This window comes from Sminthopsis crassicaudata, chromosome 6 (genome assembly GCF_048593235.1).
Source record: "Sminthopsis crassicaudata isolate SCR6 chromosome 6, ASM4859323v1, whole genome shotgun sequence".
Classification (NCBI taxonomy): domain Eukaryota; kingdom Metazoa; phylum Chordata; class Mammalia; order Dasyuromorphia; family Dasyuridae; genus Sminthopsis; species Sminthopsis crassicaudata.
The window spans coordinates 57099541-58252973 of NC_133622.1; the positions used below are offsets into that span (position 1 = coordinate 57099541).

The window sequence follows — 1153433 nt, forward strand, 5'->3', positions numbered from 1 at the left end:
CATGCTGATGTTACTCCCAGAGAATCTTTAGAAGTTCATTACTTCAACATGATCAATCAGCCAAGAAGCAACCTGATGGGAGAAAGAGATCACAATTGGGAAAAAATAGACTTGTATGCATCTGGGACTACTGAGATATCCCCTGGAGAGGTGAAATCTGTCCCTGTCTGGCCCATGTGGCCTTTGTCTCCACATACAGTAGGCTTGACTATTTCACCTCCTGAGAGTACTTACAAAACAGTTTTCATCCATACACTGATGTGGGAAATTGGGGAATGTGTAGATAATATCCCAGTCACTAATACAGGTAGACAATGTGTGACATCAGTTAGGAGAAGTAGTAGCATCAGGGTTACAGACACACTCCTACTAGATAATGTGGTGATATTTGCCCAGATTTTGACTCCCAGAAATAGAATCTAGGAATATTCTGGACTGCAGCTGTTATTGCTGACTGTAATAGTTAGTGATGTATAATAGTGTAATAGATAGTGATGCTCAATATCTATATAAATGGCATACCATTAGAAGTATTGGTAGACACAGGTGCATATCGTACAGTCATTAAAGGTATCAACTGGCCAAAGATTAAGGCAGACATCTATATGTTTGGCATAGGAGGATCAATAGCAGCTGAAGTTAGTGCTACCCCTTTGATATGGATTTCTGAAGGTGAAACAGGAGTTTTTACTCCTTTTATAGATGAAAAAATTTCCATCAATCTGTGGGGAAGAGACAGCTTAGAACAGTTAGGATTACAATTGAGTACTTTTGGCTTTTTAGGCAGGACTGCTTTTGAAGGCCTGCCTATACTCTCACCTGTTTCTATTCAATGGAAAACTAATACACCAGTGTGGGTAGAACAGTGACACTTAGCTAATGAAAAAAGTCAGGCCTTATTAGGTATAGTACAGGAGCAACTTGACCAAGGTCACTTACAACCTTCTCTAAGTCTTTGGAATTCCTCTGTATTTGTTGTAAGAAAGAAATCTGGAAAATGAAGGATGTTGACTGACTAAAGAAAAATAAATGAAAAGATGGAAACTATGGGCACTCTTCAGCCTGGTCTTCTATCTCCTACTCAGTTGTCTAGAGAATGGCCTCTTTGGATTACACACAATAAGGATTGTTTCTACTCTATGCCTGTCAATAAGGAGGATATGAAAAGATTTGCCTTTTTAGTGTCCAGAATTATAAAAGCAATGAATGGAAAGTTTTGCCACAGGGAATAAAAATAGCCCTAATATGTGTCAAATGTATATAGCTACTGCTCTTACTCTAGTAAGAAAAGAATTTCCAAAAGTTATATTATTACATTACATAGATGATATATTGGATTGTGCACCTGAGGAGCAAATGTTAGAAGCACGTTTAAAAAAGACCATAGAAACACTAAGGAACTACAAATTGCATATAGCTCAAGAAAAAAATTCAAAGACATGATCCTTTTCAATATTTAGGATATGAAGTATATCTTAAGGTACTTAAAGTACAAAAGCTTTCTTTAAGAACAGAGAAGCTGAACACCTTATATGACTTTCAGAAACTGATAGGAAATATCCAATAGATGAATTCAATGTTAGGCTTTACTACCTATCAATTGCAACCATTATGTGACATTTTAAGGTCAGACAGTGTTTTAAACTCACCACACTCGCTTACAAAAGAAGCTCAAGAGGCTTTGAGACAAGTTAAACTGGCTTTATCCAATGTGGTTGAAAGAGTCATTCAAAAACCCTTGGAAATAATAGTTTTTGCTACACAAGAGGCACCCACAGCAGTCCTTCATCAAGAAGACAGTGTGATAGAGTGGGTGAACCTCTCAGCACAACCAGAACAAAGATTTACTCTTTACTCAGTGCTTGTGGCTAGATTTTTATTAAAGGCCATTAAGTGAGCAGTATAATTATCTGGGATAAGACCTGACAAAATATACACCTTTTATACCAATGCATAAACCAATGTGTGCTATGAAACCCTCCCAGAGTGACAAATTTTACTGGCCACAGCTCCAAATTTTACACACAGGTCTCCATTAAAGATAACTATACTATTACATAATTTACGATGGATTCCTAAAGAAAAGGTTTCTAAATTTCCTCTTAAATGACCAACTATCTTTACAGATGCATCCAAATATAACATTTGTGCTGTATACTCTCATGACTTAACATAAAAAGAATAGCCAGAACTCCTTTTTAGTCCACTCAGCAGAATGAATTGTATGCAATCATGTTAGGTTCTTACTAAGTGCTAATGAGATAATGAGATATTAGGTTCTTACTAAGTGCTAAGTCAGTACTTAACAATTCTCTAGTTCTGGTCTTTACTAGGAGTTCAACCCCTTTGAATTCCTGGGGAGGAGCTTGCATGCTTAGGAGGAGCAAGTTCATTGGTTGAAGTCATTTTTCCCAGAAGCCCTTGCATTATCCCATGCCCATTCTCTGGGAGGATAAAAGAGGGAAGCACTTGAAAGATAGTCTTGTTTGGACCAGACTTGAGGTGGCTCTCTTGAGGAAGAAGTCTCTCTTCTAGACCAGAGAGCAATCAGCAGTTTCTGGAGACAACAGCACATTACACAATCATGCTAGCTCTTACTTATTATCCAGGAGATAATAATATTTGATTTATCCTATTCAGTAGGTGTGGTACAAAGAATTGATACAGCCCAAATAAAATTTGTAGCTTCTAATATATATATATATGTGTGTGTGTGTGTGTATCAGCTCTTTAAGGAACTTCACTACAAGCGAGACAGTATCCAAGATTTATATCTTGCATGTCCATTCTCATAGTGGACTTCCAAGTCCTATTTTTAATGGAAATTCAAAGGCAGATTGCCTTCTATCCATGTTAGCCAATACTCCTTTATTTCAGGCAGCCCAAGGATCTCATTCTAAATATCATCAGGCTGCTCAAGCTTTACTTTGCAATTTGGGCTAACAACAGAGGAAGCTAGGAGTATATTAAAAAGCCGGTACAGCTTACCTTCCTTTCCACACTCCTATGCTTCCTCCAATAAAAAACCCTCATGGTTTGAGACCCAATGAAATTTGGCAAATGAATGTGACCCATTATTAATCTTTTGATCATCTGTCTTTTATCCGTGCTGTAGTAGACACCTTTTTAGGATTCACTTTTGTAATACCAGCAGCAAAAGAGACAGCACATTCAGTCACTGAATTCCTTATATAAGATTTTGCAATTATGAGTGTGCCACAAGTAATAAAAACAGACAATGCACCTGCATACACTTCTAAATATTGCACACTTTTGTGCACAGTATCAGATTTTACATACCACTGGCCTACCTTTTAATCCTCAAGGTCAGGCAATAGTAGAGATGAAAAACATAGACATCAAGATGCTACTTTAAAATCAAAATAGAAGAGGAACCACAGGTAACCCTAGAGAACTTCTAAACTGAGCTCTTAACACTATTAATTTTCTGACTTTTGATAAAGAAGCACTGGCTCCAGCAGACAGGTTCTATAACCCACCAGAAGAGCAACGTCCATTGTGAGCAGCTCCACTATCTTTAGAAAGGTGATGTGAAGATATCCAGAAAGGACCAGATAGATTAATTGCTTGGGAAAGAGGGTTTGCTTATATCTCTACAGATGGAGAAGAAATCAGATGGATGCCAATGAGTTGTATTCACCTTGTCCATCTGAGAGAGACAGAAAAAGAGAAGACCCTCAAGACAAAGGAAAAGACCCAAGAATATCAGATGGTTCCATTGCTGACTGTTCCTACCACTAAAAAAGCATAGCTGTTAACCCAGTGTGTATGACAATTGACTCATTAACATCAAAAATTGTTGATGAGATTGTTGCAAGATTTCAAAATAGGCAGGAATCATTGGATTCCCTAACACATGAGGTAATGGACAATAGATTGGTTGTGGAATATCTCTAGGACTTATAGACATGTATAATTTCTCATGTTGATTCAGGTTGTTTATTACATCACTACTAACCTGTGTTATATTACTATATTGTATATAATACCTCCCAAGCTGATAGGTTTATATATACCTATTTCAAGTAAGACACTTTAGCCCAGAGGAAACCTGCTAACAATATCTGGTTTGGTGTTCTCACTTTCCTGAGAAGTCAGGGAAGGCGTGATCACCCCATTTTTTTTGGTGTCTTCACCTCCCTTCCTGAGAAGTCAGGGAGGGCAGGACCACCTGTGTTCTAAAACAAAAGAAAGAGGGTGATTGCTGGAACTCTATCTTCCCAGAAATCAGCAGGAGTCAGGATCACTAAACGTCTTTATTCTAGATCTTTACAATCGCCTCCAATGCCAGGTCACGAGTGCAAGTGAGCATGAGTTCCACCACCCAAGTTTCTCTTACTCCTCCCACACAAGTCACTTCCCCCTCTTTGTCCCACCAATCAAGTCAGCACAGAACAGCTGGGGAGGGTCAACCTTCAAACAAGTTAATAGGGAACTGTCCCATTGGCAATTAGTCTCACGTGCTTCATTATCCAAGTGCATTGCTCAGTTCTAGCCCTTTACACTCCAGCTTTCTTTTGTTTTAGACCACAGGTGGTCGCGCCATCCCTGACTTTTCAGGGAGATGAGAACCCCAAAAAGGAGGTGATCACGCCCCCCCCCCGACTTCTCAGGAGGGGAGATGAAAGCACTAAAAAGGAGATAATCATGCCCTCCCTGACATCTCAGGAAGGGAGATGAAAAGCACAAAAGAGAAGTGGGAATTTGCTAGCGGGTTTCTGGATTGAAGGGCCTTATTAGAGACAAGTATGCACAAACCCATCAGCATGGGAGTTATTACACAAGCACATAGCAATAACGCAGAGGCTATTAGTGGTGACTCTCCCCACAGTCAGTGCAGACTCGATGTGGTGTAACAAACAGGAATTGTACATGCAAGTAGTGATATAACAAACAATATAAATCAACATGGTATTGTAAGAGATTTCCAGAAGTCCTAGAAGGAGGGTATGTAAACATCAGTCACACACACACACCTTCTTCAGCAACCAAGAGATAGTCCAAAACCAATCTATTGTCCATTGCTTCACTGTTAGGGAATTCAATGATCCCCACAAGTTTTTGAAATCCCACATCAGTCTTTTTATATGTTAGGGAATCCAATGAGGCCCACAAGTTTTTGAAGTCCCACATCAGTATTTTTATATGTTAGGGAATACAATGATCCCAACACGTTTTGAAGTCCAGCAACAGTCTTATGATGCCTCAGAGAATCCAATGATTCCTGAGGACTTTCAGTCCTACAATAGTCTTGTGATGTCTCAGAGAATCCAATGATTCCTGAGGGCTTTCAAGTCCTACAATAGTCTTTTTTGATTTTGATATTTTTGATGTCCATGGGTCAAACGCCATAACTGCCAGGTTCTTTCAGTGGTGGGAACAGTCAGCAATGGAACCACCCGATGTTTCTTGGGCTTTCTCCTTCGTTTCAAGGGTCTGCTCTGTCTCTCTCCGATGGACAAGGCGAATACGGCTTGTTGGCACCCATCTGATTCCTTCTCCATCTGTAGAGATACAAGCAAACCCTCTCCCCCAAGCAGTTAACCTATCTGGTCCCTTCCATTCACCACTTTCTGGGTCTCTCCACATCACTTGGCGATTATCTAAAGACAGTGTTGCTGCTCGCACTGGACACTGCCCTTCCGGTGGGTTATAAAACCTTTCTGCTGGAGCCAGTGCATCTTTGTCAAAAATTAAAAAATTAATGGTATAGAGAACTAAATTTAGAAGGTCTCTAGGGTTACCCATGGCTCCCCCTTTCTTTTGTTTTTGGAGGAGTGTCTTAATATCTCTGTTTCTTCTCTCTACTATTTTTTTTTTTTAATTTTATTTTATAATTATAACATTTCTTGACAGTACATATGCATGGGTAATTTTTTACAACATTATCACTTGCACTTACTTCTATTCAGATTTTTTCCCTTCCTCCCCCAACCCCCTCCCCCAGATGGCAAGCAGTCCTATATATGTTAAATATATTACAGTATAATTTAGATACAATATATGTGTGTAGAACCGAATTTTTTGTTGCACAGGAAAAATTGGATTCAGAAGGTAAAAATAACAGTTTACATTCATTTCCCAGTCTTCCTTTTCTGGATGTAGCTGTTTCTGTCCATCATTAATCAATTGGAATTGGATTAGCTCTTCTCTATGTTGAAGAAATCCACTTCCATCAGCATACATCCTCGTACAGTATCATTGTTGAAGTGTATAATGATCTTCTGGTTCTGCTCGTTTCACTCAGCATCAGTTGATGTAAGTCTCTCCAAGCCTCTCTGTATTTCTCCTGTTGGTCATTTCTTATAGAACAATAATATTCCATAACATTCATATACCATAGTTTACCCAACCATTCTCCAATTGATGGACATCCATTCATCTTCCAGCTTCTAGCCACTATGAAAAGGGCTGCCACAAACATTTTGGCACATACAGGACCCTTTCCCTTCTCTAGTAGCTCCTTGGGGTATAAGCCCAGTAGTAGTATGGCTGGGTCAAAGGGTATGCACATTTTGATAACTTTTTGGGCATAATTCCAGATTGCTCTCCAGAATGGTTGGATTCTTTCACAACTCCACCAACAATGCATCAGTGTCCCAGTTTTCCCACAGCCCCTCCAACATTCATCGTTATTTGTTCCTGTCATCTTAGCCAATCTGACAGGTGTGTAATGATACCTCAGAGTTTTCTTAATTTGCATTTCTCTGATCAATAGTGATTTGGAACACTCTTTCATATGAGTGGAAATAGTTTTAATTTCATCATCTGAAAATTGTCTGTTCATATCCTTTGACCATTTATCAATTGGAGAATGGCTTGGTTTCTTATAAATTAAAGTCAATTCTCTGTATATTTTGGAGATGAGGCCTTTATCAGAAACTTTAACTGTAAAAATTTTTTCCCAATTTGTTACTTCCCTTCTAATCTTGTTTGCATTAGTTTTGTTTGTGCAGAAACTTTTTAATTTGGTGTAATCAAAATGTTCTATTTTGTGATCAATAATGGTCTCTAGTTCTCCCTTGGACACAAACTCCTTCCTCCTCCACAAGTCTGAGAGGTAAACTATCCCATGTTCCTCCAATTTATTTATGATTTCGTTCTTTATGCCTAAATCTTGGACCCATTTTGATCTAATCTTAGTATGTGGTGTTAAATGTGGGTCCATGCCTAGTTTCTGCCATACTAATTTCCAGTTTTCCCAGCAGTTTTTGTCAAATAATGAATTCTTATCCCAAAATTTGGGATCTTTGGGTTTGTCAAAGATTAGATTGCTATTTTTATTCACTATCTTGTCCTGTGAACCTAACCTATGCCACTGATCAACTAGTCTATTTCTTAGCCAATACCAAATGGTTTTGGTGACTGTTGCTTTATAATATAGCTTTAAATCAGGTACACTTAGACCACCTTCCTCTGACTTTTTTTTCATTAGTTCCCTTGCAATTCTCGACCTTTTATTCTTCCATATGAATTTTGTTGTTATTTTTTCTAGGTCATTAAAATAGTTTCTTGGGAGTCTGATTGGTATAGTACTAAATAAATAGATTAGTTTGGGGAGTATTGTCATCTTTATTATATTCGCTCGGCCTATCCAAGAAGATTGAATGTCTTTCCAATTATTTAAATCTGACTTTATTTTTGTGGCAAGTGTTTTGTAATTTTGCTCATATAATTCCTGACTCTCCTTTGGTAGATATATTCCCAAATATTTGATACTATCGACTGTTATTTTGAATGGAATTTCTCTTTGTATCTCTTGCTGTTGGATTGTGTTGGTAATGTATAAAAATCCTGAGGATTTATGTGGATTTATTTTGTATCCTGCGACTTTGCTAAAATTCTGAATTATTTCTAATAGCTTTTTAGCAGAGTCTTTGGGGTTCTCTAAGTATACCATCATGTCATCTGCGAAAAGTGACAATTTGATTTCTTCATTTCCTACTCTAATTCCTTGGATCTCTTTCTCGGCTCTTATTGCCAAGGCTAGAGTTTCTAGTACTATATTGAATAGTAATGGTGATAGTGGGCAACCTTGTTTCACTCTCTTCTCTCTACTATTGCCTGCCCTTGAGGATTAAAGGGTATGCCCGTGGTATGTAAAATCTTATACTGTGCACAGAAGTGTGTAAAATGTTTAGAAGTATATGCAGGTCCATTGTCTGTTTTTATTGCTTATGGCACACCCATAATTGCAAATGCTTGTATAAGGAATTCAGTTACTACTCGGGCTGTCTCTTTTGCTGCTGGCATTGCAAATGTGAATCCTGAAAAGGTGTCTACCACTCCATGGATAAAAGATAGACGACCAAAAGATTTATAATGGGTCACATCCATTTGCCAAATTTCATTAGGTCTCAAACCACGAGGGTTCTTCCCTGGAGGGAGTGTAGGAGCATGGAAAGGAAGGTAAGCTGTACAGGCTTTTACTATGCTCCTAGCTTCTTCTCTTGTTATTCCAAACTGTAAAGCTCAGGCAGCCTGATGATATTTAGAATGAGATTCTTGTGCTTCTTGAAATAAAGGAGTACTGGCCAGCATGGTTAGAAGGCTATTTGCCTTTGAATTACCATCAAAAATAGGACCTGGAAGTCCACTATGGGAGTGGACATAAATCTTACCTGGATGCTTTCTCACTTGCTCTTGAAGTTCTTTAAAGAGATGATATACATTGGAGGCTACAAATTTTATTTGGGCTGTATCAATTCTTTGTACCACACCTACTGAATAGGCCGAATCAGATATTATATTTATGTCTCCCGGATAATAAGCAAGAGCTAGAATGATTGCATACAATTCAGTCTGCTGAGTGGATTGAAAAGGAGTTCTGATTACTCTCTTTATAGTTAAGTCACAAGAATACACAGCGCAAATATTATGTTTGGATGCATCTGTAAGGATAGTTGGTCCTTTAAGAGGAACTTTAGAAACCTTTTCTTCAAGAATCCATTGCCAATTATGTAACAGTCTGGTTATCTTTAATGGAGACCCGTGTGCAAAATTTGGAGCCATCGTTAATAAAATTTGCCACTCTGGGATGGTTTCGCAGCACACATTAACTTGTGCATTAGTATAAAAGGTGTATATCTTGTCAGGTCTTGTCCCAGATAATTGTACTGCTCGTTTAATGGCCTTTAATAAAATTCTAGTCACAAGCACTGGGTAAGGAATAAGGCTTTGTTCTGGTTTTGCTGGGAGGTTCACCCACTCTATCACACTGTCTCCTTGATGAAGGACTGCTGTGGGTGCCTCTTGTGTAGCAAAAACTGATATTTCCAAGGGTTTTTGAGTGACTCTTTCAACCACATTGGATAAAGCCAGTTCAACTTGTCTCAAAGCCTCTTGAGCTTCTTTTGTAAGCTGGTGTGGTGAATTTAAAGCACTGTCTCCCCTTAAAATGTCATATAATGGTTGCAATTGACAGGTAGTCAAGCCTAGCACGAGATGCATCCATTGGATATCTCCTATCAATTTCTGGAAGTCATTTAAGGTGTTTAGCTTCTCTGTTCTTAAGGAGAGTTTTTGTACTGTAAGCACCTTAGGATATACTTCATATCCTAAATATTGAAAAGGAGCATGTCTTTGAATCTTTTCTGAAGCTATGTGCAATTTATAATTCCTTAGTGTTTCTATGGTTTTTCGTAGACATGCTTCTAACATTTGTTCCTCAGGTGCACATCCCAATATATCATCCATGTAATGTAATAACATTACTTTTGGAAATGCTTTTCTTACTGGACTAAGAGCAGCAGCAACATACATTTGACACATAGTAGGGCTGTTTTTCATTCTCTGTGGCAAAACTGTCCATTCATATCTTTTATAAGGCTCAGCTAAGTTAACGCTGGGCATTGAAAAGGCAAACCTTTTCATATCCTCCTTATCTAGAGGGATAGAATAGAAACAATCCTTAATGTCTATAACCCACAGAGGCCATTCTCTAGGCAACTGAGTAGGAGATGGAAGTCCAGGTTGAAGAGTTCCCATAGTTTCCATCTGTTCATTTACCTTTCTTAAATCAATTAACATCCTCCAGATTTATTTTTTACAAAAAATACTGGGGAATTCCAAGGACTTAGAGAAGGTTGTAAGTGTCCTTGGTCAAGTTGTTCCTGTACTATATCTAGTAAGGCCTGAATTTTATTGTTATCTAAGGGTCACTGTTCTATCCACAGTGGTGTATCAGTTTTCCACTGGATAGGAACAGGTGAAAGTAGTGGCAGGCCTTCAACAGCAGCCCTGCCTAAAAAACCGAAGTACTCATTTTTTTTTTTATATATATATATATATATATATATTTTATAATATTATCCCTTGTATTCATTTTTCCAAATTACCCCCCCTCCCTCTATTCCCTCCCCCCGACGACAGGCAATCCCATACATTTTACATGTGTTACAATATAGTCTAGGTACAATACATGTGTGTGAATATCATTTTCTTGTTGCACAATAAACATTAGAATCCGAAGGTACATGCAACCTGGGCAGACAGATATTAGTGCTAACAATTTACATTCACTTCCCAGTGTTTCTTCTCTGGGTGTAGCTACCTCTGTCCATCATTGATCAACTGGAAGTGAGTTGGATCTTCTTTATGTTGAAGATTTCCACTTCCATCAGAATACATCCTCATACAGTATTGTTGTTGAAGTGTACAGTGATCTTCTGGTTCTGCTCATTTCACTCAGCATCAGTTGATTTAAGTCTCTCCAGGCCTCTCTATATTCCTCCTGCTGGTCATTTCTTACAGAGCAATAATATTCCATAACCTTCATATACCACAATTTACCCAACCATTCTCCAACTGATGGACATCCATTCATCTTCCAGTTTCTAGCTACAACAAAAAGAGCTGCCACAAACATTTTGGCACATATATGTCTCTTTCCGCTCTTTAGTATTTCTTTGGGATATAATCACAGTAGTAGCGCTGCTGGGTCAAAGGGTATGCACAGTTTGATAACTTTTTGGGCATAATTCCAGATTGCTCTCCAGAATGGCTGGATTCTTTCACAACTCCACCAGCAATGTATTAGTGTCCCAGTTTTCCCACATCCCCTCCAACATTTGTCATTATTTGTTCCTGTCATCTTAGCCAATTTGACAGGTGTGTAGTGGTATCTCAGAGTGGTCTTAATTTGCATTTCTCTGATCAGTAGTGATTTGGAACACTCTTTCATGTGAGTGGATATAGTTTCAATTTCTTCCTCTGAGAATTGTCTGTTCATATCCTTTGACCATTTATCAATTGGAGAATGGTTTGGTTTCTTATAAATTATGGTCAGTTCTCTATATATTTTGGAAATGAGACCTTTGTCAGAACCTTTGTTTTTAAAAATATTTTCCCAATTTGTTACTTCCCTTCTAATCTTGTTTGCATTAGTATTATTTGTACAGAAACTTTTTAGTTTGATATAATCAAAATCTTCTATTTTGTGATCAATAATGATCTCTAGTTCTCCTCTGGTCATAAATTCCTTCCTCCTCCACAAGTCTGAGAGGTAGATTATCCTCTGTTCCTCTAATCTATTTATTATCTCCCTCTTTATGCCTAAATCATGGACCCATTTTGATCTTATCTTGGTATATGGTGTTAAGTGTGGATCCATATCTAATTTCTGCCATACTAATTTCCAGTTTTCCCAACAGTTTTTTCCGAATAATGAATTTTTATTCCTAATGTTGGAATCTTTGGGTTTGTCAAAGATTAGATTGCTATAGATGTACCCTTTTTTGTCCTTTGTATCTAATCTGTTCCACTGATCTACCGGTCTATTTCTTAGCCAATACCAAATGGTTTTGGTGACTGCTGCTATATAATATAGCTTTAGATCAGGTACACTTAGACCACCTTCCTCTGAGTTTTTTTTCATTAGTTCCCTTGCAATTCTTGACCTTTTATTCTTCCATATGAATTTTGTTGTTATTTTTTCTAGGTCATTAAAATAGTTTCTTGGGAGTCTGATTGGTATAGCACTAAATAAATAGATTAGTTTGGGGAGTATTGTCATCTTTATTATATTCGCTCGGCCTATCCAAGAGCACTGAATGTCTTTCCAATTATTTAAATCTGATTTTATTTTTGTGGCAAGTGTTTTGTAATTTTTCTCATATAATTCCTGACTTTTCTTTGGTAGATGGATTCCCAAATATTTTATACTCTCAACATTTGTTTGGAATGGAATTTCTCTTTGTATCTCTTGCTGTTGCATTTTGTTAGTGATATATAAAAATGCCGAGGATTTATGTGGATTTATTTTGTATGCTGCCACTTTGCTGAAATTTTGAATTATTTCTAGTAGCTTTTTAGCAGAGTCTTTGGGGTTCTCTAAGTATACCATCATGTCATCTGCAAAAAGTGATAGTTTGATTTCCTCATTTCCTACTATAATTCCTTGAATCTCTTTCTCGGCTCTTATTGCCCAGGCTAGCGTTTCTAGTACTATATTGAATAGTAATGGTGATAGTGGGCAACCTTGTTTCACTCCTGATCTTATTGGGAAAGGTTGCAGTTTATTTCTATTGCATATTATGCTTACTGACGGTCTTAAATATATACTCCTGATTATTCTAAGGAATAATCCATTTATTCCTATACTCTCAAGAGTTTTTAGTAGGAATGGCTGTTGGATTTTGTCAAATGCTTTTTCTGCATCTATTGAGATGATCATATGGTTCTTATTAATTTGATTATTAATATGGTCAATTATATTAATAGTTTTCCTAATATTAAACCAGCCCTGCATTCCTGGAATAAATCCTACTTGATCATAGTGTATTATCTTGGAGATGATTTTCTGAAGTCTTTTTGCTAATATCTTATTTAAGATTTTAGCATCAATATTCATTAAGGAGATTGGTCTATAATTTTCTTTCTCAGTTTTCGATCTACCTGGTTTAGGTATCAGTACCATGTCTGTGTCATAAAAGGAGTTTGGTAGGACTCCTTCATCCCCTATTTTTTTAAATAATTTATATAACATTGGGGCTAATTGTTCTTTAAATGTTTGGTAGAATTCACATGTGAATCCATCTGGCCCTGGGGATTTTTTCCTGGGGAGTTGATTAATAGCTTGTTCTATTTCTTTTTCTGAAATGGGACTATTTAAGCAATTTATCTCCTCCTCTGTTAATCTAGGGAGCCTATATGTTTGGAGAAAGTCATCCATTTCACTTAAGTTATCAAATTTATTGGCATAAAGTTGGGCAAAGTAACTCCTTATTATTTCTCTAATTTCCTCTTCATTGGTGGAAAGATCCCCCTTTTCATTTGTAAGACTATCAATTTGATTTTCCTCTTTCTTTTTTTTGATCAAATTTACCAAAGGTTTATCTATTTTATTGGCTTTTTCATAAAACCAACTCTTGGTCTTATTTATTAATTCAATAGTTTTTTTACTTTCAATTTTATTGATTTCTCCTTTTAATTTTTGTATTTCAAGTTTAATTTTTGGTTGGGGGTTTATAATTTGGTCTTTTTCTAGCCTTTTAAGTTGTAAGCCCAATTCGTTAATCTTCTCTTTCTCAATTTTCTTCAAATAAGCCTCTAAAGATATAAAATATCCCCTTATTACTGCTTTAGCTGCATCCCAAAGATTTTGATATGATGTCTCATCATTATCATTATCTTGGGTGAAATTGTTAATTGTTTCTATAATTTGCTCTTTCACCCAGTCATTCTTTAAGATGAGATTATTCAGTTTCCAATTACTTTTTGGTCTATTTACCCCTAACTTTTTACTGAATGTAGCTTTTATTGCATTGTGATCTGAGAAGAAGGCATTTATTATTTCTGCCTTCCTACATTTAATTTTGAGATCTTTATGTCCTAATATATGGTCAATTTTTGTATAGGATCCATGAACTGCTGAGAAGAAAGTATATTCCTTCCTATTGCCATTCAGTTTTCTGCAAAGGTCTATCATACCTAGTTTTTCTAATGTTCTATTTACTTTTTTAATTTCTTTCTTGTTTGTTTTGTGGTTTGATTTGTCTAAATCTGAGAGTGCAAGGTTGAGATCTCCCACTATTATAGTTTTACTGTCTATTTCTTCTTGCAGTTCTCTTAACTTTTCCTTTAGAAAGTTAGATGCTATACCACTTGGTGCATATATGTTTAGTATTGATATGGCTTCATTATTTATGCTACCTTTCAGCAGGATATAGTTTCCTTCCTTATCTTTTTTAACGAGATCTACTTCTGCTTTTGCTTGATCTGAGATAAGGATAGCTACCCCTGCTTTTTTGGCTTTACCTGAAGCATAATAGGCTCTGTTCCAACCTTTTACCTTTACTCTGTATGTATCTCCCTGCTTTAAGTGTGTTTCCTGTAGGCAACATATTGTAGGGTTCTGCTTTTTGATCCAATCTGCTATCCGTCTCCGTTTGATGGGATCGTTCATCCCATTTACATTTACAGTTAAAATTACTAATTCTGTGTTTCCTGCCATCGTATTATCCCCAGATTATACTTTTTTCCCTTGACCCCCCTGATCCCCCTCCCCGATATTTAATTTACAGACCCCCCCTTGTGACGCGCAACCCTCCCTCTTTTTTTTTTTTTTTAGGATCCCTCCCCCCTCCCTCCAAGTCCCTTCACTTATTCTCCTTTTCCTTTCCCCTTTTCCTCTCCCCCCTTTTAATGAGGTGAGAGAAAATTCTCTGAAAAACAAATATGTTAATTATTTACTCTTTGAGCCTCTTCTGATGAGAGTAAGATTCACACAATGATTCTCCCCCTCACTAAGTTCCCTCAGATATGGTGTATTTTCTATGTCTCTTCCTGGGATGTAGTTTCCCTCTTTTTATCACTCCTTCCCCTTTTTCTGAACCGACCTCCTTCCCTTTACTACACCCCCCTTTTTTTCTTTTATATCAGTAAAATCAAATTATCCTTGAGTATTTTTTATATACCCACAACAGAGTTACAGTTCTCAAGGGTTCTGTGTACCTTTTTCTGTTTCTCTTCAGTCTTGTGGATGTAGATCAAATTTTTTGTTTAAGTCTGGTTTTTTTCTTAGAAACATATAGAATTCCTCTGTTTCATTGAATGACCATCTTCTTCCATGGAAAAAGATGCTAAACTTAGCTGGGTAGTTCATTCTTGGTTGCAGTCCTTGATCTTTTGCCTTACGGAATATCAGGTTCCAGGCCCTTCTATCTTTTAATGTGGAGGCAGCCAGATCTTGGGTGACCCTTATTGTGGCACCTTGGTATTTAAATTGTTTTTTTCTAGCTGCTTGCAGGATTTTCTCCTTTGTGTGGTAATTCTGCAGCTTAGCCACAATATTCCGTGGTGTTCTTTTTTTAGGGTCTATTTCAGAAGGAGTTCGATGAATTCTTTCCACATCTACTTTCCCTTCTGTTTCTATTATCTCTGGACAGTTCTCTTTGATAATTTCCTGTAAAATAGAATCTAGGCTCTTTTTTTGGTCATAGTTTTCTGGAAGTCCAATAATCCACAGATTATCTCTCCTAGATCTATTTTCCAGGTCTATAGATTTTCCCAGTAAGTATTTGACGTTGTTCTCCAGCTTCTCATTTTTTTTGTTTTGTTTGACTGATTCTTGGGTTCTCTGTGAATCATTCATTTCTATTTGTTCCATCCTGACTTTTAAGGAGTTATTTTCTTCTTTCACAGTTTTTAGTTCTTTTTGTAAATGCCCAATTTCGTTTTTAAATGAATTATTTTGCTCTATTGAATTTTTTTCCATTTCCCTAATTTTTTTTTTTTGAGAATTATTTTCTTTTTCCAATTCAGAAATTCTATTTTCTTGAGACTTTTTTATCTTTTCCAATTCAGAAATCCTACTTTCCTGTGTTTTTTTAACCTTTTCTAATTCACTAATTTTGTTTCCCTGCATCTCCTGTGAATTCTTTATTTTTTCCAACTCCAATTTCAGGACGTTGTTATTCTCTATCATAACTTCCCTTTCCTTTCCCCATTTTTCTTCAATCTCCCTCAATTTTTTAAGAGCTTCTTCTAGGAGAGAGTTATGTGATGGGGGGCAGGAATCGTTCCCCTTTAGGTTGTTGTCTGCTGATTCTCTGCTGTCAACTTCCTCGGGGTTGGATACCCGCTCTTTCTCTGTATAGAAGGAATCTATGGTTTTTCTAGCTTTTTTGCTCATACTTAAAAAAATCTTTTGGGGTCTGTCCCTGGGGTAGGAAATTATTTACTTCTTTACCAGCTTCCTCCCAGACCGGTTGGATGCAGCGGCTCCTGAGCCTGAGCTAAGAGAGAGCTCTGGGAGAGAGTTCCCCACCCCCTCCCTGGAAGTGCCTCAGAGGTGATTAGCACTACTGTGCTTCGAGGGCGTAGAATAGTGAAGACAGCACGAAGCCCAGCCTATGTGTCCGGGTGGGGTGTGGATGTCTGCAGCAGGTGACGTGAGAAGCCCCTGTGCTCAAACTGGAAGTGTCTGCCAGAAACTGCGGTCCCTAGTTCAAAGGTTCTGCTTCTCTGGAACTTCCTGGAGCTGAGTTCCACTCCCTCCAGCTAAACTAGGCAGTGTGTGTTGCCTTGGGCCGTATCCACCCACTTGTCAGTCTCTTAACTATTCTCAGGAGGTAGCTGAGGCCACACCCCCTGGTGCCAAGAGTTCTGCTGAGTCACCCCCAGGATCGGGGAAAATCTAATTTGAGTTTTAAAATATTTTGGCTTTCTCTTCTGAACTGCTAAATAATTAGCAGAGAAGAGCTAACAGCCTGTGCCAGATTCCTTTACCTCAGTGGCTTCTCTGATCCCAGAGCCCTTCCCAGCGCAATGGGCGCAGTGTGCCCCTACCCCACCGTCTGTGCTGGTCTTTCTTATTCCTCCCCTGAGAACTGACCTTTCCTGTTGAAACTCCAGATTCTATTCAGCTGGTAAGTCGTGCTTCCAGTCCTTGTGGTATCTATCAGTCCTGAGCTAATTTTGAGACTTAATTTATCTAATTGGTTGTGAGGGAGTGAGGACGTTCACTGAGTTGTGTGTTTCTTCTCCGCCATCTTGGCTCCGCCCGAAGTACTCATTTTTAACACTAATTGTTGTAAAATGTCTCTTTCCCATAGATTGATGGGGATTTTTTCAACTATAAAAGGAGTAAAAACTCCTGTTTCACCTTCAAATACCCATCTTAAAGGGGTAGCACTAACTTCAGCTGCTATTGATCCTCCTACACCAGACATGTAGGTGTCTGCCTTTTTTTTTGGCCAGTGACTGGGCCAGTTGGCACCTCTAATGACTGTACGATCTGCACCTGTGTCCACCAGTCCTTCTAATGCTATGCCATTTATATAGATGGTGAGCATAGGTCGGTCAGCTGTCACAGCTGCTGTCCAGTATATTCCTGGGTTTTTCTGCTTGGAGTCAGAACATGGGTGACTGTCACCAGGTTGCTTATTAGGAGTCTGTATCATTAAACGCAATGCTACTACTTCCCTTGGTTGATAAGTCACACATTGTCTCCCTGTGTTAGTGACTGGGATATTATCTACACATTCCCCAGTTTCCCACATCAGTGTATGAATGAACACTGTCTTTTAAGTACTCTCAGGAGGTGAAATGGTCAAGCCTACTGTGCCTGGAGGCAAGGGATCCATAGGTTGGAGAGGAACAGATTTCACCTGTCCAGGAGGTATCTCAATTGTCCCAGCTGCATACAACTCTATCCTCCCTAATTGTAGTCCCTTTCTCCCATCATGTTGCTTCCTGGCTGACTGATTGTGTAATCCCTTTCTCCCCTCAGATGGCTTCCTGACTGATTGGTCATGTCTGGGTATTGGACTTGGAGGCACTCTCTGGGTGTGGCATCGGCTGCCATCATGCCCCAAGTGTTTTTTGCCTGGGGCTCTGGAGCTGGGTCCCTCATCCCGTTTCCCTGAATCAGTCTACACTCTGAGGCCCAATGGAGTCCTCTGTTGCATTTTGGACATGGGGTTTTGGGTCTTGTTCTCCCAGCCTGTCTTCTCACTCTGTCTCTGTGCCAACATTGAGCTTTCAAATGGCCTACTTTACCGCATTGAAAGCATTGACGAGTCTCTCGGGAAACCCCTTGCCAAAAGGGATCCTGTCTCCCCATGTTGGGATCTTGGGAAGTCTGCACTATAGCCTGGCTATAAAAGGTATTTGTGCCCATTGTGCACAGCGTCTTATGATCTCCTCTAAAGGAGCATCCTTACGTAGTCCTAGTATAATCCTTCTACAAACCTCATTGGCATTGTCTCTAGCAAGTTTCCTTATCAAAGTGTCAGTTACTTCATTTTCACCATTAGTCTGTGTGACAGCTGTCTGCAAACGTGCCACAAAATCAGCAAAAGGTTCATTTGGTCCCTGTACAATTTTTGTGTAGGTCTCACCCTTGTAGTTTTTACTGGGGAGAGAAGCCCATGCTTTGATAGCAGCAGCAGCAATTTGCTCAAATGCAGTTATGGAGTAATTAATCTGTACTGAAGCGTCTGCATAAGAACCTACACCTGTTAGTAGGTCATAGGTGATTGGAAGTATTAGCTGCACTTTGACTATTTTGTTGGACTTGAATCCTACAGAGCTCACTAAATTCAGAAAACCACAACAAATTTTGTCCAGGTTCTAAGAACACCTTTTCAATGACTTTCCAGTCACTAGGGGTTAAGGTTTCATAAGCCAAATTGTGTATTAACATCTTAACATAATTTGATGTAGCCCCAAAGACAGTGCAAGATTTTTTCAGGTTTTTAAGGACATCCATATTAAAAGGAGCATATCTTCTACTCTCTTGACCTGCAGAATTATACTGTTGAATCACGGGAAAAATTTGAAGTTTGAAATCATTATCTACTTCTTTTCCATTTTCAATTGCTTCAATAAGCCCTCTTTCTAATCTAGTTACAGGAGTGAGCAGTTGTTGGGGGGGAGGCGCTGATGATGTCACCGCCCCTCCCACTACTCCTCCTCCCTCCATCCCTGAAGGTGGAGTTGATGTGGGCTGATCAATAATCTGCTCTCTAGGTGGGGTTGAAATTTCTTCTGGACAATCAGAGTCAACACACTCAGATTCCTCATTCAAATCCCCTTGCCCTCTGGCAATGTCCTGAGTTTGCTTATCTTCTATCTTTTGTTCCTCACTCTTCCTTCTCTGTGCCTTTTTAGAACTCTTCCTTCTCCTAAACTCTGCTCAATAGCTTAAGTCTAATAGAATCAAGTTGTATAGATAAAATACCTCTGGGAAAATTGACAAAGCCCATTTTTTGAGTAGAATTCTTTCATTTCAAGTTCCACTAGCTTCCATTTATCTATATGTAGTTTTTCTTCATTTAAGAACCAAGGGGACGTGCGACTCAATGAGTGTAAGAGATTATTCATTTGTGGGATGGTAACAAGTAAACTTTTCTCATCAATTATCTTAATTATATCCTCTATAGCATTTCTAGATGAGGCAGGGGCTGGGGTTGGAGCAGGGTCAGCTGAGGCCCAGGATTTACCTAACATCTGCCCCATCTCAGTTACTAGAGATTGCTGATTTAGTCCTTAACAAGGTAAGTTCCTTATTTCTATTAGAATACTCACCTAATCTCCTGGTCACAGGAGGACTTCGGTGGAAGTAGGGTGCCAGCCACACGTTGCACGCCAAATGCTGGAACTCTATCTTCCCAGAAATCAGCAGGAGTCAGGATCACTAAACATCTTTATTCTAGATCTTTACTGTCGCCTCCAATGCCAGGTCACGAGTGCAAGTGAGAGTGAGTTCCACCACCCAAGTTTCTCTTACTCCTTCCACACAAGTCACTTCCCCCTCTTTGTCCCACCAATCAAGTCAGCACAGAACAGCTGGGGAGGGTCAACCTTCAAACAAGTTAATAGGGAACTGTCCAATTGGCAATTAGTCTCACGTGCTTCATTATCCAAGTGCATTGCTCAGTTCTAGCCTTTTACAGGTGATGTAAAGAGTCAGAATTCTGAAGAAGTATATTTGAGACATGGTGTTAACTCAGTGGAATTGATGAGACAATGGTTATCTACTTTACATATACTTAGTACTTAGCATAGTGATGTAATAGTTCTATAGTTGATGTAATTGTAACAGGATATTTAAACTGAAGACAGAGTCAGCCACAGACATTCTATCTTGTGGCTCTCATGACTCCTGCACTAGAAGGGAGACTGGCAGACCAGCAGACTAGCAGAAGAGACTGGGTTAGACTATGACAAATGCAGACTGTGAAGGAGACAATAAAGATTTTGGACTTTATTCCTGACTATTCTCGTGGTGATGATTCTGCTGCAACCCAGGCTGGTCCCAAGGCCTTCTAGAAAGCTAGCCTGGACATTACATTTATCCACTTTAACTAAATTAAATCCTTGCCTTCTGATGTCTGGTTAAAATGGTGAAATAAAAATTGATAGAAGATTCTCAATATAACTTTCAATGCTCTAAATAAGACTCCATATTAAATAATGACAAACAAATTCAATTAGAACTATCATTACTCAAAAAAATCAAACTGTCGACAAACATTTATTAAGCTCTGGCATTTGCCAGACTTTGGGCTAAGTTGCTGGGATACAGAATAGAGTAATCAAGAATCTTATATTCTAATGAGAGAGGCAATAAATAAAGAAACAAACAAATAAAAGAAAATTCAATAAATAAACATGTACAAACAGGGTTTATACAACAAATATAGGAGGAAGCCTTAGGAAAGAAAGTTATTGAAGACAGAATAACAGGTAAGATCTGTGTAAAATGTAAGATTTGAAATGACTTTTTTTTTTTTTTTTTTTTAAATTTTTTATTTTATTTTATAATTATAACATTTTTTGATAGTACATATGCATGGGTAATTTTTTACAACATTATCCCTTACACTTACTTCTATTCAGATTTTTTCCCTTCCTCCCCAACCCCCTCCCCCAGATGGCAAGCAGTCTTATATATGTTAAATATATTACAGTATAATTTAGATACAATATATGTGTGTAGAACCGAATTTTTTGTTGCACAGGAAGAATTGGATTCAGAAGGTAAAAATAACAGTTTACATTCATTTCCCAGTGTTCCTTTTCTGGATGTAGCTGGTTCTGTCCATCATTAATCAATTGGAATTGGATTAGCTCTTCTCTATGTTGAAGAAATCCACTTCCATCAGCATACATCCTCGTACAGTATCATTGTTGAAGTGTATAATGATCTTCTGGTTCTGCTCGTTTCACTCAGCATCAGTTGATGTAAGTCTCTCCAAGCCTCTCTGTATTTCTCCTGTTGGTCATTTCTTATAGAACAATAATATTCCATAACATTCATATACCATAGTTTACCCAACCATTCTCCAATTGATGGACATCCATTCATCTTCCAGCTTCTAGCCACTATGAAAAGGGCTGCCACAAACATTTTGGCACATACAGGACCCTTTCCCTTCTCTAGTAGTTCCTTGGGGTATAAGCCCAGTAGTAGTATGGCTGGGTCAAAGGGTATGCACATTTTGATAACTTTTTGGGCATAATTCCAGATTGCTCTCCAGAATGGTTGGATTCTTTCACAACTCCACCAACAATGCATCAGTGTCCCAGTTTTCCCACAGCCCCTCCAACATTCATCGTTATTTGTTCCTGTCATCTTAGCCAATCTGACAGGTGTGTAATGATACCTCAGAGTTGTCTTAATTTGCATTTCTCTGATCAATAGTGATTTGGAACACTCTTTCATATGAGTGGAAATAGTTTTAATTTCATCATCTGAAAATTGTCTGTTCATATCCTTTGACCATTTATCAATTGGAGAATGGCTTGATTTCTTATAAATTAAAGTCAATTCTCTGTATATTTTGGAGATGAGGCCTTTATCAGAACCTTTAACTGTAAAAATTTTTTCCCAATTTGTTACTTCCCTTCTAATCTTGTTTGCATTAGTTTTGTTTGTGCAGAAACTTTTTAATTTGGTGTAATCAAAATGTTCTATTTTGTGATCAATAATGGTCTCTAGTTCTCCCTTGGACACAAACTCCTTCCTCCTCCACAAGTCTGAGAGGTAAACCATCCCCTGTTCCTCCAATTTATTTATGATTTCGTTCTTTATGCCTAAATCTTGGACCCATTTTGATCTAATCTTAGTATGTGGTGTTAAATGTGGGTCCATGCCTAGTTTCTGCCATACTAATTTCCAGTTTTCCCAGCAGTTTTTGTCAAATAATGAATTCTTATCCCAAAATTTGGGATCTTTGGGTTTGTCAAAGATTAGATTGCTATTTTTATTCACTATCTTGTCCTGTGAACCTAACCTATGCCACTGATCAACTAGTCTATTTCTTAGCCAATACCAAATGGTTTTGGTGACTGTTGCTTTATAATATAGCTTTAAATCAGGTACACTTAGACCACCTTCCTCTGACTTTTTTTTCATTAGTTCCCTTGCAATTCTCGACCTTTTATTCTTCCATATGAATTTTGTTGTTATTTCTTCTAGGTCATTAAAATAGTTTCTTGGGAGTCTGATTGGTATAGCACTAAATAAATAGATTAGTTTGGGGAGTATTGTCATCTTTATTATATTCGCTCGGCCTATCCAAGAACATTGAATGTCTTTCCAATTATTTAAATCTGACTTTATTTTTGTGGCAAGTGTTTTATAATTTTGCTCATATAATTCCTGACTCTCCTTTGGTAGATATATTCCCAAATATTTGATACTATCGACTGTTATTTTGAATGGAATTTCTCTTTGTATCTCTTGCTGTTGGATTGTGTTATTAATGTATAAAAATGCTGAGGATTTATGTGGATTTATTTTGTATCCTGCGACTTTGCTAAAATTCTGAATTATTTCTAATAGCTTTTTAGCAGAGTCTTTGGGGTTCTCTAAGTATACCATCATGTCATCTGCGAAAAGTGACAATTTGATTTCTTCATTTCCTACTCTAATTCCTTGGATCTCTTTCTCGGCTCTTATTGCCAAGGCTAGAGTTTCTAGTACTATATTGAATAGTAATGGTGATAGTGGGCAACCTTGTTTCACTCCTGATCTTACAGGGAAAGGTTCTATTTTATCACCATTACATATGATGTTTACTGAAGGTTTTAAATATATGCTCCTTATTATTTTAAGGAATAGTCCATTTATTCCTATACTCTCAAGCGTTTTTAGTAGGAATGGATGTTGGATTTTATCAAATGCCTTTTCTGCATCTATTGAGATGATCATATGGTTTTTATTAATTTGATTATTAATATGGTCAATTATACTAATAGTTTTCCTAATATTAAACCAGCCCTGCATTCCTGGTATAAAGCCCACTTGGTCATAGTGTATTATCCTGGGGATGATTTTCTGAAGTCTATTTGCTAATATCTTATTTAAGATTTTAGCATCAATATTCATTAAGGAAATTGGTCTATAGTTTTCTTTCTCAGTTTTCGATCTACCTGGTTTAGGTATCAGTACCATGTCTGTGTCATAGAAGGAATTTGGTAGGACTCCTTCAATCCCTATTTTTTTCAAATAGTTTACATAGCATTGGAGTTAGTTGTTCTTTAAATGTTTGGTAGAATTCACCTGTAAATCCATCTGGTCCTGGGGATTTTTTCTTAGGAAGTTGGTTAATAGCTTGGTCTATTTCTTTTTCTGAGATGGGACTATTTAAACTACTTACTTCTTCCTCTGTTAATCTGGGCAAGCTATATTTTTGAAGGTATTCTTCCATTTCATTTAAGTTATCGAATTTATCGGCATTAAGTTGAGCAAAGTAGCTCCTAACTATTGTTCTAATTTCCTCTTCATTAGTGGTGAGTTCACCCTTTTCATTTTCAAGACTATCAATTTGCTTTTTCTCTTTCCTTTTTTTAATCAGGTTTACTAAGGGTTTGTCTATTTTGTTGGTTTTTTCATAAAACCAACTCTTAGTTTTATTAATTAATTCAATAGTTTTTTTACTTTCAATTTTATTAATCTCACCTTTTATTTTTTGAATTTCAAGTTTTGTGTTTGTCTGGGGGTTTTTAATTTGTTCCTTTTCTAGCAATTTTAGTTCTAAACCCAATTCGTTGGCCCTCTCTTTCTCTATTTTATGCAGGTAGGCCTGTAGAGATATAAAACTTCCCCTAATTACTGCTTTGGCTGTATCCCACACATTTTGGTATGATGTCTCATTATTGTCATTTTCTTGGGTGAAGTTATTAATTATGTCTATGATTTGCTGTTTTACCCAGTCATTCTTTAGTATAAGATTATTTAGTTTCCAATTATTTTTTGGTCTATTTTCCCCTGGCTTTTTATTAAATGTTATTTTGATTGCATTATGGTCTGAAAAGGATGCATTTACTATTTCTGCCTTACTGCATTTGATTTTGAGATTTTTATGCCCTAGTATATGATCAATTTTTGTATAGGTTCCATGAACTGCTGAGAAGAAAGTATATTCCTTTCTGTCTCCATTTAGCTTTCGCCAAAGATCTATCATATCAAACTTTTCTAGTATTCTATTTACCTCTTTGACTTCTTTCTTATTTATTTTGTGGTTTGATTTATCTAATTCTGATAGTGCAAGGTTGAGATCTCCCGCTATTATAGTTTTGCTATCTATTTCCTCTTGCAGCTCTCTTAATTTCTCTTTTAAGAATTTAGATGCTGCACCACTTGGTGCATACATGTTTAATATTGATACTGCTTCACTATTGATGCTTCCCTTTAGCAGGATATAATGCCCTTCCTTATCTCTTTTAATTAGATCAATTTTTGTTTTTGCTTGATCTGAGATGAGGATGGCTACTCCTGCTTTTTTGGTTTTGCCTGAAGCATAATAGATTCTGCTCCACCCTTTTACTTTTAGTTTGAATGTCTCATCCTGTTTCAGGTGTGTTTCCTGTAAACAACATATAGTAGGATTCTGACTTTTAATCCAGTCTGCTAACTGCTTCCTCTTTATGAGGCAGTTTGCCCCATTCACATTTATGGTTAGAAGGACTAATTCTATTTTGCTTGCCATCCTATTAACCCCTGCTTATGCTTTTCCCCTTTCCTTCCCTTTTACCCTCCTATCCAGTATTAAACTGGTAAACACCACTTGCTTTTCACAGCCCTCCCTTTTTAGGATCCCTCCCCCACCTTAAAGATCCTCCCCTTATTTTACCCCTTTTCCTCGAAATTACTGTATTCCCTTCCCCTTAGCTTACTCCTTCCCTTTCACTTTTCAATGAAGTGGAAGAAGTTTCACCATAAATCGAATATGTCTATTGATACACGCTATGTTCATCTCCCTCCTTTCTTTCTCTCAGATATAATAGGTTACCTTTGCCTCTTCATGAGATGTACACCACCACTTTATACTTTTTTATGATATAATCTCCTTTCCACCTCTAGTTTCTAAGACAAATTGTACATATGTTCTTTACATATTTTTTTGACAGAAGTATAGTTCTCAAGATTTCTTTTTACCTTTTTTAGAAGTCTCTTGAGTTCTGTATTTGAAGATCAAACCTCTTATGTAGGTCTGGTTTTTTCATCAAAAATAGATGGAATTCATTTATTTCGTTAAATGTCCATCTTCTTCCCTGGAAAACGATGCTCATTCTTGCTGGGTAAGTTATTCTTGGCTGCATACCAAGTTCCTTAGCCTTTCGGAATATCATGTTCCAGGCCCTGCGTTCTTTTAATGTGGACGCTGCTAGATCCTGTGTTATCCTTATTGTGGATCCTCCATATCTGAATTGTTTTTTTCTAGCAGCTTCCAATATCTTTTCCTTTGTCTGATGGTTCTTGAACTTGGCCACTATATTTCTTGGCGTTTTGATTTTAGGGTCCCTTTCAGTAGGTGATCGATGAATTTTCTCAATGTCTATTTTACCCTCTGTTTCCAAAACGTCTGGGCAGTTCTCTTTGATAATTTCCTCGAAAATGGTGTCCAAGCTCTTTTTTTCCTCCCATTTTTCAGGGAGTCCGATTATTCTCAAATTGTCTCTCCTGGATCTGTTTTCCAGGTCTGTTGTCTTTCTGGTAAGGTACTTGACAGTCTTTTCAATTGTTTCATTTCTCTGGTTTTGCTTGACTCCCTCTTGGTTTCTCCTTGAGTCATTCATTTCTACTTGTTCCAGTCTAATTTTCAATGATGTATTTTCTTCACTCACTTTTTTTATATCTCTTTGTAATTGTCCAATTGAGTTTTTATCTTCTATGGAATTTTTTTCCATTTTATCCATTTTATTTTTTAGAGAGCTGATTTCTTTTTCCAGTTCTCTAATCCTGTTTTCCTTGGAGTTGTTTACCTTTTCCAGCTCACTAATCTTGTTTCTCAATGATTTGATTTCTTTATCCATTTTGTCTTTGAATGCATGTGATGACTTCTCCAGGCTCTCTTGCCAAGCTTCCCTTTCCTTTTCCCATTTCTCTTCCAGCTCTCTTGTGAGAGCCTTTTTGATTTCCTCTATGAGGTTCTTTTGTATTGAGGAGCAGCTTATATCCCTCCCAGGGGATACATCTGGGGACATTCTGTTCCTAGTCTCCTCAGCATTTGAAGTCTGCTCCCTCTCCACACAGAAGCTGTCAATGGTTAGAGCCCTTTTGAATTTTTTGTTCATTTTGTCAGAGTAGGAATCAAAGAAAACAAACTGACAAGAGAAACAATTGGTCTGTTTTGCGGGGGATGGGGCTGGATGGTATTAATGGGCTTCCTCTACAGACTGGGGGTAGGGCAGCAGCGAGCCACTAACAGAACAGCAATGACTGTACTGAGTCTGTGCTCTGAGGCTCTGAGAACGCACCGAGTCAGTCCAGGTGGGGGTTGGGGGTGCCGGGCTCTGAGAGACGCTGGCTTTCTGGGGTTTTAATCTTCACCTCCGGTGTTTACACCCTCTCTCTGCTGCTCCTGGCTTGCTGGGGCAAAAGCCCTTTCACAGAAACGGCAGAGATCACACCCCTCCCCCTCCGGTCTGAGCTGTGTGAGCTGCCTGTCTTGCTCTGGCTGTCTGCCCTCAGTCTGCGCCCAGTCTGATTGACCCTCCCCCGAACAAACACAGACCTTTTCTGGCGACTCTCAAGGATGTCTTCTCTTGGTGATAATTTGTGGATTTCTTTCTGGGTCAAGCATTAAGTCAGAGGCTTGTCATGAAGTAAGTTCTGAGAGAAAACGAGGAGCTCAAGCAGCTGTCTGCCTCCACGCCGCCATCTTGGCCGGAAGTCTGAAATGACTCTTGAAGGAATGTTTGTATAGTAAAGAATTGGAGGAGGTGAAGTTCTGTGAATGGAGACAAGATGGCAGAGTAAAGTTAGGAAGTTGCTCAAGATCTCTCAGTTTCACTCAAAAAATCACATGAAATCAAACCTCTGAATGCAGTCTGATGGAAGGAAATCACTCTCCAGCTCAATATAGGCTGAAAAAACTTCAAGAAGGGTCAGTCTCACTGGAGTGAAAAGAGAGTTCAGCCCAGGAAAGCTGGTGAGAGGGTCTTAATCACAACAAATTACTAATTAAGACCCTCAGTCCTGGATCAGGAGAGGAGCAAATCAGTAGAACATTGTCCAGTCCTAGGTCAAAAGGAAAACTCTGGAAAACCAGGCTGTTACCTGACAGAATTGGCAAAGATATCCCCTATAAATACAATGGGTCTCTGTGCTTAAAGCTAAAAAGTTTAGGACAGAATTCCTGTTACCCCAGGAGCAGAGTTCCACCTTAAAAGTAAAACAAAAGAGGAACTACCAAAAGAAAATGGAAAAAAAAAAAAAAAGATCATGAAACTGAAAAGAACCTTGACCATAGAAAGCTGTAATGGTGACAGGGCATGCCAAAACACAAACTCAGCTGAGGACAGAATGAATGTCCACAGAAGAAATTCTCAAAGTGTGAAATAAATTTTTCTTAACCCCAAAAAGGCTTCTTGGAAATGCTCATAAAAGACTTCAAAAGACAAGAAATGTAGAAGAAAAAATTAGGAAAGAAATAAGAGGTATTCATGAGAGAGTCAACAGTTGGAAAATGAAGGAAAAAAAAAATTTGTTAAGAAAACAACTACTTAAACAGTATAATAAACCAAATGGAAAAAGAGACACAAAAGATTACAGAAGAAAATCACACATTAAAAACTAGAAAAGGGAAAATGGAAGATAATGACTTCATAAGAGAGAAAGAATCAGTCAAACAAACTAAAAAGAATGAAAAAATGAAAGGAAATGTTTAAAAAAAAAAGTCATTAGCAAAACAACCTGGAAAATACATCTAGAAGAGATAATTTAACAATTATTGGCCATGACCTGTTAGGTTCTTACTAAGTGCTAATGAGACAATGAGAGATATTAGGTTCTTACTAAGTGCTAAGTTGGTACTTAACAATTCTCTAGTTCCAGCCTTTACTGGGAGTTTTACTTGTGAACTCCTGGGGAGGAGCTTGCATGCTTAGGAGGAGCAAGTTCATTGGTTGAAGTCATTTTCCCCAGAAGCCCTTGCATTATCCCACGCCCATTCTCTGGGAGGATAAAAGAGGGCTGCACTTGAGAGATTGAGAGTCTCTTGTCTGGGCCAGACTTGAGGCAGCTCTCCAGAGGAAGAAGTAGTCTCTACTGTGTACCAGAATTGGCGGCAACTGTCTGGAGACAAGGTCTCTGTATAGGAAGAAGAATCTGTTGGAGAGACTTGAGTTGACACAGCAGATCTCCTCCCATAGAGCGATTGGCAGTCTCTGGAGACAACAGCACATTACAATAACCAAAAAAAAAAAAAAAAAAAAAAAGGAGCCTGGATAGCATTCTATAAGTCATTAAGGATAAGTAACCCAATATTTTAGAAACAGACAGGGAAATACTCATTGAAAGAATCCATGGATCTACTTTGGAAAAAAAAAATCCCACTAGGAAAACTCCAGGGAGCATTGTTGTGAAACTCCAAAACTACAATTTCAAAGAGAAAATATCACAAGCTGCTAGACAAAAACAATTCAATATTAAGAAAGCACCCTTATGGTTATCCAGGATCTGGCAGTTTCTAAAATAAAAAAGTGGATGGACTAAAATACCATGTTCTGGAAGGCAAAGAACCCTAGAGTTACAACCAAAAATTAACTAATAGCAAGACTCAACATCATTTTTCAGGGGAGGAGATGGAGCTTCAATGATGTAAGATATTGTCAATCATTTGTGTAAAGGGCTAGAACTGAGCAGATGCATTTAGATAACTTAGCACTGGAGGCTAATTACCAATTGGACAATTCTCTATTAACATATGCTTGAAGGATGATCCTGCTCAACTACTCTGTGCTGGCTGGATGTGTAGGTGTGGACAGAGAAGGGTGAAAGAGACCAGAGGGTGGAGTAGGTCAAGCAGACCTTTTGAAGTGGAGAGAAAGAAAGGAAGTGTGGAGATTCCTATATCTAATCTCCTGACAGCCATCCCAAAAGACCAAAAATAAAGACTTTTGCTAATCCTGACTCCGGCTGATTTTAAGATATTCAGGGTACTAACTAGATCATCACAATTTGTATTGAAAAAACAGAACTAAACAAAATGTAATCTCCAAACATAGAGAACCATAAAAAGTAAACAGGGGAAATAAATAGATATAGATACACACACACACACACACACACACACACACACACACACACACACACACACAAATCTCCAAGGGCAGATGGGTTTCACAAGTGAATTCTACCAAACATTAAAGATCAATGAATTTCAATACTATGTAAAGTATTTGGAAATTCCAATACTATGTAAAGTATCCCAATACTATGTAAAGAAGGAGTACTGCCAAACGCCTTCCATGACACAAATATGGTATTGGTATCTAAACCAGGAAAAGCTAAAAGAAAGATAATTACAGACTAATCTCTGGAATGAATATTGATGCAAAAATTTTGAATACAATATTAGCAAAGAGATTAGAGCAACTTATCATCAGGATAATACACTATGACCAAGTGAGATTTATACCTGGAATGCAGGGCTCATTCAATATATGGAAAACTATTATTGTAATTGACCAAATTAATAATGAAACCAACAGAAATCATTTGATAATCTCAATAGATGCATAAAAAGCTCTTCACAAAAAAATATTCTTATAATACCAGAGAGCATAAGGATAAAAGGATTTTCCTTAAAATAATAAGCAGTATCTATGTAAAATCTATAGCAAGCATTATTTATAATAGAGAGAAGCTAGAAGTATTCTTCATAAGATCAGGAATGAGACAAGATGCCCATTATAATCACTATCATTCAACATTACACTAGAGATGCTGGTGTTTAGAAATAAGAAAAGAAAACAAAATTAAAGAATTAGAATAGGCAATGAGGAAATAAAACTATCACTCTTTGCAGATAATATGATGATATCCTTAAGAAATCCAAGAGAATCATCCAAAAATCTACTGGGAACAATTCACAGCTTTAGCCAAGTTTCAGGATATGAAATAAACCCAGACATCATCAGCATTTCTATGACTGACAAAGCTCAGCAGCAAGAGATAAAAAGATAAATTCTACTTACAATTACTATAGACAAAATAAAATACTTGGGGGTCTGCTTGCCAAATAAATCCAAGAAGAACATGAACACAATTACAAAACACTTCTCACACAAATAAAATCAGATCTAAACAACTGAAAAAATAGCAATTGTTCATGGCTAGGCCAAGATAATGTAATAAAAATGACAATTCTGCCTAAATAGTCTATTGGCTTAGTGGAAAAGGGAGAAATTTATGACCAAAGAAGAGCTAGAGATCATTATGAAAGGCAAAATGAGCAACTTTGATCACATTAATCTAAAAACTTTTTACACAAACAAAACCAACAAAAACAAGATTAAAAGAAGTACAAAGCTGGGGGAAAAATCTTTATACCAAATATTTCTGATTAAGGTCTCATTTCTAAAATATATAAAGAACTGTGTCAAATTTATAAGAATACGAGTGAGTCATTCCCCAATTGATAAATGGTCAAATGATGTGAACAGACAATTATTAGATGATGCAATTAAAGCTACTTTACTTGTAGCTATATGAAAAAATACTCTAAATCTAAAAAATGCAGATTAAAACAACTCTGAGTTACTTCTTCACACCTCTCAGATTTTCTAAGATGACAGAAAAAATAATTATGAATGTTGGAGATGTGAGAAAACTGGGGCATTAATACATTGTTGGTGGCATTGTGAATTGATACAACCATTTTGGAGAGCAATCTTGAACTATGCCCAAAAGGTTATCAAATTGTGTGTGCCCTTTGACCCAGCAGTGCCATTCCTGGGTCTGTATCCCAAGAAAATGATAAAGGAGGAAAAGGGACCCACATATGCAAAAATGTTTGTAGCAGCTCTTTTTGTGTTAGCAAAGAATTGGAAAAGGAGTGGATGCCCATCAACTGGGGAAGGGCTGAAAAAGTTGTGGTACACGAAGGTAATGAAATATTATTGCTTTATTAAAAATAATGAACAAGCTGATTATAGAAAGGCCTGGAAAGAGTTTCATGAACTGATCCTAAAACAAGCAGAACCAGAATACATTGTATAAAATAACAGTGAGAATGGACAAGAATCAAGTATGAAAACCTTGGTTCTTTTCATTAGTTCAGTGATCCAAAGCAATCCCAATACATTTGGGACAGAACATGCCATCTGCATCCACACATCCACAAAGAGAACTAAGGAGATTGAATGTAAATCAACACATACTATGTTTATTTCTTTTTTTCTGTTTTTTTTTTTTTTTTTTTTTTTTTTTTTTTTTTTTTTTACATATATCTCCCATGATTTATCCCTTTTGCTCTTATTTTTCTCTTCCAACTGGATTCATAAAGCAATGCATATTAAAAATAAATAAACTTCCTACAATTAAAAAAACAAAAAAAACAAAGAGCTGCACATAAGGAAGAATGAGTTTTTCAGGGACAGAGCTAAAGATATTATGATGATGGGAGATAGAGTGTCATTTGTGGAATAACAAGTAGATTAGCTTGATTCAATTATACAGAATGTTAGACCAGAGGACTACAAAAATCTCTATATAAGGAGGTCCCTCTAAATATACAATGTATTAATTTTTTTAACATTATTTCCATCCAAGTTATAGTCCATTTTGAGGTTTTATTCCTCCAATTTTCAAAGGTATCTATAAAAGCAAAAAGTATTTTTCCTTGAAATAGGACCTCTAGTTATTCTTGCAGGTTTTCCAGACTTTCCTATTTGTGTTTGTGTTGTGTGTTTGTGGCTATTAATTTTCTTAATGTCTCATTTATTAATATTTTCTCATTTCTCCTCAATGGCTTAATTGCTACTCATATATTAAATACACTTTCTATGGAAGATGTTCCAATTTCAGTGTCCATAAATTTACTGTTGTTGTTGTTGTTAACATTTTGATGTAATGATTAATCTCTAGCTTTGCTCTCCCAATGTTAAGACCTACTACAGTTTTAGGTTTAAGAATATAGGGTTGGATTGAAGCGTTTGGGGTGGTTTTTCTCTATCATAAACTTAAATCCTAATTGTGCTTTTCCCCCCTCCTAATTCAAAATTAATTTCACCATTCAGCATCGATTAGCTTCTATAAAAGTATATTTATTTTGAAACTATAATAAAAACAAATATATAAACACTCTCCCTACCCTAACAGCTAATGGACACATTGTCCTTTCTACAAGTGGTATCAGATATCCTAAACTTTGTCCACATATTTGGCAGACCAGAGCCAATTGCAGAATGACTACATGTGGTCAGCATTCTCCAGACCTTCAATTACATAATTTCAATCTCCAAGTAGTAGGGTCCCTAGACTCTTTCATGCTGTGAATAGCATTAAGAGCATTCTGTAAATATCCCATAATATAAGTATACTGACAACTGTATTCTAATGTAATTTGTCTCCTTTGTAGTTCTACATATTTTATTTTACATATTAAGCATTATTCTGAAAAGTGGCACATAGATTTCCCTGAACTGTGAAATGCTTCCATGACATGAAGCATTTAAAACCCTCTTTTCTAGCTTAATGAATATATGTGACAGATTCCATTATGTTCTATTCTTTTTGTTTAAAGCCAATTTTTAATTAGATTTGCAAGACACCAGTCAAATACATTCCAACTACACTTTGTCAGGTGCTATCTATCCCTATCCAGGAAACTGCAATTCCTAATTTTTAATCCTCAATCTAAAAATACTAATCCCAGTCATAGACAATACATTTTTAGCATTTGTTGTATTTCCCCATCCCACTTCCCCCCCCCCCCCCCGCTTCTGTATTTATTTATTTATTTTTTTCATGGGCATTAATGAGGCTAGCCCAAGTTGTTTTCTTGTTGCCTTACTTCCTTATCCAATACTGTAATTATTAGCAAAGGATGTTTGTCTGAAAGAGACAGAGAGAAACATAGAAAGAGAGAGATAGAGACAGAGAGTTAAGGGAGAGAGAGAGAGAGAGAGAGAGAGAGAGAGAGAGAGAGAGACAAAGACACAGAGACACAGAGACAAAGAGAGAGACAGAGACAGAGACATTTTTCCAAATTATCCCCCCCTCCCTCCAATCCCTCTCCCCAATGACAGGCAATCCCATACATTTTACATGTGTTACAGTATACAATATATGTGTGTAAATACTATTTTCTTGTTGCACATTAAGTATTAGATTCTAAAGGTATAAGTAACCTGGGTAGATAGACAGTAGTGCTAACAATTTACATTCACTTCCCAGTGTTCCTTCTATGGGTATAGCTATTTCTGTCCATCATTGATCAACTGGAAGTGAGTTGGATCTTCTTTATGTTGAAGATATTCACTTCCATCAGAATATATCTTCATACAGTATTGTTGTTGAAGCGTACAGTGATCTTCTGGTTCTGCTCATTTCACTCAGCAACAGTTGATTTAAGTTTCTCCAAGCCTCTCTGTATTCCTCCTGCTGGTCATTTCTTACAGAGCAATAATATTCCATAACCTTCATATACCATAATTTACCCAACCATTCTCCAATTGATGGACATCCATTCATCTTCAAGTTTCTAGCCACTACGAAAAGAGTTGCCACAAACATTTTGGCACATACAGGTCCCTTTCCCCTCCTCAGTATTTCTTTGGGATATAAACCCAATAGCAGCAATGCTGGATCAAAGGATATGCACAGTTTGATAACTTTTTGGGCATAGTTCCAAATTGCTTTCCAGAATGGCTGGATTCTTTCACAACTCCATCAACAATGTATTAGTGTCCCAATTTTCCAACATCCTAAGCATCCATTTCTTGTGAGACATTGCTCTAGATATTTGACCCAGAGGATTAACATACCAGATATTTGATGAATTATTATTTTTTTATTATTTTATTTTCATCTAAGTCATATCCTTCCCTTTGAAAAACTGCATCAATCCTTAGTCTAATAACTTAACAAGTAAAGTATAATTTCTTAAGAGAGGATCCATTTAAAAATTAACAATAATTGAAATTATTTTTAAAATGTTGACAATAGTTTCTTGATATCTCTGGTTTTTGTTTTTCCTTCCTTAAGGACATTCCACAAATTACTTGTCTTGTGATGTTCTATAGGGAACAATGACAAGAAAGGTTTATTTTTATCATAAAAGTCAAGTGTTAAAAATATTTAATAGTGCCCCAAAGACTGTCCAATAGCTTCTTAGAAAATAATGAAGGATACTACATTTGCTTGATATTTTAGAGAAGATTAATCATGTAATCATTTAGAATATGACAAAGACACTAAGAAAAACCATTTTCATCCTTAAAAATAGTCAGTAGAATCTTTAATCACTGAAACTGTTTAGTGTTCCAGGACTGGTCAAACTATCATTACTGAAGTTCGATTCTCAACACTTTATAGACCATTATTTACTTATTGAATATTAAAGTACAGTTAATGCTTATATATTGCAAGGGTTAGAGGCATGGGACCCCCCATGATATAGAAAATGCAGGTAAATTTTTTTGATCATCCCTTTGTACCAGAGAAGAAATCTGATTTTTTTTTCTTTTTTCTTTTATGATCTGTTTACAGTACTTTGTTTTAAATTTAGGTTGACTATTTGGTCATGGGCTCTTTGTCATATGCTTGTCTTTGCATGTTGTCAAGCTGCTTCTATGAAACTAAGAAACATAATTATACTTCATTTTTTATGTTAACCTATTTATGGGGTAAATTGCAGTGTGGAAATCATAATTATAGATATTTCCAGCACCCTGAATGGGTTATATGTAGACTTTTAGCTATTATTAAGGAAAGTCTTTATCTGAACACTGATAGCCAGAGACAATATGGTATATATATATATATATATATATATATATATATGTATGTATAAAAGTAGGGTTGTAGGTTTCAATATATTTTTCATTTGTATATTGGTTCAAATGCAAGCACTTAGTAACCCTGATCCATCTCAACATTATTGTTAAAATGTAAATGAATGTGAGCTTCTGGGAGCCATAATATCAGGTTTTGCCAAAATTGCCCAAACTTCCCCATATTCACTTCCACACAATCATAAAATTGTGCCACAGAACACATCCTGGAACATCAGAACCATAAAAGAGATTAGGGGTAGAGGAAACAATTTTAGAACTCAAGAAACTTAGAAGATTATCAAGATGGGTCTTTTACTCAGGTAAAAGGGAAACTTGGTCTAGGATAGAAAATATCAAACCAAACAAAAAAGTTCACTTCAGCAAAATAGAAGTAAAGCCTGAGCATCAGCATGGAGAGCAAGCAAATGTCCTCCCCACACAAACAAACACAAGTGCTTCAGTATAGCCAAGGGAAAGGACACCCTCCAATCTTGAGAATTGCTACATGTTTCATCATGTCTTTAGGTAAAGAGGCAGCCTCCAGTAGTCAGACTACTATATGCTTCAGTGTAGCCCAGCGAAATGCAGAAATACTCCCACCTGCCTCAGAACATGCTAGACACCAAATCAGCAATAGATAAGCTGGAAGACTCCTATGTCATCCAACAGTATCCCCAGCACCACCACCTCAGAATAGCACCACACATAAAAATCCTCTGTAGGCCTCAAGGCAACATCAGTGCAGCACCAGATAAACAACTAGAGCTTGGAGCCATTGGCACAAGAGGTCTGAGATCATGCCCCCTCAATCCTGGGAGCTGAACTAAAACAAAGGAAGGAAGGAAAGAAGAAAGGAAATAAACAAATAAGGAAAGAGGGAAGGAGGAAAGGAAAGAAGGAATGAAAAAAGGAAGTAGTGAAGGAAAGAAGGAAGGAGGGAAGGAAAGAAGGAAAGAAAGGAGGGTATGGGAAGAAGGAAGGGAAGGAAAGAAGGAAGAAAAGAAGAAAGATAAAAAGGAGTGAAGAGAGGAATGGAAGAGGGAGGGAGGGAGTGAAGGAACAAAGTAGGAAAGAAAAAAAGAAGGACTGAATGAAAGAAAGAAGAAAAAAGAAAAAATGGAATACTTTTATACAATAAGAAATAATGAACAGACAGATTTCAGAAATTCTTGCAAAGGCATATATGAACTGATGCAAAGTTAAATGAGCAGAACAAGGAAAACATTGTGCACAGCTTTAGTAACATTGTGTGATGATCAATATGAATGACTCAGGTCTTTCAATAATACAAATCTTCAAGACAAATACAAAGGACTCATGAAGGAAAATGTTATTCACATTCAGATAATCGATAGAATAAATGTAGATCAAAGGAATTTTTCCATGTATAACCTAGATCAAATTTTCAAATACTTTTGGAAGAGAGAAGAGAGATAAAATGTATAACCCAAAATCTTGTAAAAAATAAACACCAAAAACAATTTTTACATCTAATTAGGAAAAAAGCAAATATTTAAAAAAATAAAATAAAATATAGATGAATGAGATTTCTTGAATATTATTGGATTATAATGAGAAGGTTCCTTAGAAGTCATCAAGTTCAACTGCCTTGATCTTATGGTAAGAATAGAGAGGGGAAATGACTTCTTTGGGACTTTCTAGATTTTAAGTAGGATAACCATGATTCAAACAAAGATCCTTTGAATTTAAATCCTTGAATCTATCTCCAAATTACCTTGCACCGTCTACCTAATATAAGTGTTCAATATAAGTGAAATTTATCATACATTAAATTTCAGTCCTTTAATAAAATCCTTTTCTATGAATCTTATATCTCAGAGTATTTTTTAAAGTAATTTATTTTGAATTCCATAAATTCCTATTCAAATATTTCAATGTAGCAGAGAAGGGGGGGGGTCATAATAATATTTCCATTTTAAAAGTATTTTAACTTTCAAAATTCTCCCACATGTATTATGTCATTCGAACCTTGCAAAAACAGTGAGATTTATTTTATTATCCATATCTTATAGACTAAGAAATGGAGGACAAGCAAACTTGAATGATTTCTTGCAGGCTACGCTGTTAACATTCATCTGTAGATGGTTCTCAAATTAGGACTTTTTCAAAACTAATGTCTACTCTGATAAACTGCCACACTGCTGCTCAGACCATCAGTCTATTAACTTTGGTAGGAACTTTCATACTGGAAAAGCTTTCAGATGACATTTTGTTTACAGAATGGGCTTACTTTGCAAAGAACATTCTGATGAAAGTACAGAGAAAAAATTTACTAGTTAAGTAGCTACCTGTTAAAGTTAATAAGTCAAGCAAACAAACCATTTATTAAATACTAAAAATGTAGTAGTCACTGTGCTAAGCTGATGGAAAGAAATCTCTCACTATGTCAGCCCATTAGAAAAAAAAGTCTTCTATATGGTTCTCAGTCGTGTTAGCTTCTTCTACTTTTGCACTAACATAATCATAACAGCAGCTAGAATTTATCTTAATTTGTAAAGTTTCTAACAATTGTTACTCCATATTATCCTCACAATACCTTGGGAGGGAGGTACAATTATCATTATAACCATTTTATATATTAGCAAACTGAGTTATGGAAATTCAGAAACTTCTTTGGTACCATAGAGCTCAGTGTATATTTAATAGTAAACTAAGGGAAGCCAAGTGATACAATGAATAGAGTGTTGCATCTGGAGTCAGATACACTCATCTTCCTAAATTCAAATCTGGCCTCAGATGTTTATTAGCTGATAGATCTTTGGCAAATCAATTAATCCTATTTGCCTTTTCCCACCTATGTAAAATGAGCTGGAGAAGGAAATAGTAAATGGCTCTAGTATCTTTGCCAAGAAAAGCCCAAATGCAGCCACAATGAGTTAGACAGAACTGAAAATTATTGAATCAGAAATGTAAGCCTATGTTTGAACTCATGAAGTGCTAGCCATAGTTACCTCAGGAGGCTAAGGTATAAACTATTAAAGAAATAACCAGTTAATTTAAATTTGTTTTTGGTGTGGTGACTGTCTAACTATCGTACTTCTCAGAATCCATTTAGGGGAAAAAAATCTACTGCATCTTGAAAATGTAACATATATTTTACTGTAAAGAGAGCTCTCATGGAAAATGTCAAAATTGTTTATATTATATCTGTACCTATACTATAAAGTTTACACAGATTTTTTCAAGTTATTTTGAAGTTTTTTCAATGTTAGCAGAATTATGAACTTCTTACATGTACATTCACACACACACAGAGCAACTATTTTTTTTTTTTAGGCTCAAGAAAATGAGCCTAATTGTTTCAGTTATGGATTATACTACTTCTTTTTCTTTCTCTTTTGAAATAGGGTTATAGAAATATATTGTGTAGAAAACAATCCTTTAGAGTAACAAAAGACACTCCAGGGATCAGAGATAGAATAATAAGAAGTTAAGATTTATGAATGTCTTTCCTTCAAAAATTTTGGAGGATCTATACTTTCAGTTGAAATGACAGAGGGAGTTGATTATTACTCTTTTTAAAGGAAAAAATCACAGGGCAAATATCAAATACCATGCATCTGAGAGTGTCACACCAAAAGCAAATAACAGAATAACAGAAATCACTGTAATTTAGAAATAAGAAAATGAAATTAATGATTTTTAGAATCTAAATCTAGTGATATCTTGCAATAAAAGAGTAGAATTATTGTTATTATTATTATTATTCAATACTAGTGACTGAAGTCACCATTCAGATTTCTGCACAGAAAATGCTTGCCAGATAATTTAACTTTAGCATTTCAAACGTAGTTAAGGGACTGAAAAAAATGGGGGGGTACTGTTTTGAGCTATACTCACATGCAAATGTTGCACATTTCCCATTTCATATTCTTTTGTTTCATTTATTGAAACTTTTAAAGGAAAAAAACTGACAGAGGTAACTTAAGTTATACATGTATGTGAATATGTGTATACATGTACATATGTACATACACATAAATATGTATTTATACACATAATTAATAATATTTGCATGCACATATATGCTAAATATAGAGAAACAAAGATATAAATATATGTCTTCAAATGTGAAAGATTACCATATTTTAAGAAAAACACCAACAGTCTAAAGAAGAAGAAAAAAAAGACCCATTTCTGAATTCCCACTGTACTCTCAAAATTTTTAATGTAACTTATTTAATTCCATAGAACTTCCATAGTATTATGGATAATTCTTTTTTTTTTTTTTGTATTCATTTTTCCAAATTACCCCCCCTCCCTCTATTCCCTCCCCCCGATGACAGGCAATCCCATACATTTTACATGTGTTACAATATAGTCTAGGTACAATACATGTGTGTGAATATCATTTTCTTGTTGCACAATAAACATTAGAATCCGAAGGTACATGCAACCTGGGCAGACAGATATTAGTGCTAACAATTTACATTCCCCTCCCAGTGTTTCTTCTCTGGGTGTAGCTACCTCTGTCCATCATTGATCAACTGGAAGTGAGTTGGATCTTCTTTATGTTGAAGATTTCCACTTCCATCAGAATACATCCTCATACAGTATTGTTGTTGAAGTGTACAGTGATCTTCTGGTTCTGCTCATTTCACTCAGCATCAGTTGATTTAAGTCTCTCCAGGCCTCTCTGTATTCCTCCTGCTGGTCATTTCTTACAGAGCAATAATATTCCATAACCTTCATATACCACAATTTACCCAACCATTCTCCAACTGATGGACGTCCATTCATCTTCCAGTTTCTAGCTACAACAAAAAGAGCTGCCACAAACATTTTGGCACATATATGTCTCTTTCCGCTCTTTAGTATTTCTTTGGGATATAATCCCAGTAGTAGCGCTGCTGGGTCAAAGGGTATGCACAGTTTGATAACTTTTTGGGCATAATTCCAGATTGCTCTCCAGAATGGCTGGATTCTTTCGCAACTCCACCAGCAATGTATTAGTGTCCCAATTTCCCCACATCCCCTCCAACATTTATCATTATTTGTTCCTGTCATCTTAGCCAATCTGACAGGTGTGTAGTGGTATCTCAGAGTAGTCTTAATTTGCATTTCTCTGATCAGTAGTGATTTGGAACACTCTTTCATGTGAGTGGATATAGTTTCAATTTCTTCCTCTGAGAATTGTCTGTTCATATCCTTTGACCATTTATCAATTGGAGAATGGTTTGGTTTCTTATAAATTAGGGTCAGTTCTCTATATATTTTGGAAATGAGACTTTTGTCAGAACCTTTGTTTTTAAAAATATTTTCCCAATTTGTTACTTCCCTTCTAATCTTGTTTGCATTAGTATTATTTGTACAGAAACTTTTTAGTTTGATGTAATCAAAATTTTCTATTTTGTGATCAATAATGATCTCTAGTTCTCCTCTGGTCATAAATTCCTTCCTCCTCCACAAGTCTGAGAGGTAGATTATCCTCTGTTCCTCTAATCTATTTATTATCTCCCTCTTTATGCCTAAATCATGGACCCATTTTGATCTTATCTTGGTATATGGTGTTGTGTGGATCCATATCTAATTTCTGCCATACTAATTTCCACTTTTCCCAACAGTTTTTTCCGAATAATGAATTTTTATCCCTAATGTTGGAATCTTTGGGTTTGTCAAAGATTAGATTGCTATAGATGTACCCTTTTTTGTCCTTTGTATCTAATCTGTTCCACTGATCTACCGGTCTATTTCTTAGCCAATACCAAATGGTTTTGGTGACTGCTGCTATATAATATACCTTTAGATCAGGTACACTTAGACCACCTTCCTCTGAGTTTTTTTTTCATTAGTTCCTTTGCAATTCTCGACCTTTTATTCTTCCATATGAATTTTGTTGTTATTTTTTCTAGGTCATTGAAATAGTTTCTTGGGAGTCTGATTGGTATAGCACTAAATAAATAGATTAGTTTGGGGAGTATTGTCATCTTTATTATATTTGCTCGGCCTATCCAAGAGCACTGAATGTCTTTCCAATTATTTAAATCTGATTTTATTTTTGTGGCAAGTGTTTTGTAATTTTTCTCATATAATTCCTGACTTTTCTTTGGTAGATGGATTCCCAAATATTTTATGCTCTCATCATTTGTTTGGAATGGGATTTCTCTTTGTATCTCTTGCTGTTGCATTTTGTTAGTGATATATAAAAATGCCGAGGATTTATGTGGATTTATTTTGTATCCTGCCACTTTGCTGAAATTTTGAATTATTTCTAGTAGCTTTTTAGCAGAGTCTTTGGGGTTCTCTAAGTATACCATCATGTCATCTGCAAAAAGTGATAATTTAATTTCCTCATTTCCTACTCTAATTCCTTGAATCTCTTTCTCGGCTCTTATTGCCGAGGCTAGCGTTTCTAGTATTATATTGAATAGTAATGGTGATAGTGGGCAATCTTGTTTCACTCCTGATCTTACTGGGAAAGGTTGCAGTTTATTTCTATTGCATATTATGCTTACTGAAGGTCTTAAATATATGCTCCTGATTATTCTAAGGAATAGTCCATTTATTCCTATACTCTCAAGAGTTTTTAGTAGGAATGGATGTTGGATTTTGTCAAATGCTTTTTCTGCATCTATTGAGATGATCATATGGTTCTTATTAATTTGATTATTAATATGGTCAGTTATATTAATAGTTTTCCTAATATTAAACCAGCCCTGCATTCCTGGAATAAATCCTACTTGATCATAGTGTATTATCTTGGAGATGATTTTCTGAAGTCTTTTTGCTAATATCTTATTTAAGATTTTAGCATCAATATTCATTAAGGAGATTGGTATATAATTTTCTTTCTCAGTTTTCGATCTACCTGGTTTAGGTATCAGTACCATGTCTGTGTCATAAAAGGAGTTTGGTAGGACTCCTTCATCCCCTATTTTTTCAAATAATTTATATAACATTGGGGCTAATTGTTCTTTAAATGTTTGGTAGAATTCACATGTGAATCCATCTGGCCCTGGGGATTTTTTCCTGGGGAGTTGATTAATAGCTTGTTCTATTTCTTTTTCTGAAATGGGACTATTTAAGCAATTTATCTCCTCCTCTGTTAATCTAGGGAGCCTATATTTTTGGAGGAAGTCATCCATTTCACTTAAGTTATCAAATTTATTGGCATAAAGTTGGGCAAAGTAACTCCTTATTATTTCTCTAATTTCCTCTTCATTGGTGGAAAGATCCCCCTTTTCATTTGTAAGACTATCAATTTGATTTTCCTCTTTCTTTTTTTTGATCAAATTTACCAAAGGTTTATCTATTTTATTGGCTTTTTCATAAAACCAACTCTTGGTCTTATTTATTAATTCAATAGTTTTTTTTACTTTCAATTTTATTGATTTCTCCTTTTAATTTTTGTATTTCGAGTTTAATTTTTGGTTGGGGGTTTATAATTTGGTCTTTTTCTAGCCTTTTAAGTTGTAAGCCCAATTCGTTAATCTTCTCTTTCTCAATTTTCTTCAAATAAGCCTCTAAAGATATAAAATTTCCCCTTATTATTGCTTTAGCTGCATCCCAAAGATTTTGATATGATGTCTCATCATTGTCATTATCTTGGGTGAAATTGTTAATTGTTTCTATAATTTGCTCTTTCACCCAGTCATTCTTTAAGATGAGATTATTCAGTTTCCAATTACTTTTTGGTCTATTTACCCCTAACTTTTTACTGAATGTAGCTTTTATTGCATTGTGATCTGAGAAGAAGGCATGTATTATTTCTGCCTTCCTGCATTTAATTTTGAGATCTTTATGTCCTAATATATGGTCAATTTTTGTATAGGATCCATGAACTGCTGAGAAGAAAGTATATTCCTTTCTATTGCCTTTCAGTTTTCTCCAAAGGTCTATCATACCTAGTTTTTCTAATATTCTATTTACTTTTTTAATTTCTTTCTTGTTTGTTTTGTGGTTTGATTTGTCTAAATCTGAGAGTGCAAGGTTGAGATCTCCCACTATTATAGTTTTACTGTCTATTTCTTCTTGCAGTTCTCTTAACTTTTCCTTTAGAAAGTTAGATGCTATACCACTTGGTGCATATATGTTTAGTATTGATATGGCTTCATTATTTATGCTACGTTTCAGCAGGATATAGTTTCCTTCCTTATCTTTTTTAACGAGATCTACTTCTGCTTTTGCTTGATCTGAGATAAGGATAGCTACCCCTGCTTTTTTGGCTTTACCTGAAGCATAATAGGCTCTGTTCCAACCTTTTACCTTTATTCTGTATGTATCTCCCTGCTTTAAGTGTGTTTCCTGTAGGCAACATATTGTAGGGTTCTGCTTTTTGATCCAATCTGCTATCCGTCTCCGTTTGATGGGATCGTTCATCCCATTTACATTTACAGTTAAAATTACTAATTCTGTATTTCCTGCCATCGTATTATCCCCAGATTATGCTTTTTTCCCTTGACCCCCCTGATCCCCCTCCCCGATATTTAATTTACAGACCCCACTTGTGACACGCAACCCTCCCTCTTTTTTTTTTTTTTAGGATCCCTCCCCCCTCCCTCCAAGTCCCTTCACTTATTCTCCTTTTCCTTTTCCCTTTTCCTCTCCCCCCTTTTAATGAGGTGAGAGAAAATTCTCTGAAAAACAAATATGTTAATTATTTACTCTTTGAGCCTCTCCTGATGAGAGTAAGATTCACACAATGATTCTCCCCCTCACTAAGTTCCCTCAGATATGGTGTATTTTCTATGCCTCTTCCTGGGATGTAGTTTCCCTCTTTTTATCACTCCTTCCCCTTTTTCTGAATCGACCTCCTTCCCTTTACTGCACCCCCCTTTTTTTCTTTTATATCAGTAAAATCAAATTATCCTTGAGTATTTTTTTATATACCCACAACAGAGTTACAGTTCTCAAGGGTTCTGTGTACCTTTTTCTGTTTCTCTTCAGTCTTGTGGATGTAGATCAAATTTTTTGTTTAAGTCTGGTTTTTTTTCTTAGAAACATATAGAATTCCTCTGTTTCATTGAATGACCATCTTCTTCCATGGAAAAAGATGCTAAACTTAGCTGGGTAGTTCATTCTTGGTTGCAGTCCTTGATCTTTTGCCTTACGGAATATCAGGTTCCAGGCCCTTCTATCTTTTAATGTGGAGGCAGCCAGATCTTGGGTGACCCTTATTGTGGCATCTTGGTATTTAAATTGTTTTTTTCTAGCTGCTTGCAGGATTCTCTCCTTTGTGTGGTAATTCTGCAGCTTAGCCACAATATTCCGTGGTGTTCTTTTTTTAGGGTCTATTTCAGAAGGAGTTCGATGAATTCTTTCCACATCTACTTTCCCTTCTGTTTCTATTATCTCTGGACAGTTCTCTTTGATAATTTCCTGTAAAATAGAATCTAGGCTCTTTTTTTTGGTCATAGTTTTCTGGAAGTCCAATAATCCGCAGATTATCTCTCCTAGATCTATTTTCCAGGTCTATAGATTTTCCCAGTAAGTATTTGACGTTGTTCTCCAGCTTCTCATTTTTTTTTTTTTTGTTTTGTTTTGTTTGACTGATTCTTGGGTTCTCTGTGAATCATTCATTTCTATTTGTTCCATCCTGACTTTTAAGGAGTTATTTTCTTCTTTCACAGTTTTTAGTTCTTTTTGTAAATGCCCAATTTCGTTTTTAAATGAATGATTTTGCTCTATTGAATTTTTTTCCATTTCCCTAATTTTTTTTTGAGAATTATTTTCTTTTTCCAATTCAGAAATTCTATTTTCTTGAGACTTTTTTATCTTTTCCAATTCAGAAATCCTACTTTCCTGTGTTTTTTTAACCTTTTCTAATTCATAAATTTTGTTTCCCTGCATCTCCTGTGAATTCTTTATTTTTTCCAACTCCAATTTCAGGACATTGTTATTCTCTATCATAGCTTCCCTTTCCTTTCCCCATTTTTCTTCAATCTCCCTCAATTTTTTAAGAGTTTCTTCTAGGAGAGAGTTATGTGATGGGGGGCAGGGATCGTTCCCCTTTGGGTTGTTATCTGCTGACTCTCTGCTATTAACTTCCTCGGGGTTGGATACCCGCTCTTTCTCTGTATAGAAGGAATCTATGGTTTTTCTAGCTTTTTTGCTCATACTTAAAAAATCTTTTGGGGTCTGTCCCTGGGGTAGGATATTATTTATTTACTTCTTTACCAGCTTCCTCCCAGACTGGATGGATGCAGCGGCTCCTGCACCTGAGCTAAGATAGAGCTCTGGGAGAGAGTTCCCCACCCCCTCCCTGGAAGTGCCTCAGAGGTGATTAGCACTGCTGTGCCCGAGGGCGTTGAATAGTAAAGACAGCACAAAGCCCAGCCTATGTGTCCAGGTGGGGAGTGGATGTCTGCAGCAGGTGACGTGAAAAGCCCCTGCGCTCAAACTGGAAGTGTCTGCCAGAAACTGCGGTCCCTAGTTCAAAGGTTCCACTTCTCTGGGACTTCCTGGAGCTGAGTTCCACTCCCTCCAGCTAAACTAGGCAGTGTGTGTTGCCTTGGGCCGTATCCACCCACTTGTCAATCTCTTAACTATTCTCAGGTGGTAGCTGAGGCCACACCCCCTGGTGCCAAGAGTTCTGCTGAGTCACCCCCAGGATCGGGGAAAATCTAATCTGTGTTTTAAAATATTTTGGCTTTCTCTTCTGAACTGCTAAATAATTAGCAGAGAAGAGCTAACAGCCTGTGCCAGATTCCTTTACCTCATTGGCTTCTCTGATCCCAGAGCCCTTCCCAGCGCAATGGGCGCAGTGTGCCCCTACCCCACCGTCTGTGCTGGTCTCTCTTATTCCTCCTCTGAGAACTGACCTTTCCTGTTGAAACTCCAGATTCTCTTCAGCTGGTAAGTCGTGCTTCCAGTCCTTGTGGTATCTATCAGTCCTGAGCTAATTTTGAGACTTAATTTATCTAATTGGTTGTGAGGGAGTGAGGACGTTCACTGAGTCGTGTGTTTCTTCTCCGCCATCTTGGCTTGTATTATGGATAATTCTTGAGATGGGTAAACAAATATACAGTGAAAATGGATTCTAAGATTAACTGAACTAAAATAAATTTCTACTTAACTATTACTTCTTATATTAAATTTTAATATATAATATATAATAAAACGGGTAAAAGACTTTTAATTTGACACCACAGACTTCTGAATACAACATTTCTTTTAAGAACTCAGGGAATCTTCCTTTTAATAAAGAAAAATGATTAAGCTAAACTATGCATAGGACATGTCTAATAGTCTGTGACTCATTAACATAAACATCCACCCTTCCAAGAAAAGGGAAAATCATTCATTACCTTATTCTCTTGTATGACAAAATATGGCCATTATAATAAATATATAGAATATGTATTGAATGTGTTTTTGTTAAGGTTTAAAATTTCACAAACATTTATTTAGTCTCTATTGTATGCAGAGCCGTTGAATACTGGATGTGTATATATTAGATTTTAAATAAAATGAGGACCACAAATTAAAACTATTTATCTGAGTTTATAAGATGCTTTTTAAAGTACAAAAGAGAATTAAATTCTCTTACTCATTAAATTCCTACCTTTGATATCATGTATCTCTCCAATTAAATGATTTGGTATCTACATTAGAAATGGAAAAATAAAGAGTATCCCAAAATCAAATGTGTTGTGTGAGTGTGTGTGTGTGTGTGTGTGTGTGTGTGTGTGTGTGTGTGTAAATTAGATTTATTGAAAAATATTATTAAAAGGAGTCAGAAATCTCAGGAAGTCTGGATATGAGAGAAGTTACAAGTTATCTTGGTAGAGGAAATAGACTAGCAACTCCTCTTTCCTCCCCCCTCCCCCCAATTCCTAGCTTTCCCTTTTTGAATAGGAAAGGTCTCATTTTAAATCTGGTCTAATCCTGACTACCTTTGGGAAGTTTATAACTAGTTGATGAAATGAAGGAAGAAGAAAAGGAATTTCAATTCAGGTCAGCTACTGAATGATTGACCTTGGGACTATTTTAATAAAGATAAATAGATGTAACTTCTATTCCAATGTATTCAGTGCTCATTGTTTTGATCCTTTATAGACCTCTAGCTTTTATGGTTCTGCATTGGCTACTTCAAAAATGAACCTTCATTTGAGATTCTGAGCAATGCAACTTACAGTACAAAAATTTGGTATAAGTATCCAAAATAAATGGCATCCTGTCTGTAACTCTATCATTCTCCATCATTCTCAAAGTCATCTTTCATTTTCTTTTTTTCCCCTTGAGGTAGAATTTCTTCATATTTTTCCAAAACTTATTCACATGAAATCTTTCCACCTAGAGTTCCTTCTTTACTCTTACTTGAAACTGGAAGAGTCATAATATATATATATATATATATATATATATATATATATATATATATATATATATATATATATATATATATTTTTTTTTTTTTTTAATGAGCAAATGCACATAATGGTGGTTTTTAAAAGTATAAGGTTGTTACTTCCCTGTAACATTTGGGCATTCAGGATGGGAACAGTCATTTAAGAAATAAAGGATTTCATCTCTTCTGTGACCTTTACGGTAAGAGCTGAAAGAACTTTAGGGGGCTTTCAAGAGATTATTACTTATTTTATTTTAGAAAAAAAATCAAAGTTAATTTTTAAAAATCATTTTTCTAAAGTAAAAATTCAAGTTGATTTTAGTGTGTATTTTAATTACAATTTCAAAATAAAAAAGTCATTTTTCATCAAAAGAGTAGAATTTTGTTTCAATGATATGCAGAATACATTTGAAACTTCAGATTATTTATTTAGTTCCCAGAATGATGCATTAAAAAGTACCCAGAAAAAAATCCCAGAATACACTGCATTAAGTCTTTTGTGGATCTATTATGGTTTTTAACATCAGGTTTACTCAACAACCTCACACATTGACTATTGTAAGAGCATTTTGAAAATTAAGCTTAAAAAAAATGAGCTAAAAATTAAGCTAAAATCATTGAGCTACACTAAGAAGCTCATTTTTTGGAAAATATATTATTATAATTCTAACTATTTATTTTAATGATGAGGAAGACTTTATTAACTGAATATTTGAGAAGCACATAGGAAAATTTCCCAAATAATATTAAAAAAATAACTAACAAGGAAAGAAAATCTACACAATTCAACAGGAATGAATCTTATCTACAGGACAAAATCCTAGGAATCATATAATGTATTATTAGGGAAAAATATTGGTAGTAACAGTAATGTGGAGCTAAAATCATTCCTAATCCATGTTCTCAATCCAAGTTAGAACACAGCTGCTTAAAGTGTACTTGATACTTGTTGTTCATAAATACAACTTTTATTGAAAGTTGGTAGGATGTCCATGCTCTCAGAATAAACACATCTTTAGACTGTTGCAGCCTTTGTCTTTCCAAAATTTAAAATATCTCCAAAATCAGTGTGAAACAATAGAACATTAAATAATATACTATCAAACATTGACATTCTAAATATAATTGGCTCTTTCCTTGCTTTGAAAGCAGAGGAGAATTGTGAAGCCAAAAGGGTTAAGTAAAGGCAGGGATTCACCTGAGATCTCACCCAAACTTTTTAAAAATCTTTAAATAATGAGTTTAAATGAAATCAAGAGCAGCAGAAATCTTCCTTCCCCCTCAAAAAAGTGAAAGTTTTTCAGCCCAACAATTTAGAAAATAAGCAGAAAACTTCTGTTGCATCAGAATAAGAAAGGAATGCAGTCCAGTACCAGCTGACCAAGACATAGCAAAGCAGCAACAGACATGAGGAGATTGAATCAATGACAGCAAGATTTATGGATGTCTAAGTTCAAAGACAGAAAGGTGATCAAACATCAAGTCAAATGAAGATTTAAAGGGTTTCCTCTTCTGGCACTGAGAGCTTATCTCTGTCATAGTTCCTATACACACATATGTGTTAAAGTCCTAGATCTTAGTCCCAATGTGAGGAGAACTAACAGTTTGTGACCATAGAGGTTCAGAGTTCAAGGATTAAAAAGAGTGCTTCTGGTCACTCACAAATGAGACAGTACAAGAGAACAATAAATATACCTCTCTATAAATCATATCACTTTCAAAGAACCAAAAATTTACAAGACCCAAGACATTGAAAGGAAAATGTATTGCTTACTATTGAATCATTTCTTTTTAAAAAAATAATATATTGACTTATTTCTCATGTTCCTCTTTGGATTTGATATTTTTTTCTTGTACTAAAGTTTAATAAAAATAATTTCTTAAAAATTAGCATTGGGCAATTAGAAGTGAATGATTTTAAGATCTATGAAGAATTAATCAAACAAAATGGGAAAAAATGGAAAAAAAGAAATTGGAAATATTAAGAAAAAAATACAGCATACCAGTACAATTCATTCAGGCATATCATTTAAGAATTATTGGGAAAAAAATTGGAAAAACATGATCATAAAAACAAGAGCTAAATATCATCTTTTAAGAAATTACCAAGCAAAACTGCTCTGATATTCTAGTAGTAAAGTATAAAATAAAAATTGAAAAAACCCATCCCTTACCTCCTGAAAGTGATTTTAAAATCGAAAACTCCCAAGAATATCACAGTCAAATTCAGACCTCCCAGATGCATGAGAAAATACTGCAAATAGCCCAAAAGAAACAATTCAAATATCATGGCTCTACAGTCAGAATAAGACAAGATTTAGCACTTTCTTTGTTAAAGGATTAAGAGGGCTTAGAATATATTTAGGAGAGTAAAAGATCTAGGATTACAAAACAAGAATCATTTACTCAGAAAAATTGAGTATAATAATTCAATGAGGAAAAAATGGCCATTCAAAGAATAGAGGATTTCAAATTATTTCTTATGAAAAGACCAGAACTGAATAGAAAACTTGACTTTCAAATCTAAATAAAATAAATAAAAGAAGCATAAAAAGTTAAAGAGAGAGTCAGCTAGGTGCCACAGTGGATAGAGCACCAGTACAAATTTGGTCTCAGACACTTAACATTTCCTAGCTGGGCAGAATCACTTAACCTTTGCCTCAGAGGGGGGAAAAAAAAAAAAAAAGGAAAAAAAAAAAAAAGAAAAAAAAGTTGAAGAGTAAGGAAGGAAAAGTCACAAGGGATTTCATAAAGTTAAACTTTTTACATATTTTTTACATATTTTATTTATTTTATTATGATACATTATTTATTATATTTTATACTCTTACAAGGGAAAATGATGTTTATGACTCCTAAAGACTTTCTGATTATTAGGGAAATTAAAAGGGCAGAAAGCAGAGGTGTGAAATGAATGTGATAGTATGATTATCTTAAAATAAATAATAATAAAGGATGAGAGAAAAGAATGCATTAGAAAAAAGAGAGAAAAAAGTATGTGACATAAAGGAAGCCTAAAAGATATTTTTTAGACAGAGGGGTAAATGAGGGCAAAGGAGAAGAGATAACAATGAATTTTACTTTCATCAGATTTGGCTCAAAGAAAGACAGATATAAACAATAAGTTGGGTATGAAAATGTATCTTTCTATACAAAACAAGTAGGAAAAGGATAGAGAAAGAACAGGAAAGAAAATAGAAGGGAAGCAGTTTGGGGAAAGCAAAAGTGAAAAATAAAATACTTTTGAGAACGTACTGTGTAAAAGGAAAGTACAATAAACAAGATGGAATAAGATTGAGGAAAATAATTTATAACTATTACTGTGAAAAAAAATCCAGTGAGTGTCTTTGAAAATTATTTAATTTCTCAAACATATGTAAAAAATAATTGACAAATTTATAGAAATAGGGATCATTCCTCAATCAATAAGTGGTCAAAAGGATATCAAAAGACAATTTTTGGACAGAGTAATCAAAACTATTTATAGTTACATGAAAATAATGCCCCAAAACATTATTGATGAGAAAAATAAAAGAACTCTGAGCTACTACCTCACACCTGTAACATTGGGATAGAAAAGCAAAACAACAAATTTTGATTGGTATGTGGTAAAATTAATACACTAATGTACTATTAGTGAAGCTGTTCACTGAGTGAACCAATCTGGAAAACAATTTGGAATTATACCCAAAGGGCCATAATGCAATGCATACCCTTTAACTAAACAATGCTACTAGTAGGTCTGTATTCCAAAAGAGATTTTAAAAAAAATTATGTTTACAATAATAATTTATTACAACTTTTTTTAGTGATGGCAGAAAATTGGAAATTAAGAGGATGGCCATGAATTGGGAAATGGCTGAATAAGTTCTTATATCTGATTGTGATGGAATGTTATTGTGCTTTAAGAAATAAAGATCAAAATGTTCTCAGGATAATTCAAAAGACTTCCATGAGCTGATGCAAAGTGAAATGAGCAGAACTAGAAGAACAGTGTTCACAGTAATAGCAATATTTTATGATTTATTATGAATAACTTAAGTATACTTAAAGATACAATGTTCCAAGAGAGTTCTGTAGGACTTAAAATGAAAGGAACTATCTGTTCATCTCCACAGAAAGAACTGGTAAGTGTGATTCTAAATCAATGATACGTTTTGTTTTGTTTTGATTTTCTTTTATCTTTTTTTTTTTAATTAGTGTTTGTTTGTTTGTTTTGATAGAATGGTTTACACAGAAATATATTCTGCATGGCTACACATGTATATCCTACGCCAAATAGCTTGTCTTCTCAATTGGTGGGAAGGGGGAAAGGAATGAATTTGAAAATTTTGAAAAAAGAATGTTAAGTTGTTTTTACATGTAATTATTTAATATAAGGGAGGGGAAGAAAATGGAAAGGTAGATAAGTATTCCTTCTTCAATCTTAACTTGTTTAATAACTATTCACAGGATTATTTTTTCTATTGTAAATTTTTAATATTCCCCTAACCAAACTTCCTTTGTTGTAAACCTGGCCTTGTCAAAAGATGATTTTCTTATTATCAAAGATTTCATCATGTTCATCATAGTTTTGTGACAAAATCTCTGCTTTTTCTCATTTCTTTACCTGAGGTATCCATTAAAGTATCCAGTCCATAAATAAGTTTGACTTGTGGTTTAAAATGTAATGCTTCTGCTAATCTGCTAAAAGGCTTTGCTACAATCTTAACAGAAGCATGAGATAATAGAGAAATGGGTCCTATGAACAGCAGTGTTTGGCACATAAAAGTAACTTAATAAATATTTATTGATTAATTTATCAATCTAAGATTCAAATAATCCAATGTTTTCTCTCTTTTTATCCTGAACAAGTCAATTGGGTTCTCTGCAACACAGTTAAGTGTGTTTAAGATCTGAATAATTAGCTTAATTTCTTTAATAATTATGTGTAAATATAATTAGTTACCTTTGTAATACTATGTATTTGATTTCATTTGTCTAAAATACTATTCTGAGGAGTGGGTGTGCTTCACTAATTTTCCAAAGGGTTTATGATATAGTAAAAGTTTAAGAACTCCTACTCTAAACTTTATAAATGTTGTATAATCTTCTAAGTGGAGTTTTCTCATTGCTTTTTACATATTTTTATATACAATCTATAAATCTTCTACCCAATTAATTAGAAATTTGTTTCATGTGTAGTTCTAAAATCAAAGATTTACTTTTTGTTCTTAGTGGAAAGACTTTATACTTGGATTTCAGAAGACATGGATTTGAATTTTGCTTCAGCCATTACACACATGACGCTCAAAAATTAATTATCTTAATTTCCCTAAGTTTCACATTCTACCAATGAAAACGAGGACCTTCTGAGGGCACATGATCATCTAAAGGAAGAGTATCTCTTTTCTTACTTTCATGGGTGGTCATGACTATGGGATTCATTAACTAATAGCTAGTGTGCTGGTGATGAGCTTCTCAGAACTTTAGTGAGCTGGTTTGCAAATAGAAATGATCCCTTATCAGGATATCTGAAATGTTTACAATTTGACATTATTTGCCACAGTTTGCACTTTACTGACAAAAGCTTAGTGAAGTCTAAGTCTCTTATATGACATTATGAAGTACCAAAAGTTATAGAAATTTTATCAGCACAAAGAACTGACTAGATTTAGTTAAAGGCAACTGCAGATCAAGTTCATTTGTATCTGTAATGGATTTGCTCCAGGGTAGAACATTTTTGCCAATTGTCTCAGAAAGAGAGGAATTAACATGAAAATGACAGCAAAGAAAGATGTGTAGACTTCATTCAGCCCTGAAATCAATCTTTCCATTGTTTTCTTCATTTATGTTTTATTTGAATCATTTAACCTAGCAAACTTTTCCTGTATTGAGGGAGGAGGATGGGGACAAGAGAGAATCTGAAATATTCATAACAGCTCAAAAATAGCAGTAAATAATAACAGTGTTGTGTTTCAAAGGACATGGAATTATTATTATTCCTAAACAATGCCTCACTGTAATACATTTTTCAGTCTTTCCAGGCATACTAATGTGAGTAATTTATTATTGTAGTATTGTGGGCTTTTAATGCTTGACTGCTGAAATGTGTAAATGATATTTCTGTTTACTCCAACAACCAGCTATAAACTACATTTATCTCAAGCCAAGCCTCTTTGTTTGGGGTGGGGAAGGGGGAGAAGAAGGGAAAAGATGACAAGGAAATATAACAGCCTAATAAATAAATGAGGTAACGTTAACAGATTTGAAGGTTCTATTCTGCTCTGTACAGAAGCTTTTATATGAATAATATATTATCTCTGAATATTTACACTTTTTTTAAAAGAGGGAACATATTAGCTACCAACCTCAACTTAATTAAATACAGTCCCTGCAGTTCTTCAATTTTTATTTTAAATTCCACTTGTTTTTATACTCCAAGGAAAATAAATGTGGAGGAAAAAGTCATTCTGTGGATTCTATTCTTTTTTTTTTTTTTAGGCCTAGGATTTAAGAGATTTGTCAACTGTGTCTATCATATTCTTGTTCTTCTTCAAATTTGTACACACACATTACACACAAACACACACACACACACACACACACACACACACTCATCTCTTCTCACATCCAGAAATAAAATTTATTTAGGGTAGAATGGCATTGTGATGGTATATACTTGGCAGTGGAGTAGAGTTAGTAGAGACTTCAATATATTAAAAAAGGTGAAATAAGTTTCTAGTGTAACAATGAGGAGGTCATTTTAGTTCCTCTTTAACCAGTCACTTTCTACTGTTTTGTCTTACATATATTTCAGATGATATGTATTACCATATTATATCAGGACTAGTCTTACCATGAATCTCTATTCATTATAGAGGGAAGGAGGGAAGAGTGAGTATTTTTTTGTATCATCAAGAGGATAAAGGGATAAAGATATACAGGATATCATATACCTCTTTATGTAATCTTCCTCACATTCTTAGATAGAAAATGAAGTACATTCAGATGCTTTAATTTCACAGAAGAACATTATTCTATAAGGAAGGATCTCAAGGGCCATTTTATGCAATCCATAAGTAAAGAATAATTTCTATTACAGTACCTCTCAGATTGCCATTCAGCCTTTGTTTGAATATCTCTGGTGAGGTGAGTACTTTCCCACAGCAGGAAGGTCATTCTACTTTACTGCAACACTAATTTTAAGGAAATTTTCTTTTTAATTATCCATGGCCCAGAACAGCTTGTTCTGAATTTTTTTTTAACCCTTGTTACTTTTCTTTTAGAATTCTGCTATGGTTTTTTACATGTTATGACATGAATTTCTTTCTGTCGGGCTTATTTGGATAGAATATCCTGTTTTGCATTCATATAAGGTTCTTCATAAAATTTGACATTTATGCTCATTAGAATTGTTTCTTTTTGTGTCTTCAAGATTTTAATATTGAGAAGTTCCATTGTACAAAATTTAGACTGTGATATATTTTCTCTGAATCCATTAAATATACTATTCCTCAAATCGAGGATCTATGTGAAACTATTTTCAGTGTTCTCTTTCTCCATCGTACTGAATGTTTATGTTTTCTTTCTATTTTACCAATAAGGTTCAGTGTTGGTGACAACCTGATACACAGAAGCAATTTCTATCGTTCACTTCTTAAAGTTATGAATGTTGAAATTATGAGAGTTCCAACACATGTTGGTCATTCGAAGTCTCCCATTACTATCATACTTTACATGCATGCCATGTTTGTGATGTTTTTCATATTTTTCCTCTTATTTCTCCATGATCTTTGTATAATACTGTACTGTTTTATTTCCTGCTTCTAATTCCTTGAATTATTACTCACTTGTATTCCATCATTCTTACCTACTCATACCTTGGGTCTTTTGATAACCTCACATCAGATTGACTCTTGATTTTATAAAACTAACCTCAATAGCTGCATGAAAAATTGTTCTAAATATCTACTGATTACAGAAATGAAAACTGAAACAACTCTGAAGATTGCCCTAATGCCCCTCAAATTAATTAACATGACAGAAAGAATGGCAAATGATAGAGATAATGTAAAAACATTGGGACACTAATGTGCTGTTGATTAATGGTGAGCTGGTGCAATTATTCTGGAGAACAATTTGGTAGCGGGTTCAAAGGAATAGAAAATGCTATATACCCTTTGACTCATCAATAACACTAGTATATCTATATCTCAGAGAACAACAAAAAAAAGAGAATAGATTTATTGTACAAAAATATTTTTACCAATTCTTTTTGTGGTGGCAAAGAATTGAAAATTAAGAATGTCTATCAATTGCAGAAATGGTAGCATAAATTTTGATCTGTACTACACCCCTAGCTGCTACTTTCTGTCTCTATTCTAACTTTTATCTAAGGTACTGAAAGCTTGGTTGAGCCTTGCCTTACTCTCTTCCTTTATAGGTTAACACTATTCTTATACCCATGCATTAGTTGCATTTCATATTTGGTTTTGGGGTTCACTAGAGCATATCTTAAATTTTATATACCACATTAGGAATGCAATTTCCATAGTATGCTTTTTTCTCCCTTATTCAAAGATCTTTCTTAAGTCATTCTTATTGCCAGCAAAGCCAAATCTTATTACAAACATAATTGCTTGACCTATCATCATCTCTAATTTTTATAGTCCTCTGATGGTTGGGCTACAGGGGTAGAGAATGCCAAAATCAGAACTTGCTGCACTTTAAAAAGAAATGTTTAAGTGAAGAACTACATTTCCATAGCAACACACTTTGAAAGACTCCAACTTTTACTACATTTATTTTATATTTCACTGCTTTTCATTCAGAAAATTTAAAAAGGTTTATTATTTTTAAGTACCTATAATGTGTCAAGAACTTTGATAGATTTTAGAATTACAAAACTAACCAAAACAATGAAACAAACTCACATGCAAATAAATAAGGATTTTGGGCAGTGAGGACAAGAGGCATCACTAGTAAGGGAAATTAAGAAAGACATATAACAAAGGGGGCATCTACGTCCAACTTTGAAAGAAGAAAGAGATTATTTGATCCCTCATCCTAGATAGAGTATAATACATTTATCCATCCATCCATGAATTAATGCACTCTTTATTAATTATCCAGTGAGTTATATACTTTATGAGATAAACTTACAGACTATAAAGTATGTTGTCATCACCAATAAAAAGTGAATTTTTGCCTTGGTATTTTTCAGAAAAAGCCAGAATTGAATGTCTTTGACCAAGAACTTCATTAATAGATAAAGTTTTTCCCTCAAGCTATTCCAGACGAAGAAAATGGTATTAGTGTAAAAGATTGGGTTTATGAAAGCTATTTGCTGCTTGGTATGTGTGCTGTAGCATTAAGGTCTAGAAAATAGCGATTACCCGGAAACTTCATTATGCTTTGAAGAACCTTTGTTGAACTCTATTCCTTTTTCATTAGAATCATACTGTTTTATGATCAAGAAAGATCAAGTTCTAACAGATTTAACTTTTATTGCTTAAACTATAACTCTTGCTTTAAAGATACTGTCTAATCCTGAAACCTAAATTAATGTGAAATACAGTAATTCAGTGAAATAAAGTAATGATGTCTTTCATTTGAATTTTATTTAGAAGTGTGAATTTTAAAATGTACAGAGTGCTACTGGTCAATACCATAAATATCAAAACATTCAAATAAAATTCTTATAGCTTTTATAAATAAGCTGCCCTTTAAATATTATCTGCTTGAATTACTATTCCACCCGACATCTAGGCCAATATTCATGCATTAGTGGTCTTTGAAAATAATACCAATTTTTCCATCTCCAAATACGCTTCTTCACATACTTCAGTTCTTTCTTTTTAATTTTAATTTTTGCTCCCAGGGGTATAAAAGGAAGAAGAATAAAGTTCTTCAAAAGTTAGTCCTCAACAAACTCATGCTATTCTTAAATTTTAAGGATGGGGTCAAATTCCCTGTTGTTATTACCTTTGTTCAAATTTTTATTCCTCTGGAAAGATTTACCTGTGCATGTGCCCTTTCTATTGTTATTATTTTGGATTATGGGAAGAGCAGGATAGCAATATTGTAAGTATGAAGATTTGTTTATCGTATTGAGTTGCAGAATTAAAAAAAAAAGATGATGGTCAGTTCTATTGTTTAGAAAACAGGAAAACATTTGGATATGAATAACTGTCAATTATAATTTTTATTTATTGTAAAGTGTACTAATAATAGTAATGGTGATGAAAATGATGATGATGATGAAAATGGTGATAACAATGATGAAGATATTTCTGCAAATCCATGAGTTAAGTGTAATTATTCCTATTTTATAGATGAGGAAGTTGAGAGAATTTAAGTGACATTTTAAAAGATATATAATTAATAAATAGTTGAGACAAGATTTGAAATTATCATCCAGATTTTCAATTCAATGCTTGATTCATTTGCTTCCTAGCTGGTACCTAAGAACAATACTAGCTCACATTTATAGAGACGTGTAATAAAATACAATATAAAGAATGGTAATTTTGTTGATAAAGGACAAGGGTTAAATTCTTCCTCTTTTTTGACACCGTAATTCAATTTTCTTCCTGGTCCTCAGTTTCCTACTATATAAATGAAGGGTTTAGACTAGAATGCTGAAGCTTCTTAGCTTCTAAATTTTATAAGCCTGATTTGTCCTCAAAGGTTTCCCCCATGAAAGTCAATGGGGAAAAAAAGGAGACTTTGATAAAGACTTCAATATGTTTCCCTGTGAAGGCAATATAGAGTAGTAGAGAATGAGCTTCTTCTAACAAATAGTTGATACATGACCTCATGCAAATCATTTACTTCTCTGGACAATACAGAGGGCATGTTGATTTGCATTGGTAGAAGGAATACCACTTATATTATTGTTATTCTTTTTGATTCTAAACAAGGGAACTGTCTATATTACTTATATCATAAGGTCTAGACCAATAATCGATCAAATTCTTTGTTTTATTTGAAAAAAATGAAAAAATAGCAATGTGTATATGCACATATCTTTGAGACATCTTCTGTGATTTTTTAATAAAGTGAAATTATATCATATTAATATTATTTTTAAAGTACTATTGCTTTTCAAAGAAATCTCCTTGAAGGAAGTAAACTTTGAGATCTTGACTATTAGGTCATTTTAAAGGAAGATCTTCAAAAATAGCACTTGTCCATTATCTTCTCACCTAGCTCAGTTATTTCTCAAATTTTAATAAATGTCATGCTGGTTTTTTCAATGATAAAAAAGCCAAAAAAAAAAGTTAACAATTATCTGAGTAGTCAAGCTGAATTTTCATTTTCAAATGAATGGTGAAAGAAAAGAACAATCCTAAGAGAATCAGTACCGTTTCCTATCATAAATATGACAAAAATGAACAATAATAATGATCTCCAAACAATCACAATCATTAACTACCATTTTCACAGAATAGCAAATAACAAAACAAAATTTTCTGTTTTTATATTGGTCATTAAATCTTAAAAGATTTTTGATGTATGGATGATATATATATATATATATATATATATATATATATATATATATATATTTTGTGAGACTGCAAAGTAATTTGTTCTAGAAAATAAAGATTTTCTTTTTTGTAACCAAACAAATAGTAAGAATCGATTTACGTATTCTCTGTATCTTCCAATATACAACTCTGTTTTTATTGGTCATTGCTCATGAAACAAACAGGAAGAACAATGGATTTTTATAGTTTCTATATCTTTCAACACACAATCCATTTTTCTTACTGCTTGTTGGTTACAAAGCAAACAGTGAGAACAATAGATATGGATATTCTCTATGTCTTCCAAAGAACAGCTAGGTGGCACAGTAGATAGAGTGCCAAGTCTGGAGTCAGGAAGAATTTTCTTTAATATATGTTTGGTTGTAGGCAAGTTATTTAATTTTGTGTCTCTTGGCTTCCTCATCTGTAAAATGGACTTGAGAAAGAAATAAGAAACCATTCTGTTTCTTTGTAAAGAAAACCCTAATGGCTTCACAAAGAACTGAATTTAATTGAAATGACTAAACAACCAAAAAACTTAATATGTGTCTAGATAACTTTGATACATTGTGGGCATGAGCTTACAGCAAATTTTAAACAATGAAAAATTCTAAATAATAGAAGTTAAAAAAAAAAAGTAAAGAAAGAATTGTGTGACAGAAAAAGAAGCTGAGCTGATCACATAGCAAAAGAGGAGGATGGTTGGCTAGACTTCTCCACTGGTACTCTAAAAATGTCCAGAGAAACCAGATAAAGATTCTAGCAAAATTGGTGAACTTTTTAGAGTATATGAAAGAAGAGTATATAGGATGGACCAAAATCAACAGGTTGTAAAGTGAACTATTGAAGAGCACTTCTTAAATGATTAGATAATTGAGCCAATAGAGTATTTTGACTCCAAAAAGCCATTTGTATCATTGTAGGAGACCCTTTAATTAATAAGATCATAATGAGTGAAAATGGAGATCCTGAAAATGAGGAAATAGTATTATGAGCCATGGTCAACTGAATGAGGTAAGAATAATCACAGAGATAGAGCCTGTGTTTTTATTAAAAGGGACAGATACCCATCAAGCAAACCCTTCTTATCTAGTAGCATCTTTCTTATGAATAGAAACAGAAAGGTGTCTGGAAAGCTTAGAGATAATTGCCTTATCCAAGGTCTCTCAACAATCATATGTCAAAAGATGAATTTTGATTTAATATCATCCTACATTTCAAAGCATCTTTCTATTTACTAGAACCTGCTACTTTTCATTAATTGATTTAGAAAAGAGAAAACATTTGAATGGATTTTGAAGTTTGATAGACACTTATTTTGGAGTCAGAAGATTAGTCTAAATTTTAGGTCACCTACTTGCCATCTGTGTAAATATTCACAAATCACTTCTCCTATCCTAACCCATTACTTCTTTCTAATCCAGTCTTTGTTAAGTTTTTAACTGTAAAATAAGATGGCTAATCACTTTAACCTATTAGTTCCTAACTGCAGCTCTAATTCTAGTAAGTAAATCTACTCTTTAATTTCTAAATGTTGTGGTTTTTATTTGAATTCTTTAAGAATCAGAAAGGCTGCAAACGTGTCAACTACAGAAAAACTTTACACCTCTATACCCTCTTTTCTCCCATACAAAAATTAGTAGCAAGTGAGCAATAAGAGAACCAGGACTAAATAATTACTACTCAAATGGATATGTCATATTTTTAATTTGAAATTTTCCTCCAATAATGAAAGTCATAATTAATTCATGTCCTCTGATCCTTCATAGTTCTTATTCTTGTGTTTCCAGAAAATTCACTATTGAAAATCAATCCAAAATGTACCCCAAGATATTCATTTTATAAAATTCATTTTATTTTAACATAAAAGGAAATGTAGCCTGTTCTTGATGTGGGAATCATGTTTGAATCATTTTTTTTAAACCACCAGCAGAGGTAAAGAAAAGATCAGAGAAAAGAATTAGTATGAATCTAAAAGAATCAAAATAAGAAACCACACACATACAAAACACTTAAGTATTGACCTATGTGAATAAATTTCTGATACTGAAAATGAGTAATGCAAATGAGAAATGGCATTGATACTGATTTTAATAATTTTGGGGTAAAAGTTTAATCAAGGTAAATAAATGGCCAAGTACCAAAAGGAATACAAGGATAGGGAAAAATAAATAAGACTGAACTAAATGTACTTAAGAACCAGACTAGAGGAAAAAAGATAGTTATATAGACATTGAGGGATAAATTCATAATACATATGAAGAATGGGATAATGTTAAATAATTTTGCATTTACTTATTACTGAAAGAAATGAACAAAAGAATGTACATGCTAAATTAGAGGCCTATTATACCATTTTTAGAAACTCTTTTAAAATTTAATTCATTTATTTCTTCCTGAGGCAATTGGGGTTAAGTGACTTGTCTAGGGTCATAGAACTAGTAATCATTAAATGTCTATGATCACATTTGAACTCAGTTCCTCCTGACTTCAGGGCTGGTGCTCTATCCACTGTGCCAACTAGCGGCCCTTTAAATTATTTTTTAAATACACATTCTTTATGGTTCATGTTGTGAAATTAAAAATCAGAACAAAAGGGAAAAAAAAAAAAAACATGAGAGAAAAAAACAAAACAAAACAAAATAAAAAAACAGAAACCAAAGAAGTGAGCATAGCATGTGCTGACATATTAAATTTTCATACTTCTCTTTCTTAATCGAGGTGATATTTTCTATCCAAAGTTTATTGGAATTGCTTTAGAACACTCAACCACTAAGAAGGACCAGTCATCATCATCACATTCTTGCTGTTACTGTGTACAATATATTCTTAGTTCTACTTGTTTCATTCAGCATCAGTTGATGTAAATCTTTCCAGGCCTTTCTAAAATCATCTTTGTTTATTATTTTTATATAACAATAATAATCTATACCTTCATATACCATAACTTATTCAGTCATTTGATGGGCTTCTACTCATTTTCCAGTTCTTTGCTACCAGAAAAAGAGCTGCTACTAACATTTTGGACATGTTGGGTTGTTTCTCTTCTTTATGATTTACTTAGGATACAGAATCTGTAGTGTCACTACTGGGTCAAAGGGCCTGCACAGTTTTATTGCTCCTAGGTCATAGTTCCAAATTGCTCTCCAGTATGGTTGGAGTAACTTTATTTTAAAGAATATTACCTATTAGGATTACTAGGTGAGAACTCAGGTTGTCTGGACAGTGACAAGGTGAGAATTCAGGTTGTCTGGACAATTAACAAGGTGAGAACTCAGGTTGACTTGATAGAAGGAGCAAGCTCATTGGCTGAAGTGGTTCTTCCCAGAAGCCCTTGCATTATCCCACGTCCATTCTCTGGGAGGATAAAAGAGACAACATTGGGCCTGGAGAGCAGATTGGACTGGAGAAGGACAAGAGTTAAAGAGGAGAAGTCTCTGCATTACATCTGGCTTGACGCAGCTCTCTGCAGGAAGGGAAGTCGGCTCTCTGCAGGAAGGGAAGTCACTTCTCTGGACAAGAGTTAACAGCAACTGCCTGGAGACAACGGTTCATTACAGGAAGAAGAATCTGTCTGAGAGATTTGAGTAGACACAGCAGATCTCTTCCCAGAGAGCGATCCGGCAGCTTCTGGAGACGACAGCTCGCTACAATTACCTACACACACAGTAAGAGCATCTTCAATGAAAGCACACAGAATAGAAGAGCACTGAAGTAATGTTCCACAGTCAAATTATTACCCTCACCCAAATGATTAAAATATAAAATGAAGATGTATCAAAAAAGAGATAATGTTATTTGACAATACTCTCAAAATATTATATTAAGTATCAAAAAAGAAATATATTCCATGAAAAACTTAGCCAATATGATAGAGAAGAACCAGGATAGAGGGCAAGTTCAATAGAGAACTTTTATTTAGAACAAGGTTGCCCATAACATCCTATCTGAGGGTGATATTGCAATAATTTCATCCAACCCTAGAAAAATTCAAGGTCTCATTGAAAAGAATAATAAATATTAAAATAATTTTCTTGACCCAGGTAATATTAAGTGGATACAGAAATTTTATAGCAAGATTATACCATTTTAAAGGACAGATACTATAGTACTTATTTGTCAGTATGTGGGTCTACAGGAAATAGTAAAAATATATGTAGAAGTCCTAAATTTAAGTGAAGGAATAGAGTAGACATAAATGCCTCAAAATTGTTCAATAAACTAAAGACTTTTCCAAGAAACAAAGAAATATATTTTTAATGCCAATATTCTATACACATTAATACAGATCACAATAAACAATATATAGTTTTTCAAGAAACACAATTATTATTATCTCCATTTTACAGATAAGGAAATTGAGGATTGGAATGATTAACTGAGCTTTAATGATGCTGATAAGTGTGAAACAGGTTTTAAAACTAGGTCTCCCTAACCCTAAATCCTATATTCTAAATTGTTATTATTTTTATTAAATGCCAATCTCTGACAAAAAAAAAATTCCCAATTTCTAATTTTAAGAACCTAAGTATGTCCCTATTGTGTTTTGTGTCTGAAAATTAAAGGAATAAGTATTTTTTTCTTTTAACTCAGATTTATGCAAATGGGATTTTTTTCCTCAGCCTTTCATTTATATAAAATTTACTTCTTTACTGATTTGACTGCTACCCACACATTTCCATAATTTGTGTAGTTCATCATTACAATCATAGAATGATATTTGTGAACATGACAATCCTTAAAATGTATTGATTCCTGTGGCATTTTATCTTGGGGCATGTTTTGTTGAATGCAAGTATGTAAAGAAAACAAAATATTCCAAAACCCTTGAACTGGCTGTTGTTTCCTAGTTATAAAAATAGTGAGAAGGAAAAAAATAAATAAATAAATAAATAGCTTCCTATTACCTAATTATATTGCAATTTACCTTAACCTACTCATATATTTACTAAATTCTGAACCTAATGAGAGAATAAATTATAATAGAAGCAATTAAATGCTATTCTGTATTATACAGCAGGATACACAATTCAAGCTCCAACAATACCAAACCACATAATATAATTACCAAAAAAAAAAAACAAAAAACAAAAAAAACAAACAAAAAAAACTCACTAAGATGAACAATGATTAGTTGCATATATTTTATCTCTTCATTTAGAAGAGAGCAATGTGAAGTTTTAGATTCATATTTTGAAGTATTGGAGTAATAATGTCTATCAATATGTAAGAGCTGAAAAGTTGCTGAATTAAGGGTGGAACATAAAAGTTATCGCTTATCTTATTTCTGTATCTGATCTTTATACAAGGTTTTCAGAGTACAAATGAGCTCTGAATTTGTATCAGTTGTAGAGAAATGAGGAAGATGAAAACTAAAGCTAGTAGAAAAATCCAAGATCCTTACAACTTTGTTACTAAATGAACTAATAAAGTCCATACTGAGTGGCAAACTTTGTTAAACAATCACTATGACTCAGATGTTGAATTAAAAAGCAAATCATCTTACTATCATATATGAACATTCATTCATTTGTTCATTCATTTCATTGCAAGGCAACACTAAATGTTTGAAACACCTAGTTTCTGCTGAAGACTGATAGGAGATGAAGCTATACCACAATTTTCATGAAGTTGGGGACTGTATTTTATCTTATTTTTGATATTCCCTTTGGTATCTGGCCATACATTTCAAAAACACATGTTTGATTAAAGACATTGAATTGATGAATGGATAAATAATTCAGTAAGAAACAAAGTTATGCTAAGACTAAGATCTCTGTCCTCATGAGATATCTTTCAAAATATATTAGTTTTTACTTAATTTTTTCTGTTTATTCTTTTTTCTTTCTTTAATAAGAGAGTCATAACATTAAAATTATGTGGTAAAGAGAAAATTATCATAGAAAAATCAGTAACCAATACACAAAAAAAACCTGAAAATGGAAGCAATGTGCAATATCTGGGGACTCCCATATATGCAAAGGATAGAGGAATTCTTTTATATGTATTCTTTCAGGCCAATGTTATTATTTGTAATTTTGTGAAATTTACCTGTTGGACTTTTCAATACAGTAGAGTTTTGAGTTATAAAAAAATAGTTATAATGCAGAATATTCCATACTGAATGACTTTGAGAGTTATAAACCACAACAATTATAGGAAGGACTAGGAATGAATTTATGTAAATAATAGCTTTTTCTCTAAGCCTTGAATATACCAAAAGATTGTAAGGGAGGGAAGCATGAAGAAAGAAATTTATAGACAGTAAACATTTTCTGTAAAAACATGGGGACAATCAATGGAATATCATATTGAAGGACTACAAGCTTGTAGTATGGAAAATCTAGAAGATCCAAGAATAAGAGATACAGAACAGAGTCCTAGGATACATTCATGCAAAAAAACAAAAACAAAAAAAACAAAAAAACCTGGCACATATATCTATCTAAAGAAAAACTCTGAAAGTAAACTTTGTGAATTACATTTTGTTAGCCTTCCTATCTTCACTTCACAAATAAGAAAACTGAGGTTATGTCATTACCACTAAATTGTAGGGATGTTACTTAGCGTTGTTTGAGTTTAATGTTTTTTTTTTTTGTTTGTTTTTTTTGTTTTTTTTTTTGTTTTTTTTTTTCCCATTCCTTCCTTCCTCCTGATTCTCTAATAAAACATCACACAAAATGTTTTGGATGAGGGAAATATTCTAGGTGTTTCTAAAATTTGATATAATATCTCAATATAATTAATAATTCAGATAAAGATGTAAGATAAGAACAACCATGCATACTGCTAAAAAAAAAAAAAATCAAGAGGGACTTGCAGCTGGGCATGAGGAGTGTTGAGAATTTCTTCCTTTGTATAAGCCATAATGCTTAGGGCACTAATCAATTAAAAATAGTATTACACAGATGTTATCCTCTCCCTCAGAGAAATTTTCAGGACTCATCTATATTTCATTTTCCTGTTCAGCATCAAATCAACTTATTCAGTTTTGTGCAAGTGAAACAGACCTCACTCAATTCAACATGGTTTGAAATTAGGGCTCCACTTATTTCTAGTCCTCACAGCATTATTTATTTTTAAATGGCAGAAAATCAACAGGCACATATGGCTATGTGGAACACTGCCTTCTTATACCAAATGTTACTGGGTTTTTTTATAACAGAACATTTCAGGGAAAAAACTATCTCCTACCAGTGTAATTTGGCACATAATGAAAGAACTTTTTCTGCTCAATGATTTCTTGGATGTTTTGTAAACAGTTCCTCTTTTTTTTTGGTTTGACTTATAACATGATATAAGCCATCTATTTGTAACACTCTTAGAGTAACTGTGGCATGGTGTATAGTTTACTATCACTCCATATAAATTAGAATCAGGCAGATTAAAAATAAAGCCCATTTCTGACAATTGCTGATTCTATCATTTCTGGGCTATTCTTCCTGTTCATTGTTTCCTGGCTTCCTTTGCTTTCTTCAGATCTTAGATAAAACCCCACCTTCTATAAGAAACCTCTTTTAATCTTCCCAAATTTCCCCCCTAAAATTACCCCACAAAAAATCTTATTTGTAAATAGTTGTTTTCATGCTATCTTCCACATCATTTTATCTCATTGAAAGCAGACCTTTTTTCCTTTGTATCCTTAGAACTTAGTGTAGTGCCCAGCAGAGAGTAGATATTTAATAATTGCTAGCTGACAGACTTAGCTTTTCTGAGCCAGGTTCCTCAACTGTAATATGTATACACTTTATTATACAGGATTATTAAGATCAAACAGATAATATATTCAAAGAGTTTTACAAAGCTTGAAAGACTATGTAAATGCCAACTATTAATTAATTAATTTGGGCTTTAATTAGAATTCTCCATAAATGGCAAGAAATTAAATTCAAGCAGTTGTCAATCATTCACTATGTTTAATGCACTGTTAGGAATTAGGGATTCAAAGACAAAAATACAAAGCTAGCCCTTTTCTATTCTATTCTATTTTAGGGACACAATATGGAAAAGAAAGAGTATATAAATGATTATAAAAGCATGGAAAGAGTACACACACATGCACACAAAGAAAACAAACAAGTAAACAAAAACAAAAATAACTATGTCTAACCTATTGTGAATGAATACTTTTGCAAGTAACTGTACTGGATCTCAAACAGAAGACTATGTTGAACCATCCTAGAAGATTTTCTGGCATGACAAACCTGCTACACACCTTTGACAAAGTCTTTGAGAATTAATGTGTGCCTTAGTGTAACCTTGAAGAAGAAATTTCTGAGTGATAAAGCTATTACTTTTTAAAATTGACTTACCATCTTAAAATGACTTCTTATGATATGAAGGACTTGTTTTATTTTGCTTGAGTATTCTCATAACCTGAAGAAACAGGAATTTTTTTTGAAGCTTTTTATTTTCAAAATATATGCAAGGATAATTTCTCAACATTGACCTTTGCAAAACCTTGTGTTCCAATCCCTCTTTTTGCCTCATCCCCTCCCCTAAATGTCAAGTAATCCAATATATGTTAGACATGGTAAAAATATATGTAAATCAAATAAAGGCACATATATTTATCCAATTATTTTCTGCACAAGAAAAATCTGATCAAAAAGGAAGAAAAATTAGAAAGAAAATAAAATTCAAGCAAACAATAACAAAAGAAGTGAAAATGTTTTGTTGTAATATATACTCAGTTCCCACAGTCCTCTCTCTGGTTTAGGTGGCTCTCTTCATAACATCATTGGGACTGACCTGAGTCATCTCATTGTTGAAAAGAGCCATGTCCATCAGAATTGATCATCATATAATCTTGTTGTTGCTGTGTACAAGGATCTCCTGGTTCTGCTTATTTAACTTAGCGTTTTCTCATGTAAATCTTCCCAGGTCTCTCTGAAATCATCCTCCTGATGGTTTTTTATAGAACAATAAAATTCCATAACATTCATAAACCATGACTTATTTCAGCCATTCTCCAACTGATGGGCACCCACTCAGTTTCTATTTTCTTGCCCCTACAAAAAGAGCTGCCACAAACATTTTTGTACATGTGAGTCCCTTTCTCTTCTTTAAGAACTCTTCGGTATATACATCCAGTAAAAAACACTGCTGGACAAAATGGTGTGCATAGTTTGATAGCCCTTTGGTCATAGTTTCAGATTGCTCTTCAGAATAGTTGGATCATTTCACAATTCCATCAACAATGCATTTGTGTTCTAGTTTTCCCACGTACCTCCCAAAACTTATCATTTATTTCCTGTCATTTTAGCCAATCTAAGAAGTATGTAGCGGAACTTCAGAGTTGTCTTAATTAGCATTTCTCTGATCAATAACAAATTAGAACAACTTTTCATATGGCTAGCATTAGTTTCAATTTCTTTATCTGAAATTTTTGTTCCGTATCACTTGACCATCTATCAATTGGAGAATGGCATGATTTCTTGTAAATTTAAGTAAATTCTTTGTGTATTTTAGAAATGAGGACTTCATCAGAACCCTTAAATGAAAAAAAAAAATGTTTTCCCAATTTATTGCTTCACTTCGAATCTTGTTTGTACTAGTTTTGTTTTGACAAAAACTTTTTTAACTTAATAAACTAAAATGATCTATTTGTTGTTCTACAATGAGCTCCAGTTCTTTGGTCACAAATTCCTACCTTCTCCACAGATCTGAGAGGTAAACTACCCTATATTTTCTAATTTGCTTAAAATATCACTCTTAAGTCATGAACCCATTTTGACCTTATATTGGTATATGGTGTTAGGTATGGGTCAATGCCCAGTTTCTGCCATACTAGTTTCCAATTTTCCCAGCTGTTTTTATCAAAAAGTGAGTTCTTATCCCAAAAGTTAGGGTCTTTGGATTTGCCAAACCCTAGATTACTATAGTTTGATTATTTTATCCTGTAACCCTAACATATCCCACTGATTAACTATTATAATTCTTAGCCAGTACCAAATGTTTTGATGACCGCTGCATTATAATATAGTTTTAGGTCTGGCACAGTGAGGCCATTAACAGCAGCATTTTTTTTTTTTTCATTAATTCTCTTGAAATTCTTGACCTTTTGTTCTTCCAGATGAACTTTGTTATTATTTTTTCTAGATCTATAAAATCATTTCTTGGGAGTTTTATTAGTATGGGACTAGTTTAGATAGATAGTAGTGTCATTTTTATTATATTCTGCCTATCTTTGATCACTTGAAATTTTCCCAACTTATTAGATCTGACTTTATTTATGTGGAAATTTTGTAATTGTGTTCATATAGTTCCTGACTTTCCCTGGTAGATAGATTCCCAAATATTTTATTTTATCGACAGTTATTTTAAATGGAATTTCTCTTTTTATCTCTTGCTGCTAGACTTTGTTGCAATGTATAAAAATGTTGATGACTTATGTGGATTTATTTTGTGTACTGCAACTTTGTTAAACTTGAGAATTGTTTCTAGTAGTTTTGTAGTCGATTCTCTAGGGTTTTCTAAGTATACCATCATGTCATCTGCAAAGAGTGATAATTTGGTTTCCTCATTACCTATTCTAATTAATTTAATCTCTTTTTCTTCTCTTATTGACAAAACTAACATTTCTAATACAATATTGAATAGTTATAGTGATAATGGACAAATATGTTTCATACCTGATTTTATTGAGAATGGTTTTAGTTTATGTCCTTTATATATAATATTTGCTGATGGTTTTAAATAGATGCTACTGATCATTTTAAGGAAAATTTCATTTATTCCTATACTCTCTAGCATTTTGATAGGAATGGGTGTTGAATTTTATCAAATGCTTATTCTGCATTTATTGAGATAATCATATGATTTTTGTTGGTTTGGTTATTGATATAGTTAATTATTCTAACATATATATTTTAATATTGAATCAGCCCTGTATCCCTGTTATTAATTCTTCTTATCTTCTATATCATCCCAGGAATGACTTGCTGTAATCTCTGTACTAATATTTTATTGAAGATTTTTGCATCAATATTCATTAGGGAAATTGATCTACAATTTTATTTCTCTGTTTTTCCCCTACCTGGTCTTGGTATTGGCACCTTTCCCTTTTTTTGTCAAATACTTTGTATAGTGTTAAAATTACTTGTTCCTTAAATTTTTGGTAGAATTCATATGTAAATCCATGTGGTCCGCAGATTTTTTTCTTAGGGAGCTGATTAATAGCTCATTTTTATTTTTTTCTAAAATGGGACTATTTAAATCATTTATTTCCTTTTCTGTCAAACTGGGCAATCTATATATTTCACTTAGATTATCAAATTTATTGTTATATAGTTGAGAAAAATAACTCCTAATTATTGCTCTAAATTCCTCTTCATTTAGTGGAAAATTCTCCCTTTTCATTTTTGAGACTAACAATTTGATTTTCTTTCTTTCCTTTTTCTAATCAAATTAACTAAAGGCTTATCTATTTTTTTTTTTTAATAACATTGACTCTTACTATTATTTATTAATTCAATGTTTTCTTATTTAAATTTTGTTATTCTCTCCTTTTATTTTCAGAATTTCAAATTTGGTATTTTATTGGAAGTTTTTTATTTATTCTTTTTCTAGCTTTTTTAGTTTTAAGCCCAATTTATTAATGTTCTTTTTCTCTATTTTCTGCAAGTAACCATGTAGAGATATAAAATTTTCCCTAATAATTGCTTTTTCTGTATTCCACAAATTTTGGTATAGTGTCTCATTATTTTCATCTTTTGGATGAAATGATTGATTGTGTCTATGATTTGTTGTTTCACCTATTCTTTCTTTAGGATAAGATTATTTAGTTTACAATTAATTTTGTTCTATTTTCTCCTGGTCTTTTATTGCATTTAATTTTTATTGAGTCATGAGCTAAAAAAAAAAAAATGCATTTACTTTTTCTGTCTTTTTGCATCTGATTTTAAGGTCTTTATGCCCTAACATATGTTCGATTTTTATATAGGTTCTAAGAACTGTCAAAAAGAAAGTGTACTCCTTTCTGTCTCCATTCAATTTTCTCCAAAGATCTATCTTGTCTAACTTTCCTAGTATTCTATTTACCTCTTTAACTTCTTTCTTATTTATTTTGTAGTTCAATTTATCTAGGTCTGAGAGAGCAATGTTGAGATCCCTCACTATTATAGTTTTGCTTTCTATTTCTTCTTGTAGCTCTCTTAACTTTTTCTCTAGGAATTTTGATACTATACCACTTGGTGCATATATATATATATATGTTCCTTTATTATATATGATACCCTTAAGCAAGATATAGTTTCCTTCCTTATCTCTCTCATTAGATTTTTAGATTTTTGCTTTTGCTTGAACTAAGAGCTGATTACTACCCCTGTTTTTTTTTTTTTTTTTTACTTCACCTGAAGCATACTAGATTCTGGATTCTGCTCCAGCTTTTACCTTTACTCTGTATGCATCACTCTGCTTTAAATATGTTTCTTCATATATCTATCTATCTATCTATCTATCTATATCTATATTTATCTATCTATCTATCTATCTATATATTAGTAGTAGGAATCTGGCTTTTAATCCAGTCTGCTATTTGCTTCCATTTTATGGGACAGTTCATCCCATTCACATTCACATTTAAAATTACTAATTTCATATTTCCTGCCATCTTATTTACACCAAGGAATGCTTTTCTTTTTCCTTTCCCCCTTTCTGTCTTCCCCAATATTTTGCTTCGGATTACCATCTCCCTCAAACAGCTCTTCCCCTTTATAGCCCCGTAACCATTCTTACATCTTTTCCCCACTACTTCTGTTTTCCCTTCTATTACCCTCCCCTTTTCTTCTCCCCTTTCCCCTCTCACTTCCCTATAAGATTAGATAAGTTTATCTGGGAAATCAGTTATATCTAATATTTTCTCTCTGAGCCAAATTTAATGAGAATACTAGCCACACAATGGTCATCCCCTCCCTTCTTTTCTTCCATTATAATAAGATTTTTTTGGCCTCTTTGTAAGATGTAATTTCCCTCAGTGTACCTTCATTTTCATCTTTTTCCAATATAATCCCTTTTCTACCTCTAGTTTCTTTTTTTAGATTATCACAATAAAATGAAATTATATCTGAACTCTCAATGTATACTCATATCAAAGATAAAGCTCTCAAGAGTTATTTTCTTTTTACCTTTTTATGCTTCTCTTGAGTTCTATATTTGGAGGTAATTTTTTTTTTTTTTTTTTTTTTTTGAGCTCTGGTCCTTTCATCAGTAATAAATGAAATTCATCTATTTCTTTAAATGTCCATCTTCTTCCCTGAAAAGAAAGGCTCAGTTTAATAGTGCAATTTATTCTTGGCTGCATTCCAAGTTCCTTTGCCTTTTGGAATATCAGATTCCACGCCCTTTGATCCTTTAAGGTGGAAGCTACTAGATCCTGGGTAATCCTTATTGTAGCTCTTCAGTATTTGAATTGTTTATTTCTGGCTACTTGAAATATTTTCCTTTGTTTAATAATTCTAAAATTTAGCTATGATATTCCTTGGAGTTTTCATCTTGGGTTCTCTTTCAGATGGTGATTCAGATTCAGATGAATTCTTTCAATGGCTATTTTACATTCTGGTTCTAGAATATGAGGAAAGTTTTCCTTGATGATTTCCTGAAAATAATATCTAGGTTCTTTTTTTCATCATGATTTTCAATAAGTTCAATAATCCTTAGATTTTGTCCCCTAGCTCTATTTTCCAGGTCAGTTGTTTTTCCAATGAGATATTTTACATTTTCTTCTTTTTTTTTTTTTCATTTTTTTTTGGTTTTGTTTGATTCTTGATGTCTCATTGAGTCATTCATTTCCACTTGTTCAGTTCTCTTCTTTAGTGAATTATTTTCTTCAGTTACCATTTTTAGCTCCTTTTTTATTTCACCAATTGAATTTTTAAATGAGTTGTTCTCTTCTATGGATTTTTCCCCCATTTCACTAATTCTGTTTTCAAGGAGTTGTTTTCTTTTTTTTCCATTTTATCAAATCTATTTTGTAAGGAGTTATATGCTTTTTCAATTTCCCTAAATCTATTTTGTAAGAATTTTTCTTCAGATAATTTCTGTGTTTACTTTTCCAAACCCTTTTGCAAAGTTTTCATTTTTTTTCTTTCCTTATTTTTGTTTTAAGTCACTTTTTAAGATCCTTTTTGAATTCTTCCAAAAGAGCCTTGTGAGATGGGGACTAACTTCATGGCCAGGTCCAGATATTCTGGAGTTTAGAAGCTCAATATTTACTTTCTGTATTTGTTTTATATGCCTTACAGCTACCAGGACAGAATAGCCAACACTGCTGTAGATTTCTCCCAGTAGATTTCCAGCTCATGAAGCCCACATTTCTCTGGGTCTCTGCACTATATGGGCTTAGGTTTCTGCAAGACTATCTGCACTTGTCCCACCTCCCTCCATGTGATTGAAACAGACTTTTTTGAAGATCTTCCAAATTATCTTCTATTGGAAATTTGTTACAGTTCAGATGTTCTATTATTCCAAAACCAATCCAGAGACTTAATTTGCTAATAATTTGAAGGATATGGGGAGAGCTCAGAAAAAAGATTTGTCTCCTCTCCATCACCTTGGCTTCACCTCCCAGAAATAGTAATTCTTTAAGTGCTGCAATAGAGCTAATGAAATTTCCTTTGATGGAAATATATATGACAACTTATTTGTATGTTATATCATCTCTTAAAACTAAATCCAAATAAATTTATACATTTCCTTTTTTAACTTTTTTGAAACTAGATAACTTAAGAATGCAGTCTAAATTCAGCAAACATTAGATGTCTAATAAAGACTAGATTCCTAAAACAAAACCAATATAATCCTTATTTTTAAATAACATTTTTAGGGGGCATAAATATATGCACAGATAACAATTCATTTTGTGTAATTGAATTGCATATATGTGTGTTTGTGTTTTTATGTGAATGAATAATTATGTGTATGTATTTATATGTGCAAATGCATATGTATTTATATGTATAAATATATGTATATGCATGTGCATAATAATTGTATGAATTGCCTTTTAAGTAATTCCATAAGATAGAAGCAAAGCATATATACTGGGGGGAGAACAGGAAGAAGTTTGTGTAAGAATTTGTTCCTTAGTTGAGCTTTGAGAATAGCTAGGATTTCTAATAATGAATGAATGGAAAAGCATTAGTAAGTACTTACTATGTGCAAGCACAGAGCTAAATAAAGATTGGGAATAAATAAGAAATGCAAGGACTTCACTCTCAAGGAGTTCACACTGATAGGGGAACTGATGTGTGTAGGTATTTTCTATTATAAAGCTCCATGGTCCTCAGGTTACAACTGAAAAGTAGATGCAATAACATCTTACTGTATCCCCCAAGATATATCAATATTTTTTTCTGATCTTAAAATATTTTATAGTGCTAAAGAAATTGGCAGTGAAAATCTTTTTATAGATAATCAGATGGAAATGGGAAGAGAAAATATTCTACAACAGGAAAACAGACTTGTGGATCTTTCTTTTTAGAACATAGTATAGCTGTTATTTATTCTGACTGCTTTATAATGAGTCCCAGCCAGAAACAATAAGGATCTTTACTCAAAGGAGAATAAATATTTGTTTATTTAGCTTATGTTATACTTCAAGATCTTCCTACTTCCCTGTGAATTAAAAGTTTCTTATTCAATCTACAGAAGATAAATGAAAAGTCTGATGATCAAGCTGACATCTGCAAATATGAACAACAACAATAAGCAAAAGAGAAGGAAGAAGAAGCAGAAGTAGGAGGAGGAGGAGAAAGAGGGGGATGAGGAGGAGGAGGAAGGGGAAGAAGAAAAAGAAGAAAGAGGAGGAGGAGGAAGAGTAGGAGGAGGAAGTGGGAGAGAAGAAGGAGGTTGAAGAGGTGAAGAAGAAGAAAGAGAAAGAGGAGGAAGAGGAGAAGAAAAAAAGAGAATAAAAGGAGAAATGAAAAGAAAACTCACCTAGAAAATACTATCTATTATCTAAGTTTCATATGGGCTTGAAAATTATTTTATTATAAATCATTGTATAACCTTCAAAACCACACAAAAAGTAACAAGAGCAAATTAGAAGTTAAGGTTTAGAATTCACCTTTTCATGATGAAATTATAATAGAAAGATACTAAAGGTTCACAGTTTGGGGCAACTCATGAATTTCCTTATACTCATGTACTTTAATTTTGAGATACTGGGATCAAATTGCAGCTGTTTTTAAAAATGTAAATAGCAGTTTCAAAAAACACACCCTATATTACATTACTAATCTTCATGCTCTATAACCAATGTGACCCCGATAAAACAGTAGGAGTATCAATATGGATATAACTTTTCTCTCTCCTGGGACATTACAATGCTGTCAAATTCAGACTTTGTATCCCAATCCCCACTGAGGTGATTAAGAGTTATTTATCTGAATATCTCATTTCTTTCCTAGCTTTCTTTAGTTTTCTAGGCATGGACTTGATTTTTATAGAATTATTCATATAATTATGGTCAATGATAGCATATTTTCCCCACAAATAAAGTTATCTTATTTTTTCTTTATCAACTAAATTTTTTTCCCATATACGGATACATATCTCTCTATCTTCTGCCTCTCTCTCTCTCTCTCTCTCTCTCTCTCTCTCTCTCTCTCTCTCTCTCTTTCTGTCTTCTCCCTCTCTCCCTGTCTCTGTCTCTGTCTCTGGGTCTCTCTCCATATTTACACATAAATACACACAGACACATACACACACACACACACGCATGTCAGAAATTTTTACTTCTACTTACAGGCTTGTGAAATTCGTTCCAGGCAAAGATTTATCAAGTAAACTGGGAATTTCTACATTCTCACTCACTCAAAAAGCAAAACATGTTTTAGCTATTAGCAATCTAGTGTGATTGGAGGGCTGATCTATTTCCAGTGACATTGTCCATGGGGAGAGCAATCATTCCATCTGCACCATCACCGAAGACTTTAAATCTTCACATTCAAAGTTCTAAAATAATGTTACAGCTGTCTTTACCTCATTACACAGTTACTGGGGGATTGTTTCATCTGGTGTACTTTACCACCGTGTGTACCTTTAACAAGCAATCTGGCATAAGCCTTCTGTTTATACCAGTGGAAAGCCCAGGATTGTTATATATCACTGGTACTGTTAATTACACTGCTGTGCTAGGCATCATTAAAACTTAGAATGCCAAAAGGAATATCAGGAGGATTGGTTTTTACTTAAGCTAAACAGCTTTAAAAATTAAGGCTGGAATAACCAAGATTACATGACACCTGGATGGTGAATTGTGGTACATTTTCCAACTTGAGTTTTAAGATGGGTCACTATATTTGTTGGTTATGTCCAGGTTCTTGGAACCCAAACTGTTCCTTATGGCATATCTGGTGGACCCTATCTTTTCTAATGCTAGCCTATAACATATGTTCAAAAAGGAGCTCTGTCTTTAGTTGAATACATTTTTAAAGAAGGTCGATAGCACTAATATAATTTTTAAATAGATGACTATTAGGAGATATTTACCCATACAACTTTAATTAAGTATACTCAATTAAAAAAAAAAAGGAAGAGAGTATAAATCTTACATATATATCAAAATGATACAAATGAAAAGAAATAAAATGTCATATTTGAACTGCAATGAACATTCTCATTATTCAGAATCAACAAATATTTAAGCTTTAAAAGTCCATGGAGATCATTTGGTCCAACCCTTTAATTTTACAAATGAGGAAATGAGTTCAGTGAGGCAATAGGAAATTCATTCCTACCTGAGGAAATCTTGGTGAAGAGCCCTGCAAAAGATTTTAAGACATTCCCATTTCCCATAATATCAGATAGTTCTGAGAGAGCTTTGTCTGAACAAACTTGTTTACTGTAAGCTTACAAAAGAAAATGTAGCTCTGTTCCTGCTTTTAGATATATAGCAAATGATATCCTTCCTCCTACACAAAGCTAAAAAATATTTCAACATTGGTGAATAGTTTTTCCACATTGGTGAAGTAAGATCATTATCTTAAAATGAAAACTGTATCTTTATAGACAGAACACTAACAAACTATACTTAGCTTTTCCCAAATTAAACTGTTATAATTTGTATATATTCAACATTTGTTTTAGAATTTTTTTTGTCATTTATTCCTCTGATTAAACACTAAAATAAACACTTAAAAAAAAAAAAAAAGTTGCTGAAAGTCTGACAATCTGACGGAAAAAAATAAGGAAAACTAAGGTAGCCTTATTGTTATTATGCCTATGGATCTTGTAGATATTCTTATTGTTCTTGTTATCATGAAGTGTATCAGGACCAATGATTTTATTAATATAAGGACCTCTCAGTAAGATAAATTCTTCCACTAAAACAGATTTTTTAGTCATTTCATGAGCAAGCACTAATTAGGATTTAGATACTGTTCTAAGTATTGGAGATCCAAAGTTTTGTTGTTGTTCAATTGTTTGAGATTTATCTGACTCATTGTAATCCCATTTGTGCTTTTCTTGGCAGACATATTGGAACAGCTTACCGTTTCCTTCACTAGTAAATTTTTTAGTTGAGGAAACTAAGGTAAACAGGGTTACAAGACTTGTCCAGTATCACACTCCCAACTACAGAGCATTCATAATGAATAATTATTTCCTTTAGTGACTTACCATTCTACTTAGAAAAATAACATTTTAAAGCCCATTTATATACAGCACATCCAGGGGTTCCCAAACTATAGCCCACGGGCCAGATGTGACCTGCTGAGGATGTTTTATGCAGTCAATGGATTGAGCAAATGGGCTGAGGGGCAGAGACAGAGTGTGAGTTTTTGTTTTTACTATAGTCTAGCCCTCCAACAATCTGAGGGACAGTGAAGTGGCCCCCTATTTAAAAAATTTGAGGACCACTGATCATAGACATTAATTGAAAAGTGATTTGGAATACAAAGATGTTAACATTTGAGTATTTTAGGAAAGCTTTTTTCAAGAAGGTGAATTCCTTTTTCCTTTTTAAATATATTTTCATTTATCTCATAAAATATTTTCAAATTACATATATAATTCTTTTACAATGATTTTTAAAAATGTGTTCTAAATTTGTCCCCCCCATCCTCATAACATTCTTGAGAAGACAAGCAATTTGATACTTATTTTTACATTTAAAATTTTTGAAACACATTTCCATGTTGCAAAAAAAAAAAAAAAAAAAAAAAAAAAAGTTATCAAGGAAAATAAAGAATGTTAAAAATATATATGATTCAATCTGCTTTCAGAATTCATCAGTTCTCTCTCTCATGGTGGGTAGTATTTTTTTTAGATTTTTATTTTCAAAATATGTGCATACATAGTTTTCAACATTCACCATTTCAAAAACTCATGTTCCAAAATTTTCCCTTCCTTATCCCCACCTCCTCCCCTAGAAAGTAAGCAATCCAATATATATATATATATATATATATATATATATATATATATTAAACATGTGCATTTCTTCTCTATATATTTCCATAATTATGCTGCACAAGAAAATTCAGATCAAAAAGGGAAAAAAAGAGAGACACTAAACAAAAAAAAAAGCAAACAACAAAAAGGTGAAAATACTGTTTGATCTATATTAAGCTTTCACTGTCCTCTTTCTGGATGCAGATGGCTCTTTATATCGTGAGTATATTGGAATTGGCCTGAATTACCTCATTGTTGAAAAGATTCACGTCCATTAGAACTGATCATCATATTTATATATATATAAACTTGTTTTATAATGTTGTTTATAATGTTCTCTTGGTTCTATTGATTTCAGTTAGCATCAGTTCCTTTAAGGCTCTCCAGGCCTTTATGAAATCATCCTGCTGATCATTTCTTACAGAACAATTATATTCCATAACATTCATATATCATAACTTGTTCAGCCGTTCTCCAACTGATGGGTATCCATTCAAATTCCAGTTCCTTGCTGCTACAAACATTTTTGAACATGTGGGTCCTTTCCCTTTTTAAAGATCTCTGTAGGATATAGACCCAGTAGAAACATTGCTGGGTCAAAGGGTATGCACAAGTTTTGTAGTGATTTTGGCATTGTTCCATATTGCTCTCAAGAATGATGGATCACTCCACAACTTCACCAACTATGCATTAGTGTCCCAATTTTCCCACATCCCCTTCAACATTGAATAGCAAAAGACCCAAGCCTTTTCATTGGTTGGACTAACAAGGAAGTAACCATTATTGACCAATGGTCATCAATGCTGCCTGCTTCCTATGGATCATGTCACTTCCTGTAACTTCCTGAAGCTTAGACCTAGGGTCTGACTTTTCTTGCCCTAGATCTCTTTGGGATTAGGGATCACATGACTTCCTGCAATTTGGGCCCAAGACTCAACCTTTCTGACCTGCAGACCTCTGGGATTATGTGATTTAGGCCTAAGGTCCATCTCATAGAGATTTTGAGAAAACTTCAACTGGTCTCATTCATGATGATGATGAAAGAATAAATAAACCTGAGTTCTAATCTGGGTCCCTGCACAACTAGGCTAAAAAATCTTAAATAACCTTTTATAGGCGATCAATTCAAGTAATCTCATTAAGTAGGAAACAAAATAAATGTAATTTTTTAATGTTCAAAGACTACATTAATTTTTAGGGAAGCAACATATTAGAAGGGAAAGAGCTAAATACTGAGGTAGAGGAATCCAGGATGTTATATTGCAACATCTCATTTTTCAAAAAATGTGTTATTATTTTCTAATAAATATTAATTCATTAAATTTACTTATTATTTTGAGCAACAAAGAAAGTTATACATAATTCTGATAAACTTTGAGACATGGGCTTTGAATATCTAAAATACAAATGAGTGAGTATGGTGAGTGGACAAGGATAAACAGAGAAGAGACAAAGAGATAGAGACAGTGACAAAAAGAAAGATAAAGGTAAAAGATAGATGGGAAAGGAAAACTTGCAAGGAGGGACATAGGTTTGGGGTCAGAGGAAGTGATATAAAAAGCTAGAATATATATCATAAAGCCTATTCACAAAAGTACATATGGGAGCATCTCAGACTCCTGCTTAGGTCCTAACCTCATTTTATAAATAATTCTTACTTTTGGATAATTACTTTCCCAGGACATGACAAATTGAAATTATTTTTTAAATATGCAAAAGAAAATGTTAGACTTGATATTCTGATAATTTATTAATTCCTCAGCAGACATTTCCATTTAAGTGTCCAGTTGAGATTCAAATGTGACACAATGAAATCTAAATGTGTCTTTTCTCCTAGTCATTAAAATTGAAAACTTTGTAATTTTCTTTTTGTGCCTTCTGTTTTTCCATACTTCCTGCATCAAGTCAATTTTTAAATCCTTTTGATTTTACTTCTGTCATATTTTCATTTGTCTCTTTTCCATTCTTGCTGTCATTACCTATGAGCAGGTTTTTTTTTTTTTTTTTTTTTTTTTTACTTCATTCCTAAATTGTTGGAAGATTTCTGAATACCATCCCCAATTTGATACTTGCTTTGCAAATGTCTCATTGATCATTGCAAAGTAAAGATATGATCCAAGAGGCCCTCAATACCTTGCAATCTGGCTTGATCTCAACTCTACTCAGATTAATCGGATTTTTGCCATGTAATTACTGCATCTGGCATATGAAGACCCAGTTAAAGGTGGATTTAGAGAATCCAAGTATTCTAATTTAAAGAATTATTATCTGATTTACTGATGAAAATTGTTACTGCCATTTTAGCATCTATATAACTGACCTTAGGGAATTGCACAACTCCATCTTTAGATAAAATTGGTGATGAACACTTTTATTAATTTTTGTGTGAAAAATCCCTGTTATTATTATTTTTTCAACCTTTCTTTCTTTTCCCCTTTTAGTTAGGATTAGGATAAGACTGTAAGTATCCAACTTTCACTCTGGCTACAAATGCCTTCTAAAGATACTCAAAATTCCAGAGCTTTGTAAAGTCAAAAGAAAATTAAAAAAAAAGAAGATAGAAGATACCTATCAATTGGAGAATGGCTTAACACAATATGAGGAATAATATTATTTGAAATGAGGAAAGATATAGATTGAGAGAATACTGGAAAAATCTGCAAGAACTTACACAGAAGAAATGAACAAAAATAGAATCACAATTCATAAAATTAAAAAAAAAAACATGAAGAAAAAACATTTTGAAACACTTAAGAACTCAGTTCTTAGATAGAACCCAAAAAATGAAAGTGAAAGAGAGGAAAGGAGGAAAAAAAAAGAAAAAGAAAAGACAGGGTAGGAGAGGACAGGAAAAAAATGATAAAGGAAAGGAATAAAAAAAGAAAAGAAATAAAAGACAATCAAGAATACAATGTCTGGTAAATGATCAGAGTGACAGAAATCCTTCTTCTATGTTTTAAAATAATTTTTCATTTGCAGTTTTTTTCATTCAACTTCTCTCCTTGGTACTGCTCCCAGAGAGAGGAGGAACTAAAAGCAATTGTACTGAATTATTACTCCTTGGCTTAAAACAAAATAGCTAGATATTGTGGTTGATATTAACTTCTTGGTTCTCTCCCCTGCCAGCTCTAAAATTCTTTGATGAAGATCATGATACTAGATAGGGCAACTTTGTCATGACATGTCTTGTCATGCTTTGCCATCTCATTCTACTGCTTCCTTGATAGAAGGGACTCCTTTCTTTGTTTCTTTAGCATTTATCATAGTTTTGGCACATTATAAGTTCATAATAAATATACATTGACTACATGACTGAATGTCATAATAGTCAAGGGGATTTATTTTTCCATTTCCAGGCTTTATATGTGCCATACAACAGCTGGAGTAGGATGCCAAGTTAGGTTGTAAACTGTACTTTATATTTTAGGGCTTTATGAAATGAGGTGTATGTGGATACAACCTCATTGTATGGCATCAAAGTCTCCTGTAATGGAATCCCAAAATATGTATCCCAATCTCCAGTATGTGCTCCTTGACATTCCAATGGGATTTTACAGAAGAGAAAAGAAATCTGTTCAGATCTAAGTTACATTGGATTGGTCTTTTCAATAACATGGGGTATATGTGTGTGTGTATGTGAGTATGTATGTGTATGCTGGGGACTGCAAAAATATTATTTTGTAATAGTTTTATTTCTTTTATTTTGAATTGTTATTGTTCTTGACTCATATCAGTTGTGATAATTTCTTTTCTTTTCTTTCTTTCTTTTTTTTTTTTTTTTTTTTTTTTTTTTCCTGAAGCAATTGGGGTTTAGTGACTTGCCCAGGCTCATGCAGCTAGGGACTGTTAAGTGTCTGAAATCAGATGTGAACTCAAGTCCTCCTGACTTCAGGGCTGGTGCTCTATCCACTGCCCTACCTAGTTGCCCATTTTGTGTCAATTTTGACAAATATATTTCTCCATGAACATATTTGGGATTTTCTTTGCAATGATTAGAGTGGTTTGCCATGTCTTTACACAATTGATTTTACAGATGGAGAACTGAAGCAAACAGGATTAAGTAATTTACCTGTGGCCACACAGCTTGCAAATGTCTGATTCTGGATTTGAACTCAAGTTCTCCAGAGCTACTCACTTGGCTTCGATTGATACTTTTTTTTTTTTTTTCCTTTTTTTTTTTTTTTCCTGACATGGTTTTAGAGGAATCTAGGCTTTGCTGGAAGTTTACATAGAATCATCTCTCTCGTTTTCCTGGATCTGGCCTCTGTTTCCTACTGTGTTAATCCTGCATGACTATTGTGGCATTTCAAAACAGTTTGAGAGACATAACTTCTAGGTACTTTAATGCAGCACTTTAATAAAAGGAACTGTGGCACTCTTAAATGCCAAAGGCCATCAAATTAATGGGTTTCAAACTTTTGTGCTTTTTCAGAAAAGGGGTGTTACCTAGGGTGGCAATCAAGTCTGATTCTTTTTAACAATTAGTGAGAGAATGAATATTACAGGGAGAAGCTAGCTAAGAGTAATATCACCTCAGGAAGTGAGTTACTTGTATACCCAGACCACCCTCAATTTTAGGCAATTTATTCAAAGAATTTATCCCCACCCAAATGTAAATAGAGCTTAGATGCTTCCCCACAAGGTGGAGTCTAAACAAGATTGTTAAGAATGCTAATCCAGTCTCATTATCAGTAATGTCCTTCTGACTACTTAACTTTTGAAATTAGGACCTTAAAAAAAGAGGGGAATTCTGACACTCCCCAAATCAGTGATTATTAATAATGATTTCTCTTATTACTGTTTATTCTGTGGCATCATACATTTAATGATGTGAATAATCATGAAGATTGGATGACTAAGCCTATATATTCCAGATCCTGGTGATAATATTTATATTTCTTCATTAGAAACAACTAAACTTAGTGCTTTAAGAAAAATCAAAAGTTTACCTTAATATTAGATACTTCTCTGTCTCTAGCAATGATGTCATCTAGGAAAGTTATTTAACATCTCTGGACCTCACATTTTTCATCAATATTATTGATATTATTGATTTAAAAATAAATGATACTCCTAATTAGCTCTAAATGAGTGATCACATGGTTGTGCCTGGCACCAAAGACTAATTGACACTTTTCATGAACTAACACTTATTTCTGCTCCTTCCATACCATCAGATTAGGAAAAACATCCAGTCTGTTTTTACTCAATCATTTTTCCTTGTGTCTAACTCTTCATAAGTCCATTTGTGGTTTGCTCAGCAAAGATACTGGAGTAGTTTGCCATTTCCTTTCCCAGTTCATTTTACAGATGAGGAAACTGAGGTACACAGGATTAAGTAACTTATCCTGGGTCACACAGATATTAAGTGTCTGAAGCTGAATTTACACTGAAGAAGAAGAGTCTTCATGACTTTAAGACTGTTAATGGGACTGATTGGATGAAGCATTTCTCTGTTCCCAGAACTTTGGACTTTGGGGGAAGTCATTTACTCTCTGGAGAAATGAACTTTGAACCAGAGATGCAAAAAGTTGCAGAAAGTGACATGACCTGTGGGAGGCAACCAGCATTAGTGATCATTGGTCAAGGATGTTCATTTATCCAATGGGAAGCTTCGTGTCTTTTGCTTTTAAACCCTGGACAAGCTGGAAGCAGGCCAGGTTCCAGGAGCACATGGCAGGAGCATGGGATAGCTCCCAGGTGTATGTCTGGGCCTCTCCCTGAAAGGATTAAATAAATGTTTTCTCTTTGCACCTGACGATGCCTCTAATTAGTTAATTGGATTGGGAAGGGTGTCTTGCGCCTGACCTGTCCCACACACAATCTACTATGTGGGACAAGGCCACTTGTTCAAATAAATTAAGGAGATTTCTCAAGGTAAAAGCAGAAAGTAATTTTATTACAATCTCATGAGAAAGGGCATTTCCTTCCTAACAAGTAGTTAAGCAAGGAGAGTCAAGGCTCCTTTAAAAGATAAGAATTATATAGGGGCCTGGGGTAACACTCCCTATAGGTGTGAATCTTTGCCCTGATTAGTCAGGACAAATGACCTCACATCCTAAGTTCCAAATGAAGACAAACTTATAACCCAACCATATCTTAAGGATTACTAAATTACCTTCTATGAGAGTTTCACTTCTAAAGTGGCCCCATCTTAGTCTCACAAAGAAAAGGGCCTTATGGTCCCACTCCTTGTAAATCATGTTTTCTCTGTAGAAAGAAACATGGCCCTGGGGCACAGCTGACCTTCACTCAATTCGTAGAACTCTCTCTCCATCTTGTGAAATAGCTTTCACAATTCACTTTATTCAGTACCATATTTTCTGTCAACTAGCTGCCTAGATTGGTGTTCAGTCTAATTTTTTTTTTTATTTTTTTAAATAATAGCTTTTTATTTCAAATTACATGCAAAGATAGTTTTCAACATTCATCCTTGCAAAAATAGCACCCAAAAGAACCAAAACAGAATTGGTCTAATGGTAAAAGAGACATAAAATTTCCTTGGAGAAAAGAAAAGTATTGTTTACAAAGCAGAACTGGAGTGGGGGCGGGGTAGAAGGAGGGGGAAGAAATATGGAAGCTCACTAGGGGGAAAATGTACTAAAGATTTGAATTGGGCAAACCGATTGCTGTATGAAATATCAAGAAATAATAAAATGAAGTCAAAAGAATTTATGAAAATAGGAGAAAGTATAAAACACCTTATTGAAAGTAGAACTTAGAAAATAGATTAAGGAAAAGTAATTTAGGAAATATTGGAGTACCAAGAGGCTATAATAATAATAATAATAATAATAATTAGTCTAGATTTGCTATTTCAAGAAATTAATAAGGAAAACAACCCTGTTATTTTACAGGAAAAAAAAATTGAAATAATTCACTGACATTCTCCTCAAAGTGTCACAAATTATTCATTTGGACCCCTATTCTATTCCAATTAGCATTAATTATTTTGATAGAATCATATAAAAATTCAATCATAACTCAATCATATAAAACTGAGTATAATACTTTAAGGGGAAATGGATTTTTAATTGAATAGAGGTCTTTATCATGTAATAGAAGTCTTTCAATTACTACTGATAAAAAGAACAGAGGTAAATAGAAATTTTGACATTCAAATACAAGATCAAGAGAAATATAAAAAAGTAAACATAAAGAAGAATCTTAAACTCAGAAACATTAAATTGTTTACATTTCTATGTGGCAAAGTGGTATCTGTAACTCCTAAGAACTTTATCAAAATTAAGGCAGTTAATAACACTGCACAGACATAGGGAATAAATGTGAGTTGATTATGTTGGGATGATCTAAAAAAAATAAAGGGGTGAGAAAGAGACGGTTAGAAAAATGGGGGGAACTATTTCATATGAAAGAGGCTTTGAAAGAAAAAAAAGTTTTACAGTGACTGGGAAATAGGGATTGATGGCAAAAAAAAATGTGTACATGTCTGTGAGTATGTATAGAAATATTGTATAGGGAAAAAGAGGGGAAAGAAATAAGAGATGAAGAGAGTGATAAGATTGGAGCATGAATTTAAAAAGACAGTGGTTAATAGCATAACATTTTCGAGACAAGGTAGGATGAATATTGAGAAGGAAGGAGTATGTTGATGACCATGCTCAAGTGTGGAACCCAGAAAGCTTGTAAAAAGGTTAAAATGAACTACACCATATGGACAGGCCAGTTCTTAGAAGTCCCCACAGTTATGAATCCCAGCCCCCACAAATGTGATTTACAGCACACTAGAGAAATTAAAGGAAAGTCTGTTATTACATTCTTTATCTTACTCTTTCAGTAGAGCTGACAGGCTCAAAGAAATACTGACATAACCGAGAGAGTCAGAGATATCAGTCTGAAGGTCATAAAACAAATTTGTTGATGCAGAAGTTTTTTGCCAAAGAATGTATGCTTTTCTTTAAAAAAAAAAAAAAAAATAACCTTCTTGTGCTTAGAAAATATAGATTCTATATAGGGATGAAATAAATAGGAGGTAAGAGGTAAGAGGTTAGAAGTCAAAAAATGCAAATGCATCTCAGTCTCCTTTTATCATTATTGTCCTCTCACATGACACAATCTATTCTATTGGTAAGAATTAGATCTCCAGTAGCCATTTGTAGGTGGTTCCTGTAACAGGAGTGAAATACATACTTAGTAAAATCATCACTGTGAATGTGAATGGGATAAGTTCACCCATGAAATAGAAACAGAAAACAAAATGTGTTAGAAAAATGGCGGCAACAATGTGTTGTTTGCAACGCACAGTTATAAATGAGAGGGCAGAATCTATTATGCTTCAATTGAAGTACAATGAAGTAATATTACAACCAAAAATATAGCCATTTGCTCCAATGCCTGTGTTATTTCTAAAAGTAAAAAAAAAGCATCAGACATTATGAATGTATTATTAATTAATTTTTCCACAGTTTAAATACATTCACCCAATTCTTAAACTAGTTTCTCTAATTTTGCTTATATCCCTAGTAGCATCTGAGTTTCTAGAGTTTATCCCCTCATGGAGCCTTATAGTTACTATCCTAATATTCTGCTAATTGCTCTTTCTTTTCTCTGCTCTCTTTTCTGTTCATTGAAATTTCCCTTCAAATGCTGTGTAATTATACTTGTTTGTGTTGCTTGTATTGGGGAGTCCCTTGTGGTACTTGCCTTTGGTATTATAATTGCTAATTATGGCTTTGCCATAATTGACCATAGATTCAGCCATCCTACAGAGTAATTTAGAAAGTATTTGAGAAGATCTTAAAGCTTTCTTTTCACTTTCCAGTTGGTGGTGTCAGATTCAAATAGAGGAATAGCAAAGTGGCTGAATAGAGCACTAGTCATGGTGTTTGGAAGACCTGAATTTAAATCCAGTCTCAGAAACTTGACACTTAACAAGCTGTGTGACCCTGAAAAAATCCCTTAACCCCAATTGCCTTGAGCAAAGACAAAAAAAAAAAAAAATCAAGTAGAATTTGATACCTGTGGGTTTCCTATTGACTTTAAAAACACAAAGCATTATATGTCATTTTGTGTTTTTTTTTTTAATTTTGTTAATTATTTCCCATTTATATTTTAATTCTCATTCAAGTCATTGAGAGTTTTGTTTGCTGCTTTCCAAACTTCTGGAAAAGAGATTATTTTCCATAATATTGCTGAGAAATGGCCATTCAGCCTCCTATAAAATTCTTTTAATGATAAAAAGGGCACTGCTTTGCAAGGCCTCTTTTAGTGGGATCTTAAAAGAAAGGTTTTCAATTATATTTTTGAATCTTTAGCTTCTAGCACTGTATCAGGCACATAAATTGGCACTTATCAACTGATTAATGAGAACATTCATTCTATTGTTGACAAGACTTAAACCTTATAAATATTGTATGAATATACTTTGAAATTTTTCTACTTATAATATTTACCCATTGATCCTAGCTTTGTTTTCTTCCTCTAAGGCAGTATAGAATGTCACATTGTAGATATAGCAAGACTTTATATAATACTTTAAGCTTTCCAGGATGCTTTACATATATTATCTCATTTGATTGCCACACTAGCCCTGAGAGGTAAGGTGTTATCATTATCTATGTTGTTCCATGCATCTATTTTCCAGATAAAAATATTACCAGTAGCCACAATCATTTCACATTTTACCTGGTTTCCAGATTTCCAACTCCCTTTTAATCTATTTTTTAAATGAAATTTCTTTTGAATGTTTCTATGGAAAACATTTTGAAATAGCATCTCATGAAGAAATACATAATAAATTGTGGATCTCAAAAGCTTACTTATAATTTCTTCTATTAAGATCATTAACAAGAGAGAGACAAGAAAAATATTTTGATTTTCTTTTCAGGTGAGAGGGAATGGGATAAAGTTCATCAGGTTTCTATTCTTCAATTAGCCCAGCTCTCATGATATGAATAAAGCAAAAGACATAATGAAAGAAGCTAAAATTGTTTCTTCATCCTAGTCTTGGATTATTTTTCATATGTGAGAATGTGGCCCTAGAGGTAATTGCCCAAATCTGGGAGGTAAACTAAGAAATAACTAAAGTGAGTTTCTGGCCTAAATCAGGTGAGAATTAAATTGAGGGAACTAGGGTCAGGAATAAAAATTAATAAGATCTTATCCTATTTGTAGGGAGCATGACTGAGGGAAAAACCTTTACAGCTTTTGGTTGGAAGAACCAACTTTGAGATGAGACCATTCTTGGTAGAAGATAGCATTTCTGATGATAGCACCCCAATAGATAGTGAAGAGAATAAAAGATAGCTTAAATACATCATCTACATTTATAACTTCAACTGGGCCTGTAGAGGCTTGAAGAATTAATTTGTAGAATTATAGCTCTGTCATACAGGGGGGAAATTTGTTAACTACACTGTCTCCAGAAAATCATGGACAAATTATCAAGTTTTGCAAAAGATAGCTATATAGTTAAAAATCTGCCACAGCAGCATATCAGTAAATTGACTTTGTAACACATCTATTAGTATTAAAAAGTTTGTTTCTTATGCATTATAATTATTAAAAAAAAAATCTATGTTAAGATCATAGCCTAGGAATACTTAAATAACGCATGAATATGACACCTGGGAAGGAGCAGCTTGGAATAAAGCTATATGGAGAGTGATAGACTTACTAGAAAGCTTCAGGGAGGAAGCTCAACAGGGAGCAGCTCTTCGATATCATTAAAAGACATCAGGAGCCTTGTAGTATTTAAATTAGAGATCCCTTCAACAAGTAGACTTCCTACACATCCCCATCTATGTTGATGAAGTTGCCTTGGTAACCTGTATATATTACCAAGCACTCAAAGTTCCTATTTATTTTACTCTTCCTATTGAGAGTATTTATCCCAGTGAGTATTTTGATGTCATTTTACTATGTTGTTTCACTGTGTCTCTGTTTCATACTATGTCTTGTGGATGACTCTTACATATGAACACAATTACCAGAGCTTACATTTCATGCTTTGGAGAAAACTGTCATTTAAAAAGCAGATAGTTTTGTGGAGTTTTAGTAAGTCAAGGAGTATGTGGACCCTACATAAACATTTAATAATATCATAAGGAAAAATATTTCAAAAGAATCCAAAGCACTGATATTTTTCATACAAAAATTATAGTGAAATATCTAATATTATTATTATTTTTTTATTATAGCTTTTTATTTACAAGATATATGCATGGGTAATTGTACAGCACTGACAATTGCCAAGCCTTTTGTTCCAATGTTTCCCTTCTTTCCCCCATCCCCCTCCCCTAGATGGCAGGTTGACTGATACATGTTACATATGTTAAAGTATAAATTAAATACAACATATGTATACATGTCCAAACAGTTATTTTGCTGTACAAAAAGAATCAGACTTTGAAATAATGTGCAATTAGCCTGTGAAGAAAATCAAAAATGCAGGAGGACAAAAATAGGGGTATTGGAAATTCTATGTAGTAGTTCATAGTCATCTCCCAGAGTTCTTTCGCTGGGTATAGCTGGTTCAGTTCCTTATTGCTCTATTGGGACTGATTTGGTTCATCTCATTGTTGAAGATGGCCACGTCCATCAGATTTGATCATCATATAGTATTGTTGTTGAAGTATATAATGATCTCCTGGTCCTGCTCATTTCACTCAGCATCAGTTCATGTAAGTCTCTCCAGGCCTTTCTGAAATCATCCTGTTGGTCACTTCTTACAGAATAATAATATGAAATATCAAATATTATTAATCAAGTAATGAAATATTTAAAAAATGTTCCCAAGTGCTAGCTTAAAAATCACTGAATTAGAGAAAGAAAGGATCTCAAGCACAAAGTGAAGAATGAGTGTTTTAAACCAGAAAAGTTTGAAGCCAGTTGAAATAAGATTATAGGAATCCTGCTTTGAAATTATATGCCATATATATATATGTGTATATATATATTTTTTAATAGCTTTTTATTGATAGAGCATATGCATGGGTAATTTTTTACAACATTGTCTCTTGCACTGACTTCTGTTCCAACTTTTCCCTTCCTTCTTCAACCCCCTTCTCTAGATGGTAGGCAGTCTCATACATGTTAAGCATGTTAAAGTATATCTTAGATACAATATATCTGTGTGGATCCATATTGTTCTCTTGTTGCACAAGCAAAATTGGATTCATAAAATAAAAATAACCCGAAGAAAAACAAAAATGCAAGTAGTCCACATTCATTTCCCAGTGTTCCTTCTTTGGGTGTAGCTGATTCTTTTCATCATTGATCAATTAGAACAGAATTGGATCTTCTCTCTGTGGAATATAACAATTTCCATCAGAATACATCCTCATACAGTACAGTTGTTGAAGTGTACAATGGTCTCCTGGTTCTGCTCATTTCATTTAGCATCAGTTTATGTAAGTCTCTCCAAGCCTCTCTATATTCATCCTGCTGGTCATTTCTTAGAGATCAATAATATTCCATAACATTCATATACCACAATTTACCCAACCATTCTCCAATTGATGGGCATCCATTCACTTTCCAGTTTATAGCCACTACAAAAAGGGCTGACACAAACATTATTGCACATACAGGTCCCTTTCCTTTATTTAATATCTCTTTGTGATATAAGCCCAGTAGTAACACTGCTAGATCAAAGAGTATGCACTTTTTTTAAAATTAATTTTATAATTATAATTTTTTGATAGTATATATGCATGAGTAATTTTTTTTAATAACATTATCCCTTATATTCATTTTTCCAGATTTCCCCCTCCCTCCCTCTACTCCCTTCCCTAGATGACAGGCAATCCCATATATTTTACATGTGTTACAGTATAACCTAGATACAATTTTCTTGTTGCATGTTAAGTATTAGATTCCGAAGGTATAAGTAACCTGGGTAGATAGACAGTAGTGCTAACATTTTACATTCAATTCCCAGTGTTCCTTCTCTGGGTGTACTTGTTTCTGTCCATCATTGATCAGGAGTATGCACATTTTGATTACTTTTTGAGAATAGTTCTAAATTGCTCTCCAGAATGGCTGGATCCAGTTCATATTTCCACCCACAATGCATCAATTCCAAGTTTTCCCCCATCCTCTCTAACATTCACCATTACCTTTTCCTGTCATCTTAGCCAATCTGATAAGTGTATAGTGGTATCTCATAGTTGTCTTAATTTGCAATTCTCTGATCAATAGTGACTTGGAACACGCTTTCATATGAATTGAAATAGTTACAATTTTATCATCTGAAAATTGTCTGTTCATATCCTTTGACCATTTATCATTTGGAGAAGGGCCTGATTTCTTATAAATTATAGTCAATTCTTTATATATTTTGGAAATTAGGCCTTTATCAGAACCTTTAATTGTAAAAATGTAATTGCTTCCTTTCTAATCTTGTTTGCATTAGTTTTGTTTGTACAAAAGCTTTTTAATTTGATATAATCAAAATTTTCTACTTTGTGATCAATAATGATCTCTAGTTCTTCTTTGGTCACAAATTCCTTCCTCCTCCACAAGTCTGAGAGGTAAACTATCCTATGTTTTTTTAATTTATTTATAATCTCATTCTTTATGAATCCATCATGAACCAATTTTGATCTTATCTTGGTATATGGTGTTAAGTATCCATGCCTAGTTTCTGTCATACAAATTTCCACTTTTCTCAGCACTTTTTGTCAAACAGTGAATTTTTATCCCAAAAGTTGGGATCTTTGGGTTTGTCAAGCACAAGATTGCTATAGTTATTGACTATTTTGACCTGTGAACCTAACCTATTCCACTAATCAACTTGTCTAATTCTTAGCCAATACCAAAAGTTTTTGGTGACTGCTGATTTATAATACAGTTTTAGATCAGGTACAATTAGGCTACCTTTGATTTATTTATTTTTTTCATTAGCTCCCTTGAAATTCTTCACCTTTTTTTTCTTCCATATTATTAAGAGACAGGCCAATTCTAATGCTGACACAGGTGTTACGGACTGGGAACGAGATAAATTAGAGGCAGACAGAAGAGGAGAGAAGTCAAACAACGCAACAACCTCTTAATCAAAGAAGTCAGAGAAGAGCAACTGCCTCTCAGTGTCCTTGTATCATCCTCTCACAAGAGGAGATTCGTTCTGTATTGGATCTCAAAGCAGCCACTGTTAGGTGACTCCCATGTATTTCAGAAGCTCTCCCATGTATCCCAACACATATGAATTTTGTTGTTATTTTTTCTCAATCAAGTTTCTTGGGAGTCTTATTGGTATAGCACTAAATAAATAGATTACTTTAGGTAGTATTATCATATTTATTATATTCTCTTAGCATATCCAAGAACACTTAATATTTTTTTCCAATTGTTTAAATCTGACTTTATTAGTGTGGAAAGTGTTTTGTAGTTTTGTTCATATAATTCCTGACTTTCCTTTGTCAGATAGATTCCCAAATATTTTATATTATTGACAATTATTTTGAATGGAATTTCACTTTGTATCTCTTGCTGTTGGATTTTGTTGGTGATGTATAGAAATGCTGAATATTTATGTGGATTTATTTAGTATCCTCCAACTTTGCTAAAGTTGTGAATTATTTCTACTAGCTTTTTAATAAAATCTCTGGGGTTCTCTAAGTATGCCATCATGGAATCTGCAAAGAGTGATAATTTGGTTTCATTACCTACTCTAATTCCTTTAATCTCTTTCTCGACTCATTGCTGAAGCTAGCATTTCTAATACAATATTGAATAGTAACGGTGATAATGGGCAAACTTGTTTCACTCCTGATCTTATTGGAAATGGTTCCAGTTTATTTCCATTATATATAATGCTAACTGATGGTTTTAAATAGATGCTCCTGATTATTTTAAGGAAAAGTCCATTTATTAATATACTCTCAAGTGTTTTTATTAGAAATGAATGTTGGATTTTATCAAATACTTTTTCTGCATCTATTCAGATGATCATATGATTTTTGTTAATTTGGTTATTGATTCAGTCAATTATGCTAATACTTTTCTTAATATTGAACCAGCCCTGCATTCCAGGTATAAATCCTACTTGATCATGGTGTATTATCCTGGGGATAATTTTATGTAATCTTTTTACTAATATTGTATTTGAAATTTTTGCATCACTTTTTCATTAGGGAGATTGGTCTGTAATTTTCTCTGTTTTCAACTTACCTGGTTTAAGTATTAGTACCATGACTGTGTCATAAAAAGAATTTGGTAGGACTCCTTCAATCCCTATTTTTTCAAATAGTTTACATAATATTGGAGCTAATTGTGATTTAAACATTTGGTAGAATTCATATGTAAAACCATCTGGTCTTGGGAAATTTTTCTTAGGGAGTTGATTACTAGCTTGTTCTAGTTCTTTTTCTAAAATGGGACTGTTTAACCAAAAAAAAAAAATGACCTAATTAAAAAAGATAAGGAATATCTTGCTCGGGCAGCATAGATAATGAATCAATATAAATATTAAACATATATGCACCAAATGGTGTAGTATCTAAATTTTTAAAAGAGAAATTAAGAGAGCTACAAGAAAATATAGGCAGCAAAACTATAATATTGGGAGATTTCAACCTTGTCCTCTCAGAATTAGATAAATCAAAACACAAAATAAATAACAAAGAAGTTAAAGAGGTAAATAGAACATTAGAAAAGTTAGGTATGATAGATCTTTGGAGAAAACTAAATGGAAACAGTAAGGAATACACTTTTTTTCTCAGCAGTTCATGGAACCTATACAAAAATTGACTATATATTATATATATTAAAACATAAAAACCTCAAATTCAAATGCAGAAAGGCAGAAATAGTAAATGCATCCTTTTTAGATCATGATGCAATGAAAATTACATTCAATAAAAAGCCAGGGGAAAATAGACCAAAAAATAATTGGAAGCTAAATAACCTCATCCTATCCACTCTATCTTTAAATGAGTGTGATGACTTATCCAGACTCTCTTGCCAAGCTTCCCTTTCCTTTTTCCCATTTTTCTTCTATCTTGTAAGAGCCTTTTTAGTTTCTTCTATGAGAGTCTTATGTGGTGGGGACCAGATCATATTCCCCTTTGGGTATTCATCTACAGACAATCTGTTTTTAGTTTCCTCAGGGTTTGAAGTCTGCTCTCTATCCATATAGAAGCTATCAATAGTTAGAGTCCACTTTAATTTTCTGCTCATTTTGACAAAAAAGAATAAAAGAAAACAAACAAACAAAAACAGCAAATGGAGTCTCTTTTTTTTTGGTAGTGTGGTATTACCAAGCTTCCTCTACAGACTACAGGAGGTAATAGTGAAGCATCAGTGGAACAGCAATGGCTGCACTGCCTGCACAGCAGCCACTCTCTGAAACTCTGAGAGTGTGCTGAGACAATCTGGGTGTTGGGTGGGTATGGCCAGGTCCTGAAAGACCCCAATCTTTCCAGATTGAAGTATTTACTCCTGCTTTTGTAGCTTCTCTGCTGATCTACTGGCTTGCTGCCAGGGCAAAGAAACTCACACTGGGATAAAGCTCTTCCCATAAGTTTTCTGAGAGCTGCAAATACACCCTTTCCCCTCCAGTCTGCTCAGTGTAAGCTGCCTGCCATTCTCTCTCTCTGTCTGCCTGCTTTCAGTCTGTGCTTGATCTAATCATTCCCCTCATCGAGCAAAAACAGACCTTTTCTGGCAAATTACAAGGATATCTTCTATTGGTAATGTATTCATGATTTTTTTCAGTCAAGCACTAATTCCAAGGCCATATCTGAAAAAAAAAAAAAAAAGTATTCTGAAGGCAAGAAAGAGCTTAGATAAATGTGTGTGTCCTCTCTGCCATCTTGGCCAGAAGTCCCCCAAAGCACTGATATTAAAATCAAGTGATTGATTTTTTTCAAATTTGTGTGAAGCTGAAACAAACAGTAATGTTGTTTCTAGGTATTTTACAATGCATAAAGAAAACAAATAAATAACCCTACTACCTGATAGTAGAGCTTATGAATTTCTGGAATTTCTATGTATCATTAAACAATGTTACAGAATGAAAAGAAGATACTTATTGTGAAGTTATCTACACATACAATCTACTATACTGAAAAACAAGTGCATGAAAATAAAAAAAAAAAATAACAATATATATAGGAAGGTATTTTGGAGAGCAATTTGGAACTATGCCCAAAAAGTTATCAAACTGTGCATACCCTTTGATCCAGCAGTGCTACTACTTGGCTTATGTCCCAAAGAAATACTAAAGAGGGGAAAGGGACCTGTGTGTACCAAAATGTTTGTGGCAGCTCTTTTTGTAGTGGCTAGAGACTGGAAGATGAATGGATGTCCATCAATTGGAGAATGGTTGTGTAAATTATGCTATATGAAGGCTATGGAATATTATTGCTCTGTAAGAAATGACCAGCAGGATGAGTTCAGAAAAGCTTAGAGAGACTTGCATGAATAATGGATAGAAACAACTACGCCCAGAGAAGGAACACTGGGAATTGAATGTAAAATATTAGCACTACTGTCTATCTGCCCAGGTTACTTATACCTTTGTAATCCAATACTTAACGTGCAACAAGAAAATTGGATTTACACACATATATTATATCTAGGTTATACTGTAACACATGTAAAATGTATGAGATTGCCTGTCATCTAAGGGAGGGAGTAGAGGGAGGGAGGGGGAAATCTTGAAAAATGAATATAAGGGAAAATGTTATAAAAAAAAAAATTACTCATGCATATATACAGTAAAAATGTATAATTATAAAATTAATACAATTAAAAAAACAATATAGGAAGGTGTTATAGAATAAGGGAAAGAAGGAGGGAAAGAAGAGAAGGCAAGAAGTAGAAAGAAAATTGAGCCAGGGGAAAGGAACGAGAGAAAAAAGAAAGATTTGAAGAAAGTAGGAAGGAAGGAAGGAATAAAGACAAATGGAACAGGGAAGGAAGTAGAAACCACATATTCACATAGACCATTGACATGCTTTATCTCTGAGAAATATCCTCCTGGATTTTGTATTTTGTGAAGGACTGTGTCCTTATCACTAATAAATGCAGACTGTATGTTTGTGTCATTATAGGAAACTGAATTGCTTTGATTTTTATTGTCTTAGGAAGATCAGAATCCTCAATTAATACTTCAATCAATAATCAATGGTGGGAGAAGAAACCAGACACTGGGGTCCTTTCTCGACCTAAACTGCCAAACATTTCAACTCTACTGCACAGTGTACAATTCTGTTGGCCTGAATGCATTGTTCAAATGCCATATGTACAATTGTCAAAATGACTATTTTATGGAAAACTTACACAGGGCAAGCATTCACAATGTGGTCAGAAAAAGCAATATAAAGATACTCTCAAGGTCTCTCTTAAGAACTTTAGAATTGTTTGTATGACATGGGAGACTGCACAGGACCACCTAGTGTGGCGTGCCCTCATCAGAGAAGGTGCTGTGCTCCACGAGCAAAGAAGAGTTGAATTAGCTCACAAACACAAGATGTACAAAGTTAGACAACCCCACCCCAAATGTTCATAGGAACTATGTGTCTGAACTGGGGCAGAGCATTCTGATATCATATTGGTCTAATCAGTCACAGTTGGACACACTATAAGTCAAATCTAACATAGTAATATCATTTTGGTTATTTTCAAGACTGGAAGACAACAACCAACTGACATTGTGAAGCCAGATGGACATGCCCATTCCATTTTTGGAACTTCAGTGTCTTCATCTAAACCATAGAAATAATAAAACTTCTATATATCTTACATTGTCCACGAGGCAATTCCTCACTTGAAAGGTGAGGTGTTAGACAATACTACTCTAATGAAAGAAAGTGAAGAAGAATTAAGAAGTCTCAATGAGAGTAAAAGAGCAAAGTATAAAAACTTACAAAACTTAACATTAAAAAGAAGGGAAAAAAATAAAAAAAAACAAACTAAAATCTTGGGAAGTGGTCCCAATCCCTCTTAACAAATAGCAGCAAAAGAAATAGAAGCAGTTAGGTTTTATATTGGTTTCAAAGATCACTTCAGACATGACTACAACCAACAAATTAAAAGATGTTTGCTCTTGGAAGGGAAAGCTGCGATAGATCTAGACAATATACTAAAAAGAAGAGATCACCTTGCTTAGTGGTCATAAAAAGTGATAAAGGTCTGTATAATCAAATCAAATACTTTTTTCTGTTTGTTTGTTTGTTTTTAATTAGTTCGGTTTTTCTAGGAATGTATGGCTATGAATGTCTGACTAAAAGTTTGACTATTAGCTGAGTGCCACAGCTGGAATTGTGGTGCTTGAAAAGATTAGTGATAGTCCCTTGGACAGCAAAAAAGATCAAATCAATAAATACTGAAAGGTATTTATTCAGATTATTCACTGAAAGTTCCCAAAGTTTCAGCTTAAATACTTAAGCCACAATAAGGAAGTGGATTGGAAAGACCCTCATTTTGGGAAAAATTGAAGACAAAAGAAAGAGAGGACAACAGAGGGTGGCAGAGAGATATAGTTTCATAGAAACAATGAATATGAACTTGAGCAAACTTAAAGGGATAATACAAGATAGAAGGAATAGCATGCTAGGGTTCATGGAATTACAGAGTCAGACATGACTCAAAAACAATAAAAAATGGCTGCTTCTTCTTCTTCTTATTTTCTGGGTTTGCTCGTTAAATTCCTTCATGTGAGATTGTAAAGGAAGAGAAGAGAAATAACAACTCTAAATTCATGATGTCCTTCCTTCTTTTGCTCAACTGTCATTTCTTCATTTTTTCTTGTGACATTCCCCATTCAACTTCCTGAATGCTCTCACATAAATTCTGGCTCCCCAAAACAAATGAAATAACAGTTATGAACATGAATCATACATTTACAACTGAGCTCCAAAATAAATCTAGACATCATTAAATGTATGATATGTACTTTGTTGCAAGTTTTCTTTTTAATATAATACTAAACTTTGGTCATCTTATATATATATATATATATATATCTGGTTGCTCATATGACATGGTTATCTATGACAGATTTTAAAATAGGGAATATTAGTGAAAATTTTGTCATGGGATTTTTATTCCATTCTAATACTATCATATTATTTGCCTCAAAACTTCCTGATTTTTGACTAAGAAGAGAAGAAAACAAGTCATAAGAATTGGAAAAGACTACAAAAATTAAAAAATATATAATGCCATTTTTATACACATAAGGACATTGAGGACTCAGGTATTGATTTTCAACTATATGAATGTAGCATTTGTTACATCAAAAGGGTCAAAACTTTCTTACTCCTGAATTATTAATATTGGGATTAATATTGGGAATAACAATTTCCATTGTAGAGAAAAATTTGTCTATGTATATTTTTAAGTGTCTATGCACAATGTGATTAAGAATAGGAGGCAATATAAAGTGAATAAATAGACATATAGCCAGATGATTGAAAAGAGGATTCTCCAGCTGTGCCTTGATAAGTATTTCATGTCCTGAAAATCAATTGAGAAAAAAATATATTGAAGTATTATTTTTTACTGTTTTATGAAAATCCCTCAGCATTCAGCAGATGAGAAAAATATAGTACTATATGGCTATGTTTGGCATCTCTCATGTACACTGTACAATAATCTCTTAGATCCTTGGGAATACATACATTTTACCCTAGTATTTCACATCTTTTTATGGAGATGAAATAGATTGAATCTTGACTGAATACAAGTTTTCTAAAAAACTTGAATGAAGATTAAATAAATGTAAAAACAAAACAAAAAAACCACAACAGAATATTCAGATATACTTGAATGTGAATAAATAACACACTGAATGCATTTTTAAATTGTTGAACACATCAATCAAATTCATATTTTAACCCTTTTTGACATTTAAAAAAGTCATTTTTGTAATATATAAAGTTATTTAAAATACATTCAAGTAATATATAAGTATATTATATATGTATATATATATGTATATATATATATATATATATGTGTGTGTGTGTGTGTGTGTGTGTGTGTGTGTATTTCTGTGAATAAACAAAAGAGCAAAAAAACTTTTGTTCCCAAGGTTAATGAGGTTATTGTAGCAATACTAAAATGGCTTAAGTAACAGCATTTTTTTTCCCTCTGTTATGGGATAATGTAGGTCCCGCATTAAAGTCCTTTTTCAATATCCAATCGTGCTTTGGCTGTCACAAGAGGTTTTTTGTTTTTTGTTTTTGTTTTTGTTTTGTTTTTTAAGGGCAGTATCCCTAGAAAATGAACTTAGTCTTAGGAAACTGGAAAAGCTTCCACTGTTGACTTTAACCTGGACTTTCATATCTTTCATCGGATAAGAAGTCTAATAATTTTGAAGAAAGAAATCATAACTCTCTGTGAAGGTGTGCGTTTTGATCTGTGTCAGGACATGAGTGTTTACCAAGTTGAAATCAGAAGTTCTTGAAGCACAGGGGCAAATGTATATTTACAGTTTTAATCATCATTTTCAGGATCATTATTGCATCATTCATGCAGAGTTTTAATAGTTGTAAAATGCTTCACATGTTATCTCACTGGATTGTAGCAGAGTATATATTGTGTGAATTCCATCACAATTACTCTACCACTTCCAGATAGATAATAAAATGAGGATTTGAAATTAAGAATACTTCGGTTGAATCATATCTCTTCTATTAATTATCTATATAATCATCGATATGTTTCTTCATTTTTCTTGGCCTTAGTTTTCTAATCGAAAAATAGTAAAGATTAGGGGAAAGGAATGCTGCACCTAGATGGCTCAGTAGATAAGCACTTGGCCTAGAATCAGAAAGATCTGACTTCATATTCAGCCCCAGACATTTACTAGCTATGGGACCCTGCACAAATTATTTATCTTCTGTGTGCCTTAGTTTACTAAAGAAGTAAATAAGAAACCACAAACCTAATATCTAAGACTATTTAATGAGTCAGCAAATTCCATTTTTTGTATCGTGGTCTGTTGATATACATATACACAAACAACACACATGTACACATGTGCATACAAATACATTTATATGTGTACTATGTGTGCATGTATAGAAATGTGTATACACTTTATATTGCATACAACTGTGCACTCGTAGTTTATACATATGTGTACATATAAATATACATATATCTTATATATTCATATATGCACATAAGGTATATATAGTGTGTGCATACATATATTATTTACATATATATATACATGTGTTTTTATTTATGAGAGAGAATTCTCTGCCCTCAAGTTTTCTTTTTATTTAATTACAAAAATGTGGGGATTACATAGGCAAAAAGCAAAACAAGCAAAACATTCACTGTTTTCCAGCTGTTTGGTTATGTATAAATATATTGTATTTAATTTATACTTTAACATATTTAACATGTATTGGTCAACCTGCCATTTGTTGGGGGTGGGAAGGAAAGGGAAAAAATTAGAACAAAAGGTTTGGCAATTGTCAATGCTGTAAAATTACCCATGCATATATCTGGTAAATAAAAACTATAAAAATTAAAAAAAAAAAAAACACACTGCTTTCTAGCAATTTTTGTTCTCTTGTAAATGAGGCAGAAAATATGTAACTAAGCAAATGGAAAGTGATTGATTAAAAAAAGAACATTAACTACTTATAGAATGGGAAAAACTTTTATGAAGGAAGTGAAATTTGAAAAGAAATTTAAATAAAAATAAGAATTCTGAGATGATATAGGATGTTCTTTACAAGCATAGATCATGACCTATGAAAATTAACAAAGACAGAACATTGATTCTAAAGAGTTCCCATTTTACAATGAAAGATTAGGGAGTTGACATTTTAGTAAGCTAAAATAGCTTGGAATAGGGTGTTAGGATTACTAAGTGAGAACTGAGGTTGTCTGGACAGTGACAAGGTGAGAATTCAGGTTTTCTGGACAATTACAAGGTGAGAACTCAGGTTGACTTGATAGAGGGGGCAAGCTCATTGGCTGGGGTGGTTCTTCCCAGAAGCCCTTGTATTATCCCACGCCCATTCTCTGGGAGAATAAAAGAGAGGACTCTCAGAGAAAGAAGAAGACTCTGCATTGCATCAGGCTTGACGGGGCTCTCTGCAGGAAGGGAAGTCACTTCTCTGGACAAGAGTTAACAGCAACTGCCTGGAGACAACGGTTCGTTACAGGAAGAAGAATCTGTCGGAGAGATTTGAGTAGAAGACACAGCAGATCTCTTCCCAGAGAGTGATCCGGCAGCTTCTAGAGACGACAGCTCGCTACAATTGGCGCCCAACGTGGGGCAAGGACTTTTGCTTATCCTGACAAGAAGAGCTAGACCAGACCTTCGCAATTTGGCGCCCGAACAGGGACCGACACGGTCTTGATTCCAGTGGAAAAGCTTCTGATCTAGATCTCAGTCTCTCTGACCCAGAACCGTGAGTAACGAGGAAACTTTGTTAAAGATTAAGTGAGCGTGCTAATAGATAAATAAGGAACTTAACTTGTTAAGGGTTAAACCAGCAATCTCTTATAGTGAAATGGGGCAAACACCTTCTGTTCAAGGAAAATGTTTAGAGAGCATCATCAAGGTTATGAAAAGCCAAGGCTTGATTATAATTTTAGAGGAGATTACTGAACTTTTAAGAACTGTGAAGGTCATATGTCCTTCTTTTTCTCTGGAAGAAGAATTGGATCCAGATGAGTGGAAATTAGTAGGAGAGCAATTAGGTGAACAGTACAATTACCTTTGTGACATTTTACCCTTTGGTTCCAGGCCAAACTCAGTTTCCAAAGATACAATTTATACCTACAATTTAATCCAAATGGCTTTAAAAAATGTTATTCTAAAGGAAGAGATGAAGGAGCAAAATGGGGAAGTGTCAACTAAACTAGGTGAAAAGGATGAATCAGATAACAATGAAGTTAAGTACAATTCTGAGCAACAGCAACAGGAGCACCTCCCATCTCCTCCCTCAATTAACCCTTCAGGGGTGGAGCAAGAAGGAGGAGAGGAAGAGGCAGAAACACAAACAGAATTGTCTGTGAAGCAGTCTAAGCCTATGACAAGATTAGAAAAAGCATTGGTTAAAGCTAAGAAAGAAGGACAGGATATAAGTGATTTTATACATGCATATCCTGTGATTGAAAATATTGATTCTGTAGGTCATAAAAGGAGAAGATATGCACCTTTAGATTTGAATAAAATTAAGGATTTGAAAAAAGGTTGTACCCTTTATGGGGCTACATCAGCTTATGTCAAAATGTTACTAGATGGTTTGTCTTATGAAGTCCTAACCCCGAATGATTGGAAATCCATAGCAAGGACATGTCTGGAACCTGGAGAAAATTTATTATGGCTTGCGGAATTTCATGAATTATGTAAAATTCAAGTCAGATGCAATTTGGAAATAGGAGTTAACACACAATTCACTTTTGAGCACTTAGCTGGTGAAGGTCAGTATGGAGAGAATTCGGAACAGATTCATTATACCATGACAATATATGAACAAATTGCTAAGGCTGCAATAAAAGCTTGGGGTGTCCTTCCTGGACAGAAAGATTGCGGAGAGGCTTTCACTAAAATACAGCAAGGTCCCAATGAACCTTTTGCAGATTTTGTGGGACGTTTGCAAACTGCTGTCAAAAGAACTATTGAAGAAAATTCAGCTACAGAAATAATGACCAGACATCTGGCTAAGGAAAATGCCAATGAGATTTGCAAAAGAATTATATGGGGATTAGACAAAGATGCTCCTTTAGAGGAGATCATAAGACGCTGTGCTACAGTGGGAACAAATGCTTTTTACACCCGGACAATGATGAATGTGGAAAGACAGAGTCCCTCCTGGCAAGGGACTTCTAGAGAAACTCGGCGATGTTTTCAATGTGGAAAAATTGGGCATCTAAGAGCTCAGTGTAGATATGGAGATACAGTGAGAAGACAGGGTGAGAGAAGACCTAAAACTCCATGTCCAAAATGTCACAAGGGCCTCCACTGGGCCTCCGAATGTAGATTGACCCAGGGAAATGACAGGTGGGGCCCAGCTTCAGCCCCCCAAGTGGGGCATGATGGCAGCCGAGGTTACATCCAGAGAATTTTAAGACACGATCAATCAGCCAAAAGGCAATCAGATGGAAGAAAGGGATTGAAATTAGGAAAAATAGAGTTGTGTGCAGTAGAGACTACCGAGATACTCCCTGGAGAAGTGAAATCTGTTCCTGTTGAGCCTATGGATCCTTTGCCTCCAGGCACAGTAGGCTTGACCATTTCACCTTCTGAGAGTGCCTACAAAACAGTGTCCATCCATACACTGATGTGGGAGACTGGAGAACGTGTATCTAATATCCCAGTCACTAACACAGGCAGACAACGTGTGATTTATCAACCAGGAGAAGTAGTAGCATCAGGCTTATTGTTATGGACCCCTAATAAGCAACCTAGTGATAGTCGCCTAGATTTTGACTCCAATGAACAAAATCCAGGAATATATTGGACAGCAGCTGTGACAGCTGACCGACCTATGCTTACTTATTTATATAAACGGAATACCATTTGAAGGATTGGTAGACACGGGTGCAGATCGTACAGTTATTAGAGGTGCCAATTGGCCCGGTCACTGGCCAAAGATTAAAGCAGACACCTATATGTCTGGGGTGGGAGGATCAATAGCAGCAGAGGTTAGTGCTAGGCCTTTGAGATGGGTATTTGAAGGAGAAACAGGAGCTTTTACTCCTTTTGTGGTTGAAAAAATCCCCATCAATCTGTGGGGAAGAGACATTTTACAGCAGATAGGATTACAAATAAGCACTTCGGCTTTTTAGGCAGGGCTGCTGTTGAAGGCCTACCTGCACTTTCACCAGTTCCTATTCAGTGGAAGACTGATTCACCAGTGTGGGTAGAACAGTGGCCCTTAAGAAGTGATAAAATTCAGGCCTTATTAGACATAGTGCAAGAACAACTTGACCAAGGACACTTGCGGCCTTCTCTAAGTCCTTGGAATTCCCCAGTATTTGTGGTGAAAAAGAAATCTGGAAAATGGAGGATGATAACTGATCTAAGAAGAGTAAATGAACAGATGGAAACTATGGGAACTCTTCAGCCTGGACTTCCATCTCCTACTCAGTTGCCAAGAGAATGGCCTCTATGGGTTATAGACATTAAGGATTGTTTCTATTCTATTCCTCTAGATAAGGAGGATATGAAAAGATTTGCTTTTTCAGTGCCTAGTGTTAATTTGGCTGAGCCTTATAAAAGATATGAATGGACAGTTTTGCCACAGGGAATGAAAAACAGCCCTACTATGTGCCAAATGTATGTTGCAGCTGCTCTTGCTCCAGTAAAAAAAGCCTTTCCAAAAGTAATATTGTTACATTATATGGATGATATTTTGGGATGTGCACCTGAGGAACAAATGTTAGAGGCATGTCTACAAAGGACCATGGAAACATTAAAGTACTACAAACTGCATATAGCTACAGAAAAAATTCAAAGACATGCTCCTTTTCAATATTTAGGATATGAAGTATATCCTAAGACACTCACAGTACAAAAGCTTTCTTTAAGAACAGAGAAGTTGAACACCTTAAATGACTTTCAAAAATTAATAGGAGATATCCAATGGATGCGTCCAGTGTTAGGCTTAACTACCAATCAACTACAACCTCTCTATGACATTTTAAGGGGAGACAGTGCTTTAAATTCACCACGCCAGCTTACAAAAGAAGCACAAAAGGCTTTGAGAGAAGTTGAACTGGCTTTATCCAATGTGGTTGAAAGAGTCACTCAAAAACCCTTGGAAATATCAGTTTTTGCTACAAAAGAGGCACCCACAGCAGTCCTTCATCAAGGAGACAGAGTGATTGAGTGGGTGAACCTCCCAGCACAACCAGAACAAAGCCTTACACCTTACCCAGTGCTTGTGGCTAGGATTTTATTAAAGGCTATTAAGAGAGTAACACAATTATCTGGGATAAGTCCTGAAAAAATATACACATTCTATACTAACGCACAGATTAATGTATGCTGTGAGAACATCCCAGAATGGCAAATTTTATTGGCTACCGCTCCAAATTTTGCACATGGATCTCCATTAAAGATTACCCGGCTACTACATAATTGGCGATGGATTTTTGAAGAAAAGGTTTCTAAGGTTCCTCTTAAAGGACCAACAATCTTTACAGATGCCTCCAAAGAAAATATTTGTGCCATATACTCTCATGATTTAACCATAAAGAGAGTAATCAGGACTCATTTTCAATCCACTCAACAGAATGAATTATTTGCTATCATGCTAGCTCTCACTTATTACCCAGGAGACGTAAATATAATTACTGATTCAGCCTATTCAGTAGGTGTGGTACAAAGAATTGCCACAGCCCAAATAAAATTTGCAGCCTCCAATATTTATCAGCTCTTTAAGGAACTTCAAGAGCAAGTGAGAAAACATCCAGGCAAGATTTATATCTTGCATGTCCACTCACATAGTGGACTTCCAGGTCCCATTTTTGATGGAAATTCAAAGGCAGATAGCCTTCTAACCATGTTAGCCAGTAGTCCTTTATTTCAGGAAGCACAAGAATCTCATTCTAAATATCATCAGGCTGCTCGAGCTTTACGTTTACAATTTGGAATCACAAGAGAGGAAGCTAGGAGCATAGTAAAAAGCTGTACAGCTTGTCTTCCTTTCCATGCTCCTACACTCCCTCCAGGGAAGAATCCTCGTGGTTTGAGACCCAATGAAATCTGGCAAATGGATGTGACCCATTATAAATCTTTTGGTCGTCTATCTTTTATTCATGTCGTGGTAGACACCTTTTCAGGATTCACATTTGCAATGCCAGCAGCAAAAGAGACAGCCCGAGTGGTCACTGAATTCCTTATACAAGCTTTTGCAATTATGGGTGTGCCACAAGCAATAAAAACAGACAATGGACCTGCATATACGTCCAAACATTTTACACACTTTTGTGCACAGTATAAGATTTTACATACCATGGGCATACCCTTTAATCCTCAAGGGCAGGCAATAGTAGAGAGAAGAAACAGAGATATTAAGACACTCCTCCAAAAACAAAAGAAAGGGGGAGCCACAGGTAGCCCTAGGGAACTTCTAAATTTAGTTCTCTATACCATTAATTTTCTAATTTTTGACAAAGATGCGCTGGCTCCAGCAGACAGGTTTTATAACCCACCAGAAGGGCAGTGTCCAGTGAGAGCATCTCCACTGTCCTTAGATAATCGCCAGGTGATGTGGAGAGATCCAGAAAGTGGTGAATGGAAGGGACCAGATAGGTTAACTGCCTGGGGGAGAGGGTTTGCTTGTATTTCTTCAGCAGGAGAAGGAATCAGATGGGTGCCAACGAGTCATATTCGCCTTGTCCATCAGAGAGAGACAGAAAAAGAGAAAGACCTCAATATAAAGGAGAAGATCTATAAAACATCTGACACTGAAAGAGCATGGATAATAAGAAGACTGTTAAAGAACTTTAAAAACCAGCAGGAATCATTGGACTTCCTCACACAAGATGAGAATAATGGACAATGGACTTATGGACATTTATAAATTTTCAATTTATGATTATGTTATATACTTCTAGCATGTGTTATGTTACTGTGTTACTATATGCTTATGTAATTTATGTAATTATCTGTAATACTTCCCATATTGATGGATTTATGTTTCAAGGTCATTTATGTAATTATCTGTAATACTTCCCATATTGATGGATTTATGTTTCAAGGTCATGACTGTCCTATGTTCTAAATCAAAAGAAAGGGGGAGATGTTAGGATTACTAAGTGAGAACTGAGGTTGTCTGGACAGTGACAAGGTGAGAATTCAGGTTTTCTGGACAATTACAAGGTGAGAACTCAGGTTGACTTGATAGAGGGGGCAAGCTCATTGGCTGGGGTGGTTCTTCCCAGAAGCCCTTGCATTATCCCACGCCCATTCTCTGGGAGAATAAAAGAGAGGACTCTCAGAGAAAGAAGAAGACTCTGCATTGCATCAGGCTTGACGGGGCTCTCTGCAGGAAGGGAAGTCACTTCTCTGGACAAGAGTTAACAGCAACTGCCTGGAGACAACGGTTCGTTACAGGAAGAAGAATCTGTCGGAGAGATTTGAGTAGAAGACACAGCAGATCTCTTCCCAGAGAGTGATCCGGCAGCTTCTAGAGACGACAGCTCGCTACAATTGGGAGCCACCAAAAAGACTAGAATCATGCATTCTTATTTAACAGAAACATACAAAGTATTGCTAGAGTATGATATTGAATCCTAAAATTATATATAGTTGTCCCAGGAAAAGAAGGATTTAAGTAACACAGGCTCTTGATACAATTTGTATAATTCATTTATAAAGTGAAATTTCATGTTTCTCAAATTGTATTGGTTAACTTTATAAAGTTATTTTAACTTAAGTTCAACTTTTGTAAAGCCAATATATATTTTGAACATCTACTTTTTGCAAGTTTTAAAAGCTTAAATTTGTTTCTTCCTTTCCCTTCTTACTATTATGAGAATGACCAATGACCAATTGGTCAATGAACAATTGACCAATCTTGCACAGAAACTGTAAGACTCAATAGACTTTACAGGAATAGTTTTAATACATTTTTGTTTGTGTTCCATTTTGTATTATATATGCTTAAGAGAAAAAAAAAATCAATAAACAATTATTAAGCCCTTATTCTGTTCCAGCTACCCTTCTAAATGTTGGGAATACGAAAAGAAGCTAAATAAAGCCCTAACCTTAAGAAACTCAGTCAAAAGAGGGAGAAAACAAACCAAAAAAATACAATCAGCAAGCTACATAGAACTTAAATAGGAAATAATTAGGAGAGGAAATGCACTAGAATTAAGAGGTGCTGAAAAAGACTTCCTAAAGGGAAGATAAGAATTTATCTGGGACTTGATGGAAGCCAGGAATTAGAAAGGTGGAGATGAGAAGGGAGATAATTCCTGACCCTGCTCAGACATCAGAGATGGATTGTTTCCCCAAGATTATTTATCTTTAGAAAATAAGGTTTGGAACTGAACTCTAACCTCTCTTCTGAACAGCTTATACATTATCTAAAAGAGAGAAATTTTGATTCATTAAATGAAGTAATTAAAAAAAAAATAAAAAAAAAAAACTTTCTTTTGTTTTCTTTTTTTCCCCCCCTGAGGCTGGGGTTAAGTGACTTGCCCAGGGTCACACATCTAGGAAGTGTTAAGTGTCTGAGATCAGATTTGAACTCGGGTCCTCCTGAATTCAGGGCTGGTGCTCTGTCTACTGTGCCACCTAGCTGCCCCCAACAACTTACTTTCTTAAGACAAAATATATATTATCCCACATTCTAACATATATCTCTTTACCCAAGATGTGATTCCTATGGTCCATTGGATATTTTGGAATATATAAACATTTGAAAAGATGAATCATTGCTTGTGAACAATTCACAAAATATCCTTTAAAATCTCTCCAAGGTCAACAAATAAATTTTCTTCAAAAATTTCCCTGCTATCTCTGTTCTTTGCAGAGAGAGAATTTTTAATATTTTGTACCCATCTTTGAATGTTGTGAATATGTTCCTAAAGAATTTTGTACTACTTTGAACAAGTGGATATTACTAAATCCATTGATTAAATGTATTAAATTGAGGAAATACTTATTAATATGATGGTCATATGCTAAGCAGTATGGTAAGTATTGAGGAGTAAAATACAAATCAGAGCACTTAAATGAAACTGAAATGAAATGAAAAATGAAAAATTAAAATTTTCTAGGGAAAATTTTTCCCTTGAAAAAATATTAAAAATTTTCTGAAGGTAAACATAGATAAGGAAATAAAAATATATGCAGAGTAGATATAAGGTAACTTATAAAGAACAATTATAACAATATATATTATAACAATATAGAAAGTCCTAGAGGTATATACTCTCTGTCTCGATTGTCATTGATTTTATTCCTCTCATCAGGAAAATTAAGCAATACTTACTTCCAGAATACACTGGTATTCCAGCATACACTATTCAGCCTCTGTTCATGAGTATTTCTTTGACACTGACCCTACTGTGTCACTTTACATTTATTTTGCATATATTGTGTGTTTTTGTTTTTTTTTTTTTTTTAGATTCATATTCAGTGTTGAAACTGAACAACTGAAATAATTAGGAAAGTTTATCCATAGCAGATGACAAACTGAAATTTAAGGGGAACTCTGGATTTCAAGGGATTACAAGTGAATATAAAGCAATATTGAAAGGGGATTCATATTAATGACAACAATAACAACAGTAATAATAATAATCCTTCCTATAGTTCTTGGAAGATCATTAATTCATTTTATCCTTACAAAAGCTGAGGAGATGAATGTTTTTATTAGTTTGTTTTACAGATAAACTGAAAGAGAGATTATGTGAGGTTATATTGCCAAGGGTTACACAATGATTTTCTGAGTCTAGATTTTTCTACTACAAGAATCATTGCTCATTTTAATGTGTCATATACTTGTTTTGGGTCTAGCCTGGACAAAGATTGGGGATGGAATATCATGTGTACATGTATCGAGGAGGTAATTTTGGCTAGCAGGTAAACTGCTTAAAAGCAATAGGAAATAATTCTAGACAAATTAGGAATAAATTTTGAAGGGTTCATGTGACAAGGAGTTGATATTTTATTCTAGACATAATAGGAGCCATTGGGCCTTCTTGAGCAGAATAGTAATAAAATCAACACAGTATTTAGCTGGAGGGGGGGGGATTAAGGCATTTGGAATCAGGTGACTTGCCAATGTCACATAGCTAGTATGTGTTAAATGTTTGTGAATGGAATTGAACTCAGGTCCAGTGCTCTATCCATTGTACCATGTAGCTGCCCAATATTCATTCACAGGTGCTAAGCATCTGAGATAATTTGATCAATTACACTGAAGAATAATAAAGGTTGCCAGGTAGACATAAATAAGATAACAATAACATTGAATTGTGTATATTCAATATAAAAGGTCAAAATTGAATGGGAAAAAAAAAAAAAAGCTCTTTCTCTTATCAACCTGGTTTAGTTGTATAGTCATAGTATAGAAGTTCTAGGATCAGAGGCTTTTAGTGTTGGTACGAACCCTAGAGATGAAGATATTTGTTCATTTATTTATTTTAGATGGTTGAGTTAATTAACACTCTGAGGGCTAAAAAAGCCTTACTTAAAGTATCACAAGTACTTAGTAGCAAAACTACTACTAAAGCATCCACCTTAATTGTTATTACAATTCTTTTCCCCCAGACTATGTTTTTGCTTCACACTGTTTTTCAGATTAATTAATTAAGCATATTTGGAAACACTTGTTGCCTGGATGTTGTTGAGAATACTTTAGAGACTTAAAGGAGTTAGTAGTGTTTCTTTTAAAAATGTTGCAATGTATTTCCAGGACAGTTTATGTGATCAGAGAACCTTGATCATTGTTCATGCTTATCTGGAAAAGAGATTATTAAAAAAGTCATCTATATTTTAATTTGATAAAATTCTAATTTCATTTCACTAAGAGAATTTATAGGAAACATTGAGCAAACTTTAATCTTGTAGATCTCTTAGGAAATCATATGCTTTAATACAAAAAGGCCATATTCACCGTCATTTTTCTTTCTATCTGTGGTGATGGTATCTTTGAATATAATTAGTCCCCTGGAACCCAATAGTTCTATAAGAAGCTTTAAAATGATGCCATTTTAATCACTGTTCAATAGCCACTACCCTAGGATTTGTTATTTTCTGGAATGACAAGGGATCATTTGCTAACAAAAATAGACATTAAAATGCCATTCATTATCAATCTAGCAAGAAAGAAAAAAAAAAAGTTAAGGATAACATCAAATTGCTTAGCCCTTCATATTAATCTTGAGGTTCAAAGTCAACAATGACTTTATCATTAAGAGCATTATTAACTGTCCACATAAACATGTCTGGGTTATATATAGAACAAATTAAGCTCCACATAATCCCAAGTTTCTAGATGTTTACAAACCAGAGAAATAAAATATCAGTGTGAGTAGACATACAAATGCTTGTTGGGAATGAAGAACAAATCACTTATATTAGAGATAATACTTACTGAATAAAACAATGATAAGGTTTTTTCTTTTGATTTACCACTGTGGAAAAGATACTTTAGAATCAGTAGATAACTAGTAGGCAAAGAGCTTTTTGATACAATTATTTGTTTTTCTTCTCCCTGAATCCCATTGGACATGGATTTCCCAAGTATTAAAGAATGATACAAAGAAGAGCCACAAAAAAATTTCTTCTTAAGTTGTAAAACTCTCTCTCCCCCCACTTCTCCCTCCTGCCTCTCCTTCTTTCTTTCTCATAGCTTTTTATTTTCAAAATGCATGCAAAGATAGTTTTCAAAATTCATTCTTGCAAAACCTTTTATTACAAAATTTTTTCCTTCCTTTCTCCCACCCTCTCCTCTAGATAGCATGTAATCCAATATATGTTAAACACATGCAATTCTTCTATACACATTTCCACATTTATCATGCTACACACACACACACACACACACACACACACACACATACACACACACAATCTGATCAAGAAGGAAAAAAAAAAGATTCAAACAACAAAACTAGGTGAAAATACTATGTTGTGATTCAAGCTCAGTCTCCATAGTCTTCTTTCTGGGTGCAGATGACTCTCTCCATCACATTTCTGCTGTAATTGTCCTGAAACACCCCACTGTTGAAAAGAGCCATATCCCTCAGACTTGATTATCATATAATCTTCTTGTTGCTGTGTACAAAGTTCTCTTGGGAAACCACTTTTGGAGGCAAGTCAACAGTGCAATAGATAGAGTGCTGGAGGTGGAATCAGGAGGACCTAATTCAAATCCAGGCTTCTACATTTATTAGCTAAATAGGCTGCTCAAGTCACTTATATCTGTTTTTCTCAGTTTTTTTATCTACTAAATTATAATAAAATAGCACCTACATAGACTGTTATTATGAAGATCAAATGAAGTAATGTCAAGTATTCTTCAAACCTTAAAATGTTGCATAGTTTTTAAGTAGAAGTAATCATTAGTAATATTTCCTGAGTTGCTGGATATAATATTCATTATAAATATTTTGTCATCCTGGACACCCTGCCACCAGCTTCCTATATGTGGCCTTTACTGGATGACAGCTCATTTGGAGGATAAAGATGACAAATTTCTGAGTGTGTGAGTGCGTGTGTGTGTGATGTGGGTGTATTTTAAAGTGGAAATACTATGAAATGGAAAGCTCACAAGTCTGTAAGTAAGACTTGGTTTGGAATCCTGATTGTGACATTTATTAACTGTTGAGGCTTTTAGCAAGATATTTCCTCTCTCTGGAATTGTAATTTCCTCATCTGCAAAAAATCAAGAGATGACCTAAACAATTAGGTGATTCTTGGCATTTATGATTCCATTCCATGAGTCTTAGGCCAGTAATTATAGCTCATGAACCTCAGCTGGAGGACTTACTTTTTCAGTTCCAATTTTCATGTAAAATACATAAATATATGCAATCTTTCTCTCTATATATGTATATTATCACCATCATCACCAACAACAATAAAAACAAGCATTTACATAGTTCTTTAAGGTCTACAAAGCACTTTACAGATATTACTTCATCTGGTCCCCACAACAATCTTTTGAGATAGTTGCTGATATTATCTTCATTCTACAGATGAAGAAACTGAGGCAGACAGAAATCAAGTGACTTAGTCAGTTAAATGTTTAGTAGGCATTAAGACCATGTTTTCCTTCAGGTCATTTTTTGACTCCAGTAGTGGCTTTATATACACTGGAATGTTTCACAGATAAGAATAATGAGATTGGACCCCTGATTTCATTTGTAAAGGAACTTTCCAAATAAAAAAAACTTCCCCTATCAAGACAAATTCTCAGCAGCTAAAGTCTTAAGCTGTGTAATAAGAAAATGAGGTACTATGCGATTTGTTCAGGGTTACATAGCCAGTAAATGTCAAAGTCTGGAATTAAAGCTAATTCTTTCTGACTCTAAGATTAGGTTTTAAACTACTATGAAACAATAATCTTCTACCTGTTACTTAGTCAGCCTCATTTCTCCCCACATCTACTGGTTTACATTAGGTACTTGACTATTCTTGTTTTACACCCCATTCAGTCATTCTCCAGGCTAACTTAACATCTACTTCAATCCAAAATCTTCCTTTCCAGAACAAAACATTCCTTAAAGATCTGGCATAATGTGAAACCATTTATAGAAGCTCTCCTTTAACTTTTTTGTTTATAAGGTATTATGTAGGCTATTATAAGAAGTAAGAAAAGGTCATTTGATCTGAATGACATTATTTAGATAAAATGACCTAAATAAAATAATTGGATTTACAGAAGGGAGAGATCTTATCAATGAAGTTCAGGTCATCCATTGCACAGATAAGAAAATAGAAATCTAGGAGGAAAAGTGACTTACCCAGGAAAACTTTCTCATGTTGACACTATCTACCTCAAGCAGAATTTGTCCACTTATCAGAATTCTAAACTCATACATGATTATTATGATCACTGGTCTTTAAATTCAAGAAATTTTCTGTACAGCTATAGAAGTGCTAAAGCATTTTTTCCCTTTGTGAATAAACATCGCTAAACACTTTAATGAAAACATTAAATTCCAATTTACCTTGTTTTCCTATGCTGTAGGGTCCTTTTAGCAGAAAAAAAAATACTTAGGATAAAGGCACTGATGGAAACATGGCTATTTTTCTTGTCTCTTACTATTATTTTTCTCTTCAAAGTCTTAATGTTTCCTACAAGATAACAACAAAAATCATTCTGCTTATGTTGAACAAAGGGCAATCTATCCTGATGACTAAAGCATTCATTTTTTCTTTCTTTCTCTCTTTTCTTGGTGTGTTTCTTAAATTATTTTTAGAAACTTTCTACAGTCTCACTTCTCTTCGTGAATATATTTGTCTACTTCAAGCTTGTTGATCTCTGAGATATAATCTAGTTTAACTAGCTTTGGACATCAAAATTCTATTAATTAAAGCCACATATATTGATTTCATATCATTTACCTATTAAAATAGTGTATTCATAAAAATGGAAGGTCTTTTTGAAACAGATTCCAATCCTTTATTTTATTCAACTAATAGATGGAACTAAATGTAATATTAATACAACAGACAATTGAAATCAGAAAGAACTAAGATGATGAAAGTCTCAACTTCATTAAAGTGTACCATTTGAAAGACAGTGAGCAAAAATTAATCCTTCAAAGTCAGATTTATTCTATTATGCTTTGTGAAAACTATCTTTACAAGTAGAACTTAATATGGGGGAAATTAATTAATTATCAGGATTATTTTCAATATTGCCATCCATATGCACTTGATCCAATGCTACTATATGGGACATAGAAGAGATAATAGATTTGCTTTTGCTTTGTGATGACTACATGTTTATGTCTCTGTGTTTATGTGTTTTATATCTGCAATCATTTTACCATTTATGCAAATATTATCACCTGTACTCCCTTTTAAGCAGCATTTGCTTAATAAAGGGGAATGCTAATGGTAGGGCAAGGGAAGAGAAGTCTGCCTACTGATCACAATCTAGAACTGAGGGTCAAAGTGATTGCCTCTCAAAGTAGCACTTAGTAGTTATGTCCTTACACAATTCTCTTAAAATCTTTGAATGTCTGGTTTGCTGCTATTGATGATTTTGGGGGTTTCATCATTTGTAATAAGTATTTTATTGTCTCAGTGATGATATATGTAAATTTCATGCCAATGAGCAGCTTGAGAAATAATTTCTAAATCCTAATATTTAGGTGCTATGTTAAGCAAATAATTTTCTACTCATAAGTATACCAAATAAAATTAAGAAAATATTTCATATCTAGATATTTTTCATGAACTGTAATGAATGAGTTTTACTGGTCCAACAGAGGACCTTTTCCAGAATTCCCAAATGAAATCAAATTTACAGAAGTTATTTCTGATCATTTACTTTTAACTATAGCTCATACATAAATTTGACTCCTTTCAAAGGATGGAAACTTTTTTATGTATCACTTCTTTTTTCTTTGATTATTTGAATTTTTCATTTGTCTTTGAGTGATTATTCATCTTTTTCTTGCAATCTATTTGTATGGAAATTTCCTCTACAGATACATATCTGCTAGTAGGCAAGGCATTTGTAAAATCTTATGGTCTTGCCTAGTTCAATGAAAATTGCCCAGTATGTTCCAGAGGCAGTTCTTCAGTCAGGTCCTTTACCTATGAAGAGAGTTCTATTTTCTTTCTATACCCACTCTTCAATGTTTGCATCATCAATTTAAAGAATAAAAAAGAATACCATTTAATTTTCCCCACACATTTTGTCAAAAAATTTTGCCTAACTGCTGAAGCATTTTAATTCTTTAATTATTTTATTAAAATTCTTACAGTTACATATAAAAATTTCAACTGTAAAAAAATTCAGCTTTAAATTCTCCCCTTCCTTGACTCTCCCCTCTCCTTAAGGATGCAAGTGATTAGATATTGATTGAACATGTGAACTAATGCAAAACACATTACCATGTTAGCCATGTTGCAAATAAATAAATAAATAAAGGTTTAAAAAATTTCTTCAGTTTGCCTTCAGAGTTCATCATTTCTCCCTCAAGAGGTACGTAGCATTTTTCCTCATAAATTCTTGGGAATTGTGTTGTATCACTGTCTTGAAAAGAATAGCTAAGTTTTTTCACTGTTAATTAGTTCTATAATGTTATTATTAATGTACACAATGTTTTGGTTTTGCCCACTTCACTTTGCAAGTTCATATAAGATTGACTATGTTTTTCTCAACCCATCCTGATAACCATTTCTTATAGAACATAGTATTCCCTCACAATCAAATATCACATTATTTAGCCATTCATCAATTGATGGGCATCCTCTCAATTTCCAAAAAGATATGTTATAAATATTTTTCCACAAATAGAAATTTTTCCCTTTTATACCTTTATTAAATTAACAATAGTACTGCTGATTCAAAGGGTATGCATAGTATTATTATCCTTTGAACATTGTTCCAAATCATTGTCCAGAATGGTTGGACAAGTTTACAACTATATCAATGGTATATTAGTATCTTGATTTGTCCACATCCTCCACAAGCAGCATTTGCCATTTTCTTTTTCTCATGTTAGCAAATCTCATAGGTGCTAAGGTGTATCTCACAATTGGTATAATTTGCATTTCTTAAATCAATAGAAATTTAAAGCATTTTTTTCTTTTGATTATTAATAGCTTTGATTTCTTGTTCAGAAAATCATCTATAATTCCTACTATTTTTAAAAGTTAATTCACTAAGGTTCTCTTTGTATATTATTATATCATTTACAAGGGGTGCTAAGTGTTTCCAGTTGCCTAGTTTTATAGCTATAATTTATTTCCCTTGTCTCATTGCTCTAGTTATTCTTATTAGGACTATATAGAATAACAATGATGATAATGATGGGCATCCTTGATTCACTCTTGAATTAGGAAGATTTCAAATATTTTTCCTCATTATGGATAATGTTTGATCCTGGTTTTAAATGAATACTACCTATTATTTTAAGAAGTGCTTAAAAAAAGTTCTAAACTTAGAACTTAAGTGCTTACTAACATATTTTTTGTATGTTTTGATAATTACCACCTTTAACTACCAGCTGCTCATCTCTGCTGGGGTCAACTGGTTTCTTACCTTCCCCAAGTCTTCGAATGTCTTTGCCTCCAATTATCTCAATTAGAGAGCTACCTCTTTAGAGGTTCCCCCACAGAACACCCAAGTTACTCAAGTATGTGGCAACAGATCTTTATTCTATATTTTACTCTTTCTTCCTCCTAGAGTTCCCTCCAGAGTACCCCTCCCTGTCTCCCCTCTCCCACCTCCTGCAACCCCCTTTTTATAGTCCCCAGATCACGTGACTGAGTGCACGAGTTTGAGCATGATCAGCAAGAACAAGGGGGCTTTTTCCTCATTAATGAGGTTTATTCAACACCTTCAATGCCCTATTTATCAGGCTTAGGCAGAATAAGTCTCCAAGTGCCTCTTATATCCTACCCTTGAGATCTGCCCTTGACTCTAATATACCACATTTTTTCTGTTTTTGTTTTTTCATATAGTCAATCACACTGATAGTTTTCCTAATATTGAACCAACCCTGAATTCTTGGTATAGAACCCACCTGGTCATAATTTATTTTCTTTAGTATATATTACTGTAATTTCTTTGCTAATATTTCATTTGAAAATCTTGTATCAATATTCACTAATGAAATTGGTCGATAGTTTTCTTTTCCCTTTTTTTACTCTTCTTAGTTTAGTTTTCAGCAACATATTTGGATTATAAAAAGCATTTGAAAAAATAACCTTTACCTATTTTTTTTTTATACTTTATATAGTATTTGAATTAATCACTGCTTAAATGTTGGAAAGAATTCAGTTGTAAATTGATTCAATCCTGGGAAAATTTTCTTATAGAGCTCATTGATGGCTTATTCAATGTCTTTTTAAAGGATTATTTAAGGATTATAATTCATCTTCTGTTAATTTGTGTCAATTATTATTTTTTTTGTAAATATCCATTAATTTCACTTAAATTGTCAGTTTTGCTAAATTATTAATGGGCCAAAAAACAAAACAAAACAAAAAAAACTCCTAATAACTGCTTTAATTTAACCTTCATTGGTAATGCATTCTTCATTTATTTTTTGATACTGGTAATTTGGTTTTCTTTTTACTTAAAAAAAAAATCACACACTAATTTTATTGGTTCTTTCATAAAACCAGTTATTAGTTTTATTTCTTAGTTTAATTTGTTTTTAATTTAAATCTTAATAATCTCTTCTTTGATTTTTTGGATGCTCATTTTGGTGTTTAATTGGGGATTTTAAATTTGTTATTTTTCTAAAGTTTTTTTTTTTGTTTGTTTTTGTTGTTGTTGCATGCCTAAAGCATTTATTTGTTATTTTTTGTTCTTTTTTATTGAAATAAATGTTGATAGGCATATATTTTCCCTAAGTATTACTTTGGCAACATCTCACAAAGTTTGGTATGATGTTTTTTATTTTCTTTAATGAAATGTTAATTATTTTTAGAATTTGTTCTTTAAGCTCATTGTTTCAAGTTGTATTATTACTTAGATTATTTAGTTTCCATTTCCATTTTAATCAATGTTTCCACAGCCCTTTATTGAATGAAATTTTGTCATCTTCCAACTAGTTGTCTGTTACCATTACCTTTTGCAGGTTAAGAGCTCTGGAAATTGCAGCTACCAATTCAGTGACTCACCAAGACCACTACTGCCTTGCCTGGGTGTCATGTATACTGTGCTTTGCTCCACTCTCACTCTATAGTGAACTTCACACTTCAATTAACCTTTTAAATGATTTTGTGATATAAATTTTTTTTCAGTCTATGATTTTGTTGATTTTGCTGCTCCAGAATTCACTGTGAGGTGTTATTTTTAATGATCTTTACATGGAATTTGGGAGAGTTCAAGGAAATGTCTCTCTTTATTAGTGAGCCATCTTGGTTTCCTTTCTTTATATATATATATATATATATATATATATATATATATATATATATATATATATATATATATATATATAAACACTTATGTTCTTCCTGGCATTGTGCTAAATTTTGGGGATACAAAGAGAAATTTAACACTTACAGGAACTGTCCCCATAAAGCATATATATTTCCTGGGGGAAAATGACATTCACTGAGATGGATAAATATGAAATAAATTCAGAGAAGCTTCAGATGTGTTTGTTATGGGAGTGGAGAGTGAATAACTTAGATCATTAAGAAAGATTTCTAAGAAGAGTGGATATTTGAAGTGAGACTTGAAATATATTGGACAATTCAAATATCACAAAAATTATTTCATCAAGAATCAGAGAAATCAAAATACTTGTGTAAGGTCATATAGCTAGTATGATCTAAGTAAGGGCACTTTAGACTACTTTTTAAGTAAAAAAACTCAGTTACTGCATCTTTATGCATAGTTATAGGCAATGTTTTCATTCTCATTAATGAAAATTATTTTCTTATATATTTGTGGGAAGAGAGGGCTTTTATTCTATGTGTGCATACAGATTTATAAAATCAGCATTACTACCAGTTCACCTTAGTTTTGTTTGCAGAAAAACAAACAGCAGGTGTATAGGTCTCATATTTAGGTAATCATTAAATCTGTTAAATCATCATAGGTACAATTATATGCAAGAACTACATTAATGTAAGATAATGGCTAACACCTTAATTGTACAAGTCAGCAAGTTCTAAAGAAAGTGAGCCCTGCAGCTTCTCCTCAACCTCCTCAGGTACACAGGAGGGTACATAATTTCTCTTTTAGTTTCAAAATAACAGTAAAATGTCCACTCTTCAAGAAAACAGAATTTAATTACCCAGATGGATGTTTCACTCTGAGAGAATGGAATCAACTTTCCTGTGCTTGCCAAGACTTCCACGATAAAATTAATTATTCAGTTTGGTCAGGAATTGCATGCCACTCAAAATCCTTTCTTTTAACCTGATAGCAAAGGCATTTATTCATTATTAGTGTCTGATTCCTGAAGGCAGAAATAAAAGTATGTGTTTTCTAGAGTCAAGTTAAAGTTTGATTTGGGTGTGGGAGATAAAGAAGATAAAGAAGGGAGGGAGAATATATGATGAAACATTATTCAAAGGAAAGATCAGAGTATCGTAGAAGTAGAGATAGAAGCAATTGGAGTTCATTCTAGTTCAATACTAGATTAGGAAAGTGAGGTTCCAAAGTGAGTGAATCTTTTGCTTAAGGTCAATTACAGGTAATAATAGCATTTAAATACAGGTCCTTTTACTTCAAATACAGTCTTAGGCTAGCAACAGTATAAAAGACTTTAAATGCCACACAGTGAAGTTTGCATTTTAAGGTAGAGGCAAAAGTATTATTACAGAATTCCTCATTACACTATCACTTAGACTGTTGTAGGATCATAGATCTAAAGTTGGAGGGAACCATTCCTTCAACTCATTGTATACACAAGGAAGCTGGGATTCCATGCAGTATAGTGACTTGTCCAAAGTCACTAGTAGTGGCAAATTTTTAATCAAAAATCAGTCTTCAAGGACTCTGTTAATACCTTACATCCTTGAAATGTTTAAATTAAATCAGGGCAATGGAATGGTACATGCAGTCCCCACTTATCTAATTTAAGAACAGGAATGTTTCCCATTGGGTCACAAGTTGAGGAAAAAGGTTTCTGTCACAGATTTTTACTGTTACCTTTCATTCAATTCTGTAGAATAAAACTGAAGGAGAAAACTATTTATCTCTAAATTAGTTTTCATTCCAAATTGATGTTTTCTGCTACAAATTTTAAATGTGCATCAGAATTTATAACTTCCAAGGACTGGAACTGAGCAGTGACATATGACTGATCACATGACTTGGTTTGGCCAGAAGTAGAATCAAAATTGCAAGAATTGCTACCTTGATGATCTTTTTTGTTACTCATTTCCCTTTGTTCTAGAGAAGAAATAAGACACTTTGAGTTACTTTAATTTCTATTCTTTTGCCTTTCCATTGAAAAAGAACAAGAACAGAACAGTTCTCTTTTTGACTTTAGAGGAAGCAAGCCTTTAAGTTCCCAGAGTGATAGCCAAATGAAGATACCTAGCAGACAATTGTTAATGTAGAACTCAAATTTAAGAGAGAAATTAGGACTGAAGTGAAAAACTATTAATATAATCTCTCATTTTTAATGGTTATGCAATTCAATCTTTCTGAGACCTAATATGTTCATATGTAAAATAGGAATACAAGTATTTACAGATTAATTTAAAGATCAAAGGAGAAAATTCACATAAATCATTGTAGACACAACTGTTATTGTCAATAGTTCTTTTTATTAATTCTGTGCATTTGATAAAGAATATTAAAAAAAAGAAAACAAAAATAATCTTTAAAGTTTAAAGAAACTAATTTAAAATGCTAGATTTACTAAAAGTCTTTAAAATTATTTCTTTTTTCATTTTAGCTTTGCTACTTACACTTTGCATTTAAAATATTCCTATCTGAAAACAATGTTATAAACATATATAGCATAGTTGTGGGAATTCCATAAGATAATTCAAAGATAATTCTTTCAAAGATAAGTAATTAAAATGGAAGCTTAGATTTCATGGACTTCTAATCTGGCCTGCAAAGTCTCTATAGATATTTCCATGTAAAACAAAAAAGATAAGTCCTTTATATCCTTATTTGGACCTCAGCCTTCAGCCACACAAACTTCTATATACATAGAAAATTTCCCAGCTAATGCCATACTCCATATTGTAAATTTTATTTAAATTAATTGGCAAAGAAGTGGAGTGTGTATATGTGTGTGGGTATATGTGTATTTCCCCTAGAAATATTTTAGAGGAGATTTCAGTCATACATTAAATGTAAAAGATCAGTTATGGACCTGGAACAGGTCCCAAAAGAGATATTAGGGGAAATAGAATTGCTTATGTAGGTAATATGCAAAATGGCTCTACTGAGGCAGTGAACATATTAACAGAATGCCAATTAATAGTGACATGAAGGACTGAAGTAGGTCCATCATAGATGAGAAAGGAAATAGCTTCAGAGAAGAAAAAAATTCTGCTTTGGTACAATGGAAAAGAATTAGAGCTTGAATGAAGAACCTAGAATATTGTACATAGCCACAGGGATGCAGTGGACTCTTATTATCTAGTTCTGATATTAACCTTAAAAAGAAGGAGCACCTTTATTTAGAGATGTTACTCAAAAAGGAATAGGTAACTTAGATATTGTTTCACAATATTAAATTTAGGGAAGAAAAATATATGGATGTCATTCAATGTTTCAATGGCTTAGAAATCACCATAGTAAATAAATCTTTTTCTTGATGAACTTAGTATTAATCATTTTTTGTATTTTTTTTAAATCTTAAATTTCAAAATTAATTTCAGGATAAAACATGTGATATTTGTAATTCTCATTCTGATTGCTAAACAAAGTAAAATCAATAGCATGGAGTCTACATATCCTAATAGCAAATAATAGATATATACTATATACCTGAAAATTTGGCTCTTTGCAACAAAGATAATTTAGCAAAATAAGGCATTTTTAATCGTGGAAAAGAAATGATTGCTAATGTGGCTTAAAATAAATCAAGGATATGATAATATTTGGTATAAATATACATATTACAAAGAATTTGAGAGAATCAGATTTGTGAATTTGATCAATTGAATAATAAAAATAATTTAAACTATGATGTGAGGAAGAAATTGTGACAACTCTAAATCAATTTAATTAAAACTGGATTCATTTTTTAAAATTCATAGTTGAAATTGGTTGAAAATTCATTTAGATACATATTGGCAGGATGATGTGGTAAAGTATAAGTCATGGTGCTATAATGCAACTACCTTCAAGTTTTTCAGTATCCAATTTTCAACATATTAACTAAAATGTATTTATTTGCATTTTATATGATTTGAAATTGATGAGCACAAAATATGATTTGAATAAATGAGCATAAAATGCAATTGGCTTATAATAGAAATAAACAATAAGAAAATTCCAGAAGCTAAATGGGAATGAAAAGGTTTTTTTTCTATCATTAAAGGTGGCTAATTCCACATCCATCTTTAGAGATGAGTAGGGAAATTTATTATCTAATTTTGCAACTAGAATAATATCATAATTAATTATTCCTGGCTTTCATTAAAGAGGAAAAAATATATCTTTAGTACTGGGATTCTTGGCATTAAGTTCCCCTTTAAAAGATTACCAACCCCTAACAATATAGATACACATAATATAGATATAGATATTAAAAGCAAGTTGATGAATTTCAGGTTAAGAACTGCTGCCTCATAAAAGAGTATTCTGTTTTTTCAATAGAGCATAAATATGTGGAAAAAATTCAAGATAAGATTTAAAAATGGACATCTAATGGATAAAAAGGGAAAACTGAAATATAACAGTGAATATCTTTGACTTTCTAGCTATTCAGGATAACTGAGAAAGGAATGAATTCACTCAGGCAAGATTTGAATGAGGAATAATAAATGTGTGATTTGGAATTATTTAAAGTATTAGTGTCCAACTGAAAGAGAAATAGGTCACTAATTTAAACATAAAGATCCCTATGTACTATATATTTATTGATGATTCTCAATTGAAATATTACATATGTTTTATTGTATTTTTAATTATTTTTCTAAATATTTCCCAATTATATTTTATCTGGTTTGGGCTGCACTTGGGAGTTATGTGGGCCATGTGTTTCAAAGCGTTGTCTAAGATACTGTGCTAAACACTGGACATGGAAAAACAAAATGAAATTCCCTACATTATAGTTACTTTTTACTTTGGAATGACAGGGATATGATATATAATCAGCAAAGCAAATATAAATATGATCATTTGAAGAAAAATAAACAAAATGGAATACTGGAGGAAGAGATCAGATAAGAAAAATCTTTGGAAAGAAGATAGCATGCCATACATATTTTTGAATGATTTTAGGATGCACAAGTGAGAATGTGAGTGTGAGACATGGAGTGCCAGAAACAGCAAGTAGGCTAGTTTACTTAAGACAAGATTTTGCAACAGGGAAGGCTTGCAAAAAAAAAAAAAAGAAACAGAAAATGTTAACTAGAGACAGATTATAAATGGCTAGAATGATGGTTAATTAATTAATGTTGTAAGCAAAAAGATATTTCAAATTGAAATTTCAAATTTCAAATTTGTTTGTAAATTTATTTAGCAGCCAATTAGTTGGCAGATATCTCTTCTGATTCTACTTTGAGTAATAGAAAAAAGTATTTATCCTTAAAATGAGTTTTTAAACATTTTCTTCTTTATTGATTAACTCATTTATTCTGTGTATTATTTGTTTGTGAAGTTATGATCTTGTTTTCTTTCTCATTGGATTGTAACCTTCTTGCGAACAAAGACTAACTTTTGTTTTTCTTTGTTTACTTTTGCTTTGTTAAGTTTACTGCTTAATATGATATCTGACACAAAAGAGGTGCTTAAGAAATATTATTGTCATTAAAATCCTGGAAGTTAGCCTTCAATTACAGATTTTTTTCATCAGTTCAATCATTCAGTCATAGACAACTATATGGATACAACAGTGGACTATACCATGCTAAGACCTTCTTTTTTCCATTATCTCTCAAAGTGTCTACAATTTTATGTTCATTGTTAGCATGGCACTAGCTATCCATCTCATCCTTTGTCATTCCCTGTTCATTTTGACTTCCATATTTCTCAACATCAGGATTTTTCCAATGGGTCCTGTCTTCTTATTGTGTGGCCAAAATATTTAAGCTTCAGATTTAGTATATGACCTGGCAATGAATGGGCTAAACTAAATTTTTTAAAGTATTGACTGATCTGACCTCAACTTTTTTTTTTTTGTTGTTGTTTATTAATGAGAGAGAAAAATGCTATGAAATGGTCTTGTGGGTAGATTAACTTGCATATGCAATTAAGTTGGATTTCTCCTATTACATGTTTACAGTCAATTCTTTTCACCTACCCACACCTATACATATCCTTCAGGGAAATAAAGAAACAAATAAACAAACACGATTTTTTTTAAAATCTGAATTATCTAATTCATAAACTGGATTTATTAAAAGCTCTGGATTTTTTCTGTGACTGAGTGAAAAAAAAATTCAAAGTCCATTCTGAGAACCAACAACTATATGATTTTGTCTAAAGTTAAAGCTTGAAATAAAGGACTTACATTTTAAAAAAAATATATATTCTTTTCTATTCTCTACTTCTGTTTTAAAGAGTGAATCTTTCCCTCAAAGGAGGTATCTGCTATCTTAGGTTTTGCCCTGAACACTCAATATGTCTACCTATCTCTGGCTCCTTTGCCCATATTTTTAAATTGGGTTTTCTATTAATAACTGCAGAAACATACCCATATTGGGAGACTATAGAAAGCAGACTTCCTAGGTAATTTACTGCGTTTTAGGGAGATAGGACATTACAGAAACCTATTTATGCCCAACTGCTATTTTCTCTTTTGCTGGTTAAAAAATAAATTGCATTATCAACTTGTATTATGTTATACACTTTCCATTCACATTTAATTTGAGGCCTCCTAAATCCTCACCTCACCTCCATCTACTCACTGGTAATTGAGAAGAACAGATGCTTAGTAATAGGGTACATTCTACTTATACCAGAAAAGGAACATATATTATCATTAAGTCAGACTCTAGGTTCTCTTGCCTCTTCCTTTTCAAAGTAGGTACAGCAAGGCCTTGCATTGTCACCTTCCTCTTGGAAGCAAAATTTCAATTTAAACGGTGAAATTAAGCTAGAACAGATTAAACTTTTTATGAGTGTCAAAGAAGCATTTGCTTTTATCTTCCTACACAAATTCTGAATGGCATAATTCTGCTTTTAAAGGACAAGGATGAACTAGCAAGGAAAAAATAAAAATTCAAAAAATGTATAAATCTGGACAGTGACTTAGTGAAGACTGATACTGCCTATCCAGAGTTTTCTACTTTAATGATATTTCTTCTTTAGTTTCTAATATCTTGGTTGTCCTCCTACTTATCTTTCTTCTTTTTTGTAATCCTATCTCCTGAGAATTTTTTTTTTTTCAAATGCTACCTGAATAATATATTGAATGATCTTTCCTCCTTTGGAGTTTGCATCTTGTTACATTTTGCTTATTATATTCTAATTTCAATTTCCATGCCTTTCTTCCCACCCCAAACAAAGCAAAAATAACAAAATGAAAGAAAAATAAATAACAAAACAAAAAAGAAAAAAAAAAACTATGCTCCAATCTACCACCTATTAGTTTTCTACTTCAAGATAGATCATATTTTTCATCATTAGTCCTTTGGAGTTATGGAGGATCATTGAATTGATTGAGTGCCTATTATTTCACAATTTATTAGTTTTATAATATTGCAATTATTGTGTAAATTATTCTCCTCGTTCTTATCACTTCACTTTCTTTAGTTTATGCAAGTTTTCCTACTTTTAACAGAAACCATCCTATTTACCAGTGTTATTTCAATGTAATTATATACGTCATAACTTATTCATTCATCCCCTAACTTATGGACACACTCTCAATTTCCAATTATTGTCACAAAAAAAAAAAAAAAAACAAAAAAACAAGTTGCTATAAATATTATGTACATATGAGGTTATTTCCTCTTATTTATTAACCATAGATCTCATAGTGATATTGCTGAAACAAAAGGTACAAATAAAAACTTTTTAAAGCATATGATCTAATTGTTTTATGAGATAGTCATACAATTTCACAGTTTTACCAACAATGCAATCTGTTTCCCCATAATATCTTCAGTACTTGTCATTATCCTTATTTTTTTAAATCATCTTTTCCTATTTAATATAGGATAATGTCTCAACTTTTAAAATCGTCATTTCTCCATATCATCATTTCTCTATTAATGATTGAGAGCATATGATACATTTTTAACTACCAAGTTATGATTATTTATTTAAAGACTACTTTGTTATTTTATTCCTATAGATCCTATATATGTATTGTCAATAGATGTAAAAGTATTTTATATTTTCTCTAGTTATTTTAAATGAAATTTTGTTAATAACATAAGCAAATGTTGTTGATTTATTTGGTTTTATTTCATTAAGTTTTCAATTGTTTCATTTGATCTTCAGTTGACTCTCTAGGGTTCTCTAAGTAAAAACATCATTCCCTTGGATGTGGACCCATTCTTATGTTCTCTACATCATTCTAATTTCAGTATATGTCTGAATTAAACAATCAGCAGGGGGCTATATCCCTTCAGCAATTGACATTGACATTGACATCTCTCTGTTGTCAATTTTGTTCATTAATTTATTAAACATTCATTTTTTCTTTCATTGATGTTGATAATCTTTCCAGTTACATTATTGAAGTCATTCTGTGTATTATTTTCTTTTTCTCCACTTTATTTTGCAACAATTAACAAGGTCTACACTTTCTCTGGATTCTTCTTATTTGTTATTTCTTATAGAAGTTATTGCATTATATATTACATTAAAAAAAATATGCCATAGTTGAGGGACATCTATTTTGTTTCATGGTTTTTGTTTTCCCCAACAGTAAAAAGTATAGTTCCAAATATTTTGATTATATAACAATTTTATTCTTATTTTGATGAGGGTACACCATTTGCTATGGAGTTGTTTGAGCCAGAGAATATCAGTGTTGATGTCATTTTCTTAATATAATTCCAAATTACTTCTCATAATGGTTGAATTAATTCATTGTTTTGGTGGACTTGTCTTTTTGGTATTATCTCCAAAACTGACTTTTTAAAATATTGCCACTTCTTTGCCAATTACTAAGGTAAAAACTTAAACTTTAGCATTTTTATTTATCTTTGTCTTTTTTATTTGTCATTTGTCATTAGTGATTCATACTTTTGTATTGACCCAAAACAAGATCTTTGCTAAAGAGAAATACAACTACCTGGGACAGATATTCAAGGAGAAATTTATAGTATAAATATTTTACTTTACATGCACATAGGAAATTCTTGTTAACCAAACAAAGCAACAAAATATGCACAACAAAATCTCATAAATCAAATGACTTGAAGCCACTCCTTATGCTGTTCAATGTACCAGAAAGGTTGCTTTGGAATAATCAGTGATGAAAACATGCAGATTCTCCAAGAGGAACAACCATAAAGGGGTATGTTGTTCAAAAGCAGTCAAGTTAGTGAAATAAATAAAGAAAACAAAAAACTTTGCAGGCATGGAATCATTGAATCTAAAATAACCCTAAATTTTTACATATAAACAGTTTCCTAATTATGTTAATTATGCTTCCATGATTTTAATATGTCATTGACAAGGGAACTATTGTAGTTCATCATTATTAATTTATCTCCTTATATAGTCTGTCCCCTCTACAGTGTATTATCCATATCTCTGTCAAATCAATATTCTTGTAATACAGATCAGATGAATCTATCCAGGTGAAGAAGCTTCAATGACTTTCTATTTTCACAAGTATAAAATAAATATTTTTTTTCTGACAGACTTTCTGACTTCAACTTATTTTTGTTTATGTCACCAAAATGATATAGTTTTTGCTTACCATGCACACAATTCATCTCTCCTTTCTATGTGGGATGTGGCATGAAGTATAGAATCTTTTTATTTCCTAAACCTTGTTACTTGCTATCCTTCATTGCCTATAAGACTCAGCTCAGGTATTCCATCATTCTTTTCTTGATTCTCCTAGTGGTTTGTATGAGTCCCCCTTCCCAGATTACTTTATATCTGCTTTGCATTTTCTCATAAGTATGTATCCCTTGTTCTTTTTTTTTTTTCCTTCTTTTTTTTTTTTTTTCCTCTTGCATATCATGCCTTAGATTCTCAATTGAGTGCCACACAGGCTCTCAATAAGTGTTCAATAGATAGATATTCATTAGGTGTTGTACTGAATGATAAAGGATTTAAAAACTACCAATACCTATTCAATTGGAAATTGAATAATCAGTAGGAATTTCATTCTCTCTACATATTTTCTTTAATAACTCTTTTTTTTTTGCCTCAGGAATTTTTCTCTTCTAGTGAAGCTAGATAAATATGGCTTCCTGATACTATATTTGTTCCTGTGTCTGCTCTATATGGGATAGAGTGTAGAGAGCATTGTTATATTGATTGATGGCATTCTTAATGAGATGATTAGAATTTGAACTCCTTCACCATCTTCTTCAGACTATTTCTGTTATGCTTCAATCTTCTGAAGATTAAAATGGTAACAAATTGAAAAAAAAAATGTTTCCCCCTCTATCTATATGATTTTGCAGTGCAATTTTTTTTTTTTTTTTTTTTTTTTTTGGCTGAGGCAATTGGGATTAAGTGATTTGCCCAGTGTCACACGGCTAGGAAGTGTTAAGTGTCTGAGACCAGATTTAAACTCAGGTCCTCCTGATTTCAGGGTTGGTGCTCTATCCACTGTACCACCTAGGTGTCTCTACCTGGTATTTCTTAAACCATAAATACTGTAAATGACATAAATTCTCCTTAATAGTTGACAAATTGTGTTAGCTAAAATCATTTGAATATGGTAGAGTATTTTGGCATAATCTTAGTAATTTTGCTATCTTTAGGAAGTCACAGTGATTTTCTAGGGTAGGGTTTTGCTTAGTATAATTTCACAGCAATAAAATATAATCATGCTTACTCATTATTTACCTGCTACTTATATGTAAAATTTTAGATGGGCTACTTCCTTACATAGGATTAAATTTAGAAACTAAGGTTGGTATTACCAGATGGCTATGATAATTAGTTGATGGTCTAAGTAGGTGATAAAAAATCTCTTTCTATCATAGATAAGTGAAAAATATCAGGGGTTATGTAAGGAGACATATAGTCAAATTTTAAAAACTATGCATTTTAAAAAAGATTAGAGCTTATCTTAAAAGAAGTTGAATAAGAATAGGAGTAAGGAATAAAGAAACAGAACTACTTACTTTGTGTGTGTATCTCTGATTTAAAATTACATCATCTAGTTCTGCCTACCATTTACTAGCAGTGTAATGCTAAATATTACTTTTGACATATATTTTTTAAAAGTTGTAATAGGTGATTTCCAATGTCTTTGTAAATTATACAAACTTTTTTGTTTTTGTTTTTGTTTTTATAAATTTTATCTTTGGCAAAAGCTTCAGGAATCATTTAATTTAATCTTTAAATTTTCCAAATAAAGAGGATGAAAGACTTGCCTAACTTCAAGGAATTTAAGATAATCAACTGATAACTAATTAATTTCATATTTACTTTTGCTGAGACTGAAACATTTTTAGTTTTTGTTTGTTTGTTTGTTTGTTTGTTTTATCAATGTGACTATTTGAAATGACTAACTTTCATGGCTTTGCTGCCCAGAAATATTATCTATAACAGTGCTAAGTTGTTTTTTTTTTTTTTTTTTTTTTTGAGAGGGGAAGAGGGAGAGAGTTATGGGTAAAGAGTCATCCTGTTTTAAGATATCCCTTTCTAAGGAGAAAACTGCTTTTACTCCTGTTCCCAATATTACATTATATTGTTTATATTCAATTAGGAGTTGGAACTATAAGGAGGCAATTTGAAGGACAGTAAGTAGAACAGAGGAACAGAGTAGTTTGAGTAGATATTTCATTTTCAATAGTGATGGAATGTAGAGTTATAAAACTATGTTGGAGATAGGTATTGGTGGTCCTTAAATGATGGGAGGGGTGGAATTTGATTTTACCCTTTAATCAAACAAGAAAAATCTTATGGCAATCCTGCACAGTGATCTCTTAAAACTATTAAGAAAAGGGAGGACTGAATGACAATAATAATAGCCTAAATTTAATGTTATTTAAATTTATTAAGAATTTAAGGAATCAACAAATATTAGAAATAAGAAGAAAATGTATGCAAAAGTGAAAGTGGATTTGCATATATAAATATGCCAAAATAATATAACCAAAAATAAAATAGCCAAAAAGCAAAAAGAAACAAACAAATCTATGAAAAAAAAAAGGAAAAAAAAGTCATGAAAATGGCATTTTTTTCTGAAAACAAAAAGAAGTCCATTAAATAAAGGTTATTATGTCTCATTTTGGTGTGGAAAAAGATCTTCTTCAAAGTTACAACATGGATTGAGAGATTTGGAAGAAGTCTTGAAATAGGAAAGCTTACTCTAGGGGCTAAATAATGGATGGTTTATTTTATTTAAAATAAATTTTAAATAAAATTAAAAATTTAAATAAAAATTTAAATAAAATAAATTTTATTTAAATAAAATTATTGAGTGTGATCACCAGAAAGTTAGTCATCACGTTATGACAATTTTAGATTACAGCAATTCATGAATTCATCCAATAAAAAATGGAAAAGCTTGGACCTACATCACTAAAAGAAAAGCTTATACCCATGAAATGAAGGTTTATCTGTAACTAATGTTGAAAATGAAAATTACCATATGATTTCAACATTTTGTTCAATGGATTACATTAAGAATGTCCTAAAGATATTGAATGATAGCTTTGAGGGGAAGATAAAGTATGGTGGTGAATAGAAAGCCAGGCTCAGAGTCAGGTTTCCACCATTGTTAGTAGGCTGTGTGACATTTCTTTTCTCAATGCCTCAGGGAACCCCTTAAGACAATAAATTTTAGAGCATGTGCAATGCCCATTGGTAAAGAGAGCTTTCACCTTGAGTTTACTATATGAAATAAATCAAAAAGGCTGCTCAAAAAAAACAAAACAAAACAAAACAAATATTTCATTTGGGTAAATATTTCAATGATAAAAGATTTAGCTTTTGATCTGACCAGTTTTTGATTATAGCTTTCAGATATTCACATTATTCTTAGGTTTTCTTTTCTTGATCTATTCTCCAGATCAATTGCTTTTCTTTTTTTCTTTTTTCTTTTTGTTTATTTTTTTGTATTAAAATTTTTTAGTTTTCAAAATATTTGCATGGATAATTTTTCAATATTAATCCCTGCAAAACCTTGTGTTCCAATTCCCTCCCTTTTCCCTATCCCCTAGATGGCAAGTAGTCCAATATTTGTTAAACATGGTAGCACTATATGTTAAAACTAACATATGCATACATATTTATACAATTATCTTGCTGCACAGGAAAAATCAAATCAAACCAGAAAAAACATTTAAAAATTAAATGCAAACAAACAACAACAGAAAAAAGTAAAAATACTTTGTTGTGTACTTAGTTCCCACAGTCCTCTGTAGATGGCACTCCTCATCACAAGACTATTGGAACTGTTCTGAATCATCTCATTGTTGAAGAGAGCCACCTTCATCATAATTGATCATCATATAATCTTGTTGCCATGTACAGTGACCTCCTATTTCTGCTCATTTCACTTAGCATCAGTTCATGTAAGTCTCCCCAGGGCTCAGTGAAATCATTCTGCTAATCATTTCTTACAGAATGATAATATTCCGTAATGTTCTTATACTATAACTCATTCAGCTACTCTCCAATTGATAGGCATCCACTTAGTTTCCAGTTTCTTGACATCACAAAAAAGGGCTGTCATAAACATTTTTGCACATGTGAGTCCCTTTCCTTCTTTAAGATCTCTTTGAAATATTAGCCTAGTAGAAACACTGCTGGATCAAATGGTATGCACAGTTTCATAACTCTTTGCACAAAGTTCCAAATTACTCTCTAGAATAGTTGGGTCCATTCATAGTTCTACCAACAATGTAATAGTGTCCCAGTTTTCCCACATCCCCTTCAACATGTGTCATTATCTTTTCCTATCATCTTAGCCAATCTGAGAGATATGTAGTAGTATCTCAGAGTTGTCTTCATTTGCATTTCTCTGATCAATGATGATTTAGATCACCTTTTCATATGGCTAGAAATGGTTTCAATTTTTTTTATCTGAAAATTTCCTGTTTATATCCTTTGACCATTTATCAATGAAAGAATGACTTGAATTCTTAAAAAAAATTTAGTCAATTCTTTATATATTTTAGAAATGAGGCCTTTCTCAGAACTCTTGAATGTAAAATGTTTTCCCAGTTTATTGCTTCCCTTCTAATCTTGTCTGTATTAGTTTTTTGTATAAAAACTTTTCAACTTAATATAATCAAAATTATCTTTTTTGTTATTATTTATGATCTTCACTTCTTTTGTCACAAATTCCTTCCTTCTCCATGGATCTTTGTTCTTCTAATTTATTTATAATATCATTCTTTATATCTAGACCATGAGCCCATTTTGACCTTATCTTGGTATATGGTGTTAGGTGTGGGTTAATACCTAATTTCCACAAACTAATTTCCAATTTTCCCTAAAGTTTTTGCCAAATAGTGCATTCTTATTCCAAAATCTGGAGTCTTTGGGTTTGTCAGACATTACAATAGTCATTGACTATTTTCTCCTGTGAACCTAACCTATTCCACTGATTGACTATATTATTTCTTAACCAGTACCAAATGATTTTGAAGACCACTAAGTCTAGTACAGCTAGGCAACCTATATTGGCATTTTTTCATTAATTCCCTAAAATTATTGACCTTTTGTTTTTGCAGATGAACTTTGTTATTATTTTTTCTAGATCTGTAAAATAATTTTCTGGAGTTTGATTTCTATAGCACTAAATAGGTAGATTTACTTGGGTAGTTTTGTAATTTTGATTATATTCACTCAGCCTATCCAAGAGCACTTAATATTTTCCAATTGTTTAGATCTGACTTTATTTGTGTGAAAAGTATATTTTTATATTTGTATTCACACATTTCCTGACTTTCCCTTGACAGATGTTTCCCCAAATAGTTTATATTATATAAAGTTATTTTAAAAGGAATTTCTCTATATCTCTTGCTGCTGGATATTGTTGGTGATATATAAAAAGTGCTGGTGATTTATGTGGGTTTATTTTATATCCTGCAACTTTGCTAAAGTTGTGAATTGTTCAAGTAGTTTTTTAGTTGGTTTTCTAAGATTATCTATGTATACCATCATATCCTCTGCAAATATCATTTGCTTTCTTCATTACCTTCTCTTATTACTTTAATGTCTTTCCTTCTATTATTGCCAAAGCTAACAGTTCTAATACAATGATAAACAGTAATGGTGATAGTGGGCAACCTTGTTTCAACCTAGATCAATTGCTTTTCTTATGAGATGTTTCATATTCTTTCTCTTCTTCGTTTTTTTTTTTTTTTTTCATTCTTTATATTTTGATTTATTATTTCCCAGTCTCATGACTTTGCTGGCTTTGCTTTGCCTATTTCTAATTACAATTGGGGTAGGATAAGTATTGTTTTTTGTTTTTTTGATCCTATATCTTTTTCTGAAGATGAACCATAGTCTTCTCAATGACCATAGTAACCATCTATAGTTGAATCATTTCCCCTTTGCCTGTTTGTTTTTAAACAATAGCTTTTTACTATAAATATTTCTAGTCTTGGGTTATTAGTGATGATGCCTTTGGCCACAGGTTCTTCTTACTGTCATTTTCTGAGCTGTGTTTTGGAACCAATCTTTGTACTCCTTTCCCCTCCAAGCCACAGGTAGGGCTGCCCAGCCCAATATGTTGAAATTGCTCTTTAACCCTGAGGATACTTTAGTTCTTCCCTCTCATTTAGAACTGAAACTAATAAATCACCTCTCCCTTAAATGTGGACTTAAAAAGCCTCCCATTTCCAATGTTCCTGTCTTCACTGGGCTTGTCTGTTCTGGTTTCTTCTCACTCAAAGTCTCTTTTTGGCAGCACAGGTGAGTTTGGTGTCTTCTGTCCACAAAGGTTCCCTTGGTTTTGCCCAGCTTGGACACTCAACTTCCCACATTACCCAGGAGATGAAAATTCATGTGATGAAGTATGAGCCTACCTCTATATCCAGTTACCTATAGGGCTTGCAGCTTGTTTCAGTGGAGATAGCCTGGAGGTGTTGACACTTTGTCCTGGACCTTTCTTCATATTTTCTCCAGTTGCCCTAGCACAACTGTTCTGCCCCAACTCTTGTTTATTTTTGCTGCTGTTCATTAATTTGTCTTGTTTCAGAGGGAGATCTGGAAAGCTGGGAATTTTGTAACATATTACACCATATCCCTAATTTCTATGACCAGATGATTTTTTAAAAATCTAGATTTCAATCACATATAAATTTAAAATAATTCTTTTTCCTAAATCATTATTCTTGTACAGTGATTTAAACATCACTTAATTTTAAATAATATCCATCTTATATCTGTCATTTCGAACAGTTAGCTTCTACAAAGCTCCATGTAGATTTCATCCCCTATAAGAAGCCTTTCCTAATCTACCCTAAATGTTAGAGCTGTATTTTGTCTTCAGATAATCCTATGCATGTATTTTATATCTTACTAGTAAAAATAAACTGCTCACTGATAGGAAACATTTTCTATTTTGTCATTGAATCTGCATTGTGATCTTTAAGATTTTATATATGTACTTGGAGCTTCATAAATGCTTGTAATATTAAACTGAATTAGCAAAACAAGGCCACAACACTGAATAATAATGATGATATCAAGCATTCAACAGGAATTTCACAGGCTTTCAAAACTTGAGCTCAATTAATATTTCTGCCACCATAAGAATAGTCTTCTGTGCATTCACAGAATTACAATGAGTGCCTAGGCACTTGCAGATGAAATAGCTCATGAGTTGAAATACAAAAATCAATGACATTATGTGCTTTTTATTCATGAAATGGAAGATAGCTCTTCCCTGTACTCTCTTTGTGCAGTGTAACTATAAACAAATTCTACCTTTCCAGAACTTTATAATCATCTCTTTCTACTACTGCACACAAAATGAAATAATATGTAAAATGGGTTCCCAAATGGGAGTTTCTGCACAGAAGTAGAGCTGTAGCACTGAGTAAATTATATTCTCCAACCAAGAATGAATTGAGACTTAATCAGATACAGAAGAATCCATAGGGAAGGCTGATTTCCTATAGATGGTGACATGTTCCAGATGTTCCTATTTATGAATTACATTTTTCTAACTACATCAATCCCCACAACACTTCAGAGTTTCCTAAATTTGAACCATATCCGCTCCATATAAGTGAGCCTTTAGATAGTTATCTAAAAAGGAAAAAAAAAGGAGATGAATAATAGTATCTATTTTATAGATTGTGATTGAATAGACAGACAAGAGAGTTCATGAAGCTTGTCTTTCAATATATATATATATATATATATATATATATATATACATACATATATATATATTCAACAGGTACTAAAAGTGAATAATTAACTAGGCTTACAATTCAATATGAGGAAGGAAACAGAATATATTGCCTCTGGAAAATGTAATAGTACTTTCTTTGTATTAGTCTCCCCCTCTTCCCCCTGCCCCTCCAATCACATGTCAAGGCAACTTAAACACTTATTTTACAAGATTTTGATTTCCAAATTTTTCTCCCTCAATTCCCAACTTCCTAAAATGATAAGCAATTTGATATAGATTATACATGCTCTGTAAAATATATTTATATATTATTCACGGTTGTGAGAGAAGAAACACTAAACAAAAAAAATGATAAAAGAATAAAGTAAGTACATAAGAATAACAAAAGCTTTGATCTGCAAAAAGAGTCCATCACATTGATAGGTATGAGTATCTCAGAATTGTTTTAATTTGTATTTCTCCAATAAAAAGTAATGTTGAACATATCTTCATAGGGCTATAGATAAGTTTTGATTTCTTGATCTGAAATCTTCCTTTTCATATCTTTTTTTAAAGCATTTATCAACTGGGGAATGGTTTGTATTCATATAAATTTGATTCAGTTCTCTTCATATTTGAGAAATTAGGCCTTTGTCCAAGACACTTTGATATAAAGATTATTTCCTAATTTTCCGTTTTCCTTATAATATTGATTTTGTTTGAATAAAATGCTTTTAAATTTAATGTAATAAAATGATTTTATATATATATATATATATATATATATATATACATACATAAGCACATATAATATCACTTCATTGTTATGGAACATTTTAGTAAGATGTATTTATTTTATCCTTATTTATTTTAATTTGGTCTATTTTTGTTTTTGCTTTGTCTAAGATAAAAATTGCTACCCCTACTTTCATTTAAATTAAACTGAAGCAAAATAGATTCTGCTCCAGCCCCTTAGTTTTACTCTATGTATGTCTCTCTTCTTCAAGTCTATTTGTTGCACATAACATGTTTTAGGATTCTGATTTTCTCGATATCAGTTTAAAAAATATATTTTATATTTTTCCCAATACATTTTTCACTGTAAGATAAGTTCTTTTGATAAGTTTGAAGGGAAAAAAAAAACAGCAAGAAAACTTGAAATATTTGAGAGGAAAAATCACCTACATACCTGAAATAGGTTAATTATCAGGAGTTCAGAACACATTTCCATAGTAACCTATGTTTGAACTTTTATATTCCATTTAAATCAGATTAATATAATTGAATAGCAAAAAAAGATCACTAGTCATTATTGTAAACATTTTAATGCAGTTTTATCAAGATGTATAAAACTGATAATTTCTATAATAGTGTAAAAATATTTGCTTTCCCATGAGAAAGCATAAATTATGAAATTATGAAATGATCCCACTGAAATAATTTCCTTTTAAAATATATATCTTTCCAAAATTATTTCTCATCAATAATTATTCTCATTCTATTGAAGAAATTATCTAGTGGTCTTTTCACAGCTCTCAGTGCCACTCAGCTCTTTTTCAATTCCTTCTCCTGAATTTAATGCTTATTAACAAATTTTATTTTGGAATCCTGAGAATGTTACACTCTATTTCTTGCCCTAAATGTGATCACATAGCCATTTAACCCTTTAATCCTTGCCAAAATAATGCCAAACTCATGGATTGTTGGTATATTTCTTTAAGCTCCATAAAAAATAAAAGGTGACTTAAAGGACCACCATTGTTATATATTTTGTTATACAACTTGCCTGGATATAATGCATGATGAGGATTAAGTATTAGCACTATGAACATTTTGTTGGAAACATATTAGGTCTCTAATTATTAGACACAATTTTTGTAACCTATATCTTATTTTAGAGAAAATAGAGAGTCAATCAAAGTCACTGAATATGCTTTAGGAATGCCTATTTGTTATATGTAAGAGGGAACAGAGAAGAGAGATGATGAATAAAGTAAGACCATAGAGGAGGAGGATTTCAATAATCCAGTGGGAAAATAATAAAAGCTTATACTGAAGTGAGAATGCCACTCCCTTAAATCCTCTCTATTAAGTGAAGGTTTCCAGGTAAAGATTGTATAAGCATGTATTAGCATGTTGTAGTGGGGATTCTTATACAGATATAGACTAGACTCAGGACCACCAAGTCCATTTTGATTCTAAGATTCAATTTTTCTTTGTTTCTGGATACACTGAGACTACTGTTCTTAAATCAATACTTATTTGTCTTATCGGATTAAAAAAAAAGGACTAGTGAGCATTTATTTGCCTTAATTTACTATAGAGAAATTTGATGCAGGTCATCAAGGTCCTCCAGATTCTAATTAGGATCATGTAATCTTATCCCAAACTCCATAACAACTCATCACCAAGATGCAAAGAGAACTTCTTTCTTCCAATTTCAGTCAATTCACTATGCAATTAACTCTCCCCATCTCCTATTAAAAACAAATAAAATACTTCAAAATAAAAACACAATTTTTCTTTCAATCATATTTAATGACAGAACCAATAACTTCTTTCAAGCTGGTACTTTGCCCTCTTGGAAACAGAAATTGTATATGACTGATTAAATATAAATATTCATTCAGAGAAAATTCTTTTGATAAGCTCCAGTTTAAACATATTTGTATGCCAAGTGAGTACAGTCAGGAAGACTCAGATTCAAATCATTTATCAGATATTCATCAGTTGTGTAACTCTGGAGAAGTCATTTGACTCTTCCAAATCTCATTTTTCCCTCATGTAAAATAAAGATAATGCCTATTATCTTTAATAGTACATTAGTACTATCAAAGTATATTAGTACATTAAGAATGCATTAGATCCCAATGTTTCTAGAAGACTCATGTGACAATGAATATAAAAGAATTTAAAAAAAATGTTATTCTTGCTAGAAACTGTTTTTTTCAATGTTCAATCATTTGCCACTCTACTTAAGGAGGATTACTGATTACTCATTGTGTAGTCATATTGTTCCTTCCCCCTGGTCTCCAAACCATGAAAATAGTTCTTGTCCTATTGAGGAAATATAAAAGTTATCCTATGATCAAACTTTGAACTAATGTCAAAGCTTAGAGATAAGGACCATGTTTTATTTTCCTCTATATCTTCCATGATGCACAAAGCATAGAGTCTTGTATATATATCCCATGCAATAATTCACTATGCGAATATAAAAATATATAAGAAAACATCCTAACTTCAAGGAGCATTCACACACACGCACACACACACACACACACACACACACAAACACACACACACACACACACACACACACACACACACCCCAAACAGGAATATGGGAGGAGATAGATATGAGAGAAAGATAGTAAGAAATTGATAGCTAGTAGAAAATATATTCCAACAAAAATGCTTTTCTTTGTATTCTTATGAATTTTATTATATGCATTTAATTATGTACATCATTCTCAGAAGAATTCCATAGACATTGTCAGTTTGCCAGAGGCATCCATGACTCTCTGATTTAGACTCTGATGCTTTATCCACGCTTCCCAAATAGGCTTCTAATCATTTACCTTATAATCTTTAAAACTGCTTTTCACATCTCTATTGTCTAAATGTTAGATTTTTGTACCATACTTGCTGGTTTCCTCTATCCATATAAATGACTTGGGAGTCTTTGACCTTTAGGCTACCAAATTTAGCTTTTTTGTTAATCATTACTCTTATCTTTCCAAGAAACTTGTAATTTTGTCCCCTTTGATTTCTGGCCTGTTGATATACAAGGTCAATTAAGACTTTTCCCATGAAAACATTAAAAATGTCAAGGCTTTAAATATATAAAGTCTGATGTTTTTAAGACCATATTTACTACAAAAAAAAATGAATCTAACTTCTAAGATGCATGTCTTTTCCTCTCGCAGCCACTCAGTTTTCTCATCTTTAAAATGGGAATTTGGGGATTAGATAATCTCTGGTTCTTTACAAGCTTCTGGTTTAGTCTTCTCACCATTCTTAGGTAAGAGGTAAAGAGTATCATCAATGATACTATAAAGTTATATAGCCATTATAGTCATTAGCTGCAGAGGTAGTTCCTTCATTCTATTTGTAGCAATACCTAACAACTTTCAAAACAAATGTTTTGACAATCCCTTTCACAAAACAATAAGATTTGCTAAAATTTACAGTACAATATTTACTCATATATTGCTTTTAAGTCTTATAATGTAATTTACACACATCATTGAGACTTCATCATCACTTTGAGAGGTTGGTACCATAGATTATTATTATGCCTATTTAGAGATAAGGAAACTATATTAGAAAAGTGAGATTTTCCCATATCCACACCACACACAGGCACAATTTGAATTCTAGTCTTTTTGACTACAGCTTCAACATTTTGGGGGCCATTCTATACCATCAATGAATTGGCAAATCAAACTTTGTTATAGGTTCTGGAGACAAAAGAACAAAAATGAAAGGGATCTTTGCCCCAAGCAGCTTATATTCACCAGAGAAAACACATAAACATATATGCAGAACAAATATATGGTGGCATTTTGGAGGAGAACTTGCAAAATATGGGGAAATAAGAATTTAAGGAAAGCCTCATGTAGAGGTTGGCACTTCAATGACGTTTTGAAGTTAAAAAAAGAGTTTCCCATATGAGAAGATGAGGAGGAAGTACATTCCAAGTACTGAAGTAAGCCACATTGCCTCTAAACCCAGTGCCTTTTGAATTTGAGGCTTTGTAGAGATACTCATCAAAGAACATGGCCTAACAAAACTAAATCAGAGCAGAGTTAGAAAAGCAAGCAGAATCTAATTTGGGAAGATAACAACCCTGTCCCTTTGGAAAGGATGTTAGGTCATTAATGGTGATTTCTTAGTAGAGTCAATTGACCTCAAAACTTCCTCTGAAAAACTGTCAGATTCAGCATGCTCAATTTTTAATGTTTTGGAGTAGGGGAAGAAGGAAAATTGTAATTTTCAGTACGTTGTCAAAAATGTCAGGATTTTAATATCAGCACTGAGTGTAATACCATTTTACTGTGTGCTGTCATACCCAAGGGTTTCAAAAGAGATAGTGTGTGAAGAGATGACATTTTGCTTCAGAGTGATAATTATCAGCTCTACCCCATCACAGACCGATCACCACAAAACAGCCATCGTGCCAATTATACTTGAAGCAAACTTTTATATAAAGTTATTCCTATTTGAGAGACAATGATCTCAATGGCAACGACAAAATAATAGCAGTAATAATACTATGCTCCATCTTTATTTTCTCTGGAAAAAAATCTAAGTAGTATTCTTTAAGATTTATGATACTCACATTTGTACAAAACCCTGAATGAAATACCAAACTCACAATGAAGCAAGGTTTACTCAATAGCATACACTAGAGTCGATCTAAATTTACTGAAGTAAGTTTTTTTTTTTCTCTTTTTAAAAGAATGTGCATGATCTCACAGCATATTCTTTGAAGTGGTGGCAAGAGCTCTAAATAAAGCAAATTAGGAATTTGACACATTTCAAGGAAGCCTAAAATATGTTAATCCCTATATTCTCCCTCATGGATACACTGTTTCTGACTAGAAAATACTATGGAAAGTATTCTGGAGATCTTACTTCAACATACATTATATGTGTGTATGTGGGGGGGGGGAGTAAATAAGGACTATGGCTATTGCTTCAAATAATTCTGCATGGGAATTATGTCTCTTCCAACAGAGGCAGTGTAGTACAATGAAAAAAAAAAAAAGAAAAAACTTTATTTGGAATCAGAAAATTGGATTCCAATCCCAATCAGTCATTTAGTACCTATGCACTTTCATACATATACACATATAAACCTACAATAGAAAAGAGAAAAGTTGTCCTATTCTCCTGGCTAGGTCTTATGCATTATTCTTAGAAAATATGATTTGAATCCTTAAAACCAAGGAATTCATTTTAAGATCCCATGAATCCTTCTGATTCCAGATATACTTTGAATCTTGGTTCAGAGAGAGACTTATAAACTTTTCTAGGTGGATTGCTTGGAATCTAGCCTGAAGATTCAAAAATTAGGTACTACTTTAAAAGTTCTCTGACATTCATAGGATATAACATATCTTAGCAGAGAGTGATGCAAAAGTCTGCTTTACTGTTCATCCATGGGGGAAACATTCCTAATATTTATTGGCTTATAGTTCCCATATGTTGTCTAAAGAGATCATTAAAAAAATTCATATGTTTCTCATTGGAGTAGCCAACCAACATGTGGAAATACATAAATCTTAGAATATCTACTCTGTTCAAAACTTATTGTGGCATATGGTTTATGTTTTAGACATTCAAGACATTTGATCTTCCATTCAGCGATGATTATGAGCAGAATCTATGATTTAAGCACACATTTACACATACATACACATATGTATATATGAGACAGTTGCCTACATATGTGTATCTATCTATTTATGTATATATGTATGTATGTATGTATGTATGTATGTATCTATCTATCTATCTATCTATCTATCTGGAGAGGCAAGTCTCTGTACCAATGCAGATTACAAACCCATTTTTTATTGAGACAATAAAGCCTAGGAAGTTGCCCGAGGAATGGAGAGGATTAATGAATTATACAGCAACAAACAGATGGTAAATGACACAAGTGGTCTCAGGTTTTCCTGATCCCAGACTTTGTTCACTATCTACTGTGTGATATCTTTATACAGGGTTTCCCAAAAATTCTTAGTATAGTTTTCAGTTTTAAATCAAGCATTATTGTTGTACTAAGATGTGGAGACACTGTATAGTTAGATAGATGGATAGATAGATAGATAGATAGATAGATAGATAGATAGATAGACAGAAAGACATATGAATGCCATCATCTCAATATACATTTTATACAGGTCATTTTATACAGGTCTGATCATTTAAATAAAACCATTAACATCAGAGACTTAATTCTGATGGTCACTTCATATAAGTTGGAAACTTGATATATTTCATGTCATGAATACCACTGATTATGGGAAAACATTATTGTACATATTTGAGATATGAAATCTAAATAATATGTAACTAAGAGTAGTGGTAGATTAAATCACTTATTTACCCCAACTTAGATTAAGTGACAAGATGCCATATATTCACTTAAGTGAAGTCACATAGGAATTCCATAGAGATGCATTAGGAAAAATTGATTATACTCTGTGGGCTTTATATAAAATAGCAATCTGGAATCTAGATATATGAATGAGTAGAAAATGAGGGGAAAGCCATTTCAGACAAATATTTGGGAATTCATTCACAGGTGAAATGGAAATTAGGGTCAGAACTTGGTTTTCTCCCTCTTTAATTGAAAAGATGAAGTGCTAATGGACTTTAAAGGATTTGGGACTTCCCAGAGATGTATTAATTCTGGGAGCATACCCAGATTTGCTGATTCATTGTCTACATTGAAAACTAAGGATAGGCAGTTTCAAAACTCCACAAGGGTTCAGTCCACTATGGCATGTCTAATGATATAGTCATTATACCCCCAAAGGAATGAAAGAGGTCTCTGGAAACCAGGATCTCTTGCTTGATTGTTATATGTGCTCTAAGTCTGAACCAACTTCCCCCTGGACTATGTAAGGTGACAATTGTTTTTACTCACATAGCAAATATTCCATTTTAAAAGCTAACTCTGACTAATGCCAATTGATGATCATGGTGGCAAGCATATGGCAAGAAGCCATGATCTGAAATATTCATTAGAAAATATACCTTCAATTAACCAGTGCTACTCTTACAACCTTGAGGAGAGATGTTAGATCAAAATTCTGTAGATGCAATCACCCAGGGTGCCTGGGTATTTGGAAATGCACCCACATCTTCATTAAAGGAGTCAACGATTTATTTTATCATCACAAGGTGCCTCCAATACTTTTCTTTTCATAGAAAAACTTATCTTTCTCAATTTTTCTCTTCACTATCCTATCTCCAAGTTGGGGGGGAGTAGAAAGAGAATCATTTCCAAGACCATTTCAAGGGATCATATTCTTAAAGCACAATCCTGTGTTTCTTTCCTTGTGCTGATATTTGAAATGTAATAATACCAATCATAATCCTTATATATCCCATCTGACATTTCTATAGTACATGAAGAATAAATAGGAACTCAAATTATACTTAAGTGTACTTCATTAAGGAATCAATCACATTAATCATAAAATAAATGACAGATTAAAATTTGATTTTGGTTAGCTATTTACTTTATTATTATTGACTCCATACCCTACAGATTTGCTTTGGACATATCAATAATTGAATGAAGCTATTAAGTACTTACTCTGTTTAAAACACTATGTTTGAAAGAGTAAATAATTGTCATATTTGTTTTTCAGAGAATTCTCTCTCACCTCATTAAAAGGGGGGAGAGGAAAAGGGAAAAGGAAAAGGAGAACAAGGGAAGGGACGTGGAGGGACGGGGGGAGGGATACTAAAAAAAAAGGGGAGGGCTGTGCGTCACAAGGGGGGTCTGTTCAGTCTTAAAACTCAGGGAAGTCTCTAGGACACACAGCGGGATCCTTCACTGGGCAACCCTCAAAGCGAAGTCGCAGTCATACTAATTGCCTCTAAGGCACTTCCTGGGAGGGGGAGGGGGACTCTCTCCCAGAGCTAACTCTTAGCTCAGGCACAGGAGCCGCTGCATCCACCCGGTCTGGGAGGAATCTGGTAAAGAAATAAATAATTAAACTTCTTACCCCAAGGGCAGACCACAAAAGATTTTTAACCATGAGTAAAAAGCTAAAGAGATCTATTGATACCTTCTATACAGAGAAAGAACAGGTATCCAACCCCGAGGAAGTTAACAGCAGAGAGTCAGCAGATAACAGTCTAAAGGGGAATGATACCTGCCCCCCATCACATAACTCTCTCCTAGAAAAGACTATTAAAAAATTAAGAGACTTTGAAGAAAAATGGGGAAAGGAAAGAGAAGCTATGATAGAGAAAAACAACGTTCTGAAATTTGAGTTGGAAAAAATAAAGAATTCACAGGAGATGCAGGGGGGGAAAATTTGTGAATTAGAAAAGGTTAAAAAAATCACAGGAAAGTAGGATTCCTGAATTGGAAAAGATAAAAAAGTCTCAAGAAAGTAGGATTTCTGAATTGGAAAAAGAAAATAATTCTCTAAAAATTAGGGAAATGGAAAAAAATTCAATAGAGCAAAATAATTCCTTTAAAAACTCAATTGGGCATATACAAAAAGAACTAAAAAAATGTGAATGAAGAAAATAACTCATTAAAAATCAGGATGGAACAAATAGAAATGATTCATTGAGAACCCAAGAATCAGTCAAACAAAACAAAAAAAATCCAAAAAAAATGAAAAGCTGGAGAATAACGTCAAATACTTACTGGGAAAATCTATAGACCTGGAAAATAGATCTAGGAGAGATAATCTGTGGACTTCCCGAAAACTATGACCAAAAAAAGAGCCTCGATTCGATTTTATAGGAAATCATCAAAGAGAACTGTCCAGAGATAATAGAAACAGAAGGGAAAATAGGCATGGAAAGAATTCATTGAACACCTTCTGAAAAAGACCCTAAAAAAAGAACTCCACAGAATATTGTGGCTAAGCTGCAGAATTACCACACAAAGGAAAAAAATATTGCAAGCAGCTAGAAAAAAGCAATTCAAATATCAAGGGGCCACAATAAGGGTCACTCAAGATCTGGCTACCTCCACATTAAAAGATCGAAGAGCCTGGAACCTGATATTCCGAAAGGCATGAGATCAAGGATTGCAACCAAGAATAAACCACCCAGCTAAGTTTAGCAGTTTTTTCCATGGAAGAAGATGGTCATTCAATGAAACAGAGGAATTCCATTTTGTTTCTAAAAAAAAAAAACAAAAAAAAAAACAGACTTAAACAAAAAATTTGATCTACATCCACAAGACTGAAGAGAAACAGAAATAAGTAAAAATAACTCTTGAGAACTGTATCTCTGTTGTGGATATATAGAAAGTCCACGAGGATAATTTGATTTTACTGACATAAAAAAGGGAGAATAGTAAAGGGAAGGGGGTAGTATCAGAAAAAGGGGAAGGAGTGATAAAAAGAGGGAAACTACATCCCAGGAAGAGGCATAGAAAATATACCATATCTGAGAGAATTTAGAGAGGGGGAGAAACATTTTGTGAATCTTACTCTCATCAGAATAGGCTCAAAGAGTAAATAATTGACATATTTGTTTTTCAGAGAATTCTCTCTCACCTCATTAAAAGGGGGGAGAGGAAAAGAGAAAAAGAAAAGGGGAATAAGGGAAGGGACTTGGAAGGAGGGAGGAAGGATACTAAGAGAGGGAGGACTGTGCATCACAAGTGGGGTCTATAAATTAAATATTGGGGAAAGGTTTCAGGGGGGTCAAGGGAAAAAGCATAATCTGGGGATAATATGATGGCAGGAAATACAGAATTAGTAATTTTAACTGTAAATGTGAATGGGATAACCTCTCCCATCAAACGGAGATGGATAGCAGACTGGATCAAAAGTCAGAACCCTACAATATGTTGTTTACAGGAAACACACTTAAAGCAGGGAGATACATATAGAGTAAAGGTAAAAGGTTGGAGCAGAATCTATTATGCTTCAGGTAAAGCCAAAAAAGCAGGGGTAGCTATCCTTATCTCAGATCAAGCAAAAGCAGAAGTTGATCTAATCAAAAGAGATAAGGAAGGAAACTATATCCTGCTGAAAGGTAGCATAAATAATGAAGCCATATCGATACTAAACATATATGCACCAAGTGGTATAGCATCTAACTTTCTAAAGGAAAAGTTAAGAGAGTTGCAAGAAGAAATAGACAGTAAAACTATAATAGTGGGAGATCTCAACCTTTCACTCTCAGATTTAGACAAATCAAACCACAAAACAAACAAGAAAGAAATTAAAAAAAGTAAATAGAACATTAGAAAAACTAGGTATGATAGACCTTTGGAGAAAAGTGAATGGCAATAGAAAGGAATATACTTTCTTCTCAGCAGTTCATGGATCCTATACAAAAATTGACCATATATTAGGACATAAAGATCTCAAAATTAAATGTAGGAAGGCAGAAATAATAAATGCCTTCTTCTCAGACCACAATGCAATAAAAGCTACATTCAGTAAAAAGTTAGGGGTAAATAGACCAAAAAGTAATTGGAAATTGAATAATCTCATCTTAAAGAATGACTAGGTGAAAGAGCAAATTATAGAAACAATTAATAATTTCACCCAAGATAATGACAATGATGAGACATCATACCAAAATCTGTGGGATGCAGCTAAAGCAGTAATAAGGGGAAATTTTATATCTTTAGAGGCTTATTTGAAGAAAATAGAGAAAGAGAAGATTAACGAATTGGGCTTGCAACTTAAAAGGCTAGAAAAAGACCAAATTAAAAACCCCAAACCAAAAATTAAACTTGAAATACAAAAATTAAAAGGAGAAAACAATAATATTGAAAGTAAAAAAACTATTGAATTAATAAATAAAACCAAGAGTTGGTTTTATGAAAAAGCCAATAAAATAGATAAACCTTTGGTAAATCTGATCGGAAAAAAGAAAGGGTAAAATCAAATTGTTAGTCTTACAAATGAAAAGGGGGATCTTTCCACCAATGAAGAGGAAATTAGAGAAATAATAAGGAGTTACTTTGCCCAACTTTATGCCAATAAATTTGATAACTTAAGTGAAACGGATGACTTCCTTCAAAAATATAGGCTTCCTAGATTAACAGAGGGAGGAAATAAATTGCTTAAATTGTTCCATTTCAGAAAAAGAACTAGAACAAGCTATTAATCAACTCCCCAGGAAAAAATCCCCTGGACCAGATGGATTATACATGTGAATTCTACCAAACATTTAAAGAACAATTAGCCTCAATGCTATATAAACTATTTGAAAAAATCAGGGGATGAAGGAGTCCTACGAAACTCCTTTTATGACACAGACATGGTACTGATACCTAAACCAGGGAGATCGAAAACTGAGAAAGAAAATTATAGGACCAATTTCCTTAATGAATATTGATGCCTAAAATCTTAAATAAGATATTAGCAAAAAGACTTCAGCAAATCATCTCCAGGATAATACACTATGATCAAGTAGGATTCATACCAGGAATGCAGGGCTGGTTTAATATTAGGAAAACTATTAGTATAATTGACCATATTAATAATTAAAATAATAAAAACCATATGATCATCTCAATAGATGCAGAAAAAGCATTTGACAAAATCCAACATCCATTCCTACTAAAAACTCTTGAGAGTATAGGAAGAAATGGATTATTCCTTAGAATAATCAGGAGCATATATTTAAGACCTTCAGTAAGCATCATATGCAATAGAAATAAACTGCAACCTTTCCCAGTAAGATCAGGAGTTGCCCACTATCACCATTACTATTCAATATAGTACTAGAAATGCTAGCCTCGACAATAAGAGCCGAGAAAGAGATTCAAGGAATTAGAGTAGGAAATGAGGAAATCAAACTATCACCCTTTGCAGATGACATGATGGTATACTTAGAGAACCCCATAGACTCTGCTAAAAAGCTATTAGAAATAATTCAGAATTTTAGCAAAGTGGCAGGATACAAAATAAATCCACATAAATCCTCAGCATTCTTATATATCACCAACAAAATGCAACAGCAAGAGATACAAAGAGAAATTCCATTCCAAACAAATGTTGAGAGTATAAAGTATTTGGGAATCCATCTACCAAAGAATAGTCAGGAATTATATGAGAAAAATTACAAAACACTTGCTATAAAAATAAAGTCGGAAAAAAAAAAAAACCACTATGTTTGGTTTTGGGTATGCAGAAAACAAAAATAAATAGCTCTTAATAATCTTATAGTCTATGTGGTGCATTGAGGGGAAAATGCTCACTTTTCGTTATGTCTGACTCTATAACTCCATTTGGGGTCTTCTTGGAAAACATACTGAACTGTTTTATAATTTTTTGTTACAGCTCATTTTGACAGATGAGAAACTGAGGCAGACTGGATTAAGTGAGTTCTTCAGATTAACTAATTAGTATTTAAGGCTGATTTCAACTCCTAAAGATGAGTCTTCTTGATCCTAAACCTAGTACTTTACACTCTCTGCCATTTAGCTGCCTGAATGAAAGAAAACAACAACAACAACAACAAAATGAATCCAATTAAATGAAAGCTAATTAACTGAAAAGCCATTCCAAAAGGTAGAGAATACTAACAAATTGGGGAGGGGCCAGTTATAACTTCTCAGAAGGTCATCTGCCTTAAACTTTGAAGTAAGTAAAGGTATTCAAGATTACAGTGAGAGAGATATAAGTTTTTGGCATGCAGGGTAAGCTTCCTGCAGATGGAAAAATAGCATTAAATTTGGGAAACAACTAGTGCAGTTTGACTGGAGTGCAGCATAAAGAGATTAGTGAAATTTTTTTTGTTGTTCTTTTTGTTTTTGTTTTTTTAATAAAATAAATCTAGGAAGGCAAATTTGAGCCAGATTAGATAAGACATAAAAAAAAAAAAAAAAAAAAAAAAAAAAAAAAAAAGCAAGGCTAAAAAGATTATAACTTATCATGGTCAATATTACTTGGCTATCCTGTTAGGTAGTACCATGGAAAGTACCAGGAAAACGTCAGGTCTATATGAGGTAGATCCAGAATCACAGGTTTTTTATTGTGACTTACCTCTCTTAAGAGATTGAAATAGATATTTTCAGAAGACAGAATGATTTAAAAAAAGATATGAATCATACAGCTAATTTCATCCAAAATGAAAAATGAGGATCACTGAAGAAGAGTCCATCTCTGGTGTTAATAGTTAAATTTCTTGTGTTGCATTTTCATGCCACTGCCAATACAACATCCAGGGGAATCCAACCATCATGAACTGTGGGCATTATTTCAGTCAACATTGCCTGTCTCTGGAGTGTGTACCCTTAAAGGAAACAGAATGTCCAGAGAGCTGAGAGAAATGGGAAATTTTCCTAAAGTGAATATTCTGCTAAGAGATGCTATTGAGAAATTATTTCCTGATTCCATCAAAGTGAGATTACAAGACATTCAGAAGAACAGTGATAAAATACATAGTCTCACAGACTTTTATATATACAATTTCCATTTCAGAGTGAACATATCCTCAAAGAGGAAGAGGACTATTTTTTTCCTATTGGAGTATTGACAGCTTTAACTGGTATTATAGGGGTTCCACTTACAAGTGGAACTTGCTCACTGGAGCAGCAAAGAATGAGAGCAGGACTTATTGCATTACAAATCTTGCAAAATGGGGGCTTAAAACCAAGATGGTGGAGAATAGATTTCCTGAGAAGGACACCAGATCAAGTCTTTGACTTGGTTTTGGAGTGACAGAATCACCAAATACTTGGAGTGAAACAAATTTCTAGCAGATGATATTTTGGAAGAAATTCAGAAAAGGTCTTTTGTTGTTGTTGTTGTTGTTTTTGTTTTTGTATTTTTTTTTGAAAAGGTCTGTTTTAATTGGGCAGGGGAACAGTCTGCTGAACCCAGACTATAGCATAAGGATCCTAGAACAAGGAGCTGGGGTGGGAAGCCAGAGCATTTGGCTTCTGTGAATCAGGGAATTTACTGTGCGGCTCTATCCTGGTTGAAAACTGGTGGTTTATCAGATTTTCTGAAAGACACCCAAAAACAAATACCAAAAAGCAAATTGTAAGTCTCTGAACCCTGAAAGAACTCAAGACCTGGCCACAATTGCTGAGCTGAGCACAAAAAGTTACTCAGCAGAATAGCCCCAGGGAAAATTAAAAAAGCTGTCACTCCTTTGCCTTAAGAGCAGACCTCAACCCTTAAAAAATGAGCAAAAAAGAAAAAAGAACTCTGACCATAGACAGGTTTTATGAAGAAAGAGAACAGATGTCAAATCCTGAAGTTCCTACAGGCAAATTAACTCCAGATGAAGGATGATATGATCTGGTCCCCATTTCACAAGGCTTTCTTAGACAATTTCAAAAAGATCTTAAAAGAGACTTAGATGAAAAATGGGAAAGGAAATTAAATCTTTGCAAGAGTATATGGAAAAGAAAAAACACAAATTAGCTCAAGAAAACTCCTTACACAATAAATTTAGTGAAATTGTAAAAGCATTTAACTCCTTACAAAGTAGATATGTTGAAATGGAAAAAGTGTATAACTCCTTAAAAAATAAATATGAAAAAATAAACAATTTATTGAAAAACAGAATTTATGAAATGGAAAAAAAATTGCAATGAACAAAGCAATTAAAACAAGTTGTATAGCAGCCAAATTCCTAAGGAGAAGTTCAGAGAGAAGCAAGAAGAAATAGACAGTAGAACTATATTAGTAGGAAATCCCAATCTTGCTCTCTTAGAACTAGATAAATAGAACGACAAAATAAATAAGAAAGAAGTTATGGAGGTAAACAGAATTTTAGAAAAAATTAGGTATGATAGATCATTGAAGAAAATTTAATTGAGACAGAAAGGAACTTGCTTTCTTTTCAGTGGCTCATAGAACCTATATAAAAATTGACCATGTTTTAGGGCATAAAAACCACAAAATCAAATGCAGAAAGGCAGAAAGTAAATGCTTTTTCTTTTCAGATCATGATGCAATAAAAATCACATGTAATAAAAGGCCAGGGGAAAATAGATTAAAATTAATTGGAAACTAAATAATTCAACTCTAAAAGTGAATGGATGAAACAATAAATCATATACACAATCAATATCTTCATCTATGAAAATGATAATCATGACACAACATGTGAAAATTTGTGGGATACTACCAAAGCAGTTTTTAGGGGAAATGTTATATTTCCAGATGCTTACTTGCGTAAAGTGTAGAAAGAGAAGATCAGTGAATTGAGCTGGTAACTAAAAATGCTACAAAAAGAACATATGAAAAATCCTTAACTATATACCAAATTTTAAATTCTGAAAATAAAAGGGAATATTAATAAAATTGAAAGTAAGAAAACCATTGAATTAATAAACAAAACTAAGACTTGGTTTTATTAAAAAAAAAAAAAAAAGATAAATCTGTAGTTGATTTCATTAGAAAAAGATGAGAATGAAATCAAATTGTTAGTGTAAAAATGAAAAGGATGAAATTTCCTCCAATGAAGAGGAAATTAGAGCAATAATAAACAACTATTTGGCCCAACTTTAAGACAATAAATCTGATAATCTAAGTAATATGAATGAAAATTTACAAAAATATAGATGACCCAGATTAATAGTGAAGGAACAATTTACTTGAATTTCTCCATTTTAGAAAAATAGGTTGAACAATCAATTAATAAATTTCCCAAGAAAACATCTCCTGGGATAGAAAAATTTAAACTTAAAGAACAATTAATTACAATACTTTGCCAACTGTTTGGAAAAAATGGGGAAAGAAGATTTCTTATACTATTTCTTTATTGACAAAGACATAGTGCTGATACTGAAATCAGGTAAGGTTAAAACAGGGAAAGAAAATTATAGACTGATTTCTCTAATGAATATTGAAGCAAAAATCTTAAATAAAATATTGGCAAAGGGATTATAGTAAGTTATCCCCAGGATAATACACCATGAGCAAATAGGATTTATACTAGGAATTCAGTGATAATTTAATATTAGGAAACCTATCAGCATAATTGACTGTATCAATAATCAAGCTAAAAGAAATCATATGATTGTCTCAATAGGTTCAGAGAAAGCATTGGAAAAAAAATGAATACCCATTCCTATTGAAACACTAGAATTCAGAGGAATAAATTGAGTTTTCATTGAAATGATGAGTAGCAACTATTTAAACCCATCAGCAAACATAATATGAAATGAAAATAAACTAGAACCATTTGCAGTAAGATCAGAGGTGAAACAAATTTGTTCCCTATCATATTGTTGTTCAATATTGTATTAGAAATGTTAGCTTTAGCAATAAAAGAAAAAAGAAATTAGAATAATGAGGAAACCACATTATCAGTCTTTACAGATGATATAATGGTATCCTTAGAGATTTACATAGAATCAACTAAACAACTATTAGAAAAAAAATCACAACTTTAGCAGGATACAAAAAAAAAATTTCATAAATCATTAGCATTTCTATATGTTACCAACAAAGTACAACAGCAAGAGATGCAAAGAAAAATTCTATTTAAAATTACTGTAGATAATATAAAATATTTGGGAGGCCATCTGCCAAGAAAAAATATGAAATCATATAAACACAATTACAAAACACTTTCTACACCAATAAAGTCAGGTATAATCAATTGAAAGAATATCAATTTTGTATGGGTAGGAAGAACTAATATAATAAAAATGACAGTTCTACCTAAATTAATCTTCTTATTCAATGAAATTTAAATTTAATCAAGAAATTATTTTATATAGGTAGAAAAAATAATATAAAACTTTATCTGGAAGAACAAAAGATGAAGAATTTCAAGGAAATTAAAGAAAAAATTCAAATGAAGGTGGCCTAGCTGACCAAGCTCTAGAACTGTATTATAAAGCAGCATTTTTTCCAATTATACTAATAGTTTTCCTAATATTAAACCAGCATTCCTGGTATAAATCCTACTTGATCATAGTGTATTATCCTGGAGATGATTTTCCGAAGTATTTTTGCTAATACCTTATTTAAGATTTTAGCATCAATATTCGTTAAGGAAATTGGTTTATAGTTTTCTGTCTCAGTTTTCGATCTACCTGGTTTAGGTATCAGTACCATGTCTGTGTCAGAAAGGAATTTGGTAGGACTCTTTTCATCCCCTAATTTTTCAAATAGTTTATATAACATTGGGGCTAATTGTTCTTTAAATGTTTGGTAGAATTCACATGTAAATCCATCTGGTCTTGGGGATATTTTTTTAGAGAGTTATTTTCTTTTTCTAATTCAGAAATCCTAGTTTCTTGAGACTTTTTTTTATCTTTTCCAATTCAGAAATCCTACTTTCTTGAGACTTTTTTATCTTTTCCAATTCAGAAATCCTACTTTCCTGTGATTTTTTAACCTTTTCTAATTCACAAATTTTGTTTCCCTGCAACTCCTGTGAATTCTTTATTTTTTCCAACTCCAATTTCAGAACGTTGTTATTCTCTATCATAGCTTCTTTTTCCTTTCCCCATTTTTCTTCAAACTCTCTTAATTTTTTAATAGTCTCTTCTAGGAGAGAGTTATGTGATGTGGGGCAAGTATCGTTCCCCTTTAGGTTGTTATCTGCTGACTCTCTGCTATTAACTTTCTCTGGGTTGAATACCCGCTCTTTCTCTATGTAGAAGGAATCAATGGCTCTCTTTAGCTTTTTACTCATGGTTAAAAAATCTTTTGGGGTCTGTCCTTGGGGTCGAAGTTTATTTATTTATTTCTTTACTAGCTTCCTCCCAGACTGGATGGATGCAGCGGCTCCTGCGCCTGAGCTAAGAGAGAGCTCTGGGAGAGAGTTCCCCTCCCCCTCCCTGGAAGTGCCTCAGAGGTGATTAGTAAGACTGCACTGTAAGTGTTGCCCAGTGAAGGACCCTGCTGTGTGTCCTAGAGACTTCCCTGAGGTTTAAGACTGAACACTAAAGTTGACAGAAAGCCCAATTAATGTGTCCTGTGGGGTGTGGATATCAGCAGCTGATATGAAAAGCCCCTGCACTCAAACTGGAAGTGTCTGCCTGGAAACCGCCGCGGTCCCTATTTCAAAGGTTCTGCTTCTCTGGGACTTCTGGGGCTGACTTCCACAGCCTCCAGCCAAGCCCCACACTATGTGAATTAAATGTTGTCTTGGGCTGTGTCCCTGCTGTTCAAGCTCTTAACTACCCCAAGGTGAAGCCGGACAGCAGAAAGCGGCTGCACAGCCGTGCCGAGTTCTGTTAGGTCACTTCCTGATTGGGGTGGTTCTAGTATCTGGCTTTATATTTTAAAGTGGTTTGATTTCTCTTCTGAACTGCTGTTTTATAAGCAGAGAAGAGCTAATAGCCTGTGCTAGATTCTTCTATCTCAGTGGCTTCTCTGATCCCAGAGTTCTCCCCAGCCCGATTGGCGCAGTGTGCTAGCACCTAACTGTCTGTGCTGGCCTTTTTTCTTCCTCCCTTGGGAACAGACCTTTTCTGTTGAAACTCCAGATTCTCTTCAGCTGGTAAGTTATGCTTCCAGTCCTTGTGGTTTCTATCAGTCCAGCGTTATTTTTGAGGCTGATTTAACTAATTGGTTGAGAGAAGAAGGGAGTCTACAAAATCATGTGTATCTTCTCCACCATATTGGCTCCTCCCCCCCTTTTTCTTTTTCTTAAAGAACTTTATCTAAAGTATGCCTTAATCTAGAGTACATGAATTTATTTGTTTATTTGAATTTGTTTGACAAAGGAAGAAGGAAAGAAAAGAAAAAAAGTAAAACAGAAAAGGAAAAAAAAGAAGGGAAGAAAGACAAATACATTAAGTATACAATGTGAAATGCACATGCTAAATTTCAGAGATACAAATAGAAAAGGTGACTAGTGTTCTCAAAGAATTCACCTTATGGTGGGAGAGACTGTACAGTGAAAGGTTTCACATGCAAATTTGATAATTATTTGATGGTCCTTAGGGCAAGGTGGCAACACAGATAGTAATGCTTATTTCTTAATTTTATTTCTACTGATACAATCAAATCTGTTTCTGATCTTGGAAGACTTTACTGTGTCAAGGTCTTTGTTGATAGCAATTTCTTTTCTGATTCTTCAATAGCTATGACTATAACATCTATTGAAGCATCTTTACAAGACTTCACAATAAATGCTGTGGACATTGGGCTGATAGCATTGTTATTAATGAATCTCAGAATCAGAGTCCTAGTCGATCTTTACCAGTATTCCAGAGGAAATGGTGGTCAAAGTAGTGGAGATCTTCTAAGTTCCCTAAGTACTGCCTCCTGTATTTTCCTCAGAGGATCTGGCTGCTTGAGTTAGGCTTGTTTTTCTTCCCCTTGAGTTGCAGTTGGTTAGCAGTTGTAGCAGTTGATAGGGCTGCCTGATCATTTTTCCATAGGAGTTGATTCCCCAATTATGGCTGTGTACTTTGGGTTAGAAGTAGAACCAGTGGTTTGAGGTTTTATATCATGAATATTCTTTTCAATAATGGCTGGAGAGTTGAGGTGAAAACAGGTCTCATTAATTGGGGAACACTGCTATTTCCTATGCTCTTGAGTTCAGACTCCTGGACAAAGGTGACTCAAATCATACCTCCTCCTCCAAAATGAGTTCAAGCATCACCCAAGTTAGTAATAATGGAATATCTGAATGAACCTCCTAGGGATTCCTAATGAAAATTATACATTGAAAAACCTAGATCTTCTGTCACTAGGGTGATAAAAGCTATTAAGACAGGGTAGTAAAAGCAGTGTCAAATGTTTTCAATATGTCCACTGTTTTTGCTTAACTACTTTTGTTTGCTATAAGGAAAATCCAGGTGTGGATGGACTGAAACTGAAATATCTAGAAAAGACTATGATATAGATAATAGGGGAATTAGTGCAACATATTTAAAATAAATCAAATGAAATTGGTTAAATTAGATGTGCTCTAATCTCTTCTTGAAGTCTAAATCCCAGTATTTTATCATTTTAATTCTTAATTCTTCCCCTTATGTGGAACATCATGTACTTTCATTTTCTATAGTCATTTGCATATGTGTTTAAAATATAGTAGGGGAGAAGATAATCTTCTGAAAAGAGGGAGCAGGGGTGCTATTTCCGATAACATTTTATTCCACCTCATCTCCCTCCTTTCTGTTTCCCAGCCTGGACCCCCAGTGCCTTACAAATAACAGTTATTCAATAAAAATCTTGCTGAATGGTTGGATGAATGCCTCACCTGTCTTGATGATAACACAGTTCCCTACAGAGTTGGGGAAAATGTGTCCAGGGTATTTTGTTTTGTTTTTGTCCCATTTTATAATAGAACACTATTGTCTCCTTTGATTTCTTCTTAATGCTTGGGAGAAATGCTATTACATATTGTTGAAACAGGAAAGTGTAATAACTCTTAATGCTAAATGCATTTCAAAACTTAGATGGGTGAGAACATATAATTTCTGCCCCTTTCATGTTTATTTATATATTGTGTGAATTGTATTATGTTGTGTATTTGATGTATTATGTTTTATGTATTCTTTCATAGAACTTTCCTTATATAAACTTTTTCTTTTCACTATGACACATTGTATACTTACTTAAAAATAAAGGTTAAAAAGCAGTTTGCTGGACTTTTCAGCTAAGAACAGGTTTTCTTAAAAGCAAGAGATATTTTTAAATAAATCAGAAAACTGGGAATTAAGACTACATAAAGGAGGAATAAATTATTTTTTAACCCAGGACATATAGAGAGTCAGGATTAAAGTGGCTAGCTAGTTATATTTGAGTGCCCAAGAAAAAGACTAGCTTTGAAAAATATATACATATTTTTTTCTGGATAAATAAAGACTTCTTCACACACAATTCTACTTTGTGATGAGAAAAAAAAAGACTTCATTTATACTTATATATTTTTTTATATTTCTGCCATCATCCATGTGATCACTCTAATAGTGAAGATCACAATCTATTCAAACTTTCTAATTTTGTACAATTGTTATCTATATGCTTCTATAAATATTTCATCTGTATCTATCCAGAGAAACAAAGACTTTTCTTTCAGTCTTCTTTTTAAGCCTCTTTTTTTTTCTTCTTTAATTTTTGAAACATATGTATTGATAATTTTTCAGCATTAACCCTTGCAAAGTCTTGTGTTTCAATTCCCCCCCACCTCTTCCCTTACATGGCAAATAATCCAATATATGCTAAACATTGTAACAATGTATATTAAATGCAATATGTGCATACATATTTATATAATTATTTTGATGTACAAGAAAAATTAAATTTCAAAAATGGTAAAATAAGTGAGAATGAAAATAAAATGAAAGCAAACAATAGCAAAATGAGTGAAAATACTATATTGTGATCCACATTAAGTCCTCACAGTGCTCTCTCTGAGAACAGATGGCTCTCTTCATCACAAGATCTTTGGAACTGGCCTGAATCATCTCATTGTTGGAAAGAGCCACATTCATCAGAATTGATCATCTCAAAATCTTGCTGGTGCTTTGTACAATGATCCCTTGGTTCTGCTGATTTCACTCAGCACTAGTTCTTGTTAGTCTCTCCAGGCCTTTCTGATATCATCATTCCAAGTCTTTTAATATTTCAAATAAATTAGTCTTCACGGTACTATCTGTGGTATTCAATAACTCAATGAACCCTTTCCAGGCACGTATAGTATTGAAGATATCTTCAGTGGTACTTCTCATATTTGTCAACAAGTTACTGCCTACTTTGAACCATTATATAACTACATTTTGGAGGCAGTTTTATTTCTTCTGGACATTTGTGCATTCCTATGGGATAGACTTCAGGAAAAGAGAGATCACAATACTGCTGAAAGCAATCTGATCTGAATCTTTCAATGAGCATGATTGTTTTGTGTGTGGTTTTACTGACTGATTTTCCATATGATTTTCATAATCATATTACAGGGAGGGTGAAAATAAAATTAAGAGATTTACAGTTGGAATAATTTTAGAGTGTAAAGTCTGGGTTAACTCCCCGGAGGCCTCAGAATCAGCCAGAATCAGGATAAGCAAAAATCCTTGATCTTTAGGAGAAATGAAGGAGATGGACAAAACTGCCACAAACTCTCCACCAACCACCCTTCTTGTTGTCCTCCTCCAAAGTGACTCTGGCTTGTCTTACTCCATCCCCTAAGTCCTCCTATGATTGTCTGTATACACCAAAATTTTGATCCAGCAGGGAATAGTGAGAAGGGCCATTTTTCCAAACATATGCTAATAAAGTATTGTCCAATAGGTAATTAGCCTTAAATGCTCTGTTGTCTGATTCTAGTGCATCTATTCAGAGTTTCAGCCCTTTACATTAGAGTCCATCAAGTTCACATCTATTTTTATTTTTCCAATAAGGAACCTAAAACATAGTTTGGTCAAGTGATTTGTTCAAAATCACAAAGCTAATAAATATCTGCAACAGGATTATACTCCAGGTTCACTTCTGTACTCATTATATCCACAAAATTCATTTCTCTATCCTTACATCTAGCCTGTGGGTTTAGGCCTCTTTATGGCTCTGCTCAGCATTTTGATAGTATATTTTGTCATTAAAATGGACAGAATACTCAAAATAATTATTGAGCTCATTTATGAAAGTGAGATGATACTAGCTGCAAAATATTCATACCTATTTCACATGACTCATGTTCATGTTTCTCCATAGTTGGCTCTTCTTCACTTTTCATGGCAAACAAATTGCTAATAGGGAACATGGACTACTGCTTGGTGAGGCTTCACTCTTAATACTTATGTATCTTCTATTTTTCCTTGTATTTCTCTAGTATCATTCTTTATTCTCTTTTTCTCCCCATAGTTCATGCAATGTCTTCCTTACCTTCTGGGTAAATTAATTATTCAGAAAGCATTTATTCAATAACATGTTACTGATTTTTTTTATGCTAAGTGTTGGGAACACACATATAATAGGAATATAGTCACATATATATGATTCTGCTTACCATCAAATATCTATCCTTTTAGAATATTAAAAAGATTCAAAACCACAAAAAGTTGCATTTTGTAAAATTCTTATGAGACTATCAATACTTTTCTTTTATCCCTCAGAGAACTCTAAAGGTAGAAATCATAACCTATTCAAATCCTTTGGAAAGTACCTGTGGGTACTATTTGGAATTATAAAAATATATCAATAACTTTCTATCTATTTATCTTTCTACATATATATATATGTTTATGCATACTTATATATACACATACAATCACATATTATAGGTAATTATTTACATTCATATACCTACACAAATGCATATGCATATTTAAAATTTATGGTTTGCCATAGTAAAAAGGTAGTTTAAATTCAATTTAGGAGTGGAACTTGACTATCCCTAAAATTATGTTACAGTAGAGCATAGTGTCTGGACATTTGGAATTCCTATTTGAGTGAAGCAGATGAACATCTTATCTACTGCTTATTAAAGTACTGGGCAATAGACTAAAGACATTGAAAGGTCAAATGATTTCTCCATGATCACAAAAACGATATATGTCAGAGGCAGTACATAAACTTCAGAACTTTCTGTCTCTAAGGCTAGTTCTCACAATAATAAGTCATATTTATACTTGGATTTATATTAATGATTTTCTGGATATAAAATGTCAGAACAATCCTATGGGCTAGTATATATAAATATTACTATTTTATGGATGAGAAAGTTAAGAGGGAGATTATGTAGATTACTCTGCTAGTAAGTTGTCTATCAAAAATTTAAACACAATAGGTTTTCTAATTCTAAAAGCAGTGATCTTCTCACTCTCTCAGACCATCAATACAGGGGAGGTTTGTGTTGCCTTGGTAAGAACCTCTTCTAGATAACAGAGGATTCAAAAAGAAGCCTTCCAAATTAAACTGTTGTTTATAGGAGGAGGTTCCCTTCAAAATATGAGACTTTCTATTGCCATTCATTTTGAAATCCTACCAGCCTCTTGGATTCTTCTATCTTCAGGACAACACAGGTGTCTGTGTGCCATTTAATAGCTTTCAGGTGAAATAATGGAGTCTGTGAGATGTTGAGTTGACATCTCTAATGCTGGGGAGAAAAAGCCAAAACAAGATAAATAAAAAATATGCTGATCTGATCCTTGGTAAATAGATGATTTTGCTTGTCTTTTTTTTTTTTTTTTTTTGTTGTTGTTGTTAGCAGATTTTCCCGCTGTCTTTCATTGGGAAGGCCATTGTATAGTTACTGCTTAAGAGAGATAGGCAAGTAATATTCATAATTTCTTGTTCCTGAAAATTTAGCTGTTTTTTCCTTTTAGTTTTCAAATTAAATGGTTTATTGTAGTGGAATGATTCATAGATATTATTAAAGATTTTATTTTCATTGTTAATCTTTTTTATGGAGTGGAAAAACTTTTTTGTCTATTGTATTTAATAAAGCTCAGCAATATTCAAAATTCACATTATTGTTGATTACAATTGACATGACCAATCATTCATTTTGCCTCTATTAGCACATGTGCAGGATTCCCATGTACCAGGTGGACATAATTAGGTTGGAATGTGATTTGGCTGACAGAGGATTTCATATTGGCTCTGTTATTTCTTTACTAATTCCTCACAAAAAATGGAGGATAATGCTGTCATACTGAAAAACCTTTTAAAAATAGCACAATAAAGGACTCATTAGACACATACAAATACATTCTGAAAAAAACTCAGCTGGTGCTTTCCATTAAGGAAAACAAAGTTCATTTTAGACAGATTGCTATTTCTAAACATGTAGAAAATATATCAAGATAGCAGAAAGTCATAGATATATAACTGAAATAGATCTTATCAGTTGTCTTATCTAACTATCATTTTACATTTGATGAAATGGGAGAATAATTGGCCTATCTACAATTTATAAACCAAGATACTTGCTTTGGAATATTTAGAAGTCATTTGATTTTCCCATATTTTCATATATGTAATAATTAAAACATTTAGGATTTGAGCTTAGATTTTTTGCATGTAAATCCATTTTTCTCTCCATTATATCACCCTTCTTAAAGAACATATGAAATGCTATTGATAAGAGAAATGCAAATTAAGACAACTCTGAAGAACTGCACACACTTCATATTGGCTAAGATGACAAGAAAAGATAATAAGAAATGTTGAACGGGATGTGGGAAAATTGTGACACTGATACATTGTTCACAACAATGGTTGTGAATTGATCCAACCATTCTGGACAGAAATTTGCAACTATGTCCAAAGGGCTATCAAACTGTGCATACCCTTTGACCCAGCAGAGTCTCTGCTGCATTTGTATCCCAAAGAGATCCTAAAAAAGGGAGGGGTGCAAAAATATGTGCGAAAATATATATAGCAATCTTTTTTGTGGTAGCAAGAAAATGGAAATTGAGTGAATGCCCATCAGTTAGGAAATGGCTGAATAAGTTATGGTATATAAATGGAATATTATTATTCTATAGGAAACATTCAGTGGGATGGTTTCAGAAAGGCTTGGAGAAACTTCTGTGAACTGATTCTAAATGAAGTGAGTAGAACCAAGAAAACATTATATATATATATATAGCAACAATAAGATCAAGTGATGATCGATTCTGATTCGACTGGCTCCTTTCAATTATGAGATGATTCAGATCAATTCCAATAGACTGGTGATAGAGCCTTGTGCATCTAGAAAGAGCACTGTGGGGCCTGAATGTGGGTCACAACATATCATTTTCACCTTTTTGCTTTTTGATTATTTATTTTGAATTTTTCTTTCTCATTTTTATATTTGATCTGATTTTTCTTGTGCAGCATGATAATTATGGATATATATATATATATATATATATATATATATATATATATATATATATATATATATATATATATATATATTTTTTTTTTTTTTTTTTTCCAGTCTAAGAAAATTTAAAGGGTGCAGAAGAGAAATGATTGAAATAAGATAGGAAGCTATTCTGGAGCATACAGAAAATGCACCAGTGGTGGGACTGAATAGTGGTGAATGAAACAGCAAAATCCTCAGGAGCTCTCAAGGCACAAGAGTAAGGATATCCCACAAAGAAAAGATATTACAAAATATCTTTTTTGTGTTGGATCTTTTGTGTTGGCACAGGATGTAGAGCCATGTGTTTTTTGATATTTTCAGTGCCTTTTCCACCTCTGGGTCATTCATTGTTCAAGGGCAAAAATGAACACATTTTCTAAGGAGGAAATAAGAGTCTTGATGGGTAAATATTTGACAACTACATTGTCTATGTCCATTTCTGGTGCATAGTTTAAAAGAGGAGAAAATATTAAACTTAAATTGGAGCAAGAGCCCTAAGGAGAAGTGTTGCTTCTAGTTACAAAGGATCAGCCACTTTGAGGAGCAGTCATCAATTTCTGTCCCAAAAAATTACCTTTGCAGGGTAAGAAGTAGAGTGGAAACCAAGCAGTAGATACATATTTCCCCAGAGAAAAAAACATCTTGAAAACACCGAACACTACCAAAAAGCAAGAAGGAAATCTAAAAACTGAAGTGGGGAAAAGTCAGAAGCATAAGATAATGTCCCATTACCCCAGCACACCAGGAATAGAGGGTATAAACATAAAGTTTTCAAGATGTGCAAATAAAAAGCAACATGACAATAAAAAGCTTCTCTGATGTCAGGGAAAATTAAAACACAAACTCAGAAGAAGACAATGAAGTTAAAATATCTACAATTCAAGCCACAAAGGAAAGACAAAAGTGAATTGAACAGAAGACCAAGAAGAATTCCTGGAAGAGATTCACATTTCATTTTTAAAATTTATAAAAATGGAGAAAGGGAAAAATGATAAAGAAATTAAAACAGAGGGAGAAATTATTTTAAAAGACAATTAACAAGTTAATGGAGTGCAAAAATAACAAAGGAACTAATATCTAAAAAAACAAAATTGAGCAAATTGAGGGGAAAATTTTAAAAATATATTCACTAATGAAAATTACTCCTTAAAAGGCAGAATAGGCAGAATTAGGGCAGAGCCAAGATGGCAGAGAGTGGATATAACTTTTTATGACTTTCTCTGACCCTCAAACCAACAGTAGATTAAGTCTCTAAATTGATTTTGAAGTGAAAGAACCCACATATATTTGGAGTAAGACACATTTCCAGAAGAAGATACCTTGGAAGAACTTCAGAACAGGTCTGTTTCAAATGGGGGACTACTGAACCCTGACTATAGTACAGGGAGACTGGAGCAAGGATCTGGAGTGGGGAACCAGAGTGTTGCTTGTCCTGCACCATGGAATTTTCTGTGAGCCTCTTAGGCAACTCTGTTCTGGTTGCAAGTGGGTGGTTTAGCAGATTGGCTACAAAAGGCAAATTGTGAACCACTTTGCCCCAGAGGAACAGGAGACCTGACCTAGATTACCCAGAACCAGAAGTCAATCAGCAGAACAGTCCTAGGGCAAATTAAAGCAATTGTCACCCCTTTGTATTAAAAGCAGACCTCAACCATTTAAAAAAAATATATCAAAAAACCAAAGAGAACTCTAATATATCTTCATAGACAGCTTTTATAGAGAAAGAGAAAAACAGCTCTCAAATCCTGAAGTTCCTAAAAGCAAATCAACTCCAAATGAAGCTCCAAAAGAAGATATGAACTGGATCCCATTTCACAAGGCTTTCTTGGAAGACATCAAAAAAAGATCTTAACAGAGAGAAGAAAAATGGCAAAAGGAAATGAGGTCTTTGCATGAGAATATGGAAACAAAAAAACAAAAATTATCTGAAGAAAACTCCTTAAAATATATTTGATAAAATGGGAAAGGCCTATAACTCTTTACAAAATATATTTATGAAAAAGATAGGCATTTGGTGAAAAACAGAATTTGTTAAATGGAAAAAAAATGCAATGAACAAAACAATTCATTTGGTCAAATGCAAAAGGAGCTAAAAAAGGTAACTGAAGAAAATGATACACTAAAAATTAGACCTGAGAAGTGAATGACTCAATGAGATTTCAAGAATCAGTCACCCAAAAACAAAAAAAAAAAAAAAAAAAAAAAAGAAAAGAAAAAATAGAAGAAAATTAAATACCTCTAGGAAAAACAACTGACCTGAAAAATAGATCTAGGAGAGACAATCTAAGGATTATTGCACTTCCTGAAAGCCATGATGAAAAAAAAAAAAAAGAATCTGGATATTATCATATAGGAAATCATAAAGGAAAACTAGCCTGATGCCCTAGAAACAGAAGGTAAAATATCCATTGAAAGAATCCATTATTCATCTCCTGAAAGAGACCCCAAAATTAAACTCCAAGGAATATCATGGTTAAATGACATTACTATCAGACCAAGGAAAAAAAATATTGCAATTAGCCTGAAAGAAACAATTTAAATCCTGAGGAGCCACAATCAGTATTACAAACATTCTAATGTCTTCCACTTTAAAGGATGAAAGGGCCTAGAATCTGATATTGTGAAAAGCAAAAGTACTTTCCAAATAGATCTAAGAATAAGCTATCCAGCTATAATTTGCATCATCTTTCCAGGAAGAAGATGGACATTCAATGACACTGGTGAATTTTATCTGTTTCTAAAGGAAAGACCAGAGCTAGACAAAAAAATCTCCAAACACAGAATTCAAGAGAAGCATAAATAGGTAAAAAGGAAAGAACTCTTGAGAACTATACTTCTGTTATGTGTATACTTAGAGAATGCGGGTATAATTTGGTTTTATTATAATTATATGAAAAAGAAACTAGAAGTGGAAAGGGGATTGTACTAGAAAAAAGAGGGAAAATGACAACAACAACAACAACAAAAACAACAACAAAACAAGGGAAATTGCATCTCACAAAGAGGCAAAGAAAAACTATTATAATTGAGGGAAAGAAGGGAGAAAGATGAACATTGTGGAAATCTTCTTCTCATCAGATTTGGCATTAGATTTCACGGAGAAAGTTGTTTCACCTTACATGAAAATGGCAGCAGAAAGGGGAAAAGGGCAAAAACAGAACTAGTCCAGGAAAGATGTAAGAAAGGGAGAGAAGTTCTAAAAGGGGGAGAGCTGTTTGAGGAAAGTGGTGATCAGAAGGAAAATCCTGGGGAGGAAGAAAAAAGGGAAAAGAAAGAGAAAAGCATGGCAGGGTAAATAAGATGGTAGGGAACTCACAATTAGTTATTTTAACTGTGAATGGGATAAACTCTCCCATAAAATGGTAGCAGATAACAGACTGGATTAAAAGCCAGAATCCTGCAATATGTTGTTTACAAGAAGGTAAAGGATTGGAGCAGAATTTATTATGCTTCAGATGAAGAAAAAAAAATAAAAAAAAATAGCAGGGGTAGCAATCCTGATCTCAGATCAAGTAAAAGCAAAGAGGGATCTAATTAAAAGATATAAGAAAGGAAACTATGTATTGCTAAAGTATGCATAGATAATTAAGAAATATCAATACTAAACATAGTTGCACCAAATGGAATCGCATTCAAATTCCTAGAGGAGAAATTAAGAGTTTCAAGACAAAATAATCAGCAAAAATACAGTAATAGGGGTTCTCAACCTTGCTCTCTTAGAAATAAATAAACCCAAGCAAAAATAAATAATAAAGAAGTTAAGGAGGTAAACAGAATATTAGAAAGTTAGGTATGATAGATCTCTGGAGAAAATTGAATAGAGATAGAAAGGAGTACACTTTTTTGTCTGTGTTTCATAAAATTTATTTAAAAATCAACCATATATTATGGCATAAAAACCTCAAATTGAAATGTAGAAAGGCAGAAATAGTGAATGCATTTTTTTCAGATCATGATGCAATAAAAATTACATACAATTAAGGGCCAGAAGAAAATAGACCAAAAATAATTGGAAATTAAATAATCTAATCCTAAAGAAAGAATGGATAAAACAAAAAATCATAGACACAATCAATAACTTCATCCAAAAGAATGACAATAATCAGACAACATATCAAAATTTGTGGGATGCAGCCAAAGCAATTATTAGGGGAAATTTTATATCTCTAGATGCTAACTTGCATAAAATAGAAAAAGAGAAGATCAATAAATTGGGCTTACAACTAAAAAAAGCTAGAAAAAAATTAAAAGCCCTCAATTAAATACAAAATTTGATATTCTGAAAATAAAAGGGAGAGTAATAAAATTGAACATAAGAAAACTATTGAATTAATAAATAAAACTAAGAGTTGTTTTTATGAAAAAAATGAACAAAATTGATAAAACTTTATTTAAATTGATTAGAGCAAGGAAAGAAAAAAATCAAATTGTTAGTCTCAAAAATGAAAAGGGAGAACTTTCCATCAATAAAGAGGAAATTAGGGCAATGGTTAGGAGTAATTTTGCCCAAATATATGCCAATATATTTGATAATCTAAGTGAAATGGAGGCATGTCTACAAAAATATAGATCACCTAGATTAACTAAGGAGGAAATAAATTATTTAAATAGTCCCATTTAAAAAAAAAAAATAGAAGGTATTAATCAACTCACTAAGAAAAAATCTCCAGGGCCTGATGGATTTACATGTGAATTCTGCCAAACATTTAAAGAACAATTGATTCCAATATTATGTAAACTATTTGAAAAATTAGCGAAAGGACTCCTACCAAATTCCTTTCATGACACAGATATGGTGTTTATAGTTCAACGAAGTAGGTTGAAAAAAGAGAAAGAAAATTATAGACCAATTTCCCTAATGAATATTGATGAAAAAGTCTTAACTAAAAGATTAAGTACTCTTGGATAGGCCAACCAAATATAATAAAAATGACAATACTATCTAATTTAATGTACTTGATCTGTCATACCTATCAAACTCCCAAGAAATTAGTTCATAGAAGTAGAAAAATAATAACAAAGTTCATCTACAAGAACAAAATGTCAAGAATTTCAAGGGAATTAATTTAAAAAATGCAAATGAAGGTGGCCTACTTATACCAGACTTAAAACTATATTATAAAGCAATGGTCATCAAAAACATTTGGTACTGGCTAAAAAAATAGTATAGTGGATCAATGAAATAGGTTAGAATCACAGGACAAAATTGTCAATAACTATAACAATCTAGAATTTGAGAAACCCAAAGACTCGAGCTTATGGTATAAGAACTCAGTATTTGACCAAAAAAAAACTTCTAGAAAAATTGGAAACTATTATGGCAGAAATTAAGCACTGACCCACACCTAACACCATATACAAAGATAAGGTCAAAATAGTTTCATTATTTAGACATAAAAATGATATTATAAGCAAATTAGAAGAACATAGGATAGTTTACTTATCATATCTGTGAAGACAAAAATTTGTGATCAAAGAAGAACTGGAATACATGATTGAACACCAAATAGATAAGTTTGATTATATTAAGCTAAAAAGTTTTTGTACAAACAAAACTAATGCAGACAAGATTAGAAAGGAAACATTAAATTGGGCAAATAGTTTTACATTTAAGGATACTGATAATGGACTCATTTCTAAAACCCATAGAGAATTGACTCAAATTGACAAGCTATTCTCTAATTTACAAATGGTCAAAGGATGGAAACAGACACATTTTATTTTTATTTATTTATTTTTGCTGAGACAATTGGGGATAAGTGACTTGTCCAGGCAGGAAGTGCAAGGTGTCTGAGGCCAGTTCCTCTTGACTTCAGTGCTGATGCTCTATCCACTATGCCACCTAGGTAACCCTATGAACAGACAATTTTCAGATGAAGAAATTAAAACCATTTTTAGTCATAAGTAAAAGTGCTCTTAATCACTATTAACCAGAGAAATGCAAATATTAAGACAACTCTGTGATACCATTGCATACCTCTTAGATTGGTTAAAATACAGGAAAAGATAATAACCAATATTGGAAGGGATGTGGAAAAACTGGAACATATACATTATTGGTGGAATTGTGAATGGATCCAGATATTCTGAAGAGCATTTTAGAACTATGCTCAAAATGTTATCAAATTGCGCAAACCCATTAATCCAGTATTGTTTCTACTGGGGCTATATCAGAAAGAAGTTTTTAAAGAGGGAAAGGGACCCACATATGCAAAAATATTTGTGGCAGCCCTTTTTGTAGTGGCAAGAAATTGGAAACTGAGTAGATATCCATCAGTTGGAGAATGGCTGAATAAATTATGATATATGAATGTTATGTAATATTATTGTTCTGTAAGAAATGATCGGCAAGATTATTTTAGAGAGGCCTGGAGAGATTTGCATGAACTGATGCTAAGTTATATGAGCAGAGCCAAATCATTGTAACAGCAACAACAATCATAGGGAAATTTCCAGTTATTGATACCAGACTCAAATTGGGGGAAGGGGGAAGCTTCCTAATCAGGACCATAAATTAGCTGAGGATTTAAATTCATATTTAATGATACCAAAAATAGGTTTCTGTGTACTACTTGATCTGGAACTTCATCAGTTCATGAGATGCAATCATCTACATGCTTGACATAGTTAGAAAGAATAAGTACAATGGAAAAGTACACTTGCCTGTCATCACTTTTATGTTAACATTCATTAAGATTATCTAATCTAAGTGATTCCATATTGGAATAGTGGTACTTATGACATTTTATATATATATATATATATATATATATATATATATATATATATATATACACACACACACACACACACACACACACACACATATATATATATATTTTTTTTTTAGAAATCAAAATTATCATACCACTATATCTTTTCCTTTTGTTCTTGGGATTCCTCACATAAACAAGTCCATTATATATGTAAACTTCTGTTTTTTCATCTTTTAAAAAATGCTATTGATTTTGAATAATTTATATCATTCTAAAAGATAGAAACTCACCAATATATCTGAGTTATCTATTAAGTTCAAATTTACCAATTTAATTTGCAGCTTCTATATATCATTTTCATTATTCATATTTGGTAAATTTATACAGTGTATCAATCTCAGATTTATATGGTAAATATGAGGGACTCAAAAGCCATGTTTGTCTCATGTAAAGTGTAATTAATTTGATGAATGCTAGTTTCTACTTTTAAATAAATGATTCATATTTAAAGCTACCTTTGATTCCTCCAGCACAATGATACCTAATGTAATTATGACACATTAATATTTTTGAATTCATTCATACCCATAATCTTGAGAAACATTGCATATATATGATCAATACCATTTATAGAATATAGGAAATCATTTATCAAAATTATATTTTAATAATAGTAAAATAACATGTCTAGTAAGAAAAGTTAATGAACAACTTTTTAAAAAGTGTATTTTTACATGTGGAGCTGTGACTATTACTATTAAACTAAGATTCTTTGCATATGATGCTTGAAGTTTACACTACGAAAACAAAGTATATACTTGGAATATTTAACAATGAATTTTGAAATGTAATTGATGGTGTCATAAATAAGTAACAAACATTACTATATCTTAGGTGTTCTGCTAAACAGTGAGGGCACGGTTGGGTAAATTATGATATATGAAGGTTATGGAATATTATTGCTCCGTAAGAAATGACCAGCAGGAGGAATACAGAGAGGCTTGGAGAGACTTAAATCAACTGATGCTGAGTGAAATGAGCAGAACCAGAAAATCACTGTACACTTCAACAACAATACTATATGAGGATGTATTCTGATGGAAGTTGAAATCTTCAACATAAAGAAGATCCAACTCACTTCCAGTTGATCAATGATGGACAGAAATAACTACACCCAGAGAAGGAACACTGGGAAGTGAATGTAAATTGTTAGCACTACTGTCTATCTACCCAGGTTACTTATACCTTTGGAAGCTAATAATTAATGTGCAACAAGAAAATAGTATTTACACACATATATTGTATCTAGATTATATTGTAACACATGTAAAATGTATGGGATTACCTGCCATCGGGGGGAGGGAGTGGAGGGAGGGAGGGGATAATTTGGAAAAATGAATTAAAAAAACAGTGAGGGCACAAATGTGAGCAAAAAGAAATATAATCTGTGACCTCAAGACATTTTTTTATTCTAATGAGGAAAGACCATACTTAGAATAAGGTGAGAAAACAGAATTCAAAATAACTAACACTAAAGAATCAAAAGCACAGATGGAAAGGAAATGAAAATATTCCTGAAGCAAGCATTAAACTTGAAGTCTAGACCAACTTGAATTCTAAGACACATTTTAAATAATTATAAAACCACAAGTGGAACATTCATTTAAGCTCCCAGATTATCTTTTATTTCACCTGTAAAAATTGAGGAGAAACATATTTTCACAAATTCCTTTACACAGCACTTCTGACAAAGTTCTTTGAAAATGTGTTTTTGTTATTATTGTTAATTTTTTATTATCATTAGTTATTATTCAGTAATAGAATACCACCAAAAAAAACATATACAAAGAAAGAAGACACATCTGATAAAATATCATATTAAAATTATTTTTATATTTTATTAAGGGGGATGCATTTTCTATTACTTCAAATTATCTTGTAGTTATATTATCTCATCACATGATTATTATTGGTCCTTCTATTATATTGCTATGTGGGATCTACTCAGCCAATGGATAACATCCATCAGATGTTAGTTCAATTTTTGTGAAAATTACTGTCATATCCAGAGGAATGAATAATTGGAAATATGTTGCCATGCCTAAATAAACATTTCACATGTTCTTATTTTTATAATAGGTTTTATATTTTTCAAACTTTAGGCTAAGATAGTTTTCAGCATTCACCTTGGCAAAACTTTGTGTTCCAAAGTTTTCTCCCTCTCTTCCCCTCTCCCTGTACAGCAAGTAATACAATGTATATTAAACATGGGTAATTCTTATATATATGTATACATACACACACACACACACACACACACACACACACAGCTTTCCAAGACCTTCTACTAAGATTGGATAAGATAACATATGTAAGTTCTTTGACAAGTTAATATTATAAAAATGCCAGCTACCAAGTTTTAGATGGGTTAATCTAAAACCCTCGAATTAAGAAGTCCAAATTACATTCTGAGATAGTTGGTATGATCACACTTAAAAAAAATGAAATTTACAGTATTTTCACTTACAAAATAAAATATCTGATGGCAATTTTGAAAATATAAGTTTATTGCACGGATAAAATGCATAACATATTGTGCTTCCTAAGGTTTAAAACACTTTTTAAGCATCATCATCATCATCATCATCATCATCATCATCATCATCATCATTGTTTTTTCATCTTTATTGTCATTTTCATTATAATATTTGTCCTACTTTATAGATGCTGATGTTTAAGCTTGAAACCATTCAATCAATCATTCAAATTGGAATTGTTTGGTTTCTCTTGTGTTTGGTATGCTAGGGATACAAAGACAAAAATGAAACAGTCCCTGCATGGAAGAAGTCTACTTATTATCAGAATCACTGTGAGTATATGATAGACTAACATCTTACTTATTTCTTACTTTTATGACAGATGGTACTCCATCACTAAATAGTGATCACAACACTTGTAAAATTGTGTTATTGTTATTAAATTTAAATACTAAAAACATTATTAAAAAAAATAAAACATCTCACCCACTAATGGCCCACATTGAAGACATGAATTTTTATCCATTTTAATAAAATGGACCATGTATAATAGAATCACATTCCACTGACACCTCCGTGCTGTAAACTCTTCCTTGTTGACATGATTGACTTGCTTCTGGCATAGCTTTTGAGAATAAATTATATTTTTGCATGTTAATAGAGTCACACATTTGTACTTTGGTGAAGAATTGATATATTTAAATGGAGAAATTTTTATAATCTTCATACAACCTGCTTTACAAAAAAAGAAGATATACATGATGTTTTAAGTGAGAATTAACTATTGAATCTTTGAAACAGGATTTGTATCCCAGTTCTAACACAAGCCACTTCTATGACTGTAACAGTTAACGAATTCCTTAGTCTCTCTCACTTGTGTTTCTTTATTTTTAAGAATGTTAAAATAAATGACCACCAATATCCTTTAAGCTCTATTATAAATGTTAATCAGTTTACAACCAAAAACAAGTCAGGAGAAGGAATTATAAATATTTTACTTTATTAAAAAAGAAATAAAAGTATAACAGAAAATCATAATCCATATTATTTAACATATTAAAGCAAATAACATTTTAACTTACTTGCTTATTAATTATTCATTGTTTTTACTTCATAAGCACTCCCCTGCCTCCAACACTGTTCCATAGAATACTCCCTTGCAACAACATATAGTTAAACAAATAAAATAAATATATTGACTATATCTGAAAATGTAAGATCATTTCATGTAGAATGCTGATAGAAGATGAATACTTCACTGTTAGTCCTATTGCTATTTGAATTATAATTCTAAACTATTCCAGTGTTGGATTTCTTAACGTTATTATTTTTCATTGAATATTTTGTTCTACTTGTTTTATTTTGTTCTCCATTTCCTTATATGTGTCTTGCAAAATTTCTCCGAATTCTTCAGTATCATTATTTCTTATAAAATTACTTTTATATTATATTCATATGCTATAATATGTTTGATTATTTCACAATAAATGTATTTTATTTCATTAAATTATTAATAAATCACAAATTATTATTGCTTTTTATGCAGTCATATCAACATGGATAAAGAAAAAGTTTGTGTGAAAGATTTTACAAAAAAAAAATATTTCAAAGGGCTGCATGGCAAACCATAAAGCTAACTTAATATAAGACTGTAAAATTAAGATAAGAGTGTCTAGAAAACAAAGACAGAAATAGTTCCACTCTGCTCTTCCCTGTTCAGAATACATATTGAAACATGTCCTCAATTCTAGTTGTCACATTTAGTAAAACCTTTGAGAAACTAGATTAATCTCAAAACTTTAATAAGTGACATTGATGAATGAAGAGGTAAATTTAGAATCGACATTAAGCATTTTTTATAATGAGAGAGGGAGAGAAAAAGTGATACAGACAGAGAGAGACAGAGAGAGATTAACGAAAGAGAAAGAGAGAGAGAGAGAGAGAGAGAGAGAGAGAGAGAGAGAGAGAGAGAGAGAGAGAGAGAGAGAGATACTCACAAATGTAGGACCAGAAAGGAAGGTGGGTCAATAACATAGGTACTGTAAAAAAAATCAAATTGGATACTACATATTATGCTAAACATTTCTTTGATTGAGATGTTATGGAAGGGAGATGAAGAATCAGATAATGTCACTCCTCACTTTTTCAAGAAAATCTATATTATCGTTAGAACAAAATAACTTTTTTTTCATTCAAACACTTTAATAAATTGCCTCCAGTTTACTTTCTGTAATTTTATGAACATTATCCAACTTCATGTAGTTGTCATTAAAGTTACACTGGAATAATTGCTGTTCCCACAAACTGACATTCTTCAATATCCAGGCTTACACAGGGTATTCCAAATTGCACTCCATCTCTTGAATTTAATATTTGGTTTTCTTTTTCTTTCTTAATTGAGTCACTATATATACATTCCTGAAGTGACATTCTTCTCTGCTCCTTTTAGCTATTAGTATTCAATTCTTCTCTGTTCTTCTCAATTGATTATATATGAAATCATTTAATTACATGTCATATTACCAAATAGAATATAAGCTCCCTGTGAGCTGGGAATGTTGGACACATTTTTCTTTGTATCCTTTGTGCAAAGTAGAGTGCCTTGATCATACCAATATAGGGACAGGGTTTGGACATTTAATTCTTTTTTGGTGTCAAATATACCTGGATGAAGAAACCCTATGCTGCTAACCAAAGTAGGGCAATGCCTTTTTTGAAACTATTTTAGAAAGCTGCCCAAAGAACTAATATATTAGGCAATTTTCCAGAGTCCCATAGCCATTATATACTGTAATTGGTCTTAAAAATAGGTTTTTTCTGACTCTTATAATGTCTATCTAATATAATTCTATGTTGCTTCTTGTATGTCATATATTCTTAATAAATGTTTCTTAGATTCAATTGGATTGCACCAGTAGATGAAACATCTATTTTGAAATCAGCTGTGTTATTCAAGAAAAGTCAGTACTGTGATATGTCACCAAAAAATGTAATTCTCTCTTGAACTGCATGAATAATATCTTTACTTATTAGTAATAAAAAGGTGATAGTTTCACTATACTCCATCCTGAATACCTCATACAGGGCTTTGTTTCCAATTCTGGATGCCATAATGTAAAGCCCTTGATAGATTACAGACTGTCCACAATAGAACTAATGGAAAGGAGAAGAGCCATGAGGCAATGTCATATGAAAACTGGTTGAATAAATTGGACAAGCTTAGCTCAAAGTCACACATTTGAAGGGGCTTCATGTGAAGAAGTAATTTTTTCCATTCAGACCCAGAAGCCAGAAATATGAGCACTGGGTAGAAGTTGCAAAAAGGGGAATTTAACCTTAATTTCAGGGAAAAAAAAGTTGTAGTAAGGAGAACTATCTTTATATAGAGTGTCTATTCCTTGTAATCAGAGATTTTCAAAAAGATACTGCACAACCACTCATTAAGTATGTGATACTGGATTAGGGAAGGTTTCTTTCGTACATGAATTGGTCTGTATAATCACTGCTGGGTTTCTTTCCATTTCTTATATTCTGTGATTCTATTTCCATTCAAGTTATCATTGAGCATAATTATAACATGGCAATGTAGAGCCTTGTAGATTATTTCCCCATTGACAGAGTGAATTATATTATTTTCTGTAAAATAAAATATACTTGTGGGGAAGTAGTTGACATCATTGTAAATGATTTACCAATAAGTAGTTTAATATTGTAACATTGTTTAGAAATCAATTTCTTACATCCTTTCTATCTCTAAGAATTGGGATTTTGCTATTTACAGATCTTTACCTTTATATTTCTTTGCAGAAATGTGTCAGGAGTACAAATGTCAACTCTAGACCAAATTGAAGGAGCTTGAGAAAGATTTCTTTTAAATAGAAAGAGTTGTTTTGTCTTCAGGTTTAAAGCACTACACACCACAATTTCTTTCTCTCTTTTGATTCTAAAGAACATACTAGCATTCATATCACTTGTCAATATTGTACAGAATTGACTTAGAATAATTTATTTACAAAAAAACACATAAAATTCAATTGCTATATATAATTGAATACAAACAATTTTTTAAAGTTAACCAAGAGTTTTAATAGATAATTCAATGAATTGGTAGTATCTTAATTTTTCTAGACAGTTTTTTCCTAATTTATATGTTATATAAATATCCTGTAATGAAGATAATTCTCATTAATCCATTGATTCCAAAAACATTGGCTGAGAAATTGGTATACTTATGATACTGTGGTAGTCACTGAAGATAAAATATTGAAGAAGAAAGGAAAGGAAAAGAAACAAAATGAAAGGAAATAAAAGGAAGAGAAAGGGAAAGGAGCTCATGTCTTCAAGGTTATTCCCTCTAAAAAAAAAGTATAAATTCATTCCAAGGAAATGGAGTGGCCATATAAACATATGGAAGTGGAATTACAGACTGCTAATGGAATATAGGATGGCATATAATGTCCCATTATAAAGAAAATTTACTTCATCTACAACATACTCTCTAACTGTGACTACACTATAGTGTCCTTTCTAAAGAAAAATCTGTTTGTACTTGATACTCTTTTCCTCCTATCTTTTCCCATAGATTGTAATCTTTAGTTTCCCCTCTCCCTCTGACAAATTCTATTTATCAACTAATTCTTTCTTCAATCACACCCAACTCTCCCCTTATCCTTAAAAGAAAGACCCCTTAACTAGATCCTTTTATGCTCTCAAGCTAATATCAAATCTCAAGCTCAAATAATTTTTTTCAAATTCAGCTTAAAAGTGATTTACATTTATTGCTTCTATTTCCTTTTCTTTTATTCACTTCTCATGCTTTATCTGCTGTCTGACTCCCTCACTCAGCTATTTTTTTTTTTGCTCTCCAAAATAGCTATAATATCTTAACTGTCAAATCTTTATATTTGTTATTATTATATATCTCTATCTTCTTCATTTCACATGGTTGAGTATCCTTTAGTTGTGAATTTTTTTTTACTCCTTTTTGTGACATTACACTATCTTGATTTGCCTTTAAATTATTTGACTATGTTTTTTCATCAATTTCTTTTGGTTGGTCTTCATACATAATGTACTCTGTAAAGTGCTCTCCTGGCAGTTACAATTATTAGTCTGTCCTAGACCCACCAGAGTACCTTTGACCACTGTCCTCTGCAGTGTGAACTCTACCTGGCTTGCCTCCTCTGAGGCCTTCAAAGGTCTCTGGCCACAATCTCTTGAATCTATAGCTTAATAACCGGTAGCGCACTCAAGAACAGCCACGTGCAATCTTAAAAGCCTTTATTATACCTACTCGCATAATGCCCTGACTGATGCCCTGACTTGTTGGTTCCTGAGTGAACACCTGGTCAGAAGACCCATGTGTTCACTACCAAAATCCTTACCTCTTTTGGCTACCCATCTTGGCTTGGCCACCCAGGCTAGGGAGCCAGGGTGAAGAGCGCCAGGTTAAAGAGGGTGACTGCTGCCTGCAGTGGGCTTACATAGGGCCTGTGAGGTCACACACACAGCCAATCAGCGAGAGAGTCACCCATTACGAAGCTATCTCAAAATGGACAGGATCCCACCCAAGGGCAGTCCTAACATGCACAGAAATTACTTCCAGGCCTCAATGATGCGCTATGGCGCAGCCCATTTAAAGGGCCCTTACAGCATTCTTTAACTGTGAATGCTCTCCAGTGTTCTATCTACATTCTATCTTAGTAATCTCATCAGTTTTTGTTGTTTTAACTATCTTCTATATATAGAATATTCCCAAATCTCTATATCTAACTTCATTATCCCTGTGTTCCAGGGATGTATGTGATAACTATCTTTAGGTCAGATTTCACCTAAAGTCTTCCTGACTTCTATGTGCTACCTAGTTAGAAAGAGAGAAGTTGCCCTTTATTTATATTATTATAATTATTATCACTGAAACTGAATGTTGTTTAAAGCCATACATTCAATTTCACTATGATGTGTTTTTGAAGAAGTAGTTAGAAAAATTCAAAAGTTATAGATACCTATTCAGGTGGGTTTTTTTGTTTTTTTGTTTTTTTTAAGTTTTGGGGTGTGTGTGTGTGTGTGTGTGTGTGTGTGTGTGTGTATGTGTGTGTGTGTTGTTATGTAAAGGAGGAATTAGATTAGTTTTTTCTTCTCCTAGAAGGTCTAAGAAGGAGCAAATAGAAAAAAAGAAATATCGGCTTCCCATTCAAAAACAAAGAAGCAAATTAATAAATGTCCTAATAATTAAGAGTCAACTAAGAAAAGAAATGGGCTGCTTTGGAAGGTAGCAGCTTTATTTCACGTGAAGGTTTGGAGAATCTATTGTAAATGCCTAGGTGGCTTAGTAAATAGATAACTGGGCCTGGAGTCAGGAAAATTTGAGTTCAAATGCAACCTTAGACACTACATACTTAGCATCCTGTATGATCATTAACCTCTTTATGCTTCAATTTCTTTAACTGTAGTTTATTTTTCAGGGTTTGTGTAGAGATCAATAAGATAATACTTATAAATTGCTTAGCTCAAATCTGTATAAGTTGTAAATCATTTTATGCTAATTTTTTACTGTTTATCCTAAAATATCTTATAATTTTGAAATTCTGTGATTTTATACATAGGAACCAGTATTAGACTTGGTGCATTAATACCAGGATTCAAGATTTTTATCTTCCTGTTGTTACTTATGACCTCAGGCAAATTATTTTCCTTTTCCTGGGCTTCAATTTCCACATCTAAAAAATGAGGGAGATGAGATTAATAGCCAAGATATAATCTAGCCTCAAATTTGTAATCCATCAAGATAAAAGAACTGTACCACTTGAATAATCCTTCAAATAATCTCCTTATTAAATTTCTGTTACAGAAAACAAATAAAACTTGGATATCTAACTATTAAAGAATTAATAAGATATATAGAGGGAACAAATGTATACAAAAATACAGTGAAATGAAATTTTGTCTTATGAATTATGACCAATCACAAGATAAGATAATCTAATATTCTTTTATTGCAATGTTTCCATGAATAAACATTTATGTGATAATAGAATTATAAGAGTTGTTTATTTTTTATCATCAAAGTAATGAAGTTTCTGAATTTTCCAATAGATTCAAAATTAATTTGAATTTTCCCTAATGCCAGGGTAAGACAGTAGGGCGTGCAAGAAAGAGGCAGCACAAACAAAAAACAAATCATTTTTTTAAAGGCATTGAGAATTACCTAGAAATTATTATAGAAGTCATCAATGAAAACTAGAAAAACTCAGAAAATATTCAAACCTGCTGTGGACTTCTTCCATTTAGTTCAGTTGAAATATGCTTTCATCATTTGAGATCATGAGTTACATCAGTAATAATTGTCAAGAAGATTATTTGCACTGACTTTATTTTAAGTACCAAATGCCTTTGGGAAAATGTTTTCGTTCCTTGTTTTGGTCCTAATTGGACAATTTTATGTGAGCTAATATTTGTGGTCTGATAAGGCTTTCAAGGGAGCCAATTATATGTTTCCCCCCATCAATATTGCAGTATTATAGGTTTTTCTGAGGCCTTTTGTACCTTATTTGTTGTAAATATTGAGTTAAGGCTTGCTCTTGGGGACACAGCATTTATAGTCTGGCTGCAACTATTACTGTTACTGCTACTGATACCTGGAGATTATTGTCAGGAGAAACACTGTTTTAAAGGAAATGGGGAGGAAAAAAAAAGGCTTTGACCAGTAATTATTGTACTTGGTTTCATAATGCATTAAAATGAGTTTAACCAGCACCTGGAAATTCCAGGTAGAAGAGGATTGCATTATACTTCAAAAGGAACCAGGAGAAAGAAGAAGGGGGGAAATGAAACATTTCAAATATCTGTTTATCACAAATGAAAACTTACATTAAATGAATGAATGTTTAACTAGAGATACCAGGATGACAAACAAATCCACTATCCTCAATCTATTCCAATTTTTCTAACAGTCAGTGTTTTTGAACACCTGAGGGGTATGAGAGCATCTTCTCTGTTAGCCAGGTAGTTATTCAAAGTAGGAGGTGAGCCTCAGAGCTGCTAAACAAGATAAGACTCAGAAGGCAATTCCTGTGTTCTTATCCCAAACTCAAAGGGGAATTGGCCTCTCATCAGTCCTTCTCAAAGCGGAAATAGCCCATCATACTTCATTCTCATAAATGTTAAATATGAATCTCAAAGTGAAGGAATGAAGAATTTTGTTCTGAACCAAAGGATAAAAATGAGGATGCAGAGCTATAAAACATTTTACTTTTAATTTTAAAGATTTTTAGATTTCAGAAAATTTATTTTACCATTTCAGTTCTTTATTTTTTTTTATATACTTTGATTTTGATTTTTTTTTCCCTCAGTGGATCCAAGTTTTGTGGAAGGAAAGAAATGACAAATGTATCTACTTTGATAGAAAAGAAGTGCTCAATCTTTAGAGGATATCTTTTGCAAAAGAATGTTAAAAAATATTTGTATATGTTCTCTATTTATGCCAATTGTCTAAAAGAATGGAACAGTAGTAATATAGATGGGAAGATCTTGATTTCAAGTCCTTCCTTTAACATAATAATGTGACTATTAAAAGGAAAAAACAAACAAACTGTGCACACCTTAGATTGATCTATTATATCATACATTAAGTTCTTACTGGAGACAGTTCTCACACCAGGAGTTCCCAACAAGAATAACAATCAGGGATCCTTTATCCCTCTTGTCCAGTAGATTTTAGTTCCTTCTCTAAATATTATTAATTTAGACATTGACAAGAGGAAAAAAACAAGTAAAGTCAAAGGTAAAAAAGTAACTCAAATAACTCTTGAAAACAAGTGGGGTTAAGAAGATTCTTGAGGTTTTTGTATGATAGCTTTATTTTTCTCTGAAGATTCTGGAAAAAAAATTGTGATTGTAGCAATAGTAAACATTCTTTTAAAATATGTTTTTGGAGGGCAGCTAGGGGGTGCAGTGGATAAAGCACCAGCCTTGAAGTCAGCAGGACCTGAGTTCAAATCTGACCCCAGACACTTAATACTCCCTAGCTGTGTGACCCTGGGCAAGTCACTTAACCCCAATTGCTTCTGCTGTGTGTGTGTGTGTGTGTGTGTGTGTGTGTGTGTGTGTGTGTGTGTGTGTGTATAAAATGTTTTTTGGGAGAGGGGAGGGAAGAGGACAGAAATATTATTTAAATACTTCCTAACTGTATTTCATCAATACCATTCCATTTCCTTCTCTAAAATAATGGAAAATAGTTTTTTTCTGCCATTTTCAATTTAGATTGTATTCCATTCCTGGAAGAAAAGCACTGGGCTGTGCCATCTCTGTAGGTGCAATACATTAGCCAGTTTCAAAAAGATTTTATGTGTCTGTCCAAGATCCATGCAAAAAAAAAAAACAAACAAATAAACAATGCAAAATATACAATAAACAGCAAAAAAAATTCTTATATGGATTGAGTCTTACTGGCTAGCTAGTAACCACCTCTATATTCACTGTTATGTTTTATGTTGTGTGGCCTACAACAAGAGTATATGACATCATTTTGTTGTTTGTTTGTTTTTTCTTGACCTTGTGTTTCTCATTTGTAGAGGGAACATCCAGGAAAAAAATTCTGTCTTCCAAAAAAAAGGTCCACAAGGAATTTTCATTCTTTTCCCACTTAATATTAGTTTATTTTTTCCAATTACATGCGAAGATAATTTTTACCATTTACTTTTATAAAATTTTGATTTCTATTTTTCTTTCTCACAAGCCCCCCAATAAGGCAAGCAATCTGACACATGCTAAACATGTGTAATCATATTACACATATTCTCACATTAGTGATGCAAAACAAAAGGGGAAAAACATGAGAAAGAAAAAAAACCATACATAAAAGTAGTATGCTTTCATCTGTATCCCAACCACATGATTTTTTTCCTCTGGATGTTGATAGCATTTTCTTTCACAAGTCAGTGGGAAATTTTTTAGATGATTGTATTGCTAAGAAACCCAAAGTCCTTCAAAGTCCTTCTGCACAATGTTACTGTTACTGTATACATTGTTCTCCTGGTTCTGTTCACTTCACTCAACATCAGTTCATGTAAGCTTTTCCATGTTATTTTTAGAAATCTGCCTGCTCATAATTTCTTATAAAGAAATAGTATCCCATTACATGTATATAATACAATTTGTTCAGCCCTGTTGATGGACATCTGCTCAGTTTCCAATTAATTGCCACCTCAAAGAAAAATGCTATAAACATTTTTGTACATGGTTTTGTACATTTTATGTCTCTTATTGATACAGACCATAGCTCTTTGGGTATAGTTGCCAATTGCTCTGCAGCAGTGTTTGTTAGATCAGTTCACAAATCCATCAGCAATGCATTAGTGTTCCAATTTCCCCTCATCCTCTCCAACATTAATCATTTTTCTTTTCTGTAACATTATCCAATCTGATAGTTGTGAGGTAGTACCTCAGAGTTATTTTATTGTATTTCTTTAACAAAAAACAATTTAGAGGTGTTTTTTTTTTTTGTTTTTGTTTTTTTTTTTTTTTAGTCAGTACTAACTAGTTTTGATGGTTGCCATTTTATGTTATAGTTTTAGATCTGGTACTTTTAGGCTGCCTTTCTCTGAATTTATTTCCATTAGTTCCCTAAATATTCTTGAGCTTATGTTCTTCCAGATAAGTTCTGTTATTATTTTCCTAATTCTATGAAATAGCTTTTGTTAGTAATAGAATTGAAAGAATAACTTAATTTAAGTAGAACTGTCATTTTTATTATATTAATGTGGTCTATCCATCAGCCACTAATATTTTTTCCAATTATTTACATATATATTTATTTGTGCGAAAAGTATTTTGTAATTGTGTCATATAGTTCTTGGGTATTTCTTGGCAAGTAGATGATCAAATATTTTAGATTTTGTTCAGTTATTTAAATTGATAGTGGGGATTGCTAATATTGTTTAGGTATGCTTTGTTTTATGTCCTGCAAATTTGCTTAAGATCTTAATTATTTCAAGTAGTATTTTACTTGATTCTCTACTATTCTCTAAATATACTTGCAAAGTGTAAGTGTTTTGCTTCTACATTGTCTATTCTAATACCTTCCATGTCTTTTTCTTCTATTATTGCAAAAGTCAATATTTCTAGCACTATATTGAATTATAATAGTAATAATGGGCATTCTTTCTTCACCTCTTATCTTATTGAAAAGGCTTCTAGGGGCAGCTAGATAGCACAGTAGATAGAGTACCAGCTCTGAAGTCAGGAGGAGTTGAGTTCAAATGTGGCTTCAGGCATTTAACACTTCCTGGCTATGTGACCTTGGGCTAGTCATTTAACTCCAATTTCCTCAGGGGAAAAAAAAAAAGTTTTGTGGTTTGTCATTATTTTTTATAATGCTTGCTGATGGTTTTAGATACTGTATATTATTTAAAGAAAAACTAATTATTCCTATAAATGTGTGTTTAACAGGAATGGGTGCTGTATTTTTTCAAAAGGCTTTCACTGCATCTATTAAGAGAATCATATGGTCAATTATACTTATAGTTCTCCTAATATTAAAGTAATTACTAATATAAATTCCTAATTATTTTACTAATACTAATTAATAATATAAATTCCTGCTACTCATAGTGTATTATCCTGATGATAAATTTCTGTAATATCTTTGCCAATATTTTATTTAAAAATTTTGCAGCAATATGCATTGGGAAATTTGTAATTTTCTTTCTCTGTTTTGGCTCTTTCTGGTTTAGGTATCAGCACCATGTTTATGACATAAAAATAATTTTATAGGACTCCTTTAACCTATTTGTTATTTAAATCAGTTATATACTACTGAAATTAATTGTTCTTTAAATGTTTGGCAGAATTCACTTGTAAATTTATCTGGTTCTAGAGAAAATTTATATAGCAAATATCCATCCATTTCACATAGATTGTCAGATTTACTGGCATAGAATTGGGCAAAGTAGATCACAATTATTGTTCAAGTTTTCTTCACATTTGATGGATTCACCCTTTTCATTTTTTATTGGTAATTTGAATTTTTTTTTGTTTCTTGTAAAATTAACCAAAATTTTTCTATTTTTTGGTTGTTTTTTTTTTTTTTATTTTCATTCATCAATTCTTAGTTTTACTTATTGGTTAAATAGTCTTATTTTCAACTTCATTGATCTGTCCTTTAATTTTCAGAATTTCTAATTTGGTATTTAGATTTTAACTTTTAATTAAATTTGTATCTGTTTTACTAGCTTTTTAAATTGCATATCAAATTCATTAACCTCCTCTTTTTCTATTTCATTCATGTAAGCATTTAGTGATATAAATCTTCTTTTAAGCACTGCTTTGGATACATCACATCAGTATTGAAATAGTGTCCCATTTCTGTCATTCTCTTTGATGAAATTATTGATTGCTTATATGATTTCTTATTTGGTCCACTCATTCTTTATAATTAGATTATTTTATTTTCTATCAATTTTTAGTTTGTCTTTTCATGTACCTTTATTACATATAATTTTTATTGCATCATGATCTGAAAAGGATGTGGTTACTATTTCTGCTTTTCTGCATTTAATTGTGAGGTTTCATGACCTAATATATGGTCAATTTTTGTGTAAGTGCCAAGTACCTACATTAAAGTTAAAAGTTAAAAAATACATATATATTTTTGCTCTCCATCCATTTTTTTTTTCTCCAGGAGTCCAGCACATATAATTTTTATGAAGTTCTATTTATCTTCTTAATTTCTTCTTTGCTTATTTTGTGGTTTAAATCTAAATTGTTTACATTTAATTTGATTTTAATTACCTTAGTGTTGTCATATTATTGCAATAAATATTAATATTTTACTCTTGCTTTTATTTCCCTTACTTTACAAGTATTCATTAATTTCTCTAAATTTTTCATATACATCAATTCTTATGATACAAAAATAATTTTGCATTAGTATAACAGACTGCTTTTTTATCCTTAAGTCAATGCAAAAAGACCCCCCTAATTTTGATTACCCCAAGGAGATTTTCTATCCATTTTCATCATTTCATCATCAGTCTTACAAATGTGAAACTTAGGTTTCCAAACTTGTATAGTACATTCCATTTTCTATTCATATAATTCCACAGGTAAGTGAATAGAAAATATTTTTATAAGAAAAATTAAAGGAATTTCTTTTGATGTTTTCAAACTTTTATTTTTGATTTTTTAATTTACCAGTATTTATTATTTCTTCCTCCCACTGCAAACCACAATTGAACATTAAAATACTAAAAAACACCCTCATGTTATAAATGCATAGTCCAATAAAATAAATTCTCACATTGACCATCTTTATATTTCAAGAGCCTACTTCCAGGAGCCAAGATGGCTGAGTAAGCAATGAATCACTATAACTCTGCTATGTTTACCTCCGGACAATTATAAAATAGCTTCCCAAGACAGGTACTGTAAGAGCAGAAACAGCAATGAGATGGGGTGAAAAAAATCTTGGAAGATCAGGAAATTTGGAAGATCAAAAGAAAAAGTCTGTATCACTTGAATAAAGAGAGCAGGGGTGCAGCCTAAGATAAGTTTTGCCAAGCAAGCCCCACTAAAGGAAACCAGCATCTGAGACCCTCCTTTGTCACACTGGGTCAGGATACCTGAAGTATCTTGGAAAAAAAAAACAGAGGAACTTGCATACTTCAGTTCCAGGCACCATCACAAGCTTTACCACAGCTCTGGGCACACAGGTATCATCAAGTACCCAGACTACCATTACTTCACTGTTGTCCCAGGTAAATAGATTCCAGAATCTAAGTGTTTCAGTGTAGCACCCTGGAAATACAGAAACACCCTGTCCACCTCAGCATCTATACCATATATAAATAACAGAACGACCATTGATACCCTAGTTCAGTACCATGTAAGCTGCCAGATCACTGCAGACTGCAGCACCAGGGAAATATCTAGGGCTTGTAGCCTCTGTGACAAGAAGCCTGAGACAGTGCTCCTTCTACCCTGAGAACAGAGCTGAAATTTGAAAAAAAAATTCAAAAAAGAGAGGAAGAAACAACAAGCACAACAAAATTTGACCATAGGATGTTGTGATGGTAACAGGGAAGACCAAGACTCAAATTCAGAAGAGGATGACATTGAACACCTATGGACAAACCCCTCCCCCCAAAAAAATGTGAAGCTATCTTAAGTCTAGAAAGAATTCATGGAAGTACCAAAAAAAGCATATGGGGAGGTTGAAGAAAAATTGGGGAAAAATGAGTGATTTGAAGATATTTATAAAAAAAACTACAGCATCTTGGAAAACTACTAAAAGTAAAATTGGTCAAGTGCAATAGGATATACAAAAGTTAAGTTGAAGAAAAAATCTTTTTAAAATATAATTGGTTAAAAATTTAAAAATTACAAAGGCTAACTGAGGAAAATAAAACCTTAAAATTTAGAATTGGGCAATTGGAGGTGAATGACTATAATGAGAAGCCAAGAATCAATCAATTAAGAGTATAGAATGGAAAAAAATGGAAGCTTGAACTAATGGAGAACTTTCCAGTTTTTTTGAGAATATCCTGGTCTTCATTTCTGATAGAAAAATAATATTTCATCATAATTGCATGTCATAATTTATTCAGCCTTGTCTCAATTGATAGATACGTCCTTCAATTTTTAATTATTTGCTCTGAGAAAAGAACTGCAATAAATATTTTTGTATATATACACCTTTTTCCTTTTTAGAATCTCTTTTGGTATTCATACCTAGGAGAGGAATAGTTATGTCAAAGGATAAAGCCCTTTGGAATTAGGATTTGGAACATTTTTATTTGTTATTTGAATTTGTTTCCATTGAAAATTGCTTTTCATATTTGTTCACCATTTGGCAATTGGGGAATGTCATGTGACTTATCTTAAGAAAACATAAACTAAATAATAATGTATGAGTTTTTTCTCTATAGAGGACTTAACCTTATTAATTTAAACAAAAATTTCCTCTGTGATTCTGAACTAATACTCTTTGCTCATTATACTGTCTATGTCTTTCTCTCCTGGAATGACCATGGACTTCATAGATTTCTGTCAGAACATCCTGAGAAGAACTGAATATCACTTTAATTAGTAAATAGTTCTAAAGAGCCTGGGTACGCTGACCCAAACAAGTATCTTTGGAGTTAGCCTTAAATTTAGTGAACAATTCTCAGAGGAAAGAAAACTGCTAATAGATTAGAGCTATTAGAATCATGTCTGGTGCATTAGAGCTAAAAAGATCGATTCCCTGATTGTTAGCTTGTGCTTAGTAGTTTGGTTATTATAATAAGTGAATCATATCAAGGTGTGTTAGAATGAACTGAAATTAGCCCCTGTTTTGTACATGTAGATTATAACTCCTCGACCATTTGGAGCCCTGATCTTTTTTACTTTAAATATATATATATATATATATATATATATATATATATATATATATATATATATATATATATATATATATATATATTTTTTTTTTTTTTTTATGAAAATGGTCTCTGTCTCTTGCTAAAGTGCTTATCTACCACTAGTGGTTCCATAAGACTCAAGCCACACTCCTTGCAAAATTGCAGAAGTAATTTATGATCAGGAAATAATGGCATAGGACCTTTGTAAATTAGAAATTGGTGCCTTAGATGCTGACTTGATGATAGGGTACCTTTCCAATGATAACCACTCCAACTGCTCCTTACCCTGGGTATCATGTGCTAGTTCAACATATTTTACCATAAGGTCTATTTTTATGACTTCTGGACTCATGTATTGTTGTTCTGATTCTTCAGCTTTAAAATCTTCATAAAAATAATATTTCTCCCTAACCAAGTTCACAGTTACTACAAGAAATAATTAGAGGCAATTATGTGAGATCCTGGCTTGCAAATCTCAACATGAGCATCCAGTTTGTCATTAGTCACTTACTGGCAAGAAAAACAGCTCTCAAGTGTGTTACTTTAAGTGATCTGCCTATAGATGCCTATTTGCTGGATCAAATATAATCTGGGATCACAATGCTATGTAATATGGCATATTTAAAAGGTTGGAAGGAGGCCAAGATGTAAAAAAAGGAAATTGTACGTTTTCTAGGATAGTCTTTTATGTTTCATGGCTAATTTTTTAAATTTATAAGATTGAAAGACCACCGGCATTTTTTAAAAGTATGAACCAGTTGACAAAATTGTACATCTCAATTAAACACACACATACACACACACACACACACACACACACACACACACACACACACACCCTAAAACTAAATATTAATTTTAATTCTGTAATGTACCGGAAAAGAATGTTTTTTTGTTTTTTTGTTTTGTTTTTTTTCACCAGACTGAAAGCCACTTTTCAGTACGTATCTCTTAAGCTTGAAACACATCTTCATCAAATGAGCCAAAAAAAAAAAAAAAAAAAAAAAAAAAAAAAAAAAAAACCATGGAAAACCCAGTGTGAATCTGAGCACTCACCCTTCTCTTCACAGCAATATCACCCATGGATTTGATTATATATATCATCATTAGCTAATCTGAATCCTTCAGACTCCCTCTTCAAAGTTATTGCTACCAGACATTTTTCTTTCATAACCTAATGGGAAAAAGAGAAAATCAGTAGTGTGGGAAAGAAGCCCAAAGTCTAAGAATACTTGAACATTCTAATTTTTATTCATTGGAGAAAATTTGTGCTTACTTATGTTATCCTAATTTGGTAATATAAAAGAATATCATCATAATTAAATAAAAAAAAAAACCAGCTTGATATTTTCTTTTTCATCAGTTGATGTTTGAGAAAGACAAGTGAAGACAGAAGTGGAGAGAAGGCTATAAATATAAATTATAATAAAATAGTGTCCAGTTTTACCTGCAGCACTTTTTTTTTCTGTTTGTTTTGTTTTTGTTTTTCTGAAAGTTTTTCTTTTGTTACTACTTATACGTGATCAATAGTTTACACTCACTTTAACATTTTTAATTAATCAAATATTACATATAGAAATATAAATATTTGAGTACATATACATACTTTTGTGTTTTGTGACTAATTCTTTTTCATTATAGCTTTTTATTTACAAGATATATACATGGGTAATTTTTCAGCCTTTTGTTCCAATTTTTCCCGTTCTTCTCCCCATCCCCTCCCCCAGATGGCAGGTAGACCAATACATGTTAAACATATTAAAATATAATATTAAATACAATATATGTATACATGACCATATAGTTATTTTTTATATATATATACGTCTGTACACACATGTTCATATATACATAAACATAGAAAACTAATACAAGGAAATTGCAGAGAAAAAAGAAGTATACTGTCACTTGCCAGGGCACAAGTGAGGAAAAGCTCCATGAATGAGTTGAGGCTTGAGCTGACCATTGGAAGAAGCTGGATTTCTGAAAGGCAGAAATGAGAAGTATATTCCAAGTGTAGTACATATAAGTTTACAGGAGAGAAGATAGAAAAGATTGGTGTGTTTGGATTGTAGAGTTCATAAAGAAAAGTATTGCATAAGATTGAAAAGACAGAATGAAGACAGAATATGAAGTTTTAAATGTCAAATGAATGAATAAATAGCAATTGCTCATTATCTGTCAAACACTAAGAGCTATAGACACAAACAGCAAAAGCAAGATGATTCTTGTTCTCAAAAGCTCAGACTCTTATTAGAGGAACAACACATAAAATAGAAAGTAATTGCAGGGTAATGGAAAAGTTTAGAAAGCCTAAAGTTTCAGCAGTAGTGTAGACAGAAATATCAAAGGGTGTTTTGGAGAGTAGAATGACAGAGGATAGTGCATAGGGGTCTGGAGGATATAACAGCAGGACAATAAATGTAAGACCTGGAGGATCTTTTTGATTCACTGGGAGGACAGATGATAATGCCTGGTTGAGGGAGGAGTGTGGTGTCTCCTCCATATCATCAAATTAGAGGTCACTTCCAGCTCATAAAATAAGGTTGTCTAACAGCATTTTCCTGCATTTTATTCCAGAAACAAACTGGAGCCATTGGATTTACTTAAAGAGGACAATGAAAAGATCAGACATTTGCTTGACAAACACCATTTTGAAAGTTTTGTAGCATATAGTTTAGAGAGGGGAGATACAAAAATCTTCATTGTGTAATTATATTTAGTACAAAAATATTGGCTTTGGGGATCACCTGCTAGTAGAATATAAATTTTCTGAAAGAGTTTTATTTTTCTCTTAACATTTTATGTTCATTGCACAAAGTAGGCACTTTATATATTTTTTTACTTTTATATATAGATATTATTTTTCTATTTATAGATATCTATAAAATAATTCTCCTTGTTAATAAAACATAATCTGATTGCAAAGGTTTGTCCTCTTTTGTGCCAAACAATGGTACTATGATTATGAAGAAACTTATTTTTTCCCACCCACCCCCTTCCCTAGTTCTTATTGTCTATGTTAAACATTAAATTCTTAAAGATCCTTATAGAGGGGGAATCCACTACTTTGTAACAGTTAATCGAGTTCTGATACTGGAATGAAAGAGATTTGATTTTGAATCCAGTCTTGGACATTTATTATCAACAAGTCATTAAATATTTGACTGTTTCAGTTTCCTCAACTGTAAAATTGGGATAAGAATAACATCTACCTGCCAGGATAGATTGTAAGGCTAAATTAAGATAATAATATGTAAAGTGATTCACATAAACTTTGAAGCATCTATTACCTTTTTGCATTATATCATAGTACAGTACATTATCCAGAAGTTACTGATTCTGCTTTTAGATAATTTAAATTATCAAAAAGTATATCTTCACATTAAACTATATCTTCCTTTTTAAATTTTATATATTATTTTAATTATTTATTCATATTTCATGTACAATAAATCTATAATCTCTTCCATGTGACCGCAAGGACTTCCAGTTCATGAAGAAAGTTATGTGTCTTTTCTTCAGTCTAAACATGTTCAGTTCTATCATCCGAGTGCCATGTGGAATAGACTTCCAACTCTCTGCCACGTTGGTTATCCTTCTCTTAATTTGCTAAATCCTCTCCATTCTTTTTTCCCCCTATGTTAGGACATGTCAATCAATGCTTTTAAAATAAAGAACTCCTAGATATGAAAATAATGAATTCTACATCATTGAATTGGATGTTGCATTGCATGAATAGTTTGATTTGTTAAGATTCACTGCCAACAACTCTATTCATTTCCAATTGGTTTTCTGTCAGACTCTGTAATCAAGACCTTTTTTTTATTCCTACTTTTAATCTGTGGATTCCTGAAGTTACAGTTTCTTACAATGTTATCTTCATTGGTTATTTTTATTGTAATTTAGGCTGTGCCATTTGTTGTTCTTAGTAAATCCTTTGGGGGGCATTGCTGGCTTGAATATATAACTCCAATGATACTATCAGAAAAAACAAACAAACAAAACAAAAAGCAAAAAACAAAAAACAAAAACAAAAACAAAAACAAAAAAACTTCCTTTTAACTGGCTTAAATAAAAGGACAGCCTGGAAGAATATAGTACCATGATCCCCTTTGTACTTTTTCTATATTTAGTATGAATGACTATTTAAGTATAGACAATCAAGTCTGTAAGTTAGGTGAAACTCAATTTAAAAAATGTTGATGATAAATAGTTAATGATGAGTTAATGATAAATAGTGAAATTATACTCATAAGTCATTTTTACTTTCATACCTTTTAATTGATATATTCTATTTCTTAAATTTCCAAGTTTCTCATGTCTATCTCCCTCTAGCCCCAAAGAGCCTTTTCACAATGCAAGTAATAGGTTTTAAAGAATAAAAAGAGAAAAACTTCAACAGAACAGACAAGAACATGTCCAAGGTATAAGACCTATTAACCTCTCACCTCCATGAAGGGATAGGATAAGACTATATGCACATATCTCTTTGAGTTCTCCTTGACTTTTACTTACTTTTGAATTGTGTATGTGTGTGTGAGAGAGATATGGTCCTTTCCATTTAAATATTTTGTAATTATTATTATTGTTATTGTTGTTTTCTTAATTATGCTTATTTCACTCTGAATTCCTAATCTTTTCATGCTTCTATGAAGTCATCAAAAACCTAATTTTTTCTTAAACAGGGTAATATCATATGTATTCATAAAAGTTTTTTTTTTTTTTTTTTTTATCTATTCCCAGCTATTGGATATCTAATTTGTTCCCAATTTCTAGCTACCACAAAAATGATGTAATAAATGTTTTTGCCCCTTATCAATTGTTTCCTTGGGACATATGATCAATAATGAAGTCTATTGTTTAAATGATAGAATATTTTGATAACGTTTACATAATTCTGTTTTCTAAGCCAGTTGTACCATTTCACAGTTTTTTCCAATAATTTATTAGTATTCCCATTTTTCTACAACTCTTCCAACATAGAATGTCAACTTTTTTTGTTTTAGTCATCTTGTCAATGTACATGCTATGAAATGAAAACCTCTATATTGTTTTGAATCGCATGTGTCTCCTATCATCAGTGATACATTAATGTGATTGTGAATACTTTGCAATTCTTTTGAGAATTTCTTTTATTCAACTGCTTTTACCATTTATTTACAATAGAACAGTTTAATCTCATAAATTTAAAATTTTGTTTATATAGCTTAAATATAAAATTGTATATTATAATAAATGTATATATATACATACATATATGTATATATATATATATATACATATATGTATATATATATATATATATATATATATATATATATATAAACCTTTTTCAGAGAAATGTGATACAAAAAATTTTCCATCTGTTTGACCGTTTTCCTTGTTATCTCAAATGCATTCATTCTGTCTGTCCTGAAACTTTTTAGTTTCAAATTCTCCCTTCTGTAATAAATAGAAGTATCATTTTCCTTCAGCTGTTTTGCTTTAATATTTTTTTTAAGATGACTGTTTTCTAGTGGTTCTCTTACCCTCAGCCCATTTCCTCTTCTCATTTAATATTCTCTCAATATTTTTCTCTTTCAATATTTTCTCCTCTCTCCCTCACCTAGTCTTGTTTCTATTTTTTAAAATTATATATCACTATGTGTAAGTCTCATGATCAAATGCATTTATTTTTCCCACAATATCCTCTGCTTTAGGCTGATTTTCCCATCCAAAAGTTGATTTTTCATAACTTTGCCTGCAGTGTATATTTCAGCTCCCTCAATTGTGCATTGGGCTCTATAGAATCATCAATCTTTGGAAGTATTGCAAGCATTGCATCATGTTGCCAACTCTGCTGCTAAATGGTCAATAAAAAGGAAGGAAGAAAAAGAGATATTGCCTCTCTTTATATAGAGATCTTCTCTGTAAAGTTCTCTTAAAACTAGATTCCCCCAAATTATCAATTATAGCTATTTAAAGTCCCCAGAGAATACTTTTTTTTCCTCAGAATATTCAGAGTGATGTTCATATTTTACAAAGTGATCATCAGATGTGGAAGTAGTATTGTATCTTGTTGACAACCTTATGATCTGTAACTAAATCCTGTGACTATATCAAACAAGTTCAGAGAAGGGAACAGGATTATATACCTATCTCTTTGAGCAATGTAAGTACAACTAAATTTCAAAGGGAATCACCATTAACTTGGGATTGAATAAAGATTTCATAGTGGGTTGCACCTCATCTGAGCTTTAAAGAGAATGAGTAATTTTTAAAAAGAAAATTTAGCAACAAATACAATTTCTGGTCATAATGAAAGTACAACATTGAAGTTGAAATTCAATGCTATGATTTAAGTGACTGGAAAAGAACCTTACTATTAAATATTTTCACTATATTCTTTAGCAACATTTTATACAATCTAATATTCAGAGGTGAAAAATGGAAAATCAGATCAAAAGACAGAGTTTTTCCATTATGGAGAATAAGAGTATAGTAAAAATATGTTAAAACTTCCTGCACCAATTCAAGATTTATGACTTTGTTTAGGTAACTTATTAACCAAACATGTCAAATGAACAGGAAGTATAACTCTGACTTATTAGGAAAATCAAGTTTATTGTCTATTTTAAAAATATTCAAATCTAAGAAGAGGAAAAATATTTAGGGATTAGTTTTTCTACGTCAAAAACAGCTAAGTGGGACAATGGATAGTGCACTGAGCTTGGAATCAGAAAGTCTCATTTTCTTTTAAAATTATTTTTGATACAATTTTATTTTTCCCTAGTTGTATGTCAAGAAAAAATTTAGTATTAATTTTACAAGATTTTGAGTTCTGAATTTTATTGCTCTCTTCCCCTCTTCCAATGATGGTAGGCAATTTAATATAGTTTCTACATAGGCTCTTATATAAAACATATTTTTATATTATTCACAGTTGTGAAAGAAAAAACTGATCAAAAGAAAAAATGAAGTGAAATAAAGTGAAGATTGAAATAAGTGAAATAAATTATGCTGCATTAAATTTGAATTGTATTATTATCTACATTCAAAGTGCATCAGTTCTTCATCTGGTTATGGATAGTGTTTTCCTTTTGCTAAAGTGGGGCTTGTTGCTGGTTCCCTGTGGAACTTCCTGTCTTGGACTATACCTTTACCCCCACCCTTACCTGAGTGAAAGGGACCCTTCCAGCAAGTCCTTCAAGTTTCCTGGTCTAAAAGGTTATTTTATGTTGTCTCCTTGCTTTTTCTGTCATTCCAGAACCTGTCTTGAGGTGTTATGGTTTCCTGGAGGTGAACATGGGCAGGTTACAGTGATTCATTGCTTAGTCATACAATTTGACTCCCAGAAGTATCAGGAAGATTAATTTTCATGATGTCAAATCTGGCCTCAAATACTTAGTTATGTGACCCTGGGGAAGTCACTTGCCTCTGTTTGGATCAGTTCTTCATGCGTAAAATGGGCTGCAGAAGGAAATTTCAAATCCCTTCACTAATTTTCCAAGAAATCCCAAATAGAGTCATGAATTTTGAGACATGACTGAAAATGACAGAACAAATAGCTTGTCACCCATCAGGTCAGAAATATAAAGACTAGTTGTTCAGACTGAATTAAGAATTTTGTAGAGCTAATATCTGTATGCAATAGTCTAAAGTGGAATGACTATGAATGCACCAGTAACAATTTATGAGTTAAAGTGTCAAAACTGAATGACAATAAAATATGGAAACAGGGCTTGTATTTGATAAGCAAGATAAAGATTCCACATAAATTCTTTAAAGAAAGGATTTTTTTTTTGTTTTGTTTTATACCTGTTTTTCTACCTCCCTCCCTGCCTGTCTCCCTTCCTCTTTCTCTTCCTCCCTTCCTTCCTTCCTCCCTTTCTCCTTCTTTCCCTCCCTCCCTCTCTGCCTTCCCTTTCCCCTTCTTCCTTCCTTCCTTCCAAAACATAGCTAAACTTACAAATTTTCATCATTAGAAAATTGGTCATTAGTTATGATAGTTTCCCACCCTTATCTGGTGAAGACAACTTTTGTAAATAACTACTAAAATATGGAAGGTCTACAACAGCAATTGCAACAACTGCAATAAAACAAATATTGTCATTTATATATTCCTTTTAGTTTTACTGAGTTCTTTTTATATAATAAGTAATTTTATCTTCACACAAGTTTGAGCCAGATACAATAAATTTTATTGTTTCCATTCCACAAATAGGGCACCTGAATTTTAGGGAAGAAAAAGGACTACTTCGTAGTTATGCATATAGTAAATATTTGGAACAATATGTGTACCCAAGTCTTCCAGACTCCAAGAAAAAAAAAAAAGGCCTATCTACTATGCCATGATGCTTAGCAGAAGTGATATGGATAGCTATCTTAACAAAATCATAAATTTGTTATAAATTTTTAAAATTATTGATCATGTCAATTAAAATGTATATAGAGTATTATTCTTCCAAAGTGCTGTATATACATTACTTCTTTTGAAATTCTATGATATTATGACTTAATGTTATTTATGCTAAAAATTTTACACACATACACACACATGCACTCGCACGCGCACACACACACACACACACACACACACACATATACTACATATACCCCATTTTAAAAATAATGAAATAAGAGAGACAATGTGCTTCATGGTCACAAAGTCAAAAAGAAGATAAGTGATATGATTATCAACCATTTCAATGACATTTGAATAAAAAAGGTATTTGTTGATGATATGTGTACATGTGATCCTTAGAAATAAAACCCAATTCGAATACTTGAAAGTCTTTTTTTTTTTAAATAATTGATTCTATATCTTAAGCACTGAGATAACCAACAAATTGATTCTTTACATGGCTATTCCAAAAGATGTTCACTTTTTCTGGACTCACATATTTTGCCTGCTGCCAAACTCTGTGAAAGCCCAACACTCCATTTCATTCCTGGCATCTTCCCTAATCTTTATTCATTCAAGAATTGATCCATGAAGTGTGGCTTGCTTTTGGTTCTGTTTAATCTCCTGAATTATATCCTTCATGCCTAGTCTCAATTAAGAATACTGAACATTGGCCAGAGCACAAATTTGATGTTATAATATTTTGAATCCAGAATATAAATGCCACTGACATTGGCTTTCTAAATTGTCTGGCCAGACAATTCCCTGACATATTCTCAGTATTATAATAAACAACAATTCAAAATATCATTTCTCCAACTCTACTTTCAGGTATATCTTTCTGGTTTTTAATTCATTTGAATTTTTCCATTTTAAATCTGTCATCTCTAGGGCCAAGAGTGCTTGTGATTTTCACATATTCTAGCATTTAAAAGAATAGAGTGAATTCTGCTGAGAATATCTGTTTTGGCAGAAGGTGTAAATTAAGGAGGCACAAGTAAGGTCAGCCTTTCTTGGTTCCCTTCATGTTCTATGGAAGATTAAACTGATTTAATTACCATCACCTCAAAATGTTGAAACTCATCAATTTCTATTATATCAGTTATAGACAGACAGTAGTCGTTTTTGGAGGAACAATAAGATTGTGTTGCACATGCAACTTTTGTAAGTTCTTAATTACATTTGTAATAATTTCAAGGCTATGGTAGTTGTTCATTTGGTTTTGTTTTAAATATTAAGAACATGCTTATAGTAGAGTCCATCTATTTGTAAATATATGCATGTATACACATGTATAAATGTATACACATGTACATATATACACATATATATATATATACATACCACATGTACATATATACACACATATATGTATATATACATACATATATATATATATATATATATATATATATATATATATATAGTTATTTATAACTATCTCCTTCACACTAGTGTAGAAGACAATGTTAGGCTTGTAGTTAAGGAAGCTAAGATTAAATTATGCTTCTGATATGAATTACCTCTACTTATACCTTGAGGCAAACAACTCAGCCCTTTCAGCTTCTATTCTTTTTTTTATCATATTTTATCAAATCATAACAATACATATGGAAAGAAAAAAATGACAAACTTATATATAGTGTTTAGTAAACAACAGGAGATTAGGGGAAAATTGAGAAATGTTACATATGAACCATCATGTTTCTGATAATCAGATTTTATTCTTTTCACTATATTTACATAATTCTCACAATGATGTTTTAATGCTTCAAGAAGCTAGGATACATTTGCTGTGTCTTCTTTTCTTACATGAGTTATTATTAGTTTATAAAATAAGAAAGAAGCCACATTAGCTGTTGATTTTTTTTTTTTTTTTGCAACTTGAACAAAGGTTTATTATCTGGTGTTTAACAAATTTGTACGATCACTCTAAAAGGATCAATTTTCTCTTCAGATTGTAGGCATGCAAAATCTCACAGTCAGAAATAACCTCATGAGTGACCTTATATAAAATGTGCTCAAGTAATAATCTTTTCCACAACATTCATAGGAAGTAATCATGCAGCCTTTGCTTGCTGTTCTCTAATGAAGGAAAACAGTATTTATGACTGCAAAAAGAATTAATGGATAGCTTTAATTTTTGTTGTTTTTTGGGAAGCAATTGTAATTAAGTTACTTTCCCAGGGTCACAGAAATAATAAATTTCTGAGATCAGATTAAACTCAGTTATTTTTGGTTTAAGGATTAGTGCTCTACCTGCTGTACCATCTAACTGCCCCTGATAGTTTTAATTATTAGGAACTTTTTCTTTATATCCATTTTGATCCGATTTGTATTAAATTTCTGTCCATTGGTTCTAATTTGCTCAATAAGAATCACAAACAATAAACAAAATTAATTATTTTCATATGATCACATTTTAAAATACTTGCACACTTAAAACATCAAATGCTTATCGTTCCCTCCCCCATATCAAAGTTGTTTTTTCTCTTGTAGTAAGCATCCTAATTCCTTCAATGAATGCTCAAAGGGAATTATTTCTTTCAAAATGCTAGATATTTTTCTCTTTATGAATTCTAGTTTATCAGCATCTTTCCTAAAATACGAAACTTAGAATTGAACATAAGACTCTATATTGAGCCATAACAAAATTATCTGTTAGTCTGATCATAGTACAAACTTTAATCATTTACTTATTTATTCAGGCACTAATCTATTTATTTGTTTATTTTTATTTTCAATGAGTTAATCCATTGGCCAAACCAACAACAGTTCTCAATCATGTTTAAATTTGAAAATGCATTATATTAGGATATTGGGTTTTTTTGCAATTGTCCTATTTCTTATGGATATAATTTTATTCATGCATTTAACAGAATTTTTTTTTTGTTTTTTTGAGCTTTTTTTTTTTTTTTTTTTTTTTTTTTTTTTTTTTTTTTTTTACTTGCTTTAACAAAGGCCCATCTTTTTAATACAAGCATTTCAATGTTGGTGTGTCATGAAACATTATACTCTCTGTAGAATTAAAGTTGAGGATCACTTAAAAGATGATGGAGAGACACATTGTAGGCATGAACATGCATATATTAAACACAAGTACTTACAAAGGATTGCACTATAAGGGATATGCACATGAACTGTTAGGAAAAAAAAGATGACTTTCGTCTATGTTGGTAGGGAGGGAATAACTAACATCTCACATTCTCTGCTCATATCCTCATTGTGTTAATGTGCCCCCTAAATTTTGATGGAATTTCGAAAATGAACTTATGGAAAGGGATGAACAAGAATCACACAGAAAATTTTGTTATTGTCAGGTAGCGATTTGTAGTAGTATAGGAAATATGCATATGGATAAACTTATAGATCCCATTTGTAAAGGGAATACTGTAGTACTGGAAAAAATTATTCAATCCTCTTTAGGATCTCTAGTGATAGTTAATTGCAGTATGGCCATGGAAAAAGAATTACTCCTGTTCTTTTTTAATCCACATTTTTCCTGTATTTGTGGTTGTATTGGCTGTGCCTTTTCTTTTTACCTAATAGTCATATAATCCTAAATCAAGTATGAAAGTTCTTTTTATTTAGATACTTTCTGTTACCAGTTATATTTAATTTCTGTACTAAGAAAGCAATATTCTCCATATAATGTGTATTCATTTCTCCAGGGCAGAGTCATATAGTTTGGTAAATAGCCATGGTCTCTTGAAAAAAGAGATATCTTAAGGTAATTAGAAATATAGTCCAATAGATCACCTGACCCATGCTAAACTATTATAAAAATATCAACAACCTCAATAAGTAATCATTACAATGAAAATTAATTATAAAATTATTATGAAATGCAAAATTAAGAGCAAGTAATTGGAATTAATAGGTTTAAGATAGTTGGGGGAAAAGGCAGAGAACATTTACATTCCAATAATTTCTTTACTTATGCAAGAAAAAGATAAACGAGGACTTCAAAATAAATTCAAAGAAAGCCTACAAACTCAATTCTCATCCATGATCATGTTTGTAGTATTTTTGTTGTTGTCCAGTCATTTTAATCATCCATGAAGTCATACAATCTGTTCTTATGTGCAAACCTTCACTCTGATTTTCTTGATTTGATCGTAATCTTCTCTCCACTAAGGCATATTGTTTATTATTGCTGTGGATGCAAGGTATAGTTCAAGGCATACTCATATAGTTATAACTGTTATTTAAATAGGAAGACATTTTGGCATTTTAAAAAATGAAGTTTACAAAATAATGAAAAGATTGTTCTGTTAATGAAATTTTTTCTTTAAAGTTTAGAAGTAGATTAATTTTAGGATTTGAATAAAGGACAACATTAACAAAATTGAGGAAAACTAAGTTATCCTAAAAGGTTTGCTTGTATAAGCAAGATGATCAAGATATCAGAGAGGGGAAAATTGGAAAATAGAATTCAGTATTTAATATATCAAGATAGAACTCAAGTGTAAAGATATCTTTGTATTCAGAGTGAAATTTCTTACCAATTTTGAAGCAGTTATTCAGAAACTATTACACAGGACTGTGTTATACTATTTGAGGACTTATATAATATCTTAAAAGTGAAAAGCATTTCTGCTTGCAAAGTCAGGCAAAAACCTTAAGAAACAAATCATATATGTCCTTTGATCTTTGTATAGCAAGAGCAAAGTCTCATTTACAAAGAAATGCATGACTGTCTATCTACCTATCATTTAATATTTATATGTGTACCTATCATATCTCCACTACTTAATAGCTATATCTAAAGTCAATGGCTTCATTTTGGAACAACTATGAAGAAATATCTGATTAGGGTGACAACTAAAGGAGGATAAAAATTCCTTCTCAATACTTTATATACAACATGGATATCAGGTATAGATTAGTGTTTTTGTTTTTGTTTTGTTTTGTTTTTTCCTCTTCAACCTGTATTGCAGAAAATGCATGAGATTCAAAAGACTGGCAAAGAAACATTAATCCATTAACTGATTCAGAAAATAAAATTGGCCAATTATATTCATTATCCCCCTAACAAAGTAATGGCAACTTAGTAGAACAATTGAAACAAAAAACTGTGACTCTTTTCTCTTGGACCTAGGGCTCTTGCAGGTTTAATACTATCCCTGGGTGATCATGTTCACCAATACGAAGCATGCTTTTAAAAGTATGATCTTGCACTGAGTAATCAATAGTCTTTGGAGAAATTCTTGACCTAACAAGATCCAGAGGGTACCATTGGTGCTAAAAATATATATATTTTTTAAATTAGTGACTTATGCTCAGTACAGGAAATAGAAAGCAAAATAAATAAATAAATAAATAAATAGATTAAATAAATAAATAAATAAAGACAACACATATTTGTGGTTCAACTAAGTTGTCATTTCTTTTGTCTTTGACATGTGAGGAAAATCCTTTTCTCTCCTTGTTAGGGTATGTAAGAAAAATAAATGTTTACATGCATCCCAAAAGAGGTTAGAACTGTTTATTTTAAATACTTGTGGCTAGTTCTTACTGGATGAATTTTTAGTCATTTTTAACATACCTCTCATGGGAAATATCAATAATGAGTCATGTTATCTTAAAAGGCATTTGTCCTTAACAAAACAAAAAGAGGGTCTACATGGAAGTTGTCTCCAGAAGGAAGGTACACCAGCACACAAAGTCAGGGTTTTTCTTGATCATACCCTATATGTACTTATGTAAAGGAATAAGTATGCATAAAATATCAAAGCAAAACCTGCAAAGTTTTTAATCTTTATTTTCTATCTCCTTCATTCTACAAGGACAGGGAAGAAGTATGATTTTGGAGAGCAAAGACTAGATTTCACTTAAAAAAACCCAAGTTTTCAAAATATACTTCAACCTACAAATATAATATTTAATCTTAATATATCATTAAAATTATCTGTCTCTTAAAAAGCCACTCTTCAATATATAGCTGCTTAATATGGCAAAAACAAATTACTACATCAACTATATCTGAAAATATATGGTTCTATCTGATTTTTAAGTGTATTCATTGTCTGTAAGGAGGTAAGAGGTATATTTTTCTTTTTCATTTTTTTAGACTTATGATTTATAATCATTACAGATCTAGAATGCTTAACTTGAGGTCATGACATTTTAAAAATATATATTTATAACAGTTTCAATATAGCTCACACACTTTATATACTTTTATTTTATGCATTAAATATTATTCTGAGAAAAAGTTCATAGTCATCATCAAAGCAAAGCATTTATGGCATTATATGTTTTAAGAAATGTTCTAGATGCTTGGATTCAAATGCATTTATATAAAAATATTCTGATTAAATACTCCTATCTATTGACAAGAGTGTTAGCAGTAGGAGAGAGAAGAGAGAAGTGAAAGTCTATCCATGAAAAGGGATCATTTCTTTTAATGTATGTTAATTTTGTATATTTTGAAGGACTAAAAAAACTTAAGTTTAATTATTTCCCTTGCTTTATATTAAATTTCTAAAAGTAATACTAATTCAATTCAAACTGCCTTCTAGGCAACCATATTATGTAGAGAAGAAATCATAGTTGAGAGAAGAAAAATAATCTTCTTCATTATGGGAAGCAAAAGCCTAATTTATAGTTCGTCCAGGTGCTTCTAAGAAAGGTTAGATGGCAAATTTTAAAATGAACAAGAAGACAAAGGAAACATGTATAAATTCCCTCCTCTTAGGTTCCTTCACTATGTCATGTTCAATATGTCAAAACAGGTAAAACTGATTGACACTTAAACAAGAAGCAACTGTATTATTTTTCTTGGCTCCTTATAAAATGGGAATCTTTGAACAACAACAAAAAAATTCCAAATGGGTATATTTCCCAATACAATTTTTAAAGAGAATTCCCAATTTGTCAATGTTAGATCACTACATAATGGGGCATTTCATATATATATATATATATATATATATATATATATATATATATATATATATATATATATATATATAATGAGTTTCTTTTAACACAATGAGACTTATGGAAAGAGAAAATGTTGGCTTGTGGAAAAGAGACAAATGAACATAATAAGGCTCCTGGTGGAGGGATTTATGATGTATATTTAGCATGTTAGACAACACAGTAAATCAGTGACAGCATCAATGTAAAAAATGCATTAGATGCCATTTGTTTTTCACCAGCCTCTCTTGGTCTTTTTCAAATGCCATTCCCAAGATTTATACATCCATTTCATTTCATATTATTAAAAAGTCTATTATAGATTATAAGGCATCTTTAAAACACAGCAAATGATGTCCTTGTTTTTAGGGTTGCTTATACATAGACTGTTTTCCACCATGATACATGAAAAATCACAGTCCTAATGAGTTTAATAAGACAAATATACTTAATGACAGATGCAAGTCATCCACAATCCCTTCAGGTGCTTGGAAAATCCACAAAGTACCATGTGGGATTTTTGCCTGTCTACATAATAAGTGTTCATGTTCCACTTAAAAATATTTCTTTTTCAAGTGATAGAGAAAAAAAAAAAAGAAAAGAAAGTATTTATCATTCTTCATACAGAGTTCAACAGTTTTCTCTCTGGGGTAAATAGCATTTTTCAGAACTGACTTGGGCAAATATCTTGATCCTAATAGCTGTAATTTACCATTAATCATTACATATTACTATTCCTGTGCATAATGTTCTCCTGGTTCTGCTCACTTCATTTTGTATCGTTCCTATATGTCTTGTGAGATTTTTCTGAAATCATCCTGCACATTGCTTTTTAATAGCATAATAGTATTCCATAATAATAATTTTTCAGATTTTGTTCATCTATTCTTCATTTGATGAGGCACCCCCCAAATTTTCAATTTTCAATTTTCAATTACCACCACAAAAAGGTCTGCTATGTAAATATTTTATACATAAAGGTCCTTCCTCCTTCCCTTTTTATCTCTTTGGGATACAAATCTAATAGTGATATTGGTAGATCAAAATGTACACACATTTTTATAGTTCTGTATATACATAGTTCCAAATTGTTCTTGGAAAAGTAGGACTAGTTCACACCTCCTCCAATAGTACATTATTATCCAAAATTTTCCACACCTTTTTATCTTTTTAATTTATTTCCACATTGGTCAATCTAATAGGTCTGAGGAGATATCTCAGAGTTGTTTAAATTGGGATTTATTTAATCATTTGCATTGTAGATATTTTTTTAACCTGTGATTATGGACAGTTTTGATTTCTTCTTTTGAAAACTATCTGTTCTTATACATCACTTGAGAACTGACTCAAAAAATTGACTGCATTTCAACATTTTTGCAAAATAAAGCTCTTGGGGAAAATTTACAGACAAAACAAGTTTAACTTACCTTATTTCCTATATTACCATTTTATCAAAATGTAGTTTTCCTGATTATTTCTTTTAATTAGATCTACCATTTCTTTTAATTTGTGTGTGATGCTAATTGCTATCTTTATTTTTTCCTTTATACTTCTTCTGAGGCATAACAGATTCTGCTTTGGCCCCTTATTTTAACTCTATGTGTATACCTTTCAGTTTCATATTTATGTTTTGTAAATAACATATTTTTTGTATTCTATTATACTAATTCTTTTCCTATTTGCTTCTGTTTTATGCACAAATTCATCTCATTCACATTAACAGTTTTGATTAATATATATTTCATATTATTCTATTTTCTTCTTTTATACTTATTCCTCTCTTTGTACCCTGTCCTATCTCAAATCTGTTATGTTTCTTACAAAGCTCTTCCTTAATCTGTTCTCTGTGTTTGTGGCTATAGAAAACAGATTGATCACTCTGTGTGTTTACACACAGATACAAACACACACAAAGTGGATTCTCTTTAAACCCTTTCTGATAAAAATGAGATTCAAATTTGCCTGCTACTCTTACCTTACTACATCATCTACTTTAAAAACTATTCTTTCCTTGTTTCTTTTATGGAAAATAATCTCCCTTCTCCCACTCTTCCTTCCTTTTTCTTATTCTCACAGTTTTCTCTCTTTCTCACCTCTTCATTTATATTTTGAGATCATCCAAATTTTCTATTCAGCTCTGATCTTTTCATCAGAGATACTTGAAAGTCCTTTATTTTATTGAATGATCACTTCTCTCCTGAAAGATCCTACCTCTCTCATTTGTATTCTGAATATCATATTCCAATATCAAAGGAAGTGCTAAATTTATGTAATCCTGACCATGGCTCCATGGTATTAGAAAGCTTTCTTTCTGACTGCTTGCAATCTTTTCTCCTTCACCTGAAAGTTTTGAAATTTGGCTATAATAGTCCTAGGAAATTTCATTCTGGGATCTATTTTAGTAAATAATTTAAGGATAGATAGATAGATAGATAGATAGATAGATAGATAGATAGATAGATATACTCTACAATCCTAAAATTTCAAGAAATTTTCCTTTATAATTTCTTGAAACAAGATGTTCAGATTCTTTAAAAAATCATGGCTCCAGATATATCCAAATTTTTTGCATTGTCTCTTCTCAATCAAGTTTCTAGATCTTTTGTTTTTCTGATGAAATATCTTACTTTTTTTCCATTTTATTTCATCATTTGGACTTTATTTTGTTGTTACTTAATGTCATTATTACCATTAAGTAATGTAGTCATTAGTTTACATTTATCTAATTCAAAAACCCCGGCCACCTCTCAGAACCCGGCCACCCCCAACCCCCACCTGGACTGACTCAGCGCGTTCTCAGAGCCTCAGAGTGCAGAGTCAGTACAGTCATTGCTGTTCTGTTAGTGGCTCTCTGCTCCCCTACCTCCAGTCTGTAGAGGAAGCCCATTAACACCATCTAGCCCCATCCCCCCAAAAACAGACCAATTGTTTCTCTAGACAATTTGTTTTCTTCCATTCGTGCTCTGACAAAATGAACAAAAAATTCAAAAAGGCTCTAACCATTGACAGCTTCTGTATGGATAGAGAGCAGACTTCAAATACTTAGGAGACTAAAAACAGATTGTCCCCAGAGGAATCCCCTAAGGGGGATATGATCTGCTCCTCAATACAAAAGAATCTCATAGAGGAAATCAAAAAGGCTCTGACAAGAGAGCTAGAAGAGAAATGGGAAAAGGAAAGGGAAGCTTGGAAAGAGAGTCTGGAGAAGTCATCCAGAGTGGAAAAAAAGATCAAATCATTGAGAAATAAAATTAGTGAATTGGAAAAGGTAAAAACAACTCTAAGGAAAACAGGATTAGTGAGCTGGAAAAAGAAAACAGAACTATAAAAAATAAAATGTATAAAATGGAAATAAATTCCATAGAAGAAAAAAAACTCACTTAAAAACACAATTGGACAATTACAAAAAGATATTTAAAAAGTGAGAGAAGAAAATACATCATTGAAAATTAGACTCAAACAAGTAGAAATGAATGACTCAAGGAGAAACCAAGAAGTAGTCAAGCAAAACCAGAGAAATGAAACAATTGAAAAGAATGTCAAGTACCTTATTAGAAAGACAACAGAACTGGAAAACAGATCCAGGAGAGACAATTTGAAAATAATCAGACTCCCTGAAAAATGAGAAGAACAAAAGACCTTGGACACTATTTTCGAGGAAATTATCAAAGAGAACTGTCCAGATGTTTTAAAAACAGAGGGTAAAATAGACATTGAAAACATTCATTGATCACCTACTGAAAGGGACCCTAAAATCAAAACGCCAAGAAATATAGTGGCCAAATCAAGAACTATCAGACAAAGGAAAAAATACTGGAAGCTTCAAGAAAAAAGCAATTCAGATATGGAGGAACCACAATAAGGATAACCCAGGATCTAGCAGCATCCACATTAAAAGAACAAAAGGCCTGGAACATGATATTCCGAAAGGCTAAGGAAATTGGTATGCAGCCAAGAAAAACTTACCCAGCAAAAATGAGCATCGTTTTCCAGGGAAGAAGATGGACATTTAACAAAATAAATGAATTCCATCTATTCTTGATGAAAAAACCAGACCTACATGAAATGTATGATCTTCAAATACAGAACTCAAGAGATTTCTAAAAAAGGTAAAAAGAAATCTTGAGAACTATACTTCTGCCATTAAAATATATAAAGTACATATGTATAATTTGTCCTTGAAACTAGAGATGGAAAGGAAATTATATCATAAAAAAGTTTAAAGTGGTGGTACTACATCTCATGAAGAGGCAAAGGTAACCTATTATATCTGAGAGAAAGAAATGAGGGACATGAACATAGTGTGTATCAATAGACATATTTGATTTATGGTGAAACTTCTTTCACTTCATTGAGAAGTGAGAGGGAAGGAGTAAGCTAAGGGGAAAGGAATACAGAAATTGTGACAAAAATGAGTAAAATAGGGGGAGGAACTTTAAGGTGGGGGAGGAATACTAAAAAGGGAGGGCTGTGAAAAGCAAGTGGTGTTCACAAGTTTAATACTGGGTAGAGGGGTAAGAGGGAAGGAAAGGGGAAAAGCATAATCAGGGGTTAACAGGAGGGCAAGCAATATAGAATTAGTCATTCTAACTATAAATGTGAATGGGGTAACTCCCTCATAAAGAGGAAGCAGTTAGCAGACTGGAATAAAAGTCAGCATCCTACTATATGTTGTTTACAGGAAACACACTTGAAACAGGGTGATACATTCAAACTAAAAGTAAAAGGGTGGAGCAGAATCTACTATGCTTCAGGCAAAGCCAAAAAAAGCAGGGGTAACCATCCTCATCTCAGATCAAGCAAAAACAAAAATTGATCTAATTAAAAGACATAAGGAAGGGAATTATATCCTGCTAAAGGGTAGCATCAATAATGAAGCTATATCAATATTAAACCTATACACAACAAGTGGTGCAGCATCTAAATACTTAAAGAGAAATTAAGAGAGCTGTAAGAAGAAATAGACAGCAAAACTATAATAGTGGGAGATCTCAAACTTGCCCTCTCAGAATTAGATAAATCAAACCACAAAATAAATAAGAAGGAAGTCAAAGAGGTAAATAGAATACTAGAAAAGTTTGATATGATAGATCTTTGGCGAAGGCTAAATGGAGACAGAAAGAGTATACTTTCTTCTCAGCAGTTCATGGAACCTATACAAAAATTGACCACATACTAGGGCATAAAATCCTCAAAATCAAGTGCAGTAAGGCAGAAATAGTAAATGCAATCTACCTCTCAGACTTGTGGAGGAGGAAGGAATTTATGACCAGAGGAGAACTAGAGATCATTATTGATCACAAAATAGAAGATTTTGATTACATCAAACTAAAAAGTTTCTGTACAAATAATACTAATGCAAACAAGATTAGAAGGGAAGTAACAAATTGGGAAAATATTTTTAAAAACAAAGGTTCTGACAAAGGTCTCATTTCCAAAATATATAGAGAACTGACCATAATTTATAAGAAACCAAACCATTCTCCAATTGATAAATGGTCAAAGGATATGAACAGACAATTCTCAGAGGAAGAAATTGAAACTATATCCACTCACATGAAAGAGTGTTCCAAATCACTACTGATCAGAGAAATGCAAATTAAGACCACTCTGAGATACCACTACACACCTGTCAGATTGGCTAAGATGACAGGAACAAATAATGACAAATGTTGGAGGGGATGTGGGGAAATTGGGACACTAAAACATTGCTGGTGGAGTTGTGAAAGAATCCAGCCATTCTGGAGAGCAATCTGGAATTATGCCCAAAAAGTTATCAAAATGTGCATACCCTTTGACCCAGCAGCGCTACTACTGGGATTATATCCCAAAGAAATACTAAAGAGCGGAAAGAGACATATATGTGCCAAAATGTTTGTGGCAGCTCTTTTTGTTGTAGCTAGAAACTGGAAGATGAATGGATGTCCATCAGTTGGAGAATGGTTGGGTAAATTGTGGTATATGAAAGTTATGGAATATTATTGCTCAGTAAGAAATGACCAGCAGGAGGAATACAGAGAGGGTTGGAGAGACTTAAATCAACTGATGCTGAGTGAAATGAGCAGAACCAGAAGATCACTTCAACAACGATACTGTATGAGGATGTATTCTGATGGAAGTGGAAATCTTCAACATAAAGAAGATCCAACTCACTTCCAGTTGATCAATGATGGACAGAGGTAGATACACCCAGAGAAGAAACACTGGGAGGGGAATGTAAATTGTTAGCACTAATATCTGTCTGCCCAGGTTGCATGTACCTTCGGATTCTAATGTTTATTGTGCAACAAGAAAATGATATTCACACACATGTATTGTACTTAGACTATATTGTAACACATGTAAAATGTATGGTATTGCCTGTCGTCGGGGGGAGGGAATAAGGGAGGGGGGGTAATTTGGAAAAATGAATACAAGGGATAATATTATAAAATATATATATATATAATAAAAAAAATTAAAAAAAAAAAAAAAAAAAAAAAAAAAGAAATAGTAAATGCACCCTTTTCAGACCACAATGCAATCAAAATTACATTTAATAAAAAGCCAGGGGAAAATAGACCAAAAAATAATTGGAAACTAAATAGTCTTATACTAAAGAATGATTGGGTAAAACAGCAAATCATAGACATAATTAATAACTTCACCCAAGAAAATGACAATAATGAGACATCATACCAAAATGTGTGGGATACAGCCAAAGCAGTAATAAGGGGAAGTTTTATATCTCTACAGGCCTAATTGCATAAAATAGAGAAAGAGAGGGCCAATGAATTGGGCTTACAACTAAAATTGCTAGAAGAGGAACAAATTAAACATCCACAGACAAACACAAAACTTGAAATTTAAAAAATAAAAGGTGGGGGGGCGGAGCCAAGATGGCGGAGAAGAAACACACGACTCAGTGAACGTCCTCACTCCCTCACAACCAATTAGATAAATTAAGTCTCAAAATTAGCTCAGGACTGATAGATACCACAAGGACTGGAAGCACGACTTACCAGCTGAAGAGAATCTGGAGTTTCAACAGGAAAGGTCAGTTCTCAGGGGAGGAATAAGAAAGACCAGCACAGACGGTGGGGTAGGGGCACACTGCGCCCACTGCGCTGGGAGGGGCTCTGGGATCAGAGAAGCCACTGAGGTAAAGGAATCTGGCACAGGCTGTTAGCTCTTCTCTGCTAATTATTTAGCAGTTCAGAAGAGAAAGCCAAAATATTTTAAAACTCAGATTAGATTCCCCCCCACCCCCCCACCCTGGGGGTGACTCATCAGAGAATCGGCACCAGGGGGTGTGGCCTCAGCTACCACCTGAGAATAGTTAAGAGACTGACAAGTGGGTGGATACGGCCCAAGGCAACACACACTGCCTAGCTTAGCTGGAGGGAGTGGAACTCAGCTCCAGGAAGTCCCAGAGAAGCGGAACCTTTGAACTAGGGACCGCAGTTTCTGGCAGACACTTCCAGTTTGAGCGCAGGGGCTTCTCACGTCACCTGCTGCAGACACCCACTCCCCACCCGGACACATAGACTGGGCTTCCTGCAGTCTTCACTATTCTACGCCCTCAAAGCACAGCAGTGCTAATCACCTCTGAGGCGCTTCCAGGGAGGGGGTGGGGAACTCTCTCCCAGAGCTCTCTCTTAGGGCGGGCGCAGGGGCCGCTGCATCCATCCGGTCTGGGAGGAAGCTGGTAAAGAAGTAAATAATTTCCTACCCCAGGGACAGACCCCAAAACATTTTTTAAGTATGAGCAAAAAAGCTAGAAAAACTATAGATTCCTTCTATACAGAGAAAGAGCGGGTATCCAACCCCGAGGAAGTTAACAGCAAAGATTCAGAAGATAACAACCTAAAGGGGAACGATTCCTGCCCCCCATCACATAACTCTCTCCTAGAAGAAGCTCTTAAGAAATTGAGGGAGATCGAAGAAAAATGGGGAAAGGAAAGAGAAGTTATGATAGAGAATAACAACGTCCTGAAATTGGAGTTGGAAAAAATAAAGAATTCACAGGAGATGCAGGGAAACAAAATTAGTGAATTAGAAAAGGTTAAAAAAACACAGGAAAGTAAGATTTCTGAATTGGAAAAGATAAAAAAGTCTCAAGAAAATAGAATTTCTGAATTGGAAAAAGAAAATAATTCTCAAAAAAAAAAAATTAGGGAAATGGAAAAAAATTCAATAGAGCAAAATAACTCATTTAAAAACGAAATTGGGCATTTACAAAAAGAACTAAAAACTGTGAAAGAAGAAAATAACTCCTTAAAAGTCAGGATGGAACAAATAGAAATGAATGACTCACAGAGAACCCAAGAATCAGTCAAACAAAACAAAAAAAATGAGAAGCTGGAGAACAACGTCAAATACTTACTGGGAAAATCTATAGACCTGGAAAATAGATCTAGGAGAGATAATCTGCGGATTATTGGACTTCCCGAAAACTATGACCAAAAAAAGAGCCTAGATTCTATTTTACAGGAAATTATCAAAGAGAACTGTCCAGAGATAATAGAAACAGAAGGGAAAGTAGATGTGGAAAGAATTCATCGAACTCCTTCTGAAATAGACCCTAAAAAAAGAACACCACGGAATATTGTGGCTAAGCTGCAGAATTACCACACAAAGGAGAAAATCCTGCAAGCAGCTAGAAAAAAACAATTTAAATACCAAGGTGCCACAATAAGGGTCACCCAAGATCTGGCTGCCTCCACATTAAAAGATAGAAGGGCCTGGAACCTGATATTCCGTAAGGCAAAAGATCAAGGACTGCAACCAAGAATGAACTACCCAGCTAAGTTTAGCATCTTTTTCCATGGAAGAAGATGGTCATTCAATGAAACAGAGGAATTCTATATGTTTCTAAGAAAAAAACCAGACTTAAACAAAAAATTTGATCTACATCCACAAGACTGAAGAGAAACAGAAAAAGGTACACAGAAACCTTGAGAACTGTAACTCTGTTGTGGGTATATAAAAAATACTCAAGGATAATTTGATTTTACTGATATAAAAGAAAAAAAGGGGGGTGTAGTAAACGGAAGGAGGTCGGTTCAGAAAAAGGGGAAGGAGTGATAAAAAGAGGGAAACTACATCCCAGGAAGAGACATAGAAAATACACCATATCTGAGGGAACTTAGTGAGGGGGAGAATCATTGTGTGAATCTTACTCTCATCAGAAGAGGCTCAAAGAGTAAATAATTAACATATTTGTTTTTCAGAGAATTTTCTCTCACCTCATTAAAAGGGGGGAGAGGAAAAGGGAAAAGGAAAAGGAGAATAAGTGAAGGGACTTGGAGGGAGGGGGGAGGGATCCAAAAAAAAAAGAGGGAGGGTTGTGCGGCACAAGGGGGGGTCTGTAAATTAAATATCGGGGAGGGGGATCAGGGGGGTCAAGGGAAAAAAAGCATAAGCTGGGGATAATACGATGGCAGGAAATACAGAATTAGTAATTTTAACTGTAAATGTAAATGGGATGAACGATCCCATCAAACGGAGACGGATAGTAGATTGGATCAAAAAGCAGAACCCTACAATATGTTGCCTACAGGAAACACACTTAAAGCAGGGAGATACATACAGAGTAAAGGTAAAAGGTTGGAACAGAGCCTATTATGCTTCAGGTAAAGCCAAAAAAGCAGGGGTAGCTATCCTTATCTCAGATCAAGCAAAAGCAGAAGTAGATCTCGTTAAAAAAGATAAGGAAGGAAACTATATCCTGCTGAAAGGTAGCATAAATAATGAAGCCATATCAATACTAAACATATATGCACCAAGTGGTATAGCATCTAACTTTCTAAAGGAAAAGTTAGGAGAACTGCAAGAAGAAATAGACAGTAAAACTATAATAGTGGGAGATCTCAACCTTGCACTCTCAGATTTAGACAAATCAAACCACAAAACAAACAAGAAAGAAATTAAAAAAGTAAATAGAACATTAGAAAAACTAGGTATGATAGACCTTTGGAGAAAACTGAATGGCAATAGGAAGGAATATACTTTCTTCTCAGCAGTTCATGGATCCTATACAAAAATTGACCATATACTAGGACATAAAGATCTCAAAATTAAATGTAGGAAGGCAGAAATAATAAATGCCTTCTTCTCAGATCACAATGCAATAAAAGCTACATTCAGTAAAAAGTTAGGGGTAAATAGACCAAAAAGTAATTGGAAACTGAATAATCTCATCTTAAAGAATGACTGGGTGAAAGAGCAAATTATAGAAACAATTAATAATTTCACCCAAGATAATGATAATGATGAGACATCATATCAAAATCTTTGGGATGCAGCTAAAGCAGTAATAAGGGGAAATTTTATATCTTTAGAGGCTTATTTGAAGAAAATTGAGAAAGAGAAGATTAACGAATTGGGCTTACAACTTAAAAGGCTAGAAAAAGACCAAATTGTAAACCCCCAACCAAAAATTAAACTCGAAATACAAAAATTAAAAGGAGAAATCAATAAAATTGAAAGTAAAAAAACTATTGAATTAATAAATAAAACCAAGAGTTGGTTTTATGAAAAAGCCAATAAAATAGATAAACCTTTGGTAAATTTGATCAAAAAAAAGAAAGACGAAAATCAAATTGATAGTCTTACAAATGAAAAGGGGGATCTTTCCACCAATGAAGAGGAAATTAGAGAAATAATAAGGAGTTACTTTGCCCAACTTTATGCCAATAAATTTGATAACTTAAGTGAAATGGATGACTTCCTCCAAAAATATAGGCTCCCTAGATTAACAGAGGAGGAGATAAATTGCTTAAATAGTCCCATTTCAGAAAAAGAAATAGAACAAGCTATTAATCAACTCCCCAGGAAAAAATCCCCAGGGCCAGATGGATTCACATGTGAATTCTACCAAACATTTAAAGAACAATTAGCCCCAATGTTATATAAATTATTTGAAAAAATAGGGGATGAAGGAGTCCTACCAAATTCCTTTTATGACACAGACATGGTACTGATACCTAAACCTGGTAGATCGAAAACTGAGAAAGAAAATTATAGACCAATCTCCTTAATGAATATTGATGCTAAAATCTTAAATAAGATATTAGCAAAAAGACTTCAGAAAATTATCTCCAAGATAATACACTATGATCAAGTAGGATTTATTCCAGGAATGCAGGGCTGGTTTAATATTAGGAAAACTATTAATATAATTGACCATATTAATAATCAAATTAATAAGAACCATATGATCATCTCAATAGATGCAGAAAAAGCATTTGACAAAATCCAACATCCATTCCTACTAAAAACTCTTGAGAGTATAGGAATAAATGGATTATTCCTTAGAATAATCAGGAGTATATATTTAAGACCGTCAGTAAGCATAATATGCAATAGAAATAAACTGCAACCTTTCCCAGTAAGATCAGGAGTGAAACAAGGTTGCCCACTATCACCATTACTATTCAATATAGTACTAGAAACGCTAGCCTCGGCAATAAGAGCCGAGAAAGAGATTCAAGGAATTAGAGTAGGAAATGAGGAAATTAAACTATCACTTTTTGCAGATGACATGATGGTATACTTAGAGAACCCCAAAGACTCTGCTAAAAAGCTACTAGAAATAATTCAAAATTTCAGCAAAGTGGCAGGATACAAAATAAATCCACATAAATCCTCGGCATTTTTATATATCACTAACAAAATGCAACAGCAAGAGATACAAAGAGAAATTCCATTCCAAACAAATGTTGAGAGTATAAAATATTTGGGAATCCATCTACCAAAGAAAAGTCAGGAATTATATGAGAAAAATTACAAAACACTTGCCACAAAAATAAAATCAGATTTAAATAATTGGAAAGACATTCAGTGCTCTTGGATAGGCCGAGCGAATATAATAAAGATGACAATACTCCCCAAACTAATCTATTTATTTAGTGCTATACCAATCAGACTCCCAAGAAACTATTTTAATGACCTAGAAAAAATAACAACAAAATTCATATGGAAGAATAAAAGGTCAAGAATTGCAAGGGAACTAATGAAAAAAAACTCAGAGGAAGGTGGTCTAAGTGTACCTGATCTAAAGCTATATTATATAGCAGCAGTCACCAAAACCATTTGGTATTGGATAAGAAATAGACCGGTAGATCAGTGGAACAGATTAGATACAAAGGACAAAAAAGGGTACATCTATAGCAATCTAATCTTTGACAAACCCAAAGATTCCAACATTAGGGATAAAAATTCATTATTCGGAAAAAACTGTTGGGAAAACTGGAAATTAGTATGGCAGAAATTAGATATGGATCCACACTTAACACCATATACCAAGATAAGATCAAAATGGGTCCATGATTTAGGCATAAAGAGGGAGATAATAAATAGATTAGAGGAACAGAGGATAATCTACCTCTCAGACTTGTGGAGGAGGAAGGAATTTATGACCAGAGGAGAACTAGAGATCATTATTGATCACAAAATAGAAGATTTTGATTACATCAAACTAAAAAGTTTCTGTACAAATAATACTAATGCAAACAAGATTAGAAGGGAAGTAACAAATTGGGAAAATATTTTTAAAAACAAAGGTTCTGACAAAGGTCTCATTTCCAAAATATATAGAGAACTGACCATAATTTATAAGAAACCGAACCATTCTCCAATTGATAAATGGTCAAAGGATATGAACAGACAATTCTCAGAGGAAGAAATTGAAACTATATCCACTCACATGAAAGAGTGTTCCAAATCACTACTGATCAGAGAAATGCAAATTAAGACCACTCTGAGATACCACTACACACCTGTCAGATTGGCTAAGATGACAGGAACAAATAATGACAAATGTTGGAGGGGATGTGGGGAAATTGGGACACTGATACATTGCTGGTGGAGTTGTGAAAGAATCCAGCCATTCTGGAGAGCAATCTGGAATTATGCCCAAAAAGTTATCAAACTGTGCATACCCTTTGACCCAACAGCGCTACTACTGGGATTATATCCCAAAGAAATACTAAAGAGCGGAAAGAGACATATATGTGCCAGGGTGATTGTGGCAGCTCTTTTTGTTGTAGCTAGAAACTGGAAGATGAATGGATGTCCATCAGTTGGAGAATGGTTGGGTAAATTGTGGTATATGAAGGTTATGGAATATTATTGCTCTGTAAGAAATGACCAGCAGGAGGAATACAGAGAGGCCTGGAGAGACTTAGGTCAACTGATGCTGAGTGAAATGAGCAGAACCAGAAGATCACTGTATACTTCAACAACAATACTGTATGAGGATGTATTCTGATGGAAGTGGAAATCTTCAACATAAAGAAGATCCAACTCACTTCCAGTTGATCAATGATGGACAGAAATAACTATACCCAGAGAAGGAACACTGGGAAGCGAATGTAAATTGTTAGCACTAATATCTGTCTGCCCAGGTTGCATGTACCTTCGGATTCTAATGTTTATTGTGCAACAAGAAAATGATATTCACACACATGTATTGTACCTAGACTATATTGTAACACATGTAAAATGTATGGTATTGCCTGTCGTCGGGGGGAGGGAATAGAGGGAGGGGGGGCAATTTGGAAAAATGAATACAAGGGATAATATTATAAAATATATATATAATAATAAAAAAAAATGTTATAATTATAAAATAAAATAAAAAATTCAAAAAACAAAAAAAAAAAAAAAGATTAATTTCAAAAAAAAAAAAAATAAAAAAAAAATAAAAGGTGAGATTAATAAAATTGAAAGTAAAAAAAACTATTGAATTAATTAATAAAACTAACAGTTGGTTCTATGAAAAAAACAATAAAATAGACAAACCTTTAGTAAACCTGATTTAAAAAAAGGAAAAAGAAAAAAGCAAATTGTTAGTGTTGGAAATGAAAAGGGAGAACTCACCACTAATGAAGAGGAAATTAGAACAATAGTTAGGAGCTACTTTGTTCAACTTTATGCCAATAAATTCGATAACTTAAATGAAATGGAAGAATACCTTCAAAAATAAGCTTGCCCAGATTAACAGAGGAAGAAGTAAGTAGTCTAAATAGTCCCATCTCAGAAAAAGAAATAGAACAAGCTATTAACCAACTCCCTAAGGAAAAATCCCCAGGACCAGATGGATTTACATGTGAATTCTACCAAACATTTAAAGAACAACTAACTCCACTGCTACATAAACTGTTTGAAAAGTTAGGTATTGAAGGAGTCCTACCAAATTCCTTTTATGACACAGACATGGTACTTATACCTAAACTAGGTAGATCGAAAACTGACAAAGAAAACTATAGACCAATTTCCTTAATGAATGTTGATGCTAAAATCTTAAATAAGGTATTAGCAAAAAGACTTCAGAAAATCATCCCCAGGATAATACACTATGACCAAGTGGGATTTATACCAGGAATGCAGGGCTGGTTTAATATTAGGAAAACTATTAGTATAATTGACTATATTAATAATCAAATTAATTAAAAAAACATATGATCACCTCAATAAATGCAGAAAAAGCATTTGATAAAATCCAACATCCATTCCTACTAAAAACCCTTGAGAGTATAGGAATAAATGGACTATTCCTTAAAATAATAACAAGTATATATTTAAAACCTTCAGTAAACATCATATGTAATGGCAATAAACTAGAACCTTTCCCTGTAAGATCAGGAGTGAAACAAGGTTGCCCACTATCACCATTACTATTCAATATAGTACTAGAAACGCTAGCCTTGGCAATATCACCCGAGAAAGAGATTCAAGGAATTAAAGTAGGAAATGAGGAAATAAAATTATCTCTCTTTGCAGATGACATGATGATATACTTACAGAACCCCAAAGACTCTGCTAAAAAGCTATTAGAAATAATTCAGAATTTTAGCAAAGTGGCAGGATACAAAATAAATCCACATAAATCCTCAGCATTTTTATACATTACCAACACAATCCAACAGCAAGAGATACAAAGAGAAATTCCATTCAAAATAATGGACGATAGTTTAAAATATTTGGGAATATATCTACCAAAGAAAGTCAGGAATTATATGAGCAAAATTATGAAACACTTACCACAAAAATAAAGTCAGATTCAAATAATTGGAAAGACATTCAGTGCTCTTGGATAGGCCGAGGGAATATAATGAAGATGCCAATACTCCCTAAACTAATCTATTTATTTAGTGCTATACCAATCAGACTCCCAAGAAACTATTTTAATGACCTAGAAAAAAGTAAAAACAGAATTCATATGGAGCAACAAAAGGTCTAGAATTTCAAGGGAAGTAATGAAAAAAAAAATTAATGAAGGTTGTCTAGCTGTACCTGATCTAGAACTGTATTATAAAGCAACAGTCACCAAAATCATTTGGTATTGGCTAAGAAATAGACTAGTTGATCAGTGGCACAGGTTTGGTTCACAGGGAAAGATAGTGAATAAAAATAGCAATCTAGTGTTTGACAAACCCAAAGATCCCAACTTTTGGGATAAGAATTCATTATTTGACAAAAATGGCTGGGAAAACTGGAAATTAGTATGGCAGAAACTAGGCATGGATCCACATTTAACACCACATACTAAGATAAGATCAAAATGGGTCCAAGATTTAGGCATAAAGAACGAAATCATAAATAAATTGGAGGTACATGGGATTGTGTACCTCTCGGACCTGTGGAGGAGGAAGGAGTTTGTGTCCAAGGGAGAACTAGAGACCATTATTGATCACAAAATAGAAAATTTTGATTACACCAAATTAAAAAGTTTCTGCACAAACAAAAGTAATGCAAGCAAGATTAGAAGGGAAGTAACAAATTGGGAAAACATTTTTACAGTTAAAGGTTCTGATAAAGGCCTTATCTCAAAAATATACAGAGAATTGACTAATTTATAAGAAATCAAGCCATTCTCCAATTGACAAATGGTCAAAGGATATGGACAAATTAAAACTATTCCACTCATATGAAAGAGTGTTCCAAATCACTATTGATCAGAGAAATGCAAATTAAGACAACTCTGAGATATCATTACACAACTGTCAGATTGGCTAAGATGACAGGAACAAATAATGATGAATGTTGGAGGGGATGTGGGAAAACTGGGACACTGATATATTGTTAGTGGAGTTGTGAAAGAATCCAACCATTCTGGAGAGCAATCTGGAATTATGCCTAAAAAGTTATCAAAATGTGCATACTCTTTGACCTAGCCGTACTACTACTGGGCTTATATCCCAAGGAAATACTAAAGAAGGGAAAGGGACCTGTATGTGCCAAAATATTTGTGGCACCCCTTTTCATAGTGGCTAAAAATTGGAAAATGAATGGATGGGCATCAATTGGAGAATGGTTGGGTAAATTATGGTATATGAATGTTATGGAATATTATTGTTCTGTAAGAAATGACCAACAGGAAGAATACAGGAACGCTTGGAGATACCTACATCAACTGATGCTGAGTGAAACGAGCAGAACTAGGAGATCATTATACACTTTAACAATGATACTATATGAGGATGTAATGTGATAGAAGTGGATATCTTCAACATATAGATGAGCTAATCCAATTCCAATTGATCAATGATGGACAGAATCAGCTACACCCAGAAAAGGAACTCTGGGAAATGAGTGTAAACTGTGAGCATTGTTTTTTTTCTTTTGTTTTGTTTTGTTTCTTTTCCCAGATTATTTTTACCTTCCAAATACAATCCTTCCTTTGCAATAACAACAAAATTCGGTTCTGCACATGTATATTTTACCTAGGATATACTACAAGATGTTTAATATATATGGGAATGCTTGCCATCTAGGGGAGGGTGTGGAGGGAAAGAAGGGAAAAACTTGGAACAGAAGGGAGTACAAGGGATAATGTTGTAAAAAAATTTACCTATGCATATGTACTGTCAAAGAAAATGTTATAATTATAAAAATTAGTAAACAAAAAAAAAAAAAAAAGGGAAAAAAATTAAGCTTTTCTCACATGAGGGTGGAAAGTCAATTACCTAATTTTCAGAACTTTCTTGGGGTGAGAGGAAAGAGGAGTTTGTTATTTTTGAGTTAGTTATTGGAGTTTGAAGGTTTTCAGGTTTTTTTTTAAGGTGGTGTAATTTGGAAGAAGATATGGTCACTACTTTCCTGATCTGTGTTGTTGTTTTTACCCCAAAAAATCATGCTTACTCCTGCAATCTCAAGCATTAGGGCTCCTCTTTACCTTGGGACTGTGACCAAATTGTCTTTTCTTCTATTTCCACAAATGCTGGCACTTCTCTCTGCCTTGAAACTGCAAAAAGCGTCATTGCTCCCTTTTTAGTGACCATAAATAGTCTTTTCTGCTGTGAAACAGTGACCCCAAACTGCAAATGGACAATATAGTTGCAAAAGTTTCCAGTTCTATACCTAGAGCCAGCAGAAAGTCCAAAATCTGTTTCTGGCCAGTTGTCTGACCCTTTATCATTTCTGGGCTAAGCTCTCTCCAGGCTCTTGTTGCCACTTTTGCAATCACTTCTCAGGCCAACTACTAATGCTACAATTTCTTCTGGGCCAGCCTATACCTGGTGTCACAGATCCCTCCTGCTAATCTGAAATGGTATTTTAAGTAGTTTGGAAAGTTTCCCTGGGTTTCTACTTTTACTCCATCATCTTATCATTGTTGTTGTTACTGGAGGCTGATATCCAGACTTATTACAAAGGACACTATCTCTGCCTCATTACCTAAGCCTTCACTGCCATGTTCTAAACATTGTACAGTCTTCAAATCACATTTCAATTATAGAAAATGAGAAGTATGATATCATATATAAAAAAGTATAGATTTGGCTGTTGGATTCACCAATCCCTTTACATATTTTTAAAACAAGGGGTTACTTAGTTACTTTTAAAATCTATTTTATTTGTATGCCAATTAAGAAATAGTATTTGAGTAGTAGACTTTCTGTTAAGAAATCTGTTTTCAAACTGTCACTCTTTGCATTAGCTTTTTGATCATAGGAAAGACATTTTATTGCTCTATTTATTAGAGTACCTCTATGTAATGGAGGAAAATAATGTTTGTAAAATCAATAGTATTGGTTTTGTATAAGATTCCAATAAAATATATTGTATATAAAGTTCTTTACAAACTTTAAAGAGTGATATAAATATTGTGTATAATACTACCCTATATTTTTTAGTCAAACAAAATATTTTTAGGATAAAGTACAATCATTTTACACAACAAAAATTATTGAACAATTTTACTTCATTCTCAATGTATTTTAAAAATTGTGAAAGTGAGTGTTTAAAAATGATTATTAAAAGTACATATTTTAAAATTGCATATGTACTCCATTGGTTCTCTCAGAAATATTTAGAATCTGGACTCCCAAAACAATATTGATTTATAGCATTGGTCTAAGTGCAAGGCCTCTGGGTGCATTTATAATAACACAGAAATTATATTTTAAAATGTCATGTTCTCCTCAATGAAGTTAGATCGATGGGCTTGCATTTTCCCTGAAGGCCACCAGACAGACAGGAACCTAGAAGTGAAAGACCTCTGGAAACAATATTCCATTGCCAGAGCCTGGTAGCTGAATTTTTTTTTAATAAATAAATATAGCCACATCCTGAGGGATCTTAATTACTATTTGCATATAGTAACCAAAGAATAAATAAAATCACCAAGTTAAATAAATGCTATGAAACAAAAAACAAACAGGTATAACCTAAGAAGCTGAAGAGAAAATAGGATTCATTTGACCAATAACTTTAGCAGGATGATCTTTTGGCAACATCATTTTAGTTTTAAAAAGTAGGACAAATCAGAGAAACTTAATAAAGAAACTTCACAGTGTAGATTAAAATAGTGACCTTCATATGGAAGGTCATAAATGCTGAGGCACAGTTATTAGGAAGTTTGATGAAAGCCAATCTAGACTTAAATGTGACCAAGATTGTTACATTAGGGAAGGAAACTGGATTTGGAGCAATTATTCAGATGCAGAAATTTATTAGAAAACCTATTTTGTCAGAATGACTTGCATATTTGAGGTCAGAACTACTTGAGTTTCCCATGTACTTTCCTTGTTTTTCAAAGTCAGTTTGTGTAATATATCAAATTTAAGAATCAAAAATTATATCTAGGCAAACAACTAAATTCATGGGAAGTGTCAATTTAGTAAAATAATAGTACTATCTAGATTTGCAATTACATGATATAATTCAAGTATACCTTAAGCTTCAAAATAGCTCCTCCCAATATACTGCCATAATATCATCTTCATACCTTACAGGACTTAATTCTTATTATGTTAATTGTATTTTTAGTCCAGAGGAAAGATAATATTGCCTCTTCATACAGCTATAAAAATTTATAAGTATTTCCTTGCAGATGACAATAGATGTTTAAAATTTCCTCCCACTCACACCTTTTCAAATTAATGAGGATTATTTCAGTTTTAAGGGAAAATATCACAATCTTGGTCTGAGTAGAATAATATAAAGATAGCTCAATGAAAAAAAAGTAAAGTGCTGGTCTCAGAATCAGGAAGAATAGTATAAATTGTGCTTCAGATAGTCTAATTGTATGACTATGGGGAAGTCCTTTAATTCTGTTGTTCTCAAAATTGTCAACTGTAATATGGGACATTATATAATAGCTAAGTATTAAGATGCTAATAATGAGGAAGAAAAAAGGGGCAAAAATAGAAAGAAAAGAAGAAGGAATTCAGGTAAACTTCACTACAGACAACTATAAATTTGGTAAAGAAGTAAATGCAAAAATTATTGTAATTCACCATCATGAAACAAGGATCCAGGTAGCAATCCAGAGGATTAGAGCATGAACTTAGTTGGGTACAATATTAGAATGTTATATTCATCCTACAGGACTTGTGGTTTGAAACAATAATGTCTAAAGATTGTTTTTCAAAGTCAGAGTATTATGCAACAGCAAGAATTAAGTTATGGAAACAAAGGAACTCAAGTTCAAACCCTTGCTCTCCTTCTTATAAAAGTATAGAGTCCTCTGCGAAAGTAACAAACTAGGCTAGACAGCTTTTACCTCTCCAAATTCCTTCCAGACAAAAAGACAGAACATTGCATCAGCAGGAATATGGAGCAGCAGAAATGAATATAAGTCAGACTAAGAAGCTTTTTTTTTTCCTAAGATAACCTAAGAAGAACCCAGGAAAGACATGAACTTCAAGGGCAGAGGTTACAGTTCAGTGAAGTGCAAGCACCTCCAAGCAAATTCTGCCAAGTTTGGGTAGGGTGGAACAAAATAGTTAAAGATAAATTTGGTATATAACAGACAGGAGAAACAAAAATATTAAGGACAAATTATAAGAGACTCTGTTCATTTATAATTCCTGATTTTATTTGGGCAGTTTGAAACAAAGGTTTGTACTGAGCTGAGTATGATAGAATGATTCTAAGGGGAAAAAAAAAAACAAAAAAAAACAAAAAAAAAACCAACTATGTAGAAAGAGATTTAAAAGGGAGCAATTATTTGATATAATGAGTCAAAAAGGAACACATGCATAATTCTCTCTTCATATATATATATGTATATGTATATATATGTATATGTATATATATATGTACATATTGTATATATACATGTATATACATATATATATATATATATATATATATATTTATATTTATATTTATATACACACATAAATACATAAGAAGTTAATGAGGGTAGAATGGATAGTGCTGAAACCTTGGTTTTGTTGGGAATGAGTTAGAGGAAACACCATAGAAATAGAATGGGTTAGGTTAGGCTAAGTGAGAGATTCATGGACTGGTGGATAAGTTAAGGAACAGAAGGGCAAGATAGTGGATAGTTATAAATTAGAGGAATGGGGAGAGATAGGCATAGAGTGATAAGGATAAAGAGGGAAAATATGAAGGAGGAAAATATACAACAAGTAAGAATAGCTTAGAATGTGAATGGGCTGAATTTACCCATAAAATGGAAACAGATTGAAATTTTCAACACAGCAATATGCTGCTTTCAGGAAATGCTATGAAAATAAGGGATATATACAAACATGAAATAAACATCATAGTAGAATTTGTTAGGTAAAAAAATAAGGGGCATTATTCATGATTTTGGAAAAACTTAAAACAGAAATGTAATCAAAAGAGAAAAATAAAGAAACTATGTGTCAGCTATAAAAATCAATATTGTTTTAGACTACTTAAAATAACTATAAAATATAAGGTTGAAATTTTGCTGTAACAAAGGAAATGATGCTGTAGCAAGTGAATTGAGATATGTATATAAAAACTAGAATTTATAAAGGAAGATGCTATTTACTTTAAGAAAAACAGAGCACAAATAAAATAAGCGTTATATGTCTTATATATGCCTATGTATGCATTTGCATATATGTGTATATAATATATATATATATATGCATATGTAAATCTCTTTATCTCTCTATATTTCTCAGTCTCTCTAATAGCATATCTCTATCTATATACAACCATGCTTAATTTTAGACTTGGGTGAAAGGGGAAAGTAAAGAAGAAAGTTCATAGCAGGAAACAAAAGAAAACCTATAAGAAAGTAAAGAAAAGATAACACAATATGCACTTGTTATATCAAATTTCTTGAAATTAAAATTTACTGCTTTATATTTTGAGTCCACTTGTATGTTCTATTGTGTACATGACATTTTTTTCTTATTATGTTTTTAAGTTTAAAACAAAAATTAAAAATATATAACCATACACACATCACTTATCCCATCTGAATCTTATTTTACTCCACTACAAAAAGTTTACCTGATAGTTTTATCTAGAATAGAGTTAGAATGATAGTTGGGAGATTTTTTTCCCATATATTTTTGGGGAAACATTCAGAGTAGAACTATAAAGAGGTTTCACTATAATATGATTCTAAGAGAAAATGTAACCAGCAGCACTTACTTTGAGGAATGAATATCCTTATGAAAATAATTGAGCATGCCAACCAGAATAATTGGCCTTATAGGACATAGATACTTAGAGTAAAAGTAGGAAAAGATAGCTGAATAAGTATTATTTGAATTATTTAATTCCATTTTGGTCACTGAATAAGGTTAAATGCAAAACAGGAAGAAAATATTTAATTCTTCATTGCTAAAATTAAATATATCTAAGGGATAGATGACAGATTGGCCAGAACTTCTAATACATTAAGATGAAATCAAGTTCTTCAAGGAATGGACAATGTTGACCACAAAAATTCCAAGTATATTGCTTTATATTCCTGTTTAATCATTTATAACCAAAACACTTAAAATTTCATAGTGTTCATGGGTGATGGAGTTCTTAGTCACAACCTAATCCAACCACAATTTTGCAAATGGTAATGAGTTGTGCCTAGTCACATAGATAACAAATAGTGGAATAAAAACTCTTAATCATTCTTCTGATTCCAAGCTTAAACTGTTTTTCCCACTATGAAAAAAAACAAAAAAACAAAACAAGGACCTATATGAAAAGTTTCAATTCTATATGACATGCCAATTTTTGTCATCAGCTTTATTTATGTTATATTTCCTCTCATCTGAACTTCATGGCAATCTTATGAGGTAGGCATGGCAAGAATGAATTTATTTATTTTATTAAATAAGACTCAGGACCCACAAAAATATTAAGATAATTAATGAAAAATGCAAAGGAAGGTAGCCTAACCCAACACATTAGTTCTATTACTGAAAACAGTAATAATCAGACCATATGTTACTAGCTAAGAAATAGAGTGATAGAGAATGGGATAGGTTAGATATACATTACACAATAACCAATGACATAGTAATCTATTGTTCAATAAACCCAGATAATATAGTTTCTGGGATAATAACTCATTATTTAACAAAAATTTCTAGGAATACTGGAAAATAATTTGCCAAAACTTGGTATAATCTGACATGCCATATCCCATACCAAAATAAGGTCAACAGGATTAGGAGAGCAATGGATAGTTTACTTAACAGATCTTTGTGTAAGGAAGGAATTTATGGCAGAAAAGAACCAGAGAACATTAAAACATGCAAAATAGATAGTCATGATCATATCAAATTAAAAAAAAAATCTTTTGCACCAACAAGTCATTTAAGATCATAAGGGAAGAAAAACCTATGGAGGCAAATCTGTAGCCAGTGTTTCTAATAAAAACCTCATTTTTAATATATCTAGACAATTTACTCAAATTTAAATAAATTCCCCTGTTAACAAATGGTCAAAGGATATGAAGAGACAAATTTCAGATGAAGAAATTAAAACTATCTGTAGTCAAATATAATGAGCAAAAAATGCTCTATATAATATTGATTAGAGAAATGCAAATTAAAACAATTTTGTGTTACTATTTCACTCCTCTCAGATTGGCTGAGATGTCAGAAAAATATGACAAATGTTGGAAGGCAATATTGGAATATTAATGCATTGTTGGTGGAGTTGTGAAATTTCCCAAACATTCTAGAGAACATTTTAGATCTATGCCCAAAGGTCTATAACATGTTGAATACCTTTTGATCAGCAGTTCCTATACTGGGTTTGTATTTCAAAGAAATGATGAAAGAGAGGAAAGGACCCACAAGTACAAATGTGTATATTTTGTTGTTTTGTGGTGACAAAGAAGTGGAAAATGAACAGATGTCCATGAGTTAGGACATGTTTCATCTTTCATATATGATATGAAAGTAATGGAATATTATATTATATAAAATTATGAATAGGCTGATTTTATCAAGGCATGGAAAGATTTACATGAATCGATGCTGAGCAAAGCACACAGAAACAGGAACATATTGTACACAGTAACAGCAAGATTGTGTAATGATCAATTATGAAAGGCTTTCTTCTTTCCAGTGGATCAGTGATCCAAAGTAATCCCAATAATCTTTGGATGTAACGTGTCATTCACATCTAGAGAGAGATGTAGATCAACACATAATATTTTCACCCTTTTTGTTTCCATTATTTTTCCCTTTTGTTCTCTCCCAACATAATACATATAGAAAATATACATGTATGCACATGTATAATAAAAATTGTTTTTACATGTAACTGGGGAAAATAAAAATAAAAATAAATAAAAACAAACAAACAAAAAAAAAAAATAGGAGACCAGAAATGTTTAGTGATTTGACAAGGGTTATACAGCTAGAGGTGTCAAAGGTGAGACTTGCACCCATATATTAAATTTCATTTCTATCATACTATTCAATCTGTCACAACATCTTCATGTTTCCAAAACCCAGCCACTTTTTCATGATGCTTGAATCATAATTCCCCCCTCTTTTGACCTCTGCATTTAATTATCTCTGTTTATGTTTTTTTAATAAATAACTGAAAAGTCTCAAAGGATATGAACAGACAATTTTCAGATGGTGAAATTGAAACTATGTTCACTCATATGAAAGAGTATTCCAAATCACTATTGATCAGAGAAATGCAAATTAAGACAACTCTGAGATACCACTTCACACCTGTCAGATTGGCTAAGATAACAGGAACAAATAAGATGAATGTTGGAGGGAACGTGGGAAAACTGGGACACTGATGCATTGTTGGTAGAGTTGTGAAAGAATCCAACCATTCTGGAGAGCAATCTGGAATTATGCCCAAAAAGTTATCAAAATGTACATACCCATTGACCCAGCCATACTACTATTGGGCTTATATCCCAAGGAAATACTAAAGAAGGGAAAGGGACCTGTATGTGCCAAAATGTTTGTGGCAGCCCTTTTTACCATGGCTAGAAACTGAAAAATGAATGGATGCTCATCAATTGGAGAATGGTTGGGTAAATTGTGGTATATGAATGTCATGGAATATTATTGTTCTTAAGAAATGACCAGTAGGATGAATACAGAGAGACTTACATGAACTAATACTGAGTGAAATGAGCAGAACCAGGACTTCATTATATACTTCAACAACAATACTATATGAGGATGTATTCTGATGGAAGTGAATATCTTCGACAAAGAGAAGATCTAATTCAGTTCCAATTTATCAATGATGGACAGAATCAGCTACATCCAAAGAAGGAACACTGGGAAGTGAGTGTAAACTATCTGCATTTTTCTTTTTCTACCCTGGTTATTTTTACCTTCTGAATCCAATTCTTCCTGTGCAACAAGAAATTCAGTTTTGCACACATATCTAGGATATACTATAACATATCTAACATGTATAAGACTACCTGCCATCTAGGGGAATGGGGTGGAGGGAAGGAAGGGCAAAATCGGAACAGAAGTGAGTGCAAGGGATAATGTTGTAAAAAATTACCCATGCATATGCACTGTCAAAAAAAGTTACAATTATAAAATACAAATATTAAAAAATAAAGATCTGAAAGGTCTTATTCATAAGATCATGAATTAAAGATAGAAGAATCACATCCAAGTTTTTCATTATACTAATGAGAAATCTGAGGCAGAAAAAAATTCAATGATTTCTCTAGGGTCATAACAAATAAATTTCTGAGGAAGAAACAAAGAAATGAAGTATTATACTCATCCACTAAGCTAATTAACCTTTTTTATTAACAAAAATTCAATGCAATTCAATCAAACCCAGATCCATCCATGTCCTAAATTAGTTTCATTGAATGCTGAGCTCTCAGATGCTTCAAAACATTTTTCCCCAAATCCTCATTTCCAAATATCTCAATCTGTTCTGGAAAGACACTTTCAAATGAATCAAAACTTTTCTTTTATAGCATTGTTTCAATGGATTTTCTCATTCTGCAGTATAAACAATCTAAAAAAAAATAAATCATTCTATTTTACCCCTTTCTTTGAGGATGAATAAGAGAAACCAAATATATTTCTGAAGTTATTTAGGGAAAATGTTACCAGAACATTTACATATTCTCTATAACCTTCTAAAAATGAACCATTACTTAAGAACCTCTTGTTATAGAGGAGACTCACTAGGTCTTAAGAAAGCCCACATTCATTTGGGATAGATCTGATGTTTAGAACTTTTTTTTTATACTGAGCCAGAATTTTCTTCTGACGATAAATCTATCATTCATTCCTGTACTGTTCTGACCCAGAAATGAAAAGGCTATTTCACATTCCTCCCTTTCCTTATCAAGCTCATCACTACTAAATTTCAAAATCAGAACTTATTTTTTTCCCCAAGTCAATGTGTCATGGGCTTTAGAGATACACTTTGTGAGAGGAGGAACAATCACTAGACTACATGCCATTTGATGTACTTATTTATTAGCCTCTAAAAATCAAATATTTTATTTTATAAATACATGAATGGTTTGAGATCTTTGAGGTTCTTTGATGTGAAAGGATTTGCACTTCAGTTATGTAAATATGAGCTCAAAGCTGACCTTTGCATATGATTTTTATCTGTCTCTTTCCAGAAGTTCATTATATTTTCCTTGGTTCCTCTTGATATCATTGAGATAACAATGTAATGCATGCGCTGGCCATTATTCATCTCATACTTATCAAAAGCTAAATTTTTTCCCCAATTCAACCTTATATTATTTAGACAATATAATTTAATATATTTCTCTATTTATTATATTTTGGAGACTTCTCACACTCACTGTAAGCTTCACCTTATCTTCAAATGATACTCATTTTGAAAATTGTAGCATTTAATGATTCATAATAATTAAACAATACTTTAAAAAGTTAATAATAAATACATGAACATTTGCTAAATAGAAATGTTTAGGGTCATTAAAAGAGATTTCAAATTACTTCAAAGTATCACAATCAAAATTTAAAAAAAAATCAGTTTCTTTTTCCCTATTTTATTTTTCTAGGAAAATCCCCACACCCTGACCACACTATGTAAGTAGGAGTTTGAGCATGTAGAGAGGAAATATATATTGAAACCAGTAAAGGACAAATATTTAAGCTTTTCATTTGTGGGGCAAATGCCATTACTAGTACTTTTTATAGGGTGAACATAAGGGCTAAACTAACTTCTGACTTCTCAGAAATCAAATGAAGACAACAAAGTAGCTCAATAGATAAATCATTGGACCTGGAATCAGGAAAGCATGATGGAATAAGTAACCTAACAAATTTATTAGCTGTGTACAACTGGACAAGATTTAAAACCTCTGTCTGCCTTCATTTCCTGCTAGGTAAAAAAAGTAGAATCTTGATAACAAATTATTGTGACAAAGGAGATAATACTTGTAAAACATTATGAAAATCTTAGACTCTATATAAATGCATAATATTATTATTGTCAGTGAATAGGTACTTCAATGAAATACTTGTACTGCATTCATCATCTAATAACTTCAGAGGCATGAAGGGATTTAAAGTGTTAAGTCCCAATAAAAGAATTAATTAACCTTGGATGAAAACAAACTAATTGCAAGTTGATCAAAATAAGGTGGCTTTGGAAAATGCATAAAGTTGCTTTTCCATTGCTTGTTTCAGCTAAGTTTGCTGCTAATTTCACTGAGGAAACAAGAAAAATGAAAAAGTAGCCATTCTGTGCTAGACATTATCAAACATGTGATTTTTTAACCTTTGAGGGGGAAAAAAAAAGAACACAGGGTGTAATAGCTCTTTAAAAAAAATTGGCATCTATAAATCTATAGTGGGAAATCAAATCAGATTTGGTATTTACAAAAAAGGAAAGCTGTCAGCTTATATGGTGACATTATAATATTTAACTGTTATTCTCTATAACATTCAAAACAAAATCTAACTACTAGGTGATATTTTGATTGCCCTTATTCATCTTTACTGAGTTATTCATAATAATGGAAACTGTATTTTTTTGTTGTTGTTGTTTCCTGGAGAGATAACAAAGAATTCAGGACTCATTAAAGTTTTCCCTGAAATGTGCATTATTTAACACTTATCTTTGTAGATTACTATCTGTCAACAAACTGTCCAATTACTCCCATTAGTGTGATGCTCCAGATTCCTCTATCCTGACTGCTGGGGTGACAGCAAAATGACTTTTTCTCTTGTTTCATAGGAAAAAAAAATATGTTTTTCTGATTATTGATTCTAGACTTTTGGCAAATGACTGGAAGAAGTTTATTTCTAGAATTTTCAATGAACTATTGTCAAAAATCAAACTTTCATTTCAATGATTTGAAAATGAAAAGAGGCAATATTTTGTATAATGTTTTTCATTGTTTTTAGAACAGTCATATCATTTCTACTAAAATCTATTCATCTGCTGATCTGGATTTTTTATCTATGTCTCTTTAGAAAAATATTGTTTTTCTGAGAGCCATTTTTGAAAACTGGTATTAATTTTTAAATTCACAATGAAGTTCTATATTGTTAAATAAGAAAATTAATTAAAAATAATTCAGATTCTAATTACAAAATAGAAAGCAGAAGAAAGAAAAGAGAAATAATTTAGGATGACCTATGAGATATTTGCCAAGGAAAACATGTTGTATATAATAATTTCATAATTAAATATATAACTTGAAAATTATATTATCATTGCCTTTTATAATCTCTTTTGAAAAACTCCTGTTTGTCACTGTTCACCTTACAAATTTAACATTCCTAAGATTTTATTAAGGCTCTGCATGTATTAATCACACCAGTAGAAATGATGAATAAAGTTATCCACTTCCTAGCTGTGTGAGCCTATGTAACTTAACCCAATTGCCTTAACAAAAAAAAAAATAAAATAAAATAAAAAAATCATATACTGAGTTTCAAAATTAAAAAAAAAAACTTTAATAATGATGCAGCATCAAATTTATTAGAGCCTATAAGCAAGATCATTAAGAAAAAATAATATTGTTTCTAATAAGATTAACTCTCTGGAACTTCTGCATTATTTCAGTAAAGTGCAGGAAAAAGTATTTTTTCTTAAGTATTTTTTTTATTTTACTTTATTTTGTAACCTTACAAATAAATACTAATTGGAAAGATTAGAATTATAAAGGTGAATATAAAGCAGTATATGACCTTTAGTCTCAAAAATTCTCAGTGGTTATTACTGACCATGTAACAGGTAAATTGTCAATACCAAATATCAGAGAACTGAAGAAAAACATTTAGTCATCCTAATTCAACATAGATTGATGACTAGGGATGTTTAATTTTCATGGACAAGTTCAGAAGCTTATACAAAAGCCCACTGAGATTTGTTTCAACCAGTCAGACCAGACTATCAAAAGAGCTGGATTTTTGTTTTGTTTTCATATTAACATACATGAATTCTAAAGAGATAAATGTCAGAATGCCTCATTCATAATTTGGAAAGGAAGCATTAAGTAGAATTATTGGACCATTACTCAGTAGCTGTCTGAATGCTACTTTAAGTTCCTAGTCTTGGGCGGAGCCAAGATGGCGGAGAAGATACACGCCACTGTGTAAGCTCCTTTCTTCCCTCACAACCAACTAGATTTAATCAGCCTCAGAAATAGCGTTGGACTGATAGAATCCACAAGGACTGGAAGCACTACTTACCAGCTGAAGAGAATCTGGAGTTTCAGCAGGAAAGGTCAGCTCCCAGGGGAGGAAGAAGAGAGGCCAGTGTAGACAGTGGGGTAGTGGCACATTGCTCCAGTCGCGCTGGGGAGGGCTCTGGGATCAGAGAATCCACTGAGATAAAAGAATCTGGCACAGGCTGTTAGCTCTTCTCTGCTTAAAACCAGATTGGATCTTCCCGGATCCCAGGGGTGACTCAGCAGATCTCAGCACTGGTGGGTGTGGCCGACATAGGCAACCCAGGCTTTTACCTTGTGGTAGTTAAGAGATTGAAGAGTGGGCGGGGCGGTAACTCATAGTGCCTGGCTGGGCTGGAGGCTGTGGAACGGAAGACCCAGAGAAGCGGAACCTCTGAACTAGGGACCACAGTTTCTGGCAGACACTTCCAGTTGGAGCGCAGGGGCTTTTCACATCACCTGCTGCAGACATCCATGCCCCACAAGGATGCATAGGCTAGGCTTTGAGTAACCTTTACTGTTCAGTATCAACCTCAGGGAAGCTGCTAAAACACAGCGCCCTCAGGGCACAGCAGTGCTGGTCAACTCTGAGGCACTTCCAGGGAGGGGGTGGGGAACTCTCTCCCAGAGCTCTCTCTTAGCTCAGGCGCAGGGGCCGCTGAATCCATCTGGTCTGGGAGGAAGCTGGTAAAGAAGTAAATAAATAATTTCCTACCCCAGGGACAGACCCTAAAAGATTTTTTAAGTATGAACAAAAAGCCAAGAAAAACCATAGATTCCTTCTACACAGAGAAAGACCAGGTATCCAATCCCAAGGAAGTTAACAGCAGAGAGTCAGCAGATAACAACCTAAAGGGGAACGATTCCTGCAAGCCATCACATAACTCTCTCCTTGAAGAGACTATTGAAAAAGTTAAGAGAGTTTGAAGAAAAATGGGGAAAGGAAAGGGAAGCTATGATAGAGAATAGCAACATCCTGAAATTGGAGTTGGAAAAAATAAAGAATTCACAGGAGATGCAGGGAAACAAAATTAGAGAATTAGAAAAGGTAAAAAAATCACAGGAAAATAGGATTTCTGAAATGGAGAAGATAAAAAAGTCTCAAGAAAATAGGATTTCTGAACTGGAGAAGATAAAAAATCCCAAGAAAATAGGATTTCTGAATTGGAAAAAGAAAATAATTCTCAAAAAAAATTAGGGAAATGGAAAACATTCAATAGAGCAAAATAACTCATTTAAAAATGAAATTGGGCATTTACAAAAAGAACTAAAAACTGTGAATGAAGAAAATAACTCCTTAAAAGTCAGGATGGAACAAATAGAAATGAATGATTCATTGAGAACCCAAGAATCAGTCAAACAAAACAAAAAAAAATGAGAAGTTGGAGAACAACATCAAATACTTACTGGGAAAATCTATAGACCTGGAAAATAGATCTAGGAGAGATAATCTGCGGATCATTGGACTTCCAGAAAACTATGAACAAAAAAGGAGCCTAAATTCTATTTTACAGGAAATTATCAAAAAGAACTGTCCAGAGATAATAGAAACAGAGGGGAAAGTAGATGTTGAAAGAATTCATCGAACTCCTTCTGAAATAGACCCTAAAAAAAGAACACCATGGAATATTGTGGCTAAGCTGCAGAATTACCACACAAAGGAGAAAATCCTGCAAGCAGCTAGAAAAAAAAACAATTTAAATACCAAGGTGCCACAATAAGGGTCACACAAGATCTGGCTGCCTCCACATTAAAAGATAGAAGGCCCTGGAACCTGATATTCCGAAAGGCAAAAGATCAAGGATTGCAACCAAGAATAAACTACCCAGCTAAGTTTAGCATCTTTTTCCATGGAAGAAGATGGTCATTCAATGAAATAGAGGAATTCCATATGTTTCTAAGAAAAAAACCAGACTTAAAAAAAAAAATTTGATCTACATCCACAAGACAGAAGAGAAACAGAAAAAAGGTACACAGAACCCTTGAGAACTATAACTGTGTTGTGGGTATATAGAAAGTACACATGGATAATTTGATTTTACTGATATAAAAGAAAAAAAAAAGGATGGGGTATAGTAAAGGGAAGGGGGTAGTATCAGAAAAAGGGGATTGAGTGATAAAAAGAGGGAAACTACATCCCAAGAAGAGGCATAGAAAATCTGAGGAAATTTAGAGTGGGGGAGAATCATTGTGTAAATCTTACTCTCATCAGAAGAGGCTCAAAGAGTAAATAATTGTCATATTTGTTTTTCAGAGAATTCTCTCTCACCTCATTAAAAGGTTGGAGAGGAAAAGGGAAAAGGAAAAGGAGAAAAAGGGAAAGGAAATATAGGGAAGGGGGAGGGATACTAAAAAAAAAAAAGGGAGGGCTGCACGTCACAAGGGGGTCTATAAATTGAATATTGGGGAAGGGGTTCAGGGGGGTCAAGGGAAAAGGCATAATCTGGGGATAATATGATGGCAGAAAATACAGAATTAGTAATTTTAACAGTAAATGTGAATGGGATGAAGGCTCCCATCAAACGCAGATGGATAGCAGACTGGATCAAAAATCAGAACCCTACAATATGTTGTTTACAGGAAACACACTTAAAGCAGGGAGATACATATAGAGTAAAGGTAAAAGGTTGGAGCAGAATCTATTATGCTTCAGGTAAAGCCAAAAAAGCAGGGGTAGCTATCCTTATCAAAGATCAAGCAAAAGCAGAAGTTGATCTAATTAAAAGAGATAAGGAAGGAAACTATATCCTGCTGAAAGGTAGCATAAATAATGAAGCCATATCGATACTAAACATATATGCACCAAGTGGTATAGCATCTAACTTTCTAAAGGAAAAATTAAGAGAGTTGCAAGAAGAAATAGACAGTAAAGCTATAATAGTGGGAGATCTCAACCTTGCACTCTCAGATTTAGACAAATCAAACCACAAAACAAACAAGAAAGAAATTAAAAAAGTAAATAGAACATTAGAAAAACTAGGTATGATAGACCTTTGGAGAAAACTGAATGGCAATAGAAAGGAATATACTTTCTTCTCAGCAATTCATGGATCCTATAAAAAAAAAAAAAAAAAAAAAAACTGACCATATATTAGGACATAAAGATCTGAAAATAAAATGTAGGAGGGCAGAAATAATAAATGCCTTCTTCTCAGACCACTTTGCAATAAAAGCTACATTCAGTAAAAAGTTAGGGGTAAATAGACCAAAAAGTAATTGGAAACTGAATAATCTCATCTTAAACAATGACTGGGTGAAATAGCAAATTATAGAAACAATTAATAATTTCACCCAAGATAATGATAACGATGAGACATCATACCAAAATCTGTGGGATGCAGCTAAAGCAGTAACAAGGGGAAATTTTATATCTTTAGAGGCTTATTTGAAGAAAATAGAGAAAGAGAAGATTAACGAATTGGGCTTACAACTTAAAAGGCTAGAAAAAGACCAAATTAAAAACCCCCAACCAAAAATTAAACTTGAAATACAAAAATTAAAAGGAGAAATCAATAATATTGAAAGTAAAAAAAAAACAACTATTGAATTAATAAATAAAACCTAGAGTTGGTTTTATGAAAAAGCCAATAAAATAAGAAAAACCTTTGGTAAATCTGATCAAAAAAAAAGAAAGAGGAAAATCAAATTGTTAGCCTTACAAAAGAAAAGGGGGATCTTTCCACCAATGAAGAGGAAATTAGAGAAATAATAAGGAGTTACTTTGCCCAACTTTATGCCAATAAATTTTATAACTTAAGTGAAATGGTTGACTTCCTCCAAAAATATAGGCTTCCCAGATTAACAGAGGAGGAAATAAATTGCTTAAATAGTCCCATTTCAGAAAAAGAAATAGAACAAGCTATTAATCAACTCCCCAGGAAAAAATCCCCTGGACCAGATGGATTTACATGTGAATTCTACCAAACATTTAAAGAACAAATAGCCCCAATGCTATATAAACTATTTGAAAAAATAAGGAATGAAGGAGTCCTACTAAACTCCTTTTATGACACAGACATGGTACTGATACCTAAACCAGGTCGATTGAAAAGTGACAAAGAAAATTATAGACCAATTTCCTTAATGAATATTGATGCTAAAATCTTAAATAAGATATTAGCAAAAAGACTTCAGAAAATCATCCCCAGGATAATACACTATGATCAAGTAGGATTCATACCAGGAATGCAGGGCTGGTTTAATATTAGGAAAACTATTAAGATAATTGACCATATTAATAATCAAATCAATAAGAACCATATGATCATCTCAATAGATGCAGAAAAAGCATTTGACAAAATCCAACATCCATTCCTACTAAAAACTCTTGAAAGTATAGGAATAAATGGACTATTCCTTAGAATAATCAGGAGCATATATTTAAGACCATCAGTAAGCATAATATGCAATAGAAATAAACTGCAACCTTTCCCAGTAAGATCAGGAGTGAAACAAGGTTGCCCACTATCACCATTACTATTCAATATAGTACTAGAAACGCTAGCCTCGGCAATAAGACCCGAGAAAGAGATTCAAGGAAGTAGAGTAGGAAATGAGGAAATCAAACTCTCACCCTTTGCAGATGACATAATGGTATACTTAGAGAACCCCAAAGACTCTGCTAAAAAGCTATTAGAAATAATTCAGAATTTTAGCAAAGTGGCAGGATACAAAATAAATCCACATAAATCCTCAGCATTCTTATATATCACCAACAAAATGCAACAGCAAGAGATACAAAGAGAAATTCCATTCCAAACAAATGTTGAGAGTATAAAGTATTTGGGAATCCATCTACCAAAGAATAGTCAAGAATTATATGAGAAAAATTACAAAACACTTGCCACAAAAATAAAGTCAGATTTAAATAATTGGAAAGACATTCAGTGCTCTTGGATAGGCCGAGCGAATATAATAAAGATGACAATACTCCCCAAACTAATCTATTTATTTAGTGCTATACCAATCACACTCCCAAGAAACCATTTTAATGACCTAGAAAAAATAACAACAAAATTCATATGGCAGAATAAAAGGTCAAGAATTGCAAGGGAAGTAATGAAAAAAAACTTAGAGGAAGGTGGTCTAAGTGTACCTGATCTAAAGCTATATTATATAGCAGCAGTCACCAAAACCATTTGGTACTGGCTAAGAAATAGAATGGTAGATCAGTGGAACAGATTAGATACAAAGGACAAAAAAGGGTACATCTATAGCAATCTAATCTTTGACAAACCCAAAGATACCAACATTAGGGACAAAAATTCATTATTCAGAAGAAACTGTTGGGAAAACTGGAAATTAGTATGGCAGAAATTAGATATGGATCCACACGTAACACCATATACCAAGATAAGATCAAAATGGATCCATGATTTAGGCATAAAGAATGAGATCATAAATATATTAGAGGTACAGAGAATAGTGTACCTCTCAGACCTGTGGAGGAGGAAGGAATTTATGACCAGAGGAGAATTAGAGATCATTATTGATCACAAAATAGAAGATTTTGATTACATCAAACTAAAAAGTTTCTGTACAAACAATACTAATGCAAACAAGATTAGAAGGGAAGTAACAAATTGGGAAAATATTTTTAAAAGGAAAGGTTCTGACAAAGGTCTCATTTCCAAAATATATAGAGAACTGACCCTGATTTATAGGAAACCAAACCATTCTCCAATTGATAAATGGTCAAGGGATATGAACAGACAATTCTCAGATGATGAAATTGAAACTATTTCCACTCATATGAAAGAGTGTTCCAAATCACTACTGATCAGAAAAATGCAAATTAAGACAACTCTGAGATTCCACTACACACCTGTCAGATTGGCTAAGATGACAAGAACAAATAATGATGAATGTTGGAGGGGATGTGGGAAAACTGGGACACTGATACATTGTTGGTGGAGTTGTGAAAGAATCCAGCCATTCTGGAGAGCAATTTGGAACTATGCCCAAAAAGTTGTCAAACTCTGCATACCCTTTGACCCAGCATTGCTGTTATTGGGATTATATCCCAAAGAAATACTAAAGAGTGGAAAGGGACCTATATGTGCCAAAATGTTTGTGGCAGCTCTTTTTGTTGTAGCTAGAAACTGGAAGTTGAATGGATGTCCATCAATTGGAGAATGGTTGGGTAAATTGTGGTATATGAAGGTTATGGAATATTATTGCTCTGTAAGAAATGACCAGCAGGAGGAATACAGAGAGGCTTGGAGAGACTTAAATCAACTGTTGCTGAGTGAAATGAGCAGAACCAGAATATCACTATACACTTCAACAACAATATTGTATGAGGATGTATTCTGATGGAAGTGGAAATCTTCAACATAGAGAAGATCCAACTCACTTCCAGTTGATCAATGATGGACAGAAATAACTATACTCAGAGAAGGAACACTGGGAAACGAATGTAAATTGTGAGCACTACTGTCTATCTACCCAGGTTACTTATACCTTCGGAAGCTAATAATTAATGTGCAACAAGAAAATAGTATTTACACACATATATTGTATCTAGATTATATTGTAACACATGTAAAATGTATGGGATTACCTGCCATCAGGGGGAGGGAGTGGAGGAAGGGAGGGGATAATTTGGAAAAATGAAAAAAAAAAAAAAAAAAGGTCCTAGTCTTTAAAAAGCAAGTGTAGTAGCTCTGGAATTAGTAAAGGTGGCAAACCTTACTTAAGAGAAATTCTTACAGTCAATAAAGTGGGAGATTTCTTTCTTTTCACTACATCAATAACAGCATCCAATACAGTGAAATCCAGCCAAGGTTGTCCTGGAGCCAACTTCAGTCTTCTTGGAAGAACTGGTTGTTGAATTTTCAGTGTGAGAATTTATACTTCAGAAATAGGCAAGCACTACATAGCAGGGCTTTATTGACTGCTTTCTTGATTGTCTAGACTTAATAAAATGATGGAAAAATATTAACAGTTGAATTTAAACATGAAAGACTGTCACACAAATATTTTTAGAGATAAATAATAAACATTTATAAGCATAAAATGAATCTGACTATATATTAAGTGAAATAAGATAAGTCTGAACATAACCTAATAGGTGAAATATGTGATTTAGTGAGGAAGAAGTAAATGGAATAATATTTGGATAAGACTTCACACTATCACTTCATCTAAAAACCATTAAAGGCAGGGAGTATATCATTTCTTTGAGACCAAAGCCTCATTGATAAAACTGTGAGCTAAGATAAAGATCCTTAGATCCTAGAAAATCTACATTTATATGTGCATTGTTTCCTATGTTAAAAATGTAAGCTTTTGATAGGTTTTTGAAAAGAGAGAGAAAAAGCTGAGACAGAGACAGAGAGAGAGAGACAAAGACCCAGAGGGAGACAGAGAGACAGAGGCAGAAAAAGAGACCGAAACAGAGACAGAGACTGACAGGGAAAAACAGAGACACAGTGAGACAGAGAAGAAGATGGAGATAGAGACAGAGAACCAGACAGAGACAATGATTCAGAGACAGAGGGATAGATGGAGATAGAGAAAAAGAAATAGACAGAGACAGAAAAACAGATAGAAAGAAACAGCAAGACAGAGCTAGGGACAGACACAGAGATAGAGAGAGAAAGGAGCCAAGATGGCAGAGACTCATGCGAACTCAAACCTTCCATTAAATGATACTACCAAGATAAAATAGAGTGGAAGACAAAAAAAAAAATTTCCAGCCCAAGACAAGAGCAAATCAGGGGGACATCTTCCAGCCCCAGCTCAGAAGAAAATCTGGGAAAATAGGCTTTCCTGGAAAGAGTAGACAAATGTACTCCCTGCAAACACAAGGGATTTCTATTTTGTAAGACAAGGCTCAGAGCTGTACAAAAACCATGGGAAAGTGCGTCCTTTACCCCAGTAGCAGAGCTAGAACATAAAAGCAAACAAAGAGGAAATACCAAAAGAAAAAGGGAAAAAAATGACTAAAAACCAGAAAAGAACTTTGGCTATAGAAAGTTACCCCCATGACAGGGAAGACCAATACACTAACTCAAATAAAAATTAAATGTCCACAGAGGAAATCTTAAAGAGTGATATAAATTGATCTCAAGTCAAAAAAGGCTTTTTGGAAGTGCTCATAAAAGACTTAAAAAGGCAAATAATAAAGGTAGAAATAAAAAAAAATGAGAAAAGAACAAGAGTTTGCAAGAGAGAGTCAACAATTTGGAGAAGGAAGGCAATTATTTAAAATATATATATAATTGGCCAACTGAAAAAATAAATCCACTGAAGAAAACAACACCTTGAAAAGTAGAATTCATCAAATGGAATAAGAGATACAAAAACTAATTAAAGAAAATCATACATTAAAGATTAATACTGAAGATATGGAAGATAATTCCTCAATGAGAGATCAAGAATCAGACAAACTCAAAAGGAAGGAAAAAATGGGGAAAAAATGTGAAATACTTCATTGGAAAAACAGCCAATCTGGAAAATAAATGCAGGAGAGACCATTTAAAAATTACTGGTTCACCTGAAGACCATGATTAAAAAAAAAAAAAAAGGCCTTGGAAAGCATTCTTCAAGAGATCATTAAGGAAAGCTGTCCTGATGTACTAGAACTAGAGGACAAAATGGTCATTGAAAGAATCTATAGATAACTTCTGGAAGTGACAAAATAAACCTAAGTGGCATTGTTGCAAAACTCCTGAACTATAATCTCAAAGAAAAAAATACTTGCAAGCTACCAGAAAAAAATCAAGTTTAAAAGATCAATAGTCAAGATTACCCAGGATCTAGCAGCTTCTATAATAAAGGATCAGAAGGCCTAGAATACCATAATTAAAATGCAAAGGACCTGGAGTATCAGCCAAGAAACAACTGGCCAGTTAGACTGAGCATCATCTTTTGAGGAAGATGATCTGTCTCCAATGAAGTAAGATACTTTGAATCATTTTTTTTATTGAAAAATATGATAAATTAGTGAGAATGGTATAGGAAAACTATGAAGATAATTCATACCTTAGTAAAAGAGGCACAACAAAAATTTCATAAAAATAGATTTGGCCAAATGGTAAAAACAGGTGTGAAAACTAACAAAAGAAAATAATGCTTTAAAAAGGAAGATCAGTCAAAATCTCATTTAAGAAAATTCCTAGGGCTGCTAGGTGGCACAGTGGATAGAGCACCAACCCTGAAACCAGGAGGACCTGAGTTAAAATCTGGCCTCAGATACTTAACACTTACTATCTGTTTGACCCTGGGCAAGTCACTTAACCCCAATTGCCTCACCCAAAATGCAATAAATAAATGAAGCCAAAGCAATAAGTAAATAAAAGCTGACAGATTAAAAAAAAAGTCAACTTTATATAAAAAAAAGAAAATTAAAAAAAAAAGCCCTACTTTTGGGAAGTGGAAACTAATGACTACATGAGATATCAAGAAGGAAAATAAAACAAGGTACAACATTAAAATGATTTTTTAAAATAGAGGAAAATAAGAAATGTCTCATCAGAAAAACTCCTTGAAAATTATTGTTTAAAGAAGCCTAGATTTCATGTAAATGGATTTTTTTCTGGTATCTCAGATGCAGAAAGTAAAATAAACAGAAAAAATCTACCCCTCACTTTTTGAAAGAGATCAATAAATAATAACTACCAGAAATATTATAGTGATATTTTCGATGTCCCACATCAAAGAAAAAATTATATAAGTAGCCACAAAGAAACAATTAAAAAACCATAGCACCATAGTCAGGATTACACAAGATTTAGCAGCTAACATATTAAACGAGTATAAGTCTTGGAACATGATGTTTCAGAAAGCAAAGGGCTAGGATTACTAGCAACAGTAACATACTCACAAAAAAGTGAGTATAATCATGTTGGGGAAATAATAGACATTTAAGAGTAGAGAGGATTTTCAGGCATTCCTGTTGAAAAGACTAGAGATGAATGGAAAATTTGATTTTAAAATACACCATTCAAGAAAACTATAAAAAGTGAATTGTGAAAGATAAATCAATAGAACCTCAATTGTTGTTACCAGGTTAAATTGTGTATATACTTACAAAAAAAAAAAAAAAAGAAGATACATCTAACACTTATGAATATTATCATTATAAGGGCAGGTAGAAAGAGTCAACATAGAAGACATGGCTGTGAGTTAAATATATTGAGATTTTCTTTTTAAAAAATAAAGAGGTAAAAGATGTATTGAGAGAATGGAAAATAAAGAAAAAATATAGAAAAAAAATCTCACACAAAAGAGGCACACATGGCAAGCAGGCAATGCTTAAATCTGACTCAGGCAAAATGATTCAAAAAGGAAAGAATATACATACATGGTCAATTGCATATAGAAAACTATCTTCACCATTGCAAATGGGATTAGGTGAGGGGAAGGAAGATGGATAAAGCAATGCTGTGATGAGAAGCAAAACATTAATTTTTAATACATATTTTTGAAATATATTCAAATTATCCATATAATTACTTTTAAAAAGTAGTGTTAATTTTTGTTATTTTCAAAAATTCATCTTTTCTTTTATTCTTCAACTTATGATCTATGGAATATCTGGATATGAATTTGCTTTTTATTTACAAAACATGTGAATGAGTAACATTTTCAACATTGACTCTTGCAAACTCTTCTGCTCCAAAATTTCCCCTCCTTTTCCCCACGCCCTCCTCTAGATGGCAGGTAGTCAAATACATGTTAAAGATGTTAAAATATGTTAAATTGAATATATCTATACATATTTATATAGGTATCTTGCTGGACAAGGAAAAAGTGGAACTAGAAAGAATAAAAAAAAATTAAGAAGGAAAGTAAAAATGCTAGCAAACAATAACAGAAAGAGTAAAAATGCTATGTTGTGGTCCACACTCAGTTCCTACAGTACTCTCTCTCTAGATGTGGATGGCTCTCTTTATTAGTGAACAATTAAAACTGGTTTGAACTATCTCATTGTTGATGAGAGGCATCAGAATTGTTCATCATAGAGTGTTGTTGCTGCCGTTTGTAATGATCTCCTGGTTCTGCTCGTTTCACTTATCACCAATTCATGCAAGTCTCTCCAGGCCTCTCTTAAATTACTCTGTTGGTCATTTCTTACCAAATACTAATATTCCATAATATTCATATAGCATAATTTATTAAGCCATTCTCCAATTGTTTGGCATCCAGTCAGTTTCCAGTTTCTTACCACTACAAAGAGGGTTGCCACAAACATTTTTGCACATGTGGGTCTCTTTCCTCCCTTAAGATTTCTTTGAGATAAAATCCCAGTAGAAACACTGTTAGATCAAAGGGTAATCACAGTTTGTTAACTTTTTAAGCATAGTTCCAAATTGCTCTTTAGAATGGTTGGATCTATTCACATTTTTACCAACAATGTATCAGTGTCCTGTTTTCCCACATCCCCTCCAATGTTCATCATTATTTTTTCCTGTCATCTTAGCCAATCTGAGATGTGTGTTGTGGTATCTCAGAGTTGTTGTAATTTGCATTTTTCTGATCAATCGTAATTTGGAACACCTTTTCATATGACTAGAAATAACTTCAACTTATTTGTCTGAGACTTGTCTGTTTGTATCCTTTGACCATTTATCAATTGGAGAATGATTTGATTTATTTTTTTTTATTTTAAATTTAATTATAGTTTTTATTTAACAGATACATGAATGGTAATTTTATTGCCAAACCTTTTGTTCCAATTTTTCCCCTTCTTCCCCTTCCCCCAGATAGCAGGTTGACCAAATACATGTTAAATATGTTAAAGTATAAATTAAATACAATATATGTATACTTGTCCAAACAGTTGTTTTGCTGTACAAAAAGAATAGGACTTTGAAATAGTGTACAATTTGCCTGTGAAGGAAATCCAAAATGCAGGCGGACAAAAAGAGTTTTTTCGCTGAGTGTAGCTGGTTCAGTTCATTACTGCTCTATTGGAACTGATTTGGTTCATCTCATTGTTGAAGATGGCCATGTCCATCAGATTTGATCTTCATATAATATTGTTGTTGAAGTATATAATGATCTCTTGGTCCTGCTCATTTCACTCAGCAGCAATTCATGTAAGTCTCTCCAGGCCTTTCTGAAATCATCCCGTTGGTCATTTCTTACAGAATTATCCTCAGATTATCTCTCCTAGATCTATTTTCCAGTTCTGTCGATTTTCCAAGTAGATATTTGACAATTTTCTGGCTTCCTAGCCTGGGTGGCCAAGCCAAGATGGATAGCCAAAAGAGGTAAGGCTTTTGGTAGTGAACATGTGGGTCTTCTGACCAGGTGTTCACTCGGGAACCAACAAGTCAGGGCATCATTCAGGGCATTATGTGAGTAGGTATAATAAAGGCTTTTAAGATTACACATGGCTGTTCTTGAGTGTGCTACCGGTTATTAAGCTACAGATTCAAGAGATTGTGGCCAGAGACGTTTGAAGGCCTCAGAGGAGGAGAGCCGGGTAGAGTTCACACTGCTAAGCACAGTGGTCAAAGGTACTCTGGTGGGTCTAGGACAGACTAATAATTGTAACTGCCAGGAGAGCACGTTACAATTTTCTCCAGTTTTTCATTTTTTTGGTTTGCTACTAATTATTTTAAGGAACATTCTGTTTATTCCTATACTTTCTAGTGTTTTTAATAGGAATTGGTGTTAGATTTTATCAAATGCTTTTTCTGCATCTATTGAGATAACCATATCTTTTTTTGTTAATTTGGTTATGAATATAGTCAACTATGCTATTAATTTTCCTAATTTTGAACCAGCCCTGCATTACTGGTACAAATCCTACTTGGTCATGGTGTAATATCTGGGGGAGAATTTTCTATAATCTCTTTACTAATATTATATTTAAATTTTTTGCACCAATATTCATTAGGGTAATTGGTCTATAATTTCTTTCTCAGCTTCCATCCTACTTGGTCTAGGTATCAGTGCAATGTCTGTTTCATAAAACAAATTTGGTAGGAGTCCTTCATTCCCTATTTTTAAATGGTTTATATATTATTAACATTAATTGTTTTTTAAATGTTTGGTAGAATTCACACCTATAAATCCATCTGGTCTTTGGCATTTCTTCTTAGGGAGTTGATTAATAGCTTGTTCTATTTCTTTTTCTAAAATGGGACTATTTAAGCAATTTACTTCCTCCTCTGTTAATTTAAGCAATCTATATTTTTGTAGATATCCCTCCAATTCACTTATGTGATCAAATTTATTGGTATAATGTTGGGAAAGTAACTACTATTATTGCTCCAATTTCCTTTTCATTGGTGGAAAGTTCTCCCTTTCCATTTTTAAGACTCACAATTTGGGGGACAGAGCCAAGATGTCAGAGAGGACATATGTGTCTTTGTGAGCTCTCCTTTACACTCAAATTATATTTTATGAAACTCAACCTCAGAATTAGTTTTTGACTGTCAAAATCTACGAATATTGGGAGTACAATACAGTACAACCAGATGATAATCTCAAAATTTATCAGAAAGGTTCAATTTTTTACTCCCCCACAGGGATGGAATGGGGTCAGGTAAGGCACAGACTCGGGCAGATAGGCAATAAAAGCATGGGAAACAGATCACACTGAACAGACCAGAATGGGGCAGGGTATGGTCTTCACAAGCTGAAAATTTTCAGGGAGAACTTTACCACAGTGTCAACTACTCTGCTACAGCAGCAAGCCAGTAGGTCAATAGAGAAGCTATAAATATAGGAGGTAAAAACTATAACCCCAAAATGTTAGAGTCTCTCTGAACATGGCCATACCCACTAAACACTGGGAGGGACTCAGTATGATCTCAGAATGCTTCACTGATCCAGTGTAGATGCTGATCCTAGAACATCCATTGTTTTCTCAATTCTGCTTCACTGCTACTTCCTGTTGTTTGTTGAGACAGCTTGATAACCCCATATTGCTCCAAAAGCAGACATCTTTTTTATTTTATTTGTTTATTTTTGGTTAAAATGAGAAAAAAGGCAAAGCGGGCTTTAACTATAGATAACTTCTATGCTGAAAGAGAGCAGAAATCAAGCTCTGAGGAGACTAAAAGCATATTATGTCCAGATGAAGCTCCAAATGGTGTTATAACCTAGTCCCCATCACACAAGGCTCTCCTAGGAGAAATTAAAAAGGTTCTTAAAAGAGAGCTAGAAGAAAAATGGGAAAGAAAAGTAAAGCTTTGCAGGAGGGTCTGGATAAATCATGTAATTCATTAAAAAATAGAGTGGAAAAAGAAATTAACTTCCTGAAAAACAAAATTAGTGAACTAGAAAAAAATAATTCATTAATAATAAAATTGGCAAAATGAAAGATTCCATGGGGGGGGGGGGACTCATTTAAAAATGCAATAGTTGGAGGGGATACAGGAAAAGCCAGAATCCTAAAATGTGCTATTTACAGGAAACACACTTGAAGCAGAGTGATACATACAGAATAAAGGTAAAAGGCTGGAGCAGAAACTACTATGCTTCAGATAAAGTAAAAAAAAATCAAGGGCAACCATCCAGATCTCAGATCAAGAAAAGCCAAAATTGAGCTAATTAAAAGAGATAAGGAAGAGCACTATATCTTACTAAAGGGTAGCATAGCTAATTAAGCATATCAATACTAGACATGTATGCACAAAGTGGTGTAGCATCTAAATTCCTAAAGATGTTAAAATAGCTGCAAGAAGAAATAGATAGCAAAACTATAACAGTGGGAAATCTCAACCTTGCACTCTCAGAATCAGATAAATTAAAGCACAACATCAAAAAGAAAAAAAAAAAGTTAAAGAGCTAAATAGAACACTAGAAAAGTTAGGTATGTTAGATCTTTGATTAAAGCTAAAAGGAAAAAGAAAGGAGTACACTTTGTTTTTGGCAATTCAGGGAACCTATACAAAAATTGACCATATGTTATCACATCAAGACCTCAAATTCAAATGTGGAATGGCAGAAATAGTGAATGCATCCTTTTCAGATTATGATGTAATAAAAAGCCAGAGGAGAATAGATCAAAAAGTAATTGGAACTAAATAATCTCATCCTAAAGAATCATTGGGTGAAACAGCAAATCATAGAAACAATTAATAATTTCACCCAAGAGAATGACAATAATGAGACAACATACCAAAATGTGTGGGATGCAGCGAAAGTGGTAATAATGGGAAATTTTATATTCTAGAAGCCTATTTGCATAAAATAAAGAGAAAATAAATGAATTAGGCTTGCAATTAAAAAAGGTAGAAAAAGAGGAAATTAAAAACTCCCAATCAAACACTAAACTTGAAATTCTAAAAAGAAAAGAAGAAATTAGTAAAATTTAAAGTAAAAAAAAAAATATTGATTTAACAAATAAAACTAAGGATTGCTTCTTAAAAAAAACACAACAAAATAGATAAACCCTTGGAAAATTTGATTATAAAAAGGAAAGAGGAAAATCAAATTGTTAGTCTTAAAAATGAAAAGGGAAAACTTTCCACTAATGAAGAGGAAATTAGAGCAATAATTAGGCATTATTTTGCTTAACTTTATGCCAACAAATTTGAAAACTTAAATGAAATGGATGAATACCTTCACAAATATAGGTTTCCCAGATTAACAGAGGAAGAAGTAAATAGGTAAGCAGTCCCATTAAAAAAAAAAAAAATAGAAGTAGCTATTAATCAACTCCCTAAGAAAACATCCCCAGGACCAAATGAATTTACATTTAAATTCTACTAATCATTTAAAAAAAAACAATTAACTTCAATGCTATATAAATTATTTGAAAAACAAATAGGGATTGCAGGAGTCCTACCAAATTCTTTTTAGGACACAGACATGGTACTGATACCTAAACCAGGTAGGATGAGAACAGAGAAAGAAAATTATAGACCAATCTCCCTATTGAATACTATGCAAAAATCTTAAATAAAATACTAGCAAAACTATTACATAAAATTATCTGCGGGATAATATATCATGACCAAGTAGGATTTATGCTAGGAATTAATGGCTGGTCCAATATTAGGGAAACCATTAACATAATTGACTATACCAATAACCAAATTAACATTAAAAAAACAAAGGATTATCTCAAGATGCAAAAAAAAAATTGATAAAATCAAATACCCATTCCTATTAAAAACACTAGAGTGTAGAGGAATAAAATTATTTTTCCTTAAAATACTCAGTAACATCTACTTAAAACCATCAAAAAGTACCCATATCTAATGGTAATAAACTGGAACTATTCCCAGTAAAATCAGGAATGAAACAAGGTTGCCCACTATAACCATTACTAATCAATATTGTATTAGAAATGACAGCTTCAGCAATAAGAAATGAAAACGATTTTTTAAAATGGAGTAAGTAATGAGGAAATCAAATTATCACTCTTTGAAGATGATATGATGATATACTTAGAAAACCCCAGAGATTCTACTAAAAAGCTCTTAGAGTATGATACAAAATAAATTCACATAAATCCTCAGCATTTTTATACATCACCAACAAAATCCAACAGTAAGAGATACAAAGAGAAATTCCATTTAAAATAACTGTCAATACAATACTCCCCAAACTAATCTATTTATTTAGTGCTATACCAATCAGACTCCCAAGAAACTATTTTAATGACCTAGAAAAAATAACAACAAAATTCATATGGAAGAATAAAAGGTCAAGAATTGCAAGGGAACTAATGAAAAAAAACTCAGAGGAAGGTGGTCTAAGTGTACCTGATCTAAAGCTATATTATATAGCAGCAGTCACCAAAACCATTTGGTATTGGCTAAGAAATAGACCGGTAGATCAGTGGAACAGATTAGATACAAAGGACAAAAAAGGGTACATCTATAGCAATCTAATCTTTGACAAACCCAAAGATTCCAACATTAGGGATAAAAATTCATTATTCGGAAAAAACTGTTGGGAAAACTGGAAATTAGTATGGCAGAAATTAGATATGGATCTACACTTAACACCATATACCAAGATAAGATCAAAATGGGTCCATGATTTAGGCATAAAGAGGGAGATAATAAATAGATTAGAGGAACAGAGGATAATCTACCTCTCAGACTTGTGGAGGAGGAAGGAATTTATGACCAGAGGAGAACTAGAGATCATTATTGATCACAAAATAGAAGATTTTGATTACATCAAACTAAAAAGTTTCTGTACAAATAATACTAATGCAAACAAGATTAGAAGGGAAGTAACAAATTGGGAAAATATTTTTAAAAACAAAGGTTCTGACAAAGGTCTCATTTCCAAAATATATAGAGAACTGACCCTAATTTATAAGAAACCAAACCATTCTCCAGTTGATAAATGGTCAAAGATATTAACAGACAATTCTCAGATGAAGAAATTGAAACTATATCCACTCACATGAAAGAGTGTTCCAAATCACTACTGATCAGAGAAATGCAAATTAAGACCACTCTGAGATACCACTACACACCTGTCAGATTGGCTAAGATGACAGGAACAAATAATGACAAATGTTGGAGGGGATGTGGGGAAATTGGGACACTAATACATTGCTGGTGGAGTTGTGAAAGAATCCAGCCATTCTGGAGAGCAATCTGGAATTATGCCCAAAAAGTTATCAAACTGTGCATACCCTTTGACCCAGCAGCGCTACTACTGGGATTATATCCCAAAGAAATACTAAAGAGCGGAAAGAGACATATATGTGCCAAAATGTTTGTGGCAGCTCTTTTTGTTGTAGCTAGAAACTGGAAGATGAATGGATGTCCATCAGTTGGAGAATGGTTGGGTAAATTGTGGTATATGAAGGTTATGGAATATTATTGCTCAGTAAGAAATGACCAGCAGGAGGAATACAGAGAGGGTTGGAGAGACTTAAATCAACTGATGCTGAGTGAAATGAGCAGAACCAGAAGATCACTGTATACTTCAACAACGATACTGTATGAGGATGTATTCTGATGGAAGTGGAAATCTTCAACATAAAGAAGATCCAACTCACTTCCAGTTGATCAATGATGGACAGAGGTAGATACACCCAGAGAAGAAACACTGGGAGGGGAATGTAAATTGTTAGCACTAATATCTGTCTGCCCAGGTTACATGTACCTTCGGATTCTAATGTTTATTGTGCAACAAGAAAATGATATTCACACACATGTATTGTACTTAGACTATATTGTAACACATGTAAAATGTATGGTATTGCCTGTCGTCGGGGGGAGGGAATAAGGGAGGGGGGGTAATTTGGAAAAATGAATACAAGGGATAATATTATAAAATATATATATATATAATAAAAAAAATTAAAAAAAATAAAATAAAATAACTGTCAATAGTATAAAATATTTGGGTATCTATCTGTCAAGGGAAAATGAGGAACTCTATAAGCAAAACTACAAAACACTTTCTACACAAATAAAATCAGGAATAAATAATTGGAAAAATGTTAAGTGCTCTTGGACAGTTTTAATGAATATAATAAAAATAATACTGCCTAAACTAATCTATTTATTTGGTACTATACCAGTAAGAATTCCAATAATGACCTAGAAAAAATAACAATAAAATTCATATGGAAGAGCAAAAGGTCAAGAATTTCAAGGGAACCATTGAAAAATAATCAAATGAAGGTGGCCTAGATGTACCAGATGTACATTACAAAGCAGCAGTCACCAAAACCATTTAGTATTGTCTAAGAAATAGACTAGTTGTTCAGTGGATAAGTTAGCTTCACAGGACAAAATAGTGAATAACTAGAATAATCTAGTGTTTGACAAACCCAAACACCCAAGCTTTTGGGATAACAATTCAGCATTTGACAAAAATTGCTGGAAAAATTGGAAATTAGTATGGCAGAAATTAGGCCTTACATTTAACACTGCATACCAAGAATGATTTAGGCATAAAAATGAGGTTATAAATAAATTAGAAGAAAATAGGATAGTTTACCTCTCAGACTTGTGGGAAAAGAAGGGATTAAAAAAAAAAAAAAAAAAAAAAAACTAGAGGCCATTATTGATCACAAAATAGAAAATTTGATTATATCAAGTTCAAGCCATTCTCCACTTGATAAATGGCCAAAGGATATTAAGAGACAATTTTCAGATGATGAAGTTGAAATTATTTCTACTCATATGAATAGGTGTTCCAAATCATTATTGATCAGATGAATGTAAATTAAGACAACTCTGAGATACCACTACACACCTGTCAGACTGGCTAAAATGACAGGAAAAGATAAACACAAATGTTGGAGGGGATATGGGAAAACTGGGACACTGATACCTTGTTGGTCGAATTGTGAATGAATCCAACTCTGCAATTTTGAATTATGCTCAAAAAGTTATTAAACTGTGCTTAGTCCTTTTATCCAGCAGTGTTACTACTGGGCTTTTATTCCAAAGAGATCTTTTTTTTTTTTTTTTTTTTTTTTTTTTTTTAATAGTTTTTATTTACCAGATATTTGCATGGGTAATTTTACAACATTGACAATTGCCAAACCATTTGTTCCAATTTTTCCCCTTCTCCTTCCCCCCCCCCAGATGTCAGGTCAAGCAATATATGTTAAATATGTTAGAGTATAAATTAAATACAATATATGTATACATGACAAACAGTTGTTTTGCTGAACAAAAATAATTGGACTTTGAAATAGTGTACATTTAGCCTGTGAAGGAAATCCAAAATGCAGGCAGACAAAATTAGAGGGATTGGGAATTTTATGTAGTGGTTCATGGTCATCTCCCAGAGTTTTTTCGCTGAGTGTAGCTGGTTCAGTTCATTACTGCTCTATTGGAACTGATTTGGTTCATCTCATTGTTGTAGAGGACCACATCAATCAGAATTGATCATCATACAGTATTGTTGTTAAAGTTTATAATGATCTCCTGGTCCTGCTCATTTCACTCAGCATCAGTTCATGTAAGTCTCTCCAGTCCTTTCTGAAATCATCCTGTTTGTCATTTCTTACAGAACGATAATATTCCATAATATCCAAAGATATCTTAAAGAAATGAAAGGGACTTGTATGTGCAAGAATGTTTGTGGCAGCCCTCTTTCTAGTGGCCAGAAACTGGAAACTGAGTGGATGTCCAACAACTGGAAATTGGAGAATGGCTGAATGAATTATGGTATATGAATGTTATGGACTATTATTTTCATCAGGATGAATCCAGAGAACCTAAGAGAGACAGACATGAACTGATGATTAGTGAAATGAGCAGAACCAAGAGATCATTATACACTTCAACAACAATACTATATGAGGATCAGTTCTGATGTAATTGGCTCTCTTTGGCAATGAGAAAATCCAAATCAGTTCCAACTGATCAGTGATGAACAGAATCAGTAATGCCCAGTGAAAGAACACTGGGAAATGAATATGGACCACAATATAGCATTTGCACTCTTTCTGTTGTTGTTTGGTTGCATTTTTTTTTCTTCCCAGGTTATTTTTACCTTTTTCCTAAATCCGATTTTTCTTGTATAACAATGTACTTTTACAAAGGGGTAAAACTCCCTTTAAAGCCTGGAACTAGAGAATTGTTAAGTATTGACTAAGCACTTAGTAAGAACCTAATATCTCATTATCTCTTTAGCATTTAGTAAGAACCTAACATCTCCCCCTTTCTTTTGATTTAGAATATAGGGTGGTCATGACCTTGAAACATAAATCCATCAATATGGGAGGCATTACACATAGTTACATAGATTACATAAACACATAGTAACATAATAACATAGTAACATAGTAACATAATACATACTAGAAGTATGTAACAAATAACATGATCAAATAATCATAAATTGAGAATTTATAAATGTCCATAAGTCCATTATCCATTAGTCTCATCTTGTATTAGGAAATCCAACGATTCCTGCTGCTTTTAAAGTTCTTTAACAGTTTTCTTATTAGCCATGCTCTTTCAGTGTCAGATGTTTCTTAGATTTTCTCCTTTGTTTTGAGGTCTTTCTTTTTTTCTGTCTCTCTCTGATGGACAAGGGGAATATTACTCATTGGCACCCATCCGATTCCTCCTCCATATGAAGAAATACAAGCAAACCCTCTCCCCCAGGCAATTAACCTATCTAATTTCCTTATATTTACCACTTTCTAAATCTCTTCTCATCATCTGGCAATTACATTGGAGTTATTTGCACTGGACACACAGCCCTGTTGGTTTAAAAGGCCTGTATTATCCCCAAATTTAATCCATTTTTGAAATCTGATTGCCTTTTGGCTGACTTATCAGGTAATCCTTTTCTGCCACGTGATTGCTTTTCTGCTGGTTGATCAAATCAGAGTCCTGACCTTGTAAAGGCTCTTTGGGTATAATGCCAGCTGCCATCATGCCAAGTCTTTTTTACCTGGGGCCCAGGACCTAGGCCCCTCCTCCCATTTCCCTGAATTAATCTACACTCTGATGCTCAATGGAGTTCTCATTGGCATTTTCCTTAGTCAGATGTCTGGTCGTTATTTCTGTAGCTGCATTTTCTCCAATAGTTCTTTTGATATGTAAAGTCCTGTTGTCTGCAGAGACTGCCCATCGCTCTCTGGGAGAAGATCTGCTGTCTCAACTCAATCTCTCTGCCGCCAACTCTGACCTAGAGTAGAGACTTTTTCCTCCAGAGAGCCACCCCAATTCTGGCACAGACCAGACTTTCTCCTTGCTCAGTGGTGTCTTCTTTTATCCTCCCAGAGAATGGGCATGGGATAGCTTGTGGGAAGATTACTTCTACCAATGAACTTGCTCCTTTTAAACATTAAGCTCCTCTCCAGAAATTCAAAGGGGTAAAACTCCCTTTAAAGGCCAGAACTAGAGAATTGTTAAGTACCGACTTAGCACTTAGTAAGAACCTAATATCTCATTATCTCTTTAGCACTTAGTAAGAACCTAACACTTTTATATATATATATATATATATATATATATATATATATATATATACATATATTGTATTTAACATATACTTTGTTAAAGTTATGTTTAAAATATGTGACTGCCTATTATCTAGGGGAGCAGGTGGCAGGAAGAAAGTGAAAAATTGTAAGAAAAGTGTTTGCAAGGGTCAGGGTTGAAAAATTATCCATGCATATGTTTTGTCAATAAAAAGTTATTATAATAATAAAAAAGAAAAGAAAAAAAGATGAACAATTTGATTTTCTAATTTCCCTTTTCCTAAGCAAATTTGCTAAAGTTTTATATGTTTTGTTGGTTTTTTCATAATGCCAATTCTTAATTTTATTTATTAACCCAATAGTTTTTTCCTTCAATTTTACTAATCTCTCCTTTTATTTTTAGAATTTCAAGTTTAATATTTGATTGTGTATTTTTAATAAGCTATTTGTCTAGCTTTTTTTTTTTAAGCTGCAAGCCCAATTCATTGATCTTCTTTTTCTCTATTTTATGCAAGTACGCATCTAGAGACATAAATTTTTCCCTTATTACCTCTTTGGCTGCATTGTATAAATTTTGGTATGTTGTTTCATTATTGTCATTCTCTTGGATGAAATTGTTAATTGTGTCTATGATTTGCTGATTCACCCATTCATTCTTTATGATGAGATTGTTTAATTTTCAATTACTTTTTCATCCATTTTCCCCTATTTTTCATTGAATTTTATTTGTATTGAATTGTGATGTGAAAAAATACATTTACTATTTCTGCCTTTCTGCATTTGATTTTGAAGTCTTTATGACCTAATATATGGTCAATTTTTGTATAGGTTCCATGAACTGTGGAGACGAAAATGTAATGCTTTCTGTCTCCATTCAATTTTCTCCTATAGTATTGTATTTACCTCTTTAACATCTTTCATATGTATTTTGTGATTTGCTTTATCTAGTTCTGAGAGAGCAAGGTTGAGATCTCATTTTTGCTTTTGCTTGATCTGAGAGCAGGGTGTCCCTTGCTTTTCTATTTTACTTCACCTGAAACATAATTGATTCTGTTCTAGCTTTTTATCATCAGTCTATATGTAGCACTCTGCTTTAAATATGTTTCTTGTAAACAACATATTGAAGGATTCTTGCTTTCAATCCAGTCTGCTATCTGCTTATGCTTTATGTGAGAGTTCATGCCATTTCACATTTACAGTTAAAACTACTAATTCTGTATTTCCTGGTATCTTATTAATATTAAATTATACTTTTCCCTGTCTTTTTACCCTTTCCCTCCTCCTCAGTATTTAAATTATGAGCACCACTTGTCTCAATCAGTCCTCCCCCATTAGAATGCCTCCCCATTTCTTTTATCTTTCCCCTACTATTTCTGTTTTCCTTTTTATTTAGCCTTCCCCTTTCCTTTTTGATTTCCCACTCCTTTTCAATAAGGCGAGAGAAGTTTCTCTGTAAACCAAATATGTCTAGTGTTTTCTCTTTGAGCCAAATCTGATGAGAGTAAGATTCATACAATATTCATTCCCCTCCCTTCTTTCTTTCAAATGTAATAGGTTTCATTTGCCTCTTTGTGAGATGCAATTTCCTTCATTTTATCTCCACTTTTCCCTTTTTCTGGATTTTCTTATTTCCATCTCTAGTTACTTTTTTAATATTATTACAGTGAAATCAAATTATGCATGCCCTCTCTATGTATACCCATAACAGAAATACAGTTCTCAAGAGTTCTTTTAATATTTTTATGCTTCTCTTGAGTCCTATATTTGAATGTCAAACTTTTTGTTTAGCTCTGGTCTTTTCATCAGAAATACATGGAATTCACCTCTTTCATTGAATGCCTGTCTTCTTCCCTGGAAGCAAATGGTCAGTATAGCAGGGTAGCTTATTCTTGGCTACATTCCAAGTTATTTTGCCTTTTAGAATATCATATTTCAGGCCTTTTGATTCTTTAAAGTGGAAGCCAAAGAATCCTGGATAATCCTTACTGTGGCTCTTCAGTATTTGAATTGTTTCTTTCTGGCTGCTTGTAATATTTTTTCCTTTGTCAGAGAGTGCTGAAATTAAGCCATGATATTCCTTGGAGCTTTTTTTAGGGAGTCTCTTTCAGGAGGTGTTTGGGGAATTCTTTCAATGGCTATTTCACCTTCTGTTTCTGTGACATCCAGGCAATTCTTTTTGATTATTTCCTAGAAAAATAGTGTCTATTTTCAACATGGATTTCAGAGAGTCCAATAATCTTTAGATTGTCTCTCTTAGATCTCTTTTTTAAGTCACTTGTTTTTGCAAGTAGATATGTTACATTTTTATTTATTTATTTTAGTTTTCCTTGGCTGATTCTTGATTTCTCATCAAATCCATCATTTCTATTTGTTCAGTTCTCATTTTTGGTGAACTATTTCTTCATTTGCTTTTTTTACTTCTTTTTGTATTTGTCCATGAGTTTTTAAATGAGTTGTTTTGTTCTATGGAATATTTTCCCATTTCACAAATTCTGGGTTTTTTGGTAATTATTTACCTTTTCCATTTCACAAATTCCCTTTTTCTGGGAGTTGTTTTCTTTTTCCATTTTGTCAAATCTAACTTTTAATAAGTTAGATGCCTTTTCAAAACCTACTTGTGGTATTTTCCTTTCCTTTTTCCATTTTTCTTCTAGCTCTCTTTTAAGATCCTTTTTAATTTCTTCTAGTAGAGCCTTGTGTGATAGGGATCAGGTTCTATCACCCTTTGGATCTTTATTTGAAGACAATCTGAATTTAGAATCCTCGGGGTATGAAATCTGTTCTTCTTTTTCACCATAAAAACTGTCTATGATTAGAGTTATCTTTGCTTTTTTTTTTACTCATTTTTTTTTTAGGTTGGGATCTGCTTTTAGGACAAGGGAGGCTTTCCAAGCTTCCCCTACAAGCACTAGTGGATGTGCTGAAAACATATGAGCCACTCTTGTTGCTGGGTGGACGTGGTAGGTCTGCTGAGATTCTGGTGTGTCGGGTTTACTATTTACCTTTTTTATTTGTGTTAGATGTTTTGTAATTTCTCTGTTAATCTACTGGCTTGCAACTAGGGCAGAGTGGCCAACACTGGTATAGATTCCTCCCCATAGATTCTCTGCAGCAGGAAGTTTGCACCACCATGTGGAGACCACACTCCAATCCATTGCAAAGTGTGCACTGGCCTCTGTGCTCTGCCTCCTAGCCTGACACCTGGCCTCCTTCCATGCCCAAGCAAAACAGCCCTTTTTTGGCAGTCTTCGAAATTATCTTCTGCTTATGATTTCTGCAATCCCTATATTCATGAATTCTTGTCTATATTCAAAATCTCTGGATCATTTTCTTAAACTATTTCCTGCATTATTGTGTTCAAATTTTGTTTTTTCATATTCTTAGGGGACCTTGATGTTTAAATTTGCTCTGCTCATCCTGCCTTCAATGAATTACTTTGGCTAAAAAAGAGCATGAGTTTTCTTTTAACATTATTGTCTTTTGTTTGTGTTTTTGTTTTTCTACTAATTGTGTTTCAAGGCACTTTTTCTTCTTTAGAGAAACTTTCTACAATATATTCACATTCAATATATTACTCAAAAACTAAAATTTTAAGTTATAGCCTACTTTATTTGGAATTTTTCATTAATGGATTTTATTCTGGATTTTACTATTTTATTCTGGATTTACTATATATATTTTGGAAATTATTAGATTTCATATGTCTCTAATCAATTGATTTTTCTTTGTTTTGGAATATTTGTTGTGAAAGTTTTAACTTCTTTTTGAACCTTTACCATTAATCCTTTTTGATGTTAGGATCCTATTGGTGAATTTTTTACTTGTACTTTGAGATTCTATTGAAAGTTCTTTTTTATTTTAATATTTGATATTTATGCTTCTTGTTGTTGTTCTTGTTCTACTTCTTCTGATTCTTTTTTTCCTTATTTTTATTCCCCTTCTCTCCTTTCTCCTTATCCTTCTTTATACTTATAAGCAATTCACTTTCTGACTGCTTCCTTTTACTGGCACTGACAACATTGATTTTTTGTTGGTAATGTATCATGGAACCTTTAGTACTTGATCAGATGATTGCAATATCCTTGTGTGAACTCCTCTTTTCATTCTTATAGACTTCTTCTTGCTTGGTTAATCTATTATATGTTGTTTTTGGTAGGAAGAGTAGAGAGTAGAGAGATTCTAGGGGACATTCTTGGTAGCCTTCTGCTTTCCTGACATAAGAATTAAACCTAAACTTACTTCTTTTATGCCTTTTTACATATTCATGGATAATTTTTCAACATTGACCGTTGCAAAACTTTCTATTCCAACTTTTCCCCTCCTTCGCCCCATTTCTCCCCTAGATGGCAAGTAGTCCAATACATGTTAAATATGTTAAAATATATGTTAAATCCAATATATGTATACATACTTATTCCTCTGTCTTGCTACAAAGAAAAATTGCCTCTAGAAAGAAAGAAAAAAATGAGAAGGAAAACAAAAATGTAAGCACACAATAACAGAAAGTGGGGAAATGCTATGTTGTGGTGCACATTCATTTCCTATAGTTCTTCTCTCGATGATTTTCTTCATTACTGAACAATTGGAACTGGTTTGAATTATGTCATTGTTGAAGACAACCACATCCATCAGAGATGATCACCATATAATCTTGTTGCCATGTACAATGATCTCTAGGTTCTGCTAATTTCATTTAGCAACAGTTCGTGTAAGTCTCTCCACGCCTCCCTGAAATCATCCTGCAGGTCATTTTTTACAAAACAATAATATTCCATAATAATATTCATATACCATAACTTATTAAGCCATTCACCAATTGATGGGCATCCATTCAATTTCCAGTTTCTAGTCACTTCAAAAAGGGCTGCCAAAATGTTTTGGCACATGTGGATCCCTTTCCCTTCTTTAAGATCTCTTTAAGCCCAGTAGAAACAATGGTGGATCAAAGGGTATGCACAGTTCAATAACTTTTTGAATATCATTCCAAACTCCTCTCCAGAATTCATTCAAAATTCCACCAAAAATGTATTAGTGTCCTTGTTTTCTCACATCTTCTCCAATAATCATCATTATCTTTTCCTGTCATCTTAGCCAATCTGACAGGTATGTAGTGGTATCTCAGAGTTGTCTTAATTTGCATTTCTCTGATAGATTTAGAGCACCTTTTAATATGACTAGAAATAGTTTAAATTTCTTCATCTGAAAATTGTTTGTTCATATCATTTGACCATTTCTGAATTGGAGAATGGCTTGATTTCTTATAAATTTGAGTCAATTCTCTATATTTTGGAAATGAGGCCTTTATCATAACCTTTGACTATAAAAATGTTTTCCCAGTTTATTCCTTCCTTTCTGATAACTATATTAGTTTTGTTTGTATAATTTTTTAAATTAATATAATCAAAATCATCTATCTTGTAATCAATAATGTTCTCTAGTTTTTCTTTGGTCACAAAGTCCTTCTTCCTCCACAGGTCTGAGAGCTAAATTATCCTATGTTCTTCTAATTTATTTATTCTTTATATCTAGATCATGAACCCATTTTGACCTTATTTGATATATGGTGTTAAGTGTGGGTCAATGCCTATTTTCTGCCATACTAATTTTCAATTTACCAAGCAGTATTTTTTGTCAAATAGTGAATTCTTATCCCCCAAAGCTTGGGTTTTAGGGTTTGTCAAACATTAGATTGCTATAGTTATTGACTATTTTGTCCTGTGAACCTAACCTATTCCAAAGATCAACTAGTCTATTTCTTAAGCAATACCAAATGGTTTTGATAACCACTGCTTTATAATGTACTTTTAGATCTGGTACAAATAGGCCACCTCCATTTGATTTTTTTTTCTTTAGTTCTCTTGAAATTCTTGACCTTTTTGTTTAGATCTGACATTATTTGTGTGGAAAGGGTTTTGTAGTTTTATTCATATAGTTCCTGACTTTCCCTTGGCAGACAGATTCCCAAATATTTTATACTATCAACAGTTATTTTAAATAGAATTTCTCTTTGTAACTCTTGCTGTTGGATTTTGTTAGTGATGTATAAAAATGCTGGTGCTTTATGTGAAACTATTTTGTATCTTGCAACTTTGCTAAAGTTGTGGATCATTTCTAATAGTTTTTTAGTAGATTCTTTTGTGTTCTTTAAGTATACCATCACTTCATATGCAAAGAGTAATAATTTGGTTTCATCATTACCTTCTCTAATTCCTTTAATCTCTTTTTCTTCTCTTATTGCCAAAGCTAGAATTCCTAATACAATATTGAATTGTAATGGTGATAGTGGACAACCTTATTTCATTCCTGATTTTATCCTTATTACATGTGATAGTTACAGATGTAAACCTAAATTTTCTAAAGTACATTTTCAGTCTATACATGATTGATTCTCACATTACTAGGAAGCATTAGTGTCATCATCTTGTTTTGGGGTGGGAGAAATGAAGGGGTTATGATTTGATGACAGAATATCGACAACAGTGGTTTCTCTTAAAGAAGGTTAAGTTGAACCATACCTGTTAACTTGTTATTTCTGCTATCAGCATAGTAGCCAATGAGAGAGATGTGTTGAGAAAATCATTTAAGGATTAGACATCTCTAATTATATTTATGAACTTTTTTGTTGGCCTCTTTCTTCTTTGATTTGTATGTTTAATTTAATTGCTTTGTTTTTGAATATGTTGCTTAATTCCACATGTCTCATTCTAAAGTATTGAAGGGTTTTTCTGGAGAAAATGAGTAATCCACTTATTTGAAGAACTGGGACATCAATTCGATAGCTCAAAAGTCCATCTTCTGACTTCAAATCCAGTGCACTTCCCATGTACCACTTGCTTCTCCACAATTTCGTTTCAATCACTGTTCATCTGGACAGATTTTATATATTGAATGCAGAGAACTGAACTGTCAAGTTCTGATGGGTCTCAGTCTAGTTGTTTTAGGCTCAATTTCACTACCTTAAAGGATGTGATTCTATAGAATCAGTCTCTCTTTCTTTGACTTGACATAGTTCTCCTGATCAAATAGCATACTACGAAGCCTATGTGAGATTTACTACTGCAAAGAGTGCTGATATCCTGAATGTCAATACTGAAATAACTATTGCAAAGTGAAAGGAAACTGCAGAAAATAGTTTTAGCTCAGTGAACTCAAGTTATTCATCCCTTGAAAGATTTATAAATTTAGGTCCACAAGGTCAAAAACTTGAATGGAACAATGATTTGCCTGTTTCTACAATGTCTTTGATGAATGCAATCCCACAGAACTGAACTTATATACCCTTTAAAATCAGGGAGAGGTATGTTCCACGTGTAATAAATTCAAAGCATTGGATGTCTGACTGGCAAGCAAAAGACCACCTCATCTACTCCATAGTCTAATGGGTAACAAATGACATTTGAAACTGAAAAGTGATAAGAATTAAATATCAGTGGAAGCAATGGAGTCTCCTCGGTCTAAATGGAAAGAGAATGATGAATATGTGTAGATCCAGAATGAACTATGATTCAAGTTATGGTTAAAATCATTCTTCAGATTCTACTGAATGAATATAGAGAAGTCAGGTGCATTGTCATTCTCAAAGAAAGCAAGTCACATTATTCATGGATCCTAAAAGACATGAAAGATAGAAGAAACACTTGTGTATCATGTGGATAATCAGAAATACACTAAATCTTAAGGCTTTCAAATAGTTTCTTCAACATGATAACACAGAAGTTATTTATGAAAGTTTATATCATAATATGTGCACAAAATGTCTCATTTTAGTTAAAGGATAACTTTTCTGCTCTAGCTTCCCTTGAGAAAATTTTTAGAACTTATAATATATAATTATAATATTTTTAATTTTTGATTACATATTTATAAGGCTTTAAGAATTCAATTAAAATATTTATCTTGACAAAATATTTATTTTCTTGTGTGAATTTGGACAAGTAACTTAGGAGCTTTGGACTTTAGTTTCCTCATCTTTAAAATGAAGGGGTTTGATAAAATGGCCCTTAAGTCCCCTACCAGCCCTAGATCTATCACACATACACACACACACACACACAAACAAACACACACACACACTTTCCAGAAATATTCTATTTTTCCCTTGTATAGATGTCAAAACTGAGGCAGAGAGAATTTATGATTTTTCCAAAATCATAACAGCTTTTAAGTTTCTGAGGCATGATTGAACTTCAGATTAAGTCAACTTTAATCAGCATACCATTTAGCTGTTTTAGTGGTGACACAGCTGTGTTAAAGCAGCATGTCAAAGAGGAAAGTTTCAACTAACTTGATTTCTTCACAACCTAAACCTAGTATAATGTCTTTTCTTAGGGTCTGAGAACCTATTTTTATCTTTCTTCCTTCCTCTCTCCCTCCCTCTTTGCCTTTTTTTCCTTCTTTTCTTCTCCTCTTCTTCTTGTCTTCTTCTTTACCTTTCCCTCTCCTTTCCCTCCCTCCCTCTCTCCTTTCTTCCCTCCATCTGTCCCTCCCTCCTTCTGTCCCTCCCTCTTCCTTTCCACCCCCTCTCTCTTTTCCTCCCTCTCTTTCTCTGCCTTTTTTTTCTCTGTTTTCTTTATATATATATATATATATATATATATATATATATATATATATATATATATATATATATATATATATATATATATATTTGTGTCTGACTGTCTCTCATTTCGCTACGTTTCCTTTATAAGTCCATAAGTCCATATTTAAAAGAATTATTCTAAGAAGAGTTTCATGAACTTCACCAAATTTAAGAGGAAAAAATAGAAATGTTAAATCAAAAGAAGTGATAAAAACATTAAATAATTTACAAAATTTGGCAAGATTAAGACTAGGAAAGGACAGGGAAGTTATATTGAAGAATGGGCTTCTCCTAGTGATCAATTTTGATTGAATGACTCAGATATCCTAGAGATTAGGTCCATTTTTCTTCTTTCCTTATTGAATTTCTCTGCCATAACAAAATAGCATATGGGATCACATCAGTGTTACCACTCTTCACTTAATTTTGAATTAATGAGCCAGCATTTCGAGTTCTTCATGTCTGGTTGTGGTCTTGCCTGACAGTTGCCATTTGTGGCAGCTGATGTCTGATGTTTTATGTGCCAGCTGCCACAAGCTCCTTAGCAGCTCGCTGTCATTACATTTATCTTTCTTACCAGATGGCAGTAAAAGATCAACTGTCCTTGTAAGAGATCTAAAAAAAAAATAAATATGCTTAATACTAACTTAAATATGCTGGAGTTAGCAAGAAAACTTGAGAGTCAGAGATAAGATACTTTAGAAGTTCAAATGGGAGTGCCCTTCTAAAAGCAAAACAAAACAAAAACCTGAAGGTTTCCTTTTTAGCCAGAATTTTTTTTTTTATTCCTCATTTCTTGAGGAGCAGTCATACAATGATTTGCCTTTCCACGCTTTCTTTTCACTTCTTCTTCTTTTTTTTTTTTTTTTTGGTTCTTTCTTACTGATCTTCTTGTTCTTTCCTGAATTCAGCATTCCATCTCTTGCTCCTTCCATGCCTTTTATATTGTCTTCTGTCTGAAATACACTTCTTTTCAGTCTTTTAGAGTCTTAAACTTCTTATATAAGTTATATAGTATGTATGTTATTGCACATATATATTATCTGTATGTATACCTACATATTGTGAATGTTATTTCAGCTTTATGAAAGAAATGCAGAAAATGTTTAATTTTCATGTGTGAATTCTTAGTACCTAGTACAGGACTGTGAACATATAGTCGGTGATTTACAAATATTTGATAAAAGAATTAAATTAATTTTCAAAATGAATAGCCATAGCATATTGACAGTAGAATAGGTTTCTTGATGAATCTTCTCTCTAAGAGCAACTCAATTTATTCTCTTCAGAAAGTTCAGCTCTAATATAATATTTTAACATGAGAAGAAAAGTCACCTTAAAGAATATTTGGAACTTAAAGTAGCATTATTTTACTGGCAAGGTACAAAATAATAAGTTTCCTTCAACTACAGAAGTATGCCTTGAATATCTTTATAGGAAGATTAGCAGTAAATACATTACAAACTCTGCACTGATGAAATTAAATAATTCTTCATAGTTCTTATATTTTCATTTCCACATTTGTTTAAGTTTATTTATATATGTTGTATATATATATATGTATATATATACATACATACATACATATATTTATACATGTATACATATATGTCTATGAATAAATGACATGTTGCATTAAATATAGATATCTTTAGAAAAAAATTAAATGAAAATTTAATGCATGAAAATTCTAGTCTCATTCCTCTTATTCAGAAATTATAGCACAGTAAATGTAACATTGAATTTAAGGACTAGTTACTATATAAGCTACATGGGAACTGCATCTATGTATATTCTACCTAATTGTCCAAAGATATTGGTCCTTTTCCTGTCCCCATCATTTGTTAAAACTATGACTTAAGTCAGTCACTAATTTTTGGGCCTTAGTTTATTTTTTTCTTTTTTAAAATATGGTATCATTTGAAGATTTCTGCGTTTCCATTAAAAAGGAAATCTCAAAGCTAAAATAAATTAACATATGGCATTTCAGATACTAAAAGCATACCCTTATCTTTTATGAATATTATAGAGCTTCAAAACAAATTTGTTGATCATATTTCTCATTCTCATTCTCTAAATTTAGATGAATCCTTGATCTATAAATTCTGAATAAATATATACAACTTGATGAATATTTTATTGATCCATTTATTATGGAAAAATATTGGAATAGCCAATCATTCAAGTATTTATATTGGTTACTATTTGTAAAACTCGGGATATAAATACAACAAAAGAAAAGAAACTAAAGTGGCGAGTAAAGCAAAGATAGTGGAATAACACAGGATTTGCCTGAGCACTTTCAAATTCTCCACCAAACCATGTTAAAATAAAACCTCAAATTAATTCTGGAGCAGCAGACCCAACAGTAGGATGAAGTGAAATAATTTAGAAGAAAGATCTATTTCGCTAGGGTGAGAGCAGAGTGTAGCAAACTCACAACAAAATTTGGGAGTGACTAAATCAATAGTAGCAGTGGCTTCCAGAGCTCCCAGAGACAGTATTTGGAGAGGAGGTCAGAAAACTAGTCAAAACAGATTATAGGAGACTCTGCTGGAATTCAATATAACACTGTCAGTCCCAGGGTAAAGAGAAATATTAGCAAAATAGAGTGTGTGGCCTAAAGGGAGCTGGGGAGTCCTGTACACAAATCCAGAATGGGAAAGAGTGCTTGTAGTTCTAGGCCAAAATCCAATTGACCACAACCCTCTTTAGGTCATACCACCTTTAAAGAACTACAAGTTGCCAGCTCACCAGAAGTAGTTCTCAATAGAAGAGGGAAAAGAAAAGAAGCTTTGCACAGTGCATTTCCCAACCTAGGAACGTTACCCAATGTTAAAATAAAGTGAAAAGTAAAGAAAAAAAGTGGGAAAAATAAGCAAACATAAAAAAAACAAACCTGCCCATCAAAATGTACTATGGTGACAGGGAAGGGAAAAGCACAAATTCAAAAGAAAATGAGATCAAAGATGCTACATGCAAAGCCTCAAAGAAAAAATGTGAATTAATTTTAGGCCCTGAAATATATAAAACTAATTTCAAAAATCAAATAATAAATCCCGGTGAAAAAGTGGGCTAACATGAAAATTACAATAACCAATCAATATATTGGTAAGGGAATTACCAAAAAAAAAAAAAAAAAAAAAAAAAAAAAAGAAAAAAAATTGAATAAAAAAAAAAAACAGAATTAGCTTAATGATAAAAGATGCAAAAGTTCACTGAGAAGAATTATGTAAATTCAACGAAGGACATAATCCCTTAATAATAAAAATTTGACAAATGAAATTTAATAATTCCATGAAATATAAAGAAAAATAAAAGAAAAATTTAAAAATATATGTAAAACAATTTAAATATTACATTGGGAAATAGATCAAGGAGAGATAATTTAAGAATTACTGGATTACTTCTTTTTTATTTTTTAATTATAAAATTTTTTGACAGTATATATGCGTGAGTAATTTTTTTTTAATAACATTATCCCTTGTAATCATTTTTCCAAATTATCCCCTCCCTCCCTCCACTCCCTCCCCTAGATGACAGGCAATCCCATACATTTTACATGTGTTACAATATAACCTAGATACAATATATGTGTGTAAATCCAATTTTCTTGTTGCACATTAAGTATTAGATTCAGAAGGTATAAGTAACCTGGGTAGATAGACAGTAGTGCTAACAATTTACATTCACTTCCCAGTGTTCCTTCTCTGGGTGTAGTTTTTTCTGTCCATCACTGATCAACTGGAAGTGAGTTGGATCTTCTTTATGTTGAAGATATCCACTTCCATCAGAATACATCTTCATAGAACATTGAGGTGTACAGTGATCTTCTGGTTCTATTCATTTCACTCAGCATCGGTTGATGTCTCTCCAAGCCTCTCTATATTCCTCCTGGTGGTCATTTCTTACAGAGCAATAATATTACTGGATTACTTCTAATGCAAAATCAGAGAGAGAGACAGACATCATATTTCAAGATGTTATCAGAGAATGCTGCTTTGATCTAAAATCTAGAAAGTAAAATAGAAATTGAAAAAAAAATCTATTGATGATCTCCTGAAAGAGATTCTAAAAAGAAAATTCCCATGAATATTATAATCACATTTCAGAGCTCTTAAGTAAAACAGAAAATATTGTAAGTGATGGGAAGGAAACCATGCAAATTTCATGGAACCATAGCCATTTAGATTTAGCAGCTTCTCTGTTAAAAGGTAAGAGTGCTTGGAATATGTTTTTTCAGAGGACAAAGGTTCTAGGCTTACAACCAAAAATGACCTACCCCCCAAAATTGAGTGATCATTCAGAGGCAAAGAGTGATATTGAATGAAATAGAGGACTTTTAAGCATTCTTGATGAAAAGATCAGAGTTCCAAAAAATATTTGATAAACAACAAAGACTAAAGGGAAGCATAAAAAAGTTAAATAGTAAAGTGAAATCATAAGGAACTTAATAAGACTAAACTGTTAACGTGGGGTGATGATGTTTGAAACTCTTAAGAACTTATTACTTTGTTAGTATACTTAGAAGTGTACATAGAGAACATGGGTGTAAGTTGTCTATGACAGGAAAATTTCAAAAAACATATTGTCTGACGAAAAAATACATTAAGAGATGAGAAAAGGAGAGGCAGAATGAGGTAAATTATCTAACATGAAAGTGGTGCAAAAGAGTTTTACAATGGAATAAGATGTGCAGGGATGAGGAACATTATTCTCATTGGAATTGACTCAAAAAAGAAATAACATGCACACTGAATTAGTTGCAGTAATATTCCTTATCCTATAATGAAGAAAGAAAGGAAAGATATAAGAAAAATGGTTTATGGAACAAAAAGCATATTGGATAGGTGGTGGTCAGAAGCAAAATACATTTGAACCAGGGAAAATGAAAGGAGAGAGAGAAAGAGAGAGAGAGAGAGAGAAAGGGGAGGATAAGGGGGAAGAGAAGAAGGAGGGAAAGAGAAAGAGCATGGTAGAAGATAAGGAATTAGCAACTATGAATAGGAATAGAATTAATTCACTTATAAAATAGAAGATAACAGAGTATATTTAAAACCAGAATTCTAGTTTAAATTGTCAACAAGAAGCCAAAAATGAAGCAGAGAGACATATAGGGAGGAGAGGTAAAAGCCTGAAATGAATCAATATGCTGCAACTGAATGAAAAAGTAGTTACAAGGGGATGACAATCATGATCTCCAATAAAGCAAAAACATAATTAGATTTATTTAAAACATAAGTGGAGGGACTATTTTATGAAAATCAACAATAAAATAATATCAATACTAACATATGTGTACCAAATATTACAGATTGAAATTCTTAAAAGAAAAGTTAAATGAGTTTCAGAAGAGACAGAAAAAAAAAAAACATTTTAGCCATGGACTTCAAATTATCCCATTCAGAAACAGTTAAATCAAACCAAAAAGGAGCTAAAGAATTTAATATAATTTTGAAAACGTTAGAAATGATAGACCTCTGCGGAAAATTCAATGGGACTAAATAGAAATATATTTCCCCTACTTTGCATCCATAGAACTGACACAAAAATTAACCATGTATTAGGGTATAAAAACTCATAACCAAATGTGGAAAACCAAAATAAAATAAACAAATGTAAACTTCTCAGATCATAATACACTGGGATTGCAATCAATAAAAGGCTATGAATTAACAGCCCCAATTAAATTACAAATTAGACATTCTGAAAATCAAAAGAAAGTTTAATAAAACTGAAAGTAAAAATTTTTATTGGGAGCAGCTAAGTGGCACAGTGGATAAAGCACCAGCCCTGAAGTCAGTAGAAAACAGAGTTTAAATCTGATCTCAGACACTTAACACTTCCTAGGTATGTTACTCTGAGCAAGTCACTTAACCCCAATTGCCTCAGCAAACATATATATATATATATATATATATATATATATATATAAACTAATGAACTTTTTCTAAGAGTTGATTTTATGACAAAAACTAAATAGATCATATTTGGTTAATTTGATTAGAAAAAGAAAAGAAAACAATTGTCATTATTGAAAATTAAAAGGGTGAACTTGCCACCAATGAAGAGAAAATTAAAGTAATAATTAAGAGCTATTTTGTCCAATTTTATGCCAGTAAATCAGATAATCTAAGTGAAATAAGAGGAATAATTATCAGGAAAAGTATAGAGTGCCCAGATTAGCAGATGAAGAAAAAAAATACATTGTTAATGAATTCCCTAAGAAAAATTCTCCAGGGTCAAATGGATTTACAAGTAAATCCAACCTAACATTCAAAGGACAATGAATTCCAATACTATATAAAAATATTTGGGAAAAGGGTGAAAGTCCTACCAAATTATTTTTATGACACTGATATGGTGCTGATACCTAAATGAAGAAAAGTCAAAACAAAGAAAGCATATTATAAACAACTTTCCCTAATGAATATTGATGGAAAATCTTAAAAAATATATTACCAAAAATTACAGCAACTTATCACCCAAATAATAAACTATAACCAAAGGGGATTTATACCAGGTATTCAGGGCTGGTACAATATCAAGAAAATCATCAGCATAATTTACCATATCAATAAAAAAAACTAAGAAAAATCATATCATAATCATAACAGATGTAAAAAAAGCATTTGACAAAAAACAACACCCATTCCTATTTAAAACACTAGAAAGTAGAGGAATAAATGGCATTTTCTTTAAAATGATAAGTAGTATTGATCTAAATCCACCAGAAGCATTATTTGTAATGGGGAGAAACTAGAAGTATTCCCAATAATATAAATGCTGGAATAATGTTTCCCTTTATCACCATTATTATTCAATATTTTATTAGAAATGTTAGCTTTATTTTATGAAATCCAACATCCATTCCTATTAAAAGTACTTGAGAATATAGGAATAAATGGACTTTTCCTTAAAATAATCAGTCAGCATCTATTGAAAATCATGAGTGAGCATAATATGTAATGGGGATAAACTGGAATCATTCCCAATAAGATCAGGAGTGAAACAAAGTTGCCCTCTATTACCATTACTATTTAATACTGCATTAGAAATGTCAGCTTCAGCAATAACAGTTGAAAAAGAGATTAAAAGAATTAGAGTAGGTAATGAGGAAACCAAATATTTGATAATAATATGATGGTATACTTAGAGAACCCCATAAATTCTACTTAAAAGCTATTAGAAATAATGCACACCTTTAACAAAGTTGCAGGACACAAAATAAACCTACATACATCATCAGCATTCATATATATATATATATATCACTAACAAAATCCAACAGTTAGAGTTACAAAGAGAAATTCCACTTAAAGTAACTGCAAATAGTGTAAAATATTTGGGTCTCTATCTGCCAAGGGAAAGTCAGGAACTATATGAGCAAAACTACAAAACATTTTCCATACAAATAAAGTCAGATCTAAGTAATTGGAAAAATATTAAGTGTTTATGGATAGGTCAAGCAAATATAGTAGAAAAAAATAACAACAAAATTCATCTGAAAGAACAAAAGGTCAAGACTTTCAAGAGAACTAATGAAAAAAAAAATCAAATGAAGGTGGCCTAGCTGTATCAGATCTAAAACTATATTATAAAGCAGCAGTTACCCAAAACCCTTGGTATTGGCTAAGAAATAGACTAGTTGATCAGTGGAATAGATTAGGTTCAAGGACAAAATAGTAAATAACTTTAATAATCTAGTGTTTGACAAACCCAAAGACCCCAGCTTTGGGGAAAAAGATTCACTGTTTGATAAAAACTGTTGGGAAAATTGGAAATTAGTATGGCAGAAACTACGCATTGATCCACACTTAACACCGTATACCAAAATAAGGGCAAAATGGGTTCATGATCTAGGCAAAACGAATGAGATTATAAATAAATTAGAAGAACATAGGATAATTTCCACTCAGACCTGTGGAGGAAGAAGGACTTTGTGACCAAAAAGGATCATTATTGATCACAGAAACTTTTGATTATATGAAATTGAAAAGCTTTTGTATAAACAAAACCAATGCAAACAAGATTAGAAGGAAAACAATAAATTGGAAAAAAAATTTACAGTCAAAGATTCTGAGAAAGGCCTCATTTCCAAAATATATAGAGAATTGACTCAAATTTATAAGAAATCAAGCCATTCTCAAATTGTTAAGTAGTCAAAGGATATGAACAAACAATTTTCAGATGAAGAAATTAAAACTATTTCAAGCCATATGAAAAGATGCTCTAAGTCATTATTAATCAGAGAAATGCAAATTAAGACAACTCTGAGATGCCACTACACACCTCTCAGATTGGCTAGGATGGCAGGATGCTAAACATTGGAGGGAATGTAAGAAAACTGGGACACGGATACATTGTTGAGGGAATTGTGAACACATCCAGCCATTCTGGAAACTGATTTGGAACTATGCTCAAAAAGTTATCAAATTGTACATATCCTTTGATGCAGCAGTGTTACTACTGGGCTTATATCCTAAAGAAATATTAAAGAAAGGAAAGGGACCTGTATGTGCAAGAATGTTTGTGGCAGCCCTCTTTGTGGTGGCCAGAAACTGGAAACTGAGTAAATGCACCTCACTTTGGAGAATGGCTGAATAAATAGTGGTATATTAATGTTATGGAATATTATTGCTCTGTAAGAAAGAACTAGCAGGATGATTTCAGAAAGGCCTTCAGAGACTTACATGAACTGATGTTGAGTGAAATGAGCAGGACCAGGAGATTATTATATACTTTAACAACACAATATTATATGATGATCAATTCTGATGGATATGGCTCTCTTCAACAATGAGATGAACCAAATCGGTTCCATTTGTTCAATAATGAATACAACCATCTATACCCAGCGAAAAAACTCTGGGAAATGAGTGTGAATCACTATATATCATTACCAATCTCTCTGTTTTTTTCTACTTGCATTTTTTTATTTCCTTCACAGTTTAATTTTACATTATTTCAAAATGAGATTCTTCTTGTGCAGCAAAATAACTCTATGGATATATTGTATTTATGTACATATATATATACACATATATAAATACATATATTGTATTTAACATATGCTTTAACATATCTAATATGTCTTGGTCTATCTGCCATCTGAGGGAGGGGATGGGGGGAAAGGAGGGAAAAATTGGAACAGAAGGTTTTGCAAATGTCACTGCTGAAATATTACCCATGCATATATCTTGTAAATAAAAAGCTACAATAAAAAAAATCTGTAAAATAAAAGGTTTGAATTAAAAAAAAAAGAAATGTTAGCTTTAGCAATAGGGGGAAAATAATTGAAGGAATTAAAGTAGGTAATGAAAAAACAAAATTATTACTCTTTGCAGATGATATGATGGTATACTTAGAGAACCTGAGAGAATTAACTAAAAACTATTAAAAACAATTAACAACTTTAGCAACGCATCAGGATATAAAACATATCCACATAAATCATGGGAATTTTTATATATTACACACAAAATCCAGCAGTAATACATAGAAAGAGCATTGGCATTTAAAATAGCTATAGACTTCCAGGGATGAAGCCAAGATGGTAGAGTGAAGCCAGGGAGTTGCTTGAACTCTCCCAGTTTCCCTTGAAATGGAACCAGATGGAACCAAGCTTCTGAACAGAGTCTGATGGAATGAAACAACTCTCCAGCTCAAGATAGACTGAAAAACCTTCAAGAAAGGGCAGGGTCACTAGGAGTGAAAAGCGTATTCAGGTGAACCTTCAGATAGATTGTGAAAAAGCTAGTGAGAGGGTTTTAATCACAGCAAACCAGCAACTAACATCCTCAGCTATGGCTCAGTAAAGTAACACATCAGTGGGGCAGCTTCAAGTCCCACTTCAGAAGGGAAACTCCTGAAAAGAGTAGGCAAAACTACTCACTATAAACACAAGAGGCCACAGTGCTCAAAGCGAAGGTTCAGAGCTGTACAGGAGATTTAGGACAGCACTCCCTCCCTTACCCCAGGTATAGAGATCCACCTTAATAGTAAAAAGGGGAAAATGTCAAAAGAAAAGAAAATGAGCATGAACAGAAATGCACTTTGATCACAAAAAGTTACTATAGTGACAAGACAGACCAAAGAGCAAAGTCAGATGAGGACAGAATGTCCACAGAGGAAATCTCAAAGAGAAATATACTTTTGTCTGTAATACAAAGAGCCTTCTTGGAAATGCTCATAAAAGACTTTAAGACACAAACAAAAGAAGAAGAAAAAATGAGAAAGGAAATGAGAAGTATGTATGGCATAATGAAAATTTTGGAAAAGGAAAGAAAAAATTTGTATGAAGAAAACAATCTCAAGAAAAAAAAATCCTGCAAGCTGCCAACCCTCCCCCCAACAACAACAACAACAAACATTATTCAAATACCCAGGATCTGGCAGCTTCTATAAAAAAAAAAAAAGATTGGAGGGCCTGTAATGTCATATTTGGTAAGACAAAGTACCTGGGATTACAATAAAGAATTAACTTCCTAGGGAGATTCAGCATCATCTTTCAGGGGAGGAGATGCAGCTTCGATGAAGTAAGAGAATTTCAATAATGTCTATTGAAAAATAAAACACATTTAAACAGAGAATTTAATCTACAATCATTGTACTTAAAAGCAGCATAGAAAGGTAAACAGGGAAAATATATATTATTTAAAGGTTAAATTGTTCATGTACCTAGATGGGAAAATTATATCTATAACTCTTGAAGACCGAATCTGTCAGTGGAACAGACAAAGGGGTATATCACATGGAGTGAGGGTATGGTTGTGAATAGACTCTGATGTCATGACATCAAAGAAAAAGACATTAACAGGGGGGTGTCTGTACTGTAAAAAAAGAGAGAAGGGGAGGTATAATTGAAAAATTATTTCCTATGAAGAAACACAACAGACTTAGTACTATCCAGGGAAACAAAAGAAGGGGATGAGCATTATATGAAACTTTATCTTAACAGTTTTGGCTCTAAGAGATAATAATTTTATCATTCATCTAGGTATAGAAATTTATCTTATTCAATCAAAAAGTAGGATGAAAAAAGAAAGTAAAGGTATGGGCAGGAGAGAAGGGAGGGCAGAAACAATAGGGCAGAAGACAAGAGAAGGGAAGAAGGGAGGATAGAAGATAAAGTAGTGGATGAAGTAGGTTACAAACATTACTAAGAGATAACATAATAAAAATGATAAATCTGCCTAAATTGGTCAACTTGTTTAGTGCTCTACCAATCAAATCACCAAAGCATTGTTTTCCAGAACTAGAAAACATAATAACAAATTTAATCTGGAAGAATAAAAGGGAAAGAATATCAAGGGAATTGGTGAAAAAAATAGAAAGGATGGTGGCTTAGCAGTAACAAACCTAAAGCTATATTATAAAGCAGCACTCATTAAACAGCAGAAAATAATTTGGAAGATCATCAGAAAAAGTTTTTTTTTTTTTTAAACCATTGTAAAGGGAGGCAGGTCAAGGGTCAAGGGCCAAGGGTCAAGCACAGTCAGTACAAAGACTCAGGGCAGTGTGGCATCGTGGGTGCCTGGGAATCCACGTGGAGGAAGCACAGCAGTGTTGGCTATTCTGTCCTTGTTGCAAGCCAGTAGATCAGAAGATTAGCTGTAAGACATCTAGCACAAATACAAAAGACAAGTAGTGAGCCCTTAAACCCCAGAAAACTGCACGACTGGCCACACCCACCCAGCATGTTATTCAGCACTGACCCAACACAGCCATTGTAACTTGTAGAGGAAGCCTGGACAATCTTCCCTTTGTTTTAAAAGCAAACCTCAACCTTTAAAAAATGAGCAAAAACAGCAAAAATAACTCCAACAATAAATAGTTTTTATGGAGAAACAAGAAGAAATTTCAAACCCCAAGGACACTAAAAGTAGATCATCTTCAGATGAAACCCCAAAGGGTGATATGACTTGGTTTCCATCTCTCAAGACTATCTTGGAAGAATTCAAAAAGTATCTTTAAAGAATTAGAAGTAAAAGAGGGAAAGGAAATGAGAACTTTGCAAAAGTGTTTGGAAAAGGAAACAGAAATTATATGAAGAAAACTTCTTACAAAATAGATTTAGTGAAATGGAAAAAAAAAAAAAATATATATATATATATATATATATATATATATATATAAAACTCCTTACAAAATAAATTTGACAAAATGGAAAAAGAAAACACCTCTTTGAAAAACAGAATTTGTGAAATGGAAAAAAGTTCAATTGGTGAAATACAAATTGAGCTAAAAAGGGTAACTTAAGAAAATAAATCAATAAGCATTAGAACTGAACAAATGGAAATGAATGACTCAATGAGACATCAAGAATCAGTCAAAATTTTAAAAAACGAAAAAAAAAATTGAAGAAAAAGTAAAATACATCATTGGGAGGTTAAAAAAAAAAAAAAAAAAAAAAAAAAAAAACTGACGTGGAAAATAGATCTAGGAGAGACAATCTAAGGATTATTGCACTTCCTGAAAACCAATGTGAAAAAAAAGAGCCTAGACATTATCTTTCAGAAAATCTTCAAGTAAAATTTCTCTGATGTATTAGAATCAGAAAGTAAAATAATCACTGAAAGAATTCACTGATAACTTCCTGAAAGAGACCCCAAAATGAAAACTCCAAGGAATATCTTTAAAAAAAATTTGTCTATTTTCTTTCACAATGTCAATATTGTAATTAAAAAATTCTTCAGACTATTCGTTATATCAAATTCTCTACAAGATATACACCATAAAAAGATAAAGGAAGGAGAAAAGGAGTATATCATTTTTGTTGTTATCTGCTGTTTTGATTTGTTGTTGTTGGAATGCGTGAAAGTTTTGTTTTTTTTTTTTTTTCAGGCCTTAAATTTCATCAGTATAGATCAGAAAGTTGTAGATTTCTGAGGCTGGATTTTAATTCAGATTTTCTTGACTCCATGTCTGGTACACTCTGTCTACTGTGCCTTTTATCAAGGTCTCTCTCTTTTTCTCTTTCTCCTTTTTCTCCTTTTCTCCCTCTTCATTCCTTCTCTTCTTCTCTCCTTCTCTCCCTTCCTTTCCCCTTTCTCTCTCTCTCTCTCTCTCTCTCTCTCTATCTCTCTCTCTCTCTCTCTCTCTCTCTCTCTCTCTTTCTCCTCTCTTTCTTTCTCTCTCTCTCTTTCTCCTCTCTTTCTTTTTCTCTCTCTCCTCTTTCTTTCTCTCTCTCTCACTCTCTCTTCTCTCTCTCTGTTTTTCTCTTCTCTCTCTTTTTCTCTTCTCTCTTCTCTCTCTCTTTCTTTTTTCTCTCTCTTCTCTTTCTCTCTCACTCTCTGTCATGCACATACATACAGACACACACACACAACAGAAAATACACATACATAGAGTTTTCTGGAGTAGTATTTTAGAAAAAAATACCACATTCCATGTTCCCTTTCAAAATCGTCAGAAGCACTATTGACTGCATTACATAATAATAGAAAAATAAAATGAAGACTTATTTTATGGCACATAAATAGTTAAATTTAGTGCCATTTGAATATATTATTGATGATCTAAAATACACAATAATGTTTTCTATATTAAAATGAATTGGCAAGACTACATATTTTCTAATTTCCTTCTAGTTATTTATGTTTGAAAAAGTTCCAATAATACTAAAATACAGCATTATTCAAAACCTATTCACTTTACCAGAATGATGTCCATCATTCTTTTTGGAGAATAAACTGCATACTTTCAAGATGACATCTGTATCATAACATACTGCCTTTTTGACTGCATAACTAATTAAAGTCTAGGCATCATTTCAAAATTCATCATCAATCTAAATTTCAAACACACACACACACGTATATATATATATAATCACATTCATTTCTATATTCTGGTTAAATTGGGGTACACTATTTATTTAGATTAATTCTTAAAGTTATTTTTTTTTGGTTTCCTAAATGTATGAAATGAATAGTGGTAAGGATTTTTTTTCTTCCAAATGTTTTAACAATCTTTATTTTTCAACAGATAAAAAAAAAATGTAAAGTCCATTTTAATAAGAAGCCAGAAATTAATAATTCACATAATTTTAAATATTGCAAAATATATTGCATATCTTATATAACTGGATTCAACCCACAAAGTAATTCCTTGATATAGATGCTAGTATTGCTTTGATTATATATATGATTAATTTAAGACTCAGAAAATTTACATGAAAATAAATCACACATGCAGTTACACAATCATCAAATGTTTTTTGTTGCATATACGACATAGAATAGTTAGGTCATTTCTAACCTACCTGTAGTTAAGTTCAATGACAGGATCAAAATCATATTTTCTTTGTGTTTGATATTTCCTTGAAGTTTGGTTGGAATTCCTCTTTATTAGGCCTCGTCAGTTGCTTTCATGAACATGGTGGTAACAATAATGATGATGATGATAATGATGATGATGGTAATGGTGATCATGGTGATGATGGCACACTCTAATGCTTATAAAATATTTTTCAAATATCATATCATTACTTTCTTAAAACAGCCATAGAATTTAGATGCCATTATTATTTATGCTCTACAGTTAAAATAGACAAAATGTCCAACTATGTGGTATAGACCTAATTATTAAATGTCTGATAATGCATTAAAATTCTGGTTTTCCTGACCCTACATCCAGCTCTCAGCAGAATTCTTCACCTTCCTTCCTATTCTAAGAACAAAACATCCACACTGGGGTATTTCTATGACTATAATGATACATATTGGGGAAAAATTAAAATGTGTTTACATCTGTCCATTTATATTCTAGTTAGATGATAATGCAGCTAAGAAGAATTCATAATAACTCAAATTCCAATAGTCCCTGATAAAACTGACAAGGTGTTTTCTTACAGCAAATCTTCAAAAACGTAGGGGTAACATGATAGTGCTCTTTTTAGCAGGAAGAAAAATGAAGTCCAAGATCAAATAGCTTGTATGAGTATATGAGACTTGATGGTCTTCTAGACTTAGTGCAATATACTATCTCTAGTTTCCTTCAAAATCAAAATAAAAATTAGCATTTTGAATTGAATTTTCCATATAATAATCTAAAGCAATACTTAGATGATTTATTAATAAATAATAGCTAACATTTGCATAGTACTGTGAATTTTTCAAATCACTTTAGATATATTACTTGACTGATTCTCACAACAATTCTGTCAGGGAAGTGTTATTATCACCATTTATTAAAAAAAAAAAAAAAAAAAAAAAAAAAGGAAGCTAAAGCTAACAGAGTTGCCCAGCATCACACAGTTAGTAAATATTTGCAAATGGATTTGAACTCAGGTTTTTCAAGTCTAGCAATCTATCACTGTACAATTCTTAGACTTTAAAGGAAACATCTGGAGTTGCTGAAGTAAATTTTTTTAGATTCTAATTCATAGCTGAACTCTGAAAGAAGATTCAGAAAAATGTTCTACTTCCAAGCATTGAAAACATTTTCTTTAGAAGAAAAAAAGGAAAGAGAGGTTAGTAAACACTTATTATGTGCCAACAATTATACTAATCACTTTGCAAACATATTGTTATTTGATCCCTACTATAACTCTGGGAGTTAGAAAGTATAGTTAAACTAATACAATTAAGGAAACTAAGAAAAACAGAGCTTGGGTTACTTGTTCAGGGTCAAACATCTTGGTGATTCCCTTTGATTTTTTTTTGCCCCTTAACTTTCACAATGGGTCAGTATAAGTCTACAGCCCTGTGGCATATTGAAATTTAATATTGTTTAGAAACAATCCATCTAAGGGTATAATTTAAAAGATATAGCTGTGGTTACTACTTATTGCAAAGATGTTTAAAAAATGAAAAGATTATTTCTTTTTTACTGTCATTAGTATTCTTCTGGGAAAAAATAATTCAGTGGGTGTTGAAACCACTGAGAATTTTTGAGTCCTCAGAGAAACAGCAATCACTCAAATATTCCCTTTTAAAACCTTTGCTATACATCTGGTATAAAGGTAAAAATTGGTAGGAAAGGGAAGGCCAATATTTTGAAAAGCCATCAAACAGTGGTCAGAGAGGACTTTTTGATCTGCACAGGAGGCTGGTCCTCTCTGCTGCTGAAAATGATTCAGTGAATGAACCTGAAAAAGAACTGAGTGGGTGTTTTAAAGTGTCACTCAAGAGAAAACAGGAAGAATGCTCCAGAACTAACTGTCAGTGGGTAGAAGTGACAGATGAGGAGATGAAAATGCAATAGAAGAGTGTGTCATATCCATCAACTTAATTATTCCTAATGTATCATAAAAGCATCGAGCAGAGCAAACATTTTGGGAGGACAAGCATGTGAATAGAAAAGTGGCTCACTTCCTTTTTAAAAAATGCTCCAGAGAGGCTACAGATATTCTCTTAATGCTGAGCACTACTCATTCAAATTATGATCTATTTTGAACGAAAGGCTGAATATGGAGTCTGAAAAGACTTGATTTCCAAACCTTTTTGTGACATTTACTAGCTGGATGAAATTGGCAGGACATAGATATAGATTTGGAAAAGATCTCAGAAATCATCTTAAATAACTCCTTCAATTTATTGAAGGAAACTAAGTCTCAGAGAGAGGTTAAGTAGCTTACCCAAGCAAAAAGTGGCAAAGCTGTGACTACATCGAGTTCTCTTATTCCAAGATGATGAAAGTATTACAATTGACTGCAGAGTCAAAATCGAGTGTGCAAAAAAAAAAAAAAAAAAAAAAAAAGTCCCCAAGGGAAAGATTCATTTCTCTTTAATGATGGTGATTTGAGTCAAAGAGAATATTGTAAGCCTCTAGATTAGGAGAGAAGGAGGTAGTATCTGAACTTACTCTCCCTACCTGGGTAAACAAACAAACAAAAAAAAAATAGCACATAGCAAGGGTATTTTCCCATTTCTGTTCTGTTTAAAAGTTTTCCCTTTTCTTAGGTAAATGAATGTTGTGGTTTAAAGGGAATATGCTATTATTTAAGGAGCTTTGCAATATCAAAAATATAATCAGAGGTACAGAAACTGGAGTCTATACCAACTAGCCAGTTCAGTGAGAAATGGAGCCATAAAGAACAGTCTACTTGATCTAGTCTAAGGAGGAAAAACAAACTAACTAAAAAACAAACAAACAAAAAGCACAAAGATCAATCATCTTCATTCAGCAGTTATACCATAATTGGTGATGAATATGGTGGAAATGAATATTTTATAATAAGTATGAACTCAACCAGCATATGGACTAAGATGTAAAAGAAAAATGTACTCTGTTTGGGGGCAATGCATTTATACTTCAGTTAAAAGTATATAAAAGTAAATGATTTTATTTTTCTCTAGGTATATGTAAATACAACTTTCAACAATGTATTTTTTTTTAATTTTGAGCTTCAAATTCTCTCCGTTCTTATTTCCCTACCACTAGTCTTTGAGAAAGCAAGGAATTCCATATAAGTTATACATATTCAGTCATGCAAATGTTTCCAAATTGGTCATACTGTGAAAGAAAACAGTCAAAAATGAAGGAATAAGTACAAATAAAGGTTTTTAAAAATATGTTTTGATTTATTTTAAGACACCATCAGTTATTTTTTCTGGAGATTTTTAAAATTATGATTCTGTCACAATTGTCTTGGATCATTTTATTGCTAAGATATGTTTAGATAGATAGATAGATAGATAGATAGATAGATAGATAGATAGATAGATATAGATATGTTCACTTTATATCAGTTCATATAAGTCTTTCCAATTTTTCTGAGAGCATACTCCTCATCGTTTCTTATAATACAAAAATATTCTATCACATACCACAACTTGTTTAGCCATTTCTTAATTGAAATGCAATACCTGAATTAGCAATACTTTTGTACCAGAAAAGAGCTGATATAAGAATTTTTGTACATATAGATCTTTTTTTTTCCTCTCTTGGGGTGATCAGTTCACAACTCCACTAACAGGGGAATAATGTTTCATTCTCTTTCTCCCTATGTCCCCTCTAACTTTTGTCTTTTCCCTTTTCTGTCCTATTAGCCAATTTAATAATTATGAGGTATTACCTGAGAATTGTTTTAATTTTCATTTCTCCAGTAATGGTGATTTAGAGTATTTTTTCATATGGGTATAGATAGCTTTGATAGCTTCATCTGAAAATTGTTCACATTTGCTTTTATCATTTAGCAATTGGTGAATGACAGATTTATTTTTTATAAATTTGATTCAGTTCTTAATTTATTTGTGAAATGAGTCCTTTCTTAGAGAAACTTGATTCAAACTTTTTTCCCATACTAGCTAACTGTATTTCTATTTATTCTATTCTATCTTTCCTTTCATCCCATCCCTTCTTGAAAAGTGTTTTGTGTAACTACCCCCTCCCAATCTGCCCTCTCTTATCTCATTAGTCCCTTCCCTTCTCTCCTTTCTCTCCTCTTTTCTGGTAGGATAACCTAGATCTCTATATTCAGCTGAGTATGTATATTATTCCCTTTTTGAATGAATTGTGATAAAAGCAAAGTTCGAGGCAGATAAAAATTTATTAGATGCCTGATCTTTACATTTATTTACATTAAATAGTTACATTTCTTTGTTTTGATGTTGTTTTCTTAAGTCTGTGTTTTAATTTTTTTTTCTGCCACTCTAATAGCTTTTTTTTTTAATAATCAAGTTCTTTCTGCTATTGTTTGCTCATATTCTAGCCTATATCTTCACTTTTTTATTTTATATGAAAGTTGCACTTTGAAGATCTGGTGTTGCTTTTTTCTTGCTTTTTTTTTTTAATTCATTTTTCCAAATTATCCCCTCACTCCCTCCACTCTCTCCCCCCGATGGCAGGTAATCCCATACATTTTACATGTGTTACAATATAACCTAGATACAATATATGTGTGTAAATACCATTTTCTTGTTGCACATTAATTATTAGCTTCCAAATGTATAAGTAACCTGGGTAGATAGACAGTAGTACTAACAATTTACATTCACTTCCCAGTGTTCCTTCTCTGGGTGTAGTTATTTCTGTCCACCATTGATCAACTGGAAGTGAGTTGGATCTTCTTTATGTTGAAGATCTCCACCTCCATCAGAATACATCCTCATACAGTATTGTTGTTGAAGTGTACATCGATCCTCTGGTTCTGCTCATTTCACTCATCTTGCTTTTTTTTCAAACTAATGTGGTAAATCTGTAAGTTTTCAATTCTAAGGTGTTATAATCTAAGAATTGTGGTTTTTGGTTTGTGAGCAATCATAAGCACCTTTCCTGCCCTGGAACTCTGACCAGAATCCCTGCTTCCCTGGGGTGATGAGCTCTAGTGTGTGACTATTTCTCTTCATCCTACACCTGAGATCTGGTCCTGTTCTCCCTTACATTCTTTGCACTGATAAATACATCAGTTGTCATTGCAGATTCAGTTACTCTCATCTCCAACCAGGTCTTCATATTATCATAACAGGACATGTGAAACTTATTTTATATTGAACTTGGTTGGCATTGCTATAACATTAATATGCTACCTACTCCCTGCCTCAAAGTATAAACAATGGGTTTGATTTTTAGGGAATTTCATCATCATCATCACTGCTATTATAAACACCTCTATCCCAATAAATTGAATACTTTGTAATATTAAAATCATCTCAAATGTAGGTTTACCATCTATTTACCTGCAATTAAAACACCTCTGAAAAAATCACACTATTTCATTATCATCTTATTCTAATAATGTTTTTGATTGAATCACTTAGAGAAAAAAGTTTCATAGATGTTTATTTCCTGCTAATTTAAAAAAAACCAAAAACAAACAAAAAAAAAAACAAAGAGCATATTATATGGATTATTATACCAATGGAGAAAATAACTGTTTTTATATTTGAATAGAATTATCAACATTTTAGCTCATTTTCTGTAAGCATGTTAAAATATTATCATTACAATGGCCCTGATAGATAGGAAACTGAAGCCTACACCTAAAAAAGTTTAATCTTGTAGTTTTGAAAGTTTTTCTTATTAATCCCATGTTCTTTTGATTTTATGTTCATGTGATATGTAAACATCTAAATTAAAAACTTGTTCTAAAGATTTTAATAATCACTGTATGTCCCAGTAATTGTGTGCATTTGGCCCATAATAATTGTCAAATTGCAATATAATCTAATAAACATGTTCTTTTTATAGCTTGTTATTGACAAAACATGTGAATGGATAATTTTTCAACATTGACCCTTGCAAAAACTTCTGTTCCTACTTTCCACTTCCTTCCCTCCACCCCTTCTACTAGGGAATAGGTACTCCCATCCACATTAAATATGTTAAAATATGTGTTACACACAAAAATGTAAACATATTTATAAAGTTATCTTGCTGCAAAAGAAAAATCAAATTTAGAAAAAAAAAAGGTAAAAATAACCTGGGAAGAAAAACAAAAATGCAAGCAAACAACAACAGAAAGAGTGCAAATGCTATGTTGTGGTCCACACTCATTTCCCAGTGATCTTTTGCCGGGTATAGCTGGTTATGCTCATCACAGATCAAATGGAACTGGTTTGGATTCTCTCATTGCTGAAGAGAGCCATGTCCATCAGAATAGATCATCATATAGCATTGTTGTTGAAGTGTATAATGATCTTCTGGTCCTGCTCATTTCACTTAGCATCAGTTGATGTAAGTCTCTCCAAGCCTCTCTGAATTCATCCTGCTGGTCATTTCTTGCAGAAAAATAATATTCCATAACATTCATATACCACAATTTGCCCAGCCATTATCTAATTGATAGGCATCCATTCAATTTCCAGTTTCTAGCCACTACAAAAAGAGCTGCCACAAACGTTTTTGCACATGTGGGTCCCTTTCCCTCCTTTAAGATTTCTTTGGGATATAAGACTAATAGTAACACTGCTGGCTCAAAGGTAATGCACAGTTTGATAACTTTTTGAGTATACTTCCAAATTGCTCTCCAAAATAGTTGGATCTGTTCACAATTTCTCTATCAGTGTCCTAATTTTCCCAAATCATCTCCAACCTTCCTCATTATGTTTTCTTGTTATTTTAGCCAATCAGGTGTGTAGTGATATTTCAGAGTTACCTTAATTTTCATTTCTCTGATCAATCATGATTTGGAGCACCTTTTCATATGACTAGAAATAGTTTCAATTTCAATGAAAATTGTCTGTTCATGTCTTTTGGCCATTTGTAAATAGGAGAATGGCTTGATTTCTTTATAAATTAGAGACAGTTCTCTATATATTTTCGAAATGAGGCCTTTATCATAACCTTTAACTGTTTTCTCAGTTTATGGCTTTCCTTCTAATGTTGTCTTCATTAATTTTGTTTGTACAAAAGCTTTTTTAAGTTAATATAATCAAAATTTTCTATTTTGTGATCAATAATGATCTCTAGTTCATTGATGACAAATTCCTTCCTCCTCCACAGGTCTGAGAGGCAAACTATCATATGCTCTTCTAATTTATTTATAATCTCATTCTTTATGCCTAAATCATGAACCCATGTTGATCTTATCTTGGTGTACAGTGCTAAGTGTGAGTCCATGCCTAATTTCTGCCATACTAATTTCCAATTTTCCCAGAAGTTTTTGTCAAATGGTGAATTCCTTTCTCAAAAGATGGGGTATTTGAGTTTGTCAAACACTAGATTGCTTTAGTTATTGGCTATTTTATCCTATGAACCTAAGCTACCATTGCTCAACTAGTCTATTTCCTAGCCAACCAAATGGTTTTGGTAAACGCTGCTTTATAATATAATTTTAGATCTAGTATGGCTAGGCCACCTTCATTTGATTTTCTTTTTAATTAGTTCCCTTGAAAGTCTTGGCAATTTATTCTGCCAGATCAATTTTGTTGTTATTTTTTTTCTAGGTCATAAAACTGTTTTTTGGAGGTCTGATTGGTATAGCTCTAAATAAATAGATTAGCTTAGGGTAGTATTGTTGTCTTTATTATATTCACTCAACCTATCTAAGAGGACTTAATATTTTCAATTGTTTTAGATCTGACTTTATTTGTGTGGAAAGTGTTTTGTAGTTTTACTCATATAATTCCTGATTTTCCCTTGGTAGATAGATTCCCAAATATTTTATACAGTATAGACAGTTATTTTAAATGGAATTTCTCCTTGTATCTCTTGGTGTTGTGTTTTGTTAGTGACATTTAAAATGTTGATGATTTATGTGGATTTATTTATAAAAGTTAAAGTTGCAGGATACAAAGTAAATTAAATAAATATAGTATTTCTAATGGCTTTTTAGTAGAGTCTCAGACATTTTCTAAGTATGCCATAATATCATCTGCAAAAAGTGATAATTTGGTTTCTTCATTACCTACTTTAATTCCTTTAATTTTTTTTTCATCTGTTATTGCTGAATCTAGCATTTTTTTAATGTTAGAAATGTTTATTGGGAGTAGCTAGATGATACAGTGGGTCTAGAATCAGAAAGTCTCCTCATCCCAAATTCACCCAATCTCAGACACTTAGTGGTCTGACCTGGGTAAGTCACTTTACATCTGCAAAATGAGTTGGAGAAGGAAATGGCAAACCACTCCAGCATCTTTGCCAAGAATACTCCAAGAAGGGTCACAAACAGTTGGATACAACTGTAAAAAAAAAACCTACTAAATCACAAAATTCTCTGGAGCAGCTAGCTGGCTAGAGCACTGATCTTTAGTGAAAAAGACCTGAATCAAATTCTCAGATACTTACTAGCTGTGTGATCTTGGGCAAGTCAAAAAAGAGTAAAATGTTTATCAAGATGAATTATTTGAGTAGGATCAAATAGGATTTAAATATTTTTGAGAGTCTTGAATTCAGGTCTTTTTTTAAATTAATTTTATAATTATAACATTTTTTGACAGTACATATGCATAGGTAATTTTTACAACATTATCCCTTGCACTCCCTTCTGTTCTGAATTTTCCCCTCCTTCCCTTCACCCCCTCCCCTAGATGGCAGGAATTTCCATACATATTAAATATGTTATAATATATCTTAGATACAATATATGTGTACAGAATCTAATTTTTTGTTGTTGTTGTTGTTGCAAAGGAAGAATTGGATTCAGAAGGTAAAAATAACCTGGAAAGAAAAACAAAAATGCAGTTTACACTCATTTCCCAGTGTTCCTTCTCTGGGTGTAGCTGTTTCTGACCATCATTGATCAATTGGATCTAAGTTAGAACTTCTCTTTGTTGAAGATATCCATTTTCATCAGAATACATCCTCATACAGTATTGTTGTTGAAGTGCATAATGATCGTCTGGTTCTGCTCATTTCACTCATCATCAGTTCATGTAAGTCTCTCCAAGTCTCTATGTATTCATCCTGCTGGTAATTTCATACAGAACAATAATATTCCATATAACATTCATATACAATAGTTTACCCAACCATTCTCCAATTGATGGGCATCCATTCATTTTCCAGTTTCTAGCCACTACAAAAAGGATTGCCACAAACATTTTGGCACATCTGCATTTCTAAAACAATATTTAATAATAATGGTGATAGTGGGCAAAGCTGTTCCATTCCTGTTTTCACGCCTAGGTTCCAATTTATCACCATTACATATGATGCTTACTGATGGTTTTAAATAGATGCTACTGACTATTTTAAGGAAAAATCGATTCATTCATGTACTCTCTAGTGTTTTTAATAGGAATGGGTGTTGGATTTTATCAAATGCTTTTTTTCTGAATCTATTCAGATGATCTTTTTTTTTGTTAATTTGTATTGATATAGTTAATTATGTTAATAGTTTTCCTAATATTATACCAGTCCTGCATTCCTTGTAGAAATATTACTAGGTCATGATGATTATCCTGCCTCATTTCCAAAATATATAGATAATTGACTCAAATTTATAAGAAATCAAGCCATTCTCCACTTGATAAATAACGAAAGGATAAGAGACAATTTTCAGACAAAGAAATTTAAACTATTTCTAGTCATATGAAAAGGTGCTCTAAAGCACTATTGATCAGAGAAATACAAATTAAGACAACTCTGAGATACCACTACACACCTCTCAGATTGGCTAAGATGGCAGGAAAAGATAATGACGAATATTGGAGGTAATGTAGGAAAACTGGGATACATATTTTGTTGGTGGAATTGTGAACAAATCCAACCTTTCTGGAGATCAATTTGGAACTATGCTCAAATTGATCAAACTGTGCATACCTTTTGATCCAGAAGTGTTACTACTGGGCTTATATCCCAAAGATATCTTAAAGGAGGGAAAAGGACCCATATGTGCAAAAATATTTGTGACAGTCTTTTTATAGTGACAAGATACTGAAAACTTAGTGGATATCCATCAATTGGAGAATGGCTGTGGAATCCAAAATGCTATGGAATACTATTGTTCTGTAAAAAATGATAAGCAGGATGATTTCAGAGAGACTTGGAGAGACCTACATGAACTGATGCTAAGTGAAATGAGTAGAACCAGGGGATCATTATACATGGCAAAAAGAAGACTATAAGATGATCAATTCTGATGGGCATGACTCTCTTCAACATTGGTATGATTCAAACCAGTTCCAATTGTCCATTAATGAAGAGAGCTTTCTACACCCAGAGAGAGCATATAGGAATTGAGTATGGACCCCAATATAGCATTTTCATTCTTTTGTTATTGTTTGCTTGAATTTTTGTTTTCTTTCTTAGGTTTTTTTCTTTCTATTTTCTATTTTTCTTGTGCATCAAGATAACCATACTATATATATATATATGTGTGTGTGTGTGTGTATGTGTGTGTGTGTATGTATGTATATATATATATATATATATATGTATATATATATACATATATATATACATATATACATATATATATATATATTTATATGTGTGTATATACACACACATATATGGGATTTGACATATACTTTAATATAATTAACATGTATTGGATTATTTGCCATATAGTGGAAGGGGTGGGGGAAGGAGGGGAAAAGTTGGAAGAGAATGTTTTTCAAGTATCAATGTTGCAAAAATTACCCATGCATATGTTTTTTCAAATAAAAAGATATAATAATCATAAAAATAAGGCTGCTGGAATTAAATATTTATACAAAATAACAAAGATAGTAAGCATAAAAAGCTGTACAGAGCTGATGATCTTTCTATCAAATTGTATAATGAATAACTTTTCTAGGTGGTCTATAGTTAACAATAATCTGAGGCAAATTTTGAACACATCTTATTTACACAGGTTTCAGCATTCGATTCTCTACAGTCCTGTTTCTTAAATTGTGTTTTTGACCCTATATGGGGTCTTTTAACTGAATATGTGGGGGTCATGGAATTCTAATTTATTACCAGTAAATATCTGATTTATATACTTTATATATTGAGTCATGTAAAAGTTTCTCAACTGCAAAATGATAAAAAAATAGTATTCTACTTTTCATATCTCTATCACAGAGAAATCTTTTTTCTTCTTTACTCATGAATCTACATTGAAGATTAAAAATTAATTTTTTTTATGTAGAAAAAGTAAATTCATCCTCTTGACTACAAGTGCTAATATAGAGACTATGTTTTTTCTTTCATATATAATTTTTAGTGAATAAAAACCCCTAAGAATTAGTAAAAATATTTTTTAATATTGATTCTATATAAAGTATATCTATAGAAGAGAGAGAACAAAGTTGTGACTTTAAAAACAGTAAAAAATAAATGTAAAATAAAAATAAATTCACCTATAAAAAACAACAATTTGCAATGTAGGATTACTAGGTAAGAGGATCACCATAGATATACATCAGCCCATACAATACATGTCTGAATAGTGGCAAAATAGAAGAAAGTATATGAAGGACTAAATATCTTAAAAATTTTTACTCTTTTAGTGAATTATAAATAGAAATGTTGTGCTTAGGGCAAATACCTTCAAAAGGCATGGTGAATACTTTCCCAAAAGCTGTTGTGGATGTGATATGGAATAAAGAGCACAGTTCTTCTAGTGAGCAGTCATGAGTGGATTGATGGATTCATATTTTAAATAATTTCTACAAACTGGTGCTAAACTGTTCCTATAGTCTTGTAAATAACATCAAAATTTTAAATTTTGGAACCTTGGTGCAATACATCAGTTGCCTTATGCTACATGAAGTTCTATGCATTCATTAAAGGCAGGGAAGTTTATGTGAGATAATTTTAAAATTATTGCTTACTTTATCACAGGGTTACTCTATTTTGGTTTTGGGTAAAGAATCCTCCTATGGATTCTTTGGTAGTTGTGTTCTCTTATGACCAAAGTGTACCATATATTTGCATTATTGTTATTGTTTTCTGACCATGATCACTCCTTTAATCTGGATAAATACCTAGTTTTAAAATCTATTTATGCTTTTTCTGGAAATTATTGATCTGTTCTTTAGTCCTGTCATAGCTAATTGGGCAAGGAATTAGAGAATATCCTAATAAAACAAAAATTATGATTGCCCAATAAAAATATTTTACCACATTATGATGAATTAGAAGCTTCCTTCTAAGATGGGAGCCCTGGGTCCCTAATAAATAATATTCGTAGAATTAGTTGAGGGCAAAAAAAATATTCTTTTTTAAGTTTAAATAAATCGATGCTTGCTCAATTACTTTTACTGTTTGCTATTCTTCATGTTTCATAAACCAAATAGCTTTAGTTTAAAGCATTGAAAATATTTGTATTTATGTTCTAGTTTCCTGTTAGAGTATTTTTTAAAAGGGCAATTTTCTCAAAAGTGATTATCAGTCCTAAATCAAATACTCAACTAAATACATCTTTTGAAACGTAGGATTAACTGAAAAAAAAATATAGCCATGTCTAAGATAATAATCCATCAAAAACTTCCTTTTAGTGACTGCAGTAAATACCAGGGTTTGGAGAGGAGCAACTATTCAGATACATAAGTGAATGCACATATGCATGTGTGCACATGAGTGAATGTAAGTGTATGTGTGTTTATTTGTATATATACAACATAATCTACTTTATTATAATTATTTATTGATAGAGATAATAATGAAAATAAATGAATAAATAAAATTTGTCATTGCTTCTATCCATAAAACATTTCTATCACATATTTTCTTCTATTCATACAGCTAACATTCTACTTAGTTCCTAGATTCTTATCTTCTTTATTGAAATAGCTTCCTATTTTGTCTCACTGCCCTGAGTGTCCTCCATGTATATGCCAATATGTCCTCGACACAGCTACCAAAATGACTAATAATTTCTGCAAACTGGTGCTAAACTGTTCTTTAGTCTTGTAAATACCATCAAAATTTTAAGTATCACATCATCTTGCCACTTAATAAACTTTAAAAAAAATAATTTATGGAATAAAGCGAGCATTTTCATAATATGGCACAAACTTTTTAGCTTCTTTTTATTTAGGGATTTCATTATTAGCTTGCTCAAATTATTTTTTCCTAAAATGGGACTATTTAAGATTTTTTCCACTTATGTTAATCTGAGCAAGTTATGTTTTTTAAAATATTCATCCATTTTGGTTAGCTTATTGAATTTGCTATCATATATGGGCTCACACTTATCACCATATACCAAGATAAGATCAAAATTGGTCCATGATTTAGTCATAAAGAATGAGACCATAAATAGATTAGAGGAACAGAGGATAGTCTACCTCTTAGACCTGTGGAGGAAGAAGGAATTTATGACTAGAGAAGAACTAGAGATCATTATTGATCACAAAATAAAAGATTTTGATTACATCAAACTAAAAAGTTTCTGTACAGACAATACTAATTCAAACAAGATTAGAAGGGAAGTGGGGAGCGGAGCCAAGATGGCGGAGAAGAAACACACGACACTGTAAAGGTCCTCACTCCCTCACAACAAATTAGATAAATCAGCCTCAGAATAAGCCCAGGACTGATAGATATCACAAGGACTGGAAGCACGACTTACCAGCTGAAGAGAATCTGGAGTTTCAACAGAAAAGGTCAGTCCCCTGGGGAGGAAGAAGAGAGGCCAGCACAGATGGCTGGGTGCTAGCATACTCTGCCGATCGTGCTGGGAAGGGCTCTGGGATCAGAGAAGCCACTGAGATAAAGGAATCTGGCACAGACTATTAGCTCTTCTCTGCTAATTATTTAACAGTTCAGAGGAGAAAGCTAAAATACTTTAAAGACTCAGATTTTCCCCGGATCCTGGAGGTGACTCAGCAGATCTCGGCACCAGGGGGTGTGGCCTCAGCTACCACCTGAGAATAGTTAAGAGATTGACAAGTGGGTGGATAAGGCCCAAGGCAACACACACTGCCTAGTTTAGCTAGAGGGAGTGGAACTCAGCTCCAGGAAGTCCCAGAGAAGCGGAACCTTTGAACTAGGGACCGCGGTTTCTGGCAGACACTTCCAGTTTCAGCACAGGGGCTTTTCACATCAGCTGCTGCAGACATCCATGCCCCACCGGGACGCATAGGCTGGGCTTTGTGCTGCCTTTACTGTTGAGTGCCCTCGGGGCACAGCAGTGCTAATCACCTCTGAGGCACTTCCAGGGAGGGGGTGGGGAACTCTCTCCCAGAGCTCTATCTTAGCTCAGGCGCAGGAGCCTCTGCATCCATCCAGTCTGGGAGGAAGCTGGTAAAGAAGTAAATAAATAATTTCCTACCCCAGGGACAGACCCCAAAAGATTTTTTAAATAAGAACAAAAAAACCAGAAAAACTATAGATTCCTTCTACATAGAGAAAGAGCGGGTATCCAACCCCGAGGAAGTTAACAGCAGAGAGACAGCAGATAACAACCTAAAGGGGAATGATTCCTGCCCCCCATCACATAACTCTCTCCTAGAAGAGACTCTTAAAAAAATTAAGGGAGTTTGAAGAAAAATGGGGAAAGGAAAGGGAAGGTATGATAGAGAATAACAACGTCCTGAAATTGGAGTTGGAAAAAATAAAGAATTCACAGGAGATACAGGGAAACAAAATTTATGAATTAGAAAAGGTTAAAAAAACACAGGAAAGTAGGATTTCTGAATTGGAAAAGATAAAAAAGTCTCAAGAAAATAGAATTTCTGAATTGGAAAAAGAAAATAATTCTCAAAAAAAAATAGGGAAATGGAAAAAATTCAATAGAGCAAAATAATTCATTTAAAAATGAAATTGGACATTTACAAAAAGAACTAAAAACTGTGAAAGAAGAAAATAACTCCTTAAAAGTCAGGATGGAACAAATAGAAATGAATGACTCACAGAGAACCCAAGAATCAGTCAAACAAAACAAAAAAAAAAAAAAAATGAGAAGCTGGAGAACAACATCAAATACTTACTGGGAAAATCTATAGACCTGGAAAATAGATCTAGGAGAGATAATCTGAGGATCATTGGACTTCCAGAAAACTATGACCAAAAAAAGAGCCTAGATTCTATTTTACAGGAAATTATCAAAGAGAACTGTCCAGAGATAATAGAAACAGAGTGAAAAGTAGATGTTGAAAGAATTCATCGAACTCCTTCTGAAATAGACCCTAAAAAAAGAACACCACGGAATATTGTGGCTAAGCTGCAGAATTACCACACAAAGGAGAAAATCCTGCAAGCAGCTAGAAAAAAACAATTTAAATACCAAGGTGCCACAATAAGGGTCACACAAGATCTGGCTGCCTCCACATTAAAAGATAGAAGGGCCTGGAACCTGATATTCTGAAAGGCAAAAGATCAAGGACTGCAACCAAGAATGAACTACCCAGCTAAGTTTAGCATCTTTTTCCATGGAAGAAGATGGTCATTCAATGAAACAGAGGAATTCTATATGTTTCTAAGAAAAAAACCAGACTTAAACAAAAAATTTGATCTACATCCACAAGACTGAAGAGAAACAGAAAAAGGTACACAGATCCCTTGAGAACTGTAACTCTGTTGTGGGTATATAAAAAGTACTCAAGGATAATTTGATTTTACTGATATAAAAGAAAAAAAAGGGGGGGTGTAGTAAAGGGAAGGAGGTCGGTTCAGAAAAAGGGGAAGGAATGATAAAAAGAGGGAAACTACATCCCAGGAAGAGGCATAGAAAATACACCATATCTGAGGGGACTTAGTGAGGGGGAGAATCATTGTGTGAATCTTACTCTCATCAGGAGAGGCTCAAAGAGTAAATAATTAACATATTTGTTTTTCAGAGAATTTTCTCTCACCTCATTAAAAGAGGGGAGAGGAAAAGGGAAAAGGAAAAGGAGAATAATTGAAGGGACTTGGAGGGAGGGGGGAGGGATATTAAAAAAAAAAAGGGAGGGTTGTGCGTCACAAGGGGGGTCTGTAAATTAAATATCGGGGAGGGGGATCAGGGGGGTCAAGGTAAAAAGCATAATCTGGGGATAATATGATGGCAGGAAATACAGAATTAGTAATTTTAACTGTAAATGTAAATGGGATGAACGATCCCATCAAACGGAGACGGATAGCAGATTGGATCAAAAAGCAGAACCCTGCAATATGTTGTCTACAGGAAACACACTTAAAGCAGGGAGATACATACAGAGTAAAGGTAAAAGGTTGGAACAGAGCCTATTATGCTTCAGGTAAGCCAAAAAAGCAGGGGTAGCTATCCTTATCTCAGATCAAGCAAAAGCAGAAGTAGATCTCGTTAAAAAAGATAAGGAAGGAAACTATATCCTGCTGAAAGGTAGTATAAATAATGAAGCCATATCAATACTAAACATATTTGCAACAAGTGGTATAGCATCTAACTTTCTAAAAGAAAAGTTAAGAGAATTGCAAGAAGAAATAGACAGTAAAACTATAATAGTGGGAGATCTCAACCTTGCACTCTCAGATTTAGACAAATCAAACCACAAAACAAACAAGAAAGAAATTAAAAAAGTAAATAGAACATTAGAAAAACTAGGTATGATAGACCTTTGAATGGCAATAGAAAGGAATATACTTTCTTCTCAGCAGTTCATGGATCCTATACAAAAATTGACCATATATTAGGACATAAAGATCTCAAAATTAAATGTAGGAAGGCAGAAATAATAAATGCCTTCTTCTCAGATCACAATGCAATAAAAGCTACATTCAGTAAAAAGTTAGAGATAAATAGACCAAAAAGTAATTGGAAACTGAATAATCTCATCTTAAAGAATGACTGGGTGAAAGAGCAAATTATAGAAACAATTAACAATCTCACCCAAGATAATGACAATGATGAGACATCATACCAAAATCTTTGGGATGCAGCTAAAGCAGTAATAAGGGGAAATTTTATATCTTTAGAGGCTTATTTGAAGAAAATAGAGAAAGAGAAGATTAACGAATTGGGCTTACAACTTAAAAGGCTAGAAAAAGACCAAATTATAAACCCCAACCAAAAATTAAACTTGAAATACAAAAATTAAAAGGAGAAATCAATAATATTTAAAGTAAAAAAACTTGAATTAATAAATAAAACCAAGAGTTGGTTTTATGAAAAAGCCAATAAAATAGATAAACCTTTGGTAAATCTGATCAGAAAAAAGAAAGAGGAAAATCAAATTGTTAGTCTTACAAATGAAAAGGGGGATCTTTCCACCAATGAAGAGGAAATTAGATAAATAATAAGGAGTTACTTTGCCCAACTTTATGCCAATAAATTTGATAACTTAAGTGAAATGGATGACTTCCTCCAAAAATATAGGCTCCCTAGATTAACAAAGGAGGACATAAATTGCTTAAATAATCCCATTTCAGAAAAAGAAATAGAACAAGCTATTAATCAACTCCCCAGGAAAAAAATCCCCAGGGCCAGATGGATTCATATGTGAATTCTACCAAACATTTAAACAACAATTAGCCCCAATGCTATATAAACTATTGAAAAAATAGGGGATGAAGGAGTCCTACCAAACTCCTTTTATGACACAGACATGGTACTGATACCTAAACCAGGTAGATCGAAAACTGAGAAAGAAAATTATAGACCAATCTCCTTAATGAATATTGATGCTAAAATCTTAAATAAGATATTAGCAAAAAGACTTCAGAAAATCATCTCCAGGATAATACACTATGATCAAGTAGGATTCATACCAGGAATGCATGGCTGGTTTAATATTAGGAAAACTATTAAGATAATTGACCATATTAATAATCAAATTAATAAGAACCATATGATCATCTCAATAGATGCAGAAAAAGCATTTGACAAAATCCAACATCCATTCCTACTAAAAACTCTTGAAAGTATAGGAATAAATGGACTATTCCTTAGAATAATCAGGAGCATGTATTTAAGACCTTCAGTAAGCATAATATGCAATAGAAATAAACTGCAACCTTTCCCAGTAAGATCAGGAGTGAAACAAGGTTGCCCACTATCACCATTACTATTCAATATAGTACTAGAAATGCTAGCCTCGGCAATAAGAGCCGAGAAAGAGATTCAAGGAATTAGAGTAGGAAATGAGGAAATCAAACTATCACCCTTTGCAGTTGACATGATGGTATACTTAGAGAACCCCAAAGACTCTGCTAAAAAGCTACTAGAAATAATTAAAAATTTCAGCAAAGTGGCAGGATACAAAATAAATCCACATAAATCCTCTGCATTTTTATATATCACTAACAAAATGCAACATCAAAAGATACAAAGAGAAATTCCATTCCAAACAAATGTTGAGATTATAAAGTATTTGGGAATCTATCTACCAAAGAAAAGTCAGGAATTATATGAGAAAAATTACAAAACACTTGCCACAAAAATAAAATCAGATTTAAATAATTGGAAAGACATTCAGTGCTCTTGGATAGGCCGAGCGAATATAATAAAGATGACAATACTCCCCAAACTAATCTATTTATTTAGTGCTATACCAATCAGACTCCCAAGAAACTATTTCAATGACCTAGAAAAAATAACAACAAAATTCATATGGAAGAATAAAAGGTCGAGAATTGCAAGGGAACTAATGAAAAAAAAAACTCAGAGGAAGGTGGTCTAAGGGTACCTGATCTAAAGCTATACTATATAGCAGCAGTCACCAAAACCATTTGTTATTGGCTAAGAAATAGACCGGTAGATCAGTGGAACAGATTAGATACAAAGGACAAAAAAGGGTACATATATAGCAACTTAATCTTTGACAAACCCGAAGATACCAACATTAGGGGAAAAAATTCATTATTCGGAAAAAAACTGTTGGGAAAACTGGAAATTAGTATGGCAGAAATTAGATATGGATCCACACTTAACACCATATACCAAGATAAGATCAAAATGGGTCCATGATTTAGGCATAATGAGGGAGATAATAAATAGATTAGAGGAACAGAGGATAATCTACCTCTCAGACTTGTGGAGGAGGAAGGAATTTATGACCAGAGGAGAACTAGAGATCATTATTGATCACAAAATAGAAGATTTTGATTACATCAAACTAAAAAGTTTCTGTACAAATAATACTAATGCAAACAAGATTAGAAGGGAAGTAACAAATTGGGAAAATATTTTAAAAAAAGGTTCTGACAAAGGTCTCATTTCCAAAATATATAGAGAACTGACCCTAATTTATAAGAATTCAAACCATTCTCCAATTGATAAATGGTCAAAGGATATGAGCAGACAATTCTCAGATGATGAAATTGAAACTATATCCACTCAGGATATCTTCAACATAAAGAAGATCCAACTCAATTCTAGTTGATCAATGATGGACAGAAACAACTACACCCAGTGAAGGAACACTGGGAAGTGAAGGTAAATTATTTGCACTACTGTCTATCTACCCAGGTAACTTATACCTTCGGAATCTAATACTTAACGTGCAACAAGAAAAGTGGATTTACACACATACATTGTATCTAGGTTATACTGTAACACATGTAAAATGTATGGGATTGCCTGTCATCCAGGGCAGGGAGTAGAGGGAGGGAGGGGATAATTTGGAAAAATGATTATAAGGGATAATGTTATAAAAAAAAATTACTCATGCATAGATACTGTCAAAAATTTTTATAATAAAGTGACCTGGTTTTCAAAAAAAAAAAAAAAAGAAAGAAAAGAAACTATATCCACTCATATGAAAGAGTGTTCCAAATCACTACTGATCAGAGAAATGCAAATTAAGACAACTCTGAGATATCACTACACACCTGTCATATTGGCTAAGATGACAGGAACAAATAATGATGAATGTTGGAGGGGATGTGGGAAAACTGGGACACTGATACATTGTTAGTTGAGTTGTGCAAGAATCCGGCCTTTTTGGAGAGCAATCTGGAACTTGCCCAAAAAGTTATCAAACTGTGCATACCATTTGATCTAGCTATGTACTACTGGGCTTGGTATCCCAAAGAAATACTAAAGAGGGGAAAGGGACTTGTGTGTCCCAAAATGTTTGTAGCAGCTCTTTTCATAGTGGCTAGAAACTGGAAGATGAATGGATGTCCATCAATTGGAGAATGGTTAGCTAAATTATGGTATATGAAGGCTATGGAATATTATTGTTCTGTAAGAAATAACCAGCAGGATGAATTCAGAAAGGCTTGGAGAGATATGCATAAACTGATGCTGAGTGAAAGGAGCAGAACCAGAAGATCACTATACACTTCAACAACAATGCTGTATGAAGATATATTCTGATGGAAGTGGATATTTTCAACATAAAGAAGATCCAACTCACTTCCAGCTGATCTATGTAGAAACAACTACACCCAGAGAAGGAACACTGGGAATTGAATGTAAAATATTAGCACTACTGTCTATCTACCTCAGAATCCAATGCTTAACGTGCAACAAGAAAATTAGATTTACACACATATATTATATCTATGTTATACTGTAACACATGTAAAATGTATGAGATTACCTGTCATCAAGAGGAGGGAATAGAGGGAGGGAGGGGAAAATCTGGAAAAATGAATAAAAGGGATAATGATATAAAAAATTACTCATGCATATATATAGTCAAAAATGTATAATTATAAAATTAACAAAATAAAAAATAATTTGCTATCATACATATATATATGTATGTATATATATATATATGTATGTATACATATACATATACATATATATATATATATATATATATATATATATATATATATATATATATATATATATTGCTCTGGTTTCCTCTTCTTTGGTGGTAAGTTCACCTTTTTCATTTTTGATGCTAATGATTTGTTTTTTGTTTTTTTTTTTTCCCTTCCTTTTTCTAATTAAATTAACCAAATGTTTACTTTTTTTTTCATAAAACCAACTCTTAATTTTATTTATTAGGTCAAAAGCTTTTTGTTTCAATTTCATTAATGTCTCTTTTAACTTTCAGAATTTTTCACTTGCTATTTAATGAGGGGGTTAATTTTTCCTGCTAACTGCTTTAGTTGCATGCCCAATTGATTGTTCTTCTCTTCTGTATTTTATTCATGTAACTATTTATAAGTATAAAATTTCCTTTAAAAGCTGATTGGCTGCATCCCATAGATTTTGGTATTTTATATGTTTTATTTTAATTTTCTTGGATGAAATTATGAATTATTACTGTGATATCTTATTTGACCCACTCATTTTTAGAATTAGATTATTTAATTTCCAATTGGTTTTTAGTCTATTTTTCTCTGGTCCTTTACTGGATATAATTTTTATTGCATTGTAGTTTGAAAAGGAAGCAGTTACTATGTCTTACTTTTATGCTGCTATATATTACTTTTTTTGAATATGTTCAATAAAATCTTCCATATAAAATACTTAGAGCATAATACTGCAATAGGATAGTTAGATAAAAAGAATGAATAATAGTATAGCTTATAATATGTATTGACATATTTACTTTTAAAAATAAATCATTTAATGATAAGAATAATGGTGACTATTTCTCAAAAAATATCAATAATCGATGCATTGTTGTAAACTAATTTTTTGAATTCAATTGGATAAAATCTTTCAGAATTTATTTAATCTTTGCTTTTTTAAAATTTTCTATTGTCTTTTTAAATTTTTATTAATTTTATAATTATAACATTTTTTGACAATACATATGCATAGGTAATATTTTACAACATTACCACTTGTACTCCCTTCTGTTCCTAATTTTCCCCTCCTTCCCTCCACCCCCTCCCAGATGGCAGGCTTTCCCATACATATTAAATATGTTATATTATATCTTAGATACAATATACATGTGCAGAACTGAATTTTGTTGTTGTTGTTGTTGTTGTTGTTGTTGTTGTTGCAAAAGAAGAATTGGATTTGGAAGGTAAAAATAACCTGGGGAGAAAAACAAAAAATACTAAAAGATTACACTCATTTCCCAGTGTTCCTTATATGAGTATAGCGGATTCTGTCCATCACTGATCAATTAGAAGTGAATTAACTCTTCTCTATGTTGAAGATATCCACTTCCATCAGAATACATCCTCATATAGTATTATTGTTGAAGTGCATAATGATCTCCTAGTTGTGCTCATTTCACTCAACATAAGTTCATGTAAGTCTCTCCAAGCCTCTCTGTATTCATCCTGCTGATTATTTCTTAGAGAACAATAATATTCCATAACATTCATATACCATAATTTACCCAGCCATTCTCCAAATGATGGGCATCCATTCATTTTCCAGTTTCTAGCCACTACAAAAAAGTCTGCCATAAACATTTTGGCACATACAGGTCCCTTTCCCTTCTTTAGTATTTCCTTGGGATATAAGCCCTGTAGTAGCACTGCTGGATCAAAGGGTATGCATAGTTTGATAACTTTTTGGGCATAATTCCATGATGGTTGGATTCTTTCACAATTCCATCAACAATGCATCAGTGTCCCAGTTTTCCCACATCCCCTCCAACATTCACCATTATTTGTTTTTGTCATTTTAGCCAATCTGACAGGTTTATAACGGTATCTCAGAGTTGTCTTAATTTGCATTTCTCTGATCAATAGTGATTTGGAACACTCTTTCATATGAGTGGAAATAGTTTCAATTTCATCATATGAAAATTGTTTGTTCATATCCTTTGACCATTTATCAATTGGAGAATGGCTTGATTTCTTATAAATTAGAGTCAATTTGAGCTGTATATTTTGACGATGAGGCCTTTATCAGAACCTTTAACTGTAAAAATGCTTTGCTAATTTGTTACATCACTTCTAATCTTGTTTGCATTAGTTTTGTTTGTACAAAAGCTTTTTAATTTGATGTAATCAAAATTTTCTATTTTGTGATCAATAATAATCTCCAGTTCTCCTTTGGTCACAAATTCCTTCCGCATCCACAAGTCTGAGAAGTAAACTATCCTATGTTACTCAAATTTATTTTTGATCTCATTCTTTATGCCTAAATCATGGACCCATTTTGATCTTATCTTGGTATGTGCTATTAAGTGTGGGTCCATGCCTAGTTTCTCCCATACTAATTTCCAGTTTTCCCAGCAGTTTTGGTCAAATAATGAATTCTTATACCAAAACTTGGGCTCTTTGGGTTTGTCAATCACTAGATTGCTATTTTTATTTGCTATTTTGTCCTGTTAACCTAAACTATTCCACTGATCAACTCTTTTATTCCTCACATTTTTCAGGGAGTCCAATTATTCTCAAATTGTCTCTCCTGAATTTGTTTTCCAGGTCTGTTGTCTTCCCAATAAAGTAGATGACATTCTTTTCAATTGTTTTGTTTTTCTGCTTTTGCTTGACTACTTGCTTTCTCCTTGAGTTATTCAATTTTACTTGTTCAATTCTGATTTTCAATGATTAATTTTCTTTACTTACTTTTTTTAAAATATCTTTTTGTAATTGTCCTATTGAGTTTTTAAGTGAGTTTTTTTTTCTTCTATGGAATTTTTTTTTTTCCATTTCATCAATTTTATTTTTTAGTTAGCTGTTTTCCTTTTCCAACTCACTAATTTTATTTCTTAATGATTTGATCTCTTTATCCACTCTGGGATGACTTCTCCAGACTCTTGCCAAGCTTCCCTTTGCTTTTCCCATTTCTCTTCTAGCTCTCTTGTGAGAGCCTTTTTGATTTCCTCTATGAGAGTTTTTGTGTATTGAGGAGCAGATCATATCACCCTCAAGGGATTTCTCTGGAGACAATCTGCTTTTAGTCTCCTCAGGGTTTGAAGTGTGCTCTCTATCCCTACAGAAGCTGTCAATGGTTAAAGTCCTTTTAATTTTTTTGTTCATTTTGTCAGAGTCTGGCAAGCAGCCAGACCTTTCCTGGCCAATTTCAAGGATGTTTTCTGTTGGTAATTATTTGTGAGTTTTTTTTAATATAGCTTTAGATCAGGTACACTTAGACCACCTTCATCTGACTTTTTTTCATTAGTTCCCTTGCAATTCTCAACCTTTTATATGCCTTTTCTGTTTCTCTTCAGTCTTGTGGATGTAGATCAAATTTTTTGTTTAAGTTTGGTTTTTTCCTTGGAAACATATGAAATTCCTCTATTTCATCGAATGACCATCTTCTTCCATGGAAAAAGATGCTAAACTTAGCTGGGTAGTTCATTCTTGGTTTCAGTCCTTGATCTTTTGCCTTTCAGAATATCAGGTTCCAGGCCCTTCTATCTTTTAATGTGGAGGCAGCCAGATCTTGTGTGACCCTTATTGTGGCACCTTGGTATTTAAATTGTTTTTTACTAGCTGCTTGCAGGATTTTTTCCTTTGTGTGGTAATTTTGCAGCTTAGCTAAAATATTCCGTGTTGTTCTTTTTTTAGGGTCTATTTCAGAAGGAGTTCGATGAATTCTTTCCACATCTACTTTCCCTTCTGTTTCTATTATCTCTGGACAGTTCTCTTTGATAATTTCCTGTAAAATAGACTCTAGGCTCTTTTTTTGGTCATCATTTTCGGGAAGTCCAATGATCCGCAGATTAACTCATCTAGATCTATTTTCCAGGTCTATAGATTTTCCCAGTAAGTATTTATCGTTATTTTCCAGCTTTTCTTTTTTTTTTTTTTTTTTTTTTTTTTTGTTGTGTTTGACTGATTCTTGGGTTCTCAATGAATCATTCATTTCTATTTGTCCCATCCTGAATTTTAAGGAGTTATTTTCTTCATTTATAGTTTTTAGTTCTTTTTGTAAATGCCCAATTTCATTTTTAAATGAGTTATTTTGCTCTATTGAACTTTTTTTCCATTTCCCTAATTTTTTTTTTGAGAATTATATTCTTTTTCCAATTCAGAAATCCTATTTTCTTGAGACTTTTTTATCTTCTCCAGTTCAGAAATCCTATTTTCTTGAGACATTTTTATCTTCTCCAATTCAGAAATCCTACTTTTCTGTGATTTTTTTACCTTTTCTAATTCACTAATTTTGTTTCCCTGCATCTCCTGTGAATTCTTTATTTTTTCCAACTCCAATTTCAGAACATTGTTATTCTATATCATAACTTCTCTTTCCTTTCCCCATTTTTATTTAAACTCTCTTAAAATTTTAATAGTCTCTTCAAGGAGAGAGTTATGTGATGGGGGGCAGGAATCGTTCCCCTTTATGTTGTTATCTGCTGACTCTCTTCTGTTAACTTCCTCGGGGTTGGATACCCGCTCTTTCTCTTTGTAGAAGGAATCTATAGTTTTTCTTGGCTTTTTACTCATACTTAAAAAATCTTTTGGGGTCTGTCCCTGGGGTAAGAAATTATTTATTTATTTCTTTACTAGCTTCCTCCCAGACTGGGTGGATGCAGCAGCTCCTGCTCCTGAGCTAAGAGAGAGCTCTGGGAGAGAGTTCCCCACCCCTCCCTGGAGGTGCCTCACAGGTGATACGCAGGATTGTGCTGTGAGGGCGCTGTGTCCTAGCGGCTTCCCTGAGGTTTGAGACTGAACAGTAGAGGCGACACAAAGCCAGGCCTATGCGTCCCGGTGGGGCGGGGATGTCAGCAGCAGGTGACATGAAAAGCTCCTGCACTCAAACTGGAAGTGTCTGCCAGAAACCGCAGTCCCTAGTTCAAAGTTTCCTTCTCTGGGAAATCCCGGGGCTGAGTTCCACAGCCTTCAGCCAAGCCAGGCACTATGAGTTACCGCCCCGCCCACTTTTCAATTTAACTACCCACAGGTGAAAGCCTGGATTGCCTATGTTGGCCACACCCACAGTGCCAATATCTGCTGAGTCATCCCCAGGATCTGGGAAGATGCAATCTGGTTTTAAATTTTAAAATGGCTTTGATTTCTCTTCTGAACTGCTGTATTATAAGCAAAGAAGTGCTAACAGCCTGTGCCAGATTCCTCTATCTCAGTGGCTTCTCTGATCCCAGAGCCCTCCCCAGCATGATCGGCGCAGTGTGCTAGCACCCAACCTTCTGTGCTGGCCTCTCTTCTTCCTCCCCTGGGGACTGACCTTTTCTGTTGAAACTCCAGATTCTCTTCAGCTGGTAAGTCGTGCTTCCAGTCCTTGTGGATTGTATCAGTCCAGCGCTATTTCTGAGGCTGATTTTATCTAGTTGGTTGTGAGGGAAGAAAGGAGCTTAAAGAATCGCGTGTATCTTCTCTGCCATCTTGGCTCCGCCCCCCGTGAGGCCAGATTTTATCTCAGGAAAAAGTCTTCCTGATTCCAAATATGGCACTCTAGCCATTGTGCAGCCTAGATTCCTCTGCTTTATATTATATCATTCCTAGTTATTGATTCTTCATATTTTTTCCATCTAGACAGCAATGTATTGTTTTTAAAATGGTTCTGAATTTGTTTAAAGAGTCCATGGGTCCAATCACTACTACTGATGGCTATTATTGGGCAATTATCTTAACCTTGCTGTTCTGAGTTTCCACATTTGTTAAATTCAGAATGCCAGAAAAGATGTTTTTTGAAGTCTATGATCCTATGACCAATTCATAGTGAATCATTTACATCAACTTAGTGGTAGTGAATATTGGAAATATTCCAATTGCTTTTATTAAAAATTCAATCAAAGCTAAATACTTATTTTCTATCAAACTTACACATCACATTTAAATGTAACAAAACATACATTTAAAGAGGAAAAAATCCCAAATAGTAAACTATTTTTTTGAAAAGTAAGTTTTGTAATTATATATTAAGTTATTCAGAGATTGAAATAAATGTTATATTTTGTAAGGGGGAAATCGTATAAAGTAGTTAGGTAATGCTGCTATTATTGAAGAAAATTCAATTAAAAAATCTTTGGGCTTATCAGTTTTTTTTTGTATTTATTAGTATAAAAATATATTTAAATATTTGTAGATATTCATTCCTTTCCTATATATCCTCAGTTTTGTTGGCTATCCATATGCCATAGATCCTGTTATTTATTTATTTATTTTGCATTCTTTTTATTTTTCCTTTCTTTCTTTTTGGAAGAAAATTTGATTTTCCTGTTTTCTTTTTGATCCAATATGACAATGATTTATTATTTTATTGGATTTTTAAAAAGCCTTTACCTCAAAATGTGTTCTTATTTCTCAAGTCTTAACCACAGACTAAATTTATAAAGGCAATTTTCTCTTTCATTGTTTCTGTGAAAACTAGATTAACTGGAGATTTCTACAATGATTTTGTATTTCTCTTATTTATTTTTAAGTAATCACATAATTTGTTCTTTTAAACATGCTTAGCCCTAGCAATAAAAAAAAAAAAACAACAACAACAACAATAACAACAACAACAACAACAACAACAACAACAACAACAACAAAAAAAACAAAAAAAAAAAAACGAATGTGATCCTTTGGAACATGGAGAATGATTCATAGTAAAAGAGAAAACTCAGAATCTGGCATTAAATGGCTTTAGAAAAAAATCTGATTTCTGTATTTCACTACTATGTGGATTTGGGCAGAACATTTGAGATCTACAATGTTCCCTTTGAGATGCATGCAGTGATAAGAGTTTTACAAATTTTAATATTTTAAAAATGTTTTTAAAGTTTCAAAACTTTTAAAATTTTAAAAATAATTCAAAATTTTCTCATTCTAATACCAAGTCTGAAAGTTCATCACACTGGTTTTGAATATTATTTTTATTTTATTGACAAGGAAAGTTAAGTTGAAAGCAGTTGAGCAACTATGATCAAACAGTTTAGAATTTTTTTTTTTTTTAAAGCAAAATGCAAACCGAATCCTTTTTAAATCAAAGCCAGATAATTCAATCCATTGCACTATAATTAGACTTTCCTCATGTCTATGGCTTAGTATAAGGTGCTTGGGGAAAAAAATTACAATGATGTGAACACATTATTGAGTGTTTTGATAATTTATTGATTTGATTGACCAAACTTTAGCAAGGGTAAGGATTGTAGAGTGGAAAATATTGGCTTTGAATTATTCTAGATATGTGAGCTTATATATTTATTCTCTACTTTCCTTAGAAATTAAAACTATTTATCTCATCTCTAATACTTATTAGATGCTTTAATGAACTTATATAAAATTATTTATTCCACATAAAATAATTTATTTTAATTTAACATAAGGTTTGATATAGAAGTAAATTTTTCTTCATACTCAACATCTCTGGTAAAATTTTATAAGAAAGTAGAGAAATGTGATGAAGTAAATAAAAAGTTCCAAATTATCTAGTTTCTTCCTTCCCTCTCCCAAACCCTAAGAAAGCAAGCAATGTGACATCAATTACACATGTGAACTCATGTGATACATATAAACAGTTTAACCTTATTAAATGCATTATAAATTCTCTTTCCTGTTTACCATTTTATGTTTCTATTGAGTCTTGTATTTGAAAGTCAAATTTTCTATTAAGTTTTGTTCTTTTCATCAGGAATTCTTGAAATATGTCTACTTTATTGTATGCCTGTTTTTCTTTCTTCATATGTTTGTTGTGTTTTTGATTTTTTCTTCTAAAAGATTATACTAGTTTAACTTACAAGTATTTTTTTGCTTATTATCTTAGCTCCTTATTCTTCAGAATATCATATTCCAAGCCCATCCTCATTCTTTAATGGAGAAGCTGCTAAATCTTGTATTATACTGACTATGGCTACACAGTATTACTATTGATTCTTGGAGCTTGCAATATTTTTTCTTTGACTAAGGTTCGCTGGTGACACATTTCATTTTGAATTTTTTTTTTTTAGGAAATAATCAAAAAATTCAATTTCTACTTTACACTGTGTTTTTTGAATATAAGAGCAGTTTTCCTTGATACATTTTTGAAAGATGATGTTTAGAAGTCTTATTATAAAATCATAGTTTTCATGTAGTTCTACAATTCTTAAATTATCTCTCCTAGATCTAATTTACAGGTCAGCTGTTTTTCAAATAAGGTATTTCTATTTTTATTTTATTCTTTCTTGATGTAGACACGAAATAACTTCCACTTTCCCAATTATAATTTTTAAGGAACTGTTTTCTTTATTAAACTTTTAGACCTCTCTTTCAATTATATCTTTCAAGACCATCATTCCTTCAGTCACTTTTTTTTTTTAATGTTTTTTCTTTATTTTGACCAATACTGCTTTTTCAGGAGTTCTTATCTTCAATGAATATGTGCAAGTCTTTTCTGAAATAAATTTAGTCAATTTTATTTTTAAGGCATTTTCTCATTTAATTTGTTTTTGTTTTGCTTTGTTTTATGTTTTTGTGAGCTTTTTGTTTTGTTGTGGTTTTGTTTTGCTTTTGCTTTTTTTTTTTTTTTTTTTTTTTTTTTTTTTTTTTTTTTTTTTTTGATGCAACTCTTTTCAGAACAATTTATGGGATTTTTAAAGTTTTGAGTTCTTCCACTTGCTATGCTCTAGTCTGTGCTCTAGTCTGTGAGGGACCAAAAGTCCTGGAATTGTGACTTGTGTTTCTGTAGCCTTGTGGGTACAAAGTCTTGTATGCTAGTATTCTTTCCCACCCTGGAACTAAAACTAAGACTTGGGAATCAGATTCATGTATGGGCAATGTGATGTAGTCCTGAACCTAGTGCAAGCAAAAGGATCTCTTTAATATCCTTTGGACCAAATGTCCATTTCCCTTACAGTCTGTGGGCTGAGAGCCATAAGACTTGCTGATGATGATTCAATTGTTTCCAAGGCCTATGAAAGTATTCTGGATGGAGAAAAGAGACATGCTTTGCTGGCACAGCCTAGGATATAACAAGCTCCACTTACTTGATGTAATAGAGCTTTCCTGTCAACCTTGTAAATTGTTTTGGCTATAAAATTGTTGTACCCTATACTTTTATGAGTTTTTCCACTTTGGAACTTGTTTTGTGGCATTATATACAGTTATTTGGAAGGGATTTTAGAAAAGTTCAGGTTTTCTTTTCCAGACTTTTCTTTGCCAGATATATTGGCTCTAATACTTTGTTATTTGTCTTTTTAATAGATTGATAAGCTAATAGATAGATAGATACTTATCTATCAATCTTTGATTTAGCTATATAAATTTATTGTATGTCTGTGGTTTAAGAAACACTCTTAAAATTATGGAGTAGAAAATATTAGCCACAAAAGTGTGGATGATGTAGTATTTTCTTCATTTCGTTCCCTGGAATAATCATGAAAGCATCTGGTGAAATGGGAATGGAATGTATACTGTATATAGTCTATGTTTTACAAAGAAATGAAAGAAATATAAGAAGTCTAGGTAGTTGACAATTTTGTATCCAGTTCTATCACTCTAGATAAAAGTTGTCATATGTGACATATTTGGGCAGTCATTTAGTTAGTAGCCCCCAATGGATTGAGTTCCAGGGCTTAAGTCAGGAAGATTCACTTTCCTGAGTTCAGATATAGCCATAGACACTCATTAGCTATATGATCCTGAGCAAATAACTTAATTCAGGTTTTTTTTCAAGTGTAAATTAGGCTAGAAGAGGAAATGGCAAAGTGATCCAATATATTTGCCAATAAAACCACAAGTGAGTCATAAAATGTTGAAAATCACTAAAAATGACTGATCAACAATGCCTTTTTTATATCTATGAAAAGTCTTAGTCTTAGTCTTAAGTCTTAGATCACCTAAATTCAGAAATTGTCAGATACTTGACTCTTTATATTCTGCTTTGAGTGGAAGATGGGGAATCTGTTGACATCTCTAGTCTGGCAGTGCTATGCATTAGGAGTGAATATTTGTGAAGAAAACACTTTTAAGAAATGGTTAAACATCTTCAGACTGTTCCACTTAACACATGTCTCTTTATTTAAAGGCCCCCTTTAAGCCACACTTTTTAGGGAATAAAGTCCTTAGATTTAATAGAATTTCATATCTGAATGGAACCAAATAACTAATATTGGCCATTGAACTTTCAAGTTTTGAGATTCATCAGGATTGGACAAGAGAGAAGAACCCTTTGTAAACTTCTCTATAATTTACAAATTTATATCTGTTTCTTCACACATTTTTGGTAAATTCTGTTCTAACAAATTACCTATTAATTATTTCTTGCACAAAGTAATAATGATACTTTAGCCAAGTACCAAGAACACAATTTTTTTTGATTCTATAAATAAAAAAAAATCTTGGAGTTTTTGCAGTGCTTAACATTAAGATTTTCAAGGGATCTTTCAGTGAAATCTCTCATTCTATTAAGTAAATACTGAGACCAAAATATCTGATTCATTTACCAGTATTTATATAAGATTTAAGATTTTTTCAAAAGGCTGATCTATTATCTAATTTAAATCACAACGATTCTATGAGGCAAGTGCTCATTTTTCTAATTAGGAAATTTGATTGAAATTGAGAGTGATTAAATAACTTGTATAGGATCACAAAATTAATATTTGAAGAAAATTTGAAGCCGGGTCAACATGATTTTAATATCAATGATCTTATTAGTACACTCCTTTTCTAAGATAATAAAATAACAAATGTAATTAAAGTTAATTTCCTCTAATTCATATACGTTCTAATGATCTTCATTAAGAGAAGACGTTTCTACATTTTTTTATATCAAGGCAAAAGGGATCTGAATCACAATATTTAGATCAGTATCTTATTTCTTTGATATGAAAAACTTTTTGATAAATTTTGCAGGAGGAAATCAAATCATCTTCATCATTGATTATTTATTATTATTATTATTATTATTATTATTATTATTATTATTATTATTATTATTATTATTACTAAGTAATATAATGACCCTTAACTTTACAAATTTCATGATAAGTTAGATAACATTTTTATGTTCCCTATTTTTACAATAACCCATTTGATATACTAGTCAGACTTTTCCACTGAGATGCATCACATGTCATATTAAGGAGATATATATTTGAGTATTCATATGATTTGAAAGAAATCAGTGTGGGACTATATTTTTAACAATCAAATGCAATAGCATGTACTTTTCCATTTGTTCTCTCACAAGAGAATCCCCACTAAGCTCGTTCTGCCATCTCTGCAGATTGTTCAATTATTATTATACGTGTCTCTTTACATCTTTTTGCACTTTGCTAAAATGAGGCTTTCTCCCCCATGAGGCTATGTACTGTTTAATCATCTAGGAACTAAGTGTGAATCTTTCCATTTTAGAGCTTCCCTTTTCATCCCATCCCCCATCTATTGTATGAGGGTGCTGAAGACCTCTGCCTTGTTAAGCAGAATAATTTTTTTCTCATTTAGATTCCCACTTCCAGCTCTAATAACAGGGACCAAATGCAAAGATGATTTTTGATGCATCTCATTTTCTTAGCCAGGTAAAAATGCCAATTGGTTGGTAATTTACAGGTTAATGTCAGGGACATTTTTAAACTTTCAAAATAAGTATGGAGAAGGGAGTTAGTTTGGTTTATTCAAATGGGCATATTGAGGTTAAATTTCCAATGTTCCTTTTCAAAGGGGGCATTAAATACACAATTTAATTTTGATGGGATAGTCTTAGTTTTGCCAATTTAAGAGATAAGAATGTGTACTGGCATGGCTCATTTTTCTCATTTTTTATGTATGAGGCATAAAACAACTATATCAAATAAAAAGTAGAAAACTAGTGTAATATTTATCTATTTGTAGCAAATAAAAAGTTATACTTAAAGTACTACTCAATTGTGTCTTTTTTGTTCAACTATATAATTTCTAAACCTAGCTGTTAGGGAGTATTAATAAAATATTCCCCAACTCAATTGTTTTCCAAGTAGATTTCTTTGTTTTCAGAAGAGCCTAACATTTTGTTCAATTGGGTCACAAAGAGAAAGGAGAGACCAAACAATAAGAATACAACAACAACAACCATAACAAAATGTGTGTGTGTGTGTGTGTGTGTGTGTGTGTGTGTGTATGACCTGATACATAGCACAGTGCATGACATATAGTAGGCACCAAATAAATTTTTATTCAAATGAATTTAATATGTGACTGGAGAAGAAGAAAAAATAATTTTCATGAGTTGATGAGAACTTGAATTGAAATGACAAATGTAAATAACCTAGAAACAGGAACTTGGAATAGAACAAGAAAATGAGGCAATCTAAGTTTGTTTCAATTCTACTTCCTACTACTAGAGATATATGTATATACAGTATTAAAGCAATTTCTACATGGTCATTTGAACAGGGACAACCTAAAAGTAGGATTTTGAGAGTTAGTAATAAAAATAATCTTAGATATTACATAAAGGTGAAGAAATTGAGGTCTTTTACTGATTCAAAAACTTTTAGTAGCTATCTATTACTTCTGGGACAAATTTAAATATCTTCAACCTGCATATAAAGTCTCACATAATATGCATTTCATCTATCTTAATTTATGACATTTGTCTTCAATTATTCAGTGTTAACATTTTTTCCAATGTTGCTTTTAAGGTTATATTTGTAGCCTTTGCTTTTGCCCATGTGATCTTTCAAGTAGAGAATACAAAACCTTATCAAGTAAAAGGCCATTTTCTACAAGAAACCATTTCTGATTTCTACTCCCCACATAAACTATCTTCTGCAATCTCAGCACCAAACTTCCAGGGATTTATTGCATAAATCTTTGGGAAATAGGGGAGGAAAAAAGCAGCACCAAATCGTACAATTCCATTAATTTTAACTATCTATTAAGAGAAAGAACAAGAAAATGTTGGTTTTAGATATAGGCAAATCAGAGAATGAATATTTGAAGAGAGCAGAAACAAAGGGGATGTTCACAACAAAGGGGTGTCAACAGCAAAGAGAGTGGGAGGGATTATCAAGTGTTAATGGATTTTTACCACTTAGCTGAGATCATATTTTTTACTTCTGCTTCTTCCCTATTCCTTGAAGATGGATATTTCAGAAACACAGACACACACACACACACACACACACACACACACACACACACACACCACTTTTTATTTTTAATAGTATTCTATTTTTCCCAATTACATCGTGACAAATTTTAGCATTCATTTTTACAAGATTTTAAGTTCAATTTTTTTTTCTTTCTTAATCTTTCACCCCTATTCTGAAGATAAGTAGTTTCAAAAAAGTTACATGTGCCATCATAATTCTATATTGATCACTGCTGTGGGGAAAAAAAAAACAAACAAACAAAGGGGGAAAAACATGAAAAAATAATACAGTGAAAAAAATGTCTTTCTATCTACATTCAGAGTGCACCAGTCTTTTATCTGGATGTTGATAATATTTTACTTCATTATTTTTTGTACTTTTCTTAGATCATAGTGTTGATGAGAAGAACTTAGTAATTCAGATTTGATCGTCCCACAATATTGCTTATACCACATAGAATATTTTTCTGATTCTACTTATATCACTTTGCATCAGCTCATACAAGATTTTTCCATGTTTTTTCCTGAAATCTTTATGTTCATCATTTCTTATTGTACAATAACATTCTATTCTGTTCATATAACACAACTTGTTCAGTCATTTTCCAATTGATGAGAATCTTCTTACTTTTCAGTATTTTCCCAACATGAAAAGGACTACTATAAATATTTCTGTACATGTAGGTCTTTTCCCCCTTTTTATGATTTCTTTGGGATACAGACTTAATAGTGGTTTTGCTGGATCAAAGGGTATACACATTTATCACAATTTGGGCATAATTACAAAGAGAACTCTAGAAAGGTTGGATCAGTTCATAACTCTATCAACATTACATTAGGTGTTCCAATTTTCCTATATCCTCTCTAAAATTTATCATTTTCCTTTTTTGCCTGGCTCCTATATAATTCTCTTGATAGTCTTGATTTTTTGTTCTTTCAAAACAGTTTTGTCATCATTTTTCTAGCTCTGTCAGATAACTTGGGCTAATTTTGAAAAATATGTCCCTGAGTAAACAAACCAGTTCAGATAGAATTGTCATATTTATTACATTGGCTAAACCTACCAATAAGCACTTTCTATATTTCCAATTCTTTTGATCTGACTTAGTATGAACAATGCTTAATGATTTTTCAAATACGCCATATCCATCAGAATTGATCACTACATAATCTTGCTATTGCTATATACAATGACCTCTTGGGTCTACTCACTTCATTCAGTATCAGTTTATATAAGTCTCTTCAGGCATTTCAGAAACCATCCTACTAATCGTTTCTTATAGAACAATAATATACCATAACATTCATATACTATAATTTATTCAGCCATTCCTCAACTGTTGGACATGCACTCAGATTACAGTTCCTTGGCCTACAAAAAGGGCAGCTACAAACATTTTTTGCATATGTGAGTCCTTTCCCCATTGTAATGATATTTATGGAATCCAGGCTCAGGAAAGACACTGTTGAATCAAAGAGAATGGGCAAATTGATAGCACTTTGGTCATAGTTCCAAGAATAGCTCCAGAGTGGTTGAATTAGTTCACAACTCCACTAACAATTTATTAATGTCCCAGTTTTCTCCCAACCCCACCAAAATTTAAAATTATCTCTTCCTGTTGTCTTAGTCAAGCTGAGTGAGAGGTATGTAGTATTGCCTCAGAGTTGTCTGAATTTGCTTTTCTCTATCTATAGTAATTTAAAATATTTTTATATGACTAGAAATGGTTTTAATTTCTTCATTTGAAAATTGTCTATTCATATCATTTGACCATTTATCAACTGGAGAATTGCTTGCATTCTTATAAATTTTAGTCACTTTTCTATATATTTTAGAAATGAGGCCTTTATCAGAACCCTTGAAAGTAAAAAATATTTTTCCAGCTTTCTGCTTCCCTTCTAATCTTGTCTACATTGGCTTTGTTCATACAAAAAATTATCAAGTTAATACAATCAAAATTAACCTTTGTGCATTTTGTAATATACTCAAGTTCTTTATTGGCCATGATTTTTTTTTCCTTCTCCACAGATGTAGGAGGTAGACTATTCTTTGTTCTTCTAATTTGTTTTTGTATAACTATTTATGTGTAAATCATAAACCCATTTCAACCTTTTCTTGATAGAGGGTGTTTGGTGTTGGTCAATGCCTAGTTTCTGCCATACTTATTTCCAATTTTCCCAAAAATTTTTTTTTTTAAATACTGAGTTCTTATCCCAGAAGCAGGGTTCTCTGGGTTTATTAAACACTGACTATAGTTATTGAATATTGTGTCTTGTGAACCTAACTTATTCTACTGATTGACTACTTTATTTCTTAGTACCAAATGATTTTGATGAGCACTGCTTTATAATATAGTTTTAAGTCTGGTATAAGTAGACCATCTTCATTTGCATTTTTCATAAATTTCCTTGAAATTCTTGAACTTCTGTTCTTTCAGGTGAACTTTGTTATTATCTTTTCTAGCTCTGTGAAGTAATTTCTTGGGAGTCTGATTGGTATGACACTAAATAACTAGATTAATTTTGGTATTATTATCATTTTTATTATGTTAGCTCTTCCTACCCTTGTGCATTTGATGTTCTTCCAACTACTTAGATCTGACTTTATTTGTATGGAAACTGTTTTGCAATTGTTTTCATATAGTTCCTAAATTTGCTGTATTAGTCTCCCAAGTAATTTATATCATCTAAAATTATTTTAAAGATAATTTCTTTTTGTATCTCTTTGTACAGGAATTTGTTACTAACTTAGAAATTATGATGATTTGTGGGGATTTATTTCGTATCCTGCAACTTTGATAAAGTTATAAATTGTTTCTGGTAGTTTTTAGTTGATTCTCTATGGTTCTTTAAAAATACCATCATATCATCTGCAAAAAGGGGTAATTTGTTTTCTTCACTATCTACTCTAATTCCTTTATTTTCTTTTTCTTCTCTTCTTGTGAAACCTAACATTTATAATACAATATTGAATAGTAATCATGATAGTGGACAACCTTGTTTAACCCCTAAACTTACTAGAAATGGTTGTAGTTTATCCCCATTATATATTATGCTTATTGATCATTTTAAATAAATGCTACTGATCATTTAAGGAAATGTCCATTTATTACTATGCTCTCTAATGGTTTTTAAATAGAAATGGGTGTTTGGATCTTTTCAAATGCTTTTTCTGTATCTATTGATATGATCATATGATTTCTGTTTTGTTATTGATTTGTTCAATTATGCTAATAGTTTTCTTAATAGTTAACCAGCCTTGCATTCCTGTTATAAATCCTTCATTGTCATGGTACATTCTCTTGTGGATAACTTGCTATAATCTCTTTGCTAATATTTTATTTAAGATTGTAGCATCTATATTCCTTAGTGAAATTGTTCTATAATTTTCTTTCACTGTGTTGACCCTGCCTGGTTTAGTTATCAGCACCATATCTTTATTATAAAAAATTGGTAGGTTTCCTTCTTTCTATATTTTTCCAAATCATTTGCATATTATTGGAATTAATTGTTCTAAATATTTTGTAAATATTAGTTCATTTTAGTTAGTTTATCAGATTTATTGCCATGAATTGGGCAAAATAGCCCCAATTATTACTTCAATTTCCTCTTCATTAGTGGAAAGTTAACTTTTTTCATTTTTGATACTAGCAATTTGATTTTTCTTTTCTGTTTCTAATCAAATTAACTAAAATTTTAACTTTTTGCATATTTTTAAATAAAAATAATCATTGATTTTGTTTATTAGTTCAGTAGTATTCTTTCAATTTTATTAATATTCCCTTTTATTTTCTTAATTTCAAATTTGTTATTTAACTGGGTTTTCATTATGTTCTTTATCTAGCTTTTTTATTTCCATGCCCAATTCAGCAATCATTTCTTTCTCTATTTTATCCAAGTAAGCATCTAGAGACATAAAATTTCCCCTAAGAACTGCTTCAGCTGCATCCCATAAATTTTGTTATTTTGTGTCATCATTGTCATTCTCTTGGATGAAATTATCAATTGTGTCTATGATTTGTTGTTCCACCTCCTCAATCTTTGGGATTGGATTTCATTTCCAATTAATTTTGTGACTATTTTTCCCTGGATTTTTGTTACATGTAATTTTATTGCACCTGAATTCCTGAAAAGCTTCTGGCTTCCTTGGATGCTTCCTGTATTTGCCTGAGCTCTCCTCTACCTGAATGAGACAGAGGGTTTTGTTTTGTTTTTTGTTGTTGTTGTTGTTGTTGTTGTTGTTGTTGTTGTTGTTTGTTTGTTTTTGTTTTTGGTTGGTCTTTACAGTTTCTTAGGAACAAAGATTGTGTTTCATCTCATCTTTTTTGTTGGTTCTGTTTTTCTAGGATTTTTTTCAGAACACTTTTATATGATTGTTTAAAGATGACTTTGGAAAAGTTGTAGTATTTTTGGTATTTTACTTCCTGAAAAGGAAGAATTTTGTACTTCTGCTTTTATGCATTGGATTTTGAGGTTTTTGTGCCCAATATATGGTTCATTTTGTGTAGGGTCCATGTACCACTGAGGAAAAAAGTATTTTCCTTTCTGTTTCTATTTTCTCCAAAGGTCTACCTTATTTAGATTTTCTAAAATTCTATTTATCTGCTTAACTTCCTCTCATTCATTTTGTGGTTCAATTTATCTAGTTCTGATAGAACAAAGGTTGAGATGCCCAACCTGTATAGTTTTGATGTCTAATTCTTTTCATTTTTTGTTGATCTGAGATCAGGATCTCTACTTTTGTTTTTGTTTTATTTTTGCTTCAACTGAAACATAATAAATTCTGCTCCAGTCTTTTATCTTTATTCTGTATGTATCATTTTGTTTCAAATCTGTTACTTTTAAATAGCATATTGTAGAATTCTGGTTTTTAATCTAATCTGCTATCAGTGACTCTTTTATGGGAGAGTTCATTCCATAAATATCCACAATCAAAATTACTCTGCATTTCCCACTATCTTATTTTTCTGAAGTTATATTTTTCCCTTTCCTACTTTCCCTCCTCACTAGTGATATGCTTGTCCACTCTCCATCTACCCTTCCCTTTTATAGCTTCTACCCCTTTTTTATCCTTTTCTCCTTATCTTCTGTTCTCCCTTTAATTAGTCTGCCACTTTCCTTTCCTCTTTCCCCTCCTACTTCTCTAAAGGGTGAGACAAGTTTCTCTTGACACAATATCTGATATTCTCTCTTTGACACAATTCTGATGACGTAAGGGTCACAAAGTCCTTACCACCTTCCCTACCTTCCCTCAATTTTTTTTTTTTTTTTTTTGCTTCTCATTGCAATGTAATTTACTCCATTTTTCCCTCTTCTTACCCTTCCTCCAGTGCGAAGGTCCATGTTAGCAGCTCTGAAGGGCTCAGAATAAATCCTTGTCAGGATAAGCAAAAGTCCTTGCCCCATGTTGTGGACGCCAAAATGTAATGTTCTGTTGTCTCCAGAAACTGCTGATTGCTCTCTGGAAGGAGATCTGCTGTCTCAACTCAATCTCCTGGCCAGACTCTTCTTCCTGTAGAGAACCGTCCCAACTCTGACCTAGAGTAGACTCTTCCCAACTCAATGTTGCCCTCCTTTTATCCTCCCAGCGAATGGGCATGTGAGAACTCAACCTGGCTTGGGGAAATACTTCAACCAATGAACTTCCTCTTCTTAAAAGTGCAAACTTCTTTTAAACTACACCTCAGAATTTCAAAAGTGTAAATTCCCTCTAAAGGCCTGAACCAAAGGTGTGAACTCCAAGCCAGAGAATTGTCCAGACAACCTGAATTTTCACCTAACATCAGAGAACTCTCCAGACAGCCTGAGTTCTCACCTAACATCAGAGAACTCTTCAGACAATCTGAGTTCTCACCTTGTAATCCTAACACTCCAGTACAATCCCTTTTTCAGTCCAAGTTTCATTTTTATATCATCACAGTAAAGTTGCATTATACCTACATCCTCTAATATACAACTAAAATAGATACAGTTCTCAAGAGTTAAACACATCTTCTCATATAGAGATGTAAACATTTTTATATTTTGAAAAAGTGCTGCTAAAATAAAAATAAATAAGAAATTTAAAAAAAAGCTTTCCTTAAAAAAAAATGCTGCTGCACTGATGTTGTCCTGAGGTCCACAGGGCCCTACATATGTGCTGCTCTACTAAAAACTCGGGATGGGCAACAGCTGGTACTGCTGAAGGTCAGAACATTTAACGACCTTACCTGGCACTGAGCTTGAGCCCTAGTGGTGGTGTCCAATGTTTCTGAGACTGGTGGGTTTTTTTCTCATTTCCCAGGTGCCTACCAGCTGTCAGGTGTCAATTTCCTTGGGCATCCTAAGGGTAGTGTTTAACTGTTTGACTACACTGAAGCATGTGGGGGTCTCAGTACTGTAAATTGCATCTGGGTGGGAGACTACACTAATGCCTATGGAGAGCAGGGATTTGCTGCTCCCCTGGCTGTCCTGGCATGTGGAGCCTCTCCCTGCTCCACAGCACTGGGGCTCATGATCAATAATTGGTTTGCTTTTGGCTTCCTTGGATGCTTCCTGTATTTGCCTGAGCTCTCCTCTACCTGAATGAGACAGAGGGTTTTGTTTTGTTTTTTGTTGTTCTTGTTGTTGTTGTTATTGTTTGTTTGTTTTTGTTTTTGGTTGGTCTTTACAGTTTCTTAGGAACAAAGATTGTGTTTCATCTCATCTTTTTTGTTGGTTCTGTTTTTCTAGGATTTTTTTCAGAACACTTTTATATGATTGTTTAAAGATGACTTTGGAAAAGTTGTGGTCTTTTTGGTATTTTACTTCTTTCTCCACAATCTTGGCTTTTAGAAGTCAGCTACTTTCTGTATCTTTTATAAATATCTTTCAGTTCAATGATTTCTTTAATTTTTATTTATTATTTATTTAGATAAATAATTGTCAAATATTTGACTTAATAGTAGTGTAAATGTAATACTTATGGGCCGAAGCAAAAACTGCTCAGAATACTTTTTTCTTTTATCTTTTTTACTAATTTACTAATTTGTTTATGTATCTTTTTTTTTTTTTTTTTTTTTTTTTTTTTTTTGCTGAGGCAATTGGGGTTAAGTGAAAGCTAAAAGTTAAGAAGTTTTGAGTGTCTGAGACTACATTTGAACTCAGGTCTTCTTGACTTCGGGGCTGACACTCTATCCACTGGGCATTTAGCTGCCCCTTTTTTACTCATTTCTAAGAACAGTTGAGATAAGGTTCCATTCCTGCCTGGAGATTTTCAAGAATCACCTAGAGATTTTCCTTATTACTCATTAGACTTTCTTTCCATTTCTTTTCTGGTTGGAAGGGTTGTGAGTTGTTGATTATTCAAATATTCTTCCTTTTACTCCTTACCATTACTTATTGAAATTAATAATTCTCATCTAAATTTCTTATGTATGATTCCTGACAGAATCAACAAATATATTTTTGGATTTTTTTTTATCTTTGATGGAAACAATGCATCTATTTAGATTAAACTTTAATTATAAGGAACATTTCCTTTAAACCTGATTGTATGAAAGAAACTCAGCAGTACCTGTGATTTGTTACCAATTTTAATCACAGATATTTTGCTATGACATTATAGTTGTTTCAGATACCTAAAATATTATTTATGCTCCTCAATTCTATAAAATAGTTATTAGACTTATTGCTAAATTACAGGTAGCCCCAGTTTTCTTATCTACATTTACCGATAGGATCAAATTTCTAGGCTTCTCCAGACTGCCAAAGTTGTAAATAATGCAGAGAACCCTGGCACAGGGGATGAGGACCTGCACTGCACTTAGAAAGAACCAGATTCAAATTTCATCTCTTATAAATACTGGCTATATAATTCAGCCAAGTCTCTAAGTTCTAGGTAACTAAGATCATAAAATTCAAAATAAATACCAACTTCCTGTGAAAGTTAATGGTGGAACTCTTATGAGAAGTTTCCTTCAAACAATAAACTCATAGAGTTAATATCTATCTTTATGTTTTACAATTCTGTCAAAAATTTAGTGATGAAAGAGAACTCAGATGTCATTTATTCAAACACAACCATTTTATAGTTGAGGAACCTGTGGCACAGAGAAATTATGGCTCAAACAAAGTTCTGTTTTCTATTTGCGAGATTGCATGATTTTTGAGGCATTTAAAAATTTTTGTCTCTATTTCCAGTCTGACAAACAGTAGGCACTTAAGTGTGTCTCTCTTGATTGTTTAAATGCTTCAGATTTCCCCCCTTTTTTGAGTGGAGATACAGAAAAGAAAGAAAATTTGACTCATATTATCAACTAAATAATGGAAATAAGAAGACTTAGAAAAAAAGAACATTTTTTCTATGTGATGACCTTTGCATAAAGCATTCATAATTTTTGATTCAAAGAATAAAAACCCTTGTGGAGCATGGCTCCTAATTAAAAGGCAGATCACATAGTGATCCATTTTCAGTTTTATTCATGCATGTATATAATGTGACTGCCATTATCTCCAAATATGAACAATATTAAGAGTTAAATTTTCATGGTGAGGTATGGGATGCCAAAATCAAGTCTGAAAAAGAAGAATAAGTGTGGCTCTTCAAAGAAAAACAAAACAAATAAAACTAGCTAAACTCTTTGAACTCATCTTATTTTGGGGATTTTAAAAATGTATAATATATTAAATTTCATAGTAATATATTAGAATGAAGATTTGGAAAACAATATGATAAATGTGCTTCTCATTTATCCTAAATATCCATCAGATTGTAAGGTGAATATTATAAAATGCCTTCTAGGAACTGGATTATAAAATGCATAGTGAATTATTTTAAAGGTTTATTATTAAATTATAATTATTATAACAACAAAAGGTTATTGTTATAAAGATTTTTGTGAAAATTATTTTAACAGCTTTTAATCCAAAATGACTATTCTGTAAAACTGAATTTCCCATGATAATAGGAGAAAAATAATCCAGTCCATATTTAAGGTTAGAAATTAATTCCAAATCTTCATAATTTTTTCAGGTGAACCTTCTTTTTATTCTCTAATTTGATCATTCCCATAGTGAACAATGAAACAGAACAAGAAATATTTGATTCTACATGCTATGATAACTTCGTTGAAGATTCCCAAGGTAAAAGTTGGTAATTCTGGGGAGTTTCATTATTATGGTATTGACAGTCTAGGGAACTACATTGTTTTCATTCTGAATGGAAAACAGTTTAGTTCTCATCAGGGATATGTTCTTTACATCTCTAGTGGATGCCACAAGGCTAAATTGAAGCTTATCTTTTAGTTGTTATAGTTTTGTTATGTAAGCTAATTTTTTAGATCAATAAGATAACAGAAATTCAGTGAAAATAATAATATCAGATCGTTAATCAAATGAAATGTATGAAGTCTGGCTTTAGTTGTTTTCATCCGTGTCATGTTGGGCAAGTCATTCAAACTCTGGTACTTAACTTCCTCAATTATGAATTGAGAGGCTAGAATTAATAGTCTTTAAGCTCAATTCAGCCCCAAATTCTTTGACCACTCTATGATATCTTTTGAAGAATTCCAAAAAGTGGTGCTTATTGGTATCAAGATGTTCTAGATGGGTACATTTTCAAATGACATTGGATTAATTCCATCAAGCCATGGAACAATACCAAACATTCTAATTACATCTGAATCAATGAGATTATCACTCATGTTCAAAAAAAAAAAAAAAAGTGGAAGAAAAAGACAAGTAGAATTGAAAGTATGCAAATTTAGTTCATGAAGTTTTAATTTTGCCTACATACACAAAATGAATACTAAACTTGGGTTCAAAACTGAGTGGGGAAATTTTAGGCAGTACTACATTCAGAATTTGTTTAGTTCTTTTAATATTTACCAATTTTTAATGTTATGAAGTATATTCTATTTGTTTCTTTATTTTGTTTGCCTCTTCTCTCTCTCATGTATATATGTATAAGACCTAATGAATATTTTTATTGGACATGTATGTCTGGAATAAAATAATAAAATGTAAACTTTTTGAATGGCAAGAAGTAAACACAATTAATGTACTAAATTGGCAACACAAAGATGCTGAAAATTTCAAGGGAGCCCTGTTAGATAATTGGTTACATCCTCACAAGACATAGAGACAATGCATAAGGTGTGAAAATATTAGAGGTCTTACAATGTGTTAAGGGAGGGAACATAACCACATAAAAGAAAGCTCAAATTCACCAAAGAATCAAATTATGCTTTCATAATGGAAATGAACTATGTGGATTAAAGTATCTCAGAAATTCTAATGTGAGTGTCCTCTTTATGTCATTATTCTCTACTCAATTCATTTTCCTTCCTTTTTTGATACCATCACTCTCCAGTCAGGTTATGGGATAATTAGTAGTAACCAAGTGTAAATATTTATAGGTCAAAGATGGAAAATAAAATAAAGAAATATATATGTCTTTAAATCTATCATGTTGTAGAGTTCCATAAAGAGGCAACCTTGGCAATAAGTAGAACTGAAAGCAGATGGTTCATATAGTTAGTTACATTTCATCCTATGCTTACTCTTAAAGATTTCTTAACTATCAAATTAGTCCACAGCTGAGAAGGAACTGTGTGGTCTTAGCCAAGTCATTTAAATTATGTGAACCACAGCTTCCTGTTTTGTAAAATGAGGAGTTTTTGGTAGATAATCTCAAATAGTGAAATTAACTTTTGTGAAACTGGAAAACTAGGTATATTCAGTTAATCATACATAATAAACATATGTGTTTTTATATAAGTATAAATTTCAAATGACAAAAATGTTCATTTGAAGATGTTGATAAAACAGATTTTTTTTCAAGTAAGATAAAGGATTATAGTTAGATGACACAGTGGATAGAGCTCAAGCCCTGAGGTCAGGAGAATCTTGAGTTCAAATCTGACTTTGGGAACTTAACATTTACAAGTTTTGTGACCCTGTCTTAACTTCTATTCTCTTGCCAAAAAAAAAGTAAGAGAGAGAAAATGCTAAATACCAAAAAAGAAATGTGAAAACACTCCTAACTTTATTACCTAAAAATATGAATGTCATTTCAATTCTTTTCATCTGTTCTGATTTTTATATTTGTTCATTTTTAAAAATTGTGTTAGAAAATCTCAAAAGTTTTTTTCTGGCTCTATTCTCTCAAAATAGCCATGAATCTAGTCAGCTCAGTTCTGTCTTTTCTTACTTCTGGCTCTTTATTTTTTTTACATTAATAATATCTGCTGAACTTGCAGTTAATTAAATAAAATATGTAAAACTTGAGCACCAAAATTTTAAGTTAAGTGCAAAAACATTTTTTTCCTACACAGTGGCACTAGTTATCATTAATTATCAAGAATCCTTGATTGTCTGTACCCATTAAAATATTCCATATCACTACTAATTAGATAAATGGAAATTAAAGCAACTCTTAATTTTTTTTATGTCATACCCATCAGATTGACAAAGAAAACCAAAGGGGAAAATGAAAATTGTTAGAATAAGTATAGAAACAGGCACAGTAATAATATACTTCTGGTGGCATTGAGAGTAGATTTAGCCATTCTGGAAATCAATTTAAATTTCTAAATAAGCAAACAAAAATGTTACCAAATGAGACTGATGTAGTGGATAAAGTACTGGGGTGAAGATCCAGAAAAAAAAATTGAATTTCAATCTTCTCTTAAATACTTTCTTGCTAGTATGATTTTGAATAAATTACTTAAATTCTATTTGTCATAGGGTTGTTATGATAATCAAATGAGATCATATTTGTAAAGTTCTTAGGACAGTGCGTGTTACAGAAAGGATGCTATATAAATGATAATGCTGCTGTTGATGTAATTATTAAGTAGTATATGCTCTTAACCTAACTATACCACCACTACGTCTATATGTAAAAAATATAGAAATTATTCTACATGGACAAAACTATTTCTGTCAGTTATTTTTGTGATGTCAAGAAACTGGAAAACATCAGTCACAGTTTCTAATAGTAATGTGATTCACTATATGCCTATCTACCCACTCATCTTTCTACCCTTTTGAATATTCTTTTAGCTCTTTCCTTAGACAAAATTAGATAGTTAAAAAATAAATTTCAAAAGCTTTCTTGTTTAGGAGCTTATTTCCCATTTCTACATAGCTCTTCCTCCTGCTCTTTCTTTCCTATCAGCAGTTTGAAAAATATAGTAATTGATGAACTGGATGAGCCCGGAAGCACAAATTAATTCATGTAATTATTGCTTGTAACACTGATGAGTGATGGATGCGTATGACTTATTGGCTCTTATCCTTCCCCTATGCAAGTTAAGAGAAATACAAACTGGGCCTGCAAAACTGAGATTTTAGATCCTCAATATCAGTTTTATGAGTTTCCTTGTTGCTTCTCTTACAGCACATAGCATATATAGGCATTTAATAAATGCTTATTGAATTATATAAGCTTTTTGAGAGCAACATAGACACAAGGAAAATCCTACTAATTCTTATCACAACATCCTGAATAAAAGGAGAGTAGGATGTTATCCATAGCAGGGAATCTTGAGATTTGGAACCAGATCTGTCATTTAGTCCAGTTTTTATTTTGACCACCTTAAAGTTGTTTCTGTTAATTTTCACAATACCTTGAAATTTTAATCCTGTACCAAGAGAGATGTGTTATCTAGATTCAGAAAACTTCTTCATGAGTTAATAAAAGAAGACGCTGTTTATTGCAGAATGACAGATTCCTACAACAGAAAGAGATTCAGAGGCCATCTCGACTGAACCATAGGTAAGCAATAATTATTTATTCCTCCCCACAAACGACATGTGATCATAAAACTTTTGGGTAATGATCTCAAATATTGGGGAGCATGCTACATACTGAGAAAGGGAATTACACTTTAAAAAATTCTTGTTAAAAAGTGATCCATTCTATTGATTCTAATGTCTACCTTGTATTTGATAGTGTATTTCCCTGTCTCACCAAGGAGAAGCTCATTTAATATATTCTTTTCCTAGAATGAAATTTATTTATTTATTTATTTTTTTAATTCCCAATCACTTCAGCATCTTGGTTACCTTTCACTTCTTGCCCTGTAGTTTTTTTTTTCTTTTTTTTTTTCATGGCATTTTTAAAGGCAAGATGAAAAATTAATGCATAACTTCAGATATTGTCCTACCATAGCAGAGCTCAGGGAAATCATCTCCATTTTCTAGATGATAATACTCTATATTTGTTTTCTCTATACCTCCTTTGTACCTGACAAATAAATGTTATTGGATATTGAGTGATTTTATTATAAGTAACTGACATTATACACATTGGCTTGAAAACAACAGTGTAATAAAACAATAATAATAAATATACAAAGAATATCTAAGCTCAATAAAAGACACTTTTATTCTCAAGAAAACTATCACATAAACTACTAAATCAAGTATAAATGGCCTGGGGTAGTACAATGAACACAATGAGAACAACCTCAAAGCTCTAGGATAGGATGACTTTTCAACTTTATATTTCGTTGCTTTATTCTTTTGGAAAGTGGTTAGCCCATATCCCTTTCTCGGAGATGGCATTTCTTTATGTAGCAAACTTTCATGGCCAGATCACAATGCTTTCCTTTTTATTTAAAATAAAATGATAAAATAGAAATAGTTTTCTGTTTATGTCTTTTTTTTTTTTCTATTCTTTTATTTTTTTTTCCAACTATTTTCCTGAATGGTAAACATAAGGCAAACATAATGAGATACTGAAATGCTAAATACAGATTTTCTGTCTTATGCATTTTAATACTAAAACAGAATTTGCTTAACTTTAGGGGATGCCCTTACAGTTATTTTATCTAAGTTAAGAACCTAAAACCTTCCCTGCTAGATGATTCCCACTTACTATTTCCACCTTCAAGGGAAGAATAAAAAATAATAGCTTCAGGGAAGTCAAGAATAACCTTGTGGCCTAAAAGAGTTAATGAGTGCCTAAATCTTCAACTTCCTTTCAGACAGTGACTGATGAGGTCATAGAAAGAAAGCTTCCCAATGTTTTTGTCTATGCATGAAATGCTAGAAAATCACATGAAGCATAAATTTAATGTCCTGTGAAAATAAGCTATGAAAGCCAATCCAAGGCATAAATAATATCTATAATTTGAGTAAACTGATCATTTCAATAATAATGCAGCATGAACAGATCTGAAAAGAAACAGCTTCAATTTTGAATTTGATCACTGGGTGCCTATTTAATTTTTTGGAGAGAGGAGTAGTTGGTTTCAAAAGCTGTCAAAAAGCAAGCAGAGTAGGTACCCATTTTACATATTCTGTTATGAAAAGAAATTATGTTAATTTCATGTAGGACTCCCAATCTCATTTAGAAATTGAATCAATGGTGTGAACAAGTCAGTGGTAATTTCTTATGTCCTTATGTCCTTTTCACCCAATTTATATATATTTTTCCTTTTAATGAATCTGAGCATTTCTACACATCAGACTCCATCCTAGGTCTGGAATAATATTTGAATATTTTCCAATATTTGCTTGGGGTTTCATAGAAATCAAAAGTCCTCATCAAACCCCATACCCCCAATCTGAAATTCTTGTGCTGTCTCTCACATAGCAATGAATATTAAAATTATTTTCTGCCCTTGTTCCTAGCATTTCCAAGAAATAAATAAATAAACATTATAGACCATGAATAGGACACAACAAAATTGGGAGGGAGGGTTATTTAGAGGGAAATAACTTTCCTATCATGATGAAAATGAAACACTTCTACAAAAAGAAATCATAATTGCTTTGGTGAAGTCCAGAAGCCTAGCAAATCATTTCTTAGACCCTGAATAAATTAAACCACTCATGTTCTCTCTATTCTAATTCCTGTGGGTAACTTGACTTTAGCTCCTGTCTATTTAATTCAGATCAGTTATGTTAATGTTATGTTATTTCCATTATGGCATTCAAAGTTTCCAGAAAGAAAAGTAGCACATAGTTAACCTTTAGTAGAGATGCATCCCAATAACTTCTCTTTCCTTTCAAAGATTCTTCTGATCCTCTATCAAGAACAGAAGGAACTGAGTTTTCTAATACTAAAATGAGAATACACAAGATTATGTAACACTTGATTCATTAAATTTCTTCCAAAACTGAGCTTATACTTTGGGGAATTACGAACTTCTCTAACAAGTGGTTTGGACTGTGTTCTAGTTAGTTCTGTACCTCCAATTCTGATCTATGAACTATATTTCTTTCTTCTGTTTAGTCAACAATCATTTATTAAGTAACTCTTATGTATTAGATTCCCAAATCTATGAAGAAAACTAAAACTAAAAAAGAAATTATCTCTGTCCTGAGAGAGCTTGTATTCTTCTAGAAGAAACAACATATGCACAATTCACTCAAATGTTGAAATGAGTTGTGTATTCACCTGTTTGAATATTAATAGAAAATACCTAGAAATTCTTAACTATCTTTTGTGGCTCTTCTACATCATATTTCATAAATTTATCATTGGAGGTCAATCTAACCTGATCGAGGCCTTCTTTTCTGTTCTTTGAGATTGTAAGGATACCAACAAAGTATTCAGGTGTCCTTTTGTAAGTACTATAAATACTTCATGATATTTATTTTCACAATATAATCCAATAAAAATATATATGAAGAGAAAACAAAATAGATTTTGTGGGAAAAAAAGTAGTTTCTGAATTGAGCACTATTTAGATCCAAAAAACCTAAATTTAAATCTTTACTCTAATTTAACAATCTGTATCATTTTGAAAATTACTTCCCCTCTTAGTTGTTTTCATCTGTAAAATGAAGGGTGTGGTAGGTGATTGGTTTAAATGACCTGTAGAATATACCTCAACTTTAAATCTTATTATATTGTGAACTCTGATTTCATTAATTTCCTTAATGTGGCTCTACTCTTAGTAAAAACATCTCTATGACTAGTTAAATAAGATGAATGTCTGATAATCAAGTAGTCATGATATTATATCACCTTTCCCATGTGGCCATGCCTGCTTTTTAAGTAATTTTCAAAGCTATTGACTTTTTTTTTTTTTTAATGATTCTCTTGCATCACTTACATTTGTTGTTCTGTTCTTTCTTCTACCTCTCATATAATTTTAAGCTCCTTTTTGAACTCTTCCATGACTTTTTTTTTTTCTGTGCTTTAGAACATTTCCCATTAATCTGTGGGATTTTGGTCATATATGTTTTGACGTTGTCCTCTTCTGAGCTTGTCTTTTTCTTCCCTGTCACTATAACTTCTTCACATTCTTTTGTGTTTGTTTGATCATCTAATTCTCTCTCTCTGTCTCTGTTTCTCTCTCTGTCTCTGATTCTCTCTCTCTCTCTGTCTCTCTGTCTCTGTCTCTCTGTCTCTCTGTCTCTGTCTCTGTTTCTTTCTCTCTCTACTTCTATGTGTTTCTTTTCTCTCTGTCTCTGTTTCTGTCTCTCTCTTTCTGTCTTTGTCTCTCTCTGTCTCTCTGCCTGTCTGTCTGTCTGTCTCACTTTCTCTCTCATCCTTTCCCCCTCATTCTTTTAAATATGTGCTTTGTTCCTCTGGTGGAAGGAGTACAGTCTTAGGCTTCTTGGGCCAGTGGTTACATGTTCTGGGTGGTTAACTACTGCTATACTACTATTGCCTTCAGGCCTTCAGAAAACGCTGGATCTGCTGCTGGCTGAGGGGGTAGAGTGAGGAGTATATGATATTTCTAGAGACTACTAGGGACTATCAGTCTATCTGGCACTGAGCTTGGCTTCCAGGTAGGCTGTTTCTGTGTTTCCCTCCACTGTGTTACTCTGAAGCATTAGCTGCTCCATCTCTGGAGATTCCTAATTGCTCAGGTCTCTACTGAGGAGGTCCAGTGGCTGGAGAATGCCTAAATGCCTGGAGGAGAACATGGTGATTCCTGAAGCTGGAATTATCAAGCTCCAAGGTTTTTTCAAGGAAGTGTGTGGGGTGGGTGGGTGTGTGTATGAGAGAGAGAGAGAGAGAGAGAGAGAGAGAGAGAGAGAGAGAGAAACAGGGGCAGTCCTGGTGTCAGGGGTGGTCCAATATCCAGAGGCTCAGGATCTCCTGCTGACTTACAGAGCTGCAACTTGCCTGCCAGCTAGCTGGGGAGCTTCTCATTTTGGACTGAGCCAACCCTTTACACCCCCTACTTACTGGAGTAAGAGCGACCCTCCTGCTGATCCTTCAACTTTTCAGGTCCAAAAGATCTTTTCAACTTATCTCCTTGCTGATTCTCCCACTCCAGGAACTTTCCTGGCAAGCTATTTTATGTTTGCTTGCAGATGCATAGGGAAAGATTATGACCAATCTATTGCTTTCTCCAGCATTTTGGCTCCTGGAAATTCAACTATATTGATAAAAGACAATAGAGGAATTGCAAATAAGTATCAATTGGCTAGGCTAATAATTCAAATAAAATTATGAGACTCTTTCTTAATTGACTTTGAAAAAGTACTCAAACTTTCCCCAACGCATCATAAATTGAGCAGTATATATATATATATATATATACACCTCTTATTAACTGGAATTAGCATGTCAGATGACATGTGGCAAATGTATTTTCCCCTTAGAAAGAGGACATAGATTCTATAGACAAATTGATTATGGAAATTTAGAAAAAAACAACAAAAAAAAAAACAAAACAAAACCAAAAAAACTTGATCAGAAACATTTCTTGTAGAAGTATGAACAAATCACAGTAAGAAATTTGTGAAGGCTGGACTATGCCAAGAATTTTCTAAAGCTTCAGAATACATAGGCAGATTCCCCTCAGTAACCAAAAAAAATCCTATTATTCTTCAGCTCAGCTTGATGACCTTCAGATGTCCTCATCTTGGGTACAGCTAGCAATATTGTAGGCAAATAAAAAGAAGATGGAGACAGGAAAGGAAAATGAATAAGTAAGAAGAAATCCTAAGAAAAATGTTCTTTTCTGGAGGGCTTGAGTTATAAGATTAGATTATAGCTCACAGAATCAAGGGCATATAGGAATGGCACATGATGATTATGATTTATGGGAACATTATGGAGGGAGAGAATCAATATATATTCTAAAAGTTCTGTTTTGCTCAGTTTAATCTGAACTCTTCCCCCCTTCCTCCCTATCTGTTTTCACAATGGCATACACATAAAGGAAATATTGCTGATTTTTTCTCAAATGTTGAACTAGTTTAAATAAACATTATTGCATTATTCTTCACCAAACATTTTCAATAACCGGAGAAATCTCAACTTTATTGTCTTTAAATTGCATAAGTAATGAAGACAGCATTCAAGTTAAAATACGTGGTCTACTGGTTTAGTACTAAGTCTGTGAAAATAAAATAACCTATGTGATTTTAAACAACCTATTTGATGAACATATTCTGCAATTTGCTTATCTTTAGAACAAAGGAGTTGTATTTGATCTTTGTGAGGACCTTTTTAGACATAATATATCAAGATTCTGTTTTATCTTTTGCTGTCTTGATCTCCCAGAATCTGAATTCAAATGAACACTAGAGTGCAGCTTTTCTCACTCCTAGCCAAATCCTCTTCATTAAAGACATCTTACCCCTTCTTATTTCTTTGTATTGTTCAAGTCTATTGTACTTTTTTGTTATTTTCCCAGATCTTAAGTTTTTTTTTTTTAAAAAGAGAACTATAATTAAAAAAAATAATGTGACACCATTCAGTAAGCAAAGAGAGGACACTTTTTAAATTGTGTGTGTGTGTGTGTGTGTGTGTGTGTGTGTGTTTTCTTTGCTGCTTATACAAGTACACACTGGTAAAATTCTGAAAAAGAACTCAATACTTTTCCAGGTATTGTAATCATAATTCTAAAGCCAGCACTTTAGATTTGGTGTTGGGGGGGAGTGCTGTTCTCACAAATCACTGAACATTTAACAAAGGATGAGATTTACTGTCTGTGATGTGGCAATGGCATGCAATAATGACACAGTGATACTTAGCTTTTCTGATCCTGTCCTTACCCACACCTTTATCTTTAAATTCATCTCTTTGATTTGTCATCAATATATAGTGACCCAATATGTTTCAATTTCAGGCACCCCCCACATGTCTAAGATGTACTAACTGCTGAAACGTTATGATTTCAGAAGCTGTAGCTACATAAGAAAAGCAAAAGCTAATTAATCAAGATTTTTTTGGTCTTATCTCATCAAGTTACTTTCTTTCAAGTAGGTATTAGAATTAGATTCAGAGAAGAACATCTTCTTATGGTATATATAAGGTTAGTTATAACAATAACAAATTTTAGCATTTGAGGGAAGTGCATAAATCAAATACTTAAAACATGTATGAAACATGAATTCCTCTGAATACCACTCTAAACATTTATTAATATTTTCCAAATTACATGTAAAAACTTATATTATATTTATTTTTTGAAAACTTTTAGTTCCAAATTCTCACCTTCCCTTCCCATCCTCCCCCTTCACTGAGAAGGTAAGCAATTAGATATAGGTTATATATGTGCAGTCATATAAAACTATGTGCACTACAAAACTTACTACTCTGTGACAAGTCACTTAACCCTATTTTTCCTATAAAATGAGTTGAAAAAGGAAAGAGCAAACTACACTTGTGTTTTTGCTAAGAAAAGCCCAAATGGGTTAACAAAGTTTAGACGTAACTGAAATATGAAACACAAGAAGAAGGAAAACACAAACAAAAAAAATAGGAAAAATAAACTTTAAAAAGCATGTTTCAATCTGCATTCAAACTCCATGGAATGAGGGTAGATATCACTTTTCAATATAAGCCCTTCAGAATGGTCTTAGATCAATTTATTGCTTATATTAGTTGTCATTTTCAGTTGATCTTCTTAAAACATTGCTATTACTATGTATTGTACATAGTAATAGCAATGTTTTAAGAAGATTCTGCTCACTTCACTTTCTATCAACTATTAATTTTTAATTAATTAAGAAGGTTCTGCTCACTTCACTTTCTATCAACTCATATATGTTTTCCAAATTTTTCTAAAACTAAACCCCACCATTTCTTATAGTGCAACAGTATTATATCAGAATCATATACCCTGACTTGATAAGTCGTTCTTCAACCAATGGACATCTCCTCAATTTCCAGTTCTTTGTTATTCCAAAAAAGTTTATTTATATATATTTGCACTTGTGCATTTTTTCATTTATTAAAAAATTCTATACATAATTATAGTAGTATTACTATGTCAAAAGGGATAGACAGTTTTAAAGTCCTTTGGGCAAGTTTAAATTAATTAGGAAGAATGTTTAGATCAGTTTACAACTCCACCAACAGTATCCCAATTTTCTCCCAACTCCAATATTTGTAATTTTTCCTGACATCTTACCCAATGTGATACATGTGAGATAATAATTCAGAATTGTTTCAATGTTCATTTCTTTAATGATTAGTGATTTAGAGGCTGTTCTTTTCTCTATAGAATTATATATAGCTCTATATGAAAGCAGCCCAATCATTTGATCATTAATCAATTATGGAATGTCTTGTATTTTGATAAAGTTGACCCATTTCTCTACATATCTCAGAGAAACAGTGTAAAAATGTTTTTTTTTCCCAATTAGGTGTCTTTATGCAAAATCTTTTTTAATTTATTGTAATCAATATTATAATTTTTATTCCATATAAATGCAATCTTCTTTAGTAATAAATTCTATCCTTGTTCATAGATCTAAGAAGTAAATTATTCTGTGCTCCCTTTAATTTCTTTAAATTATGTAATCCACTCAGTTATCTGCTTCTATTTACTGGCTAGTTCATATCATTCAGTTATATTACCAATTGTTTATTATTCTCTATTATTTCTATTCTCCTTTCCCCCTGTTTATTCCTCCCTTTCTCTTTCTCTCCCTCTGTCTCTCTGTCTCTCTGTCTCTGTCTCTCTCTCTCTCTCTCTCTCTCTCTCTCTCTCTCTCTCTCTCTCTCTCTCTCTTGTCTCTGTGTTTCTGTCTCTGTCTCTCTCTCTGTGTCTCTCTCTCTTTCTGTCTCTGTCTCCCTCTGTCTCTGTTTCTGTCTCTGTCTCTCTCTCTCTTTGTCACTCTCTTTCTCTTTCTGTCTGTCTCTCTCTTTCCCTCTCTCACTCTTTCTCTCTCTCTGTCTCCCTCTGTCTCTGTTTTTGCTTCTGTCTCTCGCTATCTCTCTCTATATTTCTCTCTCCTGTCCCTAATAAAAAAGTATTTTGTTTTTTTTACCACTACATCCCCTAACTCTTCTCCTTTCTACTGCCTCTTCACTTCTTTTGTTTCTCACCTGACCTAATTCCTTGTAACATAATAGATTTCTGTGTTATGTAACTGAGTATATGTTATTCTCTTTTTGAACCAATTCAAATGAGAGTAAAGTTCAAGTCTTGGCCTCATAGTTTCCCTCCATTGTAAATGTTTTCTCTGGTATTCTTAATTAGAGTTCCAAAGAAACAAATTTTTCATTGAATGTTTTCAGCAATGGGGAACTCATTATTTTCAATCCAGCTAGTTTCATTTTGAGATAATTGACATTGATAGGAAGATATTTATTTTGAGCAGAAATCAGGAACCCCCATAGTTGTCATCTTTTGATTCCAGTTCTCTTTTCCAGGGACAAACAGAACAAATTTGATCTCCTTTTCATTTGGCAGGTTTCCTTCTCTTCTAAGTAAGGGTAAATAAGATCCTTATAGATACAATAAGATTGGCTGGAGAAAGCACTAGTAAGTGTGGTCAGAAAGATGTGCATTTAAATTCAATATTTCAGAATTAATTGCTGTATGAATATGACCATATTTTCAGTTTCCATTTAGTCATTCTGAAATGGGCAAAATCAATCAACTAATATTTATTATATTGCACTATGCCAAACATTGTGTTTACAAGGACAAAAATGAAATATTTCTGTTCTCAAATATCTCCAGTATACAATATCAATAGTATATAATAACATATATTACAGATCAGAAAAATTTCATATGTTTTAAGTGAGATATGTTATTGTTTTTGCGTATTAATACATGATAAAGGACCTCAGAAGTAAATCCTAATCATCTTACAAATGAGGAGAGGATCACAGAAGACACTACTGAGGCTGCACTGTAGGGGTTAAATTTTAAACCAAGGATTTCTCACTAATTATCCTTTGCTATTTTAGTAATACAATAGTTCCTATCATCTTGATAACTCTCATCTGAAGGTATCCTAGCTTGTCAATGTCCTTCCTAATATGTGATATCTATGACAACATGTAATGATATATATTTAGATAGTTACTCTAAAACACTTCCCTCTTTTGAAATACCTTACTTTTATTGTCATAGCCTAAGGTTTTCATAAGTTTTCTTGGTTACTGTGGCATGCTACTAACATATTTAGACTGCAATTCACTCATGTTTTGTAAAGGCTTGAAGAACTTCATTTATTTTACATCATATTTCTAGCAAGAAATTAAAAAAATCTTCACATGTAGGATGTCTTTAATCAATGCTTGTTTCATATAGATGAATTGAATTTTTATTGTTGTCTTTAGTATCTTACCACGAGATGTAGCTTATACTAAGAAACTATTGTTCGTGTCCTTTTCTACTCATCTCATCACTCATTATTAAACTGTTTTAGCTAACTTCTGCCTTTTGAGTTTTTTTTTAGTTTTGGGTTTTAAATTTAATATTCTTATTTTATTCTCTATTCTTATCAGTTTCTTTAGATATGTACATTTGTTTTTGTTTTTTCTTAGAATTATATGCATTTTGTGGTTTTGTAAACTTCTCTTTTACCTTGAATTATCTTCCTTTTAGTATCTAAAGTCAAAGAATCAGATGTAATTTTTTTTTATTTCGATATTCATACTCCCAAATTCTAGGATTTTTTTTTTTCTGAGGCAATTGGGATCAAGAGATTTTCCCAGGGTTATGTGGCTAAGAAGTGATAAGTGTCTGTGGGAAGATTTGAACTCATGTCCTCCTAACTTTAGGGCAATTCTAGGATACTTATGAGACTTCACCTTCAAATACACTAAGATGAAATGTTTATTAGCTTCCAAGATACCAAATATTTTTATGTCACCAAGTAATTCCTTCTTCTTGCTCAGAATCAGGTCAAAAATAACTATCCAATCAATCTTCTTCTGTTCAATTTTTATTTTGCTGGGTAGTACACAATTGTTACAAGAAAGTGTGGCTATTTAAAAATAAGATGGCATAAAGTTTTATAGGTTAGTGTTTAATCAGTTTAACTCTGTGCTCTTCTATTCCAGAATTGTTTGTCTGGATTGCTAATAATTACTTGTAAACCCCAACACTGTATTACACATGTACAATTTGCCTCCTTTAATCCTAATCCAGGACAACTGACATAGAAAAAATCATACATATGAATTGTGCTATAGATGTATATTACCTAACCGCATTCAGGTTTCACTTCTGGAGATTCCATTATTTCTTTGAAATATATTCTCATGCATGTGTTCCAAAACAATCATTCCATATTTTCTTGATTCCTCTCAAGGGTGTTACTTGCCCACACACTAAACTGAGGACATCCTTTGTCTTTTACTGAAAAAAAAAAATGAAAAGAAAAAGAAATCCCTTCACCTAGAAATTCTCTTATTTTCTTATCATATCATGTAACTTCAGCATTTTCCCCAACTCTCTCTTATTTATTCCTGTCTCCCCAAAAAGACATCACACAGCCGCAGAAATCTATATTCAATAATGAGCCCATCTCTTCCTCTCTTATCCAATCTTTCTCCATCTTACCTACTTCTTCTAAGCTGCGTCTTTGTTGAAAAACAGCAAGCAAACAAAAACAACAACTAAATCAACAATTTTTTGTTGTCATCGTACATCTTTTTTCCTCTTAAATTCCTTGAGAAAACTGTCATTTTCTCTAATTAAAAACAATGTATTTAACTTTCTCTCTTTGCACTCTTTTTTTTAAGCTGTCTGTTTACTGTTATCCAAACTTCATCATTCAGTTAAAACTTCCTTTTCTGAAGTTATCAAAGAAATCTTATTTGTTAAATCTAAAAGTTATAATTTTAAAAATCTTATTCATGCTTGATTACCACTGGTAATCAGATCTTCCTCCTTATACTCTTTGTCTCTTCCGTTTCTAAAAGCTCTATTCCTGAATCTTCATCAATGGTGTACCTGTTAATTAGAAATCTCCCACATTTCCCCCTGAACTTTCTTCTCTTTTCCTTCTAAATTGTTCTTATCATCATCAGTTATCAATTATCTTCACTAAGTAGGATGTGACCAGATAGTTAGACTTAATTTGATTTCTGCTTGCAGTCAACCCACATATTTAATCAGGTGTAAAAGCTTGTTAATCTTATTTCCACCACATATTTGTTAAACATTATTTTCCTTCCACTCACAGCTATTTTCTTTGTTCATCATTTCTTGCATGAAATAATGCAATAGCTTCTCAATCAGCTCATCATCTCTTACAGTAAATAATGCAATAACCTCCAAATTGGCTTCTTTAATTCAAGTTTCTCCCTAATTCAATCCATTTTTTCCCTTACCTATGAAAATATCATTCTGATTGTACCATTCCTCTTTAAAAAAAATGCCCCCTAATTACTTCTAGGATCTAACAGAAAATCTTCTGTAAATTTTTAGAGTTCTTTGACATCTTACTCCTTTCCTAATCATTTGCAATTGTCTTATATTCTACTCCCACCAACACACTGGCCTCCTTACTTTTCCTCTAATGAAATATATTCTTATGCTCTTACTGACTCTCTGCTGTTCTACTAATTATCAACAATCTATAAAATGTTCTCCTTGCTCACCTCTTTTAAATTTTAAATTTAAATCTTTGTTTTCCTAATTTTATGAGGCTCTCCTCAAACCATATGTATTGTAGGAGGTCTCTTGGATCACACAGGGGCTAGTATCTTCTTCTGAGTTCTCAGTAAGTTCTCTGAGCTTAACATCTGTCTACTCTGTATATGTCTTCAATTTACTTATTTATTTCATCTCTTCCAGTAGAATAGGAGTTTCTTTAAAATATGGACTATTTTTATTTTATCTTCCTTTTTATCCTTAACATATAAAAGTTACTAAAAATGTAAACACTTAAAATAAATGTTTGTTGATTGATTAATAAATACACACTCAAAATCAGAACATCAAGATACATTTTTGAACAGTATAACTTAAGAATTGAAAAATGCGTGCCAATTATCAGTTTTGTCAAAAGAGAGTGCATTGCCAAAACAACTGTATGCATATACTTGCAAATACCTACATATACACAAAAGTACTTAAAATGTTCTTAATATAATTACAACTTCTAAAAAACAAAATTTCTTACTTTTTATATTTTTAAATAATGTTCTTTCTCAACTATTAAGAAGAATGAAGTCAGCAAACGAAAAGTTCCCCAGATATCCTGCCTTAAAAAGATATTTTCAGTAGATTTGAGGATACTTGAACTCTGACATCAAAACCTTGTCTTGTGTCTATGCTAGTATTGTTTTTTAGATGCATCCCATCATCCATATCTTAATTCTTACTGAAAATTTTGTTGTATTCTCCCATCGCACTCCTGTTTTTCTCCACTTTTATATTTCCCAAAATGCTCTCCACATATCTCATTTAATTTACAGATTTCCACGGAGGTGTATATATTCCTGATATGGAAACCACTGTGATTTCAATTTACTTAATCTTTGTTTTTATTATGGTATGCCATTTCATTGAAATATTCTAGAAATGAGTTACAACTCAACAAAGTTCAATAACACTTGAAAGTAGGAATTAACTTCTTTCATCTAAATGTCTTCTTTACTTTAATCACCTATGGATTTTTGAATATAACCTAAAACAGTTTCACTAAAAATTGCTTGATCACTTAAGTATATGTTACACACAGTAATTGTACTCCATACAATATTTACAATATATGGAAAGGAGTTCTGGTAAACCATAGGATTATTTGTATGTCATGGGAGAGACGACATATCTTCTTTTGTGTAATGTGACACATTTCCTTGGAAATCTCCAGGGTTTCTTTCTTAATGGTATTTTTGCCACAACTCTTTTTCTCTTTTTGTTCTCCCAATTAACTTCAATGTATTAAACTCAAAACAGAATTGCCACATATTGAATTGTCCATTAAAATAAGAATTTGAGAGACCACAAAATTGTATTGTCACTCTTCTAATAGTCAGTCTGTCCAAGGCCAGGCTCTCAAGTTTACTGGCAGAATACAATTAGCATCATTTTCTCTGCCGGAAATTGAAGATTGAATGCTATATTTTAGTTGTCATTTTTACTCCACTTCTATGAGGCATGTTAGTCTTAAAATAACCATTTTCCTCCTTTTGATCCTCCCACTAATACCAAAAGTTAACTATTTAACTGTTGTGTAATATGTATGCTTTTCAAACTCAAACCCCATAAATACTAAATATCAAATAATAATTGACAATATAGGGAGTCTATTACCCATTATTTACTGACTACTGCCTATAATTTAACAACTAGCATTAATTTCATTCACAGTTCAGAACAACAAAAACCACCATGTTCATAATATGTCCTATAATATGGCTCTTAAATACCTTGTGTTTTCTATAAAATACAGATCAACATCTAAAGAAAACATTATAATCATCTCCAAGATAATACACTATGATCAAGTAGGATTTATTCCAGGAATGCAGGGCTGGTTTAATATTAGGAAAACTATTAATATAATTGACCATATTAATAATCAAATTAATAAGAACCATATGATCATCTCAATAGATGCAGAAAAAGCATTTGACAAAATCCAACATCCATTCCTACTAAAAACTCTTGAGAGTATAGGAATAAATGGATTATTCCTTAGAATAATCAGGAGTATATATTTAAGACCGTCAGTAAGCATAATATGCAATAGAAATAAACTGCAACCTTTCCCTGTAAGATCAGGAGTGAAACAAGGTTGCCCACTATCACCATTACTATTCAATATAGTACTAGAAATGCTAGCCTCGGCAATAAGAGCCGAGAAAGAGATTCAAGGAATTAGAGTAGGAAATGAGGAAATCAAACTATCACTTTTTGCAGATGACATGATGGTATACTTAGAGAACCCCAAAGACTCTGCTAAAAAGCTACTAGAAATAATTCAAAATTTCAGCAAAGTGGCAGGATACAAAATAAATCCACATAAATCCTCGGCATTTTTATATATCACTAACAAAATGCAACAGCAAGAGATACAAAGAGAAATTCCATTCCAAACAAATGTTGAGAGTATAAAATATTTGGGAATCCATCTACCAAAGAAAAGTCAGGAATTATATGAGAAAAATTACAAAACACTTGCCACAAAAATAAAGTCAGATTTAAATAATTGGAAAGACATTCAGTGCTCTTGGATAGGCCGAGCGAATATAATAAAGATGACAATACTCCCCAAACTAATCTATTTATTTAGTGCTATACCAATCAGACTCCCAAGAAACTATTTTAATGACCTAGAAAAAATAACAACAAAATTCATATGGAAGAATAAAAGGTCAAGAATTGCAAGGGAACTAATGAAAAAAAACTCAGAGGAAGGTGGTCTAAGTGTACCTGATCTAAAGCTATATTATATAGCAGCAGTCACCAAAACCATTTGGTATTGGCTACGAAATAGACCGGTAGATCAGTGGAACAGATTAGATACAAAGGACAAAAAAGGATACATCTATAGCAATCTAATCTTTGACAAACCCAAAGATTCCAACATTAGGGATAAAAATTCATTATTCGGAAAAAACTGTTGGGAAAACTGGAAATTAGTATGGCAGAAATTAGATATGGATCCACACTTAACACCATATACCAAGATAAGATCAAAATGGGTCCATGATTTAGGCATAAAGAGGGAGATAATAAATAGATTAGAGGAACAGAGGATAATCTACCTCTCAGACTTGTGGAGGAGGAAGGAATTTATGACCAGAGGAGAACTAGAGATCATTATTGATCACAAAATAGAAGATTTTGATTACATCAAACTAAAAAGTTTCTGTACAAATAATACTAATGCAAACAAGATTAGAAGGGAAGTAACAAATTGGGAAAATATTTTTAAAAACAAAGGTTCTGAACAAAGGTCTCATTTCCAAAATATATAGAGAACTGACCCAAATTTATAAGAAACCGAACCATTCTCCAATTGATAAATGGTCAAAGGATATGAACAGACAATTCTCAGAGGAAGAAATTGAAACTATATCCACTCACATGAAAGAGTGTTCCAAATCACTACTGATCAGAGAAATGCAAATTAAGACCACTCTGAGATACCACTACACACCTGTCAGATTGGCTAAGATGACAGGAACAAATAATGACAAATGTTGGAGGGGATGTGGGAAAACTGGGACACTAATACATTGCTGGTGGAGTTGTGAAAGAATCCAGCCATTCTGGAGAGCAATCTGGAATTATGCCCAAAAAGTTATCAAACTGTGCATACCCTTTGACCCAGCAGCGCTACTACTGGGATTATATCCCAAAGAAATACTAAAGAGCGGAAAGAGACATATATGTGCCAAAATGTTTGTGGCAGCTCTTTTTGTTGTAGCTAGAAACTGGAGGATGAATGGATGTCCATCAGTTGGAGAATGGTTGGGTAAATTGTGGTATATGAAGGTTATGGAATATTATTGCTCGGTAAGAAATGACCAGCAGGAGGAATATAGAGAGGCCTGGAGAGACTTGGATCGGCTGATGCTGAGTGAAATGAGCAGAACCAGAGGATCACTGTACACTTCAACAACAATGCTGTATGGGGATGTATTCTGATGGAGGTGGAAATCTTCAACATAAAGAAGATCCAACTCACTTCCAGTTGATCAATGATGGACAGAGGTAGCTGCACCCAGAGAAGAAACACTGGGAGGGGAATGAAAATTGTTAGCACTAATATCTGTCTGCCCAGGTTGCATGTACCTTCGGATTCTAATGTTTATTGTGCAACAAGAAAGTGATATTCGCACACATGTATTGTACCTAGACTATATTGTAACACATGTAAAATGTATGGTATTGCCTGTCGTCGGGGGGAGGGAATGGAGGGAGGGGGGGTAAATTGGAAAAATGAATACAAGGGATAATATTATAAAATATATATATATATATATATATATAAAAAAAAAAGAAAACATTATAAAAAGAAAAAAAAAAAGTTGTTTGAGGTGAATCAAAAAACCTCTTACAGACAAAAATACAACTTCATCCGTGGTCTACAGCATACAAATATTAATAATAATCCTTATATATTGCACAGGCTTTTTTCACTTTCTTTCCTTCTTTCCATTTCCCCTCATTTCTTTATACAATCATTCACTAATGAATGGAATGAAATATAATCACATGAAACACTGAAAAAGTGAAATTGATGAAGGAAATCATTTATAATTATTTTACAGGCCAAGCTATGGCTATATTAATTTTCATTGGGTTTTATTTACAAACTTTGATATGAAACTTGAATGCTTTCTTTATAAATTATAGCCTCTCATGTTCTTTATATAAAGTCAAACACAACTATGATCATTATATTTGGACTTTCATGGATTTTTTTTAAAGTGCCAAGATACAAGAGTGGTATGCCATTTTCTTCTAAAGTAGATGAGATAAACAGAAATTAATTGATATTACTAGAGACATATAGCTACTAAATGTTTGTGGCTGAATTTGAATTTAGACCTTCTTGACACCATTCCTAGCAGTAGAGACACCCAGCTATCTATAATTTGCATGAGTCCAACATAGTTGAAAGGAAGATATTGGAAGAATATAATTAAGCTTTCTGAATTGCACCTTGACAACAAGAAGTTTTATTAGATCTAACATATTTATTACAGTAGAATGTAGAAAAAATTAAAATAGAGAATTACTCATTTGTGGGCTCTAAGAACAAAATTTAATGCATAATTTCTACTCAAATAATTGAATCATTGAATTTTCAAGCTAGAAGGGCCATTAGAAATTGTATAGTCCAATCCTATTATTAGCAGATGATAAACCTAAGACCCAATCAGTTTAATGACCTACTTTAAATTTTAACCTACCTAATGTCAGGACAATGTCTCAACTCACTTGATTTCCAGCATAATGATTATATCAGGATTTTGTTCTTGGCATTATCTACATAATCTTAGAGTTGAATTCTACACATTATTATTAACTGAGTCTAATGTAGCTAAATGGGAAATTTTACCAAGTAAACCTTAAGTCAAAAAGCAATGAAATTGGAAGTTGCAATTGATCATAGAGATTATTAAGTTCAGCATATCCACTCCAAAAATGAGTAAATTAAAGTTCAGGGGATAAATTGATGGGCAATATCTGTTCAATATTTAAAACAAATAATAAATGCATATAAATATTGATGATGTCAAAATAATAATTCTGCATTCAAGTTTTATGTGCCTCTATCACATATATGACTCAGAGATTAAATTGGAAAATTGTTGTGACATTCCTTTTCCATTGTTTCTGAAGGTAGTGTTTTCCCTTTTCTTTTTTCTATAAGATTGTTAGCTGCAAAAGACCAATAGTACATGGAGAAGGCATAGGTTCTGATGTTAGGATATGAATATGTCATAATACAATTGGATGGGAAACAAAGGATAAGTTGGCAAATGGATTCAATATTTATTATAAAATAATGAAATTAATTTTCTTTTCTTTTTTTGGTTTTTATTTTTTATTAATTTTATACTAATAACTTTTTTTGACAGTATGTATGCATGGGTATTTTTTTTTAATAACATTATCCCTTGCACTTACTTCCGTTCCGAATTTTCCCCTCCTTCCCTCTACCCCCTCCCCTATGGCAGGCAGTCCCATACATATTAAATATGTTATAGTATATCCAAGTTACAATATATGTGTGCAGAAATGAATGAAATGAATTTTCTTTATAAAAAAAACTGTCAATTAAAAAAAAACTGTTAAAATTCAAGTTTCTTCCCAGGATGGCAACATGAAAAGTCCTAAAGGAGCTAAGTTTTTCAGAGATCCTCCAGAAAAGTTGTATAAATGCACCAGAAAAGAGAATGCTAATTAAAAAACAACAACAACAACAACAACAAAGAGAAAGGCTGTTTCATTTCTTCCTAGACTGTAAAACTGTATTTTCATAAGCCTGAAGTTACTCTAAGTACGAAAGGTAGAGGCCACAGGAATCTAACAGCCTCTGCTAGAACCATGGCAGGAAACAGGGACAGCTCAGTGATAAAATATATGACCCCAAATCCCACTTTGAATACATAGAAGAATTCAAGAGCACCACAATAACTGAGCAGAAGAAGTATAAGGAGCAATGTTGAAAGCGGATTGAGTCCAATCAACAGTATCCATTTAAGGCTATAGAACAATAAAGAACCAACTACTCATTAGGGTCTTTGCAAAAGGGAAAATAAAAAGAGGAGGGCCAAAACTAAGTTGAACTATTAAAAGACTGACAAATAAGTCAGGGATTCTTATAAATGATTTGTCCTGGTTTTAGCTACTTCATTCAGTATGGTAGATAGACAGTAGGCAAATCAATGGACAGAAAGATAAGATAAAGAGAGAAAGAGAGAGAGAGAGAGAGAGAGAGAGAGAGAGAGAGAGAGAGAGAGAGAGAGAGAGAGAGAGAGAAAGAAAGAAAGAAAGAAAGAAAGAAAGAAAGAAAGAAAGAAAGAAAGAAAGAAAGAAAGAAAGAAAGGAAGGAAGGAAGGAAGGAAGGAAGGAAGGAAGGAAGGAAGGAAGGAAGGAAGGAAGGAAGGAAGGAAGGAAGGAAGGAAGGAAGGAAGGAAGGAAGGAAGGAAGGAAGGAAGGAAGGAAGGAAGGAAGGAAGAGAAAGAATGAAAGGGAAGGTTGGAGGGAGAGAGGGAGGAAGGATGGGAGGAAGGAAGGGGCAAAGAAAGAAAAAAAAAGTAAGCAAGAAAACAAGAAAGAAAAAATAAGGAAAGAAGAAAAAAAGATTGATAGATATACATTTGTAGATAAATGGATATCTGATTTCTTCCTAATTTTTCAGATCTGTAATAAGTACTAGGATGTACTTAAACTAGGAGTTTATATTTGGTAGAGAAGTAAAGGCATCCAAATTAAATGTGGACAGAGTTAACCAGGAGTTATCCCTGCTCTCCAGAAGAATGGAATCTAATAGAGCCTATCCAAGCACAAAATTCCAATTGAGAAACTAAGTAGTAGGAAAACATAGAAAAATGATACTTTCTTTAATAAAGAAATTATATGGATTTAAGGAAGTCCAAAGATAAACTAAGAGGGAAAGAGTCACTCCATAAGTATTTGAAGTAGAATCTCAGAGAAAAAAAAAAAAAATGATTTAGCCAAAAGCAAAATAAGAATGGCTAGAATACATGAAGCAAGATATGTAGGCATGTTTACTGTGTATATGTACATGTATAGATATGTACATGCATATATAAATATAACACATATATTATTAATATATAAGAAATTTTAATATGTGGATGCATATATGTTTATGCGTGCATATGTATATATACATATAGGTATGTATACAATCATACATATATATTTATTATATATATATATATATATAAATATATACATACACACAAAAATATATACATATGCACAAAATAAAGCAACTTTTCATTGAAAAAAAATGAAGAAATTGCTCAATATAAAGGGTAAACAAACCTATCCAAATAAATGGAAGCATATAAAATAAAATGGAACAATAAAATTCAAATGTTTGATAAAGCAACAAGATAAATTATAATAAAGTAAAATGTTTAAAAATGCAAAAACAAGAATTTAGTATTAAAAAAACAACTGACTAGAAAACAATTCATCTAGAACTCGTTTAAAAAGGTACTCTAATTCCATAAATTTAAAATGAAAATTAATAAAACCTTTTACAACCAAGAACCACAAAAGAGAAAGTCACTGAGGGGCAAAAAATTTCAAATTGAAAACCCATAAGAATAGCACAGCCAAAACCCAGAGCTATTAATTTTTTTTTCCTTTTATTAATTTTATAATTATAACATTTTTTGACAGTACATATGCATAGGTAATTTTTTATAACATTATCCCTTGTACTCCCTTCTGTTCTGAATTTTCCCCTTCTTCCCTCCTCCCCCTCCTCTAGATGGCAGGCATTCCCATACATATTAAATATGTTATAGTATATCCTAACTACAATATATACGTGCAGAACCGAATTTTATTGTTGTTGTTGCAAAGGAAGAATTGGATTCGGAAGGTAAAAATAATCTGGGGAGAAAAACAAAAAATGCTAACAGTTTACACTCATTTCCCAGTGTTCCTTTTTTTGGGTATACCAGAGCTAATAAGTTAAAGAAAATATATAGTAAACAACAAGAATTAAAATAAAAACAAACAGTCAAGATACTATTACACTGCAATGTTATAGAAGAAACATATTGCAAACATGTGAGTACCTTCTTACCCAATAATAACATGTCAAGGCTGAGATAATTCTAGTTTCTAATCTCTGGGTTGGGATGGGGAATGAGACATGAAGAGAACAGAGGACGTTCAAGGATTCTAATGAAATGTCCAGTCTCAGGTGCAAATCTTTGAAATACAAACACTGGAAACAAGAGAAACATATACTAATAAATAAATCTGAGCCATGGGAAGAGTTCAATAATGATAATTTGACTATGTTTTGATAAAGAAAGGCTGTTAAAATAATATAGAAGTATGGAGAAATGCTTCAGGTGGAAAATAACAAAAAATATCATAAAAGAGAGATCAGAATGAGAGGGGGAATGTATAAGAACCAATGAACAGTATTTGGAATATGTGAAGAAAGGAGAGGTAGAAGAATCATCTCTGACTACTTCAATTATTACTGGCACAGATCACATTCCTTTTTTTCCCACAACCTTCTTCATTTTAAACTGGCAGGTAGGGAATCAAAGAAGGACATAAAAGTATAAAAATATGTTTTTGTGGGAAATCATGATTGTTGATCCAACTATGAATATTAATTTGTTCAATTTATCATCAAATGGAGGAAGACAACTGAATGAACTAGACAGCAGAATCCTACAATATTTTGTTTATAATAAACATACTTGGAATGTAGATGTTAATTCCAAAGTAAAATAAGAAGCTGGAATTTATTATATTTCAAGTATTTTTTAAAGTATGAACAATAATGGTATGGTCTAGGGAAAATACACAAGATGAAAATCAGCAGCAAAATGATATTATGCTTAATAATACCATGGGTAATGAGTACAAAAAAGAAAAGGAGAAAAAACTAATTGAATTACAGAAGGAAGCAGATACTAAAATTATAAGATTTGGTGTTCTCAGAGTACCCTTAAGATTTAAAACAAAGAATAAAAATTTTAAATAATTCACTCAGAAAAAAAGTGTAAAAAACTTCCACCGGAAAGGAGAGAAAGGAGAAAAAATTAAATTCTCAGGACCAAGTTCATTTGCAAGCAAATTAGACCAAGAATTTAAAGAACAATCAATTCTAATTTTTAAAATTGTCTTCAAAGACACAGAGATAATACTTCATTCCTGCATTCTAATATCCAACAAGCATATTTTTCATGGCTCAATGTAACTTAGAGAATGAAAACAACAGGTCAATGTTTCTTTTTTTTTATTTTTGAAGTTATTTTTTTTTTCAAAACACATGCATAGTGAGTTTTCAACTCTCACCCTTGCAAAAGTCTGTGTTCCATATTTTTTCTATCTCGTTTCTCCCCACCCTCTCCCTTAGATGGCTACTATTCCAATATATGTTACACAACTGCAATTCTTCTATACATATTTCCACAATTATCATGCTTCAAAAGAAAAATTGAATCAAAATAGAAGAATGTGAAAGGAAACAAAATGCAAGCAAACAACAATAAAAAAGTGAAAATACTATTTTGAGGTCCACAGTCAGACCCCACAGTCCTCTCTCTGGGTGCAGATGGCTCTCTCAATCACAAAAACATTAGAACTGACCTGAATCATCTCATTGTTGAAAAGGGCCACATCAGTCAGAACTGATCATCTTATAATCTTGCTGTTGTTGAGTATAATGTTACCCTATTTCTACTCACTTCACTTAGCATCAGTTCATGTAAGTGTCTTCAGACCTTTCTGAAATCATCCTGCTGGTCATTAATCATAGAATAATAATATTCCATAGCATTCATATACCATAACTTATTCAGCCATTGCCCAACTTTTGGGCATTTGCTCAGTTTCTAGTTCCTTTCCGCTATGAAAAGGACTACTACAAATATTTTTGCACTTATGAGTTTTTTTCAATAGAATATTTCTAATGAATATCATAGCTAAAAGATATTATAGAACAATCAAAAATGCAAATAATTATGAAATTGGTTTTATATTAAGATTGCAAGGGACTTGTTCACTATTAGGAAAGCTATAAAATTAGCAGATAACATTAATAATAAAAAAAGAAAATCACATGATTAAATCAGTAGATACAAAAAATGTTCAAACAATTTTAACACCTTTTGTACTTATGATGGTTTCCTTATAAAACTCTAGAGATTCAAATAAAATTTATATAGAGCTGACTTTACTATCAGGATCATCCAAGTTCATCTCTGACTTATAATTCATATTGGCTGTGTGACTGGAAAGATCACTTAAAATTTTATTTCCTCAGGCATATCCCTATGACAGTAAGTTACAGAGGAATTATCAATCCACCTTGGTTTTAAGAGATTTCCTACCTGAAGTACTCCCTCTATGAAGAAATCATGAATCTAATCCCTACCTCTATATAAGACCAAGAACTATTCCCTAATACATAATTAAGAACAGATAATCATCAAAGGAAGAAAAACAACTATCAACAGCCATATGAAAAATAAGCAAATCACTAGTAAAAAGAGAAATGAAAATCAAAACATCTTTGAACTTTCTCTACACTCATTATTTTGGCAAAGATGAAAAAATTAATAATTATAGGAAGGGTTGTAGCATAATATGGAATGCCAATGCAATGTTCTAGTTGTGAAATGATCCAACAATTCTGGCAACCAATCTGGACATAACTAAAAAGGCAAGTCAAACTGATATCAGTCATGCTCATATATACTTAGAGTTGAAAGACAGATAGATAACATTCCTAAGTTATCCCAATCTTCTTTTTCAAGAAGAAAAGAGCATACCCTATCCCTTTAGCTTGCAATTTCCAGGTCCGCATGGGCAGACTGTGGAAGTTTTTTCTTTTTTTATTTCAGAATATTTATTGTGCTTTGAAGAATGGTTTACACTAGGATCCTGTGGTTCTACCATAACTTCACTATCTTGAGGCTTACAGAGTAATTCAGTGTCAGTGTGGTGGATTGTAGAGAGATGATGAATAGAGGTCAAGAATTGGGGCATCCTAGTGATGCTGTTTGAGATCCTGTAGTCAAGGAGCCCTGAGCAACTCAAATACAGTAATTACAATGTGATGGCTAGGTAGAAAATATTAGCTAATGGAAAGAGGGAAAATACTGTAACAAGACATGGAAAGACTACATGAGCATTTTTTGCTTCAAATTTTGCCTGTTCTTAAACAAGTAGGTATTTTTATCATTATCTTCCCTGGTATATGCCATATATTTAAAAAGATGCAGGATCAGATAACAGCTTTGGAATCTGGAAGGCCTAATTTCATGTCATATTACAAACTCTAATTTTGAGACAACATTAATAATGTAACTACTTAGTGCATCACAATTCCAGGGAGAAAGAAAAAGAGGGGAAAAACAAGAAGGAAAGAGAGATGACAGAGATAAAGACAAAGTGACAGGAAGACAAAGTGAAAAAGAGACAGTGACATTAATACAGTTTTGAATAATGTCCTAAGATTACCTGTGGTTTGTATGTATTTTAAAATATTTTATGGATATATTGATATTTAGAACAAAAGAAGTTAAAAATAACCTTTATGTTTTAATAAAAGTGAAGACATTCTGTGAACCACTTGCCCTTCCTCTCCAAACTCACATGGCATGGTAAAAATAGAGTTCACTACCTTGGTCCTCATCCTATCTTTTTGTATACATCATCTTTCAAAAGATTTCATTATAGATCAGCTTACCAGAAACATTTCCATCATCCTTTTAGGAGCTCTTCAAAGATCAGTGTGGAGTTCACTTTTCACTCATCACATTAATGACCTGCCTAGCAATTGAACAAAATCTAATGTATTTATGCATGCAAATCATACAGCTCTCCTATTTACAGCAAATGATATTTTCTACATTCCTAATACCCTTTTCTCTGAACTGCTGTATGTGATTAGCTTGCTAATAATCACATTTCTTCAATTTGTGGATGTAGGGAGAGGGACTATCATGCTTTTTAAATTTCCCATTTCAGTCATCTTACTATTATCATACCATATCATATCTCATGATATAATGAGAAGCCTCAAGGCAAAATGAATATTCAACAGTAAATTATCAAGCTCAAGGCTGCACTTACAGTAAAAAATAAATAAAAAAATCTGAATTCAAGTCTTTCCTCTGATACATAGTATCACAATTCTACGTTTTAGAACAATTACCCATTTGTAATATGGTCTCTTTCATTATGATATCAGTTTGGTGAGCACAGGAACCTTTCTTTTCAGATATTTGGTACTTAACAAATGCTAGCTGACATACTGGAACATTTTTGGGGTTGAGAGTATCTCTACATTCATAAAATCAGAGGCATACTCATTTCTTTTTTCTCTTTCTCTTTTTTCTCTTCCTTTCTCCCTTCCTTTCTTCTTTTCTTTTCTTTCTTCTTTTTTCCTAGTTCACCTTGGAGAAAAAATAAAAACAAAACAAAATAAAAACATTTTTGGTACATCACTATTCTACTATTACTTATGCTTATATTTACACAGTTTGTTAGGCAGGTGGTTATGATTGTGGAGCTTTTAAACTAAAATGTATTGAAAATTTAAGATATAGGAATATTTTTCTGTAGACTTAATGGACATATACTAGACCTGAAATCAGAAAGTATGAAGTTCAAATTTAGCTTCAAGCATTTGCTAGTTTTATAATACTGTAAAAGTCATTTAACCTCCAACTGGCTCACTTTCCTCATTTATAAAATGGAGATAATAATAGCAACTACCTCTCAGAATTTTTGTGAGTATAAACTGAATTAATATTTATAAATGTATTTGCATACATTAAAGTGCTATATAATTGCTTACTCTTAGGATTATTACAGAAATTAAAAAAAAAACAGTGCAAAGAGAACTAAGGTCATAATATGCATGTTTTCATTTTCCAGAAGTTTTTTTTTTCCTTGGCAAATGACTATATTCTGAAAGTTTCCTATGTCACTTAGCTTGGAAATTGCGAGCATTTGGTTGTTATTAATTGTTGTTCTTAAATTTCTGTTAATTATAATGCTTAGTCTGTTACAATGCTTTGTATTGGTGCTGCTATTTCTACAATTATTACCACCACCACTACTAAGTAGTTTGATTTGAAAGCAACTTGCAGTTTCAAGTCATATATTCCTACAAATATTCTCTAGAAAACAAATTTATTTTAAGAGACATACTTTTTAAATTAAATTAGCCTTAAGTAAGCATCAGTATGTCATCTTAAAATCTGTAGTGAATATTATACGGAAATTACTGAAAATGTCTTGGAATAGTTAATCTTTTGCATCACAGAATGCTTTGAATGTATGATGAAACCTAAGGATCCCTCCTTAGAATAATGTTTTAAAATATATTACATAAAATGTGTGTAATAAAGGCTCAAGCGAGTATGGATAATATGAATTTATGATATTACTACTCATAGCATACACATTATGGGTTATAAACATACAAGTAGTTGTCATATAAGGTGAACATATTATAACTCCCAAAATGTCAGAGCAATGTAGGATAAAAAAAATCAAAGTTTACAGAGGATACAAGACATGGTTGCATAATTTTTTTTCTAGATTCATTCATCAGCCTGTAAGTAGTAATGGGATGGAAGATGGAGAGTAATAGAAGGTTAACCTTTCGTAAGAGCTGAGCAGGGACAGGAAAAGGCATGAAAAATTTAAGAACAGAGGACAAACAGCATTGAAACAGTTACCACAGTGGAAAGTAGAATTAGAGCAAGGTTAAGAGTCTGAGAAAAGAAAGGGCTTAGAGGGATTCATGTAGTGCAAATAATTGATTTATAAGGAGTGCAGGATAGAGAAAGATGGTATGATAAGAGCTTTTTGAGACAAAGATGGATGTCAGAATTTCTAATTAAGGAAATAGAGTACTTGTAGGTAATAGTCATACAACTAGGAGTTAAATCCAGCTCTTTGAAATCTACTTCTAATACTGTTTACAGCAAACTATAATGTTTTTCCACATTCTTTATTAAACTGATACTTTTGGTGTAATGGCATACATAGAATTGGGATTTTATGTATTATTTTAATTCAAATGCAACTAGTTGCCTCCCAGAAGGAGCTGGGCAGACAGTTTGAAATTGCTTTCTCAGCTTTCATCCACCTATACAATCCAATTCCCTTCATGTCTAAGCACTTACTCCATGTTCAGCACTGGGGAGACAAAGTTGTGACACATGATTTACATCCATAGAAGTGACAATATAATTGGAGTGAGGAGTATAGGATATATTCAAACAAGTCTAGTTGCGATATAAGGGAACTTGTTAGAATTTTCAAGAAATCTGGGGGGAATCTCATGAAAAATCAGAGATTTGAGAAGTCATTTTGAATAGAAAAAAAGGTTGTGGGTAGGGAGGTGAGTGAAGGCTACATGAATGATGTAGAAGAAATGACTCAGAAATGTAGCAGTTGGAGAAAAAAAGGGCATATTAAGAACATTACTTTGAAGTACTGTGATAACTGTTATGTGATTGTAAAATTACAAATCTTTAAAAGTAGATTATATGGTAACCTATAACAGTTTACTGATGACTATCCTTGAGGTACATAAAGTTCACTCTTCTGAAATGTTGCCTAAGTGAATTCAAACAAAATTGTTATTACACTGCAAAACTAAAATGAGAAGATGTTTAGTCCCCCTGCCTGCAAAAAAGTCACATTCATCCCGAATTTCAAACCAAATTTTCCATTTTGAATAACAAACACAAACAAAACCTTAGATCTGAATTTTAAACTAAAACCTTTAATTTAGAAACAGAAAAGCAGATCTTACTTATTTTTAAGTATCATCCATAATGGATAGAATGACTAAATTGGAGTCTAGAAGTGCTGGCTTCAAGTACTGATTCTCACACCTACAACCTGTGCCATGTGGTTAAGTTCTTTATTATTTCTAAGCCTCAAGGAACTGGAAACTTAGTAAATGTCCATCAGTTGAATAATGGCTGAATAAGTTATGGTATATGAATTCTAAGGAATATTATTATTCTATAAGAAAAAATCAGCAGGATGATTTCACAGAAGCTTGGAGAAATTTACATGAATTGATGCTAAATGCAGGGACCAGAATAAGGAGATCATTAAATATGTATATATATATATATATATATATATATATATATATATATATATATATATATATATATATATATATATATATATATATATGTATATATCAACAGCAAGATTATGTGATGATCAAGCCTGATGGATGTGGATCTTTTCAACAATGAGGTGATTCAGACCAGTTGCAATGGACATATGGAGAGACATATCACAGCATAGTTGCATCACAACATAGTCTCTTTTTTGTTGTTTGCTTGCATTTTGTTTTCTGTCTCATTTTTTCCCTTTTTGATCTGATTTTTCTTGTGTAGCATGATAATTGTGGAAATATGAATAGCATGCTTAATATATACTGAATAATTTTCCATCTAGGGGAGGGACTGTAGAGAAGGAAGGTAGAAAAAAAATTGGAACATAAGGTTTTGCAGGGATGAATGTTGAAAACTATCTCTGCATATATTTTGAAAATAAAAAAAACTTTAATAAAAAAAATTAGGCCTCAAGAATTCTGTCTACTAATTTGTAAGTTTGTTGAAATCTATGACAGTGGAAGTTCCCAAGTGGATGACATCATTCAACTTTTATGTATTTTATGTATTTGTGGATAGTGGTTATTTTTATTTTTATTTCTCAATCCTTAGCATATCTAATGAATTTAATAAATGCTTTTGAAAGACTGAGTGACCCACTCCATTATCCATAACTACCTTCAAAGCTCATCTTAAATGGATTCTTACATGAAGTTTTTACTGAATCCCATAGCTCTATGTTTACCCCTGTGGTGATCATTCAAGACCACAGTCCTCAGGCTGCCTAAGGAGATAAAACTTCAATGTTAATAAATATTAAAATTGACATAGAATAATAGCTGTACTTTATTTTGGTTAAGATGGAGAAGACCCAGTTTCTAACAACTTCCTCAAATAAAGTTAAAAGTAAAAGAAAATAGGTAACTATGAGGAACAAACAAGGACCAGAGAGACAGTTTCTCTAGGTTTAAAATATATTCCATACAGGGGGCAGCTAGGTGGCACAGTGGATAGAGCACCAGCCTTGAATTCAGGAGGACCCAAGTTCAAATGTGGTCTCATACACTTAACACTTCCTAGCTATGTGACCCTAGGCAACTCACTTAACCCCAGCCTCAAGGAATAATAATAATAATAATAATAATAATAATAATAATAATAATAATATATATATATATATATATACATATATATTCCATAAAGAATGAGTCATTTGGCCATTTGTCATCTGGAAGAAATAGAGTTTTCATATTCTACTGTTAGGATTACTAGGTGAGAACTCAGGCTGTCTGGACAATGACAAGGTGAGAATTCAGGTTGTCTGGACAATTACAAGTGAGAACTCAGGTTGACTTGATAAGAGGAGCAAGCTCATTGGTTGGAGTACTTCTTCCCAGAAGCCCTTGCATTATCCCACACCCATTCTCTGGGAGGATAAAAGAGGCAACATTGGGCCTGGTCAAGCAATCTGGACTGGGGAAGGACAAGAGCTGGAGGAGATTCAGAGCCAGGATTCAGGAAGAAGAAGAGGCTGGCTGGAGGCTCCAGAAGCCTCCCAAGAAACCTGCTCATAGAGGAAAAGATTATACAGAAAAGAAATCTCCTCCCAGAAAATGATTACAACTGAGAGATGATCAGAACTTTACATTCTACCAATTATATAATAAATGCAATTGGAATTTTCAAAGAAAAACTATTAATGCTATCAATCAGAAATATTTGTCAATAATGAAAACAAATAGCAAAATATAATGCTTGTTAAAAAAAGATATAATCATGGGCCCAGATTATCTCATCGTGTTTGAAAATTAGAGAAATCAATGTAATTAGTTTGGAATAATGGGCATCAGAATGACCATTAACAAATAACTAAAATGCTTTCTTCTGTTTAAAAGGTATGATAAATATTTCCTAAACAAGTCCTTAAAGAAGTAGACAAAATTACCCAGACTTAAACCTTGAAGAGAAAAAAATAAATTAGTATATGTCTTCTCTGTACAAGATACTTGTCTATGAATACAAAGATGAAATGGTATATTCTTCTTGAGGAGCTTGAAATCTAATAAGGGATAGAATTATGAAACAATTTAAAAAGCATATTTTAAGATATGTCCAAAAACATACAGGTGATTCAAAAAGGGAGTGATGATTACCAGATGAGTGGTTTACTGAAATTTTTATGACAAGGGAGTATATAGCTAGGAAAAAATAGAGATTATTTATATTATAAAGTATTCCATCCCCGCCTCCAATCAAAGATTATTTCAGTGCTGCGTCATATATGAGACTTTTATGAAAAAGCAGCTTTTGAATTTGGTTTTTCCTGGCTGTATTTTAGATACACTATCCAGTACCAGAATGTTGTTAAAGTCAAATAGAAACTGTAACAACTAATTACATTAGAGTCCTTGACAGCTGAATATTGACTTAGTTTTAAAATGTTGTCTATGTTTTACAATATTCTGTTTATTTTGTTAAATATTACCCAATTACATTTTCAGCTGGTTCAGGTTCAAACAGGAGTATTCACATAGGGACATTTTTGATGCCTCTGTTCTATAACTACTACCTCTGGAAGTCCCCATTCAATAATTTATGATAAACACTCAAATCAATCTTGGTCACAACTCTGTGGCTGACTAAAATTAGGATTCCATTTAAGACCTTTAATCCGGTTTCCTTAGTGTGGAAAATATAGTTGAATTGTCTCAATACTCATTAAGGTCTCTTCCAGTTCTTATGTTCTGATTTTGTTAAATAAAATATTCAACAATTACATTAAAATAATTCATAATAACCATAGAATGAGTACCAAAATGAGATTTTTGAAGTGAGGTTTAGTTCCAGAAATAATCAACTCAGCAAAACACTTCTCTTTCATTTTTCCTCTCCCTTTTCCTCTCTCCTTTCTTCCTTTCTGCCCTCTCTCTCTCTGCCCCTGCTCCCCCCATTCTTCTTTTTTTTTTCCATTCTCTTTCCACTTTTAAAGAAATCTTACTGAAAGTAGTTTTGGGAGAGATAAGGAAAATATTCTTGTTTCCCCTTATTATGTGAAAGAAGGCTGCCTAAAAGCAACTTATAAGTTCAATTCACCAAGGAGAGAGGAAATGTAGTCTCCAATTAAATTCTTGCTTCACAATTCTGACTGCTGGAAGTATCAGATAAAGAGCAATGTATTAAGGACCTTAACATTGCATTTAAAAAAAAAAAAGGATATTGGGCTAATGAGAATGGAAAAGGACAAGGAGTGACTTTCTCCATTTGCAGTTATAAACTGGTAAAAGAGTTTATCAGATCTCTTGTTTTCCCTAGCTTAATATCTATCATATGAGCTGCTGATTTTGCTCAGCAGATATCCAAATCATTCCTTTGTCATTACCAGAACAAATTTTTGTACTTGCACAACATAACATTACACAATCCATGCTAAAGAAAATGGAAAAATGAGGAATAGGAGAAAGGTTAAAGTTGTTGTTATATAAATATCATAAAGATTCCTTATCATTTAGTAAGATAACTGAAAGTGGAAGACACATGGGATAACTCTCATATGTGTAATATTGGGGGACTAAAAAGCACAAAGATTTAGGGGAATTAATTTTGCATAACCAATTTTTATTAAAAATGGATAAATCACTTCTGAGTCTATCAAATTTACTGTTACTATTTTCTTTTCTTTTTTTCAGAATGCCTCTATACTGACTTTCTAGATACAATCCTGGTATAAGCTGAACATTCTGGTTTTGGTCATAAGAGGCCTTTCTCAGAAGGAACATTTAAAAGGATTTAATTAAGTCTATGGCCATGAATTGATAAAAATACAATTATTAAGTATTTATTATATGCAAAGTACTGTACTAAGCATTGTGTATACAAATAGATAAATGATAGTTTAAGAGATCCCACGCTAAAAGAAGAGACAATATATATGGAAAGTTTTAGCTTCAAATCAAATGGAGAAGTATAGTATTCCTTAATGTTTAATTGTGATGCTGATTGTAATGCCTTATAAATACGACAATGATCATTCATTTCTCTTCTAAAACAGTAAAATTATTTTAAATAATAAAGAATGAAGACTGTCTTGGAAATTGTGAGATTAGAAGGTCCTCAATTAATTGTGCAGTTAATCTTTCAAAATAACTATTATTTCGAGAAAAGTGAAATTTGCTAATAATTAGGCTAAAAAATCAAAGGGCTCAATAGAAATACTACAGACAAATAAAACCAAAGACATTGACATGGAGGATGGATTGAAAAAAGTGAGTCACTAAGAATTACATAAGATCATGTTACTATTTCAGAACTTGACTGTTTCCCAGCACACTGGTAAAACTACATGTTGTCAGATTATGAGAAGGCATAACCAAGAATCAGAATAGTGAAATGCAGAGAGGTTTGGATCTAAACCACTACAGGAATAATAGTTATTGGTTAAGTAAATAAATGTATTGGAACATTTGAGAATTTATGTAGGAGGAAAAATGAATTGAGGTACTCATATGTTTTGCGTTGTACCTTAAAATCTTTGCTTAAAGGATTTTATCTATTTTATTGTCTTCTAGCAAAGAAGGGGTAATAGAGTATTACAAGCAAAAAGTGCAAACAAAAGCAAAATAAGTCATGAGCTAAGTATTATACACTATTGTTGCGTGAACCACATATTGAAGGAAGGACACCCTCCCTTCTTCAAGAAGTCTCTCTGAACTGAATCTATTTATGTAGCAATACTGGGTTCCATGGAGGCAGGGAGTTTAGGTATCTAATTAGAATGAAGCTTACTTTCTTTTACCATATTCTTAAGTTAATTCACTCTATCATCCTGAAACCCAGAGGGAAAATTACCTAAGGCTTAAGTTATTGATTCGTATCTAGAGGCTCTCAATATGGATGTTAGAAAGGTTTTCTATTGTGTGTATATATATATATATATATATATATATATATATATATATATATGTATATATATATATATATATGTATATGTTAGAAATAGGACAGTTATTTTATTTATATACACAGAAGTCCTAAAACAGAAAATAAATGAAAAAAAAAAAAAAAAAAAAAAAAAAAACTTGTGCATAGTAATGTGATAGAAAACATTAAATTATAATTATAATTTTAATATCTTGAAAGCCCATAACTTAATCATATTAGAATATAAAATAGTTTGTGGGATTGGTAATGAGAGATTTTAAATTTCATTTTATTTCTCCATTATGTAAACAAGTCCGGGTGTATGTGCTGTACTGGTGAAAGTTAGGTCAATGCTCTTCTTAGGGATTATATTATTTAGAAGTTTTCATTGACATTAGACAACCATGATTAATGGACCCCAAAATTCTATAACTCACAAGTCATTTCCAGTCATAGTCATTTCTTCCTTGGATTCAAAATTCACCTATACAGGAAACACAAAGAGGAAACCTTCAGGTACAAGCTCTTTGAGAAGTGTGAGAAATGCTATAGGGTAGGGAAAGTATGGGTAGCTAGGTGACACAGTGGATATAAAGTGCCAGACTTAAAGTTAGGAAAGCATATTTCTGAGTTTAAATCTGGCCTTTAACACTTACTATCTATTTGATTTGGGGCCACTTACTTAACCCTTATATCAGTTACTCATCTATAAAATGAGCTGGAAAGGAAATACTTCAGTAACTTTGCTAAGAAAGCCCCATATGTGGTCACAAAGTATGAGGCAAAACTGAACAACAAAAAAGTCCTTTTTATGGAGTCTATAGGTAGTATATATTACTAGCCACATGAGGGAGGTAAAAGGGAAAGTGAGACAGAAATTTACTTTTAACTCACAAATTTCTTCACATCCCTGACATTATCATGGGGTAGGGACAAGAGAAAGGATCATTGAGGTTCTCACAGGATGTCATAATATTAAGTTTGTCCACGTATGAATTACTTAAAGGACAAAAGAAGCTAGGAAGTTTATTATCTTCAAAGCACCCAAATGTTAAGTCAGAAGTTTGATTAGATAGAAGTAATCAGAGAATATTTGCACATGCTTCAATAAAACACAGCACACTGTTGCTCTAGTTAAATAGTTTCTGGCCTGTGAAAATCACCTTGGAAGTAGTTGACCCATTTTTTTTCCATATTCCCAGACCAGCCTTCTGAGGAAGATTCAAGTACAAATTCAACAATCAAATGGCAAATTATAATGTTTATCAGAAGTTAATGCTTATTTATTTCTTGAAAAGGGTGAGCCTAATCTAATCTAAGTAAAAGGAAAAAAGGAAGTTGAAAAAAATTTAAAAAGGTTAAAAATGTATAAAGGAAAAAAAAAAAAGCAAGGCTTTCATTCTCAGAAGTACAATCAAGTTGCAAATATGCATACTTATTTATTGTCACTTCCATAGAATTGACAATATAATAAGGGTGGGGAGTAGAGAATGTATTCAAACAAGTCTAAATGTGACATAAGGGAACTTGTTATAATTTCCAAGAAATATGGGGGAAATGTCATGAAAAATCATATATCTCTTCATTTTGAATAGGAAAAAGATTTGGGGTAAGGAGGTGAGTGAATACTACATGGATCATGTAGAAGAAATGATTCAGAAATGCAGCAGTTGGATAGAAAAAAATTCTGGTCTATACATAATTTATACTGCATATTAAGTACCTTTCTAACCTTCCCTTAGGAGACAAATAATTTATTTTTCTTTATATAAAATTTATATATAATTTATATATAATTCTTTTATTCCAGATAGATTAATCATATTCTGCATGTCTTCCTTTTATTATTTTAATTTTGTAGAGATATTAATAGACTACTATAATCATATTTTGAATTTTTCCTAGATTAGCAATCCATGTCATTTTGCAGGAGCAATCATGTCAATAATGTATACTTTGTTATATCAGGAGATCCATACTTTTATAGGTATGGGTACTTGCTCTGGGACCAAAAATGTCAACTCAACAAATTCTAGCCAATGAAAATCTTCTGTATTTTTTGTTTGCAGAAGTTATTTTAAAAAATTTCCTGCACAGAAACTTTGGGGCAGTGCAGTAATAGAGCACAAGTCTAACAGGAAAACACCAATTCAAAAAATATATATTAATGTATTCCCAATCCCTTTATTTTTGTCCACCTGCATTTTTTATTTCCTTTACAGGTTAATTGTACAGTATTTTAAAGTCTGATTCTTCTTGTGTGACAAAAATAACTGTATAGATAGGTATACATATATTGTATTTAACATATATTTTAACATATTTAACATGTATTGGTCTACCTGCCATCTGAGGCAGGAGGTGGGGGGAAGGAGGGAAAAACTGGAACAAAAGGTTTTGCAATTGTCAATGCTGAAAAATTACCCATGCATATATCTTGTAAATAAAAACTTTAATTTAAAAAAAATAATAATTAAGGAAAGAAAAATAATCAGATAATCCAAAATATACGTAGAATATTACATTTATCCCCAAAAAGTGATTCTCATTTTGGGGGATTGTAATTTAAATAGTTTTGGGAGACATAATTGACTAATGGTCCCATCTTTTAACTAGTCTCCATAGTAAAGTGTACTTCCCTAACATATTGTGTATGGAACAAAGAGGTTCAGGTACCAGAGTGCCACATTATGTCTTTAAGATGTTTGTAAAACTACAGTAAATTAACATGGAGTAATGCTTCTAGAACATAAGAAAAAAATGCATATCATGAAAGAAGTCAGTGGATAATGAATTCTGCTATTCAGTTGATACATTTTTAAAACCAAGCTTTTTATTTTCAAAACATATGCACAGATAATTTGACAACATTGACTCTTGCATAGCCTTGTGTTTCAGATATTCTCCTCCTTCTCTCCACCTCTCCCCCAGAATGCAAGCAATTCAATATATGTTAAAAAAAAGTTAAAATATATGTTAAATCCAAAATGTATAAACATATTTATACAATGTATATGTATAAAATAATTATATAATTTTCTTGCTACACAAGAAATATCAGATTAAAAAGGAAAGAAAAAGAATAAGAAAATAAAATGCATTACCTACTCTAATTCCTTTAATCTCTTTTTCATCTATTATTGCCAAAGCTAGCATTTGTAACACAATATTGAATAGTAATGGTTATAATGGTCAACATTGTTTTACTTCTGATTTTATTGGGAATGGTTCTAGTTTTTCCTCATTACATATGATTCTTGCTGATGATTTAAAATAAATGCTAGTGATCATTTTAAGGAAAAGTCCATTTATTTTTACACTCTCTTAAGTTTTTAATAGGAATGGGTGCTGAATTTTATCAAAAGATTTTTTTTTTACATTTATTGAGATAATCATGATATTTGTTAGTTGGTTATTGCTATAGTTGACTATGCTAAGAGTTTTCCTAATATTGAACCAGCCTTGCATTCCTAATATAAATTCTATTTGGTCATAATGTATTATCCTGGGGATAACTTTCTGTAATCTCATTGGTAATATTTTATTTAAGATTTTTGCCTCAATATTCATTAGGGGAATTGTTCTTTCAGTTGAATTCACATGTAAATCCATCTGGCCCTGGAAATTTTTTCTTAAGGAGTTGATTAATAGCTTGTTCTGTTTCTTTTTCTAAATTGGAACTATTTAAATAATTAATTTACTCTTCTGTTAACCTTGCAATTTATATTTTTTGTAGATATTCCTCCATTTCATTTACATTGTCAAATTTATTGGCTTATAGTTGGGCAAAATAAATTAATTATCACTCTAATTTCCTCTTCCTTGGTGGAAAGTTCTTCATTTTTACTTTTGAGATTAATAATTTAATTTCTTTCCATTTTCTAATCAAATTAACTAAAGGTTTGTTTATTTTGTTGTTTTTTTCATAAAACCAACTCCTAGTTTTCTTTATTAATTTGATAGTTTTCTTACTTTCAATTTTATTAATCTCCTTTTTATTTTAAGAATTTCAAAATTTGAATTTAATCAAGGGTTTTAAATTTGTTCTGTTTCTAGCATTTTTAGTTGTAAGCCCAATTTATTGATCTCCTCTTTCCTATTTTATGTAAATAATCATCTAGAGATATAAAATTTCCTCTTATAATCTCATTGGCTGCATCCCACAAATTTTGGTATATTGTACATTATTGCCATTCTCTTGGATGGAATTATTGATCATCTCCATGATTTACTATTTCATCCATTCATTCTTTAGTATTAGATTATTTAATTTTCAATTAACTTTTGGTCTGTTTTCTCCTGGACTTATATTCCATGTTATTTTTTATTTAATCATGATCTGAAAAAAATACATTTACTATTTCTACCTTTTTGCATTTGATGCTGAGGTTTTTATGTCCTAACACATGCTCAATTTTTGTATAAGTTCCATGACCCACTGAGAAAAAAGTAAAACTCCTTTGTCTCCATTCAATTTTTTCCAAAGATCTATCATACCTAACTTTTTTAATATTTTGTTTACCTTAACTTCTTTCTTATTTATTTTATGGTATTACTTATATAATTCTGAGAGAGTAAGGTTGAGATCCTCCACTAATATAGTTTTGCTATTTCTTCTTGCATCTCTCTTAACTTCTTCTCTAGGAATTTGCATTCTATACTACTTGGTGTATTTGTTTAGTATTGATATTACTTCATTATCTATGGTTCCTTTAAGATATACTTTCCCTCACTACTCCTTTTAATTAGATCTATTTTTTGCTTTTACTTTATCTGAGATCAAGGATTTTGCTTTTGATGATCACCTCGCTCCAACAGTCCTCCCCTTTAACACCCCTCCTGATTTTTTACACCTTTCCCTTCTCCCCTCTTTTCCCTTCCATTTCCCTATAAGGGGAGACAAGTTTCTCTGTGAAACCAAATATATCTGATATACTCTCATAGAGACAAATCAGATGAAAGTAAGATTCACACAATGTTCATCACTGATCCTTCTTTCCTTCAATTATATTTTTTTTCCTCTTCATGAGATGCAATTTCCCTTAATTTACTTCCCTTTTCCTTTTTTACCAATATGATCCTCTTTCCACCTCTAGTTTCTTTCACATTTTATCATAATAAAAACAAATTATACCCTCATTCTCTAAGCATACCCATAACAGAAATATAGTTCTCAAGAGTTCTTTCCTTTTTTTTTTAACCTTTTTATGCTTCTCTTGAGTTCTGTTTGGAGATTAAAATTTTTGTTCAGTTCTGGTCTTTTCATTAGAAGTAGGTGACATTCACCTATATCATTGAATATCCATCTTCTTCCCTGAAAGATAATGCTCATATTAGCTGTGTATCTTATTCTTGGTTGTAATCCAAGTTCCTTTGCCTTTCAGAAAATCAGATTCCAGGCCCTTTAAGATGGAAACTGCTAGGTCCTTGGTAATCCTAACTATGGCTCTTCAATATTTAAATTGTTTATTTCTGGATGCTTGTAAAATATTTTCCTTGATGTGAAAGTCCTGAAATTTAACCACTATATTCCTTGGGGATTTAATTTTGGGGGTCTCTTTCAGGATGTGTTGGGTGTATTATTTCAATGGCTATTTTACTTTGGATTCTAAAAAATCAGGGTAGTTTTCTTTTATGATTTCCTGTAAGATAATGTCTAGGTTCTTTTTTTTTTTTTTTTTTTTCATCATGGCTTTCAAGAAGTCCAATAATATTTAGATTTTTTCTCCTAGACCTATATTTCAGGTCATTTGTTTTTCCTAGGATATATTTCATATTTTCTTCTATTTTAATTTTTTTTGACTGATTCTTGAAGTCTTATTGAGTCATTCACTTCCATTTGTTCAATTCTAAATTTTAGTGTATTACTTTCTTCAGTTACCTTTTTTTAGCTCCTTTTGTCATTAGCCAATTGAAAATTTTATTCATTTCATAAATTATGTTTTTCAAATGAATTGTATGTCTTTTTCATATCTATTTTTTTAGGGCATTATATGCTTTTTCCATTCCTTCTTGCAATGAACTCAATTCATTTCCCCATTTTTCTTCTCTGTTTTTAGTTCCTTTACGCAATCTACCAAAAAAAGCCTAGTGAAATGAGGACCAACTCATGTCTCCCTTTGGGGCTTCATTTAGAGTTGATTTGTCTTTAGGAACTTCAGGATTTGAGGGCTGTTCTTTGATCTCTCCATAAAAGCTGCCTATGATGAGACTTTTTTGTTTTCTTATTCATTCTTTTTTTTTTTTTTTTTTTTTCTTTAAAGCTTTAGGTCTATTCAATGCAAAGGAGCAACATCTGCTTTAATTAGCCCTGGGGCAGTTCTGTTGATTGACTTCCAGTGCTGGTAATGGAGGCTAGGTAAAGCATTCTTCCATGGCTCAGTGATTGACAATTTGCTTTTTATAGTAAATATGCTGGATCACAGGCTTGCAACCATGACAGAGTAGCCTACGAGGCTCACAGAAGATTCCCAGGTACATGGAAGCTGCAAAACTCTGACTCATCACCCCAGCTCCTTGCTTGGCTCCCTGTGGTGGTCTGGGCTTGGCAGACTGTCCTGCCTGATTGAAAGAGACTTGTTCTGATGTTCTTCCAAGGTATCTTCTTCTGGGAATATGTTGTACTCCAAATATTTGTGGATTCTTTGACTCCAAAACTAGTTTAGAAGCTTCATTTTCTGTTAGTTTGAGTGAAGGTCAGAAGTGGTCACAGAGAATCATGTCTCCTCCCCACCATCTTGGCTGCTCTTCCCCTGATAGATTTTCTGAGATATAGGTATGGTATAATCATATTTTCTGTTAGATCACTGTATTTCTGTACAAAGCTAACCTATGATTAAAATATTATTCCAATTTTAAATATTTGCTCTTCAAATAATAAGGAAATTATTTCTTATTACAAAAAAGTATTAAAATACAACTAATCACAAAAGATAAGAAAAAAAATGGCCCAATGTTGATGACATTTCTATTTTGATTTTCTACTAATAGTTTATCCTTAAATGGAAGCTTTTAGCTGAGCATTTCATATTTCATTGTAAATCAATAAATGTCTATCAGGAATATTGGCAAGACCTGAGAAAATTATGAATATTAATCATAACAGTTAAAAATAGTCAAATGGGGTATAATTTCCATTCATCAAAGAGTACATTAAGTTAGAAGAGAAAGATACTGGTTGGTATTCTTACCTTCTATTTCCATTATTTCATTATTAAGCAATATTTTTCTTTTTCAATATTACAAACACAAGAAAAGTTCTGAGGAGAACCACAGAAAACAGAGTGGTTATGCATTTAAATTCTAGATTTGTGATCTCTCTCGTGGGGAATTTTTACTTTATATTAATAAAGAATTTTAAAATACTTTATGCTTTTGTTTAAAAATGTTGGTGAATCATCAAAGATTGTGTTCTGCTGTGAAAGAAGTATTTTTTAAATGTCTTCTCTGGAGACTTCTGAGGTAGAGTCTAGATTGGGAAGCCAAAGAAATACAACTGATCTCTCACAATAGTTTCTTTCAAATACCTTTAATATAATGACTTATATTTATTTTTTATTTTTTTTTCTGGAGTGAGTGTTTGAAACAACAAAAAGAGAAACTTAGAACTTTGAAATTTTCGAGATGTTGGAAGAAGAGGTCTATGATACTGGCTGAGTCAAAGTCCATGAGGCAGCAACACCAATTGAAGACTTTAAAGGTGACAGCAGCAGCAGCAGCTATGAGGACTCTCAAGTCATAGATATTAAGGGATTGTACAATTGGTCAGAAAGAGATTATAGGAACTCTTGTGCTAGAATTGGGTACAGGACCTGGATCTTTTTGGCAACTCTATTATTAATAGTGATTTCTGGGGACTTCCAGCCAAGATGGCGGCGTGGAGGCAGACAGCTGCATGAGCTCCATGTTTTCTCTCAGGACTTACTTCAGGACCAGCCTCGGAATTAATGCTTGACCGGAAAACCCACAAATAATGACCAAGAGAAAACATTCTTGAAATTTGCCAGAGAAGGTCTGTGTTTGCTTGGGGGAGGGTTGAACAGACTGGGCACAGACTGAGGGTAGGCAAGCCAGAGCTAGACAGACAACTCACACAGCTCAGACCAGAGGGGGGAGGAGTACTATCTCTGCCATTTCTGCTAAAAGACTTTTACCCCACTGTGGATATTTCATCTTGGCAGCAAGCCAGGAGCAGCAGATAGGGTGTAAACACTGGAGGTAAAGATTAAAACCCCTGAAAGCTAGCATCTCTAGGAACCCGGCCACCCCCAACCCCAACCTAGAGTGACTCCAAGTTCTCAGAGCCTCAGAGCACAGACGCAGCCCAGCCATCACCGTTCTGTTAGTGGCTCTCTGCTGCCCTACCCCCAGTCTGTAGAGGAAGCCCATTAACACCATCCAGCCCCCCCCCAAAAAAAAAAAAAAAAACAGACCAGTTGTTTCTCTTGTCAATTTGCTTTCTGCCATTCGGCTCTTGACAAAATGAACAAAAAATTCAAAAGGGCTCTAACTATTGACAGCTGCTGTATGGAGAGAGAGCAGACTTCAAATACTGAGGAGACTAAAAACAGACTGTCCCCAGAGGAATCCCCTAAGGGGGATATGATCTGCTCCTCAATACGAAAGAATCTCATAGAGGAAATCAAAAAGGCTCTCACAAGAGAGCTAGAAGAGAAATGGGAAAAGGAAAGGGAAGCTTGGAAAGAGAGCCTGGAGAAGTCATCCAGAGTGGATAAAGAGATCAAATCATTAAGAAATAAAATTAGTGAATTAGAAAAGGCAAACAACTCCAAGGAAAACAGGATTAGTGAGCTGGAAAAGGTAAACAACTCCAAGGAAAACAAGATTAGTGAGCTGGATAAAGAAATCAGCTTTCTAAAAAATAAAATGGGTAAAATGGAAAAAAAAATTACATAGAAGATAAAAACACAATTGGACAATTACTAAAAGATATAAAAAAGTGAGTGAAGAAAATACATCATTGAAAATTAGACTCAAACAAGTAGAAATGAATGACTCAAGGAGAAAACAAGAGGTAGTCAAGTAAAACCAGAGAAATGAAACAATTGAAAAGAATGTCAAGTACCTTATTAGAAAGACAACAGACCTGGAAAACAGATCCAGGAGAGACAATTTGAGAATAATCAGACTCCCTGAAAAATGTGAGGAAAAAAAAGAGCGTGGACACTATTTTCGAGGAAATTATCAAAGAGAACTGCCCAGATGTTTTAGAAACAGAGGGTAAAATAGACATTGAAAAAATTCATCAATCACCTACTGAAAGGGACCCTAAAATCAAAATGCCAAGAAATATAGTGGCCAAGTTCAAGAACCATCAGACAAAAGAAAAAATATTGGAAGCTGCTAGAAAAATGCAATTCAGATATGGAGGAACCACAATAAGGATAATCCAGGATCTAACAGCATCCACATTAAAAGAACAAAGGGCCTGGAACATGATATTCCGAAAGGCTAAGGAACTTGGTATGCAGCCATGAATAACTTACCCAGCAAAAATGAAAATCTATTTCCAGGGAAGAAGATGGACATTTAATGAAATAAATGAATTCCATCTATTCTTGATGAAAAAACCAGACCTACATAAAATGTTTGATATTCAAATACAGAACTCAAGAGATTTCTAAAAAGGTAAAAAGAAATCTTGAGAACTATACTTCTTCCATAAAAATATGTAAAGAACGTATGTATAATTTGTCCTAGAAACTAGAGATGGAAAGAAAATTATATCATGAAAAAGTGTAAAGTGGTGATACTACATCTCATGAAGAGGCAAAGGTAACCTATTATATCTGAGAGAAAGAAAGGAGGGAGAAGAACATAGTGTGTATCAATAGACATATTCAATTTATAGCGAAACTTCTTCCACTTCATTGAAAAGTGAGAGGGAAGGAGTAAGCTAAGGGGAAGGGAATAAAGAAATTGTGAGGAAAAGGGGTAAAATAAGGGGAGGAATTTTAAGGTGGGATAGGGATACTAAAAAGGGAGGACTGTGAAATCAATTGGTGTTCACAAGTTTAATACTGGGTAGGGGGGTAAGAGGGAAGGCAAGGGGAAAAGCATAAGCAGGGGTTAATAGGATGGCAAGCAATATAGAATAAGTCATTCTAACTATAAATGTGAATGGGGCAAACTGCCTAATAAAGAGGAAGCAGTTAGCAGACTGGATTAAAAGTCAGAATCCTACTGTATGTTGTTTACAGGAAACACACATGAAACAGGGTGATACATTGAAACTAAAAGTAAAAGGGTGGAGCAGAATCTACTATGCTTCAGGCAAAGTAAAAAAAAAAAGCAGGGGTAGCCATCCTCATCTCAGATCAAGCCAAAACAAAACTTGATCTAATTAAAAGAGATAAGTAAGGGCATTATATCCTGCTAAAGGGTAGCATCAATAATGAAGCAGTATAAATATTAAACACATATGCACCAAGTGGTGCAGCATCTACATTCTTAAAAGAGAAATTAAAAGAGCTGCAAGAAGAAATAGACAGCAAAACTATAATAGTGGGAAATCTCAACATTGCACTCTCAGAATTAGATAAATCAAACCATAAAATAAATAAGAAAGAAGTCAAAGAGGTAAATAGAGTGCTAGAGAAGTTTGATATGATAGATCTTTGGCAAAAGCTAAATGGAGACAGAAAGGAGTATACTTTCTTCTCAGCAGTTCATGGAACCTATACAAAAATTGATCATATACTATGACATAACCTCAAAATCAAAAGCAGTAAGGCAGAAATAGTAAATGAATCCTATTCAGACCATAATGCAATCAAAATTACATTTAATAAAAAAACAGGGGAAAATAGACCAAAAAAATAATTGGAAACTAAATAATATTATATTAAAGAAGGATTAGGTAAAACAGCAAATCATAGACATAATTAATAACTTCACCCAAGAAAATGACAATAATGAGACATCATACCAAAATGTGTGGGATACAGCCAAAGCAGTAATAAGGGGAAGTTTTATGTCTCTACAGGCCTACTTGCATAAAATAGAGAAAGAGAGGGCCAACGAATTGGGCTTACAATTAAAATTACTAGAAAAGGAACAAATTAAGAACCCCCAGACAAACACAAAATTTGAAATTCAAAAAAAAAAAAGGTGAGATTAATAAAAATGAATTTAAAAAAAAAAACTATTGAATTAATTAATAAAACTAAGAATTGGTTTCATGAAAATACCAACAAAATAGACAAACCCTTAGTAAACCTGATTTAAAAAAGGAAAGAGAAAAAGCAAATTGTTAGTCTTGAAACTCAAAAGGGAGAACGCACCACTAATGAAGAGGAAATTAGAACAATAGTTAGGAGCTATTTTGCTCAACTTTATGCCAATAAATTTGATAACTTAAATGAAATGGAAGTATACTTTCAAAAATATTGCTTGCCCAGATTAACAGAGGAAGAAGTAAGCAGTCTAAATCGTCCCATCTCAGAAAAAGAAATAGAACAAGCTATTAACCAACTTCCTAAGAAAAAATCCCCAGGACCAGATGGATTTACATGTGGATTCTACCAAACATTTTAAGAACAATTAGCCCCAATGCTTTATAAACTCTTTGAAAAAATAGGGATTGAAGGAGTCCTACCAAATTCCTTTTATGACACAGACATGGTACTGATACCTAAACCAGGTAGATCGAAAACTGAGAAAGAAAAGTATAGAACAATTTTCTTCATGAACATTGATGCTAAAAACTTAAATAAGATATTAGCAAAAAGACTTCAGAAAATCATCCCCAGGATAATACACTATGACCAAGTGGGATTTATACCATGAATGTAGGGCTGGTTTAATATTAGGAAAACTATTAGTATAATTGACCATATTAAAAAACATATAAACATCTCAATAGATGCAGAAAAAGTATTTGATAAAATCCAAAATCCATTCCTACTAAAAACTCTTGAGAATATAGGAATAAATGGACTATTCCTTAAAATAATAACAAGCATATATTTAAAACTTTCAGTAAACATCATATGTAATGGCAATAAACTAGAACATTTCCCTGTAAGATCAGGAGTAAAACAAGGTTGCCCACTATCACCATTATTATCCAATATAGTACTAGAAAATCTAGCCTTGGCAATAAGAGCAGAGAAAGAGATTCACTTGCCACAAAAATAAAGTCAGATTTAAATAATTGGAAAAACATTCAGTGCTCTTGGATAGGCTGAGCAAATATAATTAAGATGACAATACTCCATATACCAATCAGACTCCCAAGAAACTATTTTAATGACCTAGAAAAAATAACAACAGAATTCATATGGAACAACAAAAGGTCCAGAATTTCAAGGGAAGTAATGAAAAAAAAAAAGTAAGTGAAGGTGGTTTAGCTGTACCTGAACTGTATTATAAAGCAACAGTTACCAAAACCATTTGGTATTGGCTAAGAAATAGACCAGTTGATCAGTGGCATAGGTTACGTTCACAGGGCAAGATACTGAATAAAAATAGTAATCAAGTGTTTGACAAACCCAAAGATCCCAACTTTTGGGATAAGAATTCATTATTTGACAAAAACTGCTGGGAAAACTGGAAATTAGTATGGCAGAAACTAGGCATGGACCCACATTTAACACCACATACTAAGATAAGATCAAAATGGGTCCAAGATTTAGGCATAAAGAATGAAATCATAAATAAATTGGAGGAACATGGAATGGTTTACCTCTCAGACTTGTGGAGGAGGAAGGAGTTTGTGTCCAAGGTTGAACTAGAGACCATTATTGACCAAAAAATAGAAAATTTTGATTACACCAAATTAAAAAGTTTCTGCACAAACAAAACTAATGCAAACAAGATCAGAAGGGAAGAAACAAATTGGGAAAACATTTTTAGACTTAAATGTTCTGATAAAGGCCTCATCTCCAAAATATACAGAGAATTGACTTTAATTTATAAGAAATCAAGCCATTCTACAATTGATAAATGGTCAAAGGATATGAATAGACACTTTTCAGATGATGAAACTAAAACTATTTCCACTCATATGAAAGAGTGTTCCAAATCACTATTGATCAGAGAAATGCAAATTAAGACAACTCTGAGATATCATTACACACCTGTCAGATTGGCTATGATGACAGGAACAAATAACGATGAATGTTGGAGGGGCTGTGGGAAAACTGGGACACTGATGCATTGTTGGTGGAGTTGTGAAAGAATCCAACCATTCTGGAGAGCAATCTGGAATTATGCCCCAAAAGTTATCAAAATGTGCATACCCTTTGATCCAGCCATACTACTACTGGGGCTATAACCCAAGGAACTACTAAAGAAGGGAAAGGGACCTGTATGTGCCAAAATATTTCTGGCAGCCCTTTTTATAGTGGCTAGAAACTGGAAAATGAATGGATGTCCATCAATTGGAGAATTGTTGGGTAAATTATGGTATATGAATGTTATGGAATATTATTTTTCTGTAAGAAATGACCAACTGGAGGAATACAGAGAGGCTTTGAGAGACTTGCATGAACTGATGCTGAGTGAAATGAGCAGAACTAGGGGATCATTACACACTTCAACAATGATACTGTATGAGGATGTATTCTGATGGAAGTGGATATCTTCAACATAGAGAAGAGTTAATCCAATTCCAACTGATCAATGATGGACAGAATCAGCTACACCCAGAAAAGGATCACTGGGAAATGAGTGTAAACTGTGAGCATTTTTTTTGTTTGTTTGTTTGTTTGTTTTGTTTTGTTTCTCTTCCCAGATTATTTTTACCTTGCAAATACAATTCTTCCTTTGCAACAACAACAACAACAACAAAATTCTGTTCTGAACATATATATTGTACCAAGCATATACTATAAGATTTTTAATATGTATGGGAATTCCTGTCATCTAGGGGTGGAGGTGGAGGGAAGGAAGGGAAAAACTTGGAACAGAAGGGAGTACATAGGGTAAAGTTGTAAAAAAAAAAAATTTACCTATGCATATGTAGTGTCAAAGAAAATGTTATAATTATAAAAATTTATAAAAAAGAAAAAAAAAGACATGGAAAGACTCAAATGAAATGATACCAAGAGTAAGCACAATCAGAACAATATATTGTTGTAATATTGTAAAAATGAACATTTTTGAGGACCTTTATGAAATGATGAAAATGAAATGAATAGATTAGGAGACTAATTTATACTCTAACAACATCATAAAAACAATTCTGAAAATTGTAAGAACTATAATTAATACAATGACTATTCATGAATCGAGAACAAAGGTGCCAAACATTGCAGTGATTGGTAGCATGCTGCTCACTTCACTCCATAGTGTACCAGAATCGGATTAAAATGTAATTTCTATATGATTTTTATATGTTGATATACAAATAAAAAAGAAATATATAAAAAAAAATTAATACTGACTTCTGAGTCTCAATTCCTGGCATAGCAGAGCATTTACAGGCAGTCAAAAAAAAAAAAATGGAATCTCTCTCTGAAGAGGAATAGTGCTGGTAGCTACAAGAAAAACAACTTTCTGGATAAGGACCAGAGGCCAGACTAGGAGAACATTGACCACATTTTTCATCAATCCACACCATCTTTGAAAGATTTGAGAAATTTTAAAGCCCCAGAACTAATTCTGAAAATAGCAATATTAAAAAAGTCTGAGACTTGAGACAGTCCTTTCTCAGTCTTTTCGTGAAAAGAGCTAACTTACTCTGTAAAATATTTCTTCTGGAAAACTGAAGGGGCAAATGGCAGAATAAATGCAGGAACTTGTCCAACATAAAACCAAATCACTCCAAATCCCTTTAAGTATTGCCTCTAAACCAAATCTAGAGCATCAGAATGCTAAAAAAAATGCTAGTAGAACATTTTCAAGCCCCCCAAAAGTTGGAGAATGAGCAGGAAATATCTGAGACATCAGGATGGAAGTTCAGTGAGTACTCCCCAATTTAGCCCGTTCCAGAAAACCTCTGGACCTAGACCTGCCCCAACCTTTGAATCAGTGGCAGTACTGCTGGCTTCCAGACCTCTCAGCCCAGAGACACCTAAAAGGAGCTGGATGGTCAGCAGAAAAGGGCTGTGAAACTAGAGTGAAAGTCCAGCCCCAAAACCCAGGACAGGCTGAGCCAGCACAACTTCATCCCAGTCCCAGCCACAATCCCAGCCTTGGAGGAGTATTTGGTCCCAGCAAAATCTCTGAATCAGTGGCAGTACTGGTGGCTTCCAGACCACTCAGTGCAGAGACATCAGAGAATTTAGAAAGTCAGCAGAACTCTTGATTTAGCATGCTAGATCTTGCAACTACAGTGGGATGAGGACATACCTAACACTTTCAGGGCATAAAAGAATGCTTGTGGTTTGACTCCTGATTCTCTGAAAACATTTGCACAAAATTTCTGAATCTTGGAACAATCCACCTTCAATCCTAAAAACTGAGCCCCGAGGTTTAAAATTAGTTGCTTCAGAAGTTGTTGCTTTCTTCTTCAGCACATGTTCCTTCTGTAGCCTCTGATACTGGGTAGGATTTAATACAACAGAATGTCCTGAAAGATACTTTTCTACCACTGCTAAATATGAAAAGATTTACACTTAGGTTTTTCTTACCTTGTGCTTCACTCACTCTCTACTTCACCTTTTTATTTATCCTGGGAAGATTATTATCAATAATCAGAATTATACAAAAAAAAGGTAAAACCAGTTCAGATTTACTCATAAAAGGGGTCAAAACAAAACCAAACAAAAACCCTGAAAATTCACAAACCAAACCAAACCAAACTAAACCAAAACAAAACAAAACAAAACAAAACAAAACAAAACAAACAAACAAACAAAAAAAAAACTTTGAAAACCTGAAGAAATCACTTTCTTATGTTAGATATATAACCTTCCAGAAAGGGAAACTTTAAATCAAGGCATCTGACTGGGTCAATGAAAAGCATTTCTCTTTTGTAAAGCTATATTAAGGATATTACATGGTCATTATTAAAATGTCAAGGTATGGCTAAAGGACAATTGAATTAAATTTCTACTGTTTCAATTGCCCAAATATCAGGGGAAAGAAATAAGGGAAGGTTAAACTTTATGTGGCTAAGTTTCCTAGATTTAATACAAGAAAGAGAACGCACAATTTTACAGTTTTTATGTTATCTAATTGTCTAAAGGCTTTAAAAAGATGAATATGATAACTTTATTTCCATTCTAAACATATAGTACATAAAGTTAAATTATTTGTAACAATGAAAAAGTATTTACTCATAACCACAAGGATAATCTAAATAATAAATGTAAATTGAATGAATCATGTCATGAAGACAAGTTTTTGTGATTATATGAGTGTTTACACAAATGTCAAAAGACAAGTTTAAAAACAGGACAAAACAAAAGCCAAAAAAATACAAAAAGAACAAAACATACACAGTTATTATCAGCTAAAATGTGACAATTAATTAATAAAATCAATAAATATAAATTATTTAAGTTTAATAATAATTTATAATAATAATTTTAATGATAGTATAAATAATGAATTTATTAATGTATTAATTTTTTGTGTTCTGTTTTAATTAAAATGGGCTCCTTACTGTTCTCCATACGTACATTCTATTTCTCCTTGCTTTGCTTTTGCATGATTTGCTCTCTATTATTTATATATATTATCTGTCATTTAAAATGTATCTTGCCTGCCCCTCCCCATATTAAGCTTTTTCATTATGACTCTACTTTTCCATGCTCTTGCTCACCTCAAATTTTCTTGTAATTTTTTAAAAATGTAAATGGTAAATCCTTCAGATATAAAAGAAACTCAGGATGAAAGATTGCTTAACCTTTTGTCTAACTCTAAATGCTTCACATAATGTCTGGAACGTAGTGGGTGCTTAATAAATGCTTACTGATTTCTAACTTAAATGAAATAGTTTACCACCCTGTGCCTGAGTTTCTTCATATATAAAGCAGCAATAAAAATTAATTTACTCCCTACCTCGGAGAGTTGTCATGAGAGCTTTCCAAATCATTAAGCACTACATAAATGTGGGGGATTATTATGAGTCAGAGATATTCATGCTCTACCTCCCTCACAAAAGCTCTGTCACCCTACTGAAAGAATTATTTCTAAATTTCTAAGAATCACAAACAACCAATGGGCAGATGCACAGACACTGACACAAAAAATTAATCTTGTTAAAGTCCCCTTAAGTAACAGCTAATCAGGAGTATTTTTTTTTTTTTTCTGGCTGGAACTAAGTCTGCTTCACATAGAATTATTTTCACTCTGTCTGAAAAGGTCAATTTTTCTTTGCTGGAACCAATCAGTGTGCTATATCTCTCCCCTGCCTTTGCTAAACTGTCCCCTATAGCTCTCAAAATGACCTTACATTTGAAATCATGAAAACAATGTCTGTGTCTATTTTTATGCCTTTAGCATGTAATTGATTGTATCAGTTATAAAACAGAGTGTTTCTACTTGACAAATTATAATTTTATATCAATTGTAACATTTGAAAATATAACACTTTTTTTTCCACAACAAATTATAGAAAGCATAGAATTTGTTACAATTATTTTCTATCCTATTATCTATGGAAGAACTAATGAGTCACTCTTATTCTTGTAGCATGATTGCTTACTGCTATTATTAATTTGGATAAATCATGCAATATCCCTTGGTCTCTGTTTCTTCATTTATAAACTGAAGGAGTTCAACTAAAGTGTCTCAAATGTTCCTTCTATTTCTAGACTTAATATTCTCTGTGAAAATCTTTATTTATTATCAGTTCTATATGAATACATTACTCGTAAAATGATATCATTATATTATTATCCCCAATCTAGAAACAGTTTTTCAGTTTTTTAATCCAATTTATTATTATCTTTGTTATTGTTACTATCTCCATCATTGTTTCCCTTAAATCTATATATTTATATATTTGTACATAAATACTTATATCTCATATACATAAATACTTACATGAAGTGTGTAGCCAACATCACCTGTAGAAGAAGCTAGGGACAATATCCCCTTTGTCCTAAGAGCAAACCTCAACTTTGAAAAAATGAGCAAAATGAATTCTGACCATAGATAGCTTTTATGGAGATAGAGAAGAACAGACCACAAATATGAGGATACTAAAGGTAAAATATCTTCAGATTGAAGCCTCAAAGGGTAACGTTCTCCATCTCACCAAGCTCTCTTTGAAGAATTCAAAAAAAATTTAAAAGAAAAATGGGGAAAGGAAATAAGAGCTGTAGAAAAGGAAACTGAAATTACTGAAGAAAATCACTATTAAAAATAGTTTTCTCAAAATGGAAAAAGAAAACACTTCCTGAAATGGAAAAAATGAACAAAACAACTCATTTAAAAGTTAAATTGGCTAAATGCAATAAAAGATTAAAAAGTTAACTGAAGAAAATAATCCATTCAAATTAGAATTCAAAAAAAGAGAAGAAAATGGCTCAATGAAACATCAAGAATCAAACAAAATTAAAAATGACAACAAAATAGAAGGAAATGTAAAATACCTCATTGGAAAAACAATTGATTTGGAGTAGAGGATATACCATCTAAGAATTATTGGAATACCTGAAAATCATGATGAAAAAAGAGGCCAGACAATGTATTTCAAGAAATCACTAAGGATATAATCAATAATTTCATCCAAGAGAATGACAACAATGAGACAATGAAATAAAAATCCCCAATTAAAAAGTAAATTTCAAAATTGGAAAATAAAAGGGGAGGGGGTGGAGCCAAGATGGTGGAGAAGATACACCCGATCCTGTAAGCTCCTTTCTTCCCTCACTACCAATTAGATAAATTAGCCTCAAAAATAGCACTGGACTGATAGAAAGCACAAGGACTGGAAGCACGACTTACCAGCTGAAGAGAATCTGGAGTTTCAACAGAAAAGGTCAGTTCCCAGGGGAGGTAGAAGAAAGACCAGCACAGACAGTTGGGTGGTGGCACACTGCGCCAATCGCGCTGGGGAGGGCTCTGGGATCAGAGAAGCCACTGAGACAGAGGAAACTGGCACAGGCTGTTTGCTCTTCCCTGCTTATAAAACAGCAGTTTAGAAGAGAAATTAAGCCACTTTAAAATATAAGGTAGATACTAGAACCTCCCCAACCCGGAAGTGACTCAGCAGATCTTGGCACTGTGGGTGTGGCCAACTTAGGTTGTCCAGCTTTCACCTGGGGGTAGTTAAGAGATTGAAAAGCAGGCGGTAACTCATAGTGCCTTGCTCGTCTGGAGGCTGTGGAACTCAGCCCCGGAAGTCCAAGAGAAGCGGAACTTTTTAACTAAGGACCATGGTTTCAGGGCAGTCACTTCCAGTTTCAGCTCAGGGGCTTTTCACATCACCTGCTGCTGACATCCACGCCCCACCAGGACGCATAGGCTTGGCTTTGTGTCGCCTTTACTGCTCAGTCTTAAACCTCCGGAAAGGCCTCACAACACAGTCCTGCTAATCACCTCTGAGGCACTTCCAGGGAGGGGGTGGGGAACTCTCTCCCAGAGCTCTCTCTTAGCTCAGACGCAAGAGCCACTGCATCCCTCCAGTCTGGGAAGAAGCTGGTAAAGAAATAAATAAATAATTTCCTACCCCAGGGACAGACCCCAAAAGATTTTTTAAAATATCAGTAAAAAGCAAAGAAAAACTATCCAGTCTTTCTACACAGAGAAAGAGATGGTATCCAACCCCGAGGAAATTAACAGCAGAGAGTCAGCAGATAACAGCCTAAAGGGGAACGATTCCTGTCCCCCATCACATAACTCTCTCCTAGAAGAGACTATTAAAAAGTTAAAAGATTTTGAAGAAAAATGGGGAAAGGAAAGAGAAGCTATGATAGAGAATAACAACATTCTGAAATTGGAGTTGGAAGAAAAAAAGAATTAACAGGAGATGCAGGGAAACAAAATTAGTGAATTAGAAAAGGTTAAAAAATCACAGGAAAGTAGGATTTCTGAATTGGAAAAGATAAAAAAGTCTCAAAAAAATAGGATTTCTGAATTGGAAAAAGAAAATAATTCTCAAAAAAAATTAGGGAAATGGAAAAAAAAATTCAATAGAGCAAAATAATTCATTTAAAAACGAAATTGGGCAATTACAAAAAGGACTAGAAACTTTGAATGAAGAAAATAACTCCTTAAAATTCAGGATAGAACAAATAGAAATGAATGATTCATTGAGAACCCAAGAATCAGTCAAACAAAACAAAACAAACAAAAAAAAAATGAAAAGCTAGAGAATAACATCAAATACTTACTGGGAAAATCTATAGACCTGGAAAATAGATCTAGGAGAGATAATCTGCGGATCATTGGACTTCCCGAAAACTATGACCAAAAAAAGAGCCTAGATTCTATTTTACAGGAAATTATCAAAGAGAATTGTCCAGAGATAATAGAAACAGAAGGGAAAGTAGATGTTGAAAGAATTCATCGAACTCCTTCTTAAATAGACTCTAAAAAAAGAACACCAAGGAAAATTGGGGCTAAGCTGAAGAATTACCACACAAAGGAGAAAATCTTGCAAGCAGCTAGAAAAAAACAATTTAAATACCAAGGTTCCACAATAAGGGTCACACAAGATCTGGCTGCCTCCACATTAAAAGATAGAAGGGCCTGGAACCTGATATTCTGTAAGGCAAAAGATCAAGGATTGCAACCAAGAATAAACTACCCTGCTAAGTTTAGCATCTTTTTCCATGGAAGAAGATGGTCATTCAATGAAATAGAGGAATTCCATATGTTTCTAAGAAAAAAACCAGACAAACAAAAAATTTGATCTACATCCACAAGACTGAAGAGAAACAGAAAAAGGTACACAGAAACCTTGAGAACTATATCTCTGTTGTGGGTATATAGAAAGTACGCATGGATAATTTTATTTTACTGATATAAAAGAAAAAAAGGGGTGGTGTAGTAAAGGGAAGGGGGGTAGTATCAGAAAAAGGGGAAGAAGTGATAAAAAGAGGGAAACTACATCCCAGGAAGAGGCATAGAAAATACACCATATCTGAGGGAATTTAGAGAGGGGGAGAATCATTGTGTGAATCTTACTCTCATCAGGAGAGGCTCAAAGAGTAAATAATTAACATATTTGTTTTTCAGTATGTGTGTGGTAGTAGCAGTAGAGACTGAGCAATGATACTTATTATAAATTAATGTAGATGAGTTTCTGAGGCAAGATTTTCTAATTGGTAGGCTTTGTTACCTTCTAGGAATTCTGAAGTGATTTCTATCTGGTCTCTTCAAGTTAAAAATAATATCATGCTTTTTAAATTTATAAATCTACATGATTATAAGAGGACCTAGTCACTACCTTTAGGGATGGTGAAGAATTACAACCTGAAGTTCCAATATTCTGGGTCAGAGCAATGAACTAGATTAACAAAAGTTTACATAAATTGTAAATGGGTTCTTTATGGTTAGACTCCTACAAATTTCCCAATATATAAGACAAAGTGCAAGTTTGAAAAATATATTCCTTATAATGAAGAAAAAAACTAGCTCCATATAAATGATGTCTCCATTTATTGAGAATGAATTGGCCTATTTTATTAATAAATATGGCCTGTGGAGATAAATTCCAATAACAATGTGTAATATCTAGACTTTATAATTGGGTGTATGATATCAATTTTAAAAATAAAAAATAATTAATATTTTCCATATGACTATACTTTAAAACTTAGAGGTTCTTGTTGAGTTCTAAATATAGAATTCATAGATCATAAATTACTTTACATTTTTCTTGAACCTAAGGTCATAAAAGTATTTTGAAGACATTAATTAATTTTCTATAACTTTCTGAAAACAAAAAAAAGAGCATGTATGCATGTAAATTTCATGAAACAATTTTAACAAAGGTGAAACTAAGACCCAGATAAGAAAAATTACTTTGCTTTAGGCACACAAAAAACCAAGATAGGATTTGCTTTCTAACTAGTCTTTTTTTCATGTGCTTTAATTTTCATGTAAGTGTTCAAAGGAAAACAAATATTTGGATCTAATAGATACACTTTCCTTTTGTCTAAACATACTTTTTAAATAAAGTAAATAAATGTTCCATTTTACACAATTATACAGATGTTCCTTCTGAAATTACAGAGCTTCATAGCCAATTTATTTTAGGGGAAAAAATGGACCACTGTTATTCATATTTGTTTTGGGTATATTATCAGCAGTGTAGAATAAATCTTGTTTACCATATGTGCATTTTAAGACATTCAGAAAACATAGCTAGCATTTGGAAGTTCCAGATTATGTTTTGTATATTGAAAGTAACAATGAACAGATCCTCTTCTTACTCTTATTCTCCCAATAAGAAATTTCATACTTTCATACCTTAACTTCTATCATCATAGACTTGCAGTTTGCAAAGTATGACCTTAGAGGTCACCTAGTCTAAATTCATATTTTAGATAAGAACAGAAATTCTTAGAGACATTAAATGACTAGACCAAAATCACACAGAAAATATTTAACCATTAATGCTACTTTTAAGCATTCTGTATAAACATGGCATTTTTTATGATATTCTCATTAACTAAATTTCAACTCATAATTTAAATTTTATGACAATAGGAATGTGTGTGTATGTGCATATGTATATGTATGTGTGTTTCATCTTTGATTGTTCAGCAAATTTTGTTTACACATTATTATCATTAACCTACTGCATTGTATTTTGTTCATATATTGCTTTGTACTGGCAATTCCATGAAATTTCCAGTGAGTGAATTAACTTCCTCACACTTATTGTGTATGTGAAGATAAAATGTTATTTTTGCCACACTTAATTTCAGTTTTAGTGTCTTGTTACTATATATTTCTTCCCTTTTCCAAAGGTTTTATATTATGAGTGCTAGTACCTTTTAAATACAATGCACCATAGCCAAACAGAATGCTTTAGGAAATATTATCTAATAAACATTCAAAAAATAACTTTTAGAATTGTCCATGGTAACAAAACATGAAACTGGCTATGATGATATACATTTGTTGATGTGTTTCAATTTCTAAGAATGAGAATTGGATTAGTTTGGCTTAACTGAAGGAAACCATAAAACAGCTTCTTTATGGAACAATGGATATTTTTTCTTTCTTTCTTTCTTTCTTTCTTTCTTTCTTTCTTCTTTCTTTCTTTCTTTCTTTCTTTCTTTCTTTCTTTCTTTCTCTTTCTTTCTTTCTTTCTTTCTTTCTTTCTTTCTTTCTATCTTTCTTTCTTTCTTTCTTCTTTCCTTCCTTCCTTCTTTCTTTCTTTCTTTTCTTCTTTCTTTCTTTCTTTCTTTCTTTCTTTCTTTCTTTCTTTCTTCTTTCTTTCTTCTTTCTTTCTTTCTTCCTTCTTCCTTCCTTCCTTCCTTCCTTCCTTCCTTCCTTCCTTCCTTCCTTCCTTCCTTCCTTCCTTCCTTCCTTCCTTCCTTTCTTTCTTTCTTTCTTTCTTTCTTTCTTTCTTTCTTTCTTTCTTTCTTTCTTTCTTTCTTTCTTTCTTTCTTTCTTCTTTTAACTGACTTACATCCTAGTTATTTTTCATAGTCTTTTTTTAATTATACTTTTTTTTTAGAAGATATATGCATTGGTAATTTTTCTGCATTGAAAATTACAAAACCTTTTGTTCCAATTTTCCCCTCCTTCTCGCCATTTCCTCCCCCAGATGACAGGTAGACCAATATATGATAAATATATTAAAGTATATGTTAAATACAATATATGTATAAATGTACATACAGTTATTTTGCTACACAAGAAGAATCGGACTTTGAAATAGTGTGCAATTAATCTGTGAAGGAAATAAAAAATGTAGGTAGACAAAAATAGAGGGAATTCTATGAAGTAGTTAATACTCACTTCCCAGAGTTTTTTTCATTGGGTGTATCTGGTTCAATTCATTACTGCTCTTTTGTAACTGATTTGATTCATCTCATTGTTGAATAGGGCCACATCCATCAGAATTGATTATCATATAGTCTTGTTGTTGAAGTATAAAATGATCTCTTCATCATGCTCATTTCACTCAGTATCAGTTCATGTAAGTCTCTCCAGGCCCTTTCTGAAATCTTCCCCTTGGTCATTACTAACAGAACAATAATATTCCATAATATTCATATACCACAGATTATTCAACCATTCTTCAAATGATGGACATCCACTCAATTTCCAATTTCTGGCCACTACAAAGAGGGCTGCCACAAACATTCTTGCACACACAGGTCCCTGTCCCTTTTTTAAAGATCTCTTTGGGATATAAGCCCAGCAGTAACACTGCTGCATCAAAGGAAATGCACAGACTGATAACTTTTTGAGCATAGTTCCAAATCACTCTCCAGAATGGATGGATGTATTCACAATTCCACAAACAATGTATCAATGTCCCAATTTTCCCACATCCCCCCACCATTCCGCATTATTTTTCCCTATCATTGAACCTAGCCAATCTGACGTTTGTAGTGGTATCTCAGAATTGTCTTAATTTGCATTTCTCTAATTAATAATTTCTTGGAGCATCTTTTCATTTGGCTAGAAATAGTTTCAATTTCTTTATCCGATAATTGTCTGTTCATATCCTTTGAGCATTTATCAATTGGAGAATGGCTTGATTTCTTATAAATTAGAGTCAATTCTTTTGTATTTTGGAAATGAAGCCTTTATCATGACCCTTGACTGTAAAAATGTTTTTCCAGTTTATTGCTTCCCTTCTAATTTTGTCTGCATTAGTTTTGTTTGTATAAAAATTTTCTATTTTGTGGCCAATAATGATCTTTAGTTCTTCTTTGGTCTTAAATTCTTTTTTTCTTCCACAGGTCTAAGAGGTATACTATCCTATGTTCTTCTAATTTATTTATAATCTCATTTTTTATGCCTAGGTCATGAACCCATTTTGACCTCATCTTGGTGTACAGTGTTAAGTGTGGATCAATGCCTAGGTTCTGCCATACTAATTTCCAATTTTCCCAGCAGTTTTTGTCAACCAGTGAGTTCTTATCCCAAAAGCTGGGGTCTTTGGGTTTGTCAAACACTAGATTATTAAAGTTATGGACTATTTCATCCTTTGAATATAACCTATTCCACTGATAAACTAGTCAATTTCTTGGCCAATACCAAATGGTTTTGGTAACTGCTGCTTTATAATATACTTTTAGATCTGTACAGCTAGGTCACCTTTATTTAATTTTTTTTTCATTAGTTCCCTTGAAATTCTTGACTTTTTGTTTTTCCATATGAACTTTGTTGTTATTTTTTCTAGGTCGTTCAAATAGTTATTTGGGAGTCTGATTTATATAGCACTAAATAAATAGATTAGTTTAGGTAGTATTGTCATCTTTATTATAATTGCTCACTCTATCCAAGAGAATTTAATATTTTTCCAAGTGGTTAGATTTGACTTTATTTGTGTGGAAAATGTTGTGTAGGTTTGCTCACATAGTTCCTGATGTTCTCTTAATTGATAGATTCCTAAATATTTTAAACTATCAGTAGTTACTTTAAATAGAATTTCTCTTTGTAACTCTAACTGTTGGATATTGTTAGTGATATATAAGAATGCTGATGACTTATGTGGGTTTATTTTGTATCCTGCAGCTTTGGTAAAAGTATGGATTATTTTTTTAGTAGAAACTCTGTTGTTCTCTAACTATATCATCATATTATCAGTAAAGAGTGATAATTTGGTTTCCTCATTACCTACTCTCATTCCTTCAATCTCTTTGTCAACTCTTATTGCTTCAGCTAGCATTTTTAATATAATATTGAATAATAATTGTAGCGTGCTGTCGTCTCCAGAAGCTGCTGGATCGCTCTCTGGGAAGAGATCTGCTGTGTCTACTCAAATCTTTCAGACAGATTCTTCTTCTTGTAGTGAACCGTTGTCTCCAGGCAATTGCTGTTAACTCTTGTCCAGAGAAGTGACTTCCCTTCCTGCAGAGAGCCGACTTCCCTTCCTGCAGAGAGCTGCATCAAGCTAGACGTAGTGCAGAGTATTCTTCTTGAATCCTGGCTCTGAATCTCCTCCAGCTCTTATCCTTCTCCAGGCCAATCTGCTCTCTGGGCCCAATGTTGTCTCTTTTATCCTCCCAGAGAATGGGCGTGGGATAATGCAAGGGCTTCTGGGAAGAACCACTTCAGCCAATGAGCTTGATCCTTCTATCAAGTCATCCTGAGTTCTCACCTTGTAATTGTCCAGACAACCTGAATTCTCACCTTGTCACTGTCCAGACAACCTGAGTTCTCACCTAGTAATCCTAACAAATAATAGTAGTAGTGGGTAACTTGTTTCACTCCTAATTTTATTGGGAATGATTCTACTTTATCCCCATTACATATGATACTTACTGATGGTTTTAGTTTCCAATTAATTTTTGATCTATTTACCCCTATCTTTTTGTTGAATATAATTTTTATTGCATCATGAACTGAAAAAAATGCATTTACTATTTCTGCTTTTCTGCATTTAATTTTGAGGTATTTATGTCCTAACATATGGTCAATTTTTGTAGAGGTTTCATGAACTTCTGAGAACAAAGCGTTCTCCTTTCTATCCCTATTCAGTTTTCTCCAAAGATCTATCATATATAACTTTTCTAATATCTATTGACCTCTTTAACTTCTTTCTTATTTGTTTTGTGGTTTGATTGATCTAATTCTGAGAGTGCAAGTTAAAATCTCCCACTATTATAGTTTTGCTCTCTATTTTTTCTTGTAACTCTCTTAACTTCACCGTTAGGAAATTAGATGCTATACCACTTGGAACATACAGGTTTAGTATTGATATTGCTTCATTGTCTACGCTACCCTTTAGCAAGATATAGTTTCATTCCTTATCTCTTTTAATTAGATCAATTTTTACTTTTGCTTGATCTGAGATAAGGATGGCTACCCCTACTTTTTTTTTTTTTTTTTTTTTTTTTAATTTCACCTGAAGCATAATAGATTCTGCTCCAGCCTTTTACCTTTACTCTGTATGTATCTCCCTGCTTTAAATGTGTTTCTTGTAAACAACATATGGTAGAGTTCTGGCTTGTGATACAGTCTGCTATCTGCCTCAACTTTATGGGAGAGTTCATCCCATTTTCATTTATGGTTAAAACTACTAATTCTGTATTTCCTGCCAAATTATTATCCCTAGATTATGCTTTTCTTTTTCTTATCTCCTCTTACCTCCTTCCCCAGTATTAAACTTATGGGTAACACTTGTTTCATTCAGCTTTCCCTCTTTAGAATCCCTCCCACACCCTTTAAATCCATTCCCCTTTATTTTACCTTTCCCTTATTATTCTTTTCCTTTTCCCTTTTCCTCTCCCATTTTTAATGAGGTGAGAGAACTTTCTCTGTAACCCAAATATGTCAATTATTTTTTCTTTGATCCAACTCTGATGAGAGTAAGATTCACACAATGTTCCTCCCCTTCTCTAAATTCCCTCAGATATGATAGGTTTCCTTTGCCACCTTGTGGGATGTAGTTTCCTTCTTTGTATCTCCCCTTTTCCCTTTTTCTGATACTATACCCTTTCCATTTCTACTTTCCTTTTTTATGTTATATCAGTAAAATCAAGTTATATAGGCACTCTTTATGTATATCCATAACAGAAATACAGTTCTCAAGAGTTCTTTTTACCTTTTTCTGCTTCTCTTGTGTCCTGTAGTTGGAGGCCAATTTTTTTGTTCAGCTCTGTTTTTTTTTTTGTTTTTTTTTTTTTTTTTTTCATAAGAAATAAATGGAATTCACCTGTTTCTTTAAATGTCCATCTTCTACCTTGGAAGAAAATGCTCAATTTAGCTGATTAGTTTATTCTTGGATACATTCCAAATTCTTTTGCCTTTCAGAATATTAGATTCCAGGCCATTCAATCTTTTAATGTGGAACAGCTAGATCTTGAGTGATCCTTATTGTGGCTCCTTGGTATTTGATTTTTTTTTTCTGGCTGCTTGTAATATGTTTTCCTTAGTCTCATAGTTCTGAAATTTAGCCACAATATTCCTTGGAGTTTTTATTTTAGGGTCTTTTTCAGAAAGTGTTTGATGAATTATTTCAATGCCAATTGTACCTTATGATTCTATTACACCTGGGCAGTTCTCTTTGATGATATCCTATAAAATATTATCTAGGCTCTTTTTGCATCATAATTTTCAGGAAGTCCAATAATTCTAAGATTGTCTCTCTTAGATCTATTTTCTAGGTTTGTTGTTTTTCCAAGTAGATTTTTGACATTTTTTCTATTTTTATTTTTTTTTTTTTGATTCTTGATGTCTCAATGAATCGTTCATTTGTTTGTTTATTTCTTATTTTTAATGATTTATTTTTTTCATTAGCTTTTTTTTTGGTTCCTTTTTTTATATGTCCAATTGAGTTTTTAAATGAGGTGGTTTTTTTTTTCCATTTCACTATTTTTTTTAACTGAATTGTTGGAGTTATTTTCTTTTTGTAATTCACAAATTCTACTTTCTTGGGAGTTCTTTATCTTTTCCAATTTACATTTCAGGTTTTTTTTTTTCTCTGTCTCTATCAAATTTTTCTTTAAGTGAATTATAAGCCTTTTCTGTACTCTCTTGCACAGCTCTTTTCTTTCCCCATTTTTCTTCTAGCTCTCTTTTAATTTTTTTTTTATATATAATTTCTTCTAGGAGAGTCTTGTGTGATGGGAGTTAGGTTGCATCCTGTTTTGTGGTTTTGTCTGGAGACTGTCTGCTATTAGTCTCCTTAGATTTGAAAACCTGCTCTCTTTCTCTATAGAAGCTATAGAAGGTCCTTTTGGTTTTTCTACTTATTTTTTAAAGCCCTTAGGATCTGCTGTCAGGGCAAGGAGGTACCAGCTTCTTCTGCAGAGCAAGGATAGATATATGGACAGTAACTATCCTGCAAATGGGTTGCAAAGAGCAGCTGAGCTACAAAAGTGCTCTGGGAAAAGCCCTGTAACAGAAGTGTCTCTGCCCTGGGTAGCACAGGCCCAGCTGGGGAATTGCCATGCTTAGAGCCTTGCTATGAGTATGGGGCTAGAGGCTGAGCAGTGAAAAATGTTACCCAGCCATGAGAATTAGCAGTTGCCCTGGGAAATCCCCTCACCCCACCCCCCACCCCCACCCCACACTGGAAGTGTGGGGAGTGCATTCACTCCCACCCACCATGCAGATTTGTGACTGCCCCTGGCAAAGTCTTGTGCTACAGCATATGGTTGCACAGATATGCTGTAGTCTGTGCTTAGTCACTCACTTCAAGTTTTTGGTGGGTATGGCCAGATTCTGTTAGGTTCTGGCATTTTTTAAAGTACCCTCTACCTTTGGCTTTAACTTCTCTGCTGGTCTACTGCTTTACAACCAAAGAAGAGCAGCCAACCTGTGGTAAAGTCCTCCTTGTAAATGTTCCAGCCACAGACACCACCCCTGCCCTGGTCTGCTCAGTATGCTAGCCTCTGCTTCTATCTCCATGCTTGTGCTGGCCTACTCCTGCTCCTATTCGGGACAAACCTTTGCTGGCAATCTTCCAGATTATATTCAGCTGGTAAGTTGTTGTACTTCCAATCTTCTTGAATTTTACCATTCAAGCACTATTTTTGTGGCAGAATTTGGTAATTAGTGCTGAAGGTATGCAAGGAACTTAGAACATCATATATGTCTTCTCCACCATCTTGGCTCTGCCCCCCGTTTTTTTTTTTTTTTTTTTTTAATTCACTGTAAGTAGCATTTCTGAACAATGAAGTAAAAGTTTAAAGAAATATTTTTCATTGAAAAAAATCAGTTTTATTAAAAATATAAGTCCTCATTTATTGAGAAATACTCATGTTCTTGGATAGAGGAAATAATTGTTTGCATTTCTCCTCCCTGATCTCTATCTATACTGGCCTGAATAACAACAAGAAAAAATACAATAATTTACCTCCAAAGATGATACTTAACATACATGTTTCAAGCATTGAACTAAATCTCTCTTTTTTAATAGGTGAAATGGAATATATATTACAAAACTTAAATTTGTTTTTTTCTAGAAATCTAGAAATTTGTTCAGAACCTGGCCTATATAGAAACTATATAGAACTTCTGCAGCAAGACTATAGAATTTTGAAACCAGAATTTCCTAACTCCAAAGTTTAATGATTCTAAACAATGCTTCAAATTCCCTAAAAAGTAAATAAAGGAATGGATATGCTTGCAAATTACCTTTCAAACACTGTTAAAACAATGTCTTAAAATGACATCTGGAGTGGCAGCACCAAAAAAATTTGGGATAAAATAATTGTGGAGTTTGGCAAAACTTAGATCACCAAGAAATGTTTTTCTCTCTGCAAGGATAATTGGATACTGTCTTTAATTGGATACTGTCACACTGTGTCTAGGTAAACCAGCAGAAAACTTAGCAGTCAATTGAATCATCAACTGAAACTTCTAGAGCTCTCAGACTAGAGGAAGTAAGAGGATTGGAAAAGTTTTCTGAAGAATATTTTATTGGCATTGGTAGCAGGAATCTGTTGCAGTGGCCATAGATTGTACCAGATCTCAGTTCTAGAACTAGTAAGACTATTAGCAAGAGCAGGAACCTTGGTCACAGTTCCAGAGCAGAAAAGAATACTTCTAGTCACTCACCAAGCAGAGCACAGGAAAGAAGTGACCACAGCTCTCTATAGATCATAACACTCTGAGAGAAACAAAAACATATAGACACATAATTAATTCTGAGCATTGCCTACGTGCACACACACATACACACACACATAAGCTGAAGTTGAGGACAGTGTCTTATCCATTCTGGGTCCAAAGCCCAATTTTTTTATAAAGTTGAGTCAAGGATGGATTGAAAAAATGAACAAAGAGCAAGAAAAATAATCTGACCATAGAAAGTTACTGTGGTGACAGGAAATATTCAGCTTCTTATCAAATTACAAAATTGTTATTTTATAAAGTAGAAAACAATAACACAATTAATTTGAAAGAATAAAAGGTATAAAATATTAACAGAATTTATATATTTTTTAAATCACTGAAGGAAGATGGCCTAATCATGAAAAAAAATATATATATATATATATTTCTTTACATTATGTTCTTCCTCCAGGACTAACAATTTTTACATTTATTCATGTTATCATACTCTTGCAATCAATGTATGTCCTACTACAATGCCATTATACTGTATTACATTAGTGTTCCTAGAAGAGACATATATAGAGTGAAAGGTAATATATTAAGAAAAATATAGGCATTACCAGGCATAAAGAATATCAGTTAATGCATTAAAGTCAGCCTTATCTTATTGGATGAGTTAAGTTCAAGATTTTTATAGATGAGTTCAATAAAGTAATACATTTTCTTATCACACAATCGATATATTAGAAGACAAAAATGAAATTTAATATATTCTCTCTATTTAATCAGACAATTATTATTTGGTTGAAGGATATTCCAAACTATGAGTTACTTTCTTAAAAAAAACTGTATAAGTTAATTATCATTTTGTAAGAATAGATTTATTTCATTTAATCAGATAATACAAGTCCTGATAATTCCTCTATCCCACATAATCTTGCAGTTAATATTGGAAGTATATATTAATTTTGCTTTCCTCAATGCAGTTTATTGCCAAATTACATCAGATTTCAATATTCAAGAAGAACTCTTTGTTTAATTATTCCATATTAAATCCAAATTCAAATATTTTGAATAAGCAAAAAAACAAATTTTTGTTACAAGTCTGAACGATGTTACACATTTCCATTTGACCTACATATATAAACTTGAGATCTCTTGGCATTTCTGCCTATCTCATTAATGCATACTTATGATTCATGGGACTTTCCTTCTGATCTGCAGTGGACTTAACTTCAATGTGCTGTCTGTCCCAAATAGAGGGCAAATTCATTCAGGATAAATACTTGCTCACTCTTTCCCCTTGTACTAAAGTGTTTGCCACATAAAAAGTGCTTAATAAATACATTTTTCAATAATTTATTCACTCCTGAAGGACAGCATAAGTAAAATCAATATGTATCATTTTAATATCCAATTATATGAATATACTCTTCATCTTGTTTTCTATTGTCAAGCTTAATTTCCATTCCCTTTGCCAGGACACTGTTGAGGACTTCATAATTTTAGGACTGGATTATTTCAATAACCTCATCACTTCAGCTTTTAAACTCCAATTCCACCTCCCCCACCTACACTCTTTAATTTATTTTTTATATTGCTGCCAGCATAATCTTCCTAAAATAAAATTTAAATCATTTCACTCCCTAATTCAAACTTTCTTGATTTTTTATTGCCAAAGAAGTAAGGAATATATTAAGCTTGTTATTCAATGTTCCATATATTCTGTTTCCAAACTACTTTTCCAACATAATATGCCATTCTCTTCCTTACATACTCTATCCATTAATAACATTAATAGACTTGCTGTTTACCTTCCCTGCACTTATGTTCTAGCATTTTATATTCCTGCAATTTGATCTCTTATTTTCAACTCTATAAGATATTTTATCTTTTCTGAAATCAGTCTAAGTCATTTCTTTTCCATGAAACTTTCTCTGATCAATTCAATCAGGCATGGCCATTAATGCATTATAAATAGCGTATCACTTTGAATCTTCCAAATACTTACATTGTTCATGTCCTATCTTATCTTGTAATGATTGGAGATTATGAATTTTTTCTACCTATGATAAATGCAAGGTTCTTAGGCCATAAGATTCATTATTTTATGAAATATTTGGTTATATTGCATTGAATTGATCATGATGAACATTTTAAGTGATTCTGTAGGAAGATATAATATATGTATTAACATTTGTTGCAGAGAAAGAGGAAAAAATGAATACAATTAAAAGCACCGGGGGGGGGGGACTCTACAATTTACACCAATACTTTAATATTCAATGATCTCAATGAAAAAGTGTGTTTAAGGAAGATGGTGAAAAACACATTGGAAAATACTGTTCAGAAACACATTGGATAATAGTGTTCAGAAATAAAAAATATTAAGAAAGCCAGATTAATTGCTTGTAAAACTATATAGAAGTCCCAATTGATTTCAGATACATACTTTTTTTTAAAAGAAATTATAAATAAGCACTGAATACCAGTACAATTAAATTAGTTATAGTTTAACAGAGACAAAACTTCTAGATAGCAACATATTCATTCTTGCTAAATCAGTTGTTTGTATACAGTTAAACACAAGAATTGTGAGAACAAAAATAAAAATCAATATTATGTAGAAGAAAGACTAAAACATCTAAGAAAATATGGTATGCAAATGATGCAGCTCCTATATCTATCATCTGCTAAATCAAGCTATTAAAGTTAAAAAGGAGAAATGACTAAGAAAAAATCATATTGGACTATATTATCATGAATTATTAAGGATTTTTAAGTGATGGTAATCAGCTTTTCAAGGAGGAAACCAAAAGATCCTACAGAATACTTTATTTAGTAAGTTACCTTTTTTCATACACATATATGCACACACACAAATAAATAAATAAATAAATAAATATCTACATAATGGTTGTGTTTATGGGTATACACATATATACTTAGCCAAGAAAACACCAAATTAGAATATAAATTTTGTTTTTTAAAATTACCAAAAATTTGTTTTATTTTGTTGTATAATAAAAAAAGTATATGCAAAGTAATGTCTCACACAACTATCTTCTGAATGCAATCAACCTCTCCTTGTAGATATACTTTCTAAACAAGAATTTTAAGGTTTTACTTTTATTAATATAAATGTTATCATATAGTCTACAGTGAACTTCATGGATTCTTAACATATATAAAGTGGACATAAGCCAGATAAGTCAATTAATTTTCATATTTTAAATTTGAAAATACTCTCAATGAGTGATATGCCTCCTTGATAGCAGTTCTAATTTACTAACTAAATCACTATTTCAGGCTTTTCTAAAGATTGATGTAGCTATTTAAAGTTTCCTGATAATTCAAAGACTAGACCCATCCGATTCATTCAGAACAATATTTCTGCTAAAATAAATACAGTATAAATATATCAGACAAAAAGTATGAATGCCTCTCGAAATCAACATTCACAATGAAATATTTCCTACTAGCCATTCATTAATGAGAAAGAAAAAAAATGTACCTTCTTACCTTTAATCTGTTTTACTTGATAGGATATCTCTGATCCTTTTACCTGAATTTGCTCTTTATTGAAAGCTTCTTGTCTTGGTGGTAGTGTAGGGCACCAGTAAAAACACACACACACACACACACACACACACACACACATACAAACACACACACATGAAATAGAATATCAAATCAGATTAACTGGTTAGATGAAAAAATATAATTTTCATTAAAAGTACAACCAAAAAACTCATATCAACTTTAATAAATCTCATGAATCTTACAACCTGGGAACCAGCTTCAAATAGGAGTTTCTCCATGAAAGCAGAAAATTGTATGAAAAAAATGTTTCTGCTCCAAAGCATGAGTTTCACATATGATGGATTGCTTTACATTCACATAACACAAATTTTTAATACTCTTGCTGTTTGAATACATATGAAACACAGCAACCATCAAATTGAAAAAGGATCTGTAAAAGTGAAATGCATTTATAGATTAATATGAATGTCTCAAATATAATTTTAAAATAGGGCTAATAACTTGAAATAGTGAATGTTATTAAATAATATATATTAACGATTTACAATATGTTAAACAAATATGTAGCATATTATTTTTAAATAATTTGGGTAATGATAGAAATAAAGGAAGGATTTATTAAGCACCTATTATGTGTCAGGCATTGTTATTAGCTCTTCACAAATACGAATGCATTTTTTCCTTATAACAACTTGAGAGGTACATATAAAAATCATCATCATCATCATTTTTATTATTGTTGTTTCATTTCATGATTGTTGAGATTACATTACTTATTCAAGGTCATACAGTTTTGTAAATGTCTGAATTCACACACAGGTCTTGCTGATTAAAATCCCATTGTTTTAACCACCATTCTAACAAGTAGGGAGACCTATGTCTTTAGCATAATTATTGTTCAAGTGCTTACATGAGGTAATCATTACAGAAATTTTCATTTTATAACATCAGTCTACAATTACAAAAAATCAATATCCCAGGTAATATATACTAATGACAAAATTCTTTCAAAAATGAAGTCAAATTTGAATTGATATGAATTTATTTATTCATTATTATAAAATGTATTTATATGAATTCATAAATATGTACATTGCTTATCTCTGGTTCACATGAAAGTATAGAAATTTTGGTTTCTCATGCCAAAGTACAATCAAACCAATTAGCATCAGGTGCCCTGCTTTGAAGAAGAATTAGCCAGTGATTGTTGATAGTAGCTGAACAAAAGGGAGAAATAGAATAGCAGAGAAAAGGAAAGGAGTTAATTTCAAATACAGATCGGATGAGTAGGGCAAAAAGGTTTTTCACTGGTTTATAGGAGGTGATCTGATTGAAAGGAATTAAAACTATTCACATGAATTGATTGGAAAAGAAAAATAATTGCCAATTGAAAAACACTGGGATAAAAAGACTAGTAAGTCCTTTTCCTTTGCTTCTACCTACAGCTTGAAAACTGGAAACAACTCAGAAGTGTTTTGCCTTGCTACTTACTTCTGTGGTTTGAAAATGAGAAACCCTTCAGAGACCCAAGAAAATGGCCTGAACATCTTGGTGGATTTTAGACTTTAGGGAAGTAAGTGTTGGGTTAAGTGAAAAATATTTCTTCAGATAGGAACCAAGGGAATAGAACTATATAGCTCTGAACATTCTAGGTTTTGGATCTCTTTCCCAATAAAAAACAAACAAATACCAATAACAACAATTAGCCTAAATTTTATTTCTAGAATAATCCAGAAAAAAGCCAACTTTACTCAGAAGAAAAGTGAAGTCCATAAATGCAGTGATCTCACACAACAGGGACCTCACCTAGAACATTATAAAGTTCTTCTAGTTTGTTTATAGTATCATTCTTTATGTCTAGATCACAACCTTATCTTGGTATATGGTGTTAGGTGTGGGTTTTTATGCCTAATTTCTGCTACACTATTTTCCAATTTTCTCAGAAGTTTTTTGTCAAACAGTGAATTCTTATTCCAAAAGGTGGGATGACAAAATATACCATCCAGACTAGCTCTCCAGAGGACCACAGGACCAGCCCAAATCCTCAGTCTTAGTGGAGGAATGAAGGAGGTAGGAGAGTCTCAAGGATGATCAAAGATGGAGTCCATTTTTTTCAAGTCCTCTCAGCCCTTAAATACCTTACTTAGGATTACATCACAAAATCATACTGAGCATGTGCCAACTGTAGAACCATTACAGCACCAGAGCCTACTGCATGTATCAATGATAAGCACCCTGCTATTGATATGTAAATTCTTCTTACTGTAAGCATCCCTTGCTTCAGGTAGAACACAAGTGTTCATGCCCTATCTGACTTATCAGGAAGGGTGAGAGCACCAAAGGCAAATGGCCACACCCTCCCTGAATTCTCAGAAAGGCCCAGAACCCTTAGAGGAGATAGGGAACCAAACCAGACATTGTCAGGGTTGAAGGGTCTCATACCTTATCCACAGTTCCCCTACTATTGGTGGCCCTATACAACTGACAATTTCATTTTCCTCTTTCCTTTTTTCTAATCAAATTAACTAAAGGTTTATATATATTTTGTTGATTTTTTCATAAAACCAACTCTTAATTTTATTTATTAATTAAATAGTTTTGTTTTTTTATTTATTTTTTAAATTTCATTGATCCCTCCTTTTATTTTTAGAATTTCAAGTTTCGTATTTGATTGAGGTGTTTTTAATTTGTTGGGTTTTTTTTTTGTTTTTTCAGTTGCAAGCCCAATTTATTTATCTTCTCTTTCTCTATTTTATGCAAGTAAGCATCTAGAGATATAAAATTTCCCTTTATTACCACTTTGGTTGCATCCCAAAATTTTTGGTATGTTGTCTCATTATTGTCATTCTCTTGGATGAAATTATTGATTGTGTCTATGATTTGGTATTTCACTCATTCAATTTTTAGGATGAGATATTTAGTTTCCAATTTCTTTTTGGTCTATTTTCTCTTGGTCCTTTATTGAATGTAATTTTTTATTGCATCATGATCTGAAAAAAATGCATTTACTATTTCTGCCTTTCTGCATTTGATTTTGAGGTCTTTATGTCCTAAATATATGGTCAATTTCTGTATAGATTATATGAACTGCTGAGGAGAAAGTGAACTCATTTCTGTCTCCATTCAATTTTCTTCGAAGATCTATCATATCTAGTTTTTCCAGTATTCTATTTACCTCTTTAACTTCTTTGTTATTTAGTTTTGTGGTTTGATTTATCTAGTTCTGAGAGAGCAAGATTGAGATCTCCCACTATTATAGTTTTGCTGTCTATTTCTTCTTCCTGCCCTCTTAATTTCTCCTTGAGAAATTTAGATGCTACATCACTTGGTGCATATATGTTTAATATTGGAATTGCTTCATTACCTATGCTACATTTTAGCAAGATATAGTTTCCTTCCTTATCTCTTTTAATTAGATCATTTTTTTGCTTTTGCTGGATCTGAGATAAGGATAGCTACCCCTGCTTTTCTTACTTCACCTGAAGTATAATAGATTCTGCTCCAGGCTTTTACCTTTACTCTGTATGTATCCCTATGCTTTACATGTGTTTCTTGTAAACAACAAATTGTAGGATTCTGGCAGTGTGCTATTTACTTACATTTTATGGGACAGTTCACCCCATAAACATTTACAGTTAAAACTACTAATTCTGTATTTCTTGCCATCTTATTAATCTTAAATTATAGTTTTCTCTTTACTTTTGCCCTTTCCCTCCTCCCCAGTATTTTAGTTATGAGCATTACTTGCCTAAAGCAGTCCTTCCCCTTTAGAAAACCTCCCCCTTTCTTTTGCCTTCTATTAAGCCTACCCATTCCCTTTTCTCCTTTCCCCTCCCACTTTTGTATAAAATGAGAATATTTCTTGGTCAAACCAAATATAACTAGTATTCTTTCCTTGGGCCAAATTTGCTAAGACTAAGATTCAAACAATATTTGTCATCCTCCCTTCTTTTCCTCAGTTATCATGTTTTCTTTGCCTCTTTCTGAAATATAATTTCCCTCATTTTACTTCCCTTTTCCCCTTTTTCTGTTACAATCCCCTTTCCAATTTTAGTTTCTTTTTTATAAAAGTAAAATCAGATTATACATGTACTTTCAATGTATACCCATAACTGAAATATAGTTCTCAAGAGTTTTTGTTTTTTCTTTTTACCTTTTTATGCTTCTCTTGTGTTCTATATTTGTAGGTCTTTTTTTTTTTTTTTTTTTTTTTTTTTTTGGTTTAACTCTAGTCTATTCATCAAAAATAAATGGAATTCACCAGTTTCATTGACTGTCTATGTTTTTCCCTGAAAGAAAGCACTCAGTTTAGTAAGGTAATTTATTTTTGGATGCATTCGAAGTTCTTTCACCTTTTGGAATATCAGATCCCAGGCCCTTTGATCCTTTAAAGTGGAAGCTGTTAGGTCCTGAGTATTCTTATTGGGGCTCCTTGGTATTTCATTTTTTTCCTTTTACCTGCTTGTAATATTTTTTCCTTAGACACAATTCTACTCAAGGTTTTAATTTTGGGATCTCTTTCAGAAGTCATTCAGTGAATTCTTTCAATGGTCATTTTACCTTATGTTCCTATAATTTCCGGGCAATATTCTTTGATAATTTCCTGAAAGATAGTATCTAGGCTCTTTTTTTCATCATGTATTTCAGGGAGTCCAATAATCCTTAGACTGTCTCTCTTAGATTTATTGTCCAGGTCAGTTCTTTTCCCAATTAGGTAGTTTACAATTTTTTCTATTTTTTCATTTTTGTTGGTTTTTCTTGACTGATTCTTGTTGTCTCATTGAGTCATTCATTTACATTTTTTAATTCTGAATTTTAGTGAGTTATTTTCTTCATTTACTTTTTTTTACTTCTTTTTGTATTTGTCCAATTGAATTTTTAAATGAGTTGTTTTGTTCTATGGAATTTTTTTTTCCATTTTACAAATTCCAGTTTTAAGGAGTTGTTTTCTTTTTCCATTTGACAAATGCTGTTTTTTAAGGATTTATTTTCTTTTTCTTTTTTTTTCCTATTGAATTTTATGTTCTTTATTTTTTTATTTTTATTTTTTTAATTTTATAATTATAATTTTTCGACAGTATAAATGCATGAGTAATTTTTTTTATAACATTATCCCTTGAATTCATTTTTCCAAATTTTCCCTTCTCTCCCTCCCTCCCTCTACTCCCTCCCCTAGATGGCGGGCAATCCCATACATTTTACATGTATTACAGTATAACCTAGATACAATATATGTGTGTAAATCCAATTTTCTTGTTGCACATTAATTATTAGATTCCGAAGGTATAAGTAGCCTGGGTAGATAGACAGTAGTGCTAACAATTTACATTCACTTCCCATTGTTGGATCTTCTTTATGTTGAAGATAACCATTTCCATCAGAATACATCTTCATACAGCATTGTTGTTGAAGTGTACAGTGATCTTCTGGTTCTATTCATTTCACTCAGCATCAGTTCATGTAAGTCTCTGCAAACCTTTCTGAATTCATCCTGCTAGTCATTTCTTACAGAGCAATAATATTCTATAACCTTCATATACCATAATTTACCCAACCATTCTCCAATTGATGGACATCCATTCAGCTTCCAGTTTCTAGCCACTTTGAAAATGGCTGCCACAAACATTTTAGCATATACAGCTCCATTTCCCCTCTTTAGTATTTCTTTGGGATATAAACCCATTAGCAGCAATGCTGGATCAAAGGGTATGCACAGCTTGATAATTTTGGGGGCATAGTTCCAAATTGCTCTCCAGAATGGTTCTTCTCTTTTGCCATAAAAGCTGTCAATTATTAGCGTCCTCTTTAGATTTTTAATCATTTTATTTTTTTAAAGTTAAGGTCTGCCTTTAGGGAAGGGGAGGTTTTCTAAGTGATGACAACTACGTTGGGTCAATTCTGATTCACTCTTGGTGCTTGCTGAGCATGGCCAGGTGCCCTGAGATTCTGATGTTTTGGAGTTCACTATTGATCTTTGTGTTTTTGTTGGATATTTTATAAATTCTCTGCTGATCTACTGGCTTGCAACCCGGGCAGAGTGACCAACACTGCTGTAGATTCCTGTGGATTCCTCCCTGTGGATTCTCTACCAGGCAGAGTAAGCAATGCTCAGTACAGTCAGTAATGCCCTGTGGCTCTCTGCTGATTGTGCTGCTGTTTGCGGTCAGCTGTTTGTGTTAGGCTGCCTCCCTCTCATTTCCAATTGAAAAACACCTCTTTTGCTTTTTTTCCTTCCTGTTGATTCTCCAACATGGAGTCTATCCCACCTTCAGAGACTGTACCACCCCGGGACTCTGTGCTGCATGGGCTGGAGTTTGTACTCAGCTGCTTGCACTGGCTACCTCCCTACAATTTCCAATTGAAACAGATATGTTTTGACAATATTCGAAATTATATTCTGCTGATAATTTGTTGTGCTCCCAATATTTGTGGATTCTGCCCATCCAGAGCTAATTCAGAGGTTGGATTTTGTAATTATTGTGAGAGTTATAGACAAGATCAGAGAGAAACGTATGCACTCTCTGCCATCTTGGCTCTGCTCCTGGGAGTCTGTAACTATTGATTCTTGAAGACTTGAGTTTGAATCCAATATATTCCGTGTTAATTTAGACAAGTCATTTAACTTCTGTCAGTCTACAATTCTTCATTAAACATCTGAAATCATAATACAACCTATATCTCAGGCTTGTCATGAGAATCAAAGGAAATTATGTACATGCTTTGTAAATGGAGAACATGAAGGGTTTATTTGATTTTATCAGTATTAAAAAAGTATTAGTAGCATTTTTGGACAAGAGGGGTGGAGCCAAGATGGCGGAGAAGATACACGCCACTGTGTAAGCTCCTTTCTTCCCTCACAACCAACTAGATTTAATCAGCCTCAGAAATAGCTTTGAACTGATAGAATCCACAAGGACTGGAAGCACGACTTACCAGCTGAAGAGAATCTGGAGTTTCAGCAGGAAAGGTCAGCTCCCAGGGGAGGAAGAAGACAGGCCATGCAGAAAGTGGGGTAGTGGCACACTGCGCCAGTCGCGCTGGGGAGGGCTCGGGGATCATAGAATCCACCGAGACAAAAGAATCTGGCACAGGTTGTTAGCTCTTCTCTGCTTATAAAACAGCAGTTCAGAAGAGAAATCTAAGCAACTATAAAATTTAAAACTAGATTGGATCTTCCCGGATCCCAGGGGTGACTCAGCAGATCTCAGCACTGGGGGAGTGGCCAACATAGGCAATCCATGCTTTTGCCTTGGGGTATTTAAGAGATTGAAGAGTGGGCGGGGCGGTAACTCATAGTGCCTGGCTCAGCTGGCTGGAGGCTGTGGAACAGAAGTCCCAGAGAAGCGGAACCTTTGAACTAGGGACCGCGGTTTCTGGAAGACACTTCCAGTTTGAGCTCAGGGGCTTTTCACTTCACCTGCTGCTGACATCCACGCCCCACCAGAACACATAGTCTAGGCTTTGAGTCGCCTTTACTGTTCAGTCTCAACCTCAGGGAAGCCGCTAAAACACAGCGCCCTCAAAGCACAGCAGTGCTGATCACCTCTGAGGCACTTCCAGGGAGGGGGTGGGGAACTCTCTCCCAGAGCTCTCTCTTAGCCCAGGCGCAGGGGCCGCTGCATCCATTCAGTCTGGGAGGAAGCTGGTAAAGAAATAAATAATTTCCTACCCCAGGGACAGACCCCAAAAGATTTTTTAAGTATGAGCAACAAGCCCAAAAAAACCATAGATTCCTTCTACACAGAGAAAGAGCGGTTATCCAACCCCAAGGAAGTTAACAGCAAATAGTCAGCAGATAACAACCTAAAGGGGAACGAATCCTACCCCCCATCACATAACTCTCTCCTTGAAGAGACTATTAAAAAGTTAAGAAAGTTTGAAGAAAAATGGGGAAAGGAAAGAGAAGCTATGATAGAGAATAACAATGTTACGAAATTGGAGTTGGAAAAAATAAAGAATTCACAGGAGATGCAGGGAAACAAAATTAGTGAATTAGAAAAGGTAAAAAAATCACAGGAAAATAGGATTTCTGAATTGGAGAAGATAAAAAAGTCTCAAGAAAATAGGATTTCTGAATTGGAGAAGATAAAAAAGTCCCAAGAAAATAGGATTTCTGAATTGGAAAAAGAAAATAATTCTCAAAAAAAAATAGGGAAATGGAAAAAAATTCAATAGAGAAATATGATTCATTTAAAAATGAAATTGGGCATTTACAAAAAGAACTAAAAACTGTGAAAGAAGAATAACTCCTTAAAAGTCAGGATGGAACAAATAGAAATGAATGATTCATTGAGAACCCAAGAATCAGTCAAACAAAACAAAAAAATGAGAAGTAGGAGAACAACGTCAAATACTTACTGGGAAAATCTATAGACCTGGAAAATAGATCTAGGAGAGATAATCTGCGGATCATTGGACTTCCCGAAAACTATGACCAAAAAAAGAGCCTAGATTCTATTTTACAGGAAATTATCAAAGAGAACACTCCAGAGATAGAAACAGAGGGGAGAGTAGATGTTGAAAGAATTCATCGAACTCCTTCTGAAATACACCCTAAAAAAAGAACACCATGGAATATTGTGGCTAAGCTGCAGTATTACTACACAAAGGAGAAAATCTTGCAAGCAGCTAGAAAAAAACAATTTAAATACCAAGGGGCCACAATAAGGGTCACACAGGATCTGGTTGCCTCCACATTAAAAGATAGAAGGGCCTGGAACCTGATATTCCATAAGGCAAAAGATTTCACCCAAGATAATGACAATGATGAGACATCATACCAAAATCTGTGGGATGCAGGTAAAGCAGTAATAAGGGGAAATTTTATATCTTTAGAGGCTTATTTGAAGAAAATAGAGAAAGAGAAGATTAATGAATTGGGCTTGCAACTTAAAAGGCTAGAAAAAGACCAAATTAAAAACCCAAAACCAAAAATTAAACTTGAAATACAAAAATTAAAAGGAGAAATCATTAATATTGAAAGTAAAAAAAAAAAAAAAAAAAAAAAAAAAAAAAAACTATTTAATTAATAAATAAAACCAAGAGTTTGTTTTATGAAAAAGCCAATAAAATAGATAAACCTTTGGTAAATTTGATCAGAAAAAAGAAAGAGGAAAATCAAATTGTTAGTCTTACAAATGAAAAGGGGGATCTTTCCACCAATGAAGAGGAAATTAGAGAAATAATAAGGAGTTATTTTGCCCAACTTTATGCCAATAAATTTGATAACTTAAGTGAAATGGATGACTTCCTCCAAACATATAGCAAAAAGACTTCAGAAAATCATCCCCAGGATAATACACTCTGATCAAGTAGGATTCATACCAGGAATGCAGGGCTGGTTTAATATTAGGAAAACTATTAGTATAATTGACCATATTAATAATCAAATTAATAAAAACCATATGATCATCTCAATAGATGCAGAAAAAGCATTTGACAAAATCGAACATCCATTCCTACTAAAAACTCTTGAGAGTATAGGAATAAATGGATTATTCCTTAGAATAATGAGTAAGACCTTCAGTAAGCATAATATGCAATAGAAATAAACTGCAACCTTTCCCAGTAAAATCAGGAGTGAAACAAGGTTGCCCACTATCACCATTACTATTCAATATAGTACTAGAGATGCTAACCTCGGCAATAAGAGCCTAGAAAGAGATTCAAGGAATTAGAGTAGGAAATGAGGAAATCAAACTATCACTCTTTGCAGATGACATGATGGTATACTTAGAGAACCCCAAAGACTCTGCTAAAAAGCTATTAGAAATAATTCAGAATTTTAGCAAAGTGGCAGGATACAAAATAAAACCACATAAATCCTCAGCATTTTTATATATCACTAACAAAATGCAACAGCAAGAGATACAAAGAGAAATTCCATTCCAAACAAATGTTGAGAGTATAAAGTATTTGGGAATCCATCTACCAAAGAATAGTCAGGAATTATATGAGAAAAATTACAAAACACTTGCCACAAAAATAAAGTCAGATTTAAATAATTGGAAAGACATTCAGTGCTCTTGGATAGGCCAAGCGAATATAATAAAGATGACAAAACTCCCCAAACTAATCTATTTATTTAGTGCTATACCAACCAGACTCCCAAGAAACTATTTTAATGACCTGGAAAAAATGACAACAAAATTCATATGGAAGAATAAAAGGTCGAGAATTGCAAGGGAACTAATGAAAAAAAAAAAAAAGTCATAGGAAGGTGGTCTAAGTGTACCTGATCTAAAGCTGTATTATATAGCAGCAGTCACCAAAACCATTTGGTACTGGCTAAGAAATAGACCGGTAGATCAGTGGAACAGATTAGATACAAAGGACAAAAAAGAGTACATCTATAGCAATCTAATCTTTGACAAACCCAAAGATACCAACACTAGGGACAAAAATTCATTATTCGGAAGAAACTGTTGGGAAAACTGCAAATTAGTATGGCAGAAATTAGATATGGACCCACACTTAACACCATATACCAAGATAGGATCAAAATGGGTCCATGATTTAGGCATAAAGAATGAGATCATAAATAGATTAGAGAAACAGAAAATATTGATCACAAAATAGAAGATTTTGATTACATCAAACTAAAAATCACTACTGATCAGAGAAATGCAAATTAAGACAACTCTGAGATACCACTGATACATTGTTGGTGGAGTTGTGAAAGAATCCAGCCATTCGAGAGCAATTTGGAACTATGCCCAAAAAGTTGTCAATCTGTGCATACCCTTTGACCCAGCATTGCTCTTACTGGGATTATATCCCAAAGAAATACTAAAGAGTGGAAAGGGACCTGTATGTGCCAAAATGTTTGTGGCAGCTCTTTTTGTTGTAGCTAGAAACTGGAAGTTGAATGGATGTCCATCAGTTGGAGAATGGTTGGGTAAATTGTGGTATATGAAGGTTATGGAATATTATTGCTCTGTAAGAAATGACCAGCAGGAGGAATACAGAGAGGCTTGGAGAGACTTAAATCAACTGTTGCTGAGTGAAATGAGCAGAACCAGAATATCACTATACACTTCAATAACAATACTGTATGAGGATGTATTCTGATGGAAGTGGAAATCTTCAACATAAAGAAGATCCAACTCACTTCCAGTTGATCAATGATGGACAGAAATAACTATACCCAGAGAAGCAACACTGGGAAGCGAATGTAAATTGTTAGCACTACTGTCTATCTACCCAGGTTACTTATACCTTCGGAAGCTAATAATTAATGTGCAACAAGAAAATGGTATTTACACACATATATTGTATCTAGGTTATATTGTAACACATGTAAAATGTATGGGATTACCTGCCATGGGGGGGAGGGATTGGAGGGAGGGAGGGGATAATTTGGAAAAATGAATAAAATAAAAAAAAGTATTAGTAGCAAAGAAAAAAAGTTGAATCTGGATTCTTTGATGCCAAATTCATTGAACTTTGTATTATGTCAAATTTTATGCTTAAAGCTAAGAGAAAAAGTGTAAGGTGCATAACTTCCAGTAACCCATAAAGGTTATATTATAATAAATATTTTTGAAATTTTGAAATCTGTGATTTTATGATATTAGATAATATTTCTATATTTGATAATGGACTTTTCTAGTTGAGAACTTTATTTTTATTTCCACAAGATTTTTATATTTTTGTATTAAAAGGAAAACTGAGTTTCAGGATTACAATTAGTTTTCCTGACAGTTTTATCTTGGCTTTATATCAATCAGAATTGGAATATATTATCATATTGTTTCATTGTTTAGTCACCTTATAGTTTAAAAGAAAGAAATTATTCTGACAGATTTACTAGCTGTTCTGGCTCTTATCTTGATGAGTTATCATGTAAAGTGTGAAATATTTGTTCTTGCATGAAATATGAAATGCTGAAATATTATATTTCCTGAGATTTTACATCAGATTGGTATGTTTCTCATCAGATAGGTTAGTGAAACTTTTCAGTCATTAAATCTAAGTCACTAAGTATAAGCAACATGGCCCAGTGATAAGAGGGGTGCATCTGGAAACAGGAACAATCTTAAATTCCAAGTAAATTCTTACTTCCCTCTGTAACTATGAGCAACTTATTTAAACTCTTTGAGCCTTCATTTCCTCTTCTATGAAATGGACATAATAAAACCAGGAGAATCAACCTCACAAGGCTTTTGCAAGCGTTATGTCATAGCTACAAAAATATGGATAGATGGATGGATACATAGAGAGGTAAATAGATAAATATAGATAGACAGAACAATATCCATCTAACTATACTTTATGTGTATACTTATATTCAATATAAAATGTTATAATGCTTTGTAAAGTTTAAAGTATATTAATTACTGTTATGTTGACTAGGGAAGAGTTTAATTGAAACTAGCCTATTATTATTTTATTAAAGTGAAATAATGTTGTATAAATGTTTTGCATATAATATATTTTTTTATGTTTAGAGTAGTTCAGTATTTAAACATGACCTAGTGCCCAACTCATTCTGACTTTTTGATTTATGATGCATTCTAAGATATACTATTTTCAAATTATCCACACAGCTTATCGGAGAGAGATTGCATCTTGGAACCAGAAAGATATGTGTTCAAGTATTGGTCCTGATATATTAATACTCCAAACATGGATAGTACATTTAAGCTTTCATTCAATCAGTCAATTAATAATGAGTTATTAAGCACTTACCAAGCATTGAGGAAACAAGCAAAAAGAATGAAATACTCACTGAAGTAAGGACCTTACAAACTAATTTTGGTGCCCTCAAAGAATGCTCTGAAATTTCTTTATTAAAAGTACTGATATATATTAATTATATTGTCAGAGTGAGTTTACATATCTAGTAACTCTACCTATGAAATCAGAGATCCAACACTGATAATTCCCAACAGATTTGGAAAGGACAGAAGAAGAGAGAAGAGAAAAGATGAAAGGAGAAAGAAGGAGACGAGCTATTCCATATATCAAAACATAGATCTCTCATAAATTGAACACTAATATCTTAGAATACAAATCAGGAAAAATAAATGGTTGGAAGAATAAGAACAAACTTGGAAAACAAAAAAGAAAAGCAAAGAAAAATCAGTTTTTACTGTTTGTTGAATCTAAGAATTCTTCAGAGAAAGAGATATATAATTCTTTTATGTACCTCTTCCTTTGGAAGATGGATAATAAGCTTCTTCTTCCTTCTCCTCCTCTGCTTCCTCCTTCTTTTTTTCCTTCTTTTTCACCTCCTCTTTTTTCCTTCTCCTCCTCTTTCTTTTCCTCCTTGTCTTTCTTGTTTTTTTTCCTCTTTCTCTTCTTCTTCCTTCTCTTCCCCCTCTTTTTTCTTCTCCTCCTTTAATTCTTACTTTACTTTCTCAAGACGATAATAACACATGAAAGCTCATTGTGAAAATTTATTGTCAGTATGGTCTTCACAGACAGTAAGAAATGTGTGGGTAACAGTACACATCAAGTGTTATCTATGTTACTGGAGATCCTATAAGATTTTACAGGAAGAAAGTTTATGTATATCAATGGGTTCATTGCCATATATAATAATAGTTGATATATGCATAGTGTTTTAATATAATACCTTATTTCCTTTGAACAATTCTGTGAAGTTGATGCTACAGATATTATCATTATCCACATTTTATAAGTAACATGTTGGGGCTCAGAAAATTTATTTTCTCTAGAAATTAGCAAAGAGTTTTGTTGATTGTGCTCAAAGAAGAGATGGCTAAAACTTTAATAAGTCAGATTAAACTTAAAAAGTGTTTTGTCCATACAATTTTTTTCATTAGACATCCAGGTTTTAAGCATTTAACAGTACACATCTGGTTTCAATGCCATCTCTGTTATTTAATCACTATATGTTTGATTTTGGACAAGTCACTTACACTTTAAATGTCTTTTGTAAGCTATAAAATGAGGAGCTTGTTATAAAAGATCTCAGAACATTCTTTCCAGCACTAAATCATATGACATGGGGATCCAAGAAGGTTAAGTTATTTATAACAATTCATAGAAATAAAATATTCATCACTAACAACTCTGTTCCAAGGATTAGGATGTCTTTGGAACTATATTAACAGTTGAAAAAAGAAGCTATTTTTCTTTTAAATGTTCATTATTTTATGTATGTATTTGTATATTCATTTATTCTTTCATTCGCATACCATAAATGTGTGTAATTATATATATATAGTACATATATATAATATATACACAAACATTCATTTATATGTTTATTAATTATACATTCATCTATTTAGGTTTGTGTCTGTTTTGTCCAGAATTAGAATTGCATTATTGCAATCCTTATTCCTAATTCAATTATAATCCATCTCCTGTGTCCCTTTCTTGTCTCAGGATGTTATCTAGATCTGCATGCTTTTAATTTTTTCTTCATCTCTTCATCTAGTATCCCTCAAAACTCAGCTCAAATTTCACCTTTGATAGAAGGCTTTTCAGGATCACTCCAAATAATAAACCCTTTAAATTTGCCATAATCTTCCACTTAAACTGTATTGATTGGTGTGTGCATCCTTTATGTTCATATTGTCTTCCCACTAGAAGGGAAGTTCCCAAAGACCAGACACTGATTTTTTTTTCCCTTTTAATTTGCATTGTCAATCTTAATTTGCCCTGCTTAATGAATGATTGTTGATTGTTGGAAGATTCCTTTATATGTAGAGTGCTGAAATTAATTTGCAATTTACAATATTAAAAAATTGCCTGAGAGTTCTGATGGTCTTATGATGAAAAGAGGCAGAGAGAAGACTGTTGGAATTGAGTTTGGAACACAACATAGCATTTTCATTTTTTGTTGTGGTTGTTTGCTTGGCATTCTGTTTTCTTTCTCATTTTTTTTTCTTTTTTGATCTGATTTGTCATGTGCAGAATGATATTTGTAAGGTGGATATTGAAAAGTATCCATGCACATATTTTAAAAGTAAAAAAAAACAACCTTGTATTAAAAAAAATTGTGTGAGAAACTAATAGGTATCTATTAGTATACCTGTTATAATTATATATACCTTGTATATTATATACTACCTAGTATAATTATATATATATATATATACTAGTATTATAGTCATATGGCAGTTATATACCTGAGTACATAAATACATGCATACATATATACATACGTGAGGAAGGTATTGAATGCAAATCTTCCATCCTCTAAGAATGGCCCCTTGTCAACTGGACTAACTTACAATTACAGTATTTAGTGTTATAGAATATCAAAAAATAAGTTTAGAGCAAAATTGCATAATCTTGATCAAAAACAATTTCTTTATAATTAAGGAGTAACTGGATAAATAATTAGAAATAGTGATATCATAAGCAAATTAGGGGATCATAGAATTGCATATTAAACCTATGGATTAAGAAAGAATTTTTAACCAAAATAAGATAGAGAGGTTTATATGAATTATCTATATAGATAATTTTGATTACATGAAGTTAAAAAAATTGCATAAACAAAAGCAATGTAGCCAAAGTTTGAAGGAGAACAGTTGACTAAGAAAAAAGTATAAAGGTTTGATTTCTAAACTACATAGAAAAGTGTGTTAGGTTCTTACTAAGTACTAATGAGATAATGAGATATTGGGTTTTTACTAAGTGCTAAGTCGGTACTTAACAATTTTCTAATTCCAGCCTTTCCTGGTAGTTTGACTTGTGAATTCCTGGGGAACAGCTTGCGTGCTTGGGAGGAGCAAGCTCATTGGTTTAAGTGGTTCTTCCCAGAAGCCCTTGCATTATTCCACACCCATTCTCTGGGAGGATAAAGAGGGCAGCTCTGGAAGAAAAAGTTAGTCTCTGCTCTATATCAGGCTTGACTCAGCTCTCTGCAGGAAGGGAAGTCACTTCTCTGGACAAGAGTAAACAGCAACTGTCTGGAGACAACGGTTCTCTACAGGAAGAAGAATGTGTCCGAGAGATTTGAGTTGACACAGCAGATCTCCTCCCAGAGAGCGATCGGGAGCTTCTGGAGACAACAGCACGTTACAAAAGTGGACAAAAATTGTAAAAAATATAGAACCATTTTCTAAGATACAGTCAGAGGATTTGGAAAAGAAATTTTTAGAAGGATAAATCAAAGCTATCTGTAGTGTCATTTTTTTTCTGAATGATTGTTAATTAGAGGCATGCATATGACTTTATATTCATCAGATTGACTAAAATAACAAAAAGTGAAAATGCTAAATTCTAGAGAGGATGTTAAAAAATATGTGACTCCAAATTGATTGTGGAGTTGTCAATTTTGATTGTGGAGTATATTAATTCTAGAAAATATTTTCAACTATTCCCAAAGATTGACTCAGCAATACCACCAATAAGCTTGTATCCCAAGGAAATCAAAAAAGGAAAAGGGTCTAGTTTTACAAAAAAATATCTGTAACAGCTGTTTTTGTGGTGAGAAATACCTAAAATTTAAGGAGATGTCTATCAATTGTAGAATAATTGAACAAGTTATGCTATGTGACTGTGATGGAATATTATTGTGCTAAATATAATGACAAGCAGGGAAATTTGAGAAAAGTCTGGAAAGAATAATATGAATCATGAACATAAGTGAATTGTGCATAACTAAGATCATTTTGTACAATAAAAGCAATACTAAAATGATTCTTATCTATGAAAGACAATTATCATAATTAAGATGATACAAAATAGTTCCAAAGAATTCATGATGAAAAATACTATCCATCTCCAGTGAGGGAATTGATTAATTCATAGTATATACTGAAACATAATTTTAGTCAAGTTTATGTTCTTTCCTTTATGTGTGTGTATGTGTGTTTTGCAACATGATTAATGTACAAAGATGTTTTCCAAAATTTCACATATATAATTGATAGCTTGACTTCAAAAATATGTGGTGGAAAAAAAGAGGAGAGGGAGATTGTTTGAAACAAACTTGAAAGAAAAAAAGTAAATGTTATAAAATTTTAGAAGTGATTCGAAAATATTTTTAAAAATATTTTTAATTACAAAAGAAAAAACTGAGAAATAAACCCTCATTTTTTATATTAATACTATAGATATACCATTATTTCCTGTTCTAATTGATGACATTTTTAGAATGAGATATAAAGATAGACACTTTCTTTTTTATAATTTTTATTCTATTAGAAGAAAAATTAATAGATATCCTCTCATTTTGTTTATTTTGGAGTTTTTGAATATAAAAGACAATTAAATTATGAGGAAGAAGAAAACAGAGAAAGATGGAGATATGAAGTACACATTAGAAAGACTAAAAATCAGATCTTATTTAGTATTTTTCACAAATTAATAAAAAAGTCAATGTGTTTTTGAACATCCAGTTGCTGTTAACAAAATACAATTATGACATAATTATATACATTGTTGTGTGTTACTTTCATTCTGATTATAAATGTCACATCATTCAAAAAAGGAAAAGGGTCTAGTTTTACAAAAATATCTGTAACAGCTGTTTTTGTGATGAGAAATACCTAAAATTTATTTTATAAAACTTATTTTTGTGTTATTAAACTTCTCTTTAGAGTAGCATTCATTTTAACATGTCCATGATGCAATTATACTGGATTACATTATTCTAATCTAGGTAATAGTAGGTAAAATTGAATGGAGAAACATGTGAAGGATGTTATTTAGGATAAATATCTTCATTTTACCAGTGATCTTTAGGAAAATATTAATATGGATTTAATTAGTTATGTTGAGGAGCAATTATTTTCCAGATGTGGCTTGCATTAGTTAGATTGAAATACATCCTATCTCTGAAACAGTGTGATTGCATAATAATGTAAAAATTTCTGAAATATACTAAAATATTCATAATAGGAAAGCCGGGATTCTTCACATTTATTGTGTCGTGGACCCCTTTTATATCTTATAAAATCTATCAGTCTCTTCTCAGAACAATGTATTTTGATTATGCAAAATAAAATATATGGAAATAAGATCATTGATATCAAAATCTAGTTATCAAAAATGTTGGAACAAAAGGCTTATGGGCTGAATGTTAGAAATTTAGATTAGATATATTCTCCCATAAACAATTGTATTACAGTTTAATATTTTTGTCGAGTGAGCTGTGATCCAGTTTTAATTTTTTAATTGTTGGGGGCAGCTATGTGCTGCAGTGGATAGAGCAACAGCCTTGAATTCAGGAGGACCCGAGTTCAAATCTGCTCTCAGACACTTAACACTTCCTAGTTGTGTGACGCTGGGCAAGTCACTTAACCCCAGCCTCAGGGGAAAAAAAAAAAAAGAAAAGAAAAGAAAAAAAATTCTTAATTGAATTACTTAATTGGACACAGAAAATTTGTATTCAAATTTACTTGTTGGCTATTATATTCCCAAATTCTTTATAAAAATCACAAAATTATAGTTTAAGAGCAAAGTAAATTTTTATGTATTAATTGTTTATTCTGGCAAGTCCTCTTTATAGCTATCTCTATATCTACAGAACTTCCCTTACTCTTACTCCAGCATTCTCAATCATTCTTCTAATAACCTGAACTTGCTTTTTAAAACACACATGACTTCTTGATACCATGGAACAACCACACTCAATGATGAACTCCCAATGAATATTACAATCTAATTGAACTCATTTTTCAATGATTAGCATATAGCCACTGCATCCTGGTGGTTCCAAACTACTCTTTACACCATTGTAATCCCCCCTTTTTGCTCCTTAATTTTCATTCTCCTCTAACCAAATTCTTAATCAGAATAAACCAAAATATTATTTTGTTTTATAGACTGCATGATCTATAGGCCATAAAGTATATTTTATCCAAATATTCTTCTACCTTCTTGTTTCATGTTCTTGCATTCTCTGAAACCTGTATTTTCACAAGTTCCCTGCTTTGTTAACATTGTTTGGACTTTTACTCTTACTGCTGATTTACATTCAATTGACACTAGTCTTTAAAAAGTTACTGATGATCTCTAAATTGAAAAATCTAACAATCTTCTTTTTATAAGTACTCTTTTTCATAACCTCTTTGGAGCTCTTAAAATTATTGATTATTTTCCTGTCCTTGATCTGTTTTCTTTCTACATTTCTGTGAAATTGCTCTCTCTTGGTTCTCTTCCTCCTCCAAATACATATTTTGTCTCTAAACAAGAACTGTAGTTATGATTGTCTGTAAACAACAGCCTTAACATTCATGAAAATTTGTATGGCCTATATGAATTATGCTAGAAATTAACTTTAAATTTTAACAGTATAACCTGTTTGCTATGTCCTCCTAGATAAGAACAAAGTAGGAGACATTATTTAACAAAATACAAAGACAATAGACAGTAAATGACTTATAACATATTTGTGTGTGATTAATACAATGAAAAAAATAAGTCTAGGAATCATAAGATCTAGACTTTATTGTATTCTTGATTACTTCCTTTTAAAGTGAACTTAGAGGCAAATCACATATTTTCTCTGGAACATATTTCAGGGGTCTCAGGTTAGGAGTGGACTATAAAAATCATTAGTTTTACCCTTCTCTTCATTCACAGATTGAGGTACCTCATATTACTACCTTTTGAATAATCCTTATTTAATCCTTTGCTACTTTATTATTCAATAACCAAATCCATGCAAATATCACCAGAAGAATATTGAGATTAAAAAAATGGCTATCTGTTTCAAGGAGAAAATTGAGGAAAAGGAGGATTGCACAATTCACAGGTATTAGATTTTCAAAGAAATATCATCTTAATGTACTTATACTAACAAGATAATAAATAAAAATAGGTATAATTTTAAAAAATAACAAAATTCACCTTACAAATAGAGGCCATGTTATCTTAAATTATCGCTTTATAATGTGTTTATTTAAAAAAAAAAAAGAGAAATTGATTTGTCAGTAATTTCTGTAAAAGCTATCTGTGGACTTTAGTTGACCACAGATTTAGATGAGCCAATGTTGGGATGTGCCTTCTAAAAGGCAAGCTTAGGCTGCATTTTTATATCTGGAATTATCTTTGAGATGTGGTTTTTGGAAATGGTTTTGTACTGATAAAAATAATAACAATAAAAAATGCACCTAGGGAATTTTTTAAAGATTATTAAGAAACAGTATTAAGATGTTAAAAAATTGTTCTTATTCTATTAATGAGTAGGATAGTCACATACTAGACATATTTAATTCAAAACTTCCTTTTGTATTAGCTGAAACTATGCCCACAGAGGAAAAACAAGTTTCCAATAAAGCAGAAAGTGATGGACAAATTATTTCAAAATCTTATTATTTTTGTTTATAAGTTTTATTGTTAGGCTTTGTTTTTATATGGCAGACTTTTGCAGATTAGTTTCAACAATACTGTATGAAAATATATTTTGATGGAAGTGGATATCTTCAACATAAAGCAGATCCAACTCACTTCCAGTTGATCAAGGATGGACAGAAACAGCTATACCCAGAGAAGGAACACTGGGAATTGAATGTAAACTGTTTGTAAACTGTCTTTCTACCCAGGTTACTTATACCTTTGGAATCCAATTCATAACGTGCAACAAGAAAATTGGATTTACACACGTATGTTGTATCTATGTTATAGTGTAAATCATTTAATATATAGGGGATTGCCTGTCATCTAGGGAAGGGAGTAGAGGGAGGGAGGGAGGGGAAAATTTGGAAAAATGAATACAAGGGATAATGTTGTAAAAAAAAAAAAAGGGTTATGCATATGTGCCGTAAATATATATATATATATAATTATAAATTTAATTTAAAAAAGAGATCTAGAGGAAAAATTAGGGATAGAATTTAGAAAGCCAAAAAAGAAAAAAAAAAACTAATGAGGAGAAGAATGTCTGAAAAAGCAAATGTAGGAACAAAAGTTCATTGAGGAAAATAGTTTGTTAAAAAATAGAATTTAGCAAATGGAAGCTAATGACTTTATGAGAATCAAGATACAATAAAGCAAAACAAAAACAAATTAAATATCTCACTAGAAAAAACAGACCTGGAAAATACATCCAGGAGAGACAATGTGAAAATTATTGGTTTACTTGAAAACATGATCAAGAAAAAAGACTGGACATCATCTTTCAAAAAATTATCAAAGAAAACTGTCTTGATATTCTAAAACCAGAGTAAAATAGATATTCTATTTTTCCATTTTTTTGTATTTTTTAAAAAATTCTTGATGTCTTGTTGAGTCATTTGCTTCCATTTATTCAATTCTAATTTTTAGTGAATTATTTTCTTCAGGTAGCCTTTTTATTTTCTTTTACATTTGGTTCATTGAACTTTTAAATGAGATTTTTTTTGTTCATTGAATTTCTTTGCTATTTCACAAATTCTGTTTTTCTAGGAGGTGTTTTCTCTTGCATTTTGTCAAATCTATTTTGTGAGGAGTTATATACTTTGTCCATTTTGCTAAATCTCTTTTAAGGAGTTTTCTTCAAATAATTTCTTTGTTTCCTTTTCCTGCAAAGTTCTCATTTCTTTTCCCATTTTCCCTTTTTAATTCATCCAAGAGAGCCTTGTCAAATGAAATCAACTCCTATTACCATTTTGGCCTTCAGTATAGAGAGATTTTGCCTTTATTGTTCACAGTGTTTGAGGCCTGTTCTTCTCTGTCTCCATAAAAGCTATTTGTGGTCAGAAATATTTTTGGTTTTTTTTTGCCCAGCTTAAAGGTTGAGATCTGCCTCTTTGGGTAAATGAGAGATTGTCCCATCCTTTCTTTACAGGAAACAGTGGCTTCACACTGCTTTAGGGCCAGTGCTTCTCACTTCCTTCCTGAGTTAGGTGGTTATGGCCAAGTCTTGGGCTATTCTGGGGTTCAAGAGGTCAGTAATAACCTTTTGTAGTTGAGATGGATATGTCAAAGCTAGTCTGCTGATCCACTGACTTCTGAAGTGTGACAGGGTAGCCAATTCTGCTATATTTTGATCAGGATCATCTTCCTGGTAGATTATTCAGGTGAATCAAGGATACTTTATCCTAGGTTCCTGAGTTAAATCTGTTCTCAGCTCATCCTGTTGCTCATACTTGATTGCATAAGATCTTTCCTGAAGATTTTCCAAAATATCTTCTGCTGGAATTTTGTTACACTGCAAATATATGTGGATTCTGTCACTACAAAATCCCAGAGGCTTGATCTGGTGTTGCCCTGAGGAAAGCCAGAAAGACCTCTGAGAAAGACTTGTCTACTCCCCACCATCTTAGCTCCATTCCACTAATTTTTTTGTAAACAAGCTTTTTTTGGATTGTGAACAGGTTCAAGCATTCTGAAGAGGGAAAAAATGGAACTGCAGCTAAAGAACAATAAAAGTATCAATATCCCTTGACACTGAAATAACCCAAAAAGTTAAAAAAAAAAGTACTTGTATACTTTTATTTTGTTTTTTCCAATCAAATGGGTGATATTTAGACAAATTGCAATGTATGATTGTGATATAATAGTATAGTGATATACTAAATCACAAGGAGGTAATTTCGAGAAAAGAAAAGAAGAAGACATCATGATCTATATAAACTGATGCTGAGGGAAGCATCAAAATATCATGATGCACACAACCAACAATGCTTTAATGATGAACAACTGTGAAAGAAAGCCTTGGTTACTCTGATCAATACAATGATACAAGACAATTCGAAAATTAAATGCAGGAAGGCAGAAACAATAAATGCCTTCTTTTCAGACCACAATGCAATAAAAAAACTACATTCAATAAGAAGTTAGGGGTAAGTAGACCAAAAAGTGATTGGAAACTAAATAATCTCATCTTAAAGAATGAAACAGCAAATTATAGAAACAATTAATAATTTCACCCAATATAATGACAATGATGAGACATCATACCAAAATCTGTGGGATGCAGCTAAAGCAATAATAAGGGGAAATTTTATATCTTTAGAGACTTATTTGAACAAAATAGAGAAAGAGAATATTAATGAATTGGGCCTGCAACTTAAAAAGCTAGAAAAAGACCAAATTAAAAACCCCCAACCAAAAATCAAACTTGAAATACAAAAATTAAAAGGAGAAATCAATAATATTGAAAGTAAAAAAAAAACTATTGAAGTAATAAACAAAACCAAGAGTTGGTTTTATGAAAAAGCCAATAAAATAGATAAACCTTTGGTAAATCTGCTCAGAAAAAGGAAAGAGGAAAATCAAATTGATAGTCTTACAAATGAAAAGGGGGCTCTTTCCACCAATGAAGAGGAAATTGGAGAAATAATAAGGAGTTACTCTGCCCAACTTTATGCCAATAAATTTGATAACTTAAGTGAAATTGGATGACTTCCTCCAAAAATATAGGCTCCCTAGATTAACAGAGGAGGAAATAAATTGCTTAAATAGTCCCATTTCAGAAAAAGAAATAGAATAAGCTATTAATCAACTCCCCAGGAAAAAATCCCCTGGACCAGATGGATTTACATGTGAATTCTACCAAACATTTAAAGAACAATTAGCCCCAATGTTATATAAACTATTTGAAAAAATAGGGGATGAAGGAGTACTACCAAACTCCTTTTATGACACAGACATGATACTGATACCTAAAGCAGGTGGATCAAAAACTGAGAAAGAAAACTATAGACCAATTTCCTTAATGAATATTGGTGCTGAAATCTTAAATAAGATATTAGCAAAAAAGATTTCAGAAAATCATACCCAGGATAATACACTATGATCAAGTAGGATTTATACCAGGAATGCAGGGCTGGCTTAATATTAGGAAAACTATTAGTATAATTGACCATGTTAATAATCAAATTAATAAAAAACTATATGATCATCTCAATAGATGCAGAAAAAGCATTTGATAAAATCTAACATCCATTCCTACTAAAAGCACTTGAGAGTATAGGAATAAATGGACTATTCCTTAGAATAGTCAGGAGCATATATTTACAACCGTCAGTAAACTTAATATGCAATGGAAAAAAATTCTTTAGTTTAGGAACCTTTCTTCCTACTTCCTATTAGGAACCTTTCCTAGTAAGATCAGGAGTGAAACAAGGTTGCCCACTATCACCATTACTATTCAATATACTACTAGAAAGCTAGCTTCAGTAATAAGAACCAAGAAAGAGATTCAAGGAATTAGAGTAGGAAATGAGGAAATCAAACTATCACTCTTTGCAGATGACATGATGGTATACTTAGATAACCCCAAAGACTCTGCTAAAAAGCTATTAGAAATAATTCAGAATTTTAGCAAATCTGCAGGATACAAAATAAATCCTCAGCATTTTTATACATTACCAACACAATGCAACAGCAAGAGATACAAAGAGAAATTCCATTCCAAACAAATGTTGAAAGTATAAAATATTTGGGAATCCATCTACTAAAGAAAAGTCAGGAATTATATGAGCAAAATTACAAAAAAATTTGCCAGAAAAATAAAGTCAGATTTAAATAATTGGAAAGACATTCAGTGCTCTTGGATAGGCCGAGCGAATATAATAAAGATGGCAATACTCCCCAAACTAATCTATTTATTTAATGCTATACCAATCAGACTCCCAAGGAACTATTTTAATGACCTAGAAAAAATAACAACAAAATTCATATGGAAGAATAAAAGGTTGAGAATTGCAAGGGAACTAATGAAAAAAAAAGTCAGATGAAAGTAGTCTAGTTGTACCTGATCTAAAGATATATTATATAGCAGCAGTCACCAAAACTATTTGGCATTGGCTAAGAAATAGACCAGTTGATCAGTGGAACAGATTAGGTATAAAGGACAAAAAAGTGTACATCTATAGCAATCTAGTCTATGACAAACCCAAAGATTCCAACATGAAGGATAAGAATTCAGTATTTGAAAAAAAAAAAAAACTATTGGGAAAACTGGAAATTAGTATGGCAGAAATTAGATATGTATTCACACTTAACACCATACACCAAGATAAGATCAAAATGGGTCCATGATTTAGGCATAAAGAATGAGATCATGAATAGATTAGAGGAACAGAGAATAGTCTACCTCTCAGACCTGTGGAGGAGGAAGGAATTTATGACCAGAGGAGAACTAGAAATCATTATTGATCACAAAATAAAATATTTAGATTACATCAAACTAAAAAGTTTCTGTACAAACAATACTAATGCAAACAAGATTAGAAGGGAAGTAACAAATTGGGAACATATTTTTACAGTTAAAGGTTCGGATAAAGGTCTCCTTTCCAAAATATATAGAGAACTGACCCTAATTTATTTGAAATCAAACCATTCTCCAACTGATAAATGGTCAAAGGTTATTAACAGACAATTCTCAGATGATGAAATTGAAACTATTTCCACTCATATGAAAGAGTGTTCCAAATCACTACTGATCAGAGAAATGCAAATTAAGACAACTCTGAGATACCACTACTCACCTGTCAGATTGGCTAAGATGACAGGAACAAATGATGATGAATGTTGGAGGGGATGTGGGAAAACTGGGACACTAATACATTGTTGGTGGAGTTGTTTAAGAATCCAACCATTTTGGAGAGCAATTTGGAACTATTCCCCAAAAGTTATCAAACTGTGCATACCCTTTGATCCAGCATTGCTGCTATTGGGTTTATATCCCAAAGAAATACTAAAGAGGGGAAAGGGACCTGTATGTGCCAAAATGTTTGTGGCAGCTCTTTTCATAGTGGCTAGAAACTGAAAGCTGAATGGAGAAATTGGAGAATGGTTGGGTAAATTATGGTATATGAAGGTTATGGAATATTATTGCTCTGTAAGAAATGACCAGCAGGATGAGTACAGAGAGCTTTGCAAAGACTTACTTCAACTGATGCTGGGTGAAATGAATAGAACCAGAAGATCGCTGTACACTTCAATGCTGTATGAAGATGTATTCTGATGGAAATGGATATCTTCAACATGAAGAAGATCCAACTCATTTCCAGTTGATCAATGATGGACAGAAACAACTACACCCAGAGAAGGAACACTGGGAAGGGAATGTAAATTGTTAGCACTACTGTCTATCTATCCAGGCTACTTATACCTTCAGAATCTAATACTTAACGTGCAACAAGAAAATGGTATTTACACACATATATTCTATCTAGGTTATATTGTAACACATGTAAAATGTATGGGATTGCCTGTCATCTAGAGGAGGGAGTAAAAGGAGGGAGGGGATAATTTGGAAAAATGATTACAAGGGATAATGTTATTTTAAAAATTACTCATGCATATATACTGTCAAAAAATTATAATTATAAAATTAGAAAAGGTTATTTCCTCTTATTTTAATATGGCCAATTTATGTTTTTGGAGATATTCATCCATTTCAGTTAGATTGTCAAATTTATGCCATACAGTTAGACAAAATAGCTTCTAATTGCTTTAATTTCTTTTTCATTGGTGATAAATTCACCCCTTACATTTTTGATGCTAGTGATGTTCTTTTTCCCTTTACTAATAAAATTAACCAAAGGTTATCTATGCTTTTTTTTTTCATAAAACCTATTTTATTAATGTGTTCAATAGTTTTCTTAGTTTTAATTTTATCAATCTCTCCTATGAGTTACAGAATTTCTAATTTGATATTTAATTGAGGTTTTTAAGTTTGTTGTTTTTCTAGATTTTTTTAGTTACCTTGCAACTAAAACAATTGCACAATGTTTGAACAAGTTCACAATTCCACCCAACAGCTTATTAATGCACCTATTTTTCCTCATGCAATAATTTCTATTTCTTATTTATAGCTGTAAGGTGAAAATGACTTCAAATTAATTTTAATTTGTATTTTTCTAATTAATAGTGATTTGGAATATCTTTCATGACTATTGATAACTTTGTTTCTTCTTCTGGAAATTGTTCATTTCTTTTGTCTAATTATGAATTGAGGATTTTTTTAAAAATTAAACTTATTTATATATTTGAGAAATGAAATCTTTATTAGAAGATCTAGTAACTTTTTATCAGTATTACTTCATTCTCCAAAGTATCTTTTAGCAAAATGTAGTTTTCTTATTTCTTTTAATTGGGCCTATTTTTGCTTGTGTTTCTCTAATACCATGATTGCTGCTGCATTTTTTTTTTTTTTTTTTTTTTTTTTTTGCTGCAGCAATTGGGGTTAAGTCACTTGCCCAGGGTCATACAACTAGGAAGTGTTAAGTGTCTGAGGCCAAATTTTAACTCAGGTCCTTCTGACTTCAGGGCTTGTACTTTATTCACTGCACTACTTAGCTGCCCCTGATGCTGCATTTTTTAAAAATCAAATTGAAGCATAATTGATTTTCCTCCAATCCATTATTTTAAGTCTTGAGTACATCTTTCTGTTTTGAGATCTATTTTGTAGATATCATATTTTTGAGTTCTGGTATCTAATTGGTTTTATTTGCTTCTCTTTTATGGGTGAACTTATCCCTTTTCATTTTTATCCTGTTCCTCCACAAAAAAATCTATTTGCATTCAACCATTGTTTTCCTTATTTTGCTCTCCTTTTAATTCCATATATTCTATCTTATGACCCTGCCATGCCCCTACTGAATTAGACAGATTTCTATATTCACTTATATTCTTCCATTTTTGAATTTATATGAGAGTGAAATTCAGTATTGTCTGCCATCCTCTATTTTTCCCTTTACTATAAAAGTTGCCTAAATGCTTGTCTTATATTAGAAAATGTTCACCATTCTATTTCTCTCTTTAATCTTTTCCTAGTGCATTCCTTTTTCTTACCCCTTATTTTTTTTTTTTACTTTATTCCAACACTATCTACTTATAGCCATCACTGCTTTCTGTGTAAACTACTTTTAAGTGCACTAAAATGATAAAGCTTTTAGGAATTATACATAGGTATTAAAATCCCTTAATCTTTTTGAATCCTAATTATTTCTCTGTCATATATATATTTCTGTACTTCTGTCTAGTCAGGTTTGAATATTGAGTTTTTTATCTAGTTCTGATCTTATTATGAGGAATTATTGAATTCTATTTTGTTATTTTTTCACTCAAGGATTATACTCACCTTTGATAAGCAGATTATTCTTCATTTTAGTTCTAGTGCTAATATTTTTTTAATGTTGAAGCTGCTAAGTCTTGTGTAATTCTGATTGTGCTTTTATGATATTTAAATTTCTTTTCCTTCCCTTTTATAGATGCTTGCAATATTTTATCCTGGACCCTGGAACTGTGGAATTTGGTTATACTATTTCTGAGGGTTTTTATTTTGTGATTTCTTTCAGCAGGTAATTTATAGATTTTTTTCAATTTCTATTTTCCACTCTGATTTTATGAAATCAGTCCGTTTTCCTTGATTATTTCTTAAAATGTGCTATCTACACTTTTTAAACATTTTTTTCAAATGGTTAAACAACTTTAAAATTACTTTCTCAGTGTATTTTCTAAGTCAGTGATTTTTTATGAAATATTTCATACTCATTTTTTTTCATTCTTTAGTTTTGTTTGTTTCTCATGGAATCATAAGCTTCTCTTTCAGCTTTTCTAATTCACAAAGGATTGTTTCCTTCAGTGAACTTTATACCTATTTTTTCCCCATTTAGTCAATTCTGATTTCTCAGAAGTCCTTTGCTTCAGTAAATTGTTGTATTTCTTTTACAACTAAGTCAATTGTGGTTTTAAGGGATTATTTTCTTTATTTTGTTTTATGCTTATTTTATCAAGATGTTAACTCACTTTTCATAATTATCTTCCATTGCTTTTATTTCTTTGCCCATTTTTCCCCCCTCTATCACTTATCTCTTTCACTCTTATAGAAATTCTTGTTGGACTAATGTCCAAAGAGCATTTATATTTGAAGCTGCATTTGTAGCTGTTTTTGCATTGTTCTCTTCTGAGTTTATAACTGGATCTTCCATTTACCAGAGTGCCATTTTATGGTTAAGTTCCTTTGTTAGTATTTTCTCATTTTTCTAGGTAAGGTTTTTTTTTTGTTTGTTTGTTTTGTTTTGTTTTGTTTTGTTTTTGTTTGCTTCTTCTTTGACTTTGAATTTCATGTTCAACTTGAATTCTGATGACCTGGGAGTGGCACTACACTCTCCCAAATTTCAGGGTATTTTTGTTTGTTTGTTTGTTTGTTTGTTTGTTTTTGTTTTGTTTTGTTTTTGTTTTTTGTTTTTGTTTTTTCCTGCTATTGTTTTCTGAGACAATTCTGGGAGTGTACAACTTTTTATACTTTGGGGGTTATAATATTTGGAAATAGGTGTTGTCACTGTTACACTATCATTATTCTGGTCTTTACCCAAGAAGAGCCTCTGCTTTCCAGTAGGCATGAACACTAATGCTCCTTTGATGTTCTGTGGTCATAAGTTCTATTGTTCTTTTTTGCCTTGGGATCTCTAAATAGAACCTTGTTCTCCTTAAAACAAACCACAAGTGCTTTTCTTGATTCTATATCTGCAACCCAGAACTGATTAAGGACAAGAGTTTCTCATCAATGTCATCTGCTAGAAAAATGTCATCACATGTATACATATATTGTATTTAATTTATACTTTAATATATTTAACATATATTGGTCAACCTGCCATCTGGGTGGGGGGGGTAGGAGGGGAAAAATTAGAACAAAAGGTTTGGCAATTGTCAATGTTGTAAAATTACCTATGCATATATCTGGTAAATAAAAACTATTAAAATAAAAAAAAGAAAAACAAAAACAAAAATGTCATCAAATGTTAACAAAGTGTCCCCTGTAATCTTTTCTGAACAATTTTTAATGGTTATTTTGTATCTCTCTATTGAAAGCTCCTCAAACTGTTGCTACTATCATTGTTGATGAAGCTTTCTTTAAGGCTTACTGCTGGTGCTATGTACTTTGCTCTCTGGGATAGATTTCTAGTATTACAGATTTTTCTTGCCAACCTTACAAGTTGTCTTACCCAGAAAAATAGCTCTCACTCTAATATTTTATTGATTTATCCACTATGAAATTTGATTTCCAGAGTTACTTTAATTTTTTTTTTTTTTTTAATAAGGGGAATGTTAAGAGAATTCAAATGGGTTGCTTCCTGTTGTCCACCATCTTTGCTCTACTTCCAATATTAGCATTGAGGATATAGTCTGGTGTTTCCAACCATACTTCCTATTTCATCCTTCCTCCCAGATTTCTGTTACTATCTAGATTAAAGCTCACATGAATATATTCATATATAATTCTATTTTTATGGATTATGAAATTTTAACTAAAGAGCACTGTTAAATTTACAAATGAGAAAATCAAGCTTTTTTCAAAGATCACATAAATTTCTTAAAACTAAAACCTAGATATACTGACTCTCAATTTTATACATTTATTATTATGATGTTTCTTCCTTATTGTCTATAATTCTTAGATAAGCTATATCCCATTTACTGTTATTCTTATCAGAAGAGGATTTCCACATTAAGATCAACATATGTAACATATTCAAAATATTTCAATGATACATTTGTATCTATTTTTTACCATCTTTCAGATTCTGGAATATATTTGTTTTGTAGTTATTCTATAAGGACATATGAAAAAAGCATCAAGTGCTTTGGATAGATACTATATTGAAAGTTTAGGGGAAGACAGCAAGTTTCATACCCTTCCTGTGAGATGACATTTTACTAGATTTACTGTGGCCTATGTGCTCTGATTCAGAGATAACTGCTTACATGGTATTTATGAAAAACCATGAAAGCTATGATTCAGTGACAGTGAGATATAAAATCAAGAAAATCAAGTTTTGAAAGAATAGTGATTTTTGGAGTATATTTCCATTATATATTCAAGAGATATTGAATTTATTAGAAAATACAGATTTCTTTCCTTCCTAAAACAAATTCCAAAGAATTACAGAACATTTTGGCCTCAGAGAAATACATATAGAGAAGTGTTGATAAAATTAACTTTTTCATCAAAACCTTATTTGTTCATACAAATAAAAAATTCCAAGATATAGTTTTAGCAAGATGATCTAGAAATTAAGATATATAAAAAGCATAGAATCATTTTTTCATAGGAAAATGAACTTTTTACAGTAATGATTTTTGAATAAAATTTTATTTAGAAATATAAAATAGCATTTTATAATTTTATTGATGAACTATGTGAAAATTATGATTGAGGGATAATCAAGAAATACACTTTATATAGAATATAATGAAAAGAATATTAAACTTTGAGGATCTGGGTTTCAATAATGACTTTAACACTTACTATCTGAGTAATCTTCACATTTTGGGTCTCAGTTTCCCTATTGGAAAAATAAATATATTAGACTAGATCATTTCAAATATTACTTCTATTTCTAAAATTATAATTCGAAGTCTCAAAAATATTAGACCTTCTAATTTGTGGCTTCATACCTGTATTTTTACTCTCCTAAGAGGATTAATTATCATGTGCTTAAATCAGATATTTTGAAAAAGATGAAGTCTGTGTGAATGTAATAGAACTATATACCATGGTTGTCCTCCTTCCACCCTCCCCATCCAAAATATTGGTTATTTTTTTTTCTCCACAAAGCAATAAACCTATCCATGAGGGAGCCAAAGGTCTAAGGCTCAAGTTACATTTCTCTTAATTCAGTTTCCTGATAGTCTCAGGATGTAATTACATGACTACTTGGTTACAAAGGACATAAGAAACCTCACCGAATTGGAATAACAACCCTTCAAATGTGGTACATCTACCAAGACCATAAAATTCATCAATCCATCCACCACTATCATCCTCATTCTCATATACAAGCAAGAAGGATTATTCCTACCCAGGTTAGGTGCTATAGTACTTTTGTTGAGTATCTGTTCAATGTTATGGTTAAGTTAACAATTTTTATTCTTAATATCTATGGAATTGTATATTAGTTTTTAATTATACTTTAATGTTGAATCTAAATTAATAGGATAAAAGCCTGGATCATATATAAATTATATAAATTATATAAATGCATTCTGTTACATTATTTTTTTTTAAATAAGTTAGACTATTGTTACTCTGTCTCTCAGTCAACCAATTCTCCAGGTCATCAAAACTGATGTCTCTAACCATTAACTGACCTCTTTTTTAGTGAAAAATAGTACTGAGTGAAATGCTTCTTAGCCTGCAAATAGGTTCCTTAGGAGACAAGTAAGATAATATAGCACTCCCATCTCTTTAAGAGCTTGCCGTTTTGCTGTGATTCAGAAACCTTAAGTCAAACTCATTCTGAATCTTACTGATTGGACAAAGATAGGTCCCAGCCAAATCTTGATTATTATTTGGGTTTGATGGCTCAGAGTCAACTTATTCTGAGATTTTGTTTTGTTTTCCTGATGTTATTTTTACATGATCATGTGAAGCTTTTTTATTTATCCTTTTTTTCTGTTTATCCTTCTTTTTGTGCATATCTCTAAAAATTATGAATTATATTGTGAATTCACTGAATATCTATGTAGGTCTATTATTTAGTATCTTTTCCAAGTTACATATAAAACAATTTTCCCTAGTTACATGTAAAATAAGTTTTTAACATTTGTTTTTAAAATTTTGTACTCCAGGATCTCTTCTTTCTTCTTTACCCAATACCTCTCATTGAAAACACAAGAAATTCAGTATAGGTTATACAAATGTAGTCATGCAAAACATTTCCTTAATAATCTTCTTATGAAAGAAAACAGACTTTACCTCCTCCCCCAAAAAAACCCTCAGGAAAAAGAAAGTTAAAATATTCATTCAGACATCACCAGTTCTTTTTCTGAATAAGTATGATATTTTTTTTTTAATCAAAACTCCTTCAGATTTGTCTTTGATCATTTTATTGCTGAGAATAGTTATGTCATTCATAGTTAATCATTTTATAATATTGCTGTTACTTTGAATCAGCTCATGGAAGTCTTTTCAGATTTTTTTTTCTTTCTGAGACCATCCTGCTCATCATTTCTCATAGTACACTAGTATTCCAATTTACTCAGCCATTCCCCAATTAATGGGCAAATCCTAAATTTCTAACTCTTTGTTCCCAGAAAGGTGCTGCTATAAATATTTTTCATGCATGTAAGTCCTTTCTCTTTTTAAGAAATCACTTTTGAGATACAGACCTAGTAGTGGTACTTCTAGGTTGAAGAATATGCATGGTTTTAGAGTCTTTTGGACTTAGGTCCAAATTTCTCTATATAATGGTTGAATCAGTTTACAATTCATTACAGCACCACATTAATGTCTCATTTTATTTACCCTAACCCCAAGATTTGGCATTTCTTCTTTTCTGCTATTTGACAATCTAATAAGTATAAACTAGAACTTCACAATAGCCTTAATATGCATTTTTTCCAAACACTTATCAGAGCATTAGAAGATTTTTTTTTCCATATGGTTATTAATAGCTTTTATTACTTCATCTGAAAAAATTATATTTTTTGATTATCAATAGCTCTTATTTTTATAAATTTGACTTATTTCTGTATGGCTTGAGAAATGAGGACTTTATCAGAGAAACTTGCTTTAATTTTTTTCCACAATTAATTTTGCTAACTGCATTTCCCCTCCTCTATTAATTTTGTTCTCTCTCTGCTTTCACCCTGTCCCTTCTCAAAAGTGTTTTGCTTCTGATTCTCATCTTCCCCAATCTGCCATCCTATTAACTCTCTGCTCTTATTTCATTCCCCTTCTTCTACTCTGTAATATAAGATAAATTTATATGCCCAATGGAATATCTATTTTATTCCCTCTTTGAGTGAATTCTGATTCTGATGACAGTAAGTTTCACTCATTCTCCCTTAATTACAACATCTTTTCCTCCACTATAAAAACTTTTTTTAAAAAAATATTTATTTATTATTTAATTCCTGCTTATATATATATATATATATGTATATATATATATATATATATGTATATTAATTTTAATACATATTTCTTTATGAAACCTGTTGAGAGAGAAAATCAGAACAAAATAGAAAAAGACAGGAAAGGAAAAAAAATAGAACAAAGAAATGAACATACCATGTGTTGATGTACATTCAATCTCATTGTTGCTAAATTAACCCTTTTCATTTTTAATGAAGGTAATTTGTTTTTTTTTTATTTGTTTGTTTGTTTGTTTTTGTGTTTTGTTTTTTTTTTCAAACGTGATATGATCTAAGGAGAGTCATGTTTACTACTCTTCTGGCCTGTGCTCTAGTCTCCAAGTGATCAGAAGAACTCTTTTCTGTCTTGGAACTTTGAGGAGGACCTACTCCACTCTGACTTCTGGCTGTGGTGTGCTAGTGACCTTCTTCCTCAACCATGGACAGCCACCCAAGACTGAGACCCAGATCAGAGATTGGCAAAAGAAAGCAACAGAGTTCTGCTTCAGTGCTACCAGAGAGACCCACATAATCTTCTAACCAGTTGTTCAATTCCTTGACCTTCTGTGGATTCAGAGCTCAGGAAGCTACTGTTGAATCAGTGGCATGAATCCCAAGGCCTACTCCTGGATTGTTGGGGCTGGGGCACTAGCACAGCCTAAACTGGACTGCATTTCACTTTGACTACTAAGTGTAACAAACTTTTCCTACTGACCTTCAAAGTTGCCCTTTGATGGAAAATTATTTCAGTCCTTATTTCATTATAGTGTGTTTACAATCATTACTGAAAGGTATGTGGTATGTGGAGGGGTTTGGGGAAGAATTAAGCATTTACTCTACCAAAAAAAAAAAAACAAACAAAAAAAACAAACCTTTCATTTTTAGAACTTTTTAGAACAATCCAATTACATCCAATCTACTGTTTTAGCATTGCAATTATTTCTTCATTTTTTGAACACTCATATATGCTTCATTTTGCCAATATAAAATTGCTTAATATGTTTCACTACAGGAAGAAGAATCTGTCGGAGAGATTTGAGTAGACACAGCAGATCTCTTCCCAGAGAGTGATCCGGCAGCTTCTGGAGACGACAGCTCGCTACAGTATACCTAGTCTAAAAAAATGTATGGATCTCAAAAGAGGTACTGTGTCATGCTTTGGTCTTGTTATTTCAAGTAATTATCTTAGGGTTTTAAATCTCCCAGTATGTAGGCATGGACCCACACTTAACACCACATACTAAGATAAGATCAAAATGGGTCCATGATTTAGGCATAAAGAACGAGATCATGAATAAATTAGAGGAACATAGGATAGTTTACCTCTCAGACTTGTGGAGCAGGAAATAATTTGTGACCAAAGGAGAACCAGAGATCATTATTGATCACAAAATAGAAAAAATTGATTACATCAAATTAAAAAGCTTTTGTATAAACAAAACTAATGCAAACAAGATTAGAAGGGAAGTAACAAATTGGGAAAACATTTTTACAGTTAAAGGTTCTGATAAAGGCCTCATTTCCAAAATATACAGAGAATTGACACTAATTTATAAAAAATCAAGCCAATCTCCAATTGATAAATGGTCAAAGGATATGAACAGACAATTTTCAGATGATGAAATTGAAACTATTTCCACTCATATGAAAGAATGTTCCAAATCACTATTGATCAGAGAAATGCAAATTAAGACAACTCTGAGATACCACTACACACCTGTCAGATTGGCTAAGATGACAGGAACAAATAATGATGAATGTTGGAGGGGATGTGGGGAAACTGGGACACTGATACATTGTTGGTGGAGTTGTGAAAGAATCCAGCCATTCTGGAGAGCAATTTGGAACTATGCCCAAAAAGTTGTCAAACTGTGCATACCCTTTGACCCAGCATTGCTGTTATTGGGATTATATCCCAAAGAAATACTAAAGAGTGGAAAGGGACCTGTATGTGCCAAAATGTTTATGGCAGCTCTTTTCATAGTGGCTAGAAACTGGAAAATGAACAGATGCCCATCAATTGGAGAATGGTTGGGTAAATTATGGTATAGGAATGTTATGGAATATTATTGTTCTGTAAGAAATGACCAACAGGAGGAATACAGAGAGGCTTGGAGAGATTTACATCAACTGATGCTGAGTGAAATGAGCAGAACTAGGAGATCATTATACACTTCAACAATGATACCGTAATGAGGATGTATTCTGATGGAAGTAGATGTCTTCAACATAGAGAAAAGCTAATCCAATTCCAATTGATCAATGATGGACAGAATCAGCTACACCCAGAAAAGACACACTGGGCAATGAGTGTAAACTGTTAGCATTTTTTATTTTTCTCCCCAGGTTATTTTTACCTACCGAATCCAATTCTTCCTTTGCAACAACAACAACAACAACAACAACAACAACAACAACAACAACAACAACAACAAATTCGGTTCTTAGGATATACTATAACATATTTAATGTGTATGGGAATGCCTGCCATCTAGGGGAGGGGGTAGAGGGAAGGAGGGGAAAAATTCCGAACAGAAGGGAGTACAAGGGATAATGTTGTAAAAAAAAATTACCTATGCATATGTACTGTCAAAAATATTATAATATAAAATTAATATAAAAAAAGAGAGAACCAAAAAAAAAAAATCTCCCAGTATGGGCTCTCACTTATGTTTTTTCTCAATCATATGAGCATCAAGTTGCCTAAATTCAGAGAAGCTTATCACTATGTTAGCCATAAGGTAATAATTTTACCCAAAGCAATTCTCAAAAAATATATTTTTAAAGTTAAAGTGAACTTGTAATCTATATCAACAGAAGTGATATTGTTCAAAAACAAATAACTAAAAAAAAAAAAAACACCTAAAAAGAAACAATAACCTTTGCATCCCTAAAACATTTACATGCAAGTCATTTAAATGAACACAATAATTAAAAAGGTTGTTACTTTATTGTATCAACATAAAATCTATTATCACTAAAACTCATAAAATTAGATTTAATTGGTAGTGAATGGAATCTAAGGAATGATAGCATGCTAGTTCCAAATGTAGCATACAAGAATTATGGAATAAAAAAAAAAAAACATAACTCATTTAAAGAGCAGACTTCAAACAATCAAATCATTTTTAAATGTCAGACGACCTTCAGTCAAAGCTGGTAAATTAATCAATATTTTTGAAATGTTTAATTCAATTTAAAAAACCCATGATGCATTTAAATGGATAAAATATTTACATTTCATAAGTATAAAAATTTAAAGGCAAATTCTGATGTCTGAAATTACACTTTCCCAACACAGAAAGAACATTTATATATAATTTCTTGCCTACTTTTCTATCTTTTTTTTTCACCTTTCTTTTCCTCTAGATCTTTATTTTTCTCATATCTCCAACTCTCTTATAATATGGAATTTAAAAATATATTTATATATTGAACATTCTAAAATAGTATAAATATTCTTAACTCTCACTGTATCTACTAAGAAAGACAGAGAACAAAAAAAAGAAGTTATAATAGTTCATATATTTGTGATACTTTAATTTTTATCAGGAAATCCTAGTCCTGAAGCTCATTGTTATAAGTTTCCACATCTCAGGATTGCTAGTTTTTGTGTACAACTACCTGCTATAAGAAGTATTTCCTGATAATTCCAACTATGCTAATGACTACATAATCATCATCACACACATACACACACACACACACACACACACACACACACACATATATATATATGTAAAGTTCAAGCTTTTCTAGCTCTAAGTCTACCTCTCTATTTGCTATAGCATACTTCATCAGAGAGAAAATAATAGTATCTCCATTTCCATAAAGTATGAGTCATTCAAAAATAAATTACTTGCCCATTTCAGAGCAAGCATGATGCGGAATATTCATTTGAATGACTTCTCAACTTACTAGTAGTATGATTTTATTCTTGACAAGTCTAATAGTATCAACCATTGAGATATTTTTGTTTGTCAATAGAAAAAAATTCTAGGGAAACTGCTTGGTGGCAAAAAATATGTGTTTCCAATAAGGTAAGAACAATTCACATAGAATGTAAGTAATTGCTTAAATTTGAACAGTCACACCCACTAAAACACATTAATGAGACTTGAGACAAGGTGAGAAAAATACAGCTTTTAAAGCAAGATGGGAAAAGCCTCTGATGTGATTGGTCTTATCTCTAAATCAGTGATGTGGGGAATCAAAAATGCTTAGTGAAAGGGAACAATGACCTAGACTGAGTTTTTCTAACCCTCAGGCCTTATATTACAATTCTCATAGTTTTGGTTGAATGAGTTTTGTTTTGAAAGTTAAGCATCAGTTCAGGAATCAAATGACAGTTAGAAATGCACAGGGATGATACTTTTTTTTTTTTTTTCCCATGTTATTCTGAGAAGCACAAACTGACCTGAAGTATTGGTAAAGTGAAACAAAAGTTACATTTAAGAATACTTTACCTTCAAGTACAAGTTAAGAATCACTATAAGCTGTACTTGAAATATCTGTGTATGGATGATTGCTACTCTATGATTTCTATTTATTGCATGCACTTTATCTTAGGTATTCTTGATTAATGAAAAACCCAGATTGGTTACAACTTTTAAGATATACTTAGATACATACACCTCTGTATATACATACATATATAAATTGTGCTAAACCAGAAATATGTGTGTTGAATCCTTGCCCATTAATATTTAATAGATTTGATATCCATGGCAAGTAAAGCCACTTCAAAAATTATTGTTGAGCTCCTATTATTGAATAAGCCAAAAGCTTTGTTAGGTATTAATTATTAAAAACAAAAAATAGGCCTCGTTCAATTTCTGCAGAGATATTTTATATCTACAACATAGTTCAATTAGCCTTAAATTATCGAACAAGCTGTAGGAGAAGGAAAAGTTTTTTTTTTTTTTTTTTTTTTTTTTTTTTTTTTATTCATTTTTCCAAATTATCCCCTCCCTCCCTCCACTCCCTCCCCCCGATGGCAGGTAATCCCATATATTTTACATGTGTTACAATATAACCTAGATACAATATATGTGTGTAAATACCATTTTCTTGTTGCACATTAATCATTAGCTTCAGTAGTAGGATATGCACAGTTTGACATCTTTTTGGGCATAGTTCCAAATTGCTCTCCAGAATGGCTGGATTAATTCACAACTCCACCAACAACTGCATCCCAGTTTTCCCACATCCCCACCAACATTCATCATTATTGGTTCCTGTCATTTTAGCCAATCTGACAGGTGTGTAGTGATATCTCAGAGTTGTCTTAATTTACATTTCTCTGATCAGTAGTGATTTGGAACACTCTTTCATATGAGTGGAAATAGTTTCAATTTCATGATCTGAGAATTGTCTGTTCATATTCCTTGACCATTTATCAATTGGAGAATGGTTTGGTTTCCTATAAATCAGGGTCAGTTCTCTATATATTTTGGAAATGAGACCTTTGTCAGAACCTTTCCTTTTAAAAATATTTCATTGAATGACCATCTTCTTCCATGGAAAAAGATGCTAAACTTAGCTGGGTAGTTTATTCTTGGTTGCAATCCTTGATCTTTTTCCTTATGGAATATCAGGTTCCAGGCCCTTCTATCTTTTAATGTGGAGGCAGCCAGATCTTGTGTGACCCTTATTGTGGCACCTTGGTATTTAAATTGTTTTTTTCCTAGTTGCTTGTAGGATTTTCTCCTTTGTGTGGTAATTCTGCAGCTTAACCACAATATTCCGTGGTGTTCTTTTTTTAGGGTCTATTTCAGAAGGAGTTCGATGAATTCTTTCAACATCTACTTTCCCCTCTGTTTCTATTATCTCTGGACAGTTCTCTTTGATAATTTCCTGTAAAATAGAATCTAGGCTCATTTTGGTCATAGTTTTAGGGAAGTCCAATGATCCGCAGATTATCTCTCCTAAATCTATTTTCCAGGTCTATAGATTTTCCCAGTAAGTATTTGACGTTGTACTCCAGCTTCTCATTTTTTTTGTTTTGTTTGACTGATTCTTGTGTTCTCAATGAATCATTCATTTCTATTTGTTCCATCCTGACTTTTAAGGAGTTATTTTCTTCCTTCACAGTTTTTAGTCCTTTTTATAAATGCCCAATTTCATTTTTAAATGAGTTATTTTGCTCTATTGAATTTTTTTCCATTTCCCTGATTTTTTTTTTTTGAGAATTATTTTCTTTTTCCAATTCAGAAATCCTATTTTCTTGGGACTTTTTTATCTTCTCCAATTCAGAAATCCTATTTTCTTGGGACTTTTTTATCTTCTCCAATTCAGAAATCCTACTTTCCTGTGATTTTTTTTACCTTTTCTAATTCACTAATTTTGTTTCCCTGCATCTCCTGTGAATTCTTTATTTTTTCCAACTCCAATTTCATAGCTTCTCTTTCCTTTCCCCATTTTTCTTCAAACTCTCTTAACTTTTTAATAGTCTCTTCAAGGAGAGAGTTATGTTATGGGGGGCAGGAATCGTTCCCCTTTAGGTTGTTATCTGCTGACTCTCTGCTGTTAACTCCCTCGGGGTTGGATAACCGCTCTTTCTCTGTGTAGAAGGAATCTATGGTTTTTTTGGGCTTCTTGCTCATACTTACAAAAACTTTTGGGGTCTGTCCCTGGGGTAGGAAATTATTTATTTATTTCTTTAACAGCTTCCTCCCAGACTGGATGGATGCAGAGGCCCCTGCACCTGAGCTAAGAGAGAGCTCTGGGAGAGAGTTCCCCACCCCCTCAGTGGAAGTGCCTCAGAGGTGACCAGCACTGCTGTGCCCTGAGGGCGCTGTGTTTTAGCGGCTTCCCTGAGGTTGAGACTGAACAGTAAAGGCGGCTCAAAGCCTAGCCTATGTGTCCCGGTGGGGCGTGGATGTCTGCAGCAGGTGACATGAAAAGCCCCTGCGCTCAAACTGGGAAGTGTCTGCCAGAAACCGCGGTCCCTAGTTCAAAGGTTCCGCTTCTCTGGGACATCCTTTCCACAGCCTCCAGCCAGCCATGAGTTACCCCCCCACATACACACTCCTCAATCTCTTAACGACCCCGAGGAGAAAACCTGGATTGCCTATGTCGGCCACTCCCCTGGTGCTGAGATCTGCTGAGTCACCCCTGGGATCCGGGAAGATCCAATCTAGTTTTAAATTTTATAGTTGCTTAGATTTCTCTCCTGAACTGCTGTTTTATAAGCAGAGAAGAGCTAACAGCCTGTGCCAGATTCTTTTGTCTCGGTGGATTCTCTGATCCCAGAGCCCTCCCCAGTGCGACCGGCGCAGTGTGCCACTACCCCACCGTCTGAGCTGGCCTCTCTTTTCCTCCCCTGGGAGCTGATCTTTCCTGCTGAAACTCCAGATTCTCTTCAGCTGGTAAGTTGTGCTTCCAGTCCTTGTGGATTCTATCAGTCCAATACTATTTCTGAGGCTGATTAAATCTAGTAGGTTGTGAGGGAAGAAAGGAGCTTACACAGTGGCGTGTATCTTCTCCGCCATCTTGGCTCCACCTCAGAAGGAAAAGTTTTAAAAATGAACAGAGGAGGAAGTGTGAGGAAAAAAGGAAAGATCAAGAACTTGCCCAAGAGCAGGAGGATTTAAATGAGGAATTAGGGTGTGATGACTCTGATTCTCTTGAAGAAGCTTCAACCCTGCCTAAAGAGCAGATTATTGACAGGCCCACATCAACTCCACCTTCAGGGGTAGAGCAAGAAGGAGGAGGGGAAGAAGAAGAAACACAAACAGAGTCGCCTGTCAAGCAGCCTATGACAAGATTAGAAAAAGCATTAGTTAAAGCTAAGAGAGATGGACAGGATATAAGTGATTTTATACATGCATATCCTGTGATTGAAGAGATTGATTCTGTAGGTAAAAAAAGGAGAAGATATGCACCTTTAGATTTGAATAAAATTAAAGATTTGATAAAAGGTTGTACCCTTTATGGGGCTACATCAGCCCTTTGGAGAAGTATAACTAAAGAAGAATTAGAGAAGATTATGAAAGGTAAAATACACAACTTGGATAATATTAAATTAAAAGTTTTTCTTTTTTTTTATTATTATTATTTTTTTATTCATTTTTCCAAATTATCCCCTCCTTCCCTCCACTCCCTCCCCCCGATAAGGTAATCCCCTACATTTTACATGTATTACAATATAACCTAGATACAATATATGTGTATAAATACCATTTTCTTGTTGCACATTAATTATTAGCTTCCAAAGGTATAAGTAACCTGGGTAGATATACAGCAGTGCTAACAATTTACATTCACTTCCCAGTGTTCCTTCTCTGGGTATAGTTATTTCTGTCCATCATTGATCAACTGGAAGTGAGTTGGATCTTCTTTATGTTGAAGATTTCCACTTCCATCAGAATACATCCTCATACAGTATTGATGTTGAAGTGTATAGTGATCTTCTGGTTCTGCTCATTTCACTCAGCAACAGTTGATGTAAGTCTCTCCAAGCCTCTCTGTATTCTCCTGCTGGTCATTTCTTACAGAGCAATAATATTCCATAACCTTCATATACCATAATTTACCCAACCATTCTCCAATTGATGGACATCCATTCAACTTCTAGTTTCTAGCTACAACAAAAAGAGCTGCCATAAACATTTTGGCACATACAGGTCCCTTTCCACTCTTTAGTATTTCTTTGGGATATAATCCCAATAACAGCAATGCTGGGTCAAAGGGTATACACAGTTTGACAACTTTTTGGGCATAGTTCCAAATTGCTCTCCAGAATGGCTGGATTCTTTCACAACTCCACCAACAATGTATCAGTGTCCCAGTTTCCCCACATCCCCTCCAACATTCATCATTATTTGTTCCTGTCATCTTAGCCAATCTGACAGGTGTGTAGTGGTATCTCAGAGTTGTCTTAATTTGCATTTCTCTGATCAGTAGTGATTTGGAACACTCTTTCATATGAGTGGAAATAGTTTCAATTTCATGATCTGAGAAATGTCTGTTCATATCCCTTGACCATTTATCAATTGGAGAATGGTTTGGTTTCCTATAAATCAGGGTCAGTTCTCTATATATTTTGGAAATGAGACCTTTGTCAGAACCTTTCCTTTTAAAAATATTTTCCCAATTTGTTACTTCCCTTCTAATCTTGTTTGCATTAGTATTCTTTGTACAGAAACTTTTTAGTTTGATGTAATCAAAATCTTCTATTTTGTGATCAATAATGATCTCTAGTTCTCCTCTGGTCATAAATTCCTTCCTCCTCCACAGTTCTGAGAGGAAGACTATTCCCTGTTCCTCTAATCTATTTATGATCTCATTCTTTATGGCTAAATCATGGACCCATTTTGATCTTATCTTGGTATATGATGTTAAGTGTGGTCCATATCTAATTTCTGCCATACTAATTTCCAGTTTTCCCAACAGTTTCTTTGGAATAATGAATTTTTGTCCCTAATGTTGGTATCTTTGGGTTTATCAAAGATTAGATTGCTATAGATGTACCCTTTTTTGTCCTTTGTATCTAATCTGTTCCACTGATCTACCGTTCTATTTCTTAGCCAGTACCAAATGGTTTTGGTGACTGCTGCTGTATAATATAGCTTTAGATCAGGTACACTTAGACTACCTTCCTCTGACTTTTTTTTCATTAGTTCCCTTGCAATTCTCAACCTTTTATTCTTACATATGAATTTTGTTGTTATTTTTTCTAGGTCATTAAAATAGTTTCTTGGGAGTCTGATTGGTATAGGACTAAATAAATAGAATAGTTTGGGGAGTATTGTCATCTTTATTATATTCGCTCGGCCTATCCAAGAGCATTGAATGTCTTTCCAATTATTTAAATCTGACTTTGTTTTTGTGGCAAGTGTTTTGTAATTTTTGTCTTATAATTCCTGACTATTCTTTGGTAGATGGATTCCCAAATACTTTATACTCTCAACATTTGTTTGGAATGGAATTTCTCTTTGTATCTCTTGCTGTTGCATTTTGTTGGTGATATATAAGAATGCTGAGGATTTATGTGGATTTATTTTGTATCCTGCCACTTTGCTAAAATTCTGAATTATTTCTAATAGCTTTTTAGCAGAGTCTTTGGGATTCTCTAAGTATCCCATCATGTCATCTGCAAAGAGTGATAGTTTGATTTCCTCATTTCCTACTCTAATTCCTTGAAACGCTTTCTCAGCTCTTATTGCCAAGGCTAGCATTTCCAGTACCATATTGAACAGTAATGGTGATAGTGGGCAACCTTGTTTCACTCCTGATGTTACTGGGAAAAGTTGCAGTTTATTTCTATTGCATATTATGCTTACTGATGGTCGTAAATATAGGCTCCTGATAATTCTAAGGAATAGTCCATTTATTCCTATATTCTCAAGAGTTTTTAGTAGGAATGGATGTTGAATTTTGTCAAATGCTTTTTCTGCATCTATTGAGATGATCATATGGTTTTTATTAATTTGATTATTAATATGGTCAATTGTACTAATAGTTTTCCTAATATTAAACCAGCCCTGCATTCCTGGTATGAATCCTACTTGATCATAGTGTATTATCCTGGGGATGATTTTCCAAAGTCTTTTTGATAATATCTTATTTAAGATTTTAGCATCAATATTCATTAAGGAAATTGGTCCATAATTTTCTTTCTCAGTTTTCGATCGACCTGGTTTAAGTATCAGTACCATGTCTGTGTCATAAAAGGAGTTTGGTAGGACTCCTTCATTCCCTATTTTTTCAAATTGATAACATTTGATTTAATTGTTCTTTAAATGTTTGGTAGAATTCACATGTAAATCCATCTGGTCCAGGGGATTTTTTCCTGGGGAGTTGATTAATAGCTTGTTCTATTTCTTTTTCTGAAATGGGACTATTTAAGCAATTTATTTCCTCCTGTGTTAATCTAGGAAGCCTATATTTTTTCGAGGAAGTCATTCGTTTCACTTAAGTTATCAAATTTATTGGCATAAAGTTGGGCAAAGTAACTCCTTATTATTTCTCCAATTTCCTCTTCATTGGTGGAAAGATCCCCCTTTTCATTTGTAAGACTAAAAATTTGATTTTCTTCTTTCTTTTTTTTGATCAGATTTACCAAAGGTTCATCTATTTTATTGGCTTTTTCATAAAACCAACTCTTGGTTTTATTTATTAATTCAATAGTTTTTTTTACTTTCAATATTATTGATTTCTCCTTTAAATTTTTGTATTTCAAGTTTTATTTTTGGTTGGGGGTTTTTAATTTCATCTTCTACTAGCTTTTTAAGTTGCAGGCCCAATTCATTAATATTCTCTTTCTCTATTTTGTTCAAATAAGTCTCTAAAGATATAAAATTTCCCCTTATTTCTGCTTTAGCTACATCCCACAGATTTTGGTATGATGTCTCATCATTGTCTTTATCTTGGGTGAAATTATTAATTGTTTCTATAATTTGCTCTTTCACCCAGTCATTCTTTAAGATGAGATTATTCAGTTTCCAATTACTTTTTGGTCTATTTATCCCTAACTTTTTACTGAATGTAACTTTTATTACATTGTGGTCTGAGAATTAGGCATTTATTATTTCTGCCTTCCTACATTTAATTTTGAGATCTTTATGTCCTAATATATGGTCAATTTTTGTATAGGATCCATGAACTGCTGAGAAGAAAGTATATTCCTTTCTATTGCCATTCAGTTTTCTCCAAAGGTCTATCATACCTAGTTTTTCTAATGTTCTATTTACTTTTTAAATTTCTTTCTTGTTTATTTTGTGGTTTGATTTGTCTAAATCTGAGAGTGCAAGGTTGAGATCTCCCACTATTATAGTTTTACTGTCTATTTCTTCTTGCAACTCTCTTAACTTTTCCTTTAGAAAGTTAGATGCTATAGCACTTGGTGCATATATGTTTAGTATGGCTTCATTATTTATGCTACCTTTCAGCAGGATATAGTTTCCTTCCTTATCTCTTTTCATTAGATCAACTTCTGCTTTTGCTTGATCTGAGATAAGGATAGCTACCCCTGTTTTTTTGGCTTCACCTAAAGCATAATAGATTCTGCTCCAACCTTTTACCTTTACTCTATATGTATCTCCCTGCTTTAAGTGTGTTTCCTGTCAACAACATATTTTAGGGTTCTGTTTTTTGATCCAGTTTGCTATCCATCTCCATTTGTTGGGAGCATTCATCCCATTCACATTTACAGGTAAAATTACTAATTCTGTATTTCCTGCCATCATATTATCCCCAGTTTATGTTTTTTCCCTTGACCCCCCTGAACCCCTTCCCCAATATTCAATTTATAGACCCCCCTTGTGATGCGCAGCCCTCCATTTTTTTTAGTATCCCTCCCCCCTCCCTCCACGTCCCTTCCCTTATTCTCCTTTTCCTTTTCCCTTTTCCTCTCCCCCCTTTTAATGAGGTGAGAGAGAATTCTCTGAAAAACAAATATGACAATTATTTACTCTTTGAACCTCTTCTGATGAGAGTACAATGATTCTCCCCCCTCTCTAAATTCCCTCAGATATGGTGTATTTTCTATGCCTCTTCCTGGGATGTAGTTTCCCTCTTTTTATCACTCCCTTCCCCTTTTTCTGATACTACCCCCTTCCCTTTACTACAACCCCTCCTTTTTTTTTTTTTTTTTTTTATATCAGTAGAGTCATATTATCCATGCGTACTTTCTACATACCCACAACAGAGATATAGTTCTCAAGGGTTCTGTGTACCTTTTTCTGTTTCTCTTCAGTCTTGTGGATGTAGATCAAATTTTTTCTTTAAGTCTGGTTTTTTTCTTAGAAACATATGAAATTCCTCTATTTCATTGAATGACCATCTTCTTCCATGGAAAAAGATGCTAAACTTAGCTGGGTAGTTTATTCTTGGTTGCAATCCTTGATCTTTTGCCTTATGGAATATCAGGTTCCAGGCCCTTCTATCTTTTAATGTGGAGACAGCCAGATCTTGTGTGACCCTTATTGTGGCACCTTGGTATTTAAATTGTTTTTTTTCTAGTTGCTTGCAGGATTTTCTCCTTTATGTGGAAATTCTGCAGCTTAACCACAATATTCCGTGGTGTTCTTTTTTTAGGGTCTATTTCAGAAGGAGTTCGATGAATTCTTTCAACATCTACTTTCCCCTCTGTTTTTATTATCTCTGGACAGTTCTCTTTGATAATTTCCTGTAAAATAGAATCTAGGCTCTTTTTTTGGTCATAGTTTTCTGGAAGTCCAATGATCCGCAGATTATCTCTACTAGATCTATTTTCCAGGTCTATAGATTTTCCCAGTAAGTTTTTGACGTTGTTCTCCAGCTTCTCATTTTTTTTTTTTTTATTTTGTTTGACTGATTCTTGTGTTCTCAATGAATCATTCATTTCTATTTGTTCCATCCTGACTTTTAAGGAGTTATTTTCTTCATTCACAGTTTTTAGTTCTCTTTGTAAATGCCCAATTTCATTTTTAAATGAGTTATTTTGCTCTATGGAATTTTTTTCCATTTCCCTAATTTTTTTTTTTTGAGAATTATTTTCTTTTTCCAATTCAGAATTCCTATTTTCTTGGGACTTTTTTATCTTCTCCAATTCAGAAATCCTACTTTCCTGTGATTTTTTTACCTTTTCTAATTCACTAATTTTGTTTCCCTGCATCTCCTGTGAATTCTTTATTTTTTCCAACTCCAATTTCATAGCTTCTCTTTCCTTTCCCCATTTTTCTTCAAACTCTCTTAACTTTTTAATAGTCTCTTCAAGGAGAGAGTTATGTTATGGGGGGCAGGAATCGTTCCCCTTTAGGTTGTTATCTGCTGACTCTCTGCTGTTAACTCCCTCGGGGTTGGATAACCGCTCTTTCTCTGTGTAGAAGGAATCTATGGTTTTTTTGGGCTTCTTGCTCATACTTACAAAAACTTTTGGGGTCTGTCCCTGGGGTAGGAAATTATTTATTTATTTCTTTAACAGCTTCCTCCCAGACTGGATGGATGCAGAGGCCCCTGCACCTGAGCTAAGAGAGAGCTCTGGGAGAGAGTTCCCCACCCCCTCAGTGGAAGTGCCTCAGAGGTGACCAGCACTGCTGTGCCCTGAGGGTGCTGTGTTTTAGCGGCTTCCCTGAGGTTGAGACTGAACAGTAAAGGCGGCTCAAAGCCTAGCCTATGTGTCCCGGTGGGGCGTGGATGTCTGCAGCAGGTGACATGAAAAGCCCCTGCGCTCAAACTGGGAAGTGTCTGCCAGAAACCGCGGTCCCTAGTTCAAAGGTTCTGCTTCTCTGGGACATCCTTTCCACAGCCTCCAGCCAGCCATGAGTTACCCCCCCACATACACACTCCTCAATCTCTTAACGACCCCGAGGAGAAAACCTGGATTGCCTATGTCGTCCACTCCCCTGGTGCTGAGATCTGCTGAGTCACCCCTGGGATCCGGGAAGATCCAATCTAGTTTTAAATTTTATAGTTGCTTAAATTTCTCTCCTGAACTGCTGTTTTATAAGCAGAGAAGAGCTAACAGCCTGTGCCAGATTCTTTTGTCTCGGTGGATTCTCTGATCCCAGAGCCCTCCCCAGTGCGACCGGCGCAGTGTGCCACTACCCCACCGTCTGAGTCGGCCTCTCTTCTTCCTCCCCTGGGAGCTGTCCTTTCCTGCCGAAACTCCAGATTCTCTTCAGCTGGTAAGTTGTGCTTCCAGTCCTTGTGGATTCTATCAGTCCAACGCTATTTCTGAGGCTGATTAAATCTAGTTGGTTTTGAGGGAAGAAAGGAGCTTACACAGTGGCGTGTACCTTCTCCGCCATCTTGGCTCTGCCCTAAATTAAAAGTTTTTTCTACAAATAAAACCAATAGAAATAAGATTAAAAGGGAAATACAAAGTGGGAAAACATCTTAATAGCCAATATTTCTCATAAAGGTCAAATTTCTAAAATATATAAACAACTATGTCAAATTTACAAAAATACAAGTCATTCCCCAATTTGTAAATAATCAAAAGATATGAAAAGACAATTTTCAGATACCAAAATTGTGGTCATATATAGTTATATGAAAAATGTTCTAAATCACTATTGATTACAGAAATGAAAGTTCAAACAACTCTGAGGGACCACATCAAAACTCAGATTGGCCAAGATGACAGGAAAAGAAAAAGATAAATATTGGAATGTATGTGGGAATAGTGAGACACTAATGAATTGTTGATTGAATTATGATTCAACCATTCTGAATACAATCTGGAACTATGCCCAAAGGACTCTAAAACTCTACATACCTGGACCCTGGGCAAATTACTTAACCCCAATTGCCTAATACCCTCACCCCCCAAAAAAAATTACTGTATTTGTCTTGCAGGTAAACTTCCAGATATTTATACTACTTTCAGTTATTTCGAAGGGAATTTTTCTTTCTATCTTTCACTGCTGGACATTGCTAATAATATATAGAAATTCTGAAGAGTTATATAGATTTGTTTTATATCCTGTAGATTTGCTAAAGTTGTTGGTTTTTATCAAGTAGTTTTTATCTGATTCTCTAAGATACCCTAGGTTTACCCTCATATTAGCTACAAAGAATGATAATTTTGTTTCCAAATTGCCTATTTTAATTCCTTGCATTTCTTTTTCTTCTATTATGGCAAAAGCTGTCATTTATAGTTCTATGTTAAATAATAATGTGATCTTATTGGGATTATTTATACCTTATCCCCATTATATATAATGCTTAGTAATGATTTAGATGGATTCTGCTTATCACTTTAAGGAAAACTCCATTTATTCCTATGTTCTTTAATATTGGGTGTCTGATTTTTTCAAAAGCTTTTCTTCTTGTTTTTGAGATGATTATATGATTTCTGTGAGTTTTATTATTTATGTGGTCTATCATGTTGATTTCTTTCCCTAATAATCATTTTCTGATATGAATCCCACATGAGCTATTTTTTTGTCCTGGTGATAAATTGGTGTAATCTCTTTGTTCATGTTTGCATGAATATTTGTTGAGACCAGGATATACTAGAATCAGCCTGAGTCAGGGTAAGCGAAGGTTCTTTTGAAGTCATGGTCAGGGGATTAGATCTAGCAATCTCCACACCTCCTTCCTCTCACTCCACTGCCAAAAGACCCTCCTCCTCCTACTCCACCCACTGAAATCAAGTCCCCTTCTTTCTGCACACCCACAGATCTAGCCAGCAAAGAGTTGAGGAGGGTCATCTTCCAAACAAGTTAATAGAGAATTGTTCAATTGGTAATTAGCCTCCATTATCCAAGTGCATCTGCTCAGTTCTAGCCCTTTACAAATATCCATTAGGGAAGTTGATATATAACTCTTTCCCTTGTTTTCTGAGTCTAATTCGTGTGTAGCAGTTTTTCTCTTTTTTGGCTCTTCCTGATTTAGTAATTAGCACTATAGTTTTATCATAAAAGAAGTGTATTAGGTATCTTCACCTAATTTTATAAAAAAAATATTAGATAGTATTGGAATTAATGGTTCTTTAAATGTTTGGTAGAATTTATTTATAAATTCATTTGACTCTAAAGATTTTTGTTTAGAGAGTTATTTGATGGCTTATTTAAATTCCTTTCTAAAAATGAGGTTTTACTTTACTTTTTTATTTTGATCTTTATCCCCCCTTTCATCTCTGCTACCCACCACACCTAATTAGGCTATTGTTAAGCAAACATATATACTTATTCCTGCTGATCCTTTGCTTTAATTCTCTTCCTAACTTGCCTTGCCTTTACTTAAACTCCCCCAACTTATCCCTCCATTATCTTCTTCTCTCACCCCTTTCTTCCCCATTTGCTCATTCCTACCCCCTAATTTCTTTATAGCTTTTGGAGGGTGATAGGTCCTTTATAGTATATATGTAGTGTTGCCTGCCTATTTAATCCATTCCTAATATGAGTAAATTTTCAGAACTATAAGCCCTCCTCCTCCTCTAATACCTCAGTGTCTATTCTAATTCTGAACCTCATTTATATGACAGAATTACTATTTTTACCTTAACTCTGTGCTAAACTTAGTTTTGACCTGCTGTTTTGTTAATGTCAATTATAAGCATATGCAATAAATTTCCCATGTAAAAACAATAATTTATCCATGTTGTGTTACTTGAAATTGCTCTTTGATATTGGCTCTTATATGGTAAATGTTCTATTACATTCAACTTTGTTTCATAGAAAATCCTGAAAATGTGCAAGTTAATTTTTTCTTGCTCAATATTATAGGTGATTTTTGCTGAGTATGCTATTTTTGATGACAGGCCTAGATTTTTTTTTTTTTTTTTTTTTTTTTTAACATATATTATGTAGATATAATTCCAGTGTGGTCTTTTACTGTAGCTGTTGATAAGTCTTGTGCAATCTAATTGTAGCTCCAACTTATTTGAAGTTTTTTCTTATGTCTTTCAAAATTTTCTCTTTGATCTGGGGATTTCAGAATTTGGCAATAATATTCCTGTGTGTTTTTTCACAAAGGATCTTTCTGAGGAAGTGAATGAGTTTATTTTGTTTGTTTCTTTTGTTTTTCTATTTTTCTATATTCCCTTCCAGGACAATTTTCTTGAATAATTTCTTGCATTATTGTGTCAAGGTCCTCTTTTTGGTCAAAATTTTCAAGCAATCCAATTATTCTTATATTTTCTGTTTTGGATCTGTTCTCCAGATCTGTCATTTTTCTTATGTTTCACATTCTTTTTTTTTTTTTTTTTTTTTCATTCTTTATAATTTATTTTTGTTATTTTTTGGTCTTTCACAGTTTCACTGGCTTCCCTTTGCCAAATTTTAAGTTGTAAAGAGTTATTTCATTCTTTGAGACTCTATCTCCTTTATTGGATAACTTTTTAATCATATTTTTGTTTTTATTGGATACTTTTTATTTTTTTATTTTTAGTTTTTCTTGTTTTTCTTCAATATCTTTCATCTGACTTCTAAATTCTTTTTTGAGGCCTTTGATAAATTCTATCTGGGCAGGGAGCCATTTCCCATTACTCTTTGGGGTGGAAGGGTTTTTTTTTTTTTATATCATGGTCCTCTTATGAAGATGGACCCTGATCTTCCCTGTATCCATAGTATGTTTTTATAATAGAGTTCTTTTCTCTTTGCAAGTTATTATCATTTTTTTTTAATTTAAGAAGTATTAATGTAAACACATCTAATCCTGGGGTGGGAGGATGATTTCTGTAGCTTTACTTTAACTCTAACCTATGACCAGGAATTCTAAACAAAGAGCTCCACTCTCTAGTAAGTGCCCCCAGCCAACAGTGCCCCTGTTCCCTGCCTCAACACTTATGGCAAAATGAAGTCACTTGAGTATTTTATTTCTTTTCCCCAAGACCTCAGCAACACAAACAAAAGAAAACCTGTCATTTTATTATTATTTAAATGCATACTCTTAAAAATAAAAAAGTATATTTTATATCAAAATGAATATGTTCAGATTAAATGTAAATATAATTTAAAAAAAATAAAATAAATAAAAATATAAATAATAAATAAAAAATAAAATAAAAATAATTTTAAAAAAATAAATAAAAAATAAAATTAAATGTAAATGTAATACATTCAGCTATAGTTTATCTCTAAAATAGGACTCAGAAGTCTATAATGGGGATATATGAGCACTTAGAAAACAGCCGAAATCATTGATACTCATTGAAGAAGTAAACTAGGCATTGATTTGTGGAAGAGAGACCAAAAACAAAGATTTTTTCCTCCAAAAGATATTTTTCCCTTAAGGATAAAAGTAGTTAAAGAAAAAAAAAGGTTTCCATTTTGAAGATATATTAAGGAAGGACAGCTCTATTTGATTTAAAGTGAAATTTGGAGATAGAATTTTTTCACAGGCTGACCATGTGTTCCTTGGAAAATTTCCCAAAAAATCTTATCAGAATTTCAAATATCCACCAAAAGTATCAGAAAGTAAATCACTGGTAAAATAAATAAAGCACAATAACAACTTTGAGGGTTTGATAATGACAACCTTGTATATACAAAGTATATGGAAATATAGATTGATAGATGAGAGAGAGACAGACAGAGACAAAGAGCCAGAGAGACAGAATATGACAGAGACAGAAACAGAGAAATTCAAAGAGAGACACAGATACAGACAGAGAAAGAGAGAGACAGACAGAGACACAGAGACAGAGACACACACAGGATAGAATACAGAGATAGAATAAATAGTTGAACAACTTAGAAAAGTCTTTAGCCTTCTCAAATAAGTGTGCTCAAGGCCCTTTGCTCCACTGTTATTCTGACATTTTCAAAAGAGAATAAGGTAAGGGGACATAATTATTTTCAGTGACTCCTATTCTACCAAATTTGTAGACAGTCCTGGAAGAATCATCAATGCAATATTAGAAGACATAGAAAAGATTGCATTTGCATTGTTAGGAAAATGCATATATTATTTCATTGCTTTATTTTTATTCTTCATTGCAATACTGATAGGCATTAGTTGGCCTGCTTAATTAGTTACCACTTGGAAAAAAATACAACAGCACTCTAGAGGGAGATAATGGAGGACAGGTAAATTTTGAGCAAGAAAAGAATTGCACAGCTAATTGAGTGTTTTGCATGTTTAGGAAGAGGTTTATAATGAATAAATATTGGGGATGATAGGTATCAAGAAATGGACATAGACACCAGTGAAACATTCCATCCATTTCACAACTTTGTCTTTAAGAGGCAAATTCATATATGTGTGTGTGTGTGTGTGTATATATATATATATATATATATATATATATATATATATATATATATATATATATATATATATATATATGTATTTACATTTGTACACCTCTTAAAAGGTATTCTTTGTCAAAAATTTTAGATAATTTCAAGCACAGACAAGGCTTTTGACATTAAAATGCCCTTTCTACATGAAATGATCCTTTAAATCAATGAGAGATACATTAATATGAAGCTTTTCACCATTACAATGCTGATTTTCATTTGTCCTTTGATCAATGGTGATACCTCATTATTTCAAGACTTCAATTTTTCTCAAAGTCTAGTTTGAATTTTTAAGGAGCAACTCACACCTGTTACCATTTTAAGATAAACTTTGCCTTTTGTTAAAAACAATTCCAGCCTCCAAAACAGCTCATCAGTTGTATATCCATTTCTGACAGTCCTGGAATGGTAAAGAGGAATGTTATTTTCCATTTTTCTATAATGCTTCAAGTCATGAGGGTGTTTTTTTTTTCATTTTAACATGAAAACTTCCAGCAGAAAGCTATGCATAATGTATTATGCAAAAGCTGAAGAAATCTTCAGTGATTTCCAGCAACAAAGGTCACCTATTCTTCTGAGATCCTAGTGACCTTTAAGTTAATTTCCTATTTTATGGATTTTTATAAATTATTTAGTAGACTGGATCATGTGTATGTACAGCAGACTACAGAAATCTGAGTTTATATTAAATTAACTTTTATGAATCATTAGATAGGCATCAACTTATGCAATCATTTTGTTTGCAGTGTATATTTGTGTTGTAAGTAGTAGAGGGAGGAAAGTTCTTTTATACTATATGAATAACAAACTTCCAACAGATGTCCTATAAAATAAATAATTTAAAAGCATATAAAATGTGTTCTGTGAAATTTGAAGTTTCTGCCAAGAAAAGAAGAGAATAATTGCTCAATGATAAGGCTAAATTCAAATTAAATCAAATCATGTCAACAATTAAGGGTGTGAGAGGCCATGGGGATTTACTTTTGTTATTACTTCTACTATGAATATCCCTTTACTCAAGTCAATCAACCAGAATTCATTATTCAACTAAATATGGTAGATTGTATTATACAAGAAAAAATATTAGTGCAAGTCAAAAGATAATGTTACCAAATAGCCCAACTAACTGACAGTTCAAGAAAAATTTAATACCTATCATAAAAAACTTATAGTCACACATTACATGGTTTAATAATTCCTCTCTCGTCTTTTGGGTGGGTTGGATTTTCCTGTCTTCATTATAAACATGTGATGAAAGCATATTGATTTAAGAAGAGTATTTCTTGGCTCTGTGTGCATGTGTGTGTGTGTGTGTGTGTGTGTGTGTGTGTGTTCAATGTTAAAGAGCAAGAAATTATTTTAAGAGAAACCCAGTTCAATTTGATCATTTTATAAGGGAGGGAAATCCTCTAGAGAGGTGATGCTGCTTGTTCAAGATCACTCAGCAAAAGTTGAAATATGAACCTAGATCTAGTAGTCTTTCCAAATAATGTATTTGTTTATTCTACCAAGAAAGATCACAAATACACAAAATCACTGTTCCTATCTAGAACTATGCACAATTTATGTTACTTGTGGAATAAATCAAAAAATGAATGAATATATGAAGGAAAAAAATAACTTTTATTTAACAAAAGCAGACAGTTCAGTCCCAACTAGCTACTTCTGAAGAATTTGTTTCCTAATATTAAAAGAGAAGACAAGAGATGAATGATATTGTATTATCCATATAGAATAGTCTTTAAAAGGCAAAATATATTTGACAAAAAATGTCAAATATGTTAATTTAAGATATAATCAAAATATTTTTCAACATGGTAGTTCAATGTTTCAACATGATATGAATCATTGTCCCTATTATCTCAAAGACTACATGCCAAAAAAATAATTTTCAACAACCAACTATGTAGGGGAGGAATATAATCCATTTTAAGTGAAATCTCAAGATTAATATGTCTTTCATAACTTTTTAGCTATGAGACAACTGACAAAAACAAAAAAAACAAGCCTTAAATTTATCATTTTATTTTTAATTTCTAAGATGTAAATTTCATCCTAAAAGCCCATTGGTTCTTCTGAGCTTTTTCCATTACAACATGGAGACAAATTATATTGTAGGTTAGGGATACATGCTATCTTAAACCATGGAAGTAGAAGATAAGAAGGCATGCCATTTGGCCAATTTGACTAAAGTGGAAATAGCTTTAAGGTGAGTAAAATTAAATGAATAAAAAAAAATAATAAGTTGGAATCTTATGGTGGATGCCTTTAAGAATCATTAAGTCAAGGATTTTGTATTATGCCCTTGACATAATAAGGAACAATTGGATAAATGATCAAAAATATGAAAAAAAATAATTTTCCAGCAAAGAAATTAAAGTCCTTCTTAGTCATTGAAAAATGTTCTGAATCACTATTGATTAGAGAAATGTAAATTAAGACAACTATTATGTATAATTTTATACCTCTCAGATTGGCTAAGATGACAGGAAAGGATAATGATAAATGTTAGAGCTACTGTGGGAAAACTGGGACACTAATGCATTGTTGGTGATGTGAAATGATTCAGTCATTCTGAAATGGAACTATGCCCGGAGAGCTATAAAATTGTGCATAACTCTGATACAGGATTATCATTATTGGGTCTGCCATCCAAAGATATCGTAAAAGATGGGAAAGGATCAATATGTACAAAAACTATTTTTGTAGTTACAAGGAACTAGAAATTTAGTGGATGCCCATCAGTTGGGGAATAAATGAATAAGTTACAGTACATGAATGTAATGGAATATTATTGTTTGATAAGAAATGATGAGCAGCCCGATTTCAGAAAAGGCTGGAAAGACTTACACAAACTGATGCTAAGTGAAGTGAATAGAACCAAGAGAACACTATACAGCAACAAGATCATGTAATGATCAATTCTGATGGATTTCACATTTTACAACAATGAGATGATTCAAGGTAATTCCAATAGATTTGTGATTAAAAGTGTCAACTACCTCCAGAGAGAAAATTATGAAAACTGAATATGGATCATGTCATAATATTTTCACCTTTTTGTTGTTGTTTGTTGGCTTGTTTTTTATTTTTATTTTATTCTGATTTTTCTTGCACAGCTTGCTGAATATGGAAATATGTGTAAAAGAAGAGAACTTTCAGAAGACTACTTCAATTATGACATAGGAGGGGAAAAAAAAAAGATTCTCTCAGGCAGAAATTCTTAATCTAATGAATGTCCACAGAAACATTAAGATGCCACTAACTTGGATGAGGAAAAGAAATACATCTCAATTTTTCACTGACCAGTGGTCTTATTTTAATTGAATGTACTTTTTTTTTATTCATTTGAAAACAGAATTCTCATAAAGGATTCATAGGCTTCATGAAACTGCAAAACAATAATATAAAAAATAAAAGCAAATATTACTGTTCAAAGTACTTTTGAAAAGTAAGGAGGGATACTTAGTCAAGTCCTTTCATATATGAGACAAGTTTAATAAAATCAAAATCGACAAATTATTGGCTTTTAATAAATCCTATTTATTATAAATACTGTAGTTTCTAATGATGTTATCTCTTGGTAAAGAAGATACCATATCCCTCTTATTTCATAAGAAAATCAGAATAAAAATTAATTACATATATTTTATTTCTAATTTTCAGGCATATTTCTTATTTGTATGGGTATTTTGAATGTGAAGTATCACTTTTAAAACATGGTCACAAAATTACCATAATAAAGTTTGTAACTTTATGTTACAAAAAGAAAATATTAGAAAAAGAAGAGGAATGTTGTGTATGTGTATAAAATTTGGAGTCAAAAGTTATACCATGCGGAAGAGAGTACATATCTTTAATAAAGTATGAAAATAAATTCACATTATGGTTTATGTATATATTTGTACACATGTATGTATATATATATATATATATATATATATATATATATATATATATATATATATACATACACACACACACACATATATATATATATATAATGTGTATTTAAGTGCACTATAATATATATATATATATTATATATATATAGTAAAGTATACTGATGCTTATATGTATTCCATTGTGTGTACAAATATGCATAAGTGTGTATATGTGTGTGTGTGTGTAAAGAGAAACTATCAAAAAACACATGGAATATATCATAGAGAAATGGGGAAAATATGGGTATGGGCATTTTAACTTTTATTAAAATACTTATCCTTGCATTTCTTAATATGGGAAGTTGGAATCATTTTTATGTCTAAAGCAGGTAATATTGATTAGGGATTTTTACTTACCTCACTTTCCAAAAATTCTCAAATTCCAATCTATCTTAATGCTTAATGAACTATACTTTTACTTGGAATGTGTCCTATCAATTTAAATTTTATATATCTAAAGAAATATCAATACCCCCATCAATTACATTGATCTGATCTCCACTCAATCCTATTTCCAAATTCCTCTATAAGACATTTAAACCAAGAGCTAAAACTTTTCTCACATAATCAATTATATCTTACAATGAATTCTGTATTTAAGGATAGGTTAGCCACATGTCCAAGACAGAACTGTGTGTATTCTGAGTCACATAATAATTATCAGAAGTAGACTTATGTGTCAAATCTCTCTCTAATGTCTTTTGCTCCAAGTTCCAATCTGTCTGTTATTTTCCCACTGAAAAAAAGGAATGATAGTTTGATTATTTTCCGGATCATGGTCTTCTTACCTTGACTTGTAGATATTTTTATTGGAGTATTGTGTTTTCCTTTTCCCCAAATATCAGACACATGCTTATAGACACATGGACAAATATACACACACACATACAACCACATATACATATGTACACACAAACATATATATATATATATACGTATATATAAACAATAATTTATATATACAGACATAGACACATACACGTATGTGTATTGCATAAATCAATAATTTGACGCAAAAAATATTCCTTTTATTACCTCAAATTCCATAGTCTCCTGTCACTATTTACCAAATTAATTTTTACTTATTCATTAAAATCTAGGTCAAAAACCCAAAGATCCCAACTTTTGGGATAAGAATTCATTGTTTGGCAAAAACTGCTGGGAAAACTGGAAATTAGGTATGGACCCACACCTAACACCACATACCAAGATAAGATCAAAATAGGTCCATGATTTAGGCATAAAGAATGAGATCATAAACAAATTAGAGGAACATAGGATAGTATACCTCTCAGACTTGTGGAGGAGGAAGGAATTTGTGACCAAAGGAGAACTAGAGATCATTATTGATCAAAAAATAGAAAATTTTGATTACATCAAATTAAAAAGCTTTTGTACAAACTAAACTAATGCAAACAAGATTAGACGGGAAGTAACAAACTGGGAAAACATTTTTATAGTTAAAGGTTCTGATAAAGGCCTCATCTCCAAAATATATAAAGAACTGACCCTAATTTATAAGAAATCAAGCCATTCTCCAATTGATAAATGGTCAAAGGATATGAACAGACAATTTCCAGATGATAAAATTGAAACTATTTCCACTCATATGAGTGTTCCAAATCACTGTTGATCAGAGAAATGCAAATTAAGACAACTCTGAGATACCACTACACACCTGTCCGATTGGCTAAGATGACAGGAACAAATAATGATGAATATTGGAGGGGATGTGGGAAAACTGGGACACTAATATATTGTTGGTGGAGTTGTGAAAGAATCCAACCATTCTGGAGAGCAATCTGGAATTATGCCCTAAAAGTTATCAAACCCTTTGATCCAGCAGTGCTATTACTGGGATCATATCGCAAAGAAATATTAAAGAAGGGAAAGGGACCTGTATGTGCCAAAATGTTTGTGGCAGCCCTTTTTGTAGTGGCTAGAAACTGGAAAATGAATGGATGCCCATCAATTGGAGAATGGTTGGGTAAATTATGGTATATGAATATTATGGAACATTATTGCTCTGTAAGAAATGACCAGCAGCATGAATACAGAGAGGCTTGGAGAGACTTACATGAACTGATGTTGAGTGAAATGAGCAGAACCAGGAGATCATTATACACTTCAATAACAACAATGTATGAAGATGTATTCTGATTGAAGTGGATATCTTTTGGAAAGAGAAAATCTAATTCAGTTCTAATTGATCAGTGATGGACAGAATCAGCTACATCCAGAGAAGGAACACTGGGAATTGAATGTAAACTGTTTGCACTGTTGTTTTTCTCCCCAGGTTATTTTTACCTTCTGAATCCAATTCTTCCTGTGCAACAACAACAACAAAAAATTTGGTTCTGCACAAATATATTGTATCTAGGATATACTATAACATATTTAACATGTATGAGAATGCCTGCCATCTAGGGAAGGGGGTGTAGAGAAAGAGGTGAAAGTTTGGAACAGAAGGGAGTGCAATGGATAATATTGTAAAAAATTACCCATGCATATGTACTCTCAAAAAATTATAATTATAAAATTAATAAAAAAAAGTTAAAAAAATAAAATAAAATCTAGGTCAAATGTCACATTTTCCAATAAGTCATTCCTAATCCCCTCATTTTAATTTTCTTTTAGATTTTACATAGAATTTTCTTTGTAGCCATGAATTGATTCACTGAAAGTTAAATATAATTCTTTGCATTGATGATGTTGTAAAATAGTACAATAAAATGACCATATTAAAAGAGTCTCTATTGAATCAAGCCAACTTATAAAAAAAGTACTAAGTGAAATGCTTTAGAATTCTGTATTTGATTATGGTGCACAATATTTTGGCCAGTTGTAAGTCAGTTGTAAGTATAGCTGGCATAGTGCCTACATTTTCTGATAATAAAAAGGTAAGAAGAACAACTAATACAATAGGATAGCTGGGCCACAATTGGATAGATGGACATAGAAAATAAATATACGATAATAATATAACATATAATATAAATTATGTTACTGATATTTGCTTATGTTTGTGTATTTATACACAATGTATTTATTTATATGGGTATGAGGGGTGTCTCTGTGTTTGTATGCACAACTTGGGATATTAGAAAATTTGGCTAAATCTAAGAAAATAAATTGAAATTGTGATAGATGTCTCACATTAGGGTAGCAAAAATGGATGGAGAATGTGCTAGTTAAGGGAGGCATAAATAGATATCAAATTTTCTTTTAAACAATCTGGAGATTTGAGGGTTAATGCACTAAAATTTTAATAGAAGTCAACAATGTAATATGACAACCAAATTAATAATAATAGTAATAATAACAATAATTGTAATGTCCAGGCTACTCTTAGAGCAAAGTCCTTGATTTTAAGGTGGAGAAGTGAAGGAGGCAGGAGAGTTGCCAAGTGGCTGGTCCAAGACAGTGTCTGGAGTCTGGAGTCTGGAGTCTGGAATCTGGAGCCTGAAGTCTTCTCTGGTTGGGAGATGCTTCTAAGAGCTGCAGCTTAGAGAAAACCTTCTATCTCTCGGACTCCCTTAAATACCTCAGCAGGATTATATCACCACACCACACTGGGCATGCACAGCTATGGAAAATCACATCACATTACCTAGTATAAGCCAACTAGATTTACCACATCATTATACTGCATCAATGTTCAGGCCAGACACAAATAATAATTGAGTGTTTATTTTTGGACCATAGTTAGACTGACATAATTTCTAAGAAAAAGAAGATAATATCATTTTACATTGTACAGTCCAGATAAAATCTGAAGTAATATAAACTACTTCAGAAACCATGTTTTAGAAAGGACATTGATAAGTTTGAAAGTATTCAGAAGGAAAGCAAGAATAATGTGATATGAAGGCAATTTTAAAATACATAGAGTTTTAATCCTCAGAAAAGTTTCTAGTAACATGATGACTTCTTTAAAAAGTGATTGAAGGTCAATTTTATGGGTTAAATATTAGTCCCTGTTCTCTTTGTCCTTAAAGAAAAACAAACACAGAAACTGTAGTGTCCCGACTAGCTCTCTGGAGGATCTCTGGACCAGCGTTGGTCTTAGTGAAGGAGTGAAGGAATCAGGAGAGCCCCTAGGATGATCAAAGATGAAGTATAACATTTCCAGTCCTCTAAGCCTTTACATCTCTCAGTATGGTTACATCATTACAGTACACTAAGTATGTGAGAACTAGAGAACCATTATCTCATCAGTCATGCTGAGTATGTGCTAAGTATAAGTACCCTGTTATTGATATGTAAATGCATCTCTTTATTGTAAATATCCCTTGCTTCCAGTAGAACACAGGTGGACATAACCACCTGGCTTCTCAGGAAGGGATGTGGGTACCAAAGAGAAATGGGGAGCCAAACCAGATATTTTCAGAAGGTTTCCTCTGGGCTAAAGGGTTTTTATACCTTACCCAGAGTCCCTCCACTATCTGTGGCTCTCTACAAGAAACACTGGACAAAAATTGTAAATATGCAATTGTAAGCTTGATATAAGGGAGAAAGGGACCTTATGAAAAATTAGAATTGAACAAAAACAGAATAAACTCCCCTAAGAGGTAGTAGACTTCTCCATATTGGAGGATTTAATATACTAGCATATATGCATTGGAGGGTTTTTTGTTTGATTTTTGGTGTGTTTGTGTGTGTTTGTATGGATTATTTTGTTTTGTTTGCATTAGAAGAATTGTGATGGTGCTTTGTTTTTTTGACAGGAGTGTGAAACTTTTCATGACCTTATTTTGAGTTTTCTTAGCAAAGATACTGGAATCATTTGCAAATTCCTTCTACTGATGAGGACAATGAGGTAAAGAGAGGGTTAAGTAACTTGCCCAGTGTCACACAACCACTAAGTGACTGAAGATGGATTTGAACTCAATTTTTTTCTGTCCAATTAAAAAACATTAATAATAGCTTTTTATTTTAAAAAATATGCAAAATTAGTTTTCAATATTTACCCTTGTAAAGCCTCACATTCCAAATCTTTCTCTCTCCTTTCCCCTCACCCAATTTCCCTAGACAGCAAGTAATCCAATATAGATTAAACATGCGCAATTAAAAAAAAAAAAACATATTTCCTCATTTATCATGTTGTTACAAGTAAGCAAATAGCAACATCAAAAAAAGTGAAAATACTATAATGTGATCCTCCCTCTGGGTGCAGATGGCTCTCTTCATCACAAGTTTTTTAGAACTGCTCCAAATCACGTCATTGTTGAAAAGAGCCACATGTATCACAGTTGAACATCACATAATCTTGTTGCTGTATTATACAATGTTCTCTTGGTTCCACTCGATTTATTTAGGGTCAATTCATGTAAATCTCTCCAGGCTTGTCTGAAATCATCTTGCTGATTGTTTTTTTTTATAAAACAATAATATTCCATAACATGCATATACCATAACATATTCAGCCTTTTTCTAACTGATGAGCATCTACTCAGTTTCCATTTCCTTGTCACTACAAAAAAAAAAATTGCTACAAATATTTTTTTTTGCACATATGGGTCATTTCCTACTTTTGATGAGTTCTTTAGGATACAGACCAAGTAGAGATATTGTTACATAGTTCCAAAACTGCTCTCCAAAATGGTTGGATAATTTCACAACTTCACCCACAATGTATCAGTGTCCCAGTTTTTCCACACCCCCTCCAACATTCATCATTATCTTTTCCTGTCATCTTAGCCAATCTTAGAGATATGGACTGGTACATCAGAGTTGTTTTAATGTGCATTTCTTTAATCAATAGTATTTTACAGCATTTTTCATATGACTAGTAATGACTTTAATTTGTTCATCCAAAATTATCTGTCCATGTCCTTTGACCATTTATCAACTGGAAAATGAATTTGAGGAATTCTGATTTGGACTACATTCTACTAAAATCTCTCCCCAATTTACTTTCTATAATTGTGAGACATGCTTCCATAAGATCTTATAAGGCTCAAGTTATGGAATAAATAGTAGCAAAGATTTCTTTCCCCATATACACTGAAATCTTCTTTCTGAGTAAAGATCAAAGGAACCTATTTTTATTCAATGTATTTAAAATTAATATGCCTTTCTGCCTTTAGCATATGTTCCTTTTAGATCTCACATTTTAATTTCATCATCATCCTTCCTGATAAATCTCTAAATATAATGAGCCCTGTTTTTTTTAAATTTAATTGTTCCTTTTTTATATAAAAATAAAATCAATTGGCTTGATTATACTAGATTAGAATCCATATAATAAAGTGGCAATGAAAACTATTTGGTATATGGTAAAAAATAGAATGATGGATCAGTGAAATACATTAAGTATACAAGACTCAATAGTAAAGAATTATAGCAATCTACTGTTTCATAAAGCAAATACAATAGCTACTGTGATAGGAACTCATTACTTGATTAAAAAAAAAAAACTTGTGAAAACTGAAAAATATTATTATGGAAATTACAAATAAATTAACATTTTGTATTCTATACCAAGAGAAGATGGAAATAGGTGTGTGATTTAGACATAAATAATGATAAAATATATAAATTACTTGAACAAGAAATAATTTACCTTTCCAATGTATGGAGAAGGAAATAATTTACTACCAAATAATAGATACAAAACATTTAGAAATGTGAAATGGACATTATAATTACATTGAATTAAATAGGTTTTACACAAACAAAACTAATGCAACCAAGATAAGAAAGAAAAGGTGGAAAATACTTTTTAAAGTCAATGTTTCTGATAAAGTCCTCATTTCTCAAAAACATTTCTCAAAAAAAATCAAATTTATTACAATACATTTCATTCCCCAATGGATAAATGATCAAAGGATACAAATAGGCCATTTTAAAATGAAGAAATTAAAGCTATATAGTCATGAAAAAATGTTCTAAACCTCTATTGATTAGAAAAATGAAAATTAAAACAACTCATGAGGTATTACTTCACACCTATCAGATAGATGAATATGATTGACAGAAAAAAAATGAAATGATAAATGCTGGAAAAATGGTGGGAAAATTGGAAAACTAATGCACTCTTGGTGAAGTGAGGAATTGATCCAATCCTTCTGGAGAATAATTTGAAACTATATTCTACATATGCTTTGATCCACTTGTAGATCTGTATTCCAAAGAGATCATGAAAAGGGGTCAGCACCCACTTGTACACAAATATTAATGGCATCATTTTTTATGGTTGGAAGGAATTGGAAATTGTGACGATTCCCTTTAACTGGGAAACAGCTGAGCAAGTTGTGGTATATGAATGTAATTGAATACTATTGTGATTTAAATATGAAGAGCAGGAAAATTTCAGAAAAGAACTAAAAAGACTTTCCCAAATGAAGTTTGTAGAAAAAGAAAAATATTGTACATAATAACAGCAATATGTGGTGATCAATTATGATAGACTTAGGTCTTATCAGCAATACAATGATCCGAGACAATTCCAAAAGATTCATGATGGAAAATAAAATGGAACACTACAATTTTGAATGAATTTGCAGTTTCAGAGCATATACTTATTACCTGTGTAACAACTTGCATAAATCAATCAACATTTTAAATATGGCTAGAGTGGGAATTATTTATCTTTTACTTTTTCAATTGGGGGGAGTGAAAGTGGGAGAAAGAGAAAAGAAATGTTTGTGAAATGAAAAAAAAAAGAAAAGAAAAGGACCGTTCCTTTCTTACATTTTAATTTCATGATGAGGTCACCAGTTGATATTAGTAGACAAGTCACATATGTTCATGAATTTCCTAACCAATTGATGAATTTATTTTAAATGTTTTTTTTTATTTATTGTTTTATTTGATGGACAAAACTACATCCTAAGGAACTTTTACAAAACAATATTCTGACCCTAATTTATAAGAAACCGAAGCATTCTCCAATTGATAAATGGTCAAAGGATATGAACAGACAATTCTCAGATGAAGAAATTGAAACTATATCCACTCACATGAAAGAGTGTTCCAAATCACTACTGATTAGAGAAATGCAAATTAAGACAACTCTGAGATACCACTACACACCTGACAGATTGGCTAAGATGACAGGAACAAATAATGATGAATGTTGGAGGGGATGTGGGAAAACTGGGACACTGATACATTGCTGGTGGAGTTGTGAAAGAATCCAGCCATTCTGGAGAGCAATTTGGAACTATGCCCAAAAAGTTATCAAACTGTGCATACCCTTTGACCCAGCATTGCTACTACTGGGCTTATATCCCAAAGAAATACTAAAGAGCGGAAAGAGACATATATGTGCCAAAATGTTTGTGGCAGCTCTTTTTGTTGTAGCTAGAAACTGGAAGATGAATGGATGTCCATCATTTGGAGAATGGTTGGGTAAATTATGGTATATGAAGGTTATGGAATATTATTGCTCTGTAAGAAATGACCAGCAGGAGGAATACAGAGAGGCTTGTAGAGACTTACATCAACTGTTGCTGAGTGAAATGAGCAGAACCAGAAGATCACTGTACACTTCAACAACAATACTGTATGAGGATGTATTCTGATGGAAGTGGAAATCTTCAACATAAAGAAGAGCTAACTCACTTCCAGTTGATCAATGATGGACAGAGGTAGCTACACCCAGAGAAGAAACACTGGGAAATGAATGTAAATTGTTAGCACTAATATCTGTCCTGCCCAGGTTACATGTACCTTCAGAATCTAATGCTTATTGTACAACAAGAAAATGGTATTTACACACATGTATTGTATCTAGGTTATATTGTAACACAAGTAAAATGTATGGGATTGCCTGTCATCGGGGGGAGGGAGTAGAGGGAGGGGGGAGATAATTTGGAAAAATGAATACAAGGGATAATATTATAAAATATATATATATATATTATATATATATATATGTATATATATATATATATATATATATATATATATATATATATATATATATATATATATATATATATATATATATATATATATATATATATATATATATATATAATTTCCTTTTTCTTCCCTTATTATATCCCAATATGCCTCTGGAATTTCTGTTCTATCCTCATTCTTTTGTTAACATTTTTCACATCTACTCATCTCACAAATCAAACAAAATATATTTTTGAAATATACATTAAACATATTTTAAGACTTTCTTAGAAGAATCTAAATCATTCAACATCCTAACCAATACCAAACAATCATTTTTATTTTGTTTTGTTTTGTTTCGTATTGTTTTTTTTTTTTTTTAATTTTTGTTTTTGCCTTCCAAACAATGAATCAGGAAGGAAAATAGACAAAACCCTCTCTTATACCCATTCCTCTTTCCCCTATCATTTAAGGAATAGAGGTCATTCTACCTATTTTTATCCTTCAGTCAAATGCCTTTTATTGAGCCTATCCTCTTTTCCCTTTAAATATTTAAGTACTTGAGTCACATTTTTCTCCTCCAAAACCCCTTCATTAGAACTTGAAAAATTCAGATCCCTGACGAAAATCCTAGTCTGATCATCTAGCCTCTAAATTCCTGTAATCTCCACCATCAGTACACCATAATTACATACTGGAAAATTCATATCTGAATTTGACCATTATTGTTCTGCTTCCTTTCTCTGATAACAAGGATAAACTTATATCCTATAGTTTTTACTTTGGTCTCCTCTCTCTTCCTTTATCTTGACTATGGTATCCATCTCATTTTCCCAGCTAGTCATTTCTACTCTGGCTTCACTATTATCCCATTGTAGTCTGGACATAAAATGCAATGTGGTACAGTCAGGAATTGGACATAGAGTGAGGAAAATCTCTATTTCAATTATTTTTCATTGCTGTATTTCATATTTGTATCTGGTTAGGTCACTGCAGACTTTAAATTAATAAAATATAATATAAAAGAATTAGGTTAGATGATCTTTTTGTAACTTTAAGCTTTCATTTTATAATCCTTTGATAACTTTCAACATATCATTTAATCTTTCCAATCTTCAATATCCTGAATTGTAAAATTGGATAATAATATATAATATATGTATACATCTATACACATATGTCCATATATATATACTAGATATTTGACATATATATATATATATATACATACATGTATATGTGTATATACACACACACACATGAAGTTGTGTGTGTGTATGTATGTGTTGTGTTCTTTCTATCTTCCCAAAGTTCCTGTGAGGGGCAAATCAAGTAAGGTTTTTAGAACATTTGCAGACTATTGTTTATCATACTGTTCCCCACCCTCCTTAATATTTGACAAATTCTTGTTGTAGACTCCATCTCTACTGATGATAAATGGCTATTACTTATTAATTCATACCACTGAATTTTGTAAAGTTTAGTAAATTAAAGAACTGGGACAGCTAGTTAGTGGGTGGATAGAGTTCTGGGCCTGGAATAAGGAAGACTCATCTTCCTGAGTTGAAATCTGGCCTCAAATACTTATTAAATATGACCCTGAACAAGCACCTTAATTCTGTTTGCTTCATTTCCCTATGTGTTAAATGAGTTGGAGAAAGAAAGAAAATATCACTCAAATGTCTTTTGTTATTGTTATTGTTTTATTGTTGTTTTCCTAAACCAAAAGAGAATTACAAAAACTCAAAATAACAACAACAACAAAAAAAAAAAAAACAAAAACAAGAAATATGAAAGCTTTATTCTTTTGAGATGATTGAGATGATAAGGTCCATTCAATTCAATCAATCTTTTTAAATAGCATCTAATAAGTGCTAGGTTTGGAAGATGCAAAGACAACAAAAGCAAAACTAAATATCTCCTTTAATTTAATTAGAGTTAAGTGGTATATTCACAGGTAGAAAAGCAGTTAAAAGAATACCAACAACTGAGAAAATTATTAAAGACTTATCAGAGGATATGAAACAAACTGAAGGATTTTTCCATGATTATATAGTCAATGACTGTAAATGGTAGAATTTAAGTATAGTTGTTGCTGACACTAATCTTAGCTCTCCAAATATAACTCTTCTAACTTTTCCTTCATATTTTGTATAAATAATGTTATCACTTCATTCCTTACATATACAGGATGATTAATAAATACGTATTGAATGTAATTCAAATGTTTTTTCTATACTTATTTTTAAAAACTAGGTTAACTATGTCATATTGCAAACAAAAAAATACAAATATGAACAGAAGCTAAACAAAGCTTTGTGCTTTATTGTTGACTGTTCATTTAAGTTGTGATGAAATTCAATAGGGAAGAATTTGGGTAAAGCCATCTCATTTAATAATGAAAATACTGCATTAGTCAGAAATTGGTATATAAAAAAAGAACTTAAACTACAGGTAGATGAATCTTTAAAAATTTAAGAAGGGATCAATGAAAATGTACCTTCATTAATAAAATATGCAAAAAGTGGTAAATTATGCATCTTGATTTTAACTTATGCAAATTGATCTTCAAGAGGAATAGTCAATTTAAATAGAAAAATATGTACATAAATGAATGGAGTCATAGCAAACTAAGCAAAATCATGACTGCATTATGTACTTGTCGCTAAAGTAAATGAAATATTAATTAGCAAATGGTCCAGCTGTTTCAGTAAAGGGCTAGTAATAAAGTTAGATGGGAAGTACACCTGTTCTCATACTCCTGCCTCATGAGAGTTTCTGTACTATACAGTTACTATTATCACTTAATTACAAGATTAAATGGCCAGTCATACACAGAACTTTGCTGAATGATGCTCAGTTGCAATTTAATGGACATTTGCACTGTCTTGGAATCGTGTAGGGCATGATTATATCCAAAGATATATAAACTCATATATGAAAAAATCTGATTGATGAGGTATCTGGAAAAATTGATTGGTATTTGCATTGGTCCTTGGGTTTTATCTGATTCTAGTCAGTTCTCTGCTTAACTGACATGAAATACTTATAGATCACTTAAGAGTTAACAAAGCAAAATTAACTGAGGCATAACTGGAGAATAATATTTGACAAAGATGTGCATTGAGAATATTGCTTGACAATCCGCTGAACAAAGATTTGCCTAGGTTACCCATTGTATTCCTTGAGCCATGCATCACAGAGAGAGTAAAGCTTCTCTTGCCTGTTTTGTACCCAGTCAACTAACAAGATTTGTTCTAATAATTTTTTTATTATTAAAGCCTTTTTTACTTTCAAAACATATGCATAGATGATTTTCAGTATTCACTTTTACAAAACCTAGTGTTGCAATTTGTTTTCCTTTACTTCCCCCTACCCCTTCCCCTTGATGACAAGTAATCCAATATATTTTAAACATATGCAATTCTTCTACATGTTTCCCACAATTATGCTGCACAAGAAAAATCAGATCAAAAAAGGAAAAAATGAGAAAGAAAACACAATGCAAGAAAGCAACAACAAGAAAGAGTGAAAATACTATGCTATGATCCATACTCAGTCCCCACAGTCTCTCTGGTTACAGAAGTCTCTGTCCATCATAAGAACTGGCCTGAATCATCTCATTGTTGAAAAAAACCATGTCCATCAGAATTGATTTTGCTTTTGCAATGGACAATAATATCTTGGTTCTACTCACTTCACTTAGTATCAATTAATGCATTTTTTTCCAGGCCTTTCTGAAATTATCCTTATACAAAAAAAAAAAAAAACCCATAACATTCATATTCCATAACTTATTGCATCCTCCAACTGATGGGCATTCACTCAGTTTCATTTCTTGCCATGTAGTGGCAAAAGGCTGCTACAAACATTTTAGCAAAATTTTTTAAAAACAATCTTTAGTTCCCTCATACAATCAATTTTTGTACCTTATATGTGAAAAGAAAATCTATCTTGATTAGAGTGGGAATAAGGCATCGTGCAAACCAGATGACATACGGAAATGAGCATCAAAATCTCCATCACCTCAATATGCACATTTATTTCCCTGAGAGAATGAATACAACAAATATAAGACATTTCCAAAATAGTGAAGGAAAGGATGAGACATGTATGCTACATTGCTGAATTGGAAAGGCCAGAAGTAGGGGAACTGAAGTAATGATTTCTAGTTGGAAACATCACAAGCTTTTTGGATCATGGAAAAACCTAGAGGAAGGTCAGAGATAGAAAGGTTTCATTCTGCAGTTCTATTTCTAATATAACTAACAATGTTTTGCTATAAAAGAAATAAAATTTAAAAAGGACATCGGGTTATGGAAGAACATTTCCAGAAAAATAACAGGAAACAAGAGAAGTATTTCCAGAAAGTACTAGGATCAAACCAAATGGTTTACTGATGAGTAGCATCTATTTGTTTGTTTTTCTTACTCTTTCAAACCATGCTTAAGACTTTTATGCACCAAAAGTTTCTTAATGGAAAGTATAACAATGAAGCAGGAAGACTTTTACTGACTTTCTACCCCGATTACTATCTTTGCAGTGTTACAATAGACTGAGAAATAGATAACACAACACTGTATTTATTGATTTTTTAAATTAAAAAGAAGCAGATATTTGACTAGAAAGAATAGAATGTAGCCCTGAAGGCTTTCAAGATATTTTCAATAAACATAATAGAGTGGTATAAAACTCTAAAAGATACATCTATAGCAAAAAGCTGTGTTCAGTAATTTCAGTGAGATCTGATATCAAGCCAATCCTAAAAACTAGAAGACATGGGCTAATGTCAAGGAAAATTATCTGGGTTAAGTTGAGCCACTACTCAGTAACATCCAAAAATTTTCTTTTACTTTATGTTTATAGCTAAATATTAACTATGCATTTAATTTCTTAACCTTTCTTTCTTTCCAGTCTTTTAATACATTACTATACTTCATGCATTACAGGATGAAGCCATTTCACTGTATTTGTTATTCTGAATACATGTCACTTCATTGATTATCCTTGTCCTTTTTGCTTCCATGCTTATAATATCTTCCATTGTGATCTCTAATTTTTATTATCTATAGCTCAAGTCTCAGATTAATCATTTAATTCTTTAGTCAACTTCCACCTTTTTCAGAAAGCCTTACTCAGTACCACTGACTACTAATGTATTTTCTTAAAGTCTTTATCAATTTTCTGCATTTCCTTGAATATGTCAATTCTAGCTTATCTTCATTTAATCTGAATGACTTCTAGAATACTAGGGAAATCCCTCTGTTATACAGTGACAAAAAAATGCGACAACTCTCCAAATAAGACAAAATGCTTTTAAAAATGCATGCTGTACACACTTAACTTGTGATGCAGCCTGTAGAAAATTAGTGATGTAGCCAGCAGAAACAGTTATTCAAGAGAAATTTTGTAGGTGTCATGTCTTTTTTAAGAAGAGCAAAACATAGCACTGGAAAACTTTTCATTTTTATGACCCCACAATGCTCAATGGTACAAAAGCCCATTGTTCACTATAACAATGACATCTTCTTGTAGAGGTTATATAGAAAAGACTGAGGAAAATACCATACATTCATGAGAATAGACATTTAAATTATTCCAAAAGGTGTTATTCCCAATGATCACTTACACAGAGACAGAGTAATGGAAAGCATTTTTGAGGTTATGTGATCAGAAAAAGAGATGAACTGGCTGTGTATCATGAATGAGAGACAAAAAAAAAAAAAAAAACAAAAAACAAAAAACAAAAAAAAAAGTATATCAATACTACCAAGTACTTAGGAGAACTGCAGGTATACCTCTAGAATGTTCTTTTACAAAGAAGTCTTATGAAAACACACACCTACTCACATACACACAAACACAAAGAGAAAAGCAGAGGGAACCAAACTATCTAGTTAGCTATCATTATACTACAGAAGGCACTTGAGAAAGGGTATCAAATTCTGATGTGTAATGTTGGCAGGTTCCATCCCAAGTATGAAATTGATGTGATTTTTTTTTCTTTCAAAAGACTTTTTAATCAATACAGATAATTCCTGGTATGACAACTCATTATATAAATTCATATTGACTTGCATTTAACCTACTCTTAGAAATGTGTCTTTATCTCTAAAAGATTAAATTTTAAAATTTTATATTGGATAGCATCTAACTATTTATAATTACGGAGAGTTTTATGATTAGCTATATGCATTATGGTATTTCCATGTGTTTCTTAAAACAGTCTGATGAAGTATGTGCTGTTATTATTCCCATTTTACAGATGAGAAAACTGATAAAAGGACATTTAAGTGACAGTGACTAAGCTATTAAGTGACACAGCTACTAAGTGTCTAAGACAGGATTCCTACTTTGCTTTTCCTGATTCCAAACAACAATATATATACTATGTCATATAGCTACCTTGTAGGTAAAAATTAAAGCCAAATATTTCTTATTGCAAGACAAACTCTCTATCTTCTCTTCCATATTCCTGACTATAGGGAAGTTAGATACAGTTCTCCCACTTAAATCTTGAAGCAATCTATCCATAAATTTGGTCAATGAGAAATTACTATTAGCTACTAAAATTTTTGAAACAAAGAGACCAAATTAACTTTAATTATGTGATGTTCAAAGTGATTATTTTAAAGCTAACTCATCTTCTCATATTATATAACTGGTTTTCTAAATATCACAAGTTTACATGGTTGAACTGTTCTTTTTTAGTTTGACTTTTTGGTGCATATGAAATGTTTTAGATCAGAAAAAAATTATATGTTTCACATCACTAGGAGACAGACTTCATGACATTTGCAAAGTCCTTCTTTAGGTATCAGAACTTGAGAAATATTGTGTCATTTTTAAATGTTCCAAATCTCAAACATGAAAAAAAATTATTTTCCACTTCTACTTTATCAATTTGTGATATCTTTGATGGAAGCCAAATATAGTAATATCTAGGGGTAGAAATTGTAGACAACTGAATGCTAATAGAGTATAGAGAGCATATTTTAACGATCAGAATTCACTATCATTATTTGGGCTGTGCATTTAGAACATGCTGTCATTTTCCACTTGAAAATCAGTTTTACCTATACAGACATAAGAAAGTTAAGCTTACTTAATTAAGGCTAAGTTCAAAATGAGAGCATGGCATTTCTTATAAAGGTCCACATAAAATATCCCCAATTGTTACTTATGAAAAATATTCTTTTCTTCTGCTCATTATTCCATAAAGTAAGGAGTGGAGGAGCACCTTTATGAGTTGACTTGGTTGGTGGCTTTCTACTTTGTATAATTTGAGGAATACTACATAGATTTTTTTTTACATCATCATCACCATTATCTGCAGTGTTCTATGTACATGTCAAGAATACTGCTCCTATAAATTAATTTCTGTTATTATTTTTTATATGCTAAATAATGTTGCAGTTTGGATCCCTTTGAGTTTGTATTGATGATGTATACCTGGGTTTTGTACCACTGTGTGCTATAGTATTTTTCAGGATGTGGTTAGCTCTGTATATCTTTGAAGAAATAAAGTACTGTGATTTAAAATCTTGATTATCCCTTACTTTTTTTTTTTTTTTTTTTTTTTTTTTTTTTTTTTTTTTTTTTTAGTGATTCTAACACAACTACTTCAGGCCTCGAATTATTTTCTGTCTTCAGGAATCCCCTATTAAAATGCAAATACTCCTGTGGGGATATGAATTTTAAAATCCCTTAGCTGAGACAAATAACACCAGCTAGAAGGAGGTAGAAAGTCCAGAAACATGATAAGCATATTGGGACTTCAGTATCTGAAAAGGATAGACAAGTGTTTCCCTAGCCAAAATTTCTACCAGTTTCTCTGATTTTGGATAAAGTTATTTCTGTATCTATACTTGGAAGAAATGGTATAACAAATTGATCCTAGAAAATACCCCCAAAATCAGAAAATATCTTCTTTTAGCAAGTAACTTTTATACTGTCTGTTCTAAAATGATTGATTATGCAGTATATATGTGTGTGTATATATATATATACACATATATATATGTGTGTGTGTGTGTGTGTGTATATATGAACATGTATGTGATATTATAAGGATTATAGCTGCTCCTATCTGCATCTGATTATATTATCTGCATCTGCTCCTTCTGTCTTTCAACTAAGCCAGACCTCCTAGCAATGACACCAGTTAATTCAGTTTCACCATTTTTTCTTTGTTTGGATCACTACCCGAACTGTCCATAGGACTTTTCCATTTGACACTCAACAATGATTTTAATTACTTCTTGTTCAGTTGATGCTTGTCTGGTCTCTATTGGGTTTTTCAGCAGGTGGTGGTTATAAGCTACATAAATGCTTCTGTTTCTCATTGTCTTTGATTAAGTCTCTAGACCATTACTTTTCTAAGCTAGATAAAGATGCAAATTAAATGAAAGTAAATTATCACAAATATACAATATTTAGGATATGAATAATAAGACCAAACTAAAATACACTTTGCAAATGTGACTGGCAAAAATGCTAGAAAGAAATAGTTATTTAATAAGGTTTGATATGTTGGATAAAGCTATTTCTTGTCAGGATTATCAGCATTCATTTAAGTTGAAAAAAATTCCAGCATGACAAAACTCTCAGATAGTATATTATTTTTTGCTTTCTGTTAAGTAGGTTGTACAAGAATATGAGAATTAAAAGTAAAGGAATGCATTAAAAATCAATATCTCTGATAAAAAGTAGGATTTTTCTTCCAAATCATTTGATTCAAAAGGGAAAGCTTCCAGCTATAGATTCAGGTCTAATTCATAAACAGATTGTTTCTTCTTCTTTCTCTATGAGTCAAATCAAGCATCTGAACAGTTTTTGTTTTCCTCTAGCTCTTCTTATCCTTATATCGACCTTGCACATGGATCATAGAACTCTAGATTTAGAGTGTGATCTAGCCAAACACCCTCATTTGACAATTGTGGGAACTGACGTCCAAAAAGAGTAAGTGGTTTTCCTGTTCTATCTGAATTTCAGCTTGCAAGACTACATAAATGACAGAACCATAATTTGAACACAGGGTCTTTAGCTCTTAAATCTTTGTCATCTTTCAAGCCTGCTTGACATATTCAGAAGCTCATGATTGCTTCTAAAGAAAGCACAACTTACTCAGTACAACATTTTTATCAATCAATTTGTTTCTATTCTCGGACTAGCGGTGGAGACCTAGGCAAGTCACTTAACCCTGTTTGCTTTAGCTTTTTTTCATATATAAAATGGACTGGAAAAGAAAATGGCAAACCATTTCTGTTCCCCCTTCCCCAAGAAAACCCCAAATTAGTTCGTGAAGAATCAGATACAACATAACTGAAAATGACAAAACAACAAAACTAGGGACCAATCTGAGTTAGTAAGCAAAGTTTAAGCAATAGCTGAAGCCAAGAAATAAAATTAGGCACCAAAAGGAACTGAAGTTAAGTAGCAAAGTCTTCTTCCGATGTGGGGAAAAAAAGGAAACCCTAATGAACAGCCTTTCATCTCTCATACATTTGCTTCAATTGAGTAAAATAATAGGGTCATGGGACTTGAGGGTAGTGCATTACTACATCTGGGCGAGCTTTTTCTCTTCAGTTGTCAACTCACACTAGTAATTACTTTCGGTATCCAAAAGAACAGAAGATCTGCCATGAAATTTTGCTTCAGCTCTTATCCTCATTTGCTGTTTGGGCCTAATTCCTCATCTATCTAATTTTGATCTTTCCTGCATGCCTTTTCTTCTTCCCATGCCTCTTAATCATAACTTTTGACTCTGAACTGAGTCCCTAAGTGGCCCCCTGTCATCTAGAGTATTTTGATCTAGGAAGTGGCAGGAAGTCCAGAGCCAGTGTGACAATTGGGAAGTACAAAAGTGGAGCCAAGGAATAAACAGCTCCACTGACTGTTACTGCCTTTCCTAATGTGATCCACAATATGTCTCAAGCTTGTAAATCTAAATTTTGTTATCCTCACCTTGAATCTTAGAAAATGATAAAATGTGTTCACAATTTGAGACCAAATGCAGATGTTATGTGATGGCAAGAATGGCCTATATAAACTTTACAGTGAGATTTTATATAGCTCTAAACATCTCTGTGTATTTATTTATCTTAGAGGAGGCAGCCCAAGAAAATTTGGATACCTCTAAATATTGCTAGCTATTTATTTATCTATCTAAGAAGAGGCAGCCTAAGGGAAAAAAAAAAAAAGACAAAAAAACAAAAAAACACTTCAATCAGTGGATGTGCATTCAAATCTTGGGTCTGCTATTTTAATAAATCACTTAACCTATCTGGACATTGAATTCTTCATTTATAAAATGAAGAGGTTGTTTTTAAATGACCTCAAAAATCCCCAAGAGCTCTAAATCTATTTCCAAATATGCATTTCCATAATAATCAGTAAGCCATTTCATTTTTTCTTTAATCAAAAAGTCTGTGTAGTTTAATAGGTATTTTGATAACATCTAATTGTTAACATAAAAATTTATTTTTAAAATTTTTGTTATTTGGTTTCTTTGCTGAAGGGTTTAAGGATTTTAGGATCTGTGAAGTCATTTACAAAGGAAGAGAACACAGAGGGTGCAAACATTCTCTTCAAGCATCCAGAATAGTCTATGAAAGGGTAGTTTAAGTGATATGTTCATGGTGGCACAAGTATCACATTGTTAAAAAAAAATAAGTCAATTCCCTGTTTTTCAATTCAATATGCTATTATTTTTGCAATATACAAGAGGAAGTCAATTTATTATTTTCTAGTTCTTAACTTGGGAAAAATTTAAGATTTAGGAATACTTGGTGCAAAGAGCAAGAACTAAGAAATATGAAAATGTCATTTAAAAAAAACTAAAGAGAGAAATTAAATATGATCTAATAAGTGGAATTTTTGGAAAACCATAATTTACATACATTATCTTAATTGATTCTCACAAGAGTGCAAAGTTGTAGATAAAATTTTACAAGACAAAAATGAAAATCCCTTGCCCATGAGGAGCTTACATCCAACAACAGACAAATATATTTAGAGTTATTTGAAGAGGTATCAAATTTTTAAAAGGTACAGTATGTGCTAAAGAAAGTTCTACTTTCTGTCAAGGTTATCACCTGTGATTCCAAAACTTGTTATTGTTACTATTCTTAATATTGATTTGCTCTTCTTTTTATATTTTATAATTCTATATCAATGTCATATCTTTGTAATCCTAAGTATGTTATCGTATATTTTTAAAAGTTTCATTTTGAGAAGGGAGCAGGACACAAAACATGTTAGAAAGTCCTGATCTGCACATTTCTTCTTCATAATTCAAGCTTTAGATATCATACCATAATATCTTGAAATATTACAATTTTTCATGATCCTAAAACTTGCAAATACCTGTTAAATGTTTCTGGAGGAATAGCCAGTATGTCTAATATTGGTAGCTACTCTTACTCTTTTTTTTTTCAAATCTTATTTCTCCTTAATGACAGAAAAATAGTTGAAAGCAGTGTGACCCAGTAAGAGAAAAATGCTTTGGATTAGAGACACCAGGATTAAAATTACAAGATTAACAATACACTGTGCAACCTTGTACAACAAAGCCACAATTAAGGGTTTAAATATCACGTTCTGGACAAAGCAAGAAGAGAACTACTGGATCTTTGAGGTCCCTTCCAGACACAGAATAATGATCTATGTTTCTAAGATCCTATAAACACTCTTTGTTACTTTTTTATACATAATGATGGTGGAATTATCTATATATCTATCTAGTGTGCTGTGCAGGCATAGATAGATCAATCCATTGTTGGTCTCCTTGACTTCATTAGCATTGTCATTTCATACTTGCCATTTGTGCCCCCCTTGTATATATATGAGGACCTGTCTCTCCTCAAGTTATATCTTAAGGTATTAGCAGAGATTTTTTAATATAAGTAAATACTTGTTTAAACCTACTTTTTCACTTGCTTGAAAATTATCTTCTGAGAAGAATAATAGACCTCACAAAAATTCACTGTTTTTGGAAGAAGTTCAAGGTGAGATTCCTTCTTCTATTTTTAATTCTTCAGGGGAGAGGGAAAAGAAACCAAAAGAGAGGAAAGAGAAAAAAGAAGGAAAGGAGACAGATTAATAGAGGAGATATAAAGACAGGCAGACATCTAGGGGTGGGGTGGGAGAAAGGAGGGGGAAATTTGGAGCACAAGGTTATGCATGGGTCAATGTTGAAAAATTATCCATGCATATGTTTTGAAAATAAAAATCATTCAAAAAGAATAAAGATAAGCAGAGAGAGACACACACTGAGAGAAAGTGTGAAAAAGGAGGAAGATAGAGTTTTACAAGTTAGATGAGTATTCTAATTTGAATTGCATTCAAATAAATCTAATGACAAGACAGCAAATTTATCAGACTTTATAATCATAGAATGTGTTAGATTTGGAAATGGATCCTGGAGCCAAAACAAATTGTTTCCCTTATCTCTTCCTTTATAGATGTAGATATGTTAATGTCACTGAGAGGGGTGTGGTTTGGAAATACAGAGATATAGAAAAGAACTGAGTCCTTAGTTCTTTGTTGCTAAATAAAAATAACGTTATTTTAAAACTTTAATGATTTTTAAGGAGAGGTGATGAAATTACATTATTCTCACTTTTTCATATAGTAAACATATAAGATTTCATGTTTTAAATTTGAGAAAAAAATACAAAACCACCTTTTTTAACTTTTTCCCCTTTTTAATTCACAAATAAATGTAAGGAAAAAAATGCTTATTAATTCAAAAAAGAAGACAGTTTAAGCAAATGTTAGAAGACTTTTTTTTTTTTTGGTGTAGTTGGTAAGAATTCTTTACTTTATATTATATTATATTGTATTATTACAATATTAAGTACAATTATTATGAACTATTGAAAATTAATAGCTAAATAAAATTAGATCAGAATTATGTACTTATACATGGATGTAAAGAAACATACTCTTTATTGGAGTTTGGAAGAACAGTAATATTAAATCAAAATTAACTGGTTCTGATCATAAAAAAAAAAATATATCAGTAGTGGGAGTGGAAAACTTTAATCACTTTTTTATAAGTTAAAAGTAGTTCAGTATTTATAATACATATTGAAATTATTGGTTCTGGGTGATAATAGATTATAAAAATATATACATCATCTGAGTATGTGGGATAGGACTGCTTTTTTCCCTCATTTTTCTTCTCAAAATGTTCTGTCTGCAGATAATTGCACATAAGCTTCTCTGCTTACCAAAAAGGGTGATTATCTACTTGTGAGTTCAGAATAGGCACTCATGTCTATTTATGCCCAGAAATAGATAATATTCTATGCAAAATGGTGAAATTGAAAATTGTTAAAAAAAATGATGCCTTATTACAAGAGGTAGTTGAACACTGATTGTACCAGAATCAGTGCAAGAAAAATGGGGGAGGGGGGAGAGAGGAAATCCATGCAGCAAAAGAAAAAAAAAAAAAAAACTTCTAAATTTTAAAGAAGAGATATTTTGTCGTTGTTGAATCCTTGTTGTGACCTATCACAAGTCCCCTTCTTTGAATGGGATTTTAGATTAAATCCACAGGGATCTTTAGATCTGCTTATAGCCAGTATCAGAATGAGCTGCCTTCCCTCTAGCAAAATTCATAGATTTTTGGCATCCTGACCTTTTTCATTCACCTTATTTTCACCCTACTCTCTCAACACTACATTCTCAACTACTTAGTATTCTCCCTTCACTCTGTCTCTGTCTCTGTCTCTCTGTCTCTGTCTCTGTCTCTGTCTCTCTGCCTCTGCCTCTCTCTTTCTATCTCTCTTTGTTTCTGTTTCTCTTTCTGTCTCTGTCTCTCCTATCTCTCTCTTTCTCTGTCTCTGTCTCTGTCTCTCTCTCTCCTCTCCTCCCGTCTTCTGCCACCTTTACCCCCCCCAACTCCTTTCTCCCTCCAATTTCTCACAATAGAATTTCCTGCCAACAAGTGCATTTCATACTGATAGAGATTACTGATTCCATATAAAGTGTTTCTCCATTTAGGACTAGATGGCTTTTGGCAGATAGAGAACACCCTAAACCCTGAATAATAAATTTAATATATGAAGATTACACTTAAGAATCACTAAAGATTGGGGATGGGTTGTGAGTGTAATTCCAAATAAGCTGAAAATCATACAACATAGTGATCTATATCACTAGATTATAGGGCTAATCATGGAGTTAAGAAGATCTAAGTTCAAATTTGTACTTATATAACACTTAAGAGCTATCTGGCCCTGCCCCCCAAAATTAATCTCTGTATACCTCACTTTTGTTTAATGTAAAAAAAAAACTGAGGATATTAATATTACCAACTCCCAGGGAAATGAACAGTGGTGATAATACTTAGGAAATATTTTACACTATAAAGTTCTATATTCATACTATTATCAGTATTATTTATAAGAATTATTCTGTAATTTTATGTTCTTCGCTGAAATCCCAATGTACCAATGTTTGGTACAGAAATGGTGAGGGGTCACCATTTAATAAAAAAAATAAAATTAAAAAAAAAAAAAAAAAAAAGCTGGAGAGATCTGAGAAACAATACATTCTCCGGAAAAGGGCTTCCTACCTTTAGAGCAGACAATCAAAGGGAGGAAGCACCTTCTGGGGCAGGGTTAACATTTTTAATCCCTAATGCAAATACCCCCTCCCACCACTGACCCTCATCCTCATTGGCTGAGGAGCTTACATTCTAAATGCGAGAACTACCCAAGAAATTGAACTTGACCAATAAGATCATAGTTGCCCATATTTGACTGAAATAGGGAGAAAATGATGTCATGGGAGGAGAGCAGGAAGGGGACTTAAATATGCCCTTGACTCACTCTTCAAAGTGCTTTAGGCCTACTCAAACTCTGAAGTAGATAAAGCCTTACTTGATTTTCACAACTATCTTGAGAGATCTCACCTCATCTCATTCACCAATGAAATTTCATATCATTTAGAAATAAAACTAACATGTACGTAAAAAGATACTAGATATCTCTTGAATGATTATATAAAGATCCTAAGAAAAGGATGTATATACATACATACATATGTGAATATGTACATATATGCAAAATTATGGTTTATTTTTTAATTTTACAATTATAATTATTCAGTGCTAAATCTCAATAAGTAAATTCATATTTCTATGAAAATTATTGTATATATACAATCACTTTAATGACTAACACACAATTCATAGGATTCTTCTTCTAAAATAAAAAAATAAATCAAAAAACATTTAATAATAATTAGTAAATTTCCCCCAACAAGATTGACACAAGGAAAGTGCTTTTTAAAAAGTGAAAGAACATTTTAATAGGAGCCACAGAGAGGCAATATAACTTAGTGGAAAGAGTGCTAGCCTCAGAACTAGGAACACATAGTTTCTAGACTACTTCTTTAATTTAATGTTTATAATTTATCTGAGCATACAAGTAAGCCTTCAATTGTAATTGAAATTGAAGTGTTATGTTCAGACTGGGCCCCATCCCCCAGTTCATGAGACCCTAGACTTTCTGAGAAGTAGGTGTCTAACAAAGTCACAACATTGCAAAACATGCAGACACTCTCATCCAGACACTTCCCCATTGTAAATGAGAATCTGTGTAAAACTGTAAGGCTGTACCTAGATGTGGCAAAAGGGCTTAAAAGTGTACCTCACTAAAGGTTCGGGCTGATCTCTAATAGCCTGTCTAGTGGGGGTCAGTTGCCGGCCGGCTAATAAATGATGCTTTAAATTGAATTATTTGGTCAGAGCTGTCTATCTCATGTCTGTCCATTTCACAATGAAATAAAGAAATTCCTAAGACCCTAAGTTTTATGGAAGGTGAAAACTTGCATTGATAGAGAGATTTTCATCATCCAAGGAATTCCTTATTCCAATGAAATGATAGTTCCTATCATCATTCCTATGAAACTATGATTTATAAAGTACAACAGAGTCTAAATAAATAATTTTTAGATGAAGCTTTAGGGCATATGACTAGACATATATGATAGAAAAAGGTATTATGTACAGGGGGGATGATTAAATGCTCTTATATTTTCCCTTGGCATCCATTCAATGTCTCCCTGAGTATGAAACCTAAAAGTGAACTTTTCAAATCTTGCTTCATACTTATTATATATTTGACTTTGGGAAAATCAATTAAACTCAATGTGCTTCAGGTTATTCAGGAGATAATAAAGCATATATCTTAATGATTTGTTTTGATCAAATAAATACTATAGAAATTTACAATCTATGTAGGAATGGTAGATTTGTGATTATAATTGTTATTGTTATTATTTTTCCTGGAAATACCCCATCAAGCTTTTTGATCAGTTTAGTACATATACTGAGCTTTGCTAAACATGAAAGAGAGCATAAGGTCAGTGGAGATGGAGCCAGTCCTCCTAGAAATGAAGCAATGCTTATTTCAGTCTATATCTGTTGGGCTCATCCTATACATAGAATGAGTGACGACAATATACCCAAACATCTGCTATATGGAGCACAAGAGTATGGAAATTAAAATTGGGGAGCACAGAAGAAACACTTTAAAAATTCACCAAACTGATGGGATATAAACAGAGATGAAGGGCAAACCACAGCAGCTGACAGACCAGCTGGGATTTCAACAATAGGAAATGGAGATTTTTTTTTTAAAGCAAAAATGTTGAACAACTCTAGATTGAACAGGCAGATTTGTAAATGGCACCGGAAATTTCAGGTGCCAGTTACAGATACTTAGTCAAGGTAAATTTCCCCTGATTGTCATCACTCAAATTCAAGTCCTCATTACTACTCATTTAAGCAGTTTTACTAATCTCTTAACTAGTCTTTCTACTTCTAGTCTTGATGTCCCAGCAAGATTTTTTCCCCTAATCTATAGCTAGGATTAGATTTCTTGACATCTAGAAAGAAAGCAAGGAAGGAAAGAAGGAAGGAGAAAGGAAGGAATTGGGTAGCTGAGGTTTAGCCAAAGGACAATGTAAGGCATACTATAGCTATGAGCCTACTAAAATTCATTAATATATACAATTATTCAGAATTTACATAATGGATACCAATAAATATATTACTAGGGATATTAAAGATATGTGGAAAGCTTAAGAGAGATTACATTTTCTTTATATCAATACATAAGCAATTTTTGACTTGAGAGGCATGAATGGTATACTTTCTGAATCATTGAGGGAGTACCTATATTGATGAGATAATGTATGCATGGGAGTATTGGATCATTTGTGAGGATGAATTAAAAAATTGTTAAAAATAGCATATATTAGCATAGGTCATTACAGCCTTGGCAATGTAAAATTACTACAATTGAATAATGAGCCTTGATTACAACTAATTATAATTGTGAAACCACAACAAAGAAAGAAGTCATATTCATGTTGACCCAAGGGATTGACCCAAAAAGAAAACTATAAATAAGATCATGTTGGTGAATGCAATTAGGGAAATTGAATTTGTCTATTAATTCTCTACTTTTAACCACATTGTGAATAAGAGCTCAAACATATCAAGCATCATTTATAAAGAAATGAACTGTGTATAAAACAGTTTTCCTTCAAATTAAAGAAGTGAAACTGTCAATTAAACTTCCAAGGTAATCAAACTGCATTTTTAGATTATAGCAGTATGTGTATGATACATTAACAATGATCACCATCCTACCACTTATTTCAAGTTTGATTTAGTGTAACATTACCTATCTTGCCCTCAGTTTACTCAACTCTTAAAACAAAAGGGTGAAAAAGATACTATCTAAAAACTTGTTTTGAAATACTTTTGTTAGACACAAAAATGAAATACTTTGATCCAATAATTGCTTTGATTAAATTTTGGTTTTGAAGCTTTATTAGCTTGAATCTTAATTATTTCAGATTAGAACTAACAAATTATGTTTTTCTTATTTTGAATTTATGCAAAATACATGGAAAATAAAATAAAACTGAAGAATTTTGAAATTAAGTTGGGTTCAACATTAAATTTATGAAAAAAATCATAACCCACTATATACGTGTATGTCTTTGGAAATTGTATATTATTTTTAGTTCCATTTGCCATTCTACATAATCTATTTTTGTATTTTGTTTTTAGTTTATTGAATATTATGCCCATTAAACTGAATGAAACAATCACTAATATCCTACCTTGCTAGTATCCTATTGTAATATGCCCTCTTGGCAGTTACAATTACTAGTCTGCCCTAGGCCTAACAGAGTACCTTTGACCACTGACCTTTGCAGTGTCAACTCTACCCGGCTCGCCTCCTCTGAGGCCTTCAAAGGTCTCTGGCCACGATGTCTTGAATCTATAATTTAATAACCAGTAGCTTACTCAAGAACAGCCATGTGTAATCTTAAAAGCCTTTATTATACCTACTTACATAAGCCCTGACTTGATGCCCTGACTTGTCAGTTCCCTAGTGAACACCTGGTCTGAAGACCCATGTGTTCACTACCAAACTCCTTACCTCTCTGGGCTATCCATCAGCTTGGCTCAGCTACCCCAGGTTAGGGAGCCAGGTTAAATAGAGCGACTGTTGTCTGCAGTGGGCTTATAAAGGGCCTGTGAGGTCACACATACAGCCAATCAGTGAGAGAGTCATCACCTATTATGAAGCTATCTCAATATGGACAAGATCCCACCCACAGGGCAGTCCTAATACCCACAGAGATTACTTCTGGACTACTCAAATCTTCTGTTGCACTGTGACACCACCCATTAAAGGGCCCTTACATCCTATAATGTTGTAGAATTATGATTAATTAAAGAACTGTAACCTATGATTAACCAATATTGAGAACACCCACCCATACACACACACACACACACACACACACACACACACACACACACAATTTCAGTAGAATAACATAACCAAAAATGACAATTTAGGAATGATTTCCTTAGACTAGAAAACTCAATGCAGCAAGAAACCCATTTTTGATATATCAAATAAATACTTACCTTATTCACTGAAATCATTGATATTCTTAGGTCTTTTAATTAAAAATAAGAATGTAGCAATTTTTAATCCTTTGAAACTTTAATTAGATACTTAATTTAGCAATGTCTAGAAATCTACAAATTGTTGAAAATTTTTCACAATAAAAATTTAATGCACCCTACTATAATCTAAAGTAAGGATATTCTGATCAGTTTCTCTGTTGATTATACCCTATCTACTTTAATACACTGAATCAAATCTAATATATCTTTTTATAAATAGAAATTCCAGTAAAAGAAATTAATTCCAAAGAAAAGAAGATCCTCAATATAACATGGGAGGTTTTTGTCATTGTTGTCAGATTATATATATATATATATATATATATATATATATATATATATATATATATATATATATATATATATATATATATATAAACTTTAGAAAGACTAATTTTGAAATACTGTAGAAAATTACAACAGTTATTAAAATTTACTTTTCAAGCTAGTATCAAGTCATCAAAAATTTGGAGACCTCCTGACCTTTCCCCAAAGTGTGAATTAGCAGCCTATTGGCAATATTCAGATGGCAAGAGATGTGTAAGTTCCTTTTGATGAAGATAATGTCAGAAAGTGCTTCCCTACTGAGAATCATCTTCACTTGTGAAATAGTGTTTTGGAACAGGTCTTTTTATAAAAGGCATGACAAAGCTAGGGAATGTGAAAAAAAATAGATAACTGGTGGGGGCACATCTCTCCATTTTTACTTTGTTTTATTGGGTTGTTTAGTTTTCAGTATCTGCATTAAAAAAAAAATAGTCTATTTCATAAGTGAGTCACATATGAGTCTCCGATAGCAAGGGTGCTCTCATATTTAATCTTCTGCTTATTTCCTTAATTTTCTTGTCCCAAACAATACCTGACTTCATTAAATCTCAGAGATCAGGGAATGAGAAAATTTAGACAAAACAGTATATTTTTGTTTTGAGGATATTAAAATATAAAATGCTGATCATGTCATTTTATAAATTAATAATCCAATCCTATAGGACCATGAAGCTAATTAAAGAAACACAAATACACACACATAATCAGGCCAGCTGTTAAAAAAATATTAAATTATTGCAAGATACTGCTAGAAAGATAAAGTATTATATTTCTCAAGGCACATAATTTTAAATAGATGAGGAGTAGTTCTTAATAAACTTTTTTTTTTTAATTTCTCTATTTTGGTGGTTATTCTGTAGCATTCCTAAGTTACACAGTTGTTTTGTGCTTTATTTAAATATCTATATCTACATATCTTTATCTGTCTATATGTATGTATCTATCTATCAATTCTAATGCTTTGGTGTTTTAATTGTAGAGGGGAAAAGTGGGTTCAAGCCCCAGTTCTAGTATCTAAAACAGGTGATCTTAGGTAAATAACAGATCAAGAGCTGGAAGGTATTTTATAACTAACTAGTCTGACATTCTCAGGAATTTGTTTCCATGCAAGGTTATTGTCCTTTGCTAAGGAAGGATTTGAACTCAGGTAATTTGTTGCAGTATAACATGATATGCCTGTCTCTGAGCTTCATTTTTGTTAAACATAAAATGAGATCACATTTAATTTTCTTGTCCTCTAGACATCATCAATTTATTATTTTTAAACTACTTTGATGCCAAACTCTCCCCACTTTCTAATTTGCCCCTTTCTTTTTATATGGTACCAATTGTTGAAGTCACTCACCCTCAGTCTCATTATGATCTTCACATCCTCATTCTCTCTCTATATTTCATATTTTTAAGTCCGATCATTTCTCTTTCCAAAACATGTTCCTTTGTCTCTTTTGACATTTTAATTGCTTTGTATAATCCTTCATCACTTTGCATTTAGACTTTAAAGTCTTCTACTTGGTCTCCCTGCTTCATCTCTTTGAACTCTAATCCATCATTCATTTAATTGTCAAATGGATCTTTCTAAAATTCAGTTTTTTATTTATAATCCCCCAAACCTTTTAATAAACACCAGTGGCTATCTATAATCCACAAGAAACTAGCATAAAATGTCGGTTTGTGTTCCAAAGATTTTAAGAACTGGTCTTCTCTATCACCACCTTTCTAATCTTAAAACTAATTTCATGGATGTTGTGATTCAGTGCCATTGGTCTTCTTATTGTTTTACAAAACAAAACTATTTCTTTTCACTATGATTTTCCATTGGCTCTTCTCATAGCTTGGAATTATTTCTCCTGTTCTCCTAGTTTTGTCTTGTTTCCTTCACATTCTATATAAAGTCTCATCTTTGCAAGAAAGTTTTCTTAATCATCAAACCTCACATATTCCCCAAGGGATTAACCACAATTTATCAATTTATCTCATATAGATAATAAACATATATATATATATATATATATATATATATATATATATATATATATATATATATATATATAATTCATCATTTATATACATATGTGTATATGTGTAGTTTGTATGCAATTATTTTCATATTGTCTCCCCATTTAACAGAGTTCCTTGAAAGTGAAAAATTCCCCCCCTTAGCAATTAGCTAGTAATGCCTGACATATAGCAGACACTAAATAAATGCTAGTTGACTGATTAACCTCTAAAATCCTCTTGACCTCTAAATCATGGAAACTTTAGATTTTTCTGACTTTCAAACTCTAATATTTTATTCATTACTGGATGGAATTTTGTGAAGAAAAAATATTTTAGGTAAGGGATATATATTGAAAGAAAACATGGCAGCATTAGGGATATATATTGAAAGAAAACATGGCAGCATTAGGCAATTCAATCAGGGCTGTTTACAATGTTTAAAAATAAATATTTTTCTTGGTTTTTGTAAAATAAAAAAAAAAATAACATGGACAAAGATGAAGTAAAGTGGAGGCAGATAGGTAGTACAATGGATAGAGCACCAGGTGTGGAATCAGGAAGAGATGAGTTCAAATTAGTCCATAGACACTACTTTAATATCATGGGGAAATCACTTTATTTGTTCCCCTAAATTTCTTCATCTATAAAATAGAGAAAATAATAATACCTATCTCATAGAGTCCTCTGATCAAAGTGAAGATCAAAATGACAAAACAATTGTAAAACATTTAGCATTAGTATTATTAAAATTAGTATTAATATTTTATTTCACTTCTTATTTTTTATTTATTTCTATTTAAAGAAAGCATATGTAATAATAGAAGAAATTATATTCATGGGTGTCCAACTTTTCTTTACTTCCAGGTTATTCTTTGGTTTTCAGCTGAGAGGGAGAGAGAGAAAAAAAGAGAGAAATGAAGAGACCTACATGAATATATCTTCAGACACATATACATGCACATATATTTTTTCCATATGTAAACTTGCTCCTAAAACAATATTAATAAGGCTGACATATAATGTAGATTTCTCTATTGATTGAAACTTTTGATTTTTAAAGTCTTTTTTTGAGTTCTATGAATTCTCTCTAGGAAGAGAACATTTGCACATTATTGTTTGGGATAGAAAAAAGCTTTTTTATTTCAGTGTCTTCCTCTGAAATTGAATCCTGGTCTTCTCTGTTATGGTAACTATATTTCTATGACTGGAGTCTTTCTTCTTTGCTATTTCATTTTTTTTAAATGAGAACTGTTAGTATAAGCACTTCTAATCCTGAGATGGAGGGCCTAGTACTTTTCTTCAGCTCTCCCCTCTGATCTGGAGTTTCAAACAAAGAGCTCCCTCTTCCTACAAGTGCCCACAGGCAGCAGTGGCTCACTGCTTCTGCACTCCCAGAATGCTGGTTCCTTCTGATTCAGGACTGTATCTCTGCAGTTTACTTAGGTTTGGTATTCTCTATTAGCAGGGATTTCCTCAATCTTCTGGGAATCTGATCTTGACTCTTTATGCTGTCCAGGAGGTGAAAATTCTTGTGGTTGTAGCTGAAGCTCCAGAGGAACCCAGTTAGTCCCAGTGTCCTCTACTTGCTCTTTCTGTCTAGTTAGCCTGGAGGTTTTTGCACATCACATTGGCTAATTCACAACCTAAAGTCTTTCTTTGGATCTTCTTGTTTGTACCTGGAACACTGCAGTTCTGCCCCAAGACTTCTTTTTGTTTCCCCATCCTGCGTTCTCCCTGAAGATCTAATTCCTTCTGTTTATGGAAGAAATCTGGAGAGGTTTGAATTTATTGACCTATTCCACCATCTTCCCAGAATCCTCTCTTTTTATTTATTAATATGCAAGGTATGTAATCAGGTCAATCAAACATTATAGCTACATGGAGCCATTAGAAGTTATCTCAAGTTCCTTATTTATATTTAAAAGAAAGAGCTGAGGCTCATACATATGTTTTGGCCATGATCACATAATAAATAGAGTCACAGACAGAATATGAACCTAAGTGTTCTGATTCAGACTCCAAACTCAGTGTTCTATTATAGTATATAAAAATGCAAACATATTTATTAACATATATGTGCATAAATACATTTATATATGTATGTATAATTCATACATGTACATAAACACCAGGTATTAAACATACATGCACATTAAATTCACATGTGTACATGCTATTGCAGATCTACATAGGTGTATTGTTTGCCATTTCCTTCTCTAGCTCATTTTACGGGTGAGTAACTTGAGACAAAAAATATCAAATTAAATTCCCTAGCGCTAGTAATTTCTGTGGTCAGATTTGAACTTAAGAAAATGAGTCTTCTTAACTCCAGACCAAGCACTCTATCTACAATGCCACCAAGCTGCATCTAGCATGTATATGTAAATGTGTATTTGTGTGTGTATGGTGGTTTGAGGAATAGAATCACAAAATAAATCTAGTTCTAAGTACTAAAGAAAGTAGTTGAGGTTATCAAATAGAAATACAATTTTTGTTTGTTTTAAATGTTTTGCTTTCATTAGGATTTCTCTTCTTTTGTACCCTGGAGGAAAATTGGAATTTCATTTTTCTAAATCTCTTCCTAAAACCACATGCTTATTAAAGATTGAAGACAGTTTTTTTCACATCATGAAAATGATATGTACATAAGGGGAGGACAATCTTAGTATTGCCATGCACAGTGTTTTTGTTATTCTGCTCAATTTTGTTCATGAATACCTAGACCACATGGGTCAAAAGCTATAAATTCTCACATCATATCTACTTTTTTTTTTTTTTTTTTTGCTGAGGCAGATCAGACAGGCTCAGAAATGTTGAGAACCCATTTGAATTCAGGTCTCCTGACATCAGGGTCTGAGCTCTATCTACTGTGTCACCTAGCTGTCCCAATCATATATACTTTTTTATAATATAGTAGAATAGACCAGAAAAGTGCTATTTTGATTAGGAAAAAATATGCTTTGTTCCTTTCCTAATAGCAGTTTGGTGGCCATCCTGCAATTTAGATACTCTTTCTAAAGGATTCTCATGAGAATTTTCCATAAATTCTTTTTCACGATTTTCATAATTCCAGAGTCAAATTAACTTGAAAACTAGTTAATTTCTTTTGAGAAGGAATGGCAGTTGAAGGAAAAAAAATCCATATAAATTTTAAAAAGGCCACTGAACAAGTCTGAAAGATATAAACTTTTAGCTTATAATGGATTTCAACTTAAAATTGATTTTCTAGCAATATATTAAATCAAGAAATATGCAATGTTTAATTTGTTGTTGTTTTTTTTTTCTTCTCCTTATAATATTTTGGGAAGACAGATTCTCCAAAAATTTTCAGTCCTTCAACTCACTTGATTTAATAGTAGTTGGCATGTAGATTTGGGTTTCTGGAATTCTGTTGAGTGAATGACACTGTTGGGTAGGGGAACCCATGAAAAAAGGTACAGAAAAAAGAGGATTAAAAGAAGAGTGCATGGGAAAGGATACATTTGATTTCCATGTCCAGTTACTAACTGTAAGGGTTAAAAAGCCTCTGGAAGCAAGGAAGGCAGTTCTAGGCATGTGGGAGGACCTGAGGGATGAGAGGTTCTGAGGCACAGGTGAGTCCTATGTGGAGGTGGGGCACAGCCCCATGAGGTGGTGTCTGACTCCAGGTACCACCCCTCCCTCCTTAGTGCTCTCAAAGCCTAGCATGCCTCCCTCCTTCTTCTCAGGCCAATCCCATTATGCCAGGTTCCTAGAGGACTTCCCCCTTCCCCCATATCATCAGTGGGGTATAAATATGTGCTATCTCAGAATAAATTTCTCTTTTGCTTCACCCGTACCTAATGGTAGTCTGTCTCTATGGGATCCGGGTTGGTGCCCGAAGACGGGTAAGTGTGGCCTAGCCATGCCGTTGACGGACGGGCATTAAGAGTAGCTCTAAGGGGAGCTACCAGGTTAAAGTAGTCCATAGGGGTGTAACAACTAACTCTCTGAGGCAGGATTCCAAATCAAAAATTTCCTGACTCCATGTCTTTATTTATTTATTTATTTATTTTGTTTTTTCATATATATTTATATTTGTAAATTTTATTTTATATTTACATATAAATGTAAATTATATATAATAAAATAAATATTTGTATTTATTTTATTATAGATTTTATACATTTATAAATATTTTTACATTTATTTTATTGCCTTTGATTACAAAATGCTTAATAAAAGTTTTGTGTCATAATATTGTATGCTTCTTTCATATCTCATGACAGACAAAATTATTAGTAAAAATTACCTGGTTATACCTTAATAACATTAATCCCTGCAACTTTGAAATTGATGTTTTAATTTATATTAGCACAACAAGGTCATAATATTCTAATTCTATATAATGAAAGATTTTTAAAAATAGACCAGAAGTAGAAGAAATCAAAGTCATATACAAGGAAGACTTTTTTTTTTTCCTTTTCATCAACATGCCTTCTAGTGAAGAAACTTTGAGCAGTAAAGATACTAAAGAACCTGGAGTTAGGAAAAACTTGATTTAAATCTAGTCCCACTAACAGCATTACTCTGGGAAAGTTATTAAAACTGTCAAACAGTAATTTTCTTTTTTTATTTTCTTTTTACTTTATATATGTACATTCAATTTTTTACATATTTCCATATGGGTCATATTGGAGGAGAAAAGCCAGAACAAAAAAACAGAAAAAAGAAAAAAAGTAAAAATAGTATGGTTCAATCTGCATTATATTTATTTAGCTCTGTCTCTGGACATGGATAGCATTTTCCATCCCAAGTGTTCTGGAATTATTTTGGATGACAAAATTGTTGAGAAGAACTAATTCTATCATACTTGATCATTAGTTAATCTTCTTGTTACTGTACACAATACATCATTTCATATTTTTCTGAAATCAGTCTGCTCACTATTTTTAGAACAATATTATTCCCCCATCTTCATGTATCATAATTTATAAGATTCCATTTCTTCATTTCTGAAATGAGAGTATTGTGCTTGATGATATATAAGATTTCTTCCAGTCGCACATCTGTGATGATTACTGGGTTTTCCTGAAAATGTTTTCAGTGAGTCTATAGGTAAATCTACATTCAATGTTTTTAATCTAAATAAAACAGACAACAAAAGCAATCATTTTGCCACATATACAATAGTAGATGAGGGCCACATCATAGAGTGATTCCAATTTGAATTACTTTGAATATAAATAGGGGAAGAATGAGAAATTAAAACAGTAACAATAACAAAAGAAATAGGAACAATAGTCATCAACTTTGTGATAATATACCTTGCTATTCATGAACCAAAGCTTTTAACTTCAAATCACAAGAAGTCTAATATTTTTCTACTCACATTCTTTTAGTGATCTATCATGGTTAAGAGCTACAGCATATCATAATCATAGAAAAGTTAAGTGGTAGAATTCCCCAAAAGCAATAAAGATGGATTTGGTTGGCTGCATAGGACAACAATTTTAAAATATCATCAAAAATAGAGAAATTTGAATAGGAAGTGGCTCAATAATATAATAAGAACTAGGGGAGACTTTTGGATAAGCCACAGGCTTCATCAATGGCTAACCAATATTAAGAGATATAGAGGAAATCTCCTGGGATATCAGGTAGACTGTATGTCAGTTGTGTCACTTTAAAGTTAGATAATTTTATTTTACATTTTGATGTAGAAGAAATGACCAAAAAAGAGAAAAATGTTGTATTTTTATATATCCACACAAGTGCACTTTTCATCATGTTACTCCTAGAAGTCAAATCCAATTCCATGAAAACACCAACTTGATCAAAGTGACTGAAATGAATTATAAGAAAACAGAATTTGTTTCCAATTTTCCACTGTCATTGAGAAAGATATGTTCTTAATAAAAATAGTAATGTATCATTGTATATTTAGCTATTTTTAGAAAACTTGTCTGTAAATTGTAGTTCAAAGTTCTTAGACATATAGAAATGAGAAAGTGTAGAGAAATTTACACTGAATGAAATCTACTCGAAAATGCCTAGCTGAAAAGGAACTTCAACCACAAATAATCCATATTTCATATCAACCATGAAGTTGACTTTTTATTTGACCTCAATATATATTTTTTTTCAGAGAACTCTGAACATTTTGAAGACATCATCTAATTTGTCCTCCCAATTTTAGTGGAATAGGGAGCAGGTGGTAGTATTTTGATTTCACAGATGAGAAAGTGGCAAGGAGAGACTGAGTTTGACTTTTATGTGTAAACAGCAACATGCACTGAAATACTACCAATTTGTTCATTTTGGTGTCCTTCAGGATTAATATTAAGAATTCATAGAAACCACTGATATGGACAATATGAATTAATCAGTTGTGTTTTGTCCTATTCATAGAACAATGTGACTGAAGACTATTTAAGTCAATGACAACAGAGGAAAAGGCCCAATTGTTTCTCACTTTTGCTATTTCAATGAATCACATCCTTTGAAGCACTTTTTTTCTTCTGTATATAGTATTCTGTATACAGTAAAAGATTGCTAAAAGAAAAAAAAACTGATTTTAATTTTGTGTTAAGAAAAATAGATTCTTTCATGATCACTTTTGCCAGCTGAATATTTTTGTAAATGTCATCTCCTACATCTCCTAAATTCTCAATTGGAAAGCTATCTCTTTCGTCACTTGTACTACTGTTGCTTAGTTTTGTTTTGTTTTTTTATACTAGGTAATACTATTTAGACAAATTTCTAAAGTGTAGTCTTTCAAATAAGAACACAGGATTGAGAATTGGAAAGAGATTTGGTTATTTTCTAGTTCAACCAACTAGCTTTACAAATCAGAAAAAAAATTAGACTCCAATTTTTATCTCATTCAAAAGTATTAGAGTCAATATTTGAACCGAGACATTTAATTCCAAATAATTATTTTATGACAACCTGCTTCTATACATTTAATTTGAATGGTGGAACTATAAAAACAATAAGCAGAAATGGTTACTTTAGTTAATTACATAATTTTAAGAGATTAAATATATAGCAAAAGTATTCCTATAAATAATTCCCACACATAACTTCATGTATCATTAACATAAGTACAACATCTGTCCATATACATAATAACTCTTCCAAATGTAACCAGTTATAGTCATCCTTTCCCTATTATAAAGTCATGAAAGTAGGTTGAACCAATAATTAAGAATCCAACATAGCATATGGTCAAATCATCAATTAGTTCTCATTCTGCCTTCCAGAATAAGCTTAATTTCTACATTGTGCTTATGACAAATTTTACTTTTTTTAATGTTTACTCATTTTCATTCACGTCCAACTTTTCATGATCACGTTTGGGATTTTTGTCTCAAAAACTCTGGAATAGTCTGCCATTTTCTTCTCCAGCTCATTTTACAAAGAAGGAAACTGAAGCAAACAAAGTGACTTGCACAGGATCAAAACAGCTAGTAAATATCTGAGGAAGAATTTGAAGTAAAATATTTTTAATCCAGACTTGGCTCTCTAGTCCTTGTGCTGCTCTAACACATTTTAAACTTCTCATATAATACCATGGTCAAATTATATCATCACCTGCCATATCTATTATGCCCCTCTCCATTTTATTTTGCCCTAACCCCAATTTCAGTTCTTTAGAAAATATTGCAAAATCAAAAAAAAAAAAAAAAAAAAAAAAAAAAAAAGAAAGAAAGAAAAGAAAAGAAAAGGAGGAAAGAAAGTTAGATTCCTACAAAAGTGGTAGGGGAAAAGGCTTAATCTGAGCAGACCTAAAATTAAGTTTTTGAAGACTATGTTTTAAAGGGAACCACTAATAACCATGCTCTCTTCTCAGCTAACTGTCATGATTAAAGTTCATCCTTTCCTTATATGTAATTATAAAGCACCTGCAGATTGGGAGGTACACAGATTGTTCTGGCTCTGTGCTCCAGTCTGGGAAATTAAGGATGTCATCTAAAAATGCTGAAATCAGTACTAGTCAATGAAACAGCTTGGAAACAACTGCCAAATATTATTTTTGAATAAATGATTTATTTTTTACTGATTTCAGATTCATATTTTATTTTGCCCCCTATCATCCAGAGAAGGAATTATGCTTTCCTTATCTGTTACTAATGATTTTTGACATACATTTAATATACTTAACTGTGAAAAGTTGGACAATGTGTTCTAGATCAATCTCACCCCTTGTAAAGAAAGCATTAATGCTTACTTTGCATAAATTCCCTATGATTTAGGAGAAATAAAATCTCAATGCACCTAGTCCGTGGCCTTCTTTCTGTATTATTAATTCATTTGCTTCATTTGAAATAAATTTTAAAATTTTGTAACTGTGTGCCTTCAGTGATTCACAGTTTTCTTCTTCAGTCAGAAGTGGTAATTCATTTTCCCCTTTAGAGCAGTTTCATGAGTCAGCACTGGACAAGACATCTTAATTCTAAAAGAGTTATTAGTATTAAACAAATATCCATAAATAATGAATTTAAATACTTTGATTAATTAATGTTGCATGCTATTTGTTGGATATTTCTGTTTCCATGCTTCCCTTCTGTCAAAGATCCTGTATGATATTTCTTTTATTAGTTTTCAATAGTATTTTATTTTTCCAAATATACTTGAAGAAAGTGCTCAACATTTCATTTTTGCAAGACTTTGTGTTCCAAAATTTTCTCCTTCCCTCCCTTCCCTCTCCCTCTGCCAGACAGCTAGCAATCTGACATAGGTTGAATAATTGTACTTCTTTTAAATACATCTCCATATTTGCCATGTTGTGCAAGAAAAACATGACTGAAAGGGAAAAAAGCAAAAACAAACAAACAGCAGCAAAAAGTAAAAATACTCTTCTTTAATCAATATTCAGTCTCAATAATTCTCTTGTTGGATGTAGTTGGCATTTTTCATCCCAAGTTTATTACTACTGCCTTGAATTGCCACCTTTTTGAGAAGGGGCAAGTTTGTTACATTTGATCATAATCTCGTTATTATGGTGAATGTTGCCTTGGTTCTGCTCACTTTTCTAAACTTTAATTTATGTAAGTCTTTTCGGACTTTTCTGAAATGAATTTTATCATCATTTCTTATAGAATAATAATATTCCATTGTATTATATATCATAACTTATTTAGACATTGCCCACCTGATGATCATCCATTCAATTCAGTCCCTTGCCACTACCAAAAAAGAGCTGCCACAAACATTTTTGTACATATGGGTTATTTCCCTTCTTTTATGATATCCTTAGGATACAGACTCAACAGTGACACTGCTGTATGATGCAATGTTTGATTTTTGGGCATAGTTCCAAACTACTCTCCAGAATAGTTATCTGTAAAAGATATAATTAAGACAGGCTATGGCAGTCATATTACCCACTGAATATGGAATTATCTCCAAAACATCAGCAAAGATAAACTAGAAATTTAATAAATTAAATCCATTATCAATGCAGAAGATAATTTAAATACCTGAAAAACTATATCAATGGTAGTTATTACCAGATACTAAAGTTAGTTATTTATGTAAGTATATGTATTGTTGAGGAAGTTAAGATTATAGTTTTGTAGAGTTATTGTCATTGTATTGAATGTTACAGAGAACTCAATGATGATAAGATTTAATTGACTTAAATGTAAAAGATTAATTAAATTAAATTAATAAGATTTAAATTGTTGCATTATTAAAAATTCATTGATAACTTTTAAGACATTGAGGGAAAAATGTTAAACCAGTTTATAAGGTTCTAAAGAAGTGGATAATGATAATTTTTATTTATTTAATATTTAATTTATTTTTAAATTATATTTGTTGAGTTCAAGTATCCCTCCCTTCTTTTTCAATCCCAGACCCCGTTGAGGAGTCACACGTGAAATTATGCAATACATTTCAATAAAAGTCAACTTCGGAAAGAAAACATGGATCTATACCCACCCCCCAAAAAAAAAAAAAAACTTCAAGAAAAAATAAAGTTTTAAAAATAATTTTTCAATCTATATTCATATGCAATCAAGTTTTTCTTTGGGTATGGATTATCATTTTTCATCAAAAACCCTTCAGATTAATGTTGGATCATTGTATTATTGAGAATAGCAAAGTCTTTTAAAGAGGGTTATCTCTATTATTTGGAAACAAAATTTCACTTTCTTGAGTCCATGAATGACATCCCAGGTTTTACTAAAAGCATCTTATTCATCATTTCACAAACAATGATAATAATCCATCATAATCACATTCTACAATTTATTATTGAATTTAAATCGTCCATGAATTCAAGCAAAGAGAAATATGATAGAGGACAATTTATTTTGAAGACAGAGTCGAAATCATCAATGCAATGCAACAATTAAAGCCAAAAGAGGAGAGGATTTTGTTGTTTATTTGTTTGGGGTGGGAGTGATAAGGAATAGAGGATTGTAGAATAACTTAGAAAAACAAATATTAAAGATTCATATTATGTTATTTGAATCATATGCAATAAATAGATATTTAGATGAATAAATAAATAAGCAAATAAATAGGCAAACACATAAATTAAAGAATGAATGAAAAGTCTTGCAAAATTCTTCTATTGTGACATTGGTATTTATGAGGTGTTGAAGCACTTCAGGAGAGCAAGAAAGATTAGGAAAATGTACAATGAAGAAAAGTCAGCAAATCAACTTAAAAAAATTAAAAAAAAAAAAAATATATATATATATATTGCCAAATGGACAGGTTGGTCTATATGAGTCAACACTGTCTCTAGAGAAAAATCACCACTATTTAAAAATCTTGAAGGGAATACTATCACAGTGATTACACAAGGTCCCAATTATCCTAATGAATAAAGTGAAAAAAATTTGCAATTCACTGATTAAAAAAAAAAAAAAAGTCAAGAAATGCTGAAGAGGAGACTGTTGGTAACTGCCTTAATGTGGATATTGAATTTACTAAGGATATTGATTGTACTTACCCACTTGTGGAAAAATTATCATTTGTACTTTTGAAGAGAATATTTACATTGATAAGATTATAGAACCAATTGATCACTTGACAGAAGGGAATGAAAAGCAAAACTGTAAAGTACTTTGTCCAGTGACTTGAATGTGGCATACATCAGACATTATCATCCTACATTCATACAGTTCTATGATTGATAACCAAAATTGAACTATCTCAACTGACTTTTGTTATGGGCACAATTATTACTACAACAACAGAAACTCACAGAAGTAGAGTGATTTGCCCAAGCTCATCAAAGTAGTAAATAGGAGATGGAGTTTCTCCCTGAGTGTTATTAGTATAGATCATATTCCTCTTCACATTTTACCATGTGATCTGAAAATTTTCTATTAATATTCTTTGACTATTTATCAATTGGAGAATGACTTGTATTCTTATAAATTTGACAAAGTTCTTTATATATTTTAGAAATGAGACATTTATCAGAAACACTGGCCATAAAGATTTTCTCTAGCTTTGTACTTCCATTTTAATTTTGTTTCTGTTGGATTTGTTTGTGCAAAAACTTTTATTTAATTTAATGTAATCAAAATTGACCATTTTGCTTTTCATAATGATGGGATAGATCTAAATTAGGGGCAGTTTCGGGTACAGGAAGTCAAATGGAGCTTCCCTCCAACCCTTTTCGGTTCTTCCCTCCAACCCTTTTGGGTTCAGCACAAGGATACAGAATTAAATGAGGTCTAGTGGCGGCACAGAGTCTTCTGTAAAGGAATTTACAGACCCTAAAACCTAGACTGATAAAAGAGGTTTATTTTAGGGTTTGGAAGTAAGGTTAAAGTCTAGTTACTAAAAGGTTTTAGGTAAAGAGAAGAGGGCACCAGAGTGTTCCAGTGGGCAGAGAATTGGCATGTTTCCAACCTCTGCAAAGAGAGCTTAGCTCTTTTGTAAGGAGAGGGCCTATAGGTGGAGTCCCAAATTGGTTCCTCACTGGGTTTCAGGGAGGGCTAGAATTTGCTAGGTGGGGGTTGGGAAACCTGAGCAAATAATTAGAATGGGGGCTGGGACAGCCCAAGTTGTTCCAGATCCGGTGGGGGTTGTGAGAGCCCAAATGTCTCCTATTGGAATTCAAAAGGGTGTTTTGACCAGAATTTGTGAATCAAAAAATTTAGCTTCTTCAGCTATGAAGGATTGGGAATCAGAAAGGAATAAATCAATCTGAAAGGACTAGTCTTAAAGGGACTGCAACCCTCATCAATAATGTTCTCTAGTTCTTCTTTGGTCATAAATTCCTCACTTCTCTAAAAATCTGACAAGTAAACTATCCTTTGCTTTCCTAATTTGTTCATATTATCACCTTTTATGCCTGACCCATGTGCCCATTGTGATCTTTTTTGTTGTTGTTGTTCTGTGGTCTGAGATGTAGGTTTATACCAAGTTTCTGAGGTCTAAAAAATTATTCAGCAAAAAATCATTAAGGACCTATAATGTGCAAAGTACTATGTTAAGCAATGGGGATACCAAAACAAAAAAAATAAATACAGTTGCTGCCCTCAAGGAACTTACATTCTGCTAAAAGATACAACCTAAAAATAAAGAAAGGAATAAAAAAGAATTGAAAAGGAAAAGACTACTAACAAGAGGGATTGAAAATGGTTTCCCATAGGAAGTAGCATTTGAGCTTAGCTTTGAAGGAACCTAAAGATGCGAAGAGAAGAAAGAGAGAGAGTAAATTCTTGACATGGGGAAGTAATATGCAAAGTTCTGCGAATGATGAATAGTTTTTCTTAAACATGGAATGTATGAAGGATAGCATTATGGAAAAAAAAATTCAGAAAGGTAGGTAAACCAATTGAATGCAGTTTTAGGTGGTGAAGTAAGGAGAGCACTAGGCCTGGAGTCCTAAAGTCAAATCTGACCTCAGACACTTACTAGCTGTGTGACCCCAGGCAAGTTATTTAACCCTGTTGGAAACTAATAGAACTAGAAAGCTTTGGAGTAAGATGGGTTTAGAAAGAAAGATAATGAATTCCACTGTAAGAATGTTTGTTTTGAGATGTCTCTTCCAGATTCTCCAGCAGATTCTATGAAATAGTGAATTCTTATCACAGAAGTTGGAGTTAGGGCTTAATCAAGTAATACATTGCTATAGTTATTGATTATAATGTAGTAGTCATTTTTAATTATATTAGCTCATCCTCTCAATGAGTAATTGACATTTTTTCAGTTGTTTAAATCTGATTTGTGTGTGTGTGTGTGTGTGTGAGAATGTTTTTGTGATATGTCTTCATATATTTCCTGGGTTTCTCTTGGCATGTAGATATCCAAATATTTTATTTTTTTCTACTGTTATTTTAAATGGAATTTTTCTTTCTATCTCTTGCTACTGGACTTTCCCAATGATATGCATAAAATATGTGGGTCTATTTTATATCCTGCAACTTTGCTAAAACTGCTAATTGTTTCAAGTAGATTTTTGGATGAATTTCTATGATTCTATAAATATATCATCTGCACAGACTGATAGTTTAATCTTCTCCTTGCCAATTGTAATTCCTTTAATTATTTTTTTTATTTTCTTATTGCTAAAGCCAACATTTCTAAAACAATGTTGAATAATAGTGGTGATCTGATAGTTTTAAATAAGAAAATAATTCCTTGGAAATTAGATTTGGGCAAGGGGAAGCCAGTAGAAGCTATTAAATCCAAAAATAACAAAACAAAATATAGAATTGAAAAATAGAAGGAAATGGGAAATAACTCAAAAGAAAAACAGCAAATCAAGAAGAAAAAAAAAAGTATAAGAATAACTGGACTATTTGAAAGCAATTCCCCAAAAAAGAACCTTGACACTATAATGCAAGAAATCATCCAATTAAATTGCCCTAGGATGATACAACTTTGGAAAAATATACCATCTCAAAGAGCTCTTTTGTGGAAAATACATAAAAATAGTATTGTCAAATTTCAGAACTTATAGAAGAAAGAGAAAATTTTGCAAGTAACAAGAAGAAAAAAACAAATCAAATATTTTGGAGCTACAATTAGAATAGCACAAGACTTAAGTTACCACAATAAAAGAATGAAAGTCATGAAATCATATATATTGGCAATTAAAAGACCAGGTATAAATTACCATATGCAGCAAAATTATCCATAATATTGAATGAGAAAAAAATAGATATTTGAACAAACCTGAACTTAATAGAAAATTTAACATGTAAGAGCTAATATCAAAATAAATTTCAAGAAACTTACTGAGGACAAATTGTGCTTTATACATGAAACTATTTACCATATGTTGACAATTGACAGCAACAACTGAGTAGCTCAAAAAAAAAAAAAAAGATTGGGGAAAAGTGGAATATGATTTGACTCTAAAAAGCAAAATTGTTAAGGAAAAGATAAAAATGGTAAATATAAATGAGCTGTGGTGAAAGAATATACACAGAGGCATTAGAGGGGGGATGAGGGTTCTGAAAACCTCCTCAACTCAGGAATGAGTTAAATAGAAATATTACATATATACCATGAATCATTTTTTCTTTTCTGTTTTTTGTTTGCATTTTGTTAATAAATTTAAAAATATAGTTAGCTACATACATACATGCATATATACACACATATATACACATAGTGTTTACTGATATACATATATGTATGTCTATATGTAAATTCATGTATACATATGCAATATATGTATGTGTGTATATACACATATACATGTATCTATCTATATCTATATATATCTATATATATCTATATATATCTATATATATCTATATATATATATATATACCTATCTATCTAGTTATCTAATCTATCTAGTGTTTTGAATACCAACATTTTTGTTATTACATATTGATGTTAATGGATTACAAATTGGTAAAATAGATTTCTAGGTAGAGCTTGCTATTCATGAGCTATTTATGGATGGTTGATTAACATTTCTGACTGTGATTTGAAAATGTAATTGGAGTCTTGTTTTTATTTGGTACGTTATTTCCAGTGGTGTGGCTTCTTTCTCCATGTAGAGAAATTGAGGAGTTACATTTTCTCTGTCTATTCACTGAACCACAAAACATCTCTTTAACATGTATTGCTTTTTTTCCAGAATAGGAAATCAAGTGAGGAATTTTGTTTTTCAGCAATTGATTGCAATATAGTAAACATTAGGGTGAATAAAACATTTTATTTTAGATTTAAAAAGAAGAAAGTACAATTATAGGAATAAATCATATTAAATAGATTTTCATGCTTAAAAAAAAACTTGCTTCATATTATCGTTATGGTAAAAGCAGTACATTATTCAAATGAGGCAACTGATATATAAATATAGGAAGATTAAAATATATGCCCAAGGTCAGAGTGTTAGAGCCAAGAATTTGAATCTAATTATTTTGTGACACCTGAATCCTATATTCCTTTAATAATTCAAGGCTTCCCAGGAATACGGGGGCATTTGTTGCCAGAACAAATATAATCCCAGATATATTTGAACATTGCTCATTAATAACTACAGCAACATATTCTAGGTACCATTAAATATTGGTACATATTTTGGTATGATGACCACAAACAAGTATTAAAACTTATACTTTTTAGTAAATATAAATGTTCTATGTAGAATGGTACAATTTCTGCGATTATGAAAAAGAGATATGAATAAAATATCCCTTGACAAAAATACTACAGAAAATTATGTTAGTGGATGTCATTATTATAATTTGTTCTTTGTTGTCAGAGGAGCATGATATCAGGGAGATGATACCATAACATGAAAGTGAATTTGATTTAAGTGAGGGCGGGCTGTGCAAGGTGATGTGAGTCACTTTTCAATCCAGAGCCATCTGGTCCCAGAGACAAGATATATATCAGGATGACTGAAGATAATCCTGGCTAAAATGAGAAACCTTACTTTTTTTAAGCTAATGTTTTCAACAAATGTAATTGAAGTCCAAAGCAGGAGATCAATTTTCCAAATTATGTGAGATCTTGTGAAGGTAGAAAACTTCCAAATACATGGTAACTTTTCCATGATTGCCAATTTTCTATCTCTCTTCTATATTCCTAATACCTTTGTCTTTATGTTCTATAAGATGTCAACTTCACAACTTGAAGACTTCTTTTTAAAAACATTTATTTATTTTTAATAGCATTGCTTTATAAATCATGATCGTTGAGAAAAATCAGAACAAAAGGGTAAAACCATGGGAGAAGAAAAAAACAAAACAAAAAAGAAGTGAACATGTCATGTGTTGTTTTACATTCAACTATGAATGAACTATGGTGACATAGTTCTTTTTCTGGTTGCTGAAGACATTTTCTGTTCAAAGTCTATTGAGATTGCTTTGGATCACTGAACCACTGAGGAAAAAAAAAAACAAGTCTAACATAATTTTTTATCACTCATTATTGTTATTGTGTCCAATGTATTCCTGGCTCTGCTTCTTTTGCTCAGTATCAGTTCATGTAAATCTTTCCAGACCTTTCTAACATTTTTTATAGAACAAAAATATTCCATTATCTTCATATATCACAATTCAATTAGCTATTCCCCAACTGATGAACATTTATTCATTTTCCTATCTTTGCTACTTCAAAAAGAGCTGCTACAAACATTTCTTGCACATGTAGGTCTTTTTTCTCTTTGTGGATTTCCTTGGGATACATATCCATGAATGGTGCTTCTGTGTTAAAAGGTATGTACAGTTTGATAGTCCCATCGAAGTTTTCCAGTTTGCTCTCCGGAATAGTTGGATCAATTCACAACTCCACCAACAATGTATTAGAGTCCTAGTTATCCCACATCAGCTCCAAGATTTATCACTATCTTTTCCTGTCATTTTAGCCAATCTGAGATGTATGAGTTGATAACTTACAGTCGTTTCAATTTGCATTTTTCTAATCCATAATGATTTAAAGCATTTTCATGCAACTATAGATGGTTTTAATTTCATCTTCTAAAAATTGTCTGCTCATATCCATTGACCATTTATTAATTGAAGAATGGTTTCTATTCTTACAAATTTGGCACAGTTGATACATTAATAAAAAATATTGACTGTAAAGATTTTTTCCTAGCTTCGAACTTCTTTTTTAAACTTGTTTGTGTTGGTTTCGTTTCTGTAAAAACTTTTTTTAACTTGATGTAATTATAGTTGTCTATCTTGATTTTCATAATTTTCTCTCATTCTTCTTTGGTCATATATTCCTCTATTCTCCAAAGATATGATAGATAAATTATCCCTCACTCTCCTAATTTGTTTATGGTATCATCCTTTATGGCCAAATCATGTACTCATTTTAATCTTATTTTGGTATGAATTGTGCAATGTAAGTCTATGCTGAGTTTCTGACATATAATTTTCCAGTTCCCCCAGCAATTTCTATGAAATAGTGAGTTCTTACCACAGAAATTGTAGTTTGGGGGGTTATAAAATACTAGATTACTATTATAGTTATTGATTATTAAATATTCTTAAATTATTAAGTAATCATATATATATAAGTATTCATATATATATATATATATATATATATATATATATATTTCCACATTTAAATTTTTCCAAAATTTAAAATTTTCCTTATCATACTGAACTTTTGTAAAATTCTACTTACCCTCTTAACTTCTTTCTTGTTTATTTTGTGGTTTGATTTATTTAGTTCTGATAGCATGGGGTTGAGTTTTTCCCTGGTATACTTGTGCTATCTATTTCTTCTTGCAGCTCTTTTAATTTCTCCTCAAGAAATTTGGATGCCATAGCACTTAGTAATATATATTTAGTATCAATTTTACTTCATTATCTATGGAGCGTCTTTCAATAAATTGTCAAGGAAAACTGCCCTGGGGTCCAGTCAACAGGGGATTAAAATAGTCACTGAAAGAATCCACCAATCACTTTCTTAAAGATATTCCCAAAACTCTAATGAATACTAGAGCCAAATTCAAAAATTACTAGGACAAGGAGAAAATATTACAAGGAGCAGAAAAGAAACAATTAAAATATCAAGGAACCACAATTTGGATCATCCAAAATTTAACAGAGCCCACATTAAAGGATTTAAGGACCTGGAAAATGATATTCTAGAAGACAAATAATTTGAATTACAACCAAGAATCAACTACCCAGCAAATTGAACATAATCTTTCAGGGGAAAATATGAATATTCGATAAAATAGTGGACCTTCTATTATTTAACTTGAAAAGACTAGAGCCAAATATAAAATTAAACTCTCAAATACAAGGATAAAGAAAAAGCATTAAAAAGTAAAATAAAAGAAAAATAGTCAAAGTTTAAACTGTTTATATAATTACATGAGAATATGATACTTGTAACTCTTGATCTTTATTAGAGCAGTTAAAATAATGCCCATTATCTCCACTACTATTCAATATAATACTAGAAATGTTATCTTTAGCAATAAAAGAAGGAAAAATAATGAAGGAATTAGAATAGGGAAAGAGGAAATACATGGATGGAATACTTACATAACTTGAAAGCATCAACTAAAACAACTTGAAATAATAACTTTAGCAAAATTTCAGAATATAAAATAAAACCACCCAAATCATTAGCATTTCTACATTACTTCCAAAACTCAGAAGTGAGATAGAAAGAGAAATATTTAAAATGAGTCTATCTGCCAAGAGAAATCCAGGGATGATTATATTTACAATTACAAAACACTTTTCATAAGCAAAAATGTCAGAACTAAGCAACTGGAAAAATAGGAATTACTCATGACTAGGCCAAATTAATATAATAAAAATGACAATTCTTCCAATATTAATTTAATTATTTACTGCAACAATTCTCAGAGTACTAAAATATTTCATGGAGCTAGAAAAATAATAAAATTCATCTGAAAGGACAAATGGTTAAAATTATAAAAGGAAATCATGAGAAAAATGCAAAGAAGTGTAGCTTAGCCATAGTACATCTAAAACTATATTATAAAGCAGCCATAATCAAAACATTTTGGCTAAGAAATAAAGTGGTGGATGAGTGGAATTGTTCAGTACACAAGAAATAATGGCAAATGACTCTAGTAATCTAGTTGAAAAACCCAAAGAATTCATTCTGGTGACAAAAACTGCTGAAAAAATTAGTTTGGCAGAAATTAGGTAAAGACCAGAATTTCATACCATATATAGATTTTTATCAATTGATGAATGGATGACCAAATTGTGATATATAAATGTAATGGGGCACTATAGTTCTGTAATAAAGTATGAGCATGCAGATTTCAGGAAAAAAAAAAAAAACAAAACAAAAAACAAAACAAACAAAAAACAAAAACAAAACAAAACAAAACAAACAAACAAAAAAAAACCTGCAAATACTTACATGAACTGATGCTGAGTGAGCAAGACTAGAACTCTGTACAAAGCAACAGCAACACTGAACAATGATCAGCTTTGATAGACTTATATTTTCTCAGCAATACAATGAAAGAATGCAATTCTTTAAAATTCATGATGTATGATTCTATCCACTTCCAGAAAAAGAGCTATGTAGATTGAATGCAGATTGAAGCATACTATTTCCCTTTTTGTTTTTCTTTTTTTTTTTCTCATGCTTTTTCCCTTTAATTATAATCCTTGTATCACAACATGATTAATGAAGAAATATGTTTTAATACGGTTATACATGTATAATATATAGAAGTTGCTTGCCATAGCAGGGAGGAGAAAGGAAGAAGAGGGGAAATGGAAGTCAAAAATTTATAAAAGTAAATGTTTAAAACTATCTGTACTTGTGATTGTGAAAAAAATGCTATTTTAAGGAGAAAATTAAAACAAATAAAATGACCAAGTTGAACTTAATTTTTCTTTAAGGTATTTTTCAGCTCTAAAACCTCTGATTTCAGTTTTATGTAAGTGTGTTATTTTTAGCAAGGATTTAAAATGCAGTTTCTTCTCATTAGTCGTTTACATCTATGGGACAAGATGCTTTAAATGCCAAGAGATAAGTCTTATAATCAATCAAATTTCATTTCCTTCAAATGCCAACAAAAAGAAATAATTAAGTAATATACATAAAGGATAAGTGCTCACTGTTGCATATTGCTTTAAGACCCACAAATAATTTTATTTGCATGATCTCATTTTACCTCCAACTACTGTGTGAGGTAAATGCTTTTATCAGTACCATTTTTCAGTTAATAAGAGTTAGGTTTAGAAAAATTAAAAGACTTGAGCTAGTTCATCTATTAAGTCCCTAAGTTAGAAGAAATATAGATCTTGTTGTCACTTAGACCAGCATATTATACACAATTCTCTCTCTCTCTGTCTCTGTCACTCTGTATGAGATAGCACTGGTGGTAAATTTGCTATTCTAAATAATGTATATGATTTTTACTCAGTTATTACTTCTTCATAGATGTGCTTATGACCTATCAGATTAACTCATGTATTTACATAATTGCCTGGAAAGAGAGTACATGCTGTAAAATTTTTTTCTGACATACAGATAGACATGTAAATCATGTTTTACTTCTGCATAAGGAGCAAATTAAGATATTTCCCTATTGTCTGATATGTTTTTATTATTATTTCCTGTCTCTACCTTCCACTACCAGTTGTGTATTCTATTGCTCATTGGCTTATAAGTTCCTTGTGATCAAAGACAGAGCTTAGCACATAATACATTTACATGTAAAATGAGTAAGATTAATATTTTCTTTCATTCATTTATTCATTTATATATATACTGGATATATGTATATAATATATGCCTGAGTATGTATTAGCAAATGACAAATTGTTTCTTCTCCTATTTTCTCATGCAATTTAGAACAGATTCTCTCCTGGGGCTATTTTCTAAAACTTAATTTTCCTTTGTAAAACTTGGCTGAGAAATAAAGGACAAAATATATTGTTAAAGAGGAAGCATGTTATCAACCATATGACACCTCAGAGCTTATGAACCAAAAGATTAAAATTGCCAAACTATAAAAATACTGAACTCCATATGAATTTAGAACCCTTGACATCCATGGAAGCTGCAGGTGCTAATTGGGGGCAATATATAAGCCTAATTAAAAAGGTAGAGACCTAGATTTTGCTATTCTAGAAATAAAATGAGCTTATCATAGTTGAATGTTATAGGAAGGATTTCAGAAACTTAATTCCTTAATATGTATTACAGGTACTACAATTTTCAAAGACTGTCTACTAAATCTTGCATGGATTGGAAACCAGTGTTTTTAAGTGTTAAGGTCAGTATTTTATACGTGTGATCTGAGAGTCAATCAACATTGAATGAATATCATATCTAGTGTAGAACTGAGCTGAGACATTGAAACATTAAATTAGAAAATATTAGATGTAGTGGTAAAATGTACCTTAGAAGATAGGTGGTTGATTTATGTTATTTTACAGATGAGGAAATTGAGGTCAATAGATGATAGGTAATTTGTTCAAGGCCACACAGGTAGTAAACACCATAATTTTAAAATCCACATTTTGACTTCAAATCCAATATACTTTCCACTGTGTCATTATGGATTAGGACATGGCAGAGGACATTTAATAAATGACTAATTATAAAATCCTGATTTGACATGAGCACAAAATTTCTATCCTTTTTCTTATGGTTAAGGGAACTGCTAAAGTGAAACCTCTTACAAGCTTATGTGCAGGGAAGATATAGTTATATGGATAGTTTAAAAAGGTATTTCAATATCATTTGTTATTGAGATATCCATGTATTGATCAATCTATTTGAGAGAGGATATGTAGGAAAGTTTCCTCCATTATGGTTAGTGTTCTGAAGGAACAAATAAGATAATCAGTATATTAGAAGGGTCTAAGTAATTCCAATTTCATTCATTCAAATATATACTTTATAAATATCCCATATTACAAAAAGATAGAAAGTTAGCCAAAATTAAGATAAAATATAATAAGCTACTAATAAATTATGATAATATTTTCAATAATAACAATAATGATAATAATTATGACAAATTGGGTTTACAAAATGGTTTTCTATATGATATCATATTTCATCCTGAGAATACCTGCCAGGCTAAGTGAAACAGAATTTACTCGCTCTTTAGATACTATAGGTTTCAGCTGTCTGAATTGTACCTGGTATCTGTCAAAATAAATCACTGACACCTAAAAATACCAATCTAAATGATGGGAAAAGGATTAAAGCAGGGGTCTCAAAACAATGGAATGTAGGTAGGGAGAAGATATATAATTTGAAACTGAATTTAAGTCCCAATTTGGATTCTTATTAGCTCAGTCATCCTTGATCTCTCAGCCTCAATTTTGTCATCTGTTAAATAGTTAACCCACAGCACTTGTCAAAATTATCATTGTTTTTATTATTGCTATTATTATCATAATCTTATAATTATTATTAACAATAATGCTATTATATGTAGTTTATATTGAATATATAATCATAATCATAATCATAACCATTATAATTTTGATTGTTCCATATCTGGGAGTTCTTAGTTCTATCCTCCTTTAATATTTCAATGGTGATGGATATATTCTTTGTTCTATAAACTGGAACTAGAAATAATTCAATAAACTTCTCTTATATGTTTATTTTGTGTTTAGTGTTGAGAATAAACAGACATAAGTTGGGGGAAAACTTTTCTGGGGAAATTATTTTCTATTGAGAATTAATATTTATAAGCAAAAATGCATACAAGATAATTAAGAAGTGAAGAAATAGTGGGAGAATTAATATCTAAAGGGTATCAAGAAAAGCTATCACAAAGACCAAAACACAGAGGTGAGAAGATAATACATGGAAAGACATACAGGCATGAGACAAATCAATGAGTTAGGGGAGTGTCAAAAAGACCAATTCAGTTGCATCTTAAAATTTGTATAGAAATTAATGAGAAATATTTGGAATTGTAGCAAGTATCTAAATGGTAAATGACTTTCAATATTAATCTCAGCAATTTGGATTTAAATGCAATGTCAGCTTGTAAAGGTCCTGTTGTAACACAGTGTGATTTAGCACTTTTATGGAGGATACACTGATTGAAGAAGAAAGAAAGAAGAAAAGGGGAAACCAATAAGGAGCCTGTTGTAAAAGTCTAAGGAAAAGAGTATTAGTGTCTAGTGTAGGATGGTGAGCTTCTGAGTAAAGAGAAAAAAACATTCGAATTGTGAATTACTGCTGGTATACTATTATTGAAACTGATTATTTAATTAATAACATTTAGATATTGAAATGGTAATGGAATGGAAAAATGTAAATCAGTCTACAATTCCAAATCTAGATACATAATAACATTGTACTCAAAAGAAATAGAAATTGGAATAGTGGGATGACCTTGGAAGGAAGTATAGGATACTATTTTGTGTATGATGATTTTGAGATGTCTATTGTGATATCAATGTTGATAAGTCTATCAGACAAGAATTTGTGATGCAGAATTGGAATTAAGGAGAGCAATGAGATTTGGATATTTAGATTTTTATTTAAATTACAGATTTAGAATCCTGCATGTAATTATGTTCCCCCTGTCTGGTAAAATCATGAAAAAAGTGGGAAAGTGAGCAGGGAATGTCAATAACTGGTTTTGAGAAGCATTCAGATGAAAGAAATACTATGTGTTTGATCCAGGAAAAAATATATATAGAAAATAAGAATTAGGAGAAAGCACTGTAATGTTAAAATAAGATGGACGACAGGACATCTAGAAGAGAGTAGTCTGCAGGGGGCAGAGCCAAGATACTGGGGAAGACACACATTTCTTTGTGACCTTCTCCTACAACCCTCAGGCTAATTAGCAAATCCAGCCTCTGAATTAGCTCTGGACCAGAAGAATACAGGAATAGAGAGAGTGCAACATATTGCTGGATGAAGATAATTTCAAGAATCACCAGAAAAGGCCGGTTTCAATCAGAAACAGAGGGAGGAGGGCCAAGCACAGTCAGGCTGAGCACAGGCAACAATGCAGACAGCACAGATCTGGGGCTGTGCAGGCTCTGAGGAGAGATGCAGACTAAGGGCCAGAGAATCTACAGGGAGAATTCTACCATAATATTGATTACTCTCCCCTGGCTCAAGCCAGTAGATCAGCAGAGAAGTTAGAAAAAATCTAACACAAACACAAAAGGTGAACCCAAAGTGCCAGAAACTTACAGAACCTGGCACACCCACCCAACACCCAGCAATAAGAATTACTTTAAATAAAAGGCCAGGGGAAAATAGAACAAAAAGTAATTGGAAACTAAATAATCTCATCCTAAAGAATGAAGGGTGAAACAGTACATCATAGACACAAACAATAATTCCATCCAAGAGAAAGACTATAATGAGACAACATACCAAAATTTGTGGGATGCAGCCAAAGTAGTAATAAGGGGAAATTTTATATCTCTAGAGACTTACTTGCATAAAATAAAGAAAGTGAAGATCAGTGAATTGGGCTTGAAACTAAAAAAGCTAAGAAAAGAAGAAATAAAAACCCCCCAATCAAATACCAAACTTGAAATTCTAAAAATAAAAGAAGAGATGAATAAAATTGAAAATTAAAAAAATAAACATATTGATTTGATAAATAAAAGTAAGAGCTGGTTTTATAAGAAAAAATCAGCAAACAGATAAACCTTTAGTTCATTTGATTAGAAATAGGAAAGAGGAAAATCAAATCATTAGTCTCAAAAATGAAAAGGGAGAACATTCTACCAATGAAGAGGAAATTAGAGCAATTATCAGAAGTTACTTTGTCCAACTTAATGCCAATAAATGTGATAACCTAAGTGAAATGAAGGAATACGTACAAAAATATAGATTGCACAGATTAACAGAAGAGAAAATAAATTACTTAAATAGTCTCATTTTGGAAAAAAAAAATAGAACAAGCTATCAATCAATACCCTAAGAAAAAATCTCAGGACAGATGGATTTACATGTGAATTCTACCAAACATTTAAAGAACAATTAACTTAGATACTACATAAAGTATTTGGGAAAAAAAGGAAATGAAGGACTCCTACCATAACACAATCATGGTACTAATACCTAAACTAGGTAGGACAAAAACAGAGAAAGAAAATTATAGACCAAACTCCATAATGAACATTGATGCAAAAATCTTAAATAAAAAATTAGCAAAGAGATTACAAAAAATCATCTGCAGGATAATACACCATGACAAAGTAAGATTTATACCAGAAATGCAGGCTGGTTCAGTATTAGGAAAACTAATAGCAAAAATAGACTTCATCAACAACCAAATTAAAAAAAATATATATATATATATGATTATGTCAGTAGTTGCAGAAAAGGCATTTGATAAAATCTCTCACCCATTTCTTTTAAAAACACTAGAAAGTATAGAAATAAATGGACTTTTCCTTAAAACAGTCAATAGCATTTATTTAAAACCAGCAGCAAGCATCATATGTAATGAGGATAAACTAGAACTATTCCCAATAAGATCAGGGATGAAACAGTGTTGCTACTATCATCATTACTATTCAATATTGTATTAGAAGTGCTAGCTTTGGCAATAAAAGATGAAAAAAAAGATTAAAGAAATTAGAGTAGATAATGAGGAAAACAAATTATCACTCTTTGCAAATGATATAATGGTATACTTAGAGAAACCTACAGAATCAAGTGAAAAAATATTAAAAATAATCCATAACTTTCGCAAAGTTGCAGAATACAAAATATATTCACATAAGTCATCACTAACAAAATCCAACAGCAAGGGACAGAAAGAGAAATTAAATTTAAATTAACTTTCGATAGGATCAAATTTTGGGAATCTATCTGCCAAAGGAAATTCAGGAACTATATGAGCAAAACTAGAAAACACTGCACACAAAATAAAGTAATATCTAGTCAAGTGGAAAAATATCAAGTGCTCTTGAATGGATTGAACAAATATGATAAAAATGACAATACTACCTAAACTAACTTACTTATTTAGTGCTTTACAAATCAAACTCCCAAGAAACTATTTTACTGACACAGAAATAATAACAACAAAATTAATCTGGAAGAAAAAAAAAAGGTCAAGGGAATTAATGAATAAAAAATCAAATGAAGGTCACCTAGCTGTACCAGATATAAAACTATATTATAAAGCAGCATTCATCAAAATCATTTGGTACTGGCTAAGAAATAGAGCAGTTGATCAGTGGAATAGGTTAAGGTCACAGAACAAAATAGTGAATAACTAAAGAAATCTAGTGTTTGCCAAACCTAAATTGACCATCTTTTGAGATAAGTATTCACTATTTGACAAATACTTCAGGGAAAATTGGAAACCAGTATGAGAGAAACTAGGCATTGACCCACACATAATATTGTATACTAAGACAAGGTTAAAATGGGTTCATAATTTAAACGTAAGGAATGATATAGTTTCCCTCTCAGACCTGTGGAGGAGGAAGGAATTTTGGAAGGCATTATGGATCACAAAATATGCTATTTGGAATAGATTAAGTTAATTTTTTTTTTTTTTTTTGTAAAAACAAAACGAATGCAGACAAGATAAGAAGAGAAGCAATAAACTGGGAAAATATTTTTACATTCAAAGGTTCTGATAAAGGTCTCATTTTTAAAAGATACACAGAATTGACTCAACTTTATAAGAATTCGGGCCATTCTCCAATTACGAAATGGTCAAAGGATAGGAACAGATATTTTTCAGATGAAGAAATTGAAACTATTTGTAATCATATGAAAAGGTACTCCACATCATTATTAATCAGAGAAATGCAAATTAAGACAACTCTGAGATACCACTACACATTTCTCAGATTGGCTAAGATGACAGGAAAAGATAATGATGAATGTTGGAACAGATATGGGAAAACTAGGACACTGATACATTGTTGGTGGAACTGTGAATGTATCCAACCATTCTGGAGAACAATTTGGAACTATGCTGAAAAAGTTATCAAACTGTCCATACCCTTTGATCCAACAGTGTTTCTAATGGGCTTATATCCCAAAGAGATCTTAAAGAAGGGAAAGAGACCTGTATGTGCCAAAATGTTTGTGGCAGCCCTTTTTTTATAGACCAATTTCCTTAATGAATATTGATGCTAAAATCTTAAATAAGATATTAGCAAAAAGACTTCAGAAAATCATCCCCAGGATAATACACTCTGATCAAGTAGGATTCATACCAGGAATGCAGGGCTGGTTTAATATTAGGAAAACTATTAGTATAATTGACCATATTAATAATCAAATTAATAAAAACCATATGATCATCTCAATAGATGCAGAAAAAGCATTTGACAAAATCCAACATCCATTCCTACTAAAAACTCTTGAGAGTATAGGAATAAATGGATTATTCTTTAGAATAATCAGGAGCATATATTTAAGACCGTCAGTAAGCATAATATGCAATAGGAATAAACTGCAACCTTTCCCAGTAAGATCAGGAGTGAAACAAGGTTGCCCACTATCACCATTACTATTCAATATAGTACTACAAACGCTAGCCTCGGCAATAATAGCCGAGAAAGAGATTCAAGGAATTAGAATAGGAAATAAGGAAATCAAACTATCACTCTTTGCAGATGACATGATGGTATACTTAGAGAACCCCAAAGACTCTGCTAAAAAGCTATTAGAAATAATTCAGAATTTTAGCAAAGTGGCAGAATACAAAATAAATCCACATAAATCCTCAGCATTTTTATATATCACCAACAAAATGCAACAGCAAGAGATACAAAATGAAATTCCATTCCAAACAAATGTTGAGAGTAAAAAGTATTTGGGAATCCATCTACCAAAGAATAGTCAGGAATTATATGAGAAAAATTACAAAACACTTGCCACAAAAATAAAGTCAGATTTAAATAATTGGAAAGACATTCAGTGCTCTTGGATAGGCCGAGCGAATATAATAAAGATGACAATACTCCCCAAACTAATCTATTTATTTAGTGCTATACCAATCAGACTCCCAAGAAACTATTTTAATGACCTAGAAAAAATAACAACAAAATTCATATGGAAGAATAAAAGGTCAAGAATTGCAAGGGAACTAATGAAAAAAAACTCAGAGGAAGGTGGTCTAAGTGTACCTGATCTAAAGCTATATTATATAGCAGCAGTCACCAAAACCATTTGGTATTGGCTAAGAAATAGACCGGTAGATCAGTGGAACAGATTAGATACAAAGGACAAAAAAGGGTACATCTATAGCAATCTAATCTTTGACAAACCCAAAGATACCAACATTAGGGACAAAAATTCATTATTTGGAAGAAACTGTTGGGAAAACTGGAAATTAGTGTAGCAGAAATTAGATATGGATCCACACTTAACACCATATAACAAGATAAGATCAAAATGGGTCCATGATTTAGGCATAAAGAGGGAGATAATAAATAGATTAGAGGAACAGAGGATAGTCTACCTCTCAGACCTGTGGAGGAGGAAGGAATTTATGACCAGAGGAGAATTAGAGATCATTATTGATCACAAAATAGAAGATTTTGATTACATCAAACTAAAAAGTTTCTGTACAAATAATACTAATGCAAACAAGATTAGAAGGAAAGTAATAAATTGGGAAAATATTTTTAAAAGTAAAGGTTCTGACAAAGGTCTCATTTCCAAAATATATAGAGAACTGACCCTGATTTATAGGAAACCAAACCATTCTCCAATTGATAAATGGTCAAAGGATATGAACAGACAATTCTCAGATGATGAAATTGAAACTATTTCCACTCATATGAAAGAATGTTCCAAATCACTACTGATCAGAGAAATGCAAATTAAGACAACTCTGAGATACCACTACACACCTGTCAGATTGGCTAAGATGACAGGAACAAATAATGATGAATGTTGGAGGGGATGTGGGAAAACTGGGACACTGGTACATTGTTGGAGGAGTTGTGAAAGAATCCAGCCATTCTGGAGAGCAATTTGGAACTATGCCCAAAAAGTTGTCAAACTGTGCATACCCTTTGACCCAGCATTGCTGTTATTGGGATTATATCCCAAGGAAATACTAAAGAGTATAAAGGGACCTGTATGTGCCAAAATGTGTGGGGCAGCTCTTTTTGTAGTACCTAGAAACTGGAAGATGAATGGATGTCCATCAGTTGGAGAATGGTTGGGTAAATTATGGTATATGAAGGTTATGGAATATTATTGCTCTGTAAGAAATTACCAGCAGGAGGAATATAGAGAGGCTTGGAGAGACTTACATCAAGTGATGCTGAGTGAAATGAATAGAACCAGAAGATCGCTATACACTTCAATGTTATATGAAGATGTATTCTGATGGAAGTGGATATCTTCAACATAAAGAAGATCCAACTCACTTCCAGTTGATCAAATACTGTGAAAAAATTATAAAAAATAAAAATCTTCGAAGAGAAAAAAAAAAAAAAAAAAAAACTTCTATTCCAATTCCTACCCTTTTCCACAGCCCCTCCCCTGCAAGTAGGTTATTTTTCACTTTCAATGTTTCTTCTGCTTGCTCTTATCACTCAGGACTTTGCCAAATCATCACATTTGCACTGGGAATACTATTCATAGTTAATTCATTCACATTATTATATAATTAAAAGTTTTTTTTAATATCTTATTCAAAAAAAGAGTCTGCAGTGACAGTACAAAGAACTAGAATAAAATAAAGACTGAGAAAAAAGGCAGGGATATTTAACAATCAAAAAAGTCCAGGCAACCTTGAAGAAGGAAGGGTTGAGAAGTAAGTATATAGCAAGCAAGTAAAGGCAATGAATGTTAGTCAAATCTCCTTACAAGTTAGTATTGATGGTGTTATCAGTTAAGTCATCCTGGATAATTTGAAACTATTAGTATGGATTTTGACAGGGTATAATGGTGGCACAGAAATTACCCTTAAAAAGTAGAATCAGTTTTAGGTTTTAGTCAGATTTTAAAAAATCAAGTTCATATGAAAAGTTTATTAGAAAGTGTTAATATCCAGAAAATATTTTCATTCTTTTAATGAGAAATGGCATCAAACAATGTTAGACTTTTGGAGAAAATAGGGCAAAGACAGCAATACTTTTTGGCACAAATATAAACTGTAGTTGATCCCTGTTAAAAGGAACTTGCCCCGAACACTAAAAATTAATTTCCTCATAATGATGGGGTTCTGTGTGATTTTATGAACAGAACAAGCCAAACTATTCTACATATGCAAGGAGTGTGATATGCCACCGCATTAATTTGTTTGCTATTTATATTCATGTGTGATAAAGAATATGACAATGTGGTCTACTTTATCTGGAGGCATCATTTATTAGAAATGGATCTAAGGCTTTCAGGAAATAATGAAGAGCAAAATGAGCTGAACTAAGAGAAAATAACATCAATAATGTTCTTTTTTTTTTTTATTTTTTTTTATTTTATATATATATATATATATATTTTATAATATTATCCCTTGTATTCATTTTTCCAATTTACCCCCCCTCCCTCTATTCCCTCCCCCCGACGACAGGCAATACCATACATTTTACATGTGTTACAATATAGTCTAGGTACAATACATGTGTGCGAATATCACTTTCTTGTTGCACAATAAACATTAGAATCCGAAGGTACATGCAACCTGGGCAGACAGATATTAGTGCTAACAATTTTCATTCCCCTCCCAGTGTTTCTTCTCTGGGTGCAGCTACCTCTGTCCATCATTGATCAACTGGAAGTGAGTTGGATCTTCCCTATGTTGAAGATTTCCACTTCCATCAGAATACATCCTCATACAGCATTGTTGTTGAAGTGTACAGTGATCTTCTGGTTCTGCTCATTTCACTCAGCATCAGTTGATTTAAGTCTCTCCAGGCCTCTCTATATTCCTCCTGCTGGTCATTTCTTACCGAGCAATAATATTCCATAACCTTCATATACCACAATTTACCCAACCATTCTCCAACTGATGGACATCCATTCATCTTCCAGTTTCTAGCTACAACAAAAAGAGCTGCCACAAACATTTTGGCACATATATGTCTCTTTCCGCTCTTTAGTATTTCTTTGGGATATAATCCCAGTAGTAGCGCTGCTGGGTCAAAGGGTATGCACATTTTGATAACTTTTTGGGCATACTTCCAGATTGCTCTCCAGAATGGCTGGATTCTTTCACAACTCCACCAGCAATGTATTAGTGTCCCAGTTTTCCCACATCCCCTCCAACATTTGTCATTATTTGTTCCTGTCATCTTAGCCAATCTGACAGGTGTGTAGTGGTATCTCAGAGTGGTCTTAATTTGCATTTCTCTGATCAGTAGTGATTTGGAACACTCTTTCATGTGAGTGGATATAGTTTCAATTTCTTCCTCTGAGAATTGTCTGTTCATATCCTTTGACCATTTATCAATTGGAGAATGGTTCGGTTTCTTATAAATTTGGGTCAGTTCTCTATATATTTTGGAAATGAGACCTTTGTCAGAACCTTTGTTTTTAAAAATATTTTCCCAATTTGTTACTTCCCTTCTAATCTTGTTTGCATTAGTATTATTTGTACAGAAACTTTTTAGTTTGATGTAATCAAAATCTTCTATTTTGTGATCAATAATGATCTCTAGTTCTCCTCTGGTCATAAATTCCTTCCTCCTCCACAAGTCTGAGAGGTAGATTATCCTCTGTTCCTCTAATCTATTTATTATCTCCCTCTTTATGCCTAAATCATGGACCCATTTTGATCTTATCTTGGTATATGGTGTTAAGTGTGGATCCATATCTAATTTCTGCCATACTAATTTCCAGTTTTCCCAACAGTTTTTTCCGAATAATGAATTTTTATCCCTAATGTTGGAATCTTTGGGTTTGTCAAAGATTAGATTGCTATAGATGTATCCTTTTTTGTCCTTTGTATCTAATCTGTTCCACTGATCTACCGGTCTATTTCGTAGCCAATACCAAATGGTTTTGGTGACTGCTGCTATATAATATAGCTTTAGATCAGGTACACTTAGACCACCTTCCTCTGAGTTTTTTTTCATTAGTTCCCTTGCAATTCTTGACCTTTTATTCTTCCATATGAATTTTGTTGTTATTTTTTCTAGGTCATTAAAATAGTTTCTTGGGAGTCTGATTGGTATAGCACTAAATAAATAGATTAGTTTGGGGAGTATTGTCATCTTTATTATATTCGCTCGGCCTATCCAAGAGCACTGAATGTCTTTCCAATTATTTAAATCTGACTTTATTTTTGTGGCAAGTGTTTTGTAATTTTTCTCATATAATTCCTGACTTTTCTTTGGTAGATGGATTCCCAAATATTTTATACTCTCAACATTTGTTTGGAATGGAATTTCTCTTTGTATCTCTTGCTGTTGCATTTTGTTAGTGATATATAAAAATGCCGAGGATTTATGTGGATTTATTTTGTATCCTGCCACTTTGCTGAAATTTTGAATTATTTCTAGTAGCTTTTTAGCAGAGTCTTTGGGGTTCTCTAAGTATACCATCATGTCATCTGCAAAAAGTGATAGTTTGATTTCCTCATTTCCTACTCTAATTCCTTGAATCTCTTTCTCGGCTCTTATTGCCGAGGCTAGCGTTTCTAGTACTATATTGAATAGTAATGGTGATAGTGGGCAACCTTGTTTCACTCCTGATCTTACTGGGAAAGGTTGCAGTTTATTTCTATTGCATATTATGCTTACTGACGGTCTTAAATATATACTCCTGATTATTCTAAGGAATAATCCATTTATTCCTATACTCTCAAGAGTTTTTAGTAGGAATGGATGTTGGATTTTGTCAAATGCTTTTTCTGCATCTATTGAGATGATCATATGGTTCTTATTAATTTGATTATTAATATGGTCAATTATATTAATAGTTTTCCTAATATTAAACCAGCCCTGCATTCCTGGAATAAATCCTACTTGATCATAGTGTATTATCTTGGAGATGATTTTCTGAAGTCTTTTTGCTAATATCTTATTTAAGATTTTAGCATCAATATTCATTAAGGAGATTGGTCTATAATTTTCTTTCTCAGTTTTCGATCTACCAGGTTTAGGTATCAGTACCATGTCTGTGTCATAAAAGGAGTTTGGTAGGACTCCTTCATCCCCTATTTTTTCAAATAATTTATATAACATTGGGGCTAATTGTTCTTTAAATGTTTGGTAGAATTCACATTTGAATCCATCTGGCCCTGGGGATTTTTTCCTGGGGAGTTGATTAATAGCTTGTTCTATTTCTTTTTCTGAAATGGGACTATTTAAGCAATTTATCTCCTCCTCTGTTAATCTAGGGAGCCTATATTTTTGGAGAAAGTCATCCATTTCACTTAAGTTATCAAATTTATTGGCATAAAGTTGGGCAAAGTAACTCCTTATTATTTCTCTAATTTCCTCTTCATTGGTGGAAAGATCCCCCTTTTCATTTGTAAGACTATCAATTTGATTTTCCTCTTTCTTTTTTTTGATCAAATTTACCAAAGGTTTATCTATTTTATTGGCTTTTTCATAAAACCAACTCTTGGTTTTATTTATTAATTCAATAGTTTTTTTACTTTCAATTTTATTGATTTCTCCTTTTAATTTTTGTATTTCGAGTTTAATTTTTGGTTGGGGGTTTATAATTTGGTCTTTTTCTAGCCTTTTAAGTTGTAAGCCCAATTCGTTAATCTTCTCTTTCTCAATTTTCTTCAAATAAGCCTCTAAAGATATAAAATTTCCCCTTATTACTGCTTTAGCTGCATCCCAAAGATTTTGGTATGATGTCTCATCATTATCATTATCTTGGGTGAAATTGTTAATTGTTTCTATAATTTGCTCTTTCACCCAGTCATTCTTTAAGATGAGATTATTCAGTTTCCAATTACTTTTTGGTCTATTTACCCCTAACTTTTTACTGAATGTAGCTTTTATTGCATTGTGATCTGAGAAGAAGGCATTTATTATTTCTGCCTTCCTACATTTAATTTTGAGATCTTTATGTCCTAATATATGGTCAATTTTTGTATAGGATCCATGAACTGCTGAGAAGAAAGTATATTCCTTCCTATTGCCATTCAGTTTTCTCCAAAGGTCTATCATACCTAGTTTTTCTAATGTTCTATTTACTTTTTTAATTTCTTTCTTGTTTGTTTTGTGGTTTGATTTGTCTAAATCTGAGAGTGCAAGGTTGAGATCTCCCACTATTATAGTTTTACTGTCTATTTCTTCTTGCAGTTCTCTTAACTTTTCCTTTAGAAAGTTAGATGCTATACCACTTGGTGCATATATGTTTAGTATTGATATGGCTTCATTATTTATTGTACCTTTCAGCAGGATATAGTTTCCTTCCTTATCTTTTTTAACGAGATCTACTTCTGCTTTTGCTTGATCTGAGATAAGGATAGCTACCCCTGCTTTTTTGGCTTTACCTGAAGCATAATAAGCTCTGTTCCAACCTTTTACCTTTACTCTGTATGTATCTCCCTGCTTTAAGTGTGTTTCCTGTAGACAACATATTGTAGGGTTCTGCTTTTTGATCCAATCTGCTATCCGTCTCCGTTTGATGGGATCGTTCATCCCATTTACATTTACAGTTAAAATTACTAATTCTGTATTTCCTGCCATCGTATTATCCCCAGATTATACTTTTTTCCCTTGACCCCCCTGATCCCCCTCCCCGATATTTAATTTACAGACCCCCCTTGTGACGCGCAACCCTCCCTCTTTTTTTTTTTTTTTTTTAGGATCCCTCCCCCCTCCCTCCAAGTCCCTTCACTTATTCTCCTTTTCCTTTCCCCTTTTCCTCTCCCCCCTTTTAATGAGGTGAGAGAAAATTCTCTGAAAAACAAATATGTTAATTATTTACTCTTTGAGCCTCTTCTGATGAGAGTAAGATTCACACAATGATTCTCCCCCTCACTAAGTTCCCTCAGATATGGTGTATTTTCTATGTCTCTTCCTGGGATGTAGTTTCCCTCTTTTTATCACTCCTTCCCCTTTTTCTGAACCGACCTCCTTCCCTTTACCACACCCCCCTTTTTTTCTTTTATATCAGTAAAATCAAATTATCCTTGAGTATTTTTTATATACCCACAACAAAGTTACAGTTCTCAAGGGTTCTGTGTACCTTTTTCTGTTTCTCTTCAGTCTTGTGGATGTAGATCAAATTTTTTGTTTAAGTCTGGTTTTTTTCTTAGAAACATATAGAATTCCTCTGTTTCATTGAATGACCATCTTCTTCCATGGAAAAAGATGCTAAACTTAGCTGGGTAGTTCATTCTTGGTTGCAGTCCTTGATCTTTTGCCTTTCGGAATATCAGGTTCCAGGCCCTTCTATCTTTTAATGTGGAGGCAGCCAGATCTTGGGTGACCCTTATTGTGGCACCTTGGTATTTAAATTGTTTTTTTCTAGCAGCTTGCAGGATTTTCTCCTTTGTGTGGTAATTCTGCAGCTTAGCCACAATATTCCGTGGTGTTCTTTTTTTAGGGTCTATTTCAGAAGGAGTTCGATGAATTCTTTCCACATCTACTTTCCCTTCTGTTTCTATTATCTCTGGACAGTTCTCTTTGATAATTTCCTGTAAAATAGAATCTAGGCTCTTTTTTTGGTCATAGTTTTCTGGAAGTCCAATAATCCGCAGATTATCTCTCCTAGATCTATTTTCCAGGTCTATAGATTTTCCCAGTAAGTATTTGACGTTGTTCTCCAGCTTCTCATTTTTTTTTGTTTTGTTTGACTGATTCTTGGGTTCTCTGTGAATCATTCATTTCTATTTGTTCCATCCTGACTTTTAAGGAGTTATTTTCTTCTTTCACAGTTTTTAGTTCTTTTTGTAAATGCCCAATTTCGTTTTTAAATGAATTATTTTGCTCTATTGAGTTTTTTTCCATTTCTCTAATTTTTTTTTTTGAGAATTATTTTCTTTTTCCAATTCAGAAATTCTATTTTCTTGAGACTTTTTTATCTTTTCGAATTCAGATATCCTACTTTCCTGTGTTTTTTTTAACCTTTTCTAATTCACTAATTTTGTTTCCCTGCATCTCCTGTGAATTCTTTATTTTTTCCAACTCCAATTTCAGGACATTGTTATTCTCTATTATAACTTCCCTTTCCTTGCCCCATTTTTCTTCGATCTCCCTCAATTTCTTAAGAGCTTCTTCTAGGAGAGAGTTATGTGATGGGGGGCAGGAATCGTTCCCCTTTAGGTTGTTATCTGATTCTCTGCTGTCAACTTCCTCGGGGTTGGACACCCGCTCTTTCTCTGTATAGAAGGAATCTATGGTTTTTCTAGCTTTTTTGCTCATACTTAAAAAAAATCTTTTGGGGTCTGTCTCTGGGGTAGGAAATTATTTACTTCTTTACCAGCTTCCTCCCAGACGGGATGGATGCAGCGGCTCCTGAGCCTGAGCTAAGAGAGAGCTCTGGGAGAGAGTTCCCCACCCTCTCCCTGGGAGTGCCTCAGAGGTGATTAGCACTGCTGTGCTTCAAGGGCGTAGAATAGTGAAGACTGCAGGAAGCCCAGGCTATGTGTTCGGGTGGGGAGTGGGTGTCTGCAGCAGGTGACGTAAGAAGCCCCTGCGCTCAAACTGGAAGTGTCTGCCAGAAACCGCGGTCCCTAGTTCAAAGGTTCCGCTTTTCTGGGACTTCCTGGAGCTGAGTTCCACTCCCTCCAGCTAAGTTAGGCAGTGTGTGTTGCCTTGGGCCGTATCCACCCACTTGTCAGTCTCTTAACTATTCTCAGGAGGTAGCTGAGGCCACACCCCCTGGTGCCTGAGTCACCCCGAGGGTCCGGGGAAAATCTAATCTGAGTTTTAAAATATTTTGGCTTTCTCTTCTGAACTGCTAAATAATTAGCAGAGAAGAGCTAACAGCCTGTGCCAGATTCCTTTACCTCAGTGGCTTCTCTGATCCCAGAGCCCCTCCCAGCGCAATGGGCGCAGTGTGCCCCTACCCCACCGTCTGTGCTGGTCTTTCTTATTCCTCCCCTGAGAACTGACCTTTCCTGTTGAAACTCCAGATTCTCTTCAGCTGGTAAGTCGTGCTTCCAGTCCTTGTGGTATCTATCAGTCCTGAGCTAATTTTGAGACTTAATTTATCTAATTGGTTGTGAGGGAGTGAGGACGTTCACTGAGTCGTGTGTTTCCTCTCTGCCATCTTCAATAATGTTCTAATAACAATTTTGAGTGACTTAGTTGTTATGCCACAGTTCTCTTTTATTGTCCTGACTCAATTTCCCTAATTATCCTGATCCAATTCTGAGTCAGTTTCTCTGCTTCAGTTTATAATAATCAGCTCAAACTTAGTCCTGCAACACCTCCCCTCCCTCTTTATCAGAATATTTGATAAGGATAAAAGATCTTATGTTTTAGAATATCAGAATGCCTCTCCCCATCCCAAGCTACCAGAATGACAGATACTGCCTTATAAAGATGCCTCTCCTCATCTCTGGGGTTCCTCCCTGCATTAGGTCATCCCATCCCCCATACCCTGTCAGAACCTGATTGTTAATCCCACTCTCAGCAAGCTGACTCCACACCTGCCTCAATCTACCTCTTGAGTCTGAGGCATGTGTATATAGGTCATTGAGAACTCACTTTGCTGGATTCTTGGAGATGATAGTCTCATTCAGTCCTGGAACCAAACCATGAATGCATTTGGTCCCAGTAAATTTCTCCCTTTTAAATAAATTATTAAATACTCTCTAATCTCTATCTTGCCTTAGTTTCTCTAGCATTAGTCATTTTGACTAATATAAATATTAAAGAATATATACATACCAAAGGATATGTGAATGAAGACACTATCTGCATTCACTGAAATAACTAATACATAGATTAATAGAGCAGTATCATACATATCTGTGTCTAACCATATCCATCTCTAACGGGAGGGGATGGGAGAGAAGAAAAAAGAAAAAAAGAAAGTTGCATGATAATTATAATACATTTAAATGGAATTGCAACTTTTATAAAATAGAAATGGTTTCATGTAAAATGAACATCTCCCTCCATATTTTGCTATATTATTATAAAGCTTGGTTTATTTCTTATATTGAGAAAAAAAATGAAAAAAAAATACTATCTCAGAAAAAAAAAATACTTCAAACTCCAATTGAATCTGTGAGCTACATGTATTTCCACCTAAAATGCCAAAAAAATAAACATGTGAAAGAAACAGTTTTTCTGACTTATTTTCCTGACTTTCCCTTTATAGCTTTTGCTTTATTGTTCAGGCTGATTGTCCTCAGCTTAGCTTCTGTTGATTTGTGGCCTACACTTTTAGTCTTGGTTTCTCCAATTTAGTAGGTGGCTGAGATCACATGAATCATTATAATCTGATCATATACTGACCAGATGTGTTTCAAAGTGAAACTGTGATAGGGCTATATGGAAAGAAGCTAAATGCCTGTGTAACTTTGTGACTGTGCTGTAGTAAAGTAACCTCTATATTTATTTCATGTTCAGTGAGTTATTACTTTTTCTCAACATCAAATCAGGACTAAGAGAATAAAAAATAATACCCACAACACAATTCATCTTTCTCATATTGTATGTACATTTAGGACAGGTGGAAGGATTTAATGTAGAATGGGAATAAATGAGAGAGTCAATTATGTTGGGATAATGTAAAAAAAAAAAAAAAAAACAGATTAATGAAAAACAAAGATACCCTGAGAGAAAGAAAGAAACAGGAAGAATGGTGAAAAGTATCTCATATGTTCCAGAACCATCAGACAAAGGAAAAAATACTTCAAGCTGCTAGAAAAAAATTAATTCAAATATGGATGAGCCACAATAAGGATTACCCAGGATCTAGCAGCATCCACATTAAAGGATCCAAGCCTGGAATCCTGGAATATATACATACATATGAGATACTTGTACTCTTGTACTTAAATATATATATATATATATATATATATATATATATATATATATATATATATATATATATACATATGAGATACTTTACTTGTACTCTTGTACTTAAAATATATATTATTTTTTTTTAAGTACAAGAAAGAGCTTTTACACTGGTGGTAAAAATGGTGTGAAGCAGGAGGGACATAACAACAACATTATTCCCATTTGTATTGGTCATCTATATACCTAATTGGAGATATAAATTTATCAGACCCAATAGGGACTAAGTAGCAAAAGGCAACTTAGAAAAAAAAAAAAAAAAGTAATAAGAAAAATAATAAAAGGGGAAGGAATACAAATGATGGTAGTGATCAGAAGAAAAACTAGGATGATTCAAAAAAAGATAAAAAGATAAAAAATGAAGGGGAAGGAAATACACATTTAGCAATTATAATTATATCAGTAAATGTAAATAGAATGCACTCATCCCTAAAACAAAAGTGGATAGCAGAATAACTTTAAAACCAAAATACAATAATATTTTGCATGCAAGAAATATTTGAAACAGAGATCCAGAATTAACATAAGGGAATGGAACAGAATATAGTATGTTTAGCTGAAGTAAAAAGACAGAGGTTGCAATCATGATCTCACGCAAAGTAAAAAAAAAAATAGACCTGAATAAAAGGCAAAATCTTGGAAATCAGATTTTATTGAATGGTACTATAGACAATGAAATAATACCAATACTAATCAAATAGGCAATGTATAACATCCAAAATTTAAAAAGAAAAGTTAAATGAAATAAAGAAGGACATTTAATAACTATACCAGGGAGGACCTAAACTTTCTCATCTTGGGACTAGATTAAATTAAAATAAATTATAAAAAAGTCAAGAAGCAGAATTGTAGAAAAGATAGGTAATATAACTCTGAAGAAAATTTTTTTCAATTAGAATTCTTTTCAGCTAGACTTCCCGCCATGATGATGGAGAGGAGGCACAAGTCTGCTTAATCTCCTTGATTCTCTCAGAATTTATCTCATGACAAGCCTCGGAATAAGTGCTTGACTGGAAAAAAACAAAAACAAACAAAAACAAACAAACAAACAAACAAACAAAAAACAACCCACAAATAATTTTCAACAGAAGACATCCTTGAAATTTGCCAGAAAAATGTCTGTTTTAGCTCGGGGGAGGGGACAAACAGATCATGCTCAGGGTGTTTCTGTATGGATAAAGAGCAGACTTTAAACCCTGAGGAGACCAAAAACAGACTGTCTCCAGATGAATTCCCAAAGGGAGATATGATCTGCTCCTCAATATATAAAACTCTTATAAAAGAAATCAAAAAGATTTTCACAAGAGAGCTGGAAGATAAATAGGAAAAGGAAAGGGGAGCTTGGCAAGATAGTTTGGATAAGTCATCCCATGCATTTAAAGACAGAGTAGATGAAGAAATCAAATCCTTGAAAAACAGAATTAGTGAGTTGGAAAAAGAAAATAGCTCTTTAAAATATAAAATTGGAGAAATGGAAAAAAATTTCATAGAACAAAACAACTCACTTAAAAACTCAATTGGACAATTAGAAAAAGATATTTAAAAAGTGAGTGAAGAAAATATTTCATTGAAAATCAGAATCAAACAAATAGAATTGAATGATTCAAGGAGACACTAAGAAGTAGTCAAGCAAAACCAAAAAAAAATAATGAAACAATGGTAAAAAAAATGTCAAGTACCTTCATGGGAAAACAACAGACCTGGAAAATAGATCCAGAGAATCACTGGACTCCCTAAAAAATATGATGAAAAAAAGAGCTTGGACACTATTTTCCAGGAAATTATCAAAGAGAACTACCCAGATGTTTTAAAAACAGAGGGTAAAATGACATTGAAAGAATTCATCAATCACCTACTGAAAGGGACCCTAAAATCAAAACTCCAAGAAATATAGTGGCCAAGTTCCAGAACCATCAGACAAAGGAAAAAATACTGCAAGCTGCTAGAAAAAAATTAATTCAAATGTGGATGAGCCACAATAAGGATTACCCAGGATCTAGCAGCATCCACATTAAAGGATCCAAGCCTGGAATATGATATTCTGAAAGGCTAAGGAACTTGCTATGCAGCCAAAAATAATTTACCCAACAAAAATGAGCATCTTTTTTTTTAATTTAGAATTTTTTCCCACAGTATATATGCATGAGTAATTTTTTAAAAATAATATTATCCCTTGTATTCATTTTTTCAAATTATCACCCCTTCCCTCCACTCCCTCCCCCCGATGACAGGCTATCCCATACATTTTACATGTGTTACAATAAAACCTAGATACAATATATGTGTAAATACCATTTTCTTGTTGCACATTAAGTATTAGATTCTGAAGGTATAAGTAACCTGGGTAGATAGACAGTAGTGCTAACAATTTACATTCACTTCCCAGTGTTCTTTCTCTGGGTGTAGTTATTTCTGTCCATCATTGATCAACTGGAAGTGAGTTGGATCTTCTTTATGTTGAAGATATCCACTTCCATCAGAATATATCTTCATACAGCATTGAAGTGTACAGCAATCTTCTGGTTCTATTCATTTCACTCAGCATCAGTTGATGTAAGTCTCTCCAAGCCTCTCTGTATTCCTCCTGCTGGTCATTTCTTACAGAGCAATAGTATTCCATAACCTTCATATACCATAATTTACCCAACCATTCTCCAATTGATGGGCATCCATTCATCTTCCAGTTTCTAGCTACTACAAAAAGAGCTGCCACAAACATTTTGGCACATACAGGTCCCTTTCCACTCTTTAGTATTTCTTTGGGATATAAGCCCAATAGCAGCAATGCTGGGTCAAATGGTAGGCACAGTTTGATAACTTTTTGGGCAAAGTTCCAAATTGCTCTCCAGAATGGCTGGATTCTTTCACAACTCCACCAACAATGTATCAGTGTCCCAGTTTTCTCAAATTCCCTCCAATATTCATCATTATTTGTTCCTGTCATCTTAGCCAATCTGACAGGTGTGTAGTGGTATCTCAGAGTTGTCTTAATTTGCATTTCTCTGATCAGTAGTGATTTGGAACACTCTTTCATATGAGTGGATATAGTTTCAATTTCATCATCTGAGAATTGTCTGTTCATATCCTTTGACCATTTATCAATTGGAGAATGGTTTGATTTCTTATAAATTAGGGAAATGAGACCTTTGTCAGAACCTTTAACTTTAAAAATATTTTCCCAATTTGTTACTTCCCTTATAATCTTGTTTGCATTAGTATTTTTTGTACAGAAACTTTTTAGTTTGATGTAATCAAAATCTTCTATTTTGTGATCAATAATGATCTCTATTTCTCCTCTGGTCATAAATTCCTTCCTCCTCCACATGTCTGAGAGGTAGACTATTTTCTGTTTCTCTAATCTATTTAATATCAATGAGCATCTTTTTCGAGGGAAGAAGATGGACATTCAACAAAATAAGTAAATTTCATTTATTCTATTCTATTCTTGATGAAAAAACAAAAACAAAAAAACAAAAACAAAAACAAACAAAAAAAACAGATCTAAACTAAAAGTTTGATCTCCTAATATAGAACTCAACAGATTCCGAAAAAGATAAAAAGAAATCTTGAGAACTATATTTCTGCCATAAAGATTTATAAAGAACACATATATAATTTGTTCTAGAAACTAGAGGTAGAAAGGAAATTGTACCAGAAAAAAAGGGTAAAGTGGTGGTTCACATCTCACAAAGAGGTAAAGGTAACCTATTATATCTGAAAAAAAGAATGGAGGGGGATAAAGTTAGTGTGTATCATATTTTCATTAGAATTGGCTTAAAGAGAAAAATATAGACATATTCGATTTATAGTGAAACTCCTTCCACTTCATTCAAAAGTGGGAGGGGAAAAGTGAAAAGGGAAGGAGTAAGATAAGTGGAAGGGAATACAGAAATTGTGAGGAAAAGGTGGGGGAGGGATACTAATAAGGGAGGGCTGTGAGAAGTAAGTGATGCTCACAAATTTAATACTGGGGAGGGCGTTAAGGGAGAAGGAAGGGAGAAAAGCATAAACAGGGGTTAACAAGATGGCAAGTAATACAGGATTAGTAATTTTACCCATAAATGTAAATGGGGTAAATTCTTCCATAAAGAGGAAGCAGTTAGAAGACTAGATTAAAAGCTAGAATCCTACAATATGTTGTTTACAGGAAATACATCTGAAACAGGATGATACATTCAGAATAAAGGTAAAAGGTTGGAGCAGAATGCTTCAGGTGAAGCCAAAAAAGCAGGGGTATTCATCCTCATTTCAGATCAAGCAAAAGCAAAAATTGATCTAATTAAAAGAGATAAGGAAGGGCACTATATCTTGCTAAAGAGTAGCATAGATAATGAAGCAGTATTAATATTAAAAAAAATGCACCAAGTGATATAGCATCTAAATTCTTAAAAGAGAAATTAAGAGAGCTGCAAGAAATAGACAGCAAAATTATAATAGTGGGATATATCAACCTTCCACTCTTAGAATTAGATAAATCAAACCCCAAAATAAATAAGAAGGAAGTCAAAGAGGTTAATAGAATACCAGAAAAGTTAGATATGATAGATCTTTGGAGAAAACTAAAAGGAGACAGAAAGGAGTACACTTTCTTCTCAGCAGTTCATAGAACCTATACAAAAATTGACCATATTTTAGGACATAAAAATCTCAAACTCAAATGCAGTAAGGCAGAAATAGTAAATGCATCCTTTTCAGACCACGATGCAATGAAAATTACATTTTTAAAAAAACCAGAAGTAAATAGACCAAAAAATAATTGGAATTTAAATAATCTCATACCAAAGAATGATTGGGTGAAACTACCAATCATAGAAATAATTAATAACTTCACCCAAGAAAATAACAATAATGAGATATCATACCAAAATGTGTGGGATGCAGTCAAATCAGTCATAAGGGGAAATTTTATATTTCTAGAGGGTTACTTGTATAAAATAGAGAAAGAGAAGGGTTTACTACTAAAAATGCTAGAAAAGGAGCAAATTTAAAATCCCTAGACAAACATGAAACTTGAAATTCTAAAAATAAAAGGAGAGATTAATAAAATTGAAAGTAAATAAAGCAAACTATTGAATTAATTAATAAAACTAAGTTGGTTCTATGAAAAACCAACAAAATAGACAAACTCTTAGTAAATCTGATTAAAAAAAAGGAAAGAAAATTGTTAGTCTTAAAAATGAAAAGGGAGAATTTGCCACTAATGAAGAGGAAATTAGAGCAATAATTAGGAATTACTTTGCCCAACTTTATGCCAATAAATTAAATAACTTAAAGGAAATGGAAGAATACCTTCAAAAATATAGCTTACCCAGATTAACAGAGGAAGACATAAATTGGTTAAACAGTAGCATCTTAGAAAAAGAAATAGAACAAGCTATTAACCAACTCCCTAAGAAAAAATCCCAGTACCAGATGGATTTACATGTGAATTCTACCAAACATTTAAAGAACAATTAACTCCAATGTTATATAAACTATTTGAAAAAATAGGGATTGAAGGAGTCCTACCAAATTCCTTTTATGACACAGACATGGTACTGATACACCTATCCCACTGGAAAAGTAGTACTATTTTCTCTCTCTTGTAGTTATTTTGCATTGCTTGTTCTATTCTATATATAGAAGAATATTTCTTAAGTGTAGAGATGACTATATTCTTGTTTACCCATTTCCAATACCTAGCACAGCTCTTGGGACATGGTTAGTGCTTCAGTGGAATGCATGCTGAATTTAATTGGCCACTCAAATTTGCCCTTCATTATATTCAGCATTAAGTATTATTTCATATGTCTTATCCTTCTCCCCCATAACTCCTCCTCATACTTGAAAGTAAATCCCCTGAGGGGAGAAATACAGCTTATCATTCTTTTGTTTTCTTTGCAAGCTTTAACATAACACTGGGTACATAGCAAAGACCCAAAAGACCAGCAAATAAATAGACTGGATTGATTAAAACTTTCTGCCTTTTGTGAATTTACAGTGTGGTAATTTGGAGGAACAGTCCATTTTTCCTTACTTTCTGAAAGAAAATATCTTATAAGAATGCATAAGTAGTTGATAAGGCTGCCTCATCAGAACCTATTAATAGTCAGTATTCAACACAAATTGTATTTATATTTAATATTGATAAATATTTCAGGCCTGGAGAGTAGTGAAGCCATTTAAACAACCCCACAGTTTTTATTGCTTTTACAATGCAATATATTTTATGATTACCAACAGCAAAGCTTTCTCTACAGAACAACATATCATCTACCCAGTATTAAATTAATTTATATTCTACATTATCACACAGCATCTTTATTTTAATATGCAATAGAAAGTGCATTGCTTTTGGGTGTAACTTTTAGGAGCAATGAAACTTAATTCTAATAATAAAAATCCAATAAAAAAGTCAGCTTTCATCTCCTGAGGCTTTTAAAATGCAGTAGCTAAAAATAGGTGGTGGTGAGATAACTGATATGCAATGCTGTTAACAAACAGGATTGATTCGGAGCACTTATCATAGGGAAATGTTCATTTAACATTACTCTTATTCTCTTTGTCTGACCATTGGCCACTTTCCAAAGATATATCTCTCTCCTTCAGCCTCCAAATATAATAGTCTTTTCCTTTCCTTTTTTTGCAGCAAATACATTATTTCTATGTGACCTTGAGCTATGAAGAATTATGGCTATATTGGGAAAAGAAAGTGGCAGATGTTCTTATGAATGTTTCTCTTCTCTTCTCTTTTCTTTTCTCTTCTCTTTTTCTCTTCTATCTCTCTCCATCTTTTCCTTTTTTTTTTTTTTTTTTTTTTAATTTTTTGTATCCATAGCTCCTGTCACAATGATTGGGCACTTAATATGTGCTTATTGATTAACTAAAAGTATTTTGCCACACCTTTTCCCCTCGATTACTGTGGGTTTATAATACACATTTGAATACATTGAAATAATGATTTATACCTTTCCATCATTATTTATGCATTTAATAAATTGTATATGCTATAGAGGTAGATGGGATAAAATCTTTTGAGAAAAGAGTTTATTTCCTTTTATTATGCACTATGGGGAGTATGCAGAGTTAATTGATGAATAATGTGAGAGATTTTATATTTCTATTAATTTATGTAGAAATATCAGAGCATACTCCTTGATTACCTTAGATCCCAGGATGAGAAGTAACAAAGCAATGAAAGAATTATCATACTCAAGAGTCATAATATGAAGTACCTGCTGTCCATATTGACTATCCCTTGGTGTTAACATCTGCAAGTCTTTTACAAATCTTTCTCTATCTCTTCTCTATTAATCACATTAGCATCTCTCCCAACAAACAAATACCTTGCTTACTTATGATATATTTATTCTCTTCAGATCCCACTTTTATCATCTCATCAAAAACCTTAAATTGCATGCATCACATAAAATATTCCAATTGTTTGAGGAAACTAGCTCAAATTAATTTGGAAAAAATGATTAGTTAATCTAAATATTTAGGACTATATTTTGGTAACCTACTGAAAGTCCCAATCACATCCAGCTTAATTTCAATTGTCTACTTAGAAAAAAAATATGAAGCAGAATGTAAAACGTTCATAGATAGCTCAAGACCTTTGTTCATGTGGGAATAGTATTCATTGTGGTTATTGTATTGTATCCACATTTCTGTGAAATAAAAAAAAAGTTTATTTTGTAGTAATCAATAACCAGAAGCTATGGTAAAATGAGGATTTATTTAGTTTATTATTTCATGATGATCTTCAAACTAGTTTTGCTTCCTTTTTTTCCTGTATTTTCCTTTAAATTTCTCATTTCAAATTACAGACAGTGAAAGAAAGACAAAAGGAGAATGTAAAGTATTGATCAAGTTATAAAAGGGAAAGAGAAAATGTTATATGTTCAGTGTAAGAATAGTTTCTTTTTTTTTTTTTTTTTTTTTTTTACCTCACAATTCTCTTGACATGACTTTTGTCCTATAAAGTTGCTTTGAAGTAAAAGTTAAAGTGTTAAGCTGAAACTTGCAGTTTTGGATTTTTAATTTTTTAATAGATGATGACATGGAGCCCATTTGATTCATGAATTTCAATTGTTTAACATTGAAATCCATGAGTTACTTATAATTGAGGTTGATCAATATCATTGAAAGTACCACAAATAATGTCATTCAGCTGGGAATAGGATTTTAAAATTTGATTGTTTCAGTCATTCCCTGAATTGTTGGATGTCTGAAATTAAACTTACAAAGCCAAGGAAATATAGATTTATCTTATTTGCATAAAAAGCAATTGCTATTATATAAAAGTAATGTCAGATTTTGAATTGGAAATTCTAGACTCTTATTTATCCTCTCACACATAGCCACATAATTGATGCTCAACAATTTATATCGCTTCTTTGAGTTCTTGACTAACTTCTCAGAATATTTTTGATATATCATAGGTATGCTTTTATCTCACTCATAAAAAGCACTACTACACACCAACTTTTGTTCAACCAAAGTAATTATCCTTGAAGAGTAAACCCATCTGGAACATAGGATAGTACATCTTGTCTCTGACTAAATTTATTTAAAAATCAGGTTATTAAAATTATATATATATATACATTTGCTTGATTGATCAGATAAATTAGTTTCATTGGGAGGGGAAGTTTAGCATATACTTATAATCAGCACTGGTCTTACCCTGGTAACTTAATGATCATGTGACACAAATGTATTCATAAGACAAAATAAGAAGGAAAGAGAAGATCAAAATAAATGTTCCTTATATTTTTGAGTAGTAGAGAAACATAATAGAGAAACATTGAGTAGTAGAGACAACATAAATGAAAAATATGTTGACGAGAAGAATCTTCCAAACACAAGAACCTAATGAACTTTGGAATTTTCATAAACATTTAGCATTAGTTGGCCCTTATACTCAAGATTTCTATTTGGGATCTCTCTATAGCAATTAAAATAACACTATAATCTATATCCTTAAAAATATATTAAATTGGTCTATGCCTGGATTAATCCTTAGATTACTTGATGGTACAATGGTGGATGAACTTAGATTTAAAATCATAAATAGTTGAGTTTAAATTCAAGCTTGACATATATAAGCTTTGTGTCCCTGGAAAAGTCATGTAACGTCCATCTGCTTCAGTATTATCATATGTAAAATGAGTGGAATAAAACATCCACCTCTCAGTGTTTTCTTTTTATTGTTGAGAATCATGTGAGATAGTATTTGTATACTTTGCAAATCTTAAATTTCTATATAAAACACTAAGTATTATTATTATCATTGCTATTATTATTGTACTATTTTATTCTATTCCTACTATCCCTACAAGTATTATGACTATGTCTATAAAGACATAGTCTTGCAAAACCTTCATTCCAAATTTTCCCTTCCTTTCCCTTACCCCCTTCCCTAGATGGCAGACAGTCCAATACATAAAATGTGTTAAAATATATGTATACATATTTATTTAGTTATGCAATCAATGCAATCAAACAACAATAGAAAAGGTGAGAATGCTATGTTGTGATCCTCATTTCATTCCCATGGTCCTTTCTCTGGGTGTAGATAGCTCTCTTCATTACTGAATAAATGGAACTTGTTTAAATCATCTAATTGTTGAAGAGAGCCACTTCCATCAGATATACTCTTGTTGATGCTGCTATGTATAATGATCTCCTGGTTCTGCTCATTTCACTTAGCATCCATTTATGCATTCTCTCCAAGCTTCTCTGAAATTATCCTGCTGGTCATTTTGTACAGAACAATAATATTCTATAACATTAACATACCATGATTTTTTTTTAGCCATTCTCCAATTGATGGGCATACAGTTTCTAGTTTCTAGCCACTACAAAAGGGACTGCCTAAGGATATATACTTTTATCAATATGAACATTTCCTCTATTGACACATATTTTTGTATGGTATTCAAGAGTTGTGAGGGATTCAAGAGTTGCTTCTCAATTGTTTGGTGAAGAATCTGTTTCCAAATTTCAATATGTTAATATTAAAATATTTGTTGCTAGGTCCATAGCAAAAACCTGGCCTGCTTGGTTGGATCCAACAAAACTAATGATTTGCAGGCATAGACTTCAAGTTCCCAGACCATTAGCACAACATGATAAGGAGTATTATGACAATACACTATCAAAATATGTTAGTTCCTGTTGCTTTTGCTTAGTAGTTAGAAATGAGAGGACATAGCTCATTATTCCATTTCTGATGTATTCTGTGTGATAATGGTCAAGTCAAAAGAGAGAAAGAATAGACATGCATAATATAGTGTATACTCTGTCCTAAGAATTATTTTTGTTGTTGTATTTCTTTGATTTATTTATTTTTGGGTCAAACATTGTGCCATTTAACCCTCACAGCAACTCTGTGAGGAAATTATACTTGAAAATATTGAAGCAAATAAGTTTAAGTGACTTAGCCAAGTTTGTACTGCTGGTAAGTATTTGAGGCCAGATCTGAACTCTGATCATCCTGACACCAAGTCTAATATTCTGTCCATGGAAATCCCAGCATCCTCTCTTATAAAACTGAGTCTCAGTTTCCTTATTTATAAGAAAATGGAAATTAGACTAGATGGTCTCTGTAGTTCTTTACAACTCCATATTTATGATATTATCATGCATTTTCTTTTCTTCTTTACCCTCTCAAACAGTTCATATCACTGGTATGTAAGCATTTTGAATTTTTGAAGAATAGCTATCTATTCTAATTCTTCTATTTTCACGATAACATTGATTGTTTTGTTCTTTTCAACCTTTGATTGGTTGCCAATCAAATAATTTAAATTCTATTAGAATCTTTCCTTTATCCTCTCTTTATCTTCTTCATTTTATTCCTTATTCATTTACTCAGCAAGTATTTTGACCAAGTAAGAGTATAAAAGGAGGTGACTCATAAAAAGTCATCAGTTATTTTTCCACATAGAGTACAAATACAGTTTCCTTTCTCATTTCTTGAATATTAAAATTTCTTTGAATAGGAATGTTTGTAAAACTTGTCATCTTCTATCCATTTTTACTCTACGCATTTCCTCAAGCAATTCTTCCATAACTTGTTTAAGATGCATTAAAGAATAGAACTTAAATTGCTGTTTCTTGACCATTTTACTTTACTTATTCTTGAGCTTAGTTCTAATTATATTCATTGAAGATTTGATTTAAATGGTGCATCAAATAATATTTGTTTCAACTATACCTTCCTAAAAAAAAAAAGCAAAAAAGAGAAAAAAAGATGAGAGTGAATGCCACTTAAAGATCTTGCTCTTGACTCTTGTTTTCATAAATAGAACCTGACAAATTCTATCAATTATTACTTGGGCATCTACTTATGACTTTGTTATGAATTTTGACAGATCATATGAACAAATGTCTCCTTAGTTATTCCCAGGAGGAATGGAAATATATAATATATATATATTTTTTTTCCAAAAGCAATTTTCAAAACAAGAAAGACAGTTATAGAGATATGCCAATGTATATGATTTTTTCAAATTGTTTTTGTTAGAAAGCTTTTAAGTAGTGAATGTAATATTTAAAGGAGGCTTCAACTGTGATATTGTAGATGAGAAGTCTCAGTTTCACTTTTAATAAACAGTTCAAGTTAAATATGGAAGGTATATGGGAGAAATGTCCTCACTAATAATTTAACTAGTAGAAAAATTACTCAAGGTTGATTTATTTCATGTAACATGTAACATTTGCCAAAGATGATAGTTAATGGTAATTTTAGTTTTGATTTTAGTAAGATAGCTAAGGATTACCAAATGGATGTTATCAACTAATATAAGATAGAGGAATAATTCACTTTCTTTTTTTGTCAATGAATTAATTATACTCTTCCCCACTTTTAGCTCTCTAAGTATAAGCCACACACACTCAGTTTCACATGTCTTGCTGCATTGTAATAGTCCCTTGAATTTATGGTAATTCTCCACTTGAGTCAAATAATTTTGGATTTACATAAGGGGAAAGAAAAATATACATTGTGAAGGTACAGTTGCTTTTAGAATGTTGTCTTGAGTGACATTTCTTTTGGTGGGGTTTAATGTAATATAAGAAGGGAAGGAGGGGAAGCAAGAGAGGGAAGAAAGGAGGATGAAAAATAAAGGGAAGGAAAGAGAGAGGTGGATTTGAGATAAATAAAATGATTGGAAAATGTTTTACTTATCAAAGGAAAAAGGTTCTTTATATGTTAAGATCCAAGAAAGAAAATATGCATGTGCTCTGTAAATTCATAGTGGTTAATTTAAAACAAAGTTTTACAAACAATAAACCCTTAATAATTATTCAGTTTCTGTAACAATAAGAAGCATCTTTGAGTTACATTTAATAATCTGAGTTCCAGAGTTAATAATTATATGGTCAAAAATGAGTCCTCTTACCTTTTTTTGACCCTCAGTTTTCTCATTCATAAAAGGAAATAATTAGACCAGATTATTGGTTTTTAAATCTATTAGTAATGGTTCATTTTTGGGGAGGTTGATATTGTATCACCAAGTTGTTAAAAGGGATCAATGAATATATACTCATAACAAAAGCTTTGCTTGGAATTTTATTGATCTTCAATTTACATATAATACTTTGCACTAAATGCATGCATATGCTGTAATGAAATATAGCCCTTTTTAAAAAAATACTACAATTAAAATGGTTTTGGTTATTGTATATTTTCTAAAATCAATGAATATTAATGCACCCACCAGCATGTGGATATCTATATTTTCAAAACATTACAAAGCAGTCTGCATAGAATCATAGTAAATTTGAATTAAAATAGACCTTGGGGACATTCTAATTACCTGTACCTGAACAAGAAACTTTTCCACAAAATGTCTAACAAGAGTCATTCTACTTTTGCTCGAAATTCTCTACTGAGAAATACCTCACTATGACCTAAGCTGTCTAAAATTTGGGAACTATTTTACTGGATGTTCTCATTTGGTATTTTGAATCTTTAAATTATATTATCCAATTAGCTTATATGATGCCTTGATCTATAGTGTATTGTGATGACCGTGTTAGCACCCTGGATACTTTAGAATCAGCTGGAGTCAGGATAAACAAAAGTCCTTAGTCTTTAGCAGTAGAAGTGAAGGAAATGGACTTGCAGGATCTCCACAACCTCTCCTCTTTGACTCCTGCCCAGAAGTGATTCTGGTTAGTCTTACTCCACCCCCTAGTCCTTCCTACAATTTTCTGTGTACACAAAATGATTGGGTCAGCACAGAATAGTGGGAAAGAATAGTGAGAAAGGCCATTTTCCAAACATATTCTAATAGAGTATTGTTCAATCAGTAATTAGCATTAAGTGCTCTGTTGTCCCACCTCAGTGCATTGACTCAAGAGTTTCAGTATATATATATATACACCTCCCTTCATAAAGCAACAACCACTTACATATACACACGGTCTATACTTATCTTTCTGCTACAAGATAAAGATAAAGGGGGATGAAAGTTCTACACCGCAATTTGTTAGAGAGAACATTTTGCCAAAATGAAAAACAAACAAAAATGATGCTGGAAAATCAGGTGAGAAAAAGATGGGGGAATGATATAGTAAAGGATATCAAAGTCAGTATTTCAAAATGCTGGCAAATAGAAGATCATAACACAAAAGAGTCTGAGAAGGAAAAAGAATAAGAAACTTAGATTGGAACTATATATAATGTATTCATCTCAGACATGAGGTGAAAAAGAAGATTTTAAAAAGCAAGTTACATTTAGCATCATAGATACACGGATGTAAATAGGCTGGCTTTACATGGTTTACCAGGTGCCAGGTGGGCTCTCTCTCTCTCTCTCTCTCTCTCTCTCTCTCTCTCTCTCTCTCTCTCTCTCTCTCTCTCATTCTGTATGTGCATATATATATATATATATATATATATATATATATATATATATATAAATTAGTTAATGAATACTCAGACCAAAAACAAACAAACCAAAAAACTAATAATGTCTTCTAATACAGGGGAGATAAGTAATATGTTCTAAATAAACATGACAATGGCTTCTAAAAACTTTGATGTGCAGAATAGAACCCTTAATAGAAATATCAGGAAAGAGCTGAGAACATTCAGTTTATGTGTATACATGCATATACATTTACAAATTATTTAAGATAAGAATGTTTAAAAATTGCTTTTGGTATTACACAAATTCATTGACATGAGACTCATATACTAATACAAGTTTGTATCTTTTTCATAAAAGCAATTTTGGTGGTGGTTAAGTACTGTCTGTCTAATAGTACTCATAGTACTATTTTTTATCTATCTATCTAAATATATAATGCATATATGTGTTTGAATTTATGCAATATGTATGCATGTGCATTACACGTATACAGTAATTTGTGCCTACACAATTCGTTCTTGCATATACATATATGGGTACATGCATTGATATATGTATATATTTGTTCATATGTATGTATGTATGTGTATGTGCACTAACTTTAAAAACCTTATTTCTTGATGCATGATAAAGTACACTGCACTTAAAGTCAAAGAATTCTAGGTGAGGAAGAGAGTGTCGAATAGTCAAGACCCAGATGAACTCTCCCAACAGTCCACTCTTAATGATTTTAACTTTTAACTTAATGCTAAAAATTCAGTTTTGGGGTGGCAGAATCAACAAAATGACAGCAGGAGACTTTTATCCAGCACACCATAAAATAAAAAGTCTGCAATCTAAATCTGTGACATCAACATGGGTACAATCCTAGATCTCAGGATCAAGAGTAATGATGGCATTTGGAAACAAGCACACCCACATAAGCAGAAGCAGATTTGGGAACTCAGCCCAGAGGCAGTAAGTGGGCTTGAGGACTGGTCAGAAAGAGAATATACAGGGTTCTGTGATGGCACAGTGTGCAGCTGATATTGAGCAACAACCCTATTGGCCATAAGCAATTCTGGATTCTTCTAAGCCAGAGGGGAGTGCTTGTGATCTATCACTGGGGAAAAGGGCCCATAATTATATTTTCAGGACCAAAAAAAGTGACACCACATGTGGTTTCAGGAAAGCATTGTACCTGATCAACTATGCATGCCCAAAAAGAGTGCAATGGCACTGGCAATGGCAAAAAACATAGGGGAATAGATTAGTATTCTAGGGTCAAGAGGATCACTAGAACTTGCAGCAACAGAGGAACAGAAGTTGTTCCTGTTTCCAGACTAGGAGATCAATAACCATAGCTCTCCCAGGAACTCTAAAATATGGAAGCATCACAAACTTTCAGACGCTCAGAATTTGCTCTTAAAACAAGAGGATGAAAAAGCCTAAAGCTTGGTACAATGCTTATTCACTTCCAGATGTACAGAGCACACTTTTAACATAATGTTAAAAGTTAAGCTAGACTAGACTGAGGTAGTGAGGAACAATTTTTAAAGGAAGAGGGAAGACTTGATCATTAAGTAATATGGTGATAGAGAAAAGTAAGACGAATTTACAAGACAACAGTGTGTAGTGACAAGTAAAGCCTTAAAGAAAAAAATGTTAAATAGATACAAAGCAGAAAACAAATTATTGGATAACTTACAATGAAGAAAAGTGGTTGAGAAAAAATTGGCTAGGTAAAGAGTAATGCAAGAAAATTATTAAAAACATTATATGTTTATATATATATATATAATTATTAAAAATAATAATTAACAACTCAGCAAGAAGGACATGAAGAATGTTGAAGGAAATAGATTTAAAAAATAAAATGATCCTAATAATAAAAGTGGGAGGAAATTCATTGAAGAAAAGAACTGTTTAAAAAGCAGAATTGACCAAATTTAAAAAGATGCATAAAACTCAGTTAAGTAAGTAATTAATTAAAAATAAGAATCAATTTAACTGCAATTTAATTACTTTATGAGACTCTAAGAAAACATAAAATGAATTCAAAAGAATAAAAAACATTTATTCAAAACCCCCTGAAATATATCTTTGGGAAAAAAACAAAAAAACTGTATCTCAAAAATAAATTTATGGAATATAATTTAATACTTATAAAACTATGTGAAAAGCAAGATTTTTAAAAGTACATAGAAATTATATGTAAATAATTTGTTTTTTAATAAAAGAGGCAAGCTACACAGGAAACCAGGATATTCCCCACTGGAGAATCTACTGGGAGATTTTTATGCTACTCTATCCTGGTTACAAGCCTATGGATCAGCAGATTGCCTGTGAGACATCCAAAAAACACACCAGTACAAAAGGCAAATAATGAGTTTCTAAACCCCAGAAAATGCAACACCTGGTAACATCTAATGGCTTGTGAACTCAGGTTTTTATTCTACAAGATTACATCCTGCACTACTCCTGCACCATTCCTGTACTACTCCTGCACACTCCCACACTCCCATTGAACTCGTATTGAACTTCTACTGAACTCCACATACTTGCTGGTCCCCATGACTTATACTGGGTCTATGAAGTCACACACACAGCCAATAAGAGAAGATGTCTCCCTTTGATGATGTGTCCTGTATGAGACCATAGCTCCCGCTCATGAGGCAGTCCCTACTAGCTGCAGAGATCACATCTGTGTGCCTCAGACGTCAAAGCCTCTTTATTTTTTCATTATATTATGTTCAGTCTTAAACCCCCTTAGCACAGACTCAGCCATACTAATCACCCCTGAGGCACTTCCAGGGAGGGGGAGGGAACTCTCTCCCAGAGCTCTCTCTTAGCTCAGGCACAGGAGCCGCTGCATCCATCCAGTCTGGGAGGAAGCTGGTAAAGAAATAAATAAATAATTTCTTACCTTAAGGAGAGACCGCAAAAGATTTTTTTTTAAATATGAGTAAAAACTAAAAAAGAAATATTGATTCCTTCTACACAAAGAAAGAGTGGGTATCCAACCCCAAGGAAGTTAATAGCAGACAGTCAGCAGAAAATAGCTTAAAGGGGAATGATACCTGCCCCCCATCACATAACTCTCTCCTAGAATATTAAAAAAATTTAAGAGAGTTTGAAGAAAAATGGGGAAAGGAAAGAGAAGCTATGATAGAGAATAACAACGTTCTGAAATTTGAGTTGGTAAAAATAAAGAATTCACAGGAGATTCAGGGAAACAAAATCTGTGAATTAGAAAAGGTTAAAAAATCACAGGAAAGTAGGATTTCTGAATTGGAAAAGATAAAAAAGTCGCAAGAAAGTATAATTTCTGAATTGGAAAAGATAAAAAAGTCGCAAGAAAATAGGATTTCTGAATTGGAAATAGAAAATAATTCTTTAAAAAAATTAGGGAAATGGAAAAATATTCAATAGAGCAAAATAATTCATTTAAAAACTCAATTAGGCATATATAAAAAGAACTAAAAACTGTGGATGAAGAAAATAACTCCTTAAAATTCAGGATAGAACAAATAGAAATGAATGATTCATTGAGAACCCAAGAAGCAGTCAAACAAAACATAACCAAAAAAAAAAAGAAAAGCTGGAGAATAACATCAAATACTTACTGGGAAAATCTATAGACCTGGAAAATAGATATAGGAGAGATAATCTACGGATCACTGGACTTCCTGAAAACTATGACCAAGAAAAGAGCCTAGATTCTATTTTACAGGAAATTATCAAAGAGAACTGTCCAGAGATAATAGAAACAGAGGGGAATGTAGATGTTGAAAGAATTCATCGAACTCCTTCTGAAATAGACCCTAAAAAAAGAACACCACGGAATATTGTGGCTAAGCTGCAGAATTACCACACAAAAGAGAAAATCCTGCAAGCAGCTAGAAAAAAACAATTTAAATACCAAGGTGCCACAATAAGGGTCACCCAAGATCTGGCTGCCTCCACATTAAAAGATAGAAGGGCCTGGAACCTGATATTCCGTAAGGCAAAAGATCAAGGACTGCAACCAAGAGTGAACTACCCAGCTAAGTTTAGCATCTTTTTCCATGGAAGAAGATGGTCATTCAATGAAACAGAGGAATTCTATATGTTTCTAAGAAAAAAACCAGACTTAAACAAAAAATTTGATCTACATCCACAAGACTGAAGAGAAACAGAAAAAGGTACACAGAACCATTGAGAACTATATCTCTATTGTGGGTATATAAAAAGTATGCATGGATAATTTGATTTTACTGATATAAAAGAAAAAAAAGGAGGGAGTGTAGTAAAGGGAAGGGGGTAGTATTAGAAAAAGGGGAGGGAGTGATAAAAAGAGGGAAACTACATCCCAGGAAGAGGCATAGAAAATACACCATATCTGAGGGAATTTAGAGAGGGGGAGAATCATTGTGTAAATCTTACTCTCATCAGAAGAGGCTCAAAGAGTAAATAATTGTTATATTTGTTTTTCAGAGAATTATTTATCACCTCATTAAAAGGAGGGAGAGGAAAAGGGAAAAGGAAAAGGGGAATAAGGGAAGGGACGTGGAGGGAGGGGGGAGGGATACTAAAAAAATAAAGGGGAGGGCTGCGGGTCACAAGGGGGTTCTATAAATTAAATATTGGGGAAAGGGTTCAGGGGGGTCAAGGGAAAAAGCATAATCTGGGGATAATATAATGGAAGGAAATACAGAATTAGTAATTTTAACTGTAAATGTGAATGGGATGAACGCTCCCATCAAAAGGAGACAGATAGCAGACTGGATCAAAAATCAGAATCCTACAATATGTTGTTGACAGGAAACACACTTAAAGCAGGGAGATACATACAGAGTAAAGGTACAAGGTTGGAGCAGAATCTATTATGCTTCAGGTAAAGCCAAAAAAGCAGGGGTAGCTATCTTTATCTCAGATCAAGCAAAAGCAGAAGTTGATCTAGTTAAAAGAGATAAGGAAGGAAACTATATCCTGCTGAAAGGTAGCATAAATAATGAAGCCATATCGATACTAAACATATATGCAACAAGTGGTATAGCATCTAACTTTCTAAAGGAAAAGTTAAGAGAGTTGCAAGAAGAAATAGACACAAAAACTATAATAGTGGGAGATCTCAACCTTGCACTCTCAGATTTAGACAAATCAAACCACAAAACAAATAAGAAAGAAATTAAAAAAGTAAATAGAACATTAGAAAAACTAGGTATGTTAGACCTTTGGAGAAAACTGAATGGCAATAGAAAGGAATATACTTTCTTCTCAGCAATTCATGGATCCTATACAAAAATTAACCATATATTAGGACATAAAGATCTCAAAATTAAATGTAGGAAGGCAGAAATAATAAATGCCTTTTCTTCTCAGACCAAAATGCAATAAAAGGTACATTCAGTAAAAAGTTAGGGGTAAATAGACCAAAAAGTAATTGGAAACTGAATAATCTCATCTTAAAAAATTACTAGGTGAAACAGCAAATTATAGAAACAATTAATAATTTCACCCAAGATAATGACAATGATGAGACATCATACCAAAATCTGTGCAATGCAGCTAAAGCAGTAATAAGGGGAAATTTTATATTTTTAGAGGCTTATTTGAAGAAAATAGAAAAAGAGAAGATTAATGAATTGGGCTTGCAAATTAAAAGGCTAGAAAAAGACCAAATTAAAACCCCCAGCCAAAAATTAAACTTGAAATACATAAATTAAAAGGAGAAATCAATGATATTGAAAGTTAAAAAAAAAACTATTGAATTAATAAATAAAACCAAGAGTTGGTTTTATGAAAAAGCCAATAAAATAGATAAAACTTTGGTAAATCTGATCAGAAAAAGGAAAGAAGAAAATCAAATTGTTAGTCTTACAAATCAAAAGGGGGATCTTTCCACCAATGAATAGGAAATTAGAGAAATAATAAGGAGTTACTTTGCCCAATTTTATGCCAATAAATTTGATAACTTTAGTGAAATGGATGACTTCCTCCAAACATATAGGCTTCCTAGATTAACAGAGGAGGAGACAAATTGCTTAAATAGTCCCATTTCAGGAAAAGAAATAGAATAAGCTATTAATCAACGCCCCAAGAAAAAATCCCCAGGAACAGATGGATTCACATGTGAATTCTACCAAACATTTAAAGAACAATTAGCCCCAATGCCATATAAATTATTTGAAAAAATAGGGGATGAAGGAGTCCTACCAAACTCCTTTTATGACACAGACATGGTAGTGATACCTAAAGCAGGTAGATCGAAAACTGAGAAAGAAAATTATAGACCAATTTCCCTAATGAATATTGATGCTAAAATTTTAAATAAGATATTATCAAAAAGACTTTGGAAAATCATCCCTAAGATAATACACTATGATCAAGTAGGATTTATACCAGGTATGAAGGGCTGGTTTAATATTAGGAAAACTATTAGTATAATTGACCATATCAATAATCAAGTTAATAAAAACCATATGATCATCTCAATAGATGCAGAAAAAGCATTTGCAAAATCCAACATCCATTCCTACTAAAAAAGCTTGAGAGTATAGGAATAAATGGACTATTCCTTAGAATAATCAGAAACATATATTTACGACCATCAGTAAGCATAATATGCAATAGGAATAAACTGCAACCTTTCCCAGTAAGATCAGGAGTGAAACAAGGTTGCCCACTATCACCATTACTATTCAATATAGTACTAGAAATGCTAGCCTCGGCAATAAGAGCTGAGAAAGTGATTCAAGGAATTAGAGTAGGAAATGAGGAAATCAAACTATCACTCTTTGAAGATGACTTGGTGGTATACTTAGAGAACCCCAAAGGCTCTGCTAAAAAGCTATTAGAAATAATTCAGAATTTTAGCAAAGTCACAGGATACAAAATAAATCCACATAAATCCTCAACATTTTTATATATCACCAACAAAATGTAATAGCAAGAGTTATAAAGAGAAATTCCATTCCAAACAAATGTTGAGAGTATAAAGTATTTGGGAATCCATCTACCAAAGAACAGTCAGGAATTATATGAGAAAAATTACAAAACACTTGCCACAAAAATAAAGTCAGATTTAAATAATTGGAAAGATATTCAGTGCTCTTGGATAGGCCTAGAGAATATAATAAAGGTGACAATACTCCCCAAACTAATCTATTTATTTAGTGCTATACCAATCAGACTCCCAAGAAACTATTTCAATGGCCTAGAAAAAAATAACAACAAAATTCATATGGAAGAATAAAAGGTCGAGAATTGCAAGGGAACTAATGAAAAAAAAGTCAGAGGGAGGTGGTCTAAGTGTACCTGATCTAAATCTATATTATATAGCAATAGTCACCAAAACCATTTGGTATGGGCTAAGAAATAGACCATTTGATCAGTGAAACAGATTAGATACAAAGAACCAAAAAGGGTATATCTATAGCAATCTAGTCTTTGACAAACTCAAAGATACCAACATTAGGGATAAAAATTCATTATTTGGAAAAAACTGTTGGGAAACCTGGAAATTAGTATGGCAGAAATTAGATATGGATCCACACTTAACACCATATACCAAGATAAGATCAAAATGGGTCCATGATTTAGGCATAAAGAATGAGATCATAAATATATTAGAGGAACAGAGCATAGTCTAACTCTCAGGCCTGTGGAGGAGGATGGAATTTATGACCAGAGGAGAACTAGAGATCATTATAGATCACAAAATAGAAGATTTTGATTACATCAAACTATAAAGTTTTTGTACAAACAATTCTAATGCAAACAAGATTAAAAGGGAAGCATCAAATTGGGAAAATATTTTTAAAGTTAAAGGTTCTGATAAAGGTCTCATTTCCAAAATATATAGAGATTTGATCCTAATTTATAAGAAATCAAACCATTCTCCAATTGATTAATGGTCAAAGGATATGAACAGACAATTCTCAGATGATGAAATTGAAATTATATCCGCTCATATGAAAGAGTGTTCCAAATCACTACTGATCAGAGAAGTGCAAATTAAGACAACTCTGGGATACCACTACACACCTGTCAGCTTGGCTAAGATGACAGGAACAAATAATGATGAATGTTGGAGGGTATGTGGGAAAACTGGGACACTAATTCATTGTTGGTGGAGTTGTGAAAGAATCCAACCATTCTGGAGAGCAATTTGTAACTATGCCCAAAAACTTATCAAACTGTGCATACCCTTTGATCCAACATTGCTGCTTTTGGGCTTATATCCCAAAGAAATACTGAGGAGGGGAAAGGGACTTGTAATTGCCAAAATGTTTGTGGCAGCTCTTTTCATAGTGGCTAGAAACTGGCAGTTGAATGGATGTCCATCAATTGGAGAATGGTTGGGTAAATTATGGTGTATGAAGGTTATGGAATATTATTGCTCTGTAAGAAATGACCAGCAGGAGGAATACAGAGAGGCTTGGAGAGACTTACATCAACTGATGCTGAGTGAATGAATAGAACCAGAAGATCGCTATACACTTCAATGTTGTATGAAGATGTATTCTGATGGAAGTGGATATCTTCAACATAAAGAAGATCCAACTCACTTCCAGTTGATCAAACACTGTGAAATAATTTTTTATCTTTTCCAATTCAGAAATTATACTTTCTTGCGACTTTTTTATCTTTTCCAATTCAGAAATCCTACTTTCCTGTGATTTTTTAGCCTTTTCTAATTCACAGATTTTGTTTCCCTGAATCTCCTGTGAATCTTTATTTTTACCAACTCAAATTTCAGAACGTTGTTATTCTCTATCATAGCTTCTCTTTCCTTTCCCCATTTTTCTTTAAACTCTCTTAATTTTTTAATATTCTAGGAGAGAGTTATGTGATGGGGGGCAGGTATCATTCCCCTTTAAGCTATTTTCTGCTGACTGTCTGCTATTAACTTCCTTGGGGTTGGATACCCACTCTTTCTTTGTGTAGAAGGAATCAATTTTTCTTTTTTTGCTTTTTACTCATATTTTAAAAAAATCTTTTGCGGTCTCTCCTTAAGGTAAGAAATTATTTATTTATTTCTTTACTAGCTTCCTCCCAGACTGGATGGATGCAGCAGCTCCTGTGCCTGACCTAAGAGAGAGCTCTGGGAGAGAGTTCCCTCCCCCTTCCTGGAAGTGCCTCAGGGGTGATTAGTATGGCTGAGGCTGTGCTAAGAGGGTTGTCCAGTGAAGGACCCCCTCTGTGTGTCCTAGAGACTTCCCTGAGGTTTAAGACTGAACAGTAAGGCGACACAAAGCCCAGCCAATGCGGCCCATGGGGCGTGGATGTCAGCAGCTGATGTGAAAAGCCTCTGCGTTCAAACTGGAAGTTTCTGCCCAGAAACCACAGTCCCTATTTCAAAGCTTCTGCTTCTCTGGGACTTGGGTGGCTGAGTTCCACAGCCTCCAGCGAAGCCAGGCACTATGAGAATTAGATGTTGCCTTGGGCCGTGTCTCTGCTTTTCAAGCTCTTAACTAGTCCCAGGTGAAGCCCCTGACAGCCAAAGTTGGCCACACCTGAAGTGCCAAGATTTGTTAGGTCAGTTCCGGATTGGGGTGGTTCTAGTATCTTGCTTTATATTTTAAAGTGGCTTGATTTCTCTTCTGAACTGTTGTTTTATAAGCAGAGAAGAGCTATCAGTCTGTGCCAGATCCTTCTATCTCAGTGGCTTCTCTGATCCCAGAGTTCTCCCCAGTGTGATCAGTGCAGTATGCTAGCACCCAACTGTCTGTGCTGGCCTCTTTTTTTTTTTCCTCCCCTGGGAACTGACCTTTTCTGTTGAAACTCCATATTCTCTTCAGCTATTAAGTAGTGCTTCCAGTCCTTGAGGTTTCTATCAGTCCAGCATTATTTTTGAGGCTGATTTAACTAATTGGTATTGAGTGAAGATAGGAGCTCACAAAATCGCGTGTATCTTCTCCGCCATCTTGGCTCTGCCCCTTTCTAGATTTATTTTGAGGTCAGTTATTTATCCAGTGAGGTATTTTTACATTTTCTTTAATTTTTTTTTCATTTTTTGATTCTGTTTCATTGATTCTTGAAATCATTCACTTCCACTTATTCAATTCTAATTTTTAGCAATATTTGGGCATGCTACTAAAAAAGTTAGAAAAAGAAAATATTTAAAAACCTCCAATTAAATAACAAATTGGAAAATTGGAAAATAGAAGGGGAGATTAATAAGATTGAAATTAAGCAAACTATTAAATTAGTAAACAGAACTAAGAGGGGGTTTTAGAAAAACACCAATAAAATTTATAAACTTTTATTTAATTTGATTAGAAAAATTAAAGAAGAAAATCAAATTGTTTTTATCAAAAATAAAAAGGGAGAACTTTCCATCAATGAGAAGGAAATTAGAATAGTAATTAGGAATTATTTTGCTGAACTGTATGTCAATAAATTTGATAATCTAAGTGAAGTGGATGAATATTTATGAAGATATAGAATGCTCAGATTAACAGAGAAGGAAACAAATTATGTAAATACTCCCTTTTTAGAAAAAGAAATTGAACATGCTATTAGTCAATTCTCTAAGAAAAAATCTCTAGGGCCAAATGGTTTTATATGTAAATTCTACTAAACCTTTAAAGAATGATTGACTCCAATTCTATGCAAAATATTTGAATAAGGAAAGGAGTCCTACCAAGTTCCTTTTATACCATAGATATGGTGCTGATACTAAAACTAGGTAGAGTCAAAACAGAGAAAGAAAATTAAGACCAATTTCCCTAATGAATATTGATGCAAAAATCTTAAATAAAATATTAGCAATGAGACTACAACAAGTCATCCCTAGGATAATTTCAAATTATTATACACTATGACCAAATTGGATTTATACCAGGAATGAAAGGCTGCTTTAATATTAGGAAAATTATTAGCATAATTGTCTGTATCAATAATAAAACTAACAAAAATTATGTGATTATCTCAATAATGCAGGAAAATCAATTAACAAAGTCCAACATCCATTCCTATTAAAAACACTAAAGAGTATGTGGATAAATGGAGCTTTCCTTAAAATTATCAGTAGCATCTATTTAAAACCACAAGAAAACATCATATGTAATGGGGACAAACTGGAACCATTCTCAGTAAGATCAAGGGTGAAACAAGGTTGTCCACTATCACCATAGCTATTCAATATTGTATTAGAAATGCTACTTTGTCAAGAAGAGAATCAAATAAATAAATAAATAAATAAATAAATGAGAGTATGTAATGAGGAAACCAAATTATCACTCTTTGCAGATGATATGATGGTATACTTAGGAAATCATAGAGAACCAACTAAAAACTACTTGAATAATTCACAACGTAAGCAAAGTTGCAGGATACATAAATCTAAATAAATCACCAGCATTTTTATGTTACCAACAACATCCAGTAGTAGAAGCTACAAAGAAATATTCCACTTAAATTAATTAAAAATGATATAAAATATTTGAGAATCTAACTAACAAGGTAAAATCATGAACTATATGAACAGAATAAAAAAAAAAAAAAAACACTTTCCACACAATTGGAAAAATAGCAGATGCTCATAGATAGGCTAAGTGAATATTATAAAAATAACAATATTACCAAAATTAATATACTTATTCAGTTCCATATCAATCAAATTCCCAAGAAATTAGTTTACAAATCTACAAAAAATAATAACAAAATTCATCTGAAAGAAAAAAAAAATCAAGAATTTTAAAGGAATTAATGAAAAAAATGCAAATGAAGGTGGCCTATCTATGCCAGTCCTAAAAGTATATTATAAAATACTAGTTATCAAAATCATGTGGTACTGGCTAAGAAGCAGAGTAGTTTATCAATGAAATAGATTAGGTTCATGGGACAAAATTGTCAATGGCTATAGTGCTCCAGTAACTGACAAACTTAAGAACCCCAGTTTTTGGGATAAGGACTCACTTTTTGACAAAACTACTGAAAAAATTGGAAAGTAATATGGCAGAAACCAGGCATTATTCACACCTAACACCCTATACCAAGATAAGGTTGAAATGAGCTCATAATTTATATTTAAAAAATGATATTAGCACAGAAGAACAAAGGGCAGGTTCCTTCTCAGATCTATGGAGAAGGAAGGATTTTGTGGCCAAAGAAGAACTGGAGTACATTACTGAACACAAAATGAATAATTTTGATTACATTAAGTTAAAAATTCAGACAATATTAGAAGGGAAGCAATAAACTGGGAAAATATTTTGTATTCAAGGGTTATGATAACAGTCTCATTTCTAAAATATATAATTGACTCAAATTGTCAAGAATTAAACCAATAGGGTTGAGTCAAGATGTAAGAGTGGATATATGTGTTTTTCTGAGCTCATCCTACAACTCTCACATTAAACAGCAGTGCTAGCTTCTGAATTAGTTTTGGATTGACAGAATCCATGAATATTGGAAGTGTAACAAATTACCAGCAGAAGATAATTTCAAAGATCTCCAGAAAATATCTGTTTTAATCAGGAACAGAGGAAGGTGAGCCAAGCAGAAGCAGGCCAAGCACAGGTGCTGAGTGCAGGCAGCATGAAGTCCCCAAGCATTGTGGGTTCCATTAGCCAGAGAATTTACTTGGAGGAATCTTCATCAATCTTGGATACTCTATCCATGTTGCAAGCCAGTAGATCAGCAGACTAGTTATAAGAAACCCAACACAAATACAAAAGGCAATAGTGAACTCCCAGGATAATACAACATGACCAAGTAGGAGTTATATCAGGAATGCAGGGCTGGTTCAATATTAGGAAAACTATTAGTATAGATATTAGGAAAACTATTAGTATACAGATTATATCAACAACAATACTCATAAAATCCATATGATTGCCTCAATAGATGCAGAAAAAATATTTTACTAAAATACAACACCCATTCCTATTAAAAACACTAGAAAATATAGGAATAAATGGACTTTTCCTTAAAATGATCAGTAGCATTTATTTAAAACCATCACCAAGCTTCAAATGCTATGGGGACAAACTATAACCATTCCCAATAAGATCAGGGTGAAACCAGGTTGCCCACTATTACTATTACTGTTCAATATTGTATTAAGAATATTAGCTTTGGCAACAGGAGAAGAGAACTATATTAAAGGAATTAGAGTAGTTAATGAGGAAACCAAATTATCATTCTTTGCAGATTATATGATGGTATACGTAGGGAACCCTACAGAATCAACTAAAAACACTTATAGAAACAATCCACAACTTTAGCAAATTTTCAGGATGCAAAATAAATCCACATAAATCATTAGCATTTTTACATGTCACCAACAAAGTACAGTAGCAAGGGAAACAAAGAGAAATTGCATTTAAAATAACTATTGATAATATAAAATATTTGGGAGTCTACTTGTCAAAGGCAAAGTCAGGAAATATACAAACACACTACAAAATACGTTCAATATAAAGTCAGATCTAAAGAATTGGAAAAATATCAAATGCGATTAGATAGACCCAGTTAATATAATAAAAATGATAATACTACTAATTAATCTATTTTAATGCCATATCAATCAAACTCCAGAGAAATTATTTTACAGATCTAGAAAAAAAAAAAAAAAGAAATAAATTCATCTAGAAGAAAAAAGGTCAAGAATTTCAAGGGAATTAATGAAAAAAAAAATGAAAATGAAGATCCTTTAGCTGAACCAGATTTAAAACTATATTATAAAACAGCAGTCCTCAAAACCATTTGGTAGTGGTTAAGAAATTTAGTAGTCAATTTATAGAATAGGTTAGGTTCACAGGACTAAGCACTCAATAGCTATGGTAATTTAGTGTTTGATAAACACAAAGACCCTAGCTTTTGGGATAAGAACTCACTATTTGACAAAAACTCCTGTGAAAATTGGAAACTAGGATGGCAGAAATTAGGCATTGACCCATACCTAACACCCTATACCAAGATAAGGTCAAAATGGGTTCGTGATCTAGACATAATGATATTATAAACAAATTAAAAGAACATATGAGAGTTTTCCTCTTAGATCTGTGGCAGAGAAAGGAATTTGTAACCAAAGAAGACCTGGAGATCATTATTGATAACAAAATCCTTAATTTTTATTTCTGAAATTTAAGTCATGTAGTGTTTAAATTTATATTTAATGCAGATCACCTTGATTCTGACACAGAGTAAACACATAAAAGGTGCACAAAGAATATGATTTGGTTTACCAAGTAGCAATTAGTGATGTTTTGAGTTTACATTCCATTTGGAAAAAAAAGGACCTGTAGAAAGATAACATCATCCAATAATTCATGTGCTAGTCTTGTACTTTTCAAAGAAAGTTAAATGGAAAGAATTTCTACTATGAACAGCTCCAGGCAGTGGAAAGGAAAAGGAGATCATTAAAATCAAGAATTCCTATCCATTAAAATGTATGCTTTTTTTTAAAGTAGTAAAAAAGTTCATTGAGTTTAGAGTCAGAGAACTTGAATTCAAATCTTTGCTGCTTTCTACCAAGGTGACATTACATGAGTCACTTTTCTTCTCTGTATCTTACCCAGTCCTTTCATATCTAAATTCTATGTTTTTGGCAATACTATATATTATATGGAATGAAAATCTTCCTTTTTGATATACAATGCAACATTTTCGCCTATCAATTTCTGAGTGTTTTAAAAGATTTATTTTAGTGGGTTTTTTTGTTTGTTTGTTTGTTTGTTTGTTTTTACTTTCTTTCATTAATCCATTCACTTAGTAAGCATTTATCATATATTTATTAGGCTTTAGGTGCTGCTTTGGGTTCTACCAAATAAAATATTCTACAACAATAAATAGTTTAAATGCTTTGATTCTATAATCAACAAATATTAAGTACAATTGAATTTTTTTTTGTTAAATTCTTTTTCTACATCTATTGAAATTATGATATTATTTCTTTTGGTTTTGTAATTAATGTGGTCGATTATGGCAATAATTTTCCTGATACTGAACTAGCACAAGATTTCTGGTGTGAATCCTACTTTGTCATAGTGAATTGTCCTGCTAATAAATTCCTGTAATCTCTTTGCTAATATTTTATTTAAATTTTTGGTATCTATGCATTAAGCAGATTGTAATTTTCTTTCTCAGTTTTGGCTCTTCTTGGTTTACATATGAGTACCATATTTGTGTCATAGAAGAAATGTGACAGGACTCCTTCTTTGCCTATTTTTCCAAATAATTTACATAATCTTGGAATTAATTGTTCTTTAACTGTTTGGTAGATTTCAGTTGTGAATCCAACAGTATTAAGGTCTGGAGAAGAATCTACCATAATATAATGAAAAAATAAAGAGGCTTTGACGTCTGAGGCACACAGATGTGATCTCTGCAGCTAGTAGGGACTGCCTCATGAGCGGGAGCTATGGTCTCATACAGGACACATCATCAAAGGGAGACATCTTCTCTTATTGGCTGTGTGTGTGACTTCATAGACCCAGTATAAGTCATGGGGACCAGCAAGTATGTGGAGTTCAGTAGAAGTTCAATACGAGTTCAATGGGAGTGTGGGAGTGTGCAGGAGTAGTACAGGAATGGTGCAGGAGTAGTGCAGGATGTAATCTTGTAGAATAAAAACCTGAGTTCACAAGCCATTGTGTCTGGGCACTCTGTTGGACAAGGGAATCACTGCATGGAGAGGCAGGGGCCAGAGATCTCTGAAGATCGAGGATGAGGTAAGCAGTAAGAACCACTGTTTGAAGAGACAGTGGCCAGGGACTTTTGAAGGTCTGGGATTGGGCAAGACTGACAATCAATAACCTCTGAGGGGGAGATTTATTCTCTTAGGGGGTTCATTAATGCTTTGTTCTATTTCTTTTTTTCTAAATTAAGAAAATAAAATAATTTGTTTCCTCTTTTGTTAATCTAGGCAATTTCATTCTTTGCAAATATTCATTCATTTCACTTAAATTATCAGGTTTGCTTCCATACAGTTGGAGAAAATGGCTCTTAATTGTTTATTTTCCTTTTTCATTGGTTGGAGATTCACCCTTTTCATTTTTGATGCTGATAATTTGATTATTTTAATTATTTTTTTCTATCCAAATTAAGCAAATGTTTACCTATTTTGTGGGTTTTTTCATAAAACCAACTTTTAGTTTTATTATTTAGTTCAATAGTTTTCTTAGTGTCAATTTTAGTGTCAATTTTATTAATGCCTCCTTTGAGTTTCAGTATTTTTAATTTAATATTTACTTTGGGAAGGTTTGCCAATTTGTTTTCTTTTGTTTTTTCCTATTGAGTTTCATTCCTGATTCATTGACCTTCTCTTTCTCTATTTTATTCATGTAATTATTTAAAGATATAAAATATTCCCTGAGAACTGCTTTGAGGGGCAGCTAGGTGGTGCAGTGGGTAGAGCACCAGCCCTAACTTCAGGAGGATCTGAGTTCAAATTTGATCTCAGATACTTAACACTTCCTAGCAGTGTGACCCTGGGCAAGTCACTTAACCCCAGTCTCAGAAAAAAAAAAAAAAAAAAAAAACAAATAAATAAATAAATAAAATAAAATAAAATAAAATAAAATAAAATAAAATTGTAAAGTTTAAATCTACCTATGCATATGTACTGTCAAAGAAAATGTTATAATTATAAAATTAATTTAAAAAATTGAGAACTGCTTTGGCTGCATCTCATATATTTTGGTATGTTGCTCATTATTGTCATTTTCTTGGATGAAATTATGAATTATTTCTGTGATTAGTTGTTTGGCCCATTCATTCTCTAGAATTAGATAATTTAATTTTCATTTGGGTTTTAGTTTATCTTTTTCTGGTCCTTTATTTAATATAATTTTTATTGTATCATTTTCTGAAAAGGAAGTATTTACTATGTTTTATTTTCTGCATTTAATTGTGAGGTTTTTATGCTCTAATGGTCACTTTTATGTAGGTATCATATATTTCCAAGAAAAAAAGATACATTCCTTTGTGTCCCTATTCAATTTTCTAGAGAGTTTTTTTTTTTTTTTTAATAAGTAGGCTTTTTAGGATTCTATTAATCTCCATAGCTTCATTCTTATTTATTTTTTATTAGATTTGTCTGATTCTGAAATAGAAATGTTGGGTAACCCACTAAAATAGCTCTGCAATCTATTTCTTCCTGTAACTTGTTTAGTATCTTCTCTAGGAATTTGTTTGCTCTCTCATTTGATACATATATAGTTAATATTATTATAACATGATTGTTTTTGGTACCATTTAACTATATGCACTTTCCTTACTTATCTCTTTAATTAGATCTATTTTTACTTTTACTTTATCTGAGATCAGAGTTGCTACCTCTGTATATATATATATATATATTTAACTTCAGCTGAAAAATTTAATTCTGCTCCAGCTTTTTATCTTTATGGTGTATGTCTCTCTCTTTGTCAAATGTGTTTCTTGTAAAAAAATCCTATTTAGGATTCTGTTTTATTAAACCATTCTGCTATTTGTTTCAGTTCTATGGGAGAATTCATCCTATTCACATGACCAAATCTGTATTTCCCTCCATCCAGTTTTCCCCTGCATATACTTCTCTTTTCTCTTTTTTTCCTTATCTTTAATAGTTGTTTTTTAAAACTCACCCCACCTACTACCTTATTTTTTATCACTCTTCACCCCTTCTCGTACCTCTTTTTAAATGTTTCTGCCCTCCATTCTATTCAGACTCCTTTTTCTTTCCTCCTCCTCCTACTTCTTTATAGAAGAAGTAAATATTCAACTGAATGATGAAGTTATTCCCTCTCTGAATCAAAACTGATGAGATCAAGCTTCAGACAGGAAGTTTCTTTCTTTCGTTCCCTTATTTGCAATAGGTTTTTGTGTTTCTTCTTGTGATCTGATTTGTCCAATTATACCTCCAATTTCCTATTCTCCCAGTACAGTTTCCAGTTTCTGGCCACTAGAAAGAGGGCTGCCACAAACATTCTTGCACATACAGGTCCCTTTTCCTTCTTTAAGATCTCTTTGGGCCAATTCATATTACTAATTGAAATTTCTTCTGTTGACATTTTGTCCTTGCCTGATTTGGTGTTTTGGTTTTCCTATTACCATAGTAGTTTTCTATAGTCAAGGTTCTTTTCTTTTTCTTCCTCATTTTCTTTTGTTATGCCCTCTTTTTTTTACTTGGATAAAGGATGCATTGTCCCAAGCGTCCTATGCAGATGTGCCTTTGAGCACATGAGCCCCTTGTGTGGTACCTTTGATTACTCATTCCAGAAAACAGACTGATTTCTCAGAATTTGTCTTCTAAGCTGTGCCTGGGGGCTGCTACCTGGGCCATTTTGCTACCTAGGCATGACCCAGGGTCTCTGTTCCTAATCTGCTATGATTTAGACCTTCTCATTGGCATTCCCAAACTTTGTCTAAGCTGGGCTGAACACCTTATTCACCCAAATGAGACTGACCTTTCTTGAAGTTTCCTCCTATCTATCTTGAGCTGGAGAGTGGTTTCAATCCACCAGACTCTGTTGTGAGGCTTTATTTCATATGGTTTTCAAGAGAAACTGGAAGAACTCAAGAAACTTTCTGATTTCACTCTGCCATCTTGGCTCCATCTCCTGCAGTTGAGGTCTATTATATTAAGTGCCAGATCTTTATCACACTACAAAAGTTTGCTGCTGGCAACAATAGGAATAAATTATATAAAACAATATAAAGCAAAAAGGGTAGAGTTACAAGTGGGATATGTAGTGGAGAATCCTAAAATATAGTGCTATTCTAATGCAAAGACTTATAAATAATAAAAAGCGTACAGATAAGATTTTAATTGAGTATAACTTGAATGAATCATTTACAATTCATATAGACTTTTCATGTATATTTCAAGAAAGAGAGTTTAGAGAATAGCAAGGAGATAGAAGTTCTAATGATATTATGTTTCCTTGTTGGATTAGTTGCTTCCTTTGAATTTCTATGCCATAGTTCTTATTGCTACTACTACCTGTACTACTTTCACTGTCTCCAAACTGATCTTTCTATGCTACCCCCAGTATCTTATATATATTTATACAACTGGAAGATTAATCTTCTTAACAACTGGTGAATTAGGCTTCAATCATCACGTTTTTATATCCTGTTTTTATATAATGTGCAAAAATCTATGTGATATCTTTTTGCAAGTTTCAGTACTGGGGTGAGGAAAAGTGTCCAAAATTGTTGTTCAACTACATGCCTTACAATAAGTCATTATGTTCAGAAGCTTGAGCATTTTTTTTGTTTAGTTTTTGTTTTTTAAGTTATTTTAAATTTTATTTATGAGAACTTTTGGCAAAATTAGCCAAAACAAGAACTTCAGTATGACCTCTGAGAATAATTCTTTCCTCTGGTAGATTTTTCATCAAGGTAAATTTCTTACTATAGGAGAAGTCCTCTAAGAAGAAATTAATTAAGGTAAACATCTTGTTAGAGATTCCTTTGAGGAAATTATGGTAGTAATTGCATGGTCGTAAGCACTGATAGGAAACCACCTGGAGGACAAATGGTTTGGTACCAGAGAAAGATATGATATATTAAACTATGTGAAAACTATTTTTTAAAACAACTAATTTAAAACTGCAGAAGATTTAAGTAATAAGCAATTTTGCCCTTAATTTGGCACTTTTGATTATTAGATATTAAATAAATTAATATTGGGCTAAAATATAAAAGCCCAAATGTGTCCCAAATTTGATCTGAAGGGAGTTTCAATTATGGATAATTAATATTTTGAAATGAGATTTAGTCATTTTTTATGTGCCTGTCTTATCAAATTGTTTAAAATATTGTCTTGCAATATTTCTATTTTGGTTTGTAGATTCTGCAAAACTGGAAGCTTTATAAATTGAAAATATTGTCAACCACTAGTTTGCTGTTAATAATTCCAGTTAAAAAAAGAGTACTGGGGAAGATCAATGAAGTTTCATATTTAAAATAGTTTTCCCTGCTTTCTGTAACCTGATGCTAAACTGTGTCACATGAAGGTACTTTCTTTCAAATCAGTTCTGGAAAGAATGAGGTTGAAAAGATAAAATCAGATAACCAAAGAAAGGAAATTTTTTCCCCTAGATTTATAAATTTGTTACTTTACAAACAAATTAGAGACCAAATTTGTAATTGCTATACATTTTCCTATAAATTTCCAAATTATGCAACCTGCTAAAAAATAGCTAATTGTGTTTTAGTGACTTGAACTTCTCTTTCCTTTTTAGAAGGAATGATTTGCAGATATGAACAAGATCTAGAAAGAATTGATTCTTTTGATATAAGTTAAGACACTTAGTTGTTGTTATGTTGTTGTTTGCCCTTTGTTCTCAAAGAGAAGGATGGCATCATGTAGGTGATGCCTTGACATACAAGTGAAATGAATTGATTTTCTCCTCTGGCGCCATCTGTATAAAGTGCCCAGACATAGATAAGTATAAATGGAGATAGCAGAATGCTGAAACAAATTAGTGAATCTTGGAAAATCATTCTGTAGAATTTGTTTTAAGGAAATATAAGAATAATACTCTGTGGAAGTTACAGGCAAAACAGTAAACAGATCTTTGGTTACTCTGCTTCTGGATGTTGAAAGATCTACTGTTTTCCTAAAAGCTGAAGGAAGATGATTAAACTGATTAGAGAAAGAGAAATGAAGTTAGTTTGAAAGTAGTTCCAAATTAAAAATAATAATAATAATAACCAACAATATGGGTTTAAAACTTAAATTTTAAATTTGCTCATACTTAAGAATGCCTCATTCAGAAACTTGTATCATTTCTGTAATTCATAATACTTTTTTTTTATTCATAATACTTCTTAAGAATTCTGCAATTACAATGGGACGATTTAGGACAATTCTAACAGACTTGTGATGGTGAGCCTAACCTGCATCCAGAAAGAGTATTATGGGGATTGAATATGCATCACAATATAGTATTTCCACCTTTTGTTGTTGTTTGTGTACTTGTTCTTTTTCTTTTTTTTTTCTTTTTTGATCTGATTTTTCTTATACAGCATGACAAATGTGAAAATATGTTTAGAAAACTTGTATATGTTTAAACTATATTGAATTACTTGCTGTCTGGAAGGGGAAAGTGGAGAAGGAGGGAGAAAATTTTGGAAAACAATTATTTTTCAGGGATGAATATTGAAAACTATCTTTGCTTATATTTTTAAAAAATAAAAACTATGATTTATATAAAAGAATTCTGTTATAAAAAGGTGAGTTATAATGGCACAGGAGATAAGAGAGTATTTCTTCTTTTTTCTTTTTTGAGCTGGGTATTAAATTAGAAGGCTTCAAAAATGTCTTCCCCACAAATTCTATCATTTTTTGAGTCTATATTTAAATATACACAATATTCCAAGATTATGTAGAGAACAAGTATCACATATAGCTTTTGAACTCAAACTCTTTAATAATCTATTTTGTGATAAGTTAATGACTACATTCCTCAAATACATATTTTATAATCACACTTTTAAACTAATTTGCATTGATGTGATGCTATCAAATACTGTATCTCTCTCTGCATCCAACACACTGTTTTACATCTAGTAGTTGTTTAATAAAAATTTAAATGGAATTAAATTGAGTCAAATTGAAATAAACATCCCACTCCCCCATTCTTTCTTTTCTATCTTTTTTTTTTCTGAGACAATTGGGGTTAAGGGACTTGTCCAGGTTCACAAGATTAAGAACTGTTAAGTGTCTGAGACCAGATTTGAACTCAGGTCCTCCTGACTTCAAGGCTGGTGTTCTATCCACTGTGCCACTTAACTACCTCCCATTCTTTCAGTAAAAGTCCCATGACCCTAAGTGCCTTGTTCTCATCTATCAAGAAGAAAATCTATATGATAAATTAATTCACACAAAAAATGTAAGTACTAATTTAATGTATTGTTAGGGTTATACTCGCCTAATTAATGCCAATCTGTCCTTATTCCTAAGTCTATCAGAGAGAAATTGGTTAAATATAATATCAAACTTACCTCTGCTTTGAGGTCCTCAGAATCCTCCTGCTGCTATCTCATAGGAAGCAGTTTGTACATATGACAGAGCACCCAAGAGTTTAGATGAACAAGCTTAGACTTTATTCATGTTAATCACATCTACTCTATGACCTCCTGCACCTACCTTGGTAGGGCACTCCCAGTCCAAGCTCCAGGTGGTAAGAGTGAGAGAGAGAGAACTCTTCTTATCCAGAGCTTAAATAGGATCAATGAAATCGCAGACAGGAGCCAATCAAAGATGAAGATTACTTCCCCAATCTGACCCAGACTTCAGAGAGAGATCTGGGTTCCTGTCATGGGTGGAGGTCCCACCCACAAAGGAATCCTTAAGTACTCAACTCTTAAGCACATCTGGGGATCCTAAAGACCATTGGTCCACTTACATCTCAATTGTGCTTGCCTAACCTTTCTAGGACCCTTACAATGTATTAAGCCTCTCCAAGCATTTCAATTTTTAAAATATTATTCCTGTAGGCAACTAACAACATCTTGTGTCCAGAAAATATATCAATGATTGCCTTATTTTGGATGCTGAGGCATTTTTTTAAAGCAGCTGGTCAAAACATTATACTGCCTTCTATCTGTTGTCCTGTAAACATGTTTGATAACTTTTGGGAGTTGGATAGAAATGGAATCACTTTATCAAATGTCTCTTTTCTGTTTCCCTTCTTTTTTCTTACATCTGCCACTATTCCAGATTTTTTTAAAAGGCATTTTTTCTTAGAACTCATATCATGCCAAGATGTATCTGATTCTCTCTTATTTTTCCTTTTTTGCATGTTTTGTATCAATTCTTCTGTTGTCTGAGAAATTGTGGAGGAAGTATATAAATATGGATATTTTTCCATACATAAAGAAAAGCATCATAAAATTTGAAAGTTGGAATAGACTTCAATAGCTATTTCAACCTGTGATACCCCCCTCATTCATACCTGTCAAGTGGCCATTAATGACTGCATTCCTCAAATTCTATAATTATATGAAAGAATAGGTGATATTCCAAACTCAAAATATCTTAACTCCTAAAAGAAAAGAAAGACTTACCTCTCCCTAAACTTTTTTCTCTTTCTTTTAAAAAGTTAATGCATCATATAAGATATATACATACATATATGTATATAAAAGTTAAATGCAGCTCATGATGCAATGTATAAAAAATTGAGCTGAAGTCAAGAAGACTTGAATTCAAATCCAATTTTAGGCACACTCTAGAGTGCTGTGTGGTCCTAGGCAATTGATTTAACTTCTGTCTCCTTCAGTTTCCTTTCCCATAAAATTGGGATAATAAAAGTGCTTGCATCTTAGGGTTGCTGTGAGGATAAAAAAATATATTTGTAAAGCATTTAAAACAGTTTCTGGCACATAGTAACGGTTTACTAATTGTATGATCCCATCCTTTCCCCTTCCCATTGGAAAAATAAAAGGAAACATGAATTTTATTAACCAATCTCTAAGGTCATGCTTAGGCAGTCTAATTATACAGCATTATTATTTTTTTAATTTCATTCATTTCTTTATTTTTCTGGATTTTTTCTTTCTCTTTTTTCTTTCTATTTCTTGTCTTCTTTTATAGAATTTTAACAATGATAGGCATAATCTAAGGTCATGCTTAGGCAGTCTAATTATACAGCATTATTATTTTTTTAATTTCATTCATTTCTTTATTTTTCTGGATTTTTTCTTTCTCTTTTTTCTTTCTATTTCTTGTCTTCTTTTATAGAATTTTAACAATGATAGGCATAAGGAAAAAGAAAGGGTCACAGAATGGAGGCATTTGATACCTGATTCCACAATTATCCCAAATCCCCAAAGTATCAGATGATTTCAAAGATGTTTAGAAATTTGAGGATGCTTATTTATTTAAATTGCTTGTAATAGGGTCAATTATTTAAGATATTCAAACAAATCTTATAAGCATTAAAAAGATGCCTGTGTATGCAATATAATTTCAAAGGTACTGCGAAAATGTTCCCTGTTCATAAAAACAAAAATAAAATCATTTTTTACTGTTTTACTGATTTGCTCTTTTGGATAGAGTAATTTTGTTCTGTATGTAAAAGGAAATGTTCCCTAGAATTAACAACATATTAAGCTTTGCTTGTCATTTACATTTTAGTATGAATAAAGGCATCACTTTATTGACTGAAGCCAGACTTTGGCAATGTGTCAGGAAAGAAGAATATTAGTTCCTTAAGCGGAATGGGAAAGGCATCATGACTTTTCTTTCACCATATAAATGGAAAGCTGGTGATTCTAGAAGATAGATTTCATCTATTTTGAAGGCTTCAAAGGAGTAAATTCCAATACCATTATTCACAGATTCCATAATAATTGTTTAAAGAACCTCAGACTTATAATCTTGAGAAAGCAATGTTATTCTTCAGAATGTTTTTCATATCTTTAATAGGTTCTTTGTAAAATTTTCTAAAATTTTAATTGCCTAATAAGCTTTTATTTTCTACCACTTCAGAAATGGACATTTGCAAAGGTCTGGTCTAGCTCCTCTTGTCAGGATAAGCAAAAGTCCTTGCCCCACGTGTGGACGCCAATTGTAACGAGCTGTCGTCTCTAGAAGCTGCTGGATCGCTCTCTGGGAAGAGATCTGCTGTGTCTTCTACTCAAATCTCTCCGACAGATTCTTCTTCCTGTAACGAACCATTGTCTCCAGGCAGTTGCTGTTAACTCTTGTCCAGAGAAGTGACTTCCCTTCCTGCAGGGAGCCCCGTTAAGCCTGATGCAATGCAGAGTCTTCTTCTTGAATCCTGGCTCTGAATCTCCTCCAGCTCTTATCCTTCTCCAGGCCGATCTGCTCTCTGGGCCCAATGCTGTCTCTTTTATCCTCCCAGAGAATGGGCGTGGGATAATGCAAGGGCTTCTGGGAAGAACCACTTCAGCCAATGAGCTTGCTCCTTCTATCAAGTCAACCTGAGTTCTCACCTTGTCACTGTCACAGACAACCTGAGTTCTCACCTAGTAATCCTAACAGACATTGGTTCATTTTAGTACCAAACCTGAGTTTTCTTGAAAGAAAAAAAAAAAAAAATCTGAGAAGATAATAGAGAGAAGGTGAAGTATAAAGGTGAAAATACCAAGGTGAATATGAAAATGGTGACCAAAAATTAGTTTGATTCAAAATGTTCTTGGAAATTTTTGTTAAATCAAATTTTTACTCCTTAAAAAGCCTTTCTTAAAGGAAATATGATGTTGAGAGAAAGATTTTTCAAAAAATTTTATGAAAAACTACTTAAAATAATTTTATGTGTAAATAGGAGTGCTGAATTTAGAGGAAGAGGATATATATATAATAGAATTTCAGCCCTGCAACTTCCACTAAATTTTAATACTGCTTATACTTCATGGGCTAAGTTTTGTACCAGTAGGATGAGCCTAAATTTATGAATATACAGTTCTATGATTTATAGTCCCATTTTCTCCTTTAACAATTATTAAGAACAACACCAATACAACAACCCCCATCATTTTTCTAGCCCTTTAAATATTTGCAAAGTATTCTTTAAATTGTTTTTATTTTATTTTTATATCAAGCCTGGGTTATAAGAGCTATTATTATGCCCATTTTACAAATAAAGGAATAAAGAGACAAAAATTTCATTCTAGCATCCAGCATCATACAGCTAGTGAGTGAATTTGAACTTAGAACCTTCAGAAAACTGAATTTGAACTTAGAACGTTTTGCTGAACATTCCATTTACTGCACCTTCTTGCGATTTTTAAAAGTATTTTGTTTCAATTGGATCTCATCATAACCTCTATTCTTAATTAGCATTGATATTAATTTCATTTGGTTTAATTTTACAAATATTTAACAGATGAAGGCACCATAGGGTAAGTAAAAGAGGGGACAGTCTAATTCTCAAAGATTACATAATTCCATTGGTAGATGTGAATCACCAAAAAGGACAGTGACTTCTTCCAAATTTAGAAGTCATCTATGAAGTATAGGCCTTTATATTCACCTAGTTCTACATTACAGTTATTAGAAAGCAACCTTTCCTTATTTACTGTTCAGTAATCTTAGGCAAATAAGGCCGATCTATAAAACGAGCAGTCAAATATAACTACAAAAGGAACATAAAAAGACAGGCATTACATCATAAAACAGATAAAACCCCTAATTAACATTTTTATAATACTCTTAACAAAATAAACAGACCACTCTCAATTTTAACATCTGGTTCCCAACAGTTCTTGTTGGGGTAATAGTGCTTTTCTTTTCTTTTTTTTTTTTTTTTTTTTTTTTTTTTCCTTACTTAACAAATGCTGACCATTTTTCATCAACTATTCTTCAAGGAACAGCTGTTACTTTAGAACACGGTGTATTCATGTCAGAAGTGTGACTGATGCACACTTCTGTTTAGTTCTCCGTGAAAAAGCTTTGTATTGGTTGCAGTTCATAAAGACAAATGTTCTTAGATGTTTTGAAAAGATTCCATAATGCTACATATAAGGGACCTTCTTCTTAGTGTTTTCATATTGTTCTCAGGAAAAGAAAAAAAAAACAATACCATAGCAAAGAGATTTTAATTTCATAATTTCACTTGACCACTGTCTTTCCTTTAATATGATTGTTCATTACATCATAACAGCACAGAATACATGGATATAATTGTTAATTATTAAGGGAAGCAAAGCAATTATTTCTAATGGATACAAACATACTTTCACCAGACAGTTGAGGTAAATGCCTATTTCAAAAGAAAGAATTGTGTTTTTCATTGATGTTCTGCAAGAGTGTATTTTGTAATTTTGATGAATGCATGAATCTTTAGGGAAGAGACTTTTATGCCAATAGGTTGTGAAACTTCTCTGCTTTCTCTACCTGAATGATTCTTTTTCTGTGTTTTTCCTTTAAACTTCTTTCTCCCACCCAAACCCTACCAAATAATAACCTTTTAATGTATTGAAGATTTTCTTATTATTTTGTCATTTTAATATGTAAGGAATACTTATGTAGCACTCTAGCTATCCATCTGCTGCCTCTTATCTCATTATAGGTTAATCCCTCATCCATTTGTAGTAGCATAACACTGAATCAAGAAATTTCAAGAGCAGTGAGAGACTTTAGTGGCTGACCAATCCAATCTGTTCATTCAAAGAGCCTCTCCATAAAATCCCTCAAAACTTATCACCAACCTAGATAAATAATATGTGATAACAAAGTATTTTTTTTGGTAGAAATAGGGTATGGTAGAATGGTATGGTAGAACAATTAATTCAATCTCTACAACTTTTAACCAAAAAATCCTGCCAGAGCACTATATAGAAAGCCCATGACAGAGTTCTAGAGTCTTAGAAATAGCCCTATCTCAAGACAACTAGATTTGCTTGTAGTCTAACATCATAATGGGGAGAAATGTTTGTGGGAAAATAAATTGTGATTCTTCCAAACAGCAACACCAAGCACTAAATAGTATTCTTCCTATCTCTCTCCCTCCCTCTGTCTTTCCCTCTTTCCCTCCTTTTCTCCTTCCTTCCTCCCTTCCTTCATTTTTGTCTTTTCTCTCCTTTTCTTCCTTCATTTCTCTTTTTCTTTGTTTTCATTTATTTTTATTGTTATACTATCTATTTACATATCTTATCTATAAAGAAATTATATCACCATACCAGTAGTTATATGTATATGCACATAATTCAATGCACACATACACAAATATATATAAACATATATCCATATATTCATACATATTCAATTTATCTATGTTTGGTTACATATTTATTTTTATGAGGAAATGTATATGATGTGTTCCAGTTTAGATTATAAAATTTTTAAAATAATAAATTATGTATGTATATGTGATTCACCATTGTGATTCAAACATATAAGATTCACCTTTTTCTCTCACCAGAAGGAGAGAAAGCAAGAAAAAGATAAAAAAGAAAAATGGGGAAGATTTTTTTCTTGAAAACATATTAAAACTATAAAAAATGTTTTCTTTAAAAACTATTTTTCTTCATGTTGTACTGTATTTCTGATAGTATTTTAACAATTGAGTCATATTACATGTTTAACATAATGTTAAAAATATTTACCTTTATGAATTTATCTGTATCCTTTATTTTATTTGTAGTTAATCTTATAGCTTGATAATTTTAAATTTTCTTATATTTGAAAATTGAATTTTCCTTATTTATCTACATATCTACTAAATTCTACAACTTTTAGCTTTTTGTTGTTTTGGGGATTTGTAACTTCTTTAAATGGGATTTCATATGAAAAAGTAATACAGAAATATAAATATGTATAAGCATGAATATAATGTATTACATATGCATTATTAATATGACAAAGAGGAAGGTCAACATTTGCTTTTTATATAGGTGAAAATAAGATTTTTGCTTCCTCAATTCTTAATCTAAAATAAATAAAAATAATTATATCTATCTAATATTTACTTTAATATGATAAAAGTATTTTGTAATCACTAAAACATCTTACTAGTAATCAATTATCATATGCTTCACCTAAAGGTACCAAATTAAGACTTTTCTAATTTCGTAATTCACATTATTTATTAAGGCACCTAAATCTCTGATTATGTAATTCAGAAAATTAATTTAGCCATTATCTATTTCCATTTTAAAATTTACTACCAAACCATTAATTCTTGGTGGAGAGAAGGAATGAAAATAACCCAGTGGCCATTTTGTATGAAATTTGGTGAATTGCCTAAACTTAATATGCAAATCATTTAATTTCTGTTTACATTGTTATTTTTCCAAATGACTTTATGTGTCTTCTGATGTTAGTGTTCAGAGTACTCTTATTTTGTTTTTTAAATATTTTGGTAACATGAAATTTTGAGCCATTGTTTTGTTTCTTTCTGGTGAATCTGTGAATGAGAAAAATATAACTTTACTTAAAATAGGCATATTATAATCATATTGTTCTGTATACTTTTTTTTACTGCTGATATCCATTCATGTAAATATACATCCAAATATAATTTCTAGTTTAAGTTAAATGCTTTTGTATAAAAGGAAGGTTAGTTTTATTTTTTAATTATTAAATGGATGTAATCTCCTTCAAAATTATTTATATTTTATCTTGCTTGCTGAATAAAACCTTTAAAATTAAATAAATTTTTTGTTTCTGTTTAAATGTTTTAATTCTGTTTGTACTCTATTTTGCATTGAACATGAAGAAAAAAAAAAGTCGTATAAAACATATCCAGAGTTTGTCAAACAATTAAAAAGTTTACTCTCTAAAAGAGAGAAAGGAAATATTGATTTTGGTGATAGGAATTTCATGTGGATATGTGTGATTAAGTTTTGCTTTTGATGTCTTATTTACCATTTAATGAGCAGCAATGACACTGAAAAAAATTAATATTAGGAATCTAATTGCCAGTCTTCAAAAATAAAGGGATAAAAACTTTTGCCTGTCCTTATTTGAAGATTTGTCCTATTTTTGCAAGTTGGAAAGCAAATTGAGTTATTTTGAGGTGGCTTATTTGTTTAAGAGAATAGAATGAATAAGAACAATTTTGCAAAATCATGTACTCCAGTCAAAACAAAATATATCTGTGAATTGAAAAATTATATCATTTGAAAAAAAAAAGTTTTGTTAACTTAAAAAATTGGATTTTTTGGCAGATGTCATATATTACTTCTTTGCGAAATAATTTTCAAATAGTTTTTTTTGGATAAGTTTTTCAGCCTTTATCTAGGTTGATCTTCAAATCACAGATTTGAAATTGCTGTTCTTGGACTGAATTTTTCCAACTTGGTGGAATTTTTCCAACTTGGCCTCTGCTGGTATAGCCCAAGAAGTAACACAGACTCACTTCCATGTAAGAGGGAAAAATAGAACATTTAAAAGAAGAGACAAATAACATTAATGTTTTTGTAAACTTTCATAATTATACAACCATTTAATCATCTAAAAAGAGAGGAATTTTTTTCTTTCATTGAATAAAAATTTATTGAATGTCTGTCATGTACAAGACATTGCCAAATACCATAGAAATAAAAAAAAAAATAAAAATAAAAAAGTAAGACATCCAGTGCCCTAAGGGGGATTAAAATTTCAGGTGATAGGATACATGAGATTACCTAAAGAGATCTAAAAACTCATCTACTACACCTACTGGTTTTGCAGATAAGGAAATAGAAGCATTGAGGATGAGACCAGGACAGCAGTATGAAAAATTGAAGCCCAAATTTATTGTTATATCTCAATAATATGCTAAAGAGGGTAAAATATATTTGTGTTAGATTGAAATAAGTGGTAGAAAGTAAATATATCATACTAGTTGGCTATGGTCTATTATCCTGGAGATAATATGGTATAATTTCTTTGCTAATGTTTTATGTAAGATTCTTCCATCAATATTCATTACAGAAATTGGTCTATAATTTTCTTTTCTATTTTGATCCTGCTGGATTTAAGTAACAGCACAATATCTGTGTCATAAAATAAATTGGGTAGGATTGATTCCTTCTTTCCCTATTTTTCCACATAATTTGCATAGTACAGGGATTAACTGTTTTTAAATGTTTGTCTGAATTTACATGTGAATCCATCTGGCTCTGGAGATTTTTTCTTAGAGAGCTGACTAATAGCTTGTTCAATTTCTTTTCTAAAATGGGACTTTTTAAGAATTTATTTTCTTTTATCTTAATCTGGGCAATCTATTATTTTTGTGACTATTCATCTACTTCACTTAGATTGCCATATTTATTGGCATACACTTGGGCAAAATAGTTCTTAATTATTGCTCTACTTTCCTCATCTTTGGTGCTTTGATTCTTTAAAGTGGAAGCTGCTAGGTCCTGGATAATTTTGATTGTGTCTCCTCAATATTTGATTGTTTTTTTCTGGCTACTTGCAATATTTTCTCTTTGGTCTGACAATTCTGAAATATAGCCACGATATTCCTTGAAGTTTTAATTCTGGAGTCTTTTTCAGAAAGTGATAAGTTAAGTCTTTCAGAGGCTATTTTATCCTCTGGTTCTAGAACATCAGATAAGTTTTCCTTTATGATTCCCTAAAAGATGATGTCTAGCCTCTTTTGTTCATTATGGTTTTTAGGAAGTCCAGTAATTCTTAGACTGTCTCACCCAAATCTACTTTCCAGGTCAGTTGTTTTTCCAATGAGATGTTATATTTTCTTAATTTTTTTTTGTTTTGTTTGAGTGATTTTTGATGTCTCATTGAATTATTAACTTCTGTTTGTTCAATTTTAATTTTTAGTGAATTATTTTCTTCAGTTAATTTTTAAGCTCCTTTTATATTTAGCTAATTAAATTTTTAAATGACATGTTTTATTCATTGGATTTTTTTGTCCATTTCAAAAATTCTGTTTTTCAAGTTCTCACCTAGTAATCCCAACAGTTTTCTTTTTCCATATTGTAAAATATATTTTGGAAGAAGTTATATCCTTTTTCCATTTCACTAAATCTATTGTGGAAGGAGTTTTCTTCAGGTAATTTCTGTGTCCTTTTTCTAACTCTTCTGCAATGTTTTCATTTCCTTTCTTGATGTTTCTTCTAACTTTCTTTTAAGATTCTTTCTGAATTCTTACAAGAGAGTCTTGTGAGATAGGGATGAACTCATATTCTTCTTTGAGGCTTCATCTGGAGATGGTTTGCCTTTAGTGTCCTCTGGTTTTGAGCTCTGTTCTTCCCTTTTCCCATAAAAACTATCTATGTTCAGAGTTCTTTTTGCTTTTTTGCTAATTTTTTAAAGGTTGAAGTCTGCTCTAGATTGTCCCAAGACTCCCTTACAGGAATCGGTAGTTGTCCTGGGTCAGTGATACTAACTTCCTTCCTGTGCTGGGTGATTCTGAAGTTCAAAGGTTCATTATATACTTTTTGTAGTTATGTTGGATGTCTCACAGCTAATCTGCTGGTCCACTGATTTCTGAATGACTGGAGTAGCCAATGTTGCTGGATTTTGGCTAAAAGCTTTCCAGTAGATTCTCTGGTGTGCAGATGATTTGGTGTTGACCTAAGGGACACCAGGAAGAGCCCAAATAAAGACCTGTCTATTCTCCCCCATCTTGGCTCTTTCACTGAAACCAAGTATGCCATAAAAGATTACTTTTATACTGAAAATAATATTAAAAATTTCAACAAGAAAATATATTATAGGTTTGGTAAATATCAATATTTTAATTCATGCAAATTAAGCTATTTTTTTTTCTTTAAAAGATATCAGAACCATCCTCAGAATATGGTTTCCTCATGGAATTAAATACTCAGAGTGTTGACATTCCTTGAATAGATTAGGTAGATAATGCACACACACAAAAAAAGAAAGACAATAATAATCTAATGTTTATATAAAAATGCAAGCTTTTGGCCTAAGTATTCATTGTTTGATAAAAATTCCTGGGGAAATTAGAGAAAAAGTTTGTCAGACTCTAAATAGAAATCAACATTTCACATAAGGGACCCAAGATAAAGTAAAAATCAGTACATGGGTTAGATGTAAAGGATGATATAATAAGCAAACAAAGGGTTACATGGAAATTTTTTTATCTGTCAGACCTATGGATAAGCAAAGAATTTATTACCAAACTAGAAATAAAAACATTAGAGAATGTAAACCATTTATAATTTCAGAAACAAAATCAATGCAACCTAGCTTAGAAGGGAAGTAGGGGGAATGTTGGGGGGCAACTAAAGCAAATTTCTTGATAAAAACCTCAATACTTAAATATATAGAGAAGTTATTTACATTTGTAACATTTGGAGTTATTTTCATTTGAGAAATGGTCAAAAGATATAATAAGCAGTTTTCTTAAGAAGAAATCAAAGTTACCTATATTCTTATAAAAATGTTCTAAATAACTATAGGATAGAAAAATCCAAATTAAAAGAACTGAAGTACTATCTCACACTTATAAAATTGTTTAATTTTACAGAAAAGGAAACTCACAAATGTTGGAGGAGATGTGGAAAACTGGAAATTAATGTACTATTGGTGAAGATATTAATTGATCCAAATATTTTGTAAAGTAATTTGGAACTATGTCCTAAGACATATAATAGTATATATATTTTACTCACTCATAAACACTACTAGTTCAATCTCAAAGGGCTTTTGTAAAAAACAAAAGGTCCTATATAAATATTAGTAGCAGGTCTTTTTATGGTGGCAAATAATTAGCAATTGAGGTAATGCTCATCAATGGGAAAATGACCAATAAGTTGTGGTACATAGTTTTGATAAAATACTGTTTTGCCATAAGAAATAATGAGCAGGATGTTTTCAACAACAATCACAACAACCTGGAAAGACATACCAACTCATACAAAGTGAAATGAGCAGAACTAAGAGAATATAGTAAGTAACACAATAATTTATGATGATCCACTGAAAATGACATTTTAAACAATAATGATCCAAGTCCCAAAAATACTTTATGAAAAATTATATCTACTCCCAAAGAAAGAACTGATGGAGTTAGAATATAGATTGTTACAACACCTTTTTTTGTTCCTTTATTTTTTTGTTGTTTTTATTTATTTTCATTTTTGGTAATGGTTTCTTGTGAAATATAGCTAAAATGTAAATGTATTTTGCATGATGTCACATGGTAATCCATGTCAAATTGCTTATTTTCTCAAGGATGAAGGATCTTTGTAGGAAAAAGGGAAATAAATTTCAATTCAAAATTCAAAAATATATTTTAAAGATAATTATGAAAATAAGACATAATAAAATAAAAATAATCATGTTACTAAAACTACAATCTCCTAAAAATATCAACTTATAACATCTTTCTAAAAATATTCAGTTTTAATGTCACCAGTGAGTTTTTTTTAATGTTTTGTAATCATAATGTTTAATTTGTGCTGCTCTTAGAACTTTAATTATGAATCTAAATTGTACTAATATCCATTAGATACTTCTTAATTGAAGACACATCATATGTCTGATGTGGCAGTACTAATTGGTATAATTACATTCTAATATGCATCAGTTGCCTATTAAAAAGAGAAAAGTGAATAAAAAGCAAGACAGAAAGAAGTCAGTGCTAAAATTGTACAGCTGGAAAATTATTTTGTAGTATGAATTAGTTACACAAAGATAGTCCACAGATTTTATTTTTGATATTAACTGGCCTTGAAAAACTTAAAATGTGAAATAATAAAAAGGAAGTCCAAAATATTTCTCCCTCAAGGCAGTATAAATATTAATTTTTATGAGTGACTTTTTTAAGCATTTCATTCCTATGGTTAGTAATAGTTTTCTTCATCATAATTAATGCTGCAATTTGTTTTGTATCTCCATAATTCACTTATATGTTATGTTATGTATTGTACTTATCTAGATTTGTGTTTTCCCTACTACTAAATAGTAAATTACATGTCATTAGAGGTATTGCAGAAGATGAACTTTTTTGACTTTCTTCCTAGTCTAACAGAGAGGATTGCACAAGTATATTTTGGTTCTGTTATAAAGGTTTAAAAATGGTGGGGGAAGAGAAATTACAAATTTTGAGTCCTGAATTTAATCAAGGCTTTAAACCAGTTTAGGAAATAAAAATAAAGATTGACAGAGAAGAAACCACTGTATGTATACCAAGCAATCAAGCAATATACCATAGAAAGTAGTAGGTTTGATAGAAGAAAAAAAAAAAAAAAAAAAAAAAAAAAAAAAAAGAATTATCAGTTGAACATTGCTAGGTGTTAAAGAAAAGATTCAGCCAAAAAAAAAAAAATCCTTGAATGCAGCAAAATTTTGCTTATTTATTACTTTCCCCCTCTTCCACTAAAACATGAACTTTGAAGACTTCCTTTTAATCTGTCCATATCTGTCAGATATTTCTTGATTAAAATGTATGAATGCTTTTATAGTCCTTTAGGCATAATTCCAAATTGCTCTCCAGAATCACTGCAAGGATATTCAGCATCACCAACAATGTATCATTGTCTCAGTTTTCCCCACCCTCTCCAACATTTCTCATTTTCCTATTCTATTTGATTAGCCAATTTTATAGGTATTGGGTTGTAGCTCAGATTTTATTAGCACTTCTCTAATCAATAGAAACCTAGAAAATGTTTATATGATTATAGATAGCTTGACTTATTTTGTCATAAAATTGCCTGTTCAGATCCATTGACAATTTATAAATTGAGGAATGTATTTTACTTTTACAAATTTGACTCATTCATATATTTGAGAAGTAAGATCTTTATCAGAGAAATTTGCTGTAAATTTTTGTTTCACAATTATAATTGTTTTGTGTTTCTCTCAATCTTGCCCCCATTCTCTCTATGTGTGTATGTAACCATGCTCAAAAGTGTCTTACTTCTTTTGCCTACCCAAAATAAACCCTTTTTCTTTTATCCCCTTTCTCTTCTATTTGGTAACAGATTTCCATACTCAAATAAGTCCTAATGTATCTTTCAGTCTAGGATTCATACCCTTCCTTGTTCATTCTTTCTCTTTCCATTTATTAGAAAAAGGCAGAGCTGTTTCTGAAATCCTAAATTTAAATAATCTTTTTAAATTTTCCCTTCCTTTTTAAAATTTTTACTTTCCTTGCTTTTCTTTGCTTTTTTAGCCTCCTTTCATCCCCTTATTTTCTTTCATTCTACTTCCTTTCCATTATTCCCTACAATTTCCATCATTCCTAAAGAATAACCTTTTTTTTTTTTTTTCTGAAAATGTGGTATTGCATAGAAACAGTCTCATATTATAGGAGTTATTGAGTCTGGTCAGATATATAAAGCTATATCTTTCTGTCCTTGTTATGATAATTCACTACTCCTGAGGTCAAAGTATTCTACGTCTTTTTTCCCTCATTCTTACTTCTTGAGTAATATCCATAGCCATTAAAGTTTGGTTACTTTGGGGATTATGAGCTCCTCCTCAATTAAATGGAAACATAGTTAAAGATTATATGACTTTTTAAAAGAGAAAGTGTTTTTTTAACCTACATGTTGGACCTTACCCCCAATATAATTCCTACAAACAGTTTAAGCCACTTATGTCTGATCAAAGATGTCAATATACATTTCAGTCCAATACATAAAGAAGTTATTTTGTTAAAACATTTTATTTCTCTATTATAATTTAGATTACATATCCATCCCCTCTCCTAATTTTTTTAAACCTACTTTTCTCATACTCTTTTTCACTTTTGTTGAGACTAAATAAATTATTATTCCCTCAAAAGTTACCAAAGGACTCAAATTTTTTGTTTTCTACAAACACTTGTCTCCTCTATTTTTATCTGTAGATTTTTCCATTGTGTTTATTGGAACAACAGAGAAATATTTTAACTTAAGGTATGAACAATAGTCTTCAGAATAGCATTTTTTCCTTCTCATTTAGGTTTTTAAATGCTCTAAAATATATTTTTTTGTTTTTTCCTGATAATTTCTCTTTACTCTTTCTTTTACCATTCAATTGTGTTCTTTTTTACAATAAACATTAAACATGAAATAATTATACTTAATTATTTTTATCACATATTTATTTGTTTGTTTGTTTATTTTGTTTTAGTATTTAAACTTCAATTCTCTCTTTTTTTTCCCTGCTCATGTAATTTTTCTCCCTACAAATAAATAATAGAGGTAGGATTTGAAACCAAATTAATTTATATGAATCCAGTATCCTTTCCACTGCAACATACTGCTCCCCTCAATTCCATTAAATTAAAATGTATTTCTCAGGGGCGGATCCAAGATGGCAGAGAAGATACACTCTACTGTGTAAGCTCCTTTCTTCCCTCACAACCAACTACATTTAATCAGCCTCAGAAATAGCGCTGGACTGATAGAATCCACAAGGACTGGAAGCAGGACTTACCAGCTGAAGAGAATCTGGAGTTTCAACAGGAAAGGTCAGCTCCCAGGGGAGGAAGAAGAGAGGCCAGCACAGACGGTGGGGTAGTGGCACACTGCGCCGGTCACGCTGGGGAGGGCTCTGGGATGAGAGAAGCCACTGAGATAAAAGAATCTGTCACAGGCTGTTAGCTCTTCTCTGCTTATAATACAGCAGTTCAGAAGAGAAATCTAAGCAACTTTAAAATTTAAAACCAGATTGGATCTTCCCGGATCCTGGGGGTGACTCAGCAGATCTCAGCACTGGGGGTGTGGCTGACATAGGAAATCCAGGCTTTCACCTGGGGGTAGTTAAGAGATTGAAAAGTGGGCGAGGCGGTAACTCATAGTGCCTGGCTCAGCTGGAGGCTGTGGAAGGGAAGTCCCAGAGAAGTGGAACCTTTGAACTAAGGACAGCGGTTTCTGGCAGACACTTCCAGTTGGAGCGCAGGGGCTTTTCACTTCACCTGCTGCAGACATCCACGCCCCACCGGGACACATAGGTTAGGCTTTGAGTCGCCTTTACTGTTCAGTCTCAAACCTCAGGGAAGCCACTAAAATAGAGCGCCCTCAAAGCACAGTAGTGCTGATCACCTCTGAGGCACTTCCAGGGAGGGGGTGGGGAACTCTCTCCCAGAGCTCTCTCTTAGCTAAGGTGAAGGGGCCGCTGCATTCATCCAGTCTGGAAGGAAGCTGATAAAGAAATAAATAAATAATTTCCTACCCCAGGGAAAGACCCCAAAAGATTTTTTAAGTATGAGCAAAAAGCCAAAAACAAAACTATAGATTCCTTCTACACAGAGAAAGAGCGGGTATCCAAACCCAAGGAAGTTAACAGCAGAGAGTCAGCAGATAGCAACCTAAAGGGGAACGATTCCTGCCCCCCATCACATAACTCTCTCCTTGAAGAGACTATTAAAAAGTTAAGACAGTTTAAAGAAAAATGGGGAAAGAAAAGAGAAGCAATGATAGAGAATAACAACGTTCTGAAATTGGAGTTGGAAAAAATAAAGAATTCACAGGAGATGCAGGGAAACAAAATTAGTGAATTAGAAAAGGTAAAAAAATCACAGGAAAGTAGGATTTCTGAACTGGAGAAGATAAAAAAGTCTCAAGAAAATAGGATTTCTGAATTGGAGAAGATAAAAAAGTCCCAAGAAAATAGAATTTCTGAATTGGAAAAAGAAAATAATTCTCAAAAAAAAAAAAAAAAAAAATTAGGGAAATGGAAAAAAATTCAATAGAGCAAAATAACATTTAAAAACGAAATTGGGCATTTACAAAAAGAACTAAAAACTGTGAATGAAGAAAATAACTCCTTAAAATTCAGGATGGAACAAATAGAAATGAATGATTCATTGAGAACCAAAGAATCAGTCAAACAAAACAAACAAACAAACAAAAAAAAAAAAAAAAAAAAAAAAAAAAAGAAAGAAAAGCTGGAGAATAACGTCAAATATTTACTGGGAAAATCTATAGACCTGGAAAATAGATCTAGGAGGGATAATCTGCGGATCATTGGACTTCCTGAAAACTATGACCAAAAAAAGAGCCTAGATTCTATTTTACAGGAAATTATCAAAGAGAACTGGCCAGAGATAATAGAAACAGAGGGGAAAGTAGATGTTGAAAGAATTCATCGAACTCCTTCTGAAATAGACCCTAAAAAAAGAACAACACGGAATATTTTGGCTAAGCTGCAGAATTACCACACAAAGGAGAAAATCCTGCAAGCAGCTAGAAAAAAACAATTTAAATACCAAGGGGCCACAATAAGGGTCACACAAGATCTGGCTGCCTCCACATTAAAAGATAGAAGGGCCTGGAACCTGATATTCTGAAAGGCAAAAGATCAAGGATTGCATCCAAGAATAAACTACCCAGCTAAGTTTAGCATCTTTTCCCATGGAAGAAAATGGTCATTTAATGAAATAGAGGAATTCCATATGTTTCTAAGAAAAAAACCAGACTTAAACAAAAAATTTGATCTACATCCACAAGACTGAAGAGAAACAGAAAAAGGTACACAGAACTCTTGAGAACTCTGTTGTGGGTATATAGAAAGTATGCATAAATAATTTGATTTTACTGATATAAAAGAAAAAAAAAGGAGGGGGTGTAGTAAAGGGAAGGGGGTAGTATCAGAAAAAAGGGGAGGTAGTGATAAAAAAAGGGAAACTACATCCCAGGAAGAGGCATAGAAAATACACCATATCTGAGGGAATTTAGAGAGGGGGAGAATCATTGTGTAAATCTTACTCTCATCAGAAGAGGCTCAAAGAGTAAATAATTGTCATATTTGTTTTTCAGAGAATTCTCTCTCACCTCATTAAAATGGGGAAAGGAAAAGGGAAAAGGAACAGGAGAATAAGGGAAGGGAAGTGGAGGGAGGGGGAAGGGATACTAAAAAAAAAAAAAGGGAGGGCTGCGCGTCACAAGGGGGGTCTATAAATTAAATATTGGGGAAGGGGTTCAGGGGGGTCAAGGGAAAAAGCATAATCTGGGGATAATATGATGGCAGGAAATACAGAATTAGTAATTATAACTGTAAATGTGAATGTGATGAACGCTCCCATCAAACGGAGACGGATAGCAGACTGGATCATAAATCAGAACCCTACAATGTGTTGTTGACAGGAAACACACTTAAAGCAGGGAGATACATACAGAGTAAAGGCAAAAGCTTGGAGCAGAATCTATTATGCGTCAGGTAAAGCCAAAAAAGCAGGGGTAGCTATCCTTATCTCAGATCAAGCAAAAGCAGAAGTTGATCTAGTTAAAAGAGATAAGGAAGGAAACTATATCCTGCTGAAAGGTAGCATAAATAATGAAGCCATATCAATACTAAACACATATGCACCAAGTGGTATAGCATCTAACTTTCTAAAGGAAAAGTTAAGGAAGTTGCAAGAAGAAATAGACAGTAAAACTATAATAGTGGGAGATCTCAACCTTGCACTCTCAGATTTAGACAAATCAAACCACAAAACAAACAAGAAAGAAATTAAAAAAGTAAATATAACATTAGAAAAACTAGGTATGATAGACCGTTGGAGAAAACTGAATGTCAATAGAAAGGAATATACTTTCTTCTCAGCAGTTCATGGATCCTATACAAAAATTGACCATATATTAGGACATAAAGATCTCAAAAAAAATATTTTTTAATGTTTCTTTCTTTCTTTATTTATTTATTTGTTTTTGATGTTATATATTTATTTATAATATTATCCCTTGTATTCATTTTTCCAAATTATCCCCCCCTCCCTCTATTCCCTTCCCCCGATGACAGGCAATCCCATACATTTTCCATGTTTTACAATATAACCTAGATACAATACATGTGCGTGAATATCATTTTCTTGTTGAACAATAAGCATTGGATTCCGAAGGTACATGTAACCTAGGCAGACAGATATTAGTGCTAACAATTTACATTCACTTCCCAGTGTTTCTTCTCTGGGTGTAGCTACCTCTGTCCATCATTGATCAACTGGAAGTGAGTTGGCTTTTCTTTATGTTGAAGATTTCCACATCCATCAGAATACATCCTCATACAGTATTGTTGTTGAAGTGTATAGTGATCCTCTGGTTCTGCTCATTTCACTCAGCATCAGTTGATGTAAGTCTCTCCAGGCCTCTCTGTATTACTTCTGCTGGTCATTTCTTACAGAGCAATAATATTCCATATCCTTCATATACCATAATTTATCCAACCATTCTCCAACTGATGGAAATCCATTCATCTTCCAGTTTCTAGCCACAACAAAAAGAGCTGCCACAAACATTTTGGCACATATAAGTCTCTTCCCGCTCTTTAGTATTTCTTTGGGATATAAGCCCAGTAGTAGCACTGCTGGGTCAAAGGGTATGCACAGTTTGATAGCTTTTTGGGCATAGTTCTAAATTGCTCTCCAGAATGGCTGGATTCTTTCACAACTCCACCAACAATGTATCAGTGTCCCAGTTTTCCCACATCCCCTCCAACATTCATCATTATTTGTTCCTGTCATTTTAGCCAATCTGGCAGGTGTGTAGTGGTATCTCAGAATTGTCTTAATTTGCAATTCTCTGATCAGTAGTGATTTGGAACACTCTTTCATGTGAGTGGATATAGTTTCAATTTCTTCATCTGAGAATTGTCTGTTAATATCTTTGACCATTTATCAACTGGAGAATGGTTTGGTTTCTTATAAATTAGGGTCAGTTCTCTATATATTTTGGAAATGAGACCTTTGTCAGAACCTTTGTTTTTAAAAATATTTTCCCAATTTGTTACTGCCCTTCTAATCTTGTTTGCATTAGTATTATTTGTACAGAAACTTTTTAGTTTGATGTAATCAAAATCTTCTATTTTGTGATCAATAATGATCTCTAGTTCTCCTCTGGTCATAAATTCCTTCCTCCTCCACAAGTCTGAGAGGTAGACTATCCTCTGTTCCTCTAATCTATTTATTATCTCCCTCTTTATGCCTAAATCATGGACCCATTTTGATCTTATCTTGGTATATGATGTTAAGTGTGGATCCATATCTAATTTCTGCCATACTAATTTCCAGTTTTCCCAACAGTTTTTCCAAATAATGAATTTTTGTCCCTAATGTTGGTATGTTTGAGTTTGTCAAATATTAGATTGCTATAGATGTACCCTTTTTTGTCCTTTGTATCTAATCTGTTCCACTGATCTACCTGTCTATTTCTTAGCCAATACCAAATGGTTTTGGTGACTGCTGCTATATAATATAGCTTTAGATCAGGTACACTTAGACCACCTTCCTCTGAGTTTTTTTTTTCATTAGTTCCCTTGCAATTCTCGACCTTTTATTCTTCCATATGAATTTTGTTGTTATTTTTTCTAGGTCATTGAAATAGTTTCTTGGGAGTCTGATTGGTATAGCACTAAATAAATAGATTAGTTTGGGGAGTATTGTCATCTTTATTATATTCGCTCGGCCTATCCAAGAGCACTGAATGTCTTTCCAATTATTTAAATCTGATTTTATATTTGTGGCAAGTGTTTTGTAATTTTTCTCATATAATTCCTGACTTTTCTTTGGTAGATAGATTCCCAAATACTTTATACTCTCAACATTTGTTTGGAATGGAATTTCATTTTGTATCTCTTGCTGTTGCATTTTGTTGGTGATATATAAGAATGCTGAGGATTTATGTGGATTTATTTTGTATCCTGCCACATTGCTAAAATTCTGAATTATTTCTAGTAGCTTTTTAGCAGAGTCTTTGGGGTTCTCTAAGTATACCATCATGTCGTCTGCAAAAAGTGATAGTTTGATTTCCTTATTTCCTACTCTAATTCCTTGAATCTCTTTCTAGGCTCTTATTGCCGAGGCTAGCGTTTCTAGTACTATATTGAATAGTAATGGTGATAGTGGGCAAACTTGTTTCACTCCTGATCTTACTGGGAAAGGTTGTAGTTTAATTCTATTGCATATTATGCTTACTGACGGTCTTAAATATATGCTCTTGATTATTCTAAGGAATAATCCATTTATTCCTATACTCTCAAGAGTTTTTAGTAGGAATGGATGTTGGATTTTGTCAAATGCTTTTTCTGCATCTATTGAGATGGTCATATGGTTCTTATTAATTTGATTATTAATATGGTCAATTATATTAATAGTTTTCCTAATATTAAACCAGCCCTGCATTCCTGGAATAAATCCAACTTGATCAGAGTGTATTATCCTGGAGATGATTTTCTGAAATCTTTTTGCTAATAAGATCTCAAAATTAAATGTAGGAAGGCAGAAATAATAGATGCCTTCTTCTCAGACCACAATGCTTAAAAGCTACATTCAGTAAAAAGTTAGGGATAAATAGACCAAAAAGTAATTGGAAACTGAATAATCTCATCTTAAAGAATGACTGGGTGAAAGAGCAAATTATAGAAACAATTAATAATTTCGCCCAAGATAATGACAATGATGAGACATCATACCAAAATCTGTGGGATGCTTCTAAAGCAGTAATAAGGGGAAATTTTATATCTTTAGAGGCTCATTTGAAGAAAATAGAGAAAGAAAAGATTAACGAATTGGTATTGCAACTTAAAAGGCTAGAAAAAGACCAAATTAAAAACCCCCAACCAAAAATTAAACTTGAAATACAAAAATTAAAAGGAGAAATCAATAACATTGAAAGTAAAAAAAACTATTGAATTAATAAATAAAACCAAGAGTTGGTTTTATGAAAAAGCCAATAAAATAGATAAACCTTTGGTAAATCTGATCAGAAAAAAGAAAGAGGAAAATCAAATTGTTAGTCTTAGAAATCAAAAGGGGGATCTTTCCACCAATGAAGAGGAAATTAGAGAAATAATGAGTTACTTTGCCCAACTTTATGCCAATAAATTTGATAACTTAAGTGAAATGGATGACTTCCTCCAAAAATATAGGCTTCCTAGATTAACAGAGGAGGAAATAAATTGCTTAAATAGTCCCATTTAAGAAAAAGAAATAGAACAAGCTATTAATCAACTCCCCAGGAAAAAATCCCCAGAACCAGATGGATTTACATGTGAATTCTACCAAACATTTAAAGAACAATTAGTCCCAATGCTATATAAACTATTTGAAAAAATAGGGAATGAAGGAGTCCTACCAAACTCCTTTTATGACACAGACATGGTACTGATACCTAAACCAGGTCGATTGAAAAGTGACAAAGAAAATTATAGACCAATTTCCTTAATGAATATTGATGCTAAAATCTTAAATATTAGCAAAAAGACTTCAAAAATCATCCCCAGGATAATACACTCTGATCAAGTAGGATTCATACCAGGAATGCAGGGCTGGTTTAATATTAGGAAAACTATTAATATAATTGACCATATTAATAATCAAATTAATAAAAACCATATGATTATCTCAATAGATGCAGAAAAAGCATTTGACAAAATCCAAAATCCATTCCTACTAAAAACTCTTGAGAGTATAGGAATAAATGGATTATTCCTTAGAATAATCAAGAGCATATATTTAAGACCGTCAGTAAGCATAATATGCAATAGAAATAAACTGCAACCTTTCCCAGTAAGATCAGGAGTGAAACAAGGTTGCCCACTATCACCATTACTATTCAATATAGTACTAGAAACGCTAGCCTCGGCAATAAGAGCCTAGAAAGAGATTCAAGGAATTAGAGTAGGAAATAAGGAAATCAAACTATCACTTTTTGCAGACGACATGATGGTATACTTAGAGAACCCCAAAGACTCTGCTAAAAAGCTACTAGAAATAATTCAGAATTTTAGCAATGTGGCAGGATACAAAATAAATCCACATAAATCCTCAGCATTCTTATATATCACCAACAAAATGCAACAGCAAGAGATACAAAGAGAAATTCCATTCCAAACAAATGTTGAGATTACAAAGTATTTGGGAATCCATCTACCTAAGAATAGTCAGGAATTATATGAGAAAAATTACAAAACACTTGCCACAAAAATAAAGTCAGATTTAAATAATTGGAAAGACATTCAGGCTCTTGGATAGGCCTAGTGAATATAATAAAGGTGACAATACTCCCCAAACTAATCTATTTATTTAGTGCTATACCAATCAGACTCCCAAGAAACTATTTCAATGACCTAGAAAAAATAACAACAAAATTCATATGGAAGAATAAAAGGTCGAGAATTGCAAGGGAACTAATGAAAAAAAAAAAGTCAGAGGAAGGTGGTCTTAGTGTACCTGATCTAAAGCTATATTATATAGCAGCAGTCACCAAAACCATTTGGTACTGGCTAAGAAATAGAACGGTAGATCAGTGGAACAGATTAGATACAAAGGACAAAAAAGGGTACATCTATAGCAATCTAATATTTGACAAACTCAGAGATACCAACATTAGGGACAAAAATTCATTATTTGGAAAAAACTGTTGGGAAAACTGGAAATTAGTATGGCAGACATTAGATATGGATCCACACTTAACACCATAGACCAAGATAAGATGAAAATGGGTCCATGACTTAGGCATAAAGAATGAGATCATAAATATATTAGAGGAACAGAGCATAGTCTACCTCTCAGACCTGTGGAGGAGGAAGGAATTTATGACCAGAGGAGAACTAGAGATCATTATTGATCACAAAATAGAAGATTTTGATTACATCAAACTAAAAAGTTTCTGTACAAACAATACTAATGCAAACAAGATTAGAAGGGAAGTAACAAATTGGGAAAATATTTTTAAAAACAAAGGTTCTGACAAAGGTCTCATTTCCAAAATATATAGAGAACTGACCCTAATTTATAGGAAACCAAACCATTCTCCTATTGATAAATGGTCAAGGGATATGAACAGATAATTCTCAGATGATGAAATTGAAACTATTTCCACTCATATGAAAGAGTGTTCAAATGTAAATTAAGACAACTCTGAGATACCACTACACACCTGTCTGATTGGCTAAGATGACAGGAACAAATAATGATGAATGTTGTAGGGGATGTGGGAAAACTGGAACACTGATACATTGTTGGTGGAGTTGTGAAAGAATCCAGCCATTCTGGAGAGCAATTTGGAACTATGCCCCAAAAGTTATCAAACTGTGCATACTTTTTGACCCAGCATTGCTGTTATTGGCATTATATCCCAAAGAAATACTAAAGAGTGGAAAGGGACCTGTATGTGCCAAAATGTTTGTGGCAGCTCTTTTTGTTGTAGCTAGAAACTGGAAGTTGAATGGATCCATCAATTGGAGAATTGTTGGGTAAATTGTGGTATATGAAGGTTATGGAATATTATTGCTCTGTAAGACATGACCAGCAGGAGGAATACAGAAAGGCTTGGAGAGACTTAAATCAACTGTTGCTGAGTGAAATGAGCAGAACCAGAAGATCACTATACACTTCAACAACAATACTGTATGAGGATGTATTCTGATGGAAGTGGAAATCTTCAGCATAAAGAAGATCCAACTCACTTCCAGTTGATCAATGATGGACAGAAATAACAACACCCAGAGAAGGAACACTGGGAAGTGAATGTAAATTGTTAGCACTACTGTCTATCTACCCAGGTTACTTATACCTTCGGAACATAATAATTAATGTGCAACAAGAAAATGGTATTTACACACATATATTGTATCTAGGTTATATTGTAACACATGTAAAATGTATGGGATTACCTGCCATCGGGGGGAGGGAGTGGAGGGAGGGAGGGGATTATTTGGAAAAATGAATAAAAATAATGCATTTCTCTTCATTATGATTATAATTAGTATGCTTATCATTCTCAATCTCATCATCAGCCTCTGATAGGTACTAGGTAATAAAACAAAACAATAAGGCGGGAAAAGCATCTCAAATTAAAAATACTTTCATTATTTGAGATTAGACTAGGAAACAGAATGTTTACCCATAAGTATATATGAGAAAATTTTTGGAAGGCATGAGAAAAAAGTAACAAATAGATGGATCATTAGTGAATATGGCTCCTCATCTGTGCTCTTGAGCACTTGGATTCTAAGGTGCCTAAGATAACAAGAGAGTAATAATATTGCAAGAACGTGGTCTCCTTACCAGTATGAAATCTTGAAATAGAATGCTGAGTTCAAGGGAGAAACCAGGAGGTCAGTTTGGTTGAAACATGTATTGTGAATTAAAGGAATAATGTGAATAAGTATTGAAAGAAAGTATGGAGGAGAGAAAAGTGAATTTGAGAAATTTATATGTTATAATAAGGGCTAAATTGTGTTTTACATTAGCTATGTTGTGTTGTAAGTAGCTCATTAAATGAGCTATTTTCTCTAGCTAGTTTAAACATTCTATTCAAGTTCTCTTTCAAAATATTTAATAATAGTAAATTAGTATACTTAAACACTTTTCAAAAAGTACTATATAATTAAGTTGAATCAATGTGAGTAGGTTAACTGAAATACACATTCATAAATTTGTGTGATAAAATGGATTTTATTAATTCTTTTGATGAAATAATGAACATAGTTGTTAATACCTGTGGATTACTCTCATCATGCTTCTTTCATTTCCTCTTACAAAACTCCAATTTTAGTATTTGAACACAAACCCTAAATAGATTTATGAAGATTCTCTATGAAAATTTAAATTTTTTAAAGTATACACTATAATGGAAAAAAAAAATTGAGCACTGATATTCAAATCCTTGACTTGAGATTTATTGCACATGTGGTATTGGCCAAATCAATTTACTCCTTAAGAAGCAGTTTCCATATTTCTGGAATTAGGATATAGCACTAGAAATTATTTTAAAGTTTCTTCTAACTCTAGCATATCATAATTGTCATCTCAACTCCCATAAGATCTGTCTTCATTTTAATATTGAAATTATTATCATTGATATAATTATTCAAAAATTTAAGTTGATACCTATTATTTCAAAGAACTTTTTTAATCTAAAAATATGGGGGAAAAGTCTCTATTGATTTCTTTCTAATTCAAGTTGGGTAAGTCATGAATCAATGTTATTTAAGTTTCCATTTCCCCCAACTTTATCATTGTCAGCAAATACCTTGTTTAAGCATATTCTCAAGGAATACACAGCTGTGGAAACAAAAGATATTTAAGCTTTGTCTGATTGTCTTACTTGTAAACTTTTTTTTAGGGCCTTGAATATACTAATTAACTTTTCAACAAAGTTCAGTTTAGTGATGGAACCCTTAAAATAGTATTCAAATCTTGGTCTCAAAACATACTCTTTGGTTTAGGTGAAGTGCTTTCAAGGTCAATATTGCACACAATATTACAGTTCCACAATAAAAGATGTAAACTTTTGGTAATAAAATATAATACAAAGTACTTAAGGTAAAAATGTGCCCTTTCTCAGTTAACATGCTGTTCATGTTTGGGTATTAAAGTACATAGATCAAGGCATATAAAGATATAAGTTTTGTCACAGAAAGGTTTGAATTACTTAAATCCCTTAGAAAGGGAAAATCAGAAGAAGTAGTTATGTGTGATAGGAACTTATTGAGAATAATTCATTTAAAACATAATGAATTTTTTTCATTTGTTTAGTTTTGCTTTATTGTATCTTGATTTTTCATAAATTTATCAGCATTCATTTGCTCAATTCTATTTTAAAGAAATGATTTTCTTTAGTAATTTTTTATACTTTCTTTACTAAATGACCAATTTTGCTTTTTAAGGCATTCTTCTCATTAGCTTTTTGTATTTCTTTTTGCACCTTCTCAATTCTTTCCCTAATTTTCCCACTATCTCTCTTACTTGATATTTAAAGTCCCATTTGAGCTCTTCCATAGCCTGATCTCAAATCTTATTTTTCTTGGAGCCTTTGAATATAGGAAATTTAACTTTGTTATCATCTTCTGTGTGAGTCTACATCCTCATTTTTTTATTGAAAACAAAGTCACTTTATTATAAAATTTTTGACAGTATATATGCATGAGTAATTATTTTTATAACATTATCCCTTGTAATCATTTTTCCAAATCATCCCCTCCCTCCCTCTACTCTCTCCCCCTGATGACAGGCAATCCCATACATTATACATGTGTTACAATATAACCTATATATAATATATGTGTGTAAATACCATTTTCTTGTTGCACATTAAGTATTAGATTCCGAAGGTATAAGTAACCTGGGTAGATAGATAGTAGTGCTAACAATTTACATTCACTTCCCAGAGTTCCTTCTCTGGGTGTAGTTGTTTCTGTCCATCATTGATCAACTGGAAGTGAGTTGAATCTTCTTTATGTTGAAGATATCCACTTCCATCAGAATACCTCTTCATATAGCATTGAAGTGTACAGCGATCTTCTGGTTCTATTCATTTCACTCAGCATCAGTTGATGTAAGTCTCTCCAAGCATTTTATCTCAGGACTTACTTCATGACAAGCCTCAGAATTAATGTTTGACTGGAAAAGAAACCCACAAATAATCACCAAAAGGAAAACATCCTTGAAATTCTCCAGAGAAGCTCTGTGTTTGCTTGGGAGAAGGGACAAACAGACTGGGTGCAGATTGAGGGCAGGCAGTGAGAGTGAGGCAGGCAGTTCACACAGCTAAGACCAGAGGGGGGAGGGGTGTTATCTCTTCCATTTCTGTGAAAAGACTTTTACCCCCTTGTGGATGTTACATCTTGGCAGCAAACCAGAAGCAGAAGAGAGGGTGTAAAGACTGGATGTGAAGAATAAAACCCCCCAAAGCTAGTGTCTCTTGGGACCTGGGCACACCCACCCCCACCTGGAGTGACTCAGCAAGTTCTTAGAGCCTCATAGCTCAGACACAGCACAGCCATCGCTGTCCTGTGAGTGCCTCGCTGCTGGGCTCCCGCAATCTGTAGAGGAGCCCGATAACACCATCCAGCCCCACCCCACCCCCAAACAGACCAATTATTTCTCTTGTCAATTTGTTTTCTTCGATTCCCGCTCTGACAAAATGAACAAAATATTTAAAAGGGCTCTAACCATTGACAGTTTCTGTATAGATAGAGAGAACACTCAAACCCTGAGGAGTCTAAAAGCAGACTGTCTCCAGAGGAATCGCCTAAGGGGGATATGATCTGCTCCTCAATACACAAAACTCTCATAGAAGAAATCAAAAAGGTTCTCACAAGAGAGAAGAGAAATGGGAAAAGGAAAGGGAAGCTTGGCAAGAGAGTCTGGAGAAGTCATCCAGAGTGGATAAAGAAATCAAATCATTGAGAAATAAAATTAGTGACCTAGAAAAAAGAAAACAGGTCTCTAAAAAGTAAAATTGATGAAATGGAAAAAAATTACATAGAAGATAAAAACTCAATTGGACAATTACAAAAAGATATAAAAAAGTGAGGGAAGAAACTACATCATTGAAAATTAGACTCAAACAAGTAGAAATGAATGACTGAAGCTGAAACCAAGAAGTAGTCAAGGTAGATAAAGGAGAAAATCAGAAACCAGAAAAACAAAACAATTGAAAAGAATGTCAAGTACCTTATTGAAAAGACAACAGACCTGGAAAACAGATCTAGGAGAGATAATTTGAGAATAATTGGACTCCCTGAAAAATATGAGGAAAAAAAAGAGCCTGGACACTATTTTCCAGGAAATTATCAAAGAAAACTGCCCAGATGGTTTGGAAACAGAGGGTAAAAATAGACATTGAAAAAATTCATTGATCACCTACTAAAATCAAAATGCCAAGAAATATAGTGGCCAAGTTCAAGAACAATCAGACAAAGGAAAAAATAATGGATGGCAAGCAATATAGAATTAGTCATTTTAACCATAAATGTGAATGGGGTAAACTCCCTCATAAAGAGGAAGCAGTTAGCAGACTGGATTAAAAGCCAGAATCCTACTATATGTTGTTTACAGGAAACACACCTGAAACTGGGTGATACATTCAGAATAAAAGTAAAAGGGTGGAGCAGAATTTACTATGCTTTAAGTGAAGCCAAAAAAGCAGGGGTAGCCATCCTCATCTCTGATCAAGTAAAAACAAAAATTGATCTAATTAAAAGAGATAAGGAAGGGCATTATATCCTGCTAAAGGGTAACTGAATAAGAAAGTAAGATTTCATATTAAGTTTATAAGTCCACTCAAATCAAAAACAGGCCTGAGCTTCTAAATTATAGGAACTTGACCATTCCATGAACTCTCTATGTCCTTGGCAATAGATACCAACAATTAGCCATTCTTGGAATGCTTATGCTTAGGGCTGGGTGGCTTCCTCCCTGTGCATATGCAATTGATAAGGAAACCTGTCAAGCTTCAAGGGTTTAGAATGAGTCAACATGAATATATAGATAAATTTTGGCCTGGAGCCTTCTTTGTCTGAAAACATATAAAGGACCTGCATTAAAAACCATAGTTGAGCTTCACCTGTGGAAAGGAAGGTCTCTTCACCTGGAAAAATCTTTACACAATCTAAGCTGATTAAGGCAGAAACGGGCTCCCAGCCATTTGAGTTTTTGAGGTTCCCTTGAATTGGTGATGTGTTCTCTTCCTCTATCTGCTATAATTGTCATATTGTTAATTGTATTTATTTCTATTTGTTTTTTATGCAAATCTAAACAATCTATACCTTGTACTACTTGATTAAAACCTTAATTTCCTTTTCAATTGTGTCTGAGAGAGTTATTTATAGGAGTGAATCCGAACATATAACTTTTCTTAATACAATAACATTGATAATGAAGCAGTATCAATATTAAACATATTCACACCAAGTGGTGCAGCATCTAAATTCTTAAAAGAGAAATTAAGAGAGCTGCAAAAAGAAATAGACAGCAAAACTATAATAGTGGGCGATCTCAAACTTGCACTCTCAGAATTAAATAAATCAAACCACAAAATAATTAAGAAAGAAGTCAGAGAGGTAAATAGAATACTAGAAATGTTTGATATGATAGATCTTTGGTGAAAGCTAAATGGAGACAGAAAAGAGTATACTTTCTTCTCAGCAGTTCAAGGAACCTATACAAAATTGATCATATACTAGGACATAAAAGCTTCAAAATCAAATGCAGTAAGGCAGAAATAGTAAATGCATCCTTTTCAGATCATAATGTAATCAAAATTACATTTAATAAAAAGCCAGGGGAAAATAGAACAAAAATTTATTGGAAACTAACTAATCATAGATTAAAGAATGATTGGGTAAAACAGCAAATCATAGACATAATTAATAACTTCACCTAAGAAAAACAATAATGAAACATCATACCAAAATGTGTGGGATACAACCAAAGAAGTAATAAGGGGAAGTTTTATGTCTCTAGAGGCCTACTTGCATAAAATAGAGAAAGAGAAGTTCAACAAATTGGGCTTACAACTAAAAATGCTAGAAAAGGAACAGATTAAAAACCCTCAGACAAACATGAAACTTGAAATTCTAAAAATAAAAGGTGAGATTAATAAAATTGAAAGTAAAAAAACTATTGAATTAATTAATAAAACTAAGAGTTGGTTCCATGAAAAAAACAACAAAATAGACAAACACTTAGTAAACCTGATTAAAAAAAGGAAAGAGAAAAAGCAAATTGTTAGTCTTGAAAATGAAAAGGGAGAACTCACCACTAATGAAGAGGAAATTAGAACAATAGTTAGGAGCTACTTTGCTCAACTTTATGCCAATCAATTTGATAACTTAAATGAAATGGAAGAATACCTTCAAAAATATAGGTTTCCCAGATTAACAGAGGAAGAAGTAAATAGTGGAAATAGTCCCATTTCAGAAAAAGAAATAGAACAAGCTATTAACCAACTTCCTAAGAAAAAGTTCCCAGAACCAGATGGATTTACATGTGAATTCTACCAAACATTTAAAGAAAAACTAAGTCCAAGGCTATCTAAACTATTTGAAAAAATAGGGATTGAAGGACTAGTACTAAATTCCTTTTATGACACAGACATGGATCTGATACCTAAACCAGGTAGGCTAAAAACAGAGAAAGAAAATGATAGACCAATCTCCCTAATAAATATTGATGCTAAAATCTTAAATAAAATATTAGCAAAAAGATTGCAGAAAATCATCCCCAGGATAATATACTATGACCAAGTGGGATTTATACCAGGAATGTAGGGCTGGTTTAATATTAGGAAAACTATTTGCATAATCCAGTATATCAAAAACCAAATTAACAAAAAACATATGATCATCTCAATAGATGCAGAAAAAGGATTTGACAAAACCCAACATCCATTCCTACTAAAAACTCTTGAGAGTATAGGAATAAATGGACTATTCCTTAAAATAATAACGAGCATATATTTAAAACTGTCAGTAAACATCATATGAAATGGTGACAAACTGGATCCTTTCCCAGTAAAATCAGGAGTGAAACAAGGTTGCCCACTATCACCATTTCTATTCAATATTGTACTTCAAATGCTAGCTTTGGCAATAAGAGCTGAGAAAGAGATTCAAGGAATTAGAGTAGGAAATGAGGAAATCAAACTATCACTGTTTGCAGATGACATGATGGCATACTTAGAGAACCCCAAAAGTTCTGCTAAAAAGCTATTAGAAATAATTCAGAACTTTAGCAAATTTGCAGGATACAAAATAAAGCCACACAGATCCTCAGCATTTTAATACATTACCAACACAATCCAACAGCAAGAGATACAAAGAGAAATTCCATTAAAAATAACAGATGATAGTATAAAATATTTGGGAATATATCCACCAAATGAAAGTCAGGAATTATATGAGCAAAATTTCAAAACACTTGCCACAAAAATAAAGTCAGATTTAAATAATTGGAAAGAAATTAAGTGCTCTTGGATAGGCCGAGCAAATATAATCAAGATGACAATATTCCCTAAACTAATCTATTTATTTAGTGGTATACCAATCAGACTCCCAAGAAACTATTTTAATGACCTAGAAAAAAATAACAACAAAATGCATATGGAAGAACAAAAGGTTGAGAATTTCAAGAGGAGTAATGAAAAATAAAATCAAATGAAGGTGGCCTAGCTTTACCTGATCTAGAACTATATTATAAAGCAGCAGTCAACAAAACCATTTGGTATTGGCTAAGAAATAGAGTAGTTGATCAGTGGAATGGGTTAGATTCACAGGGCAATAAAATAGCAATTTAGTGTTTGACAAACCCAAAGATCCCAACTTCTGGGATAAGAATTCATTATTTGACAAAAACTGCTAGGAAAACTGGAAATTAATATGGCAGAAACTAGGCATGGACCCACATTTAACACCACATACTAAGATAAGATCAAAATGGTTCCATGATTTAGGCATAAAGAAAGAGATCATAAATAAATTAGAGGACCATAGGATAGTTTACCTCTTATACTTGTGGAGGAGGAAGGAATTCGTGACCAAAGGAGAACTAGAGATCATTATTAATCACAAAATAGAAAATTTTGATTACACCAAATTAAAAAGCTTTTGCACAAACAAAACTAATGCAAACAAGATTAGAAGGGAAGTTACAAATTGGGAAAACATTTTTTTTATAGTTAAAGGCCTCATCTTCAAAATATACAGAGGATTGATTATAATTTATAAGAAATCAAGCCATTCTTCAATTGATAAATGGTCAAAGGATATGAACAGACAATTTTCAGAGCATGAAATTGAAATTATTTCAACTCATATGAAAATGTTCCAACTCAGTACTGATCATAGAATTGCAAATTAAGACAACTCTGAGATACCAGTACACACCTGCCAGATTGGCAAAGATGACACAGGAAAAAATAGTAATGATAATGGGGATGTGGGAAAACTGGGACATTGATTTGTTGCTAGTGGAGTTGTGAACAAATCTAACCATTCTGGCAAGCAATCTGGAATTATGTCCAAAAAATTATCAAACTGTTTATACCCTTTGATCCAGCAGTACAACTGTGCTTAGATCCCAAAAAATACTAAAGAAAGGAAATGGAGCTGTTTGTGCAAAAATGTTTGTGGCAGCCCTTTTTGTAGTGACTAGTAATTGGAAAGTGAATAAGTGCCCATCAATTGCAGAATGGTGTAAATTGTGGTATATGAATGTTATGGAATATTATTGCTCTGTAAGAAAAGACCAGCAGGATGAATACAGAGAGGCTTGGAGAGACTTACATCAACTTATGCTGAGTGAAAGGAGCAGAACTAGGAGATCATTTTACACTTCAACAATGATACTGTATGAGGATGTATTCTGATGGAAGTGGATATCTTCAACATAGAGAAGAGCTAATCCAATTCCAATTGATCAATGATCGACAGAATCAGCTACACCCAGAAAAGGAACACTGGGAAATGAGTGTAAACTGTTAGCATTTTTTTATTTTCTCCCCAAATTATTTTTACCTTCCAAATCCACTTCTTCCTTTGCAACAACAATAACAACAACAAAATTCGGTTCTGCACATGTATATTTTATCTAGGATATACTATAACACATTTAATATGTATGGGAATACCTGCCAGGGGAGGTGTGGAGGGAAGGAGGGGAAAAATTCAGAACAGAAGGGAGTACAAGGGATAATGTTGTAAAAAATTACCTAGGCATATGTAATGTCAAGAAAATGTTATAATTATAAAATTAATTTAAAAATTAAAAAAAATTATATATATACATATATATATATGTATATATATATATATATATATAATAATAAGTTGGCATGATCATTCATTTCAGTCATGCCCAATTTTTAATGACTCCCAAAAATAAAAATAAACAAAACAATAAATAAAATCCCAAATTGTAGCATTTCCAAACTTCTGAGATGGTAATGCTCATAATGAAAAATTTTAAATTAGCTTTTGCAAGCCAGTAGAAGTTGGCTAATGACAGCCTAAAACTTACATACACTGTTCTTTATACAGTTCCATACTTCTTCGTGGGATCTTTATAAATGATAGGACAAAGTTAAATGATATATTCTTAAGTCCTACAGAAGACCAGGGCCTATCTTATTCAAGGATCACAGAACCTTAGTAAAATTTTGAAAATCCTTTGTCAAGGGTTATTATATAGTATGCAATTTTCCATTTAGTTTTAATTTGTTTAAATCTACTTTTTTGTTATAGTGGAAAGAGAATTCATTTATAATATTTTTTATTTTATTTAGAATTTTTTCCCACAGTATATATGCATGAGTAATTTTTAAAATAATATTATCCCTTGTATTAATTTTTCCAAATTACGCCCCCTCCACTCTCTCCCCCTGATAACAGGCAATCCCACATTTGATATGTGTTACAATATAACAGAGATACAACATATGTGTATAAATACCATTTTCTTGTTGCACATTATATATCAGATTCTGAAGGTATAAGTAACCCGGGTAAATAGACAGTAGTGCTAACAATTTACATTCACTTCCCAGTGTTCCTTCTCTGGGTGTAGTTTTTTTTTTTTTTTTTTTTTTTTAGAATTTTTTTCACAGTATATATGGATGAGTAATTTTTTTTATAATATTATCCCTTGTATTCATTTTTCCAAATTATCCCCCCCCTTCCTTCACTCCCTCCTCCCAATGACAGGCAATCCCATACATTTTACATATGTTACAATAAAACCTAGATGCAATATATGTGTGTAAATACCATTTTATTTTGCACATTAAGTATTAGATTCCGAAGGTATACGTAACCTGGGTAGATAGACAGAAGTGCTGACAATTTACATTCACTTCCCAGTGTTTCTTCTCTGGGTATAGTTATTTCTGTCCATCATTAATCAACTGGAAGTGAGTTGGATCTTCTTTATGTTGAAGTTATCCACTTCCATCAGAATACATCTTCATACAGCATTGAAGTGTACAGCGATCTTCTGGTTCTATTCATTTCACTCAGCATCAGTTGATGTAAGTCTCTCCAAGCCTCTCTGTATTCCTCCTGCTGGTCATTTCTTACAGAGCAATAATATTCCATAACCTTCATATACCACAATTTACCCAACAATTCTCCAATTGATGGACATTCATTCATCTTCCAAGTTCTAGCTACTACAAAAAGAGCTGTCAAAAACATTTTGGCATATACGGGTCCCTTTCCGCTCTTTAGTATTTCTTTGAGATATAATCCCAAAAACAGCAATGCTGGATCAAAGGGTATGCACACTTTGAAAACTTTTTGGGCATAGTTACAAATTGCTCTCCAGAATGGCTGGATTCTTTCACAACTCCACCAACAATGTAGCCGTGTACCAGTTTTCCCACATCCCCTCCAACATTCATCATTGTTTGTTCCTGTCATCTTAGCCAATCAGAGTTGTCTTAATTTGCATTTCTCTGATCAGTAGTGATTTGGAACACTCTTTCATATGAGTGGAAATAGTTTCAATTTCATCATCTGAGAATTGTCTGTTCATATCCTTTGACCATTTATCAATTGGAGAATGGTTTGATTTCTTATAAATTAGGGTCAGTTCTCTATATATTTTGGAAATGAGACCTTTGTCAGAACCTTTAACTTTAAAAATATTTTCCCAATTTGTTACTTCCCTTCTAATCTTGTTTGCATTAGTTTTATTTGTTCAGAAACTTTTTAGTTTGATGTAATCAAAATCATCTATTTTGTGATCAATAATGATCTCTAGTTCTCCTCTGGTCATAAATTCCTTCCTCCTCCACAGGTCTGAGAGGTAGATGATTTTCTGTTTCTCTAATCTATTTATTATCTCATTCTTTATGCCTAAATCATGGACCCATTTTGATCTTATTTTGGTATATGGTGTTAAGTGTGGATCCATATCTAATTTCTGCCATACTAATTTCCAGTTTTCCCAACAGTTTTTTTTTCTGAATAATGAATTTTTGTCCCTAATGTTGGTATCTTCGGGTTTGTCAAAGATTAGATTGCTATAGATGTACCCTTTTTTGTCCTTTGTATCTAATCTGTTCCATTGATCTACCGTTCTATTTCTTACCAGTACCAAATGGTTTTGGTGACTGCTGCTATATAATATAGCTTTAGATCAGGTACACTTAGACCACCTTCCTCTGACTTTTTTTTCATTAGTTCCCTTGCAATTCTCGACCTTTTATTCTTCCATATGAATTTTGTTGTTATTTTTTCTAGGTCATTATAATAGTTTCTTGGGAGACTAATTGGTATAGCACTAAATAAATAGATTAGTTTGGGGAGTATTGTCACCTTTATTATATTCACTAGGCCTATCCAAGAGCCTGAATGTCTTTCCAATTATTTAAATCTGACTTTATTTTTGTGGCAAGTGTTTTGTAATTTTTCTCACATAATTCCTGACTATTCTTTGGTAGATGGATTCCCAAATACTTTATACTCTCAACATTTGTTTGGAATGGAATTTCATTTTGTATCTCTTGCTGTTGCATTTTGTTGGTGATATATAAAAATGCTGAGGATTTATGTGGATTTATTTTGTATTCTGCCACTTTGCTAAAATTCTGAATTATTTCTAATAGCTTTTTAGCAGAGTCTTTGGGGTTCTCTAATTATACCATCATGTCATCTGTAAAGAGTGATCGTTTGATTTCCTCATTTCCTACTCTAATTCCTTGAATATATTTCTCTGCTCTTATTACCGAGGCTAGCGTTTCTAGTACTATATTGAATAGTAATGGTGATAGTGGGCAACCTTGTTTCACTCCTGATCTTACTGGGAAAGGTTGCAGTTTATTTCTATTGCATATTATATTTACTGACGGTCGTAAATATATGCTCCTGTTTAATCAAAGGAATAGTCCTTTTATTCCTATACTCTCAAGAGTTTTTAGTAGGAATGGATGTTGGGTTTTGTCAAATGCTTTTTCTGCATCTATTGAGATGATCATATGTTTTTTATTAATTTGATTATTAATATGGTCAATTATACTAATAGTTTTCCTAATATTAAACCAGCCCTGCATTCCTGGTATAAATCCTACTTGATCAGAGTGTATTACCCTGGGGATGATTTTCTGAAGTCTTTTTGCTAATATCTTATTTAAGATTTTAGCATCAATATTCATTAAGGAAATTAGTCTATAATTTTCTTTCTCAGTTTTCAATTGACCTGGTTTAAGTATTAGTACCATGACTGTGTCATAAAAGGAGTTTGGTAGGACTCCTTCATCCCCTATTTTTTCAATAGTTTATATAGTATTGGGACTAATTGTTCTTTAAATGTTTGGTAGAATTCACATGTAAATCCATCTCCTCCTGGGGATTTTTTCCTGGGGAGTTGATTAATAGCTTGTTCTATTTCTTTTTCTGAAATGGGACTATTTAAGCAATTTATCTCCTCCTCTGTTAATCTAGGGAGCCTATATTTTTGGAGAAAGTCATCCATTTCACTTAAGTTATCAAATTTATTGGCATAAAGTTGGGCAAAGTAACTCCTTATTATTTCTCTAATTTCCTCTTCATTGGTGGAAAGATCCCCCTTTTGATTTGTAAGACTAACAATTTGATTTTCCTCTTTCTTTTTTCTGATCAGATTTACCAAAGGTTTATCTATTTTATTGGCTTTTTCATAAAACCAACTCTTGGTTTTATTTATTAATTCAATAGTTGTTTGTTTGTTTTTTTTTTTTTTTACTTTCAATATTATTGATTTCTTCTTTTAATTTTTGTATTTCAAGTTTAATTTTTGGTTGGGGGTTCAGTTTTCTTCAAAGGTCTATCATACGTAGTTTTTCTAATGTCCTATTTACTTTTTGAATTTCTTTCTTGTTTGTTTTGTGGTTTGATTTGTCTAAATCTGAGAGTGCAAGGTTGAGATCTCCCACTATTATAGTTTTACTGTCTATTTCTTCTTGCAACTCTCTTAACTTTTCCTTTAGAAAGTTAGATGCTATACCACTTGGTGCATATATATTTAGTATCGATATGGCTTCATTATTTATGCTACCTTTCAGCAAGATATAGTTTCCTTCCTTATCTCTTTTAATTAGATCAACTTCTGCTTTTGCTTGATCTGAGATAAGGATAGCTACCCCTGCTTTTTTGGCTTTGCCTGAAGCATAATAGATTCTGCTCCAAGCTTTTACCTTTACTCTATATGTATCTCCCTGCTTTAAGTGTGTTTCCTGTAAACAACATATTGTAGGGTTCTGATTTTTGATCCAGTCTGCTATCCGTCTCCATTTGATGGGAGCGTTCATCACATTCACATTTATAGTTAAAATTACTAATTCTGTATTTCCTGCCATCATATTATCCCCAGATTATGCTTTTTCCCTTGAACCCCCTGAACCCTTCCCCAATATTTAATTTATAGACCCCCTTTTGACGCGCAGCCCTCCCTTTTTTTTTAGTATCCCTCCCCCCTCCCTCCACGTCCCTTCCCTTATTCCCCTTTTCCTTTTCCCTTTTCCTCTCCCCCCTTTTAATGAGGTGAGAGAGAATTCTCTGAAAAACAAATATGACAATTATTTACTCTTTGAGCCTCTTCTGATGAGAGTAAGATTTACACAATGATTCTCCCCCTCTCTAAATTCCCTCAGATATGGTGTATTTTCTATGCTTCTTCCTGGGATGTAGTTTCCCTCTTTTTATCACTCCCTCCCCTTTTTCTAATACTACCCCCTTCCCTTTACTACACCCCCTCCTTTTTTTTTCTTTTATATCAGTAAAATCAAATTATCCATGCTTACTTTCTATATTCCCACAACAGAGTTCTCAAGGGTTCTGTGTACCTTTTTCTGTTTCTCCTCAGTCTTGTGGAGATCAAATTTTTTGTTTAAGTCTGTTTTTTTTCTTAGAAACATGTGGAATTCCTCTATTTCATTGAATGACCATCTTCTTCCATGGAAAAAGATGCTAAACTTAGCTGGGTAGTTTATTCTTGGTTGCAATCCTTGATCTTTTGCCTTTCAGAATATCAGGTTCCAGGCCCTTCTATCTTTTAATGTGGAGGCAGCCAGATCTTGGGTGACCCTTATTGTGGCACCTTGGTCTTTAAATTGTTTTTTTCTAGCTGCTTGCAGGATTTTCTCCTTTGTGTGGTAATTCTGCAGCTTAGCCAAAATATTCCATGGTGTTCTTTTTTTAGGGTCTATTTCAGAAGGAGTTTGATGAATTCTTTCAACATCTACTATCCCCTCTGTTTCTATTATCTCTGGACAGTCTCTTTGATAATTTCCTGTAAAATAGAATCTAGGCTCTTTTTTTGGTCATAGTTTTCAGGAAGTCCAATGATCCGCAGATTATCTCTCCTAGATCTATTTTGCAGGTCTATAGATTTTCCCAGTAAGTATTTGATGTTATTCTCCAGCTTTTAATTTTTTTTGTTTTGTTTGACTGATTCTTGGGTTCTCTGTGAATCATTCATTTCTATTTGTTCCATCCTGACTTTTAAGGAGTTATTTTCTTCATTCACAGTTTTTAGTTCTTTTTGTAAATGCCCAATTTCATTTTTAAATGAGTTATTTTGCTCTATTGAATTTTTTTCCATTTCCCTAATTTTTTTTTTTTTTTTTTTTTTTGAGAATTATTTTCTTTTTCCAATTCAGAAATTCTATTTTCTTGGGACTTTTTTATCTTCTCCAATTCAGAAATCCTACTTTCCTGTGATTTTTTTACCTTTTCTAATTCACTAATTTTGTTTCCCTGCATCTCCTGTGAATTCTTTATTTTTTCCAACTCCAATTTCAGAACGTTGTTATTCTCTATCATTGCTTCTCTTTTCTCTCCCCATTTTTCTTTAAACTCTCTTAACTTTTTAATAGTCTCTTCAAGGAGAGAGTTATGTGATGGGGGGCAGGAATCGTTCCCCTTTAGGTTGCTATCTGCTGACTCTCTGCTGTTAACTTCCTTGGGTTTGGATACCCGCTCTTTCTCTGTGTAGAAGGAATCTATAGGTTTTTTGGGCTTCTTGGTCATACTTAAAAAGTCTTTTGGGGTCTTTCCCTGGGGTAGGAAATTATTTATTTATTTATTCATCAGCTTCCTCCCAGACTGGATGGATGCAGCAGCCCCTGTGCCTGAGCTAAGAGAGAGCTCTGGGAGAGAGTTCCCCACCCCCTCCCTGGAAGTGCCTCAGAGGTGACTAGCACTGCTGTGCTTTGAGGGCACTGTGTTTTAGTGGCTTCCCTGAGGTTGGAGACTGAACAGTAAAGGCGACCCAAAGCCTAACCTATGTGTCCTGGTGGGGCGTGGATGTCAGTAGCAGGTGATGTGAAAAGCCCCTCCGCTCAAACTGGAAGTGTCTGCCAGAAACCGCAGTCCCTATTTCAAAGTTTCTGCTTCTCTGGGACTTCCCTTCCACAGCTTCCAGCTGAGCCAGGCACTATGAGTTACAGCTCCACCCACTCTTCAATCTCTGAAGTACCTGGAGGTAAAAGCCTTGATTGCCTATGTCAGCCATACCCACTGTGCCGAGATCTGCTGAGTCACCCCCGGGATCCGGGAAGATCCAATCTGGTTTTAAATTTTAAAGTTGCTTAGATTTCTCTTCTGAACTGCTGTATTATAAGCAGAGAAGAACTAACAGCCTGTGACAGATTATTTTATCTCAGAGGATTCTCTGATCCCAGAGCCCTCCCCAGTGCGACCGGCGCTGTGTACCACCACCCCACCATCTGGCTGGCCTCTCTTCTTCCTCCCCTGGGAGCTGACCTTTCCTGGTGAAACTCCAGATTCTCTTCAGCTGGTAAGTCGTGCTTCCAGTCCTTGTGGATTCTATCAGTCCAGCGCTATTTCTGAGGCTGTTTAAATCTAGTTGGTTGTGAGGGAAGAAAGGAGCTTACACAGTAGAGTGTATCTTCTCAGCCATCTATCACAATTTAATCTAATCAAATCTAACAAAAATAATTAAAGCATTTACTTTATGTAAGGGATTAGTAACAGAAAAACATAAAGAAATATATATTCATTTTTCAAGAAACATCATTTCTACTGATGAGAGACAATGCATACATATAATGGATACAGATATATTACCTTATCTATTACACACAAATCTTATCCATCTTAAATTTTTGTCTATAGTAATAGGAAATAATTTGAATTATTCATTTTCTTGCATTTCTTCATATGTGAAGTTGTGTTTAGCTTTTTGTGGCCTTATGGGTCATAGTAATCAGAAGTTTTTTATCCTCAATTATCTCTCAAAGTCTATGGAAGACCATGTTTGTTGCTTTCATGAAGCTATTTATCTATCTCATTCTCTGCTATCTCCTTATTTTATTTCAAACTTTTCTACCAATCGTGTATTTTTCATTAAGTTTTGTCTTCTCATTCACCTTCAATATTTGACCTTCTATTGTATAATCTGAATTAGTTTCTTTACATGTTTTGATTTGATCTTTTTAATGAAAGGATTCTCAAAAATTCTCTCTCTTTTTAGCACCACAATTCAAAATTTGTGATAACTGTCAGAGCCATTTGCTAAATTACTATAGCAATATATTGCTACAATATACAATATAATATTTCCTTTCAAAGCACAGGCATTTTTTTTCATGGTGCAGTCACTGTGTGTAGTGAGTTTTGACTAAAAGAATATAAAATCTGACAATGATTCCATTTCTTATCTATTTATGAGAGAATAATGGGATCAAATGATATTATCTTTGTTTGTTGTTGTTGTTGCTATTGTTGTCTTAAAGTTAAGCTTCCTGGGGGCAGCTAGGTGGCAAGTGGATAGAGTATCAGCCCTGAAAGTCAGGAGAACCTGAATTCAAATCTGTTCTTAGACATTTAACACTTCCTACTGTGTGACCCAGGGCAAGTCACTTAACCCAACTTGCCTCAACAAACAAAATTAAATAAAAGTAAGCTTCATGCCAAATCTTCATCTTTATTTTATCCTCATCAGGAATATTTTAAATTCTTCATTCTTTGCCATCAGAATGTTATGATTTGAATATCTGAGTGTTAATGTTTCTTCTTGCAGCTTTAGTTCTAGCTTTTGATTGATCCAGTCTGGCATTTCACATGCTTCACTCTGCATATTAATTAGAAATTAAATGACAACATATAGCCTTGAAATATTCCTTTTCTTTTCTTAAACCAATTAGTTATTTCATATTTGATTCTAACTTGCTTCTTTATCCAAAAAATGAGTAAGATGACCTAGTAACCATGTATCTCTGAAGGCCTGACATATTTTCTTGCATTCTATATCTAAAGTCAAAATCTTTAACATAGAAATAGATTTATTTTCTGAAACTTCATTATTTCCCATAAATCAGAGAATATTGGCAATTTTTTAAGCTCTTCTACCTTCTCAAAACCAGTCTGCCTTTCTGGTGACTTTTGGTTCATATATCACTAAAGTTTAACTTGCAGAATCTTGAGAATAACTTCGCTGGCATATAAAATGTTCAGTTATTTTAACATTCTTTGGCATTGAATTTCCTTAGGACTTGCACTTAAACTGAAAATGTCTAATTCAATTCAATATGTATTGTTGAGTTTTCAAAAATTTCTGTTTATTGAGTGCAACTTTAACAGCATCATCTTTTAGGATTTTAAAAACGTAAGATGAGAAATTCCACTTGCCTTATTTTAAGGCTACCTTGACCTTATTCTCCAGGACTATTATTAATTACCAGATTGGGAGGAGAGAATGAGTATTATACTTCTATATCACTATGCATTGATTAAATAGTAGCTATTAAATTATGCATTTTTTTTGCCTTTTTCTAAGGCTGGGGTTAAGTGACTTGCCCAGGGTCACACAGCTAGGAAGTGTTAAGTATCTGAGACCAGATTTGAACTCGGGTCCTCCTGAATTTAGGGCTGGTGCTCTATTCACTGCACCATCTAGTGGCCCCTTAAATTATACATTTTAAAGGATACCAAACAGGTTTATTTTTGATGATGCTTAAAATAATTGTCTTACTATTCTTCACAATTGCACTAGAAATATAAAACAAATGAGAACTAATAGAATTGATAAAAGATCACCATCTAAAACTGATTGTACAGAGTTAAATATTTACTAGACATATAAAACAGAAGGCTATCTTAGTGATATTAAAAACACATAAAAAGGATAAAATCTTGCTATTAAGAAGTTTACATCTTACCTCAAATAATAATCTTACCCCCAAATAAAGCAGGAATGAAATTTTTGAAGAGTGATTAATAACCTCAAATATGCTATATACCACTATATTCTTTTAATTTGGAACAAAAGGATTTAACTTGAATTAAGACTCCTTATTCATTACCTTTTTTGTAAAAGAGAGACAAGTCACTTAATTCATTTATAGTCAAAAAGTATTCTTGTGAATATCTTGTTTGGCCATTATGAAAATAATAGTACAGCATAGAAACTGTTTATCAATTACTTTTTTACATATTTTAATTTTTATGCTATTCATTTTTACATTGTAATACAATATACCCATATTACTCCCATATTACAATTTATGCCAAAGTAAAACAATTGATAAAACTAATATTAGTAACATAGAAGCATCACTAGAAAATGTATTCACCATTTTCCATCAGTAGCATTCCCCTCGAACACTTTTATTTTTAAAATAAATAAAGAAAATATTCTTCTTATACACACCATATTGTAAATGAGAGAGTGAAAAAAAAGAGAAAATAATTTCAAGTAACAAGTATGTATAGTCAATTAAACAAACTCCATATATATATATATATATATATATATATATATATATATATATATATATATGTTAAGTTAATTATTCAGTATCACACAATAAGTGTCTAAGGGCATATTTCAGGACTGTCACTCTATCTATTGCATTACCTATCTGCACATATATGTGTATATGTTGTGCATGTGTAAACACAAATACAGTTGTATTTTAGAAGTTTTTAAAATTGTTTTCCTAGTTTTAATTATTTTTTCCTTAACAGTTTAAAAAAGTTCTGAAAATTTTTCATTTTCAAATACTGTTTTATAACATGACTCTTACATTTTTACATTCCACTTTTTATGTGTACATGATTTCCCATGTTTTTTTTTAAATTATCCATTTACTTAATTTTTACATGTCAACAGTAATCCATTATATTTATATATTACACATGTTCTTTTCTTCATTGTTTGGCATCTCTTTAAACTCTGATTTTTAACACAGAGACATATATAAATGTATACACATAAATATACACTCATACATATGTATAATCACCCATAATGAATTGGCAGAAATAAATAAAAATGAGGTAAAGCACTTTTTCCTCTAAGATAACTTAGTAGGAATTGACTAAAGACTAGATTTTCTGGGGCAGAAATCTGGCCTGATTTAAATGCAAACAATTGCTGAATCAACAAACAACTTCCCAGGGGGTGGGGAAGCACCCTTGGCAACTTAAACTATTATTTATGAACAGTTTTGGGGAAGTTCATAGAACCACTTTCTACTGTCTCAGTCTTGATAACAAGACAGTCTTGGATGTGTTTAAAAGTAAGAAAGATCAGCACAAATGTGGTTAGTGTAGTAGCAGAAGGGTAGGCTTTCTATTAGCTATGGATATTTGCAGAAATGCAGATAACTCAGTAGAAAAACTGAGTCTTGATTTCAGTTTCATGATAGAAGGAAGAACTGAAGTTTGCAGGCTCATGAAGAACAAGACAAGAGGGTTTGTGGAAAAGCATGGCTTGGGGGCTCTATCCATGATTTAGGAGTATATAGAAGTGCCTTTAATTAGGCCTCTGACAATAGTTTTGAAAACAAGAATTGTAAGAATTATAGGAAAGTAAGAATGAACTGAGGCCTGGGTCTCCATACCTCATATCTAGGGACTGGAATCTGATTACAAAAATAAGATTAACCTAAAGACCCTAGCTTTTGTGATAAGAACATACCATTTGATTGAAAAACAAAAAAAAAAAACAAAAAAAAAAAACAACAACAACAACAACAACTGCTGGGAAAATTGGAAACTAGTATGGCAGAAATAGGGCATTGACCCATGTTCAACACCATATATCAAGATAAGATCAAAATGGACTCATGATTTGAGACATAAAGTTTGATATTATAAGCAAATTAATAGAACAAGGAATACTTTAACTATTAGAGCTGTGGAGAAGGAAAGAATTTGTGGCCAAAGAAGAACTGGATCACATTATTGAACACAAAATACATAATTTTGATTATGTTAACTTATTATTTTTTTAACAAACAAATCTAATGCAGACAAAATTAGAAGGGAAACAACAAAATGAAAAACATTACATTCAATGGTTCTAATAAAGGCCTTATTTCTAAAATATATAGAGAATTGACTCAAATTTATAACAATTCAAGCCAATCTCCAACTGATAAATGGTCAAAGGATATGAACAGAAAATTTTCAGATGAAGAAATTGAAACCATATGAAAAAGAGTTTGAAATCACATTTGATCAGAGAAATGCAAATTAACACAATTCTGACTTACTACTATACACTTCTCAGATTGGCCAAAATGACAGCAAAAGATAATGATGAATGTTGAAGAGAATGTGGGAAAACTGGGACAATGATATATTGTTGGTGGAATTGTTAATGAATCTAACCATTGTGGAGAGCAATTTGGAACTATGCTCAAAAAGTTATCAATCTGTGCATACCCTTTGACCCATCAGTGTTTCTGCTGGGCTTGTATCCTAGAGAGATGTTAAAGAAGGGAAAAGCAGCCACATGTGTAAAAAATGTTTGTGGCAGCCCTTTTTGTAGTGACAAGAAACTGGAAACTGAGTGGATGCTCATCAGTTGGAGAATGGCTGAATAAGTTATGGCATATGAATGTTGTGGAATATTATTGTTCTACAAAAAAAAATCAATAAAATGATTTTAGAGAGGCTTAGAGAGACTTCCATGAACTGATGCTAATTGAAATGAGCAGAACCAGGAGATCATTCTACACAGCAACATCAATATTACACAATGATCAATTCTGATGGACATGACTCTTTGTAACAATAAGATGATTGATACCAGTTCCAATAATCTTATGATGAAGAAAGCCATCTACACCCAGAGAAAGGACTGCAAGAACTGAATATGGATCACAACATAACATTCTAACTCGTTTTTGTTGTTGTTCACTTGAATTTTGTTTTCTTACTCATTTACTTTCCTTTTTGATCTGATTTTTCTTGTACAGCAAGAGAATTGTACAAACATGTTTACACATATTTGATTTCACATATATTTTAACATATATTGGATTGCTTTCCCTCTGGGAGCAGGGAAAGAGGAAAAAATCTGAAACTCAAGGCTATGCAAGGATCAAAGTTGAAACATTATCTGTGCATTACAAGTATGTTGGAATTGATCTGAATGGCCTCATTGTTGAAAAAAGCCCATCCATGAGATTCGTTCATCTAAGTAATACTGTTCTTTAGCAAACTTTTGTTATCTCCTTTTCCATTTGGTCAGTTCTACTTTTGGGGGGATCTTTTATTCAGTAATTATTGTGTTTTTTTTGTATCTGCTTTTGTTTCTTTGGATGTCTGTATATTATTTACCTTTTGTCCCAATAAGTTGTTTTTTTTTTTTTTTTTTTTAAGGTGTTCTTCAGGTTTTTTTGTGCCTTTAGCAAACTCTTAACTTTTCTTAATTGATAATTTTTGCTTCCTTTTCATGTGTCCTCCCAATATTTTTTCTAATACTCTTGCCTGATTTTAACAATCCTTTCTGAGCTCTTTTATAGTCTGAGATCAATGCATATGTTATCATTGCTTTCATTATCTCTTCTTCTCAGTTTGTGTTTCAATCTTCCTATACCAATAGAAACTTTCTATAGTCAGAATCTTTTTTTCCTCTGCTGCTGCTTGCTTATTTTTGTAGCATATTTTTAGACTTTTCACTTTATGATAAAGTTGTGTTTTGAGGGAGGGAACTATCCCAGGTTTTTGTGATTTTGCTTAACTCTTTTTACACAATTTCTAATAATTAAGTACATATGAAGAGGATAACAACAACAATAACAACAACAACAAAACTTTGAGGAAGAACAGAAAAACTGGATAATATGATATGTATTATTTAATACATAGTGTTTTTTTTTTTAATAGTAAATGGACTGAAACAGAAAGTAATGCTTTTATATTGAATCCTTTATGTTCTGTTGTATACTTGGAAAGAGAAAACATTTTTTCTCATGGTGTATTTAAGTTTAAATTTAAGGAAAAAATTTGATGACCTGCTGTAAATTTTTGTATATAAAAGCAATATCTCTTTATTTCTTTGATCTCTTTTTTATATACATTTAGAAGTGATATAGTTGGGTAAAATAGCATGCACTATTTATTTTAGTTTATGTTTTTTGTGTGTGGGGTTGTGTGTATTTATAAATAGTTTTCCAAAATGGTTTACCCATTTACATAATCATTATTCTATTATAAGTATATTTTATTTCCCCAGAGTTTTTCCAATATTTATCTTTTTTCTTGTATTTTCCTCTGTTTACTATTCTGAAAGTTATACTGTGGGATCTCATAATTGCTTTACTTTGCATTAGGAATCTACAGCAGTGTTGGCCACTCTGCCCTGGTTTTAAGCCATTAGATCAGCAGAGAAGTTGTAAAACATTCAACACAAACACAGAAGGTAAACAGTGAAAACCAAAATGCCAGAATCTAAGAGGTCCTGGCCACGCCTACCCAGCACTGGCAGTGAGTCAGCACTGACTCAGTACAAGCCTCTACTGCTTGTATGGGAAGGTGCTGCCAATTGTAAACAAAGATTGGAAAACCTCCCCTGACCTAAAAACAGACCTTACCTTTTTAAAAAATGAGTAAATATGACACATTTAACATGTATGGGACTGCCTGCCATCTAGGGCAGGGGGTGGAGGGAAGGAAGGGAAAATTTGGAATAGAAGTGAGTGCAAGGGATAATGTTGTAAAAAAATTACCCATGCATATGTACTGTCAAAAAAAAGTTATAATTATAAAATTAATTAAAAAATAAAATAAAATTAATTAAAGTTATAATTATAAAGTTAAAATTATAAAATTAATTTAAAAAAAATAAAAATAAAAAATGAAGAAAAAAACTAAAAGAGAACTCTGACCATAGATAATTTTTATGGTGAAAGACAAGGACAGATTTCAAACAACAAGGATACTGAAATCAGATCTTTGCCAGATGAAGTTCCAGAGGGTGATATAAATTGGTCCACACACAAGGCTCTCCTAGAAGAAATTAAAAAGGATCTTAAATGGCAGCAGGAAGAAAAATAGGGAAAGGAAATGAAAATTTTAAAGGAAAATTTAAAAAAGGCAACACAAAATAGACTTAATGAAATGAAAAAAAAAAAATATATATATATATATATATATCATTAAAATATAGATTTGACAAATTGGAAAGAGAAAACCACACCCAGAAAAACAGGATTGTTAAACAGAAAAAGAAAATAACTCCTTAAAAAAAACAAAATTTGTGAACTGGAAAAAGAAAACAACTCCCTGAAAAACAGAATTTGTGAACTGGAAAAAAAAAATACATAGAACAAAATATTTAAAAACTCAATTGGACAAATGCAAAAAGAAGTAAAAAAAAAAAAAACTAATTCACTAAAAATCAGAACTAAACAAATAGAAATGGATGACTCAAAGATACATTAAGAATAAGTCAAGCAAAACCAAAAAAATAAATAAATAAAAAATGGAAAAATAGAAAAAAAATTTACCTGATTGGGAAAACAACTGACCTAGAATATAAATCTAGGAGAGACAATCTAAGGAAAGACTATCAGAAAACCATGATGAAAAAAAGAGCCTAGGCATTATTTTTTTCAGAAAATCATCAAAGAGAACTGCCCAGATGTCATAGAATCAGGAGATAAAATAGTAATAGAAAGAATTCATGAATGGCTAAATTTCAGAACTATCTGATTAAGGAAAAAATATGACAAGAAGCCAGAAAAAAAAATTCAAATACCAAGTACTACAATAAGGATTATCAAGGATCTAGCAGGTTCCACCTTAAAGGATCAAAGGTCCTGGAATCTGATATTACAGAAGGATAAGGAACTTGGAATGCAGCCAAGAATAAATTACCCTGCTAAATTGAGCATTTTTTATCAGAGAAGAAGATGGACATTCAATGAAACTGATGAATTCCATTTATTTCTGATGAAAAGACCAGAGCTGAACAGAAAATTTGATCACCAAATATAGAACTCAAGAAAAGCAAAAAAGGTAAAAAGAAAAGAACTCTTGAAAACTGTATTTTATGAGTATACATAGAGAGTGCATGTATAATTTTATCAAACTATTAAAATATAAAAAAGAAACTAGATTTGCAAAGAAGATTGTACAAAAAAAAAGGGGGAAATGGAGGTAAAATGAGGGAAATTATATCTCAGGAAGAGGGAAAAAAAAACAAAAATAAATACTATGATGATTGAGGGGAAAAAAAGAGAGGGGTGAAAATTATTTGAATCTTATTCTCATCAGATTTGGCTCAAAGAGAAAATATAGACATATTTGGATCCACTAAAAAATTTCTTTCACTTTATAGAAAAGTGAGAAGGGAAAGAGGAAAAGGGAAGAAGTAGGTGAAATAGAAGGAAAAAATAGAAATACTAAGGGAAAGGTACAAGAAAGTGGGAGGGACTCTTAAGGGGGGAAGGATGCTTGAGGCAAGTAGTGTTCATCAATAAAATACTAGGGAGGATGGGAATGGGAAAAGGAAAGAGAAAAGTATAATCTGGGGATAATAAGACGGCAGGAAATATAGAATTAATAGTTTTAACTGTAAATGTGAATGGGTGAACTCTCTCATAAAATGTAAATGGATAGCAGCCTGGATTAAAAGCCAGAATCCTACAATATGTTGTTTACAAGAAACACATTTAGAGCAGAGTAATACAAACAGAGTAAAGAGCCTAGACACTATTTTTTTGGAAATCATCAAAGAGAACTGCCTGGATATCAGAAAAATAGAAGATAAAATGACCATTGAAAGAATTCACCAAACACCTCCTGAAAAAGACCTCAAAATTAAAACCCCAAAGAATATCATGGCTAAATTGGAGAACTATCAGACCAAGGGAAAAATATCACAAGTATCCAGAAAGAAACAATTCAAATACCGAGGAGCCCCAATAAGGATTACTCAGGACCTAGCAGCTTCCATGTTAAAGGATCAAAGGTCCTGAAATCTGATATTCTGTAAAGCAAAAGATCTTGGAATGCATCCAAGAATAAATTACCGTGCTAAACTGAGCATTTTCTTTCAGGATGAAGATGGATATTCAATGAAACTGGTGAGTTTTTGATGAAAAGACCGGAGCAAAACAACAACAAAATAAATAAAAACAAAAACAAAAACAACAAAAATTGACCTCCAAATATAGAACTCAAGAGAAGCATAAAAAGGTAAAAAGAATGGGTATACACTGAGAATACATGTACAATGTGATTTTACTGTTATAAAAACCTACAGTTGGAAAGTGGATTGTAACAGGGAAAAAAAGGGGAAAAGTGAAGGCAAAATGAGGGAAATTACATCTCAGGAAGAGGCAAAGAAAGCATATTATAATTGAGGGAAAGAAGGGAGGGTGATGAATATTGTGTGAATGTGATCAGTATTGTGTGCATCTTACTCTCATAAGATTTTGGCCCAAAGAAAGAATATTAGATAGATTTGGTTTCACTGAGAAACATCTCTCATCTTATAGAAAAGTAGGAGGGGAAAAGGGAAGAGGGAAGAGGTAGGCTAAATAGAGAAAAGAGAAATAGTAAGGGAAAAGTATAAGAAAGAGGGAAGGTTTCTAAAGGGGGAGGACTGCTTGAGGTAAGTGGTGCTCATAAGTAAAATATTGGGGAAGAGGGAAAGGGGAAAAGGAAAGAGAGAAGTATACTTTGGAGTTAAAAAGATGGCAGGAAATACAGAGTGAGTACTTTAAACTGTAATTGTGAATGGGGTGAACACTCCCATAAAACATAAGCAAATAGCAGACTGGATTAAAATCCAGAATCCTATAATATGTTGTTTACAAGAAACACATTTAAAACATATTAATACACACAGAGTAAAGGTAAAAGGCTGGAGTATAAGCTATTATGCTTCTGGTGAATTAAAAAAAAAAAGTGGGTAGCATTACTCATCTCAAATCAAGCAGGAGCAACAATTGATCTGATTAAGAGATAAGGAAGGAAATTACATCTTAAAGGGTAGCATAGACAATGAAGCAATATCAATATTAAACATATGTGCGCCAAGTGGTGCAGCATCTAATTTCCTAAAGAAGTTAAGAGAGTTGCAAAAGAAATAGACAGCAAATCTATAATAGTGGGAGAGCTCAACCTTGCTCTCTCAGAACTAGATGAATCAAACCATAAAATAAGTAAGAAAGAAATAAAAGAGGTAAATAAAATAATAGGAAAAACTAGCTGTGATAGATCTTTGGAGACAATTGAATGTAGACACAAAGGAGTACACTTTCTTCTCGGCAGTTCATGGATTCTATTCAAAAATTGACCATAAGTTAGGATTTAAAGACCTTAGGATCAAATGCAGGAAGGCAGAAGTAGTAAGTTAATTTTTTTTTTCCAATCATGATGCAATAAAAATTACACTCAATAAAGGGCCAGGGAAAAACAGACCAAAAGGAAATTGGAACCAAAAAATCTCATCCTAAAGAACGAGTGGGTGAAACAGCAAATCGTAGACACAATCAGGAATGTCATCCAAGATAATGACAATAATAAAACAACATACCAAACTTTGTGAGACGCAGCCAAAGCAGTAATAAGGGGAAATAGTATATCTTTAGAGGCTTACTTGCATAAAATAAAGAGAAGATTGATAAATTTGGCTTACAACTAAAAAAGATAGAAAAAGAACAAATCAAAAACCCCCAATCAAATACCAAACTTGAAATTCTAAAAATAAAAGGAGAGATCAATAAAATTGAAGCTAAAAAAAATAAACAAAAAAAACCAAAAAACTATTGAATTAATAAATACAACTGAGCTGATTTTATGGAAAAAAAAAACAAAATAGATAAACCATTAGTTAATTTGATAAGAAAAAGGAAAGAGGAAAATCAAATTGTTATTCTCAAAAATGAAAAGGGAGAACTATCCACCAGTGAAAAGGCAACTAGAGCAATTATCAGGAGTTACTTTGTCCAAGTTTATGCCAATAAATTTGACAACCTACGTGAAATGGAGGAATACCTACTAAAATATAGAATGTCCAGATTAACAGAATAGAAAATAAATTAAATAGTCCCATTTTAGAAAAATAAATAGAGCAAGCTAGTAATCAACTCCCTAAGAAAAATCCCCAGGACCAGATGGATTTACATGTGAATTCTACCAAACATTTAAAGAACAATTAACTACAACAGTATATAAACTATATGAAAAAAATAGGGAATGAAGGATTCCTACCAAACTCCTTTTATGACACAGACATGGTACTAATACCTACACCAGGTAAGATGAAAACAGAAAAAAGAAAATTATACACCAATCTCTCTCATGAATACTGATGCAAAAATCTTAAACAAAATATGAGCAAAGAGATCACAGATAATTATCACCAGGATAATACATCAAGACCAAGTAGGATTTATACAAGGAATGCAGGGCTGGTCCAATATTAGAGAAACTATTAACATAATTGACTATAGCAATAATCAAATTAACAAAAAACATATGATTTTCTCAGTAGATGCAGAAAAAAAAACATTTGATAATATCCAACACCCATTCCTATTAAAAACATTAGAGAGCATAGGAATAAATGGACTTTTTCTTAAAATAGTCAGTAGGATCTTTTTAAAAACCATCAGCAAGCACCATATATAATGGGGATAAACTAGAAGTCTTCCCAATAAGATCAGGGGTGAAACTAGGCAACCCACTATCACCATTTCTATTCAATATTGTATTAGAAATGCTAACCTTGGCAATAAGAGAAAAAAAAAGGGATTAAAGGAATTAGAGTAGGTAATGAGGAAATCAAATTATCACTCTTTGCAATTGATATGATTTTATATTTAGAGAAGTTCAGAGATTCTACTAAAAGCTATTAGAAATAATCCAAAACTTCAGCAAAGTTGCAGGATACAAAATAAATCTACATAAATCATAATAATTCTTATACTTCACTAACAAAATCCAACAGCAAGATATACAAAGAGAAATTCCATTTAAAATATCTGTTGATATAAAATATTTGGGAATTTATCTGCCAAGGGAAAGTCAGTAACTATTTAAGCAAATCTACAAAAAACTTTCCACACATAGTCAAATCTAAACAATTGAAAAAAATATCAAGTGCTCTTGGATAGGTCAAGCAAATATAATAAAGATTACAATACTACCTAAACTAATCTATTTATTTAGTGCTATACCAATCAAACTCCCAAGAAATTATTTTACTGAACTAGAAAAAAATTAACAACAAAATTCATCTGGAAGAACAAAAGGTCAAGAATTTCAAAGGAATTAATGAAGAGAAAAACAAATAAAGGTAGCCTAGCTGTACCTGATCTAACATTACATTATAAAGCAGCAGTCATCAAAACCATTTGGTACTGGTTAAGAAATAGACTAGTTGATCAGTGGAAGAGATTAAGCTCACAGAACAAAATAACCAATGACTATATATATCTAATATTTGACAAATTGCCTGACTTTTTGGAATAAGAATTCACTATTTGACAAAAACTGCTGTGAAATTTGGAAACTAGTATGGCATAAAGAATGATACTATAATTAGAAGAACATAGGATAGTTTGCCTCTCAGATTTGTGGAGGAGGAAGGAATTTGTGACCAAAGAAGAACTAGTGATCATTATTGATCATAAAAGAGATAATTTTGATTATGCTAAATTTAAAAATGTTTGTATAAACAAAACTAATGCAGACAAGATAAGAATGGAAGCAATAAACTGGGAAAATATTTTTTACATTCAAAGGTTCTGATAAAGATCTCATTTCCAAAATATATAGAGAATTGACTGAAATTTATAATAATTCATGTTATTCTCCAATTGATATATGGTCAAAGAATATGAATAGACAATTTTAGATGAAGAAATTGAAACTATTTCTAGCCATATGAAAAGATCCTCCAAGTTATTATTAATCAAAGAAATGCAAATCAAGACAGCTCTAAAGTACCACTACACAACTGTCAGATTAGCTAAGATGACAAGAAAAGATAATGACCAAAGTTGGAGGGGATGTGGGGAAACTGGGAAACTGATATATTGTTGATAGAACTGTGAATGAATCCAACCATTCTGGAGAGCAGTTTGGAACTCTGTTCAAAAAGTTATCAAACTGTTCATATCCTTTAATCCAGCAATGTTTCTATTGGAATTATATCCCAAAGAGATCTTAAAAGATAGAAAGTGACCATGTGTGCAAAAATGTTTGTGGCAGCTCTTTCCATAGGGCAAGAAACTGGAAACTGAATGGATGCCCATCAAATAGGGAATGGCTAAATAAATTATGGTATAAGAATGCTATGCAATACTATTGTTCTGTAAGAAATGACCAGCAGGTGGACTTCAGAGGGTCTTGGAGAGACCTACATGAACTGATGCTAAGTAAAATGAGCAGAACTGGGAGATCATTATCTATAGCAATAACAAGATTAATTATATTATGATCAATTCTGATAGATGTGACTCTCTTTAACATTGAGATGATTCAGATAAATTCTACTTGTGCAGTGATAAGAGAACCATCTACACCCGAGAGAAAGAGAACCATGGTAACATAAGGGTAGAACACAGCATAGCATTCTAACTCTGTTATTGCTTGCATTTTGTTTATTTTTTTCTCTTTTTCTTCTTTTTCTTCCTTCTTGAGCTGATTTTTCTTGCCCAACCAGATGGTTGTGTTGATATGTATACACATTGGATCTGACATGTGTTTTGGCATGTTTGAAATGTATTGGACTGGTTGATGGGTGGGGGAGGGGATGGGGGGGCAAGAAGGGAAAAACTTGTGGCTGTGTTTATGCAGGGGTCAATGCTAGAAATATTATCCATGCATATGCTTTGTGAATAAAAAGCTTTAATAATAAAAAAAAAAGAAAAGAAAAGAAAAGAAAAGAAAAAAAAGTTTAGGAAATATCTAGTTTTTGATCATGTGGGTTGAAATATACATCTAGTATTCTTCATATACCATATAAACTGGAATTATGTATATAAAAGAAAAAGCGCCTATATCCTCAGCTCCTTTTAATGTAGCTATATAGAACAGATAAGTGTCATTCCTTCCTAATAATATCCATCTAAAACCTATGTCATAAATGTCATATATGTGGCATTGGATTTGGAAATCCCAAATCAAGGAGTTCTTTAAAATAATTCTACCATTTTGAATGTTCAGGACTCCCTGGATTTCATCTTTATAATTAGCCATTAAGAATCACAGTAATTCTTATGTTGCCTTTGTGGTATTTAATATAATACTTCCAATGTACAATACATAGCTTATATATATATATATATATATATATATATATATATATATATATACACACACACACACACATATATATATATATATATATATATATATATATATATATATATATATATATATATATATATATATATCAATGAAAATTGTGTATTTAAGAAATAAAAATGATAACCAAAATTTGTAGTACTCTAATTTGCAAAAGTAATTATATTTGTATATTTGTTATCTCATTTGATTCTTTTAATTACCCTAGATAAGTGAGTACTTAATTTCCATTTCGTGAATATAGAATATGAAGTTGTTGGATGTTAAATACAATAAAAAGAATGTCACAGTTCCTATTTTTTTGAGTCAGGATTTGAATATGGATCTTCCCATATTTAGTTTTCTATCTACTATATTACACTTTTAAGGAAATTGATATTAGTTAGAATGCTGAGTTGGAATAATACTATGTCCTGGATATCTGCCCTGACATTTCTCAAAAATAAGTGTCAAGACCATCTGGATATTTATTTCCAAGGTAGACAACATTTTGCTGCATGCTGACAGCCTATTATAATGATTTCATTTGTCCTTTGCCAAGTGAATGACATCTATGACTTAGGTTTTTGATTTATATTGTTAGAAAGGAATGGCAGTTATCCATTCTACCAAGCTTTAGTAAAATGAGCTGAGGGGATAGAGGCTTATTCTTTTGCACACATAATATATTTAATATATGTGTGAATTTGAAAGATCAATATATTATCATTACATGAACTATTATAAAGCAATGATGTTTCCTCCTAGAAGCTGTATGAAAATTTGAAAGTCATCATTAAAATTTTGAATAAGGGATTCATGGCAATATTCAGTTAGTCATTTCATTTATTTATTTTATTAAGAAAACAACTTTTATTATCAAAACATATGCATAGTCTTTAACATTCACTTTTGCAAAATCATGTATTCCAAATATTTCTCCCTTCTATTCCCTCTACCCCTACCCTATATGGCAAGTAATCTAATATATGTTAAACATGTATAATTCTTCTATACATATTTCCACAATTATGCTGTACAAGAAAAATCAAATCAAAAAGAAAAATAAATTGAGGAAGAAAACAAAATTCAAGTAGACAGGAACCAAAAAAACGTGAAAATTCTATGTTGTGATCTATACTTTCCTCACAGTCCTCTCTCTGGTTGCAGATGCCACTTTTCCTCACAAGATTATTGAAAAGGGCCTGAGTTACCTAACTGTTGAAAAGAGTGACATCATCAGAATTGATCATCATATAATGATGTTGTTGCTGCATATAATATATTTTTGCTAAATTCATTTCACTGAGTATCAGTTTATGAAATTCTTTCCAGATCTCTCTGAAAAAAAAATTGTTGATTGTTTTTATTAGAACAATAATATCCCATGACATTCACATACCATAACTTATTCAGCCATTCTCCAAATGATGGGCATACACTCAGGTTCCAGTTCTTTTTCTACAGAAAGGACTGCTACAAATATTTTTGCACATGTGGGTCCTTTTCCCTTTTTTTTTAATAATCCCTTTGGTTTACAGGCTCAATAAACACACAGCCAGTTCAAATTATATGCAAAGTTTGATAGCCCTTTGGGCATGGTTCTATATTGCTCTTCAGAATGATTGGATCAGTTCACAACTCCACCAATAATGTATTAGTGTTCCACACTTCCTGCAATATCCATTATTATCTTTTCCTGTCATCTTAGCCAGTCTGAGAGATGCATAATGGTACCTCAGAGTTGTTTTAATTTGCATTTCTCTGATCAATCATCATTTAGAGCATTTATATATGACTAGAAATGTTTTTGATTTCTTCATCTGAGAACTGTCCATTCATATCCTTTGATCATTTATCAATTGGAGAATGGCTATAATTCTAATACATTTGAGTAAATTATCTTTATATTTTAGAAATGAGGGCTTTTTCAGAACAGTTGCATGTAAAATTTTTCCCAGTTTATTGCTTTCAATCTAATCTTGTCTGCATTAGTTTTGTTTGTAAAAAAACAAACAAAAAAACAAAAACAAAAACAAAAAAAACTTTTTGATTAATATCATCAAAAGTATAAAATTTGAAGGCCACAAATCCTTCCTTCTCCACAGATCTAAGAGATAGACTACCCTGTTTTTCTAATTTGCTTTTAGTTTCATTCTTTTTGTCTAAATCATTAACCCATTTTGAGCTTTTCTTAGTATAGGGTATTAAGTGTGGTTCAATGCCTATGGAACCTCAATCTCCATAATAATTTCTAATTTTTCCAGCAATTTGATCAAATAGTAAGTTCTTATCCCAGAAGCTGACTGTAATGACCACATTTAATATCCTGGATACCTTAGAGTCAGCCAGAGTCAGGATAAGCAAAAGTCTTTATTCTTAGTCTTTTTGGAGTTGCCTTCAGGGGAATAGATACAGGAATCTCTGGACACCTCCTTTCTCTCTCTCCACTGCCAAAGAATGATCCTCCTTGTCCTATTCCACCCTCTGATCTCTCCCCCACTTCTCTGTCTACACCCACAGATAGAGCCAGCACAGAATAATTGGGCAGAGTCATCCTCCAAGCATGTGTTAATAGAGTATTGTCCAATTGGTAATTAGCTTTAGGTGCTCCATTATCTAAGTGCATCTGCTCTGTTCCAGCCCTTTACAATTGACAATTGTTTCTTGTGAACCTAGCCTATTCCATTGATTGACTATTGTATTTCTTAGCCAGTACCAAATGGTTTTGATGAAGACTGTCTTATAATATAGTTTTAGGTTTGGTATAGCTAGGTCACCTTCATTGCCTTTTTTTCATTAATTATCTTGAAATTTTTGACCTCTTGTTCTTCCAGATGAACTTTTTTGTTATTTTTTTTCTAGTCTGTAAAATAATTTCTTGTGAGCTTGATTAGTATGGCACTGAATTAGTAGACTGATATAGATAGAATTGTCATTTTTATTATATTAGTTTGGTCTATCCATGAGCACTTGATATTCTTCCATTTGGTTAGATCTTTCTTTATTTGTGTACTTGTGTTTATATAGTTCCTGATTTTGCCTTGGCATGTAGATTCCCAAAATCTTATTTTATTTACTGTAATTATAAATGGGATTTTTATTTATTTCTCTTCTTGCTGGACTTATTGGTAAAATATAGAAATGCTGATTATTTATGTGGATTTATTTTGTATCCTGTAACTTTGCTAAAGTTGTGAATTGTCACTAGCAGTTTTAAAAAATTGGTTCTATAGGATTCTTTAAGCATAGCATCATATCACCTACAAAAAAGTGATAATTGTTTCCTCATTACTATGATGTTCTTTTTCTCTAAATTATAATCATTCTTTTGGGGGCAGGTCTCTTGGGGAGCTTCTGGAGGCAGCCTTAGTTTCAGTTCAGTTCAATAATCCCAAAATGCAGCCAGGAGTTAAAGTCCTTTATTGTCTCTTTCCAAATCTCATCTCCAGATCCTTTATTTTCTCCTTCAAGTCTTGTCTCCTTCACTTGGGGCTCGGCTAGCTTTCTGGAGGCCTTCCTCTCTCTTTGGTTCCAGAGAATTCTTGTCTGAATGTCTCCAGCCTCTTACCTTTCCAATGTCTCCAGCCAGCACAGAAGTTGAAGTGGGAATGAATCAGACTCTGCCTCCAAGAGTGTGGGATTGTGGGTTTCTGCCTTGTGAATTTCCTGGAAGTCAATCCTAGTTCTGAAATCTCCCAAAGTCCCCTTTGGCCCTGAATCTCCCGAAGTCCTCTCCTCCGAAGCCCCCTGAAGTTCTCCCAGGAAATTCTCTCCTTAACTGAATCCTGGACTTTTATATCCTCCCAGAGAATGGGCTTGTGGGTACTTTCTGGGCTTATGGGAGCTCCTTAAAAATATGCTCTCTTAAAGGTGTGAATCTCATGGAATTCTAGTAAATACATTACTGAACTAGAGAACTGTTAAATACCATACTAAATTAGATAATTATATCCATTCCAGTGACTTAGCACCTTGCAAGAATCCTAACACTTTACCTACTCGAATTCCTTTAATTTCTTTTGCTTCTCTTATTGCTGCAGGTAAAATTTCTCATACAACACTGAATAGTAATGGTGATAGTGGGCAATCTTGTTTCACCCTTAAACTTACTGGGAATATGTTTAGTTCATCCCTATTTTGTAAGATGCTTGCTAGTGGTTTTAAAAATAGAGCTAATGATCATTTAAAGAAAACTCCATTTATTCCTATATTCTGTAATGTATTTAATAGGAATGGGTATCTTTTCCCCACTCCCAATTTACCATTTTAAATCAATTGTTTAGATAATATCATGTAAGAAATGCCATGTTTCCTAAATCTGTGAATGACACCACATTAGGATAACAAACACTAAAGCAGTCATTGAAAATGTGTAAACTCACATGCACAAGGAAAGTGGGAAAGCAATAAACTTTTATCAAGTTATACCATTTCAGATTAGTTGAGAGAAAAAAATATTCTGCCTAGGAAATATTTTGTAAATATATATATATATATATACACACACTTATATGTATATCTATATCTATATCTATATCTATCTATCTATCTCTCTCTCTATATATATATCTTTTCTTTTTCTTTCTCAGGGTGTGTCTATAACTTATTATCCATGAGATGTTGGTCAAATAACTTTTTTTTTTTTTTCTCTTTGTCTCACTTTCCTAAGCTTTTATTCTTCCAGTAATGGAATTTCTTAATCTCCTTAATTTTATTCCTGTGTCCATCTTCCATATAATTAAACTAATTGGTTAACATTAAGATACTTAAGAGTTTTGAGGTTCAATGATTCCATCTGAAGAGTAACTTTATGCAAAATACCTTGTATTCTTTGCTTGATTAAAATATGCAGATTTTTAAAAATCTTAAAAACATCAGATTTGAAGAAGTAGGGACAAATATTCTAATCAATTATAATACATGGATGTGGAATGTCACATATGCTGTCAGACATGATTGATATTTATCAATCTATATTATCCATGTTGGTGGCAATCTGATGTGAAGTTATAGACTGATAAGAGCTATGGGTTCTTCTGGAAGCAAATCCAATTGTACCTTGAAGGGAAAAAGTAATTGATATTCTTTATGAGATTCCAAAACACAAAATATGCTTTTAAAAGTATTTTTTTTCTTCTTGATCAGACAAGAAAGTAATTGTTTCCAAATTCACATAGTGGCCATCTTATCAAAATATCTATTTCAAACATTATGGTTGAAAATAATATCTAATTATGATTTCCATAATGATTCTGGTTGGGGGAAAGTGCTTCTTGTAGGAAAAAAAAAATGAGATCTTCAATGCAATAGTTTCTAAATAAAACATGGTTTCTGACAATAACTTTCTTTGCATAATTATTCAATATTTTCCTCCTAAAAGAAGAATGATTAAATGAATTAAACAACAGTTTAAACTCTTAGATCCAGCAGAAGTGTACATGACCTCTATGCATATTTTGGTATTTTCAGGGTCAATCATTACATACATTTCTTTTTCTTTTTTTTTTTTCCTTTTGTAGATAACTCACACACTACTTAACCTCTAAATTCAGGCTTGCTGATAACAAAGAGTTCATAAAAAAAATAGCATGCAACAAGGAGAACTGGAATAATTCATAGTATATCACTCATGGCATGGAATTACTATCTTAAAAGATGTGCCAAAGAAATGTGGTTCCAAAAATGAGTTGATGCAGCAACAAAAAGTATGTGAAGGAAAACTGACACACAATCACTATGTTCTATTGGTATATTTGTGATGTCAGAACTTAAGGAATACCCTCATAAAATCAAATGTAACTACTGTGTTAAATTTGTGATACAACATGAACTAATTTACAAGAGTTGTGAAGTCATGAATGGGTTTATGTTTTCATTATTCAACCAACAGTGATAATTTCAGAGATTTATTTGAAATTTACAGAGCAAAAAAAATAAGAAATGAAAGAAAATTAAAGGCCTGTAGGGGTAAAAATCACAATAGGTATAAATTTGTTTTTGTTTTTCAAATAAATGAACATAAACAAACAAAACAAATAAACAAAATCACAAAGGTAGGAAGTGGAAGACTTGGATTTAAACCTATGTCATCTATTTCACAAATCAAATTGTTTCTTTTCCTTACATTACTCAAACTCATATATTCAATAAGATTCATCAATGTAGATACTATTTTAATGACATAATTTAAAACCTATTCTTATCCCCTCATCCTTGATGATTCTTCTTCATAAAATGGGAAATATTAGTCATAAGCAATCTAAGATGTGTTATGTCTTGCACAATTTTTCCTGAAATTTCATCCTATCCAGCACACATGATTTGAAATGGAATGGAAGAAAAAAAAAAAAAAAGATTTAATGCAGTGGTCCTCAAAGTTTTTAAATAGGGGGTCAGTTCACTGTCCCTCAGACTCTTGAAGCGCCTCACACTCTGTCTCCGCTGCCTCAGCTCAGTGCCAGAAGTGTGTGTTCCTAACGCAAGTTTAGGCCAAATGCTACTTCCAGTCTGATTTTGCCATAACTGGGAGGGTCACATAAACGTCCTCAGCAGGCCGCATCTGGTCGGCAGGCCGTAGTTTGATTTAATGGTTAATTTATAAACTAATCAGAGTTTACTAATCACTGTTGTCTAAGAAAAATGTATACATATATATGTTAATATATTACAACTACTACTATTAATTATTATTATTATTATTAATTATTATTCTGGGTTTCTGAATAAATCTGCATTCAAAAATAATTAAATTGGTTAGGCAAAAAGAAACAAAAGTGATTTACTGACTTGGAAAAACATAAGCATGACATTATATTATGACCAAATTAAAATAATTAAATAACATTTTAGTTAACACATTTTTGCATATGTAGGTATTCTAAATATTTGTCATGAACATTTAATTTAAAAAATTGTTCATTTTTTAATTTCATCAAATCATCTTTGCTTTGAATTGCTATAGCTATTTTTAGATTTATTTTATTTATATTGAGCATTTCTCAGTTTCTCAGAACAGATATATTTTTCAATAACTTTTCATATTTGCATCTGCAGTATTTGAATATTTCCTTCGAATTGGGGAATTGAAAGTTTAGTTCATTATCTTTTCAATGGAGTGCTATATTAACTTTTTTCTATAATAACAACATAAACTGATTTGTTAGTTTTTTGACCTTGAGCCTAAAAATCATTCATTAAACTTTTTACAGACATGCATGTATATATAATTTCATGTCTACATTGTTTTAAATATATTTAACCAGCTATTCCTAAAGTAGAATGTTTCCTTTTCTGACCTTATCCATAGGGAAAGGAAATGCAAATCTCTGAGACAGCAAAGGAAAAAAAAAAACTGTCAGAAAAAAATGAAAATATTTTCTGATAATTCCAAGTCCTAGAGCTTAGACAAGAATGGATGTGTCACTTCAGTCACTTGTGTTAATAGGAAATATTTACATTTGAGCTTTGTGTTTGAAAGGATGACAAAGTCAATCTCTTTCTAACACTGGGAGAAAGTCCACATTTTTATGTATGTTTCTCTATTTGATTTAATTTTTGTTCACACAGAGCCAGATTGAAAAATTATCATTTTGTATCAATGAAATTGTCATTTGACCAAAACATATTGCTGAGTGACTTTTATTGCTTCGGTATTATGTTAGATGCAAGAAAAAATAAAAATAGCAATAATATTAATAATAATAATTTTCTCAAAGAAGATACAAATAAGATAGAGTATAAAATTGTGGAAAGAGTTCTACATTTGTAGTCAAAGGATACATGTTTCTTTCAGTTTTGACAGTAAATTAGTGTTAGAGCTTGATCAAGTTACTTCACCTTTCAGCCTCCATTTTTTCATCTGTAAAATAAAGAATTTGTAATAGATCTTACAGTGTTTTGTTTGGTTTGGTTGGGTTTAGTTAGTTTTTTTTTTTTTTTTTCCAGGATTCCTACCCTATGTAAAAGTTTAAAAAAAAAATCAATGTAAATATTAAGGAAAATTCAAAGGTCATAGGACTAGAGATTTAAAGCAGGAGAGGACAAGTCATCCAGTGAAACACCCTTTTTAAAGAGCAGAAAACAGATATCAGTTAAGTTTAGTAAACAGTCATGAAAGTAATGTCCAAAGCATAATTTGAAACCAGGTATTTAAAATTCAAAATCAAAGTACTGTCCTACACCAATTGTTTCATTTTACAGATGAGCAAACTGAGATCAAAAGAAAGTGACTTTGGTAAGAGGTGTAACTGAAATTTGAACGTAGAGCTTCCATCTCTAAATATATTATTTCTACTGTTATTAAAGGTCTAGGATAATTTGCATCATTTTCATACTTCTCTTGGGTCAATTTTTGACTGATATAAATATAATATAATATAAAATATAAAAATAATATAATATAAAACACTTCTAATCATTCTATCACAATGGCAATATGTCCTCTAATAGCAAGCATCCTGGTCAGATTAATATCTCAAAAATATTTGAAGATAGATATTGTCATTTAATATAGTAACATCCTTAACAATTTATATTTATTAAATATTTTTGAAATTAAGAACAAAATTCTAAAGTAAATTTATTCTATGTAAGAGAGTTATGATGCTTAGAATTAGGGAGGTACTATTCTAAGAACTGATCTGATCTTACATAACCATATCTGCCACATCTAAACATACTGTTTCTGTCATTGAACCCTCAAGTTTCTAGACCACAAATAAAAACAAATAACCAGAATATCCCAAAGCCTTGAGATTATATTTTGATGTGAGATTCAGTACAACATATATGTATGTGTATGCACACATATATGTGTGTGCTATATGAATATATATATATATATATATATATATATATATATATATATATATATATATATATATATATATATATATATTCATATGTGTTTTGTGCTAATTGTTCTGTGATATTTTTATCCAGTTTTTATTAATTTGTTCATGTGAAATAATTGAATTGTGAAGATGCTAATTTATCCAGTGTTGCCTTTTCATTTTACATTTAAAAAGGAATTTGAGATTCAGGGGAATTGAGCAGCTTACATAGTTAGATAGCAGGTGAGGTATAGAGTCATAATTAGGAAATTGATCTGAAAACCTTAAAATGGTTGTATTTTTTCAGTTTATAGGTAGAGTTGGAGTAGATCAGAGAAGGCCAGAAGAGTTCAGAGTTTAGAAATTAGATAATAGAGAATTGTTTGAAGATTTTGATGAACAGATGAATGAGAATGAGAATATTATGATTTTTGTTCTAAATTAGATTGCTAGTAAGTGACATAGCATCTAGTAGAACGCAGATCTTCTACATTCTAGGCCAATTCTCTTTTTATTAGGATAGAAGAATCCAAAGGAGTTTTATTAAGCATTCTTTAAGATTTCATTAAAGTTTAGAGGATTCTTTATTTTGGTTTGTATCTTAAATGTGTGTGTATGTGTGTGTGTGTGCATGTGTGTGTGCATATGTGTATATGTATGTATACCTGTGTGTGAATGTGTATGTATGGGAAAAAAGAGAGAGAGAGACAGAGACACAGAGAGAGAGACATGGAGAGATTTTCCTATAATATTTGGGAAGAAAAGTTTAGAGAGGTTTATATGTATTGGATATAAGAACAAATTCAATATGTTTTCCATATAGGCTCTACCTACATGAGATAATATCATAAAATTTCCAAATATTACACTATTTTCACCGAGATAACTGAGAGATTGGGGAAAGAAGAAGAAGAAGCAGGAGGATGAGAAGAAGAAGAAGAAGAAGAAGAAGAAGAAGAAGAAGAAGAAGAAGAAGAAGAAGAAGAAGAAGAAGAAGAAGAAGAAGAAGAAGAAGAAGAAGAAGAAGAAGAAGAAGAAGAAGAAGAAGAAGAAGAAGAAGAAGAAGAAGAAGAAGGAGTAGTAGTAGGAGGAGGAGGAGGAGGAGGAGGAGGAGGAAAAGGAAAAGCAGGAAAAGGAGGAGGAAGAGGAGGAAGAGGAGAAGCAAGAAGAAAAAGGAGAGGAGAAGAAGGAAGTATAGAAGAAAAATAAGATTTTTGGGGGGAGGGATGTTAACCAACTAGAAAAGTAGATACAGAGTCTTAAAGAAGAAAGTAATTCTTTAAAAAATTAGAATTGGGGCAAGAGAATTCCACTGAGGAGATAAGAAATAAAAAAAATAACAAAACATAAAGAATGAAAAAATAGAGGAGAATCTAAACATCTTATTAAAAAAAATAACAGATCTAGAGAACAGATCAAGAAGAGAAAATATTAGAATAATTGGATTCTTTGACTGTTGTGACCAAAAAAAAAAAAAAAAAAGACACAACAAAACAAAACATTGATAGTATAAAGCAAAAAATAGTCAAATTAAAGTGCCCTGGAGTGATATAACACAAGGTAAAAGTAGAAACAACCCCAATCACTACCTCAAATTGAAGTTCATAGAAAATACACTGAATTATTATTGCTAAATTTCAAAACCCCCAGATCAAAGAGAAAATTCTCCAACAAACAAAAATAAAGAAAAAATTCAAATATGCTGAAGTTACAATTAGAATTGTATAGGATTTAAAAGCAGCTATAATAAAAGACTACAAGACCTGAAATAATATATATTAGCAATAAAAATAGTTAGATCTATGGCCAAAAATGTTTTGGGCAAAAAAGTATCCATAATATTGAATGGGAAAAAAAAGACATTCAAGGAACTTGCAGATTTTCAGAATTTTTTCTCAAGCAAAATCTAAACTTAATAGAATATCTAGAATGTGAGAGCCAACATAAAAGATTAATTTTAAGGAATTTAACAAGGACAAATTGTTTATGTTTTTTTTTATATGGAGATATATACTGTACATTTAAAATTGACATGAGTAATTGGATTGGTCAAAAGAAACATTGAGGTAGAGTTGAATATGATCTGACAAGACAAAGTAAAACTTCCCAGGAAAAAGTACAAATAGTAATTATGCCTTAAGAATGAAAAACAGGAAAAACTGATACAGATTAATTAGAGGGGGAAGGAGGGATGGTAATTCTGAAAACCTACTCACATCATCAACAGGTCAAATAGGGAATAATACATGACTATATATCTATCTATCTCTATCAGTCTATCAATCTAGCTATCTATATATCATGAATAATATAGCATCTTCCACAAGCTATAAAGAAATGAGAGAGGGAATAGAATAAGGTAGGTATAGAAGGATGGTTAAATTTATGGCAGTGGATTAATGGGAAAGGGATAAAGGAGGGACAAAAAAGAGGAAGAAGATAAAGGAGGAATCCATGGGTGAGGGAAAGTTAAGTAATAGCAAGGCAAATTAAGGAATAGAATTAAAGTAGAAAACTTAGCAAGAACAGGAGAAAAACAAACCCTATAACAAGGATTAGCAGTAGAATTCAGTAGAAAAAAAAAAAAAAAGCAGGGCTAGTAATCATTGATCTAGACAAAGTAAAACTTAAGGATCCAATCAAGAGAAATCTACATTGCATGTCAGCCATATTAATATTATTTAAGATTCATATTTACATATGTGAATATATGTGTGTATGTCTGCATGTAGATATATGTAGAGTATATATTGTGATCTATTGTGTTGATGACTGTGAAAAAATATATATGCTTATGTAAATGTACTTATTTTAATTGTAGTCTGCTTGGGAGAGGTGAAGGTGATGAAAGGGGAGATGAAGACTAAAGTAAACAATGCACATCAGAAAACAAAAAAATAACTTGAAAAAGAAAAGACAGATAGTCATTAAATTTAATTCCTACTTTTATTATATATGCTTTATTGAAAATGGAAATTTATTGTTACATATTTTTAATTCTCCCTGATGTTCTGCTGGGCACATGACAATGCATTTTTTTTTCTTTTTTGTCTTTTTTTTTTCCTATTTTTATTTAATTTTTTAAAGATTCCTGTTCTCCTTTTCCAGTTGGTTGACTTTTCTATATTTACTTTTCCAATAGATTTATTTTATATGGTTGGGTTCTTTCTCTTTTGCATATTCTTTCTTCTTTATTATTATCATTATTATTTATGAATAATTATTAGTATAATCATCACTTTTCCTGGTTTTTTCACAGGAAAAGCCAGATTATGCTTCTGGCCTCAAGTTCTCTTTCTATTCTCCCCTCTGGTCTGCAACTAAACTCAGATCTTCACCCTACTGTAATATAAATATATTATGCAATAAGCACCATCCCTCCCACATACTACTGTCGTCACCTGGCTTGTGCTATTCCCTTTTTGCTCCTGTTTGAATCAAGGCATCCCAGCAGAATTTCCTTCAATGATTCCTTGGGATGTCAAGGAGGTGCAAATTCACATGCCTAGAAGTGAGGCTATCTCCCAATCCAGCTAGCCTTAATGTTGACTTTTAACAGAGGAGTATTTTTCCTCTTCACAAAGACCAAACCAACAATTTAGTATTTTTTGTTAGATCTCCAGTTGTCTGAGGAGGACTGGTATTCTGCCCAGCTAGTGATTTAAGAGTGATGTCTTACAGTTCATGCTTATGTGAGTTAAGGATATAGGGCCTGGAGGACAACACCTCCTCACCCTCCTCAGATCATGTGCCCCTTAGAAATTCACTCAAGAATTTAGATTTTTCTTCAATATTTTCAGTTTGTGTTGCAAGAAATGCAGGAATAAAACAAAAATATCCAGCAACTCAGAAATCCACAGGAGTTATTATAGCTAACTCATCAGTGAAGCCTTGAAGAGTATGAGTTTGGTGATTCTAATCCAGGAGGATTGTTTAATTAAATATGAAAAGTTTAATGTTTATTAAGGAACTAAGCTCAGTTGTGAGAAAAACTCTTTGATGCCCATTGGAATGTCACTGGAATTATGAAGGATTATATTCCTTCATATTGGAAATAATATTGGTATTTTTATTTTTTCTATATATTTCAAGTACATGTTTCATAAAATAAATCCAGTATTAAGAGGTTAAGTGACACTGGGGTGCTAGTCAAAGATCCCTTAAAATGGAGGGGATTGGATTAATAGGGGATATAGTCAATGCTAAAAGAGGGAACCCCCTCAGGCTAGTAGAGATAAAAAGCCTTGTGGGAGAGAAATATAAGTGACCTAGTGGACAGTCAGTGGGGTCAGAGTGTACTGATGTTATAGTAAGAAGATGGAGAAGGTAGAAAGGGAATTATCCTAAAGAAATTTAGAATCATACATTCATACATGCATACATAGATGTATATGTTTGTGTGTATATGTATATATACATACATACATACACACATCAAGACCCAACAGCCTAGATTTATTCTAAAGTCCCGCCAGGGATGGGATGGGGGAAGGTCTTTAAGGTAAGCTTGGATTTGATCATCATTCCTGAAACCCCTGTTAGTTTTGTGTTAGGCTAAAATTATCATGTAATTTCGAGTTGGAAGAAACCTTAAAGGTGATCTAGTCCAAGGCACTAATAAGGCATAATAAGAAGAGTCAGAAGAGGGAGTGATCAGGTCTTTTAATTCCAAATCCCATGCTTTTGCTCTCTCTCAATATTGCTACTTTGATCCCCAAACTGCCTCTAGGTATATTAGAGATGCTCTATTCTAATGAGGAACTGAGATAGAATTTTATCTCCTGGGGCTGTTGCATGTAGAATAGAACCTCTTTTAGTCTTTTAAGTCCTGGATCCTAGGAAGGTACTCACTATGGGGGAAATAAAACATGCTGAGGAAAGGGGATACTTAAATGAAAAAAAAAAAAAAAAAAAAGCAGAATGAGTGAATGTTATCTTCCTGGAAATTCTTTATCTAGTGATGGAAATTCTTCTTTTCATATTACCTCCTACAGCAAACCCTGAAAATGGATGGCTAAGAAATACATAACAGGGGACTTGAAACCATGAATGCAGATGACTGAAAAAGTGTTTGTAGATAGCAAATGCTCTAAATAAAAAGAAGGGAAAAAAGAAACTCTAGTGATTATTTCAATTCAAAAGAATCCTTCCTTCTCTGTTGGCTAGATTGCCTCTTGTATGTGAACAAAATGTTGGCAGAAGCATAACTAGTGAAAGAGAATTGGCCTTGGAATGAGTTCTTTAGAAGATCAACTGGGAGAGTTAGGAGATCAAGCCTTTATGACTTGTCTGTACTCCTTCTTAGATGTGTGGCTTTGGACAATTTACTTCATGAATCAATGAGAATTTTTCTTTCATGCTGCATTCTCTCTTTCCAGCTTTCTACTTTCTGAAAAAAGTGATCAAACTGAAGATTACTATTTTTTTTCTAGAAAGGGGTCATCACTACACATTTGTATAATTTTCTGCTCCTTATATTTTTGACTAGAAGTGTTTTGATGTTTAAATGACATAATATAATGGAAAGCATTTTGCAAATCTTTAAGTGCCATATAAATGACAACCATCATCATCATCATCATCATCATCATCATCATCATCATCATCATGTAATCTACAGTAATCAGCTTCCAATCTGGTGATAATTTTTTTCACTGAACCCTCTAATATACTTCTGCTTACAGTATTTTTGCCATCTTGTCTTGCTCATCAACATACCTCTTGTTGGGGAGAAAGAGAGTTTATAGAGCAATACAAGGGAGTACTATTTAGCAATCCAGATCTCTGAAAAAAAAATACGCACACGTGTACACACATGTGCACATGAACAATAAAACTTTCTTTTTTGCCACTAACATTTCAGGTTTGTGAATTCTTTCACGTTGGACCTATGCCTATGACCAAAAAGGGGATTCCCACAACTCTCTGCACTGCCACTAACTGCATCATATATTCTTTAATCCAGCAGTGTTTCTACTGGATTATATCCCAAAGAGATCTTAAAAGAGGGAAAGGGACCCATGTGTACAAAAGTGTTTGTGGCAGCCCTTTTTGTAGTGGCAAGAAACTGGAAACTGAGTGGCTGCCCATCAGTTGGAGAATGATTGAATAAGTTATGATATGTGAATGCTATGGAATATTATTGTTCTATAAAAAATGATCACCAGGATGATTTTAGAGAGGCCTGGAAAGACTTACATGAACTGATGCTAAATAAAATAAGCAAAACCAGGAGATCTTTGTACGTGGAAACAGCAAAATTATATGATGATCAATTCTGATGGACATGAATCTTTCCAACAATGAGATAATTGAAGCCAGTTCCAGTGATCTTGTGATGAAGAGAGCCATCTCCACCCAGAGAGAGGACTGTGGGAACTGAGTGTGGATCACAACATAACATTCTCACTCTTTTTTTGTTATTTGCTTGCATTTTGTTTTCTTTTTCATTTTTTCCCTTTTTGGTCTGATTTTTCTTGTGCAGCAAGATAACTATATAAATATGTATACATAAAAAAAAAAAGAAAAAAATTTAGAATTGAGAGATTTTTGTATTTGGTCATTAAGATGAGGATTATAGGTAACATTTATAAGGACTTTTAATATTTGCAAATTGATTTACAAAAACCCCATTTATCCTTGAAATAAGCAGGGGAAATAATTGCTATTACTCTCACTATTTTTACTTTTTTTTTAAACATTTTTAGATATTATAAAGAAACTGAGACAGAGAGAAGTTAAGCAAATTGCTCAGAGAAATACAGCTACTAATATTTTTGAGACCAGACTTGAACTCTGAATCTTTTCTGACTTCAGGTCATAACTGATTATTTACTGTTTTACCTAATCCTCTCTAACACAAAGGGAAATCCAGTAAATACATAAGTCTTAAGGTCATGTTCATGAAAACAATAAATTAACTTACAAAGCACTGGAAGTAGAACATTTCCTATAATGCTTTTATTTTAGCAAGGGTGATACTGAAGACAAGAAATATTAAGCAAATTTTGTTTATAGTCAAAGAGGTAATAAATGAGAAAGCACCAATTTGAATTCAGTTTCTCTGACTTCAGATATAGTCTTAACTACAACTGTCTCACAATGCTAATGTTCTTTTTTTATTCACTTCATCCCTTTAATCTTATCATCTCAACATTTTCAGATCAAGGATTGGAAAACACTATAAAGAAGGGAAAGTACTTTAAAAAATGTAAAGGAAGTTAAGAATTTTTAAAAATGGGGTGATGAGGATTATGTCCCAGGCAGTTGATCAGAATGAACTGGTTGTCAAAATTAGGGAATCCTCTTAAGAGGATTTAGAGATCCTCTCCCTTTTTATGAAGTAAATATAAGGTAATATTCTAAAATGTTGATAAAGTTGAGTTGCAGAGAGAATGCTCAGGATAGTTAAACATATAATATGACTGTGTCAATCATCTATCAAAAAGAGTGGTTTTCATATTAAAACTTTTCATGGAATTGCAAATGTGGTTATGTAAGTTATTTTCATATAACTTATCATTTAAAAATATATAGAGATTTACTAAAAATGTATAAGAATACAAGCCATTTCCCAATTGATAAATGGTCAAAAGATATGAACAATTTTCAGATGAAGAAACTAAAGCCATTTCTATTCATGAAAAAAAATGCTCTAAATAACTGTTGATTAGAGACACACAAACTAAGACAACTCTCATACATACCTCTCAGATTGGCCAAGATGACAGGAAAAAATAATGATAATTATTGGAGGAGAAGTGGGAAAACTGGTACACCAACACATGGGTGGTGGAGTAGTGAATTGATCCAAACATACTGGAGAGCATCTGGGAGATATACCCAAAGGGCAATCAAATTGTACATACCCTTGGATTCAGCAGTGACTCTACTAGGTTTCTGGCCCAAAGAGATCATAAAAAAGCACATGTGCAAAAATGTTTGCAGCAGTCCTTTTTGTAGTGGCAGGCAACTGGAAACAGGTTGAATGTTCATCATTTGGGGAATAGGTGAATAAGTTATGTATATGAATATTATGGAATATTATTGATCTGTAAGAAATGATCAGCAGGATGATTTCACAAAGGCCATAAGAAAATTATGTGAGCTGAAGCTAAATGAATCAGTAGAACCAAGAGAACATTGCAACATCAACAACACATTTATGTGATGATAAACTCTGATAGACTTGGCTCTTTTCAACAATAACATGGTTCAAGCCAATTCCAATAGACTTGTGATAACAGAGTCCTCTGCACAATGGGGACTGAATGTGCATCACAACATCATGTGTGGGTTTTTTCCCATTTTTTGTTGTTTACTTGCTTCCCCCCGCCCACATTTCTCCCCTTTTTTATCTTGTTTTTTTTTTTTTTTTTGTGTGTGTGTGTGCAGCATGATAAATGTGGAAATATGTACAAAATAAATTTACCTTTAATATATATTGGATTACTTGCCCTCTAGAAGAGGGGTTGGGGGTGACAGAGGGGGAAAAATTGGAACACAAGATTTTTCAAGGGTGAATGCTGAAAATTATCTCTGCATGTACTCTTAAAATAAAAAGCTATAATTAAAAATAAAAATAATTAAACATGAAAAAAGAAAATACAAAGATCCTTTAAGAGAAGCTCAGATCATGTAATCCTAGAATTTATTTAGGCTTTTCTTGTTCTTCTGCCACATTCTTTTGTAATATTTCTGTAATATTCTAATGCCTTAAAAAAATCTTCTTCAAGGATAGGACTCAATCTGTACTTTGTGTGTACATAGCTGTTACTACTGATGAGTTTGCATTTGCAAGTATGGTACATTATCTAAGAATAACTGAGATTTTTCACCTTACATCACCATATGTGCTAGAAGTAAGATATTGAGTATCTAGGAGACTACTTCTTAGCATCTATTTATATAGTAAACTGCTCAAAACTGTCACCATGAATGGACCCCAGTCCTTTCTTATTCAATAAGCAGTAAAACATCATGTTGGATTTGGAGTCAGAGGATTTCAGCTTCAATCTAAATTCTACCACTTAATGCTGGTATAATTTGGGACAATTTGGTCTTTCAGGTCCTAATTTTCCTAAATATAAGATGTGAAAATTGAACTTTATGATATCAAAGAATTCTATCAGTACAGCTATGATCTTATATTGTTAAGTTCTGATAAATTCTGGTATATTGTATTTATGATTAAAATATATGCTATAATTAATGAATTTAAAGATAAAAAATAGTGAAATAGCTAAAAATGGAAAGATAGAATCATTTTTAAAAATCTAATAGCTTAGAATAATAGAATTTCTTCAGTATTTTAATTTGATAGGAACAAACTAGGTTTTAAAATTATTTGAATCAGCATATTATTTAGAGAAACATTGCTTATTATCATTTCATGCAAAAAAAAGTCGAAATATAATGAGTGTTATAGTTCTTATAGCTTATACAAGCTTTTGCAATTATGGGTGTGCCACAAGCAATAAAAACAGACAATGGACCATTACGTCCAAACATTTTACACACTTTTGTGCACAGTATAAGATTTTACATACCACGGGCATACCCTTTACTCCTCAAAGGCAGGCAATAGTAGAGAGAAGAAACAGAGGTATTAAGACACTCCTCCAAAAACAAAAGAAAGGGGGAGCCACAGGTAGCCCTAGGGAACTTCTAAATTTAGTTCTCTATACCATTAATTTTCTAATTTTTGACAAAGATGCACTGGCTCCGGCAGACAGGTTTTATAACCCACCAGAAGGGCAGTGTCCAGTGCGAGCATCTCCACTGTCCTTAGATAATCGCCAGGTGATGTGGAGAGATCCAGAAAGTGGTGAATGGAAGGGACCAGATAGGTTAACTGCCTGGGGGAGAGGGTTTGCTTGTATTTCTTCAGCAGGAAAAGGAATCAGATGGGTGCCAACGAGTCATATTCGCCTTGTCCATCAGAGAGAGACAGAAAAAGAGAAAGACCTCAAAATAAAGGAGAAAATCTAAGAAACATCTGACACTAAAAGAGCATGGATAATAAGAAGACTGTTAAAGAACTTTAAAAACCAGCAGGAATCATTGGACTTCCTCAAACAAGATGAGACTAATGGACAATGGACTTATGGACATTTATAAATTTTCAATTTATGATTATTTGATTATGTTATTTGTCATATACTTCTAGCATGTATTATGTTACTATGTTACTATGTGCTTATGTAATTTATGTAATTATGTGTAATACTTCTCATATTGATGGATTTATGTTTCAAGATCATGACTGTCCTATGTTCTAAATCAAAAGAAAGGGGGAGATGTTAGGATTACTAGGTGAGAACTCAGGTTGTCTGGATAGTGACAAGGTGAGAATTCAGGTTGGACAATTACAAGGTGAGAACTCAGGTTGACTTGATAGAAGGAGCAAGCTCATTGGCTGAAGTGGTTCTTCCCAGAAGCCCTTGCATTATCCCATGCCCATTCTCTGGGAGGATAAAAGAGACAGCATTGGGCCCAGAGAGCAGATTGGCCTGGAGAAGGATAAGAGCTGGAGGAGATTCAAGAAGAAGACTCTGCATTGCATCAGGCTTGACGGGGCTCTCTGCAGGAAGGGAAGTCACTTTTCTGGACAAGAGTTAACAGCAACTGCCTGGAGACAACGGTTCGTTACAGGAAGAAGAATCTGTCGGAGAGATTTGAGTAGAAGACACAGCAGATCTCTTCCCAGAGAGTGATCTGGCAGCTTCTAGAGACGACAGCTCGCTACAAGTGTCAACTCAGTTTAAGTCAGGAATTCTGTGGCTGCGCAAAGAAGTTTCTTTGATAACAAAATCATAATAATAAATGACTGACATTTTAGGGCACTTCAAGGTTTGCAAAGTGCTTTTCATATATTTTCTCATTTGATTTTCTTGTCAATCCTGTGAAGTAGGTAATAATGATATTATTACTTACACATTTTAGAACAAAGAAATTGAGATGGTGAAAAATTAAATGTTTTGCCCAAGGTCACATAAACAGTAAAGTGAGAACTATGGAATTTGAACTCAAATCTTTCTGGGTCCAGGATCAGAATAACTTACCTACTTCAAAAAATATTATTTCAAATGAATGGTTGATATTTAGTTTGGAAAAGATAAATCCTGAGAGTGGAAATAACTGAAACTTTACAATTTGGGAGAGGGATTATTGCTTTGGAGAGCAAAACTTAATGCCAAATGGTGTAAGTGACAAGAAGGTATATTTCAGCTAAATATAAGAAGTCATTTTTAAAAATTAATTGTTCAGGAACAAAATGATTTTTTTTCCCCTCAAAGATAGAGAGCTTTTGCTCCTGGAAGGATTCAAATTGTAGTTATTTGACTGTAAGTTTTGTTCAGTGATTTCTGCATTAGCTAACAAATTGGATTAGTTTGTCCCTAAGTTCTATGTTTATTTTTTATTTTGCAATTCTAAGTTCACTCCCCAGGCTTTAGATTATGGTTAGTATCACTTAAAAAGTGATCATGATTCAGTACTTCTTGAATTTATTTTGGTGTTGATATTACTATTTAATTTAGCAAAGATCAAGGTGAAAATGCTGAAATTCTAAAGAAGCTGTTTATGATATCTGCTCATAGTCTTCATAGGTTTATAACTAATAGAGTTCAGAAGGCCCTTCTTCTTTATAGCTTAGAATATTGCTTCTTGAGTTATCTGATGGTGCCTAAAAACATCTATGTTTCACTTCTTATCACTTTTGTCCATTTATTTGATAGTTTCCACCAATAATCCCAACCACATTTGAGCAAATGTACACCATAAAACTTATTCTATCCTCTGTGAATTGCTCTGGTTTTTTTGGCAGAGTCTAGGAAAGTATTGGTTTTCTCCACAGAAAACTGTCAATAATATTTATGATCTAAAATAATTTATCAGTAGAAAATGTTTTGGTCAGTGCTTTCCCAGTATATAGTTTGGTTTGAAGCTGCAGATGATGTGGATGCTAAATTTTCTGTTGCCAATGAGGAATAATGCTGCACATACAAATTGAAAACACTTACAAGTATCTACAATGTCCCAGGGATTGTGACTTGTTAAGGATATGAAGAAAAAAAAATAAAAACCACTTCCTAAAAGTACCTTATATTCATTTTACAAAATAAACAATAGGCTTTTGGGATTCTCTCTGGGTATCAGAAGTCAAGAATTTCATTTTACTTTGGAATGAAAGGAATTCAATACAAAGCAATATTTGGTAAGTATCTATTTTGTGAAAGAAATTGGGCCAGTTGCTAGAAATACAAAACCAAAGGGAAAAAACAACAACAATCACTGCTCTCATCACACTTGAATTATATTTGGGGGATTAGGAAAGAACCAATGGTACACAGAGATTAGTAAGTGAAAAATGAATAACTTTTAAGTATAAAGAATGAATATATATCTAGGTAATCAAAGAAAGACTTAAGAAAAGAAAAGAAAAATGTATGCTGAGTTGAACTCCTAAGAAAGCTAAGCAGTTTAAGAAATAAAAGTGAAGAAATATGCTATCTTGAGATAGATGGTAATGCAGTGGCTAAAGTGCCAAACTTGGAATCAGGAAAAATATGAGTTCAAATATACCTCAGGCTTTTGTTAACTATTGATCTTGATCAAACCATGTGACTTGAGTTTGTTTCAATTTTCTCCTAAGTGAAATGGAAATAAAAACACTTATCTTGCAGTTATTGTGAGGATTTAAATAAAATAATTGTAAAAAAAAATTTCAGTCCATTACATAGAAAAGCTAGATAGTTGTTATTTCCCTTTCTCTTCCCATTCCAGGATTAGGAAGTACAAAGACACAGAGATAAGAAATAGAAATTCATCCTTTTGAGAATAGACATCAGACTATGTGTGAAAAGGGAAAGATACTGAAAAATACTACTAGGGTGATGGATTGAAGCAAAATTATGAAGGGTTTTTATTCTAAGCTTTTTTTTGCTTAGAAATTTTGCTTTTCATTCACAAATTACAATAACCCATTGAAATTTTTGAGCAGACTTTGGTTTAAGAGGATCGCTTTTGTCCATCTTTTAGAAGATGGTTTGGAGATAGAATATCTTGGAAGCTAAGTTTTGAAAATGTCCAAAAAAGAGGTGACATGTAAACTAAGGGTGTTTCTCTGTGTGGAAAAAAAATGAAATAGTTATATGATAGGTTAGAAAATAGAATTTGGAAAACTTGGCAAGTGATTGGATCTAAGAAATAAGGAAAGTCAAAGATTTGAAGATGATTCAAGCATATTAAATTACATTATGAGAAGGATGGTGTTCAAAAGTAGGGAATTTTAGAGATGGGTGTGTTTTGGAGGAAAAAAAAAGAGAAGAGTAAAACAACAAAACAAAAAAATCAAAAGTATGGTTCTATTGATGTCTCTCCCACATCTTCAATCAATCTACATTAATTCAGCATCCACTATATGTTGGATAATGTGCTAAGTACCAAGATGCAAAAACAAATGTGAAATGATCCCTGACCTCAAGACTTTATGTTCTTCAAGAAGTATTTCCTCAGATTTCTATTGAGCCGTTTTATCTGTTAACTATGAGTTAACTATAAGTCTAACTATAAGTGAGACATTCCTAGATTTCGTGCTTGTCAAATAACATTTTATTGAATTTGGGGTTTTATAGGATAACCTGGAATATGCAAATTTTAGGGGGTAATATAGAAGGTAAGAATAGCCTAATTATAAATGTAAAGAATGGGAAATAAATGAGTCATGCCATCAGCCTTCTGCTCTAATTTTAAGGTGACAACATTTATATTTTTTTTATCTATTGTAAATACATATGAAGAATATTGTAAAATACTATGGAGAAAATGCAGTTTATTTTTCTAATGTCATTTTGGAGAAACAACACTGAAGAAGAGTCTTAGGCAAAAGGCTCTTTATTTAATCATGTCATCATTCATCTATGCTCATACTAGGAAAAAAAAAACAAAAATGCATATGATTTTTACTCACTGCACAAAGCTGGAGATAAAAAGAAGATTTTTCAGTAATAGCATTTCATTTTGAGTTTCAGCAATCCATTTGGCTTTGGTATAACAAGAAGGCTATTAGCTTTATACTGCACTGCTGAATTTTGATGGTTTCTGACAGCCATCACTGAGAAACTCAAAGAGATGTGGCTTACCCGTTGAACAACATAAGATTTTATTGAATTTACCAGCAACACAAAAGCTGTTTCGTCTCCTAGCTTTTTGATGCATTCCTTTTTTTTTTTTTTTTTTCCTAATCCCCACTAACTGTCTGCTTAAAAAGATAGAAGCCTATTCTATTTAGGGTTAGTCAAAGTCAAGTCCCTTGGTTTCCATAAGGAAGAGGACTTTCTAATTATGCCTTTAAATAGCTTGTATTTCTAAAAATCATAAAAGCAAAAGTAAAAGCCTGAAATTGCAGAACATAAACACTATTGAAAAATATGTGATGATAGGCCTAAAGGTTTTCATTTTAACATATTCTGACTCTTTTTTAGAATTATTTGGATTTTGCTTATCACAAGAGTGTGTGTTTGTAGAGGCATTTCTTAATGTAGGTCTAAGGTGAGAGATCTTGCATTCATCAATCTAAAGCTGGAAGAGACCTGTAAGATCTTTCCAAACTTTTCACTTTATCAATATAACCAGAAAAGTTAAGGGATTTACTTTTGTTCACCCAGTCATAAATACTAGAGTTGGTATTTGAACCTTTACCTTGATGGTGTTTCTGAACTAAATAATAACATAAAGGTATCCGTATATTTTGCTTAATAAAGGCTTATTGATAGATTGAATCTTGAAAAATATAGAATGTGTATTGTTTGGTTTTAGGGATTTAGAAAGGAAAACAGCTGTATACTTGAGCTATTTTGTCTGATTTTTGTCTTTGAGCTCTAGTGGAACTAAACAGCTTACCCACTGTTCTGTAATGTTCTGGTTAGCTTTCTGGAGGTCTTGGGATCAGCTTTGGTCTCAGCAGAATAATAACCAAGTGAATAGTCAGGAATAAAGTCCAAAGTCTTTATTATCTTCTTCACAATCTGTATCCTTTGCCTCAGGCTGGGCTAGCTTTCTGGGGAACCTTCAGATGGGCTTTGGTCTTCTTAGTGAAGGAATGCAGGAGACAGGAGAGCCACAGGATGGTGGGATATGGAATTGTCTCCTTCAGTCTCCCAATCTGAACCAGGCTCTCCCAAAGTTCAGGAGGCAAGAGCCACCAAGAAGCAGATCAAAAATGGAATGTCTGTGGCTGACTTTGTAGCCTACTACAATTATATCAGTTGTAGAACTATTACATCATCATGCTAAGTACTAAGCATATGTAAACTAGATAACCATTGTCTCATCAATTCCACTAAGTTAACATCTTGTTGTAGGATTAAATCAATCATACTGTGCCTTAAGTATACCTTTTCAGTGTTCTTTAGAATGGGTTATGGTTACATAACAAGATCTTTGGGATGGAATGTATATCTTAAAGAAGCCAAATATATATTTGATTCCTTAACATTATGAGAGATTTTAAATCTAATCTTTCTTTTAGTCATCTAAAATTCTCTCTTCTCCACATCTATTTTGGAAGGAGATTTATCTGTGAGCTGCTGTTATAAAACATTTCTATGAGTGGGATTCCTTATTCTTGAGGGGAGAGGAAATACCAATGGAAACAAGGTAAAGGAGGAAGTGGTATGATCTTAAATTGTCCTATATCAATAATAATAATTTTACTAAGTGATATAAAGTAAAGAAATACTGTGCACTTCTCAACCATGTGTAGAGCTTGAATATTTTTAAAAAGTGACTGAAAGGTTTGGAATGTATTTGAAAAGTTTTAGGAACTTTTGCAACACAATAGCCAAGCAGTTCTACTTATTTTAATCCACTCTCCTCATTCAGTCTTTTATCTATTTGTCTTTTAGGTACCCTATTCCTATTCAAAAACAATTTATGTACAACCACTTACTTATTTTTTTATTTCACAAATATTTTTGGAAGGTCTATCCTGAACCTATTTCAGGAACACAAAAGGAAAATAGACCTTCCAAAATTGTATTTTCCCAACATATGGAAAAACTCTATGCTTTTGTTTCCTCTTCAGGAACCTGTACAACATTAACAAAAATCTCTAATCTCACCTGAAACTACCTTTCACACAAACACACAACACAAACACACACACACACACACACACACACACACACACAGAGACACACACACACACATCAAATCTCTTCCCATCTCAAGAATTTGAAAGTTGAGGTCTCAATATTTCTCTCATTCCTTAATTCATCTTTCTATTTGCAAATTTAATTCTAATATGAGTTTTAGGAAGGAATTTTGACTCATAAGAAGATATTCTTATAGGTTCTTCAAAAAAAAATTGGGGATTTGAAAAAAAACAAAACAAACAAACAAACAACAACAACAAAAAAAAAAACGTGTTTATCCAGTTCTTCTTTCTAATACACTTTGTAGAAGTCCCTCTTTATATCGTCCTTCTTAACTATTCACAAAAGAAATTGGGAACAAGAAATGAACAACCTAGGTATCTCTAGTTATTATTACAGTTTTTTTCAAAGAACTAAAATATTGATAATGGAGTGTCTTTATCAGGACATTTCAATAGAAATTATAAACCTAGATCTTATGAGTTGGAATTAAATTTATAGAAAGCAGTTTTTTTTCTTTTGTATACAATCTCCTTTGCTAACCTAAACTGCTGTGAATGACATATATTGTCCAATAATGTTGACACATATGTAAGGATGAGCTACAGAATCTAAACCTATTAAGTATATATGATAAAAAATATATGTCGTGCAGAATTGTATGTGATGAAAAATATATAAGCAAGTATTATTTTTAAGGAGCATTGAGCATTCCCTTTTCCTCAAAATGTGATTCATTCAGGTTCTAGAAGAGTAAAGAACTAGAATTAAAATAAAACAAAATATTTGTTCTATGAAAACAAAAGATGAATCAAAATGTGGTTTTATTTTATTTTATTATTTCAACACACACAGTGAATTCAAAAGTAAAAGGAGGTGACATTTCTTAAGGACTAACATTTTTAATATTTTATATGCATTCAGTAAGATAAAATAGACTGTGAAAAATTGTCTAATTTAATGATGAATGTAGGAATTATCACATCACAAGTTTTATTAAGTGAGAGATGGCAGAAAAATATAAGAAGAAGAGAAATACAGTTTAAAGTGCTTATATTCCTGATTGGTTGATCTTTCTTTCTTGAAGAAGACCAAAATGATATCACTACCTTGGAGTCAAGGAATAGCATGTCCAACTGTAGTTAATCAGACAAATAAGATTTCAAAAGATTCTCCTACAATTCAAGGAAAAATAGTAGATATGAACTTTTGGGATGTGGCTTTCTATGAATTTGTATGTTTCATTTCTTTCTTTTTTTTTTTTTGATATTATATCTATTTTGTTTAATTTTACATTTCATTTTGAGAAACAAAGCTATGATTTCATTGCTAGAGGAAGCTTCTTGTAAGAAAACTCCTATCTGTGTAGATTATGTATCAGTACCTGCTCTGCAATTTATTATCTATCTATCTATCTATCTATCTATCTATCTATCTATCTATATAAAACTTTTATATTGATCGAACATATGCCTGGGTAATTTTTTACAACATTATTGCTTGCACTCACTTCTGTTCCTCCTTTTCCCTTCCCTCCCTCCACCCCCTCCCCTAGATGGCAAGGAGTCTTACAAATGTTAATTATGGTTTAGTATATCCTAGATACAATATATGTGTGCAGAACCAAACAGTTCTCTTGTTGCACAGGGAAAATTGGATTTAAAAGGTAAAAATAACCTGGGAAGAAAAACAAAAATACAAACAGTTTACACTCATTTCCCAGTGTTCCATTTCTGAGTGTGGCTGATTCTGTCCATCACTGATCAATTGGAACTGATTGTAGAATTGGAATCTTTGTCGAAGATATCCACCTCCATCAGAATACATCCTCATATTCAAGGAATTGGAGTAGGAAATGAGGAAATCAAATTATCACTCTTTGCAGATGACATGATGGTATACTTAGAGAACCCCAAAGACTCTGCTAAGAAGCTATTAGAAATAATTCAGAATTTTAGCAAAGTTGCAGGATACAGGATAAATCCACATAAATCCTCGGCATTTTTATGTATCACCAACAAAATGCAGCAGCAAGAGATGCAAAGAGAAATTCCAATCCAAACAAATGTTGAGAGTATAAAATATTTGGGAATCCATCTACCAAAGAATAGTCAGGAATTATATGAGCAAAATTACAAAACACTTGCAACAAAAATAAAATCAGATTTAAATAATTGGAAAGATATTCAGTGCTCTTGGATAGGCTGAGTGAATATAATTAAGATGACAATACTCCACAGGCTAATCTATTTATTTAGTGCTATTCCAATCAGACTCCTAAGAAACTATTTTAATGACCTAGAAAAAATAACAACAAAATTCATATAGTAGAATAAAAGGTCGAGAATCGCAAGGGAACTAATGAAAAAAAGTCAGAAGAAGGTGGTCTAGGTGTACCTGATCTAAAGCTATATTATATAGCAGCAGTCACCAAAACCATTTGGCATTGGGTAAGAAATAGACCAGTAGATCAGTGGAACAGATTAGGTACAAAGGACAAAAAAGGGTACATCTATAGCAATCTAGTCTTTGACAAACCCAAAGATACCAACATTAGGGTTAAAAATTCATTATTTGAAAAAAGCTGCTGGGAAAACTGGAAATCAGTATGGCATAAATTAGATATGGATCCACACTTAACACCATATACCAAGATAAGACCAAAATGGGTCCATGATTTAGGCATAAAGAATGAGATCATAAATAGATTAGAAGAACAGAGAATAGTCTACCTCTGAGACCTGTGGAGGAGGAGGGAATTTATGACCAGAGGAGAACTAGAAATCATTATTGATCACAAAATAGAAGATTTTGATTACATCAAACTAAAATGTTTCTGTACAAACAATTCTAATGCAAACAAGTTTAGAAGGGAAGTAACAAATTGGGAAAATATTTTTACAGTTAAAGGTTCTAATAAAGGTCTTATTTCCAAAATATATAGAGAACTGACGCTAATTTATAAGAAATCAAATCATTCTCCAATTGAGAAATGGTCAAAGGATATGAACAGACAATTCTCAGATGATGAAATTGAAATTATATCCAAATCACTACTGATCAGAGAAATGCAAATTAAGACAACTCTGAGATACCACTACACACTTGTCAGATTGGCTAAGATGACAGGAGCATATAATGATGAATGTTGGAGGGGATGTGGGAAAACTGGGACACTGATACATTGTTGGTGGAGTTGTGAAAGAAACGGCCATTCTGGAGAGCAATTTGATACTATGCCCAAAAAGTTATCAAACTGTGCATACCCTTTGATCCAGCATTGCTGCTATTGGACTTATATACCAAAGAAATACTGAGGAGGGGAAAGGGACCTGTATGTGCCAAAATGTTTGCGGCAGCTCTTTTCCTAGTGGCTAGAAACTGGAAGATGAATGGATGTCCATCGATTGGAGAATGGTTGGGTAAATTATAGTATATGAAGGTTATGGAATAGTATTGCTCTGTAAGAAATGACCAACAGGAGGAATACAGAGAGTCTTGGAGAGACTTACATCAACTGATGCTGAGTGAAATCAATAGAACCAGAAGATCGCTGTACACTTCAATGTTGTATGAAGATGTATTCTGATGGAAGTGGATATCTTCAACATAAAGAAGATCCAACTCACTTCCAGTTGATCAATGATAGACAGAAATAACTACACCCAGAGAAGGAACACTGGGAAGTGAATGTAAATTGTTAGCACTACTGTCTATCTACCCAAGTTACTTACACCTTCAGAATCTAATACTTAACATGCAACAAGAAAATAGGATTTACATACATATATTGTAACTAGGTTATATTGTAACACATATAAAATGTATGGGATTGCCTGTCATCTAGGGGAGGGAGTACAGGGAGGGAGGGGATAATTTGGAAAAATAAATACAAGGGATAATGTTATTTTAAAAAAATATTCATGCATATATACTGTCAAAAAATTTATAATTATTAAATATATATATATATGTATCCTCATACAGTATTGTTTTTGAAGTGTATAATGCTCTCCTGGTTCTGCTCATTTCACTCAGCATCAGTTCATGTAAGGCTCTTCAAGCCTTTCTGTATTCATCCTGTTGGTCATTTCTTACAGAGCAACATACCACAATTTACCCAACCATTCTTCAATTGATGGGCACTGATTCACTTTCCAGTTACTAGCCACTACAAAAAGCTGCCACAAACATTTTTGCACATAGAGGTCCCTTTCCTTTCTTTAGTATTTTTTTGGGATCTAAGCCTAGTAGTAGTAGTGCTGAATCAAAGGGTATATGCAGTTTGATAACTTTTTGGACATAATTCCAGATTGCTCTCCAGAATGGTTAAATTCGTTCACAACTCCACTAGCAATAAATCAATGTCCCAGTTTTCCTGCATCCTCATTATCATTATTTTTTTCCTGTCATCTTTGTAAATCTGACAGGTGTGTAGTGGTATCTCAGAGTTGTCTTAATTTGCATTTCTATGATCAGTACTGATTTTGAACAATTTCATATGAGTGGAAATAATTTCAATTTCATCCTCTGAAAATTGTCTGTTCATATCCTTTGACCATTTGTCAATTGAAGAATGGCTTGATTTCTTATAAATTAGAGTCAGTTCTCTATATATTTTGGAAAAGAGGCCTTTATCAGAATCTTTAATTGTAAAAATATTTTCCCAGTTTGTTACTTCCCTTATAATTTTGTTTGCATTAGTTTTGTTTGTACACAGGCTATTCAATTTGATGTAATCAAAATCTTCTATTTTGTGATCAATAATGATCTCTAGCTCTCCTTTGGTCACAAATTCTTTCCTCATCCACAAGTCTGAGAGGTAAACTATCCTATGTTCCTGTAATTTATTTATGATCTTGTTCTTTATACCTATATCATAGACCCATTTTGATCTTATTGTGGTATATGGTGTTGTGTGGATCCATGCCTAATTTCTGCCATACTAATTTCCAGTTTTCCCATCAGTTTTTGTCAAATAGTGAATTCTTATCACAAAAGTTAGGATCTTTGGGTTTGTCAAATACTAGATTGTTATAATTATTGACTATTATGTCTTGTGAACCTAACCTATTTCTCAGATTTTCTCCCCTGGGTCTATTTTCCAGGTCTGTGGTCTTCCCAAGAAGGTATCTGACATTTTTTTCAATTGTTTCATTTTTTGGTTTGGTTTTGCTTGACTGATTCTTGGTGTCTCCTCCAGTCATTCAATTCTATTTGTTTGATTCTGATTTTCAATTATGTATTTTCTTCACTCACTTTTTTTACTTCTTTTTCTAATTGTCCAACTGAGTTTTTAAGTGAATTGTTTTGTTCTATGGATTTTTTTTCCATTTTATCAATTTTATTTTTTAGAGAAATATTTTCTTTTTTCCAATTCACTAATTCTTTTTTTTAAGAATTTGATTTCTTTATCTACTCCATATTTAAATGAGTGAGATGACTTATCCAAACTCTCTTGCCAAGTTTCTCTTTCCTTTACCTATTTTTCTTCTAGTTCTCTTGTGAGAGTCTTTTTGATTTCTTTTATGAGAGTCTTGTGCACTGAGGACCAGATCATATCCCCCTTTGGGTATTCTTCTGGAGGCAGTCTGTTTTTAATCTTCTCAGGATTTAAAGTTTCCTCTCTATTCATATAGAAGCTGTCAATAGTTAGATTGTGCTTTAATTTTTTTGCCATTTCATCAAAGAAGAATCAAAGATAACAAATTAACAAGAAAAACAAATGGTCTGCTTTTTTTGGGGGGCTGGATGGTATTACCAAGCTTCCTCTACAGACTTTAGGGGGTAGCAGTGAGGCACTAGCAGAACAGTAATGGCTGTGCTGAGTCTGTGCTCTGAGACTCTGAGAGTATGCTGAGTCACTGTGGGTGGGTGTGGCCAGGTCCCAAGGTACTCTTGCTTTTTGGGGTTATAGTCTTCACTTTTAGCTTCTCTGCTTGTCTACTGGCTTGCTGCCAACACTATGTTAAAGCTCTCTCCATAGAAAGGGCTGAGATCACACTCCACCCCCCTCCCATCTGCTCAGCTGTGAGCTACCTGCCATACTCTGCTGTGCTTCAGTTGCTCTTGCTGCCTGCCTTCAGTTTCTGCCTGTTCTAAAACTGTCCCCACTCTCCAGCAAAAACACAGCTTTTTCTGACGACTTTTGAGGATATCTTCTCTTGGTAATTGTGTTGTTTTTTTTGTTTTTTTGTTTTTTTTTTCAGTCAAGCACTAATTCCAAAGCTTGTCATGAGATAAATTATTCTGAGAGAAAACGAGGAGCTTAAGCAGATGTGTGCATCCTCTCCACCATCTTGGCCAGTAAGTCTATGTGTCATTTCTTTGAATTTACTACAATTTTGCTTCACTCATAGAATTCTGTTCCTTTTTTGAAGTGGGCAGGGTATGTCATGCTGGTTAGTCCTTTATGATATCTCATATGCCAAACAATCAATTCCATAATTCTTCAGAGAGAGTTTTGGAATATCCTTGTGTAGCTTCTTCTGACAGCCATGTGAGCACTTGCCTTATGTGAGTTCTGTATAAAGAGCTTATATTCTAATTAGAGGATGAAAGTCATCTAGGTATTTAGTAGCCAAAGAAAGTTGATTTAATATGGGAAATCCAATGGTTACTAAATGTTGTCCTTGGGGAGTTCATATTTTATTTTCAAAAGCAAGAGATACTGTTAATTGATAACAATTTCATATTCTGGATGGTGAAAAGATAGGATTTAAAAAAATGAATCGTATATGAAATATGTTCTAGAGCAGTACATAAATCTAATTTAGTATATAAGTGAAAATAATCCTGCAGATGTGTTTGAATTTTATTCAAATCTTGATTCTTCTATTTACTGTATTAGAGTGAATATTAATTAGAACAAAGTACCATAAATAATCTATTATACACTTCAGATATTTTATATGTTTAAAACACTTTTATTATGTGGTATTCTTACTTTTTCAAAATCATAAGTTTTACATGATTTGGCATCAACTCAAAGATTTTGATAAATATGTTTTAATCCTTTATTATGACACTAAACTCTTATCACTTCTGATATTAAGTATACTTTTGAAGAACAGTTCAAATTTCCAAGTATAGCCTGGACTAAATATCATAGAATTTCAATGGAGCACAAATCAAGTGAAGCTCATTTTATCTCCATCTTTTTTAATCAATTTCTTAACCTGTTTTGACATGGGACATTGTGGAAGTTTGTGTTAAAATTTTCTACCTTAAGAACTTATGTAAATGTAAATTTATTTTGCTTTATAATTCATAGGAGCTGTATGTATGTGGAAACACTACTGGTTATTAGGAGAGGGCAGTTAAAGTATTCACATGTAGTTTCTTCCTGTTTATAATCTGATCACATAGAAACTTTACTGGTCTATTTGAGTGCCCATTATGATTCAGGTACTGGTATTGTATAATGATAAAAAGTCTCCCATTCAATTTTAAAACTGGACAGAATAACGACTCAATAAGTAATGGCATCAAACAGAATATGCATGCAAGAGCTATGAATGGTCTATCTTTTAGTTTATACTTGCTTTAGATGAGGAAAGCAGGTTGTACCTTTTTAATGTGTGTTCTTCATTAATAAAGAAAAAAAATGAAATATATTATTTTTACAGATTTTTCTTGATTTAAGTCTAATGATCAAGGAAAGGCAAATAGAAAAATAATTTTTCAGAATATATGCCTTTTCAAACATGGAAATCAAGATTCCCTTGATCCAGAACAGGTGATTTTAAAGTATAAGCCAATAATCCAGCCAATAACTGGAATTTGTAGCTTCAAATTTTGATTGTCAACTTTAATTTAATTAGCTGTTTGTAATAATTAAATCATATTGGTACATGTAAAATGAGGGAAGCAAATGAGATATTCTCTCTGATCTCTTTCAGATCTAAATTGATTAATTATTATCTATAGATGTATTTGTAAATGAATTTTCCCATTACTATATATGAAGAAATAAAATAGTAGAACCAGAATTTCCCTGGCTATTTATATCAAATAATGATGTAGGGCTACTGCAAAAACGAAGGAGGTTATAACCCCCCCCACATGTATAAATGTATACACATACACATATGTATGTATACTTACACATATATGCATGTGTATTTTTTTTCTCACTTCATTGTTGCCAATTCAGGAAGTAATTTGCATATGAGTCTTGTAGCCATCTTCTCCATGGTAGTGTGATATTAGGAACCTCTGAGTCATCTGTAGCATTCCAAAATGATCTTTTATTAGAATTATTCTTTTAAGTTACCTTCAGAAATATAAGGAAAATAATTCTTATTGGTTAAAAATCAGAAATCTTCCAGTCCAAGCATTTCATTTTACAAAAAAACTATAGATATAGATATAGATATAGATATAGATATAGATATATCCCAAGATCACACTAGTAATTTTTGCTTCTTGGAATGTAAAATATATACTTTTATATGTAAAAAGTATACTTTTTAATTAAACACTTTATAGTAGGGTGATATCTATTACTCTATATATGATTGCTACTAGGCCACATTTATAGTTTCCCTTCTGTATTATAATTTCATTCCAAAATTTTGCCCTGAGTGGTTTCAACTTCAAAGAATAAAATTTCCTTCCCAAATTAATCTTATCACCTTTAATCTCATCACCAAGCTAACTAGCTCAACTTTTGATAAACTCTTCCTTCCAGTGCCTCATCTCTCCTCAGATAAGAAAACTAGAAACTAGAAAACCATAATCTTTCCAAAGACTCTTTTATACTGGGTAGAAACTGGACTTTTCAGTGCACTACACTTTGCATCTTCTCTGCCTGGACAAAGTATCCCCATGCTGGGGATCTGCTAGTCCCACATAATATTTCATTTTCCCACTCCCTTTGAGGGTTTCCTCCTAGAATATAAGGTCTTCAAGGGGAAAAATGTTTCTTTTTTTTTTTTTTTTTTTTTTTAATCATTTTATACTTTTGGGTATTTCCCAATTGGATGTAAATATTTTTAACATTCATTTTTAAATTTTTGAGTTTCAAATTGTCTATACATCGACATACATATAACTATATCTATCTACCTATATCTTTATCTAGCTATCTATCTATAAATAAATGCTTAAATCTGCATTCAGATTTCATCAGTTCTTGCTTTGGTGACTGATATCATTTTGTAATCATGAGTCATTTGTAATTCTCTTGAATCATTGTCTTGATCACAGTAGCAAAGTCTTTCATAGTAGATGATGGTAACAATATTGCTGTTCCTGTGTAGTCTTCTGATTATGTTTATTTCACAATTTACCTTTTCATATGAATCTTCCAAGGTTATTCTAAAACCATTCTGCTCATCATTGCTTTTACCACACTCTATTACTAATGTAATTCTTACCTCTACCAAAACCATCTTGATAATGTAGACAAAAATATGTAAATCCACCCAAGTCACTATGTTCCAGTTAAGAAATACTCCTTGAGGGTAAGGAGAATGCTTACCCAGTTTTTTTTTTTTTTTTTTTTTTTTTTTTTTTTTTTCTCTTTAGCAGTATCCTTCATAAGGCCCAGACTTTGAATGAAAAAATAGAAAGGTAAAAGAATCAGGAATCCCCTGATATTATTTGGTCATTAACACAAGAGAAAAATAACCACATCTCTCACTGGGTAAAACTATATTGTTTTATAACTCTTTGGGCATAGTTCCAAACAATTTTACAGAATTGTTGTGCCAATTCATAACTCCACAAACCTTGAATTAGTGTGCACATTATTTTCTTCACATTTCTCCAAATCTTTTTCAACACTTATCATTTCCTATTTTTGTCAAATTAGCAAATCTGATACATGGTATCACAGAGTAGTTTTAATTTCTATTTCACTACTAAAGAGTGATTTATAGAATTTAAAATTAAACTAAATTTCTTTGTTAGGTTATACATGTACATTCATTTTTTTAAAAACATATTTCTGTATGAGTCATGTTATAGAAGAAAAATCAAAGCAAAGGAGAAAAAACATGAGAAAGAAAAGAAAAGAAAGATTAAAAATAGGATGTTTTGATTTGCATTCAGTCTCTATGTACTCTTTCTGGAAACATATGGCATTTTTTATTCAAAATTTTTTGGAATTATCTTAAATCACTGAATTGCTAAGAGTTAAATCAATCATAGTCAATGATCATACAGTCTTGCTGTTGCTGTGTACAATGTTTTTCTAGTTCTCTCATTTCACTCAGAAGTAGCTATTGTAAGTTTTTTTCAGACTTTTCTAATATTAGCTTCTTCATCACTTTTTTATAGAGCAGTAGTATCCCATTATATTTATATACCATAACTCATTTGGTCATCCCCCAATTGATGTGTATCCCCTCAATTTCCAATTCTTTGCTCCTACAAAAATAATTGCTATAAACAGTTTTGTACATATGGATCTATTTCCCTCTTTTGTTACCCCTTTGGGAAATAAACCCAGTAATGGCACTGCTAGATCAAAGGGTATGCAAGAGTTTCATAGCCCTTTGGGCATAGTTATAAATTCTAGAGAAATTTTTTATAATAAATTTTGAGATTTGCTTTTATTTCTTCTATAAAACTGCTTGTTCATGCCCTTTGACCATTTATGAGTTGGAGATTTTTTTATATATAATTTTTTCTCAGTTCCTTATATAAGTGAAAAAAGTAAAGCTTTTATCAGAGAAAATTGAGGTAAATCTTCCATTTTCTGTTTTCTTCTTAATTTTGGCTGCATTAATTTTTATTTTATAAAACCTTTAAAATTTTTTTTCATAAAATCAAAATTAACACTTTTATTTTTCATGGTCCTCTCTTTTTCTTTCTTCTTAATTCCTTTATTATTAATAGATCTGAAAGGTATATTTTTATTTGTTCCCCTAATTTACTTAAAATATCACTCTGAATTTATTTTGTCTGATCATTGTATATGGTGTGAAGTGTTGTATTATCCCTAGTTTTTGTGAAAATTATCTTAAGTTTTTCTAGCACTTTTCCCACTGTCAGTTTAACAGGCAAATTATTATGAAACACAACTCTAAATTGCTTTAATTTTGTCTTCATTTTTGTCAGTCACTTTTTAAAAATTTTGACAGCAAATTTGCTATACTTTGCTATCCCACCAATTAATCAATGGTTTAACTATTGTATTTTTTCCTCATAAAACTAAGTAGTACTTTTATTTATTACTTCAATGTTTCAGAGTTGTTTTTTTTTTTTTTTTTAATTTCAATTTAGTAATCTCTTCTTTGATGTTTAGGCTTTCCATTTCAGTGCTTAATTGGAGATTTGTAATTTCTTCTTTTTCTAATTTTTTAGTTGCATTCCAATTCAATGATTTTTATTTTCTTTTTCATTGAAGTATGTGTTTAGAGATATCAATCACTTTGTTTCAATGTTGTCATTGTCCTTACTGAAAATATTGTTTTATGATTCATTTATTTGATGCAGTTAGTGGCAGTGCAGAGAGTTGTAGTTATTCCCTCTGGTCAACACAGGTTTAATGTGAAAAGAATTCATGCTTCCAAAAAGTCTGACTGGCAAAAGGGAAGTTTATTGTATTGGCACTTAGAAACCAGCTTTTCTAGGAAGACTGACTTCTTGGTGACAAGGTCCGGGCAGAGAAATAACAAGAGATTATCATTGAGAAGTCTCTTCACAGCATGTAGGAGTCCTAGTAGACAGCTGTGCCAAGAGGAGAGATCCTTTGGCAAAGCATACTACTTCATATTTCTGCAAATATATGAGTTTGAATTGTCTTTTATAAGAAATCTGAGACTGAGGCTTTCTATTGAATGAGATTCCTTCAATGTTCTTACTGCCCCCAGGCCTAGATTTTCAGCTGAATGAGACCACTTAAGTTCCAGATAAGTAGGGAGTGGTCATGGACTAATCTTAATGAAACCACTGAACTGCCTTAAAGATGGTCTCTGTCAGAGAAGAATTTCAGAATTCACCCCAAATGTCAAAGAGGAGAGTTTCAGGGTTCATCCCCATCATATTGACTCACTCATTCTTTTGCATTACATTATTTAGTTTCAATGCTTTCATAACCAATAATTGAAAGTGTTATTATATTATGGTCTAATGAGTTTATGTTTAATATTGCTCCTTTTTTTGTACTTGGTTGAAAGTTTTTTTATTCTTGAAAAGGTGGTCAAGTTTTGTGAAGGTTGAATGAACAACTAAAAATGATGTTGTATCCCTTCTATTCCCATTCAATTTTCTCTAGAGTTCTACCATATCTAAGTTTTCTAAAGTTGTATCTCCTTCATATATTTAATATATATTTTGTGCTTTGATTTAGATTTGTGTTCCGTTCTCAAAGTGTCCTCTGACTTTTTTTTTTTTTTTACTATTTCTTCCAATTTATTATTTAAGTATTTGCTTAAGCATTAATGATATGCCATTTTGGTGCTATTATATTTACAACTGAAATCACTCCAATAAAGATGTAGTTTCCTGGCTTATTTCATTTAATTTGGTGAATTTTTACTTTTACTTTGTCTGAGATCAAGATAGATATAGCTATTTTTTTATATAAGCAAAAGCATAACAGATTTTCTAAAATCCCTTATTTTAATTTTTTTTTTTCAACTATGTTTCCTATAAACAACATAGTGTTTGCATTCTGGTTACTAATTCATTATCTATTTGTATCTGTTTATGCATGAGATCATTTCATCACATTAGCTATTTTGATTATTAACTGCATTTCCTTTCTTCCTGTTTTCTTTTGTTTGTTTTCAATTTCTCTCTTTTTATCTTGACCCTTCTCTAAAGTGTGAAAGACTTTTTATTGCCAAATGACTATACATAGGTATGGCTTTCCAGCTTTGATAAGATTTAAATTTTAAGATAAGATAAGATTTTTACATAAGTTTGTGGCTCAAGCCTTGCTCACCCAGCCCCATTGTTCTTAGTTTACCCTTCAATTTCAAAGTTCTTCCTTATATGCCTCTTTTATATGAGATAATTTTCTTTACTCTCTCTTTCCTACACCCCTTCTCACAGCAAATCTATTTTTTCTCATCCATTCATTTATTTTTGTATCATCTCAACATAATTGACTCCCTGTCAGCATGAAATTTATTTACATTTCCTAATAATGATAAAATTCTTAGAAGTTAAATGTATAAACTTCAAACAGTTTAAATGAATTAAGTCTTTTATGGGCACTCTCTTATGTATGTCTATTTACACTTCTCTTGAAACTTGTTAGGCTTTTATTTGCAAGTCATTTAAAAAAAATAGCTTTGATCTTTTCATCAGTCATTTCCACTATTTTATTAAATGCTTTGTTAAATTCCTGAAGTATTATTCTGTCTTACTAAGTTGGTTATTTTTGGTTGTAACTTTAGCTCCTTTGCCTTATATGAATTGAAGGCCCTCCATTCCTTTAATGTTAATCTTGTGTGATTTTGATTATGACTCAACGATATTTGAATTGTTTCTTCCTGGCCTCTTGCAATATTTACTTTTTAACTTGAGAACTTTAGAATCCATCTTCAATCAATGTGGGAGTTTTCATTTTGGGATCATTTTCAAAAAGTGATAGCTAGGTTCTTTCAATTTGTATTTTTCCTCTCTTATTTTAATACAGGATGAGTATTTTCCTTGATAATTTCTCAAAATATTATTTTAAACTTTTTTTATCATAGCTTATTGCATATTCATATATTGCAATAATTGCAATAAACACATATATTTTCTTTCCTCTTTTTATTTTCAAAATCAAATACTTGTCTTTCAAAGGAAAGAGAAGCATTTTGGGAAAAATGAGCAAAAAGCCTAGTGAAGGACAGTCTATGAGGATCAGCTGAAGGACTTTTTTCTGAAGAAGAAATGCCTTGATGAGGGCAAGGATCTTTCTTTATAAGAATTTGTTAAGCTGTCTTATGGAGACGAGACAGACTTTTTCATAGCCTCATTGGGCAGCAAGTAAGAAAGAGACACTGTAAAAGGAAAATGTACACATAAATCTGTTCAAAAGTAGGACAGACTACCTTGGGGAGACTAGGTTTCTTTTCTTTGGAGATTTTAAAGAAAAATCCAGATGTATTACTGCTTGCTTGGACTGTTGTAGTAACCTTTGTTTGCTCTCTCAGCTCCAAGTCTCTCCTCATTCCAGTCTCTTCTTCACTAAGCTGTCACATTGATTTTCTTAAATCACTTTTGTCCACATCACACACACATACACACACACACACACACACACACACACACACACACACACACACCCCTCTCATTTTGTCAACTCTAGAATCTCCAGGATCAAACATAAAATGATCTGCTTACATTCATAAGCTGACCCTTTCTTTATTTCCAGTCTTCTCTTCTCTTTCTTTCACTTACATATTTGATAACTGGCCTACTAGCCCATCCAGGAACTACCCACTTGATATCCTGACTCTTGTAAGTATTACTGGATGAATTCCATTCCTGGAATCTTTTTCCTCCTGAGGGCTTTCCTGGCCTTTCTTCAAACTTTACCTAAAGTTTCACCTTTTCCCTTTGTTTTAACTTCAAAAGATTAAGATCTTCTACTGTATCCAGGCTTACATCCAGGCATTTTGATCTATATTTTGCCCCAAACCCTGATGTCTCAGGGAGAGAGTAAGTCTAGTGACCTTGCATAGCCATTCCTGATTTAAACCCAATTCACTTCCATGTAATGAACACACCTCCCTAATCTCCTGGTCCTCTTTGAGAACAAAGGACAAATAACAACAAAATGGTCACTTCCCCCACATATCACAGATCTTTCTTTCTTTCTTTTTTTTTTTTTTTATTATAGCTTTTATTTATATGATATCTGTATAGGTAATTTTTTTTTTTATTTATTACCTATGCATAGGTAATTTTTCAGCATTTACAATTGCAAAACCTTTTGTTCCAACTTTTCCCCTTCTTTCCCCCACCCCTTGCCCCACATGGCAAGTTGACCAATACATGTTAAAAATGTTAAAGTATAAGTTAAATATAATATATGTATACATATCCAAACAGTTATTTTGCTGTACAAAAAGAATCGGATTTTGAAATAGTGTACAATTAGCCTGTGAAAGAAAAATATCCATCTTCTTCCATGGAAGAAAATGCTTGCCCTAGTGGGTCATTTAATCTTGGCTGCATTTCAAGTTCTTTTGCCTTTCAGAATATCAGATTCCAGGCCCTTTGATCCTTTAATGTAAAGTCAGCCAGATCTTGAGTGGCCCTCATTGTGGCACCTCAGTATTTGAATTGCTTTTTTCTGGCTGCTTATAATATTTTTTCCTTAGTCTGATATTTCTGAAATTTGGCCACAATATTCCTTGAAGTTTTTATTTTAGGATCTCTTTCAGCAGGTATTCGATGAATTCTTTCAACGCCTATTTTATATTTTGACTATTACATCTGGGCAGTTCTCTTTGATGATTTCTTGTAAAATAGTATCTAGACTCTTTTTTTCATCATAATTTTTGGGAAGTCCTATAATCTTCAAATTATTTCTCCTAGATCTACTTTCCAGGCATATTGTTTTTTCAAGTATATATTTTTTTTCTAATTTTTCATTTTTTTTTGGTTTTGCTTGACTGATTCTTGATATATCAATGAATCATTCATTTCTACTTGTTCAATTCTGATTTTTAATGAGCTATTTTCTTCAATAGTTTTTTTTTTTTTTTTTTACTTCTTTTTGTATATGTCCATTTGAGTTTTTAAATGAGTTATTTTGCTCTATGGAATTTTTTTTTCCATTTCACTATTTTTTTTTTTTTTTGAGAGTTATTTTCTTTTTCCAGTTCACAAATCCTACTTTCCTGAGAGCTCTTTATCTTTTCAATTCACAAATTCTGTTTCCCTGCACTTCCTGGGAGTTTTTTACCTTTTCCAATTCACATTTCAAGAAATTGTTACTCTCTTGCATAGCTTCTCCTTCCTTTCCCCAGTTTTCTTCTAGCTCTCTTTTAAAGTTTTTAATAGTCTCTTCTAGGAGAGCCTTTTGTGTTGGGGACCGATAATTGTCTTGAGACTGTCTTCTATTAGTCTCCTCAGGGTTGAAAACCTGCTGTCTTTCTGTACAGAAGCTATCTATCATCCTTTTGATATTTTTACTCATTTTTTAAAAGCCTTCAGGGCCAGGAGGTTACCAGCTTCCTCTGCAAATCAGGGATAGGTGTCCACCAGCTAAAAGTGGTGAGATATGGGAGTGCTCTGTGAAAGAGTTCCCCACTTGAACTGACTCAAGCCTGCAAGGTCAAGCTGAGGAAATGCCCATGTGAGGAAATGCTGGGTGGATTAGTGACAGCCCTGAGGCTAGAGGCTGAATAATGAAAGTGTCACTACCCCAAGTCAAAGCTTGCTGTGGGGCTGTGGGTATTGGCAGTTGCCCAGCGAATTCCTCACAGGCACTGGAAGTGGCTCTGCCTAGGGAATAACAATCCTGTGTGAAAGTTCTATTGCCCCAGGCCAAGCCCCTCACTGTAGAGATTAGAGGCTGCCCCAGGTTGTACCCCTCTGCCTTGCAGATTAGTGACTGTCTGCTAGAGCCCTGTGCTACTTTTGGGTGAGTGTGGCAGTCGTCTCTATAACTTTTTTAGATACAGAGGTCACCCCCGCCCCTGGTTGGCTCTGGACACTAGTTTTTCCTATTTCCCTGCTAGCGCTGATCTACTCCAGCTCCTCAGGATAAACTTGTTCTGGCAGTCTTCCAGATTATCTCAGGCTGGTAAAGTGCTATTTTTGAGGCTGAATTTAATAATTGGTAGTGAGGGCATGAGAGGAGATTAGAAAGTCACGTGTGCCTTCTTTACCATCTTGGCTCCATCTTACAGATCTTTCTTTTGGACTCCTAAGAAGTGTTAGCCTGGAAGAAATATTTCTCCCCATTTTTTTTTTGTTTGTTTTTTCTTTTGATCTGCTAGTAAATAATTGATTTGAAGTATTGTTTTAAAATTATGTGTAGAGGAATCTTTATTTATTTATTTATTTTATTGATCTCCTAAGATTTAACACAGTGCCTGAAATATTTTGGGTGCTTAATAAATGATTTTTGGATTATGTTGGATTTTCTCACCTCTATATCACAGGATTGTTGTCAGGTTAAGTGCTATGGAGATTATCAGAATTTAAACATTTTGATAATCAACACAATGCTAAAAATGATGATAGTACTAATATTTAAATTCTGTGCTTCAGACACTTACTAAATATTTTCTGAAGCCACATTGATATGGGATAGTCTTCTCATTGTTTGTGATCAATTTGCTCCACTTGAGCAACAGGATCTAATTACAAAACTATAAAATGGAATATCTCAATCTCTTTTCAAATTGCTTCCAGTCTCTTCAGTTTCTTGAACATTACTGTTGCTTTTTTCACTGCAATTAATTTCTTTGTTATTATTTTTATGTGTCTTTGTTGTGGAATAAGCAATATAGCACAAGAGTCAAGCCTTAGATAAAAAGCTTGAATTCTCCTTTCCCTCATTAAAGAAATGCCTCTCAGATATTAGGCTTGTTCCTCAAATCCGTATTCTATAGACTAATGAATTTAAGCCGATATACTTTAAAACTACTGTCATATCTCTGTGTGTATGTATCTCTTTTCTCTCTCTCTCTCTCTCTCTCTCTCTCTCTCTCTCTCTCTCTCTCTCTCTCTCTCTCTCTCTCTCCCCTCTCATTTTTTATGTCTCTCTTTGATTGTCTTTCTCAATCACTATCTGCCTCTGTGTCTCTGTCTCTCTCTTCATTGAATATTGATGGCTCAGGAGCAGATGTTAGAATATCCTTTCTATATTCCTTCGAGCCATACAATGATATTCCTATGTTCCCAAAAGGTATAATTAAATACAATGGCTACACATGAGGTGAAAATTCATCTCAGAAAATCCAATAATCCATGTTTCTTTGGGTATGGGAATTAGTTTTTAGTATAAGTCCTTCAGAGTTGTCTTGGATCATTGTGTTGCTGAGAATAGCCAAGTCATTCACAACTAATCTAATATTGCTGCTACTTTATTCGTATTACATTTCATGCTTTATCAGCTCACAAAAAAAAATCTATCCAGGTTTTTTTGAGAGCATCTTACTTCCAAGATCTGCTCCTTGTTTGCTGGGGCCATGGTTGACTTGACTTGACTTGTCCTATGCTATACTGTGCCCCACTCTCACCCAGGTTTAGAGAACCTTTGTTTCCTGCTGACTTTTTTTGAACAATGTTAGATGAGAGGTCTTAAAAACCATCATTGCTGCTACTGATTCAGTTGTCATGTTTCCTGCTCTTGGTTTACTAGAGATGGGGCTACAGTGGTATGATCTGTGCCACCAGATTGCACTGTAATCTCATTCTGGTGCAACAATCCTTTCTGCTAAACTTTTTTGTTGCTTTTGCTACTCTATAATTATTTAGAGTCATTATTTATACTTATTGAAGATTTGGGAAAGTTCAAGCAAATCCCTGCCTTTACTCTACCATCTTGACTCTATTTCATGAATATTATTATTAATAGAAGATTTGGGGAAAAAAAACTATAATCATGAAATGAAATGTTGCATGATGATAACAGTAACTCAAACAGTGTGATAGAAATGTGGAGTGAATATATTAGAAAAAGCAATGCAATCTCAGTCTAGGAAGACTTGCAGCTAAATTCTGAAAGTTTTTGTGATGAAAAAGGAGTTTGCATTGTATCCTATTGGGATCTAGTGAACTTTTTTGATCAGAAGAGTTATGTGTCTTTGCATTAGATATTTTTTAATGTGGCATTTGATGTGATGAATGGATAGGAAAAATAAAAGAATGAATGCAGCAAAGATAATTAAGAAGACTTTGAAGTAGTCTAGATGAGAAATGATCACTGATCATATTAGTTTGTAGGCAGTATAAATAAAGAGACATATGAAAGCATATTGTGGAAGTAGAAGGATAACTTAGTAACCACAACTTAGTACAAAAATAGGCTTAGAGAGAAGACCTGGATTCAAATTCTACCTATGATGCATATTAGATGTGTGACTACAGTTAAATCATGCAAATTTCTAGTGTTATAAGAAATTTCAGAGAAAAATATTGAATCAATATGGAAAGAGGAAGGTTTGTTTTGTTTTTGTTTAATCTGGGAGCTGCCAATAACAAATGAAAAAAGTCCAGTGCCTATACCTGTCATAAAATTGACAAATCATGGCAACATTATCTGTGGAGCAAAAGGGAAAGAAAATAAAATTTGACTCTTGTTATTGAGAAAAATAAAATTTTGATTCATAAGATCATCTATGGTCAAATAGCAAAATAAAAATTAACTTTTTTTGTTGTTAATATAAAAGAATCTAGAATTCAACTAGTTCCAACTAAGGCATTTCTTGGATTTTAACAGTCTTTGAATTTTGGATATATTCATTTTTTAGTGAAATGATTGTAAAGTAACTTTTTTTTTTTCATTTCCTACAGTTCCACTATGAAGAGATTTAAGTTCATACTCAGTTTCTTCATCTGTAAAATGAGGTAAATATATGAGATAACCTTGAAAACTCCCTGGGAAAATTGAAGTAGCATAATATCCTTGGGAGATTGAAGGAAATTAAATAATGACATGAGTTTGAGGTGAAAGATGACTTTTTTTTTTTTTTTTTTGTAAAATGTTTAGCTATACTATTAGAAAGATCTATTAGGTAATTGACAATGCCACAAATTCAAAATAACCCTTCATCTTTCTAGCTGCATGAACAATGGTGTCTGATAACAAATTTTGCTTCATTTACTAATAAGATATAGAGCAACACAGGCATGTGCTTATAATCATTCTTACTAGGAAAGTCCAAGTTCACTTGAGCTCAGGAATTATGGATTGCAGTGAACTAAAATAATGAGGTGTCTTTGTGAATTAGTTGAACCCCCATGCTGAGCCCCATGTGGGTAGGAAACTAAACTCAATAAGTAGGAATTTACTAGCTCAGAAGGGAAATGGAAAAAAAATCAAAACTCAATATAATCAGTTGTAGATATGGGCCCATCAATGGCTCATGTACTCCTGGCCTAAGCAAAATAGGGAGATCTAGTTTCAAGATGTGTTTTTAATGGAGTAAATGAATTTTTTTCTCTAAATATCTCTTTACAATTATCACATGCAAATGAGTATACTCAAAACTGGTGAACTGATGTCAAACATTGAGACAGGATCATAATGTAGATACCAATAAAATGTCAGAAAAAAGGTATTTGAGCAGGATTTTGTCACAGATAGTTTAATAATTCAAAATGACTTTTTCACCTTAAAAATAACTACATGTGTGTTCCTCTTTAAATGATTGAATTATTCTTGATTGATCTTCTTTCAAATAGACAAATTCAATTCTTTGAGGATTACTTTGAAAAGGCAGTCATTATTAAGAATGGATCATTTAATTAAGCTACAGTTGTTTCTTCTAGTAAAATTAATCAGGATAGGTATATTGCTTTTATGAGGTGTAATTAGTAGGCAAATAGGTGACTACTCTGCAGAGCTGCTGTAATTCAAGTGTGCACCGCCTTATAGAATTTAGGGACAGGGTCTGTTTATTATTAATTATACCTCATGTCATCTGCCTCATTTAGTCTATAGCTAATGTGGCACATAATTAATTTATGTAGGCTGATAATTGTTTCCATTTAATCATTGGACACAAGAGAGATCAAAAGGGCTTAATGTGGAACTCAGGGAAACTCACTGGGGTAGAGGGAAGGATACAAACAAGTCAATTCATTAAAGAGTTGTATTTGGCCTGTGAATTGAGAGAGCTGCTTATTATTTTTATTATTTTCTTTGTTGAGTGAGATTTTTTTAATTAAGAAAGGAATCATGTCATTGTCTTTCCCCTTTTAATGGCTTGATTGCAGCTTTAAATCTTTCCTTCTTCATCTTTCTACTTTTGTTATTTGGGTTTGTTATCCAATAAAAAGTGCAACTAGAATGTGTTAAGTCAAACTTAGAGATTTCTTGTAGAACAAAAATCTAATGTTTTGGGCCTCAGGTAATTTTTAAGTATACTGGAAAAAAATTTTAAATTTTAGGAAAGCAACAAAACTTGGTTTTATATATGTATATATATATATTTTTTTTTTTCATTTGTCTTTGTTGTGACTAATTAAATTCATATAACAGCAAGTTTGACTTGCAGTTAATAGGAATCCTGGCCACATACTTACTATTTACTTTATATAATATTTATTCTCTCATATACACAGATATCTTTTCATAACTTGTTTTCCAGGATGGGACTTTTCTTCCTTCATAATTCCACTTCATAGAATGAGGCTTAATTCAAATAGCACTATGTTTATAAAAAACTGTCTTGATATATCCACGTGTTCAATCGCTGATGCTTGATATTTACAGTACTTCAATTATATAAGTTTTATAATTACTTATCTGAATTCAATTTTTTAAACTATAATAGCATATAAAATCTATGTTAGACAGGGAACCATTGTTTTTTGTTTTAGTTTGTTTAACATTTTTAAAATACTTAGAACTAGTAATCTGTTCTTAAAATGTTTATTGAATGAATGTAAAATTAATTAAATGTAAAATGAAAGACAATATTATGGAGTTTAATTTCATTTCAGTTTATTTCATCCTTCCCTGTAGAGGCTCTGAACTCTGGAGAAGTATACTTGAAACAAGGTTTATTTGGAATTTATGAGATAATAGTTCTCTAGTTCACATATATCTAGTTTTATATAATGATATAATCACTTTAGTTTGATATAATGACATAATCACTCTAGTTTGATATAATAATATAATCACTCTAGATTGGCTTATACTCAATAATAATGTAATTGTAATAGGATATTTAAGAGCTTAGAGAACTGGGAACAAAGTCAGTCTCAGAATGCTAGACTGCTAGAGGAGACTGAGTCATAATATGACAGACACAGACTTTGAAGAAGACAATAAAAACTTTAGACTTTATTCTTGTGCATCCTCATGATAACTATCCTGCTGAGACCAAGGACCTTGCAGAGAACCTCCAAAAAGCTAGCCCAAACATTATACTTCCCCATTGATGAACAAGTCTCTGTTTCGTTTGCCATTATTCATTGCCATGGACAATTTTGCTAAAAATATGAGGCATATATGAGAACTTTCAATTCTCTTGGTCCTCTCTGATTTACATATCCAAATTGGTATACCTAGGGAAAAGCATGTGAAAATTTTTGATTAATTGTAGAGAGTATTTCTTTATTCAACAGTTTTCTGTATAAGTTAATTCATAGTTTGAGTTCCCCTTTTGATGTTTAGTATGATCACTAACACATCAATCTTAATAAAAGCTTCTTAATTAGTTTATTTTTAATTAAGTGATTGATTCCAATCTACTGGTGGCTAGATTCACAAAGCGTCAATAAAAACAAAAATAGTTTATAATGTTTTTTATTGTTGTTAGTCTAGCAGTAAGCTACATACTAGGAATTAAAAAAAAAAAATTGAACAAAAACCCCAATGATGAAATATCTCTGTCTTTAATGACCTATATTCTTTTGAGGAAATAATATGGGAAACACATTCACACACATAGCATAAATATAAAGTGATTTGGGTACAGAAGCCCTAAACAGCTCAGGGACTCAAGAATGTTTCACTGAGTAGGTAGCATTTGAGCTAAGTTCTGAAAGAAGCTTTGGATGCTAAGAGGCAGAGGTGTTGAGGGAATCTATCCCATGAATAGGGAATGGTTTTTTCAAAGTATGAAATAAGGAGATGGAACATCGTGTAAAAAATAGTGAAAAAGACAGTTTGGTTTTAATGTAAAGTGTGAGAGAAGGAGAAATATGCAATGATTCTGGAAAAATAATCTGGATCCAGAGAGCAAATGGCTTTACATTTCAAACAGGATAATTTTTACATCACTAAAACTTATTGAGCAAAATAGAGTTGTAGTTAGACTTGTGCTTTAGGAATATTATATAATTTGGGAAGCATGAATTGGAGAAAGGTGAGAAAAGGAGGTTGTATCTAATCAGCAAGCTTTCAGGAGTTTGGGATTTTCCAGGCACTACAAATAAGTACTAGTGATTAAAAAACACATTCAAAATGCCCCCAGGGAGCTTGAATACTATGAAATGCAAAAGATGAAAACATATAAGTACATTTAAAAAAAGAGAGAGATGCAAAGTAAATTCATACAGGAAGGCATTAACAGATGAAGGGTCTCAGGAGAATTTGAACCAATAAATAATATGAGGCAATTACTATGAACATAATATCATTTAATAATAGGGCATGCTATCTATTGTTAAAGGAAAAGTCAGTGAGCCTCCATTTTGCTAAATAAGACCTGGGAGAGTTGGTTGAGAAGTGTGTACTTCTAATTGTCCTGACAATATTTTATTCAGTATCTCTCCTAGCACCTCAATTGGTAGGCATTTTAATTAAGAGGTAGGCCAAGAGTTTCTAGCAACTATGCATCTTTTGGAAGGAAAAAGGCAACAGGCTAGTTTTTCTCACTCCTGAGAAATGTGATGTCATAGATTTTTGATTTTCATATTAATTGAAATGAGCTGTATAAAAATGATACACATTTTTAAGATTTACTTGTGCTCCTACTTTTCCCTGGAGATCCTGACCTGAACCATGGAGCTACAGTGATACACTATAGCATAATGACATGCTAACAATTCCTAGGCTTGTAACTGCTCAGTGAACAAAAACAGGTGCTGTACTCCTGTTCCTGCCATGTTAATTCTGGTTCTATATCCTGCCAAACAATCATAAGGTTCAAAAAATTCTCATCACTCTATCTTTCCCAGGAAACTCAAGAACATGTGTATTATCCCCAAAATATCTGTATGTGTGGGTAGACCATGGAAATTTTATTCAAGATTTAATAATGACTGTACTGAGTACCACCTTTTTCTTGAAGAGAACTTTGGTTTGCAAATCTGAAAAATTAATTAATCACTATTTATTTCCTTTACCTGCTTTTAGCCTGTTTTGTTTGGCTCCAGCTACTCACAGGTTAAAAAACAGCCCAGTATGGACTACACTTAAATTTATTTTGTTAGTGAACTGCCAGCAATCTCTATTAAAATTTCAATGACTTTTCCTCCTTTTTGTAGACCAAGTCATCCCAAATTTTAATAAAGGGAGAAAGAAGAAAACTCATACTCTCTGGAAAAGAGTCTAATTCAAACTTGATTTTACCTACCCAATAAAAACAAAATAAAACAAACCAAACAAACAAACCAAGAACCCATTTAATTGGCTCTTTCCTATTTAATTGGAAAATTGGGGGGGCTAGAATTTGTTGGAAATCACATTACTCGGTCATGACCATTTGTGAGTTCCTGAACATTTCAGGAATGGGATTTTGATGGATGGAGCCAAGATGGCAGAGAGGACAACACTTTCTTTCTGACTTCCTATAACACTCAGACTAATTAGCAAATTCAACCTCTGAATTAGCTCTGGACCAACAGAATGCACAAATATTGGGAGTGCAATAAATTGCCAGCACAAAATAATTTCAAAGACAGCCAGAAAAGATCTGTTTCAATTAGAAATGAGAGGGAGGCAGCCAAGTACAAGCAGTCTGAGCACAAATGCCAATGCAGACTCCTCAGGGCAATGCAGATACCACATGGCAGAGAACCTATGGGGAGGAATCTACAGCAATCTACAGCAGTGTTAGCTACTCTGCCCTGGTTGCAAGACAGTAGATCAGCAGAGAAGTTATAAAACATCCAACACAAACACAAAAGATAAATAGTGAACCCCAAAATGCCAGAATCTCATGGGACTTGACCATGCCCATTGAGCATGTGAGGAGTGAATCCAGCACTGATCCAGCACAGCCATGGCTGCTTAAAGAGGAAGCCTCTGCTCATAGAGGAAGCTTGGAAAACCTCACCTGCCCGAAAAGCAGACCTTAACTTTTTTAAAAAAGATAAGTAAAAAAGTAAAGAGAACTGTGACCATAGACAGCTTTTATGGTGAAATAGAAGAACAGATTTCAAACCTTGAGGAGACCAAAAGCAGATCATCACCAAATGAAGCCCCCAAAGGTGATATAACCTAGTCCCCATCACACAAGGCTCTTCTAGAAAAAATTAAAAAGTATCTTAAAAGAGAATTAGAAGGAAAATCAGGAAAGGAAATAACTTTGCAAGAAGGTTTGGTAATAACATATAACTAATTAAAATATAGATTTGATAAAATGGAAAAAGAATACAACTCCCAAGAAAAAATAGAATTTGTGAAATGGCAAAAGAAAATAACTCCTTAAAAATCAGAATTTGGGAAATGGAAGAATTTCCATAGAACAAAACAACTCATTTAAAATTTCAGTTGGATAAATGCAAAAAGAAGTAAAAAAAATAAATGAATAAACCTTGCTCTCTCAGAACTAAATAAATCAAACCACAAAATAAATAAGGAAAAAAAAGTTAAAGAGATAAATAAATTCTTAGAAAAGCTAGATATGTTAGATCTTTGGAGAAAATTGAATAGAGATAGAAACAAATACACTTTCTTCTTGGGGGTTCATTGAAACTGCAAAAAAAAACATATATTAGGACAAAAAGACCTCAAAATCAAATGCAGAAAGGGATAATAGTAAATGCCTTTTTTACAGATAATGATGCAATAAAAATTATATCAAATAAAAGACCAGAGGAAAATAGACCAAACAGCAACTGGAAACTAAATAAGCTCATCCTAAAGAATGAATGGGCAAAACAGCAAATCATAGAAACAATTATTTCATCTAAGAGAATGACAATAATGACAAAACTTACCAAAATTTCTGGTATGCAGTCAAAGAGGTAATAAGGAGAAATGTTATATCTATAGATGCTTTCTTGCATAAAATAATAAAAGAGAAGATTAATGAATTGGGCTTGCAACTAAAAAATCTATAAAAAGAACAAACTAAAAATCCCCAGTCAAATACCAAACATGAAATTCTAAAAATAAAAGGAGAGATTAATAAAATTGAAAGTAAAAAAAAAAATAAAACTATTGAATTAATAAATAGAATTAAGAGTTAGTTTTATGAAAAAAAACAAAAATAAATAACAAATCTTTTGATTACAAAAAAAAAGAAAGTGGAAAACCAAATTGTTAGTCTCAAAACTAAAGAGAAAATTACAGCAATAATTAGGAGTTACTTTTCCCAACTTTATGCCAATAAATTTGCAACCTAAGTGAAATGGAGTAATGACTAAAAATATAGATTATCCAGATTAACATAAGAGGAAATAAATTACTTAAATAGTCCCATTTTAGAAAAAAAAAATTAGAACAAGCTATTAATGAACTCTCTAAGAAAAAATCTCCAGGACAAGATGGATTTACATGTGAATTCTAACAAACATTTAAAGAACAAGTAACTCCAATACTTTGTAAGCTATTTGAAAAAATAAGGAATGAAGAAATCCTACCAAATTCCTTTATGACACAGGCATGGTATTGATACCTAAACCAGGTTGAAAACAGAGTCAGAAAATTATAGACTAATCTCCCTAATGAATATTGATGCAAAAATCTTAAATAAAATATTAGCAAAGACATTACAGAAAATCATTCCCAGGATAATACACCATAAGCAAGTATGATTTATATCACGCATGCAGGGCTGGTTCAATATTTGGAAAACTATTAGCATAATTGACTATATCAATAACAAAATTAGCAAAAATCATATGATTATCTAAATAGATGCAGAAAAAGCATTTGAAAAAAGCCAACACCCCTTCTGTTAAAAACACTAGAAACTATAGGAAGAAATGGACTTTTCCTTAAAATAGTAGCATCTATTTAAAATCATTAGCAAGATTCATATATAATGGGGATAAACTGGAACCATTCCAAGTGAGATCAGGGGTGAAATAAGGTTGCCCTCTATCACCATTACTATTCAATATTCTATTTGAAATGCAGTTTTGGCAATAAGAGGGGAAAAAAAAAGATGAAATAAATTAGCATAGGTAATGAGAAAAGTAAATTATCACTGTTTGCAAATGATGTGATAGTATACTTTAAAAAACCTAGAACATCACCTAAAAACTATTAGCAGTAATCCACAACTTTAGCAAAGTTGCAGGATAAAAAAGAAATCCTCATAAATTATCAGCATTCTTATACATCACTAACCAAACCCAACATCAAGAGATACAAAGAGAAATTCTATTTAAAATAACTGTTGATAGAATAAAATATTTGGGAATCTGCCAATGGAGGGTCAGGAACTATATGAGCAAAACTACAAAACACTTGTCACACAAATAAAGACAGATCAAAACAAATGATAAAATATCAAATGCTCTTAGATTAGTTGAGCAAATGTAATAAAAATGACAATACTACCTAAAGACACTTACTCATTTAATGCTATACCAATCAAAGTCCCAAGTTAACTATGTTACTGACCTAGAAATTATAACACCAAAATTCATCTGGAAGAACAAAAAGTCGAGAATTTCAAGGGAATTAATGAAGAAAAAAAAGCAAATGAAGGTGGCCTAGTTGTACCATTTCTAAAAATATATTATAAAGCAGTGTTCATCAAAACCATTTGGAAAGTTGCTCATAGGAATTCAATAGGTTCATAGGACAAAATAGTCAATAACTATAGCAATCTAGTATTTGACAAACCCAAAGATCCCAGCTTTAGAGATAAGAATTCACTATTTGATAAACAATTGCTGGGAAAATTGGAAACTAGTATGGTAGAAACTAGGTATTGACCCACATTTAACACTGTTTATTCCAAGATAAGTTCAAAATGAGTTCATGATCTTGACATAGAGAATGATAATATACACATTTTAGAGAAACATAGGATAGTTTACCTCTCATATCTGTGGAGGAGCAAGGAATTTGTGACCAAAGAAGAATGAGAGATCATTATTGATGACAAAATAGATAATTTTGGCTATATTAAATTAAAAAGTTTTTGTACAAACAAAACTAATGTAGACAAAATTAGAAGGGAAGCAATAAACTGGGAAATATTTTTACATACAAAGATTCTGATAAAGACCTAATTTCAAAAATATATAGGGAATTGACTCAAAGTTATAATTGTTCAAGCCATTCTCCTATTGATAAATTGTCAAAGTATTTGAATAAACAGTTTTCATATGAAGAAATAGAAATTATTTGTAATCACATGAAAAGGTGCTCCAAATTACTATTGATCAGAGAAAATCTGAGATCCCACTACACACATACCCAATTGGCTAAGATGACATGAAACAATAATGACCAGTATTGGAGGGGATGCGGGAAAAATGTGACACTGATACATTGTTGGTGATACATTCTGAAGAGGAATTTGGAATTATGCTCAAAAAGTTGTCAAACTGTACATATCCTTTGATCCAGCAGTGTTTCGACTAACATTATATCCCAAAGAGATCTTAAAGGAAGGATGTAGAAAGTCACAGACATTGGGGAAACTCTGAATGAGGTATAAGTAGCCCAGAGAAAACCTGCTAACAATGTATGGTTTGGCTCTCCCTCTGAGCTAAGGGCTCTTGCCCTTCTTGAGAAGTCAGGGGGCTTTGACAACCTGTGTAGTGATTGAAGCAGAGTGATAAAAGGTGACAAACCACATACAATAGCAAGTTGTTTGTGATCCCACCTGCCCAGTATATACTGGGTGCATGCCTAGTGGTTTTTACTTAAGGTATCAGGGGTAAAAAGGTGAAAGTCCTTGAAATAAATGGACTCCATTTTTCCACCATCCTCAGGAGTCTCTCCTCATCACTTCTCCACTAGAAAGGTATATTTTAATCACCACAGCATGGGGGCTCCAGAAAGCATGGTACATTTTGTCACCTCAACTTGGGGGCTCTAGAAAGTAGGATATTCTAATCTCCTCAGTATAGGGGCTTAGAAAGCAACAGTACATTTTGTCACCCCAACTTGGGGGCTTTAGAAAGCAGGACTCAATATTTTAATCACGTAAATGTGGGGGCTCTAGAAAGCAGTGGTGCATTTTGTCACCCCAAATTGGGAGCTCTAGAAAGCAGGACACAACAGAGGGAAAGGGGCCCACATGTATAAAAAATGTTTGTGGCAGCCCTCTTTGTAGTGGCAAGAAACTGGAAACTGAGTGAATGCCCATCAATTGGAGAATAGCTTAATAAATTATGATATATGAATGCTGTGTAATACTATTGTTCTATATGAAACAACCAGAAGGATGATTTCAGAGAGGCGTGGAGAGACCTACATGACCTGATGCTAAGTGAAATGAGTAGAACCAGGAGATCATTACTCACAGCAACAAGAAGACTATATAATGATCAATTCTGATGGACATGACTCTCTTCATCAATGAGATGATTCAAACCAATTAAAAAAAAATGCTCATTGATGAAGTGACTCATCTACACCCAGAGAGAGAACCATGGGAACTGAGTATGGATCACAACATAGTATTCTCACTCTTTTTGTTGTTGTTTGCTTACATTGTGTTTTCTAGTTTTTTTTTTTTTCTTCTTATTGATCTTATTTTTCTTGTGCAGCAAAACAATTGCATAACTATGTATACATATATTAGATTTAGCATATATTTTAACATATATAACATGAATTGGATTACCTGCCATGTAGGGGAGGGACTGTGGGATAATTGCAACAGAAGGCTTAGCAAGGGTCAATGTTGAGAAATTACCGATACATATGTTTTATAAATAAAAATAAAAAAAATAAAAATTGTTTTACTTGTAAGTAAACAAAATAAAAATATAGTTCTTTCTTTTATTTTAAAACTTAATATATTAGAGTGGAAAACGCATGTTTATGTCAATAGAATTAAGTAACACAGTTATTGAAAAAGTTAATCCAAACTTCAGCCAAGATCTGACAACCAATAACTGAGCTGCCTCTAGATCTCAATCCTGATGTAATCTTATGAATATGATTTATGTAAACCCATAATATAATAGCTTGTATGCCATTTAAAGATTATCTATAGGTATTTAGACAGAAATAAAAAGAAACTTAGAAGTGCTTTAAATAAATTATTTTATAAATGGGGAAACTGAAACCCCAAGTCATGAGGTGACTTTCCCAGGGTTACATATATAGTAAAATGTAAAGTTAGGAATCAGTTCAAGATTCCATCTCTGACATAACAGTTCTCTGAGTCTGAATCCTACATGATCCACTATATCATGTTTCTACTCTGAACATTCTCATTCTAAACAAAATTTAAAATGGCAAAGTGACATGTAAAATTCCACATATCTTTATCTGTCATCCAATAATAAAATGATATAACATTATATCTATACTTTAATGAATCTGTGGTGTTAATTATTATGAATATACTCAACATGAGTGCAGATGCTAACTTAAATTTGTCTTCTCATCTCCTGCAAATTTTGGTCATGATTCCAGAAATTACATGTGCTGCACATGGTGGCTATTTAATGTAATTTGAATTGACTCCACAAGGAAACTCATTACTCAGTGCAGTGATAGCTTTCTATATCTCTTAATTCTTCATGTATAATTCTATAAATTAGTGATGCTGTCACTTTTCACATTCTCTATCTAGCTTTTCTCATCATGGAAAACTCTCCTATTCAATTTTTTGAAAGTATTTATGTAAAATTTTTATACTTCTTTAAGTAAATTTTAAACAAATTAACTTGTATAATTTTGATCCTAGTTGCATTAAATTTTCTATACTGAGAACACATTATTTTTAATAACTTAAGGGAAACCAATGAGATTCACGGGATTTTATAATTTTTAGCAAAACCTTAAATATTGCAAGAAAACAATAGAAGCCTTTTCTAACACATATCTTTCCCCTGAATGAGCAAGTAGATAAATATATAATTAATTACATTTATGCTATAAGTAAAGAAGGGAGTTATCATATAGATGTGTGTATTCACATGTAAAGGGCTAGAATTGAGCATATGCACTTAACCAAGATAACGTATCACTTAAGGCTAATTACCAATTGGACAATTCTCTATTAATATATGCTTGGAGGAAGACCCTATTCAACTCTGTGCTGGTTGGATTTATGGGTGTGGACAAAAAAGGGGAAGAGAGATCAGAGGGTGGAGTTGGACAAGCAGGATCATTCTTTGTCAGTGGAAAAGAGACAAAGGAGGTCTGGAGATTCCTATTTCGAATCCCTTGACAGCAACCCCAAAAGACCAAAAATAAAGACTTTTGCTTATCCCGACTCCGTCTGATTCTAAGATATCCAGGGAACTAATGCAGGCACAACATACACACACACAGCTTATAGAAGTTAATGTGTGACTTCATTTTTGACATTGCTTTAAAAATGGATGTGTATCTACAAAATTGTAAATAATCATACTTCTGACCTCACCAATACCATCAGGGGCATTATCTAATAATAACCTTGTGGCTTTTCTATTCCTTCTTCTTTATGTACTTTGTCCTTATTCTAGAAGCTGCCTAAATATAACTTCCTCTTATTTCACACCTGCACATACTCTTGATGAGAAAATTTACCAAATGGCACACTTCAGAGAGATTTTCAAGAAGAAACTAAAGAGTCATTTGTAACTAATTTTTTTAGACTAACTTCACAAAGAGGGAGTCACACTTTCTAAAATCAATGAATAAAGGTGAATCCTGTAGGACTGGCAATAATGATATAAATGTGAAAGGTCATTAAGTTTTGTGAACATCTAAACAACTTATTGTGCAGTAAAACAGAATTGTTTTCTTTCATATTTAGTAGCAGAAAAGGTGAAACAAGATTTTTTTTAAATTAAGACTAACATTTCTCAATAATAGACAGATAAATCCAATGTATGAAATAATATAGATTTGTTTTGTTCTGAAGTTAAGATTACCTTATGACATCTGAAAAAATATTACTTTCAAAGATTTTAATGACTTAGGGCTGTTCACATGACTTTCTTCCCATTCTTTGTTGTCTGATAAGAAAAGAGTTAGTTTTGGCCTTAAAATGAATAAATAAATACACTATGAAGTCAAAGTACATAATATGCATAGTCATGGCTTCTGTTCTGGTTGGTACTCACCTAGATCTTTATTCTGACATAATACTATATTACTATGTACTTTTAATAAGGGATTAATGACAATACCTTTATATATATATATATATATATATATATATATATATATATATATATATATATATATATATATATATATATATACATAGATGTGTATATGTACACTGGTTTATCTTACAATAAATTAAAGATGATATGTCATAATTATGGGTTTTAAATATGTTACTTTTAAAAAATCTCTTTAATCTACAAAAATGTTTCTCCTTTCTATGCTCTATCCTCCTTTAAAATTAAATAATAATAATAAAAATGCATAGTCAAAATAAATCCTCATTTGTCATAATCAAGAAAACAGCTCCCTCATTCTGATTTGACAACATGGAGTAGCTATCTAGAAAATTTATATGGACACATTATGTGGTGCAAAACTGAACAATTTTGGTGGCCCTCATTTTCACTTCACCTGGATTCTAAATAAATAAGAGATTCTTGTTAATTATTTAAAATTAATTTTATAATTATAACTTTTTTTGACAGTACATATGCATAGGTAATTTTTTTACAACATTATCTCTTGTACTCCCTTCTGTTCCAAAATGTTCCCCTCCTTCCCTCCACCCCCTCCCCTAGATGGCAGGCATTCCCATACATATTAAATATCTTATAGTATATCCTAGGTACCATATACATGTGCAGACCTGAATTTTGTTGTTATTGTTGCAATGGAAGAATTGGATTCGGAAGGTAAAAATAATCTGGGAAGAAAATCAAAAAAATGCTCACAGTTTACACTCATTTCCCAGTGTTCCTTTTCTGGGTGTAGCTGATTCTGTACATCATTGATCAATTGGAATTGGATTAGCTCTTCTCTATGTTGAGGATATCCACTTTCATCAGAATACATCCTCATACAGTATCATTGTTGAAGTGTATAATGATCTCTTAGTTCTGCTTGTTTCACTCAGCAGATTCTTTAATTTTAATTGAAAAACGTTTTATTTTAAAATTTAATTCTTACAATTTAAATTTACATTTTAACAATATTAATTTCTGCTTTTTACCTACCTTCGGCTCCTCCCCTTCCATTAAGAAATCAAGGAATATTATTCCCTTTATATAAGTGAAGTCATAAAAAGCATATTTTCATTGTATCCCTGTTCAAAAAATATTAAGAAAAAAATAAAGAAAAAGTGAAGCTTCACTTTGCCCTAAATGTTCCACTATTCTCATTCTGAAACTGAACAGCATTATTAAACCCAAATTCTTTGAAATTATGGTGGATAATTAAATTGGTGAAAATAATTAATTAAGGTTTCCATAATGATATAGTAATACCATATTACTATTATTGTGTATAATACTTCCTGTTCTGCTCATTTCACTTTGCATAAATTCATATAAATATTCTAAGTTTTCTCTCCTTTAAACTGCCCCTTTTGTCATTTCTTCTTCTACTCTATTGTGTTACATTAGAAACTATACATCATAACTTTTTTCATCAATTTGTCAATTTATGGGTGTCCCCTCAGCTTCCAATTCTATGCCATCATAAAAAGAACTGCTATTATAAATATTTTGTACAAATATGTCCTTTTCATTTTCTGTGATCTCTTTGGTATACAAACAATGTAACAGAACTGGAAGTATGTATAGTGCCAAATAGTTTCCCAAAATTGTTAATTCAGTTCAGAGTTCCACCAGTAGTAAAATTATATATACACACACACACACACACACACACATATATATATATATATACATATATATATATATATATATGTATATGTATGTATATATATACACACACACATATATATATATGTATATGTATGTATATATATACACACACACACACACACACACACACACATACATATATATATATATTTAACATTCTCCCCAGCATTGTTCATTGTTGTCTTCCACTATGTTTGCCAATCTTATAGATGCCAGTTAATTTAACTCCCATTTCCCCAGTTATTGTTGATTTAGAACATTTTCATGTTTAATGAGAATTTTAAGTTTTTCTTTTGAAAACTATTCATACTCTTTCATCATTTATCAAATAGGGAAGGAATTCTGTTTTAATACATTTTACTATGCTTCTTATGTACTTAAAATGAATATTTTATAGGGAAACTATAATCATTTCCCCAATTTCAAAAATTTCTTCTAATTTTGGTAGCATTATTTTTGTTTGTGGAAATTTAAAAAAAATATATAATGTAATTGGGATTATTGATTTTATTGCCTGTGATATTTTCTTTCTTGAGTTTGATCATAAACTCTTCCCTTATCCATATATGTAATCTTGGCATATGTTGGTCTCTGTCTAATTTCTTTCATAGTGTTTTCCAGCATTCCAACAGTGTTTTTGATCAAAAACATTTCTAATAATATTAGTTATAGTAATTTTGTAGAATACAGTTTAAGAACTGAGAATTTTGGGTCATTTTTGTCAATTTTTCATAACACTTACTGTTGATATTCTTGATCCTTTTGCCCCACTTGATTATTTTGTTAGTATTTTTTCTATCCTCCATAAGATATTTTTGATAGTTTAATTGAAACAGCACAGAATAAATGAATTAATTTATTTGAGTATTGTAATTCATATGATAGCAACTCAGCAAACCTATGAGTCATTAATCAAAATTGTTTTGATGCTTTTATTTGTATGATGTTTGGAGTTACTTTAAATTTAATTTATCATTCTATTCCTTTATATTGTTACTTTGTTGTTATCAGACAAAAATGTTGATGTTTATGTGGATTTATTTTAGAACTTTCAACTTTATTAATGTTATTTTGACATTAATATTTAGTTTTTTCCCTTAGCATCTATAAGTATACCATCATAGTGTAAGGGTTATATTTTTGTTTCCTTGTTGATTTTTCTTAATTTTTTTTTAAATTTTCCTATTACTATGGCTATCATTCTAGTTCAATAATGAATAATAATAGTAGAAATATACATCATTGCTGTACTTCTGATCTTATTGGGAATATATCTAGTTAATTCTCATTACAGATTATTCTTGCTCTCAGTTTTAGAATGAAACCGCAATCTTTAAAAAAATCTCCATATATGTTCAAAAGATTTGAATGGATAATTTTCAGATGATGAAATTAAAGTTATCCAAACTCATATGAAAAATACTGAAAAGATTTATAAGAATTGACACTGAGTGAAACAAGCTGACCCAGGAATACATTCCCCACAATATCAGCAAAAATGTGTGATGATCAAACATGAAAGATGTGATTCTTTTCAGTCATTAAATAATCCAAAGCAATCCTCAATAAACCTTGTACAGAAAATGCCATCTTCATCCAGTAAAACAGCCATGGAGATTGAATGTAAATCAACATATGCTATGTTTACTTCTTTTTGCTGTTTTCTTTTTCTCTCCCATGGTTTTTTCCCTTTTGTTCTGATTTTTCTCTCCCAACATGATTCATAAGGCAATGCATCTCAAAAGCAAATAAATTAAAAAAAAAAAAAAACAAGAAAAAACATTTTTTAAAAAAGCTTCATTTATTTCTGTGTTTTCTAATATCACATTATGCCAAAAATCTTTTCTGTTTTTATTAATATTATATGATATTTTAAATAAGATCAATTATCCTTATATTTTTCTTAACACTGAACTAGCTCTTCATTTTTGTGTAAAACCAACCTGCTAATAATAATGAAAGATCTTTTTGATATATTGCCGATAATCTCCTTGTTAGTAATTTGTTTAAAATTTTTGCATCAATATCCAATTATCAAAAGGCTTTACAGTTTTCTTTCTTCATTTTTGCTCTTTCTGGCTTAGATATTAAAAACATGTTGGTGACATAGAAGGAATATAAAAGGACTCATTTTCAGTTGTTTTATATAATATGATAATTAATTATTTTATAAATTTAATAGAATTTTATTGTAAATCTAATTTGTCCCTGTAAATTTTTAGGGATCTTACTTATAGTTTGTTCAATTTCTTTTTATGATAGGTGTATATAAGTATTCTATTTCTTCTTGTATAATTCCAGCCATGGAATTGTGTAATCTAACCATGTTAAAACCTCTTGTTTGTGTTTCTCCTTTGTCCTAGATTTGAAAAAAAAAACAAAACTTAGCCCAAACTTTTGTGGGTTATACCAATTTAGAGTTCAATTTGATGCTTTCTTTAGAGGTTTTTTGAGGGTAATGTTGGGGAAATTAAACTAGAATGCTTCCTTAATTACAACATCATTTCTCTTCCCCATTTCTGCTTTGCTTTAAGAAAAAAAAATCAGGTTGAAAAAATAATGGCATTTTTATGTTATAAAGCCCTGCATATGAATTCTATTTCTGACAGTATTTATACAACAATGGACAAATAGGTTAAATTTCTGAACTTCATTTGACTTATCTGTGTAATTTTTGGAAATATATCAGTAATACATAGCTCAGAGGATTCTTTAGAGGATAAACTGACATCATGTGGAATGCAAGATTTCTGAGGACAAAGAGAATTTCATTTGTATCTTTATATCACACAATGCCATCAAAATTTTTACAAATAGTTAACATTTAATAAATATCTGTTACATTGACTTTAGTACATATGAAGGAGCTTACAAAAGTTAAAGTCAAATTTAGGGCAAATGTCCTTACAGGTTTATCAAATCTCATTTTTTTGCCAAATAGCTTTCCATATGCCACAGCTTTCTGGTTACATAATGAGTTCTATCCCAGTTTTTTTTTTTTTTGTTTTTTTTTTGTTTGTTTGTTTGTTTGTTTTTGTTTTTGTTTTTGTTTTTTCTCTTTTTCTCCTGGGCTTATCAAAAATTACACTGCTTGTTTATATGATCTCTTTCACTGAACTATTTTTATATTTTTTATCCATTTCCAAATTGTTTCTATGTTTATTTTTTATATTGTAATTTAAGGTTCTATAATTCTAATCCTACTTCCTTAGTATGATATTGCTTATTTAAAAAAATCATTTTAACATTTGTAACCTTTTCCTTTTACAATGAATTTTTTTTCTTATTTTATAAATTGTTTCCTAAACAATTTAGTTAAAATGTCAATTTAGTGCATCTAAGTAGTGTTGTCAAAATTTATTGATAAAGGAAACAATCATGTCCTTTAAATTGTCTCATGTTTTTTGGTTCTTCACTTTTTCTAGAAAAATTGTTTTGTAATTATATTTTTATTAGTCCTATGGGTGTTTTATTTTTTGTGTCATTATCAAAATAGTGAAATATATTTATTAGTTCTCTTGAGAAAAACTCCCTTTACTGTTGCTCTTTGTGAAATCATGATGGCAATCTCTGTATTTCCTTTTAGGTACAGCATATTACAACTCATTGTAATTCCTCACTTGAACTTTATTTGTGACTTTGCATTTTCAATTTGTTTTATGTATGAAATAAATTGCTAGGTTCTGTTTTCTAATCCATTTGTTCTTTATCTTCCATTTTATGTGTGATTGGTTTTTTATCTTTTTAAAATTCTAGATTTGAAACATCACCTGATCCTCAAAACCTGTTATAGGAGAAAAAGAATTTGCAAGAGAATGATCTATATTAGTTTTCAGATATTGTTTTGACCTGTAGATAATACAAGTATTAGTATATTATCTCACATTTGGTCAATTGTATAGTTCCATGATTGTAGCTTGGTACACTCTTGAATTTTTAACTACATAGATATTTACATAGTTCCCTAGGTTGAAAAAACTAGTAGTGGTCACCATATAGGGATTTCTTCTAATTGGGCTCTATGACATTATCCTTTTCACATATTCTTTTTCACAATTTTCTTTTCTGTAGCTTCTCATTTTTGCTGGGAATAAAATTTATTTTTGCTTCCACTATGTAATTTTCACTATCCTATCATGACTGAAGACCAGGATATTTAAAGTCTTTACTTATTTAATTCAGCCCTAGATCCTTAGATGTGACTTTAATTCATTCATTCATTCATTTATTCATTCATTTTGAATCAGCCATAGATTTTTGGGAATGATTTTTCCTTGATAATTGCCAGTCCATAAAAACAAGTCCCTTTTCCTATTTAGTAGAGATCCAAATCTTCAGAGTCAATTTATATGGATTTCATCTTATTTATCTATTTTTTACTCTGTCTAGATAGGTGAGATTCAGGATTGTCCTAATGACTCATTATCTCTTTTTAAAATGGCCTTCACCCCAGACCCAAGATGCCATTTCATGAAATATTGATTATTCTCTATTTTCCCTCTTCATTCACCTTTCTCTAATTTACAATATTTATTCTGATCCTCCTCTGTCTTTATCCCAGTTACCTAAAATCATGGACTAGTCTTCTGCAGAAATTATTTTAACATTGAATTATCACTCTGTTTTTTAAAAATATCTCCTAGTTGTCTAACTTAAGTTTTATTTTTATGCTCAGTTTGTATGTCAAGTATCTCATTTATTCTTCAACTCTGATACTTCTCTGTCTTTTTGACTGTCTCTCTGTTAGGGTAGAGGGCAAATCTCAAGAGCAGAGTTTGAGGCACTTGGAGGCTTATTTGCCTGAGCCCAACAGGACATTGAAGGCATTGAGTAAGCCTCATCCAATGAGGTGGAAGCCCTCCTCACTCTTGATGGATCATGCATCTGGCTCTGATACTCTCTGACACATGACCTGGGGACTATATAAAAAAAGAGGTTGCAGAAAGGGGAGGGAGGATTAGAGCATTAGGATTGAGGGAACTCTATGTAATGAAGTAATAGAATAAAGATTTGTTGCTGTATATTCCTGTATATCAGGTGTTCTGTGGGGGACCTCTTGATGTCCTTCTTCAATTCAGATAATCGAAGCAGTGATGTCTGAAGACCTGGTGAAGTTAAGTGCCAGTTGACCCTGTTGAGGTTAGCAACGGGAGCTAATATCTCTCTGTGTCTTTCCATCTGTCTCTGTGTTTTTCTCTTTCGATAATGAAGGTTCTTAACTTTAAAGTTTATAAATGTATATACATATTTATACATATGTACACATAAAATACATACACAGATATAATTGCATTTCAATATGGTTTTATACATCTGAAATATTATTATGAGAATGGGCCCATAGGGTTCTCCAGACAATTAAAAATGTCTATGACACAAAAGGGTTAAGAATCTTTGTGGTAGAGGGATGTAACCCTGTTGAAACTTTTAGTGTGTCTTGAAATGACATTCTCCCCTTTACAATATTTTTTAATTTTATTGGCAAAATTTTATTTTATTTTATAAAATATTTTCTTTCATTTTATATCTTTATATCTTATATATTTTATATTTTATATCTTTATATTTTTTATATCTTTAAGTAATATTCATACATGAAATGTCTCCTCCTATTTGGTTTAATCCTTTAATGTATCATCTAAACTTGACAATTATATTTGAATTAACATTTAAGTTTTTCACTGATGGAATCTATGGAATCTTTTGATGTGTACCTTTCCATCTGACACCAGTGCATTCAAGAACTTTCTTTTCTGGTTTTCCAAAATGTGGTATAAAGGCTGTTCATTTCATGATCTTCTGTGTATAACTTTAGTATTGTCTTGGAAAGCTATGGTTTCAAGGAAAAGATTACTTGCTTTTGATGATAGAGATCCCAGAGTTTGTTGTCTTTGAATATTGATCTATCTAATGTCCTGTCATTCTATTTTCAGTGTCCTGTGTTTTATGGATTTTTTTTCCTTTTATAAGAAAGTAATTATTTCATTTTTCTTTTTTTGAATTTTTTTATCTTCTATATTATACTCTATACATTTTGTGTGATTATATATATATTTTTAACTTTTAGGGAACAAATAAGAACATGCATTTTTGTGATATCTTTTAGACATTTCCCCTTTCATCTTTTGATCCAAATTATTTTGTTGATTGTTCTGTTACTCCCTTAAAAATCAAAATAAATACTTTTCTTGATTCTTTATAGCTTTTCAACATGTTTTTCTTTTACTCATTTTGAAAACATGTTCCTTTCCTTTCTTTTTTGTTATTTTTTCCATATTTCTTGCTATTTTAACGGATGAAATGGAACTTTATTTAAGCAACCTTTCCTATAAGAAATCTATAAATGAGTAAGAAGTAAATGAGAAAAGAAAAAAGTGGAAAGAGAAATGACCAAAGCAGCAAGATTCTAAATTAAACAAAGAGTGATGAGATCAATCATGCAAAGAAAGGGGTGATCTTTCTCAAGGAAAAATTGTGGGGCAACTAAGTACCACAGTGGATATTGTGCCAGCCCTGAAGTCAGGAGGAATTGAGTTCAAATGTGATCCCAGACACTTAACACTATCTATATGTGTCACACTTAACCCCAATTGCCTCAAAAAAAGAAAGAAAAATTAGTCAGTTCATATTCAAGTTTGACACAAAGAATTTAAGGAAGAGAGTAATAAAATCATTGAGTTCTAATATAAATAATATAATTTGTTGACATATGTTTTAGTATTTCTATTTATACTAAAAGCTACATTGAAGTTAGAATTTTATACTGTACTACCTTTTGTCTAGGTTCAGTATTATACTGCATTTCCCATAATGAATATAAAATAAATGACAATTTTTTTTCTTTAGTGCATATCAAGAACATAAATATTTTTATTACCTTTTTAAATAATAAAAATCACATAAAACATTTTCTTCTACTTTGAGTTCTCTTTGTGATGATATTAATTCATGTAATGTTGTGGGAACCTTTCCCAGTAAGATGAGGAGTGAAACAAGGTTGCCCACTATCACCATTACAATTCAATATTGTACTAGAAAGGCTAGCCTCGGCAATAAGAGCCGAGAAAGAGATTCAAGAAATTAGAGAAGGTAATGAGGAAATCAAATTATCACTCTTTGCAGATGACATGATGGTATACTTAGAGAACCCCAAAGACTCTGCTAAAAAGCTATTAGAAACAATTCAGAACTTTAGCAAAGTTGCAGGATACAAAATAAATCCACATAAATCCTCAGCATTTTATACATTACCAACACAATCCAACAGCAAGAGATACAAAGAGGAATTCCATTCAAAATAACTGTTGATAGTATAAAATATTTGGGAATATATCTACCAAAGGAGAGTCAGGAATTATATGAACAAAATTACAAAACACTTGCCACAAAAATAAAGTCAGATTTAAATAATTGAAAGACATTAAGTGCTCTTGGATAGGCCGAGCGAATATAATAAAGATGACAATACTCCCCAAGCTAATCTATTTATTTAGTGCTATACCAATCAGACTCCCAAGAGACTATTTTAATGACCTAGAAAAAATAACAACAAAATTCTTATGGAAGAACAAAAGGTCGAGAATTTCAAGGGAAGTAATGAAAAAAAAAAAAATCAAATAAAGGTGGCCTAGCTGTACCTGATCTGGAACTATATTATAAAGCAGCAATCACCAAAACCATTTGGTATTGGCTAAGAAATAGACTAGTTGATCAGTGGAATAGGTTAGGTTCACAGGACAAGATAGTGAATAAAAATAGCAATCTAGTGTTTGATAAACCCAAAGATACCAACTTTTGGGATAAGAATTCATTATTTGACAAAAACTGTTGGGAAAACTGGAAATTAGTATGGCAGAAACTAGGCATGGACCCATACTTAACACCACATACTAAGATAAGATCAAAATAGGATAGTTTAACTCTCAGGCTCGTGGAGGAGGAAGGAATTTATGACCAAAAGAGAACTAGAGAACATTATTGATCACAAAATAGAAAATTTTGATTAAATCAAATTAAGAAGCTTTTGTACAAACAAAACTGATGCAAACAAGATTAGAAGGGAAATAAGTTGGGAAAACATTTTTACAGTTAAAGGTTCTGATAAAGGCCTCATCTCCAAAATATACAGAGAATTGACTTTAATTTATAAGAAATCAAGCCATTCTCCAATTGATAAATGGTCAAAGGATATGAACAATTTTCAGATGATAAAATTGAAACTATTTCCACTCATATGAAAGAGTGTTCCAAATCACTATTGATCAGAGAAATGCAAATTAAGACAACTCTGAGATACCACTACACACCTGTCAGATTGGCTAAGATGACAGGAACAAATAACGATGAATGTTGGAGAGGATGTGGGAAAACTGAGACACTGATGCATTGTTGGTGGAGTTGTGAAAGAATCCAACCATTCTGGAGAGCAATCTGGAATTATGCCCAAAAAGTTATCAAACTCTGCATACCCTTTGATCCAGCAGTGCTATGACTGAGCTTATATCCCAAGGAACTACTAAAGAAGGGAAAGGGACCTGTATGTTCCAAAATGTTTGTGGTTGCCCTTTTTGTAGTGGCTAGAAACTGGAAAATAAATGGAAGCCCATCAATTGGAGAATGGTTGGGTAAATTATACTATATGAATGTTATGGAATATTATTGTTCTGTAAGAAATGACCAAAATAATGAATACAGAAAGGCTTGGAGAGACTTACATCAACTGATGCTGATTTAAATGAGCAGAACTAGGAGATCATTATACACTTCAACAGCAATACTATATGAGGATATATTCTGATGGAAGTGGATATCTTCAACATAGAGAAGAGCTAATCCAATTCCACTTGATCAGTGATGGACAGAATCAGCTACACCCAGAGAAGGAACACTGGGAAATGAATGTAAACTGTTAGCATTTTTTTTTCTCCCCAGGTTATTTTTACCTTCCGAATCCAATTCTTCCTTTGCAACAACAACAACAAAATTCGGTTCTGCACATATATATTGTACCTAAGATATACTATAAGATATTCAATATGTATGGGAATGCCTGCCATCTAGGGAAGGGGGTGGAGGGATGGAAGGGAAAAATTCAGAATAGAAGGAGTACAAGGGATAATGTTGTAAAAAAATTACCTATACATATGTACTGTCAAAAATGTTATAATTATAAAATTAATAAAAATAAAATAAAATAAAATAAAGTTTGATTGAAAAAAATAAAATAAAATGTTTTTTAAAAACATTATTTTCTCTTGAACTTCCAGTTTCACAAATCTCTGTACTTTACAATTAAAGAAATGAAAAATATTTTCTTGTCTTATTTTTATTTTATCTACTGATTATAAAATGATTATCTTTGGTGTCACAATCAAGTTCTAATTACTGAACAGATAATCATTCAATAAAGTTTAGTCATTTTATCTATCAATCATAAATTTTGAACTTCAAATTTGCAAATATGATATAATAGAAAGAAAACTTTATTCAGATTCAAAGGACCTGGATTCAAGTCATGGCTTGAGATCTTATTTGTTATATAAACTTGGGTATGACCCTTAGCTTCTCTTGGCTTCATTCTTCTCCTCTTTCCAATTAGAGAGTTGAATTAGATTAAGTCAAAGATGCAGTTCAACTTTAAATCAATGATCTTAATGAATGAACTAGGTAACCTTGTAGATTGAAAGTAATTTCCGTTTAAAATCAATACGCAGTAGGAAGGCCCCTTGATGGATAGAAATCTGGCTTCTTCACAGGAAGAAGCAGTTTCTTAGAGAGTACAGGAAGGTGACTCAGCAAACAACAATTATTTATTCATTATAGTAAAAGTATTTACAGTAGTTGTATTTGATTTATATAAATCTCGAAACACATACTTCTTTATGAGATTCTATGGTTGTAAATTCCATATTCTGCTCGTCATGTTTTCATTTTTAATTTACTACATTCCCCCAAAGGCTTTACTTTAACTAGTTTGCTTGTTGTAAATTCAGCAGTGATAGTCTTTAAATAAACAGAAGCACAGAGCATAATTTTCTACTAACACTGTTTATAAAATGGATCTGAATAAGGCCCCAAAGCTATTCTGATGATGAATTAATTATATGACTAGAAAAAAAACTATGTTGACATGAAGCAAGCTCTGGTGTGTAACCTTATATAATAGTGCCCACTTAATAAATCTGTGTAGATGTTTTTGGATAGCAATAGAAGTGGGAATTTTTTATGCTAGGTATATTTCAAATCAATGTAATATTGCAGATAAAACAGTAATTTCTTATTTTACTTGTTTATTTCTTCATTTAAATTATTGAGATCTATCTTTATTATGCAAACATGAGGCATTTTATTGCAAAATGAAAGCAGTGATTTGAGTAAAGTGAACATGTCTCTCTATGCTACTTGAATATTAAAATATTATGATGCTGAGTTCCTTTTCTTTAAAATTTAAAATTCTTGAAACATAACTAGATTTTTCCCTTCACTGAGTAATAAAGATCTCTTTCTTTTAAATCTCAAATGAAATTGAATTTCTATTTCACAATATCTGAAATGCTTCTAAACATTTCATTAGTAATTTATTACTTAACTTCTATTATGATGAGTCATATCTCAAAAAGTGTTACTCTTGATCACATGATAATAAAATTACATCTGAAAGGCTTCTTAGAGCATCAAATCCTGACTCCTTATTTCAGCTTTGAAGAAAGTGAGCCTCAGAGAGGGCAAACCCATAGACACACAGCTGGTATCTAGGCATAATTTTTACCTGAGTCTTCATGAAAACAAACCCAGTGCCCTATTCAATACATTATTCTGTCTCTAAATATATGATGCACTGGTATGGAAGATAATCAACAAAGACATTGATCTTCAAAGAAGGTATTGTGCTCTTGAAAAGCAATAATGGCAGCAGCAGGAAAAAAAAAAAAAGATGTGTGGACACATTTGGATGACTGTATGCATACTTATAGACAAGCAATACATATAATATTTCTATATACATGCACATACATTTCAATGTAAATATGTGTGCTTCACATATGCAAGTGTGTATACATATTTTTTGTCTACTCAAAATACATTAGTTATAATATTAGAATAAATAAAATTCATTTTTTTTAAATTCCCATGTCAATTGACATAGCTGGTGACAACTCTTAGTAAATTTTAGCATTCATAGTTGTCTGATGCCCATGGAACTTAAGTATCTATGTGTATAATATGTGTCAGAGATGTGACTTCATTCCAGGACTTTCTGACTCCAGGACTTACTATACCAGCTGTTTTTGTCACTGGTTGAGTTATTGCTGTTGTTCTGAAACCTTTTGTCAGACTACTGAAGTGTCTGGGTAACTTCAAAGGAAATGCTAATTTTCATTTGGAGGTTAGTGAAAATGAAAATACATTTTTATTTTTCATTCATGTTCTTGTAAGTTTGCAACATATTAGTATTCAGATTTTAATAGCTGATGATATTAAACTCTGATGATCACTCAAAATGATCACTTTGGATATTACAGTTATATTTTATCTGACCATATTTAACATGCATGAGTTGATATGGATATGAAATACTCTTTTTTAGCTAAAGAGGGAAGCTGCTTAAGATAATATAAAATAGAAGACGGCGGAGAAGAAACACACAACTCTGTGAACGTCCTTACTCCCTTACAACCAATTAGATAAATCAGCCTCAGAAATAGCGCTGGACTGATAGATACCACAAGGATTGGAAGCACGACTTACCAGCTGAAGAGAATCTGGAGTTTCAACAGAAAAGGTCAGTTCCCAGGGGAGGAAGAAGAGAGGCCAGCACAGACGGCAGGGTGCTAGCATAATGCGCCAATTGAGCTGGGAAGGGCTCTGGGATCAGAGAAGCCACTGAGATAAAGGAATTTGGCACAGACTGTTAGCTCTTCTCTGCTTATAATACAGCAGTTCAAAGGAGAAATCTAAACAACTTTAAAAATTCAAAGATAGATTAGATTTTCCCAGATCCTGGGGGTGACTCAGCAGATCTCTGCACCAAGGGGTGTGGCCCCTAGCTCGCACCTGAGACTAGTTAAGAGATTGAGAAGTGGGCGGATACGGCCCAAGGCAACACACACTGACTAGCTCAGCTGGAGGGTGTGGAACTCAGCTCCTGAAGGCCCAGAGAAGCAGAACCTTTGAACTAGGGACTGTGGTTTCTGGCAGACACTTCCAGTTAGAGCACAGGGGCTTTTCATGTCACCTGCTGCAGATATCCACACCCCACCGGGACGCATAGGCTGGGCTTTGTGCCCTCTTTACTGTTCAATCTCAAACCTCAGGGAAGCCACTAGAACACAGCACCCTCAAGGCACAGCAGTGCTAGTCACCTCTGAGGCACTTCCAGGGAGGGGGTGGGGAACTCTCTCCCAGAGCTCTCTCTTAGTTCAGGTGCAGGAGCCGATGCCTCCATCCGGTCTGGGAGGAAGCTGGTAAAGAAGTAAATAAATAAATTCCTACCCCAGGGACAGACCCCAAAAGATTTTTTAAGTATGAACAAAACAGCAAGAAAAACTATAGATTCCTTCTACAAAGAGAAAGAGCAGGTATCCAACCCCGAGGAAGTTAACAGCACAGAGTCAGCAGACAACAACCTAAAGGGGAATGATTCCTGCCCCCCATCACATAACTCTCTCCTAGAAGAGACTATTAAAAAGTTAAGAAAGTTTGAAGAAAAATGGGGAAAGGAAAGGGAAGCAATGATAGAGAATAACAAGGTCCTGAAATTGGAGTTGGAAAAAATAAAGAATTCACAGGAGATGCAGGGAAACAAAATTTGTGAATTATAAAAGGTTAAAAAAGCACAGGAAAGTTGGATTTCTGAATTGGAAAAGATAAAAAAGTCTCAAGAAAATAGAATTTCTGAATTGGAAAAAGAAAATAATTCTCAAAAAAAAATTAGGGAAATGGAAAAAAATTCAATAGAGCAAAATAATTCATTTAAAAACAAAATTGGGCATTTACAAAAAGAACTAAAAACTGTGAATGAAGAAAATAACTCGTTAAAAGTCAGGATGGAACGAATAGAAATGAATGATTCACAGAGAACGCAAGAATCAGTCAAACAAAACAAAAAAAAAAAAAAATGAGAAGCTGGAGAACAACGTCAAATACTTACTGGGAAAATATATAGACCTGGAAAATAGATCTAGGAGAGATAAACTGTGGATCATTGGACTTCCCGAAAATTATGACCAAAAAAAGAGCCTAGATTCTATTTTACAGGAAATTATCAAAGAGAACTGTCCAGAGATAATAGAAACAGAAGGGAAAGTAGATGTGGAAAGAATTCATTGAACTCCTTCTGAAATAGACCCTAAAAAAGAACACCACGGAATATTGTGGCTAAGCTGCAGAATTACCACACAAAGGAGAAAATCTTGCAAGCAGCTAGAAAAAAACAATTTAAATACCAAGGTGCCACAATAAGGGTCACTCAAGATCTGGCTGCCTCCACATTAAATTATAGAAGGGCCTGGAACCTGATATTGTGAAAGGCAAAAGATCAAGGACTGCAACCAAGAATGAACTACCCAGCTAAGTTTAGCATCTTTTTCCCTGGAAGAAGATGGTCATTCAATGAAATAGAGGAATTCTATATGTTTCTAAGAAAAAAACCAGACTTAAACAAAAAATTTGATCTACATCCACAAGACTGAAGAGAAACAGAAAAAGGTACACAGAACCCTTGAGAACTGTAACTCTGTGGTGGGTATATAAAAAGTACTCATGGATAATTTGATTTTGCTAATATAAAAGAAAAAAAAAAAGGAGGGGGTGTAGTAAAGGGAAGGAGGTCATTTCAGAAAAAGGGGAAGAATGATAAAAAGAGGGAAACTACATCCCAGGAAGAGGCATAGAAAATACACCATATCTGAGGGAATTTAGTGAGGGGGAGAATCATTGTGTGAATCTTAATCTCATCAGAAGAGGCTCAAAGAGTAAATAATTGACATATTTGTTTTTCAGAGAATTTTCTCTCACCTCATTAAAAGGGGGGAGAGGAAAAGGGAAAAGGAAAAGGAGAATAAGGGAAGGGACTTGGAGGGAGGGGGGAGGGATACTAAAAAAAGGGAGGGCTGTGCATCACAAGGGGGGTCTGTAAATTAAATATCGGGGATGGGGATGAGGGGGGTCAAGGGAAAAAGCATAATCTGTGGATAATATGATGGCAGGAAATACAGAATTAGTAATTTTAACTGTAAATGTGAATGGGATGAACGCTCCCATCAAACGGAGACAGCAGATTGGATCAAAAATCAGAACCCTACAATATGTTGTCTGCAGGAAACACACTTAAAGCAGGGAGATACATACAGAGTAAAGGTAAAAGGTTGGAGCAGAATCTATTATGCTTCAGGTAAAGCCAAAAAAGCAGGGGTAGCTATCCTTATCTCAGATCAAGCAAAAGCAGAAGTTGATCTAGTTAAAAAAGATAAGGAAGGAAACTATATCCTGCTGAAAGGTAGCATAAATAATGAAGCCATATCAATACTAAACATATATGCACCAAGTGGTATAGCATCTAACTTTCTAAAGGAAAAGTTAAGAGAATTGCAAGAAGAAATATACAGTAAAACTATAATAGTGGGAGATCTCAACCTTGCACTCTCAGATTTAGACAAATCAAACCACAAAACAAATAAGAAAGAAATTTAAAAAGTAAATAGAACATTAGAAAAACTAGGTATGATAGACCTTTGGAGAAAACTGAATGGCAATAGAAAGGAATATACTTTCTTCTCAGCAGTTCATGGATCCTATACAAAAATAGACCATATGGACATAAAGATCTCAAAATTAAATGTAGGAAGGCAGAAGTAATAAATGCCTTCTTCTCTGATCACAATGCAATAAAAGCTACATTCAGTAAAAAGTTAGGGGTCAATAGACCAAAAAGTAATTGGAAAATGAACAATCTCATCTTAAAGAATGACTGGGTGAAACAGCAAATTATAGAAACAATTAATAATTTCACCCAAGATAATGACAATGATGAGACATCATACCAAAATCTGTGGGATGCAGCTAAAGCAGTAATAAGGGGAAATTTTATATCTTTAGAGGCTTATTTGAAGAAAATAGCGAAAGAGAAGATTAACGAATTGGGCTTACAACTTAAAAGGCTAGAAAAAGACCAAATTATAAACCCCCAACCAAAAATTAAACTTGAAATACAAAAATTAAAAGGAGAAATCAATAATATTGAAAGTAAAAAAAACTATTGAATTAATATTTAAAACCAAGAGTTGGTTTTATGAAAAAACCAATAAAATAGATAAACCTTTGGTAAATTTGATCAGAAAAAAGAAAGAGGAAAATCAAATTGTTAGTCTTACAAATAAAAAGGGGGATCTTTCCACCAATGAAGAGGAAATTAGAGAAATAATAAGGAGTTACTTTGCCCAACTTTATGCCAATAAATTTGATAACTTAAGTGAAATGGATGACTTCCTCCAAAAATATAGGCTCCCTAGATTAACAGAGGAGGAGATAAATTGCTTAAATAGTCCCATTTCAGAAAAAGAAATAGAACAAGCTATTAATCAACTCCCCAGGAAAAAATCCCCAGGACCAGATGGATTCACATATGAATTCTACCAAACATTTAAAGAACAATTAGCCCCAATGTTATATAGATTATTTGAAAAAAGAGGGGATGAAGGAGTCCTACCAAACTCCTTTTATGACACAGACATGGTACTGATACCTAAACCAGGTAGATCAAAAACTGAGAAAGAAAATTATAGACCAATTTCCTTAACGAATATTGATGCTAAAATCTTAAATAAGATATTAGCAAAAAGACTTCAGAAAATCATCTCCAGGATAACACACTATGATCAAGTAGGATTTATTCCAGGAATGCAGGGCTGGTTTAATATTAGGAAAACTATTAATGTAATTGACCATATTAATAATCAAATTAATAAGGACCATATGATCATCTTAATAGATGCAGAAAAAGCATTTGACAAAATCCAACATCCATTCCTACTAAAAACTCTTGAGAATAAAGGAATAAATGGACTATTCCTTAGAATAATCAGGAGCATATATTTAGGACCGTCAATAAGCATAATATGCAATAGAAATAAACTGCAACCTTTCCCAGTAAGATCAGGCATGAAACAAGGTTTCCCACTATCACCATTACTATTCAATATAGTACTAGAAACGCTAGCCTTGGCAATAAGAGCCGAGAAAGAGATTCAAGGAATTAGAGTAGGAAATGAGGAAATCAAACTATCACTCTTTGCAGATGACATGATGGTATACTTAGAGAACCCCAAAGACTCTGCTAAAAAGCTAGTAGAAATAATTCAAAATTTCAGCAAAGTGGCAGGATACAAAATAAATCCACATAAATCCTCAGCATTTTTATATATCACTAACAAAATGCAACAGCACGAGATACAAAGAGAAAATGCATTCCAAACAAATGTTGAGAGTATAAAGTATTTGGGAATCCATCTACCAAAAAATAGTCAGGAATTATATGAGAAAAAATTACAAAACACTTGCCACAAAAATAAAGTCAGATTTAAATAATTGGAAAGACATTCAGTGCTCTTGGATAGGCCGAGCGAATATAATAAAGATGACAATACTCCCCAAACTAATCTATTTATTTAGTGCTATACCAATCAGACTCCCAAGAAACTATTTAAATGACCTAGAAAAAAATAACAAAATTCATATGGCAGAATAAAAGGTCGAGAATTGCAAGGGAACTAATGGAAAAAAACTCAGAGGAAGGTGGTGTAAGTGTACCTGATCTAAAGCTATATTATATAGCAGCAGTCACCAAAACCATTTGGTATTGGCTAAGAAATAGACAGGTAGATCAGTGGAACAGATTAGATACAAAGGACAAAAAAGGGTACATCTATATCAGTCTAATCTTTGACAAACCCAAAGATACCAACATTAGGCATAAAAATTCATTATTTGGAAAAAACTGTTGGGAAAACTGGAAATTAATATGGCAGAAATTAGACATGGATCCACACTTAACACCATATACCAAGATAAGATCAAAATGGGTCCATGATTTAGGCATAAAAAGGGAGATAATAAATAAATGAGAGGAACAGAGGATAATCTACCTCTCAGACTTGTGGAGGAGGAAGGAATTTATGACCAGAGGAGAACTAGAGATCATTATTGATCGCAAAATAGTAGATTTTGATTACATCAAACTAAAAAGTTTCTGTACAAACAATACTAATGCAAACAAGATTAGAAGGGAAGTAACAAATTGGGAAAATATTTTTAAAAACAAAGGTTCTGACAAAGGTCTCATTTCCAAAATATATAGAGAACTGACCCTAATTTATAAGAAACTGAACCATTCTCCAATTGCTAAATGGTCAAAGGATATGAACAGACAATTCTCAGATGAAGAAATTGAAACTATATCCACTCACATGAAAGAGTGTTCCAAATCACTATTGATCAGAGAAATGCAAATTAAGACAACTCTGGGATACCACTGCACACCTGTCAGATTGGCTAAGATGACAGGAACAAATGATGATGAATGTTGGAGGGGATGTGGGAAAACTGGTTCACTAATACATTGCTGGTGGAGTTGTGAAAGAATCCAGCCATTCTGGAGAGCAATTTGGAACTATGCCCCAAAAGTTATCAAACTCTGCATACTTTTTGACCCAGCAGCGCTACTACTGTGCTTATATCCCAAAGAAATACTAAAGAGCGGAAAGAGACCTATATGTGCCAAAATGTTTGTGGCAGTTCTTTTTGTTGTAGCTAGAAACTGGAAGATGAATGGATGTCCATCAGTTGGAGAATGGTTGGGTAAATTGTAGCTATATGAAGGTTATGGAATATTATTGCTCTGTAAGAAATGACCAGCAGGAGGAATACAGAGAGGCCTGTGGAGACTTACATCAACTGATACTGAGTGAAATGAGCAGAACCAGAAGATCACTGTACACTTCAACAACAATACTGTATGAGGATATATTCTGATGGAAGTGGAAATCTTCAACACAAAGAAGAGCCAACTCACTTCCAGTTGATCAATGATGGACAGAGGTAGCTACACCCAGAGAAGAAACACTGGGAAGTGAATGTAAATTGTTAGCACTAATATCTGTCTGCCCAGGTTACATGTACCTTCGGAATCTAATGCTTATTGTGCAACAAGGAAATGGTATTTACACACATGTATTTTATCTAGGTTATATTGTAACACATGTAAAATGTATGGGATTGCCTGTCATCGGGGGGAGGGAGTAGAGGGAAGGGGGCATAATTTGAAAAAATGAATACAAGGGATAATATTATTAAAAAATATATATAATAAAAAATTTTAAAAAAAGATAATATAAAATATATCACAGTGATTTTTATCTAAGTTTTGAAGATTCGTATGTTAAACTGTACCTTTCAGGACATCAACATTCAGATATTCTTTTTTTTTAATGTCAAGAAATAGAACAAACTAAAAATTCTGGAAAATACTACAATTTTTAGAAATGACTTTTTCATATTAGACTATTATTCTGAGCTTGGGAAAAAAAGCAAAATGTAAAATATACAACATGAAATTTTATGAAGTATTTACTAAAATATAATAACATCAAGGAGCCTCAGCATTATATATAAACACATGTAGAAAGAATTAATGCCAAATATTATTTTTTTAATTTGAAAATTATTAAACTCACTATTAAAAGTCATAGTAAAAATCTAGATCATTAGCTGTCTTTAATTCTCTATCAACCTTAGCAAAGCAGGGTTATACTATTAATCTTTGGATACTTCAGATTCTACCTCCAGATAAAATAACATTTAGCACCTATTACATATTTTCCTAAATACTCAGCTAATTTCTCATCTTTTGTTTTATTTTTTTTTAATTTCATCTCAACATTCATCAAAATAATGATAAAATACCAATTTCATTTTAAAGCTTTATGTTATCATTTGGTACAGTGACTCCTTCTGTGGAAAATCTTTCAATGATGAACAAATTAACAACTTTAAAAATTTTCCTGAGACATATAAGTTAAGTAACTCAATCATGGCTTAAAAGTCATAAATTTACCACAAAATAATTTTTTCTCTATTTCCATTAAAACAATTTCCTGCCTATAAACTTTGATATTAGTGGGGATTGAAATAGAAAAACAAAATAAAAGAAAACCATGATGATAGACTATTAGGAAAAAATATAACCTAACTCTCCACTTGCATGTAGAATGCAGAGTACTTCAGTTTTCAAGGAATAAAAGATAAGACAGCAGGATCTAGAGCAAAAAAATTAGTACAAAGTACTAGAATACGTGCCAAATACTAGCTCTGTTACTAGGTATGGAAATCTGTGTCATAAAGTCCTGATAGATTAATGAGAGGACATTCACTGAGAGGTGGCAAGAAGAATCAGTTAAAGATTAGGAGAGCAGTTTTGCTTATTGGGTGTATACTCAGTGAGGAAGCAAACAATAGTTGTATGATTGATTCAAGAATAGAAGTTCCCAGTCCAGAATGACACCTGTAGTTCAAAATCAAGGGAAAAAATAAAAGAATAAAAAGGAATGTACAAGTCAGTCATAAATTTGATAAGACTTTTAGGGGATTAACAGTGGCTAAATCCAACTGCACTACTGACATTTCCCAATAGAGATAAACTATTAGTTCCAAACCTGGAGAAGGAACTTGAAAAGCTTAATAGAAATGGTCAATTAGTCATCTTTCCCTGATCACATTATTATTATAATATTGAGAACTTGGAGTCCTCTAACATGAGCTAGGATAAGAATCCAAAAATTGCAAAATATATCACAGATTTTTCCCCAGATGTATATAGAACCTAGCCCTAACATAAAGTTCAAAATGAATAACATGGATGAAAGAATGTGAAAAACAAATACAAAAATATTTCACCAACCCACTCCACCCCATTCCCCAAAAAATCATAGTAATGCAAAGGCAGAAAATATAAAACTTGAAAAAAATCATTCAAAAAAATCTATACTTACGGGCATTTTGGTGGCACAGTGGATGAAGCACCAGTCCTGAATTAGGAAGACCTGAGTTCAAATTTGACCTCAGACACTTAATACTTCCTAGGTATGTGAGCTTAAGCAAGTCACTTGATCCCAATTGCCTCAGCAAATAAATAAATAAATAAAATAAGTAAAGCTTCCCTAGAAATAGGAACTTTGAACACAAATTCAACCAAAATTCTTGTAACTATTACAGAAAGAATTTAGTAAATTTAAAGAAATTTAAAAAATCAAACAAGAGTTATAGAGTAAAAATGGGAAATGATATGAAAGCTATGAAAGAATATATGAAATTTAAATTAAATTAATTAGAATGAGAGACAAAAACTTAGTGAAGAAAATAAATCCCTGTATATTAGAATTAACCAAATAATAGCTAATGACTCCATGAGAGAGATGATATTAAAACAAATTTAGAAGACAAAGAAAGCAGAATATATAGCAAAATTGATTTATCTGGAAAAAGAATGAAGAAAAAATAATTTAAGATTCATCAAACATCCTGAAATATATAAAGAAAAAAATAGACATCATATTTCAAGGAATCTCAATAAATTTTACAGATCTCTTAGTATCAGAGAGCAAAATGGAAATGGAAAGATCTCCCACTCACTTCCTGGGGAAAATAATCATAATTTCCAGCAATATTGTCTAAATCCATAGCTACTAAAAGATGAAATACTTAAGAAAAAATTTAAGGACTAAGGAGCCACTTCTTAAAAAAAGCAAAGTTAGAATATGACTTTTAAAAGTCATAATATGATTGATGAATGACAAGAAAAATATATGCCTTCATTCATTAATCCATTGTGTTGACTTCTGCATAAATGCTTCTAAATGTAGATTATAAATTCTTCAATTACTAGCTTTTCTATTTGTATCTCTTGGGCTTAGAGTAGTATTAAGTGTTTAATAAATATTTGCAGATTCATTGGTACTTTGTTATTGAGTGATCTTTACAAATTATTTGGTTGATCTTAGTTGAGAGAGACATAATTGCATTATATTGCCCCAAGCACAAGCTTTACAAAATGCAAGTGGGAGTAAGTACAAAGATGAATCTCAAATAAATTTTTTAAGATAAATTCAATTAGAATAATCCAGACAAAGGTCCACAGATAAAGGACAGTTTGGTAGTTGGTGGAAGATGGATGAACTGCTGAGCAGTTGAATGACTATATGCTCTTAGTGTCTTCTGCAGTTTTGTCTTCTACAATTCAATAACCTAGGCAAAAATAGCAGTTTGCTGTGCTGTTATTGACTCCATGAGTAAAAAAGAGTGAAAAATATACACCACCAATTTCATTGAAAGCAAAGTTTCCTTTCAAATTTACCTGTAATACTTGTGCCTGACTATCTTGAAATAATAGGGTTTGTTGGTAATTACAAGGCATAACAAAAACAATGATATGAATAAAACTTTTTATCTTCCCAATGCATTTTTCATTGAACAGCATTCCAATTGTTCTTGACTTCACACTTAGTGCAGCAAGGAATATCTTTCCCCTGTGAGTTTTGCAGTTGCTGTTGATCAAGTGTTAATCATGTGAAAGTATAAAACCTAGAGAATTATTTTTTTAAGAAAACATGGAAGAAAAATAATTCATAAGGAGGAGACTAAGTGGAATGAATTGGGATAAACTATCCAGATAAGTAAGCATTTTTTTTGATGCCCACAAGATATATGGTTTGGGGAGGTCATATCAAATTTCAGACCCTGAGTTCCATCAAAAATTAAAGAAATTTTGATCAAATATCTGCAATTCACATGGTGTGTTTGTTTTAAAAATAAACAGATATAAAGTAGAATCTCTCTTCTATATAATTAAAATCTACTTGATTTTCTCTCATCTTTACAAATGGAGAGAAGTGCTATTTCAAATACCTAACTCATAAAGCAATTATTGAAAGTAAAATTCATTTTAAGTTAACTTATTATATGAAATGGTTTTTCTTTATTTCTTTATTATTTATTTATTTACTTATTTACTTATTTATTTATTTATTTGTTTGTTTATTTATTTATTTATTTACTTGTTTATTTGTTTGTTTGTTTATTTATTTTGTGCAGGATCTCTTGCAAATAAGAAAACTGACAAGGTGAGAAGGAAGTCATGAGGTAGAAAGGAATTCTGAATTGTCCAATTTGCTATAGTGAAAACACATTTGGACTTAGTGAATAGAGGTTGAAATTTTCAGTTTATTACTTTCTGCCTAAGTGATATTAGACAAGTCTCATAACTTTTCTCTCTTGATTTACAAATCTATAAAACAAGTGACAATTGCTGAACTAAATTACTTCTGGAATTCCACACAAACCCTTAATTTATGTATAATGTTTTCTGTTTTTGAAAATCTCACACAACACTTGACAAATACGGCACTTTGTTTTCTTCTTCACTCCATATTTACAATTTCTTGAAGAAGAATGACAGAAAAAGTAAAAAAAAAATATTTTAAATAAAAATAAAATAAGTAATTACTATAAGTAAAGTAGCAAGTAAGATTCTTCTTGATCTTGAGTTGGGGTTAGCATTATCTAACAGAATCATGTCTTTCTATAAAGAATGAATATGTAAATTAAAGAAATTGCCAAGAGTATAAATTGATACACTTTTCCCCCTTCTGATTCTGCCTAACTCTCTGACAACAAAGATATCTGAGTTGTGGGCCACCAACAAGTTTGCCTTTATCTATATCTATATCTATATCTATATATCTATTTCTATATCTATATAGACATATATATATATATATGTATATATATATAACTATTTTCTATATTTTTTAAAAATTTTTCTTTAACAGATATTTTAATTCCTCTACTTTTACTCTTTAGTTTTTTTTTTTTCTTTTAGATTTGTAAGGGCAGGCTTAAATAATTTAATCAATGATATCCCATTATAAATAAGTGTAAGATGTGTGGGGGAAGTTTTTGAAAGTAATTTGGTGAAGTAAAATAACTCCAGAGAGGAAGACCATTCCAATTGGTTGAAGAATTTTATGATATCATCTCTATCTTGCATAAAAGAAAAAAATATTTGTGAAATTTGAGAATTCAAAAGTTGTAGTATGAATTCTAACCAAGCCTTCTGACAATTGCTTTATCCATAAAGATTTCATTTTCTGCTATGGGTTGCCTCCCTTTGGCCATTTTAGAAACTTGTGAGTTTCAAAATTCCTATCTTCCCATTGGTGTTCTTTGACAAGATTCCTCAGAGTAGCTAACATTAATGTCTTCAGTTAGTATAAAGGAAATATTGGCATTATTGTGAATGTATATCACTATATAGGTTTATGCAAACTCAAATCCATGGAGCTATATAATTATTCCCTTCAATGGTATTCCCTAGAAATTATTCATGTTTTATGACAGGGAAAAACACATTCTAGAGCTTATTTGGGAAACAGAAGCCTATAAAAACCTCAACAATGACTTTTTTGAAGTGAATTTCTTTGCTCAATAAAACATAAAGCAAAATATGGCTACACTACCTTATGCTAATTTTGACAAAGATATAATACTTCTTAATGAAATCAGTAAAAACTGTTCATGTCTTAGGGGAGATTGCTAGTATAACTTTGGTGGGAATGTATAGAACATGTTGTTTCATCTGGTGACCATTTTCTTTTGATATTTGAAAGAATCAAGCAGGATAGTTAAGCATGTTTCAATTATAGTCTTTTCGCAGATGCCAATATAAAAAATTTGCTACTTTCTCTGTTTCATAAAAAGTGAGTTTACTTGAAGTCTCAATGCTATATGATGAGCCAATGAACACAAAAATATCCTCTAATTATTAGTTACTCAGTAAAGATGTATGATGACTTTTAACAAGATTTGTCTACTTAAAATATTTTAATGCTGACTTTATTTTTATTAAATTGAAAGTGGTTTTGCCTTTATGTTTTATTCATAAGCTTCTCCTTTACTTTTTTTGGTTTAAATAAAGAACTATGATTATCTGTAAAAACTGATTGCTCAAAGTAATTAATCATTTTCCTTATGAAATTTCCTGGGCAAATTAAGGATCTCATAATTAAAGGGTTTTCTCTGGTGTAAATGGAACATGCTGAGAAACTAGCTAGAGAAATAACTGCATTTCAAGTACCTGTGAAATATTTTCCTATATTTTGGTGGTGTTTTTTAATTATTTTTTAATTTTCCAAGATACTTAAATAGCCCTCATATCCTGTCGCAAGCAAGTTTAGACTAGAGAAACTATTGCCATATCACCAGTAAAAACTAAAAGGAAGCTCAGTCAAAACAAAAGTATAATAATTATTGAAAAATGAACATCAATAAATCTCCAATTATATTTTAGGTTGGCCCAAGAAATTCTCTCCCTCTGTCTTTCCAAAGCCTATTTGTAATGGGAGCTTTGTTCCTTAATTTCAAGTTTTCACTGATTTTAAAAGCCTGTTTTTCTGCCCTGAACATCACAATAATGTTTGACTAGATCCCACATTGCATGTTGTGATAACATTTGGAACTTTGGAAATCCTATCAACTACATTTGTGCTCATCTCCACCCCAGAAAAACATTGTAAGATTATTTTATTAAGATTCTTTTGCAATAGAGATTATGAGTCAAAATTCCAGCTGCTAAAAATACCTTAGGATTGTGTCAAAACCTAAAATGAGCAGAAGAGAATTTTTGCAGCAGTGGATACTATGATCTAAAAATATTTAGAAATTTTCTCCATCGATATAGAGCTTGCCTCTCTTGTTACTTTTGTCCATATAATCCCATAAATTTGCTAGGGTGATGCCTGCCAATATACACCAGGCCTTCCTTGATTTCTCATGACATGAGTATGCTGGGTGCAAACTCTGGCTATATAGCTGTGATAACTGGGGTTTACCTCCTGACTAACCTATTTCTCTTTTAACATATAACTAATTTATCAATTCAAGACAAGTTAACAATCATTAATTATGAACCCATTATATGATAGATACAGATGGGATACAAATACAAATACAAATACAAAGATATCATGATCTAATGTTTTGTTTTGTTTTCGTTTTATTTTTTTTTTTAGAATTTCTCAGGTTTACTTTTGATTTCTTGCTTTATGAGCCAAAATAATAGTTATTGCTTATTTTAAAATATTGTATAACAACTAAATGCAATAAGTGAATTTAATGTATTAGAGGATTTCTGGAGAATCTGTCCTCAAAAGTCTAATTATGTACTATACAACTTATAAAAAATATATAAAGTTATTTTTGGCAACAAATATAGGCAACATATAAACAAAAATGCACACAAATTTCTATACTTATACATATTTAAAATTATATATCTATATCTACATTTTTGTGAATATATACATTTTATATATATATATATATATATATATATATATATATATATATATATATATATATATATATATATATACATATATAATGTAGACATTTTTGTCTGTATGCATATGTTTTAGTTGTTTTTCTGTCATCTCCATCACTTCCTCAACCATTTGGGGAATTTCTAGTCAATGCTAATTAAGTAGTTTCCATTTCTTTCACAAGATCACTTTACAAATGAGGAAACTAAAACAAATAGGAAGAAGCAACTAGCTCAGGGTCACACAATTAGTATGTGTTTAAGACCAGTTTTTATGTCCGGCAATCTTGGATGAAAGGTATTAGCATTAGAAGGAAAAATGATAGATTTTTTGCATAAAAGTGGATTTTAGTAGAAATGTGAAACAAATTAGTTAATTCAGGAAAGGATGGGGAAATGGAACCTTCCAATTATAGGGCTAGCCAGTAAAAATGCACTGAGACATATATAGACTTTTTTTGTGTAAAAAACAGCAAGTATATAGAGGGACCTTGATTATGTCTTTTACTTCTATTCTTCGAAATTCCCCATTGGTTGGATTTTGCAAACAACTTTATCATAATTAGAATTTGCTTCTTGATTTTAATTGGTGTAATATGTATATTGATTCTTTGAAGAATCCTTTCTGTAACCTCCTCCTTTCTGAAAGCAATTGAGATGTTTCATGGACAAACCATTTAGCTTTTTTTTCCCCTCAAGGTTGAATGCTGGGAATTAAATAACCATATTCTACTAAAACAATTAGATAAAATGATTTTTATGTAGGAGTTATATAATAACCCTAAGGTACACATGTTTCTCTTCTCTACTAGAAATATCTTGATTCAATCATAGTAGCACCAAGACCTTAGACATCAAAAATTGTAATATTCATACAGATGTTTATGTCTCTTGGCCCTAAATTATATTGAGTCCATCTTGAGCTCTTCCTTGGCTTTTATATATTTGTGGGAAAAAGCAGGATATAGGAAATGTTGAATATAAAGAAAAAAAGAAGAAATGAACAAAAATAAAAGGAAAAAGATAAAGAAAAAATCAATATATTACAGTGGTTTTTTTCCTGATCTAGAAATTGGGGAGAAAGGAGAGTGTTTGGAATGTTTTCCGTCCTTGAAGAATTGAATCAATAGCTTGAATCCTGAGATGACTGCTGGGGCTCATTGAGAGACATTTTTCTTTCCCTTATCTGTCACACTTCACCTCTTCTTTCAGGTTATTTCTTCTTTTGCCTATTGTCTCTGTTTTGAAGATTGTTTCTAATTCACTTGTTTAATATCAGGGCAGTCCTGGAGATGTTAAATCTTTACTTTTTTCTCTATTTTTTCTCACTTTTTTTCTTCTCTTTTTGAGAGGTGAAAGTGAATGAAGTTTCTTTTATGATTCAGGGTCTCAAGAGTTCCATTTTACTGTCAGGGCTTTAAGATAATGTTATTCTCTTTGAACCATAAATTCCAGAATATAAATTAGTTCTCAGAAACTTACTCTACATGTCTTGCTCTTGTTTTATAACAATTCATGTTGGCTTTAAAAAGATTAGCTATTCATGGGAAACCTGGGTTCACTTTAGACTTTTTGTAATTTGTCAGGGGCAGCAGGATGATGCAGTGGATAGAGAGCTGGATCTAAAGTCAGAAAGACTCATCTTCCTGAATTCAAATTTGGTTTGAGATACTAACTAGCTATATAACCCTGGGCAAATCAATTCACTCTTTTTGCCTCAGTTCCCTCATCTATAAAATAAACTTGATAAGGAAATGGCAAATGTACTCCATCAAGTTCAGGAATCTCACATTTCTGAGGAGAAAACCAAGGCACAAAGAGTTTAATCCAGAGTGAACTAGTAAGTGTACAAAGCAGGACTTGACACCAGTTCTTCTTGACTCCAAGTTTATAATAAACTATGCTGGGAAAAAAGTAGTCACTTCTTTAAAAACAAGACAAAATAAAACAAACAAACAAAAAAAAAACATTGTTGTTTGTCCTCCATTTTCAAAGAAGACAAATGACATCACAATGTTGCGGTCAGGTTATGTTGTGTTTCATTTGAACTAATCAGATCAATAAAAGTTTGAAAGGAACTATCATAGATCAGGAACCAGTATGCATTAGAACATTTAGAGAAAAATGACTTCTGGATTTGCACAGCTTGCATTTCTTCTGTAATTCTACTTTAATCATGATGTATTAGCACAACATCCTAGATGGATCTGTGCCAGTTTGTCATGAAAAATTCTTCAGAGATAATTTGAGAGTGTTTTTATTCCACTTCTCCTGGTCACCATGTGAGTGATTTCATTGCATGAGTTCTCTATCAAATAGTCTTTGACATTAAGTAAGCATTTGACATTTGAACTATGTGGCCCATTCATCAGAGTTGTGTTCTTTGCAATAAAGTTTGAATGCTTGGCAGTTGAGCTCTAAAGAGCACCTCAGTGTCCAGCACCTTTTCTTTCCAGGTAATTTTCAGGATCTTCCTAAAATAATTCCAATCCAGGCATTTCAGTTTGCTCCTGAGAGACTGTCCAAGTTTCAAAGGTATACAATCAGTGTGTCTGGCTCTGCAGACCTTCACTTTAGCAAATAGCCTGATAAATTTTCTCTTCTACAGTTTCTTTTGGAGCATCCCAAAAATTGTAAATAGAAGCATCAACCTCATAATCTATGTTTATAGCCCTAGAGAGTATTAGTATATATATATATATATATATGTGTGTGTGTGTGTGTGTGTGTGTGTGTGTGTGTATGTGTGTGTGTATCGATAAATACACATAATTATGTGCATAGATATAAATATAAATAAACCTTTGTGTAGAAGGAAATGACCTTATACACAGCATTCAAAAATTCTTCATTTACTGTGACCAATCATTTGATGTGTGTTTGCTGCTAATGAAGGCCAACTATATTCTTATTATTGATTGGCAGGCCAAAATTACCATAGGAGGAAGATAATTGACATATATTCTGTCACATCTTGTTTCCAGGAGCTTCATAGTCATCTCTGAAGAACAAGTCATATAGCAACTTCCCTTACACTTTGATCTTGGCTTGTAGACTTTAAAGGTTAAATAGTTGCCCATCAGTGCAGCAATTAATCTTGAAATAATTTTGATTCCCAATTAATATGTCCAACATCATGTCCAACATGATGCTATAGAAAGCATCATGCTAAAGAGAATGAGAGCAAATGCAAAAGCCTGCTTTACTGAATTGATGCATGAGGTGTTCAGAGAGGATCAGTACCTCTAGTGAGAGGGCTTGTTGAACTTCTTCAGGTCTAATCACATGTCTTACCTGTGTTTAGAACAGATATAGCATGCACAGTGATCACACTCAGGTAAAACTTTGAAGATGGATCAAGCCAGTTTGAGGATCGTTATCAAGCCTACTGGTGAATAAGGAATGCTGACACAAGTACATAAAGACTTCTCCATGTGGAATTACCAAAGGAAAACAAAAATATTTATTAAGTGTACCAAATGCCAAGCATTATGCAAATAAAAAGGAGTCCCTGACTTCAAAGAGTTTCCATCTAACAATGGAAGACAATAGATAAAAGGAAGGGGAAAAGAAATAGGGTAAGGCTTCTGTAAAAAGAAGATTTAGGAGAAGTTTAATGCTTTATTCTGCAACCCTGGTATTGGGTATTAAATTTGAATCAATCTTTATGATGATGATATTTCTGATGATGATATTTCAGATGATCGGGTCATTTTGGGGAAATATGATATTTGTGGAGTCAAAAATTAAGTAAAGCACGTCATGGGGGAAATCTCTTTCTTGAAAGATAGCTTATCACAATTTAGAAAGATCTATTAGGATCTATTTTCTATTGGCATAATCCTTGAGAATATAGGTTCTCCTTTATAAAATAATGAAATATAGCTGTTGAATTCATATATAAGTTTGGATTCATATATTTTATTTCCACCTATTTATTCATGATTTGATTTTATTGTAAATATAACTTTAAGTAGCAAGAAATATAGATGTAGATGATTTAAATATAGATATTGAGGCACATCTATGCGTAAATATTTATCTCTTTCTCTCTTATCTCTGTCACTGTTGCTGTGTCTCTCTCTGTCTATGTGTGTATATATGGTGTAAATAAATATTTAAACTAATATAAAGACTAATATATTTCTAATTTTCTACTACTTCAGTAATTAAAAGCATTGAACAAATTTCTGCTATATGAAAGCTATTGAATGAAATGTTATGTAACACAAAGGAATAAAATATGACAATCCTTGCTCTTAAGGCATATGAATCTAAAAAATTAGTTTTTTATATTCAATGTCTAGAGTATAGTCATTTAATAAATATATATAGAAATAACAGAAATATAAATGTATAATCCCAAAGAATGTCCTTAAACTTCAATGCCTGACCACTTATACATTTAAAAAAATCTAAACTTAATTATTCATTACTTATATTATGACTATGCATTTATGGAAAATCCCAATTGATATATCTAGAAGGTCTTTCATAAAATAATTCTGACAAATTAATATTCCATCTGGATTTTAAAAGTATAAAAGGAGATCTTGGTGATGAAAAAAAAAAAAGTTACTGAGTCTACTAAGTAAGAGGGACTGAGCTTAGTACTGACTGACAGAGATGTAATTTGATAATTTTTGTCCTTAAGGCCAATGAATCTTTTTCATTCTTTTTTTACCTAATGCACACAGAATAGTTACTGAGGATTTTTAAAAGTATTTAAAGATATATGGGAAATGTAAATTTTACAAGATCCAAATAATAGCCTTCAAAGTCTATGCCTGAGAAATCTCAAATTTAAAAAGTTTCTAACTTTCATTATTTATTCCTTATATTATAGTCATGTATTTGTAGAAAATTCTAAGAACTAAAGGTTTTTCTACAAAAGGGGGGATTTTGGCAAATTTATGTTCCAGCTGTGTATTGAAAGAAGAAAAAAGAAACTTGGTTAAAGAAAATCAAAATGTAATGATTGAAATGAACATTTGGCAAATAAAGAAAGTGTTATCTTTATATCATTCCAAATAGGCAATGCATGTTAGGATAACCTTTCTACCTTGCATGCATTTGAGACTAAAAAAAAGAGAAAAAATAAAATTCTCCTTTAATTCTACTCCTTAGTGGAACTAGAATGGTCATCATGCTATAAATGTGTTAGGGCACATTATTAATTAGTAGCTTTAGAGTTTATAAATTTATAGAAAAGTTCTAGACATGTATGTATGACAAAGTACATAATTGACTACACATGTTAATTATGTTCCAGCCTTGTTTGACATGTATATGAATTTATTGATATGCTTATGAGCACCATCTTGGTAGCAATTAGATGTTGGTTGTGATGAAAATAAATTTTAGGAGTACTAAAATTTATGATGAATGAGCTTGTTTATAGACATGTAAAAATGAGGGACTTTATACATTTATGTTCTAGAAGCTGTGTAAAAAAGTAATATAATGGTCAGAAGTAGAATATATTTTAAAGACTAATTTTGCAAATTCATATTCCCACAGAATATAATATGTAAATTATTTAATTTAGTAGGAACACATCAAAATAAACATAGCATATTTGTGGCCTACAAGGACTACTAATGACTATAACAGTGATTCTGATATAGAACAACAGAGGGAACAATCAGCATATTCCTCTAGTTGATATGTGGTTTACTTTCTGATGTGATCATTAGAAAAACCTGATAGACAAATAGTTTCAAGATCACTTCTAGTTTGTTTATTATATATAACTGGTGCCTTCAAGTACAATGAAAGCATATACAAGTGAAACTCTGCTTGGGCTCTACTTGGACTTATATTACCTTTATTCCTTCCTAGTGTGTTTATTCCTGGAGTTTTTATTTCTTGTTCCACTTCCTTGGATGATCAAAATAATTTTGCCAGTCAAAGTCAAAGTTTGTCATATCTTGAAGAAGGCAAGGACAGAGAGGAAGTTTGGATACATTCAGTTGCTTTCCTATTGCCTCAGGAATTAGGAAGCGGAAATCTCAGGGACAGAGACCCATAAGATTACATGGTCATCCAGATTATGTATATTATTCATCATAATAAAAACTCTTTTAGGTTAAGAAATGTGAAATTATATAGGATTTATATTATGAATACACGATTGGTTCAATATTAGAAAAGTTAATAGAATAATTGACTCTATCAAAAACCAAACTAATAGAAATCATATGATTTTCTGAAAAGGTTCTGAAAAAAGCATTTGTCAAAATCCAATACCCATTCCTAATAAAAATATTAGAGAGTATGTGAATAAATGAAGTTTTCCTTAAAATGATCAGAAGCATCTATTCAAAACCATCAGCAAGCATCATATGTAATGGGAATAAACTGGAACCATTCCCAAAAAGATCAGGGATGAAATAAAGTTACCTATTATCACCAATACTATTCAATATTGTATTATAAATGTTAACTTTAGCAATAACAGAAGAAAAATAAATTAAAGAAATTAGAATAGGTAATGAGGCAACCAAATTATCACTCATTGCAACTGATATGAGAGTATACTTAGAGAATTTTAGAGAATCAACTAAAAAACTACTGAAACAATTCACAACTTTAGCAAAGTTTCAGGATATAAAATGAATTCACATAAATGCATTTATATATGTTACCAATTCAGTACAGCAACAAAAGATACAAAGAGAAATTCCATTTAAAATAACTGTAGATAATATAAGATATCTGGGAGTCTATCTGCTTAGGCAAAGCTATGAATACAATTGCAAAACACTTTGCACTCAAATAAAATCAGATATAATCAATGAGAAGAATATCAAATGTTCATGGGTAGGCTGATCTAAAATAATAAAAATGATAATTCTACCTAAATTAATCTACTTTTTCAGTGGCATATCAATCAAAATTTACAATGGTAGAAAAATATAATAATAAAGTTAATTTGGAAGAACAAAAGATGAAGAATTTCAAGAGAATTAATGACAAAAAAAAAACATATAAAACTATATCATAAAGCAGCAGTCACCAAAAACATTTGTACTGTCTAGGAAATAGAATAGTTGATCAGTGAAATAGGTGAGGTATCAAGACACAATAGTCAATGACTAAAGTAATCTAATGTTTGAGAAACTCTAGCTTCTAGGAAAATAATTCAGTATTTGACAAAAATTAGGGGAAAATTGGAAATCAGAAAGACAGAAACTAGGCACTTACCCACACCTGACAACCTATACTAAGATAAGGTCAAATTGATTCATGATTTAAATTATTGAATCTTAAATTTTCCCTCCAACTTTAATGTTTGGATATGATTCTGGTGGTATGTGGTTGAGGGAGCTGAAGTCATAATATGGCTACCCCAAGGTAAGTAAGAGACCTTGTGATTTAAAAAAAAAAAAAAAAACTAAAAACCTCCACCTTGACCTTTTCCAATGGGATTCCAAGGCAGAATCCAAGAACTCTAAGTTACTTAAAAGGTTAATTTTTCCTTATAACAATCATAGGTTGAGGATATCCAGTTTGTCACCAGGATCTTTTGTTTTAGAAATGACTAAGAAATATAATAAGCCAGGTATGTATGTCCTTTATTGCTTTAGATAAGAACATGGCATGAATTGTAAGCTGAGGTAACTACATTCTGGAAAGCAGAGATTTGTGTAGAATTACTGGCAAGAGAGTAAGCAGGGTTTTTGTTGTTGTTGTTTTTGTTTTTCAGTTTGAGGGTTAGTCTTGGTGAGAATTCACCTTCTTTGAAGAAAGATTTCCTGCAACCTCAAGAAGTTTCAAATACTTTATGGACTCCTAGTACAAAATATCCTGCAACATTTTTATTACTGGAAGTGGTTCCCATGATTAAAAATGTGTGTGGGCATGTATAGCAGCAGCAGCAGCAGCAGGAGTACCATCAGCAGCAATAGAACTTAGAGTAGTTATTTGCAAAAGGTTAAGCAATACGATTGTCTAATACATTCCTGAAATAAATCTAATAATCAAAGAGCTGGAAAAACAGAAGACACTGAAAAACAAATGGTCTAAACATAATACTCCTATTTGTGGTGGAAAATAGAAGAAAAAATTCTTACATATAGTCAATGGTATTTGTTGTTTGTATATGATTTAACCACTTTATTTTGTCTTCATGTCTTCATATTTTCTGACAGTAAAATATACCTTTTGTGATGGAACATCTCAAAGAGGAGCATCTTTAAAAATTGGGTAATATGTTATTCTTCAGGAATTGTAGGAACGTTTTTACTTTTGTAATATTGAATCTGTGATAAGCATTATCTGTGTTTTGTGATTTATTCACTTCAAATACATTTTATTCTTGTCTGATTATTTTAAAAAAGTGAATAATTTATAGTCAAATCATGGGGAGGTGTCATAATTTGAGACACTTAATATTTCCTAGTTGTGTGATCCTGGGCAAGTCACTTAACCCCAATGAGAAAAAGAAGAGGAAGAAATAGAAGAAGCAGAAGCAGAAGAAGAAGCAGAAGAAGAAGAAGAAGAAGAAGAAGAAGAAGAAGAAGAAGAAGAAGAAGAAGAAGAAGAAGAAGAAGAAGAAGAAGAAGAAGAAGAAGAAGAAGAAGAAGAAGAAGAAGAAGAAGAAGAAGAAGAAGAAGAAGAGGAGGAGGAGGAGGAGGAGTAGGAGGAGGAGGAAGAGGAGGAAGAGGAGGAAGAGGAGGAGGAGATTCCTTGCTATCTATGATGTTGGACACATTGTATGTATAATTAGTATTTTTAATTTCTCTGAGCATTTGTTATGCTAAAATTCCAGTTGAAACTTTTTATCTCCGCATTAGTGATAGTAGGAGAAAATTTAACTCACTCCCTCTCCCCCATTTTGAAGTCTTTGTCTAACAATATTAAGATTCAGAAGAGTTCATTTTACTAGTCAGATACTGACAAAATATTTTTTGTTTCTTCTTTCATTCAATTAATGGAAGTGTCTATATACAATATGAGGATTAGGCAAATAAAGGAGAAGTGGTACATAAACAAATAAATAATAACTGAAATTCACTGAAATTTCAGGTTAGTTACAAATCCTTAATCATATAGCCTTCTTATAGCTCTGCTATTAATCAGAATAGTTTCATAAAGTGTGAACTGTTTTTTTTTTTTTTTTTTTTTTTTTTTTGGTTTGTTTGTTTGTTTTTTTTTACCACATGAATTATTTACTGAAAGGTCAATCTGGTTAGATCTATTGAGTTTTACTAAATTATACTAAGTCTCATCACTAGCAGGTTTTAGCAATGTTACATAGAGAAACTCCACAAGGAACCTGGAAATGTTCAAGGAAATGTCTCCACAAATCTATCCTGATCCATCTGCTGATGTTAGAGAATCACATAAGATATGATTACCAGATCACTGAAGATCAAGAACACTGTCAGAAGACTTGAGACCCTTAAAACTACGATTATATTTAATTTTATTATTCACTCTTTTAAAACTTTTGATAATGTTAACTTTCATGGGTTATGGACCGATTTTATATTTTATAAACTGCAAATCATTTATTTTTAAACTGATATAAATGTGGGAATTATTTTTTAAAAATGAGATTACTGGTATTCTCCAAGCTGGGAATTGTAGGTAGCAATGTAACCAAATTGACTTCATTTCGTAGAGCCCTCTATCTTTTTCTGGGTTCACTCACCTTCAGGTCCTGACCCCACTTCTCTTTATGGCCCCAGGAGTGTTTTTACTAATTTTTGCTAGATTTTACTAATCAGTATCATAACTTCTCCTCTGAGCTGTAAAATTGTATATCTTTTTGGTACCTTTAAGACACATTGGTTGCATCTTGAAAATCCTTCATTTCTTTTTCCCTGTGTATAAAAGCTCATTTCCTTAACCTTCTATTCATAGTCTCATGCAGACTACCTGTGTATGAGTACAGTGTGCTTGATTACTATTTGTTGAGCCACATAATTAAGCTTTTCTAATTTCCTTCCAACTTTGGTGCACGGATATTGCCCTAGAGTATTTCCAGCATTACATTATGAATATTTATTATTTATTGAATCTCCATACTATCCTGATCTGACTCTGTTACTGTCTAAGGACAATGGTGAAGAGTATGTTATGTTTAGGATGTAATGGATAAAATACTATGAAAAGCTATAACCAGTGGAGGTAGTAGAATATAATAGAAATACATAAATTCAGAGTCAGAAAACATCCATTTATATCTTGTTGCATACTATCTTATATAAATATGATTTTAGGGTCATCACATAAAGTAGTTGGAAGTTAACATATTCATTTGTAAAATCAGAGCATTGAAGTAGATAATTACTGAAGCCCCTTTCAGTTGTAGATGCATAATTTTAAAAACATGGTGAGGTGTTCACCATGAAAGTGAAGGATAATTTGTGGACTAGCCATGTGATCCACATGTATCCTTATAATGTCAACAGAGAAAAAATAAGGCTCCCAGCATTCTGGGTCAATCTTTGTTAGTGAGTCAGTAGGGGATATGAGCAAGGATGTAGGCAGTCATAAATGGGTTTCAATCTGTATCCTTGAATCTGTAACATGTTTATCAATTATATCATCAATAATTTGGAGGAATATAGAGTATGATATTTGGCATATGACATAATCTATAACCCTCCCTTAGAATAATCTGTTTTAAGCACCTCACCTGATACTGCATTTATTTAATAAGCATTATTAAGCATCTAGTTTATACAAAATAGTGAGGTAAAGGCACATTTATTCTAAAGAAGTTCACTTTGTATTTTGATAATTTCAACACGTACATTTAGGTTTGAATCAAGAATATATCCAATATAGGTTATTGTAGCAACAGGGCATTAGAGAGGCACTAGTAAATGGAATAATGATTGTCTACATATAGCATAATAGATTCCACTTGAACTGATATTGAATGGCATTTAAGCATAACATAAGGAAAAGAAGAGGAAGAAATCAATTCAGAAAATAGGAAAAAAGAATGTATTTGACAGACTTGAGACAACTCTTAGCAAAGGCATGGACTTAGGTCTCAGAAAGGGGAAAAAAAAACACACAAACCATTTTGTACAGATTATATTTTAGATTACACAAACAAGAAGAAATAGATAAAATGAAGACTGAGTAGAGAATTAAGACTTAAAAAGTCAAACAGAGAATGACGTTGTTATAGAGTCTAATGGCAATAACTCCAGCTCATTTAGCATATTATATAAAAATGCAAAAGTGGAGTTTTTGGTCATTGTTTTTGTTGTTGCTGCCAATGATGACATGATGTGATTTTGATGATGTTATCTTGAAAGAATTTGCCATTGTTTGAGGAAAATCAGATTTCAAAAGCCAATGAATTTTGAAATTATTTTGCTCCTCAGATAGAGTATCTCTTCATTAACTTTATGAAATGATTAAGAAAACAAAATATAAATCCTTACTTTTCTGTTCTCATGTCAAAGAAGCATACATTTCCGACTTGACCTTGAAGAATTTTAAAAAGAACAAAGAAAAAGAAAACTTGAAAGACACAGACTAAATAACAGTTCTACAAGCTCACTAGAAGTAATCTTCATGCCAACCTGGCAGACACAATCCATGAGAAACTTAATCAAAATGAGATTAAAAGTCTATAGCAATTTCCTTGAGAGGACAGTCAGATATCTCCCATTACAGTCACCAACCAATGCGCTCTTCGGGTATATTGCAGAAATAAATTGGTTTCTAGATGAGCTGATTCAAGAGAAAAGGGGGAAAATATTTCCTTAACATTGTACCCTAAAATTTACCAAGTAAAAATGTTTTAAAGTCTGTCTCCTGATAGCATCCCTTTTCTTACTTCACTTCCTTTCACCAAATTACCAATTTATATGTTCTCCAAAGAAAACTTGTTTTTCCCCCCTTATTATTCTATTGCATGCATGTTTCACAGGTAATTAGGAGTATACTAAATCACTTATCAAAAGTATTGATAATTTAATAGTCATTTTGAGCACAACTTTCTTTTGGAATGCGGAGATAAAAAGTTTCAACTGGAATTTTAGCATAACAAATGCTCAGAGAAATTAAAAATACTAATTATACATACAATGTGTCCAACATCATAGATAGCAAGGAATCTAAACAAACATCAAAGAGTTGGCTCTCAAAAAGCTCATATTCTCCTGGAAAGGCACAACATGTGTATAGAAATAAAAATAAAATATACAGTTAGTTATTCAATAAATATTTATTAAACATCTATTATTTTTCAGACCAGTGTGCTAAGGACTCAAGGTACAAAGGCCAAAAACATCCACCCACATGCTCCAATAGCTCACAAACTACTAGTGTCTCAAATTATGACACCTCCCCATGATTTGACTATAAATTATTCACATTTGTTTATCCTTTCTGAATCTTTGTTCCATAATTTTATCAAAGGGGGTGCATCCAACTTATTAGAGCTTTCTTTATCCTGACATCATGAGAGTATCAACTGACCATACTCTTAGCTCATTTTTTCCTCCCTATTTATAATTCTTTAGATTATTCATTTAGTATTTTTGGAGATCTTCAATGGTTATATTTTGTACTTTGCATGTATATTATGTGACTATCACCAACTGGGTGATTTTCATTTTTTTTTAAAAATATATACTTTAATAAACATTGGTTTATGAATCATATTGGAAGAGAATAAAAAAGAACAAAAGGGCAAAACCATGAGAGAGAAAAAAATAGCAAAAATAAATAAACATGGCATGTGTTGATTTACACTCAATATTCATAGTTCTTTTTCTAGAAGCAAATGGCATTTTCTATCCAAAAGCCATTGGGATTGCTATTGGGATTAGAGAGGGAAAGAAAAGAGGGGTCCCCGTTTGTCAGCGCATAGATAGTAAGAAACCCCATTTCTCAGTGCAAAGATTCCATGATGCACAATGTCCCCTGTAAATGAATTTACAGGCCCAAAAACCTAGATTGATAAATAAAAGGTTTATTGTAGAAATTTGGAAGTAAAGCTCGGTTAGACGCCAGGGCCAGAGGTGGCCGCTGGGTGGGCAGGAACCCTTACATGGTTGGCAAGATACCATGTGTTGGCTGGGAGGGCTCCGGCTCACCTTTTTTATACTCAAAAGATGATGGGTGGTACCCAAGTTCTTGGCAAGCTTTTCAGTTAGCTCAGAGAGGGCTGGGGGAAGCTGAGCTGATAGTGGGGCTGGGCCTGGATATTCAAAAGGGTTCTTTTGACCAGGATTTGTGCATCAAGGTCAACCATGGGCAGTCAGAGAGGAATCTTAAAGGGACCTCAACTCCCATCAGGATCACTGAATTACTATGGAAAAAACAAGTCTTTCATAGTTGATCATTTAATACTCTTGCTGTGACTGTGTACAATGTATCCTGGTTCTGCTTGTTTCACTCAGCATCAATTTGTGTAAATCTTTCCAGGTCTTTCTAAAATCAGCTTATTCATCATTTTTATGGAATAATAATATTCCATTACCTTCATATATCAAAACTAATTCAGCCATTTCCCAATTGATGGGCATCCATTTATTTTTCCTTTTCTTTGTTACCACAAAAGTAGCTGCTACAAACATTTTTTTTCATATTTGTGTCCTTTTCCCTCCTTTATGATTTCCTTAGGATACAGACTTTGTAATGGCACAATGGGGTCAAAGGGTTTGCACAGTTTTATAGCTCCTTAAGCATAGTTCCAAATTATTTTCCAGAATGGTTGAATCATTTCACAACTCATTTCCAGGGGAACTAAAATGATGGAGTGAAGCCAGGAAGCTGCTCGAGCTCTCCCAGTTTCCTTTGAAAACCATATGAAATCAAGCCTTAGAATAGAATCTGAAAGATGAAACCATTCTCCAGCTCAACCTAGATTAGGAAAAAAAAATTGAAAAAAGGTCAGTTTCACTGGGGTAAAAGGGCTATTCAGCCATTCTCAGACAGATTCTGGGAAAGTCAGTGAGGGAATTATCACCAAGGCAAATCAGCAACTGAAATCCTCAGTCCTGGCTTATTAGTGAAATAAACCAGTAGAGTAGTCCTCAGTCCCAGCTTAGAATGCAAATTCTGAGAAACCAGGGTGTTTCCTGAAAAAAGCAAGTGAAGCTATCCCCTGCAAATATAAGAAGCCACTGTGCTCAAGTGATTCTCATTTTTTAATGCTCCAGAGATATTTCCATTCCATGTTATGCTAACATATATCAATATCAATAAAATGTGAGGATAAAAATATGTGGGCATATTTTTTGGTGAACATTTTTGGAGTCAGTAAAAGAACTTTGCCATTTTCCCCAAAGAAATCTAGTTCCATGTTCTCTCTATTTTTAAATGCAAAATAAACCAAAATAATTTTAAGGAAGAGAGAGAAAAGTGACATGGTGGATCCAAAGGGAGGATTATGGAAAAGAATTCTTTTTAAAAATAAAGCTAAAATAACATAAAGAAAGTTATGTATTACACATATAGACCACTTGTGTAAAGGCACAGTGAGAGAAGATGGGGGGACTGTAGAGACAGTGCTGACAAGAAAATTTGATGTGAATGGAAAGTAAAAGTTAGGAAGTAATATTTGGTGAAATATTTGGCTATTTAGTGAAACTTAAAAGTCAGGGCAAAACTTTGATGCTTATTTTTAAAATCTAGGCAAGCTTTGAAGAATATTTATATTTTTGAATTTCAGACTTTCAGCAAAGACTTACACATTTAAATAATAATATCTGTTATTTTTCTTTCAATAACTGCATATTTTAATGTGTGTAAATTATGTAATTTTAGTGTAACATCATCACTTTAATCTTGAAGCACGAATACTAAATGTTTAGTATAGCTATCTCTTTATCTCTGTTAGTAAGAACCTTATATTTTTAATCAGACAACTTGGATTCAAATTCTGTCTTTTCTATTTACTATCCAAAAAACCATGAACAATTTCTTTTCAACTCTTCTGGCCTTTATTTCATTTTCAAAATGAAGATTTAATATCAAATAGCTTGGAGATGCAAGACCTTGATCCAAGACTATCATAGGAACATCCAGAGCAGATGTTCCAGCTAGTCTTCAAACATTATCCATAAGATCCTGTGGTTTTTGAATGCTATTATATCCAACACAACAAACAGAAATTATGTAATCATAATAATGATTTGTTATTAGTAATCTAAAGGAACTGGTACTAATATGTGTAATAGTGAAAAATAGACAGGAAATATTAAAATATATGTGAACTATTCACTGGAATCTAAAACAATAATGTGTAGTTAGGTAAATAGAAAAACAATATTGTGTCTAAAATAGCCACTTTGATTTAATATCTCAATTAGTTGAAAATTAGTAAAATGAATAATTTTTATTTCATAGTCCCTTTATCTTTATAGTTGCAAGGAAAAAGCTTTATAGTTAAATTTCAGAAAAGTTTTTATTTATTTTAAGTTTGAAGACCTGGGTTTAAATTTTAATTCTACTATTTACTAATTAAGTGACCTTAGGGAACTTGTTTCACTTCAGTGAATCTCAGTTCCCTCATTTGTAAAATGTTTGTGTTTGATTAAATAATCTCTAAGATGATTTATGCCCTTAGATCCTATGATGTAATAACTGAAAACATCCCATGTCATAAATACTTGCAAGTCCTTGAATTTATCTATTTAGTTGTTGTGAAAATATAGTTGCTGAACTCTCTTTAATTAAAACAGCTATGCCACACTAGTCTGAAATTCTACTCTCTAACAATATTATGATATTCTTCCTTAATATCAATTACACAAAATGTTATTGATGTCTTCATTATAATCTTAAATCCCTTTATTCCTCCCTATTTATTCAATTCAATTTTCCAGCTCATAGCCCATTCTGATTTTCTTCTACCTTTCTATGAAAGGTCTGTTTCAGTCACATTAATGATATATTCAGGACTCTCTTAAAATTTCATTCCTTCATGAATGCATATTCACTTTTTTGCTTCACTAATCATAAATTTCAAGCAGAGCTTTAAGTTGAAATGCTATATGGATATAGATAGATATATACATTGATAGATAGATATAGATGTCTATAACTATAAAGGAACACACAAATATGTTAATATTGCTGTTTGTCATTTGTCTTCCAATGGGTAAACATAAAATTTAAAAGAAAGAAACACCTTCACATAAAATATAGATATTTAATAGACAGAATGGTAAAACAGAATTGTTTATAGGGTTTTAAACTTGAAATGGAATTGAAATTAATAAATTAAATTTATTATTTCCTTTTCTTTACCATTGAATTACTCTGGACTTTTAATTTCCAATATAAAACAAGGTTTATCAATGTTCACAAGAAATTATCAATTCTATGTGCTTCTGTTTTGTTTTATCAAGAATTATTCTATTAAGTTATTGAGAATTGTCATCAATATTGTGATTCTTAAAAACTATATTAAAAAAAATAACTGCTTTGGTTTAATTTGGTTATAAAAATATTATGTGAAACAACCCAATAAACTTCTGTGGAGTGGAGTCAAAAGATTATATGTATATGTAAATATTTTAGATAGATAGCTGGATGGATGAGTGGATAGATAAATGGATGAATAAATAGGTAGATAGATTATAGATAAGAGTTATCTATAACTATATAATATACAAACAGAGGTGGTTGTTGTTGTTGTTGTTCTTGTTGTTGTTCTTGTTGTTGTTGTTTGTGCTTCCTTCTTGAAGAATGACCATTCAGGATGGTGATTCCATGACATACAACTAAATTACATTTATGTGAGGAAGAGCTGTGCCATGTCATCAGACTCACTTTCTCTTCCAAAGTCTACTGGGTCCAGTTCAATGGACAGAAAAAGATAATGATGAATGAAGATAGTCCTAAATACTATGGGAAACATTGGCCTTTTAAATCTAAGATCTTTAAGAGATTTCAGTTTGACAGAGTCAACTGTTTATATAATGATCAAGACTAGGTAAGAAAGAAAGTCACAAAATGGCTTTTTTTTGCCTACCCATAAATGAATAAATAAACAAATAGGAATCAATCTGGGAGGTAAGACTTAAAGTTTCTGACCAAAACAACAATTTATATTTACATTCACTTTGAGGCAATCAAGGCAAAAACAAAAACCAAATGATTTTGGAATGGGACTTTTTGTTAGTTAATCAATGACAGCCAGAGCTATTTAGGTTTAAAGAGTTGTCATTAAGAAAGAAAGAAATCTTGTGAACCTGGTCCTCTTTAGGGAAGTTCTTTCTCACAGAAGTTGCTGTGTCCTTCATTCTTGAAGATTTATAAAGACATGACCAAGGTATCAGGGAGGGGATACCATAATATGCAAGGGAACTGAATTTAAGTGAGAGCTGTGCAAGGTCAGCAGATTCAGTTTCTTCTCCAGGACCACCTGGGTCTAGTGGTCAGATAAAAATTAGGATGATTAGCGATGGCAGTGGATTCAACCATAGACAGCGGATTTAATGGGAGATCATAGCTTTTATATGCAAAAATCTCAGTTTGACTGAGGCAATGGTCCATTCAGTAATTAAGACTAGGTAAGAAAGAAACAAGGCAAAGAAGGATCTTTTTTACACAGCCATTAACAAACAAATTAATAAATAAAACATGAAATCAGTCTGGTAGCAGAAGACCTTCAGGATTTCTGACCGAAACAACTTCATATGTACATGTGTGTGTTTGTTTATAAATATATGTATATTTGTATGTATGTATATATGTACATGTGTTTATATATGTAGATAGCTATAGTGTATATACACAGATGCATGTGTGTATGTATGTACGTGTGATTATTTCCTTTTCATTGCATAGATACAACAAAACAAAGTTTTGAAAACATTGGTTGTCCTTTTTCACATTTCTTTCTTTAAAATAGGGATAATTCTATTTTTAAAATTAAAAAGATGACAGTGAAATTGTGTTCCTTCAAAAACTATATGCTAATTATAAACCTATATTATAGCAATTTAAGATATCTAATATTCACTTGATCTATTCATTCATTAAATAAATGCTTATTAAGTTTCATTCATTTGATAGAAGATTAGCTACTCTAGGACATGGATTATTGATTTTTTTTCTATCCTTAAGGGATAGTTAGCAAGTTTCAAATAATAGGTGATTAATAATTGTTTGTTGTATTTAAGCAGATTGAATTATTATGTTCTAGGCATTATGGGGAAAGAAAAAATGAGTTAACTCTCCCTCTTATTCTCAGCATTTAGATAGTTTATAGATATGAATATATCGCATATATGCATACATGAACAATGCATATATTATATATATAGATGTAAACAATAAGTTAAATAGTGCTGTAATCATAGTGCTTTGTTGTTTATGTTCAAATCTATGTACTTACTATGAATAAAAATAAATTGTTATTCTTATTTTCTGTGATAATTTTTGCTGTCATTAAGAATCAGGAAGGAAAGATTTTCCCTCTCTTTAGTTGCTCAGCATTGTGCAATTATACATACCTTATTGCTTGAATCTACAAAGACTAATCACACCCTTAATGGTTTATAGCACCTTTAAGATATGGTTAGGTGGATGCTTTTAGGTAAAAAAAGAGAATGAGTTTCCAATAGCCAGTTCAAAATTACATGAAAGATAGACATTGAATGCCTGAGGAGATCTTCAAATGAAGTTATATTAGAATTGTGTCCAATATATTTTATTACAAGGTGAAGATGCTCACAGCAAAGATAATGGAACTTGTTTGTGAATGTTTTTGTTTTCTTGTTTTTGGTTTGGTTTGGTTTACAATTTGTTATGTTCAAATAGAATATACTTAATGTCTCTCCTTGTAAAGATCATTTATAATTTTTTTTTTTTTTTGCCAAAGGACATCAATTTTCTGTAATAACAGCACATCTGCCTTGAATATAGAATCAAATAGGGATCTGAATAAAACTCTAATAGTTGAACATGAGTTTATTTGGATAACCTGATTTTTTTTTAATAAATTAAACTGCAACTTGGCAAATATTTTTATAACATCTATGCAAAAAAATGGTTTGTTCTATACATTAATTACATAGTTAAGAGTTCTGTTAGAAATGTTTAGAGTTCTTAAGAGAAGGGAATGTTTCCAAGCACCCCAAGAAACAATACAGAGACATTATTGGTATGCTAATTAAATAGAATAGTGGTATTAGTATAGTGTGTTTAACTTTCAACTTACTTTCATATTTCCTACATCACTATGCTTACTGAGTCATAAAGCAGATCATGGGGAATTTATGCAAGGTAAATTTTGATAGAACTAATTAACTACTAAAACAGTCGATTTGGAATCTACAATCCACATTTAATAAATTTCAGGAAGTCTGAGAACTTGAAATTTTTAGTATATCAATGTCATGTTTATGTATAATCGTTTCCTTGGTAATTCAATGTAATTTTATTAAATCTTAAAAAACAACTATTCTGAGAAAATATCCTCAGGGATTCATGACATAGAAACGTTGATATCTCCATCTTTAATGTAGTAAATCTTCATTTTAATTTAAAGTAATAAATGTATTTCTACTGGAACAGGATTATAATCCAATATAAACAAATCTATTATAATCATAATAGAATTTCTAATATTTGATTGTTTAATTTCAAATGACATCCTTTTATTTGCATTTATTCCAAAAGTGCTATCCCTGACAAAATCATTTAGTAACATCTTACAAGGTAGAAAAATTCCTATTTTTCCCTGTAATATTTTAAATAAAGATAGTTTTCTCAAAGCTCCAAATCCAATATCCCTCTTCATTTCTATCTTCCATTGTAAGAAAATGTTCTTTCACAGAGTATACATAGTTACTTATCATTTCCTACACGATTTTCCCTTGTGCTAGCAATAAAACTCTGATAAGATTAAGGGCCTGACAATCTTATTTTTATTTGTTTATTTGCTAATTTTAATAATAGTTAGAAGTTAATAACAAATGGGTTTTCTTGTTATTTGCATTTACCTAATGCCATTGAGAAGCCTTGGCATTAAAACTACAATCAGAAATGTATACACAAATACATTGTGTTTCTTTACATTCATTTATTTCTTTAATCCTATATTTATAATACATTCCTTTCCAATATGTCAGTCTGAACTTTGGGGAAAAAACAAACAAACAAACAAACAAAAAAAAAAAACTTCCATGTATTTTTACACAAACTTTACTTCTCAGAGTATCTCCCCTTAATACAAGATATCTTACAGCTCTTAGTCCCTAAAAGACGAATAAGATTCAGAATTACCAACTAAATTCAGTCTTAACATATTATATTTCTTTTCCTTCCTCTGCAATGAAAAATAGATGTTCCATTTTAAATCTATTTTCATTTATAGTATTTAAAACTTTGTGTCTATTGTTTTCATTCTTCCTGATATCGCATCAATTTATATATGTATTCTGCCACATTTTTATCATTTCTCACAAGATAATCCTACCATTTTTCCTTGAAGAATTTAATTCTTCTAAAAAAGTTATGATTTATTTAGCCTCAGAGAATGCCACTGTAATTTCCAAATGTTAGAAAGATTATACTGGGTTAACTATTTATCTAAAATAAATAGATGAACAAATCATAATTCATTTAAAAACTGTTATACGAGGCTTAGTATAGTTTTATATTTTAAGACCTTAAAACAATTTTAAGGTACAAAAGCTTTTGGGGCAATCTACAAATAACCATTACAATCAAACAAAAGAAACAAAAAAGAAAAAAGAACTTGTCATAATAATTATAAGAATAACAAAATACTTGGGAGTTCATTTTTAAGTTCTATCCAGGGATTGTACAAATATGATCATTTAAAAAAACCCTAATAAGTAATAGGTATAGACCTGCATACTTCGACAGAAAATTTCTATTGGGAAAATAAAATAAATATAAAATATATTACCAGAATTAATTTGCTTATTTAGTGCTATACCAGACATGTAAGACAATTTTGCACATCCATAAAAATTTCAGCAAAGTTCATATGGAGAAAAAAAAAGTTCAATAATTATAAGGGTAATAATAACCTAGTAGAAGCAGCAGCTAAAGCAGCAATAAAAATTGTAGTAATTGTAGAAGCAGTAGCACAAATAGTTCTAGTTGTAGTAGTAGTAATAGCTACCATTTATATCCCAAGATTAAACATAAAGTATTATTAACAAGTAAAAACAAATATGGTAGAGCATACAATTAATGTTTAATTAAATACTTAATAATACTTATCTGTGGGTGTAGATTTTGGAACACTGTTGAAGGGCAAAAGAAATGAAGTTGTCATCAAAGATATCATACCTAGCAAAGTAAAGCATAATCTTGAATGAAAAAAAAAGGATATTTAATAATTTGTCATCTTTTGTTGCCTAAATCTCTGAATTTTATAGAACATTTGACATATAAGATCCAAGAGAAAAATCAGGTAAACATCAATGATTAATATAGACTCAAAAATAATGACAAATTTCTTACTTTTTATACATAGAAACATAAAGCATATATCAAAATTGGCATTACTAATTGGATGGTTCAAAAGAAAGATTAGGTAGATATGATTCTTAAAAAATTGTAGGGAAAGGTAAAAAGAACAATCTTATACAAATGAAGTTCAAGTGGAATTGATATAAAGGAGAAAGGCTGGTAGATAGGGAATCCTCCTTTCCTTAGAAATAGATTAAAGAGGGAACAATATATAGATGCATTCATATATAGGTATGCATGTAGGTGTAAAAGTGTTCTAAATTCAGAAAGAAACAAGAGAGTAAGGGGAGAGAAAAAAAGAACAATAAAAGGAAAAGGGGAATGTGATGGGGGAGAAAAAAAGGGAATGATTCTGGGAGGGTTGGGGTTAGGTTAAATAAGAGAAGGGCAAGGTAGTGGGTAGAAGTAGAGGTCTCGGGAGGGATAGGGATAAGGTGAGAGATAGAAGTAAAGCAGAGAACTACTTAAGGATAAGAATAAGGTGAGAATGACAGTAAGGAAAATAAGCAAGAAGTAATTATAGTTTAGAAAATGAATTGGCTGAATTCATCTGTAAAGTAGAAACAGCACATTAAATATTTGAACACAACAATATGTTGATTTCTGGCAAGGTTATTAAAATGAAGAAGTATACAAACCTAAAATAGAGATCAGGAATAGATTTTATTATATAAATTATTACATTATTACAGGGTTAGCAATCATGATCTTAGACCAATAAATGCTAAAATAGATTTAATCAAAAGAGAAAAATAGGGAATTGCATTAAATGTCAGTGATATTAATATTATAAACTATTTAAAATAAGACAATATAAGTTGGAATACTGCTGTCATATATGAAATAATGACATGGTAGATTTAGGGGAAAAAAACATGGAGAGATTTGGAGTAATGAATTAAGATATTTAGGAGAAACAGAGTAGATGGAAATAAACATAATACAGCATTATATATATATATATATATATATATATATATGTATATATATATATATATATATATATATATATACATATGAATATGACTTTATATACGTATATGGCATTCATATGTTATATATGTGTATGTGTATATGAGTATATGTTTATAAATAATTATGTACATGTCGGTAATGTTTATGTGCATACATACACATATACTTATGTGTGTATACATGTACAAATATATGTGTGCTTAATTATAACCATCAGTGGGATATCAGGGGGAAAGGGAAAAAAAAAAATAAAGTAAAAACCGAAAGCAGAGAACAAAAGTAAACCTACATGGAAACAAAGAAAATATGGACAGCTTAGAATACGTATAATATTTATTATATAGGCTTTCTTGAAATGGAAATGCTTTGTATTTTGAGTAATCTTTCATGTTCTGCTATGCACATGGCACATTTTTTCTTGTTTTTTATTTAAGTTTAAAATAAATGAAATATATAGTTTTCAAGATTAAAAAGTCATATCATATATAAATTAGAAAAGCAAGGAAGAAATTGTCTTTCATATTTATGGATATGGGAGAGTTTATGACAGAAAATTTATAGAAAAGACAACAGAAATTAAAATGGAACATTTTGATTATGCAAAATTTTATAAAGATATCGTGCAAATAAATGTAATGTACTACAATTACAAGGCAGATGAAATTATGGGGGGAAATTTTTGCAAAGGTATCTATGATATACATTTTCTCTTTTATGATTAGGTAAAAAATTAATTCCAAAATATAGGACTAAAATTCCATAGATAATTAATTATTGCATACAATCAGTTTTCAAAATAAGAAACTTAATCTATCAAAACATATATAAAAAGTTAAAAATCAATAATAAATAAAGATATATAAATTAAAACAACATTAAGTTTCTATAATATATCAATCATATTGAAAAGTAAATAATATAAAAAAAAGACAATAGCAGATGTAAAAATATGTGCTAATAATGGTACACTGTTGATGAAGCTATTGATTGAACCCTTCTGAAATAGCAACATGAAATTTAGTCCACAAATGTTAGCAAGATGTCCCTATGGTTTATTACAGTTATACCAGTATTAGGCCTGTATACTAAAGAAATCAAAGAAAGAGAACATATATATCATGTATATGTGTATATGTGTGCATATATGGTATGCATGTGTGTGTATGTTTGCATGCATATATTTGGGTATATACATACACATCCACAAATACATAAGAGTTCATTGGCAACAAAGAATTAGAAATTAAATAAATCTTTACTATAGTGGAATAGATAAGCAAATTGTGGTATAACAATGTAACAGAATATCTTAGGGACATATGAAATGATTAAGTGGGTGATTTCATATAAAAATAGGAAAGACTTTAATAAACTTGTGAAAAGTTAGATGAATGAAAATTTAAAAAAATATTTATATCATAATATTATAGAGAAAAAAACAGTGACTTTTAAAGATTTTGGAAATGGTTAATGCAATGATAACACATTCTAAAAATGAAGATGTAACATACCATTCTATTTCTTCCAAAGAGCAAGCTGAAAGAATTATTCATTTTCAGATATGACTGATGTTTGAATTTGTTTTGGCTTACTAGGTCAATGTTTATTGAGGATTTTTAAAAATTGTCTAATTAGGGAAAATAGAAAGAGCAGATTACAATTCTATTTTTAAAATGAAAATATGCAAATCACAAGTCATAAAAATAAACAACAAGAAGGAGATAGATGGTGTGGTGGATAGAGCATTGGTCCTGAAGTAAACTGAATCTGAGTTCAAATCTGGACTCAGACTTTTAACATTTACTAACTCCTGGACCCTGGGCAAGTCATTTGGCCCAATTTGCTTTGGAAAATAGATGATAGATAGATAGATAAATTAAATAAATGACCAAGAGAATAGTTGGATGACAGGGAAGAAATGTTGCTTATATATCCCAATTCCACTCAAAGGGAAAATAAGTTGTGTTTTTTATTTGTTAGTTAGTTAGTTAGTTAGTTAGTTAGTTAGTTAGTTTGTTTGTTTGTTTTTTTGGGGGGGATTCTTTGTTTCCATTTTTTTAAAAGTTTTCCTCTAGCAGATGGAGAGGTTAAGTGAATACTAGCATGAATGTCATCGTCATCATCATCATCATCATCATCATCATTTTCATGGCTTCTACTTGAGTAACACTGGTTGAGTACTTATCTTCTCCCCAGTAGCATTTGGGGCCAGCTATAAAAAAAGAAGTTGAACTATATCAATTCTTTTATCTATTATTTTTACCTAGTCTTCTAATTCTAACATTTTAGTAACCTGGGTCTCTTTTGTTCTATGCTAGTATTATAAGTAGATTTGAAATGATGCGATATAATATTATTTATATGCCATAATTATGATATATGGTATACAACACATATAACATGCACATGCATACAATGTATATGTATGTATAAATTTGGGAATGTGCATATAAAACAAACATAATGAACACACCAGAACATATGTATTGGGATCTATACAAACATATTTTACATTTAATGTATACATACATAATGTATACCTTACTTATAAATATATATATATATATATGTGTGTGTGTGTGTGTATACATATATATGTATGTATATATATATATATATATATAGACATATATATATATGTCTATATATATATATAGAGAGAGAGAGACATATATATATGTCTATATATATATATATATATAGACATATATATATGTCTATATACGTGTGTGTATTCATATTTAATTGCAGCCTACACACATAAGCATATAAATATATAAAGTATTGCATACTTGTGTGTATGCATATTTGCATAAGTATGCATATATGTGTTTATGCATACATATGAAGAATGCAAGGTTTAATGAGGTTAGATTAATTGTCTAAATCGTCCAACTTGCTTGTGTCTGGGATAAGGTCCAAATTCAGGTTATCTGTTTTTTGCCCCAAACTGAACATCTATAGGTAGACATATACATATATAGGTATATTTATATAATACTATGAATATAAGGAATAAAGTCATTATATAGAAATTTATTTGAACATTCACAGAGTTTGCTACCTTAGTTTTGATCACTCAGTGAATGGTAATCATGGCAATCATGTCATAAAATGACTTTCATATAGTACCATAATTCATGGTATTCACTGACAACTACCATAAAAAAGCTAGTATTTACAAGGATATTAATACATATAGGAAAATGTGGTAATAATATATTTTTCTTAAATCTACCTACTGGCTTCATTAAAAAAAATTACCCCATCAAATAGTGTCTTGGAAATGTCGCAAATTATTTTGAGCTTTTATTTCATTTTATTTTCTAATTTCTCTCCATCTCTTTATTCTTTAACAAAAGCCAAGTTTAGGATTTTTTATATGAAATAATGGGAATCTGGACATATCAATTCCAGGTGCAAGGAAACATAACAACATTTGGTTTGTTTTTGATGTCAGCTAAAGACACATTTAATTGAACATAACATCCAAAGACGATGGCCAAAAGCATTTTCTGTTGTTCTCTCTCCCCTCCCTTTTCCTGAAGGCTGCAACATAGAAGATGTCTGTTGTTATTAACATCTAGCTCTTATCCTTATATCTGTAGACCTGCTATGTCAAAGGGAAGATAAGTGGTAACTGAAAGAAAGAAAAGTCAGTTTGTTTCCCTTCTTAATAATAATATTCCATGAATGAAGTTTATATTTTTGTTAAAATGTTTTTCTGAATGTATATTTGTAAGAATTTCCATTTAGAACATTTGCTTATAGATTACTTTCTAAATGATTTAGTTTTAAGTAAAATCATTTTAAACAATTCTAACTGATGACATTAATTGAGAATATCAGAAACATTTCAAAGCATCTATCATTGAATTGTAAAAGATATTTTGTCCAGAGGTGATGTGGGCATATGATTACCTCTAGGCTCTCCCATCTGTCTTTCCAGTCCATATATGATTCTATGATTGCATTTCTCAAAGGAATATTTCTACCTTATCTTCAATAATTATATTATGAGCTTTAAAGATGTGTTTTCTATTGAGAATTTAGAGTCTGGAAGGAAATTCATCCAATATATCCACAACAAGACTTCACATAAAGCATTCATGGATTTTTGTTGACAAAAACAAAAGATTTTATATGACTTTACTGAAGATTAAACTAATATGGGAAGAAAAAGGAGATTTTTACCATTGTACTCTTTCAGTTTTGATGATTTTTACTGATGTTTTTTTCTCTTTCTGTGTATCTCTGTCTCTGTGTTTGTCTCCATCTCTGTGTCTTTATCTCTCTGTGTCTCTGTTTCTATGTCTCTCTTCTGATTTAGAGCTGAAAAGATCATCTGCTTTTACAGGTGAGACTGTTTTTCACAATATAGTTTTCCCTTTCTTTCCTGACTTGCCCACCTGTTATTGTTACCCTTAACATTTTGTATTTATAGTACCTATTTTCCATATGAGAGAAAGTCCACATGATAAAAATCACATTGTGAATGCCTTATCATGGCAAGTAAATGGCTTTGGTTTCTCACAAGTTATAACAACAAAGTACCAACTCTCCCTGGTTCTATCATGTTTGCAATGTTTTGGGCATGGACTAGAAAGAGATCAATACTATTTCTCAAGATGTAGACTAACTAATTACAGAGAAGCACATCATCAGAAAGCTGGTACTTGAGAAACCTTTCTGGACCTGGTAACCCATGAAACAAAGGAAAATATTATTAAATAACCTTTAGCCTTTTGTTGTTTTTGTTCTTCACATGTAGTGACCTTCATAGAATGGCATGGCAGGAGACAGAATGAACTATTACCAACAATCTTTAATTTGACCATGATACTCTAAATATGACATTTTCCTCAGTGATCAATAAGGAAATATATTTTGATGGGATGGAAATATATTAATCTTAACATTATTAATGAAAATACATGATAGAAGTTGAAGCCATTGAACCATGCACATCATGTGGAAAGGAAAAGAATGTTGATGAGTGGGTTTTAGAATGGCATCAAAATATTTCTGAAATATTATATCCTAGTACATTTGTTATTATCATATTAATGAAAAGTAGTTACAAAAATGCCACCATGAAAATAATTGCAATTTAAGAACAAATACCAGTCGTTCAGCATGAATTAGTCACATAATTACATAAACAGCTTAATAAGACATCCTAAATCAAATTAATAACCACAGGGATAATTGTGACTTTATATATGGGGAGAAATGTTTGCAAGTGTATTATTCTAGAAAGAAAACAAGATAGCCCCCAAACTTGTAGATTATACTGAAGCTTCATATCTTTTTATCATAAACATTTTCTAAAAAAGAAAATTCACAAGTGCTGGGAAAATAATCAACAAATAACATCAGAAAAAAATAAAAGTAGTTACAATTAAAAGTTGGAAAGGGCTTTTATGGGCATGAAAATTATGCCTGAATGAGTATTGTACAAAGTTTAAAATATTAGCCTGTCAGATATAAGATAGGAATTTATAATAAACAAGAAAATGGGTATAAGAAAAATATATTATATATACATATATATATATATACATATATATGATTAAAGAGATTTAATAGTGAATTATTGTAACATATATTGGAAATTTCAAAATAAAACTTAATAATGGAAATGACATAAACCCAACAATAATAATGTAATCAATAAGCCAAATTACTATAAAATAATTACTAAGCAAAAGAAAGAAAATAATCCAGTAAGTACTTCATCAGCAAATTATGACTTGCTTTTCAGAGAGATGGCTGCCAAAGACAATACTAGGTTAGAATATAAAGTTGTCTATAAAATCTTATGAAGAAAGATGATAGATGATTTATAAGCAGTATCATCTCATAAAGCAGAAAGAAGCAGTGAAGTATAAAACTAATCTAAAGAAAGCTTGGCCAGGTATCCAACTAAGCAGTTATCCAGAGGGCATTCAAGGATGAAACCAAAAAGTGGACCACAACCATAAAAAAGGTTAGAATGCCTTGCAAATAAATAAATAAAATTATAAATGTTGTTTGTTTATGTATTTTTATTACTGATATGCTTACTATAACCATTAAACTAAGATCATAATACCATAATCCCTGAGTTTCTTAAAAGTAGAAATGGAATCCAAGAAAATAAAGATAAGAAACAGATGGTTTCAATTAAGTAAATATTGAGGAGATCTGTGCTGAAGATGATACAACTGAAAAAACAGTAGTGGTGGGATTTGAAAGTTTACTACGAATACTTTGACTCTACAAAGTAGAGAAACAGACCAAAGGTGTGTGTGTGTGTGTGTGTGTGTGTGTGTGTGTGTGTGTGTGTGTGTGTGATGAGAAAAACTGATGAGAAAATATTAGGAACTATGATTTTGTCTATTAACTCTACCCAAAATCTTTTTAAGAGTCATCTATACATGAACTGAGAAAATTCCTTTATGAGGCTTATATGAAAAAGAATCAGAATTTTGCAAATGAAATTTATTGTTAATATTAAATAAATTAAAATACACATATGATAACATATGATAATGTTATTTTTATTATGAACTTGATAGAGCAAAATAGAGTTTTAAGTAGACATTTTAAAATGAATTAATAAAAATGAAGAAAGCCTCAAATTCATTCAATACAAAAGAAAAATTAAATGGGAGCAATTTTTTTTTTAATTTATGAGGAGAGAAATTATTTGAACATAAATGAAAAGCATGTGAAGAGCAAGGGAAATGTTTTGTGATCGTTGAAAAAAAATAATTTACAGCTTATGGTGTATAATAATTGTCCCTAAAAAAGAAATGTCTGTACCAGAAGCAAAAGGATCTTGAGGAAAAGTGGTATAAACTTACCAACCCTCTGATCCTAGGAAAGAATTCTACCCAAGAGTAACTAAGCAAGAGTTTTGGATTTTGCATCTAGTCACATATTCTCTAGGTTTGAAACCACATTAAAAATTATATTATATCTCTAGGAAAGAAAGATGTTTCTGTAATAACTGTACTTCATACAACTACTTAATAAATATTAAATATAAAGCGAATCAGATCTTTCTTATTCCATGGGGAACACATTGGACAGAGACTCATAATAATAGGTCAACATTTTGCTGGTTGATCCAACATCTTTTGGTTGTTAGAATTTGGGATATAGCTTTTATGAATGTTATCCATATAGCAACATCATTTAGAATTCCTCAGAAAATTTGACAAAAGAAATTAGACTGCTCAATGTTTTTTTTTTTTTTTTTTTTTATAATAAAGATATAACAATGAATAAGGAAAAGAGATGTTTGTGTTCTAAAAATATCTTTTGTGATAGAGATTACCATAGAGTCCAAGTTGATAAGAGTCTTGTACGTAACTCCTTTCTCTATCTCTTACCCATCATATTTAATCTGTTGCCACATTCTGCCATTTATACCTTATCATTCTTGTATAGAAATTCTTCACTTTTGTCTTCTCCTTTAGCACTTCCATTATCCTGATGCAACTCTCCATTACCTCACTGTTAGTCTATTATAATAATTTTGTGGTTGTTTTTCTTTCCTCTAGCATTTCCTTATTCCAGTTCACTCTTCATTCAATTGTCAAATTGTTCTTTCTAAATTACTAAAATTAGAGATTTCTAAATACTAAAATCTTTCTAAATTATGTTCTTTCTAAATTCTAAATTTCTGATCATGTCACCTTCCTCTGGCTTTTCTTATGGAATAGATTCTAGGCAGTCTCTATCACTTCTACTGATCAAAGGTAAAATCCTTTATTTGGCTTTTTGAATCCTCCATAATGTAACCTCTTCCTACATTACCAATATATTTGTCTTACCCTAATGAAGCCTTCTGTGATTCAGTAACACCAATACTCATGCAATTTCTCCTGCTAAACATTGTATCTTAATGATCCATTCCTTTTTTTACTTGTTATACATAATACCTGGAATTCCTTTTCTCCTTTTTTCACTTACTAGTCTTGCTTCCTTCAAGGCTCATATGGTTTCTCCTTCTGAGATCATTTCTAATCTCTCTTAAGGCAAACACCTTCTCTATGTTGATTATTTCAAATTCTCTGTCTGTCTCTGTTGCTTTCTCTATCTCTCTTCCTCTCTGTCTCTCTGCCTCTGTGTCTGTCTGTCTCTGTCTTTGTCTGTCTGTCTGTCTCTGTCTCTCTGTCTCTCTTTTTCTCTCCTTCAACACAGTACTTTTACATGGTTACTTTCATGTAATTTTCATTAAACCATTATTTTTTTTTTTTTGAGACTGAGGTTAAGTGACTTGCCCAGGGTCACACAGCTAGGAAGTGTTAAGTGTCTGAGACCAGATTTGAACTCGGGTCCTCCTGAATTCAGGGCTGGTGCTCTATCCACTGTGCCACCTAGCTGCCCTAAACCATTATTTCTTTCAGATTATCTTTTATCTTTGCTTATATCTTTGGTTGTTAATTCATTAAGCCCTACTATGCATCATGCTGGCATATAGAGACAACTTAATAAATATTTGTTGACTTATTGGAGAAATGTTTCAAATAATCTTGTTTGTTGTTAAAATTGTGGTAAGAATATCAATTTCCAAAATATTGTATAGCTTCCTGGTAGAGATCTATGATTATTCATAAGACTTTGAGCTATTCATCCACACATCTGAAAAAAAAAAGGACCAAAATATATCTATTTCAGAGATTTCAACAAGCAACTGAATAATACTATAAATCAGTGAGGTTTTTTGGGGAAAAAAAAGGCAATGATTTGGGTCCAGAATCATAAATGAGGAGAGAAAGCTGGATTGATTTCCAATATTTTCAAAGTATGTTTACTGATCTCAAGCTTTCTTTAACTGCCAAAGTATATGTTTTTAATATACACATTTAGTAGTATTGCTATATGAAAGTGAGTCCTAGAATATGACAACTTTCAAACACCTAAATTATTAAATATCATATAGAAGGAAAAGAAAAACAAACCACATTGCTTATGAGAAGGCTGCAATATATAACAATAAGGAACATATATATGTGTTATATATACATATTATGCAAAAATGGTATAATTGAGGAATTGTGTAAAAAAATATAAGAGGAGTAGGCAAAGAAATGACAGAGCTAGCTGGCTATAATATCACAATGGCACCCTAAAAATGTAATGAGAAAGTAGTGATAAGTTCTTCCATGTCGTGTGACTCTTTTGTAGCAAACTTTTCAGAAGATATAGAATTACAGAATACAAACAAGTATGGATGTATTGCAAACTATATTGTTAAGAGGAACTGCTAAATAAGTATAATCATAAATTCATTTTAAAATGGGAGAGAGGCAACTCTGGGTTAGTAAATAGTATTCTGTATTTGGAACTGAGTGTGAATATTTCTTCAGATACTTATTATCAAGTATGATATTTTGTTCCTGAGCCTACAATTTAATTTTTCTCAATCTTAATTACCATATGTGTAAAATGGGCATAATAATACCACCTTGTTATTATTAGATAAAATCATTTAGTATTATACTTAAATGTTTTTACATAGTATAAAGCAATTTATAATACTGTTATATTACTTTATTCATTTTTTCCCTGTTTTTTTTTTAACCACATTACAAACAATACAAATCTCCTGATGATAGGCCTACTTTTTTATTTCTTTTATCCCTAGCATCTAGAAAAGTGTCTTAGATATAGTAGAGACTTCATAAATGCTCTTCTTCTGTTGTTGAAATCTCAAATTTGACAATGGGATTTACTGTTATCCATGGGAATCCTTTAGTCATACTGGTGACCCACAAAATGTTTTCCTAAATCCTGAGGGAAAATGTGCTTCAACTGCCCACTCAGCCTGAGTAGGTAATGACCTACAACTATGTCATTTTACCTTTTTGAAGAGAATAATTCCATAAAACTACAATTAAAAATGAAGAATCCTACAAACAAAAACAAAAACAAATTTAAAAAACTGTAAGAGTGAATACAATGACCAAAATAGCCCATTTCATTACTAAGAAATAGATTTGGTTGAACCTGAATCATAACCATATTGGAAGTTCTGCTTGGAACAATTAGAGTAAGTGATTTTCTTGGTCCCAAATCAAAATAGCCACATAATGTAGCCACATAAGGCTTTTATAGCTAATTCAGATGCACCCTAATGAGACCCAGGACACTCTGACCTTTGATAACAAGCAAAGGAACACAAAAGTCCTCTTTATTTAGTTCTTTAGCTGAAATAGCACACAAAATTCCTAGATATGCTATATAATGACCCTCCTATACAAAAATACTGCTCTAATGGAAACTGTTCATGCTTTTTGTGCTCTTTATTCAATAACTGAGTTGAAATGCTTTAATTTATTGATGCGGTTACCCTTTGTAAAAAAAAAAGCATCAAGAAAAAACAATAAAAAACCCTTTAACCCAATTTTTATTACTACTACTCACTACTCATGCTTTATATACATGCTTGCATATTGTCTCTTCAATTAGTTTAGAGTCATCTTGAGGACTGAGATACTATTTTGACTTTTTGTATCCCCAGCACTTAGCTCAGTTCTTAGAACATAGTAGGTCTTTAATAAATGATCATTGATTTGATTGGTAGTTCATTTTTTGATACCATTTAGTTTTAAATTATTCATGTAGTATTTTGAATTTATAAGATAGCACAGAAATATGACAGAGAAAATAAAGTATAGTGACATATTTAGACAAACAAGTACTTAACCAACTGAATTAAATATTTGACAGGTTCTGTGAAGGATCTCTGATATCAGCCCAGCCAAACTGCATATAAATTTAAGAGGATAGTCTCAATGAAATTAAATTATTTGACCAGAATCACTGATGTATGACTAGAACCTCTGTTTTCCTGATGCTCAAGCAAATGTTATATTCTTTATCTAATATTCACAGAATGCTCCAGACCAAATGTTATAATTAAACTAGTTATAATTAAAGGTGCTTGTGTGAGAGGCAGCTCAGACTGGAAAGATAACTGATTATTAAATTTACAAAGGCAACATCTATAGCTCAGCAATTTGCTAATTTCTAAAAAAAAGAGCTTGGCTTATTCATTTATCTACAGTCTACCCTTAAAGAGATATAGAAAATATTCATAAAATTTCACTTAGATACATGTCAGGTGCACATTTCTTCCCTGCCATTTGCAGGCTTTGCAACTCACCTCCACTGAAAGCAAAAGCAGGAGAGTTTGTGAATGTCATTCTGGGGGGGGGGGGAGAAGATACAAATGTTTTATATTTTTTTATTTAGATGAGTACATTGAATAATGATCTTGAACTTTCAACACTTTTTTGATACATGAAGATTGATCCTTGACAAATAGTCCTGTTTGGTTGATTCCCACTGTGACAATCAGTTTATAATCTAACAACTTTCCTGGACCTCATCACCTATAAAGCCATGACACTGACAAAACTCTAGAGACACAAACTTAATGGATTTCTCTTTCATTTATCTGATTTATCACTGAGAGTTTCTCAGTCTTCCTTATGGATCACTTAATATGAAAATATTTTCAAAAGATATTAGATAAATGAAAAACTAGATTTGTCAAGGTGAGATGTTTAGCACCTTAAAAATTACCAGGGACATATTTGGAAATCATTTCTGAAGATTCAGCAAATTCAACAGTCACATTTTTCTCATAGCAAAATTAATAATCTAATAACTAAAAAAAAAAACCTCCATAAAAGTACTAATCAGAGTGCCAGGATCTAATCAAACTGATTAATCAAAAAGGAAATGGGATCAGTAAATTTTAATCTATTTAAGATTTTCCATAAATAATAAAATTAAAGCACTGCAAAATATTAGCATCAAAAAGTTACGTATAGGCCATTTCATCAAACCTGAACCGGAAAATGAATCCTATCTTTTGTTAGAAATAATTCACTTGGTCTCCTACTCTATTCAAATCAGTATTAATTTTATATTCTACATAAATAATATAGGGATAGGTAGGCTCTTATAATGGGTCTCAAACTTAATGTACTATTCACTACTTGTTTATCAAGCTATGAAGCTCACTTGTGCAACCACAAGATTATTGCCAACAAAATAAGCATCATGTTTTGCTCAAATTCCATGTCCAAACTCAATATGGATGGGATGCTTTGTTGCTTTTCAAAGTCCCCCAATATATTTTTATACCTCTGGATTTCTCTTGTCTAACATAATCAAAAAAAAAAATCATAATCATTTAGTAAATGGAGATGCTACCTGCTATACCCAAACTGTGTCCTGACCCCACAGAGACTTATGGTCTTCTTTTTAGCCCTCAAGAAAGGCCTATCAACAATTGAGATTTTGTATTTCACTTTCTCTGTTGCATATTTGAATATCAAATTCTATAAAAATAAGATACTGGAAGAATATAGCATAAAAGCTGAGGTCCCCATCATTAGTGAATTGCTAAAAATTCATTTTTTATGGATTTTAATAAAATGCCATTTGCTCAGAGATCTCCCTCAGTTTCTTTTATTGTTGATTGGTTAATATTATTCCCACACTTTACCATACCAAAATGTTGTCATCTATTCTTGGATGAAGATTTTAAATGAGAAGGAATTTACTAATAAAACATACTGTTACATTTTGCCTAAATCTCAGTTTGTTATTTTAAATTATGTATTTCCATTTAAATGAATCCTCTAGTGTATGATTTTGAAGTTTTTTAAACTCACAAGTATGCTACTCTGAATGCTCACTAGGATATCAACTAATTTTTCTCCAAAATTCAGTTTAGGTTAATTCAGAAACATATATTATAATCCAGAAATGATTTGAATAAAATAAGATTATCTCCTCCTGATGGTGTCCTAGCCACCCCAGACCTAAAACAGTATTATAGAGTGGCAGTCTGTAAAACCATTTGGTACTGGCTAAAAAACTAGTTACAGGCCAACATCACATACCCTATACAAAGACAACATCAAAATGAATACATGATTTGCACATAAAGTGTGATAATATAAGCAAAGTGAGAACAATGAATAGTTTACTTGTATGTTCTTCAGAAAAGGTAGGAATGTATGACAAAACAAGAAATAAAAAAATATGAAATACAAATTAGATAATGTTGAATATATTAAATTTTAAAAGTTTTTGTAGATGGTAGAGAGGAGATGGCTCTTTCTCTGAGCTGTCACTGATGTCCCTTAGATAAACACCAAATTAAGCCTCTGAACTGGTTTGGAGTGACAGAACCCACAGATATCTGGGTCAGGAAAAGATATTTCATAAGAATTCAGAAAAGGTCTCTTTCAATGGAGCAGAGGAGAGGCAGCTGAGTGAAGATGCAGCTCAGAGACCCCTCTCACTGGGAAATCTATGAGGAGGAATCAATAGCAGTGCTGTTTATTCTGTCCTGGTTGCAAGCCAGTGGATCAGCATATTAGCTGTGAGATATCCAATACAAATATAAGAGACAAATAGCCTCTGAAGCCAAGAATAATGTGGCCCACAAAGCATCAGAGGCCAGTAGCACCAACCCAATGCAGTCACTGTCACCTGTAGAAGAAGCCTGGACAATCTCCCCTTTGCCCTAAAAGCAGACCTAATCCTTTTAAATAAATGAGAAAAAAACTAACCATAGATAGTTTTTATGGACAAAGAGACTAATAGACGTCAAACCCTGAGGTCACCAGAAGCAAATCACCTCCAGCTAAAGCCCCAAAAGGTGATATGAGTTTGTTTCCATCTCACAAGGCTTTCTTGAAGCAATTCAAAAAGGAACTTAAAAGAGAGTTAGAAGAAAAATGGAAAAAGGAAATGAGAAAAATGAAAAAGGAAACAAATAAATTATTTGAAGAGAACTCCTTAAATATATATATTAAGTGAAATGGAAAAAGCATACAACTACTTACAAAATAGGTACAAATACTTACAAAATAGGTTGGACGAGATGGAAAAAGAAAGCAACACTTTGAAAAAAAAAGAATTTGTGAAATGGAAAAAAGAAATCCATTGGTTAAAATAATTAATTTGAAAATCCAATTGGCCAAATACAAAGGAGCTATAAAAAAGGTAACTGAAGAAAACAAGTAAAAAATAGAACTGAACAAATGGAAATAAATGACTCAATGACACATCAGTAATCTGTCAAACAAAATCAAAAAGTGAAAAATTACACAAAATGTAAAATACCACATTAGAAAAACAACTGATCTGGAAAATATATATAGGAGAGACAATTTAAGGAATGTTGCATTTCCTGACTACTGTGATGAAAAAAAAAAAAAAAAGAGTCTAGAAATCATCTTTCAGGAAATCAAGGAAAATTGCCCTGATGTCAAAGAACCAGAGGATAACATAGCAATTGAAAGAATTCACTGATCAATTCCTGAAAGAAATCTCAAAATGAAAACTCCAAGGAATATTATGTATAAACTTTAGAATTATCAAATCAAGGGGGAAATATCACAAGCAGCTTGAAAGAAACAAATGAATGTTGAGGAGCCACAATTTGAATTACCCAGGATCTAGCAGTTTCCACTTTCCATTTAAATGATTAAAAGGCCTGAAATCTGATATTTGGAAAGGCAAAGCAAGTTGGATTGCAGCCAAGAATCAACTATCCAGCAAAATTGAGCATTATTTTTCAAGGAAGAAGATGAACAATCAATGATATGGTGAATTTCTTATAAAAAGAACAGAGCTGAATAGAAAATTTCATCTCCAAACACAGAGCTTGAGAAGCATAAGGAAGGAACTCTTGAATAATATATTTCTGTTAGAGGGTGCAGGTAAAATTTGGTCTTATTGTAATAATATTAAAAAGATAATAGAGGTAGAAAGAGGATTATACTGTAGGAAAAGGAAAATGGTGGTAAAATGAGTGAAATGACATCTCAAAAAGAGGAGAAGAAGACCAACAATAACTGAGGGAAAGAAGAGAGGGAGATGAACATTGTGTGAAGCTTATCTCAACAGAGTTTGACTCAAAGAGAGATTATCAGACATATTTGGCTTCACAGAGAAACTTGTATCTTGCTATACAGAAGTGGAAGGAGAAAGGGGAAAGCAAAGGGGGAGGCTAATAAAAGGGAAAGCAGAAGTATTAAGGGAAAGGTATAAGAAAAGGGGAGAAACTATAAAGGGGGAGTGATGTTTGAGGGAGGTAGTGATCAGAAGTAAAATACTGGGGAGGAGGGAAAGGACAAAATGAAAGAGAAAAGTATAATTTGTGGTTAATAAGAAGGCAGGAAATATAGAATTAGTCATTTTAGCTGTGAATGGGAATGGAATGAATTCTGCCATAAAACAAACAGAATTCTATAATTTGTTGTTTACAAGAAACACATTGAAAGCAGAATGATTCATACATAGTAAACATAAAAGACTAAAGCAAAATCTATTACGCTTCAGGTGAAGTAAAAAAAAAAAACAAAAACAAAAAAAACAAAAAAAATGGGGTAGCCGTCCTGATCTAGATCAAGCAAAAGCAAAAATTGATCTAATTAAAAGCAATAACCTGCTAAAGGGTACCATAGATTATAAAATATTATTAATACTGAACATATATAGATCAAATCATGTAGCATCAAAATTTCTAAAGTAAAAGTTAAGAGAGCTACAAGAAGAAATAGACAGCAAAACTTTACTAGTAGGGAATCTTAACCTTGCTCTCTCAGAACTAGATGGATGAATCAAACCACAAAATAAATAAGAAAGAAGTTAAGGGAGTAAATACAATTTTAGAAAAAGTTAGGTATGATATAACTTTGGAGAAAATTGAATGGAGACAGAAGTATACTTCTTTCTTGGCAGTTCGTGGAAAATAATATTTTCACTCTTTTTGTTGTTGTTTCCTTTCATTTTGTTTTATTTCTCTTTTTTTTCCTTTTTTGATCTGATTTTTCTTGCGCAGCATCTTTGTTGAAATATGTATAGAAGAACTGGACATGTTTAACATGTATTGGATCACTTGATGTGTGGAAAAGGGGCTGTGGGGAAGAAAAGAAAAAGAAAATTAGAACACAAGTTTTTGTGAGGGTGAATGTTATAAATTATCCATGTGCATATTTTTAAAACAAGAAGGTATAATAAAAATAAAAATAAAAAGTTTTGCACAATCAAACCAAATACAACCAAAATTAGAAAGGAAGGAGAAAGCTGGAAAATGATCTTTATAACCTGTTTTTCTGAAAAAGACTCATTTTAAGAAATAGAGTCTGAGTGAAATTTATACTGAGAAAAGTCCTTCTCCAATTTATAAATGGTTAAAACATAAGAACAGATGGTTTTCAGATGAAGAAATTAAAGCCATCTAAAGTCATATGACAAAGTGCTCCATATTACCAATTTTTTTCCAAACATGGATTACATCATTCAGCATAAATACTTTGTAACTTCAATGGGAAAAAAATCATATAATTGCATACTTTTTAGAGTGTAGAATTTTTTTCTTACTACATTTATTTATTTTAATACTCATTACTTTATGAATCATATTAGGATACCAAAATCAGAGCAAAAGGGAAAAAATATGGAAGAGATTAAAAATAGAAAAAAGAAGTGAACATAGCATGTATTGTTTTATATTCAATCTCCTTTTTTTTCTGGATTCAGATGTCATTTTTTGATCCAGTTTATTACAATTGCTTTGCATCACAGAACCACTAAGAAGACCTTACTCTTTCATAATTGCTCACTGCATATTTTTGCTATTATTGTGCACAATGTATTCCTGGTTCTGCTTGTTTCACTCCGAATCAATTCATGTAAATTTTTACAGGCCTTTCTACAATCAGCTTGTTCATCATTTTTATAAAACAATAATTTTCAATTTTCTTCATATGCAACAATTTATTTATAAATTCTCCAATTGGTGTGCATCTACTTATTTTCCAATTCTTTGCTACAAGAAAAAGAGCTACAAAACTGTGAGACCTTTTTCCACCTTTATGGTATCATTGTGATACAGATGTTGAGGTACAATAATAACATTGCTGTGTCAAAAGGTATTCACAATTTGATAGCCCTTTGGGTATAATTTCAAATTGCTATCCAGAATGGTTGAATCATTTTACAACTCCACCAACAATGCATTTAGTGTCCCAGTTTTTCCACATCCCCTACAACATTTTTTGTTAGTTTGTTCGTTTGTTTGTTTTTAAGCTGGGTTTAAGTGACTTGCCCAGGGTTGTTAGGATTACCAGGTGAGAACTCAAGTTGTCTAGACAGTGACAAGGTGAGAACTCAGGTTGTCTGGACAGTGACAAGGTGAGAACTCAGGTTGACTTGACAGTTCTCTGGCTCAGACCTTTGGTTTGGGCCTTTAAAGTGAGTTTACACCTTAGGAATTCTAAGAAGAGCAAGTTCATTGGTGGAAGTATTTTCCCACGCCCCATTGAGTTCTCACCTGCCTATTCTCTGGAAGGATAAAAGAAGGGCAGCATTGGGTCTGAGAGAATCGACTCTGGGATAGAGTTTTGACGCCAGGCAGGCTGAAAGGAGACCAGTCTGATTTGAGAAAGGGCAAGAGCTAGAGGAGATTCAAAGCTCCCAAGAAACCTGTGCACAGAGGAAAAGATTTTACAGATCTCCTCCCAGAGAAGGATTATAATTGAGCAGACGACTGGATCCTCACAATTCAAGAACATTACACAGGGTCACACAGCTAGGAGGTGTTAAGTGTCTGAGACCATATTTGAACTCGGGTTCTCCTGAATTTAAGGCTGTTGCTCTATCCACTGAGCCACCTAGCTGCCCCTCCCCTACAACATGTAACATTATTTTTTCCTGTCATTTTAGCCAATCTGAGAGGTGTGAAGTGGTCATTTTGAGTTATTTTAATTTGCATTTATATAATCAATAGTGATGTCTAGCATATTTTCATATGAGTGTAGATGGCTTTAATTTTGTCATGTGAAAATTGTTCATATCTTTTAACCATTTAATACTTCGGGAATGACTGTCAGCTTTAGGTTTTTAGTATTCTATTAATCTTCTTAGTTTCTTTTTTGTTTATTATGTGGTTAGATTTATCTGAGTTTGAGAGGGAAAAGTTAAGGTTCCCCACTATAGCTTTGCTGTTTGTTTTTTCCTATATTGACTTAAAGTCTTGTTTAGGAATTTGGCTGCTTTACCAGTGTATACCCATTAAGTATAACTACTACTTCATTGTTTATGGTAACCTTTATCAAGATGTTCTTTCCTTCCTTATTTCTTTTAATAAGATCTGTTTTTATTTTTGCTTTATCTGAAATCAGAATTGCTACCCCTACTTTTTTACTTCAACTGAAGCATAATAAAGTTTGTTTTGGCCTTTTACTTTTACTCTATATGTGTCTCACTGTGTCAAATGTTTTTCTTATAAACAACATATTGTATGATTCTGTTTTTTAATCCACTCAGCTGTTTGCTTTCATTTTATGGGAGAGTTCATCCCATTCACATTCACAGTTATAATTAACATATCTATTTACCAGAACTGTGGAAATGTATACTTGAAACAAGGATACTTACAGCAGTGTTACTCAGTGTGGAATTGATGAGATAATGGTTCTCTAATTTATATATATTTAGTACTTAGTATGGTGATGTAATGTTTCTCTAATTCACACATAGTATGCTGTAATGATGTAATCTATGACCATCTTCCTGGTGGCTCTCCTGCCCACTTCACTCCTCTACAAAGAACTAGGATGGTTCTAAGATCTTCCAGATAGCTCTCAGGACATTACATTTTGGTGCCCAATTTGGGGCACTGAGAAAAGCACACAACATAAGGACCTACACTCAGCAGTTTAACTGACGCAATGTAAGTTCGGTGGAGACATCCCTATGACCCAGAAATAGGGTGAGTAAACTAGTCAATTTCATTTTTCAGCTAAAATGGGGCAAATACTAAGAAAAGAGCTTTCCCCCAAAAAAGGAAGTGTATAGAAAGAATAGTTAGGTTAATAAAGAAGCAAGGTCCATTGTTAACTTGGGAACATATCATTGGACTCAGAAATATTAGAGTGCACATCTCCTTGGTTCTCTAAGGAAGAAAAAAAATAGATCCAGATAAGTGGAAAGTAGTAGGAGAGCAACTATTTGAATGTTACAAATATAATGATCCTGATTCAATTCCTGAGGAAACATTCTATATATACAACATAATATAATTGGGTTTAAAGAATCCCACAAGTTTTAAAATAAGGAAAATTTTTAATGTGGACAACGAGACAAGGAAGTGTGAGGAGAAAGATCAGGAGGGGATGGTACTGACAAAGCAGCTGAAAAGCATGAAGAATTGGACAAGAATGAAGTTAAGTACAATGCTGATGATCTTAAGGAGTGTGGTGCTTCTCAGCAGGCACCTTTAGAGCATTTCCCATTTCCTGACCCTCCCCCCTCCATTTTGTCTTCATTAGTGGAGGGAGGAGAAGGAGTGGGAGGCTCAGTGACATCATCAGCACCATCCATGCAGCAGCTTTCTCCACCCCCTGTGACAATATTAGAAAAGGCACTAGTTAAAGCTAAAGAGGAAGGACAAGATACATCTGTTTTGAGAATAAAAGCATACATTTTGCTTGAAGAGTTTGACTCTCGAGGTCAAGAAATAAGAAGATACATTCCTTTTAAGCAGGAAATTATCAAAGATCTGAAAAGGAATTGTTCTCTTTATGAGTCTATATTGTCTTATGTTAAGATGATATTACAGAATTTGACTTATGAAATTTTAACCCCTAGTGATTGGAAACCTATATAAATAACATGTTTAAAACATGGACAGAACTTGTTGTGGCTTTCTGAGTATAGTGGACTCTGTAGAATACAAGCCCAATGTAATAGGCAACCTGGAGTTAATATATCAGTTACCTGTGAAAAACTAGCAGGTTTGGGTCTTTATGCAGACATTTTAGCACAGATTAATTACCCTATAGCAGCATATGAGCAAATTTCTTCTGCTGCTATCAAAGCATGGGGTACCCTCCCAGGAAGAGAAGATAGAGGAGAAGCCTTCATGGAAATAGCACAAGGTCCAAATGAACCCTTTACTGAATTTATAGGAGGTTTGCAGATAGCTGTCATATGAACTACTAGTGAAAATGCAGCAACAGACATTATGATGAGACAACTTGATAGAGAAAATGCTAATGAGATTTGTAAAAGAACACAAGGATGCTCCTTTAGAGGAGATCATAAAATGCTGTGCCACAGTGGGCACAAATACCTTTTATACTTGGGCTATGATGGGCATGGGAAGACAAGGTCCCTTTTGGCAAGGGACTTCAAGAGAGACTTTATCAATGCTTTCACTATGAAAAAGGAGGTCATCTGAAAGATCAATTTTGACATGGAAGACAGGATGGGAGAACAAGGTCCAAAATCCTATGTCCAAAATGTCACAGAGGTTTCCATTGGGCATCAGAATATAGATTGACTCAGGGAAACAGGGCCAGCTGTATGGCCTCAGGCCAAAAAAAAAACATTTGGGGCATTATGGCAGCCAATGTTACACCCAGAGAGTCTATGAAAGTTCAGTACTCCCACATGATCAATCAGCCAAGAAGCAACCTGATGGGAGAAAGAGATTACAATTAGGGAGAATAGAGTTGCATGCAGCAGTGACTACTGAAATATCCTCTGGAGAAGTTAAATCTGTCCCTGTCTGGCCTATGGATCCTTCACCTCCAGGCACAGTAGATTTGACCATTTTACCTCCTGAGAATATGTAGCTAATATCACAGTCACTAATACAGGTAGACAATATGTGACTTATTACCTAGGAGAAGTAGTAGCATCAGGTTTACTGATACATAATCCTAATGGGTAATTTGCTGATATTTATCCATATTTATCCATATTTTAACTCTGAACAACAGAATCCAATAATATTCTGGACTGCAGCCATTATAGCTGACCATCCTATGCTCACTATCTATGTAAATGGCATACCATTTGGTAGATACGGGTGCAGATTGTACAGACATTAAAGGTGCCAATTTACCCAGTCATTGGGCAAAGATTAAGGCAGACATCTATATGTTTGGCATAGGAGGAGCAATAGCAGCTGAAATTAGTGCTACCCCCTTGAGATGGATATTTGAAGGTAAAATAGGAGTTTTTACTCCTTTTTAGTAGAAAAAATCCCCATTAATTTATGGGGAAGAGACATCTTTACAATTGTTAGGATTACAAATGTATACTTCAGCTTTTTAGGCATAGCTGCTGTTGAAGTCCTGCCTGTACTCTTACCAGTTCCCATTCAATGGAAAACTGACACACCAGTGTGGATAGAACAGTGGCCGTAAGGTAGCGATAAAATTCAGGCCTAAATAAATATAGTACAGGAGCAACTTAACCAAGGATACTTACAACCTTCTCTAAGTCTTTGGAATTCCCTTGTATTTATTGTAAAAAAAGAAATTTGGAAAATGGAGGATGTTGACTGATTTGAGAAAAGTAAATGAAGACATGAAAACTATGAGAACTTTTTAGCCTGAACTTCTATATACTTATCAATTGCTTAGAGAATGGTCTCTTTGGGTTATAGATGTTAAGTATTGTTTCTATTCTATCCCTCTAGTTAAAAAGGATATGAAAAGTTTTGACTTTCCAGGCTTAGCTTTAATTTAGCTGATCCTTATTGGAACCATTGGAAATATCATTTTTTTTGCTACAAAAGAGGCACCCATAGTAGTCCTTCATCAAGGACACAGTATGATAGAGTGGGTGAACCACCTAGCACAACCAGAATAAAGCCTTACTCCTTACCCAGTGATTGTGGCTAGAATTTTATTAAAGTCCATTAAGTGAGCAGTACAATTATCTGGGATAAGACCTGACAAGATATACAACTTTTATACTAATGCACAAATTAATATGTTCTGTGAAACCATCCCAGAGTGAAAACTTTTGTAGGCCATAGCTCCAAATTTTATACATGGGTATCCATTAAATATAACCCAGCTATTACATAATTGGTGATGGATTTTTGAAGAAAATGTTTCTAAGGTTCCTCTTAAAGGGAACTATCTTTACAGATGCAGATAAACATAACATTTGTGTTGTATACTCTCATGACTTAACTATAAAGAGAGTAGTCAGAACTCCTTTTCAGTCCACTCAGCAGAATGTATTGTATACAATCATTCTAGCTCTTATTATTATCCAGGAGATGTAACATAATATCTGATTTGGCTTATTCAGTAGGTGTTGTACAAAGGATTCCACAGCCCAAATAAAATTTGTAGTTTCTAATATATATCAGCTCTTTAAGGAACTTCAAGAGCAAGTGAGAAAGCATCCAGGTAAGATTTATATCTTGCATATCCATTCTCATAGTGGACTTCCAGGTCCTATTTTTTATGGAAATTCAAAAGCAGATCACCTTCTAACCATGTTAGCCAATACTCCTTTATTTCAGGCAGCCCAAGAATCTCATTCTCTCAACTTTTATGTTTGCAATTTGGGATAACAAAAGAGAAAGCTAGAAGCACAGTAAAAGGCTATACAGATTGTCTTTCTTTCCATGCTCCTACACTCCCTCCAGGGAAAAAACCCTCGTGGTTTAAGACCCAAGGAAACTTGGCAAATGGATGTGACCCATTGTAAATCTTTTGGCCATCTGTCTCTTTATCCATGTTGTAGTAGACACCTTTTAAGGACTAACCTTTGCAATACTAGCAGCAAAAAAAGACTGAATTCCTTATATGAGCATTTGCTATTATTGGTGTGCCAGAAGTAATAAAAACAAATAATGAACCTGCATATACTTCTAAACATCAGATTATATCTAATTATATATCTATATTATATTCTAAACATATATCTATATGTTATATATTATATATCTAATTATATATCTAAACATATATCTATATTATATATCTAATTATATATCTATATTATATAACATATATATATATATAACATATATCTATATTATATATCTAATTATATATCTATATTATATTCTAAACATCAGATTATATATATATCAGATATATACAATATATATATATATATATTGTATCAGATTATACACACCACTGGCATACCTTTTAATTCTCAAGGTCATACAATAGTGGAGAAGGGAAATAGAGACATCAAGACACTCCTCCAAAATCAAAAGGGAGAGCTACAGATTACCCTAGAGAACTTCTAAATTTAGCTCTTTACATAATTACCTTCTTGATTTTTGATAAAGATGCACTGACTTTGGCAGACAAGTTTTATAAATCCCTAGAAGGGCAGTGTGTAGTGTGAGCAGCCTCACTATCTTTAGATAATCACCAAGTGATGTGGAGAGATTCAGAAAGTGGTGAATGGAAGGGACCAGATAGGTTAACAAGATCCAAGAAACATCTGGTGGTTCCATCTCTGACAATGTATGCCATTGAAAAAGTCTGTCACTTAACCATATGTGTATGGCAATTGACTCATGAACATAAAAAAATGTTAATAAGACTATTGCAGGACTTCAAAATCTTCAGGAATCATTGGATTCCCTAATACATGAGACTATTGTAGGGTTCAAAAGTTGCAGGAATTATTGGATTCCCTGACATGAATTAATAAACCATAAATTGATTTTGGACTATCTCTTGGCTGCTGAAGGAGGTGCATGTCTGATTGTTATGTATATACCCTTCTTTTGGACTTATGGACATATATATTCACACTATTGTTGTATCACTATGATGATTCATGTTGTTTGTTGTACCACTCCTAGCCCAAGTTATATTATTATGTGCTTGTGTAATGCCTCTCATGGTGATGGATTTATGTATACCTGCTTCAATTTCAGCTAGAGAAAACCTGCTAACAATATCTGGTTTGACTCCCCATTTCCCTTTGGTATTCTTACCTCCCTTCCTGAAAAATCAGGGAGGGCATGATCACTTCCTCTTTGGTGTTTTCACCTCTCTTCCTGAGAAGTCATGGAGGGCATGATAACCTGTGTTCTAAAACAAAATGGGAGATGTACAAGGCCTGAACTCTGAAAAGGTATACTTGAATCAAGGACAGCAGGGTGTTTATAATGAAGTACCTACTTAGTGTGAGATAATGTTTCTCCAAACATATACTGAATGTGATATGGTGATTTAATGGTTGCACATGCTCAGTGTTGTAGTGATGTAATGGAACTGAAGTATTTAAGGGCTGGGAGAACTGGGAATGACCCTCTCAGCCTTAGTCATAGAAGAGTCTCAGACATAGACACAGACACAGAGAAGATTTGGGACTCCATCTTTGACCAGTCTCGTGGTGGCTCTCTTGTCTTCATCCTTCTCCTTCAAAAGATCAAAGCTTTGACTGAGACCCTCCAAACAGCTAACACAGATATGACTCCCTTTTCACTCCATTGGGACTGATCTTTGAAGTTTGTTTTTTTTTTTCTCCATTGTATCTTGAGCTGGAGAGTGCTTTCATTCCATCAAATTCTGTTCAGAGGCTTAGTTACATGATTTTAAGGGAATTTTAAGGGAAATTGCAAGAGCTTGAGCAGCTTCCTGGCTTTATTTCTCTATCTTGGTTCTATCTCTGAAAACTCTAAATTACTACTGAGTAAAGAAATGCAAATTAAAACACTCTGAAATAGCACTTCTCTCCTATCAAACTAAGATACCAAAATGACAGGAAAAGATAATGATACAAATTGGAGGACATGTCATAAAACTGAGACAATAATACCTTTTTGATGGAGTTGTGAACTAATCCAGCCATTTTGAACAGCAAGGGCTGTGTCCAAAGGGCTATAAAACTATGTATAGCATTTGATCCAGCAGTGCCACTATTGGGTCCATATTGTGACAATATCATAAAGAAGGGGAAAGAATAAACATATGCAAATATATCTGTAACAAGTCTCTTTGTGATGTCAAATATTGGAAATTGAGTGGGTATCCATCATCAGTTAGGAAATGGCTGAAAAATTATGGAATATAAAGTAATGGAATATCATTGTTGTATAAAAATGATAAACAAGCTAATTTCAGAAAAGCCTTGAAATACTTACAAGAACTGGTAGTGAGTTAAGTGAGCAGAACCAGGAAAAAAAGTGTACAGAGCTAAAAAAAAAAATTGTGGCATTCTATCAATTATGATAGAATTAGTTATTACTTATTTGTGATCCAAGCCTATCACAATAAACTTTGAAAGGAAAATGCCATCTGCATCCAGAGAGAAGACTATGCATCTGCATTCAAAATGAAGCATGCTCTTTTCACCTTTAGGTTTGTTTTGTTTTATATTACTCATCTTTCTCCCTTTCTATTTTAATTTTTATTCCCAACATGTTTCATATGAAAATATGTTTTAAAAATTTATCTCTAGCATTTACACTTATTCTGTTATTGTTTGCTTGCATTTTTCTTTTTCTTCCAGGTAATTTTCATCTTTTTTTTCTAAATCTAACTTTTCTTGTGTAGCAAGACAACTGTATAAAAATGTATACATATATTTTATTTAACATACACTTTAACATATTTAACATGTATGGGACTACTTGCCATCTAGGTGATGGGGTGGAGAGAAAGAGGGGAAAAGTTGGAATAGAAGTTTTTACAAAGGTCGATGTTGGAAAATTACCTATGCATATGTTTTGTCAATTAAAAAAAACTATAATAAAATAAATCAATATAAAAATTATCTTTTCCTTTGGGTCTTTCAATGCAGCTTAAGACACTATTATGAGAATTTACAAGCATGGGTTCCATAAGATTCCAGGGAAATTTTTACTCCCCACAAGTTTACAAGATTAAAGTCTAGAAGTGAGTAGCCAGACTAAAAGGAGAAGATTATCATTAGTGCAGTAAGATAGACTACTTAAGGTTTGTGTATCTTGATCTTCTTTTAGATTGTGACTTGGGCTTTTGAAACTTTTTTGGTATACTATAATTACAAGGAGAGTCATGGGCATTACTTAGGATGATGGAAATGGATGGTGTGGAAGACTTGGGATCCTATGGGGATTGCTTTTCTCTGAAGTCAGTTTTATCAGAATTCCTTGTGCTGGCAGAAACTTTCAAATAGTGAAGGCTTCTTTCAAGAAGAAATCAGTGAGCCTTATCTTGTTGCCAGGAGAATAAAATTCAGCCTCAGAGTCTCTATTTATGCAACCTTATTTCTCTGTTTCATTGGTCTCAAAACTTAGTTTTCTATGAAGCAGATATCTCTTTCAAAATCCATAATTCACAGGTCTAGCTCCACTGTAATAGTATTAACATTAGAGGTTGCCATATCATACTGTTTCCATTTTGGGGGAAACATCTACTTCAGAAAAAAAAAATAATCTCTAAGAACAATGCTATATAACATGTTAAGTATTTAATAATGATTCAAACACAATAAGTATGCCCTGTATTCATTTATCAAAAATGTTGAGGATAGTTTACTGAAAAACTCTACTAATGATATTAGAGAAGAACAAAGAACAAGCACACATACATACATTTTTATATAAATCATATTACACATTCACATAATATAGTGTATACACATACACATGTATAATATAGTAATTACATATATATAAAATATCCAAGATATTGTACAAATATTATACACACATATCTGTACAAGTATGTAAATATATTTACATGTAATAATAATTTAAAGAAAAGAGGAATGCATGACATATTTATCAAATTAAAAATAGCATATAGATTATCATTAAATATCATTATCATTAAACATATAGTTAAATAACCAAGGCACTGGATGATAAAACTGATATGGAAAAAGATACAAATGCCTATGCATGTATACACATATTAACATATATATATATATATATATATGTGTGTGTGTGTGTGTGTGTGTGTGTGTGTGTATGTGTATGCAATATAGGTTTTTACATACATTTATGTGTGTATATATATATATATATATGCATATATATATATGTTTCTTATTATATAATTATATGTCTCTATATAGAAGTCTATGGATATATATATATATATATATATATATATATATATATATATATATATATATATATATATATATATATATATATATATATATATATATATATATATATATATATATATATATATATATATATATATATATATATATATATATATATATATATATATATTATCTTCATCATTGTTATCTTCATCATCACCACAATCCACAAAGTAGATACTATATAGATAATAATAATAATATAACATATTTACAGATTATGTAATGGATGTTAAATTTTGACCTTATATCTATATAATTAAAAACTGCTGAGAACAAAAATTTAATCTAGTTGTTGTCTGATTTTAAGTTTAAATGTATCTTTTATATTATCACACAATACCTCAGAGATTTATATCAAAAGCAGCCATTAGTTTTTTTATTTTTTTTCTTACCTAGGTTTGATTTCAGTTCTTATTAGGCATGCCAAAAAGAAGAATACAGTGAGCTGTATAAATTTTCACATCTTTGTAATGTACTTTATTATGATTCTATCCTTTCTGAACAGGGTCATACACTCTCTTGCTTCCTTTCGTTAAAATATTTAACTGTAAGTGGTAAGTTGCTGTCACTGTGATGAGGCCAACAGATGGCGACTTCTGGTCAAGTCTGGTCAGGGGTTAAACCAGGCTTTGAAGGCTTTGAGGGTGGTGGAAATTGTTTTACTCTTTCATTTGTGTCCCCAAAAGATAACAGTGCAGCTGATTAATGTGCTGGTTATCCTCAGATAAATCTATATAAGTGGACAAAAGAACTTATGAAGGATGCATTCCTAGAACTTAAGTCCTATTAGTTCAATTTGTTATATAGGAATTCTAGTGGTTTTTTTTTGTTTTGTTTTGTTTTGTTTTAGAATGAGTTCTATATTTTTTCTTGATTTCAGGGGTTTTTATATTTCAACATTTTCCTCACCTTTTGTAAGTCTTTGAAATTTGATAGTCTTTACCATAAATTATGACCAATGATCTTTTCTGCTCATCTGACCAGTATCACTTAATCTAAAAGCACATTTCTAACATTTATCCATTTTGTTTTCTTTTAAAGTCCTAGTCACTTTTTCTAGACCATAAGATTATAAAATAATATAATTATTATTATAGCTTTTTATTTACAAGATATATGCATGGTTGATTTTTCAGCATTGACACTTGCAAAACCTTCTGTTCCAACTTTTCCCCTCCTTCCCCCACCCCCTCCCCTAGGTGGCAGATAGATCAATACACGTTAAATATGTTAAAGCATATGTTAAATACTATATATGTGTGTATGTATATATATATGTATGTATGTATGTATATATACATATATATATACATACACACATACATACATACAGTTATTTTGCTGCACAAGAAAAATCGGACTTAGAAATAAGTTAAAAATAACCTGAGGGAAAAAAAATGCAAGTAGACAAAATCAGAAGGAGTGGAAATGCCATGTTGTGATTCACACTCGTTTCCCAGAGTTTTTCCCCTGGATGTAGCTGATCCTCTTCATTATTAAACAAATGGTAGTGATTTGGTTCATCTAATTGTTGAGGAGAGCCAAGTCCATCAGAATTGATCATCATATAGTATTGTTGTTGAAGTATATAATGATCTCCTGGTCCTGCTCATTTCATTCAGCATCAATTCATGTGAGTCTCTCCAAGCCTTTCTGAAAATCATCCTGCTGGTCATTTCTTATACAACAATAATATTCCATAATATTCATATACCACAACTTATTCAGCCCTTCTCCAATTGATGGGTATATAAGATTATATTCTTAAAGGTTTTTGTACAGGAGAAAGAAATATATATAAAGACAGAAATAATATGCTAGATCGAATATTTCTAAATTATCTCTTTGTTCTTTCCCTTCCTTCCTTCCTTCCTTCCTTCCTTCCTTCCTTCCTTCCTTCCTTCCTTCCTTCCTTCCTTCCTTCCTTCCTTCCTTCCTTCCTTCCTTCCTTCCACTCTGCATAGCTCTATTTCTATCTTCCTGACTCTTCATCCCCCTCTACCACCAATTCTAATTTGTCACAAGATTTCTCTACGCCTAAATTTTTCCCGATGCCATTCTGCTTTTTCTTACCTACCAACTCAAAACATAGTCTTTCTAATTAGGTAATTTCTATATTGTATATTCTAAATCAAATTTATCCATTCTACAACTGCAAATCATTTTTGCTAAAGGCCAGATTTTTTTTCTTTTCTTTATTTTTTTTTTTTGAGGCTGGGGTTAAGTGACTTGCCCAGGGTCACACAGCTAGGAAGTGTTAAGTGTCTGAGACCAGATTTGAACTCGGGTCCTCCTGAATTCAGGACTGGTGCTCTATCCACCACGCCACCTAGCTGTCCCAAGGCCAGACTTCATATATGAATAGATGTCTGGCTTCAGCAATTCCATTTACATCCTTATAATCTCTTAAACTAACTTTACATGCTTTCTTCCTCTCTTTAAAGGAGAAAAACACAAAAAGAGATTATCAGTAATTTCAGGGTTTTTATTATTTCTTCAACATTATACACCACCACTGAGATACACACAACAACTTTCCTACAGATTACTAACCCACCTCGGCAATTTCAGTTTATCAGGTAATGAATGATTTCTAGAAAGTAAGTGAAACAAGACATTTAATCATCTGGGGGAGAGCCAATAATAATGATCTACTAAATGACAAGAATCCTATGCTGCAATTTTGTAAGGTGTAACCATGTAAAGTTTATAACAATATTTCATAATTGAAGTTCATTTAGTGAACTAAATTTTGTAGCTTGTATGGAACCTATAATAATACATACCCTTCCCAATAATATGTAGAGAGAATTCATAGGAAAAGTAAAATAGTTTTCTTCCATAGGGGGAAACTTTGGAAGTCTGTACTTGATACAAACACATATATGTACATACATTTTTGTATAACATACACATATACAATCTTTAATATTCTCAGTTAGATTAGTAATATTTCTGGTGAAGGGTTATATGAAGTTACTACCATGCTGTTATACTGCTAAATTTTACTTCTCAGTATTTTTTGTCATATTTCTTTATCTCCTATAAGGAATTAATTTACATTTCCTCTCTTCTTACTCTTCTTATATGGCTTGTATATAGATAGATAGATAGATAGATAGATAGATAGATAGATAGATATAGATAGATAGATATAGATATAGATATATAGATAGATAGATATAGATACAGATATATATTAATGCAAGAAAGCAATGTTTTAGTAAAGTATAAAGTTTTGCTACTATTTATAGAAACTCTCTGATAATAGAAAGTAGCTTTTAAAAAATAGTATTCTAAAGTAGATGTAAGGGGGCAGCTAGGTGGCGCAGTGGATAGAGCACCAGCCTTGAATTCAGAAGGAACGGATTTCAAATCTGGTCTCAGACACTTAACACTTCCTAGCAGTGTGACCCTGGGCAAGTCACTTAACCCCAGTGTCAGGGGGAAAAAAACCCACAATAAAGTAGATGTAAGTCCAAGAAACATCCAGGAATCCAAGAAAAGGAAACAGCAAAAAAAAGTGAAGGGAAGGCAAGGGAAGGAAGAGAAGGGAATTAGAGAAGGAAAAGGAAAGAAGAAAATTAAGTCAAAGAATTATTTTAATATGGTTGAAGCACATTCATATGAAAAAGAATTTGCATTTGCTTATCTTTAATCTAAAAAGGTCCAATTTGGAGATTTACTAGGAAAGGATGTTAAACTTTATGTAAAAATTATTAACATTCTAAAAAATTTCAAAGTGAAATTAAATTACTGCCAAGTCATTACATCTTTTTTGAAGTGGATAGATGGGTAATTGTGTATATAAAATGCTAGACCCAAAATCTAGAAGAAATGAGTTCAAAATCAGATTCAGAGATTTTCAAGCTTTATGACTTCAGGCATCAATTTTTAAAATATGAATAATGATAACACATACCTCCCAGTTTTGTTGTGAGATTAAAATGAAGCATCACATTTATAAAATGCATTGCAATTCTGAAATAATACTTTCTACACTATGATTATCAGCTAATATGTATGTACAGGCTTTCTATCTAGTAGAATGTAAAGAGAAGAGGCATTAGAATGATTGTGGGTGTATCTAAATGTTTGTGGTATATGCATATTTTCCTTTTTCTTTCTCATTACTTAATATAATATCTTAATACATAAGGGGATTCATTTGTGTACAAGTGAGTTAAAATTCTCTTTGTAATGTACTAGAAAACTAGTTGCCTCTGACTTTTATTTTTTGCTGTGGCAATTGGGGTTAAGTAACTTGCCCAGGATCATACAACTAGGAAGTTTTAAGTGTCCCAGACCAGATTTGAACGCAGGTCCTCTTGATTTCAGGAATGGTGCTCTATCCACTTGACCACCTAGCTGCACCTCCCCTGACTGCTCTTGATTTGGCTTCTGTGATCCTTTGTAAATATCCTGCTTCATGCTTCTTTCCGACTTGGTGCTTGCTTAAAGCACAGGGGTGTAAGATAGATATTGACAAAATATAGTAGGATACAAGAACATTTTGAAAGTCTCAGGATAAATGCTCAGACATTTTTTTCTGATCAACTTAGTTCAACTTAGTCATTTTTCCCTTTGGAAAATTTTGTGTAGATAGAAGATTGTAATAAAGGAAGTTGAATAATGATCATTCAAGAAGAAATTAGTTCAAATAAATGTTCTGTCATAAGGAAACAAAAATTGGTTGAGCAATCTTTTTTACTAGAAAATTAAAAAAAATAATAATAATTGGAGAATCCTTAGGGAGAGAGATGACTAACATAGCTTGAACAGAGCTTGACCAAGAGGAATGACATTTGAGGAATCATGTTGCCTTATGAGAAAATGGAATGTTGATATGATAATATGACTTTGTACAAAGTTGGAAGATAGGTATTGATGAAAATGTTTAGATTGTTCAAGAAACCATTATCAAACTAACTCATGGTTTTCCACTAATTTATTCTATTAGATATCATCTAAAGTATCACTGAATTTCTTGTTGCCCTACTCTCAGGCCTTCTATTGCTTCAGATCTTTTCTCTCTATGACTGAATTTACAGCGCCTCCTCTCACAAATCTTTATGAATAGAATGACAGGTCTCTTTATGATGGACCATACATCTACACTTGGGTAGGGGGTAGGGCCATTTTTAATTCTGGTCAGATTACTCTGATGGAAAAATATTCTTGTTGAGCTCTGTTCTAAGTAATTAATTTGTTTCTGCTTTTTAAATCTGAGATGTTTATCTTGACTTTTCCAGTTCAAGGCCATAGCTCATGTTTTACTTCTACTTTTGAGTTTCCCTTTTTGGAATGCTTAATTTCTTGTTGGTACATTTCTTATAATGCAGAGAAAAAATTGCTTTCATCCTCATCCTCAGTAGACACAGTCATGGTAGCACTTGTGATGTCTACTAATTAATGTTAATTAATTAGCTAATTAATTAATGTTAGAATGAGTCTTTTTGTTAAAACTTTATTATATTTGAAAAGTGTACTAAAATAGTGTATAGTAAACCAATCTTACAGACAAGAAGATAGACTTAAGCTCCACATAAGGTACATACAAGTTGTGTGATCACAGGTAAGTAACAACATTTCAGTAATGTATACAATTCAAATGACTCTGTTGTGGAGAAGTTGCCAACCTACAGTAGTAAAGGGAACTTTCTTATTTGGGAGTTCCCTATATCACTAATATCAGAGGTTTACTTTTAATCATTATATCATCCAGCTACCAGTTAAAAATGATGTAATACAGGGCATATCACTCATTGTTTTCTCCTTCCTCTTTTTGTCTATCTTCAGGGGTAAGACATCCTTATCAGATGTGGTGAACAGTAATTCCTCAGAATGAGCTACTTTAATTGTCATAACATTTTCATTTCAGCACTTCCATCTGTTTCATCATCTAGTTTCACAAGTAAAAATCTGGTTGTTATTGAAAATTGCATTATTTAAAATACATTGTAAGAATTTTGCTTGCTCATTTACCTTAGCGTATGGGGCTAACTTTTACTTGTTTCAAATCAGAGGACAGCAATATCCAAATTAAACATTTTTATCTTGCAAAAAATATACAAATATTCCAAAGACGTTAAAAAGAAATTCTTCATTATTTCAACTATCATCCTATTTCTTTCCAGTCAGAATTAAGATTCAAACCTTCTTGACAGTCTGAAATTATAGAGGAGTTTGTAGTCCTTAAACATATGTCTAATACCCAACATACCTTTCAAAAATCAATTAACTGAGGCAATTTTGAATATTTCTGTTACAGGGGAAAAAAAACTAATGGTCATCAGTGGCACTAATTTAAAACCAAGCCTTACTTTTATGTGGATTAATTATAAGGTGAATGTGAACTCATGAAAAAAATAAGAACCATATATTGAAGAAGAAAGTATCTTTAATTGAGATAATAACTAACAAAGCTGCCACCAGGGGGGATGTCCCATGAGTGCAGAATGCAATGGATTTCCCAATGCTATGATTCATATAAAAGTTTCTTATGTCTTTAAAAGGAGAGGAAGTATATATGCGATATCAAAACCTAGTCATGAGATGCCGTCTGCCCTCAGAAATCTGAGCAAGGAAAACAGATAAATTCTGGTAGTATTGTCCCTGAATTGTCCATGAATATAATGGCAAACCACTGTACTATGAGTAATTATGTGTGTTATGAATACAGAGAAGCATAAACAGATCTACATGAACTGATGCAGACTAAAGTAAGCAAAACCAAGAAAATTACATACACAATAACTGCTATTATATAAATTAAAAGAATGACTCACCAAAAATGTAAATAAACAAATATAACAAAATTATAAAGATAATGTGAAACTTGAATGAAAAAATGTAAGAATAAACCCCAAGCATAATTTCATGGAGGTGGGCGATTCATAGGCAAAATACATTGCATATTTCATTGTTTCAATTTGCAGGATTGATTTATTTAATCTCTAAAAAATATTATCTGTCACATTGGATGTCTTTCAGAAAGTGAAGTGGATAGATACACATGGGACACTTTAGTGATATAAGAAACAGAAAATATCAATAACAATTTATTTTTTTTTAAATAAAGGCATGGTTCAGTTGTAATGTGTGCTCACATTAAAGAGACATGCTAAAGTATCAAACATGACATTCTCCAAATGATTGCCTACAAGATTAATGGAAGGATGTAATAATATTTCATAGATTAGAAATGAGAAGCATTAAAAACGAAGTCTTGTTATAATCCAACAAAGTTTATTATCTTCCCCAGTTTCTTTGTGAAGACATTCTAACACTGACTTTTTTAATGAATTTTGCTCCCTCCCAATGGATTAAAAAGAAAAAAAAAATAAAACAGTCATTAAATAGACTGTTAAAACCCTATAATAGAATTAAGCCCTTACCTAGGAGTGGTACTATCAAGTCTTTAAGGTTAAATTAATGTCATCTGGAAATACAGATTATGTCAAAAGATGTGAAATGCGCTCTCTATTTACTGCAAAGGAAAACAGGTAAGAGTTGGGTGATAACTGTTTTTGAATTGTGACTCTGCTACTTACTACAGTATTGTGACCTTAGGAAAATCATTTAAATTCTGTTTTGTGGTTTTCTTTAAATAAACAATCTAAAATAAATATTGTCTGAAGTTCCTTCTAGTTATAAAGTTATTACTAACAGGAAAAAAGGTTATTTCTAAAAATGGAAAGAATCTTTATTTTGCTCAATTCCATTTCCTCTATCATTTTGATTTTTAAAGGAAATAAATACAGATAAGAAAAAAAGCAGAGGTAGGAAAAAGGTGTCAGAGGATTTCATAGCAGATGAAAAGAGAATTATAACATCAGGAAAAAATTATTTTAAAAGAGTGGAGATGCACATGAGTAGTGAAGATTCAGATTTTAACCTGAATGACGATATTTCTCTTCTGCACTCTTTGCCTCATTCCAGTACAATTTCCAGATAGTTGTTCTGTTTCTTACATCATCACTTCTTTCTCCTTCCCTTATTCAAACTGGTTCAATTCAGAACATATAATGAGAACTTTTATAGTAATTAAAGCTATTTTCCTATTCAGGTGGATTTTGAAGAGTTCAATATCAAAGCTAATGACTTGCTAATGGTTCTAATGGTTCTTTCAACAGTGTGAATAACTGCCTGTGATCCTTTGTTTAAATATATCAAATGAAGTCTCTTTAATCTATTAAACACATTGTTTCTTTATATTTTTCTTTTAATTATGTTTTTGCATATGGAGTGCTTGCAGAGTACTCAGTAAAAGAGATTTTTAAGGGAGAGTTCATAAGTAGGCTAAAAGATGAATACGAGGAGCACTTTTCCCCTTCACTGTCATTCGGCTAAAGTTTGACTCAAGAATTTTATTGAAGAAATATGAGAAGTCCTAAAATACCTCTAATAGGCAGCACAAAATAGCTTCCCATATGGCTAGAAAGAAGAATTTTATTAAAAAAAAAAAAAAAGGAATCTGTGCATACTGCAAAGTGCTAGTTAAAAGGAAATAGATCAGAAAGCAAGGAGGAAAGAGAGGGGAAAGAAAAGAAAAAGGAAGAAAAAATAATAACAAAATTGCCATATCCTTTCACAGTATGCCCTTTTAAAAAAAGTCTCATTTTCCCTATTGTTATTTACTCTGTTGTTGCCTTATCCAATATATGTCATGAAACCTTGTCATGAAAAGGATAGGGGTGGGGAGAGAAAAGAACTAAAATTACTTGGCAGAGGTCAGAAAGCTAATGAATATCAAAGTGAAGCTAAATAACTTTTCTATATTTTGTCTCAAAGTCCATTACATCTACTCCTATATGATACTGGAAACACTTTTTCTTGTTGAATAAATTAAGGAATTAAGTGTATCATGTGTTACATGTTCTTTCTGGGTTCTAGAGAGAGGATTTTAAAAAATCCAGATCATTCTCTGCTCTCGTAGAAATTGAAAGTGTATAGTACTAGAAGATCATAAAGCTAGAATGGACTTTAGAGACTATCTAGTAAAATCCTGCTATTTTTGAATTTGGAAATATTTATTTATTTATTTAACATTTCTTTTCCCCATTTACATGTAAAACAATTTTGATTCTGGTTTTTAAAACTTTGAGTTCTAGATTTCCTGAATTCCTATTTCCCCATCTTACCCCAAAATAAAGATATATATTCTGTCTGGCTTTTAGAATTGGTAGAAATTATTGATAGAGACTGAATTTATAGAAAATGCTGAGATCATCTAAATAGCAAATACATAAAAAGAAGGCTATAGATAGAATGTTAAATAGACCCATATCTAAGAGAAGAGATATAGATATTGATTCTTAGCAGCATTAATCAGATTTCTCAGAAGAGAATCATCATGGAATTGTGTGGCCAAAATCTTAAGGAGAAGAGCATATTAAGAAAAGATCCTGAAGATAACAAAATGTAGACAGGAATTTGCTTGATTTCTTTCTGTCTTCCCTCAGAAACACCACCAGAAGAAGCCTCTGAATGGATTTTGGAAAGATAGAATCTACTGATATTTGGAGTGTAACAAATTTATAGCAGAAGATGTCTTGGAAAGACTTCAGGAAATGTCTCTCTCAATTGAGCAAGGGAGAGATATGGCTCAGTGCAGGCACAATGCAGTGAAGTCCAGAAGAGAGAGGCCTCTGTGCACTAAGGGAATCTAGGAGGCCCTTAGCCAAAATACAGCAATGGTTGCTACCCCAGCATAATAGGTAGGACTTGGTCAGGTGCAGGGGTTAAACTGTAGCACCAATAACTCCAGCTCAATGTGAAGCCTCTGTTACCTGTATAAAGAAAGCTTGGGACAATTTTTTCTGTGCCCTAGGAGCAGAGCTCAACCTTTAAAAACAAGCAAATAAACAAAAAATATCTGATCATATATAATTATATGGAGACATGGAAGAATAGACCTCAAAATATTAGGACAATAGAGACAAAACATTTCTAGATGAAGCCTCAAAGAGTGTTATCAATTAGTCTCTAACATAAAAGACTCCCTTGGAAGAATTCAAAAAGTATCTTAAAATGAACTTGAAAGAAAAATGAGGAAAGGAAATGAGAGCTTTGCAGGAGAGTTTGGAAATAGAAACCGTTTTCTTTAAAAAAAATATATTTGGTGAAATGGGAAAAGGTGCTGAAGAAATCAACTTCTTAAAAAGAAATATGGCAAGATGAAAAAAGAAAACAATTGCTTGAAAAATAGAATTGGTTAAATAGAAAAAAAAAAAAAAAACTCCTTTAAACTCCTTAAAAATAGAATTGGTTAAATGGGAAAAAAGCCAATGAACAAAACAATTCATTTAAAACTTCAATTGCCCAAATGTAAAAGGAGGTAAAGAATGTTAACTGAAGAACATAGATCACTAAAAATTAAAATTGGACAAAAGGAAGTGAATAACTTAATAAGACATCAAAAATCAGTCAAGCAAAACAAAAAAAATTAAAATAGAAGAAAATGTAAATTTTCTCATTAAAGAAACAAATAAACAAACTTAACCTAGAAAAAATTATAAGAAGAATTGTTGGACTAGCATATTGAAAGGATATTGATAAAAGAACCTGGACAACAACTTTCAAAAATCATGAAAGAAAAATGTCCTGATATTCTAGAACCAGAAAATAAAATAGGTTTTGAATTTATTAATCACCCCCCAAAAAAACACTCCAAAAATGAAATATCCAAGAAATATTGTAGCTAAAATCAAGAATTATCAGATGGAGAAGATATTTCAAGCAACTAGAGAGAAACGATTCAAATATCAAGGAGCTAGAATCAAGATTGCCCAGGACTGAAGATGGAGGAGAATGTACACACTCTTTAAGCTCCTCTCATGCTCTCACTACCAATCTTTGAATTTAGCCTCAAAAATAGTGGTTGACTGACAGTTGAAATTCATGAAGATTAAAGGTTCAACACCTTACCAGCTGAAGATAATCTGGAAGACAGACAGAGCAGGATTGTCCTGAGGTAAGAACACACCAGCAGCAGGTAGGGTGATAGGAAAATCTGACATCCTGAGTGGACCAAGGACAGGGATAGCCTCTGTGGCTAGAAGAACAGTGGAAATGACTAGAGTACAGGGTACTCTAAAAACACCAGAACTGTACCTCCTCCAAACCAAAAGTGACTCAGTATAGACCAGCACAACCATGCAGCTGCACGCTGAAGCATAGTCAGGGCAGCTGCAAATCTACATGGCAGGAGGTTGCAGCCCAGGGAAGCCTCTAATCTGCACAGTGGAGGTCTCAGGCTGGGGCAACAGAACCTCCATAAGGTTCTGCTTCTGGGGCAGAGACACTTCCCATCCTTGCAGGTCTATTCATCTGGTCAGCTGCTAATACCCACAGCCCCACAGCCTGCTTTGGATTGGGGTAGTGATACTTTCACTGCTCAGACTCTTGCCTCAGGGCAGTCATTAATCTGCACAGCAGGTTCTTAGCAGGGCATCCCCTGCAGCTGGGCTGTGCAGACCTGAGTCACTTCCTTTGGGGAACTATTTCCCAGAGCACTCCCATATCTGGCCACTCTTTGTAGCCAGTTGACAGGCCATCCATACATCTATCCCTGTTCTGCAGAAAAAGCTGGTTACCTCCTGGCCCTGAAGGCAGACCCTACAGGCTTTAAAAAATGTGTAAAAAAATTAAAAGAATGATTGATAGCTTCTATACAGAAAGATAGCAGGTTTTCAACCCCGAGAAGACTAATAGCAGACAGTCTCCCGACAATTGTTAGTTCCCAACACAAAACGCTCTCCTAGAAGAGACTATTAAAAATCTTAAAAGAGAGCTAGAAGAAAAATGGGGAAAGGAAAGAGAAGCTATGCAAGAGAATAACAATTTCCTGAAAGGTGAATGGAACAGGTAAAAAACACGCAGGAAGTGCAGGGAAAACAGAATTTGTGAAATGGAAATGGTAAAGAACTCTCAGGAAAGTAGGATTTGTGAACTAGAAAAAGAAAATAACTCACAAAAAAAAAAAAAAAAAAAAAGTTAATGAAATGGAAAAAAAATTCCATAGAGCAAAACAACTCATTTAAAAACTCAATTGAACATATATGAAAAGAAGTAAAAAAAAAAAAAAAAGCTAGTGAAAAAAATAACTCATTAAAAATCAGAACTGAACAAATATAAATGAATGATTCCCTGAGACATCAATCAAGCAAAACAAAACAAAAAAAAAAAAAAAAAAAAAAAAAAAAAAAAGAAAAAAAATAGAAAGAAATATTACATATCTACTTGGAAAAACAACATACATGAAAAATAGATCTAGGAGAGATAATGTAAGGATTATTGGACTTCCAGAAAATTATGATTCAAAAAAGATTATAGATACTAATCTACAGGAAATCATCAAAGATAACTGCCCAGAGGTAACAGAACCAGAAGGGAAAATAGGCATTGAAAGAATTCATTGAACGCCTTCTGAAAAAGACCCTTAAAAACAAACAAACAAACAAACAAACAAACAAAAACTCCATGGAATATTGTGGCCAAATTTCATAACTATCAGACTAAGGAAAAAGTATTACAAGCAGCCAGGGAAAAAAATTCAAACATTGAGGTACCATAATAAGGGTCACTCAAGATCTGACTGCATCCACATTAAAGGATCAGAGGGCCTGGAATCTGATATTATAATAGGCAAAAGAAGTTGGAATGCAACCAAGAATAAACTACCCAGCTAAGCTGAGCATTTTCTGCCATGGAAGAAGATGGACATTTAATGAAACAGGTGAATTTCATTTCTTTCTAAGGAAAGAAAATAGATCTAATCAAAAAGTTTGATCTCCAACCAAAAGAAGCAGAAATGGTAAAAGGAACTCTTGTGAACTGTCTTTCCATGGATATACATAAAATAAACATGTATAATTTGATTTTACTGATATAACAAAAAAAAGGGGAAATAGAAATGGAAAGGGGATAGTATCAGAAAAAGGAAAAAGGGGAGATTAAAAAGAGGGAAACTACATCCCACTAAAGGCAAAGAAAACCTATCATATCTGAGGGAATTTAGAGAGGGAGAGGAACATTGTGTGAATCTTACTCTCACTAGAGTTGAATCAAAGAGAAAATAATTGACATATTGGTTTTACAGAGAATTCAATCTAACCTCATTAAAAAGTGGGAAAGAAAAAGGGAAAAGGAAAAGAGTAAAAAGGGAAGGGTGCAAAAAAGGGTAAGGAATATAAAGGGAGGAGGAAGGGAGAGCTGCGTGATTCAGGTAAGGCCCATAAATTTAATACTGGGGAAGAGGTTCAGGGGGAGCAAGGGGAAAAAAAAAGCATAATCTAGGGATATTATGATGGCAGGAAATACAGAATTAGTCATTTTAACTGCAAATGTGAATGGGATGAACTCTCCCATAAAGCATTATGCTTCAGGTGAAGTCAAAAAAAGAAGGGGTAGACATCCTTATCTCAGATCAAGCAAAAGCAAAAATTGATCTAATTAAAAGAGATAAGGAAGGAAACCATATCCTATTAAAAGGTAGCGTAGACAAGGAAGCAATATCAATACTAAACATATATGTACTAAGTAGTATAGCATCTAACTTCCTAAAGGAGAAATTAAGAGAATTGCAAGAAGAAAATAGACAGCAAAACTATAATAGTGGGAGATGTAACCTTGCACTCTCAGAATTAGATAAATCAAACCACAAAACAAATGAGAGAGAAATTAAAGAGGTAAATAGAATATTAGAAAAATTAGGTATGATAGATCTTTGAAGAAAACTGAATGGTGACAGAAAGAAATATACTTTTTTCTCAGCAGTTCATGGAACCTTTATAAAAATTGACTGTATATTAGGACATAAAGATCTCAAAATTAAATGTAGGAAGTAGAAGTAGTAAATGCTCTCTTTTCAGAACACGATGCAATAAAAACTACATTCAACAAAAAGTTAGGGGTAAATAGACCAAAAAGTAATTGGAAACTAAATAATCTCATCTTTAAAAATGACTGGGTTAAACAGCAAATTATAGACACAATTAATAATTTCACTCAAGATAATGACAGAGATGAGGAGACTATATCTTTAGAGGCTTACTTGAATAAAATATGAGAAATAAAAGATCAATGAATTGGCCTTGCATCTTAAAAAGCTAGAAAAAGATAAAGTTAAACCCCCCCAATCAAATACTAAACTTGAAATTCTAAAACTAAAAGGAGAAAGTAATAATATTGAAAGTTAAAAAAAAAAAAAACTATTGAATTAATAAATAAAACTAAGAGTTGGTTCCATGAAAAACAAACAAACAAACAAACAAACAAAACAAAATAGATAAGCCTTTGGTAAATCTGATCAGAAAAAGGAAAGAGGAAAATCAAATTGTTAGTCTTAAAAATGAAATGGGGAACTTTCCACCAATGAAGAGGAAATTAGTGCAATAATGAGGAGTTTCTTTGCCCAACTTTATGCCAAAAAATTTGATAGGCTAAGTGAAATGGATGACTACTTCCAAAAATAAAGGCTTCCCAGATTAACAGAGGAGGAAGTAAATTGCTTAAATAGTTCCATTTTGTTAGGATTACAAGGTGAGAACTCAGGTTGTCTGGACAGTTCTCTGATGTTAGGATTACAAGGTGAGAACTCAGGTTGTCTAGACAGTTCTCTGGCTCAGAATTTACACCTTTGGTTTGGGCCTTTAAAGGGAGTTTACACCTTTGGAATTCTGAGGGAGCAAGTTCATTGGTTGAAGTGTTTCTCATAAGCCCTGTTGAATTCTCATTACAAGTCCTGCTAGGATAAAAGAGGAGGGCAGGAGGGCAAGGGGTTAGTCAAATCTGGGACAGAGTTGGGACAGAAGGCTGGAAGGAGAGAGTCTTGCTGTGAGATCCCCAAGGATAACTTAGAGATGACTGGATCTTTACAATTCTGGACCTTTACACCATTTCAGAAAAAGAAATAGAACAAGCTATTAATCAACTCCCTAAGAAAAAAGCCCCAAGGCCATATGGAATTACATGTGAATTCTATCAAATATTTAAAGAACAATTAGCCCCAGTGTTATATAAACTATTTGAAAAAATAAGGAATGAGGGAGTCCTATCAAATTCCTTTTAGGACACAAACATGGTACTGATTCCTAAACCAGGTAGGCTGAAAACTGAGAAAGAAAACTATAAACCAATTTCCTTAATGAATATTGATGCTAAAATCTTAAATAAGATATTAGCAAAAGGACTTCAGAAAATCATCCCCAGAACAATACACCATGATCAAGTGGGATTTATACCAGGAATGCAGGACTGCTTCAATATTAGGAAAACTATTAGTATAATTGATCGTATTAATAACCAAATAAACAAGAACCATATGATTATCTCAATAGATGCAGAAAAAGCATTTGATAAAATCCAAAATCCATTCCTACTAAAAACATTGGAGAGTATAGGAATAAATGGACTATTCCTTAAAATAGTCAGGAGCATATATTTAAAATCGTCAGTAAGTATCATATGTAATGGGGATAAACTGGAACCTTTTCCAGTAAGATCAGGAGTAAAACAAGGTTGCCCACTATCACCATTATTATTCAATACTGCATTATAAATGCTAGCCTTGGCAATAAGAATAGAGAAAGAGATTAAAGGAATTAGATAATGAGGAAACCAAGCTATCACTCTTTGCGGATGATATGATGGTATACTTAGAGAAGCCCAGAGATTCTAATAAAAAGCTATTAGAAATAATCCACAACTTTAGCAAAGTTGCAGGATACAAAATAAATCCACATAAATCCTCAGCATTTTTATACATCACCAACAAAATCCAATAACAAGAGATACCAAGGGGGCGGAGCCAAGATGGCGGAGAAGAAACACACTACTCAGTGAACGTCCTCACTCCCTCACAACCAATTAGATAAATTAAGTCTCAAAATTAGCTCAGGACTGATAGATACCACAAGGACTGGAAGCACGACTTACCAGCTGAAGAGAATCTGGAGTTTCAACAGGAAAGGTTAGTTCTCAGGGGAGGAATAAGAAAGACCAGCACAGACGGTGGGGTAGGGGCACACTGCGCCCATTGCGCTGGGAGGGGCTCTGGGATCAGAGAAGCCACTGAGGTAAAGGAATCTGGCACAGGCTGTTAGCTCTTCTCTGCTAATTATTTAGCAGTTCAGAAGAGAAAGCCAAAATATTTTAAAACTCAGATTAGATTTCCCCTCCCCCCCCCCCACCCTGGGGGTGACTAGGCAGACTCGGCACCAGGGGGTGTGGCCTCAGCTACCTCCTGAGAATAGTTAAGAGACTGACAAGTGGGTGGATACGGCCCAAGGCAACACACACGGCCTAGCTTAGCTGGAGGGAGTGGAACTCAGCTCCAGGAAGTCCCAGAGAAGCGGAACCTTTGAACTAGGGACCGCGGTTTCTGGCAGACACTTCCAGTTTGAGCGCAGGGGCTTCTCACGTCACCTGCTGCAGACACCCACTCCCCACCCGGACATATAGACTGAGCTTCTTGCTGTCTTCACTATTCTACGCCCTCAAAGCACAGCAGTGCTAATCACCTCTGAGGCGCTTCCAGGGAGGGGGTGGGGAACTCTCTCCCAGAGCTTTCTCTTAGCGCGGGCGCAGGGGCCGCTGCATCCATCCGGTCTGGGAGGAAGCTGGTAAAGAAGTAAATAATTTCCTACCCCAGGGACAGACCCCAAAACATTTTTTAAGTATGAGCAAAAAAGCTAGAAAAACTATAGATTCCTTCTATACAGAGAAAGAGCGGGTACCCAACCCCGAGGAAGTTAACAGCAAAGATTCAGAAGATAACAACCTAAAGGGGAACGATTCCTGCCCCCCATCACATAACTCTCTCCTAGAAGAAGCTCTTAAGAAATTGAGGGAGATCGAAGAAAAATGGGGCAAGGAAAGGGAAGTTATGATAGAGAATAACAACGTCCTGAAATTGGAGTTGGAAAAAATAAAGAATCCACAGGAGATGCAGGGAAACAAAATTAGTGAATTAGAAAAGGTTAAAAAAACACAGGAAAGTAGGATTTCTGAATTGGAAAAGATAAAAAAGTCTCAAGAAAATAGAATTTCTGAATTGGAAAAAGAAAATAATTCTCAAAAAAAAATAATTAGGGAAATGGAAAAAAATTCAATAGAGCAAAATAATTCATTTAAAAACGAAATTGGGCATTTACAAAAAGAACTAAAAACTGTGAAAGAAGAAAATAACTCCTTAAAAGTCAGGATGGAACAAATAGAAATGAATGATTCACAGAGAACCCAAGAATCAGTCAAACAAAACAAAAAAAATGAGAAGCTGGAGAACAACGTCAAATACTTACTGGGAAAATCTATAGACCTGGAAAATAGATCTAGGAGAGATAATCTGCGGATTATTGGACTTCCAGAAAACTATGACCAAAAAAAGAGCCTAGATTCTATTTTACAGGAAATTATCAAAGAGAACTGTCCAGAGATAATAGAAACAGAAGGGAAAGTAGATGTGGAAAGAATTCATCGAACTCCTTCTGAAATAGACCCTAAAAAAAGAACACCACGGAATATTGTGGCTAAGCTGCAGAATTACCACACAAAGGAGAAAATCCTGCAAGCAGCTAGAAAAAAACAATTTAAATACCAAGGTGCCACAATAAGGGTCACCCAAGATCTGGCTGCCTCCACATTAAAAGATAGAAGGGCCTGGAACCTGATATTCCGTAAGGCAAAAGATCAAGGACTGCAACCAAGAATGAACTACCCAGCTAAGTTTAGCATCTTTTTCCACGGAAGAAGATGGTCATTCAATGAAACAGAGGAATTCTATATGTTTCTAAGAAAAAAACCAGACTTAAACAAAAAATTTGATCTACATCCACAAGACTGAAGAGAAACAGAAAAAGGTACACAGAACCCTTGAGAACTGTAACTCTGTTGTGGGTATATAAAAAATACTCAAGGATAATTTGATTTTACTGATATAAAAGAAAAAAAGGGGGGTGTAGTAAAGGGAAGGAGGTCGGTTCAGAAAAAGGGGAAGGAGTGATAAAAAGAGGGAAACTACATCCCAGGAAGAGACATAGAAAATACACCATATCTGAGGGAACTTAGTGAGGGGGAGAATCATTGTGTGAATCTTACTCTCATCAGAAGAGGCTCAAAGAGTAAATAATTAACATATTTGTTTTTCAGAGAATTTTCTCTCACCTCATTAAAAGGGGGGAGAGGAAAAGGGAAAAGGAAAAGGGGAATAAGTGAAGGGACTTGGAGGGAGGGGGGAGGGATCCTAAAAAAAAAAAAAAAAAAAAAAGAGGGAGGGTTGCGCGTCACAAGGGGGGTCTGTAAATTAAATATCGGGGAGGGGGATCAGGGGGGTCAAGGGAAAAAAGCATAAGCTGGGGATAATACGATGGCAGGAAATACAGAATTAGTAATTTTTTTTTTTTTTTTTTTTTTGAAAGACCAAGAACAAATTTTATTAAACACTTCATGTGTAGTAAACTGTGAATACAAGAGCGAGAGATATTAAGAAAGAGATAACAGTGATGGGAAAGTGGGTATGCTAGAATCCATAAACCAGCTGTATCACTTTAGCAAATCAGACTTTGTCTGTTTCTCAGTTTTCTCCTCTGTAAAATAGGAGACTTGGAAAGATTTTTTCCTGCTGGAGTTAAATCCTGATTCAGGAACAAATCAGAGCCCTGTAGAAGTCCTTTCTTTCTCTTTCTGCAAACCTCTTATGCTACGTTTCATGTTTTTTTCTGCTAATGCTGCAGTGATGGCTCTGCTTTTACATGAACCTCACTATAGTTCTGTTGTTTCTTACCTCAGCAACTAAATCATGCTGGGCTTCAATTTATCCACTTGTAATTTGAGACACTGGACTAGTTCAGGAGTTCTTAATCTGGGACAGGTGAAGTGCAAAAATCATAATAATAATCGCCTTCCTTTGTAATTTTATGCATTTTATCTGAGCTTTAAAAATCATTCTTAGAGCACAGAATGTCAGAACCAGAAGTAAGCTTAGAATAAAGGCTGTAGAACATTGTAACTGAAACTGACCTTTAAAAACCTTGAGTCTCTAGACCCCTTTGGCAGCAATCTAGGGAAGACTATGGTCCCCTGCTCAGAATGTTTTTTTTTTTTTTTTTTTTTTTTTTTTTTTTTTTTTGTATATGTTTTTTTTTTTTTTTTAATTTTTTTTTATTATATATATATATATATATATATTTTATAATATTATCCCTTGTATTCATTTTTCCAAATTACCCCCCCTCCCTTATTCCCTCCCCCCGACGACAGGCAATACCATACATTTTACATGTGTTACAATATAGTCTAAGTACAATACATGTGTGTGAATATCATTTTCTTGTTGCACAATAAACATTAGAATCCGAAGGTACATGCAACCTGGGCAGACAGATATTAGTGCTAACAATTTACATTCCCCTCCCAGTGTTTCTTCTCTGGGTGTAGCTACCTCTGTCCATCATTGATCAACTGGAAGTGAGTTGGATCTTCTTTATGTTGAAGATTTCCACTTCCATCAGAATACATCCCCATACAGTATTGTTGTTGAAGTGTACAGTGATCTTCTGGTTCTGCTCATTTCACTCAGCATCAGTTGATTTAAGTCTCTCCAACCCTCTCTGTATTCCTCCTGCTGGTCATTTCTTACTGAGCAATAATATTCCATAACTTTCATATACCACAATTTACCCAACCATTCTCCAACTGATGGACATCCATTCATCTTCCAGTTTCTAGCTACAACAAAAAGAGCTGCCACAAACATTTTGGCACATATATGTCTCTTTCCGCTCTTTAGTATTTCTTTGGGATATAATCCCAGTAGTAGCGCTGCTGGGTCAAAGGGTATGCACAGTTTGATAACTTTTTGGGCATAATTCCAGATTGCTCTCCAGAATGGCTGGATTCTTTCACAACTCCACCAGCAATGTATTAGTGTCCCAATTTCCCCACATCCCCTCCAACATTTGTCATTATTTGTTCCTGTCATCTTAGCCAATCTGACAGGTGTGTAGTGGTATCTCAGAGTGGTCTTAATTTGCATTTCTCTGATCAGTAGTGATTTGGAACACTCTTTCATGTGAGTGGATATAGTTTCAATTTCTTCCTCTGAGAATTGTCTGTTCATATCCTTTGACCATTTATCAATTGGAGAATGGTTTGGTTTCTTATAAATTATGGTCAGTTCTCTATATATTTTGGAAATGAGACCTTTGTCAGAACCTTTGTTTTTAAAAATATTTTCCCAATTTGTTACTTCCCTTCTAATCTTGTTTGCATTAGTATTATTTGTACAGAAACTTTTTAGTTTGATGTAATCAAAATCTTCTATTTTGTGATCAATAATGATCTCTAGTTCTCCTCTGGTCATAAATTCCTTCCTCCTCCACAAGTCTGAGAGGTAGATTATCCTCTGTTCCTCTAATCTATTTATTATCTCCCTCTTTATGCCTAAATCATGGACCCATTTTGATCTTATCTTGGTATATGGTGTTAAGTGTGGATCCATATCTAATTTCTGCCATACTAATTTCCAGTTTTCCCAACAGTTTTTTCCGAATAATGAATTTTTATCCCTAATGTTGGAATCTTTGGGTTTGTCAAAGATTAGATTGCTATAGATGTACCCTTTTTTGTCCTTTGTATCTAATCTGTTCCACTGATCTACCGGTCTATTTCTTAGCCAATACCAAATGGTTTTGGTGACTGCTGCTATATAATATAGCTTTAGATCAGGTACACTTAGACCACCTTCCTCTGAGTTTTTTTTCATTAGTTCCCTTGCAATTCTTGACCTTTTATTCTTCCATATGAATTTTGTTGTTATTTTTTCTAGGTCATTAAAATAGTTTCTTGGGAGTCTGATTGGTATAGCACTAAATAAATAGATTAGTTTGGGGAGTATTGTCATCTTTATTATATTCGCTCGGCCTATCCAAGAGCACTGAATGTCTTTCCAATTATTTAAATCTGATTTTATTTTTGTGGCAAGTGTTTTGTAATTTTTCTCATATAATTCCTGACTTTTCTTTGGTAGATGGATTCCCAAATATTTTATACTCTCAACATTTGTTTGGAATGGAATTTCTCTTTGTATCTCTTGCTGTTGCATTTTGTTAGTGATATATAAAAATGCCGAGGATTTATGTGGATTTATTTTGTATCCTGCCACTTTGCTGAAATTTTGAATTATTTCTAGTAGCTTTTTAGCAGAGTCTTTGGGGTTCTCTAAGTATACCATCATGTCATCTGCAAAAAGTGATAGTTTAATTTCCTCATTTCCTACTCTAATTCCTTGAATCTCTTTCTCGGCTCTTATTGCCGAGGCTAGCGTTTCTAGTACTATATTGAATAGTAATGGTGATAGTGGGCAACCTTGTTTCACTCCTGATCTTACTGGGAAAGGTTGCAGTTTATTTCTATTGCATATTATGCTTACTGACGGTCTTAAATATATACTCCTGATTATTCTAAGGAATAATCCATTTATTCCTATACTCTCAAGAGTTTTTAGTAGGAATGGATGTTGGATTTTGTCAAATGCTTTTTCTGCATCTATTGAGATGATCATATGGTTCTTATTAATTTGATTATTAATATGGTCAATTATATTAATAGTTTTCCTAATATTAAACCAGCCCTGCATTCCTGGAATAAATCCTACTTGATCATAGTGTATTATCTTGGAGATGATTTTCTGAAGTCTTTTTGCTAATATCTTATTTAAGATTTTAGCATCAATATTCATTAAGGAGATTGGTCTATAATTTTCTTTCTCAGTTTTCGATCTACCAGGTTTAGGTATCAGTACCATGTCTGTGTCATAAAAGGAATTTGGTAGGACTCCTTCATCCCCTATTTTTTCAAATAATTTATATAACATTGGGGCTAATTGTTCTTTAAATGTTTGGTAGAATTCACATGTGAATCCATCTGGCCCTGGGGATTTTTTCCTGGGGAGTTGATTAATAGCTTGTTCTATTTCTTTTTCTGAAATGGGACTATTTAAGCAATTTATCTCCTCCTCTGTTAATCTAGGGAGTCTATATTTTTGGAGGAAGTCATCCATTTCACTTAAGTTATCAAATTTATTGGCATAAAGTTGGGCAAAGTAACTCCTTATTATTTCTCTAATTTCCTCTTCATTGGTGGAAAGATCCCCCTTTTCATTTGTAAGACTATCAATTTGATTTTCCTCTTTCTTTTTTTTGATCAAATTTACCAAAGGTTTATCTATTTTATTGGCTTTTTCATAAAACCAACTCTTGGTTTTATTTATTAATTCAATAGTTTTTTTACTTTCAATTTTATTGATTTCTCCTTTTAATTTTTGTATTTCGAGTTTAATTTTTGGTTGGGGGTTTATAATTTGGTCTTTTTCTAGCCTTTTAAGTTGTAAGCCCAATTCGTTAATCTTCTCTTTCTCAATTTTCTTCAAATAAGCCTCTAAAGATATAAAATTTCCCCTTATTACCGCTTTAGCTGCATCCCAAAGATTTTGATATGATGTCTCATCATTATCATTATCTTGGGTGAAATTGTTAATTGTTTCTATAATTTGCTCTTTCACCCAGTCATTCTTTAAGATGAGATTATTCAGTTTCCAATTACTTTTTGGTCTATTTACCCCTAACTTTTTACTGAATGTAGCTTTTATTGCATTGTGATCTGAGAAGAAGGCATTTATTATTTCTGCCTTCCTACATTTAATTTTGAGATCTTTATGTCCTAGTATATGGTCAATTTTTGTATAGGATCCATGAACTGCTGAGAAGAAAGTATATTCCTTCCTATTGCCATTCAGTTTTCTCCAAAGGTCTATCATACCTAGTTTTTCTAATGTTCTATTTACTTTTTTAATTTCTTTCTTGTTTGTTTTGTGGTTTGATTTGTCTAAATCTGAGAGTGCAAGGTTGAGATCTCCCACTATTATAGTTTTACTGTCTATTTCTTCTTGCAGTTCTCTTAACTTTTCCTTTAGAAAGTTAGATGCTATACCACTTGGTGCATATATGTTTAGTATTGATATGGCTTCATTATTTATGCTACCTTTCAGCAGGATATAGTTTCCTTCCTTATCTTTTTTAACGAGATCTACTTCTGCTTTTGCTTGATCTGAGATAAGGATAGCTACCCCTGCTTTTTTGGCTTTACCTGAAGCATAATAGGCTCTGTTCCAACCTTTTACCTTTACTCTGTATGTATCTCCCTGCTTTAAGTGTGTTTCCTGTAGGCAACATATTGTAGGGTTCTGCTTTTTGATCCAATCTACTATCCGTCTCCGTTTGATGGGATCGTTCATCCCATTTACATTTACAGTTAAAATTACTAATTCTGTATTTCCTGCCATCGTATTATCCCCAGATTATGCTTTTTTCCCTTGACCCCCCTGATCCCCCTCCCCGATATTTAATTTACAGACCCCCCTTGTGACGCGCAACCCTCCCTCTTTTTTTTTTTTTTTTTTTTTTTTTTTTTTTTTAGGATCCCTCCCCCCTCCCTCCAAGTCCCTTCACTTATTCCCCTTTTCCTTTTCCCTTTTCCTCTCCCCCCTTTTAATGAGGTGAGAGAAAATTCTCTGAAAAACAAATATGTTAATTATTTACTCTTTGAGCCTCTTCTGATGAGAGTAAGATTCACACAATGATTCTCCCCCTCACTAAGTTCCCTCAGATATGGTGTATTTTCTATGTCTCTTCCTGGGATGTAGTTTCCCTCTTTTTATCACTCCTTCCCCTTTTTCTGAACCGACCTCCTTCCCTTTACTACACCCCCTTTTTTTCTTTTATATCAGTAAAATCAAGTTATCCTTGAGTATTTTTTATATACCCACAACAGAGTTACAGTTCTCAAGGGTTCTGTGTACCTTTTTCTGTTTCTCTTCAGTCTTGTGGATGTAGATCAAATTTTTTGTTTAAGTCTGGTTTTTTTCTTAGAAACATATAGAATTCCTCTGTTTCATTGAATGACCATCTTCTTCCGTGGAAAAAGATGCTAAACTTAGCTGGGTAGTTCATTCTTGGTTGCAGTCCTTGATCTTTTGCCTTACGGAATATCAGGTTCCAGGCCCTTCTATCTTTTAATGTGGAGGCAGCCAGATCTTGGGTGACCCTTATTGTGGCACCTTGGTATTTAAATTGTTTTTTTCTAGCTGCTTGCAGGATTTTCTCCTTTGTGTGGTAATTCTGCAGCTTAGCCACAATATTCCGTGGTGTTCTTTTTTTAGGGTCTATTTCAGAAGGAGTTCGATGAATTCTTTCCACATCTACTTTCCCTTCTGTTTCTATTATCTCTGGACAGTTCTCTTTGATAATTTCCTGTAAAATAGAATCTAGGCTCTTTTTTTGGTCATAGTTTTCTGGAAGTCCAATAATCCGCAGATTATCTCTCCTAGATCTATTTTCCAGGTCTATAGATTTTCCCAGTAAGTATTTGACGTTGTTCTCCAGCTTCTCATTTTTTTTGTTTTGTTTGACTGATTCTTGGGTTCTCTGTGAATCATTCATTTCTATTTGTTCCATCCTGACTTTTAAGGAGTTATTTTCTTCTTTCACAGTTTTTAGTTCTTTTTGTAAATGCCCAATTTCGTTTTTAAATGAATTATTTTGCTCTATTGAATTTTTTTCCATTTCCCTAATTTTTTTTTTTGAGAATTATTTTCTTTTTCCAATTCAGAAATTCTATTTTCTTGAGACTTTTTTATCTTTTCCAATTCAGAAATCCTACTTTCCTGTGTTTTTTTAACCTTTTCTAATTCACTAATTTTGTTTCCCTGCATCTCCTGTGAATTCTTTATTTTTTCCAACTCCAATTTCAGGACATTGTTGTTCTCTATCATAACTTCCCTTTCCTTGCCCCATTTTTCTTCGATCTCCCTCAATTTCTTAAGAGCTTCTTCTAGGAGAGAGTTATGTGATGGGGGGCAGGAATCGTTCCCCTTTAGGTTGTTATCTTCTGAATCTTTGCTGTTAACTTCCTTGGGGTTGGGTACCCGCTCTTTCTCTGTATAGAAGGAATCTATAGTTTTTCTAGCTTTTTTGCTCATACTTAAAAAATGTTTTGGGGTCTGTCCCTGGGGTAGGAAATTATTTACTTCTTTACCAGCTTCCTCCCAGACCGGATGGATGCAGCGGCCCCTGCGCCCCGCGCTAAGAGAGAGCTCTGGGAGAGAGTTCCCCACCCCCTCCCTGGAAGCGCCTCAGAGGTGATTAGCACTGCTGTGCTTTGAGGGCGTAGAATAGTGAAGACAGCAAGAAGCTCAGCCTATGTGTCCGGGTGGGGAGTGGATGTCTGCAGCAGGTGACGTGAGAAGCCCCTGCACTCAAACTGGAAGTGTCTGCCAGAAACTGCGGTCCCTAATTCAAAGGTTCCGCTTCTCTGGGACTTCCTGGAGCTGAGTTCCACTCCCTCCAGCTAAGCTAGGCCGTGTGTGTTGCCTTGGGCCGTATCCACCCACTTGTCAGTCTCTTAACTATTCTCAGGAGGTAGCTGAGGCCACACCCCCTGGTGCCGAATCTGCCGAGTTACCCCCAAGGTGGGGGGGGGGGGGGAAATCTAATCTGAGTTTTAAAATATTTTGGCTTTCTCTTCTGAACTGCTAAATAATTAGCAGAGAAGAGCTAACAGCCTGTGCCAGATTCCTTTACCTCAGTGGCTTCTCTGATCCCAGAGCCCCTCCCAGCGCAATGGGCGCAGTGTGCCCCTACCCCACCGTCTGTGCTGGTCTTTCTTATTCCTCCCCTGAGAACTGACCTTTCCTGTTGAAACTCCAGATTCTCTTCAGCTGGTAAGTCGTGCTTCCAGTCCTTGTGGTATCTATCAGTCCTGAGCTAATTTTGAGACTTAATTTATCTAATTGGTTGTGAGGGAGTGAGGACGTTCACTGAGTAGTGTGTTTCTTCTCCGCCATCTTGGCTCCGCCCCGCCCAGAATTAGTAATTTTAACTGTAAATGTAAATGGGATGAACGATCCCATCAAACGGAAACGGATAGTAGATTGGATCAAAAAGCAGAACCCTACAATATGTTGCCTACAGGAAACACACTTAAAGCAGGGAGATACATACAGAGTAAAGGTAAAAGGTTGGAACAGAGCCTATTATGCTTCAGGTAAAGCCAAAAAAGCAGGGGTAGCTATCCTTATCTCAGATCAAGCAAAAGCAGAAGTAGATCTCGTTAAAAAAGATAAGGAAGGAAACTATATCCTGCTGAAAGGTAGCATAAATAATGAAGCCATATCAATACTAAACATATATGCACCAAGTGGCATAGCATCTAACTTTCTAAAGGAAAAGTTAAGAGAACTGCAAGAAGAAATAGACAGTAAAACTATAATAGTGGGAGAGCTCAACCTTGCACTCTCAGATTTAGACAAATCAAACCACAAAACAAACAAGAAAGAAATTAAAAAAGTAAATAGAACATTAGAAAAACTAGGTATGATAGACCTTTGGAGAAAACTGAATGGCAATAGGAAGGAATATACTTTCTTCTCAGCAGTTCATGGATCCTATACAAAAATTGACCATATACTAGGACATAAAGATCTCAAAATTAAATGTAGGAAGGCAGAAATAATAAATGCCTTCTTCTCAGATCACAATGCAATAAAAGCTACATTCAGTAAAAAGTTAGGGGTAAATAGACCAAAAAGTAATTGGAAAATGAACAATCTCATCTTAAAGAATGACTGGGTGAAAGAGCAAATTATAGAAACAATTAACAATTTCACCCAAGATAATGATAATGATGAGACATCATATCAAAATCTTTGGGATGCAGCTAAAGCGGTATTAAGGGGAAATTTTATATCTTTAGAGGCTTATTTGAAGAAAATTGAGAAAGAGAAGATTAACGAATTGGGCTTACAACTTAAAAGGCTAGAAAAAGACCAAATTATAAACCCCCAACCAAAAATTAAACTCGAAATACAAAAATTAAAAGGAGAAATCAATAAAATTGAAAGTAAAAAAAACTATTGAATTAATAAATAAAACCAAGAGTTGGTTTTATGAAAAAGCCAATAAAATAGATAAACCTTTGGTAAATTTGATCAAAAAAAAGAAAGAGGAAAATCAAATTGATAGTCTTACAAATGAAAAGGGGGATCTTTCCACCAATGAAGAGGAAATTAGAGAAATAATAAGGAGTTACTTTGCCCAACTTTATGCCAATAAATTTGATAACTTAAGTGAAATGGATGACTTCCTCCAAAAATATAGGCTCCCTAGATTAACAGAGGAGGAGATAAATTGCTTAAATAGTCCCATTTCAGAAAAAGAAATAGAACAAGCTATTAATCAACTCCCCAGGAAAAAATCCCCAGGGCCAGATGGATTCACATGTGAATTCTACCAAACATTTAAAGAACAATTAGCCCCAATGTTATATAAATTATTTGAAAAAATAGGGGATGAAGGAGTCCTACCAAATTCCTTTTATGACACAGACATGGTACTGATACCTAAACCTGGTAGATCGAAAACTGAGAAAGAAAATTATAGACCAATCTCCTTAATGAATATTGATGCTAAAATCTTAAATAAGATATTAGCAAAAAGACTTCAGAAAATCATCTCCAAGATAATACACTATGATCAAGTAGGATTTATTCCAGGAATGCAGGGCTGGTTTAATATTAGGAAAACTATTAATATAATTGACCATATTAATAATCAAATTAATAAGAACCATATGATCATCTCAATAGATGCAGAAAAAGCATTTGACAAAATCCAACATCCATTCCTACTAAAAACTCTTGAGAGTATAGGAATAAATGGATTATTCCTTAGAATAATCAGGAGTATATATTTAAGACCATCAGTAAGCATAATATGCAATAGAAATAAACTGCAACCTTTCCCAGTAAGATCAGGAGTGAAACAAGTTTGCCCACTATCACCATTACTATTCAATATAGTACTAGAAACGCTAGCCTCGGCAATAAGAGCCGAGAAAGAGATTCAAGGAATTAGAGTAGGAAATGAGGAAATTAAACTATCACTTTTTGCAGATGACATGATGGTATACTTAGAGAACCCCAAAGACTCTGCTAAAAAGCTACTAGAAATAATTCAAAATTTCAGCAAAGTGGCAGGATACAAAATAAATCCACATAAATCCTCGGCATTTTTATATATCACTAACAAAATGCAACAGCAAGAGATACAAAGAGAAATTCCATTCCAAACAAATGTTGAGAGTATAAAGTATTTGGGAATCCATCTACCAAAGAAAAGTCAGGAATTATATGAGAAAAATTACAAAACACTTGCCACAAAAATAAAGTCAGATTTAAATAATTGGAAAGACATTCAGTGCTCTTGGATAGGCCGAGCGAATATAATAAAGATGACAATACTCCCCAAACTAATCTATTTATTTAGTGCTATACCAATCAGACTCCCAAGAAACTATTTTAATGACCTAGAAAAAATAACAACAAAATTCATATGGAGGAATAAAAGGTCAAGAATTGCAAGGGAACTAATGAAAAAAAACTCAGAGGAAGGTGGTCTAAGTGTACCTGATCTAAAGCTATATTATATAGCAGCAGTCACCAAAACCATTTGGTATTGGCTAAGAAATAGACCGGTAGATCAGTGGAACAGATTAGATACAAAGGACAAAAAAGGGTACATCTATAGCAATCTAATCTTTGACAAACCCAAAGATTCCAACATTAGGGATAAAAATTCATTATTCGGAAAAAACTGTTGGGAAAACTGGAAATTAGTATGGCAGAAATTAGATATGGATCCACACTTAACACCATATACCAAGATAAGATCAAAATGTGTCCATGATTTAGGCATAAAGAGGGAGATAATAAATAGATTAGAGGAACAGAGGATAATCTACCTCTCAGACTTGTGGAGGAGGAAGGAATTTATGACCAGAGGAGAACTAGAGATCATTATTGATCACAAAATAGAAGATTTTGATTACATCAAACTAAAAAGTTTCTGTACAAATAATACTAATGCAAACAAGATTAGAAGGGAAGTAACAAATTGGGAAAATATTTTTAAAAACAAAGGTTCTGACAAAGGTCTCATTTCCAAAATATATAGAGAACTGACCATAATTTATAAGAAACCAAACCATTCTCCAATTGATAAATGGTCAAAGGATATGAACAGACAATTCTCAGAGGAAGAAATTGAAACTATATCCACTCACATGAAAGAGTGTTCCAAATCACTACTGATCAGAGAAATGCAAATTAAGACCACTCTGAGATACCACTACACACCTGTCAGATTGGCTAAGATGACAGGAACAAATAATGACAAATGTTGGAGGGGATGTGGGGAAATTGGGACACTAATACATTGCTGGTGGAGTTGTGAAAGAATCCAGCCATTCTGGAGAGCAATCTGGAATTATGCCCAAAAAGTTATCAAACTGTGCATACCCTTTGACCCAGCAGCGCTACTACTGGGATTATATCCCAAAGAAATACTAAAGAGCGGAAAGAGACATATATGTGCCAAAATGTTTGTGGCAGCTCTTTTTGTTGTAGCTAGAAACTGGAAGATGAATGGATGTCCATCAGTTGGAGAATGGTTGGGTAAATTGTGGTATATGAAAGTTATGGAATATTATTGCTCAGTAAGAAATGACCAGCAGGAGGAATACAGAGAGGGTTGGAGAGACTTAAATCAACTGATGCTGAGTGAAATGAGCAGAACCAGAAGATCACTGTATACTTCAACAACGATACTGTATGAGGATGTATTCTGATGGAAGTGGAAATCTTCAACATAAAGAAGATCCAACTCACTTCCAGTTGATCAATGATGGACAGAGGTAGCTACACCCAGAGAAGAAACACTGGGAGGGGAATGTAAATTGTTAGCACTAATATCTGTCTGCCCAGGTTGCATGTACCTTCGGATTCTAATGTTTATTGTGCAACAAGAAAATGATATTCACACACATGTATTGTACTTAGACTATATTGTAACACATGTAAAATGTATGGTATTGCCTGTCGTCGGGGGGAGGGAATAAGGGAGGGGGGGTAATTTGGAAAAATGAATACAAGGGATAATATTATAAAATATATATATATATATAATAAAAAAAAAATTAAAAAAAAAAAACAAAAAAAAAAACAAGAGATACCAAGAGAGTATAAAGTATTTGGGAATCTATCTACCAAAGGAAAGTCAGGAATTATATGAGCAAAATTACAAAACATTTGCCACAAAAATAAAGTCAGATTTAAATAATTGGAAAGATATTAAGTGCTCTCAGATAGGCTGAGCAAATATAATAAAGATGACAATGCTCTCTAAACTTATCTATTTATTTAGTGCTGAGACTATTTTAATGACCTAGAAAAAATAACAACAAAATTCATATGGAAGAATAAAAAGTCAAGAATTTCAAGGGAATTAATGAAAAAAAAAAAAAAAAAGTCAAATGAAGTTGGCCTAGCTGTACTTGATCTAAAACTATATTATAAAGCAGCAGTCACCAAAAACATTTGGTATTGGCTAAGGAATAGACTCATTGATCAGTGGAATAGGTTAGGCTCACAGGACAAAATAATGAACAACTGTAGCAATCTAGTATTTGACAAACCCAAAGATCCCAACTTTTGGGATAAGAATTCTTTATTTGACAAAAGCTGCTGAGAAAATTGGAAATTAGTATGGCAGAAATTAGGCATGACCCACACTTAACATCACATACCAATATAAGATCAAAATGGGTCCTCAATTTAGGCATAAAGAAAAAGATCATAAATAAATTATAGGAACATAGGATACTTTACCTCTCAGACTTTTGGAGGAGGAAGGAATTTCTGAGCAAAGAAGAACTTGAGATCATTATTGATCACAAAGTAGAAAATTTTGATTACATCAAATTAAAAACCTTTTGTACAAACAAAACTAATACAAACAAGATTAAAAGGGAAGCAATTACATTTTTTACAGTTAAAGGTTATGATAAAGGCCTCATTTCCAATATATATATATAGAACTGTCTCTAATTTATAAGAAATCAAGTCATTCTCCAATTGATAAATGGTCAAAGGATATGAACAGACAATTTTCAGACGATGAAATTGAAACTATTTCCACTCATATGAAAAAGTGTTCCAAAGCATATTGATCAGAGCAATGAAAATTAAGATAACTCTGAGATATTACTACACACCTGTCAGATTAGCTAAGATGACAGAAAAAATAATAATGAATGTTGGAGGGGATGTGGGAAAACTAGGACGCTGATACATTCCAACCATTCTGGAGAGCAATTTGGAACTATGCCCAAAAAGTTATCAAACTGTGCATACCCTTTGATCCAGCAGTGATACTACTGGGTTTAAATTCCAAAAAAATACTAAAGAAGGGAAAAGAACCTGTATGTGCCAAAATGTTTGTGGCAGCTCTTTTTGTAGTGGCTAGAAACTGGAAAATGAATGGATGCCCATCAATTGCAGAATGGTTGGGTAAATTATGGTATATGAATATTATAGGTATATGAATATCATTGTTTTTTAAGAAATGGCCAACCAGGAAGAATACGGAGAGGATTGGAGAGACTTACATGAACTGATGCTGACTGAAATGAGCAAACCAGGAAATCATTATGTACTTCAACAACAATACTGTATGAGGATGTAATATGATGCAAGTGGATATCTTTAACAAAGAGAAGATCTAATTCAGATGCAGTTGATGGACAGAAGAATCAGCTACACGCAGAGAAGGAACACTGGGAAATGAGTGTAAACTGTTTGCATTTTTGTTTTTCTTCTCTGGCTATTTTTACCTTCTGAATCTAATTCGTCCTGTGTAACAACAAACTCGGTTCTGCACACATATATTGTATCTAGGATATACTAGAACACATTTAACATGTATGGGACTGCCTGCCACCTAGGGGAGAAGATGGAGGGAAGAAGAGAAAATTCAGAATAGAAGTGAGTGCAAGGAATAATGTTGTAAAAAATTACCCATTCATATGTACTATCAAAAAAAAAAAGTTATAATTTTAAAATTAATTTTTAAAGTGTAAAAAAAAGTTTAAAAATTTATTTACTGCATGTCTCTTATGGTTATAATTAGATTTTACTTTGATGATATAAAAAAGTAACTAGATGTTAAAAGGGAGTTTTACTGGATAAAGAAGAAAATGGAGGTAAAAGGGAATACATTTCATTTCATGAAGAGGCAAAACATGCATTTTTCTTTTACAATTGAGGTAAAGAAGGGAAGATGAGCATTGTGTGACTCTTACTCTCATCAGATTTGGCTCAATGAGAGAATAACACCTATATTTACCTTTATAAAGAAACTTGTCTCAACTTATAGGGAAGTAGGAGAGAATAGGGGAAAGGAAAACAGGAGGCTAATGGAATGGAAAACAGAAGTAGAAGGGAAGAAGGATAAGAGAAATGGAGGGGCTGTAAAGTGGGAGAACTATTTGAGGGAGATCATGGTCAGAAGCAAAATCTTGGGGAAAAGGAAAAGGAAGAAAGGAAAAAGAAAAATATAACTTTTTTTATATATACTTATATAGTGGGAAATAGAGTTAGTAATTTTAGCTGTGAATATGAATGGAATGAACTCTCCCCCAAAATGTAATTCAATGACAGACAGGATTAACGGCCAGAATCCTACAATATGTTGCTTACAATAAACACTTTTAAAGCAGAACAATACATAGAAAATAATGGTAAAAGGCAGGAACAGAGTCTATTATGCTTCAAAATACCATATGAAACCATTTATTTCTTAGGCCTTTCTGAAGCCACACTGATTCTTGAATAGATGTCCATAAACTACATAAAGGATAAGCTTATTAAGAATTCTAGCAAGAGTCTTGAAAATAATGACTAAGAAAAAGACTCCCTTCCATGATTGTCACAGGACAGGTGTACTTCTCTTTTCTTTATAGAGATGGCCAAAGCAGGTATCTTTGACCTCTTTGAAGATAAACTCCTTTTGCCATATAACCTGGGAAATTTCAGTTAGATTTTGAATGAGCAGTGGAAATTCTGCTTCTAAATATCAGTGGGAATAGAATCAGCACATCTCAGTTTGTCAGATGAGAATAGTCTACAGACATTCAAAATATTTTCTTCAGTTGAAAGGTGGATAAGGGGGTTGAAACTCCAACATGAGACATATTGTCAAAGGCTTCAGGACTGATTAATGAAGGGCTGTTGAGCAGTATGAAAGTGCTCAGCCCACCTCTCCAGGATCACATCCTTAATAATAAGCAGTGTATTTCTATCAGTACTGGATAGTAGAGAAGCTTCAAAGATCTTTATCCCATGAATACCATTCACAGCATTATAAAATGTTTTGGATTATTACTATTGTCATAAAACTGAATACCTTTGCCTTCTTATTGAACCAATAATTTCATTTCTCTAAGCTTCACTTGCACTTTACTTTTCAGGGAATTATATATTTTCTTCTTAGAGATGGAGTAATTAGTCTGCTGGAATATCCTGCAGAGTTCTAATTTTTCATTTAGCAGTTTCTGGATTTCTGCATTTTCATTAAATCAATCTTGATTTGCAATGTTCTGATCCAGATGAGTGCATGAAGTACTGTATAACAACTCTTTGAAAAGGGCCCTCTATTTCTGCTCCATGGTTGCCCAATATGTTGGTTCAGCTTTCCCTCTGAGTTGGAAATGAACTGTTAATAAAAGTATTCTGATATCTTGATAACTCATCTGGTAGTTGTCTTTCCTTGGGTCAACTGCTTTTTATTAAATGGAAATGCTTGGTTTGGAAAGAATAAATCTATGATAAGCTCAGTACTCTCTGATACACATAAACTTTTTAACTCTCACATCCACTCGCTTTTTCTTTTTCTTTTTGTTTTTTTGTTTTTTGTTTTTCCTGAGGCAATTGGGGTTAAATGACTTGTCCAGGGTCACACAACTAGGTAGTGTTAAGTGTCTGAGACCATATTTGATCTCAGGTCCTCCTGACTTCAGGGCTGGTGCTCTACCCACTGCACCATCTAGTTGCCCCTCTCTTTTTCTTACAATGACATATTCTATTAAATCTTAGTGTTGCTTGCAATAGTGCACACACACACACACACACACACACACACATATATGTATATATATATGTTAGTATCAATAATGTGAATCAGAAAACAACCTTTTTTTACATCCATTCGTTAGAAACAAATCAATAAATAATTGTAATGGGTTTTCCTTACATAATTTCAGAATGCTGGATTTGAAAGGAAACACAGAGATCACTTAACCCAACCTCTTCTCTATGGTATACATCTTCACTATAATATTATTAAGAAACTATCACCAAAATTCTGCTAAAACACTTATGTTCAACACATCACTATTGAAGCATCCACCCCACTACCATTTACCTTAATTTTTTTTTAATCATTTTAATCTTGAGGTGAAACTAGTAGTTTCTAAGTGTTAACCCTAATTTTTAATTGAAGAGTCTTCAATTACTTTTCTTAAACCCACAAACTTAAAACCGCAAAAGGCTTGCATTTTGACATAACATTGATTTGAAATTTCCTTCTCCAGTTCATTTTATAGCTATTAAATATCTGAAGTTGAATTTGAAATTGAGTATTCCTGATTCCAGGCCCAGCCCTCTTTCCATTATACCACTTATTTGTAAAGAGTATGCACATTTTACAAAAATAGGTGTATGAGCTAACATTAGAAGTATGTATATATGCATGTATAAATATCTATATCTATCATCTTTTGATCAATCTATGTATGTATACATGTATGTATATCTATCATCTATCTGTCTATCTATATGTCTGGAATGTATTCCACAGTTGTTTTCAGTATGTTAACTACTTAATAAATTAATTGACAGCATGGATATAGAGATCACATGCTTATCAAATCATTCAAGTATCTTTGACAAGAAAGCCCCAAGTTAAGTCTCAGTGTCTCTAAAAAAAAAAAAAAAAATGCAACTATTCCAATTCATTTCCATTCCTCCTGTTCCTCAAAGTTTTTGATAAAATCGAAATTTATATATTAAATTAATTATATAATTCCTTTGTGTGCAGAGTACTTTCTCAAATTGGTCTTTGTGTACCCTCTTCACTTTTCACATGGTTTTAAAACTTACTCAATAAAGAACTCTCTATGCATCTACTTCATTAGCTTTTGATCATAAGAAAAATAATTTTAATGTGTGATCAGAATTTCACTTTCACTTTTAAAGTCACATATCTTTCCTAAAATATTTTCTTCTTTAAATAAAGATAATGAAATTGTATCTAATATTTCTCTGAATTATTGTTTTTAATCTACTTTACTAAAATATTATTGGCCAATTGCAAAATTTAAGATAACAACTCCTTTTCCTTTTTGTGAACGCTCCTTCCCCTCAAAGAAAATTGTAAACAAGACACATTTTAAATACTTTACTTTTGGCAAATTAGGATAAGTTTTAAAAAAGGCAATCGATAATGAACCTTATGATCACAATGACTGAAAAATATAAATAGTTATTATTTTTAAAGTATCATTTTGTTAGTTTCAATATATTATAGTTTCATTGCCAAAATTCTAATTTTGTCATGAATATTAGGGAATCATTGAGTTTGAATTCAAGATAGAAGTGAATTAAACTTTGTATTTGCTTCATAGAAGAGTGAAAAACTTGAGGTAGTGGTGACATTTTTTTTTTTTTAAACAAAGTAGTTCTATTATAAACTATCTTTATTCACAGCAATTTTTAGCTACAAAAAGATTTTAAGAAACATTCAATGTCTCCTTTTTCTACCTTTGGCATACTGACCTTTCAATTAATGGATTCCTTTCTATATCATATTAACATTTGATTCTTCCTTGTCATATTAAAACACCTTATCATTTAAGGAGGTCAATGTATTTGAATTCATCTTGGTCAGATGATGTACATAGGCATTCAGGCAAATATACCTCCTCTTCCATTTCTGGGCCTGAAACATCTTTTGTCTAGAAATGTATTATTATCCAAAAGAGCTATTTGGCAATTTATAGTTCGCTTTTTATCTATTCCATTGTTCTCTGGTATTCTTAGAACAGTAAAGGGAACCTTTTAAGGATAATAACATGTCAATTACCTTTAATTATTCTTTAGTTCTTCCCTTTAAAAATCTCTTATTTTAACTACAGTTTCTGTCTAAATGGAACTTTTACTATTTGAAATCCTTAATGGAAACATACTTTCCTACTTCTTTGAATGTTTGTTTTTATTAAGTGCATTCTGTGTACCTGACATATTTTCCAAAGTGCACTGCTTTTACCAGAACATCTTAGTAAACTAGGAAAAAATATATATGTATACACACACAAATAAAGTTGGATATTTGGAAATGTTTCTTCTGTATACTCTTTTGATTTCTATTGCTAACAAGATAGTGCTTTCAATCCATCTCTATTTTACTAAATAAATTTTAAGAAAACATGCATTTAAGAATTGAATATAAAACATACCCACACATATTATTGCGTATCTCAAAAGTCCTTTAGTCCAAGGGCACCAATTTTAAATAGAAATGAGGCTATATAAAAACAATATATGTCTTGCAGGAATCTTTATATTGTTTTTGGAAAACCACGTGTTAATATTTCCTCATTTTATTCATTTTATTATATTTGTATTTATTTTGTTAAATATGTCTCAATTAAAATTTAATCTGATTTGCTTAGCTCTCTAGACAGTTAAAATCTTTAAGTTATGCATTTTAAACATCTGCTCTACTGTCTATAAGGATACAGAAAAAGGAATCAGACAGAATCAGGAATATAGTGATAATGCATGTCAAAATGCGGGATTTCAATCCAAGTCTTTCTGATAGCTCTGTGTTGTCTTATTGAAACATAACTAACTTTTTGTTGTTGTTTTTTGGATTGCAAAGTGCTTTTTCAACTTTTTGCTTTTTTGTTTGTTTGTTTGTTTGTTTTACCTGAACCTCATAATAAGTCTATAAATAGCTCCAGGGATCATTAAGATGAGGAAATTGGAGCAGAAAGGGTTTTTGTGATATCTATTATCATATGGCTCATAAATATTTGAAACAACACTTGAATTCATGTCTTTCTAGTTCTATATTAAGCCCTTATCCAAAATGCTAAGTTTTTTACATATCTTTAAGTGCTAGAAAAATGCTAATTCATACACCTGTTTTTTATTTTTGTCATTATTTGAGACAATGTTGATGACCTCTCACAGAAACTTGAGAACATTTGTATGAAATACAAAAGGAAGAAAGCAGATACAAGGGGACAAAAGCTTTCTTAATGGAATGAAAACAATATTAAAATCAGCTGAATTTAAATTAATTGCAAATATCATTATTATTCCCAAGACCTGATGATTGAAGACACTAGTGCATAGCAGTAATGTGAAGTCAGGGATCTTGGTTTAACTACTAGCCTTGTCATTCTTTGCTCATCTATTTGTAGCAAATTTATTGAATATATTTTTGGCCTTAGTTTTTTTGTTTCCTTGTCTTAAAATAAGAGGTTTGGACTACATGATAGTATATATAAGGTCTACTACTTCCTCTTCAATCTTGGTTGGAGTATCTATCACTCCAATAATTCTGCCACTCTATATCCTACTGGTTAATTTAGAATTGGATTTTTCAGCAACATTTCAACAATATCTACAATGCCCTTTATATATGGAGTTTCATTTTCTTTATTCTTCTTTTTCTTTCTTTTTTGTTCTCTTCAATTCCAGTTTTTTTTTTTTTTTTAATCCTCAGTCTTTCCACAGGAGTATGATAAGAAAAATCCTGTACTGTTTCCTTATTAGAAATTGATCTTAAAAGCATTTTAGGAATTATTGAAATTATGTCTAAACCGTTGTTTTCAGATACAACATGCAGATGATTAATGGTTGAGCACCATTAATAAAAGCAGCATTTGTAAAAATCATTCATATTGTGTGCTAAAAGTAATATATCATATGCCAAATAATAATAATAATAATAATAATAATAATGATAATATTTAAATTTAAGTGAAATGAAAGATTATTTACAAAAATATAAATTGCCTAGATTGTCAAAGAGGAAAAAGAATATCAAAATATATATACTTAGAAAAAATAAATTAAATATTCCATAAATGAATCATCTTAAGAAAAAATGTAAGAACCAAATGAATTAATAAGTAAATTCTATCAAAGATTTAAAGATCAAATAATTCCAATATTAAATAAATAAATTGGAATATTATGGAAAGAAGGATGTTACTTTTTAAGCAACAAATATCCACTGATTCCTAAGCCAGGAAAAATAAAAACAGAGAAAGTAATTTATAGAATAATTTCATTAATGAATATGGATACAAAAAGATTAATAAAATTCTAGATACAATATTCTAACAATATATTATAAAGATTATACATAATGCCCAAGTGAGATATTACCAGAAATTCATGGAGGGTTTAATCTAAGGAAAGCTATTAAGATAATTAGTTATACCAATAATAAAAAAAATAAAAATATGAGTACATGAATAAATATAGATTAAAAACTTTTGATAAAGTACAACACTCATTTCTTCTAAAAAAAAAAAAAACAGCTTGAAAAGAAGGTAAAAAGAATATTGCCTTAAAAAACTTTTTAAAAACAATAAGCATCATTTGTAATGAGGATAAGTTAGAGGCCTTCCCCATAAGATCAGGCATGAAACAAAGATTTCTATTGCATCAAATATTATTGATTATTGTATTGGAAATCCTAGCACTAGCAAGAGAAGAAAAGCAAATATAAAGTACAGACTAGAAAATGAGTAATAAAATTGTCTCTTTTGCATGAAATATGATGATATGCCTAAAAAATCCCAGACAAAGCTAAAGTTATTTGAAACAATAATTTTAGCAAGTAACAGAATATAAAACAAATCCAAATAAATAGTTACTTTCCTCATACATCACAAAAAGAGATAGAGATACCTTGCTTAATATTAGAAAGCAAAGAATATCTGGAAATAAATCTTCCAAATCAAACCCAGAAACTAGTTTAAAAAAAGCTATTAAATTATTTTAAAAATAAACCTGTTTTATACAAATAAAATCAGATTCAAATAACTGAAGAAATATTAATTGCCCATGGGCATGCAGGTCCAATATAATAAAATAGCAATTTCACCTATACTAATTTATGTATTCAACACCGTCCAGTCAAATTACCAAAATCCATTTTAATGAATTAGAAAAAAATTAGCAAAATTCATTTAGAAGAACAAAAAGTGGAGTATCAAGAGAACTAATGAAATATATGTTTTAAAAATAATTTTATGTATACCACATCTTAAACTACATATTAAGATAATAGTTATCATAGTGATCTGGTACTGGCAAATAATTTAAAAATTAGATCAATGAATCAGAGACTACATATTGTTTATACCAGCAAAATAAAAAATATTTTAATCTATTCGACAAGTATAAAGACTTAAGATTTGGAGATAATTACTATTAAAGAAAAAACCCACATAAACTGTAAGACAAAAGAAACTGCAAGCCCCCAAAGGGGAATCTGAAAACACCAGAGTAATATTACAGTTTAGTATCCAGTATAAATGCTTTTTATTGCCTGAGAATAATCTTCCTAGGTGAAATAATGTTTTGTTTTGTTTTGTTTTGTTTTGTTATTCCTGACATATTCAAAATCCAGTTGGAAAGAGTGACATATTTACACTTTTTTTTTTTTTTTTTTTTTTTTTTTTTTTAAATAAAGAAAGGAGAAAAGGCAGGAGTTTGGGCAAATGCTTGGGGGGAAATCCCCCCAAAAAGCAAGGTGAAATGAGGAATTCTGTGTCTTAGAGTCCAGGTCTTTTCATTCACAAATCAATCTGATAATGCAATAAGATAAGGGCATGTATAACAGGGTATGTCATACCCATAACCAATAACTAAATGAAGTCTAAATATAAGGATGCCTCTTGAAGATCTATAAACCATCGAATATCTCTGATATAAGTTTAATTTTTTTAGAGTTTCTGTTTTTCTCTACATCTAACTAGATATACTCATAGTCACCTCCCAAAAATTGCTGAGTCCTCATACAGTTTTACTGGTTACCTGGATAATTTTTTGAGTGGGCAGGGATCAAGCAAATCAAGGTGTGTATGTTTATATTATTCTCTCCTATTGACTAACAATAGTGCCAGAACCACTGAAGGCCAATAAGACTTTAACATCTTTTTTTTCAGAGATTAGTATCCTAAAGAGGCAAGGGACACAGTGGTTGTAATGCTACAGGACAAGCATAAGCAATGGGGAGTTGTACAATAGTCATCAAAAACAAAATCAATAAACAATAAAATGAAACAAAAAACCAAAACAGTACAATAATGATCAAATAACACTGTAAACTAAGTTTAGTCAATGAGCACATTTAACTTTAAGTTCCTGATTGTCTAATCTTTGGAAATGTCTTTTCTTGGGGCAGTTTGAAAAATATTATTAACTCAGGATCACCTCTTTTCAGGTTTTGAGTAACTTAAAGAGATCCTTAGGCATCCCTGCTAAAATCCTTTACATACAGATCTCAGTGCAGATTAATAGTAATAATAAAATTAGTGTTTTCAATAATCATGTTGTGCAAACAATCTCAAGCCTTATAATTCTGATCTTATTAATAAGAGAACTCTAAAAGAAATATCAAATTAAGGGCCATTGTTCACCTGAAGCTTTAGAGAATGTAAATTACAAAGACCTCATGTTATTTTCATCTTTATATTTGTGTTTGCTTATTTATCCATACCTAATATAAGCATTGTTAACAATAAACTAAATTACATTGATACATGTAAAACTTTATATTTCAAAATACCATGGGAAGTAGTACTCTTAAACCATTCTGAATTACATATATATTAATTTGATCTTGTTTTCTCAAAACTTTTATTCAAGTGTTTACTTTATAATTTTTATGTTAACTGTCAATTATTGTAGAACTCCAAATCTAAATACTATTTAATTTAAATTCCAATTTAATTCAATTAATCAATACCCTCTTCAGAAGCAGAGAAAGATAAGGATTAAATTGTCACATAAAAACATAAGTTATAGAACACTTTTCATGAGATGATCTATTATATGCAAATTAATTTACATAAAAGTTATCAAATCAACTCTAAATATAGTAAAGAACTTAGGATAATATGTAAATAATCAATTTCAAATTAATAAATAAAACATGTTTGTATCACAGGACATTTTCCATAAATAGGTATTATTTCCACATTACATAATAAACACTAATAAAATTGAGCTATTCATTGTTGTAACACAAAATATTCCATAAGTTATTCTCCTCTAAGAAAATTAGTTACATTAAAATTCTTTTCTTAAAAAAATGAAACTGATTTTTTTTTTCTGAATTAGTTTTAATAAGTAATTAAATAACACCTTGGTCCCACAAACTATTTCATCAATACACAATTATTCTTACATTATTTTAAAAATATTTAAGGCTATGGATAGATAAATATATAGCTGTGCAACTAATAACAGATAACAAATCTACATGCTCATCAGTTATAGTTATTTACAACATACAAAGGACTAAAATTCTAGGTTACATAGCTCAGATCTTATACCTGCAGCTTCCTATTATTCAGATGTAGTTCACCATTCACCTAAAGGTTTACAATCTAATAATCTATTCATATTGATCACATGTCATGATTAGAGAAATCTGCTATATTAGAAGAGGGATAACTCATCTAATCATATTGCCGTATTGGTCATGCTTCTCAGTAAAAATCAAATCTAGAAAAGTCCCCCGCCCCCCAAAAAGCAAAGAAATAGCAACAAAAAAGTGAAAATGCTGTGCTTTCATCTTCTCTCTCTCTCTGAATGTGGATGCACTTGTCATCACAAGTCTGTTGGAATTTTCTTGAATCACCTCATTTTTTTCAACAAAGAGCTCGGTTACTATTATTCACTGATATATCTGACTATCAAAATTTTATTCTTTAAAACATGAACAAAAGAAGTTCTTGACTTTAACTTCACAAATTATTAGATTTATATCTGTTTCACAAACTTCTGCTTTTGTCTATTTCCACATCATTCAGAAAAAATCACCTATTTCAGGGCTTAAATCTTATACATAACTATGTAAATATTAGCAGGCAAATGACAAGCCTGAGTAGTAATTTATCTAATTGTTTTGAACATGGACTGAATATACATTTAGACTGGAAACCCTAAGATCTTAGATACTTGTAGTTTAATTCTATCTTCTAGTAATCACTAGTTCTGATTATAGAAATTTAATATAAAAAGAAAACATAAGGGAATGATTATGACTGCAACAAAGTGGTCCTTCTGGCCTAGTTCTAATTATATAAAATGAGAGCACATGCATGCCTGGATAAAGCATCCTTAGTTCTGTTTGATTTCAGGAAAGAATCACAGTTGATCCATCAAACAACTATATATGAATTCAAAACACAAAATAATTTTACTTACAGTTCAAAGAACTTTAAAGTTAAATGGAGAGTTATATTGATCAAAGTTGAGAGTTAATTATGATATTTATCCTTTCATAGAGTTTTTAAAAAATAATTAACAAAACCCAAATATACATTAGGGATTTTACTTTAGTGTCTTTACTTGGTTTTCTATTCTTCTCAAGTTTAAACTCATCCTGATATAAAGAACAATAATTAGAAACCATTTCTCTATTATATACAAACTTATAAATTCTCATTGTCATTTTCATTTTTTAGAAACTTCATAACCCAAACAAGTTCTTTTGCCAGTATTGATGATCTTGGCCAAACAGATTTTTTCCAATAAATCCAGTATAGCAAAAATGAGAATTGATAGACTGAGCCAGGTGGACTTGCCTTGTGTATCCCAACCATCCTTAAGATGCGCTGGACTGTAATGTTTGACAATCTATCTTATAGAATGGAATAAGTTGACACTACTGTACTCCCTCTTGCACTAAGGTGGGCTGTTCTTAGTGAACAGAAGCAGTCTGGATAAAGGTTCCATCACATTATTCTCTTCTTTGAAAATAAGAGCAAGTGGTCAGCAGGACTCATAAGGTAATGTAACAGTTTTCAGACACTTAGAAAAGGTGCTTGGTGACAATTTGCCATTCTCAGTAATTCCTTTTACTCCTATTTCCTTAAAGAGCTACATCAATTCTTTGTCTTCAGTTTTATTTATCTATTTATGAGGCTTTCTCGATAAGGTATATATTAAATTAAATATAAATATTTTGCTTCTTAGCTCCATTCTCCCCAGAATTCCAAGCTTGAAATCACAAAGATCCACATAAGGTTTCCCAAATTTTTACCTGAATGACATTAAAACTCTTCCTCACTTTAGTACAAACTTGAATTCCACAATCTCAGAAGGAATCCATAGCTTATCAGTTTACTCATAGGTCTTTTTGATTATCACTTATGCTTCAAAATCAAGTGGCACATTTTCATTATTATACTTAACAATAAGATAAAAACATAGAGTATCATATAACCATCCCTTTTAGGCAAAACCAAAAGATTTACAAAACTTCTAAACATGATGAAAATTTCTTTTAATTTTATATACATCTCAAAGCGATATAATTTGAAAATCTGTTTTTTCTTATATCTATCATATTTTCCCCTTAAGTGTTTATTATTTGGCTTTATAAGTCTTTCAGCCCAATTACCCAGATTCACAAATTTCCTTTATTTGTTCAACCATATTTCAGACTGTATTCATTATATTGAATATTTCTTTATAAGATGAGTACATATTGTTGTTAAACAAATACAATGACTTATTAAAATTTTATTTTTCCAATATGTAATATAAACTCATGACTATTGTTGCCTAATTTACTTATATACATTTACCCCTCCCCTCACAATTTGTCATAATTCAGGTTTCAGAGTGAAATTTCTTGAATACAGTTCATATCATGATATTTTTGGTACTCAATAAATTTTAAATAATTTCCATTGACTGAGTATCTCACAAATAAACTTCTCTCTTTGATTTTTCAAATTCATCACAATTTTGTTACTACCTTTCCAATTTACATTGTTTCCCTTCAAACACATTATAAGCTAATCAAACTTGAGTTGATATTTCTCTTACTGTGCTCAATTCTCTGTTTTTTTTTTGGTCTTTGTACAATGCATTTCTCTTTATATTGTCTTTTTAGAATCCCTAGTTTTCTCCCAAGCACAGTTCCCCGGGCTACATCCTTCAACTACTTTTCCTGATTCCCCTCAGCTACTTGTCACTTCATGCAAAATTGCCCAGTATTTTCTTTTCATATAGGGTACTTTAAAAGTGTTAGTGCAGTTGAAACTTTTCAAATTAATGCCATTAAAACTTAAAATTTTATTGCCTCTTAGGGTATCCTGTAACTTTGTAGACATGCAGGAGAATGTAGTGCTTAGAAATTGTCCCCAAAGCCAGGAAAACTACTGTTCAAGTCCCTCAAATGACCCATAATGTCACATGCTAGCTGTAGGATTCTGGGAAAATCATTTAACTCCCAGCGATCTCAATATAAATATGAATTTGAGACAAGAATTTCTTTCTTTTTTTTTTTTTTCCCTTTATTTTAAAAATATTTATTTATTTATTTTTGCTGAGGCAGTTTGGGTTAAGTGACTTGCCCTGGGTTGTACAGTTAGGAACATTAAATGTCTGAGGCCACATTTGAAATCAGGTCCTCCCAACTTCAGGGCCGGTTTTATGCACTGCATCAACTAGCTGCCCCTAGGAAGGGATTTCTTTATCTGTAAATGGCATTTATATGATGCAAGTCACTTTAAATATTTTAGCTCATTTGACTCTGCACTTATATGCATGCATTTATGTGACTGGCTATCAATATATGTATATTTATGGACATTATACATATAGTAAGAATAAATGTATGTATGCTTTTATATATATATATATATATATATATATATATGTATCCATATGTACACATATTTGTGTACATGTATATACATATATATATGTATATACATATATACATATATATATATATATATATATATTGCTTTTCATCAAAGAATTCATTGACTTAATAACTATCCTTCAATAGTACAAATACTAAATACTAAAAAGTAAACCTAGGGAGTATAGGGTCTGTTTCACTTTATTTATTTATTTATTTATTTGTTTATATCACCTCTAGTTAGCACAGGTTCACACACATAGCATATATGTAATAAATAGTTATTTATTAAATAGTGGATGAAATAGTGATGACTTGAAGACCTCTTTAGAGTTTCTATCTTTTCAAATTACTCTCTGAATACAGAACAATCTTTGTTTCAAACTAGAGCTATCCTACTAATTGCATACGACCACACGTCATTTAACAGCACAATATCATAATAATCAAAATGTTAATTTGCTGAAAGGCCAAAGCATATTTTGCAATAGGATTTGAAGATGAGAGGTAGCATAAAAGCCATATCATCAGCAATATTTATATCTGGAAAATGAAGTTATATAATCATCTACAGAGGAGGACGGATAACATATGAACAACGCTGGTTCTGTATTGGCATTCATAAATCATCAAATGAACTACAGGACAGCCTGAAGCATGTTGGGCAGTTTCATTAAGAATAAATTATAGTAAGTTAATTCACAAAATTCAGGTGACTACTATTACTCTTAGTAGTAATACCCTTCCTCCTCTTATCTTATCAATATTTTTATTATTAGTGGTAAACACTTTAATATTTAAACTTCTCCAATTAATTATAAAATGTATGTTTGTATATTATGTATACACATATATTTCCAAATACAAACGTATATAAACATTCTTTCTACATATATATCCAAATACGTCTTTTTGAGTATGTGTATGTATGCATGCCAGATAGGTCATAGAATTTTATGGATGCTACAATTTTGTCACCTATAAAATAAAGATGATAATAGCACCTAACCCCTAAGGTTGATTTAAGACTGCAATAAGATAATATTTTTAAAGTGCCTTATAAAATTTAAAATATCATATAAATGCTATCTATAAAAGTAATACTTTTGGTATATATTTCCACATGTGTGTGTATGTTTGTGTGTGTATTTATACATATAAATATGCATATATACATGGATGAGAATATATGCACATTTATATTAGGCATAAATGAAGGCTCACATAAGCTAATATATCTAAAGAACTTTGTAAAACTTAACATATTATATTATGCTAGCAATTGTAAATGGAGAAAAGGGGACTAGCAGATCTCCTGGGTCACATGTTACTGATCAAATCTTTTCCAGAATTTCTTGTTGTTGTTGTTGTTGTTGTTGTTGGGGAAAGAGGGAGATGAAAAGGGAAGTTAGAGGAAAATCAATAAGCAAATATCCATTTAAAATCTTATCAAACATTGTAATTTTTTTTAAACCATGCCTAAACAAGGCCTGGTTTCTCTATAGAAAGAAAGGGTAGATGTTAAAAAGAGAATGTTTAAAAAAATAATATCCTCAATTTTGTAATTTACACACCAATGTTCAGAAACTCATCAGGGCCTGCCTTCAATCCAGGCAGTTTTATTTGATGAAATAAAGACTATCAGCTTGTGTCTCCCAGAGCATAAGATTGATCATCCTAAACCATTAATCAAATACAGTGGATAGGAAAATTAGAAATAATAATATGAGGTGTTCTGATATCATAGGCTGAATGCAAAAACAACTTGATCTCTCAGGAAATTAAAATAATTTAACAAAAGGCCACAGTTAACAGACTGCATGATGAAATTAAGAAGGAAAATCTTGACTATTAATCATGCAAAATTACAATTAAATTATATTTGTTATTTTCATGGTGGTGAGTTTCTAAATTAAAATATTAACCCTTTATCAGTTCTCCTGTACTAAGAATTCTTGATCAATGATGGCAATTTTCTTTTTGAGTCTGTAGACTCAAAAATTGAATATATACATACATAAAATTGGCATTATGTGCCAGCATTGTTCTGGTTAGAAAAATATAATTTCCCCTCCAAAAATATATTATCTCATTTGGACAAAAGCACAAATAGTAACATATTGCAATAATCTAAATAGAAAACAACTCAGAAAATCTGTGGGATACTTTTCAGCATGTCATATATTGCTACTTAATAAGTATTTTTTCAGGATGGAAATGATTTTTCTTTTTTACATTCAATCATCAATAAAACTCTGTATGTGTGTATGCGTATGAGAGAGACAGAGAGAGAGAGAAAGAGAGAGAGAGAGAGAGAGAGAGAGAGAGAGAGAGAGAGAGAAAGAAGAAGAAGAAGAAGAAGAAGAAGAAGAAGAAGAAGAAGAAGAAGAAGAAGAAGAAGAAGAAGAAGAAGAAGAAGGAAAAGAGGAAGAAGAAGAAGAAGAAGAAGAAGAAAAAGAGGAAGAAGAAGAAGAAGAAGAAGAAGAAGAAGAAGAAGAAGAAGAAGAAGAAGAAGAAAAGAGAAGACAGAGAGAAACAGAGAGACAGAGAGACAGAGAGACAGACAGAGAGACAGAGAGAGACCTTGATTCAAATCCTATATCTGAAATTTGCTACATGTATTTCCTTAGGCAAGTCACCAATTTGGCCTTGAGTTTTCTCATTATATGAAATGAGAGTATGGGTTAGATGAAGCCTGTGATTTCTTAACTCTAATTATGCAATTTGCTTAATTTGTGAATCAATGCAGTGTTTTTGACACAAAAGCTTTTTAATTAGTTTATATTCATTTCTCAAGTCTCTCAACCTCTCTTTGAAGATTGATTTTACTTTAGTGTACTTGAAACATGCTGTGTTCCAGTCAAATTGACATACATTTTTCCTCATATGTGAAATTTCATCCTCATCTTCAGCCTTTCTTCTAAAGTCAGGCAGAGTCTGTCTTTTTCATACCTGCATGTTTTTATGCAAAGGGTTCAAAGATTATCCCAAATGCTGCCCCTTAAATGATGACTCACTTGATTTCTCATCATTGTTAAATGGTATTCCTTTTTTTAATAAAAAAAATGTATTACTTATATTAACATTGTTTCATATATCTCCACCCTCCCCCAAACTCCACAAGAGAATAGCAATTCCTGAGGGAGAGAGATTTATTTGGGGTTTTGTATTTCTAGCAATTAACAAAATACCTACATCCCTAACACTTAGGGAATACTTGATGAATTGGAATTAAATATTTTTCTATTGTTTTATTTTTATGCAACTCATAGACAAAGCATGCTAATCTAGGTCACTGAGACTTACTGTAGACTAGCTGTTGATAGTCATTGTCTCTCAGGGAGGCTCAATGAGATTACAAGTGAAATGTCTTGACTTACATAAATGAATTGGATACAAGAGGGGCAAAGATGTGCAGATATATCAGCCTAACTCTCTCCTCCAAAGTCACCAAAGTCCAGTGACAATTCAAAGGTAGGGGTGACTGGTGATGGCCAAGAATGTAGTAGGTGACCTTATCTTTTCTAAGTTCAAGTCTTCCCCAAGTTTCTATTTGTCTGAATTTATTACAATTCAATGACTAAGTTGAAACAAAAGAGTTGAAACAATTCATCTTCACCAAGACATCAATTTGGGTCAGAATAAAAAACAATTTCTATTTTCAATCATTCTCAGCCATCAGAACCTGAACAATGAGCGACAGAGCTTCAACTGCAGCTATTATTGGCCATTCAAAGAAAGCCAGAGTGATTTAGGTTTTTGAAGTAGAGCTACCCCACTATTTAAACAAAATATATATATTTTTAAATCTGTCTTTTCAAAGCTATATTTTAAGAAATCAAAAATGAGAATCACACAGGAAAAATGGAAATGACTCCACTTTAAAAAAATAAAATAGTGAGGAGCAGCTAAGTGGTGCAGTGGATAGAGCACCAGCTCTGAAGTCAGGAAGACCTGAGTCCAAATCTGACCTCAGACACTTAACACTTCCTGGCTGTGTGATCCTGAGCAAGTCACTTGAACCCCTATTGCTTAAGCAAATAAAAAAATGAAATGAATAAAATAGTTAATTAAAGAAAAAAAAAAAAAACACAAATGAATAAAGAAAGAAAGGAAGGGAGGAAGAAAAGAAAGAAGGAAAGAAGATGGGTATCCAGAAGGCAATGATTATTATTCTCAATTAACATAGTAATAAAAGTGACAACCATACATTCTCATTATAACCCAGTTCATTCCTGCTCACAAATATAAAGGAAGTAAAAGTAAATTTAGATCACATATTTGTAGGGAGGTACAAATTTAAAAAATATGTGTGGCAAAGTTAAATTCACAGTAGCAGCTCTGAAGATCATTCATTCTTTGTATAGACTTCATGAAACTTTAATGTTCATCTTTTTTATTTTTTTCTTGAAAAGAACCAGTGATATAATGGGGATGATGTAAAATAACCAATAAAAGAAGGAATGTAGAAATGTTTTAACTTTGTGCTCTTCTCACACCTTCTTATTTCCTGAAATTTTATTAAAGATATGTATAATTGCTCTATGGAAATGTAGCCTACAATTGTATTTAATCTGCTTTTGTTTCTGAAGAAAACTGGAAGGTAAAAAGCAAGCAGTTGCCATCCCTATTGCAATTTTCTTACTCATTGACCATCCTGATCTGAAACTTATTTTTCTTATTAGTACTATTAGTGTATGCAAGTTTTTTTTCTTTATTCCTGCTGAAATCTTTTATAATATCAGGGGAAATATATTTAATGGAATAATAGGAAAAACCTACTTTGCAGACCAAATCACATACTTACCATTTTTTTCCACATTGTCAGAGAACCAGAGGGATGCCAAGGATTTATTCCAGGCAATGATATATGTAAATTACCCTAAACTAATGAAAATGCATCTTTTTTAAAAAATATCTTTAGAAAATATCACACAGTTTTTACAGAATTATACTAATGTTTCAACTATCTTTACAGGCAGAAAATTATACTATCTATCTAAATCTAATTGTTTACACAGTGTTTTCATTAAAAAAAAAACTTAATATTATATAAGCTTTAATAGAAATAAAGGACCATTTTACCATCTGTATTTTCATAAAATGAAAGATTATTTTAAAGTGTTTATTCTTTTCTTCTATGAATTCCTACAAAAATAAACACCTGAATATCAGAAAACATGAATAGAGTTAAATGGACATAATTTTGCCTAAGCTAAATCTAAACAAACATCTTCTCTCCCACAGATCTGAAAAGTGGATGGCCACTTTTTTTTCTGGAAGACTTTAAGGAGGGCAGGGAACAATAGAATTCATTCTTTCTTGAGGGAAAATCCTTTACTTTGGAATAGGTTCCACTCTTATGAAGTGTTTCTTCAAGTCAAACATAGTTATGCCTTTTTTTTTTTTAACATTGACCCATGAAAAAACATCCTTCTTTTCCTTGACATATCTTCACATATATAAACATGGCTATAATTTTCCTTCCTTTCCCTCTAACCTCGCACAGGATGAATATTTAAAATTCTTCTTGTTCTTTTTCTTCTTGTTCTTGTTCTCCTCCTTCTTGTTCTCATTCTCCTTGTTCTTGTTCTTGTTCTTCTTGTTCTTGTTCTTGTTCTTGTTCTTGTTCTTCTTCTTCTTCTTGTTCTTCTTCTTCTTCTTGTTCTTCTTCTTCTTCTAGATTTTATTTACAAAATATATGCATGGGTAATTTTTCAACATTTACCCTTGCAAAATTTTCTATTCCAAATTTTTCCTCCTTCCCCTCCCCTTCCCTAGATGGCACGTAGCCCCATACATGTTAAATATGTTAAAGTATATGTTAAATCCATTATATGTATACATATTTATACCACTATCTTACAGCACAAGAGAAATTGGATTTAAAAAGAAAAAAAATCTAAGAAGGAAAACAAAAATGTGAGCAAACAATAACAGAAACAGTTAAAATGTAGATGACTCTCTTCATTACTGAACAATTGGAAATGTTTTGAATCATCTCAATTTTGAGGAGTGCCACATCTATCAGAATTTATCTTTATATAGTCTGGCTGTTGCCGTGTATAATGATCTCTTGGTTCTGTTCATTTGACTTAGCATCAATTCCTGTAAGACTCTCCAGGCCTCTCTGAAATCTCCTGTTGGTCATTTCTTATGAAACAATATTACATAACAATCATATACCATAATTTATTCAGCCATTCTCCAATTGAAGAACATCACTTCAGTCTCCAGTTTCTAGCCACTATAAAAAAAATTCTCATGTAAATTTGTCTGGTCCTGGGGATTTTTTTCTCATATAGTTGATTAATAGCTTATTCTATTTCTTTTTTCTAAAATGAGACTATTTAAGCAATTTACTTCCTCCTCTGTTAATCTGGACAGCTATGTTTTTGTAGGTATTTCTCCATTTCATTTAGATTATCAAATATGTTGGCATACAATTGGGTAAAGTAACTCCCAATTATTGCTCTAATTTCTTCTTAATTAGTGGAAAGTTTTCCCTTTTCATTTTTAAGACTAACAATTTGAATTTCCTATTTCCTTTTTCTAATCAAATTTAACAATTTTTTTATCTATTTTGTTGTTTTTTTCATAAACCAACTCTTAGTTTTATTTACTAATTCAATAGTTTTTTTTTTTTACTTTCAATTTTATTACTCTCTCCTTTTATATTTAGAATTTCAAGTTTAGTATTTAATTGGCAGCTTTTAATTTGCTCTTTTTCTAGCTTGTTTAGTTGCAAGCTCAATTGATTGATCTTCTATTTCTCTATTTTATGCAAGTAAGTCTCTAGAGATATAAAATTTCCCCATATTACCACTTTGGCTGCATGCCACAAAATTTTGGTATGTTGTCTCAAAATTATTATCATTCTCTTGGATGAAATTATTAATTGTGTCTATGATTTGCTGTTTCACCCATTCATTCTTTAGGATAAGATTTAGTTTCCAATTACTTTTTGGTTTATCTTACCCTGGCTTTTTAATGAATGTAATTTTTATTGCATCATGATCCAAAAAATGCATTTATTATTTCTGCCTTTCTGCATTTGATTTGGAGGTCTTTGTGTCCTAATATATGGTCTATTTTTTTTATAGGTTCCATAAGTTGCTGAGAAGGATGTGTACTCCTTTCTATTTCCATTCAATTTTCTCCAAAGGTCTATCATATCTAGATTTGATTTACCTCTTTAACTTTTTTTTTTTATTTTGTGGTTTGATTTATCTAGTTCTGAGAATGTAAGGTTGAGATCTTCCACCATTATATTTTTGGTGTCTATTTCTTCTTGAAACTGCCTTAACTTCTCCTTTAGAAATTTCCATGCTCTACTACTTGGTGTATATATATTTAGTATTGACATTGCTTCATTATCTATTGTACCATTTAACAAAATAGAGTGTCCTTATCTCTTTTAAATAGATCAGTTTTTGCTTTTGCTTGATCTGAGATCAGGATGTCTACCCCCACTTTTTTATTTCACTTCATAGTAGATTCTGCTCCAGCCTTTTACCTTTACTCTTTATGTATTGCTCTGCTTTAAATGTGTTTCTTGTAAACAACATTTTGTGGGATTCTGGCTTTTAATCCAGTCTGCTATTTGCTTACATTTTATGGGATAGGTCACCCCATTCACATTTAGGATTAAAACTATTAATTCTGTATTTCCTGTCATCTTATTTACCCCAAATTATAATTTTCTCTTTCCTTTTCCCCTTTCCTTTCTCCCCAGTATTTTACTTATGAGCACTACTTGCCTCAAACAATCCTCCTCCTTTAGAGACCCTCTTCCTTCTTTACACCTTTCCCCTACTATTTGTCTTTTCCTTTCTATTCAGCCTAGCCCTTCCCTTTTTGCCTTTCCTTTTCCACTTTTCAATAAGGTGAGAGAAGTTTCTCTATAAACTAAATATGTCCAATATTTTCTCTTTGAGATAAATCTAATGAGAGTAAGATTCACACAATGTTTATCCCTCTTCTTTCTTCCCCTAAAATATAATAGGTTTCCTTTGCCTTTTTTTGAGATATATTTTCCCTCTTTTTACCTCAAAATTTCCCTTTTTCTGATACAATCCCCTTTCTACCTTTAGTTTCTTTTTTATATTATAATGATAAAATCAAATTATGCATGCACTCTATTTATACTCATAACAGAAATATAGTTTATCAATAGTTCTTTTTTACTTTTTTATGCTTCTCTTCAGTCCTATATTTGGAGGTCAACTTTTTTCGCTTACCTCTGGTTTTTTCATCAGAAATAAATGAAATGCACCTATTTCATTGAAGACTCATCTTCTTCCCTGAAAGAAAGTGCTCAGTTTAAAGTGGGTTAGTTTGTTCTTGGCTGCATTCCAAGTTCCTATGCCTTTTGGACTATCAGGTTCCAGGCTCTTTGATCCTTTAATGTGGAAGCTGCTCGATCCTGAGTAATCCTTATTGTGGCTACTCAGTATTTTATTTTTTTTTCTGGCTGCTTGTGATATTTTTTCCTTTGTCCAATGGTTCTGAAATTTAGCCATAATATTCCTTGGAGTTTTAATTTTGGGATCTCTTTAAGGAGTTGTTCAGTGAATTCTTTTCATGACTATTTTACCTTCTGATTTTATTACATTTAGCAGTTCTCTTTGATGATTTCTTGAAAAATAGTATCTAGTCTCTTTTTTTCATCATGGATTTCAGGGACTCCAATAATCTTTAGAGTATCTCTCCTTGATTTATTTTTCAGGCTAGTTAAACAACTAGTAGATATTTTACATTACATTTTTTTCTATTTTTTTTTTTTTTTTGGTTTTGCCTGACTGATTCTTGATGTATCATTGTGTCATTCATTTCCATTTGTTCAGTGATGATTTTTAGATAATTATTTTCTTCATTTCCTTTTTTTTTAACTTCTTTTTATAGTTCTCCAATTGAGTATTTAAATGATTTCTTTTGTTGTATAGGATTTTTTTTTCCATTTCACAAAATTTTTAAGGAGTTATTTTCTTTTTCCATTTCACAAATGTTGTTTCCCCTGGAGTTCTTAAGCTTTTCTATTTCATATATTCTGTTTTTCAGGGAATTTTTCCTCACTTTATCAAACCCATCTTTTAATGAGTTATATGCCTTTTCCAAACTCTCTTGCAATGTTTTCCTTTCTCCATTTTTCTTCTAGCTCTCTTTTTAGATCTTTTTAAATTTCTTCTAGGAGAGCCTTGTGTGTTGGGGATCAGGTTATATAACTCTTTGGGGCTTCATATATAGACAATCTGCATTAGTCTTCACAGAGTTTGAAATCTGTTCTTCATTTTCACCATAGAAGCTATCAATAGCTAGAGTTTGCTTTGTTTTTGACTCATTAAAAAAAAAAAAAAATGTTGGAATCTGCTTTTAGGGCAAGGAAGGCTTTTCAAGCTTCCTCTATAGTAACCAGGAAGCAGCAGCAGCTGTGCTGAGATTGTGCTGAGTCACTCCTGGTGCTGGCTGGGTGTGGCCAGATGCTGTGAGATTCTCATGCTTTGGAATTCACTCTTTGTTTTTTGTGTTTGTGTTGGATGTTTTATAACTTCTCTGGTGCTCTACTGGCTTGCAACCAGGGCAGAGTAGCCATCACTGTGGTAGAGTCCTCCCCATAGACTCTCTGCAGAGTGGAGTCTGCAGTGCCTCAGGGAGACCACACCCCCATCCCAGGTCTGCACAGCATCTACTGGCCTCTGTGCCTTCCTGCCTGTGCCTGGCCCGACCAAAACAGACCTTTTCTGGCAATCTTCTAAATTATCTTGTGCTGATAATTTGCTGTATTCAGTATTCATGGATTCTGCCAGCCCAGCACTATTTTCAGAGACTGAATTTTATAATTAGTGTAAGGGTAGTAGGAGAGCTCAGAAAGAAACATGTGTCCTTTCTGCCATCTTGGCTCCACCCCCCTTAAAATTATTTTAAATAATTTTCCTATTATATTATCTTAACACTCAACAGTATCATTTTGCTCTGCTCTGGATATCTTCTAGCTTATCAAAAACTATCCTAAACTGAGTCACAAAGAACTGAAAAGAGTACTTCAAAGTTGGACTGATTAAAATATGGTAGAAAAAGATTAGCCTCTCCCTAGTCCTGGTAATAGACTGTACACAATCTCTACAACTGAAATTATCAGAGAACAGTCAATTTATTGATTAGTTTTGTTATAAAATATTATCTATTTATATATAGTTGATGACACTATAGAGAAAATAATGATTTATAAATTTGAACATATATAACAAATGATGAAATGCTCAATTCTCTGACATAAAATGCACATGATGATGTTGTAGAACCTCTTGAATCATCCAAATAGAGATAATTTGCCTATAAAGCATGCACTAATATAGGAGACAAATCGTAGTAAACTAATTTTATTATGATTGTTATTATGGTTTTGTTGCCAAATGCAAAATATTTTGACATTTTCCCAAAGTGTGATATGCTCAAGGATAAAGAAAACACATAAAGCACTGGAAAGAAGCTTCTTTTTTGAGAAAAACAACGATTTCCTAAAACTTAGTTAGAAGGGTTTGTATTCACTACAAAGTAGAACTATTTATATTTAATTCAAAATATCAATATCCAGAGTCATTATTTTTATCATATTATTCAGTGAATCTAAAGTTAATGCCAATACAGCAATAAAATTTGAGTTCCTTGGTGTGACTTTATAAGCATAAAGTGTTTAATAGAATAAAGATCCAATAGTTTCACTAAATTGTTAGCAGTTGATAAAATTGGATTCATTTTTGTTCATTTGAATATATGGGACACTTTCAGAACCTTGAACTGTGATCTATTCTGTCATGGAATATTCAGAACAACAAAAAGAGCCAAGTTTTTTTTTTTTTGTTTTTTTTTTTTTTTTTTTTTTTTAACACAAAATAAATGATAATCTCTCTCATGTTTGGCATTTCTTGATTCAAATTAGGATGCTAGAGGCAATACATACTTAGACATGTTTTTTTTTTAACTTTATTTTATTTAAAAATATTTTAAAAATACAAAACATAGTATTAATTATTTCTTAATTTGATGGTTTCTTCTATAATGTGGAATCTAAAATCTCACAATGTTGAATTTTAATGTCCTTAATTTCTTAAAATGTACTTAGAATCAGAATTACTGATACTTATGCTTGCTTTCACATAATAAAAATTTAGCACTGTTTTCTAATCAACTTAAAGTGTAGTGAAACTAATACTGCAGATAGACCCTCAGCGTCCAATAAAGGAAAATAACAGAGTAGTATTTTCTTATTTGCTTGCCTTTAAAAATATATTTTTCTCTCTATAATTTTGGCATTCTATATTTTTCCCCAATGGAAAGTTATCTGGATTATTGAATTTCATTTTTACCATGTTTTCAAGAGGGCATTGATAAAGTACAGAGAATCTTGATGGAGCTAAGTATAAGACTAAGTTTAATACATAAGAATCAATGAAAAGAGATTGGTGGAGAAAGACTTAAAAGTGTTTTTAGTGTCTTTAAAAGTTTAAGTATTATCATGTGGAAAAAAGATTGGGCTATTTCTACTTTATAGAACCAAACAGAAATATGTGTTAGGTCCAAAACTCAAAGTTAACTAAAAAATAAATAAATAAAATAAAATAAAATAGGGAAAATAAATTTCACTAATTAGATCTATCCAAAAGTACAAAGGGCTGTCTCAGAAGAGAATAGATTCTTTTTTCTGGAAGTATTCAAGTTTACTGGGTGAATATTTGTCAAGTATTATGTTAAGTGAATTATTTTAGATATATAAAAATCTTGATAACTGTTATGGGCCAGAACTCTGTACTTAAAACCAGGATTCTTACAAGGTGTTGAGTCAGTAGAACTGATAAGACAATAGTTATCTAATTTAGCATGGTGCTTAATAGTTCTCTAGCTCGGTACATGTACATATCACTTAATATATTTCCACAAGATTCACACATATGATAATGTAATTAGGATAGAGCATATAAGCTAAGACAAACTCAGCCAGGGTGGGACTGAGAGACAGATTCATGCCATAGTCCACCTTTGTGGTGCCTGGAAGCTGAAGCACAAGCCCTCTGACTTAGAGAGATTCATTCCATCTTTATCAGCCTCCTGGTGGCTGGCCTGTCCTCCTGTTTCCCCCACTGAGACCAAGGAGGGTCTGCAAGGCTCTCCAGAAAGCTGCTCAGCCCCAGGCAAGGAGGCAATAAGGACTTTAGCACCTGGCTATTCTCATGGTGATTAATCTGCTTGAAAAGAAGGCTGATCCAGAGACCTACAGAAAACAATCAAGAACACTACAGATAAACAAAAATATTCTATATAATTTTGAATATTTGTACATTTGTGATTTCATATCTATACTAGCAACTCACCATCACTCAATTTTTTTCTCTCAGTACAACAATTACTTTTTCTTCCACTTTTTGAGAATGTATGTATAATATAAAATGTTTTGAGAAGCATTGATATGACTCCATAATTCTTAGAAATTAAAAAGAAAAGATTTCATTTAGTAATGTTAAGATTTTGTTGTTAATCCCCTAACAATTCCAATGCTGCTTATTACTAGCAGCCAAAAAACCTATTTATCACTGCTTTGTTCTACTTGCATTTACTGAATAAAAATATTTTCCTGTAATACTCTTAAGTCTACACACAGTCCTTCCATACATTAATGAAAATGTATTTTTTCTATGACATTAAATTAATATGTATAAAATGTCTAAAGAACTTCAGACTTATAGAAATGATAGGGATCCCCAAGATATTTATTTTACTCCATATCCAAAATACATTTTCTTCTGTAATTTCTAAAATCGTCATTCCATTTTTGTTTAAAAATTTTGATAAAAATATTTCCCATTATACTCTGATATAATTCAATATTTATATTTATCAAGCATAGAACATTTCTATTTGCAATTTTTCATTTATTATATCATTGCTTTCTCTATTTTAAGAAAAAGAAAGTCCATTGGAGTGCAGGAGTTGAGTCCTTGAGCCAATGAGCTCTTGTACATTTATGGAAATATATATTGCAAATGTGCATATAAAGTATATACATATATTATATGTATATATATCATATGTACACTATAAAATATGAATTTCAATAAAATTAATTTACTTATGACCTTTTATATTTTATTTTATATAATTAAAACATTCTGAGAAAGGATATATAGGCATCGCCAAACTGCAAAAGGATTTCATGGTAAAAATAAATAAATAGATTCCCTGATGTCATCCATTTCTCTCAGGGAACCTAAGAGGTAGGGAACTGACTCAGCTAATGAGTTTCCTATTGTCACAACTAATTAGAGGCAGAGCCCAGGCTTCACTTAAAAAAGTGTTAGACTTGATATATCAGAAAGACATCTCTTTGAGTTTAAATCTGGCCTATATTCTAGCTATATGACCTTGGACAAAACACTTTGTCACATTGCCTAAGTTTCCTCATCCATAAATTGAGCTGGAGAAATTCTTCACTAACTTCCAGGAAAATGCAAAATAGGGTTACAAAATGTCAGACATGACTGAAAAATTACTGAAGAACAGCACATTTGTGATTCTGGATTCAGGGATCTTTCTAAAACATTTTACTAGCTCCTTTTAATATGGCAATGGCAGAATTAATAAACATCTCTTTGTTAAGTAACAAAATTTGATTTTCAAACTTATTAAAATTTTCAGGTAACTAGAATAATTCACTTCATAGAAGCTTCACAAAGAAATTGGATTAAATGGAAAAATTTAGGTTAAGATCAAAAGAAAGCAAAATTCTAAAATTTAAAGGACTTCAAAATATTATTATTCATGTTCAAAAAACTGTCTTAATAAATTTTAACAATGCAATCTTCACTTCATTTAATGTGACTCTATTGTGCTAAATCTTATCTGAAGCTTAAGATCATTATATCTTAGGCTTTTATTGTTACACACTGATATTATTTAGCTCTTGTCTTCCTGTTATCACCAGCTGACATGTTTCATTTGTTATCCTTAATAATTAGGAAATTTTATAAATATTGTGAGTCCACAATTATTGTCAGAGAAAAAAAAAGAATAATATATAGATTTAAAAGTAATAGGGACTTAAGGGACAATCTTGTACAACCCTCTCATTTTTCTACTTCATCACTGAAACAAATCAAACTCTGTGGTAGTTCCAAAGACTCAACTTAAAGTTTAGAAAAATAAAACTTCTGTTTATATATATATATGTTTTTTTTAATTTTTGAATGTTTGTGTATATTATATATAAGCATTTTTAAACACACACACACAATATATATATATATATATATATATATATTGTGTGTGTCTGTGTAAACTCATGTGTATATCAAGCATTTGTGAGCAATAGGCAATGTCAGATAGGAAAACCAATATAAGAAAATATATATTTAGAAAAATCTATGGTATAATTAAATATTTATATAATTATATTTTTCAATAATTATATAATTATATAATATTAATGTCTGAGACTGAATTTGAACCCAGGTCCTAGTGACTTCAGGGCCAGCTCTCTATCTACTGCAACATCTAGATGCCCCAATTTCTTTTGTTCAATACTTTCTTTTTTTTCCCTTCCTTGATTTCTTGCATCTTTCCATTCAATAATTTTTCTCTGTGTAAAAGGTCTTTCTTGTCAAAATATTTAAGTAATCCTTCAAAGACAGGCTTTCTGAGTGGTAGTCTAAAAAGGAAAATAAATCAAGCACCCCTAACTCTAATAAACATATGTACTCGGGGATTCTATTCTTAGGGGTTTATATAATTCACAATTCCTTAAAATTCAATGTAATATAAAATTATTTTGATTATTCAATACTAGTTATTTAGAATAAGACAATATACCTTTCCAGAGACATCTGACTACAAAATCTTAAAATACATTAATCTAATTTTTGGTTACTTTGAGACAATGAACTTGTGCTTGCTTGGTGGAAAAGTATTTTGGAAAAAAAATGCAATGCATTCATCCTTAAAGTGTTCTTATTTCATTTCATTAAGGGGGTTTAATGGAGATCCTTAAATTGGATTTAGGTTTCATTTTCAGAGTAAAGAATCAATTCCTGGTCTGGCTTCATGACTTTCCTTCTTGGTTTCCTTTAGGAGCAAGCTATTGAATTTTGGTTTGTTCTGGATCTCCCATAAGCATCCAGTATGCTAAATGACTTCCTATATGTATCTTTAAAAATTTCCCATAGATAATGTTGTAAAAAATGTTATAACTATAAAATTAATTAAAAAAATAAAATAAAATAAAAACTTCCCATAAAGGCTTCTTCTGATGCATTTCATGGTTTAAGTAAGATTTTGAGTTTTTGAAGTATATATCAACAAAGCAAAAGCTCTGGTAGTTCTACACCTCTAAGAAATGATCTGAGGGGACTTCCAGCCAAGATGGCGGAGAGGAGGCACACATCTGCTTAAGCTCTGCATTTTCTCTCAGAATTTATTTCATCAAAAGGCTCAGAATTAATGATTGATTGGAAAAAAAAAAAAAAAACACAAATAATTACCAACAGAAGACATCTTTGAAATTCACTAGAAAAGGTCTGTTTTTGCTTGGGGGAGGGGACAAACAGATTAGGCGCAGGCTGAGGACAAGCAGGAGAGCTTGGAAGGCAGATCACACTGTGAAGACCAGGGGGAAAGGGGTGCTATCTCTGCCTTTCTGCTGAACCACCTTTGCCACAGTATGGATATTCTGTCTTGGCAGCAAGCCAGGATCAGCAGAGAAGCTATAAACACAGGAGGTAAAGACTATAACCCTGAAAGCTAGCATCTCTGGGGATCTGGCCACCCCTACCCCCACCCGGAGTTACTCAGCCCGTTCTCAGAGCCTCAGGGTCTCAGAGAGCAGACACAGCACAGCCATTGCTGTCCTGCTAGTGCCATGCTGCTGTCTCCCCCAGTATGTAGAGGAAGCCTGGTAACACCATCCAGCCCCATCCCTGCCTCCCAAAGCAGACTATTTGTTTTTCTTATTAGCTTGTTTTCTTTGATTCTTCTCTGACAAAATTAACAAAAAAATTTAAAAGGACTCTAACCATTGATAGCTTCTATATGGATAAGGAGCAGACTTTAACGTTGAGGAGACTAAAAACAGACTGTCTCCAGAGGAATTCCTAAAGGAGGATATGATCTGCTCCTCAATATACAAAACAGTCATAGAAGAAATCAAAAAGGCTCTCACAAAAGAGCTCAAAGAGAAATGGGAAAAGGAAAGAGAAGCTTGGCAAGAGAGTCTGGATAAGTTATCCCACACATTTAAAGACAGAGTGGATAAAGAAATAAAATACTTGAAAAACAAAATTAGTAAATTGGAAACGGTAAACAACTCAAAGGAAAACAGAATTAGTGAGTTGGAAAAAGAAAATAGCTTTCTAAAAAATAAAAGTGGTGAAATGGAAAAACAATTCCATAGAACAAAACAACTCACTTAAAAATTCACTTGAAAAATTAGAAAAATATATAAAAAAGTGAGTGAAGAAAATACATCATTGAAAATCAGAATTGAACAAAGAGAATTGAATGATTCGAGGAGACACCAAGAATCAGTCAAGCAAAACCATAAATAAATAAATAAATAAATAAATAAATAAATAAATAAATAAATAATTGAATAAAACAATAAGTAAATAAATAAAACAATGGAAAAAAAATATGATGAAAAAAAGAGCCTGGACACTATTTTCCAGTAAATAATCAAAGAGACCTGTCCAGATGTAAATCAACAAAAGTTGGATATCCTACTCTTCATCATTATTGAATTATTTTGAACAAATACTTCTTCAGGCTCAAACACTGTCAACCCGTACCAGGATTAAAACCCAGAAGGCAAACATGACATTTGACTGTTTTGTGATCCATCACTGATGACCTGACATTTAGTATGATCCACTTATTAGAGTCCTATTGGATCTCTTTTCCCTTACTGGTTTTAGATTGTGCTGCTTAGTGAGCCAATGTTATTGAGGGATATTGCCATTTGTGCAAATAGAAAAATCATCATCATCCTAGACCCTCATGTATTCAAATTAGTAATCCTTAGTAACCCAAGGTCAGTGTTTCCTCTGTTATTTTTCACCAAATGTTAATAATAAGGCTTATTTTACAAGAGTAGAAATTCAAATGAGATCAACAAAACTTACATGCTGCTAAATTTTTATAAGTATATACACATATATAAATAAAGTAATATGACAGGTAGGGGCATTCAGAAAAGATATTATATAGAAAATATTATATAAAATTTTAAAAATCAATTCTCCCTAAGGATGGGTCTTTTCAATTCAACTTAAAATGTGTATATATTCACCAAAGAAACCACCCACTGTAGATTACATGACATTATACAAAGTCATTCCACATATTTAGCATTTCTATCACCCTAGTAGAGTGTTATAATTTAAAACAAAATAACATATAGACATTTACCACTTGCAGTATATTGACCACTACCAAACCTTATTTCCATTTATAATTTTCTACCTAACAGGTTCTAATACAAAATCCTATAAATATTGTCATCTTGCCTGCTTTGGATCAAATTGGAAAAGAGATTAATTGCAAGGATCATGTTGACTTATAGCATAGAAAGAAAAAAGCTTTTAGTTTTCTTTACTTTTTTGGTTGTTGTCTAGATCTCTATCGACACAGAAATAGCTATAGAATCATGCGGCTTATCAGAAAAATATGAGAAAATGAGGCTAAGGTTCATTTGGTTGTACAAAGAGGCATCAGGTGAGAGTAAGTGCCAAGAAATTTTGGAAGATTCCATTCATTCTCTCCTTTTACTTTCAATAGTTTATGAGAACAGCCTCTCTTCTCTTCTTTCTTAAATGACCATTCATCAAAAAGCCCTGTGTTTTTATACAAATTAATATAACTCCTTTCACAAACAGAAATTAATTAGCTTATGAAAATATCAAGACATACAGAAAATGAATATATTATTGATACTCTCTCTTCTGCTACAATGTTTACAGGTGGCTGTATATTAATAAAGTTTCCTTAAATCATTCTGCAAGGAATCCGCTTTTCTTGCATACTTATTAGTATGCTTGATATTAAACAAACATTAAATCATACTTAAGTGGTGGAGCCATCTCATCCCTACTAATGATAACATTTAAAAGAAAATAATAAACAAGAGAGGAAGAAAAAAAAAAAGAAAGATAAAAAGCATGGGGTGTGGGAAGTGGATGCAATACAATATGGTAGAAGATAATGAAAAAAATAGCCAAAATATATAAACATAAAAAATAAAGCAATAGGATTTATATCTCATAGTAAGTAGACTTTGGTTACTAACGTGTTTTGCACCATCTCAATATTTTACAGAATTTATTTTTTTTCAAAATAGGTAATTGATAAATCAATTAGAACTTAAGTAACTACTCTCAAGAACTGTAGTAGGTACTAAAGATACAAATACCAATGAATGAAATAATCTGTACTCAAAAGGAGATTACATTGTAATAGGACAATAATGATTATATAAGTATATAAAGCACAATTATTAAGATAATAAACACTAATAATTATAAAACAGCAAATACAAGGTGATTTGAGAGGGAGAGCGTGAGTCATTGATGGCTTCAGAAAAAAAGCATGCAATAACACAGAATGAAATGCATAAATTGAAGACTATGACAAGAAAATCTTTTTCTAGGCTGGAAAAAAGAGGAAATATATACAAGGCATAAAATAAAGCAAGTACAAAAAGAAAATAGAGATGAAGTGTTTGAGGAACACAAAAGAAAACCACTTTGGCTGGATTTCAAGTATAGGAAAGATGGTATGCAATGAGTTTGGAAAAAAAAGTTTGGACCAAGGTTTTAGACAACATTCAAAAATAAAAGGGGAGTTTTATGTTACTCTAGAGGCATTAGAAAGGCAAAGGACTTTAGTGAGTAGAGAAATGATACTGTTAGATCTCCATTTAAGTTAAATAACATTGATCATAATGTAAAACATGAACTAAAGTTGAAAGAAAATGGAATGTTTAAGAACATTTAAAACGTTGTTATAATAATTCAGAAGAGAAATGATGAGGGCTTAAAATAAAAGGGCAAAGTTGTGAATATAGAAGAGACATTGAATATAAGATATAATGTGGAGGGAGACATGACAAAATTTAATAATAATTTGTATATAGTGATTGAAGTCAAGTGAGGACTTGAGATATGGCCAAGGTATTGCAACTGGAACAATGGAAGCATTATGGCCAGAAATATGGACCTTTGGAAGAGAAGTGGCTTGGGGAATAGGATATATTATTTAGGGAAATTTTGAGATTGAATTTTCTCCAGGACAGTTTGAATTGATCAGTATGGAAATGGTTATGTGGGATTAAATATTAGCAGAAAGGGACTAGATAGATATAGATGTGTATTGAATATAGATATATAGATCTAGGGCTAATTAATACTGAGATCATTATTATCATTAAACCTGTTAGAGTTGATAAAGTTACTGAATCTTCAAGGGGTAGGAAGAAAACACACCTTTTAGATAACATTCTACAATGGAGTATAATCTAGAATATGTACCAACAAAAAATACTGAGAATTAACTGTAACACAAATAGAAAAAGAACAAGAAGAGAGTAATGTAAAATAACAAAAATCCTAGGCATGGTGACATATAGTTACAACTACTAGAGAGACCAAGATTGACACATCATTGAAGCTCAAGAGTCCTGGACTCTGGAAGTGGATATCTTCAACATAAAGAAGATCCAACTCACTTACAGTTGATCAATGATGGACAGGAACAACTACACCCAGAGAAGGAACACTGGCAAGTGAATGTAAATTGTTAGAACTGCTGTCTATCTACCCAGGTTACTTACACCTTTGGAATCTAATACTTAACGTGCAACAAGAAAATTGGATTTACACACATATATTGTATCTAGGTTATATTGTAACACATGTAAAATTTATGGGATTGCCTGTCATCTAGGGAAGGGAGTAGAGGAAGAGAGGGGATAATTTGGAAAAATGAATACAAGGGATAATGTTATAAAAAAATTACTAATGCATATATACTGTCAAAAATTTTTATAATTATAAAATAAAAAGAGTCATGGACTCTAGTATGCTAATTTAATAGTTTCATCATTATAATAAGTCCTTGAGAGTGGAGGTGATGAAAGCTCAAGTAAGTTTGTCCTCTCCCTAAGACAAAATTCCTTTAATCCATTCTGAGTACATTTCCCAAAATTTCTCCTGAATTTGTCTCTCCAACTCTCCCATGATTTTTTTTTCAAGTATTCTTTCATCTCTCCCTTGACTTTGTCCTTATCCTTAAACTATTTTCTCCAACTCCTCTCTGATTTTATTCTTCAAAAATCTCCCTAACTTTTTCTTTTAAGCATCTCCACAACTATCTCCCCAAACTCATCCTGTTTTTTCCCCGTCTTCCTTGTGTCTATAAAAATCACTCCTTCCCAAAGTATATAGCAAAATATTATATAGATTTTGTCTGTTATCTTTACTCATTAATAAAGATACCTTTCTTAATGGAGAATTCCTAATTGTGATTTTTCATAATCTTTATGCCTCATCTTTGCTCTTCCAGACATAATCATATGACCACATTAATGGTTAGCAGAGTAACCAATAAGGAGAAAATTGGTCCCAGATAGAGAAACAGAACGGGTTAAATGTCCTTTTTAACTTATGTCAATTAGCAAGTTAGTAATCGGTTTAGGTCTGTGAATGGAAATGAGAGGAACAGACAGATAGAGAGACAGAGAGTGAGGAACAGAGAGAGACAGAGAGAGAGGGGAACAGAGAGAGACCCACACAGAGGGAAATAAAGATAGAGGGGACACAGAGAGAACAACAGAGAGAAACAGAGAGAGAGAGAGAGAGAGAGAGAGAGAGAGAGAGAGAGAGAGAGAGAGAGAGAGAAGGAGGAAGAGATAGAGACAGAGAAAGAGAGATCAGAGTCACTCAGAGAAAGACAAAAGAGACAGAAAGAAATTCAGAGCCAGTTAGAAAAAGAGACAGAAACATACAACCAAAAAGAGGGGGAAAAGACATAAAAAAGAAGATAGGGACAGAGAGAAGGAAAGAGGTCAGGGTAGATGTTAATAGAACACAATAAAAAGGATGGTTATTTTCAAATAATTAAAGATGTTTTTTTTAATTATCCTCTTTCTCCTAGCATCACACCAACCTTAATTCCCTCTACTCCACAAAATATATTAAAAAAAAAAAAAAACAAAAAAACATGCAATACCTTCAACTTCACTGAATCCATTATATGGGAACATTGTTCAAGTTTCCTTTGGCTCTTATTTACTAAACAATTGAAGCAAATAACTGCAAAAATACCAGAAACAATCTGGTCATTGACTTCCAAATTCATCTTGTGATATGTTTATTTGTCTTAACAAGCACAATGTGACTTGAAATGAAAATTATTTCAGTGCAGGTGAAAGAGAGGAATAATCACAGAAAATGTCAACTGGTACTTTTGGAGGTGACTCAACATTAAAAGTGCAATCTATATAAATAATCATTATTTACCTCAGCAACTGGAGTTTGTCTGTAGTTGAACTAGTAAAGATACTGAGCTTTATGCTTTGGCTCCACTTTTTACCAGGGTTTGCCATATACATGACAATAGGAAAGAGATTCGTTATGAAATAATGGGAGAAAATATGTCATGGTATGTGTGTATATTTCTTATGTAAAGATAGAAGCTGACATCTTGTTAGTAAAAACAATCTGGCTTCAACAATTCATGAAAGCATAGGAAAGGGAAGCCCAGAAAGTCATTTACTAAAAAGTGCTTCATCTGAGCCCCTGCTTCCTCTTCTGCCAAGTAATTGGCAAGCTAGACTCTGCAAGCTGTTTTCGATTAATTATAGCAATCAAAAATCAGTTTGAATATTAATCAGGTGTCATGTAACCAAATCAAGTGTTTTACTCCTGACTTGCTATAAGTCCATGTATGGAATTTTTCATTCCTTTTAGAAAATACAGTGACTGTGTACTCTATATCTGAAAAGTGTTTTTATTGTTTACTTTTTAAATTTTATTTTAAATAATAAAGTGAAGAATTATTTGCTCTGTGTGTGTGCATGTGTGTATGCTTGTGTGTGTGTGTGTGTGTGAAGAGAGAGATAGAAAGACAAATAGACAAAAACAGACAAAAAATTAACATTAGGAGAATGTGTGTATTTAGCAGGTATAATTTTAAAATGCTGGATTTTGATATTTTATTTAGTACATTTACTTAAACAGATTATATTCCTTGAGTTTCTATTTTCCTGCTATATAAAAGCCTAGACTGATTAGAAGAAGGATTATGATATAGATGTAAGATTTAGGAACTGAGGGGCTGGGTTTGAATCCTATGTTCTATAACTTCTTGCTCTGTGTTTCTGGGAAGATCATTTATACCTTTGAGAGTCAATTTCCACATTTATAAAATAGGAACAGATATTTGACTTGACAGAACTGCTCTGAGGACAGTGATTAGCAAATCATGAAGAAATATGATTTATTAGCAATGATAATTACAGGATTATTCAATGAATACTAGTATTTTGCAGATGGAGTTTAAAATTATTTTTGTTTCAGAAGGAATCTTACAGAAAATATAATAATTTTATGGACATCAAGAAGCACTTACATCTCTAGCAGCCAGATGGTGTGGTACATGGAGTCAGAAAGATGAATATTCCTGAGTTCAAGTCTGGGCTCAACTCTGAATTAGCTATGTGACTCTGCTCAACTTATTTAACCATGTTTGTCTCAGTATTATCATGTGTAAAATGAGTTGGAGAAGGAAATAGTGTATGACTTCAGTATCTTTACTAAGAAAACTCCAAATGGATTTAAAAAGATTCTGAAAACTGAGAAATAATCTTATATAGAGATATTGATAAATATATATTTATGTAACTATACACAAATATTTGTCTTTATATAGCTTTTTATGTCTCTGTCTCTTTCTCTCTCTGTCTCTATCTTTCTCTTTGTCTCTTTCTGTCTCTCTGCCTATGTCTCTGTCTCTTTCTCTCCTTTTTTCCCAGTACTTAATCTAGTTGGGGAGGAACAGAGAGACATAGAAATATATAGAGAGTATCTGATAAGTCACAAAATCTTTTCCTCACAAGGCACCTGAGAAGTATGTAAAATAGCTATTATAATTCCCATTTTATAAGGGAAAAACAGATGTTAGAAAGACTTTAACTTGACACATAGCTAATAATTGTTTTTGTCAGATCAGTAACTTAAATGTATTTTAATAGGTCCCTACTAAATGTCTGAATGGAAGGTTTTCTATAAATTCAATATCTGGTTATTTCTTACATAATGAAGCAATCCTCCCAAGTATAAGCATGAATCAAGTTAAAGAAACAATTTTGTGGTTTTTGTGTTTTTATGATTAGGATAACAAATACCTAAATTCCACATATAAAGGAAAAAAAAACAAACAAAGCAATTGAAAAAATTTTGCTTTACTTTCTTTGTTTAAATTTGAATCAGAACTAAAATTATGATATGCTTTATTAAACTTTCAGTAGTATTTTTTAACATTTTATATGTGACTACAAAACATGTTTGATATTCATAAGAAACAAGCTCTCTAATTAACCAGTTATTTGTAGAAATAAAATGTGTCCCATAGTTTACATACTAATGTCTTTTCTAAGAAGATATTTAGCTAGTATTCATCATGATGAGAAATAAGAATTTCCATTGATGTAGAGGCTATATTCTGCATGATAGACCATTTTTATTAAGTCATCACTTCAACAAACTCAGGTTTACTTAACAGAGTTATGCTTTTCATGAAATTATAAGATATCTACTATATTGAAATATACTTGAACTCTTATAAAAAGCATTTAGAGAACTGTGGTAATTTATTAAACTTCATAGGAAGCATTCATCTCATCTTTTCTCTAAATTTCCATTACTCTCTATGGAATGGCGTAAATTCCACCTGCTTCTTAGCTTACTTTTTGGTGATCCTGGAAGGAAGAGTTCTAGTATAGGTCTGAACTTATTAACTCATTCAATAAACACCATCTACTTTCTACTCCCTGCTGTATCAGAAGAGCAAGAGAGAGAAAGAGAGAGCGAGAAAGAGACAGAGACAGGGAGATGAAGAGACACAGACAAAGGCTGAGAGAGACAGAAAGAGAGAGAGAGAGAGAGACAGCAGAGACAGAGAGAAGAGGCATAGATACACACACAGAGACAGATATACACATGTATACAAAGAGAGAGAGACAGAGACAAAAAGAGAGAAAAAGACAGAAAGACAGAGACAGAGTCAAAGAGAGTCAGACACACATACAGAGAGAGAGAGAAAGAGAAAGAGAGAGAGAGAGAGAGAGAGAGAGAGAGAGAGAGAGAGAATAAACCAATTATATACAGAAAGATAGAGAGATACATGATAAAACCAAAAACTATCTGATTTTAAGGAGTCTAACTTTTACTGGTTAAGGATTGGAGAGGAAGGACATGTTTTTATCCAGTATAGAATATTGTAACTCATATACTCAAACACATATGTAAAACAGAAACTGATTACATTTTAAAATCAGTGAAGAAAGATCTAGATTATTAAAGAATTAGAACTGCATATATTGACCCTCTAAACATAGATGGGAAGTTGAATTAATAAGACCATATATATTTGTCTTATGTTTTTTTTTCAAGATGCATTTATTAAATACTTACGGTGTACACAAGCACCATGCTAAACTCTGAAGATATAGAGAAAGGAAAAAAAATATCCTGTTCTCCAGGATTCTAATTAATGAAATTATATGTAATTTGATACTGCTCCATTGTTTGAGTTGTATCTGACTCTTCAAGCTCCTATTTGGGCAAATAAACTTGAATAATTTGCCATTTCCTTCTCTAGCTAATTTAATAGATAAGAAAAGTGAGGCAACTAGGGTTAAGTGACTTGCCCAGGGTAACACTACTAGTATGAACCTGAGCAAGATTTGAACTCAGGAAAATGAGTCTTTCAGATTCCAGTCTGAGGTATTCTATGTACTCTGCCTCCTACCTGTACCAAAATCTAAATAATTAAATATATATGAGGTATGCATAGAACAGATGAAGAGAATTTGAATGGAGAAGACATTAGAGATTTTCCTAAAGTGGAAGTCTTACCAGGTCAACCCAAACAATATAAACGTCAAGGGATTCTCCTAGATTAGCTGAGTTAAGGTTGGATTAGAGTGGGGATAGACTTGGGACAAGGAAATTCATTTCAGTAATTTGGATGAAAGGTGAAATTTGATATAATCACATGGAACTTTTAGAATGCTAAAGAATATTGTTTTAAATAAGATTGCTACTCTAAGAAGCTAGATAGCAGAGTGGATAGAGCTTTGGAGTCAGATTGATGAATTCAAATACAATCTCAGATGCTATCTATGTAATATCTTGAACTCTTGACCCCTGACTTGATTTCTTGATCTTGGTCACAATCTCCTATACTATAAAATGAGGATCATAATAGCTTGTAGTCCAAGAATTATATATGAATTAAATAAGATATTATTCATAAAATGCTTACCATGATTTTTGGCACATGGAAGATGACATATAAGTAGTAGCTATTATTGGTAGGCATAATCTTGTTTGTGGTTAGTTTGAGTATTAAAAATGTAATATCTTGGAAAATTTGTCTAGGAGCTCAACACATATTACTCAGAGCTTAAAGTTTGCCTGCCAATACAATAAAACATTTCTTTGGTATTATGTTCCACAGCAAAATAAAGTCTTAATGACATCAATCTTTGTAAACAACCACAGTCCAAAGTTTTTCATTGCCCTGCCATCTGTCCTTCTGCCCTCCAACACTCTACCTATATTAACAGATCTGGAGATGCTTCAACACATTTCAGGCCAAGTAAAGCCTCGGCATTATCCAAATTTACAGATGGGATGGTTATGAGTATACAAATTACAGCTGTGGCTAAATACATTGGTACACATAGATGATGAGGCACTTTTGTTCAGACTTGATGGTGATCTGATGATGGGAAAAATTATACCTACATATCTGTACAAATATTTCATGAAAATATATCTATATAAGCAGGTATACCAGAGCAGAATATGGCCAAATTCAAAGACTGAAGAATGAAACTGGTCATCAAAGTACCATACTAGCATTGAGAACAAAAAGAGAACAATGGCAACAATTAACAAGAATTGAGTGAACAAAAAGAGAACTATAGCAACAATTAGCAAGATTTCATATAATTGTGTCCATAATATAAATTTAATAAGATTACAACTAAATAGAAAGGATACAAAGAAAAATAAACATTTATTTGGGAATACAAAGACAACATAAATAAAGCATATTTAGGTATTTATTATATTCTAGAACTATGTTAAATCTTAGATATAAATTATAACAAAAAATAAGCCTTTCCCAAAGTATCTTGAATTTTTCTTAGGTGAAAATAGCAGAAAAAAGGGAACTGAAGAGTGGGAGGGGAACAAGGAATATGACATTATGTTTTGAAATATGTTTGGATAAAATGGGTACATAATAAAATTAAGTTTTATTCCTTGGAGGAACACACCAATATAAAGAGGCATGAAAAAGCCAAAAACATTTTAAAAGCAGAAACGCCAGCAAGATTCATCTCATTCTTATTAGATTGGTGATCACAACAGAAAAAAATCACATTTTTTGAGGTACCATAATTATCTATTTTTAGAACTAAAAATTGAGCTGGGTTCTAAGTTGGTTCACATTACCTGTGGAATGACTAAAATGTTACGTGAATAGAATATAGTATTAGTATTCTTTTTTAAATGATGAAGTATTAATTCTGACAGAAACTAGGAAGACTTGTGTGAAACAAAAATAAAGTGAAATGAGCAAGATCAGAAAATGTTTTTTATTAAAGCTTTTGATTTACAAAGCGTATGGATGGGTAATTTTTTTCAACATTGACCCTTGCATAACCTTTTATTCCATATTTTCCCTTCCTTACCTCAACTCCTCCAGTTATTTTGTTGCACAAGAAAAAAAATCAGAATAAGAAGAAAGAAAAAGAAAAACTAAGAAAGAAAACAAAATGCAAGCAAATAACAAGAGAATGAGAATGAGATGTGTTTTATACTCTGTTCCCATGATTCTCTCTCTGGGTGTAGATGGCTCTCTTCATCACTGAACATGTGGAACTGGTTTGAATTATCTCAATGTTGAAGAGAGCCACATCCTTCAGAAGTAATCATTGTATAATCTTGTTATTGCCATGTAGAATGATCTCCTAGTTCTACTCATTTCACTTAACATCAGTTCATGTAAGCTTCTCCAAGTCTCTCTGAAATCATCCTGCTGGTCGTTTCTTTCTTACAAAACAATAGTATTCCATAGCATTCATCTACCATAATTTATTCAACCATTCTCCAGATAGACATCAACACAGTTTCCAATTTCTTGCCACTACAAAGACAGTAGCCACACATTTTTGCACACATGATTCCCTTTCCCTCTTTTAGGATCTCTTTGGGATATAATCCCAGTAGAAATACTACTGGGTTAAAGGGTATGCACAGTTTGATAACTTTTTGAGCACGGTTGCAAATTGCCTTCCAGAATGGATGGATGTATTCACAATTCCACCAACAGTGTATCAGTGTCCCAGTTTTCCCACATCCCCTCCAACATTTCACATTATCTTTTCCTGTCATTTTAGCCAATCTGAGAGGTGTGTAATGATATCTCAGAGTTGTCTTAATTTGCATTTCTTTGATCAATAGTGATTTGGCACACCTTTTCATGTGGCCACAAGTAGTTTCAATTTCTTCATCTGAAAATTGTCTGTTCATATCCTTTGACCATTTATCAATTAGAGAATGGTTTGAACTATTTTAAATTTGAGTCAATTCACCATATATTTTAGAAATGAAGCTGTTGTCAAATCGTTTGGGTATAAAAAAAATATTTTCCCAATTTATTGCTTCCCTTCTAATCTTGTCTGCATTAGTTTTGTTTGTACAAAAACTTTTTAATTTAATATAATTAAAATTATCTATTTTATGATCAATAATGAACTCTAGTTCTTCTTTGGTCACAAATTCCTTCCTCCTCCACAAATCTAGCTTGTTTATTTCTTTTTAACCTTCTATTTATTTACCCTTTCTCTTTTTCCTTTCCCCTCCCATATTTCTATTAGATGAGAGATGTTTCTCAGTAAAACTAAATATATCTAATATTCTTTCTTTGGGCCAAATCTAATAAGAGTAAGATTCATATAATATTTGTCACTCTCTGTTCTTTCCCTCAATTATCATATGTTTTCTTTGCCTCTTCCTGAGATGTAATTTCCCTCATTTTACCTTCACTTTCTCTTTTTTCTGTTGCAATCTTCTTTTCATATCTAGTTTCTTTTTTTTATATTATAACAGTAAAATCAGATTATAGATGTACTCTCAATGCATACCGATAACAGAAATACAGTTCTCAAGAGTTTTTTTTTTCTTTTTACCTATTACATTTTTCTTGAGTTCTATATGTGGAGATCAATTTTTTTTTTTTTGTTTAGCTCTAGTCTTTTCACCAAAAATACATGGAATTCACCAGTTTCATTGAATGTCCATATTCTTCCCTGAAATGTTCAGTTTAGCAGGGTACTTTATTCTTGACTGCATTTCAATTTCCTTCACCTTTTGGAATATCAGATTCCAGGCCCTTTGGTCCTTTAAAGTGGAAAGCTGCTAGGGGATGAGTAATCCTTATTGTGGCTCCTCAGTATTTCAATTGTTTTTTTCTGGTTACTTGTGAATTTTTTCCTTGTTTTGATAGTTCTCCAATTTATCCATAATATTCCTTGAGGTTTTTGTTTTAGGCTCTCTTTCAGGAGGCATTCATTGAATAGTGAATTCTTTCAGTGGTCATTTTACCTTCTGTTCTTTGATATCTGGACAGTTCTCTTTGAATATTTTCTGATTTTTTTTACATCATGTATTTCAGGGAGTTCAATAATTCTTAGACTGTCTTTCCTAGAACTATTTATCTATTTTCCAGGCCAGTTGTTTTCCCAAATATATTTTACATTTTTCTTTCTATTTTTTAGGTTTTTTTTTTCATTTATTTATTTACTTATTTGTTTGTTTGTTTGTTTATTTGTTTGTTTATTTATTTTAGTTTTGTTTGACTGATTCTTCTTGTCTCATGGAGTCATTCATTTCCATTTGTTCAATTCCAATTTTTAGTGAATTAATTTTTTTCCTTTACTTTTTTTAAACTTATTTTTGTATTGGTCCAATTGAATTTTTAAATGAATTGTTTTGTTTTATGGATTTTTTTTCCCCATTTCACAAATTCTGTTTTTCTGGGAGTTATTTTATCAAATTTATTTTTTAAATAAATTATATGCTTTTTCCATTTAACTAAGTCTATTTTGTAGTGAATTTTCTTCAGATAGTTTCTGTGTTGCTTTTTCCAAACTCTCTTTAAAATTTGTCATTTCCTTTCCCCATTTTCTTCTAGCTCTCTTTTAAGATCCTTTTAAATTTCTTTTAGGAGAGCCTTATGTGATGGGGACAAGGTTAAATCACCTTTTGGGGCTTCATCTGGAGACAATCTGCCTGTGGTCTCCTCAGTGTTTGAAATCTGTTCTTCTATTTCACCATAAAAGTTGTCTATTTTCAGAGTCCTCTTTATTTTTTACTCCTTTTTTAAAGAAGTTAAGTCTGCTTTTATGGTGGGGGAGGTTTTGCAAGGGGCCACAGCTGTGCAGGGTCAATGCTGATTCACTCCTAGTGGTGGGTGAGTGTGTCTAGATCCCTTGAGATTCTGGTGTTTTGGGATTCACTATTAATCTATTGTGTTTGTGCTTGAAGTTTTATAACTTCTCTGCTGATGCATTGGCTTGCAACCAGGGAAGAATGGTCCACACTGATATAGATTCCTGTAGATTCCTCATTGTAGATTCTGTACCACATGAAGTCTATACCACCCTTCCAAGTCAGCAACACCCACAGAGTCAGCAATGCCCAGGGATCCTGTGCAATCTGAGCTGGTATTTGTGGTCTTGTGTTTGTGTTAGGCCAGCAAAATAATTTCTGCATTGAAAAATAATATAAAAGAAAACAACTTTTAAAGATTTAAGAATACCAATCAATGCAATGATTAATCAAAATTCCATAAGATTGACACTAAATTATATTTTCCACATCTAGACAAAGGTATAATATAATATAAGAATGAGAGAAATACCTTTAGACATGGCCAATTGTGAATCTACTTTGCTTGACAATGCTTACAGTTATTTTAGTTTTGAGAAGTGGAGAATTGTGGTAGAATTTTGGGAAAACTTAAGAGAAGATTAAAATAAAGAAAATATAGAAAGAACCCTCAATATTTCATTTTACAATTTCAGACTAGGAAAAATAAAACCAGGAAATATTGATAATATCTTGTTAATTTAAAAGATTTAATTAAATTTAATGTTAATTTAAAAGATGATTTAAAATAAATGTGATACTAATAAGAAACAATAACAAAATGTTTTGCAATAATAGGAGACCCCAAACCCAATATGTAAAAGAAAGAAAAAATATTTATCTATTTTACAAAAGAAAATTAAATTTTAAAAAATATGCAAAACATTGAAGAGAAAATGTAATAACACTGGTATAAGTCCACTGAGGTACAATGAGTGGCTCCCACTTTATGTATTCAAATAAACCATAACTATCCTAAAATTTTTCTCAGCACTTTGTTGAAGAAGGCATCTACTATGGAGTACTCTGGTAGAAGGTTCTTTCATTTCCTTTAAGTAGTTCTTATATGAACTTTCACTACTGGGCCCTTAACTTAGTAATACACTGATCTAATGAAGAAGGAAGGTGTTGTAAGTCAGATATCCCTGGGTCCTTTTGCATAATACAATTGATAATTCATCAAACAAGAACTTATTAAGAAAAGGAAAGCTCAATTTTAAACAAAGAATAGGCAATCTCTATGAAGTAATAGAAGTTCTGAAAATTAAAAGTGTATTTAAAACAAACAAATAAAAAAGAAATGGTGTTGTTTGAAGGAAGACAATAGCACTCCATTTGATAAGGATGCAAAAGTCCTAGTGGCTTTACAAAAAAATTATAGTTAAGGCACTGTCACCTACAAGTATAGGAATAAATGGAGTTTTCCTTAAAATGATTAGGAACATCTATTTAAAACTATTAACAAGCATCATATGTAATGGGGAAAAACTAGAACCATTCAATAAGATTCAGGGGTGAAACAAGGTTGCCCACTATCACCATTATTATTCAATATTGTATTAGAAATATTAGCTTTGGCAATAAGAGATAAAAAATTAGATTTAAAGGAATTTAAATGAATTACAGTGGGTAACGAGGAAGCAAAATTATGATTCTTTGGAAAAAATGCTAGAAAAAATTCACAACTTTAACCAAGTTGAAGGATACAAAATAAATCCACATGAATCATCAGCATTTTCATGTTTTACCAACAAACTTCAGCAGGAAGAGATACAAAAAGAAATTCCATTTAAAATAACTATAGATGAAAAGATTTTCTAAGACATGAACACAACTACAAAACACGTTTTACACAAATCAAGTCAGATCGTATCAATTGGAAAAATAGCAAGTGCTCATGAGTAGGCTAAGCAAATATAATAAAAATGACAATACTACCTAAATTAATCTATGGATTCAGTGCCATATCAATCAAACTGCCAAGAAATTCTTTTTTTTTTAATCTAGGAAAAAATAACAATAAAGTTCATCTAGAAGAATAAAATGTCCAAAATTTCATGGGAATTGATGAATAATATAAATGAACATAGGCTAGCTACATCAGACCCAAAACTATGATATAAAGTAGTGTTAATAAAAATCATTTGATACTGGCTAAGAAATAGTATAGTTTAAGTAGAATATGTTGGCTTTACAAGACAAAATATTCAGTGATTATAGTAATAGTTTTTGACAAGCTCAAAGACTCCAGCTTTGGGGATAAAAACTATTTGACAAAAACTAGTGGGAAAACTGGAATTTAGTGTGGCACAAATTAGGCATTGACCCACACCTCACAACATATATCAAGATAAGATTGAAATGGATTCATGAATTAGACATAAAGAGTGACATTATAAGGCGATTAGAAGAATAAAGGATAGTTTGCCTCTCAGATCTGCAGAAAAGGAAGCAACTGGTGGCAAAAGAAGTATAATCAAAATTATCTATTTTGTGTTAAATAATGTATTCCAAGTGTACATTATTTAACACAAAATAGATAATTTTGATTATATTAAGTCAACATGTTTTTGTATGAACAAAACCAATGTAGACAAAATTAGAAGGGAAGCAATAATCTAGGGAAAAGCTTTTACATTCAAGGGTTCTGATAAAAGTTTCATTTCTAAAATATATAGAGAACTGATTAAATTTATATGAATTCAGGACATTCTCCAGTTGATAAATGGTAAGGCATATGAACAGTTTTCAGGTGAAGAAATTCAAACTATTTCCAATCCTATGAAAAGATGTTCTAATTAGTCTTGATCAGAGAAATGCAAATTAAGACTCCAAGGGAGCACCACACACTTCTCAGATTGGCTGAGATTACAGGAAAAGGTAATCATGAATGTTGCAGGATATGTGGGAAAACTGAGATACTAATACATTGTTGGTGGAGTTGTGAATTGATCCAACCATTCTGGAGAGTGATTTGGAGCTAAACCCAGAGGGCTATCAAAATATGCATACCTTTCCATCCAATAGTGTTTCTCCTGGGGTTATATGCCAAAGAGATCATAAATGAGGGAAAGGGAGTTCCATGTGCAAAAACTGTTTTTGGCAGCCTTTTTTGTGGTGGCAAGCAACTGAAAACTGAGTGGATGCTCATCAGTCAGAGAGTGGCTGAATAAGTTATGATATATAAAAGTTATGGAATATTACTCTTATATAAGAAATGATCAGCAGGAACATTTCAGAGAGGTCTGGAGATACATACATGAACTGGTGCTCAGGGAAATGAGCAGAACCAAGAGATCATTATATGCGGTAACAAGTTATAAAAAAGATGAATTCTGATAACTGTCTCTCTTTTCAGCAATAAGGTAATTGAGGTCACTTACAATGGTCTTGTGATAAAGAGAGCCATCTGCACCCAGAGAGAAGATAATGAAAACTGAGTGTGGATCACAACAGAGCATTTTCACTCTTTTTGTTGTTTGCTTATCTTTTGTTTTCTTTCTTATTTTTTTTTTTCCTTTTGGACCTGATTGTTTCTTGCTCAGCATGATAATTATATAAATGTGCATACATTGCATTTAACATATATAGAAATAAAGAAATGGAATAAAATTTAGTAGAACAGAATCATTATGTTCAAATATAAAAAAATGACCCATCACATTTTTACATTATCAAATATTGAACTTGAAAGGGTAATAGATAATTTATGGTTCAATAAAAATTAAACATTCTAAATGTCAAACTTTAATCATCATCATCATCATCATCTTAGTTATTGAAAATAGAGGGAAAAGTCATTGAATATTTAAAAGTTTTTGAAATATCCCCTGAATACCACCACTAAGGAAGTACAAACTTTAGTGTCAACAGAATATACTATTTGTGCACTAAAATCTCAAGGTTAAACAAGTATTACCAAAAGTCAATAATAGTTCATAAAAATCAACTTCAATATCTTTGGCCATTAACTGAGTTATGAAAAATAAAGGAAATAAAATGGAATATAATCTTCAAAAACTATAAAAAAGAACAAAATGCATCCAAAAATAAGGCCCTGAAAAGATAAACTGAAATATTATTAAAAATTATCTTCAAAATAAGCAAAAGTGTTTTAATAATTTATCAAAAATATACCAGAGATAAGTAAAATATTAAATGAGCAAAGGTTTCAAATAAGGGAGATATAAGAAAATTATTTGATCATAGTTAATAATAATGGCAAAAAGATGGACCTATTTATTAACCATTGCTAAAAAAATGCTATTATTTTAAAAAATACCCGTGCACAAGTTGATGTGCATATATATACCTCTACATGAAAATATATCTCTCATATTGCTAGTATAGCAAAGATAGTAAAAAAGAAAAAAAAAAAAAAGATAGTTTAAAGAACGTGCAATTCATTTTATGTCTTAGAACTCTTTGTCAACTTTGTGAAGTCTATGAAACACTTCACAGAGTTTTCAAATATATAAAATAAAATGCACAGGATCAGAAATTAAATGAATGATATTGAAATATTGTTTTTATTTTAAATGTCATTCACCCCAAATTCAGAACTCCTGTTACAGAAACAGTATAACATAAATAGCTAATGATTTTGGGGATAAGTGAGGCAAAGTAATGGGTAAATAAATAATTGGATTGAAATTCTCTGAAAATATAATATTAAACTCAAAAATTTGCTGCATACAAAAACATGTGAAAAATGTAAGTATATGATACATGATTTATATATAATGTTTATTATATGTGTGTATATATGTACATGTTTACAGGCAGAATGATAAAAAATAAGTGCCTGAAAAAATTAATATTGGTAGGATATTCCAAAACCATGAGTGACAATAATGGTGTTAAAGAATGTTAAAAGAAAGGAGCTGAAAAGCAGCATTGTTATTAAAGTAACAATGCCTTTGTATCCTATACAGGATTTAATCCAAAACTCAATCTCTTCTTCTATCTCCTATCTCTTATACTAAAGTTAGACAATAACTTTTTGGATTTGAAGTTACTGAACATTATCTTCAAGGATATCACTGGTTATCCTTTAAAACCAAGGCTTCTAAATGAACTCTTCAATTAATTTATTTTAAAGCATGTTGCTAATCAACAACTCAAGGTAGATAACATTTGCTATATGATTGGCTGAAGACTTTCAAGCTTGTTGCTTAAAAAGAAAGGTAGAAAATTTTACTCTCTTAATTACAAATAAGAGCACCCAAGCTAATCATTTCTGGTTGAGGATAATGAAAAACAAACAAACCATATAGCCAGAGATGAATATGTTCAAACGTCTGTAATTGAATTGGTGCAAGAATTTTCTTTCATTTCTGTAAAAGGCAATATCTCTAATTTAGCATGATGTCTTAATGGACCATCATACTCAAAATATGTAATGCCTATTCAATTATTCAAACACTTGTTATAATTAAATAACATTCTAAGTACTTAGAAAGCCAAAAGTGAAGAGTCCCTGCCACCATGTGGCTTACAGACAAATTTGGGAAGTCCACATCCACATTTTCCAGATATATAAGTATATATACATAATATAAGCAATAATATATGTATATATATACATATATATATATACATATATAATATAAGCAATGAAATTATAAGGTGGTTTTTCTTTTTTTTTTTTTTTTGACTTGTTTGATTTTGAAAGAGGCACTAGCATCTGGGGCATCAGAAAAAAGGTTAATGTAGAACATAATATTTGAACATAGTCTTGAAAGAAACTAGTAATTCTTTTTTTGGTATAATTTTCTTTTTTTTATTAATTTTATAATTACAACATTTTTGACTGTACATATGCATAGGTAAAATTTTATATTATCCTTTGTACTCCCTTCTGTTATGAATTTTCCCCCTCCTTCCCTCCAGCCCTTCCCCTAGATGACAGTCATTCCCATGTATATTAAATATGTTATAGTATATCCTAGGTACAATATATATGTGCAGAACTGAATTTTGTTGTTGTTGTTGTTGTTGCAAAGGAAGAATTGGATCCAGAAGGTAAAAATAACCTGGGGAGAAAAAAAATGATAACAGTTTACACTCATTTACCAGTGTTCCTTCTCTGGGTGTAGCTGATTCTGTCCATCATTGATCAATTGGAATTGGATTAGCTCTTCTCTATGTTGAAGATATACACTTCCATCAGAATATATCCTCATATAGTATTGTTGTTGAAGTGTATAATGATCTCCTAGTTCTGTTCATTTCACTCAGCATCAGTTGATGTAAGTCTCTCCAACCCTCTTTTTATTCATCCTATTGGTCATTTCTTACAAAACAATACTATTCCATAACATTCATATAACATAATTTACCCAACCATTCTCCAATTAATGGGCATTCATTCATTTTCGATTTTCTAGCCACTACAAAAAGGGCTGCCACAAACATTTTGGCACATACAGGTCCCTTTCCATTCTTTAGTATTTCCTTGGTATATAAGCCCAGTAGCAGCACTGCTGGATCAAAGGGTATACATAGTTTGATAACTTTTTGGGCATAATTCCAGATTGCTCTCCAGAATGGCTGAATTCTTTCACAACTCCACCAACAATGCATCAGTGTCCCAGTTTCCCCACATCCCCTCCAACATTCATCATTAATTGTTCCTGTCATCTTAGCCAATCTGACAGGTGTGTAGTGGTATCTCAGAGTTGTCTTAATTTGCATTTCTCTGATCAGTAGTGATTTGGAACACTTTCATATGAGTGGAAATAGTTCAATTTCATCATCTGAAAATTGTCTGTTGATATCCTTTGACCATTTATCAGTTGGAGAATGGCTTGATTTCTTATAAATTAGAGTCAATTCTCTGTATATTTTGGAGATGAGGCCTTTATCAGAACCTTTAACTGTAAAAATATTTTTCCAATTTGTTACTTCCCTTCTAATCTTGTTTGCATTAATTTTGTTTGTACAAAAGCTTTTTAATTTGATGTAATCAAAATTTTCCATTTTGTGATCAATAACGATCTCTAGTTCTCCTTTGGTCGCAAATTCCTTTCTCCTCCACAAGTCTGAGAGGTAAACTATCCTATGTTCCTCTAATTTATTTATGATCTTGTTCTTTATGCCTAAATCGTGGACCCATTTGATCTTATCTTAGTATGTGGTGTTAATTATGGGTCCATGCCTAGCGAAACTAGTAATTCTGAGATGCAGAACTTTAGATGATATTTTCTGCATTTTGCTAGTCTATTCCTCACATTATACATAAGTATGCCTAGTTGTATATTCACAAAATTTTTATAACTTGGCAGTACCTAAATTGTTTGAGTTCTGCTGCTATAGTTATTTTTTAAAATAGTTTTTATTTACCAGATATATATGCATGGGTAATTTTACAACACTGACAATTGCCAAACCTTTTGTTCTAATTTTCCCCTCCTTCCCCACCGCCCAGAATGGCAGGTTGACCAATACATGTTAAATATGTTAGAGTATAAATTAAATACAATATATGTATACATGTCCAAACGGTTGTTTTGCTGTACAAAAATAATCGGATTTTGAAATAGTGTACAATTAGCCTGTGAATGAAATCGAAAATGCAGGAGACAAAATTAGACAGATTGGGAATTCTATGTAGTGGTTTATAATCATCTCCTAGAGTTCTTTTGCTGGATGTAGCTGGTTCAGTGCGTTACTGTTCTATTGGAACTGATTTGGTTAATCTCATTGTTGAAAATGGCCACATCCATCAGAATTGATCATTATATAGTATTGTTGTTGAAGTATGCAACAATCTCCTGGTCCTGCTCATTTCACTCAGCATCAGTTCATGTAAGTCTCTCTAGGCCTTTCTGAAATCATCCTGTTGGTCATTTCTTACAAAACAATAATATTCCATAACATTTATGTACCATAACTTATCCAGCCAATCTCCAATGTATGGGCATCCACGTAGTTTCTAGTTTCTGGTCACCACAAAGAGGGCTGCCACAAACATTCTTGCACATGCAGGTCCCTTTCCCTTCTTTAAGATCTCTTTGGGATACAAGCCCAGTAGCAACACTTCTGGGTCAAAGTGAATGCACAGTTTGATAACTTTTTGAGCATAGTTCCAAATTGCTCTCCATAATGGCTAGATGTATTCACAGTTCCACCAACAATATATAAGTGTCCCTGTTTTCCCACATGCCCTCCAACATTCTGCATTACCTTTCCCTCTCATTCTAGCCAATCTGACAGGTGTGCAGTGGTATCTCAGAGTTGTCTTAATTTTTATTTCTCTAATTAATAATGATTGGAGCATCTTTTCATATGACTAGAAATAGTTTCAATTTCTTCATCTGAGAATTGTCTGTTCATATCCTTTGATCTGCTGCTATAGTTTATAAAATTTCTAGGATTTCTTTATTCTATGGTGAAATATCAAAGGTTACTAGAGAAATCATATTATGTGCTGATCCCATTCAAATATGAAGTCCTACTAATTCATTGTTGGTGGAGTTATGAACTGATCCAATAATTCTAGAAAATATTTTTGGACTATACCCAAAGGGGTATAAAATAATGTGTATTTTTTGATCCAACAGTGCCACAATGTCCCAAACAAATCATAAAAGAACGTAAAGGACCCGTATGTGGAAAAAATGCTTGTAGTAGCTCTTTTTTGTGGCTAATAATTTAAAAATCAGTGGATATTCATCAGTCGGGGAATGGCTGAACAAGCTCTGGTGTATGAATGTAACAGAATGCTATTCTGTATGAAATAATAATGAACAGACTGATTTCAGAAATTCCTGGAAAGATTCTTCTCAGTAATTCAGTGAACCAAAGGAATTCTAGTAAAATTTGGGTTGACAATGCCATGCATATCCAGATAGAACTGTGGAGACTAAATATAGATAAAACAATTCTTTTTTTTTTTCTTTCTCACGTTTATTCCCTTTTGTTCTGATTTTTCTTTCCCAACATGACTCATATGGAAATATTTTAAAAATGAATGTGGACATATAACTTATATCACATTGCTTGATAGCATGAGAGAGGGAGAAAAAAAAACAGCTGGAACTCAAAATTTTACAAAAATTTCTATATATATAATGGGAAAAATGATGTACTATTAAAGTAAAATGAAATAAAACCCCACCAATATGAAGGTCTTAATTAAGCTTTAATTAGTCCTGGAGCTGCTTTTACTAATCACAATAGCAACTCACCAAGCTTCTTATTAGTTCAATCATTAGTGCATTTTAACTAGAATCCTAAGTGTATTAATAATTATAGTAAGCCATTATATAAAGCTTTAAGTCTTGTAAACTCCTCTAATTAACATATATATATATATATATATATATATATATATATATATATATATATATAGGATATAGCATATAAATTATATATATATATATATTAATCAACATCTAAATAATGTGAGATAAATAGTTTCATCATCTTAATTGTACAGATGAAGAAATCAAAGCTAATTTGGTGCATGACTTAACCAAGATAAAACTCTTAGTTTTATTTATTAGTACAATAGTATTTTTACTTTCAATATTATTAATTTCTCCTTTTAATTTTAGAATTTCAAGTTTAGTATTTGATTGGGGGTTTTTAATTTGGTCTTTTTCTAGCTTTTTAAGTTGTAAGCCCAATTCATTGATCTTTCTCTATTTTCTTCAAGTAAGCCTCCAAAGATAAAAAAATTTCCCCTTATTACCACTTTAGCTGCATCCCACAAATTTTGGTATGATGTCTCATCATTGTCATTATCTTGAATTAAATTATTAATTGTGTCTATAATTTGCTGTTTTACCCAATCATTCTTTAAGGTGAGATTATTTAGTTTCCAATTACTTTTTGATCTATTTACCCTTAACTTTTTGGTGAATGCAGTTTTTATTGCATCGTGATCTGAAAAGAAAGCATTTACTATTTCTGCCTTCCTGCATTTAATTTTGAGATCTTTATGTCCTAATATATGGTCAATTTTTGTATAGGTTCCATGAACTGCTGAGAAGAAAGTATACTCCTTTCTGTCACCATTCAGTTTTCTCCAAAGATCTATCATACCTAGTTTTTCCAATGTTCTATTTACCTCTTTAATTTCTTTCTTATTTGTTTTGTGGTTTGATTCATCTAATTCTGAGAGTGAAAGGTTGAGATATCCCACTATTATAGTTTTGTTGTCTATTTCTTCTTGCAACTCTCTTAACTTCTCCTTTAGGAAGTTAGATGCTATACAACTTCGTGCATATATGCTTAGTATTGAAATGGCTTCATTGTCTATGCTACCCTTTAGCAAGATATAGTTTCCTTCCTTATCTCTTTTGATTAGATCAATTTTTGCTTTTGCTTGATCTGAGATAAGGGTGGTTACCCCTGCTTTTTTGACTTCACTTGAAGCATAAAAGATTCTGCTCCAGCCTTTTACCTTTACTCTGTGAGTATCTCCCTGCTTTAAATGTGTTTCCTGTATACAACATATTGTAGGGTTCTTACTTTTGATCCAGTCTGCTATCTGCCTCTGCTTAATGGGAAAGTTCATCCCATTCACATTTAAAGTTAAAATTACTAATTATGTATTTCCTGCTATCATATTATCCCCAGATTATGCTTTTTTCACTTGCCCCCACCCACCCCTTCCCCAGTATTAAACTTATGAGCCCCACTTGCCTCACACAGCCCTCCCTCTTTAATATTCCTCCCTCCTCCCTTAAAATCCCTTTCCCTTTCTTATTTCCTTTTCTTATTGCTCTTTTCCTTTTCCCTTTTCCTTTCCCTCTTTTTAATGAGGTGAGAAAGAATTTTCTGTAAAACTAATATGTTAATTATTTTCTCTTTGAGCCAATTCTGATGGGAGTAAGGTTCACACAATGTTTCTCTCCCTCTCTAACTTCCCTCACATATGAGCGGTTTTCTTTACCTCTTTTGTGGGATGTGGTTTCCCTCTTTTTATCTCCCCTTTCCCATTTTTCTTACACTATACTCTTTCCATTTCTACTTCCCTTATTTTTTGTTATATCCTTAAAATCAAATTATACATATAGTCTTAATGCATATCCACAACAGAAATACAGTTCTCAAGAGTCCCTTTTACCTTTTTCTGCTTCTCTTAAGTCCTACAATTGGAGATCAAATTTTTTCTTTAGATCTGTTTTTTTGTTTTGTTTTGTTTTGTTTTGTTTTGTTTTGTTTTGTTTTGTGTTTTTTTTTTTTTTACTTAGAAACATATGGAATTCATCTGTTTCATTAAATGTCCATCTTCTTCCATTGAAGGAAATGCTCAGCTTACCTGGGTAGTTTATTCTTGGCTGCATTCCATGTCCTTTTGCCTTTCAGAATATCAGATTCCAGGCCCTTTTGATCTTTTCATGTAGAGGCATCCAGATCTTGAGTGACCCTTATTGTAGCACCTTGGTATTTGAATTTTTTTTTTTTTCCTGGCTGCTTGTAATATTTTTTTCCTTAGTCTGATAGTTCTGAAATTTGGTCACAATGTTCTCTGGAGTTTGTTTTTTTTAGAGTCTTTTTCAGAAGGTGTTCCCTAAATTCTTTCAATGTCTATTTTACCTTTTGGTTCTATTATCTCTGGGCAGTTCTCTTTGATAGTTTCCTTATAAAATAGTATCTAGGCTCTTTTTTTCATCATAATTTTTGGGAAGTCCAATAATCGTCAGATTGTCTCTCCTAGATCTATTCTCCATGTCTGTCATTTTGGCAAGTAGATAGCTGACATTTTTCTGAAGATTTTCATTTTTTTGGCTTTGCTTGACTGATTCTTGGTATCTTAGTGAATCATTCATTTCTATTTGTTCAGTTCTGATTTTTAAGGAGTTATGTTCTTCATTAGCTTTTTTAACTTCTTTTTGTATGTGTCCAATTGAGTTTTTAAATAAATTGTTTTGCTCCATGGAATTTTTCTTTCCATTTCACTAAATTTGTTTTTTAGTGAGTTATTTTCTTTTTCCAATTCACAGATCCTACTTTCTTGGGAATTCTTTATCTTTTCCAATTCACAGATCCTACTTTCCTGTGATTTCTTTACCTTTTCCAACTCCTTAATTCTGTTTCCCTGCACTTTCTGTGAATTATTTCCCTTTCCCAATTAACCCTTCAGGTCATTGGTATTCTCTAGTATAGCTTCTCTTTCTTTTCCCCATTTTTTTTAAAATAATTTTTATTACATATTTTTTATATTATTATCCCTTGTATTCATTTTTCCAAATTATCCCCCTCCCCTTTACTCCCTCCCCCGATGACAGGCAATCCCATACATTTTACTTGTGTTACAATATAACCTAGATACAATACATGTGTGTAAATAACATTTTCTTGTTGCACAATAAGCATTAGATTCCGAAGGTACATGTAACCTGGGCAGACAGATATTAGTATTTACATTCACTAACCAGTGTTTCTTCTCTGGGTGTAGCTACCTCTGTCCATCATTGATCAACTGGAAGTGAGTTGGCTCTCCTTTATGTTGAAGATTTCCACTTCCATCAGAATACATCCTCATACAGTATTGTTGTTGAAGTGTACAGTGATCTTCTGGTTCTGCTCATTTCACTCAGCATCAGTTGATGTAAGTCTCTCCAGGCCTCTCTGTATTCCTCCTACTGGTCATTTCTTACAGAGCAATAATATTCCATAACCTTCATATACCATAATTTACCCAACCATTCTCCAACTGATGGACATCCATTCATCTTCCAGTTTCTAGCTACAACAAAAAGAGCTGCCACAAACATTTTGGCACATATATGTCTCTTTCCGCTCTTTAGTATTTCTTTGGCATATAAGCCCAGTAGTAGCACTGCTGGATAAAAGGGTATGCACAATTTGGTAACTTTTTGGGCATAGTTCCAAATTGCTCTCCAGAATGGCTGGATTCTTTCACAACTCCACCAGCAATGTATTAGTGTCCCAGTTTTCCCAAATCCTCTCCAACATTCTTCATTAATTGTTCCTGTCATCTTAGCCAATCTGACAGGTGTGTAGTGGTATCTCAGAGTTGTCTTAATTTGCATTTCTCTAATCAGTAGTGATTTGGAACACTCTTTCATGTGAGTGGATATAGTTTCAATTTCTTCATCTGAGAATTGTCTGTTCATATCTTTGATCATTTATCAATTGGAGAATGGTTCGGTTTCTTATAAATTAGGGTCAGTTCTCTATATATTTTGGAAATGAGACCTTTGTCAGAACCTTTGCTTTTAAAAATATTTTCTCAGTTTGTTACTTCCCTTCTAATCTTGTTTGCATTAGTATTATTTGTACAGAAACTTTTTAGTTTGATGTAATCGAAATCTTCTATTTTGTGATCAATAATGACCTCTAGTTCTCCTCTGGTCATAAATTCCTTCCTCCTCCACAGGTCTGAGAGGTAGACTATCCTCTGTTCCTCTAATCTATTTATAATCTCCCTCTTTATGCCTAAATTATGGACCCATTTTGATCTTATCTTGGTATATGGTGTTAAGTGTGGATCCATATCTAATTTCTGCCATATTAATTTCCAGTTTTCCCAACAGTTTTTTCCAAATAATAAATTTTTATGCCTAATGTTGGTATCTTTGGGTTTGTCAAAGATTAGATTGCTATAGATGTACCCTTTTTTGTCCTTTGTATCTAATCTGTTCCACTGATCTACCGGTCTATTTCTTAGCCAATACCAAATGGTTTTGGTGACTGCTGCTATATAATATAGCTTTAGATCAGGTACACTTAGACCACCTTCCTCTGAGTTTTTTTTTCATTAGTTCCCTTGCAATTCTCGACCTTTTTTCTTCCATATGAATTTTGTTGTTATTTTTTTCTAGGTCATTGAAATAGTTTCTTGGGAGTCTGATTGGTATAGCACTAAATAAATAGATTAGTTTGGGGAGTATTGTCATCTTTATTATATTCGCTCGGCCTATCCAAGAGCACTGAATGTCTTTCCAATTATTTAAATCTGACTTTATTTTTGTGGCAAGTGTTTTGTAATTTTTCTCATATAATTCCTGACTTTTCTTTGGTAGATGGATTCCCAAATACTTTATACTCTCAACATTTGTTTGGAATGGAATTTCTCTTTGTATCTCTTGCTGTTGCATTTTGTTAGTGATATATAAAAATGCTGAAGATTTATGTGGATTTATTTTGTATCCTGCCACTTTGCTGAAATTTTGAATTATTTCTAGTAGCTTTTTAGCAGAGTCTTTGGGGTTCTCTAAGTATACCATCATGTCATCTTCAAAAAGTGATAGTTTGATTTCCTCATTTCCTACTCTAATTCCTTGAATCTCTTTCTCGGCTCTGATTGCCGAGGCTAGCGTTTCTAGTACTATATTGAATAGTAATGGTGATAGTGGGCAACCTTGTTTCACTCCTGATCTTACTGGGAAAGGTTGCAGTTTATTTCTATTGCATATTATGCTTACTGACGGTCTTAAATATATGTTCCTGATTATTCTAAGGAATAGTCCATTTATTCCTATACTCTCAAGAGTTTTTAGTAGGAATGGATGTTGGATTTTGTCAAATGCTTTTTCTGCATCTATTGAGATGATCATATGGTTCTTATTAATTTGGTTATTAATATGGTCAATGATATTAATAGTTTTCCTAATATTAAACCAGCCCTGCATTCCTGGAATAAATCCTACTTGATCATAGTGTATTATCCTGGAAATGATTTTCTGAAGTCTTTTTGCTAATATCTTATTTAAGATTTTAGCATCAATATTCATTAAGGAAATTGGTCTATAATTTTCTTTCTCAGTTTTTGCTCTACCTGGTTTATGTATCAGTACCATGTCTGTGTCATAAAAGGAGTTTGGTAGGACTCCTTCATCCCCTATTTTTTCAAATAATTTATATAACATTGGGGCTAATTGTTCTTTAATGTTTGGTAGAATAAACATATGAATCCATCTGGTCCTGGGGATTTTTTCCTGGGGAGTTGATTAATATCTTGTTCTACTTCTTTTTCTGAAATGGGACTATTTAAGCAATTTATTTCCTCCTCTGTTAATCTAGGGAGCCTATATTTTTGGAGGAAGTCATCCATTTTACTTAAGTTATCAAATTTATTGCCATAAAGTTGGGCAAAGTAACTCCTTATTATTTCTTTAATTTCCTCTTCATTGGTGGAAAGATCCCCCTTTTCATTTTTAAGACTAACAATTTGATTTTGCTCTTTCTTTTTTCTGATCAGATTTACCAAATGTTTATCTATTTTATTGTCTTTTTCATAAAACCAACTCTTGGTTTTATTTATTAATTCAATAGTTTTTTTTTAACTTTCAATATTATTGATTTCTCCTTTTAATTTTTGTATTTCAAGTTTAATATTTGGTTGTGGGTTTTTAATTTGGTCATTTTCTTGCCTTTTAAGTTGCAAGCCCAATTCGTTAATCTTCTCTTTCTCTATTTTCTTCAAATAAACCTCTAAACATATAAAGATTCCCCTTATTATTGCTTTAGCTGCATCCCACAGACTTTGGTATGATGTCTCATCATTGTCGTTATCTTGGGTGAAATTATTAATTGTTTCTATAATTTGCTCTTTCACCCAGTCATTCTTTAAGATGAGATTATTCAGTTTCCAATTGCTTTTTGGTCTATTTATCCCTAACTTTTTACTGAATGTAGCTTTTATTGCATTGTGGTCTGAGAAGAAGGCATGTCTTATTTCTGCCTTCCTACATTTAATTTTGAGATCTTTATGTCCTAATATATGGTCAATTTTTGTATAGGATCCATGAATTGCTGAGAAGAAAGTATTTTCCTTTCTACTGCCATTCAGTTTTCTCCAAAGGTCTATCATACCTAGTTTTTCCAATGTTCTATTTACTTTTTTAATTTCTTTCTTGTTTGTTTTGTGGTTTGATTTGTCTAAATATGAGAGTGCAAGGTTGAGATCTCCCACTATTATGGTTTTACTGTCTATTTCTTCTTGCAACTCTCTTAACTTTTCCTTTAGAAAGTTAGATGCTATACCACTTGGTGCATATATGTTTAGTATCGATATAGCTTCATTATTTATGCTACCTTTAAGCAGGATATAGTTTCCTTCCTTATCTCTTTTAATTAGATCAACTTCTGCTTTTGCTTGATCTGAGATAATGATAGCTACCCCTGCTTTTTTTGGCTTTAGCTGAAGCATAATAGATTCTGCTCCAACCTTTTACCTTTACTCTGTATGTATCTCCCTGCTTTAAGTGTGTTTCCTGCAGACAACATATTGTAGGGTTCTGATTTTTGATCCAGTCTGCTATCCGCCTCCGTTTGATGGGAGTGTTCATCCCATTCACATTTACAGTTAAAATTACTAATTCTGTATTTCCTGCCATCATATTATCCCCAGATTATGCTTTTTCCCTTTACGCCCCTGATCCCCCTCCCCAATATTTAATTTACAGACCCCCCTTGTGATGTGCAACCCTCCCTTTTTTTTAGTATCCCTCCCCCCTCCCTCCAAGTCCCTTCACTTATTCTCCTTTTCCTTTTCCCTTTTTCTCTCCACCCTTTTAATGAGGTGAGAGAAATTTCTGAAAAACAAATATGTTAATTATTTACTCTTTGAGTCTCTCCTGATGAGAGTAAGATTCACACAATGATTCTCCCCCTTACTAAATTCCCTCAGATATGGTGTATTTTCTATGCCTCTTCATGGGATGTAGTTTCCCTCTTTTTATCATTCCTTCCCCTTTTTCTTAAACGACCTCCTTCCCTTTACTACACCCCTTTTTTTTTCTTATATCAGTAAAATCAAATTATCCTTGAGTACTTTTTATATACCCACAACAGAGTTACAGTTCTCAAGGGTTCTGTGTACCTTTTTCTGTGTCTCTTCAGTCTTGTGGATGTAGATCAAATTTTTTGTTTAAGTCTGGTTTTTTTCTTAGAAACATATAGAATTCCTCTATTTCATTGAATGACCATCTTCTTCCATGGAAATAGATGCTAAACTTAGCTGGGTAGTTCATTCTTAGTTGCAGTCCTTGATCTTTTGCCTTACGGAATATCAGGTTCCAGGCCCTTCTATCTTTTAATGTGGAGGCAGCCAGATCTTGAGTGACCCTTATTGTAGTACCTTGGTATTTAAATTGTTTTTTTCTAGCTGCTTGCAGGCTTTTCTCCTTTGTGTGGTAATTCTGCACCTTAGCCACTATATCCCGTGGTGTTCTTATTTAAGGGTCTATTTCAGAAGGAGTTCAATGAATTCTTTCCACATCTACTTTCCCTTCTGTTTCTATTATCTCTGGACAGTTCTCTTTTTTTTTTTTTTTTTTTTTTATTTAATTTTTTTATTTTATTTTATAATTATAACATTTTTTGACAGTACATATGCATGGGTAATTTTTTACAACATTATCCCTTGCACTTACTTCTATTCAGATTTTTTCCCTTCCTCCCCCAACCCCCTCCCCCTGATGGCAAGCAGTCTTATATATGTTAAATATATTACAGTATAATTTAGATACAATATATGTGTGTAGAACCGAATTTTTTGTTGCACAGGAAGAATTGGATTCAGAAGGTAAAAATAACAGTTTACATTCATTTCCCAGTCCTTTTCTGGATGTAGCTGGTTCTGTCCATCATTAATCAATTGGAATTGGATTAGCTCTTCTCTATGTTGAAGAAATCCACTTCCATCAGCATACATCCTCGTACAGTATCATTGTTGAAGTGTATAATGATCTTCTGGTTCTGCTCGTTTCACTCAGCATCAGTTGATGTAAGTCTCTCCAAGCCTCTCTGTATTTCTCCTGTTGGTCATTTCTTACAGAACAATAATATTCCATAACATTCATATACCATAGTTTACCCAACCATTCTCCAATTGATGGACATCCATTCATCTTCCAGCTTCTAGCCACTATGAAAAGGGCTGCCACAAACATTTTGGCACATACAGGACCCTTTCCCTTCTCTAGTAGTTCCTTGGGGTATAAGCCCAGTAGTAGTATGGCTGGGTCAAAGGGTATGCACATTTTGATAACTTTTTGGGCATAATTCCAGATTGCTCTCCAGAATGGTTGGATTCTTTCACAACGCCACCAACAATGCATCAGTGTCCCAGTTTTCCCACAGCCCCTCCAACATTCATCGTTATTTGTTCCTGTCATTTTAGCCAATCTGACAGGTGTGTAATGATACCTCAGAGTTGTCTTAATTTGCATTTCTCTGATCAATAGTGATTTGGAACACTCTTTCATATGAGTGGAAATAGTTTTAATTTCATCATCTGAAAATTGTCTGTTCATATCCTTTGACCATTTATCAATTGGAGAATGGCTTGATTTCTTGTAAATTAAAGTCAATTCTCTGTATATTTTGGAGATGAGGCCTTTATCAGAACCTTTAACTGTAAAAATTTTTTCCCAATTTGTTACTTCCCTTCTAATCTTGTTTGCATTAGTTTTGTTTGTGCAGAAACTTTTTAATTTGGTGTAATCAAAATGTTCTATTTTGTGATCAATAATGGTCTCTAGTTCTCCCTTGGACACAAACTCCTTCCTCCTCCACACGTCTGAGAGGTAAACCATCCCATATTCCTCCAATTTATTTATGATTTCGTTCTTTATGCCTAAATCTTGGACCCATTTTGATCTAATCTTAGTATGTGGTGTTAAATGTGGTGGACAGTTCTCTTTGATAATTTCCTGTAAAATAGAATCTAGGCTCTTTTTTTGGTCATAGTTTTCTGGAAGTCCAATGATCCTCAGATTATCTCTTCTAGATCTATATTCCAGGTCTATAGATTTTACCAGTAAGTATTTGACGTTGTTCTCCAGCTTCTCATTTTTTTTGTTTTGTTTGACTGATTCTTGGGTTCTCTGTGAATCATTCATTTCTATTTGTTCCATCCTGACTTTTAAGGAGTTATTTTCTTCTTTCACAGTTTTTAGTTCTTTTTGTAAATGCCCAATTTTGTTTTTGAATGAATTATTTTGCTCTATTGAATTTTTTTCCATTTCCCTAATTTTTTTTGAGAATTATTTTCTTTTTCCAATTCAGAAATTCTATTTTCTTGAGATTTTTTTTATCTTTTCGAATTCAGAAATCCTAATTTCCTGTGATTTTTTTAAGCTTTTCTAATTCACAAATTTTGTTTCCCTGCCTCTCCTGTGAATTCTTTATTTTTTCCAACTCCAATTTCAGGACGTTGTTATTCTCTATCATTGCTTCCCTTTCCTTTCCCCATTTTTCTTCAAAATCTCTTAACTTTTTAATAGTCTCTTCTAGGAGAGAGTTATGTGATGGGGGGCAGGAATCGTTCCCCTTTAGGTTGTTATCTGCTGAATCTTTGCTGTTAACTTCCTCGGGGTTGGATACCCGCTCTTTCTCTGTGTAGGAGGAATCTATAGTTTTCCTGGCTTTTTTGTTCATATTTAAAAAATCTTTTGGGGTCTGTCCCTGGGGTAGGAAATTATTTATTTGCTTCTTTACCAGCTTCTTCCCAGACCAGATGGATGCAGTGGCTCTTGGGCCTGAGCTAAGAGAGAGCTCTGGGAGAGAGTTCCCCACCCCCTCCCTGGAAGTGCCTCAGAGGTGACTAGCAGTGCTGTGCCTTTAGGGCGTTGTGTTCTAGTGGCTTCCCTGACTTTTGAGATTGAAGTAAAGAAGGCACAAAGCCCAGCCTATGCTTCCTGGTGGGGCATGGATGTCTGCAGCAGGTGAAGTGAAAAGCCCCTGCACTCAAACTGGAAGTGTCTGCCAGAAACCGTGGCCCCTAGTTCAAATGTTCCGCTTCTCTGGGACTTCCAGAGGTGAGTTCCACACCTGAGTTCCACCCCCTCCAGCTAAGCTAGGCAGTGTGTGTTGCCTTGGGCCGTATCTGCCCACTTGTCAATCTCTTAACTAGTCTTAGGTGGGGGCTGAGGCCACACCCCCTGGTGCCGAGATCTGCTGAGTCACCCCCAGGATCCAGGGAAAATCTAATCTATCTGAATTTTTAAAGTGTTTAGATTTCCCTTCTGAACTGCTATATTATAAGCATAGAAGAGCTAACAGCCTGTGCCAGATTCCTTTATCTCAGTGGCTTCTCTGATCCCAGAGCCCTTCCCAGCGCAATTGGCACAGTATGCTAGCACCCAGCCGTCTGTTCTGGCCTCTCTCCTTCCTCCCCTGGGAACTGACCTTTTCTGTTGAAACTCCAGATTCTCTTCAGCTGGTAAGTTGTGCTTCCAGTCCTTGTGGTATCTATCAGTCCAGCGCTATTTCTGAGGCTGATTTATCTAATTGGTTGTGAGGGAGTAAGGATGTTCACAGAGTTGTGTGTTTCTTCTCCACCATCTTGGCTCCACTTCTTTTCCCCATTTTTCTTCTAATTCTCTCTTCAGATTTTTTTTTTTATTATATATATATTTTATAATATTATCCCTTGTATTCATTTTTCCAAATTGCCCCCCCTCCCTCTATTCCCTCCCCCCGACGACAGGCAATACCATACATTTTACATGTGTTACAATATAGTCTAAGTACAATACAAGTGTGTGAATATCATTTTCTTGTTGCACAATAAACATTAGAATCCGAAGGTACATGCAACCTGGGCAGACAGATATTAGTGCTAACAATTTACATTCGCTTCCCAGTGTTTCTTCTCTGGGTATAGTTATTTCTGTCCATCATTGATCAACTGGAAGTGAGTTGGATCTTCTTTATGTTGAAGATTTCCACTTCCATCAGAATACATCCTCATACAGTATTGTTGTTGAAGTGTACAGCGATCTTCTGGTTCTGCTCATTTCACTCAGCATCAGTTCATGCAAGTCTCTCCAGGCCTCTCTGTATTCCTCCTGCTGGTCATTTCTTACAGAGCAATAATATTCCATAACCTTCATATACCACAATTTACCCAACCATTCTCCAACTGATGGACATCCATTCATCTTCCAGTTTCTAGCTACAACAAAAAGAGCTGCCACAAACATTTTGGCAAATATATGTCTCTTTCCGCTCTTTAGTATTTCTTTGGGATATAATCCCAGTAGTAGCGCTGCTGGGTCAAAGGGTATGCACAGTTTGATAACTTTTTGGGCATAATTCCAGATTGCTCTCCAGAATGGCTGGATTCTTTCACAACTCCACCAGCAATGTATCAGTGTCCCAATTTCCCCACATCCCCTCCAACATTTGTCATTATTTGCTCCTGTCATCTTAGCCAATCTGACAGGTGTGTAGTGGTATCTCAGAGTGGTCTTAATTTGCATTTCTCTGATCAGTAGTGATTTGGAACACTCTTTCATGTGAGTGGATATAGTTTCAATTTCTTCCTCTGAGAATTGTCTGTACATATCCTTTAACCATTTATCAATTGGAGAATGGTTCGGTTTCTTATAAATTATGGTCAGTTCTCTATATATTTTGGAAATGAGACCTTTGTCAGAACCTTTGTTTTTAAAAATATTTTCCCAATTTGTTACTTCCCTTCTAATCTTGTTTGCATTAGTATTATTTGTACAGAAACTTTTTAGTTTGATGTAATCAAAATCTTCTATTTTGTGATCAATAATGATCTCTAGTTCTCCTCTGGTCATAAATTCCTTCCTCCTCCACAAGTCTGAGAGGTAGATTATCCTCTGTTCCTCTAATCTATTTATTATCTCCCTCTTTATGCCTAAATCATGGACCCATTTTGATCTTATCTTGGTATATGGTGTTAAGTGTGGATCCATATCTAATTTCTGCCATACTAATTTCCAGTTTTCCCAACAGTTTTTTTCCGAATAATGAATTTTTATCCCTAATGTTGGAATCTTTGGGTTTGTCAAAGATTAGATTGCTATAGATGTACCCTTTTTTGTCCTTTGTATCTAATCTGTTCCACTGATCTACCGGTCTATTTCTTAGCCAATACCAAATGGTTTTGGTGACTGCTGCTATATAATATAGCTTTAGATCAGGTACACTTAGACCACCTTCCTCTGAGTTTTTTTTTTCATTAGTTCCCTTGCAATTCTTGACCTTTTATTCTTCCATATGAATTTTGTTGTCATTTTTTCTAGGTCATTAAAATAGTTTCTTGGGAGTCTGATTGGTATAGCACTAAATAAATAGATTAGTTTGGGGAGTATTGTCATCTTTATTATATTCGCTCGGCCTATCCAAGAGCACTGAATGTCTTTCCAATTATTTAAATCTGATTTTATTTTTGTGGCAAGTGTTTTGTAATTTTTCTCATATAATTCCTGACTTTTCTTTGGTAGATGGATTCCCAAATATTTTATACTCTCAACATTTGTTTGGAATGGAATTTCTCTTTGTATCTCTTGCTGTTGCATTTTGTTAGTGATATATAAAAATGCCGAGGATTTATGTGGATTTATTTTGTATCCTGCCACTTTGCTGAAATTTTGAATTATTTCTAGTAGCTTTTTAGCAGAGTCTTTGGGGTTCTCTAAGTATACCATCATGTCATCTGCAAAAAGTGATAGTTTAATTTCCTCATTTCCTACTCTAATTCCTTGAATCTCTTTCTCGGCTCTTATTGCCGAGGCTAGCGTTTCTAGTACTATATTGAATAGTAATGGTGATAGTGGGCAACCTTGTTTCACTCCTGATCTTACTGGGAAAGGTTGCAGTTTATTTCTATTGCATATTATGCTTACTGACGGTCTTAAATATATACTCCTGATTATTCTAAGGAATAATCCATTTATTCCTATACTCTCAAGAGTTTTTAGTAGGAATGGATGTTGGATTTTGTCAAATGCTTTTTCTGCATCTATTGAGATGATCATATGGTTCTTATTAATTTGATTATTAATATGGTCAATTATATTAATAGTTTTCCTAATATTAAACCAACCCTGCATTCCTGGAATAAATCCTACTTGATCATAGTGTATTATCTTGGAGATGATTTTCTGAAGTCTTTTTGCTAATATCTTATTTAAGATTTTAGCATCAATATTCATTAAGGAGATTGGTCTATAATTTTCTTTCTCAGTTTTCGATCTACCAGGTTTAGGTATCAGTACCATGTCTGTGTCATAAAAGGAATTTGGTAGGACTCCTTCATCCCCTATTTTTTCAAATAATTTATATAACATTGGGGCTAATTGTTCTTTAAATGTTTGGTAGAATTCACATGTGAATCCATCTGGCCCTGGGGATTTTTTCCTGGGGAGTTGATTAATAGCTTGTTCTATTTCTTTTTCTGAAATGGGACTATTTAAGCAATTTATCTCCTCCTCTGTTAATCTAGGGAGCCTATATTTTTGGAGGAAGTCATCCATTTCACTTAAGTTATCAAATTTATTGGCATAAAGTTGGGCAAAGTAACTCCTTATTATTTCTCTAATTTCCTCTTCATTGGTGGAAAGATCCCCCTTTTCATTTGTAAGACTATCAATTTGATTTTCCTCTTTCTTTTTTTTGATCAAATTTACCAAAGGTTTATCTATTTTATTGGCTTTTTCATAAAACCAACTCTTGGTTTTATTTATTAATTCAATAGTTTTTTTACTTTCAATTTTATTGATTTCTCCTTTTAATTTTTGTATTTCGAGTTTAATTTTTGGTTGGGGGTTTACAATTTGGTCTTTTTCTAGCCTTTTAAGTTGTAAGCCCAATTCGTTAATCTTCTCTTTCTCAATTTTCTTCAAATAAGCCTCTAAAGATATAAAATTTCCCCTTATTACTGCGTTAGCTGCATCCCAAAGATTTTGATATGATGTCTCATCATTATCATTATCTTGGGTGAAATTGTTAATTGTTTCTATAATTTGCTCTTTCACCCAGTCATTCTTTAAGATGAGATTATTCAGTTTCCAATTACTTTTTGGTCTATTTACCCCTAACTTTTTACTGAATGTAGCTTTTATTGCATTGTGATCTGAGAAGAAGGCATTTATTATTTCTGCCTTCCTACATTTAATTTTGAGATCTTTATGTCCTAGTATATGGTCAATTTTTGTATAGGATCCATGAACTGCTGAGAAGAAAGTATATTCCTTCCTATTGCCATTCAGTTTTCTCCAAAGGTCTATCATACCTAGTTTTTCTAATGTTCTATTTACTTTTTTAATTTCTTTCTTGTTTGTTTTGTGGTTTGATTTGTCTAAATATGAGAGTGCAAGGTTGAGATCTCCCACTATTATAGTTTTACTGTCTATTTCTTCTTGCAGTTCTCCTAACTTTTCCTTTAGAAAGTTAGATGCTATACCACTTGGTGCATATATGTTTAGTATTGATATGGCTTCATTATTTATGCTACCTTTCAGCAGGATATAGTTTCCTTCCTTATCTTTTTTAACAAGATCTACTTCTGCTTTTGCTTGATCTGAGATAAGGATAGCTACCCCTGCTTTTTTGGCTTTACCTGAAGCATAATAGGCTCTGTTCCAACCTTTTACCTTTACTCTGTATGTATCTCCCTGCTTTAAGTGTGTTTCCTGTAGGCAACATATTGTAGGGTTCTGCTTTTTGATCCAATCTACTATCCGTCTCTGTTTGATGGGATCGTTCATCCCATTTACATTTACAGTTAAAATTACTAATTCTGTATTTCCTGCCATCGTATTATCCCCAGCTTATGCTTTTTTCCCTTGACCCCCCTGATCCCCCTCCCCGATATTTAATTTACAGACCCCCCTTGTGCCGCACAGCCCTCCCTCTTTTTTTTTGGATCCCTCCCCCCTCCCTCCAAGTCCCTTCACTTATTCTCCTTTTCCTTTTCCCTTTTCCTCTCCCCCCTTTTAATGAAGTGAGAGAAAATTCTCTGAAAAACAAATATGTTAATTATTTACTCTTTGAGCCTCTTCTAATGAGAGTAAGATTCACACAATGATTCTCCCCCTCACTAAGTTCCCTCAGATATGGTGTATTTTCTATGTCTCTTCCTGGGATGTAGTTTCCCTCTTTTTATCACTCCTTCCCCTTTTTCTGAACCGACCTCCTTCCCTTTACTACACCCCCCTTTTTTTCTTTTATATCAGTAAAATCAAATTATCCTTGAGTATTTTTTATATACCCACAACAGAGTTACAGTTCTCAAGGGTTCTGTGTACCTTTTTCTGTTTCTCTTCAGTCTTGTGGATGTAGATCAAATTTTTTGTTTAAGTCTGGTTTTTTTCTTAGAAACATATAGAATTCCTCTGTTTCATTGAATGACCATCTTCTTCCATGGAAAAAGATGCTAAACTTAGCTGGGTAGTTCATTCTTGGTTGCAGTCCTTGATCTTTTGCCTTTCGGAATATCAGGTTCCAGGCCCTTCTATCTTTTAATGTGGAGGCAGCCAGATCTTGGGTGACCCTTATTGTGGCACCTTGGTATTTAAATTGTTTTTTTCTAGCTGCTTGCAGGATTTTCTCCTTTGTGTGGTAATTCTGCAGCTTAGCCACAATATTCCGTGGTGTTCTTTTTTTAGGGTCTATTTCAGAAGGAGTTCGATGAATTCTTTCCACATCTACTTTCCCTTCTGTTTCTATTATCTCTGGACAGTTCTCTTTGATAATTTCCTGTAAAATAGAATCTAGGCTCTTTTTTTGGTCATAGTTTTCTGGAAGTCCAATAATCCGCAGATTATCTCTCCTAGATCTATTTTCCAGGTCTATAGATTTTCCCAGTAAGTATTTGACGTTGTTCTCCAGCTTCTCATTTTTTTTGTTTTGTTTGACTGATTCTTGGGTTCTCTGTGAATCATTCATTTCTATTTGTTCCATCCTGACTTTTAAGGAGTTATTTTCTTCTTTCACAGTTTTTAGTTCTTTTTGTAAATGCCCAATTTCGTTTTTAAATGAGTTATTTTGCTCTATTGAATTTTTTTCCATTTCCCTAATTTTTTTTTTTTGAGAATTATTTTCTTTTTCCAATTCAGAAATTCTATTTTCTTGAGACTTTTTTATCTTTTCCAATTCAGAAATCCTACTTTCCTGTGTTTTTTTAATCTTTTCTAATTCACTAATTTTGTTTCCCTGCATCTCCTGTGAATTCTTTATTTTTTCCAACTCCAATTTCAGGACATTGTTATTCTCTATCATAACTTCTCTTTCCTTTCCCCATTTTTCTTCGATCTCCCTCAATTTCTTAAGAGCTTCTTCTAGGAGAGAGTTATGTGATGGGGGGCAGGAATCATTCCCCTTTAGGTTGTTATCTTCTGAATCTTTGCTGTTAACTTCCTCGGGGTTGGATACCCGCTCTTTCTCTGTATAGAAGGAATCTATAGTTTTTCTAGCTTTTTTGCTCATACTTAAAAAAATCTTTTGGGGTCTGTCCCTGGGGTAGGAAATTATTTACTTCTTTACCAGCTTCCTCCCAGACAGGATGGATGCAGCGGCCCCTGCGCCAGAGCTAAGATAGAGCTCTGGGAGAGAGTTCCCCACCCCCTCCCTGGAAGCGCCTCAGAGGTAATTAGCACTGCTGTGCTTTGAGGGCGTAGAATAGTGAAGACTGTAGGAAGCCCAGCGTATGTGTCCGGGTGGGGAGTGGATGTCTGCAGCAGGTGACGTGAGAAGCCCCTGCGCTCAAAATGGAAGTGTCTGCCAGAAACCGCGGTCCCTAGTTCAAAGGTTCCGCTTCTCTGGGACTTCCTGGAGCTGAGTTCCACTCCCTCCAGCTAAGCTAGGCAGTGTGTGTTGCCTTGGGCCGTATCCACCCACTTGTCAGTCTCTTAACTATTCTCAGGAGGGAGCTGAGGCCACACCCCCTGGTGCCGATTCTCTGCTGAGTCACCCCCAGGGTGGGGGGGGGGGGAATCTAATCTGAGTTTTAAAATATTTTGGCTTTCTCTTCTGAACTGCTAAATAATTAGCAGAGAAGAGCTAACAGCCTGTGCCAGATTCCTTTACCTCAGTGGCTTCTCTGATCCCAGAGCCCCTCCCAGCGCAATGGGCGCAGTGTGCCCCTACCCCACCGTCTGTGCTGGTCTTTCTTATTCCTCCCCTGAGAACTGACCTTTCCTGTTGAAACTCCAGATTCTCTTCAGCTGGTAAGTCGTGCTTCCAGTCCTTGTGGTATCTATCAGTCCTGAGCTAATTTTGAGACTTAATTTATCTAATTGATTGTGAGGGAGTGAGGACGTTCACTGAGTCGTTTGTTTCTTCTCCGCCATCTTGGCTCCGCCCCTGATTCTGATTTCTCTCTCTTCAGATTTTTAATAGTTTCTTTTAGGAGAGTGTTATTTGGAGATTGTTTGGAGGCTGTCTGCTATTAGCCTCCTCAGGTTTGGAAACCAGTTCTTTTTCTGCATAGAAGCTTTCAATCATTTTTTCATCTTTTGCTCAATTTTTTAAATCATTCAGGGTCTGCCTTCAGGGCAAGGAGATTACCAGCTTCCTCTGCAGAGGGAGGATGGGTTTATGGACAGTATTTGCCCTCTCACTGGGCTGCAAGGAACAGCTGAGGTTCGGGAGAGCTCAGGGAAGAGTTCCACCTTGAAGTGATTATGCATGGGTATCATGGGCTGGGCTGTGTAAGTGCCCTTCTAGGAGCCCTGCTGTGAGGATTAGTGACTGCCTTGGGGCTAGAGGTTAAGGAGCAAAGGTATCACTGCTCCCCTCCCCCCCACAAATACTCACTTTGAGTATTTGTAATCCTCCTTTTCCTCACCTTACTGGAAGTGTCCCTGCCTGGGGGAGTGCAGTTGGGCTAGGGAAATTCCACTACTCCCAGAGAGCCCCTCACTAAATAGATGAAAGGCTGTCCTGGGTTGTGCCCTTGCTGTATGTGACTTCCCCCCACGAGCACTTTGCGGCTGAATGCCCAAAGAGCTGTATTATGGTCTGTGCTAGATCACTTCCAGTCCTGGGTGGGCGCAGCCCGATCCTCTTAGGCTTTGGCGTCCCTCAGCATACCCACTACCCCAGGCTCCAACTTCTCTGCTGTTCCCCTACTCTGCCACCAAAGCAAAGCAGTCAGGCTACAGCAGAGAGTTCTGTGTAAACCTTCCAACCACAGATGCCCCCCTGTTCCCGTTTCTCTCCCTGATCTGTGCTGGTCTGCTCACATCACCTCAGGTGAAACCTTTTCTGGCAATATTCCAGATTTTCTTCTGCTGGTAAGTTGTTGTATTTCCAATCTTCGTGGGTTTTACCAGTCAAGTGCTGTTTTTGAGGCTGAATTAAATACTTGGTAGAAAGGGAATTAGAGAGCTTAGTTCCATCTAGCTTCTCCACCATCTTGGCTCCTTCCTTTTAATAAATATTCTTTATCAGTTTTGGGGAACAGAGAAGAATGAGAATTCAAATTAATATCATCCATGAAGATGAAACTTATCACTGAGTTTGTCAAATGCAAGCTTTAATAAGGGTGATTTGCAAGAAGTAATATGTTAATAGCAATATTACAAAAGGTCAGGGAGAAGACATGTTGAGGCTGGTTGTGTGTCCAATGTATTCAATAAGCTTGGCAGTAATAGGAGAAGGTTCGTCACTAAAGTTGAGGACCATATCTAGCAGGTTTAGGAAATTAGCCTGAAAATAAAATGAAAGATGATATAGGAAATAAAATTAATATGAATAGAGAGGAGATTGTGACAGGAAATTAAAGCAATATTTCAGATCAACAAATAAAATTTGTAGGGAGTAGATAGAAGAAGTTCCTTCCAATACTCTGATATTAAAAAAATATTAGATCACTCTTTATGAGATTGGAATGAAGAAAAGAAAGAAAACTCTAGAAAAGAGTTGATCAATTAATCAATCAATAATATTCATTAAATAACTACTCTGTTCAAGAAACTGTGTCAAGGGCCAGGAATACAAGGTCAAACATAAAAAAGTACCTAAATGTAAAAGATTTATGACATGAAAAGTTCAGAAACCATGTATCTGGAATTAGAAGACCTAAATTCAACTTTTTTCTGATGCTAATCACATGTGTGCGTGACCATGATTCACTTCAATTTTCAGACCTTACTTTTCTTCTCCATTTTAATAAGAGGTTATTTTAAATGGCCAGGTAAATTCTGTTATATTAGTATTTTTCTCCTTTGTTTTCTATGTAAATTACACTAATATGCATAGGTATTATATGCATACCCATATCTATAGGTAAAATTATATGTATATTTGTATATTATTTATCCATCTTGAATGTTTGTATCTATCTTGTAATTATGTGCATAATGTGTCACTCTTCCATAGCAGTGACTAATGTGTTTTTCTTTGTTTTTGTAGAGCCTAAAACTATGCCTTTAGACATAGCAAGTATGTAAGTTGTTTTTTTTTTTTATTCATTTTTCCAAATTATCCCCTCCCTCCCTCCACTCCCTCCCCCCCGATGACAGGCAATCCCATACATTTTACATGTGTTACAATATAACTTAGATACAATATATGTGTGTAAATACCATTTTCTTGTTGCACATTAATTATTAGCTTCTGAAGGTATAAGTAACCTGGGTAGATAGACAGTAGTGCTAAAAATTTACATTCACTTCCCAGTGTTCCTTCTCTGGGTGCAGTTATTTCTGTCCATCATTGATCAACCGGAAGTGAGTTAGATCTTCTCTATGTTGAAGATTTCCACTTCCATCAGAATACATCCTCATACAGTATTGTTGTTGAAGTGTATAGTGATCTTCTGGTTCTGCTCATTTCACTCAATTGATGTAAGTCTCTCCAAGCCTCTCTGTATTCCTCCTGCTGGTCATTTCTTACAGAGCAATAATATTCCATAACCTTCATATACCACAATTTGCCCAACCATTCTCCAATTGATGGACATCCATTCAACCTCCAGTTTCTAGCTACAACAAAAAGAGCTGCCAAAAACATTTTGGCACATACAGGTCCCTTTCCCCTCTTTAGTATTTCTTTGAGATATAAGCCCAATAACAGCAATGCTGGGTCAAAGGGTATGCACAGTTTGATAACTTTTTGGACATAGTTCCAAATTGCTCTCCAGAATGGCTGGATTCTTTCACAACTCCACCAACAATGTATAAATGTCCCAGTTTTCCCACATCCCCTCTAACATTCATCATTATTTGTTCCTGTAATCTTAGCCAATCTGACAGGTGTATAGTGGTATTTCAGAGTTGTCTTAATTTGCATTTCTCTGATCAGCAGTGATTTGGAACACTCTTTCATATGAGTGGAAATAGTTTCAATTTCATCATGTGAGAATTGTCTGTTCATATCCCTTGACCATTTATCAATTGGAGAATGGTTTGGTTTCCTATACATCAGGGTCAGTCCTCTATATATTTTGGAAATGAGACCTTTGTCAGAACCTTTACTTTTAAAAATATTTTCCCAATTTGTTACTTCACTTCTAATCTTGTTTGCATTAGTTTTGTTTGTACAGATACTTTTTAGTTTGATGTAATAAAAATCTTCTATTTTGTGATCAATAATGATCTCTAGTTCTCCTCTGGTCATAAATTCCTTCCTCCTCCACAGGTCTGAGAGGTAGACTATTCCTCTAAACTATTTATTATCTCATTCTTTATGCCTAAATCACGGACCCATTTTGATCTTATCTTGGTATATGGTGTTAAGTATGGATCCATATCTAATTTCTGCCATACTAATTTCCAGTTTTCCCAACAGTTTTTTTCAAATAATGAATTTTTGTCCTTAATGTTGGTATCTTTGGGTTTTTCAAAGATTAGATTGCTATAGATGTACCCTTTCTTGTCCTTTGTATCTCATCTGTTGCACTGATCTACCGTTCTGTTTCTTAGCCAGTACCAAATGGTTTTGGTGACTGCTGATATAATATAGCTTTAGATCAGGTACACTTAGACCACCTTCCTCTGACTTTTTTTTTCATTAGTTCCCTTGCAATTCTCGACCTATTATTCTTCCATATGAATTTTGTTGTTATTTTTTCTAGGTCATTAAAATAGTTTCTTGGGAGTCTGATTGGCATAGCACTAAATAAATAGATTAGTTTGGGGAATATTGATTGAATGACCACCTTCTTCCATGGAAAAAGATGCTAAACTTAGCTGGGTAGTTTATTCTTGGTTGCAATCCTTGATCTTTTGCCTTTCGGAATATCAGGTTCCAGGCCCTTCTATCTTTTAATGTGGAGGCAGCCAGATCTTGTGTGACCCTTATTGTAGTACCTTGGTATTTAAATTGTTTTTTTTTCTAGCTGCTTGCAGGATTTTCTCCTTTGTGTGGTAATTCTGCAGCTTAGCCACAATATTCCGTGGTGTTCTTTTTTTAGGGTCTATTTCAGAAGGAGTTCAATGAATTCTTTCAACATCTACTTTCCCCTCTGATTCTATTATCTCTGTACAGTTCTCTTTGATAATTTCCTGTAAAATAGAATCTAGGCTCTTTTTTTGGTCATAGTTTTTGGGAAGTCCAATGATCTGCAGATTATCTCTCCTAGATCTATTTTCCAGGTCTATAGATTTTCCCAGTACGTATTTGACGTTATTCTCCAGCTTTTCATTTTTTTTTGTTTTTGTTTTTGTTTTGTTTTGTTTGACTGATTCTTGGGTTCTCAATGAATCATTCATTTCTATTTGTTCCATCCTGAATTTTAAGGAGTTATTTTCTTCATTCACAGTTTTTAGTTCTTTTTGTAAATGCCCAATTTCATTTTTAAATGAGTTATTTTGCTATATTGAATTTTTTTCCATTTCCCTAATTTTTTTTTGAGAATTATTTTCTTTTTCCAATTCAGAAATCCTATTTTCTTGAGACTTTTTTATCTTCTCCAATTCAGAAATCCCATGTTCTTGAGACTTTTTTATCTTCTCAAATTCAGAAATCCTACTTTCCTGTGATTTTTTTACCTTTTCTAATTCACTAATTTTGTTTCCCTGCATCTCCTGTGAATTCTTTATTTTTTCCAACTCCAATTTCAGAACATTGTTATTGTCTATCATAGCTTCTCTTTCTTTCCCCATTTTTCTTCAAACTCTCTTAACTTTTTAATAGTCTCTTCTAGGAGAGTTATGTGATGGGGGGCAGGTATCGTTCCCCTTTAGGTTGTTATCTGCTGACTCTCTGCTGTTAACTTCCTCGGGGTTGGATACCTGCTCTTTCTCTGTGTAGAAGGAATCTATGGTTTTTCTTGTCTTTTTGCTCATACTTAAAAATCTTTTTGGGTCTGTCCCTGGGGTAGGAAATTATTTATTTATTTCTTTACCAGCTTCCTCCTAGACCAGGTTGGATGCAGTGGCCCCTGCACCTGAGCTAAGAGATAGGGAGAGAGTTCCCCACCCCCTCCCTGGAAGTGCCTCAGAGGTGATCACCACTGCTGTGCTTTGAGGGTGCTGTGTTCTAGCGGCTTCCCTGAGGTTTGAGACTGAACAGTAAAGGTGACTCAAAGCCTAGCCTATGCGTCCCGGTGGGGCGTGGATGTCTGCAGCAGATGATGTGAAAAGCCCCTGCGCTCAAACTGGAAGTGTCTGCCAGAAACCGCAGTCCCTAGTTCAAGAGTTCCGCTTCTCTGGAACTTCTGTTCCACAGCTTCCAGCCTATCCAGGCACTATGAGTTACCGCCCCGCCCACTTTTCAATCTCTTAACTACCCCCAGGTGAAAGCCTGGATTGCCTTTGTCGGCCACACCCCCAGTACCGAGATCTGCTGAGTCACCCCCAGGATCCAGGAAGATCCAATCTGGTTTTAAATTTTAAAGTGGCTTAGATTTCTCTTCTGAACTGCTGTATTATAAGCAGAGAAGAGCTAACAGCCTGTGCCAGATTCTTCTATCTCAGTGGCTTCTCTGATCCCAGAGCCCTCCCCAGTGCGACTGGCGCAATGTGCCACTACCCCACCGTCTGCACTGGCCTCTCTTCTTCCTCCCCTGGGAGCTGACCTTTCCTTCTGAAACTCCAGATTCTCTTCAGTTGGTAAGTCCTGCTTCCAGTCCTTGTGGATTCTATCACTCCAGCGCTATTTCTGAGGCTGATTATATCTAGTTGGTTGTGAGGGAAGAAAGGACCGTACACAGTCGCGTGTATCTTCCCCGCCATCTTGGCTCCGCCAGTATGTAAGGTTTTTTGGTAGATTGGCTGATCATTAAAAATATAAGTATTTAAATGTGAATAAATGAATAAATTATTATAAGTAAACATATGAATGAATACAAGGTAGCGAAAGGGAAAATCACTAGTAACTGTGAAAGAATTTTTAAAACTTCATGTAGGAGATAACATTTGGTTTAAGCTTTGAAAGAAAAGAGGAATTTTTAAGAGCCACACATTAGGTGGTAAACATTCCAATCATCTTGACTAGGATGTAAAAAGTCAAAGAAATAGGAATGATGTGTCATGTCTGAGAAACAATAACAAAAACAGTATCGATACACTGAAGAATTATGATAGAAAATAAAATATAATGAATCAAACAGAAACATCTAAAATATACCTAAAGAAACAAATAAGAGAATAATGATATTATTTTTTAGGGCAGATAGAAGTCCAAATGTTGAAAAATGGGAACATTTTTAAGGAACAAAGTTTATTTCCTCTTCAGAGGTGCTTAGTAATGTCAAATACAACATTATCCCACTTAGTAAAATGACTTTAAAATGAACCAAAATGCCATCTTTACAGTATCTATAAATATGTCTAAATGACTTGCTCAATTTTATTTGACATGGTAGAGTTTTGGTGTGCATATAAAATAAGTACAACTGTCATTCTTAAGTATCTAAAGGCAATTTCTGCTTCTTTTTTCTCTAAAGATTTTCATTTTATGATATTACTACATTTTCTTTTAAAAAATTGGAAACAGAAAATTTTATTTCAAAACATCTCCAAATACATCCCATCTGGAAACTATTTAAAAATCATTCCCAGTGCTTTTGATGCAAGCTAATATTTACACATATTTGTTACACTAAATAGAATACATATTTCAGTATTGTTTTTCCACCCTTCTGACTTTCTTTCTATTCTATTAATTTTTTGATAACTATGTGAATTATGCACAGGTCTCCACATCAGAAACCATGTAACTTTGGCCAAACTTTCTCTTGTGGCTTCTAGTGTTTCTCCCTTCTATATTTTTATTCATGGAATGTGCATCCTCCCCCTTTTCAAAACAATATTCTTATTCCTTTTCACTGTTCAATAGTAATTGTAATAGTGCTTTCTCCAAGAAGGCTTTTTGATGTTCTTTGTTGCCTATTCTTACTCAAGCCTCCCACAACTGTTTGCTTTAGAATTTTCTAACAAATGTACCACAGAATACTGTTATCAGTGTTGTTATCTATGACTATCAAAAAAAATATATTTTATGAGGAGAGATCAGTGCTTTATCTGAACCTTGCATCCATCATTACACTTTACTGTGTTGTTGTTTTTGTCAAGTCATAGAGGGCATAGGGTTCTAAATAATCATTAATAAATGCTTATTGAATGACTTTTAATATTAAAGAAACTATGGAAAGATTTCATAGGGTACATGGTGTACCTACCTCCTTCTCCCCCAATATGCTTTTATGCTCTTGAATCATGCTGATAGCATGGATTAGATTGATTCATTAATTTCCTGACCTTTTATGAGGAAAAGCTATAGACTCTTTTCTTATACTATTTGGCTTGTTAAATTCTTGCTTCAGAACTCCAAGGGACAACCTATAAATTTATTGTTTTACTATATATCCCAAAGAGAGGACAAATACAAAAAAATATTCATTTTACGATATGGTCATAAATGGGAGAGAGATATACTTTTTATGAAAAATGAATAAATGCTAAATAACAAGCCTTATTAGAAAGACATATTACACATCAGTTTTTCAATTTATAATGACTTTTACAATCACTCTATGAAGACAGATAACTTCTTATTTGACTAAATTTTACTTTTACTCTTTACTTTCCAAACAACCTTTAGAGCTTGACTTGATAAAATGGCCCAGGCTTGAACTGGCCATCTTTTCCAAGGCTGTTTACCTTGATTCAGAAGCTTAATTTAATACCAGTGAGCTCTATGAATTTTACTCAAGACTTCTCTAGAATTCATTTGGGATATATTCATTTTAGAATATATTTTCCTATTATAAAAAGGAAACAAAAAGCAGAAAAGACAATTGTTATAGTGGTGTGTTGAAGCCAGATAGATCAATTGAGACGTTATATTTTTTAATACTAGAAAGATATGGTACACCCATACAAGTATGTGTGTATGTATGTATTATGCATTTATGTGTTTATACACACATATACATATGAATTTACATTCAAAGTTTTCATCTTATCTCTATTTCTTTTTACTAAAAAGAAAAAAAATGTGCTGCCTCAGTTCATGCTACTTGGTCCCTTATAGTATTCTTAAATTCTTATATATTTTGATATCAACACTATTTTGGAATGGGATAAGGGGAAGAGAAAATAGATTACTTAGGATTTGCCACATCTTACAAAATGTAAAGTCCTTGAAGCTCTTGGTCACCAAATGTCCAGAAACAGTCATGGTTATCAAGGAGTACTGCTTTTATAACTTATGTAGATATGAGCAATAAGTAAAGTATGACAATGAACAATGAAAGTAACAGACAAATATTAATGGACTGATTAGTCATTTGTCATTTTTTTCACTATCTTCAAATTCAGTCAACATTATAATTTTCAAAAGACAAGGAAAAGAAAGCTAACCTAACCATTTGAAGTAAATTAAACCCATTTTATCTCCTTTTTTTCATTAAAGCCATACAATTATAAATCATCTGGGCATATAGGAAACTTTGGTTTGTAGAAGCTTATGCCAATGGAGCAAAAGCTCTGGCAGATTCTATCAAATTGGAAAGGCTTCAAATACAGGCACAGCAATAGACTTTCTGTTATCCAAGGACCAATATAACTAAATACAGAAAGATTCATCTTCAGAAATTTGGCCAGCAGATAATGATTTTTTTTTTCCTTCTACAGCACAACATTAAAACCATCTATTGAGGGATTAAGGAATGCTGAGTTGAATGAGTATAAGGGAAAACAAATATTGATTTTGCAAAGAATTGATATTTATCTTACTTATTATATTTAAAAGTGCCCCCGACATGACAGGCTTGGAACATGAATGTTCTTTAAACAGCTATACAATTAGTGACTACAAAAGATAATTTCATTTCTTCTTCTGAGATATTTAATTTTAGGGATCTGTTAATCAACAATCAATCAATAAGAATTTATTAAGCTTTTATAATGTATCCAGCACAATTATAGCTTGTCTGTCAGTTTCCATCTGTAAAGTGCCAAAATTTCTAGGCATACATGTGTATCTATTCATCTGTCTGTCCAAATGTGGCCCGCAATATAATTCATGTACCCATGGTATCTGGTCAACCTGGAAGAGTTTCTTGAATATGTCCATTGTCAGAAGTGTTTTTTACTTATCCTATGTAGATGTTGTAACCAGGGTAAGATTAATTTAATTTAGGGTGGATAGTGAGAAATTTATTAAATCTTTTAAAGACATGAACAAGTTTATATTTTTTAAAATCTATAATTTTAAATGACTATTATACAAGCAGCCAGGACTGCTAGGATAGTGCCCAAGTTTAATCTTTGTTTCCAGGTGGATGAATTTCAGTAATTGAACCACATGCCAAAAAATAATATTTGGCATCATTGCAAAGAGTTGGCTTCAGGGTTGTTCAAGGTTGGATAAAAAATGGAAAAAAATATTAAGGACTCAGCCAAATTATTGGAAAGGAATCTCATATTTGTATTTTAAGCATTCTGCAATAGGTTGCTTAATCCATATATGAACCATTTGCAAAAAATAGAAGAGAAAATATATGATCTTGGGAATGCAAATGACTAAATTTTTATCTCTTTAAGAAATTAAGCTACATTTATTAATCATTCACTCTATAAAGAACTCAATTCTAGAACAAATATCAAGATAATAATAGATCTCACCTTTTGATATCAAGAAACATATCTCTAATAACCAGTGTACTTGGTCATCACTTTTAATAATAAGAGATTAATTATCTTATAGAAATTGAACTGTCCTTTATTAAATTAATTACTACTCACATCATCATTGGTATCTTTGATTTCTTTCTGCTTTCACTTAACTCCGGATTATTACAAAGATATCTAAAAGTCATTCTGCCTTGTTTCTGACTCTTTCAATCTATACTATAAACCATTGTCAGATTGACTTCCTTATTGCTTAAGCATATGCATTTAATTGAATACCTCCAAAATCTCCAATGCCTGGCTTTTATCTCCTAATTTAAGGAATGGCTTCTTAGTGCCATATACAAACTCTTCTACAATATGAATATACTTCACTTTTTTATGTTTAGTTTAGCCCAATCACCTTCATAACTTTCATCCAGTAGTCAAACTGGGATTACATTTGTATTTCACAAAGCATTAAACATAGTATAAAATAAATAGACTATTGTAAAATAGGAGATAAAAATAATAGCATGGAAAGGAACTTATATTTATTTGGCCCTAAATGCCTTCCTTGTAATGAAAGGCATAAAATAGGTAATATTACTTTATGTGGAGGCTATGCAAATATGGAAACATCATTGATAAGAGGATGATTGTGATATGTCCCAATCTCCTTGAAGGATCACTAGGTACATTAAAAAGTGTTACATACATTTTCAAGCTCCTATTACATATCAAAAACTATGATAATAACTTTATAAATATAATATTCAATATTACTTTAGGCTTATCAAGATACTTATCTGAAGTCTGTACTAAAAACAAAGAGTTTGACTTTTTCTGGTCTGATGCTGACTTAATTCACACCAGATAGATCCATATTGGATGATTATTATCATAGAAAGGGGTCAGCTATGTGGCTAAAAGTCACCCAATTTTCTCCTTAGAGAAAAATAACCATAATGTCAGAAGGTATTTTTAGTACTCCTCAAAACTATCATTCTTGAATCTAATAAGTGTATTCTCCCTTTATCATCTAAACCGATATAATTGATTCTTAATATGATTTTTTTACTAAACTGAAAACAAAGTAATAATGATCATAATATAATTTATAAGTCTGCTCATAAAACTGGGCCACAATTTTCCACTAAATCACAGTATTCATGCAGGAGAGTGATCAAAACAATAATAGAAACCAAGAAGTAACATTCTGAGTAGGGAAAGTCTGACATTCCAGTAAATATTGAACTGATTGAAATGTATAAAAAAGACCAAAGAATATGAGTAGGCAAATTTCAACGGAAAATTAGCTATATCAATATCTACAGGAGAAAAAGATTCAAATCATTTGACAAAAGAACTATTTCAACTTCCTACTTAGATTATTGTCAAATATGTCAAAAGAAAATCATAATAATTATTGAAGTACTTGAGGAAAAACAGACATATTTGTGCACTGTTGAAACTATGAATTGATTCAGCCATGTCATAAAGCAATTTGAATCTAGAACCAAAAACAAATGAAATATTCATACATTTTGATCTAGCTATATTAGTATTAGTCTTATATATAATTAGATCAAAGAAAAACAGACGGATATGAGTACCAAAATGTTTATAGTAGCTTTTTTTGAACTAATCAAACAATAGAAATTAAAGGGTCGATTACTTATCTGGAATGGCAAGACAAATGTTATATTAATTTAATAGAACATTTTGTTACAAGAAATAATGAAATGTTTCCGAAGAAACTAGGAAGCCTCTTTTGAACTGATGCAGAGTCAAGTGAGATCAAGGAAAACAATTTGAAAACTGAGAAAAATATAGAGTATTTTTTTTAATTGTGATCAATTGATTCTTTATGTCTCATTGATTCATTAACTTCCATTTGTTCAGTTCTAAATTTAGTGAATTATTTCTTCAGTTACCTTTTTTTAGCTCTTTTTGTATTTGGCCAATTTAATTTTTAAAATGACTTTCTTGTTCAATGGATTGTTGCAAAATTTCCATTTTGCAAATTATGTTTTTCTAGGAATTCTTTTCTTTTTTTCCATTTTATCATATCTATTTTGTTAGGAATTATATGCTTTTTCCCCATTTCATCAAGTCTTCTTTGTAAGGAGTTATTTGCTTTTTCCATTTCACTAAGTCTATTTTGTGAGTTTTCTTCAGAAAATTTCTATGTTTTGTTTTCCAAACCCTCTTGCAAAGTTTTCATTTCCTTTCCCAATTTTTCTTCTAACTCTTTTTATTTTTTATTTTTTTTTATTTTTTTTATTATATATATATATATATATTTTATAATATTATCCCATGTATTCATTTTTCCAAATTACCCCCCCTCCCTCTATTCCCTCCCCCCGACGACAGGCAATACCATACATTTTACATGTGTTACAATATAGTCTAGGTACAATACATGTGTGCGAATATCATTTTCTTGTTGCACAATAAACATTAGAATCCGAAGGTACATGCAACCTGGGCAGACAGATATTAGTGCTAACAATTTTCATTCCCCTCCCAGTGTTTCTTCTCTGGGTGCAGCTACCCCTGTCCATCATTGATCAACTGGAAGTGAGTTGGATCTTCTTTATGTTGAAGATTGCCACTTCCATCAGAATACATCCCCATACAGTATTGTTGTTGAAGTGTACAGTGATCTTCTGGTTCTGCTCATTTCACTCAGCATCAGTTGATTTAAGTCTCTCCAGGCCTCTCTATATTCCTCCTGCTGGTCATTTCTTACCGAGCAATAATATTCCATAACCTTCATATATCACAATTTACCCAACCATTCTCCAACTGATGGACATCCATTCATCTTCCAGTTTTTAGCTACAACAAAAAGAGCTGCCACAAACATTTTGGCACATATATGTCTCTTTCCGCTCTTTAGTATTTCTTTGGGATATAATCCCAGTAGTAGCGCTGCTGGGTCAAAGGGTATGCACAGTTTGATAACTTTTTTGGCATAATTCCAGATTGCTCTCCAGAATGGCTGGATTCTTTCGCAACTCCACCAGCAATGTATTAGTGTCCCAATTTCCCCACATCCCCTCCAACATTTGTCATTATTTGTTCCTGTCATCTTAGCCAATCTGACAGGTGTGTAGTGGTATCTCAGAGTGGTCTTAATTTGCATTTCTCTGATCAGTAGTGATTTGGAACACTCTTTCATGTGAGTGGATATAGTTTCAATTTCTTCCTCTGAGAATTGTCTGTTCATATCCTTTGACCATTTATCAATTGGAGAATGGTTCGGTTTCTTATAAATTATGGTCAGTTCTCTATATATTTTGGAAATGAGACCTTTGTCAGAACCTTTGTTTTTAAAAATATTTTCCCAATTTGTTACTTCCCTTCTAATCTTGTTTGCATTAGTATTATTTGTACAGAAACTTTTTAGTTTGATGTAATCAAAATCTTCTATTTTGTGATCAATAATGATCTCTAGTTCTCCTCTGGTCATAAATTCCTTCCTCCTCCACAAGTCTGAGAGGTAGATTATCCTCTGTTCCTCTAATCTATTTATTATCTCCCTCTTTATGCCTAAATCATGGACCCATTTTGATCTTATCTTGGTATATGGTGTTAAGTGTGGATCCATATCTAATTTCTGCCATACTAATTTCCAGTTTTCCCAACAGTTTTTTCCGAATAATGAATTTTTATCCCTAATGTTGGAATCTTTGGGTTTGTCAAAGATTAGATTGCTATAGATGTACCCTTTTTTGTCCTTTGTATCTAATCTGTTCCACTGATCTACCGGTCTATTTCGTAGCCAATACCAAATGGTTTTGGTGACTGCTGCTATATAATATAGCTTTAGATCAGGTACACTTAGACCACCTTCCTCTGAGTTTTTTTTCATTAGTTCCCTTGCAATTCTTGACCTTTTATTCTTCCATATGAATTTTGTTGTTATTTTTTCTAGGTCATTAAAATAGTTTCTTGGGAGTCTGATTGGTATAGCACTAAATAAATAGATTAGTTTGGGGAGTATTGTCATCTTTATTATATTCGCTCGGCCTATCCAAGAGCACTGAATGTCTTTCCAAATATTTAAATCTGACTTTATTTTTGTGGCAAGTGTTTTGTAATTTTTCTCATATAATTCCTGACTTTTCTTTGGTAGATGGATTCCCAAATATTTTATACTCTCAACATTTGTTTGGAATGGAATTTCTCTTTGTATCTCTTGCTGTTGCATTTTGTTAGTGATATATAAAAATGCCGAGGATTTATGTGGATTTATTTTGTATCCTGCCACTTTGCTGAAATTTTGAATTATTTCTAGTAGCTTTTTAGCAGAGTCTTTGGGGTTCTCTAAGTATACCATCATGTCATCTGCAAAAAGTGATAGTTTAATTTCCTCATTTCCTACTCTAATTCCTTGAATCTCTTTCTCGGCTCTTATTGCCGAGGCTAGCGTTTCTAGTACTATATTGAATAGTAATGGTGATAGTGGGCAACCTTGTTTCACTCCTGATCTTACTGGGAAAGGTTGCAGTTTATTTCTATTGCATATTATGCTTACTGACGGTCTTAAATATATACTCCTGATTATTCTAAGGAATAATCCATTTATTCCTATACTCTCAAGAGTTTTTAGTAGGAATAGATGTTGGATTTTGTCAAATGCTTTTTCTGCATCTATTGAGATGATCATATGGTTCTTATTAATTTGATTATTAATATGGTCAATTATATTATTAGTTTTCCTAATATTAAACCAGCCCTGCATTCCTGGAATAAATCCTACTTGATCATAGTGTATTATCTTGGAGATGATTTTCTGAAGTCTTTTTGCTAATATCTTATTTAAGATTTTAGCATCAATATTCATTAAGGAGATTGGTCTATAATTTTCTTTCTCAGTTTTCGATCTACCAGATTTAGGTATCAGTACCATGTCTGTGTCATAAAAGGAGTTTGGTAGGACTCCTTCATCCCCTATTTTTTCAAATAATTTATATAACATTGGGGCTAATTGTTCTTTAAATGTTTGGTAGAATTCACATGTGAATCCATCTGGCCCTGGGGATTTTTTCCTGGGGAGTTGATTAATAGCTTGTTCTATTTCTTTTTCTGAAATGGGACTATTTAAGCAATTTATCTCCTCCTCTGTTAATCTAGGGAGCCTATATTTTTGGAGAAAGTCATCCATTTCACTTAAGTTATCAAATTTATTGGCATAAAGTTGGGCAAAGTAACTCCTTATTATTTCTCTAATTTCCTCTTCATTGGTGGAAAGATCCCCCTTTTCATTTGTAAGACTATCAATTTGATTTTCCTCTTTCTTTTTTTTGATCAAATTTACCAAAGGTTTATCTATTTTATTGGCTTTTTCATAAAACCAACTCTTGGTTTTATTTATTAATTCAATAGTTTTTTTACTTTCAATTTTATTGATTTCTCCTTTTAATTTTTGTATTTCGAGTTTAATTTTTGGTTGGGGGTTTATAATTTGGTCTTTTTCTAGCCTTTTAAGTTGTAAGCCCAATTCGTTAATCTTCTCTTTCTCAATTTTCTTCAAATAAGCCTCTAAAGATATAAAATTTCCCCTTATTACTGCTTTAGCTGCATCCCAAAGATTTTGATATGATGTCTCATCATTATCATTATCTTGGGTGAAATTGTTAATTGTTTCTATAATTTGCTCTTTCACCCAGTCATTCTTTAAGATGAGATTATTCAGTTTCCAATTACTTTTTGGTCTATTTACCCCTATCTTTTTACTGAATGTAGCTTTTATTGCATTGTGATCTGAGAAGAAGGCATTTATTATTTCTGCCTTCCTACATTTAATTTTGAGATCTTTATGTCCTAATATATGGTCAATTTTTGTATAGGATCCATGAACTGCTGAGAAGAAAGTATATTCCTTCCTATTGCCATTCAGTTTTCTCCAAAGGTCTATCATACCTAGTTTTTCTAATGTTCTATTTACTTTTTTAATTTCTTTCTTGTTTGTTTTGTGGTTTGATTTGTCTAAATCTGAGAGTGCAAGGTTGAGATCTCCCACTATTATAGTTTTACTGTCTATTTCTTCTTGCAGTTCTCTTAACTTTTCCTTTAGAAAGTTAGATGCTATACCACTTGGTGCATATATGTTTAGTATTGATATGGCTTCATTATTTATGCTACCTTTCAGCAGGATATAGTTTCCTTCCTTATCTTTTTTAACAAGATCTACTTCTGCTTTTGCTTGATCTGAGATAAGGATAGCTACCCCTGCTTTTTTGGCTTTACCTGAAGCATAATAGGCTCTGTTCCAACCTTTTACCTTTACTCTGTATGTATCTCCCTGCTTTAAGTGTGTTTCCTGTAGACAACATATTGTAGGGTTCTGCTTTTTGATCCAATCTGCTATCCGTCTCCGTTTGATGGGATCGTTCATCCCATTTACATTTACAGTTAAAATTACTAATTCTGTGTTTCCTGCCATCGTATTATCCCCAGATTATACTTTTTTCCCTTGACCCCCCTGATCCCCCTCCCCGATATTTAATTTACAGACCCCCCTTGTGACGCGCAACCCTCCCTCTTTTTTTTTTTTTTTTTTTTAGGATCCCTCCCCCCTCCCTCCAAGTCCCTTCACTTATTCTCCTTTTCCTTTCCCCTTTTCCTCTCCCCCCTTTTAATGAGGTGAGAGAAAATTCTCTGAAAAACAAATATGTTAATTATTTATTCTTTGAGCCTCTCCTGATGAGAGTAAGATTCACACAATGATTCTCCCCCTCACTAAGTTCCCTCAGATATGGTGTATTTTCTATGTCTCTTCCTGGGATGTAGTTTCCCTCTTTTTATCACTCCTTCCCCTTTTTCTGAACCAACCTCCTTCCCTTTACCACACCCCCCTTTTTTTCTTTTATATCAGTAAAATCAAATTATCCTTGAGTATTTTTTATATACCCACAACAGAGTTACAGTTCTCAAGGGTTCTGTGTACCTTTTTCTGTTTCTCTTCAGTCTTGTGGATGTAGATCAAATTTTTTGTTTAAGTCTGGTTTTTTTCTTAGAAACATATAGAATTCCTCTGTTTCATTGAATGACCATCTTCTTCCATGGAAAAAGATGCTAAACTTAGCTGGGTAGTTCATTCTTGGTTGCAGTCCTTGATCTTTTGCCTTATGGAATATCAGGTTCCAGGCCCTTCTATCTTTTAATGTGGAGGCAGCCAGATCTTGGGTGACCCTTATTGTGGCACCTTGGTATTTAAATTGTTTTTTTCTAGCTGCTTGCAGGATTTTCTCCTTTGTGTGGTAATTCTGCAGCTTAGCCACAATATTCCGTGGTGTTCTTTTTTTAGGGTCTATTTCAGAAGGAGTTCGATGAATTCTTTCCACATCTACTTTCCCTTCTGTTTCTATTATCTCTGGACAGTTCTCTTTGATAATTTTCTGTAAAATAGAATCTAGGCTCTTTTTTTGGTCATAGTTTTCTGGAAGTCCAATAATCTGCAGATTATCTCTCCTAGATCTATTTTCCAGATCTATAGATTTTCCCAGTAAGTATTTGACGTTGTTCTCCAGCTTCTCATTTTTTTTGTTTTGTTTGACTGATTCTTGGGTTCTCTGTGAATCATTCATTTCTATTTGTTCCATCCTGACTTTTAAGGAGTTATTTTCTTCTTTCACAGTTTTTAGTTCTTTTTGTAAATGCCCAATTTCATTTTTAAATGAATTATTTTGCTCTATTGAGTTTTTTTCCATTTCCCTAATTTTTTTTTTTTGAGAATTATTTTCTTTTTCCAATTCAGAAATTCTATTTTCTTGAGACTTTTTTATCTTTTCCAATTCAGAAATCCTACTTTCCTGTGTTTTTTTAACCTTTTCTAATTCACTAATTTTGTTTCCCTGCATCTCCTGTGAATTCTTTATTTTTTCCAACTCCAATTTCAGGACGTTGTTATTCTCTATCATAACTTCCCTTTCTTTTCCCCATTTTTCTTCGATCTCCCTCAATTTTTAAAGAGCTTCTTCTAGGAGAGAGTTATGTGATGGGGCCAGGAATCGTTCCCCTTTAGGTTGTTGTCTGTTGATTCTCTGCTGTCAACTTCCTCGGGGTTGGATACCCGCTCTTTCTCTGTATAGAAGGAATCTATGGTTTTTCTAGCTTTTTTGCTCATACTTAAAAAAATCTTTTGGGGTCTGTCCCTGGGGTAGGAAATTATTTACTTCTTTACCAGCTTCCTCCCAGGCCGGATGGATGCAGCAGCTCCTGAGCCTGAGCTAAGAGAGAGCTCTGGGAGAGAGTTCCCCACCCCCTCCCTGGAAGTGCCTCAGAGGTGATTAGCACTACTGTGCTTCGAGGGCGTAGAATAGTGAAGACAGCACGAAGCCCAGCCTATGTGTCCGGGTGAGGAGTGGATGTCTGCAGCAGGTGACGTGAGAAGCCCCTGTGCTCAAACTGGAAGTGTCTGCCAGAAACTGCGGTCCCTAGTTCAAAGGTTCCGCTTCTCTGGGACTTCCTGGAGCTGAGTTCCACTCCCTCCAGCTAAGCTAGGCAGTGTGTGTTGCCTTGGGCCGTATCCACCCACTTGTCAATCTCTTAACTATTCTCAGGTGGTAGCTGAGGCCACACCCCCTGGTGCCGAGTCTGTTGAGTCACCCCCAGGGTCGGGGGAAAATCTAATCTGAGTTTTAAAATATTTTGGCTTTCTCTTCTGAACTGCTAAATAATTAGCAGAGAAGAGCTAACAGTCTGTGCCAGATTCCTTTACCTCAGTGGCTTCTCTGATCCCAGAGCCCTTCCCAGCGCAATGGGCGCAGTGTGCCCCTACCCCACCGTCTGTGCTGGTCTTTCTTATTCCTCCCCTGAGAACTGACCTTTCCTGTTGAAACTCCAGATTCTCTTCAGCTGGTAAGTCGTGCTTCCAGTCCTTGTGGTATCTATCAGTCCTGAGCTAATTTTGAGACTTAATTTATCTAATTGGTTGTGAGGGAGTGAGGACGTTCACTGAGTCGTGTGTTTCTTCTCTGCCATCTTGGCTCCGCCCCCCTTCTAACTCTTTTTAAAGATACTATTTGGATTCTTCCAAGAGGATGGGGACCAATTCAAATCACCCTTTGGGGCTTCATTTGGGTATGATCTGTTTTTAGTGTCCTCAGGGTTTGAAATCTGTACTTTTTTTTTTTCTATCAAAGTTCTTTATGATCAGAGTTCTTACTGTTTTTCTCATTTTTAAAAAAGAGCTTTTAGGGCAAAAAACAGATTGTCCAGGCTACCTCTGCAGGTGACAGTGACTCCCCTTGGTTGATGCTAAATTTCAGTGCTGGGTGGGCATGTCCAGATTCTGAGTTAATCTGAGTTCAATAGTTAACTATTGGCCTTTTATATTTGTGTTTTATGTCTTGAAGATAAACTGCTGATCTACTGACTTGCAGCCAAGACAGAAAAGTAAACAGTTCTGTAGATTCCTCTCATTACATTCCCTTATACTCAGGTTGCCACACAGCCCTGGGTCTGCACTGTGCCTGTATTCAGACACCTCTCTTCTTCCCAATTGAAACATACTTTTTCTGAAGTTCTTCCAAAATACAGTCTGCTAGAAATTTGTTACACTCTAAGTATTTATGGGTTCTGTCACTCCAAAACCAATGCAGAGTTTTGATTTGATGGTGATCTGTGGGAGACTGGGGAGAGCTCAGATAAAGACCACCATCTTGACTCCACCCATTGTTGTCATTCTTTTAAAGAAATTATTGCTTCTCTGATTTGTTCCTTTACCCACTCACTCTTTATGACTAAATTACTTACTTTTCAATTAATTTTAATTTTTTTCTGGGCTCAGTGTAGCTAGAAATTAAGGTTATATTTCTTTCTATTCCTATTCAGTTTTATCAAGAAGTAATTTATATCTAACTTTTCTAAAACACTATTTACCTTTTTAACTTCTATCTTATTTGCTTTTTTGATTATATTTATCCATTTCTGAGAGGAAAAACCTAATGTCTTCTATTAGTATTGTTTTACTATTTTATGCTATAATTAATTTGTCTTTAAATTTTAGATGTTCTGCCATTTTAATTTTACTTGCTATGGCATTTTTAACAAGGTATAATTTCCTTCCTCATCTCTCTTTAATTATATCAATTTTATCATTTAATTTGATAGGAGTATTAGTTTCCCCTGCTTTTTTTCTTTACTTCAACTGGAGCATATATTATGCTTCACTTTACATTTACTATGCATTTGTGTCTGTGTGTCTTGCTTTAAATGTATTTCCTGTACACAGCATATTGTAGAATTCTGGTTTTAATGCATTCTGCTATCTGCTTCCCTTTCATGGTTGAGTTCTTCCCATTCTCACTTACAGTTATGATAGTTTTATTTCCTTCATCTTATTTTTCCCTGTTTCTCTCTGTCTTTGTCTCCGTCTTTTTATCTATCTCTACCTCAATCTGTGTCTCTGCCTCTGTCTCTATCTCTTTCCCTCCTTACCTCTGTCTGTCTATGTTTCTGTGTCTATGTCCATCTGACTGTCTTTCTGTCTCCTTCTCTCTCTCTCTTTGTCTCTGACTGTCTGTCTGTCTGTCTGTCTGTCTGTCTGTCTCTCTCTCTCTCTCTCTCTCTCTCTCTCTCTCTCTCTCTCTCTCTCTCTCTCTTTCTCTCTCTATCCATCTCTGCCTCTCTGGATGTCTCTCTTTCTGACCTTTCATCTTATCATTTCTCACAAGTGTTTTACTTCTGAACACCACCTCTCCTCAATTTAACATCACTTTTATCATTCCCTGTCTTCTCATATCCCTGTCTTTTTGAACTAATTTATGAAGACATATTTCTATATCCCATATATATCTGATGAAAGTTTGTCAGTTACAAATATATATATACACATAATAACTAGTTATATGCAAACTAGTTATTTCATGATTTTGGGGGGGTTAACTGAAGAGCACTGGGACATCCTCCAGCAATTATTCTCACAAGTGATTCAATTTCTATTACATACTCTTAAAAGTCTAAAAGTAAAGTCGGTTTATTTTATTATACAGCAAGGAACATATCTTATTTTTAAAAACCAGAGAAAATATGTTCTTTTATAATGAATGACAGAAGAGATGAGTCCCATTTATTTAGGAAATCTATTATGTATATATTGAAAATAAAATGTACTTAACATAAATATATTCAATATTTCGCCTTCTTAGGTTGTGTATTATGCCTCCCTAGCAGAAACATTGAGGGTATTTTTATATGTTAATAAGTTTAAAGAATATAAAAATAGCACTGTTCAATTTGAAAAGCCTCAAAAAGCTAGAAATTCTATTTAAGGTATCTTGCAAAGAACCTCATTCAATAAAACATTTAAAAACCTAAAAATACAAAAAAGAAAGCATTGATCAACATGGTTAAATATTATTTAGGCTTTTAGTATTTTATGAGCTCTGTGTTGATTAATATATTGTCTTAAATTTTAGTGAGTTCCTGATTAGTAATGCTACTGTGACTTCAGTGACCATGGAATTTGTATCAGAGGAAAAATGTACAAAAATGCATGGTATAAAATAATGAAAGATCTTTGCTATTTGGAATTATAAAATTTATAATCTATAATTTAGTAATATTTTTTCAACCTCTTATAGGTAATAATATTAAGAATAATAGAGATTGGTGAGTCCAAAATATGGAGCTATAATTCAAATGAAGGCAATTCTGCTGAAATTATGTCAACAATGATGAGAGTAAAGATAAAGTTATTTGTCACTACATATTCAAAGATGAAATGTCCTTGCATGTTTTTTTTTTTTTTTTATATAATGACCCATTCCCTCCTTTCTATTAGATGGTCTATTGTCATTAGTCACAACTTCTTATATTTTTATTCCTTCATTTATTATGTAATGTCTACATCATGACATTAATGTTTTTTACCTAATATGATTTTCCCCTTTATCTAGTATAGTTTTCTTATGATATCTTTATTATCCATATTTCTGCTTTGTTACATAAATTTTCAGGATATTTTGCTGTATTTTTTCTCACAAATGTATTTGCTATGTAAATGAATTAATTTTAAAAATATAAATTTTCCCCATTTAATTCACATCACTAGTAGAGGAAAATGGTTATGAATTCAATTAGCAACTGACATTTTTAACTGAACAGAATATTTTAGTATAGTGGGTGAATTATCTCTTTCAGTCAGCATCAGTTTTTTTTTTATTTTTTTTTATGTTCTGTTCATCCTGATTATTAGCAGCAACTGTAGCAAGAACATTTATTAAGTGCTTATCTGAGTAATGTCTCAAGAGATGAATAAAGTAAGTGGATAACCTTGTTTCCAATACTTCAAAAACTCACTTAAAGATATAAATAGGCCAGGCCAAGTATTAAAAAAAAAAAAAAAAGATAAAGACACAAAAGACATGTGTGTACATATATGTGTAATTATATGCACATGATTGTATATATCTAATTGTATACATATACATGGATACATATGTATTATGCACAAACATTTTAAAAACTTATAGAGATAAAATGGTTTACTATCATAATTTGGTATCTCAGAACTGGAAACTCAGATGTCCTGTAATCTAACCTACACATGAATAAGAATACTTTCAAGGAATTGCAACATAAGTTGCAACCCAACTTTTGCTAGGAAACTTATGCTATCTCCTAAGAGAGCTCACTTTATTTATGATAGTTTTAATTTTCAGAATGTTTTCCTGTTAATGATTCTAAAGTTGCTTCTTTGTACCTATAATCTATTACTTTTCAGACTGCTAAGCAGAACAAATCTAATTTGTCCTTCAAGGGACATGTCTACACTTATGTAAAGGTAACAATTCTATCTTCCCATAAGTATTCTTTTATCTGAAGTAAATATCGCAAAGTTTTCCCACAATTTCTTGGTTAGCCTGAATTTTATGGTATTTCCCATCATGGGTGAACATCTGTGTTTTTGGAATGGATTTATGAAAAATATATATACAAGATGAGATATCAGGGATAATTTAGCATTATGTATCATTATTGCTGAAATAAGACCAATCTAGAACTATTGAAATATTACATATGAAAATGCATAAGCCTTTATTGCAGATGCTCCCTTTATCAATGTAGGTACCTCCAATTTAACTTAAACTTTTAGAGGGCTGGCTGGAACATTGAGAACCTAAGTGATTCATATATTCATTATGTGTCAGAGTTAAGATCTGAACCAAGACAGTCTTGTATTCTTGGTTTCCAGGCCATCATTTCTGTCTAGAAAGAATTTGTTGCTATCTCTACATAAATACACACAGACATGTGTAATTTATACACAAACATACATAGTTACACATAAACACAAATATACATGTATATGTACACATATATATTGATTAATATTTGCATATTTTATTTAAATAGAAAGAAACAATCTCAATGTATTATTTCTAGAGGTTTATTTATCTCTTATGCAAAGGAATTATTTTGGAAAAAGAAAAAATTGAATTATTTAATCTTTTTTTTATTATTTAGAAAAAGCAATACTAAAATGGGTTAATGACAGGTTAATAATACAATGGTATTATATTCATAGTCTAAAACAGACACATCTGGCAAGTCATTTGATATCTTTGAGTCTTATTTTCCTTGTCTGTAACCTATATAATAACTTCTATAAAGCTATATATGTATGTATACATGCATGTATGTATGATATAGCTTTATATGCAACATAGACCTATTGTTATGACTTCTTTCCTTGCTCCTTATCACTCATTTCTGCACAAGTGCCAATTATTCTTATTCATCATACAAAAATCTATCACAATGGAAGTAAAATAGATCAATTAAAAGCAATCATTTGTATCATCTGCTGTGCTATAAATATAATGTTCATCTTTTTTTTTTTTTTTCTAGAGGCAATTGGGGCTAAGTGACTTGCCCAGGGTCACACAGCTAGTAAGTGTTAAGTGTCTGAGGCCGGATTTCAAGTCCTCCTGATCTCATGGCTGGTGCTTTGTGTAGCCATCTAGCTGCCACAGTCCTTCATTCATGTAAATGAACAATAACAACATGGTATAATATTTTGTCTTGTACTTGAATTGAATTTAAGTGAGCTAGAATTGCATATAGTTATCAGCATCATTCTTCTAGAATCATTAAAGTCTAGCAATGATCAAGGATGACCTAGATGCAGTGGATGATCTTGGCATCTCTGTTGCCTGATCAAACCCTAACCATTCCACAGCATTTATTTATTTTTTTTCTCATCTACCCATTGTGCCAGGAGATTTCTTTGCTTCGGGTAAATATCCCCATACCTGACCAATTCTCATAACCAAGATGGTTTACTGGAGTGTGGCCACAGCATTTGCTATAATTTCTTGGAACAACAGATAACAGTTGGGTAAGTGGTGGATGTGAAAGGCAGAAGAACAGCCTCAGAAATGACTTTGTGACTTCTCACACCAAAAGTGCTAGTCCCCCTGAATACCCCATATATGCCTCTAATTACTTATGGGGGATTTGTGTGGCTAAACATTTAAGTTTTTTAAAGTGATAAGTGAACAATGAAAAAAAAGAGTGATTTTGAGATAAAATTTTAACCAAGAATGGATGAGATTAGCATGAAAGGGCATTAAAAACTTTTTTTTTTTTAAAATAAACTCCATACTGTATTCTTTTATTTCCCCATTTCATGAATATACATTCAAGTGCTGAAGTTCAGATGACTCCAAGGAGTGTGATATTCAAGAAGCTCTGAGAGGCTTTCATGATCAAGAAAATGAAGAGAGAATACATAAAATGTTATGCTGCCAATTAAAATTCATAAGATTTTTATATTTCCATTAGGGATGCTAATTCTAGAATGTCATTAACATATTACACTTTAAAATATATTGTTCTTTGTCTTAAAGTATTGAGAAAAACAGACCCTAAATTTTTAGAAACTATATGGAATTTTACCACAGCTAGTTTAGGATTGAGGAATTTCTGTTTATTATTTTTATTTGCATTCCATAAGTGTTTAAACAAAGATTTCCTTTTTCTACTAGAAATATTGAAACATAACTAAAAGTTACAAGAGAAACATCACTAGGGTTAATATTCATTCATAGGATCCTGGGACCATAGCTTTAGAACTGGAAATGATTTGAAAGGCCATTTATTCCATTGTTATAATTTGACAGATAATGAAACTGAGAGCCCCTACATTTTTCTAAAGTTGTGCACTATGCATGGGATTGCTGAACAGTTGAAATTCAATATAGCCTACCAAACCACATAAAGAAAATGAACACTCAAATAAAGTTTATTGTTCTTATTATCTTCTCTAAAGTGGGGGGAACTATGAGAAGGCTATTATAAGAAGTCTTAAGTAAGTGTTACTATTCATCCTTATTGTAATAGTATTAACCACATTATATAAAGATTGACATGATAGGTGGACTAACGTGTATGAGAAGTAAATCTGTGATTGTTTCATGAGTTAGCGATATAAAAGTCATATAATTAAATATATCTAATATTGTCTTCTACTTTCTCTACCAAGGAAAATATTTTGAAATTCTAAGAGGAAAGCAAAAAAAAAAAAAAAAAAAAAAAAAAAAAAAAAAAAAAAAAAAAAAAAAAAAACTTAAATAGAAGAGAATTTATTTATTTATTTTTTATTTAATTTAATTTAATTAATTTAGTAAGTGAGCTCCACAATGAAAAAGTCATTAGCATCAAATAAATGATGTTACAGGATATCTAAAGACTGTTTCAATTCAATTATAAAATCTTTAACAAAAAATCCTTGTAGAATGAGGAAAATACCCCAGGATTTTGAAATAGGCAAACTGTCTTGGTTTTCAAAAATTAGAAAGTTGTTCAATTTCCTTTTATATGTTGTTTTTTTTTCTTATTAGATTGTAAATTTTGTTGAGGGAAGACAATCTTTTGTTCTTCCGTGTATTCCCAGAAAAATTTTGGTATGTAGTAGGCACTTAATAGATATTATAAAATTATCAACTTGAACAATAATCATAATGAGTTTTATGTCTAATCATAAGCAAATCTCTGATTTGTCCAAAGCTTCCCTGACAATTCCTGTATAGGGAGAATCAAACTAAAGTTCTATGAGAATCACTTGATGTTCCAAATTGCGGATAGTATTTTCTTATTCAAAATTTTCTAAGGGCTTCCCAAATTGCTCCATGATAAAAAATAAATTCCTCTGATTATATTTAAATCAACTCACAATTTGGCTCTATCTTTAAGCTTAAGACAAAGTACCCATGTTTTCCCACTTTATATCCCAGTCAAATTGACTACTTGATATTCTAATACATGACATTCAATCACTACTTCTATGTCTTTGCCCAATTTGTCATTCATGGCTAGAATGTGCTCCCTCTTCATCTCTGCATTTTAGAATATCTCTCTTTTCTTGAAGTATTGTCATATACTTACATAAGCCCTTTATTGATTTATCCCTAGTTATGCCTACCATCATCTGTTAATTTAATACTTATGTGAATATATTTTTTTTCCTTTGTAAAATAAAGGTTTTTGGAAGAGTTCTTTGGAATTTTCGATCACTGACTGCTTAAAACTACAATAAGATAATCCAAATTGCTTATTTAAATTGTTTGAAATCAAAAACTATTTCATTTTCTCCCTTTTTAATCCCTACTCCAGTAAAAGACTTGGCAAATATATGTCTCTTTGAGCATACTTACTCAATTATTTTAGAGATTTTATGTTACTGTATATCTAGTAATAGTCATATTCTGAAAGGATTTAAAAGTCAAATAGAACTTTTGAGCAAATTAGCAGCTTGATTTGAGGAACACCACTAAACTCTCATATTTCCACTTTAGCAAAACAGATTAAAATAACTATTAAGAAAGCCAATGTAGTGACCAAAGAATAATTGAAGATCATTATGGATCACAAAATAGATAATTTTGATTAGATTAAGTTAAAAAGTTTTGTACAAACATAATTAATGCAGACAAGATTAGAAGGGGAGCAATAAACTGATAAAACATTATTACATTCAAGGCCTCATTTCTAAAATATATAATTAACTCAAATTTATAATAAATCAAACCATTTTCCAATTGATAAATGGTCAAAGGGTATGAACAGACAATTTTCAGATGAAGAAATTGAACCCATTTCTAGTTATATGGAAAGATGCTCTAAATCATTATTTTTCAGAATCATAGAAATTAAGACAGCTCTGAGATACACACCTCTCAGATTGGCTAAGATTGGAAAAGATAATGATGAATGTTGGAGAGGGTACGGGAAAACTGGGACTCTAATATGGTATTGGAATTATGAATGGATTAAACCATTCTGGAGAGCAATGCCCAAAGAGTAGTCAAACTCTGCATATCCTTTGATCCAGCATTTTTTCTCCCAGATTTATATCCCCAAAAGAATTTAAAGGAAGGAAAGGGACCCACATGTGCAAAAATGTGGCAAGAAACTGGAAACAGAATGGATACTCATAAGTTGGAGAATGACTAAATAAATTATGATATATGAAGGTTATGGAATATTATTGTTCTCTAGGAAACAATCAGCAGGATTATTTCAGAAAGGCCTGAAGAGATTTACATGAACTTATGTTAAGTGAAATTAAGAAAACCAGGATATCATTTTATATGGCAACAACAAGATTATATAATGACCAATTCTGATAGATCTGGCTTTTTTCCACAATGAGATGATTCAGAACAATTCCAATGATCTTATAATGAAGAGAGCCATCTACACAGAGAGAGAGAGGATTGTGAGAACTGAGCTGTATCACACTATAGAATTTTCACTCTTTTTGATGTTGTTTGCTTGCATTTTATTTTCTTTCTCATTTTTCCCTTTTTGATTTGATTTTTCTTGTACAGCAAGATTAAAGATAAGGAAGGAAACTGCTTTTTTGCTAAAGGGTACCAAAGATAATGAAGTAATATCAATACTAAAGATATGAGCAAGAGGTAGTGTAGAGTTGAGAAGGAAACAGAAGTGAGTTATAGGAAGAAATAGACAGCAAAACTATAGTAGTGTGGGATTCCAACATGTCTCTATTAGAACTAGATAAATCTAACCACAAAATAAACAAGAATTTAAGGAGCTGAACAGAATGGTAAAAACTAAGTATGAGGAGCATTTATAGACAAATGAAATGGAATATAAGGCAATATATCACTTTCTCAGAAATGCAATGCACCTAATATAAATTGATCATATACCAAGGCATTAAAAACCTAATAATCAAATACAGAAAGGCATAAATATTAAATGATTTTTTTCAGATCATAATGAAATGAAAATTATGTGTAATAAAGGATAATGGAAAATAAATTAAAATTTATTGAAAACTAAGTAGGCAATCCTAAAAAATAGGTAAGTCAAACAACAAATCATAGATACAATCAAAAATTCCACCCAGCTTAATAATAATAGTAAGGCAACATAGCAAGTTTTATGGGATATAGTTAAAGCAATTCTTAGGAAATATTTATTCCTCTAGATGCTTAGATGAGTAAAACAGGGGAAAAGGACATCAATGACTTAGGAATGAAACAAAAATGCTAAAAAAAAAAAAAAAAAAAAGGAACCCTCTCAAGATTAGGAATTATGAAAATCAAAGGAAAGATTAATAAAATTGAAAGTAAAAAATAATTATTAAATAAAACTAAGGGTTGGTTCTATGACAAAACAATGAAAAAAGATAAAATTTTGGTTAATCTGATTTGAAAAAGGGAAAAAGAAAACTAAATTACCAGTTTCAAAAATGAAAAGGATAAACATAATGAGCACCAAGGAAAAGGAAATCATTAAGTTATTTTCTTAAACTGTATGCTAATAAATGTGATAGCCTAATTGAAATGGATGAATATTTACAAAAAAAAAAATATATATATATATATATATATATATATAAATTCCCCATTTTAACAGAATATCAATTTAATAATATCAGTTTAGGAAAAATGAATTCAACAAGCCATCAAAGAATTCCCTAAGAAAAATATCCAGGGCCAGATAAATTTAAAATTGAATTATACCAAATATTTAAAGATAATTGATTAAATTACTATACAAACTATTTGAAAATATAGGCAAAAAAGGAGTCATGTCAAATCCCTTTTATTCATCAGATGTTACAACAATATCCTAAACCTAAACCAGCAAGAGTCAAAACAGAAAGAAAATTATAGGCCAAAATCCCTAATTATTACTGATGCGAAAATATTAAATAAAATATTAGCAAAGAGATTACAGCCATTTATCAACAGGATAATGCACTATGACCAAGTGGGATTTATACTAGGAATGCAGAGCTAGTTCAATATCTGGAAAACTATCAACATAATTGACCACATCCATAATAAAACTAACAGAAATCATATGAAAAAGCATTTAACAAGATACAGTACCCATTCCTAATAAAAACATTATAGAGTATAAGAATAAATGTTTTCTTTTTTCTTTAAAGCATTTTTATTTTCAAAACATATGCATGGATAATTTTCAACATTCACCCTTGCAAAACCTAGTGTTCCAATTTTTTTTTCTCTTCCTTCTCCCCATCTCCTCCCCTAGATGACAAGTAATCCAATATATGTTAAATATGTGCAATTCTTCTATACATATTTCTACAATTATACTGCACAAGAAAAACAGATCACAAAGAAAAAACAGGAAGGAAAAAAAATGCAAGAAAACCACAATTTAAAAAGTGAAAATACTATTTTGTTGTCCACACTCAGTCCCTACAGTCATCTCTTTGGGTGCAGATGATTCTATTCATCACAAGACCATTGCAACTGGCCTGGATCACCTTGCAGTTGGAAAGAGCCACATCCATCAGAATTGATCATCATATAATCTTTTTGTTATTGTGTAGTGTTCTCCTGATTCTACTCACTTCACTTAGCATTAGTTTATGTGTCTCTCCAGACATTCTATGAAATCATACAGATTTCACAGAATCTAAGATTATATAAGATTATATAAGAATATAAGATTATATAAGAATATAAGATCTGTAGAGGGCCGCAGATAGCAGGTCCCCTCTGACTTCTGAGGAAAATTTGGGAGCACCAAAATGGGAGGTGAGGAGCCAAACCAGACATTGTCAGCAGGTTCCCTCTGGGATGAAGGATCTTATACCTTACCCAGGATTCCCCCATTATCTGTGGTCCACTACATCAATACCATCTCTTATAGAACAATAATATTCCATATCATATATCATAACATATTTAGCCATTCTCCAATTGATGAGCATCCACTCAGTTTCCAGCATTGTCCCACTACAAAAAGGGCTATTACAAACACTTTTTCACACATAAGTTCTTTTCCCATTTTTATAATCTCTTTAGGATATAGGTCCAGTAGGGATACTCCTGCATCAAAAGGGTATGTACAGTGATAGACCTTTAGGCATAGTTCCAAATTGCTCTGGAGTTTTCGTAAAATGATAAGTAGCATCTGTCTAAAACCATAAGCAAGCATTAGAAGTAATTGGGATGAGTTAGAAACATTCCAACAAGGTCAGGATTGCCATTATCTATTTTCTATATGGTACGAGAAATGTTAGCTTTAAGAAAAGAGAGAGAAGAAAAAGAAATGGGGGGAATTATAGTAAGTAATGAAAAAGCAAAACCATCACTCTTTGAAGATGACATAATGGTATATTTATAGAATCCTAGAGAATAAACTAAAGAAAACTACTTGAAATAATTAAGAACACTAACAAAGATGAAGAATGCAATATAAACCTCTTAAAATGTTCATTTATTTTACATTATCATCTAAGTCTAAGGTCAAGAGATTGAAAGAATTAATAGAATTATATTAATTCTAATTAATAGAAAGGATTAATTTAATTAATTCAATTCAAAACAATTATAGAAATTATAAGATATTTGGGAATCTATCTAGCAAGGCAAAAGCAGAAACTATATGAACACATTATAAAATAAATTTCTAACCAATAAAGTCAGACTAAACAGTTGTAAAGATATCTATTCCTCATGGGTATGCTTAGTTAATAAAATAAAAATTATCATTCTTCTAAATAAATCTACTTTTTCAGTGTCATATTAATCAAATCTACTAAAATTATTTTATAGAATAAGAAAAATTAAAAACCAATTTCATTTATAAACTCCAGATTCTGGTATGGACCCACTATTTGAGAAAAATTGCTGTAAAACTGGGAAATACTTGGCATATCTTAGGCAGTGGCCAACATCTAATACTTTATACCAAGATAAGATCAAAATGGATTCAAGATTTAGATGTAAGGAGTGATAATATAGCAAATTAGGAGAGCAAAGGATAAGTTACCTGTTAAATCTTTGGAGGAGGGAGAATTTTATGGCCAAATAAGAAATAGAGAACATTATGAAAGTAAAAATGTATAATTTTGATTACATTAAATTAAAAAGGGTTTGTGCAAACAAAACCAATGCAACCAAGATTATAAGGTAAAACAGAAATTTGGGAAATTAATTTTATAACCATTATTTCTGATAAAGATCTTATTTCTAAAATATAGATGAGTGGGTTAAATTTATAAGAAAATAAGTCTTTTATCAATTAAAAATGATCAAAAAACATGAAGGGACAATTTTCAAATTAAGAAATTAAAGCCATACATAGTCATATAGTAAAATGTTCTAAATCACTATTGACTAGAGAAATACTAATTAAGATACCTCTGAGATACCACCTCACATCTCTTAGAGTGACTAAGTTGATAGATAATGACAAATGCTGGAGAGGGTGTGGGAAAACTAAGACACTGATTTATTGTTGGTGGAGTTACGAAATGAATCAAATTATATATATTATTTGATCCCATAGAGTTCCTACAAGATCTGTATCCCAAAGAGATCATAAAAGAAAAGAAACAACTAACAGGTGTAAAAACAACAACAACAAAAATAGTTTTATAGCAGTTCTTTTTTTGGTGGCAAAGTATTGGAAACTGAGTGGATATCCATCAGTTGGGGAATGGCTGAATGAATTATGGATATAATTGAAAATTATTGTTCTATAAGAAATGATGAGCAGGCTGATTTCAGAAAATCCTAGAAAAACTTAATATGAACTTGTGCTGAGTGAAGTGAGCAGAACTGGAAAAACATGGTACAGAGTAATACATATAAACTATGGCAGACTTAACTCTTTTCAGCAATATAGCAGTCCAAGGTAATTCCAAAAGACTTAGGATACAAGATGCTATTCATATCCAGAGCAAGAACTATGGAGACTAAATGAGGATAGAGGCATACTATTTTCACCTTTTGTTCTTGTTTTTGGTTTTGGTTTTGTTTTTTTTTTTTTTTTTTTCTTTATCATTTTTCCCTTTTCTTTTTACTTTTTTTTTTCAATATGACTAAGATAGAAATAAGTTTAATTTAATAAGAATAAGTTTAATTTGCTATTCCATATTGCTTGCTATCTTGGGGGAAGGTAAGTGAGGGAGAGAGAAAAATTTTGAACTCAAAATCTTACAAAAACAAATGTCTAAAACAATTTTACATGTGATTATAAATTAAAATAGTATTGAAAAGTGAATAAAAAAGAATCCCCCCATTATCTGAAAATTTTAGCTTGATTTTCACAAACAATATAAAATGGGATCAAAAGAAAGCCAGAGGAAACAACTCAGTATCCTCCCAGCACTATAATAAAAGTGTTATGGGCCAGAATTCTGAACTTGCAAGAAGATATTAAGTGTAATTGATGAGACAATCGTTATTTAGTTTAGCATGGTTCATTATGATTGATTTAATCTTACAAAAAATAATGGTTTCCTAGTGATATAATGATTGGTTTATACTTAGTGTGGAGCATATAAGACAGGGCACTAGAAGCTCTTGGATCCCAAGGCAATAAGCAAACTAGAGTTAATGTACAAATCACTTAGATAGTAAAGGTCAGTATGCCAATGCTTCAGCACAGATTAATTACCCCACAGTAGGATATGAACAAATTGCTACTGCTGCAATCAAAGCATGGGGCTCCCTTCCTGGAAAAGATGGAGGAGAAGCCTTCATGAAAATAGAGCATCGTCCCAATGAATATTTTGCTAATTTCATGGGACGTCTCCAGGCAGCTGTCACAAGAGCGATTGCAGAAAATGCAGCTATAAGAATTATGATAAGCCAACTGGCTAAGGAAAATGCTAATGAAGTTTGCAGAAGAATTATATGGAGACTAAACAAAGATGTTTCTTTAGAGGAGATCATAAGACGCTGTGCCACAGTGGGCACAAATGCTTATTATGACCAGACTATGATGAACATGGGAAGACAAGGTCCCTCTTGGCAAGGGACTTCTAGAGAGAGGTGTCAATGTTTTCAGTGTGTAAAAATAGGGCATCTGAAAGCCCAATGTAGGCATAGAGATAGAGAAGCCAGGAATAGTGAAGACCTAAAACCCTATGTCCAAAATGCAACTGAGGTTTCCACTGGGCCTCAGAATGTAGATTGACCCAGGAAAATGAGAGGCAGGGCCCAGCTTCAAGGTCCCAAACAAACAAACAAACAGAAAAAATAGGTGGGGCATTATGGCAGCCAAGTTTACACCCAGAGAATATTTAGAAGCTCAATACTCTGATGTGATCAGTTAGCCAAAAAGCAATAAGATGGGAGAAATGAATTAGAATTGGAGAAAATATAGGCTTTTTAATCCAATAGAAGGGCAGTGTCCAGTGCAAGCAGCTTCAATATAATCTCCAGATGATGTGGAGAGAAAGTGGTAAATAGGAGAGACTAGATAGGTTAACTGCTTGGGAGAAAGGGTTTGTTTGTATTTCTATAGATGGAGAAGGAATCAGATGGGTGCCAATGCACACCTGGAGAGAGACAGAAAAAGAGAAAAACCTTGAAACAAAGCAGAAGACCTAAGAAACATCTGACAATGAAAGAGCATGGCTAATAATGAGACTGTTACAGAGCTTCAGAATCAGCAGGAATCATTGCATTCCTTGAGATGAAAATTGGTTGATAAGACTGTTGCAGAACTTCAAATCTAGGAGGAATCATTGGATTCTCTAACACATGATGAGACTATTGCAGGACTTCAAAACTTGCAGGAATCATTGGATTCCCTACACACATGAAGTAATGGACAATAGATTAGTTTTGGACTATTTATGGGACTTATGGACATGTATAATTCCTCATGTTGATTCATGTTATTTGTTACATCACTACCAGCCTGTGTTATATTTCTACATACTTATGTAATTATGTGTAATACCTTCCATGTTGATGAATTTATGTATACTTGTTTCAAGTGAGGCCCTTCAGAAACCTGCTAACCTGATTTGATTCTCCATTTCCTTTGGTGTTTTCATCTCCCTTCCAGAGATGTCAGGGAGGGCATGATCACTCCTTTTTTAGTATTTTCATACCTTTTTTGAGGAATCAGGGAAAGCATAATAACCTCCTTTTTTGAGGTTCATACCTCCTTGAGAATTCAGGGAGAGTGACCACCTTATGTTCTAAAAACAAAAGAAAGTGGGAGATTTTATGGGCCAGAATTCTGAACTTGAAAGAAGGCACTAAGTGGAATTGATGAGACAATGGCTATCTAGTTTAGCATGGTTCAGTATGATTGATTTAATCTTACAACAAGGAGCCAAGGAAACAGGAATTCATTTCACCTTTCATTAGGCTCCTGTTGGCTGACCTGGCCTCCTGAACTCCCCATATTGAAACCAAGGCTGGTCTGAAAGACTCTACAGAAAACTGCCCACCCCCAGGAAGGAGATAATAAAGGATTTGGACTTTAACCACTGGCTATTCTTGTGGTGATTATTGAAATGAAACAAAGGCTGCTCCCAGAGAACCCCAGGAAAACCAAACCAAAGAACATTACATAAAAGCATTAGAAATATAGGGATGCTGTCTGCAGGTATACCTGTGGGTAGCAAAAGAAAGAATAGAGGGTTCCTCTAAAAAAATTCCAGGCCTGATAAAAATTCACAAGGATAGAGTGTTAAAGACCAGAATGATTCTGTAGTTTGCTAACTGAGATATAGCAAAGGTTGCTTTAAATTCCAAAGATTTTCATTCATTCTTATGAGAGGAAACTAAAGTATCAATAAAATCTTCATTTACATTTCAAATGTCCAATTGCTTCAATATAGGATATGAATTAATGAATAATCATATACCAACCATATCAGTAAAAGGAAAAAAAAATCACATATCCTCAACATATGCATATTCCCTTATTATAAATGTTACTGTAGGCATCATAATCTACATAATTTATAGGAAAAGGAATCCTATAAGAATGATATACCTGTAATAAGAGTCAGATTGGAGTATACCTGGTAGAAAACTGAGTCTTTACCTTGACTAATTCAGTGGGAATAACTTAGATGTGCAGAATTTGGTGTTTTGTGGTTGATGAAGCAATTCTGTTTTAGGCAAATATAGGAAGAGCTTCAGATTAAGTGGACCTTTTAAAGGGAAACACTTGTCCCTTGCTATTCTCTTGTCATCTGGTCTGTCAAGCACATAGTTGTCTTCAATCCTTTTCTTAGGATAGGATTACTGTGTTCTTGCTATTCCAGAAGAGGTGGCATATTTTATATATACCTGACAGTTGAAATAGATTCTTGGTTTAGGTGAATTGACACCTAAAGCTTGTCCTGTATATGTTTTGGGTCTTTCCTGAGTGTAGATTATCGATCAGAAATTATGTGATAAGTGCATCCAGGTCTGTATGAAACATTTTAAATTTCAACCCTGAACATTCTGTATTACTTGGTTACAGATGACTTGTAACAGAAACAACTTTTGCATTGGAAGGGGAAATCACCAAATAGTGAAGGAAGTCAACTCCCCTGGCCTGGACAAACCTGGTAAAAATTGTTTATAACTACAGATTCAAGGTGAAATGTAAAATACCTACTCAACAGTTCTGAAAACTTAATCAGGTTTTTCCATTTCAAGGAGCAATCTCTTGGCAAAGTATAATAATTTTGTTACTATTGCTATATGATAAATAATCTGACAATGCAAATTTATGAGTCTTGGCCAAATTAGGCATTTCTTTTACATAAGTGAAAAAATGTATTACATCACATTTGATTTTCACTTTACATTGAATCTTTCTAAAATCACCCACAAGGAGAGATCCTAGCCATCAACCAAATCCAGACTGTAATTACTATTTACTTGAAGCTCCAGAGTTGAGGGGAGAGTTATATATCTAAAAATTGTGAGACTTAATTACGATCTCAGTAATATGTCCCTAGGCCAAAACACAACCCTGTATGTGCTTTGGTTCAGAACTAATAGGGACCCTTAGTGAAAAGGGAATGAGCACAGTACTGACCTTCTTTGACCAATGGAAGATATTAAATGAAAGATAATTTTGAAAATGTTTTATTAGTGATAAAATTTTATTTTTAACATCTCATTAATACTTTTAGTTTTAGTGAGGTAAATATCAAATATGTTTCATTTTGCAAAAATATTCATTTAATATTTTATGATCCAGGGATGCCAAGTTTTAGGTCTTGGTTGTACTTATTCTGATAATTGGTTTTAATGAATCACAGAGCTGAAAATGATGCCATCCGAATGCAAAAATTGCATTATTATCTGTGCTTACTACTCATTTTGCAATCCAAATACAATTATGCTAAGAATTTTTGTTGAAATTGAACTAGTAAATTTCCATCTTCCATAATGTTGATCAATTAATTTTTCTTACCAATGAATAAGAATTGTATTATTTCCAAGTTTTGAAAAAAAAATAGTTCAAATGTTTCTGAAGCTATTAATTTACAAGGTTTTTTTTGGTGTTTTTTTAATTTTTTTTTCCCACAGTATATATGCATGAGTAATTTTTTAAATAATATTATCCCTTGTATTCATTTTTCCAAATTGTCCTCCCCTCCCTCCGCTCCCTCCCCCTGATGACAGTCAATTCCGTACATTTTACACGTTTACAATATAACCCAGATACAATATATGTGTGTAAATACCATTTTCTTGTTGCACATTAAGTATTAGATTCCGAAGGTATAAGTAACCTGGGTAGATAGACAGTAGTGCTAACAATTTACATTCACTTCCCAGTGTTCCTTCTCTGGGTGTAGTTATTTCTGTCCATCATTGATCAACTGGAAGTGAGTTGGATCTTCTTTATGTCACTATCATCAGAATACATCTTCATACAACACTGAAGTGTACAGAGATCTTCTGGTTCTATTCATTTCACTCAGCATGAGTTGATGTAAGTCTCTCCAAGCCTCTCTATATTCCTCCTGCTGGTCATTTCTTACTGAACAATAGTATTCCATAACCTTCATATACCATAATTTACCCAACCATTCTCCAATTGATGGACATCCATTCATCTTCCAGTTTCTAGCTACTACAAAAAGAGCTGCCACAAATATTTTGGCACATAGAGGTCCCTTTCCCCTCTTTAGTATTTCTTTGAGATATAAGCCCAATAACAGCAATGCTGGGTCAAAGGGTATGCACAGTTTGATAACTTTTTGGGCATAGTTCCAAATTGCTCTCCAGAATGGCTGGATTCTTTCACAGCTCCACCAACAATGTATCAGTGTCCCAGTTTTCCCACATCCCCTCCAACATTCATCATTATTTGTTCCTGTCATTTTAGCCAATCTGACAGGTGAGTAGTGGTATATCACAGTTCTCTTAATCTGCATTTCTCTGATCAATAGTGATTTGGAACACTCTTTCATATGAGTGGATATAGTTTCAATTTCATCATCTGAGAATTGTCTGTTCATATCCTTTGACCATTTATCAATTGGAGAATGGTTTGATTTTGTATAAATTAGGGTCAGTTCTCTATATATTTTGGAAATGAGACCTTCTTTTTAACTTTAAAAATATTTTCCCAATTTGTTACTTCCCTTATAATCTTGTTTGCATTAGTATTGTTTGTAGAGAAACTTTTTAGTTTGATGTAATCAAAATCTTCTATTTTGTGATCAATAATTATCTCTACTTCTCTTGTCATAATTTCCTTCCTCCTCCACAGGTTTCAGAGGTAGACTATTTTCTGTTTCTCTAATCTATTTATTATCTCATTCTTTATGCCTAAATCATGAACCCATTTTGATCTTATTTTGGTATATGGTGTTAAGTGTGGATCCATATCTAATTTCTGCCATACTAATTTCCAGTTTTCCCAACAGTTTTTTTTTTTCCCAAATAATGAATTTTTATGCCTAATGTTGGTATCTTTGGGTTTGTCAAAGATTAGATTGCTATAGATGTACCCTTTCTTGTCCTTTGTATCTAATATGTTCCACTGATCTACCGGTCTATTTCTTAGCCAATACCAAATGGTTTTGGTGACTGCTGCTATATAATATAGCTTTAGATCAGGTACACTTAGACCACCTTCCTCTGAGTTTTTTTTCATTAGTTCCCTTGCAATTCTCGACCTTTTTTCTTCCATATGAATTTTGTTGTTATTTTTTCTAGGTCATTGAAATAGTTTCTTGGGAGTCTCATTGGTATAGCACTAAATAAATAGATTAGTTTGGGGAGTATTGTCATCTTTATTATATTCGCTCGGCCTATCCAAGAGCACTGAATGTCTTTCCAATTATTTAAATCTGATTTATTTTTGTGGCAAGTGTTTTGTAATTTTTCTCATATAATTCCTGACTATTCTTTGGTAGATGAATTCCCAAATACTTTATACTCTCAACGTTTGTTTGGATTGGAATTTCTCTTTGTAGCTCTTGCTGTGGCATTTTATTGGTGATATATAAAAATGCTGAGGATTTATGTGGATTTATTTTGTATCCTGCCACTTTGCTAAAATTCTGAATTATTTCTAATAGCTTTTTAGCAGAGTCTTTGGGGTTCTCTAAGTATACCATCATGTCATCTACAAAGAGTGATAGTTTGATTTCCTCATTTCTTACTCTATTTACTTGAATCTCTTTCTCGGCTCTGATTGCCGAGGCTAGCGTTTCTAGTACTATATTGAATAGTAATGGTGATACTGGGCAACCTTGTTTCACTCCTGATCTTACTTGGAAAGGTTGCAGTTTATTTCTATTGCATATTATGCTAACTGACAGTTGTAAATATATGCTCCTGATTATTCTAAGGAATAGTCCATTTATTCCTATACTCTCAAGAGTTTTTAGTAGGAATGGATGTTGGATTTTGTCAAATGCTTTTTCTGCATCTATTGAGATGATCATATGGTTTTTATTAATTTGATTATTAATATGGTCGATTATACTAATAATTTTCCTAATATTAAACCAGCCCTGCATTCCTGGTATAAATCCTACTTGATCACAGTGTATTATCATGGGGTTGATTTTCTGAAGTCTTTTTGCTAATATCTTATTTAAGATTTTAGCATCAATATTCATTAAGGAAATTGGTCTATAATTTTCTTTCTCAGTTTTCAATCGACCTGGTTTAGGTATCAGTACCATGTTTGTGTCATAAAAGGAGTTTGGTAGGACTCCTTCATCCCCTATTTTTTCAAATAATTTATATAGCATTGGGGCTAATTGTTCTTTAAAGGTTTGGTAGAATTCACATGTAAATCCATCTGGTCCTGGGGATTTTTTCCTGGGGAGTTGATTAATAGCTTGTTCTATTTCTTTTTCTGAAATGGGACTATTTAAGCAATTTATCTCCTACTCTGTTAATCTAGGAAGCCTATATTTTTGGAGGAAGTCATCCATTTCACTTATGTTATCAAATTTATTGGCATAAAGTTGGGCAAAGTAACTCCTTATTATTTCTCTAATTTCCTCTTCATTGGTGGAAAGATCCCCCTTTTCATTTGTAAGACTAACGATTTGATTTTCCTCTTTCTTTTTGCTGATCAGATTTACCAAAGTTTATCTGTTTTATTGGCTTTTTCATAAAACCAACTCTTGGTTTTATTTATTAATTCAATAGTTTTTTTTTTTTTTTTTACTATCAATATTATTGATTTCTCCTTTTAATTTTTGTATTTCCAGTTTAATTTTTTGTTGGGGGTTTTTAATTTAGTCATTTTCTAGCTTTTTAAGTTGCAGGCCCAATTCGTTAATCTTCTCTTTCTCTATTTTCTTCAAATAAGCCTCTAAAAATATAAAATTTCCCCTTATTACTGCTTTAGCTGCATCCCACAGATATTGGTATGATGTCTCATCATTGTCATTATCTTGGGTGAAATTATTAATTGTTTCTATAATTTGTTCTTTCACCCAGTCATTCTTTAAGATGAGATTATTCAGTTTCCAATTACTTTTTGGTCTATTTATCCCTAACTTTATACTGAATGTAGCTTTTATTGCATTGTGGTCTGAGAAGAAGGCATTTATTATTTCTGCCTTCCTACATTTAATTTTGAGATCTTTATGTCCTAATATATGGTCAATTTTTGTATAGGATCCATGAACTGCTGAGAAGAAAGTATATTCCTTTCTATTGCCATTCAGTTTTCTCCAAAGGTCTATCATACCTAGTTTTTCTAATGTTCTTTTTACTTTATTAATTTCTTTCTTGTTTGTTTTGTGGTTTGATTTGTCTAAATCTGAGAGTGCAAGGTTGAGATCTCCCACTATTATAGTTTTACTGTCTATTTCTTCTTGCAATTCTCTTAACTTTTCCTTTAGAAAGTTAGATGCTATACCACTTGGTGCATATATGTTTAGTATTGCTATGGCTTCATTATTTATGCTACCTTTCAGCAGGACATAGTTTCCTTCCTTATCTCTTTTAATTAGATCAACTTCTGCTTTTGTTTGATCAGAGATAAGGATAGCTATCCCTGCTTTTTTGGCTTTAACTGAAGCATAATAGATTCTGCTCCAACCTTTTACCTTTACTCTGTATGCATCTCCCTGCTTTAAGTGTGTTTCCTGTAAACAACATATTGTAGGATTCTGACTTTGATACAGTCTGCTATCCGTCTCCTTTTGATGGGAGCGTTCATCCCATTCACATTTATAGTTAAAATTACTAAATCTATATTTCCTACCATCATATGATCCCCAGATTATGCTTTTTCCCTTGACCCCCCTGAACACCTTCCCCGATATTTAATTTACAGACCCCACCTGTGATGCACAGCCCTCCCTTTTTTTAGTATCCTTCCCTCCTCCCTCCAAGTCCCTTCCCTTATTCTCCTTTTCCTTTTCCCTTTTCCTCTCCTCCCTTTTAATGAGGTGGAGAGAATTCTCTGAAAAACAATTATGTCAATTATTTACTCTTTGAGCCTTTTCTGATCAGAGTAAGATTCACACAATGATTCTCCCCCTCTCTAAATTCCCTCAGATATGGTATATTTTATATGCCTCTTCCTGGGATGTAGTTTTCCTCTTTTTATCACTCCTTCCTTTTTTTCTGATACTACCCTCTTCCCTTTACTCCACCCCCCGCTTTTTTATATCAGTAAAATCAAATTATCCTTGTGTACTTTCTATATATCCACAACAGAGATACAGTTCTCAAGGGTTCTGTGTACCTTTTTCTGTTACTCTTCAGTCTTGTGGATGTAGATCAAATTTTTTGTTTAAGTCTGTTTTTTTTCTTAGAAACATATGGAATTCCTCTATTTCGTTGAATGACCATCTTCTTCTATGGAAGAAAATGCTAAACTTAGCTGGGTAGTTTATTCTTAGTTGCAATCCTTGATCTTTTGCCTTTTGGAATATCAGGGTCCACGCCCTTCTATCTTTTAATGTGGAGGCAGCCAGATCTTGTGTGACCCTTATTGTGGCACCTTGGTATTTAAATATTTTTTTTCCTAACTGCTTGCAAGATTTTCTCCTTTGTGTGGTAATTCTGTAGCTAAGCCACAATATTCTGTGGTGTTCTTTTTTTAGGGTCTATTTCAGAAGGAATTCAATGAATTATTTCAACATCTACTTTCCCTTTTGTTTCTTTTATCTCTGGACAGTTCTCTTTGATGATTTTCTGTAAAATAGAATCTAGGCTCTTTTTTTGGTCATAGTTTTCAGGAAGTCCAATGATCCTCAGATTATCTCTCCTAGATCTATTTTCCAGGTCTATAAATTTTTCCCAGTAAGTATTGGACGTTGTTCTCCAGCTTTTCTTTTTCTTTTTTTTTTTTTTTTTTTTTGTTTTACTGATTCTTGGGTTCTCAATGAATCATTCATTTCTATTTGTTCCATCCTGAATTTTAAGAGTTATTTTCTTCATTCACAGTTTTTAGTACTTTTTGTATATGCCCAATTTCATTTTTAAATGAATTATTTTGCTCTATTGAATTTTTTCCATTTCCCTAATTTTTTTTAGAGAATTATTTTCTTTTTCCAATTCAGAAATCCTACTTTCCTGTGATTTTTTAACCTTTTCTAATTCACAAATTTTGTTTCCTTGAATCTCCTGTGAATTCTTTATTTTTTCCTGACCCGACCTGCGGGTCTCGAACTAAGGGGGTCTGAAGCCGCTTGCCAACCTGTAAGCAAAGCTAGTAAGGCAACAACCTGGGAATGGGTGAAGAAAGCAAGAGGCGGAGACAACTCTGTGCAAAGCAGAATAGCTTATTCATTGAAGGAAAGTACAAGGCTTATATATGTTTCCAGAGTATAGGTTTGAAAAAATAGTTCTGTGACTATGTGACTAGGGGAACGTTTGATGATTAAGGAACATCTGGTGGTAGATATGTGTGACCTTGTGATATTTTATGGCAGGATGCTCTCAGGCTAAGAAAGAATGCTTTATTGCTAACACCTGGGCTTTATGACCTTCAAGGCACTCATGCTTCACTGTATTGCTTATCAGTTCTTTGGTATTTGGGATGTGGGGCAGGGGCTCCAGCATTTTCCAATTCAAATTTCATAGCTTCTTTCCTTTCCCCATTTTTCTTCAAATTCTCTTAACTTTTTAATAGTCTCTTCGAGGAGAGAGTTATGTGATAGGGGTAGGAATCGTTCCCCTTTAGGCTGTTATCTGCTGACTTTCTGCTGTTAACTTCCTTGGTGTTGGATACCCGTTCTCTGTGTAGAAGGAATCAATAGTTCTCTATAGCTTTTTACTCATGGTTAAAAAATCTTTTGAGGTCTGTCCCTGGGGTAGGAAATTATTCATTTATTTCTTTGCCAGCTTCCTCCCAGACCGAATTGATGCAGCGGCTCTGTACCTGAGCTAAGAGATAGCTCTGGGAGAGAGTTCCCCTCCCCCTTCCTGGAAGTGCCTCAGAGGTGATTAGCACTGCTGTGCTTTGAGGGCACTGTGTGTCCTGGCGACTTCCCTGAGGTTTAAGAATGAACAGTAAAGGCGACACAAAGCCCAGCCTATGCATCCCAGTGGGGCGTGGATACCAGTAGCTGACCTGAAAAGCCCCTGAGCTCAAACTGGAAGTGTCTGCCAGAAACCTCAGTCCCTGGTTCAAAGGTTTTGCTTCTCTGGGACTTCCGGGGCTGAGTTCCACAGCCTCCAGCCGAGCCAGGCACTGTGTGTTACCTTGGGCCGTGTCTGCGCTTTTCAATTTCTTAACTACCCCCAGGTGAAAGCCTGGACAGCCTAAGTCGGCCACACCCACAGTGCTGAGATCTGTTGAGTCACTTCTGGATTGGGGTGGTTCTTGTATCTGACTTTAAATTTTAAAGTGGCTTGATTTCTCTTCTGAACTGCTGTTTTATAAGCAGAGAAAAGCTAACAGCCTGTAACAGATTCCTCTATCTCAGTGGCTTCTCTGATCCCAGAGCCCTCCCCAGCACGATAGGCGCAGTGTGGCACCACCGAACCGGCTGTGCTGACCTCTTTTTTTTCCTCCCCTGGGAACTGACTTTCCTGTTGAAACTCCAGTTTCTCTTCAGATGGTACATTGTGCTTCCAGTCCTTGTGGTTTCTATCAGTCCAGCATTATTTTTGAGGCTGATTTTATTAATTGGTATTGAGGGAAGAAGGGAGCTCACAAAATTGTGTGTATATTCTCTGCTATCTTGGCTCTGCCCCAATTTACAAGGTTTTTAATAAAGTTATAAATTTTATTTCCAAGAGTTTACTTTATTTCAATTTCCAGAGATGAGAATATTTATAGATGATTCATGTTATTGAGTGTATCACATATAGACTCTAAAATGTCAACAATATACTTCTAATTTAAAATGGAAAACTAGGTACCTAAATATCACCTAATTCTACTCAACTTAGAGTTTAAAGAGTTAAACTTCAGGAGTGGAAGAGTATCTTTTATTGTTGTCACTCATGAGCCTCCATATGCTGTTCTCTTTGTAACTAGTGGTTTATTTATAAATGTGTTTATTATATTTATTTATATATTTATGTTTTATAGGAATTTAAGGAATATATATATATATATATATATATATATATATATATATATATATATATATATATGTACATATACATATATATTTTTAAACCACTATTCTATTTGTAACAGCATATGGAAGTTCATGAGTGACAATAATAAAAGATAATCTTGCCTGGAAAAATTCATATATATATACATATATATATGAATTTTTCCAGGTAATGCCTCATTTTTCATCACTCAGTTATTTTTGATTCACAAATATCATGACCCTTACCAAGTGTCCCAAATCCACTTTTTTGTTTTGTTTTGTTTTCTTTTTGTATGTTATTTTTTTTTCCATCAGATTACAACCTTCTTGAAGTCAATAATAATATTTTTCTTATCTTTCTCAAGTGCTTAGTATAATGCAGTCACATAGATTCTCAATTTTGTTGTTAATTAAATAATTAATAATTTTATCCATAATTCGTGTCTCCAGTATAATTTTGACTAGTTGATATCTCCTGATTATCACTGACAATCAATTAATATTAGTTAGCTTTTACAAAATTATACAGAATGAAAAACTTAGCAAGAACCAACATACAAAAATACTTCTAAACCTCACCCCCCTGGTAAGAATGGACTCAAATTTAAAGTTGTTTCTACAAATATTTCTACTATTAAATCGACTTCTATGTAAGCTTTAGATAATTCACTCCCTTGCTTGTAAGACATGATAACACAGCTGTCAGGCTGATTTCCTGCTGTGCTTGGTCAATTGAGTCACTCTTCAAAGTTGGCTCCTCATTAGGATCGGCTGTTAGCAAACTCTGCTACAGATTCCAATTGTTGAACTTAATGGTTCTTCTGGACTTTTGGACTTCATAAATTCATTTTGACACTATTACACATTACTTTAATTTGAATTCATGGGAAAATTGCTAAGAAAGAACACAAGAGCTCAAAGAATCACAAGTTAGACATTTTATAATTCACAAGAATGCACAAGCAATGGCCCAGATATACAGTAGTATATTACAATCCAAGGCAGAATCCAAATCTCTGTGTCTCTGTTTTTATATATGAATCATATTACAGACAAATTTTAAAAAAGCCAATAGGAAAAGTTTTCCCTAGCAAAGTTTTTTTTTAAGCTATATTTCATGACTCCATATAGATTCTTATAAAAGAATATGTGGGTCATGAAATTTATCAATAAATGTTTGATTGTATATTTATTTTCATACCCATATACTTGTGATCATGTGAAAATTTCTTGGACAACAAAGGACCACAAGTGAAAAAGTTTAAAGCATTGATTTATAGGATTCAAATCATAGATGTCCTGGATTATGATTCCTTGTTATGAATCACAAGAGAGTTTATAAATATCTCATACTAGGATTAGATGAAGTTTGCTAAATTTATTGTGATCAAGAGAATTGTTCTTTGACAAAATAAAACTGACTAAATAAACAGTAGGTATAAAGGAACTTCAGTTCATAGGAGAATCAGAGGCCAAACATGGAATCATTTCTGTCAACAAACTGTTGCCCCTCCCCCAATAATCCAATACTGACAAATAGGATTAGGGAAAAATAAACAAAACAGAAGCAAGAAAAATAGGTTTCATGTTCTTGGTGGATATGTGATAAAGGATAGATAACTCCTATGTTACACCTTCCTTTTCTCCTTAGTGAAAGCTACCTAGGACCAAGAATATTTTTTGCTTATTTATGCCTCTGCTATGTACACCCAGGTCTGGTTCAAGAATCAGTTAAAAAGTCATTTCTCACACCAAAATAAGTCAAAAAAAAAAAAAAAAAAAAAAACAGACAAACTCTGGATTAAGAGGTAGACTTCTTCATAATGAGTCATCCCAAAATTATGGAAGCACAGCCACTCTAAATAAATATAACATTTTACAGATTACTCATTGTTCATTCCCATGATACTCAGCATTCTAGGAATAGCTGTGTATACATTCTAGAAACAAAAGCTTTAGCAAAGCCAGCATCAACATTGTGATCATAACTGGTGTTTCCCCATGTTTTAAAGCTTTCAAAGCAATTTTATGTGTTATCTTATTTGAACTTCACAATACCACAGTTATAATTATATCCATTTACAAAAGGGGATATTGAGAGTTGAAGACAGTAGCCTAGATTCATCCAGATAGTGATTCTGTGAAGATATATAATTTTATGTAAAACTAAAAGATCATTAAAAACAAAGTATTGTAGTCATGGTATAATAGTGCTAAGGGATCCGCAGTCTCTACAGTTTGTATGATTTACCTATTTATAGGGTATAGCTAACAGAGGCAGGATGAAAAAATGGCTGGCATGACTCTAAATGTTGTGGAATTTTTTTTAATTTTTTTTTATTCACTATGCCACACTCTTCCTCCTTTTATACTTCATAATCACTAGCAATATTCCTTCTACTTTGTGGGAATCATAAAAATGCTTGCATAATTAAATCAAATGGAATTTCACTTTAGAATGAAATGTGCAGAAAGATTTGGAAAATTTAACCCAAGCATATTAAAGGAATGGTAATATTTTAAAGTAAATTAGGACACCCTTGAAGAAATCTGAGTGTTTGGTACATTACTGGAATGCATGAAATGCCCCAAAGAAAACATTAGAAACATACATGCCTAGAAAAGGATATTGGTTTTTCATGTAGCTAAAAGAACTGACAAGACAAAACCTGAAAATTGTACTACTTTGCATGAAATGTTCATACAACTAGGAAAACACTGAATGTGTTGGATTGATCCTCCATGGGCAATTTATTTGCAGACATTGAAAAGTATCATGTATGCTGAAAAGGCAGGAATAGTGAATTGTTCAAAGTCCAACAGACAATAAACACTAAAAAAAAAAAAAAAAAAAAAAAAAAAAAAAAAACAGGGGCAGCTAGGTAGTGCAGTGGATAGAGCACCAGCTCTGAATTCAGGAGGACCAGAGTTCAAATTTGGGTCCCAGACACTTAACACTTCCCACTTCCTAGCTGTGTGACCCTGGGCAAGTCACTTAAGCCCAGCCTCAAAAAAAAAAAAAAAAACACATAAAAAAGGGGAGGATTTAACCCTCTTTCTCTGTCTCCAGAATCAAATCTTTTTCTTCCATTTATAAAAGTAGACACCACAAGAACTTTTAATACACCTGAGTGAGAGGTAAATGATATGTATTATCAACTATCATGTAATATAGGAGCAAAATCATAACAACAACAAAATAACTATTGTTCTGAATTGCATCATGCACACATATTGTTATAATAATTTGCCTTTCATCCCTTGAAAAGAATAAGGAGTCTTCGCTAATTATATGGAAAAAAAAAAAAACAGGAAAGAAAAATAAATGGTATAATAAATCAAAAAGAAATTGAAACAATATTAAAATATTTAGAAAATATTTATAGGAACATGATCACATTAGCTATGATGTCCAGATATGTTCTAGGTTAATATTGTTTAGTTATCATTCCAGCATTCAGAAGAAGAACTAAGCATGTTCTATTGTATTTTAGAATAGAAATTGAGAAACTAAGGTTAGAAATTGAAAAGAGGAATGTTCAGATTTGATAGAGGAAAATCTAATTGATCTCATCAAGATACAGGAGTCTTCCCTTCTGTATAGGCCTCAGAACAGACATTGCACAACACTCCTCAAGTCTACACTTAGGGTTATTTTAGCATTAGGACTGAACTAAATAGCTGCTGAGAAAATTTCCAACTATGATTTTTGTGATCTTTAAAGACATGTTTTTGTGTGGACATTTTGTTTCCTGAATATTTCATGTAAAATACAGAAAAAAAAGTCATTTGAAAAAAACTCAAAAGAGTTAAGAATCTGGACAAAAGCATACCTTGAGATTAAAATATTGAAAAGATAAGTAAAAATAGCATAGAAGTTAACATACTAGAGATGAATGGTCTGCAGTGCTTCCCAGAAACAAATATAAATGTCTTTAGTTTGAAGTGTTCCTCGCTGGGAAATTCTAAGTCAAACATTTTTAGTGTTGTGGGATTAATAGAAATATGGATTTGGAGTTTCTCAAAGTAAATTAAAAGTGGATCATTACCCCAGAGAACACTTGATTTTTGTCACCAAAGACCAAAAAGAAACTAGATAGAAGTTCAAAATTCAGTGGCTGAAAAGATTGAGTCCAAAGTGACTAGATTAGAGCTTGGGTTGGGAGAAACTGTTTAAAAAAATTGAGGTATGAGAAAACAATTCACTGACATAGTCTTTTAACTGTGGAATTGAGAAGACAAAATCATAAAAGCTGACAGAGACTTAAGACATCTGACAGAGACAAAGGCTCTATTGTTAATGAGAAAAACAAATCTGATTGGAAGAGACCTTTTCTGTTTCAAACATATGATTAAAGGATGGGGAACCACTTGCTGTGTGTGAAGAGATGACTAGAGCAAAGTCAGCTTTGCTCTTTAGTACCATCTCTAGTGCAAGAGAGAAATCTTTCAAAGACTTTGCCTACATTGCCTTTTATCACTCTGTAAGAGAAGATCCATCAAAGACCATAGGGGCATACCTGAATACTTTTACACATCACATTTAAGAGAATGTCATGTTGCTTTAGTTGATCTAGTTGCCAGCCAAGGAATGGGAATCTCTTAAAGGCAAAGTATTAAGATTGCTGTTCTTTAACAGAACTGATCATGGACTCAGCCTCAGAGTATCAGAGGATATGTATTCACCTAATAAGAAAGCAATAAAAAAAAAAAATGTGTTCTATGTGAATGCTATGGATTAGATTCTGTGACTTTCTCAGAGATTTCTGTAAACATGTGTGCTCCAAATATGATGCTTCATGTCCTGGAGAGAGAGTATGACTCAGGTTTGTGCATTTCCCTTCTCATTTATCATAGATTCCAAACATAAGTTAATTGTGTCATTATGACTAATTTTGAGAGTTGATAATCATATTACCCTGAGAATCTTGACAGTAATTTCATCATGATACTACTTGCTGTCCACTTCTTTTGTACGTTTCTTCATCTACACCCCACCAGAGTTGCCAGGATATATGCAAGATGAAGTGAGAAAGTCAGGATTGAGATATATATATATATATATATATATATATATATATATATATATATATATCCACTGCACCACCTAGCCACCCCAAATCCGATTATTCTCAAATTGTCTCTCCTCCATCTCTTTTCCAGGTCTGTTGTCTTTCCAATAAGGTACTTGACATTCTTTTCAATTGTTTTATTTTTCTGGTTTTGCTTGACTACTTGGTTTATTCTTGAGTCATTCATTTCTACTTGTTCCAGTCTACATATTTAATATGTATGGGAATGCCTGACATCTAGGGGAGGGGGTGGAGGGCAAGAGGGGAAAAATTCCCAACAGAAGGAGTACAAGGAATAATGTTGGAAAAAATTGCCTATACATATTTACTGTCAAAAAATGTTATAATTTTTAAAATAAATGTTTAAGAAAAGAATCTCATTCATTTCTATTCAAATTCAGCTCAACCAAGTTGCAGGATATAAAATAAATAAACATAAATGCTCAGCATTTTTATACATCACCAACAAAATCCAACAGCAAGAGATACAAAGAGAAATTCCATTCAAAATAACTGTCGAGAGTATAAAATGTTTGGAAATCCATCTACCAAAGGAAAGTCAGGAATTACATGAGCAACATTACAAAACACTTGCCATTAAAATAAAGTCAGATTTAAATAATTGGAAAAATATTAAGGGCTCTTCAATAGGCCAAGTGAATATAATAAAGATGACAATACTCCCTAAACTAATCTATTTATTTAGTGCTATACCAATCAGACTCCTAAGAAACTATTTTAATGACCTGGAAAAAATAACGCTCTCCATGACTTTTTCCAGCTGTGGGGAAAGGTGGGCAGGGAGGACCTCCACAAGAGTCCTGGGCTGCACAGTGGGAATCAGTAATAAATCCAATGGCCTTTAATTCAGCTTTATTATACTTAAATGTTTGTGAAACTTTTGACATTACCAACACTGGCTTCTGTCCTACTGGTCTCTTTTTGTTCTCTTAGTTTACTTTCTCAGTCTCCTCTCTTGGACCATTGTCCACTTCTACCCTGAAGTTTAGGTGTTCTAGACTGCATTCCCTTTCTATTCTATCGTCTATTTCTTGGTGAATTTCCATAAATTCTCTACACAATTATTGCTACACAGATAAATCACAAAACTACATATCCAACCCCAATCTCTCTCGAACTCCAATCCAATTTTTACTGTCTCCTGGACATCTCTACATGGATGTCTCAAAAGCATCTCAAATTCAATACAACTGGTGCTCCAGATCACTCTTGATCAGAGAAATGCAATTCTGAAATATCACTGGCACCTGTTAGAGGCTAAAATGACAGGAAAATTTAATATTGGAGGAGATGTAGGAAAACTGGGACACTGATACATGTGGAACTGTGAACGGATCCAACCATTTTGGAGAGCAATTTGGAACTATGCTCAAAATGTTATCAAACTTGCATACCCTTTGATCCAGCAGTGTTTCTATTGGGATTATATCACAAAGAAATCTTAATACAGGGAAAGGGAACCACATGTGCAAAAATGTTTGCACATATACAGAGAGAGAGAGAGAGAGAGAGAGAGAGAGAGAGAGAGAGAGAGAGAGAGAGAAAGAGAGAGAGAGAGAGAGAGAGAGAGAGAGAGAGAGAGAGAGAGAGGGGACAGAGAGAGAGAGAGAGAAACAGAGAGAAAAAAGAGAGATACATAGAGACAGAGACAGATACAGTTAGAGAATGAGAGACAGAGAAGATAGAGATGAGAGAGACAGAGGCAGATAGAGACACAGACATATAAACATAGGGAGGAGAAGAAATGAATGAGTATAATTTTCTTCATATTTTCCATATACATATCTGAGATTTATCATTGCACAAATGTATAGAGAAGTTTCAACAATGGCTGAAGTTTACTGCTCAAAGAGCTTTGTGAATTTTAAAGGATCTGTGTAGGAACTAAGAAGGCCATATTTGTTACCCAGAGAGCTGACAGGCAGAGTGCCAATGGAGCTTTGACATATATTATCTGAATGTGTAATTGTGAATTCAGGTCGATACATTATCCAAAAGGGTAGCGGTATATAAAAGGCAGGGCTTTGGGGATCCATTTGGAAAGCTTTTTATTTTGCCTCTTTGTTTGCTTGTTTTTTATACAAATGATGTGTCAAACTAAAGGTCTTATGATGACATCTGACTTTGTGTTGGTAAAGGTAAATGTTAAGAAAAATAAGGTCAATAGATTTTCTTAAAAGCGGAATGTTGGTAGACTTTATAATGCATACAGTCTACTTTTGAACAACTAACTCATTGAGAAGTTTGCAAGTCCAATAAAATCCACTTGAAGAGAATTGGATTGATATAAAAAAAAAAGACTGAAATTATAGTACCTTCAAGCTTTATTCATTTATTTATGTTTGTTTGTTTGTTTTATATTTGCTGAGTTCTTACTTGCCCAGGTTCACACAGCCAGGAAAGTGTTAAGTGTCTGAAATTTGAACTCATGTCATCTAGACTTCAGGGGTGCTCTATCCACTGTGCCACCTAGCTGTAGTCCTTCAAGTCTTGATATTCAGAATAAATGTAATTCTTCAAGAATCCGGTGTTCCCACAGCTGTATATGATAAATGTTTAAGAAGCTACTCTCTGAAAAAAATAATAAGAATAATAAGAATAACACATTTTAGCTTGATTGGATTATTAACATTGTCTCTGTTTCTTTCTTATGTCTAGGCATTAAGAAAAGGATGTCATTCCTATTTTTATAGCATTTGATGATTTTGAAAATGTGAATGCTCACACTGAAAATTGAAGTTGGAGGGGATATGGTAAAAGTGGAAGACTAATGCATTATTAGTGGAGTTGTGAAATGATCCAACCATTCTAGAGAGCAATCTGGAACTATGGTCAAAATGCTATAAAACTGTGCATACCCTTTGACTCAGAAGTGTCATTATTGAGTCTGTTACAAGGAAATCACAAAGGAGGGAAAAGACCTCACATGTGCTAAAATATTTGTAGCAGTTCTTTGTTGTAGGCAATAATTGAAAAATGAGTAGATGCCCATCAGTTGGGGAATAGCTGAATAAGTTATGAAATAGGAAAGTAATGGAATATTATTTTTCTGTAAAAATGAGGAACAAGTTGATTTTAGAAAGGTCTGGAAAGATTTACATGAACTGATGCTGGGCAAAATACATAGAACCAGGAATATGTTGTCCACAACAACACCAGGAATATGCAATGAACAACTATGAAAACTTGGTTTTTCTCAGTAGTTCAGCGATTCAACACAGTCCCAATAGACTTTGAACAGAAAAATGATATCTTTGGACAGAAAAAGAACTTAGGTGACTGAATGTAAATCAACACATGCTATGTTCATTTCTTTTTTCAGTTATTTATATCTCTTCCAATGTGTTTTCCCTTTTTCTTTGATTTTTCTTTCTCAATGTGATTCATAAAGCAATGTGTTTAAAATAAATTTTAAAAATTAGATTTGTGCAAGTGAAAGCTAATGACTTCACAAGAAATCAAGAGCCCCTAAGACAAATTCAAAAGAATAAAAAAGGGGGGAGGAAGAAAAACAAAAGAAAATTTAATCAGTGGCTTTTGTGACCTACAGAATATTCAAGACATAGGTCATTTCTATTTGAAAAAAATGATTATTTTTCAACCTATTAATCACTAGCTGTGGGGCAAAAAAGTCATAATCTAAAAGGATAAAACTAAACATATATAACTCTAGAAAGGACTGAAAACTTTTTCTAACTTTGATTATCTTTTTGGTTCATTTATTTTGCTACTGAACTGAAATTTCTTCAGGAGTTAATTTCTGGTAGAAAAGTGTTTCCATTTACTCATCAATGCAGCCTGCCTGAGTAGAGGAAGATTAAGTCACTTGGGCTTTTTTAGAGGCAGAACTGCATCCAGTTCTTCTTGAAGCTAACACTCTATCCACTATGCACCACTATCCCTCAAATTACTATTGAAAAATTGAATAACAATAATGGCATCAGGTACAGGGCAGGGGGGAGGGGGGAGAGAGAAAAACTAAATTAACCCTGTGATGTGGACTCAAAGGCTCTTGGTTCAAACTCCTAACCCTAGTACTTACCAGTTAGTCATCTTATCAGTAAAATGAGGAATTAGATTAGATAATATCTATGACATCTCACAGCTCTAAGTCGATTATTCTATTAAAAAAAAAACATGTTTATATCTTTATTGCTCTATAAACATTTTGCCAAAAATATTGTTCTTCTTATAATAACACTGTTAGCTGGATAGTACACATCCGTTTATCCATATTTTACAGATAAATAAACTGGGATTGATTATTTAAAGGCTATACAAGTATTCATTTGAAAGCATCTGTATCTTGACTTCATCTTCAATGCTCACTTCACACACCAAGCTGAATGCAAAAATAAATGTAATGCCCTTATCTCATTCAATTAAATAAGCATTTATTAGAACTCTTTTCTATGTAAGGTCTTAAATTGGTATTGGATGGAGAAAGATGGAATGTCAAAGCCTCTGCTTTTGAAGAACTTTCACTTGATTAAAAGGTGTTAGGCTCAGATAATTATAGGAAAGAGATTTGGGGGGACAAAGGAGAAACTCACATGCAGTGCTATGAGAAGTCTGAAAAGATAGAGAGCATCTTCAGCTAAAAGAAATCAGAGCGTACCACAGAGTATATGGCATATGAACTAAGTCTGAAAGAGAAATCAATTTTGACAGAAAGAGATGTTTATTACAATAAAAAAAAGAGACACAAAGAAAGAGACAGAAAATTATTCAGATGCATGGAGTTCAAGGAAATGAATAGAGGGTAGGGAAAATGTCTAGTCTGGCTGAATTGTTGACTGTATGATAAAGAAATAAGGCTGGAAACATTCTCCAAGGACTGAGATGAGAAGTCTACCATGAGATATTAACTGATTATTATTAATGCATAAAACTGGACTGGACCAAGGTTAAATTTTTTATTCTTTAATGTATAAGTCCTCATTTAATTTTCCTGATGGAAAGACTGATTACATAGAATTATAAAACAACAGAATTGGAAGAAACCTTTGAGATCACCTATTCCAAACCTTACATTTTGCTGATCTAATAATTTGCCATGTCTTTTCAATTCTATCCTTATGATAACTTTCACATCTATTTTTGTTGTTGCAAATAAGACAACCCTTCTGATTCAGAATTCAATTTACTTTTTCCTGGACTTATAGTATAGCCTCATAATTATCTCCCCCAGTTCATTTCTTTTCTTTCCATAATCCACCATCTATATGGTTACCAAGACACACTTCCAAATTCAGAGATCTGAACTTGTCATTTCTCTACTCAGGAATATATTTTTTAATACTATTATACTAATTATATATCATGTTATATGTTGTCATATTATATATAACACCAGTTATGCTATTTAATAAAATATAAAGTTATAGATTTGTAGATGCAGAGCTGAAGGAACTTTATGCATTATAAACTTAGCATTTTATAAATGATGTAACTAAAGCTCATTAAGGTTAGGAATCTGATCAGACATGGAAGTAACAATTGTTTAACTGAGGGATTCAAACCAATATCTTCTGACTTTGAAGTAATTATTCTGTACCACACAGTATTTGTTTTATTTTATGTCATATACTACAGGAATTTTTTCTTGTTCTTTCTGTATTACCATTATTTCTTCCTCTTCAAATCAACCAATAAGACTTTACTAATTATCCCCTCTGCAACAAGAACATGCTAGGTACTGGGGATTCAAAGATAAAAATGAAATCATTCTCAACTTAAAATAAATTTATATTGGAGTAAAGGTAATGTTTTAAGAGCATCATGTAGGTATGCAGGTAGATATAAAATAAAGAGTTAAAGAAAAGTGTTTTCAAGAAATGGGGTAAAATTATCTTATAATTATTTATTTGGCTAAAATGTTTTCTTTCCTCCCATATAGAATGTAACCTACTTATAAGGACTTTCCATTCTTTCACTCTATCTCTAGCACCTAGCAAACTGCCTGGCACAGAATTAGGGCTTAATTGCATAGAAAACCAAAATCCACAAAATTTATTAACAAGTTAAAGTTGGACAGCTAGGTAGTCCAGCTTGGCCTGGAAGGCTCACCCTCCTGAGTGCAAATATATCCTTAGATATATACTATCTTCCCTTAAGGCAAGTCATTTGAACCTTTATGTCTCAATTTCCTCATTTGTAAAATGAACTGGAAAATGAAATAGCTAATCATTCCAGTATCTTTGCCAAAAGAAGCCCAAATGGAGTCCTGAAAAGTCAGATATGAAGAAAAAGTGATTTAACAAGTAAAAAGTTGATCAACTGTCTGAAGACATAATTAGGATAAGAATGCAGATCTTATAAGTCATAGTCTAAGGCTCAGAAAGGGTTTTTAAATTACTTTCAAATTTCACATTCTCGTGAACTTAAAAACTTATAAACATTTTCTCTGAACCATTTTTAATTTTGTAAAAATATATAGTACTAAAATAAAATATAAATATGTTCATATATATAATGGAAAAACCAAGTTCAAGGACCCCACTTCAAGCCCCATATGATTAATCTTTGCTAACTTTCCATGTTAGGAAAGAATAGTTTTCATGCATAAGAACTAATTTCAAATTATATTTGAGTAAAATTTGAGCATAGTGAGGCTATAGAATGAAATACTTCTTTTTTTGTTCAAATGGCCTAAAATTGGAGAATAGCCTGTATTCTTATAAATTTGAGTCAATTCTTTATATATTTTAAAAAACTAAGCCTTTAGGGCAGCTAAGTGGCATAGTGGATAGAACATTAGCCCTGAAGTCAAGTGGATCTGAATTCAGATTTGGCCTCAAACACAATACTTCTTAGCTGTGTGACTGTAAGCAAATCACTCAACCCCAATTGCCTCAGCAAAAAATAAATGAGGCCTTATCAGAACCCTTGGATATAAACACCCCCCCAGTTTTCTGCTTCTCTTCTACTCTTGACTGCATTGATTTTGTTTTTACAAAAACTTTTTAATTTAATATGATAAAAATTATCCATTTTGTATTTCATAATCTTCTCTAGTTCTTCTTTGACTATAAATTCCTTCCCTCTCCACAAATCTGAGTAGACTCTCCCTTGTTCTCCTAATTTGCTTATATTACCACCTTTTTGGCTAAATCATGAACCCATTTTGACCTTATGTTGTCATAGGGTGTTAGGTATCTCCTCTCCTTTTATGTATTTCTGTGGTTCTTTTAGTGTAGTCTAATTTTTGCAAGAGAATATATAGGATGTTGCAGGAGGACTTGGCATCTTTGCTGCGAGAGCTTATTGTGTCATTTCAAGGGATGTTCACCCAATTTTGATGTTTACCTACACCCAACTGCTACCTGTTTCTCTATGAACCTGCAGTATGTCAGTACCCATATTCCAGAAGTCCATCCTTGCAAAAAATTTAAACAACTTAAACAGTAGTCTCAAATTCATCTATGAGTTAGAGGAATGTCTTCTCCAAGCATGTGAAAGTTTTTGCCAATGGAATAGAGAGATGTAAACAATTTGTTCCAATTGCCATGAAAGTGACTGCAGCAGGTGCTGTGGTTACTTAGAATTTAGTTGCATATAAATGATGCCAAGGCTATCCATTACATCCTGTGCCATCATTACTCATCTGGTCTATTGTCTTTCTAAAGACCTCGAGAAGAAAGAGAATAATGATTTGTGTAACTTTGCCTCACTTAAATCCAATTCACATATAAGTCAAGACATTATCCTGTGATCTTATTGGTCTTCTAAAATAAAAGACAAACCAATAATGATATCAGCAAGATATAATGGAATAAAGACAAATTTATTAGTAAGACCTGGATGCTAATTATATTTTGGATGATATGAATCATGATTTTGACTTTTAACTATGTAGTGACTACAATCTATTATTTATCCTTTATTCCCAATATTCCTGGGAAGTTAATGTTTTTTTTTTTTCCATTTTAAAGATAAAACATGAAGCAGTTATGTGATGCCCAGATATCACATAGCTAGTAAGAAAATTATTTTTGTAAATATCAGGAAAACATTTTCCCATCTCTAAGGATATGGAATTTCTTCTGCTTTCAAGATATGTCATGTTTCTGACAGTCAAAACAATTATATGTGTAACTGTCGTGTTATTTTTGTTTTTCAGAGGGCTGCAAGAGAGAATATGGGATGTAGCTGGTATGAGCCTTTTAACTTGAACTCAGAGCAATTCAGTGTTCTATTACCAGTTTCTTACTTATAAGTCTCATATGCTTAACAGTCATTTTTTCTTATCTTTTTAAATTTCAATATCATTTTCCCTGGTGTGGAAACCAGAATCAAAATAATTGAATGAATTTTCACTCTCTTTCATCTGCCTTCTGTTTTCTATAATTCTCAAAATATTTCCTGCCCTTCAATGACTATTTTCTTCACCCTCCCATTTCCTTCTAGCTTTACTCAACCTTACACTTTTAATCTAATCTTCTGACTTAGAGTCATGCCATCTTGATTTATTAGGGGCCATGATATTTAATAGGTCCCATATCTCCCATGATGCCATCTATCCATTCCTCCTTTTTCCCCTCCCTACTCTGGAAATAGTAATAATCATCAAATTATCATTTCCTTTCTTCTAAAAGGGCTTCTAAATAGACTTATCCATGTCTCCACTAACATACTTGTGACTATTGTAGTTTGTAAGCATTGGGGTTTTCAATCAGAGCCAGCATTACCTTATTTTTCAGCAGAGATCCAAATATATTGAGGCTGTATTAGAGGTGTATGTTTTCTTGTTCATCCCTCAGCTTGAAGCTCCACTTGGTGCATCCACTGTATTGTTATGTGTCAGTTAAATTAGTTTTATTTAACTATCTAACATTATATACCTTTAAATGGGGGTGGTGGTATTTACCCTGGGCCAGTTACTTAACCCTGTTTTAAGGTTCCTTAATTGTAAAATGAGCTGGATAAGAAAATGGCAAAGAATCCCAATATCTCTGCCAAGAACACACTCCAAATGGGGTCATGAAGAGTTCAATACAATTGAAAATATGATTAAACAGCAACAATTTACTTCAGATATATAGCATGAAGACATATATACCTTAACCAATATTTTTAAGAAACATTCTCTCCTATATTGCCTTTGTCTCTGGGGAGTATACTTTCAATACTTTGTTCAGTTCCTATATTGCCCTGGTTTTGCTAAGTTCACATGCCAAGGCAGAATTGCTATAAAATGAGAGCACTTTTAAACTTCCAATGTTTCTAGTAGGTCACTCCCCAAAAGTGCTTCTTATTTTAAGGATAGCAGTCTTAGGGTCACTGTGAAATTCAGCATATATTCTGTCTCCTACATATTCATAGTTTTCCCTGGTTTTTTCAAAATTCTCATGGTTAGAGACCCTTGTATAATATTATGTCTCACCACATGATACATTTTTTTGTATGTGAGAGAGAAAGAGAGACAGACAGACCGACAGAGGCAGAGTGTCTCATTTAGTCAATAATGAATGAGGCAATAATACTTCTATGATCAGTCAAAGAGCATATTTTGAACATATTGTTCTTTTGCTGGAACTAGTTATGTAATATTTATTATCAATCGGCTTGTATCTCACCAAGGTGCTATATCTTTTATAGGTCATCATTATTCTCATAGAAGCAGCTCTCTAGCATCCTCAACATGAAGAGGTATCTTCTAACTAATCTTAGATCCAAATTACTCTTCCAAGATGGAAAAAAAACCCTCCCCAAGCGCATTTCTCTCTATCTCTGTCTCTCTCTCTTTTTCCTTCTCTCTCTGTCTCTCATCTTTCTCACTCTCAATCACCCTCCCTCTACACATATGCACATGAACACACACATACACATATATATGTGTATATTTTTTCCATTTTTATGAGTAACAATTTCAAATATCTCAAAGTATCACGTGCTACATATATTCATTCCAACTTCACCATCATGCTTTCTTCACCTATTGCATTGTAAATGTGATACATTATTCTATACTCATAGTTTCCTTTCATATTTTCTCTTCAGTCCAACTAAAGAAAAAATTTAATGTGTATTATAAGCAATGTAATTTTTACCTTTAGCATGTCCCCCAACCAATCTCTCATACTGTGACAGAAGTAAGATTTCTAAACTACTATTCTAATCACATTATTTTTCTATGCAGGAATTTCCATATTTTACTTTTACTTATCCAAAGAAAGATAATCTCCTTAGCCTGGCTTTTCCTTCTGTCTCTCTCTTTGTTAGTCTCTATCTGTCTGTCTTTCTTTCTCTCTTTTGTAATTTTAATTTAATTTTAAATAAGTAAGAATAGAAAAAATAAACTTTTGACAAAAGTTTTTCATCAGTTGATGTGAATTTTAGAAGATTGTGACTATTCTCTTAGAATTCAGGAAGACAGGAGCTGGGAACTTTCAAGTGGAAGCCTTTTATTTTGTTAGTTTTTATTTGGGAAGTTGTTTAAGGGTACATGAAGTATAGGTAAGATTCCATAACCCAAAATTTCATGATTGAATTATGGACAAGAGCTATGGAAAGCACTTAAGAATTTTTATACATGATCAGTTTCCAAATAGAGAGGTTATATACTCAGTTGATGGTCACTTATACCCACAGCCACACACCACACACACACACACACACACATATATATATATAGATAGATAGATAGATAGATAGATAGATATAGATAGATAGATATAGATATAGATATAGATATATGTGTGTGCTTGTGTGTGTATGTATGTGTGTATATATATATATATGTATATATATATATATATATATATATGTATTTCCATTTATATTGGTAAATAAATAAATGTATGTGTGTATAAAATAAGTCAGAGAGAAAGACAGACAAAAAGATTGATTTCCCCCTCCCATGTTAAGGAGTCTATTGATTTCACCAGAGGAAACCTAGCAAAAATTCAAAAGTCTAGATCTAGATCTAGATCTAGACAAAGGTACAGAAGTGGGCCAGAGGACAGCAGAATGCTGTATCTTTTCTAAGAGAAATGGTAATATTGATTTAATTACTGTTTCATGGATCAAGAGGATCAAGGAAAAAGGAGAAAGATGATCCATCAGCAGGATAGATACAAATGATAAGATGAAAGGCTAGCTAGGTTCTATTATAGGGTTGTATAGAATAAAGTAGGATTTGAGTTCAGCTATATCTAATTTTCTTATTAAAATATAACTTCCTTTAGGTCAGGGACATTTAAAAATATTTTATTTCTATCCTCAGAATTTAACACATAGAAAACACTTAATAAACGCTCATCAATTGACTGAATCCAGTCTGCTTTTCCCTGAGTGCACCCAAACTCAATGGATTAATTAAACTGATTTAATTAAGTTTAAGATGGGAAAGCTACTTCTGTTTGAAATTTCCTATATTAGAAAGCATTAAGTAAAGAATGTCTTTTCTTAAATGGCCTGTGTTTAAGCCTAGAACATTGTTCCTTTAACCAAGATTTCATTTAAAAAAAAAAAGTCATTTTGCTTAAGGAATTTTGGTTATGTATTGTAGCACTTCCACATAGGTATGGTATATCTTTTCTTGGATTTGCATTATTGATGTTTGGTTAATTAGTTAGCCAAACTGTAACCTTCTAAGCTGAATGCTAGGGCACACTGTGACAGAGTGGTTTGTCCTATCATTTAAGGACTCTGTCTAAGTCTCTCTTAGTCCATTTACCTAATGTCCGATGCTAAATCAAGTAAGAAAAATCTGTAATGCCCTTGCAATAAGAAAGCTTGGATAGCATGCTTAAGCATCTTACTTTTGGAGAGTATTTTATATATTATGCATTGGCAAATAAGCAGGATTCCCAAACCATTTGAAAAAGGTGCTATTGTGAAATACAGGATAAGTGCAATAAGCACTGTATTTCAAGTCAGATGGACTGAGTTTTCTTCCTACTATTATGAGTTGGACACATTATTCACCTATGTGACACAGTTTTCTGATTTTTAAAAGAGGGACAATTTTTTTTCCCTCTCCTCACTTCTTAAGCTATAATATTTTGGTTTCTCTTTTTTCTTTACAGGTTAAATAAAACCTCTCTTCTGTAGATTTTCTAAGAAACAGGTATGTATTGTCCTGTTAGATAACATTATAAAACATTACTTACATACCATTATATTTTTACATTTTATACAATTAAGACTATAAAACTATCATTATATGCAATTAAAACCTGTGACAAAATTTAAGCTTTATCTGCAGCAGTTACCATCAATTTAATGGCCTTAGCTGGACAAGCTATGAACTAATCTTCACTATCAACTTATATGTTCTCATCTATAATAGTAGATAGCAGTTTAGTAGTGCAATAGAGAGCTGAGGCCTGGAGTAAGGAAAATCTACATTCAAATCTGGCCCCAGATATTTATGAGCTGTGTGATCCAGGACAAGTCAATTTTATCTTATTTGCCTTAGGTTCTCAACTGTAAAATGAAGTAAAACCACTCCAGGTATCTTTACCAAGAAAACCCCAAATAGGATCATAGTCAGATATTACTGACACAATTGAACAACAATGGTAGTGAACTATTGAACAAGCAAATATGAAGCCGGGACTCTTGCTTTATCCATACTCAGTTCCTGGATGCAGTCCTGGCTCCCATCCAAGGGCCAGGAGGAATGCTAGGAGACTTGAAATTAAACCCATAATGGAATAGGGACCCTGCTCAAAGTTCCAGGGTAGAAAAAAGTGATAGAGATAGAGGTAAAAGAAAAATTGAAAAGAAAAATGACAGGGAATCAAAAGGAAGTAAAAAAAAAAAAAAAGTCAATAATCATATGCCTTGAAAATAAAATGGCCCAATATAATAAGAAATACAAAAAGCTCACTGTGGAAAATAATTTCTTAAAACTTAGAATTGAGTAAAAAGAAGCTAATAACTTTATGAGAAATCAAGAAATAATAAAACAAAGCCAAAAGAATGAAAAAAATAGAAAATAATGTGAAATATCTCATTGGAAAAACAACTGATGTGGAAAATAGATCCAGGAAAGATTTAAAACTCTGGACTTCATGAAAGCTATGAACTACAAAAGCAACAAGAAGTTATCAAAAAAATGTCTTCATGTTTAAAAAGAAATTGAAAGAATTCATCAATCAACTCCCAAAAGAGATCCCAATATGAAAACACTCAGGAATAACTCACATGTCAAATAGAAAATATTACAAGCAATAAGAAAGAAACAATTGAAATATAGCAGAAGCATAGTCAGGATAATATAAGATTCACCACTTCTACATTAAAGGAATGTAGAGATTTAGATATGATATTTTAGAGAGCAATGGGTCTAGATTACAACTAAGAATCACCAGCTCAGCACAACTAAATACAATCTTTTGGGGAAGAAATGGACATTCAATAAAATAGATGACTTTCAAGCATTAGTGATGAAAAGATACAAGATAGATAGAAAATTTGATTTTCAAATGCAGGACTTAGGATAAGCATAAGGGAATAATCAGGAAAGAGAAATTATAAGAGACTTAATTATACTAATCTGTTCACATATCTACAGGAAAGGATAATAGATGTAATTATTAAGAATTTTGCCATTATACTGGTAGTTAGGAGGGTATGTAGACCAAAGGCATAGTTGTGAATTGAATATGAGAGGAGATCTAAAAATTAAAATTAAGGGGTGAAAGTACATTCATACTGAGAAAAAGGATAAAGGGAAGTGATTTTTTGTTGTTGTTGTTCTTTTTGTTTTTTAATTTATCTACCTTAAAAGAAGTAAGACAAAATCTTTAACTTTGGATGGAAAGAGAGAGAGAGATGGATCAGTTAGTGAACCTTACTCCCATCAGAATTAGCTGAAAAGATAAATATCATGGGTATAAACAGTTATCTTACCCTTCAGGAAAGTAGGAGGGGAAGATATATGATAAAGCAAAGGTAGCAGAATTGATAGATGGCAGGGTATATTGGGAGAGGGGTAGTCAGATGCAAAATGCTTTTGAGGAGGGAGAAGATGAAAGAAAAGAGAGAATAAAATAAATGGGAAGACACTGGAATACATTTAGCAATAATAATTGTGAAGAGAATTTTGAAGCAAATGTCTCTGATAGAAGTCTTATTTTTCATACATGGACATGAGTAAAATTATTTTTTTAAAAAATTAGTCATTCCCTGATTGATAAATAATCAAAATATATGATCAATTTTCAAATAAACTAATCAAGCTATTTATATCCATATTAAATATATATTTAAGTCACTGTTGATTGGACAATGCCAATTAAAACAATTCTGAGTCACTAACAGAAAAGGGAAATGATAAATGTTGACAGGAAAGTGGAGGAAATGAGACATTATAGCATTGGTGGTGGAATTTTTGAATTGATTGTAAATCAATTTAGAACTATTCCTCAAAAGCCATAAAAATATGAGTGCCTTTTGACCTAATGATACCACCAGTAGGCATGCATCCTAAAGGACATCTTTTTAAAGTTAAAGGATCTATATGTAAAGTAACATGTATAGTAACTATTTTTTCAGAGCCAAGAGTTGGAAACTGAGGTGATGCCCATAACTGGGGGATGGCTGAATAATATATGGGATGTGATTATTATGGAATATTATTTTTATATTAAATATGTTTAAAAAAATACACAGACACCAGCACAGGCAACACAGAGTTCTAGGGTGGTGTAGATTCCACATGGCAGAGAATCTACGAGGAGGAATCTACAGCAGTGTTGGTAACTCTGCCCTGGATGCAAGCCAGTAGATCAGCAGAGGAGTTCTAAAACATCCAACTTAAACACAAAAGGTAAATAGTGAACCCTGAATCCCCAGAATCTCACAGGACCTGGCCACACCCAGCCAGCACTGGGAGTGAGTCAGCACTGATCCAGTGCAGCCACAACCACTTTTAGAGTAAGCCACTGTTTGTAGAGGAGGCTTGGAAAAACTCACTGCCCTAAAAGCAGCATTTAACTTTAAAAACAAAAACAAAACAAAAAAAATGAGTAAAAAAGCAAAGAGAACTTTGACAATAGACAGTTCTGTTGTTGTTGTTTTTTTGTTTTTTTTTTAATGATGAAAGAAAAGAACAGATTTTAAACCCGGAGGAGATTTAAAAGCAGATCATCTCCAGATGAAGTTTTTTTTTTTTTTTTATTCTAGGCTGAAATTCAAGTTCCTTTCCCTTTTGAAATATTATATTATAATCTCTCTGATCCTTTAATGTAGAAGCTGCTAGGCCCTGGGTGATCCTGATTGTGGCTCCTTAATATTTGAATTGTTTCCATCTTGCTGCTTATACTATTTTCTCCTTGAGTTGATAATTCTGCAAGTTAGCTGTAATTTTCTTGTAGTTTTTATTTTGCAGTCTTGTTCAGGAGATGATCAATGAATTCGTTCAAAGGCTTTTTTTACCATCTGGTCCTGGGACATCAGTATATTTTTCCTTGATGATTTCCTGAAAGATCATACCTAGAATCCTTATTTCATCATATTTTTTAGGAAGTCTAATAACTTTTAGATGTTCTATCCTAGAGCTATTTTCTAGGTCAGTTGCTTTTCCAAGGGGGTGTTTTATATTTTCTTCTATTTTTTTTTTCATTTTTTTTTTTTTTGGTTTTATTTGCCTGATTGCTGATTTTCATTGAGTCATTCCCTTCCATTTGAGAATTTCTAATGTTTAGTGAATTATTTTCTTCTATTAGCTTTTTTTAGATTATTTTGCATTTGGTCAATTGAATTTTTAATATTGTTTTGTTCATTTCATTTCTTTCCATTTCATATATTCTATTTTTCAGCAGATTAGTTTCTTTTTCATATCCATTTTGCAAGGAGTAATTTGCCTGTTCCATTTTGTCAAGTCTATTTTGTAAGGAATTATATGTTTTTTTTTCTATTTCATCAAATCTATTTTTAAAGGAGTTTTCTTCAGATAATTTCTGCTTTTCCTTTTTCAAAATCTCTTTTCAAGTTCTTATTTCCCTTCCCCATTTTTTTTTCTAATTCTCTTTTAAGGTTCTTTTTGAATCTTCCAAGAAATCCTTATGAAATTGGGACCAACTTTTATAATCCTCTGTGGCTTTATCTGGAACTGGTTTACCTTTAGGATCCTTAGAATTTAAGGTCTGTTCTTATCTTTCTACATAAAATGTATCTATTATCAGAGTGGTTTGTTTTGTTTTGTTTTGCTTTTTTGCTTTTTTGTTCATTTGAAAAAGATTGAGGTATGCTCTTAAGGCAAAGGAGTGACACTCCCTTCATCTTGCCCTGAAGCCACTTCTACTAATTGGCTTCTAGTGCTGGGTAGGTGTGGCCAGGTCCTGTGTTTTTCTGGGGTTCAGAATCTTATTTGCCTTTTGTATTTGCTTTGGGTGTCCCACAGTTAACCTGTTGATGTGCTGGCTTGTAACCAGGACAGAGTAGCCTAAGAGCCTTTTGTAGATTCCCCCATGCAGGAAGACACAAAGACCTAGCTTCCTGCCCTGGGATCCTTGCTCTGAGTTTGTGTTGCTCAGCCTCTCCCCCTGACCGATTAAAACAGACTTTTAAAAAAATTCTTCCAAAGTATCTTCTTCTGAAATTTGTTACACTCCAAATATTTGTGGGTTCTGTCACTCCAAACCAGTTCAGAAACTTGATCTGGGGGACACTAGGAGGAGTTCAGACATAGATGTTTCTACTCTCTGCCATCTTGGCTCCACCTGCCATCTTGACTCAGCCAAAACTATACAAGTAAAATTCTCATACAAGTAAAATTTTGTCAGGTCTTCCCATTGGATACTCACAAATATTACCATGTATCCTTTAGACTTCATGTGTGAGCATGCAACACAGAGTCACTAAATAAATCTCCCTTTAATTGCCTAGAATGACAACTCCACATAACAAAAAGTAGAGAACTATAGAGTTCAGTGGTTGGAAGCTATAAAAAGATGCTTCTGTCAAAGACTGGTGATTAACCCTAGAATCAGTAAGCACCATGTGGAAAGGCCATAAGGGTTCTTGGATTTTATTAACATTCCAGGATTACAACCAAGAAAAGGTTATTTCTCATCTGGTGAATACTCAGTCTATCACCAGGCCTTTAAATATATATTTTTTTTTTTCAGCTCAACAGGATGTGGCAGAGTATTTATTTAAAGTGATAACCTTCAAAAGATCAAGTTGACCAATACATCATAACATTGAATGTGACTCTACTATATCTAAATAAAATTATTTGCCCAATAATATGCTATTCAATATGATAAACATAATCAATAATACCATTGATTAATAATAATAATAATAATTAATACATAATATCTCTAAAGCACAAAAAAATTAAATGAAGGCTTACAGTCACATAGTACACAAATTCTGAGGAAAAATTTAAATCAGATAATCCTAATTGTAGTAGTAGCACTTTATTTACTTTCAAAGATTCCTGTATTTTTTTTTTAAATTAGGCATGAATGAGTGCTATCATTCAAAAAAAGGTCACATATCATATTTATGAGATTACAATAATTCAAATAACATTTTACACACTTTAGGAATTGTCTTTAGAGAAACCCCCATTGCTTTATAATTTAGTTAGAAATCTGAAAGTCATTCCAATGTTTATTTTTTGTTCTTTTTTTTTTTTTTTTTGACTAAAATTGCATCAAAGATGCACTACTACTTCCATAGTCAGAAACATTTGGTCTATATTTTGACCTATTATAGCAGCTATATTACCATGTATGACTCAGTTTCTCTAAACGTAAAGTCAACCTTTTAATACTTATCTATACATTATCATAATAAGAATAGCTCACAAAGGAACATACAGATGTATACAAAACATGATACATATATTCATATATTTACACATATGTGTACTATATGTATTCTATATATTAAATTATTTATGTTATTATAATATGCACAATTTCCCATGAAAGGATAGGCCTATATGTATTTGTATGTTTGAGATAAGATATATTCATTTTGGGGGTTAGAAATCTTCCTTATGTTTTTGTCATTTTAAGAGGTGGCATCTTTCATTTTATATGAAATAAGATAACATACTCTCAAAAAAATGAGAAAATTCAAGTGTTTTGGTTAAATGGAAAAGAAAAAGAGTTGTATCTACCTCATTATATCCAATATAACATAAAATTTGTTAAACAAGAAATATTATGACAGTGGGAATATTTTACTAGCATTGAAATTCTGCATATCAGTTTCAATTTAAGATGAACAGTGTTCAATTGCTTCCTATCATGTACTTCATCTCAACTTAGACCAAACATTTTCCTAAAGATGATTTCATAATTCAACTTCCTCTTTGCATAAGAGAGGATACCTGAATTTAATCAGAGGATAGAATGCAAATTCCTTGAAGGTAATTTGACATTGTTTTACTGTCCCCAAAACAGAGAACAAGTTCCCATACATAATAGCAACTTAATAAATGTTTGCTGAAGCAAAAAGAGCTGAACGGAACTAAAAATTGTCCACATTAATATCAATGTGGTAATACCAATAACAAAATACCTTACAAATCAAAAATATTAAATATTACCATTTGAAGCAAAGAATATTTGGGGAGAAATTAGCTGTATTTGTTGAAACATTTCCTATTTCTAATAGGTAATTTTCAATGAAATTTATAAGTCTGAAGATTAATATTAAGTGCTTTCCTCACACTATCTAATGATATTTTTCTTTGGATTGTGATGTCATGGAGAATAAGACCTTTGTTTCTTCAAGGGAAACATCAAGAAAATTTTGCAGAATATACTCAATGGTAATCTAGAGTTTTTCCTTCTTTCCTCCCTCCCTCCTCTCTCTATCCCTTTTTCCCTCCCTCCCTTCCTCCTTCCTTCCCTTTCTACCTCCCTTCGTTTCTACCTTCTTCACTCCCTCCCTGCCTCCCTCTTCTTCTATCTCTCTCTTTTGTTTCTTTGTTTCTTTGTTTCTTCCTTTCATTAATTTTTCCCATGGACTAGCCAATATAGGTTCAGAGAGGAACATCACCTCATTGCCTATAATGGAAAGAAATTACTTGAAAACCAATCAGAATTTCAGCAGTGCATAGGGAGGTAGATATGTTTCAGCTTGGGCAAGTATAAAAATAATACAATATTTATATTTAATTGAATGAGAGTCTCTGGATGTTCACTTATGGATCATAATAGATACATAAATGAAACACACATTAACTAAACATTTATATATATTCTAGACACATTAATAAGTCCTTACAAATAGTATCTCATTTCACCTTCACACAACCCTTGGAACTAGGTGCTACTATAATACCCATTTTTCTGATACATGTAGTTAAGTGTCTGAAGCAGGGACTGAACTCAAGTCTTACTCTATTGCCAACACTTGTCCTTAGCACTACTTAACTCAGAAAAATGGAATCAGAAATCACAATATCAATTTTCCTTGAACAGGAAAATCTGCTGTAGAAGAAAAAAATAGATCTATACAATATTAGGTATCCAAGGAAAGGGTTCTGAATCCATCTATTCAACTATGGTACACAGGTAACACACTTTGTCTCCTTTGTCTCCTGAATCAAACCTTGAGAACAATGCAAAGCAAATGGAGAAAATATAGTCAATTAAAATGATCAGAGAATCCTCTAATCCTGAAGACTAATAAAAAGTTAAGAAAAAAGCACAAGAATTGGAAGAAAATTCAGAAGTTTTCAAAGCTAGTCCCTTCCTTATGTAAATGAAGAGATTTGAACAAGGACACAAATTTGACCAAATGAATATCAAAGAAGAGGTATGAATCTAGCTTCCCAAACTCCAAATACAATATTTCTTCCACTCAATTACACCACTTTCCCATTTACTTTTTATATGGGGTGCAAAAATTTTGGGCAGGGGAGACTGAAAAGAGATCATGTGGTTAAATTGATTAAATACTTTTATATATCCTGAAATATTTAGATAGGGAATATTGAAAATTAAATTAAAAACAATATTATAATTAGATAATAACATCTGCCCACAGATTTGAACAAGAGAAAGTAGTTTAATGGTAAAATCTCTGAATCGGCATTATAATGTCCATATTTGAATCTAAATTTTGCAACTCAATAATTATGTCACTTTGTCTAAATCAGATTTTTGGAACGCTAGTTTAGTCATCTGTAAAATGACAGAATTGAGTATGTGACTTTTAATTTCCATTGGTCCTAAATCTTTAATCCAAGAAACTACATTCTTGAAAAATATGAAGGAATTTCTTTTAGAAATGCAATTATAATTTTTCTAATATTGACATTCACATTAAATAAAATCCAACAAAAATGTTCAAGACATAGAGTTTTTATCCTCAAGCAGGAATAGACCTCACATTAGATCTCTTCAAGCACAAGTTACTAGCATTTTATAGAAATTTATCCTCAATATACCTTGATCATTTTAACATTTATTTTTGTTAGTAATTATTAGAAATGATAAATATTTGGAGTTTAGATGAAGTGTAATGATCAATTATTTCAAAAACATCTGTACAAATTCAGTATATTTATTCAATTTCCAAATTCAGTTTATTCAATCTCAAGTCTGCTGTCACTATAAGGAAATCATTTTATTTCTTGAAGCTTTTTTTATTTTCAAAACATATGCAGATAATTTTCAATATTCACTCCTGCAAAACCTTTTGCTCAAAATTTTCCTTCCCTTTCCAAACAACTCCAATATATGTTAAATGTATGTAGTCTTATATACATATTTCCACAATTATCATGCTGCATAAGAAAAATCATATCAGAAAGAAAAAAATGAGAAATAAAATAAAATGCAATCAAACAATAATAAAAAGAGAGAAAATACTATTTTGTGATCAATACTCAGGCACCAGTGTCCTCTCTCTGGGTGCAGATGGTTCTCTTCATCACAAGACTATTGGAACTGGCCTGAATCATCTCATTACTGAAAAGAGCCATGTTCATCAGAATTGATCATCATGGGGGACAGCTAGGTGGCACAGTGGATAGAGCACCAGCCCTGAATTCAGGAGGACCCGAGTTCAAATCTGGTACCAGCTCAGGTACTTAACACTTCCTAGCTGTGTGACCCTGGGCAAGTCACTTAACCCTAGCCTCAGGGGGAAAAAAAAAGAAAGAAAAAAAAATAATTGATCATCATCTAATCGTGCTGTTGCTGTGTACAATGAACTCCTGGTTCTACTGACTTCACTTAGCATCAATTTATCTAAGTCTTTCCAGACCTCTCTGAATCATCTTCCTGATCATTTCTTATAGAATAATAATATCCAATAACATTCACATACCATGACTTATTCAGCCATTCTCCAACTTAATGGGCATCCACTCAGTTTCCAATTTTTTTGTGACTACAAAGAGGGCAGCCAGAAACATTTTTGTACATGTGGGTCCTTTTGCCTCCTTTATGACCTTTTTGGGATATGAGCCAAGTAAAGACACTGCTAAATCAAAGGGTATTTACAATTTGATAGCCTTTTGGGCATAGTTCCAAATTTCTTAAGGAAATAATTTTGTAATTCACCAATCCAGTTGTTATCCGTTTACTTCAAAAACTTTTTAAAACTTTTCATCTTTTATCTAATTTCCCTCTTATACTTTCTTAGCTGAGAACTTTTCTTCTTACATTGCCTAGATAAATGTCATTCATTGAGAACTCTCTCTTCTTTCCTCTCATCTCATATAATTTAAAAATATCCCCCAAACATTTTCTCCTTCATTCCCATGTCTCATATGGAGAGAAAGCCCTTATCTTTGCAAAGTCAAATCTCTTGACATGCATATTTCATGTCATTCCATCCTATATTTTCCAGTCTTTTCTTTCATCAGCATTCTCTTATACATTTTTATGCTCTATCTGCCAATTGGTTAATTTTATTCTGTCCACAAACATCCCTGTATTTCCCTATCTTTTAAAAAGCCTCATTTGATCATATCATGAGTGAAAAAAGACCCTAGTACAGACCCTTAAAGGTGACAACCTTTAGAGAAGCCTCTGATAGTACCAACTACTTCAAATTTTGCCAACTTTGTATTCTCTTTAGCATTTACTCTCCTTCACATAATCTGCATCACCAATCTTTTTTGCCATTCTTCACAAAAGATTCTTTATCTCATGACTCTATGTCTTTATACCAACTGTACCTCATATCTTTCTTTCTCTTTCTGACTTCCTAGATTTTCATCTATACTCAAAAAGATATAGATCAAAAACTTTTTTTCCACAATAACCTTCACTGAGATACCTCCAATTTACCTTATATTTATCTTGCATGTTCACAAATGTTTTCTTATGTTGTATAATGTGATCTCTTTGATCATAGATTTTTTTTTAATTTCTTTATCTCTTTATTGCTCAGTATATAGTAGGGATATAATAAACACTTGTTTATATATCACTCTAAATCTAAATTAATTGAGCTTATAGTACCCTGTATAAAATTAAGATAATAGTATGATTGTTGTTTTTGTTTTTTGAAATCAAATTTATTAATCTCATGCACAAATTATATTAAAAATAGTTTAAGGGACAATTTAAAAACAAACTGATGGTACTCATTAAATATAAGATTGGTTCTTTTCAAAAAAGGTTGAGGACATTTGATTTCAGAAAACTAAAACATTTAAAGCTCAAATAAGCTTTAGCTAGCCTAGCACTTTCATTTTTTTCCTGAAGGAATTAAGCAACAGAAAGGCTATTATAATTTCCAAGGTGACAAAGAATGTCACTGGTGCAGCAAGCACTATGACTCACCTTTTGAATTTTTGTGTTATTCTGAATTCACTTTAACAAATGGTTGATATTTCTAGAAGAAATGAAAAAAAAAAAAATTACCCGTAAATGCTTAATGTATAATCCTATCCACTTGAATATTTTTATTCTTTTTTTTAGAGATACATTAATTATATATACTACATTTTATTTCCAGTTGATATAGGGTCCCTGGAATGATATTAAAATAATTATTTCTTTCATTTGTCAATACCAATGAATTGTTTTTCTTTGCTAATCTATTCAATAAAATAATATTCAAATATTTATCTTCGTAGGCAAAAAATATAATATTATAGAAAAAGGAAGACCTGAAACACCAAGATCAGTAGTAACAAGTAATCCAAGCCATCAAAAAATAAATACAAATTAATAATTTCTCATATTTTTAGATTATATAATTTCAATATCCTTTTGCTATAATTATTTTTGAATGTAAATAATCCACTTCTAATATCATACTTTTGAAACATAATCTTGAAAAAAGATAGATTGCTGTATTTTTCATATGACATCATCACTAGATGATGACATTTTATAGATAGGTCTAAAAGGAATGGTTTTCTCTTGACAGAAAATCAGCAAGATGAGTCATTTTCACCATCAAATCCAACAGTGTTACATACAAGATTCAATTAGATTAATTTATTATCATTTTCTTTTAAAATATTCTAGTTATTTATTTATTTTTTTGTTTCTGAATCTTATTTTTAACATTCTTGGCTCTGTTAATGGAAATGTCTTTACAATGAAGTGAATCACTTATCAGCTCTGTGGCATCTGTCCAGGGTAAGGGGAGAGGAATATATTTAAAAGTAAAGCTTTATGGGAGTTGAGAAGAGCAGCACAGTGTTATAGTAGACAAAAATCTAAAAAACCTTTTAGTATTATTCTGACTCAAAGATAAATATATTCTGAACTTTTCATTGAAATACCACTTTCTTGCCCAACCCTAAAAAGAAAGAGGGATTTGTTCCTTGGGTCACATTTAGTTTGGGGGAAGACTGCTAAATATACTAAGGAGAGTTAAAAATCAAACAAAGGACAATAACAACAACAAAATCTACAAAATTGCAATAGACAAAGGGAATAGTATTCCAAAATATCACTGGGGTTACTCATCTTACTTATGAGCTTCTATTGTTATAGATGGCACTTCATCCATGTTTGTTATCCCTTGAAGTTCTTGTTATGTTTTTTTAAAGTTCCACTATAGAAGATCTCCTCTCTATCTTGTAGGTTTTCCTTTTAATTTTTGGCGATTAAAATGTATTTAGCTTATCAGTTTTATTCATCTTGTTCACTTTGATCCAGTGACATCACTGATATTATTAGGCAAATTTCTAGGTCCTCATACCCTTTGAGTATTTTTTTTTTTTTTATATTTGGCTGAAATGCTATTGGAAACTATTTTTGTCCACTATTTTTTTTTTCTGTTAAGAATTGGTGGATCAGGCTCAAAAATAAAGCACACACACACACACACACACACACACATATGGAATAACAACAAAGCAACAAAAATCATCATCAGGCCTCATGTATAAGACCCTGTAAAGTTTTGGGGCTTGACGTCATTGATATTATTTGGGTAAATTTCTAGGCACTCATAACCTTTGAGTAATTATTTTTTACATTTGGATGAAATGTTAATGGACACTATTTTTGTCAATTATTTAACTATTTGTTTTGCTTCACTTTAATTTATTAATTATACATTATTGAAAAAATGTGTAGTTGTAATTAAGAAATATTACATTATTTTAATATGCATGAGTGACATTTCTCATTGAAGATGAGCTTATAATATTCCAATTTGCTATTTATTCAAGATGCTTTTTTTTTCCTGTTTATTTTCTTAAAATTTTTTTTGATATTTCTAAAACAAATATAGAATGGTTTTGTATTCTCCAAATTTCCAAGTGAAATTTTTGATTACATAGATGTTTTCTGGGGTAGATAGTATTGTTTCCAAGGGGTAGCTCTAAGGAAAAAAATAAACCTATGATTCAAGAATTCAAGATGGGGTTGGAGAAGAACAACACAATAACTATTCTATTTCTTTCTTATTGTTCAACAAAATGAGATTAACTCTGCAATTACAGTTTTCCCCCCTGCTTTAATGGCCTTAGTGGCCTGGAAAATTTACATTTTATAATCTCTTAATTCATGAAGAATTTTTCTTTCAAGCTGGAGTATACTTATTGGTTGTTTGCAATTGGACCTAGTTGCAGAGACAGGGAAAGTGGGCTTAAGAATATTTCAATATCCCAGACCATTCTCTCTATCTAATCTGATATCTACAGATTAAAAAAAAATAAGCCATACTTTTATACAGTAAATTGGTATATGTCTTAGTAAATACATCTTTATTCCTTTGCTATAGTTTACTGTGTTAGGTCATATAGATATTTTTGAATTTTGGAGAAAGTGAGATCTTCTGCTGAGATCAGGTTCTGAGCAAAAGATTTGAGGGGGCATATATTAAGGAGTAAAATCAGAAATAAACATTACTTTCTGGTCGCAAATAATTATCTGTGATTATATAAAATGAATCTGCATGCATTTCTCTATCAGAGCTCAGAGATTTAGGGTGAGGGAAAAGCAGATGTTAGGGAAGTTTCAGGAACAGGCAACTAGATGGCTGATGCATAGAGAGCCAAAGCTGGAGACAGGAAAAACTAAACTTGAATTCTGGCTCAGTTCCTAACCCTGTAACCCTGAAGAATTTGTTTTACCTCAAATCTCAATTACCTTATCGAGAAAATGTATATAACAATAACATTTAATTTGCAGGATTTTTACAAGGATCATTTTGCATACCTTAAGAAATTATAAACTTTAACTGATAAGGATGAGAGGATGATGATGAAGACAGGTAGTAGAAATCCCAAGTAGACTCCCTATATTAAGTAGTAGAAAAGATATTCATTATGATTTTATTTTCAAACTGGCAAATGCTTCCTAATGAACATTTAAAGTATAAACAATCCCCACTATTCATTCAGTATGTTCCTTAAAAGAACATCAGAAAGAAAGGGCAGGGAGGAATATGAGCATAGGTGTACAATGTGTGCATATGTATATAAAGATTCTCTCTCTGTCTCTGCTTCTGTCTCTGTGTGTCTGCCTGTTTATCTCCTATTTTATCTAGATAGCTATCTATCTGTAAATATATATATATATATATCCATATATATTTAAGAACTAGCATTAAATATAATATATACTTAGCAAATAAAGGAGGGGAAATTATTTATAGTGTGCCAATGTCTAATTCTGCCATTAGGACCTTAAGAAAAAGTGGAAAATTGACATTTTCTTTTTCTTTTTCTGATTATTTTCCTCTCAGAGCAATTCCCTCCTCCACTTTCTAGTAACCATTTTTCAATTATTTCTTCAAAGAGTCATTTTATATTCCTAATTAGAATCCCACCCACCCCCAACAAAGAAGCAGACTTTGTTATTTCTGAATGCTAATTCTTTTCTACTTTATTATCTGAAGAGGCTAACGAAGAAGCAAGCAATGTCTCTTAGGGATTTCATCAGGATTTCAGTTTCCATTTTCTTCCTTTCCATGACTTTCCTATAAATATCCTTGTTTCTGTTATGGGCATCAGCCTCCTCCTGCAAACAAGCCCTGTAACTTTGTCATCATCCTCTATAGCTTTCTTGATCTCATTCCGGTCATTCAATTAATTGTTGAATCTCATTGATTCTGACTAAAGAACTCATCTCACATCTGCCTCCACTCCATTCACACAGATAACAACCTAGATCAGACAATAATTATCTCTTATCTGGAATATTGCATTTTTCTTCTTGTTTCCAGTTTCTTCTGGCATTAACATATCCATCACCCCAGTTGACACAATGATATTATTTTTCAAGTACCATCCTAGCACCATTTACTTTTCTTTTTATTGAACTGAAATAGAAAATATATGACATTAATATGAAAGACTCTCAAATTATAAGTCTGATTTAAAAATAATTTTCTATTTAATCTTTGTTAAACCCCTAGCATCCTGTACCTTATTTTCAACAACTTTAAAGCTGAGGTGGTACCACTAACTTGGCAACAACTGAGGTCTTAAGGGAAATTCACTGGCCTCACTATTACATTGATTTACTAGCCTTTTTTCAATGTACTGCATATATAAAAAAGAAACAAATATATTGCTTTGGTTTAAATTTCCATGGGGAACAACTAATAAAGTGAGCATAAGGATATTTATAGTGTTAAGTAGTTTTGATGTTATCTGACAATATATCCTTTAGATCATTTTTATTATCTAAGGCATATAAATTTCATTTTATAAAAGAAAAGTTAACATTATTCTGTTATTTATGTTGACCAATAGCCAGCTTTATATAGTAGAACAATGAATCAACAAATATTGATTAGGTACTTAATTAGTGCTTTCTCATTCATAACTTAATTTTGCAATCCACTGGGAATACCATGGTAAAAAACAACTGTCTCTACTTTCAAGGATCTTACATTTTAAAGAAGAACAAACACACATAGCACCAAACAGACACAAAGACACAACATAAAATTGGGTGCAAGATTCTATTGGTAACTCTCAAAAGTAGAAAACCTACATGTAAAATCTATCAGATGAGCAGTAACTTGAAGGAAAGAAAAGAGTCCTGGATGTAAAGATGAGGGTGGAGTGGGTTCTGAACATGATGAATAGCCATTTCAAAACCACAGAGACAAAAGATGAAATGCTGAATGCAAAGAGTATTCAAAGAAGCTCAGTTTAGCTGAGTTATAGCATTCTGGAAGAGGAATAATATATGATAAGTCTGTAGGTCAAATCAATGATTTATATAGTTTGTCCCAAAAGTCTTACTGCAGTTTTAAACTTTGATGTCTTAAAACTGCACTAAGACTTTTATGATATGCTACATTTATCATGGAAGAAATAGAAAGTAGTATCTATTGTGTTGAGAGTGACAGGAGTAGATCCATATTTTTAGAAAATTACTTTTTCTGTGGAATATGGTTAAGTCTGTGAGAAATGCTAATGGCGAGGAGACCAATTAAAAATACTGATATAATTTACGTGAGAAGGGTGATGACCTAAATTAGGGTAGTGACTAAATGAATGGAGAGATGTATGTAAAACATATTATGCAGAAAGAGACAAGAAAATTTTTCAAGTGACTGAATGTATATAGTAATGGCATATTTAATACAAATAATAAAGATCTGAAAAGGGGAGAATTTTAGGGGCAAAGAAAATGAGCTCTATTTTAGATATAAATATTTTAAAATGCTTATGTGACACCTTATTAGAAATGTCCCATACACCTTTAATGATGTGGACTTAGAACTTGGAAAAGAAACTAAAGTGAGCATACTCACACATGTATACGAATGCATATTGATGCATGTATATATACATAAATGTGTGTGCATAGATATGCATACATGCATATTATAAATGCACATATATGATGCATATATGGGTGTATAGGTATAGTAAAATATATACATTTCATATAATGCCTTAAATATATATATACATGCACACACACACACATATGTGTACACATACATTCATATGTATGCATTTATAAAAAAAATCATCAGCACTGAGATTGTAAGTAAACATATGACAACTGATGAGAACACATATAGTAAGAATATAGTTCAGAATTGAACCTTGTAAATTAAGTGAGCATGACATGGTTAGTGATTCAGAAAAGGCAAATTAGAAGGATACATTCAAAGATGCATTTGAGGCAAAACTCTGACATTTATTACCTATAACATTTGGGCCCCACAACTTTTGAATATACTTTTTCTCCTCTATAAATGAAAGATCATGTACCACAGGGGATTATTTTAAAGAAGAAATTAATATATACCCTCAAAAATCGAGGCCTGGAAAAGACTACAAAAATCATCTTATCTAACCCTCTCAGTTGAACTGAGAAGCAGAATAGTGAAGTAATTATCTGACAGGTTCCATAGCAATGTACACCAACCTAGGATTCAAACTCAGGTCGTGTAAGTCTAAATTCAGAACTAATTACACCAATGGATGAAAAAGCATTATATGTTGTTTACAATATTTTCTCCTGAGGCTATTCTAATCTTGATATTATGATTATCAGAAGAATACAAACTAAGACCTTAGTCACTTGATACATATGCTTAATAAGAAAGGGAAAAAATGATGAAGATAGCAGAGTTTATTATATGGTGGCTAATGAAACCCATTTCCAAGGAAAGGAATAGCAAATGGTCATATGAATTCAAACAATGGCTAGCTCTGTGTCAGCCCACAGATACAAACTTGACTATGGACTTCATAAAAACAATATCGCTGCTCTCTGTTAAGGGGAAGAGATTCCATTTCCGGTACTAGAATGAACCTTATCAGGAGCTAAATCAGATACAGTATACACTGGAGGACCTTCAAAAATCAACCAATTTCAGAAGCTGATCTCCTGAAGAGTAAATTATACTGAAGTTATTAAATGCAATTATCTGTAGACAAGAAAAAGGAGTCTTCAAGTCTGTTCTTTCCAATTCTCAAGTGGTTAATGCATGACTCTGAATGAATCAAGAGAATTCACTTGATTCCCAAGCTGACCTTGTCCAGGAAATTTAATTTCTCCTTCTCAAACATACATTTTTTTTTTCTTATACAAAAGAGCATAGAACAGAACCTTATCATGCCCCTTTTACAATTAGTCACCCTTTTCTTACATTAATCTCTTAAAGTAAATGGGAGGATTAGTGTTTGAACACAATATGAAAGCAAAGTCTGAATGCAAAATAATGGTAGATGTGGTCTTTGTTTGGTCTTGTGTTATATTTGTAACTGATTAGTTTTTTTTGTTTGTTTTGTTTTTTTTTAAACAACATTTAAATTTAGCATTAGAATTTCAAGCATTGAGAATTTTTAAAAATATATATTCTGCTTGTAAATGTAATGAAGATTAATAACAGATAATTATCAAACTAGAGAATGACATATGTGCTTCTGATCTAAAATTAAGTCTGTGGCTACTAATATATTTGTTAGTGTATAATTTCTTAATATTTTCCTTTGTTTTCTATTATGAATCCTTGTGCCTTTTTATTAAGACAAGACAGATTAACCAGACATTACCTGCTTGTTTTTACATAAAGATGAAAATTGTATTTTATAGAAATCCATATTCAAAGTAAAAGAGATAATTATAGGAATACAAATTTGTTTGATAAATACTATAATTTACCTTCATGTACCAGATATCTTTATGGAAGGCTGAATAGTTTTCCTTTTCTTTCAAATAGCTTGGCATGCTGTATATAGATCCATTAAATATTTAATTACTTTTAATCTACTAATAATAGTATCAAATGCTTTTATTGTCATTGAAATGTGCTTAATTTAGCCTTAAATAGTTGAGTTGGGAGAAAGGATTCTGGGAAGATGGCAGAGTAGGATGGTAAATTTCAATCTCTCCAAATCCCCCCTTCCCAAATAGAACACATTTGAACCTCAGGACAAACATAGACTGGTGAAAAATAAAGAAGACTTGAGGTAGAACATGGCTCCTTCTGAAAGAGTCCAAAAAGGTCAGAAGAAAGTTCCTGTCATGGGATTAACCCATATAAACACCACAGAAACATCAAGTGGGGAGCTGGAGCAAGCTGTTATAGCTAGAACATTAGCAGGAACCACAAGAAATTGTGGGTGAAGTTGGGGGTCTAAATCAAGGCAGACTGAAGAAACCTTGGCTACTTAGTAGCCAGGCTCAGTTGCAATGCAGGGATGCCCTGCTTGAGAAGAATTCATGACAAAGTAAGGTCAAAAGTCAGGGGTAAGGATGCTGTTTGCTGTAGGCACTTAATATTGAGCTTTCACAGGCCCCTCTTTACCACATTGAAAGCATTGACGAGTCTCTCTAGAAGTCCCTTGCCAAATGGGACCCTGTCTTCCCATGTTGGGATCTTGGGAAGTCTGTATCATAGTCTGGCTATAAAAGGTATTTGTGTCCACTGTGGCACAGCGTTTTATGATCTCCTCTAAAGGATTGTCCTTGTGTAGTCCTAGTATAATTCTTCTACAAACCTCATTAGCATTTTCTTTAGCAAATTGCCTTATCATAATGTATGTTACTGCATTTTCACGATTAGTTCGAATGTCAGCTGTCTGCACGTGTCCCTCAGCAAAGGGTTTATTTGGCCCTTGTGCAATTTTTGTGAAGGCCTCACCCTTGCCATTTTTACCAGGGAGGAAAGCCCATGATTTCACAGCAGCAGAAGCAATTTGCTCATATGCTGCTAAGGGGTAATTAATCTGTACTGAAATGTCTGCATAATAACCTATACCTGTTAGTTGGTCATAGGTAGAGTATTAACTTCAGTTTGCCTTTTTCATTGGTCATAGGTGATTGGAGGATTAACCCCACTATGACTATGTTGTTGGGCTTGTATCCTACAGAGCTCACTATATTCAGAAAGCCACAAGATTTGTCCACATTCTAAGCATGTCCTTCCTAGTCACTAGGGGTTAAGACTTCATAAGCCAAATTCTGTAATAACATCTTGACATAAGCTGATATAGCCTTTTTCAGGTCTTTGAGGATTTCTATATCAAAAGGAGTGTGTCTTCTACTTTCTTGACCTGAAGAGTTAAACTGTTGAATCACAGGATACATTTCTATTTCCAAATCAGCTAAATCCTGCCCTTCTTCTGTGGCTTTAAGTAGTACCTTTTGCAATCTAGTCTTAGGAGGGGGTGATTGCTGGGGGGAAGGTGCTGGTAATATCACTGCCCCTCCCACTACTACTCCTCCTTCCATCTGGAAAGGTGAAGTTGATGGGGGGTGGGCCAAGAATCAGTTCTGGTTTAGGTGGAGTTCAACTCCAGCTTCAAGCTGCCTGGCCAGAGAGAAAATCACCATGCTCTTCATCACGCCCTTCACCATACCCTTCACCAGGCTCTTCACCAGGCCCTTCACCCTCACTTAACTCCATATGCCCTCCTGTGATGTTGCTATAAATATTCATTATCTTTCTCTTTTTCCTCTCACTTCCTCTTCTGGCTGTTATTAAACTTGTTTTTTTTTTTTGTTTTTGTTTTTGTTTTTGTTTTTTTTTTTTTTTTCCTATAACTTGCAGGATTCTTTAAGGACAATTTTATTATGTTGTTTATATAGAATGTTTCCTTGGAAATTGAATGAGGACCTTTATCATTGTTGTATTGACATGGTTGCTCTCCCACCAGCTTCCAATTATCTATTCCTATTCCTTCTTCCTTTAAGAACCAAGGGGATGTGCCTTCTAATGTACCCAAGAGTCTAGAGATCTGCAACAAAGTTATAATTAAACCTTGTCCCTTGATCATCTTAAGCATGCTTTCTATATTGCCCCCTTGGGGTGGGGGTGGGGGTGCCTAAGGGAGAATCTTTTCCTAATATCTGCCCCATTTCAGCTAGAAAATGTTACTAGTTCAGCCCTTTACAAAGTAAGTTCCTTGTTTGTCTATTAAAATCCTCACCCTATTTCCTGGTTCCCAAGGGCTTCTTCAGTGAAATTAGGGTTCTTGGTCCTTGTTGGGCACAAATGTGACAACCGCATTAGGACCCTAGATGTCTTAGAATCAGCCGGAGTCAGGATAAGCAAAAGTCTTTATTCTTGGTCTTTAGCAGTAGAAGTCAAAGGGGATGGATGTATAGGATCTCTGCAATCTCACCTCCTCGTTTTTTCCTCCCAGAACTGACCCTGGCTAATCTCTCTCCACCTTCTAGTACCTCCTATAATTCTCTGTATACACCAAATGATTGGGCCAGCACAGGATAGTGGGAAGGGCCATTTTCCACACATGTTCTTATAGAGTATTGTCCAATCAGTAATTAGCTTCAAGTGCTCAATTGTCCAACATCAGTGCATTGACTCAAGAGTTTTAGCACTTCACAATAAAGTAAAGGGCAAAGTTAAAATTAAAAAAAACAAACAAAAAAAACAAACAAAAAAAAAAAAAATGACTCCCAGGAAGAAAGATGTATGATGAAAAGAAGCAAAGAAGTAATAATGTCATTTTTTGCCTTTCTTTTCTTTCTTTTGAGTAGGGCTCCTTAAACTTTTTTTTCCACTAGGACTCCCTTTTTTTACCCAAGAAATTTTTGCGTGATATATTTATAGATATATTAGACAGAGATACAAGTGAGTGTAACAGGAAACTGAGGACTTCTCAGAATAGCCACTTAATAATTCCAGACCCAATTTCAAAGGTCTGTTGATCATTAAGGGGAAGGAGAACAAAACACTTGCTCTTCTAGTAAAAATATCTGAGTTGATCTCCTGATCTTTATTTAACTGCTTAAAGAAGAATCTAGCTATTTAATTTCCTGGAGATATTCTGAGAGGTTTATAAACTGGTTAATCTCTATTTGTTGATTGAGGAAGCCTGAGGTAAACTAAGTCTCCTTGGTTATTCTGTCTTAATGGATTACTTAAATCTAAACCATCTCCTTATTGTGGAGTTTCTTATAAAATTATTAACTAAGCCAGATTGAATTAATAATTTAGATTCAGTTTATCTGAGGAATTTGGGAAAATGAAATTAGGTGCTCCTACAGGCTCAAGTAAATAGTTGTAAACCTTGTGAAACTGATCACCATAAATCCATAAGCTTAGGAAAACAAACCTGCAAATAGTAAAACTGACCATTTGAGCCTAATCAGAATTTGGCAAATTTGTGCCACTAAGTGGGGAAGTGAGAATTGATCTATAAAGGGAGGAGGAGCGTCATGATTTCTTGTGATCATGACTATATAACTCATTTCAATCTCTGTGGAAATTAACCTCTGTCCACTGGTAGAACTCCAGTTCCAGTGAAAATATGTTCTCTTGCAAAATTTTAAAATAAATACTTCTATTCTTCACTTGAGATATATCTGAGTATTTATAACTTGGATTTGTTTTGCCACAAACAAATCAAATCTTTACTGATAAAAAATCATAATTTCATGACCCACACATTCAGTTATGTGAACACATGGTGTTGTCAACAACAATTTAAGAAGTTGGGCAGTAGAGAGCTGAGCTGATAAAAAAGAATACATTTAACAAGAGGGTGGACATTAGAAAGAGAGAGATCTAGATATTTCAAAAGCCAATCTAAATCTTTGGTGATTAATTTGAGATAAATTAATACATTAAAAGAAAGAAAATATTTTAGGACAAACCACTAAGACTACAGATATCTGTATTTAGTTGAAAATATCTTTTTTTTTTTAATTTGGATTTTTAAAAATTATTGAAAGCTTTTTATTTTCAAAGCATATGTGTAAATAGTTTTTAATATTCACCCTTGCAAAACCTTTTGCTCCAAATTTTTCTCCCTCCCTTCTCCCACTCTGTCCCATAGATGACAAGTAATGCAATATATGTTAGACATGTAAAATTTGTCTATACATATTTCTAAAATCATTATGTTGCACAAGAAAACTCTGGTCAAAAAAGGAAAAAAAAAAAGAGAAGAAAACAAAAAGCAAGTAAACAAACAAAAAGAATGAAATTTTTAATCTACACTCAGTCCCCACAGTCCTCTCTGAGTGCAGATGTTAGTGTGTTAGAATTGGCCTGAATCACTTCACTGTTGAAAAAAGTCATATCCATCAGAATTGATCACCACATAATCTTGTTGGTGGATACAATGTTTGTTATATTTGCCTCCATCTCCCCCTGGGCATATAATACTAGCTTGCATGTAGTATTTAATAAATATTTGTGAAATTCTTTGGAAAGAAAGAAATCTGGAGAGTTCAACATTTGTTATACTCTGCAATGAGGAAAGAGAACCTAACATAAGCAACCAGAGAATCAGAGAGAATCAGAGACACAGACACTGTGCATCATATGAAGTTAATAAGATTTTGACATATAACCTTCAGTTTTCCAAAATAAATTATTGAATTAAATATAATGCTTAATTGAGATGATTTTTCAAAAAATAATTTTGATATAACACATAAATTTTTTAATGATTTTTAAACAAAATAGCTTTTAATCAATTGAAATATAAGTAACCTAAAGTTTTTGGATAAACCTATTAACCTTTTACGTATGTAACTTTTTGTGTAGCTATTTCTTTTAGTCCCCAATTTTTTTTAATAGCTCTTTATTTACAAGATATATACATGGGTAATTTTTCATCATTAACAGTTGTAAACCTTTTGGTCCGACTTTTCACCTCCTTCTCCCCACCTCTCCCCCAGATGGCAGGTTGACCAATACATGTTAAATATGTTAAAGTATAATTATGTACAATGTATGTATACATGTCCATACAGTTATTTTGCTGTATAAAAAGAATTGGACTTTGAAATAGTGTACAATTAGTCTGTAAAGGAAATCAAAAATGTAGGCAGACAAAATTAGAGGGATTGGGACTTCTATGTAGTGGTTTGTAGTCATCTCTCAGAACTCTTTCAATAGGTGTAGCTGATTCAACTAATTACTTCTCTATTGGAACTGATTTGGTTCCTCTCATTGGTGAAGAGGGCCACGTCTATTAGAATTGATCATCATATAGTATTGTTGTTGAAGTATATAATAATCTTTTGGTCCTGCTCATTTTACTCAGCATCAGTTCATGTAAGTCACTCCAAGCCTTTCTGAAATCATCCTGTTGGTCATTTCTTACACAACAATAATATACTATAATATTCATATACCACAATTTATTCAGCCATTCTCCAATTAATAGGCATCCACTCAGTTTCCAGTTTCTGGCCACTACAAGGAGGGCTATCACAAATATTCTTGCACATAGAGGTCCCTTTTCCTACTTTAAAATCTCTTTGGGATATAAGTAACACTGCTGGATGAAAGGGCATAGACCATTTGATAACTTTTTGGGCATAGTTCCAAATCGCTCTCCAGAATGGCTGGATGTATTCACAATTCCACCAAAAATGTATCAGTATCCCAGTTTTCCCACATCCTTTCCAACATTCCTCATTATCCTTCCCTGTCATTCTAGCTAATCTGAGAGTTGTGTAGTGGTATCTCAGAGTTGTCTTAATTTGCATTTCTCTTATTAATAATGACTTGGAGCAATTTTTCATATGGCTAGAAATAGTTTCAATTTCTTCATTTGAGAATTGTCTGTTCATATCCTTTGACCATTTATCAATTGAAGAATGGCTTGATTTCTTATAAATTAGAATCAATTCTCTATATATTTTGGAAATGAGGCCTTTATCAGAACTTTTGACTGGAAAAATGTTTTCCCACTTTATTGCTTCCATTCGAATCTTGTCTGCATTAGTTTTGTTTCTACAAAATATTTGTAGAATGTAGAAAAAACAATGATGTAATGAAAATTTTCTATTTTGTGATCAATAATGATTTCTAGTTCTTCTTTGGTCATAAATTCATTCTTCTTCCACAGGTCTGAGAGATAAACTATACTATGTTCTTCTAAATTATTTATAATCTCATTCTTTAGGCTTAGGTCTTGAACACATTTTAACCTTATCTTGGTGTACGGTGTTAAGTGTGGGTCATACCTAGTTTCTGCCATACTAATTTCTAATTTTCTCAACAATTTTTGTCAAACAGTGAGTTCTCATGCAAAAAACTGGGGTCTTTGGGTTTGTCAACCACAAGTTTATATTAAAGTTATTGACTTTTTTGTCCTTTGAACCTAACCTATTACAGTGATCAACTAGTCTATTTCTTATCCAATACCAAATGGTTTTGATAACCACTGCTTTATAATATAATTTTAGATCTGGTACAGCTAGGCCACCTTCATTTGATTTTTTTCATTAATTCTCTTGAAATTCTTTACCTTTTGTTTTTCCATATGAACTTTGTTGCTATTTTGTTAGGTCATTAAAATAGTATTTTGGGAGTCTGATTGATATAGCACTAAATAAACAGATTACTTTAGGTGGTATTGTCATCTGTATTATATCTGTTCACCCTATTCAAGAGCATTTGATATTTTTCCAATTGGTTAGATCTGACTTTATTTGTGTAGAAAGTGTTTTATAGTTTTGCCCATATACTTCCTGATTTTCTCTTGGCAGATAGATTCCTAAATACTTTATACTATTGGTACTTACTTTAAATGGAATTTCTCTTTGTAACTCTAAGTGTTGGGTTTTGTTAGTGATATATAAGAAAGCTGATGACTTATGTGGGTTTATTTTGTATCCTGCAACTTTGCTAAAGGTGTGGATTATTTCTAATAGCTTTTTAGTAGAATCTCTGGGGTTCTCTAAGTATACCATCATATCATCTGCAAAGAGTGGTAATTTGGTTTCCTCATTACTTACTCTAATTCATTTAATCTCTTTCACAATTCTAATTGCCACAGCTAGCATTTGTAATACAATATTAAATAGTAATGATGATAGTGGGCAACCTTGTTTCATTCCTGACCTCAGTGGCAATGGTTCCAGTTTATCCCCATTACATATGCTTACTGATGGTTTTAAATAGATGCTACTGATTATTCCTATAATTTTTATAATTTATATATATATATATTTATTTATAATTTATAATTATTCCTATAATCTGAAATGATTTTAATAGGAATTGATGTTGGATTTTATCAAATGCTTTTTCTACATCTATTGAGATGATCATATATTTTTTGTTAATTTGGTTAATGATATAGTCAATTATACAAATAGTTTTTCTAATATTAAACCAGCCCTGCATTTCTGATACAAATCCTACTTGATCAAAGTATATTATCCTGGGATAATTTTCTGCAGTCCTTTTGCTAATATCTTATTTAAGATTTTAGCATCAATATTCATTAGGGAGATTGGTCTATAATTTTCTTTATCTGTTTTCAATCTACCTGGTTTAGGTATCTGTACCATGTCTGTGTCATAAAAGGAATTTGGTAAGACTCCTTCATTCCCTATTTTTTCAAATAGTTTATATAGCATTGGGGATAATTGTTCTTTAAATGTTTGGTAGAATTCACATGTAAATCCATTTGATCATGGGGATTTTTTTCTTAGAGAGTTGATTAATAGCTTCTTCTATTTCTTTTTTTAATGGAACTATGCAAGCAATTTATTTCCTCCTCTGTTAATCTGGGAAGCCTATATTTTTGGAGGTAGTCATCAATTTCACTTAGGCTATCAAATTTATTGGCATAAATTTGGGCAAAGTAACTCCTTATTATTGAGCTAATTTCCTCTTCATTGGTGGAAAGTTCTCCCTTTTCATTTTTAAGCCTAACAATTTGATTTTCCTCTTTCCTTTTTCTAATCAGTTTACCAAAGATTTATCTATTGTATTTTTTTTTCATAAAACCAACTCTTAGTTTTATTTATTAATTCAATAGTTTTGGTTTCTTTTTTTACTTTCAATATTATTAATTTCTCCTTTTAATTTTAGAATTTCAAGTTTAGTATTTCATTGGAGGGTTTTAACTTGCTTTTTCTAGGTTTTTAAGTTGGAAGCCCAAATCATTGATCTTCTCTTTTCTATTTTATTCAGTTAAGCCTCTAAAGATATAAAATTTCCCCTTATTTTGCTTTGTAGCTTTGGCTACATCCCACATATTTTGGTATGATGTCTCATCATTGTCATTATTTTGAGTGAATTTATTGTGTCTATAATTTGCTGTTTTACTTAATCATTCTTTAAGATGAGATTATTTAGTTTCCAATTACTTTTTGGTCTACTTACCCCTAACTTTTTGTTGAATGTAGTTTTTATTGCATTGTGATCTGAAAAGAAAGCATTTACAATTTCTGCCTTCCTGCATTTAATTTTGAGATCTTTATGTACTAATATTTCGTCAGTTTTTTTATATGTCCCATGAACTGCTGAGAAGAAAATATACTCTTTTCTGTCACCATTCAGTTTTCTCCAAAGATCTATTATACCTAATTTTTCTAATATTGTCTTTACCTAATTAATTTCTTTCTTATTTGTTTTGTGGTTTGATTTACCTAATTCTGAGAGTGCAAAGTTGAGATCTCCCACTATCATAGTTTTGCTGTATATTTCTTCTTGCAACTCTTTTAACTTCTCCTTTAGGAAGTTAGATGCTATACTACTTAGCGACTACCTTGGGACTAGTGACAAAGCCAGCTGTGTGGTTGTGGGTATTAGCATTTGTCCAGCAAATACCCCTGCATGGCACTAGAAATGACTCTGCACAGGGAAACACAGGTGTACTGTGGAAATTCTATTGCCCCAGGCTGAGCCCCCCACTATGCAGATTAGAGGCTACCCTAATCTGCGCCTCCCTGCCATGCAGATTTGTGACTGCCTTAGTCCCATGTGGCACATTGGGAGTGCACAGCTGTGCTATAGTTTATGCTGAGTCACTTCTGGTTTTGGGTGAGTATAGCCAGAATTTGATTAAGTTCTGGTGTTTTTTAGAGTACCCTCTACTTTTGGCTTTAATTTTTCTGCTGGTCTACTAGTCTGCAACCAAGGCAGAGCAGTCAGCCTATGGCAGTCATCTCTATAAATTTTCTAACCACCCTGCCTGGTCTGCTTAATATGCTAGCCTCTAGTTTTATCCTTGTTTGCACTGATCTGTTTCCACTGCTCAGGACAAATCTTTTCTGGCAATCTTTGGCTGATAAGTTGTTGCACTTCCAATTTTTGTTTATTTTACCAGTCAAGTGCTATTTTTGAGGCTGAACTTAATAATTGGTAGTGAGGATATAAGAGAGGCTCAGAAAGTCATGTGTGCCTTCTCTACCATCTTGACTCACTATTTTGTAGCTATTTGCAATATTTGAGATTTTCTGCAATTCCATAAAAAAATGTTATTCTTAGAATATCTTTATATTTATTACATTTATTACATTTCATTATTTGCTGAATGGGGGAAATATTTTAAAGTGAATATCTTCCATTTTGATGGAAAATATCTTTCAGGTTCATCTGGACTTCTGTTAAAAAAAAAAAATATATATATATATATATATATATATATATATATATATATATTCTCACTAAACTGTGGAGTTTTTGAGGACAGGAACTGTTTTTATGTTTTCTTTTTTTTTTTTTTTTTTTTTTTTTTTTTTTGATTTAGCACAGTACCTGAAATATGCTAAATCTTTAATACAGGCTGTTTTTTTTTTTCTTTTATTAATATGCACATATATATTTATGAATGAATAACAAATTATTATATAAAAATAATTATTTAACCAAAGTTGAGGATCAGCTAGACAACTAGAGAGTTTTCATTGGTAGAAAAATTTGGGTTATAAAATAGTTGTGTCCAAATACTTTAAGAGATGTTATATGGTGGAAATATCTTTATGTATTTTGCGGTTGTCTTTGAACAAGAGATATTCTTTATTTTTATTGTTCTTTTCTTTCATAGGCTTCCCTCTTGGGTTCCAATCAGTCTTAAATACAACACTCCAAGAGTCTCAATGCTTCTTAGCTGAAGTTCACAAGAACAGTGCTCATTGTGGTGGTTTAAGTTTTAATTCAGTTGGGGCAAAAGCTTATTTTTCAGGCTTGCTTCCAGCTCCTACTAAGACTATCTTAATTAGCTAATTAGGTTTCTCAGGTGCAGGCGACAGCTGTCCCACTTCTGCTAATGAGGTTTGCACAGCAGGTAGCACCTGGTTTCTTTGTTGGGTTTAAGAGCTTCAGTATAGTTCCCTTGTTCTGTGATCACATGGTCCCAAATGGTTTGGAAACTGGGCAATCAATGACAAGAACACCAATCCTATGGATTCCCCAATAGTATCTTTCTTCATCCAAACCAAACTGATTATGTTCTGGTTATTTCCTTCCTTGGGTTTTCCCAAGACACTAAAGTGCTCTCACTCTTTCAGATCCCAGTTTCTTACTCTGTAACCACAGAGTTTATACACTAGTTCTGCTTTCAGGCTATTTTGCTTGTGAATCCCAAATTGTTTCTTAAGGAAGAGTTCTTTAAATGAACTTTTTTTTTTTTTAGTCAAATATTTCAGCATAAACTGAACATACAAAGAATGGAAATAGAACCTTCTGTTAAAGTGTTATAGAACAGATGTTTCTCCACAGCTGCTAAAGGGTATCAACACTTTCAATTTTTGTATACTTCAATCTGTTTATGTGAAATAAATGTCCACATGGATGGGACTTATTTTAAAATTGATTTCAATGGCATTTGATACATGGTTGGAAATATTTGAGGTATTTCAATGAGGAAAAAAAAAAACCTTCAAAGTTTCACCTATAATTACTACATTGATTTTTACTACTACCACTGCTATTCAAACATTGGTATTACAATGTTTTTTAGTGGGAATAGAATAGGGAGAATATAAATTTCTTTCAAAGTTATTGGCTATGCATGGAAAATTGTGTTAACTATAAATTTTTCTAATCAGTGGAGTGTGGGAAAATATTTTTTTAAATTATAAAGAATTAGTTGCTTTATGTCCTGGTAAATTATAAAGGGAGTGTCAATCTGAATTTTTTTTTTTTTTTTGAGGCTGGGGTTAAGTGACTTGCCCAGGGTCACATGGCTAGGAAGTGTTAAGTATCTGAGATCAGATTTGAACTCTGGTCCTCCTGAATTCAAGGCTGGTGCTCTATCCACTGTGCCATCTAGCTGCCCCCAATCTGAATTTTAAATGAAAATATCCAATAAAACAAAGTCAAGGTGTTTAATCAAGCTCAGTTCAGGCAGAAACTGCTGGTATACCCATGAAATGGTCTAGGAACGGGGTTTATATATGGGATTAAAGCACAGAGAAAGACTTTATGGGAAGGATAAATCATTTCAGATTTTTTCACTTAACAGAGAGGTTGTTTTGGCATAACAAGCAAAAGTCTCTCTAAGGGAGAGTTTGGGAGATTTATAAAATAATCTGAGGCTAAATTGATAAAATCTATTGCGCCCAGGCAATTTATTATCCTTGGAAGAGAAGCCAGGGAAGGTTCAGAAGTCCAGTCAATTCTTAATCTGGTGTGTGTGTGTGTGTGTGTGTGTGTGTGTGTGTGTGTGTGTGTGTGTGTGTGTGTCTGTGGGTGTTGGGGAGGGTTTCCATATGTTTTCAATATGAAAAGCAAGATTCCGAGACCATTATTATTGTAAGTATAGGTCAACAGAATTCCTGATTAATATAAATTTCTAATTAACTTAATGAATTTAGAGGGCATGAACTTTTTTCTTTTTTTCTGGATTCAGGAAGCTATCCTTCAAAATTTTATTGGCACCTTGTTTAAAGAACAAAAAAAGAATATTTAATTAAACTTTAATGATTGGGTTTCCCATTAAGATTAAGATCATTGGTTTTCTAGAATTAGAGATTACAGATTACTTTTGGAGGAGTTATTCCTAGATGGAGTGGAATTTAACTTACTTCGTACCTGATTTATATCAATTACATTGTACACATACAGGAGTGGAGATCCTATTTCCTATATTCATGGAAATAAAAACAAAAGATACAACTGAATGGTATTTTGAAGATTCCCCTGGGGAAAAAAAAAAAAAAAGAAAAAAAAACACAATAAAACAAACAAACAAAACAACAACAAAAAAAAAAAACCTCTAGCATAAGGGTAAAATGAACCCAACCATGAAGCTATAGTAGTCACCAATTGAGATTTGATATTATTCCCATTTGTCCAGTCTTAAAAGTGAAGTAAAATGATGTGAGTAAACAAGGAATCTGAGAGACAAAGTGTGAACCAGCAACCTGTTAAATTGAAGGATGAATATTTAGAAAAATGAAAATGAGGAAAAAATAGGGAAGGGAATTTCCATATAATGCGCAGAGGTTAAGGCTCAGGAGAAATGAAAGAAGCTTTCATCTAGCTGACAATAAATTCAAATGGAAGTGAAATCAAAGGAAAGAGTATGTGGAATAGATAAACCTTAGGGGAGTTGAGACTCCCTTATGAATGTGTGAATCCAAATAATTACAAATAATATTTAATTTATATACACATATTCTTCATTTCCTTACTCACCTCTCTTTATCATTGTAGATTAAATGCAGAAGGGGGAGGAAAAACTGAATGAATACCAAGCAGCAGTACAATTTGATCACACCTCTTCTACTTTTTACATACCCAGGAGAATGCTCTAAGCAATCTTACATAGCCTAGCATATAATCAACAATCAACAGCCTTCTTGACAGCTGTTACTCAAGGAAAATATGATAATTCTAATCAGTTAATGAGTCAACACTATTTATTCTATGCTTACAATATGCCAGGCATAGTGCTAAGATATGAGAACATAAGGAAAGGTGTTTTTTTTGTTTGTTTGTTTTTTGTTTTTTAATGTGGTCACTGCTCTGAAGGTACTCACAGCCTAAGGGGAATAAAGTTTAACTGCTAAAGAAAAGTGAAGCAGTTAGAGTACAAAATTGCATTTTGTCCTTAATTTTAAAATTAAGAATACTGAAATGAAATGAAGACCTTTTTTTTTTCATTTTCTCATTTTTTAAGTAATCTGTACAATAAGGAATTGACTCAGAAAAGAAACTTCATATCAATCCCTTCACTTTTATCTTATTCAATGGAAATAGTTCTTCCTCTTCTGTCTTCAAAAAAAAAATTTTTTTTTTTTAAGAGTTGAGCACAGAATCATAGAATGTTAGAGCTGGACAGGCCCTTAGAGATGATTTTGTCCAAATTCTTAGTGATGAAAATGAAATAAAAGGGTAAAAACCTTGACCAGTGCAACAAAGACAAACATTTTTCTGCCTTTAAAAAAAAGGGTTCTTAACAAATTTTTGTGTGTGTGTGTGTGTTAGACTTCTTTAGCCATTTGGTGAAGTCTATGGAATATTCCTCAAAATAATGTTGTTATTTTGCACAATATAAAGCATAGAAAGAGGAGATAAAACAAATATATTACAATAAAGTTGTAGTGTCTTTTTGGTTGTTTGTTTGTTTTTTAGTTCAAATTCACCAATGCCCTGAAATTTTGTTACATACCTATGATTTAAAAAACTTGAAAAAGTTGTAAATAGTGGTAGGGAGGAAGTATGAATGATTGAAGAAAAATATTTAAGCTCCTACCTTATTCATACATGGTGAATTTTCTTATGAGTAAACAATTATATTTTAGGTAATTCCAGTACTTGTTAACAATTAATTTATAGTAAAAAATAAAATCATTATACCCACAAAAAAACCTCTAGTTGCAGAAAATATGGCACAAAGTCCTTCACTTTGGGATAGGAGAAATCAGTACTGCTATGGCCAACTTGTAATCAATTTGTGTCTATAAACAAGATTTGAAAGAAATTGTAATTATACCCTGATAATGGAGTATACAACAAATATTGTTCCAGAAATATTGTTTTGAATGTATTCTATTTCATGAAATTACAATGAAATTAGAAATTAATTCAGGCAAAAGTTGATTCTAAACTCTATTTTTTTGGTCTGTTTGTTTGATGTCCAGACACTTAATCTAGCAAAATCCAAATACTCAGAGAACAATAGTAAAATTGAGTGATAGTTCCCATTCACCTAACCAACTTCTTTATTACTTACCCTAGTCTTACCTCCAAACCAGCCTCACCAGCACTCTAACAATAAAGATTTCTCTTCATTTTCTTTAATTAACTAATGAGAGAAACAATTTTAAATCAACAGTTTTCCTCTATGAAAGTCCCTCAATAATTTGTGGAGGAGCAATCATGTAAGGTTGATGTTTGACTTTCTACCAGTGAAATCTTATAGCTGCTCAGCCAGTAGACAGAACTGTTCATTTAATTCAATTTCAGAGAATAATGCTCCCCCAGGTTCATTGGTTTTATAGTATTACTGAAGAGAAGTGACTAATCTTGTGCATTTGCCTTGACCTTTGTGTGCAATTCTTCAATGCTCAGGTGGGTGATTAATCTAGGTTGCTAGCAAGTGACTAATCTCAGCCATGTGGGATTTTTAAATTTAAAGTCAGAGAACCATGTGACTACCAAGGGCCTCTATGCCCTGTATCTACATGGATACATTAAGCCACATTTTAATCCTCAGATAACTTTCTCTAGTTTAAATCAATAAAATTTTCCTTCACAAATTGGAGAGATATATTTAAAATATGATAGGAATGGATTTACATATGTCCCCATGAGGGAGGGGAAGGTATTTCCATTGAATACAGTGAGGAACTCCCTCTGCTACAGAAGATTTTCTTTTCGGAGATTTTTTTTTTAATTTTATTTTTTTTAGAAACTTATCTGATTTCTTTAAAAGTTAAGTAATTTGTTCAGGATCACACAGCTATCATTTATCAGAGAGGATACTTTCACTTAGGCTAGTTTACTGTCCACTATTTTATGTGGCATATGATAAATGAAATGGTATGTGTTTTATACTGATATTATTACTGGCCTTTTTAAACATGTCTCACTTAAACATTTTCACTTCTTTTTTGAGGTGTCATTGGCCTTGAACTGAATTCCCATCTTCTCTGTTTACTTCCTGTAAAACTTTAAAAAGTTTAAGTAGTTTAATTTAAAGTAAATGTATTTTAATTAATTTAATTTTAACTTAAGTATTAAGTTCTCTGTACTTCAACTACCTCAAGTATAAACAGAATTGATCTAAGAGTTAGCTAATGTATCTTCTAGCTATTAATCTATAATCCAAATCTTTAAATTGGAGGAATTGACTCAGGAATTATGGTCATCAAAAACAATTGGTACTGGCTATAAAATAGAACAGTTGATCAGTGGAATAGGTTAGATTCACAAGAAACAGTAGTCAATGATTATCATAATTTAGGATTTGATAAACCCAAAGCCTCTGGCTTCTGAGATAAGAACTTACTAGTTGAGAAAAATTGCTAGGAAAATTTGAAAATAGTATGGCAGAAATTAGGCATTGACCAACACCTAAAACTTTCTACCAAGATAAGGTTGAAATGGGTTCATGATTTAGACGTAAAGCAAATTAAGAGAAAAAATAATAGCCTACCTCTCAGATATGTGGAGAAGGAAGGACTTTATAGCCAAAGAGAACTAGAGAACATTATGAAATGCAAAACTGATAGTTTTGATTATATTAAATTAAAATAGTTTTTTTTTCCTTTTTTTTTTTTTTTTAAACAAACAAAACCAATGAAGACAAGATTAGAAGGGATGCAGAAAACTGGGAAAACATTTCTATATACATGGGTTTTGATAAAAGCCTCATTTCTAAAGTATAGAGAATTGACTCAAATTTTTATGAATTCATACCATTGTCCAATTGATAAATCCTCAAGGAATATGGAGATCATTTCCAGACAAAGAATTTTAAAACATTTCTAGTCATATACAAAAGTGCTGTAAATCACTATTGATCAGAGAAATGAGACTTAAGACAACTTTAAGGTACCACTACATACCTCTCAGATTGAGTAAAAGGACAGAAAAAGATACTGATTAATCTTGGAAGGGATGTAAGGAAATTAGGTCACTAATACATGATTGGTAGAGTTTTAAATTGATATAATCATTCTGGAGGGCAATATGGAACTATTCCCAGAGGGTTATCAAACTGTCCATACTTTTTGATCCAGCAGTATGTCTACTGGGTTTGTATCCCAAAGAGATCATAAAAAGGGAAAATAACCCAAATTTGTAAAAATGTTTGTAGCAGCTTGCTCTTTTTGTAGTTTCAAGAAACTGGAAACTGAATGGATGCCCATCAGTTAAGAAACAGATGAGTTATGGTATACAGAATATTGTTGAATCAGAAATAATCAGCAGGATGATTTCAGAGAGGACTGGAGAGATTTACATGAACTGATGCTGAGTGAAATGAGCAGAACCAGGAGATTAAAATACATGCAACATCAAGATTATATGATGAACCATTCTGATTGATGTGACTCTTGTCAACAATGAAGTGAATCATGACAATTTCAATAGACTTGTAATGGAGAGATGGGGACTGAATGTGGATCACAACATAGTATTTTCATCATTTTTGTTGTTTGCTTGTTTTTCTTTCTCAGCTTTTTGGCTTTTGATCTGATTTTTCTTGTGCAGCATGATAAACATGGAAACATGCATAGAAGAATTGCATATGATTAACATATATTGGATTGCAGACTATCTAGAGGAAGGAATGGGAGGAAGGGAAGGAGAAAAAACAGAATACTAGTTTTGCAAAGGTGAATTTTAGAAAAAATGCATATATTTTGAAAATAAAAAGCTATTATTTTAAAAATAAAAAGAATGCAACATTGAATATATTTGGGCAAATTTCATTATCAATTCTTCAGGTATTTCATATATTGTAAAGTTTGCTTACTTTGAAAACATTTGTAAGAAACAAGTATCTTAATATGGATGATGAATCGAGTAATTTTTTTTTTAATTTTACATTCTAAAAAAGGTGGGTGTCTAAGCTAGCAAGCATATCTTTAAAGCACAAAAGCACAATTTTTTATTCCCTATCTGGAGGGGCAAATACCTCCCCTGATTCTCCTTTAATTGGATATTTCATAGGTTACAGAGTATCAATCTCTACCTCTAATTACATCATTACATCTCTCTAGTCCATTTTTCTTCCTTTCTGATTATATCTACCCTTGGCATTTACCCTATTTATTCATAGTTCCTGGTGAATTCAATTCTTCTATAAATTTTGTGTCCTGTCTTCCACATCAATCTAACCCCTAGGTTTCATTTCTTGTTTTCCAGTTTCATTTGTCCATTTAAATTTTATTTAACTCTATGAAAACTAAACTCTCATTAAATTTTCACACAATGGTGTATAGTGAAGATAATGCTACTGTAGAATTCTGGATGACCACTGTTTCAATCCATGCCTCTGAATATAGATTGCATCTCAAGTTCTGGCAGAAGGGCATATAAGGGGAAATAGGGGGAAAGTATAATTTCCCCCACATGATGCTCATCTAAGTGGAAAAGGAAAAAAAAAAAAAAAATACAGTCAAAGTAATTTCTTTTCTAAGTCTTATGTTAAAAAAATCTAACTCTGCCAGCTTCCTTTCTATGATAAATATACTGGTCTTTATTTCTAAGATCTAAAAAGATGCAAAAGGAAGCCATTCTGTATGCCCTTACTATATCCACTCCAGACTCCTAATGTGTATTTGTTCATTCATTTAAGCATTACTAAAGATGTTGTATCAACACCTCAATGAATAAAATACAATTGTCAATAGATAAAAGTCTGGCTTTACATGAAATTCTAAAGAATTTGCATATAAATAGGATTTTATATTTAAATGCCCCATGGGTGAATGAGATCCAATATCCCTCAGAAATCAGGACTTGGAAATGTCTCATTTACCTAACTAAAATTTACCTATAAGAAATAAGCTGAAAGTGAGAGGCCTCTGATTGGCAAGTCATTCTTTTCAAGGAGAGAGACCAACAAATCACAATCCATTGGCTTGTAGAGAATATTGGTTACATCAGGGATATTTATTTATTTATTTTTCTATTGAGCAAGATTTTAATAGCAACAGGTTTCCTATGGGGAAGGGAGAGTAAATTGCAGTTTTACTTCTCTTTTCCTAATATACTTCAATTTAAAGCTACTTGCCTAACACAGGAAAATGAAACTACATGCCATTTGTTAATGTGTGGAGTAAGACATGGTGAAGAACTTACAGATTAAGCACATATTGATCAGAGACTGCTAGCTGTTGGGATTACTAAGTGAGAACTGAGGTTGTCTGGATAGTTACAAGGTGAGAACTCAGGTTGACTTGGTAGAAGGAGCAAGCCCATTGGCTGGGGTGGTTCTTCCCAGAAGCCCTTGCATTATCCCACGCCCATTCTCTGGGAGAATAAAAGAGGACTCTCAGAGATAGAAGAAGACTCTCTGCATTACATCAGGCCTGACGGAGCTCTCTGCAGGAAGGGAAGTCACTTCTAAGGACAAGAGTTAACAGCAACTGCCTGGAGACAACGGTTCGTTACAAGAAGAAGAATCTGTCTGAGAGATTTGAGTAGACACAGCAGATCTCTTCCCAGAGAGCGATCCAGCAGCTTTTGGAGACGACAGCTCATTACAATTGGCGTCCACACGTGGGGCAAGGACATTTGCTTATCCTGACAAGAAGAGCTAGTCCAGACCTTTGCAATTTGGCGCCCGAACAGGGACAGACACAGTCCTGATTCCAGTGGAAAAGCTTCCAATCTAGATCTCAGTCTCTCTGACCCAGAACCGTGAGTAACGAGGAAACTTTGTTAAAGATTAAGTGAGCGTGCTAATAGATAAACAAGGAACTTAACTTGTTAAGGGCTAAACGAGGAATCTCTTATAGTGAAATGGGGCAAACACCTTCTGTTCAAGGAAAATGTTTAGAGAGCATCATCAAGGTTATGAAAAGCCAAGGATTGATTATAATTTTAGAGGAGATTACTGAACTTTTAAGAACTGTGAAGGTTATATGTCCTTCTTTTTCTCTGGAAGAAGAATTGGATCCAGATGAATGGGAATTAGTAGGAAAGCAATTAGGTGAACACTACAATTCCAGGCCAAACTCAATTTCCAAAGATACAATTCATATATACAATGTAATCCAATTGGCTTTAAACAATGTTATTCTAAAGGAAGAGATGAAGGAGCAAAATGGGGAAGTGTCAACTAAACTAGGTGAAAAGGATGAATCAGATAACAATGAAGTTAAGTACAATTCTGAGCAACAGGAGCACCTCCCATCTCCTCCCTCAATTAACCCTTCATGGGTGGAGCAAGAAGGAGGAGAGGAAGAGGCAGAAACACAAACAGAATTGCCTGTGAAGCAGCCTAAGCCTATGACAAGATTAGAAAAAGCATTGGTTAAAGCTAAGAGAGAAGGACAGGATATAAGTGATTTTATACATGCATATCCTGTGATTGAAAATATTGATTCTGTAGGTCATAAAATGAGAAGATATGCACCTTTAGATTTGAATAAAATTAAGGATTTGAAAAAAGGTTGTACCCTTTATGGGACTACATCAGCTTATGTCAAAATGTTACTAGATGGTTTGTCTTATGAAGTCCTAACCCCGAATGATTGGAAATCCATAGCAAGGATATGCCTGGAACCTGGAGAAAATTTATTATGGCTTTCGGAATTTCATGAATTATGTAAAATTCAAGTCAGATGCAATTTGGAAATAGGAGTTAACACACAATTCACTTTTGAGCACTTGGCTGGTGAAGGTCGGTATGGAGAGAATTCGGAACAGATTCATTATACCATGACAATATATGAACAAATTGCTAAGGCTGCAATAAAAGCTTGGGGTGTCCTTCCTGGACAGAAAGATCGTGGAGAGGTTTTCACTAAAATACAGCAAGGTCCCAATGAACCTTTTGCAGATTTTGTGGGACGTTTGCAAACTGCTGTCAAAAGAACTATTGGAGAAAATTCAGCTACAGAAATAATGACCAGACATCTGGCTAAGGAAAATGCCAATGAGATTTGCAAAAGAATTATATGGGGATTAGACAAAGATGCTCCTTTAGAGGAGATCATAAGACGCTGTGCTACAGTGAGAACAAATGCTTTTTACACCCGGACTATGATGAATGTGGAAAGGCAGGGTCCCTCCTGGCAAGGGCCTTCTAGAGAAACTCGGCGATGTTTTCAATGTGGAAAAATTGGACATCTAAGAGCTCAGTGTAGGTATGGAGATACAGAGAGAAGACAGGGTGAGAGAAGACCTAAAACCCCATGTCCAAAATGCAACAGAGGACTCCATTGGGCATCAGAGTGTAGAATAATTCAGGGAAATGGGATGAGGGGCCCAGGTCCAGGGCCCCAGGCAAAAAAGACTTGGGGCATGATGGCAGCTGATGTTACACCCAAAGAGCCTTTAGAAGGCCAGGACTCTGATTTAATCAATCAGCAGAGAAGCAATCACATGGCAGAAAGGGATTACCTGATAAGTCAGTCAAAAGGCAATCAGATTGCAAAAATGGATTACACTTGGGGAGAATACAGGCCTTTTAAACCAACAGGGCTGTGCCCAGTGCAAACAACTCCAATGTAATTGTCAGATGATGAGAAGAGATTTAGAAAGCGGTTAACTGCCTGGGAGAGAGGGTTTGCTTGTATTTCTTCAGCAGGAGAAGGAATCAGATGGGTGCCAACGAGTCATATTCACCTTGTCCATCAGAGAGAGACAGAAAAAGAGAAAGGCCTCAAAATAAAGGAGAAGATCTAAGAAACATCTGACACTGAAAGAGCATGGATAATAAGAAGACTGTTAAAGAACTTTAAAAACCAGCAGGAATCATTGGACTTCCTCACACAAGATGAGACTAATGGACAATGGACTTATGGACATTTATACATTTTCAATTTATGATTATGTTATATACTTCTAGCATGTGTTACGTTACTATGTTACTATGTGCTTATGTAATTTATGTAATTATCTGTAATACTTCCCATATTGATGGATTTATGTTTCAAGGTCATGACTGTCCTATGTTCTAAATCAAAAGAAAGGGGGAGATGTTGGGATTACTAAGTGAGAACTGAGGTTGTCTGGATAGTTACAAGGTGAGAACTCAGGTTGACTTGGTAGAAGGAGCAAGCCCATTGGCTGGGGTGGTTCTTCCCAGAAGCCCTTGCATTATCCCACGCCCATTCTCTGGGAGAATAAAAGAGGACTCTCAGAGATAGAAGAAGACTCTCTGCATTACATCAGGCCTGACGGAGCTCTCTGCAGGAAGGGAAGTCACTTCTAAGGACAAGAGTTAACAGCAACTGCCTGGAGACAACGGTTCGTTACAGGAAGAAGAATCTGTCTGAGAGATTTGAGTAGACACAGCAGATCTCTTCCCAGAGAGCGATCCAGCAGCTTTTGGAGACGACAGCTCATTACAGCTAGCTAAAGTAAACCAGACCTAAAGGATCCAGTCACATGAAGGCCTAGGCTGCATTCCATTGTCCAAAGAAGAAGACACTATAAATCACTTTATCATTTGCATTCCACTGACCAAATTGGGGGGGGGGGGGGGCGTGTGTGTGCAGATTTGTATGACCAATCACAACTTATGGAGAGTGGGATTTTGGAGGTTCTTTGTCTGAAATGTATAAAAGTTGTGAACATTTTCAAGGGAGTGACTCTCTCCTGCGGTGAATTTGGCTCACAGACCAGGATGGGGTCTGCTTCTCGAGATTCTAATAAATAATTCTGCTTTTCTATGAGTGATCTCTGAGTAGCCATTTTTGGATAGGATTTCCTATCCTCACATTAGCAAGTACTTTAAAAATCAAAATAAAAAGTAACAATTAGGATTCATTTATACATAGCAGAGTGGCATTGTTTACTCCACTATAATTGAAGATCTGCCAATTTTCAATTATAGATCCCTATTTTAGTCATTTATAAATCTATTACAAAATTCACATTATTTTACAACATTGAGTTTTCACATAGAAAAATTAAGCCCCTCACAGTTTCTATGATCATATTCATTTTTAGATTTTTCTTATGAAAATTTCATGCAAATCTGTAAAGTATATTTCAAAGCAATTCTTCAATACCACTTTTATTCTTACATATTTGAATGCAAGATTTCCTAAACTACACAGTCAAAAAAGTCACTATTTCACAAATACAACACATGACAGTTGTTTCCATGAAGTCACTGTGCATATATAGCACATATATTTGCATTAGAATCTTAGAAAATATCATCTTGGTGAATATACATAGGCATATAAAGCATATCTACATGTATTTGGCAAGATTAGTTGGATTTGGAAATTAAGCTTCCTGGATTCTATTATGATCCACCTGTAAGGGTAAATCCCTGGGGAGATGGCCCAAATTTCTTGTCAACACTAGTTTATAGTGAATCAGTGGCTCCAAGGTTATCCACAGGAAGTGCAACTCCTAACACATAGTTCCAACCCTGTTGCCTCAGTTTATACTTAAGGAAAAAGCCCATAATGGGGTCCCTAGTTGCATTTAAAGAATAAATTCACTTCTTTGGAAAGTCAATCTAGCACTAGCAGGAAATGGAATTTCATGGAATTTGGGGGCGAGATGGAAGCAGTATTAACTATAAGGGGACTGAAGGGAAGACATAGAGTCACTTATGTAATGTGGATCAGAGTGGGGAAGACATGAGTGGCATAAACCCATTAGCAGATGGAGAAGTGCAAGATTTTTGAGCTTCTATTTGCAGGGGGAGAGTTTCTAAATCTTATATTTAACACCTTGGGCTTATCAAAATATCAATATCATCTCAAATTTAGCCATGCTAATTTTGGATTCCTTAATGTTGTGAGATCAAGTGAGATTTTAAAGAGAAAAAGTAGTATATGTTTTTTAAGTATGGAGGAGTAGTTAATTTCATTTGAATTCCTGATGGGAATAACACCTAATAATTCTGACTGACAACTCAGTAATTTAAAGTCATTGAGCTCACCATGGTATGAGTAATAATATAAAATTTGATCAGGTTTGCATTAAAACAAAACAAAAACAAACAAAAAATTAGATATCACACATAAAGTCTTTTGAAAACTTTAAAGTCCTATACAAACAATATCTCTCCTCTTTCACCTCCTGTACTTCCTCCTTAACAAAAGGAAAAAGGCACAAACCTAGTTTCATTCTTTGCCTTATCATCACTCAAAACCAATAGCTGTGAATGGCAAAGGAAAAAAAAAATCACTGGATCATTTATTGAGAACTGATAGGACCCTCAGATGTTTCTTTATATAGGTGAGGGAGAAAAAAAAAAACAAAACCTTTGGCCTTGACAAATACAAATCTTTAAAAATAATAAAGGGAAATTTGTAGATGTTAAAGAAAATAATTGAATCCCACTAATGTGTTAATATAACTAATTATATTTAAGTTATTTGCATTTAAATAATATCCCTTAATATTCCCCAGTAAATTAAAATCTTATTGTTATACTTAACTTATTTCATAATGCATTAAAATAGAAGAGTGAAATTAAAAGTAGCTACAACCTATAGACATGATCGCATCTAACTATTGTCAAGGAACACAATAGGCAGTGTTCTAGTTGACAGGAATTTAGAGGGATTTAAGACAGTTCTTATTTTCAAGAGACTTATGTTCTACAAACGTTATAGGACACATACATGAAGAAGATAAATGATACAGTAAAGTAAGGTATGTAAATATATTGAAAAATAAGTATAGTAGGAGGAAGCTAACACTCAGGATTAATTTTATGTAATAGTTTCACAATGGTAGTCACGTTTTGTTTTGTTTTGTTTTGTTTTGAAAGAATGACCTTGAAGTGGAGGCGAATGTATTTCAGGCTCTGACTTCTTCTTTATTCACAAAACTACATTATCTCATCTTTTCAATTACTTGTTCAATTCATTAAGCATTTATTAAGTTACAGTTACATTCTAAGCAACATGTATGCCATTAGGAATGCAAAAGATCAAAATAAACTCTGCCTTAAAAGAACTTACATTCCAGAGACATAGGGGAGGGTTGTGTGGAAAAATATAAGCCTAAACAAATAAATATGAAATATACAAAACACTTTGTGTAAAGAAAATTAGCAACTACAAGAATATAAAATTCCCTCTTAAAGGAAACAATACTTGAGGTGATTTTTCAAGGAAATTAAGGATTCCTAGAGTTACACAAGGAAAGTCTATTTCATGGATAAGGGATATTCCTTTTTACAATGTAAGGATGATTCATCAGAGTATTCATTTTAAATCAATAGGTTTTATTGCAGTAATATATTTTTACAATAGTCAATATTATGTTTTGTTATTCATTGTATATTATTTATTGAATACCTAATATATTCAAGATAAAAAAATGTAGAAGAAATCTCTTGCTGTCAATGAGCTTCCAATCTATTGGGAAAGCCAGTGAACATTACTGCAATTGGGAGATAAACTAAGAGTCTTCTTTGAGTAAGACAAAGAGGCCCAGGTTATGGGATGCCAGAGTATACAGAGGTGTGAGATATAAGAAAACCAAAAAAGTTGGGATGGGGAGAAGAGGTATGAAGGTCTTTGCATAATATATAATAAGTAACATATTACTTTAAATGATTAAGGTAACTGTCTTCTTCTCACAAGCCTCAAATTCCTCTTTGAAAAACTGAGGTAGTGCCTTATGTTACTGTCAACATTGGATGAAGTTAGAAGGGAATTACAATATGGACCAAAAATATTACAACATACCAATTCTTATTTCCTGTATTTAAAATTTAAACCTTTGTCTACACAATAAATCAGTATGAAAATTATGAGAAATTTATACAAACTTTAGATAATCTATATATAAGATGATAAATATTTCTATATTTAGAAGTATGCAAGTACTTGACTATTTCCCCTATTTATTTTAATAGATTGGTTTGTTATAAATGTAATCTGTCTCATAAAGCATTTCAAATGAGAAAAAGTCACTTTATGAAATTCTGAAACTGCTATTTTTCAGCTATTTTCTAGTAATTGTTTATAAGTGAAAATGCTATTATTTAATATGAAAAATTAATCACTAAAATGATAATGAAATTAGCAATCTGAAATGCAAGCTATTAACCTGGAAACTACAGTATATTAACTAAAATAAATTTAAAGAGATCAAGCAGTAGCAATTCATACTTATATATAAATATATATTTTATAAATAAATATATATGATATGTAAAATTATATACAGAAACATATAAACTTATATTCATGTGCTTATATAAACATGTTTCCCAAAAGTTAAAATGATTAAGTCACTTTTGTAAAAATAACTTTTGTAAAATAAGTGACTCCAAATCAGTTCCAAATCTTTGGTTCAAAAGATCATTAATAATACTCAGAACCATCATTTACTGTTGTTATATTTCAGCCCAATTTTAATAAATAGGAAACTGAAGCTCAGAAAAATTGTGACAACACACAAAGTTAGTGTCAGACTATTGAAGCAAATCTAAATCAGTACCATTAAAGTCACAAGTTGGCCTTTTTAGGGTTTTTTTACTCTCTCTAACTAATGCTAATTGTTCTTATTCTTAGGCCTTTCAGAGAAAAACTGGCAAATATAATATCATCAATCTCACCTCTATTTTGAGATCCTCAGAATTCTCCGGATACTATCTCATAGAAAGTAGTTTGAGCATAACAAAGCACCCAAGAGTTTAAATGAGCAGCAACTTTATTCCGGTAAATCACATCTACTCAGTGACCTCCTGCACATACCTTAGTAGTGACCTCCCAATCCAGTCTCCAGGTGGTAAGAGGGGGAAAAAAGAAAAGAAAAGGGAAGAGTTCTTCTTGTCTCGAGCTTAAATAGAATCAATGAGGTCACAGACACAAGCCAATCAATGATGAAGTTTACATCCCAAACTTGACCAAGACTTCAGAGTGAGATTTAGGTTTCTGCAATGGGTGGAGGTCTCACCCACTAAAGGAAGTCCCTAAGTACTCAACTCTTAAGCACATTTGGGGATAATTACCTTGGTCCATTTACATCTCAGTTTTGCTTACTTGACCTTTCTTTGGACCCTTACAGGCCTTGATCTGAAATCTTGGATTTCTAAGTCCTTGCTTCTCATTAAATTTTCCTTAAAACAGAGAGCCTTCTCATACTTGAATTTACAAATGAACTGTGTGAGAATCACAGTTCATAGTTTGAAAAAATTCAAAGAGATTCTCTTATACTCACAAAAGAATTTATTGATTCCACGGCTGACAAACTAGTCTCTAAAAAGAGTCTAGAAACTAGAAACTAGAAATAGTATGGGAAGAGTTTAACATGCTGAAAATTTGGGCTTAGTTAGCTAGAGAATATTTTACAAGTTCAACCTTGTAAGAAAGATATAGGGAAGGAACAGGATTTTTTTAAACAATGTACAGGCAATCACATGGGATGTGGTTTTTGCAGGAGGGATAGATTTTAGTGCTTTACAATCTTAGATAAGTATGCAGTTTTAAGTAGATTTTTGTCTCTAACCCATCACAACCAGTCTAGTGGTATTATCTGGAAAATCCTGTATAAGACCCACCCCACCTCACATTGAGAAAGTCTTCCGGGAGTTTCTTTATATTGTAGTAATCCACCTGGCCATCCTTTCCTAATTGACTCTTTATTTGGATCCTGCAAATCTAACACATACAATCTCATTCTAAAACTTCCTTCATTATACCAAGCCAATTCATCCTAGAATATCTAATCTGCATTCTGGCCTGATTAACCTGGAGCATTTTAGGCTTATGTCAACATTTTTCTATTAGAGCTCCTAAATTTCCATATCATGCTCTGGTGTCAGTAACCTACTCTCTTCTCAGTTTTTATCTCCATTTAATGTTTTGTCTATCTCTATTAGAATGTAGAATATTAAAAGGATTCATTTTCTTTTGTTGTTGTTGTTGTTGTATTCATATTACCTGTGATTAATATAGAATTTAACACACAATAAGGATTTTTAATCTTTCCTCCCTTTCTCTAGAATTATTTTCTTTTGATTACACAAAAATGACAAAAAGAGTTACATTATTTCTTGTGTGAAAGATAGCATTCTAAAGCTGGTGATACAAGTGAAATATAATACTTCTTATCCTTTACTTGACTATAATAGTTTTCATTGAAATATTCAAAAAATATTACATTTTTATCATTGAAAATGTTTTTTTTTTTTTTCTTTTCCTCCTATTGTAAAGGGGTAAGATTTGAAATTTGGGTCTGCTATTAAATCTTAGATAAGATACTTAATTTTTCTTGTTTATCTTAGCTGTGAAATGAGAATCAGCATGTATACATATATTGTATTTAATTTATATTTTAACATGTTTAACATATATTGGTCAACCTTTTATCTGGGTTGGGGGGAGAAGGAGGGGAAAAATTAGAACAAAAGGTCTGGCAATTGTCAGTGTTGTAAAATTACTCATGCATATATCTGGTAAATAAAAACTATTAAAAAAAAAAAAAAAAAAAAAGAAAGAAAGAAATGAGAGTCAGACTATGTGACTTTGGAGCTAAATGTGTGGCCCAGTGAATAATACAAACCAATCCTAAAGCATAAATACATGCAAGCCACTGCGTTTGGCCTTAAAGATACAAAGATAAAATTAACCAACCTTGATCTCACAGAGTTTAAATTCTACTGGAAATAATTAATGTTGAAGAGGATTATAATTAGACATTGTATTATAGTTTTCTAATCAAGAAGAAAGAAGCAGGAATTATGAAAAATCTTAGTTCTACCTTGCTCCATGATGGAAAAACTTCATTTTTCTCCACCTGACATAAGACTCACTTTTTAGAAAGTTAAATTTTGTGTCACAAGCTTTAGAAAATTGTAGAAATATTGAGACAAAAAAGTTTCATTGACTTTACCTTTCCTTGATATTACTGTAAGGATTTGGCAGGACATTCTATTTTCTGTTGCTTAATATCCAGACAAGCATATTTATATTACAGATCATACAACATAAAATGTGAAATAACAGGCTTCTATATTTTATTAAAAAATGTTAAATTTCCCCTTAGTATCTGAGGTACAAGTAAGTCTTTTGTGGATTTATTATTCCCTTTGCTAATTTAAAAAAGAATACAAATAAGGTATTTTCCTTTATTCCTATGTAGGCAGCTTAGGAGCTTTGCTTTAGTAAATATTAAGCAAGAGCTAGCCAACCCAGCCTTTAAGTGGCAGAAATAAACAGAGTATTTTTTGGTAGAGACCTAAGATAGGTAGTATTTTTTTAATTTCAAAAAATGATAAATAATATGACCAAATGGAAGGACAGATAAGATGCTTATGCTAATGAAAACAAAAGTTATGAAATTGTGTTGAAATAAACAATCACTTTGAACCTTTTGAGATAATCATGATTGTAAAGTCATTTAATTTAATTCATTAAGCATTCATATATATATATATGAATGCTTAATGAATTAAATAAGCATTCATATATATATATATGAATGCTTAATGAATTAAATTAAGTTATATATATATAAATAATATATATATAAATTAAATATATATATATATACATACACACACACACACACACACACATATATATATATATATATATATATATATATATATACATATATATGTATGTATGTCTGTATATATATGGATCACCTAAGTATGGAGACAACGCCATGTTAAGTGGTGGTGATACAAAACACTCACCTACCACACACTTTCTAGGGTATATATATGAAGAAAGGGAAAATTTGCAGGCAGAGAAAAGGTATAAAAGAAGTCTTTTCAACAGGCAGAGACTTCTAGAATCTGAAACATCAAGAATGGTATGATATATTAATGTGTGCCAGTACTGTGCTTTTAAGAAAAGAAACAGAAGCAAGAAAGGCATACATATCAGCTATGGATGCTGCATATTTAAAGATAGGGAAGAGTTAATATACTATACAAAAAGCCATTTTAAATAGGAGGATAATATGAAATCTAGTTTCAGACAGTTGCTACCTATGTGACCTTGGACAAGTCATTGCACTCTATTTGCTACAGTTACTCAACTGCAAAATGGATTAGAGCAGAAATGTCAAATCAATATAGGATCCTTGCAAAAAAAGCCCTTAAATGGGTCACAAAGAGTCAGATATTACTGAAATGACAACAGCAACATACAGCAGGGTCATCAATGTGTGGATAAATTTCTGTTTAATCAAAGGAACAATAGTTACTATTTCTTTTTCATTAAAATTGTGATGATAATATTTACTCTAAATTAATAGGTTATCGGAAAGAAGTCATATTTGAAACTTAAAATTTACTTTAAAAGATATCCATAGAAAAGTGACCGGCAGGATGATTTCAGAGAAGCCTGGGGAGACTTAACATGAACTGCTGCTAAGTGAAATGAGAAGAACTAGGAGATCATTACACACTTGAACAGCAATACTATATGATGATCAATTCTGATGGACAAAGCTCTCTTCAACAATAAGATGATCCAAATCAGTTCCAATTATTCAGTAATAAAGAGAATTAGCTATACCCAGAGAGAAAACTATGGTAAATGAGTATGGACCACAACATAGAGTTTCCACTCTTTTTTTTATTGTTTGCTTGAATTTTTGCTTTCCTTCTTAGGCTTTTTTTTTTTTTTAACTTTCTTTCTAGGGCCGATCTTTCTTGAGCATAGCAAGATAATTGTATAAATATGTATACATATATTGTATTTAACATATACCTTAACATATTTAACATGTATTGGGCTACCTGCAATCTAGGGAAGGGGGTGGAGAGAAGGAGGGGGAAAAATTAAAAGAGAAGGTTTTGCAAGGATCAATGTTGAAAAACTATATATGCTTATATTTTATAAATAAAAAGCTACAATAATAACAATAAAAAGAGGTATCAATGGAAAATTCCAACCTAAGAAGTGAAACATATTCAGAAATATTATTGATACATATATAGTTTATTTAATTATAAATTTTTCATAGAATTTTTCTGAGCATGATAATATGAAATTTAATAAATTAGTAAATCATACAATGAAGTTAAAGTCATAGCTAAGTCACATTGGCAATCATTGACAAAATGAAAAAGATAAAAGAATATTGAGTGATCATCCTCTAAACACTAAGCAGCAGTTTAAATTCTAAAAAAAGTTCAAACATATATTCCTTTTATTTTATGTTAATATTAATTATCAGAAATATCTTTCACTGAACCTTTGCTATATTAATGTGGCCATCTTCATGTTAAGCTTTATAAGTCTTCCTTTGAAAATTAGGGAAAAAAAAGATATTAGACAGAAAGACAATAAAAGAAGGAAATGAAATGAGAAATAGGAATAAGGGAGTATTTTAGAAACCAGCAGGGTAAAATTGAAAATATCTCAGAAAAGTACATTTTAGCTTTAGCTAATGGCATATTAATGCCACAATTCTCAATTTTGCATTAAGGATTAAAAATACCAAAGTTCTCTTTGAAAAGCTTAGGGTACATATTTCTGAAGGATTAGCCATTTCATCACACCTTTCTGCTCTTTTAACACTTAAAATTCTCACCAAGATTCTCAATCTCTCAAGTATAAACATATTTAGCAATCCTCTTTTATTGTGCTAGTCAGTATGAAAGCCATTCTCATTTAAAATCCATGAGGAGTTTGATTCAAACCCTAGCTTTGAAATTGTTTCCATATTAAGACAAGCTCCTGGGATAGGATTGTCTTAAAATGCCAATCTTTTTTATTATTTAATTTTTTGATTTTTTTTTTTCTCTCTGTTTTTAATGAACCATATTTCTTGTTCATTTCAATGAGCAATAATGTCAGAGTGATCAAAAACAAGGGTTTCAATTCCAAACATATCCCTAGAGATCACATCAATATAAAAGTAATTTGTTACCTAGATAGGTTTTGAATTGCCACTTTCTCAGGGTTTGGTGAGTTTTTAATTTAAAAAAAAAAATTTGAAGTCAAATAGTAGAGTAATCATTGTTTTGGTCCCACAGCAGAAAAATGTATTACACTATACATTTTTTATTAAATTGCTCTAAAATACATCACTCAAAATCTATCCAAACATAGATCCCTATAACCAAGTTTTCATAATGTATTTTCAACATGATTATTTCCTCAATATTCAAGAAATTGGAAAGTAGATCTCAAAACATAATTAATTATTTTAATATGATATTTCACAAGCCAAAAAATTAATAGAAGTTAATTTGAAGGAAGGGGAAATTGGGAAAAAATGAAAAGAAAGGGGATTACAAAAATTGGTGGCCAATTTTATAAGTTAAAATACATGTAAAGGAAATTTGTAAGGACTGATAAGAAGAAAAAAAAGTAGAAGAAATCAGAAAAGTTGAAATAGGAGAATTATTATAGTTGGTCATGCTGAGAGGAATCACAAGAAGAGAATTCTAGTAATGATTTGGGGGAAAATGAAATATGAATCTAACTAAAAAAGGAATGGAGAAAAAAATTGGTATAACAAGACAAACAAAGCTGTATATGTCTGTCAAGGTACTACTTGTGGAAGGAGAAAGACAACTCATGAAATAAAGACCTCCAAAGCTAATTTACTACAGTGGGTGACCAAGAGAATTGCCCATAAGAAATAACAGCAAATATAAGAAAAAAAAAATGAGAATCATGTTACTTGAAATTATGAAGAACAAGCTAGAACTCAGTAATAATTTTTAATAACATCTATGTTTTTATTTCTATCATAGTCTAATAATAACTAATACATGTCAAACCTTCAGGTTTAATATAAACCAACTTTTAAATCAATATAAACTTTTTTTGGATTTAATGTGCAGAATCAGATATATAAGTATGCATGCATGTATAGATGTATATAGTTCTCATTGTGTGTATTTATATACACATATGTATGTTTATTATATATGATACATATATATACAATAGTTATACACGTCATTGAAATGATTTGTTTTAGCTGTGAATATTTGTTAAAATAACTTTATTTTTCTTTTCTTTTTTCTTTCCAATAAGATGGGGGGAAAGGGAGACAAAGCCAAGATGGCAGAGAGCAGACACAACTTTATGTGAAATCATCTGACCTTCTCTCAAACCAACAGAATAGTAAGCCTCCAAACTGGTTTTGAAGTCATAGAATCAATAAATATTTGGAGTGCAGCACATTCCCAGAAGAAAATACCTTGGAAGTATTTCAGAACAGATATGGTTTAAACAAGCAGGGGGATAGTCTGCATAGCTCAGACAAGAACACAGGGAAACCAGAGGAAAGAACTGGGGTGGAGAATCAGAGCATGCATCTTGCATGAACCTGGGAATTTTCTGTGAGCCTCTTAGGCTACTATGTCCTGGTTGCAAACAGGTGGCTTGACAGATTTGCTACAAAAGGCAATTGTAAACCACTGAGCCCAAGAAGAGCACAGAACCTAGCCACCATTACTGGATACTAGAAATCAATCAGCAGAACTGCCCTGGGGCAACTTAAAGCAGCTGTCACTCCTTTGCATTGAACAGACCTCAAGCCTTAAAAAAAATGAATAAAAATCCCAAAAAAGAACTCTCACCATAGACAGCTTTTATGCAGAGAGAGAACAGATTTCAAATACTGAGGTTCCTAAAGGCAAAGCAACTCGAGATGAAGCCCCAAAGGGAGACATAAGATGGGTCCCATTTCATAAGACTTACTTAGAAGAGTACATACAGGATCTTAATAGAAGAAAAATGGGGAAATGAAATGAGATCATTGCAAGAAGGAATGTAAAAAGCATATAAGGCCCTACAAAAGATATTAAAAATATATCAATTCACTGAAAAACAAAATTTGTGAAATGGAAATAGAATGCAATGAATAAAAAAATTCTATTGGCCAATTACAAAAGAATCTAAAGAAGATAACTGAAGAAAATAATACACTCACAATTAGAATGGAACAAATGGAAGTGAATGATTCAATAAGACTTCAAGAATCAGTCAAAAAATAAAAAAGAAAAAAAGCAAAAGAAAAAATAGAAGAAAATATGAAATATCTCCTAGAAAACACAACTGACCTGGAAAATCAAAGTAGGAAAGATAATCTAAGGATTTTTGGACTTCCTGAAAGCCAAAGTGAAAAAAAGAAACTAGTCATTATCTTTCAGGAAATCATAAAAGAAAACTGCCTTGTTATTTTAGAATCAGAAAGTAAAATAGCATTGAACAAATTTACTGATTATTTCCTGAAAGAGACCCCAAAATTAAATCCCCAGGGAATATTGTGACTAAATTTCAGAACTATCTCACCAAGGAAAAGATATTTCAAACAACTAGAAAGAAACAATTTAAATACCAAGGAACCACAATTAAGATTGTCCAGGACCTAACAGCTCCCACCTTAAAGGATCAAAGGGTCTGGAATCTGATATCCCCAAAGGCAAAGGAACTTATATTACAGCTAAGAATAAACTGTTCAGCTAATATGAGCCTTATCTTTCAGGGAAGAAGATGGATATTCGAATAATATAGGTGAATTTTACCTATTTTAATGAAAAGACCAGAAGTGAACAAAAATTTGGTCTCCAAACACAGAACTCAAGAGAAGCATAAAAGGGTAAAAAGGAAAGAACTCTTGAGAACTATATTTCTATTATGGGAATACTTAGAGAATTTAGATACAATTTGATTTTATGATAATATAAAAAATAAACTAGAGGTGGAAAGGGGATCATACAGGAAAAAGAGTGAAAATGTGGTAAAGTAAGGAAAATTACATCTCATGAAAAGGCAAAGAAAACCTTTTATAATTGAGGGAAAGAAGAGAGGGGAATGAGCATTGTGTGAATCTTACTCTCATCAGATTTGGCTCTAAGAGAGAATATCAGACATTTGTTTTCGCAGAAAAACTTGTTAGCTTATATAGGGAAGTGGAAGACAAAGGTGAAAGAGAAAGGGAAAGACTAATAGAAGGAAAATACAAGTATTAGGGGAAAGGGATAAAAAAATAGGGTCTCATAAATAATATAAAATAGGAAACAAAGTAAAGATAGAATAGAAGAAAGATTTGAATTAAAATTAGATTTCTAAATGTAAACTAAAAGACGGAAAATGAACTGAAGAAGCAGCATGTATGAAAAGGTGACAGAAGAGAAAGATAAAAAAGGAACATGTAATACTTATAGGTAAGTAATAGTCATGAGTTTCCTTCTTGTAAAAATTTTAGAGTAAGATTCTCAAAGGAAAAAGCAGTGGTTGTACTCAAATAAATGATCATATATGCACCTACATGTGGCAGCAGTTAAGAGATAATGGAATTGGGGCAGAGAACAATAAAGTACTGAAGATAATTGACACCATTTTGTTGAAGGTTATTGAAGCATCTCTTTGTCAATATGACATTAATTATAGCAATATCTAAGATCTTCTGAAAGTTGGAAGCTAGGATTTGTAGGAGAATCTTCAAAGGATTTTCAGAATGTTTACCTACTACTTATTTTTGAAGGTTGAAGTGGGAACAAATAATAGAGCCAGACTCAATGTGGGAAATACTTGCATCAATCTTGAAAATTATGGTTAGAAACTAAAGATCATAAGTTAATGTGTTGTTTTCACCACTGGTTTTGCATAGATAGAAGATCTTCTGCTGATAAAGACAGATTTATAGAGATTTAAGATTGGTAGAATGTCTTAGAACTGCATGGATTTGGGGAACATTCATTAAATATATTATAGATCCTAAGCTAGAGGAAATTAAAGTTTTTGTGTCAATTTCTATGCTTTATATAGTCAAACCAAAGAAAATCTAAGTGAATAAATTATTTATTCAGCATCTAATATTTGCAAGCACATATGTCAACCATAATTTGATCAACATATGTGTATGATATAGTATAGGATGCACTCTACCTTTTTGAAGAAAAAGAAATATATATAGTTATAAGTGATAAGTGATATATATGTAAATATATAATATACACAGTATGTATCTGATGTACACATGTATGTTTATCTAATCTATTTATTGATAAACGTAAGAAAAGTTTGAAGTAAAATTTGAATGGATAAAAGTCTATTATCAAAAAAAATCAGTGTATCAAAAATATAAAGTAAATAATTAATATGTTAATTTGTAGAATCAAATACTAATTTCTACAAAAGGCTTTCATTCCTATATTCTTCTCTAATGCTTTCCAATGATAGTGTGTGAGCAATGTAGTAATACTTGCTTCTCCAAAGGAAGACCAAAACTTCACAGATTTAGATAATTTCTACCAAGAGTAAAGGTTGTATGGGCTTGCTAATGTACTGCATATCTGTCAGTAGAGGGAGCAACTTCTCTATGTTGATAGCACCTATTCAATGGGTGAAGACCAGGTGATATTTCTTCTTTTTCTTCTTTCTTTTCTTTTCCTTCCTTTTCTTTCCTTTTCTTTTTCTTTCTTTTCTTCCCTTTTCTTTTTTTCGCCACAACAATTTAATAAACTGTTAATTAAGGTGTACAAATGGATGTCATCTGTATTCATGGGAAAAATATCTATTCACATCAATAAAATTATACATCTTTGAAATATTCAAATTCATGAGATTGAAAAGTATTGAGAGAGAGTCATATGGGAAGAAAATGGCTTTGTATAATGGATGTATGGATAACATCTATGGTTTTAGATATATGTATAATATATAATCATGGGTGTATAGATAATGCATATTGTTCTAGAAAATTAGTAAAATGATGTAAGCAATAGTTCATTATCATATGGGGAAATCAATTGTCATTTATTTTTATATTATTATTTTACTTTCTGACAATATATCTGAATGGACAAAATATGTTTTAATAACAAAGACAAACACACATAATTCCAGAAAACAAAATAAAATCAATGTGCAAAATACACATATCTAAATTAATATTACAAAAGGCAAGCATTTTAATGAAGTATGGAATTATATATTTATTATTAAAATTTATCATTAAAACCATGGTTATAGTATTCATGGTTCAAAATGGATTTGCCTGCTCTACTCTGATTGACACAGAATTGGAACTTAATATGTGTTGACTTGTTGATTTGGATAGTCTAATCACAAGTATAAATTCAGCGAAGACCATCCTCAACAAATTTACAAAGAACAATGAAAAAGTTTCATACTGCAATATTATTGTAAAATTAAGTTTAAAAAGTAAGATACAGACTATCATTCATCCTTCAATTTACACACTATCATTTTGCTTTTATTTCAATATTTTCTTTTTTCTTTCTAAAGGAAGAAGAAATGTATTAGAACTTTTGACTTTTATATTTTTTTCATGTTTTTGTTTTCCTCTTTCACTTCTTTTCTCACTGAGTATTATTCATGACAGTCAGTTTATCTATTTATTTAAATGGTGAAAGGTCCTCTAGAAAGTATTTATGATTTTGTCAACAATGGGTGATATGTGAAAAGACAACTTGACAATTCCTTGAACTTGACACAACTTCCACTTTAATATAATCTGATTGACTCCAAGCTTTCCTTTTCTACCTTCTTGGTCTGGGGAGTACAAAAGATCCTACCCTCAAATAGATGTAGCCTTAGAAATGTGGCCTTGGAGACAGAGGAAACTGTAAAACTAGCAGAAAGTATGTTAGACTTTGTCTAAGAAGAGATCTGCTTTTCTTCTCCTTTTCTTGCTTACTAGCTGTGTGATAAAAATGGGGGGAATTCAGTTTAATTTTCTATCATTTGATTGTTAACACAAATTTATATTTGTAATATTGTAAAATTCAAAAGACCCTTATACTAGCTTAAAAAGAAGCCCCTATACAATCAATTCAAGCTAAGGGATATCATCATCTTGTCCTTTCCATACCTTAACTAGTTGTGTTGGGTATCATTCAACTGGGAAGCTGAATTGTCTTTACTCTGTAAATAGGCCCCAACTTGAGCTAGATTTCTGCCTTGGAGGAGGACCTTGTGTCCTTTGTCCCTTCATTAAAGTTTGGGGAGATGTGGCTCATGAAGGAAAAATAAAATGAGAGAGAACTTAATTGGAGTGCCCAGAATGCTAGAGGGGGTTCACAACTCATTACCAAGCTCTAGTTGACTTTCCCTACCAAAACAATGAGTAATCAGGTTGAGGTGAGAGTTCTTAGTCTACAGCCTCATTTAGTATTCATCATTCAAGAGTTGTTTCTTGTCAAACAAATTCGCACTAACTGCTCCTGTATTTATATTAGTGTGGGATTTTCCCTTGGCATCTTTGATTATCCAAAAAAAAAAAAATATGGACACAAATTTATTAATTATTGGCTAGTCTAATTTATAAATTCATTTAATAGCCCTAAATTTTGTCTCTCATAATCTTATTGAAGACTAGGGCTAATCAATGTTTTTAAGTTCTATGATGCTCAGTTATCTAATCCATAAATTGGGATGGATAATACCTGTCTCAGTTACCTTGTAGGATGGTGTAAGGATCAAATAGTATTGAAAATAATTCGCCAAAGTGGAAGTGTTCATTAATATTATCATAGTAATTATGAATATTATCATTATTAAAATCTTTTTAAAAAATGAAATTGACACCTAATTTTAGAATTAGAAAACATATTACTTAATTCTTTTTGTGCTAAAAAGGCACTTACATTTTCCAGAATAAGAAGTTGAGAATACTTTGCCATGGGCATCAGCCCCTATTACATTTGGACATTACAATAGGCATGACTGGAAACTTCACTGTGTTAAAAAAAAAAAGAAAGAAAGAAAAAGAAAAAGAAAAAGAAAAAGAGAGAAAAAGAGAGATCAATTATATGCTCTAGGGGAAATTGTGCTGTTACTTTACTACAGCATATCTTTGCTCAGATGACAATGAAGTTCCATGCACTCTTAAACTTTTTTGATTACCAAAGGAAAGAAGTAATTTGTCTTTGATACAAACCAAGAAAAAAAAAAAAAAAAAAAAAAAGAGCTCATTTATACATTATAAAGAGAATACGAAAAGAAAGGGCTGACCTGCTAACAATTATATATTCATGGAATATATTACCAACAAATTGCTCCTTTCCTGTGTCCAATTCTATAATCCTTAAATGGCAAACCTCCTTGGGCTATGGTGCAAGTTTTCCCTGTGTACAAATTACAAGATTAGGTCTTTACTTACTTTTTTAATAGCATATTTCATTCATTTTTTTTAGAATGTAGCCCTTTGGGAGAAAAGACATTAATGTAAAAATGAGAGAATAGGCAATATTTTGCTGGGAGCTAGAGAATATATACTTAGAATGCAATCATATGTGTTTTTCTTCTTATATGGAATCACAAAAAGTAAGAAGAATCATTGTTTTTATCTTTTCAGATTTGTTCTGAGGATTTGTTCAATAAGATTTTAGTATCTGAACAGGTTGCATCTTTTCAATGTGTGTGTGTGTGTGTGTGTGTGTGTGTGTGTGTGTGTGTGTATGTGTGTGTATTTTTTTAATCTCCTATAGGAAATTGTAAAGCTCTTTTAATAACTCCAACTTTCTCCCCAAGATAAAGGTCAATATTTTTTAGTATTGATATTATACTGGATTTTTTTACTTTAAGTCATAGAATATTATAGTCTCAAAAGAATTTAAATTACATGTCTGACAAAGAGCAAATCATTATGCAAATGTATAATAAATAAGGGATTACATAAAAAAGAATATCATGAAAAAAGTAAATTTGAAAATTAAGATAAATTTATTGTGTCAAAAGAGCCAGGAATTACAGGGGTTCTTGGCTAGAAGGATTATAATATGGAAAGAATGAAAGAAAGGTCTTTAGCATTATGGGTAGATCCCTAAAGTGAACTTAGAAGAGGGGATTCTTAGATAAGAGTTACACAGGTTTGGTGGTAAACTGCATCTTTTAAGAAAGCATTTATATTGAGATCATGTGAATTAGGGAAAAAATCCCAATTAAGCTCATTTTCATCAAATAACATACTATTCACTCTTTTATTCATTCACTGAAAGAGAAGAGAGAGAGAGAGAAAGAGAGAGAAAGAGAGAGAGAGAGAGAGAGAGAGAGAGAGAGAGAGAGAGAGAGAGAGAGAGAGAGGAGATCTATATTCAATACCTCCTATTTTCAAGGTACCATATTAAGCATTTAAGGTCAAAACTCACTTGCAATTAAAGATTAAGGTTTTATCCAATTTTCTTATAGCGATTTTTCATGATAGCTACAAAAAAAAATTTATCCTTAAAATTGTAGTTTTTCATCACTTTTTTCAAATTTTCATCATTTGATTTTGAAGAATATCAATGGCATCACAGGGTAATGTCTTTGACTTGTATTGGAATCAAGTGACACAAAACCTCATTTTACTCTTTTCAGATGCATCAAAGTCCCATGGAAAGGCAAAAATGAGTAGGATTGGAGATCACCCAGAATAAAGTGGATGACATTAGCATCTTCAATGTCTGACTAAGCTCCATGTTTTCCACAGCACCTGCTCCAGCCATTCTCACAGCCATTGGAACAAATTGTTCTCTTCTGTCCCTTCCATTGGGGAAAGTCTTCACATCCTTGGGATACACATCCCCTTAACTCACTGATAAGTTTGAGATCTGTCAGTAGCCTTCAACCTGTTTTAACCCATTTGGCATTTTACAGAGTATGGTTACTGCACATATTAAAAGTTCTTTCAACAAAGGGAGAGTTAGATCATAGTTCGATGCCAAAAGTGAATATGAAACCATTAAACGGGCTCAGATAATCCTCATACCTGAGGTTCTAGTCCTCCTTTAACATCTCATATACTTTATCCTTAAAATAACCCAGTGAGATATGATTATTATTTCTATTTTACATGCAAGGGAACTGAGTCTGAGAAAAAAAAAAAAAAAAAAAGTAAGTTGCTTCCTCTTTCACACACATTTCAGCATTTAAGGCAGTATTAGAACTCAGTTCCTCCTCACCCAAATCCTATATACAATATACTATGCCACTTAGCTATCTAAATTGAAATTTTATCAGATCCTGTGATAATTTCTATCATATAATACCCATCTGTGTTTATATAGAGAACACAAATAAAATATCATCCCAATAACTAATACTGTCAAATAATATTATATACCATTGGGAGATAATAGTTTCCCCCAATGAGTGTTTAAGTAAGATAGAGATGACCATTTGTTAGCTTTAGTAGGTGGGGTTTTTATGTGAATTTGTCAAGGTAGCACTGGAAGAAGATAGGAGTTTAAATCCAGCCTTAGATAAAAAATACCAGATGGATTCACCTGGATAAGACAATGTCTGTATGTCTCAATTTCTTCATGAGGATAATAATAGCATCTACTGCCCAGTTTTGTTGTGAACATAAAAATCAGATATTTGAAAATTACTTTGTAGACCACATACACATATTATACAATAAAAACACTAACTACAATAACGATTAAAATTGCAAGTTAAAATAAATTATTTCTGAGGTCCTTCCCAATCCAAAGGTTTGTGATCCTAAATTCAAATGAGTGTTACATAAAATTTACAAACATATATACACCAGATACTATGGAGAAATAGGTTCTCTAAGTAAGGTTAAATAAATATTTAAAAGATTATAAAGTCCTTGAGGACAGGGACTATTCTTTGCTTTTTTATTTATTTATTTATTTTTTTATATCCTCATTACTTAGCACAGTGTGTAGGACAGAGTGAATCGTTAATAGTTGTTATGTATTTATTAATTTTAATTAATTGATTTTATTGTTTTTTAAAATTTTATTTAACTTTTATTTTGTTTATTAATTTTATTAATCTCATTATATATTTTATTTATTAGTTACTTTATTAATTTATTAATATTTTATATTTAGAATGAGTGAGAATTGAATTTAAATCATTCCTCAGAAAAAGAATCAGTTGTGTAACTCTTAAGTCATTTACTGTCTCAATATCAGTCACCTTATCTATAAAATGAGGGTAATAATACAGCCACTTACACAGTTGTTATAAGGCTCATATAAGTATATGTAAGCAATAAAGCATAACTTAAATGTTAGATAGTATCATTATCACATTGCTGTTGTAGCTTTAAAATCTATGTCATATTTTTTGGGAAAATGTATTGTTTTATAAATCAAAAACTGTAAAATTATTTATCTCATTTGTCTAATAAATGCCAGTACTAGGGATGCAATTCTCTTGTGGGGTAGTCAATAAATATTTGAAAATTTATGTCATAAAAATAGGAAAAAAGGAAAAAAAAATACTGTCTTTTTGAAATGTATCTATATATTTATAATATTGCACAGATTCTTACTCCTTATCCAAAACTCAATATAGTTATTGGTATATAGTAACAATAAATATTTATTGACTATCATGAAATACAGTATGAAAAGACTTCTAAAACACTCATTGAATTTCATTCATAGATGTCATAAATTTACTTCCATTCAATAGGAAGGCTTTATCCTTAATGGCATTTAAACTGAATCATCTTATATAATATATCTTTTCATCTGAATGCGAATTACTTTAAGATAAGTTGAGTTTTTCTTATTCTTTGTATCTCCAATGCATAGTACAGTGCTAGGAACATAGTAATTGCTAAACAATTACATATTTACTTGACCTAAGTCTAGGATGTCCTTTGAATCTCGATTCCCAAAAATACAGTACCAGATTGAAGACCACAGAAAATTCCCACCAAAAAACAAACAAACAAACAAACAAACAACAACAACAACAACAACACAAACATGCTACTTAGGCTTCTGAATTATTGTCTTTTGAGCAGTAAAACACCAACCAAACACCAGGGATGATACAAAGACATGAGACAATAGGGAGGATAGTAAAGTCCATAATGTTAGACTATGATAAGATTCCTATAGTCTTAACTGTTGTCCACACAAGTCTTTACCTGATCTAACCATACACACACACACACACACACACACACACACACACACACACACACACGGCATATGCATATACATATGTACATATATACATATATATGTGTGTATGTGTATATAAATATATATATGCACAAAGACACATACATATAATGGAAATTGAGTATGTGTACAAACATATAAATACATGGGCATATATGTGCTTGAACATAGGAACATATGTGAATATGTATATTAATGTGTATATATATGTAATTATTTAATACTCACTCTTGACTGATGTTCTAGACTGTAGTAAGCTTGTCATTAACTTTTTTTCTTTCTTATTGTTTCATAGTATGCTATATAACCACTGACACTGAGAATGGGGGACAGGAGGTAAAGCCAAACAAAGAAACATATTTGGATATTTGTGGCTGATACAAATGAAGTCTCAAAGAATGAGAAAGGTTAACAATAACTCAAAAGCAAATTGTGATTGACAATTTGGAAGCATAAATGTTGCAAAATGGGTATTCATAGAACTTCTCATTATTTCCTTTTTATCTTGCAACCTCAGATTTTAGATGAGATACTTTATAGACCAAAAACTGTGAATTCTGAGTTAGCACCCTGGATTCCTTGGAATCAGCCAGAGTAAGGATAAGCAAAAAGTCCCTTGGTCTTTATTCTTGGTCTGTAGGGGTAGAAAATGAAGGGAATGGACACAGGATCTCCACGACCTCCCTTCTCCTCATCTACCACAAAAAGTGTCCCTGGCTTGTCTTACTCCACCCCCTAATCCCTACTACAATTATCTGTATACCACAAAAAGATCAAGCCAGCACAGAAATAGTGGAAAAGGGACATTTTTCCAAGCATATAGCTAATAAAGTATTGTCCAATCTGTAATTAGCCTTAAGTGCTCAGTTGTCTGATTCCAGTGCATTAAACTCAGAGTTTTTCAGCCCTTTACAAAAAAAACTATATAGATTTTTAATATTTCAACAAATTTAATATTATAGGAAGAAAGAATGAAAGATTAGCTATAATTTTATGACCTATGATTTTCAAGAAAATTACTTGTGACTTTTTTTTTTTTCACACCATAAAAAAATCTGAATAACCATGTATATTATTTTTACCATAGTTTTGAAGTCAGTCATGGCAATCTTTTATGAATAGCATCAGGAATAGTAAAAAAACATGTTTTGTCATAGTATCTCTATATAACCTTTCTGATTGCTGCATGAGAAGTCTAAAAATCAAGATGACATATATTTTCCAGATTTAATCTAGAAAAAATCCTTGTGTGGATGTTTGGATTCAATGAAGGCTTGTCATTAAAAAGATTTGTCATTCTGTCAATTATGTTGCAAGTAGCACTAAGTGACAAAGTTCACAAATTACATGTTAATCATCAGACAAAGCATGTTGTGACTATATGATGGAAGGCTGGGATCACAAACTAAATATTTTTGCTATATCTTTATGACAGTTAAAAGGAGTCAAAGATCTCTTCAATTTCCCAATTATGCTTAAAGAAGATTTTAAATATCAATGCTACAGCAGAATTTCTGCATAAATGATGTTCCCTTTACCTTTAGAGAATGAAAGTAAGCCAACTAGGATCCGAATTCAGAAATGAAACAACTTTTCAGCTTCCTGGACCCTTATTTAAATGACTAAAGATATCTAATAAGCAAAGCCATAGGTGAGGAAAGTACTGAGTAAAGTTAATTTCAGATTATATTATGTTCAATTCTAACTAAAAGATGCGATTAAAATTCTAGTTGAGAAAGGCATCAATGAGTTCTAAAGACTAATGCCTACCCTACACTACCTATTTACATTTTAATTCAATTAAAATGCAAATCTCTCAACCTAATGGAAGGAAGGCAGACACAGTTATAGCTTATCCTAAACTATTCCAACATCACTTAGTTACAGTATTTATATAAGAGAAAGGTCTGCTTTTTAGATTTAATAACTAAGTGCAATCCATTTTTCAATGAAAGAGATAATTTTAAGTAATGTAGTTTATTTAGTTTGATATAACAAGCTAATTTTAAAATCTAAGATATAAAATGGAAATTTTCTTCATTTAAAAACTGTTTTTTCATGGGAAAGTTTTGGCAAAAGTATCTTACAATATTTGTATCAGATGAAATGACCTTAAATCTCTGAGTATATTTGAGTGGACTTTTACATGTCCATGCCTCACATTTCTGACAAGAAAAACCTGTGCAAATTGTGGATATGGTTTTGTCCTAGTATCTCAAGATTTGCTCTGATTCACTTCTTGTAAATATAAAGTTCCTTCTAATCATGACTGATGTGATTTCCTTCCCTGCCTTGTGTTTTAGCAATAAAAAGAAAACTGAAAATAAATTTCTGAATTTTGGATGATCAATCATTAGTGTCAAATATGTATTTAAATCTCCAATGTTACTCAACTTTCATTAAGACTGAATTCTGTAAGAAGTTCTTAAAAAGCCACATGATGATGATAGCTAGCATGTAAATAATGGAACCTAACAACTGTGAGATAAATGTTATTGCTATGTACATGTCGCAAATGAGGAAACTTAGACTGAAAAATGACTTGCCTTGGGTTAAAAAGCTTGTACTCCTTGCTAAATGACCTTACAATGGGAGGCTAGAAAAGAGATGGCTAATTTTTTTTTTCAACTTCCTAATTACACTTATATGATGAGCAGCCATTTCATCAGTTACTTAGGTAAGGAGAGGGCATTTCTTAAATTTGAATTTATAATGAGGTCAAAAATGTCTAGAGTCTTTCTGCTTTTTACCAAGGCCTTTTCATTCAGTTGGCATTGCTCACTCCGCGCATTTCCTTGGTGGTAGTACAGTGATTAGTGTGTTAGACTTGGAATCAGGAAGAACTGAATTAAAATCCTGCACATTAGCAGTATAGCTTTGGACAACCAACATTGCAACTTCAGTTTCAAAATCTGTAAAATAATACCAATATTAATTAATATAGCCACCTGCATTACAAGGTTAGTGTGGGGACTAAGTAAGATTTTATTTGTAATTTAAAAAAAAATTAAAGAGCTATATAAATATTTAATATTATCATCATTATCATCATGATCATCATCATCATCATCATCTATATTATTACCATAATTATTTTCTGACACAGTTGCAAGTACCCACTCAAAACTTTCCATATTTCTGTTCAGGCTTATCTCATTTTCCATGACTACTCAAAGAAAAGAAAAAAGGGGAGAAAGGAAGGAGGCATATAGGAATATAGTCCTGTGCTAATTTTACTTCTTGGTAAAATATATGTGTCTATATCCACATATGAAATATATATACAACATGTAGATTCCCAATTAGATTAGCTTGTCTCAGCATCTTTTGGGAAGAGTGAACATTGCATATAACTGGACAGAAATTTTATGCATGCACATATATACATATACATATATTTACAATACATATATGTGTGTATTTTGATTTAACTCCTAATAATACTGCTACTGTCTGTGCGCAGGTTTTACTTGCTGAGGCAATTGGGGTAGGACATATATTTTTTAGGAAGAAACATTTGATTTTTATAAAATTTTTGCTTCTCTCTGTCTCTAAGGGGAGTCTCTACAGTACTGGAATTCATCATTACAAGGAGCTCAAACTCCAAAACAAGCTGTGTCCATGAATTCTTGACTATGCCCTTTTCCATTTTCAAAATTTGTCCCTGACCTCTCAATTCTAGACATTTCCATTAAATCATGATGACACAGCTATGTGTTCATCTGGTTTCTAAGATGTCCAAATTCAATTCAGTTAGGCAAACAATTTATTAAATGCTTACTATGTGCGATGTACTGTTCTAGGTATAAGAAATACAAAGTTAAAGAAAATGTCAGAGTCCTTGACCTGGACAAGGTTGTATATTCCTAATGGTATTTATAACACAAAGTAAATTGATAGCAGAGAAGGAGATATTTGGATAAAGAGTTCAATTGAAATCTAAGGAAAGAACAAATATTTTCAGCGCAGGAAATAGGGAAAAATCTCCAGAAGGGGATACAAAGAGCTGAGCCATGCTGGGAAAAAAGGGCTAAATGGTACAGATGAGGAGGAAGGACATTTTAGGCACAGAGGATGATGAATGTGAATGCCTGAGGATAGAATACCATGCAGATTTCAAGGAATAGTTCACATTCTATTTTGGCTTTAGAATAACATTTATGAAAGGCAATGTTGTAAAATAAAGCTGAAAGTGTAGGCAGAGAGAATTACCAGATTTAGTAGATCCTTAAATGATAACTGAGGTAAAAGATTTTAGTCACAGAGCAGTTGATGAGATTTTAGCAAGTCTTTGAATTTATATGGCAGGAAAAAACATTTGTATTTTTACTAAACACAACTTAAATTCCTTCAATTAAAAAAAAAAAAAAAACAAGAAAACATTATTCTGAATATCTGTAAATTTGTCAAGACTGTCAAGGAGGTTCATCACATATGGCATGCATTAGCAGACACATACATACACACAAATTTCCTTGCTTAGGAAATTAAGATGTTCTTAATGGCATTCAAATAATAAGAATTTATCAAATGCTTACTATGTGCTTGTCACTGTTCTAAATAATGGAGACTCAAAAGCATAGACATTATTCTCAGGAAGCATGCTTTCTAAGTTTTGATAAGTTCTTAGAATGGACAGAAATTCCATGTATAATGAAATATAATTTCTCCATTTTGCAGATAAGCAAACTGAGAACCAGAGAGGCTTAGGTTACAAGCATTTATTGACTCTCTGCACCATCCTAGAAACTATATGAAATATTGGAATTCAGCAAAAATAAAAACATAAAACAGTTCTTGCTTTCAAGGAGCTCATAATAAAATGGAAAAGATAATGCACAATGTTTCCAGAAGATATATGCAGACATAAAAGTAACCTCAGAATGAAGGCACTAGTACTGAGAGGGATCAAGAAATTATAACATGAAGCAAGGTAAGGAAAGAAGGAGAATGAGATGAGGAAGATGAGAAATCCAGGGATAAAGAAAAGCCAGTGCCAACACATAGGGTCAGAAAGATGGAATACTCTATTCAAGGAATATCAAAAAAGGCAGTGTCACCGGAGCATAGGATATGTTCAGGAGAGGAAAGTGGAAGAAAACTGAAAAGATAAGAAGCTTATAAATATTTATATTCAGACACTATCATGTGGGTATACATGTGTACACATATAGACATACAGTAAACATACACACAAACATACATATTGTAAGCATTATGCTTCTATTTATGTTTTTTAAGTTCACATGAACTCTGGTTTTGTTTCTGCTGAGACAGGATGTCAGGCTGATATGCACTCTATAATCATCACATAAATATGAAACAACATAATAAAAATATTTATTTTCCTTATATTAAATTATTATCACTGTGGTCCCTCCTTAGCAAAGATGACTTTTTTTCTCTTTTCTCATGATGGCAAAGCTTTATATAATATTGTTTTTTATATCAAGTGTATAACTTGGCCAAATCATGTAAAAAGATTTGTGAATGTCAAGGACATCCAGAAATAATTGTAACTATGTGCCAAGAACATACTAAATGCTGGTTATACAGTCAAAAGTGCAGTCCTTGCCTTCCAGAAGTTCACATTCTAATAGAGACAACATGCAAATAACAATGTATATACAAGATAGATCTATTTAAACATATGGTGTATATGGAAAGAAATTTCAGAAGGGAGTGGGAACCAGAAAAATCCTCCTACAAAAGAAAGAAAGTGAACTGAGTCATCAATTAAGGGGAAGAAAAGGGAAAACATTTTAGAAATGAGAGATAATCATTGAAAAGGCATGGAGTCAGGAGGGAAGGTATTGTCTTTGAGGAGAAGCAAGAAGGCAAGTGTAGCCAGACCTTCAGTGGAGGAGGGTAAAAATTTAAGATGATTGGATAGATAAAGAGCTACAAAACCCAAACAAATTTAATATTTGATCCTGGAAGTATTAGGGAGGGATTAGATTCTGAGATTTATTGAGTAGTATAATGAATGTATATTGGCGTGTGTGTGTGTGTGCATATAAATGTATATATGTGTATATATGTACATATACACATGTACACATATTCCTTTATGTATTTTATTTATAAAGTCATATATGATGCTATAACATATACACATATTACACATAAAAAATTATATATACATTCGCTATCATGTGTTTATGCAAGCATATGTACATCAGGACAATAGGTGTAGGTTTATGTATATGATGTTTGTGTATGTGTGTGTGTGTGTGTATGTTTGATTTAATTGGGTGGCAGAGTGGATATAATGAGCTAGGAGTAAGAAAGATCCATTTTCTTGAGCTCAATTTGGTCTCAGATACTAAATAGCTCTGTGACCCTGGACAATTCACTTAATCCTATTTATCTAAGTTTTCTCATCTATTCACTGAGCTAGAGAACATGGCAAACAATTCTAGTATCTTTTTCAAGAAAATTCCAAATGGGTTCACAAAGAATAGAACATGAAGGAAAAACCTGAACAACTCTCTCTCTGTCTGTTTCTCTCTCTGTCTTGTCTCTCTGTCTCTGTCTCTCTATTTCTCTCTCTGTCCACTTCTGTATCTGTGTGTGAATACATATAAACATACTTAATCATTGATAACTTCAGACAGGATCATTTCAGTATAATGATGAGTTTAGAAGTCAGACTTCAGAGAGTTAATAAGAATGAGAATAGGAAATGTATTTTTGTTTTTTTCTCAAGGAGTTTAAGAGTGAAAGGGGGAAGACATGATAGAAGAAGATGATAACCAGCAAAGGTGGATGCATAAAGTGCTGCTAAGTGATTTCTTCAATGTCACATAGGCAGGAAATAGCAGACTCTGGATTTGAGCCTAGGTTGTCTAATTCCAGAATAATCCCTTGTCCATTGTATCATCCAAGTTTTTAGGATCATGTAATAGCACAGTGATTTTAGCCGCTTTGTAAAGGAAAGACTGGAAAATGTCCACAAATGTAAGGACATACTTAGGGAAATTATACCATTATTTCAAGCAAAATATGATAAGAGTTGAAGTCAGAGGTGAAAATGATTGAAAGTTGATGCAAAAATATATAAATAAGGATTCTGGGAAACAATGTGTTTGAGAAATAGAGATTAGATTCTAGTTCTTACCTAATGTCCAATTTTTTTTTTAAATGAACAAATAACAACAAAACAAAAGCTAGGCAACTTTTTGTATTCTGTTTCTTCTTTTGTAAAATGGGACTATTAGACTATATGCTATCTAAAAGTTCTTTAAGTCCTACAGATCTGTAATATTTGTAACTGTGTTAGTCTGACTGTGAAAGAATTGAGGCTGTATGTTTATTTCATGTCTATATAACAAAAAAAGTCCCAGATCAACTGCCTCATTGATTTTATATACTTTTGACCTTCATATCCCTTTCAAATGATTTAGCCAAGCTATACAATTGTTATTTTAAGTAGTTAGATAAAAGTTTGCCTTTAGTAGAAGAGGACAAAGTCAGCTTTTGTTAAATCAGCTTTACAGTGATTGTAATTCCAAGTAAAGAAAATAAGCATTTACATTTTGTTGATTATTTGAGTTATTGTAGAATATGTATTATCCTTCAAGTGTTAAAAATTTTAGCTTATGTGAACTTAAGATATATAAATAGAAACATAATAAATATAATAATCAGGTGATGACACCTACAATAAAAAATGGATTTTCCTGAGGAGCCTTGGAAAAACCTTGTTTAGTTTTAGAATCATTTTTTCAAAACCATAATGGCCAATCAAACTCTCCTCTTGATGAGAACTAAATAAGGGGTACCTAAATGAAAGTAGGTTTAATTGAGGTCTAGTGGCAGGTTCAGGGTACAGGGAGTCAAATAGAGCTTCCCTGCAACCCTTTTGGATTCAGCTCAAAGATACAGAATTAAATGAGGTCTAGTAGCTGCACAAGAGTCCTCTGTAAAGGAAGTTACAGACCTGAAAACCTAGATTGATAAAAGAGGTTTATTATGGGGTTTAGAAGTAAAGTCTAGTTAGTAAAGTTGAGGGTAGAGTTTAAAGTGCACCAGAGCCAGAGCTCCAGTGGGCAGAAATCCTTTGACATGGCAGGTCTTGATATCTAATAAGCCACTGCTCTTTTTATGAGGCAAGGTCTGGGGATGGGCATGTCCCCACTTGTGAGACAAAAATGCAGTTTAAGCTCTTGAAAATATTTTAACTGTACTGCTTTTCTTTAAAATAATAGGGGGTTGGTTCCTCAATCTTACCAGAAAAATAAGAAAAGATCCTGAATCTTCCTTCTACTCCCCACTCTTTATGGAGAGGAGTGGAAGGGGTCAGAGGGAGTGTACACTATCAGTGCTTCACACCCAGCTTACCAGCCCCTGAGGTGTTCAGACTGTCCTGAGATAAAAGGGAAACAGGGCTGGACACCAAATCCCTACCAGGGAGCAGGATGCTGGGGGGCCAGGTTAACCCCCTGTGGTGTTTGTTGTGGTGGTCAGAAGGCAGTTCTTCCTGCTAGAATTCAGGACAGAGACTGGGGTCTCCTTGTACAGTTTCCTACAGGTCTAAGTCTAGGAGAGATTTGTATTAAAAGAAAAGCACAGCTGAATGGAAGAAACAATGAGTCCTCTCTTTGCTTTGAAAGAGACTAGCCTTGCTGGGTGTGTTTTTTCATTAGCCACCTTTTGTCTGAGGGCAGAAGTGTTAAAATGCAAAGGAAGCTTCTTTCAAAGTAGGTGGAGGGAAATCAGCTAATATATTCAGTATTCAAATTGTAAGGTGGTGGCATTTTTCAAGTCAAGTGTGTCTCTGCATTAAGAGATGGTAACAGGCCCCAAGCATCCCAATTCCATAGCTTTTCCTTCTCTTTGGGCATCCCCAAGAGAGAGAGAGAGAGAGATAGATACGACAAAAACTTTAATTTTTGTCACGTTTGCAGGAGTTTTGCCATGATGTATCAATGGGAAAATACTCTGCTAAGCATAGTAGCTTCAAACTTCAATCAGGTCCCGGGAAATTGAGAGCTGTTTCACCTCGCTATAGAAAGGGTGGGGTTTTTTGAAAAATAAAATAAAACCTCAGAAAGACTGAAATAGACTGAGGCAGGAGTAGTCAGACTATTGAGAGCTGGAGTGAGTCTCCAGAAAGAGATGACATAATCAGGGGTAGGTGCCTCAGACATGGGAAAGGCATATTGATAAGACAGTATCTGACATTCAAATAAATTGGGATGGGAGAGGAATTCTGATATTCTAAACATAAGTTCTTTTACGCTTATCAGGTATTCTGATAAGGAGGCTGGGGAAGTTTGCAGAACTAAGAAGCAGGGAAACTGAGGCAGGGCTGAGTCAGGATAATTAGAGAAACTGAGTCAGGACAATAAGCCAAATAAGCCCGATTAAAACTAGAAAAATTCAAGGACTTATGGCAAGGACCAGTTTCTCCCTGATAATCCCAGAATTATTAGCATCAAACAGCATTCCTCATTTAGGGGGACACACAGGCCTCCCTGTTCAAGTTCTCTGCAGCTGGTGAGCATCTCAGCCAGAGATGGACAGTCTGAGGTTTGTGTTCATTTGTGCATTAAACTCAGAGTAGCAGTGCTCAAAGCAGTCCTGGTGCCCTAAGAGGGGCCCCCCACTTTTGTCGGGGACTCCAAAAGAAGAAAAAAATGGGGTCTGGATAGGTCCACCTGTGCCCTCTCTCTGGAACAGAAGCTGCTAGTAGGAGACAGATTTCTGAGCAAATTATGGACTTAGACCAAGAAGGCAACCCCAAACTATTAGAGTCCTGATATCACAATGCTGAAATAGTAATTAAGGAATTGGGGTAACAGGAATGGAGAAACAGATAAGACTGCCAGTCCCAGGAAGGTGTCTGATTTCTGGTTGTTTCTAAAGAATAATCCAAAAAACTGAATAAGGGATTTCAAAGTTAAAACATAATCCGGTAAATCATAGTCCAGTAAATTTTAAGCAAAGAGTAAAATAATTTCCAATTCAATCTGAACTAATGAAATAGGGAGTAGGGCAGAAGTGCCTAAGAAAAATATAACAGTTTCCCATTTTCTCACCAGTTTCAGTTTCCTTCCTCCCTTTTTTTTTAAAGAAAAGAAATTATCTGATAAATTTCAAGAGTGAATCAAAATTCATATAGATAACAGACTAGTAAATTTCCTAAAATCTTTCAAACATACAGCAATAGTTAAAGTGTCCCTCATACAGCAAGAGTTAAACAGTTTTAACAAATACCAGTTTTAACAAGTCTTAAAAATAGATCAATTAACTTCAAGGTGGGACTATCTTGAAATATTTTGCCAAAGCCAAGCCTCTGCAATTGGAGGCTTGAACCCACTAGTAAATGTGGAGGAATTCCATGTGGCCCTCTTCTCCCCACTCCATTTCCCAAGAGGTAGGGGGGAAAGGAAGGCAGCTAACCTTCACCCCAGGCTAACTAGGTGCTAGCAGAAAGCAGTGAGTGAGTTGAAGACAAAAGATCCTACCCCACTCAACCTTTAATGGGTTGGATGTGGGAGCTTTGAAGCTTTTAAAAAAGTCAGACCCTAATTGGAGATATGTGACTCCTGAAAAAAAAAAAAAAAAGTTGGGGGGTGGGTGAGTAAAGAGAGAGATTGGAATTCTATTCAGAGTTCAGGTATTGAGATTGGGCTATTTTTCTCAAGCCTAGGGTTTGTCGCTGCATTTTGTCAGGGACCAAGTATAGAACAGAGAACAAGTCTAGAGAGAGCTTGAAAAGGACAATAGGAAAGACAGACTTCTTTCCTAAAGGTGTTCACTAAATTGAAGTTAAGAAGTTTTGAAAAGAGGTTCCATTTTTTCCAACTCATTCCCTGCTGCAGTCAGGGAATAGAAAAGATGCCATCTTTACTCTCTTAACAATTAATTTAATTTGCCTTGATTCGGAATTTTATTCCCCAGCCATCATTCCAAAGATCTTTTCTTGAAGCTGCAACCTGGCCAGGTTTGGAGCTTAGAAAAGAAATCTTTAATTGTTGGCAGGGAACATAGAGTGCCAATCCAGAAAAATAGGAGAGTGTGCTAAGAACAAAAGATCCTGGGACCAAGAAAATTCAGGAGTTAGGAGTTCCCACTTGTAAGGTTAGATAGGAAAATGAGACAGAGAGATGTAGCCAGGTTCCAGGAGACAGCTAGACTATTTATCTCTCCACAAGCAGTTAAAGAAAAGTTTCAGTAAGTGCCCTGAGACTATGGAAAAAGTCAAGCGGTTTGAAATTCCCTGTCTTTGTAGGCAGCTTGTAAAAGACTATGACGGGAGGCACTGTTCTAATTGGGGATGACCAAATCAGGGAAACCATATCCCATTTTAAAATATATAGGACAAGCTTGCTCTCTGAGAGGGCTGAAAGTTGTGGCTCCTTTAAGAGCCAGGCAAAAGATCCGGGAGGGGAGGGGCCCACTTGGCCAGATTGCCAGAAAAGTACCATTTTAAAGGTTGATGGGAAACTTTTTCAGAGATTTGAGAAGATTAAGATTTGAGTCCCCAATCTCCCCAATGGGATGGGATGGGAGCATTTAAATGGCAGGTTGCAAAACCATATGGGAGAATTCTGAAAAAGGCTTTGAGAGGGTAGGGGAGAAAGAGATGCCATCTTAGCCAGTGCAGTGCAACCCAAATAGCGAGGGCTTCTCTGTTGATTTCAAGCAGGAGCTTGAGGGTGAGGTAGGTTGTCCAAGCTCCCAAACCTTGCTGGCAGAGCAAGGCTTGAAGGAGAGACCACTTACCCCTGTAGCAGCCAGGTAGAGACATATCTCCTAGCACATCCTAATCCAGTGACCTTTCTCTTCCAGGCTACAGCCTGACTGCTGGAACTCTATCTTTCCAGAAATCAGCAAGAGTCAGGATCACTAAACGTCTTTATTCTAGATCTTTACCGTCGCCTCCAATGCCAGGTCACGAGTGCAAGTGAGCGTGAGTTCCACCACCCAAGTTTCTCTTGCTCCTCCCACACAAGTCACTTCCCTCTCTTTGTCTCACCAATCAAGTCAGCACAGAACAGCTGGGGAGGGTCAACCTTAAACAAGTTAATAGGGAACCGTCCAATTGGCAATTAGTCTCACGTGCTTCATCATCCAAGTGCATTGCTCAGTTCTAGCCCTTTACATCTCCCGCTTTCTTTTGTTTTAGACCACAGGAGGTCACGCCATCCCTGACCTTTCAGGGAGATGAGAACCCCAAAAAGGACGTGATCACGCCCCCCCTGACTTCTCAGGAGGGGAGATGAAAGCACTAAAAAGGAGATAATCACGCCCTCCCTGACATCTCAGGAAGGGAGATGAGAAGCACCAAAGAGAAGTGGGGATTTGCTAGCGGGTTTCTGGACTGAAGGGCCTTATTAGAGACAAGTATGCACAAACCCATCAGCATGGGAGTTATTACACAAGCACATAGCAATAACGCAGAGGCTATTAGTGGTGACTCTCCCCACAATCAGTGCAGACTCGATGTGGTGTAACAAACAGGAATTGTACATGCAAATAGTGACATAACAAACAATATAAATCAACATGGTATTGTAAGAGATTTCCAGAAGTCCTAGAAGGAGGGTATGTAGACACCAGACACACATACCCCTTCTTCAGCAACCAAGAAATAGTCCAAAACCAATCTATTGTCCATTGCTTCACTGTTAGGGAATCCAATGATCCCCACAAGTTTTTGAAATCCCACATCAGTCTTTTTATATGTTAGGGAATCCAATGATCCCCACAAGTTTTTGAAGTCCAGCAACAGTCTTATGATGCCTCAGAGAATCCAATGATTCCTGAGGACTTTCAGTCCTACAATAGTCTTATGATGCCTCAGAGAATCCAATGATTCCTGAGGACTTTCAGTCCTACAATAGTCTTATGATGTCTCAGAGAATCCAATGATTCCTGAGGATTTCAGTCCTACAATAGTCTTATGATGTCTCAGAGAATCCAATGATTCCTGAGACTTTCAAGTCCTACAATAGTCTTATGATGTCTCAGAGAATCCAATGATTCCTGAGACTTTCAAGTCCTACAATAGTCTTATGATGTCTCAGAGAATCCAATGATTTCTGAGGATTTTCAAGTCCAACAGTTTTTGATGTCCATGGGTCAAACGCCATAACTGCCAGGTTCTTTCAGTGGTGGGCACAGTCAGCAACGGAACCACCCGATGTTTCTTGGGCCTTCTCCTTCGTTTCAAGGGTCTGCTCTGTCTCTCTCTGATGGACAAGGCGAATACGGCTCGTTGGCACCCATCTGATTCCTTCTCCATCTGTAGAGATACAAGCAAACCCTCTCCCCCAAGCAGTTAACCTATCTGGTCCCTTCCATTCACCACTTTCTGGGTCTCTCCACATCACTTGGCGATTATCTAAAGACAGTGGAGCTGCTCGCACTGGACACTGCCCTTCCGGTGAGTTATAAAACCTGTCTGCTGGAGCCAGTGCATCTTTGTCAAAAATTAAAAAATTAATGGTATAGAGAACTAAATTTAGAAGTTCTCTAGGGTTACCCGTGGCTCCCCCTTTCTTTTGTTTTTGGAGGAGTGTCTTAATATCTCTGTTTCTTCTCTCTACTATTGCCTGCCCTTGAGGATTAAAGGGTATGCCCGTGGTGTGTAAAATCTTATACTGTGCACAAAAGTGTGTAAAATGTTTAGATGTATATGCAGGTCCATTGTCTGTTTTTATTGCTTGTGGCACGCCCATAATTGCAAATGCTTGTATAAGGAATTCAGTGACCACTCGGGCTGTCTCTTTTGCTGCTGGTATTGCAAATGTGAATCCTGAAAAGGTGTCTACCACGACATAGATAAAAGATAGACGACCAAAAGATTTATAATGGGTCACATCCATTTGCCAAATTTCATTAGGTCTCAAACCACGAGGGTTCTTCCCTGGAGGGAGTGTAGGAGCATGGAAAGGAAGGCAAGCTGTACAGGCTTTTACTATGCTCCTAGCTTCTTCTCTTGTTATTCCAAACTGCAAACGTAAAGCTCGGGCAGCCTGATGATATTTAGAATGAGACTCTTGTGCTTCTTGAAATAAAGGAGTACTGGCCAGCATGGTTAGAAGGCTATCTGCCTTTGAATTACCATCAAAAATAGGACCTGGAAGTCCACTATGGGAATGGACATGCAAAATATAAATCTTACCTGGATGCTTTCTCACTTGCTCTTGAAGCTCTTTAAAGAGCTGATATATATTGGAGGCTACAAATTTTATTTGGGCTGTGGCAATTCTTTGTACCACACCTACTGAATAGGCTGAATCAGATATTATATTTATGTCTCCCGGATAATAAGCAAGAGCTAGAATGATTGCATACAATTCATTCTGCTGAGTGGACTGAAAAGGAGTTCTGATTACTCTCTTTATAGTTAAGTCACGAGAATACACAGCGCAAATATTATGTTTGGATGCATCTGTAAAGATAGTTGGTCCTTTAAGAGGAACTTTAGAAACCTTTTCTTCAAGAATCCATTGCCAATTATGTAGCAGTCTGGTTATCTTTAATGGAGACCCGTGTGCAAAATTTGGAGCCATGGCTAATAAAATTTGCCACTCTGGGATGGTTTCGCAGCATACATTAACTTGTGCATTAGTATAAAAGGTATATATCTTATCAGGTCTTGTCCCAGATAATTGTACTGCTCGTTTAATGGCCTTTAATAAAATTCTAGCCACAAACACTGGGTAAGGAATAAGGCTTTGTTCTGGTTGTGCTGGGAGGTTCACCCACTCTATCACACTGTCTCCTTGATGAAGGACTGCTGTGGGGGCCTCTTGTGTAGCAAAAACTGATATTTCCAAGGGTTTTTGAGTGACTCTTTCAACCACATTGGATAAAGCCAGTTCAACTTGTCTCAAAGCCTCTTGAGCTTCTTTTGTAAGCTGGCGTGGTGAATTTAAAGCACTGTCTCCCCTTAAAATGTCATATAATGGTTGCAATTGACAGGTAGTCAAGCCTAGCACGGGACGCATCCATTGGATATCTCCTATCAATTTCTGGAAGTCATTTAAGGTGTTTAGCTTCTCTGTTCTTAAGGAGAGTTTTTGTACTGTAAGCACCTTAGGATATACTTCATATCCTAAATATTGAAAAGGAGCATGTCTTTGAATCTTTTCTGGAGCTATGTGCAATTTATAATTCCTTAGTGTTTCTATGGTTTTTTGTAGACATGCTTCTAACATTTGTTCCTCAGGTGCACATCCCAATATATCATCCATGTAATGTAATAACATTACTTTTGGAAATGCTTTTCTTACTGGAGTAAGAGCAGCAGCAACATACATTTGACACATAGTAGGGCTGTTTTTCATTCCCTGTGGCAAAACTGTCCATTCATATCTTTTATAAGGCTCAGCTAAGTTAACGCTGGTCACTGAAAAGGCAAATCTTTTCATATCCTCCTTATCTAGAGGGATAGAATAGAAACAATCCTTAATGTCTATAACCCACAGAGGCCATTCTCTAGGCAACTGAGTAGGAGATGGAAGTCCAGGTTGAAGAGTTCCCATAGTTTCCATCTGTTCATTTACCTTTCTTAAATCAGTCAACATCCTCCATTTTCCAGATTTCTTTTTTACAACAAATACTGGGGAATTCCAAGGACTTAGAGAAGGTTGTAAGTGTCCTTGATCAAGTTGTTCCTGTACTATATCTAGTAAGGCCTGAATTTTATTGTTATCTAAGGGCCACTGTTCTATCCACACTGGTGTATCAGTTTTCCACTGGATAGGAACAGGTGAAAGTGTTGGCAGGCCTTCAACAGCAGCCCTGCCTAAAAAACCGAAGTACTCATTTTTAACCCTAATTGTTGTAAAATGTCTCTTCCCCACAGATTGATGGGGATTTTTTCAACTATAAAAGGAGTAAAACCTCCTGTTTCACCTTCAAATACCCATCTTAAAGGGGTAGCACTAACTTCAGCTGCTATTGATCCTCCTACCCCAGACATGTAGGTGTCTGCCTTAGTCTTTGGCCAGTGACTGGGCCAGTTGGCACCTCTAATGACTGTGCGATCTGCACCTGTGTCCACCAGTCCTTCTAATGCTATGCCATTTATATAGATGGTGAGCATAGGTCGGTCAGCTGTCACAGCTGCTGTCCAGTATATTCCTGGGTTTTTCTGCTTGGAGTCCGAACATGGGTGACTGTCACCAGGTTGCTTATTAGGAGTCTGTATCAATAAACCCGATGCTACTACTTCCCCTGGTTGATAAGTCACACATTGTCTCCCTGTGTTAGTGACTGGGATATTATCTACACATTCCCCAGTTTCCCACATCAGTGTATGAATGAACACTGTCTTGTAAGTACTCTCAGGAGGTGAAATGGTCAAGCCTACTGTGCCTGGAGGCAAGGGATCCATAGGTTGGAGAGGAACAGATTTCACCTCTCCAGGGGGTATCTCAATTGTCCCAGCTGCATACAACTCTATCCTCCCTAATTGTAGTCCCTTTCTCCCATCATGTTGCTTCCTGGCTGACTGATTGTGTAATCCCTTTCTCCCCTCAGATGGCTTCCTGGCTGATTGATCATGTCTGGGTATTGGACTTGGAGGCACTCTCTGGGTGTGGCATCGGCTGCCATCATGCCCCAAGTGTTTTTTGCTTGGGGCCCTGGAGCTGGGCCCCTCATCCCGTTTCCCTGAATCAGTCTACACTCTGAGGCCCAATGGAGTCCTCTGTTGCATTTTGGACATGGGGTTTTGGGTCTTGTTCTCCCAGCCTGTCTTCTCACTCTGTCTCTGTGCCAACATTGAGCTTTCAAATGGCCTACTTTACCGCATTGAAAGCATTGACGAGTCTCTCGGGAAACCCCTTGCCAAAAGGGATCCTGTCTCCCCATGTTGGGATCTTGGGAAGTCTGCACCATAGCCTGGCTATAAAAGGTATTTGTGCCCATTGCGGCACAGCGTCTTATGATCTCCTCTAAAGGAGCATCCTTACGTAGTCCTAGTATAATCCTTCTACAAACCTCATTGGCATTGTCTCTAGCAAGTTGCCTCACCAAAGTGTCTGTTACTTCATTTTCACCATTTGCCTGTATGACAGCTGTCTGCAAACGTGCCACAAAATCAGCAAAAGGTTCATTTGGTCCCTGTACAATTTTTGTGTAGGTCTCACCCTTGTAGTTTTTACTGGGGAGAGAAGCCCATGCTTTGATAGCAGCAGCAGAAATTTGCTCAAATGCTGTTATGGAGTAATTAATCTGTACCAAAGCGTCTGCATAAGAACCTATACCCATTAGTAGGTCATAGGTGATGGAAGTATTAGCTGCATTTTGACTATTTTGTTGGGCTTGAATTCTACAGAGCTCAGTAAATTCAGAAAGCCACAACAAATTTTGTCCAGGTTCTAAGCACACTTTTGCAATGACTTTCCAGTCACTAGGGGTTAAGGTTTCATAAGCCAAATTGTGTATTAACATTTTAACATAATCTGATGTAGCCCCAAAGACAGTGCAAGATTTTTTCAGGTTTTTAAGGACATCCATATTAAAAGGAGCATATCTTCTACTCTCTTGACCTGCAGAATTACGCTGTTGAATCACGGGAAAAATTTGAAGTTTGAAATCATTATCTACTTCTTTTCCATTTTCAATTGCTTCAATAAGCCCTCTTTCTAATCTAGTTACAGGAGTGGGCAGTTGTTGGGAGGGGGGGCTCTGTGTGGGAGGAGGGGGGGGCGCTGATGAGGTCACCGCCCCTCCCACTACTCCTCCTCCCTCTGTCCCTGAAGGTGGAGTGGATGTGGGCTGATCAATAATCTGCTCTCTAGGTGGGGTTGAAATTTCTTCAGGATAATCAGAGTCTACACCCTCAGATTCCTCATTCAAATCCCCTTGCCCTCTGGCAATGTCCTGAGTTTGCCTATCTTCTATCTTTTGTTCCTCACGCTTCCTTCTCAGAGCCTTTTTAGAACTCTTCCTTCTTCTAAACTCTTCTTGATAGCTTAAGTCTAATAGAATCAAGTTGTATAGGTAAAATACCTCTGGGAAAATTTGACAATTCCCATTTTTTGAGTAAAATTCTTTCATTTCAAGTCCCACTAGCTTCCATTTACCTATAGGTAGTTTTTCTTCATTTAAGAACCAAGGGGACGTGTGAATCAATGAGTGTATGAGATTATTCATTTGTGGGATGGGAACAAGTAAACTTTTCTCATCAATTATCTTAATTATATCCTCTATAGCATTGCTAGATGAGGCAGGGGCTGGGGTTGGAGCAGGGTCAGCTGAGGCCCAGGATTTACCTAACATCTGCCCCATCTCAGTTACTAGAGATTGCCGATTTAGTCCTTAACAAGGTAAGTTCCTTATTTCTATTAGAATACTCACCTAATCTCCTGGTCACAGGAGGACTTTGGTGGAAGTAGGGTGCCAGCCACATGTTGGACGCCAAATGCTGGAACTCTATCTTTCCAGAAATCAGCAAGAGTCAGGATCACTAAACGTCTTTATTCTAGATCTTTACCGTCGCCTCCAATGCCAGGTCACGAATGCAAGTGAGCGTGAGTTCCACCACCCAAGTTTCTCTTGCTCCTCCCACACAAGTCACTTCCCTCTCTTTGTCTCACCAATCAAGTCAGCACAGAACAGCTGGGGAGGGTCAACCTTAAACAAGTTAATAGGGAACCGTCCAATTGGCAATTAGTCTCACGTGCTTCATCATCCAAGTGCATTGCTCAGTTCTAGCCCTTTACACCTGACCATTACAGACTCCATTGTATTTTAACAGTGGAATGGGAGAAGGACTCAAACTTGACTCCTCTTAAGTTTCACCAGTTATCTCCCTAGAACAGATCAAAGAAAGTGCTGGCCAAGAAGGGGTGGGGTCCCTAGAACGGCTATGTGTCTCTTTGGTCAGGAGGGTGGTTTTAAAAGAGACACTTTCTCATATCTTGGGGTTCCTGCAGGAGAGCAGTTTTTCTGGTGAGAAAAAAAGAAATGCTTTGAGATGCAAAAGGTTTTTTCCTCTCTGGAGGGAGTTTCCTAAAAATACTGTGACAAAAAGAGTACTTTTTGCCTGACATGCAAATAGTCTCCACAGGAAAATACTGTCCGCAGCCCAGACCCTGCCTGGATGCCACTATCTTTAGAGATAGGTTGAGGCGAAAGAAGGAACACAGATATTCTTCCCAGAAGAATACTGCACGAACAGCTCAAAACCCAAATTGATTCTGAGTGCCCTGAAAAGGTTAAAGTTCCATTTGGTTGCCAAATTATGTCTAGTTTTTGAGGATTTTCATCAGGGAACCAAATGATGTGAACTACATAAGGTGTACCTAAATGAATTAGGTTTAATTGAGGTCTAGTGGCATGTTCCAGGTAAAGGGAGTCAAATGGCGCTCCCCTGCAACCCCTTTGGATTCAGCTCAAGGATACAGAATTAAATGAGCTCTAGTAGCTGCACAAGAGTCCTCTGTAAAGGAATTTACAGATCCAAAAACCTAGATTGATAAAAGAGGTTTATTATAGGGTTTGGAAGTAAAGTCTAGTTAGTAAAGTTGAGGGTAGAGATAAAGTGCACCAGAGCCAGAGCTCCAGTGGGCAGAAATCCTTTGACATGGCAGGCATAAGGATGCCATGTTTGGGACCTTTGCAAAGAGTGGACTCCAGTTTGGCTCTTTTTGTAATAGGGGGGCTTTGGATAATCTGAAGGGACTCATGGGTGGAATCCCAGGTTGGCTTTGGATTTGAGTTTCAGCCAGGATTAGAATTTGAAAAGAATTCAGTGAGTTTTTAGATAAGGATGAAACTGTTTGTGCTTGGGATGGAGTCCCTTCCCTAAGGTAGAGTCCAAGGAGGTTTTAAGAATTTTGGGGTTTCCTCATCACTCTTAGAGCAAAAAAATGGATACTTAGAGGACTGAAACCAGATGCAGATTTCTTGAAGGAAAAGGAACATTTATATATAAGATTACAGATCTAGAGATGGAAGAGACCTCAGATATCATGCTTTTTTATCTGTGGGTTGTGGCCCCATATGGGATTTCATCATTGAATCTGGGTTTATTATGATTTATTATCAGTAAGGTTTGATTTATACCTATACATACATATATATATATATATATATATATACACACACACACACACACACACACACACACACACACACACACACACATATATATATATATATATATATATATGTATATATATACCTATATATCTGTAGCCTTGTAAAAAGTTTTTGGACCAAAAAGGAGTTGCTAGTGGAAAAGTTGAAGAAGCCCTGATCTAGTCCAAGCTTCAATAAATTAGGAAACTGAGTCTCAGAAAGATCAAATGATTTCTCAGAGTTATGTAAGTAATAAATATCAACGGTGGGATTTGAATCTTGCTCTTCTGACTCTGACAATGGAAAAAGTATTGTCTTCCATCATATACCTGTATTTAGAGAACAAACTATTCAGGGGCAATACAATATCCCCCTTGCTCAAGAATTTGAAGAGCTATCAAATGGCAGATGGAATAAATTTATTTTCTCTGTTCCTAGATCACAGAATCAGGAATAATAGATGAGGATGAAAGAGAGGAAGATTATTGAACAAAATATGAGTAAATAGCAAACAACTTGAAAAAAACAAAACTTGACCAACTAGAGCTTTCCAAACATTTAACATCTTTTCTCATAATGAAATGATTAAAAAAAAAAAAATTCCTGGAGATAGTTAAGCCAAAACTAAAGGAGTACTTGTCAAAAATGGTGTAAAAAGTTGCTGCACAAGTTTGTCTTGGATGTAATGATTTCTTATGTCTATTCCAATTCTTATATTCTATGGCTCTATTCTTTCTGATTATTTGGGCCAAATACTGCTAAGGTTCTACTATCTAATCTACTTACTTCCTCTGGATAACTTTCTCAGTGTTCTCCAGCATCAACACATATGATGCTATATACTTCATTCATTTACAAGTAAATTGTGTTGAGTTAAATAATCCACAAAGGGCCAATATCTATGTTATAATAACCACACCAAACTACCTTACAAGATCACCTTTTCCAATTATTTGGCATGTGAGGGATTTTTGAAATAATTTTGCCCTCAGATATATCTTTTCATATAAAACAAGATTTAGGACAAAGTTCCTTTCCTTATGAATTCCATTTCATTTAGCTTTTTATACTTTTTTTTTTTTTTTCATTTTCCATACTTTTATATCTATCTTCATTTCTTTCATCAACAATTTTTAAAATGCAATTTCCATTTCCGGGTTACCTGTTCAAATCTATTTAGTTGAGTTAATCTGAGACTCAGAACTGCTGCTTGTACTCACTAACTAATTGAAGTGCTCATAAAGAGAACTCTCTCCTACTAAATCACTTTTCATTGTGCTTAATGATTTGAAATTACAGCAGCATTTCTCAATTTAGAAGAGCTTCAGGCATTGAAACTGAAGCACTGGCTTTTTGAAGTGTACCTGCCCAAAGCTGTATGTATAAATGTTCATTTTCCAAAGCTGATTATATTCCCTAAAAAAATGATTGCTATGTATTTGCCCTGCCTTATACTTCAGGCATCAGAGAGGTTATAATCATACATTAAATGAACAGTAGCAATGAAAAGAGGAGTTTGGAGCTTCAGGTCCTGGATGCAAATTCTGGCTCTGCACCATACAATTGCTATGATCTGGAGCATGGATCTTTGTCTCTGAATCTGCAGCCTAATTGTTTTTTTTTATTCTCTGAATCTGGATTACCATACATATCATGAAATTCATATACAAAATTTGTAAGAATTTATTTATACTGATATTGATCTCCTTGTGTCCAGTGTGAGATTTCATCCCTATACTGAATTCCTCATGCAAGTGAATGCAATGCTTATCAGTGATATCTCTGTTATTTATAATGTTTCCTAGAAAAATAAGAAGGAAAGGAAACATGTCTTTAGCAGAAACTTAAAGTGTTCCACCAAGGTGCCAAGTGCTTTCACCCTCAGAACACTCCTGGAATTTAGATTCTCTTATTATTTCCATTATTTACTTGTGAGACATGAAGGATATAACAATTAAATAATTTGTCCAGGTTCACACATCTAGTAACTTTCTGAGTCTGGATTTGAACTCACATTTTAATCATTCTGGATCCAGCTCTCTATTATGGCACTTAACTGCATTTTATGCCATGTAATTCTTGGAAGCACAGAGGTACACAAAGCACAAAAGGTTTGTCTCTCTCTCTCTGTATATATATATATATATATATATATATATATATATATATATATATATATATATATATATATATTTCTGTCTCTCTCTCTCAGTCTCTGTCTCAGTCCCTCTCTCTCTCTCTTCCCCCCCTGTCTTTGTGTTTGTGTGTTCCTCTGTCTCTCTCTCTCTCTGCCTCTATCTCTATCTCTGTCTCTCCCTTCTGTTTCTGTTTTTGCTATCTCTCTCACTCTCTGATATATGATGATCATTACAATATAATTTTATTAAAAAATTAGTAAATTTAATATGTATTAATTGCATATATTAGTGATGTATAATTATGCATATTTTATTTGTACATATATACATTCTTTATATGTTACTATTTATTGTCATTAATTTATGATAAGCTATGTGAAATAACCAAAAATGCTTATATCAAAATTCTTGCTAAAAAACTTTATTCATTTTATACTTAGATGTTTGATGCTTAAATAAATTTAGTTTAAAATGATGCTTCTTAATATACCTAAAATTAAAACTATCAAGATTTTGCCAAAATAAATAATGAATTGTTACTCAGATTCTTGAATGAAATTAAGAGGAAAAAAAAATATAAAGGAAGACATATAAACAAATTAATATAGGTTGTAACAATATTAAAATAGAGAATGACTACAAACTGAACAAAATGAATACAAACTGATGGATCTTTCCCCCTTATGATACACACAATAATATCATTATTGTAATTGATTTTGCAAGCGAATCAACCTTCAAATATACTTGTGAAATTAATTTAATTAAACAAATTAATGAAAAAGTCTTCTGGGGAAACATGTTTACAGACTATTCATTTCAATACTCCTTTAGAATTGTTTTCAAAAAACTTAGGCACAAGAAAACATGTTATTTCAGACCAAGAGAAGAGGTTTCTTGTCAAAAGATTTTATTCTCCAACAATGTTGTTGAGAAGCATGCCTTGCCAGATAGAAGGCTAGCTTGTTAATCTGAAAAGCCTATGTTCAGGTCCATACTTTGACACATACCAGCACAGGTCCACTTGTTATTCTAGTTTGTAGAGCAATATGATCTGTACCAAAGGAATTTTTTTTTTCCACTTTAGAATAAGATACAATTGTGCAATAGGAAATAAATGGAGAAGAGAAATTATATATAAATAAATACAAAGCCAGGAAGATTAAATAAACAAGACATCCTCTTCCTAAGTTTCCTATACTTACCTCATTTTGGAAAACAAGATGTTATACTCCATGCTTGGCTTTTAATGGTTTATCCAATTAGAATGACATGTTTTCTTTTTGAGTCCATTGTTTACCAGTTGCACAAATGAAATGAACAGCTTGGCTTAAATGGAATCAGCCAATAAATGCCTAATTGGAAAGTCTTTCAATTAACAACTCACTGTTGATTTTAAGAAACCTGTAACTTTCATTTTAAATTTTGCAGAGCATGGTCAATTGAAGCATGGGAGTATTTTTTACTTTAATAAAGGTATATATAATGGAAAGGAAAACCACATAGATTATTCATTTTTAAAGAAATTTATACTACTTTGATTCTCAGTATGGTCTAGTTCTGACTTCTAAAAGTTCCTCGTGAGTCTGGTGTGGAGAATGAACTATTGGTAGAGAAAACTCCAAGAACAGGCCTGGTAATATATTCTTATTATCTAATAATCTGTGTTATCTAAGGATTGAATTAGCTAAATTGGAGGAGAGTGAGTTATCACTTGAGTTTTGCCTACGGTGATTATTTTGTTGTTATTTTACCTGAGGAAAGCCTAAGATGTGGAAAAATAAGGATTTCTATTAAGGAAGAATTCTTTCATATCAAACAAAGCATGAATCCTTAAAATTTAGAAAGATAACAACAAAAACAATCCAGTTTCTTCTAGGTAACATCAAGAACACAAAGAAAGAAACCACTTACAAGCATGTGACAGGGTCTGTTGTGTCTCCTCTTATATACTTGTCTGGGATTAAGATATATATGCCAATACTCCTCCTTTCTTTGCTCCCCTACTACACATAGCAAAACCCTTAAATATATCACTTCCAAGAGTTAAAAGTATATTGAAATAGTTAGAAGACCCAATGCTATCTGCAGAGTTTCATGAAAATGAACTATCTTTAAATCAGGAGATGCTGAGATTCAGAAACCTAATGTCTTCCTCACTTTTCTTTTTTTTTTCCTTTTTCTGAGGCTGGGGTTAAGTGACTTGCCCAGAGTCACACAATTATGAAGTGTTAAGTGTCTGAGACCAGATTTGAACTCCTGTCCTCCTGAATTCAAGGCTGGTGCTCTATCCACTGCACCTCCTAGCTGCCCCTCTTTCTCACTTTTCAATAACTATTCTCTACTACTTTCTGAACCATCCTCATTCCCAACACAGAACACAAATAGCAAAAACAATAAAACACAACTCTTTCCACAATTCAGTTATGTGCCTATGATTTGTTTTAGAAAATGCTAAAAATCTTATCACAAGGTAAGAACATTTATTTGACCTTTTTTTTTTAAACTTTATTCTCTGATTCAATTCAACTCAATTCAATGAAGATTATTTAAGCTTCTACTCCTTATAGGTCTTATGCCAAAGATAGAGACAGGGAATATATTAAAAACTAAAGTAATTCCTTTTCCTAAAGAGTTTAGATCCTACTGGCCAGGAGGAGAAATTATATAGAGAAAGAATCTTGTATTTCCATCTCAAAACAGCAAAGCCCAAAACAATGAAGTGAAATTAGAAAGAGAGAGAAAGTAAAATGAGAAAAAAAAAGGAATAAATGTGATAGGTGTTAAGTCAGTTTATCTCCATGTGCTCTCTAATTCATCTACAACACCTGAATCAAGGAGTTACTTTTACTACAAAAAGGCAAATACATTATGCCTTTAAGAATCTTTGAAGGTCCACTCCATCACCCTTATTAAAAATAGCTCAAAACCATGGTTCTTTTGCTTGGAGGAATTAGGAAGAGGGAGTTATAGCACACTTAGACAAACTTCACTTTTTGAGTGACCTATAGGCAAATCTCCACCATCTAATTGTAGATATGCAATCCTGACTATTTACAATTTCAATAGTTCAATTTTCCTCCCACCCTACATATAAGGCAAGATTTCAGGGAAAATATGGCTTTGGATAAGGGCTTCATCATTATTTATGGGACAATATCTTCATAATACTGGCTGTGGAAATTTTTCCTTTTCCTATAAACCAAGGTTCTTGTAAAAAGGGAGTGGAAGAAAGAGATAGTAGTTTAAGTCATAAAATAAACCAAAAAGATACAATGAAGGGAATTAATAGGCAAGTGTAATTTAGGTGTTTAGTATGAACAATGGAAAAAACCATAACTCTACAGCTTACAGACCTGTATCCTAAGAATATGTTTGGTGCTAGTTGCTAGTGTGATCTGAGAGAAATCAACCTCTCTGGATCTCAGTTTTCTTTTTTTTTCCACCTGTAAACTGAGTGGGTTGGTAATTCAATGAGGACAAGTTCCAGCCAAAATGTTTTCTTTCTTTGTTTCAAAAAAAAAAAAAAAAAAAATCAATGTAATGTCTCAGCTTAATGTTCCTTTGTGTTATGAATTACCAAATTATTGTTTGACTGTCTCTGTAACAGCACAGTTTAAAACATTACAGCCGCTGAAGGAAGATTTTCTAAATCTGAAAAGAAGTTAGTAACAAAAAGGGCGGGGAAAATACATGTAATGACTATAACATTTAGATGCTTAAAAATGGGATTGTTACTTCAATTAAATTGGAATTACCTTTTTGTTTCTGATTCACAAGATATACAATATGGGACAAATACAGGTGGAAGACAATATGATTTGGTGGAAACTACAAAATTTGGATTTGCAGGAATTGGGTACATATATATGATTCTCTACTTTCCAGCTTTCTGACCTTAGGTACATCATTTCACTGCTTTGGGACTTCAGCTTTAAAATAGATGCAATAGTTTACTTCTAAGGTCTTTTCTATCTCCAAATCTGTGATTTTATGATAATGCAGTGATACTGGTGAAGATGGGAGTGAATTGACTCATTTCTTTTCTGAAACTACATCTCACACTTTTGAGAACACATTTTTATGCTCTTTGAAACTAGAGATGAATTTCAAATGCAATAGGATTTGTGAGGCTTGCAGAAATACTCTTTGAATTAGCAACATGGAATTATGAGATTACGACTTCAGCTAAAGAAATCTTGTCATTTTCACTTGGTAGAAAGAATGTAACAACAATAAAATAGCCCAGTAAGATGTCCCTATGCTATTTTTCCCATCTGGAAGAACAAAACAAAAAGTCTGTCTATAAGGATAATTAAAGCTAGGATGAATGTGCCACTTGTTTCTATAGATAAAAAATCAAAATCAAAACTAATCAGTATTAAATTCCAACAAGAACATAAACAAGAATGTAACTTCCTTTTGTAATTCTTAAACGGTGAAACCCAGAGTCCTATGTTGCAGAATGCAAACAAATAAGAGCATTTCAAAATTTTAATGTTATTTATTATTTCACAGAAAGAATATTGGAATCCATTAGCAACTACTAATGAGTCCATTCTGCAGCTCTGCTTGGAATCATCTCCATTGAAAAAGATTCCCCCCACCTCACCCCTAGGAAAAACCGATTATTTCTAATCCCATCACTATAAAGTTAACTCATCTCTTGGATTGTCAACAGTTTCTTAACTCTGATTGGAGGGCTGAAGGGTGTATTCACTTCTCTTTTCTCTAAGCCTTTCTTTTCAGAGGACAAGAACTGAACTTTTAGCTCCACATATTTTTTTTTTCCTACAACCTGGCTAGAATTGCACATCATTTGCCAGAGCTGTGACCTTGATGGCCCCTGCCACCCAACAACTTTTTTTCCAGTTTCATTTTTTATGTTGTATTTTTCCATTAGATTCTAAAGTTCCTGAGGACAGGAACATTCTTTTTTCTCATTTGCGTAGTATGTAGTAAGTGCTTAATAAATATTTACTGAACTGAATTTAGAGATAAATCTGAAATGATGCTTAAGACTTATCAAGGTTAAGGAATTGTCTGGACCCAGCCAGACTGTGGCTTTTAAATCATTCTTTCTTAATTTCATAAAGATAAATGCTCTTCATTTAGTGATTGCCTGATTTTTTTTTTTTTTTTTTTTGGATCTCCATTGTATTACTTGGATTAATTCTCAGCATGGTATGGAGGATAGAGTACTAAATTTGAATTCAGAATATTTGGATTCTATTCCTGCTACTTTTAAAATGTCTAACCTTGGCAGGTTACTTAACATTACAGGACTCTTTTATTGAAATTCAAACAAACAAACAAATAAACAAACAAACAAAAACCCTCTAAGTTACACAGTAGTTACATGAGGATAAAAACTGTTACATATTGCTCTCCAAATTAACTACCCATTATTTGAATGATCTCAATGACTTGAAGAAATACAGAAACTCAAAGCATCAAGTGGAAATTAGCCCAAATTTCTCCTGAATGAGAATCCTCTTTCCAATATATTCATCAAGTAGTAATTCAGGATCTTTTCAGACTATTAATTCTAAAACAAAACATTTTATAGTCAGAAAGGAATTTAGAATTATGCCCAATGAGTTATTAAACTTCCTATATCCTTTGATTCAGCAGTACCACTACTAAGTCTATTTCCAAAGATGATTGGAGAAAAAGAAAAAAGAACAAATGTTTATAACAGCTCTCTTTGTGGTGGCCGAGAACTGAAAATTGCAGGGATATCCATCAATTGTGAAATGGCTAAACAAGTTGTGATATATAATAGTGGTAGATTACTACTGTCCTATGAGAAAAAAATTTAAAAATTTACATGAAAAGCAAAATAAGAAGAGCCAAGAGAACATTATATATAGTAATACTAATATCATTTATAAATGACTGTGTGGATAAGTTATTTTGACTGTTATAAATAATTATATATTATTATATATTAGGGACATAGGAAGAAAGATACTATGATATATGAGGAAAGAGGGAGTTTTCTTCATCAGGAGATGCCTATACTGAACAAAACTTAGGTTCACTTCAATACATAATAACAAAGTTATTCTCATGATAAGGGGGAGCACTAGGAACCAGAAGGTTGAAGATCAAGTTCTTGCAAGACATATATGGTTCCTGAGCTGAAACTTGAAGGAAAACAATTCTATCAATCTAACCTCCATTTGGTTCAAAGGCATCTAAATCCTGGAAATAATATTAATCTGACATTTTATATTGTACTTTGCATTTAACAAGCATTTCTACATACATTAGTTCATGTGAGCCTTGAAACACAATAGGTTATAGTAATAATGTACCCAAATTAAAAGTAAAAAAAAAAATGGACTTGAGAAGTTTTGACTTCTCTAGAATCACATGAATCACAAGTGTCATTTCATTCCACCACTTCAGAATTCCTTTCATAGGGAAGAGTTTATGTTTTTCTAAGATTAGTTAACATATGCTTCTAATCAATTGAATTAATAAATCAGAACTCTGCTTTATTGATCAGCTTACTGTGTTTGGTTAGCATGAATCACTTTAAGATTTCCCTCCCTCCCTCAACCCATCCTGCCCCATAGGAATGATATCAAATTTCTACATCTTCATTATAAAGAAATAGAATAAGGATAATAGGTGCCAAGGGAAAAAAAATAACTCTAAGGACTGCTGCCACTGTCTCCACATACCATGCTGAATCAACTATTCATATTAATATTCTCTTTCATGATTCAGTCTCATTTATAATATACAAAATCCCTCTGTACTTTCCTATAACAGTTTCCAACTCCAGGTCACCGGAATAAATCTAATATTTTAATTTGTCCTGCTGGGTCTCTAGAGAGTTTCAACCTCTCCTATAGCTCTCCTGATCTCCCCATAAAATGGGAAATTGTATTGTTTGTTTTGAGCAACATTATATTTGTACTTGTGTATGTGAAATAATGTGTCATGAGCATGCATAATAATTCGCATTCTTTGTGATTAAGATTGCTTAGGGAGAGTGGCATGGGCAGAGTTTTGAAAACAGCTGTCTATATATAGTGAATGCTTAGAATAAAGGGAAAAGAAAATGCAGCCACCAAGTGGCATTTTCCAATTGTTTCAAAGATATGTTGCTATTTGTACTGGGAAAATATAACAAAACAGTTTTCTAGATAGAAAATTTATACAACTCTCAAAAATATTAAAAATTATAAATCCCAGATTAGATTATCTTTTGAGAAATAGGATAAAAGAAATTCTCTCTCTTTCTTCCTCTTCCCCCCCAGCTCTCTCTCTCTCTCTCTCTCTCTCTCTCTCTCTCTCTCTCTCTCTCTCTCTCTCTCTCTCTCTCTCTCTCTCTCTCTTCCTTTTTCTGGCTCTCTTTCTTTTTCTGGCTGTTCAGCTGTTCACTCTTTGTAACCCTATTTGAGACTTTCTTTGTAAAGATGCTGGAGTGATTTGCCATTTTCAATTACAGCTCATTTTACAGAGGAGGAAACTGGCCTGCCCAGGCTCACACAGCTAATAAGTGTCTTTGGTTGTTTAACTTCAAAGGCAGATAACTGGCAATCTAATAACTTAAAACTGCCTGGAAAATATACATCTAATATTTCACTGAATGTTGAGAAAGTTCTTACTGGGACATTCAAAAGAAATAGACCGTGCCCTTAAGAATTTCTAATTTTTTACTTCATATGAGTTGGGGGCTCCTTTTATTTACTTTCATTTCTAAATTTGCTAGGATCATGCAAATTTTGTCAAGAGTGAATTTATTGATTTTGAAGAAGTCAACAGACCAAATATATCAAATCCTTATTGGCACTTTAAGCCTCAGATAAGTAAATGACATGTTTAAGATCACAAATTCTAATTTACATCACCTAGAATCATTGTGCAGATCAAAACACAATACAAGGCACTCCAAAAATTGATGTGGGTAAAAAGGCATCATAAATTAAAACTTAGATGCTTCAATATTTTCTTTCATTGTTGAATCTATTTCTTTATGCAGGAACTTCTTCTAGCAATGCAAATCATAATTCATTTTCATTCATTATTATCCTTCCTTTATGACTGTTTTCGATAGGCTCTGATCAGTTTGCATTTATAGTGCTTAAGACATTTCTTAACTTACAAATTGAACCTACAACAGTTCTAGCATGATCCTTCTATATGTTCTCCTCTGAAATGGGACTTATTTTGTTTGGACTGGCAGTATCAAATTTGTGATGTAAGCAACGCCTGATGAGAAAAACAAAACAAAACAAAACAATAAAATCAGACAAAAATTAAAATAAAGAAACAAAAAAAATCACTTCAGTATGTCCTTTGTAACTTGTCTTTATTATGATCTTAGAATCTTGTCCGAGATCGTACATCTAACACTAATTAGAAGCAAATATTTTAACTTGCTATCCCTCTATGAAAAATACCTCAATGGCCCATTATATTTATTATTGTTTGTTTTCTTTTGTTTGCTTGTTTTGAACTGTTTTCCATCAGTCATATATATCTTGAAAGATATATACTTGCACTCCTTTTCTTGGCAGTTCCTTATTTGTGATGTGCTAAAACCTTTCTGCATCTTTCCATTTCCATTAATTTGATGTTAAGTGCAATTCTTCTGAGACTCTAGAATTGCATGATTCACAGTGATATTGGAACATTACTAAAATAATATTGTTCTTAAAATATAATTCTTGATTTGAGTGAAAAAGTTTAGCAGTCATTCAGTAACCTTACAATTACCCAAGTATAATCTAATGTACTTTCATTTCTGAGCTCATTTCCTTATTCACTTGCAATAACTCTCCAATACTTGTGGAAAGATATGTTAGCTCTCTGGATTCTCCAGGCATAATAAGCATTTTGGAAACAAACTTTATTAACACTTAAAATATGCATCCCATAATTTGAATATATGCTTATAAATATACATGCTTGTAATCTGAGATGAAAGTCTTAGGACATAGTCATTATGATATACTTAATATAGGCACATATATGTGAAACTTTGAATAAGAGAGAATGAAATATTTTTTTTAAAAAGAGCTATGTCATAAAGATAATTGCTTATAAGATGTAGTATCTACCACTAAAGTATGCTACTATTATAATTATATAAAAATATTTATCTCTATCTTATTGTCCTAACAATGAGTCCTTTGGTTCCATTGTCAGGTGAATGTAATCATTGCTAGTATCATGCTAACAATCCATGTAAAAATCATTTTTAGTCTACATGCATCTTCTTCTTTTTGTTAATTTAAACAAATGAAAAAAAAAAAAAAAAACGAGCTATATTTCCATGAACCCAGTCATTCTGTTGGGCACAACTCCTATAGTTTGGCACAACTCCTATAGTACACTTGAAATAGGAGTAGTCACTTATGTTACTCTGTAAAAATGTAATACCTGGAATGCCATATCTCTTGGGGATGGTATTTTTTAATTAAAAGAAGCTCCCCACACACAATATTACTGTTCTCATTTTTTCTTGTAATATTCTCTGTCTCTCTCATATGTATACAGATATGTGTGCATACATATATATACATATGTACACATATATATATATATGTGTGTGTATACACACACACACATATATATATATATATATATATATGTATGTATGTATGTATGTATGTATGTATATACATTGTGTGTATAGAGGCAGCAAAATAACATTTAGGGGGAAAATCACTAGTATAATATGCATTCATATATACACAGATAAATCAGCTTTTCACAAGCCATCCATATCTGATCATCCTGTATAACTCATCTATGTCCTCCGATAAATAACTTGAGCTTTTTAGACTCACCCAATAAATTTTTAATTTAAATTTGACATTTTAGAGAGAAAACATATCTTACATTTCTATGTATTTAAGCTCTTGGGGGACAAATCTTCTTTTTACTTTGTTGTAACCCAAGGGCCTACAGTAAAGTGCTGAATTTAGTACATTTTTTTTTTAATTTGCTGGAATTTGTTACATAGTTTCAGTTATTTTCTTTATAATTTCCCCCCAATTCTTTTTTTTAGTAGCTTTTTTATTTACAAAACATATGCATGGGTAATTTTTCAACATTGACCCTTGCAAAAACTTCTGTTGCAACTTTTCCCCTCCTTCACTCCATCCCCTTCCCTAGATGGCAGGTAGTCCCATACATGTTAAATATGTTAAAATATATGTTAAATGCAATATATGTATATATAAACATTTATTTGTTTATTTATACAGTTGTCTTGCTACACAAGAAACATCAGATTTTAAAAGAGGGTAAAAATAACCAGGGAATAAAAACAAAAATACAAGCAAACAATAACAGAAAGAGTATAAATGCTATTGTTGTCCCCACAATTCTTGATGAAAATAAGGGTAACATAATAGTCTGCCTTCCATACTACAACATTTTTTCCCCTATGGCAAACTGAACTCTGCTTGTCAATCTTCAAAGAGAGTCATTTCCAAGAACAATGTTATTGGTTGGAAATGACAAACCTATATTTCTGGTAAGAGTTTTGTTCAAAAGTGGATCTTAAAGAGAAGTGAAAAGCAAATCAAGTTCTTTACTTCTGTGGTCATGTGGTTAGAAAAAAATGGATTGTTGCCCAACTTGTGGGTTGGCAAACCTTTTTCTATCATGAGTTACAGGAATTTTTGCTGATATATTCAGAATTTCCTTAAATAAGACACAACATAAATAATGAAAAAGTTAAGCCTTTTTTTTTTTTTTTTTTTTTTTTTTTATAATGGTACTCTTTTTACATATACATCATGCATTTAGGGTTAGAGTAGGAAGAAAGTAGGTAACCATCCCAACTCATTAAAAAGGCTTTTGGATATTGTAAAAAAAAATGTGCAAAAATCTTGCTTACAAGATCTACAGTGGAGGAATACTGTAATCTATTTTTATGGACTTTGCATCTAGACTATTTCATCACATCTTTGTGATGAAAAATCACACATATAAATATGTGTATTCATATATACCAATACATATTCTCATATAATTTATGTATAAAATACAAATATATGTCATATCTATATGTTTGTGTTTACATTATTTGTGTGCATGTTCAATATACATATATATGTCTGAAAATATGTGAATTTGTATATATGTACATAAATGGCAAAAATTCATCTATAAAATGAAATTTACAAAAATAGTCCACAATTTGCCCATGAGCTTCTTTGCCTACATGTGATGAACTAGTTTGATGTTTTCCCTCTTCATTTCAATTGATCCCGAATTTTTTTTTTTTTTGTGCTGTATGTGTTTAATTTCAAGGGTTTCCTCTCACTTCATAATCAGAAATACAGAATTTTTAATATATTCTTATATACTCTTAATCATTTTCTTATCAGCTTTCATACTGCAACATCCACATTCCACATCCTGGAAGTTTTAACATATTAGTCCTAGTACTAACGAAAATGTCTGCTAACTGGTGGTGCTAACAGTTGCTCATGATATATAGGCACTTGATCCAAATATTCTCTTTTTACATCCAGTCATTTCCTAACTAGCTTTCATGTTACTGTCATCTCTTTTCCAAAACATCACTTTAATCAATTCAAATCAAGTTTTCCTACTCTCTGAAGTCTGGCTTCTAACCTCATAATTCATCTCAAATTGTTTCCTCAAAAGTTACCAATGATCTTGGGCAAATCTAAAGGCATTTTCTCAATAGTATTTTACAGGTGTGATGATCCTATTGTCCTTGAAATTTTGTTATCTCTTAGATTTTATTGTTACTTGTTTCTCCTGGGCTTTCCTCCTTTGTATATGATCACCTAATAATTCTTTATCCAGATCTTGCTTCCTAAATGTGACTTTCCCCACTAAATTCTATCATGGTGCTTCTCTTCTCTTCCTATATTGTCTCATTTGGTTATTTATTTAGGTCCAATTTATTAACTTTTCATCTCTCTGCAGATGATTCTCAGATCTATACATTAAGATTTAACCTCTTAACCTCCAATCTCTGATTTCCAACTGTTTATTGGAAATCTTAGATTGAATGTCTCACAGACATCTGAATCCAACATGAACAAAACTGAGTTCATTATCTTTCCTCTTAGGTTCTCCTTTTTTCCTAACTTTCCTATTATTGAGTGCAAAAGTACCAACATTCTCACAGACACTCAGACTTGCAAGTTAGTTATTGGATTTGATTCCTCACTGTAACTTCCCATATCCAATCTGTTGCTCCTCTCCTGGGGTTCTTTGGTTTTGAATTTATAGAAAGACATAGAAATTACACAGAAATAAAATTGGATTTCGAAGACCTAGATTCAAAGCCTGCAACTGAACTTTATTATATATGAGACAGTCTCCTTAGGCCAATGTTTTTCATTTATACAACAGGATGGTGAGACTATTTTACCATCTTAAGTCGTGTTCAACTTTAAAATGATTGATGATTCTATGATATTATGATTTCACTATATTCATATATACAATAGTATAATCAGCTTCTTTCATCATAGTAGGGATCCAAATTTTCAAATAGCATTCTTCTTAACAAAAAATTTGGCATATTTTACATGAGTTGGGGGGGAAGTGGTAGAACAAAGATGGTGGACAAAAGGCATGGACTCATCTGAGCTCTCTCCCAAATCCATCCAAATACTTACAAATAATGCCTCAAATTCTAGAGTAACAGAACATATAATACAATTCAATGAAACAATTTTCTACTCCAAAACAACTTGGATAATCAACAAAAATGCTCTTGTTTTTATCTGAGTGAGATTAGAGCTCATGAGTTCCAGTGTGATCCTCCCCCCAGCAAACAAGAAATAAAATAATGAGTGGCAGAAATGCTGGTTTCTATACCTCTCAGTCTACAAGATTCTGTTAAGAAAGTCAGCAGTTCCTTTGCTGGCACAAGAAATAGGACTGTGTTGCTTTGAATAGTTTTCCAATTCTGAAAACAATTTTATACAATTATTAATCCTAAGTCCTTTGAAATCACACAGCTTTTATTTAATTTTTAAAATTAAAAGAAAAGGTAATTCTTTCAATGCTTTACATGGAAAAAGGCATTCATGATTCCTAATGGAGGAATAAGGATGAAGATAGAGGAGAAAAGAGCTGATAAAAAAGTGAATAAAATAAAAATAAAATAAATAAAAAAACTTTGCTTGATTCTAATTACTTCATAAGATTGAAATGTTAAATTCTTATTTTCTTTTGGCCACTTCCATAATACATTTCAGTAAACACAACAATCATGTATTTCTTTTCTCATTGAATAGGCAGAAAATTACTAAATAGGAGGTACTCAAAATGTTGAAAGATTAATTATTAATGCAAAACTATATAAGAAGTGATTTCAAAATTCCAAATGGGCAGCTTCCCTGTAACTATCTACCTGGAAGCCTATCTATAATTTTTTGGCTTATTGCTGATGTTCAGAAAATAAGATGTTGATTATAATCTTTCACTCAACTGAAGTGAACTTTTTGATTTATTGAATGTTAGATGTGTGGTGCAATGGATAAAGTGCTGGCACTAAAATTAAAAATAAATAAATACATAAATAAATGGAGATAAAATATTTCTCTTCCTGTGTTCACATATGAACTCAGCAATAATGAGTTATTTTGCCCAACTTTGTCAATTAATTTGATAACCTAAGTGATGAATGAATGACTGAATGAAGTAATACCTACAAAAATATAGATTGCCCAGATTAACAGAAAAAAAATAAATTACTTGAATAGTCCCATTTTAGGAAAAAGAAATAGAAAAATATATTAATCAAATCCCTAAGAAAAAATCTCCAGGGCCAGATAGATACCAAACGTTGAAAGAACAATTAACTCTAGTACTAAACTATTTGAAAAATTATGGAAAGGACTCCTACCAAATTCTTTTTATGACACAGACATGGTACTGATATCTAAACAAGGTTGGATGAAAATAAAGAATGAATATTATAGACCAATCTCCCTAATGAATATTAATGCAAAAATCTTAAATAAAATATTAGCGAAGAGATTAGAGAAAGTCATACCCAGGATAATACAACATGCCCAAGTAGGAATGCAGAGCTGGTGGAATATTAGGTAAATTATTAGCATAATTGACAATATCAATAACCAAGCTAACAAAAACATATTATTATCTTAATAGATGCAGAAAAAGCATTTGATTAAATCCAACACCCATTCCTATTAAAAACACTAGCGAGTATAGGAGTAAATGGACTTTTCCTTAAAATAGTCAGTAGCATCTATTTAAAACCATCAGCAAGCATCATATGTAATGGGAATTAACTGGAACCATTCCTAGTAAGATCAGAAGTGAAACAAGGTTGCCCACTATCACCATTTCTACTCAATATTGTATTAAAAAAGCCACCTTTGGCAATAAGAGAAGAAAAAATATATTAAAAGAATTAGAGTAAGTAATGAGGAAAGCAAATTATCACTGTTTGCAGATAATATGATGGCATACTTAGAGAACCCCAGAGAATCAACTAAAAAGTATTAGAAATAATCTACAACTTTAGCAAAGTTGCAGGATAGAAAATAAATCCACCTAAATAATCAGCATTTTTACATATTACCAACAAAGTCTAGCAGCAAGAGATACAAAGAGAAATTCTATTTAAAATAACTGTCAATAGTATAAAATATTTGGGAATATATCTGCCAAGGAAAATTCAGGAACTATATGAGCAAAACTGCAAAGCACTTTCCACAGAAATAAAATGATATCTGAACAACTAGAAAAATATCCAGTTCTCTTGTATAGGTTGAGCAAATATAATAATGATGACAATACTACCTAAAGTAGTAGTATTTATTTAGTATTATTCCAAACAAACTCCCAAGAAATTATTTTTCTGACCTAGAAAAAATAACAAAATTCATCTGGAATAACAAAAGGTCAAGAATTTCAAAAAAATTAATGAAAAAAATACAAATGAATGTGGTCCAGCTACACCAGAGCTAAAACTTTATTATCAAGCAGTGGTCATCAAAACCATTTAGATATGGCTAAGAAATAGAATAGTTGAGCAGGGGAATAGATTAAGTTCATAGGACAAAATAGTCAATAACTAGTTTCACAAACCCAAAGACCCCAGCTTTTGGGATAAGATTTCATTTTTTGACAAAAATTGCTGGGAAAATTGCAAATGAGTATGGCAGAAACTAGGCATTGACTCATATCTAACACCATAAATCAAGATAAGGTCAAAATGAGTTCATGATCTAGACATAAAGAATGATATTATAAACAAATTAAAAGAATATAAGATAGTTTACCTCTCAGATCTGTGGAGAAGGAATGAATTTGTGACCAAAGAATAATTAGAGATCATTATGGATAATAAAATAGATAACTTTGATTATATTAAGTTAAAATTTTTATACAAACAAAATTAATGCAGACAAGACTAGAAGGGAAGCAATACTTTGGGAAAACATTTTACATTCAAAGGTTCTGATAAAGGTCTCATTTCCAAAATATATAGAGAATTAGCTCAAATTTATAAAAATTGAAGCCATTCTCCAGTTGATAAATGGTCAAAGGATATGAACAGACAATTTTCAGATGAATAAATTGAAACAATTTCTAGTCATATGAGAAGATGCTCTAAACCACTATTGATCAGAGAAATGCAAATTAAGACAATTGATATATCATTACACATGTCTCAGATTGGCTAAGATAACAAGAAAAGATAATGATGAATATTGGAAGGGATGTGGGAAAAGTGGAACACTAATGAATGGTGAATGGATCCAACTATTCGGGAGATCAGTTTGAAACTATGCTGAAAAAGTTGTCAAACTGGGCATACCCTTTGATTCAGCAGTGTTTTTTACTAGAATTATATCCCAAAGAGATCTTAAAGGAAGGAAAGAGACATATGTATGCAAAAATGTTTGTGGCAGCCTTTTTGGTAGTGGCAAGAAACTAGAAACTGAATGGATGCCCATCAGTTGGAGAATGGTTGAATAAATTATGGTATATGAATGTAATGGAATATTATTGTTCTGTAAGAAATGACCAACAGTATGATTTCAGAGAGGCTTGGAGAGATTTACATCAACTGATGCTGAGGGAAATGAGCAGAATTGGGAGATCATTATACACAGCAACCCAAGATTATGTAATCTTCAATTCTGATGGACATGGCTCTCTTCAACAATGAGATGATTCAAACCAGTTTCAATTGTTCAATGATGAAGAGTGTCATCTACACCCAGAGAGAGAACTGTGGGAGTATGGTTCACAATATAACATTTTCACTCTTCTTGTGTTATTTGCTTGCATTTTATTTTGCTTGTCTTTTTTTTTCTTTTGCAAACAATTATTGTATAAAAATGTATACATATATTGGATTTAGCATATATTTCTACCATGTTTAGCATATATTGGATTGGGGCGGAGCCAAGATGGCGCAGAAGATACACGCGACTCTGTGAGCTCCCTTCTTCCCTCAATACCAATTAGTTAAATCAGCCTCAAAAATAGCACTGGACTGAGAGAATCCACAAGGACTGGAAGCACGACTTACCAGCTGAAGAGAATCTGGAGTTTCAACAAAAAAGGTCAGTTTACAGGGGAGGAAGAAAAAAGGCCAGCACAGATGGTTGAGTGCTAGCACGCTGCGCCGATCACACTGGGGAGGGCTCTGGGATCAGAGAAGCCAGTGAGATAGAAGAATCTGGAACAGGCTGTTAGCTCTTCTCTGTTTATAAAACAGCAGTTCAGAGGAGAAATCAAAGCCACTTTAAAATTTAAAGCCAGAAACTGGATCTTCCCTGAGCCTGGGGGTGACTCAGCAGATCTTGGCACTGTGGGTGTGGCTGACTTAGGCTGTTGGGGCTTTCACCTGGGGGTAGTTAAGAGATTGAAAAGCGGGCAGACACAGCCTTGTGCCTTGCTTGGCTGGAGGCTGTGGAACTCAGTCCTGGGAAGACCCAGAGAAGAGGAACCTTTGAAATAAGAACCGCAGTTTCAGGGCAGACACTTCCAGTTTGAGCACAGGGGCTTTTCACGTCACCTGCTGCTGACATCCACACCGCACCAGGACACATAGGCTGGGCTTTGTGTCGCCTTTACTGTTCAGTCTCAAACCTCAGGGAAACCACTAGAACACAGCACCCTCAAAGCACAGCAGTGCTAATCACCTCTGAGACACTTCCAGGGAGGGGGTGGGGGAACTGTCTCTCAGAGCTCTTTCTTAGCCCAGGTGCAGGGGCCGCTGCATCCATCCAGTCTGGGAGGAAGCTGGTAAAGAAATAAATGAATAATTTCCTACCCCAGGGACAGACCCCAAAAGATTTTTAAAGTAAGAGTAAAAAGCAAAAATGAATCATTGAATCCTTCTACACAGGAAAGAGTGGGTATCCAACCCCGAGGAAGTTAACAGCAGAGAGTCAGCAGATAACAACCTAAAGGGGAACAATAACTGCCCCCCATCACATAACTCTCTCCTAGAAGAGACTATTAAAAAATTAAGAGAGTTTGAAGAAAAATGGGGAAAGGAAAGAGAAGCTATGATAGAGAATAACAACATTCTGAAATTGGAGTTGGAAAAAATAAAGAATTCACAGGAGATTCAGGAAAACAAAATTTGTGAATTAGAAAAGGTTAAAAAATCACGGGAAAATAGGATTTCTGAATTGGAAAAGATAAAAAAGTCTCAAGAAAATAGGATTTCTAAATTGGAAAAAGAAAATGATTCTCTAAAAAAAAATTAGGGAAATGGAAAAAAATTCAATAGAGCAAAATAATTCATTTAGAAATGAAATTGGGCATTTACAAAAACAACTAAAAACTGTGAATGAAGAAAATAACTTCTTAAATTCAGGATGGAACAAATAGAAATGAATGATTCATTGATAACCCAAGAATCAGTCAAACAAACAAACAAACAAAAAAATAATGAAAAGCTGGAGAATAATGTCAAATACTTACTGGGAAAATCTATAGACCTGGAAAATAGATCTAGGAGAGATAATCTGAGGATCATTGGACTTCCCGAAAACTATGACCAAAAAAAGACCCTAGATTCTATTTTACAGGAAATTATCAAAGAGAACTGTCCAGAGATAATAGAAACAGAAGGGAAAATAGTCATTGAAAGAATTCATCGAACTCCTTCTGAAATAGACCCTAAAAAAAGAACACCACGGAATATTGTGGCTAAGCTGCAGAATTACCACACAAAGGAGAAAATCCTGCAAGCAGCTAGAAAAAAAACAATTTAAATACCAAGGTGCCACAATAAGGGTCACACAAAATCTGGCTGCTTCCACATTAAAAGATAGAAGGGCCTGGAACCTCATATTCTGAAAGGCAAAAGATCAAGGATTGCAACCAAGAATAAACTACCCAGATAAGTTCAGCATCTTTTTCCATGAAAGAAAATGGTCATTCAATGAAATAGAGGAATTCCATATGTTTCTAAGAAAAAAACCAGAATTAAACAAAAAATTTGATCTACATCCACAAGACTGAAGAGAAACAGAAAAAGGTACACAGAATCCTTGAAAACTGTATCTCCATTGTGGGTGTATAGAAAGTACGCATGGATAATTTGATTTTACTGATATAAAAGAAAAAAAGGGGGGTGTAGTAAAGGGAAGGGGGTAATATCAGAAAAAGGGGAGGGAGTGATAAAATGAAGGGAAACTACATCCCAGGAAGAGGCTTAGAAAATACACCATATCTGAGGGAATTTAGAGATGGGGAGAAACATTGTGTGAATCTTACTCTCATCAGAAGAGGCTCAAAGAGTAAATAATTGTCATATTTGTTTTTCAGAGAATTCTCTCTCAACTCATTAAAAGGGGGGAGAGGGAAAGGGAAAAGGAAAAGGAGAATAAGGGAAGGGACGTGGAGGGAGGGGGGAGGGATACTAAAAAAAAAAAAAAGGGAGGGCTGCACTCGTCACAAGTGGAATCTATAAATTAAATATCAGGGAAAGGGTTCAGGGGGGTCAAGGGAAAAAGAATAATCTGGGGATAATATGATGGCAGGAAATGCAGAATTAGTAATTTTAACTGTAAATGTGAATGGGAGGAACACTCCCATCAAACGGAGACGGATAGCAGACTGGATCAAAAATCAGAACCCTACAATATGTTGTTTACAGGAAACACACTTAAAGCAGGGAGATACATACAGAGTAAAGGTAAAAGGTTGGAGCAGAATCTATTATGCTTCAGGTAAAGCCAAAAAAGCAGGGGTAGCTATCCTTATCTCAGTTCAAGCAAAAGCAGAAGTTGATCTAATTAAAAGAGATAAGGAAGGAAACTATATCCTGCTAAAAGGTAGCATAAATAATGAAGCCATATCAATACTAAACATATATGCACCAAGTGGCATAGCATCTAACTTTCTAAAGGAAAAGTTAAGAGAATTGCAAGAAGAAATAGACAGTAAAACTATAATAGTGGGAGATCTCAACCTTGCACTCTCAGATTTAGACAAATCAAACCACAAAACAAATAAGAAAGAAATTTAAAAAGTAAATAGAATATTGGAAAAACTAGGGATGATAGACCTTTGTAGAAAACTGAATGGCAATAGAACAACAAAATTCATATGGAAGAATAAAAGGTCAAGAATTCCAAGGGAACTAATGAAAAAACAAGTCAGAAGAAGGTGGTCTAAGTGTACCTGATCTAAAGCTATATTATATAGCAGCAGCCACCAAAACCATTTGGTAATGGCTAAGAAATAAACTGGTAGATCAGTGGAACAGATTAGATACAAAGGACAAAAGAGGGTACATCTATAGTAATCTAATCTTTGACAAACCCAAAGATACCAACATTAGGGATAAAAATTCATTATTTGGAAAAAAAAAACTATTGAGAAAACTGGAAATTAGTATGGCAGAAATTAGATATGGATCCACACTTAACACCATATACCAAGATAAGATCAAAATGGGTCCATGACTTAGGCATAAAGAATGAGATAATAAATAGATCAGAGGAACAGAGGATAGTCTACCTCTCAGACCTGTAGAGGAGGAAGGAATTTATGACCAGAGGAGAACTAGAGATCATTATTGATCACAAAATAGAAGATTTTGATTACATCAAACTAAAAAGTTTCTGTAGAAACAATACTAATGCAAACAAAATTAGAAGGGAAGTAACAAATTGGGAAAATATTTTTAAAATTAAAGGTTCTGACAAAGGTCTCATTTCCAAAATATATAGAGAACTGACCCTAATTTATAAGAAATCAAACCATTCTCCAATTGATAAATGGTCAAAGGATATGAACAGATAATTCTCAGATGATGAAATTGAAACTATATCCACTCATATGAAAGAGTCTTCCAAATCACTACTGATTAGAGAAATGCAAATTAAGACAACTCTGAGATACCACTATACACCTGTCAGATTGGCTAAGATGACAGGAACAAATAATGATGAATGTTGGAGGGGAAGTGGGAAAACTGGGACACTGATACATTGTTAGTTGAGCTGTGGAAGAATCCAGCCATTCTGGAGAGCAATTTGAAACTATGCCCAAAAAGTTATCAAACTGTGCATACCCTTTGACCCAGCCGTACTACTACTAGGCTTATATCCCAAAGAAATACTAAAGAAAGGAAAGGGACCTGTATGTGCTAAAATGTTTGTGGCAGCTCTTTTTGTTGTAGGTAGAAACTGGAAGTTGAATGGATGTCCATCAATTGGAGAATGGTTGGGTAAATTATGGTATATGAAGGTTATGGAATATTATTGCTCTGTAAGAAATGACCAGCAGGGGTGGAGTTGCGAAAGAATCCAGCCATTCTGGAGAGCAATCTGGAATTATGCCCAAAAAGTTATCAAACTGTGCATACCCTTTGACCCAGCAGCGCTACTACTGGGATTATATCCCAAAGAAATACTAAAGAGCGGAAAGAGTCATATATGTGCCAAAATGTTTGTGGCAGCTCTTTTTGTTGTGGCTAGAAACTGGAAGATGAATGGATGTCCATCAGTTGGAGAATGGTTGGGTAAATTGTGCTATATGAAGGTTATGGAATATTGTTGCTCTGTAAGAAATGACCAGCAGGAGGAATACAGAGAGGCCTGGAGAGACTTAAATCAACTGATGCTGAGTGAAATGAGCAGAACCAGAAGATCACTGTACACTTCAACAACAATACTGTATGAGGATGTATTCTGATGGAAGTGGAAATCTTCAACATAAAGAAGATCCAACTCACTTCCAGTTGATCAATGATGGACAGAGGTAGATACACCCAGAGAAGAAACACTGGGAGGGGAATGTAAATTGTTAGCACTAATATCTGTCTGCCCAGGTTGCATGTACCTTCTGATTCTAATGTTTATTGTGCAACAAGAAAATGGTATTCACACACATGCATTGTACCTAGACTATATTGTAACACATGTAAAATGTATGGGATTGCCTGTCATCGGGGGGAGGGAGGGGGGGTAATTTGGAAAAATGAATACAAAAATTAATAAAAAAAAAAAAAAAAAAAAAAAGAAATGACCAGCAGGAGGAATACAGAGAGGCTTGAAGAGACTTACATCAACTGATGCTGAGTGAAATGAATAGAACCAGAAGATCTCTGTACACTTCAATGCTGTATGAAGATATATTCTAATGGAAGTGAATATCTTCAACATAAAGAAGATCCAACTCACTTCCAGTTGATCAATGATGGACAGTAATAACTATACCCAGAGATGGAACACTGGGAAATGAATGTAAATTGTTAGCACTACTGTCTATCTACCCAGGTTACTTATGCCTTCGGAATCTAATACTTAATGTGCAACAACAAAATGGTATTTACACACATATATTGTATCTAGGTTTTATTGTAACACATTTAAAATGTATGGGATTGCCTGTCATCGGGGGGGAGGAAATGGAGGGAGGGGGGAGATAATTTGGAAAAATGAATACAAGGGATAATATTATAAAAAATACTCATGCATATATACTGTGAAAAAAATGTAAATAAAATAAAAAAATAAAAATAAAAAAAATAAAACATATATTGGACTACTTGCCATCTAGAAGAAGGTGTGGGGGGAAGGAAATAAAAGTAGATCTCAGCGTTGTGCAAAGGCTAATGGTGAAGAACTTTCCATGCATATGTTTTTTAAAAATAAAATGCTTTAATTAAAAAAAAAATCTGTCCTCAGATTTTAAATAACTCAGAAAATTACATGACATGTTTGCCTCAGTTTATTCATCTGTAAAATGAATTGTAGAAGGAAATTTCAAATCCATTTTCTTTTTACTATTTTTTAGTCTTTGACAAAAAAAAAAAATACAAAACAAATGCATTCATGAAAAATTGAATAAAACTAAAAAGTGATTGATCATATATGATCAAGTACTAATTTTTTTTCTTCAATATGGACATTATTTAGTCTTTCAATATTTTCTTCCCAGTCTTACCCTCCCATACTTCTTAACAATATTTATCTTTGTCATTTGAAACATATGCCATATGTACAACTAGTTTAATATGTTTGTGCGCTCAGTGACATAGGCACACTTTTTGTATTGTACATCTCAACTCACTCTTCTGTGTATGTCCATTTTATGTGACTGTTCGAGGCATCCTCTACAAATGTTAGAATGACCAATCCAAAGAACAGGGGGTTTCTTCAAATTTTCTATATAACAACAAACATAGAATATCATTTTTGGCACATGAATGCCCCATTTCCCAAAATATTTTTTTTTCTGATAACATCTGTAGCAATACTCTTTTTTCCCATATCATCATTTTTGAAGGATTACACATAGTTCTTCTCTCAATATATGTGCCCCATTGTCATTTGTTCAATGCTTGAGTTCAGTTCTTCAAATATTTTTGCTGTTAAGTGACCCAAAATTATACCTAACTTATGTCAGATAACTGGGAAATGAATGTAAATTGTTAGCACTAATATCTGTCTGCCCAGGTTACATGTACCTTCGGAATTTAATGCTTATTGTGCAACAAGAAAATGGTATTTACACACATGTATTGTATCTAGGTTATATTGTAACACAAGTAAAATGTATGGGATTGCCTGTCATCGGGGGGAAGGAGTAGAGGGAGGGGGGGATAATTTGGAAAAATGAATACAAAGGATAATATTATAAAAAATATATAATAAAAAATTATTAAAAAAAAAAAAAAAAAAAGAAAACTACCTTGCCAGAAGGATGAATACAGAGAAGCTTGGAGAGACTGACATGAACTGATGGTGAGTAAAAAGAACAGAACCAGGAGATCATTATACATTTCAACAATGATACTGTATGAGGATGTATTCTGATGGAAGTGGGTATCTTCAATGAAGAGAAGATCTAATTCAGTTCCAGTTGATCAATGATGGACAGAAATAGCTACAACCAGAGAAGGAACACTGGGAAATGGGTGTAAACTGCACTTTTGTTTTTCTTCCCAGGTTATTTTTACCTTCTGAATCCAATTCTTCCTGTGCAACAAAAAATTCGGCTCTGCACACATATATTGTATCTAGGATATACAATAGCATAACTAACATGTATAAGACTGCTTGCCATCTAGGGGAGGAAGTGGTGGGAGGGAGGGGAAAAGTCGGAACAGAAATGAGTGTAAGGGATAATGTTGTAAAAAATTACCCATGCATATGTACTGTCAAAAATGTTATAACTATAAAATTTATAAAAAAGGGAAAAAAAGCTAAAAAAAAAATTTCCCTCCAATGATACAATAAGTACAACAATAAATACAATAACTAGCCATGTATACTCATTCGTCCTGACTTTTTTTTTTTTTTTACTTTTTTGGTGTCTTTCTAAACGTTTCCATAGGATATCTATGAAGAGTGCTTCAGATCTTACATAATTTTCCCCAATATTACCAGTGGAGTATGCAGTCCATCACTTTTCTTTTTTTCTCCCCTTCAAGACAATTGGACTTAATTTGCCTTGCATCATACTGAGTGTTCAATGTCTGAGGTTGGATATGAACTCAAGTTCTACTGTCTCCATGGCTAATACTCTATTTGCTATGCCATCTAACTGCCCCCAGGCTACTGCATTTCATATTTTATGCTTGGTATTTTACCAGATTCTCAGAAAGAGTATGTATATGTCACATTAAGGAAATCCTGAAATTTCAAAATAACTACAGAAATTCAAGCATGTGCCCAAAGTTTGGCAAAAAGGTGCTAAAAAGAAGAAAAAAAAAAGATATGTGTATTGTGTATTACTATTGCTGTTGGAGGAAGAGGAGGAGAAAGAAGCAGAGGGGGATTTGACTTTAAAAAATGAAATTGAAACAACCTTTTTTTTTTTTTTTTTTTTTTTTTTTTTAAACTTCACATTTAACTTTTGGTAATATTAGGAGTACAAATTTTGAGACAAAAAAGACTCTTGAAATTTAGTCAAATCTCCTAATTTTACACACAAGGAATTTAATTTTCAGGTAAGTGTCTCATCTAAATTCAAATAATAAATATAAGAATTGAGATTGCTACTCAGTGTCTCTTATTTTCCAAATTCCATTTGAAAAGTTATAGTCTGATGTGATTGATACACTCTTTGAAAAGATAATAGCGAGCCACTATATAGTTTTGATGAGGGAAGTCGAATAATTCATAACATGTCTTTAGGGATATCAATTTGAAAATTTTAGGAAAGATAGGATGAAAAAAGGAGATCCTGCATAGATCCCATATAGATGTCACTGCAATGATTCAGATAAGAAATAATGAGGGTCTGAACATGTGTAGGTATTGTATTATCCCTCACAAGCTTCCTTTAATGACAATGTTGAGGGGTGCAGGATGGTATGAACAGTAAGTGGAATCCTGTTACTATCAATACAATAAGGGAGGAAAGCTCACTATGATCAAAGGACAACTCAATGAAGAACAAATACCACCTTTTCAGTAAGCATGCTGTTATCCAAAATAAATATAGATCATTGTTCCTTAAGTACCGAGTTATTTTTTTTCTCATGCAAAGTGTTGTTTCCATATTCATATTTGCTATTATATTCAAAAGATACTAAAAATGCAAACAAAAATCTTTTTCTCATATATTATGACCACAATGTGAACTTTGCAAGAAAAGTCTCGTATGGGGCATAAAATGTATCAGATCATATCATCAGATGATAGATGTTACCAATTGTGAATACCTTTGAAAATCATATGCTATTATGAAAAGCACTTAATTTCATTCACCCTTAGTTAGAATAGGATGTCAATATCAATTGTTCTCTTTGATACCTCTATGAGATAATTATCTGCTGATTGCTTGGCAGAAATACTCTAGTGGTTCTTAACATTTTATAACGAATAGAAATTCCTCATTGTATATATTCATACTAACTTTGGTTAAAATATCAGCATTAAACAGTTTGCATGAAATGTCTGAATTCCCTGCAAGACATTAAGTTCATAGAACAAAATGATATAAAATGGAGATAATTTGATGGATTTGAAATCAAGAGAAATTGGAATTCAAATCCTATCTCTAACATTTATCAGTTGTGTAGAAATAGCTAAATCATTTAATATTTCTCATCTTTCATTTTTTTCATCAGACAAAATATAATAATGGTGTTACATATTTTCTTGAGTTGTCATGAGGCAATGCTTGTTAGTGTATATACTCTTATATGTGAGCATGTGAATGCAAATATAGAATTATAAAATTAAACATAATCATATATAGAAACACATCTATCTACACTCATTAATTAGTAAATAGGTTAAAAGATACTTTCAAATTTCAAATTAAAAATCTTCAGCATCTGAAATAGCATTTTGTATAATCAGATTCATTTAAAGTCCTCTTGTAAGTGTTGACTATTTTATATATATGTACAGATTTTACTAGTTATAGCTTTTTGGGAGTTGAATTTGGTGCAGTCTGTTATAATAATTTGATTAATATATTCAAGAGATTATTTTTTCATATTTGCAATAACATTTGTATTCCAGATAAGGACAAACATTGGCTTATTATTAATTATATTAATTTTCAAAATGTTCAAAGACAAAAACTTGATTTTTGTTTTTCCTTTGTGAATGCGGAGAACTATACTAAATGAACATTGGTAGGCTTTTCCTTTTACCTGCATATGCTCAATATTCATTTACATGGGGTTAGGATATAGCATGTGGATAGGACAAATGTCACATGAATTTCCTGCCTCAATTTGATTTCTTTCCAGACAAAGTCTTGTAATCAGTTCTCCAAACTTGGTCTTCAAATACATGTGCAGGGACCACATTGACATTTGCAAAGCTTCTATTTTCTTTAAACATCTGTGTGTGCTAAATAATAAATGAAACACTTGCTCCAAAGTAATGTGTAATCCAGATAAGTCATCAGAGTATAGGAATTAAATGTGAAACAGATGCTTTTAGATTTAGAAATAGTGCCAGGATGACATCAATACCACATAAGGACACAGTTGGGACAGCTGTTATACATTCCAGGTGCCAGCTGCAAATACAACACACCTTTCTAAAAGCAATTCAGATTTGCTATCAAGACTTTTTTTTTTTAATAAGTTGTCCTACAAATAAAAATATGTCCCTTCAAAATTTGATTTTTTTTCAAATGACAAACATATTTAGATATGTACATACACCTATTATTTAATTTCTATAGCTTTAAAAGTAAGTAGAAGTTCATTTTTTTTGGCCTGAGATTAAAATAACAATGCAGTGCAAAGTAGGTGGATTTAAGAGTTTTCATGACAGCTAACAAACATTATATGTCTATAAAGACAAAAATATATATGGTGGGCTAGTAAACTAGAAGCAGTTCCCCTTTTATTCTGTCCTAGAGATTGATTAGAAAAATATTGAGTGCATTAAGCAATGCAACTATCATTATGAAAAAAATGTTATTAAATGGTTAAACTTGTATAACAAAAGCTATTTATGATTCAGGGCTATGAGCTTCTTATTTTGAGAATAAGCTCTTTGATTAATTTATTTCACACAAATACCACTAGGTAGCTATTTGAATTCATCATTCAGTTGGAGTGTGAGAGTTTTCTAAAGATTCTGGGAACAGATAATACCAAAGCAAGAGCCATTGAGCTGTACAAAGTTAGATCCTCTTCAGACAATAACTTATTTCTTTTAGGATTCCAGTCAACTGAACTGACTTCTTTGCAAGTATATTAGCCAGATTTACATGAAGCTGTAGAACATCTAGACCCCTTTTTTTCTTTTTTAGTTTTTTCTAAACCAGCATTAAAAGAACCAAGATATATATTTAATAATATAGATGAAATGTAAAATGTATAAAAAAATTCAGAGCAAGAATATTCTAATGTTTAAAGATAGCTAATAAAGCCCTACTTCTTTTCAAAAACAGAAAGGTAGCAGTGTGTTTCACTCACATGGAACCAAATAAACAGTTGAAACTAAATATAAAAAACAAAACCCTGTATTTTTACTAGTTGTCTGGGTAAGTCTGAATTGGCTAGAAGCCTCAATCATTTTATTTGGATGGTTTGGAATTTTCCCTTATCATTGAATTACTATAACCTAATATGTAGGTTATGTGTTAAGTTAAATAAAGAGTTCAGCAATTATCTAGTTAATGTGATACATACAATAATCCATATTCATATTGAATAATAAAAGTAAATTTACTCTGTGCTCAGAAATGTGCTGATCACTATGGACACAAAACAATTAAGACTGTCACCAAAATCTTAGATTTTATTAGAGAAAATTAGTTGTGGTACATTTGCCTGAACTATTTGGAAAATTATATTTTCCCCCATTTTGACTTGTTTCTTGGTAAGATTTATACACTGCTGACCAGGAAACCTTTTTTTTTTTTTTTTTTCTCTCAGTGACACCATATCATGTTGAGCTCCTTTCATATATTCATTCACTATCTATTTCAAGGCTTATTCTTAGCCTCTAAAAGCAGATATCAACCTAATCAAACTTTCACATCCTCTGTTAGAATACAACTATCTATTGATACTCAATATATAACAAAGTTGGCTAAAAGAAAAGCTAATTAGACAAAATAAGAGAGAAGGATGAGGAGACTGAGTCAACCTTAAAAATTAAAAAAAAAGTGAAAGTAAAAATCCACTAAAATATATAATTAATAAATCACAATGCTAATAATAGAAAGGATTGAATTGAATAGGTGAAACAAAGAACAAGATCAAGAAGAAATAAATACATATTAATTATCTTTAGATTATATAGAAATTAATTATATTTCATTTCAAATATTGGCATGTGGTAATGATTACAGAGCTCATTTTAGAGGTAGGAAGAACATGAATAAAGTTCTGCCTCTTACACTTAAAAGTTTTCTCAACCGAGAAAAATTATCTTAAATCTTTCTGTCCTATGCAACTTTCAAATATTATGAGGAAGATTTCTGAGAGAGGAGGCAAGATGATGGAATAAAGCCAAGAAACTGTCAGAGCTCTGCCAATTTCCCTGAAAAAAGCACAAGAAACCAAGCCTCTGAACAGAAGCTAACAAAATGAAATCACTCTCTAGCTCAAGATGTATTGGAAATACTTAAAGGAAAGTCAATCTCACTGGGATGAAAAGGGGGTTCACTCAATGTCAGATTCTAAAAAAGCTGAAGAAATAATGCTAATCATAGCAGATAAGTAACTAAGACCCTCAATTCTGGCTCAGTAGAAGAGCAGATCAGTGGGGCAGATCAGAAGGCAAACTCTGGGAAACCAGGCTGTATTCTGAAAAGAGAAAGCAAAGCTATACCCTGAAAACAAAGGGGCATCCATGCTCAAAACCAAGGTTCTGAGATGCACAGGAAGCTTGGGATAGGACCACCTTCACCCCACAAGCAGAGCTCATTCATAAAAGTATAAAAGAGAAAATACAAAAAGAAAAGGAAAGAAAATGAATAAGAAACAGAAAAGAACTTTGAGCATAGAATGCTACTAGGGCAACAGAAGAAACCAAAATATAACCACAGATGAGGACAAGATGTCCACAGAAGAAATCTCAAATAGTGATATGAATTGGTCTCAATACTAAAGAGGTTTCTTGGAAATGTACATAAAATACTTCAACAGGCAAATAAGAAAGGGAGAAGAAAAAACACGAAAGGAACTGAAAGATATGCATGACAGAGGCAACATAACAAGAAAGAAAAAAACAACAGACTGAAGAAAATAACTCCTTTAAAAGTAGAATTAACCAAAGGAAAAAATGGATGCAAAAACTAATAATAAAATCACATATTAAAAATCAGAGTGGGGAAAATGGAAGCTAATGACTCTGTGAGAAAGCAACAAGTTGTCAAACTAAAAAGAATGAAAAAAATGGGAGAAAATGTAAAATACCTCATTGGAAAAGCAGTCAATCTGAAAAATAGATGCAGAAGAGACAATTTAAAAATTATTCAAGAAATCATTAAGGGAAACTGTACCAATATTCAAGAAACAGAGCAAAAAAGTCTCATCAAAATTTTTTTGATTGATCATTTTTGGAAAAAAATCCCGCAAGGAAAACCCCAAGGCATATTGTTATGAAACACTGGAAATATAATCTTAAGGAAAAAATGCTGCAAGCTGCCAGTAAAAACAATTAAAAAATCAAGAAGCAAAAGTCAAGGTTACCCAGGACCTGTCAGCTTTTTCATTAAAGGGTTAGAGGAACTACAATACCATATTCTAGAAGGCAAGGGTCCTAAGGTTACAACCAAGAATTAACTACCCAGTGAGACTCAGCATTATCTTTCAGGAAAGGCCATGTATTTTCAAAGAATTAAGAGACTTTTAATCATTTCTATTTAAAAAAAAAAAAACATAAGTAAACAGAAAATGTATTGTAAAAACACAGGGATCAAAGAAGCATAGAAGAAGCTAGAAGAAGAGAAAAAGTGTGTGTATGTGTATATATACTATTTTTATTCCTAGATGGGAAAACAATACCTGTAACTGTTAAGAACTGTATCTGTCACTGGGGCAGAGGGAAGCATAATGTGAACTGAGGACATGATTGTGAATGGATTCTGATGTGATGACATCAAAGTTAAAGGCATTAAAAGACAGGAAAATATATTGGAAAAAGAAGAAAAGAGAGGTACAATGGGTGCATTAGATCATGTGAAGAGATGCAAAAGATCTATTACACTTGAGGGGAAGAAGGGAGAGAGATGAGCATTGTCTGAAGCTTGATCTCATCAGCTTTGGCTCTAAGAGGTAATAGTCATTCAGTTGGGTTTAGAAATTTATCTAATTCTACAAAGAAGGAAAAGAAAGAGGAAAGAAAAGGGAGGGGTAGAATAGAAGGAAGGGAAGAAATACTAGGGGAAAAGCAAAAATTTGGGAGAAGAGGTGATAGAAGATAAGATAGTGGGTGAAGTGGATTAAAAAATACTAGCAATAGAAGGGGTAAGAGTGATAGGAGAGAAGGTAGTGGGTGGGATGGTTAAAAAAAACACTGTTAACAGAAATATGGGGATGATAGGAGATAAGGTTATTGGTGGGGTGGATAAAAAGAAACTGCACTCACAATAGGGTGAAAGAGAACAAAAGCATATACCGGGGTGAAAATAGGATGGAGGGAAATACATAGCTGGAAATCACAACTGAATGTGAATAAAATGAACTCTTTCATAAAATGGAAGCAACTGCCAGAGTGGATTAAAAGCAGAATCCTACAATATATTGTTTACAAGAAACATGTTTGACACAGAGAGACATACAGGATAAAATGAAAGTCTGGAACAGAAGGAAAGTAAATCTTGATTAATGGTATCATAAACAACTAAATGTGTACCACCCAGTGGTAGAGCAGCCAACTTTCTCGAAAAAATGTTAAGCCATTTACAGGAAGAAATAGACAGGAAAACTATGAGTGGGGGAATTCAAATTTCCTCTCTCAGAATCAGATAAATATAACCACAAAACAAACAGGAAAGAAACTAGGGAGATTAATAGATTCCTAGAAAATCTTAATTTGATATATCTCTGGAGAGAATTGAATAGGGACAGAAAGTAATACAGCTTTTTTCTCAGCAATACATGGCAACTGCACAAAAAAAAAAAAATGACTATGTCTTAGTGTATTAAAAACATAGCAATCAAATGCAAAAAGGTAGAAATAGTAAAATTTCCTTTTCATACCACAATGCAATAAAAATTATATTCAATAAAGGAGCAGGGAGAGAGAGAGATTAAATACCAGTTGGAAACTAAATAATTTACTTCTAAAAATGAGTGGGTCAAACAACAAATCACAGAAACAATCTGTAATTTCATTCAAGTGTATGACAATAAAACTTATGGGATATAGCCAAAGCAGTTCTTAGGGGAAGTATTACATCTCTATGTAACATGAATGAAATATCAAAAGAGGAGATCAATGAATTGGTTATGCAACTAAAAAAGCTAGAACAAGAATAATTAAAAACCCTCAATTAAATACCAAATTATTCTGGAACTCAAAGAAGAAATTAAGAAAATTGAAATTAAGAAAATGATTTAACTAATAAAGCTGAGTTAGTTTAATGAAAAAAATGAACAAAATAGATACATCTTTGTTTAATTTGATTAGAAAAAGTAAAGAAAAAAAAAATTGCCAGAATCAAAAATGCAAAAGGTTAACTTAACTGGATAGAGCACCAGCCCTGACGTCAGGAGGACCTGAGTTAAAATCTGGCCTCAGACACTTAACACTTCTTGTTTGTGTGACCCTAATCAAGTCACTTAACCCCAATTGCCTAGGCAAAAAAAAAAAAAAAAAAAAAGAAAGAAAGAAAGAAAGAAAGAAAAAAAAAATAATCAAAGTATAAATTACCTTAGTTAACAGAAGAGGAAATAAATTAATTAACTATTTCCATTTAGAAAAAAAGAAATTGAACAAGACATTAATGATCTCTCAAAGAAAAAATCCCCAAGGTCAGATGAATTCACAAGTGAATTCTAGCAAACATTTAAAGAGCAAATAATTCCAATACTATATAAACTATTTGGAAAAATAGGTAAAAAATGAGTTCTGCCAAATTCCTTCCAAGACACAAATATGGTACAGATATTTAACCAGGAAGAGCCAAAACAGAGAAAGAAAATAACAGGCCAACCTTCCTAATGAATGTTGAAGCAAAAAATTTAAATAAAACATTAGCAAAGTGATTACAGCAAATTATCAACAGAATAATACTATGGCTAATTAAGATTTATACCAGGAAAGGTATATCAGGAAAGCTATCACTATATTTGACAATATCAATAACAAAATAAAGAGAAATCATATGATCATATCAATAGAGAAAAAAAAAACTTTTGAAAAAAATATAGCACTCATTCCTATTAAAAACACTTTTAAAACATAGGGATGAAGGGTCCTTTCCTTAAAATAATAACCAATATCTACCTAAAACTAATGGGAAGAATTATTTGTAATAGGGAGAAGCTGGATTCATTTCCAATAAAATCAGAGGTGAAACAAGGATGTCCAATACCACCACAATTATTCAACATTATACTAGAAATATTGATGGCTTTAGCTGTGAAATGTCAATGACAAACCAGCTGTACTGACTCTCCCGAAGACCGTGAAAGCAAGAATCTCCTATCTTGATGGTCAAGAAAAGTTTATTGTATCTATACTCTCCATATTTAAGCCTTAAAATCATAAAATTACTAAGGAAGCATAAAGAAACACAAATCAGATAAATCAATCACTGAATGAAGGAACAATGTTTTGAATACTAGTAGAAACTAGGCATTTGCTGTAGAAACAGCCTCACCCCCTTGCCATCCTAATTTATGACACATGCCCAACACACTCTTTCCTAATTCTTCTCAATCTTTGTTGGTCTGCTGGCTGGCACTTAGGGAGTTCAAGAGAGGTTCAAAGCCAGGTCAAGATGACCTTTTATCTTGCAGCTAAGCAAGTGTTGCTAAGTAAGTGTTATTGACTGGAGAGTCACAATTTCCCCTATTTTCTTTCTGCTTCAGATCTATCTGATGATTGACAACAGCTATCTGCTTGTAGATACCCCCAGCTACTTGACAAAACCAAGGAATCAGGCAACAGATTTAGTAGCAACAGCAGAGCAAGAATAAACCAAGGAAGGTGATTGCCCAATGCCATGAAGTCAGGGATTGCTGGAACAACTTCCTACTTTCATCAGCAACACCCTTAGGGTATGATTGAACTATAGAAGCTCCATTTATGTTTTGAATGATTTTTTCAAAGGTTACCATGTCAACACCAATCTTAGAAACATTAAACATTCCAAACAAATGAGCTCTTAGCTGGTCCCAAGAATATCAGATTCATTAACTTTTACAGCAGTGATACACAAAGGATGAAATCTATAGTCACATTTCAGTGTAAACCAACTTTCTAAGTAGTCTACATGATCTCCTAAGGCTAACAAAGTATCTCTCACTTCTGTAATAAGTTGTAACAAAGCTTGATAAATAGCTTCTTGTTTTTGCAATACAAGGGTGATATTATGCTGCAAAGCAGCTAAAAATTGAGGTATCATTTCATTCTCATGAACAGCTTGTATAGAAATAGCAATAAAAGCTGCTAGGAGTGTAAACCCTAAAATAATACATGAAATGGATCTCTTTTTTTTCTTTTACTTTAAGATAGTAGAGAGTTTCCTGGCAGGGGAATCATACCATCACAGAGCCAGCACAGCACATCAGTTTCATAGTAACAAAAGGGAAGGATGGGAAAAAAGAATCATAGCATCATGGATAGCTCCATGATAGGGAGGACAGCAAAAAGGCTATGACAATATAAACATGGATCTGTTTTTTGGGTCACAGGTCTTAGAATTTGGCATACATTCTGTAATATAAACATAAAAGCATACAATTCATACAGGTCACATTCCACAAACCCTTGCTATTAAAAACAGAATCATAGTGAGGCTATATATATATATATATATATATATATATATATATATATATATATATATATATATATATATATGACAAAAAGCAAAGCTTGGGATTGTACACACTACAAGAGACAAGACTTCTACAATGAGATTTTTGGGTCAAATTTTAAATAGAAATAGGTAATGTTTATAGATAGTACTAAGGTGGATAGTACCATCCACAGAGAGGGATACTCAATTCCCAAAGGACTGTGAAAAACAGGTTTTATAAAGGTGAGATAAGGATTCTGGGGATTTGACTTGCAGAAGGTGACTTGACGTACAGGCATGGGAATATGAATACCAAAGTATAGTGGGTTTCATATGTTGGCAGAGCACAACTTATTGTATGAAAATGGGCCAAAAAAGGGAATTCATAAATAGAGTTCAAGAGAAGCACATCAGTTTCATAGTAACAACAGGGAAGGCTGGGAACAGCAACAGATTTTTTGGGCTGACTGTCTATTAGAGCTGCAGAAAGAGTGACACTTAGGTGAAAGTTTTTATCATTTAGAGCTGTATTCCCTGTTGCTATAAATGCCACCCTATTTAATTGGATACCAAGACCTGCCCCCCAGTATAAATGGGGGGGGAGGGTAGGCCAACACATCTATATAACTCAAATGTGCCACATTTTTATGGGGTAATCATTTTACAGTGAGGGATATTAACTTTTCCATAGCATGAGTGTTCTCGGAATGTCTTCTGTACAAGAGGAACAGGTTGATATTCCCAAGTCACCAATGAGAACCATTGTGGAACATCCCATAAGGCTGAACTCAGTTCCATGCACACACACTCTGGTGATAGAAGAATGATTTGGCACAGCAAGAGCATTATCACAAAACGTCAGCAATTGTGTGGCCCTCAACGGGCTGTACCACTCTCCAGGGTATGATTATCTTGTCTCCAGAATCTCTAAGGAGAACAGACTCCTTCTCCTATTTTTCCACTGTGGCTGGACTGTGCCATTGCTCCATGGCCAGATCTTTCCACATGACCTGTGAAGTCATCAGTAGAAGCTTGTCATAGTGGCTGATGGAGTGCTCAGGTATCTGTTGGAGTGAATGGAGTAAAACTCAGTTGACTGGGGAGACACCATCTGAATCAAGACTTAAAATTGTGTTACTAGGGAGAGTGATTGCGCATAGCCATTAACTCCCCCTTTTTGCTTTTGTAGATAGGCTTTGATGTCTTGGTGCCAGGGCTCAACAATTGCTTGAATTTGGGGATTGTGAAGAATACCTGTTTGATGACAAATATGGAAGGAGGTACAAGATGTGTGAAAAGCAGAAGTATATGCAGGGTCATTGTCTGTTTTAAGAGAATCTGGAACACCGAAGGTTGCAAAAGCAAGGAGAAAATGATCCCTGATGAGTGAAGTATTCTCAACTGTGTGCCGAGGCAAAACTGACACGTCTATAGAGACAAGAACATAATGAAGGCATCCAGACATTGAAACATAAGTAACATCACTCTGCCAGAAATCATTAGAAAAACAATCATAGAGTTTAAAAGAGAAAAGAAAAGGAGATGGGAAAATGGGATACAAGCAGATCAGCTCTTTATAATGTGTTAAGCTTAGTCTCTTAAGATGGAACAAATGGCACACAGCTTTAGCAGAGAGCTGGAGATGTGAATGTGCAAGTTGAGTTTCTTGGAGGCTACCCAGGAGAAGAGAATCAACAATGGGATTAGATTCAGCCATAAAGCTGGGGAGATTAGTGTGAGAGTAGAAATGAACAATATAGAATGGTGAGGACTGACAACATATTAAGGCCTGAAGATCAGAAAATAATAAAACAAATCATTAGAGCCTCTGTGTAGGATAGCCATCTCTTAGTGCTGAACAACAAACATTCACTGCATTTTGAATGTCAGAGATAATATTTAAAGGACCAGGAATATAAGTCGATGCCCCCAAAACTGCAAAAAATTCATTAGCCTGGGTAGACATACAGTAAACACAAAAAACTGAGACAAGTCAGGAAGAAACGCAGAAACTCTATTATTCTTCATGGCATTTAGTATGAGTGAAGAGTTTGTGACAATGAAGAAAGAATGGTTATGTGAGGGACTATAAATGGACAAAAGGAAATAGTAAATATAATTGGTAGTATGGAAAGAGATAGGGATTTAAAATAAATAGCATATATGAGAAGTACCCACCATACAGGTTCCTGTGGGGGGCAAAAAAAGAGTCTCTAATTGACTGTAGTTTACATAGTAGTAATAGCTTCTGGCAAGGAAGCTAAAGACAAAATTATCCTTTTAACCACTGTTTGTAGGAGATGTCCTGCTGAACATGCATAAGGCAAAAACCACACATTGAGGCTGTATAGGAGGAAAAAACATTCTAAAATAGAATCACTCTGGTGGAGTAATGCAGTAGGATACTCAGAGGTAAAAGACACAAGATTACTGGAAGGGTTGAGTCTTATTGATGAGACACTGAGTGGAAAGCATCTATGACTTGTTCCAAAGTAGCTTTTGCTGCAGCAGTGAGACAACAAGGAGAAGGAGGGTGCGGGGGGAAGGCAGGATTTTATAGTTGAATCATCTGGGAGTATATCACGCAAAGGCTTTAATTCAGAATTTGTTAAGGGCTATTTTGGTTTTAACCACTGAATGTTGCCCAAGAGCTTTTGATAGACATTAAGAGTAGTCAGGACTTCCAGCAAAGATGATGGCGTGGAGACAGACAGCTGCTTGAGCTCTGCGTTTTCTCTCAGGACTTACTTCATGACAAGCCTCAGAGTTAATGCTTGACAGGAAAAGAAACCCACAAATAATCACCAACAGAAGACATCCTTGAAACTCACCAGAGAAGGTCTATGTTTACTAGGGGAGGGTCGAACAGACTGGGCACAGACTGAGGGCAGGCAGCAAGAGCAAGACAGGCAGCTCACACAGTTAAGACCCGAGAGGGAAGGGGGGAGATCTCTTCCCTTTCTGTGAAAAGACTTTTACCCCAGTGTGGATGTTCCATCTTAGCAGCAATCCAGGAGCAACAGAGAAGGTGTTATCACTGGAGGTGAAGAATAAAACCCCAGAAAGCTAGCATCTCTCAGGCCCCAGCCACCCCCACCCCCAACCAGAGTGACTCATCTCATTCATAGAGCCTCAGAGCTCAGATGTAGCACAGCCATCTCTGTCCTGTTACTGCCTCACTGCTGTCTACTGCAGACTGTAGATGGTAACACCATCCAGCCCCATCCCCCCCCCAAAAAAAAAACAGACCAATTATTTCTCTTGTCAATTTGTTTTCTTCAATTCCTGTTCTGACAAAATGAACAAAAAATTTAAAAGGGCTCTAACCATCGACAGCTTCTGTATGGAGAGAGAGAGCAGACTTCAAATACTGAGGAGATTAAAAGCAGATTGCCTCCAGAAGAATCCCCTAAGGGTGATATGAGCTGCTCCTCCATACAAAAGAATCTCATAGAGGAAATCAAAAAGGCTCGCACAAGAGAGATAGAAGAGAAATGGGAAAAGGAAAGGGAAGCTTGACAAGAGAGTCTGAAGAAGTCATACCACACATTTAAAGACAGAGTGGATAAAGAGATCAAATCATTGAGGAATAAAATTAGTGAGCTAAAAAAAGAAAACAGCTCTCTTAAAATAAAATTGATAACATGGAAAAAAATTCCATAGAAGAAAAAAAACTCACTTAAAAACTCAATTGGACAATTACAAAAAGATATAAAAAAAAAGTGAGTGAAGAAAATACATCATTGAAAATTAGACTTGAAGAGATAGAAAAGCATGATTTAAGGAGAAACCAAGAAGTAGTCAAGCAAAACCAGAAAATCAAAACAATTGAAAAGAATGTCAAGTACCTTATTAGAAAGACAACAGACTTGGAAAACAGATCCAGGAGAGACAATCTGAGAATAATCGGACTCCCTGAAAAATGTGAGGAAAAAAAGAGCCTGGAGACTATTTTCTGGGAAATTATCAAAGAGAACTGCCCAGACATTTTGGAAAAACAGAGGGTAAAATAAACATTGAAAAAATTCATCAATCTCCTACTGAAAGGGACCCTAAAATCAAAATGCCAAGAAATATAATGGCCAAATTCAAGAACCATCAGATGAAGGAAAAAAATATTGGAAGCTGCTAGAAAAAAGCAAATCAGATATGGAGGAACCACAATAAGGATAACCCAGGATCTAGCAGTATCCACATTAAAAGAACAAAAGACCTGGAAAATGATATTCTGAAAGGCTAAGGAACTTGGTATAGAGCCAAAAATAATTTACCCAGCAAAAATGAACATTGTTTTCCAGAGAAGAAGATGGACATTTAACGAAATAAATAAATTCCACATATTCTTGATGAAAAAAACAGATCTACACAAAATGATGGATCTTCAAATACAGAACTCAAGAGATTTCTAAAAAGGTAAAAAGAAATCTTGAGAACCATATTTCTTTTTTTTTTTTTTTAATTCATTTTTCCAAATTATCCCTTCCCTCTCTCCACTCCCTCCCCCCATGACAGGTAATCCCATACATTTTACATGTGTTACAATATAACCTAGATACCAATATATGTGTGTAAATACCATTTTCTTGTTGCACATTAATTATTAGCTTCCAAAGGTATAAGTAACCTGGGTAGATAGACAGTAGTGCTAACAATTTACATTCACTTCCCAGTGTTCCTTCTCTGGGTGTAGTTATTTCTGTCCATCATTGATCAACTGGAAGTGAGTTGGATCTTCTTTATGCTGAAGATTTCCACTTCCATCAGAATACATCCTCATACAGTATTGTTGTTGAAGTGTATAGTGATCTTCTGGTTCTGCTCATTTCACTCAGCAACAGTTGATTTAAGTTTCTCCAAGCCTTTCTGTATTCCTCCTGCTGGTCATTTCTTACAGAGCAATAATATTCCATAACCTTCATATACCACAATTTACCCAACCATTCTCCAATTGATGGACATCCATTCAACTTCCAGTTTCTAGCTACAACAAAAAGAGCTGCCACAAAAATTTTGGCATATACAGGTCCCTTTCTGCTCTTTAGTATTTATTTGGGATATAATCCCAATAACAGCAATGCTGGGTCAAAGGGTATGCAAAGTTTGATAACTTTTTGGGCATAGTTCCAAATTGCTCTCCAGAATGGCTGGATTCTTTCACAACTCCACCAACAATGTATCAGTGTCCCAGTTTTCCCACATCCCCTCCAACATTCATCATTATTTGTTCCTGTCATCTTAGCCAATCTGACAGGTATGCAGTGGTATCTCAGAGTTGTCTTAATTTGCATTTCTCTGATCAGTAGTGATTTGGAACACTCTTTCATATGAGTGGAAATAGTTTCAATTTCATCATCTGAGAATTGTCTGTTCATATCCTTTGACCATTTATCAATTGGAGAATGGTTTGATTTCTTATAAATTAGGGTCAGTTCTCTATATAATTTGGAAATGAGACCTTTGTCAGAACCTTTACTTTTAAAAATATTTTCCCAATTTGTTACTTCCCTTCTAATCTTGTTTGCATTAGTATTGTTTCTACAGAAACGTTTTAGTTTGATGTAATCAAAATCTTCTATTTTGTGATCAATAATGATCTCTAGTTCTCCTCTGGTCATAAATTCCTTCCTCCTCCACAGGTCTGAGAGGTAGACTATTATTCTCTGTTCCTCTAATCTATTTATGATCTCATTCTTTATGCCTAAATCATGGACCCATTTTGATCTTATCTTGGTATATGGTGTTAAGTGTGGATCCATGTCTAATTTCTGCCATATTAATTTCCCAACAGTTTTTTCCGAATAATGAATTTTTGTCCCTAATGTTTTTTATCTTTGGGTTTGTCAAAGATTAGATTGCTATAGATGTACCCTTTTTTGTCCTTTGTATCTAATGGTTTTGGTGGCTGCTGCTATATAATATAGCTTTAGATCAGGTCCACTTAGACCATCTTCCTCTGACTTTTTTTTTCATTAGTTCCCTTGCAATTCTCGACCTTTTATTCTTACATATGAATTTTGTTGTTATTTTTTCTAGGTCATTAAAATAGTTTCTTGGGAGTCTGATTGGTATAGCACTAAATAAATAGATTAGTTTGGTGAGTATTGTCATCTTTATTACATTTGCTTGGCCTATCCACAAGCACTGAATGTCTTTCCAATTATTTAAATCTGACTTTATTTTTGTGGCAAGTATTTTGTAATTTTTTTCATATAATTCCTGACTATTCTTTGGTAGATGGATTCCCAAATAATTTATACTCTCAACATTTGTTTGGAATGGAATTTCTCTTTGTATCTCTTGCTGTTGCATTTTGTTGGTGATATATAAGAATGCTTAGGATTTATGTGGATTTATTTTGTATCCTGCCATTTTGCTAAAATTCTGAATTGTTTCTAATAGCTTTTTAGCAGAGTCTTTGGGGTTCTCTAAGTATACCATCATGTCATCTGCAAAGAGTGATAGTTTGATTTCCTCATTTCCTACTCTAATTCCTTGAATCTCTTCCTCGGCTCTTATTGCCGAGGCTAGCGTTTCTAGTACTATATTGAATAGTAATGGTGATAGTGGGCAACCTTGTTTCACTCCTGATCTTACTGGGAAAGGTTGCAATTTATTTCTATTGCATATTATGCTTACTGACGGTCTTAAATATATGCTCCTGATTATTCTAAGGAATAATCCATTTATTCCTATACTCTCAAGAGTTTTTAGTAGGAATGGATGTTGGATTTTTCAAATGCTTTTTCTGCATCTATTGAGATGATCATATGGTTTTTATTAATTTGATTATTAATATGGTCAATTATACTAATAGTTTTCCTAAGATTAAACCAGCCCTGCATTCCTGGTATGAATCCTACTTGATCATAGTGTATTATCCTGGGGATGATTTTCTGAAGACTTTTTGCTAATACCTTATTTAAGACTTTAGCATCAATATTCATTAAGGAAATTGGTCTATAATTTTCTTTCTCAGTTTTTGATCTACCTGGTTTAGGTATCAGTACCATGTCTGTGTCATAAAAGGAGTTTGGTAGGACTCCTTCATCCCCTATTTTTAAAAATAGTTTATATAGCATTGGGACTAATTGTTCTTTAAATGTTTGGTAGAATTCACATGTAAATCCATCTGGTCCAGGGGATTTTTTCCTGGGGAGTTGATTAATAGCTTGTTCTATTTCTTTTTGTGAAATGGGACTATTTAAGCAATTTATTTCCTCCTCTGTTAATCTAGGAAGCCTATATTTTTGGAGGAAGTCATCCATTTCACTTAAGTTATCAAATTTATTGGCATAAAGTTGGGCAAAGTAACTCCTTATTATTTCTTTAATTTCCTCTTCATTGGTGGAAAGATTCCCCATTTCATTTGTAAGACTAACAATTTGATTTTCCTCTTTCTTTTTTCTGATCAGATTTACCAAAGGTTTATCTATTTTATTGGCTTTTTCATAAAACCAACTCTTGGTTTTATTTATTAATTCAATAGTTTTTTACTTTCAATATTATTGATTTCTCCTTTTAATTTTTGTATTTCAAGTTTAATTTTTGGTTGGGGGTTTTTAATTTCATCTTTTTCTTGCCTTTTAAGTTGTAAGCCCAATTCGTTAATCTTCTCTTTCTCTATTTTCTTCAAATAAGCCTCTAAAGATATAAAATTTCCCCTTATTACTGCTTTAGCTGCATCCCACAGATTTTGGTATGATGTCTCATCATTGTCATTATCTTGGGTGAAATTATTAATTGTTTCTATAATTTGCTCTTTCACCCAGTCATTCTTTAAGATGAGATTATTCAGTTTCCAATTACTTTTTGGTCTATTTATCCCTAACTTTTTACTGAATGTAGCTTTTATTGCATTGTGGTCTGAGAAGAAGGCATTTATTATTTCTGCTTTCCTACATTTAATTTTGAGATCTTTATGTCCTAATATATGGTCTATTTTTGTATAGGATCCATGAACTGCTGAGAAGAAAGTATATTACTTTCTATTGCCATTCAGTTTTCTCCAAAGGTCTATCATACCTAGTTTTTCTAATGTACTATTTATTTTTTAATTTCTTTCTTGTTTGTTTTGTGGTTTGATTTGTCTAAATCTGAGAGTGCAAGGTTGAGATCTCCCACTATTATAGTTTTACTGTCTATTTCTTCTTGCAACTCTCTTAACTTTTCCTTTAGAAAGTTAGATGCTATACCACTTGGTGCATATATGTTTAATATTGATATGGCTTCATTATTTATGCTACCTTTTAGCAGGATATAGTTTCCTTCCTTATCTCTTTTAATTAGATCAACTTCTGCTTTTGCTTGAACTGAGATAAGGATAGCTACCCCTGCTTTTTTGGCTTTACCTGAAGCATAATAGATTCTGCTCCAACCTTTTACCTTCACTCTATATGTATCTCCCTGCTTTAAGTGTGTTTCCTGTAAACAACATATTGTAGGGTTCTGATTTTTGATCCAGTCTGCTATCCGTCTCCGTTTGATGGGAGCGTTCATCCCATTCAAATTTACAGTTAAAATTACTAATTCTGTATTTCCTGCCATCATATTATCCCCAGATTATGCTTTTTCCCTTGACCCCCCTGAACCCCTTCCCCAATATTTAATTTATAGACCCCCCTTGTGACGCGCAGCCCTCCCCATTTTTTTTTTAGTATCCCTCCCCCTTGCTCCAAGTCCCTTCCCTTATTCTCCTTTTCCTTTTCCCTTTTCCTCTCCCCCCTTTTAATGAGGTGAGAGAGAATTCTCTGAAAAACAAATATGACAATTATTTACTCTTTGAGTCTCTTCCGATGAGAGTAAGATTTACACAATGATTCTCCCCCTCTCTAAATTCCCTCAGATATGGTGTATTTTCTATGCCTCTTCCTAGGATGTAGTTTCCCTCTTTTTATCACACCCTCCCCTTTTTCTGATACTACCCCCTTCCCTTTACTACACCCCCTCCTTTTTTTTTCTTTTATATCAGTAAAATCAAATTATCCATGTGTACTTTCTATATAACCACAACAGAGATATAGTTCTCAAGGGTTCTGTGTACCTTTTTCTGTTTTTCTTCAGTCTCGTGGATGTAGATCAAATTTTTTGTTTAAGTCTGTTTTTTTTTTCTTAGAAACATATAGAATTCCTCTATTTCATTGAATGACCATTTTCTTCCATGGAAAAAGATGCTAAACTTAACTGGGTAGTTTATTCTTGGTTGCAATCCTTGATCTTTTGCCTTTTGGAATATCAGGTTCCAGGCCCTTCTATCTTTTAGTGTGGAGGCAGCCAGATCTTGTGTGACCCTTATTGTGGCCCCTTGGTATTTAAATTGTTTTTTTCTAGCTGCTTGAAAGATTTTCTCCTTTGTGTGGTAATACTGCAGCTTAGCCACAATATTCCGTGGTGTTCTTTTTTTAGGGTCTATTTCAGAAGGAGTTCGATGAATTCTTTCGACATCTAATTTCCCTTCTGTTTCTATTATCTCTGGACAGTTCTCTTTGATAATTTCCTGTAAAATAGAATCTAGGGTCTTTTTTTGGTCATAGTTTTCGGGAAGTCCAATGATCCGCAGATTTGTGGTGAAACTTCTTCCACTTCACTGAAAAGTGAGAGGGAAGGAGTAAGCTAAGGAGAACGGAATACAGAAATTTTGAGAAAAAGGGGAAAAATAAGAAGAGGAACTTTAAGGCGGGGGAGGGATACTAAAAAGATCAATTTTTGTTTTTGCTTGATCTGAGATGAAATGGCTACCCCTGCTTTTTTGGCTTCACCTGAAGCATAGTAGATTCTGTTCCACCCTTTTCCTTTTAGTTTGAATGTACCACCCTGTTTCAAGTGTGTTTCCTGTAAACAATATATAGTAGGATTCTGTCTTTCAATCCAGCCTGCTAACTGCTTCCTCTTTATGAGCAAGTTTACCCCATTCATATTTATGTTTAGAATGACTAATTCTATATTGCTTGCCATTTTGTTAACCCCTGCTATGCTTTTCTTCTTTCCTTCCCTCTCACGCCCCTACCCAGTATTAAACTTGTGAACATCACTTGCTTTTCACAGCCCTCCCTTTTTAGTATCCCTCCCCCACCTTAAAGTTCCTCTTCCTATTTTACTCCTTTTTCTCACAATTCATATATTCCCTTCCCCTTAGCTTACTCTTTCCCTCTCACTGTTCAATGAAGTGGAAGAAGTTTCACCATAAATCAAATATGTCTATTGATACACACTATGTTCATTCCCCTCCATCTTTCTCTCACATATAGTAGGTTACCTTTGCATCTTCATGAGATGTAGTGCCACCACTTTACCTTTTTTTAATGGTATAATTTCTTTCCACCTATAGTTTCTAGGACAAATTATACATGTGTTCTTTACATATCTTTGTGGCAGAAATATAGTTCTCAAGATTTCTTTTTACCTTTTTAGAAATCTCTTGAGTTCTGTATTTGAAGATCCAAAATTTTGTGTAGATCTGTTTTTTTCATCAAGAATAGGTGGAATTCATTTATTTCGTTAAATGTCCATCTTCCCTGTAAAAGGATGCTCATTTTTGCTGGGTAATTTATTCTTGGCTGTATACCAAGTTCTTTAGCCTTTCGGAATATCATATTCAAGGTCTTTTGTTCTTTTAATGTGGATGCTGCTAGATCCTGGGTTATCCTAATTGTGGCTCCTCCATATCTGAATTGCTTTTTTATAGCATCTTCCAATATTTTTTCCTTTGTCTGCTAGTTCTTGAACTTGGCCAATATATTTCTTGTTGTTTTGATTTTATGGTTCCTTTCAGTAGGTAATCATTGAATTTTTTCAGTGTGAATTTTACCCTCTGTTTCCAAAACGACTTGGCAGTTCTCTTTGATAATTTCCTGGAAAATAGTTTCCAGGCTCTTTTTTTCCTCACATTTTTCAGGGATTCCAATTATTCTCAAATTGTCTCTCCTGAATCTGTTTTTGAGGTCTGTTGTCTTTCCAATAAGGTATTTTACATTCTTTTCAATTGTTTCATTTTTCTGGTTTTGTTTGACTACTTCTTGGTTTCTCCTTGAACCATTCATTTCTACTTCTTCCAGTCTAATTTTCAATGATGTATTTTCTTCACTCACTTTTTTTTTTTATATCTTTTTGTAATTGTCCAATTGAGTTTTTATCTTCCATGGAATTTTTTTCCATTTCATCAATTTTATTTTTTAGAAAGATGTTTTCTTTTTCCAGTTTACTAATTTTATTCCTCAATGATTTTATTTCCTTATCCACTCTGTCTTTAAAGGCATGGAATGACTTCTTCAGACTCTCTTGCCAAGCTTCCCTTTCCTTTTCCCATTTCTCTTCTATCTCTCTTGTGCGAGCCTTTTTGATTTCCTCTATGAGATTCTTTTTTATGGAAGAGCATGGGGGATTCCTCTGGAGACAATCTGCTTTTAGTCTTCTCAGTATTTGAAGTCTGCTCTCTCTCCATACAGAAGCTGTCAATGGTTAGAGCACTTTTAAATTTTTTGTTCATTTTGTCAGAGTGGGAATTGAAGAAAACAAATTGACAAGAGAAACAATTGGTCTATTTTTTTGGTGGGGAATGGCGCTGGATGGTTTTACTGAGCTGCCTCTACAGACTGTGGGAGACAGCAGTCAGTCCCTAACAGGACAGTGATGGCTGTGCTGCATCTGAGCTCTGAGGCTCTAAGAATGAGATGAGTCACTCTGGGTGGGGGTGGGGGTGGCAGAGTCCCAAGAGAGATGCTAGCTTTCCGGGGTTTTATTCTTCACCTCTGGTGTCTAAACCCTCTCCTCTGCTCCTGGCTTGCTGCCAAGAGGGAACATCCACATTGGAGTAAAAGTGTTTTAGCAGAAATTGAAGAAATCTCACCCTTCCCCCTGTCTGAGCTGTGTGAGCTGCCTGCCTTGCTCTTGCTGCCTGCCCTCAGTCTGCACCCAGTCTGTTTGTCCCCTCCCCCGGGCAAACACAGACCTTCTCTGGTGAATTTTAAGGATGTCTTCTGTTGGTGATTATTTGTAGGTTTCTTTTCCAGTCAAGCATTAATTCTGAGACTTGTCATGAAGTAAGTCCTGAGAGAAAACGCAAGCTGTTGTCTGCCTCCACACTGCCACCTTGGCCAGAAGTCTCTTTGTGATCCTTTTAAATGTTAAAATTAATTAACAAAACTCAATTTTTCACTTTACTCTTTCTTACATCAACAGAATAAATAAATCCCCTGGATTTATAAACACAAAATGAAATTAGAAGATACTTTTATAGAAAATTTAAGAGAAATGATCTAATACATGAATCAAAATAAAATTAAAACTACCATTTTCCCTAGTAACCCCACAAATCAGCCCTTCAATATTTACTGGGAGTGGAAGCTAATCTTAAACATTTAAGTATTTAAAAATATTTTCTCCCTTATCAAATATTTAAATTCATTTTTTTTCTTTTTTGATTTTATCTTATTAATTATAAATTAAATTCATTCCACTATAATTCAAGACATAACCCTTGTCTAAATGGATGTCATTGATCTTTTTGAGAATGAAGCATATTATTAGTTCTCCAGTATATTATGAAATATGATGTACCATTTTGAGTATATAATTTCATGAAGAAAACTGAAATTATGTATCCAAAATAGGTTCAATAAGAAAATTGATGCATAGAGTTTATGCCACCTTATAATTATGTGAGGAAACTAAGGATATTTTATTTAGAGAATAGGAAATAAGGGGCAGAAAGCTTAATAATTAGAACATCCCATTTTTAAAAGGGAAGTTATTTTGAAGAAGCATCACAGTTAGTCCACTTGTCCCTAAAGTATAATAAAACAAACAAACCAAAAATCCTTGACAAAATAGGTGAAAGTTACAAAAAATAAATTTCAAACTTTAGATAAGAGAAAAGAGAACAATTTTTGAATAATCAGACTTTCGTGAAGTTGGATGGAGTTAATGGGTTTCCCTTCATTCAAAGTCTTATAAAAAAAAAGAAAAAGAAAAAAGAAATGAAAAGAAAAGCTATATATCTACATCTATATATGTTTCAAAGATCTCACCTTTTAAGTATGTATTTAAACTAAATTGAAACTCCACTAAAAATAAAAGTCTTTTTGAGATCAAGTGTGGATGGTTTAAATTTTTTTTTTCCAATTGATTGAATAAGATGTCTTTTAACTGTGACTTTTAAAATTATATTCACTTCATTTAAAAAAAATTGAATTGAGAATTAAACCTATTCAGGAGTTGTTCATAAGTGTAACACCATAAAAGTTAAGGCTTGCAAATGTAGTGTATCATTATTCATAAATTAATGTCTTTAAGTAAAATAGGAAAGCAAATGAATTTCTTTCTCTTTTACTTAATGATAAAGTTTGATTGACATTAGTGAAATTTCAAAAGAAAGAAAGAAGACAGGAAGGAACAGAAATGAGAAAGAGAGAGAGAGAGAGAGAGAGAGATAGAGAGAGAGAGAGAGAGAGAGAGAGAGAGAGAGAGAGAGCGCACACTCTGGAATATTTTAGCTCCAATAGTGATTTTTTTTGGGGGGGGTGAAGAAAAAGAAACCTAAAATGGAAATGAGAAAATAGTCATAAACTCATCTCTATTGTATCGTGAATGCATTGCCATACAACTGCTCCATCATTTTCTATGCAAAATCACTAGTACTTTTTCTATAACAAAATATTTTTCTTGTGATACTCAGTAGGAAGTAAGAATAGAATTATTGGAATAATGCTTATTGAAGCCATGTATGATGCTTAGTTTAGTCTATTAAATAGATGAGTATTTTAAAGTAATGTGAAAACTGAATTGACATTTAAAATACTAATACTTGAACAAAAACAAATAACTTTATTTTATAACATAACAGAATTGTGGGGGTGATTTTTAAGTAGTAAATACTTAATTATGAAGCACGCTTAAAACTGACTTTTTAATAAAATGTGTGAACAACTTCACAAATGATTTAGTTTCTAAAAACTCTGCATCTTAGTGGCAAACTCCGTCAGATCTTCAGAGTAATGGTAGTATCCATTCTCCTTTATGATTATGAGGCTTGCAACAGACATTCATCCAGATACTTGGAGCAATTTAATCAGCATTCTATGGACCATACCTCATATCAAATGGCAAGACAGGATCACCAACAATGAGATGCTGGAATGCAGTCAATCCATCAGCATTGATGCAGTGTTAGTTCTGACTGAGCTCTGCTAGACTGGTCATGTTCAAAAGATGGATGGGAGCAGAATGTATAAGCAGTTGCTTCATAGTAAGCTCTAGCAAGATGAGTACAAGCAAATTGAAGAGAAAAAAATCCATTAATGTACAATGGTGCACAACTTCAAGGCACTGAGAAACTGCTGGCTGAACTATCAAGTACATGCTGCCCCCCATATTTGTTTCATTTTTTTCTTTTAATCCATAAATAAATTGTCAAACTCTGTAGTGCAACACCAAACAGAAAAAACTGCTGCTGAAGAAATTGGCTGCTTGTTGAAACATGTACAAAATGTTGATCTCCCAGAGAGTGGAAATATTCATATCATATGGCATGTATTTTTTAAAGAAAAGCCATTAAAGAAATACAGACCTAATAGTGCAAGAGTGTAACAAACTAAACTTACTTATCAAATAGAATGTTAGGTCCAATTAAACTTTCATTAAATTAGTTTTCACAGTTGTTGATTTCTCATCTCTTTCCATGTTATTTTCTACCTACAGGAAGTAATTAAGAATCACTAAGTGGTAATCCTTACTAGAATTGTTAGAGATGATACTTAGGAGTGATTTAGAATGAGGACAGAAATAGGCTAAAGATATGGTCATAGATTGTATGAACCATCCAAAGGACTGAAATGTGTTTGAAAACTCATTATCAAAGTAGATTTAAAGAAAAAAGAAGCCATACCTGATTACAAAGCCATTATGTCAAGAACAAAATAATGCACCATTTATCTGACTCAATCTTATTCTCTAAGTCTTTAGTCACACATTGCTTCCTATGGTAATTCAGTTTGTATCTTTACATGACACTTCAGAGCTTCTTTGATTTTACATTCTGTTTTTTTTTTCCCCTTCATATTCCTTTGTATGATATTTATGATATTTATATGATTCTGGAATCACAGACAATTGATCAAGTATCTATCTCAATGAAAACAATCTAAACTTCTTAATGTGAGAATACATTTGTTTATATTATCAAATTTCAAAGTTCAAGTATACTTAAAAGGCAGATTTATTGATGTGGTAGATAGAGTGCTTGTCTAGGAATCAGTAATATTTGAATGCTAATCTGGTCTCAAATACTTACTAGCTGTGTGCTCTTGAGTAAGCCATTTAACTCTCTTTCCCTAGGTTTCTTCATCTGTAAAATAAACTGGAGAAAAAAAAAAGTCAGATCATTCCAGTATTTTTTGGTCAAAGAGGGGAAAATCATCAGCACAGACAACACATTCTTTTTGTTGTTGTTGTAGTTTGGACTATTTCTTCACAAGCTAAAAGATATTCCCTTGCAACTCTCTTCCACTGTTTCTAATTCCACTCATTATGTACAATCTCAACATGCTCAAATTCTCTCCCATAGGACTGCTCATCAATTAAAGGAAATATGTGTTAGGTTCTTACTAAGTGCTAAGTCAGTACTTAACAATTCTCTAGTTCACACCTTTGGTTCTTGGCCTTGTAGGGGAGTTTTCCCTTTGAACTTCTGAGGAGGAGTTTACATATGAAAAGGAGTTTACACAACTTTTAAAAGGAGCAAGTTCATTGGTTGAAGTAATTTTCCTACAAGCCCTTGAGTTCTCACACGCCCACTCTCTGGGAGGATAAAAGAAGACAACATTGAGCAAGGAGTGAGTCTACTCTAGGACAGAGTTGGGACAGCTCTCTGGAGGAAGAAGAGTCTAGTCTGGGATTGAGTTGAGACAGCAGATCTCCTCCCAGAGAAGGATGGGCAGTTTCTGGAGACAACAGAACATTACACTTTGGCGCTCACAATGTGGGGCAAGGACTTTTGCTTATCCTGACAAGGATTTATCCTGAGCTCTTCAGAGGAGCTAGCACAGACCTTCACAATATGTATATGGCTTTTCTATATTTTTGATTCTCCACACTAAATGTTCTTAATTTCTCTTCCTAATTTTACTATAACATGCCTCCCACTCATTGCTTTATCCTCATTGTGCTCTTCTGGAGGAAAAAAAATATCCAACATCTCTATTTTTTACAGACTGAACAGAAATAAATACAGTAATGTAAACATGACCTGACCTGGTCAGATTTTTGTAGAACTTCCTTTTTTGGGAGAGTATGCCTGCCTTGATTTAAAATAATATATTATTCTTCTTTTTGATTGCTATGATACAATTTTTCCTAACATTGAGTTCTAATTTTTTTTTTAAAGCACCTATTTTTTACATAAAGTAAAGCCATAATTTACATCTTATATATTTAGAAAAATGATTGAGTGACAACACTAATGTCTAATTTAAAAGATATATGAGGTTCTTTGCAATGGTGTGGTGGATAGAACTTATTCTTGAAAAGTGACACTGTTACTTCTATGAGCTTCAGTCTTTTCCAGTTTAAATTGATAATATTAATATAACCTCCATCATAGATTTTTTGTTATGCTCTAGTGTGATGGAATTTATAAAATAATTTGTAAGTCATAAAGAATTGTCATTCAATTGAGTTGAAATTGTCCTCAAACAATTCTTTAAATTTTAAAAATCATTTTACTTACATTGTTCCAGTTGACCTCCTAATAACTTTAAAGTACTTATTATAAGAATAATTATTTATATTCTATTATATAGAAAGCAATAACAATAACAAAGCTTCTAATCATTAAGTAGGTTGTCCACATTTAGGAATATAATAAAGTTTAGAACTGAGGTTCAAATTTAACATTAATATTTTAATTTTAGAGAAATATAAGGGGAGCAGAGCCAAGATAGCAGAAAAGAAACATATCTTTTTCCAAGATGTCTCCAAATCCCTCAAATTAACAGCAAACTAAAAAGGCTAAAAAAAAATCAAATGAAGATCCCCAACTAAATATCACATTTGAAATTCTGAAAATAAAAGGGGAGATTAATAAAATAGAAAGTAAGGGAGCTATTGAATTAATAAATAAAACCAAGAGTTGGTTTTATGGGAAAAAACCAACAAAATAGATAAATCATTAATTAACTTGATTAGAAAAAGGAAAGAAGAAAATCAAATTTTTAATCTCAGAAGTGCAAAGGGAGAACCTTGTACCAAATAAAATTAGGAAATGAAAGCAATATTTAAGAGTTATTTTACCCAACTATATGTCAACAATTGGATAATCTAAGTGACATGGAGAGATATCTACAAAAAATATAGATTGTCTATTTACCAAAAGTGGAAATAAATTATTTAGTCATGTCTTATAAAAAGAAATAGAATAAGCTATTAATCAACTCCCTAAGAAAAAGTATCCAGGGCCAGATGGATTTACCTGTGAATTCTATCCAACATTTAAATAACAATTATTTCCAATACTATGTAAACTATTTGGAAAAAGACTGGTAAAGAAAGAGTCCTACCAAATTTCTTTTATGACACAGATGTGATATCTAAACCAGACAGCGTGAAAACAGAGAAAGAAAATTATAGATCAATTTCCCTAATGAATATTGATGCAAAAATCTTAAATAAAATATTAGCAAAGAGATTACAGAAAGTCATCCCCAGGATAATACATTATGACCAAGTAAGATTTATACTAGTGATGCAGGGTTGGTTCAATATTAGGAAAACTATTAGCATAATTGAATATGACAGTAACCAAACTTACAAAAATCAAATGATTATCTCAATAGATGCAGAAAAAACATTTGATTAAATCCAACATCTATTCCTATTAAAAACACTAGAGAGTACAATAATAAATGGAATTTTCCTTAAAATGATCAGTAGTATTTATCAAAATACTATCAGCAAGCATCACATATGATGCGGGAAAACTAGAACCAATAAGATCAGGGTAAACAAGTTTGCCCACTATCATCATTACTATTTAAGATTGTATAAGAAATGTTAGCTTTGGCAATAAAATAAGAAAAAAAGAGATTAAAAGAATTAGAGATGCTAATGAGGAAATCAAATTATCACTCTTTAGAGATGATAAAATGGTAAATTTAAAGAACCATAGAGAATTACTTAAAAACTACTAGAAATGATTCACATCTTTAGTAAAGTTACAAAATACAAAATAAATCCATATAAATTCTCAGAACTTTTATATATTATTAACAATGTCCAGCAGCAAGAGATACAAAGAAAAATTCCATTTTAAATAACTGTGGATAATACAAAATATTGGGGTCTATCTGCCAAGGCAAAGCCATGAGCTGTATAAACACACCTACAAAACACTTTCTACACAAATAAAGTCAGATCTAATCAATTGAAAATATCAAGTCTTCATGGGTTGTTTAAGCTAATATAATAAAATTACAATACTACCTAAATTAATATACTTATTTAGTGCCATATCCATAGAACACCCAGGAAATTATTTTACAGATCTAGAAAAAATAACAACAAATTTCATCTGGGGAAAAAAAAAAAAAAAAAAAAAAAAAAAAAAAAAAAAAAGCTCAAGAATTTCAAGAGAATTAATGAAAAAAATGCCAGTGAAGTGGCCTAGCTGTGCCACTGTGCCACACCTAAAGCTATATTATAAAGCATTAGTCATCAAAACCATTTGGGACTGATTAAGAAATAAGAGCAGTTGATCAGTGGAATAAGTTAAGTGTACAGGGCAAAATAGTTAATGATTATAGTAATCTAGTGTTTCACAAATCCAAGGACCCCAACTTTGGGATAAGAACTCACTATTTGACAAAAACTACTGGGAAAATGAAAAACTAGTGTAGGAGAAACTATACCAAGAAAGGTCAAAATGGGTTCGTGATTTAGATATAAAGAGTGATATTATAACAAATTAGAAAAACATAGGACAGTTTATCTCTCAGATCTTTGGAGAAGGAAAGAATTTGTGACCAAAGAAGAATTGGTCTCATTACTCATAACAAAATAGATAATTTTGATTTTATTAAGTTAAAAAGTTTTATGCAAACAAAACTAATAAATTCAAGATTAGAAGGAAAACTATAAATTAGAAAAAAACATTTTTGCATTCAAGGGTTTTGATAAAACAAATCATTTGTAAAATATGTAAAGAGTTGACTCAAATTTATAAGAATCAAACTATTCTCCAATTAATAAGTGGCCAAAGGCTATGGAGACAATTTTAAGAAAAAGAAATTAAAATCATCTCTACTCATATGAAAAAGTACTCTGAATCACCATTTGTTAGGTTCTTACTAAGTGCTAATGAGATAATGAGATAATAAGTTCTTACTAAGTGCTAAGTCGGTACTTAACAATTCTCTAGTTCTGGTCTTTACTATGAGTTTTACCCCTTTGAACTCCTGGGGAGGAGCTTGCATGCTTAGGAGGAGCAAGTTCATTGGTTGAAGCAATTTTTCCCAGAAGTCCTTGTGTTACCCCACGCACATTCTCTGGGAGGATAAAATAGGGCAGCACTGCAGCACTCGAGAGATAGAGTCCTGTCTGGGCCAGACTTGAGGCAGCTCTCCTGAGGAAGAAGTTACTACTCTGGACCAGAGTTGGCAGCAACTGTCTGGAGACAAGGGCTCTCTACAGGAAGAAGAATCTGTCCAAGAGATTTGAGTTGACACAGCAGATCTCCTCCCAGAGAATGGGCGTGGGATAGCACAAAGGCTTCTGGGAAAAATTATTTCAACCAATGAACTTGCTCCTCCTAAGCATGCAAGCTCCTCCCCAGGAGTTCAAAGGGGTTAAACTCCTAGTGAAGACCAGAACTAGAGAATTGTTAAATACCCACTTAGCACTTAGTAAGAACCTAATATCTCATTATCATTAGCACTTAGTAAGAACCTAACAACCATTGATCAGAGAAATGCAAATTAAGACAACTCTGAGATGCCATTACATACCTCTCAGATTGGCTAAGATGACAGGAAAATATAATGAGGAATGTTAGAGGGGATATAAGAAAACTGGGACACTAATGCATTATTGGTGGAATTGTGAGCTGATCTAACAATGCTGTAGAGAAATTTGGAACTATGCTCAAAGGGCCATCAAACTGGGCATTCCCTTTTATACAGCCATGTTTCTGTTGTGCATATATCCCAATGAGATCTTAAATAAAGGAAAAGGGCCCACATGTGCACAAATGTTTGTGGCAGCCTTTTTTGTAGTGGGAAGATACTAGAAAATGAGTGGATGTCCATCAGTTGGAGAATGTCTGAATTAGTTATGGTATATGAATGTTATGGAATGTTATTGTTATGTAAAAAACAAACAGCAGGATGATTTCAGAGAGGCCTGGAAAGACTTACATGAACTGATGCCATGTGAAATGAGCAGAACCAGGAGATCATTGCACACAGCAACAAGAAGATTCTACAATGAGCAATTCTGATGGATTTGACTCTTCTCAAAAATGAGATGATTCAAGCCATTTCCATTGATCTTATAATGATAAGAGCCATCTACATCTAGAGTGAGAACTGTGAGAACTGAGTCTGGATCACAACATAGTGTTTTCCCTTCTTTTGTTATTATTCACTTGATTTTTTTTCTCATTTTTCTTCCTTTTTGATCTGAATTTTCTTGTGTAGCAAGATAATTGTATTAATATGTATAGCTATATTAGATTATTTTTTTTTTTACCATGTTTAACATATTGGATTACTTTCCATGTAGGGGAGGGTTGGGACCAAAGGGGAAAAAATTGGAACACAAGGTTTTGAAAGGTTCAGTGTTGAAAATGTATCCATTGATATGTTTACAAAATAAAAAAGCTTAAAAAAAGTACAAATTGAGGCTTAGGGAACATATGTGAATTGTTTCTGCTCACTCATGTGGTGGGGAAAGAACTAAGTATTTCCATACTACCATCTATGTTCCAGATGCTGTATTCAAGACTTTTAGAAATATAATTTCATTGGATTATATTTTTAAAATCCCTACAAGCTAGGTACTACGATTATTTTCTCTCTCTGTCTCTCTCTGTCTCTCTCTCTGTCTCTCTCTCTCTGTCTCTCTCTCTCTCTCTCTCTCTCTCTCTCTCTCTCTCTCTTTCTTTTTCTTTTCTTTTCTTTTTTATTAACAGATGAGGAAACTCAGATAAAGAGAGATTAAGTGATTTACCTAAAATTATAGTTAGGACCTGGTTTACCAATTCCAGAACTGCCACTCTTTCAACTATAAGGGCAGCTGTTTGTTATAGATTTGATTCAAACTCAGGTCTTGCTGATTACAAATCTCTTTTAAACCTATCTCTCACAAATTAATTTTAGGAGTATTTTTTCCCTTTCTCTCCCTCTCCCCCACTTTCCCAATGGGGGACAAAATTCACCCAATACTTCAGTTCATTTTGAGGGACACAAGTCCCTCTTAATTAAGGTGAATTTTTCATGATTTATTTTTGCCTGTGAATTTCATTGACTTTTATAAAGAAAACAAGTATATCTGTCTTTTTTCCTCATCATATGTATAAATTGGTATATGAGAAGAAATAGGAGTGCTTAAATCCATAATTAGTTCAAGGTGAATCCTGCCTTGTCATCTCTTGATGCTGCATCCTGGACTTGGAAGAATCCTAACACAATGTAATTGTAGTTGGCAGTTGCTTTTAGGGAGGCTAATAGGGCATGACACAGAAGGTCAAGGCCAGCATCCTATTTCAACTCAGTACAATGTGTTAGAGAGAGAAACTGAAAGAGACAGCTTGCTTCTATATGGAGCTAAAAAAAAGAGACATTTTAAGTAGAAAACAAAAGAACAAAATATAATACCATGAGCAATAACTTCTTATATGAAATCCTAATCAAACAATATGTATTAGGAGGCAAATTAATTTGGTTTGATTTGTTAGAGCATTTCTCCATCAGGAAGGAAAAAAATAATTTGAGGATTTCATTATTTAATAGGCTAATTAGTTTTATAAAAAGTTAAAATAAAAGTTATTTCCTATATATCAAATGGACCTTTATCTGCAGACAAAATAATGTATTATTGCTCCAAAAAAAATTATATATTGTTCTCTATACATTCCATATTCCCATAAGCTGGCCTATTGGCTCTTTCCAAATCTTTACATTACACTTCCCTCTTTTCTGCTTTTGTATAAATTGTCTCTTGAAAGTGAAGTCTTTCATCTTTATCTCTGTTTCTTACCATTCTTACAAGTCATAGAATAGTTAAGTGGATTGTCCACAGTTAATAATATAATAAAGTGTAAAGATTTCATTTACATGTGATTATTAACCTCTCCCTTTTAGAGAAGTGTAAATAGAGGGTAAGAGAATTTATTTAAATTGTTCATGTTTACCCATGTAGTAGGGAAAGAATTAAGCATTTACATAGGTTTCCAAATGAAGACCCTGTATCTCTTTCTACAAGAATCCTGTCCTGAAAATTAATACGTTGTTGCTTCAACTGAAATTATCATGTATACACTTAGTTGTTCATCGTTTGTATTATCTGAATTTAATTTAGTTCAATAAGTATTAAATAATAAGGGCAATAAGAATTAAGTGCTAATATGTTCCAAGAATCAAAGTAGGTATTATAGATAAAACGACAAAAATAAAACAAGATTTGCCCTCAAGAAGATTATATTTTACTGGAATATATATATTTTTCACTCAACTGTAGTGATAGTACTGTTTTTATTTCACTTTTCTGTGGATATATCCTTGAATATAATAGGCACTAAATATCTGCTTTTGGGGTTACATTGAGTTAGTTCAGAAATGAAGAGTAAAGAAATGTGGACAGTTTACATCATAATTCATTATAATTATAACACAAAAAATGAGAATGCTATCCTAATTCTTGTGGATTTTTAGGGCTATAATCCTTCAAAGATTATCTTACAAATCAAGAGTTATTTAAACAGAGAAGTTTCCCACAGTAACAGAGTTCCCCCCACATGTATGCATGCATACACATGGATGTATACATATTCATTTGTATGTACCCATAGATATACATATGAGAATACATGTGCATGTATATCTGCACATATATACATTCATATACATATAAACATACTTATAAAACTTAGATGGATAAGACCTGACAACCTTTTGTACTAATGCACAAATTAATGTGTGTTGTGAAACCATCCCGGAGTAGCAAATTTTATTAGACACAGCTCCAAATTTTACACAGGGATTTCCATTAAAGATAACCAGACTATTACATAATTGGCAATGGATTCTTGAAGAAAAGGTTTCTAAAGTTCCTCTGAAAGGAACTTTACAGATGCATCCAAACATAATATTTGCACTGAATACTCTAATGACTTAACTATAAAGAGAGTAGTCAAAATTCCCTTTCATTCCATTCTGCAGAATGAATTGTATGCAATCATTCTGGCTCTTACTTATTATCTAAGAGATATAAATATAATGTCTGATTTGGCCTATTCAGTAGGTGTGGGACAAAGAATTGCCACAGCCCAAATAAAATTTGTAGACTCTAATATATATCAGCTCTTTAAGGAACTTCAGTTGCAGGTGAGAAAGCATCCAGGTAAGATTTATATTTTGCATGTCCACTCTCATAGTGGATTCCCAGGTTATATTTTTGATGGTAATTCAAAGGCAGATAGCCTTCTAACCATGTTGGCCAATGCTCCTTTATTTCAAGAAGCCCAAGAATATAATTTTAAATATCATCAGGCTGCTCGAACTTTACATTTACAACTTGGAATAACAAGAGAAGAAGCTAGGAGCATAGTAAAAGCCTGTCCAGCTTGCCTTCCTTTCCATGCTCCTACACTCCCTCTAGGGAATAACTCTTGTGGTTTGAGACCCAATGAAATTTGGCAAATGGATGTGACCCATTATAAATTTTTGGTCATATGTCTTTTATCCATGTTGTGGTAGACAGCTTTTCAGGATTCACTTTTGCAATACCAGCAGCAAAAGAAACAGCCGGAGTGGTTACTGAATTCCTTATACAAGCATTTGCAATTATGGGTGTGCCACAAGCAATAAAAACAGATAATGGACCTGCATATGTTTCTAAAGATTTTGCACACTTTTGTTTACAGTACAAGATTTTACACACCACTGGCATGCCCTTTAATCCTCAAAGACAGGCAATAGTAGAGAGAGAAACAAAGACATTAAGATGCTCCTCCAAAAAAAAGGGGGGGAAGCCATGGGTAACCCTAGAAAACTTCTAAGTCTAGCTCTTTATACTATTAACTTCTTGACTTTTGACAAAGATGCACTGGCTCCAGCAGACAGGTTTTATAATCCACCAGAAGGGCAGAGTCCAGTGCAAGCAGCTCCACTATCTTTAGATAACCACCAGATGATGTGGAGAGATCCAGAAAGTGGTGAATGGAAGGGACCAGATAGTTTAACTGCTTGAGGGAGAGGGTTTGCTTGTATCTCCACAGATGGAGAAGGAATCAGATGGGTGCCAACAAGGTCTTTTTGCCTTGTCCATTGGAGAGAGATGGAGAAACCCCTTGAAATGAAGGAGAAAACCCAAGAAATACTGGGTGGTTCTGTTGCTGACTGTGTCCACCACTGAAAGAACATGGCAGCTATGGCATTTGACTCATAGACATCAAAAATTGTTGGACTTCAAAACCCTCAGGAATTACTGGAATCCCTGAGACATGAAAAGATTGTTTTAGGGCTTGAAAACCTTCAGGAATCATTGGATTCTCTGAGACATGATAAGACTGTTGTAGAATTTCAAAAACCCTCAGGAATCATTGGATTCTCTGAGACATGGTAAGGCTGTTGTAGGACTTAAAAACCCTCAGGAATCATTGGATTTTCTGAGAAATGATAAGACTGTTGCAGGACTTCATAGTCTCCAGGGATCATTGGATTCACTGACATGTGAAGTAATGGACAATAGATTGGTTTTGGATTATCTCTTGACTGCTGAAGGAGGCGTATGTGTGACTGTTGTTTACATACCTTCCTTCTAGGATTTCTGGAAATCTTTTACAACACCATGTTCATTCATATGGTTTGTTATATCACTATTTGCATGTACAATTCATGTTTGTTAGAGCACATTGAGCCTCCACTGGCTATGGGAAGTGTCATCACTAATAGCCTGTTTGTTATTGCTATGTGCTTGTGTAATATCTCCCAAACTGATGGGTTTGTGCATACTTATTTCTATTAAAGACCCTCCAGCCCAGAAACCCATTAGCAATGTCTGGCTTGACTCCCAACTTCCTTTTGGTGCTTTTCATCTCCCTTCCTGAGAAGTCAGGGAGGGCGTGATCATCTCCTTTTTAGTGCTTTTACCTTCCTTCCTGAGAAGTTGGGGGTGTGCATGATCACCTCCTTTTTGGTGTTTTCACCTCCTTTCCTGAGAAATCAGGGAGGGCATGATCACCTCCTTTTTAGGGTTCTCACCTCCCTGAGAAGTAAGGGATGGTGTGACCACCTGTGTTCTAAAACAAAAGAAAATAGTAGATGTAAAAGGCTAAAACTCTGAGTTGATGCACTGGAATCAGACAACCAGGCACTTAAAGCTAATTATTTATTGGACAATACTCTATATGCTTGGAAACATATGCTTGGAAAATGGCCCTTCCCACTATTCTGTGCTGGCTCGATCTTTTGGTGTATACAGAGAATTATGGGAGGGATTAAGGGGTGGAGTAAGACAAGCCTGAGTCACTTTGGCGGTATATGAGGAGAAGGGAGGTCTTGGAGATCCTGCATCCATCCAAGTCTTTGCCGATCCTCACACTGGCTGATTCTAAGGTATCAAGGGTGCTTCACAATCTACATCTACCCACAACAAATATATATATGAGATATATTATAAAGTATTTAAAACAGAAATATTATATCTATCTATAAGATTATATATACATATATATAATATATGCATATATAAGCATATAATAAATGAATATATATATATATATATATATATATATATATATATATATATATATATATATATATAAGCAAAAATGAGCTTCCAGATTTCATTTAATTTGTCTGGTAGATAAGAGATTATGATCAAGAAATTGAAACTAAATCTAATCTAAAACTTATGCATTCCTGGTATATTTTAACGATAATTTCAAGGATCTCCTTCATATTGTTTTAGATTTTCCAGAAATAATATAATCTTTTTTCTAAATTCTCAGGAACTATGTAATAAACATTTTTTTTTTAGCAAACTGAATGTGTCATATATAGATCTTATTATTATTATTATTATTATTTTTATAATACTCAAATTTTACCTGATCACACTATATTGGTCAGTCATTATTTCAGTAATTACATTTTCCCCCCATCCATTGGCCTCAACATATTACCTACAATAATTTAAAGTAACAAATAGTTTGAATGGAATCATTTTTGATAGGTGTGGTTTACCCCCAACAAAGATCTTCATTTTTTAAAGGTGGCCTAAAGCAGATGGTATTAAATGCTATTTGTGCTATAAAACTGGGAGGCATTTTTAGAAATTATATTATCATACTTTCAAACATTGAATATATTGAGATCAGAGAGAGACATACATACAGACAGACAGACACAGAGACAGAGACCACAGAGACAGCTTAGAGACAAAGACACAAAGAGAGAGAGGGACAAAGAGGGAAAGACAGGCAGAGAGACACAAGAGAAAGAGACAGAAAATCAGAGAGACAGGGAGATAGACTGGGACAGAGATAGAAGCAGAGAACTGTGTAAAGACACAGAAATAAAAAGAAAGAGAATAGAGGCTGAGAAGAAAGATATGCACAATAAGAATAATTACACACAGAAGCAAAAAGGATATGGGGAAATACATGGCTTAATAAATGCCATATATAGTTAGTTAAATGGAAATGTATAAAATATAAGAAGAATATGATGAAATTTAAAGCTCACTATTGTGTGCAATTCTATGGATATCATTTGTTGGAAATAGCATAGTCATCAAAGAAACATGTAGAAGTGAAAAGTGCTATTCATTTGCCTTCATAGGAAAAAAAAATATTCAGAGAAAATGCTGTGATTCTTGTGCACCAGAAATGGAAAGAGAAGAACAAGAGAATACAAAAATAAGTAAGAACAAAAAATCTGTTCTTACATGCAAGATATAGAGTGAACTGTGGAGCGGCGGAGCCAAGATGGCAGAGAAGATACCCATGAATTTGAAAGCTCCCTTCTTCCCTCATTAGCAGTTAATTAAATCAGCCTCAAAAATAACACTGGACTGATAAAAAAATACAAGGATTAGAAGCACAACTTACCAGCTGAAGAGAATCTGGAATTTCAACAGAAAAGGTCGGTTCCGAGGGGAGGGGAAAAAAAAATAAAAGGCCAGCACAGATAACGTTAGGTGCAAATACATATGCCGATTGGGCTGGGGAGAACTATGGGATCAGAGAAGCCACTGAGACAGAGGAATCTGACACAGGCTGATAGCTCTTCTCTGCTTATAAAACAACAGTTCAGAAGAGAAATCAAGCCACTTTAAAATATAAAGTCAGATCCTTAATCCACCCCAATCCAGAAGTGACCTAATAGATCCTGGGACTGCTGTGAAGCCACCTTCTGCTGCCTGGGGCTTCTCCTTGGGGTAGTTAAGAGCCTGAACAGTGGGGGACACAGCCTGAGGCAACATCTAATCCACATAGTGTCAGGCTCAGCCTGAAGCAGTGGAACTCTAGCAGACGCTGAATTCCCAGAGAAGTGGAACCTTTGAAATAGAGACCACAGATTCCGGGCAGACACTTCCAGTTTAAGCACAGGGGCTTTTCACTTCAGCTGCTGATATCCACACCCCATGGGATGGATTGGCTGGGGTTAGTGACTTCACTGTTCAGCCTTAAAATTCAGGGCAGTCGCTAGGCCACACAGCAGGGTCCTTCACAGGGCACTCCTCACAGCATAGACGTGCTAAATACCTCTGAGGCATTTCTGGGGGGGGGGAGGGGAACTCTTTACCAGAGCTCTCTCTTAGCTCAGGCACAGCATCAATCCAGTCTGGGAGGAAGCTGGCAAATAAATAAATAAATAAACTTCCTACCCCAAGGGCAGACCCCAAGAGATTTTTAACAATGAGTAAGAAGCTGAAGAGAATGATTGATACCTTCTACACAGAGAAAGAGCAGGTATCCAACCTTGAGGAAGTTAACAGAAGAGAGTCAGCAGAAAACAGCCTACAGGGGAACAATACCTGCCTCCCATCACATAACTCTTTCCTAGAAGAGACTATTAAAAAGTTAAGAGTGTTTGAAGAAAAATAGGGAAAAGAAAGAGAAGCTATGATAGAGAATAATAACGTCCTGAAATTTTAGTTGGAAAAAATAAAGAATTCACGGGAGGTGCAGGGAAACAAAATTTGTGAATTAGAAAAGGTTAAAAAAATCACAGGAAAGAAGGATTTCTGAATTGGAAAATGAAAATGACTCTCTAAAAAAAAATTAGGGAAATGGAAAAAAATTCAATACAGCAAAATAATTAATTGAAAAACTTAATTGGACATATACAAAAAGAATTAAAAAATGTGAATGAAGAAAATAATCATTAAAAATCAGGACGGAACAAATGGAGATGAATGATTCATTGAGACACCAAGAATCAGTCAAACAAAACAAACAAACAAAAAATAATGAAAAGCTGGAGAATAATGTCAAATACTTACTGGGAAAATCTATAGACCTGGAAAATAGATCTAGGAGAGATAATCTGAGAATCATTGGACTTCCCGGAAACTATGACCAAAAAAACAGCCTAGATTCTATTTTACAGGAAATCATCAAAGAGAACTGTCCAGAGGTAATAGAAACAGAAGGGAAAATAGGCTTTGAAAGAATTCATCTAACATCTTCTGAAAAAGACCCTAGAAAAAGAACTCCACAGAACATTGTGACTAAGCTGCAGAACTACCAAACAAAGGAAAGAATATTGCAAGCAGCTAGAAAAAAAAAAAAAAAATTCAAATATCAAGGTGCCACAATAAGGGTCACTCAAGATCTGGCTGCCTTCACATTAAAAGATCAGAGGGCCTGGAACCTGATATTCCAAAAGGCAAAAGATCAAGGATTACAATCAAGAATAAACTACCCAGCTAAGTTTAGCATTTTCTTCCATGGAAGAAGATGGTCATTCAATGAAACAGAGGAATTCCATTTGTTTCTAAGAAAAAAACCAGACTTAAACAAAAAATTTGATCTACGTCTACAAGACTGAAGGGAAGCAGAAAAAGGTAAAAAGAACTCTGAGAACTGTATCTCTGTTGTGAATATATAGAAAGTCCACATGGATAATTTGATTTTACTGATATAAAAAAGGGGAGTAGTAAAGGGAAGGGGATAGTATCAGAAAAAGGGGAAGGAGTGATAAAAAAAGGGAAACTACATCCCAGGATGAGGCAGAAAATATACCACATCTGAGGGAATTTAGAGAGAGGAAGAAACATGGTGTGAATCTTACTCTCATCAGAGTAGGCTCAAAGAGCAAATAATTGACATATTTGTTTTTCAGATAATTTTCTATCACCTCATTAAAAGGGGGGAGAGGAAAAGGGAAAAGGAAAAGGGGAATAAAGGAAGGATACAAGAAAAGGGAAGGGACTTCAAAGGAGGGGGGAGGGATACTAAAAAGGGAGGGCTGTGCATCACAAATGGGGTCTATAAATTAAATATTGGGGATGGGATTCAAGGGCGTCAAGGGAAAAAGCATAATCTGGGGATAATATGATGGCAGGAAATACAGAATTAGTAATTTTAACTGTAAATGTGAATGGGATGAACTCTCCCAGAAAACAGAGAAAGATAGCAGACTGGACCAAAAGTCAGAACCCTACAATATGTTGTTTACAGGAAACACACTTAAAGCAGGAAGATACATACAGAGTAAAGGTAAAAGGTTGGAGCAGAATCAATTATGCTTCAGGTAAAGCCAAAAAAGCAGGGGTAGCCATCCTTATCTCAGATCAAGCAAAAGCAGAAGTTGATCTAATTAAAAGAGATAAGGAAGGAAACTATATCCTGCTAAAAGGTAGCATAAACAATGAAGCCATATCAATAATAAACATATATGCACCAAGTGGTATAGCATCTAACTTTCTAAAGGAAAAGTTAAGAGAGTTGCAAGAAGAAATAGACAGTAAAACTATAATAGTGGGAGATCTCAACCTTGCACTCTCAGATTTAGACAAATCAAACCACAAAACAAATAGGAAAGAAATTAAGGAGGTAAATAGAACATTAAAAAAAATTACGTATGATAGATCTTTGGAGAAAACTGAATGGTGATAGAAAGGAATATACTTTCTTCTCAGCAGTTCATGTAACCTATACGAATATTTACCATATATTAGGACATAAAGATCTCAAAATTAAATGCAAGAAGGCAGAAATAATAAATGCCTTCTTCTCAGATCACAATGCAATAAAAACTGCATTCAATAAGAAGTTAGGGGTAAATAGACCAAAAAGTAATTGAAAATTGAATAATATCATCTTAAAGAATGACTTGTGAAACAGCAAATTAAAGAAACAATTAATAATTTCACCTAAGATAATGACAATGATGTGACATCATACCAAAATCTGTGGGATGCAGCTAAAGAGGTAATAAGGGGAAATTTTATATCTTTAGAGGCTTATTTGAAGAAAATAGAGAAAGAGAAGATTAACGAATTGGGCCTATAACTTAAAAAGCTAGAAAAAGAACAAATTAAAAACCACCAACCAAAAATCAAACTGGAAATACTAACATTAAAGAGAGAAATCAATAATATTGAAAGTAAAAAACTATTGAATTAATAAATAAAACCAAGAGTTGGTTTTATGAAAAAGCCAAGAAAATAGATGAATGTTTGATAAATCTGATCAGAAAAAGGAAAGAGGAAAATCATATTGTTAGTCTTACAAATGAAAAGGGGGATCTTTCACCAATAAAGAGGAAATTAGAAGAATAATGAGTTACTTTGCCCAACTTTATGCCAATAAATTTGATAACTTAAGTGATATTGATGACTTCCTCCAAAATTATAGGCTTGCTAGATTACAGAGGAGGAGAAAAATTGCTTAAATAGTCCCACTTCAGAAAATTAAATAGAACAAGCTATTAACAAACTCCCTAAGGAAAAAATCCCCAAGACCAGATGGATTTACATGTGAATTCTACCAAACATTTAAAGAACAAATAACTCCAATGCTATATAAACTATTTGAAAAAATAGGGATTGAAGTAGTCCTACCAAACTCCTTTTATGACACAGACACAGTATTGATACCTAAACCAGGTAGATCGAAAACTGTGAAAGAAAACTATAGACCAATTTCCTTAATGAATATTGATGCTAAAATCTTAAATAAGATATTAACAAAAAGACTTCAGAAAATCATCCCCAGGATAATACACTATGATCAAGTAGGATTTATACCAGGAATGCAGGTTTGGTTTAATATTAGGAAAACTACTAGTATAATTGACCATATTAATAATCAAATTAACAAAAAACATATGATCATCTCAATAAATGCAGAAAAAAAATTGGATAAAATTCACCATCCATTCTTACTAAAAATGCTTGAGAATATTAGGAATAAGTGGACTATTCCTTAGAATAATCAGGAGCATATATTTACAACCGTCAGTGAGCGATAAACTGGAAACTTTCCCAGTAAGATCAGGAGTGAAACAAGGTTGCCCACTATCACCATTACTATTCAATATTGTATTAGAAATGCTAGCCTTGGCAATAAGAGTCGAGAAAGAGATTAAAGGAATAAGAGTAGGTAATGAGGAAATCAAACTGTCACTCTTTGCAGATGATATGATGGTATACTTAGAAAACCTCAGAGATTCTAATAAAAAGTTATTAGAAATAATTAAAAACTTTAGCAAAGTTACTTGATACAAAATGAATCCAGATAAATCCTCAGGATTTTTATACATCACGAACAAAATGCAACAGCAAGAGATGCAAAGAGAAATTCCATTCAAAACAAATGTTGAGAGTATAAAATATTTGGGAATCCATCTACCAAAGAAAAGTCAGGAATTATATGAGCAAAATTATGAAACACTTGCCACAAAAATAACGTCATATTTAAATAATTGGAAAGACATTCCGTGCTCTTGGATAGGCCAAGCAAATATAATAAAGATGACAATACTCCCCATACTAATCTATTTATTTAGTGCTATACCAATCAGACTCCTAAGAAACTATTTTAATGACCTAGAAAAAATAATAACAAAATTCATATGGAAGAATAAACGATCGAGAATTTCAAGGGAATTAATGGAAAAAAAAAAAAAAGTCAGATGAAGGTGGTCTAGTTGTACCTGATCTAAAGTTATATTATATAGCAGCAGTCACCAAAACCTTTTGATATTGGCTAAGAAATAGACCAGTGGATCAGTGGAACAGATTAGGTACAAAGGACAAAAAAGGATACATCTATAGCAAACTAGTATTTGACTAACCCAAAGATACCAACATTTGGGATAAAAATTCATTATTTGAAAAAAAAATTGTTGGGAAAACTAAATTAGTATGGCAGAAATTAGATATGTATTCACACTTAACACCATATAACAAGATAAGATCAAAATGGGTCCATGATTTAGGCATAAAGAATGAAATCATAAAGCGATTAGAGGAACAGAGAATAGTCTACCTCGCAGACGTGTGGAGGAGGAAGGAATTTATGACCAGAGGAGAACTAGAGATCATTACTGATCACAAAATAGAAGATTTTGATTACATCAAACTAAAAGTTTCTGTACAAACAATACTAATGCAAACAAGATTAGAAGGGAAGTAACAAATTGGGAAAATATTTTTACACTTAAAGGTTCTGATAAAGATCTCATTTCCAACATATAGAGAGAAATAATCCTAATTTATAAGAAATCAAACCATTCCCCATTGATAAATGGTCAAAGGATATGAACAGACAATTCTCAGATGATGGAATTGAAATTATATCCACTCATACGATCCACTACTGATCAGAGAAATGCAAATTAAGACAACTCTGAGATACCAGTAAACACCTGTCAGATTGGCTAAGATGACAGGAATAAATAATGATGAATGTTGTAGGGGATGTGGGAAAACTGGGAAACTAATACATTGTTAGTTGAGCTGTGGAAGAATCCGGCCATTCTGGAGAGCAATTTGAAACTATGCCCAAAAAGTTATCAAATCCTGCATACCCTTTGATCCAGCAGTGCTGCTATTGGGCTTATATCTCAAAGAAATACTAAAGAGGAGAAATTAATTTTATAATTATACATTTTGTGACAGTATATATGCATGAGTATTTTTTTTTATAACTTTATCCCTTGTATTAATTTTTTTCTGATTTTCCCCTCCCTCCTTGTACTCCCTCCCCTAGATGATGGGCAATCTCATACATTTTACATGTGTTACAGTATAACCTAGATATAATATATGTGTGTAAATCCAATTTTCTTATTGTACGTTAAGTATTGGATTCTGAAAGGTATAAGTAACCTAGGTAAATAGTCAGTAGTGCTAATATTTTTGCCAAAATGTTTGTGTCAGCCGTTTTCATAGTTGCTAGAGACTGTAAGATGAATTGATATCCATCAATTGGAGAATGGTTCAGTAAATTATGGTAAATGAAGCTTATGAAATATTATTGCTCTGTAAGAAATGACCAGCAGGATGAATTCAGAAAGGTTTAGAGATAATTACATGAAGTGAAGATGAATGAAATGAACAGAACCAGAAGGTCACTGTATACTTCAACAACAATGCTGTATGAAGATGTATTCTGATGGAAGTGGATATCTTCAACATAAAGAAGATCCAACTCACTTCCAGTTGATCAATGATGGACAGAAACAACTACACCCAGAGGAGGAACACTGGGAAGTGAATGTAGATTATTAGCACTACTGTCTATCTACCCAGGTTACTTATACCTTCGGAAGCTAATACTTAACAAGCAACAAGAAAATTGTATTTACACACATATGTTGTATCTAGGTTATAGTGTAACACATGTAAAATGTATGGGATTGCCTGTCATCTTGGGGAGGGAGTAGAAGGAGGGAGGGAGGGGAAAATTTGGAAAAATGAATACTAGGGATAGTGTTATAAAAAAAAATTCCTCATGCATATACTGTCAAACATTTTATAATTATAAAATTAAAAAAAGAAAATCAGGACTGAACAAATAGAAATGAGTGATTCATTGAAACACCAAGAATCAGTCAAACAAAATCAAAAAAATTGAACAGCTAGAGAATAAGGTCAAATATTTATTGTGAAAATCTATAGACCTGGAAGATCTAGGAGAGATAATTTGAGAATCATTGGAGTTCCCAAAAATTTTGATGGAAAATGAACCTAGATTTTATTTTACAGGAAAACATCAAAGAGAACTGTTCAGAGATAATAGAAACAGAAGGGAAAACAATCTTTGAAAGAATTCCTCGAACACCTTCTGAAAAAGACCCTAAAAAAAATCCATGTAATATTGTGGCTAAGCTGCAGGACTATCAAACTAAAGAAAAAATATTGCAAGCAGCCAGGAAAAAACATTTCAAATATTGAGGTGCCACAATAAGGGTCACTCAAAACCTGGCTGCATCCACATTAAAGGATTGAAGGGCCTGAAATCTGATATAGAGCAAGGCAAAAGAACTTGGAATGCAGCCAGTAATAAACTACTCAGCTAAGTTTAGCATTTTCTTCCATGGAAAAAGATGGACATTTATTTATTTATTTATTTTTATTTTTTATTTTTAATTAATTTTATAATTATACATTTTTTGACAGTATATATGCACGAGTAATTTTTTTTTATAACTTTATCCCTTGTATTCATTTTTTTCAGATTTTCCCCTCCCTCCCTGTACTCCCTCCCTTAGATGATGGGCAATCTCATACATTTTACATGTGTTACAGTATAACCTAGATATAATATATGTGTGTAAATCCAATTTTCTTGGATTCTGAAAGGTATAAGTAACCTAGGTAAATAGACAGTAGTGCTAATATTTTACATTAAATTCCCAGTGTTCCTTCTCTGGGTATAGTTGTTTCTGTCCAGAAGATGGACATTTAACAAAACAGAGGAATTCCATTTGTTTCTAAGAAAAAAGCCAGACTTAAATAAAAAAAAAATGTTCTCCATCCACAAGAATCAAGAAAAGCAGAAAAAGGTAAAAGGAACTCTGGAGAACAGTATTTATGTTCCACATGTATAATTTGATTTTACAGATATAACATAAAATAAAAAAAAAAATTGGGAAGTAGAAATGGAAAGGTGATAGTATCAGAAAACAGTTAAAGGGGAGATAAAAAGAGGGAAAATACATCCCAGGAAAAGGGAAAGAAAATTTACTACATCTGAGGGAATTTAGAGAGGGGGAGGACATTGTGTGAATCTTACTCTCATCACTGTAGGCCCAAAGAGTTAATAATTGACATATTTTTTTCAGAGAATTCTCTCTCATCTGATTAAAAGAGAGGAGAGGAAAAGGGAAAACGAAAAGAGTAATAAGGAAAGGGTACAAGAGAGGGGAAGTGATATAAAAGGAGGGGGGAGGGACACTTAAAAGGGAGGGCTGCATGACAAAAGTGGGGCCCACAAGTTTAATATTGGGGAAGGGGTTCAGGGGCGTCAAGGGGAAAAGCATAATCTGGGTATAATATGATGGCAGGAAATACAGAATTAGTAATTTTAACTGTAAATGTGAATGGTATGAACTCTCCCAAAAAATGGAGAAAGATAGCAGACTGGATCAAAAGTCAGAACCCTACAATATATTGTTTACAGGAAACACACTTAAAGCAGGAAGATACTTACAGAGTAAAGGTAAACAGCTAGAGCAGAATTTATTATTCTTCAAGAGAAGTCAAAAAAGCAGGGGTAACCATTCTTATTTTAGATCAAGCAAAGTCAGAAATTGATCTAATTAAGAGAGATAATTAAGGAAACTATATTTTGCTAAAGGGTAGCATAGACAATGAAACCATATCAATACTAAACATATATGCATCAAGTGTTATAGCATCTAACTTCCTAAAGGAAAAGATAAGAGAGTTGCAAGAAGAAATAGACAGCAAAACTATAATAGTGGGAGATCTCAACCTTGAACTCTCAGATTTAGACAAATCAAACCACAAAACAAATAAAGAAATTAAGGAGGTAAATAGAACATTAGAAAAATTACGTATGATAGATCTTTGGAGAAAACTGAATGGTGATAGAAAGGAGTTTACTTTCTTCTCAGCAGTACATGGAACCTGTATAAAAATTGATCATATATTAGGACATAAAGATCTCAAAATTAAATGCAGGAAGGCAGAAATAGTAAATGCTTTCTTTTTAGATCACAATGCAATAAAAACTGCATTCAACAAGAAGTTAGGGGTAAATATACCAAAAAGTAATTGGAAACTGAATAATTTCATCTTAAAAAATGTTTGGGTGAAGCAGCAAATTATAGAAACAATTAATAATTTCATCCAAGATAATGACAATGATATGACATCATACCAAAATTTGTGGGATGCAGCTAAAGTGGTAATAAGGGGAAATTTTATATCTTTAGAGGCTTACTTGAATAAAATTGAGAAAGAGAAGATCAATGAATTGGGCCTGCAACTTAAAAAGCTAGAAACAGACCAAATTAAAAATCCCCAACCAAAAATCAAATTTGAAATACTAAAATTAAAAGGAGAAATCAATAATATTGAAAGTAAAAAAAACAAACAAAACTATTGAATTAATTAATACAACTAAGAATTGGTTTTATGAAAAAGCCAATAAAATAGATAAACCTCTGGTAAATCTGATCAGAAAAAGGAAAGAGGAAAGTCAAAATGTTAGTCTTAAAAATGAAAAGGGGGATCTTTCCAACACTGAAGAGGAAATTAGAGAAATAATAAGGAGTTACTTTGCCCAACTTTATGTCAATAAATTTAATAACTTAAGTGAAATGGATGACTACCTCCAAAAATATAGAACAAGCTTTTAACCAACTCCCCCCCAAAAAATCCCCAGGACCAGATGGATTTACTTGTGAATTCTACTAAACATTTAAAGAAGAATTAGCCCCAATATTATATAAACTATTTGAAAAAAATAGGGGATGAAGGAGTCCTACCAAACTCCTTTTATGACACAGACATAGTACTGATAACTAAATTGGGTAGGGTGAAAAATGAGAAAGAAGACTACAGACCAATCTCCTTAATGAATATTGGTGCTAAAATTTTAAATAAGATATTAGCAAAAAGACATCAGAAAATCATCCCTGGGATAATACACTATGATCAAGTAGAATTTATTCCAGGAATGCAGGGCTGGTTTAATATTAGGAAAACTATTGGTATAATTGACCATATTAAAAATCAAAAAACAAACAAACAAACAAAAAAATGTGATCATCTCAATAAATGCAGAAAATGAATTTGATAAAATGCAACATCCATTCCTACTAAAAACGCTTGAGAGTATAGGAATAAATGGACTATTCCTTAAAATAGTCAGGAGCATATATTTAAAACCATCACTAAGCATCATATGAAATGGGGATTAACTGGAATCTTTCCAAGCAAGATCAGGAGTGAAACAAGGTTGCCCACTATCACCATTACTATTCAATATTGTATTAGAAATGCTAGCCTTGGCAATAAGAGTCGAGAAAGAGATTAAAGGAATAAGAGTAGGTAATGAGGAAATCAAACTATCATTCTTTGCAGATGATATGATGGTATACCTAGAGAACCCAGAGATTTTAATAAAATTTTATTAGAAATAATTCACAATTTTAGAAAAGTTGCTGGATATAAAGTAAATCTACATAAATTCTCAGCATTTTTATACATCACCAACAAAATGCAACAGCAAGAGATACAAAGAGAAATCCCATTCAAAACAAATGTTGGGAGCATAAAATATTTGGGAATCCATCTACCAAAAAAAAGCCAGGAGTTTTATGAGCAAAATTACAAAGCACTTGCCATAAAAATAAACTCAGATTTAAATAATTGGAAAGATATTCAGTGCTCATAGATAGGCCGAGAGAATATAATAAAGATGACAATACTCCCCAAACTAATCTATTTATTTAGTGCTATACCAATCAGACTCCCAAGAAACTATTTTAATGACCTAGAAAAAAATAACAACAAAAGTCATATGGAAGAACAAAAGGTCAAGAATTTCAAGGGAATTAATTTAAAAAAAAAAAAAAAAAAACAGATGAAGGTGGAATAGCTGTACCTGATCTAAAGCTATATTATAAAGCAACTGTCAACAAAACCATTTGGTATTGGCTAAGAAATAGACTAGTTGATCAGTGGAATAGTTTAGGTTCACAGGACAAAATAGTGGACAACTATAGCAATCTAGTGTTTGACAAAACCAAAGATAACAAATTTTGGGATAAAAATTCATTATTTGAAAAAAAAAAAAACTGTTGTGAAAACTGGAAATTAGTATGCCAGAAATTAGATATGGATCCATATTTAACACCATATACCAAGATAAGATCAAGATGGGTCCATGATTTAGGCATAAAGAATGAGATCATAAATACTTTAGAGGAACATAGGATAGTTTATCTCTCACACTTGTGGAGAAGGAAGGAATTTATGACCAAAGGAGAACTAGAGATCATTATTGATCATAAAATAGAGGATTTTGATTACATCAAATTAAAAAGCTTTTGTACAAACAAAATTGATTCAAACAAGATTAGAAGGGAAGTAACAAATTGGGAAAATATTTTTTATAGTTAAAGGTTCTGATAAAGGCCTCATTTTAAAATATATAGAGAACTGACTCTAATTTATAAGAAATCAAACCATTCTCCAATTTTTATTTTTATTTTTATTTATTTTTTTTCTTTGTTGAGCCCTATTCTTTTTTTTTTTTATTTTAAGGTTTTTTTTATTAATTTTTATAATTATAACATTTTCTTTGACAATACATATTCATAGGTAATTTTTTTTTACAACATTATCCATTGTACTCCCTTCTGTTCCAAATTTTTCCCCTCCTTCCCTCCATCCCTTCCCCTAGATGGCAGGCATTCCCATACATATTAAATATTTTATAGTATATCCTAGGTACAATTATATGTACAGAATAGAATTTTGTTGTTTTTGTTGTTCCAAAGGAAGAATTGTATTTGGAAGCTAAAAATAATCTGGGAAGACATTCTCCAATTTTTAAATAATCAAATGATATGAACAGACAATTTTCATATGATGAAATTGAAACTATTTCCACTCATGTGAAAGTGTTCCAAATCACTACTGATCAGAGAAATGCAAATTAAGACAACTCTGAGATACCACTACACTCCTGTCATATTGGCTAAGATGACAGGAACAAATAATGATGCATATTGAAGGGGATGTAGGAAAACTGGGACACTGATGCATTGTTGGTGGAGTCATGAAAGAATTCAGCCATTCTGGAGAGCAATTTGGAACTATGCCCAAAAAGTTATCAAACCCATCAGTGGTACTACTGGGCTTATATTCCAAAGAAATACTAAAGAAGGGAAAGGGATCTGTATATGCCAAAATATTTTTGCAGCTCTTTTTGTAGTGGTTAGAAACTGGAAAATGTATGGATGTCCATCAATTGGAGAATGGTTGCATAAATTATGATATATGCATTTTTTGCAATATTATTCCTCTGTAAGAAATGACCAGCAAGATGAATACAGAGAGGTTTGGAGAGACTTACATGAACTGATGCTTATTGAAATGAGCAGAACCAGGAAATCACTATACACTTCAACAACAATACTGTATGAATATATATTCTGATTGAAGTGGATATCTTCAACATAAAGAGGATCTAATTCACTTCCAGTTGATCAGTCGTGGACAGAAACAGCTACACCCAGAGAAGGAACACTGGGAATTGAATATAAACTATTTGCTCTACTATCTTTCTACCCAGGTTACTTAAGCTTCAGAATCTAATTCTTACCATGCAACAAGAAATTTTGTTTTACACATATATATTGTATCTAGGTTATACTGTAACATATTTAATATGTATGGGATTGCCTGCCATGTAGGGGAGGAAGTAGAAGGAGGGAGCGGAAAATTTGGAAAAATCAATACAAGGAGTAATGTTGTAAAAAACAAAAAAATACTCATGCATATGTAATGTCAAAATATTATAATTATAAAATTAATTTAAAAAATAGTAGCATCTATTTAAATCCATCAGTAAGCATGATATGTAATGGGGATAAACTGGAACGATTCCCAATAAAATTAGGGGTGAAACAAGGTTGCCCTCTATCACCATTTTATATTGTGTTAGAAATATTAGCTTTGTCGATAAGAGATGAAAAAAAGATTAAAGGAATTAGAATAGGTAATGAGGAAACCAAATTATCACTCTTTGAAGATTATATGATGGTATATTTAGAGAACCCCAAAGATTCTACTAAAAAGTATTAGAAAAATTCCACAACTTTAACAATGTTGCAAGATACAAAATAATTCCACACACATCCTCAGCATATTTACACACCACTAACAAAATCCAACAGCAACAGATAGAAAGAGAAATTCCATTTGTAATAACTGTAAACAATATAAAATATTTGGCAATCTTTCTGCCAAGGAAAAGTCAGGAACTATATGAGCAAAACTACAAAACAACTTCCACAGAAATAAAATCAGATCTAAACAATTAGAAAAATATTTCATGTTCCTGCATAGGTCGAGTGAATATAATAAAGTTGAAAATATTACCTAAACTAATCTATTCATTTAGCACTATACCAATTAAACTCCGAATAAATTATTTTAATGACCTAGAAAAAATAACAACAAAATTCATCTGGAAGAACAAAAGATCAAGAATTTCAATGAACTAATGAAAAAAAAAAAAATCAAATGAAGGTGGCCTACCTTTATTTGATCTAAAACTACATTATAAAACAATGGTCACCAAAACCATTTGGTATTGGCTAAGAAATAGACTAGTTGATCAGTGAAATAGGTTACGTTCACAGGACAAAATAGTCAATAACTATAGCAGTCTAGTGTTTGACAAATCCAATGACTCAAGCTTTTTGCATAAGAATTCATTATTTGACAAATATTGCTGGGAAATTTGGAAATTTTTTGTGGCAGATACTAGGCATTGACTTATACCTAACACCACACACCACGATAGAATCAAAATGGGTTCCTGATCTAGGCATAAAGAATGAGATTATAAATAAATTAGAAGAACATAGGATAGTTTACTTCTCAGACCTGTGGAGGAGGAAGAGATTTATGACCAAAGAAGAACTAGAGTTCATTATTGATCACAAAATAGAAAATTTCAATTATTTGAAGTTAAAAAAGCTTTTGTGCAAATTAAACTCATACAGACAGGATTAGAAGGGAAGTGATAAGCTGGGAACACATTTGTTTACAGCTAAAAGCTCTGATAAAGGCCTCATCTCCTATATACATAGATAATTCACTCAAATTTATAAGAGATCAAGTCATTCTCCAACTGATAAATGGTCAAAGGATATAAAGACACAATTTTCAGATGAAGAAATTGAAACTATTTCTAGTCATATGATAAGGTGTTCCAAATCATTATTGTTCAGAGAAATGAAAATTAAGGCCACTCTGAGATACCACTACACATGTTAGATTGGCTAAATGACGAATGTTGGCTGTGGGAAAACTGGGACACTGATGCATTGTTGGTTTAGTAGTGAAAAGATCCAACCATTCTGGAGAGCCAAAAGTTATCAAACTGTGCATACCCCTTGATTCAGTAGTGTTACTACTGGGCTTATATCCCAAAGAAACATTAAAGATGGAAAAGGGACCTGTATATGTAAAATTGTTTGTGGCAGCCCTTTTTGTAGTGACAGGAACTGGAAATGGAAGGGATGCCCACAAACTGGTTAAACAAATCATGGTATTAGAATATTATGGAATATTATTGTTCTATAAGAAATGGTCAGTAGGATGAATACAGAGAGACTTGGAGAGACATACATGAACTGATGGTAAGGGAAATGAGCAGAACCAGGAGATCATTATAGACTTCAACAACAATATTACATGATGATCAATTCTGATGGATGTGGCTCTCTTCAACAATGAGAGCATCCAAATCAGTTCCAATTGATCTTTAATGTACAGAACCAGCTATATCTAGAGAAAGAACACTGGGAAATTAGTGTGGATCACAGCATAGCATTTACACTCTTTCTGTTATTGTTTGCTTGCATTTTTGTTTTTTTCTTCTTAGGTTATTTTACCTTCTTTTAAAATCTGATCTTTCTTGTCAACAAGATAACTTTATAAATATGTATATGTATATTGTATTTAGTATATACTTTAATATATTTAACATGTATGGCACCACCTGACATCTATGGGAGGGGGTGGAGGGAAGGAGGGGGAAAGTTGAAACAGAAGTTTTTGCAAGAATCACTGTTAAAAAAATTACCCATTCATGTTTTGTATATGCCCATGTATGTTTTGTATATAAATAGGTATAATAAAAATATATTTAGGGAAAAAATTATTGGCCTACTTAAAAGCCACAACCAAAAAAAGAGTCTAATAACATTCTTCAAAACATCATTAAGGAAAAATTCCTCAATATTCTAGAAACAGTGAGTAAATTACTTATTTAAAGAATCCATTGATCATCTTTGGAAAGAAATCCCACAAGGAAACCCCAAGGCATGTTGTTTGAAGATTCAGAACTACAATCTCAAATTAAAATATATTGAAAGCTGCTCCCCAATAAAAAACAATTCAAATATCAGCAACAAAACAACTATGCAACAATCAGGATTACCTAGGATCTGTTATTTTCTACAATAAAGGATCTGAGGGCCTGGCATACCATATTCCAAAAGGCAAAGGAACTAAATTTATAACCAACCATTAACTATTCAGTGAGATTCAGCAACATCTTTCAGGGGAGCCCACTGATCAATGAAGTAAGAGACTTTTAATCATTTCTATTGAAAAAAAAAAAAACAGAACAAAAGATAAAATTTAATTTACACACACAAGACTCAAGAGATGCATAGAATGGTAAGTGGGAAAATATATATTATTTAAAGTTTAAATTTTTTACATTCCTAGATGAGAAAACAATATCTGTAACACTTGAGAATCATATCTGTCATTGGAGCAAGCAGAGTGGGGCATCACATGGACTGATGGTATCGTTGGCAAGGTATTCTGATGTGATGAAATCAAAGAAAAAGACAATAAGGCATGGAAAAATGTCTGTACTAGGAAAAGAGGAAAGGGGAGGTACAATGGGACAATTGCATCACACAAAGAGGTTTAAAAAACTTATTACAATTGAAGGAAAAAAAGCAGGAGGATGAACATTGAAGTTTGATTTCATCAATTTCAGCTCTAAAAAAAATAACTTAATACTTAAATTAGGTATAGGAATTTGTTTAACTCTATAAGGAAATAGGAAAGAAAAGGGAATGGCAAGATAAAAGAGAAGTCAGAAATAGTAGGCAAAAATATAAGAGATGATGGGGCAGGGGTGATAGAAGAAATGGTATTAGGTGCAATGGGTTAAGAAAACACAAGTAGGAAAAAGAGTGAGAGGTGATAGGAGATAAAAAAGTAGGTGGTGTGGGTAACTACTAAGGAGAAGATGGACAGATAGAACAAAAGTATACAAAGGGGAGAAAATAGGTTGGAGGAAAATTCAAAAAATCAAAACTATGAATGTGACTGAAATTAATTCTCCCATAAAATATAAAAGGAATAGAAAAATGGAATAAAAACAGAATCTTACAATATATTGTTTAAAAGAAACACATTTGATACAAAAATAGTCTAAAGGTAAAAGCCTGGAACAGAATTTATTGTGCTTCAGTTGAAGTAAAATAAACAGGGGTAGAAATTCTGATCTAAGATAAAGCAAAAGTAAAAATTGTTTTTACTAAAAGAGATAAAGGAGGAAAGTACATCTTGATAAAGGATACCGTAAACAAAGAAGCAATGATACTAAATATATAGGCAATAAGTGGTAAAGCATTCAAATTCCTAGAAAAGATTTTAAGTCAGTTAGAGGAAGAAATAGACAGCAAACATAATCTAGTGAGGAGCCACAAATTTCCCTTTTCAGCATTAGAAAAAACCACAAAATAAACAGGAAAGAAATTAGGGAGGTTAAATGAATCCTAAAAAATTAGATATGATAGTTCTCTGTAAAGAAGTGAATAGGGACTGAACAGAATAAACCTTTTTTTCTCAACAGTACATGGCATCTATACAAAAACATCACCTTGTATTAAGGAATAAAAACATACCAATCAAATGCAGAATGGCAGAAATAGTGAATTCTTCCTTTTTACAGAAAAATGAAATAAAAATTATATGCAATAAATAGACAGGGAAAGATCAACTAAGAACCGATTGAAAAACAATCTAATTCTAAAAAATGAATGAGTCAAACAACAAATGACAGAAAAAATTCATATTTTCATCTCTTTCCATTTTCCTTAATAAGAGATGGTTTTGATAAAGTTATAAATTATATATACATCTAAATAAAAATAAGTGTTTATTGATAATTTATACATTTTTCACAAATAAAACTCAAACTCCATCTATAACTTGCAAATTCTATTCTCTTCATTTCTTTGAAAATCATAACATTTGACCTCATATACTGAAAATAATTTTATTTTCATTTTCTATAAATTCTCAGACATCATTGCCAATTCCTTAGCAATATATTTTTCTTTTCTTTCATGACCAGAAAATATAATCTTTCTGGGACAAAAATATTTAATTCATAAATAGAAACTAAGTGTTTTCTTACTTATCTTAACCATTACTGAGTGGGCATTTTCTTGGTGAAACTGTAACCTTTAAATGTTCTTAACCTCAAAAGCACAAGTCTCCCACTGCAAACAGGACTAGCTCCAGTCATCCTGATTTACCTGGCCATTAGACTCATTGGCCTCTGCAGGAGAAAATGATTCTGGCAAATCCCAAATCCACCAAGATTTCCAAGATTTATACTTCTACCAATAAGTTCTTCTGGGTAATGAGAAGAAGATCCAAATAAAATATCATCTTGTTAGTTATTCCATGTGATGAAAAATGAAATCATCACCTATGCAAAAGTATTAACTTATCTACTTTTGGCAGAGAGAAACCTCCAGAAGATATTTGAATAATTGACTCCCCCACTGCTATTATAAATTGTTTTTATGCTAATTTACTAACATTAGATTCTCTTACTTTTATGGACTATTGTCTAAAAATAGTTAAGGGGGTAAAACAAAAGAACAAAAAGGGAGTATCAGAGACAACTATATATATATATATATATATAAATTCTTAAGAAAGAAGGAAGGGGTAAAAACCAGATTTATATTAAATGAATAAAATTCCAATTCTAATATAAAAGTTAATCAATATATTTAATTTAGTTGGGGAGAGACTTGCTTTTGGAAATCATTCAACTGGGGAAAAAGCAAGAAAGTGAATGGATACCAAATAATGATTACTTTCTTCTCTGGATAGGAATTAGGAGGAACAATATTATTAAAATACTGTGTAATGTAAAAAGGTCCCAGAGAAGAGATCTTTCTTTTGAGGGATAGGTGGGGGAGTTAGAGAATGGAATATTGCATGAACAATTTTTAATATTTAATTTTTCTGTTGGTTTTCCTGTATTTAAAAGTGGTACAACATATTAGTAAGTAGATTAAAGGGCTGATAATATATTAATAAATATTTAATACAAAATAAGTTTGAAAAAAATCTTTAAAACAAAATTAAAATAATATAACTAAAAGAGGCATAATTCTTCTTAACAATTGTCATCTTAACATTAAAAGATATCCAGTAAGAAGATGTCAATATCTGTGCCATATTAATTTAACATTTGCATGAAATTATATATTTCTATGAAAAAGTAAAGTTATGAGATTTAGGATCTTATCGTCCAATCTTATTAGTAGATAGAAAATAAAGAAATCCATTAATAAATCCTGATGTAACTAGGGATGCTGACCAAAATTTGATATAGAAAGGGAATTAAGCATTTACACTCCTGAATATTCAAGAGATAGAAAAGGAAGTATACAAAAGCACTTATTTAAAACTTTGTAGAACATCAGTGCTTATAGAAATACATTTATTCAGAACTGTGGATTGAGAAACTAGAGATTAGCCACCAAGAATAATTCAATAATTATCAGTTTTTCTTAATAAAAGACTTTAATTATAATTGTGAATTTTTTAAATGAATCTGTGTAACTAGGGACTTTCTTTTTAATGTCTATACAATTAATGGATTGGCAGGCACCAAAGAAATGAAAAGATTTCCTCATTTAAAATGTAATTATTATATTCATTTTAATGTAAATGAACTTCCCCCATCCATACCATACTTCTTTGAACTATAAAGTACTTAGTAATCATATTTCACAGAAATAACTCACATAAAGTGCCAATAATCAGACTAGAATGATGATTATGAATAATTTCATTATTAATATTCAACAAAATTTAATAATTTGTATGATTTCACTCCTTCTATAATTAGCCAAACACGAAAAACAAAGAAACTACCAAATATGTTGAATGCTTCAAAAATACTTTGAGAAGAATAGATCAAGATAATAGATTAAGAAATGATACATATATAAATGCACAGAAATACCTATACAGAAATTCACAAATCTGAGTAACTTTTAAAAATTTAACTTTTAACTTTTTATTTATCATTAAAACAGTTAATATTAAAATAAATGTTTAATTGGTTATCCAACAGTTTCCTGGAATAATGCTGAAGAAAAATATAGTGATAATAATGATAGCTTTAGTAGATAATAATGATCCTAATCTTTTCCAGTAATTTATGGGATACCTATTGAGTATCTATCATATGGAAGGTGCTGTGGCAAATGTTTGAAATTAAATGTAAAAATAAAAGAATTGAAAACCATAGCATTCTAAATTCAGAATTGGGAGAGATCTTAAAATAGGATAATGTTACCCTTGAAAGGCTCATAATTACTGGTACATTATGTGTGCTGACAAATATATATGTGTGTGTGTGTGCTTGTGATAAAGAATTTATTGACACTCACATCAACCCTGAAAAGCAAATGGTATTTTATATTTAAGAAAACTATGGCACAGAGTTTAAATATTATTGTCACATAGCAAATAAATGCTTGAGGCTTGAACTTCTTGAATCAGAGATAGATGTTACAAACACCTAATAAGGATCTCTCTGCCTTTTGACTCTTGCTTTTCCATTCTACCCTCTGAATATTTTTTTTCAAAATGATTTTCAAAAAGAACAGATATGACTATTTACTCCCCCAAGGAACTCTTATGATTTTTTATTGCTTATCTTCTTGTTCAGTCATTTTCAGTTGTGTTTGACTTTTCATGGCCCTATTTGAGTTTTCTGGGACTGGTTTATCACCTCTTTCAACAGTTCATTTTGCAGAAGAAGAAACTGAGGCAATCGGAGTGAAATGATTTGTCAAGAGTCATATAATTAGTAAGTGTCAGAGGTCAGATTTCAACTCAGGAAGAAGTATCTTCCTGAATTCCAGGCCCAACATTCTATCCACTCTGTCACTAGCTATTCCTTTCATGTTGCTACTAGTACAAATCATAATCCTCTATTTGACATTCAGATTCCTTCCCAATTTTTCTTTGAAATATTTTTTCATTCTTGATGTACTTTATTCCCATTCATGTACTCTAGGTTCTACCTTTGCTTTTTGTTAGTTTTGTTGTTGGTCCTCTCTTTTATACACAATCTACACAGGTTATTCCTCATGACTGAAATATTAACCATCTTAATCTCTTTCTTAGCATATTTAGCATCTTTCAACATTCAGTTTAGGTTCTACTTTCTACATGTAGCCTTTCTTATATGTCCTATTTAGGAGCTACCCTTCCCTTCTTTTATATTACTTTAATCAACTATCTTATTTTTATGTTTATTTTAGCTTCTTATATATGTACATAAAATCTCTTCTAATATAAAAATTTTCTTGTGGACATGGACTTTTGCCTACCATATGAACTTCAATATCTACTACATTCTGTTATGATGTCTGTGGATTGTTTTGTGTATTGGTGATTAAAATGTAGCAGAGGACTCATATAGAAGTTCAGATCTTAGAGATTTAGATAAAGAGAGAATATTTCAAGTCAGTGCAAGAAAAGCTTAATGAAAGAGATAAGACCTTACAATATAGGATAAATGCCCTTTAGGCATAAAACAAAACATATAAATATGCATAGACATGGGAAAAGGAAGGATAATGAAAGATCTCGGAAGTCAAGGAAACTATATGATTTTTGTTGCTATTCCCTTTGATTAGCTATTCAAATATTTTTTGTTTAAATGTTGAATTTGATTTGTTAGATATGAATGGGAAGTTAAGGTAGCTTGTTTGTCTAAAATATGCCATGTATCAATAGAAGGATTAGACTTCTGTTTTGCTCCTCAGAGCAGAACTAGGAGCAGTGGGTAAAAAATAGAAAAGAGGTAAATTTTGCTTGATATATGACAACGTTTCCTAGCAATTAGAACTATTAAAATTTGGAATGAGAGCCTTACTTGATGATCAATATAACTACATTAGAGGCTGTCAATGAAAGGTTAGGTGATGACCTGCTAAGCTTATTGTATTATGAGTTATTTTCTTCAGTGAGATGTTGTACCTCGTTTACCATCTGGCCAATTTGATTTTAAAAGAGCCATTTTCTTTATTATTTTCAATGTTCTCCTATCTGGCTGCTATTTCTCTTGTTAGTTTCCCCCAATAGTTCTAATTTCTTTCCCCAACTTGTTTTCTACTACTCTTATTAGACTGGTCCAAGCTTCTCTCCTTTATGACCTTCTTAGGCTTTCATCATGCAAGACTGTTAGTTTTTATTACTTCCAAAATAGTGTGATATAAGAGGAGGTCTGCTCACTACCTTCCTGGTCAACACAATACAGGTTTGATTTATCTTCCCAATGACTGTGACCACTCTTATTCTCCCTGAGATTATTTTTGGGAAGTGGATAAAGTATGATTGAACTGTCAAATTTTACCCGGTCTTGTGCCCAGTACTAGAACAAGTGTCCAATGGTAACACTTTCCTACCCAATGATGAGGTGTTCCTGTGTGCTTGGCTGCTCTAAGTTGAGCACTACTATTGCCATGCCACACTCTTGGTCATTTTACACCCTATTCTGTAAACTTCTGTTTCTGTCTTCTTTCTTCATGAACTCATTGCGATTTTTTGTTTTGTTTTTTGACTTTTATGCTCAGAATTAAATTTGGCTCCTTGAAAAAAAATGTTACAGAAGGATATCATAGAAGAAACTGGCAAAAACACTGGAATTACTTGTCCAAGTTTACATTTCCTATTGTATTATATTATGGGTTATCTTTTGGTTTTATGTTTATCTAAATGTTTGCTAAGCTCTATTTCATATCTAACATTCCATAATTCCACAAATTAGTGCAAATCAATTAAATTGGTATTTGAGCTAGAGAGTACTTTTCCTTTTTTAATTAAGTAGATATTTGGGAAATCTAGAGATATCTATTACTTTCCATTTTCTGCAGAATTTATTAGATTTATTAATTCAAATTCTTTGGTAAAGATGATTAATTATCCAATGTTTCTCTCAGTGTAAAGACAAGCTGAATTCTGTCAATAAAAGTTCCATGGAAAACAGATAAAAATGGAATCAGTTTTGTTGTTGTTGTTGTTGTTGTTGCTTTGCTACTAGGTATTGATTAGGCATTTCATGATTTTTCTTAAATTCTGAACACAGAAACCTATTTATTTGTATGTTATATCAAATATTTCTGGATATTGATATTACTAAGCTTCAGATTTTAAAAAAATGATAAATGCATTTAAAATCATGGCTAAATAATGGTTTTAGTTGAAAGGGATTTTCAGTAATCAAAGAAATATGCATGCACATATGATAATATATTTTCTTCCTTTCTCTAAACTTAGTATAAATTGGATAAAGATCAGAGGATTAAGGATACCTTGACTTGAAGATTGCAAAAGGGATGGGGGATAAATTAATCTTTCTAGTTTAAATGAATTTCCTCTTAATGATGGAATGTGTTCTCTAATCCTGATACGAGTCTGCATGAAACTACATATTTCTGTTTTCTTTTTAGGCTAAGCTAGCAAAGGGCAAACCATCTACAGCAAATATGCTGATGTTATCATTAGAAAGCAAAGTATTAAACTACTGGATTAATTCATTAATATGTCCTGCATTTACTGAAATCATTCTTTTTCTATGATATCCCATAAACTATTCTGACATATTATGGACTCATTTCATAAGATATATTTTAATCTAAAGTTTTTCCCCCTTTCTTCATAACCTCAATAATGAATAAAATTAAACTCATAAAGGAATTTCCTATGTCAGTATAATGGATATCGATTTGATCAATATAGAATCCAGGGTCAGAAATATATTTGCCATCCAATGCTAGGCAAGGCTCTTAATATTTCTCAGCTATAAAAACACCTGGATTATTACCTTAATAAGTAAGAAGGAGTGCTAGGATGAAGCTTGAAAATCCAAATATCAAGCTTCCATTTTTTTTAATGTTGTCACTTCTACAAGGCTTTCATCCTGAAGATGAAGTTGTCATTGAAGGACAATCTGAGCAATGAGGCCTTTTCAAATTATATTACATTTGTATCCACAAAGAGGACATCACAATTGCTTAACTTGTTTGAGCAGCCCAACTCTTTGTATGCTAAATATGACTTTCCTCTTTCCATTAATATCTACAAATTTCCTGCAAAAATTAGGAAAATTGCATGGGACATCTGCCTCCACACTGATTTTATCTTGCCTAAAATAGATTTTAAAAAAGAAAAAAAAAAAAACAACTCTGTGAGTATTAACACTATCTGGCATAAAAAAGCCACTCACTCATCTATGAGATTTCCAGGAAATTCATCTTCTTAACCAAAAGTAAGCATGACTTAATCTTAGTTATGTAAAGATGACTAGAATGACAGAATCAGAAATAGAATCACAGAATTTTATGGTTGAAAGGGACCTCATAGATAAGCTAATATCAACCACATCTGAAAGAAGTCGCCATTAATACTTGCTCAACAAGTGTGCCGCCAATTAAGAAACTCAAACCTCCTTTTTATGTAATTGTTAACATTAGTTCTAATTGTTAAGGAGCTTTCCCCCTATTTTATCAATGCAAAATTGTCCTGTACAGTTTCCAACCATTATTGAGGCATCATGTACTGGGCCCAAATGGAATTGGCCTAATCATTTCTAAATATGTCTTTATGTTAAACTTCTTTTAAATCCTAAATTCTATGACTCTAAAATATTCAAAGAGATGTATCATATAAAACCTGGGGCCAATTTAATGTAATCTCAGCTGACAAAAACCTCATCATAATGATGGTTTTACAAACATTCCTAGTTCCTTCAAGTGATTCTCATATGATGTGACATCAAAACCTTTCAACATTTTGATTGCCTGATTTTCATTTATTTCCCTTTTCACTCAAGATGTAGCCATCATCGTTTTTTTATTATTCTTCATAGTGGGTCTTTTTGAAGTGGAAATAAACACATACCCATGAAAAACAAGAGATCACACATGCAAAGTAATTCATTAGTTCTTCCAAATCCCTGATTTGATAAAAATTGACTCAAATCACACAAGAACTTGAAAATATAATGTCAAAAGGAGAGGCTTTTCATAGTGAAAGGGAAATCACAAAATGATGGCTACTGCTACATTATTGATATAATAACAAAAGCCTTGTTTCCCTTATTGCAAGATGATAATTTTCTCTTGATTTTTTTCTATTATGAATTTTTTTTCTAAAATGGAATTTTGGGAAGAATTTGGCATGTAACTTGATTTATATTCAGTCTGCACACCTCCTAGAAATGCCCATCTTTTCTACTATCCCTTTTCTGATGTTTAAATGATTAGCACAATCACAAAATAAAAAGAAATCTAAGCCCAGATACCTCTAATGTATATCTAGAAAATAATTCCTTCAACATATACACTCGCAAGTGGTTATGAAGGTTTAACTTGCAGTTCTCAGATGATCTGACCAGAGAAAATATAACAACTATCATCTTCCTCCTTTTGAATTTTACATCAATATATCTATAAAATAGTTGAACCTGCAACTATGCAGATAAATAATCAAATAAGTAAGCAATAAAGAACTATGTGAATGATATTTCTATGTGTATGTGTCCAACAAAATCCTTCTTGAATGCTTCATTGAGATAGAAAAAATAAAATAGCTGAACCTATAATAATTGACGTTTACAATTATTTATTATGCCACATGTAAGAAAACAAGTAATGGTTTAAGGAGACATTTACAAATAACATAACAGAAAAAGAAAACAAAAAAAAAACAAACCAAGAATGTCTAATGTTCTCAATGCCACATGTATGATTTGTCTTTGAAAGGTAACTCATTGAAAGGAAAGATTATTCTATTCTCTTTAACATTCATGAAGTAAAATGGGAAATATTCTTCCAAATTTGCACTCAAAACATTGAATGAATTATTGTCTAAAACATGCTCTCGATGTCAAAGAAACTTAGTGAAAGTTGTCATTCTTCCTATCTGTTGGAATTGTATTACAGTAGATGTGGTGCTGAAACATGGTTCTACTGATACATCCACTAATAATTTTCAGGTATTCTATGTTTGTCAGTTGTGTATGAGAATACATGATAGGTAAAATTAAATTATAGAGAATAGTTACTCCCTAAAAACATATTAGATATGTTATAAATGCTTGCTTTGTCAAAAGACAATACAACAGGATTTTACATCATTATGCTGTAATTTGTATATGCAATAGTAATGCTATTACTGAAAGATGACATCCATCAGGAAAAACTTACATAAAGCATATTAGCACAAAGATTGTAGCACAAAAGCAGTAAAACACCAGGGGGAGAACAGGAGAAACAGACAAGCAATAAAGTCTTTCTTTAAACACAAACTATTTGTGTGATCCTAGGCAAGTCATTTTAGCTGTCTGAGCCTCAGTTTTGTCATCTCTAAAATGAAACAATCAATCATCTAATATTATCTTTGAAACCATTTTTAGCCCTTAATCCTATGAATTCCTTATACAACATCTTTGCTCTGAATTCCCCACCATAGTAGATTATATTTCATAAATTCTGTGAATGGAATTATTTGCATTTTTCTGTAATATATTTAAATCCATTATATTCTATTAAACACACTTTTTCATTTGTTAGGTTATTTTATTTAGATTTGATCAAAATTATTTTATTTTAAGTTCAATTTATTTAACAGAAGTGCTTTCTCTGACATCTGTTGGCTCTGGGTTTATAATGTTTAATGATGTTTTTGATAGAAATATCAGAAAAATTATATTTTCTCTATATGCAAATAATAGACTTTATCAGATGCCATATGCTCCTTTACAATAAAACACATTTACATTTACATATAACCCTTAGGACAGCCATAGAATAGAAATAGTAAAATATCAACAACAATGGTTTAGTTTGATATCACATTTCTACACTTCTTACATTTGTAGCATGAGGTATATTACTTAATATCATTTTACAACCTTACCTCCCAATTCCCATTATATTTTCCATACAAAGAGATTTTCAAATGAATTATAGTTCATTCTTTCCAATGATTGTGTTTCCAATAACAAAAGGAAAATACCTTTTTAATATAAAAATATGTAATATGAATGGCACATTTTCCCACCCAGAAACAAATTAAATTATTGTTAACCATATATAAAATTTAGACTCCATCTTATTATTATTCAGTTGTTTCAGTCATGTCTGACCACTTATAACCCTAGTTGGGATTTTCTTAGAAAGTTATTTTAGTAGTTAGCTATTTCTTTCTCTAGCTAATTTTACAGATGAGGAAAATGAGGCTTGTTTAATATACATAAATAGGTTTAAACAGACACAGTATATGAGGACACATTTGTACTCAGAATAATCTTCCTGACTCTAGGTCCAGTGTTTTGTTCATTCTGACACTTAAGTGCCCTAAATTCTATTTAATTCCTTGTCAGATAACAATGAAATGAAAATAACATTCAATAAAAACCCAGGAGAAAATAGACCAAAAATAATTGGAAACTAATTAATCTCATCCTAAAGAATGATGGGTGAAACAGGAAATAATAGACACAATTAATAATTTCACCCAAGAAAATTACTATAATGAAATATCATAGTAAAATGTGTGGGGTGCAGCCAAAGCAATAATAAGGGGAAATTTTATATCTCTAGAAGCCTACTTGCATAAAATAGAGAAAGAAAAAGTCAATGAATTGGGCTTGCAACTAAAAAAGCTAGAAAGGGAGCAAATGAAAAACTCAGTAGTCAAACACTAAACTTGAAATTCTGAAAATAAAAGGAGAAATTAATAAAATTGAAAGTTAAAAAAAAAGTATTAAATTAATAAATAAAACTAAGAGTTGGTTCTATGAAAAAACTGACAAAATAGATAAACCCTTAGTATATTTGATTTGAAAAATGAAAGAGGAAAATCAAATTGTTTGTCTTAAAAATGGAAAGGGAAAACTTGTCATTAATGAAGAGGAAAATAGAGCAATAATTAGGAGTTACTTTGCCCAACTTTATGTCAACAAATTCAATAACTTAAATGAAATGGAATAATACCTTCAAAAATGTAGTTTGGCCAGATTAACAGAGGAAGAAATCAATTGGTTAAACTGTCCCATTTTAGAAAAACAAATAGAACAAGCTATTAATCATCTCCCTTAGCAAAAACTCCCCAGGGCCAGATGGATTTCCATGTGAATTCTACCAAACATTTAAAGAACATTTAACTCCAATGTTATATAAACTATTTGAAAAAATAGGGATTGAAGGATTCCTACGAAATTCCTTTTATGACACAGACATGGTACTAATACCTAAACCAGATAGATTGAAAACAGAGAAGGAAAACTATAGACCAATGTCCCTAATTAATATTGATGCAAAAATCTTAAATAAAATATTAGCAAAAAGATTACAGAAAATCATGCACAGGATAATATACCATGACAAAGTAGGATTTATACCAGGAATGCAGGGCTGGCTCAATATTAGGAAAAATTATTAGCATAATTGACTATATCAATAAACAACTTAACAAAAAAAATGATCATCTCAATAGAACAAAAAAAAGCATTTGATAAAATCCAACATATATTCATATTTAAAGCTCTTGAGAGTATAGAAATAAATGGACTTTTCCTTTAAATTATCAGGAGCCTCTATTTAAAACCATCAGTAATCATCATCTGTAATGGGGATAAATTGGAACCATTTTTGATAAGATCAGGAGCAAAACAAGGTTTTGATCACAAAAAAGAAAAAAATTTACATCAAATTAAAAAGCTTTTATACAAACAAAACTAATGCAATCAAGATTAGAAGGGAAGTAACAAATTGGGAAAATATTTTTACAGTTAAAGCTTCTGATAAAGGCCTCATGTTTAAAATATATAGAGAATTGACTCTAATTTATAAGAAATCAAGCCTTTCTCCAATTGATAAATGGTCAAAGGATATGAACAGACAATTTTCAGATGATGAGATTAAAACTATTTCCACTCATATGAAAGAGTGTTCCAAATCACTATTGATCAGAGAAATGCAAATTAAGACAATTATGAGATATCATTACACACCTGTCTGATTGGCTAAGATGACAGGAAAAGATAATGATGAATGCTGAAGGGGATGTGGGAAAACTGGGACACTGATATATTATTGGTGGAGTTGTGAACAGATACAACCATTCTGGAGAGCAATTTGGAACTATGCTCAAAAAGTTATCAAACTGTACATACCCTTTGATCAAGCATTGTTACTAGTGGGCTTATATTCCAAAGAGATATTAAAGAAGAGAAGAAATTTTTATGTGCCAAAATGTTTGTGGCAGCCCTTTTTGTAGTGGCTAGAATTTGGAAATTGAATGGATGCCCATCAATTGGAGAATGATCGGTAAATTGTGGTATATGAATGTTATGGAATATTATTGTTCTGTAAGAAATGACCAGCAGGATGAATACAGAAAGTCTTGGAGAGACTTTGAACTGATGCCAAGTGAAATGAGTAGAACCAAGAGATCATTATACACTTCAACAATACTAAGTGAGGATATATTCTGATGGAATTGTATATCTTCAACAATAAGAAGATCCAATTCAGTTCTAATTGATCAATAATACACAGAATCAGCTACACTCAGAAAAAGAACACTGGGAAATGAATGTGGAATAATTGCAATTTTGTTTTTCTTCCCAGGTTATTTTTACTTTCTAAATCTATTTTTTTTTCTCATGCAACAAGAGAACTGTACAGATCTGTACACATATATTGTATTTAAGCTATGCTTTAACACATTTAACATGTATGAGACTGCTTGCCACCTAGGGGAGGGGTGAAGGAAAAAATTGAAATAGAAATGAGTGTAAGGGACAATGTTGAAAAATTACCCATGCATATGTTTTGTCAATGAAAAGCTATAATAAAAAAATAATGATATACCAACATGATGTCATCAGTCCAAACCTCTGGAGGAGGGGAGTGGCTTCATTAAGTGAAATTCAAACCATGACATAATAAAAGTTTTAGATTTCCATGTTTGGGAAAATTGCTACTGGTAGTTTTTTTGAAAATTCCCACTAAGATTTACTCAGTATAATCTCAGACAACCCCATTTTTAGGAGTTCCAATTGTCTCCAATAATAGATATAGAAATACAATTTTTAAAAATAGGTTTATGCAGGCACACATACACATTTATATTGGTATTAGTAAATAATACCAAGGAAACAAATATCTACTTCCTTTCCACATTAGGTACACTAAATATTATTTGCAATGCAAAGTTAATTTTAAGTAGTTTGGCCACGTTCTTTTTATTGAAAAATATCAATCAGCAAGGCTATTTTAGTATCAGAGCTTCAAAGTTTCATAGTATATTTTTGTTGTTTTCTAAATATTATATAGTATGATTGTTAAATGAGAAAATTCAATAAAATTATATTGAATATAAGTTCAGAAATGGGTCTAAGTGATTGTTTCAATCAAAACCATCATTTCAATGGTTTTGTGGTTTCATCAAATGGGTATCCAGCACTATATTATAAGGAAAATAACAATCTCTCCATGTTTGTCCATCTTGGGCTACCTCTATTTACTCTCTCTTGTGAGTTTTCCAAAGAAAATTCATCTAATGATGTCCAGAGCTATTCCTACATTTTTTTGATGTCATTTGAACATGCAGATTGCCATCAATTACTGCCCAATTTTGTCAAGGTAGTGAATGACATTCTTCAACTTTAGACCAGTTATGCATAATTTCTTATTTAAAAAGTGCTCACTCTTTATATATGTCTCTATTAATCTTGAGTCATTCTTAAATACAGATATGTCATGTCTGTAATGATTCATAAAAAATGACTTTAGATGTATGTCTCAAATATTATTTTAATATACTATATAATATTAATAATTTGATTCTTTATTGAATCCAAGATTTGCTTAAATAATACTAAAGTATCAGAGTTAGAGTTTCAAAGTTAAATTCTGTTTCCAAATTTAGAATTTTTAAATTTAATATTAAAAATTTCTCTTCAAGTATGATGTTTAGATCAATGCTTTTTATTGTTTTGGAAATTATTTATGTATTTTTTATTTTCTTAAAATTACATCAGTGATTACATTATTACAAAATTTCCTATTTGAGGAAATAAAAAGAATGAAAAATAAAACATTTAGAAGGTCAGGTAATATTGACAAGTATACTAAAACTGCTTCTTCTTCTTCTTCTTCTTCTTCTTCTTCTTCTTCTTCTTCTTCTTCTTCTTCTTCTTCTTCTTCTTCTTCTTCTTCCTTCTTCTTCTTCTTCTTATTCTTCTTCTTCTTCTTCTTCTTCTTCTTCTTCTTCTTCTTCTTCTTCTTCTTCTTCTTCTTCTTCTTCTTCTTCTTCTTCTTCTTCCTCCTCCTCTTTCTTTTTCTTCTGCCTCAATCTTCAAGGAAGTGACATTTTAATAGAATATCATGATTTTTTTTTTGTATGTTACTTTGGAACATGACATCAGAGTATTAAAAATCCTTGATATTTTCAACTGAACACCTGAGTCATCAGGAAGAAAAAGTGTATATTATAATATAAACTAAAAAATAAATTACTGCTTCTTTTTTGTTTAAAATATAGGTTTGTAGGAAATAACCATTTTTATTTTTTATTTCAACTCTATACATTTAGGGATAAATAATGATATTACATTACTCAAAATATTGGATTAATTCAAAGAATGGAGAGGTCATTGTAAGCTAGAAATCAAATAAGAAATCCCAGAGCTAGAGAACATATCTCTGCAGTAATTTGCTACTTTTAAAAAATAACACAGGACTTTCCCTTGCAAGAACACCCCAAACTTCCTTGCCTAGTGAAAAGACAGCCAAATGACGCAGCATTTTAGAATATAATATCATTTCCAAAATATTTCTGAGTAGTATAGGAGCAAATTTCTAAAATGACAAAAAACACATCTTAGACAGGGCATACCAACAAAATCCAATGGCTAAAGTAAAAGATGTGTATAAAGTATTTGGAAAATTCAACACATTTGTAAATATTCCAAACTGGGAAGTAACTAAAGAAATAACCTTTTCCAACCACTTCCTATTAATATTTGTTTAGCATTCAAAACAAAACAAAACTGTGGATAATCTGTGAATATAAGTAGTATTTCATTATCCTAGTTAATGTATAATGCAGATAAGTGACTAAATTATATATAGTACTATAATCAAGTTACTCCTATTTGCAGATCACATAGTTCTACTTACATCACGTCTTAATTAACAGAGGGTTGCTGGCTTAATGAGATCAACAACCACTTGAAAGAGTACAATCAATAATCCACAGAGGGATAATGATTGAAAAAAAACTGCTGGTTTTCCCATGTGATATAATTGAAGAAACATTTCATATCTGTTAAGAGTATCATTATCCTTGTAGTTAGACATTTTTCAATGTAGTTATCCTTGACTTTTTCCTTTTTGTTGCTGTGAATAACAAATCAGTTATCATGTCTTACCAATTCTAACAAAATATCTCCCTATTTATTAATGTCTCCACTCATGGATTACGGTCCAAATTCAAGACTCACCTTTCATTTGAAATATTGCAAGATACTCAAAACTGAACTGTCAGATTCAAATCTTTCTACTGTTTAATGCAACCCTCCACAGTTTCTAAAAGAATCTTCCTAAAAATTCTCTAGTGATTTCTTATAATATTTTTATTATGAAATACATGGCTTCATTTTAACCCTAGAATAACCCTAGTTATTCTAGAATAACCCTAGAATAATACAAATATCTTAGCTTGTCATTTACAGCTCTTTATAATCTGGCCCCTGTTTACTCTTATAAAAGTAGCTCTAGGCTGATAACCATGAGCTTTATTAGCTGCTTTTGTCATCAGTTGTAGTTGAGTGCTAGATTTTGTGCCACACATAAACATGGCTGAATTATCTAAATTTTGTGGCATTTAAAGAATGAAAATTATTACAAGGTTAGGTGCATAAATCACAGGTCTTAAAATCATACCCCTATAACTAATAAAAATATTTTAATTATTGATTCCTAAACAATATGCTTTAGGGTTCTTAAAACTGAAATAACTGAGAGAAGACCAGGAGCAGGAGGGCCACAAAACAAAGTGCTGTTGTTGAATAAATGTACATTTTTCATGGATAAGACAATACAAAGAATGGAATAATGGAGATATGAAAAATATAATTTTTGGATGAAAATATATTCCTTCAGAAATACATTAAAATTAATATCAGAAGACGTCAACAAAACTGAGATTCATTTTTTATGTAAAATCTGATATAAGTGTTTATTGAATCATGATCTGAAATGATTTCCTTTAATATTTCTGGATTTCTACATTATATTTTGAAGGTTTTAGATCCTAAAACATAGTCAATTTTTGTATAGGTGCTATATTCCACTGAAGAAAAGCTAATCTTTTCTATTCTCATTCAGTTTTCTCCATAGTTCTCTCATAGTTAACTTTCAAAAATTCTACTTACCTCCTTAACTTTCTTCTTAACTTTTTGTTTACATTTATCTAATGCTGAGAAGGAAAAGTTGGGTACCCCCCTGTCATAGTATAGCATAGTTTTATTGTCTTGTTCCCCCAGTACCTCATTCAATTACTTCAAAAATGTAAATGCTATACCATTTGTTGGGATATATGTTTAGTACTGATATTATTATTTTTTTTTTTTGCTTATAGCACCTTTCTATTAAATATAGTTTCCTTCTTTTTCTTATATATAGTTTTGTCTGAAATCATGATGGTTTCTCTTGCTTTTTTGTTTCTATTGAAATGTAATGGATTCTGTTCCAAACCCTTACCTTTACCCTATACAGGTTTCTCTGCTTCAGTTGTGTTTTTTGTAAACAGCATATTGTAGGATTATGATTTTTAATCCATTCTATTTTCTTCTCATAAAATTTACATTTAATTATGATTATTTACTGTACATTTCTGTCCATTCTATTTTTCCCTTCTCTTTGTCTTTCTTTTTCTCTATTTTCACCCCATTTCCCTCCTCCACAGTGTTTTGTTTCTCAACACTACTTTCCCTTTATGCCCTCCCTTCCATCATCTCTCCTTTTATTTGATCCCTTCTTCAATTTCACTGTAGGGTAAGTTAGATTCTGATTTTGTATATTATTCCCTCTTTGATTAAATTTGAATAAGTGTAAGGTTCAAGCAATGTCCAATACCTACTTTCCAATCTTTTCTTCAACTGTTAAAATCTGTCATAACTTCATGTAAGATAATTTACCCAAATCTACTTTTCCCTTTATTCTGCCTCCATGGTAATCTTTTTTCTCATCTTTTGATTATTTTATATAATCCCCTCAAAGTCATCCTATATCTATACTCTCTGTGTATGAATATGCTTTCAACTTCACTTAATGATATAGTTCTTAAGAATCATAAGAAATTATCTGTCCATGTATAGATCTAAACAGTTTAGCCTTATTGAATCCTTTATGTTTACCTTTCCTTTTTACTTTTTTATGCTTCTCTAGAGTCTTGAAATTTAAAATATTTTTCCTTCTTTGGTCTTTTCACAGAAAAACAAACTTAAAAGCTTTTTATCTCATTGAATTAAGATATGTCTCATAAAGGATTATATTCAGGTTTACCAGGTAGTTGATTCTTGGTTATAATCCTAGTTTTTTGTCTTTCAGACTACCATATTTGTTGCTATCTGACATAAAACTGCTAAATCTTGTGCAACCCTGACTCTGGTTTCTTGATATTTAAATTGTTTCTTTCTTGCTGATTGTAATATTGTCTTCTCAAACTCAGAGTTCTTGAATTTGGCTATTATGATCCCGGGAGAGAGCATTATTATAGTGAACATCTAAATTGAATACTTAGAACATTGTGGATATTTGATGACTGAACCAGAACAGAACACATTTCACATTTGCCTATGTAATACATTTCTTAATTCATTGAACCCATTTTTATCTATAGAGATTATGTATTATATTCCATCAATATAGAGACATGTTATATCTTCAATATCTCAAAAACTATGTGAAATCTATTACTTTTTAATACATTGAAATTAAGTTCTCAAATACACCCACACCCACACATACCCACACGTATACATTATATATATATATATTTCTAGACTTTTTCTGTTTTTTTTATTCTTGCTATATCTCCCCCACTCATTTACTTTGCATGGTATCTGAAGTTATTATTCTTCTTATGATCTCTGTAAATCTTCACAGGTTTCCTCCAATGCCAAGAATATATTCCATAATACTTTTTATGTGTTGGAATCGCTATCTAGCTTCTAATCAAATTTAGATCAGAATACACCTTAATAGTATCTTTTCCCTAATTTAACTTATTCCTGCCAACTTTATCTGAAATTATCATGTGTAAACATAATTGTTTTAATGATATATTTATTCAACAGAACATATAGTCTTTGAGGTTAGAAACTATATTTTTCATTTTATGTCACCATTACTGTCCCATATTCAGCAAATAATTTAACTACACATTTAATAAACTGTTTATTATATTATATTAGATTGGATCATATTAAGTTAGTTCAGCCCTAGGTCAAGATAATGATATCTTCATAATAGATAATAACATATAACAAACACCTCCTAGATCAGCTTTAAAAAGTAAGCTAGATTATATTTGTAAATTGTATAGTATACTCAATAATACTAAATTGTCTTCTGCTATAAGAAGGAATTTTAATTCAAACATTTCCACTGATGAAATGATCACCATGATATCATGAAAATAATGAGATTTCTATAAGCCAAATAGTTTGTAAAAAGGTTGCATGACACTTACAATCATAGTTTACAATGATAGTTATGCAAAAGCATAAATTATATATTTCTGGAAATTTATGATAGCAAATGTCTATAAGCTTTTCACAGTATGACTAAAGTATAACAGATGGCCAGCTTGAGTGCTATACTGTTGCAGAGAATGTTGAGACTACTAGGTAAAGGCCTACATATTAGGTAGATCTTTGTTGGAGGAAGGGAAGATAGAGCTTGGTCAAGAATCTCATATCTCATCTAACCTACTACATTTTCCAATAAGGAAGATAAAGTCCAGAAACTTTAAATGACTTAGTCAAATGGCATGACTGGTAAGACACAAGTTCAGAATTTGAATATATGTCTCATTACCAATTCAGTGATATTTTCACTCCTTAAAGTAATTGTGTTAATAACTTTTAAAACATCTTCTTCCTAATTCCCAATAAGTTTATTTTTTCCCAACTATTACATCTTCATATGACCAGAAATAAAGAATAGGGGTCAAAAACACAATAAAGATATTTTTTAAATATGACCATGTTGCTTTGAAAACAACCTAAATATGTCAAAACTTAAATTTTAATATTTGCCTTTCTAGAAGGTTATAACACTTTTTTTTCAGTAATTTAAAAAAAATATTAATTTGATACATTAGATGCCTCTCTCTCAAAAAGATTACATGACAGTTAATACTATAAGTTGTCAACATTTCAATAAACAACTGCATATTAAATCATTGCAAAAGAAAATAATTATATAAAATCCAGTAATATTTAATGAAAATTAAAACAAAAATCTTCACAAGTATGATTATTGTTGTATGAATATGTCATCAATATTTTGCACTTTCACTTAAAAAAAGAGTTCCAAGAGTCTTTGGCAAAAATAGCATTCAAAAGGAAAAAGAGTAGGAATGACAATGGTATTAATTTAAATTTTCAGGAAGCTAGGAAATACTAATAATTAAAGAGATGATACTTTGTCTTTCAATTTTTCACATGAAGATTTATGTGTATATGCATATGTGTGTATGCATATGTGTATGGGGGATAAAAGTGTGTATCTGGGTGAAAATACATAGGAAGAGCAACTATGTGGTAAAAGCAATAGAGTGATGGACCTGGAATCAGGAATTCATCCTCCTATATTCAAATGTGACTAATTGTGTGATCTTAGGCAAGTTACTTAACTCTGTTTGCCTCAGTTTCCCCACCGCCAAATGAGATTGAGAAGGAAATTGTAAGCCAGTCCATGATGTCTGCCAAGAAAATCTGAAATGAGATCTTAAAGAATTGGACACTACCTAATAACAACAAAAGACAATTGCAGGTGAGTAATGGAGCTGTTTACACTGCTTAGTCTCTACTTCCTAGACTCATATTAGGAAAAATGTTTCCCAGATTTTATTCTGATTTACTGGATACTGATTTACCATTGTACATCAGCATGCCATTCTTATTATGACATGATGTTAAATATCTCTTTGTGAAACTACAAGGAAGCTCTGTTTTCTATTATTTGATTACATTACAAACCTCAGAAATCTATGTCCCAAGAATTTTAACCTGCCTACAGAGAAATTGGTCTATATTACTAGTTATTCTCAGTTATTCTTGCCCCAATTCATCTTGGCTTCAATAATATTTATTTGTGTAAGAAATTACATTGAAATGGAAGTAACAAAAAACAGAAGAAGCCTCAAGGCCATCTCATTCATATTTTTGTCTTCAGGATCTAATAAGTTTAATTTTAACAGGGGAGGAAAATTAATAGTCTAACTGATAAGATAATATGTATATAAAATTTTAAGATTTGCAGGAGACAAAGTTCTTTCCTGTGCTAATCAAGTAATGAAAAAGTTTTTGCAGGATTATGAATTAACATGCAAATGACAAAGGTCCAGACCCAAATCTCCACCCACCAATTCCTCCCCTCTACATATTTCCTTGTCATTAACCAAGATCCTTTTACAAAGGATACTCATAATATCTACATTTACTATGTTGCATTGTCCTTCTTCTATACTTTGTTTCTAGGCCATATGTCTAGTGCCAAACTGATTTGTAAATTTAAAAGATGGCCTGTAACTTCATCCTAATTTTTCTGCATTTTTCAAGCCTATATAATTCTCCCCCCACCCCCCCAAGTCTCTCTCTGATCATACCTTTGCCCTCCTTCTCTCTACCACCTCTTTCCATTTTCCTGCCATTTCCCCTTTATTCTATGCAGAAGAGTTCACACTATGAGCTGCTTTCTCTCTCTCTCAAGTTTCACTTATGCAGTTTAAGATTAATTACAGCAGGGAAGACTCCTTCCCAGAATACAGGGCACTTATATTTTACAAAAATGTGAATTCTACCTTATATGTTCTATAAATTATGACAAAAGAAACACCAACTCTACCCTTTTATTCAAGAAACCATCCAAAGATATTTTGATGTCTAGAGAAAAGAGAGAACAAACAGAAATTAAACAACAAAACCAAACAAACAAACAAACAAAAAAAAAACTAGACACAGACAAGGCACGTGGGTAAATTATTATTTCCTTCTATGCTGCAGATTCCCATATTTTCTGAGGCTTTCTGCTTAATTTTCTAAGGTAACAAGAATTCCTCCAAAGGAAAATTGAAATCTAAACCATTATTAAAACATTGACATTTTGGTAATATTACTAAAATCTCTATCATATGTAGTTCTCCTCTCAGACCTGTGGAGAAGAAAGGAATTTGTGACCAAAGAAGAACTAGAGATCATTATTCATTAAAAATAGAAAAAAATTGATTATATCAAGTGTAAAAGCTTTTTCTACAAACATAACTAATGCAAACAAGATTAGAAGGGAATCAATAAACTGGGAAAACATTTTTATAGTTAAAGGTTCTGATAAAGCCCTCATTTCCAAAATATATAGATAATTGACTCTAATTTATAAGAAATCAAGCCATTCTCCAATTGATAAATGATCAAAGGATATGAACAGAGAATTTTCAGATAAAGAAATGGAAACTATTTCTAGGCATATTAAAAGATACTCCAAATCACTATTAATCAGAGAAATGCAAATAAAGACAACTCTGAGATACCATTACATACCTCTCAGATTGGCTAGGATGACAGGAAAAGATAATGCTGAATGTTGGAAGGGATGTGGCAAAACTGGCACAATACATTGTTGGTAGAATTGTGAATGCATCCAACTATTCTGGAGAGCAATTTGGAACTATGCCCAAAAAGTTATCAAACTGTACATACCCTTTAATCCAGCAGTGTTACTAGTGGGCTTATATCCCAAAGAGATCTTAAAGAAGGGAAAGAGGCCTGTATGTGTAAAAATGTTTGTGGCAGCCCTTTTGTAGTGACTAGAAACTGGAAATTGAATGGATGCTCATCAATTGGAGAATGGGTGAATAAGTTGTGGTATATGAATGTTTTGGATTATTATTGTTCTGTAAGAAATGACCAGCAGGATAATTTCAGGAAGACCTGGAGAGTCTTACATGAACTGATGCTGAGTGAAATAAGCAGGACCAGGAGGTCATTATACATATCAATAACAATATTATATGATGATCAATTCTGATGGATGTGGATCTCTTCAACAATGAGATGAATGAAATCCATGTGTTCAATAATGAAGACAACCAGTTGCAACCAGCAAAATAATTTTGGAAAATGAGTGTGAACCACAACATAGCATTTCCACTCCTTTGTTTTTATCCACTTGCATCTTTTATTTCCTTCTCAAGTTACTTTTTTTTTTACCTTATTTCTAAGTCTGATTTTTCTTGTGCAACAAAATGGCTACATGAATATGTGTGTGTATATATATATATATATATATATGTATATATGTATATATATATATATATATATATATATATATATATATATATATATATGTTGTAGTTCACATATTTAATATGTATGGGGCTACCTGCCATCTAAGGGAGAGGATGGTGGGAAAGAGGGGAAAAGTAAAAGTAAATAAATAAACAAATAAATAAATGAATGAATGAATAGATAAATAAATAAATAAATAAAAATAAATTCATAAAGTAAAAAAAAATCCTTATCACATTTCACTATTAAAATATCCAAAAATTCCTTCAAATAGATTTACTTGCTAATCAAGCAATAATTAAAGAATAAATAATAAACAAATTCTTTTATCTTACAGTGGGTGACTTTTGAGTGATCAAAGATTATATTATGTGGAGAACTTGAGTGAGTGAAGTAAATCTAGGAAAAATTTAGGTGCAGTTGAAAGAGCAACTCATTTACATCCAGAGGACCAGGATTCCAACAACTCTACCATATACTACCTCATGACTTTAATCAAGTTACTTAATCACTATAGGTCTCAGTATCATCAGGTGGAAAACAAGAAGGTTAAAATAGTTCACTTCACTTGCCTTCAAAATTCCCACACAAGAACCTAGTTTTAGCAATGGGTGCATCAACCTCATCATCTATATTGACATTCCTGGAAATTATGTCTTCACTGCACATTTAAATCTTTTAGTTCTATAGAACTTGTTGATGCATTTAATAACAAGGAAAGTTGTGAGAATTTATTACTTGATGCAAAGTCTATGAATGTTCTGCTATTTCTTTTAGTCTAAAATAGACTGAAAGGGAAGCAAATAAGAAGACCTACTAGGAAGAGATGATGCTTGATGTATTTGAGTCAGTAGGAAGCAAAATATACTTTTAGATAGGGGATTCTTAAACATTGTATTCATAAACTGAAAAAAATAATAAATAACCATTATAATTTAGTTCATTATCTTACTTTTTCCATTTAAAAACAATCTGAAAAGAAATTCCTAAACTTCATTTGATTATCAATTGAAAATATAACACAAATATACTCACACACTTGTATACACACAGAGGAAGAAGATTAAGAACTATTATTGATTTAAAGGCAGGACTGGGCTCATGTTCTGACTGTAACAAATTTGCAGTGTGACTGGGTAAATCATGGAATCGCTCAAAGACTTTAAGTAATTCTGTAAGACCCTAACTTGCTAAACAGTTGTTCCACATTAGTAAATGAGATTTACCATTCAGAGACCAATAACCTAAGCAAGAATGAAGTATCAAAAAGAGTAGAACCAGGAGAACCCTGTACATACAGCAACAGCAAGATTATATGATAATCAATTCTTATAGACGTGGCTCTTTTCAACAATGAGATGATTCAGACTAGTTTCAATGGTCTTGTGATGAAGAGAGCCATCAGATAGAGAACTGTGGGGATTGTGTAGATCACAACATAACATTTTCATTTTTTATTGTTGTTTGCTTACATTTTGGTTTCTTTTTTTTTCCTTTTTGATCTGATTTTACTTAAGCAGTATGATAATTGTGTAAATATGTAGAAGAATTGCACATATCTAACATATTTAATTTCTTGCCATCTTGGGAAGGAGATAAAGGGAAGGGAGGGGGGAAAAACTTTTAAACACAAGCTTTTGTAATGGTGAATGTTGAAAATTATCTATGCATATGTTTTGAAAATACAAGGTTTTAATAAAAGAAAAAAAATAAAAATAAATAATTTAGTCTAAAAAAGAAAAAGAAAGTATAGACTAATCCTGGATACCTTTTGGTGACTTTATAATGCTGACTTAAGCGCGTATGGTTACTAATTGAGAAAAATCTTTCCTCAATGTGTTTTTCTCTGTCTCTCTGGCCATAAAAGGAAGACCATAGTTATTATTTTTTTCCCTTATAAGTAAGGAAATCACACAGTAGGAAAAATTGAATATGAAGTTGTAAAAATTATAAAATCACATATATGGAATTTGAAAATATGGAAGCTTCCATCAAGTTCAATTCTCTCTCTCTCTCTCTCTCTCTCTCTCTCTCTCTCTCTCTCTCTCTCTCTATATATATATATATATATATATATATATATATATAAGCATAAACTGACATCCAGAGAGATGATTAATCCAGTGTAACACTAGTATGACATATGAGCCATTGTGCATTATAAATATACCACTCCTCAAATTAGATTATTTACCATATCCTAGTTGTTGAATTTGAATATTAAATTTACAGTAAGGAATTTACAGCAGAAAGACTAGAAAAGTAGTTGACTATTCATAATGGAGTTCATAGGACCTTGAGTATGAAATTGCTTATAATTTCAAAACCCCAAAGTGGAAATTTCCATTACTTTCTCCTTTAATTTAACATTCTTCCTCTTTTTTAAAGGCAATAGCATTTCAGAAAAGTAGTATGATTTATATTCTTTGAAATAAGTCTGAATACTCATAATATTTGGGAATTCTCATTGTTCAATATATCATTTTTTATTAACACAAATTCAAAAATAAATGTGAATCTAGAGCTGTATATATTTAATAAGATTTATTAAAAGACATTATAATCATATAAAATCTAGTATTTATAGAAGGTCTTATTAATTATTTCATCCTCACTGATTTACTAACTGATAGGTTAAAAGTCAGATTGCCTAACCCTTAAAAGGAACATTATCGAATATTTATAGCAGAGTAAGAAAATCCCTGTCCAATATCAGACTATATGGAAGAAATAATTAGCAATATTTGTTGCAATTTGTTGCAACAGATATGATTACATTCAAATTTCCTAAGTACCTAAATGGCTTCTTACTTTGAGCTAAAATCTAAAGGAGACTACCTTTGTTAAAATGAAGGGAAAATGATATATAACTTCAAATATTTTATACATGTTTATCAGAATGAGAAACCCATTAAGTTTTTTTTACATAAATTTATTTACAACATTCTATTATTATAGCCTCCTTCCCTCAGTATAAGCACATTGCTTTACTGAGCAAAGATATAAATTTCTGATATTTCCCAAAATTATAACCCACTGAATACATCCAAGGAAAAAATAGATATTTCCTTTAAAGAAGACAAATTATTCAAAATGATTTGTTCCTATATGTGCATGTCTATATGTCTTTGTGTGTTTAAGAAACTAAAAGTTCTTACATTGAGTCATATGAATAAGACAATAGTCTTTATAGTTGAATCTTTTAACTCTTTGTCATTATCTAATTCATTACTAATTTCCAACAGTCTCTGGTCACTCCACTCTTTCTTCACAGTTCCTGAACCCATACTGCTGAATATTGCTACAGAAATCAAGAAATTATACAATATAGGTCCTCTACAAGTTCATGCTATCTAACAAAAAAAGACTTTGGCAATAGCATGTAAATTTCTGGTTGATTCCCATTAATATTTCACACAGAACTTATTCTGAGATTTTTCTGCTCTATTAATATTTTCAACTGTACTTTACTTTTATTCTCTTTTAGTATATTTACTATACTGATTATTACATCCCTTACATTCATTTTCTTCACCTAAAAATATCTATTATTGAATTTCTTTTTTTGCTCTGTATTTCATTTCAAGGAATCAATTAGACCTCATCTCAATTACTATATCTATAAACTCAGCCTAAATGTCATTCTTGCACTCCAGTTCTTTCTCTTCACTTGGCTGCTAAGTACTTGCACCAGAAACCTCAATGAACTCACAGAACTTAAGATGTCAAGAACATTAATTCAGCATTATGGTTGAAGGTATGCCTTTTTGTACCTTCATTATGCCCTTTTCTCCTTTCCTCCCTCCCTCCCTCCCACCTCTCCCTTTCCCTCTTTTCTTCCCCACCTCCCTCCGTCCTTTTTCCCTCCCTCCCTTCCTTTCTCCCCCTTCCCTCCCTTTTTCTCTTCCTCCCTCCCTTCTTCCCTTCCTCCCTCCCTCCCTCCCTCCCTCCCTTCCTTCCTTCCTTTCTCTTCTTTCCTTCCTTCCTTCCTTCCTTCCTTCCTTCCTTCCTTCCTTCCTTCCTTCCTTCCTTCCATTTCTGCCACTAGTAGCATTATCTTTTCATAAAGTTACGGTTGAAATTTTAAAGTTGTTTTTAACTTCATACCTATTATAGCAAATGAAATTGTAAGACTTGTAGATTATATCTCTAAAAGGAACTTTACACAATTATTTTCCTCTAAGACTATAGGTATATTACTTGACATCTGCTATTGAGAATTTATCGGAAGATAAGAGACTAATATAGTAGGTTGAAGGTACTGTGTTCACATTTTTGAAAGGATTCACAGTATAATGAGTATATTAGTCCAATAACTGATAAAGTATGCATTGATTTTAAAATACTGTATTGATGGAAATAGTTTCTACTATCTGTTGAAGGTATTTTTTCCCTTCTTATCAAATAATATTTACAAAGTTACAAAAGTTGAAAATGGAAAAATATCATTGGTCCATCAGATCAAATTTATACCATGAAGTAAGACATGAAACATGATAGTCTGCAATATATGATAAATAGTTGTCCATCCTCTAATTAAAGAATTCCAAGATGGAAGAATGTACCAAACCTTAAGGAAGACATTTCTCTTTTTGACTGCCCAAAACATTAATGAGTTTTTGCTTTTTTTCCTTTGAAATGGAATCTAAAATTATATTTTAATTTTTTTTTCCCTGAAGCTGGGGTTAAGTGACTTGCCCAGGGTCACACAGCTAGGAAGTGTTAAGTGTCTGAGACCAGATTTGAACTCGGGTCCTCCTGAATTCAAGGCTGGTACTCTTCCCACGGAGACACCTAGCTGCCCCCTATATTTTAAATTTCACTCACTATTGTTCAACTTCTTTTGAAAAATTACCATTTTAAAATATTATATTTTTCTTTATTAAAATAATTGCCATTGAATCACAGCCTCTAAATTTAGATTAACATGCTCAGTCTGAAGTTCACCATACAGAGAAGATAGTGATAACCTAGGTCATGTTCAGAAATAGGTGATAATATAATAAGATGACTAACAAAATGCACTGAAAAAAATCAGTTGAAGAAAATAGATATGAAAAAATCTGGATAATGGAAGAATTAATTGGGAATGTGATAGTTATTTTCATATATTGGAAGAGTTGTCAAGTATAATAAAAATTTAAATTATTTCAATTCTCACAGAAAAGAGCTAGAAGTCATTGACAGATTTTACTTGTTTTAATGTATATTAACACTCTTTGCATTACTTTAAATCAGAACTTTAACTACTGTTTGACAATATTGTAGAGTAAATTTCAATTACATATGGATCTCTAATATTATGTTCAACTCTGAGGTTTTATTATTTGGAACATTAAAGGCCTAGGTTATCATTGGATAAGTAAGATATAATTTAATTCATGCAATTGTATACTGTAGATACTTCTTTAAAACCCCCCAAAATGTCTTGAATAGGCTAGATGTATTTAATAGATTGTAATAAGATTTTGCTGCAATATAAATTATTACTTCACAAAATTATTGCCTCAAGGAAAAAAAAAAGAATTATATGCTTTTTCTATTTCATTAAATCCATTTTGTAAGGAAATTTTTTTTCAGAAAATTTTTGTGTTTTCTTTTCCAAAGTCTCCTGCAACATTTTCATTTCCTTTACCCATTTTTTTTCTAACTCTCTTTCAATATCCTTTTTGAATTCTTCCAAGAGAGCCTTGCAAGATGTTAATGAAGTCATATCACCTTTTGGGGCTTTATCTGGAGATGATTTTCCTTTACTATCCTCCTAGTTTAAGGTCTGTTTTTCTTTCCCTGTAAAATCTTTCTATGATCAGACTTCTTTTTACGTTTTTACTCTTTTTTTTTTTTTTTTTTTTTTTTTTTTTTTTTTTTTTTAAGATTGAGGTCTGCTCTTAGGGCAAAAAAGAGATTATCTGAAGCTTCCTCTAAAGGCAACAGCAGCTTTTTGCTATCCTTGACTGGTGCTGTTGACTTCCTTCCTGTGCTTGGTGAGTGTGGCTATGTTCCCTTGTATTCTGAGGTTTGGAAAATCAGTATTTGCCTTTTGTATTTATGTTGGATCTCACAGTTAATCTGCTGAGTTGTTTGGCTTCTGAACCAGGATAGAGTAGCCCATGATGCTGTATTTTGGCTCAGAGCTTCCTAGTAAACTCCCCTAATGCATGTTACCACACTGCCCTGTTCCCCTGTGCTGTATCTGCCCTTAGTCACCTCTCAAATAAAAGAGATCTTTTCTGAACTTCTTTCAAAATATCTTCTGTTGGAAATTTGATACAGTCCAAATGTCTGTGACTTCTATCACTCTAAAATCAGTTCAGAGGCTTGATCTAGTATTGATCTGAGGGAAGTTTGGAGGAGCTCAGACAAAGATTTGTCTACTCTCCACCATCTTGGCTCTATCCCCCCAAGGATTACTTTTAATTAACTATGTGACCTCTGCTGAGTTCTTAAGATATAATCAACTCAGATTTGTTTTAATTCTCAGCAGTCAAGAATCAGATTATTTTCATCACATCACCTAAAAATATTCTTCCTTCACAAATTATGTTAGTGTCCTAACAAATTCCAAAAGGACCTATTACTAAAGTGCTACAAAAATATTTTCATTAAATTATTTTTCCCTTGATAAAATCATTTTGGACTAGTTCCATTGGTTATCATGGAAATAAGGTATATTTTCTATCTTCACAAATATATACCAAAAACGATTTGTACCTGTGTATGTGTCTGATTGGCTTTATCATATTTGTATAATCTCAGTGAAAGAACATTTTAGAAATATGGACATTTTTTGAGAGCAGAGCTAATCTTACATTACAGAGCTGTACAGTTCATCCTTAGCAAGCAACCTTACTTTTTCACAATATTTTTACCATTTCTGTGCCTGCCAGTGTTACCTCATTGATTCACCTTATGGACCAGAGCATTATTCAGAATAAGAAATGTTATTACAGCATAGATTTCATGAGAAAATTGATCCATCATGCAGGCACTAAAAAGGACTTTAAACATGAAAGATGGGGTTGTTAATGTTGCTTGTGCTTGGAATTCTGTTAAAAGTGAGCCATTCAGCAGGACAGAGAGACAATTGTGATCAGGTGTTATTTTTGCAGAAATATAATCTTTCTGATGAAGAATTTGAAAGTGCTAAAATCAGGCATCATAAAAAAGCAGAAGCACAAAATATTTTCAAAGTTAAAGGACATGTCTTCTTCACATTCAATTAATAAACTAGATGCAAGTAAGATACTAGTGTATGTTGAAGTGGCAAACAGTATAAAAGAATGAGTACTAATTCAACACAATATACCCCATTTTAAATTTTTTATCAGAATTTTTATTATCAGATAGTTATCAAAAAGGATTATCAGAATTATTACAAACTTTGTCAAAAAAGAATTAAATGAAGTTAAATGTCCTGTAAATATTAATGCTAGAAAGAGTAATATATTTTAGAAGAATTCCCATTAAAATGAAGACAAAAAACCTTGTGAATTATAACAAAGAATAAACTTATAGTAAAACAGAAAACAGTTTTTTATTATTCCATGATTCACAAAGGTCAAAAAAAAAGTCACATCAAATTTTCAGGTAGCTAGTGTCTTATTGTACTTTCAAAGTTGTATAAGACATTTTTTGGTATTCCTTTATCACAACTATATCAATATATAATGTATAGTCCAGGATAGGATTTAAAATTTTATGGAGAATGAAAAGTGATCACTTCCTTTTTATCTACTACTCTCCATTCCTCTCAATATGGAGATGCTGCCACTTCTGCTGCTATTTCTGCTGCTTCTTTTGCTGAAAGCTCTTTCATTATTATTTTAAGGGTCAAAGTGTGCTTTGTATTCATTACCATTTTATTTAAGTTTTACAGCAAAGCCTGTGAGATAAGCAATACAGATGCATTTATAGATGAAGAAGCAACTTCAGAGATTTTAATTGACTTGCACTGGATTTCACAGCAAGTAAGTGGGGAAAAAAAAAAAAAAAAAAAAAAAAAAAACTAGGATTTTAAACCAAGTCTTTGTAATTTCAAAATTCCAAAAATATTCACCTTATGATAGCAATGTTAAACTCAAATAGAAATGGAATATCACCAAACTGTTAAAGTATATTGATTTAGAAAATCATATATCATATAAGTTATGTTCTAATGTACTTTTTAATTTGATAGATATTGTACAATTAAAATTTAATTTGGTTCAAAAGACTCTAGTTTAATTTTTGATACCTCTGTATTATAAAACTATGTGTGTGTGTGTGTGTGGCAGATCCAAGATGGCGAAGAAGATACACTCAATTTTGTAAGCTCCCATCTTCCCTCACTACCAATTAGTTAAATCAGCCTCAAAAGTAACACTCGACTGATAGAAATCACAAGAACTGGAAGCCCGACTTACCAGCTGAAGAGAATCTGGAGTTTCAACAGAAAAAGGTCAGTTCCCAGAGGACAAAGAAAAAAGGCCAACACAGACAGGGTTGGGTGATAGCACACTGTGCCTATCGAGCTGGGGAGAATTCTGGGATCAGAGAAGCCACTGAGATAGAAGAATCTGGCACAGGCCGTTAACTCTTCTCTGCCTATAAAACAGCAGTTCAGAAGAGAAATCAAGCCACTTTAAAACATAAAGCCAGATACTAGAACCACCCCAATCCAGAAGCGACCTAACAGATCTCGGCAAGGCTGTGCAGCCGCTTTCTGCTGTCCAGGGCTTCACCTTGGGGTAGTTAAGAGCTTGAACAGCAGGGACACAGCCTGAGGCAACATCTAATCCACATAGTTCCGGACTTGGCTGGAGGTGGTGAAACTCAGCCACAGAAGTCCCAGAGAAGCAGAACCTTTGAAATAGGGACCGTGGTTTCTGGGCAGACACTTCCAGTTTGAGCGCAGGGGCTTTTCAAGTCAGTTGGTGATATCCATGCTCCACGGGACGCATTGGTTGGGCTTTGTGTCACCTTTACTGTTCAATCTTAAACCTCAAGGAAGTCTCTAGGACACACAGCAAGGACCTTCACTGGGCAACCCTCACAGCTCAGCCGAACTAATCACCTCTGAGGCACTTCCAGGAAGGGGGAGGGGAACTCTCTCCCAGAGCTATCTCTTAGCTCAGACACAGGAGCCGCTAGGAAGCTGGTAAAGAAATAAATAAATAAACTTCTTACCCCAAGGGGAGACCCCAAAAGATTTTTAACCATGAATAAAAAGCTAAAGAGAACCATTGATTCTTTCTACACAGAGAAAGAGCAGGTATCCAACCCCCAGGAAGTTAACAGCAGAGAGTCAGCAGATAACAGCCTAAAGGAGAATGATACCTGCCCCCCAACACATAACTCTCTCCTAGAAGAGACTATTGAAAAGTTAAGAGAGTTTGAAGAAAAATGGGGAAAGGAAAAAGAAGCTATGATAGAGAATAACAACATTCTGAAATTTGAGTGGGAAAAAATAAAGAATTCACAGGAGATTCAGGGGAAAAAATTGTGAATTAGAAAAGGTTAAAAAAACACAAGAAAGTAGGATGTCTGAATTGGAAAAGATAAAAAATTCTCAAGAAAGTAGGATTTCTGAATTGGAAAAAGAAAATGATTCTCTACAAAAAAAGGAAATGGAATAAATTCAATAGAGAAAATAATTCATTTAAAAACTCAATTGGGCATATACAAAAAGAACTAAAAATGTGAATGAAGAAAATAACTCATTAAAATCAATTAATTATTAAATTAATTAAATTAAATTATTAAATTAAAAATGGAACAAATAGAGATGAATGGTTCACTGAGACACCAAGAATCAGTCAAACAAAACAAACAAAAAAAATTAATGAAAAGCTGGAGAATAACATCAAATACTTACTGGAAAAATCTATAGACCTGGAAAATAAATCTAGGGGAGATAATCTGAGGATCATTGGACTTCCCGAAAACTATGACCAAAAAAAGAGCCTAGATTGTATTTTACAGGAAATCACCAAAGAGAACTGTGTAGAGATAATAGAAGCAGAAGGGAAAACAGGCGTTGAAAGAATTCATCAAACACCTTCTGAAAAAGACCCTAAAAAAAGAACTCCACAGAATATTGTGGCTAAGCTATAGAATTACCACACAAAGAAAAACATATTGCAAGCAGCTAGAAAAAAAAAATTAAATCTCAAGGGGCCACAATAAGGGTCACTCAATATCTGGCTGCCTCCACATTAAAAGATCCAAGGGCCTGGAACCTGATATTCTGAAAGGCAAAAGATCAAGGATTGCAACCAAGAATAAACTACCCAGCTAAGTTTAGCATTTTCATCCATGGAGGAAGATGGTCATTCAATGAAACAGAGGAATTCCACTTGTTTCTAAGAAAAAAAACAGACTTAGACAAAAAAATTTGATCTACATCCACAAGACAGAAGAGAAATAGAAAAAGGTAAAAAGAACTCTTGAGAACTTTATCTCTGTTGTGGATATATAGAAAGTACGCATGGATAATTTGATTTTATTGATATAAAAAACATGGGGGGAGTAGTAAAGGGAAGGGGGTAGTATCAGAAAAAGGGGAAGGAGTGATAAAAAGAGGGAAACTACATCCCAGGAAGAGGCATAGAAAATATACCACAACTGACGGAATTTAGAGAGGGGGAGAAACATTGTGTGGATCTTACTCTCATCAGAGTAGGCTCAAAGAGTAAATAATTGACATATTTGTTTTTCAGAGAATTCTCTCTCACCTCATTAAAAGGGGGGAGAGTCAAAGGGAAAAGGAAAAGGGGAATAAGGGAAGGGACTTGGAATGAGGGGGGAGGGATACTAAAAAGGGAGGGCTGCACGTCACAAGTAGGGCCTGTAAATTAAATATTGGGGAAGGAGTTCAGGAGGGTCAAGGGAAAAAGCATAATCTGGGGATAATATGATGGCAGGCAATACAGAATTAATAATTTTGACTGTAAATGTGGAATGGGAAGAACTCTCCCAGAAAACAGAGGAAGATAGCAGACTGGACCAAAACTCAGAACCCTACAATATGTTGTTTACAGGAAACACACTTAAAACAGGGAGATACATGCAGAGTAAAGGTAAAAGGTTGGAGCAGAATCTATTATGCTTCAGGTAAAGCCAAAAAAGCAGGGATAGCCATCCTTATCTCAGATCAAGCAAAAGCAGAAATTGATCTAATTAAAAGAGATAAGGAAGGAAACTGTATCCTGCTAAAAGGTAGCATAAACAATGAAGCCATATCAATACTAAACATATATGCACCGAGTGGTATAGCATCTAACTTTCTAAAGGAAAAGTTAAGAGAGTTGCAAGAAGAAATAGAAAGTAAAACTATAATAGTGGGAGATCTCAACTTTGCACTCTCAGATTTAAACAAATCAAACCACAAAACAAATAAGAAAGAAATTTTTTTTTTAATTTTTTTATTATATATATATATATATATTTTATAATATTATCCCTTGTATTCATTTTTCCAAATTACCCCCCCTCCCTTATTCCCTCCCCCGACGACAGGCAATACCATACATTTTACATGTGTTACAATATAGTCTAAGTACAATACATGTGTGTGAATATCATTTTCTTGTTGCACAATAAACATTAGAATCCGAAGGTACATGCAACCTGGGCAGACAGATATTAGTGCTAACAATTTACATTCCCCTCCCAGTGTTTCTTCTCTGGGTGTATCTACCTCTGTCCATCATTGATCAACTGGAAGTGAGTTGGATCTTCTTTATGTTGAAGATTTCCACTTCCATCAGAATACATCCTCATACAGTATCGTTGTTGAAGTATACAGTGATCTTCTGGTTCTGCTCATTTCACTCAGCATCAGTTGATTTAAGTCTCTCCAACCCTCTCTGTATTCCTCCTGCTGGTCATTTCTTACTGAGCAATAATATTCCATAACTTTCATATACCACAATTTACCCAACCATTCTCCAACTGATGGACATCCATTCATCTTCCAGTTTCTAGCTACAACAAAAAGAGCTGCCACAAACATTTTGGCACATATATGTCTCTTTCCGCTCTTTAGTATTTCTTTGGGATATAATCCCAGTAGTAGCGCTGCTGGGTCAAAGGGTATGCACAGTTTGATAACTTTTTGGGCATAATTCCAGATTGCTCTCCAGAATGGCTGGATTCTTTCACAACTCCACCAGCAATGTATTAGTGTCCCAATTTCCCCACATCCCTTCCAACATTTGTCATTATTTGTTCCTGTCATCTTAGCCAATCTGACAGGTGTGTAGTGGTATCTCAGAGTGGTCTTAATTTGCATTTCTCTGATCAGTAGTGATTTGGAACACTCTTTCATGTGAGTGGATATAGTTTCAATTTCTTCCTCTGAGAATTGTCTGTTCATATCCTTTGACCATTTATCAATTGGAGAATGGTTTGGTTTCTTATAGATTATGGTCAGTTCTCTATATATTTTGGAAATGAGACCTTTATCAGAACCTTTGTTTTTAAAAATATTTTCCCAATTTGTTACTTCCCTTCTAATCTTGTTTGCATTAGTATTATTTGTACAGAAACTTTTTAGTTTGATGTAATCAAAATCTTCTATTTTGTGATCAATAATGATCTCTAGTTCTCCTCTGGTCATAAATTCCTTCCTCCTCCACAAGTCTGAGAGGTAGATTATCCTCTGTTCCTCTAATCTATTTATTATCTCCCTCTTTATGCCTAAATCATGGACCCATTTTGATCTTATCTTGGTATATGGTGTTAAGTGTGGATCCATATCTAATTTCTGCCATACTAATTTCCAGTTTTCCCAACAGTTTTTTCCGAATAATGAATTTTTATCCCTAATGTTGGAATCTTTGGGTTTGTCAAAGATTAGATTGCTATAGATGTACCCTTTTTTGTCCTTTGTATCTAATCTGTTCCACTGATCTACCGGTCCATTTCTTAGCCAATACCAAATGGTTTTGGTGACTGCTGCTATATAATATAGCTTTAGATCAGGTACACTTAGACCACCTTCCTCTGAGTTTTTTTTCATTAGTTCCCTTGCAATTCTTGACCTTTTATTCTTCCATATGAATTTTGTTGTTATTTTTTCTAGGTCATTAAAATAGTTTCTTGGGAGTCTGATTGGTATAGCACTAAATAAATAGATTAGTTTGGGGAGTATTGTCATCTTTATTATATTCGCTCGGCCTATCCAAGAGCACTGAATGTCTTTCCAATTATTTAAATCTGATTTTATTTTTGTGGCAAGTGTTTTGTAATTTTTCTCATATAATTCCTGACTTTTCTTTGGTAGATGGATTCCCAAATATTTTATACTCTCAACATTTGTTTGGAATGGAATTTCTCTTTGTATCTCTTGCTGTTGCATTTTGTTAGTGATATATAAAAATGCCGAGGATTTATGTGGATTTATTTTGTATCCTGCCACTTTGCTGAAATTTTGAATTATTTCTAGTAGCTTTTTAGCAGAGTCTTTGGGGTTCTCTAAGTATACCATCATGTCATCTGCAAAAAGTGATAGTTTAATTTCCTCATTTCCTACTCTAATTCCTTGAATCTCTTTCTCGGCTCTTATTGCCGAGGCTAGCGTTTCTAGTACTATATTGAATAGTAATGGTGATAGTGGGCAACCTTGTTTCACTCCTGATCTTACTGGGAAAGGTTGCAGTTTATTTCTATTGCATATTATGCTTACTGACGGTCTTAAATATATACTCCTGATTATTCTAAGGAATAATCCATTTATTCCTATACTCTCAAGAGTTTTTAGTAGGAATGGATGTTGGATTTTGTCAAATGCTTTTTCTGCATCTATTGAGATGATCATATGGTTCTTATTAATTTGATTATTAATATGGTCAATTATATTAATAGTTTTCCTAATATTAAACCAGCCCTGCATTCCTGGAATAAATCCTACTTGATCATAGTGTATTATCTTGGAGATGATTTTCTGAAGTCTTTTTGCTAATATCTTATTTAAGATTTTAGCATCAATATTCATTAAGGAGATTGGTCTATAATTTTCTTTCTCAGTTTTCGATCTACCAGGTTTAGGTATCAGTACCATGTCTGTGTCATAAAAGGAATTTGGTAGGACTCCTTCATCCCCTATTTTTTCAAATAATTTATATAACATTGGGGCTAATTGTTCTTTAAATGTTTGGTAGAATTCACATGTGAATCCATCTGGCCCTGGGGATTTTTTCCTGGGGAGTTGATTAATAGCTTGTTCTATTTCTTTTTCTGAAATGGGACTATTTAAGCAATTTATCTCCTCCTCTGTTAATCTAGGGAGCCTATATTTTTGGAGGAAGTCATCCATTTCACTTAAGTTATCAAATTTATTGGCATAAAGTTGGGCAAAGTAACTCCTTATTATTTCTCTAATTTCCTCTTCATTGGTGGAAAGATCCCCCTTTTCATTTGTAAGACTATCAATTTGATTTTCCTCTTTCTTTTTTTTGATCAAATTTACCAAAGGTTTATGTATTTTATTGGCTTTTTCATAAAACCAACTCTTGGTTTTATTTATTAATTCAATAGTTTTTTTTACTTTCAATTTTATTGATTTCTCCTTTTAATTTTTGTATTTCGAGTTTAATTTTTGGTTGGGGGTTTATAATTTGGTCTTTTTCTAGCCTTTTAAGTTGTAAGCCCAATTCGTTAATCTTCTCTTTCTCAATTTTCTTCAAATAAGCCTCTAAAGATATAAAATTTCCCCTTATTACCGCTTTAGCTGCATCCCAAAGATTTTGATATGATGTCTCATCATTATCATTATCTTGGGTGAAATTGTTAATTGTTTCTATAATTTGCTCTTTCACCCAGTCATTCTTTAAGATGAGATTATTCAGTTTCCAATTACTTTTTGGTCTATTTACCCCTAACTTTTTACTGAATGTAGCTTTTATTGCATTGTGATCTGAGAAGAAGGCATTTATTATTTCTGCCTTCCTACATTTAATTTTGAGATCTTTATGTCCTAGTATATGGTCAATTTTTGTATAGGATCCATGAACTGCTGAGAAGAAAGTATATTCCTTCCTTTTGCCATTCAGTTTTCTCCAAAGGTCTATCATACCTAGTTTTTCTAATGTTCTATTTACTTTTTTAATTTCTTTCTTGTTTGTTTTGTGGTTTGATTTGTCTAAATCTGAGAGTGCAAGGTTGAGATCTCCCACTATTATAGTTTTACTGTCTATTTCTTCTTGCAGTTCTCCTAACTTTTCCTTTAGAAAGTTAGATGCTATACCACTTGGTGCATATATGTTTAGTATTGATATGGCTTCATTATTTATGCTACCTTTCAGCAGGATATAGTTTCCTTCCTTATCTTTTTTAACGAGATCTACTTCTGCTTTTGCTTGATCTGAGATAAGGATAGCTACCCCTGCTTTTTTGGCTTTACCTGAAGCATAATAGGCTCTGTTCCAACCTTTTACCTTTACTCTGTATGTATCTCCCTGCTTTAAGTGTGTTTCCTGTAGGCAACATATTGTAGGGTTCTGCTTTTTGATCCAATCTACTATCCGTCTCCGTTTGATGGGATCGTTCATCCCATTTACATTTACAGTTAAAATTACTAATTCTGTATTTCCTGCCATCGTATTATCCCCAGCTTATGCTTTTTTCCCTTGACCCCCCTGATCCCCCTCCCCGATATTTAATTTACAGACCCCCCTTGTGACGCGCAACCCTCCCTCTTTTTTTTTTTTTTTTTTTTTTTTTAGGATCCCTCCCCCCTCCCTCCAAGTCCCTTCACTTATTCCCCTTTTCCTTTTCCCTTTTCCTCTCCCCCCTTTTAATGAGGTGAGAGAAAATTCTCTGAAAAACAAATATGTTAATTATTTACTCTTTGAGCCTCTTCTGATGAGAGTAAGATTCACACAATGATTCTCCCCCTCACTAAGTTCCCTCAGATATGGTGTATTTTCTATGTCTCTTCCTGGGATGTAGTTTCCCTCTTTTTATCACTCCTTCCCCTTTTTCTGAACCGACCTCCTTCCCTTTACTACACCCCCCTTTTTTTCTTTTATATCAGTAAAATCAAATTATCCTTGAGTATTTTTTATATACCCACAACAGAGTTACAGTTCTCAAGGGTTCTGTGTACCTTTTTCTGTTTCTCTTCAGTCTTGTGGATGTAGATCAAATTTTTTGTTTAAGTCTGGTTTTTTTCTTAGAAACATATAGAATTCCTCTGTTTCATTGAATGACCATCTTCTTCCGTGGAAAAAGATGCTAAACTTAGCTGGGTAGTTCATTCTTGGTTGCAGTCCTTGATCTTTTGCCTTACGGAATATCAGGTTCCAGGCCCTTCTATCTTTTAATGTGGAGGCAGCCAGATCTTGGGTGACCCTTATTGTGGCACCTTGGTATTTAAATTGTTTTTTTCTAGCTGCTTGCAGGATTTTCTCCTTTGTGTGGTAATTCTGCAGCTTAGCCACAATATTCCGTGGTGTTCTTTTTTTAGGGTCTATTTCAGAAGGAGTTCGATGAATTCTTTCCACATCTACTTTCCCTTCTGTTTCTATTATCTCTGGACAGTTCTCTTTGATAATTTCCTGTAAAATAGAATCTAGGCTCTTTTTTTGGTCATAGTTTTCTGGAAGTCCAATAATCCGCAGATTATCTCTCCTAGATCTATTTTCCAGGTCTATAGATTTTCCCAGTAAGTATTTGACGTTGTTCTCCAGCTTCTCATTTTTTTTGTTTTGTTTGACTGATTCTTGGGTTCTCTGTGAATCATTCATTTCTATTTGTTCCATCCTGACTTTTAAGGAGTTATTTTCTTCTTTCACAGTTTTTAGTTCTTTTTGTAAATGCCCAATTTCGTTTTTAAATGAATTATTTTGCTCTATTGAATTTTTTTCCATTTCCCTAATTTTTTTTTTTGAGAATTATTTTCTTTTTCCAATTCAGAAATTCTATTTTCTTGAGACTTTTTTATCTTTTCCAATTCAGAAATCCTACTTTCCTGTGTTTTTTTAACCTTTTCTAATTCACTAATTTTGTTTCCCTGCATCTCCTGTGAATTCTTTATTTTTTCCAACTCCAATTTCAGGACGTTGTTATTCTCTATCATAACTTCCCTTTCCTTGCCCCATTTTTCTTCAATCTCCCTCAATTTCTTAAGAGCTTCTTCTAGGAGAGAGTTATGTGATGGGGGGCAGGAATCGTTCCCCTTTAGGTTGTTATCTTCTGAATCTTTGCTGTTAACTTCCTCGGGGTTGGATACCCGCTCTTTCTCTGTATAGAAGGAATCTATAGTTTTTCTAGCTTTTTTGCTCATACTTAAAAAATGTTTTGGGGTCTGTCCCTGGGGTAGGAAATTATTTACTTCTTTACCAGCTTCCTCCCAGACAGGATGGATGCAGCGGCCCCTGCGCCCGCGCTAAGAGAGAGCTCTGGGAGAGAGTTCCCCACCCCCTCCCTGGAAGTGCCTCAGAGGTGATTAGCACTGCTGTGCTTTGAGGGCGTAGAATAGTGAAGACAGCAAGAAGCTCAGCCTATGTGTCCGGGTGGGGAGTGGATGTCTGCAGCAGGTGACGTGAGAAGCCCCTGCGCTCAAACTGGAAGTGTCTGCCAGAAACCGCGGTCCCTAGTTCAAAGGTTCCGCTTCTCTGGGACTTCCTGGAGCTGAGTTCCACTCCCTCCAGCTAAGCTAGGCCGTGTGTGTTGCCTTGGGCCGTATCCACCCACTTGTCAGTCTCTTAACTATTCTCAGGAGGTAGCTGAGGCCACACCCCCTGGTGCCGAGTCTGCCCCAGGGTGGGGGGGGGGAAATCTAATCTGAGTTTTAAAATATTTTGGCTTTCTCTTCTGAACTGCTAAATAATTAGCAGAGAAGAGCTAACAGCCTGTGCCAGATTCCTTTACCTCAGTGGCTTCTCTGATCCCAGAGCCCCTCCCAGCGCAATGGGCGCAGTGTGCCCCTACCCCACCGTCTGTGCTGGTCTTTCTTATTCCTCCCCTGAGAACTGACCTTTCCTGTTGAAACTCCAGATTCTCTTCAGCTGGTAAGTCGTGCTTCCAGTCCTTGTGGTATCTATCAGTCCTGAGCTAATTTTGAGACTTAATTTATCTAATTGGTTGTGAGGGAGTGAGGACGTTCACTGAGTAGTGTGTTTCTTCTCTGCCATCTTGGCTCCGCCCCCGGAACCCCTCCAAGAAAGAAATTTAAAAAGTAAATAGAACATTAGAAAAACTAGGTTTAATAGACCTTTGGAGAAAATGATACTTTCTTCTCAGCAGTTCATGGATCCTTTACAAAAATAGACCATATATTAGGACATAAAGATCTCAAAATTAAATGCAGGAAGGCAGAAATAATAAATGCCTTCTTCTCAGATCACAATGCAATAAAAGCTACATTCAGTAAGAAGTTATGGGTAAATATGGGTAAATAGACCAAAAAGTAATTGGAAACTGAATAATCTCATCTTAAAGAATGACTGGGTGAAACAGCAAATTATAGAAACAATTAATAATTTCACCCAAGATAATGACAATGATGAGACATCATAACACAATCTGTGGGATGCAGCTAAAGCAGTAATAAGGGGAAATTTTATATCTTTAGAGGCTTATTTGAACAAAATAGAGAAAGAAGATTAATGAATTGTGCCTGCAACTTAAAAAGCTAGAAAAAGATCAAATTAAAAACCTCCAACCAAAAATCAAACTTGAATTACAAAAATTACAAGGAGAAATCAATAATATTGAAATAAAAAAAAACTATTGAATGAATAAATAAAACCAAGAGTTGGTTTTATGAAAAAGTCAATAAAATAGATTAATCTTTGCTAAATCTGATCAGAAAAATTAAAGAGGAAATTCAAATTGTAAGTCTTACAAATGAAAAGGTGGATCTTTCCACCAATGAAGAGGAAATTAGAGAAATAAGGAGGTACTTTGCCCAACTTTATGCCAATAAATTTGATAACTTGAGTGAAATGGATGACTTCCTCCAAAAATATAGGCTTCCTAGATTAACATAGAAGGAGATAAATTGCTTAAATAGTCCCAATAGAATAGAAATAGAACAAGCTATTAATCAACTCCCCAGGAAAAAATCCCCAGGACCAGATGGATTTACATGTGAATTAGCCCCAATGTTATATAAACTATGTGAAAAAATAGGGGATGAAGGAGTCCTACCAAACTCCTTTTTATGACACAGACATGGTACTGATACCTAAACTAGGTAGATCGAAAACTGAAAAAGAAAACTATAAACCAATTTCCTTAATGAATATTAATGCTAAAATTTTAAATAAGATATTAGCAAAAAGAATTCAGAAAATCATCCCCAGTATAATACACTATGATCAATTGGGATTTATACCAGGAATTCAGGGCTGGTTTAATATTAGGAAAACTATTAGTATAATTGACCATATTAATAATCAAATTAATAAAAAACATATGATCATCTCAATAGATGCAGGAAAAGCATTTGATAAAATCCAACATCCATTCCTACTAAAAACGCTTGAGATTATAGGAATAAATTGAATGTTCCTTAGAATAATCAGGAGCATATATTTACAACCATCAGTAAGCATAATATACAATAGAGATAAACTGGAACCTTTCCCAGTAAGATCAGGAGTGAAACAAGGTTGCCCACTATCACCATTACTATTCAACATAGTACTAGAAACAGTAGCCTTGGCAATAAGAGCTGAAAAGAGATTCAAGGAATTAGAGTAGGAAATGAGGAAATCAAACTATCACTCTTTGCAGATGACATGATGGTATACTTAGAGAACCCCAAAGACTCTGCTAAAAAGTTACTAGAAATAATTCAAAATTTCAGCAAAGTGGCAGGATACAAAATAAATCCACATAAATCCTCGGCATTTTTATATATCACTAACAAAATGAAACAGGAAGAGATACAAAGATAAATTCCATTCCAAACAAATGTTGAGAGTATAAAATATTTGGGAATCCATCTACCAAAGAATAGTCAAGAATTATATAAGCAAAACTATGAAACACTTGCCACAAAAATAAAGTCAGATTTAAATAATTGGAAAGACATTCAGTGCTCTTGGATAGGCTGAGTGAATATAATAAAGATGACAATACTCCCCAAACTGATCAATTTATTTAATGCTATACCATCAGACTCCCAAGAAACTATTTTAATGACATAGAAAAAATAACAACAAAATTCATATGGAAGAACTAAAGAAAAAACAAGTCAGATGAATGTGGTCTAGGTGTACCTGATCTAAAGCTATATTATATCGCAGCAGTCACCAAAACCATTTGGTATTGGCTAAGAAATATACCAGTCGATCAGTGGAACAGATTAGGTAAAAAGGACAATCTAGTCTTTGACAAACCCAAAAATACCAACATTAGGCATAAAAATTCATTATTTGAAAAAAACTGTTGGGAAAACTGGCATAATTAGTATGAGTATATTAGATATGGATCCACACTTAAGACCATATACCAAGATAAGATCAAAATAGGTCCATGATTTAGGCATAAAGAATGAGATCATAAATAGATTGGAGGACCAGAGTATAGTCTACCTCTGAGATCCTGTGGAGGAGGAAAGAATTTATTACCAGAGGAGAACTAGAGATCATTATTGATCACAAAATAGAAGATTTTGTTTACCACAAACTAAAAAGTTTCTGTACAAACAATACTAATGCAAACAAGATTAGAAGGGAAGTAACAAATTGGGAAAATATTTTTACAGTTAAAGGTTCTGATAAAGGTCTCATTTCCAAAATATATAGAGTACTGACCCTAATTTATAAGAAATCAAACCATTCTCCAATTGATAAATGGTCAAAGGATATGAACAGACAATTCTCTGATGATGAAATTGAAATTATATCCACTCATATGAAAGTGTTCCGAATCACTACTGATCAGAGAAATGCAAATGAAGACAACTCTGAGATACCACTACACACCTGTCAGATTGGCTAGGATGAAAGGAACAAATAATGATGAATGTTGGAAGGCATGTGCGAAAACTCAGACACTAATACATTGTATGTGGAATTGTGAAAGAATCCAAGCATTCTGGAGAGCAATTTGGAACTATGCCCTTTGATCCAGCATTGCTGCTTTGGGGCTTATATCCCAAAGAAATACTAAACAAGGGAAAGGGACCTGTATGTGCCAAAATGTTTGTGGCAGCTCTTTTCATAATGGCTAGAAACTGGAAGATGAATGGATGTGCATCAATTGGAGAATGGTTGGGTAAATTATGGTATATGAAGGTTATGGAATATTATTGTTCTGTAAGAAATGACCAGCAGGAGGAATACAGAGAGGCTTGGAGAAACTTACATCAACTGATGCTGAGTGAAATGAATAGAATCAGAAGAACGCTGTACACTTCAATGTTGTATGAAGATATATTCTGATGGAAGTGGATATCTTCAACATAAAGAAGATTTTACTCACTTCTAGTTGATCAATGATGGACAGAAACAACTACACCCAGAGAAGGAACACTGGGAAGTGAATGTAAATTGTTAGCACTACTGTTTATCTACCCAGGTTACTTACACCGTCGGAATCTAATACTTAATGTGCAACAAGAAAACAGTATTTACACATATATATTGTATCTAGGTTATAGTGTTAAACATTTAATATGTATGGGATTGCCTGTCATCTAGGGGAGGGAGTAAAGGGAGGGAGGGCATAATTTGGAAAAATGAATACAAGGGATAATGTTATAAAAAAATTACTCATGCATATATATTGTCAAAAAATTTACAATTAAAAAATTAAAAAATAAAAAAAAAATAAATAAAACTATGTGTGAGGCAACTTTCCTTAAAAATCATAGGTACACCATTCTCCTGTTACTATTACAAAACTTCCTTCAAGCAAGTTTAGGTTTGGAAGGAAAGATAAAGGATTACATATATATTATATATATATATATATATATATATATATATATATATATATACACATACATACATGTGTGTAAACATATTTATATATATATATATGTGTGTATATATATATGAATGTGTAGATATACATAGATATAGATATATGTATGCATAGATATGCACAAAAATAGATAAATATATAGACATAGATATATTGAAATTTTTTTAAGTCATGAACTTCTGACATCAGATTGCATTTGAATACACTAAATAAAGATTGCATTTCTATATTTTGTTTATATTCTTATTTTTTAATAACAAATTAACATGTTGAAAACGTATAGTATGTTAGAAAACTTGTACTGAGGAGTGGACGCTTCCAAGAGTAGAAGAGAGTAGACAGTAGACAGTTATTTCTCTGAGCTCTTCCCAACTTCCCTCAGATCAACACCAGATCAAGCCCCTCAACTGATTTTGGAGTAATAGAATGCACAAACATTTGGAATGCACCAAATTTCCAGCAACAAATAATTTGAAAGAACTTCAGAAAATTTCTGTTTCAATTGGGAGATGACCATGCCTAGATGTAGCATAGGGAAATAAGGCAGTGGGGCATCACACACCAGGGGGACTACCTAGAAGCTCTCAGCCAATGTCCAGAAGTGTTGGCTACTCTATCCTAGTTCAGAAGCCAGTGGATCAGCAGATTCGATGTGAAACAGCCAACACAAATACAAAAGGCAAATATTGAGTCTCTGAACCTCAGAATACAAGGAGATATAGCTATGCCCACTCAGCATAGGAAGAAAGTCAGCAGCAACAGTCCAGGACAGTGAAAAGCTGTGGTTGTCTGTAGAGGAAGCTTTGGATTATCTCTCTCTTGCCTTAAGTGCAATCTTAAAAAAATGAGTAAAAATGCCAAAAGAACTCTGATCAAAGAAAGCTTTTATGGAGAAAGAGAAAAACATACCTCAAATTCTAAGAATTATAAAGACAAATCAAATCCAGCTGTATCCCCAAAGAATGATATGAATTCATTTTCTTCTCACAAGGTTCTTTTGGAAGAATTCAAAAAGCATCTTAAAAGAGAATTAGAAGAAAAATCGTGAAAGGAAACTTTGGAAAAAGAAATACATTATATCAAGAAAACCCCTTTAAAAGGAATATAGAGAAATGGAAAAAAAAACATATAAATTCTTATAAAATAGATCTGATGAAATAGAAAAATCATATAACTCTTTACAAAATTGATTTGACAAAATTGAAAAAAGAAACCAACCCATTGAAAAACAGAATTTATGAAATATATATATAAAAAAAACAGCTCATTTTTGAAAGTTCAACTTGCCAAATACAAAAGGATATAAAAAAGGTAACTGAAGAAAACAATTTATTAAAAATTAGATTTGAACACATGGAAGTGAATTACTCAATGAGACATGAAGAATAAGTAAAATAAAACCAAAAAAAAAAAAAAAAAAAAGAAAAAAGAAAAAAGAAAAAAGAAAAGAAAACTAAACATAAAGTACCTCATTGGGAATATAAGTGACCTGGAAAATAGATCTAGGTGAGATATTCTAAGAATTATTGGGTTTTCTGAAAGCTATGATAAAAAATAGAGCCTAGACAACATATTTCAGGAAATCATCAAGGAAAAATGCCTTTATGTCTTAGAAGAAGAGGGTAAAATAATCATTGAAAAAATTCATTGACCACTTCCTATCATAGCTTCCAAAATGAAAACCCCAAGGAACATTGTAGCTAAATTTCAAAATTATCTGCTCAAGGAGAAAATAATGCAAACAGCCAGAAAGAAACAATTCAACTATCAAGGAGCCATAATCAAGTTTACCCAAGACCTAACAACTTTGATTCTTCAAAGGATCAATGGACCTGGAATATTATATTCTAAAGGGCAAAGGAACTTTCATTACAGATAAGAATCAACTTCAACTATCCATCAAAATTAAGCATTATCTTTCAGGGGAAAATATAGATATTCAATGAAACAGGTGAATTTCATTTATTTCTGATGAAAAGACCTGAGTTGAATAGAAAGTCTAATCTTTAAATATACAACTCAAGAGAAGGTAAAAGAGAAGGAAAAAATAACTTTGTTTTTTTTTTAAGTTAAAAAGTTTACATTGCTCTATGGAAATATGCTACCTTTAACTCTTGGGAACTGTATCTCTGTTATGGATATAATTAAAACATATACATATAATTTGATTTCATTGTGGTGATATAAAAAGTACCTAAATGTGGAAAGGATAGGAAGAAGAAGAAAGACTAAAAGTTTTTTTTTTACTCTAAAACTTATTCAGAGGCTAGATCTGGTATTGATCTGAGGGAAGGCAGGAAGAGTTCAGATAATGAATTGTATTTCCTCCACCTTCTTGGGTCCATACCTCCTCCTTTTTTTTTTACAAAAATGCAGAACTATGAAAATGCATTCAATAGCAGTTTTTTTCTTATTATATTTTTACCTTTCTGAACTGCTTTTTTCTTTATTATTGTTATTTTTTTACTTCAGAAAACACTTTTTAAATAGTGAATGCGACAAAGACACATTAGGAAATGAAGATAAAGTCAAAATATGAAAAAAATGGCATATAAAAAGTGTTTTAAAATTAAATATTCAAGAATAAGAACAGGGGTGACTATAACAATGTTATTGTAGCAAAATAATGACATGAATTACATTTGATGGTTTATAAAAATTGGATTGGTCAAGTATATGTTTAAATTTTAAATTAATATAGTAAAAGACTCATGCAACTAGCAGCAATTTTAATTTTGTTTCATTAATGGATAAGAATGATCATGAATATTCTATTGGAAAGATATTGAACCCAAATTGTGACCTTGATGTGATCAAACTAATAGGATCTAGTTTCCCCAAAATTAGTTTATCTAATTTAAGTACTTAATTCACTTTACACACACACACACACACACACACACACAAACACACACACCCCACCCCACACCCCAACACAAACATATATATTTTCTTTTGTTGTATACTTAAATCTTTTGCTATTAATGAGAAACTCGAGGATTTATCTAAAACAACATGCTGAAAGGAAGAAAGTTGGCATTTGAATTCATTTTTGTCTATTTCTTTCTTTCTCTTGTTCTCACTCTGCATCCCTCCCTTCATCCTTCTTTTCTCTCTCTGTTTCTGTCTCTCCGCATCATCTTTCTTTCTTTCTTTCTTTCTTTCTTTCTTTCTTTCTTTCTTTCTTTCTTTCTTTCTTTCTTTCTTTCTTTCTTTCTTTCTTTCTTTCTTTTTTTCTTTTTTCTCTTCTTCCTCCCTCCTTTCCTCCCTTTTCCTCTTCTTCCTTCCTTTTCCTTCCATCCTTCTTTTCTTCTTGGCCATAGATATCTGCTCATTTCTTTACACAATAACTTTCTGTATCATTCATAGATAATGGTATTATTTCCTAGGTATTGATGAAGTTCTCTATCAGACCAAAACAGGTTTTGATGATTAATCTCCTAAGGCCTTATGGTTAGGGAACAAAAAGGACTGAGTTTAAATACAGTAGACCAGATGTAAAAATTTAATTAAAATACCTTCATCAATACTATGTTTTGGTATAAGAGACACAAAGATAAAAAAAATAGAATGTTTATATTCTTAAGATTATCAGAAAAATCATGGTGATAAGAAAGTGTAAAGTATATGTGGGGGAAATGTTCTAGTTTGTTTTGCCTATTACATAGATTTTATTTATGGTAGAAATATAGTAAAAGAAATTCTAATAAAATTGTGTCATTATGTGATTTCATTTCTTGTATTGCACTCCCTACATTTACTTAGTTTAATATGTTAACTGCTTAACTTATAATGTACTACTCTCTTCTCTCTATCTAATCATGATATCAAAGGATTATTGGTTTATAACTGGATTAATTTCAAAAAAATGAGTCACATAATGAGCAGGATCAAGAGATCATTATATACTTCAACAACAATACTATATGATGATCAATTCTGATGGATGTGGTCGTCTTCAACAATGAGACAAAGCAAATCAATTCCAATAGAGCAGTAATTAATTGAACCAGCTACACCCAGTGAAAGAACTCTGGGAAATGACTATGAACCACTACATAGAATTCCCAATCCCTCTATTTTTGTCCACCTGCATTTTGGATTTCCTTCACAGGCTAATTGTACACTATTTCAAAGTCTGATTCTTTTTTTACAGCAAAACAACTGTTTAGAAATGTATACATATATTGTATTTAATTTATACTTTAACATATTTAATATGTATTGGCCAACCTGCCATCTGGGGGGAGGGAAAGAGGGGGAAAATTAGAACAAAAGGTTTGGCAATTGTCAATGCTGTAAAATTACCCATGCATATATATGGTAAATAAAAAACTATTAAAAATGAGTCACATAAGACAAAAATATGAAGGTAGAATAAGCCACAAAAATGAGGTAGAGGATATAAACTAAAATATTCACAGACTACTTTCTGTGATGGCAAATAATTTTAATATAAATATAGTACTCTCACAAAAGGGAAATGGCTAAACTGTTATATACTTTTAAGCTAATTAAGGTGTGAAATAAATTATATCTGTGAAGAACTTGAAGATGCATGAGAAGATTGAAATAATATATGCAGAAGGAAATCAGCAAAAAATCAATATTTTGTTAAAAAAAAAAAGTAGAGGAATAAAGTGAAGCTGTAAAGAACTGCTTCAAATGGTAAAATCTCTTGTAATAGTCCAGGAAAGTATAATGTATGTTACTATTAAGGTCCTAGCAATCAAAATATAGAGGTGGACCCAAACGCATAATGCAATTTTATTATTGTTGGTTAATGTGAGGAGATATAAAATTAACATGAAGAAGATATAAAATTATCATTAAGATATTTAAATGAGACATTAGTCATGTTCACAATAAAATAGGAAAGTCATGAGGAAGTACAAATTTGATGGGCAATATAATGACTTAATAGATGCATTAAGGAGTTTGCTGATGCAATAACTATCTGTAGAATCAACTAGTCATGAAATGTGACAAAAGAAGAAGAGCAACAACATGAAGAACAACAACAAGAAAAGAAGAGCAAGAGAACAAGGAAAAGGAGAAAAAAGAGGAGCAATCAGAAAGAAGAACTAAGCTTTGCAAAATGATTTAAACATGTTATATTACTTGGTTCTCACAACACTGAGAAGCAGGTGCAAATATTTACTTCTCTTTCATAAATGTGGAATCTTAAACAAACAAGTTATGTGATTACCTAAAGTCAGATTGTTATCAGTAATGGAGGCACATTCTGAATTCATGTCTTTTTGACTTCTAGTCCAACATTTATGTAATTAAGCACTTAGTTTGTTCCAGGCCCTCTGGAGACAAAACAAACAAACAAACAAAAACAAGTATGATATTGGAGTTCACTGATGCTACTGGAAGAAAATATATGTACATTTAATAGGGGAAGGGAGTCACAAATAATAAACATACTGAAGGTTTCTATTGAAAGATATTTCTTACTCTGAACTTTGATTCATTAAGGATGACATTGCATATGAAGGCTGGAAGGGCTATTTTAATCAAATTTTAAAGGGCTTCCAATGCCAAAGAAGTTTATCTTTACCTAAATAATAAGTAATGATGAAACATTGGTGACAATTTCATAAGTAGGAAAAAATATATTTATACCTTGATAGGACCTTGATGCCTTCATATTATTAGTTTGACAACATAGTAATGGATTTTTTTTTGAGATAGGAAAGACTGAGATTAAATGGGGAGAATATTGTAATAGTTCAAGTAACAAAATACAAGGCTGTGAACTTGAATAGGCACTGCATGAGCAAGGTTGAAGAAGAGTGCGGAGATGGAGATGTCATGTCCTCAACAGAAATAGAGAATCTGGGAAAGAGGTTTGGATGTGTACACAATGATAATGAATTGTGTAGTGAACATGTCAAAATTGATGTCCCTGTAGAACATACATATGAAAATGTCCAGTGGCAATTTAGTTATGTAGAATGGTAATTCAAGAAAGAGTTTAGGAAATAGATGCAGATAGATAAATAGAAACAAAGACAGAATATAGACATAGTCTTAGATTTTACATATACATACACACACTCACACACACACATATGTATATATATATATATATGTATATATATATACAAATATGAGTACATAAATATATAAGAATATGCATATAATCATGGATATGAATCTGAAAATTATTTCATATAGAAATGATAAAGATGAGTCAGTGAAAATGTTTAGAAAAAAAAGACAATGAATCCTTCTATTATAACAATACCTAAGAAACACAGTGCTTAATTATATAACAAGGAGAAAGAGAAGGAAATAAAAGCATACAGTGACTAGAAAACTTGTGGAGAAGAAAAAATATTTTTTAACAAAGAGATAGTATGCAGAAGTAATAGATGCTTCAGAGATATCAACTAGAATGAGAATTGAGACAAGATTACATATAGTAGTTAATAAGACATGATTGATAATTTTGAAGAAAAAAGTTTGATTTAAATGATGTTGATTTCAATTCCATAAGAAATAAAGAAAAAGAAAAGAAATGGAGATGACAAACATAAATATACTTTTTCTATAAGTTTGGGTGGAAGAAATAGGACATGTTAGTTAGGAGATTGAAATATTATGTCAAGCTTTCTTTGTTTCCTTTCTACTTCTCACCTCTTCTCTCTTCTTCTTTCATTTTCTTTCTTCCTTTCATTTCTTTCTTCCTCCTCTCCCTTTCTTTCTTCTTTCTTTCCTCTCTTTCTTCCTCCCTCCCTTCTTTCCTTCTTCCCTCTCTCCCTTCCTTCTTTCCTTCCTTTACCTGTCTTTATATTTCTAGCATCAAGGATTCTGAAATATATATGAACATTAATTCCTATCATTACATCTATACATAACCTTACTCAACCTTACTCAAAAGCCAATTATTATTCATCCTCACCTTGACCTCCAATTTCTATAACTCTGAATATTCTCTTCTACCCATGTTGTAGCTTCCTTCCTTCCTTCCTTCCTTCCTTCCTTCCTTCCTTCCTTCTCCCCTCTCACTTCATTACTTTATCTGACAATACAAGCCTGAGCTATTTGCATAACATTGTCTTTATGGGTGGATATAATGAAGTGTTGATACCTAAGTGCATACCTAAAATATGATTACCAGAGCATCAAATGTGGAGAGAAGAGATCTCTCTCTTCCTGCATCTAAGAAAGATGCAAGCCAATCCAGACTGATTTTTTTTTTCATAGAAATCTCCTAATATAAGAGGTCATTCTCTCTATATATTGGTCATGTATTCGAATCTGTATAAATTCTTAGACTTCTATTTGATATTTTCTTGGATAAATGGATTCATTCAGTATTCCCTATTTTTGGTGGTCTTTTTTTTGCATAACAAGTATTTGGTAGGATGGAAACAATTCTTCAGAAATAAAATATTTCCCCTTTAAGAGATAGAAACTAAGAAAGTAGTTTCAACTTAAGTTCAAAATAATTTTCCTTGACTAACCATATTTAGGAGGGAAGAGATTCCAGTCTCATAGCTTTTTTCAGAGGAAAACAGCCAGTCTTTTGGACTTTTGTCCTTTGGGCTGTTTGGAGAGTTTATTTATTTGTTTTTCTTTTATAAGGAAAAAGATCACTTTGTAATCAGATATTGGAGAAAAGACATGATGGTGTAAAAACAAGGAGTTTAAAGTTAATTTTTTTTATGTTTTCAGTAATGTCTGAATTGAATGTAGAAAGTTAAAACTGCTAATTTAGGGAATATGATATTTAAATCGAGGAACAATGAAGTCTAGTAAAGATCAGATGGCATTAATTTATAGAGAATTTGGTCAAAAATATTGCATGATTTCCTCCATTTCTATTCAATAGTAAATGAGAAATAGCAGTGATTAATAATGGTTTAGTGAGGGGTGTGGTTTGTTCAAATATGAATGAGCAGTGATAAGAAAGGATAAGCTACTCAGGAGCAAAAACATTGTAAAGTTGTTCTGATTAAATATAAATAAGCCTAAGGTAGAGAATCAATCAAATAAACATTTCTTATTGCTTTCTATGTGCCAGGAATTGAGCAAGGAAGGAAAATGAAGCCACAACATGGGTAGAAGAGAATATTCAGAGTTACACAGATTGGAGGTCAAGGTGAGGATGAATAATAATTGGCTTTTGAATAAGGTTGAATAAGGTTATGTATTGATGTAATGATAAGAATTGGTGTTCATATATATTTCAGAACCCTTGTTGCTCTAAATATAAAGACAGATAAAGATAAAGATTCAGGAGACAATAGATCATTATTTTAATAATACATTCAAGAATTTTATAAGTAATTAAAGTCAAATTCACTAGTCTCTCTTCTCTAGACTGTTCTTATTTGTTGCTTTTTTAAAGTTGATTTATGTCTGTCAAGACATTTTTTTACTGTAACAGTTGCCTCTTTTTTCATAGCCTTTCAAATGTTACTAACAGTGTCCCATTAGTTCCATATATTATTTCTTTAATTATCTTGAAGTTAAGTCTAATATGATCTGGTGATTTGAGCTTACCAAGGTAAGCTATTCTTTTATTTTATTTTTTCCTTTGTGCAAATGACATTTATATTTGATTTAAAATAATAGCTTAATCTATAATTATCTAACCTAGTCTAGCACACCACTGTACAAGAAAATATGATAATGTGATATGATAAAAATCCATGTGGACATGCTTATAATCACATATACAATATCATCATTATATGGTCATCTTGATATTTCATTGATAATTTCCTTTAGAAGAATAAACTTACTTTTACCCTCAGTATCTTTAATATTTATTTATTTAGTATTCATAATATCTGTCATAACAGGAACATCAGTGCCTTTCTTTTTCCTATTTGGAAACTAAAACTGACAGTAGCTACCACATACAGTGATGAAAAAGCAAAATATGTCAGCAGCCATTCACAGTACATCTTACCCCTCAAGGTAAATGTTTTTAATATTTTGAAATAGCTTCTTTATTAAAATGGAAAATGAAAATTGGAACCAAAAGTTATTAAAGTGGTGTATTTACTATTTTTAAAATGGATTATTTTATTCTTGTGGAAAGAGATAATATTTTTTTAGGTAAGTCTCTGATTCCCTTTGTAGCTCAATCATATAGTTCTGTGAAAAATTTTGGCTAAGGGAAAAAAAATTACACATAGAGGCATATGGAATTTCTTTATTTTTTCTTCTTCTATTGTGTCCTCTTGCTTCCTTTCTCTCCTTTTGGTGAAAAATAATTATTCTAGATATTTTTACTTTGAAGTACTTATCTATTTCTTATTTCTCAGTTGTTTTTTTTTTTTTTTCTTCTATCCACTGAGTAGTAGAAAAATATGGGAGAAAAGAAAATCACTGAATTATCTGCTTTGGGATCACAATCAATCATTGTAGCCAGGTAATATGAAATAAAGAATAAATATAAATATATAGATGACTACGGCAGTTAAGTGGCACAATGAACAGTGCACTAGGCTTAGAATCAGGAGACTCATCTTCATAAGTTTAATTCCAGCCTCAGACACTTATTACCTGTGTAACCTTGTCAAGTCAAATGACCCTCTTTGTCTTAGTTCTTATTTGTAAAAATGAACTGAACAAAATGGGAAACCACTGCATTATCTTTGCCGAGAAAACCTCAAAGATACAATCAGACATGACTAAAATGACACAGCATGTGTAAAATTAACAGCTTTATGCCAATAACTAATACAAATTCCATCAAAATATTTTAAGTTAAAAAATCAGGAGTTACCATAATAGTTATCAAAGCCACAATATAATAATAGTTTTAATGATAACAATCACAACCACTTTACTACTACTACTACTACTACTACTACTACTACTACTACTACTACTACTACTACTGATACTACTGTTACTCCTGCTACTACTACTACTGTTACTCCTGCTACTACTATTACCACTACTACTATTGCTACTATAGTTTATGTTGTTGCTACTGCTACTGCTTTCAAAACTCAATTTGATATCCAAGTTATATAGGAATAGTATAACAAAATAAAGGAATACCAAAAAGAATGTATAAAGAGACTGCTCTGAGATTATTATAGTAGTTATAAAAGTCTTTTGGGAATAATGTCATGCTAGAATTCCTTGATACTAAGGATTTTTTATTATCAATGTCACTGTAAAGAAACTAGTTTTCTGAATCTGGAATGTAGTTCCATAAACAAATAAAAAAATGCAGGCTGCTTCTGCTGGAAAATATTGTGATGATCACTGTCATATCAAAGATGTGGAATGCATATTTCTCCCTTGTATTCTGGCATGACTAAGGGATAGAATTCATCAAAACTAAATTAAAATAATGATAACGCTTTTGGGGAACGATTTGGTACAAATGATGCAGGCAAAAGATATGTGCATAGTCTTTCTCTGTATCATCTGTATTCTGACTTTATTTTCAACTGGAACTGTTCTCTCCAAAGTTACCAATGATATTTTATTCAAGAAATCTAAAGAAAACTGAGCCCTTCGGAACTGACACTTTTAAATTGTACTGCTAGAGAAGATATTTTTACAGTTACTTGGGAAGCACTGAGGTCACATCCATCAACACTTAAAGAAATTAAACCAGGTTATTTCCTGGAAGGTTAAATGCTGGAGGACATAATTTTGGCCAAGACTTGTTAGATAATTCCTTGAAATTGAGGGATGGGGATAAAATAGATAGAATCATGGATATAATGAATATAAACTTAAACAGACAGAATTAATTAAGATAAATAGGACTGAAGTGCTGTGATGGGGTTCATGATGTTGTAAAGAATGGTACACTACCAAACAACAAAAACTAGCCTTTCCTCAAATCTGTCATTTCAAAATCTCTCTCTATGGGCTTTAGCATTATTAATCAGCCCATTCTTGGAATTTGTATCTCCAGTTTTTATGACAACACTGTTTTTTGTAGTCATTCTTCACATTGGATTACTCAATTTCTTTTCCTGAATCTTAATTTATATCATGTTCACTAATCAGGGGTTCCTTAAAGACTATAGCAGTTCCTTTTCTCTTCTCCTTCTTTCTAGTTTTTCTTGATCTCAGTTCTCATGATTTCAAATATCTATCACCTGTTGTATTAATGATCCTTACATCTGCTTATCAAGACCTAACATCTTTTCTAATCTCCTGTATTCAACTATTAGGGGGACATAAGATGGTCTATAAAACCTAAATTTAATGTTCCCAAATTGAACTAATAATATTTGCCCACACATTCTCTTATCTTCCTGACTCTCCCCCCCACTGCCATGGAGGATACATCTATCTCAAAAAAAAAAAATCACCCAGGCTAGCAACTTTTGTGTGTCATATTCAATCTCTCAATTTCTCACCTCCATGTTGGATCTCTCATATAAACTCACTTCTGTTATCTAAAACTTCTATCACCCTGATGCTCCTGTCACATCATTTCATACTTGGACCATTGAAATAAGCATGCTTATGTATTCTTTGGCTCAAGATGCTTATCTTTCTAGTACATCATCTATTCAGCTGGCCAAGCTATTGTCTACAAAATGCACATCTATTCATGTCAATCCTCCCATTCAATAATCCTTCCAAAATCAAACATAAAAAGCACTTGTATTCCAAGCCTTATATAGAATTTTCCTATCCTAACTTTCCAGTCTTTTCATATGTGCAATACAGTGATGCTGACCTTCTTGCTATTCTGCAAATAAGATAATAAATTCCTTTACTTTATGTGGATTGATTTGCTTCACTTCATCTCTACCTCCAAACTTTTCCTCCTTAAAGTCTCAAATAGTTATTCACCTTTTACAATAAATTTTTGATGATCCTCTTTAATATGATTTCAATAATTCCCCTAATGTGACTAAATGTGACTGAGATTTTTCCTATTAATTATGTTTAATTTTCTCTTTGTTATCTTATTTGTACATAATCCATTAGGCTGTGAATACCTTGAGAGTTGAGCCTATCTTCTGCTTTTATTTATATCACAGGTTCTTAGCAAAGTACCTAGCACATAACCATTCTGAATCATGTATGATTTCAAAAGTAATTATATGCAGAGAATGTATATTGTAAACTTGTGGAAAACATGGTTCATAATTGATTCTTTTTATATTCCCCAAAGTTTCTAGTATCATATCTAACACTGTATAAATACTTAAATATTTGCAGACATGGCTGATTTATTAGGAGGAAAAGATTTAAATGTAGAAAATGGGAAGCATGTCTCATCTCTTATTCTGATGTAATGTTTCTCTAAAACTTAAAAAATGCCCCACAGCTAGCTTCTGTACATAGTGGTTTTCAACACATGACCAATCTTAATGATTCTATAAGTTATAGAATGTCTGGAATGGTTCACCAATAAACTAAAGGAAGGTTATCCTAGATCTCCCATGACCAAAAAGAAACATACAAACAACCTCCAATGTTGCTCATTAATTTATTATTGACCTCAAAGCCATTCAGTCTCAGACTCATACCACCTGGTCTGAGAGTGTTTGGACTTCCTGTTTGATAAATGATACTTCTGAGAATGTTTAAACTATTGGGACTGCTGGCTGGAACCATTTATTTCATAGTTTCAATTTGTTTCTGCCAACTTATCCATTTTTATAGGTATCCTATAAAGTTAAGGTTAGGAATTATCATAAATTTTGAATTTCTCCTTACTAGAAGCTATTGGGAATTATTTATATATATATATATATATATATATATATATATATATATATATATATATATATATATATATGTGTGTGTGTGTGTGTGTGTGTGTGTGTGTGTGTGTGTGTGTGTGTGTGTTCAGTGTTTGCTGAATCGGTATTGCTTTTAACTAACAGATACCACAGACTCAAGTAGCTATCTTAAAATCTATCCAACTTTAAGCTGTCCTGATGATTTTGGGCACCAGTGTGTTCTTCATAGTAAACAAGAAATATAAAGAAAAAATGAGGGAAAAGGGAAATTCTAGGAATAGGACATCATTTATCTAAATACAGAGATGTTGGAAATGGATTATCATATATAGAAAACAGAGAGTGAATTAAGTAAAATGTAATGTCTGAAAAGGAAGGTGTGAGTTAAGATTGTTAAGAATTTTAAATACCAGATTAATTCTGAAATAAATGCTTCTTTGTCAGAGATTTCACATCACCATGTGAAAGGGACTGAGGAAAATCAAATTTAGGTCTTTAAAATGTACTGAAAGAACAAACTAATAGTCAAAAGTTGTTTACTCAGAATGTTATATTTTGTGTTAGTTTTTTTTTCTATTTATGAAACGTAAAAGAAAGAGAGCATAGGAAGGCTTCAGCAACTCTTTATAGGGCGAAAATAATCTATAAACCCCCAAATAGGCTTTATCTCTTGCCTGATAGCACTTATGTGGAGCTTACCACTAAGTAGCTTATTTGTGCTACCTCATGGATGTCGAGCTGACACATGACAGCAAACAAATCACAGACTGATTTGCATTTGCCCAATAAAGTCTAAGCCCACATTAAAGCAGCTAACTCCTGAAAAGGTTGAATGGCTTCATGCTGTTTACAGCTTGTGCTATAATGGGCAGATTTAGTGTTAATAGTTATTAACATCAGAAAAAAAGGATGAGGAAATCTGAGTTAAAGAGCAGATGTTGACTGATGAAAGAACTGGAAAAAAATAAAAGGAGAATATGTATCTAGCCTTGGAAAAAGATACTTGAAAAAAGCATCATCACTAAATCAACAGACTTTTAGCATATCAATTAGTTCCATTGCTTTCTTTGGGGAGCTTTTCTCTGTGTTTGGCAGTTCATGTTTGTTTCAAAAATGTCATATATTGCATCCCACACAAACCATCAACAGAGCATGAGGTCTTGTTTCACATTTTCTCTTACCACTAGACAATATTGAAGTCTGTTATAAGCAAAAATATAAATAGCAAAGAATTATGAATATATAAAATTCATATTGGTGCTTTATTCATAAAACCATGCTTCCAGAACTACTAACCATAGAATAACAGAGTGGGAAGAGAACCAAGTTGAATCTTAACATAAGTCCTTTCCTACTATGTACATGAAGTGATCACCTATTCTTCAATTTCAGAATTCTAGTGAAGAGAAATACCACATTTTATTGAAGCCCAACCTGGGTCTTACATAGCTTTTGCTATTATTTTTTTTTTTCCTTTATAACACACATAATTTATCTTTATACAGCCTCCACTAAGTGGTTCTCATTTTGACCTCTCATTTCAATAAAACAAGTTCTAACCAAGCTTATATGTGGGCTTCATTTAAGAATGTTAGCATACTTCTACCAATATATTTTCTTCATACAATATCTACACCTTGGTTGTTGAATGGATATTGCACACAGAATATACACATCTGAGTAAATGATTAATTGTTCTTATACTTAAAGGAAATATTTATGAAACCTCTCTTCCTTGTAGTATCCCAGACTAAGATTATAATTATAAATTTTAGTAAGTACATTAAATAAGAACAAATAGCTGAATGTATATGTGGCTAAATTGATACACCTAGCTGGATTTTTTGTGTAGGCTACAGTTCCATTACAAGTTTTAAGCCACTTTTAAATTTTTGTTTGAATGTAGCCTGTACCATGTAGGTTTTTTTTTCTTTTTTTTTTCTTTTTCTAAATTTAATGAACAAAAGTTTTACATAAAAATGCCTTCATCTGGAAACACCACAATTTTTCTAATACGTTTAATGAATACAAGAGATTTCTAAGCCAAAAAATTGCTCTTGTTATAATGGAAAGCTTCTACATCATAATCTTATGTTTTGATCTGGATGAGATTTCCAAGAAAGTGTGGTAAAGGCATATCTACAGAAGCTTCTTATGATCATTACTAATTAACTTTGCTACCTTTGTTTTTCATACTCCCAAAAAATGCACATTCTATAAGAATCACTCCAATCTCTGCTATTTTTCTCCTCCTCTTCTGCTTTTACTGCTGTCTTATTCTTATACTTATTATCATTCTCAATCTCTTTATGATTCTCCTTTTTTTCTCTTTTCTTTTCTTTTCTTTTTTTTTTTCTCTTTTAAACGTTGTTAAGAATAAATCATATCAGGATGTTCTGAGAAGCAAGTAGCAGGCCTTGGAGGTGGATATATCAGTAGAAGATACTCCTGAAGCTCAGTTCTTAAGGAGCTATCACATCATAGATTGTAAGAGGGATGTACAATTGGTCAGAGAGAGATGACAGGAAAGCCTTTGTTGGTAATGAGTGCGTGAATATGTCGAATTGTCTATGACAATTTATAGTCACAGTCTGAAAGCAAGGAGAAGCATTGATGCACTAGCATTTGTAGTCAAATGAGAGTAGGGCCCTGCTCTCAGAGTTTCAGGATGGAGAATAGTTTTGGTTTCTTTAAGGCAGTAGGGGCAATAGTCATAGATCCAGAGTAATAAGAATGCTTATGGTCATTCACAGAAAAGAGCAAATTTAAGAAAGCTATTATCACATCTCTCCTTAGATCATACTGCTTTTTAAAAACTGAAAATTTAAAGTTCTTCACAACTAGCTCTGGAAAAAAAAAGGAGCATGACCAATCTGAAGGTTGGAAGAGTGCTCCCAACCCCAGGAGTAGAGTACAACTTTAATTTAAATTTAAATGTTAAGCAATCAGATAAAAATGAGCAAACAATATCCAAAAAATATCCTATAGAAAGTCAATATAATGACAGAGAAAATTCAGACATAAACCCAAAATAAGACAATGAAATCAAAGCAGCTTTATGTGTTATGGACCAGAACTCTGAACTTGAAACAAGGATGCTTACAAGGTACTAAGTGGAATTGAGGAGATAGTGATTATCTATTTTAGCTTGGTTCAATATGATTGATTTAATCCCACAACAAATAATGGTTTCTTAGTGATAATATGATTGGTTTATACTCAGTGGAGAGCATATAAGCTGGGACTCAGAAAGGCCTCAGGGGCAGAGGCAGAGAAGACAAAGAACTAGAGGAAGAAGCTTAAGTTCTCAGAACCAAGGGGAGAAATTCAATTTGATCTTCGATCTTCCTGGTGGCTGGCCTGGCCTCCTGCACTTCCCCAACTAAGACCAAGGCCAGATTGAAAGGCTCTACAGAAAGTTGTCCAGCGTCAGGCAAGGAGACAATAAAGGATTTGAACTTAAACACCTGGCTGTTCTTATGGTGATTACTGAACTGAAAGGAAAATTGCTCCAGAGATCCTAAGAAAACCAAACAAGGGAACATTATATTTATGGAAAGCTTCAAAGAAAACATTAAATTGAACAAAATGCTAAAAAATTGTTGTGTTGTGTCAAAAATAATTTTGAAAATCAAATAAAAAATCTGTGGGGAAATTGGAAAGAGAAATGAAAGTAATGAAAAAAAAATTGGAGAGCCATAAACTTGATAAAAGGAGCAGAAAAAAATAAAGAAAAAAAAACACATTAAAAAGAAGAATTTGTAAAATGGAAAAAGGCACAAAAATAAAATGAAAAGGAAGAGGGGCCAAGATGGTAGAGAGGACCCATGTTTCTTTCTGACCTCCTCCTTCTACCCTCATGCTAATTATGAAATCCAGCCTCTGAAATAGCTATAGACTGGCAGTGCAGCAAATTACCAGAACCAGAACCAAGAAAATTTCAAAGATCATGAGAAAAGGTCAATTTTTGTCAGGTATTGGAAGAAGTGGCCAGGTGCAGGCAGGCAGGCAGAACATGTAGGCCAGTACACACTATGAAGACTCTCACTGGACTCAGTCTCCACTGGATGATGCAGGCTCTGTGCTATGGACAATCTACAAGGAGGAATCTGCACCAGTGTTGGCCACTCTGTTCTGGCTGCAAGCCAGTAGATTGGTAGAGTAGTTATAAAACTTCCAACACAAACACAAAAGGTAAATAGTGAACCCCAGAAGGCTGGAGTCTCACGGGACCTGGCCACACCCACCAAGCACCAGGAGTGAGTCAGCACAGACCCAGAGCAATCTTGGCTGCTTTGCTGCCACCTGAGAAGGAAGATTAGAAAACCTCCTTTGCCCTCAAAGCAGATTCTAAATTAAAAAAAAAATGAATAAAAAGGCCAAGAGAACTCTAGCCATAGATAGTTTCTAAGATGAAAGAGAAGGACAAACTTCAAGCCCTGAGGAGACCAAAAACAGAATGTCTCCAGATGAAGCCCCCAGAGGTGGTATAACCTGGTCTCCATCACACAAGGTTCTCCTAGAAGAAATTAAAAAGGATCTCAAAAAAGAGCCAGAAGAAAATTGGGGAAAGGAAAGAAAAAGTTTGCAAGAGGGATTGGAAAAGGCATTTAACCCATTAAAAATAAACTTGATAAAATGGAAAAAAAGAAAGCATCTCCCTGAAAAACAAAATTTGTGAAATTGAAAAGTAAAATAACTTCTGGTAAAACAGAATTTGTGAAATGGAAAAAGAAAAAAAACTCTTTAAAAAACAAAATTTGTGAAATGGAAAAAAAAAATTCATAGAACAAAACACCTCATTTAAAAACTCAGTTGGACAATTATAAAAAGAACTGAAAAAAAAAAAAAAACTAAATGAAGGAAATAATTCCCTAAACATAAAACTGAATGAATGGAAATGAATGACTTGATGAAACATCAAGAATCAGTTAAGCAAAACCAAAAAAAAGTGAAAAAATAGAAAAAAAAAAGTAAAATTTCTACTTGGGAAAACAACTGACCTGGAAAATAGTTCTAGGAGTGACAATCTAAGGATCATTGGACTCCCTGAAAACCATAATGAAAAAAAAAATTCTAGACACTATTTTTCAGGAAATCATTAAAGAGAATAGCCCTGATGTCAGAAGATAAAATCACCATTGAAAGAATTCACTGAACACCTCTTAAAAGAGACCCCAAAATTAAAACTCCAAGAAATATAATGGCTAAATTTCAGAACTACCAGACTAAGGGGAAAAAATATATTACAAACCACAAGAATAAAAAAATCAAATACTGAGGAGCCACAATAAGGATTACTTAGGATTTAGCAGCTTCCACCTTAAAATATTTGAAGGGCCTGGAATCTGATATTATGAAAGGCAAAGGAACTTGGAATGCAGCAAGGAATAAACTATCTCACTGAACTGAGCGTTTTCTTCCAGAAAAGAAGATGGACATTCAATGAAATAGATGAATTCCATTTATTTCTGAGGAAAAGACCAGAGCTAAACAAAAACAAAATAAAACAAAAAATTGATCTTCAAATACGCGACTTGAGAGAAGCATAAAAAGTATAAAGAACTCGTGAGAACTGTATATCTATTATGGGTTTACATAGAGAGTGCATGCATAATGTGATTTTATTGTTATAATGTAAAAAAGGAACTAGAAGTAGAAAGGGGATTGTACCAGAAAAAGGGAAAAGTGGAGGTAAAAAGAGGGAAATTGCATCTCATGAAGAGGCAAAGGAAACCTATTACATTTGAGGGAAAGAAGGGAGGGTAATTTACGTTGTGTGAATCTTACTCTCATCAGATTTTCCTAAAATAGAAAATATTAGACATATTTGATTTATAAAGAAACATGTCTCACCTTATGGAAAAATAAAAAAGGAAGAGGTAGGCTTAATAAAAGGGAATATAGAAATAGTAGGGAAAAGGTATCAGAAAGGAGGAGGCACTTGAAAGGGAGAGTATTGCTTCAAGTAAGTGGTACTCATAAGTTAAATACTGGAGAAAGGCGAATGAGGAAAAAGAAAGACACAAGTATAATCTGGGGATAAGATTAGTAGTTTTAAACTTAAATGTGAATGGGGTGAACTCTCCCATAAAGTAAAAGCAGATAGAAGACTGAATTAAAAGTCAAAATCCTACAATATGTTGTTTCCAAGAAATACATTTAAAAGAGAGTGATACATACAGAGTAAAGGTAAAAGAATGGAGCAGAACATGTTATACTTCAGGTGAAATTAAAAAAAAAAAAAAAAAAAAAAAAAAAAAAAAAAAAAAAAAAAAAAACAGAGCTAGCTATCCTGATCTCAGATCAAGCAAAAGCAAAAATTGATCGAATTAAAAGAAATAAGGAAGGAAAATGTATCTTGCTAAAGGGCACCATAGATAATAAAGCAATACTAAATATATTAGCACAAGTGATATAGCATGGCAATTCCTAAATGAGAAGTTAAGACAGCTACAAGAAGAAATAACAAAGGAGTATTACATATCATGCTTACTGACGGTTTTAAATATATATTGTTCCAGCCCTGAATTCCTGGTATAAATTCCATGATATATTATCCAGGGGATGATTTTCTGTAATATTTTTGCTAATATTTTATTTAAGAACAATATAAGGAAAATTATTATTATAATTGACTATATCAATAAGCAAATTAAAAAAAAAAAACATGATCAGCTCTATAGATGCAAAAAAAGCATTTGATAAAATCCCACACCCATTAGTATTAAAAACACTAGGGAGTATAGAAATAAATGGATTTTTCCTTAAAATAATCAGTAGCATCTATTTAAAAGCATCAGTAAGCATGATATGTAATTGGGTTAAAATGGAACCATTCCCAATAACATCATGAGTGAAACAAGGTTGCCCACTATCACCATTACTATTCAATATTGTATTAGAAATGCTATCTTTGGAAATGAGATAAAAAAGAAATTAAAGGAATTAGAGTAGGTAATGAGGAAACTAAGTTATCACTCTTTTCAGATGATATGATGATATACTTAGAGAACCCCAAAGAATCAACTAAAAAGCTAGTAGAAATAATTGACAACTTTAGCAAAGTTGCAGGATACAAAATAAATCCACATAAATCATCATCATTTTTATATATCACTAACAAAATTTAACAGCAAGAGATACAAAGAGAAATTCCATTCAAAATAACTGTCAATAGCATAAAATATTTGCAAATCTATCTGCCAAAGGAAAGTCAGAAACTATATGAGCAAAACTACAAAACATTTTCCACACAAATAATGTTCAATCTAAACAATTGGAAAAGTATGAAGTGCTCTTGCATAGGTTGAATGAATATCTTAAAGGTGACAATATTACCTAAATTAATCAATTTATTTAGTGCTATACCAATCAATCTTCCAAGAAACTATTTTACTGGCCTAGAAAAAATAACAACAAAATTCATCTGAAAGAACAAAAGGTCAAGAATTTCAAGGGAGCTAATGAAAAAAAAAATCAAATGAAGGTGGTCTAGCTGTACCAGATCTAAAATTATATTATAAAGTAGTGGTCCTCAAAACCATTTAGTACTGGCTAAGAAATAGAGAAGTTGATCAGTGGAATAGGTTAGGGTTGCAGAACAAAATAGCTAATGACTATAACAATTTAGAATTTGACAAACCCAAAGGCCCTATAAGATATCTTCTCCCTATAAGGGATAAGAATTCACTATTTGACAAAAACTGCTAGGAAAATCGGAAACTAGTATGGCAGAAAATAGGCATTGACCCAAACCTAACATCATATACCAAGATAAGATTTTTCATGAACTAGATTTAAAGAATAATGCCATAAACAAATTAGAAGACCATAGGAAAGTTTATCTCTCAAATTTGTGGAAGAGGAAGGAATTTGAGACCAAAGAAGAACTAGAGATCATTATTGATCATAAAATAGATTTAATTATATTTAATTAAAATTTTTTTGTCAAACAAAACTAATCAGAAAAGCTTAGAAGGGAAGCAATAAATTGAGAAAACATTTTGATATCCAAAGGATCTTATAACGGCTTCATTTCTAAAATATATGAAGAACTGAGTCAAATTTATAAATAGTTCAATCCATTCTCCAATTGATAAATGTTCAAAGGATATGAACAGAACAATTGCTACTCATATAAAAGGGTATTCTAAATCACTATTGATCAGAGAAATGCAAATTAAGACAATTCTGAGATACCACTACACACCTCTCAGATTGGCTAAGATGACAGGAAAAGATAATGATAAATGTGGGAAAACTGGTATATTGACACAATTTGATGAAATTGTGAACAGATCCAACCAACCATTCTGAAGAGCAATTTGGAACTATACTCAAAAACTTATCAAACTGTGTATACCCTTTTATCCAGCAGTGTTTCTACTGTGCTTATATCCCAAAGAGATCCTAAAGCCGGTAAAGGGATCCATGTGTGCAAAAATATTTGTGGCAGCCCTCTTTTTAGTGGCAAGAAACTGGAAACTGAGTGGATGCCATCAGTTGGAGAATGGTTGAATAAATTATAGTTTAATGCTATGGAATACTATTGTTTTGTAAGAAATGATCAGCAGAGTGATTTTAGAGAGGCTTGGAGAGACCTACATGAATTGATGCAAAGTGAAATGAGCAGAACCAGGAGATCATTATACATAGCAACAACAAGATTATACAATGATCAATTCTGATGGAGGTGGCTCTCTTCAATACTGAGATGATTCAAACCAGTTCCACTTGTTCAGTGACAGAGATAGCCATCTACACCCAGAGAGAGAATGTGGGAATAGAGTGTGGAACACAAAATAGTATTCTCATTCTCTCTGTTATTTGCTTGCATTATATTTTCTTTCTCAATTTTTCTTTTTCTACCTTCTTGATCTGATTTTTCTTGCACAACAAGATAATTGTATTAATATGTATACATATATTGGATATAATATATATTTGAACATATTTAACATTGGACTCACTGCCAACTAGGGGAGGTTGTGGGGGAAGGAGCAAAAACATTTGGAACAGAAGGTTTTGCAAGGGTCAGTATTAAAAATTACCCATGCATATGTTTTATAAATAAAAAGCTATAATAATAAAAAATTTTAGATCCAATGAAAAAAAACTTCTTAAAAAGCAAAATCAGTCATATATAAAAGAGAGGTGCAGTATCTCCCTGAAGAAAGACTTTATTAAAAATTAGACTTTAACAAATGATAGCTAATTACTCCAAAATGCATCAAGAACCAATAAACCAAAATAAAAACAATGAAAAAAATATGAAACATCTAATTTACAAAAAAAGAACTAACATTTTGTCTTTTCAAGACAGATAATTTAAGAATTGTAGGACTACTAAAACCATGATTTAATAAAAGAGTCTAGGCATAATATTTCAATATATTATCAAGGAAAAGTATATTTTATAAGTAAAAGCAAAATAGAAATTGAAAGCATACACTGATTATCTCCTAAATGAAATAAAAACTCCTAGGGCTATCATAATGAAATATAGTTCTCAGTAAAACACAAATAACACCAGCATCTAGATAGAACAATACAAATATAACAGACCAACAGTTAGGATAATAGCATTTAATTGCAATTAAAAAACAATAGGGCTTGGAAGATGTTATTCCATAAGACAGAGGGAAGAGAATGACAGCAAATAATTCTATAAGAAAAAAAATGGTATAATCCTTCAAAGGATAGATGAATCTCAAGCCTTCCTGATGAAAAGACCAGAGGCAAGTAGAAAACTTGACTTTCAAATATAAGACAAAAAAGAAGCCACAAAAAAGGTAAATAACAAAGAGAAATCATAAGAGATTCAATAAATTTAAACAGTTTGCCATCCCTATATAACAAAAGGGTACTCGTAACTCCTAAGAATTCTCTCATAATTTGGGTAGATACAAGGAATATACATAAACAGAAGGTATGAGTTAAATATGATGGAATTATTTTTTTCTAAAATATATAACAAAATTAGGAGGTAGACAGAGGGACACACTGAGAAAAGGGAAAAGACAGGTAGAATGGAGAAATTATTAATTATGAAAACAGGTGTTAAAAGAAAAGGTTTTACATTAGAAGGGAAGATGGATGGCTTAGGGAATGCCTAAATATGTCTCTCATTGGATTTGGTGGAATAGCATACAAACTATTTGGTATATAAACACATGTTATTGGGAAGATGGTAGAATAAGTTGGTAAATTTCAGTGATAAGAAATCAACTAAAAATGAGCATTCAGCAAAAAATGGCAAGTTTCTATTCTCCCTTCTATTCTGTCCCTCCCATTACTTTTCTTCTTTCTCTTCCTATTTCTGTATAGGATTAGATAAATGTATATATCCAAATGAATGTTTAAATTATTCCCTCTTACAAGCAAAACTGAGCAGATCAATTTTCAGACAATGCTCACCCACCTCCCTTCTTTCCCTGGTTTGAATTAAGTATATTGTACTTCTTTTTGTGAACTCATTGTTCCATTATAATTTCCCTTTCCTCTATTTTCTGTACATAATCAGGGTCTAACAGCTTCCACTTTAAAAGATCAAAGGGCCTGAAATCTGATATTCTGAAAGGCAAAGGAACTTGGATTGCAGCCAAGAATCAACTATCCAGCTAAATTTAGCATTATTTTTCAGGGAAGAAAATAGACATTCAGTGATACTGGTGAATTTAATTTATTTCTGATGAAATGAAAAGAACTGAACAAAAAATTGGATCTCCAAATACAGAAGTTAAGAAAAGCATGACAAAGTAAAAAGGAAAGAACTCTTGAGAACTATATTTCTGTTATGAGTATATTTAGAAAGCATAGGCATCATTTGATTTTAATGTGATAATATAAAAAAGAAACTAGAGATGGAAAGTGGATTGTACTGGATGAAGAGGAAAATGGAGGGAAAATGAAGAAAATTAGATTTTATGAAGAGATAAAGAAAACCTATTGTAATTGAGGGAAAGAAGGGAACATTGTATAAACCTTACTGTTATCAGATTTGACTCAAAAGAGAGAATATTAGAAATATGGTTAAACAGAGAAGTTTTCTAACTTTATAGGGAAGTGGGAAGGGAATAGGAAAAGGAAAAGGGAGGCTAATAGAACAAAAAACAAAAAAATATATGAAAGAGGGAGGAACTGTAAAGGGGGATGTCTGTTTGACAAGGTGGGTGGTCAGAAGCAAAATACTGGGGAGGAGGGAAAGGGAAAATAGAAAGATAAAAGCATAACTTGGGGTAAATAAGATGATGGAAAATACAGAATTATTCATCTTAACTGTGAATGTGAATGGGATGAACTCCTATCAAATGGAAGCAGATAGCAGACTGAATTAAAAGCCAGAATCCTAAAATGTGTTATTTACAAGAAACATATTTAAAACAGAGTGTTACATTTAGAGTAAAGGTAAAAGGCTGGAGCAGAATCTAGGTGAATTTAAAAAGCAGAAGTAGCAATCCTGACCTCCAATCAAACAAAGGCAAAAATAAATCTAGTTAAAAGAAATAAAGAAGGAAAGTATATGTTGCTAAAGGGTTCTATAGATAATGAAATAATATCAATCTTAAAAATATATGCACTAGGTGGGTAAAGCATCTAAATTCCTAAAGAAGTAAATAGAGCTGCAAGAAGAAAAGAACAGCCATATTACGCTTGTGGGGGAATCTCAAAATAGCTCTGTTAAAACTAGATAAATTGAATTATAAAATAAAAAGAAGGAGATAAGCAGAATTTTGGAAAAGTTAGGCATGATTGATCTTTGGAGAAAATTGAATGTAGACTGAAAGGAGTACACTTTTGTCTTGATGGAAACTATACAAAAACTGACCATATATCAGGTCCTCAAGACCTCAAAATTAAATCTAGAAAGGCAGAAATACAAAATAATTTTTTTTGGATTATGATGTAATAAAAATCACAAGACAGTAGAAAAAAAAGAAAAAGACAGTAGAAAATAGACCAAAAATAATTGGAAACTAAATAATATAATCCTAAAAATGAATGGGTGGAATAACAAATCATAGACACAATCAATTTTATCTAATAGAATGACAATAATGAGACAACATATCAAAATTTTTGTGATGCAGCCAATGTGGTTATTAGGAGATATTTTATATCTCTGTATGTGTACTTGCATAAGATGGAGAAAGAAAAGATTAACTAATTTGGCTTGCAACTAAAAAAGTTAGAAAAAGAACAAAGTAAACCCCCCAATTAAAGACCAAATTTGAAATTGTTAAAATAAAAGGGAGACTAATAAAATTGAAAGCAAGAAAAATAATGAATTAATAAATAAAATTAAGAGTTGGGTATATGAAAAAAAACAACAAAATAGATAAACATTTTGTTAATTTGATTAGAAAAAAATAAAGGAGAAAATAAAATTGTTATTCAAAAAAAATGAAAAGGAAGAACTTTTCACCAATGAAGAGTAAATTAGAGTAATAATTTGGAGTTATTTTGCCCAACTATATTACTTTTTGGTAACCTACATGAAATCAAGGGATAGCTACAAAAATATATTTTGACAAGTTCAAAAGAAGAGAAAATTATTTAAATTGTCCTATATTAGAAAACGAATTAGAAGAAGCTATTAATCAATTCCCTAAGAAATAGTGTCCAGGGCCAGATGGATTTATGTGTGAATTCTAGCAAACATTTAAGGAACAATTAATTGCAATACTATGCAAATTATTTGAAAAATAGAGAAAGAAGGAATCTCACCAAATTTCTTTTATTACACAGATGTGGTGCTAATATCTAAAGCAGGTAAGGTGAAAACAACGAAAAAAATACTAGAGATGAATTTCCCTAATGAATACTGATACAAAAATCTTAAATAAAATATGAGGAAAGAGGTTCCAGAAAGTCATCTCTAGAATAATACATCACAATCAAATAGGATTTATATCAGAAATGCAGGGCTGACCCAATATTAGGAAAATTATCAGTATAATTGACTATATCACTAACCAAACTAACATAAATGATATGACTTCCAATATATGCGGAAAAAGCATTTGACTATATGCAACACTGATTCCTATTAAAAACACTATAGAATACAGGAATGAATGGACTTTTCCTTAAAATAAACAGTAGCATTTATATAAAACCAACAGCAAACATTATATATAAAATGAGGACAAACTGGAAGCATTCCTACTAAGATCAGGGGTAAAACAAGTTTGCACACTGTCCACATTACTATTCACTATTATATTAGAAATGTTATGTTTGGCAATAAAAATAGAAAATGAGATTGAAGAATTAGAGTAGGTAGTGAGGTGCTAAGTCTGTTGTGTAATTTAGCATGGTACTTAACAGTTCTCTAGTTAATAGTTCATTCACATATTTCACACCTTTATTTTATTTTTTTTTTGTTTTGTTTTGTTTTGTTTTTTGATTGTTTTTTTTTTCCTTTTAGTCTTCCTAGTTCTTTTTTTTTTTAATAATTATAACTTTTTTTTGACACTACATATGCATGGGTAATTTTTTACAACATTATCCCTTGCACTCCCTTCTGTTCTGAATTTTCCCCTCCTTCCCTCCATCCCTGCCGTAGATGGCAGGCATTCTCATACATATTAAATATGTTACAATATATCCTAGATAAAATATATGTGTGCAGAACCGACTTCCCCCCCAATAGGAAGAATTGGATTCAGAAGGTAAAAATAACCTGGGTAGAAAAACAAAAATGCAAACAGTTTAAAAAAGCATATAAAAGGACAAGCCCACTGGGAGTTCCAGGATATTCATAACTAGGTTTGACTTCTGGGAGATTCACAAGCCCACCTACAAACCCACACTCTGGGAGGTGGAGTTAAGAGTCATTCTAACTTCCACCTTTGTACTGGATAGAGACATGTGGACAAGAGCTCTTGGGAACCAAGGAGAGAGATAGGTCTCTATTAAAGCTAACTGGGCCCAGGACAAGATTCAGGACTTTGAAGGACACAATAAAGCATTTGTACTTTAACTCCTGGCTGCATTTGAGGTGATTATTGAAACTTAACTGAAACTAAGCCTGCCTCTAGAAGCTCTCCAAGAGAACGATTATAATTTAGAGAACAGGACATCATAGTGAGGCAACCAAATTATCATTCTTTGCAGATGATATGATGTAATATGTAGAAAACCCTAGAGAATCAAAAAAATATATACTAGAGATAAATCAAATATACAGCAAAGTCTCAAGATACAAAATAAATCCACATAAAGTATCAGTATTTTTGTATATTACCAATGAAGTCCAGCAGTAAGAGATACAAAGAGAAATTCCATTTAAAATAACTGTCAATAATATAACATATTTGGTAGTAGTCAATTTGCCAAGGCAAATACAGAAATTATATGAACACAGCTACAAAACACTTTCCACACAAATAAAGTAAGATCTAATCAGTTGTAAAATATCAAATGTTCATTGGTAATTGAGCAAATATAATAAAAATGACAATAATTCCTAAATTAATCTACTTATTTAGGGCCATACCAATAAAACTCCCAATACTGGCTGAGAAATAAATAAGTCGATCAGTGGAACAGGGTGGGTTTACAGGATAAAATAATCAAAACCTATAGTAATCTAGTGTTTGACCAAGCCAAAGACTTTAGATTTTGGGATAAAAACTCACTATTTGGCAAAGACTGCTGGGAAAATTGGAAATTAGTATGGCAGAAAATAGGTACTGATGAACACCATACACCATATATCAATATAACATCAACTGGGTTCATAATTTAGACATAAAGAATGATATTATAAGCAAATTAGATGAACAACTAATAGTTTACCTCTCAGATCTGTGGAAAAGAATGGATGTGCCATCAATAAAGAACTGGAGTACATTATTGAATACAAAATAGACAAATCTGATTATATTAATTTAAAAAGTTTTTGTACAAACAAAATCATTGCAGACAAGTTTAAAAGCAAAGCAATAAACTGGGGAAAGTTTGACATTCAAGGTTCTCATTTATAAAATATATAGAAATTTGCCTCAAATTAGTAAAAAAAAAAACACAAAACAACAAACAAAGGAAACAAAAAACAAAACAAAACAAACAAACAAAACAAAAACAAAAATAAAACAAAACAAAACAAAACAAAAAAGCCATCCTCCATTGGATAAATGATCAAATGATTTGAATAGAAAATTTTCAGATGAAGACATTGAAACTATTTCTAGTCATATAAAGAGGTACTCTAAATCACTATATATCAGAGAAGTACAAATCAAGACAACTCCGTAGTATCACTACACATCTCTTAGATTGGCAATGTAGAAAACAGGACATTAATACATTGTTGGTGAAATTGTGAAATGATACAACCATTCTGGAGAGCAACATATGGTCAAAGGGTTATCAAAATGTGATGCCCTCTGAACCAGCCATGTTATACCTGGGTTTACATCCAAAGAAATCTTAAAGGATGGAAAGGGTGTGTAAAAGGCTGAAACTCTTGAGTTAATGCACTGAGTTTGGACAACCAAGCACTTAAAGGCTAATTACCATTTGGACAATACTCTATAAGAATATGCTTTGAAAATGGCCCACAATCCTATGCTGCCCCAATCGTTTGGTGTATATGGAGAATTGTAGGAGGGACTAGGGGGCAGAGTGAGACTAGCCAGGGTCACATCTGGGTGGGAAATGAAGAGGTGAGGTAGCGAAGATCCTGCATCCATCCTTTTGACTTCTACCACTAAAGACCAAGAATAAAGACTTTTGCTTATCCTGACTCCAGCTGATCCTAAGGTATCTAGGGTGCTAACACAATTATCACACACATGTTCAAAAATGTTTGTGGCAGCCCTTTTTGTAGTGGCAAGAAACTGGAAATTGAGTGGATGCCCATTAGTTGGAAAATGGCTGAATTAGTTGTGGTATATGAATGTTATGGCATATTATTTTTCTATAAGAAATGATTAGCAGGATGATTTTAGAGAGGCCTGGAGAGACTTACATGAACTGATGCTAAGTGAAATGAGCAAAACCAGGAGATACACAGTGACTGTAAGATTATACAATGATGTATCCTGATGGACATAGCTTTTCTCAACAATGAGATGATTCATGCCAGTCCCAATGACCTTTTTTGATCAGATTTTTCTTGTGAAGTCAGATACTTGTATAAATATGTATGCCTATATTGTATTTACATATATTTTACTTTGTTTAATATGCATTGCATTACTTGCCATCTGGGGGAGGGTGTAGGGGAAAGGGGGGATAATTGGAACAAAAAATTTTGCAAGGAACAGTATATGCCTTTGCATATTTTAAAAAAATATTTTGAAAATAAAAAGGTTCAAGTAAAAACAAACAAACAAATAATTGGAGACTTCAAGAAAAAGAATGTTTTCTGAACTTCTGGGTATGGAGACAAGATAGCAGAGTAGAGACAAGATGGCAGTGTGAAGCCAAGAAGCTGCTAAACTTCTCCCAATTTCCCTTGAAAACCACATGAAATCAATTCTCTGAATGAAATTTTACAGTATGAAAGGTTTCTTCAGTTCAAGATACATTGGGAAAACTTCAAGAAAGGTCAGTCTCACTAAAGTGAAAAGATTGTTCAGCCCAGCTCAGACAGACAATGGGAAGCCAGGCTATTTCCTGAAAAGAGCTTGCAAATTTAATATATGGAAACAGAATGGAGCCCTGTGCTCAAAGCAAAATCTCAGATATAAACAGGACACTTAGAACAGCACCTCTTTCACTAAAGGGGAAGAACTCAATCACACACACACACACACACACACACACACACACACACACACACACACACAAAGGAAATACCAACAGAAAAGAAAAGAAAAGAAAATGAGAAAGAAACAGAAAAGGACCTTGATCATGGAAAATCACTATGGTGAGAAAGAAGACCAAAACATTATCTAACATAAGAACTTCTCAAATAAAGAAAATCTCAACAGGAAATCCAAAGAATCATATGAATTGGTATCAAGCCCAAAGAGATAAATGAAAGCAAAAATAAATCTAATTAAAAGAGATAGGAAGGAAATTATTTCTTGATAAAGGGTGTAAAAGCCTAGAACTGAGTAGATGCACTTGGATAATCGAGGATGTGAGCCTAATTGCCAATTGGATAATTCTCTATTACCACATGTTTGGAAGATGAACCTACTTAACTATTATAAATAACTCAATTGGTAAGTGTGGACAAAGAAGGGGAAGTGACATGAGTGGGTGAAGTAGGAGGATGAAATTGATTCATTCTCCTAGCAGTGGAGAGAGAGGAAGGAGAGTGGAGATTGCAAGATCTAATCTCCTGACCTCGACTGCAAAAGACCAAGAATAAAGACTTTTAATTAATCTGACTCCAGCTGATTCTAAAAGATCCAGGGTCCCAACATTTTGGTGTCAAACTTGGGCCAGGCACCCAATTTCTACTGAAGTCCTCTGGTGACTAGGAGATTAGGTGAGTATTTTAATAGACAAATAAGGAACTTACTTTGTTAAGGGCTAAACCAGCAACCTCTTAAAGCTGAAATGGGGCAGATGTTCAGAAAATATTCCCCAACCCCAGCCCCACCTCTACCCCCACCCCCACCCCAGAGTGGCACTATAGAAAGTATGACTAAGATTATTAAGGAGCAGAATTTACTTATAACCTGGGTACAGACTGCTAAACCCTTGGGCACATTAAAACGCATGACCCCTTGGTTCTTAGAGGAAGAAAAAAGTAGTGTAGATGACTGGAAACTAGTGGAACCCCAACTAAAAGAGTTCCACACAAAATCAGGTCCTCGTTCAATTTCCACCAATGTATTTTATATATACAACATAATTCATTTGGTGTTAAACTATCTTGCAAGTTGTAGAAAAAGAAAAATTTTTTTAAATGGCCAGAAGAAGTATGAGGGCAACAGAACTTAAATGAGGATCCAGGGAGTGGTGATTCTAGTTCTCTTGAAGCAGGTTAAACTCTATCTAGGGAGCAGATTATTGACAGGCTCCCATCAACTCCACCTGTAAGGATAGAAAGAGAAGGAATATTGGGAGGGATGGTAATATCACAAGCACCTCCCCCCCAGCAATCACCTACTCCTATAACTAGATTGCAGAAAGCAGTTTTTTTTATTATTAATTTTATAATTATAAAAATTTTTGACAGTAAATATGCATGAGTAATTTTTTATACCATTATCCCTTATATTCATTTTTTCCAAAAATTGCCCTCCCTCCCTCTAATTCCTTCCTTAGATGACAGGCAATCCCATACATATTAAATGTGTTACAGTATAACCTAGATACAACATATGTGTGTGAATCCAATTTACTTGTTGCACGTTAAGAGTTGAATTCCGAAGGTATAAGTAACCTGGGTAGAAAGACAGTAGAGCAAACAGTTTACATTCAATTCCCAGTGTTCCTTCTCTGGGTATGATAGCTGTTTCTGTCCATAATTGATGAAGTGAGTTAGATCTTCTTTATGTTGAAGATATCCACTTCCATCAGAATATATCTTCATACAGTATTATTGTTGAAGTGTATAGTGATCTTCTGGTTCTGCTCAGCCTCAGTTCATATAAGTCTCTCGAAATATCTCTGTATTGATCCTGCTGGTCATTTCTTACAGAGCAATAATATTCCATAACATTCATATACCCTAATTTACCCAACCATTCTCCAATTGATGGACATCCATTCATCTTCCAGTTTCTAGCTACAACAAAAAGAGCTGCCACAAACATTTTGGCACATACAGGTCCCTTTCCACTCTTTAGTATTTCTTTGGGATATAATCCCAATAACAGCAATGCTGGGTCAAAGGGTATGCACAGTTTGATAACTTTTGGGGCATAATTCCAGATTGCTCTCCAGAATGGCTAGATTCTTTCACAACTCCACCAACAATGCATTAGTGTCCCAGTTTTCCCAAATCCCCTCCAAAATTCATCATTATTTGTTCCTGTCATCTTAGCCAATTTGACAGGTGTGTAGTGGTATCTCAGAGTTGTCTTAATTTGAATTTCTCTGATCAGTAGTGATTTGGAACACTGTTTTTCATATGAGTGGATATAGTTTCAATTTCTGAATCTGAAAATTGTCTGTTCATATCCTTTGACCATTTATCAATTGGAGAATGGTTTGATTTTTTTATTATAAATTAGGGTCAGTTGTCTATATATTTTGGAAATGAGGCCTTTATCAGAACCTTTAACTGTAAAAATATTTTACCAATTTGTTACTTCCCTAATCTTGTTTGCAGTAGTTTTGTTTGTACAAAAGCTTTTTAATTTGATGAAATCAAAATCTTCTATTTTTTGATCAATAATGATCTCTAGTTCTCCTTTGATCATAAATTCCTTTCTCCTCCACAGGTCTGAGAGGTAGACTATTCTCTGTTCCTCTAGTCTATTTATAATCTCATTCTTAATGCCTAAATCATGGACCCATCTTGATCTTATATTGGTATATTGTGTTAAGTGTGGGTCCATATCTAATTTCCAGTTTTCCCAATAGATTTTTTTCAAATAATGAATTCTTATCCCAAAATTTGGTATCTATGGGTTTGTCAAACACTAGATTGCTATAGTTGTACCCTATTTTGTCCTGTGAACTTAACCTGTTTCACTGATCTATTTCTTAGCCAATAGCAAATGGTTTTGGTGACTGCTGCTTTATAATATAGCTTTAGATCAGGTACACCTATTTTACCTTCATCTGTTTTTTTTTCTCATTGATTCCCTTGAAATACTTGACCTTTTGTTCTTCCATATGAATTTTGTTATTTTTTTCTAGGTTGTTAAAATAGTTTCTTGGGAGTCTGATTGGTATAGGGCTAAATAAGATTAGTTTGGGGAGTATTGTCATCTTCATTATATTTGCTCGGCTTATCCACAAGCACTGAATGTCTTTCCAATTATTTAAATCTGACTTTATTTTTATGCAAGTGTTTTGTAATTTTGCTCATATAATTCCTGACTTTTCTTTGTTAGATGGATTCCCAAATATTTTATACTCTCAACATTTGTTTAGATGGATTCCCAAATATGTTATACTCTCAACATTTGTTTTGAATGGAATTTCTCTTGGTATCTCTTGCTGTTTCATTTTGTTGGTGATGTATAAAAATGCTGAGGATTTATGTGGATTTATTTTATATCCAGCAACTTTGCTAAAGTTGTGAATTATTTCGAATATCTTTTTTATTAGAATCTCTGGGGTTCTCTAGGTATACCATCATATCATCTGCAAAGAGTGATAGTTTGATTTCCTCATTTCCTACTCTAATTCCTTGAATCTCTTTTCAGCTCTTATTGCCAAGGCTAACATTTCTAATACAATATTGAATAGTAATGGTGATAGTGGGCAACCTTGTTTCACTCCTGATCTTACTGGGAAAGGTTGCAGTTTATTTCTATTGCATATTATGCTTACTGAAGGTCTTAAATATATGCTCCTGACTATTATAAGGAATAGTCCATTTACTCATATACTCTCAAGCGTTTTTAGTAGGAATGGATGTTGTATTTTATCAAATGCTTTTTCTGCAACTATTGAGATGATCATATAGTTTTTATTAATTTGATTATTAATATGGTCAATTATACTAATAGTTGGCCTAATATTAAACCAGCCCTGCATTCCTGGTATAAATCCTACTTGATTATAATGTATTATCCTGGGGATGATTTTCTGAAGTCTTTTTGCTAATATCATATTTAAGATTTTAGCATAAATATTCATTAAAGAGATTGGTCTATAATTTTCTTTCTCAGTTTTCAGTCTACCTGGTTTAGGTATCAGTACCATGTCTGTGTCATAAAAGGAGTTTGGTAGGACTTCTTCATTCCCTATTTTTTCATTTTTTTAAATAGTTTATATAACATTGGGCTAGTGGTTCTTTAAATGTTTTGTAGAATTCAAATATAAATACATTAGGTCCTGGGGATTTTTTTGGGGTGGTTGATTAATAGGTTGTTATATTTCTTTTTCTGAAATGGGACTATTTCAGCAGTTTACCTAATCCTATGTTAATCTAGGAATACTATATTTTTGGAGGTAGTCATCCATTTCACTTAAGTTATCAAATTTATTGGCATAAAGTTGGGCAAAGTAACTCCTTATTATTTCTTTAATTTCCTCTTCATTGGTGGAAAGATCCTCCTTTTCATTTTTAAGAATAACAATTTGATTTTCCTCTTTCCTTTTTCTGATCAAATTTCCCAAAAGTTTATCTATTTTGTTGGCTTTTTCATAAAACCAACTCTCGGTTTTATTTATTCATTCAATAGTTTTTTTTTTTTTTTCTTTCAGTATTATTGATTTCTCATTTTAATTTTAGAATTTCAAGTTTAGTTTTTGGTTGGGGTTTTTTAATTTGGTCTTTTTCTAGCTTTTTAATTTGAAGGCTCAATTCATTAATCTTCTCTTTCTCTATTTTATTCAAGTAAGTTTCTAAAGATATAAGATTTTTCCTTATTACCGCTTTAGCTGCATCCCACAAATTTTGGTATGATGTGTCATCATTGTCATTATCTTGGGTGAAATTATTAATTGTTTCTATAATTTGCTGTTTCACCTAATCATTCTTGAAGATGAGATTATTTAATTTCCAATTACTTTTTGGTCTATTTACCACTAACTTCTTATTGAATGTAGTTTTTATTGCACTGTGATCTGAGAAAAAGGCATTTACTATGTCTGCCTTACTGCATTTAATTTTGAGATCTTTTTTTTTTTTTTAATCTGTTTTTTTTCTAAGAAACAAATGTAATTCCTCTGTTTCATTAAATGACCATCTTCTTCCATGGAAGAAAATGCTAAAGTTAGCTGGGTAGTTTATTCTTGGTTGCAATCCTTGTTCTTTTGTCTTTCGGAATATCAGGTTCCAAGCCCTCTGATACTTTAATGTGGAGGCATCTAGATCTTTTCTGACCCTAATTGTGGCCCCTTGATATTTGAATTGTTTTTTCCTATCTTTTTGCAATATTTTTTCTCTAGTTTGGTAGTTCTGTAGCTTAGCCACTATGTTCTGTGGAGTTCTTTTTAAGGGCTTTTTCAGAAGGTGCTCGATGAATTCTTTCAATGCCTATTTTCCCTTCTATTTCTATTATCTCTGGATAGTTCTCTTTGATAATTTCCTGTACAATATAATCTAGGCTCTTTTTTTCATCATAATTTTCGGGAAGTCCAATTATCCTCAGATTATCTCTCTTAGATCTATTTTCCAGGTCTATAGATTTTCTCAGTAAATACTTGACATTATTCTCCAGCTTTTCTTTCTTTCTTTCTTTCTTTCTTTCTTTCTTTCTTTCTTTCTTTCTTTCTTTCTTTCTTTCTTTCTTTCTTTCTTTCTTTTTTTTTTTGTTTTGTTTTGTTTTGTTGTTTTGTTTGACTGATTCTTGGTTTCTCAATGAATCATTCATTTCTTTTTGTTCAGTCGTGATTTTTAATGAGTTATTTTCTTCATTCACATTTTTTGAATTTTTTATCTTTTCCAATGCAGAAACCCTACTTTCCTGTGATTTTTTAACCTTTTCCAATTCACAAATTTTGTTTCCCTGCATCTCCTGTGAATTCTTTATTTTTTCCATCTCACATTTCAGGATGTTGTTATTCTCTATCATAGCTTCTCTTCCCTTTCCCCATTTTTCTTCAAACTGTCTTAACTTTTTAATAGTCTCTTCTATATGAGAATTATGTGATGGGGGGCAAGTATCATTCTCTTTTAGGGTGTTATCTGGAGATTGTCTGCTGTTAGCCTCCTTGGTGTTGGATACCCATTCTTTCTTTGTATAAAAGCTGGCAATCATTTTCTTCAGCTTCTTATTCATTGTTAACACTCTATGGGAGGTCTGCCCTTGGGTAAGAAATCCATCAGGTTCCTCCCAGACCAGATGGATGCAGCAATCTTGTGACTGGGTTAAGAGAGAGCTCTGGGAAATAGTTACCTTCCCCCCCTCTTCAGAAATGCCTTAGAGGTGGTTAGCATGGCTGTGCTGCTGCAAGGAGTGCCCAGTGAAGGACCCCTGCTGTGTGGCCTAGCGACTGCCTTGAAGTTTAAGGCTGAACAGTGAAAGAGCCACAAACCTTGGCCAAAGCCTCCCGTGAGGCCGTGGATATTAGCAGCTGATGCAAAAAGCCCCTGCGTTCTAACAGATCCCTGCTGCAGAGATTCCACTGCTCTGGGAGTTCTGGTGCTGTTGGGAGTTTCCCTACTGTTAGAATTCCATTGCCTAGGCTGAGCCCTGAACTTTGTGGATTAGAGGCTGCCCTAGGCTGTGTCTCCCACTGTTCAAGTTCTTGACTACCCCAAGGAGAATCCCCAAACAGCAGCAGGTGGCTGCACAGTTGTGCCGAGATTGTTGTTATGTCACTTCCAGATTGGGGTGGTTCTTCAATCTGTCTTCATATTTTAAATTGGCTTTGATTTCTCTTCTGATCTGCTGTTTTATAAACAGAGTAGAGCTCTCAGTCCATGTCAGATTCCTCTATCTTAGTGACTTCTCTGATCCCAGATTTCACCCCAGCCCGTTTGGCACAATGTGCTAGTACCTAGCCCTTTCTGTGCTGATCTTATTTTTCTCCCCTTGGAACCTTTTATGTTGAAATTCCAGATTCTCTTCAGCTGGTAATTTATGCTTCTAATCCTTGTGGTTTTTATCAGTCCAGCATTATTTTTGAGTCTGATTTAACAAGTTGGTATTGAGGGAAGAAGGGAGCTTACAAATTCACGTGTATCTTCTCCGTCATATTGGCTTTGCCCTCCAACAAAGCAGTTTTTAAAGCTACTCAAGAAGGGATGAAATAGGTAGTGAACTGAGACTTCAGATTTTTCCTGTGATTCAACAATTTAAATCTTCAGGACATGAAAGTAGAAGATACACACCTTTTGATATAGACATCCTCAAAGACCTGAAAAAAGCTTGCACTCTCCTGGGGCTACATCAGCTTATGTTAAGATGTTATTACAGAATTTGGCTTATGAAGTTTTAACTGCTAGTTACTAGAAATCCACTGCAAGGTTGTGCTTAGAACCTGGACAAAACTTGTTGTGGCTTTCTGAATGTAGTGAGCTCTTTAGGATACAAGCCCAACAAAATAGCCAAAGTGGAGTTAATACTTCAATCACCTGTGACCTACTAACAGGTGTAGTTTCTTATGCAGAAGTTTCAGTTGAGATTAATTACTCCATAGCAGCATTTGAACAAATTGCTGTTGCTGCTATCAAAGCATGGCTTTCTCTCCCCAATAAAAATGACAAGGGTGAGACCTTCACAAAAATTGTACAAGAATCAAATGAACCCTTTGCTGACTTTGAGGGAGGTTTGCAGACTGCTATCATAAGGGACTAATGGTGAAAGTACAGTAACTAATGCTTTGTTAAGGCAACTTTCTAAAGAAAATGCCAATGAGGTTTGTAGAAGAATTATACTAGAACTACACAAGGATGCTCCTTTAGAGGAAATCATAAGACGCTGTGCTACAGTGGGCACAAATACCTTTTATAGACAGGCTATGATGCAAACTTCCTAAGATCCCAACATGGGAAGACAGGTTCCCTTTTGGCAAGGGACATCCAGACAGACTTGTCAATGCTTTTAATGTGGTAAAGTAGCGCATCTGAAAGCTCAATGTTGGCATAGAGATAGAATGAGAAAACAGGGTAGAGAACAAGACCTAATACCCCATGTCCAAAATGCAACAGAGGACTCCATTGGGCCTCAGAGTGTAAACTGATTCAGGGAAACGGGATGAGGGGCCCAGGTCCAGGGTCCCAGGCAAAAAACAATTGGGGCATGATGGCAAACGATGTCACACCCAGGCAGTGCCTAGAAGTCCAATACCCAGACATGACCAATCAGCCAGGAAGCCATCTAATGGGAGAAAGGGATTACACAATCAATCAACCAGGAAGGAACCTGATGGGAGAAAGGGATTACAATTAGGGAGGATAGAGTTGTATGCAGCGGGGACAACTGAGATACTTCCTGTGAAATCTGTTCCTCTCCAGCCTATGGATCCCTTGCCTCAAGGCACAGTAGGCTTGACCATTTCACCTCCTAGAGTACTTACAAAACAGTGTTCATTTATGTGTAGATAATATCCCAGCCACTAACAAAGGTAGACAACGTGTGATTTATCAACCAGTGGAAGTAGTAGCATCGGGTTTATTGATACAGACCCCTAATAAGCAACCTGGTGTTACTCACCCGTGTTCTGGCTCCAAGCAGCAAAACCCAGGAATATACTAAACAGCAATTGTGACAGCTGACCGACCTATGCTCACCATCTATATAAATGGCAGACCATTAGAAGGACTGGTGGACATAGGTGCAGATCACACAGTCATTAGAGGTGCCAATTGGCCCAGTCACTGGCCAAAGACTAAGGCAGACACCCACATGTCTAGGGTAGGAGGATCAATAGCAACTGAAGTTAGTGCTACCCCTTTAAGATCGATATTTGATGGTGAAATATGAGCTTTTACTCCTTTTATAGTTGAAAAAATCCTCATCAGTCTGTGGGGAAGAGACATTTTACAACAATTAGGGTTAAAAATGAGTACTTCATTTTTTTAGGCAGGGCTGCTGTTGATGGCCTGCCGACACTTTCACCTGTTCCTATACAATGGAAAACTGATACACCAGTGTGGATAGAACAGTGGCCCTTAGGTAGTGATAAAATTCAGGCCTTATTAGACACAGTACAAGAGCAACTTGACCAAGGACACTTACAACCTTCTCTAAGTACTTGGAATTCCCCAGTATTTGTTGTAAAAAAAGAAATCTGGAAAATGGAGGATGTTGACTGATTTAAGAAAGGTAAATGAAGAGATGGAATCTATGGGAAATATTCAACCTGGACTTCCATCTCCTATTCAATTGCCTAGAGAATGGCGCCTGTGGGTTATAGACATTAAGGATTGTTTCTATTCTATCCCTGTAGATAAGGAGGATATAAAAAGATTTGCTTTCTCAGTGCCCACTATTAACTTAGCTGAGCCTTATAAACAGTTTTGCCACAGGGAACGAAAAACAGTCATACTATGTGTCAAATGTATGTTGCTGCTGCTCTTACTCCAGTAAGAAAAACATTTTAAAAAGTAAGGTTATTATATTACATGGATGATATATTGGGATATGCACCTTAGGAACAAATGTTAGAAGTATGTCTACAAAAAAAAAAAAAAAAACATTGAAAAACTAAGGAATTATAAATTGCACATAGCTCCAGAAAAAATTCAAAGACATACTCCTTTTCAATATTTAGGATATGAAATATACCCTAAGGTTCTTATAGTACAAAAATTCTCCTTAAGAACAGAGAAGCTAAACACCTTAAATGACTTCCAGAAAATAATAGAAGATATCCAATGGATGTTTCCCGTGTTAGGCATGACTACCTGTCAATTGCAACCATTATATAACATTTGAAGGTGAAACAATGTTTTAACTTCACCATGCCAGCTTAAACAAGAAGCTTAAGAGGCATTGAGACAAGTTGAACTGGCTTTATCCAATGTGGTTGAAAGAGTCACTCAAAAATCCTTGGAAATATCAGTTTTTGCTACACAAGAGGCACCAACGGCAGTGCTTCATCATGGAGACAGTGTGATAGAGTGGGTGAACCTCCCAGCACAACCAGAACAAAGCCTTACTCCTTACCCAGTGCTTGTGGCTAGAATTTTATTAAAGGCTATTAAGAGAGTAATTCAATTATCTGGGATAAGTCTGTAGCGTGCTCACCTGGCAGTTACAATTACAGTCTGTCCTAGGCCCAACAGAGTACCTTTGACCACTGACCTTTGCAGTGTGAACTCTACCCGGCTCGCCTCCTCTGAGGCCTTCAAAAGTCTCTGGCCACAATCTCTTGAATTTATAGCTTAATAACCGGTAGCACACTCAAGAACAGCCATGTTTAATCTTAAAAGCCTTTATTATACCTACTCACATAATGCCCTGACTGATGCCCTGACTTGTTGGTTCCCGAGTGAACACCTAGTCAGAAGACCCACTTGTTCACTACCAAAATCCTTACCTCTTTTGGCTATCCATCTTGGCTTGGCCACCCAGGCTAGGGAGCCAGGGTAAAGAGCGCCAGGTTAAAGAGAGTGACTGCTGCCTGCAGTGGGCTTATAAAGGGCCTGTGAGGTCACACACACAGCCAATCAGCAAGAGTGTCACCCATTATGAAGCTATCTCAACGTGGGCAAGATCCCACCTACAAGGCAGTCCTAATATCCACAGAAATTACTTCTGGGCCTCAATCTCCTGATGCACTGTGGCGCCACCCATTTAAAGGGCTCTTACAATTCCCTTCTTTTGTTTTGCAGGAACCGCATCCTTACATAAGTCCTAAAAAAAAAAATACACATTCTATGCTAACGCACAAATTAATGTATGCTGTGAGACCATCCCAGAATGGCAAGTTTTATTGGCCACAGCTCCAAAATTCTCACATGGGTCTCCATTAAAGATAACCCGGCTACTACATAATTGGTGATGGATTTTTGAAGAAAAGTTTTCTAAGGTTCCTCTTAAAGGACCAAAAATCTTTACAGATACCTCTCAAGAAAATATTGTGCTGTATACTCTCATGATTTAACCATAAAGAGAGTAGTCAGGACTCCTTTTCAGTCCACTCAACAGAATGAATTATTTGCTATCATGCTAGCTCTTACTTATTACCCAGGAGACGTAAATATAATTACTAATTCAGCCTATTCAGTAGGTGTAGTACAAAGAATTGCCACAGCCCAAATAAATTTGCAACCTCTAATATTTTATCAGCTCTTTAAGGAACTTCAAGAGCAAATGAGAAAACATCCAGGCAAGATTTATATCTTGCATGTTCACTCACATAGTGGACTTCCAGGTCCTTTTTTTGATGGAGATTCAAAGGCAGATAGCCTTCTAACTATGTTGGCCAATACTCCTTTATTTCAAGAAGCCCAAGAATCTCATTCTAAATATTACCAGGCTACCTGAGCTTTACGTTTACAATTTGGAATAACAAGAGAAGAAGCTAGGAGCATAGTAAAAGCTTGTACAGCTTGCCTTCCTTTCCATGCTCCTACACTCCCTCCAGGGAAGAACCCTCATGATTTGAGACCTAATGAAATTTGGCAAATGGATGTGACCTATTATAAATCTTTTGTTCATCTATCTTTTACCCATGTTGTGGTAGACACCTTTTCAGGATTCACTTTTGCAATGTTAGCAACAAAAGAGACAGCCCGAGTGGTCATTGAATTCCTTATACAAGCATTTGCAATTATGTGTGTGCCACAAGCAATAAAAAACAATGGACCTGCATATATGTCTAAGCATTTTGCACACTTTTGTGCACAGTATAAGATTTTACATACTACTGGCATACCTTTTAATCCTTAAGAGCAGGCAATAGTAGAGAGAAGAAACAGAGATATTAAGATACTCCTCCAAAAACAAAAGAAAGGGGGAGCCATGGGTAACCCTAGAGAACTTCTAAATGTAGTTCTCTATACCATTATTTTTTTAATTTTTGACAAAGATGCACTGGCTCCAGCAGACAGATTTTATAACCCACCAGAAGGACAGTGTCCAGTGCGAGCAGCTTCACTGTCTTTAGATAATCACCAGGTTATGTGGAGAGACTCAGAATGTGGTGAATTGATAGTTAACAGATATGTTAACTGCTTGGGGGAGAGAGTTTGCTTATATTTCTTCAGATGGAGAAGGAATCAGATGTGTGCCAATGAGTCGTATTCGCCTTGTACATCAGAGAGAGACAGAAAAAGAGAAAGACCTCAAAAGAAAGGGGAAAATCTAAGAAACATCTGACACTGAAAGAGCATGGCTAATAAGAAGATTGTTAAAGAATTTTAAAACCAGCAGGGATTATTGCATTTCATTACACAAGATGAGAATAATGGACAATGGATTTATGGACATTTATAAATTCTCAATTTATGATTATTTGATCATGTTATTTGTTACATACTTCTAGCATGTGTTATGTTACTATGTGTTTATGTAATTTATGTAATTATGTGTAATACCTCCCATATTGATGGATTTATGTTTCAAGGTCATGACCACCCTATGTTTTAAATCGACAGAAAGGCGGAGATGTTAGGTTCTTACTAAGTACTAAGTCGGTACTTAATACCTTTTTTTCTGGCCTTTAAGGGGAGTTTACCCCTTTGAACTTCTGAGGAGGAGTTTACATATGAAAAGGAGTTTACACAACCTTTAAAAGGAGAAAATTCATTGGTTAAAGTAATTTTCCCACAAGCCCCTGAGTTTTCACAAGCCCATTCTCTGGGAGGATAAAAGAAGACAACATTGAGTCTGGAGTAGTTGAGTCTGGGCCAGAGTTGGGATGGCAGCCTGGAGGAGGAGTCTGTATTGGGGAAGGACAAGAGCTGGAGGAGATTCAGAGATCCCAAGAAACCTGTATACAGAGAAAAAGGATTCACAGAGAAAAGAAATCTCCTCCCAGAGAAGGATTCCAGTTGAAGAGATGATTGGACCTTTACAATTAGACTATTGGGTGACTTTAAAAACTTGTCGGGATCATTGGATTCCCTGACACGTGAAGCAATGGACAATAGATTCTTTTTGGACTATCTCTTGGTTGCTGCAGAAGGCATATGTGTGACTAATGTTTACATACCCTCCTTCTTGGACTTCTGGAAATCTTTTACAAGACCATGTTGATATATACTGTTTGTTATATCACTACTTGAATGTACAATTCATGTTTGTTACATTTCATCAAGCCTGTGGATAACTGTGGGGAGAGTCATCACTAATAGCCTGTGTGTTATTACTATGTTCTTGTGTAATACATCCCATGCTGATGGGTTTGTGCATACCTGTCTCTAATAAGATCCTTCAGCCCAGAAACCCACTACCAATCCCTACTTCTCTTTGGTGCTTTTCATCTCCCTTCCTGAGAAGTCAGGGGGAGGGAGGGCATGATCACCTCCTTTTCAGTGTTTTCAACTCCATTCCTGAGAAGTCAGGGATGGTGTGACCACCTGTGTTCCAAAACAAAAGAAAACAGGAGATGTAGAGGGCTAGAACTGAGCAGATACACTTGGATAATCATGCTTGTGAGGCTAATTGCCAATTGGACAAGTCTCTATTGCCACATGTTTGGAAGATGGACCTACTTAACTATTCTGTGCAGGCTGGATTGGTGGGTGTGGACGAAGAAGGAGAAGTGACATGAGTGGGTGAAGTAGGAGGAGGAAATTGATTCATTCCCCTGTCAGTGGAGAGAGAGGAAGTGGAGACTGCTAGATCTAATCCCCTGACCTTGACTGCAAAAGACCAAGAATAAAGACTTTTAATTATCCTGACTCTGGCTGATTCTAAAAGATCCAGGGTCCCAACAAAGGGTATTATAAATAATGAAATAATAATGATATTAAATGTACATGCACCAAGTGGTAGAGCATACAAATACCTAAAGAAAATATTAAGCCAGTTACAGGAAGAAATAAAAGGCAACGTTATAGTAATGGGAGACCTCAATGTTCTACTCTCAGAATCAAAGTTATAGTAATGGGAAACTTTAATGTTCTCCTCTCAGAATCATAACAAAATAATCAAGAAAGAAACTAGGGAGACTAATGAGATCATAGGAAACCTAGATATGATATACTTCTGGAGAAAAGTCAATAGAGACAGAAAGGAAAACACCTTTTATTTGCAGTATATGGCACCTATGTAAAAATTTACCATATGTTAGTGCACGCAAACCTCACAATTAAATGCAAAAAGCCAGAAATAGTAAAGATTTCCTTTATAGACAATGATGCAATAACATTATATTCATTAAAAATCCAAAGAAAGATGGATTCAAAACTAATTGGAAATTAAATATAATCTAATTTAAAGAATAAGTGGGTCAAACAACAAATCACAGAAACATTTTATAATTTCATCCAAGAGAATGACAGTAATGAGACAACATAAAATCTATGGGACACAGCCAAAACAGTTATTAGGGGACACATCTTTAAATAGCTATATGAATAAAATAGAGATAGAGGAGATCAATGAATTGGATATTTAATTTAAAAAGGTATAAAAAGAAAAAAAAATCATTAAAATACCAATTAAGTACAAAATTAAAAATTCTGAAAATCAAAAGAAAGTTTAATTGAAATTAAGAAAAGTATTGAACTACTCAATAGAAAAATACTTGGTTTTATTGAAAAACCAACAAAATAGACAAGTGTTTGGTTAATTTGATTAGAAAAAGGAAAGAAGGGGGCAGCTAGGTAGCGGATAGCTAGGTAGTGGATAGAGCACCAGCCTTGAATCCAGGAGGACCTGAGTTCAAATGTGGTCTCAGACACTTAACACTTCCTAGCTGTGTGACTCTGGGCAAGTCACTTAACCCCAGCCTCAGGAAAAGAAAAAAAAAAAAAAAAAAAGAAAAAGAAAAAGAAAAAGGAAGGAAAAAATGAAATCACCAGCATCAAAAATGAAAAGGGCAAATTTACCACCACTGACAAAGAAATAAAAGCAATGATTAGGAACTATTTTGCCCAATTGTATGGTAGCAAATCTGACAATCTTACAAAAAATATAAATTGCCCAGATTAATAGAAGAGGAAATAAATTAGTTAAATTATCCAAATTTAATAAAAGAAATTGAACAAGTCATCAATGAATTCCCTAAGAAAATATCTCTAGAATAGGATGGAATCACAACTGAATTCTACTAAGCATTTAAAGAACAATTAATTCCGACATTATATAAACTATATGAAAAAATAAGTCAAGAAGGAGTCCTCCCAAATTCCTGCTCTGACACAAATATAGTACTGATACCTAAACCAGGAAGAGCAAAAACAGAGAAAGAAAATAAACAAAAAAAAAAACAAAAAAAAACAAAAAAAAACAATGTTTCTAAGGAATATCGATGCAAAAATAAAAAAAAAATAGCAAAGAGATTATGGCAAACTCAGCAATATAATACACTATAATCAAATGGGATTTATAAGAGGCATGCAGGACTGATTCAATATCAGGAAATATATTACCATAATTGGTCATATCAATAACAAAACTAACATGAATAGCATGATAATATCAATAGATGTAGAAAAAGCTTTTGACAAAATACGGCACCTATTCCTATTAAATATTAAGAGAGCTTAGCGACAAAGAGAATGTTCCTTAAAATAATAAGCAATATCTATATAAAACCTATAGCAACATGATTTGTAATGTGGGGAAACTGGATGCATTTCCATTAAGATCAGGAATGAAACAAAGATGCCCATTATCATCAATATTATTCTGTATTGTACTAGAAATATTGGCTTTAGCAATAGGAAAAGAAAGAAGAAATTAAAGTAATTAGAATATGCAATGAGCAAATAAAACTATCACCTTTTGCAGATGATATACTTAAAAAATCCTAGAAAATCATTTAAAAAACCTATGTGAAACAATTCCCATCATTAGCAAAATTACAGGATATAAAATGAACCCACATAAATCATCATTTCTATATATTCTTGACAAAACCCATCAGTAAGAGATATAAAGAGGAATCCCATTTAAAATATCTAGATAAAATGAGATAATTGGGTATCTGCTTCCCAGAACAAACCCAAGAACTTTATGAACATAATTAGAAAACACTTCTCACACAAATAAAGTTAGATCCAAACAATTGGGAAAATATCAGTTGCTTATGGGTAGGGTGAGCTAATAGAATGAAAATAAGACTTCTGCTTAAATTTGTCTACTTGTTAAATATCAATGCAAACAAATTTCCAAAGAAAATTTTATAGGACTGGAAAAAAATTAATACGAAATTTCATCTGAAAGAACAAAAGGCCAAAAATACCAAGGGAATTATTGAAAAATAAATTATCATGTATGGTGACTTAATAGTTCCAGACCTGAGACTATATTATAAGGCAGTAGTTATCAAAACCAGTTGATACTGGCTAAGAAAAAAAAAGTGTTATATCAGTGGGTTAGATTAAATAAACAAAACACAATAATTAAGGCCTATAATAAACTACTATTTAATCAACCCTCAAACTCCAACTTATGTGATAATAACTCACCATTTGACAAAAATTACTGGAAAAAAATGGAAAATAATGTCAGAATACATGGCATAGACCTACGTCTCATATCCCATACCAAAATAAGGTCAAAATGAGTATATGATTTGGTCATAAAGGATGATCTCATAAGCAAAGTAAGAGAGTAAGGAATAATTTAACTATGAGATCTTTGGAGAATGAAAGAATTTATGACCAAAAAAAACTAAAGAACATTATGAATGGCAAAATGGACAACTTTGAACACAGCAAATTAAAAAGCAATTTTTCATATGACTACAACTGGCTTTAATTTCATCATTTGGAAATTGTCTATTCATATACTTTGACCATTGTTAATTGGGAAGTGTATAAGAATACAAGTTATTCAGCAATTAATAAAAACAATGCTCCAAATCATTATTGATAGAGAAATGAAATTAAAACAATTCTGAATTACAATTTCACACTTTTCACAATGGCTAAGATTACAATAAAAAATAAGCATAAATGTTGTAGGGAATCTGAGAAAACTAAG

At 32.8% G+C, this 1153433-nt stretch overlaps 1 non-coding gene across 1 annotated transcript; it reads left to right on the forward strand.

The window, feature by feature from the left end:
* Positions 1-815984: 815984 nt before the first annotated feature.
* LOC141548111 (U6atac minor spliceosomal RNA) lies at positions 815985-816107 on the forward strand. Its single transcript, XR_012483812.1, has one exon. It is a non-coding gene; the product is annotated as a U6atac minor spliceosomal RNA (small nuclear RNA).
* Positions 816108-1153433: the final 337326 nt, after the last annotated feature.